This window comes from Penicillium psychrofluorescens, assembly GCF_964197705.1.
Source record: "Penicillium psychrofluorescens genome assembly, chromosome: 2".
Lineage (NCBI taxonomy): Eukaryota > Fungi > Ascomycota > Eurotiomycetes > Eurotiales > Aspergillaceae > Penicillium > Penicillium psychrofluorescens.
The window spans coordinates 1-826,912 of record NC_133440.1 but is presented as its reverse complement, the minus strand read 5'-3'; the positions used below and the strand labels follow the sequence as shown (position 1 = coordinate 826,912).

At 51.9% G+C, this 826,912-nt stretch overlaps 288 protein-coding genes and 1 non-coding gene across 289 annotated transcripts; 151 read left to right on the top strand and 138 right to left on the bottom strand.

The window, feature by feature from the left end:
- Positions 1 to 1,239: 1,239 nt before the first annotated feature.
- PFLUO_LOCUS2515 (uncharacterized protein) lies at positions 1,240 to 3,183 on the top strand (the record flags this gene model as incomplete). The annotated part of the gene is made up of 1 exon (XM_073779663.1): positions 1,240 to 3,183. The coding sequence occupies one exon, from the start codon at positions 1,240 to 1,242 to the stop codon at positions 3,181 to 3,183; it is 1,944 nt and encodes a 647-aa protein (XP_073636596.1).
- Positions 3,184 to 4,401: 1,218 nt separating this feature from the next.
- On the top strand, positions 4,402 to 4,907 carry PFLUO_LOCUS2514 (uncharacterized protein; the record flags this gene model as incomplete). The annotated part of the gene is made up of 2 exons (XM_073779662.1): positions 4,402 to 4,576; positions 4,648 to 4,907. The coding sequence occupies 2 exons, from the start codon at positions 4,402 to 4,404 to the stop codon at positions 4,905 to 4,907; spliced, it is 435 nt and encodes a 144-aa protein (XP_073636595.1).
- A 1,067-nt stretch (positions 4,908 to 5,974) lies between these two features.
- Positions 5,975 to 10,711, bottom strand: PFLUO_LOCUS2513 (Tuberous sclerosis 2-like protein; the record flags this gene model as incomplete). Its single annotated transcript, XM_073779661.1, has 1 exon — positions 5,975 to 10,711. The coding sequence occupies one exon, from the start codon at positions 10,709 to 10,711 to the stop codon at positions 5,975 to 5,977; it is 4,737 nt and encodes a 1,578-aa protein (XP_073636594.1).
- Positions 10,712 to 11,456: 745 nt separating this feature from the next.
- PFLUO_LOCUS2512 (uncharacterized protein) lies at positions 11,457 to 13,736 on the bottom strand (the record flags this gene model as incomplete). The annotated part of the gene is made up of 2 exons (XM_073779660.1): positions 11,457 to 12,571; positions 12,623 to 13,736. 2 exons carry the CDS (start codon positions 13,734 to 13,736, stop codon positions 11,457 to 11,459), a joined length of 2,229 nt encoding a protein of 742 aa, XP_073636593.1.
- Positions 13,737 to 13,979: 243 nt separating this feature from the next.
- Positions 13,980 to 14,988, top strand: PFLUO_LOCUS2511 (uncharacterized protein; the record flags this gene model as incomplete). Its single annotated transcript, XM_073779659.1, has 2 exons — positions 13,980 to 14,112; positions 14,165 to 14,988. 2 exons carry the CDS (start codon positions 13,980 to 13,982, stop codon positions 14,986 to 14,988), a joined length of 957 nt encoding a protein of 318 aa, XP_073636592.1.
- Positions 14,989 to 15,421: 433 nt separating this feature from the next.
- Positions 15,422 to 17,822, bottom strand: PFLUO_LOCUS2510 (E3 ubiquitin-protein ligase bre1; the record flags this gene model as incomplete). The annotated part of the gene is made up of 6 exons (XM_073779658.1): positions 15,422 to 15,595; positions 15,651 to 16,721; positions 16,773 to 17,320; positions 17,375 to 17,426; positions 17,482 to 17,625; positions 17,688 to 17,822. The coding sequence occupies 6 exons, from the start codon at positions 17,820 to 17,822 to the stop codon at positions 15,422 to 15,424; spliced, it is 2,124 nt and encodes a 707-aa protein (XP_073636591.1).
- A 374-nt stretch (positions 17,823 to 18,196) lies between these two features.
- PFLUO_LOCUS2509 (uncharacterized protein) lies at positions 18,197 to 19,922 on the top strand (the record flags this gene model as incomplete). The annotated part of the gene is made up of 2 exons (XM_073779657.1): positions 18,197 to 18,224; positions 18,283 to 19,922. 2 exons carry the CDS (start codon positions 18,197 to 18,199, stop codon positions 19,920 to 19,922), a joined length of 1,668 nt encoding a protein of 555 aa, XP_073636590.1.
- Positions 19,923 to 20,159: 237 nt separating this feature from the next.
- On the bottom strand, positions 20,160 to 20,948 carry PFLUO_LOCUS2508 (uncharacterized protein; the record flags this gene model as incomplete). The annotated part of the gene is made up of 1 exon (XM_073779656.1): positions 20,160 to 20,948. One exon carries the CDS (start codon positions 20,946 to 20,948, stop codon positions 20,160 to 20,162), a length of 789 nt encoding a protein of 262 aa, XP_073636589.1.
- Positions 20,949 to 21,088: 140 nt separating this feature from the next.
- Positions 21,089 to 22,697, top strand: PFLUO_LOCUS2507 (ERMES complex subunit mmm1; the record flags this gene model as incomplete). The annotated part of the gene is made up of 3 exons (XM_073779654.1): positions 21,089 to 21,110; positions 21,164 to 21,194; positions 21,260 to 22,697. 3 exons carry the CDS (start codon positions 21,089 to 21,091, stop codon positions 22,695 to 22,697), a joined length of 1,491 nt encoding a protein of 496 aa, XP_073636588.1.
- Positions 22,698 to 22,926: 229 nt separating this feature from the next.
- On the bottom strand, positions 22,927 to 23,583 carry PFLUO_LOCUS2506 (the record flags this gene model as incomplete). Its single annotated transcript, XM_073779653.1, has 3 exons — positions 22,927 to 23,061; positions 23,130 to 23,501; positions 23,554 to 23,583. 3 exons carry the CDS (start codon positions 23,581 to 23,583, stop codon positions 22,927 to 22,929), a joined length of 537 nt encoding a protein of 178 aa, XP_073636587.1.
- A 182-nt stretch (positions 23,584 to 23,765) lies between these two features.
- On the top strand, positions 23,766 to 25,916 carry PFLUO_LOCUS2505 (Mitochondrial Translation Optimization; the record flags this gene model as incomplete). The annotated part of the gene is made up of 2 exons (XM_073779652.1): positions 23,766 to 23,875; positions 23,939 to 25,916. The coding sequence occupies 2 exons, from the start codon at positions 23,766 to 23,768 to the stop codon at positions 25,914 to 25,916; spliced, it is 2,088 nt and encodes a 695-aa protein (XP_073636586.1).
- Positions 25,917 to 35,180: 9,264 nt separating this feature from the next.
- Positions 35,181 to 36,629, top strand: PFLUO_LOCUS2504 (Global transcription regulator sge1; the record flags this gene model as incomplete). Its single annotated transcript, XM_073779651.1, has 1 exon — positions 35,181 to 36,629. One exon carries the CDS (start codon positions 35,181 to 35,183, stop codon positions 36,627 to 36,629), a length of 1,449 nt encoding a protein of 482 aa, XP_073636585.1.
- A 1,033-nt stretch (positions 36,630 to 37,662) lies between these two features.
- On the bottom strand, positions 37,663 to 37,974 carry PFLUO_LOCUS2503 (uncharacterized protein; the record flags this gene model as incomplete). The annotated part of the gene is made up of 1 exon (XM_073779650.1): positions 37,663 to 37,974. One exon carries the CDS (start codon positions 37,972 to 37,974, stop codon positions 37,663 to 37,665), a length of 312 nt encoding a protein of 103 aa, XP_073636584.1.
- A 1,108-nt stretch (positions 37,975 to 39,082) lies between these two features.
- On the bottom strand, positions 39,083 to 40,910 carry PFLUO_LOCUS2502 (uncharacterized protein; the record flags this gene model as incomplete). The annotated part of the gene is made up of 2 exons (XM_073779649.1): positions 39,083 to 39,886; positions 39,942 to 40,910. The coding sequence occupies 2 exons, from the start codon at positions 40,908 to 40,910 to the stop codon at positions 39,083 to 39,085; spliced, it is 1,773 nt and encodes a 590-aa protein (XP_073636583.1).
- An 815-nt stretch (positions 40,911 to 41,725) lies between these two features.
- Positions 41,726 to 43,124, top strand: PFLUO_LOCUS2501 (uncharacterized protein; the record flags this gene model as incomplete). Its single annotated transcript, XM_073779648.1, has 5 exons — positions 41,726 to 41,820; positions 41,880 to 42,005; positions 42,060 to 42,373; positions 42,430 to 42,694; positions 42,995 to 43,124. 5 exons carry the CDS (start codon positions 41,726 to 41,728, stop codon positions 43,122 to 43,124), a joined length of 930 nt encoding a protein of 309 aa, XP_073636582.1.
- A 1,334-nt stretch (positions 43,125 to 44,458) lies between these two features.
- On the bottom strand, positions 44,459 to 45,937 carry PFLUO_LOCUS2500 (mannosyltransferase; the record flags this gene model as incomplete). Its single annotated transcript, XM_073779647.1, has 1 exon — positions 44,459 to 45,937. The coding sequence occupies one exon, from the start codon at positions 45,935 to 45,937 to the stop codon at positions 44,459 to 44,461; it is 1,479 nt and encodes a 492-aa protein (XP_073636581.1).
- A 296-nt stretch (positions 45,938 to 46,233) lies between these two features.
- On the bottom strand, positions 46,234 to 46,712 carry PFLUO_LOCUS2499 (uncharacterized protein; the record flags this gene model as incomplete). The annotated part of the gene is made up of 2 exons (XM_073779646.1): positions 46,234 to 46,482; positions 46,539 to 46,712. 2 exons carry the CDS (start codon positions 46,710 to 46,712, stop codon positions 46,234 to 46,236), a joined length of 423 nt encoding a protein of 140 aa, XP_073636580.1.
- A 290-nt stretch (positions 46,713 to 47,002) lies between these two features.
- Positions 47,003 to 48,485, top strand: PFLUO_LOCUS2498 (galactose metabolism- protein; the record flags this gene model as incomplete). Its single annotated transcript, XM_073779645.1, has 3 exons — positions 47,003 to 47,742; positions 47,792 to 48,383; positions 48,435 to 48,485. The coding sequence occupies 3 exons, from the start codon at positions 47,003 to 47,005 to the stop codon at positions 48,483 to 48,485; spliced, it is 1,383 nt and encodes a 460-aa protein (XP_073636579.1).
- A 383-nt stretch (positions 48,486 to 48,868) lies between these two features.
- Positions 48,869 to 50,023, bottom strand: PFLUO_LOCUS2497 (putative tRNA threonylcarbamoyladenosine biosynthesis protein kae1; the record flags this gene model as incomplete). The annotated part of the gene is made up of 2 exons (XM_073779643.1): positions 48,869 to 49,593; positions 49,672 to 50,023. 2 exons carry the CDS (start codon positions 50,021 to 50,023, stop codon positions 48,869 to 48,871), a joined length of 1,077 nt encoding a protein of 358 aa, XP_073636578.1.
- A 277-nt stretch (positions 50,024 to 50,300) lies between these two features.
- On the top strand, positions 50,301 to 51,965 carry PFLUO_LOCUS2496 (Ribosomal lysine N-methyltransferase 4; the record flags this gene model as incomplete). Its single annotated transcript, XM_073779642.1, has 4 exons — positions 50,301 to 50,469; positions 50,558 to 51,156; positions 51,208 to 51,435; positions 51,495 to 51,965. The coding sequence occupies 4 exons, from the start codon at positions 50,301 to 50,303 to the stop codon at positions 51,963 to 51,965; spliced, it is 1,467 nt and encodes a 488-aa protein (XP_073636577.1).
- Positions 51,966 to 52,454: 489 nt separating this feature from the next.
- Positions 52,455 to 54,374, bottom strand: PFLUO_LOCUS2495 (Enhancer of polycomb-like protein 1; the record flags this gene model as incomplete). The annotated part of the gene is made up of 4 exons (XM_073779641.1): positions 52,455 to 53,213; positions 53,264 to 53,560; positions 53,617 to 54,099; positions 54,216 to 54,374. 4 exons carry the CDS (start codon positions 54,372 to 54,374, stop codon positions 52,455 to 52,457), a joined length of 1,698 nt encoding a protein of 565 aa, XP_073636576.1.
- A 365-nt stretch (positions 54,375 to 54,739) lies between these two features.
- PFLUO_LOCUS2494 (Calcineurin subunit B) lies at positions 54,740 to 55,526 on the top strand (the record flags this gene model as incomplete). Its single annotated transcript, XM_073779640.1, has 4 exons — positions 54,740 to 54,827; positions 54,876 to 54,928; positions 54,984 to 55,057; positions 55,124 to 55,526. The coding sequence occupies 4 exons, from the start codon at positions 54,740 to 54,742 to the stop codon at positions 55,524 to 55,526; spliced, it is 618 nt and encodes a 205-aa protein (XP_073636575.1).
- A 1,662-nt stretch (positions 55,527 to 57,188) lies between these two features.
- Positions 57,189 to 58,534, top strand: PFLUO_LOCUS2493 (uncharacterized protein; the record flags this gene model as incomplete). The annotated part of the gene is made up of 3 exons (XM_073779639.1): positions 57,189 to 58,017; positions 58,127 to 58,393; positions 58,446 to 58,534. 3 exons carry the CDS (start codon positions 57,189 to 57,191, stop codon positions 58,532 to 58,534), a joined length of 1,185 nt encoding a protein of 394 aa, XP_073636574.1.
- An 863-nt stretch (positions 58,535 to 59,397) lies between these two features.
- Positions 59,398 to 60,393, bottom strand: PFLUO_LOCUS2492 (mitochondrial; the record flags this gene model as incomplete). Its single annotated transcript, XM_073779638.1, has 2 exons — positions 59,398 to 59,489; positions 59,556 to 60,393. The coding sequence occupies 2 exons, from the start codon at positions 60,391 to 60,393 to the stop codon at positions 59,398 to 59,400; spliced, it is 930 nt and encodes a 309-aa protein (XP_073636573.1).
- A 208-nt stretch (positions 60,394 to 60,601) lies between these two features.
- PFLUO_LOCUS2491 (elongation factor EF-1 gamma subunit) lies at positions 60,602 to 62,120 on the top strand (the record flags this gene model as incomplete). The annotated part of the gene is made up of 3 exons (XM_073779637.1): positions 60,602 to 60,631; positions 60,683 to 60,884; positions 61,129 to 62,120. 3 exons carry the CDS (start codon positions 60,602 to 60,604, stop codon positions 62,118 to 62,120), a joined length of 1,224 nt encoding a protein of 407 aa, XP_073636572.1.
- A 1,839-nt stretch (positions 62,121 to 63,959) lies between these two features.
- PFLUO_LOCUS2490 (uncharacterized protein) lies at positions 63,960 to 65,739 on the bottom strand (the record flags this gene model as incomplete). Its single annotated transcript, XM_073779636.1, has 7 exons — positions 63,960 to 64,204; positions 64,267 to 64,327; positions 64,391 to 64,871; positions 64,928 to 65,215; positions 65,281 to 65,395; positions 65,454 to 65,631; positions 65,734 to 65,739. The coding sequence occupies 7 exons, from the start codon at positions 65,737 to 65,739 to the stop codon at positions 63,960 to 63,962; spliced, it is 1,374 nt and encodes a 457-aa protein (XP_073636571.1).
- Positions 65,740 to 68,247: 2,508 nt separating this feature from the next.
- Positions 68,248 to 71,208, top strand: PFLUO_LOCUS2489 (alpha; the record flags this gene model as incomplete). Its single annotated transcript, XM_073779635.1, has 1 exon — positions 68,248 to 71,208. One exon carries the CDS (start codon positions 68,248 to 68,250, stop codon positions 71,206 to 71,208), a length of 2,961 nt encoding a protein of 986 aa, XP_073636570.1.
- A 562-nt stretch (positions 71,209 to 71,770) lies between these two features.
- On the top strand, positions 71,771 to 72,553 carry PFLUO_LOCUS2488 (uncharacterized protein; the record flags this gene model as incomplete). Its single annotated transcript, XM_073779634.1, has 1 exon — positions 71,771 to 72,553. One exon carries the CDS (start codon positions 71,771 to 71,773, stop codon positions 72,551 to 72,553), a length of 783 nt encoding a protein of 260 aa, XP_073636569.1.
- A 251-nt stretch (positions 72,554 to 72,804) lies between these two features.
- Positions 72,805 to 73,375, bottom strand: PFLUO_LOCUS2487 (uncharacterized protein; the record flags this gene model as incomplete). The annotated part of the gene is made up of 2 exons (XM_073779632.1): positions 72,805 to 73,065; positions 73,124 to 73,375. 2 exons carry the CDS (start codon positions 73,373 to 73,375, stop codon positions 72,805 to 72,807), a joined length of 513 nt encoding a protein of 170 aa, XP_073636568.1.
- Positions 73,376 to 73,726: 351 nt separating this feature from the next.
- Positions 73,727 to 75,631, bottom strand: PFLUO_LOCUS2486 (uncharacterized protein; the record flags this gene model as incomplete). Its single annotated transcript, XM_073779631.1, has 1 exon — positions 73,727 to 75,631. One exon carries the CDS (start codon positions 75,629 to 75,631, stop codon positions 73,727 to 73,729), a length of 1,905 nt encoding a protein of 634 aa, XP_073636567.1.
- Positions 75,632 to 76,179: 548 nt separating this feature from the next.
- PFLUO_LOCUS2485 (rRNA bioproteinsis protein rrp36) lies at positions 76,180 to 77,323 on the top strand (the record flags this gene model as incomplete). Its single annotated transcript, XM_073779630.1, has 2 exons — positions 76,180 to 76,323; positions 76,385 to 77,323. 2 exons carry the CDS (start codon positions 76,180 to 76,182, stop codon positions 77,321 to 77,323), a joined length of 1,083 nt encoding a protein of 360 aa, XP_073636566.1.
- Positions 77,324 to 77,909: 586 nt separating this feature from the next.
- On the bottom strand, positions 77,910 to 78,932 carry PFLUO_LOCUS2484 (uncharacterized protein; the record flags this gene model as incomplete). Its single annotated transcript, XM_073779629.1, has 1 exon — positions 77,910 to 78,932. The coding sequence occupies one exon, from the start codon at positions 78,930 to 78,932 to the stop codon at positions 77,910 to 77,912; it is 1,023 nt and encodes a 340-aa protein (XP_073636565.1).
- A 4,036-nt stretch (positions 78,933 to 82,968) lies between these two features.
- Positions 82,969 to 83,618, top strand: PFLUO_LOCUS2483 (RNA polymerase subunit AC19; the record flags this gene model as incomplete). Its single annotated transcript, XM_073779628.1, has 4 exons — positions 82,969 to 83,085; positions 83,145 to 83,236; positions 83,338 to 83,414; positions 83,485 to 83,618. 4 exons carry the CDS (start codon positions 82,969 to 82,971, stop codon positions 83,616 to 83,618), a joined length of 420 nt encoding a protein of 139 aa, XP_073636564.1.
- Positions 83,619 to 84,020: 402 nt separating this feature from the next.
- Positions 84,021 to 84,763, bottom strand: PFLUO_LOCUS2482 (uncharacterized protein; the record flags this gene model as incomplete). Its single annotated transcript, XM_073779627.1, has 4 exons — positions 84,021 to 84,140; positions 84,213 to 84,359; positions 84,545 to 84,606; positions 84,721 to 84,763. 4 exons carry the CDS (start codon positions 84,761 to 84,763, stop codon positions 84,021 to 84,023), a joined length of 372 nt encoding a protein of 123 aa, XP_073636563.1.
- Positions 84,764 to 85,133: 370 nt separating this feature from the next.
- Positions 85,134 to 85,765, top strand: PFLUO_LOCUS2481 (60S ribosomal subunit assembly/export protein; the record flags this gene model as incomplete). Its single annotated transcript, XM_073779626.1, has 2 exons — positions 85,134 to 85,433; positions 85,487 to 85,765. 2 exons carry the CDS (start codon positions 85,134 to 85,136, stop codon positions 85,763 to 85,765), a joined length of 579 nt encoding a protein of 192 aa, XP_073636562.1.
- A 215-nt stretch (positions 85,766 to 85,980) lies between these two features.
- Positions 85,981 to 87,606, bottom strand: PFLUO_LOCUS2480 (uncharacterized protein; the record flags this gene model as incomplete). The annotated part of the gene is made up of 6 exons (XM_073779625.1): positions 85,981 to 86,163; positions 86,214 to 86,342; positions 86,391 to 86,514; positions 86,565 to 86,645; positions 86,701 to 86,861; positions 86,914 to 87,606. The coding sequence occupies 6 exons, from the start codon at positions 87,604 to 87,606 to the stop codon at positions 85,981 to 85,983; spliced, it is 1,371 nt and encodes a 456-aa protein (XP_073636561.1).
- A 933-nt stretch (positions 87,607 to 88,539) lies between these two features.
- PFLUO_LOCUS2479 (uncharacterized protein) lies at positions 88,540 to 89,721 on the top strand (the record flags this gene model as incomplete). The annotated part of the gene is made up of 1 exon (XM_073779624.1): positions 88,540 to 89,721. One exon carries the CDS (start codon positions 88,540 to 88,542, stop codon positions 89,719 to 89,721), a length of 1,182 nt encoding a protein of 393 aa, XP_073636560.1.
- A 6,203-nt stretch (positions 89,722 to 95,924) lies between these two features.
- PFLUO_LOCUS2478 (uncharacterized protein) lies at positions 95,925 to 98,063 on the bottom strand (the record flags this gene model as incomplete). Its single annotated transcript, XM_073779623.1, has 5 exons — positions 95,925 to 96,439; positions 96,498 to 96,612; positions 96,673 to 96,800; positions 96,868 to 97,058; positions 97,111 to 98,063. The coding sequence occupies 5 exons, from the start codon at positions 98,061 to 98,063 to the stop codon at positions 95,925 to 95,927; spliced, it is 1,902 nt and encodes a 633-aa protein (XP_073636559.1).
- Positions 98,064 to 101,949: 3,886 nt separating this feature from the next.
- PFLUO_LOCUS2477 (uncharacterized protein) lies at positions 101,950 to 103,359 on the top strand (the record flags this gene model as incomplete). Its single annotated transcript, XM_073779621.1, has 2 exons — positions 101,950 to 103,200; positions 103,264 to 103,359. 2 exons carry the CDS (start codon positions 101,950 to 101,952, stop codon positions 103,357 to 103,359), a joined length of 1,347 nt encoding a protein of 448 aa, XP_073636558.1.
- Positions 103,360 to 103,385: 26 nt separating this feature from the next.
- PFLUO_LOCUS2476 (uncharacterized protein) lies at positions 103,386 to 105,319 on the bottom strand (the record flags this gene model as incomplete). Its single annotated transcript, XM_073779620.1, has 3 exons — positions 103,386 to 104,936; positions 104,991 to 105,178; positions 105,232 to 105,319. 3 exons carry the CDS (start codon positions 105,317 to 105,319, stop codon positions 103,386 to 103,388), a joined length of 1,827 nt encoding a protein of 608 aa, XP_073636557.1.
- A 394-nt stretch (positions 105,320 to 105,713) lies between these two features.
- Positions 105,714 to 107,610, top strand: PFLUO_LOCUS2475 (uncharacterized protein; the record flags this gene model as incomplete). Its single annotated transcript, XM_073779619.1, has 3 exons — positions 105,714 to 105,846; positions 105,900 to 106,043; positions 106,103 to 107,610. The coding sequence occupies 3 exons, from the start codon at positions 105,714 to 105,716 to the stop codon at positions 107,608 to 107,610; spliced, it is 1,785 nt and encodes a 594-aa protein (XP_073636556.1).
- A 520-nt stretch (positions 107,611 to 108,130) lies between these two features.
- On the top strand, positions 108,131 to 109,861 carry PFLUO_LOCUS2474 (uncharacterized protein; the record flags this gene model as incomplete). Its single annotated transcript, XM_073779618.1, has 3 exons — positions 108,131 to 108,225; positions 108,273 to 108,576; positions 108,668 to 109,861. The coding sequence occupies 3 exons, from the start codon at positions 108,131 to 108,133 to the stop codon at positions 109,859 to 109,861; spliced, it is 1,593 nt and encodes a 530-aa protein (XP_073636555.1).
- Positions 109,862 to 110,730: 869 nt separating this feature from the next.
- On the top strand, positions 110,731 to 113,838 carry PFLUO_LOCUS2473 (uncharacterized protein; the record flags this gene model as incomplete). Its single annotated transcript, XM_073779617.1, has 5 exons — positions 110,731 to 111,885; positions 111,942 to 112,052; positions 112,111 to 112,128; positions 112,177 to 112,292; positions 112,341 to 113,838. The coding sequence occupies 5 exons, from the start codon at positions 110,731 to 110,733 to the stop codon at positions 113,836 to 113,838; spliced, it is 2,898 nt and encodes a 965-aa protein (XP_073636554.1).
- A 641-nt stretch (positions 113,839 to 114,479) lies between these two features.
- PFLUO_LOCUS2472 (centromeric DNA-binding histone H3-like protein cse4) lies at positions 114,480 to 115,072 on the bottom strand (the record flags this gene model as incomplete). Its single annotated transcript, XM_073779616.1, has 2 exons — positions 114,480 to 114,826; positions 114,916 to 115,072. 2 exons carry the CDS (start codon positions 115,070 to 115,072, stop codon positions 114,480 to 114,482), a joined length of 504 nt encoding a protein of 167 aa, XP_073636553.1.
- Positions 115,073 to 115,519: 447 nt separating this feature from the next.
- Positions 115,520 to 116,254, top strand: PFLUO_LOCUS2471 (uncharacterized protein; the record flags this gene model as incomplete). The annotated part of the gene is made up of 1 exon (XM_073779615.1): positions 115,520 to 116,254. One exon carries the CDS (start codon positions 115,520 to 115,522, stop codon positions 116,252 to 116,254), a length of 735 nt encoding a protein of 244 aa, XP_073636552.1.
- Positions 116,255 to 117,838: 1,584 nt separating this feature from the next.
- PFLUO_LOCUS2470 (CSG1/SUR1-like protein) lies at positions 117,839 to 119,034 on the top strand (the record flags this gene model as incomplete). The annotated part of the gene is made up of 3 exons (XM_073779614.1): positions 117,839 to 118,117; positions 118,175 to 118,330; positions 118,390 to 119,034. The coding sequence occupies 3 exons, from the start codon at positions 117,839 to 117,841 to the stop codon at positions 119,032 to 119,034; spliced, it is 1,080 nt and encodes a 359-aa protein (XP_073636551.1).
- A 682-nt stretch (positions 119,035 to 119,716) lies between these two features.
- Positions 119,717 to 120,424, top strand: PFLUO_LOCUS2469 (uncharacterized protein; the record flags this gene model as incomplete). The annotated part of the gene is made up of 2 exons (XM_073779613.1): positions 119,717 to 120,056; positions 120,111 to 120,424. The coding sequence occupies 2 exons, from the start codon at positions 119,717 to 119,719 to the stop codon at positions 120,422 to 120,424; spliced, it is 654 nt and encodes a 217-aa protein (XP_073636550.1).
- A 295-nt stretch (positions 120,425 to 120,719) lies between these two features.
- PFLUO_LOCUS2468 (imidazoleglycerol-phosphate dehydratase) lies at positions 120,720 to 121,574 on the bottom strand (the record flags this gene model as incomplete). The annotated part of the gene is made up of 2 exons (XM_073779612.1): positions 120,720 to 121,135; positions 121,256 to 121,574. 2 exons carry the CDS (start codon positions 121,572 to 121,574, stop codon positions 120,720 to 120,722), a joined length of 735 nt encoding a protein of 244 aa, XP_073636549.1.
- A 310-nt stretch (positions 121,575 to 121,884) lies between these two features.
- On the top strand, positions 121,885 to 122,412 carry PFLUO_LOCUS2467 (uncharacterized protein; the record flags this gene model as incomplete). The annotated part of the gene is made up of 2 exons (XM_073779610.1): positions 121,885 to 121,977; positions 122,044 to 122,412. 2 exons carry the CDS (start codon positions 121,885 to 121,887, stop codon positions 122,410 to 122,412), a joined length of 462 nt encoding a protein of 153 aa, XP_073636548.1.
- Positions 122,413 to 123,819: 1,407 nt separating this feature from the next.
- Positions 123,820 to 127,719, top strand: PFLUO_LOCUS2466 (uncharacterized protein; the record flags this gene model as incomplete). The annotated part of the gene is made up of 1 exon (XM_073779609.1): positions 123,820 to 127,719. One exon carries the CDS (start codon positions 123,820 to 123,822, stop codon positions 127,717 to 127,719), a length of 3,900 nt encoding a protein of 1,299 aa, XP_073636547.1.
- Positions 127,720 to 128,387: 668 nt separating this feature from the next.
- PFLUO_LOCUS2465 (uncharacterized protein) lies at positions 128,388 to 131,240 on the bottom strand (the record flags this gene model as incomplete). The annotated part of the gene is made up of 4 exons (XM_073779608.1): positions 128,388 to 130,038; positions 130,088 to 130,151; positions 130,211 to 130,979; positions 131,043 to 131,240. The coding sequence occupies 4 exons, from the start codon at positions 131,238 to 131,240 to the stop codon at positions 128,388 to 128,390; spliced, it is 2,682 nt and encodes an 893-aa protein (XP_073636546.1).
- A 742-nt stretch (positions 131,241 to 131,982) lies between these two features.
- PFLUO_LOCUS2464 (Bifunctional purine biosynthetic protein ADE1) lies at positions 131,983 to 134,498 on the top strand (the record flags this gene model as incomplete). Its single annotated transcript, XM_073779607.1, has 3 exons — positions 131,983 to 132,259; positions 132,313 to 132,840; positions 132,895 to 134,498. 3 exons carry the CDS (start codon positions 131,983 to 131,985, stop codon positions 134,496 to 134,498), a joined length of 2,409 nt encoding a protein of 802 aa, XP_073636545.1.
- A 1,611-nt stretch (positions 134,499 to 136,109) lies between these two features.
- On the bottom strand, positions 136,110 to 137,789 carry PFLUO_LOCUS2463 (actin; the record flags this gene model as incomplete). Its single annotated transcript, XM_073779606.1, has 6 exons — positions 136,110 to 136,340; positions 136,396 to 137,167; positions 137,230 to 137,260; positions 137,365 to 137,420; positions 137,578 to 137,608; positions 137,783 to 137,789. 6 exons carry the CDS (start codon positions 137,787 to 137,789, stop codon positions 136,110 to 136,112), a joined length of 1,128 nt encoding a protein of 375 aa, XP_073636544.1.
- A 949-nt stretch (positions 137,790 to 138,738) lies between these two features.
- On the top strand, positions 138,739 to 139,428 carry PFLUO_LOCUS2462 (hsp70 nucleotide exchange factor fes1; the record flags this gene model as incomplete). Its single annotated transcript, XM_073779605.1, has 2 exons — positions 138,739 to 139,122; positions 139,186 to 139,428. The coding sequence occupies 2 exons, from the start codon at positions 138,739 to 138,741 to the stop codon at positions 139,426 to 139,428; spliced, it is 627 nt and encodes a 208-aa protein (XP_073636543.1).
- A 1,133-nt stretch (positions 139,429 to 140,561) lies between these two features.
- Positions 140,562 to 142,001, bottom strand: PFLUO_LOCUS2461 (uncharacterized protein; the record flags this gene model as incomplete). The annotated part of the gene is made up of 1 exon (XM_073779604.1): positions 140,562 to 142,001. The coding sequence occupies one exon, from the start codon at positions 141,999 to 142,001 to the stop codon at positions 140,562 to 140,564; it is 1,440 nt and encodes a 479-aa protein (XP_073636542.1).
- Positions 142,002 to 142,636: 635 nt separating this feature from the next.
- Positions 142,637 to 143,381, top strand: PFLUO_LOCUS2460 (uncharacterized protein; the record flags this gene model as incomplete). Its single annotated transcript, XM_073779603.1, has 3 exons — positions 142,637 to 142,756; positions 142,810 to 142,943; positions 143,000 to 143,381. The coding sequence occupies 3 exons, from the start codon at positions 142,637 to 142,639 to the stop codon at positions 143,379 to 143,381; spliced, it is 636 nt and encodes a 211-aa protein (XP_073636541.1).
- A 751-nt stretch (positions 143,382 to 144,132) lies between these two features.
- PFLUO_LOCUS2459 (Vacuolar protein sorting-associated protein 68) lies at positions 144,133 to 145,427 on the top strand (the record flags this gene model as incomplete). Its single annotated transcript, XM_073779602.1, has 4 exons — positions 144,133 to 144,228; positions 144,388 to 144,648; positions 145,209 to 145,306; positions 145,364 to 145,427. The coding sequence occupies 4 exons, from the start codon at positions 144,133 to 144,135 to the stop codon at positions 145,425 to 145,427; spliced, it is 519 nt and encodes a 172-aa protein (XP_073636540.1).
- Positions 145,428 to 149,105: 3,678 nt separating this feature from the next.
- On the top strand, positions 149,106 to 150,053 carry PFLUO_LOCUS2458 (uncharacterized protein; the record flags this gene model as incomplete). The annotated part of the gene is made up of 1 exon (XM_073779601.1): positions 149,106 to 150,053. The coding sequence occupies one exon, from the start codon at positions 149,106 to 149,108 to the stop codon at positions 150,051 to 150,053; it is 948 nt and encodes a 315-aa protein (XP_073636539.1).
- A 275-nt stretch (positions 150,054 to 150,328) lies between these two features.
- On the bottom strand, positions 150,329 to 151,787 carry PFLUO_LOCUS2457 (uncharacterized protein; the record flags this gene model as incomplete). Its single annotated transcript, XM_073779599.1, has 2 exons — positions 150,329 to 151,686; positions 151,736 to 151,787. 2 exons carry the CDS (start codon positions 151,785 to 151,787, stop codon positions 150,329 to 150,331), a joined length of 1,410 nt encoding a protein of 469 aa, XP_073636538.1.
- A 445-nt stretch (positions 151,788 to 152,232) lies between these two features.
- Positions 152,233 to 152,853, bottom strand: PFLUO_LOCUS2456 (Vacuolar protein sorting-associated protein 55; the record flags this gene model as incomplete). The annotated part of the gene is made up of 3 exons (XM_073779598.1): positions 152,233 to 152,366; positions 152,536 to 152,749; positions 152,815 to 152,853. The coding sequence occupies 3 exons, from the start codon at positions 152,851 to 152,853 to the stop codon at positions 152,233 to 152,235; spliced, it is 387 nt and encodes a 128-aa protein (XP_073636537.1).
- A 348-nt stretch (positions 152,854 to 153,201) lies between these two features.
- Positions 153,202 to 154,109, top strand: PFLUO_LOCUS2455 (Proteasome subunit alpha type-6; the record flags this gene model as incomplete). The annotated part of the gene is made up of 3 exons (XM_073779597.1): positions 153,202 to 153,239; positions 153,304 to 153,415; positions 153,480 to 154,109. 3 exons carry the CDS (start codon positions 153,202 to 153,204, stop codon positions 154,107 to 154,109), a joined length of 780 nt encoding a protein of 259 aa, XP_073636536.1.
- Positions 154,110 to 154,214: 105 nt separating this feature from the next.
- Positions 154,215 to 155,022, bottom strand: PFLUO_LOCUS2454 (uncharacterized protein; the record flags this gene model as incomplete). The annotated part of the gene is made up of 2 exons (XM_073779596.1): positions 154,215 to 154,914; positions 154,976 to 155,022. 2 exons carry the CDS (start codon positions 155,020 to 155,022, stop codon positions 154,215 to 154,217), a joined length of 747 nt encoding a protein of 248 aa, XP_073636535.1.
- A 244-nt stretch (positions 155,023 to 155,266) lies between these two features.
- Positions 155,267 to 156,399, bottom strand: PFLUO_LOCUS2453 (Mediator of RNA polymerase II transcription subunit 6; the record flags this gene model as incomplete). The annotated part of the gene is made up of 3 exons (XM_073779595.1): positions 155,267 to 155,845; positions 155,894 to 156,255; positions 156,312 to 156,399. 3 exons carry the CDS (start codon positions 156,397 to 156,399, stop codon positions 155,267 to 155,269), a joined length of 1,029 nt encoding a protein of 342 aa, XP_073636534.1.
- A 568-nt stretch (positions 156,400 to 156,967) lies between these two features.
- On the bottom strand, positions 156,968 to 157,519 carry PFLUO_LOCUS2452 (uncharacterized protein; the record flags this gene model as incomplete). Its single annotated transcript, XM_073779594.1, has 1 exon — positions 156,968 to 157,519. One exon carries the CDS (start codon positions 157,517 to 157,519, stop codon positions 156,968 to 156,970), a length of 552 nt encoding a protein of 183 aa, XP_073636533.1.
- A 177-nt stretch (positions 157,520 to 157,696) lies between these two features.
- On the top strand, positions 157,697 to 158,834 carry PFLUO_LOCUS2451 (vesicular-fusion protein S17; the record flags this gene model as incomplete). Its single annotated transcript, XM_073779593.1, has 5 exons — positions 157,697 to 157,726; positions 157,785 to 157,908; positions 157,985 to 158,291; positions 158,368 to 158,542; positions 158,595 to 158,834. The coding sequence occupies 5 exons, from the start codon at positions 157,697 to 157,699 to the stop codon at positions 158,832 to 158,834; spliced, it is 876 nt and encodes a 291-aa protein (XP_073636532.1).
- Positions 158,835 to 159,192: 358 nt separating this feature from the next.
- Positions 159,193 to 161,671, bottom strand: PFLUO_LOCUS2450 (ribosome bioproteinsis protein tsr1; the record flags this gene model as incomplete). Its single annotated transcript, XM_073779592.1, has 2 exons — positions 159,193 to 161,501; positions 161,563 to 161,671. 2 exons carry the CDS (start codon positions 161,669 to 161,671, stop codon positions 159,193 to 159,195), a joined length of 2,418 nt encoding a protein of 805 aa, XP_073636531.1.
- Positions 161,672 to 161,932: 261 nt separating this feature from the next.
- Positions 161,933 to 163,586, top strand: PFLUO_LOCUS2449 (putative U3 small nucleolar RNA-associated protein 7; the record flags this gene model as incomplete). Its single annotated transcript, XM_073779591.1, has 2 exons — positions 161,933 to 162,559; positions 162,612 to 163,586. 2 exons carry the CDS (start codon positions 161,933 to 161,935, stop codon positions 163,584 to 163,586), a joined length of 1,602 nt encoding a protein of 533 aa, XP_073636530.1.
- A 174-nt stretch (positions 163,587 to 163,760) lies between these two features.
- PFLUO_LOCUS2448 (uncharacterized protein) lies at positions 163,761 to 164,618 on the bottom strand (the record flags this gene model as incomplete). The annotated part of the gene is made up of 3 exons (XM_073779590.1): positions 163,761 to 164,301; positions 164,382 to 164,480; positions 164,560 to 164,618. The coding sequence occupies 3 exons, from the start codon at positions 164,616 to 164,618 to the stop codon at positions 163,761 to 163,763; spliced, it is 699 nt and encodes a 232-aa protein (XP_073636529.1).
- A 1,012-nt stretch (positions 164,619 to 165,630) lies between these two features.
- Positions 165,631 to 167,904, bottom strand: PFLUO_LOCUS2447 (uncharacterized protein; the record flags this gene model as incomplete). Its single annotated transcript, XM_073779588.1, has 2 exons — positions 165,631 to 167,543; positions 167,676 to 167,904. The coding sequence occupies 2 exons, from the start codon at positions 167,902 to 167,904 to the stop codon at positions 165,631 to 165,633; spliced, it is 2,142 nt and encodes a 713-aa protein (XP_073636528.1).
- A 1,735-nt stretch (positions 167,905 to 169,639) lies between these two features.
- Positions 169,640 to 172,483, top strand: PFLUO_LOCUS2446 (uncharacterized protein; the record flags this gene model as incomplete). Its single annotated transcript, XM_073779587.1, has 1 exon — positions 169,640 to 172,483. The coding sequence occupies one exon, from the start codon at positions 169,640 to 169,642 to the stop codon at positions 172,481 to 172,483; it is 2,844 nt and encodes a 947-aa protein (XP_073636527.1).
- Positions 172,484 to 172,902: 419 nt separating this feature from the next.
- PFLUO_LOCUS2445 (uncharacterized protein) lies at positions 172,903 to 174,135 on the top strand (the record flags this gene model as incomplete). The annotated part of the gene is made up of 1 exon (XM_073779586.1): positions 172,903 to 174,135. The coding sequence occupies one exon, from the start codon at positions 172,903 to 172,905 to the stop codon at positions 174,133 to 174,135; it is 1,233 nt and encodes a 410-aa protein (XP_073636526.1).
- Positions 174,136 to 174,734: 599 nt separating this feature from the next.
- PFLUO_LOCUS2444 (uncharacterized protein) lies at positions 174,735 to 181,829 on the bottom strand (the record flags this gene model as incomplete). Its single annotated transcript, XM_073779585.1, has 1 exon — positions 174,735 to 181,829. The coding sequence occupies one exon, from the start codon at positions 181,827 to 181,829 to the stop codon at positions 174,735 to 174,737; it is 7,095 nt and encodes a 2,364-aa protein (XP_073636525.1).
- A 237-nt stretch (positions 181,830 to 182,066) lies between these two features.
- Positions 182,067 to 182,377, top strand: PFLUO_LOCUS2443 (uncharacterized protein; the record flags this gene model as incomplete). Its single annotated transcript, XM_073779584.1, has 2 exons — positions 182,067 to 182,121; positions 182,178 to 182,377. 2 exons carry the CDS (start codon positions 182,067 to 182,069, stop codon positions 182,375 to 182,377), a joined length of 255 nt encoding a protein of 84 aa, XP_073636524.1.
- Positions 182,378 to 182,936: 559 nt separating this feature from the next.
- On the bottom strand, positions 182,937 to 184,048 carry PFLUO_LOCUS2442 (uncharacterized protein; the record flags this gene model as incomplete). Its single annotated transcript, XM_073779583.1, has 3 exons — positions 182,937 to 183,194; positions 183,256 to 183,362; positions 183,415 to 184,048. The coding sequence occupies 3 exons, from the start codon at positions 184,046 to 184,048 to the stop codon at positions 182,937 to 182,939; spliced, it is 999 nt and encodes a 332-aa protein (XP_073636523.1).
- Positions 184,049 to 185,134: 1,086 nt separating this feature from the next.
- On the top strand, positions 185,135 to 186,406 carry PFLUO_LOCUS2441 (uncharacterized protein; the record flags this gene model as incomplete). The annotated part of the gene is made up of 1 exon (XM_073779582.1): positions 185,135 to 186,406. One exon carries the CDS (start codon positions 185,135 to 185,137, stop codon positions 186,404 to 186,406), a length of 1,272 nt encoding a protein of 423 aa, XP_073636522.1.
- A 535-nt stretch (positions 186,407 to 186,941) lies between these two features.
- On the bottom strand, positions 186,942 to 191,064 carry PFLUO_LOCUS2440 (protein transport protein S31; the record flags this gene model as incomplete). Its single annotated transcript, XM_073779581.1, has 7 exons — positions 186,942 to 186,986; positions 187,054 to 187,352; positions 187,403 to 190,189; positions 190,215 to 190,461; positions 190,522 to 190,627; positions 190,681 to 190,797; positions 190,856 to 191,064. 7 exons carry the CDS (start codon positions 191,062 to 191,064, stop codon positions 186,942 to 186,944), a joined length of 3,810 nt encoding a protein of 1,269 aa, XP_073636521.1.
- A 326-nt stretch (positions 191,065 to 191,390) lies between these two features.
- Positions 191,391 to 191,906, top strand: PFLUO_LOCUS2439 (uncharacterized protein; the record flags this gene model as incomplete). Its single annotated transcript, XM_073779580.1, has 2 exons — positions 191,391 to 191,711; positions 191,769 to 191,906. The coding sequence occupies 2 exons, from the start codon at positions 191,391 to 191,393 to the stop codon at positions 191,904 to 191,906; spliced, it is 459 nt and encodes a 152-aa protein (XP_073636520.1).
- A 358-nt stretch (positions 191,907 to 192,264) lies between these two features.
- On the bottom strand, positions 192,265 to 192,889 carry PFLUO_LOCUS2438 (uncharacterized protein; the record flags this gene model as incomplete). The annotated part of the gene is made up of 5 exons (XM_073779579.1): positions 192,265 to 192,364; positions 192,485 to 192,497; positions 192,559 to 192,621; positions 192,725 to 192,740; positions 192,830 to 192,889. The coding sequence occupies 5 exons, from the start codon at positions 192,887 to 192,889 to the stop codon at positions 192,265 to 192,267; spliced, it is 252 nt and encodes an 83-aa protein (XP_073636519.1).
- A 256-nt stretch (positions 192,890 to 193,145) lies between these two features.
- PFLUO_LOCUS2437 (Cytochrome c oxidase subunit 6B) lies at positions 193,146 to 193,809 on the top strand (the record flags this gene model as incomplete). The annotated part of the gene is made up of 4 exons (XM_073779577.1): positions 193,146 to 193,212; positions 193,423 to 193,586; positions 193,648 to 193,711; positions 193,775 to 193,809. The coding sequence occupies 4 exons, from the start codon at positions 193,146 to 193,148 to the stop codon at positions 193,807 to 193,809; spliced, it is 330 nt and encodes a 109-aa protein (XP_073636518.1).
- Positions 193,810 to 194,466: 657 nt separating this feature from the next.
- PFLUO_LOCUS2436 (Mitochondrial dicarboxylate transporter) lies at positions 194,467 to 195,293 on the bottom strand (the record flags this gene model as incomplete). Its single annotated transcript, XM_073779576.1, has 2 exons — positions 194,467 to 195,177; positions 195,234 to 195,293. 2 exons carry the CDS (start codon positions 195,291 to 195,293, stop codon positions 194,467 to 194,469), a joined length of 771 nt encoding a protein of 256 aa, XP_073636517.1.
- A 48-nt stretch (positions 195,294 to 195,341) lies between these two features.
- Positions 195,342 to 195,602, bottom strand: PFLUO_LOCUS2435 (Mitochondrial dicarboxylate transporter; the record flags this gene model as incomplete). Its single annotated transcript, XM_073779575.1, has 2 exons — positions 195,342 to 195,379; positions 195,437 to 195,602. The coding sequence occupies 2 exons, from the start codon at positions 195,600 to 195,602 to the stop codon at positions 195,342 to 195,344; spliced, it is 204 nt and encodes a 67-aa protein (XP_073636516.1).
- Positions 195,603 to 196,238: 636 nt separating this feature from the next.
- Positions 196,239 to 197,792, top strand: PFLUO_LOCUS2434 (mitochondrial; the record flags this gene model as incomplete). Its single annotated transcript, XM_073779574.1, has 1 exon — positions 196,239 to 197,792. One exon carries the CDS (start codon positions 196,239 to 196,241, stop codon positions 197,790 to 197,792), a length of 1,554 nt encoding a protein of 517 aa, XP_073636515.1.
- A 474-nt stretch (positions 197,793 to 198,266) lies between these two features.
- On the bottom strand, positions 198,267 to 199,107 carry PFLUO_LOCUS2433 (mitochondrial; the record flags this gene model as incomplete). Its single annotated transcript, XM_073779573.1, has 3 exons — positions 198,267 to 198,299; positions 198,358 to 198,786; positions 198,838 to 199,107. 3 exons carry the CDS (start codon positions 199,105 to 199,107, stop codon positions 198,267 to 198,269), a joined length of 732 nt encoding a protein of 243 aa, XP_073636514.1.
- Positions 199,108 to 200,113: 1,006 nt separating this feature from the next.
- PFLUO_LOCUS2432 (uncharacterized protein) lies at positions 200,114 to 200,809 on the top strand (the record flags this gene model as incomplete). The annotated part of the gene is made up of 1 exon (XM_073779572.1): positions 200,114 to 200,809. The coding sequence occupies one exon, from the start codon at positions 200,114 to 200,116 to the stop codon at positions 200,807 to 200,809; it is 696 nt and encodes a 231-aa protein (XP_073636513.1).
- A 469-nt stretch (positions 200,810 to 201,278) lies between these two features.
- Positions 201,279 to 202,241, top strand: PFLUO_LOCUS2431 (uncharacterized protein; the record flags this gene model as incomplete). Its single annotated transcript, XM_073779571.1, has 1 exon — positions 201,279 to 202,241. One exon carries the CDS (start codon positions 201,279 to 201,281, stop codon positions 202,239 to 202,241), a length of 963 nt encoding a protein of 320 aa, XP_073636512.1.
- Positions 202,242 to 202,824: 583 nt separating this feature from the next.
- Positions 202,825 to 203,643, top strand: PFLUO_LOCUS2430 (uncharacterized protein; the record flags this gene model as incomplete). Its single annotated transcript, XM_073779570.1, has 1 exon — positions 202,825 to 203,643. The coding sequence occupies one exon, from the start codon at positions 202,825 to 202,827 to the stop codon at positions 203,641 to 203,643; it is 819 nt and encodes a 272-aa protein (XP_073636511.1).
- A 496-nt stretch (positions 203,644 to 204,139) lies between these two features.
- On the top strand, positions 204,140 to 204,937 carry PFLUO_LOCUS2429 (uncharacterized protein; the record flags this gene model as incomplete). Its single annotated transcript, XM_073779569.1, has 1 exon — positions 204,140 to 204,937. The coding sequence occupies one exon, from the start codon at positions 204,140 to 204,142 to the stop codon at positions 204,935 to 204,937; it is 798 nt and encodes a 265-aa protein (XP_073636510.1).
- A 241-nt stretch (positions 204,938 to 205,178) lies between these two features.
- PFLUO_LOCUS2428 (RNA polymerase II subunit 3) lies at positions 205,179 to 206,321 on the bottom strand (the record flags this gene model as incomplete). The annotated part of the gene is made up of 3 exons (XM_073779568.1): positions 205,179 to 205,557; positions 205,636 to 206,204; positions 206,268 to 206,321. The coding sequence occupies 3 exons, from the start codon at positions 206,319 to 206,321 to the stop codon at positions 205,179 to 205,181; spliced, it is 1,002 nt and encodes a 333-aa protein (XP_073636509.1).
- A 676-nt stretch (positions 206,322 to 206,997) lies between these two features.
- On the bottom strand, positions 206,998 to 207,529 carry PFLUO_LOCUS2427 (uncharacterized protein; the record flags this gene model as incomplete). Its single annotated transcript, XM_073779566.1, has 2 exons — positions 206,998 to 207,422; positions 207,481 to 207,529. The coding sequence occupies 2 exons, from the start codon at positions 207,527 to 207,529 to the stop codon at positions 206,998 to 207,000; spliced, it is 474 nt and encodes a 157-aa protein (XP_073636508.1).
- A 906-nt stretch (positions 207,530 to 208,435) lies between these two features.
- Positions 208,436 to 210,332, top strand: PFLUO_LOCUS2426 (Arginyl-tRNA--protein transferase 1; the record flags this gene model as incomplete). Its single annotated transcript, XM_073779565.1, has 9 exons — positions 208,436 to 208,490; positions 208,744 to 208,819; positions 208,869 to 208,931; positions 208,978 to 209,100; positions 209,155 to 209,556; positions 209,608 to 209,705; positions 209,757 to 209,822; positions 209,884 to 210,149; positions 210,207 to 210,332. The coding sequence occupies 9 exons, from the start codon at positions 208,436 to 208,438 to the stop codon at positions 210,330 to 210,332; spliced, it is 1,275 nt and encodes a 424-aa protein (XP_073636507.1).
- A 287-nt stretch (positions 210,333 to 210,619) lies between these two features.
- PFLUO_LOCUS2425 (uncharacterized protein) lies at positions 210,620 to 212,141 on the top strand (the record flags this gene model as incomplete). Its single annotated transcript, XM_073779564.1, has 4 exons — positions 210,620 to 211,110; positions 211,170 to 211,424; positions 211,480 to 211,918; positions 211,974 to 212,141. 4 exons carry the CDS (start codon positions 210,620 to 210,622, stop codon positions 212,139 to 212,141), a joined length of 1,353 nt encoding a protein of 450 aa, XP_073636506.1.
- A 3,213-nt stretch (positions 212,142 to 215,354) lies between these two features.
- On the top strand, positions 215,355 to 217,133 carry PFLUO_LOCUS2424 (uncharacterized protein; the record flags this gene model as incomplete). The annotated part of the gene is made up of 1 exon (XM_073779563.1): positions 215,355 to 217,133. The coding sequence occupies one exon, from the start codon at positions 215,355 to 215,357 to the stop codon at positions 217,131 to 217,133; it is 1,779 nt and encodes a 592-aa protein (XP_073636505.1).
- A 277-nt stretch (positions 217,134 to 217,410) lies between these two features.
- Positions 217,411 to 218,864, bottom strand: PFLUO_LOCUS2423 (uncharacterized protein; the record flags this gene model as incomplete). The annotated part of the gene is made up of 2 exons (XM_073779562.1): positions 217,411 to 218,625; positions 218,679 to 218,864. The coding sequence occupies 2 exons, from the start codon at positions 218,862 to 218,864 to the stop codon at positions 217,411 to 217,413; spliced, it is 1,401 nt and encodes a 466-aa protein (XP_073636504.1).
- A 302-nt stretch (positions 218,865 to 219,166) lies between these two features.
- Positions 219,167 to 221,080, bottom strand: PFLUO_LOCUS2422 (uncharacterized protein; the record flags this gene model as incomplete). The annotated part of the gene is made up of 2 exons (XM_073779561.1): positions 219,167 to 220,491; positions 220,555 to 221,080. The coding sequence occupies 2 exons, from the start codon at positions 221,078 to 221,080 to the stop codon at positions 219,167 to 219,169; spliced, it is 1,851 nt and encodes a 616-aa protein (XP_073636503.1).
- An 821-nt stretch (positions 221,081 to 221,901) lies between these two features.
- PFLUO_LOCUS2421 (iso-1-cytochrome c) lies at positions 221,902 to 222,700 on the bottom strand (the record flags this gene model as incomplete). Its single annotated transcript, XM_073779560.1, has 3 exons — positions 221,902 to 222,021; positions 222,084 to 222,274; positions 222,673 to 222,700. 3 exons carry the CDS (start codon positions 222,698 to 222,700, stop codon positions 221,902 to 221,904), a joined length of 339 nt encoding a protein of 112 aa, XP_073636502.1.
- A 1,239-nt stretch (positions 222,701 to 223,939) lies between these two features.
- On the top strand, positions 223,940 to 224,797 carry PFLUO_LOCUS2420 (uncharacterized protein; the record flags this gene model as incomplete). The annotated part of the gene is made up of 2 exons (XM_073779559.1): positions 223,940 to 224,341; positions 224,408 to 224,797. 2 exons carry the CDS (start codon positions 223,940 to 223,942, stop codon positions 224,795 to 224,797), a joined length of 792 nt encoding a protein of 263 aa, XP_073636501.1.
- A 163-nt stretch (positions 224,798 to 224,960) lies between these two features.
- Positions 224,961 to 226,205, bottom strand: PFLUO_LOCUS2419 (Exosome complex component rrp42; the record flags this gene model as incomplete). The annotated part of the gene is made up of 2 exons (XM_073779558.1): positions 224,961 to 225,485; positions 225,642 to 226,205. The coding sequence occupies 2 exons, from the start codon at positions 226,203 to 226,205 to the stop codon at positions 224,961 to 224,963; spliced, it is 1,089 nt and encodes a 362-aa protein (XP_073636500.1).
- A 1,139-nt stretch (positions 226,206 to 227,344) lies between these two features.
- On the bottom strand, positions 227,345 to 229,719 carry PFLUO_LOCUS2418 (Serine/threonine protein kinase; the record flags this gene model as incomplete). The annotated part of the gene is made up of 2 exons (XM_073779557.1): positions 227,345 to 229,492; positions 229,555 to 229,719. The coding sequence occupies 2 exons, from the start codon at positions 229,717 to 229,719 to the stop codon at positions 227,345 to 227,347; spliced, it is 2,313 nt and encodes a 770-aa protein (XP_073636499.1).
- Positions 229,720 to 233,981: 4,262 nt separating this feature from the next.
- PFLUO_LOCUS2417 (uncharacterized protein) lies at positions 233,982 to 234,956 on the top strand (the record flags this gene model as incomplete). The annotated part of the gene is made up of 2 exons (XM_073779554.1): positions 233,982 to 234,636; positions 234,685 to 234,956. 2 exons carry the CDS (start codon positions 233,982 to 233,984, stop codon positions 234,954 to 234,956), a joined length of 927 nt encoding a protein of 308 aa, XP_073636498.1.
- Positions 234,957 to 236,963: 2,007 nt separating this feature from the next.
- Positions 236,964 to 238,338, top strand: PFLUO_LOCUS2416 (uncharacterized protein; the record flags this gene model as incomplete). Its single annotated transcript, XM_073779553.1, has 3 exons — positions 236,964 to 236,969; positions 237,028 to 237,051; positions 237,103 to 238,338. The coding sequence occupies 3 exons, from the start codon at positions 236,964 to 236,966 to the stop codon at positions 238,336 to 238,338; spliced, it is 1,266 nt and encodes a 421-aa protein (XP_073636497.1).
- Positions 238,339 to 239,128: 790 nt separating this feature from the next.
- Positions 239,129 to 240,096, top strand: PFLUO_LOCUS2415 (uncharacterized protein; the record flags this gene model as incomplete). The annotated part of the gene is made up of 6 exons (XM_073779552.1): positions 239,129 to 239,184; positions 239,238 to 239,264; positions 239,314 to 239,548; positions 239,597 to 239,734; positions 239,782 to 239,919; positions 239,971 to 240,096. 6 exons carry the CDS (start codon positions 239,129 to 239,131, stop codon positions 240,094 to 240,096), a joined length of 720 nt encoding a protein of 239 aa, XP_073636496.1.
- Positions 240,097 to 240,469: 373 nt separating this feature from the next.
- On the top strand, positions 240,470 to 242,401 carry PFLUO_LOCUS2414 (uncharacterized protein; the record flags this gene model as incomplete). Its single annotated transcript, XM_073779551.1, has 3 exons — positions 240,470 to 241,180; positions 241,230 to 241,332; positions 241,383 to 242,401. The coding sequence occupies 3 exons, from the start codon at positions 240,470 to 240,472 to the stop codon at positions 242,399 to 242,401; spliced, it is 1,833 nt and encodes a 610-aa protein (XP_073636495.1).
- Positions 242,402 to 242,631: 230 nt separating this feature from the next.
- PFLUO_LOCUS2413 (uncharacterized protein) lies at positions 242,632 to 243,700 on the bottom strand (the record flags this gene model as incomplete). The annotated part of the gene is made up of 2 exons (XM_073779550.1): positions 242,632 to 243,326; positions 243,502 to 243,700. 2 exons carry the CDS (start codon positions 243,698 to 243,700, stop codon positions 242,632 to 242,634), a joined length of 894 nt encoding a protein of 297 aa, XP_073636494.1.
- A 251-nt stretch (positions 243,701 to 243,951) lies between these two features.
- On the bottom strand, positions 243,952 to 244,605 carry PFLUO_LOCUS2412 (uncharacterized protein; the record flags this gene model as incomplete). Its single annotated transcript, XM_073779549.1, has 1 exon — positions 243,952 to 244,605. The coding sequence occupies one exon, from the start codon at positions 244,603 to 244,605 to the stop codon at positions 243,952 to 243,954; it is 654 nt and encodes a 217-aa protein (XP_073636493.1).
- Positions 244,606 to 244,785: 180 nt separating this feature from the next.
- PFLUO_LOCUS2411 (uncharacterized protein) lies at positions 244,786 to 245,712 on the top strand (the record flags this gene model as incomplete). Its single annotated transcript, XM_073779548.1, has 2 exons — positions 244,786 to 244,933; positions 244,982 to 245,712. 2 exons carry the CDS (start codon positions 244,786 to 244,788, stop codon positions 245,710 to 245,712), a joined length of 879 nt encoding a protein of 292 aa, XP_073636492.1.
- Positions 245,713 to 246,363: 651 nt separating this feature from the next.
- Positions 246,364 to 248,223, top strand: PFLUO_LOCUS2410 (uncharacterized protein; the record flags this gene model as incomplete). The annotated part of the gene is made up of 4 exons (XM_073779547.1): positions 246,364 to 247,093; positions 247,143 to 247,876; positions 247,928 to 247,989; positions 248,052 to 248,223. 4 exons carry the CDS (start codon positions 246,364 to 246,366, stop codon positions 248,221 to 248,223), a joined length of 1,698 nt encoding a protein of 565 aa, XP_073636491.1.
- A 546-nt stretch (positions 248,224 to 248,769) lies between these two features.
- Positions 248,770 to 250,718, top strand: PFLUO_LOCUS2409 (Vacuolar ATP synthase subunit B; the record flags this gene model as incomplete). Its single annotated transcript, XM_073779546.1, has 8 exons — positions 248,770 to 248,868; positions 248,922 to 249,006; positions 249,093 to 249,112; positions 249,186 to 249,221; positions 249,275 to 249,436; positions 249,489 to 250,080; positions 250,128 to 250,346; positions 250,402 to 250,718. The coding sequence occupies 8 exons, from the start codon at positions 248,770 to 248,772 to the stop codon at positions 250,716 to 250,718; spliced, it is 1,530 nt and encodes a 509-aa protein (XP_073636490.1).
- Positions 250,719 to 250,988: 270 nt separating this feature from the next.
- On the bottom strand, positions 250,989 to 252,320 carry PFLUO_LOCUS2408 (uncharacterized protein; the record flags this gene model as incomplete). Its single annotated transcript, XM_073779545.1, has 1 exon — positions 250,989 to 252,320. The coding sequence occupies one exon, from the start codon at positions 252,318 to 252,320 to the stop codon at positions 250,989 to 250,991; it is 1,332 nt and encodes a 443-aa protein (XP_073636489.1).
- A 396-nt stretch (positions 252,321 to 252,716) lies between these two features.
- PFLUO_LOCUS2407 (uncharacterized protein) lies at positions 252,717 to 253,763 on the bottom strand (the record flags this gene model as incomplete). The annotated part of the gene is made up of 1 exon (XM_073779543.1): positions 252,717 to 253,763. The coding sequence occupies one exon, from the start codon at positions 253,761 to 253,763 to the stop codon at positions 252,717 to 252,719; it is 1,047 nt and encodes a 348-aa protein (XP_073636488.1).
- Positions 253,764 to 255,478: 1,715 nt separating this feature from the next.
- Positions 255,479 to 256,443, top strand: PFLUO_LOCUS2406 (uncharacterized protein; the record flags this gene model as incomplete). Its single annotated transcript, XM_073779542.1, has 2 exons — positions 255,479 to 255,534; positions 255,594 to 256,443. The coding sequence occupies 2 exons, from the start codon at positions 255,479 to 255,481 to the stop codon at positions 256,441 to 256,443; spliced, it is 906 nt and encodes a 301-aa protein (XP_073636487.1).
- Positions 256,444 to 256,604: 161 nt separating this feature from the next.
- Positions 256,605 to 258,420, bottom strand: PFLUO_LOCUS2405 (uncharacterized protein; the record flags this gene model as incomplete). The annotated part of the gene is made up of 3 exons (XM_073779541.1): positions 256,605 to 257,624; positions 257,949 to 258,156; positions 258,218 to 258,420. 3 exons carry the CDS (start codon positions 258,418 to 258,420, stop codon positions 256,605 to 256,607), a joined length of 1,431 nt encoding a protein of 476 aa, XP_073636486.1.
- A 401-nt stretch (positions 258,421 to 258,821) lies between these two features.
- Positions 258,822 to 259,658, top strand: PFLUO_LOCUS2404 (uncharacterized protein; the record flags this gene model as incomplete). Its single annotated transcript, XM_073779540.1, has 1 exon — positions 258,822 to 259,658. The coding sequence occupies one exon, from the start codon at positions 258,822 to 258,824 to the stop codon at positions 259,656 to 259,658; it is 837 nt and encodes a 278-aa protein (XP_073636485.1).
- A 557-nt stretch (positions 259,659 to 260,215) lies between these two features.
- PFLUO_LOCUS2403 (uncharacterized protein) lies at positions 260,216 to 261,323 on the top strand (the record flags this gene model as incomplete). Its single annotated transcript, XM_073779539.1, has 2 exons — positions 260,216 to 260,251; positions 260,298 to 261,323. The coding sequence occupies 2 exons, from the start codon at positions 260,216 to 260,218 to the stop codon at positions 261,321 to 261,323; spliced, it is 1,062 nt and encodes a 353-aa protein (XP_073636484.1).
- A 73-nt stretch (positions 261,324 to 261,396) lies between these two features.
- On the bottom strand, positions 261,397 to 262,746 carry PFLUO_LOCUS2402 (uncharacterized protein; the record flags this gene model as incomplete). The annotated part of the gene is made up of 1 exon (XM_073779538.1): positions 261,397 to 262,746. One exon carries the CDS (start codon positions 262,744 to 262,746, stop codon positions 261,397 to 261,399), a length of 1,350 nt encoding a protein of 449 aa, XP_073636483.1.
- A 336-nt stretch (positions 262,747 to 263,082) lies between these two features.
- On the top strand, positions 263,083 to 266,442 carry PFLUO_LOCUS2401 (uncharacterized protein; the record flags this gene model as incomplete). The annotated part of the gene is made up of 3 exons (XM_073779537.1): positions 263,083 to 264,012; positions 264,062 to 264,455; positions 264,506 to 266,442. 3 exons carry the CDS (start codon positions 263,083 to 263,085, stop codon positions 266,440 to 266,442), a joined length of 3,261 nt encoding a protein of 1,086 aa, XP_073636482.1.
- Positions 266,443 to 266,887: 445 nt separating this feature from the next.
- On the bottom strand, positions 266,888 to 269,184 carry PFLUO_LOCUS2400 (anthranilate synthase / indole-3-glycerol phosphate synthase; the record flags this gene model as incomplete). Its single annotated transcript, XM_073779536.1, has 3 exons — positions 266,888 to 268,619; positions 268,675 to 268,978; positions 269,049 to 269,184. The coding sequence occupies 3 exons, from the start codon at positions 269,182 to 269,184 to the stop codon at positions 266,888 to 266,890; spliced, it is 2,172 nt and encodes a 723-aa protein (XP_073636481.1).
- Positions 269,185 to 270,485: 1,301 nt separating this feature from the next.
- On the bottom strand, positions 270,486 to 273,457 carry PFLUO_LOCUS2399 (uncharacterized protein; the record flags this gene model as incomplete). Its single annotated transcript, XM_073779535.1, has 4 exons — positions 270,486 to 270,938; positions 270,997 to 272,495; positions 272,549 to 272,714; positions 273,419 to 273,457. 4 exons carry the CDS (start codon positions 273,455 to 273,457, stop codon positions 270,486 to 270,488), a joined length of 2,157 nt encoding a protein of 718 aa, XP_073636480.1.
- Positions 273,458 to 279,760: 6,303 nt separating this feature from the next.
- On the bottom strand, positions 279,761 to 284,584 carry PFLUO_LOCUS2398 (kinesin-like protein; the record flags this gene model as incomplete). The annotated part of the gene is made up of 4 exons (XM_073779534.1): positions 279,761 to 280,083; positions 280,146 to 283,848; positions 283,922 to 284,351; positions 284,487 to 284,584. 4 exons carry the CDS (start codon positions 284,582 to 284,584, stop codon positions 279,761 to 279,763), a joined length of 4,554 nt encoding a protein of 1,517 aa, XP_073636479.1.
- A 2,207-nt stretch (positions 284,585 to 286,791) lies between these two features.
- On the top strand, positions 286,792 to 287,951 carry PFLUO_LOCUS2397 (putative secondary metabolism biosynthetic enzyme; the record flags this gene model as incomplete). The annotated part of the gene is made up of 2 exons (XM_073779532.1): positions 286,792 to 287,601; positions 287,655 to 287,951. The coding sequence occupies 2 exons, from the start codon at positions 286,792 to 286,794 to the stop codon at positions 287,949 to 287,951; spliced, it is 1,107 nt and encodes a 368-aa protein (XP_073636478.1).
- A 364-nt stretch (positions 287,952 to 288,315) lies between these two features.
- PFLUO_LOCUS2396 (uncharacterized protein) lies at positions 288,316 to 288,870 on the top strand (the record flags this gene model as incomplete). The annotated part of the gene is made up of 2 exons (XM_073779531.1): positions 288,316 to 288,663; positions 288,712 to 288,870. 2 exons carry the CDS (start codon positions 288,316 to 288,318, stop codon positions 288,868 to 288,870), a joined length of 507 nt encoding a protein of 168 aa, XP_073636477.1.
- Positions 288,871 to 289,160: 290 nt separating this feature from the next.
- On the bottom strand, positions 289,161 to 292,477 carry PFLUO_LOCUS2395 (putative NRPS-like protein biosynthetic cluster; the record flags this gene model as incomplete). The annotated part of the gene is made up of 3 exons (XM_073779530.1): positions 289,161 to 291,677; positions 291,729 to 292,133; positions 292,184 to 292,477. 3 exons carry the CDS (start codon positions 292,475 to 292,477, stop codon positions 289,161 to 289,163), a joined length of 3,216 nt encoding a protein of 1,071 aa, XP_073636476.1.
- Positions 292,478 to 293,312: 835 nt separating this feature from the next.
- PFLUO_LOCUS2394 (putative secondary metabolism biosynthetic enzyme) lies at positions 293,313 to 294,835 on the top strand (the record flags this gene model as incomplete). The annotated part of the gene is made up of 3 exons (XM_073779529.1): positions 293,313 to 293,433; positions 293,489 to 294,083; positions 294,139 to 294,835. 3 exons carry the CDS (start codon positions 293,313 to 293,315, stop codon positions 294,833 to 294,835), a joined length of 1,413 nt encoding a protein of 470 aa, XP_073636475.1.
- Positions 294,836 to 295,167: 332 nt separating this feature from the next.
- Positions 295,168 to 296,637, bottom strand: PFLUO_LOCUS2393 (uncharacterized protein; the record flags this gene model as incomplete). Its single annotated transcript, XM_073779528.1, has 4 exons — positions 295,168 to 295,399; positions 295,458 to 295,895; positions 295,945 to 296,465; positions 296,530 to 296,637. The coding sequence occupies 4 exons, from the start codon at positions 296,635 to 296,637 to the stop codon at positions 295,168 to 295,170; spliced, it is 1,299 nt and encodes a 432-aa protein (XP_073636474.1).
- Positions 296,638 to 297,253: 616 nt separating this feature from the next.
- Positions 297,254 to 297,905, bottom strand: PFLUO_LOCUS2392 (mitochondrial membrane protein; the record flags this gene model as incomplete). The annotated part of the gene is made up of 4 exons (XM_073779527.1): positions 297,254 to 297,583; positions 297,662 to 297,755; positions 297,815 to 297,833; positions 297,890 to 297,905. The coding sequence occupies 4 exons, from the start codon at positions 297,903 to 297,905 to the stop codon at positions 297,254 to 297,256; spliced, it is 459 nt and encodes a 152-aa protein (XP_073636473.1).
- Positions 297,906 to 298,099: 194 nt separating this feature from the next.
- Positions 298,100 to 298,813, top strand: PFLUO_LOCUS2391 (putative kinetochore protein spc24; the record flags this gene model as incomplete). The annotated part of the gene is made up of 3 exons (XM_073779526.1): positions 298,100 to 298,126; positions 298,177 to 298,574; positions 298,636 to 298,813. The coding sequence occupies 3 exons, from the start codon at positions 298,100 to 298,102 to the stop codon at positions 298,811 to 298,813; spliced, it is 603 nt and encodes a 200-aa protein (XP_073636472.1).
- A 101-nt stretch (positions 298,814 to 298,914) lies between these two features.
- PFLUO_LOCUS2390 (uncharacterized protein) lies at positions 298,915 to 299,874 on the bottom strand (the record flags this gene model as incomplete). Its single annotated transcript, XM_073779525.1, has 1 exon — positions 298,915 to 299,874. The coding sequence occupies one exon, from the start codon at positions 299,872 to 299,874 to the stop codon at positions 298,915 to 298,917; it is 960 nt and encodes a 319-aa protein (XP_073636471.1).
- Positions 299,875 to 300,057: 183 nt separating this feature from the next.
- PFLUO_LOCUS2389 (Mediator of RNA polymerase II transcription subunit 21) lies at positions 300,058 to 300,710 on the top strand (the record flags this gene model as incomplete). Its single annotated transcript, XM_073779524.1, has 2 exons — positions 300,058 to 300,099; positions 300,162 to 300,710. 2 exons carry the CDS (start codon positions 300,058 to 300,060, stop codon positions 300,708 to 300,710), a joined length of 591 nt encoding a protein of 196 aa, XP_073636470.1.
- Positions 300,711 to 301,197: 487 nt separating this feature from the next.
- PFLUO_LOCUS2388 (uncharacterized protein) lies at positions 301,198 to 304,778 on the bottom strand (the record flags this gene model as incomplete). Its single annotated transcript, XM_073779523.1, has 3 exons — positions 301,198 to 303,968; positions 304,020 to 304,370; positions 304,715 to 304,778. 3 exons carry the CDS (start codon positions 304,776 to 304,778, stop codon positions 301,198 to 301,200), a joined length of 3,186 nt encoding a protein of 1,061 aa, XP_073636469.1.
- Positions 304,779 to 305,469: 691 nt separating this feature from the next.
- PFLUO_LOCUS2387 (Phosphatidylinositol 4-kinase LSB6) lies at positions 305,470 to 307,838 on the bottom strand (the record flags this gene model as incomplete). Its single annotated transcript, XM_073779521.1, has 2 exons — positions 305,470 to 306,309; positions 306,363 to 307,838. The coding sequence occupies 2 exons, from the start codon at positions 307,836 to 307,838 to the stop codon at positions 305,470 to 305,472; spliced, it is 2,316 nt and encodes a 771-aa protein (XP_073636468.1).
- A 1,707-nt stretch (positions 307,839 to 309,545) lies between these two features.
- On the top strand, positions 309,546 to 310,538 carry PFLUO_LOCUS2386 (GATA zinc finger protein 3; the record flags this gene model as incomplete). The annotated part of the gene is made up of 2 exons (XM_073779520.1): positions 309,546 to 309,773; positions 309,876 to 310,538. The coding sequence occupies 2 exons, from the start codon at positions 309,546 to 309,548 to the stop codon at positions 310,536 to 310,538; spliced, it is 891 nt and encodes a 296-aa protein (XP_073636467.1).
- A 1,028-nt stretch (positions 310,539 to 311,566) lies between these two features.
- On the bottom strand, positions 311,567 to 313,446 carry PFLUO_LOCUS2385 (uncharacterized protein; the record flags this gene model as incomplete). Its single annotated transcript, XM_073779519.1, has 7 exons — positions 311,567 to 312,051; positions 312,106 to 312,239; positions 312,292 to 312,895; positions 312,953 to 313,057; positions 313,110 to 313,242; positions 313,292 to 313,363; positions 313,420 to 313,446. The coding sequence occupies 7 exons, from the start codon at positions 313,444 to 313,446 to the stop codon at positions 311,567 to 311,569; spliced, it is 1,560 nt and encodes a 519-aa protein (XP_073636466.1).
- Positions 313,447 to 314,279: 833 nt separating this feature from the next.
- Positions 314,280 to 315,884, top strand: PFLUO_LOCUS2384 (Membrane protein tms1; the record flags this gene model as incomplete). Its single annotated transcript, XM_073779518.1, has 4 exons — positions 314,280 to 314,330; positions 314,396 to 314,475; positions 314,530 to 315,118; positions 315,168 to 315,884. 4 exons carry the CDS (start codon positions 314,280 to 314,282, stop codon positions 315,882 to 315,884), a joined length of 1,437 nt encoding a protein of 478 aa, XP_073636465.1.
- Positions 315,885 to 316,159: 275 nt separating this feature from the next.
- Positions 316,160 to 319,337, top strand: PFLUO_LOCUS2383 (ATP-binding mismatch repair protein; the record flags this gene model as incomplete). Its single annotated transcript, XM_073779517.1, has 4 exons — positions 316,160 to 316,198; positions 316,249 to 316,345; positions 316,400 to 316,486; positions 316,543 to 319,337. 4 exons carry the CDS (start codon positions 316,160 to 316,162, stop codon positions 319,335 to 319,337), a joined length of 3,018 nt encoding a protein of 1,005 aa, XP_073636464.1.
- Positions 319,338 to 319,367: 30 nt separating this feature from the next.
- On the bottom strand, positions 319,368 to 319,961 carry PFLUO_LOCUS2382 (uncharacterized protein; the record flags this gene model as incomplete). The annotated part of the gene is made up of 1 exon (XM_073779516.1): positions 319,368 to 319,961. One exon carries the CDS (start codon positions 319,959 to 319,961, stop codon positions 319,368 to 319,370), a length of 594 nt encoding a protein of 197 aa, XP_073636463.1.
- Positions 319,962 to 320,347: 386 nt separating this feature from the next.
- Positions 320,348 to 325,824, bottom strand: PFLUO_LOCUS2381 (uncharacterized protein; the record flags this gene model as incomplete). Its single annotated transcript, XM_073779515.1, has 4 exons — positions 320,348 to 320,445; positions 320,499 to 321,811; positions 321,867 to 325,472; positions 325,529 to 325,824. The coding sequence occupies 4 exons, from the start codon at positions 325,822 to 325,824 to the stop codon at positions 320,348 to 320,350; spliced, it is 5,313 nt and encodes a 1,770-aa protein (XP_073636462.1).
- Positions 325,825 to 327,382: 1,558 nt separating this feature from the next.
- PFLUO_LOCUS2380 (uncharacterized protein) lies at positions 327,383 to 333,074 on the top strand (the record flags this gene model as incomplete). Its single annotated transcript, XM_073779514.1, has 3 exons — positions 327,383 to 327,495; positions 327,552 to 332,989; positions 333,043 to 333,074. 3 exons carry the CDS (start codon positions 327,383 to 327,385, stop codon positions 333,072 to 333,074), a joined length of 5,583 nt encoding a protein of 1,860 aa, XP_073636461.1.
- A 1,992-nt stretch (positions 333,075 to 335,066) lies between these two features.
- Positions 335,067 to 338,360, top strand: PFLUO_LOCUS2379 (uncharacterized protein; the record flags this gene model as incomplete). Its single annotated transcript, XM_073779513.1, has 6 exons — positions 335,067 to 335,588; positions 335,651 to 335,932; positions 335,984 to 336,445; positions 336,501 to 336,825; positions 336,876 to 337,240; positions 337,296 to 338,360. The coding sequence occupies 6 exons, from the start codon at positions 335,067 to 335,069 to the stop codon at positions 338,358 to 338,360; spliced, it is 3,021 nt and encodes a 1,006-aa protein (XP_073636460.1).
- A 969-nt stretch (positions 338,361 to 339,329) lies between these two features.
- On the bottom strand, positions 339,330 to 341,756 carry PFLUO_LOCUS2378 (uncharacterized protein; the record flags this gene model as incomplete). The annotated part of the gene is made up of 1 exon (XM_073779512.1): positions 339,330 to 341,756. The coding sequence occupies one exon, from the start codon at positions 341,754 to 341,756 to the stop codon at positions 339,330 to 339,332; it is 2,427 nt and encodes an 808-aa protein (XP_073636459.1).
- Positions 341,757 to 342,142: 386 nt separating this feature from the next.
- PFLUO_LOCUS2377 (suppressor of deletion of TFIIS) lies at positions 342,143 to 343,084 on the top strand (the record flags this gene model as incomplete). Its single annotated transcript, XM_073779510.1, has 5 exons — positions 342,143 to 342,193; positions 342,245 to 342,269; positions 342,324 to 342,359; positions 342,424 to 342,849; positions 342,909 to 343,084. 5 exons carry the CDS (start codon positions 342,143 to 342,145, stop codon positions 343,082 to 343,084), a joined length of 714 nt encoding a protein of 237 aa, XP_073636458.1.
- A 272-nt stretch (positions 343,085 to 343,356) lies between these two features.
- Positions 343,357 to 347,503, top strand: PFLUO_LOCUS2376 (uncharacterized protein; the record flags this gene model as incomplete). Its single annotated transcript, XM_073779509.1, has 2 exons — positions 343,357 to 343,767; positions 343,832 to 347,503. 2 exons carry the CDS (start codon positions 343,357 to 343,359, stop codon positions 347,501 to 347,503), a joined length of 4,083 nt encoding a protein of 1,360 aa, XP_073636457.1.
- A 736-nt stretch (positions 347,504 to 348,239) lies between these two features.
- PFLUO_LOCUS2375 (uncharacterized protein) lies at positions 348,240 to 349,526 on the bottom strand (the record flags this gene model as incomplete). Its single annotated transcript, XM_073779508.1, has 1 exon — positions 348,240 to 349,526. The coding sequence occupies one exon, from the start codon at positions 349,524 to 349,526 to the stop codon at positions 348,240 to 348,242; it is 1,287 nt and encodes a 428-aa protein (XP_073636456.1).
- A 3,425-nt stretch (positions 349,527 to 352,951) lies between these two features.
- Positions 352,952 to 362,724, top strand: PFLUO_LOCUS2374 (Macrophage colony-stimulating factor 1 receptor; the record flags this gene model as incomplete). Its single annotated transcript, XM_073779507.1, has 3 exons — positions 352,952 to 353,007; positions 353,066 to 353,101; positions 353,163 to 362,724. 3 exons carry the CDS (start codon positions 352,952 to 352,954, stop codon positions 362,722 to 362,724), a joined length of 9,654 nt encoding a protein of 3,217 aa, XP_073636455.1.
- Positions 362,725 to 363,538: 814 nt separating this feature from the next.
- Positions 363,539 to 366,342, top strand: PFLUO_LOCUS2373 (translation elongation factor 2; the record flags this gene model as incomplete). The annotated part of the gene is made up of 5 exons (XM_073779506.1): positions 363,539 to 363,546; positions 363,617 to 363,632; positions 363,721 to 363,778; positions 363,837 to 366,268; positions 366,325 to 366,342. The coding sequence occupies 5 exons, from the start codon at positions 363,539 to 363,541 to the stop codon at positions 366,340 to 366,342; spliced, it is 2,532 nt and encodes an 843-aa protein (XP_073636454.1).
- A 697-nt stretch (positions 366,343 to 367,039) lies between these two features.
- On the top strand, positions 367,040 to 369,419 carry PFLUO_LOCUS2372 (uncharacterized protein; the record flags this gene model as incomplete). The annotated part of the gene is made up of 5 exons (XM_073779505.1): positions 367,040 to 367,104; positions 367,172 to 367,290; positions 367,350 to 367,985; positions 368,041 to 369,026; positions 369,081 to 369,419. The coding sequence occupies 5 exons, from the start codon at positions 367,040 to 367,042 to the stop codon at positions 369,417 to 369,419; spliced, it is 2,145 nt and encodes a 714-aa protein (XP_073636453.1).
- Positions 369,420 to 369,554: 135 nt separating this feature from the next.
- On the bottom strand, positions 369,555 to 370,272 carry PFLUO_LOCUS2371 (uncharacterized protein; the record flags this gene model as incomplete). The annotated part of the gene is made up of 2 exons (XM_073779504.1): positions 369,555 to 369,596; positions 369,664 to 370,272. 2 exons carry the CDS (start codon positions 370,270 to 370,272, stop codon positions 369,555 to 369,557), a joined length of 651 nt encoding a protein of 216 aa, XP_073636452.1.
- A 321-nt stretch (positions 370,273 to 370,593) lies between these two features.
- Positions 370,594 to 371,318, bottom strand: PFLUO_LOCUS2370 (uncharacterized protein; the record flags this gene model as incomplete). The annotated part of the gene is made up of 2 exons (XM_073779503.1): positions 370,594 to 370,793; positions 370,847 to 371,318. 2 exons carry the CDS (start codon positions 371,316 to 371,318, stop codon positions 370,594 to 370,596), a joined length of 672 nt encoding a protein of 223 aa, XP_073636451.1.
- Positions 371,319 to 372,208: 890 nt separating this feature from the next.
- Positions 372,209 to 373,195, bottom strand: PFLUO_LOCUS2369 (uncharacterized protein; the record flags this gene model as incomplete). Its single annotated transcript, XM_073779502.1, has 1 exon — positions 372,209 to 373,195. One exon carries the CDS (start codon positions 373,193 to 373,195, stop codon positions 372,209 to 372,211), a length of 987 nt encoding a protein of 328 aa, XP_073636450.1.
- Positions 373,196 to 376,309: 3,114 nt separating this feature from the next.
- On the bottom strand, positions 376,310 to 377,653 carry PFLUO_LOCUS2368 (uncharacterized protein; the record flags this gene model as incomplete). The annotated part of the gene is made up of 1 exon (XM_073779501.1): positions 376,310 to 377,653. The coding sequence occupies one exon, from the start codon at positions 377,651 to 377,653 to the stop codon at positions 376,310 to 376,312; it is 1,344 nt and encodes a 447-aa protein (XP_073636449.1).
- Positions 377,654 to 379,195: 1,542 nt separating this feature from the next.
- On the top strand, positions 379,196 to 381,207 carry PFLUO_LOCUS2367 (uncharacterized protein; the record flags this gene model as incomplete). Its single annotated transcript, XM_073779499.1, has 8 exons — positions 379,196 to 379,673; positions 379,731 to 379,808; positions 379,864 to 380,295; positions 380,352 to 380,501; positions 380,561 to 380,869; positions 380,918 to 381,012; positions 381,064 to 381,141; positions 381,193 to 381,207. The coding sequence occupies 8 exons, from the start codon at positions 379,196 to 379,198 to the stop codon at positions 381,205 to 381,207; spliced, it is 1,635 nt and encodes a 544-aa protein (XP_073636448.1).
- Positions 381,208 to 381,529: 322 nt separating this feature from the next.
- Positions 381,530 to 383,193, bottom strand: PFLUO_LOCUS2366 (uncharacterized protein; the record flags this gene model as incomplete). Its single annotated transcript, XM_073779498.1, has 2 exons — positions 381,530 to 382,429; positions 382,483 to 383,193. The coding sequence occupies 2 exons, from the start codon at positions 383,191 to 383,193 to the stop codon at positions 381,530 to 381,532; spliced, it is 1,611 nt and encodes a 536-aa protein (XP_073636447.1).
- An 875-nt stretch (positions 383,194 to 384,068) lies between these two features.
- PFLUO_LOCUS2365 lies at positions 384,069 to 387,816 on the bottom strand (the record flags this gene model as incomplete). Its single annotated transcript, XM_073779497.1, has 4 exons — positions 384,069 to 387,386; positions 387,450 to 387,539; positions 387,603 to 387,673; positions 387,759 to 387,816. 4 exons carry the CDS (start codon positions 387,814 to 387,816, stop codon positions 384,069 to 384,071), a joined length of 3,537 nt encoding a protein of 1,178 aa, XP_073636446.1.
- An 804-nt stretch (positions 387,817 to 388,620) lies between these two features.
- Positions 388,621 to 389,613, top strand: PFLUO_LOCUS2364 (uncharacterized protein; the record flags this gene model as incomplete). The annotated part of the gene is made up of 2 exons (XM_073779496.1): positions 388,621 to 389,356; positions 389,417 to 389,613. The coding sequence occupies 2 exons, from the start codon at positions 388,621 to 388,623 to the stop codon at positions 389,611 to 389,613; spliced, it is 933 nt and encodes a 310-aa protein (XP_073636445.1).
- Positions 389,614 to 390,033: 420 nt separating this feature from the next.
- PFLUO_LOCUS2363 (uncharacterized protein) lies at positions 390,034 to 390,418 on the top strand (the record flags this gene model as incomplete). The annotated part of the gene is made up of 4 exons (XM_073779495.1): positions 390,034 to 390,048; positions 390,105 to 390,145; positions 390,198 to 390,266; positions 390,331 to 390,418. 4 exons carry the CDS (start codon positions 390,034 to 390,036, stop codon positions 390,416 to 390,418), a joined length of 213 nt encoding a protein of 70 aa, XP_073636444.1.
- Positions 390,419 to 390,702: 284 nt separating this feature from the next.
- On the top strand, positions 390,703 to 392,122 carry PFLUO_LOCUS2362 (uncharacterized protein; the record flags this gene model as incomplete). Its single annotated transcript, XM_073779494.1, has 2 exons — positions 390,703 to 390,893; positions 390,958 to 392,122. The coding sequence occupies 2 exons, from the start codon at positions 390,703 to 390,705 to the stop codon at positions 392,120 to 392,122; spliced, it is 1,356 nt and encodes a 451-aa protein (XP_073636443.1).
- A 29-nt stretch (positions 392,123 to 392,151) lies between these two features.
- PFLUO_LOCUS2361 (uncharacterized protein) lies at positions 392,152 to 393,688 on the bottom strand (the record flags this gene model as incomplete). Its single annotated transcript, XM_073779493.1, has 2 exons — positions 392,152 to 393,296; positions 393,358 to 393,688. 2 exons carry the CDS (start codon positions 393,686 to 393,688, stop codon positions 392,152 to 392,154), a joined length of 1,476 nt encoding a protein of 491 aa, XP_073636442.1.
- Positions 393,689 to 398,309: 4,621 nt separating this feature from the next.
- Positions 398,310 to 399,929, top strand: PFLUO_LOCUS2360 (uncharacterized protein; the record flags this gene model as incomplete). The annotated part of the gene is made up of 1 exon (XM_073779492.1): positions 398,310 to 399,929. One exon carries the CDS (start codon positions 398,310 to 398,312, stop codon positions 399,927 to 399,929), a length of 1,620 nt encoding a protein of 539 aa, XP_073636441.1.
- A 681-nt stretch (positions 399,930 to 400,610) lies between these two features.
- On the top strand, positions 400,611 to 402,575 carry PFLUO_LOCUS2359 (Aromatic/aminoadipate aminotransferase 1; the record flags this gene model as incomplete). The annotated part of the gene is made up of 7 exons (XM_073779491.1): positions 400,611 to 400,781; positions 400,844 to 400,880; positions 400,949 to 400,980; positions 401,045 to 401,255; positions 401,312 to 401,388; positions 401,439 to 402,263; positions 402,318 to 402,575. 7 exons carry the CDS (start codon positions 400,611 to 400,613, stop codon positions 402,573 to 402,575), a joined length of 1,611 nt encoding a protein of 536 aa, XP_073636440.1.
- A 967-nt stretch (positions 402,576 to 403,542) lies between these two features.
- PFLUO_LOCUS2358 (uncharacterized protein) lies at positions 403,543 to 406,207 on the top strand (the record flags this gene model as incomplete). The annotated part of the gene is made up of 3 exons (XM_073779490.1): positions 403,543 to 403,992; positions 404,041 to 404,325; positions 404,375 to 406,207. 3 exons carry the CDS (start codon positions 403,543 to 403,545, stop codon positions 406,205 to 406,207), a joined length of 2,568 nt encoding a protein of 855 aa, XP_073636439.1.
- A 276-nt stretch (positions 406,208 to 406,483) lies between these two features.
- On the top strand, positions 406,484 to 407,828 carry PFLUO_LOCUS2357 (uncharacterized protein; the record flags this gene model as incomplete). Its single annotated transcript, XM_073779488.1, has 2 exons — positions 406,484 to 406,666; positions 406,725 to 407,828. The coding sequence occupies 2 exons, from the start codon at positions 406,484 to 406,486 to the stop codon at positions 407,826 to 407,828; spliced, it is 1,287 nt and encodes a 428-aa protein (XP_073636438.1).
- A 225-nt stretch (positions 407,829 to 408,053) lies between these two features.
- On the bottom strand, positions 408,054 to 408,398 carry PFLUO_LOCUS2356 (uncharacterized protein; the record flags this gene model as incomplete). Its single annotated transcript, XM_073779487.1, has 2 exons — positions 408,054 to 408,193; positions 408,254 to 408,398. The coding sequence occupies 2 exons, from the start codon at positions 408,396 to 408,398 to the stop codon at positions 408,054 to 408,056; spliced, it is 285 nt and encodes a 94-aa protein (XP_073636437.1).
- Positions 408,399 to 411,526: 3,128 nt separating this feature from the next.
- On the bottom strand, positions 411,527 to 412,188 carry PFLUO_LOCUS2355 (uncharacterized protein; the record flags this gene model as incomplete). The annotated part of the gene is made up of 2 exons (XM_073779486.1): positions 411,527 to 411,642; positions 411,693 to 412,188. The coding sequence occupies 2 exons, from the start codon at positions 412,186 to 412,188 to the stop codon at positions 411,527 to 411,529; spliced, it is 612 nt and encodes a 203-aa protein (XP_073636436.1).
- Positions 412,189 to 413,722: 1,534 nt separating this feature from the next.
- Positions 413,723 to 414,754, top strand: PFLUO_LOCUS2354 (uncharacterized protein; the record flags this gene model as incomplete). Its single annotated transcript, XM_073779485.1, has 1 exon — positions 413,723 to 414,754. The coding sequence occupies one exon, from the start codon at positions 413,723 to 413,725 to the stop codon at positions 414,752 to 414,754; it is 1,032 nt and encodes a 343-aa protein (XP_073636435.1).
- Positions 414,755 to 415,533: 779 nt separating this feature from the next.
- Positions 415,534 to 417,343, top strand: PFLUO_LOCUS2353 (uncharacterized protein; the record flags this gene model as incomplete). The annotated part of the gene is made up of 3 exons (XM_073779484.1): positions 415,534 to 415,891; positions 415,945 to 416,022; positions 416,082 to 417,343. The coding sequence occupies 3 exons, from the start codon at positions 415,534 to 415,536 to the stop codon at positions 417,341 to 417,343; spliced, it is 1,698 nt and encodes a 565-aa protein (XP_073636434.1).
- Positions 417,344 to 417,682: 339 nt separating this feature from the next.
- Positions 417,683 to 419,629, bottom strand: PFLUO_LOCUS2352 (uncharacterized protein; the record flags this gene model as incomplete). The annotated part of the gene is made up of 6 exons (XM_073779483.1): positions 417,683 to 417,798; positions 417,851 to 417,941; positions 417,997 to 418,733; positions 418,787 to 418,928; positions 418,991 to 419,260; positions 419,318 to 419,629. The coding sequence occupies 6 exons, from the start codon at positions 419,627 to 419,629 to the stop codon at positions 417,683 to 417,685; spliced, it is 1,668 nt and encodes a 555-aa protein (XP_073636433.1).
- Positions 419,630 to 420,399: 770 nt separating this feature from the next.
- PFLUO_LOCUS2351 (uncharacterized protein) lies at positions 420,400 to 422,048 on the bottom strand (the record flags this gene model as incomplete). Its single annotated transcript, XM_073779482.1, has 8 exons — positions 420,400 to 420,555; positions 420,682 to 421,139; positions 421,188 to 421,228; positions 421,279 to 421,320; positions 421,481 to 421,499; positions 421,544 to 421,867; positions 421,914 to 421,987; positions 422,038 to 422,048. 8 exons carry the CDS (start codon positions 422,046 to 422,048, stop codon positions 420,400 to 420,402), a joined length of 1,125 nt encoding a protein of 374 aa, XP_073636432.1.
- A 2,490-nt stretch (positions 422,049 to 424,538) lies between these two features.
- On the bottom strand, positions 424,539 to 426,157 carry PFLUO_LOCUS2350 (uncharacterized protein; the record flags this gene model as incomplete). Its single annotated transcript, XM_073779481.1, has 7 exons — positions 424,539 to 424,566; positions 424,652 to 425,044; positions 425,094 to 425,168; positions 425,222 to 425,273; positions 425,415 to 425,575; positions 425,625 to 425,936; positions 425,994 to 426,157. 7 exons carry the CDS (start codon positions 426,155 to 426,157, stop codon positions 424,539 to 424,541), a joined length of 1,185 nt encoding a protein of 394 aa, XP_073636431.1.
- Positions 426,158 to 426,830: 673 nt separating this feature from the next.
- Positions 426,831 to 428,195, top strand: PFLUO_LOCUS2349 (uncharacterized protein; the record flags this gene model as incomplete). The annotated part of the gene is made up of 1 exon (XM_073779480.1): positions 426,831 to 428,195. One exon carries the CDS (start codon positions 426,831 to 426,833, stop codon positions 428,193 to 428,195), a length of 1,365 nt encoding a protein of 454 aa, XP_073636430.1.
- A 955-nt stretch (positions 428,196 to 429,150) lies between these two features.
- Positions 429,151 to 430,495, top strand: PFLUO_LOCUS2348 (Calmodulin-dependent protein kinase cmk2; the record flags this gene model as incomplete). Its single annotated transcript, XM_073779479.1, has 4 exons — positions 429,151 to 429,194; positions 429,258 to 429,465; positions 429,516 to 429,672; positions 429,723 to 430,495. The coding sequence occupies 4 exons, from the start codon at positions 429,151 to 429,153 to the stop codon at positions 430,493 to 430,495; spliced, it is 1,182 nt and encodes a 393-aa protein (XP_073636429.1).
- A 221-nt stretch (positions 430,496 to 430,716) lies between these two features.
- Positions 430,717 to 431,469, top strand: PFLUO_LOCUS2347 (uncharacterized protein; the record flags this gene model as incomplete). Its single annotated transcript, XM_073779477.1, has 4 exons — positions 430,717 to 430,743; positions 430,807 to 430,818; positions 430,918 to 431,068; positions 431,135 to 431,469. 4 exons carry the CDS (start codon positions 430,717 to 430,719, stop codon positions 431,467 to 431,469), a joined length of 525 nt encoding a protein of 174 aa, XP_073636428.1.
- A 621-nt stretch (positions 431,470 to 432,090) lies between these two features.
- On the bottom strand, positions 432,091 to 433,634 carry PFLUO_LOCUS2346 (NADH ubiquinone oxidoreductase 49 kd subunit; the record flags this gene model as incomplete). Its single annotated transcript, XM_073779476.1, has 3 exons — positions 432,091 to 432,128; positions 432,182 to 432,902; positions 432,969 to 433,634. The coding sequence occupies 3 exons, from the start codon at positions 433,632 to 433,634 to the stop codon at positions 432,091 to 432,093; spliced, it is 1,425 nt and encodes a 474-aa protein (XP_073636427.1).
- Positions 433,635 to 433,988: 354 nt separating this feature from the next.
- Positions 433,989 to 435,227, top strand: PFLUO_LOCUS2345 (DNA-directed RNA polymerase core subunit rpc40; the record flags this gene model as incomplete). Its single annotated transcript, XM_073779475.1, has 3 exons — positions 433,989 to 434,033; positions 434,083 to 434,187; positions 434,250 to 435,227. 3 exons carry the CDS (start codon positions 433,989 to 433,991, stop codon positions 435,225 to 435,227), a joined length of 1,128 nt encoding a protein of 375 aa, XP_073636426.1.
- A 206-nt stretch (positions 435,228 to 435,433) lies between these two features.
- PFLUO_LOCUS2344 (NEDD8 activating enzyme) lies at positions 435,434 to 436,961 on the bottom strand (the record flags this gene model as incomplete). The annotated part of the gene is made up of 6 exons (XM_073779474.1): positions 435,434 to 436,185; positions 436,239 to 436,535; positions 436,588 to 436,667; positions 436,725 to 436,730; positions 436,781 to 436,882; positions 436,933 to 436,961. 6 exons carry the CDS (start codon positions 436,959 to 436,961, stop codon positions 435,434 to 435,436), a joined length of 1,266 nt encoding a protein of 421 aa, XP_073636425.1.
- A 313-nt stretch (positions 436,962 to 437,274) lies between these two features.
- On the top strand, positions 437,275 to 440,541 carry PFLUO_LOCUS2343 (telomere binding protein; the record flags this gene model as incomplete). Its single annotated transcript, XM_073779473.1, has 6 exons — positions 437,275 to 438,124; positions 438,179 to 438,529; positions 438,578 to 438,664; positions 438,715 to 439,246; positions 439,297 to 440,016; positions 440,070 to 440,541. 6 exons carry the CDS (start codon positions 437,275 to 437,277, stop codon positions 440,539 to 440,541), a joined length of 3,012 nt encoding a protein of 1,003 aa, XP_073636424.1.
- Positions 440,542 to 440,697: 156 nt separating this feature from the next.
- On the bottom strand, positions 440,698 to 442,970 carry PFLUO_LOCUS2342 (Vacuolar protein-sorting-associated protein 33; the record flags this gene model as incomplete). The annotated part of the gene is made up of 4 exons (XM_073779472.1): positions 440,698 to 442,185; positions 442,240 to 442,451; positions 442,664 to 442,859; positions 442,911 to 442,970. The coding sequence occupies 4 exons, from the start codon at positions 442,968 to 442,970 to the stop codon at positions 440,698 to 440,700; spliced, it is 1,956 nt and encodes a 651-aa protein (XP_073636423.1).
- A 295-nt stretch (positions 442,971 to 443,265) lies between these two features.
- Positions 443,266 to 444,608, top strand: PFLUO_LOCUS2341 (Protein transport protein S9 plasma membrane t-SNARE; the record flags this gene model as incomplete). Its single annotated transcript, XM_073779471.1, has 2 exons — positions 443,266 to 444,495; positions 444,549 to 444,608. The coding sequence occupies 2 exons, from the start codon at positions 443,266 to 443,268 to the stop codon at positions 444,606 to 444,608; spliced, it is 1,290 nt and encodes a 429-aa protein (XP_073636422.1).
- A 622-nt stretch (positions 444,609 to 445,230) lies between these two features.
- PFLUO_LOCUS2340 (uncharacterized protein) lies at positions 445,231 to 446,823 on the top strand (the record flags this gene model as incomplete). The annotated part of the gene is made up of 1 exon (XM_073779470.1): positions 445,231 to 446,823. The coding sequence occupies one exon, from the start codon at positions 445,231 to 445,233 to the stop codon at positions 446,821 to 446,823; it is 1,593 nt and encodes a 530-aa protein (XP_073636421.1).
- A 978-nt stretch (positions 446,824 to 447,801) lies between these two features.
- Positions 447,802 to 448,976, bottom strand: PFLUO_LOCUS2339 (uncharacterized protein; the record flags this gene model as incomplete). Its single annotated transcript, XM_073779469.1, has 3 exons — positions 447,802 to 447,917; positions 447,972 to 448,438; positions 448,504 to 448,976. 3 exons carry the CDS (start codon positions 448,974 to 448,976, stop codon positions 447,802 to 447,804), a joined length of 1,056 nt encoding a protein of 351 aa, XP_073636420.1.
- Positions 448,977 to 455,822: 6,846 nt separating this feature from the next.
- PFLUO_LOCUS2338 (U2 snRNP component prp10) lies at positions 455,823 to 459,560 on the bottom strand (the record flags this gene model as incomplete). The annotated part of the gene is made up of 2 exons (XM_073779468.1): positions 455,823 to 459,499; positions 459,551 to 459,560. The coding sequence occupies 2 exons, from the start codon at positions 459,558 to 459,560 to the stop codon at positions 455,823 to 455,825; spliced, it is 3,687 nt and encodes a 1,228-aa protein (XP_073636419.1).
- Positions 459,561 to 461,192: 1,632 nt separating this feature from the next.
- Positions 461,193 to 462,002, top strand: PFLUO_LOCUS2337 (uncharacterized protein; the record flags this gene model as incomplete). The annotated part of the gene is made up of 2 exons (XM_073779466.1): positions 461,193 to 461,843; positions 461,895 to 462,002. 2 exons carry the CDS (start codon positions 461,193 to 461,195, stop codon positions 462,000 to 462,002), a joined length of 759 nt encoding a protein of 252 aa, XP_073636418.1.
- A 900-nt stretch (positions 462,003 to 462,902) lies between these two features.
- Positions 462,903 to 463,745, top strand: PFLUO_LOCUS2336 (uncharacterized protein; the record flags this gene model as incomplete). Its single annotated transcript, XM_073779465.1, has 1 exon — positions 462,903 to 463,745. The coding sequence occupies one exon, from the start codon at positions 462,903 to 462,905 to the stop codon at positions 463,743 to 463,745; it is 843 nt and encodes a 280-aa protein (XP_073636417.1).
- A 1,608-nt stretch (positions 463,746 to 465,353) lies between these two features.
- On the top strand, positions 465,354 to 469,940 carry PFLUO_LOCUS2335 (uncharacterized protein; the record flags this gene model as incomplete). The annotated part of the gene is made up of 1 exon (XM_073779464.1): positions 465,354 to 469,940. One exon carries the CDS (start codon positions 465,354 to 465,356, stop codon positions 469,938 to 469,940), a length of 4,587 nt encoding a protein of 1,528 aa, XP_073636416.1.
- A 596-nt stretch (positions 469,941 to 470,536) lies between these two features.
- On the top strand, positions 470,537 to 472,055 carry PFLUO_LOCUS2334 (uncharacterized protein; the record flags this gene model as incomplete). The annotated part of the gene is made up of 2 exons (XM_073779463.1): positions 470,537 to 470,558; positions 470,611 to 472,055. The coding sequence occupies 2 exons, from the start codon at positions 470,537 to 470,539 to the stop codon at positions 472,053 to 472,055; spliced, it is 1,467 nt and encodes a 488-aa protein (XP_073636415.1).
- A 1,811-nt stretch (positions 472,056 to 473,866) lies between these two features.
- On the bottom strand, positions 473,867 to 476,708 carry PFLUO_LOCUS2333 (uncharacterized protein; the record flags this gene model as incomplete). The annotated part of the gene is made up of 3 exons (XM_073779462.1): positions 473,867 to 474,583; positions 475,508 to 476,560; positions 476,652 to 476,708. 3 exons carry the CDS (start codon positions 476,706 to 476,708, stop codon positions 473,867 to 473,869), a joined length of 1,827 nt encoding a protein of 608 aa, XP_073636414.1.
- A 740-nt stretch (positions 476,709 to 477,448) lies between these two features.
- PFLUO_LOCUS2332 (uncharacterized protein) lies at positions 477,449 to 477,712 on the top strand (the record flags this gene model as incomplete). Its single annotated transcript, XM_073779461.1, has 1 exon — positions 477,449 to 477,712. The coding sequence occupies one exon, from the start codon at positions 477,449 to 477,451 to the stop codon at positions 477,710 to 477,712; it is 264 nt and encodes an 87-aa protein (XP_073636413.1).
- Positions 477,713 to 483,367: 5,655 nt separating this feature from the next.
- PFLUO_LOCUS2331 (uncharacterized protein) lies at positions 483,368 to 485,524 on the top strand (the record flags this gene model as incomplete). The annotated part of the gene is made up of 2 exons (XM_073779460.1): positions 483,368 to 485,158; positions 485,213 to 485,524. 2 exons carry the CDS (start codon positions 483,368 to 483,370, stop codon positions 485,522 to 485,524), a joined length of 2,103 nt encoding a protein of 700 aa, XP_073636412.1.
- Positions 485,525 to 486,767: 1,243 nt separating this feature from the next.
- PFLUO_LOCUS2330 (Histone H4) lies at positions 486,768 to 487,276 on the top strand (the record flags this gene model as incomplete). Its single annotated transcript, XM_073779459.1, has 2 exons — positions 486,768 to 486,777; positions 486,975 to 487,276. The coding sequence occupies 2 exons, from the start codon at positions 486,768 to 486,770 to the stop codon at positions 487,274 to 487,276; spliced, it is 312 nt and encodes a 103-aa protein (XP_073636411.1).
- A 549-nt stretch (positions 487,277 to 487,825) lies between these two features.
- On the top strand, positions 487,826 to 489,392 carry PFLUO_LOCUS2329 (uncharacterized protein; the record flags this gene model as incomplete). Its single annotated transcript, XM_073779458.1, has 2 exons — positions 487,826 to 487,861; positions 487,929 to 489,392. 2 exons carry the CDS (start codon positions 487,826 to 487,828, stop codon positions 489,390 to 489,392), a joined length of 1,500 nt encoding a protein of 499 aa, XP_073636410.1.
- A 270-nt stretch (positions 489,393 to 489,662) lies between these two features.
- On the bottom strand, positions 489,663 to 491,729 carry PFLUO_LOCUS2328 (uncharacterized protein; the record flags this gene model as incomplete). The annotated part of the gene is made up of 2 exons (XM_073779457.1): positions 489,663 to 491,222; positions 491,403 to 491,729. 2 exons carry the CDS (start codon positions 491,727 to 491,729, stop codon positions 489,663 to 489,665), a joined length of 1,887 nt encoding a protein of 628 aa, XP_073636409.1.
- A 755-nt stretch (positions 491,730 to 492,484) lies between these two features.
- Positions 492,485 to 494,174, top strand: PFLUO_LOCUS2327 (uncharacterized protein; the record flags this gene model as incomplete). The annotated part of the gene is made up of 3 exons (XM_073779455.1): positions 492,485 to 492,709; positions 492,763 to 493,152; positions 493,215 to 494,174. 3 exons carry the CDS (start codon positions 492,485 to 492,487, stop codon positions 494,172 to 494,174), a joined length of 1,575 nt encoding a protein of 524 aa, XP_073636408.1.
- Positions 494,175 to 494,400: 226 nt separating this feature from the next.
- Positions 494,401 to 496,479, bottom strand: PFLUO_LOCUS2326 (uncharacterized protein; the record flags this gene model as incomplete). Its single annotated transcript, XM_073779454.1, has 3 exons — positions 494,401 to 494,572; positions 494,626 to 495,036; positions 495,089 to 496,479. The coding sequence occupies 3 exons, from the start codon at positions 496,477 to 496,479 to the stop codon at positions 494,401 to 494,403; spliced, it is 1,974 nt and encodes a 657-aa protein (XP_073636407.1).
- A 273-nt stretch (positions 496,480 to 496,752) lies between these two features.
- PFLUO_LOCUS2325 (uncharacterized protein) lies at positions 496,753 to 500,158 on the bottom strand (the record flags this gene model as incomplete). The annotated part of the gene is made up of 6 exons (XM_073779453.1): positions 496,753 to 496,808; positions 496,872 to 498,233; positions 498,289 to 498,649; positions 498,713 to 498,910; positions 498,963 to 499,686; positions 499,734 to 500,158. The coding sequence occupies 6 exons, from the start codon at positions 500,156 to 500,158 to the stop codon at positions 496,753 to 496,755; spliced, it is 3,126 nt and encodes a 1,041-aa protein (XP_073636406.1).
- Positions 500,159 to 500,971: 813 nt separating this feature from the next.
- Positions 500,972 to 501,706, top strand: PFLUO_LOCUS2324 (uncharacterized protein; the record flags this gene model as incomplete). Its single annotated transcript, XM_073779452.1, has 1 exon — positions 500,972 to 501,706. One exon carries the CDS (start codon positions 500,972 to 500,974, stop codon positions 501,704 to 501,706), a length of 735 nt encoding a protein of 244 aa, XP_073636405.1.
- A 2,027-nt stretch (positions 501,707 to 503,733) lies between these two features.
- Positions 503,734 to 508,313, bottom strand: PFLUO_LOCUS2323 (uncharacterized protein; the record flags this gene model as incomplete). Its single annotated transcript, XM_073779451.1, has 10 exons — positions 503,734 to 504,511; positions 504,567 to 504,794; positions 504,849 to 505,339; positions 505,398 to 505,607; positions 505,660 to 505,912; positions 506,330 to 506,361; positions 506,419 to 506,872; positions 506,955 to 507,184; positions 507,284 to 507,487; positions 507,717 to 508,313. 10 exons carry the CDS (start codon positions 508,311 to 508,313, stop codon positions 503,734 to 503,736), a joined length of 3,477 nt encoding a protein of 1,158 aa, XP_073636404.1.
- Positions 508,314 to 510,495: 2,182 nt separating this feature from the next.
- Positions 510,496 to 510,744, top strand: PFLUO_LOCUS2322 (uncharacterized protein; the record flags this gene model as incomplete). The annotated part of the gene is made up of 2 exons (XM_073779450.1): positions 510,496 to 510,537; positions 510,586 to 510,744. 2 exons carry the CDS (start codon positions 510,496 to 510,498, stop codon positions 510,742 to 510,744), a joined length of 201 nt encoding a protein of 66 aa, XP_073636403.1.
- A 2,116-nt stretch (positions 510,745 to 512,860) lies between these two features.
- Positions 512,861 to 513,385, top strand: PFLUO_LOCUS2321 (uncharacterized protein; the record flags this gene model as incomplete). The annotated part of the gene is made up of 2 exons (XM_073779449.1): positions 512,861 to 512,948; positions 513,123 to 513,385. 2 exons carry the CDS (start codon positions 512,861 to 512,863, stop codon positions 513,383 to 513,385), a joined length of 351 nt encoding a protein of 116 aa, XP_073636402.1.
- Positions 513,386 to 514,541: 1,156 nt separating this feature from the next.
- Positions 514,542 to 515,719, bottom strand: PFLUO_LOCUS2320 (uncharacterized protein; the record flags this gene model as incomplete). Its single annotated transcript, XM_073779448.1, has 2 exons — positions 514,542 to 515,125; positions 515,689 to 515,719. 2 exons carry the CDS (start codon positions 515,717 to 515,719, stop codon positions 514,542 to 514,544), a joined length of 615 nt encoding a protein of 204 aa, XP_073636401.1.
- Positions 515,720 to 515,790: 71 nt separating this feature from the next.
- On the top strand, positions 515,791 to 515,962 carry PFLUO_LOCUS2319 (uncharacterized protein; the record flags this gene model as incomplete). Its single annotated transcript, XM_073779447.1, has 1 exon — positions 515,791 to 515,962. A coding segment is annotated over one exon (172 nt), but the record flags the coding sequence as incomplete, so codon positions are not given.
- Positions 515,963 to 516,712: 750 nt separating this feature from the next.
- Positions 516,713 to 516,798, bottom strand: PFLUO_LOCUS2318. The gene has a single exon. It is a non-coding gene; the product is annotated as a tRNA-Asp (tRNA).
- Positions 516,799 to 518,359: 1,561 nt separating this feature from the next.
- Positions 518,360 to 520,501, top strand: PFLUO_LOCUS2317 (uncharacterized protein; the record flags this gene model as incomplete). The annotated part of the gene is made up of 1 exon (XM_073779446.1): positions 518,360 to 520,501. One exon carries the CDS (start codon positions 518,360 to 518,362, stop codon positions 520,499 to 520,501), a length of 2,142 nt encoding a protein of 713 aa, XP_073636399.1.
- Positions 520,502 to 521,057: 556 nt separating this feature from the next.
- PFLUO_LOCUS2316 (uncharacterized protein) lies at positions 521,058 to 521,536 on the bottom strand (the record flags this gene model as incomplete). The annotated part of the gene is made up of 3 exons (XM_073779443.1): positions 521,058 to 521,110; positions 521,182 to 521,411; positions 521,496 to 521,536. 3 exons carry the CDS (start codon positions 521,534 to 521,536, stop codon positions 521,058 to 521,060), a joined length of 324 nt encoding a protein of 107 aa, XP_073636398.1.
- Positions 521,537 to 521,952: 416 nt separating this feature from the next.
- Positions 521,953 to 523,280, top strand: PFLUO_LOCUS2315 (Lyso-phosphatidylcholine acyltransferase; the record flags this gene model as incomplete). Its single annotated transcript, XM_073779442.1, has 4 exons — positions 521,953 to 522,151; positions 522,213 to 522,231; positions 522,312 to 522,404; positions 522,467 to 523,280. 4 exons carry the CDS (start codon positions 521,953 to 521,955, stop codon positions 523,278 to 523,280), a joined length of 1,125 nt encoding a protein of 374 aa, XP_073636397.1.
- Positions 523,281 to 523,421: 141 nt separating this feature from the next.
- PFLUO_LOCUS2314 (uncharacterized protein) lies at positions 523,422 to 525,146 on the top strand (the record flags this gene model as incomplete). The annotated part of the gene is made up of 1 exon (XM_073779441.1): positions 523,422 to 525,146. One exon carries the CDS (start codon positions 523,422 to 523,424, stop codon positions 525,144 to 525,146), a length of 1,725 nt encoding a protein of 574 aa, XP_073636396.1.
- Positions 525,147 to 525,227: 81 nt separating this feature from the next.
- PFLUO_LOCUS2313 (ATP-dependent DNA/RNA helicase) lies at positions 525,228 to 527,249 on the bottom strand (the record flags this gene model as incomplete). The annotated part of the gene is made up of 4 exons (XM_073779440.1): positions 525,228 to 526,335; positions 526,385 to 526,863; positions 526,926 to 527,002; positions 527,057 to 527,249. 4 exons carry the CDS (start codon positions 527,247 to 527,249, stop codon positions 525,228 to 525,230), a joined length of 1,857 nt encoding a protein of 618 aa, XP_073636395.1.
- Positions 527,250 to 540,235: 12,986 nt separating this feature from the next.
- PFLUO_LOCUS2312 (uncharacterized protein) lies at positions 540,236 to 541,171 on the top strand (the record flags this gene model as incomplete). The annotated part of the gene is made up of 1 exon (XM_073779439.1): positions 540,236 to 541,171. One exon carries the CDS (start codon positions 540,236 to 540,238, stop codon positions 541,169 to 541,171), a length of 936 nt encoding a protein of 311 aa, XP_073636394.1.
- A 6,221-nt stretch (positions 541,172 to 547,392) lies between these two features.
- PFLUO_LOCUS2311 (uncharacterized protein) lies at positions 547,393 to 548,653 on the top strand (the record flags this gene model as incomplete). The annotated part of the gene is made up of 2 exons (XM_073779438.1): positions 547,393 to 547,949; positions 548,011 to 548,653. 2 exons carry the CDS (start codon positions 547,393 to 547,395, stop codon positions 548,651 to 548,653), a joined length of 1,200 nt encoding a protein of 399 aa, XP_073636393.1.
- A 2,219-nt stretch (positions 548,654 to 550,872) lies between these two features.
- Positions 550,873 to 551,902, bottom strand: PFLUO_LOCUS2310 (putative secondary metabolism biosynthetic enzyme; the record flags this gene model as incomplete). The annotated part of the gene is made up of 3 exons (XM_073779437.1): positions 550,873 to 551,291; positions 551,354 to 551,544; positions 551,610 to 551,902. 3 exons carry the CDS (start codon positions 551,900 to 551,902, stop codon positions 550,873 to 550,875), a joined length of 903 nt encoding a protein of 300 aa, XP_073636392.1.
- A 2,580-nt stretch (positions 551,903 to 554,482) lies between these two features.
- PFLUO_LOCUS2309 (uncharacterized protein) lies at positions 554,483 to 555,792 on the bottom strand (the record flags this gene model as incomplete). Its single annotated transcript, XM_073779436.1, has 2 exons — positions 554,483 to 555,643; positions 555,706 to 555,792. 2 exons carry the CDS (start codon positions 555,790 to 555,792, stop codon positions 554,483 to 554,485), a joined length of 1,248 nt encoding a protein of 415 aa, XP_073636391.1.
- A 10,922-nt stretch (positions 555,793 to 566,714) lies between these two features.
- PFLUO_LOCUS2308 (uncharacterized protein) lies at positions 566,715 to 567,281 on the top strand (the record flags this gene model as incomplete). The annotated part of the gene is made up of 1 exon (XM_073779435.1): positions 566,715 to 567,281. One exon carries the CDS (start codon positions 566,715 to 566,717, stop codon positions 567,279 to 567,281), a length of 567 nt encoding a protein of 188 aa, XP_073636390.1.
- A 949-nt stretch (positions 567,282 to 568,230) lies between these two features.
- On the bottom strand, positions 568,231 to 570,278 carry PFLUO_LOCUS2307 (uncharacterized protein; the record flags this gene model as incomplete). The annotated part of the gene is made up of 5 exons (XM_073779434.1): positions 568,231 to 568,525; positions 568,587 to 569,894; positions 569,949 to 569,959; positions 570,014 to 570,045; positions 570,104 to 570,278. The coding sequence occupies 5 exons, from the start codon at positions 570,276 to 570,278 to the stop codon at positions 568,231 to 568,233; spliced, it is 1,821 nt and encodes a 606-aa protein (XP_073636389.1).
- Positions 570,279 to 571,320: 1,042 nt separating this feature from the next.
- PFLUO_LOCUS2306 (uncharacterized protein) lies at positions 571,321 to 572,502 on the bottom strand (the record flags this gene model as incomplete). Its single annotated transcript, XM_073779432.1, has 3 exons — positions 571,321 to 571,667; positions 571,715 to 571,773; positions 571,832 to 572,502. The coding sequence occupies 3 exons, from the start codon at positions 572,500 to 572,502 to the stop codon at positions 571,321 to 571,323; spliced, it is 1,077 nt and encodes a 358-aa protein (XP_073636388.1).
- A 986-nt stretch (positions 572,503 to 573,488) lies between these two features.
- Positions 573,489 to 574,916, top strand: PFLUO_LOCUS2305 (uncharacterized protein; the record flags this gene model as incomplete). Its single annotated transcript, XM_073779431.1, has 2 exons — positions 573,489 to 573,892; positions 573,971 to 574,916. 2 exons carry the CDS (start codon positions 573,489 to 573,491, stop codon positions 574,914 to 574,916), a joined length of 1,350 nt encoding a protein of 449 aa, XP_073636387.1.
- Positions 574,917 to 575,728: 812 nt separating this feature from the next.
- Positions 575,729 to 577,523, top strand: PFLUO_LOCUS2304 (uncharacterized protein; the record flags this gene model as incomplete). The annotated part of the gene is made up of 6 exons (XM_073779430.1): positions 575,729 to 575,924; positions 575,983 to 576,116; positions 576,185 to 576,535; positions 576,605 to 576,661; positions 576,718 to 576,893; positions 576,941 to 577,523. The coding sequence occupies 6 exons, from the start codon at positions 575,729 to 575,731 to the stop codon at positions 577,521 to 577,523; spliced, it is 1,497 nt and encodes a 498-aa protein (XP_073636386.1).
- Positions 577,524 to 579,443: 1,920 nt separating this feature from the next.
- On the top strand, positions 579,444 to 580,079 carry PFLUO_LOCUS2303 (uncharacterized protein; the record flags this gene model as incomplete). Its single annotated transcript, XM_073779429.1, has 2 exons — positions 579,444 to 579,973; positions 580,037 to 580,079. 2 exons carry the CDS (start codon positions 579,444 to 579,446, stop codon positions 580,077 to 580,079), a joined length of 573 nt encoding a protein of 190 aa, XP_073636385.1.
- Positions 580,080 to 580,381: 302 nt separating this feature from the next.
- On the top strand, positions 580,382 to 580,826 carry PFLUO_LOCUS2302 (uncharacterized protein; the record flags this gene model as incomplete). Its single annotated transcript, XM_073779428.1, has 2 exons — positions 580,382 to 580,451; positions 580,519 to 580,826. The coding sequence occupies 2 exons, from the start codon at positions 580,382 to 580,384 to the stop codon at positions 580,824 to 580,826; spliced, it is 378 nt and encodes a 125-aa protein (XP_073636384.1).
- A 1,136-nt stretch (positions 580,827 to 581,962) lies between these two features.
- PFLUO_LOCUS2301 (Type I Iterative PKS) lies at positions 581,963 to 590,404 on the top strand (the record flags this gene model as incomplete). The annotated part of the gene is made up of 10 exons (XM_073779427.1): positions 581,963 to 582,349; positions 582,424 to 582,568; positions 582,614 to 582,882; positions 582,946 to 583,309; positions 583,364 to 583,590; positions 583,647 to 584,208; positions 584,264 to 584,423; positions 584,485 to 589,102; positions 589,152 to 589,472; positions 589,541 to 590,404. 10 exons carry the CDS (start codon positions 581,963 to 581,965, stop codon positions 590,402 to 590,404), a joined length of 7,917 nt encoding a protein of 2,638 aa, XP_073636383.1.
- A 12,164-nt stretch (positions 590,405 to 602,568) lies between these two features.
- Positions 602,569 to 603,909, top strand: PFLUO_LOCUS2300 (uncharacterized protein; the record flags this gene model as incomplete). Its single annotated transcript, XM_073779426.1, has 1 exon — positions 602,569 to 603,909. The coding sequence occupies one exon, from the start codon at positions 602,569 to 602,571 to the stop codon at positions 603,907 to 603,909; it is 1,341 nt and encodes a 446-aa protein (XP_073636382.1).
- A 6,258-nt stretch (positions 603,910 to 610,167) lies between these two features.
- Positions 610,168 to 611,076, top strand: PFLUO_LOCUS2299 (uncharacterized protein; the record flags this gene model as incomplete). Its single annotated transcript, XM_073779425.1, has 3 exons — positions 610,168 to 610,524; positions 610,576 to 610,910; positions 610,959 to 611,076. The coding sequence occupies 3 exons, from the start codon at positions 610,168 to 610,170 to the stop codon at positions 611,074 to 611,076; spliced, it is 810 nt and encodes a 269-aa protein (XP_073636381.1).
- A 666-nt stretch (positions 611,077 to 611,742) lies between these two features.
- On the bottom strand, positions 611,743 to 612,787 carry PFLUO_LOCUS2298 (uncharacterized protein; the record flags this gene model as incomplete). The annotated part of the gene is made up of 2 exons (XM_073779424.1): positions 611,743 to 612,608; positions 612,661 to 612,787. 2 exons carry the CDS (start codon positions 612,785 to 612,787, stop codon positions 611,743 to 611,745), a joined length of 993 nt encoding a protein of 330 aa, XP_073636380.1.
- Positions 612,788 to 613,423: 636 nt separating this feature from the next.
- PFLUO_LOCUS2297 (uncharacterized protein) lies at positions 613,424 to 614,563 on the bottom strand (the record flags this gene model as incomplete). Its single annotated transcript, XM_073779423.1, has 1 exon — positions 613,424 to 614,563. One exon carries the CDS (start codon positions 614,561 to 614,563, stop codon positions 613,424 to 613,426), a length of 1,140 nt encoding a protein of 379 aa, XP_073636379.1.
- Positions 614,564 to 615,717: 1,154 nt separating this feature from the next.
- On the bottom strand, positions 615,718 to 617,412 carry PFLUO_LOCUS2296 (uncharacterized protein; the record flags this gene model as incomplete). Its single annotated transcript, XM_073779421.1, has 1 exon — positions 615,718 to 617,412. The coding sequence occupies one exon, from the start codon at positions 617,410 to 617,412 to the stop codon at positions 615,718 to 615,720; it is 1,695 nt and encodes a 564-aa protein (XP_073636378.1).
- A 3,649-nt stretch (positions 617,413 to 621,061) lies between these two features.
- On the top strand, positions 621,062 to 622,112 carry PFLUO_LOCUS2295 (uncharacterized protein; the record flags this gene model as incomplete). The annotated part of the gene is made up of 2 exons (XM_073779420.1): positions 621,062 to 621,750; positions 621,806 to 622,112. 2 exons carry the CDS (start codon positions 621,062 to 621,064, stop codon positions 622,110 to 622,112), a joined length of 996 nt encoding a protein of 331 aa, XP_073636377.1.
- Positions 622,113 to 622,579: 467 nt separating this feature from the next.
- PFLUO_LOCUS2294 (arginyl-tRNA synthetase) lies at positions 622,580 to 624,685 on the bottom strand (the record flags this gene model as incomplete). The annotated part of the gene is made up of 4 exons (XM_073779419.1): positions 622,580 to 622,586; positions 622,642 to 623,055; positions 623,107 to 624,404; positions 624,470 to 624,685. The coding sequence occupies 4 exons, from the start codon at positions 624,683 to 624,685 to the stop codon at positions 622,580 to 622,582; spliced, it is 1,935 nt and encodes a 644-aa protein (XP_073636376.1).
- A 400-nt stretch (positions 624,686 to 625,085) lies between these two features.
- PFLUO_LOCUS2293 (NADH-cytochrome b5 reductase) lies at positions 625,086 to 626,059 on the bottom strand (the record flags this gene model as incomplete). Its single annotated transcript, XM_073779418.1, has 3 exons — positions 625,086 to 625,861; positions 625,926 to 626,005; positions 626,055 to 626,059. The coding sequence occupies 3 exons, from the start codon at positions 626,057 to 626,059 to the stop codon at positions 625,086 to 625,088; spliced, it is 861 nt and encodes a 286-aa protein (XP_073636375.1).
- A 261-nt stretch (positions 626,060 to 626,320) lies between these two features.
- Positions 626,321 to 627,089, top strand: PFLUO_LOCUS2292 (uncharacterized protein; the record flags this gene model as incomplete). Its single annotated transcript, XM_073779417.1, has 2 exons — positions 626,321 to 626,432; positions 626,506 to 627,089. The coding sequence occupies 2 exons, from the start codon at positions 626,321 to 626,323 to the stop codon at positions 627,087 to 627,089; spliced, it is 696 nt and encodes a 231-aa protein (XP_073636374.1).
- A 224-nt stretch (positions 627,090 to 627,313) lies between these two features.
- Positions 627,314 to 631,079, bottom strand: PFLUO_LOCUS2291 (Structural maintenance of chromosomes protein 3; the record flags this gene model as incomplete). Its single annotated transcript, XM_073779416.1, has 4 exons — positions 627,314 to 627,606; positions 627,668 to 630,776; positions 630,826 to 630,985; positions 631,042 to 631,079. 4 exons carry the CDS (start codon positions 631,077 to 631,079, stop codon positions 627,314 to 627,316), a joined length of 3,600 nt encoding a protein of 1,199 aa, XP_073636373.1.
- A 303-nt stretch (positions 631,080 to 631,382) lies between these two features.
- PFLUO_LOCUS2290 (Serine/threonine-protein kinase rio1) lies at positions 631,383 to 633,089 on the top strand (the record flags this gene model as incomplete). Its single annotated transcript, XM_073779415.1, has 1 exon — positions 631,383 to 633,089. One exon carries the CDS (start codon positions 631,383 to 631,385, stop codon positions 633,087 to 633,089), a length of 1,707 nt encoding a protein of 568 aa, XP_073636372.1.
- Positions 633,090 to 633,651: 562 nt separating this feature from the next.
- On the bottom strand, positions 633,652 to 635,298 carry PFLUO_LOCUS2289 (Autophagy- protein 17; the record flags this gene model as incomplete). The annotated part of the gene is made up of 1 exon (XM_073779414.1): positions 633,652 to 635,298. One exon carries the CDS (start codon positions 635,296 to 635,298, stop codon positions 633,652 to 633,654), a length of 1,647 nt encoding a protein of 548 aa, XP_073636371.1.
- A 949-nt stretch (positions 635,299 to 636,247) lies between these two features.
- On the top strand, positions 636,248 to 638,289 carry PFLUO_LOCUS2288 (uncharacterized protein; the record flags this gene model as incomplete). The annotated part of the gene is made up of 2 exons (XM_073779413.1): positions 636,248 to 636,541; positions 636,592 to 638,289. The coding sequence occupies 2 exons, from the start codon at positions 636,248 to 636,250 to the stop codon at positions 638,287 to 638,289; spliced, it is 1,992 nt and encodes a 663-aa protein (XP_073636370.1).
- Positions 638,290 to 640,928: 2,639 nt separating this feature from the next.
- PFLUO_LOCUS2287 (uncharacterized protein) lies at positions 640,929 to 642,851 on the top strand (the record flags this gene model as incomplete). The annotated part of the gene is made up of 1 exon (XM_073779412.1): positions 640,929 to 642,851. The coding sequence occupies one exon, from the start codon at positions 640,929 to 640,931 to the stop codon at positions 642,849 to 642,851; it is 1,923 nt and encodes a 640-aa protein (XP_073636369.1).
- A 237-nt stretch (positions 642,852 to 643,088) lies between these two features.
- PFLUO_LOCUS2286 (uncharacterized protein) lies at positions 643,089 to 648,257 on the top strand (the record flags this gene model as incomplete). Its single annotated transcript, XM_073779410.1, has 4 exons — positions 643,089 to 643,191; positions 643,358 to 645,235; positions 645,308 to 647,353; positions 647,434 to 648,257. The coding sequence occupies 4 exons, from the start codon at positions 643,089 to 643,091 to the stop codon at positions 648,255 to 648,257; spliced, it is 4,851 nt and encodes a 1,616-aa protein (XP_073636368.1).
- A 546-nt stretch (positions 648,258 to 648,803) lies between these two features.
- PFLUO_LOCUS2285 (uncharacterized protein) lies at positions 648,804 to 649,739 on the top strand (the record flags this gene model as incomplete). The annotated part of the gene is made up of 1 exon (XM_073779409.1): positions 648,804 to 649,739. The coding sequence occupies one exon, from the start codon at positions 648,804 to 648,806 to the stop codon at positions 649,737 to 649,739; it is 936 nt and encodes a 311-aa protein (XP_073636367.1).
- Positions 649,740 to 650,496: 757 nt separating this feature from the next.
- On the bottom strand, positions 650,497 to 651,816 carry PFLUO_LOCUS2284 (uncharacterized protein; the record flags this gene model as incomplete). Its single annotated transcript, XM_073779408.1, has 4 exons — positions 650,497 to 650,559; positions 650,693 to 650,721; positions 650,779 to 650,957; positions 651,005 to 651,816. 4 exons carry the CDS (start codon positions 651,814 to 651,816, stop codon positions 650,497 to 650,499), a joined length of 1,083 nt encoding a protein of 360 aa, XP_073636366.1.
- Positions 651,817 to 652,504: 688 nt separating this feature from the next.
- PFLUO_LOCUS2283 (cytoplasm-to-vacuole targeting pathway/endosomal sorting) lies at positions 652,505 to 654,701 on the bottom strand (the record flags this gene model as incomplete). Its single annotated transcript, XM_073779407.1, has 6 exons — positions 652,505 to 652,600; positions 652,661 to 652,774; positions 652,830 to 653,888; positions 653,943 to 654,209; positions 654,268 to 654,545; positions 654,614 to 654,701. The coding sequence occupies 6 exons, from the start codon at positions 654,699 to 654,701 to the stop codon at positions 652,505 to 652,507; spliced, it is 1,902 nt and encodes a 633-aa protein (XP_073636365.1).
- A 202-nt stretch (positions 654,702 to 654,903) lies between these two features.
- On the bottom strand, positions 654,904 to 655,599 carry PFLUO_LOCUS2282 (uncharacterized protein; the record flags this gene model as incomplete). Its single annotated transcript, XM_073779406.1, has 1 exon — positions 654,904 to 655,599. One exon carries the CDS (start codon positions 655,597 to 655,599, stop codon positions 654,904 to 654,906), a length of 696 nt encoding a protein of 231 aa, XP_073636364.1.
- Positions 655,600 to 655,919: 320 nt separating this feature from the next.
- PFLUO_LOCUS2281 (uncharacterized protein) lies at positions 655,920 to 661,116 on the bottom strand (the record flags this gene model as incomplete). Its single annotated transcript, XM_073779405.1, has 5 exons — positions 655,920 to 656,756; positions 656,812 to 658,114; positions 658,167 to 659,916; positions 659,972 to 660,915; positions 660,965 to 661,116. The coding sequence occupies 5 exons, from the start codon at positions 661,114 to 661,116 to the stop codon at positions 655,920 to 655,922; spliced, it is 4,986 nt and encodes a 1,661-aa protein (XP_073636363.1).
- A 221-nt stretch (positions 661,117 to 661,337) lies between these two features.
- On the top strand, positions 661,338 to 662,009 carry PFLUO_LOCUS2280 (Mitochondrial import inner membrane translocase subunit tim23; the record flags this gene model as incomplete). Its single annotated transcript, XM_073779404.1, has 2 exons — positions 661,338 to 661,931; positions 661,986 to 662,009. The coding sequence occupies 2 exons, from the start codon at positions 661,338 to 661,340 to the stop codon at positions 662,007 to 662,009; spliced, it is 618 nt and encodes a 205-aa protein (XP_073636362.1).
- A 2,182-nt stretch (positions 662,010 to 664,191) lies between these two features.
- PFLUO_LOCUS2279 (uncharacterized protein) lies at positions 664,192 to 664,892 on the top strand (the record flags this gene model as incomplete). The annotated part of the gene is made up of 2 exons (XM_073779403.1): positions 664,192 to 664,196; positions 664,274 to 664,892. 2 exons carry the CDS (start codon positions 664,192 to 664,194, stop codon positions 664,890 to 664,892), a joined length of 624 nt encoding a protein of 207 aa, XP_073636361.1.
- A 29-nt stretch (positions 664,893 to 664,921) lies between these two features.
- PFLUO_LOCUS2278 (uncharacterized protein) lies at positions 664,922 to 665,966 on the bottom strand (the record flags this gene model as incomplete). Its single annotated transcript, XM_073779402.1, has 6 exons — positions 664,922 to 665,111; positions 665,162 to 665,214; positions 665,263 to 665,285; positions 665,334 to 665,446; positions 665,501 to 665,861; positions 665,918 to 665,966. 6 exons carry the CDS (start codon positions 665,964 to 665,966, stop codon positions 664,922 to 664,924), a joined length of 789 nt encoding a protein of 262 aa, XP_073636360.1.
- A 550-nt stretch (positions 665,967 to 666,516) lies between these two features.
- Positions 666,517 to 668,139, top strand: PFLUO_LOCUS2277 (uncharacterized protein; the record flags this gene model as incomplete). Its single annotated transcript, XM_073779401.1, has 1 exon — positions 666,517 to 668,139. The coding sequence occupies one exon, from the start codon at positions 666,517 to 666,519 to the stop codon at positions 668,137 to 668,139; it is 1,623 nt and encodes a 540-aa protein (XP_073636359.1).
- Positions 668,140 to 668,443: 304 nt separating this feature from the next.
- PFLUO_LOCUS2276 (uncharacterized protein) lies at positions 668,444 to 669,679 on the bottom strand (the record flags this gene model as incomplete). The annotated part of the gene is made up of 5 exons (XM_073779399.1): positions 668,444 to 669,009; positions 669,065 to 669,172; positions 669,226 to 669,268; positions 669,320 to 669,431; positions 669,492 to 669,679. The coding sequence occupies 5 exons, from the start codon at positions 669,677 to 669,679 to the stop codon at positions 668,444 to 668,446; spliced, it is 1,017 nt and encodes a 338-aa protein (XP_073636358.1).
- A 367-nt stretch (positions 669,680 to 670,046) lies between these two features.
- Positions 670,047 to 670,994, top strand: PFLUO_LOCUS2275 (uncharacterized protein; the record flags this gene model as incomplete). The annotated part of the gene is made up of 1 exon (XM_073779398.1): positions 670,047 to 670,994. One exon carries the CDS (start codon positions 670,047 to 670,049, stop codon positions 670,992 to 670,994), a length of 948 nt encoding a protein of 315 aa, XP_073636357.1.
- A 228-nt stretch (positions 670,995 to 671,222) lies between these two features.
- On the top strand, positions 671,223 to 672,110 carry PFLUO_LOCUS2274 (uncharacterized protein; the record flags this gene model as incomplete). The annotated part of the gene is made up of 1 exon (XM_073779397.1): positions 671,223 to 672,110. One exon carries the CDS (start codon positions 671,223 to 671,225, stop codon positions 672,108 to 672,110), a length of 888 nt encoding a protein of 295 aa, XP_073636356.1.
- Positions 672,111 to 672,875: 765 nt separating this feature from the next.
- Positions 672,876 to 674,935, top strand: PFLUO_LOCUS2273 (uncharacterized protein; the record flags this gene model as incomplete). The annotated part of the gene is made up of 2 exons (XM_073779396.1): positions 672,876 to 674,322; positions 674,388 to 674,935. The coding sequence occupies 2 exons, from the start codon at positions 672,876 to 672,878 to the stop codon at positions 674,933 to 674,935; spliced, it is 1,995 nt and encodes a 664-aa protein (XP_073636355.1).
- A 519-nt stretch (positions 674,936 to 675,454) lies between these two features.
- PFLUO_LOCUS2272 (uncharacterized protein) lies at positions 675,455 to 676,731 on the bottom strand (the record flags this gene model as incomplete). The annotated part of the gene is made up of 5 exons (XM_073779395.1): positions 675,455 to 675,671; positions 675,732 to 676,277; positions 676,329 to 676,434; positions 676,492 to 676,663; positions 676,714 to 676,731. The coding sequence occupies 5 exons, from the start codon at positions 676,729 to 676,731 to the stop codon at positions 675,455 to 675,457; spliced, it is 1,059 nt and encodes a 352-aa protein (XP_073636354.1).
- Positions 676,732 to 678,179: 1,448 nt separating this feature from the next.
- On the bottom strand, positions 678,180 to 679,721 carry PFLUO_LOCUS2271 (Carboxylic acid transporter; the record flags this gene model as incomplete). The annotated part of the gene is made up of 3 exons (XM_073779394.1): positions 678,180 to 678,794; positions 678,855 to 679,517; positions 679,569 to 679,721. The coding sequence occupies 3 exons, from the start codon at positions 679,719 to 679,721 to the stop codon at positions 678,180 to 678,182; spliced, it is 1,431 nt and encodes a 476-aa protein (XP_073636353.1).
- Positions 679,722 to 680,072: 351 nt separating this feature from the next.
- PFLUO_LOCUS2270 (uncharacterized protein) lies at positions 680,073 to 680,758 on the top strand (the record flags this gene model as incomplete). Its single annotated transcript, XM_073779393.1, has 2 exons — positions 680,073 to 680,447; positions 680,507 to 680,758. 2 exons carry the CDS (start codon positions 680,073 to 680,075, stop codon positions 680,756 to 680,758), a joined length of 627 nt encoding a protein of 208 aa, XP_073636352.1.
- Positions 680,759 to 681,216: 458 nt separating this feature from the next.
- PFLUO_LOCUS2269 (uncharacterized protein) lies at positions 681,217 to 682,377 on the bottom strand (the record flags this gene model as incomplete). Its single annotated transcript, XM_073779392.1, has 1 exon — positions 681,217 to 682,377. One exon carries the CDS (start codon positions 682,375 to 682,377, stop codon positions 681,217 to 681,219), a length of 1,161 nt encoding a protein of 386 aa, XP_073636351.1.
- A 219-nt stretch (positions 682,378 to 682,596) lies between these two features.
- PFLUO_LOCUS2268 (uncharacterized protein) lies at positions 682,597 to 683,174 on the top strand (the record flags this gene model as incomplete). The annotated part of the gene is made up of 3 exons (XM_073779391.1): positions 682,597 to 682,760; positions 682,821 to 683,043; positions 683,097 to 683,174. 3 exons carry the CDS (start codon positions 682,597 to 682,599, stop codon positions 683,172 to 683,174), a joined length of 465 nt encoding a protein of 154 aa, XP_073636350.1.
- A 259-nt stretch (positions 683,175 to 683,433) lies between these two features.
- On the top strand, positions 683,434 to 685,536 carry PFLUO_LOCUS2267 (uncharacterized protein; the record flags this gene model as incomplete). Its single annotated transcript, XM_073779390.1, has 2 exons — positions 683,434 to 683,542; positions 683,606 to 685,536. The coding sequence occupies 2 exons, from the start codon at positions 683,434 to 683,436 to the stop codon at positions 685,534 to 685,536; spliced, it is 2,040 nt and encodes a 679-aa protein (XP_073636349.1).
- Positions 685,537 to 685,957: 421 nt separating this feature from the next.
- On the top strand, positions 685,958 to 687,968 carry PFLUO_LOCUS2266 (dihydroxy-acid dehydratase ilv3; the record flags this gene model as incomplete). The annotated part of the gene is made up of 4 exons (XM_073779388.1): positions 685,958 to 686,028; positions 686,100 to 687,493; positions 687,543 to 687,861; positions 687,920 to 687,968. The coding sequence occupies 4 exons, from the start codon at positions 685,958 to 685,960 to the stop codon at positions 687,966 to 687,968; spliced, it is 1,833 nt and encodes a 610-aa protein (XP_073636348.1).
- Positions 687,969 to 688,658: 690 nt separating this feature from the next.
- Positions 688,659 to 688,965, top strand: PFLUO_LOCUS2265 (uncharacterized protein; the record flags this gene model as incomplete). The annotated part of the gene is made up of 1 exon (XM_073779387.1): positions 688,659 to 688,965. A coding segment is annotated over one exon (307 nt), but the record flags the coding sequence as incomplete, so codon positions are not given.
- A 2,766-nt stretch (positions 688,966 to 691,731) lies between these two features.
- On the bottom strand, positions 691,732 to 693,256 carry PFLUO_LOCUS2264 (uncharacterized protein; the record flags this gene model as incomplete). The annotated part of the gene is made up of 2 exons (XM_073779386.1): positions 691,732 to 692,894; positions 692,953 to 693,256. The coding sequence occupies 2 exons, from the start codon at positions 693,254 to 693,256 to the stop codon at positions 691,732 to 691,734; spliced, it is 1,467 nt and encodes a 488-aa protein (XP_073636346.1).
- A 1,409-nt stretch (positions 693,257 to 694,665) lies between these two features.
- Positions 694,666 to 695,634, bottom strand: PFLUO_LOCUS2263 (uncharacterized protein; the record flags this gene model as incomplete). The annotated part of the gene is made up of 1 exon (XM_073779385.1): positions 694,666 to 695,634. One exon carries the CDS (start codon positions 695,632 to 695,634, stop codon positions 694,666 to 694,668), a length of 969 nt encoding a protein of 322 aa, XP_073636345.1.
- Positions 695,635 to 696,209: 575 nt separating this feature from the next.
- Positions 696,210 to 698,175, top strand: PFLUO_LOCUS2262 (uncharacterized protein; the record flags this gene model as incomplete). Its single annotated transcript, XM_073779384.1, has 2 exons — positions 696,210 to 696,868; positions 696,981 to 698,175. 2 exons carry the CDS (start codon positions 696,210 to 696,212, stop codon positions 698,173 to 698,175), a joined length of 1,854 nt encoding a protein of 617 aa, XP_073636344.1.
- An 85-nt stretch (positions 698,176 to 698,260) lies between these two features.
- On the bottom strand, positions 698,261 to 699,394 carry PFLUO_LOCUS2261 (Lysophosphatidic acid:oleoyl-CoA acyltransferase 1; the record flags this gene model as incomplete). The annotated part of the gene is made up of 3 exons (XM_073779383.1): positions 698,261 to 699,011; positions 699,070 to 699,307; positions 699,364 to 699,394. The coding sequence occupies 3 exons, from the start codon at positions 699,392 to 699,394 to the stop codon at positions 698,261 to 698,263; spliced, it is 1,020 nt and encodes a 339-aa protein (XP_073636343.1).
- Positions 699,395 to 699,739: 345 nt separating this feature from the next.
- Positions 699,740 to 701,535, bottom strand: PFLUO_LOCUS2260 (uncharacterized protein; the record flags this gene model as incomplete). The annotated part of the gene is made up of 2 exons (XM_073779382.1): positions 699,740 to 701,052; positions 701,118 to 701,535. The coding sequence occupies 2 exons, from the start codon at positions 701,533 to 701,535 to the stop codon at positions 699,740 to 699,742; spliced, it is 1,731 nt and encodes a 576-aa protein (XP_073636342.1).
- A 317-nt stretch (positions 701,536 to 701,852) lies between these two features.
- On the bottom strand, positions 701,853 to 704,462 carry PFLUO_LOCUS2259 (uncharacterized protein; the record flags this gene model as incomplete). Its single annotated transcript, XM_073779381.1, has 4 exons — positions 701,853 to 703,494; positions 703,544 to 704,217; positions 704,278 to 704,385; positions 704,454 to 704,462. The coding sequence occupies 4 exons, from the start codon at positions 704,460 to 704,462 to the stop codon at positions 701,853 to 701,855; spliced, it is 2,433 nt and encodes an 810-aa protein (XP_073636341.1).
- A 398-nt stretch (positions 704,463 to 704,860) lies between these two features.
- Positions 704,861 to 705,646, bottom strand: PFLUO_LOCUS2258 (uncharacterized protein; the record flags this gene model as incomplete). The annotated part of the gene is made up of 2 exons (XM_073779380.1): positions 704,861 to 705,117; positions 705,175 to 705,646. 2 exons carry the CDS (start codon positions 705,644 to 705,646, stop codon positions 704,861 to 704,863), a joined length of 729 nt encoding a protein of 242 aa, XP_073636340.1.
- Positions 705,647 to 706,432: 786 nt separating this feature from the next.
- Positions 706,433 to 709,233, top strand: PFLUO_LOCUS2257 (uncharacterized protein; the record flags this gene model as incomplete). Its single annotated transcript, XM_073779379.1, has 4 exons — positions 706,433 to 706,586; positions 706,642 to 707,003; positions 707,058 to 707,340; positions 707,402 to 709,233. 4 exons carry the CDS (start codon positions 706,433 to 706,435, stop codon positions 709,231 to 709,233), a joined length of 2,631 nt encoding a protein of 876 aa, XP_073636339.1.
- A 506-nt stretch (positions 709,234 to 709,739) lies between these two features.
- PFLUO_LOCUS2256 (Coronin-like protein crn1) lies at positions 709,740 to 711,962 on the bottom strand (the record flags this gene model as incomplete). The annotated part of the gene is made up of 9 exons (XM_073779377.1): positions 709,740 to 709,916; positions 709,980 to 710,688; positions 710,736 to 711,197; positions 711,249 to 711,352; positions 711,403 to 711,451; positions 711,520 to 711,662; positions 711,723 to 711,782; positions 711,839 to 711,867; positions 711,929 to 711,962. 9 exons carry the CDS (start codon positions 711,960 to 711,962, stop codon positions 709,740 to 709,742), a joined length of 1,767 nt encoding a protein of 588 aa, XP_073636338.1.
- Positions 711,963 to 713,312: 1,350 nt separating this feature from the next.
- On the top strand, positions 713,313 to 715,433 carry PFLUO_LOCUS2255 (kinesin-like nuclear fusion protein; the record flags this gene model as incomplete). Its single annotated transcript, XM_073779376.1, has 4 exons — positions 713,313 to 713,321; positions 713,439 to 713,589; positions 713,641 to 715,205; positions 715,257 to 715,433. The coding sequence occupies 4 exons, from the start codon at positions 713,313 to 713,315 to the stop codon at positions 715,431 to 715,433; spliced, it is 1,902 nt and encodes a 633-aa protein (XP_073636337.1).
- Positions 715,434 to 715,640: 207 nt separating this feature from the next.
- Positions 715,641 to 716,573, bottom strand: PFLUO_LOCUS2254 (uncharacterized protein; the record flags this gene model as incomplete). Its single annotated transcript, XM_073779375.1, has 1 exon — positions 715,641 to 716,573. The coding sequence occupies one exon, from the start codon at positions 716,571 to 716,573 to the stop codon at positions 715,641 to 715,643; it is 933 nt and encodes a 310-aa protein (XP_073636336.1).
- Positions 716,574 to 716,663: 90 nt separating this feature from the next.
- PFLUO_LOCUS2253 (uncharacterized protein) lies at positions 716,664 to 718,112 on the bottom strand (the record flags this gene model as incomplete). Its single annotated transcript, XM_073779374.1, has 1 exon — positions 716,664 to 718,112. One exon carries the CDS (start codon positions 718,110 to 718,112, stop codon positions 716,664 to 716,666), a length of 1,449 nt encoding a protein of 482 aa, XP_073636335.1.
- Positions 718,113 to 718,860: 748 nt separating this feature from the next.
- On the bottom strand, positions 718,861 to 719,580 carry PFLUO_LOCUS2252 (uncharacterized protein; the record flags this gene model as incomplete). The annotated part of the gene is made up of 1 exon (XM_073779373.1): positions 718,861 to 719,580. The coding sequence occupies one exon, from the start codon at positions 719,578 to 719,580 to the stop codon at positions 718,861 to 718,863; it is 720 nt and encodes a 239-aa protein (XP_073636334.1).
- Positions 719,581 to 720,223: 643 nt separating this feature from the next.
- On the bottom strand, positions 720,224 to 720,686 carry PFLUO_LOCUS2251 (uncharacterized protein; the record flags this gene model as incomplete). Its single annotated transcript, XM_073779372.1, has 2 exons — positions 720,224 to 720,617; positions 720,673 to 720,686. 2 exons carry the CDS (start codon positions 720,684 to 720,686, stop codon positions 720,224 to 720,226), a joined length of 408 nt encoding a protein of 135 aa, XP_073636333.1.
- A 427-nt stretch (positions 720,687 to 721,113) lies between these two features.
- Positions 721,114 to 721,742, top strand: PFLUO_LOCUS2250 (uncharacterized protein; the record flags this gene model as incomplete). Its single annotated transcript, XM_073779371.1, has 2 exons — positions 721,114 to 721,344; positions 721,398 to 721,742. The coding sequence occupies 2 exons, from the start codon at positions 721,114 to 721,116 to the stop codon at positions 721,740 to 721,742; spliced, it is 576 nt and encodes a 191-aa protein (XP_073636332.1).
- A 60-nt stretch (positions 721,743 to 721,802) lies between these two features.
- Positions 721,803 to 722,230, bottom strand: PFLUO_LOCUS2249 (uncharacterized protein; the record flags this gene model as incomplete). Its single annotated transcript, XM_073779370.1, has 3 exons — positions 721,803 to 721,893; positions 721,950 to 722,102; positions 722,154 to 722,230. 3 exons carry the CDS (start codon positions 722,228 to 722,230, stop codon positions 721,803 to 721,805), a joined length of 321 nt encoding a protein of 106 aa, XP_073636331.1.
- A 562-nt stretch (positions 722,231 to 722,792) lies between these two features.
- PFLUO_LOCUS2248 (uncharacterized protein) lies at positions 722,793 to 723,217 on the top strand (the record flags this gene model as incomplete). Its single annotated transcript, XM_073779369.1, has 2 exons — positions 722,793 to 722,994; positions 723,045 to 723,217. 2 exons carry the CDS (start codon positions 722,793 to 722,795, stop codon positions 723,215 to 723,217), a joined length of 375 nt encoding a protein of 124 aa, XP_073636330.1.
- Positions 723,218 to 724,013: 796 nt separating this feature from the next.
- PFLUO_LOCUS2247 (uncharacterized protein) lies at positions 724,014 to 725,795 on the top strand (the record flags this gene model as incomplete). The annotated part of the gene is made up of 1 exon (XM_073779368.1): positions 724,014 to 725,795. The coding sequence occupies one exon, from the start codon at positions 724,014 to 724,016 to the stop codon at positions 725,793 to 725,795; it is 1,782 nt and encodes a 593-aa protein (XP_073636329.1).
- A 275-nt stretch (positions 725,796 to 726,070) lies between these two features.
- On the bottom strand, positions 726,071 to 729,429 carry PFLUO_LOCUS2246 (putative NRPS-like protein biosynthetic cluster; the record flags this gene model as incomplete). Its single annotated transcript, XM_073779366.1, has 4 exons — positions 726,071 to 727,237; positions 727,290 to 728,301; positions 728,356 to 729,110; positions 729,166 to 729,429. The coding sequence occupies 4 exons, from the start codon at positions 729,427 to 729,429 to the stop codon at positions 726,071 to 726,073; spliced, it is 3,198 nt and encodes a 1,065-aa protein (XP_073636328.1).
- Positions 729,430 to 731,570: 2,141 nt separating this feature from the next.
- PFLUO_LOCUS2245 (uncharacterized protein) lies at positions 731,571 to 733,733 on the bottom strand (the record flags this gene model as incomplete). Its single annotated transcript, XM_073779365.1, has 4 exons — positions 731,571 to 732,507; positions 732,560 to 732,930; positions 732,982 to 733,435; positions 733,501 to 733,733. 4 exons carry the CDS (start codon positions 733,731 to 733,733, stop codon positions 731,571 to 731,573), a joined length of 1,995 nt encoding a protein of 664 aa, XP_073636327.1.
- A 434-nt stretch (positions 733,734 to 734,167) lies between these two features.
- On the top strand, positions 734,168 to 735,700 carry PFLUO_LOCUS2244 (uncharacterized protein; the record flags this gene model as incomplete). Its single annotated transcript, XM_073779364.1, has 3 exons — positions 734,168 to 734,314; positions 734,364 to 734,571; positions 734,628 to 735,700. The coding sequence occupies 3 exons, from the start codon at positions 734,168 to 734,170 to the stop codon at positions 735,698 to 735,700; spliced, it is 1,428 nt and encodes a 475-aa protein (XP_073636326.1).
- Positions 735,701 to 735,829: 129 nt separating this feature from the next.
- On the bottom strand, positions 735,830 to 736,577 carry PFLUO_LOCUS2243 (uncharacterized protein; the record flags this gene model as incomplete). The annotated part of the gene is made up of 2 exons (XM_073779363.1): positions 735,830 to 736,227; positions 736,298 to 736,577. 2 exons carry the CDS (start codon positions 736,575 to 736,577, stop codon positions 735,830 to 735,832), a joined length of 678 nt encoding a protein of 225 aa, XP_073636325.1.
- A 1,413-nt stretch (positions 736,578 to 737,990) lies between these two features.
- On the bottom strand, positions 737,991 to 738,989 carry PFLUO_LOCUS2242 (uncharacterized protein; the record flags this gene model as incomplete). The annotated part of the gene is made up of 1 exon (XM_073779362.1): positions 737,991 to 738,989. The coding sequence occupies one exon, from the start codon at positions 738,987 to 738,989 to the stop codon at positions 737,991 to 737,993; it is 999 nt and encodes a 332-aa protein (XP_073636324.1).
- A 1,328-nt stretch (positions 738,990 to 740,317) lies between these two features.
- PFLUO_LOCUS2241 (putative secondary metabolism biosynthetic enzyme) lies at positions 740,318 to 741,119 on the bottom strand (the record flags this gene model as incomplete). Its single annotated transcript, XM_073779361.1, has 3 exons — positions 740,318 to 740,761; positions 740,811 to 741,023; positions 741,072 to 741,119. 3 exons carry the CDS (start codon positions 741,117 to 741,119, stop codon positions 740,318 to 740,320), a joined length of 705 nt encoding a protein of 234 aa, XP_073636323.1.
- Positions 741,120 to 741,418: 299 nt separating this feature from the next.
- Positions 741,419 to 742,681, bottom strand: PFLUO_LOCUS2240 (uncharacterized protein; the record flags this gene model as incomplete). The annotated part of the gene is made up of 3 exons (XM_073779360.1): positions 741,419 to 742,172; positions 742,228 to 742,449; positions 742,506 to 742,681. 3 exons carry the CDS (start codon positions 742,679 to 742,681, stop codon positions 741,419 to 741,421), a joined length of 1,152 nt encoding a protein of 383 aa, XP_073636322.1.
- A 390-nt stretch (positions 742,682 to 743,071) lies between these two features.
- PFLUO_LOCUS2239 (uncharacterized protein) lies at positions 743,072 to 744,636 on the top strand (the record flags this gene model as incomplete). Its single annotated transcript, XM_073779359.1, has 4 exons — positions 743,072 to 743,159; positions 743,208 to 743,968; positions 744,022 to 744,239; positions 744,294 to 744,636. The coding sequence occupies 4 exons, from the start codon at positions 743,072 to 743,074 to the stop codon at positions 744,634 to 744,636; spliced, it is 1,410 nt and encodes a 469-aa protein (XP_073636321.1).
- Positions 744,637 to 744,847: 211 nt separating this feature from the next.
- On the top strand, positions 744,848 to 746,024 carry PFLUO_LOCUS2238 (uncharacterized protein; the record flags this gene model as incomplete). The annotated part of the gene is made up of 5 exons (XM_073779358.1): positions 744,848 to 744,888; positions 744,939 to 745,032; positions 745,091 to 745,145; positions 745,205 to 745,404; positions 745,452 to 746,024. The coding sequence occupies 5 exons, from the start codon at positions 744,848 to 744,850 to the stop codon at positions 746,022 to 746,024; spliced, it is 963 nt and encodes a 320-aa protein (XP_073636320.1).
- A 325-nt stretch (positions 746,025 to 746,349) lies between these two features.
- Positions 746,350 to 750,184, bottom strand: PFLUO_LOCUS2237 (uncharacterized protein; the record flags this gene model as incomplete). The annotated part of the gene is made up of 3 exons (XM_073779357.1): positions 746,350 to 748,187; positions 748,250 to 750,070; positions 750,133 to 750,184. 3 exons carry the CDS (start codon positions 750,182 to 750,184, stop codon positions 746,350 to 746,352), a joined length of 3,711 nt encoding a protein of 1,236 aa, XP_073636319.1.
- Positions 750,185 to 750,705: 521 nt separating this feature from the next.
- Positions 750,706 to 752,560, bottom strand: PFLUO_LOCUS2236 (high affinity glucose transporter; the record flags this gene model as incomplete). The annotated part of the gene is made up of 4 exons (XM_073779355.1): positions 750,706 to 751,514; positions 751,564 to 751,949; positions 751,996 to 752,162; positions 752,219 to 752,560. The coding sequence occupies 4 exons, from the start codon at positions 752,558 to 752,560 to the stop codon at positions 750,706 to 750,708; spliced, it is 1,704 nt and encodes a 567-aa protein (XP_073636318.1).
- Positions 752,561 to 754,427: 1,867 nt separating this feature from the next.
- Positions 754,428 to 755,598, top strand: PFLUO_LOCUS2235 (uncharacterized protein; the record flags this gene model as incomplete). Its single annotated transcript, XM_073779354.1, has 4 exons — positions 754,428 to 754,546; positions 754,611 to 755,389; positions 755,441 to 755,492; positions 755,550 to 755,598. The coding sequence occupies 4 exons, from the start codon at positions 754,428 to 754,430 to the stop codon at positions 755,596 to 755,598; spliced, it is 999 nt and encodes a 332-aa protein (XP_073636317.1).
- A 2,840-nt stretch (positions 755,599 to 758,438) lies between these two features.
- PFLUO_LOCUS2234 (uncharacterized protein) lies at positions 758,439 to 759,080 on the bottom strand (the record flags this gene model as incomplete). Its single annotated transcript, XM_073779353.1, has 1 exon — positions 758,439 to 759,080. The coding sequence occupies one exon, from the start codon at positions 759,078 to 759,080 to the stop codon at positions 758,439 to 758,441; it is 642 nt and encodes a 213-aa protein (XP_073636316.1).
- A 5,455-nt stretch (positions 759,081 to 764,535) lies between these two features.
- Positions 764,536 to 764,739, top strand: PFLUO_LOCUS2233 (uncharacterized protein; the record flags this gene model as incomplete). Its single annotated transcript, XM_073779352.1, has 1 exon — positions 764,536 to 764,739. One exon carries the CDS (start codon positions 764,536 to 764,538, stop codon positions 764,737 to 764,739), a length of 204 nt encoding a protein of 67 aa, XP_073636315.1.
- A 21,680-nt stretch (positions 764,740 to 786,419) lies between these two features.
- On the bottom strand, positions 786,420 to 787,693 carry PFLUO_LOCUS2232 (uncharacterized protein; the record flags this gene model as incomplete). Its single annotated transcript, XM_073779351.1, has 2 exons — positions 786,420 to 786,634; positions 786,982 to 787,693. 2 exons carry the CDS (start codon positions 787,691 to 787,693, stop codon positions 786,420 to 786,422), a joined length of 927 nt encoding a protein of 308 aa, XP_073636314.1.
- Positions 787,694 to 801,020: 13,327 nt separating this feature from the next.
- PFLUO_LOCUS2231 (uncharacterized protein) lies at positions 801,021 to 801,709 on the bottom strand (the record flags this gene model as incomplete). The annotated part of the gene is made up of 3 exons (XM_073779350.1): positions 801,021 to 801,307; positions 801,364 to 801,604; positions 801,656 to 801,709. The coding sequence occupies 3 exons, from the start codon at positions 801,707 to 801,709 to the stop codon at positions 801,021 to 801,023; spliced, it is 582 nt and encodes a 193-aa protein (XP_073636313.1).
- Positions 801,710 to 802,426: 717 nt separating this feature from the next.
- On the bottom strand, positions 802,427 to 802,951 carry PFLUO_LOCUS2230 (uncharacterized protein; the record flags this gene model as incomplete). The annotated part of the gene is made up of 1 exon (XM_073779349.1): positions 802,427 to 802,951. One exon carries the CDS (start codon positions 802,949 to 802,951, stop codon positions 802,427 to 802,429), a length of 525 nt encoding a protein of 174 aa, XP_073636312.1.
- Positions 802,952 to 808,345: 5,394 nt separating this feature from the next.
- On the bottom strand, positions 808,346 to 809,266 carry PFLUO_LOCUS2229 (uncharacterized protein; the record flags this gene model as incomplete). The annotated part of the gene is made up of 1 exon (XM_073779348.1): positions 808,346 to 809,266. The coding sequence occupies one exon, from the start codon at positions 809,264 to 809,266 to the stop codon at positions 808,346 to 808,348; it is 921 nt and encodes a 306-aa protein (XP_073636311.1).
- Positions 809,267 to 812,129: 2,863 nt separating this feature from the next.
- On the top strand, positions 812,130 to 813,735 carry PFLUO_LOCUS2228 (uncharacterized protein; the record flags this gene model as incomplete). Its single annotated transcript, XM_073779347.1, has 2 exons — positions 812,130 to 812,652; positions 812,711 to 813,735. 2 exons carry the CDS (start codon positions 812,130 to 812,132, stop codon positions 813,733 to 813,735), a joined length of 1,548 nt encoding a protein of 515 aa, XP_073636310.1.
- A 2,677-nt stretch (positions 813,736 to 816,412) lies between these two features.
- On the top strand, positions 816,413 to 816,628 carry PFLUO_LOCUS2227 (uncharacterized protein; the record flags this gene model as incomplete). The annotated part of the gene is made up of 1 exon (XM_073779346.1): positions 816,413 to 816,628. A coding segment is annotated over one exon (216 nt), but the record flags the coding sequence as incomplete, so codon positions are not given.
- Between the last annotated feature and the right edge of the window lie 10,284 nt (positions 816,629 to 826,912).

Sequence of the window (826,912 nt, the reverse complement as noted above, 5' to 3'; positions counted from 1 at the left end):
GGGCCTAGTCCCTTGAAATAATATTAGTTCTCGTTTCATCACGAACCGGATCGCGCCACCGGTCCGTCTTCTCCACTACCTTACGATCCACCCTCAGCGCCCCGTGGGGGCTCGCGTGCCTCGTGCCTAGCCTGCCCCAGGTTTTCGGATCTACGGTACAGTGGCGCAGATGCCACTGAATAAAGTCAAAAGACAATTCAAGTTACCCTCAATTACATAAAAGTACATAGTTTTCAATACAAGGCAGCCCTAAAGTTCGAAACTTTACCAACTCACCGTATATTGCCTGCCCCCTAAACCGCCTACCTCCCACGTCGTATTATCACCGTTCTACAGTATCTGATCCTTTCGTTGAAGGATTCCACCTTTTTACACTAGTCTCTTTTCCCATACACCAAAGTAATCTATACGGTCAAAAACGCGCAGATCCAAGTTGATATTATACATTACATCATAATATTACACACTGATACAACGACACTAGTAACAATTAGGTTAATAAAACATAGGCCTTCAGCTAGATGATTAGGTATACAGTATTTCTAAATATAATAATGTTGCCACGAAACTATCCAGAACGCCTAAAATTGAAACTAGAATGTGGTTGGACCCCACATCTCCCCCTGATCTACATTCTGAAGTATTTCCCCTTGCAAGACAATAATATTATGTTCTCTAGATTTCTGTTTTATTCCCAATGTAGGATTATGGTGTAGGAAGCGAGGAAAAATGGTGAATTTCTCTAGTGTTTCTGTTGTAGATTGTCACGTTATGTGTGGTTAGGGCCCTACTTGGATGAACCTGGTATTAGTCCGCATCAGGTCTGCTTTGTCCCCCAAGTTATCAGATAAAACTTAATCCTTCTGATGAAGGATGGAAGCCAAGAAAGTGCTCTAGCGTCTCAGTCTTGAGTCATGCAATACTACTCTGTGGCTCTGATGCCGTGGGGTCCAGCAAGGCTATGACCAGGCCAATTGATCGAAGATCGGAGAGGCTATGCGATACAGTAGGATCAGCACTGATCATATAAAGCACCTCGACATACCCTCTTTTATCATCTTCTACTTTTGTGTTTTGAACAGCAATTATTCTACATTGGCCCACAAACACGGGGGAAAACAAAAAATGTCTCCTCCACACGTACCTGCAGTTTCTCCAACCACCTTGAGTGGTGTACACTCTACTACAACCACCTTCAGCAGTGTACATTCTCCTTCAACAACCTCACGTGCTACACCGATGTATAGCTTGGCTACCCAATTCACAGTGGGAGCTCCGCCAAGTCTCTGCTCCGCAAGCGACTACTCGTACGAAACAAAATTGGCAGTCCCTACAGGATACATCGATATCGCGGGTGGAGGTACTGGCTGGGGCCCGGAAGGTTCCATCTGGAACATCTCTACCGGCGCTGGGGCTAAGTTGACCGACATGAAAGCCGAGTGCCAGGGCAGCGCATGTACAGGCATTTCCGGTAACAAGGATAACAGTGGGAAGATGATCCGGCGACCGGATGGCAGTTGGTTTATGAACGTCACGGCCGACATGCAATCCTCACTGATGATTTCGGGCCTGCTTCTTGCTGATACAACTGGTCAATCCACTGGGGGCAACAATACGTATCCTCTAGACGTCGTGGCCGTACCGCCGTGCGGTTTGCCCGTTGCGGAAAACTGCACCAGCCGAAACTTCACTCCTGATCCTCAACAATGGGAAGCCTACCAAGTGGACTCGTTCCTCAAGTCGTACTTGTCCAAGCATGACATCAACAGCTTTGAAGCCTTAGTGAACCAGGCTCAGTCGGACTTCGAACCTAAAATGGATGCAAACGGCAAAACATGCGACATAACCAACAGCAATTTTAACTGCGAGCCTCCGTTGAATATTGAGTGCAGTAGCGACCCCACCGCTGACGAAATTCGAGGAGTGATTATGACTACGGCCATCGTCGAATTCGTCAATTTTATGAGCACGTTGTATCAGTCAGTGTCCACCGTCAGCGGCAGCATTGGCAGTGAGCTTGACGCAATCACCTCAAACTTCTGGGTTCCTGCTGCAACCGAGACCTGGACTGAGATCATGAGTGTTCTCTCCTCTGTTATCGGGCTCATGATCGCGGGTTTTGTTATCCTCGACGCAGTAACCGATGCGGCCTTCACACCTTTCCTCGTCGCGGGATCAATCGTGGCATCAAATGCGTTTGGGCTTGCCGGCAATGCAGGCAACCTGGCGAACCCTTCAGACACAGACACAGAGTTCGAACAGAACTCGAAATACGAGACCGGCGCCCAAAACATGCTTTCCCAAGTCATGAACGGCTTCGATGTTCTGATCAAAACCAACGAAACCGGCCAAACCGGCATCAGCAAAGTTATCGGCGGCGGCGCCTGGGTCGGCAGCGGAGTTAAAAGCTTTTTCAATACGGATGGCATCGGAGCGAATATCACTGGGTGGTATGAGGAACTTATGATCGCTCAGTTCATCACCAAAGCCCTTACGGACAACGACGCTTACATTTTGTTCTTACCCTATGGCGACAATGTTCCGTACAATGGTAAGGCATGGGGATTCAACCAGACGATGTGCGAAGATCACTGGACCAATGACCCCAGCTGGAACTATTACGCTGCTTGTGACATCACATTCGGGCCAAGTGGTCCTCCCGGCATGTCTGTCTTCACGCGACCCAGCAGTGAGGGTTCATCCTCGGACTCCTGGGTGAAACCACTCAGCTACAAAGGCAAAAACATCACTGGATGGGACATCATGGCGTCCTCGATCTGGGGTCAGCAGCAGCATGGGTTCAACTTCACATACCTGAGTGATAACTTCACCAGCATCGTATCCCAAGGGGGGCTTTCAGCCGTGAGCAGTATTTTCAGCAATGTGGCAATTGACCAGCCCGGTCTTTATAATGTGCCTGTCTGCCTTGTCAAGGACTTGGTTTACATGCCCGGCGTTGATCAAGTGATGAGTGATACCGATAATAACGAAGGCGTTGATGGGTACTATCATGCTGATGACCCTTGTACATGCGCAACCTATGGTTATACATCGCCGGATGGGAATACGGGCAACTTCACAGACTTTGTCTCTTCAAAGGTCCAGGACAGCATCAGCGGCGATTGCAGTGTCTCGGGGGATATGCGGTCACCCGATGATGTCTCATATGGTTATGGTTATTAGATATCATTTCTATTTCTAATCAAATTATTGCCTTGTATTTGAGATATTTGCTGCCACACTGGCTCCCACCTTCGCGTCCGTACAAACTGCTCTGGTCGACCGCGGCCATGAGTCGTGCCACTTGCTGTCCTAAACGAATCGGTGCAACATTTACTAAGTTGTTAGACAAAGGTGGGAAGTATTGGTGAAATCTTCTGATGTGGCTTTGTCGTCTGGAAAGGAGTGGACTGATTACTCTGCGAGAAATTACGAGGTGGCAAGGGTGAACAGATGGCGCTAGGTCTAATCCTCCAGGGTGGATTCCAGGAGCTGGAAGTTTTGCTGGGTATTTTGCTAGCACAAATGGCATACTATGGATAGTTCTTAGCTATGAAAAATGATCAGCTACAGATCTCAACTCGGGCCTCGGTCTGTGCAAGTCCAGCTTCATGCGCAACCGAGCTCCCCGCATAAACCAAAATACATATCCCCCATTCCTCATAACTGGAGTAATGCATTGACAACTTTTTCTGCTGAGCACAAATCCCAAGCAAGTAATTTGTCTGGTGGCCGCTATAACCGTTCGTAGGCAGGAACCAAAAGAGAACCGGACAAGGCATCTATTAAAATAGGGCACGGTCGGGAATTGGAAATTTCAGTCAGCAGAGTCTTAGCATGCGTATTTGAATGCGAGCGAAACCTTCATTCTCTTCACTGGTTAGCACTTGACCAGGGTCCCAGTTAAGGCCCCATCGATATTCTTCAGCCCCAAGCTTTTTAGCCCCGCCAAGCTTTCCAGCCCGTAGAAGGATGGGATCTGAGCTCATCAGTTGCCACTATTGAGCTGGCGCACCTTCTACGCTGCTACCCAGTTTCGTGTGTAATGCATTCCGCAGGAGAGCGAGCTAGGCATCTAAATCGATGTGACGTCGGGTCGTTTACTTCCGAAAGGGGGAAATTTGACGGCCCTTACGGAACGGAACACGAAGTCTAAACATAGCAACTATGATCATCATTTCTCCTCATCTTTAAACTGAGTGGCCAACTCCTTTAAGGATGCAGGATGGGGCGATTGGGTGGCCCTGGCGATCCCCCTGGGATTCTGTCCATAAGTTTTCATCTCATGTTGTTATAAGTGTCGCCGTATTTTCTCTCAGGAGATTCCAGAAATTCAAATCAACTTGCTCAAAGTCCAATCCCAACCAACCATCCAGACCATACAACCATCGCAGAACAACAATGCGTTTTCAAAGCCCGCTTCTTATCCTGGGCCTCTCGGTTCCCCTAGCACTCTGCCAGGGCGGCACTGTCACCATCCAGCTCCAAGGCGACCACTGTATCTTCCAAGGAGTAACACCGGACTGCGAGGGTAAAACCTGGCCATTCGCTATAGCTAACGGCAACGACTGTTCCGGTAAGCCCTGATATGTCCTACCAGGATACACCCACTGGTTAGAATGCCGGCGCTAACTGGACCTTCTTCAGATGTGAACAATAGCTCGCAGGCCCTTTGCTTCAAACCAGATGGCTCGTACGGCCAAGTGATCAACATGTACAGCAACAACTTGACGCATATCAGTTTCGCTGGCGGGTGGTGCTGGCTTCCGAGCCTGGAGGAGGGCGCTTCGTGCACTGTTCCTGCGCCGTCATCTTCCAGCATGTCAGTGCATTCCAGTACGCCAATGCATTCTAGTACGCCAGTACCTGCCAGCACGCTGGTCGCACGCCAGCAAAGGGAGGATTGAGTTCTTGAGAACAGCTTTAGATAAGAATAAGAAGCCTGCAGTGCTTTTATTCTTCTGGATGTGGACTGGTGGAGTTGTTGTTCCACACCTAATCCGTCTACTATGCATTTCATGTTTCCCTCGGAGCGGATCCTTGCTCTATGCTGTGTATATATATCTGTGTATAGTATGCCGTACGTTTGAAGACGATAGTTGCTACTTATGTGGCCAATAGTCGCTATGAAGTAAAAATTCATGTGCTCGCTACCATTTCATTTCCTTCTTCAATCCGTTGGCAGTATTTTGAGATCATCACTGGCACTAACTTTGTGCGTATCCCCCGAGGTACCAAGCGAGACATTCCACTTATTCCAGTTGGTGTGCCTGATATTATACGTCTTAAGATGGAGATGAAGATTCAGCAGTGACGTAAGGCATCTCTCATGAGGCCAACGCCCGCTCGAACAAAGCACTGACTGGAGCAGGTCGCCGATATTGAAAAATTCGCTTTCCGGGACAGAGTGGCGGGAGACATTCTCGTCGTCGAGCGGGAGAAAGCTCACTTTCTACAAGTCCCTTCATCAGGCTGACTAAAGTTGAGCAATGCGTGGCTAACATGTATGTCCATGTGGTGGGAAATTTACATTGGCCCCAGACAGTAGTCCTTCAGGCGTCCACGCATCATCCCCATGGGGCGAAAGTTCTCATTGTACAATGATTTTCATTTTTCATTAGCTGGAGCAAGATAAGATAGAAAAGTAGCACCCTGACTAGGATAGGTAGGCGGCTACCCGCTGAACATAAGAGATAAATAGAGCAAGGCAAAACGACAAACTTTTGGGGCAGAAGGGGGTATTCACAAATGCTGCCATGGCGCATCGAAATCAAAACACTTTGATATACATGAAAGTCGTCACTCGGGTAGATAGGTTGGATCGTTGAACAAGGGTTCTGTCGTTTTTGTTTAGGGGAGGGGGAGATGGGATTGGGAAATGTCGAGAATGAGAGAGAGAAAGAGGGGAGAGTGTAGGTATTGAGAAAGGAGAGAAAGAAGCAGAAAGCGGATTTCTCCGGTCAAAGGGACCGAATTAACGACTCCAGCGAGAGAAATCCAGATTCTGCAGGATATTGGTATCGGCTGCTGCATTCCAGTCCGCAGCCAGATCCGGGCGCGCGGGAGCAGTGCGAGTAGTCGGCACCTCTTCCGAGAAGATACTAGGCTTTGTATTCCGGCGCTGGCCGGGATAAGCACCCTCGGCGGCATCAGCGCCCTGCGCTTGCGTTGCCAGAGCTCGCTCGCGGACTTTCTTAATCTCCCGGAGACGAGTGCGCCAGGACGAGGTATGCTCGCCGCCCTTGATATTCCAGACGAGCGAGAAGACAGATGCGTTCAGGGCGAGGATGCGCACGAACGCGGCTAGGTTCTTGCCGGAGATGACCTTGGGCGTTGCGGCGGGTGACACACTGGGGAAGCCGGGCTTGCTCATGACTTGGACGCTGTAATAGAGCTTTTCTGGGTCGGTTTCGCCCTTTGTTCCCCCGGACTCGGTGTACGCAATGCGGCAGGCTGGGGTGATGATGATGTTGATGGAGTTGAATTCGGATGGGATCGTGTCGAAGTTGAAGGGTAGATTGGATCGGTTGAAGACGATGGTGACGTGGTTGTTTCCGATGTTTCGTTTCTTGTTGATGCAGTTCGGGTCGTGATCGATGTCCGTCGGCATCATCGTCGCGACATGGTACACAATCTCCGTCACTCGGTCTCGCCACGCGTATGTGGCTTCTCCATCGGTGTCGGCGTAAAGGCCTTGGGTATTGAACTGCGCATCTCGAAGGGAGACCTTCGCTCCCAGACCTGACAAAAAGTGTTCATAGTCTGTGCTGCCGCCGGTATTGGCTAGAATTTCCGTCTCCTTGGTCTGTCCGTTATCAACGTAGACAACTCCAATGCGGTGTCCGTCCACGATGTCGGTTCGGTCGAAGTTACCAATCGCACGTCGAGTTATGTCATCCTCAGGCACTTGGATAGGCTGCACCACTGTCGGCGTAGGGAAGGCCGTAGCGGTCAACTGAAGCAGGACGTGACTGGGAAGAATGGCCGTGCGCATGGCATCTGAGTGCAAATGTGCATCTGGGGTCGGAGGCACTTGGTGAGGCAGGACTGGTGCCGTTCGCTGCTGGTAGACGGCATACGTTGTGCCCGAGGCCTGGCGCTTGGTGATCTGGGTCAAGCCCGTCACACCAGCAGTCTCCATCGTGACGATACTCATTCCCACGACCCATGACTTTTTCGAGACGGGTCCATCTGAGGGAGATGGAGGGAAAGTCTCAAAGGGAATGGTTTCTCCCAGATCGGAGAATGCCACACGTTGCATCAGGTCGATGATCACTTGGCACTGCTCCTCGACCACCTCTTGCCCTTGGTCGTCGTGGAAAATAAGTCTGCTGGTGAGCCAGTTGACGTGCTTGGGCCGATCTTGGAGCTTCAGCGACAGGAACCAGAAGACCATGACATGGTAGGTCAGATTGTTGATGTACTTCGACATGCCATCCTGGGGAGCAGTTTCGGCCGGCTCGGCTTGCTGCGAGGCCATTTCTTTGACACCGCCACTCAATCTCGATTGAGGCGTTCGGCCAGTGGGAGAGTCGGATACTTTGTACCGGTGTTCTCGGGAGGTCTGCAAGAATCGAATGCAGATGCCAAACACGGTGCGGATTTCCTCCTCACGCAAATTGACATAAACATCGGGAAGTCGGGCGAGCAGCGCCAAGAACTCCAGGATATGCACGGCAACATTGGACATGGTAATCACCTTGGCCATCCTGTCCAAAATGCTGGTTAAAGACTTCGTAACCGAAAGAGGGATCTCGTGGCAGGAGAGCGAAAGGGCCTGGATACATCCACGAGACGTGGCACCCCATGACCCGATGATGCCCAGCATGAAGGCCCGGACGAGATCATCCTCTTCGCTCTTTGCAAAGTGCTCATGATAACTGATCAGCATGCAAAGCGAGTCGAAAATGCAGGCCGCCACGTCACTCTTCTTGATACCTGTATGCGCCGGCGGTTCGTGGAAAGTCTCGTTCTTCACCTGGTCGCACAGAATACTGCGAAGCAATTTGATCTGTGGGATGGCATTGTTGAAAAAGTCCCTGTTGCCAAGCTGGGGTCCCACATGAGTGAGAACGTAGCTGTAGACATCCCAGTCGGTCTCCCGTTGCAGCATCGAGATAATAATCTCAAGCCACATGTTGATTTTCAATACGCCCATCTGCGCGGAGACTGGCTCAGGTGGTTGCGATGCATCGTCTGCCTGGGTGTATACATACACAAAGGGACTGGGTCCTTCGGGCGGCTGTTCAGGAAGTACTTGCGGCAAGGCGTACGTCCAGACCGGAGGCGTGGGTCTTGAAGCACGACCAGAAAGGCTCCCGCTACGTCCCAGGGCAGGTTTAGACATGGCTGGAACAGGAGTTTCTCTGATGGGAAGCTTCGTGCTCGGGGTAGCTGGCACGGCATCATGCGGAAGATGTTCTTTGAGAGGGCTGTCGATGGAAGCCTGCGGATTGGTATCCATACCAATACTTCGACCCAGCGCATTGATCAGGAAGTCATTCTCCGATGTCGAGATGACAATGACCGATCCAGCCGAATCGCATCGAAGTCGAAACAGGAGCTTCAGCACCGTTAGCCGGGAATCAGCAGGGCGATCTGGCGACTGCGCAATGTGCAAAAGTGCCTCAAAAACCAGGACCGTCTTTATTGCGGAGTGGTTCAAAGCGCGTAGCATCATCTTTACCAGGCCCACGGCACACACATTGGCCAGCGTCAGTTCCAGAACACTAGCAGATGTGCGGCGTGGCGGAGATGCGTAACTGGGAGATACCACTTCGCGCGGTTCAAGTTTGCGTACATCACGCTTCATGGGCGCACTCAAAGTGGTCACAAGTGTTTTGAAAATCTCATCATCACTGGATTGAACTGCTGAGTCGGCAAGGAATGAGACCAGCGACTCCAGAAACAAGAAGTCGTCCTCGGCGGAGAAGTCTCCCAGCAAACGCTCAAAAAGCCCGTGCTCTTGAGTGAAGAGCAATTTCTCGTTGCCGGACAGGGCTTCCTTGAGCGTATCCAAAGCCAGGATACGAACATCCGAAGCCTGTTTTCGCGACGAGACGAACCGGGATATCAGGTCTTGACAGTGGCGGACCCAAGTCGAATCCTCCGATGGGTAACACAGCTTGTCCTCTCGCATGGAACTGATGATCAGTTCGGCCTGAGTCGGTTCAACATGCTGATAGGCCTTTGTGAGAAACTGCACGGCAAGTTGCTTCTGCTCTTTGCCCATCCGCTCCCACAGAAATTCGAGAACAGATGCGATCCGAATGAGGTTTGCAAGAATGCTAGACTTGGTATCATCATGAACTGAGCCTTTGTGGAACTGAGGCTGGGGTGGGCTTGCTGCGACGGGCGTTTCTTCCCTTTCATCCACCACTCTTCGAGAACAGAGAACGAGAAGGCCGATGAAAGCTGCCCAGTTCCGCTCTAGAGCAACGCGCACATAATCTCCCTCTAGGATATTCAAACACAAGTCCAGTATATCGGTATCCATGCGAGCATCATCCTTCTGGGCAACGACCTGAAGCGATTCGATCAATTGGTCAAAAGGGAGTTGGGGAATGCCATCCTGGCCATAAGCACGAATGAGGTCCGAGAAGACGTAGAGAGTGCCACGTAGGACATTCAGATTCCGAACCTGTTCGGGAGCAGATGACTCTGCCAGGAAAGTGTGGAGCATATTCACCATCTCAGCCTGTCGTCGAGACTTGGCAAGACTGCGCACCGCTCGAGACGTGGGACCAGACAGAGATTTTACTGATGCATGGATGCTGCACAGAACCTCCAGCAACGTATCGAAGCTTGCGTCGGGCACATCGGCATACATGATGACGGCATCGAATACAGCCAGCGAGTTCTTGATGTCGCTAGCGACGCTGGTTCTCTTGCAGATGGTGAACGCCTCGGTCATCAACGATTCAATCTCCTCCGGGGTCGGTGGTTTGCGTTGCAAGGTGATTAGGTCGACTGCAAACTGGAATAGATCTCCGAAAACTGCCTCATCCTGGCTCAGACCGTCTGGCTTCTTCCCTTTCTTCGCCTTGGAGCGCCCGGCCGCGATGGAGGTGTAGAGGGGGACAATCCACGATGAAATGATGTGCAGGATGGAAGAACTGGTGAAATCGAGCTTCCTCCCGTGATCTGATAGCGAGATTAAGGCCTGGACCTGGGAAGCGACGACATCGGCTTCGGAAGGACAAGCGATCGACTCGAATATCAAGCGCCGAGCCGCGGGCGACAGGTCCTGGCGAGCCGCAATGGCCTCCAGCAACCTCGCGCCACTTTTCTGGGCCTCCGGAGAGCTATCATGATGCAGGAGATATTCGGCAGCTTCCCACAGGACCACCGACTGGTCGGCCGTAAACCACTGCAAAGACCTTGACAAAAGATCCGCCTCTTCAACCGCCTGCGTCACATTCTGTTTCTGCGAGAGGTTCCTTAGCGAGGTATCGAAATCCGGGCCACCAGGAGGGTCCGAGGAACTCGACACGACGCTGCCACGATGCATTGATTCAAGCCCTAGCACAAGTCGGTTGCTGCCTCGGTGCCCATCAGTTGTGTGCGACAGGGAGTCACTGCTGCTTTCCTGGAGCGAGACGGGGGAGTGGGATTTCGGACGGACGACACCTAGCGTCTTGAAGACATCGGCGAAACTGGACGAGGAGGGTTTGTGTTGAGGTGCTGGTGGAGGAACATCGTCTGAAGACATCCGCTTGGCCGAAAGCGGTGGAAATTGTAGAGAGGGGAAGGTTGATGCCTATTGGGTGTGCTGAGAGTATTAGTCGTGGATGATAATCATCTTGCATCACTCGCTGCCAAACGACCAATGCCATCAGGGGCAATACTGTGCATACCTGTTGGAATATCACTCAAAAGAGCATTTCACCGCATGGGCAGCTCTATAGGTATAAGGTACACATTCAGAGGTGGCGAAAAGGTGGCAGGCGGGGTGTGTCAGAGGCTGCTCTAGAGATTGATATCTCAACGGGAGACAGCTGCACAACGTGGGTGGGGGGGTGAGTGGATATTTAAACAAAGAGTAAGTGAGGGTCGCGAGAGGGCCAGTCTTCCTGTGCGAGTGGCGACAAAGAGAACGCGATAAAGACTGGGGTCGTCCGGGTGGGAATCTCACGGGCGATGACAGAGGGGCTAAACGAATACTCAGAATCGCAAGTTCACCCGGAATTGAGGTTATTCCAGCCCCAGCCAGTCGGACATGATAGGCTGAGGCAGTCACCGCCTCACATATCGCCCGGCAGATTTCAATGCTTCACAGTGGGCGGTGAAATCATCGACAACACGAAAACGGAAAAAATATCCATGGAATGACAGTGATGTGTCATTGGTTTATTGCTCTATGGTTTTATACTACAATATTGTAAAGTACATGGTTGATCAGATCCAGCCCTTACCCCGTTTATACGCTGCGGTATGCATGGCAGAAAAGAATCAAATCAAGTAGCCGAGTGAGTTACCGGCAAGCCCTGCTGCTGGGCGCGGCGAATAGCCGTAGCAAAAAGCTCTTTACAGGGCACTCGACTGCCCAGACGAGCACAGAGCAAGAAGGCACCACTCAGCTTGCGGTGGAGACTGTACGTCTCCTCGGGCGGGGGCGCAAGGCGCTCACGGATCATCAGTGGGATCAGGTCACGGACGCGGTCGGTGATGGTTTGATTGCGGAAGTCGTAGAGATCCGGGGAGGATTGCATGAAGGGCTCGGCGATGGTGAGGATGGAGGAGACGTGGGCGTCGGCCATGGCGGTGGATTCTAGGCCGGTGAGGTAGCCTAATTCGACGGAGAGGTCGTGGCAGGCGGCGCGGTCGTTGTGGGCGGCTGCAACGAGGGTGCGCACGTAGGTGGTGATGAACTCGGTGGGGAACTCGCGCGAGGCCCCGAAATCGAGCAGCTCGATGCGGTTGGTGGTGGCATTGTACAAAAAGTTGGTCCAGTTGGGATCCGTCTGCATGTAGTGGAATTCGGTGATCTCGCGGAGACACAGTCGCATGAGTTGGGTGCCGATCCAGTCGCGCTGCTCCTGAGAGAAATTCTGGACCTTGGTAACAGCGACGCCCTCCAGCATCTCCATCGTCAATACATGCTTGCCCGACGCCTCTTGCATGATCTCGGGAACCACGAAGACGGGGTCATCGCGGAGGAGCTCGCGGAAACGCTGGGCGCCCTCGGCTTCGCGGACGTAGTCGCATTCCCAGGCAAGCTCGGTTCGTGCATTGGCAATCGTCTTGTCGAGATACAGGCCTCGCGGAAGAAGACGGGATGCCGTGAGAAGAATGGACAAGTTATTCAGATCGGAGTCGATCGAGTCGGCGACTCCTGGGTATTGCACCTTGACTGCCACCGGTTTGCCCGTGCTTTTGAGGACGGCAGAATGCACTTGACCAATGGAGGCAGCCGCCATAGGAACTTCGTTGAAAGTGGTATACAGGTCCCGCCAGTTAGGGCCGAGGTTGTCGGCCAGGACCTTGTCTCGCTGGGAGGCGGGCATGTAGTCAGCCCGATCTTGGACGCGCTGGAGGACCTGCGCGATAGGCTCGGGCAACATTTTGGAATCTATCACAAATCAGCAACCGCAGCTCCCGTATATAAACGGACAAAACGCACCTTGGAAGCTTAGCATCTGGCCCAGCTTCAGAGCGGCACCTCGCATCTTGGACAGTTTGCCCACCAGTCGTTCCATATTACCGGCGCTGAACATGATGGAACCACTGTCCTGACTGCCGGTAGCACGGCGAACAGTCTCACCGACAGCCCCAAATGCCATTGAGGTCGCCAGCCCGCCATATTGCCACAGCCTAGCTAGTCGCGACGAGGGTACCCGGGATTCCATCATCTGGTAGGCTACGTCCTTGTTCACATCGGCAACCACTTCCGAGGCTGGTGTGATATCCTCTGCAACGCTAGCCCCCAGCTTCTCCATTTCTTCCACCTCCGCATGCGCCTTGGCTTCCGCCTGAGCGCTGGGAGTGGTGGCGGTGGTGGTGGGATTCCCGGCTTGCCGCCAATTTTTGGTCTTCCATTCGGGAATCGGCTTCCCGGACAACTTGCTCGAGACCTTCCGGCTGTGAAACAATCCCTGCATCATCTCCTCCGGCAGCTCTGGCTGTTCATTCTGAGCAGCCTGCTTGTCGGGCCCCACCGCCGATTGAAAGACATCTGCATTGAGGCCATCTGTTCCCCCCTCCTGGGCATCGCCTGTGGCCTTCGGTACCTTGACCCGGGGAAGTGCGGAGAGGCCCGGGGTGGAATGCTGTGAAGGCTCGTAGAAGACATCCTGCTGATTGCTCACATTCAAAGCATCCGGCTTCTCATTGCCCTGATATTCTGCAGCGGAGGCCGGGACCTGGAATTCCGCCCGGCGTTGGAGGATTCGAGCTTGCTCGGAAGGAAGCGAGGTTGCAGATGACGGGGAGCTGGCGGCGTTGGGGGCTACAGGAGCAGAGTTGGGCGATGGGTTAGGCGAGGGCGAATCTGCCGGCGAAGGGGCACCGCTCGGCGGAGGTGGTGGTGGCGAGGGATCATTGACGCGACGGGCGAGGGCGGCAGCCGCCTGCGCGGTTAGGATCAGCCCCTCGGTCTGGTCCTTGATGCCCTTGGTGAGTGACGAGGTGCGCGTGTATCGGTCGAGCTGGTGCTGGCGAATAGCCAGGTGCTTGGCGGCGACATTTTTAGAGACATTGAGGAATTGAAAGGCATCGAGCAGACGCCTGCCTGACATGATGTGGAGAAGGGGGGAATTGGAGAAGTCGGGATAATTATGACCATGACCGCATGGTGGGAATAATCGGTCGAGTAATGCGAATGAGTAACAAATTGATAAGAGCCAGCCACGGCGGCCTCCGACTCTGCCGATCCCGGCCGGGCGCAATCGGGGCACACGACAACTATAGAAGATAAGAACACACGCCCGTCCTCTGCTTCTCTCCTCCTAGACACCAGGCTTTTCTCACAATACACCATAATGCTGCCCAACGAAACACCCCATGACCTGCACGTAGAGGCCGCCCAGCTCGAGGCCCGTCTCCAGGACATCCGGGCCCGTCTGGCCGCCGACTTCTACCCCGATACCAAGACTGCCTGGAGTGCGCCCCAGGGTGAGTAAAACCGAACAGCAGTTTCGGTGGAATGCAGCTAACCTCTGGCCAGACCCAGACACATATAATCATCGCAATAATAAATTCCAATCGGACTCCGTCCGCTCCTCCTCGCTCCACGCTCTCCTACTTCTCTCCGACTCCGCCCTCCCACTGGGCTCCTTCGCCTACTCCAGCGGGCTGGAGTCCTACCTAGCACACAACAAAACCCGACGCACACACACCGTTTCCTCCTTCCACCGCTTCCTCCGCCTCTCTATCGCCTCCATCTGCAGCACCTCTCTCCCCTACGTGCTGGCGGGCTACCGCCAACCCTCGAACCTTGAAACCCTCGATAACGACCTCGACGCGTCGACGCCCTGCATCGTTGCGCAGCGCGCGAGCGTCGCGCAGGGCCGTGCCTTGCTTGGTGTGTGGGAGCGTGCGTTCCGGGGAGGCTTCGCTGGTTCGGAGCAACTCCATGATAATCATAATAAGGACGCCGATGCCGGCGCCGCGGTGGCTGCTATCGACGACTTCTCGGAGGCATTGAAGTCTTCTGGATTTGACGATGAGGACGATCTCGGTCCCAAGGGGCACTTTGCGCCCCTCTGGGGGGTGGTCTGTCGGGCCGTGGGTCTGGATTTGCAGCAGGCGGCCTATGTCTTCGTGTTGAACCATGCCAAAGCCGTTCTCAGCGCGGCTGTGCGCGCCTCGGTCATGGGGCCGTATCAGGCGCAGAGTGTGCTAGCAAGCCAGAGTCTGCAGGATACCATTATGAAGCGGATTCGGCGCGAGTGGCATACGGAGGTGGAACAGGCTGGACAGGTTGTCCCCGCGCTGGATCTGTGGGTGGGACGCCACGAGTTATTGTATAGTAGAATCTTCAATTCATAAAGAAAGGCCGTTGGGGTCCATTGCATTCCATTCATCGAGTTCCGTTTCTTCTCATCAACGCGTAGTACTCCTACATGACACAAAGATCTCAAAACGCCCATATGAACGGACAAGTCCAGGGCGCCGGCCAGTGAGAAGTGCATCCATCCGCCAGCTCGACGACCAAATCCCGCCATCCATTGCTTTCGGCCAGAATGCCACTGCATGAAAAAAGAGGAAGCCTCCGAATGCAACAAAGCCAAGGCATAACCCATAAACGCCGCCTCCTGAGACATCCTGTCCGACGAAAAACCAGTCACAAAACACCGCTCCATGAGCCTTTCCGAAGGTAATCCAGAAGAGATAAAAACAAAAAAGATGCGGAGGGGAAAGCACAGAAAAAGGGTGAACAAAAAAGTCTATGGTACACGAAGCGAAGTGGTTGGTGATCGAATCAAAGGGTAACGTGCATGTAATCGTTAGCGCCGAAAGAACGGCTGCAGTTGGGACACTTGCGGGAGCGCGAGGTGAGACGCTCCTCGACGCAGTCCTTGCAGAACACATGGCCACAAGTCTTGATTGCCGTGTTCTTGAAATTCCGGCGACAGACTGTGCACAGCGCGAGTGTCTAAATGACTCGAGTTAGTATATCGAATCAAATACAATAGCAAGTCAAGACTTACCCGCAACATTTCGTATTCAGATGATGAATTGCCCAGGCTCTTAGCCTTCCAATTCTCCATGTTTTTCTTGGTGTCTGAAAGCGATTGCTTCAAACTCTCAACCTCCGTCTCCGATTGGCGCAGAGTGGAAGTAGTGCTTGACAAAGTCGCATCCTTGGAAACCGACAGGGCCTTGAGGTCCGAAATCTGAGCCTTCAAGCCGTCAATCACAATATTGCTTTCCGTCAGTCGCTGCTCTGTGGCCCGATGCTTGTCGGTAGTCGATCTCAGAGCCTCCCTGGTCTCATTGGCTTGCTTCTCCAGGTTGGAGACCAAAGAACGTGTTGCGGCTTCCGACTCTTTCAACTGCGAGACAATATCGGAAGTCCTCGAATTCTGCATCCGAAGAGTGCGAACCTCAACATCCCGGGCCTCTTTGCTCTTCATCGCCGCAAAGTACTTCTGGTCTGCTTTGGACTTCTCTGCGGTCAAGCGCGCCACCTTTTCTTCGAGAGCGCCAAAATCGGTCACTTTCTGCGACGCCAAAGTTGAGAATTTCTTGTAGGCTGTTTGCATGGACGTCAGCTCGGTGTTGAGCATGGCGTACTGCCGTTCCAAGCTGGTGTATTTGCCACGTAGCTCCTCGAGAGGCATGTCTCCCACATTGTCGGCCGGCTTGGAACCTTCCACCTGCAATCGCAGTCGTTCAACTTCCGACTCTAAAGCGGTGATCCGAGCCTCGCGAGCATCGGCCAACTCTTGTAGTTTGATACCTGTGGTCTTCTCTTGGTCCTGAGCAGCTTTTCGCATCTGTTGGTCGGCCAGCAGCTCATCGCGAGCGTTTCGTATCCGCGCCAAATCCGTTTCGGCCCGTACCAACTGCGCTTCTTTCTCGGCAATCGTGCCCTGAGCTTCTTCGTCGATCTGAATCTTGTACGCAACCCGTTCCGATCGGTACTTCTCGGCCTCCTCGCGCAGTTGTACGTTCGTCGCTTCAAGATGGTTGATTCGTTTGACTACATCGTCATGCTGTGATCTTAATTGTTTGAAGAGATCCGTGTGCGCGTAATCATCGTCCGTGAGCTTTGAATACTGCGACAACAGTTAGACGAGAACTGACAATTTGAGAATACAAGACCTTACCTTGACTTTGACTTCGGTGATCTGGCCAAGGAGACTGGCATTTTCAGTCTCCAGTTTCTGCAGCTGTTCCTTCTGCTTTTCCGATACCGCCGTGAGCCTGCTATTTGCCTCTTCTAACTCAGGGTTGCGATCCGGGACAGGGGTCCCCCCATTGACGGGGGATGATTCTTCCCGCTTCGCCTGTGCTCCCTCGGCCCCAGGTCGCTGCTGCCCACCCATAAGAAACTGTTTTTCCAACTTGGCAACTGTCAAGCTCCGCGCGCGGTCGAGTTTCTTTTCGGCGACCATATATCGCAACGAGGCAGCCTCCAGGCTCTCCTCCAGCTGTTGCTTTTCGGCCAGTGTTTTCTCCAGCTCGGATATGGTGACCTTCTCTTCCGCCAGTTTCTTGGCCAGTTGGGTTTGTACCTCTGACACTTCGGGTGGTCCACTAGCTGAGTGGGCTTGCAGTTGAGAAATAATCTCGCGGATATCTTCAGATCGGGCTTTCAAATGCTTCTCAAAGCCTTCGGTGTTCTCGAACTGTAGCGAGCTCTGAAAGGTGCGCTCTATCATACTTGTCAGGACCGAATCATGGTCTGCTTGACCAAGGCACTGCTCACCTTTACTCTTATCCTGCGCAGAGCCCAGAAGTAATTTCGTTTCATCGATCAACTTTTCATCGAGTTAGTGTGTATTGGTGGGGCAGATGCCTAGAGAACCAACTTACTTGATTGAACCACGCGTCGATCACACGGAGATGGTCATTATGATGCGCAGTATTCTTCGACATCTGATTCAACCGTGACTCCAACGTCGACTTCTCCCGCCTGTACTCGTACATCTGGCGCAATATCGCATCTTTTTGGTATCGCTGTCACAAAATGTTGGTCAGCTCCGTCGCTTCATATCGCATGCAGAGAAAGTCTCGCCTACCTCCAAATCATCTTTCCAGGGCATATCCGCATCCGGATGAGGCTTGTTGCCACCGTTGACGGTGGTCACTTGCTTTTTCAGCGGCGGAGCAGAGTCATTGTTATCTTGCGCGGCAGGCCTCTTCCGGTCTTCCATTTTGATAAGACCGGATTCTGAAGATACAACGGGCGATTCGGCGGCCGGCATCAGTGGCTAAGCTGGCATGAGAGGGGGGGAGGTGTTTGATCACCACCGGGGGTGTCGTCAGTCAGCCAGAGACAAGCACCGCGGCGGTGCCCAATTCTGTCACGGACAAAGATAGAAGGACAGAAAAACTAGATCGGGGGAGAGAAGAAAGGGGGGTTCGAAGAAGGAGGTGTGAGAGACAAAGGGGGCGTGTGGGATGGGAAATCATGAGTTGAAGCCAAGGAGGATTTTCGAGTTTAGTCACCTCTGCTGAGTAATGACTGACGACCCAATCGGGCAGTCAACTTTTTCCATTCTTATTCATCTGACAACGATGGGCAGCCATGAAGTCCTTTTCGAGTTCTGCCATCAGTGAGTGGCCTCATTCGCATATAATGCACTGTTCCTGTTCTGACCACGCGTGCTGCAGATAAATCGGGCAAGAAGTTCGCCCCCAAGGCGCCCGCCCGCCGTGCGGCGCCCGGTTCCTCGAGGAGACCCAGTGCAACCCAGCACACAGCCCAGGGTCAAGTTGCGCAAGCGGCGCAGCACGAGAACGATGTAGCGGCTACGGTCCCGCGGCCGTCCGTCGAGGCGGAGCCCGCAGCACCCGCTGTTGCTGCAGAGACGCCGTCTGTCGAGTCAACTGCCCCTCAAGCAACCGCGGTCGCCTCAACCTCTGCGACGGCCATTCCAATTCCTCGACCAAAGCGCAAAGCGTCCATTTCTAAACCAGCTCCTCCCCCAACCACTACGATCACCCCACCACCGACACAGCATGTCCCTCCCTCTCCTCCTGCGCCGACCGCCCAACCTCAATCTCAACCCGTTCCTTCAATAGAAACCGATATCAACGATGCTGACATGGACCTTGTGCGCCGTGCCGTTCAAACTTCAAACAATCTCCCTCCTGCATCCGCCGGTGAAGGCTCAGCCTCTGCTCCCACTGAAGTTCGCACAGCGAAACGGGCCAAGAGGACATCGGTGTCTCAACAAGCGGTTCCTTTGATCGAAAGCACGAGTGCGACGCCAGCTGAATCTGTACGGCCATCTACCCCAAGCATTGCAAAGGGCAAGAAACGAAAGACATCCAAAGTCGGCACTTCAGAAGCAGATGGAGATGCAGAGAAAGCCAAACGCGCTCGTCGCAAAAAGCGCGAGCCTACTCCCGAAGGCGCAGAGACGGTGGAGATCTTGCCGAATGTGATCAAGATGTCGGAGCTCTGCAAAGATCTGAAAACAGGCAAGAAGTCGAAACGGGAGACCGAATTGCGCAAGATGGACTTGACAGAGCAGGAACGGAAGAAAAGACCACAGGATGGACAGGAAAGTGCCGAGGGGACGCCGATCAAGCAGAATGGCGATGCCGATTTAGCAAACCAAGACCGCCTGCCCGACTTTAAGCCTCAGGCTGGACCCGTGATGCGCATCGTCAACGGCGAGATCGTGCTGGACACTGCGTCGCTGCAGGTGGACCGGCATGCCGATGCCGTACGGAGCGCAGGCGATTTGGAAAACGTGGAGGAAAGCTCGCTTACGCGCAAGATCAATCAGTCTTCGTACGGAAAGCGCTCCAAGACCGAGACTTGGGATGAGGAGCTGACGGACCTCTTCTACCGCGGACTGCGCATGTTTGGCACTGACTTCATGGTGATCAGCAAGCTGTTCCCCGGCCGATCTCGTCGCCAAATCAAGCTGAAGTTCAACAATGAAGAGCGCCGTGATCCGCAGCGAATCAAGGAAACGCTGCTCGGTCCTCGCGAGTCCATTGATATTGAAACCTACTCGGAAATGACGAAAACCACCTATGATGACCCCAAGGTCATCCAGCAAGAACTTGATGAAGAGAAGAGGCGCATTGAGGAGCAGCACGCCCAGGAGAAGAAGATGCAGGAGGACCTGTTCCACAACCCGGAGGGCAGCAAAGATCCGAATGTGGCATCTGGTGGCGACAAGGCCAACGGGACTGCTGTCAAGGGCAAGTCGCGCAAGAAGTCCACGATCAAGAATATTGGAGGCGGGACGGAGGAAGTGCTTGGGTCGATTGACGATATCCTTGCGCCTGCTTAGGGGAGGCCTTTTATTTGGCGATTTCAGACGGTATATGGTTTCGGGACCGGTTTATCTCATGCGGCGTTTCTTTGGCTTCTCACGGATATGGGACACATGGGGTTTACGACCAGGAGTTTGTTGGATCAGGGCGCGCGGATTGCTTTTCTCTGGTGTTTGTTAATGCCCATTGGGGACTGGTGTGTATAGATATTATTTTTTTGGTTCATTCACAAATGCACCTTGTTTTTTCCCATCTCACCGACGCCTGGTCGATCCAAAGCCTGTACTGCTTGACGTGGCCGAGAGCGGCGCTGAAGAACTGCCTTGTCCAGGATCATATCCGCCTCTGTTGCGATGCATGTTCCTGGCCAGGTTGAGATCCCCGCCGGGCTGATGTTGTTGCCCACTGCTCCCATTGGGATACGAGGAGTACGGTGGTGGTGGATCATCATCATCATCATGATCGTCTCGTCTACCACCACCTGCTCCTCCTTGTCCCCCATCTCCCCGAAGGCAAGCCATAATAAACAACCAGACAATGTAGAAAAGGGCGCCAAAGGTGAGCACAACAACAAGGAACCCCACCAGCTCACTCCAAGAAGAATCCTGACGCATGCTCTGAATCTTCTCGCGGTACCTCTCATGCCCGCTCTCTGTCAGCAGCAACCGATACTCCACGCCACAGCTGCCTTTCAGCACCCACTCATCATCCGCATCCCGGTAACCCTCACACACGACATCCGTAGCGCCTAACTTGAACTCCGGCGGCAACGCTGCGTTGCAGGCCCATTCGACATTCTCCTTGCCGTCTTCTGCGTCACTGCCCAGATTCGTGCAGTGCATCTGCTCGACGTGGTAGAGATTACATATTTTGGATGGGCCGGCGCAATGGAGCTGGGGGATTGCAGGGACGCGGCGGGAGGTGGTTTGGCGGTCACCGCGCAGGTTTATGGCGTGGACGTTGGAGAGGAGGATGGCATTTTCGCCCGGAGGTGTGGCGGAGAGGGCTAGGGGGATGAGGAGAGCAAAGAGCAGCGGGAGCATGTTGGCGGGTTTGGTGAAGAGATCGAGAGGAAAAGAGGAAAGTGTCCTATAGTCCAACTGATAAGCGATAAGCCTAAGCCCAGCCAACATCCCGAGGCCGAACCATCTTTCCTTTCCCTACTCACCTCCAATGGGGATGGATGACGATGGCTCTCCAACAACGTGAGTCGGTCCTCTTGGGTTTCTTTCTGTCCGCTGTTTAACAAATTTTCCAGATGAGCCCGCGCAGGTCCAGGCTCCGTCCTCGTACGTGCTCCCCCTCGATCCGTGTCTGTCTGTGGGACCGAATCGCTAACGAACACCCACCCCAGCCTGTCCTTCACCCAGGGATTCCTCCTCGGGCAGCTGTCAGTAGTCCTTCTGATCGGCGCGTTCATCAAGTTCTTCATCTTTGGCGAGCCACCACCACCCCCGTCGCGGGGCCTAGCCACCCGAACCACCCACCGCCGGTACAGCTCTGTCTACCAGCCGCAAGACGGAGGCGGGACAGCAGGAGGAGGCCCAAAAACACTCCGCGAAAAACCCTCCACGTCCAATGTACTGCGGCCTGTCCCTTCATCTGCGACCAACACCCGCTCCATCCTCCGCAAAACCTACTACAGCGCCATCCCCACCAACCCATCCTCCAAACATGGCCGGCATCGGATGCACCACTCGTCGCATCAGCCCGAGTCGTTGGACTGGTTTAATGTTCTCATTGCCCAGACAATAGCCCAGTACCGGCAGACCGCGTATCTGCTCAAGGACTCGCCCACGTCGTCCATCCTCAGATCCTTGACCGCGGCGATGAACGACCCGGAGAAAAAACCGTCGTTCATTGACAAGATTACCGTCACAGATATATCGCTCGGGGAGGAGTTTCCCATTTTCAGCAATTGTCGCATCATTGCAGTTGATGATCCCAATTCCGATGGTGGGAGGCTGCAGGCTCTGTTGGATGTCGATCTCAGCGATGACAATCTCTCCATTGCCGTCGAAACATCCATGGTCCTGAACTACCCCAAACCGCGAGCTGCCATCCTGCCAGTGGCGCTATCAGTCTCTGTCGTTCGCTTCTCGGGAACGCTGTGCATCTCGTTGATTCCAGCATCAACCTCCCTACCTACGGACCCGTCCATGTCCCCGGCTCCCCCGACAGACAACAACCAAAGAGGCGATGCGGCCGGCGCCAATTCACCCAATCCCTCCACCGAGACTGGGAACAACCCGCAAGATTCATCGTCCAAAACCGCCAGCCCCAAAAGCAATGTCGCCTTCTCATTCCTCCCAGATTATCGACTAGACCTGTCAGTTCGCTCGCTCATCGGATCCCGCAGCAGACTGCAGGATGTACCCAAGGTCGCCCAGCTCGTGGAAGCCCGCGTGCACGCCTGGTTCGAAGAGCGTGTCGTCGAGCCTCGCGTACAGGTCGTGGGTCTTCCAGACCTGTGGCCGCGGATGGGCCGGACAGGTGTACGGACAGGCGACGAATCTGACGCCGGCTCATCTGCACCACCACGCAGTGCTGGTTCCGCAGATCTAGGTGTGCCGCCACCGCGGTTCTCGGACGATGCGGAGCTGGAGGGACTGCGCTTCCGGGGACCGTCCGACGCGCGGTTTGGGCTAGGTGTCGGCTCGCGCACGAGCAGTTTCAATGTCGATATGGGCGGCCTGCGGAGTTCGAGCATGACCCGACAGGATAGCAGTGCTGCTCTGAGTGACGAGTTCACTATGCCTGGTGGGATGCCGTCCCCGACGCCGGCCAGTTAAAAGGGGAGTTGTGCTAAGGCCAACTCATCTCCAAGTTGGTGTCATTTCATACAGTGTATACTTAGAGTCTAGCCGGATAATGATCTCAAAAGTTCAATATGTGTACGTAGTATTAAAGAATCAAAGTGTTCGTATGCATCGTCATGACTGGAGGGGGTCATTTCGTCCGATGCCATCAATCATAACAACGAAATTATGTACGAAGCCGAAGTTCCGAACCTCCGGTCTTCTAGTTGACCGCGGTAGCCTTGCTCAGCACAGTATCCACATAAGTCTTACGGTGCACGTTCGCATCGACGTCAACGCCACGATTCAGCGGCGTCCACTTGGGCTCATCCTGGAACAGCCGCATAGCCTTGACATACTGCAAAGCCATCAGTCAATCCATTATATCCAAACTCGAAACAAAAAAAGGGAGTGGGAGTGGCATACATTCTGCTCATTAGTCGTAAACCGATGATAAATGCCCGCCGGCAAGATTATCATATCATCTTTAACCAGACAGATGCGGATCCACTCATCCGCCTGTCCACGCACATCGAAATATCCCTCCCCGTCGAGGATGTAGCGGATCTCCTCGTCCTCGTGCAGATGCTCCGCGAAGAACATCTTCACTTTGTCCTCGTACACAGCGCCCATGGTTGCGGGCGACACGCAGATCTCGTCGCGGTTCCTGTAGCCGCGCTCTTGTGCGATGACGTTTACGGCTTCGATGGTGGGACAGTGCTTGTATAGCACGCCCAGGCGGCTGAGCTCATCTTCTGTGGCGAGGCGGCCGGAGTCGTGGGGTTCACGCTGGTCCCCCTGTTTCAAGTTAGTATTCTTATAATACATGAGTGGAGGAACAGTATCGTACCGGCTCGTTGTCGTACCAGTATGCCTTCATGGTGATGGATTGATATTCAATGGATTAATGAATAGGGGAAGAAGATGTCAAGTCAAGACAAAAGCTGAACATCGGCGGGGTTGCAATTGGATGGCCTTATCGATCAGCGGTCACATGACGTTGATGATTTCTTATCGCTGCGAATGTTTCTTTCTGCTGCGACTGACGGACTTTCTTTCACCATGGCTTCCCGAGCACTGGCGGTACGGCCACTGCTGAAGCAGAGATACCCGCTGCGCTCAGTACTGACCTACGCGCACCGCGGTCTGGCCACAGTCTCCGATGGCTCACAGTATGGACTTTCCTTACACCCCCTTTGCAAGACTACTCAACTCACCATTGCATCTCCAAACAGACCATACGATGTCGTCGTAATCGGAGGCGGCCATGCTGGATCCGAAGCCTGCGCGGCGGCAGCACGCTCCGGCGCACGCACGGCCTTGATCACGCCCTCACGATCGAATATCGGCGTCTGCTCATGCAATCCCAGCTTCGGCGGAATCGGGAAAGGCACGATGCTGCGCGAGGTGGACGCCATGGATGGTGTTGCGGGCCGGATAATCGACAAGGCGGGGATAATGTTTCGGATGTTGAATCGCTCCAAGGGGCCGGCGGTTTGGGGACCACGTGCGCAGATCGATCGTGATTTGTACAAGAACTATATGCTGGAGGAATTGACGGATACTCAGGGATTGAGTATTGTGGAGGGTAAGGTTGCGGATATTGTGGTCTCGAAGGATGGAGGGGAGAATGTCCCTGGGGCGCAGGGTAAGATTGTTGGTGTGCGTTTGGAATCGGGGGAGGTGATTCCCACCGGACGCGTGGTCATTACGACAGGCACTTTTCTGGGTGGCGAGATCCATATTGGTATGGATGTCTTCCCGTCTGGACGCATGGGTGAGGCACCAACCTACGGTCTGAGCAAGTCACTCCGCGACGCTGGCTTTCAGCTAGGCCGTCTAAAGACCGGCACGCCGCCCCGGTTGGACATGAAGACGATCGATTTCTCGGGCCTGGAAGTACAAAAAGGAGATTCACCACCACAACCATTCTCATATCTCAACGACACCGTCCAAGTGGGCGACCAAGGTCAATTGACGTGCTGGATGACCCACACCAATGAAGCATCCCACGAGATCATCCGGGCCAATCTGGACAAATCAGTGCACATTCGGGAGACGGTCCGGGGTCCACGATACTGTCCATCGCTAGAATCGAAGATCATTCGGTTCAAAGACAAGACCCGGCACCAGATCTGGCTGGAACCGGAAGGATTTGCGCCCAACGAGGTGATTTACCCGAACGGCATCTCGATGACCGTCCCTGAGGACGCGCAATTCTCCATGCTGCGCACGGTGCGCGGCTTGGAGAACGTCCAGATGCTTCAGCCGGGTTACGGCGTGGAATACGACTACATCGACCCGCGGAATCTCCGGCCAACCCTTGAAACAAAATTGATCAGCGGCCTTTACCTGGCAGGCCAGATCAATGGCACAACGGGCTACGAAGAAGCGGCCGGACAGGGTATTATCGCAGGCACGAATGCCGGGCTGGCGGCGCAAAACCGGGATGCTTTGACCCTCACCCGGTCCGACGGGTTCATAGGCATCATGATCGACGACCTCATCACCAAGGGTGTCTCTGAGCCCTACCGGATGTTCACCACGCGCAGCGAATACCGCATCTCCACGCGCTCCGACAACGCAGACCTACGTCTAACCCGCATGGCCCGCGAGGCCGGCGTCGTCTCCGACAAGCGCTGGAGCCATTTTAGCGACACGGAAACTCAAATCCAAGAACTTCAATCCCTTCTCGCTGGCACAAAACTGTCGTCAGTTGCGTGGTCCCGCCGGGGCTTCAGGATCCGCGCCGACACCTCCGTCCGCTCAGCACTAGACATGCTCTGTCTCGAAGATGCACAGATCGATACGCTAATTCCTCACATCGAGTCTGGAGGACCAACAATATACACGCCCTCCTCCTTCGCACCAGAGATCCGCACGCGCGTCGCCATCGAAGGCCGCTACGCGCCGTACCTCAAGCGCCAGGAAAAGATGGCCCGTCGATTCCAGCAGGACGAGAACCTGTTTCTTCCTTCAGACCTGGATTACAGCTGCATCCCGGGAATCAGCAACGAGGAGCGCCAGGCGCTGGAGCGGGTTCGTCCCGCCAGCGTGGGCATGGCTCGTCGGATCGAGGGCATGACGCCGGCCGGGGCCCTGAGGCTTTTGATGCATGTGAGGAAGGGGAGTGGGTTTGGTGCACAGGAGTTGGATGGGCGGGACGAGGCGGATAGGGCTGCTGCCGAGGAGGTTCTTCGCTCGTCGCCTTGAATTTTGGTTTTGGGTGGACACCCTTTTTCTATTTTTGACATCGTTACTAGCGGACAACTCATGGCGCTTTGGACTGTTTGCGGCATTGCTCTGCTTCATTCTGTATACTATATAGACTCAGTGATCTTTTGTCGGTCATGTACACTTATGTATATCACTTTTTTCTTCCCTTGCATGAATATCACGGTGAAGATACATACACTCCAGTATCAGGGCGCAACCGATAATGGATGTTCGGGGCCAGTTTTGCCCAAGTCCTGATTCATCCACAAGTCATGTAATACTGTGCGTGTGCACGTATCAAGTGGGCCAAGTGGAGGCAAACTACCCATAACCAACCGGTAGCTACTGGCAGACCGAGCGTAAGAAAACAAGAAATTCGGACAGCGCTAGATGAAATCATGGCTAGAGAGAACAGAATAGATCGAACGAAAATAGTATATTCGATATTAGGTTAGGGAGACATAGATACGTAGAGTGCACGAAGAAGTAGACACCCGCAACAGCGCAGGAGCTGGGGGCGGCTAGGAGTTATATCTTACACTAAGCACGATACTAATGCAGGAACTATTATTAGGGTGGAAAAGGCACGGGCGCCAAAACAATTTGCCGAGCTGCACTAGTTGCTTAATCAACAAGACTAACGCGCATAGAAGGAATGGAAGGACGAAGCGGCAAAGCTTAGATTGCACTGAGAATAGCTTAGCGTATGGCTTTGAGTTGCTTGGTATCTGGCCGTATCTGGCCCTTCTTTTCGCTGTTCTTGTCATGAAACAAGGCTGTTCACTTTAACGCGTGATCTGCTATTTCTGCCGTTGCCCTAAATCCTTTAAGAGCCACTTGTTGTTTGGCCTCAATCCATAACTATTCCTTGGCTGTCTTGTAGTGGGGTTTTGTTCGGCCCCTAGCAGTGGATGGCTCAAATTAGCCCATTTCTGGAAAAGCTTACACAGCACGGGCTGCAAATCCATTTATGCAAACTTGATATAGCGCGCATTCCACAGTTGGTTTCGGGTCATTTTGGCCGAACATCCAGGCCGAACATCCGGGCCGAATTTCCACACACCAGGTGCTAATAATACTTCTAAGTGGGTCGGGCGTGCGAGGTTGAAATTTTTGAACTACAATCCCAGTATCGTCTACGTCTTCGGCGGCATTTTTATCCAATATCTCGACACAGACTATATTATGTTAAGAAATTTCGGTTCTTTCTGGGAGTCTTGTGCAACGAAGCAGATTATTCCTCTCAATTCACAGGTGGCTAAATGGGGCCGCCCTGTAATGTGGATAAACACACTTCTAATTGGACTTAATTGCGTGAGGTCACTCCACATATGATGGATAGGAGTATTTCAGACACATCGCTTGAAATGTAGTCATTTCTGACCACTACTGGTTAGAATCATGATACATACGTTTAGTGCTAGGACTAGATTTCTCGCTTCCGATAAATGATTATCTTTCTTTGGGTAAAGCCAGGTAAGTGCACTTGCAGAGCCTGTAAACGTATTGTCCTCAGATGTCAAGATAAAACAAACAATCCTTCTAAAAAGGAATTGGCAAAGCTTATACTATTTGCCAAGAATTGAAGTACCCGAACAAATCATTGGATCCTTATCGAGGACAATCGCGCTCAACGTTTCAGAGTTTCAGAGGCTGGGCAACCTGCCTGACTTGGATGTGTATTTCCTTCATGATAATCCTATTAATTAACGCTTTAAGCGACTAGGAAATATATCTGCTATGGTAAATTTTCTCAATAATAATCAAATTTTCGTTTGTCACCATGCTTTAATTGTTTCAAGTAGTATGATGCTTGTTTTGGGGTTGGGAATAACCATCATGGCCCCATTTTGGGAATTTCACGGCCCCTTCTTGAGGATCCTCATGGCTCCGATCCACTTGGGCCGGGCCACCTGATAAAGCCTTATAATTCTGGTGAAAGAATCCTTCAGTATACTTAAGCATTCACTATCATCTACGTATTCAACCGCACTAGGAATGGATCACCGCATTTAGGACCCGCACAGCGCAACGGAATGTATATCGTAGATAGTGTACCTACTCCGTAAAGTGGGCTTCAAATGGATAGGGGCCAGCTCGCCGTTTATTCCTAGCTCTTGCCATCTATTCTAGATTTCTCTTAAAAGATCTGATCCTCCCGTACTTGCTGTACTTTTTGATGTGTCTCTGATCTTCCGGACCTTGATTCAATATGCAGCTCGTCTGGTGGTTACTGCAGTTAACAACCATAGCCTCAGCGTTGCCTGGAAATCATCAGCCAGGCCGTGCGGTAAAGCTATCGACACCGATATCAACTCGTCTGGTGCCGTCCGCCACGAGCAGCCCATCCATACACTCCGCAGGTCTACATGGGCAAGTGTTACAAGAAGGTAGATCTCAATTGTCACACCCAGTTGAGCACGGGAGCTAATTCTGTCAAAGATAGTGCCCATATTATAAAAGGCGGACTGGCGAAAAAAAAGAAAGGCAAATCATGCCGTGCGAAACATAAACACAACGGTATGACTAGAAGGAGCTTTTCTATATGGTCGAGGCTAAATCTAGCTGTAACAGAATATTGCCGTGACTGCGCACCGGTCCCCACCCCTGTTGAAGTAGAATGCAGTGCTTCGCAAAATCCAGCAACTCGTGGGCTTTTCTGTGTTTGTACGAATGGGTTCACGACACTGTTTCGCACTTCTAAGGCATCGTGCCCAACGACAATCCCACCCCATTGGACCACGAAGTCTCCTCAGCCGGTCGCAGCACCGCAGAGTACTCAAATCCCCTTCAGTTATTATAATGTGTCAAACGGAGCGCTAGTCCATTGTGCATCGTCAGTTGTATCGGTGCTTGACGTATGGACCGCCCCGATAACTGAGACGTATTGCGCGGGCTCTACTTCAACAGACTCCAATTCGATGGGTGTCGCCTCAACTACTTCACTCTTCTCCATGAGTTTGTCGTCGGTCATCGAAGGGAACTGGGGATATTATACTATGTCCGTGTCGTCAGGATCAGGCTCTTGGAACCCTACTTCAGCCTCATATAATTTGATGGCTAAATTCTACACTGCTTTCAGTAGCGCCTGCAGCAGTTCTACTGTTTCGACCATTACGACCACTGCCACACTGTCACTTGAAACATTTTCGAATCTTCCAGGCGGTGGGAAGGGTTCGGTTACGAAATTATACGAACCAGTCACCTACTACGCCTGTGATTCAAACCCCGTGAGCGTCACGCCATGGACTGTCCAGGATAGTGATGATGCATCAGGTCTTGATCCCAGTGGAACGCTGTATGCCAGGATGGCTTATAGCCGATTTTCACCAGAGAACCTCGACGCATGGCTTTGGCTGTTAGCATTTAGATATGCGTATGCAACCGTCAACTCCCTCACCTACTCATCAATCTCCCGCGAAGAGGGCAGAGCAATGGTGTCGCTCGATTACCCCTTCTTTACGATCCCGCGACAAATTCAGCTCCAGTACAACGACGACATCAATGAAATGCTGGAACAGATGACGGTGCAAATAACATGGCAGGATGATTCTTCTAACAGTCTAATTTGCGAAATCATAGCGGATATTATGATAGCGCTGATGTCGTTCTTCCAGCCCGAGATTGACGAAGCATTGGTAGCGATGGATATTGAAATATCAGCAACAACCAGAAATATTATTCAAAGAGGGGTGAAAAGGGGCCTCAGAATGGGTTGTGCAGAAGAAGGGGAAGATTCTTATGCATGACCGATTCATTCCATTATGAAAGTGATTTCCGTTCTTGATTGATTGATTCGTTCTATTATATTCTATGTCCTCGCTGTTAGATTATTCCAAGGCGCATATTAGAGTCGTTGAGACTACTGAAGCGCGCTTCAATCGTGAAGTCAGTAAAAACATCGGTTCCCAAAGAGCACTACCAGATTACCAGATAGAGTTGTGCATGATACTACTGAATACAAAGCTGATAACGGTTTGTGCTGAGTTGAATAATCGGTGGCTATTCCAGGGATGATTAGGAATTTTCAATTATCGTTATTGTAAGACAGTACGCCATCTTGCCTGCGCCTGAACAACCCTGCCATACCATGGGGTTCTCTATTTTCCATTCATGTACGTGGCCCATCAGGTTTTTACAACCTTCACATCGTCCCGGAAGCCAGACTGGGACCGTGTATGAATAATCTTTTTCATAGACGTCTCTGAATTCCCGAGACATTATATGAGTTAATCTTCGACCATAGTATCTTTGATATCTCGCCGGTATCAAGAGTTCATATTCAGTTAAAATCTATAAGCTAGCCTTCTTACCTGTAAAGCTATTCGTGGTTACTTGGGAATAGAACCCACTATTTGTGGTTACTTGGGAATAGAACCCATTGCGTCTTTTCTCTCCCACTAAGTAGTAAATCATCCACCCATAAACACTTTACCGAGGCACTTGATACAAGTGCACCGTCGTCGGACATACGATATCTGATCTCTCACAGTCCAATTCCTTCTTCTGGTAGATCTCATACGTGATTTACTCCTCCGTACAATTGTCAGAAGTAGATTCAGAAGCCAGTACAGGCTCCAGCTCGCATTGACTCGAAGAATCGCGCTTGGACGACCTTTTGCATTCTTTTGAAGAAAGTCAGCCACTTCCTCGATGGATTCAAACAACAGAAATACAAAATACGTACGCAAATTGATCTTCAGCTTAGCGCATCATTGCCTCCCAGAAACTGCTCGCCGAGAAAACGAGGGAACTTAACGCCCAGGAATTTCAGGAAAAGGTACCGAAATAGCCCTCCTCTATAGATAACAAATCATGGTTTCGGACCTTCCTAGGCTATATCAATCATGCACATTCCTCCGAGATGCTGGCTCAGTTGACTACATCAATAGAAGATTCTGCGTCTATCTGTCGCGAGCTACTTCTTCCAAAAGTTTTCGAGCAAAATTCATTGGATTACTGAGAGCGTAAGACGCCATGCAAGACTTTGTTCGTTCATTGCTTATGCGCATGAGTCTGACAGGCCTCGGGGTGACTACCTCATCCATAACGGCCGTGAACTTGCCACGTTTATCTCAGCAGGCACTAGACTACGATCATCGAAGACTGTCAACTCGTTCCAACTGCCTAAGAGAAATTACGAAATCAGGCATCACTTTAAAACCTTTGTACAAATGATAGTACTCTTTTACTTTGCTTTGAGAACTGATCTCTCACAAGGTCAGCTTAATAGTAGCGATATATTGAGTCTGGAATGCGTCAACTGTGCAATATGGCCGAGATTCGGTGAGTCCACCAGTCTCCACTATCACCTGGTGTAATCGATTATCAGGGTCAGCCTTGGTTGGTATGCTGCCTAAATCTCGGCATGGGATATCCGTTTTGTCATAGTTAAGCTCTTAGCTTAATTCTTATACACCGTTTTCCGCTTTGAGTGTAGTCCACTCTTTGAATTTGCCATGACTCGTATGCTTGACTCGTATGCCGCCCTCTAGGTGAAACTACGGAGTATATCTTTCGCCAATGTATATCGCCCTCAAAACGTGCATCTTCTTCACGTCATCCTGACCCCACACGGTCATTTCTCCCTACCGATAGATATATGCCCCTCCCTCTCAAAGGATGCGTAGATGCATGAGCTCGAAACATTCCCAAACCCCCCTACAAATTGGCATGGTCCCGCCACGGTGGAATCATGCAAAGAGATGTGCAGGATCGTTTCAGTCTGACAGGGATTCCTGGCCCCCCTGTGACTGTGGCAATAACACTGCAGTAATCTACGACAGCCTCGTGACTCCGATCATTTACCCGTCGGCACATTTTCAAGTAGGCGTAGAGTTACATCTGGTGAAGATGCAGTGACTGGTGCTTCCAGCTGCCCGTTTCAGCTCGAGAGAATGTCGAGTCGAGTCTCACTGACTACCCCGAAGAACCGAGAACTGCCATCCCGGCCTACACTCCACGAGCTTCAGGATAAGGTATCAGCTGCCAAGCACCACCCTAGTCCAACAGCGGCCAGCCCAATCCCAACAGCCAGGCGACCGGCCCATGAAAGCGGCTAGCACGGATCGAGAGGTTCGGAATCAGACCGAGAGCCCAGCCACAGTGCAGATAAACACGCTCGTCAGCGCAACACATGGGCCTCCTCTCTGCTCGGTCGACACCGAGACCCCCGAGAGCTATGACCCGCTACGCACGAGGGCAGAGGTCAAGGCACATGGATTGTATGGCCACGACGTTCACTTCCGGGGGGCCAAGCTCCCACGCCGTCCAGGCTTGACCTTGATCTACACGAAATCCTGCGCGGGAACACGAGGCGCTGATCGCAGTTTGCGCGGTCTCACGTTTGTTCTTTTTTGCTTTTTTGGCTTTTTGCGTTTTTCATGGCCACATGGCGATGGGCCCCAAGTCATCTCTCTCTCACCCCAGCAAGCACAGGGAGCTCTTAACTCCCCGGGCCTGCAGCCACTCTATATTATTTTGATTTTCTTTTTCCGTTTTCCCTGCGATCATCCACGATCGTGCGACCTGGAGGGAATAATAATACATATTATTATTATTATTATTGATGATGCGTGGAGTCCGTCAACCGGGCTGTCCCGGAACGGAAACAATAGACGATCGCATACGATGATCGTGATCTTAGCGCTGGGTTTCTGTACCGGTGCATCGCGCAGATGCCGGCGATCAGAAAGCCGTTTGGGAGTATTCTCGATGTACCCCGAGCAATGTCCTGCACCCATGGGGATGAAAGCCATTGTATTGGACCCGGGCTAGTCCGTAGTGTGTACGTCCGGCTCCATACCGGATCTTCAGCCCATCGTCCATTCATCTTCAGGCTGGGTCGACGGACATAGGGAGAGTTTGCTAGTCAGGTGGTAAGAAGGAAAATCATAGACCATCAAACCGGAACCAACCCCAAACGGCCCCCTGAGATCGAGCCTTGTTGCGGGAATTAATGATCAGAGGAGGGGGAAACAAGATGGGCCCCCGCGCCACCGCGCACTAGTGACAGCAGACCTGACCGGGGCATGTTTAGCGTGCTTTTTTTTTTCTCTCTCTCCCTGTCGAGAACTGCAGCCGCGCGTGGATGATCCTCGACTTGATACGATGGTTAGACCTACATCATCCGTCATCATCGACCTCCCTGATCAGGACTGGGATGGCCGCTAGCGCAACCCCCTGTCTCAACCTCGCACGGATGCCTGGCCCGAGTGTCTGGTAGCTGGTGCGTGAGAGTGGGGAGCAGTGTGCCGAATAGGCATGAGGGATCGACATGGCACATTTTCCCTGTTCATGGCGCTCTGTCATCTTCCGCTGCTGATTCGCCTTCATCTCCCGAGTGTGGGGTAAAGGGGCTGGTCGAGATGGGCGCCATCCTGAGGAGCCGTGGTCAAAAATGGATTGATGATTTCAAGAGCGGTAGGTCTGTATCGCTCCGCCCCCCTTTTGCGCCCCTCCAGCTGACGTTGCCGTGTTCCGAGGCTGGGAGAGACCGCGATGCGCACTGATCAGGTCGACATCCCGAATCTCTTTTTGTTCGGTTACCAAATCCAGATGTTCGCCGTCGGGGGATCCACAAGATCCGTGCCAGTGCCCAAAAAAAAAAACAAAAAAAAAAACAGAGGGAGGTCTAAGAGGGAGGTCCTGCGAACCGACCGGACTGTTGTTCTGCTCTGACATCTGTCAGTTGGCGCCAATTGAGTTTTTGCAAGCGTGCGCCAACTAGGATCATCTCCTGTTCACCCATTCCCTTGGGACCTGCCAATCGAGACCTGAAACAACGGAGGACTGTGCTCCGGCATCTGATACGGTGCGTCCGTTTCTCCTCTATCCTGTCTCCGTACTGTAGCCACGCTGTGAGATGCCGATCCCGGAAGAGAGGAAGGGGGGGGGGAAAGGGGCCCTTCTGGGGTACTTTTCTGGTAGCGTGTCAGCGCGGAGATTGGGATGGTCTGTTTCTTCCTGCCTCTAGCAGCAAATTGGATCTGCTGAGGATCTCCCGCGAAGGTTCGTCGGCGGCATCCAATAATGGATTACCGCGCCAATCCCCGGGCTCCTCTTGCCCGCCGGTCCAACGCTCGAAAAAGAAAGACTCGCACTAGAACGCGTGGTCCCTCCGACCACGCCCGGTTCTGCACATCCGCCCGAGCTCATTGGCCCGCCTGGCCTGGGGGGGCACGACGTTCAGGCACAGCGAATCAAGCTGACGGCTTAGCCCCGGGGATCTCCCTAAGGGGGAGGTGCGTCGGGTGGTGAGGCAGACTCTGCGCTCGGTCCCCGTCTTGGCCACCCCTTTGCCTCGCAATTCCTAGCGATCATCCTGTCTGGTCTTGTCTCCTCTGTTCAGTGTTCCCGACCGGAGCGGAAAGGCGCGGCTTGTCGCTCCAAATCGCCCGGTGGATTTTGGAAGGGAGGGGGGGGGAAGGCCAGAGACCGGATCTCGATGGAGTCGTAAGATCTCCAAGGTCGGCCAATCAAGTGGATGATGGTGATGGCCAGGCTCTTCCAGTTGCCCGATAGTCTCCGCCGTACTAAGCCGTTTGGCAACAACCATGGGACGGGGCGCGATCGTAGAGCGATGGTGATGATGCTGACTTGGCCCGCGGGGGTCCACCGGGGGGGGGAAGATTGGTTCGATGGCTGGACCCTTTGCGGGTTGGCGATCATAATTGGTCGGGCTGGGCTGGTCAGTGCTGGCACGAAGGACAGAAAAAGAGTCGTGAGAATAATACCACGAAGATCAGACGGGCGTTGGCTCATGATCTCATCTCGTCTCGTATACCTCATTCCCACCTCGGCATCGACGGCGCAATGAACCTCGCTCCCGTGTGACCGTCGGTCGATCCTGCGCTTTTCTCGTGACCCCCATCCTCTGCTGCTCTGCTCTGCTTCTCTCCATCCACGATTGCTCACCCGTGGAACCACCGACGCTCTTCACGGCTCCCGCTGGATGCCTTGACCCAGGGCCCGTGCTTGGTCGATCCGGCCTCTGGAGGGGAGGCCCCCAACCCAACTCAAAAACCCGCTGGGCGACTGCTCCATCAGACCCTGGTCGATCCCTGGAGCTTATCTTCTGCCACTTCCTCCCACAACCTGACTAACTCTCTCTCCAACACTCTAAAAAAGTCTCTTCCTGCCTGTCCTCTTCCCTCTTCCCCCCGTTCTCCCTCCACTTCGCGGTTCCTGGCTTTGCCCGCAACCTTATCGAGCCAGAGAACAGCCTCCCCCCCCCCCCCCCCCCCCCCACCCTCACCCACGATGGTCAACGGTGCTGCGGCGGTGCTGGAGCCGACCTTCACCGGGTACGTGGCCACAACCCAGGATGCGTTGCTCCTCTTCGAGGCCTGCTTGACCGGGGTGCTGCAGCATGTCCCCCGTAGGCCCCACGATCGCGAGCGCAGCCAGTTGGTGCGCAGCGGTAGCGTTTTCATCTACGAAGAGAACTCCTCCGGCATCAAGCGATGGACCGACGGGGTGACCTGGAGTCCCAGTCGCATCCTGGGCAACTTCCTGGTCTACCGGGAGTTGGACAAACCATTCCCGCCCGGTGAGAAGAAGCGCGCGATGAAAAAGGCCAATCGACGCCCCACGCCCGCAACCCGGCCGGGGGAGCCGTACCCGCGACACGACAGCAACACCCCGACTTATTCACCCACATCTCCACAGGGCTCGTTCGGGGACCGGCCCCATCAGTCAGAGGTGGAGCGGGCATTGGTCGGGTCGCTGGTCGATTCGTACGGGTTCAAGGACTCGGGCTTGGTGAAGAAGACCATGAGCGTGACGGTTGCGGGGGTGACGCACCACCTGGTGTCGTACTACAGCGTGGACGATGTGATGCGCGGCGCGCTGAACCCACCCTCGATGGTGGACTCGTTGCGTTACCTTCGACCGCGCGCCGAACTCACCCAGAAACAGAGCTTCCGCGCCCCGATCGACGATCTGGAGACCGGCGCCATGGAGAACCCGCACGACCCGTCCCACGCCATCTACGGCTATCGACCACAGATGATGCCCCCGCCAGGGTACGGGATGCCCAACCCATCGGCCGACTTCTACATGCATGCCAGCCCGTACGCCGCCGCACACCCCCCACAGACAGGACCCGGCCCGATCCCAGGATACTCGATGGCGGCACCGTTATCGGGACAGCCCGCGCCAAACCCGTACCTGCCAGCCCCCGGCTCGGCGGCCATGCAGCCCAAGCCGGAAGATTACCATGCATTCCGCGCGGGGCCCTACGGCGGCAGTATGGATTCAGCGATGAGCCACGGATCGATCTCCTCAATCCCGAGCGCTCTCAACACGGCCATGCACGGGTCGCTGGCGGACCGCAACCGATCGACCTCCGACCACAGCCAATCCGCCTACCGCAACTCATCCATCTCGTCACGCAGCGCCGTCACGGATGCCACGTCCCCGATGGACCCCTCGACGCCGGCTACCTACTCGCGCAGCAGCTTCAGCCTGTCCGGCCAACTCGACTCGACCCCGAGCGCGTCCCTCGAACCGCCCCGTGGCCTCGGCCTTGACCCCAGCGTGCCGCGCCGAGAATCACACCCGGTTCAACCGGGATACTATGCTGCCGCCGACCGCCCTCAATACTACATGGGCGGCCCAGGCCCGGTCAACAACCATCCTGCGCATTACGCAGCCGCACAGCCGCTCTCGACATGGACAACGACTGCCCCCGCGCAGCCCCAAATATGATCTTTCTTCCTTGGTTTTTGCTTCATTGTGCTCTTTGATGGTGTTTGTCTGGGAATCCAGGGAGCGTCGGAGTCGGGGAACCATATGGGTGGCCTTTTTTTTTTTTTTTCCCTGACTTGCTTTTTGTCTGAAGATAGAGACACTGTTCTGTGGCTTCAATATCCCCGAGGACCAAAAATCCGCTATGTCCTCTCGCTGTGTGTACTTGTTTGTTTCTTTCTGGGTTCGTCTTTTGTTATTCTCCCTTTTAATCCGCACCCCCATATCTGTTCATATCTAGGTGGATTTGCTTTTTCATGTTGAATTGGGTGGGGAAGGAACCTGTCCGTTTCTTCAAACGTTGGCTCTCTGATTCTGATCCGATCTCGGTCTGGACGGGTGGCGTTCTGATTTTTTTGATTATTATCTGTTCTATTTCTGACGATGTGATGCTATAACAAACCACTGCTGCAACAGCCCCAAAAAACTCTGGGTTGTCTCTTTTCTTTCCTCCTTTCGATATGTGTCGGTTTATGATATGACCTTTTGCTATGTATGCACATGTACACGTTCCTACATACACAGGATAATGTTTGGCGGTGGGGGCCTTTCCCATCTGGGCTGCGGCCGATTTCGTGAGCGCGCTCTGGCTCCAGCTCACTGAGTAGATCTCCGCACAGGCTCAGGCTCAGGGATCGTGCTCATTGCAGTCTCGTGATACATGACAGATGCTCATTGATTCCCTTGGTAACACTCAAGTGTCCAATCAGAGATTGCTCATGACCTGGTCCGGTTGGTATAGTGATGGATAGTCTGTTGATATTCCAGGTCCTACCCTCATTTTTCTTGTCATCAACCTCCCTCCCCCCTCCCCCTAGTAACCCAAAAAAGGAGCCATGGCCAGGGGCGTATGAAAAGCTGGCACCGTAGTCCGTTTCAGAATGACGCGGTGAAATGTTCCTCTTCTCCAACGCGATCCATATTGTACTCATTGCTTCCATAATTGGTACCCAGAACCATGTAGTCTTTAGCTTTGTATTGTCAACATAGAATTCTACAGCTTGGACCTCGACGTCCTCAGCGTGAAGGCATCCCAATCCACCTTCCTCCCCACCTGGAACTCCTTCACGCCATGCGCACCATCAGCATCAGGATGCATCATCTCATCGAACAATCCCTGGATCCCATCTACCTGTTTTTCGTCCTCAGCATGGGCCCACCCAAGCCGAACAAGCTCCTTCGACATACGAGACGCATCGGGCGACGCAACTTTCAACTGTGACAGAAATATGTCCAGCCTCGTCTTCAGCTGCTCCGCGTCATCCGCAACATCAGAGACAAGACGACGCCCTCGAAGCTCTTCCATCGTGACCGGACGCGCCGACAACATCGCCTCCCGAGCAAACGCAACGCCCCATTCCCGAATGACATATTTCGATATCGTTGCCGGACAAAGTCCACCTCGCTCAACGTCCCGGATGCATCGCGGGAACCGAGTCTCATGCCGCAGGAAAAGGCGAGTCCGACTCCGCCACCAAAAGCAGGGCCATTCAGACAGGCGATGGTCACTTTGGGAGATTGATCAATTGCCTCGAATAAACCAGTCAAGCGCTGAGACTGAGAGTCGCTGGTTGACCCACCCTGCGCGACTGGTGTGCTCCCTTTTTTAAGGTCCATCCCCGTGCAGAAAAACTTGCCCTTCCCGGTGATGATGATGCGAGATGTCTGTGGGTCCTTGCTGGCGTCTGTTATCACAGAAGTGAGATCGGAGATCATGGAGGCTGTGAGGGCGTTGCCATTTTTGGGGTGGTTCAGAGTGATCTTCAAATCAACACCCGATCGGTGAAGTTGAAGCCCTTCTGCTTCCTCCGCGAGATCCCATTGGAGTGAAGGATCCTTCGAAGCCTTGATCTTCACGCTCGATATGACTGTGCTCTTAACTGCAAGTGCTGTCCCGGCTCGACTGCCATTCGTCTTTTGAGAGCTGCTTTGAGATCCAGACTCCCGTTTCAACCAGTTTTGATAGGTTCACGCCAGTGTGGATGATTTTATCAAGAGCCTCGCCAGAAGTAATGACTACTTTAATTTAGTGACAAAAATCCGAGAGCAGCAGGGGCCTCATCGAATTGTGTTTTTTTGGGCTGGCTGTATACGCTCCCACGTCTACACAGGCTCTTGTGTCTATCTATATAATCTCTGTCTCTACGCACGAATGACGTGCTGTTTAATCAGACAATAATCTTTTTATCGATGTTGGTATCACCCAGACATAGTCATACACTCAGCACTCACCGGAGTCCATCCAGTCCACTCCACTCCACTCAGACATATCACAGAAATAGGGTAAGGTAGATCCCCTGTAGATGTAGATGAGATGAGATGTTAGGAAGAAGATAGAAAAAGAGAAAGAAAAAAAAAAGGCCCACAACTCACAGCTTCAGCGAGGTATGTAAGGCAAGGCGAGTAGTTCTAGTCTAACGCTCCGCCAAAGCAGCAAGCATGGATGCCGTCAACGGCTGATTCGCCATGGTCATGACGCGGTGAATCCCATTTGCAGCACGGGCACGGGGTCTACCACCATGATTCTGAACGACAAGATCGCGTTCGTCCTCTTCCTCCTCGTTGTCCTCGTCATTATCATTGCCATCCTTGAGTTGGCGCAGAGAGTTATTAGCCGCATCGCGCATGCCGAAACTAGCCACCGTGCTCGTGTTCATGTCCGCACCGCTGAAGAAGCCTGCATTGAGATACTCCCGCGATCGAGCACGGCGCAGGGTCGTCTCGGGACGGCGCATGGGACCGCTGACAGGCTCTGTGGCAGTGGCAGTCGCCCTCGAAGTGGCAGGAGTTGGTCGGGAGGTCTGCGGGCTTTGAAATTGGCGCGGGCGCGGGCTTTGGACGCGCATGTTGGAGAGGTTTGAGGCTGTGGCGTGGTCGAGGAGGAGGCGGATGTTGATTGTGTTTGCTTCGGGCGCGGGTGCGGACCCGGGTTGTGTTGTAGATGTGGCAGAAGCTGCAGCATTGAAATTTGTATTCGCATTGGCATTGGTGGTCGTGTTGGAAGAGGTAGTTGAGGACATTTTGCCGAAAGGAAGAGTCTGCGCGTGCAGTCGGCGGAGCTGGGTTTCTGCGAAGCTGTTCTGCGCGGAGAGGCTGTTGTTCAGGAGCATTTGCATCGGGTTCATGCTCATTCCGTACTGGCTCTGGTAGTTCTGCGGGTAGTTCTGCTGGTTAGAGTTGTTGATGGGTGTGAGAGAGTTATCGGGAGGAATTTGGATCTATGAAACATCTTAGTTCTTTGCTTCATTCTTGTACAAACGAAAAGAAGCTCACCTGGCGACTGTACTTCCTCCCCGGCATGTCGATGTAGTCATCGAACGAGCTCTCCAGCGCCGCGAAATTGAACCGCCCCGTCTTATCCACCGGCTCGAAGCACTGCCCGGTCTCCTGCCGGAAATCCACACCGCGACGCAGCTTGGGCCGGAACGCTGGCAGGGACAGGTACCAGGCCGGGTAACTGCCAAACCAAGTCTGGATGACAGGCTCGATATCGATGGACAGCAAGACACGGCTCTCGGCAGTGGGTTTCTGGATGAGCATGACAAAAGTGAACTCGCGCGGCAGGCCGGAGCGCTGCAGATTGTTTTCCTCGAGAGACCAGACGATCTCACCGGCTTCGACGTCAAACTCCGGGCCGAGGCGGCTCTTCAGCGTGCGCGCCGAGCCCTGGATGCGCATCATCTCGTACCGTCGATACTGGCCGTTCATGCTGCCAGAGGGAATCACGCTGGCGCTGAACGGCGTCTCGGAGATGCCCAGCGATGCGGCCAGACTGAATGTCCACTCCATGGTCTCGGGGGACACGGTGCCGTAGATCAGGTGCGGTGCGTGCATCAGAAAGCGCGGGTTGCCCGGCGGGTAGCCGTGCGGATACATGGCCGACGTAGACACTTGGCGACTGCCATGGATCGAGGCGCGGATGGTGGCCGACTTGAAGCGGTGGGAGAGCGTATGCGGCGAGTGCAAGACGAAGCCAATGGCGAGAAAATCCACATGCTCTGCGTCCTTGTCGGACACGGCGGTGCTCGAGTAGAAGCCGTGCTGGAGGCGCTGGACATGCGCGGTGATGTACGCATCGCCTGGGAGTTGGCGTTCGTAGATACACGCGCGGTTGACAAGAAGGCGAGGGTTGGCCATGTTTGGGTCCTGCAATTGGGGATTGCCTGGATTTGAAGATGCAGGAAGCGAGGAGTTGGTTGGGGGAGGACCAGGTGTGGTCTCTGTGGGTAGTGTTGCAGCCATCGTGGGCAGGCACCCTCGGTGGGACAGAAAAAGCAGTCCGCTGCGAAGGACCTTATTAAACCCTCCATCTGGACCTCTATGGCTCTAGGCAGCGATTTCCTCCCATCGTCCCTAGGCTTGGGTATATATACCGGCCGGCCGTCATATTGGCCGTCAGGTGCGCTGTCATGTGCAGCATCTCGAACCTGTCAGCTGGGCATCCAGAGCGTTCACAGATGACAACACAACAGTGCTGCCAAGACACTTCCTGCCATGCACCTATCCAGCGGAGACGGCCAGTTGATCATGAAAGAGATGGAGACAAAGTGCAGTCCGTGGTGATGATCTGTTTGTCTGTCTTGTACCTCGGCTGCGGAATAACATTCCTCCGCCCTGACACCGTCCTCTGCATTTCAGCATCATCACCGACCATGTCTTGAACAACGGTCTGATCGGGTCTGGGGTTCTTGTTCTCCGCTACAAGAGCCCTGCTGCAGGATTATATTTCTGGACATTTTCTCAGTACGGGTTCCCCCCCTTACCCTCCTGCTGCCGGGTATCCCGAGAAATCTCAGCTAACGGCCAGCAGTATACCTTCTGTATTATACGTGTCTGTGTTTATGCATTCATAGCCTTTCTTTTTCTCAGGACTGTGGTTCCGGTGTTTTCTGCTCGCCTCTTGCATTACGCCAGGCCACCATCCGAAACGGGCAACTGGGCACGAGAACTTTCGTTTTTATCTCTTCTGTGTCACCATGATCTCCTCACGTGCAGGACAAGTTCTTCGGGGGGGTCCTCGATCATGGAAAAGTCCTTTCCTTGCTATTCGACCTAATATGACTCGGCATTGGAACATCCAAAGACATGGGCTCTGTTCACAGTCTTTGTCTACCTTCGGTCGACCTCCTATTTCACTTCAATCACCTTTAGGGTATGGATTCTTCTGTCCGGTCTTTGAGTGCTGAAATTGACTGACTGAATCTGTTGCAGCGAGACCAGCCGCCCGAGTTACCTCCAGGTTGTTCGGAAACCTGTGCGGATATCATTATTGACCCAGCACAAGCGGTGGACTGCATCCAAACCACCTGGGGATCAGAAAGGAAGCGCCCCCGAAACGTAGGTTTGCTTGCAATTAAACCCTGATATCAAACCCTCTAACTTTCTTCCCAGCACACCGAAGAAACTTCGCATTCTTCCCAAGCTATCTCTGCCCAAATCCCATGAAAATATCTACACCGTCCCCAACATCCTCACCTTCTCCCGACTACTGGCTGCCCCCGTAGTCGGGTATCTCCTGGTGCACAATTACCACGCAGCCGCGTTGTCGCTTTTCGCCTATGCGGGCATCACCGACCTGGTGGATGGCTACATCGCCCGGCGCTACCAGCTGCAGACGGTGGTGGGGACCATCATCGACCCCATGGCCGACAAGCTGCTGATGACGATCGGGGTGGCTTGTCTCGCGGTGAATGGGTCCCTCCCTGGTAAGTGGCTGTGTCCGTGTTCGTTTCATTCTCGTTCTGATTTGTGTTCGTTACAGTCTGGCTGGCCGTGATCATCCTGGGACGGGATGTTGGTCTCGCCCTGTCCGCCATCTATTACCGCTGGATTTCACTGCCGCCGCCTAAGACCATGGCACGATACTGGGACTTCTCGCTGCCCTCGGCGGAGGTGAAGCCGACTGAGATCTCGAAGATCAACACCGCGCTGCAGCTGGTGCTGGTGGGGAGTGCGATTGCGCTGCCCGTTGTCCCGGAGTCGATTATTCACGCCTGGCATTTGAGCGAGGCCATGACAGGATTCCAGTAAGTGTGTCCCTTTTTTTTTTCTTTTTCTTTTTTTGTTGTGGGAGAATTACCTGGTGTGGGCGGGTATGAGCAGCTTTACGGATGTTCTCAGTACATGCGACCACAGGGTGTGGAGAACAGGGCTTCCCGTCCGCTCAGCCGTACTTAAGCCACACGCCGGTCAGTTAGTAGTTGGGTGGGTGACCACCAGCGAATCCTGACTGTTGCATGTCATTTTCTTTTTGTTTTTATTTTTTATTTCTCACTTTTTGGTTTTTTGGTTCTCTTCTATTTTTCATTGTTGCTGACTATATCTAGATACCTCGTTGCAGGAACCACTCTCTGGTCCGGCCTAAGCTACGTCTTCTCCAAGGATGCCGTGAAAATCCTAACGAAGGAGGAAGTGCAGAAGCGAATCGCCCAGGCTGCGGCGAAACGGAAGTCCTGAATTGTATTAGAGTTGTTCGGATCCCTAGATCAATATCAAACCAGCATTTGTTTGCTGATTGTGGCCTGCGTTCCTTTTTTCTGTTTGCTACTTCCTAATCAGGCAATCCATTGTTTCTTCCTCAGGCCATTCATTCACTGTTCTCCAGCATAAATACTCCTTCACGCCTCTCTCTCCTTCTTTCCTTCTTCACCCCCCTTGGCTTCCTCGGCTCCCACCTCCTCCTGGTGGGAAACCACCAATACACCACCAAAACTGTTCATCATGACCAACGGTTTCAGTGGCCATCAAAGTACCAGCCACCCACATCGGCTCACAAATCATCAACATCGAACGTTGCAAGCATTCGGAGGGCTCTCGTGACAGCGCAAAATGAACACCGATGGCACAAATTTTTCGTGGTCGACATTGCTGCTAGACAGAGTATGCAATCGACCCTCAACCGGCTCGTCCCAGTCAGTGGAGCAATGAAACTATGGGATGCCGACCCGGAACCCGAGCCTGTGCCAACAGTCCTCGTTGTCACAGAGCGAAGTTCGCCTATTAAGACAGAGCAGAAGGTTGTGCTTGATTCGATAGCATAATAGTCGTTCGCCGCGACGTCGCAAAGAAGATACATCGACCTCTTACGCATTTGTTTCACACGACAGTGGTAGCATGCCCACGTCGTTCAGACGTCTACTACTCGAAGACTGAAAGCTCAAGCCCTGTTTGGTTCACTGTACGAATTTGTTTTCACTTCTCCCACGGTCGCTGATCTTCATCCAAAAGCTATCGTTAGAAATACATCATCATTCTTCCCATATCTCACACCGTCGCTCCCGTTCTCCCATCGCCTCTTTATCCAGTCGCTGCAGAGAGAGGCGGCTACAGCATACGCCTGGCAGGCAATTGCTGGATTAATGTTTTCTCTATATATCAATTGTCACATTATTCCACAGGGAAGACGATATATAGTTAATAAAAAAATCATCTAGAGGTAAGTTATATATTTATACACATTTAGACACAACTATTTTATCTCACGCTGCTTTGAGCCTAGCAGGAAGAAAAGACGAGGACTCATCTTCCAGGCTCGATGGGACTAGTAAGCAACGCCGAGACGGGGATGTTTGGCCCCGACCTGGGTGAACACTGAATGTCCCATAGGTTCTCACGGAGTGCGTTGACCTGTCCCTGGGATGGGTGTTCGTTCCAAACCATACTGTGCAGATCCTCGTGGCTTGTTCTCGCAAAACCCGAGGGACCACTTGTTCGGGTGCTTGCGCATCCCTAGAAAAGGAAACAGAGGGTGGTTTCAATGTAAAAGATTATATCCTTGGGCGAAATCGACTTCATGAGACCGGTTCGGGGTCCTCCGGCCCATAGATGACACTCCAGTAGTCCTTGACACCCGCACAAATCCCAGTCTGGCCCTGCCAGGTACGGAACTTATCCTCAAGCCGGCAAGCGGTCCAAAGAATCTCGCGCCAAAAGTTTTTCTCGACATCGTTCTCGGCGCTGAACTCCTTCACCACATTCTCCGGGATGGTCCAGGCACGGGTATACGAGCCGTCGTCGGCAATGGCCGGGTTGACGGCCTGCGACGTGAAGACAGTGGCCGGGTTGAACTTGGGGAAATTGGCGTGGATGAAGAACACGGGCGGGGCGGGCGCGGAGTCACCCTTGATGCGCCACTTGCCCTGGCGCGTGAGCGCGAAGTCGGCGACGGGGTCGAACTGCGCCATGGCGGATCCGGCGAGGCCGCCTGCTGTTGCGTGGCCGAGCGCGCAGATCGGCTCGCTGACTTGGTAGAAGGGCTCGTTCATGGCTATTGCGGCAGCCACGAAGGTTTCCTTGTCGCCTTCGCCTGCGGCGCCCTGCGAGAGGAGCGGGTAGTAGTGCGTTGGTCCCCAGTAGTTGTAATAGGTGCACAGGAGGAGGGTGCGCAGGTGCTTGGACTTGGAGATGACGACCTCGCCGGACTCGGTGGACTGGCGCAGGTCCATGGCCGGAACGGGCTGGCCGACAATCTCGTAGAAGAATGGCGAGACCGACGAGGCCCAGAAATCCGGCCAAGTGATCATGCCCTTGGAGCGGAAGGGCTCGCCCTTGAACAAGACGTCTGGCTTCTCGAGTGGGAAGGAATCTGCGTCAAGAAACAGGATATCCTCGAACGAGGAGAAGAGCATGGCAAACGGCTTGAACTGGTACTTGGAGATGGTGGCGGGTGCCGCGCTCAAGATGTGCGAGAGCACGATGCATCGCGCGTTCAGTGCCGGCAGCACCACCTCACAGATATGTTCTTCGTATTCATTCTCATCAGCCAAAAAGACTTCCATGGGCAACTTGGACCCCGTGCGACGGAGCATGCGCAACGAGATCACCAGCACGGGCAGATACGAGCCGCCGGCCGTCGAGACCAGACCCTTCGTGCCGGGCACATAGCGCAGCGGCGGCGCATCGGTCGTTATCACGTCCACGAACCCCGTATGCGACTCCTTCATGGTGACGACCGCGGCTGCCGAGAGGAACAGGTAATCCGGGCGCGGCGCAGGGTTGGTCGCTTTGAAGCCCTCCGTCGGCGCTTTTACCACCTCGATCAGCGGCTCGGCGTCGGGTCCGTACTTCTCGAGGAGTATGCTGAGTTTATACCAGAACCATCGATGGTGCTCCATCAGGTCCACAGAGACCTGCGCCGACGGGTCGGGGCCGGTGAAGATGACGCGGTAGTCGTCAGAGTCATATCGCGAATAACCCCATGACAGGAAGGATATGAGAAACAGCACGCCGAGCAGTGAACGGATCCGCAGCAGGAACCGCGGGAAGGCCATGGTGAATGTATGCGACAGGGGGGGGGGGGGTATGCGCGCGCGGGAAGAGGCGACCTATGTACGGCGGCGGAATTTGGTTGTCCCTGAGCACGAATCCAGGGATCGGGTCACGTCACCGGGGATGGAGCCGAGGATTGACAGGGGCAGGTGAGCAAGTGATGAGAAAGAGACATGATTTGGATGCCGATGAATCCGGGGGAACCAAGTGAAATGAAGGACGATGTTACAATCTAGATGCGGCTTGCCCCACTAGGCTGGTTGATGATGATGTGATGATGGACGAGTGTTCTAGGATGCTATGTACTGTCCTGGCTGGTCTCTTCCTCTTCCACGATTGCCGTCGAGAGCAATTGGCCATCACCCATGGCCTTCCACTCGGCTAGATAGTCGTACGGTGGCTTTGGGGGCTCTACATCGTCTGGCGGCGGCCTGGAATCATCCTCGGAGATGCGCAGGACGTGCGAGAGGGAGGCTCCCGTCCAATATACAAGCAAGCCAACGGTCGCCCCGGTCAGTAAGGCGCCCGTCACAAAATAAAGAAAGATCTGAAAGAGTCCCGTGAGCGGGTTGTATAAGCTATGTAGTTCTAGTGCTAGCTTACCTCAAACTTGGCCAGTATCCGCAAGGGGAGGAGAGCCAGGTGGAGGAGACCATGGCCCACGTAGAGGAACGGTAGGGCCAGGAACCGGATCAGATTCAATACATAGACGAACAATGCACTGAACACACTGAACAGAAATACCGGGCCGTATGCGAGGGCCGATAACCAGTCCATGTCTGGATGAGAGAGATGCTCTAGTCTGGGTTGAAGCCATCGTAGGGCGGGTAGGGCGTGCCCTAAATCCAGGCCCAAACCGGGGCTGCATCACGATGTCATCTCTTCAACCGCTGTTCTTTTCATCCTCCCACTTGCTTGCTTCTTGATTCATCTACTGACTCACTCGCTCACTTGGACATGGGCAGCGCATCCATGCTGCCATCTTGATCGACCCCATCCCCCATCCTCTTCCTCACCTCTCTCCCAACCACCCTCGCCTCGCCGCCTAACGTCCTCCCCCGCTCGACATGGGTAACAACCCTTCCAAAGGCCCGGCTGGCGATGCGCCGCCGGGCCATGCGCATGCCGGCTCAGCGGGGGACAGAAAGGTGGTTCGCCGACCGTCCCTCAATGCAATTCCGACATCCAAGAGTGTGGCCGCCGACCCCTCCGCGACCAGAGAGACCGTCACCGGCCACTCGGCAGCATACCAGACACCCTCGCAACACCGGCTACAGACGCGGGGTGTCCCCGATTCCCCGACCCGGCAACACGATCACCAGGAGAGACTCGACACACGGAGACCCGAGCCCTCTCAAAGCAAGAACATTGCCTCGCCCGACCCCTCCAACCCAGTCCAGGTCCCAACCTCGCGCCATAGCGCGGGCCGCGACTCCATGGCCCCCTCTGGCCCGCCCCTCAACTCTTACTATAGCGCATCGGCGCACCTGCAGCGCCCACCGCGCATGCCCCTACCCATTGGCGATGCTACCACCACTCCCGGCTCGCCGATCGTCGGCCCCGAAGACTCGCATATCCAATCGCTCCCCGCGGACCGGCTTCTGGATGAGCAGATGGATCAGGATGCTTCGACGGTCGGCAGCTCGACTTTAGATGGAGATGAGATCGCAGACGAGCTGCAGCCGTACACTGTGAGTGGGGTGGGGAAGGCCGTGCCCACGCTGATCGAATGGACGGGACCCGCGGAGAAGGTGTATGTGACGGGAACTTTTGTCAATTGGGAGAAGAAGTTTCGTCTACATAGAAGGTATGTTTTTGTCCGTTCTTTTGGTCAACCAGGCTAACCGGAGATCTAGCGAAAATGATGGATCTGTCATGTGCACCACATTGAATCTGCGGCCCGGCACGCACCATTTGAAGTTTATTGTCGATGGCGAGATGAGAGCTGCAGATAACCTTCCGACCGCTGTGGATTTCACCAACCACCTGGTCAACTACGTCGAAATCAGCGCAGGAGATGTACAGAGAGAAAACGACAAAACTCCGCAGTCCGGGGTTCCACCGGGGGTTCATCCGCCACAGGCACTGCCCGAAGACCCGAAGCAAGACCAATCCGGGGAGGCAGTGGAAGACCCGCCGAAGGATGAGGTCGAGGAAGAAGTTGAGCCCGGGGATTTCGGCAGTGACATCCCTCAGTTCCTCGCTGATCTGGACAAGGAGGAGGACAGTCCCGCCTACTTGCAGGCTGCCAATGTGATTGGAGATATGGCCACCCCGCCGAGTCTGCCGTTGTTTCTAGGAAAATCGATCTTGAACGGTACCACCCCGATGAAGGACGACAGCAGTGTTCTCAACTACCCGAACCACACGGTTCTGAACCATCTTGCCACGAGCAGCATCAAGAATGGTGTTCTCGCTACGAGTGTCACGACCAGATACAAACGAAAGGTAAGTCCGCTTTGCTGTATGCTATGAACCTACTAATAATTCTGTTCGCAGTACGTCACGACCATTTTGTACAAACCAACCGGCGACATCACGGGAGAATAAGTCACTCTGTGTGTTTGCACAGTCGACCCGCAGATTCTTGCCCCAGAGAGCCGACGGAAATATCACCGCGTTATTCAAGGCTTCCACGCTTCCCGTGTGGAGTCTACTTGTTCCGCACTAGAATGAATACAGACACCTCGTTGACACTTGTCGCACGAGGATAATTCCAATCCAATGTTTCCGGCAAGACACGATCGGGGCCCACATATAGGATGAGTTCAGAGGCGTTGGTGGAGTGTCTGGTGGGAATTGGGAAATAGCACCGAAGAACTTTGGTTTCAAATGTTCAATCATTCATGTTCCTTTCTACAAGAATTCCGAACCCTTGTTCTAGCTTCATAACACATTATTTATACTCATAGAAATTCATCCGGCATATCTATTCAATCCTGCCGCCATTTCACAAATACTTCATCCGTCCGGAACCGCTGCGTACAGGTGGATTCCTTCAATGGGGTCGTCAAGCCCTCACGAAACGCAAGCATGCCCGCCTGCGCAATCATGATCCCATTATCGATACAGAACCGCTCATCCGTCGCGAAGACACTGCCTCCGCGGTCCCGAGCCATAATCCCCATCATCTCCTGCAAGCGAACATTCGAGCCGACGCCGCCAACAATCAGGACCTGTTTCGAGCCGACGTGCGCCATGGCGCGCTCGGTGATTTCCACAAGCATGGAATAGATCGTTTCCTGGAGCGAGAAGCACAGATCGGCGCGGGTGGGCTTGTCATTTTTGGTATCTGCATCATCGTCGTCATCATTCTGCGCCTGCTCGGCTCCCGCAAGACCCAAGGTCGAGGCTAGCGCATCCACTGCAGCAAGAATCCCCGAGAACGAACAGTCCATTCCCTTCACCACATAGGGCAGGTCCACCAGCCGTTTACCCTTTTTGGCCAGTTGCTCGATGTTATACCCCGGCGCCGGGTCATTGGGGATATGAAGCGTGCGCGCAAACCGGTCCAGGCAATTTCCCACTGCGATATCGAGTGTCTCGCCGAAGATTCGGTACCGCTGCGAGCTGTACGCAATCACCTGTGTGTTGCCGCCGGAGACGTACAGGACGACAGGGTTCGTTGCGCCGGTGATAAGCCGGCCCATTTCGATGTCTACCGCTGGGTATTAGCCATCACAACTCACAAAATAAACAAGAAAGGTTAGAGAGGAGAGGAGAGAAAGAAACATACGTCCAACGCAGTGGTTCACACCAACCAATTCCTTCCCCCAAAGCAGACTGAGCATCCGCGCCGCGATGGCAATGCTCTGCAGCGGGGCGCCCATCCCCGGCCCCTTCGTGTAGCAGATGCAGTCAACCTCGTCCGCACTTATCCGAGCCTCCCTCAGTGCCTGCTTCACTAGCTTGACCACCCATGCTCGGTGGTGCCGCGCTGTGTCTTTGGGGAGGAAGCCCTCGCCTGGTGGGGAGTTGTAGGTGTGACGCACGTTGGCGAGGACTCGGGGCTCGCTGCCGTCGGTTGGATGTAGCATGATGCCTATCCCGACCTTGTTGGCGGAGCCTTCCATGCCGATGGCTATCATCTTGGATTATGTGTGTGTCGAGTCCCGGGTGGTGTAGAGTATGAGAGGAAGGAACCTTGGGAAGGGAATTGATTTTCCTTATCGCTTGCTTATCGGCCGGTTCTCCGATCAACATCTACTTTTCTTCTTTTCCTCTCTCTCTCTCTTTCTCTCTCTCTGTGTACTGTACATTTTTGACTTGGGAGTGGCTGTCCTGCTGTCTTCCATTGACACTCTCATACACATGCTTGACTTTGTTTCTGCATTTTTCTCTTCCCTATTGAGCCCTACACCCACCATGTCCTCCCATTTCCTTGATCCGGAGACGAACTCGCTCGTCGACCCCCAGACCTTCGAGCGAGAGTCACACGATTTTCTAACATGGCTCAAATCCAACCCTGGAGTCCACGTCAGCCCCAAAATCTCTCTGACAGACCTCCGATCTAGCGGTGCTGGACGAGGAGTCGGTCAGTGCGCCCAACCAACCCCCTCCCCACCCTGCACACAAAATTTCCCTTTTTGTGGATCAAACCCTAATAGATATTTCAATTGCAGTGGCTTGCACCAACATCGAAGAAGGAGAAGACCTCTTCTCCATCTCTCGCACCACAATCCTTTCCGTGCAAAACTCGGACTTGAGGACTTTGCTCGCCGCAGACCTGGACGAGCTGGACCCATGGCTCTCTTTGATGCTGGTCATGATATATGAGTACTTGCGCGGCGAATCCTCGAAGTGGGCTCCCTATTTCAAGATCCTGCCTTCTCGCTTCGATACCCTGATGTTTTGGTCTCCGGCCGAACTGCAGGAATTGCAGGCGAGTCCGGTGATCGAAAAAATTGGGAAGCAGGGTGCCGATGAGGCAATTCGAAACAAGATTCTTCCTATTGTCAAGGCGAACCCACTCCAGTTCCAGCCTCCCAATTACCTGGAGTCTTGGGAAGGCGAGGTGGCTGCGAACGCTCTGCTGGAACTTGCTCATATGATGGGATCCTTGATCATGGCTTATGCTTTTGACATTGAGAAACCTGAAGACGACGATGATCAAGAAGAGGATGGCGGTGATGATGGGTATATGACCGATGATGAGGATCAGGTGCCCAAGGGCATGGTGCCGCTGGCTGATCTCCTCAACGCGGATGCCCACCGCAACAATGTGGGTGTTCTACTATCTTTATCTCAAACCAATCACACTAATTCTAAGCAGGCTCGGCTGTTCCAAGAAGAAGGAACGCTGGTCATGAAAGCTATCAAGCCGATTAGCCAAGGCGAAGAGATCTTCAATGACTATGGAGATCTCCCGCGAGCGGAACTCCTGCGTCGCTACGGCTATGTGACCGACAACTACAAGCTTTTCGATGTAGTAGAGCTGTCTTTGAAGGAGATCTGCCAGGCAGCGGGTCTGGAAGACGCGGTCGTGGAGTCTCAACCCAAGGTACGTCTCTATCTTTATCTCCACTACCTCCCATTGGAGTATTCTGACCGCCATCCTAGCTCCAATTGCTCGAAGAATTCGACATCCTCGACGACGGCTACGTGATCTCCAGACCAGCAGCAGAAAACTCCGTCCACGACATATTCTCAGCCGAGCTCTTGGCCCTCCTCACCATTCTCACTCAGACACCATCCGAATTCAACGCGCAAAAGTCAAAGAACAGACCCCCGAAGCCAAGACTGGAGTCCGCCCAGGTCGAGATACTCCAGCGGGCTCTATGGACGAAGGCGACGTACTATCCTACGTCGATTTCTGAAGATGAACAGATATTGGCCCAGCTTCCCTACGTGGCTGAGGATGCATCCTCCCGTCGAAAACGAATGGCCGTCCAGGTTCGCCTTGGCGAAAAGGAGACCCTGTCTGCGGCTCTGTCTATGCTGGAGCACCATCTTACTCAGGTGACTGAACACCGGAAGCGGAGTGCCAGCAATGGGGGTGAGACCAGACAGGCTAAAATGCCACGGGTTTGAATACGATCAACAATTGCGGGTGATTAAATATCTTTTTGATTTTCTCTGAAGATGCTTTTCTCTTTCGCTTTTCCATCATCGCTTGATCGAATCATAACGTCGGTTATCCGTACACAAGGCCAGGCCCACCAACCACCCTTCGACCGACCACCTCGAGAAAAAAAGGAAATATGTACATCAACAAATGCAGAACATCCTGAGCCAAGCTCTAGTGTCTGCCTCAGCAAGAACGAAGAACGTGAGTGAGGTGGAGTAAGGAGGTGGGTGTGGGAAACAGGACAAACAGAGGGCGTTCAAAACAGATTCCCTTCCGCTGCCCACGCAACCAACAAAAGGAACAAAAAAAAAGCATGAGGGTACTAAACTACAAGGGGAGATTGAAGAGAAAAGAGGTTGAAAAAAAGATAAGAACAAACCCTCAAAAAACGCCCGCCAAATGCTGCCTGGGAAGAGTGAAAAAGAAAAGAAAAGTCGTTTGCGGTCAAGTCTTCAAGTCTCCGACAACGCAGCCTGCACCGAATTGACCGGGGGATTATGACCGGGCTGCTGGTCCGTCTGCAATCGTCGCTGAGACTGTGCCTGGGCGTGCGCCTGCGCATGAGCCTGGGCAGCCACAGCGGCCTGTTCGCGGGCCTTGGCCATGGTGATGGCGCGATGTTGCATGATCTGGAGGCTGTACCCGTCGGTGTCATAGACGTCTTCGTCGTCCGAGTCCTCCTGATCGTACTTGAAGCGGTCTGCTTTGAGGGGATCCAGATCGACGGCACAGCGCGCTGCCACCACGTTGCGCCGGTCCACCAGCAGCCGGCCGCCTCGTCCGATGCGGCGTCGGAAGGAGGGGAGTTTGTGCGGTTCTTCGTGCAGCTCCATTGCGCGCGAGGCGAACTTGTCTCGCGCGAAGAGGGGGCTCGTCACGTCTAGGGAGGTGTCCATCATGTTGTGATCGGATGCCTCGGAGGATGGCGGTGTCGGCAGTTGCGCAGTGAACGCAGGTCGGAAGGCGGCTGTGTCGAATGTCCGCTCGGGAGATGGAGACAGTGGTGCGCGGGTGTGATCCACATAACCCTCGTTCCACTTGATGTGCTTGCTGATGTTCTGCTTGATATCTCGAAGGATATCGTTCTCCTTCTCGGCCTGAACTTCTTCCAGCAACTGCAAGTCCTCGGCGCCGGAGAGACCGCCCTTGAGAGGCAGGCGCAGCTGTGGCGCATTGGGCCGCTGGGGCATCTCGGCCTGCTTCTTCTTCGGCTGGAAAAGGAGGTCAGCAAAAGTGATTTGAACAAAGCAGCAACACGCACCTTCTGGTTGATGAGGTCCTCATCGTCATCCTTGATGTTGAGCTTCCGCTTCATCTCCTTGACCTCGGTGCGCTGGGCGAAGACCTGACGCTCCATCGAGATCATCTCCCGCCGGCCGATTTCGCGCTGGCGCACCAGCGCAATCAGCTGCCGAGCATCTTCCAGCTCCTTGCGCAGACGCCGCAGCTTCTCCGTGCTCTGCGCATCTCTGCCACGAGTCTTGCGAATCTGCCGGACCTCGCGCCTACGGAAACAGACATATGGATCACTATCGTCCGTGTCTTGGCCGGTTTCAAACTGCGCAGAACCGAGTCAGCGCGGTCCACGATACAACAATAGCTGGGGACCCTTACCTTGAGACTTGGCTGCAGGCCATGGTTCTCCGTGGCCATCCGACGCGCCTTCCAGTGCTCATAGATATCCTTGGCGAAGCGCTTGACACAATCCTCTACCGCAGCATCCATCGCACTCTCCATGTCCGCAAAGGAGGGTACCGGGGAACCGTCGACCGCGGCAAAGGGCTGCTTGGCCTGTGCGGTCTCCTCGAAGAAGTTCATGGTGGCTTCGAAGTCATCCTCGGAACACTGGTCGGCCGCGTCGCGCTTCTGGTTGAAGATCTTGAGGAACACATCATCCTCCTCGGTCATGTTATACGGACATCCGCAACAATCCTCGACAGTGGAGGAGAAGCGGATATATGTCGCGGGCTGCGAGAAGATGGGCGGGTACAGCTCATCATAGCGCAGGTTGCTGAGGATGGTCTCGGGGGTGGGGATGTGGGCTGCGTTGACCTTGCCGCGCGCGCTGGCCTTGATGGCGACCTGCAGATGGAATTCCTAGAGACGAGGGGCCGTGTTAGTACTTGGGGTTGTTTCTCGATGAAAATTTGGTGATGATATCACGTGACCACGCAGGGTGTGCGGCTAAAATTAGAGTGGCTAGGGGGTCGTACCTCCTCCTCGGCCTTTTCGACGCCGGTTTCGATGTTCTGTAGGGAAGACTGGATCTCCTCGTCGAGGGCATCGATTTCATCCTCGCGGACGATGGGGATGGACGCCTTGGGGGTGAGTTTCTTGGGGCGCGTCCGGCCCAGGCCCCCGTAGCGTGTCATAGGGACGGGACGCGCAAGCAGGCAGCGACCATGGGCGGAGGGGGGATGAAATGGGTATCAGTAGAAAGGGGAGATCATGAGCTGTATGGTGGTGGTATTTTCGTGATGGAAAAGGATTCGTGGAGGGGGTGAAGGGCCAAACAATGATACAGGGAGAGCAGCCAGGCGTTGGGTTGACGTTGCAGTGTGACCCGGGCCTGCTCGGGGTTGGTCCAGTGCACGGCCTCAGGGGCTCGCTTGCCACTCCCGATGCGGTTAGTGCGGGGAGCCAGATATCAGATTCTCGGGTGGTTGTTATCATTCATCATCCATCATCATCATCACTTTTCCCTTTTCCATCACTTTACCCCCTACACCCCCTAGGGATGGACACCACCCACTATGGCGCCCGTGCTAGACGCGGCTCGGTCGGCACTACCCAACTGTTCGACAACATCGTGTCCGGCTCCAACTGTACGTGTCTTCCGCCTGCTTCTCCCTCCCCATGCTGACTGGAACCAGTCGACCGCGATGAGGTGGACCGACTGCGCAAACGGTTTATGAAACTGGACAAGGTGCGATGACCCCGGCATCATCCCCCCGAAATGACGCTCACGTGGTCTCTCACAGGACGCCTCCGGAGCGATCGATCGCGACGAGTTCCTCTCGCTCCCCCAAGTCTCCTCCAACCCGCTCGCCACGCGGTATGTCCCACGCGCGCTCTCTCCCCCATTTATATGTCCCGCCGTTCTGACGGCTCTCCCTCCTAGGATGATCGCGATCTTCGACGAAGACGGCGGCGGCGACGTCGATTTCCAGGAATTCGTGACCGGGTTGTCAGCGTTCAGTTCCAAGGGCAACAAGGAGGAGAAACTGCGGTTCGCGTTCAAGGTCTACGACATCGACCGGGACGGCTACATCTCCAACGGCGAGCTCTTTATCGTGCTGAAGATGATGGTCGGCAATAACCTGAAGGATGTACAGCTGCAGCAGATCGTCGACAAGACCATCATGGAGGCCGACAAGGATGCCGACGGGCGTATCAGCTTCGAGGAGTTTACGAATATGGTCGAGAATACTGACGTGAATCTGAGCATGACCCTGGGTACGGTGCCTTCCCCGTCACCTCGTTCTTTCATCACGCTGACCGTTGACCACCCAGATCAAATTTGATTTTGTCTCTGAATGACTAGTATCCTGGTGCAGGGGTGTGTGGCTGATGGCGTTTATTTGTGATTTTACTTGTGCGCAATGACATGATGACCAGCGATGATTGAACATACATAGCCAAAATGACAGGTCTGTCAGCAACCTGGAACGGACGACCTTCCATCGTTTCGTTTTCTTCTTTCTCTTCTTTCTTCCCAATGACCTCGGCAACGCACCCTCCTTTCATTTCCTGGCCGACTATCTGTCTCGTGGCCCCAGTAGTTCTTTCTCTCCTGGCTGCGGCTCCAATCGCAATCGTGTCAGGTGTCTTGGATTGCCGGGTCTGGTGAGACGCGACATCGGAATTCCGAGGCACTGGATTCGACGCAGGGGTGTCGAGATGTGGTACAGGCCGACTGGCCTTCGCCACGACCGCCTCGTGTTTTGTGCGACGAGTGATGACCGTGGTATCGGGAGAAGCGGCGGATGCTCGAATAGCCTACCGGGGGTAGTCCATGGATGTGAAGATGTTCATAGGAGCCGTCATTTATGTACGCTAATCGAGGATCTTCAGCACGATCGGGACGAACCAGAGCGAGTAACTAGACAAGCAACAAAGAACCCCAAACCTCGGCTCATCCCTCGTCCCCATCCCAACCAGTCCCCGGAACAATGCGCAGTATGACATCGTTCGCCCTTTCGTGCCCAATCCAATCCTTTCGACCGCCTGGCCGATCATCCCCGTGGAGGCGTTCGGGGCAATCGATTTTGCCATTGATCTCGGTCGGCGCAGATATCCGCCCGGGTCCGTTCGAGGTGTCGGCGGCTGTCCGGGCGATCGCTGGAATGGGCCTCCCTTCAACCCCCCTAAATCGGGGCGGGTGTTTACTGGGGGAGTATGAACGGACTAGTATTAGGTACGAATCGTACACAGGAGCTGACTCCCGGTGCCTAATCGGTGTTTCGGTGGTTCTCCTGGGTCTGGATAATGGGGGTGGTGTCCTGACACATCCCTTTATCCCTGAGCGCCGGCAAGGGGAACAGCCCTAACTCCCAACTGTCTGACTCTTCCCGTCAGCCCCAGAGTTACACATCGTCCCTCATCGCCAGCTGAGATCGGGAACCCACTCAGGAACCTCCTCCCCGGGTTCCCGAGGGTCCCAGGGCCGCCCAATGCAGTCTAGCCGCGTCGATCCCATTCCTCTAGTGCGTAGTCAATAATGAGGATAGTCCGAGGGCTCGGATTCAGCGACAGGATCAAGAATGGAACCCTCAAGCCCCCTCTAGCGTCATGGCGACTATATTATTGTTTTTTCTTTCTTTCTGCAGCTGCAGTTTCAGACAGACAACGTGCCCTGCCTGACTACTACCTGCCCTACCTAACTACGACATACTCCTACCTAACTACTCCTACCTAACCACTACATACTCCTCCCTAACTACGTACGTGCCTGCCTACCGACCTACCTGCCGACCTGCGGACCTGCCGACCATACCAACCCTACAGCCACCTCACCCAACCTGGCATCCTACGCGAGTCCGCCGCTGTCTCCCAAATCGTGGGCTGGCCTCAATCTGCGCCGGGCGTCCGCGTGGGACAGCCTGATGGATGGCGATAATCGCCGACTAAAACACCATGATCGCCTGAGAGGCCCGGGCCATTCCTCCGCGGCTCGATTCGCGGCCATGAACAACACGCGCGCAGTAGACTCGCCCGCCCTGTCGGCTGCGGAGAGGGCCCAGCAGATGCCCTACGCCGACTATGGAGGATACACAGGAACAGCCTTTCAAGCCGGTTCGTTGCACGCGAATGAGGTACCTGGCACTTACCAGCAGGAGTTTGCGCGCCATCAGCAGCAGCAACCACAGCACCACCAGAGACAACAACATGAACCACAGCGTCGAGGACAACCTCAACAACAACAACAACAACCGCAACAAGGCATACAACACCACCAGCAGCCGTCCTTCAACCCATATGAGTCGGCCATGCTATACGGCTTTCAAGGCCCATCCGCGCACAGCCAGGGCGCCTACGAGCTGGTACCACAGTACTCGACGCGGCAGTCTGCAGCGACGATGGACGCCCTGTCGAACCAGTTTGGAGTTCCACAGTACTATGCGCCGGAGGAACCATCCAGCGCCGGGGTGGTTCCTCAGTCGGTGCTTTCGCCCTATCTCAGCGCGCAACTACAACAGCAGCAGTCATATAGTACCAACCCGCAGGCTGCTTCTATCGCGCGTCCCAGTACGACAGCACAGCAGCAGCCCTTCGCTGCTACAATGGCGGATTATACTTCGATTGGCACTGCGCCGACGGCGCGAATAGATCCGCAACAGCATCATCAGCAACAGCAGCAGTTATCTGCGGACCCCAGTCTGGACGAGGCATACACGCAGTACCAGCGCGCACTCCTCCTCACCTTCCAGCACGCCCGCGCAGGACGACTAGTCGAAGCGAGCCGCTCCCTCCTCGAAATCTCCGAGTGGCTAGTGACCAACGCACGCGATCTCGGTACGAATCCCTCTCCCCAGCGGCAGGAACTATGCAACCCTAGCTGGCCCCACCGCATGGAAATGGAGAACACTTGGACCAGACTGATCGTCATGAATCTGCAATCTAGGAATCCTCCGCGACGACCACCTCCTCTACGCAGATCGGCTCCAGCTCTGGAGCGACTTCAATCTGTGCTGGCTGGCCGTGTGCCAGAAACAAAAGGATCTCACGCATGACCTAGTCGCGACGGGCCATCAGCCACCGCAGACGAGTCTGCTGCGCCGCGAGCGTCTGGAGGCCATGGGAAAGGATCTGATCCACCTGTGCGATCAGCTCGAGCAGCACGGCCTGGTCGATTATCAGGTGGGGGTGTGGGAAGAGGAGATCCTCTGCGGTATGTCATACTTTAGTTCACCATCAGAGAGACCAAGCTAAAAAAGAACTAGTGCTCGGCCAATGCCTAGATCAGATCGAGGCCAGACCCGATCTGCTCCGTCTCCAGGCCGTCCCTGAACCCGCCGCCGCGAAACCTTGACCGTGTCATGGAACGTGTCAACATCGCACCCTTTTCTCCCCTTTCTTGCAGATCCCGGCAGAGTGGTTCGCGCTCAGACGTCGATCGGGACCGTCTGTCGTGCGTCGTGCGCGGGGGATGGCCCAGTTCCCCGGGACTAGTTACCGCCACGATGGGCTATTGTTTACTAGCCTGCCATAGCTGGCTGGGGGCCACTACGACTTACTCACTCTTATTGTTGCTGTGAGGATCGCTGATGATGCGATCGCTTCGAAAAGTAACGACAATTTGTCACTCCTCTCTCCGAAGGCGACCGGCAGACCCGACCGGTCGTTGCTACGGTAGCTTTCCTCTACCCATCTCTATCTCTTTTCGTCTTTGGTTTTCTTGGCCGACGCTCTGTGTGCAGAAGAGGATCTTCCCGGGCTTGGCGACGCGGCGCTGCTCTGCTCTGCTCTGCTCTGTTGTCTGTGCTCGATTCGCGGATTATTACTCGCAGCTGGCGCGGGAGCTTGTACATAGTCTGATCTGCGGAACGAGCTTGTTCCTTTGTTGCTGTTGTTCGGGTCGGGTTCCTATTCTGGGTTAATCGCATTCGGGGGCGCGGGCGGGGGTCGAAAAGTATTTCAGCGCATTTCGGCGTGGACCGTCTCTGGGTGTTCGGAGCAATGTTCTAAGGAGAGAAGAACTCATTTTTGTTACATAGAGACCCTCGGACATCACGAATGGTAGTTCAAGGTGAATCGAATTGCCAAAATAGTAACCCCCGATATGCATTTGAGTACAGGATATAGAATCGGAGTCGCGACTCTCGATCGGCTGCGCGATGACAGGTGGAAAATAATACACATATATGGAAAAAAAAAAGAAGGAAAGGAAATAGATCACCGCTTGACCCAGGTGGGCATCTTGCGGGCCTTGACGTGACCAGGCTTCTTCCTCTCAACGCGACGGGCATCGACGGAGATCACACCAGCTAGAAACAAGCATGTCAGTATACTATTATAAACCCGCTTCAAGTTGGAAGTGGAAGTAGACGTACCCTTTCTCAAAACAGGCTTCAGAGCCGGCTCATGCACCAGCAACGCGCGCGCCGTAGCCAACGTAATAGCCTCCGCCTGACCCGTCACACCGCCGCCACGCACATTGATCCACGCATTGTACTTGTCCAGACGCTGCGTACAGCGCAGTGCCCACAGCGCACTCTCGCGGTCATGCACGCGCTTGAACACGTCGACCAGCGACCTGCCGTTCACGAGGATCTCGCCCTCGCCCTCGACGAGATGCACCACAGCCGAGGATTCCTTGCGCTTGCCTCTTCCGCGCGCACGCCCGCTCTCGTCCACCGTCGGCGGTGCCAATTGCTGCGCATACGGGTTTCCGGGCCGTAGGAAGGACTCCAACGTGGACCGCACCTCGGCGGGCACGGCGGCTGGCTGAATGCGGTTGAGCCGTTGTAGGATCTTGACTAGGCTCTTGTATTTCTTTGTGGGCACGGGCTCGCCTACAAAATCGCGGAACTGGGCGAGTTTGAACCATGCCATTCGCGGGGCTTCGCTTGCTTCCATGGTCGGGAGCCCGGAGTATTTCGTTTGCAGTTTCTCGAGCTTTAGGACGTGGTCGATGAAGCGGGGGCTGCCGGAGAAATAGGCCGGCGAGGCGGGGACAATTCGCGCGGGGGACCGGCTGCTAGACGTTGAGAAGTCGATCTCCGGTGCTGCTGGGGATACTGCCTCCTCTGATGTTGCATATGTGCGGGTTTGGGTTCGGGGGGGTCGGAGGTGTGAGGGGGCACGGGAGACAGTGACTCGGGAGGTGGATGATGGAAGCCGAAGCAATTGCATCGCCTGAGCGATACAATTGGACCTGTGTCCGGCCATGGTGGTTGTGCTTGTTGAATGGCGTATGTATGTTCGAGCGCCGGGCCAGTCAAGTGTTTTTCGTTATCACGTGGTCCCGCATTAATGGGTTTCTCCGGGTGCCGACAGAACAGCCAACGCGCACAAAATTTCGTCTCCAGCCCCTCCTCCCCTTCATCTTCTTCTTCTCTCCATCTTTTCTTTCCTCCTCCCCCCCAAATCTTTCAAGATGACCTTCGGCAAGCTTTACGGTCTTCCTGTATGTTTATTCTACTTTACCTCTCTCTTGTCTGAAACTAACTCCCTTCAGGACAACGGTCGCACCATCTCCATCCTGGTTGCTGCCAAGCACAACAACCTGGACTTGGAGCTGGTCAAGACTGAGGCTAAGGCTACTGCTGCTTTCAACTCCAGCGCTGAGTACCGCAAGATCAACCCCATTGGCAAGATCCCCGCTTTTGTCGGCGCCAATGGCTACACTCTCAACGAGGCGATTGCCATCGCCATCTACGGTATGTTTTGACGATGTTCCATTTTACGAAGCAACAACTTCACCCTTGCCCCCTCTTGCGCCCTTTGTATGATGAACAGTATCATTACTAGTTATCCCTGACTGAACTACACTGTTGATAACACCAACTCTGATAAATTGGCCTACCCCGCTTTGGAAGAAAATTTTCATCACATTGCCCCGTTGTTGCTTCTGATTGCTCGAACGACCAACTTGGATAGTCTGACTGACTTGTCCTTTTGCAGTGACCTCCCAGAACGAGAAGACCACTCTGCTCGGCAAGACCAAGCAGGACTACGCCTCCATCGTCCGCTGGCTCTCGTTCACCAACGCCGAGCTTCTGCCCAGGCTCGCTGCTTGGTACCGCCCCCTCATGGGCCTGGAGGGCTACAACAAGAAGACTGTCGATGAGGCTGCCAAGGTTGCTGTGAACACCGTCGGCGTCCTCGAGACCCACCTCACCAACAACACCTACCTCGTTGGCGAGCGCATCACCCTGGCTGATATCTTCGCTGCCTCCCTCCTCACCCGCGCCTTCGCTACTGTCCTGGACAAGAAGTTCCGCTCCGACAGCCCCGCTATCACCCGCTGGTACAACACCATCATCAACCAGGACTCTTTCAAGGCTGTCTTCCCCAACCCCGTCCTTGTCGAGCAGACCATCAAGTACACCCCTCCCAAGAAGGAGGAGAAGCCCAAGGCTGCTGCCCCCGCTGCTGAGGAGAAGCCCGCCGAGGAGAAGCCCAAGCCCAAGCACCCTCTGGAGGCTCTCGGCAAGCCCACCCTCATCTTGGACGACTGGAAGCGCCAGTACTCCAACAGCGAGACCCGCGAGGAAGCCATGCCCTGGTTCTGGAAGAACTTCAACGCCGAGGAGTACTCGCTCTGGTCGGTCAACTACAAGTACAACAACGAGCTGAAGCTCACCTTCATGGCCAACAACCTGATCGGTGGCTTCCACGCCCGTCTCGAGGGATCCCGCAAGTACCTCTTCGGAGCCCAGGGTGTCTACGGTGAGAACTACAACTGTCTCATCAAGGGTGTCTTCATGGCCCGCGGCCAGGAGAGCCTCCCCGCCTTCGACGTCGCCCCCGACTGGGAGAGCTACGACTTCGTCAAGCTCGACCCCACCAGCGAGGCTGACCGCAAACTCGTCGAGGACATGTGGGCCTGGGACGTCCCCGTCACCGTCGATGGCAAGGTGTACGAGTGGACTGACGGCCACGTCTTCAAATAGATGTGACGCACAATTCTTTCCTCCCGTCCCTTCTCCCCCAAATACCCTCACCCTTCCCCTATCCCCCCCAATAAAAAAAGAATTACGCGCCGATGTTCCTTATGTTCATGGTTATGATACGTTGAGATGTGGAATGATGATCGATCAGGAGCTAAGGTGTCTCCGTCTCAGTCGGGCTGCTTGATAGTTTAGTATGAATCGAACTAGACAACAGCATGAGATGTTCTCTCAACTTATATATGTTTTATCTCGTAGACACCGAAAGCATTGTCATTAGTGATGGGTATCCACCTTAGCCTTTTGGATATTGAAGCATTGATAGAGTTAGATAGTGTGGCTCCAGATTGTTGTCACAAAGAATCCGCCGTGCAGCCTTTGTATTCCGAATTTTCAACATAATATCTACTTATCGGGGCTGATTGAGCTTAACAAATCGCAAGGGAAGCAAAACTAATCCGAAGGCCTGCAGACTTGGGAATCTAGATTTGGGATGCATGTGGCCAACCTCGCCTTTCTATAACCTCGCCTCCAGATGCGGTTCTGAAAACTGACGTTGACGATGGCATCGGATGCAGAGATACCGGGTCCTGCGGAGTCACACTGGGCCTCCTTGTACGCTTTTTAAGCCAAGGCGAGAGATTGAATACGCCACCGCATGCGAAGATGCCCAACCAAAGTGTCAACTCACTTCCATATATAACTATGCCGAGTATGTTAATAGCCGGCCCGAATACTTATCGTATGTTAGCAACTGCTCTCTTTCCCAGACATCTCACTCTACTCACAAATAGATATGAGAGAGAACAGGTCACCAGCGGCGTCGATGCCCACAAAGAAGAAACTGATTCCTCGTACAGTTCGGTGGACATAAATGTCCCAGTAATGCCTCAGTACCCCTGCTGAGAGCAGACATGCGCTCAAAACAGCCATCAGAATGAGAGGCCATCTGATATCACGAGACCGGGCTTCTTTTAATGCAAATATCAGCCCCGCTTCAGTGCCACCAAGAACCAGGAAAAGAGGAGCAGCCGCGGCAATGCATTTCGTGACAGAGTACCTCTATTCAATAGTCAGCAAGACGTAGACAATGGCATGAGACGGTCAACACTTACCTTCCCATAGTATAGGCACTGGCACCAAGTAACAAGGCTCAGAGTTGTAAGTATTGGAGGCTGGACTCTTAGAGCCACATTGAACTCTTCTACGATATTGTATACCCCGAGAGGGACCCCCGCAGCTGCCCATAACAGCATCATTGACCCCTGCAAACCCTCAATGTCGTGTCTTCTGTAATTTATTATAATCTGGGGTAGAAGCTAGAAGAAAAATTAGCATAAGCGAGTAAGATCTCAGCTACACCCCAATGCCCTACCTGGATAGACCAGCACACCTATGAGCTTCATTAGTATAGATTGAAGAATTGAAACTGGTGAACACACCGCGCCTAGAGTTCCCAGGACATTTTCTGCTATAGGAATATCCATGCCAAGGAGGTAGGAGAATAGGAGAGGGCGTAGGAATCCAAAATATTGGAAGGGTTGGGGTAGATAAGAATGATTCATCATACCACGTGAAAACTATATATTTCCTAGAATTCTAATTGGGCTCTTTCAGGGACCCGCCCGCTTCATTGTCCATTTTTCCCCAGATGGGCATGGAGGTAGCAAGTGTATGGCAGTTTCTTCTAAATACAATTTAATCACTATTCAAGTCAAAATAACGGCGCTCATTTGAACACAGCTTCTATCGCTATGATAACCCTTGGAGGGTAAGATGACGTCCACGATAGAACGCTTTAGCCTAGGGATTGAAGCAACATCTTTCGCTTGCAATTCCAAATTAGTTTCCATAATAAGGGTTTGAAACCGAGTCCGTAGTTGACTCGGTGCAACATTGGTCGAATATCTTTGCACCAGTTGAGTCATACAAGCAGTTGTCGGCTCCGAAATAGATATCCCCATAATTCCGGGGCCAGACAGCGTCAAGTTTGCAGCCAGGAACGACATTAAAATCCGTCTTGTCATCGCCATTGAAATTTGCATAAATGGTCGCAGTACTGTTGGCTGTGTTTTGATCCGCAATATCTGTTTGGAAAGAATTTCTGTAAGATCAATCATAGAGATTTCTGAGAAATGTAATGACATACTTGTGGAGCTGGGATGGCATAAATTCCCATCATTGACGTTGATGCATCCATCGTTAACGTGCTTCATCGTCCATGTTAGCCGATAGACCCCTTGCACGAAATGCTTCTTCCTTCGAACACGTACCAAGTTGGTTCCACCAGAGTTGTATCCAGAGGGTGCATCGCAAGGCCAGTAGTCACCACCAGGAGACCCATTCTGCACATTTTGAGCTGCAGTTGCGATATCGTCACAGATAGGCAAGTTGAAGAACCCAGGAGTGAGAATTCCGTTTTGGAAGATCACGTCACCCTCCGTTCCCTGTCCATCAATTACCTTCGACAGAGCGGGCATTTTATAGCCATTTGCGTTATTGTTCAACTGATAAGCCTGGTACGAACTCTGCACAATATCCTCTAGAATGACACCGCCGTAAGCAGTACCGTCGAGGGTCGAGTGAGTGCCGCCAGGGAGACCATTGAATGGCTGCATGCCAGGAGAAGTGTTGATGTTCACGACATAGTAAGCATCATTATTGTAGCAGACATAGCCGCCCACCAGGGTACTTTCAGACATGTACTTGAGAACGTCTTGATCCACGGATGTGGAACAGCCACCTGCCTTGCGTCTGATTCAATTGGTAAGTATTTCTCTTCTCTCTATTAGTCGGGGACATATTCTTACAAAATTCGAGGATATTGTTTGGAAGGAGCCTCTGCCCAGGCTGCCGGAATCAGCTGCCCATAAAGGATCTTTTCTGCCTGATCAGTCATCCCAGTCAACTCCACCTGGCTTGAAAGCAGAAGCATGGAACCATTGGCGACCAGGTTCTGAAGAGCGGCGATGGAGGAGTCATCGCTGGCTCCACTAAAGAGGGATGTCATATAACCGCTCTCCATGCCAGTCCAGGCTGAAAAGTAAGTGCCAAGTGCATCCGAGATACCATTTTCAGTACCCAAAGCATTGCTTGCGCTGTTTCTTGGTAAGCTTCTAGGTCAAGATCAAGCTATGCCACAGGGGTAAGGAAGAATACTGACGATGAGAGCGAGTCTTTGCCCATCGCAGTGCTGAAAGAGATAAGAGCTGCGTTCGTTACGTCTTTGCCCATAGAGAAGTACTTCGAGCTGGCAAGAATCTCAACTTCCTTTAAGGCTAAAATTCCGACTTCCACTTAGTAACAATCTTCAGAAACAGCAAGAGATATCATTACCAATGTTCCAAGCAAATGAGCTCGCAATGCCAGCAACCATGGTTATGGCATCCAAGATGAACTTGATTATTGTACTGTCGTCCTGGATTTGAGGTGCGAATGTGCTGGAAAAAGTACCAATATCATTTTGCATGGAATTCAGAGCGTCGCCGAGTGCATTATAGGTTTGCTGATGAAGCTGAGTAGAAGATGTCCCAGGTTAGTCAATCAAGAATAACACGAACGATGGGCAAATCGAAATACCTGATGGATGGAGGAGAAAGAATTCATGATCAGATACCTGCATGTTCAATTGAATATTTATACTTCTTCTTTATTTCAGGTAGAAGCTAACTTACCCGGCAGGGTATTTGAGTTGGTCACAGGTGAGCACCGTGGAGCAAGGAATGTTGCCAATATCTCCGCAGTTCCAGTTATCTGGGCCAACAAAGTAATTGCTGATGAATTCGGGGAAGTTTAAGCCACTGGCAGAGCCCGAAGAAGACCAGGCAGTTAAAGCAGCCTTCAAGGCATCATCTGCATCTGCTGCATCCCAACGGGCGGTGGGGTCCAGTGTCGCGTCAGTGATTTTGGAAGAGCATTGGACATTCTTCCAAGAAACTGAGGTTCCATTAGGGCGGATAGATGAAGACGGGGCAGGCTTGGAAGGCCTAGGAGACTTTGCAGTCGTTGTGTGAGCAACGCTAGAGGGAGCAGCTTGACCCAGTACGCATAGCAAGGACAGAGACGTCCCGAGGAAGACAAAACGCATTTCGAATTGGCTCTTGGGCGATTGAATAGATAATGATAATGAGAAAACGAACCTTTGGCAAGAATAGTTCTGCCAGCTACCCTGTTGGTCTATTTATACACTCATGAACGCCTCCGTCGTCAGATATCTAGAGATTGTGAATACGAGAACTACAGACCCCAAGATCGTAATAAGCATAGTGCCAGGCTGAGGAACTACAGCGTGCTTTCAAAACCATATGACATTCGTTGGCGAAGGCAGAGATCCTCTTTCTCGCCCCCATAGATGCAAGTGTGGCGACTACTCGGGCGTTTGCCTTATTACGCAAAAGGGTAAGCGACGAGAATCAACGTCTGACAGGGAAGCTCGCTTAGAAGAAAATTCCTCAGGGCACTGACAGCGGCTGTTGAAACTTCAAGCTATCCGCGAGCTAATGTTATAGAATACGAGTGCCGCTTATTGCTCCTCCAATCGATTCGCCCACATTCCCCACGTGGAATGAGTGGACCCTGAATGCAAGATGCAACTGTAAATAGCTGTCAACCTTGAGATATGCCTTATTTCGAAGACTCTATCGCTACCTGTAGTCACTAGTTATCAGCGCGGTTTGCAAGCAGTTTGCGGTCTCATAGTGATCAACTGAGAACCAAAGACATTCGCGGTTACTAAAGAGGCGATCTCACTAGTATCAATGCTATACAAAGCAGCTAACAAATCCTAAGCCGGCGGAGAAGCTCTTTAATGTAGCCTAGTGATTCTGTGTTACGGATTTTTCCATGGCACTAACAAAAGGAACTTTGATCCTGATCGAGAGGCTTCTAAAGAAGCTTCAAATGATAACTTTCTCCGATCCGTCTTCGGTGGTGAAAGTTAACCTTCTGAAAAGATACACCATGATCATCTGGGCAGGATAACGACGCCGAGGAATTTGATGAGGCTGATGAACGAGACTCGCAATAACTTGTGTTCAAAAACAAGGATCGAATTGAAGCCTGGCTCAACAATACAATCAACTGTAATCAATCTCGGCCATGATATCTAAGAGGCGAAACTGCTGAAATTCCCAAAAATCGATAGGTTCCATAATAAAAATTAGAGGAAGGATGACGTTTACCCTAGGACCTCTTAGTCAAGGAATTGAAGCGACCCCGCGGACTTCGCGGACCTAGAGGTCTTTGTTAGAGCCACGGAGTATCTCTGACTGACTGCCCTCGTTCACGCACTTCTCAATTACCACAGTTCGAGCTTCGACCTAAGCCTTCAAGAACGCCTTACTTGAACCTATATTGAATTGAAAACCAATTAAAGATAACAATAAGAGAAAGCTAGGGCTGTATTCTCACGTAGAGGGTTCTTGGCCCCATTAATCGATAGGGTGACATCCATGTTTAGGCCTCCAGGATTATTAGTGGAACGGTAATGTGTCATTGGGGGAGTTCTCATCCAGTCACAACCTTGCGGGGAGACCTATGCGGGGAAAAGGGTCTTTCGGGTTGCCAAGTTCAGATCGCCTGGTGCTTGTGAGTAGACTGTTGAAAAGATTTTTGCCATAGATTTGGGGGTTGCTGGGGTACTTAGGAACTCCAGAGATTAAGAATGTGGCTGTATAGGTTTGGCCAGTCGATTGCAGTGCACACCCTAACTCGTTCTAACCAGAGAACGATGTTTATTCTGTATATTTCTGCCTCTTTTTTGGTCTCGGACTTTAGGGAAATAAATCAGTTGCTCTTTCCCCGCTTACCATTCTCTTCCGATTGATCGTCGTTTTCATCACCCGTGAATCGCCCGACAACTTGGCGACTCCTCATCAACAATATTTTACACTCATTTCCCCCCCGTCATTCCACCTCGTCTACCTAGAGTATGTTAACCAGGTCTTGTTAATGGGGGATTTTGTGGTTTTCCACAATCGCCTTACATATGATACTCCCATTCTAATGATTTTCATATAGTTATTTGTTCTCCTAGTTAACTTTCCAGAGCGAGAGTTGTACCAAATCCGGGCCTGTCTGAGCGGAACAAAAAATTCTTTGGTCCTTGCGATACCTTGCTGAGGCTTTGATAATGGTACATATTTCGCTATGCCTGGCGGCTGCCCTTGCTGGCAGTATTAGCCCAGCCTCCGCAAGCCAAAAACAGAAGGATTCAGTATACAACACGGGCTTTCCTGGTGTGACCTGGGATAACAATGCTTGGACCTTGACAAGCACCAATGCCAACAACACGGACTGGTATTCTCAGTCGTTCGTTTCCAACGGCTACATTGGCGCAAGCTTTGCCTCCACTGGGCCTTTCCCACACAACTACGGCTCTCTAAGTGGCCCGTATTTTAATGATCATGTCACTTTCTCCACCATTGCCGGGTTTTTTGATGAGCAACCGAATGTTACTTTTGCGGCGGAGCCTTGGCTTAGCCAATATGGATGGGAAAGCTCCATAGCCGGGATCCCTTCTTGGGGCTCCATGGTGCTTGATCTAGGAAACGGCATATACCTTGATGGCACGACTAATGAGGCCGAGTTCTCAAACGTGAGGTTGCAGCAAGATTACAAGCAAGGCACTGCCAGCTACTCCTACACTTGGTCACCGAGAAAGCTACCTAGAGCAGCATTCGACGTTTCTTATATGGTTTTGGCCGACAGACTACATCCGAATCGGGCTTATGTGAGAATGAGCATTACATCGTCAACGGCTATGTCCGCTAAGGTGGTGAACATTATTGATGGAGCTACAGCTCTGCGATCAGAATTTGTTGAAAAGGGCATGAACGGGCGGTTCATTCACACTGCCATCCGTCCAGAAGGAGTGAGCAACGTGACAGGCTGGATCTTTTCCACACTAGACAGTCCCAATGCGGACATGTCAGCTTTGCAACAGAGCACGGACGAGCCGTACATCAGTACGAGTGCCTCCACCATTGCCCAAGAAATGGAAATAAAGCTTCAGCCGCATCGACCTGTCAGTGTCGTCAAGTACGTGGGCATCGCAAGTTCCGACGCCTTTGAAGATCCCGAAGAATGGGCGCTCAAGCAAGCGAAGGCAGCGGTAGCAAGCGGCTTTGAGAAGTCCTTACAAGGACACATCCAAGAGTGGAGGGAGCTTTTCCCTACAACTGCTGTGACCAGCTTTGCGGACCCGAAATCGCATCGGCTTCCTGCGCACTTGGTGGACCGGCAGATCACGACGGTCGTTGCGGCGGCGATGCTCCTCATGACCAGCGTTACTGACAATAACCTTGCCCAGGTTAACAACGCACCCATAAACATGTATGGGTTTGGTGTATGTGGGTTGCTCTCGGATTGTTACGCTGGTCAGCGATATTGGGACCAGGATATATGGATGGGTCCTTATCTTTTCGCCACGAATCCAGTCGCTGCGAAACAGATACCACTCTCTCGAAAATATCTGTACCACCAGGCACTGGCTAATATTGGAACAGCCTACCAAGGTTCGAAGCGAAACTACACATTCTCACCCGGCGCCGCCGACTACGCCTGGTCGCAGGGGCGTGATGGTAATTGCACGGCTTTTGCCCCCTGCTGGGATTATGAGTATCACAACAACGGGGACATTTTCTTGGCCTTTGTCAACTATTGGGCAGCTTCTGGAGACGATCGGTTTTTCAAAGAGTCGCTGCTTCCCATCACGAACTCAATTGCTACTTTCTACTCCGATCTGCTGCAACTCAACGAATCGACGGGGACCTGGACCGTGACCAACATGACGGATCCGGACGAATACGCTTCTTTTGTCGATAACGGAGCGTACACAATGGCTCTGATGCAATACACACTCCTTAATGCCAATGCTTTCAATTCTTACTTTGGGCAGTCACAAAACAGCCACTGGAGTGAGCAAGCCTATGCTGTCGATATCCCAATCGATAAAAGCAAGAATCTGACTCTGGAGTATACGGGTATGCCCAGCTCGATATCCATCAAGCAAGCCGACGTTGTCCTCCTCACCTATCCATTGAACAACAACAACAATGCCACCTTCAGCAATCAGATAGAAAATCTCCAATACTACGCATCACGGCAAGCCCTGGACGGACCAGGAATGACATATGCAATCTATAGTATCGACTCCTCGGTTCTCGAACCTGAGGGATGTGCGGGGTACACATACGACCTGTACTCATGGACACCTTATGTTCATGCACCCTGGTTCACGACCTCCGAACAGATGGATGATGGTGGAGGTGCCTATCCCTTTTTCACTGGGATGGGCGGCATCCTGCAGATTGACTTGATGGGGTACCTTGGTCTGCGCTATGGTATGACGCCTGGCGAGGTGCAGGTGTATCCAGTATTGCCACCACAGATACCCTACATGCGCTTTCCGAAGTTCTATGTTTCAGGCTGGCCTGTCCATGCGGAAGCAACTCAAGAATACACGGTTCTCAGACGCTCCGGGGAGAAACCATTGGCGACAGCAAACCCGAAGTTTGGTTCGAAAAACATCACCGTTCGATTGGCTCGCGGCGTATCAGACAACATCAAAACATTTGAGCTTCCACCAGGCGGCACATTAAAGATCCCAAACATGAACTCGCAGACGAAGAAGAACGTCGTCCAGTGTCGCCCGGTTGTTCAATCAGAGCAAGCAAAGACACCTGGCCAGTTTTCCCAGGCCGCAATTGATGGCTCGAATAGCACGTCATGGTTGACGGATGCAAACAAGACCAGCAGCTTTACCGTCGATCTGAGTGGCGAGGAATTCCAGGTGGTCAACAGCCTCTTTGTTCAATGGACAACAGCACCCCCTGCTGGTTCGTTTGTCATATTTCACAACACTAGTAGCCCTAGCGGTCATGACGTGACAAAGATAAATCTGTCCTCTGGTGCTATTACTTCAAAGTACAATCGTGGCAGACTGGAAAGGAGTCTTAGTCGGCAAGCCTATCAGGGATCTGTCAACATCAGCCTGGCTGGCAAAGGGGTTTGTACCGGACGATATGCGACGCTTCTCATTGATGGAAGTACTCAGCAAGCCGGAGTGGCAGAATGGTCTGTGCTTGTGTGATATTCCATTGGAAGCAAACAAGCATCAATCATCCGGTATATCAACGGAAGTTTAGAGTTATCACAGAATGTAGCCGTATGCCTAAAAAGCATGTAATAGAGCGCGCAATCGTGCTATTAAGGATCCGTAACTCCCGATGTCAGTCCTCGGCCGAGATAAAACTCCTGCGATTTGAGCTGCATACTGCTCTATATCCTCTGCGTGTGAGCTTGCCAGAGTACCAATCGTTAGTCTATTGATGCCTGTGGAAACGAAAGCTGGCTTGAGAGTAATGCTGTACCTTTTGAAGACAATGAGAAGTATGTTTTATATTTATAGAGGAGTTGGAGAGGCAAGCCACACGGATTGAATGCAGCAAATTATGACAATTCAAGACACCTACTAACGAGTACCTGGACAAACTATATAAAGGCCGCCCCTCCCACTCCTTAATCTTCTTTCTTTTCAGCCTCGTATTTTCTTCCCCCACAGAACCTTTCTCATCTTGGGGAGAAAAAAGGCTTCCAACAAAAAAAGAATTTTTCAATTTGCCATCCATCGTTTCCCACAAGAACTTGTCAGCATGGCATCCGAAATCAGCACAAACAAAGTATACGTCGTCACCGGCGCCAACAGGGGTCTCGGCCTTGGTCTCACCAAGACCCTTCTGTCCCGCCCCAGCACTACCGTTATAGCTACAGTGCGCAACGACGAAGCAGCTGCAAGCCTGCAAGCCGATCATTTGAAAATGACAGACACCGGTCAGGGCAGTGCACTGCACATCATTCAGCTGGATTTTACAGCAGCCTTAAGCCCTGACGAAATCTTTGAAGGCTTCTCCAAGACAGTCAGCACAATTGACCACATCGATGTCCTAATCAACAATGCCGGGTTCGCCGCGCCAATGCACCCAGCAACCCAAACCCCCGCCGAGGACCTCCGTGCCAGCTTTGAGGTGAACACAATCGCGCCGCTAATGGTCTTTCAAGCCTTTTGGCCTCTGCTCCAAAAGTCTCCCTCCGGAGCACCGAAAGTCATCCTGATTTCGTCATCCGTCGGTTCTATCCGAGCTCAGGAGCCCATGACTGGGGGTGCATATGGACCTAGTAAGGCTGCTGCAAATTGGCTGGTCCGTGCTCTACACCTTCAGAACGAGGATAAAGGGCTCGTTGCAGTTGCGCTACATCCAGGTTGGGTTCAGACGAGAAATGGTCATTTCGCTGCGAAGGAGTGGAATTACCCTTCAGATCCACCGGATACAGTTGAGGATAGTGTGAAAGGTATGCTAGAGGTTATTGATGGAGCTACGAGGGAGAATATCTCGGGAGAGTTTGTTGCACAGACTGGGGAGGTTATTCCTTGGTAGCGCGACTGTAGGTTGGACACTTTCGCGGGAACCTACTACATAATTTATCTGGTTTCAGTTTGACAATTATATATCTTCAGCTAGGCATTTGTTAACTGTAATACCAGAGAACGCTTATTGAGGATGAAATTTGTATATACCTGTATCCAGCAGGTTTTCTCCGCCAGGTAGGTCTGTCTATCTTACAGGGCTGAATTGCTCATAGTAACTGCTAAATATAGATTCCCTCCAAATAAAATGGAGGAGCCATCTTAGCCGATTCGTTGCTTTCGCCTGACCCAAACCTCCTTGTCATCACCCTCAGGAGACCCATCAGTCGATGATACACGAGGCTCCCGCAGCTGGACCTCCCACACCTTCAGCTTGTAGTTGCCGCGATCTGCCTGGCCGGAGAAGATATCAAAGGACCATTCGTGCTTAGGACATGTAATCCCAGCACTGAGGGTGATGCCGAAGTCTTCAATATCAAAGACATTGCCCTGGGAAAGTGGGAATGACGAATGCGGGCATTGCTATCCAATGTTCAGCTTGATCCAAGAACCTGACCTCCAATCTCTGACTCGTACTTACATGATCAACGGCGTGAAATTGCCCTTTATAGTTAAACACTAGAACCTGTTCCTTCAGATCCCCCGGCTGGTCAATGTCCGCTTCCATCGGAGCCTCAGGCGCCTTGGCCTTTGTCGTTGGGATGCGGAAAGCTTTGCATCTTGGGGCGATCCGATAGGCGTCCTTATCCAGGTCGAGGTCTGGGAATGAGGAAGCAAGGCCAACCGGGTGCCAGGATGAATCGGCCCGGAACTGTTGTCTGAAGGGGTTCATGTCATGAGGGAGGTTTCATGTCCGGCGCAATCGGAGGTGTTCTATGGAAGTCTTTTTTGGGTCTGTCGCGGCCCCACCAATCACGGTGGGCTTAGTCTTATCCGTTTAATCCATATCAGGGCCCAGGGGCGTGCTCAATTCTACTCAGTGATCGAACAGGATTACAATGGAGAAAAATCGCTAATTGAGTATGAAGATTTTGTACATGAATAATGTCTATTTGATGCAAATGTACAAAAACAAGCAAAACGTAATCCATCTGTCGTGCAATACTCCAAACCCCTCCTGATCATCCCATGAAAATAGATAGTATGCAGCATAAATTAATCACCTAAAAGATGTCTAAACAAATCAAGCATTATCGCTTTTTGTTTTCGTGAACCCAAGCGACTCCTCCAATCGGTCGAGGAGCTCATTCTCCGATCCGGAAGAGGAGGAAACTGTCGATAGCGAACGAGTTTGTCTTCGAGATATCTTTTCTGGTAGAATCTGGCCTGCAAGTAGCGGCGATGCAGTAGGAGATTGACCCTGAGAGGTATTTGACGAGATTCCGCCTGAAAGATGCGCCGATGCAGTGGGAAACTCAGATGCAGGGGGCATTGCGGTTTTCCAATCATCATATATGTGATCGGCTTTTATTTTGCGCTCGGATTCCTTCGTGTCCATAACGGCTCGCTTGTTTTTGACTTTCTTTGCTCGCTTGGGGAGGGAAACATGCGCTGCTTTGGCGGCCGAAGACTGCGCTTCTCTGGCAGCAGCCTTTTTGAGGCGCTTCTTCTCCCTCTTCACGGCGTTTCTGTCTTGATGCTTTTGCTGAGATGCAGTAGGATCGGCCGTTTTTTCTGAGCCCGCCTCCAACGCAGTAGCCTTCCGCTCCTTCTTGCGTTCCTTAGCACGCAATTTCTGGCGGGAGCGAGCGTCTATAGAGTCAGTGGTGGGAAGTCCATAGGAATCGTTGAAGAGAGCGGCGCCGCCGTCATCATCCTCTTCGTCATCTTCCTCCAAGACTTTCTCTGTTTGCCAGAAACTTGGGTCCTCTTCCACTGCTTTCAACTCCAAGATCCCATGGCCTTCGAGGACCTGCTCGTTCCAGACTCGGAGGACTTTGCTGACATCGTCGTGGCGCGATAATGCATCCAACGCACCGAGGACCTTGGCGAACAGCCGCGATTCATCGATGTTTGGGTCATTCATGAACTCAGGGATCTCGAGGATGTTGTACGGTTCTTTGGAGGCTTTCAACTTGCTGTCGTCAATTAGGACCGTATTGCTTTGGTCCCATCTTTGGCCCACGGGTAGATGGCTGAAGAGTTTCTGCTGTTCCCCTCGTATCTTGCTTCGAGTCGAGTGATCTTTGGTAGAGGAATTTCCCGCTGAAGGCGGTTTCGTTGTCGAGTAACCGCCCATGGGCAAAGTTTCATTGTCAGGAATCTTCCTCGGGTATTGAAATTGGATCGTTGGGTCCCCCCACACTATTTCCAACTGTTTATAGACCTGAATCTTGTTGTTATATTGCGCACGGCTGAGATTGAACTTGTCTCGACCCCACTCTGCTGCAAGCGCTTTCCGCTTCTCGCCCGGGAATAATTTGTTGCAGACAGCCTGTACAGTCTGAGGTTGTGAGCTGGACCAGATCATAACCGTATGCTTCTTCAACAGCAGTTCCAGGAAGCGGTCCAGACCATCTCGCCTAGCAAAAGAGGGAGGAAACTTGCGCGCTTTCCGGTAGATGAGGGTGCCATTGAGATCCAGGATGACTAGAAGGGGACGTGGCGAGTCGCACTTTTGGGGACGCAGGGATGCCTGTGCTAGGTAACCCTGTTCTGGGGTAGGGACTTTGACAGGCGGTGGGCCCGAAGGCTCTGGGGTCGAAGCCATCGTGCTCATGGGCTGGAAAGAGCCCATTTGCTGAGAGGGTGGCATGAGGAACGGATTATTGTACATTGGGGTTCCCATCATGGAAGAAAAGAGTATGGGGTTGAAAGAGGGCATTGTCGGCATGGCATTAGAACCTGCGGGGGCAGGATTCCATATTGGGACACTGAACGCGCCGAAGGCAGTGGGAGACTGGTTCGGTGGTTGCGGAGGCAGTGAATTTCCATAGTACGCAGGCTGTGAGCCTGGATTGCCCTGACCATTCGTATAGGTACCGAAGGGGCCTGTGTTGAACTGGTTGTACTGCGGGAACGACGAAGTATTGCCTCTCGGTAACTCTCCTTCAACCTCCGCATCCCGGTTCATACTCGGGAACGACATGTTCGGATTCCAAGGCGACTGATCCGAGAATCGATCACCCGACCCATTACCAGTGAACCCTCGAGTCATGTCTCGTTCATTATCGTATGGCAATTGCGCGTTGGAAAGGGGTGCACAACCCGTTGCGATAGGTGCCGGTTTGAATGGCGTGGAGTAACTCGGGTCAGAAGGGGATATGGAATTATCAAAAACGACAGGAGACTGCGCTGAGACCTATGGAATCCAGAGAGACAGGCAATTAATTTGCGATCATCTGGGTCAATCTGGGGGATATCAATCACCAACCTTCCCAAACTTAGGCCGGACTAGGGCACGGTTTATTGTCAACGAACGATGGTAAGTAGAAGACCAGGGAGGCCGCAGCGACACGAGAAAAAGCGGGGCCATCCATCAGCGAGAAAGAGTTGAAGAGTTGAGTTTGTGGCAAGTCAGGAAAGACCCAAAATTGTGAGTCGCGGAGTTTATCGGGCTCACCGCCTTGGCCGGCAGTATTATTTTTCTTTTATCGCTTTCTTCTTCTCCCCCAGCTTCTACCGGATTCATACAACATGCCTATATCGGGCTTGCTGAATCGCCGTGTGCGCGCACGACCAGAGGAAGAAGAAGAGGTATACTCGGACGCATCAGCACCTAGCGAGGAGGGTGTGGGGAACGACGGAGAGTCCGAGGATGGCGACATGCAATCGCAAGACGTATGTGCCCTTTGTCTTGAGATTTAAGGGGAGATAATAGTTTACCTGACATTGACTTCAGTCAAATGAGTCCGGCTCTATGAAAGAGGATAGCGATGACGACGACGACGACGACGACCAATCTGATCAAGACGCAGCTGAAGAAGACAGCCCCGGCGACGACAATGATGACATTCAAACCTCGCTAAACAACATTTCCTTCGGAGCCCTCGCCAAGGCACAAGCATCTATGGGGCCTAAGAAGCGCAGGAATCAACTGAAAATCACAACCCCTACCGAGGAATCAACTTCTGCCCTCGACGACATCCGGGCCCGGATCCTCTCCGCGCGCGAACAGGAGCGCTCCAAAACCCAAGAAGACAAACCTGCCTCCACCGGAAAGAAAGAAAAGAAACGCTCCTCCAAGCACGCGCCAATGGTGCAATCTTCCAAATATGCCGTCTCCCGCAAGCGAACGGTGATCGAGCCCGCCGCCGTCGCCAAAGCGCGCGATCCCCGCTTCGACGCCGCAGTCATGGGCCACAGCGGGGCAGGGAAATACTCCGAGGCAGCAAGCAAAGCATACTCCTTCTTAGACGAGTACCGGGCCTCCGAATTGAAAGATCTCAAGGAACAGTTCGCCAAGACCAAGAATCCACAGCAGAAAGAAGCGCTCAAGAAACAGATTCGGTCTGCGTCGGATAAGATGCGTGCTATGGAGGCGCGGAAACGGGAACGGGATGTTATTGCGGACCACAAGAAGAACGAGAAGCAGCTTATTCGCGAGGGGAAGAAGAGTACCCCGTACTATTTGAAGCAGTCGGATTTGAAGAAGCAGGTTATGATGAAGAAGTATGAGGAGATGGGGTCGAGGGATCGGGCTAAGGCGCTTGAGAGGAGGAGGAAGAAGATGGCTTCAAAGGAGAGGAAGAATTTGCCTATGGAGCGGAGAGGGTTGGGTGGTGATGGTGGTGATGAGCGACCGATGGGGGATGGAGCGAAGCGCAGACGGTTGACATGATTGAAATGAACAGATAGAATACCCGGGAAATATTATTTACACTCTCGAGTCTAGAGATGATATATAAAGACCGCTCTGGATTAATCGTAGTAAACCATTTACCACATATAAAACAGTAAGCAGACAATGCCAATAATTCATGTCAAGTAAAAGTCCAAAAGGTATCCTGCGATAAATCGCCCAGAACGCCATAAAAAAACGCCTATGCAAGCGGCTCGGAAGAAAGTCAAGGCATCGATTCTGTCGGAAAGTTATCGTAGCATAGGCTGCATCAATGATAGATATAGAACGTCAGGGTCACATTATGTGGAGGGCAGATGTCTACCGAGTCAATGACTGGGCAGAACTCCGGAGATGCCCTCAATTGGGCGGAGTTCTTGCCTCGGCTGTAAACTCGAGGCTGGACAGGTATGGGTTTGTCTGAGACCAGTCACGTCCTCGAAGGGGAGTGTGCTGGGCAATTCATCGGACAGTGGTCGACGGCGAAGCTCAAATACGCGCTTTAGAGCCCTTGGCCGAGAATGTTTGTGGGTATCGCCACATAGGAGGAGGATTGTTTGGATGTCATCGGCGAAGCGATTCCAAATCACGAATGGAACAAGTCCCAGGCTCGTGCGCACAAGCCCAAAAACTCTTCTTTCTTTCTCCTCTGTGCTTCGGGAGAGTCCCGCCCTGCACCAAAAGGACCATGGAATGTCGCATTTGGGCCAGCGTTCGCCGCCGGGTTGGGTCGAGGATCGGGACCGCGACCCAGCGGCGGGCTGCCATTGTCCTGTTCGTATTCGCTTCGCGGACGACGGCGTGCGGTGCTATCAGCCGATTGCAGAAGCATGGGAGGAGCAGGGGCCGCACTGGCCATCGGATCAGGGCCCAGTGGCGCAGTTTTTGGGCCGGCGTGGGCGACTTGTGGAGACGGCGGGGTGGGTGGCTGATGTCCTCCATAGTGTACGATTCGAGGCAATAATTCTTCCCGGCCGCCAGACAGCTCTTGCACGGCCTCTTCGGCAGAATGGTACTCGCGAGGTCGGCTTGGAGTTTGGGACATGGGCAGACCCGGGGAGGGATGTGGAGCCAAATTATTAGATTGCGATGAGCCCTGATAGAAGCTGGAGCGCCCAGGCTCGCGGTCACGCGAACCCAATGCATCGGACCCAAAGACATCGGATAGCGGAGGAAGACGGTTGTTCGTTTGGTTCGCGGGCATTTGATGTATGTGGGATGCTGAGCCCAACGTTGGACTTTGGTTGACCACATGGCGTGTCAACGGCTGCGGCCGGTAACCGGTGAATGTCGCATTCAACGGGGCGGATTGGATAACGCGCTCGTTGGCAAATTGAGAAGCAGACGGGGGGACGATTGACAGACCCGGCGGGGGTCTCTTCTTGGAGCCGGTCCTCGGCATTCCGAACGATTCGGACGGCGGGATCCCGTCCGGGCCGTCATCTTTGGCTGATTTTTGGAGCCGCGATTCAATGATCGATCGCTGCTGCTCTCGCACGGACATACTCCGCTGCAACTGCTCTCTCATGACGGGATCATACGTCTGGAACCCGGGCGACAGACATGCCAAGCCAACATCTTGCATACGAACTCCGTCGCGAGCTGTCATGGGCCCGTTGGGGGGGCGAACTGTCAAGCCGCCGGCAGACGGCAGACTAGTAGAGAGGTCTAGCTTTCGAGGCCGAGGTCGGGTCTGCATCCGCGGTGACGACGGCGGTTCCTTTTTCACTGTGATTCTGGGAGGAGGATTGGCATTCCGGGATCTAAGGCCCAAAGTATCAGCACTGGGTCTTTTTCCTGGCGTAACACAACTTACGGGGAAATCGGGACCTGTTTGTCAGAAGGAGAATCTTTCCCAGCCGAGCCATCTTGAGAACTTGTCGACATTCGAGACGGAGACGAGGCAGACGGGGCGCTAGTGCCCGGCGGGGCCAAGGTCGGGCAATTCTTTGGGCTCGGGTTGCGAGTTGTATGTGGTGAGGACAACGGAGCCGCTGTCGCGGGTGCAACTGCGGTCGACATGGCTGCCGGCAGAACAATACCGGGAGGCCGCGGACGATATCGCGATGACTGAGTGATGGGGAGAAGAGGAGAGAGGATGCACCTTAAGAGGGGCCAGGCCAAACGTGGGATTGTCCAGAAGCTGGGGGGCGGTTCGGTCGGTATCGCCTGCGGAGCGCACAGGATTTGGGGGATTTGCGATGGCTAGCACACTGCCCAGCAACACCCAAAATGATCGATCACTGAGGCGCAGAGAGATGCGGGCACGGCGGGTAAGCAGCAGGCGGGCGGCAACAGATAGGGTGACGAGAAGAAGAGGTACAGATCCAGGGCGACAAGCGAGAGAAATGGACCGAGTAGTGTAGGTGTCGAGGGGTTCTGGGGGGGTAAGGGAAAGAAAGGCAAATGGGAGAGAGAGAGAGGGTCTGGACCCGGAGGAGGTGAAGCAAGAAAGGGGAGATGGTGGTAGCAATACCTGGTGAAGACAGACGGTGATGGTGGTGAACGAAGTACCGGGTACAAGCCAAGTGGAGCCCCGGCTGAGACACGAGTGAAACTGGCTAGCAGTATTGGACCCCTGGGCGACCTTCGTGGAAGGGGGAGTACCCAGCCTCTCATAGTAATTACTATGAGAGATCATGTACATCTATTTTCACCCCGATTATCTAATATTTTGCCGGCAATAAAACGTTTCGATCGTAGCTAAGGCGACTATCGCCTGCCGGAGTCCGTGTGCGAACGTGGGAATGGCCCCATGCGAACCCAGATGTGATTGAATGGCACCTGTCTCGAGTGGCGTGAGACAACACCAATAGTTCGAGTCCGTGCATTAGCCGGTCCCTAAGCGCCCACTAGCAGCGCCATATTTTGGATGATCACCGCCCGCGAACCGATCGCGATGATAACAGGGTTGGGTCGTTCCATCTTTGTAGGACTAGGTGACCCACCGGGGCGATCATGGAGATGTGTGAGACAGGTAGTGTGCTAGAATCTCGGAGTACCGTAGGATACATAAATGCATAGTTGCAGTAGTGTGCGGGAAATAACTAAAATTTAATTGTTTGTTTCAATCACCCATCACATCTGCAACCACTAGTGGAAGGATCCCCGGCCTGTGGTGGGGTTCCTTGCCTCCTTCGAACGCTGGCGGTCGCAGATGAGAAACACCAACACGACTACTCCATTTGAGGGCATGACCGTGGTGATCGCTAACAAGCGTCACCACCCAATAGCATTATCAATCAGCATGTGGAGTTGCTTACCGCGTACCTGCACCCTATGGAGACAATAGAGGAGATAGGAGAAGGAAGAAAGGTAAAGGCCCAGTTTAGCTTCATGAGGGGGGTGAGCAACAGCCGCGAATAGATTAAATCCATAATAAAGCCACCATCCGTCAATGTGAACTACAGCTATCTATAAAGGGGTGGGGGGAGGGACTTCCTTAAGATGTTGGTACTGGGGCCTAGTCGCAATGCTTGGATAGGCAAGATCAGCCTCAACTCATACCTCGTCCCTATTGATTAGGCTGATATTGCCTAATGCCCCCACAACCAGAGCATCTAAAATAGTCCACTATATCATTATAGGCTACGCACTTTCCAATGACATATGAAACGACATCTAGTAAATCAACAACTTAAGTGAGGTAGAGCGTATTAGCGTAGAGAAATTCGAATTATGCACCCAACTATGTCTTCTAAAGCCATAGTGCGGACAAGGGCCCGTGCCTCTCTTGGCATGTCTGCCGTGTCGTCGTCTCGCTTCCTTTCCAACGCAGTCAATTTGACCCGCTACCTTGGCAAGAGATGCGGCATCAGCTTCCTTCGACGGCAATCCAAGATACAAGAATAAACGTACACAGTAACGCTACACCAGGAAATTCACAGAGCTCATACTGTTCGACCACCGGTATCTATATGTGAACTTGGATGTAGAATTTGTATGTTATCACGCCGCTGTTGAGCTTCCCGTAGGCGCTACAGTTGGCTCGGTCGCCGATGTTCACGATTTAGGTACATTTAAACCACCGACAGAACGTCTCACAATCTGGGGAACCTCTACTTAATCCTAAAAGAGATTAATTCAATTTAGCTCATCCTTTGGCCCCGGGGCACTCGCCGAAGGAGCTTTATCTCAAGTGTCATGATTGGTCTGACTATCCGGGGTTACATGGCTTGGTCATCGGTATCGATAGTAGGCGAGAGGTATGTTTATGCGGGGGAATGGGGCTTAATGGACCATGTCCACGCGTCTATAAATATATCCCTCCGAGCCCACCCACTTTTACTTCTCCTTCTCTATCCTCGGTCTATCAATCTTTCAGATTACCAACCACCAAAGTCTACACCATGAAGGTTACTTTCGCCACCGTTCTTCTCTTCCTTGGCGTCGCCATGGCCACTGCGGTACCTGAAGCAGCTGCGAACGATCCTGTAAGTGCCTGCCAAAGGTTTATGCACAATTTCCTGTATTGTTGCTAACATGGCTGGAAAGCTTGAGAAGAGATGCACCAGCAGCGGTGGGTATTGTGCGGCGAATTCGGTCTGCTGCTCAAACGTGTGCATCGGTGCAAACAACAAATACGGCGGCTCCTGCGATTAGAGCACAGGCTGGCGACGCCTGCGTTAAAAGGGTCGTGAAAAGATCAGGGAATGTATATATTGAGCTATCGTGGTTTTGATGGCTTTTTTTATAACAAATCTCTACTATTGCGGATCATGATCGTTTCCGCCCAAATATGTAGCGGCTATTCCTCCTGAATCGGCCAGCATGTGGTCTGTTGAATCGTACTCTTTCTTCCTGTATTCTCTGTCCAGCTCTGAGTTATATTTTAGCCCTCCTTGGCCCCCTCATTACTAGATTTTCTACAGGATGGCCCCCAGAAATGACCCTTGCAAGACTTGTGTGTTCGAGGTGCGTACCAACATAGCAGTCAGGCTCGAAAGGATTTATTATTGGTCCAGTTTCCAGTTATAGATTTGTCCTAAGCTAGGTGGTTTCACTTAATCTATAATTAATGTGGAACTAGATACTTCATGCGTCAGTAATGCTGCCTCAGGGCCTTAACAATAAGAGGGGAACCGTCATTTTCTTTACGAATGCGTCTTGCGAAGTTGTTGCACTTGATCTGACGTGCTTCCATGATCTTGAGAAACCTGAAGACAGATGGAAGGTGGTTTACTTTGGCAAACCTTTCGAGCGGCGGGTGTCTACAGGTATCTCGTGGTGTCTTACACCCACACATTGTTTATTTGGGATTGCCATGTAGACATCCCCAGCTATTTGCTTGAGAAGAGCACAATAATAAAAAATCATAATTTATGTGATCTAATCCTCTCCTTTTGTACAGTAGTCTTAGCCATCCATCTATGATAGGAAGGCGGTGTGACGGTGTTAATCGATAACTAGCAACCCACTTTTTTTCTCGATCAGCTTCATTCATTATTCACTTCACTCAGTCTCTACGAGGGCCATTGGCTGAACTGCTCAATCCAGTAGAACTATCCGTCTCATTGACTGGGATATTTGTGTTCTCGCCCTATCCATCACTGCGAACCGAACAACCTCTCATCCCGACCTCGAATACGAGGCCCCCGGTCCCAGCGAGATTTCACTTCTCTCCACCACTCCCCCTACCTCTCAACATGCCGGGCTCTATCCACGACCAGGAACAAGAACAGGACCAGTCCATGATGGACACCGAGCAGGAATCCACCCCGCCGGGTAACCCTATCCTGTTGGAGGAGAAACATATTGTCGTGGTTCGTCTATTCTTTCTCTCGAATGATATGCAAATTAATGCTGATTGACCCTCTCCCAGCTTCCTGGCTCGACAGAGACTGCTGCATCCTTCCAGTTTGCCGGCGAGGGCCACACGATGGGTAATGCGCTGCGATTTGCCATTATGAAGAAGTGAGTGGTGGCTATACCTCTCGGATGATTCCTTTTAAGAAAGAGAAGAATCTGTTTTACTTTTCAGTATCAGTCCAACTGACTTGTCTTCTCTCTTTTAGTCCCTCCGTCGACTTCTGCGGCTATACTATCCCTCACCCCTCGGACGCGAAAATGCACCTTCGTATTCAGACCTCCGGTACGTCTGCACTCTTTCTTCCAATAATTCGATCTTATAGAGGGCACTCCTGCTAACAGCTCCTTTCCAGACTCTACTACTGCCCTTGAGGCCCTGGAGAAGGGCATGAATGACCTCATGGACCTGTGCGATGTTGTGACAGAAAAGTTCACGGACGCACGGGATCAATTCAACGCCGAGTCTGGTGATCGGATGCTGTCGTGATTTCATTGTTGTTGTTCTTTTTCTTATCGGCGTTTGTGGCTGGAGGCATAAAAAGTGTGTCTGGTCATAGGTCTTGGAGTTGTGTCCCATTGTGCATATTATCCCCCCGAATCGTCGAGAACGGGGTTCATGAATATAGACTTGATAGATGGTTGTATGATTTATGTGTCGGCCTAAATGTCAAAAGTTGCTGGGTTTAAGAAATGTCCTATGAAGTAGCAGGAAGAGAGAAGGATGATTGAGAGCCTAGTCAGACACTATATACACATCATGCCTCGGCTCCACTAATGGGCGCAGTTCCTTCAACTGCGGCACATTGTGGACCGGCATGAGGGGAAGAGGGTAGGAAAGATGTTGATGAGAGACATGACAAATGAAAAGAAAACAGACAGGACCCAGAATCTAATTGCGGCCCTCCAGGAAGCCAGAGACGAAGTTGCGGGGTAAACGCGCACCGGGGTCTTCTTCTGGCCGGAAGTACTTCATGACGTGGGAAAGCTGCTTCCAGTAGTTGAGGGTTTCCTTTGGAAGTCGATTAGTTTTCTGTCCGGGGTATACGAAACGAGCAGAAACAGCGCGAATGCCCAAACTAACCTGGAACTCGGCGTGGCTCTGGAAGAGCAGAACGTCCACCACGTTCAACTGGTTCACGTAGCGGTGCTTCTCAAACTCCTGGCGGATCTTCGTGCGGATGGCGGACACGGGCATGCCCAGCGAGTACATGGTCTGGATCTCGGGAGACTGTATCTCATCTCGAATTAGCTCGGTATTCTTCCATAACATTTCTCCCATCCCTAATCACACAGGCACTGAAACGCCCCAATTCTGCCATAACGAATCCAGAGGATCGAAGAAAGTGTGCGCGGCACAATTGGAAGGGGGAGGGAGGGTAGGTTGAAGGTTGAGAGGATGCGGGAAAAACTGACCGCACGAAGCCATTCGCGGTACGAACTGAGGACTCGGGATTTCGCGTCGACCAAGCTGCGAGCTAAATCACAGACAGAACCGTCAGTTTCATCATTTTCATCTCAGACAGCATGCCAAGGCGAACGGAACACATCGGGTGTATCTCGAGGCGGAGGGTGATGTTGGGGACACGTACAGGCGCGCGTGCGCTGTGCAAGATAGGTCGGGTTGATAGTCATGGTGAGTGAATAGGGGAAGATTTCCACTCAAGTCGGAGCTCGGTCTCTGCCGAAGGAGGGTGAGTGGAGAGGGCAATTGGCAGGTGTGATGGACCGGGACTGGTTTCGCTGAGGTTGAAGCGGCACGCCCACCACTGCCTCACCGCCTGCCCAAACCAAAAATTTCTTTTTCAGCGGCGAGACCAACCTCGATTAGTTCCTTCGTCTACGCGGAACTGCTTGTCTTGGTTTTGTTGGTTTTTAAGGAGCGTGCGATCCTGTGAGCTTTTTGCTGCTACATTGATCACCCCTGCGATTTCCTGAATTCCTCTCCTACAACGACCTCGCCCTCCAACCACTCTACCGTTTGATCTCTCGAAGAAATCCCGACATGGCGCCCATCAAAGGGTCATCCAAAGGCGCCCCTACAAAAGGCGGAGCCAAGTCATCCAAATCGTCTACACCATCGTCCGGGTCGCGGGTGAGCAAATCCACCAAGCCAAAGGGCAAACGACCGCCGCCAAAAGAAGTCAAGGCCAAAGCACGCACCGCACCGGAGAACCTGAAGAAGAAAAAGAAGAGAGTATACACAGAGGCGGAACTGGATCTGCCCAGGTTGAATGCAATCACGCCTGTCGGGGTAGTGAAGCCGAAGGGCAAGAAGAAGGGGAAGACTTTTGTAGACGACCAGGTACGAAAGCAAAGTCCCGAAAGAGACCTCGAAGTCATTAACTTTAAAAACAGGAGGGCATGATGACGATTCTCGCCATGGTCAACGCAGAGAAGGAAGGCCAGATCGAGTCGAAAATGATGAAGGCGCGCCAACTGGAAGAAATTCGCGAGGCTAAGAGAAAGGAAGCAGAGGCACGACTAGCCGAGAAGAAGAACAAGTTGGACGCTGCGAAGGATTCGATTCGCAACAAGAAAAAGCGCAAGAGTGATGGTGGAGACAACTCTACAGCAGTGGCAGGTGTTGCAGCGAAACCATCTAAAGGAAAACGGAAGAGCGTTGCATTTGCTTGAGAAAAGAGCCCGAAATTTGTTCATTGTCTATACCAAGATTTATGTACTTAGTTGAGATGGGGGGGGTTTGGCGTTCCCACCGGTTGTTTTTTTATCTCTATGTCTATTTGTATTTGATCATCTTTGTGCATGTTAAGAGTCGGTTGTATCGCAATGGTTGTAGAGGTGGATGTCATCGTAGCGTCCAAGGTAGTTGCTTCGGTTGATGTCGCCGTTTATTGCACAATCTCCAGGGCCAGCTTGCGACGAACAGGATCAAAATCGCGTTTTGTCAGGTCGAGGTCTTTCTCAGGGTCTTTATGGCTGGCAATCTTTCCAGGTAGCTTCTGGGGGTGCTCTACGATGCCGGGAGTCGCCATGTCGATTTCGTTGGCCATCTTGTTCAGGAAGTTGGTCACCTAGAAGAGAGTGTCAGCCTAGATTCTGAAATACCTGACGAAAAACATACCGGCTTGACAAACCATCTCGAGCCACCAAGCTCGAACCAGCCCAGATGGCCACCCCACGAGGTAGTCATCATAACACCGTAAGGCGTCTGGGTGATTTCTTGGAATGGAAGAGCATTGCGTGAAGCAATCTAGAATGGATCAATGCTATTTCTTTCGGACATAGATTGTCGACTTACGGGGTCATCTTCGGCCTGAATAGTCATGAATGGAATGCGGATTGCCAGCATCGAGTCGGTAGATGTAGCATCACGGTAATATGCGCCTTCGGTTGGGTAGCCCCATAATGGACATTGCAAAGCCCTGCTTGAAATTAGATATCATGAGTTAGGAGGACAGATAATCATGCGTACCGATCAAATTCATGCAGGTACTTGATATTTCTCACGGCCTCGACGTCAATCCGCGGATTTTTCGAGATTTCCTCGACGTGTCTGGCGTAATATGTCAATAGACAAGAAAATATCCACCAGGCAAAATTCCGCTTACTGTTCGATCATTTGCTTCATACTGGAGCCCATGGTCGAGCTGTATACCTCCATACCCAACCAGGTGCTCTGCAGGTTCATAGAGCTGACATCAAGGTTCCATGGGCTCGCGCAGATCACGGCAGCCTTGAGTTGACAGGCATCTCCTTCCTCGCCTAGGTACTGTATACACTGTGAGCATATATCTTCCATTGTCGCTCTCGTCAGTCCTCACATTGGTAAGGATATTAGCACCCAGAGAGAACCCGATGCCAAAGAGTGGCCTGTTGGGAAACATCTTCCGGAGCCATTTCACGGACTGTCGGACATCCCACGTAGCCCGAGCATTGTAAAGAACGCCGCTAGTGATCTTAGTCTGGGCACATCCTCTCGAATTGACCACGCATGCTTCCCAGGACTTATCCGCGACAAGCGGAGCAAGGACATGCCGCAAGTACAGTTCATGAGAGCCACCGCTCAGACCGTGAAGGACAACAAGCATGGGCTTTGTGTCGTCCGACGGCAGAGCCGCAAATTGATCTTCGGAGAAAAACGACGTTCGTTCAGGCAGGCCGGATGGCAGCGTGTATGTCCTCGCCTGGTCGGTGAGCTCTCCCTCTGGAGGCATGTCGTAGGGCTCCACGACGAAATCAATCGCATAGTGTCCCGTGTACGCTGCACTGTCGGACGGGAACACCTTGCGCTTGTAGTAAATCGGCACCGGGTCGTATTTCATCACGGTCCAAGCGGTCTGCAGGTGCCCGTTGAATAGGAACGGGTTGAGATTGCATTCCTTCGGTGTGGCACTGCGACAGACGTCCACCAGAGTGGTCTTGTCCCCAGCCTTTGATTTCAGTAGTAACTGGTTGTCCTTGGAGTGATAGAACGAGATCCGCCCGCTCGGACGAATCCAGGACAGCAGGCCCATTGTTGCTCACAAGAAGGTTGATAACAACTGTGAAAACGAGGGGATACGACCTGAGGCGAAATCAAACAAGCGTTGCTAACAGTCTATGAAAAGTTTTTCCTCTATGCTGGATAAGCCAAAACGTGGCCCGGATGAACTGCCTGAACAAGGGACGGGCCGAGGCATTTGCCCGATCGAGCGCCAATGACTAATAGGGTCATGTGACTGGGCCCGCGCTCGTGAAGAATGATCGCCTTAGTCATCCCCAGGCTGGTCATCCATGTGCCCCGGTCACTCTCTCCTGTCAGTTGACACCGTCAGGACGCAACTAACAGTCTGTTCGGCTCCCTAAAGACTCGGATTAAGAGATGTTGACGTCTGCAGCCCTGTTGTTGTTCAAAAATGGAGTGCCCACGCATTGTGCTCGATGCGGCAACCAACATACCGCATGCGGAAGTCCTGCACAGCTTCCGGCTTGGGCCATAAAATGACAAGCAGACCCCGGAGGCTCTGACAATAATGCTATTCTAAGGAACAGAGGACTGCCCTGAAGAATGTCCGGGGCTGCTGCATTGGGAACATCTGTCAAAGAACGGCATTGGCAGCCCGGATCCTCGCCCAATATGTAATACTGATAACATGCACAACACCCACGTTCGGTGACCCAGTCCCATGGACCGTTTTCGTGCACTGCTGGACTTATTCCTCGGGCTACTTGAAGGTCAACAGATCCACCTTTGGCTTTTCTTTCCTTCTGCCTCTTTGGTCACGCGGATACACCTTTTACCTTATTCTGTTACAGTATGATCTGTCCGAGCGAACTATCAAGCCCACGCCCACCACTCTGATACAAGTCTACTCATGGGATCTGATCATCAAAGAAGTTCTGTGGGTCTGTCCCGGACAGAGAGCACCGGCTCTCTCCCATTGTCCAAGTCCTTAAGAAGAGCGAACATGTCGGATCGCCTGCGCCGTGCTACAGAGAAATTCAAGATTTTGTCCAAAATGCGACCTTGGCCACCACATCGTTTGAGGAAGAGACAGCGGGAGGACGATCCCGGTCGCTGTCATCTCATGGAATTACCTACGGAGCTGCTCCTGGAAATCATATCGCATCTCACACTGTTGCCAGAAGCAGCGCTGGCCCTTACTTGCAAGCGCATGTTTGCGATATCTGGAGAGATCCTCGCCTCCAAGTCCCTCCGGTTCAGTCGCGACTTCGCGCCCTTGTTCCACCACTACCGCAACGGACACAACTACGTCACGCCAAGGTGGCAGTTCCTCACCCTGCTAGAGAACAGCCGGTGGCGTCTGTGCTCGAAGTGCCTGAAACTCCACCCTCGAGCCGCATTTTTGCCCCGAGAGTTGCGTCGCAAAGCAGACAATCGAACCTGCAATGTCGGAGAGTTGGCGGGAATTGTCGATTTGTGCCCGTGCAAGAAGTTGACATTCCGGGATAAGATGGACCTAGTGGACCATCTGCGCATGCGGCAGATCACCCTCACAGCCCTCAAATCCCAGTTCGGCAATTCAGTCACAGATCGATATTGCTGGCACTCATGCACCGAGCAGTACGGGCCAACAGAACTTAAAATTGCTCTGTTTCCCGAAATCAACGAGGAGAACCAACTGGTCGTTCGCACAGAGTATCATCTCACGACGGAACCGGGCCAGATCGGCAAGGAGGAATGCATGACACCGCGTTTCGGGTGTGCTCACCGATCTGTGGACCTGTGGCTCGCGAGCGTGTATCAAACCACCATCTGCCGGTTATACGATTCATTCTGCACCTCCTGCAGGCGCATATCTGTCTGCAGTGCTTGCAACACGACGTTAAAGTGTCCTCGCAAGCAACCGCTCAACACGGATAAGTCCGGCAAACGAGCGACCTATTCTTTCTGGACGCAGAGATCTCTTGGAAGCATTTCATCTGTTCCGGACCAGGACTGGGCTATTCAAAGAATCCATCCCGCTGAGCCGTCCATAAGTGTGGATAACTGTAATGAACTTTGCCCGTGGACTGTCCGGGAGCATCCACCGCTTGCTTTTGCGCCCAGTCTGGATCAGGAGATCATTGATCCAGCCATGAATGATCAGACTATGTCCCAGCTGTATTCGTCGATTCGCATGATATAAAGGGGTTTCGTGCTGCTTACTTGGAGTTGAATTGGAGGGAATTGGACGGAATCGGAGGTTATTTTCCCATCATGTGCATTGCATATTCGGTCATCTCGTGGGTGTATAGATACTACGTTGTACAGAGCATTGTCTTGTTGTCATTTTATAGAGTGTCATCAAATGGATTTTACAACTAGAATATAGGGACCTGTGAAAACGACGCCGAAAATGATAGCCTCTGGCGCTAGAAACGGCCTCCTTTCCACCCGTAACTTCAGACTGCGAGCCGCCGCTTGACCGCTCGCTGCTCGATACCGCCCCCTATTCTACACCTAACTAGGACTATTAGTCATCTACCTCTCGCCCTATCAACGCTCGACTTAACGATAGTTCCCTCCGTTTCTACTAGCGACCAAAACGACGCCGAAAATGGCTCCCCTCTACATCCAAACCTAGGCCTCCCTCCTTTTCGCCTAGCCTAGTCGAGCGGCTTTAAGATGCTCCGTCCGCCCTCTCTTAAGGGTCTTTTAATACCCTTCTCCTTATTCTACCTCCGCTACCTCGATCGACCTCGATATACTTAATTCCTAGATCTCTTATTATAGAATCTAAACCTTAGCCTTTGTCTCTAAATTCTCCTTATGGCGCCTATGTCCGTACCGCTAGCTTAAGTTAAGGAGTACTAGTACTAGACCGATCCTATCCTTTATAAGGAAATTCGAGCTAGACTAAAATATTTCCGTAGTCTTAGATGGCTCCCTCTAAACTTTAAGCCTAGAACGCTAATAGGAATCGCTATAGTCAAACGGTACTAGCGGAAGTAGGTTAACCCTTAATAAAATAAAAACCTTATGGCTAGCTAATACGGAAATAGATATTATATTTAATCGAACTAGGACTACGTAGACTATCTTCTACTAGAAGATTAAGCGATTTATATAAACTTTTTTGACTAGATGTTTAAGATATCATAAAAGAAAGTACTTTAATCGTATAACGAATACTAGCGCCGCCTTTATTAATACTTCGAACTATTCGCCTACTATAGTATTAATAACGATATTTATTCTGACCAGGCAAATGTGCTTGAGCTTCAAGTAATCTCACGGTCAACTGTTGCTGTTCCAACTGGAGATCCATGTCAACGGAGTTCCTCGAAAGTAGTTCCGTATCACTAACCTAGTAGTCCGCGATGTGATTCCGTAGTCCTTGATGTGTCTCAAAACAGTTAAAGCAGGTCTGACATTGTAATCGCCTTGCGCTTCGATCATTTTTGTGTGTTTTGCTCGGATCAACAGCGATGAAACGGGTGTGGTTTTGCATCTTGTCTGGTTTGTAAAGGTTCGAAAGGCTTCTACGCCTGATCGAGCGGGGTTACCCTAAACGCTGGGGCGCGGGTACTTAGGTATTTGCCTATTGCCACAAGTCGCTCCACCGATTGGGTGTCGAAGTGGAACTTATAGGGGTATAAAATCTTACCGTCGGCTGCACTACTTGGTTCAGAATCTTTAAAAATTCCTCTCTTCTCTTGCCTGGATCACCATCTGGTCGCACGGAACATCGCCCCTTTCCATACAAACATGCCCAAATGCTCCGAATGCAACGATGAGGGCATGGTTAGCACATCAATCTGCCCTAAATGCAACGGTTATGGCAGGACAAAAAGATCATTATGCCTAAGAACCGATTCGAACAATAGAATGGAGAGCTGGACGATACAAATGAACAAGTGAGGTGATTTCTTCCTATACTGAGAACGCCCCGTACTTATTGAGAGGCATGGCGATTAGGGAGAAAGAGTTGTCACCTGGCTATAGGCAGTTTTTGCAGGGATGAGTGAATAGGGTAGTGGGGTTTGAGGCGCCGGCGGCGGAGATGTTGGTGTAAGATAGTCTGACGCCTGTTATTTTCTAAACAATTGCTACGCATTAGGACACCAATACGACGATCAGATACTTCGTGGAAAGCCCAACGATGCAAGATACGTGGCTCTTAGCATTTGTTTTGGTGAAGTAGTTATGCGGCTTCCCTAAGCTGCAGCATCGTTCCCTAGCCTATTGATAGCGTCGTGAGAGAATATGCCACGTCATCCCCTCAGAAGTAGGTATTGCGGGGCTTAGGTTGCACCATGCAGAGCCAATAACATAAATGTATGCGTGATCATAAGGCCCACCGCAAGAAGGTCGGATGATGTTTACTAGAATGGGATAGAACACGAATATTTGTTCACAGCCTAAAATAAGTAAGAGCACATAATTTGGAAGATTCCATTATAGGAAATGTGCAGAAGGTGTGCAAGTAGAACGCGCACGGACGTGCTTGCACGAAGTAGTTCGCCTTTTCTACCCGTAAACAACAGCATGCTACGTTCTCTCTGACACAGAAGATACCTCTTTCGACAGTGATTCAAGTACATCGAAGAATCTGGCCGTACTTTTGTCTGAGAAACCCCTCTCTATCTACAGGCCACAGCGCATAACGCTCATTTTATCGATGCTAACAGTAGCAACGCCCTTTGTTGCACATCAGGTAATTCGTAGGCAATTTGTACTATAAATTGCGGGCCATCTTCCCGCAAATCTCTGTATTCTGACCAGTTTTTCAGTTGATAGTCGCACATTACCTCAAGTATGCCAGGGCTTCCTTTCCTGACTAATCAAATCTATCGACCCAGTCTAACTTATTCTAGACCCTCCTTGAAGATCAAAGATGTGTATTTGATTCGTCTATACCACCAAGTTTGTCAACTGCACTGCACAACCAAAGCACATCATTATAACGTACGATCCTCAGCCGCCCTGTGGCAAGTCGGACTGTGGTGGATACAAAGATAAGCATATGGGTCAATCCACCAAAAAGGGAGGAATATGCCCCAGGTGCTGAATTTCCGACGCGATGACGTAACACACACGACGTGTGAGAATGCAGCTGGCGTTTCATGGAGCTAAGGAAGATGGCGGGAAACAAATTTTGGCCACGAAGCATATTTGCAAATTTTAAAAGATAATATGTCTCGCTATTGCCAACTATTCAGCAACTGCCTTGGATGTCTGAATTAGAGATATATCAGAAACAATATCATCAGCCGATTTGTACTCCTGCTTCTAACACTTTTCCGTAATGTGTCTGCAACAATGGCTGTCAATCGGAAACACACCATTTTAGAAGCGCAACAATATTTCTTCATCATCCTCCAAGCTGTCAAGTTCTAGGAAAACCTCATGTCCGGTCATGATGAAATAGATAGTAGAACCAAGAGCAAAGAGATCAGTTTTCACATATGCATAGCCCCTATGGCAACGAGGCATGTATGACTTCGAACACTCCCGAGAGAGCCCGTCTAGTAATGTTTCCCCGTTAGCTGACTTTAGCATCCCCTAGAAGTCTATAAGTAGGAGATCAAAATCCTTGTCAAGCAGAAAATTTCGAAGGTTTATGTCATAGTGAATGACATGTTTCTTATGTATGTAACTGACTGCTTCAGCTGCTTGTTTGCACTAAAGTAATCTCTGGTCCGAAGGTATAAATGATTGTGATGTGATGTAGTCGTTCAACGAACCGTTTGAGGCACGCTGTAGAATAAGACCATGTTCCGTCTAGCCTTTTAATGCGATGATTCGGGGATGATTTCTAAGGACCTTAAGAAGTTAGGCCTCTATATGAATGCTTTCATAGTTGCTAGGGACACATGGGTATTTCATAACAGTAGAATCATCGATAACACCGATGAAGCACTCGCTACCGCGACCAATGATCTCTGAAACCCCCGGAGGGTAATATCGACGCACTTCGACAATCTCGATATGGGACGTAGCATTTAGATCGCATTCATTTATAGTCGTGCCATCCTATATCCATTAGCAACAATTTTTTACATCCTATACATTGCAAACTGACGATTTTTGAAATAGGTGGTGAACATATATCTAGCGCTTCAGTATCACTCGTTCGGCATGTCCGACCATGCAAAGCCTTGAATATCGAACCAAATACAATCTCGAAAGGATACCATATTGCTCGAAAGGAGGTTATTGTGAAAGAAAAGATTCGAAGCAATGAATTCATTGTGACAAAGCGAAAGCCGTAAGCCGTCTTCGATGGCTAGGCATCTTTTCGAAGAGATGGCCAGTCATCTAGGGGGTTAATAAAGGATTGTAGATGTGCAAACTATGCAAACTCACGGAGACATGTTAATCCAGGCGTGGGCGTTGGATCACATGATCTAAACTTTGACGGACAGGTTCACTCTATATAGACATCCAGTCAGCTCAGACTGGTCAGATCCGGAGTAGCTCAAATGGATGCCTCCTGTATTCACTAGTATTGGCCCCCGGGCGGGATCGCAATTTAGAAGTAGGAGCTATCGACAAACTGTTGAATCCTGAGGTGCGTAAACATGATTTTAGAGAGATGCTTTCGGGATATATTCGCAGCAACTACTCATTGCCCAGAGAGAGGGACCGTCACATGACAATATAAAAGATAGATTACGATCGACTACTAGGAGAGACGAGGTTGCGCGGATGCCCATCAAATGTATACTGGCAACCAATTCGGCTAGGGCGTGTGATTTAGCAGACACTAATGCGGACGTACGGCTGATAGCAGGCACGTTAGGCCCGCCACACCGAGACGATACAGCCGTTTAATCCGGATGCCCTCTGTCAAGTCGGACGTCTTGCGAGAGGAACCTTTCCCCCATTCTCACAATATGAATTGAAATTGTATAGTCAGATTGCTGAACATCGGATCGCTTTTGCAGTTTCCCATTAGTCACTAGCGGGCTATGATGCAAATCTACGAAGTTTATTCTCCATTTGCTGGGTGACCCCACGACATTGAGCGAGTTTGCATGGGCGCAGAGGTTGCTTGACCTCATTACGAGGTATCACCCACTAGAGAAGAGAACCTGGAGAGACCGATGATGACAATCGAGCGCCACTGTGCTCGAGAACAGGGATGTGGGCAGATCTGCGACACCGGGGGCTGTGCAGTGCAACCTCAGATGGGAGCCAGTCGAAGCGAGGCGTGCTTAGTGGAGTGCTGGCGATTAAGCGTCAACGTGTCTCGTCACATCGATTGACTGAGAGGGCGGATCTGAACAGAGAAAGCGAGAAGCCTGTGCAGCGATCTCTTCCGCTGTTTGCATCTACTCAGCAGCCGGACAAGTACTGCGCTTCGTAATGTGGGATCGATAATGTTCAGGGTCTGTACAAGACTTTTAGGGTCGAGAGCTCGCGGGTGCTAAACGAAAATGACGACCGAGATCGCCAGATTCGAACATGAGCCCAAGATGATCATCGACGAGGTATTTTTGCCATTGGACATGGCTACGGGGGCGCAGCACCAGCAGTCATCAGGCAATTACGCCGTGACGGAGCAGACCAAAGATAACGAGAGTGACGTAAGAAGTGGGTCACGCGGACAAGGCACCAGGATGGGCCCAGGTGAGGGTTGGGAATCGTCAGATGGAGGCCTCGAAGGAAGATCAGCCAGAAAAAAAAGACAGGCAATCCACGCATCGTGGAACGAGAAGACTGCAAATGAACCGAGTGAGGACTCGTGGAAGAATAATTGACATTATACCGCTCGTGGACAACCTCATCCAAAGGTCAACCAGTTTCCTCAAAGCACAACCGGCACAGGGAGGCGAAATAATCCCGGTCCCAAGAGATAGAGGCTGTAAGGGTTCAGCCGCAGTTTGCGACCGAAAAGAAAAAGGGGGCGGGGCAGACGGGGTATCCGGTCGAGTCCGGTTGGGTGGGTAAAATTGCAGGGGCGCAGCGACGAGTGCAAAGTAGACAGGACAGAAGGGGGATGCATGGAGAAGAGAGAGAGAGAGAGAGGAGATCGAGCAGGGGAGGTCAGGTCTTTTATGTTGGGGCGACCGAGGCAGAGATTACATGACGGCGTATTGGGGTGCTAAACCGGAAACGGCAAAACTAACCGGATGTAGTAAATCACAGGTCCCAATATTACCATATAAACAGGTTCTTCTGAAACTACAGCCTCTCGCTTCTCAATTTATCCACGGCGAGCAGATCTCCGCATTGGGGTATCTACTGAAGTATCCACTTGCATAATTAAAATTTCACCATATAAACACATCCCGGCATGTCATTTCATCACCTTCTCTGCCCCTCCTTCGCTAATACCTGCTTTCCAGGTCGTAGGCATTCATTCACCCATCATCTGGAATGCCGTCCACGGTCATTCGCGCACTAGGGGTTGTAGTAGGGATTGACGCATGTCCAGGAAGTGAGGACTGAGCCATTGGGGCCATATGCCCCCTCGAGAGCCAAGATAGCGGCCCAGGTACCCATCCCAGATGAAGCAAGACCACAACCAACGTAAATCAGGATAGGCAAGCTTATATACCAGGTCTTGGTGAATCCTCGGATCCATCTCTTAACACCACTATCGTAGCGAGTGGTCACACCAGTAGCCGGGTCGAACCCTTCGCCTGGTAACCTAGCACCATCCTGGATCTTATAAGCCAGGCACATAATTCCAGAAAAGGAATATGTGAAATTCAGACTAAACAGTCCTCCCACGAAGTTGGTGAAGGCGGTGAATTGGGGAACCGACATGGAGATCACGAAGGCGAGAATCCAGTAAAACGGGCCTAGAGCCCACCAGAGGTACTTGCCCTTTGTTGTCGTGATCGGGGGAAGATGGAGAAGTTCCTGGCCGATCTCGAGATAGACAGTCTTCATAGCAACATTGAAATATAGAACTAGAGGAATTCGTCAGCCGATAAATCATTATGTTGCGGAAATCAATCGAAAACTGACAGACGGCAAGCCAACCGGTAATCAGCGCGAGAACATTGCTCAAAATCTGGAGACTAAGTGGCTTCACAACCTGGTTTATGACAACGTAGCTGTACTGTCCGTAAAAAGCATAGGACTAAGGTGTCTTTATCAGTCTTGGTCTGTGAGCATGCGCAGAGGGCGAGGATTAACTTACGAAAGCACCGAAAAAGACATAGACGATGGTAATGAACCCTTGTGCGAGGAACACAGCCTTCCAAAAGTCCATAGGATGTCGCATCTCGGCCAAGAAGGCGACGAAAAAGAGAGCTCCGGAGTAAGCATCTGATCAGAGAAGTGAGTCACTCTTGTGTATGGCTTCCGAGGTGGCGAATATATGGGCTGAACTTACAAACCATGCTGTTGATGCCGTTGAACTTTGCGGCAAAAAGGTTCGTGTCTGTAGGCTGAAATTTGGCCGGTGGGGCATTGGTGAACGTAGTTACCGGGTACATATGCCCTGGCGTATTCCATATCTTGGGCAAAATGCCGTTTTGGACGGCAGGAGCTGGATCAGGGCCAAACTTGGCCGCGGCAACGCAACTACACACTGAAGTCAGGATACCAGTACTTGCCGTGATGGGTTCATGCTCACATTATGATGAAGGAAATAACATTGATCCACACTGCCGCGTTGCAGAACCAGCCAAGGTGCTTTAGAGATCGCATATAGCCGCTCGCCATACTGACGACGAGGGAAATGACACCGCAAACAATAAAACAGAGATTGACGCTTCCAGAGAGCTGGGAAATGATACCAGTCTGGCCAAGGAGGACGACGGCCACCATGAGAAACATCTGGAGGGCTTGAGTGACGTTGATGAAGTGACGGGTCTTGGGCCCATAGAGACGGAAGAAGGGGTCGCCAAAGCTCAATACCGGGAACCGAGACGAGTCGAGACCGATGAAGACATACCAAATCATCCATCCAGATAAGGCGGCAGCGATACCCATGAGAATAAAGATACCGGCGCCGAGCCCGAAGCCAGTGTTGGAGAAGACGTACGGCGTTTGACCCCAGCCGAGAATGTCGGTCGTGATCAAGTAGAAAATAGACCCCCAGCCAGCTGTTCGCAGGGCTCTTGCAGCCTGTCGCCACTCAGCGTCGAAGTCGTGTGTGGTGGAGGGGGCGATAGGGCTAGCGGTGCCATCGGCATTGACAACTGGCACCGTCTTCTTTTCGGACCACTGGGTAGATTCCTCGTGGCTTTGCAGCGCACGCGAGTTGTCTTCCTGGATTCTAGCGTCCTCGTAGGCATTGCTGGTAAAATAGCCCTTGATGGATCCCAGAATGCCGCCCCCTGATGTGACAGCCTTGTAGCGGCGATACTCCTCGGCTTCCATTTCACGTTCAACCTTAGCCCAGTAGGTGAATTCTTCGAAGGTCACGGTAGGATCAAGGCGCGCCTGCAAGCCCCAAAGGCGCTGGCGCACACCGGGGTGCGTGCCGGCTTGGGACATCCTGCGGACCTCCTCAGGCTCAACGCCCAGTTCGCGCATCTGCTCAGTAGGAGCTGTGATGCCCGCAGGGCCTGGAAGCATAGACATGGTGGGCAGATGAGACAGCTAATTACTCGTAAAGATGAATGGAGGCAGGAGGTGGCGGAAGTCAGGTAGTCAATATCACTTAATTATAGACAAACGGCTGAGACAGCGCAGTGACTGGAGATCATACCCCATGTGAACATCGCCGCTAGCAGTGGGAGGCGTGGAGCCAATTATATAGCTGGAGCCCCGTTAATGAAAGACAAGTACCTCGGGCGTCCTTCCAGATCTAGCGGGACGCGAATGGACCACATCCTTTCTAGAAGACGAAACATGGAGACTCCGATAGGTCAGTGCTACTGCCCATTTTATCTCACTTCTAGTACAGGTCTCCACTACGTGTATGCCTATAAACCGTGCCTAGCCGCTGAGGATAAGCACTCCGTGCAAAGTAGATGTCAAGAGTCTTCCTGGTGTGCAGTAAATTAATGGCAGGAAGATTAGTGGAACCTTATTGTATATCCAAGGACCATCGTTGACTCCCAGAATGGTCGCTAGCGATGGGTAATCTACATTGTCTTGCTTTACATGCGGGTCTTTCCCCGAGATAGTACGACGTGATCCAGCGGGTTGACCCTTTGCTCCACTTTTCGGGAGATCTGAGCACCGGTGGCTTGGGCCGCCTTGAAAGGGAGGTCAGCGCGCCAGATTGATTTCTCCCTTTTACGATTCATTCATGGTATAAATTGGGTCTACACTGTTGTTCCTGCATCGTATCGTCCTCGTCAAGTAGTTAGATACCTTCAGCTGACACGGGTTGATTCTCCATTTGGGTCTTAGGCAGCAGCGATCTTTAGTTATAAAGAGAATTCCCCAGATGCCCTCACAGTTGTCCTAGACCAGACAATGCAGGGTCCTTGACAAGCCTTTTCTGGGAACCGCAAGCGACTGAACTAATCACTTGGCGGTCGTGGCCACCCGCAGCCACACTGCTTCCGGTTGGATCCCAAGGCGGAGTCGAAAGAGTGGCTTTCCAGCTTTCAAGGAAGCTGGTATGGGTACAGTAAGATGGTCATGAGACAAGTGTGATAAAGGAAGTTTCAAAGCTCCGCCATTGGATGCGATAAAGAGCCCGGTTTTGCCGAAACGCAGTACGTGCACAGAGAGAAACCTAAAAGGTTCAGATGATCGGCGATATCCTCGAATGTGATTAGTGGTATGGTGATCGAAAATAAGCAGCAGTAGCCAAGAGTAGCCAAGTGGCGCCCAGTGGGTAGCATTTAAATGTTACAGTGAATCAGAATAGTGCTTACATGTCCCCGTTTATATAGTTAGTTAATTATTCGATTTTTCTTATGTAAAATGTACTACTAGTGATAAGCAGATACCTATTGCAATGCTGAATTTTGGTATGGCGACGGCGGTTTATAGCGGCCACCATGACAAAATTACATACCTTAAATATACTGCTTCTATCTCCGCTCTACTAGGGTGTGTATACTAATTTCTCAGCAATGGGCCTATTTGAGATTTCCCTTATACCTCTCTATTACCAAAATGCCTGCTAGTCAGTTCTCTAGCTTCGCCATGCCTAGGTCTACTATATGTGGTAGTATCGTGCACTGTCAGACAATAGTCCTAACATTTTTGAAGACGTATGATCAACACATATAATCAATTGATTAAAGTGTAGAGTCTAAAATGATATTTTTTTTCTTTCTTTCTCGAAGGCAAGTCTTCCCCCCACTATCAAGAATTGGACGTATCACGATACCCCTACATCCATATTTCCTATTTTTTACTAGACTTTACTAGGCTAGTTCGCCTCTTGAATTGTTGTATATTTATTTGTTCGTATATTATATCTCTATTTAGGTTAAATGTGCTGGCGGTTTTTGATAGATACGAATAAATTGGAGTACCACACGACGACGACATAGATTATAGACGATCCTACCTCGTAGGCGGGAGGGAGGCAAGGGAGAGGGGTTTTTTCTCTCTCACATGTACAAAGGGTGAGTGCTCCCTTCCAAACATTATGGGTAGCGCTAATAAATTGAAGGGAGTCTGTATATATTTTTTTTCTGGATATAAGAAATCAAAAATACTTTTTGCTGCCGGGCATAAATCCCACTTACGTGAATTTGTCATAGTGGCCGCTATAAACTTCCGTATATGGCCTAGGAATTCTCCCAGCCAATGTTCAAATGGTATTAAGAACGATGCAGGGAGTACCATGTTTTCCGTTACCTGAAGCGTTCCATTATCGCCGTTCTTTTATAGATACGTGTTGATGAAATTAGAAGGAATCAAGTATCGATTTGAGGCTTTCCTGTTTCACTAGTACAAAAGGTTAAAGATAGATGGGCACTTAAGTGACTAAGTCTTGTCTCAAGACAGGAGGTTTAAGTCAACATTGGCCACATCGTTTCGAGAATCCTATGTTTGCTAGCACAGGGCAAGAAGCACGAGAATCCGGGCATAGACTACTATTATTATGTTTTAATACCGGATATGCCTACTAACAGTTTCATCTCAATAGCAAACTGATCACCAGGTATTCATTCCTAGTTTGCTTAAGGTCGCCATTCTGTTTGCTCTTCAAATATATCTCTTTACTACGAAGTGGATGGCGCATTCAAGTTGGGTGTACTGCCAAAATCTCTGAAGGCCTGGAGTGGCAGAACTCGCAATTTCGCTTTAAGGTTGGGCTCTTTAGCTTACAGTTGAAGGCGAGAATCGTTACCCTATGTACACTGCGAAGTGTTTCCCAAACCTTATACATATACCCTTAAACAGACTAACGTTTTCGGTGGATCTATGTGAGGCCGTCTCTGTCTTGTCTTGTTTGGGTAATTGCCTGAGGTGTCGTAACGCCCACCGCCCTCCTCCGGATATCCTTTCGGGAGATCTTCTAGAAAATGAGACCAACGTTCTTCCGCTCGTTTCTTCTTCCAGGGATCTCACCGACACCCCTAGGCTGTCACCGCCGATTTAATCTATCGACAGTTCCTTCCCTTCTTTTCTTGTAACCAATTGTCTTTATAGCGAGACAATGGTGAAGCCATCATGTCAAATCCATCCCACGCTGCAGGTGTCCCAAAGCGCCGACAGATCAAACGCCCAAGAGCAATCTTGAATTGTGCCGGTGGGTGATTTGTGTCGAATTTCTCACCATCTCGCACGACATTGACCTCTCTTAGAATGTCGTAGATTGAAGATCAGGTGCGATCGTAAAGTACCTTGCGCTAACTGCGTCAAGCGTGGGTGCGCTCACATCTGCCCTCAACAAACGCTTGGAAGCATCAAAAGTATCCGACATCGTGTATCGCAGCTAGAATATGGGCCAAACGATGATACATCGTTTCAAGAAGCAGCATCCTCTATTTCCCCGCCGCCTCCCTCACTCACTACGAAATCTCAAACAGATGCTGTCGAGTCCGGCCTAAATTCGAGGTCGGATGCAACAGTAGAGACGGCTGGAGTTGGCACCCTAGTGGTGAATTCAGATGGAAGGTCGAAGTTTATCGGTCAATCTGCCAGTTTTCAGTGGCTTAGGGACGTGAGTCGTGTAGTAGATCCTTGACGCCTATCTTTGATCCTGATCACTCCTGACTGCCCTTGATCCCATCAGGAAACAAATGACCATCCCGAAACACGCTCTGCATCTCCGACCCGTCTGAATTCCTCGGAAGGTTTCCCCTTTCATAACCACCATCCACCTGTTGATTTTTCTACCATCTGGCCAAAGCTGCCTCCTAAAGACGAAGCTATGTATCTCGTGGGTTGCTTTAACCGCCACATTGCCTGGAATGGTTCCCCAATTCTTGAAGACGATCTTTTAGCCATTCTCCAATGGCTATATAGCCTGGACGGCATCGTTCCAGATCGACCTAGTATGGCTTGTCAGCTCCTGGCGTTGGTATACATTGTTCTTGCGCTAGGATCAATGTTGAACATGGAAGTTGCGCCCGATGATCCTACGTGCATGGACTTTTACAAATTGTCTCAGCAATGTCTGGTGTCGGGCAAGTTTCTTGTTAACAACTCGCTGACCACGGTGCAGACCTTGAGTCTGATGGCCAAATTTACCGCCTATGCCGGGATGCGAGATGTCGCTTGGCAAGTACGAGGCATGGCTACGCGTATCATGCTGGCCATGGGCCTCCATCGAGATGGTCAAAGCTGGAACTTGTCTCCAAAAGATTTGAATAACAGAAGGCGAACGTTTTGGGAAACCTACAGCACTGATGTGCTCATTTCGAGCAACTGGGACCGGCCAAGCGGATTGCACGCAGACATGTTCGACACACAACTGCCTGAAGACTATATCCATGGCTCAGGGTTTGAAAGACAACGGTGTCGCATGTCGATGCTGGCCCAAGAAGCATTACAGGAGAGTCTTAAGATCCGTTCCAACTATAAGAAACTGCGAGAAATTTGGCATAAGATGGTCGAGGTGGAATCCGAAACGCCTTTCGAATTGCGCAACCGGGCGGCCCTCAGTTTCATGGTATCCAAATATTCAACGCTGGCCGAAGTCGAAACCAACACCCCACCTTCCTCCAGGAAGTTACGTCTCGTCTTTCAATCGCACGACCTAACTGACGTAGCCTCGACTCTCATCCTGTCCATGTTTCGTCCGTACTTTGTGCAGGCGATGGAGACACCTGATCCATCCACATCCGCGTATGCCGAGGCATACCTTGCCGTGATAGAGCGGAGCCGCATGCTCATCGCCAATCTGAGATCTCTTCACTCCATCTTCCCTCTCATATCGACCCGACACTGGTTCTTTTGGAATCATGCATTCTCCGGTGCCGTTAGTATGGCGACCATCTGCATTGCCAATCCGGGCAGCCCCTTGGTCGACCAGGCCCTGAACGATCTTAATTCGACTATCTCGCTCTATACGACTATCCAGTCAACCATGCCACAAAACTGGGTCAAACGCAATCTCCAGTGGCTACTCGAGCTCAGAGCAAAGGCGCACGAAAAGATTGATGCTTTTAGAGCGGGCCAATTCACGGAGCACATCTCGCCCGCTTCCGCATCGGAGGAGACCACCGAGCATCTATTGCTGGTAGGATGGAGAAATAGATTGGTCGAGCTAGGTCACCGCGACCCTGCACCCGAAACTGATCAACCTGATGCCATCAGCGCGCTCGGTCTGGACTTTGAAACGCCTAATTCGGATATTGTGAGTCTGCATGCTTCATATTGGCACAATAATGTCAGGGACCAGGCCACTGACATATGACAGTTATCCCAATTGCTTGGTCTCACTGCTGAAGGACCACAGTTTATCACCCCATTCGACAGCACGGCCATGCTTGATTTTGGATTCAATCACCAATGAATTCATAAATTGTTCTCAATCTCTATTTAGGTAGACTTAGGTAGTCTCTGTCCCCGTCCTACGGCCATCCATGCTCGTTGATCCGCTATGGGATCGCCACCAATCATATCTGCCGGCAGTGCTCTCCTAGGCTGGGTCATATCGAGTGGAAGTCCCCAAATCGTTCCTGTCTCCTTAACGTAAACGCCAAAATCGTCCACCAACTCTTTCAGCTTGCTGGGATACTGCTCCGCCAGATTCACATTCTCTCCTGGATCCACGGACAAGTCGTGCAATTCCCACGCCCCCATGCCATGATCCTCCTCCGTCATCCAGTTTATCTTCCACTTGCCCTTTCGCATGGCGCCTCGTCCAAACATTTCCCACCCCACAGGCTCGTCACCATAAATAGGGCCCTTCGCAGTGAGGTGTGGAACCCAAGATTTGCCACGCATAGGATACACCATGTGCCCTCTGTACGGCACCTTGTGTCTTCCCGAAGACTGGTTCGGATGTTTCACGCCCGCGAGGTCGAGTAAGGTTGGCATGACGTCCATACACGTTGCAAAGGTGTTTGAAATGGTGCCAGATGCGTGTCCACTCAACTTTGGATATCGAACAATGAGCGGAACTCGAATCCCGCCTTCCGTGTTGTACGCTTTGTATAGCCTGCTTGGCGCCGTGGATGCTTGCGCCCAACGAGGACCATACCAGCAGAATGAGTTGTAGTTGCCGAGGTTCTCGCACGAGTTGTCATAGTATTTGTCGATCGTAGATAGCAGGTCTGGACCATTAGCAGCACTGCCCTCCCATGCGGCCGCTTCTGCGCCATTGTCACTCATGAACATAATGACCGTGTTGTCTAGCTCGCCAATTTGCTTGAGATACTCAACCACTTTACCTACTGCCTGGTCGATTCCGTCTACCATACCCGCAAAGATCTCCATCGCCTTGGACGACATTGTCTTCTCCTCTGCCGTCATGGCCTCCCACTCACTTGTACTTCCAACGACCGGGTGTGGGACGGCGTCTTTGGCCACCATGCCAGCCTTTTTAAGCGAGTCGAGCCTTAGAAGCCGCAGAGCATCGGGACCATCATCATACATGCCAGCATACTTGTCGCGATCGGCTTTGGGACACTGCAACGGATAATGCGGTGCTCCAAAAGGGAGGAAGGCAAAGAAAGGCTTCTCGCCCCGTTGGTCCAAGTGGCTTATGAGTGTCTCAGCGTATGTGTTGGAGCTATAAAACCCCTGGGAAGGTTCACTTTTCGTGTTAGGTGTTGGCATATACCGCACCCCATCCTCGGTATACAGCGGCGCCGAATGGCCGGGCACAAACTTGGCCGGTCGTTGGCCGCCCGGCTCCTTGTCCCAGGCTGGTTCCCAGCCGAAATGATTGGCGCACCCAGGAAGCATCGCAAAGCTCCGATCGAATCCTCGTGAGTGTGGGCCGAAGTCGTCCTTGTAGCCTAGGTGCCATTTTCCAGCCATGGCTGTGAAATACCCGGCGTCCTGGAGCAGTTCAGGAAGAGCTGCGACGTCGTGGTTCATATAGCCTTCATGTCCTGGCACGTTATAGCGCTCGGGATCCACCGTCTAGGAAGCAATTTGTGAGCAGGCAAAGAGAAAAGCAAAGGTAGATAAGCTCACGCGAAATTCAGACATGACCCCGAGACCGGCGAGGTGGCAATCCGTCCCACTCAGTAACATGGATCGGGTCGGCGAGCATACGGCAGCTGTGTGATAGTCGCTAAATCGAAGGCCTTCGCTGGCGAGCTTATCCAGAACAGGTGTCTGGATTTCCGAGCCATAGCATCCGATGTCCGAAAAGCCTAGATCTGGTGAAGTGGTCAGTTTAGTGCTGTTAGTCTTGGGGACCAATAGAACATACCATCCGCGACAATGATGAGAAAATTAGGTCGTTTGGTCATATTGTCCTGGAATTCACAAATGTTGGGATACTCGATTCCACTATTCATTTGGGTGAGATAGGACCAAGAGTGGCTGTATGGAAATATATAGACGGGGTGATTCAGGAGGGCCCTAAAACATTACTAGACGGGAACGAGATGTCAACCGACAGAAGGCCGGCCGAAAATTAGTAGCGGCGCAAGGTGCAATTTCGGATCCGGTCCAAAGGTTCCCTATGCTTCTCCGTCACGACCGGACAATCGGATCTTGTATGGGGTGAGAGGGGAGGAGGAGCAGGTTAAAGCCGAAATCGCGGACGAATGTCTCTTGGCGGATAGAGATCAGCAAAGAGGTTCATAAATATATCTCCGATTAACTAGGCAAGTTTTCACCGATTGAATCTCTTTTTTTCCTCCCTGCAATCCCGAAACTGCTTCCTCTCCTTCCCACCTATCTCCTAACATGGCCAAACGCCCGAACTTCTTACTCATAGTGGCAGACGACCTCGGGTACTCTGATGTCGGATGCTTTGGCTCAGAGATCAGAACACCTAATATCGACCGGATAGCTCGTGAGGGGATGCAGTTCACCGATTGTCAGTCCATGATATATCAATTTCTGCTGGCTCAAGCTGACCTCAGTTTCAAGTTCACGCGGCCGCTGCTTGCTCTCCAACTCGTTCCATGCTTATGTCTGGAACGGACAACCATCTCGCCGGTGTTGGGGTCATGAGTGAGCAACGCGCTAATGACTATGAGCGATGGAATAAGCGCGGGCATGAGGGCTACCTCAGTGAGTTGCTCCCAATGTTTGGTATCTCTGACACATGGCTTATATGTACTCATTTCTAGATCATGATGTCGCTGCTTTGCCCGAACTCCTCCACGACGCAGGCTACCACACGCTCATGTCCGGAAAGTGGCATCTTGGTCTCAAGCCCGAGACTGGGCCCTCTCAAAGAGGATTTGATCGTTCGTTTGCCCTGCTCCCTGGATGCACCAACCACTTCGGCTTTGAACCTCAATTCGAGAACCCAATGGATTTCTTCGTTAGGATCCCCGTACTATACGCAGAAGACGGAAAGCGCAAAGTCATCGAGCCCAACAAGGGAAATGAGTATAACACCGGCTTTTTTTCTTCAGAGTACTACACCTCCAACCTGATCAACTACTTTCAAGAACGTACTGAGGAGCAAAAGGAGCAGCCATTCTTTGCTTTTCTCCCTTTCTCTGCACCTCATTGGCCCTTGCAATGCAGTAAAGAGGATAGAGAGCGCTATCGAGGCAAGTATGACGACGGGCCCACGGCTCTAAGAGAGAAGCGAATCGCTCGGCTGAAGGAATTGGGACTGATCGGTAAAGACGTCAAGCCCCACCCAATCGTGCCTGAAGATACTGCACATGCCTATGCGGCTGAATGGGAGGATATGACAGACGAAGAAAGACAGAAATCGGCCCGGGCAATGGAATGCTTCGCGGGAATGGTAGACAACATGGATCAAAACATAGGCAAAGTCATGGACTACCTTGATTCCACCGGTGAGCTCGACAACACTATGGTCATCTTTATGTCCGACAATGGAGCCGAAGGAGCTGTCTTTGAGTCGTACCCCCTCATGGGGAAAGATTTGATCGCTGTTTTGAAAAAGTACTACGATAACCAACTTGACAACATTGGAAATCACGATTCTTTCGTGTGGTACGGTCCGAGATGGGCTCAAGCAGCGACTGCACCATCAAGGTTGTACAAGATGTACTCTACAGAAGGCGGCATTCGAGTGCCCATGGTAGTCCGATACCCCCCGTCGTGGCCCCAGAATAAGGTAGTACCCTCTTTTGCGACGGTCATGGACATTGCCCCAACACTTCTCGATATGGCGGGTGCCACCCATCCTTCAGCTAGCGGGAAGAAGGGAATGTACAAGGGCCACGAAGTTCATCCCATGCGAGGGAAATCATGGGTCCCTTTCATGACGGGCGGTGCCCAAGGAGGCGTGTCAGGCATCCACGGCGATGACGAATTTATGGGCTGGGAACTTTTTGGAAGGGCCGCCTTGCGCAAAGGTAACTGGAAAATTGTCAATATGCCCGAAGACGCCTTCGGCAAGAACAGATGGGAGCTATTTGACCTGTCTGTTGACCCGGGAGAGACCGACGATCTCGCCGAATCACATCCCGAAAAGCTTCAGGGGTTACTTAAGGCATGGGATCAATATGTCCTTGAAACAGGAACGGTGTGGGGAGAACCAGTCTCGGGTGAAATTGCATGGGGGAATCTGCCGGAGGACAGTGTCGGAGGAGATCCCATCGCTCAGACGAAGATTTGGATGACTATTGGAGATAACCAATCCCTTTCATGAAAGAAATATACTAGTGCATAAGAAACCTGGGAATATACAATTTTTCTGTTAAATAATATTGATCAAGAAAATAGTTATCATGGTATCAAAAGTAGACCGTATCAAGATTGTAGCTACCTTACACGTCGGACAATCCGACTCCAATGCCACTGATCCTGCATATCGTGGTTGGACATGGACTCCTCATGTGATAATCTCCGAACAAGCCCCCTATAAATTAGACATCGTGACTCGAATCCCATAGATCCTACTCAATACGATAATCTCCGAACAAGCCTGGTCTGTCGGCTCAAGACAAATCACTCGACCGATGTATCGGGCGAATGACACCATCGACACTAGGGATGGGTCAAGATCTTCCCCCCCATTGCCCACTCGACCGGTCCGAACTTGGCGCCTCCTTTACCCCAAAAGTCCTATTGTATTCCTCCTGATAAAATGCATATAAAGACTGATTGACGGACAAGGGTGAGCCTAACCCGCTACCTCGGAAAGTCTGAACGGACGAGACTTTTTCACCATGTTAGCATCTCACCTGTCCAATTTCAAAGCCCTCAACCTCTATCTATTGTTTTGTATCTTAGTCTACCTGCAAGGTGCACTATTATTTGGCATGTAAGTTACAGGCCCTATAGCTCCAGTGATTCCGCTGATTTCAAAAGTGATACGGGATCGTTTGGATCTCTCCAAGCACTTCCCTCGTTCTTACGTCGATTCGGTGTGCAAAATGGCGAAGGCGACTATGAGCTGCCCACGCAGCGCGCCTCGCTTATGAACTCGGTTCCATGGATTGGCAAACTAGGTGGCTGTTTCCTCATCGAGCCACTTATTGATCGCGTTGGATACCGCAACTCGATCATCGTCACCGCTGTCATCCAAATCATTTCACTGATTATTGAATTGACATCCAAGACCTGGCAACAGTTTACTATTGGACGCAACTTTGCATATCTTTCTGTCGGTTTAGTAAGACGGCCTCCCTTTCCTTCCCTGATCATCAAGGCTATTGTTCCTTTCAGATTTTACGCTTCTGCAGCGGGTGCTGATGTCCTGAAAGGTGGAAAACTTGGTGCCGGCATATTGCGCCGAGATCGCTCCTAGCGCGCTTCGTGGCTTATTAGCCGGTTCCATTACCTTCGTCGTCGCTCTGGGTAACCTCTGGGGTAGTGGCATGTCTCGCGCCTATGTCAATGAGACGTCTGACAAGGGTTGGATCATTCCATGTGGTGTGCAGCTTATCCCACCGGTCATCATTCTCTGTCTCATCGCGTTCACTCCGGAATCTCCGCGATGGCTCTTGCTCAAGGGTAAAAAGGATCTTGCCCTCGCTAACCTCCAGAAGCTCCGCAAAAGGGAGGAAGTCACCAACGGCTACGTCGCGGCCGAGATCGATGCAATCGAAGAAGCTATTGCGCTCGGCTACTCGCGAGAGACCGACAGCTGGTGGAAGATCTTTACTGACCCCAGTAATTATGGTCGCCGGGCATGGATCGTTGCGTCACTATTTATTTTCCGACAGACCAACGGCAATCAGTTTGTCAACAGCTACGGTCCAACATTCTACAAGCAGAGCGGATACGGCGACGCTTCATTTACCTACGCCACGATCGGACAGGCCATGACCATAGTCGGTTCCTTTTTTGGTATCTTGATCACCGACTACACCGGCCGCCGTCCACTGATGATCGTCGGCGGTCTCTTTTGCGGCATTCTCTTATCCATTGGCGCCGCTCTCGGCTCAGAGGCCAACCCGAATCAATCTGAAAAGCGAACGGTCATCGCCACGTTCCTCCTGCTCGGCATATTTACTAAAATCTCAGCTAGCAACAACGCATTTTTGATTGGCGCAGAGATTGGTGGCGTGAGAATGCGCAAAAAAATCATGGCATTCGGCACTGCCAATGACGTTCTTGCAGCATTTCTCGTCACTTTTGTCACACCGTACCTTCTCGCTAACCCGGGACCCAATTTGGGACCTAAGATTGGGTGGATCTTTGCTGCAGCTGCCTACTTGTCAGGGCTGTTTGGCATCTTCTTCACTCCCGAGCTCAAAGGCAGGTCGCTGGAAGAAGTTGATGAACTTTTCGAGGCCAAACTCCACGCATGGCAGTTTAAAGATTTCCAAACCAGCGGTGCTGGACATCGGTTGACCGAATTAGAGAGACATGACAGAACTGCTTTAGAAAAGCAAAAGCCGGTCATCGACCACATGGAAAAGGGTCAGGAGCAGGCGGAGACTCAGGAAGTCTAGACGCATCAAGGATGCTGGGATGGTGGACCAGACCTTTCTCAACAATGTAGTGTCATCTGTAGTTTTTAAATATTATTAAGGCCATTTTCTCTTGATTTTCATGGTGTGTTATCGTTTATTCGAGAAATGTGTACTCGAACTACATTTTTAGCTACAGCGCGCACATATAAAGCTAATGTTTTTAGAAGAGACATGGATTAAAGATTGGATAATGATCATACTATAATCCTATCGCCATTAGGAGCCGATTTTTCCGTAAGATATAGGCCTTATAAATAGTAAAAATCTCCTTGCTATAGGACTAGACTTCGTTATCTATACCTAAAGCATACTAACTTCCTCCTAGGTTACTAAACTATAGCTAGCGTAGCTCTTAGTTACTTTGAAGGCGGGAAACTAGACAAAATTGTCTAACATTGTAACGCGGCAAGTCTGCTAAATCTTGCTGGAAGAACTGCTCAGCTAGAACGGTCGCAATCCTGGTTAGGCGGGGCGATCTCCTCAAGCGGTTGAGCCATTGCCGCGCGTTTAGCCAGGTTTTCACTCCGGCAAGGACGACTGTCGATAGTATGGACTTATAGATGTGTGTAAGAGCACTGACCCTACGAACGCGCAGCTGTCTCTTTCTTGCCTCTTGTGTCATCTCTAGACGGTGTATAATGGTGGGAAGGAAGTAAGAGGCGGGAAGAAAAGAAAGCGTCGAATATATACTCTGCACTTGGTTTGTTCGATATGATCTTTGATCCTCAGGCATCAACGTAAATTCAGGCATCAATCTCATTCCGAGACCACGACGCCGCCCAGAGCTTCCAACCACTTTGCGAGCGTGTCTATTTTCTTACTCGCTCCTTTAAGGGACCATCTCTGCGATGAGCTTCCCACCACCGCACGGTCAATACCCCTATGTGCCGCCCTCCTATCCTCCTAATGGGCAGCACATCCCGCCTCAGTTGCTGTACAACAATGCCGCGCCGAATCCGCCGTCGCCGTATAACGCCGGCTATGGCAAGCCGGGGATGTATCCCCAGGCGATGATGCCGCAGTACCCTGCCTACCCCCAGCAATATAATCAGCAGCAGTTCAACCAACAACCCCAGTTACATCACCCTCCACCTCAGCACCTCCAACAAGCCCCTCCGCGGTCTCCCGCGCAGTCGTCTCCGCAGGCCCAACTCCCTCACCACCGACCATCACCACAACAGATACCACAAGCTCAACTGCCGCCGCAATCACCTAGACCTCCTCCACCGCAGTCGCCTGTACGGCACCCACCACCAGGGCCGCGCCCGCCTCCACCCCAGCAAGAAGAGTCCCAACATCAGTTCGTGAACCCGGCCCAGCTGTTCGTCCAGCCGCCTCTCCCAACTGCTCCCCGATCTCGATATTCCCAAATCTCGTTGCAATATGATGAGCAACCCATAGCCTCTGCTGCGACGGCCAGTCCCCAACCACAAACTTTTCCGACCACCTCTCTGGCTCTGTCGCAAACACCCGCGCCTCCGATTGCCCGTCCCCCTTCGGCGACCATAAAGTCAAACAATGAATTTAGTCCACAACAGGCAAGCGCAAATGCTCTTCAGCCGTCCCCCATTATTAAGGCTGAGCTGGCGCCCAAGCCTTCTCCGAAAGTGGAGTTGAAGAAAGCTCCATCCATCCCTTCACCACCACCAAAGATCGCTCCGCAGATCGTGGTACCAACCTCTTCAGAGATCCAGATGAAGGTTCACAAGCAGCAACAAAAGAAGCAGCAGCCATACCCACAGCCGCAGCCGCAGCCGCAGCCACAACCACAACCACAACCACATCAGAACCGACAACCGAGCCAACAGACAGCCGAGAAGTCAACGAAGCCTACAAAACCGCCAGTCGATTACCAGGTTCTGTTACTGTCTTTGGCCGATGAGTATTTGAATGCTGCCCACAATTCCGGAACGAAAGCGGCGCTGGCGACTCGTGAGACCGATGTTGAGGAATATTACAAGCTAGTTGCGACAGGGCTTGGCTGCTTGGAAGCGGTGCTGAAGGTACGGATGCTTTTGTTTTTCTCGGAGTCGGTTTGGGCTAACAAGTTATTTCTCAGAATTGGCGATTGCAACCTCGCAAAGAAGCTCTCGTGCGACTTCGCTATGCGCGCACTCTATTTGAAGAGACGGATAATGATATCGAGGCGGAAACAGCCTTGAGCAAAGGGGTATGTTTCGAACTGTTGTTCCTGGCCGCCGTGATCAATGCGCTAACTCGTGGAATAGATCGATCTTTGTGAACGAGTCAGTATTCTGCCAATCCTTCGTTGCCCCCGTACTGACCCTTTGTAGAATCGCATGCTGGACTTGAAGTACAGTATGCAGCACCTTCTTGCACGAATGCTTCATAAGAAGAACCCCAAGACTTCCCTGAAGGCTGTCGACGGCATGATCCAAGATGTAGAGGCGTACGTGATCTGCCCGTTCTACATGACTGCGATGCTAATGAACCACAGATATCGGCACGCTGCTTGGGAGTATGCGTTCCGTTTCCTTCGAGTAACACTTTCGCTGTCGTCTTCGGCACACCAAGACTTTGTGCAAGCACTACAGCACCTTCACAAAATCGCCGCTATGGCCAGTCGGAATGGTGATAAGGCTGTCTCAGCCATGGCCGCTGTCATTGAAGCTCTGGCGCATCTGCAGCAAGGGACGAGCTCGGACTCCATCGAGCAGGCACAGCGAGCGGTGGCAGTAGCACGGAGTCATCAACTGAACGACGAACTTCGTCACGTCCCCCAGCTGACGACCATTGTGCAGATGGTTGATATCTGCTGCAGCCTTTTGGAGTACGACGTAAACCAGTCCGCGCAAAAGTTGAAAGCCATGCAAACACTCATGGATGAGGCACTGAGCGATACCACCAACTGGCGCTCTGATGGCTCTTTCTCCATTCCGCTTAATGGCAAATCCGCTGGGCCATCGTCAATTGATACCGGAGACATTCTGCAGGTCCACAATGGGACGCTGGTCATGAGCTTCAATTGGCTTCCGCAACATGATCTTTACGCCCTTTGCTACTTCATCAGCTCGATTACCCTGAGTGCCAAAAATTCTTACGATGGTCGCAAGGCAGAGAAGTATCTCGACGAAGGGCTCCGGATGGTTCAAGGAGGGTTCAAGGTCCCACAGGAGATCTCCGAATCGATGGTTACTGCCAATCGACGTGTAGAGTGGCGGCAGGCCCTTCACTGCAATTTCCTTCTGCAGCAGGTCTTCCTGGCATGTGCTCGGACCGACTGGGACCTCGCGAGTCAAACCCTCAACAACCTCCGACAACTTGCCCAAGAGCTCGGCAGCCACCTTCCCGACAACGTCGAGTGTCTGATGGAATATGCGGCCGGCACCATCGCGCAAGCAACTGGCGACATCAAGGCCGCACTTGCAATATTCCAGTCGCCAAATTTGTCGCTATCACCTTCCTTCAGCAAGACGGCGCGCAATGATCCTCGTCGTGATGCAGGTATCCTCGCCGCGCTCAACACCGTGCTCATCATCCGAGACCCAACACATCCCTCACACTACCAGCTTCCTAACGTCCTGTCCACCCTCGAATCCTTCTGCCAAGGCAGCCCGAACAAATATATCCAAGCCGCTTATTATCTTATCTGCGCAACCGTTCACACCGACTCCACCATCCAAACCAAACAGTTCCTGCAGCACGCCCTGCAGTCTGCCACGGCTATCAGCAACAACCAAATCACCTGCATGACACTCACATACATGAGCTGGAAATACTTTCGAGGTGTGGTCGGCGAGCAAGCAGAGAAGAGCGCGCGAGCTGGTCGTGCTATGGCCAAGAGAGCCAATGACCGGCTGTGGGCCAGCGTGACGGACGAAATGCTCGCGGAGACCCTTGAACGTCAGGGTAAAGGCGAAGAAGCTCAGAGTGTTCGGGAGGAAGGCAACCGGCTGACGATGGGATTGCCGCCTGCATTGAGACGGCCAGCCTGATTGATTACTGTTCAGGCTGATTTTCATATCATATCTATCACGTTTTGCTTTTCGGGCGCATCGTTTATGATACCATGTCATGGTTATACCGAGAGGCGTTAATCCTTTTCTTATTATTGGCGCTGCACGGGGGTACAGTTTGGTGGCGCCTCGCTGGAAGATGTCTTTGATGCCGGCCTCACGGCTATTATGAGATCCATACATTGCTGGCTATAGCTTTGGGTAACTACTCATTATCATTTAGGGCATCTCTACCACTTCTACTTCCACATAGGATGCAGCTGGGTATTATCTTCTCGAGTCATCGATTGCTCTGCTTTCACCACCTATAACACGGTAACAGGCGACACCAGCCCGAATGTACAACACCCCTTGTCTCCTTGGTATAATAGTAGCCGTAGCCCGTCCTCACTCGGACCACCAACAAAAAACAATTAAACAGATCATCGCAATAACAGAGAACACCATCCGGAATACATGCCCACAAAACGCCCGAAGTGGCAGCTGGAGAGAAATCCACTCATTGCTCGCAATACTGCCCGACAATAATAGGAGCAGCCACTCAGATTATGGAAGAGAAACTCCCATCAGATAACACCACCGCACAGACAATCCAGCAGAAAGCGAAAAAAAAAACAAAATCACCCGAGACCGGCCCAAACCCCACGAATCCGCCTCGCAAGCTGAATATCCTTCTGCATAATGGTAACGCGCTTCGCATGGATGGCACACAGATTCGTGTCCTCGAACAGATGCACCATGAACGCCTCCGCCGCTTCTTGCAGCGCCTGAATCGCATGAGACTGCCACCGCAGCTGGGCGCCAACTTCGGCGGGCAGGAGATCGAGCGCGACTTCACGGACAAGCCGCGCAAAGGGCAGTTTGGCGATCAGCAGGTCGTAGGAGCGTTGGTACCGGCGGATTTCTTTGAGGGCCACGGTGCCGGGCTTATAGCGCCGGCGTCGGCCTTGGGGGGTCGGGTCGCCGGCTTTATTGTTGATGTTAGGAAATGGATTCGGTCAAGAGGGGTAAGGAAGGGTAGGAGAGAGTGTGTGTGGATGTGGGATGGGTGCATACGCTGGACATTGGAGGGCCGTTTCCCGGCTGGTCGCTTGCCTGCCTTTACGGCGGACTTGCGCGCCTTTGCGGGTGAGGTTGTTGCGGAGGAAGGGCGCGCTACTGCTCGTGGTTGGTTGCCGGAGGCGGGGACCTTGCGCGCGAGTTTGGGTGGCATTGTGGGATTGAGATGCTGCGCTGAGCAGGAGGGAAATGGAGGGGTTGTTGTTGTCGACGACGGTCAATTGGAATGACCGTAGAACGCGCGAGAGCTCTCCTCCAGTCCGGTGGGAGAGAAGCTGTCTAGGCGTGGGGGGAGTGCCTCGCAGCAGCAATAGAGAGGGGTTGTGTAAATAGTATACACTCACTTTCAGAAAGCAAAACACAAAAGGGATTGATCCTATAACGATAATTGTAGGGGCTGGGCATGAATGTAATCTTGCCGCTTTAGTCCCTCCCAGCCCCCAGCATTCATTCACGCGCCCGTGTCGTGTCGGGCACGTGACGATAAGCGCCCGATACGACTTACTTGGTCTTTCCCGGCGTATCTATCACCTCCTCGTCACTACTGCTACTGACCCAGCTAGCTATCCCGGTCAGCCACTCACCCTCTCATCAAGCAATCATGGCTGCGATCTGGGAGAACAACGGGCAAGTAGGCCAGTTCCCCCTTGAGCAATGGTTCTACGAGATGCCCCCCGTGACTCGATGGTGGACCGTCGCCACCGTCGCAACCTCCGTACTGGTGCAGTGCCACGTCGTGACTGCCTACCAGCTCTTCTACAGCTTCCGCTCCGTGTACGCCAAATCCCAGTACTGGCGACTGCTCACCACATTCCTCTATTTCGGCCCCTTAAACCTCGATCTCTTATTCCATGTCTTCTTTCTGCAGCGTTACTCGCGCCTCCTGGAGGAATCCTCCGGCCGCTCCCCCGCGCACTTCGCCTGGCTGCTCTTCTACGCCATGTCCTCACTGCTGCTGATGTCGCCGTTTCTGTCGCTGCCTTTCCTGGGCACGTCGCTCTCCTCGAGTCTGGTATATATCTGGGCGCGACGGAACCCGGAGACTCGGCTGAGCTTTTTGGGTCTGCTCGTCTTTACGGCGCCCTACCTGCCCTGGGTGCTAATGGGGTTCAGTCTCATTGTCCATGGCACCGTGCCGAAGGATGAGATCTGTGGTGTCGTCGTGGGCCATGTGTGGTACTTCTTCAACGATGTCTATCCGTCTCTGCATGGTGGACACCGGCCACTGGATCCGCCGGTGTGGTGGCGCCGTCTATTTGAGCGGGTGGATGCCGGTACGGATGCGGCGAACCTGAACCGTGAGTTTGCGGCCGCGGCTGCTCCGGAGGTGCGATGAGTGATGCCATCGAGTTGGGCGAGGCAATGGATGTTGAGATTGCATCCGGCTGCTTATACATGTTGATTCGTATAGCGTTTTCATTGACGTCTATCGACCGAAGAAAAACGAATTGGCGCGGAGTCTCAAACAGTCAAAGATGATCAGCAGAGAGGAATTGGGTCATGGTTATGCATGGATTGGTTTCTGAGCGACTTTTTTTTCTTATTTATTTCATTTTTTCATTCTTCTTTCTGCATTGAACATAGCCAAGAGAATAGATACCCTTGATCATTGTATTGAATGCCATGGCATACACAATATAGACTACCGTTTCTCCCCCTCATTGGACGATAACTAGCCCATCGCACGATCCAAGTTTAGTCGAGGCCACTCACGTCATGTCCAGCCGCTGATCATCGGACTCGCAGTTTAGTACCTACATGGTACATGCTGTCGAACAATCCCTTGCGGTTGCCTAGTTCGCCTACTGTTTCCTGTACGTCCATCCTAGGTACGGCCGAACACGCCGCCCGACGAGCCATGGGTGCGTGGAGGCGACAGGCTCGTCCAGTGGCTGTGGGGGCGATTTGGGTGGGCCACTTCGCTGTAGGCAGCAAGACCAGCCTGCCAGCAAGGCATCCCAGGCAGGCGATAGAACTGTGTACAGGCGGTCCTTTAGCCGTGGCAGCAGAACCGGGTCATCATGGTAGCGGTTGGGCGCAATAGATTAACCACCACCATCACCACCACCACCTAGCGCATCCCCCAGCTGCCCCGTGCACACTCCACAACCCCGTGGCGAGGGTACTGCCACAATGATGATGCGGTTGTGGCAGGCCATGCGATGCTGGCGCAGGGAACGTGCCCCGGCGCGAAAACGAATCCACTCTGCTCTGCTGCGCACCCCCCACATGGCTCTGGGTACCTAGGGATGTATTTCTTTCTCGATGACGACGCCTCTGATAACCATGGACCTAGTGCGTAATTCAACCGGGTCAACGGCGAAAAATGCCCCTTTCAGACCCGCCGGCCGTGGCGTGGAGCCAATGACCATCCCCGCTGAGTCAGATTAGCCACGCCCTCAGCCTCTTGTATCGCGTGACCATACACCGCGGGTCAATCGCGGGAGGGATACGGTCACTTACGGGCGTAAATTCCACTCGCCCCTGGCTCTCCAGAGTTCAACCATCGCTTCTCTTTTGGCCTTAGTTCCCTCCCCACCTCTCCCGCTCGTCGCTCCTTTTGGCCTCCAACTTGCTTTCCCTGGGGTTTTCCTTTCTCAATTGTCTTTCTCTCCTTAATCGGTTTCCCCATACGACGTCCTTCCCTCTCCTCCTGGCCATTGAATCCCAACCCTCTTCCCCTGAGTTCCAACCCCAGATTTTCCCCTGGAACGAACGTCGTTCTCTCTTCGGCACCACGACTCCTTTCTTTCTCGTCTCTTCTCCCACGTGCCCCTGAGCACACGACGAACTTCATGACCCTGGATTGGTGTTGAGAGTCCTTGCTGTTGAAACCCGTCCCTGAATTGGTCGTGCCTCGACGGAGGATTCTGGTTGACTCCCAAACTGGGGTGACCGTTCTTCTCTCGCCGCCGCCATTATGCGACGCGGACTCGTGATCTTTCTGCTGGTCAACCTGCTCATCATCGCGTTCCTGGTTCGAAGCGTCTCGACCCTGCTCTCACTGCTCCTCGAAGATGCCGCCGCCGACGCCATCCACCATGCCGAGCTGCCCTCGCCCAATTCCAGCCTGATCGAGCAACGCCCACAGATCATCCCCAAGATCATTCACCAGACCTACAAGAACGAGACTATCCCCGAGGTGTGGGTGGAAGCGCAGCGGACTTGCATTGACTTGCATCCTGATTATGAATATATTGTATGTGGTTGCCTGGAAGTGTTTTTTTCGGATCTGCAGATAACTAACAACTCCCAGCTCTGGACGAACGAGAAATCGCGTGAATTCATCGCGGCCGAGTACCCCTGGTTTCTCGAGACGTTTGACGGCTACAAGTACCCCATCCAGCGGGCTGATTCGATCCGCTACTTCGTCCTGGCGCACTATGGTGGGACATATATCGATCTGGACGATGTAGGAATCCCCTCCCCCCCTTTTTTTGGAAAATTAAGTTTCTAACATGACCGTGGCAGGGCTGTAATCGCCGGTTGGACCCTTTGCTCGCTTATCCCGCGTGGGTGCGCCGAACGGTTCCCACGGGCATCTCGAACGATGCCATGGGCTCGGTACCCCAGCACCCATTCTTCCTCCGTGTGATCGAATTGTTACAACAATATGACCGCAGCTGGCTGCTCCCATATATCACGGTCATGTATTCCACTGGTCCGCTGTTCTTGTCGGTTATCTGGAAGGAGTACATGCAGGACCGACCCAGCGAAGCCGGCCGCGTGCGCATCCTCATGCAGGACGAGTACAACCGGTTCTCCTGGAGCTTCTTCACCCACCACCGGGGCAACAGCTGGCACGGCAAGGACGCGCGCTTCATCTTCTGGATGGGCCAACACTGGATTCTCCTAACCTTCCTCGGCTTCAGCCTAGCTGGCGTGGTCGGCTTCTGCCTCTGGTGGTCGTATGGTCGGGTCATGCTCCTGGGAGCCAAGTACCGCTACCGCTACACCAAGGTGCCCTCCCTCATCAGCCCGTCCCGCCTCTCCTCCTCGCCCACGCGGCGCTCGCGCATGCTCCCCACGCTCCTCCGACGCGTCAGCTTCAAGGAAGACGAAGAGGCTCGCGGGGTCACCGAGACCTCGTACGAGCTCAGTCGCCACGATGATTGATTTGATCATTCCTGTGTATTTTGTGTGTATTGATACGGCCTTGGACACGATCTGTGCATCTCAGCATTTATATGTACACTTTTATTTACCTTCTGTTTGAGAGCGCTATGCATGGTGATTCAGTCTCGTTGGCGGGACCCTGGATTGACTGCTCACCTGGAGCCATTGGTTTTGATTTTCTGCGATTTGAGGGATCTATGCCCACGCCTGCTGTGTGGTGGTGGGATTGCTCTTGGATTGCTTGGTCCCCTCTATTTACCTACCTCTTTATGATTTGTAACCAACCTTTAGACTTACTTCTGGGATCTGAGATCAAAGAAATCTACTTGCTTGATACTACTTGCTTCATTCGCATTCTTGGCGCTGGCATTCCTTGCTGAGGTTGGGTTGAGCGGCGTTTCAGACCAACCCTCCGAAACCCTAGCTCCATTACATCGCTCAACCCTTGGTCTCACATTCTTCGTGACTGACCCTTTGTCTACCAGCCTGCTGGCCACAATGCCCAGCAATGGGCGGCTATGCAGCGGTTCCCCCGCCCACCTCTCTCAGCAATGTAGTGGGCAGCCCATATATAAAGCAACCACCCTCTTGGCTTTCTCTGAACCGCTGTCCTCATTTCTCAAGATATAATTACTGACCAATCTCCATTGCTCTCATTCGCCCTTGCTCTCCTACACGCAAGATGTGGCACCTCTACCTTACCACCCTCTTCCTCCTCAACCTGTCCCTCTTCTCCGCCACAGCCCCAGTCTCATTTACCTTTCCTCTGATCGCTCGCGACGCCGCTCTCACGCAAGCCCAGGTGGAAGCCATTGCGCCTAAATCAAACACATGCACCGATGCTCCCGCCAAGGGCGAGTGTGCGACTGCAAAGACCGCCGCCAAGTACACCTCCCAATCCTTTGACACATACAAAGTCACGTCGAAGGCAGAGCAGGCTGCTATCATCAGTCTGATGGCGTTTGAAAGTGTCGATTTCAAGTACAACAAGAACCATTTCCCAGGTGTGCCGGGTCAGGGCAGTACGTATTCCTTCTTTTCTTAAATCATTGGGTGATAATAAACGTACCATACAGCGCGCAACATGCAATCCCCGTCCTTCAACAAGAAATACGCCTCCTCCCTCCCGGATCTCAAAAGCAAGATCGCCAGAGTCGCTAGCAACCCCGCCGATCTGCTGGATCTGCTCCGCGATAACCACGGCTACGACTTCGGCTCGGGGGCGTGGTTCTTGACCACCCAGTGCTCTAAGGAGGTCCGGACTGCTTTGCAGGCTGGCGACGAGGAGGGATGGCAGCGGTATATTAGTGATTGTGTGGGTACCTCTGTGACGGATGAGAGGAAGGAGTATTGGCAGAGGGCTATCAAGGCTCTTGGGGTGAACTCGTGATTCATTCTTTTGTGTTGGGCTGGCGCATGGCAGGGTGGATCGGGTGTTGTCGAAGCAGGTTCTTCGGCGGGTGTTTTGGGGATGATTCAAGTATTCACGATTGATGCATTTATGGCAGTATTAGAGATTTGTTTAGCAATGAATTGGTATCGACATGATTATCATCCCGCACATACTGTACTTGCTATACTTCAGAACAATTGACCACAAGATCAACCAAGATACCATGTATTCTAATCCCATCTCATCACACATACACATCGCATATTTACAATTGAACTTCCTAATTTCAATTTTAAAGAACACCCTTAGTACTAACCACATCCCCGGCCCCAACCTCCCCCCCAGTCCGCCTCGCACAGGCCGTCCTCATCGCCACCGCAAGCGCCTTGAACGCGCTCTCCGCGCGATGGTGGTCATTATCGCCATACGTGCAGCCCACATGCAGGGTCACGCCCGCTGCCTGCGCGAAGCTCTGCAAGCCATGCGTGATCATCTCGGTGCTGAGGTCGCCGATCTTCTCCCGCTTGAACCCCAGGTCGATGACTGCCCATGGTCGGCTGGAGAGATCGATCACGGCCCATGAGAGGGCCTCGTCGAGGGGGGCGTCACCGCGTCCGAAGCGCGTGAGCGACTGCCGTGCACCTAGGGCTTGTGTGAATGCTGAGCCGATGGCGAGAAATGTGTCTTCTGTTGTGTGGTGGTCGTCAACTGTAGATGAGATTGTTAGTAAGTGTATGCGTAAAGTATATCCAATTGACTTCTTTCTCCTCTCACTTGCCAATTGGAAGGAGAGAGAGAGAGAGAGAGAGAGAGAGGAGCAGGACGCACTGTATAAATCTCCCTTTGCCCGCACCGCCAAACTCCACCCCGCATGCTTCGCCATCGCATGCAGCATATGATCCAGGAACCCGATCCCTGTGCTCACAGTGATCTGCTGGGTCGCCGTGAACTGCGTCGCATGCCCGGCATCCTTGGGCGGCACAATGCCATTCTTGGCGGCGGAGGCTTCTTGCGGGTCGCTTGGGGGGGAGAAGTGGGTGGAGGGCTCGTAGGGAGGTAGGACGCCGCCGTCGAGACTGAGGGAGACTTGGATTTTGGTTTCGTTTGTGTCCCGTGAGAGGGATGCTGTGCGCGCGGCGAGGGCCATGATGGGGTGTGGGTGTGCCGTGGAGAGTGAGTTGGGTATAGTTGGAGGTTGGCGGCTTTTTCTCGGATCGGAGATCGTTGAGTGGGATTATTATTGATCCGGTCCTCTCCTCCGGTCATTATTTTTGTTCTCTATCCATCTCCTACTCACTTGCACAGCTCTTGCTTCTTGTTTTTCCTTCCCGGTGCTGGCCTCACTGGAACTCAATTGAAAGCAGAGTTTTTCCTCAGCTTCTCCTCTATCCCTGTTCCAAATCTCCCGCCCAATCTTACAACAAAAACATTCAACCTTCAGTAAATAGCCATCCACCATGCCTCCCCCGCCAAGTCAAAGAGGAGACATCGAGCCGCCAGAGGAACTTACACGCGAAGCCGCCAAGGGCTTCATGACTGGCGTGTTCCGAGTATGTCCGCCAAACACAACCTTGCGCAACTGGGACTAACATCTGCTTCTTCACCGCGTGCTATAGTTCGGCTCGGTATCCATCCTCGCCCATATGATCCTGATCCTCCCTCATCCATTCACCTTCACTGCGCCTACACCACCCGCCAGTCCGGACGCGCAACCCCGACCGCGCCCCTCACCGTTCTCCCCTGCCGGCCTCCGCTCGCGATTGTTCTACCGTCCGCTCGAAGGCTTCTCCTCGTGGATCTCGCCGACGGCACGCGTCTACCGCGGCCTGACGCCTCAGTTTAAGGTCTTCCTGCAGATTGCCGCGATGACCCTGGGCGGCTGTATCTGGGCGGAGCGGAGGGTGAATGATTACATCGAACTGGTTCGCCGTATCAAGCGCGCGGAGCGGCGGCAAGCGGAACTGGAAGAGAGATCTCGTCCATGAGGAATCCTGCGGGATTTAAGCGGGGCGGAATTCCAGAGCTTCGCCAGGTGCCCTTTTTTTCCCCCAATAATTCCAGAAGCTATCTGCAACAGCTCTGCTCCAGTGGGGTTGGTGCTTGTGTGGTTATTCGGCTGCTCCATACGTACAACAAACAGACCGCAGAACCACCAAAGTTCTTCCTTCTCGTCGCCCCTTTTTCCCTTGGAGCGATCGGGCTGAAACGAGGGCCCTATCAGGATCCCGACCCCTGGCCTCCTTATCCTGGACCTCCGGCTGCAATTCCGGAGGAGCGTGGAGTTGCCCGTGCTGGTGATCTGCGTGGTGGATCGTGTTCGCTCTCACTGAGTGGTCTCCTACTCGATACTAAGCACTAATCCCACCGACACTAAGGAGACATCGTCGTGATAGTCGGCTAATCATACTATCACTGATAGCCTAGCTGATGCATGCGGTGGAGACGCCTCTTACGTGGCTTTGGCTCGAATGCGGATGCCATTCGATATGTGCGACCGCATGTCTCAGTGCCTCAACGGTCGGCAGCTATCTAGGACGATGTAAATAGAGTCAATCAAGACAAAAATGTCCGATCGCGCGGTCTAGAAGTATTGATTTCCGAAGTACATCATGTCTCAAAATACATAGAAACCAGAAGCAAATCAGGAAAAATCAATATGAAACACACGGTACAAACGGTTCGTCCGGAGTGTTGGGCGGTTAACTGCATTCGGCCATTCCTCCCTCTTCCCCTCCACCTTTTCCCTCTTCCTCCTTTTTACTCTCTCCGGCTGCTCTTTTCATTTTCCCCTGTTCTGTTTGCATCGCAGGATTTCCCCCCGTGACATCATTCCCCGCCCACGCCCACTGATCATTCGTCCATTCTGGTGCGGATCGCCCGCTCTTTGATTCCATCCTTGCCGGATTGACCTTCAAATCCCCCCCCGATTGATCACAATCCCCTTGTTCCCGCCGTTTTGGGTTGCCCTGACACGACTTCTTGCTGGCGGATGCGATTGTCTCCTTCATTTCTTCTTCCGGTCACTCGCTCGAACCTACTTCCTATTGCAATCGAACCTCTTTCCTTTCGCCACATTGTTGACAGCTGCTTGACGTGTCGGCGGTGCCCACTCGTCTGGAGGTGCTAGTAGATATATTCGCTCGAGGTCCCACTTGCCTTTCTGCCCAATTGCTTCTCATGGCGCCCTGACGGATTGCAGTATGTACAGCTTGTCGTTATCGTTGCTTGCTAGGAATGTTGCTAATACTCTCGGTTCGTCTAGTGAGATCGACGTCGAGGTCGTTGATGAGATAAGACTTTTATTCTCACCACCCTCGCGCCGCTAGCGTTTTCTTTATCTTAATTAATTCTCCCTATCGTCCACATCTATTTACACCTGCCCGACTTCCACCATGGCTGAGATGGCGGTCAAGAAGCAACGGCGGAAGAGCTTCAGCAGTGTCTTCAGTCCCTCGTCCACAACCTCGGCGCCCCCTCTCCGGCCCCGTCTCCATGATCGAACACCCTCGGACGGTGCCCTTGCGCAAAGCAAAAAACGCCGCAATTCGGGGTTCTTTGGCCGAGCCCAGAGCCCGAATAGAAGATCCACTGGCCCTAATGTCCTGCGTCGGCCTGGGACGTCACACTCGGACATCACGACCTTGGCCGCTGCATCGACGCCTGTTCTTGAGAACCCCCGACCCCGGAAGTCGCTGCAGAAGAAACGCAATTCCGTCTTTGGGTCCTTTCGGTCCTTGCACTCATTGGAAGACGATAATGACCCCCTCAGCGCGTCGGTCGGCTCGCTTGGAGACGACCAGCATGTAATTGATCCCCGAAATGGGATGTGGTCATCCGCCATTCTCCACCATGGGGAAATCCAGACTACTGGCAGCATGTGGAGAAAGAAGAGTCAGTATCTCGTTCTGACAGACACGCATATCATCCGTTTCAAGACCCAGAGCAAGGCCGCCGATACTTTCCCGTCCATTCCACCTTCCTATAACGTGCGGGCCCCGGCGAATCACCGCCAATCAATTGCCTCGATAAGCTCATTGCAGGACATGCACCCGATGGTCTCGGGCGACTCGTCTGCCGGTATTCCGCTGAATAGTATTATTGCGGTCTACATGCTGGAGGATGGACGTTTGTCCCCAACGGTGGAGGTAGCGTACCTGGATGAGCGCACTCACAAGGCTGCCTTGGTTCAGATGCAGACGCCCGACCTTCAAGAACTAAATCTTTGGATGGTGGGCATTCGTCAGGCCGCCCAGATGGCTCGTGCAAACGAACCGCTGCCGTTCAGTCGAGGCTCGGTCGAGTACGTGACTCGGATGCTGGAGCACGAGCGAGACTTCGACCCACAGGCTTTTCGTATGTTTCGTGTTATCCAAATCGCTTCGAGCAAGTCACCTACGCGATCTTCCTCTGATGATCTGGCGAAGTTGTCGCCCACCGGCTGCTACCTCGCTCTTGGGTCCCATAAAGTCCATCTTATTCCAATGCAAAAGACCGGCAGCCGATCGTCGATGGTCTCGCTCACTGACTTTGACGTGGGCGCCTCCTTTGGGTTCATGAATCTGACGGGGCTGTCGATGGAGTACGGCGATGATAGCCTGCACCTCTCGTTCCGGGTTCCATTTCAGAAAACATTCAATGTCTTCCTGGCCTCGGTTCACTCGGTAGAAGTTGCGGGCTGGATTCGACAGCACACCGAGTTCCTGCGTCCTCTATGGACCAGACAGCCATATGAGTTTGTTGTGCCGCGTGAGTTGCAAAACGACGACAACTTCCCGCCCGTAGCGCTGGATGAGGATTACGGCTGCTTCGACCGCACGCTGGTCGCCTACTCCGCCAGTTACGACATTGACACCTCCAACATTCGTTACACGATTGACTTGGAGTGTGAAGATGCTCCTTGCTTCCGATTACTCCGCTCGGCTTCCCCAAGACAGCCAAGATACAACGCGCTCGAGCTGATTGCGGTCATGCGCGCCCTCCGGTATAATGAATCTTTCCGCTCAATATCTTTTCGCGGCGTCAACCTCGATGTGCTTCAGGGCCTTCGTGATATTCACGGGGCGGATATGGATGTGCATCTTGACCGTGGAGGTTGTCTTGTTCAAATTCCAGGCCAAGGAAACCTCACCGTTCTTTCTGAAGAGATACGAGGTTTGGTCTTGAAGAGCAAATGGCTGCGTCGGCTCGATTTCTCGTATTGTCTGACGCGGACACCAACATTCGACAAGGGGATTCGTGATCCAGGCTGTGGAATCCCAGAGGCCATTTTCCCTGTTTGTCGCCGCGAACTGACTAGCGTCGATTGGGTGGCTCTGAATGGGATCAAGCTCGGCGAATCGGACCTTGACTACTTGGTGGATGCGGCATCCCAACGACGGAGTCATCTGAGAGCATTGGAGGTCGGAGATTGCGGACTGTCCGTTCATGACCTGGACATGTTGCTGTCAACCATTGTCGCACAGGAGTCTACTCTCGAGGCCATCAATATCTCCGGCGTCCAGGGACGGTTAAACCCCGATGTTCTTCAACAGTACATCGGGTACTTTGGTCAGATCCGCAAGATGAACCTGTCCCGCATCTCCCGGACGTCTGGCCCCGAGCCGCTCATCACAGCAGAGATGTTGTTCAATTGGCGACTTGAAGAATTGGCCCTCAGCCGAACGACTGTCAACCGCCAGACAGTGGATGCCATCGCCACCTACCTGGCCAGTGATCGGTCCCGAAACCTCCGCGTCCTCCGACTCGACCAGTGCGGCCTGACTGGAGAAGATGTGGCCATGTTCATGCATTCGATGGCGGCTGGTCCCGACAATCTGCGGAGCCTCCATTTGCATGTCAACGAGAACCGGCTTGACAATGGCTGTTCGTTTATTTTTGACGCAATTGCGAAAAACGAGACCCCGTCGCACCTATCTATGCGGATGATTGATTTCAAAAAGGAGGAACATTTCCGGGAACTGGTTAATGCAGTCCGGAAAAACAGCAGCCTGCGATATCTAGATATCTCTAAAGCGTCTCTTCCGTACGATGCAGGTCCAGAGACGTGCCGCGCTCTGCAGGTCATGTTTGAGGAGAACGAGACGCTAGAAGCGTTGGACATCAGCGGGGAAAATGCTCATCTGGACGTCGCCCGCTTCGGGATCGGTCTCAACCTAGCCCTGACTGGCTTGAAGAAAAATACATCTCTCAGGGTGCTTCGAATCGAGCACCAGAACCTGGGTCTCCAGGGCGCGAATACTCTGGCTTCGGTTTTGGAGTGCAATAACTCACTGCGCGAGGTGCATTGCGAGAACAACGATATTAACCTTCAGTCATTTACCGTGCTTGTTAATGGTCTGCAGTGCAACCGCACCCTGCTCAGTCTTTCATGCATGGATGGAGATCGAACCCTGTCCATCGACAAGGTGCGGCGGGAGGTCGACAATGTCCGATGGGATGCAAGCAATGTCCAAGGCTCTACGGCGAACTCGATCCGTCGCTCTCTGCATGCAGCGATGAATGTTGGCAATGCCCCCGTTGGACATCGGTTGAGCAAAAATCCACCGGTGAATGTTGCCGCCGCTCTGGAGACGTCTCCATTTGCAAACCACAACGTAGAGCTCGTCCTGCAGTCTCTGAACCGAAAATGGGACATGGAGGTCGCTCGCCTGCGCCGATATCTTCTTCGCAACCACAATATCGCACACGGAATCGAAGACGACGTCGACGATGCCTCTAGCGATGGCCGGCCCGCGACAGCCGCCAGTCTCGGCACGATGCTCGATGAACTCAAGTTCGAAGTCGCAGTATCAGCAGATGAAATCCGTGCCTCGCCACCAGAAGACTCCGCATCATCTATCCACCTTGCCGAAGAGGACCCGGGAAGCCGGCCTCTTCCTCGCGTCCCCACAGCCGAGTTCACGTCCAGCTTAATGGCGCAAAGCGAACCAGCTCCGCTCCCCCGAGCCGCTCGCGCGCCCTCAGAATTCGGTCCATCAAGCATTATCTCTTCTTCGTCCTCCTCATCCTCACGTATGGCAAGGCCCGTCCCCGCCGTGCCTTCATCCGTCCACAGATCGAATAGCGTCCGCAGTGCAAACAGCTCCAGCACCGTCTCAATCGGCAACCGCAGTGCGCGCAGTGCCTATGGCATGGCCTCGTCCACTCTACGCGGGTTTCTCAGTGGGAACGCCATGAAAGATCGTCGGAAGGCGCAGCACGACTCACGGCCGCCGACGGTGTTCGTTCAGACGGATGACAAGCCGCCTCAGCTGGACTGGGCTCCGCCGAAACTCGATTTGCAGGAGCTGTGAGTGCTGACCGATGTGCTAGCTGCGCTTACTTTTTCGTGGTTACTGCTTCCTGTCGGATTGTACATATCCGCTTTTGTACAGAACCAAGGTCCCTCCCCATCCTCCACCCCTCTTTTTCTCTTCCTCTGGGTCTTGGATTCTCCTTCCCCGCGCGCGCGCACAGCTCTGCCTTCTGGCAATGATACCCTTTTGCTGGTGTTTCTACACCATTTGAGATGCTTTGATCATCTGTCTTGTTATCTTACGCTTATAACCCGCCTCCCCATCTCTCATAGAGATGCAGTTGCCATTGTTTTTCTCTCGGCGTTTGTTTCCATGTGCATCTATGGGATTGACTGTGCTTGTCTATGGGGCGTCTGCATCTACCAGTCATGGCGTTAAAATATATCCTCGTTCTTAGTTTAATGTTATGATGCTCTTGCTTGTCCCTTATCTTCCTGACTTGGTAAAGAAATACTTGGAACACAGAACATGAGGAGAATGGATTTCTATTCACCAAAAATTGCCGTTGTTCAAATGGGTATGGTTGTATACAAGATCCCCCGGAATGTAATAACCCGACGCAGACCAAAGTAGAAACAAGTGAAGAAAAGAAAAAAACACAATAGAATAATGTACAAGATGTCCTACCACAACTCCCAAGACGATATGCTTCCGTCATCCCAAGATTAGTTTACCGGTTCATTAAACACAACCACTCCGTTCTTCTCGTCAAGCTGATTCTCCTTCTCGCGATGGCTACGACCTTTCTTAGCGACTTCGCGCAACTGCCGAATATAAGCATTGGCCGCAACGCCAATCTCGTCCTCGCCACGGTCGTCGAGAACAGCGCGGCGGCGGCGCTGGCACATTTCGTATAAGCTGCGCGCCCGATAAGGCTCCAGTTCTTTCAGCTCGTAATCGACGGTCCATTCGTCATCGGCCTTGAAGTTGGTAGGACGGTCGACTGGTTTTTTGTTCACGCTGTTTTTGACCGAGAGCACCATTCCGAGGAGCTCGGTTTCTTGCCCGCCCTTTTCTAGGTCTTCGGTGAAGGATGGGTCGGGGGGAGCGTCTGAGTCGTATATCGGGGCTGATGAGGCCTCTGAGGAGGGTGACTCGGGCGTGTTGGTATTTGAGGAGAGGATCTCAGACTCTTCTGAGGATTTAGAGGGCGATGGGTCTTCCGTCGCTGCTGCGGCGTCGAGGTCCTCGTTAATATCGTCTTTTGGTTCGGGACGGAGAAGACGCTTCTGGTACGCCTCGATTTCGGCTTGGTTCTTCGTCTGGATGGCGTCGATCTCCTCGTCTGTGACGGGCTCGGCAAAAATGTACATAAATGGAGAGGTTGCGTCTCTCGTTTCAAAATGGAAGCGCAGCGATTGCTTGGGGAACCGGGCAGTCGCCTTGTCGAGGACTGTATTCCACAGCCCCAAGCTCAGCTTGAACTCTTCATCTCCCAGCGCAGTGTCGCTCTGTCCGTGCAGGGCTTCGTCCATCTCCGAAAGACTGATATACTGGAATCCGAAGATGCGCTCGACGTTGTGGAAAGCGACAAAGATCCCGTCCATGCGGCCGACGCGCACCTGCAGAGAATACTTCAGGAACGCAGCGCGGATCATGTCGAAGTATTCCCGCTCAAAGGACTCGAAGTCGCCAAATCGACCCTTGATCTCGTATCCAAGACCGTGCTCAAAGTTCTTTGCATCCATTCGAATCGAGACAACGGCACGCGTTTTCAAATCGAACATTCCAGTACCCGGCAGGCGAGGATCATAGGCATCCAGCTGAGACCGCATGATGAAATCGCCATAGGTGGTGAAATGGTAGGACTCGGGTACGGCCTCCTCTTCTTCCGGCGTGATCTTGTTCTCGTGTGATCGGCGATACCGCTCAAAATCATCTTTCGGCAAGGTGAGGAGCTTCTCCATTGATTTTCCAAGGTTCATCAGGATGTTGGCGTTATCAAACTCCTTGTCCGCGTCGATGGCGTACACTCCATCCTGGTATCGAAGGAACATGGCCGCGGGCGAGCGGAGGAGACGTGTGAAAGAACGCAACTTCTCGGAAAAGCCTTGAGACACGCTGCTCACATTGACGGCTCGCCAGCTCGAAAGAAGGTAATGGAAATGCGAGAGAACCGAAGTCATACTCGAAGAAGACCCAACATACTTCTTCTGTTGCTTGACAGCTATGTCACGTAAAGTATCATCTTTGGACGAGGTGATGTATGCCTTCAGAGCTTCGAAATCAAACTCGGTTACAGGCATAATTGAACCCAAATACGGATCAAAGTTATAGACACGAGACCGAGGGTCACGAAGATGATAGACGCCAGGACTGTATCGTGTTAGTTTCACAAATCCTCTGGCAAAAAGAAGCAGCTTACTTGAAAAGCACCCGTTCAAGGCCAAATGACAAAGTTGGAACAGGGGCCAGGGGGATATCCAATGCTTGGGAGAAGAAGTAGAGTCAGCTGGGGTTCTAAGAATGATTCTCTAGCGGCACTCACGGGTCAATGGCTGCCGTGCGTGTAGGGAGCCTTCGTCTTGCCGGAGTATGGACTTTGACTTGGTTGCGGGATTTTCCTCTCGCTCTCGCTTCGCCTTCCGGGGGGGCAGTGGATTAGGCTGCTCGGTCACTCGGGGAGCTGCAACCTCTTCGTTCTGTCCCTTGACCTCCTGCTTGTCGGTGTCTTGCTTGTCTGCAGCGCTCTTCTTCTCCTTTTTCTTCTTCTCCTTCTTGTCTGCGGTGGCCGTCGTGTCTGTAGCGGCGGCCTTCATCTTTTCTAAACGGGCCTTCTTTTCTTCAGCGGCCTTCCCCCTCTTCTCTTTCTTCTTCTTCTTCTCCTTCTTGTCTGCAGCGGCCGTCGAATCTTCGGCGGCAGCCTTTTTCCTTGCTCCAGTGGCCTTCTTCCTCTTCTCCTTCACCTTCTTGTCTTCAGCCGCTTTCTCATTTTCGGTGAGATCTTTTCCGGCCGCCTTCTTGTCTGCCTGTGATAAGGCTAATGATGTAGCCTTCTTTTTCTGTTTGGCCTTTAGCCTCGCCTTACGTTTCGTGTTGCCCACAGGAAGAGTTTTTTTCTTTTCTTTTTTCCCTTCCCCTCCTTGCTCTCTTTCCTCTTCTTGTCTTTCTTGTTCGTCTCGCGATGGCTGTGGCTGTGGCTGGCGACTGAACTTTTCCGCCGCGCTAATGGGCTGTGCTGTCACTTGGATGGACTCTTGAGAGTCTGGATGCAGGGTTTTAGAGGTCTTCCCAGTCTGGTTTTTATCCGGAGATTCCTGCAAGAAACTCTTTTAGTACTCCTTTCCGCGGGACAAGAGAAAAGATGACAAGCTCCGTACCTGGGTCTCAGCTGCATATCCCCGGAACCGCGTTTGTGTCAGAAAGTGAGGTCGTGTCCTCTTGTTTCTGCTAATGAAAAGAGATGTGCTGTGAAAGGCGCGTAGCTTGTTGGGAGACCCAACCCGGCGGGCTAGACAGGAGAGGCAGACATGGTCGCGGAGAGGGTCTGAGACCGACCGCAGCGAGGCCCGAAACATGCGAGCCTGAAAAAGAGAAACAGAAAGATATAGAGAGCTCGCGGGCTATCAAATGGTGTTCTGGAACGTAACGAATTGAGAGCATCGATTCGAATCTCGCGCGCGTTTTTTTGTCTGCCGCGAGTCACCGCTTTAGAACTCTGGGAGCCTGAGGCACAGACATGAAGAACAATGCAGCTGGTTGTCCAAGAGGAAGAAACCAGGGGGAAATGATAGTCTAGATTTGATATTTGGATGGAAATGGCTGTTGTGCAGAAACCTGGATCCGGATTGAGCAGGTATATACATGTAGTTGGTGATGGATGGATTTTTGGGGCTAGAGAGAAAAGGACCAAACTACAGATTATTCCTCCATTGAACTGCTATGACTATTACACATTCTCCTTAGATGAATTTCTTCAGTAGTTCGATAACTAGGTATACAATCCGAGCCACTGTAAGGATCGCAGGTGGTGCCGGAGAAACACCGTCCCGGAGGAGAAAAAAAAAGTCAACGATAAGAAAATCGATGATCATCTCGTCGCTCCTCCACCATCCTCCCGCTGCAATTGCTTCTCAGTCTCCCGCGCGAGGTAAGTTTTTCTCTGCTATCTTCCAATGCCTTGATTTCCTCCTCTCTTTTCTCATTCATTGCCTTCCAATGCTTCTGTCTAATTAGAGGGGCAATCGTCCATACCCCGCGGAAGAAAGCCCACAATCGCTAACCCTCCACCCAGTAGTCCCTCGAGACGCTGCTCCCACCATGGTTCCGGAACAATTGCGCGTGCTAATCGTCGGCAATGGCGGCCGTGAGCACGCTCTGGCCTGGAAGTTGAGCCAATCGCCCCTCGTCGATGCCGTCTACGTCGCTCCCGGAAACGGCGGCACGGGCCTGGGCAACTCCAAGATCACCAACGTCAATGTTAAGGGCGATAACTACCCCGCCCTGGTGGCATTTGCACAGACGAATAAGGTGAACCTCGTGGTGCCGGGCCCCGAGGCGCCGTTGGTAGATGGCATTCAAGGCTATTTCCAGGCCGGTAAGTTCGGTCATGACCACTTCGAGTTCCTAGCTAACACCACTCCGTAATAGTCGGTATCCGATGCTTCGGTCCGTCCAAGGCTGCTGCCCGTATGGAGGGCTCGAAGACCTTCTCGAAGGACTTCATGAAGCGCCACCAGATCCCCACCGCTGAGTTTGGCAATTTCTCCGATTACGACTCTGCCTGCCGCTACCTCGACTCCGTCTCGCACAATGTGGTGATCAAGGCCGATGGTCTTGCTGGTGGCAAGGGTGTTCTCCTCCCAGCCACCAAGGAGGAGGCGCACCAGGGGCTGAAGGAGATGATGCTGGACCATCAGTTCGGCAAGGCCGGTGACGAGGTGGTCATTGAAGAGTACCTCGAGGGCGACGAACTGAGCGTGCTCACTTTCAGTGATGGCTATACCATCCGCTCGCTGCCTCCAGCGCAGGATCACAAGCGCATCTTTGACGGTGACCAAGGCCCCAACACGGGCGGTATGGGTTGCTATGCGCCTACGCGCATTGCTCCCAAGGAGGTCATGGAAGAGATTGACCGGACCATTATCCAGCCGTCCGTGGATGGAATGAGAAGAGATGGTACGTACAGCATGACTGCCATGCTAAATTGCTGCTAACCGTTCTTCTGGGTAGGCTTCCCCTTTGTCGGTATCTTGTTCACCGGCCTTATGATGACCAAGAATGGGCCCAAGGTTCTCGAGTATAACGTACGGGGCGGTGATCCCGAGACGCAGACTCTGTTGCCGCTGTTGAGCGAAGACACCGATCTGGCGCAGATCATGGTCGCGTGTACTGAGCACTGGCTCGATGGTGTCTCCGTCAAGATTGAGCCCAAGTTCTCCACCACCGTCGTCGCCGTGGCTGGCGGCTACCCTGGCTCGTATGCCAAGGGTACACCAATGACCCTTGACCCTGCACCAGCTGGTACTCTCATCTTCCACGCCGGCACGACCCTGTCCGGGTCCGAGTTGCAGACATCCGGCGGTCGTGTGATCGCCGCAACGGCGACGGCGTCAACACTCGAGGAGGCTGTGTCCAAGAGTTACGAGGGCATCGCCACAATCCACTACGACGGCATGTTCTTCCGCAAGGATATCGCGCACCGCGCGTTCCGCCAGAAGGCCCACACCGCTCTCACATACGCCGCAGCAGGTGTCTCCATCGATGCCGGCAACGAGCTGGTGAACCGCATCAAGAGCTCCGTGAAGCGCACCAAGCGGCCCGGCACCGACGCCGTCATCGGCGGGTTCGGCGGTCTCTTTTCTCTGGCCGCCGCGAACCCAACTTACCACCCGCACTCGCCGACGCTCATCGGTGCCATTGACGGCGTGGGCACCAAGCTGAAGATCGCCCACGCAGTAGGCATCCACGACACCGTTGGCGTGGACCTGGTCGCCATGAACGTCAACGACCTGGTCGTGCAGGGCGCCGAGCCGCTCTTCTTCCTGGACTGCTACTCCTGCGGCCACCTAGACGTGCCCACCGCCACAGCCTTCGTGACCGGCGTCGCCGACGGCTGCGTGCAAGCCGGCTGCGCCTTGATCGGCGGCGAGACTGCCGAGATGCCGGGCCTCTTCGTCGACGAATCCTACGACGCCGTGGGTGCCGCCGTCGGTGCCATCAACACCACTGGCGAGCACGCCCGTCGCATCCTACCGTACACGGACTCCATGCGCCCCGGCGACGTCGTCCTCGCGCTGGCTTCATCGGGCCCGCACTCAAACGGCTACTCGCTGGTCCGCAAGATCGTCGACCGCGCCGGCCTGCAATACTCCGACCCGGCACCCTTCACCATGCCCGGCCAGTCGGACCAGCTCTCTCTCGGTCGCGCCCTCCTCACCCCAACCCGCATCTACGTCAAGCCCCTCCTGCACGCGCTGGCGTCCCACCCAGCCGCCATCAAGGGCCTGGCCCATATCACCGGCGGCGGACTCACCGAGAACGTGCCCCGGATGCTCCCCGCTACACTGACCGCGCATATCGACGTCAGCGCGTGGGCCCAGCCGTCGGTGTTCGCCTGGCTCCAGAAAGCAGGCAACGTCTCCTCGGCGGAGATGGCCCGTGCCTTCAACTGCGGTGTCGGTATGATTATCGTCGTTGACCCGGCGGAGGAGGCTGCTGTGCGCACCGGCCTTGAGGCCCAGGGCGAGACGGTTTACCGGGTTGGAGAGCTGCGGGCTCGTGCTGAGGGTGAGGAAGGCTGTGTGCTTGGGGGGTTGTCTTCGTGGGGTGCTTAAAAACATGGATCTGGTTTCTAGACTCGGGTGATATTATTTTGGATCTTTGTGTTTCTTCGCTGTCTATATGAGTATGAGTGAAATGAGATATACCAACGTCTTCTTAGTTTGAGAGGACTTTTGCATCGCAACATCGTGGACCATACTAACTTAATATAACATACAATCAATATCTATTCTTGGAAGTACTGTAGGGGATCTACAGCTAGTCCATAAATTGATTAGCGTGTTTCGAGTCAGGTTTGGGTAAATAGTTCATGAGGGAATATGGGGTAAACAGATGTCGAATATCGCTGTAAAGTGAATTGATTCTTAGTTTCACTATCAACGTTTCTCTGGGCGAAACCATCAAGTAAAACCCCACCAAAATAGACCCGAAATTGAAGTGACCCAACACAACGAAAAGTTGACAACGAAAAGTTGTGTCGTCTTTAGCAACCCAATCAGCCAAGGTAGTTAAACGAATGGTGTTAAAAGTAGTGAATGCACACAGACAAGATATAAAACCGGGTTGTCCATCTTTGCCAGAGGTCACAATCCGACACTGGCTGCGGTCTGTGTCCCAACCAAGGTCTTCAAAGCCGAGTTTGGCATATTTGCTCTGGAAGCGAGGCCATAAAATCTCCGAGATGTCGGAAAGACCTGTCCAAAACTGCTCACAGAAGGAGATGGCTGACACAGGGCCAGAGTAGGGTGGCTGTAGCGCATTGTACTCGAAAAGCCCGGTCTTTACCTCGATGAGATGGTCGTCTGTCTCTGGGATGAATATTCTCTCCAAACGCTAGAAACAATGTCTAGCATCAGGAGGGCCCTCGCTCGCAAAGGCTGGTCCAAAAGACAGCTCGACAGAGAGCCAAAAAGCAAACGCCAATCTGTGAAAGTTTTATCTTTATGATTTGTCCGACTTCCAATTCCATCACCTTGTTTACGTTGATGAATCTCTCAGATATATATCTTTTTAGTTGGTTGTCTCGAAGACATCCTCAGTAAGATCATGCCTATGAAATGGATAGCTTGCAAACTGTGTGTTAAAGTCCTATCTGGATATGTATATATACTCCACGTATAACCACTCAACCCTGAAATGGACCTGATTTGACTACAAGGCACAACCACTACAGATGAAGGCCCTCACATACTGAATCCAGGCAATTTGGTCGGAGATACAATTCAAGGTAAGGCTAGAACAGAGAAAGGAACGCGACCGGACTCCATGTACATCGCACCTACACCGTTGTCGCTGTCGCCAGATTGTTCCTCCCCTTGGGACCGGCGATTGATTTTGTGAAAAACAAAAATATTTGGAAAAAAACCAAAAGGGAGCGACAAGATAAGAAAAAAGGGCGAGGGACTCGCGGACCGAAAGATCGCAGAGAGAGAAGAGAGAGAGAGAAAAACGACCGACTCTATTCCACTAAAAATCGAAATTCCATTTTCAGGCTATCCGCTTGAGAATGCGAGTCCAATCCAACAACGCTTGCAATCCACCAGTGCCTCCATCCGGCCTTTTGATACACCAGGAACATACGAGCGAAGACGAGTAGTAAAGCGCACGAGCTGGGAGTTCGTTAGTGACTACAAGGTTTGATATTCTGGCGGAGGGTGTTCACCTTAGAAGCACTTGCGGTGCACGATCGAGGGACCGCTCTCGTCGTACTCCTGCTTGGAGATCCACATCTGCTGGAAGGTCGACAGCGAGGCCAGGATGGAACCACCGATCCAGACGGAGTACTTGCGCTCCGGGGGAGCGATGATCTTGACCTTCATCGACGACGGAGCCAGCGCCGTGATCTCCTTCTGCATACGGTCGGAGATACCGGGGTACATGGTGGTACCACCAGACTAGAAAGTCATGTCAACCAAAAAATTTCCCTCAAAATGGGAGAAAGATTCTTACCATAACGATGTTGCCGTACAGATCCTTACGGACATCAACATCACACTTCATGATGGAGTTGAAGGTGGTGACGTGGATACCGCCGCTCTCCAGACCCAGGACGTTGGGCTGGAACAAAGCCTCAGGAGCACGGAAGCGCTCGTTGCCAATGGTGATGACCTGGCCGTCAGGCAGTTCGTAGGACTTCTCGAGGGCGGAGCTCTGCGAGGAGGTCTGGATCTCCTGCTCGAAGTCAAGGGCGACGTAGCAGAGCTTCTCCTTGATGTCACGAACGATTTCACGCTCAGCGGTGGTGGAGAAGCTGTAGCCGCGCTCCGCCAGGATCTTCATCAGGTAGTCCGTCAGGTCACGACCAGCCATGTCGACACGCGAGATGGCGTGCGGCAGCGAGAAACCCTCGTAGATGGGGACCACGTGGGTAACACCGTCACCAGAGTCGAGCACGATACCGGTGGTACGACCGGAGGCATACAGGGACAGCACGGCCTGGATGGAGACGTAGAAGGCGGGCGCATTGAAGGTCTCGAACACGATCTGGGTCATCTTCTCACGGTTGGACTTGGGGTTGATGGGAGCTTCGGTCAACAGGATGGGGTGCTCCTCGGGGGCGACACGGAGCTCGTTGTAGAAGGTGTGGTGCCAGATCTTCTCCATGTCATCCCAGTTGGTGACGACACCGTGCTCGATGGGGTAGCGGAGCGTAAGGATACCACGCTTCGACTGTGCCTCATCACCGACGTACGAGTCCTTCTGACCCATACCAATCATGATACTACAGCCATGTCAGCTCTTCGCCCGCTGGGCCCGAAAATGGCAGGAAGGGGAAGAATTTACCCATGGTGACGGGGGCGACCGACAATGGACGCTATTGCATGTCAGTAAATCGTGCAAGTGGGAGATGATCTCCGACGCAAGGGCTGGTGGGATGGCGGCCCTAGCAAGGAGGAGGGGGTGGGGGTTTGAACTTACGGAAGACAGCTCGTGGTGCGTCGTCACCGGCGAAACCGGCCTTGCACATACCCGAACTGGAAACAATTCATCAGTATGAGTTCCCATCTGAGGCATAACGATGGCATTGAGATGAGTCTCAAGTGCCGGGGGTAGGTGGCGGGTGAGAGGGGGGCAGCGCGACCGGGTTGGCGACGAGCCCCCTAAAGCGGCGGATTTAAATCCAGCACGTACCCATTGTCGATAACGAGAGCAGCGACTTCCTCTGTTGGAGTTGAAATGCATTAGCCAAGGGTCGCAATGTCAGGCGGCCAGAAAGACCGAGGTGGTCACAGCAGGGAGACCGGTCGGAGGAGGGGGGGGGGTGGGATGACGGTGGGAGCGAAAGTGGGAACGGGAGAGGTGGCCACAACAAACAAAGGGCGGGCAGGCAGCTTACCTTCCATGGTGAAGATTGAAGTAGAGAACTAAATGAGATGGAGAAGGAAGATGGAGGACTGGGGGAGAGAGAAATGGATGGGAAGAAGGGTAAAAGGGAGGAAGAGAGAGAGAAGAGAGAAAGGGAAGAGGGAAGAAAGTGGGGAGAGATGGCTGGTTGGGTTGGGTGTGTGCGCGAGGATTCGTTAGTACAGCCAGGCACTACTACAAGGCCCTTATTATAGTACTCCATACTCCTACTCCTCTGATGCGATCGTTTCTTCTCTCGTGCCGGCTCTACGATGGTTCAAGGCAGCATTGATCATGTTTCTTCGCAGCCTATTCTCGTCCCTCCCACCTGGGAAGCTGACGTATCCCGCTCACTGTCATCCTCCAGGCCTTCCACGTCAACCCACCCCAAGGGACCCTCTGTGAGGCTCCATCCGGGATTTTCACTAGGCCCCGACATTCACCCTAGGTATCTGACAAACTCCTCCCCCCAGGGCATTCTGCCCGCCCAAACATTGTTTTGACGCATGTGGCGCAGCATCGAGGATTGCAGCCTTAGGCAGCAAAAGCGTTCGATGAATAGAGCTGCTCCACCAGTGCTGAACGGCAGGAACGAGTGAAACTTAGCGGGGGGGTGGAATTGGGCTTCCGAACCCACCGAGACGACCAAGCTAGCCGACAATCTGCGGTCTGACAATCACTTGGTTACCGCCATTTCGGCTGATATCCAGACAGTCTAGAACTGAGGGTCGGTGAGCGCAGTCCTGCCTGAGGCATGAACTGTGGACTGAGGCAGCAAAGAACCCGCTGGGCGTCGCCCGAATCGTCCATCCATTACCTAAGACATCCCACCTCGCCGCGGAGCTGTATAAATTTATTTTATTTTTCCTTGTCGACACTTCACCCAACAACAATTCCCCTTTATTTAAAGTCGCCACGGTTTTGGTTAGGCTCTCCACACTCGACACAATGGACCCCCAAATGAACAAGCTCCTCAAATGGAGCGTGCAAAACTCCCAAAATGAAGACGGCACCACCGATGCCCCGGCCAGTGCGCGCAACCTGACCCCGGACATGATCAACGCTCTGTTCGGCGGTCCCTCCGAAGCCGATCTGATGAAGGCCGCCATGGAGGTGCTGCACTCGGACGACTCTGACCTGGAGAACAAGTTGATCGCCTTTGACAACTTCGAGCAAATGATCGAGTCCATTGACAATGCGAACAATCTGGAGCCACTGGGTCTGTGGTCCCCCTTGGCCCAACTGCTGCAGCATGAGGACGCGGATATGCGTCGTATGGCCGCCTGGTGTATCGGGACGGCGGTGCAGAATAACGAGAAGGCGCAGGATAAGGTATGTACTTCTGGTCTCCAAACCCTTTTTTGGAATGGAAGATACTGATAGATTATGTGACAGCTCGTCGTGCTGAATGTTATTCCCACGCTCGTGAACATGTCAACTACGGACCCCAACCCGGCCACGCGCAAGAAGGCTGTGTATGCGCTTTCGTCGGCAGTGCGCAATTACCAGCCTTGCATGAACGAACTGGTCAAGCATCTCCCAGAGGGCTACCCGAGTGACAAGGCAGATGCGGGTGATATGGAGGCGGTGGATGCAATCATGGACAAGCTGCGGTCTCACCCGGTCGAGTCCTCGTGAGCGGTGCCCGTGGGACACCGCACTTAGTCTCTGACGGAATACAACCCGTCATTACCATGATTCCTGATGTGCACTCCCTTTGAACGTGACCTTGGGATGATGCAAAGGGCATTGGTACTGGGAGACTGGTCCCAGCGCCCTTGGATGCCGTGGACTACGCAGACCCGTGACCAATCCAGGCACTAGGATATCTGACGGTATCATCTGATATGATGGTACTTGCCGCGCGCCACAAGAGTCCTTACCAGGTTGCCTTCTAAAGGCCATATCTATCGTGTAGCCTAAAGTCATTCTCGGAATCGGCTTGACATCTACACATAATAACTATTTCCCAGACTCACCACCAAGGCCTTAGCGTAATCTGGACCCTGACAGACGAATTGACGGCTCAGGATAACCGTCTCTCGAAGGAGAGCTCAGAAAACAATATAAAGACCGAAAGGTGCAGGCCTGTGCCACGTGATCCTTTTTGCATTATTTGCCGCTCTTCGTATCTACTCTATCTGTTTTCCTCTCTTGTACCTTTTCTCTCTCTGTAGTTTTAAGATTCTTCTTAATACCTTTTGTAATGCACCTATGACTAGCTGTTTTTCAAGCTTGTTGGCAAGTTCGAGGAGCTTTGGGGGCATCCATGGGTTTTGGTCTAGGTATAACACTGAGTGAAGTTGCCGTCCAAATTAAATGACGCAGTACTATTGAGATCTTTGGGATGGGGAAGTCAGGGAGAGAAGAAAAGGGCTACGAAGAGGGCTTGTTATCTAAAGGATATCGTGCGTGACATCTCTATTCATTTTATCTTAGCCATCGTATTATTGTTATCAAGAATACAACTCCCATATCCGTTCTTTCTAGTCGGATGCTCGTTGGTACGATCCGCATCACGTTATCGGAATTTTAACAATGGTTCGGAATTGAACACTTCCATCAGATGTAGCTTTCCCCTTTGAGTTTCCCCTCTTTCCCGTTGATCAATACTTGGGTTGGCAGGACTCCCCTGTTCCCACGCAATGTTGGCCGTATATCTACCAGATATATGCTGCTCTAGAAGAGGATATGATTAGATAAATAGAAAGAGTCAAGCTCATGAAGCAATTCCTATCCGTAAATCAGAGTCCAGTCCCAATATCGTAATACTACGGCGTCAGGACTTCCACCAGCTCTCGCACATCTGCCACTTTTTCAAGATTTTTGCAAAGCTCAATCAATCTACAGAGCTTTGTGTTGGGCAGAGGAGTTGCAGAATATGGCACACACTTCCAGAACTTTTGGACCAAATCATCCCAGCTCATGCGGTTATGGGTATGCCCTTTAACGTAAGGAGCAACCTGTCGGAAACGCTTTCCACTTTTAAGCAGAATTTCAACAGAGAACCCCTCGAAATCCGAAATCGAAGAATCATGGGTGATGACAATATTCTTCATCAGCTCGCGTTTGTCGGGTCTAAGCTTTTCCGAATCTTCAAAGTCCGAGAGGAACACAGTCCCCCTAATTGCGGCAGTCGCAATCGTATATGGAGCGCTAAATACACACTCAGGTGTGGTCTGCGGGTTCCACTTCACGGAAGATGGCTCTGTAGTCATTCTTGACCCCTCACTACCGATGCAGGTAATGCCGGCTATATCCCTATAGTCGATCGCGTGTTTGGCCATTACTTCGATAGTTCCGGCGATGAACGAATGGGTGAACTTGCAGGATGAGTAGGGTTTCATTGAAAGCCCCTCAGCGTAATACCACTTTGTTCCCAAGCCATCCGTGAGTATGCTTGGATCTACACCACTCCAATGGATATGCCGGAGAATTCCGCCAGGTTTCCCAAGGAATATGCCCTTGGGCCCAGTGACACCTCTGCGGGTCAAAACAACTGCCTTAATTGCAGTTTCACCAGCGAAACTGTGCTGTACTCGTGCCATCTGGGTTCCTTCAGCATACTTCTGGGTCTCTGACAGGCTGTGTACGGAATAGCAGATGCCAAGTGCATTCCACGTTTCCTCAGTGGTCCGTCCAAGGAGCCGAGATACGGAAGCAGCTGAGCAGAGTGATCCATAAAACTCCCCTGGGACACCATAGGCAGAGTGTGGGGAAATGTTCGCCGAGGCACTTGCTCGAATGCTGAATTCACTCCCAGTCAGATATGCCGTAAGGAACTCCCGGCCGCTGACCGGTTTATCTGCTAGCCCCAATGCTGCAAGCATCGTGGGTATGTTCCACTCTGTGACGTGCCCACCCTTCTCATGAACATCCCCCATGTCGATGCCGCGCGCCATAACACCATTGGCAAAAGCTGCTGCAGGTGCGGGTACCTTGTTCCCGTAGATGAGAATTGGGCTCTGTGGTGCGCCTCCCCACTCGGTCACCTGCTCCACAATCTGTGGACTCACTTCCCATGCAGAACCTGCGATGACCACAGCGAGAGTATCGAAGATGGCTTGCTTAGCCAATTCGACAACTTCCGGCGGAATGTCTTCGTAGGTAGTGTTGGTAATCCATTCCGCGAGTTGGCCGGCCGGATCCTCTGCAACGGGGTCACTGGGCTGTTCATTCGCAGCATATTCAGACGAATGATTAAGGACCATGGTGAAAGAGATATGCTTCAGTAGGTTGACCTAGATATCTCACATATTGGTAAATTATTCTGGTTTGGGGGAATCTCATTCTCTTTCGCCAAGCTAGGGAGAAATCCACCTATTGTCCGCATACTAATTCTGACTCAGGCCAGGGGTTAAGACAACCTACCTGTTCAAGACATAAATTTACAGACAAGACGACTGCTCTCAGTCATTGGACATTTTCGAACGGCACATGTTGCTTTTATTTACAATTCTTAGAATGATTTTCGGAATCTCGGAAATTGCAGTCCAAGATTCCTTGTTCAAAAACCGAAATAAGTATTGGTACCCTGTACATCAAAATGCGCTAATTGTGGAGACTGCCGAGAAACAACTTGCAATCGCTAGATCCTGAACTTTCCTGTATGGGTTAGCTTCAGTTGCCTAGTATTGAACGAATAGCCTTGGCGCTGATGCACCGAGGCCTGGCCATCAACTGGGCGGCGTTTGGCCTTGGCCGCGTTTTAAGATTAAAAGCTGCTTACTGCATCGTCCTGCTTCCCCCCTAAACATTCTTGTGCGCGTTTTACTATGGCAAATCTTGCTGTCCTCTTGGATTGATTTTATTGACCGTCCCACTGACTTGCCACCACAAGTCCAATATGCGTTTCCAATCCCTCGCTGTCTTGGCTGGCGCCTCTGTCGCGGTTGCTGATAGCACGGTCACCCTTTTCATTCCAGGATTCGATGTCCAGTCACTAGAGGGCAGAATATTGGGCGTGGTACGCTTAATGTCCAATTATGGCTATCAATGCGCTAACTTGTAGCATTCCAGAGCGGCACTATGACGACTTACCTTCTCAACTGTCCTAAGGGTGAGGATTCGAATTCCTGCGGTCTACCATCGAATGGCTACGCCATCACCGAGGGTGGCTCGTCTCTAGAGATGGCTTACTCCTACGGTCCCCAGTAAGAATTTCGGAGCTCTAATATTATCCATTTGGCTCTAATATACTCTATGGTAGAACCGTCTCACAACACTGCAAGCTCCAGGGCTCAACGCACGTCGATTGCGTGGCCTCCATGATTTCAGATGGCTCGACCTCGGCGCTTACTACAGGCATTGACATCAAAAGCATGCCCTACGGCGGCTTCCGGGCTATCCATATAACTGCAACTGAGACCGGGAATGCTTCTCCCTCCACCGGTGCTACTGCCTCTGCTTTGCCCGCTGCCTCGACCACTGCTTTGGCCAATCCTACTAATGTCACGGGTACTGCTTCCTCAACCAGCAGTGTTGCCGCGACCACCACTAGTCCCTCTAACGCTGCTATGCGAATGGTCACTGGGAATGTGCGTTGGATGGTTGGAGGCACCGTCGCCTTGGCGATGGCTATTATTTGGTAGATCCAACTTGTGTTTGTCTGCTTGATCCCGATCACGGGTATGTAATTTTTTTTTGTATTCATTAAGGACTTGAGACCCTAGAGGAAGCAGACCGCACTGGGGAAAGATAGTAGGAGGAGTAGCCTGAAATTAAAGCCTGGGAGACACTCATCTCTATCATAGAAGCCGAGGAGAGCTCAAAGAGCTCAAATGCCCAGCGCAGACAAGCGGTTTGGGGCGAGGAAAAGCTTTAATAATGTCTTAATATGGGGCTGCCGCCCAAAAAATAATAGTGGGCAGAGACCAAAAGCAGACCAAGGCCTACTAGACATCTCCGTCTCATATCGTGGTCTATCATAGTCTAAGGCTCGGTATGGACAATAAACATGAAATAATAATGTTATCTCCCAGAATATAGCATTAAAGTGGTCCTTCTGCAAGCCGAAAAACCGATAGATAAGTACATTAACAGAGAAGGGGTTTTTGAGATATATATCATTGTCATTTGGAGAATACAGAGAGCGGGAGGTGTTTCTATGGCTTTAGTTTCGAGACGCATTGTAATATGGAAGTAAGTTTATACTGAAAATCAAATAATTCTGGCCGTCTGTCCTTCCTTTCTGTTGATATAGATCTGGCAGTTGGCCGGCGAAACATTAGTCCGGCCTGTCGTCATATTCGTTCCCCCGTAGCTCTCCCGATCTCTCTTTGTTTCACCTCACTGCTCGTTCCCTAACCGCCTCCTCTCCATATTCTCTTGTCAACTTCCAATATGGACACCAACAACCGCCTGTTCCGTTTCTCCAAGCCTGAGTGGCTGAATAACGCTGCCGTTCGTAACGCTGGCGTGAGCGTCGCCGGCGCGCTGGTGAGTGATCCCCCACAGCAGACCAGCCCGACCGACCAGTGTGCACCGGCATGCTCTCGCACTGGTCGCACACTGGCCACCCTCCCTTTTCTCTGCTTTCATAGATGAAACAAACGTTCAGAAATTGAAATCAAGAACTAATGATGGATGATTGCATAGTTCGCCGTGGGCTTCTTCTTCATGATCGATGCTGCGTCGTTCTCGCACAGCCCTCGCAATGGCTCCGACGTGCACGTCATGTTCGTCGACTGGATCCCCTTCATCTTCTCCTCCATCGGCATGCTCGTTATCAACTCCATCGAGAAGTCCCGTCTGCAGGCCGATAGCTTCAGCTACAGCGGCAGCGGTGTTGCCTGGAAGGCCCGCTTCGTCCTGTTCCTTGGGTTTTCCATGCTGGCTGGTGGTCTTGCAGGTAGTGTGGTATGGTTCCTTTCCTTTCTGTCTTCCTTCTTGACCAACACCCTCATCAATTGCACCATATGGAGCGTGGGAGTCCCTTCCAGACTGGTCTTTCTGTCTTGCTTTCTGCCACAGTGCTTGCTTTCCTGCATTGTGTTCTGTTCTCCGCATCTTTCCCCCGAGTCCGACCTTGTCGATCGCATCGTCTGGATGCAGCCATTTGACTCTCTACTCTCAATCCTTCTTATCGCAGCTGCTTCATACATGGATGTCGTTCCTAGTGGAAGCCATACTGTCGATGTTCTTGCTTTGATCGTCGTTACCGATATAACCGTCTGGGTCTATCGGAAATACCTCCACACCGTCGGGGTTGACCACACCGTGGTGGCTGAATAGCCCCTCGAACAGACTCTCTGGTCAACGACAGGAACCGATTCCCCTTTGTCTTTTTACCCAGCGACAGTCACGACCAGATCACGCTGGATTCTTCTTTTCCCCATTCTATTTTTTTCTCGCACTATCGTCACACATCCCAGGATTGAACCTCAGGCTAACCGTTTTGTCCCTGGATTCCCTCGCAGACGGTCATGGTCCTCAAATATCTCATCAAGGATTACCCGATTCAGACGCTCTACTTCGGAATCGCCAATGTCATTGCCAATGCTTTGACCATGCTCAGGTATGTTGTCTATTCTTTGTCTTGTTCTCTGGCAAGGAGACTGATATCCTCGACTAGCACTGTTGTGCTGTGGGTATCGCAAAATATCGAAGATGACTACACTTACAACCTTGCTCTATGATATGATACGGTGGAGATCCGGTTTGTGTGTTGTGTGTACTGTATTTGCTCTTGTCCCAAAGGGGGGGGATTCCGCATCTTTTGAGCCTTTAGCAACAATTGATGTCTTTCATCTTCATCCATTCTGTTGATCGTTTCTAGACTACGGTAGGTAATATCTTGATTCAACAAGACGAATCGCCAAAACAGGGAGGGAACAATTGTCGTAACAAGTCAGAAGTTAGTAATTAATACGGGTTTAGGCCGGGGATCTCTAAGGCTGGCTCCCCTACGTCTGTTCTCATCCCTCTCCGTCACCTTTAGATTTACGAGATACCTCTCGACACCACGACCAAGAAGCCAGCTAACAGTACTGTTGCAATTTGTAGACTACCTAACGACTAATGAGCGACTAGTAACACGTTGCTTCGAACTATGTATTGAACCGAATTCCAAAATTGGTTGATGTTGAATCTCTCCAAGTTCGGCCCCATAGCTCCCCTCAAAATACCACTCCAGTCCGAGTCTCAGTACACTCGATGTTCTCATTCTAGCACGCGGCTCCACCTTGGGAGCCACCGGCGCAATCGCCAGTGCCACAGTCCTGGATCTGTGTCCAATAACCATTAATGCACTGGACCTTTTTTCACGGAAATACACGTTAGCAAAGGTGGTTCTGATATTTCAACCTGGATACGTTAACATACCACATCAGTCCGATCACAACCGCAGAAATTCCTATCTCCGTTCGAAGCTTCACAAGGGCTATTCGTACGTCTCTGGTCACTACCATAGCCGGCGCCGCAGGTGTCCAGAACGTTTCGTTCAAAGACTGCGGAAGCACTGACGGTGGCGGCAGCCATAAGAGTGCAGATGAGAGCTGTAACCTTCATGGTGAAAAGAGGTGTTGTTGTTTATTGAAACGAAGTGTTTTGATTGAAGTTGTTGATTGTTCAGGGAGGCTTGAGTTCGAAGAGTACGGATTTCTGGAGGAGATATTTTGAAGTTTTTATACTTCTTCAAAAAAAATGCCAAGCCGTCTTTCTAGTCCCATTACATAACAGTTAACCTACGGTATGAGCTATTTGATCCTTGGTTAGGCGCCCAACGCTTCATGCAAACAGCGTCCGCTAATATTATAGGTGAAGAAGTTCAACATGACTGTAAACTACTGTTCACGATGCCTGTATACTACGACGCGGGATGTCACAGGGAAGCCCAATCAGATTGGGTCTCACTTAACCCAAGGAGGGAACCATTTCGAACGCATGCAGGGCGGCCGATCCCTGCTACTGAGGCGGCTTGGCACTCATCACTCCTTTCTCAGCTAAGTGGATTACTACAGATATCCTACACCTCAGCTGGCATGGAGCGGGGCCTGCCATTGGTGGACGGCGTGTGTCGGTCTTGCAGTTACGAGCTCCTTTCGGGCAACTCATCATACGGCCAGTCGCCAAGGCTCACAGCGCGGAACCTAGCCTTGAGTCGCTCTTGGCATATCAAAGTATGCCAAACCTGACATGGATCAAGCCTCTTACTCAAACAGTGCGACGAGCGACAACCTTCGTAGTGCCTCCGCGCAGACTTGGAATTCTATGAGTATCGAGATTTCACACCCTTCGGTTCTATGACTAGAGCGAGAAAGTTATCGAGACGGCCTAGCCACGGCATTCTGTCGCTCTGAAACCCTCAAACCTATCTTCTCTCTGTAAGTGGGTCTCGGTCCGGGGGAAGGGCATGTAAGTAAGCTGAGAGATTCAGCGCGGGATGTAGATGTAGATCCTTTCGAGTGACACAACATATTAGACCAAACGACTTCGTAACAGCCTCGTATGCGGGTTGCCTGAGATGAGCTTGTTCAAGATGAGCAAATGGCCGCAAACAGGCATTGTATCTTGGAAAGTAAGGAGACATTGTGGGAAATCGCATGGCTAGCCTTTTATGCAACGTTCAACCTTAATGAGGGTGTGAGACATCATGCGCAACGAAAACGACCGAACACCCTTCCTTGGGATACTCGTCAGCTACATGTCATGAGAACTAGACGAGAAGACGAATTAGGCGACCATTCGCCACTGAGCGGAGTCAAGACATGTCAATAATGATCTTAAAGGAGATCGTACGTAACAAGACGGAATACGTTAGTTAGCAGGCCTCTTATAGTAATCGACCACAGAGAAATGGAGAATATGAAGTGATCAATCGGTAGCAAAATGGCGTTCAATAGTAGGTATTATACAGGTTAGATATGTAGTAGGTTGCAGTTAGTAGCTATGCGGGATAGTTTTTGCCACCTATCTATTCTTTCTCAAGACGATATCACGCATTTCAATCGATTGCACTAGTCTCTTTGGCAAAATAATCCCTCAAAATCTCTGCATCCACTCACAAAATACCTCATAGTATGAACCCGTTTGTAGCCCTCTCATATTATCAAAGTCCATCAAGGTAGACGGACGCCCAAAGTCATGGTTCAATATCTCCTCAACCCCCTCCCCAATACTACCCAGAGGGATACAGAAAGTCATATTATCTTGGCTGCCATTCCAGAGTCCGTAAGTGGTAGAAATAAGTCCAAATTCCTCGAGGGCTTTGATCGCATGGTCGCTAGTTCACCGGCTTTCAGCTTCGTGGATCTCAATATTTGGGGCCTATTCCTTAATAACATGACCGGCCCAGGGGCTCTCCAACATCCCGGACCGAGGTCCAATGGACCGCTGCTCAGGAGGAGTCATTCGGCAGTGCGATGATTTGAAGGTTAGTGTTGGTTGGGGTTTTTTGGAGGCCTACATTTACGTATTTTGAGATAGTATAAGGCCAGATACAACGAATGGAGAAAAATCATGAGACAAAGTGGACTTACAGGCTCCAGCGAATGGTTAAGCTGAAGAAACATATATGTCACACTTGATGACCCTGCTATTATTGCAAACATACGTGACATGTCTGCAACAACAGCCCGCCGACAAAAACCTGGGCTCAGATCTCGATACGGTGAATAAATCTGCCAATATTGACCTCGAGTAGTAAGAGAAAAAAAATTCCAATTCGGCTTTTAGATCTTAATATGGCTTCATTGTATCTTTAGTATCAAGGCGTCATGAGCCTCCCAATACATTTCTCCCGTAGGTCTTGCGAATGATTTGTGCCACCATTCACTCGACTTAGGGCTAGAAGGTGCCAAGACAATGCACCATTCAAGACGATTGGAATGGAGAGATGAGCCCCACAGAACGGCAATCTCGTCAATATGATGACAAGCGATAGAAATTATGGCAGTTATGATCTTGCTGCCTAGGTCCAATTTAATACTAGATACGTACGTCCTCTATGAACCAAAATAGAAATGAGACACAATGAAGTGTACCGCGGTTCTATTCACACGACATTCTTACCACAGTCTAGGAAGGGTATGTGGAGACCGGCCAGTTCCGCTTTCTGAACAAGACTCTTCAAGTCTGATTGAATTGAGTTTAAATGTTTCAAACCCGCTCTGAAGCGAACCTCAGATCGACATCACCGCACACCTAATCTGTCCGGTGGGACCAAGTTGCGTGGCAGTGTTACCCTCGCTTGTAGATACAATTCTCTTCAGGCAGCAAGAAATAGAATCAACATAAACCGGGATGCGATATATAATGGAGATCTTTTCTACCTTAGTGGAATCAATCAATCCCAATTCTACCATTGATCCTTCAACATGAAGCTCACCGTGGGCCGTTACCTCCTTGCCCTAACCATCGGCACCAACCAAGTTCGCGCATCTCTATCCCAATGGCTGTACACAAGCGACATCAACAAAGAAGCGCTCTCCCTCCTAGAACGTCCTGAAATCCACGGAATCCAAAATCTCTACACTTGGAAATCCCTCGAGCCCCAAGAAGGCCAATACGACTTCTCCGCCATAGCACACGACCTCAACCAGACCCGCTCCAGGGGCAAGAACCTCTGGGTCCAGATCCAGGATCGCAGCTTCAGTCTCGAGTACGATCCTGTCCCGCGCTATCTCCACAAGCCCCTTTACAACAACGGCAGTGTGCCCCAGTGCGATGGGGATGATTGCGATAGCAACTTCGTGGCCGGGGGTTGGGCGGCGGCGCAGTGGAATCCGCACGTTCGTGATAGGTTCCAGCATCTGCTGAAAGCCTTAGCGGATAGATTCGACGGACAAGTCTACGGGTTCAACCTCCCCGAGGTATCCATCGAAGTCCAGTCCAACAACACCGCCTCGGGATATACATGCCAGAGCTATTTCGAGGGAACGCTCGACAACGCGGCCTACCTAGCCAGCGTATTCAACCAGTCCTACGCAGTGCAATACGTCAATTTCTGGCCGTGCGGTTGGGCAAACGCCCGCAACTACATGTCCTCTTCGTTCCGTTTCTTTGCCGATCATGGCGTCGGCATCGGCGGGCCCGATGATATCCCCTTCAAGACGACTATGGAGAACAATGCCTACCCCTATATGTCTAAGTATAGGCATAGGGTGCCGATTAATGTTGTTGCCGTGCAGGAGCCCGACCTGGCGGCGATCAACCCAAACACGAGCAAGCCGTTTACCAAAGAGGAGTTCATGGGCTTTGCGGAGAAGGAGTTGGGATCGCAGATTTTGTTCTGGGCTCTTTCTGCGCCGTGGTTGCATCAGTAAATTGGGCAGGGTATGCGTGTTCCGATTATGTATAATTAGGTTCTTCGTTGACTTCCACCATTTGTGAGGCTCTTCGGGTGTATTATAGTATAGATTTGAAGCGTATCATCTTGCTCATAAATGTCATTGAGTGATTTACCCTCCTCGAGCTATCGCAAGCTATCCCATGACGCCGTGTTAAGAATGAAAATGCTAAACATGCTAATAAAGACCAACGCCGAGTCCCGAACTCAATGCATCGTGTCGACAGATTATCATCACAGATCATCTACCGCTTAATGCTCCTCACAGAACAATCGCAGTAACTCATCGATACAAATCATAGCCTTCTCCTTTTGCAAAATCGCTGGCGCAGACCCTGGAGCAGCAGACAGCGGTTCCTTCAAAAATTTGCGCAGTGCAAAAGCTGCCGCTTTATATGTGGCATGATACATAGCCTTGAACTCATCGTCATCTGCCGGGACAGCTGGAGCGGGAGTTTCTGCGCGTATGCCCTCGGCTGGACTGTCCAGTTCGGGATCTGTTGCGCCCAGAGCAGGTCTGATCGAGGCAGCTCGCATGGATGCACGATGGAAGCCGTAGAGTCGCATGCAAGTCAATATAGTGCGGGTGATGAGGCTCTTGTTCTCGGCGATGACAGTCTCAGGGTCCTTTGACGGTGAGCCAGGGGAGGAGAGCAAGGGCTTTTCTTCCGTAGATAACGAAGAGGATTGTAGCTGTATTTGTTGCGAGCCGCGGCGGGCATTATGTTCGAGGAAAGGATTCGGGGTTGGTGCGCGTTTCTGTGGATCCGCGTTGACTCCGGGTGTTGCTCGTGCGCCTCGAACGCTACCGGGACGATGCAGTCCCGCCCCGATAGACATGGAGCGGGATCTATGCGCGGCGATGCGGTCCAGAGGTGGCCCGTTTTCTTCTGGCTCGCGCTTTATGCGGAGGGACTGCAGGTTCTGTGATGACGAGGAAAGTGGGCGCGCGTGTGCCATCAGCTGGGAGACCCCCTCTCCGCCCTTCTGCCGTACTCGACGATGGTGTTGTGCCGCAACCTCAAATAGACTCGCGACCCGCTTGCGTTTCGGGCTGGGCGAGCTGATATCCGGCAGAAACTCCGCGCAACGGGCATCTTGATGTTGTGCCTCATCGGTACTGGGTGGTGGAGATGGGAAGGCGTGCACTTGTGTGAGAAGTAATGTAGATAGCGGAGCTGCGTAGATCCTCAACTCGTGCGGACTAATTGAAGGTGTAGGGCCGTTCACCTCGGATGGTGACGAGTGCGGTGGGGTAGGTGGACGCGCACAGGCGGATGCGCCAGACAACACGCCGTAGATCAAGAGGTCTGAAGTGACTGCGCCGGAAGATTTCTTGGTCATGGTGCCCTCGACGCTGACCAGCAGGCCGACAGGGCATTGGAGGGACCGGTGGAGGTCCAATTCGTCATCGTTCAACCAGATCGCGCTGGTCAGTTTGCTCTGGAGCCATTGTGATGATTCCGCGTTGGACGTGTGAAACTCGAGGTTGGGGCCTATTCGCGCGTGAAGTGGGATTAAGGCAGGGTTCACGAAGCTCCGAAGACTCAGTTTGGCCTCTTTGGAAATGTCGGATTGCCAGTGGGAGGTCGGGTCGACCAAGCGGATCCCTCATAATGGTCAGCGAGGAACACGGGCGAGACGCGTTGGGTGGTTTACCTTCCAGCTGGAGGTCGGGATCTAAGGCGACCGATCCGGACCAGACGTTCATTGTTGGCTAATTGCAGCATTCACATATTCAGTTGGTTGTGTCAATAATAATCCCCGGCCGCCTTCTGAGAGACGCGATGGGCGGCACGCCACGTGACGGGTTATACGCGACTACAATTATGTAGATGCATAAAACAGGCTTAGAATAAACGAAAATCGCATCCAGTGGTCCTAGATTCCCCAGTGCCACTCTATATGTCCGCCATGTTATAATACACGCAGAGAATCACAGCCAAAGTGGGCGCTGCAGCCATCGAGAAACAGGGGCCGAAGCTAAAGCCGTCCCCGACCCCTCGTACAAAAGCAGATTGAGCATCCATCACAATCAGAAAACGGGTCATAAAAAAAGAGAGGCAATATCATAGTTGTAAAAGCGTATCCCTTGCGACCAGCGGCATCGTCAAGCCCGGCGGAATTTCCCAATCCAAAGATCAAACATCCCCCGATCAGAATTCCTCCTCTTCCTGGAAAAACATCGAAAAGCTGATAATGGTGCCGTAAATCAGCAATCCTCCGAGGATCGACATAATCATGGCCGGGATTTCAATTGCGCCGCTGTGCGCCAGGACGGCGGGGAGTGCTGCCAGAGATGGTGTTAGCGAAAGACGCGAGCGGAGGGCAACAATTCAACAACGCAATGAGAGCAGGATAGTAGCCGATAGTACATCTGCCCAGGAATTTCAAAACGGGCCACGCTCGAGGACCCCGCGAGAGTGCAAAAGGGAAAAGAGAGGCAGGCAGCAACTCACCAATACCCGTCAAGACCAGGAACCCAGTCATAAACCGGCCAAAGTCCATAGCCGAGTTACTCGAGCTATCCATGAAATCATCCGGGTTTGCGCATCGTGAGCAGATCCAGTTCGGCAGGGGCGCAATCACATAGATGGCGACGACCAGCAGCGGCCAGTACTTGTGCCACAGGGCGGAGGAGAGGATGACGAGGAGAAAACCGATTGCAAGGACCTGCATGTTATCAGCATGGCGTACTCACGCAGTCATCATATGGTTGTGGCTCTGTGTGTACGTACGAACGAAAGCGCGATGATGGTCTTGAGTCCAGCCGCCATGATTGCGGAGACGCCTAGGCTGGCTGATAGTCAAGAAAAACGGAGGTGGCGTGGCGCTGAACAGGCTACACGGGATAAGGGGGAACACAGGGATTGTTATGCCCCCATTGGCAGGAATCTGGCGGGAAAGAGGGAGTGGAAAAGACAGCGACGGTTGAAGCGCAAGTGACGTTGGCTGACACCTCAACGGGAGTCACTGGGTCTTGGTGCCTGAGGCCGCCACAGCTCACTCACCGCGTCACGTTGACTGCCTGCAGCTCTCCCAGCTCATCTTCCCTTCGATCCTCTTCCCTGTCCTCCTGCTGCCCACCACTTTTCCATTGACCCCGTCTCCGCATCTCCTTCGCCATGTTCCGCAACAACTACGACAATGATGCCGTCACCTTGTAGGCCACTCCCCAATGATCATTCCCCTGCTCGGATCCATCCCAGCTGCTAATTCAGGCACAGCTCTCCACAGGGCCGGATATTCCAGGTGGAGTATGCACAGGAAGCAGTGAAGCAAGGATCCGTGGTAGTTGGCCTGGTGAATAAGACGCACTCCGTGCTGGTCGGTCTGAAGGTGGGATATCCCGGATCACTTCTTCCATCCCATCCTCGGAACGGCTGACTGACCACATCAACAGCGCAACGCAGAAGAACTCTCCTCCTACCAAAAGAAAATCATCGAGGTCGACTCGCACATGGCGGTGGCCATTGCCGGGCTCGCCTCGGACGCCCGCGTGCTCTCCAACTTCATGAAGCAGCAATCCCTCAGCTCGAAGATGACCTACGGCCGCCCGATCCCGCTGGACCGCATCGTGACCCAGATCGGCGACCGCGCGCAGACCAATACGCAGCACTACGGGAAACGGCCGTACGGCGTCGGACTACTGGTCGCCGGCGTGGACGCGGCCGGCCCGCACCTGTTCGAGTTCCAGCCCTCCGGTCTGACGCACGAGATGCAGGCGTGTGCGATTGGGGCGCGCTCGCAGATGGCTCGTACATATCTTGAGCGGAATCTGGACAAGTTTGATGGTTGTTCTCGTGATGAGCTGGTTACCCATGGCCTGCGGGCGCTCAAGGAGACCCTCTCCCAGGATAAGGAGCTCACGATGGAGAATACCTCTGTCGGGGTGGTGGGGTTGGGCACGAACGGGAAGATGGAGGCCTTCAAGCTGTACGAGGGCCAGGATGCGGTGCCGCTGCTGGAGGCACTGGAGCAGGCGGACTCGGCTGGCGCGGGCGAGGGCGAGTCGATGGAGGTTGATTCATGATTGTGTTTATTGTTGTATTGGGTTAATGATTTGCGATAGACATGAAGAAAGGTGTCTTGATTGATCTTTGATTTATGTGTAGTGTATATAAACCTATCTACGTATCTACTCCTGCCCCCAGTTCAGCTGCATCCGCCCATTGCTCACCCGATACTCCAACAGCTTCGGGCACACCTCCTCCGGAGAGCGCGCCTCAGCCAGGATCTCGCCATTGTCCGCGCTGATAAAGCCCTGCGCAACGGCATTGCGCACCCAGCCCAAGAGACCATCCCAGTACCCGTTGATGTTCAACAACACCACACCCACCCTGTGGATGCCCAGCTGGTTCCACGTCGTCATCTCCATCACCTCTTCAATAGTCCCGAATCCGCCCGCCAGCGAGACAAATCCAGACCCGGGCCCGCCCTCCAGCACCATGGTCGCCATCATGCGCTTGCGCGTGTGCATGTCCGGCACGATGGTCGTCATGCCGTACTCGGACTCTGGAATGCCGTCGTCCAGGGTGTCATCCGACACCACGCGCTCGGCAGCTTTGCCCTCGCCCTCAGCCACGGGCTGTGGCGGGGCATGAATCTCCCCGGTCCTGGCCCCGTTCTTCTTGTTGGATATCGTCACCAATGCCCGCGGGATCACGCCGTGCACAGCTTTCGGGCCCGAGAGCGAGACCAGCGACCGGGCTACCTCGCCCATCAGCCCGCTCGTGCCGCCGCCGTAGACTAGTTGCACGTTGTTCTTGTGGAACTCTTGGGCGAGTGCGCGTGCGGCCACCATATGCGCGGGATTATTGCCAGGGCTCGAGCCGCAGCTGTGGTTGTTTCGTTAGCAGGCGGGATTATGAGGATACGTGGGGTGTGGTGACCACTCACAATACGCAGACGACGGCCGGCTTGTCTTGAGAAGAGGCGGCAGGCATTTTGGTAAGAGGGTTGTTGTAGGGATATTGCAATGTAACAAGAGTGTCTTTCTCTCGGTCTATGCCAGGGAGAGAGTGAGTCTAAGGAAGAGGAAGTGGGAGAGATGAGGCTGCGATATGCGATAAGATAAGAACGCCCTGTGGTCGAGTGGCGGAAAATGACTGGATAGGGATCGAGTCGACTAGTATAGATGGACTCCACTGCTCGTAACAGGCAAAAAGAAAAAAGGGTATCGTACACGAATCATGAGTTGGCAACAGCTTTGCTCTTCTTCCTCTTCCCCTTATGCTCCGCCGAGCTCGGCGGCGTACTGCTCTTATCCGACGCTTTGCCCGGCGTTTCCACACGCACCTGCGGCGTCGACACTCGCCCCGGCGGTCCACCAGAGGGGGTACTTGTCCCCGTTGTCGTCGCACCTGTGATTTTGTTGGATGCTGATTTGGCCGGTCCCGCCGCGCGATCCGTCTCGCCGCCATTCCGCGACAGGATGAACGAGCCCGGCTCGCCCGCTAGTGGATTCTCGTCCATATATTCGTCGCCGTACCGGGTAAGCAGGTTGAATGCCTCTGCGAGACTCCGTGTGTCCTGGTAGCTGGAGCTGGAGGTTGAGACGCCCAGGCCTGCCTTGCCGGCTGGTTGTGAATCCGATGCTTCGGGTATAGGAGTGGTTTCCTTGCTTTGTTGGGAGGCTTGCTGGGCGGCAGCAGCTGTAGTATCGGTAGCACGCGTGGGTGGCATATACGTGTGTCCGTAGGAAGGGGTGAATGTCGGCAGGGTGGAGGCAGTTTTCATAAGTCGCGAGAGAGAAGTGACGGCCGAAAGCTGGGAGTGGTCAGCACACTAGTCATGACAAGAGATACGATAACTTACAATTCGATTTCCCACAACGCTGGCGACTGAGGGTGCCATGTAGATACAGTCGCCGACGACAAAGTACGTCGACAGCACGGTCACCTCGTCGTCCATCCCACTCCGCTTCCGCCGATTTTGTTTCCGAACGACCCAGACATTCGACGGCTCGTGCGCAAAGCGCGTATCGGATTGCGCGGCCGCCTGCAATGGGTCGTAGGCGACAATGAACTCCAGCCCTTGCATTGTCTTCAAGCGGTCCTCGAAGGCTTCGCGGGTCTCGACGAAGTGGCGGAAGGCGTCGTTGTAGTTGGCCTGGATGGCGAGGGAAGCATTGTTGGAGGTGGGATCGAAGAAGGGGGATTCGGCAAAGTAGAAGAGGACTGGAGGGCGATGTCAGTGCTGGGTGTCGGGTTGGATGTGTGGTTGCTATGCTCACTGTTGTTGGAGTGCAGGAAGCCGCCCATCATCTGGACATGAGGCGGCGATCGCCAGAGGATTTCCTCCATGGAGGCATCTTGAGCCATTGTCTTATTAGAGGGATTGTGGTGTAGGGAGGAAGAGGGAGAAGAGAAAGAGTTGGAGAGAGAGAGACAGGTGATGCGGAGAAAGAATCATGTTTAGCTTGTTTGCAGATCTCGCTCTGGATCCCCAACACAACATCTACATTGTCTACCTATAGACTGCCTATAACCCACGAAGAGAAATTGAGATTTAAATATTGAATGGCATCAAAAAGATGAGAAATTGATCACATTCTTTCTCGATACGGACATGGCAACCCGAGCGCCGTCCTTTCAACACGTCGAGCACAGCGAAACACGAGCTCTTTGGAGCTGGGATTCTTCAACCCGTCCTAAATTTGAACTCGAATCGACCCCTAGCCTAGAATTGCCAGGTTCGAACGCTCTTCGATGCACCGGTTGTGTCTTAGAGGCGATCTTTCTCCGAGGGGGAGCATTGGATTGTTTGAAGTCGAAGATCGCGGCATGTTTTCCCGTGAGATCCATGGCGCGGCGAACAACAAAGTAGCTGAGGCAATGTTATTGTTCCCGCAGATAGTGGAGTAAACGGCGTAGCTTGTCCAGAAAATATTCAGCTACCCGTCTCAACAACGAAATAAGGGCCCTTCGTCTTGGACGCCGAACCAAGGGCATTTCCATCCCAGGCATTGCCATCGGGTCGGTCGTTCTTTGCGATTGGCACGCGCTTCACTCGCCTCCGTCGCCCCGTCACTTGTTCCTGCGCCATGGCATCCCGGAGACGATCAAGCCCAATAGTGGTCTCCTTCACTGCCTCCGGACTTTCATCGTAGATACTGCGCAGGGGTTCCACGCCAGTCGCATCCACGCGCTGGATCTCTTTCACGAAGTGGATCTGCGACTCGAGGGTTTGTAGCATTGATCGTTCTTCTTCATCGCTGGCTGGCTGGGGAAGAGCCGATAGGCGAAGAAGATGGTGGAGTTGCTTGGGGGTTACTGAGGGCGAGGAGGCTTGTGAGGCTCTGTCAGGCAGCAGGGAGCGGACAGACCAGCTGGGCTCGGCGAGGATCGACTCAAGATTTGCATTGGATTTGGAGGAGGAGAAACGAGAGAAGGCTGTGTTGAGCCGGCAGCGTGTCAACAATCGAGAGCGAACACTGGCCATCCCGGTGGTGGTATACACAGTTGGAGGGAAGCCAACAGAGTTGAGTTCACCACTCGGGGTTGGAGAAAACGAGCGGGTGTGCGTCACCGCCCTTGGACCCGCCTTGAGCTCATATCAACTTGGCTCCTCCATCTACTATTATTGCCTCGATCACCAACTACCTCCCCTACTCTCAACATGACCGACCCCCGTGCTCTCCTGCAAAAGGTAAGTTTATACATCCAACAAAGAACAGCGATGGTGACTGACTATGACCCCCACCCAGGCCGACAAAGCGCTCTCTGGTGCCTCAGGCGGCTTTAGCCTCTTCGGCGGACGCACCGAGAAGTACGAGAATGCCGCGGACTTGTACACACAGGCAGCAAATGCCTTTCGAGTCCAGAAACTGAGTGAGACTCGACCCCTCTCCCCGGTTCCTGTCGTCCCCAAGGGAACTTATACTGACTAACTCGTGATTCCATCCAGACAAGGAAGCCGGTCTAGCCTTCGAGAAAGCCGCCTCCATCCAAGCCCAGAACCTCAACGAGCCCGACGATGCCGCGAACTCCAACCAAGAAGCCTTTAAAGTGTACCGCAAGATAGAACCCGTCGAGGCTGCGCGCGTGCTCTCTGCCGCCATCCAGCACTATGTTCTGCGGGGAAACCTGCGCCGTGCCGCGACGCAGCAGCAGCACCTGGCCGAGGTGTATGAGGTGGAACTGGGTGATAACAAGAAGGCGTTAGAGGCCTACGAACAGGCTGCGGACTGGTTTGAGAGTGATAATGCTGAGGCGTACGCATTACCCCGCCATCCCACCCCGGAGCTGATATGAGGACGGAGAGGAACTAACTCTTGTTTTATTCTGCAGACTTGCAAACAAGCACTATCTCAAGGTCGCCGATCTGGCTGCCTTGGAAGGGGACTACTACAAATCAATCAACCACTACGAGCGCGTGGGCAAGTCGTCCGTCGGGAACAATCTAATGAGGTGGTCTGTGAAGGACTATTTCCTCAAGGCTGGCATCTGCCACCTCGCCACAAAAGTACATCTATCTCTAAAATTTCCTTATCGTCACACTAACCTCCTTTCTTCAGGACTTGGTCGAGTCAGGCCGTGCCCTCGAATCGTACCGCGAGCTCGACCCGACCTTCGCCTCGACTAGGGAACACCAACTGCTCGCAGACCTGTTGGAAGCCGTTGAGAAGAACGACCAGGAGTCTTTCTCTGAAAAGCTGTACATGTTTGACCGGATGAGCACACTCGACCAGTGGAAGACGACTATGTTACTGCGGGTGAAGAGCAATATCGAGGAGGCGGAGGAGGACTTTTCGTAGATCATGGCGGTTCTAGTGCTGGGCACAGAGTGTTTAAAATGCGTCGCCCAATAGGTGTTTTCTTTTTTTACCTTGTTTGGTTTGATGATTTGTGCTAGGTACATCTGGTCTGGAAACGAGTGCAGATCATGGACCCTCTAATGCTTTATTCTGCTAGCATCCTTCTACTATACAGCTGAGTGAATCGACCGAATACGTCTAGACTGGGTTCTAGGGTCTTGAAAAAATCGTAATTCATCGTTTCTATTTATCGGATGCTTTTTTGGGGAGACATAGTTCTTTGCAGATGGTCTCTCATCGCCTCATGTAGTCAATGGTATCATTTTCATCAGTTCCTTGCCATGAACAACCCCCCCGCTTAGACAGCAACAGCATCCTCCAGCGCTTTCGCCTTGCGAGGGAAAACACGCTTGTACAAACTGATACCCACCGAGTCCTGCGGGTTGATCTTCGCATCGAAGGTGGCCTTGAAGTAACCGTGGGTACCAAGGCTCTCCTTGATAAAACCACTGCGGCCCCGGCGGGTCCACAGCTGGAGAGCCTTGAACCAGCTGACGTCCTCGGAGTTGAAGAACATGTACCGAACCGTGACGACCTTCTTGTGAATCTTGTACGGGTGGCCCGTGAGGATGGCGCGCTTCGCAACCACACGGCCGTGATCCGGTGCCACAACGGTTCCGGTACCAATCAGCTCCAGCTGGTCCAGAGACAAGATATCTTGGGGGTTGGCGTCTGCCGTGTCGAGGACCTCGGGATCTTCGGGTTTTTTGCTCTTGAAAACAAGGACGGGCACTGCGCCCCAGGTCATGGGCCCGATCCAGGTTGCGATGGCGCTGCGGCCGGGGTGCAGGAATCGGTCAAACTTATGCACATTGTTGGGTGTGTTGTCGCCGGCCGAGAAGATGGGGTTGACTACCAGTCGACGGGGGCCGACCTGCACTATCACCTCCTCCTTGGATTTGAGGGGCTGCTCGACGCTTCCGTTGAGAGTCATGTTAATGTTGACCACAGTGTGCTTGTGCTCGTGTCGGAGAAGAGAGAAGAGCGCCATCGGCTGAGGTTTGGTGCGAAGAGAGGACGGCACTGCCTTGAGATGCACATCCACGCGAATGCCCGGGTTGACACCACCGACCAGAGCTTCACGAAGAATTCTGTTCTTGGTGCCCTTGTAGTCACCGAGCTGGAGCAATCGGCGCCAGTCCTCCGGCTCAAACGGACGGTCTTCGGACAGTTCCCACGGGCTGATCTTGAGGTTTTTCAATCCCCGGAACCGAGCCAGGCGCTCCCTCGCCAACACGTTGGGGTGCAATTCAACCTCATCGGGGAATTCGAGATCCTCATTGGCCTCGTTCCGGCGACTGGCCCGATATTCCTCCAGCTGTTGGGCTTCGTCTTCAGGAGACGGGTCAAGGAACATCTCCGACTGGGGGTACTCGGACGGGCCACCCTCGGTCATGGCATCGTGGTTATCAGGGAATACACCATCCTCAGGTGCTCCGGCGGTGTCCATCACCATCTCCTCATCCTCGTCCTCCAAATCAGACCCAGAATCCGAGACATCGTCAATATACCATGCAGACTGGTACTCGGAAGTACCCTTGGGTAACCGCTTCGGTCGGGCCGGCATATGTGATTCATCGTCCGAAAAGTAGTGGTGCTCGTCGAGCAAAACACCCTTTCGTTCGGTATCAGCCATTGAGGGCATGTCGTCGTCCTCCATCTCAATTTCCTCTGGTGCAATCGTAGCCATATCGTCCTGATCCGCCGAGGGGCCATCCAGGACAGAAGTGGTCTCTTTGTTGTCGACAGTCATAGCATCTTCCCGCTTGTTCTTTGTGATTGGTAGCGGTGCGGCCGTAATAGATTCGATCTGCATATCGCCCCAGCCGGGAATATGCGCAATACGGTCTGCCTTCAGACCCTTGCCACGGACAATTCCCGTCACCACAACATCGTCCACCGTCTCCGAGTTCGTTTCTGGCCACTGGACTTGTTCGATGAACATCCAGCTACGCTCATCGCGCCAGCGGATGCCCTTCGGGGTTGCGGTGCAGAGAGAGCGAATGATATTTGAGCATTCTTGTCTCGCATCGAGTGACATGACTTTCTCGACGGACGGGAAGAAGTGGTTGACGAAGGACTTCAGAGATGACGCCACCTGCGGCCTCTTCTTTGCCGGGTTCACTTTGTCAAGGCCCTGCACCACCGTCATAACATTGGAGATGCCTTGGCTCTCAATTGACCGCAGCAGAAGTTCTCCCTCCTCCTCGACCTCAACCTCAGCCGAGAGCACCAGAACGACGAAATCAGCCATACGGCAGACATCCAAAGAGCTCAGCAAATCGTATTTGGCCGGAATATACAGCACACTCTGTCGGAAACGATCGATTCGCACACGAGTTGGTCCATCCGGTGAGACATCAGCGGAGACATCAACACTCTCGTTGATCGCGCGAATGGCGGCGACGGCATCGATATCGGCGGATAGCGGCACGATGGCGACATGGCGAGGAGCACCATTCTGACCGGTGAAAATACTGGTTGCCTGGGCCTTCTCCTGGTGCTTCACCTGCTGCTTCTGGCGGGCCTGGTTGCGGCGATCGAGCTTCGACATGAGTTGCTGGTGGGGGGTTTTGCGAGTGCCCCGCTCTGCGTATTCGACTTTGCCTGTATTGTGTTAGGAGTGAAATCGAATTTAAAAAAAGACAGTGGTTGCGGCATTTCTTACCCTTTGCCTTGTCCTTCAAAGCACTCTTGGAGGCATGCTTGGACTTGTAGGGCTTGTGGGAGGCCTTGGTGGTCGAGCGGTGGTGGTGCACCGTCTGGGTGGGCGCCATATTGGCACCGCTAGACCCCTTGAAGCGGTATGGGAGAGAGTCCAGCTTGGTACTGGTCTCTGGGAGTAACAGAAGAGAGAAAGAGTATAAAGTATTATTATTGTGGGAGTCAGCAAAAAAACAAGAAAGAAAAAAAGAAAAGGCGATTGATAAGAAAACAAAATTTCGGTGGAGGATAAGCGAGCGGTGAGCGCGAATCTTGGCACAATTTTTCTCTTTTAACTATTCCTCATCCACTCACTCTCTTCACCACTGCTCAAAATGGCCGACTCGTCCAAGGCCCTGACGACGGCTGAAGACCGCGAGGCCAAACAGAGACTATCCGAAGCGCAGAGCAAGTACGGACGAGGCAAAGGCATCCCAGCCAAGAGCGCAAAGGGAAAGAAGCTGCGCGCCAACCTCAAGGCCGTCGAATCCAAGCACAAAGACGCCGTTCTTAAAGCCAAAGATGCAGAGATCCTGCTCGAGCACGACCCCGGGTTTCTCGAGCCTGAGGGTGAGTTGGAGCGGACATACAATGTGCGGCAGGATGAGATCCGCGACAGCGTGGGATTGGAAACCGCGAAGAAAGGCTTCGAGCTGAGGCTGAACGATATGGGCCCCTACCGGATGGACTACACTCGGAACGGTCGCAACCTGCTACTCGCCGGGCGGAAGGGCCATGTTGCGACGATGGACTGGCGGGACGGCAAACTGGGCTGCGAGCTCCAACTGAACGAGACGGTGCGGGATGCACGGTGGCTGCACAATAATCAGTTCTTCGCCGTGGCCCAAAAGAAATACGTCTACATCTATGACCACAATGGAGTCGAGTTACACTGTCTCAACAAGCATGTGGAGCCGCTCTTCTTGGAATTTCTCCCATACCACTTTCTGCTTGCCAGTGCGGTAGGTTTTCCTGTTTTGGCTGTTCCGAATCGATGCTAATTATTTCTCGCAGCAAATGAGCGGCTATCTCAAATACACCGATACCTCGATCGGCCAGACCGTCGCCGAGCTGCCCACTCGGTTAGGCCGCCCGACCTCCCTCTGCCAGAACCCGTGGAATGCTATCCTGCATGTCGGACATCAAAACGGAACCGTGACACTGTGGTCACCTAATTCGCAGACTGCCCTTGTCAAGGCGCTCGTGCACCGTGGCCCCGTTCGGTCAATGGCAATCGATCGCCAGGGCCGGTATATGGTCTCGACCGGTCAGGATCAGAAGATGAGTGTCTGGGATATCCGAATGTACCGGGAGGTTCATTCGTACTCGTGCTACCAGCCCGGTGCATCCATTTCAATCAGTGACCGCGGTCTAACGGCAGTGGGCTGGGGCACGCAGGTGAGCGTGTGGCGCGGGCTTTTCGACGCGGCGCAGGCCGACCAAGGCAAAGTGCAGAGCCCATACATGGCTTGGGGTGGTGATGGCCAACGCATTGAGAACATGCGCTGGTGCCCCTTCGAGGACGTGCTGGGAGTGGGACACGACCAAGGATTCGCCAGTCTGATTGTCCCCGGCGCCGGCGAGCCCAACTTCGACTCGCTGGAAGCGAACCCATACGAGAACGTCAAGCAGCGCCAAGAGCACGAAGTGCACTCACTGCTCACGAAGCTGCAGCCGGAGATGATCTCTCTCGACCCCAGCATCATCGGTAAACTCGACACCGTCAGCGACCAGAAGCAGCGCGAGCAGCGCAACCCAGACCAGCGGCCCGAGGACCCAATCGAGAAGCTCAAGAACCGTGGCCGCGGCCGCAACAGTGCGTTGCGCAAGTATCTGCGCAAGAAGGGCCGCGGCAATGTCATCGACGAGAAGCGGGTCAAGGCCGAGACTCTGCGCAAGGAACATGCCGCGCGCTACAGGGAGAAGCAGAAGCAAGAGCGCGAGGATCTCGGTCCGGCTCTCGCCCGATTTGCCAAGAAGGGTCCCTAGTTGTCTCGCTCATGACTTGCATCTCGATATATATACTTGCATTCCTGGCGTTATTTTTTGGGTGCGTGTGAGGATTCGGAAAAGCAACCCTTTTTGTTCATCGTCTGTGTATCATGTACCACTTCTTCTTAGAACATATCCATGCAATGATAATAACCCAACTACCTATATCATCTACTCGTCCACACTTCCCGACCCCCTCACCGCGCCAGCCTTCCACCTCTTCAAACTCTCCTCATACGCACCACTGCCCTTCCAAGCACTGATGATCAAGTTAACAATATGCTCCAGGCCCTTCCCCTCCTTAACAACCGCAAAAACAGTCGGACCCCCCTCACGCATCTTACCCGCATCACGCTCCATAACCCCCAAATCAGCACCAACCGCCTGCGCAAGATCAATCTTGTTCACAACCAACAAGTCCGACCCCGTAATGCCCGGCCCGCCCTTCCGGGGCACCTTGTCGCCGCCCGCGACGTCGATGACGTAGATGATGAAATCGGCAAGCTCGCGCGAGTAGTTGGCCGCTAGGTTGTCGCCGCCGGACTCGATGAGGAGGAGGTCGGTGGAGAATTGGCGTTGGAGCGTTTGTAGCGCGAGGAGGTTGGCGCTGATGTCTTCGCGCACTGCTGCGTGCGGACACCCGCCGGTTTCGATGGCGCGAATGCGCTTGGGTGCGAGGGCTTTGTGGCGCGTGAGGAATTCGGCGTCCTCGCTGTGCCGGCGCGGTTAGTCTACAGAACAGACCATATGGGATGTGGCGGGTGTATGGAAGAGAGTATCTTTTTTTCTTACCGAGTGAAGATATCATTCGTAACAGCTGCGATGTTATACTCATCGCGCAGAGCGAGACACAGCGCGAGCATGAGTGCTGTCTTGCCCGATCCCACGGGTCTGTTGATATGCAATCAATTCATCAGTTCACTGTACTACACCCCCGCGAGCAAGAAGCAACGGAATACAGATAACGCACCCTCCAATTCCGATAGTGAAAGCCCGATCCTTCCAGTCCCGGCCCTCGATCAGAGGCATCTCGCGGTTGGCGTATGAGCCCGGCCCGTCGAGGATCTCGTGCGAGTGGCCGTGGCCGTCGAGGGGATCGTGGGTGTGGCCTAGGCCGGTGTCGTGGGAGTGGGAGTGTGCCATAGTACCTAGGTAGTTGATTAGGTATTCAGTGGTTGATATGGCGAAGGATTATCAATTATAAAGTCCACAGTTGGAGAAACAAGAGAGGCAGTGGAGCGAGGGGTTATTATTGATAATTGATAACGCTAGAATGCCGAGCGGGCGCGCTATCTTGGCCGATGGCCGACGGAGCTGGCCGAACATTTACGGGAACTACAACTACGATGGGCTTCATGGCAACAGGTATATATGGTGGATTCGTCAAAATAATGTGGAGGACAGAGAGAGATACAAACGGAGCGCAATTCATCAGGCACTCCACTGAAACCTCACAGGCACAGCACAGACGTAGCTCCAGAGGGAGAAAAAACCCCATCAAGGCAAGGAAGAAGCCCGACGCCAGACAGTTCCATCGCCAATCAACCAATACGGATATCAAGAAGTCTGACCATCAAAGAGGAGGGGGAAAAAAAACAAAAACAAAAACAAATGACAGCGCTATCACACGAACCGCGAGTGAGTCAAACCAAAAACCACCACAAAAGATCGAAGTCGTCAAATCCCGAGCAGAAACAGAACATTCAAGCATGCACCAGTGTGAGATGATGACAGATCCCGAGGCCAACCAAAATAAACGCTGAAAGGGAGATAGAGTACAACATTAGGGTCGGAGCCGATCCAGTTGATGCCGGACGCCATGAAGGAAGCAATTGAGCCCTCATATCGGCTGGCAATATAGTATCGTCGTCAAAATAAGCCGAAAATGGAAAAACAGGAGATCTTTCAATGGGCCCGTCATTGCCTCAAAAAAGGCAAAAAGGGTCGAGGGGGGATAACCTCGCCCGGATATCCAAATCGTACGCCAAACCCCTTGACACGATGAACAGAAATGACCGAGAAAAACCATGCAGCATCAACGTCACGCGACTTGTCCCTTCGGCCGCTTGGGAACTCGAGGACTAGGCTTAACCTTGCCGGAACCGGGGGCGGCAGTACCGTTGACCTCGTTCCCGCCAGCGTCCTCACCCTCCGTCTTGACGGTGCTCGCGCGGCGGCGTTTGTTGCCACCGATGTTGGGGCTGTTACCCACACCCACTGGAGAAGGTTGCATAGGCGGCTGCATCCCCGGAGGACCAGCCATGTGACTCTGAGCCGGGCTAGCATGTCCGGAACCGACCATGTGAGGGGAACCTTGGGCGCCAGGAAGACCAAGATGCGCCATAGCAGGGGACGCAAACTGCGTTGGAGTATTCATACTGGGGCCGCGCATATTAGGCCCAGGCTGCATTCCTGGGTTCATAGGACCCGGTATGAATCCGGCGTTAGGATTGTGGGTTTGGAGGGTAGTGACGAGGTTCCGGAGAGCTTCGGGCGGGGACATCTGGGGGTTCGATTGCGAGAACTGGAAGAGCATTTGCATCTGAGAAATCGTCTCGGCCACCTCCAAAAAGCCCATGACGGGAGTGGGGACGCCATTGGCAGTCACCATGGACTCCGGTAGCAATGGTGGGACTTGCTGTGCGCCCTTTTGGGCGCGCTTAGCATTCTTGGGGACTTTGGGGCTGTTTTTCAAGTCATTCTCCAACGCTTGCACCTGGCTTCGGGGGATGAATTCATTGTGGCTGGTCACAATGATATCAAGCATCTCAATCTTGTTGTTCACGTCGAAATGCGCACGCAGCGTCCCATTGGTGAAGAGCTGGCAATCATTGGCAAACCAGTAGATAAATGAGGTTCGAGGACTCTCCACTATGTGGCCGCCGTTGGGTGAATCCCGCTCACGGGCACCTTCGACCACCATCTGAATGTGACGGATCCCACTCGTAAATTGGGTCAGATAGTATCGCGCGAGGGCTGGCGTCGCAATTTCAAACTGTTTTGATCCAGCCTGCGGATTGAACACACCCTGTCGCAAGACACCACCGGGAGAATAGAATCGATCGACAAACGATTGCCAATAAATGAGATCGTGGGTTTCGCCACGACTCTGGAAGCTGCTCAAATGTTCCGCAAACATGTTGAGATATAAGATGGTTGCACCCTTCATGCTCATCCGTTGCTGCTGCTGCTGCATCATCATGGCATTGGCGTTTTGTTGTTGCTGCGCCTTCAATTGGGCCTCCTGTGCAGTCATCGCTTGCTGATTCGGCGGACCGGAGTGTTGGATTTGCTGGCCTTGAGCACCTTGCTGGGGTTGTTGCTGCCCGCCAGATTGCGGCTGTCCTGGCTGGGACGTGGGCAGCTGCTGCGACGGCGGGTTTGGAGTGGCCTGGGCGTGTTGAGGGCCTCCTGCCGACTGCGGAGGTGGTTGGCTAGACGGCGGTAGAGGAGTATGATGTGGCTGGGGAGTGCCGCTATTCGGTGGTAGGCCATGCTGTGATTGAGGGGTGCCGACCTGTCCCTCGTGCATGTTCGGGGGTTGTGCCGAGCCACGCTGCTGCGGCGTGTTCCGACCCGGCTGGTTACCCTGCTGGGCTTGTTGGGCTTGTTGGGCTTGTTGGGCTTGGTGTGCTTGGTGTGCTTGCTGCGCCTGCGCCTGCTGGATCGCAAAAAGCTGCTGTTGCTGCTGGAGGTTCTGCGGCTGGCCATGTGGCATCTGCTGCTGCATGTGCATCATATTCATGGGCCGCATTCCCGGGTTTTGCTGCATCGCAGCCATTTGAGCTGCAGTAAGCCCCTGGGTACCATTTGGTAGGCCGCCATGTCCCTGTTGCTGCTGATGCTGATGCTGTTGCTGCTGTTGCTGTTGTTGCTGCTGCTGCTGGTACATCAAACGTTGACGCATGAACTGCTGCTGTTGGTGCTGTTGTAGCAACTGCGGGTTATTTGCAACTGAAAATTGAGACGAATAGTTAGTATGCGATCGGACGAAAATACAGGGGCAGGGAGGGAAACAAGAAAGCGATGGCGGTGACAGCCGATCGCACTAGCGAGGCGAAAGGCGACCGATGGGTAAGAACTTACAGTTTTGGGGGAAGCCCTGCTGCTGGAACAAATGCGCTTGCGCGGGGTTCAGATGGGAGAGAGCGTGAGCGTTGGGTACGGGGCCGCCAGCGGTGCCGCCCGTAGGCATTCCACCCATCATGGGGCCCGCCTGGCTAACCTGAGGGCCGCCTGGGGCGGAAACACCAGGATGCATCTGTTGCACCATTCCAGGCCCGGGGTGTCCGGCGTTGGGATGTTGCGCGGCCATTGGATGACCTGGGGGCAGCCCATGCTGCGGCATGCCTTGGTGGGCGGGAAACGGTTGCGCCATCATCATTGTTGAGCGACGAAGTCACCGCCGCGGGGAGACTTCCCGGAAATCGCTTTGGCGATGGGGAGCGACGAGGCGTGGAATCTCGCGAACGCGCCCGGGGGTGGGAGGACAACCGCTTTTAGCGTCGGGGCGGAGGGCCAAGACACAGGCAGAGCGACTCAGGCCGGGAGTAGACGCGAAGGCTGAAGCATCGATTGGGTCTCAGCCTGTCCTAGTCACTCTGTCCCTCTCACCTCGATGAAGGCGAGGACTTTTCCGACTCCTGTTGGTGGTTGGGGGAAGAGTCAGTGGGGAGGAGGCTAGAGAGAGATAAGAGGGAGTTGGCTCCCGGGGGGGAAGAAGCCAGAACGGGGCGGATGTTAGGGGAAAGACGGTGGAGGGGCTGGGGAGGACTGGGGAAGACTGGATTAGATACTCACCACTCTTTGAGCGAAAACAGCGAAGCGAAAGAATCGAATGGGAATGGGAGTAGGGGACGAGAGAACGAGAGAGAGAGAGGGAGGGAGAGAGTCGCGATCGGCCTGGGAGGAAGGATGATCGTCCCGGTGGGAGCGAAAGAGTGAGACTGGGGGAGCCGACAGCCGTGGAGAGAACGACCCGAGGGAGCAGGACACCACCACACGAATATAATGGATCAGGGATAGAGGTAATCGATCTCCAGTCGAGATAAATATTCACTCACTCTCCCAGTCTGTGAGGCTTTTTCGTCCCTTTTTCGTCTGGCGATTCCAATCCATGCCGCGCTAGTCCCGATGGGATCACGTAATAGATCACGTGACGCAGAAGCAGACTTTGTCTGGTTCTTTTTGATTTTCTCGTTCGTTTTCTTTCTCTTTTCTCTCTCATCCGCTCTCCCTCGAGAGTAGTGCCATTGACTGGCTGGTCCGAGAAGGATGTGACTCGATGGTGTCATGATATCTTACGATCATGCGTGCGCCACCACTAACCCCCCAGGTCAGGCCACCCTGACAGCTCACTATCCTTCGGTAAGTTCCCATCGCTTTGTTTGTTTCGGAGTCGCTGTTCGAGGATGACAACCCTTTTTTACTTCTTTACCTTCCAAGTCGACCATGACGAGAGAATTCGGACCGACCTTCGCCGGTTGGTCTGCTACTTGCCAGTACTTGTTGTCTGAGAACTCATTTGCCAGCGCTGCATGCATTCTTGTTCTATGCCACATTCGAAGCGAACATCTGCTGATCTCGCTGTCTCTAGGTCGCCAATTCGCCGGATGGTGGTTGTGATGGGTGGGATATATCTGTAGTTGAAATAGTGTACAATTGAATTCTCGTTTGAATCTCGTATTCTTCTTCTGTTCTGCATGAAGCTGGCCAAGCTGCGTAAACCTTCTAATCCTGGACGAAGATCGCCGGAGAACGGGCCGCTGTCATGCACCTTGGTCAGAACTTCCTGGCGGCACCGACAAGGATACCCATTATGAACCTGGGAGTATGTGACTCGCAATCGGTTCAATCATAAACTCCTTGAGGGCACCAGCGAGGCGACATCTCATCTCGCCGTGAGACATATCACGTGATATATGGATTTCTCTGCAGGAGAAAAGCGGTCGATCGACCTTCAATTCCTCACTCCTGCGTCCCTCGCGGCCGATGCGTTTCATCGATCACCGCGACTTAACCCCTGATTCCAGTGGTATTGTTGACCCCGGATGTATCGGTCAATGCAACAGACCCGGCTGCTGGTGCTCGCACGCCCGTGTCGCTTCGTTGCCCGTCGCCGCTACCCGGCGCTTCTGTCCGCACCCTCGCGTCAATTCCACCGGTCTCGAATCGTCCTCTCGTCACCACCACAAGGGTCTCATGATAATGGGTCAGCAGCCCCCGAGAACCCCTCGGAGGAGGGCCCATCGCCCAATTCGGAGGGTGACATCTTGAACGATGCGCCGCTAGCGGCACCACCATCCGCTGAGCAGTCAATTAGGTTGGGATCGAGGCCATACGGGTCTGCTGTGCGCAGGGCGATGCGGAATAGGAAGCCAAGTCGCCAATATTCCCCGCCAGCCGCTACCGTCCCCAACTGGTTCCATGAGCGCAATACGGTGACATACAACACCCACAACCCTGCGGCCGCGCAATCACAACATCAGGTTGGAATAGCCAAATCGGAAGCGGGGACTGGAGATACAGCGGGAAGCCAGACCTCCGGGGGCGATCGAGGAGATCCTTCTTCAACCGATCCTCCAACACCGGACAATCGCTACGCAGTGGCTGAGAGCTCGTGGGAGGGACTTCGGGCTTCGGTCAAAGCAGGCCTGCAACTACCGCCAGCCAAATATGCCAAAGAACCATCAGCAAATCGGTCCCACCTTGTTCTTCAATACCCGGGATCAGATGGAATCTTGTTCTTGGATGCGGTGGTGAAGAGGCTCACCCACGAGCTGAGTACCGATTTGGTGACGCTCAATGCCCAGGATATTGCCCAACTCTTCAGTGAGCAAGACCTCGCAGAACTCGGCATGACGTCGCCCATTCGGTCTCTTGGATACGACGTGTACCGGCCTGCATTCGGCCCAGGTCGTCCAGAACAAGAGAGCACGGAGATAGAGGACGAGGAGGATATGAGTGAATCGTCCGGTCTTCCCCGCGACATCAGTGCAGCCATCAATACGCCCCGAATTATCACGATCGAGGGCCGGGGATCGGGCGATATTAGACTCCCGTCTCTTTTCGGTCTAAAGTCGCTCATGGCACCATCCATGAATGGCGCTTCAGACCATGAACCGGGTCAGGAAATGTCTCGCCAGACCGGCCAACGCATTGAGCATCGCTGGTCGCGACTGGTCAACGAGCTCCTGTCATCTTCGGACCGATCACAGCCTCCTTCTTCCAGCGAGCAAGAGACAGAGACCCCAGCCGGGGGCGCAACACCTCCACCGTCTCACGACCTCATTGTTCATGTACAAGATTACCGTGATATTCAGGGTACCGAGGAAGGTGCCAAGTTTATCTCACTGCTACAGAAAGCCATCCAAGATCGGAGAGAAGCGGGTTCAAAAATTCTGCTGATTGGAACTGTCTCTGAAGAACCCCAACCTTTTCTTTTTGATGATCATTCCTCAAAGCCTCTGCTCATCACTCCTGCCATGGGTGCAAAGGCTGCCGAGAAAACTTTCATGGAGGACCAGAAGAAGCGCACAAGAGACATCAACATCCGCCATCTACAGAGCATGCTACGGTTCCGTCTCAATGAACAGGATTCGCCTGTAGAAGACGATGTCTTTGGCGACCGTGTCTGGCCGCTGGATGCATCGACGATCAACGAATCTGGCCTTGAAAGCCGCTACTGGACCTACAGTCAAGTACATTGGATCGCAAATCTTGCTCTGGGCTGCGTGGAGGCCAACGAGACATTTGGCTTCCAACATATTACAAGGGGCATTGAGCTCATGACCAAAGGTGACCAAATCACGAAGGAGTGGTTACAAGAAAAGTCTCCCAAGTCGAAGGAGTCCGGAGCTGCACAAACCCGCGAGCAGTTGTTGAGCTCATTGCGCAAAACATGCAATACACACGAGAAGAAGCTGCTCAATGGCGTGGTTGATGCGAAAAGCATCCGCACTACGTTCGAGGATGTCCATGTGCCCTCGGAAACCATCGACGCCCTCAAGACGCTGACCTCTCTCTCCCTGATTCGACCGGAAGCCTTCACCTACGGCGTCCTGGCCACCGACAAAATCCCTGGTCTTCTCCTCTACGGTCCTCCCGGTACCGGTAAGACGCTTCTCGCCAAGGCTGTTGCGCGAGAAAGCGGAGCCACGGTCCTCGAGGTCAGCGGCTCTGAAGTATACGACATGTACGTTGGAGAAGGTGAGAAGAACGTCAAGGCCATCTTCACCCTCGCCAAGAAGCTGAGCCCATGCGTGGTCTTTATTGATGAGGCAGACGCCATTTTCTGCTCGCGCACCGGAGCTAGCAGTCGCACGTCCCACCGCGAGCTCATCAACCAGTTCTTGCGCGAGTGGGACGGCATGAACGACCTTTCTGCCTTTATCATGGTCGCCACCAATCGACCTTTTGATCTGGATGATGCTGTGCTCCGCCGTCTCCCGCGTCGACTCCTGGTGGACCTGCCGACGGAAGAAGACCGCCTTGCCATCCTGAAGATCCATCTAAAGGAGGAACAGATCGATCCCTCGGTGGATTTTGCTGAGCTGGCCCGCCAAACACCTCTTTATTCTGGTTCCGACCTGAAGAACCTGTCAGTGGCTGCAGCGCTGGCCTGCGTTCGGGAGGAGAACGACGCCGCAGTGCAGCACCAGGGGAATGAACCATACAGCTACCCGGAGCGGCGGACATTGACCCGGGCGCATTTTGAGAAGGGTATGGAAGAGATCAGTGCGTCTATTAGCGAAGACATGTCTTCGCTGTCGGCGATCCGCAAGTTCGACGAACAGTACGGCGACCGGAAGGGCCGGCGGCAGAAGAGCTCTGGCTGGGGATTCATGCCAGCCATTGGCGAGGAGAAGGTCGACTCGGCGCGAGTTCGCACATGAGGGATTGATGATTCTTTTGTATTTGCAAAGAGGATGTACGATTAGCGACTTAGAGTGTACCAATACTACCGCATCCGTATATAGATCGAGTCGTGGCACGTGCCCAAAGCGCTGACATCGGCATCCGCGCACCTTCCACCTCCGTCACCACCTTTCCTCCCCCTCCTCTCCCTCTCTCCCTCTCTTTTTCTTTCTAACTCTCCGCTCACCGCTCACCAGAGGAACCCGGGAATTCTGTCTCCCACCTCTCGGTGCCAGAAACCGGTAGCTGGGCCTTCGCCATTGACTGCGTTAATACGTTCGCACTGCTTGCAGCTCCATTCATCCGGCTGCTTGCTTCCCCTCACACGACCAACCCAAAAATCCCCCACCAGCAATCACAATCCGACAGCTTTCCCCGCATTCCACCTCCACCAAACATGTCGTCCAATCTACCCACCGAAACCCGCGACGGGGCCATCCGCGATGCGAAGCTCTTCGTTCGCGAGGTCGTCCGCAATGACTGGGAATTTGAGCTTTCGGCCGTTCCCGACGGCGCCCACTCCACCACCTCCCCCTCCACCACCAAACCCCTCTCCAGCGCTCTGGCCAACAACCGCGAGGCGGTTGAATGGCGCGAGAGAGAATTCGATAGCTCCGGCTCGGAGCTGGAGCCCCAATCGTCCGACCATGATCTGGACCTCGAGACGTCCAGTGCTCTGAAGGCGGCGGGGGATTTGGATATCGAGAGGCGACGGAAGCGTCGCCGACAGATGGAGGAGGAGATGGCGTGGAATGAGGGATTACGGGTATGGCTCGCTAGGCGGGATGCGTGGTCTGGGGCACGTACGAAACGGCAGATCCGCGCGCAGGAGAAGCGGAAGGTTGCTGCGGATGAGAAACAAATGGAATCAACAACGGACGAAAGTAGACGTTCCAAAGACAGTGAAGTGATTGCAACTGGGACATCTGCGCAGCCTGTCACGGACGGCGATGTTCATGAAAATGACGATAAGCCGCCCGCCGTCCAAGCTGCGAAGACAGAAGAGTCCCTTGGCTTTGCAGACCATGACCAACACCTCGAGGAACCCTCCCAGCGCCACCAAGACCAAGAAGAAGAACATTCCACCGCTCCAGACGAGGAAACCAAACGCAAGGCCTCCACCGAAACAAGCATCACCGAGCCAGACCAACACGCACCCCCCGGCACCGACGTAGCAGCCGCCGACTCCGAGGAAGACGAACTCGACGAGCCTCTGCTCCCCGTAGCACCGCCCTTCATCTCAACCTCGAACCCCATTCGCGCCGGAATCAACCCCTCCATCTACCCATCCATTTACACCAAAGTCGTGGTCCAGGGAATGACCCCCACCGTGCCCGTCAACCTCGCCGATCTCACCAACGCAATGGTGCAAGGCTGGAAGACAGACGGCCAATGGCCGCCCAAGCCGGCGGTATCGAACATCGTCCTCGCAGACGACGCGTCCGTCCCGAAGAAAGACAAGGATGCTGATCGCGCGGCCGGTGACCGTCCCGCGCGCAGGAAAGATAGCATCACTAGTGCCGTGCGCAAGGTCTTCCACATGGGCTCGCATGCCTTTCATCGTCGTGGCTCCAGTAGTCATGATGCTAATTCTGGTGGAGGCGGTGCTGCGTCGGGGAATCATGTTTAATTTGATTTATTTCCAGATAGCAGGGACGGGACTTGCGTCGTTGCTTGCATAGCCATTCGAAGCGTTGAGGATTGGGGTTTTGATTTCTCGCACATGTTTGTTTCTTGGGAGTCGGTGGGTGTTCTCTCCATTTTTCTCTCTGGGTCTTGTGCTTCGGTGTCCATTTGGCGCGGTGCTGGGATTAGGTATCTCGATACTTGGAAATTATGATTCATCCATGAGACTGCAGTTACATACTGCGGCTACATACTACGACTGCTCCTGTCTTCTCTTCATCTCTTCGTTCCCATCTTGTTCCATTTCGAGCTTCATGCTAGTGTATCGAATTCCTCATGCGTGATCTCTTCTTGCACATTTTTGAAAGGAAGGCCCTACGTTCAAGGCTACCTACCTACGGTGCTAAGGCAGAGCACCATAACCGAATGGAATGAAATGGCCTGATAATGCAATACTTGACTGAAATTCATGCTCATAGATAAGAGGATACAGTCTCACATACTCTTTCCCTCATATACATTCTTCTCAAGCACCCCAGAGACGTGACACACACATCTCCTTATGTTTATACAGGCCAAATATAGGACGTAACATAACCACCACTAATCCAGCACCTCCAACCTCTTCACCCGATCCAAGAACCCCCGCGCAGCAACATCAAACCCAAGCCTCGCCTCCTCCGCATTCTCCGCAACTGCCGCGAGTCCAGGCTCAAGCGTAACCTCTTGCTGTCTCACAGCGCCACGCCGAGTAATGTAGTACTTCCCTTGATGCCGAGACCAGCTTGCGAGGTAGGACTGGAGTTCCTTGTCAGCGAGACGAGCCGCCTCAGGAAGGATTGCGGGATGTCTTCCAGACGATGATGATGAGGTCGGGCCAGTGGATGCTGGGGGTTGAAGTGCAGCGATGTCTGCAGCAGGATTGGGACCGGGCTGGGTGGTGGGTGTTGTTGGATTTGCGCCGGTAGGGGATGCTGTCACAGTCATGGCTTGAGCAAAGTCGCGGAACCAGCGGATTTGATCGATGGCTTCGTCGATCGCGGGTCCTTCTGCTGCAACTCGCGCGGGCACGGCGTCGATGACGCGGTCCATGTAGTCCAGGACGACGAGAGACGAGGAGAACATGTCCATGTAAGACGATAGCGTGGAAAGAATGGTTGGGTCGTTAAACTTCTCAGGAGAAGTCGAGAGGGAGCGCAGAGCCCGATGCGATGCCCGAAACACGCTGGTGAAGATAGTTGCGACGGACAAGACGCAAGCAGAGTCTGCAGTATCTATATTGCACAGCAGGTCCTTGAAGAGGTGGGTGACTGTCTGTATGATAGGACGGCTGAGGAGCCAGGCCGCGCCATTGCTGAATGCCAGTTCGAGGTAGGCGGGGAACACGCACTGCAGCAGGATAGCACGCAGCGTTGGTCTTCCTGGGATGCCCGCTTCGAAAGTGTCTTTCATAGATGTATGCAGCTGTTGGACCAAGTAGCTCTGCTCGCCGTCGATGGCGGCGCGCTCGGAGATGCTCTGGATGAACATGGTCAGGGTCTTGACCTCCCGATTGGATGAAAGCTTCGTCTCGTAAGCTTTGAGTTTGGCGACGATGTACAGCGGGTCAGTGGACGGGAGAGGGAACGAGGACGGGTTCGTGAAGAATTGGTCGATGGGCTCGATGTCACAAGTGTATTGTTGCAGGAACTGGATGACGCGGTGCACGAAGTCGATGTAGGCGCCCTGGACGGGTTCTTCTGTTGCGTTGCCCAGTTCTTGATAGTTCTTCTTCATCGCTGTCATCATTTGCTGCAGAAGTTCTCGATACTCCTGCTTTGCGACGTTGATATCTCGCTGGAGCGATTCTCGACGCTCTCGCTTTGTCTCGTCCAGATCTCGACTGCCCATTGGGTTCATGTTCCGGAGTTGTTCGTTCATGACTTGGAGATGCTCGCGCATATTAGAGAGAAGGCTGGAAATAAGTGCTAGTCTTCGTTGGCCGAATTCTTCAAGCGTGATGGTATATCGATGATTCTTATGATCCTTGAAGAAAGGCAGGTTATTCAGCAGAGGATCATTGGGGCTTTCGTTCAAGAGCGCTTCCGTGAGGCGATGTTGGAACTTGAGCATGGAAGACCGCTCCACGAGGGATGACATCCACATTTCGAGGATCTGCAGTCGACAATCGAAAAGAAAGCGGGAGTCTTTCTCAATGCAGGAAGCGACAAACTGCGGCGTGAATTTTCGGGTCTGAATCGTCGATAAGAGATTGGCCCAGGAGAGGCCATCGTAACGATCCAGGTACGTCTCCCAGTGTCGAAGTCCATAGTGGACCAGAATCTGAGCGATTGATGTCCAGCAGTCGACCACGTTGACTAGGATGGCATCCTCGGGAGAGTGGTCTGCGCCAAAGCAGTTCGAAACAAGCGGTGCTACAGCTGGGAGACACACGTTTTCCACGTACTTGATAGCGTCACTCGGTGAGGTTTCTTGTCCGTATGCGGCCTCGATTGCTGTCCAATCGCCATACTCTTGGCTGTCATCTTCGGTAGAAACTGCAGCAGGTACAGACGCAGGTGGTTTGACATTGTCTTTGTCTTTGCGAATGTACGCCATGATCACCTGCAAAGCCCCCGACACAACAGCATTGACCCGCTCAGATTTGGGATCGAACAATCCAAGCAGTAACTCGAGCGGAAGCCTTGAAACAATCTGATGCGCATGATCCAGGGACGGTGCCAGTTCAACTGCGGCCTTCATCCCATTGAGTGCAGTGTTGAGCAAAGACTCGATGTGGCGCTGGTTCTGAGCAATCGTTTTCTCGATGAGTTCCTTCGAGATCTGATTATCCCCTTTGCTTTGCGACTCAATCTCCGTGCGAGCAAGAGATCGCTGCTTTAGAAGCTCTGTCATGAAATAGCCGTGCCAGTCTGCGAACGCGGCCAGGTCGGACAAGTTTTCATCTGTCGACAACTTGAATCGAACGAGTCGAGCCCATGACCGAAGGCTGATGCTGCAGGTTTCGCGATGCGAACGAGCTGGATCCACAAGGTTGCGAATTGAATCCAGACGAGGCCGACATCCTTCAGGTGCAGCCCAGTACAGAGTGGACAGGAGATCATGGTGGTTTCTCAATGCATCGAGATCCTCATGACGCAGCTCCTGTTCCTTCGGATACACGCGGCCGTGATTGGGCAACAGACGCCAGACGAACCCCAGGATTTTCTTCTTGGGAAATCTTTCAGTCAAGAAGGGCAGACCGCGTGCTATGATCTTCAGCAGGGTATGGAAGCAGGGTTCACCGGGTCGAACGTGCAAGGAAGGGTTGCCGTCAAGCTCGTCGAGGAATGAGGGTGATCCGAAGGTCTCCTCCAGCTTGAGATTATAGAGCGTCTTTCTGGCGAAGAAGTCGTATAGCGTGTCAAGGATAGGCTTGCAGTCTCGCCAACCCCAGGCGCTGAGCAGATGATAGCATCTGTGGAAGACTGTTCGGCAATATGTGTTGAATGAGAATGTATGCGTCACGGAGTTGGCATCGGCATGGTCCAGAACCGGTGACAAAAGCAGTTTGACAAGCTTCCAGTTGCTATCCGTCTCTTGAAATCTGGATCCTCGGCGCAAGATACCCAATTGATCGATCTCATTGAGCGGTAGGACCGTAAACAGGCCACGCCACCCGCTCTCTAAGTTCCCTACATCTTTTGTGCTTTGCAGGCCGCGCTTGATGCAAGCTTCGGTCTGAATGTTCTTGAGCCAACCACGGTATCTTTCTGAACTGTGCACGAGATGCTTGGTGATAACATAAGCTTCCACCAATGGGAAATCTTCACGAATGCCACATTCTCGCCGCTCGGTCTTCTTGTTCTCGTCCAAAAATCGCTGCAATTCGGACAGACTTTCTTTGTTTGATATCAAAGTACCGACATCCTTGGTCAAAGACTTGAGGAGCTCGAGTAATTCATCCGCAAGTGTGTTATCAACCAGAGAATGGGACGCAATCTGATAAACCTGGTTCGCGAAGACCAGGCTATATGACGCTATCTTCACTAGAGTATCCTTGTTACACTCCTCGCCAGCGGAGAAAGGAGCCAAAGAGTCTCTTAGTTTCGACACCAGGCCCAGTGCTCTTGTGACAAAAGCAGTCCGGTCGATAGGGTCCATGAATGTCAAATACGACGTCACATATTTGATCAAGGATCTATATATGGTGGCCGCGGAGTCCAGTGCTTGCCCGGGGGCTGCGTCGGGCGAGACGGAAGCGTTGGATTCAAGTTGAAAAATCATGGCATCGAACGCATGTCCCATATCGGAGGACACTATATCGTTCCAAGCACCCCAGCGGAAGGATTGGTCCTTGACTTGAACAGATAGATACCCAGCATCCCCATCCAGGTCTCGCTTCAGCACATCGAGAGATCGAGCAAACTCTCCACTTCCGATGAAGGTAGATTCATGAAAGAAAGTGCCAGCCTGCAAGGGCATGATTCCGAAATCCACTGAATAAGAACGTTGCCAATTGAACAGCCCACCCATGTTCTGAAACGAAGGGCGCGCATGTCCAGCTGGGGTAGCCGTTGGGGTCGAGTCATCAGCAACAATCGCCGCGGGTTCTTGGTGTTCGTAGACTCCGTCCAAATCAAGGTTAATGCGATTGGGAGTGCGCTTCTTTAATCGACGACGAACAGGTTGGAGGTGTACGGTTGACTGCCCATCTCTCCTTTCTGTCTGAGGTGCCACAGCGGATTTGGAGGTTTGGTTGGTTGCAGCGTTTGATCCATTGTCAGTGAGATATCGATCTAGAGTCAAACTAGGCCGATAGGGTTTTGACGTGGGCTGATGCCGGTAGTTTCGGTTAAGCATGGAAAGAGATTTGTGGAAATGGGCTGATGAAGGCTGGCTGCCCTGGCCTGCCGCAGGACGCGGATCGTTTCGTCTGAGTGATGTTATTGCAATATTCCTGCGAACAACCCATTGGTGGCCTCGCTTCTCTGGCTGTGTAGATCTGCTCATGGCTGCAGTCTCGGTGGATGTGGCAGCAGGCACTGGAGGGTCACAGCCAGGGTCCTGCTCTGGTACGACCCGTTCATCAGACGGCAAGGCAATGTGCGAGGGTTCTATTGTGGCATGTGGACTTCGTGTTCGAGCACTCTGAAGACGTGGCCGGGCTTGATTGATTAGAGATTGAAAGCTCTGCTGTGGCCCCCGTTTGCGCGGCTTTGCTTGCGGTGGATTGATCTTCGTTTGGCGTATCGCACCTTTTTTCCAGCGACGCAGCGATTCGTTTGCATCGGCCGTGTCCTCTCTCGAAGCCAGTTGGAAGAACTTGTGCGTGGGACTTTGCCGGCCTCCTGCTTTACGTGCACGAGCCTTTCTTGCAGCAACTCGAAGAAACTGCGGTTGTTCTTTGGGAGGTCGTTGGGCAACATCTGGAGCATCGAGGATGCCGAGCTTTGGTACCGACGCTTTGGTGGATTGCTTCGTTCTCCTTCCCCCGTAAGAGGAATCAGTTAGCCTTGTTTGCCGTTTTAGTCGAGCCCTCTTCCGCTGTCTTTCTTCCATCCCGTCATTTTCCTTGGAATTCTGCCATTTCAGGGTTCTCTGCTTCTGTCCGCGAGAGCTTGAAGACTTGCGAGGTACCGGTGCAAACATGCCATCAATTCGATTGTCCTCGGGGATATCGTCTTCCTCTTGACCAAAGGGGTCCTCGAATCCGACGAAGTTAGCCAAACTTTCGGCGACATCATCTTTCTCAGGAACATAGGGAGTGTCTTTGTTGTCATCCTCGTCACCATCAGAATCCTCGAAGTCGATAAGAGCACGATGTCGATGAGGGCTTGAGGGCCCTGATGGGTTACTCTTTCGAACAATCTTGCGTGCAACACCTTTGGCCGACTCCGTCCTTTGCAAGGCTGCATGTCGATCCCGCTGTGCCTGAGTTTGCGTCCCCTGCTGCTTTTTCTGATCCAAACGAAGCCACGAGGCAGGGAGAACACCTTTGATTCTGCGCTGATACATCCTTCTCGCATGGTCCTCCTCGTTGGGTTCTTCTTCTGTATCGGAACTCGGCTGGCTGCGCGAGGTGTCAGATTGCGCCTCTTCGTTGTCTTCAGCAATGGGAACAGGTAGTTCCACAAGGCTAGAGTCGTCTTTCTCCTCAATTCTGGATTTTGGTTCAGTGGCAACAAGAGTTGTAAATTCCGGAGGAGGTGAGGATCCTCCTATCGGCCAACGAAACCCTTCTGAGATCCTGGGAGTCCTCGTGATTGTCGATGCACTTCCTGAGCGTGGGGGGCTTAGTGGGATGTTGTATATAGAGAGACCATTGTCACCATGTAAAGACGTGTTGTGATCGATCGCCACTTGAGGCCTGGGGAAATCGTGTGGCCGTCGATGAGTATTGGAGTGTGATATCTTTCGCCGCTTCACCGCGTGTTGTCGTTGATGCTCAAGGGACTCGCGGTGTCTGCTTCCTTGTACCTCTGGATGCGGTTCCCTTCTGGGCGGAGGGAGATATTCCTCAGCAGGAGGGCTCGATGGAGGCGCATCAGGGTCGTAGGAATCCTGCGCTTGATCTTGGTCCTGGCTTTCCTGTGCGGCCTTGCGCAACTGCTGTTCGATAGCTATACGCACGGGTCGGACGCCTCTGGCTTTCATGAGCGTCTGGTATTGGGCCTGTTCTAGAAGATAGGGATGCAGCTGGATAGGATTCCGTTCTCTCAGAGATCGTCGCGCTGGTTGAGACAACTCTCGCAGGACCTCTTCTGGGATATGCAGATTGGAGATCATGTCCTCCAGGTTGTCATTTGGCAGCGGAATCGACCCAGAAGGAGCTTCCGTGTCTGCGTCAGGGGCGATTGTATCCAGTTGGGCACCGAGGGACGATGGAGGGGATGACAACGGAGAGTCGGTGGCAGAGGTGATTTGCGGTTCATCCTTGTCTTCAGCAATTTTGGGAGGACTAGGCCGTTTCGTAGCAGGTTGCGGAACCAAGGCCAGTTCATCAGGAGAGCTCGGGATGTTCCATAAGTGCTCTGCGTCCTTTGGTGGAGGGGTCTGCTGGCGTTGACTGGTCGAGGATTGTGGCAGCCGGGAAGATGAGGGCGGCTTTGGGGTTATCTGTGACTCTAGTAGGTCATCTTCTTCGTCTGATGAACTGGGGATGTCCCATATCGTGTCGCTTGGTTTGGTAGCAGACGATTTTGCCCGAGACGACTTGCGTGCTGAGGCGAGCACCACCAAGGGTTTCGCAGGCGAAGAGCTGGGAATGCTCCATACATCATCCGCTTTCTGGGTCTCTTTCGGTCTTGTCGATTTCGGGGTGGAAGACTTGGGCGTGTTCAGTGCACTGGAAGCACTGTTCCGCAGGCTTCCTCTCCCTTTACCAATTTTCAGAGGCGTATGTGTGCTCCCCCTAACAGTCCGTCTCTTCTTGCGTGCTGAGCCATTTTCCACCGCCTCCACTTCATCCACGAGATCCTGTGACGCTTCAACGGGTTTTGGGTGCGGTGTCGAACCGCTCGCGGGCTGTGTCTCGTCGCGTCGAGTCTTGGGAGTGCTCGCTGCGTGGGGTCTTGGTGACGGCACGGCAATATAGGCGAGAGTCGGGCCATCGGTGTCCTTGACGAGATTCCCTTTCTTCGAGTCCAGCGAGTCGAATTCGTCTTCCTCGTCCGAGTCCGGTACAAAGCCTCGTTCCCGCCATGAGTCCATTTGCATCCTGGCGCCGATCGCCCATGTCTAGCAAGCCATTGCCAGGGAGAATATCGCAACAGGGAGAAAATGCAAGAATCTGGACGAACAAGTTCACCGTGGTCGTGGGGTTCGTTGGGTAAAGGGAGTGAGTGTCTTTGGACGCGTCGATAAGAGACGCGACATAAAGCCGTTATCAGCACGAGATCGGCATCTTCCTCTTTCTTCTTCCTTTCCTCACTTACTCACTCACTCACTGCCACAATGAGTCGCAACTTCATCCCCGCCGTCCTCTCCATTGGAGTTGGCATCGTCTCCGGTATCTATCTCATTCTTATTCGTCACCATAACCTCCGAGCACTAAGATAGGGACAGGCTACTACATCTTCCAGCCCGCCATCCGCGAACTCGAGGCCGAAAAATTAAAAACACCCCAGGCTCCTCCTGCTCAATCTCCTCCCGGACAATCTCCTCCTGTTCAGTCCCCTCCTGTTCAGTCCCCTCCTGTTCAGTCCCCTCCTGTCCAGAATCCTCCCGTCCAGTCTTCTTCGTCTGTGTCCGACAACAAGGAATAAGAAGCTATAATGCAGAACCCGGATGACTAGTTGGAAAACTTCTCTCGAGAGGATTTATCTAAAGAGGCTGATGCGCTTCGAGGCACGACACAGATGGCATGACATGAGAGCCCAGATACCGGGTAATTATTCCACTCGCGCCGTGATCTTTGTCCTTCTGGACCCTGTGTCGTCTCTTTAGGTGCCATTGACAATGCTCCGTATACTGAAGGCACAGCGGATTAAGTGCTGGTCACACTAGCTGCCCATAAACATGGATCTTTCCTGGGGTGCGCTGCCAATGAAATTGGTGAAACGATTCGGCTTCTGGGAGAGTTACCACAGGCAGAGTGCGGTGTATACATCGTGTGCATTATATCAAAGATGTCCTCCGAGGATACCAATATTGATGAATTATATCTCGCTTCCTGTATGCATAGCATTGATCTCTTTTTTCCCCGAACTGAAAACATATCCAAACTCCTTCAACGAGTAATCAAAACAACGGTCCCTTGCCAGAAATGCCGGTATAGATACAACTTTTCCCAAATGCGCCTTGTCTTGATCCCATGATGAACCGTCACAGCTCCTGGACGAGCTTTCCGGTGGCCGCGGAGGGCGCACCAAATACCCGTCCAGCTGGCGTGTCCAGCCATTCCTCCGGCACACTGACACTGCAGCCGTTCGGGCCACTGACCCATCGCACGAACGTGGGATCGGCTTTCTCGGGTTCCTGGGCCTCCTGGTCGCCGGGCGTGACGTCGGCGCCTTCTCCGGCGGGGACTCGACCGCGGCGCTTGGGGGCTTGTTTCTTGAGCAGTCGATTGATGGTGTCCATCTGGATAAACAGCGTTAACCTAGATTGATATTTTGATAGCTGGGGATTTTTTATCACGTACCTTCTCTTCTTCGTTCCGTTTCTCGCTCAGATTCTTCCGCCGGCGAGCCATTTCGGTCCGTCGCATAGCACGCTCTTCGGCTGTGAGGTGTTTCTTGACTTGCGGTTCTGTCTGCCGGTCAGCACTGCTTCTGACCCATTCTGTGCAGGATAGCCTTACCCATGGGGAGTTGCAGAAAGTCGTCGCCCAGATTTCCTCGCTGGCGCTTTGTGGTAGGTCGGCTGCCATCAAGGAGAAGAGCATCGCTGTCCATGTCCTCGTCCACTTCATCCTCTTCGTCCAGATCCAATGCATCTCCAGTCTCGTCCGGTGCGGCACTTTCTTCATTCATGTCATCGGGTTCTCCCAGCGCATCGGACTCCTCGTTAAACGCTTCTTCCTCTTCTTCCTCCTCCTCCTCTTCCTCCTCATCCTCTTCTTCTTCCTCTTCCTCATCTTCCTCCTCCTCTAGTTCCATTTCTTTGGCTTCGACACTCTTGGTAGCTTTCCCACGAGCCGCAGCTGCTCGTGCCTGCCGCCTAATCGGTGCTTGCGGCGGGGCATCATCCATGTCAACGTCGCCGTCAGCATCGGCATCCTCATCATCTTCATCGGGTGCGTCTTCTTCATCTCCGACATCGTCTTCTTCTTGGGCATCGTCGTCTTCTTCGTCGCTCGTGTTCACCTCCACGAGCCTTTTTCTGGTGCGACTGGCGCGGGGTCCAGACAAGATGGGGTTCTCTCGAAAAACATTGACGTTACGTCTTCCGGGACGCCCACCAGTGGTGGCTTCCCGCAGTTTGCCAGCAGGCATTTTTACGGTGAGGCGGAGATATTTGTTTGGCTCTCCTGATGAATCAGATGGTGGTCGGGCGACTGTCACTGATGCAGGTGCTGCTGCTGCTGCAAAACGAGTGAGTCTCGTGGGCCTGGTGCGGGTATTAGCATCTTGTTCGAGGGACTCGTCCAGTGAACCCCGCGATCGTCGAGAGCGACGAAGTGACATGGTGGCGAGCAATTCGGTTTTGGGGGATATTGCATAGAAGGTGGGATGAGGGGATGGTGGAAAGAGTGAGGATCAGTTGGGATGGTGGATGGGGAAAGCGAGGTGGGCAGGGCAGGATGGCAGGGAATAATTAGGTTCCGCGTTTGCCAGGCAAACGGGTATGGCCCCGATCATGGTCTGAGGGCGAGGAGTTTGTGCCGTCAGAGCGCATAACAGGGGAGGTTGTGATGAGGGCATTGGCCCTGATGGGAATAGTTCCAAATGGAATGAGGCGTCTAGGGGGACAATTGCAACATCAGGAAGACACTCACCAGGGCTAATAATATATATTTTTCTTTTTTCGTCACAGGTTCCGCGATGCTGGATGGCGCTGACGCTTGATGAACGAATGAAGTGACCATCGCCATTCTGCCGGGCGGTGTGGGCGTGAAAGTATGCCTGCACTGGCTGACGGTGGTCAATGAGATAGAAGTCATAGTTAACAATGAATAGTTAGGTAAATTCTCACTAGCATGGTCAACTGGTGGTTCCTGGCTCGATTTCTATACGGCATCCCTGGTAAGTGGCTAGGAACTTCTAGGTCGAAAGCTTAGTACAGTAGCATACTAAATCCTACAGATGATCACCATGAATAAATATACAATTTATAGTGTCGCAAAATACTGGCAGTTAATCATTCATAGTGATTAACTGGGTTTAACAGCCCAGGTAGTCAATATACAGGGCGAATAATGGTACAGTATCGACACTGTGTAGTGCGGTGGCTGCTCGGCCCACTCAGCCGAGGTCGGTCCTCACATGTCCCCGTCCGGGGAAGACGACTTGCATTCTTCATCTTCACTCTCCTTCTCCCTCACGCCTCACCTGTCTTGGCCTGCTCTCCCAGCCCTCGCCATGTCAGATCCTACGTCCAAGAAGCCATCCATTCCGTCATGGCAACAACAGTCTGCCAACCCACCAGCCGACCAGCCACCCTCATCGCCGAACTCCGACGCCGCGCCGTCCGCCTCCCGGCAAGACCTGGTCGACCAAGCAGCCCGATTCCTCGAGAACGACTCGATTCGCGACGCATCCACAAACCACAAGGTGGCCTTCCTCGAATCCAAAGGATTAACTCCCGACGAGACCCAGACCCTCCTTGGCGTTTCCCGAAACGCGGAGGCGACCAGCAGCAACCCCGACGCAGCCGAGGGCAAAGCACCTCCTTCCTCTTCTCCCTCTTCTCCCTCAGAATCCCAATCAACCGAAGTGCCTCCGTCGTCCTCCACAGCGACCTCGTCACCCCCCTCCACCACCATGTCGCAACCGCGCTCAACGTCCAGCGCACCGCGAAAAGTCGTGCCGCCTATCATCACCTACCCCGAATTCCTCGTCCAGTCCTCCAAACCACCGCCGCTTGTCACAATGCGCAGCGTGCTCTACACCATCTACGGCGCCGCAGGTCTCGGCGCCACCATCTACGGCGCAAGCGAATTCCTCGTGAAACCGATGCTAGCGAGCCTGACGAGCGCGCGGCACGACCTCGCCACCACCGCCCACGAAAACCTGCAGAAACTCAACGAGAAGCTCGAGCAGAGTGTCTCGGTCATCCCAGCACAACTCACAGCTCGCAAACCCAACCCTGCGCTGGACGATGAGGAGGACGAAGTCGATCATGACGGCGAGTCGGTCACCTCCGACCCAACGGAGCTGTTCCACCGGGACGTCGCGACGCAGACGACTCTCGAAGAATCCCTGACGCCCCTCTCCTCGAGCTCATCCACGGATGAACTCACCCTGACAGGCGCAGGCATTGCGGTATCCAACCACCTCAAACGCCTCGAGTCGATCCAGTCCCAATTGCGCGAGGTAGTCGACTACGAAAAAGACTCCAGCTCTCTCGACGACTCGATGCGCTCCGGTCTCACGGATCTGCACCACTACCTCGACGGCCTGATCTACAGCGCCCCGGCTTACACGGCTGCTGGTGCATCGTACGGTGTGTATGGCGGGAACGGCTCGAGCGTGGACAACAGTGCCATGGGCGTGCGCAAGGCTGAAGATGACGCTATTGCAGCCTTCAAGGCGGATATTCGTGGTGTTAAGGGCGCGCTGCTGAGCGCGAGGAATTTCCCGGCTAGTCGAGGTGGACGGCTGGGTGGTGTGCCTGCTGCTGGTGCGAGGTGAGATGATTGTATAGTTCAAGGTGTTGTGTTGGTCTAGGTAAAGAGGTGTAACTGTATATAGCATTATTTGAATCACGTATTCTCATCTAGAACATATCGTACAAGTGGTCAATAATCTCCTCATAACTGTTTTAATATTCCGAATGTATATGCTCTGGCAGTCTAACCAACAACCCATCATCGATCAACAACTGAACCCGCCAGAAGAAAAAACCCCCAAGCCCGCTTTTCTTCCTTTTCACAGCAAAAGAAAACCAATGGAATTTTTTCTCCTTTCTCTAGCGGAAATCATTCGAGAGAACAGACAGACTACACCTCCCCGAGGTGGAAGAGAAGAGCGGCAAGAGAAAAAAGGAAATACGCAGACATTAATAAATAGAATGAACAAGAAAAAAGAAACCAGAATCAGATGTCTCCAAGCGCTGAACTATACTGGGTCAGCGCATCGCGGACTCTGTTCTCCTTCTATCCGTCCACACAGACAGCACAACCTCGCTTTCGCTCAGAGAGCACTGCTATAACTCTCACGCTCAAGATCACGGGGTAGCACGGCTCATGCTGATCAGACGCTTGACGCCGACCTATTTCATTTAAAGTCAGTATATCGGCCATAATACCAGGCGTGAAACAGAAGGGGCAAGGACGCACCATCCAGTTACCACACTCGTCTATCCGGTGGGTCATGATGTCGACGTGAATTGCCTGGGCGGTCTCGTAGTCGCGGCTTTGAAGAGCGTTAGCCAGTGTCGCCATGTCGTTAATGGTGTTGGGCTTGAGCAGATCCTCGTTGTTCAAGTGATCGAACAGGAGGTTCAAGCGGCGCTCAGCATCGTCGACCTGCTTCTTGAAGGAAGACGGGGCGCGGGCCTTGACACGTTCCATGTCTGCAGAGAGAAGCTCGTAGACAGGCATTGCGTTGGCGGGGATGTGAGACCGGTCACCGGGGGCTAAGATATATTAGTTTTCATACACAAGAATGAAATAAGCACAAACGTACGGTACTTGGGAGGCACGGCAGCTGCCTTCTGGGATTGGGACGTGCCAGGTCGAGAGCCCTGAGGTGGTGGTGGTGCTTGGCCCATAGGCGGTGCTTGACCCATAGGTGGAGGCTGCGCAGTGGTCGGCGTATTGGGAGCATACGGATTGGCGGCCGGTGGCTGGGATGCCTGCTGAGGAGCATATCCTTGCTGAGGAGCATATGGCGAGGGAGCCCCTTGAGGGGGCGGCACAGTTCCACGCATCTGCATCTGTGGGCTGGCAGCTTGGGCAGCCGGGCTCGGCGCATACCGATTAGTTGGCGGCGGCATGCTCGGCGGGGCATTATACGGGGACGGTCCTCGCGGGATTGATGCCGGAGGAGGAGCCATGTTCGAGGCTACCGGTGGCGACTGGGTAAGCGAAGCGTAAGGATTGGCCGGGGGCGGCGGGGAGAAGGAGGCCGCCGGAGGTGGTGCAGCAGTCGGGGGAGATGTCACGCGTGGCGGCGGTGCTGCACCCTTAGGCGGAGGGGGTGGCACCGAGGGTGCTCGTTGAGGACCACCTGGCGGCGCACCCATGACGCCCATGGGTGGAGGTCCTTGACCAGGAGGCGGAGACTGGTTTTGGAACGGCGAGATGATGTTCTGGGAGGGCCGTTGAGAAGCCGGGGTGCCACGACGCGAGGCAGGTTTAGCAAACCCTTCTGGCAGGTCATTCCATGCGGGGAGGCCGGTGGCCGTGGTGTAGGTCGTGACAGTGTTGCCTGGTGATTGATTGGAGGCGCGCGGAGGGGGAGGGACAGCTGAGCCCGCTGTTCTCATCCCCTGCCCTTGCTGGTAACCAGGTGGTCCGTAGCCGCCGGCGCCGCTAGGGATCGAGGCATACGGGTTGGCAGCCTGAACTGGCGCACCAGACGGAGGAGCATATGGGTTCACTGGCTGTGACGGAGCGGCCGAGGGAGATGCGTAACCATGTTGAACGGGAGCTGCGGGAGCCGCGGGAGCGAAGCTCTGCTGCGGCGGGCCGTAAGGGCTGGGCTGTCTGTGTTGTTGCGGGAGAGGCTTGAATCCCGTCTTCGCCGCTGTTCCAGCCTGTGCCTTTTGTGGAGCCTGTCGCATGGCCAGCTTGATACGGTTGCGGGCAATTTCAGCTTCAGGGTGCTTATCAGGCACAAGGTCCAGGTATCTCTGCGCGACCTGCAGGCGTCCATGGGTGGCGACAACATCGGCGTATTCGATGTACTTGTCATAGAGGTTGCTGAGACGCCAGTCCGAATCCTTGTTTCGCTCGGTGTCCTGGAATTTGGTGACCTGGCGGAAGATGGTCACCTTCTCGATCAGCGCTTGCAGAGCGCGAACGTGGATGGAGAAGGTGGAGTTATCCTTATCGGTCTCAACTCCTTTTTGCTCGCTCTCGCGCAGTTCCTCAACCCAGATAGCGACAACCTTCTCCAGCTTCGAGCCGGCCAGGAAGCAGAAAGAGGCGTCTTTACGAGCGTTCTTGTCACCGGAACTCTTGATCTGTTCGTCCAGTCGGTCACCGAGAGCATCGCAAAGATCAGGGAATTCCTTCTGGTCAGCGAAAGTGCACAGGGCAGCCATGACCTCCTTCCAGTTAGACAGCTCGGCATTGTGAACCACATCCCAGAGGTTCTTGCCCACGATAGACGCAAGGAGACGCAAATAGTTGGGGCCGCCGGTCTGCTTCGAGAAGTAGTGCTCCTGTGCCTTCTCAATGCACTTCTGACCACCGCAAATGGCGATCATGAAAGCATCCGACATACGGTCCTCTTGGAGAGCCACGTCGAGGGCTTTGTCGAATTTGCCCAGAAGCAAGGCTCGAGTGATCTGCTTCTCGGCATCGGTCTCCGAACCATTGAAGATCTGGAACGGGTTGTTGGTACGGGCACCCTTGGAAGCAGCCAGATCCGAGAGAAAGTTGTCGCTCTCGGGGTTGGGATCGAACATGGACTGCAGTCGCTTGTGCTTTTTAACAGGAGAGGCCGGCTCAGGGACACCATTCGTCTCCTCGGCTCCCTTTGTATCCAGGCCAAGTTTTGCCAGGGTGTCGGCGGCCTCGTCTGTTGAATCCTGGAAGCCCAGATACTCCACCAGGCCCTTACGAGGATTCTCAGAGAGCAAGGCCTCGATCACCTTCCAGTCAGCCTTCTCTTCTTCGCTCGAGGCGGCCGATGCTCTGGTCTCGCAGAGATTCCGAAGATCACCCTCTTTCAGGGCGTTCTCAAAGCTCTCGGTGGCATTTCCCACGCTCGAATCCACCTCGAAGGGCGTGATCCTGACCTTTGAGGCGCGCGAACCCTGATCAGCCAGCCCAACAGAAACAACCCGTCCACCAAAAGCAAAGTTGGCGCTACATGGCCGCTCCAGCCAGCGAGGAGCCTTGGGCAAAGAGAATGTGGAGACCTTGGGCTGAGTCTGTGCCTTGGCGAAGAAGTCCTCCCCATCAAGCGCCTGGTTCTGATCGGCAATAGCCTTGGCGGTATCGGTGCTGGTGTTTTGAAGGGTCTGGACCGAAATCCTGCCGTCAAAGGATGCAGTGGCAAAGAAGTTGGGGTTGTGCGGATTCCAGCGGGTCTGGAATGTCCAGTTCGTGACCACGGGGAACTCGCCATATGCCTGGCCGGTTTGCGGGTTCCAGCAGACGTTGCGGTTATCTTTGCCGGAAGAAAGGAGCAGGTCCGGGTCTTGGGCGCACCAGGAAAGCGAGAGCACACCCGATTCGTGGCCGCGAAGGATCCGTTCGGGGGCGTGGGAGTTTCGCAGATCCCAAACGCAAATCAAGGGGTCTGACTCGAGAGGTGTCGCAGTTACGAGCTTCGTGGGCTTCTCGGGATCCCCAGGCCACGGCAGACACAGCCTTCCGGCCCATATTATTCAAAGTCAAGCTCTCCTTCTTGGTCTTGACGTCCCAGACGGTCACAAACCCAGCACTGCTGCCAGTGACCAGGATATGGGCGACCTTCTTGTTCCAGTCCAAGCATTCAACGTCATCCGTGCGAGCGGCCGTATTCCCGAGCCGAGACGGGCTGTTGAGGTTGTTCAGGTCCGAAATGAACAGCTAATCAAGAGCTTCTTAGCCAACCATATAGGGGATTGTCATTGATTCTCCAAAGCATACCTCTCCTTTAGCTCCACCGGTGGCCAGTAGATTCGAATGTTTGGGGTTGAACTGAAGGGCCTTGACGCTGCCGCTGTGGTGAGAGGTCCTTGAGAGCAAAGCATCACTTGAAATCGATCAGCTACCAGACATCGTGCTACGTTCTTCAGAATAACCCACCTGGTCCCTCCAAGGAGCTTATCGGCACTCCACATATCCAACGCGCCATTCTCCAGACCACCCGCAATCACACCACGTTGGCTATCGTCGGAAGCGGTCCATGCAATGTCGTTGAAACTAGGCAGATTATCCCGTCAGCCAGATTTATCATCCAGTGTCCAAATGGCCACCCTACCCCGAATCGGTGTCGATCTTAGCTAGCGGTTGCAGCTCCTCGCTGGCGTCCTGGCGATCCAGACCCAGATCCCAGAGCTCCAGACATGTCTTATTGGAGAAATCGACATCCACGGCACCCGCCCGAGTACCCGTGGCAATCAATGGTGATGCAGCCCCGGGCGACCAGGCGAAGGTGGCCGTCCGTGGGATTTCCCTCAGGCGCACCATTGTGATTGTGATGGTAGAATAGGGATGTTTTTGAGAGCAAGAAGAGACAAAACGCGGCGAACAGAAGTCAACGAAGAAAAAAAGAGAACAAAATCCCACCCCAGTAAATAAAGAACGGGGGGGATGGAGCGATGTGCAGTGGGCAGGTTGGAAGACAACCAAGTGGCCTCCTGGACTTGGAGGGACCGGGGGAACGCGCTAAGCCCATTGGGGCACTCGCCAAAACAGTGGCCGGCACGTGATATCAATCATTCTTTGGATTCCAGCGCGGGTCCCTTTTGGTCGGCCACACGACTCCCTTGTATTACATCCCACCCCCAGACACGATGAGCGACAGCACCCGGCTCAAGAGCACGGTCTACGTTGGTGGCCTCGACCAGACCGTGACGCGACAGACCCTCGCAGAGGCTTTTGTCCCCTTCGGCGAAGTAGTCGACATCTCACTTCCCAAGCCGGATGCGCCCAATTCCACCGACCAGCACCGGGGATTCGGATATGTGGAATTTGACCTGCCGCAAGATGCCAAAGAGGCCATCGACAACATGGACGGCAGCGAGCTTTATGGGCGCACAATCAAGGTCGCGGCCGCGAAACCGCAAAAGGACTCTACCGAGGGACTGGGCAGCAAGACCGCCATCTGGGAGCAGGTATGTAGCTCTCTTCTCATGTAGGTTATGGGAGATAGGCTGACGAGTACCTCACAGGAGGGCTATCTGGCCAAACATGCGGTTGACGACGAGGATCGGCAAGCAGCCGAAGAGGCTCAAAATGCAGACAATCTTCCGCAGGACCCAATGCAGGGCTTGGAGCAGCTCGATGTGGCTGGGCCCAAACCAGAATGAACCTGCACAGCCAGAATGAATGGCATGGCCTCACAATGGCTACGAAGATCATGAACACCTACACTACACGCTCTACTACACGCTCCACAACACAGCGACAGCAATAGTAGTCGAAATGGCCGCTTTTCAACTATTCAATTACACCACACACCGCCGCGTCCGGATATGTACACACACTTGCGCTCCAATGTCGAAGCGAATCACTTTTTTTTTTTTAATCTTTGCTCTTTTTTCTGGACTTGATATCACTCTTTGCCGGCAATTTTCCAATACTCTGTCTCGAATACAAAAGCGGCAAGAAAGAAAAAAAAAACAACTTTGAATCGCATTTGGAGCTCAATGATACATGGTGGTACATTTAGTGCTCACGGCTTTCGGGGCTGTTGCGCGAGAGACGGAGGGTCTTGTCGGTCATCAGCTTGTGGCCGCTGGAGTAGATGGCAGCCACAACGGCAACGCTACACGGACATCTGTTAGTACATGACAAGAAAAAATCGGGTCGCGACAGCAGCACAGATAGATATCTGTGCATCGATCGCGGGGCCAAATGGCACAGGTGATGTTAGGTAGAAACGTACCCTAGGACAAGACCTGTATACCAGAAAATGTTAGAAATCGCAGAGAAGCAGCACGACAGGAGTAGACAACGTACCGAGAGGGATCAACTCCGGGGGAATCCTCTTCAGCGTGCGAATGCGCTGCGAGATGGTGTGGGCTGTTTTCGGGTCTGGTCAGTCCAATTGCTACCTCACAAGAGACTCAAACACCCGCAGAGAATCTTGGTGACGTAGACTCGCGGGTCGGGGAAAGCTGCGTACCGCTGTGGTTCTCCTTCTGTAGACAGGGAGTTAGCATTAGCCGAGGAGAAGCTAGGAGGGCTCGCTCAGGAGGGAAGCGAGAGAGGTAGTTCACGGGCAACATACAGGAGCGGGACGGAACATAGGCCGGGTGGCCTGCATCCGCAGAATGCGAGTGGGATACATGGTGGAGTTGAGACGGAAAGACCAAGTGTGGGATGAGAAGATGACGGAGTGGTGAAGCTCTCAAAGCGGCGAGTCGCTATTATTCGTTCGGGTGTCAGAGGGAAAGGGAAAAAGTGTTGTCCCGGGCGCAGCCGGGAGCACCACCTAACTTCAACTCGGCGTCACCTCTTCTTGACCTCGACACACTAGCTACTCCCTATTCCACTCCAACACCCACCCCTCAGCTCTTTCTTGTGTACTGGGATCTCTCGTCAACATGGGTGCTATTCCCGAAGCCGACCCCGATGAGTCCATCGAGACCAAGCCCTTCAAGTTCGTGACTGGTAAGTTCCTCCACACACCCACCCATCCCCCCTCCTCCACAAAGGGGGGTCAATGGCCCTCATTTCAAGCTTAATGACTAATTCTGAGATAGCCGGTACGTCTTCGGTCGATATGATTCCGTGGTATACGTCGGGTTGGGGGATACTCCTCCACGGGAGCACCCTGGCCGGTTTGGGGAGGTGAAATTGACAATTTCGATTCAATTGCAGGCTACGATGCTCGTTTCCCGCAGATGAACCAGTACGACCTTCTTCTCACCTGTCTCTGGCGATATCTAACCCTGATTCCCAGGACCAAGCACTGCTGGCAGAACTACGTCGACTACTACAAGTGCGTCAGCGCCAAGGGCGATGATTTCCGCCCGTGCCGTCAGGTATGAACCTTGGAACCTCCCAAACACACCAGACGGTCTTCAAACCACTAATACACACCAGTTCTACCATGCCTACCGTTCCCTCTGCCCCAAGGCCTGGACCGACCGTTGGGATGGCCAGCGCGGTATGTATCCCACAACCCGTCTTTATTTTCGAGGCCCCATACTAACCTATCGTTCCCATGCAGAGGGCGGCAACTTCCCCGCGATCCTGGACCGGTAAATGACCAGCGGCCGCTGTGGGTTGGTTATTTTCTTATATTGTGTATTGACAACTTCCAATGTACTCTAACTGGTCTGACCGTGCGCGGGTGCATTCCCTGCCTCGTGGGGCCGCGCTGTGCTTCCATAGGAGTAGGAGTGTATAGACTCGCTCAATTGCAAAGAGATTGTGTGGATTATGTGCTTTTGTAGTTTCTTTTTTTTTTTGGCTTTTCCAATATGGGTGCTAGTTAAGAATGTGTATGAAGCGCCCACTAAGGCGGACAGATGTTTCGGATTTTCCTTGCGGAAACTTGAATGTCATTCGGGGTCTATCAGGTATATCCTTTAAGTCTATATAATCCGCCCTTCCAACCCCGAGGTATATCTATCAAACCCTGCAGGGAGGGACGTGTCCAAAGTAAGCGCCCAAGGCTCAGGGTCTCTGCAAGACCAAGCCAAAACAAAACGAGAAAAATGCAAGGTATGTACCGTATGTACCAGCCAAGATAATGCTCGAGTGTGTCAAAGAGGCATCCCGTCGAAGTCGGGAAAATGTCAGATCCAAAAAAAAAAAATCAAAAAAAATCGAGTGTACCAGAGAAGGACGAAGAAGCTGGTGTTGGATGGCTGACGGGCACAGAGCCAAGACGAATATTGAAGAGAAGCGAAGAGGTGATTAGACCTCATTCGGGATACCCTTCAATCGTCGGTAGAGCTTCTTGTGCTCCTCAAGGAAAATAAAAGTGGCAATGGTATGAGGGCCCAAACGGATAAAGCTCGGCACCCAGCCACGGAAAGTCCACGCCAGACCCTCCTTGCGACAGATATCGCGCAGCAAGCCCAGCATGTTGTGGCCGCGGCTCGCAGCGGGCGAAGCGGTCATGACGCGGGTCTTGATCACGTCAACGGGGCTGCACACCGTGGTAGCCACGAACCCGGCCATCAGTGAGGCTGTGAAGTGCGTGGCGAGGTTATCAGCCATACCGGCCTTTTCCATGCAGAGTTTCTTGAAGGTGTCGTAGGAAGTGAGTTGCGATGCCGTCATGAGCACCGCGCGCGTCGAGTTGGGCCACACGCCGCGGAAGAGGGATCTGACGCCCTCTGTGCGGGTCATCTGTACCAGGCCGTGGAGGGCATGTTTGTAGTTTCGTCGTTGCGCTGGCGGGAGCGCGGCGTCATGTTGCATGCGCACGTTGAGCACGTCGGCCGGGTTGCCGGCGAAACCGCCGATGAAGCCCGAAGCGCAGGCCATGCCGAGGAGTGTGAATAGGCCCGGGGATGATGTGGACGAGTTTGGTGAGGGAGAGGCAAAATGCTGTTTGAGTTCTTCGTAGATGCCGAAGCGCGTTGTGGAATAGGTCAATTGTCGGAGGACCGCGGCCGAGAGCTACATTTTGTCGGAGTCAGTCATATTGTTTCATCCACTGCGATTGCTGAACATACTCCGCTGTATAGCCCCGTAACCCCGTTGTTTCTCACGATGTGTGCAAAAGTGCTCACCATTGTCCTCGGAGCGTCGGGTGTGCGCGTTTGTAACCGGACCTGCGATGTTTAGTAGGACTCTCCATTTCCCGAAGCAAGTGGCGTACCTTGACTGCACAGCGTCAGTGAATAGTCCTAAATGTAGAGGGAGAAACAAGACTTACCCAAGTCTAAAGGATGCGTCACGGCAGCCGCAAAACACGACGCCGAACCCCCGAACCAAAACGGGTAATGGACCTTCTTCGGTTTAGACGGCGTTGTTGTTGTCGTCGTCGCCAGCCGCGAGCGGGCCGCGGGCGACGAGCCCTCTAGCAATTTTCCGTCTGCCATGCTCAGCAGTGCTGGGAAAAGAAGGTGGCGAGGGGGAAGTTGGAGAAAAGGGCCGCCAGGTCTTTTCTTCGGTTCGGCGCTTCAAAATCAGGCTCCGAGAGCCACCGGACCCTGCGCCAATCAGCGTCTCGGTTCTGCGGAGCATTCGCATCCAGCCTGTCAGAGCATACGGATTACTTCATCTCGGGCGGAACGGGTGACCTCGGGGTTGTAATGTAGACGCCGATAGTTACGATCTGTTGTAGTTACCTGCTCGTAGTCAAGGACGCTCGTCAATGGCGCTCGAGGTGACAGGCGGTGATCTTCGGTGCAATCGCGGCGATGGGAGGAAGTAACCGAGGGAGTGTGGTTATCGATGGTGCGACAGTGTGAGAGTAGGCTATCTTCCGATTCGTGAATCCCATCTCAGATTAAATTCAACCAATTGAATCTTGCCATGACAGAGAATCATAATCTACTACGGACTCCGCTTCACGATATTCTTGAGGGTGAATTGGCACATCAGCCGTCTTCCTCGGCTACTTGTTTTACCGATCCGACTGTCACCAGTTGACCGTCTTTTGCAACACGCCCTGCTCGTGGATTTCTGCAGGGACAGCCTCGGGTGAAGTCGGCCAAGGCGAACCATCCCACTCCATGCGTCTATTAGCCACCGGCAGAGTCCTGCGTGCCAGCAGTGGCCGCTGGACCATTGCCGCGTCGTGCTTCAGAATTGCGCGCCCAACCCTACCAACAGTCCACCACCGCGAATGGAGCTCAACCACAGCGCGTCAGACAGCCGACCACCCTTCAATTGCCAATCGATCAGCCACCTCAACCCCTCCGACCTCCCAACAGCGAGCCTACTTCACAATTGAGGGCGAGTCCTACCCCGCGGACCAATGGACCAACACCCCCGACACCATTCTGTCGCATGTCGGACGACGGCTATACCTGGACGACAACCACCCGCTCGCAATCACGCGCAAGCTCATCGAAAGCCAATTCCCCAACCCCGTCTTCGGCAACTACTCCGAGAAAACCCCCGTCGTCACCACCGCACAGAACTTCGACGTCCTCGGTTTCCCGCCAGATCACCCGGGCCGCAGCCGCACCGATACATACTATGTTAATGAGAAGACGGTGCTTCGGACTCATACGAGTGCACACCAGCAGGCATACTTCCAGCAGATTAATCGCAATGAACAGACCCGCCCGGAGGAGGTCGGGTACACCGTGATCGCGGATGTCTACCGCCGAGACGCCATTGACCGCAGCCACTACCCGGTCTTCCACCAGATGGAGGGTGCGATGCTGTGGAAGCGGCCGTCCCCGGATCCGCTGGCGCACTCCAGCGCAACAGCCGCAAAGATCATGGCGGATCTGGACAAGCTCCCGCGTCACGATGTCGGGGTCGAAGACCCGAACCCGACCATCCACCCGGAGCGCAATCCGCTGCAGGCAGAGCATCACAGTGCCGAAGAAGTCGAGGCCGTAGGCGCGCACCTCAAGCGGTCCCTGGAGAACATGGTGATCCGCATCTTCACCGAGGCCAGCAAAGCCGCGGCCGCAAGCGCAGGCACCCCAACCGAGCAGGAGCCCTTGAAGGTGCGCTGGGTAGAGGCCTACTTTCCGTTCACCAGCCCATCCTGGGAGCTTGAAGTCTTCTGGCAAGGCGACTGGCTCGAGATTCTAGGCTGCGGCGTCATCAAACAAGAGCTCCTGATCAACTCCGATGTACCCAACCGCATGGGCTGGGCGTTTGGCTTGGGCATCGAACGCATCGCCATGCTCCTCTTTAATATCCCTGATATCCGTCTCTTTTGGTCGCGCGACGAGCGGTTCCTCTCCCAGTTCCGCGCCGGCCAGATCGCGCGCTTTGAGCCATTCTCAAAACATCCGGCCTGCTACAAGGACGTTGCCTTTTGGCTGCCTCCTGCTGCTGTCACGGGGGGCAAGAGTGCGGCCGGCGGTGCTGTTCCCTTTCATGAAAATGACGTGATGGAGATTGTGCGCGGCATTGGTGGCGATCTTGTCGAGGACGTGGCTCTTATCGATGAGTTTACGCATCCCAAGACGAGCCGCAAGAGCATGTGCTATCGCATCAACTACCGCAGTCTTGAGCGCACCTTGACGAACGAGGAGACCAATGGGCTGCATGATCAGGTCCGAGAGAAGCTTGTTGGGCTCCTGGGTGTGGAATTGAGGTGACGGGTTGTATTATATTGTAAATTGACATTGTATAAAAGAAATACCTTTCCACTTTGTTCTCAGTTCTAGTATGATGTCTGATTGCGCTACCGTAGCCAAGGAATCTCAAGATCAGACGGACCACTAGGGTGTATGTGTATTATACAAAATGAGGAGAGAGTTATCAGGAGACAGGGACTGATTGCGATGAAAACGTGAAGACAACCCCAACACGAATACAATCCGGACGCCTGCAGGCACATGCAACAAGATGATGGGAAGTGTATCATACAGACGGGGATAATACAGAAAGAGATATCAAGAAATCCTTTTTCCTCCCCGAGTCCAACCGCCAGCAGCATCCGAGGGTAAGATCCCTATCGTGATCGTGATGTGTGTGAGTGTGTGTTTGTGTGTGAGTGCGTATGATATATGGTACAGAGGGAAGACGGAAACCCGAAATCGAAAGAAAAGGTGTATCAAGGGGTGGGTGGTTTAGGTGTTCTTGACGACACCGACCTTGGCAGCCTATGGTGAGATATATTAGCCCGACGCTCCCCCACAACTTGGGAGAAGAGATACATACCCGAAGCACGCGACCATTCAGCGTGTACCCCTTGCTCTGGATATGCATCACATCACCATCCTCCAGATCCGCAGACTTGGCCATGAACGTCGCCTCGTGGAGATTGGGATCGAATTTCTGCGCCTTGCCATCCTCCGTCTTCTCGCCGGGGTCGAAGCGCTGCAGACCGTGCTTCGTGAGGGTGCTCATGAGGATGTTCTCGGTCATCTTGAGGCCGGCCACGAGATCCAGCAGGTCCTTGTTGGCCTCGGTCTCGGGGGCGTTGAGCTTGTCGGCGGGAACGGCGAGCAGGGCGCGGTCGAAGTTGTCGATGCTCTCCAGGAGGTCGACGGCGAAGCGCTGGATGGCGAAGTTGCGGGCGCTATCCATGTCGCGCTTCGTGCGCTCCTGGAGGTTGCGGAAGTCGGCGACAGAGCGGAGGTATTTGTCCTGGTCGCGGCGTTAGAACAACTCGATTTGTAGGGTTGGCTAGGTAATCACCTTGAGATCAACCACCTCCTTCTTCTTTTCCTCTAGCTCTTTGCGAACGGGGTCCTCCGCTTGCTCGGAGGCCTCGGCAGCTTCTGACGAAGCCTCCTTCTGTTCCGTGGAGTAGAACCGGGACATGAGCTGGGGAGCGAAGGGCCGGACCGACTGCGGCAGGCGTGGTTGCAATCGTGACGTCCGGCGAAGTGCCATCGGCGCGGCCGATGTGGAGGTCAGGACCGACCGGGCGGCCTGGGCTTGTCTGAGAAGAGTTCGTTGGAACATGGTGGGCGGGAATTGAGGTGAGGGGGAGCTTAGGGAATTTGTTGTAGCATCGGGAGTGTTCACGGGCAATTTTCATCGCGCATCACCTGACCGGCGGGAAAAACGCTGGGCCGAACTATATTGGGTACACTGCTGGTGGATGGAAAAGACCCCTGAGAGCAGAGTGTGGAAGGTTTCCGCGGATGGTTCTAGACAGTCGTAACTATTATTCAGAGGTTATGACAGTTTTCACGATCCGGTTCTCATTTGCCTCGAAGTGAAGTTGGGGGAGATTTTCAGCCCCAGACATGGCTCAAGTAAGCACACTAGGCAGACATCCTGCTTTCTTGTCCTTTCCCCACCCCGGAGAGATTCCCCATCAAGACAGACCACCACCTTCATTGGGAGCTTCAACATAATGTCTCTGGGATCACTGGCACAATGGCAATCTGCCCTGCTCAGTGTCACTGGGTTCACTCACACAGTGTCAAGTCATGAGTTGGAGATCCCGGTCAGTGTGGTCGCCACAGCACTCATAGGATTGATGGTTTACTTTCGGGTAAGTAAGATCTACCAGCTATTTTTGACGAGACTCGAACCTGATCGCCTTCTTCAGTTGGAATACACAGATGGTGGCGTGATAGCGACGCTGGCCCTTCTCGAGACCCCAACAACGGTCGATGCTTCCGAACTTGAGAAAGCTGAAAACGAGCCTGGCGATGATTTATCAAGCGATTCAGCGGCAAATCCGAAGCCCTTTCTCGGGAGACTAGTCTCTGCGATTGGGATGCACAGCCTCGTGGGCGCAGTCACTTACCTTCTCCTGGTGCTTTTTCTCTACAAGAACGGGCACTACCCGGACGGGCAGCAGCTCAAAATCCCTATATTTTCCCAGCTCCTTTTTGCAGTTAATAGGGCACTAACGCACATACCCGACCCCGATGCTATTTCGGCTCAAGTAAGTCGTGCTCGTCGACACGTACAAAGCCAAGGAAAAGGATTTGGGTCCACTTATCCAGGACTCGCTATGTTCTTGATGTATATGCTGCTTTCGAGCTTGATCAATGTCCCAGCCAAGCTCTGGTTTCACGACAAGAGAATTGAATTTCCCATCAGGCTCATCTGGGGGATCCTCTTGACGAATCTGCATACCGCCTGGGTTCACATCGTCATTTCAAAACCCAGCGCTAAATCGTTCTGGCAACGGATTCCGGGCTGGCGGGAATGGATTGAAATCCTCCCGGCTGCTTCTCTGGATATCATCCTGCCATCCATTACCTATCATTTGCTCAGGGCATCGCTGGCACGTGTCTACGTCAGCTATTTTTCCGATGCCACAGGCGATCAGGGATCTACAGCATACCTCGAGATAGTCTTCATGCTGCCACGGGCCGTGGCATACGCGACCTCCGTTATCACTCGGGCTATATACATCAGAGTTGCAGCCTCAATGCTACCCAGCGAGGACGAACCCCTTGTGCCCTTCGATCGCAGTTTCGGCGGCCAGGCCAGAACCAGCCAGACATACAGTCTCAGTATCAGGAATGCTGGGGCTGTGAAAGCGCCGAGTTGGAATCGGTATGCGAAAATCATTTGGGACACGCTTGGGCTCGAGTTTTTCTGCCTGCTTGGCTCGATCATTGTCCTCTCTGCGGAGTTGTATTCTTGGACGCCCTGTACTCTGCTAGGGCTGCTCCATTTGGCTTTCCCAGACGCTTCTTAGTCTTCATATACCTGAACCTATTACAAAAATCCGAATTTAGTAGTGACATTCGGAGATTTCCTTATTTGAAAGGACCTCCTACTCAATCTCGCCCGTCGACTACCGTAAATAGACTTGGCGCCAATTTCGCGCGAGCCTCGGTAGCCGGGGTTTTGCGTTCGTTGATCCTCGATTGCGGCTCCACAATCTCGGACTTTTGCTTGGTCTATTTGGCAACTGCTAAACGTTTTGACAAGGCGCTACCTCGCTACAGTTAGGCTTCCGCCCCATCTACAAATGGTCGCCGAGCGAGTTCTTGCGTATTTACGCCGGATCCCGATCGAAATGACTCACTTCGGCAAGCCTCATGCGGGGCTCGAGGGCGACGCCAGGAGGGCTAAATTAGGGCCCCTTCGCACGACTCGAGTCTTGTCTCCACTGCCCAAATCACCCTCCCAGCCTTACACAGTACCCTCCCTCGTAAAAGACAATGCCTGTTCAATGGACTCCCGAATTCCGCGAGGTTGCCGCGCCCATCTTCGCCGCCCGCGCGGCCAAACCCAAGCCCGATGCACCGGGTCCCCTAGATGTGCGAGCTGCGGTCACCGCCGCGTTCGAAACCTTGCTAAGCCAGCTGCCGCGAGCCACGGAGGCTGAGCACAGCGAGCACCAGGTCCCTTCCTACGACGGCGAGACCATCCCTGTGCACCGGTTCTGGAAAAAGGGGACCGAAACATCCACATCTGCTCCAGCAATCATCCACATCCACGGCGGCGGCATGATCATGGGCGGCGGAGATCAGTTCCACAATCGCTGCGCCTTGATGGTGCAGGAGACGGGGGTGCAGATCTTCACGGTCGACTACCGTCTCGCGCCGGAACATCGCTTCCCCACCCCCGTCGAAGACTGCTATGCGGCGCTGGTGTGGGTGCACCAGCAGGCAGAGCAGTTCGGCATCGACCGCCAGCGCATTGGGACGTTCGGCGAAAGCGCAGGGGCCAACCTTGCCGCGGCGATCACGCTGATGGCCCAGGACCGCAGCCTGTCACCCAGCGTGGCGAAGCAGATCCTCGTGTATCCCATGCTGGACGATACGAATACCGTTGCGCGGCCGGCGCAGGACGCCGTGGCCATCTGGACCTCGTCGACCAACGCGTTGGCCTGGTCGGCTTACTTGGGCGATCTATACGGGTCTGACGATGTCTCGCCGTACGCGGCCCCGGCACGCGTGGCCAGTGTTGCGGGTCTGCCGCCCACGTACCTGGAGGTTGGCACGGCAGATATCTTCCTGGATGAGACGTTGAAATTTGCGTCCCGGCTGGCTGCGGCAGATATCGAGGTGGAGCTCCATGTGCGTCCCGGCCTGCCGCATGGGTTCGATATCTACGCACCTTTTATTGGGGCGACGCAGCGGGCGATGGCGGATCGGGCTCGGGCCATTTCCACCATGTAATCATAATCATAATCATAGATGCTGCGCCTTGTTCCAATCATAACTGATTCATCCCCCGCATTATTGCAGTCGGAGCCAAGGCGAAGGCGGTTGTGGCGATCTTCCGGGCGCAGAGGCCACGTCCAGCTGTGGCTTGAGGCAGAGTAATCGTTAGTGTAGGCTCAGATAGAGGCACAGCTAGAGGCACCGCTAGAGGCACCGCTACCTTGCTCAAGCTCGGAGTGCCCGTGTCCGCTGTGGCGCAAGGTGTGGCGCACCTTTGTTAAGTGGATCGCCAGGGGGATCACGACCACGACGTAAGCGGAATCGGGGCAGTGCAGCATACTGCGCCTCCAATAGTTTGCTTGGTTGGGAATGTGATGGAAAGGCTCTTGAAGCCGTGTCTCTGTTTTGCCTAAAACGGACCGAAGGAGAAAATCGTGTCCAGTGGCAACTGCGTATTTATTCATCTGGCCGCCTCCGTCTCCCCTGACCTTTCCCATCTCACCTTCCTCTTCTCTTTCTCTCCACACACCACATCACATCAACCAGCAATATGGGATCTCACTCGCCTCCCACTCTACCCTCTTCTCCTTCTATCACAATGAGTCGCTTTTCGTCTCGCCCATCTCTCTCCCTAGATTTGTCCAACCTCCCGCCGCTCTCCCAGCCATCACCACCCTCCAACACCCTCCTGATCACCGAACTGAATGACCTACACCTCTTCCAACCCGCCGCCCTCGACACCATCCGCTCCCAACTCACAGCCGTGGCGCCGCTGAACTCCTTCTCCCCACTGCCCTCTCTACGCCGCATCGTCTGCTCCTTCCACTCCAACGACGACGCAGTCGCCACCCGCAAAATGCTCGAGGGAAATCGGCTATTGGACCGCGTGCGTCCGCGCATCTACTTCGGCGAGCATACACCCGTTCTGTCGGCCGAGGAGGCCCGCCGTCCCAAGCTGCTCCAGGCGCCCCAGCCCGATAAGATGTTCTTTATCTCGCCCCCGCCTAGCCCGCCGCATGGCTGGGTGATGCGCAATGAGGAGCCGCCCAACAAGGAGGTGCATGCTCATGATCTGGCCCATGCGCTGTCCATGCTCAAGACGGATCAGGCGCCGCCGGCCCCTGAGCCCATGGCGGTGGATCCCGCGACTCCGGTGTCTATCTCGTCGGACAAGCGCACGGGCAGTTGGCCGCTCGCTGGTGAGCAGCGCCGCAGCCGGAGCCGGAGCAGCACGCTCATCTATCATCCTGAAGATCACGGCGGCAGCCCCGGCTTGCCTGCCGTGATGGTCGTGGATACCACCGTGGCGGCCGATGATGACGACGAGGATGTGGACATGGATCTGAGCCCCATCGACATGTCTGTCAAGAAGATGCCGCCGAAGACTTCTCGGCCACCAGTCGAGTTGATGGAGTGAAAGGTGGTGGAATCGTGCTTGTGCATTTCTAGCGATTGTTTTGTTTTCTGCATAGATCTGACGACCAGGCGTTGAAAGGGTGGGCGCGCTGCTACACAGCATTGATTGCCCGGAATCCGGATCGGGCATACATAATCCGATCTCTGTCCTAATAATAAATATCACACTGTTCATTATGAGTCTTGGGTTCGTAGATCTCTACCAACTACAGGATGTAGCCGAGTAGTCCAGGGGTTTCTTTCCTCCTGAGACTGAGACCAGACCCCAACTGCCGGAGAAGGCCCTTTATGATCGAGACAATACCCTTGTCCAAGTCAAGACAAGACAAAGAGCTGTCTTATAATGGGACGGCACTCTCCGTCAAGGTCAAGGATGGATATTCCCCAGACCGAATATAAAAGAGTAGTGCGTTCTCAACCTCTCTCAACATGCAAGCATCCTCCAAGCAGACATACCCGCTTCTATCCCCCCATCCTCATCGACCTGCACGGACACAATGCCTCCAATCCAAGATAATCACAAATCCACCTCCAACTACAAATGCCAATCCAAACCTCACGCGCAAGCACACAGCCAAGGTAACCCTACCACCACGGCCCACCATCCCCAGGAAACTAGTCTAATCGAACGCCTGCACAGAAACATCCTCCAGACAATCGTCTACCTCGAGGACGAGTACAAGGGCAGTGTTCTCATCCCAGCACAGAATCCTGACCCAGCTCAGACGAAACGACTTTCTCTTCTCACGGTGAAGGACAGCAGCAGTGGTGCACATACGACGCATGTCCTGCTCCCGCTGAGCACGCATCCGGTGCTGGATCGGTTGTATGTGCCCAGCAGAACGGTTCTGGCTGATCGCATGTCTAGATCCAATTCACACTCCTCTGCAGGATTAGCATCCAGTTCAGGCTCCGGGTCACCATGTACTTCCTACTCATCTCTCGTAAACAACCTCCGGCCCAACAACATCGAATCCATCCCAAGAGGGAAACAAATGGTGAAATGGGTAGGAATCCCGCTTCCCACGACCATCAACAACAACTGCACAACACCAAAGGACTTCATCAGGACACTCGACCGGTCAATCGAGATGCTAGGCGCGAACTTCATCGTCGATGACCCAGAAGACGCACCGTCCCAGCAACGGGCGTTTCTCATGGAGGTCCGCGGTCTCTTCCAGGATCGGTTGGATGTGCTCGCTTCAGCGCAGAGACATGTTGATTTGTTGGATCAGCTTGTTCGGGGTAGGTTTATTGGGTTGGGAGAGGTCTTTGAGGGTGGGAAGATGGAGTAGGTGGTTCTCTTCCTCCTTTCTTTCCTTTCATGTTTGTGCTTGTGCTGAGTTGGGTTAGTTCATGAGTGTAGGTGAAGGTGCATATAGCTGGACAGGGAACTAGAGAGAGATGTTTTTTTTTTCATATGGACAAGCATTTTCTCTAACCCAGATATCGTCAGCAGTTTTATAATCATACACATAGAACGCCCGATTGCGCCCCAGAATCCAAACTCCAACCCGCATGCAGTGCCACCTCTCCTCAGAACCCATACGCGCTCTGCCCATACGGTGTAGCCCCATAGGGAGTCTGCGCACTGGCGCCCCAGGCGCTCGCTGCTCCATTCCCATACGACGTGAGATTCCCATCAATCCCCTCAGGCGGCTCGTAGTCGCCATCGCCAGCGCCCATCATGTCGGCATCCTCGGCGCCGCCGTGGCCCTCGCCTTCGCCTGAGAGGTAGGAGACGGTCGTGGCGAGCTTGCGCTGCAGCGTGACAATACCCTGCTGGATGATCATGTCTGGCTCGAGGTTGCCGATGCTCTCGACGTCCAGGTAGAAGGTGTTCGGCTCGGCGTCGTAGTCGAAGGGTTGATCTGGATTGGAGGGGGGTTCCCATGCTGCGTTGTCGGAGACGGGCCTGCAGATGAACATGTCAGAGTGAGTCATGACAAAGAGAGAGAGAGAGAGAGAGAGAGAGAGAGAGAGAGAGACATACCATTCCTTGATAGGATCCTGCTCGTACCAGTAATCCACATGGCGCAGGTTGTTGTGCGGATCATACTCGAATCCCACCGCGGCGGTGGGCGCCCACTTCGCATGTTCCTTCGCCGTGCCCTTCTTTGCGAGACACGTCAGTTTGATCTCCTGCCCGCGGCGCAACTTGCAAATCAAGGGCCCCTTCAGCTCCGCGTCCGTAATGACTGGATTGCCAATGGTCTCATTCATCCGTTCGCCGACGACAATCAGATCGCGCGCATAGACAGGCATGATGCCCGTGGAATTGCAGCGCGCGTGGAGAGAGAGCGTCACGCTGCAACGCACGCAGTGGTCCTCGCAGTCGCAGTCGCGCGTGTACTCCAGGTCCTGATCGCAGTTCCGCGAGTTGAGCGGGATCATGCCGAGACGGTGGGCAAGCATTTCGTCGGGGAGCACGGAGGTGTTGGCTTCGATTTCGACCAGGTCGAGCGCCACGGTGGGCACCTCGGCCAGGATGGTGCGGCGCAGGGAGTTGGCGAAGGCGAGGTCGACCGCGCTGAGGCGGAAGTCGACGCGGTAGGGTTCGGCCTACACTCGTCAGTCTTGTTTTTACCTTCTTTGGGAGTGTGTGGGCAGGTCCGAGTTACGCACTTCGCGGACAGTGACTTGCGGGCCCGTGGGCTCCAGATCCATCTCGTAATCCATGGTGGGTGTCTGTGGCAGCGCTGGCAGCCGCCCGGTGTGGTGGGTGGGTCGAGGTTATGTGGACATAGAGAGACAGAGGCAAGGATGGAAGAGATGGGAGTGTGGTGTGGGAAGGAAATAGTAGTGGTGACGGGAAAAGGTGAAGAAGAGTCGCGGCTTCGGAGCTCTTGGCGCTTGTCCTCATTGGGAACACCGTGACCCGGGATTGACTACTCGACACACCAGCAGAGTTACAGACCAGATGGATTATGGGAGAGTAGATGGTGTCTCAGATTCACTTCCAGATGGAAAAATTAAAGACAAGACCCTTGCGCGCCAGGGTTTACATGACTGGAAAAAGACCAACTCTCCACGGGGGAAATTTCAAAGCCTGCGACCTTCTTTTTGGATCGGGCATCAGATGTCTATCACAAAAGTGATGAAAAGCAAAAGGGAAAAGCAGAAATCGGTCACTTGCCGATGGAAGAGCCAACGGGTACGCCAGAAGCCCGTGGCCGGTATGCGAAGATGTAGTGGGAAACAAAGCCACCCTGAGAACTTTTTTTTGGGGAGATTTTCAGCAGGTCATGTCAAGTCGTAGCGATGGATGCGAATCGAAGCGATGAGTAGAAATGGTGGTGACAAGAGAAGAAAGGCGCTATGTACGAGACGACGGAGAGACAAGAAAAGCGCGGGACTAGCGCTTCAGCGAGCTGCGATTGAGAGCCTCCAGCAGCTCGGGCCGATTGGCCAGCGCGGTCGCAGCCTGCGAGTAGCCCACCCACTGCCGCTTGCGCTTGTACCGCTCAGGCCAGTCATCGCGCTCCTCGTCCACGGTGACCTCAAAGAACTGGTATGAAGCCTTGGGGGCGTGCGCAGTCAGCAGGGCCGAGGAGCGCATGTCGGGGATGACGCCCAGGTCCCGCTGCACGGTGCAGACCACACCGGCTTCCTCCCAGGCCTCGCGGCAGGCAGCTTCGGCAGCATTCTCATCGGTCTCCCAGCCTCCCTTGGGGAGCACCCATCCTCCAGGGCCGGCAGACTGGATCATCAACACCTGGGTCTGGTCGTGGGACAGTGGAACAACACCGGCCACCAGCCGCTCACCCTTGGCGCCGTAGCCTACAATGCGATGCACCAGTCAGTGATTTGGAGCACAGCGGTCGTTCAGTCGACTTACGCTGTTTGGCGCGGCCAGTGCGGGACTCCATGGAGTGAAGCTGCGCCATGGCAAGAGAAATTTCCTGTTTCGGGATTGTTTCGGTAGAAAGAAAAATATGGGGTTGAACAGAAGAGAAAGAGTGTGCGAGCGGGCAGCGAACAACCCAGGACTCCCGCGGAGCCTAGAGGGTCTCTTGGGAGAGAAGTTGGAGGTGGTCCACGGTCAACGGGCTGTTGAAGAGGGCGGTCGGGAAGAAGAAAATTTCCTCCTGGAGAAAGAGTGAGACGGCGGAGAGATTAGGTGTACCCGTTGATGCCCGCGGTGGACCGGAGATTCAAAGGGAGAAGGTTAAGAGGCATGGTCGAGGGAGTAAAGAAGCAGGAGAGGGAAGTGAAGAAAGAGTCGCGAGAGGTGTGAAGGCAGAGACGGAGTGGGAACTTGGAGGGGCCCTAGAGCGGCGTCGGCCGGGAACATTAATTAACGACGGGCGGTGTTACTAGGCAAGACCCGTAGAGCCGATGCGTTTTTCTTTCCGGGACGATCTTGCGCAACTACAAATGCATTGTTTCCATGACTCCTAGGCGCTGCCGGCTGCCTATAGTACACCTGTAGTCACTCTTCATTCACCAATTGCGAGGCGGCAGGTCCGACCTTAACTCCGAGCAGTCTATACCTCGATCAAAGGGTTCCAAAGTGTTCGATAGCATAGTAGGTAGGGTGGCAGACTAGATGACTCTGTTGAGCAATGGATCTCTAGATATCACATCTCTATACTATGGCCAGCTTTTGACATGGATGTGCTGCACGTTCATCCCGCCCCGCCGAGAGGGCAAAACCATCCCACCTCCAACCTCTTCACGAAACTAACCGTAAAAACAGCCACGCCTCACCCATCCTGCTACTCCACTTCCCTCCTCTCCCATTTTTCATCTATTCCGCTGGAACCGCCAACCGTCCCAGAGCCGATCCGCTAATGGAGCCTGTTGACGCCGAACGCGCGCGCCAGCTGTCCCTCTTCCGGCCATTGGGTATGTCCCACTCTCCTGCATAGAGCCACTGAGCTCAGCCTATGCACTCCCCGTGCAATTCCCACTGGCCCTGGTGGCTGCATTGGGGGGACAATCTGGCGGGGTTGTGGGCCAGATCACCCCTGCAGAGAAGACGTGAAGCTAACTGCATCTAGGCTATCAGCGCAATTCCTGTGGCTACTGCAAATCAGACCATGGCAGTCAGTGTGATGTATGCCTCGCGGCTCAATATGGAATGTTGACACGTGTCTAGGTGCTTCATACTACACCAGCTCGGTGACGGTACACCCGGAGCACTATGACGAGCTGGTCAATCGGGGCTGGAGACGGTATGGCCGAATAGACCGAACCTGTCATATGTACTGATAGTGGATCTAGATCGGGTACTCTCTACTACAAGCAGAATCTACAACGGTCTTGTTGCCCGCATTACACCATGAGGTATGGACGACCTTCCATTATCAGTTCATCGCTCATGATTCCCTAGGCTGGAAGCGTCTGCCTTCACGCCCCGCCGTGATCAGCGCAAGGCCATCAATCGCTGGAACAAGTTTGTTCTGGGTCCAGAGTACACGCGCAAAGCAGCCCGGCTGTGTCCCCGATCGCGCGAGTGGGTGTACCTCGTTGTCCTTGACCGTTGAAAAAAGCACTGACCGGTACATAGGGAGAAGAAGCACCGCAAATGCAACTTTGACCTTCTCCCAGCAGTCCATGAGGCAGAGTATAGCAATATCCAGCGCCCCATAGACCCGGACACCAAGCGCCCCTTGGAACCCGCGCATCGCTTCGAGGTCAACCTCGAAGGGGACTCTGCCTCCAAGGCCAAGTTCGACCTGTTTGTCAAGTACCAAACCACCATCCACCGAGAGGATGTGTCGCGCTGGAAGCAGAAAGACTTCCAGCGCTTCCTATGCTCGGGCATCAAGCGCTCCCAGCCATCTTCCGGCGCCATGTCTACTGAGAAGAGACTAGGCTCGTGGCATCAGTGCTATCGATTGGATGGGAAACTGATTGCTGTGGCAGTGCTAGATTTGGTCCCGAGCGGAGTGAGCTCGGTCTATCTCTTGTTAGTAGGTACCAAACTATCTTGTACTAGCAGCTAATTGTTTCCTCCCAGTTATGACCCTGAATATGAGCAGTGGGAGTTTGGAAAGCTGAGTGCTCTGCGGGAGATTGGCTTCGCCTTGGAGAATGATTATCTCTACTACTACATGGGTTTGTAATGGCAACGGAGTGATTGAAGCATATCTGACCGTGGGAATACAGGGTACTATATCCACTCCTGCCAGAAGATGCGCTACAAAGCTTCCTTCCGCCCTCAATACATCCTCGGTCAGTCTCCGACCACACTCTCTATAATTCGGCCGTGATCTCACACGCTCATGCTTTGCAGACCCCGAAACCAACACTTACGACCCACTGGATGGCGAACTCTCCCAGAAATTGGACAGCCGGGCTTATGTCTCCCTCTCCGGAGACCGATCCTCCATCTCCACGACAGACTCCAAATCCGAAGCGCAGCTCGATCCCGATGTCACCGAAGAGGACCTCTCTCTCTTCAGCATCCACATGCCCGGCGTGCTAACCCTGGACGAGGTCAAAGCCATAGACCTGGATCATTGGTACTTGGTGGTTCATGGATCATTCGTGCATATGAATGTACGCACCCCCTCCTCTCTCGTCGGGGTCTATATTTACTGACGACACATGGACTAGGACCTCGTCGGCTGGGAACTAATGGCCATGGACAGCCCGCAGTCCGTGAAAGGGATCGTTGCCGAGCTGGCTGCTGTTCTGGGACCGAAGCTTGTGAAGGATAGCGCCGTGGTGCTATTTGATTAGTAGGAAGATTAGAGAATTGAGTATCTTGGTAGACAGAGAATTGCATATTCGAACTTAATCGACGCAATTGAAGAACCATTAGCAATCAAGTGAGTCACTAGTTAACTGCTGTTCTGGTTTGCCGCATTAGTCAATCCGAGTGGATCTCCGTCACGCCCTACAAGCGACATCATCCACTTGGGAGTTCTTGTCTATCTCAGATCCAATTGAATATCCGCCATCAACCAACATTAATAGTATCATTGAGTGTCACCAGGGCATTCGGTGAGGGAGCAACTACATTCGCCATGACCACGCAACTCCAATCAACCTCTACAGCCATCGAGCTGCAAGATCGCCACTCGCCAGAAGAAAGACTCAACCGGCTCACAAACGATGTAGCTAACGCCACAGATGAAGACGAAGTGATGCAGGCTTCCCGACTAGCCGATTCCGAGGTCCCCGACGGCGGAAAGGGTTGGGTCGTTATCGCCGGATGCGCAATCATCACCTGGTGGTTCGTCGGCACATCGTACTGCTGGGGAGTCCTGCAGGCAGCCCTGGTCAAGGAAGGTCTCTCGACATCTTCCACACTGGCGTTTGTGGGGTCGCTGGCTCCAGCCTGTATTTCTTTCTTGGGCATCTTGAATGTCCGAGTCATCCGAAAGCTGGGAACGCGGCTCTCGGCTCTCTTGGGTGTCTTCCTGCTAGGCTTGGGGGAGACGCTTAGTGGATTTGCTATCCACAACGTTAAGGGGTTATTCGCGACTGCCGGTGTTGTAATGGGGATTGGGATTAGGTGGGTAGATGCCTGTTCAAGTCCGTATGGTGATGTGCTGACTGACTCGCACTGGACAGTCTCTGTTTTATGGTAGTCTCGGTGACGCCTGCGCAGTATTTCAGAGCGAAGCGTGGGATCGCCAATGGGATCGTTTATGCTGCTGGTGGTCTGGGTGGTGCGGTCATTAGTTTTCTGTTAAATGCACTGCTCACCAATGTCGGCACGGCCTGGACATTTAGAATCCTTGGCTTCATGACCTGGGCCACTGGGCTACCAGCGGCATACTTGGTAAAACAGCGCCTCCCCATCCCTCGCTCGGAAATTGTTGAATGGTATGCTATAACCTCCAAGAAAAGGAACCTGACCGTTTATTGACTCCTATCCCAGGCGCCTACTTCGTGATACCCGCTTCGTTCTCCTCTTCGCCGCCGGTGCAATTGCAACCTTCCCACTGCTCGTGCCTCCTTTCTTCCTACCATTGTACACCGACTCCATGGGGATGGCATCCAGCACTGGTGCCGCCGTGCTTGCGGCTTTCAATTTCTCCTCTGCGATGGGCCGACTTCTTTGTGGATTTTGCAGCGATTTCGTCGGACCTCTCAACACTCTGTTCTTCTCCATTACCTTGAGTGCTCTGAGCATGCTAGTTCTCTGGCCGGTCTCAACTTCTATTGGGCCTCTGATTGTTTTTGTCATTATCAATGGTATGGCTAATGGCGGGTTCTTCTCGACTATGCCTACTGTTGTCGGGACGGTGTTTGGTTCTGCGAGGGTGTCTGTTGCGATGGGGATGATTGTTACTGGGTGGGCAGGCGGATACCTTCTTGTAAGTTTTACACCCTTCTCCTGGCTTGATATAATGCTGACGACTTTCTACTCAGGGAGCCCCCATTGCCGGGTACATACTTGCTGCGTCCGGTGGACAGGACCGTGGTGTTAGCGCCTACCGTCCTGCTATCTTCTATGCAGGCGGCATGGCGTTGGTGGCTGCTTTGATGGCCATCTTCGTACGCCTCAAGACTGATGCTCGGCCATTTAAGAGATTGTAGATACACATCTGTCAACAATACACTGATTATTTCTCTCTCTCTCTCTCTCTCTCTCTCTCTCTCTCTCTTTTCATCGTCACCAGGCGTCATCAGGAATCTTGCAACCCCATGCCAGTTGAAAAGGCGCATGTTGATAAACCTTCTCCGAGTCAGGATTCGCTGGCCAAGGCACCTCCACCCGGAACTCCGGTATCCAGTCTATCTTCATCAATGGTTGCAAGGCAGCTTCCTCTGAGGTAAACCAGGGGAAGCGTGACTGAGGGGACCAACCAAACTTAATGCCAACAAACCGCACCAGGAGTCTGCGGAGGCCCTTCATTGCAGTGATGACATCCCACACATTGTCCGTAATTGGGCCTCCATAGCGGCCAGGGGGCTGCGATTCCAATTCCGTATTATAGAGATCCAAGTCACCGGAATGCCAGAACGTGATTCTGACGTCTAGGGAACGTATGGCATTAAACCGCTCAGGCACGAATACACGTCTGAGCTCGGAGGGTAGCTCGAAGGCTGGAAGTGCCCCGTCGTCGAGTTGAAGGGTGTTACCAGAGTATAGAATATTAATAGCCTCGGAATAGCTAGATCCTCGATTATCAGCAGCGTTTACAGGCATTGAGTATGTTCGATACGCACATCTCCCGACATGTTAAAAGCAGTTGAATTCTGTGACACTTTATCCCACGAACTTCCCCGTCTTCGGTTGGAAGCCACTTGGTGTGCAGTCTAGATGCCCCTCGCCCAATAAGAATGGTTTTACCCCCAAGGACGTAGTGATAGATTTGATCCCGAATCTCGGGGGGTAGTTTTTGCAGGAGCAAGCACTGATCCTGCCGTTTGGTTTGACGTCTCCGCCATATTTTCCAGGGACTCTCTTTCGGTAAAGGCGGGGTGAGAGCTCGTTTGCGTGGTAGGGGAGATGGCAGCTCGCGGACAAGCTCCCTTCGGAAGCCATAACCACACATTACCCTCATGAAGACGGCTAAGGGCAAGCAAGGACAAAAGGTAACGTAAAGACAGCCAGCAAGGATATTACCACAGATCTCTTTTGAACCGCTTTAGAACTTCTCCTGCGCTCGCTAATTGATGACGGAATCTTTTGGGGTCCATCCTTCTGGCCCCCCCACACGACTGCCTTACGCTGAACCCTGCCGGATATGTCATCAATTAACGATGCCTTTTATTAGAAACTGGATATCAACTGTGCCAGGTAGTAATGGGACTCTCAAACGATAGACACAATCAGCCACATTAACATATTGGAGAGCCAGTTCCTGGGGTTCCAATAATCACACTATGTACATTGTAGAAACGAATTGTTCTTTTCATGGAGGCGGGCCGCTCGTTTTCTCTGGGAGCTCATCTGGAGTCAGCAAACGAGGAATTCTAAAAATAATCTGATAGACGCTATGGGTAATTTCTATCATTTACTAGAAACTGAATCCTAGGAGAAGTACTGTTTCAACAATATCATGCCTTTGTTCGTTTTCTGCCAGACCGACAGCGTCACTTGACATAGCCTAGGTGACCCCATTGTCGCTTATTTAGCCTAGGTACTTCTTCATAATCTCAGCACCGTCCTTCACGGCAGGTTGCACATAGGCCTTGTTGTCATAGAAATCCATATGCGCAGACTGGAATAGGCTCTGTCGCATTCGAACAAATTTGCCCCACATGCGCTCAAAGATGGGTTACATAGATCAACGCAACAATTAAAGGTCACAGGCAGGTTCCTCAGGTAGTCAGGAACGACGTCGATCATTCCTAGCCATCTTGGGATCTTTTGAAAAGCAGGGAGGGGAAGATAATTTTGACAGGTACCATTGTGCAATGTCACGCCTAGAAGCGTAATTATAAACGTCTCCAGCAAAAAGGCGATTCTCTAACCCGCAAGACATTCGACATGTACTATTTTCAGGCTTACGTTTTTACGTCATGATGACACGAGTGGAATTTGTAACGCTTATATACTTCGCTACTACGGCTGTTGTGATTACCCTTGCATAAGAGAATAATCGTGTCTTCGACAGACTTAATCTTTCCAGGCGGACAAAATGACAGACACTTCGCTACACAATGAGTGAGTTAGAAGCCCCTCGCCGCAAGGCCTAATAACCGCGATGTTCCTCAATAAGTTCTACCGCTAACTAAATGTCTTCCCCAGAGGCGACGATGGTAATAGGAACAACACCAACTGCCGTAATTGCAAAGGTGAGCCTACAAGAATTAATCGGGGTCGGCAATGCTAACACTTGCTCAACAGGATGCAATAATGTACGCTTTTACACCATCGACGTCCGTTCCTGCTCACACCACCAAATCATACTTACCATAAATTTCAGTGCTCCAATTGTAACGACTGTCTCGACTGTTCATTCTGCAGCAACTGCAGAAATTGCGAAAAATGCGAGCAATGTTCCAACATGAGGAACTGTACCAATTGTCAAAATTGCTCCAACATGGTGAACTGCACGAACTGCAAGAACTGCTCCAACTTGAAGGTAGGTTCAACACATGGAACAGGCTGGGACATTCTTGACTAACCACTTTGGACGGATAGAATCGGGACGGTGCCGTTAATGAGTCTGGATAGACACAGCCAAGCTTTTCACAAGGACGTTTCTCAATCATGTGACCGCTGTATAGTTCATTATTTCTTAAATTCGTTAATTGGATCCGCAAATACACGAGTAGAGCGAGTTATCCTTCCGCAGTGCCAACTTGTTCCCGCATACCATGCTAGTTTAGCGAGACCCTATCAAATCGCGAAATGCACACTTGGTTTTTAAGACCAATATGACACGGACTTTAGGGATACTGAGAGCTCAACACCGACCAAAAGAGGGCGAGGCCCCTCAAGTACTTGACTGGGCATGAAGACCGATAGGTGGGTATTTCTCCATACAGTCAAACCGGCGTCCCCCGCGGCCTCCCCACAATATCTCCGCAATTCGGTTGCGATCACTTGGCTTCCTGCACGCGAGTCAAGAGACTGTGGGTACCAATAAGAATTTATGCCTTATTTACCCCGGATAATCCGAGGCCTGTTAGAAGTTACCCTCTATCTACCGAGGATAACCCGAGGATCTTTTACGAGGAGGTCCTCTATGTTTTCTGCTATAAAGGATGAGAGAACTTCCTCCGCCTCTTAAGACCAAGTAAATCCGCTAAACTGGAGGAGTGTCTTCTTTTCAATTTTCATCGAGATTGATCATGATGAATCCGTCCCTCAGCTTGAGCCTGTTTGTCTGGCTGCTCGCTCATGAATATGCCGCTTATGCTGCCGACGTCAGTGCAAGAATGCCGTCCTACAGCAGCTTTAGCTATACCCAGATGACCTCTGACCGGTACCCCAGCCCTCTGAAATCACATCTGTCTTTCCCAACCCCGTTCGCGCCTCCCTTTAGTAAAGTATCCACACTGCTTCCGAAGGATGTGACTTACACCACCTACTCTTTGCACCCAACGGCAACACTTAGTGCGGATGGCGAGTATGGACAGAGTGCTTATGCGGGTTTATGGAAAAACCTGTCCTACACTGACACGCCACCATTCACTACCACTGTCTCGCCAACTCCAGTGCCGACGCAGGAGCTGGTCTACCCGCCTGCCCTTCCTTTTCGGACAATTGGGGAAGATTGCCTGTCGCTACCATCTGATTTCATCTGGGGCGTCGCCGGGAGTGCCTGGCAGATTGAAGGTGGCCTGAAGCTGGAAGGACGGGGACCGAGTATCTTGGACTCGATCGGAGCCATTGGCACCCCTCCCGGTTCCAATGACTCGAATGTGGCAGACATGAACTATTTCCTTTACAAGCAAGACTTCGCCCGATTGGCCGCCATGGGCATTCCCTACTACTCCTTCTCGATCTCTTGGAGTCGTGTGGTCCCCTTTGGAGTGGCAGGCTCCCCGGTCAACATGGAGGCGCTTGACCATTATGACGATCTGATTAATACCTGCCTCGAGTACGGAATCAAGCCGATTGTCACGTTGTTCCATTTTGATATGCCCACTTCCGTCAGCGCCGATGAGCCGGACTTTGCTGTCCACTTCTTATACTACGCCAAGCAAGTGATGGCCAGATACGCCGACAGGGTACCATATTGGGTCACGGCTAATGAGCCAAACATGGGCGAGGGCTTACTCTTCAATACTTATAATGCTCTTACATGGATCTTGCAGGCCCATGTAGCGGTCTACGATTGGTATAAAAAGGAACTCGGTGGTACGGGAAAGATCACCATCAAATTTGCCAACAATCTTGCTGTCCCTCTGGACCCGACTAACCCAACCCACACGCATGCTGCATTGAGGTACCAGAATTTCCTTCTTGGCATCATGGGAAACCCCTTGTTTCTTGGCAAGCAATATCCTGAAGATGTGCTGAACACGCCCAATCTCAATCTGACAGCTCTGACGGTCGACGAGATCTCTTCGATTCATGGAAAAATCGATTTTTGGTCACTAGACCCGTATGTCTCCCAGTACGCATCTCCGACAGAGGATATGGAGGCTTGCGTTCACAACTCCTCCAATCCATTGTGGCCATCCTGCGTCCTTTTGACCAACGTGCAAGCCAACGGATGGCTGATGGGTGATGGATCTAATGCGTATCCATATATTGCACCACAGTACGTGCGACAGCAACTCGGCTACGTGTGGAACACATTCCGACCCTCTGCCATCTTGGTTTCCGAGTTTGGGTTCCCTGTCTTTGCCGAGGCCCAAAAAGCCCTCGTGGCGCAGCAGTACGATTTGGAACGAACCCTTTATTACCAGGGATTCCTTCAAGAAGTGCTTGAGGCTATCCACGAGGACGGTGTTAACGTGATCGGTGCCATCGCTTGGAGTTTCATGGACAACAATGAATTTGGCAGCTTTGACAACAAATATGGCATGCAAAGCGTCAATAGGACCAACGGTCTCCTCACAAGAACTTACAAGAGAACCATTTTTGACTTTGTGGATTTCTTTCACGACCATATGGCCCACTAAATCAACAATCAGAAATGGCATCTGTGCAAAGTTTCTTAAAGATTCTTGTCGTCCCTAGGCCATCAAAACTAGTTACTAAGGGTGTGCCACTAACTAGCTCGGGGGACGAATAAAGCGCAACTTCATTAGGGTAATAGCGAGCAAATCACAGCCAGCACTACTGTGCTCTCTTCACTGGATGGTTATATACTTCTAAGCAGGTTATTTTACCGGCCAGTCCATTCGGGAATACAGCCCTATGTTTCATGGGTACATACCCGCTCAACAGTACCCTCAACTAACGCCGCGGATTCAGCAACATATCTGGCAGACTTCCTAGCCCCCTAGCCCTCACCCAAACGTCCACAATCCTCGCCGCACCAGCATCCGCCTCCGAATCCACGACAAGATACCACTCATAGTACGCACCGGTGATGCAAGCATGATTCGGGAAGATCTTGACCGTCTGTCCGACGCGCAACGGAATCTTCTCGTCCGCGCTATGCTCCCAGGATACTATGGCATGTTCCTGGCTAATCCGATCGACGATCAACCGATCCGAGGAATTCGAGGTTGCTTCTTGTCGCCAGGACGAAAGAGCACCCCAGCCTCGATAGCTGGGACATGGTTCGCGGCCGAGAGCTAGCGTCCCTGCTGCAAGGAGAGCTTCTGGTTTGGAGCGTTCGCCATCGTTGTAGACGCTGCATACTTCTGCGAGGACGGTGTTGGCGACTTCGTGTTCGGGATTAAATGTGTGTCCTCTTGCGTTCGTGGAGAGCTGCTGCATGTCTAGCAATGGGTAGACGCCTGCGTGCAGTTCGATCTTGACGTTCGAGTCTGGGTCTGAGTCCGGATTGCGCAGCAACTCTTTCAACTTCTGGGCATCTGTGCTGAGCGGTTCGTCCGCTACCAGATTCTGCGACGAGACCACTTGCGGCGATGCGCCGACGCTAATAACTAGCTCCCTGTCTTTGTCTTTCGGGAGGAGACGCCGATTCTGCTTCAGTGCCTCGACACACCCCGTAATCTCAGAAGCCAGATGGTTCATAGCTTCGTCGGCTGTCGTCCCCGCGTAGCTGAGGCTACTGTGGGAATACAATCCCAGGAGTTTAGCATGCCCCGCCTCTTCTGCGGCGGCGAGTTTCTCGAGCAATCCGTTCTTATTCAGAGAGGCTGGCGGCAGCCCGGCACGGTGATACCCGGTATCAATCTTGAGAAACACACACGCAGGGAAGCCGGTCAGGGCAGCGAATTTTTCAAGAGCAGGCAGCTGGTCTGGATGATCGATCATCACCGTGACGCTGTTCTTGCCCAGCAGCGCTGCGACGGCGGCTAGTCTTTCCACCTGCGACGGTGGCAGCGGAATGCCGTAGAGGACATTCACTGCGCGGCCATGTTGGCCCAGCTCCACGAACAGCTGCTGGAGCGATTCGATTTCGAAGACTGTCGAGGTGATGAAGTTGGCCGGGCTGCTCTCGTCATCTCCGACTTGTAGCGCTGCAACTTGGCGGGTCTGCCGTTCATTAGTTTTAGTTTATCTTTTGATTGATGGTGTCATTCGCCTACTTTGTGTGTCTTGACGTGTGCGCGGAACCCCACGTTTAACGCCTTCATGGTGCGGAGCATTTGCTCGCAGTGGCGTTTGATGATCGCTGCATCGAGCACGGCAGATGGTTTGGGGACATCGTTGAGGTCTTTGCCGACGTAGTATTCTCTCAGGGCCTCTTCCGAGGGCAGAGCGTGTTGTGGCATTGTGATTGTTAGTTAACCTACGGGAAGTTGAAATTCAAAAGCACCGCGGAGAGAGAGGTGGGGCGGGACGGTAGAAAGAAAGCCCTAAATGTTCTTCCTGAAAAGATGATCGGATTCAAATAAATGACTAGAAATCAGATACTAAGTAGTAGAAGCCACGCCAACCAACCCAACCGAGGCATCGAGACAGTAGTTATGCGCCGTGTGTCTATCGCTTTTACTCCTGCAAGACAAACCCACGGTGTCCTCGGTGCCCTAACCCTCGAACGCCAGAAAAGAGTAAACGCCCACCAGAAACAAGCCTATACACCCTCAATAGCATCCTCCAGCCCATCCAGCCCATTCAGCATAGAGTGAGGAGGTTTCCTCCCTGCGCCATAGACCATCTCCAAGAGCTTCGCCTTCTGCTGCTCGCGCACAGAGCGCAGATAATCGTACGCACCCTCCAGTCCGCGGATCTGGCCATCTATCACTGCCTCAACGGCACCGAGGGTGCGCCCCGGCGCACTGGCACTGCTAGCAGCGTTGCTCCCATCCACGGAGCCCATGAAACTAATCGAGTCATTGCGGCGCACAAGCGGGCTAACCAGCTTTCGGCGAAGAGTCTCCAGGTTCACCTTGAGAGTCAGCAGACGACCGCGGTGGTCGACAAGAAGGTGTTTGTTCGCGACAGTGCGGCTGCGCACATTGGCGAGAAGCCGTTTGTTCTTCTCGTACTTGCGCACGGCGGCAGCGTCGGGACCGAGGACACGAGTCCAGAGGGAACTGAGCATTTCGCCCTCGGCGCGCTCTTGGGCGTCGGACTCGCGGACGACCGAGCGTTGGAGATTGAGGAATTGGCGGTCGATCGATTCAAAGAGCGCGAAAAGTGCGGTTGAGTGCGTTAATTCGCTATTGATTGATTCTTCGAGCACAGAGAGAAACTCGGTAAAGGTTCGTGTGAGAGCGGTGCGCGTGCGCTGAGCTGAGGTCGGACCGAAGATGGCCATTACGACGTGACCCAATGAGGTGGTGGTTGTCGTCGTCGTTGGCCCGTCCGAGACTTGGACGGTGTGTTCCAGGGCACCGAGCCGTGAGAGCATGTTGTGCATATTATCGAAAACAATAGTCGGCAAGGTACTAGGTGGTTGCGCCGATAGCGTCTCAAGCTCGCGCTTCGCCCAGTCCATCACGATGAGAATCGAGTCAACGTCCGAGTCCACATTTGCAAAGAACCGGGTCAACTCAAGGGAGAGCGATTTGAGCGAGTCAGACAACTCGTCTAGTTGACGCACAATGATCGGAGCACTGGTCATGTTGGTGCCGCGCACCGACTCGCTGAGATCCCAGACGGCCACGCCCGTTTCTTGGAGTGTGCCAATCTGCTGTACGCCGTTTTCGGAGTAGTAGATCAGTGGTTCGAAGGACCGTGCGAAACTCGAGAGCTTCACTAGATCCGGGATGGACTGGGGCAAGCCTGGCAGGAGAAGGGCACGCATAAATGCAACAGACACCAAGATAATCAAGACGGAAAGTGTGGTGTTTGACTTGGTGCTGGTGATGCGCTTCATCTGGGTATGCAAGTACCCAAACAGAGCAGCAAAGGGCTCACGGTGCTGAACCTCGGCGCGAACAGCGAAACGGAAATCTTTTTCATGTCAGTATATTTCGTGCGCATTCCAATCATACACGCAGACCGGGCAGGGCCTACAGTTACTCAAGTTCCCATCTCCTCCAAAGTTCGACTCATCATCCCCAGGACTGTGTTGCGGCAGTCCCGGACTCGGTGACCGACCCTTCTGCGGCGAAGCAGATCCCCTGGGAAGCGGCACATTGGCCGCGATAGTGACATCCCCATTATCAGGATCATTCGAATCTCCTTCCAACGCATCCTCATACTGTGGACTGGGCTCGCGTGACATCGACGGCGAAAGAGTCATCCCAATCGTCGGTTTGAGCTCCAGACTAGGATTGGGCTTGTGCAGGTACGGCTGATGACGATACCAGCCACTGCCTCGCACGTAGTCATGCTGCCGCAGGCCCGGAGGCGACCAGCGCTCTCCCGCAGCGGGGTCTTCGATCTCGCCCTCTTCTGAGTCTTCCGATCGGAACCCGGAGTGCTGCGATGGAAGCCCGAAGACTGGGGAGCGGTGGGGGTTGCTGTTGTTCTCGAAGTCCTCGAGCGACACATCCAGGGACGGGTGGTCGTCGAACTCTTGCTCTAGCTCATCCAGCATGGTGGACGGCGGGTTGGGAGGGTAAGCGCCAGAGAGTGAGAGAGTGCGTCAGTGATGTTTTTGCAATCTTTGGTAGGTTTGCGTTTAGATCAGGCGCCTACGCACCGAGTGGGATGCGCTGGTTGCAGCAGAGAGAGGATTGCGATAGAGGGGTCTGCGCGGTGTACAACGATCCGAACATGCGATGAATGCGATCAGAAGCGATCAGGATGAATACTGCAGTCGATGTAAACACGAGAGACTCGGTGATGGTCGCAGTCGCCAACAGAGAGCAGCGATGAGGTTTGCAGACAGCAACATCCGTTAGCGCCCAGCATGAAGAGAGAAGAGAAAAGACAAGAACCTCCCCCTCCCGCTCGATGTATCAAGTTCAGGTGGCTGGGCCAATCACTCATCTTCCTTCGTTGGGTCATGTGCAGCTGGGGACTCGACTCTGTGAATGTACTTGCGTGATAGGTACTACACAAGTATCTTTTGCCGGGGACTGGCGGGTGGTGGAACCACGGCGGTACCGCCGAGATAAGTCTCCTGTGCGTGCCTGACCGCCACAGGTTCGTGGGCCCAAACAAATCCGCCCAGTTGACTAAGTTAGAGTACCTGCACCTAGGTCAAAAAAAAAATGTATTTAATTTAAAAGAGGTGAGAACGATCAGATCTATTGCGGGTCAACCCATGGTAATCAGATAATAGTACATGCCCGTGTCCCTCTCGAAGGCCCGGGAAATCGGCCCACGGCGCCAAAACCAATTCCCAGACATCTATGAGTATCCTCGCGAGAGACCAGGAGAACAAAAAGCCGTGCGGTGGTAATAGAATCACATCTATGCAGTCGACTCCTTGAGGAAGGTGATCAGGTCGTTGCGCTCCTTGCCCTTCTTCAGACCACCGAAGGCCATCTTGGTACCGGGGATGAACTTCTTGGGGTTCTCGAGGTACTTGAACTGTAGGGGGGATGGGGTTAGCATGCATTTCTATCCAACCAACGGCTGTGCGGGAGACCTACCAGAGTGTCCTCTTCCCAGGTCACACCGGCCTGCTTGTTGGCGTCGGTGTAGGAGAAGCCCTCGGCCTGGCCGGTCTTACGGCCGAAGAGACCGTGCAGGTTGGGGCCGACCTTGTGGCCGCCGCCGCTCTCGACGGTGTGGCACTGCGCGCAGCGAGTCTGGAACAGCTTGGCGCCCTTCTTGGAGTCGCCTAGGGTGGACAGGTCAGCGATCGGGCTTGTCTTGGAGGGTGGCCTTGGCTTTGGCCTCGGCCTCGCGCACAACCTCGCGCATGTCCATGATGGCCATGACGCAGAACACGTCAAAAGGTCGTCATGGCGAGGAGCGAGCGCGAGGGCGAAGGCAAAGCGAAAGGCGCGGGAAGTGCTGGGAGCGAGTCGCAAGGCGGGTGGCAAGGAGAAGGTTGGAGAGGAGAACCAAGAGGCCAGACGACAAAGCCAAAAGGGCAACTGTCGAGCTTCATTCACTGCTGCGACCCACCCCAGCAAACAATGGCGTCGCCGCAGTGAATGAAACGGGGTCCCCCCGACCCAACTCCGGAAACTCCGAATTGCGATCGCAAGGAAAGGACAGCAGAGTGCAACTTACCAGGTGCGAATTTCTCGTCTTTGCCCATTATAGTGGTGGAAGGTGAATTTGGGGAGAGGTTTGGAAAGTTGGAGAGGTCTTGTCTAAAAAACGTGAAGGTGTTGGAAAGAAGGGAAAAAAGATTTTCGTTACTATTTTGCCCTGGCTCCCGTGACCAGCGTCGGGGCCAATCAGCTAGTATAATTTCTCAGCTCGGGAACAACCGGTTCGAAACAAATTAAACCGGCTTCTGCGACTATTGACGACTAGACAAGTTTCGAGGCCGGTGTCTAGCTTCTGACCAGGCGCTGCCACAGTCCATCTAGCCATTGAGTCCGTAGGAGTCCCTTTGCCCCCCAAAACCGGCCTTCGAGAGGACCATGACCTCATACCTGATCACACGCGCAGAGACCAGGGCTATTTGCTGGCGACTGATTCCGAAACGATGACCATGTCCAATTGAGTCTAACTAACAGCTATTGCCCTTGTCTGGTCCCAATTCATCCCTTGCAAGGTGGCCTGTTCGGTCCCCGGGGGGATTTGAAACGGGCCAGCTTTCATTTGCCCAGGCGACCCGCTTGCCCGAATATGCCCCGGCACTTTCCCGAATGTGCCCCGGCGTGTGGATCCGAGGGCGGATAAGTGGCTCCTCGAACAGATGGTCCTTCTCGGCAAAGCGAGTACTTAGCCGTGTACTGCCAACTATGCCGGGGGGGACATTAGGGTTAATGCAGTGTCGGAGCTTAAACATAGTGTGTTGTGTGTTGTGCATCATTGCGGCAAATGCGTCATGGAAAGCTATTGTAGCATGCGCGAAAATAAACCGTGTGCTCATGTGGCTGGAAGCACATGTTACTGTTTGTAGTTCAGTACAAGGAAACGGGTCAACTCCCATCAATGCTGTCCTCGGATTCTTTTTACAATTATCAGAGATTCCGTAGTTAGCTCTATAGGAGACCCTGCGATCTCGGTTGCTTCCTGGATGGGCTATGCGCACTATCAGATCGCTTTATAGCGTAAAGACAGGCGCTCTTGAAAAAAAAAATAGAACACAAAAGGGGACATAACCCAGACGGAACACGGGAGACAGACAGCATAAATAGTCAATAGGGGAATAAACAGAGACCTCGGTTTCGACAATAGCGTTGATCCGCAGCTGACTGGCCCTGTTCTCGCTGTTATCCATCTGGGGGGCGGTGAGCACTGACACCCCAGGCATCCCGGCAGAGGTTGAAAATCACCCGTTGCTACAACGCTCAACCACGAGCAATCACAGAGGCAGTCCAAGATGCCTCCGCCTCCAATCCCTCAATTCCTCCTCCCGCGAGGCCTACCATCTCCGCGTGTCCTCCGAACCCTGCAACAACGCCAGCAACATGGGATCCTCAACACATCCAGTTCGCGCGCCTTCACCTCCACTCGACACACTCTCGCCAAATCCAAGAGCCAGGAACAGGACAAGAGCCGCACCCTCGGCCAGCCCGACAAATTCCGTCCGCCATCGCACCCCCAGCGCCGCGTCGTGAACCCCTCCGCGCGCTCCAGCCAGCCCATCAACTACGGACCCCGTCTCACGGCCGAGGAACGCGAGGCCCAGAACAAAAAACAGTACCCGAACATGTTCCCGCCGGAGGGGACGCTGATGTTCAAGTTTCTGACGAGCCGGTGGATCCATATCTGGATTGCCATGGTACATTCCTCCCTCACGTACATGATCCATCATTGTCGTGATATACTGACTCTCTGGAATAAACAGGGCACCCTCACAGCCTTGGCCACTTTCACCTTCACCACCAACTTCAAAGCTAACTCACCCTTTGCGCACCTCCTCCCGTCCTGGTCCAACCTGCTGCCCCACCCGATCGATACGCTCTCGCAGGCGTTCTCGGTGTACCGCATGCATGTGCAGCATGAGTCGATGCGTGTGCGCGAGCAGCGGCATCGCCGCATTGATGATGCGGAGAAGAGACGCCAGTATCGGGTGGCGCATGGGTTGGAAGAGCCAACGGAGAAAGACCGTGAGGGTGACGCTGACGGTGCGGCGGGAGATGATCAGTCGCCTATTGCTGCAGAGAAGAGCTCGGCCGAGTATGTTGATTGGGAGGGGAACCAGAAGCCTGCTAAGAAGTGGTTGGGGATTTGGTGAGTCCCTCGGTTCTGAGAGAACTTGTGCATACATCGCCAGTCCATCTTGTTTGTATATTATATATGTTCTTAGAAGAAGCTTTTGTGTATTCCCTGAAACCCTAGACTCCGATATGTTCATAAACATTGCATTCCATGCATCCCCACAATCATACTCATACTCTTCATTCAACCTCCACACCCTCCAATCCCTCCAGAACCTCTTCACCCACGCCGCCCTTCTTAAGGACTGTCTTGACCATCTGCGCAATAACGCTGCGCTTGACACCACCTCGTCGGGGACGCCAGACGCCAGGAACCTCTTCCTCGCCGGTAGCAGGATTCAAAACGGCCACATCTTCCGTCGGCGCCGTAGCACCGAGCGCATTCACATTCTCCGAGTTCGGGACGGCAGGCTGCGTCAACCGCGAGGGCGGATCGATGGTGCGAATAGAAAGGAGTTTCAGGTTCTTGTCGCCGCCGTCACGGGCAACGGAAATAGCCAGCACGGCGTCCGCGACGGCGATCTCTTCGCGGCTGGGATCGAAGATGGTGTTCTCGCCTACGGAGATCACAAGCAGGGTAATCGGCGGGCGGACTTGAGGCACTGAGGAGCTCAATTTCACGGTGGAGTTCGTCGTCCCCCGAGGGTACAGGTGCTCTGCGACAGCCCAGTCGTCGTCGAAGAATGGGTCCTCTTCGCCTTGGGACTTGAGTTTTGGGAGTTTGGTGGAAAGAAGTGCGAGGTGAGTTGTGAGTGATAGGAGTGGGAGGGGGTATGACAATGGCTGAGAGAGAAGAAGAATCTGTATAGAGCTATCGTTAGCAAAGTTCCAGACCAGACAGACCTCGGAGGAGAGACTTACATCGATGTATAATCTCCAATGCCACCGCTTATTGATAACCAGCCTCCCTTTAAGCCCACCGGCCATCTCATCACTGGAGTCATTTCCACCGGCGACAGAACCTACGAGCGACTCGCGCATCATCTCCGACAGGAAGACCGGCAAGGCATCATCGTCCCGGAACCCGGGGATCTCAATAGACACCTGAACCCAAGACCCATGCCCCGCGACAGCCGCCGACCCAGCTCCCTCGCGGCCGTCGCGACCTTCCTGAGCCGCGAAATCTCCCTGCTGCTGTGAAAGATTGCTTGCGTCGAGTGTATCTGCCGAGAGAACCGTCTTCTCGACCTCAGCCTTGACGCCCACGACGGCCTGCGTCCCGTCCGCGAACCCGATGCGCGCACTGCCGTTTGTGCCCGGGAGGATATCTGGTTCGGCAGTCAAGGGGCGGAATTGTGTTGGGGAGCGCCCGTCTGGTCGGATTGGGTTTTGCGGGAGGGAGAGAGAGGTGTAGAGGTAGGAGAGCTCGGCGGGGGAGAGGTGCGGGGTTTGAGAGGCCGATGAGGCCTTTTGTTGTGCGGCCATGACACTGTGGAGAAATAGGGGGCAGTAGGTGGTAGGTAGCCCGTGTAGCAGCACTTCAATTGGAGCAAGGCGAAAGCAGTGCAGATGCTCCATTGGGAAATCTTGATATTCACGGGCAATTGTTGTTCCGGAGCCGAACTACGAGATAAGCGGGTTATCACATCAACCTGCTCATCGAGCAAGGCGAGGGTCATGACTTATATTAGGATGTTATAATTCAGGCTTCGATTAATTGTTACTCTATTCATGTCTCCCTACCCCTAGTTATTCCATCGTATATCCATTACTCCCAGGTCACTACGAATTTTTGCTCAAGAGCAGAGTGGAAGAGATTGGAAATAATAAATATTATGGATATCGAAGTATGTATAAGTAGGTATGGGTAGGTATGATATATATATCACTGGCCATCGTCGCGATGAAGCCAGAATCGGAGGAGAGAAAATACTATATTACAACAAAAAGTAATAGAACGGACTGAACCCAGCCAGTCCTTCTTGCGGTGTAGTGTAGGAGATAAACAAGACCAGACGAGACAATGATGATGATGATGATGCAAAGAGAGCGACAAGCAGGCCAAACGCCAGACGTAGGTGTACAACGAAGATGAGGTAAGTGAATAAGGAAAGAGGCGGATGCCTAGGCAATGTACAGGACAAAGAACGGTGGAAAGTGTATGGACAAATGAAAAACAGCTGGTGTAAATGGAAGTGGTGACAAAAAAAGGAAACGGTGGTGTATAGTGCGGCTGGCGCTGTGGTATCAAGGGTAAAGAAAGAAAAGAAAAGAAAAGAAAAAGAAATGGGTATGTGCCAAACGCAGATCACGGGTGGGAAAATGACTCCAGGTAAATCCGGGCAAAGAAAAAGTCTATAAGAGCGATGAAAAACCTTGTAGGGGTATGAAGAAGAAGTGATGGGAAAAACCGAAGAGAAACCCATGCCCCATGGATATAAGAAAACCAAAAGACCTTGGTGAGAGAGAAAAGACCGACATCCATACGCCGAAAACGCGGTTCAAGAAATCGTTTTTTGGGCAATTTCGCCGGATTGTTTTTTTATATCTCCGGTTGGAAGACCGAAGTGTGTGTGTGTGTGTGTGTGTGTGTGGCAAGGTTGATAGAGAATGGTGATTTCCGCTTAGATGAAATTGGATTCTGAAGGGAAATAGTGCGAGGTGGGAGCCTTTTTGGTCCACTCCGTCTCCTCATAGGGAGGAGTGGGCCATTGGCGGCTCGAGATCGATTCCATCTTGCTGGCGGTAGACTTGGAAGGCGTCGATATGTTGATGTCGAACGAGGACGAGCCACCCTTGGCCGTCGGCGAAGGGGTAGGGTACGGGCTTGGGAGGGCACGGTTCTTATCATACCCGTGCGCAGTGGTCGGGTCGACGGCCAGGGACTGGGTCTGTGCCAGACGTCTGGCTGCCTTGCTGGCCGAGTGCAGCACCTCGTCGAGAAGCTCATCTTCTTCTTCGGGGGTCTCGTAGCGGTGAACCGGGTGCGTCGACATCTGTAGAGCACGGCGAGTCCGGCTTGAGATCGGGCCACCAGTAGCGCTGGTGGCCTGAGGCATTGATTGGCGCTTGATGGGGTTGCCCTCCGCGGCAGAGTTCAATTGCACGGGGACATTGCCGTGCGAGGTCGAGTCCAGCGAGTATTTCACGCTCTGAAGAGCCTTGTCCAGCTCGCTGAAGTCGGATTGCTTGGCGTCACCGGAGTTGGCTCCGTCCAATGCCATGGATGAGCGGTTCGACCACGGGATGCAGCCAGCGTTGGCTTCGACGTCGTCAGGAACAGCAGTGACCTGGTTGCGACCGGATAACCGGCGCGCGCGTTTGCGCAGATGGGAGAAGAAGCTTTCCTTGGTGTTCGAGGTGTTGCCCGAGCCGATGAGCATCCTCTCGGCCTCCTGGCGGTGGATATCGGCGTAATGGTTGCCATTGGAGTTGACCGACAGTTGACGACCAATCTTTTTGCTCTTGTCGGCATCTTGTTCTGTCGATTTCGACGCTTTGGTCTGCGCCACCGTCGAGTGGGTGGCCTGCGCCGTGACGGCGTTGGACAGAGGAGACACCGGCCGAATAGAGGGCAGGATGGGCATCGGGGCACCGTTGGTCCACGTGGCCCGCTTGTTGTTTGGTGGGCGCGCTTTTGCGGGCTGCAGGTCAGGTACGGTATTGTACGACACTGCCGGCGGCCGAGAGGGACTGTCGCTCTCGATGGTCGGTGCAGGGCTATCCGAGCGATTAATCAAAGATCTCCGGAACCATGACGGCTTCGACGTGAGCGTGGGGGAATCGGCGGGGTCCCGCGCCGGGGACCTCAAGACCTTGTCAGACTGCTTCCGGCCCAGCAACCGCGACGAAGTAGACGACTTGGGGCGCAGCGGGTCGACGGCATCGGCAAAGTACTCGTGGTTCAATGCCTGGATAGACGTGGGCCGGACCTTGGGGTCCCACATGAGACACCACGTAACGAATTCGCTGAGGGCAGTCGGCCACTGCGGCGCTTGGAGCACGCTCTCCATGGGGTGAGGGGCCATCTTGGGGAACGTAAAGCCCAGCTTGTGGGCCAGGCGCGATCCCTCACGCCATTCACCGCCACCAACCTTCGCGCCGGACTTGCTATACCAGTTCCCGGGGCTGCCCATGATCTCACAGATGCGCCAGACTTGGTCCACCTCGTTGCCACCAGGGAAAAGAGGTTTGAGGGTCGCGATCTCGACCGCCATGGCACCGATGGCCCACATATCCACTGGCGCCGAGTACTCCCCCGCGCGCAGCAGAACTTCAGGCGCCCGGTACCAGCGTGTCGACACGTAGGTGGTGTAGGGCTGTCTGGAGTGAGTTTCACGAGCCAGACCAAAGTCGGCAATCTTCACAGTGTAGGTCGGAGGAGTGGAAGGAGGAGTGACCAGGTTGGAGTAGCGGCTAAACCCCGAGTCGTTCGGGGCGGAAGTGGACACGAGGATGTTTTCGGGCTTGATGTCACGGTGGAAGAAGTGGTGTGCGTGGATGTGGTCCAATCCCGACAGGATCTGGTACAGGATGCTCTTGACATGCTTGCTTTCGAAGTACTTGTGGTCGCGGGCCTTCATCAATTGGTACAGGTTGCCGTCCATGTACTCCATGCAGATGTGCAGTTTGCGGGACAGCGGGTCGAGGAAGATATCGAGGGCCGGCACCAGGTGAGCGTGCACGGGTAAGGTGCGCAAGAAGATGACTTCTCGAAGTTCGAGACATGGCGACAGCGAGTCGAATGTCTTCTTCATTGTTTTGATCGCGACCTATCGACAGCGGGTCAGTAACCACTTCGCCCCACACCCACACACCACATCGTGTCTCTTACCATCGTGCCTCTCCGCGCGACATGAGCGCCTGCAGTGCGCACACGTGCAACGGCAACGCTACCGAAACTGCCATCACCAACCTCCTTGATCACCTCGAAGCGGTCTTCGAGACTGGCCATTGAGGCCTGAGCGCCCCGGGCGGGCGACTCGTATGTGACGGTCATGGTGTGTTTTGCGGTCTGCCAGCAGATCGAGGAGTGTGTATGTGTTGTAGCAAGGGAGGGAGCGAGAGAGAGACAAGGGAGGCTGGTCTGCAGTCAGTCTATGCCCGCAGGTCCCGTGACGAGAACAGAAGTATAGGCGCTCACCCTTTTTGGGGGTTCCCAGGGGTGTATGGATTAACAATAATTGGCAGCGGTGCTCATTCTCTGGGGAGTCGGGAGTAAGGAGACTGCGCCCATTTGACGGTTAAGGAGTGACGAAGTAGTTAGGAAGGGGGAGAGGGAGGATGGGATCGAATAGGAGGGAGAAATCACAGAGGGGGGGGGGAGGAGGAAGGTCATGTATTCTATGTTCGTTGATCGAGAAGGAAGACAAAGCCCCTGACCCGCGCTGACAGCTTCGAAATCTTGTGGAGACTGGTAATTTACGCAGATCGTACCTGTCGACGGGAGAGCCCGCGCCATCCAATGGATCCCCGAGTCTGGTTGCCCCTTTGTTTGGGTCGAGTGGTGTCTGGGGCAAAAGAATCTGATTCTGGGCAGAGGTAGTTGATCGATACATTTGATTATTGATTCCGTTCTTATTGATGGGGAAGCAGCCAAATCATGCCTCAGCCGGATGTGTTGTTCGGGAGTTGGGCAGCACCGGTAACGCGAGGCACAATTAGGGCGAGCCGCGTCTTTGCTGGAACAACCAGACCGCTTGGGGTCGGTCCGTCGGATCGGGGCCAGGACCATCCCTCCATGAGTTGTGCTACACAGGCTGCACCATGGACCTATCCCAGTGCCCATCTACTAATCACCCGGTCGAAATGACAGATGCGTTCGCATCCCAAGATGTATCCGAGTGGCTGGGACTCGCATCTGATGCATGAGCCAACCTCCCGTTTTGCGAGCGATCATAAAATACCCGTAATCATCATCATAGCGATGTACGGACCTGGTAAATACCGCCGTGCAAAACGTCAGACCCGACGAACCCTGGGGCGACCGTTTGGCCCGCAAGGATCTGGTCCAGCCCAGCTAGCCTCGTGAGGCGACCGATGCTACACTCCCAGAGGTGTCCTCACGACGTAATGCCTTCGCAGCCATCAGATTCATCTACCCTCAAACCCTCGATTGATGATTTTTTTTTCGACTGCCTACCGATGCAGACCTCACAGCAACCGGGGCCCGACCGTACCGACTGAGAACCTCAGAGTGGGACGGAAAGTTACTCGGAAACGCCAGAGTCCAGCCGGACCTCTCCACCACTATTAGCTCCAACCCAGCCGGACGGGTCTCTGGGCTTCAGGAACAGCGCGAAACGGGGCGGACAGAATCATCCGAACCGCGCGTGTGTGTATCGAGCGTCACAGAATCGGGACGCGTTGAGTATTGACTCGGGATCAATACCGCTAACCGGGAAGGGACAAGCCCCATCCCGCTGGCTGGAGTCTACACTCCACTCCCTCCCAACGCAGTGGAGATCCGCCGTCCCCCGAAAGGAAGAAGAGTGGGCAACAGGGTGGACGAAAGGTCCAGGGGGCAAACCAGAGCGCTGATCGCTAAACCCACTCCCTACTGGCCACGGCACTATTAGATTAATTAATTGACCGTTGCCAGAGCCTCGGGAGGCGCCGTCGTGTTCCTTCGGCTTTCGAGAAGGGGCTTCCGCGGCCAATGCGGTCCAATCTGGGATCATTAACCTTACCCTGAGCCGTGGCCACATACAGGCTGGTCGGATCATCGGTTTCCCGTCGTGACTCTCCCGTCCGGTTTTTCTTTGTTCTCTCGCTCCACTGGGTGGTTACGGGGTGGCTCGAGGGTGGTCCGTCCCGCGACTAGTGAGGATTCCAGAGTCCATACGTACACCGTTGGGCAATTGGACTAACTCCATAACTCCATACGAACTAACCTAGCTCGTGGGCAATAGGCCCACAGCAGAAGCCGAGCACACGCCCCTTTTTAGGTAAATCCCAAAGGAGCCCAAGTGAAGGCCTCGTGCGCCTGCACCCGCCCCCTGGGAATGGTTCGGGTAGATCAGCGTAGTTTCCGGCGGACCGCACGAGGGATGAAGAAGGGTGGTCACTGCAGTAACCGTCTCCATGCTTTGGCTAATCGGGAAGGTCAGTGTCGCAGAACTTCCCCTTGGTGGCGTAGCACCGGGGCTCCATAATGTCAGGTTGCTTCGGAAATAAGACCGTCTGGCGCCATCATTTATTTGGGGGTGTGGCGGTTTGAGACAAACTCTGCAGGGAACTGCAATTTTGTCTGCTGTTACTGAGGCTTGGAAAGATTCGTCTTTGTGTTCTGTTGGACTGGCAGGAGGTATACTTTCAACAATGCTAGCCCTCCGGGAGTAGAGTACGACGCAACCCTTCCAGACGGATTCCAGCTCGTAGTCAAGGTCGCTGCCGGTGAACCGGGAATGGGTTTCCGGTAGCGAAGCCGTAAAAGTGATTTTGTTATCGAATGCAGTGTGCGACAAGAGGCAAAGGCAGCCGGAGCAGGCCCAGCGCATTGTTTGCCATTCTGGGCAATTCCAATCTGGATCGAGACGGCCCCGGTTCGCCACAAGGAGGAACGTGATGCCGCTCCATTTTTCGTGACATTCGAGGACCAGGAGTCTCTCGAGGAAGTTTTGCCGAGTTGGCTTGATGACACTTCGCAGTTGAGAGTTGGTTTGGCTGATGGGTATCAAACCCGCCGGGGTCGAGGAGTTCGTAGATGGCGCACTGAATCTCCACCGGCAGGGAAGTGAGTGACGGTTTTGCGGTTGTCATATCCAGACTTTGGATTAAAGAGCTTGCGCCGATTGAAAGGGAGCCTGGAAAATCCCAGGTGGTGTTCTAAATATGAAGTCTCTTCCAAGGTCGAAGATCGTCATCTGTGATGGTTCATGTGTTAAGCGGCTATATAACAGCCATTCCCCAAACCATTCGGCGCTAGCTCGATCTCGGACGGCCATGATGATAACCAAAAATACCTAGTATACCTCAATTCTTAAGAGAAGAATCCAAGGAAGATTTCGGTCTGATGGTCGATCCTGACGGTACAAAATAGTCCTGTATTATTCTCACAAACCTTCCCGTGGCTTTATGTACACCAGGCAAACAAGGCCTCAACTTCCAAAGTCTGTTCGTCCTTCAAGCATTCTTTGCAAAAAAGAAGGTCCGCGCAACATACCTGTAGCAGTCAGAAGCAAGGTAAAATATGAACACGGTGAGCGTATTGGCTCACCCTCGGACAGCGATATTTAATTTCAAGGCCAGAGACGTTACATTCCTCGCTCTCCCTATACCCTGCTCAACAGTGCAGTTGATATTGGCCTTCCTGAACCCCTCAGTAGCACAGGTAAATACAGCAATCTCCTTTAACACCGTGTTGAATGGCGATATCCAACCCCTCAACATTCGGCACCAGAAAGGGAAGTCTCAAATGCGATTTGCTGACGAGCCGCTTAACCACCGAATTCTCAAGCACATCACGAAAATCAGCCAGCTGCGGGACGAAACCACAGAAGTCAACTCAACAGGGTCGAGCCCGGTACTCTCAAGCCGGCATATTAATTCCAACTTGGTCGCAGTTGGAATCGAATCTCGGATATTTTGTAGACCATCTCGCGGTCCTACTTCCACGATTCGGACGGATGGAACACTCTGCAATGTCATAGCGCCAATGAAGTGACGCATACCAAATACCGAATCATGATCTGGGGTTCATGACCTGGGCAACTCTATTTGTGGGTCCCCCCGCAATTTTACAAACCCCTGGACCTCGGAATCTCTTGTCGCATTATCGTCGGTCGATATTACGGGACCCTTATCGTGATGTCTTTGGAGCTGTCGACTCCAGAAACAGAAGAAACTGATGGAGTGCAATCGGCACTACGAAAATACCAGTGTCGGATCTGTTCGCGGCGCTACAAACGGCGCGAACATCTATCCCGCCACGCTACTTCGCACACGGCAGAGCGGGCACACCGATGCAATTCTTGTAATGGGGCTTTTCAGAGAGCCGATGTTCTAAAGCGCCATGTTCGAACGTGCAATGGTGGGAACTCGAGATCAGGCGCTCGCCGACGCGCCTGCGATCGTTGTGTCCGCCTGAAGAAAGCGTGTAGCTCGCATGATCCCTGCGAATGCTGTTCAAAAAAGGGCATTCCGTGCTATTATTCTGCAGTCTCTGATAATGTCGGAAATCTGGATCAAAACCAAACAATTCATCCGACCCGACCTGTCAAAGATGGCGATCGAAAGGAAGACCCTGCTTCATCAGCTGGCATGACCTTGCCTTTTGGTATTACATCGGAAGATTTGCAGGCCTTTGCAGTAAGCTCGCTAGACGATCTATTAAATCTGGGTGATCTTGAGCAGGCTACCCCAAGCTGGCCCCAGCTTCTCGATCCGCCATTGGGGCGGGTCATTCGCGAGGATCTGTCAGTGACCAGCAGTAACCACTCACTCTATTTTCTCGGCAGAATTACAAACAACACTGGCTTGGTTTTGAGCTTTGAATGTGGAACCCAGGATCAAAGAGAACAGATTGCCTCTGCATTGGAGTTTGAAACTCTTCACTCAATGAATGCGAACATGCCAGACCAGTCGGTGCCTCCTTTATTGAACAACATAGGTGATTCCAGTACGGAAAATTGTTTTCCGATGAACTGGCTGAGTGATCCGCTGTCAATGAAGACTCACGAAATACTCTTGCTCATTCAGGAGGTTGTGACGATCAAACCTCGAAACAGTGCAGTGACGCTTGACTGGTCAGCGGCGCTGAAAAGTACATGTCTGCAATTCTTTTCACCAAGCAATCTACGCAGGTTTCTAGGGATGTACTGGGCTATCTGGCATCCGAACGTTAACTTTGTCCATCGACCCACCTTTGACCCAGTATCTGCGAAGCCTGCTCTTTTAGCCGCGATGGCTCTTATCGGTAAGCGGAACTTTTGGAAATACCCTATGTCTTGCTAAAACAATACAGGGGCATGCGTGTCGCCAGATCTGCCAGATAACGAGGATGCACGAATGTGGCTGAACTGCGTGGAAGAGATTGTGTTCATCGACGATGACTTCAACAGTGATCTTCCAAATTCTTCATCTGGCAGCTTTGCCATTCATCACCGGAAGATTCAAATTCTCCAGGCGGCATTCATCGTCTGCCTTTACCAGACCTGGGAAGGTACAGACTCTAGTAAAGGCTGCATCCGCCGTTATCGCTTCGCCACACTAGTATCTGTAGGTAAACCCCAGTAGTGAAGTTTTTCAATCATTATTCTTACACTCACAGACTGCACGAGACATTGGAATTGCGACAGCCAGGCACTTGAACTACGCCGAGCTAGCAAGGCATGAATTTGAATGGAAAGAATTCGCTGCCCGTGAGGAGCTCATTCGGTATGAATCAATCACGGCTCAGATTCCCTGGTGCTCACTATTGAAAGGGTATTTACATGGATCTTTCTTCTTGATACCGCCTTTGTCATATTCAACAATTTGCCGCCTCGTCTGGTAATCAAGGAGATGAATATGCAAATGGCATCTCCGGAGGCTTGCTTTCAAGCACCAACGGCCGATCAGTGCCATAATCAGATTCAGCTTCACCTTCCGGCTGGTAGCTGCTATTGGGATATCTCTTTTCGCGGTGCATTTGAGTCACTATCAAAGAACAGCTTATCCCCTGCCACGTGCCAAGCACTCGCCGACTTGGGGTATCTGAATCTATTTGCCTTGACATCAGGTACATCATTCCTGCTCCAAGTTCACAAGCACACGCTTACAGAAAATCTTGTCTAGCGATTCACTCTCAAATTTTTCAATATCGCAGCTCAGTGAGCACCTGGCAAAACCTGACTCCAGTCCGCAACTCATTGAGCAACTGGCGGAACGTTTGGCAACTCTTTTCTTCAACTTTATTTTTCGGTATCTCACCACACATTACGGTCGATGATCAACACCTTCGACCCGACAATATGTGGAGAAGAATCGGCTTCTCCCGATTTTGTCCTGAATATTGGCTTCTTGCCAACCTCATGGCAGAGCGCCTTGTCATACCAGGTCCCTTGCATGGCAATGATTTCGTGCCTCTTGGAGAGGGCCCACTGGATCCTATTTTGAACAAATATGATCAGACTAGTATGCGGCAGGTAAGCGAGCTTATTATGGGGCTCCAGACGTTTCAACTTTGAGACTCAAATATCAACTGCACTATTATCAAGTCAAAGTGAATATCTATGTACCCTCGAGCCATCGCTATCAAACCCTTTACATGCAGCGTACCCAATAGATCTTTCGCGAGCTCTCGCCTCAACCTAAAGCTCTGCTACGCTCTTCCCTACCATTTGTTTCCCCCGTTCGATATTTGTCTGCGACTTTTGGTACTGAACATGGTCCGGCTCGTAACATGAGCATCTCCGGCTCGCTCGAAACCGACGTGGCGACCCAAGTTTCAATCGCGCAATGCGGCTGCAATCATGCTTATCCAAGTGTATCCCGACATTGGGCACACTGGTATTCATAGTCTGCAATTATCGTCTTGCTTTCAAGTTGTTGTGCAAAATCTTGACGTTTTCTGGTCCCCCACAAGTCCGCCCCCCCACCTCCGCCCCCTCCTTCGCATCCCCCACAAGTCCGCGACTGAGCATCCGCGACTGAGCATTTTCCCCACTCAGGTCCGACATTCAAAGTAACTAGTTATGTCGTGTGCTGAAGGATCTGAAAATTAAGGCCCAAATGGCGGGGGTATGGGGCATGAGGCAAGCTAAATCCGGGATCATTACCTATAAATTGCTTGTCCCTTTTATCCAGTTCAATCAAATCACTGATTTATCTTTTGAATTACGATATTTGAGCAAGTCCAAATGCTAGCCGTAACACCTATCGTCGGGGCTGTCATAGCGGTTGTGATCCTGTCTCGTCTCTTGATGATAGGACGCCGGCCCAAGAACTACCCTCCTGGCCCACCGACTCTACCCATCCTAGGGAATATTCACCAGGTCTGTTTTCACGGTCTTTAGCACAAAGTACATTTTGTTAAAAATAAAAACACTATAGATGCCTTCGCGAGATCCACATCTTCAATTCGAAAGATGGGCTCGTGAATACGGTCCTGTCTACAGCTTGATGCTGGGTACCAAGTGCCTCATCATCCTATCGAGTGATGAGGCCGTGAAGGAATTACTAGACAAACGAAGTGGCATTTATTCGCACCGGCAAGAGATGTACATTGGTCAAACGTTGTGCAGTGGAGGTCTCAGATTTTTGATGATGGTATGTAGACACAACTCAAAAGCTTTGCACTCATAACGCAAGTGCTAATTCAATACAGGAGTACGGGCCAAAGTGGCGTGGGGTATGTATTTGAGCAGTACTTCAAGTCTTCATTCGCTAACAGGGAAATCAGTTCCGCAAAATGTGCCACGGCTTATTGAATGTGACCACCTCGAAGAAATACGTCGCCTATCAAATGCTCGAGAACAAGCAAATGCTCTACCAATTTCTCGAACAGCCAGACAACTTCCTGCAGCACATTCGCCGATACTCAAACGCACTTACAACAACGATGGTATACGGATGGCGCACATCGACTTACGAGGACCCCAAGATGATGCAGCTCTTCGAAGGCTTCTCCGAATTCGCAGTCATCAACCAGACTGGAACAGCGGCTCTCATTGACTTCTTCCCATGGCTCCGGAAGCTACCCGATTTCCTCCTCCCAGTCCAGCGAAAGGCAAAAGAGCTTCACAAGCATGAAAAAGCTCTGTATTTATCCCATTGGATTCGTGTCAAGGAAGAATCCCAACAGAATACAATCAAGCCATGCTTCTGTGCTGGAATGTACGAGGCACAAAAGGAAGATGGATTTAGTGACGATCAGGCAGCCTACATGGCAGGCACATTGCTTGAAGCCGGCTCTGACACCACATCGAGCACCTTATACGCATTCGTGCAGGCCATGGTTCTATTCCCTGAATCCCAGCGCAAAGCGCAGGATGAGATTGACAGGGTCATCGGACCCGACCGGCTGCCCGAGATGGACGACCTGCCCAATCTGCAGTACATTCGCAGCTGCATGAAAGAAACACTTCGCTGGATGCCGACCACCATTCTCGGCGCAGTGCCCCACGCTGTGACCCAAGATGATGTGTACAATGGCTACTTCATTCCAAAAGGGGCAGGGGTCGTTAACAATGTGTGGGGTATTGGAATGGATCCCAATCGGCACCCAAGTCCACGCACCTTCGACCCAGATCGGTATCGAGACGACCATCAAAGCCTTAGCGATGCAGCAGCAAACCCAGACCCGTCGAAGCGAGATACGTTTACATTCGGAGCAGGGCGCCGCATTTGCCAGGGTATTCATGTTGCCGAGCGGAGTCTGTTTCTCGGCATGTCGCGTACCCTGTGGGCTTTTAATATTGAGCCTGCTTTGGATGAGAAGGGTAGGCCTATCCTGCCTGACCCCGATCGCTTGACTCAAGGGTTTGTCTGTATGCCTGAGGAGTTCCCCGCGAGGATTACCCCGAGGTCAAAGGCACGTGCAGATATAGTGACTAGGGAGTGGCAAGAGGCTGAGAGACTACTGGATCCAGAGACGAAGCAATGGCTGGAACCACCCGTGGAGACGGTCGTGTCTTGATTTTGGGTGAACAATGAGTGTTTGATGCATGGTCTTCCTCCGGGGTTCCAGCATTGCAGTCGGTCTGGGGGGATCATCAGGCCGTTCGTGCAAATAGATGAAATAGGTCGGGTTGGTTACACAGTCGTGTTTGGCTTACATCGACTATGACCAAAGACATATACCTGATATCAAGCTGCGACTTTATGGTGTGTAGATATGTTGGCGGTATTCTCCATGGCCACGCGACAGTAATCGAGCCCTCTTAAGAGCGATCAAGTCTGCCGTAGTTCGTACTCTCAATTGCAAACCACAATTGCCTATTGACACTGAGATGTTCTATTCTATGACTGAATACTCTGATGATGAGCATGCTATGATAGCTAGTGGTGTATATTTGGCTGCCACCCAAGTGTATCGAGTGCAGGCCAAACTGGCCAGATGCGGTGCATGGATATATATCTGCTCTCTGAGACCAACTGCCAGACATGCTTTTCTATACCAACCTGCACCCAAGGCTCTTCTTTATTCAGATTGTATAGAAAATGGCCAGTGGCCCTACAGGCCGAGTCACTGCCATTGACAAGCACCTCGCAGGCAGACACCCCCGACTCGATCTTCTCTGTTGTTTGCCTCAACACAAGCACCCCATCCATATCTCTTCTCTTCTCTCTCTCTCCTTCCTCTTTGCCATGCACCCACCTCTTGTGAAGGGACCATCATCTATCCGCCCTCTTTCCTCCTCTCGACCATCAATCTCTTCTGACAGAATTATCCACCCCATCTACCCTTGGCCAACCATCGAAATAAGATGCCCCGAAAGTACACTCCGTTTTCGGGCGGTTGGAGCTCCTCGCTGCAGCGCGAGTAAGTCACTTCTTTTTCATGGACCCCAGGCATTCTGACCCCGATATCCACAGGGTGGAAGCCATCAAGCTGCCTTCCGAGTAAGTCCTCCTCCACGATCTCGATCTCCTTCACACTCACCATCACCAGGCTCATGTGCACGATTTGCAAACAGCCCTGCCCGCAGGAAACCTTTTCAAAGAATCAACTCATCGCCCTGCGCAGCGCCGTCGCGTCCAAGGGCTACGAGTTCTTGAACCAGCAGGACATCGCCAAATGTACCCCCTGCGCCAGTTCAGTGATCTGCGAGCGCAAGTGCCACTTCTGTGGTCGCTTCCAGGGCATCGACGACTTCTCCCGGAACCAGCGAACGCGTGAACACCCGGTATGTTGCTTGAAAATCATGTCTCTCAGGTTGCTAATCCTGCCTTAGATCTGCTTCCGTTGCATGAATTTTAGCCACGCCGACGAGGTTGGGACCCTCGAAGCGGCCATCGATTCCGCGCCGCCGCGAGACAGTGCCACCGACGACACACACTCCAGGACGCAGAGTCTGCTCGAGGAGAGCACTGTACGTGGGGACGTTCAGATCATCTACCCAAGCTAATCAAGCCATAGGACTATGATGACAACAAGTCCATGGCCCTGGTCCTGCAGGGCAGCAACCGCAGCGTTCAGGCCACCGAGACGGGCACTGCGTATTCGGAGCGGTCGAAGGAGAACCACACCGGCAAGCCAGGGTTTGCGCGGATCAAGGTGAGTCTCACAAATTGTGGTCCTGTGGGGGGATACTGAATTCGGTGACAGGCCTACAAACCCCCCAAGGAGGAGCGCGCACCCGTCCCCGAGCCGGAGTGGTCCCATTCCCAGGGCATGGAGCAGGACATGGATGATGCGCTGGAGACTTCGATGAAGGCGTTTGACTACCTTTGAATCTGGTTTCTCTCTTCCTTTGTCTTTCCAGCCTACTGTTGTTCCTCTGCGTTTCTCATTAGCATAATACATGCCAATTCTATTTTCGTCCGGCGGCATCAAAACAGAGGATCCATGGGTATGACATCGGTGGTGCCGTTGTCTCCACCGGAACCAGACAATATAGATTGCTGTCTCTGTCGGGAGCCACTGAGAGACTGGCCATTCCCTTTGGTCAGTGTTGATCCCAGGCCATGATGATGAATCACTGAGTGACGTCCTGGTGCAAGGTTGTTTGATCGCCCTTGACCCCACAGCCCCTCTTCTTCTTTTTCTTTTCTACTTTTCTTGCTTGGTCCAACCTCATTTCCTCCGTCTCATCGTGTTCCAAGCCATGGCATACGATGAGCCCCCTGATCCATACCAGGACCAACACTACCACCACCCACCCGCTCTCCCCTATCCCTCGCAGTATGCACCCGATCCAACCGACATGCCCCAGCGGCAGATGCCTCCGCCCGCCGCCCCGCCCGTCGGTAGCATCAATGACGCCGTCAGCTCCGCCGTTCACCAGGCCGACAACACATCCTACCTGTCCCCCGAGGTCCTGACCCAAATCACAGCGACCGTGATCCAGCAACTCAAAGCCAGCGGCCTGGAAAACCTCCAATCGTCTTCTTCTCGATCGCAGTCCCAACCGCCGCCGCCGCCGCCACAGCAGCAGCCACCACCACCAGTATGGCCGTCAGCAGAGCCGACCTCGATACGCACACGGCCAGATTCGCCTCACTCGATCGCTTCACCGTCAGTCCATCGTAGCCATGCCGACACGCAGTACAACGCCTACCCACCACCCTCGGGGTATGCGAGCGACGTTCGTCCCAGCCCTAAGGCGTCGCCCGATCCGTTAGCCGATCGACGCAACTCGCTTTCCAGCCAGAGCAGTGCGCGTAGCGCGAAGACGGACTATCGGCCGAAACCGCCCGACAGGGACGCGACTGCCATCGAGATGACTACGCTTGAGAAAATCTGGGGGAAACTGTTTGAGGATGGGAAGCCGACGAAGAGATTGGGACAGTTTTTGAGGGGCATTGCCATGCACTTGGTGAGTGGGGGTTTCCCTTCATTCAAGAATACGGCTAACTTGGGCACAGATCGAGGACTATCCACCGGGGAATACTCTTGTCATTGTCCCGGACAAGTTGCAGAAGTTCTACAGAGACACTCATGTCTCGTGGGATGCGTATCCGTGGCAGGGTAGGTCGACCAACTGTTCCATCAAGGAAAATACTAACAACGGGGTTCAGACATTTTCGATGACCGCACATCCTCCATCTCACGACTGTTTCGTGTAGTCCAGGCAGAGCACTTTTTGGTGCAGGCGCCAAACCAATTCAACGAACGACCCGATATCCCAGGCCTCACACCAAGGGGATTCGAGAAATGGATGACCCTCATGATCCAAGGTAACCCAGACCGCGAGTACGAGCGTCTGCAAAAGGCTGTGCTGAACATGCCCATCAACAACCCGGACGACAAGAAAGAACGCTTCCCCAAGGAACTCCCCCGTCAGCTCTTCCCCAGTGTGGGTGATTTGGATATTCGAGAAGAGACCGAAGAATACATCATGAAGCACTGCGGCGTCGACCTGCCTCATATCACGGAAGCAGAACGGTCTAAGGCTGCCCCAAAGTCATCCCCCACCCCCACCCCGACCCCAGCGTCTGCACCCTCCATGGAACGAATGCCATCATACGAACGAGGCCGCCCCCCGCCCTCCGCATCATCAACCTCCGCCGTCCTCGACGACGAAGACGAAACCATCTCCCCGGCCCCAATCGAACGTGAACGAAAGCCCTACAGCGTCCAGCCGGGCAGCGGAAAAGTCTACGACGAATTCCAATCCCCGCGCAACTCCACGGGCTCCTTCTCGACGACCTCTCGCCCAGACACGACGGGCCGATCCGACCGAGACCGAGACTCGCTCTACGCGCGCTCGGGCTCTGTTCATACCAAACCCCCCTCCGCACACCGGCTCTCAACACACCACGGCCGCTCCCGCAGTTCTTCTCGCAGTGTCAATCCCTCCAACGAGTATCGCCACTCAGAGGGTGACCTTCACGGCCGGGAGGGCTATGTCCCCCGCTACGGCGGCGCCTCCGCGGCGGGAGATCTCTACTCGGAATCGCCGTCGTCGACTCTCCCGTCAAACGGGCGAGATCATTTGTCTTCGCACCGTGCAAGCCGTGCCGGGGAGGAGGAGTACTACCGCGGTATGCTTGGTGGGCACGGCGGCGGGCCGGTTCATGAGAGATACTATCGTTAGCATTTTTCTTTTGGGCATTGCGAGCACTGCGTATCTGCTTGGCGTTTTGTGCTCTGTTGCATATATGATGATATCCTTCCTTTTGGCGCTTGAATTTTTTGGTCATTAAGTTATGCTTGTAATAAGCGGGCGGTTTTCTTCTTCTTTCTTTTCTTTCCATTCAGAATAAGTTGCATAGCACAAAATTTAATGCGTTCACGATATGATATGATATCAATACAACATCCAATTTAAAGGCTACCATCCCTCTGATGCCTCGTCTCCCTCATAGCCTTCCCCCCCTCCACCCTAAGCACACCGGCCTCTTGCTCCCTCCTCCTCTCCTCCTTCTCATACCGTCTCGCAATAAGCCTCTGATCCCTCTCCTCGCGCTCTTTGCGCTTCCGAGCACGCTTCTCAGCACGCCGTTTCTCCTCCCCGATCTTCATCCCATCGCGTTCCGCTTCGACGCGTAAACCTTCAATCTCGGAATCAAGCAGAACCCACGGGTTGGAAAGGACTTCAACGAGGAACCGTAGCCGCGAGTCCAGGAACTCCATCTCCGTGTTCGTGTCGTGGATTAGCTCGTACCGCTCGAGGTTGAGTTGCATCTGTGATCGGAATTGCGAGAGCGTGCCTTTTATTCGGATGCTGGTGCCGGGGACGAGGGGTGTGATGTCTAGCTCTGTGCGTTCTGTTGCGGAGATATGTGCTGTTGTTGTTACAGTGGATCGGTCTTCTACTACTGAGGAAGCTGTCTGTGCTGCCACATCGGTAGCGCCGCCCTTTTTGGGTTCTGCGTGTAGAATGGCAACGTCGATGGTGGCCCCGCTGCTGTCGTCTAGCGTCAGGATCGTGCGCCGCGTAATCTCTGTGCGCGCGACGATGAGCCCGACGAGGCTGACGAAGCGGATGGGGTGGTTATTGTAGAAGAAGATGTTTTGACCTGGGGCATTATGTTAGCTTTTCGGTTGAGCAGATGCATGTAAGGACAATGGAGGAGAATGATAGTAATGCATTCAGGCCAATGACATGAATCCAAAAAGTAAAGATATACAAAGATGCAACAGACCAAAATATGCAATCCAACTCATTCAACAATAAGGTAGGCTAGAACTCACCCTCAAACCCGCGCTGTCTCCTTAATCGATGCACGTCGACAGCTGCCATCTTCACCCAGGCGAAGTGGGTTGGCGACGCCTTGAAGCAGAATGCGGGGTAGAAGACCGGGCCCGCATTGTTGGGTGTCGCCATCGGATCATTTTCTTGCTGTTCCTCCGTGGTATCCTGTTTGGAGGTGTTGTGTTGCGACGTGGTCATGGACGAAGTGGGCTGGAAAGGAAGTAGGGACCGCGTCACGTGGGGGTCCATGTATATCAACAGGAACAGTCGATGAACAAGAAAGTGAGGACGAAATCATAGTTCCTCTATTAATTCAAGCTACCGAGTGATCATTGTAGTTATCTGGCAGTCTTGCGAAGGCTTTGGTCGGAGGCCAGCTCTCCAACTACTCGTTGCTATATCATATAGATCGTTTCACGACCGTGATAACTAATAGAATAGGCTATTTTCTAGTAAATCCTCGTCTCCCCCTCCATCATCCTCTTCTTCGGATTCCTTGGCTGTTCCTCGTTACTCCCTGTTTCCTCACTAGCAGCTGTATCCCCCAACGCAGCCCTAATCTCCTCCTCCCGATTCTCATGTCCCGCCACCGCAACCGTTAAGATCTGCTTCTCCAAACCGGAGATATGCTCCCACTCAATCCCCGCCTCGGTCAACAGTCGACACCCCTCCGACTGACCCACAAACGTGCCAGGCTCCTTAACTCCAAAAAACACCTTCTGAATTCCCGGCCGACCCGCCGCGCGGGTGTTAATAATGCGCTGCACGCACGGCGCATTCCCAGACAGCCGTTTCCCGCACGGCTCCATCGTCACGTACATCACTAGCGTCCGGCCCGGCTCGGCGGGGAGCACTGAGGCGACGTCCTCGTCGGGGACGTTGTGCGCGGATGCGTAGTTGGCGAAGCAGCATTGCTCGGCGTGCGTGTTACCGGAGAGTTCCATTGTGTAGCCCGTTGATAGGACCCGGTCGTCGGACATGGAGGGGTCGTTGTCTTTGCGGGAGAGGAGGAGGGCGCCGACGCGGAAATTCGTCGGGCGTGGAGGGGACTGTTCGGCTAGGGTGAGGCATTGCCGGATGTAGGGAACGTGGGGGGATGGCATGGTGGGATATTTTGGAGGTGTTGTTGAGAGAGAGGGAGAGAGACAGAAAAGAGAAGAGGTAGTCAGAGCTATACTGTGTCCAGGTGGGCTCGTCAATTAAGGCGGGGAGCGATGACGGAATGCGCGCCGCGTCCAAAGCGCGTCACTTGACACTGACAACTTCTGCTCTCCACCACCACAATGACCAACACCAAGCCCAAAGATGGCTCGGATGGGCAAATTCCCGAGGCGGAGGAAGACCTCTACAAGATCTTGGGCGTGGAATCCACAGCCACCCCCGAGGCCATCAAATCCGCCTACAAAAAGAACGCCCTAAAACACCATCCCGGTATGGACAAAGCACACTGTCTCCAAAAAACCAACTAACTCCTCAAAGACAAGGCCAGCGAAAACACCCGCGACGCAGCACACGCTAAATTCCAACAGATCGCGCTCGCCTACAGCGTCCTCTCCGACGAGCGCCGACGCAAAGTGTATGACCGCACCGGCAGCACAGACGAGGTCTTTGGCGAAGATGGCGACTTCGACTGGTTGGATTTCTATCGCGAGCAGCTATCGGCGATGCTGGACACGCGCGCAATCGACGATTTTCGAAAGAAATACAAGGGCTCGGACGAGGAGACGAAAGATATTTTGGCGGCCTACGACACGCACGAGGGCGATATGGACGGCGTTTATGACTCGGTCATGCTGTCGAATGTGCTTGATGACGATGCTCGCTTCCGGGCTATCATCGACCATGCCATTGCTGATGGGGAAGTGGAGGATTATCCGCGCTACTCCCAGGAAACCGAGAAGAGGAAAGAGCAGCGCGTGAAGCGCGCAAGAAAAGAGGCCAAAGAGGCAGAGAAACTGGCGAAAGAGGTTGAGGAGAATAAGAAGAAGAAGAAAGCCGCTGCGTCGAAGAAAGGTCCCGCGGCCGGGGATGATGATTTGTTAGCGATGATCACCAAGCGACAGCAGCAGCGCGGGCAGGGATTCCTGGCGCACCTGGAGGAGAAGTACGCCGCGCCCAAGAATGCAAAGAAGCGTGGACCGGCGGATGAGCCGTCTGAGGAGGCATTTGCGGCGGTGGGCGCGCGGAAGAAATCTGTCAAGAGGAAATGATGGACATCTTCCACCTCTATCCATGCTCCTTCTCTAACGATACTAAAAGCAGTCCGGCTGCTGCCTCACGTTGAAACCTCTGCGACCTGCTCTATGATTACCTTCTATCGAGTGTTTGCGACTAGGAGTTGTAGAGCTCCTCCGTAAGTAATATAGTAATAGTCTCGATACAATATTTCGGGTTGTCTCAGCGGGAGTTAACAAGGAGACGGACGCGCCTTCTTATTCTTGTTCCAATCTTGTCTACTCCGGACTTCGACTTGTACTTCGACTTGGACTGGTGTATCTACAATCCACATTCCGCGCGGTGCTTGGCACATGGTCTCCACCCAGCCGGAGCCGGCAGCCCACGCGATGTCATATCCTCCCACCCATCATCAGCCTCGCTCTTCCTCTCCCTCCTCCTCCTCTCAACCAGAGCGACCACCACCATCTTCCAATTCTTCTAGTCGCTCTCCCACGTCCAATCCACCCGCTGCGGCCCCCAACCCTCCCAGATCGGGCCTGAGTCGGGCCGTTCATAATCTGCTGGGTGCCCCGCAGCCCAGCCCAAGCTCATCTGGCAGTGGAAGCCTCTTTGCCGCCAGCCGTCTGAGTCTCCGGAACACGGTCGAACCGCTCGTCTCATCCCCTCTGCGCATCAGCTCCTCGATGGCGTCTGCTCCAAGCTCCCCAGAGCGCTCCAGGCTCCAGACCGAGGATGCGCCGCGGCGATCCTTGGATCAGCTGCCCAATGAACCCGACCGTCCTTCAACCACGGGCCGTTTGCTTCTGGACGAAAATTCAACGTCAAACACGCAACCGACACTGGATCCGCCGACTCCTAAGAAACGAAAAGACAAAGCTCACGGCCGTGGCGCCATGGCTGCTGTGATGTTCGGCTTGGAATCAAAGTTCTTACCGAAGAGCTTCACCCGTGGGCGGGATTCGAGCCGGGAGTCGTCGAGACGCGGCTCGTCGCTGGACTCCAGGTCAGACTCGTCTAATTCTCGTCCAATGTCTCCCGGTGCCCGGTTTCTCAACGTGGGCTCGTCAAAACCCAGCACAGATCGAAGCAAGCTCATGGAAGAAGCGCACAATAAGTCGGACGAGGCTTTGGCTAAACATACTAACGTGCTGCCTGACTATGTGAAACCCTCCGAGCACGAGGAGTCTGGCGAGCGCTTGGCTAAGGATGTGTTTGATCGCGAGAAAAATATGATCGAAAGCAGCGAAGAAGAGGATGAGGGAAGCTCGAGCGACGAGGAACACATCTCCGACAGTTCATCACTGCATGCAGATCAAAAGGGAGGTCCTGGCGGTCCTGACCTCAGTGCTATCACCCAGAGCGACTTTGAAACCACCAAGGACGACAAAGCGCCTACTTCCCCTCAAGAAGACCGTAGGCAAACCTTTGTGATTGAGTGACCCAGCTTACTGATTGGATTTAGCAAAATCACCCGAGAAGCCGACTGACGAGAAGAAGCCCCGGAAATCGGCGTTGAAAGCCACGGTTCATCCGCAGACCAGCTTTGATATTCAGACTCCGAATACGCAATCGGCAGTCAACACCCCTTACGGCTCAGATGATGAAGACGAGATGGTAGACATCAAGCGAGCTCAGAAGCTCGGCATTTCCATGTCCGCGATTGACAATCTCGTGCCCAACCGATCGATCCGCACGATCGTCCGTGGAGATTTTAATGGTCTGCAAGAGGAAGCCGATCATGGCCGCCTCCGCCAACGCAAGTACTTAGTCGCCACCGACCTGAGCGAGGAGTCCGTGCACGCACTGGAATGGACAATCGGGACCATTCTTCGCGACGGTGATACCATGTTTGCTCTCTACGTTTTGCATGAGGACTCCAACATGTCTTCGGGCCAAGTCGGTGAAGGTGCGAAAGCGATTCGGGACGCGACCGCTGTGGTGCGTACCCAGACGAGAGAAGCGACTCAGAACGCGGGCGCGTCCCGCACAATTCTGGGTCGTCTAGGCCCAGGATCCACTCCGAGAGGTTCAGTTGACATACGCACCTCCTCGCCCAAAGCGGAGGCAGAGCGGGTCAAGGCTGTTGAGCAAGTGTCCAACACGTGCGTGAAGCTGTTGAGGAAGACTCTCCTGCAGGTTCGCATTGCGGTGGAGGTTATCCACTGCAAGAACCCTAAGCTTTTGATTACTGAGGCCGTGAGTTTTGGATCTCGTTACTGCAGTATATAGCCCGCTAATTACGATCAGGTTGATGAACTAGAGCCCGCCCTCGTCATTGTCGGTGCTCGAGGCCAGAGTGCTTTGAAGGGGTAAGTGTGAAACCAATTGATATACCATAAAAACTCGATCGCAATCTCACATTCCACAACAGTGTCCTTCTCGGTTCGTTCTCGAACTACCTGCTCTCCAACTCTTCGGTGCCCGTCATGGTCGCACGTCGGAAGCTTAAACGACCCCATTCCAAGGGCCGGAACAAGACCAACGTGCGCCTATCCAATAACCTCACGACCCCGAAGAGTCTCATCCATGCCAAGGTGGACTGATATTTCAAGTTTCTTTGCATTTTCACGGGTCATGGGAGAAGGCTGCATCTGCCACATTTGCACAGCGGCGCGATTGGAGCATTGGTTTCTTAGTCTTGTCTTGTTTTGTCTTGAGCTTTTCTTTTTTCCGCCCTGTTCCTGTATGAATACCCTCAAGTTTGATATTTCTGTTGTTTTTGGTTTGCTTTCTCGGGTATACCCCGTCGTTTCTATCCTTTTTGTGAGCATTTTGGCTTGTCTGGCTGGTGGCGTGAAGGGGATGCATTCAATGAATTGGAATGTACTTTAATTGCTCTCTCGCTGTTAAGTACAGATTGAAAGAAATATATATTATCCCGAGAGTTCATTGCCAGGTCCTTCCAAGGTATCCCTCTGTAGCTGGAAGATGCAAACCGGAAATCTGATTAGGGATATCATAGCACGTGACCATGACCGTCCACACCGCCCACCGCTGCTCCATCCCGACGACAGCTGGTCGTCCGCCCCTCCTGTCGATAGTTTAGTTAACTACGCCTTCACTTCCTCGGGAGATCCAATTCGCCCGCCATGGCCGACTTTGTCGATCCTCGGATGACCTCCATCAAGCCTCGCATCCGCTACAACACTATCGGAGGCATCAACGGTCCGCTAGTCGTCTTGGACAATGTGAGCTGGCCCGCAACTCGGACGGAGATCACGACTTGCTTATCATCGACCAGGTCAAATTCCCTCGTTTCAACGAAATCGTCTCCCTGACTCTCCCGGACGGTACGGAGCGGTCGGGTCAGGTTCTGGAGGCTAGAGGTAGGTCTTCCCCACCCGCCGTTACGTTGCTCGGCTTCTTGCATTTGCAATACATTTTATTCTGACTTGATTTTCCTCTCAAATAGGAAACAGAGCTGTCGTGCAGGTGCGCTCCAAGACCGGCCCTTTCCCGATCCCCCTAATCGCACGAGGTGCTAACGCAGCTGTTGGTTTACTAGGTGTTCGAGGGTACTTCTGGTATTGATGTGAAGAAGGTATATTCTGAAGAACCAGCTTGGATATGAGCAGACAACTGATATTGGACCAGACCAAAGTCGAGTTTACCGGCCACAGCTTGAAGCTGGGTGTGTCCGAGGACATGCTGGGTCGAGTCTTCGACGGGTCGGGACGTGCCATCGACAAGGGCCCCAAGGTGCTGGCGGAGGACTACCTGGATATCAACGGCCAGCCCATTAACCCCTACTCTCGAGTATGCGCTCCTTCTCGTGAAACTCCGAGAAAAGCTAACCCCACTGACCTAGGTCTACCCCGAGGAAATGATTTCCACCGGTATCTCCGCCATCGACACCATGAACTCCATTGCCCGTGGACAAAAGATCCCTATTTTCTCCGCCGCCGGTCTCCCCCACAACGAAATCGCCGCTCAGATCTGTCGTCAAGCCAGTCTGGTCAATCGGCCAACCAAGGACGTGCACGACGGACACGACGATAACTTCTCGATCGTCTTCGCTGCTATGGGTGTCAACATGGAAACCAGTCGATTCTTCACGCGCGACTTTGAAGAGAACGGCAGTATGGAGCGTGTCACTCTGTTCCTCAACTTGGCCAACGACCCTACCATCGAACGTATCATTACTCCTCGTCTGGCCTTGACAACTGCCGAGTACTACGCCTACCAGCTTGAGAAACACGTTCTGGTCATCATGACGGATTTGTCTGCCTATTGTGATGCTCTGCGTGAGGTGTCCGCCGCCCGAGAAGAAGTGCCCGGTCGTCGTGGCTACCCCGGTTACATGTACACGGATTTGTCGACCATTTACGAGCGTGCAGGACGTGTCCAGGGCCGTAATGGATCGATCACTCAGATTCCTATTCTGACCATGCCTAACGATGGTGAGGTTTTCGCTCTGTTGTCAATGGCTTTTTGCTAATTATTCTAGATATCACGCATCCCATCCCTGACCTTACAGGTTATATTACCGAGGGCCAGATCTTCATTGACCGTCAGCTCTACAACAAGGGTGTTTACCCACCGATCAACGTCCTGCCGTCGCTATCACGTCTCATGAAATCTGCCATTGGCGAGGGTCGCACCCGCAAGGACCACTCCGATGTGTCCAACCAGCTGTATGCGAAGTACGCCATTGGTCGTGATGCTGGTGAGTATTCTATTGATTTTTTTTATTTCGAATGTTACTCTGACATCCCAAATAGCTGCCATGAAAGCTGTCGTCGGTGAGGAGGCCTTATCCTCCGAAGACAAGCTGTCACTCGAATTCCTCGACAAATTCGAGCGCACTTTCATCAGCCAGTCTCCCTATGAATCCCGGACCATCTACGAGTCGCTCGATATCGCCTGGAACCTGCTCCGCATTTACCCCAAGGAACTGCTCAACCGTGTCCCCAAGCGTGTGCTGGATGAGTTCTATGCTCGCTCGGCTCGGAAGCTCCCCAGCAAGGATACCCGGGATAACTCGGGTGAGCAGCAGCAGTCATCGGCGCAGCAGAACGCCAACCTCATTGATGCGTGAGTGGGGATGGAAGTTCCGGGGCTGTAGAAGACAAGACAACGCGGCGAGGAGTGGAGCGTTTGCGTGCATTTAGCGCGCTTTGTCTCTAGCTGCGTGTGATTGCATATAGTTTTTTTTTTCCTTTTCGTGTCTGCGCTATGTTTTTCCTTTGGTCAACTTCCGGTAAGCCTTATACAACCTATCAATCTTACAGAAGCTAGAGAATTGTACTGCTCTCGAGTAGATGTCTTGTTCTCGGGCAACGCTCATATCGACATTCATAAAATTGCTTTATTCCAACAGCTCAGTCTTCTGCTTCACATCGGGCATCAACTGGGACCATCGGCTCATATACACCCGACCCTCCTTCATCACCGCCAAAATATGCGTCTCCGGCTTCTCCAGAATCTTGATATCTTCCAGGGGATTCGCATTGAGCACGAGCAAATCAGCCGCAAAGCCTTCCTTGATCTGACCCAGGAATGTCTCCTGTCTCATCATCCGAGCCGGGTTGACTGTAGCACTACGCAAAACTTCCAACGGCGAGAGGACCTGAGCCCGAAGCCCGAACTCCAATGACTGTGCTTGCACCAGATGGCCCAGCAGGTCAGTCCCAAAGCACATCGTCACACCAGCATCTGCAGCCAGCCGCAGAGATTTAAGTCCCCGCTCCAGTACCTGGTCGTTCTTCTTCGCCGACTCCGGCGGCAAGAATCCATCCTCGGCATACTTGGCCATTGTCGAATACGTCACCAAGGTGGGAGTCAGATAAACGCCTTTCTCTGCCATCAGCGCCGCGGTCTCCTCGTCGATCAGGTTCCCGTGCTCGATGCCCATGACTCCATTGCGGATCGCCTGCTGGATAGATGCCGGCGTGTACGCATGGCAGGTCACGTAGGTGTTGGCATTGCGCGCGACGCTGGTGATCGCCCGGATCTCCTCGTCGGTGAACTGGACATGCTCAACCTGATCAGTCGGACTGGCAACGCCGCCACTGCCCATGATCTTGATAAAGTCCGAGCCTGTGCGTAGTGTGTCGCGCGCCCCTTGTAGACAAGCCGGCACGCCGTCGGCGATGATCCCCGACATCGCGGTTGCATGGCCGCAGCATTGCGGGACACTTGCCTGGTGGCTGCCGCGCATATCGCCATGGCCCCCCGTCTGGCTCAGATACCGGCCCGCAATGAAAAGGCGGGGTCCGTGGATCAGTCCGTCCGCGATGGATTCTTTCAGGGAGAGTGTCGCGCCGCCGCAGTCGCGGACCGTGGTGAAGCCTCGATGCAGCATGGACTCGCACACGTAGCCCTGGCGCAGCGTCGAGGTCACTGTGTCGATTTGGCGGATGTCACGCCAGTCGCTTTCGCCTGGCACGGCGGCTAGGTGGACATGGCTATCTGTTAGACCGGGACAGAGATATTTCCCTTCTAGGTCTATCACAGCCGCGTCGCTGTTGTCGGGCTCTTTGGCTTGTCCGACATATTGGATTAGACCGTCCGCAACATGTACGCAGACCCCGGAATGCACCCGTCCACTTACGGGGTCAACGAGGTTCGCATTGCAAAACACATACGGACGAGGCGGGGCGGGTTTCCATGGCTTGGTCTTGTATTTTGAAGATTCCATGGCGGAGCGCGTTTGTTGGGAAGGAGGTAGAGCGACGCGCATTTTAAATATTTCAGTGAGGAGAAAGAAACGAAGATCTATTGGTGTCGGATAAATGGATCTTTAAATAAATGATTAAGTCTAGCGTTTCCCCGCGTGGGCAGCCGTAACTACGGGCCGGTGCAGATGGCACGCATACCCGATCGGCTAGGTGCATCCACTGTCGGGAATCTGTACGGGGTATCTTATCTGGGGAAGTATAACCTATTCTTTCTAAAAATCTTACTCATGAAGACGTGCTCTTAATTCGAATGGTTACATTAGAATAATAGAAACAGAGGCGAAGGTTATCATCTTCAAGTCGTCGAGTTTTTAGGTTCTATAGAAAAACACCACAGACTTCTAGAGTTTTTTCTTCTAGAAAACTGGCATTATGACCATATTATCATAGTCAACGTTCGAAGCCACACCCTCAATCCGGTCAGTGCATGTGCCGAACACACGATCCCAAATGCGCGTCTGTTTGCCATAGTTATGGCTCTTCCTCCACCCTTTCCGATGATGAAGATCATGATCTTCAATGACCAGCTCGGCGTTGAACATCCTCATCAGCCAACTTAGTGGGTTTGGTGGCGTTGCATGTATACGGACACCACTGTGACCGGCCGCTTCTGAGAAGAGAAGGTAAAGGTTGCAGATGTGCCACTCGTAGAACCCCATCGGGAGACCCGTGAGTTTCAGAGTGAAGTACGTCATGAGAGGAATCCCTGCGATATCAAAGAACTCTTGTTCGGAGTCGGCGTAGATTGAGAGAAGCGGGTTGGGGTGCTTGGTTAGGTGGTGTGTACGATGATATTTCCAGAGGCCGTCGACGTCGTGCATGATACGATGATACCAGTAAAACCAAAAGTCGAGGACAATGCCATAGAGGCTGATTTCCACTGGAAGCCATCGCCAATTCATTGAGGCAGGTGTCAGGTTTGCGTTGTAGGTGAGATATGTAATCATGAGTGGACGGATGATACCTCCCAACATCACTGACATCAGGGCCTTGGTAACGCCCACATCAGGTACGCCATCCCGTTCATGCTGATCACCGTCAAGGAATCCATAGGTGTGGCCCATTTCGCGGAGTCCACGTAGTTCGCGAGTCATAAACACCCTGGCAGCGTAGTAATAGTAGAAGTAGGCGATGATGGGCCCGACATTGCTCCCCGTGAAATATACGTAGAGCTGATGTAGAAGAAGTGGAGTGACGCCGTGGATGATGATCCAGCGATGCATGGACAAGTCTGAGACATAGGGCACCTTGTCTGTCTTAGGGTGAACAGGGACCTCCCTGTCAAGGTCGACGTGGTAGGCGTTGACCTTGTTGAGCATTTTGTGCGATAGATTCCATTCACTCTTGTCCCACCGGCGCCAGGTGGATTTGATCGAGTCTTTCGGATTCGGATTGGTGCTCATGGTGGGCGTGGTGTTTGATCCAAACTTGCTCTGGTATTCGAGGCTGAGGGAAAGATGAGTCCACCTACTAGTTTTTATGACTATAGGTACTCGAAACACCCACTCGAGTTCTATGATATCGTTGTGGGTTTTCACAGGATTTACACGAGGAGAGACCGAGGTAACTATAGAACTACGAGAGCGGGCTTTGATTGGTCATTCGCACTGGTTTCCGTCTAAGGTATAGATCAGATGGGTAGGCTCTGCGCCGATCATTACAATTGAACTTCAAGCAGAAAAGAAATTACGAACATAAAATTGCAGCCAGTGTCCTGAAGTTGTGATTAGAGTAGACCCTGATATCGAGCCGATATTATGATTTGATTGCTACATACATATTCTAACTAATGGTTAGATCGCAGGTGGTCCTCACGATTAAATTCCAGCCGTGCCAAGTTCTCCCCGATCTTCACACACATCCAAATACATTTCCCGACGGAAACTTGATTGATAGAGATGTGTAGTTGTCACTTTACATGATGATTGAGAGAAAGTATTTAGGATCATTTCCTAGTCATGTGCTCTTTTAGTCTTGCCACCCCTAACCCTGGAAACACCCCGTAGAGACATGCCGCCAGGTGTGGCGAATTTACCGGATGTGGCTAGGCAGCTGCGATTTATGCGGCCTGGTAGCTGCGACCTATGCCGATGACGATCCCCGGTCAAAAATCGGTCCATCGGCTTGTTAAGACATCCCGATGAACCATGACGCCACTAAAGCGATCTGCGCCTGACACATGATCCTCAATTGCCTGTGCTTTGGAAACCAGTGATCCATCACATCATATCATGGAGCAAATAAAGGAGCCGTGATGATTTAGGCGCGTAGAGTCTGTGAACACGCCCTCGCGCCTGTCTTCCAGCTTCTGACCGTGTATAAGGATATGTGTGTAGCCATAAAATGATCAATTGCGTCTCTTCAACCTGAATCTTCATCGGTATATCTTTGAGACTGACACTGGTCTTGTCGACAAGAGGCACGATCTTTAATTGAACCGGGATCGGATCTGGGTCATCTAACTGGATTCACTGTAGGAGCTATGAGATGGATTTTGTAGTGAAACTCCGGCTCATCCAGTGAATTGAAACGCCTTTTCCAGCGTTATTTGAGCGATAATTCTGTAACCTCCAGTCCCGGTAGTATTCGCTGGCTCTGTATACTTTCGTTGCCCTTCAAGGGCTGTAATCCACCACATGGGATGTTATCCCACAGGATCGGAGAGTGATAGGCCAGATGATTTCATGAATTTTATGACACCCTCCAACAATAAACACATCATTTGGTCCCAGGCGAATCTATTTATCTCAATACACCCATGCCTATTCTGTGATTGATGTCGATAGCAAATAAAGATTTTCGGAACATTTCCGCGAGACAGCTCTCCGGTCTCCTTATTCAGATGGCCAAAAGATTGCTTGGACCTGGCAGTTGGCGGCGAGATTATTAGCTTCTCCAGATCTGGACTCTACCCCCACGGAATGGACTGATAGTCCGTCGGCTGATACTGGCTGAGCGGGGTGGGGAACATGTTGGAGACGCATCGGCATAACGCGAAGACGGTCGGAGCAGCCTCGATACCGCTCCAGGATATGAGAGGACATTTCCCCCAGGAGATAAGAAGTAGTTTGAGACGAGAGAACTATCACAAATCATCCACCTAGCTGTTCTCTCCAAGATGCCGAAAAGAGTTCTGATTGCGTACTGCATTGACGTCGACGCCTGCGCGAATTGGTAAGCTCGGAACAATGACCGATGTTTCTCCTTTCACACACACTGACTGCTTCATGAAGGCTTAACACAAAGACTGGTTCGCATGCGAATGCCAGTGATGTTTCGCGCGGTGTGTTCGGAGCCAACGTCGGTACCGACCGGCTGCTCAAGTTCTTCGATCAGCAAGGCATCAAAGCGACCTGGTTCATGCCCTCGCATAGCATCCTCTCCTTCCCCACACAAATGGCCAAGGTGCGCGATGCTGGACACGAGATCGGACTGCATGGATACACGCACGAGTACGTTTCGCATCTGACCGAGGCGCAGGAGCGCAAGGTTATGGCGAAGAGCATCGAAGTCTACAAGGAGTTCACCGGCAAACACCCCCGAGGCTGGGCCGCTCCTGCCTGGGAGGTCTCCCCACGCAGTATGAGCATCCTTGAGGAGTTTGGTTTGGAATACGATCACTCCATGATGCATCATGACTGCCAGCCCTACTATGTGGCCGACATGGGAGACACGGTCATTCACACGGACTACTCCAAAGATCCAGACGAGTGGATGGTGCCCATGAAGGAGCAGGTGCCGACCAAGATTGTTGAACTGCCTGCTTCGTGGTTTATCGACGATTGGCCCCCGATGCAGTTTTCCCATCGTAGCCCGAGCTCTAACGGGTTCGTCAACCCCGAGGATGTGGAAAGGCAGTGGCGAGACCAATTCAGCTTCTTCTATCGCGAATATGACACCTTCATATTCCCTATAAGTGGGCACCCGCAGGTCAGCGGTCGGTCCAATGTGCTTCTCATGCAAGAACGATTCATTGAGTGGCTCAAGACCCACGAGGGAGTCGAGTTTATGACACTGGAGCAGATTTGTGACGAGTACAAATCCGGGAAGATTGCTGGAGCGTCAGTGACTGCTGGTGTTTAGTTTCTAAATGAAATGGCGAGTCAGACAGAGGCATGATGTATTCATTCCACATAAACGGTCAATATATTTCAACTGTTGCCGTTGAACTTCCTATTAATCTGAATGCCATTTAATCCCAAAGAAAGTAAGCTCTCCTTATTCATTGCCGCAATGATCCTAAATCAGTGCGATGCAGTGGCTGAAGCAGCATATGCGTAGTACTTGGCAGCCGTCCGTCGCCTCTCCGCCTTTCCGAACCAAATGAAAGGGAAATATGTGAGCGACAACCCAAATGCCAGCATCGCAACGGTAAGGAAAGTATTTTGTATACCCTCGGCTTCTACCCAAGGAGTGATAGCGTAGGAGGCAGCAAAACCCATTGTGTCACGAATAATGGTCATGGTTATCATGCCCTCTCCGGTGAGGTCTCTGTAACTGTCGCTGATGTATGCGATAGGAGAGGCACCGCACACAACCCCGGCGATGCAGACTATACCTCCTCCAATAACTACACCAATCCAATGGATTCCATTGGCGCTGCCAACACCGTACAGAAGGTTGCCCACCGTGAGCGTCACGGTTGCCATGATATACAGAACCAGGCGCTGCTCGGGCTCGCGCACTCCTCCATTGCGTCGCGCTGCCCAGTTGTGGTACCAGTCTGCGAAGCGACCAGAATAGAGACCTCCAATAAGGCTGCCAATAAAGGGGCCAATATACATCAGCCCAACCGTGCCGCCGGTGAAGTTGTAAGGACTGCCTCCGAAGATGGTGGTCCAGGTGCCATTGAGGATGGTAAACATCATCAGGAAGAGACCGTTCTGAAAGCCACTCATGGCGATGATGGGGAACTCGTACGCCAGTTTCAGCGAACGGATCATCATAGGTAGGATGATATTCTTCTTATTGGGCACTACCGTGAAGAGTCGTCGCCGTTGCCACCAGGTCAGTTGCTCATATTTCAGCGTGGCCGGTTCGTCAGTCGATGAGGCTTCAAAATTTTTGATCACGTCGACAGTCAAGGTTGGAACTCCCGTGCTCGCATCTGGAACATTGGTTCTGGCCTCCGCGGCTCGACGCTCTGCATTTTCTCGCATCAAGGCACGGTCGTACATGGATTCGTCCAGAACAAAGAAAAGAAGGATGGCGGTTAACCCGGTAAATATCGCAGGGAAGTAGAAGCACCATTTCCAGTCCATGTTCTGTGCCACGTATGCGGAGGCAATGGGCGTTACGTATGAGCAACCTCCAAGCCAGACCATGAACCATCCAATATGGGTACCTCGTTCATGAGTGAAAACTGTGGAGTCAGCACGGCCATTCGCAACTTCATCTTTTAGCCATACATACATATATCAGTCATGGACTGTTCCACCAATGCCTCAATAGGCGCACCGAAGAATCCATACAAGAATCGATGGGCGTACCAGGTCCCAACAGTGGTAGTATAGGGAGCCCAGAGGTTCATTACCTGAGAATTGTTCGTTATCATGGTACTCTTCATCCACAGAAAATATAAGACATACCGTGCAGCCAATACAGGAGATAATGTAGACACCGCGACGGCCATACTGAAGTCCTATTGGGCACCACAGCAGAGTTCCCCAGCCAAACATGAGGAAGAGAACACCAACGGCGCTGTTCAGCGTCGCCAGCGGAATTCCCGTATTGGCAATGATATAGGGATACGTGGAATAACCTGTCGCAGAGCCTGCCCCGATAATGAAAGTGTAGCTGGTAGAGTTAGACAATATTTCCATAAAATTAGGCACTAGAAAGAGAGGAAAATACTCACAACTGCAGAGTGATGGAGTTGACCCATTTCCTTTTTCTGGACCAATTCAGCGGGTCCTGGGGGTCGTCGCTGGGTGTTGGATGCAGGACAACATCGCCATCACGTTTGACACCTTCCACGGTCTCCTGCTCATCGATCAAGTAGACAGTACCAGGCACCTCGTCTTCAATGGCAGCATCGCCTTGCTGTGGGTTTACGACCATGGTGGATTCGATCAGATTGGGACAAAGATGCGAGGTGGGTTGATTTCGGGGCCAGGTCTCCCTGGCCGACGGGGTTTATAAAAACACGGAGGGACAATCAACAAGGAGTCCATTGCCTAGGGATTGTCCTTGTCACGACCTTCTTCTGGTCAAGGCCCGACTCAAAATTAGTGGATATCGCGTTGTTCCGATATGGGCCCCACAGCAACACACCAGGCCAATCTCGACCGGCCATCTATAGTTCAGAAGCCGCATCTGTCGGATATGACCGAGATACAGCGGAATGGGCGTTGATTCCGTCGGACGGATGCCTCGAAGAGGGGGGAAGCATTGATAAACACCCGGTCGACACGCAATGACCTCCACGTTCCAATCATTTCCTCTTCCATACCTCACTCGATATGCCCAGCGAGCTGAACATTGTCGTGGCCGGTGGCGGTCTTGGAATCGGCTTCCAGACCGTGACATATCTTTTGCAGCACACAGCGGCTAAGTTAGTCGTCTTAGACGTCGATATCTCGAAATTGACTGTGCTACAACGGGAGTACCCAGATCGGCTGTGGGCCATCGCCGGCGATATCACCAAGGGAGGAGACCGGGAGAAGTTTAAAGAGCTTGCTCTCAAGAGGTTACAGACGATCACCTCGCTGGTCATCACCGCCGGTGTGATTGGCGAGATCGAGCGGATCGCAAGCTTCAGCCCTGATCGCCTCGTTAAGACCTTTAATATTAATGTGATCGGTCCTATCTTGCTGGTGAGTAGCAATACCTCGCGTCGTGTGGAATTCGCTGAGACCAAACAGTGCCAATCCCTACTGGGAGAGCTCCGGAAAACAAAGGGACGAGCTATCATTTTGTCCTCGGCTGTGGATAAGGACATCAAATACGCTGGCTGGGCCCAATACTGCGTATCCAAAGCAGCATTGACTCGAGCCATCGAGCTCCTGGCGCATGAGGAGCCCACGGTCAACGTACGGGGCGTGTATCCGGGATTGACCCGGACCGACATGCCGGCGGATATCATTGCGGGGAAATACAAGGGGACCATGTACGACTTTGAAGTCGAGAAGTTTCGCAATTGGGATGTGAAGGGAGAGATCGAGCCTCCGGAATGGTGTGCGAATGCCGTGGCACAGTTGGCGGCAGGAGTCATTGAGGGACTCCCTAGTGGAAATGTGGACTACTATTATAAACATGTTCCTCGCTGTAAGGATGATTGGCCGAAGGCCCGTTTGTGATGTTGATAGATAGTTAGGGGTCGGGAATACTGCTGTTTGAAGATTGGGGTACTCATTCCATCTACGACACTATGTACTTGATTATGATAGACTGATTTCACAGCAACAGCTACAAATATGACCACATGATTAGTGTGCAGTGAATAGTCCAAGCGAATGTTTAAAGACGGCGATCCTTTTCTTTGATGAACAGAAAACCAATTGATTAGTCTTCAAATATCTATAACTGTACGCTAGAACAATTAAATTTTATTAGAAATGCTATAATAAAGACCATCACAGGCTCGCGGCTATTACAAGAGAGTTTAGCCACTGATTTTAGACTTGAACTAATTATAAATGAATTCGGCTAATAGGATAGGAAGAACTGATTCATGTCTCCGCCTCACGTTGTCCCGCATCGCGCTATTCCGACATCCAGAAGCGGAGCAAACGCACGGTCCCGATGACCGAAGGATTATGGAGTTAAAATAATACAACTCCCGAAGTACTTCGTCCTATTATTGCCTCTCGGGATAAGAACGCTACCATCAGGTGGTTGCGCTACGGAAATTATCATGCTCGAGGTGATCTGCAAAGGCACTCCTTACGAAGTATGCTCTCCACCATCTTGTCAACAACATACAGCTGACTAGTTAGATCGGGGTGACACACGGTTCGCAGGCCAAGAAACAAGTACATGGCAGTATTGCATTCTACGACACACTCTTCCAATCCTCTGCACAGCTGCAATGGCCCGAGGTGCGCAAGAAAGCAGACCAGTTCCTCAGCCATGCGGAGACCCACTACCCGCGTTACTACGAGGAGATGAAAGGGATCGCCGACGGGGCAGAAGTTCCCTTGGTGGACATCATGGCTCTCAATGCCCGCAGCGAGATCACTTTTGGACTATTTGTGGAGACCAAGAAACAGGTCGACAGCGATGGATGTACCTCGATGGCATTGAAGCTGGCGCAGACTACCTTCATCAGCCAAAACTGGGACTGGATGCAGGAACAAAAGCCGAATTTAATTATCTGCCACGTCTCCCAGACCGGCACGGACCTGCCAGACTTCCAGATGGTCACTGAGGCTGGCATTATTGGAAAGATTGGCTTCAACAATGCCGGTGTGGGCTGCTGCTTCAACGCCATTCGCGCGAGAGGGATGGACCCGAAACGCATGCCGATTCATTTTGGGCTGCGGACTGTTCTAGAATCTCGATCTAAGGAGCAGGCCATTGCGACGCTTAGACAGCACGGAGTTGCAGGGAGTGCCCATTTGCTGATTGGGGACAAGAACGGTGCCATTGGCCTCGAGTGTTCACACGTGGGGTTCCAAGAGATCTATGCCGATGATCTGGGACGTGTATGCCATGCGAACAATTATATCGCACAACACGAAGATGTGTATGAATCTGTGTGGCTGCAAGACTCGCCGATCCGCACGGCGCGGATTCGCGAGCTGGTCAGTCCTGAAGTGATGAAGCAGCCCAGTTTCTCATCAATCCGAGAACTATATAAGGACGAAACGGGACTACCCGGTGCCATAAACCGCAAACAAGAAGGTATCAGCCGCAGTGCTACCTTATTCAATGTCGTGTTCAATTTGGGGTCCAAGGAGGGAGTTGTAACTATGGGAAGACCTACAGAGCCGGAGGAGGAGATCAAATTTGCGTTTAATTAGAATGTAATGGAAAAGGCACTGACTATCAAATACTACCAGAGTCAAAGTAGTTCTACCTCTATTTAGTCCTTATTTAAGTCGCCTTTTCCTCACCAATCTCTTCGATAATGTGGTTTGGAACCACCACGCGATCTTCCGTGAAGTACAGGGTATCTTGAATGTGGAAATATGCCAGATAGGCAAAGATCAAGATACCAGTAGCGTACAAAGCAAAAAGTGCACCCGCCTCCCTCTCGAAAGGAATGAGCGTCGAGTCTGCGCCAAAGATGATGGCTTCACCAGCAGCGAGCACAGCGCGCCAGATGCCGGAGTAGTTGGCTGCTTTTAGCGGATCATTGGACAGTGCTCCAAGCCAGTATACCACTAGATATTGCCATAGAGACGAAGCAACCCAGTTCATGATGAAGAGCACACAGATGGGCGCAAATCCATCGTCAGTCCAGTCCATCGTCACTTTGGGAGGGTTGTGACGGTCGTAGCCACGCACACGGATAATCTCCCAGATCCAAGCAGCCATTAGAGGGATACCAACGAAGGCGAGACCAGCAAACGCTCGGGACCGGCGTCGCCAGCTCTTGTGATCCAACAGTGCCTGTAACGCAAACCCACATGGGACCTGAATGACGAGCGCAACGAAGCCCAGCAGACAGCGGGTGCGAAGGTTGTTGTGAAATGCATTCGCCGAACCAGAATACACTAGGAAGGCTTCCGCTGGAAAGAAGGCTGGAAACATAAGCAACAGCTTCCAGTCTTTGATAGCATCGATGTTGGCTTTCACTGTCTCCTTGAACTTCATTGGCTCGACCTCAATCAAGGGCGAGCCGTCGTCGCGGCGCACCTTGCTTGGGGACACCAGGAGAAGGCCCAGTAGCGACATCAGCATCATCAAAACAATGAAGGTGATGTAGACCGGAGCTGGGACACCGGCGGACGAGCCTGTGTCTTTGATGTCTATCCCCAACGCAATACTGCTGCCCACAATAGAGCCAAATGCCTGTAAACTCATTGCCGTCACCACATACTTTCCTTTCTCGTTCTCTTCCGGGTAGCATAGCTGGATGTAGCCGCTCACCACGAACAGAAAGCCGGCGCCGATGCCATTGAGACAACCGGCGAAGATAGGGAACCCACGCCCGCCGACTTGGTCAAAGTACCAGAGGGAGCCGACATAGACCGCATATCCCAGGACTCCTAGACTGGTGGTAATTCCGGGGCCGAGATATTGCATGACAATCGAGGCAACGAAACTGGTCACAACCCAACATGCACACAAGCACGAATTGACGATGGAAGTGACGGCCTGCGAGTCTGGCCGACCGCCGCCGGCGCCCAGGATGTTGAGGGCGACATAGATTCCCGCCGTAAAGGCGACGCAGAGGCCCGAGATGATGTTCTGGGTGAAGGGGCTGTGGAGTCGCAGCATCTTGGCTATCTTGCGGGTGCCATGTGGGTCGAGGCATTGTGCTGCTCTTATCATGTTGCGACATGTTCGTTCGATCACCAACTGTAGGAGCAGCGGAACAGCGCGACAGGGCGGACCAAGGCGAGTACCAGACCACCGGAACCCCCACAAACGCCAATCTCCCCGGACTACGGTAAATGATAGCGGCTTCGGTTATCCAATACCGTAGAGGTCCCGACCCACTGCAGAGGAGCCAAGGATTGACACTAGGGGCAGACATGATAAGGCCCGGCAACCGACTCGTGGTAGTCCGACCCCCCATCCCTCTACCCTAACAGGGAGGGCTATGACACTACCATGCCGCCGAAAATGCATCGAGCCGCACAGGCATGCGCCCGATGCTACAAGCGCAAGAAACGCTGTGACCGGGGGGTGCCCGCTTGCTCGGGCTGCCGGAAGGCCAATGTGGAGTGCCATGGCATCTCGCGCAGCGACAATACGCAGATCCCTCGCAATGTCGCGCGCTTCCTCGAATCCGCCATTGCGGACTTGGAGCTGCAGCTCGGTAATCGAACCGCTGTAGCAGCTGTCGGAAACCAATGCGGCGACGCTATGGTTCCCAGAGGCTTCATGGCGCCTCTGCCGCCGCAGTTCTGTCCATCGATTACGCAGACGCAGGCGGTGCCGTACAAGGCCTCATTCCTGCAGCAGTCCAATTTTCCTCCTTCGGTGCGGATGCGGCCACACTCGAGCAGGAAGAGGGGCGAATTTTCCTCAGAGCCCCTTGATAGACGGAGGCTAGCTGCCTTGGCCGTGCCGGCTGCCGTCGCCCGGACACTGTTTGACGTATATATCAATCGATTGTTGCCTCAATATCCCTTGTTCCACCTTGCCGAGCTGGAAAATGTCTTTGCACGGGTCTATGTACAAGGCGAACAACAGCCATGGCTAAACGCAGAAGGCCAGCGCAACCTGTTTATCGCCAGCATGGTGCTCGCGAACAGTGGCTGCGCATACAAGTTCAACGATCTGGGGCGCAATCGCTCCTTTTATGCCTCTCTTCAATCCGATGCATTATCGATGCTAGGCTGTGTACAACACACCTCCCTCGAGAGCTTACAATGTATGCTGTTGCTAGTCCAGCACGCCCTGCTAAACCCACAATCCGGCTCGCTGTACAATCTGGCTGGAGATGCAATGAAAATTGCCATCGCTTTGGGGCTGCATCAGGAACCTGTCTGCATCGATATAAATGAGAGCGACCTACGGCGGTCCCTTTTCTGGGCGGTATGCAATTGATGCAAGGCCCCTGGAAACTAGATACTGACTACATTAGTCCTATGTCCTCGACCGTTCTATAAACATCACTGGTCATAGACCGCTAGCGTTGCGGGATGAGCATATCACCGTTCACCACCTTACTGACAAATCCCGAGTACACTTTGTGAATCACGTCCGTTATCGACAATTGCAGTCCGAGATGTACGCAGTCCAATTTCACAACAAGCCCATCCCTTCAGGTAGCTACCAGGAATGGATGGATGATATGGCGGAGCGCATCATGGCCTGGCGCTCGTCAGCGTTGAGCAGCTTCCAGGCACCACCGGAGTGGTTTGACTTTGGCACTTGGACTTGTGTCGTCCTTTTGCACCGCCCATGCATCCGCAATCCCAATCCATCCGAAGCGTCTATCAAAGAGAGTTTCGAAGCGGCGGTGCGCATATCTGATGGTAATTCATAATATCCTTTCGTTGTCGTGTGGGATTCTGATAGGTCACAGGATATTGGGAACAATCACAAAATAAGCATGTCAAATATACCTTCCATGCTGTTCATAACGCCTTCGAGTCCGGCCTGGTGCTGCTTTATGCGATAGAAGTGGCACCGGATATTTTGCGCCAGAACTACGGAGTCAAGCGTGTGCTTGACGTCGTCAATCAGATCTCGGCGCTGTTTCTGGTCATTTCCAAAATCTGGCGAGACGCCATGCTGGTCGGAGATCGGTACGACGAGCTGCAAAAGGCCGTCACGAAACGTTTCGTCCAAGGACCCGATGAGGAAGCTGCCTACGACTCTGTGCTGCTTGACTGTCTCCGTGACATGCTCTTCCGTGTCAATCGTGACGCTCGCTTCTCAACACCAGGACATCAATTTCCCGTCTCACCAAGTGACCAGGGCAGCGGCCAATGGCCGAATCTACTAGCACCGCCACTAGAAGCCCAACCAGCGTTGACGCTGGGTCCCTCGATTGATATTGACATGGAGTGGTTGGCAAGAAACACGCTTGATGAAAGCTGGGAGTTCTCTGTCTTTGAATGGCCGGGGTTTCCATCGGATGCGACAGAAACTGCCTCGACGCCCGCGGTAGCCACTCCACCAGCACTGGATCGCGCAGCAGTTGACACGGCAATCGAGCTATTGCCAGCATGCAGGCAGTGCCGGGAGCGTCGCGTGCGCTGTGATCGAGGGTTTCCCTCGTGCCACCATTGTCGCTCTTCAGAGACCGAATGCATGCACAAAGACCCTGTCTCTGGCGAAATGACGCCGCGCAAATACATTGCCGCCCTGCATCGCACTTTCGCCAGCCTCATGGATGAGTGGGAGTCCACAGAGCCTGCCAGGATAGGGCCTATCGAGTCGATCAGCCCTACCTCCTCGTCAGTTGATTACGATAAATTGCAGCTCTTCGGCCCATCCACAGCAATGGCAGAAGTAGCCGCAACGCTAACGGCGGGCGCCTATTCACAACCAGCAGCACCCTCAGATGAGTCCTCATGGTTCCTCTCATCGGGATGTAGCATGGACATACCGCCGCCTCATGTGCGCAGTGAGATCTTGCCTGAAATGAAACCGCTCAATCTCGTCTATCCAATATTCCAAGAAACAGACAAGTTTCTCTTTTCATTCAGTCAGAACCAAGACCTACCAGCCACCGCAGAGAATCTTCTCGTAATCGCTATCTGCCTCCAGCTGCGCAGCAAGACCGATCCGAGATACAAAGGCCCCGCCATGACTTATTTCAACGGCGCCCTCCACAAGCACAGCACCATAGACTTCACGACCCCGAGCACTCACCAAATCCAGGTCTTCGCTCTGGAGTGTCTCTTTATCCTACTCTGCCCCACCGCAGGCGACATCTGGCGTATGAGCGGCGCTGCCGTGCGCGCCTGCGTCGAGCTCTGCGAGGAGTACAACACAACTGACAACACCTGCTGGCTACTCCTGCGTACCGTTTTCTGCTTGGAGATCAGCATCTGCGTAGCTCTCGGCCGACCCCCACAGTCACCCTGTTTATACGAGTCGCTCAAGCTCGACGAACCACCCACCCACGCCGCCGAAGCGTTTCAGATTGCCCTGTGCAACGTTTCATGGCTGCAAGCCCTCGATCTAATTGACCTTCTCGCTGGTGTGCCGTCCCCAGTACGGCTGGAAACCCTTTTCTCAGGGCCCTACGACGACCCGATGCTGGACCAGTTCTCGCAATACCTTCATGCCCGGGCGCTGCGCTCGCCGACCTCAATGGCACAGGCGCTGTCGATGGATATGGTCCGTAATCACTTCCCGTTTTCATGGGTCGATGCGCATGAAGTCGCGGCTGCTGTGCTGCGCCCGTCTCAGCCAGCTCAGGGTGCGTGTCTTCAGGCCTTGAGGTGGATGGCGACGGATCAGGATCTGGCTTGTCAGAATCTATATGATATTCTGGCGGCCTCGGCGTGATTGATTGGATGATATAATGCATATATGGATGATGTTGATGGCCTGATGTTTACGGATTATGATGCTTTTTGGTGTAAATAATAATAATATACATTTCAGTTTCTATCTAGATGCAGTATGCAATGGACCATACACCTCAGTGGGACTCTATATTACATTCCCAGAGACAACAAGAAGGAAGGATGAAGATAGAAAACGTGTATTTTCGGTATAAACACATGCGCGCAATGGACTTTTTCTTGCTACTTTTCTCTAATCCCAGCGAGGTATGAAATTCAAAAGAAACCGAAGAGAGTAAAAACGCTGCGCGTGAAACCCCGGGAATAAAGCCAAAGACACGAAACATATATACGGCCGAGGCAATCTTGTGCTCAGCGCGCAAGGGAAGAGACGGCATAGTACTGTACTGTTCTGAACAATGCGCCAAAGGGGGTAAACAAAAGGCTTAGAATCGCAGATCCCAGCCGATCTTCGGACCCAGCCGTGGGAGCTCATCCGCAACGCTCTGGACATCCTTGTCGCCTCTCCCGCTCAGGTTCAGGACAATATTCTCGCCCTTTTTCATGGCCTTGGCCAGTTGCATGACGCCGTAGACAGCGTGCGATGACTCCAAAGCGGGGATGATGCCCTCGTGCTGGGCGAGGGCGCGGAAGCCCTCCAGAGCTTGGCTGTCGTCGGCGGTGATGAAGGTGGCGCGGCTGGCATCCTTCCAGGCACTCAGTTCAGGTCCGACACCAGGGTAGTCCAGACCAGCGGAGATAGAGTGAGTATCGGAAATCTGGCCGTGCTCGTTCTGGAGAACGTAGGTGCGCACGCCGTGCAGGACACCCTTGGAACCGCCAGACAGGGTAGCGGAGTGTCGGGCAGTGTCAATGCCGTCTCCAGCAGCCTCAACACCAATGAGTTGGACGCTGGGATCCTTGGAAAATGGATAGAACATGCCCACTGCATTGCTACCACCACCAACGCAGGCAACAACGGCATCTGGGAGCTTGCCAATCTCCTTGGCCATCTGCTCCTTCGTCTCATCACCAATCACGGATTGGAAGGTACGCACAATAGTCGGGAAGGGGTGCGGGCCAATCGCAGAGCCGATAATGTAGTGGGTGGTGTCGAGCTCAACGACCCAGGCGCGAAGGGCCTCGTTGACAGCGTCGCGCAGAGTGCAGCTGCCGGCATCAACAGCCACGACGGACGCACCGAGGAGCTTCATCCGGAAGACGTTTAGAGCCTGGCGGCGCACATCCTCGGAGCCCATGTATACCGTGCACTTCATGCCGAACTTGGCACACACAGTCGCCGTGGCGACACCGTGCTGGCCAGCGCCAGTCTCGGCGATAATCTGAGTCTTACCCAGTCGGCGGGCAACCAGGATTTGGCCCAGAGCATTGTTGATCTTGTGGCTACCAGTGTGGTTGAGGTCCTCACGCTTCAACCAAATGTTGGCGCCACCGACGTGATCCGTCAACCGTTGTGCCATGTGCAGGCTGCTGGGGCGGCCCATGTACGGATAGTAAGAGCGGAATTCCTCCCAGAACTTCGGATCATTGCACGCATCGGTGAAGCCCTGCTCCAGCTCGGCCAAGCAGTCCATCAGGGACTCGGGGACGTACTGACCACCGAATTCTCCAAATCGCGAGGGCTGAGCGGAGGGGTCCTTGGTGACGTTGAGCGCCTCAAGCTGGTCACCAAGACCCGGTCCAGCAGGTGTGTCCGCCTCTGTGATAACCTTTGTGGGCCGCGACTGGGCAGGGGCCTGCGCCTTCTCAATGGCCTCGATGATATTGATCTCATGGGTGAGCGTGCCCTGCGGATCACGCTCGAGCTTGCGGCCAGTGACGCTGGAGAGATATTCCTCAGCCTTCTGAGCAGCCTGGCCTGCCGGAGCCTGGCCAACAACGGTGATAATCTGACTGCCAATCACCACACCCTCTGCGGCATTCTGGACAGAAAGGAAGTGCTCACGGGTGCTAATGCCGAAGCCCAAGGCAGCGGGGACATTGCCTGAGTATTCATGAACACGAGCCAGCAACTCGGGCACGTTTGAGCTCAGCTTCCCAGTGGCACCAGTAACACCCATGCGCGAGACAACGTAGATGAAAGAATCGGCGATCTTGCATAGAAGCTTCATACGGGCTTCAGAGGTAGCGGGGGCAATAAGGGGAACGTAGGACAGCCTAAGATATCCAAAGGTCAGCTAGTACAATCATGGCGACCATAAGATTTCCTTACCCAGTGCTAGAGCAGAGATCACGGAACCGGACGGCTTCCTCAGGAGGCAAATCGACCATAATGAACCCATTGACACCCGCTGCCTTGCAATCTTCAAGCAGGCGTTCCTCGCCATACCGTAGAACAGGGTTATAGTAGCCCATGAGAAGAAGCGGGGTCTTCAAGCCCCGGCTTCTGGCGGTGCGCACAAGCTCCAGCACGGTTGTGACCGTCACGCCATTCTGGAGGGCCTTGGTGTTGGCTTTTTGGATGGTCGGACCGTCGGCAATCGGGTCTGTGAAGGGAATTCCAAGCTCAATGATATCTGCGACGACACATTGTTAGCGCGGTTGTCTTTGTCTTGTGTGGTCACCTCATTGAGGGCATGCACATACCAGCGCCACCATTCTCCAGACCCAATAGGATATCGACTGCCTCCTCGACGGTCGGGTACCCGGCGGTGATGTAGGCCACTAGAGCAGCACGTTTCTGCTCCTTGCACTTGGCAAAGGTCTGCTTAATTCCATCCATGGCGAGCGGGTGGGATTGGTATGAACGTGGGGCAAAAAGAATGTCGGATGAAAGAAAAAGAAAGTTTCGGTGCAATTGAGAGGGAGGGCCACGACAAAGGCACTTATAGACGGATGAGGGTATAAGGTGAGTCACAAGGACTGCGACGTGCAATTTGATGATTCCAAATGAGGCCCGGATCGGAAAGAAGACCAATTCCACGAGGAAGAAGAGGGCGGGCGTGAGTCACGCACTGGCCCTTTTCGCCTCTCTCCCCGCGGGTCACGTGCGATAAGACAGGTGGAGTTGGGAGCGCGAGTCAGGCAGATAATAGGCTAAAGTCATAGTATAGTAATCTGAAGGAATAGTAGGATTGAGTAAGGCAATGGTCAAAATAAACTTATTTGCCCAGGTAAGTTACCGGCCTCCTGGTTATTCTTCTGACGACTTTGGGGTGATGGTGACTGGGGAGTATAAGAGACAATAAAGACACTGCGAGGATGGATAAAAGACCAAAATCACTATTAATTCGAACTCAATATGTCCAGTTAAGGCCGGATAGTGAGATGGGCCAGCTGAAGTGAGCTACCTAGAAAACCACGTGGAAGGCGAAACACGGTCCATTCATCCATCCTTCCGGATTCCCAAACGCCGAAACAATGCAGTAGTCGCTTGACACGACTTGAAAAAAAGGACTCAAAAACAAAGGCAGTAGAAACTCCCAGGAAAAAAATCCAACGAGAGACGAGAAAACCGAGCAAACAGAGGCGACTCTGTTCACTGGATCGTCCCCCGATCAAGACCGCCAATTCCCTTTCCCAAAAAAAATCCCAAAATCTATCCCAATTCCCAATTCCCAATTCCGACCTGCGAATGCAAAAGGAATGACTGCAGCACCCTGCTATGCCAAGTAATCGTACATATAGCCCAGTTTTGTAACCAAAAAAAAAGGAGAGTAAGCCCATAATGCCCCGGCAAAGAATATATGCAACCCAATGTAAAAAGGAATGGAACAAGACACCGTCTAAAATGCGCAATGCACAGAGTCTTTCGTGAAAAAAATGCAAAGTGTGGGTAATGGGGCATTCAGGCATCAAAAAGCTTGTAAATGTAAAGGAGAGACGTAAAATCGTGATCGATCGAAAGCGGCGCCGTTCACGGAGAAAAGCGCCATCGCTGCTGCTGACTGGGCATGTTGTAAAGGAATGACTGGAAAGGGAATTCGTATCTTCAAAACAAACCGAACGGAGAAAAATAGCAAAAAATCCAAAGTGCAAGAAAAGTTTGTGTGCCGATCACAACTATAAACCAGGCCAACAGGTTCATGAGCCAGGTGCCGTGTCGTGGAGAGAGTACACGGAATCCAGGTAGGAGTAGCACGCGTTGTTGGTTGAAGCCGCCGTAGTAGGCACCCTGTTATCGAGACCATGCAAATCCCAAGCTGCGCGCGGCGCCGAGGCGGGCATCCCGTGGGAAGATTGCGACTGACAGATGGCCGGGTAGGAATAAGATCCAACAGAGGTGTATGCCGAGCCGGCAGCTGGGAGCACAGATCGAGACTCAGGGGCCGTTGTGAACTGGACACCGGCCTGATCCGCTTGTGGCGAATAGGCCGGAACAACCATGCTAGCGGTATAGGTCAGGCCGGAGTCCGAGACAGACTGAGGCGAGGTGGCTGTGTGAGGCTCTGTGCCTGAATCAGAACCCGTGGCGTGGCCGGTATAGTTAGTGGGCGCCGTTGGTAGAGCGCCTGCGGTGGAGGAATAGCTGGCAGACTAGAAAGACAAGTCAGTAATCGAACCTCGATCATGGTAGAAAAGGACGGGCACTTACGTATTTCCCAATGATTTTCTTCAGGGCGTGGCTGAGGATCTTCCATGGAAAGACCTTGACATCCTTCTCAATGTTGCGCGGCTTAGGAGCGGGGAAGCCCATGATGACCTTGAAGAAGTTCTCGCTGTCTGCCTTGGCCTTGGAGATGGTGAGCGGCCGGAAACCCTCCAGGTTGCGCCGAATCCGATTCTTCTCTTCCACGGTGAATCGCACGCCCACGAGAGACTCCAGTAGGTAGATGGTATCCACACTGGTGACATAGCACTCCTGCTTCTCTTCCCACAGGATGCAGCTGATGCAGATGCTGTTGGGAGCGCGGTCCTCAGGAGCCACAGGCTTGAAGTCGGCGTGAATTGTGCTTCCAATCTGGGATCGCGTGAACTGCACCAGACGACGCTGGCTGTCCAGCTCCTCCGTGGCCCAACCTTCTGCCATGGCATCCAGATCTCCGTTGAGCTTGAGGATAGCTTTGGAGGGATACATGGCATACGGGTTGAAGGGCTGGCTCTGGCTCAGGCTGTTCCCTTGCTGGAGGGTGGAGGTGCGCATCAGAGTCGGGTTGGAAGAACGAACTGGCGATGCTCCCTTGTGCTGTGCGATCCCCTGCGCCATGGCGAGGGCCTGATTCCGCACTTCATGGCTGACGGGCACGTAGGAAGGGCTCCAGGACGGAGTGAGAGGCGACGGAGCACGGATGGTGGGCTGGGGCGCGGACACAGTAGGGTATTGACCAATGCTTGTTCGAGGAGAGGAGCCAGTGTGGAAAGGCGTGACAAATGGTACCATGGCTGGGAGAGGCTGCAGGTACGGCGAGAAAGATGCAGATCGGTTCTCACGGTACGAGTAGCTGTCCTGGGATTCGATCTTGGACACGGAAGCCGTGTGTCTCTTGACATGTCTGGCAATCGGGGCAGTCTCCGACATCGAAGAGATCTTGCGTTTGCGCGAATCTCCCGAGGGTGACGGCTGGGGCACATGTTCATACGTGTAGACACCGACTTGAAGAGTGGTGACCGGGCAATCGCTCTGAGTGCTCATAGTGACTTGCAAGGGCACAGCGAAGGACGGAGAACCCGTGGACAGGAACGGCGGGGCATCCATCGAGAGAACGTACTGGAAGGCCGAACCCTGAAACCCCAGGAAGTGGGGGACGCATTCGCACTTCTTCGACCCAAAGACCAAGCACAACTCTGCATAGGCAGAGCTGTGCAGGTCATAGGGCGATTGAATCTGGACAAAAACCCGCGTGCCCTCAGAGCCGCGTTGAGGAGTATAGGAGACAATCTCAGGCAGCTGTTGAGCCCGTGCACCCATCATCGGCGACTGGGCCTCTTCGTATGAGCTGGCATACTCGTGGTTGGGCAGGTAAGGCACACAGTCAGAGATCTGACTGGCCTGGTCGGCCATGGGCGACGGGACGAGCGATGCCGTCACGTAAGGAGACTGGCCGTAGGCGGAGTAGGAGCCAGCATCATGCAAAGACCGCGCAGAGCCGTAATCTGGTCGGATGTTAGCACAGGCGTGAACATGAGAGGGAATAATGGTGGCATACCTAGTATGGTGCCGGCCGAGGGCTTCTGGAAAGCAGACATCGACAGGAAGGGCTCGGACTTGGCCCACAGGCCGTCTGAAAACGCACCAGCAAACTGTGAATCTTCAGGATCCGAGAAATCCAATGACTCGCCTAGAACGAGAGGCGTTTGAAAGTCCGGGTCGAACTGTGATGGATAGGAGGGACAAGGTCAGTCTGGGTCTTCACACACGCAGGAAGTTCGTTGGTACTGATTGAAACACAAGAGGACAGAAGGGGAAATGCGGGCATCCAGAACAGAAACAAGCACAGGGAATTGGGTGCGGGTGTGATTCTCACCAAAACGCCGTGTGTCTTCGAGTAAGCCAGCTTGAAGGTGTTGCAGCGACTGCAACAAGACTGAACACCCTGAAAAAGAAGCGAATGACTGGGAATTTATCCTCCAAACGATTGAATGTCAAAAAGACCACGCTAGAACGGGGCTCTCCGAGACAGAACGAGCGACGAAATGAAGCCGCTGTCAGGTTCACAAAAAGGTCGGCAACAAAAGGCCTCGAATCACCATTCAGCGGAGCTGAGACTAGCAAAGGCTGGCTGCAGAAGGAGACTCAGATCTCAATCGCGCTGATCAAAGGCTCATAGAAGACCGCGACGGCGGAACCTATCGCATAAGAGGGAAGCCCTAAAGCCACCACCGGCCGGCGCAGATGTTCACACGAGATTGGATGATGTCTACAAGGTTGCCCCTGAAGAATATCGGTGACAGCGAACGCGGACTGGACGGGTTTGGCTTTCTTTCTTTCCTGGTGCCGCGCGAGGTCTCGGAACGCTTTCAAGCAGATTGGGCAGGCACAGTGACGATGGCGAACTATCCAAGCAATGAGTACGAACCTTTTTTTCCGCAAGCGATAGAGGAACGGATCGATGCATAGGCTAGCAAAAGGTGTGTGGGCTCACCGAGTGAATCAAGAAGATGGAAAAAAAATCTGAGACTGAATTGTCCGTGTCTCTAGATAATATGTCGCAGCTCGGACTCTCAACTCAATGTTGACGGAATAGTCTGTTCAATACTAATGTTAACAACAAACAGTTCAATCTGGGGGTTCGACTATTGACGGGGCCCGGCACGGATCCATCGATGCTCGTCATCTCTTGGGCCCGTTGATGGTCCCGAGCAGCACGAGTTTCCGGATGCAAGGATGCACATAATGCAAGGCACGAGGGGGAGAGTGAGACCGTGGGCAAAGGGGTAGATGTCTGTCTTACTAACCTGAAGCCCGATTCTGTCTGTCCTTCTGCAAATTGACTGAGACCTTTCCACTCAGAGGGGGTTGATGCCGTGTCCTCAGCCGAGACACCACGAATGGGCTTTCGGTTGGCGATAATCGATTCAAATAGTTCAAATCAATCGTCGGTTGGCCAAACCGAGTCGGCGGGACAAACGGGCTCTACAGGCAAGCTGGATATCGCAATGCGCAAACGCAGCTTTCTCTTTTCTCTTCTCCCCCTCAAGGACAGCAATCTCCGAAGCTGCCAGGGCCTTGGGATAATTCTCCACCGGTGAAAACGAGGAGGGACCAAGGGCTCCGCAGAGGGCGCAAGGTGTGTCTCCGATCGATAATTAAATATTAAATAATCCGGATATAATGGACCGTGTGTTTCAGTGTTCCTCGCTTCTCGTGTTTCTCTTTTTTGATTTTTAAAATGGTCAAACAAACGTAGCGAACGTGATTCTCGTGGCAGCAAGTAGCGAGCGTAAGAGCGAACGTGGGTGGTATGGTGGTGAGCGAATGTGGACAATCAAGTCATAATAATGACTGGGTTTGTCAGATGGAGAGAGGAGGAAGGGGGAGGAGGGAGGAGGAGGAGAAAAAGCGGCGAGGAAGTCAAAGAGGAATGAAGTAAGGAAGAAAAGAGACCAGGGTAGAAAGTAACGAGGGCGATAATAATATATGATGCGAGGGTATTATTATTAGCATATTCCCATAAACTCCGGCCTAACTGGTTTAGGGCCACGAGCGGTGTTTTGTTACATACACTGCCAATACCTGAACTAACTGCAAATGATCGTGTGGCGGGGGATGCACAGATGATTTCTTGGGAACTGGGGACTCGGGTTAGGACGGGCACAGCCCACATCCTTCACACCGAGTGGTACGATCTCAAGTGACACACGGTCCAGGGTCCTGAACTCTCAGCCCTTCGCGGCAGACCCCGTGGTTGGCTGCTAGAGTTCCAATTATAATGCAGGGCGATCACGATGCCCGCCTTGTCCCTCGAGGCTGCTGCTGATGGGCGTCCGTCACTACATGGCCGTGGACCTCTAAACAAAGAAAAGTTGACCGGATCGATGAACCTTGGATGAAGTATCCAAAGCGGTGCATGCTCCGAGTGGGTTTACGGGGTGCCGGAGGGACCGAAATACCGTTCTCTCTGTTCTCTCATCCATCACCACCACCACGCATATCCAAGTGGAGCGAGAAAACCGATTATTTACTTGGGGACTGCTGACTTCATTGCGGGCACAGACTTTCCTCGAATAATCCATGTACGGTGAGGCCAATCATCGGCTGCGGCGCTAGTTATATTTAGTATCCAAGGTTCCAAATCGGGTCATCGCGGCGGCCAATCCTCTGCCCACTTTGCTGCTCCTTTTTTTTTCGCGCGTCCGATCGTGCACTCGGATCACACTTGCCGACCCTTGGATAGGTGTTATCGACGATACCATTGTTACCCCTTGTTAGTTAGGGTTTACATCTTCCTCTGTTCCTATTCACTGTTCATTATAGCCTACTTAGGGCTTGCCGTCATCGTGCGATCATCTGACTCGAGCTAAACTTAGCAGGGTATCATCGTGTCGGTGGTATCACTCTGCAATGTGACCCTAGCCTCCTTCTGGAAAGAAAAATAAAACACACAGACAACAACAGCAGACCGAAACCAGTGTGACTAGTATACAGTACCATTTCTGACCGCATCAGCCCTGTCGATCCACCCCGGTTTGCTGGTGATCAGGGAATTATTATTAGTTTGTAGCTATTCCCTCGAGTCTCCTCAGGTATCAGGCAAGGATCAGATGTATCCCTTCCTCACGGGGGGGAATACGATCTCCCGGAAGAGTTCCGACCGCAACGGCTGAGATGCATATCCCTTGTGCAGAGATTCCCAGCCACCACGATGTGCTGTGCGTACGGAACTCGTGCAAGGAGCCCAGCATCGCTAACCTCCGTGATTTTGCCACGTTGACGATATCCCCCGTCGTGGATAGCATGGAGTGTGGATGATTTTCCCTGAGCCACTGTTCGGCTGTCGGGTTCGAGCGACGGTGGAGCGCTGATTGATCAGCGATCGTATCTAAGCTTAGGGGTTCGTAGGCCTCAAAAAAGACGATCAAACGCTCGTTATGATTTCCCAACCACCTTTAATTAAACCCAGCAAGGAGTTTTTTGATCCTCTAGTCAATCCTCTTATTACCCCTTGAAATCAAATAAACCAAATTGTCACGGACATAGAGTTTGTCTCCTGGATTGACCCAAAAGGGTTAAGAAAAAAAAAACCCCCCCCTATCTCCGCCGTTGACAACCGGCTTCTGGGATCCACACGCGGAGCCCATCGGCCAGCGCAAAAAAATGCCCGATTCGTTTGCGAGCCATTTTGAATTCCACCAGCGTCCAGGGAAAACCCAGGTCGGGCACTGCTGTTCAGGGCTTCGGGCATCCACCCCTGTTGGAGCTGTGCTCCGCATTTCCCATTGTGCCCGGCTGGCGCCGGCTCTTCCTGCTCCACTGCATGGTTGATTGATTAATTATTGAATTTACTATTACTCTCGTTGAACTCCATTGATTAGTGTGTATATCCGCGCGACAGGAGTCACCATTGGTCATGAGAATCGGAAAGAGAGCAGGAACCTTGCTTGCATCGGGATGGAATTGAGATTGGTCCGAGATGAATGTGAACCCGCTAGAGAGAAAGAGAGAGAGCCCTTGCAGCGACAAACCACTTCCCCCGTGCTTTCAGCCCGTGCTCTCTGTGTCCTGCGAGGTGCTTTACTGCCCACATGGGCTTTTGCCGTGCGTACTAGTGGAAGTCCCCCGAGCTGTGGACCTCCCACTAACTGCAGCTGTTCATAGCTTGCAAGTGGGTTCTCCGCCACAACCTGTGGCCTGGGAAGAATGACCCCTAATTTTGCGTCCACCGGATCTCCCTAGCATACTTTTAACTAATCTCAGGAGCCACTCAGCGCTGTCAATTTTCTCGCTTGGTCAAGCCTGTGCACCGCGCCGCCGTCTTAGCTTTAACTCTATGCCCTGTACTGAACTGGCGGAACGATCGAATCATCGTATTGAACAATCCCCCCGGTATCTGCGAGCTAGTTCCATTCTTTTTAGTTGCCCTTAGCTCCTACATGCAACAAAAGGTACTGTAGCTTCCTTCCTTCCTGCTCCTTGTGGCCCCCTGCGCTTCTGCCACGCTGGGACGGAGTACCGGCTCAACTACCGGAATGATGTCGTCTTCCTCCGTAGTCTCTTCTGTAGCGCCGAGCAGGCACACCTGAGAAGTCCGCGCCCATCCATAATCGTCCACTGAACCACGCATCCTATGAAGCTTGCCGTGTCCCTGACCCGTCCACTTGGCAGGTCTCACCTGCTCGCATTGCTCTGAATCTCTATTCGCTTGGTATTTTAGTGTAGAGCGGGGGCCGGGACAAGGACCAACCAGCCTTGTCTCTGTGCTACCGTCAGCGCGATCATCACGGCGCCAGTCTCCATCACGCCGGTTCCCAGCTTCACAGCCACCCAACTTGTCTCAGTGACGATGAAGATCGCGCGGGGGGAGGTCAGGGAGATCAGACCAATCCCGTCACGGGAAGACGCATCTTAGGGCAACTCGGTCAACCTTGGAAGACACCCGATCTGCGCTGGTCTTGATGATCGCATACGCTCCTGGACGAAGCACACGGCGCATTTCAAAAGCAATCCTTGTATGTACGAAGTATACAGAGCGGTCAGTTCATTGAGGGGACTTGGGGTATCGACACGAGGATAAGGCCATTCCATCTACTGTAGTTCCTCGTGCGTGGGCGGCCCATAGTCGAGCTGAAGTGACACATGGTGCTAAAAGAACCCGTTATTCAAGCGGTTACATGCGTGACCAGTGAGCTGGGGGATTCGTACGTAGCCATTTTCCTCATTAGGACTGTAGAATTGGTGTCCTCTCAGTATCTATTTTCTCTCTGGCTCAGCTCAGGCTCAGGGGAAGTGAGACCGATCATCGGTCTTTTTGTCGCAACAGCACGGTTGCCCGCGTCGATCTGATTCTGATAGGGATTGTAGGCCGGAAGACTTGCCTCATGTGAATCTAGCGGTTTTAATTCTGGTTTTAGGGTTGCAACTATTGTTTGTTGTTGACAGAGGTGTTCGTCCACCTCGTGGCCCCCACGATATATATGCAGTACAACGACATCACAACATATACGTAACGCCGAATAGACCTTCAACACCATTGCTCCTTAACCTTACTGACTGTAGAATAATAACATCAATCCTCCTTCCCTCGCAACGATCGCCTTGATCATCCGTGCGTGAAACCATCGCTTCTATACGGCCGTTTCAGATTGATCCGTAGCGCCCGTACCGACCGTGGATTTGTTTATCTGCAACAAAGCTAAAGTCGAACTCCCGTTCTTTTGGTCCCTTCTTTTTCCTTGTTTCCGATTTACCACCGTGTCATAATAATGGGTTGGTTTTCGAGCTTTCAGATCGATAGTAGAAGGAACAAGCCACGAGGATAACCCCTGTCTGTTCCCAGTGCATGTCCTGTGTACACTTTCCTCTAATTGGACTAGGATCAGTGGGGAATCCTTCCGTCGGGCTCTCGGGGAGCCATCAGCCTCCGATTGATTCTCCATGTGGTTCCCTGAGCTTCCGTCTGCCAACTATTTCACACCGGGCGGGCTGCTGCTGTTGCTGCTGGTGGCTGTTTGGGTTGGTTTGGATGGATTTTTGGGTTGCCCCAAAAATAATAATGGAGAACAACATCATTGACTTCCGTACTTTTCGGAGCCGAGGGCCAAGCGAACAAAGCCCACTTTTCCTTCTTTTGCCTGTTATGGTTCTGCTACACTACCACGGAGGTCTGAATTAATGGATAAGGGAGCAATTGACTTTTGACTTTTTATTTTTTTGATTCCCACTCCTGCCAAGTGTATAGGCAACCACAATTTAAATAAAAAAAAGAGAGAATTAAGCGAACAACAACCGAGAACAACTAATCAAAAATACCATACGCCTAAGGCAGAACGGCCCCTCTCGGAGACCACATTCGGTAAGAGCAAGGAGAGCAGGGAATTACTTCCGTGCTTGTTGATCCTGTGCCTCGGGGGATTTTCTCTTCTCTTCTCTTGCCACGAGGTGGAGGAGACGGACACGGACGACATGGATACACACACGGAGTTGTTGTCCAAGCGAACATACCAAGAAGCGTCCCCTGCGCTTCTCACACCTCCTCGAGTGGAGAATCCACAGAGAAAAATCGGGAACGGCCGTTGTCTGGTGTACTAACTACGGAGTACTGCACGCACAGTTATCAAATGGGTGTGCTAACCGAGCGCAAGCCAGAATCATGAATCAATCAAGTCAGATCAGTCAGCTCAGCTCATTATAGGCTTCCCAGACCGATTCCTTGGTCTCATACAGGTCATCTTAGGCTCATATGCAATGCTATTCTTAGAGAGCACAAACTCTATTCTCTTCTCGACGATAAGCTGCGTGAGTGAGGTGAGCATTCACTTGGTACTGTAACATCATATTCTCACGCTGAGGCGCAGCCGCATCCACAAGCGGTGAACGGCGTAATCCTCGACCAACAAATGATTCGGGAGGAATAAAAACGGTCTAGTTGGCAGGTTGTCTGAGCACATTTTTAGAAACAAGCACACACACACACACAGTAGTCCAATAGGAATGCATTTGCAGGTCGCTAAGTAGTTGCTCAATGTGATTGTTGATGTTGTTGGTACAGACACAGACATAGACACGTACTCATACAGCGCAGGATATAGCCAAAAAAACAAAAACAAAAGAGAGATGGCCCGTATCTATCCACGCAGAATAAATGGAGATGGCAAATAGTTCCAAGGAGAACCTCCCGCCCAAAGCAAGAATGCAACGACTTTCAACCTCTCCATCCCAAAGCACTTCGTAGAATAAAATGCAATGCGCACACACCCTTCGTTTACCGCTTGCCCTTCTTCCGGGGCGCAACGACCTTGAACGCAGCGTTGTTCTCTTCCTCGCGTTGGGCAACAGCAGCAGCGGCAGCAATGCTGGCCGTGGAGCCCTTCTTAGCAACCTCGCTCCAGCCGCCGCCATTGTTCTGCTCGCCAAAGGCGCCGGGGGAGACAGGATCGACGATACCCTTGTCGGCGAGCTTGCGGCGACGGATGAATTCCTCGGCGAAGCGGCGACCGTCCAAGGTCTGGGAGTTGGCGTAGACTGAATCAGAGATGATCTCGGCCTCGGCAGGCAGGAAGAGTAGTTGTTGGACAAAGTCGTCGACTATAAAGAAGTAACGTATTAGTACTGCAAATGAATGATTTATGATCGGTTTCAAGACTCACCATTGATGTTCAGGTTCAGCCCCTTGCCCAGCGCCAGCTTTGCCCACTTGGTGAACTCCTCAACGGCCTTGCTGCTGGAGTTGGACTGCGGCACGCTGCCAACCGTCACGGTGCGGGTGCCAGGGGCAGGGCGGACCTTCGCAGCAGCAACAGCAGGTGCGAGAGGAACAGTTCCGCTGATGGAGCGCGGACCAAGCGGCGCATTGGGAGGGGCCTTGGCTTTGCCGCTTGCGCCGACAGTAGTCCAGGCTCCAGAGGAGGTCACGGCGCCGGGAGCAACAGGGGCAGCGGCCTTGCTTGCGAGGTCCGCGTACCGCTTGCCAGCGGACATGGGAGGGCTAGGAGTCGCGGTCTGGGCAGCAGCGGCCGCGGCCGCCACCAGACGCTGCTTGCGAGCCTCCTCTTCCTTCTGGATCTGCGCAAGAGTCTTCTTGGTGGCGGCGTTGGTTGCCACGGGCAGAGCTTTGCTGCTCCACACGGAACCGGCAGACGTCGGGGTTGCAGGTGATCCGGCGCTGGCCCAGTTGGCCGACGAGGGGAGACCAGGAGCAGCCTGAGCTTGGACTTGACTGAGACGCTCTTGTTCGGCGAGTAGCTGAGCACGACGCGCGGTGGCGGCAATCTCCTCGCGTTGAGCGGCATTGCGAGCCTCGGCTTCTTGGATCTCCTTCAAAGACGGACCCTTGGGCAAGTCGTGAGCCTCCTTGGCCCACGGAGCGACAGAGGTAGCCGGAGCATCAACGGGAGTCTGAGTCTGGGACCGGGAACCCGCAGCCAGAGACTCAGCCACATATTGACGGTTCCGCTGGGCGGCGGGCGCGGGCAGAGGTGACGCGGAGGGTGGTGGAGGGAACGGTTGAGGCATCGCATGGTCTTGTTTGATGATTCCCCAGACCGACTCAGAAGGCCCGAGTGCCTGCATCTGCTCTTCCTCCTCCTGCTGCTGGCGCTGAGCGGATGCAGTCTTCTGGACCTGCTGGGTGAGGGTCAGGGGGGCTGCGATACCAGCTTCAGCGAGTTGTTGAGCTGCCACTTCTGAGCCAGCGGCGGCTTCAGCTTCAAGTTGTTGTTGGGTGGCTGCCCCGGCAGGATGAGTAGGAAGACCACCGAACTCGCCTTCTTGAGCTCGGAGAGCATGGAATTGGCGAAGTCGTTCCTCGCGTGCTTGCTGATCGAACGGATCATTGGAATTCGCCTGGTCAAATTGCTCTTGCTCTTGATGCAGCTGAGCGCGGTCCTGAAGCATCGACGCGACCTGCTGGGACTGGAGGTAGTTGTCGGGCTGACGGGCAGCGAACGAAGTAGGACTGCCAAAGGCAAATGGGTCCTGGCGACCCACGTTCAAGCGATCGAGGAGGGCTGGGAGCTGATCCTGACTGCCGCCGAGCTCCGTCCCAAGCATCCCGGGGCCTACATTGGGCAATCCACCGCCCTGTCTGATTGAGCCGGCCGCATCGAAGAAGCCAGGGACTCCTTGCTGGGTTTGCTGCTGGGTTTGCTGCTGCTGTTGCAGAGGGGCCTGAATCGGAGATGGTTGGTAGCCGACTGGGGAGGTGATGCTGCCAAAGCTCGGCTGGCTGTGAAGACTGTGCGCGCTGGATTGGTGCTGAAGCTGGGGCTGCAGGGAAGGAGGAGCACCTGGGACGTGCATCTGCTTCATTATAGCTTGCTGCTGAGCGAGATGCTCCTTCTGTCGCGCCATAAGGTACTGCTCTTCCTGCTTTCGCCTCTCCAATGCATTTTGCTGCTCCGCCGTCAAGGTAGTGCCAAAGCTGGGGAAACTACCAGGGAAAGGTGGCTGAGCGTTGCCCGCCGTGCTGGCGGCAGTCCACTGGGTTCCGCCGGTGGGTTCGGGGCCATGAGGAATACCGATCTGCGGCACGAGAAACGGCTCGCGAGAGTTCCCAATGCGTCGGACCAACTGCGCAAGTGGCTCAAACTCCGGATCCTCGAGCTTCTTGATCTGCAGATCGGGGCTGAAGAAACCCGCCTTGAACCAATCGTGCATCTCAAGACCTGTCCATGGTCCCTGGATGTTTCCTTGGGGGTCACGGTAGATCCAGCGCATTCGATCGGGCATCACCATCATCCGCTGCTGAGCAGCGGACATGGTCCCACCCGGCGTCTGACTGGGCACATCGTGGGCGGCCAAGTTGGCTGGGATAGCACCAAGAGCCGAAACGGGGGTCTCTGACGCAGAGTTGGAACTAGTTTGGCTTGCCTGCTTGTCCACCTGCTGTCCGTCATCCATCTCGCCAATGTCTGGCATGCCTTGCTCGTCGTGCATGCTCGAGAACAGGGCGCCAAGCTTGCTCGATCGTCCCATACTGCCAGTCCCAGCAACGCCGGCATGTGGACTGAAGAGACCTCCTCCTCCGAGATTCGCTAAGCTGGGAGATTGCAGATCGCCCATGGCACCAAAGATCGGATCACCGAAGCCGCCCGGGAACGCGGAGCGTTCGCGAGTCGGGGTACCGACAGCACCACTGGACGGCCAACCGGAGGATGTCCCTAGAGTAGGGAGACCGCCCAGGCCACCAAGCCCCGAGAAGGCACGGTTCGCGTTGGCACTGGAGTTTTGGCTGCGGTCGACAGTGGGAAGGTCCATTCCGGATCCAACGCGTCTCATCGAACCAAACGGATTGGAGGTGTCACGGAGACCACCCAGGCCCGGGTGTTGAGATTGCTGAACGTCTGACCCGTCGGTATCCACGTCCTCCGCATTTGATCGATCGCCATGCGGGCTGTGATAGGGGTTCGTGTTGGTCGGGCTGGTGGGCTCTTGGCCTTGAGGGAGGTTGGGGGTCGGATTGCGTGAATTTTCTTGGCTTTGCATCAACTCGCGGAATCCGGGAATACTGGAGGTCATGCCAAATGCGCCAAAACCAAGATCCGCAGCCTGGGGAGGTACCTCGACATCCTGAGACCCGCCAAGGGCGGCGCTTCCACTGCGAGCCTCCTCGAATGGATTGGTGTCGCTGCGGCCGGTGCGGGTCTTGACCGCGTCCCCCCAAGGCGAATGGGAGCGACTGCCACTGTCATTCTCAGCGAGTCGTTCCAGGTTGCTCAGCGAAGGTTTGTCCTTTGCCGACCCAGCAATGTCCTCCGAGCTATCCTTGGAAAGCAAGCCCTTGAACCTGCTTTCACCGCGCAGACTGCCATATCCTGTCTTTTTCTCGGCCGGGGCCGCCTGTGCCGCGCTTGCACCACCAAGAGAGAAAGCTCCAAATGCGCCCATGGGGGAGAAGTTGGCATTCTGCGAGGCCGTTCCCCAAGGGGAACTCGGCCCGCTGGCACTTGCACCCAAGGGGTTGGTGGTACTCCGTTTCAAAGATCCATAGGGAGCATCTGGGCCGCCCTCCCGACCGGTTGAATCCTTCGCCTTGTCTGCAGTTGGCGCATCTCGAAAATCCGTCTTGCGGCGCAAGAGAGCAGGTGGCGGGGTGGAGGTACTGGCATCGTCACGGAAGAAGCGAGAAGTTGACCCGGCGGTTGGGGACATGGGATTGCCCGTGGATTCGCTCGTTTCGCGGCGTCGGGGGCCAGGGCGGCCCGTGGTCGGTGAAGCGGTATTGTAGTTATTCATGTGGCCCTGGGTATAGGAAATGGAGGATTTACGGCCTCCCGCTCCAGGAGCAGCGGGTTCCTTGGAGGCACTCGACGGTGGCGGCTTCAGCGGAGAGTTGACTGAGGCAGAGAAGAACTGTGGAGAGAAAGAAGAAAAAAAATCCGGGTTAGTATGGAAGGGGAACAAAAGACAAAAGGAAGCGACCAACCTCTTTCTCATCGTCCGTCATCTCCGTCAGCCCCAGGGGCTCGACCTGGCCCTCATGATCCCAGCAGACCTCGGGTCCAGCGGAGCTATTCTTGTGGTCGTCCCGTTTCCCCCACGCCCCGTTCGCCGCAGGTGTCACCATGTGAGGGTCCCAGTCGGCGACGAAATATTCCTCCACGTTCTTGCCCAAGGACCCGGTCTCGCGCTGCACTTTATAGAAGTCTAGAAGTTGGTCCTTGGAGTACCGAGCTTCACCGTTGCGCAGCGAGCCGGACAAGTGATTTGAGCTCATGTGGGGAGGGATGTACGTCCCGGCGGCCGTGGGAGTCGTGGCCGAGGCCGGCTGGCTGCTCTCGCGGTGGTGAGGAGGGTTCGTAGCACCGGACGGACGACGGAATGTCTGGGTGGCTCCGTTCATGCGGGCTCGGGACCTAAAAGTCATGAAAAAGCAAAATTAGAGATTCTCGTCTTTCGATAGAAAATTGCAGATGGAGACACGGCCAGATTGGTGTCGGGTGACCAGCTGACATCGAGTCATCTGCGAAGACAGGGCGAGGGTTGCATACCATTCTCCACTGGCAGAGGAGCCGTCCCCTCTCCTGCTGGCGTCCTGGGTGTTGCCAGCAGCGGCCGAAGCAAAACTCGAAGGAAGTGGCGTTGGCATTATGAGAAACAGAAGATGCTAAATGTGGATCGTTGATCCCCCACAAAAGACAATCGATTTTCTGGAACAGTACGTCGCGAGACCTTGTTGAGGAGGTTGGAGGTTGTGGGAGTCGTGTGGCTGCGAACGGAGCGTTGACACAAGACACGAAAGGGAAGAAAGAAAGGAAGAAAAGAAGATAGCGAGATTCGCTGGTGGTCAATCGATCGACGAGCTGGCGGGGAGGGAGGGAGACGAGATGGGGTGGGAAAGAGAATGCAAGAAACGCGACAGGCTATCGAGCAAGAGAAGAGACTCTAAGAGAGAGAGTCTTTCGCTTGGAGAGAGCAAAAAATGGGTTTTGGCGGAGGGCGTGGCAGTTACGGAAAATACCGTGTATTGTGGACCAGCCGTGAGCGCGCGTTGGCTGGCCAGATCGTGTATTGCGAATTACGGAGGTATCCAATACACGCACAATGTACGACGGCCGGGCCAGACAGCAAGTACCAGTGACTTTCCGGACGTGCCTACAGGGACTATCTGATCCTCGTACAAACCAAGCCACCTTGGCAGAGACAAACATCCAGCGACAATGCATGGGCGTGGTCGTAACAGGATGGACCACCACCCACGCCCTTCCCGTGATTGGCGGCGCAGGTTTGGACGTGTTTCTTTTCCCTTTGCTTCACCACCAAACACCGCAGCCCTTGCCGCACAGCCAGCACAAAGACAAAGCGTGAGACATGCCGGCCTGGGGTACCTGCAGCTTACATCCCTTTTTTTTCTGTAGTCTTCCGGTCTAGATTCGGACTGGAATCTCTTTCATGATGATGCTTCCTCTGGTCTCATGCCACTCTGATACGGACTTAGGGCTAGACCAGAATCACCATGATCGGCTCTACAAGACATCAATCGCACTTACATATATCCCCATTGTCCTCTCCCCAAAAGACTTAAGCACACCCCTCTATCTGAAACGATGAAGTACGCAACCCGCGACATCCCCTTCTCCTGGTACTGGAAAGGCAAGCCTCTCCACAAAGGCCAGCTGCACGGCGAGCGCATCCGGCCTGTCTACCTCGGCGTGCCCGATCTAGATACCTTGTCACTGGCAGGATGCTCCTCTGACTCCTCGATCGAGTCGACAACGGCGCAGGCAACTCACGGCCGGTGTGAGGGATGCAATGAACGTACCCACCATCATTGCATGCGGAGCGGTAGCGATTGCCCGACTTGCGACAAGGCCAAAAAGCGCTGCCAATGCCAGCATGTCCACCACGATCCCGAACCCGCCCAAAAGAAGGCGAAGGCGAAGGCCAAGGAGCAGTGTAGCTGTGGCCACCACCTGAAAGCTGCTCCTGCACCGGCGAAGTCAGCGACTTCCGCTGCAACACCGCGCCACCATTGTCACATGGCTCCTAAAATGCATTGTTGCGAGCATCATCATCACGGTGCCCCTTACCCGGCATCCCCAGTCCCTGCGCCACCTTGTTCGTACCATTCGACTGACGGTCAGCGACACAGAACGGCCCGATCCAGACGCTCAAGTAGGCCGCGTTCAAACCTGGAGACGGAAGCTCGATGCCCGAACTGCGTTCACACCTGCGATGGCTATTCGGATATCGCTTACTACCCCGTTGACGACGACATGATGTCTGAGATCTCGGTGGACGTGGGAGCGGGCAGCGACGGAGACATCGACGAATCGCGATGCCCCCATCACCATTACCCTTCTTGGTGGGCGTACCGGCCTACAATGGGGTATGGGAGAAGGTGACCAATGTAGATCCTCGATGAATGTTGTGCTGTTTTGCTGGTTTGTCCTGGCATCCTCTGGTTTTTGCATATAGAGAGCAGTGTTTCTTAAATAGTCTACAATTCACATTCCCATTATTCACCCGGACATCCAATAATCGTGGTCGTCGCTCCAGAGGGTCGATAATGAACTTGGTTAGTTTGGACAATTAGTAATGAAGTCATTCCCTTGCCCCGTGGGCCGAGCCGAGGTTTAAGCCTATATTATGTCGAACCTTGGAAGAGAACCACCGAAACCCCAGAAACAACTCTAGCAGTTTCAGATCTTGATATCGTCTTATCCTCAGGTCTCCAACAATTCCTCACAGTGCGCCTATGCTTCAGCATCACGACCCTGCCGATTCCATTCATTATCGATAAGCACCACCACATTCCCCGCACTGAAAGGAAAGCCGAGCACGCGCCGAACAACCATGTCCAAGGCGATCTATATCTCGCCCATTGACGGCAAGCCCGGCAAACCAGGGCAGGTCTACTACCCACTGTCACTGCGCACAGTTCCCAAGCCATCGCCGCAGGGCAAAGAGTTGCTTGTGAAGCTAACTGCCGCCTCGCTCAATCACCGAGATCTCTTCCTCCGACAGCACCTCTACCCCGGGTTGACATTCGATGTGCCACTTCTAGCCGACGGCGCGGGCGTAGTGGTTGGCGCTGGCCCCAATGTCTCGAACCCGGAGAAATGGCAGGGCAAGCGGGTGATTCTGAACCCCGGCGTGGGCTGGAAGGACTCGCCGGACGGACCTGAAGAAGCGACGGGTTACCGCATTATGGGAGGGACCAAGGTCTATGACAAGGGTACTTTGCAGGAATATATCGCCATTGAGGAAGGGGAAGTCGAAGAAGTGCCCTCGCACCTCTCCGATGCGGAAGCTGCTGCTCTGCCGCTGACGGGACTGACCGGGTGGCGGGCCCTCGTGTCGAAGGCGGGCGAGCGGAACTCGGGCAAGGGGGCTGCTGTGTTAGTGACTGGCATTGGCGGAGGCGTTGCGCTGATGGCCCTGAGGTTTGCAGCTGCTCGAGGTGCTGATGTCTTCGTGACGAGTTCGAGCGAGGAGAAGATCCAAAAGGCTGTGCAATTGGGAGCCAAGGGGGGTGTCAATTATAAAGAGGCCGGATGGGATAAGAAACTTCTGGGCATGCTGCCCTCGGGCAAGAAGAACTTCGATGCCATCATCGACGGTGCTGGTGGTGATTCCATCGAGAAGGCCGCCAGGCTGCTCAAGGTGAGTTTTGATCTGTACCGATTCGGTGGGATGGTGTTAACATCAATCCATAGGCTGGTGGTGTGATTTCTGTGTATGGCATGACGGTGTCTCCCAAGATGCCCTTCCTGATGCAGGCGGTGCTGAAGAACATCGACGTGCGAGGCTCGACCATGGGCTCTCGCAAGGAGTTCAAGGAGATGGTGGAGTTTGTCAAGACCCACAAGATCCATCCGGTAGTGTCGCGGGTATTGCAGACGGACCTGGAGGATCTGGCTGGAATCGACGGGCTGTTTGAGGATATGAAGCAGGGCAAGCAATTTGGCAAGTTGGTGGTGGAGTTTGGCAAGTCCGGGCCCAGCAAGCTTTAGATCTGGCCGTGCTTTCTTGTCGTAACCCTAGGCCTTCTTCTTCTCTTGAACAACACACGCTCTCTGTCAACACGGTTGAAATACACACTCATTGCAGAACAACTACTCTCCTTTCTTTACTTGTTCCTGTATATCCATCCGCCTCATCATCATGATCTCCCGTCCAGCTGCAGTATCTCATCCACGACTCCCTCTCACCATGTCCCGCATCCAAGGCCCAGTTCCCCTGCCAAATGATCCTTCCCAGTCTCGGGACTACGACGTAACTCTAGTAATTATACCCCCGAAGCTATACCCCCGGAGGCATAATCCACAGAACGCTCGCTAACTATAGACCCAGAGCCGCTACAGTCGTTCCCACGCCATGATGCAAACAACCCACTCCAATATCCAGCACAAGGTCGCAAAGTTGCAGGCAAACTCGCTTCGGCTGAAGCGCGAGCTCTTCCTTCTCCATCGGCACGTCAAAGCGTTTCACCACCCGCTCCTCGAGACATGGGAAGCGGACATGCTCACTCGTCTCATTGAGATGGTGTATACCCGCCAATGCCTCAGGTTGCCCGGTGGCATTTCCGTTGGCGATGTTTTGTTCACGGAACGGGATCTGCTCTCTCGGGCGTACAACATTGCGGCGAGGCGTATTCGTATTGATACTCTCTGGAGCCTTGGGCTTTCGGACAAGTACCATGAGGCTCTGAAGCGTTATGACGAGGTGAGCTTTCATTTTGTTTCGAAGTTTCCATGTCTTAATGTGTTTCAGGTGACTATCTATCGAAGCTCCAACCCATTCGAGACCGAGGCGCCGTTTGCTCGCTGGTTGGTAACCGAAAAAGAGAAACGACCCCAGGTGTACGAGTTCTGGTCGAAGCTCTTCCCCGTGTGCTGTGGCCGGACCGTGGAGGAGTGCAGTGCCCTCTAACTGGGGGTCAAGGCTGAGACGGAACTGAGCAAGGCAGCTTGCTCGTGGCATGATCATGGGAATTTTCACAACTCTTCATTACATTGACCTTTTTTCTACCGGTCAACTATGGACTTTGCTTTGCGTTCCTGACTTTCTTTCTTTCCGTTTTTGCAATGGACATCCGTACCCCGTTATATTGTTATCCAGTCGGGGAACAATAGACAATATCATCAATTCATTTCAACATACGGTACTTCAAGTCTCATATCTTAGATACACATTATTTGGCCATGTATACCAGGGACAATTCACTCAGAAGCATCCACCCACTCCCCAATCCACTTAGCAATGCACTCCTTATCAATGGCCGGCACAGCACGCAGCGCCTCACTCCTGCCCGCTGTCCGAGATGTCTCGAAGACATTAGCCAGCGAAGACTGTTCCTTACCCTGAACATCGAGCCCCTCATAAAACTCCAACAGCTTCACAGCCGGGTTCGACCGAAGCAACGTCTCCAAATCCTCGTCCTGGGCTCTTCCCTTCTCCTCCATATCCCTCCGAACACGCACAATCCATTCTCCAAGGGGAATAACCTCCAGCTCCTTGTCCCGCCCAGAAGACAGTTCCTTCTGCACCGCCGGCAGAATCGATACCCACAATTGTGGGTGCAGGTTATGAGGATGGAACACCTCGACAGAGCCAGGCGCAAAGCTTTCGCTCAGGGCCAGACCGGCGAGTACCTCCGAGAGCAGATCAACAGGCACCCAGTCAATGCGATTCATGCTGGGGCCCAACGTATCCGGTATGGCGCCGACATGCCGCGAGCTGAGCGCCAGACTGGGGAACCACTCGGCTCTGTTCCAGAGACCGGACTTTCGTGCTGCGCCTGCTATCTGGCCCACGCGTGCGAGCAATAGCGGGATGGATAGTTTGCTGGCGGCGTGTGCGAGTAGCTGCTCGGATAAGTATTTGCTCTCTGCATATCCGTTCGGAGCAGGCGTGTCCGTGACGATGCTTTCTTCTGGTATGATTCCAGACTTGGTGGGGTGGCCCATTACCGAGCTGATGGAAGACACGAAGAAGAGACGGGGAGGAGATGCGGTGCCGGCGCAGAAAGAGAGTAGATTGACGATGCCCTGGAGCTGGGGTGTGAATGACGAAAGACTCAAATTGAAGTTGACTGGCCAGGCGTTGTGGATGACTACCGTTGCGGTATCGCGGAGGGTCTGGTACGTTTCGGCTGGGAGGTCGAATTGCTCTTTGGATAGATCGCCTGTTAGGAAGGTTGTCTGGGTGAAGTCGAGGGTCGTGCCTAGATGGCAGGTCTTGTTGGACTCGAGCTGTGCAGAGCGGCTGTCCTTTCGTCGGTTAAGACAGTAGACGTGTGCGACGGATGGGTTGTTGAGGAGCGTGTCTAGGAGGTAGGTTCCCAGAACACCGGTACTGCCAGTAAGAATCACAGTGTGTTTCTCTGTGGAGCGGGCGGCAGGCGTCGGCTTGGGAATCTGGTCGATCTGGTCCTGGAAATGCTTGAGCATTTCAGATCTCTCTCGCAGTCGGCTGTCCCTTGTTTCTTGTGCTGCGACGGGTTCGTCCTCTTTGAGTTGCATGATGGCGTCTGTCAAGTCAGAGACGGATGGTTTCATATAGATCAAAGGCACCGAGATAGCAGCCATCTCGAGTCCATGCCGGAGAATCCGGACGGCAGTGATGGTCTGCAGGGAGTCCATTCCCCGGATGAAGATATTGTCATCATCCTTCAAGTCGGTCCAGCGCATCAGCGAGACAATTGTCTCAGACACAAACTGTTTGACAGCTTCGCGGTCTGCATTTCTCCCGGGACCTTGCACAGTATCGCCATTAGGCTGGACGGCCACGGTTTCAGCTTCCCGGTAGAGTGCTTCGAGCTCTTCCTCATACAAGGCCAAGCTTCCAGCCCGCTGTACCGTCCCCTTTCCAGCACGGAGGAACGGCTTATCCGGATGTGTGAAGAGCACATGCGATTTGGCGATACGCGCATGAGCAGGTGTCTCCTGGTTCGTCTTCTCAATGCTTGGCCAGATTTCTTCTAGCAGTGCAGCGCGCTCAGTCGGAGTCAGAACCTTGCCGTCCGTAGCGGCTTCGACAACCAGCGCAGCCTGGAAGCGCTGTGCCCCGGCCACCAGTGCGCCGGTCACCCGCCGGTTGCGCGCTGTGACGTTCTGTTCCATCGTGATGGGGTTTGTCTTCTCGCCATTGAGAAAGACAATGATATCATCCTTGCGCGCATGCCACCTCCACAAATGCGGTTTCTTCTCGTCTGGATGCCGCACAAATAAATCGCTGGAGTTGTATTCTTGCAGATGCTTGAAGTCATCAAGCAAAAAGGTTACCTGGTGCGGGTCATGCTTGGGGTCGCGCACCAAGACCAGCTCGTACTGTCCATCTGTGACATGCTTAAATTCCACGCCCAGCTCCGGATGGAACTCCGAATACCCCCAGTCTTCGACATCCCGGTTAGACAAAACCATTGCGAGCAGGCCCACCTCGGTGGCACCGTACTGGTTGTATACTTTGATGCGCTTCGCGACTATGTCTCCAATGGCTTGTGGAAGGTCTCCACCAGCGTAGATGATCATCTCAAGATTGTTGGCGCAGTAGTCCAGTAGGTCCGGGCTTTGACTCAGCTCGTAGATGATGGATGGGACGATATAGGCCCCGTCCGCGGGGGTCTGCTTTAGTCCTTCGACCAGGCTGGCAGCATTGGGAATGCCGACAGGTGTGAGGTGGATCATCACCGTGCCGAAGGGAATAGCGTTGAACAAGTGGCCGGCCAGACCAGCGCCCTTGATGCGAATTTAGTATTGGGTCCAACATTTGGCTGCGGGATTCCTCACATGGAAGGGAGGGAACATCATGAACAGCCGCTTTCCCTTCTGCATCAGATGCAGACACTCGTACCCCTCCGGTGGTTCCACCTTTGTCATTCTTATGGCCCTCGAGCCGGCTTCATTTGTCCAAACGATCGGTTTGGGGATCCCCGTTGACCCGGAGGTGTGAATCACAAACAATGGCTCTGCCCCTGCAGTCGCAAGGGTCTTTTCGTATGGGACATGAGGCCATGCTTTTCCCAGCAGCTCGTCCACGCTGGCCACTTCCAGCACCTGCAAATCATCCACCGCCTCCACGATGGGCGCGATGGGCGCCGGCCGCGTATTCGGCGAGATTAGAGTCTTGCAATTTAACCGTTTCAGGAGGCTCGCGTGGGCGGCAATGCTGTTCCGAGGAGAGGTGAAGAACATCTAGGGGTTTGATCAGTATGTAATATTTGTTGGGAAGTGACAACCCATACGCAATAGCCCGCCTTGAGGGCCCCAACGGCCAGGGCAGTGTACCGGAGGTCATTCGGACCCATATAGGTCAGTTTCTCGCCGGCGCCGGGACCAAGGTGCTCCAGCAGCCATCCCGCGATGCCGTTGACTGCATTTGCCAAGTCCCGACAGGTGATTTTGCGGTATCCTTCCGCGTAACTTGTCGGCGAGATGGGGTACTCGGCGTACACCTTGTCCGGGTGGAGCGCGGCATGATGGTCCACGATCGTCGGCAGCAACTCCTCGCACGGATCGAAGGTAGATGACGGTGACATCGCGTACAATATGGTACAGGATGAATTGGTCAAGGAAGCGGGCGTACGGAGTGGGCGGCCTCGGGCAATAATAAAGCCCAGTCAGACAACACGGCACCCCGCAGGCTGCTCGCCCGTGAGAAGCGGAGCCGTTCAGGCAGCGGAGCTAGCGGCCGTCTGTACATTTCTGGCGCCAATCATCGGGGGAATTGCCAGAGTGAACCTCCTGCTGGACGCTGATGGCCTCGAAAAGGCAACATTGTCTCCCGCCGATCCCCGCCATTGTCTGACCTGCCGGGTCCACCGTATCCCTGCTCGGATAGCTGCGTCTCTCTGACAGTCGACTGATCACAAATGTTCCAAGTGATCGGCGCAATAAGGGACAGAGGGGACTAGTAGTGAGTTCCATGTGTGTCCGTCTCCAGAATTCATGGTTTGGTCTCGGGCAACGGTGACCCTGTAGGTTTTTGGGCGTAATTGACCGTTTCCATCCTACGGGATCAATAGGATTTAGATCGGCCGAGCACACCTTTTCTCTCCGCGAGAACCCCACATTCCATAGCTCCGACTCTCCCGGTCGGAGTAGGCACTGTGAAGTATACATGTATGTATATTCTGCTATCCGACATGGTATCCCATGGTTATTGCTTATTCCTACAAGGATACTACACATTCACCTTCGTTCCAGGGTCGACACGATGCCAACCAGATTCGGCCAGCGGCGGGTAGGGCCGAAAGGTAGCTCTGTTCTGACTCATGCGGGGCCACCTCGAATCACTAGCCTATTAAGCACAGCTCAGCTGGCAGGTTGCCTCGTTCGACATACCTAGAACTGCTCTTCCATTGGAAAATCAAAATGGACCGCGCAATGGCCGACCTGGCCGTGAACGACTCCCCAAAAGACCAATTGACACCATTTGGCAAGCCCATGCTCAAGCATTGGCTCTTTGACCCGGCCTACAAGAACCTCAACCACGGTATGGATCACCCAGGATTATTTTATCTGCAGAGTGCTCAATTAACTCCGGCCAGGCTCCTTCGGCGCACATCCAGCAGCAGTGGGCGCCGCCCAGCGCAAATTTCTGGATATCGCCGACGCAAACCCGGACATCTACGTGCGCCAACAGCACGTCGTATACCTGGACGCGGCGCGCGAGGCGACAGCCAAAATCTTAAATGCCCCGACAGACGAGTGCGTGTTCGTCAAGAACGCCACCACGGGCGTTGCGACGGTGCTGCACAATCTCGCGTTCAAGTCCAATGAAGCCGTCGTCTACTTTGACCCCGTCTACGGGGCTGTCGAGAGGGGGATCATCTCCCTGAATGAACGGAACGGGGTCCAGGGTCGCAAAGTGGCCTTTCAGTTCCCCATTGCGGAGGACGAGCTGGTGCGCCGCTTCCACGAGGTTGTGCGCCACGCTCGTGAGGTTGAGAAGCTCACCGTCCGCGCGGCAGTCTTCGATACTGTCGTCAGTAACCCGGGCGTTCGCTTCCCCTTTGAGCGGTTCACGGCGATCTGTCGCGAAGAGGGAATCCTCAGTGTCATTGACGGAGCGCACGGCATTGGAAACATCCATCTGGATCTGAGCAAGCTGCAGCCGGACTTTTTCACCTCGAACTGCCACAAGTATGGAACCCTCCGTCAACAGCCTTCCTCCGCCGGTACTAACGGATAATGACAGATGGCTCTACACCCCCCGCAGCGCAGCAGTTCTCTACGTCCCCAAGCGCAACCAGCATTTCGTGCGGACCACCCTCCCAACCTCCTGGGGGTTCATTCCCGCGCCAACATCAGCCGCGACCAAAGGTTCAGTCCTGAAAGACCCTCAGGTGCCAACGGCGAAGACTCCCTTCGAGGAACTGTTCGAGTTCGTCGCCACCAGCGACGACTCGGCATACCTGTGCGTGCCCGCGGCGCTGAAATTCAGAGAAGAAGTCTGCGGCGGCGAAGACGCCATCATCTCGTACTGCGAGCGTCTAGCCAACGACGCTGCCGACGCTGTCTCCGCCGCGCTGGGCACGGATGTGCTCCAGGAACCGGATCTCAAGCCCGGCGAGATCAGCAACATGCGCCGGTGTACCATGACCACGGTCCGTCTGCCTCTTGCCATTGATATCCCCTCCGGCGAGGAAAAGATACAACAGCCGGAGCCGTTGGCTACGTTCTCCGCGGAGGATGCTCTCCTTGTGGAGGCGTGGATCAAGCGCACGCTCATGGATCAGTACAAAACGTTTGTTCCACCTTTTGCCCACGGCCCGTGGCTGTGGGTCCGGCTGAGCGCTCAGGTGTATCTGGAGAAGAGTGATTTCGAGTGGCTGGGTGGTGTTCTGCGGGATGTGTGTGAGCGTGCTGCGAAGGGGGAGTATCGGGGGAACTAGACAGTCAGATTTATGCTGCAAGGGCTTGATATATGAAAACACTAGACTCAATCATCTAATAAAGTAGGGATGCCCTCATGAATGGCTACAATTGATATGTTATTGTATCCCATACAATGGTCGAGTCGACACAGAAAGAGAGATGTAGATGGACAGCACAGCTCACAGAGAAAAACCCATTGCCAAAGGGGTTGGTGACTATGTAGTAGTGAGGCTGCTGGGGGTATGAATAAAGAGAAATAAGTCATGACATCTTGTATCGCTGAAACAGGATGTGTGGGAAAGACAGTACATCCTGGGTAGAAAAGTACGGAAGACCCAACTATAGTGGTTTAGCTGCTTCCACCAAATCGGCTCCAAACCCAGCCCGAGATCCCCCCGCCACCTCCACCATGGCTGTTATCACTTCGGCTGGTCCGTCGAGAGACAGGCTCCCTGGCTTCTGCAGACCTAGAAGAACGGCCACTGCGGACAGTCAAGACAGAGCTGCGCCGTCGCTGGGGGGCCACCTGTTCAGGACTATCTGGAATGACAACCGGGTTTTCGCTAGTGCCTGCGCCGGTTCTGTTCAAGATATGCGTGTTAGTTAGGAACCCTTCCCTAGATCGGCTCTCACACTCACCCTCCGGCAGAATCGATGCCCCGCCGGCAGTGCGGGCACGTATTATGTTGGCTCAGCCATGCCTCGATGCAAGGAAAATGAAACCAATGCGTGCAGGGCAACACGGTGACTTCTGTGCCGAGGTCCACCGCCTCCATGCAAATCGAGCACTCGGCTTTGCCATCCGTCCCCAGCATCTGTTGATCTATCTTCTTCTTTGGCAGATTGTGGATTGCGGTCCCTGATGCCGGTGGGGCTGCCGTACCATTGACGTTCTGGTCGACTAACTGTGAAATCACCCGGTCCAGCTCTTCCTGGGAATATACTGCGTCTCCATTGTGGTCTGCGTTGAACAATGTCGAAAGGATGGCAAGAGGGTTCGGGCCCGTCATGACGTGAGGACCCCGAATGCCACCTCTCCTTGGGGCCCCGAAGTCTGTCCGGAAAGCATCCAACAACCTGATCGAAAATTAGTTAGGCGGCTCATGTAACAAGAGAAGAAACATACTCGGCTAGATTCCCTACTGGCGGGACCATAGGCTGTGGAGCATTTGCATCACGCGGGAACAAGCCCTCTGCACCAGGCGGGGCACTTGCACGGGGAGAATGAGACTCACCCCAGCCTGGTGAGCCCATATGGGATGGATCCTCGGACAGTCCTTGATGTCCCTGGTGGTTATAGGTTTCTGCGAGACCCTGGAAGATCATATCCAAGCTCTGCACCATCATCGGAACTAGAGGATTGGGTTGCCCGCCTCCCGGGTGTGGCGAAGATCCGCCGCCAATGGTGGTGCTGCTAAAGGTGAACCGACCATCGGGTGATCGATATAAGCGACGGGAGTAGGCGGGTGATCCACCGCCGGCGAAGAAGCTGTCACCGTACTCCCCCCGTTCTTCCGGGCTCTCTGGCCGTGCCCATGGGTTATGGTCTGCTAAAGGGTCTAGTGGGTTGAAATGGTGTGGCGATGTGCGATCGATGGGTTCTAGCTCTGGCGGATCATCATGGGTTTCTTCTGGAGGTATTTCAATCTGCAGAGATCGGGAGGTGTTAGAAAAAAACAATCCACAAAGAACTAAACCAAGGGTGTCGTACGATCTCTGTGAAGTCGGATGCGCAGTGCGGGCAGGTCAGTCCGCTCTCATCTCGTAACCAGACTCCGCCACAGGCATGGCAGAACATCCGGTCACCGACCTCAGACATGGCGGGATTGAGAGAGAGTCGAGAGAGGTAGAGAGAGGTATCGGTGATGCAAACGCGGGTAGTGGAGGCGCGCGCGGCGGGGCGCGATAAGGGTTGAGATGGGAAGCCGATTAGAAGGCCGAGGTTGAAGAGAGGGCTCGCTCGAATGGCACGCGAGTCATGATCTGGACTTATCGGCGGGACGAGATGATGCCCTCCAGGGACATTATCGAAGTGAAAGAAAAACCAAGGAGAGAGAAGAGGGAGAGGATGGGTTGAAAAAGAAAAGAAGAAGAGCCGGGGAAAGAAGGAATGACGTTGATGCGTTCAGGCAAATCGGTGGATCATGAGGCAACGCCGTGGCTAATAGGAGGCAGCCCGATCACTATCAGATGCCTTCTTGTGGTTTTGGTGTTGGATGTTTTCGATCTTATAACCACAGGGGACAGGCATATACGATAGTTTGGTATTTCGTTCGTTATGTAGCAACACACACCCACAGGGGCGAAGAGCGTAGAGTAGAGTGACAGAGAAGAAAGACAAGATAGTTAAACAAACGAGATAACGCCGTCGTATGCTCCCGAGAGAATCGTAGACCCCCGAACCACATTACTATTCACAGTGTGCCTTGCATCTTCTACCGTCTTCTCGCTCCCTTGAAAACGAGACTGCCCACCACGCCAGCGGCCACAGCCAAGCCACCCACGATCGCGATGCCCATCAGGCCCTCCTTGGCCACCTTGTCATCAATCAACGATCCGAGACTCGCAGCTTGCAGGTTGGCGGGCTCATGTTCGAGCAGCAGGTCGTTGTACCGACGGGCCTCGCCGTAGTTGCCTAGCTTGAAGTTGCCCAGCGCAAGATAGTACAGACACTCGCGTCGTCGCTCGGGGGCTGCGCGGAAGATCTCGGAGAGTAGGCGGACGCCCTCTTGTTGATCGGGGCGGGTGTTGGATTTGATCAAGCCCTGTTTGTTGGGGGGAGAATGAGGTCAGCCATGGCGCATCACAAATGCCTCTCCGAGACTGAGGTGGGAGGTAGATACCCATGCGTAGTTGAACTTGGTCTGGATTCCGACATAGTCGCCCTCTTTCTCATATTGTGCCCGCAGGACTTGGAGCTCTGCTGGCTTCAATGGGCTGGAAACTGGTGGTCAGTGCTATTGCGTCAGGCTTCAGCGAATGAATATTCCACGGACCTTTCCGCATCTGCGGCGTCTGCAACTTGTTATTAGCAAATGGGATAGAACCCGGGAGCAGCAGAAGAGACGCACATGGAAGGCTGGTCATGTTGGAGGATATGACGAAGTGGTGTGAGTGTGTAGAAGGCAGAAGCAAGTATCGGGGGGAAGGGAAGAAGATCAGCCGGGCGGTGCCATCCACTAACCTATCAGTGGCTGTTGCTGCCGCAACCAAACAAACCTGAACGGAACCACTTCCCCCACTACACAACACGACTCTACACTCACCACACAACACACACCATGTTGCTCGACGAGGAGCCCGCCACGGTATGTATCCTTGTGGAAGTCAACATCTGGTAAGATCCTAACTCGGACAGCTGATCCACCACACCATCGGCAACTTCAACATCCACCCGGACCGACAAGCCGTCACGCGCATCAATGATTCCCTCGGCACGCTCCAGCAGTCGCGCGACCTACGAATCCACGACGCCGAGTCAGCCCTCCGCAAACTCTCGCGCAACCTCCACTCCCTGAATACGCAACACGAAGAAGCCGTCGCGGTCCACGATTCTGGTAAACACGCCGCCGAGATCGTCGAGCTCGACACAAAGAAGTTCCGCATCGCCAAGGCTGCCTCCGAACTTGAGATTGAAAGCGAGCGCCTTGAGAGCGAGCTGGAGATGCTGAAGGAGAGACTGGCGGATCTGGAGGCGCAGGGGTTGGAGGGCGATGAGACCACGCGCCGGGAGCGTGAGGCGGATGATGCGACCATGTGAGTAGACCGTTCTGGACTTTTTTTTTTGGAGAGTTACTGACCGGAAATTCTTTTTCAGTCTACGTCTGAAGATTTACCGCTCGCTCGGGGTCGATATCGAGCCCGACAACGCGGGCAACTTCAACCGGGCCGTCATTCGCAATAGTCGCAAGGGAGACGTGCACGTCGTTAATATCGACCCCAAGTTCTCACGATTCTTCTATGCCAACTACTTGTGGCAGACGGTACAAGGATAAAGCGGGATCGAATTGGTTACTGGGGGCGTTTGGAATGGAGGAATTATTATACCCTTTGGAGTCGTTCTTGTCAGGTTCATGAATCATACAGCTATTCTACATTATTCCCCGTGTCTCTGCCGTGCCCGTTCCTGCATCGTCTGCAAGACTTTCGTCCGATCAGATGCAGATACCTTGTCTGCTCCGGAAGGGATACTACTCTCCAGGCACAGGTTCTCAATGGCTTCCAACAACGCCGCCTTCTCCGACGGAGCCACTCCCCACGAGGCAGCCCACTGGTCCTCCACACGCTCCAGATCCTGCTCCACGCAGTCCATGTCCGGAATATCGGCCCCGTCCCAGGTCAAGGCAACCTCCGTAGACACATTCTCCGACAGATCCCCACCGCCATCCCCACCGGTATACCTCGTCTCGACCCCCAACGGCCCAAGCCCCAGCAGCTCAGCCCTCGCATTCCAAAGCGCCTGACGCATCGTCCCATCCCGCTCAACCATCATCCACAGCAACGGATACCCACTCCGCGCCATCGCATCGCGCACCCCCTTCGTAGCCTCGCGCGGACTCACCAGCATCCCCACCGTCTGCTCCGTGCGCCACCCCACCGGCGCATTGCGCAGCGCACCCTCCAGCTCCCGGACGAGGTTCGGCCCCAGTTTGGTTTTCAGGGATTTACACTGCACCACGACGCGCAGGGCAAGCTCCCGCTCTCGCTCGGGGAGGTGCCATGTCCCCATTAGGTCAATGCCTGCGTCGTCGCGCCCGCCGACGCGGTGGAGGGTGAGCGCGCATTGGCGCAGTTTGTGGAGGACGGTGTATTCGTAGTGCGTGCCAACGTAGACGGTGCTTGTTTGCGGGAGGGAGATGCGCTCAGCGTAGGAGAGGAAGCTCGGGAGGTCGTGGTGGTGCGTTGAGGGGGTTGGTGCGGTGGGGAACTTGAAGAGGCGCCGGGTCAACGGGCGCAGGTCATGACGGGTTGCGCATGTGGAGAAATGCGTTACAGGGAGTCGAAGACGTGGAGAGAGGTTCTGCGCATGGAGTAGTCGAAGGCGTAGGGGTCGCATTGAGGTGTGCAGGAGGGAAGAACGAGCCTCACCGCATTGGAGAGCTCCGTTTTCTCCGCATCGCGTTGACTGTCTTTGGTTTCTTCAATCCCACTACTGACTTGGTACTCCAACTTCCTCACCATCCTCTGTCTACCTTTCTCTCCTCCCGTCCGCGACACATAACCCCCCCAACTCGGCACCATGGCCGACATCCTCACCCAGCTCCAAACCTGCCTCGACCAAGTCCGTCTCCCTCCTCCCTTCTTTCATAGCAACCACCGCATACATACTCACCTCAAGAACAGCTCGCAACCCAATTCTACGCAACACTCGGCTACCTCACAACCTACCACGACAATGTCCCCGCCACAACACCAGCCGACATCCCGAACGCCGCACCCGCACTAGCGAAGATGCCCAAGAACACCACCTCCCCTCCAATCCCAGCCTCAGTTGCCGCCGCAACAGCGGCACAAGGACAAACATCTCCTCTCCTCGCCCAACAGCAAAACCAACAATCTGGCGCAGGAGCAGGGGCCGGAGCAGAAGAAGACCCCAACCTCCTACCAGCGCCAGACTCCCCACGTACCTTTGCCGCGCGCCAGCGCGAACTCGCCCGCGACCTGATTATCAAGGAGCAGCAGATCGAGTACCTGATCTCTGTGCTCCCCGGGATCGGGGCCTCGGAGGCGGAGCAGGAGACGAAGATCCGGGAGTTGGAGGTGGAGTTGAGGGAGGTGGAGAGGGAGCGGGTTGTGAGGGTAAGGGAGTTGAAGAGGCTGAGGGGGAGGTTGGAGGGCGTGCTTGGTGCGGTGGCGGTGGGTGTTTATGGGGAGAGGGAGTATGAGACGTAACCAGGTTATTTCGGGAATGATGGGGCTTGATTTGATATCGGGGATGGATACTTTATTTGCATCGGTCTAGGCGTTACGGAGGATATGTTTCATCAATGATACCAAGAGCTGCTAGTTATCTTTTAAAACGAAAATTCAAAACTAGACTCTGCAGCATGCAAATTGATATGATAAAACTCGATCTAGTCATGTATCCAGGCGTGTATAGCGGCTGTCCAGTTAAAAGCAAAAAAAGAAAACAGATGACAAGGAAAAAGCGCCATATGTGAAAAAACCTCCTTTTGTCCGGCCGGGTATCAAATGAAGCGTATCAAAAAACAGCAAAGGAAAGGAAACAAACCCAGACTCTGGGCATCATGATGTCTGCCACCAGAAAAAAACGAAGCGGCGGTCTGGAGGGTAGGGACGTGATGCATTGAAGCATAGGTCGATAGTGGAGAGAGGAGGCATAATGTAGAGAGAAAAGAAGATGGGAAAGGGAGGGAAGCTACTTGAACAGGCTGCGATATTCACTCATGCGCTGTTCCTGTACCTCCCGCTTATCGAGCTTGCCGCGATTCATGCTCATATCAGCCAGTTGCTGCTTCTTCTTCGCCAGCTCGAGGATCTTCTCTTCGATGCTGTCCTTCATGATGAATTGGTGTGTCCGCACGAGACGGTTCTGGCCGAGTCGGTGGACGCGGTCGACGGCCTGGGCCACTGACGCTGGGTTGTACTGTGGCTCCATGACAAACACCCGCGAGGCAGATGTGAGATTGAGGCCAACGCCCCCAGCGCCGATGGTGGCGAGGAGAATGGTGATGGAATCGTCCTTGGCGAAGGCTTCGAGGGCTTTACCGCGCGCTGCGAGGGTCATTGTTCCGTCGAGTCGGGTGAATCCCGTCAGTCCGTTGTCGCGCAGTGCAACCTCGATCAGATCCAGGTGGGAGGTCCAGGCGGAGAAGACGACGCTTTTGATGGGGGGCTCGTCTGTCAAGGCCTCGCTTTCCGCCACGATGTCCTGGAGGTGATTCACCAGCGTGGTGGTCTTGGTATGAGGGCCCTCGTACTCTCCGAAAGTCTTACCCTGCTTGCGGCTCTGCTGTTCCGTGGTGATATGATGTTCCAGGCCAGCAGGGGTGATCGTCGAGTAGGAGACAGGGATCCACCCGTCACAGACCTGGCACTTGATATCGGCGCCCGACTGTGTGTCGAAGGTCTGCTTCCAGGCCGAAAAGCAATCGGGACACAAAACGTCGAAGCAAGGCAAGAAGATCGCCATCGGAGCCTTGCGATTAACTTCTCCAGACGCGGTCAGCGGTTCCTCTAGGCGCTTGCTGCACAGAGCACACTGGTCGCCCGAAGACTCCCGCATCAGTAAGAACATGTCGTACGCTTTCTTGTCGTTGGCGGGGGCGGTGTTGTCGTTGGCACCTTCTTCCAGGTCAATCGCATCTTGCACACTCAGTCCTTTGGTCCTCTCTCGATCCTCAATGCCCAACAGTTCTTTACCGTGAGCGCTGACCTGTCGCAGGATCATCATGGCCTTCAACACATGGTGATACACTCGGCCGCCCATTTTGGTTTTGCTTTCGTTGGCAATCACGCGCATCATCACCTGGGATTCGTTGCGGAAGAACTCATGCAACTGCTGCTCCTTCTCCGTGAAAGTAAGGCTGATGATCTTGTCTTCGCGGGGAGGCAGGTCGATCTTGTCTTTGACACGGCGCAAGGTGAACGAATCCACCAGAACTCGCAAGCTGGCGAGGACGGTCGGGTCTCCAGTCTTGAAGGGGCTCAGGATGTGCTGGCTGAACCGAAACCGGTCGTCATAGGGGAACAAGCCGAGGAACTTGGTGACAGACAGCAAGTCTTCCAGGCGGTTTTGGATGGGTGTACCGGTGACCGACCATCGACGCTGGGAGCAGAGACCTAGGATTGCCTTGGTCTGCGCGGCGTTCTGCTCACGGATGATATGTGCTTCATCCAAGACAATCCGGAACATATTCATCTTGGCCAGCGGACTCACTCCGCGCTTCGATCCTCGTCCAGAGACCTCACTGAGGACAATGCTGTAAGTGGTGATGACAAGGTCGTATTTGGAAAGCTCATCCACATCGTTCGTGCGGGATGAGCCGTGGAAGACGTAGTAGGATACCGATCTCGGCTTCAGGTGTTCTTTGATCTGGGAAACCCAGTTGCTGACCGTGCTCAACGGAACGACCAAGAGCGTCGTACGGGTATTGCGAATTCCAGGGAAGCGCCGAACGAGATCACGAGACGGCATCGTACGTTCCCACTCTCGAGCCTCTGTAAAGAGGGAGGCCGTGACCAGGGAGAGAACACTGAGGGTCTTCCCCAGACCCATCATGTCAGCCAGCAATCCACCCAAAATCTGCGGCGGCTCTTCTTCCATGACAATCCCGCTGATTATTTCTCGGTAGCGTTGCTTTCCGTTGGCTTGGTACTCAACTCGCCACAGGGAATTGTTATCTTCTTCCTTGGGACCGAATTTCCGTGGCTGTTCCTTCTCCGTCATGAACCACAGGGCCTGTTTCTGATGGTGCAGCAGGGGGGTCTTGATATGAGGTGTCGGCTCCATAGTCGGGATGTCAGCACTGACAAGCTGATCGAACATCTTCATAACAGCATCGTTGACCTCTTCTGCTGTACGGACCTCGTAGTTGATCCCTGAGCCCGGGCGTCCACGCCCGGAGTTGTTGTTCAATTGAGCGGCCGCTGCCATGGCACGTCGTCTCTCAACATGAGGGTTGAAGACTGGGATTCCCTGTTCGACGGAGTTCGGTGTACCCAGCCAAACGTTATGGTGGCCCAGGAAATTGCCGACCATCTCCGCAGACTGTCGCTCGCCATAGAGATTTATTGAAGCGCGGTAGATGCCTGACGTGGGGCTCCAGATGATTTCACCGGGCACCTTCTTTCGAAAATCGAGACGCGCAGTCAACTCCAGGTTTACCTTTTCAGAATCTAGCAAAGGACACAGCGCATGCGCGGTCTTCGCATCCACCATGCCGAAGACTTTGCCATGGGGATCCGCGACGTCAATGCGAAAACCAGGCCCCGAGACCCGTCGTGTGGCCAGCTTCATGGAGGGCCAGTCGTACGAAGAGCCTATGAATGCAGTGTTTGGTGGTCTTGGTACCAGGCTTGCATTGATCATCGCATTGTCGATCTTGCCATAACAGACCCGCTGGGTGCTGAGGTTGTTCGACCCAGTGACTTCTAAGTCGTCGTCATCCGGGGCTGCTGTTGAGAGGTCTGCCAGGCTGTTAATATCTACTAACCCCTTTTCATCCTGAAATATCATACCTGCGGTCAGGTCCACCACATCAGACAGGCCGGGAGTAGGAGTGGTGCCGGGTTTGGCCTCGCCTTCTTTCATCCACTGTCCAAGACCCGAGTTACTAGAGATGGCAACAGTGTTATGAGGAGCCAACACATTCTCCGTAGAATCATCGGTCTTGATCTTCTTGATGGGCTGGTTCTTGCGGCGCTCCACATCAAACATGCCTTCAATGAGAGAACCAGGACGCGCACCATCCTCGCTGTCGCTGATATCGTGGTAACTGCGTTTTGTCTCGCTCTCATTTCCGTCATTGTTTATAGTCATGAACTGCACCTTTATATCTGAGTCGGGCTTGGTTTCTTCCATCTGCGAAGCTGTGGATGGTTTCATATCGCGCTGTGGCAAAGTCGAGGTTGAGGCCATCTTCGGCGAAGGATGCGCGTGATGGGGGTGAGAGCGTGAGAGGGGAATAGTTCCTGCTGGAACGATCGAAGACGGAGAGCTGAGTGATGACCGGTTTGAATTTTCCTGCGATGCGCCTGAGAAAGAAAGTGAGCTTGAGGATTCGACCGAGTCGATTGCATGAACTTTGGAGGGAAGAAGATGAGGGCGGGGAAGACATGCGAAGTGATGAGATGAGAAAATCAGATCGCAGAGTTTCGCAGTGTCGTTGTAGGTTGCTGGGCACCGAAGAAGAGGTAGGCGTGAGAGTACTTACCATTGGTCTGCCGCTGTTTCTTGAAGCCCTTCGGGTCCAAAAGCATCGCGGCGTGGGACGCCATGATTTCTTGAAGTTTGAGGTCGTGTCACGTAGTATTATGAGAGAGAATGATCGACGGGAGAAGATCAGGTCTGAGCGAGGGCGCCGCAGGGCGTCGAGGATCGTCTCGAAGGAGGATTCTGCGGCTCACGCGAGAGGCGGACGGCGCGAGTGACGGGCGAGGAAATGAGAGGCGCGGACCAGGCGCGAAAGTGGCTGCGCGTCTGGCGGCATTTGAAAGAAAGAGTGAAGAGTCCTCGATGGGGGGTGGTCAACTCGCCTCGAGGTGGGGGGGAGGGGAGAAGGTTGCGACGAAGAGTGAAGAGTGAAGAGCGAGAGGATCATGACCTCACTGGACCAGCGGGTGATCCCGCCGATAAGCCTTATCACCGAGTTGGGCAACTACACCTCGGGGCAATTATTACTTTTCTACCTACAAAGAGTTACACGGTAGAAGAATAGGGCAGGTATCATAGTATTAAGGAATCTCGTCATATATGCTACATGAGGCAGTCCGCTCCATCAATGCGCCGCAACCCAAGGCCGAACAAGGTCTATATACAACAGGAAGGTCCCCAATCATGATGAGCGCGTCCGACGAGGACTCGTGCAAGAAGAACAAAACAACAAAAGGAACTGCCTCAGAAAAGGGAGAAGAAAAAAACGCTGCAAGTCAGACAGACAGATTAGAGTCGATAAAGAATGCAAATAGATCAGCACCAGGTAAACACAGGGTTTTTGCTCTTGACGGCTTCCAGCCGCTCCACGATGACCTTGCGCTGGTTGCCCTCCATGCCCTCGGCGGCGGCATAGCCCAGGTCGCCTTCTAGGTCATCGCTGCCGAAGGCGTTAACCTGGGGCCCCCGGACGGAGACAGAGCCGTATCTGCGGCGTTGTTTTTGGTTGGGTCGCGGCGGCAGCGTGGCCCAGCCGTGGTCCAGAGAACGGCCGTGGGTGCCATGGAGGGTTGGGCGGTCGCCACCAAAGTCATACTCGACCGCCGTCGCAGGGCTGCCGATCGACGTCCGGTCGCGGTCGCTGATAGTATCAGAACGACCACGCGAAAGTTCAAACCGATTCGGGTTGGGAAGCTCATTCGGGGGCGACATGCCCAACAGATCACGCTCCGAGGCTGGCCGTGCAGAGATGGCCGCGCCGATGTCCATCTCCTCCTCTTCCTCCGCATTTGTGACCTGGCGCCGTTGCAATTCCGAGGGAGTAGCCTGCATCGGGATGGCGACGGGGACATCCACCAGGTCATCCCACACGCAGACTCGAGTTCGTCGAGTCAATTCAAGGGGACCATGGTCCGAATGCTTCAGCGTCTCCACCACGTTCCAGGCCTGACCCTTCATGACGGCGATCTGTCGGGCAAACATGCTCTCCTTGAAATCTTCGTCTTGAGCGAACACTTGCCGCAAAGCCATCTGTGTGCCGCTCCACCAAGCAGTCGAAGTCAGGAGTGGGAGGAAATGGTTGCGAGTCTTTTCGGAGAAAGGTTGTCCGATGAGGGAGACGGGCAGGAAAAGCCAACCGAAGGGAAAGCTGCGCCACTGTCAAATTGTCAGTATTTGAGTCTTGCACCGAGAGGGTTTGTTTAACATACAGCATCAGGGTGTTTCCATGGCCACGAGAGACTGTTATCGATGGCACCAATCTGGAGGGAAGCTTGTTGATCGCGTGAATTCAAGGGAGTTCCCTCGCGGCTCACAGCCAGCATCTCGTGTCGTTTATAAGGTTGCGCGGAGCCATTTGAATTCACAGAGACCGGCCGCGGAGGAGGCAAGAGTTCATCCTCGTCGTGTTTCGGCTGGGGTTCGTTGTTCTTGGGAGGATCCGCCACGATAGACACTTGTTCCGCGCCCATATCGATCCTAATCATCCAGTTATCCAGACCACGGTCCGTATTCCGCATGATGTAGTCCAAAATCACCAGTTTCTCCAGCTCCTCGCGGAATGACTGTTTCAAATTTTCGGTCCAGTGAAACCGTCGCTCGGCACTTTCGTCACGCGAAGATGGTGTAGGGACGTAGCCATTCTCCTCTTCATCTTCGTCGTCGGACTGCACCCCGGAAGGGCGACACGCCTCGTTCCATGGCCGCTTCTTGCGTTTCGGCGCATCCTCAGTGCGGAACCCGTGGTTGGACTGATCCGGCCAGGGGTGCTCGCGCAGGAAGATGTTGGCATCCCGGTATCCCTTGAGGAAGACCTGAAAGCTGCCTGCCTTGGGAGGCAGGGTCTTTTTGCCCTTCCAAGCTTTTCTTCGGTCCCAGAAATCATAGAAGAACGATTTCGAGGAGAGCCGGACAATATCGGTATAGGGGACGAGATTCGTGCGGAGGCGAGCATCGAGAACGTAGGCGGCAGCTTCGGACACGTAGGAAAGATTGGGGATGAGACACGCACGACCGAAGAAGCAGGGGAACAGATTCCGATGAATCCACTTGGTCCATTTGGGGTTTCGCGAGGCGTACGGCTCCTCGTCCTTGGGCTTGAACACGCCGACTACTTTGCCTTCGCTGTTCCGAGCAAAGTAGCTCCCCGAGCTGCCCTGTGAAATCATTCGTGGATGCACGTCCAGCTCAATGGCGAGGCGCACGCTCTCGATAATCTCCTCGAATTCGGCTCGAGCGCGTCGCTGCTCGCCTTCGAACTCGTCGGACTCGAGCTGCTCGGCAGTCCACGGTCTCACGCCCTCTGGTGGTTGGAATACCGAGTGGTAGATTTCCAACTTCTCTTCCTCGTATGTTTTCCCCTTGACCCGGTGGATCTTGAACTTGGAGGCGATCTCCTCGGCCCAGCGTTCTAGGCGGGCATTGATGGCTTTGATGTCGACGCCCGAATTTTGACGCCCTCGTTGCCGGTGGTATCCGCTATGTCGGCGTTGGTGTCCGGAAGGCGTGGCGAGACCGGACGCCTGCATCTGGGCTCGGGAGGAGATGGGCTCATAGCGAGGGGCGGACACGGTGGAGGCGACGGCGCCGAGGTCGTCATCGTCGGAGTCATCCTGTAGGAAGCCTCGCTGTTCTTCCTCCTGGGCTAGGCGGGCGTAGCCCGAGGTGGCCGGACGGTTTCGCGGCATAGTGACGGAGGGAAAGGAAGTCTATGGAAGGAAGGGAGGCCAAACAGCAGGTGAAATAAGAAAGAAAAATAGTGGCATCGAAAGAGAGACAAGAAGGGTCAATGATCCATTACAGGAGAGAATAGTAGGGGGTGGATGAAGAGGTGGTCTCCAAGGACGGACGGGAGAGATGTGAAGAAGAGAATAATAAATCAGTCCCATCCCGTCATTACATGGTTACCTGACACCGCTGGGCGTGTCAAGCGGAGTTTGGGTGGATGGCGGCGGTAATACGGTGACGCACCGCCACAGGGGGTTCCACCCACCCCTAATCTGTGCAGCTGGCCGGCATAAAGGGGGTGTGCCTAGTAGGGACACCGTGATGTCTTGGTATAGTTGGTCTGCTTGACTGCGCTAGTTCCTTCCTCGACAGGCTATGAATCTCACAGTCGGTACTGTCATGCCCAGAATGGCCATTGGCGACGAAGAGAAAAAAAAAAAAAGAAGGAATTGGTCATTCCTGACATGCCGTGCGCAGGCAGGGGTACGAGAGCAGAGAATGCAGAGGCCGGGAGAGTCAATTTTCACAATAATAGAGCGAGTCTGATTGATGTACGGAGTACTTTCTGTGTACTCTAATTGTCGCACGAAGGACCCAGGAGTAAAAATCTTGGTGCTAGGGCCGCAGAGCGTAGGCCGATAAGTGATAAATACGATAATAACAATCGGGATAAGATAGATTTCTCGCTCTCTCTTCTCTCTCTTTCCCTCCCTCTCGGTCTCTTTCTGCCTCCATGCTTCCATCCCCCAACACGTCTTAAACCCCAGTCATTCATTTACGGCGAACGGCAATTGCGGAAGAACCATTCGGTTCGCATCTTTCTCCTTCCTTATCTTGGCCGATTGCCCTCTCCCCCGACCCTCGACGCTATCGATCCGATTCTTTTCCATCGCCCGTCTTGAACATCCTCCCTCGACTCCCCGATCCTCTTCTTCCCTCCCCCCTCTACCGCCAATTCGGTCTCCTGTGGCCGGATTTCGAGTGATCGCCCCCTCGCGCTCCCTCCATTGTGGCTTCTCTCCTCTATCGGGCGTCGCCCATCGACTCGGCTCTCCCTGGTTCCTCGACGCCGCAGAAACACTCTCCCCGCTACCATTCCCCGCCCGATCCCTCGTCGACGACGCGTTCCAAGGCTGCGGAAGGGTCCTCCTCGTCCTACGGTACACCCCGATCGGACCTGAGCCGCATTGGAAAGCTCCACCCTTCCGGGCGCGAGCACGAGAACTACCTCTCGAGCAGTGTGAGCACCTCTCTTCCCGGATTAGCTGCTCTGGCGTCGGTCGCTTCAGCCCCCGAGTCGAACCTCCGGTATGTTGTGGGAATCCTATCGGTGCGGTCTTATCATGGCTGACCCAGGGCCATTCCATTCTCCCGCCACAGCGCATCCAGCGATGCCAGCATGGCGAACATGACGTACGCAACTTCATCCCCCGCGGCGACCACTGGTGGACCAGGCAGTCCGGTGAGTGCATCCCCTATCATAAATTCGGTGCGACGGGGATCTCGAGTAGATAAGCGCCGCTTATCTACTCGAGCGGTCTTGGCACCGCCCGATCCGTGCACCGGCCTTGGGCAGATCCTTATCGACGGGCAAATCTCTCATCTTATCATCACCCTCTTCTTCCTATCCTCGTCCCTTTCTTATCCACCCCCATCTCTCCCCAACCATGGCGACCTCGTTGGCTGATGACAAGCGTCCACAATTACAGCCCGTCTGTCAGAACTGCGGCACTTCCACCACTCCCCTGTGGCGCAGGGACGAACTCGGCTCGGTTCTCTGCAATGCCTGCGGGCTCTTTTTGAAGCTACACGGCCGCGCTCGTCCGATAAGCCTGAAAACCGATGTGATTAAAAGTCGTAACCGCGTCAAAACCGGACAGGGCCCCAAGCGCAAGGTGAGTGTCGCGATTTGAAAATTTTCTTCTCGTCTCCGGCCCCTGCCTCCCCTAGATAGACGGGAAGGCTCGTTGCTGACCCGTTATCGCGATTCATTATAGTCCACTGGCCCGATCGATGCCAACGGTCTGGCAGCCTCGAGGTCAGACGCGGGGACCCCGCCTCTGGGCTCGCATGCCTACCATCGCGCGTCGCGTAAGATGTCCCCCGGTCATTCGGATCGGTCGAACTCGCCACTGTCTCGCACGGAGACTCCTGGCTTCGCGGCCATGCACCAGCACAATTCCAATATCGCGCCCCAGCACATGTTTGACAGCGTGACCCTGGGCGACAATGCCTTGCACTCCTCCAGCAGTCTCCCTTCCCTGCAGCTGCGCCAGTCCTCCCCCGGCGCGGCGGACCGCCAACAAGAATCCCCTCAGACCTACGAAAGCCTTCTGGCGATCAACACATCCCTCAAGACCCGCGTCAGTGAACTGGAGCTCATCAACGGCCTGTTCCGCGGTCGCGTCGCGGAGCTCGAGCAGAGTGATGCCAATGCGCGCCGTTCAGAAATGATCGTCCGGGACTCCGAGGTGCGCCTGCGCCGGTCCCTGGAGGAGTCTCAGCGTCGCGAGGAAGATCTCAAACGCCGCGTCGGCGATCTCGAGCGCCAGCTGGGCACCGACGGCTCAGACGAGCCCGCCTCAAAGAGGATCCGGCTGGCGGATATGGTGGAGCAGTCGGGCGAGGAAGCATCGGGCAAGTCACCCACGAACGCATAAATGTCTTGTGGCTGCTGGCTTTCCGGCAATTGTCCAACCTCGCCTGGTCCTTTTGATACCCTTCCCACCCAACTCACTTTTGCCCTTGGTCATTGGAACCAAAAGAGAAAAAAAGACGAAGGGAAAAAAAAAGGAGATGATCTCTCCTTGGCTGGTTTTTCTTAGTAAAGTGTTTTCTTCGATGGTGCGCGCGGGATGGTCTCGTTTGTCTTCTGTTTTGATTTTGCTTTCCTCGCCCTGTGGTTGTGTACGAACTCTCTCCTGTTATGCCTTCCAAGGTTCTTTCTTCCTAATACAATATCTCTCATATTTTCTTCTTTTTCGCTTTTTCGTTCCAAGCACAACGGCGCAGGAAATGATGGCAGCTAAAACAACACCCCGGAAATGAACACAATGCCTCTAACATGTTTGTTTATGTTTTTATTTTTTCTTCGCTGGTTTCTTTTCCCTCTTCTGAGACTGCCGGTTGCCTGTCTGTCTTGGTATGATTTAAGAGAACATTCCGTTCTCGTTCTGCCTTCTTCCTCTGGTTTTTGCTTTTGGGGTTCTTTCACGGGCTATAGAGTACTCAGGCTAGTTAGTCTACGGAAATGAAAAGGCAAGGCGCGTCTTCAAGTCCAGTCAATAACCAAATCGACTCTTGCGTATGTATCATTTCGTAGCAAGGGAGTGAGCCAGTCCGATGTATATCCGGAGTCTATGAGGCGATGGGGAGGAAGGAAAGATCCCGTTATATGCAGAACTGCCTATATACAATTTGGAAATTCAGAGCCAGACATGCTCAAGAAGTGATTCAACCACGCACGAAAGCAGACGAAAGCAGGAAAAGACATGGAGTATCAAATGATCTATATCAAGAACAACGATGCGTGATGGGTTAGTGTGGCGTCGGCAACGCCCCGGGGAAGGAAATGAATATATCAAATACATCTCAACAACCGTCTACCAAATGTACACCCGGTACGAAGCAGATGAAAAATGAAAAGATGCGGCTCTCTTATCGCCATGATGTGCATCGCTGTGTCTCCTTATGCCAGTCGGTCATTGGGCTTCTGGTACGTAGCGCCATGCAGGCGCTTCTCGCGCATAATGCTCCATAGACAGACACCCATACCGCAGATGCCCGAGAGGAAAGTCATGAAGTAGGCGGTGCGGTAGCAGGCCAGACCATCGTCGCACTCGCGGTCACCATCTTCGCCGATGATGGAGTGGTGGTCGTAGATGTTGCCGTAAAGCAGGTTGAAAATATTTCCGCTGAAGACCGGGGCCAGGGTCATGACGCCCCAGTTTTGGGAGAGGCCGCTGATACCGAAGGTGGAGGCAGTCAAGGATGGGAAGACGCCGAACAAGAACCCGTAGGCTACGCCGGTGAAGGCGGAGACAATCACGAGCGTGTGCGGGTTGGAGATCGAGGCGCCGGCTAGTTGGGTGAGGGTGAAGACGCAGGAGGAGATGAATAGACACCAGAAACGGGACATGCCGAGCTTTTTGACGAGGATGTCGGAGCCGATGCCTAAGTGCAAGGATTTAGTATGATGTAACAGACACTGAAGAGACTTGAACATACCGCTGCAGAGACGTCCGAGGAAGTTTCCAAAGGACAGAATCGACACGTGCATGACCTGTCGCGCTTGAATAAACTGCGACGAGGCATTGGGGTCGAAGGCGATCCACAGGGCCTTGGCGCTGTTGCCAATGTTACTGTAAACCTCGTTAGCAGTTGCACAGGTACTAAGAATCGCCGACAACATACTTGATAGTCATCAATCCGATTCCAGACAGCAGAGCCATGGTCAGAAACAGTTGCCAGAACTCGACTTTGCGCAGCATGGCCAACCCTCGGATATCAACTTGGTGAGACTCAAGGGCCACCTCATCTAGGAAGTCGTCATCCAGGGTATCGAAAGACGGCCGCACAACATCTCCCTTGGACATGAGAGACGACGACTCGCCCATTTCCAAGTTGGCGAAGCTACGAGCCGCCGGATTGGAGACCGTTGATTGCCTCCGAGAATGACTGAATCGGTCCTGCCCACCGGCTGGGGAACCCTGAGCTTCGTCGTCGTCGACCTCCTCCGGTACAGGCTGGAGGGCACTGGTCGGTTGCAACGATCTCGACTCAGTCGGCTCGTCTCTTCCCTGAAGAGACACGTATGACTCAACGGCGAAAATTCGGATAAAGGGCGTCGACACCAAGGACAGAATCGAGGTGCCGAGGGCTAGTAAAAGGAGAAATGCTCCTGTGTCATCTTTAAAGGCAAGAGTCGACACCGTTGACCAGAAGAAAGCACTGAGACCAAACGCGGCCAAAGGGAAAGCAGTTGCCGTGCCACGGTGATCAGGAAAGTTCGATGCCGCTAAAGAATGGCTGAGTTAGAGATTCCAGTATGCACCGGACTTCGTGGCTAACATACCTGTCTTGATTGCAGCGGAGAAAGCACCACAACCACCCGTTCCTGTGAGGAAAGCGAAGAAACACAAAAAGATAACTGGCATCGACCCTTGGCCACCGTTATATGCTACTAACATCAGCGCCCGCATCCCAATTGACAGGTAGCAAAAGCAACATACCGAGGTGAATTGGGTAATATCCAATCCCAAGGCAAACGGAGCCGACTAAGATTGAGGTCCGAGGGCCGCGCGCATCCGTCAATAGGCCCATGGGCACTCCCATAGCATACATGCCCAAGTTCCCCGCCGCACCCTGCAAAAGTTGTTAGAGAATGCCTCCGTTATTCTCGATTATAACTCACGATGAGGTTGCTCTCGGTCGACGAGAGCTTCATGCGGTGTGCGAATTGAGGGGCCCATGCCGAATATGCATACTGTGTCGAGTATTGTCAGTTATCAGAGATCGGAGGCCTGGTGATATATCACGCACGTTCGTTCCGCAGGACAGGGCGATCATTGTCCCCGCAATCACGGAGACCACCCTTGCTATTCTGGTCGTAGACTCGGACATTGTGTCGCGATCGATGTTTCCCGGATTCTCGTTGAGCTGCGCTCTAATGGGGGCCAGGTGTACAGCGAGCGCGGACCGGCTAAGCGTCCTAGCGAGAGACGGGGCGGAGCAGGTCCTCGCGGGTCAATATGAAAGGATTGACCAGAAGGGGCACATCGGACCCAAGCGCTGAAAAGAAACACGAGGAGAGGGAAAAGAGAGGACAGACAAGCGACAGCGGAGAAGACACCGAGCGATCGTCGTAATCGGGCCCCCCGTTAGTTACTTCGCCTTCTGCGATCATGTGACCTCATACACTATCAGCCCAGTGCGTGGATGCCGCCGGTTGGTTCAGATCCATTTATATGCATATGCCAAAACTACTACGATAGATAGTAATGCTATGATAGTACACGGCAAGGCCAATCAACCAGGCTGGTTATGTGACCGCGCGATAAGGCAAGGCGGCACCGCACTCCGAAAAAGGCATGGATACGAGTACGATAGACTGCGAAAAGGGGATCCGACCGAAACAGAGAGAAAGAAAAGATTGAACTGCCTATATACCTAAGTAGCAAAAGAATCACTATAACGACGATTTCCTCGCCCGTTTCAACCTCAACTCGAGTCATGTGGCTAAAATAGGTGATTATGTAATCCGTCTCGTGACATGACGAAGGCAGTCATCCATTGACACTCTCCTCTTCTGTTTTCAACAACTGGATTCCATCGAGGCTCATCTTGCCCAACCACTGCTAGAATTAGCTCGGCTTTACATCGGGTTCTGCACATCCTTCATCATGGGCGCCCTCTTGTCCCTGCCGCTGCTAGCGGTGCCGAGCGTTGGCACCGTAAGTTGCGACCCCCCGCTCGGTCTATTGACCTTGTCTGGCTAACCTCGTCTCTCGGGAAATAGCTCATAACCATCGGAACGTCATGCTGTGGAGCTGCAACGTGTGGTGCTGTCTGCAGTGCCTGTGGCAAGTTTAACAACAGGTAGGTTCTCCCGGTTGCCTAGCGCGCAGACCCCGACTGACCCGGGAGAAACAGTATCGCGACGAGAATCGCCTATGCCTTCATCCTCCTGCTCAACTCCATCATATCCTGGATCATGCTCACGCCATGGGCCCTGAAAAAACTGCAACACTTGACGCTGGACTACATGGAGATCCAATGCGACGGGAAAGAATGTTACGGCTGGGTGGCGGTCCATCGCATCAATTTCGGTCTCGGTCTCTTCCACTTGATTCTCGCCCTTTTGCTGCTCGGCGTCCACACATCCAAAGATAGCCGTGCTGCCCTCCAGAATGGCTTTTGGGGACCGAAGATTATCCTGTGGATCGCATTTGTGGTGATGTCGTTCTTTATCCCCGAAGCCTTCTTCATGGTCTACGGCAGTTACATCGCCTTCTTTTGCGCCATGCTTTTCCTTCTCCTGGGTCTGATTCTCCTGGTCGACCTGGCGCATTCTTGGGCAGAGCTGTGTCTGCAGAAGATTGAGGACAGCGACTCGCGTCTGTGGCGCGGCCTGCTGATTGGTTCGACTCTGGGCATGTACCTCGCGTCGATCGTTATGACGATTCTGATGTACATCTTCTTTGCGAAAGGAGACTGCCGGATGAACCAGGCTGCTATTACGGTATGCATTTGTCTACCCTTGTTGAAAGAACCCGACTAACTTGTCCCAGATCAATCTGATCGTCTTCCTGGTCATCTCAATGATATCGGTTCAGCCTGCTGTTCAAGAATCGAATTCCCGAGCGGGCCTGGCGCAAGCGGCCATGGTTACCGCTTACTGCACCTATCTCACTATGTCTGCGGTCTCCATGGAGCCGGATGACAACTTCTGCAACCCACTGATTCGCTCCCGCGGCACGAGAACCGCTACGATTATCCTGGGCGCAATCGTGACAATGGCCACCATTGCGTACACGACCACCCGTGCCGCCACTCAGGGAATTGCATTGGGCTCCAAGGGCGGCCACGGCTACGTCGAGTTGGGCACCGAGGACAACGAGCACGGCTTGGTGACCCAGCAGCCCAATCCCCGCCGCGAGATGCGTGCTGAGGCGCTCCGCGCCGCTGTGGAGAGTGGAAGTCTGCCAGCGAGTGCCTTGGACGACAGTGACGACGAGGATGAGTACGAGAATAGCAGCAAGGACGACGAGCGCGGATCGACGCAGTACAACTACTCGCTCTTCCACATCATTTTCTTCCTCGCTACGACCTGGGTGGGCACGTTGTTGACCCAGAACCTCGACCTCGAGAGCTCGCAGAACTTTGCTCCCGTGGGCCGGACCTACTGGGCCAGCTGGGTGAAGATCATCAGTGCCTGGGTGTGCTACGCGATCTATCTCTGGACACTGGTGGCGCCGGTTCTCCTGCCGGATCGATTTGCTGTGTAGGATGGTGGCTCTTTTCAGCGTTGGAATTGGGGGTTTTTGAATTGGCGTTGAGCGATAGCACCCGAGTCATTCGTTTTTGTTATCTGGTATACCTAAGATTGTAGTGGCGATAGTATTGAAAAGCATCCATTATTGCTTGTATTTGAGTCTGGGTCGTCCATCTCTATCTATACATGAGGTAGTTAACTAGTCACTAACTCCCTGCTTAGCAAATCCCCCGCGCGTAAACTGCGACGCGCACCCAATTTCTCCCTCCCTTTGCAAGACATCATGGGATGAAAATGGCCGCGATCCAGGCCATCGAGGCCCGTTCGGTATGTCTCCCACTGCTTAATGTTGACAGATCAGCCTAACCCGCGCGTAGGTCCACCAAATCCAGTCGGGCCAGGTCATCGTCGACCTGTGCTCCGTCGCGAAAGAGCTAGTCGAGAACAGTCTCGATGCCGGCGCAACTTCCATCGGTGTGTTTATGTTCTCTGCTTCTGAAAAGTCTATCTGATTGACACGGTCTCCAGAGGTTCGATTCAAAAATAACGGGCTAGACCTGATCGAAGTGCAGGATAATGGCGGCGGGATTCCGCCAGACAGCTACGAGAGCGTCGGTGCGTCTTTCTCCCATGAGGCGCGCGTCCATATTTGCTAATCGTAAGAAATTCAGCTTTGAAACATTACACATCCAAGCTATCCTCGTTCACCGATCTCACGTCCCTCCAAACCTTCGGCTTCCGTGGCGAGGCGATCTCCTCGCTCTGCGCGCTCGCCGACTTCCACATCGTCACAGCACAAGCCGACCAAGTTCCTCGCGCGAACCGACTCGACTTTGAATCATCTGGGAAGCTCCAAAAGACCCAGATTGTGGCAGGACAGAAAGGTACCACCGCGTCGGTGGAAGGCATCTTCAAGCGGCTTCCTGTCCGTCGACGGGAACTGGAGAAGAATATCAAGCGGGAATACGGGAAGGTGTTGAATCTGCTACATGCCTACGCCTGTATCAGCGCTGGAGTGCGTTTTAGTGTGCGCAATACCGTGGGCAAGACGCGGAACGTGGTCGTCTTTACCACGAACGGCAACCCAACGACCAGGGAGAATATCGCCAATGTCTACGGCGCAAAGACCTTGTCGGCGCTTATTCCGCTTGATTTGGAGCTGGAGTTTGAGTCCACGGGAGCAACGAGACGAACTGGTAGTGATCGGGTTAACCAAATTCTCGTCCGAGGTCACATCTCACGTCCGGTCTTTGGTGAAGGACGCCAGACGCCAGACCGGCAGATGTTTTTTGTCAACTCGCGTCCTTGCGGGCTTCCTCAGATTGCCAAAGCATTTAACGAAGTGTACAAATCGTTCAATGTGTCGCAGTCGCCGTTCATCTTTGCGGATTTTCAGATGGACACGAATGCCTACGATGTGAATGTCTCGCCTGATAAACGTACTATTCTCCTTCATGAAGCGGGGGCTATGATCGAGTCGCTCAAAACGTCACTGGCACAGCTGTTTGAAGCTGCTGATCAGACTGTTCCGCAGTCACAGGTGGTTGGTTCCAAGCAAACCCCTGCTAAACAGCAAGCGCTAGCATCTCTACCTGGGTTTGTGAGTGCCCGGCAAATCACTGCGAGTGCTTCGAAAACACGCGAAAAGCCAGGCCATGACGAAGATGAAAATGGATTGATTGACAAAGAGAGCGAGTCTGGCCGGCAAGAAGCTGGAAGCGAGATCCAACGCTTCATGAGCTCGCAAGATACCAACACTAGCAAAGAGCGCGCACCACCCTCGTCGTCTCCGGCCGCGTCTATCAGACCAGTAGAACGAGCGTCCGTCACAAGGCAGCAGCGAGAGCCGGACTCTCCGCCAGCTGAGACTGAGGACGACAGTGGTTCTCAGATAGTTGACGACACTGCCGACATCTCTCAAGAAGCATCTTCCCAGCCAACGGAGGTAGTACATCGTCCAGCCCTACAGCAGGATGAAACCGACGAAACCCCCAACGCAGTCCAATCCGCTTTTGATCGGATGCGTCCTCTACGACGCCCGGCTGAAATGGCCACCATCACCATCGGGGGCACCCATACTGTGAAATCTATGATTGGGAGCGGGAACTTGCGAAAACGAACATCAGATACTGCAATTTCTACCAACACATCCGCCAACAGAGAGCCGAAGCCGCGGAAACGACGGATATTCACGCCGTCGCGGCCGAGTTCATTTGGACAGAGCATGAAAGCCTTTGCGGCCCCGGGAACACAAGGGCAGGAAGAGGAAGAGGATGATGAAGAGGATGATGATGAAGGCGAAGAATTATCCGCCGAGGAGGAGGAGCCAGGCGATATCGAAGAGAATGAAGAAGACGAGGAAATGCCGTCAGAAGATGGCGACTATGCACCCGAGGACACTCAGCATACTGACTCGCCTGATCCTGCAGAGCTCAACGATGGCGCCCTGGATCAAGAGTCGATCACAGGTGCATATGAAAATCTCGACGAAGCGACGAAAAAAGCACAGGAAGAGGCTGTAGTTCAGCGGCTGATCCATGAAGCCGAAGAAACCGCTGTGCTACCACAGGAACACAGTACCAGTCGAGCCAGCAAGATGAACAAGGGAGCTTTGCACCGTGATGCTACCGTGAATCTGGTCAGTACGATCGACGGATCCGTCTCTCGAGTACAGGATCAAATCACCAAACTGCGGACGGGTCTGCAGCGACATACCCCGGTATCCAAACCGGACGAGCCTGAAGTCTCGCGCGAGGACAAATCCGCAGAAGACCGGCTGTCGCTGACGGTGACCAAAGCCGATTTTGCGCAGATGCGGATCATCGGCCAATTCAACTTGGGATTCATCCTAGCTGTGCGTCCCGGCACTGACCACGATGAGCTCTTCATCATCGACCAACACGCCTCGGACGAGAAATTTAATTTCGAGCGCCTCCAAGCCGAAACCGTCGTGCAGAACCAACGACTCGTCCGACCGCAGCGGTTAGATTTGACAGCCGTCGAAGAAGAAATCGTGCTCGCGAACCGCGAGGCACTTGAGAAAAACGGGTTCATGGTCACCGTCGACGAGAGCGGCGACGAGCCCATCGGTCGACGATGCCAGCTCGTCTCCCTGCCGCTCAGCAAGGAAGTGGTCTTCGGGGCGCGTGATCTAGAGGAACTGATCGTTTTGCTTTCTGAATGGGCGGGTCTGTCTTCTGCTTCGACGCACTCCGTGCCCCGGCCGAGTAAAGTGCGCAAGATGTTCGCCATGCGCGCCTGTCGCTCGAGTATCATGGTTGGCAAGACCCTGACGAGTCGGCAGATGGAGCGCGTCGTGCGCAATATGGGCACGATCGATAAGCCGTGGAACTGTCCGCATGGTCGGCCGACGATGCGTCATCTGATGAGTCTAGGGCAGTGGGAGGCATGGGACGAGGGTGCGAGTAATGACTTGGATGTGTGGAAGCAGTACCTACAGACATGATAGACCCTGGACTAGACATACATATATCAATCACCACCATGCCCACCACCCTCTTTTCCGTTCATCCTTCCTCTTCTTTGGATCTTCTTCATGTGCTACCATAGTATTAATCCCATTCACCCTCCTCTCCCCATCCCCATGTCCATGCTCACTCCCCGTCTCCATCTCCATCTCCATCTCCTCGTCCTCCTCGTCCTCCTCGTCCTGCCTCCTCTCCACAACATCAACCATCTCCTCCAACACCAACAAATCCCGCTCAATAAGCTCCGCCCAATTCTGCACATCGCCAATCTCCTTCAACCCTTTGCGCGCATCCTCCGCCAGTCCCGCCCACTGCTCATTCTGCTTCGCCAGCTGCGCCGTATGCCCCGCCAGCTCGGCTTCCTGGCGCTCTAGTGCGGCGGCGTTGGATTCGATTAGCGCGGCGCGGGAGCGGAGCGGTAGTTCCAGGGTTGTGCCCACTGAGTGGAGCGTTGCGGTGAATGCGGCTAGGGCTTCTTCTTTTTGCTGGTGGTCTTGGCTGGTGCTGGAGTCGGGTTGGGGCTGCGGTTGGGAGTTTATGTCGGGGACAGTGTGCGTGTTTGCGGGGGGTGTGGAGGAGGTGGGTTGCTGGTCTGTGGACATTTTTGTTGATCCTGTAGCTTGTAGTGTGAATATGATATAGCAGAAGATAATAGGTGTTGGATGTTGATAGAAGTAAACCGAGAAGTGCCCGAGTTGATAGTTGACGATGATCTGCAACCCCACTCTGCTCCCCGGCGTGGCACGCTGTCAGTGGCTACGGAGAGATAACTAGGATCCTTGTCCCTAGGGCAGTTATAGTACTGAAAGATAGTAGTGATCATTAGATTCGCTGGATGCTGCTAGTATTTCTGTCCTCCCGAAAAACGCCAGGCATGCCGAAAATGACGGAAAGTAACACAGCGCTGTGATGAAAAATGCTTATTACAAAATTTCCCTCCGAGTCAATACAAAAAATCAAAAAAATACAGAAAAAATCAGAATTCAGATCACATATTCGCCAGTTCCTGGTCGATTTGCCGATCCAGGAACCCACGCTTGTCGCCCGTGAGCGAGGTTTGGAGTCGCTGTTCAACGAGAGACCGCACTGGAGATGAGAGGTTAGCGAATGATTCATCACACATGAGCAACAAAACTTACCCTGCTTCTTAGTCACCGTGTCCAAATCCACCTCAGCCAGACAGCTCCGGATAGCCTCTGTGATAGCCAGTTCGTCGGGTCCGCTGCTGGCACTGCGGAAATCCAACGTTGTACTAGCCGGTCGAGACGGGTACTGGCCCATCGGACTGCGAGACCGCGAATTCGAGAGCAGATTCTCCGTGCTCTGCATTAGACCGATGCTGTGTCGGCTCGAGTGGAGGTTGGGCTGGTCTTGGTAGGCGCTGAGGTTGCCGACGGACATGTGCCGCGATGGCGCTGTCGGGGGTCCGCCTCCCATTTGCGGATAGTCTGTGTACCGGGAGAAGTTCGACATGTGCGAGTTGCGGTTGCCTGGCATATTTGTGCCGCCCATGAACGGGCCGGGGGACTGCGGGGGCATGTAAGGGTTGACTTGGCGTGCCTGGCCGGGGAATCCAGTCAGGATGGTGGATGCTGGTCGGACGGACGAGTACTGCGAGTGCATGTCATCCATCTCCATGGCCGTCTCGTCGACGTACCGGCCGGTCGAGTAAACCTTCTCCTGGCTGGCGCCGAAATCGCCACGGCGGCCGGGGAGGCTGTTAGCCATGGCGTAGTCATCCCAGCGCTGGAGCGGAATGCTACGCGGGTCGAACCCTTCGTCCTCCACGGCAATGACTCGCTTGTCGCCTTTCTCGCCGATGACCACGCGGGTGTTACCCCACGTAAAGTCATCCTGGAACCAGAAGGAATAGAGCGGCAAGACGAAGCTGTAGATGGGGAATGCAATGATGTAGATGATCATCCATCCGACGTGCTGCCACTGTCGCTTGATGATGAAGATGATCGCCTGCAAGCCGTACACACCCGCCAGCATTGCAATTGAAATGATTGGGAATGGACCAGTGCCACTGGCGACACGGTAGATGAGATACCCAAGGTAGACGCAGGTGGCCGGGAGGATGATCGTTCCGAGCAAATCGACAAGCACAACGAAACGCATACTGAAACAGCAGAAACCACACAGGTCTTTGAGAGCTGCTAGTTCCACCAGGTTGTGGATGGTCGAGTTGATCCAGCGACGTCGCTGGGACAGGAGCACGCTCCATGTCTCCGGTGCCGCCGTGCTCGCGAACGCATCGGGGATGAACTTGTACCGCATCGTCGGGAAGTGCTTGGTCATGAGCGTTGTCAAGTACCGATCCTCGCCCAAAGACAGGAGATTCTTCTTGTGAAGCGTGTCGATGTCGTTGTCCGCATATTCACTGATTACTTTATCCGAGATGATCAGAGGGCGTCCCTTGTCCGCCGTCCGTAGACGGTACAGGCAGAAACTATCAACGGTTAGTATATCGAAATCAACCGGAGAAAAAAAAAGAGAAAACGTACCATCCAGGGAGACAGGTCACACTGCCAAAGAGGGACTCAAATGACTTGGCCAGGTGATGCGAGATGTAGTACTCGTAGACCTGAATCATAGTCCACCAACTCCGCTCCTCGTTCTGGAGACTGGTTTCACCGCAAATGCCAGCAATCTTCGCGTCCGCCGCACAAGCCGCAACCAACCGATTGAGAGAATCCTCCTTGACACTGGTATCTGCGTCGACCATGAAGCAGTATTCATACAACTCCGGGTCCACACCGATGACATTGTTGACCTGATGGAACATCTCCAGCTCCAGCGGTGACATGGGAGCGCGGTGGTGCACCCGGTTCAAGAAGTTCATCATAAGAATCTGCGAGTCTCGCTTGCCTCGGTTGCCAGGCTTGGACTTGCTCTGTTCGGACTCCTTGCCGACCTTGACCACCACGATATAGGGCACGACGTTACCCTCGTATTCGTAGAGACCGGAATATACTTTGCCGTAGTTGAGCTGCTCGCTCCCCTGGCCGACGGACCTGAACGGCAGCGCAGGTGGGTCCATCTTAGGGTCCACGCCTAAAATGTCCAGAACAATCTTGGGCGTAGGCCGGTCGTTTCCGCCACCAACGATCATACCGTCGCAGACCACACAGATCAGCTTCCTCTTGTTATCGTACTGCAGTGCCGTCAATGAATCCAGCCCTTTGCGTAATGCATCCTCGCCTTCCGTGTACGCTGGGACTAGACAAATCACGAATTTGTCCTGGGGCGCCGGTCGACGTTTGGATCCTAACTGCAGAGCCGCAAGGAACTTGACGAGGATCACCGCACAGATCAGGATGGTGAACGCCAGGAGAATCCAGTTGTTCACGGTACACCGAGGTGAGTCGCGGAAATCAACCTTGCCAACATAGAACACATAGTCCAAGCACTGCTGGGCATTGCGGAAAGGCGCCGTGTCTTGCCACTTATCGGTCACGTCGGTTCCCGGAAAGTTTTTGAAGAGCGTAGTGACCTCTTCCGGCAGGAATTCATACCCCTTGTAACCGGCCATCTGGTTGATCGTGTAAAAGTAGTTCGTCAAGTCGTAAACCTTCTGGTCCACGATAACCCAATACCGCTGATAATTATTGGCTTGGCTTTGAATTGTGCCCGTCGACCACACCAATTCACCTTTGTAGTAATTGGCGATCTTCGGTAGGAAGATGTCTTGGTACCAGCTGAGTTCGTGGAGTTTCGTGCCAGGATCAGGCTGCTCCACCGGTCCGGAGGAGTGTACCGCATTTGAGTACAGGACAGCGGTCGAGTCGTTGTTCCTCATCTGGATGTCCTGGCTGGTGACGAACGGGGCGCAGTATCGAACGAGCGGAGGGGGGAAATAACCGTCCAAGTTCAACCCGGCGAAGGGCTTCATGTTGCTCGCGTCAGTGTCGTAGCCGGTCTTATCACTGTGTTGCAACCGCCAGAACTTGGTGATGTCGTAGACCCGGCCATGGATGCTGACAAAAAAATCATCGTCTGTCGTATGCCAGCCGACCTGCTGGTTATTCCAGGCTTTATCTTTGTTGGGACAAAGCAGGTCACCAAATGCAATGATGTAGAAGCAGACAATCCCATTGAAAAGCAGGATCAGGAGCACCAGGACCAGTTTCTCTCGCCAGGCCATTCGAATATCCGGGCGCTTCATACGGCCAACAAACTTCAGCACGAAGGATGGGATCCAAAATGTCAGCGCCCAGACAAATCCTGCCCAAATCCGACGACCCGGAGTGATACTTTTCTTCTCGATATGTTTGGGGTCTCCGAATTCGGCATCAAGGTCACCCATGTATCGGCCGTAGTCGTCGTAGTATGCAATGTCGCCCTTCTTATCGTCTCCCTTGAGGCCCAGCCCATAGTCACCACCGCTGGCGGCATGGGTAAATGGCATGCTCGGGGCGATCGACTTGGCCCCTCCAAAAACACTCGGAGCCGCGAGGCCTGCTTGTTGCATGAGGATATCATCTCGACTTCCCATAAGGCTAGTCGCCTCGCCGAGAGGGTTGACAGCGGGGGCTATGCCCGTGTCGTACATGGTCGCACCATACACAAAGGGATTTTGGGGATTTTCGTCTGGCTTGAGATCGAGCATAGACTCGGCTTCCCACCATGCACTCTCTCTCATCCAGACCCGTTGGTGGCCAACAACAGCATCGCCGTTGCTCCAGCCCCTCTCCATGATCCAGTTCTCAACACCGTCTTGGCCTTCAGTGCAGCCTAATCGCGCGTAACGGTCGACAAACTCCTCGACGTCAAAATCGGCGGTGAAGTCGAGCTGCTTCAGGCGTCGGTTAGCCCATTCAGGGAATCGCCAATCTCGCAGCTGACGCGACACGGCGCCCGCTGACCAGGCCGAGGTAGAACCGTTCAAGTGGTCTGGAGAGTCGTCGGTTGGGTGGACTGAGAGATGGTACCACACCCGACTGCTGCCGAGCATAGTGGAAAGATCGAAGCGACCTCGTTTGCCGACAGAGATGCCCTCGCCATCCACGGGGAAGAGCACTCGTCGCAGGAAAGAGTCCCCTTCAATCTCTACCCCGACCTTCTCCAGGACCCCCTGTCGTTTATCGAGCTCGTATTCACGTTCTCGTCCAGCCGCGCCAGTATTGATGCCAAGGTCAGGCTCGACTTGTGCCACTGCACCAGTCATTTCATTGACGACAGAAGACCCTATCGGGGGAATATGAATGCCGTCCTCCTTCATCTCGGCGTTGATTCCCAGATTATCGTCAAAGACGCCTCTCATTGCAATAGCTTTGCCGAGAGCGGGCCGCGGAATATCGACCACGGCCAGACTGACAGTGTCTTCATTCGCCCACTGAGTGCCGGCGCCGCCATTGCTGGAATCATTCTCCAGCGTGTTTTGAACTTCGGCTGCGATGGCTTCGTTCGCTTGCCTGATCACCCAATCGACCAGCGCCTCGTAGATCCCAGTAATCAAGACCTCACGATCATCTGTAGAGCATTTGTGCAGCAGAATCTCCGGATCCAATCCAAGCAGCCCACCGACATCCTCACAGATCTCCTCCAGATCCTCTTCGTCCACCTGGAAGCCTGCTGCGTCACCAAGCTTGATCAGACCTGCAAGCACTGACAGTAAGCCTCGCAGGGAAGCTCCCTTGATACCAATGGTCTTCAGCGAGGCCCGAAAGTCTTCCGCAGCTGCTGCATCGTCCGCTGCTGGCAGATAGGATGGAGGCGAATACGTGCTGGATCGGTTGAGCAGGGCATAAGCCGAAAGATCCTTGAGATCCAGGAATTGACGCTCCGCGGCCGAGGAGGCGGAGGTCAGAAGATAATAAAAGACGTCAAAGGCACGATAGCCCGCCTCCTTCGGAATATCCAACAAACCCTTCCGCACGTTGATACCGGAGGTCGACAGAGCCAGAGAGAGTTCAACGACGTTTCCCTGCAGCGTCAAGGTGTAGGAGGCCGACAGGGCCGAATGCAGGGCGTAAGACGGGTTAAATGCTGTGACTGCAGACAGAAAGGGTCGCAAGGCGGCTAGAGCGGCGAATGTAACGTCCGGAGTGGGCAGTGGCAGCGCGGCGAGAAATGGTTCTAGAAGGGATGGGGTGGACTGATGTGTCGAGCTGTTGGGTGGTCAGCTACATGACCTTTAATTTTCTTTGGGGATCACGCCTCCTACCATAAAACAACACAGCCATCCTCTGCCCGTCGCCGAGCATGTTCCCAAGCTCTCACGGCCAGGTCGCGGTCCACCGTGGCTCCGCTACGGCCATCAGGGAGGTTGGTAGCCGCCGTGACCCAGGAGTTGACGGCCAGGCTGGTGCTCGCGTCAAGCTGATAAGGTTGACCCGCGGTGTAGAACGAGTGTAGAGCATTCAGCAAGGTCGTGGTCGAGACCTGCGTCGCATGCTGTGGCCGCGGTCCGGCCGATAGGCCCGTGGATTGGGTCGAGAAGACCGAGTAGCGGTTCGACATGATGAAGTATGATTCCCGCAATATCCGACGTGTGTCTTAATACCACATGGGGAACCCTGCTGCTGCGAGGGACACCACGCGCTTCCCCAGGTGGTGGTGCTGTTGCTGGTGGAGGGCGTGGGGAGAGCAGGAGGGAGTGGATTTCTGACAACCACCGCAGCTGTGAGAAATCAATCAATGAGAAGGAGAAGCGAGTGACTGAAACGAGTGTTGGAGAGAAGAGAGGGAGCGAGAGAGAGAGAAGAGAAAAGAAAGAGTGAGTCTGATCGGGGGAGCAGCAAAAGAATGGGGAGAAATTCGGTTGTTTGAAAAATACGCGGAGGCAGTACGGGCGATCAATAATGGCATGATCGACTAGTTCCTTTGCCAGACTTCACATGTTCTGGCCCGGTCAGGATTTGCAATTGCAAATACAGTCCGAGCAGTCGAATTTACGATGGTCTAGTCGATGACTGCTCACAGCCCCTTTTCTTCTCCTCTCTCTAGTCTTCTGTTTGTTGATGTTCTTCTATTCTTGAGTTTCTTTCCCTGGAGCATCTGACACCAGGATCCACCGGTTCCAGAACACCACCGAACACTGGGTATTTGCAACTAGCGGTACTGTCGGGCTAAATTTGGCCAATGTCTCACAAAAACTTCACGGCTGGTGATCAACTGCGCCACTCACAGAGCAGAGACTAGTAGTGCGACCATCTCATTTGGGTAGTTCTATTTACATGCTATGTACCTTCTAGAGGATACATTCCACGCGCTGGGACATACCACACTCAACCTTGGAACTGCCATCCCTGGTTTCAGGAACTGGATCTCGGGAAGCTAGAGAAGAGGGTGCGATCTGACCTATACACCGAATCACTTGCAAGGAGGTGCCAATATGTATTATGGATTGCCCGATCGGGGGTGACCTGTCGACCAAACCCTGAGACCCTGTCAAATACCCGCGGCCCAAGTGGGGATGTGTTCAACCTGAGACCCTGGCGTGACCAGATCCGAGGTCCTAGGACAACGTACACGATCAGTGTTCTGGTTGCTAGCGATATCGTAATCGGTGATGGCAGTCCGCTCATAGTCCGCGACTCCCCATTGCTCTCGGGACTACTCTTCCCTGCGATCGAACCGTCTCGCCATCCTCTCGGCCCCAGGGGATTTTCAAGGCCGATCCGGGTGGGCACACCCGGCCCAATCACGACGGCGATATTCTTAGATGTTTCTTGGTCGCCCGAGCTAGTATTTTGTGTTTCCCATTACGCCTCTCTTTTTTTTTCCTTACTGACCAAACCCCCGGACGGTCTTATCTCGCTTCTCCCAGTCCCTTTCTTCTTCTCCAACTTTGCATAGCTTTACACTCGTTCAAGTCTTCCCACATTCGCTTTTTCCTCTATGTGTGTGGTGTTATCGTCAACATCGAGCTAGGGGTTCATTCCACCCGCGCGGACATTCCACGTCCCCCCATCCACGTTCATTCCCGGTCAGCGGAGCGCCTGGTGTCCAAACGCCAGCTGCTGCTGCTCTGTCGATTTGGTCTTCTTTCTCCCTCGTCGTGGAGGCCCCAATCACCATGGCGGGTCACTTGAACACAGGCAGCGCTCCGGCGCATGCTCAGTCCTCACTCCCGTCGCTACCAGCACATCTACAGTCCGATACGCATCTGACGGCCCATCTGGCCAGCCGGTAAGTGAACCATGATTCCAATCCACGGTCAACCAACGCTCATCGACATGTTCCAGGTTCCATGTCGGTCTACCCACGGCTCGTCTGTCTTCCCAAGCTCTTATCAGCCTCAACACCTACACCACGGCCACGAAGGGTCCAGATGGCGGCAAGGAAGGCAGTGCCGCTGGTGAAGCCGAAGATCTCGCCCGGCGCGCCTTTACTCGCCTAGGTGCGCGTGGGGAAAACCAGGCGGTGGTGTTCCTCGGAGAAAGCGGTTCGGGCAAGACCACCGTTCGCTCGCATTTGCTATCGTCGTTCCTGTCCTTCTCCTCCACCCCACTTTCCTCCAAGCTGTCCTACGCTGCGTTTATCTTCGACACCCTGACCACCACCAAATCCGTGACTACCCCCACGGCCTCTAAGGCCGGTCTCTTCCTCGAACTTCAATATGATGGATCCTCCTCGGTCAGCCCCACGCTCATCGGCGGCAAGATCATCGACTACCGGCTGGAACGCAGCCGCATCTCCTCCGTGCCCACGGGCGAGCGCAGCTTCCATGCGCTGTATTATCTGCTTGCCGGCACCAGTGCGGCGGAGAAGACCCATCTGGGATTCGACAATTCCGTTCATATCCAGACGGGCGGTGGGAAAGGCTCCGTGAGCCACAAGCGATGGCGCTATCTGGGCCATCCAACACAGTTAAAGGTTGGAGTGAACGACACCGAAGGCTTCCAGCACTTCAAAACCGCTCTGCGGAAGCTCGAGTTTTCCCGCGGTGAGATTGCCGATATCTGTCAGGTCCTGGCCACCATTCTTCACATTGGCCAGCTCGACTTTATGACTGGCCAGTCCACCACCACCACTGCCGAAGAGAGCGGCGGCTACTCACACGAGGGCGGAGAGTTGGTGACCGTGGTGAGAAACAAGGATGTGCTGGCCATCGTGGCTGCATTCCTGGGGTTGAGCGTCGAGGCTCTCGAGATCAGCCTGGGCTACCGCACGAAGATGATCCATCGCGAGCGCGTGACGGTCATGCTGGATCCGCAAGGCGCACGACAGAACGCTGATGCTCTTGCCCGCACCATCTATTCGCTTCTGGTTACCTATGTCATTGAAACCGTGAACCAGAAAATCTGTGCGGCCGAGCACAGCGTTGCAAACACCATCTCCATTGTCGATTTCCCGGGCTTCGCTCAAGCAGCCTCAACTGGGTCCACTTTGGACCAGCTTCTCAGCAATGCTGCAACCGAGTCCCTCTACAACTACTGCCTGCGGTCGTTCTTTGACCACAAGGCCGACATTTTGGATCGTGAGGAAATCATTGTGCCTGCTACAAGCTACTTTGACAACACAGATACCGTCCGTGGCCTTCTGAAGCAGAATAACGGGTTGTTGAGCATCCTGGACGACCAAACGCGGCGCGGCAAATCGGATACCCAATTCCTAGAGAGCGTGCGCAAGCGCTTCGAGGGCAAGAACCCCGCCATCTCTGTGGGCGACTCCAACTCTGGTTCGGGTGGTGGGTACTATTCGCAGAGTAACCGGACTGCCTTTACCGTCAAGCATTTTGCTGGCGAGGTCGACTACTCTGTCCATGGTCTGACTGAGGAGAATGGCGAGGTCATCTCCGGGGATCTGATGAACCTCATGAACTCTACCCACAGTGACTTTGTGCGAGACCTTTTCGGTCAAGAGGCTCTGCAGACCGTTGCCCACCCTCGCGAGAAAACTACTATCATGCAAGCCCAAGTCAGCTCGAAGCCCATGCGGATGCCGAGCATGGCCAGACGCAAAGTTAGCCCGCAATCCCGCTTCGCCGCCTCGGACGCATCCCGTGCCGACAGTGAAGATGCAGGCGACAATGACAGCCAGGCAGCGAGCTCAAGACTTGGTATGGCAGGCCGGAAGAGTGGATCGTCCGCTGGCCCGGATCAAGGCGCCGCCGGTCAGTTCCTGTCTGGTCTCGATGTCATCAATAAATGTTTGAGCTCGGCCAATCTCAACCCGTATTTTGTGATCTGTCTCAAGCCCAACGACCGCCGCATGGCCAATCAATTCGATAGCAAATGCGTGAGGATGCAAGTTCAAACATTCGGCATTGCTGAAATCAGCCAGCGGTTGAGAAACGCTGACTTCAGCGTGTTCATCCCCTTGGAGGAGTTTTTGGGCTTGGCTGAGATCGGAAACCTTGTCGTGGGTAGTGACAAGGAAAAGGCGGAAGTCATCTTGGATGAGAAGCGATGGCCTGGTAACGAGGCTCGGGTGGGTAGCACCGGTGTCTTCCTTAGCGAACGTTGCTGGGCAGATCTCGCCAAGGTTGGGGAACGCGTGGTCCCGACCTACGGACTTCACGGGTCTGACGAAGGCGATGGTGAGCTACATGGAAACTTGGACGCAAAAGTTCGGCTCCTTCATCCTTCCGACCAGTCGCCTGGTGCCTTTATCTATGGGGATGAGTCCAAACAGGGCGGGTACTTCGGCAGCCGCGAGCTGGACGGACGCTCCGAGGCCGGCGCATCAGCTTTCAACTCTGGCGATATGTTCCACAATCGGGAGACGAGAGAGCAGATGCTGGAGAAAGGCAAAGAAAAGAGGATGGAAGAAGTGGATGATGCGCCCGTCTCGGGAAGCCGTCGTCGCTGGCTATTCCTGGTCTACATGCTCACTTTCTACATTCCGGATATCTTCATCAAGTGGTTTGGTCGCATGAAACGCAAGGATGTGCGGATTGCCTGGCGCGAGAAATTAGCAATTAACCTGATCATCTGGTTCGCCTGTGCAGTCGCCGTCTTCATGATCGTTGCCTTCCCTGGATTGATTTGCCCAACCCAACATGTCTACTCCCTAGGTGAACTCAGCAGCCACAACGGCAAAAACGGTGAAGGTTCCTACGTTGCCATTCGCGGTATCGTGTTCAATCTGGGTGATTTCATGCCCAGCCACTACCCCGATATCGTGCCGACGACGTCTCTGAAGAATTACGCTGGTACCGATGCCTCCAACCTCTTTCCCATCCAGGTCTCGGCCTTGTGTCAGGGTGTGGACGGAACTGTCGACCCAGCCGTTCCGCTGGATTACCGGGCGAACTTGAACGTCTCAAATATCAAGGAGTCCACCACGACATACGACACTAACTCCGTGTATCACGACTTCCGATCATGGACTGACCTGCCGCAGGCAGATTGGTTCTACGAGCAGATGGTCATGATGCGTGCGAATTACAAGGAAGGCTACGTCGGTTACACTCCTCAGTATATGCAGACTTTGGCGGACAAAGAAGACAAGAACATCGGGAGTATCAATGGCAAAGTTTACGATCTGACCTACTACCTCGGAGGACCCCGGGTTCCGCGCTATCCAACAGGCGTGAAAGGGCCCATGGATATCAACACCAACTACATGGCCCCGCTGCTGGTTGATCTTTTCCAACAAAAGCCCGGAACAGACCTGACGCATTATTGGGAGGATCTTCCTATGGATGAAACATTGCGTTCGCGCATGCAATTGTGTCTCGACAACTTGTTCTTCGTCGGCCATGTGGACACTCGAAATTCCGTCCAGTGTCAGTTTGCCCGGTACTTCATCCTTGCCATTTCGATCGTGCTGTGCACCATTATCTCGTTCAAGTTCTTGGCTGCTCTTCAATTTGGCAAGAAGAACCTTCCGGAAAATCTGGACAAGTTCATCATCTGCCAGGTCCCTGCCTACACCGAAGACGAAGATTCTTTGCGCCGTGCTATCGACTCCATGGCTCGCATGCGGTATGACGACAAGCGCAAACTTCTGCTCATAATCTGTGACGGTATGATCATCGGTCAAGGCAACGACCGCCCGACGCCTCGAATTGTCCTGGACATCTTGGGTGTTCCAGAATCGGTGGACCCGGAGCCCCTCAGCTTTGAGAGTTTGGGTGAGGGTATGAAGCAGCACAACATGGGTAAGATCTATTCGGGTCTGTACGAGGTTCAGGGTCACATTGTCCCGTACTTGGTTGTAGTCAAGGTTGGCAAGCCCTCGGAGGTGTCGCGCCCCGGCAACCGTGGCAAGCGTGATTCGCAGATGGTCCTCATGCGCTTCCTCAACCGTGTTCACTATAACCTTCCTATGAGTCCTATGGAACTCGAGATGCACCACCAGATCCGGAACATCATTGGAGTCAATCCCACTTTCTACGAATACATCCTCCAAGTTGATGCCGATACGTCGGTCGCTCCAGATGCAGCCACTCGATTTGTCTCCTCGTTCTTGTCCGACACCCGTCTGATTGGGGCCTGCGGAGAGACGGCCTTGTCGAACGCCAAAACATCCATCGTGACTATGATTCAGGTTTACGAATACTACATCTCACACAATCTGACCAAGGCTTTCGAGAGTCTGTTTGGATCCGTCACCTGCTTGCCTGGTTGTTTCACTATGTACCGCATCCGTTCAGCAGAGACTGGGAAGCCCCTGTTCGTCAGCCAGGAGGTGGTCGAAGCCTACTCGGAGATCCGCGTGGATACACTGCACATGAAGAATTTGCTTCACCTGGGTGAGGATCGTTATCTGACGACTCTGCTCCTTAAGCACCACCCCAAGTTCAAAACCAAGTATATCTTCCGGTCTCATGCCTGGACTGTGGCCCCCGAGAGCTTCTCTATCTTCTTGTCGCAACGTCGCCGATGGATCAACTCGACCGTGCATAACCTGATCGAGCTGATCCCACTCCAACAGCTCTGTGGCTTCTGCTGCTTCAGTATGCGGTTTATTGTCTTCGTCGATCTGCTTAGTACCATCATCCAACCCGTCACCGTTGCTTATATCGGCTACCTGATATACTGGATGGTCACGGATACATCAGTGATTCCATATACGGCGTTTGTTCTGCTCGGTGTCATCTACGGTCTGCAAGCGATCATCTTCATCGTCCGGCGCAAATGGGAAATGGTCGGCTGGATGATCGTCTACATCCTCGCCATTCCCATTTTCTCCCTTGCATTACCGCTCTATTCGTTCTGGAACATGGACGACTTCACCTGGGGCAACACGCGTATCATCACCGGAGAAAAGGGCCGCAAGGTCGTCATTTCAGACGAGGGCAAGTTCGACCCGGCCTCTATTCCCAAGAAGCGCTGGGAAGAGTACCAGATGGAGCTGTGGGATGCGCAGACCTCGCGCGACGATACCCGCTCCGAGGTGTCGGGCTACTCGTACGGCACCAAGTCGCATGCCTTCCCGCAGTCCGAATACGGCTTCCCCAGCTCGCGCCCCGCCTCGCAGCTGGACCTGCCGCTGCTGGCCTCCGGTTCGCGCATGTCGCTCGCTCCGTCTGAGATGATGAGCCGTCACATGGACATGGACATGGACATGGAAGATTACTCCAACCTCCCCGCGGACGATGCCCTGCTTGCTGAGATCCGTGAGATCCTGCGCACCGCCGACTTGATGACTGTCACCAAGAAGAGTATCAAGCAGGAGCTGGAGAGACGGTTTGGCGTTAACCTTGACGCCAGGCGGCCATACATCAATTCTGGTATGTTTTCACTTTACTACTGCAAATGGACATCTGCTAACTCCTAATAATAGCCACCGAAGCAGTCCTATCCGGCCTCCTTTGAAGAAGGCCCTTGTTTACGTCATAGTTCGAGCACTGTGTTATTACCTTTTAGTTTTTCGAGCGACATCTCTTTGTTGTTTCTAATTTGCATGAGAGCCGCTTTTTTTTTTTTTTTTTCCAGCGAGTGATGGTTTTTGGTCTTGGGGGTTTTGTTGAATATTTCCGGAGTTTTCCATCCTGTCTCATAAAAACCGTTATTCCGGCAAGCATTGTATCTCCGTCTAATGCCTACTTAGGGAGTGTGAATCTGGTGAATTGTGAATTATTTTGGGTTTAGAACGTTCAATTTGTAGTCTCTGTGCACGGCCACGGCAGCTTGGCGTAGGAGATCCGGGGGGGGGGGGGGTTAGGGCTTCCTCGGTCGAGTTACTCGGAAACCCCAAAATCTTCTTCTATGGTCCTATGGCTATTCTGTCAATTCCAGTACAATCATTGCATACTCACGTTCAACACAACTATTTGCATTATGGCGTAGTGCTAATGCCATTCCCCCGTGAGAGCATTATATATATATGGGGACCACAGATGTGCTCTCCCTCGCGACTCAGCTCAGCTCAACTTCGTTCATTGTCCGGGGCAGCCAAAACCGGGGGACCTGATTGCACCCCTGCGGGCCAGTTTCCAAGCAGCACGCCTCGCCGGTCCACCCAGTCGGAAATGATCTCGCGGCGTCCACGTCCACCGATGATTGAGCTGAAGAGCGTTTGACCCACCCGCGTCATACGGGATCATGACGTCGACCACTCGATCGCAGATCTCCGTAAACAAGAGCCTGTCCCCTCTTAGGTATTTATTTACTGTCGATTCTTGTATACATGAACGAAATAGAGAGACAGCGAGGGAGTGCATGTGTGTGTATGTGTGTGTGTGTGTGTACGGGTGTTTGTGCTCTCAATCTACCTCGGTCTAGATCCTTCGGAGGAAAAGTACCTGTGGGAAGTAGGTGATGCACACAAGAGGCCAGATCGTCGCCTAGGCCCTCCCGTAGGCACCAGCGGGATGGGCAGTGGCCCTAACAAACTCCAGCAACTAACAAGCCACGATCCACCCGCAGCATGACGGCCCATTATTTGCTGAGCCCACTAACCTCTAACTAAACTAACCCCTCAGCTCTGCCCTTCCCGGCCGCTGAGTCCCGGACCACCCGGCTGGCCCTATCGTGCCCAGCTCACCGTGGGTGGAGAGGGTGACTGTACCGGGTCGTACAGGGTTGTTCTTCCCGGGGCCTATGACAGGTGCGGGAGGTGTACCGTACGGGCGGAATGATTCGGATGGTTGGGGCTGGGCACGTGATGGGGTGGTAGTCGATCGAGTAGTATACGATTATCGAATAGGATAGGAATAGCAGGGAGGCCCGAGAGGATGGTTGTGATGATCCTCATCAATAATATACATAGTCTTCCGCTATGCATTATTCCCAGACATAGTCCTCTGTATACCTAGAAACGTCCCTTGATTCATTCTCCCTTGAAGGCTGTGCACCCAGTAATCAACGGACCCGCACAAACTGACGACACTCGACTTTCACTTCTTTCTTTCCACCAAATAATCACCCACCCCCCTTTACCTGCTCCGGTAAGGTCGGCCTGCTTTGCTTCCTTCCTCCCGATCTGCCACTCCCCATTTTGCCCCCCCCAGCTGTGCCTAGTCCGGACTCGCACTAGCTACTGTTCTTTGCTGACGCCTCTTTTGGTCTGTGTGTGTGCTCAGCCTCTGCTTCTTCTTCTTCTTCTTTTCTCTTCATTCCTTGCGATTTACGATTCCGCGTGCCCACTTCACCGATCGATCTTCGTTCCCACCATTCCGCGGCAGAAAACCGCCCTGCCCTGCCCAACCCACAGGGCCATTCCTTATCCCTGTCGAGAACGGTCTGACCACCCACTCCTCCTCCACCCACCGACCCCGACAATCATCCATCATCCATCCTCCACCATTCCTCCCTCTCTTTCCCCTCGACACGTTCTAGGGGTCAGAGTTCTCGCCGAACCTGGTCATGCACAAGATTTCCAACTTCACGGGACAGGCCCGTCATGGTTGGGAACGAATGACGCCGACCTTTGGGATGTCCCGACCTCACACCACCGACATGGCCATCCGTCGACCTCACGGTGCGCCGCCCATGACGCCCCCGTCTAGCATCGACCCTACCGTCAATCAATCCTTCAACGTGCCCTTCTCCTCTACCTTGGCCGGTCCCGATGTCGAAGATGTGATCCACGCTAGTCCCGCCGCCCTTCAGCGCTGGACCTTCCCCGAAGGCACTCCCGAGGGCACCCCGGTACACCAGCTGCCTGTGCACACCAACAACGTCGAAGGGTTGCGGAGACTATGCCGGCAAATAACGGAAAGCAACGCAGGACGGGTGGAGGCTTCCTTGACATCCTCGGAGCCCAAGGCCGTGCCCTCGATCCAGCGCCGGCCGAACGGCCTGACCACCAATGTTTGCGTCACGGGCGATGGAGAGACGGTGCGGAAGATGCGAGCAAAGATCTTGAACGAAACCCCGATCATGCTGGTACGTGGATGAATTTTTCTTCTTCTGGTACATCCCTTGCTAACACTGGGCCCTTTCATCAGCGGTGCGCGACTGTTGACGTGGATATGCATCTGATTATGGATGGATCGCCCAAAGGAGTTCGACCGAGCGTCCTCGAGCACCTGGATACCCTGGCCGCCTACACCGGAACCGATATCTTCCTGTTGACTCCCAAGCTTCACGATGCGGATAGTGCGGTGGTTTCCTCATACGGCTACGCCTCTGACAATGGACTCGAACAACGCTTCCGGCTGGCCATTTACGGAGACATGGAGAGCACGGAGCATGCCAAGACGCGGGTGCTCATTATGATCGACCAAATCGTAAGTTCCTTCGTGTGCCTTGACAGGAATACCAAACTAACCTCGGAACAGCTCAAACGTCATGTGGATGCCATGAAGCTGGAGTTGACCATGCACACCCTGGTCTGTGGCCGCACCCGTAAGAACATCAAGCTCATCGAGGCTGCTACCGGCACCGCCATCTACTTTCCCCCGCCATTCCCACGGATCTTCGGTTATACCCCTCCCGGTGCCAACCGCCGGAGCGAGGACGAGGTTTTTATCACGGGCGAGACGCCGGAGCAGATTGCTCGGGCCAAACAAAAGCTGCGGGAGTTAATCATGGGAGTCAAAATCTACGTGAAGGATGTGGTGGTCAATTCGAGCAAAATCGACAATATCTTGCTCGACCGTCTGGACAAGGTTCGCAAGGTGATGGAAATGAATGGTTCCTACGTCCTGTTTCCGCAACTCGGTAGCCAGCGCGGTCTCGTTCGCATTCAAGGCACGGAGGTCTTGCATGTCGAACGGACCGTCCGGGAGATCATGGCTCTGGTATGTTGTGTTTTGACATGTTATACGAAAGCATTGCTAATTTTTCTTCCTTTAGGCTGGTCAATTCTATAGTGCGTCGTGGTGGATCATCATGCCGGACCCAGCCCAAGGCGGTGTTCGTGCTCCGTCCACTCCCGAAGTCCGGTCCATGCTCTCGGATATCTGCACCAACTCGGAAGCGGAAGTCAGCTTCGACAATCTCACCTTCACCATAAATGGATCCGACGATGCGGTCAAGGCTGCGATGACAGTCATCAACCAAATCCCCTTTGTGACGCGGAGTCAATACCAGATGCGGGTCAAGATTGAACTGGCCAACGAGCACAAGGAGTTCGTCAGTGGCAAGAAGAACGGGAAGATTAACAAGATCATGGGTCAGAGTAAGTGACTTTTCGCGGAATATTCAAAGCGGCTGCTGATCTCTAACTAGGCAATGTCCAAATTATCTTTGACGGATTCAACGAGTACAACTTCTACATCGATGTGTGCGGAAACCAATACGATTCAACCAAGAATGGCCTAGATTTGGTGGAACAGGAAATGCCTGCGTCCATTTCCTTCCATGTACCGGACCAGTACCATAAGCGGATCATCGGTATTGGTGGGCAGCACATCCAACGCATCATGAAGAAGTACTCGGTTTTCGTCAAATTCTCCAACGCCATGGACCGCGGCGGAATGGGTAAGGAAGACGATGACATCAAGGTCGACAATGTTATCTGCCGGACACCAGCTCGCAACGCGCAGAGCCTGGACCTGGTCAAGCAGGAGATCATGGACATGGTCGAGAAAGTTGTAAGTTGCTTGTTTCACCCACTTTGGACTCTAAGAGACTCATGATGTTTCACAGGATGCCGAATACGTGTCCGAGCGCGTTGTTATCAACAGGCTGTATCACCGTGAACTGCTGGCCCGCATGACCGAGATTGACGAGCTGGAGAAGAAGTGGAACTGCAAGATCGAGTTTCCCAGTACTGAGCTTGCGAGCGATGTTGTGGCCATCTCCGGTCCCGAGTATCAAGTTCCCCAAGCCGTGGATGCTCTGCTGGGTATGGTCCCGGAGAGCCATGAGCTTCACTTCCAGAGCTCTACCGAACTTCGCGAGTACTTCAAAGCTGCCGACTTCATCGCAGACGTTCGGACCAAGCTCAAGGAGCAGTACGAGGTCGATATCACGGTGGACGTTAATACCGATCTACCTTCGACGCCCGAAGATGGATCATCCCCAGCTTCTGCCGCTCCCGAGGATCGAGTGGTGCTTGGATATACACGGAACAATGCCGGTGGCCTGAAGGATGCCATCGACTTCTTGATATCTGTGCTTGTGGCCCACGGCCTCGATGCGACAACGGTCAAGGGAGCCATCCCGCGGCCCAAGTCCGACTCGTTTGAAGAGTCGCTGCCATTCTTCGACTCAAAGCTCTTGCAGCACGCCCCGACACCCCTCGTGACGGACTCGCCGACTCGGCCTAACTTCTCCGACGACGCCAGTGAGCGGGGCTCGATCTTCGAGCGCCTCCGCAAGCCAGGCAGCATCTCATCTTTCTCCTCGTTCATCGGCCGCAAGAACCAGTCCGCCTCGCCGGGCTCGTTCTTCAAACACGCCTCCAGCAATGCCTCCAAGGCGTCCCTGGTCTCGATGGAATCGCGGGACAGCGGCTACCGCAACCCCTGGAACGATTCCGGCGTCAACCTCCCCGAGGATGACCTGCCCGTTTTGGGCAGCTCACACAGCCACAAGAGCAGCAACAGCAACGGCGGCTGGCCGGCGCGCTTCGACGGCAAATTCCCCTTCGGCACGGCCCCTGGCGACATGACCCCCAAGCATGATCTGCGGGCCTCTTTTGACAGTGGTCGTCCTAGCACTTCGAATTCTACTTCTGGATACCCGGCCCCGATTGGGCCACCGCGTTAAAACACCCCCAAAATATCCATTTGCAGCAGTATACCCTTTTGATTTGGTTTATGATTTTTTTCTTCAGTTTCCAGCGGTTGTGTGTTTCGGTTTGTTTGTTTCTTGTTTGTGTTTTTGATTGATACCACGGAACGCAAGCAATGAAAGGCGTCAAGAAAAGAAAACGAGATATCCAAGAACGCGATAGAGCGGAATTCGCTCCCGAGGAGTGGGAGTGGAGTTCGCATTTTTGTTTTATGTGTCTTTTTTTCTGTCGTTTGTGTGGTTTTTTTTATTTTGGTTTTATTTGCAGCCTCACCGTCACTCTGTGTTAGGGAAAATACCTTCTCAAGGGACGGTAGGATTGGATTGGGATGGAGCCATCTGGATTGTCCTACACATTTATGTGTGATTTGATGATGGGTCTGGCTGGGGTTTTCCTTTTCGGTGACTCTGCTTCTGGTGTTGTTGTGTTCGTTTTTTGATTCTGATCTTTGTTGTTGATTCTTTGATATCCCCAGATCAATGAGATTTCACTTGATTTTAGAGACCTATGAAGCTTCCTACCGTCTAGTTTCTCCCAAGGATGATGTGTAGAACCTTCCATCTTCAAACATTGTACAACCAGATCGGTCTGCCCCAACGACTGCCCAGCAAAGGCTCTACACGAGCTGGACACCCCCAAGCACCACAGTACATTCAGTTTACTCGCGGCTCGTTTCCCATGTCTTGACTTTAGGTCTGGTATCCCTATTCTCGTTACTTTTTGATGACCCTTGCAGGTCATATCAGCTGGACAACAGTACATAACTGACTTCTTGCCATAGTATAGTAGAAGTTAAAGACAAGATAATATTTCACGGCATAGTTATAGTTAACTAGTAATTGGGTTTACTGAAGATAGTGGGCACAGAACCCTCCGATTATGCAACTACCTAACCACAAAATGCCTAGGCTACGCTTGTATATGTGAAGAGAAAAAAAGGTTCTTCAGTAACGCTGAGAACCACGCTGAACCAGATCACTAGCGCCGTCCGATGCAATATGACGTCCATCCTCGCCTTCGTAGTATCGCCGCTCTCGAACGGGTCGCGGGGCAGGAACATACACAGGTCGGTTCCAGTACTCGCCGACTGGGGGTTCTTCTGCCCGGTACCCAACTGCCCGGCGGTCTTCCACGTATATACTCGTCTCGCGACCCTGCCCAGTCGGCCTCACACTTCCAGCTCGCTGCACAACCTCTTGTGGCTCGTCGTATCGAGTTGGTTGAGGGCGCACGCTTGTTGTGCGGATGATTCTTTCTGGGGGAGGTGGATTGTATTCTTCGTAGTACGCCGGTTGTCGCGGAGCATATTCAGCCACCTGCACGCTTCCGGGACGCGAGTAAGTCGTCTCATGTCCGTCCGGTGGTGCGGCGTAGATTCGTCTGTCGCTGGTTGTAGGACGGGCGTAGTCCGAAACGACACGCCGATAGACGGGCTGTGGCGGTGGCATTTCTTGTACGTACCGGTGCTCGCCATAGGCATCTTGCACAACAGATGGGGCGCGCATGCTGGCAGAACGGAGAGGAGCGCGATCCTCGTACACTTCGCTTCTCGATACCTGAGACATTGGACGAGGTGGCGGGGCCATGGGCTGTGTCCTCTGGGCCGGCACCATCTCGATATACTGAGTGCCATGCTCGTCGACCACGATCCGTCGCGGTGGGGGGGCCATTGTTCGTGCGGATGGGACCTCCTCGTAATATGGCTCCTGATATGTTGTTGGCGGTTCATCGACAGCAACGTAGCGGCGGCTGTAGGAAGGAGGGGCTTCCTCGTAATATCTCGGCCGGTCAACCACCGTATAGGATGCGGATCGGGCCACAGAAGGATGGACATCAATATGCTCGCGAGGATAGTCTGACTGCCTAGCGTATTGAATGTTTGCGACGCGGCGAAGATCCCCGTCGTCACGAACTGGCCGTCTGGTGCTGAGCCGAGAACTTGTCCGTGATGGCCCTGGCTCCAATGCGGGCTCGTGGTACCCTTGAGTTTCGTAAACCGGCTCGCGCCTTTCAGCCACTGGGGTGTACCGTGGCGACACACTGTCAATGTACACAGGCTGCTCTTGACGCTGTCGACCGCGAAGAACTTCGGGATCATCAGCAAATGGCGGCGGAGACACTGGCTCTTGTTTGATGTAGATTTCTGTAGGGGCTGCAACCGACGCGTGGCCAGATCCACCGTCAAGTCTTCTCCGTTTTCTAGAGATCACATTCGGGGCGGGTGCAGTAGGGCTGCCACGGGCAGAATCTGGGTCAGAATACACCTGGTCTGATCGGTATCCAGTACGCTCATCACGAAGTTGTTGGACGGCCGGGGCTTTCTTTGTGGCTAGAGGCGACACTCGCGATGGTCGCGGAGCTGCAGGGGAAGTTATATGGTTCTGAACCACTCTAATGCCATTTGCAGGGGAAGGAGGTCTGCGCATTTCCTGGCTGTAAACGGGAAATCTGCCGTCAGAGACACGTCGTCGCCCCCTGGCACCGCGTTGGTCATCTTGATAGTCCACTGGGGGCACCGTTGGCGCAGGCGGAGAATACTCGGGCTCCTCCAGAGGCTCGACCGGTTGCTGCAACCCGGCATGGCCATGTCGCGGCTGCTGCTTCTGAACATTCAGTGAACGCTGGTCAGCCACAGGGTAAGCATCATGCATTTCCTGATCAGATCCAGGTGGGTTGAGAGCTTCCAGTCGTTGCAACTCATCTGATTTGTGGCCCAGACCCCGAGCCACCGGAGATGGCCTTTGGTGGTCACCAATCTGGGGCGGAGAGTCAGGAGCTCTACTGGAATAAAACGAGTTGTCGTCGTCACCGGGGCCAGTAGCCTCCGAGGGATCACTCAGGGAGAGGGGCTTCACGAGCTCAAGTGCTCTGTTCAAGACCTCTTCGACATCAAATCCTGGGTTTGTGTCCTGCAGCAAAAGTTTTTGTTTTGTTTCTTGCTTCTTTTGCTCCACTTGGTCCCGCAGCGCTCTCTCCACCCGTTGCCGTTGTAGCTGTAACTCCGCTCTGACGAGGTCGTCTGACTTGGTCAAGAAGATAGGGTTGATCTCCGAGGCAGGTTTGGGGGCAACGCGGGGTGGGGGAGGAGTGGCGGCCGCAGGAGGTTGAGAGGCAGGGGTTTTCTTGGGAGTTGTTTTGGGCTTGGTTTTTGCTGGCTGTGTCTGGGCCACGGGAGCTGGTTGACCATTGCGAGTGGTTGATTTTCGCACAAACTGCTGGGGCACTTTGAGACGAGGATGTAGTCCCCAGAAAATGTCATCGCTGATCTTGAGAATTCTCTCATATTCCTGCACCTCGTCTGCCGTCACCGGCGCGGAGGGAGCCATCGGTCCTGCTGCAAGGTGAGTAGCTGACCCATGAGCTGCAGCCATGGCCTAAGGGAGAGGGATCTTGAATGCAGAAGCTTCAGGGACGGTGATCAATGAGGGGCTTTAGCCTCATATGTCCCGTGTCTCTTCCCGAAGCCACTGGCGCGAACAAACGAAAGAAAGAAAGGAAGGACGTTGCAAGGTGATGCGCAAGGGAAAGATTATTTGTCCGGGCGCTAGTCCGAAAGTTGACTAGTCCGCCCAGTCACGGGAAAATGCAGCTCAGCCAATGATCATCCGCGGCCCTCAGTCCCGTGGGTGGAATGCGCGATGACTCCTAACTAACTGCCGGGCCATCGGGAGTTGTGAACGAGCGATTCATGCTGTCTTCCCTCCTACGCTTCTCTCGTCCCCGTTTCGCCTCGCTCCCGCGAGCCCATTCCTTCAGTATGGCCGCCATTGACGCCCGCCCGGTGTTCTTCTTTGACATCGACAACTGTGTACGTCAACCGATTCGAGCATGATGAACTACAGCCGTCGCTAACCAACAGCTGGGCTTACAGTTGTATTCAAAATGTTGGAAACCAATCCTCAACTGCCACACGACCCAAGACTGACTCAACTCTCCAGCATGCAATGTCCACGATGAGATGCAGACACTCATCAGTCAGTCCTCCGAGCCTCGATCATGTCCGGGATGCGATGCTAACCGATCTTCTAATTTGTCTAGACAAATTCTTCGTCAAACACCTTACCCTCAACAAAGACGATGCGCATATGCTTCACCAGAAGTACTACAAGGAATATGGACTCGCCATTGAGGGCCTCGCTCGCCACCACACGATCGACCCGCTTCAGTTCAACCACGAGGTCGACGACGCCCTGCCCCTCGATGAAATCTTGAAACCGGATCCCAACCTGCACAGGCTGCTGCAGAGCCTAGACACCAGCAAAGTGAAGCCGTGGTTGCTCACGAATGCCTACATCAACCATGCGAAACGGGTGGTGAAGCTACTAGACGTCGAGGAATTCTTTGAGGGTATCACTTTCTGTGACTATGGGCAACTGCCGCTGGTCTGCAAACCGAGCCAGGATATGTATGCGAAGGCGGAGAAGGAGGCCGGTGCTCCTAGCACGGAGTCATGTTTCTTTGTTGGTATGTACTTTCATTTCCTGGACACCACAAGCCAGCAGCCGGATGCTAATGTCATACAGACGACTCTCACTTGAATTGCAAGCATGCGCAAGACCGGGGGTGGACCGTCGTCCATCTGGTTGAGCCAGGCCAACCGATTCCTCGAGTCCCGGCATCGAGATATTTGGTGTCCAGCCTCGAGGAGCTTCGGACTCACTTTCCTCATGTCTTCAAGCCGCAAGTCGAAGAGGCTTAGAGTATTGCCATGATATACCGTTGTGGTTGTTTTGTCTATAGAATTCTCGCTTTTATGCGGGCTACGAATGTACATAGATTAATGAGTCCATTATTGTTCTCTTGGGGGATATTGTAATCGTTGACTTAGGGCCAGTTTCTGCCTCAGGCTGCCAGTTGATCGGCGCGCGTCCAGTGTCCGTTCGTTCAGGGACTCCGTGTCTTCCCTTGTCCTTCAACTCTTTTCGACCAACAACGACAGTCAAAGCCCGTCGTGGCACCACATTTTCCACGATGGCCGATCGAGAGATCTCTTCCGGCTCGGTGATCAGCCTCACCGACGGACGCCAGGCCACCGTTCGCTTCCTCGGCGTCACGCACTTCGCGCCCGGAGAATGGGTTGGTGTCGAATTGAATGAAGCCACCGGCAAGAACGATGGCTCTGTGCAAGGACAACGCTACTTTGACTGTGACCCGGGCTACGGCATGTTTGTGCGTTCCTCGGCCATCACATCTGTTATTCAACAGCCCGCGCGGGAGAGTAAACAAACCGCCAAACCCGGCACCGGTCCAGCAGGACCCAGGTCCGCAGGCTTGAAGAGACAGACTGGACTTCCTGCTACGGGAATTAAGCGTCAGAGTACTGGTCTAGCTTCGACTCCCACACCCGCTCAGAGAGTTGGAGCTCCCCGTTCGTCCCTGAGAGTATGTCGTGATTCCCCCATCTCCCCGGGCAGGATTTTGAGCTAAATTTCCGTGTTTTTCATAGTCCCCGACAAAGTCCCCGACAAAGCAACTTTCAGGATCCTCCGCGCCCTCCAGTCGCTCTTCGACCAGCGCTGCCGCTCGCACCTCTACCGCGGCGCCAACCCGTCCACGACCAACCAGCGCCGTCAGGTCCTCAATGGGCCCCGCAGCATCTCAATCTACTGTCTCCAAACCAGCGCGACCTTCAGCTGTCGGGACGGCGACTCGGACGACACGGCCTGGCTCCCAAAGCACATTGGCAAGCTCTGCGGCAGCTAAGCGTACCTCACTGCGACAGACTGCAGCTGCAAAGGCGTCAGATGGCCCGGATACTGGAACAAGTGGACAGTCCGAAGATGCGACTGATGCGGAGTCACTTGACACCGAAGGGGAGGCGCCGCAAAACGAAGCCCCGGCACCAAAACCTCCTCGGCAGTCTTTGACTGCCACACGCCCGGCTGGTGCAAGAGCAGGCATGACCTCGTCAACATCACAACGCCAGCTGTCAAGTGCCAACGTTTCTCGGGAACTTGAGGAACTCCAGACGAAGCTCCGGGTCATGGAAAAGAAACGGGCGGAAGATCGAGAGAAACTCAAGACCCTCGAACGACTCCAGTCTGAGCGCGACAAGTTCGAATCCATTATTCAAAAGCTGCAGGCCAAGTATCAGCCCCAGCAGATGGAGATCACTGAGCTGCGCAAGAAACTTAAAGAATCCGAAGGCAGACTGGAGGAAGTGGAGCGCCTGCAAGCAGAACATGAATCCCTCATGGAGATGGCTTCTCTTGACCGGGAAATGGCGGAGGAGACGGCCGAGGCATTCAAACATGAGTGTGATGCCCTTCGCTCAAAGATGGAAGAGCTTCAGCTGGAGGTGGAAGTCCTTCGAGAGGAGAATGAAGAGTATGGCCAGGAGACGAGTCCGGAAGAAAAGTCCAGCCATGGATGGTTGCAGATGGAAAAGACGAACGAGCGTCTCCGCGAGGCACTTATCCGCCTGCGGGATATGAGCCAGGCACAAGACGCGGAACTCAAGGCCCAGGTCAAAGAACTGGAGGACGACTTGGAAGAATACTCCAAAGTGAAATCGGAGTACGAAGCTACGAAGGAGAAACTGTTGGTGGCGGAGACCAATGTGGACGACCTCAAGCAGCAACTGGAGACCGCCCTCGGAGCCGAAGAGATGATCGAGGAATTGGCAGACAAGAACATGGGCTACCAGGAGGAGATCAATGAACTCAAGGCTGCCATCGAAGACTTGGAATCTCTCAAAGAAATCAGTGATGAACTGGAGTACACTCACATCGAAACCGAGAAGCAGCTCCAGGAAGAGATCGACTATCGGGACGGCGTATTTAGTGAACAAACCCGAAGGATTGGACAGCAGGACGAAGTCATCGAAGACCTTGAGTACACATTGTCCCGTTTTCGGGAGCTGGTTACGAACCTGCAGAGCGATTTGGAAGATATGCGGGCTTCTCAGCAGATTTCCGAAGCAGAGGCCACCGACCTGACATCCCGTTCTCGAGCTATGATAGATTTGAACATGAAGCTGCAGGCCTCTGTCTCAAAGTCACAGACCAAGTCTATTAACATGGAGCTGAATCGCATGGAGGCAGAGGAAGCATCGCAACACCTGTCAATCCTGAAGCTGTACCTCCCCGAGTACTTTGAGGGTGAGAAGAACTCTGTCCTGGCGCTTCTCCGGTTCAAACGTGTCGGCTTCAAGTCCGGCATGATGAGCAGCACCATCCGCGAACGTGTTTCGGACCAGTCAGCAATCTCGACATACGAGGAAGTTTTTACGGCCCACGAAGTCCTGGAACATCTTCTTTGGATCTCTTCCCTATGCGACCAGTTCGTGAACCACATCACAGCTTGCTCTCCGGAGCAGTTTGGTGAAATCAAGGCTGCCTTGTTTGAAATGGAGCCAGTTGAGCGGACCCTGAATTTCTGGATAGAGAATTTGAAGAAGAATGAAGTCAACATGAAGAAGTTTGCAGTGGAGCTCCAACGGTCCATTGCTTTACTCACGCATCTGGCTGAGACACTTCTTCCCTCGAACCCGGAGATGTTCTCGGACGAGCTGTGTATGCGAGCAAATCTATCCCAGTCATATCTCGAGCACGCGGCGGGGACGATCTCGCGGCTGAAGATTCTCATTCAGTCAAAACTTGGGACTCCGGAGGAGGGCAGCGAGGAGATCTCCTTTGCTCTGAATAAGATGGATGGCTTCGCGTCTCAAGCTCGCGGATACAAAGTCGCCATGGGTAAAATCTCTCGGTCTCTTGACGAGCTTCGCTCAAGATCACTTGCGCTTTCTAAGGAGGTAGACGAGCCTTTCAAGCTGACTGAAGATGCCACTCGAGGGCTTTCGGAGTTTGCTCGACAACTCGGCGAGAATATTGTCGTCCTCACCAGCGACGAAGGTCGCACGGAGCCATTCACCTTGGAAGAAGTTTTGGAAAGCATGTCACAGGTTTCCACGTCTTCTGTTCAGCCGTCAGAGGCGTCAAGTGAAAATAACGATACGTTGTCTTTGCTCGTCAACAGATTGCGGGAAGTGGGCGGTCAGTTGGAGGAGCTGGATGCCATTTCGTCCGACCTGTCTCGAACAACTGAATTTGAGAGAGGCGCGTTCCCTTGGATTGCTCGTTCGGAAGAACTCAAATCCAACAAAACGATCTCTCCGGATGCGGATGAGGAGATTCGCCGCCTCAAGAATGAAGTCCATGAGGTTTCTACCGCGCTTGGTGTGAAAGACAACAACATCGAGGAGCAGACTATCAAGATCGAGCTCCTCGAATCCAGGATGAAAGAGGCCGGCAAGAAGGCTTCTATGGTCAAGGATCTTGAGGCAAAGGTCGAAGAGACCCGGAACGCGGGCGACGAACTCGAGAAGACCGTCGAGCGCCAGAAGAAAGAACTACAGACCGCCGAGGCCGAGCGAGACGAGTTCAAGGTCCGACTGGAGCGGATGAAGCGTGTGTCCGGAACGGCAGGTGTTACCACCACCAGCGACGGTGTTGTCATCGACAGCGAGGCCTCCTTGGCCGCCATGCAGGAGAACGAGACTCTCCGCGCCGAAGTCCAAAGCCTCCAATCGGCCGTGCGTTTCCTGCGCGAAGAGAACCGCCGCGCGAACATGCTCGACCCGTACTCCGTGCAGCGCTCCACAGAACTGCACGCCTGGCTAGACGCACCGCTCGCCCGACCAAGCCCGACTCCCGAACAAGAAAAGGCCCAGCGCACCGCCCTCGAGAGCCGCGATGTCCTAACCCACCTCCTAAAGCTGACCAAGGAGTCCCGCGTTTGCGATCTGAAATCAACTCTCCTCCCACCATCAGCCAGTGGCGATACTATCACAGGCAGTGCCCGGACTGGATGGCGTCCGTCGAAAACCCGCCTCCGCTACCAGGTTTTGCAGCAACGCGAGAACTTCGAGCACTGGGCTGAATGGCGCAACGATATCGTCGACTACGAACGCGAACAGGATCGTCTGGCGGCGGCTAAGCGGGAGCGCGCGCTGCGCCAACGCGCCCCGAAGCATGCGCACAAGGCTTCGGTTGAGTTTCCTCAGGGCCTGGGACATGGCATGATGGGTGGCGCGTGGCGCATGCTTGGGATGGGTAATGAGGGCCGCAAGCCTGCTGCGCCTGGCTCGGGCGGCGTGGAGATTGTATCTACGGATTGATTTGTAGTCCGACTTGTGTGTGAATATGCTTCAGGATGAAGATGGATCTTCTCTCTGAGCTGTACATAATCTTGGTTTTGATACCTTTTTTTCTATGTTCTATTTTTGTCTTATACCCTCTGCAATTACTACCTACCAGTGCTGTTGTTGTTGGATCTGCCGCTTTCCTGGGTTGTCCCTGTTAAATGATAGCACAATATCAAGGATCTCACATTGTCTAGAATAATATGTCTTGCTTGACGGCCGCGCCTATTTCTCTTATGCTCTTTGCCTTCTCGTAGTTACATATAATATTGTCTGAACCCTCAGTGGTAATGTCACCAGCCACTCTTGTTCCAAGTTTTCCTCCTTGCTGTGAATCTACAGAGAGGCAGGCAGTTGATGCAAAAGGCACTTTAAAGATACTCAGTCTAATATCTGGGAAGACCAGACAGTTGTGACGAGATATATATATTCCATGTTCTCATTGCTTCGGTAGATTCCGTTATAGACATGGCAGTCTCCACGACCAAACCAGAACATAATCATCAGGAGTAAGACACAGCAAAAAAGGAAGAAACCAAAAGCCAACGCGGGGTATTTTTAGCACATAAATAAGCGATCATTTGTAGATGGGCATGCCAACAACACCGAACTCAGCAAACCGAGCAAAAAAAAAACCGAAAACGCTGATATATTCCCTCCCTTGAATTACAAAACCGCGCAGGTAAAGTAAAGTAACCCTCTCTAGGCTATTCTAGAAAGCCACTCCAACAACTGGGCCAGTCCACCGCCTTGAGTCATCTGAAGACGGATACTCATATTCGGACTGAGGAGACTCCGAATGAGGATATCGCTGCTGGTGGTCCTCATAGATTGTGGGGTAGCTGTTTCGCGGCGTGCTGATTCTATGACTGAGCGAGATACCAGCTTCGATATCTTTTTCTGTGGACGGGGAGTAATCGTGCAGTGAAGGCGTGTTGGTGGTCATTGTGCTGGATATGGAAGAGTTATGGCGTGTTCGGTTCGGGCCACCCGTGGCGGCCGTGATGTTCGTTCCGACGGTGGACCCGCTCGGGGTGCGGGTTCGATCGAATATGAATCCCTTTTCGCCTGGCATGCTGGTTTGTGTATTGCCTGTGCTCAGGTCTTTATCACTGTGATGGCGAGGGGGTTGGAACCAGCCTGTCACGCCGGTGGAGAAGATGTTTTCGGGGGTTGTGTATCTGCGGTGATTCACCACATCCACCTGCTGAGTCTGCGAGCTTGACTCGAGGGTTTCTGCGTACCCTATTCCCTGGACGTCCCCGAGGTCCGATATGGGAGATGGAGATTTGGGTGATACCGGCGTCGAAGCTATTATGGCATCGTGTATTAATTGAGTAGCCGCCTCGATTTCCGCTGGTGATGGGTAATAGCCGTATGGGCTGAATGGGCTGAGCAGATCGGAATGTAGGCTCATATCGTCAGAGAGAGGCGATGGGAGATCCACCGGCGGGGGAAGAATCATGACCGGGGTGATGACCGAGAAATGCGGGATCAGCGCACTGGTGACGCGAACTGGGGCCGGTGGCTCGACCAGCTGCTCTATATGCCCGGCAGACGGTGTTGGCTTCCGCGGGATCGTCAATGCAGCAGCTGTTGATTGAGTGTGCCGCATTCGGTATTCAACAGAAGGTAACGCCGCCCGTGGGGGCGCTGCCAGCGTCTGGCGCTGGGAACGGTCTTCCAGGCTGAAGGCTTCGAACGAGGGCAGATCCGATAGTCGGTTGCCGCCATGATAGATGCTGAGCTCCAGTGGTCGAAAACGCCTGGGCACAGGCGGCACAGGTGGTACCGGCGGGGCCTGGTATCCGTCCACATAGTGGAAATCATAAGGCGCGCTGATCCTGTTCTGGGCGTTGGATTTCCTTCTGATATGCATGCTGGCTCGGGTATGTGCCCGAGACGCGAGATTCCTCCCCTCGACCATCCATGCTGATAATGAGTTCCGATTCTGGCGCACACTGGGATCCGGGAGGTCATCGTAGACCCTCAAGATCATGGGCGGGACGAGATGGGGTTGAGTGTGGCATACTTCCATCTCCCGTTTGGTGCCTGGTGGGGTTGCTTAGTCGACGCCTTAGGGCTATCTGCTGCGAAGACTGACCTCTATGACTACCCTGTCTTTGGGCATCTCCCTCCGCCGCTGGACACACCCATGACAAGCATGATCGTATCCAACCCGGGAGTATAGATCCTGCTTCCTCCAAAGCCAGCGTCATGGCGACCAGCGCATCCGACACTAATCCATCGCCTTCACGGAAGGCGGAGAAGAAAATGGGTAAGGGAAAAAGAGAGAAAACGAGGAAGAAAAGACGAGTACGAAGATTGAGGGAAAGAAAAGTAGCGTAGCATGTATGTAAGCCCCCCTCCCCACTACTGCACAGGATGGCAATCCTCCGCGACCTGTCACGATAAATCGAGCACTGGATTGGCCCGCTTGCCTTCTAGTGCGGTGAAACACAACGCTTTGGGCCACGACTAAGCCCAACGGAGCGAGTCAGCCTGGCTTCCAGGGACCCGAGACGACCGTCGATCGCCCCCATCACGCTTGCCACAGCTGGCCTTATTCGTCAGGGGCCGGGCGGGGGTCGTCACAGACATGCTTATCACGGATCTTGCGTGCTAACTATAGCGGCCTGGCTCATCCGGGAAAGGGCAATGGTGGAGAGCTCGGGCGCGTAGCAGCGTGTTGGGCTTCGGGTTGAGCGGACAAGCTTGCAAAGCTGTCGGATGTACTGCCCAAATGGTTCACCAAGCTCACCACTAACTTTCCTCGCACTGACAAAATCCAAAAATGCCCGTCGTATATGAACCATCGTAAATGATACGTTCGCTAACCTACACCCAATCCTCTCTCCCCCCCGAGAATGATGATTACTTGCCCCAAACATTGTCCTCCTCTTCCGGACCTCCGTACGCCCATTGTGGGGGTGATCGGGCTGGATCCTGCTCCTGGCCCTGACGATCATGATGGAAGCCGCCACTTCCTTCTGGGGCCGAATCCGCCGAGTTCTCTTGAGGCTCCGACCCAGTCTCTTCTTCAATTGGGTGCCCAGACGGCCTTCTGGAGAACGAACGACAAAATTAGAAACTGCTAGTTGGAAAGGATTCGCTAAAGCCAACTTACGCAAACCGTCGGGTATCTGGAGCCGCCTCGGCGGATCCAAGCTCTCTCTGGGTCTGGGCTCTATCTTCCTCCTCCGCTTCGCGGTCTTCCACCACGAGATCAACCAGCTGGTCGTGATGGGAGCCGCTGGAGCCATGTGAATTGGAGCTGGGATTGCGCTGCACCGAACGAGTGGCGTCTGGACCTTGACCGGACTGGTTGGAGCTGGACCTGTGGTCTCGGCGCGAACTGGTGTTACCCGAAGCTCGGCGTTTGCGATGCGTGCGAGCCTTTTTGACATCTCCCGATGAAGGGGAGTCCTGGTAACTCCGGTCGACAGGCAGACGCTGGTCTCTTGGCACTTCGTTGGCGGTAATCACAGGGTACTAGGCGCCGTCAGCAATCTCGACTTTCCTGTCGCACACTCCGGATCAACCTACATTCCAATCTCCGAATTCTAGTGCTCGGGCATTGGTGAACAGCCGCTCATCCTCATCGTCCATCGTAGACTCGATCTCAGTGTAAGAGCCGAAGCGTTCGTTACGGCTCCCTCGTTCGCTTCGACTGCGATTCCTGGATTCGCTACCAGCCAACAGGGGGGTACGGCTGTTCGTTTCCCCAGGTTTGTTGACTTCCCCCGGTTTGCTGACTTCGCCAGGCTTCGGGATCCAGTATTTTGCTTTGCCTCCCCGCTCATACCGCATGCCGTCCATGACTCGCTTCACGCGCGAGCCCGACTCTTCATGCGCAATGACATTATCGCCCGAGTCGAAGAGTCGGTATTCGTAGTTCTCGCCCCGAAGCGTGATCTTTGTATCTTCCACCAAGTCGAGAACTCCAAATGAATCCCGCAGTGCGTACTTCACCGGCATCCGCGCAGCGGAGATGGTGGGGTCCGCGAAGTCGTGCCATGAGAACGCATACCAGTGAGCCACGGCAAAGAAGGGCATTTCACAGCAGATGAGACAATCCTGAACCGCAGCAGCCAGGTTGTCCGGCGTGTACCCAGCAGGACTGTTGGAGAAGGCTCCCAGCCACTGCAAGATGGACAAGCCAAATCCCTGCCAGTATGAAGCGAAAATGATGAGTTTGATACAGAGAAATTTGGGAACGGGGCGGAATGGCTTCAAATCGTCGTGCAGGCACACCCAAAACATGGCCAGAGAGTACAGACTGACGGTGACACTGATGTTGTACAGAATACCGGTCCAGAGATATCCGGATGAGATGCCCAGATAGCCCTCCTGATAGGTATCTGTCGCCTTCATCACGATCGAGATCAGAGCCAGGACGGGCTTCAGCCAGGCATACTGTAGAATCCCCCGCTTCATAGCCAGGAAGGTGTGCGGGTCGGAGATGTCGATCTTGGGGAGACATTCTCCGAGCGGCCAGGCATGCGAAACGGGAGGACGGCCATGGGTCATGATGATCAAGTTTCGTTCGCCTTCGAGAAAGTTGATTAGGAGCTGAAAGAATGTGTAGATCGTGAACGCCTGCCAAGAGCCCCTGTCAGTATCGTGTTCCTCCCACGCACCACCGTCGTGTCTCCCATACCTCATAAATATCCCGGATTGGATCTAGGAATTGAGCCGCCTTGAGCGACATGATGCTCGTCCACGATGACGCCGCAAAGATGGGAACCCTAGCTGGAGAATTAGCACCATTCCCGATATTCGACCCCTGACCCTGCTCGAGCGAGCCAATACGAACATTAACAGGATGCGCACGACATATCGTTGGAGTAGAGGCTTGCGGTAGTTTTTACTAAGAATGCTGGGTTAGCTGTCGGGGAAAGAGGCCTTGTCGCGACGAAAGCTCGTACGTTTGAAACCATATGGACCTGCATAGGACGGTCACAGTCAGCTCCGGAGGGGGACACGGGATGATGGCAATAGCAGGGAAGCTCACACGAAAGACAAAATCGAGGCTACTAGAGCTGAAACACCAGAAACAATGATAATGGCTCGAGCCAGGCTGGAGCCCGTTCCACCTCCAGAGCCAGCCATGATGCGGAGAGTCAGTAGAGTGCCAGGAGCGTGGTCTCCGTGTATGTAAGACACCAGATTAATCCGCGGAGATTGGGGGCGCAATCATGGTGGTCAACGAGTCCAGCGTCGTTGTGTCGGCATGGTTTGGCGGTCGCCTGGAATGTGGAGCGTGGTCGATGATGTCTTTCCGTGGGCTCGACCCGTGACACCGCTTTCCTTGCTTCTCCAACACCACCAAAACACTCGACTGCCTACCTGGTCACCGTGAGCTCTGGCTCGTCGCTCAGTCTCGCTGACAATGCTCCCGTCGGTCCCCGGCTTCCTGGAGACATGGCCAGCACCAGCTTGACCGCGACCTACCTGACGCCGGACCCGAGCTTCAATTGGTACTGCCCGACTCCCGTCCTGGTTCGCGCGCCGCGGGCTAATACTTGCTGAAAATAGGTTCTTCCTCCTGGAACTGATTGTCTCGTGCATCCTGTAAGTGTCCCTACCAGCTGATATTCCACCCGCGCTAATAGTGATTTCTCAACCTGCCTAGTGTCTTGTTCTTCTCCCTGTATTTCAACCGCCTTTTCGCAACTCTCCTGTCTTATGCGATCCGAGCATACACCTGGCACTACTACCGCGCGTATGTCGACATCAAGGCGCTCCAGGTATCTCTCCTTGGTGGCCGAATCTTCTTCACGGGCATCCGGTACCATGGCGTCAATGAGACGATCTTTATCCATGGAGGGTTCATTACCTGGAGGTATTGGAAGCGGACGGTAGAACGAACGGACTTGTCCGGTGTCCGACGCAAGACAGACGCCGCTGAGCCATCAGAGAGCAAAAGGCCTCATGCCGCGCATGCTGAGGGCGGTGTTGACGACCAGAATGACAGCCTCGGAGAGCAAGGCGGCGTGGAGAAGACGGCTGAGCTGCCTTGTCGGATATCCATCACGATGTATGGGCTCGAATGGTTTATCTACAATCGGAAACCGGCCTATGACAGCATCCTGACGGGCTTCGGATATGTTGCGGATTTGGACGAGGATGCTGTCAGCGCAGGAGACCCAACATCTCCAGGTCCCGCTCCGAATGTGCCACACGGGCGAACAGACAGCAGTTTCAAGACAGCCTATGGGAACCGATCACGAAGCAGCGTGGATGAACGAGAAGCCGTTGCCGGCCAGGATCCTGCGGCCCGCCGCAATACGGAGCTCTCAGAATCTGTGTCGAATCTGCTTCAGCTCCTGCCGATCAAGCTGGACTGCACCAAGGGCGCTATTGTGCTTGGGAACGAAAACACCCGCTCCGTCTTGACGAACACCTTCGATAGCGCAACAGGAACCATCGATGCTTGCAACGCTGGCCCTCTCGACCTCTACCGGCAATTGTTCTCGTTCAAATTCAACCATCTAGTGGTCCAGATGCGACCAAATCCCGATTTCAAACAAAATCAGCTGGTGACCGCGAAGGCATTAAGCACGGTGCGAGAGGAAGAAGATGGAGCTACCAAGAAACGTTCCACATTTTTCAACTATCCGTTCCAAAGACGCAAGCTATGGCATAGCATCCGTGACCTTGTACCATATTTCCAAACATCTGTGGAGTCGTTTCATGCCAGCTCTCGACACGGTGACAGTATGCCAAGAAGCCAGGCGGAATTTCCTGAAGTGCGTTGGGTGGGCTTGTCTCGATATCTGGATGAAGGTGGCGAGGATGAGCATGAAAAATGGAACTCGGTTGAGTATGGCAGGTTCTCCACCATTATCGACAGTCCTAGCTTGAGCGTGACCTACTTTTGGGACATTCCTGGACGGATTTTACCCGAGCAACCGGCATCAACTCATTGTGGGTTGCCAAGAGACAACGATATCAACCGTGCCCTTCCTCCAGAATGGGGTGTTGACGTCAAGGTGGACGGTGGATCCATCAACTACGGACCTTGGGCCGACAGGGAACGGGTTGGCTTGCAAAATGTCTTCGTCCCCAATTTCTACCGCAGCGCCGAACCAGCGGAACAGTTGGCCCCCGGAGTCTTACGACAAAGCACAGTTTTCAGACTGCGAGTTGAGATCAGCGAAGAACTGACACTGCGAATTCCGACCAGAGAGCAGTCCAAGGATTGGCAATGGAAGGAGCGCGCAGATGCTATCAAAGGCATCTCAAAGGCCAAAAATCCAACCAAAAGAAGAAAACCACGCCAAAAAGAAGCCGAAAAAAGTCATATCGCCTCCGACATTCGCCCCTTTGGATGGCTTTCTCTTCGCGTGGGACCTGATTCCACCATCAATTACACCATGGACATGGTAGCGTCAAGCCTTGGGTTTCGCAATGAGCTCGCCCTTGATCTACGAGAGTCAAAACTGTCTTCCAGCGTGAACCATGGCTTGTTATGGCAGTCCCCCCGCCAATTGGTCAATTGCGATCTCTCCAACCCTCTCTGCTGGAACAGTCTCCGGACCTGGAAATTCACTGTCGACAGCCAGGAGTTGGAACTGTTTCTGTTGCGCGACCACATCTTTCTTCTAACGGATCTTGTGACTGACTGGGCATCCGGACCACCATCGGACTACTATACATTTGTGCCCTTTATCTACAATCTCGACCTCATCTTTTCCGACTTCCAGCTATTCATTAACGTGAATGATCGCAATATCATCAGCAACCCCTCCGACTTGGACGATAACCGATTTATCGTGATCAAAGGCAAACAGCTGACGTCGAGCGTGATGATCCCATTGGATAAATACAAACCGGATCAGAATACGGTGGAGTTCAAGGTCGATCTCGAGAATGGTGGCGTGGACTTCCTCACACCCTTGTGGGATACCCTGCACACGTTTCTGCCTCAAAAGTCCATGGCAACACTCGAAAATCTGTTCATCGATGGATCTTACAACTACTTCCAGTCCACATCACCAGACCTAACGGACACATTGGTGCTCAATGTTGATGGATCGTCTCCCCGGCTTTACCTGTATGGGTTCCTGATCAAGAGCTTCATGGTCGTCAAAGAGAACTACTTTGGCGATGAAATGCACTTCAGAACCCTTGAAGAGTATCAAGAGTTGGCTTACGCCGATGAGCCGCCAGAAAACCCCACAGGCATCAATCCAAACCGCAAATCGAATGATATGGACGTTTTGGTTCATGTCACAGCTCGTGACCCTTGTGCCTTGCTTCCGGAGACCCTCTACGATCATCTGAAATGTCTGAGACTACGCGCTGCTTCTCTCGAGGCAGACTTGCGATTCACGAACTATTACATGGACCTCCAACTGTCCATCAGCCCACTTAAAGTGGACTTGCAATCGACCCAACCTGAAGGCTCCACTACCATATCTGGCACCCAATTGTTCATTGACGGCATTTCAGCCTATGGACATCGCCTGTTCGGCTTACCCCCTGCGGAGCCGACCTACGTGTGCAACTGGGACTTTGACGTGGGAAGGATCATTGGTGAATGCTCTGCGGAATTCCTGGCTTGTCTGGGTGCCTCTTTGAAAAGTTTCGATTTTTCGTTTGACAACTGGGAAAATGCCTTGCCTCCACTCATCCCACTTGCTCTCTATGATGTGACTTTTCTCAGAGCCAAGATCCACTCGCTTCATATCTCTGTACTGCTTGACGAAGTTTCCATCATATTGAACGCTCGGCCTTTGAATATCAAGTTCAATGATTGGGCTAACTCCAAGTTCTCCAAACGGCTGAGCGTCTCTGCCCCGGATATCTCAATTGCGGCAGTTAACCGCCAGTCCGTGGCCCAGGCCAATAATCGATCATCCGACAGAAAAATCTCTCCTTTGGGGCTTCTTCAACTGTCAATGGCCTTCAAGATGGCTCAACGGAAGTGGGATATTGGCGAGAGCCGAAGACTGCAACAAGAGCACATTCAAGTTCATGACCAACGGACTCATAGGGCACAGTGGCTCCTTTTTGACTGGGAGGAGTTGGAACCAACTTCGCCACTTCCACAAAACGACGATATCAATCCGCCAACAATGCCTATCCCGTCAATGCCAGAACCCATCTATGGACGATTTGGTCTTCCGAACGCACCATCACACCGAGGGAATCAGCCCAACGGCAGCTCTAAGAGTTTCCTGGTGGATTCTGAGGCGTCCAGCCTCAAGAGTGTCAAGATTCAGCGGACCGACAGTGCCGACCATGCTACTCCCAAGCCGACACCAGACTCTGAACCCAGACAAAGGCCGGTGCTCCCTCACCGGGGCACCAGCCTATCTACGCTGCAGGCCTACCGGCTTCACGACAATGAATCTGGCTCTAGGGTAGGGTCGTACTCATCTGCTGCGATCAGGGATGCGAATCCTTGGATTATGCCACAATTCTCCTACTACAAACTTTCCTTGGACACATCCGAACTTCCACTGCCACATACCCCCGATGAGGATTCTCCAAGCGATAATGAGGCTGGAAACAACACAGAGTCGATGTTCTTGACTTTCGATGATGACCAGACAACGCACACCAATCTCGCACTAGAGCTTCCGCTGGGCATCAGAGGTTATTGTACACCCCGATTTCTTTTCAGCTTGGCTTCTTTGCTGGATGGACTAGAGCCGAAACACCCAGTTCAAATCATCGACTCCCTACAGAAAGAGGTGATCTCGGATATTGTTGGGTATGACAAAGCCATGAGCCACCCGAAGAAGTCGACAGCCATTGCTCTTCGTATCCCTTCCATACAACTGAGACTCGTTGACCTTTCGGAGTCCCCCAACAACAAGCGAGTCGAGTTCTCGGATGAGTATAGCATTGAAGTCCGGCGTCTTCGAGCCGAAATTCGTCGAAAAGTCGAGCGACAAAAGCATGATTTGCTTGAAGGTCTCCAACAAGGCGTCACAGTCCATGCGGAGGCTGAACACCTCTCAGTTTTGGTGGAAGGTAGTCGAGCAGATGCCTTCCAAGAGAAAGCCGTGTTTAATTGTCATTTGGGTGATATGAACTTTTGGCTGGTCGCAAACCCCAACATTCGGTCTCACCTTCACATGCGAACCTTCAATACAGTCACGTCTGCCAAGTCCGTGGAACGCCTGGCTTTTCTTGTCCGCCGAGCCACCATGATGTTTGACTCTGTCGCATCTTCCTTCCAGCACATTTCGTCTTTGAGCAAGACACGTCTGCGGTTCCTGATCTACTTTGCTACACAGTCGGCTGCTGGTATATCAGATCCAATTTTCCTGACTCGTATCTCATACGTTCTTAGAGTTGCTTCGAGTCATTTGCGACAGCATGACTCGTGGAAGATCCTCTCTCGCATCCGCAACATTTACAAGAACTTGCCGGTGCACCACAAGCGAGAGTTGGATCGAGCTTGCTCAGGTGATCATCTACCTTTGCCAGCTGATGCAAAGACGACGGTGCTATGTGGCTTCGATAAGTGGCGCGCCTGGGATCTCGCTCATGTCGAGAAGAGCTATGTCATGCGCAAAGTCTGGCCCACTCTGGAACATCTCCAGAAAGCTGAAGAGCCGTCCCTATATTTCTCATTAGCGATCAAGACCTTCCGGTTTTCCCTGGATCCTGGGCCTCGAGAGAGCGATCTTATTGTCGAAAGCTTGTCGGCCGTCACCACTTTTGACCCCAACAAAGTCACCTGGGATGCGGACAAAGAACAGCGGAGAAAGCTCATTACCGTGCAATCCTATTGTGCCTCTGCTGCTGTGCGACTGCGATGGGAAGTCTTGGATCTAGTGGAAGGTGTCACGAAGGTCATGTCAACAGTCACGCTGGAGTCTTCACCCGCCCAAAACCCCAGCCACAGTGGTGATGAAACATCACCGATTGAATTGCAGGTCGTCTCCGGCACCGATGTCGGGTCTGTTAGTCTCGACGGCATCAACATCAAGCTGGTCTTGGCGGGAAAGTCCCTTCGGGGGACTTTGGTGCGTAGATCGTTCAACGTTGAGAAGACGAAGACAGAAGAGCTTGCCTTGCTGCTAAGCGCCGGAGCATGCTCATCTGAACTCCTCAGTCAGAATCGCGTCTTGATGGTTTCAAAGATCGCTGACCCCTATACCTCCTTCTCGCTCATATCGGAAGAGGATGAGATTGAGCACAAGCGCGCCTTCCAGGCCGCTTGCTCATGCAGAATGCTTCGATACGAAATGAAGGAAGACCCTGTCAGCCTGGCACACACGGGAGACCGACTCATCGAAGATGAAATCAGATACATTCGACAGCTCGTTAAGAACGTTCATAGGCCCAAGTCGCAAGCCGATATGCCCCAGGTTCCACAAAAGCCAATCCGCAATACCTTCCATGTTGCAATGTTCTTGGACGACTATCGATTGAGCTTCACTCTTCTACCGTCCTTGACCTACGCCGTGTCTGGCGAAGTTGCCCGAATGTCAATTCTGCCCACGGAAGGGCCCAATATCGAGGTTGATTTCGACGTCAAGAAGAACTCTCACATCTTCAGGTCTGGTGACGGCGATAAATACAAGTATACCTTGTCAGTTCTAGAGATACCCCCTGTCAACGGCCGGATCCTGCCCAATTTCTCTTCTGGACACAAACAAGTCGAGGTTGAAATGTCCATCGAGCTCATTCGCCTGGAAGCAAGCGCCGTCAGGAGTCTTCTAAGCGTCCTGACCGGATCCGATGTTTCCCACATGATCTCGGATCTCAAACAGAATGTCGACGTTCTTCAAGCACATCTGGAAGATGTGTTGTCCTTGCAAAAGTCACCACCGGAGCCCCAAACATCTGCTGATGGTACTGAGATTCTTTACAATGCCCGTCTTACAATGGCTGGAATAGAGATTCACGCCACGGCACCGGGTCTGAAAGGAAGGGAATACTCGGCAGAGATGCTCTTCCGCCTTGGAATGATGCGCATGCGTCTCCAGAATGGCTTAGATCGGGGTTACTACATGGAGTTTCCCGAGTTCAACATCGACGCTTCTCAAATCAGCTTCGAGCTGCGAAAACAGGAGAAGCGAACAACACAAGCGTACGGCGGCTTCTCCGCTGATGTCAAACTGCTGGGAACATCTACCGTCCGTGAACATGGCGAGGTGATACGGTCCTATCAGTTAAGTAGCGATAATTTCAATGTCGAGCTTTTCGCCGAAACGGCTGCTCTCGTGGTGGATATTGCTATCTACACTCAAGAGCGTATCAAGACGCTTGACCTGTCTCATGAGGTTGAACGTCTCAAACGACTCCGGCACCGTGGCCATTCCGAGGCGAAAGACAAGCCAGCAATGGCACCTGAAATTCATGTCAACGATGATGACCCGGCTCCGCAGCCCTTCATCAATGCCATGTTCTCCCTCCAATTCCTCAATATCCAAGTCGCGTGGAACATGGCAACTTCATCCCTTTCACCTGACCGTCGGCCAGAAGATCTCATCTTTTCAATACAACGAGTTGAACTGTCTAATAAGAAAAAGAATTCCGCCAAACTTCGGATCGAGAACGTGCAAGTCCAAATGGTGCCATTTGGTGGGGACAGGAGGAAGCGTTCGCTCAACTCGGCCTTAATGCCTGAATTGATATTCAATGTGGCCTACTATTCCCATGGAAAGGAACTGTGGCTCGCTTTTCAGGCTGCGGGCAAAGCGTTGGACATTCGTGCGACATCTGAATTTATCATTCCGGGAAACATGATCCGAGAATCGATTGCATCTGCTATCGAGGCTCTGCGAGAAGGCAGAGTGGCCTGGGCTACAAATCCCTCTGTTGACACTAACAACGACAAAGAGCGCAATCTTTTCGGCAATATGCGTCTTCGATCCATTTTTGTTGACGTTGACTTTGCCGGTGCCACTGTCTCTCTTCAGGGCAAGCACGGAGACTACGAACAAACACTGTTGACAGCGGCTTTGAAGGGTAGCCGACTCTCCGAAGCAAGATATGGCCAATATGTCAAGGGCGACGCGGCCACCACCGCTACCCTCCGGTCTCCTGGTGTGGCGTTTAAGGTCCAATTTGAGGACAACGGGACTGATGGCCCGGCACTCAACGCGGAGTTGAAGATTGAGCCGTCCACAAATGTCTTGTACCCGACTCTTGTCCCTCTGGTCAGACAAATAACCGCCACAGTCAAGGAGGTCATGGGAGACGAACGAGAACAACCCCGGGGGTCATCCGCCACGACCATGTTACAGCCACAGAAACTGATGGAAGAAACACCTTTCAGCGCACGAGATCCGAACACAATTCTTGGTCGCTGCAGGGTGAATATGGGAGTGCTGTTCTGCAAGCAAGAGTTCAGTTTGAGCTGTCAGCCTATTGCAAGGGTGGCGGCCACGACCAAGTTCGAGAGCGTCTATGTGACCGTCAACACGGTGCAGTCCAAGGAGCAAGGACGTTTTGTCGCCCTGTCCCTGGCATTCAACGGCCTCGAAACGTCAGTGAAGCACGTGTACTCCAACGAGCCCACCGCAAGCTTTGAAGTCCAGTCCATGGTTTTGTCCCTCATGAACAGCAAGCACCTGGGCCGCACAAGCGGAATGTCTGCCATCCTGCGAGTCAGCCCGATGAAAGTTTCTCTCAATGCCAAACAGGTGCAGGATTCTCTACTGTTCCGGGAAATTTGGTTTCCATCCGATGATGAACCGAGTCCCAGCTCGCCGCCCCCACCAACGCCGTCCGAGACCCAGACTTACATTGTGCAGCGATACCAGCAGGTCGCCGCCGCGTCGGTATTTCCCTGGAATACGACCATCGCCATTGAGAAGCTGGAGATCCAGCTTGACCTGGGCTCAACATTGGGCAAGGCGCAGTTTGCCATCAACAACCTGTGGGTGTCATCCAACAAGACTTCAGACAGCGAGCAGTCCATGTGCATCAACTTTGATAAGATCAGCATCGAAAGTAAGGGCCGCATGAGTGGCAGGGTCGAGCTTCATACTCTCAAGATCCATACATCTATCGAGTGGCCAGAGGATAGTCGCGATGCCGGACATACCCCGTTGATTCAGGCCTCGATTTCATTCGATCATCTCCAAACCAAGGTGTCGTTTGACTACCAGCCTTTCCTGGTTGCTCACATCGCCATGTTCGATTTCCTGATGTACAACGTGCGAGGCGCCTCCGGCGAGCAGAACCAGCGACTCTTCAGCATCCTAGAAGGAGACGAGGTCCAGGCCTTCTGCACGTCTCTGACGGCCTCGCAGGCTCTTGCACTCTACCAAGCATGGCAGCGTTTGATCCAAGACAAACAAGCGGCGTACCGCGCGTCGCTGCGTGAAGTAGAACGATATCTTCGGCGCAAATCTTCCGCTGGCCCTGGTCCCATCGACATGTCCGTCAAGAATCTTGCTAAGAAGGACAAGGACGACGCATTCACCGCGCCTATTTCACTGCATACCGGGGTCGTTGTCAACATCCGCCATGTCAACATCGGAGCGTTCCCCAGCTCGTTCATTGACAATCAGATCTTCAAGCTGGAGGCCCATGATGCCCAGGCTCGGTTTGCCGTCTCCGTCCAATCCGGCAAGCTCCACAGTGCCCTGGGCCTGACGCTGGGTCAACTCCGCGTCGCTCTCTCCGGAATCAGCCGGCCCACCTCCGCGCAACTCGAAGACTTGTCCGTGGACGAGATCGCCCAGCGCGCCGCCGGGTCCCGGGGCGGCACGATCCTCAAGGTGCCCCGGCTGGTGGCCAGCATGGAGACGTGGCAAGTGCCCCGCACGCATGAGATCGAGTACATCTTCCGCAGCACGTTTGAGGGCAAGGTTGATGTGGGCTGGAACTACTCGCGCATCAGTTTCATCCGGGACATGTGGGAGACGCACTCGCGGGCCTTGGCCTCGCGCCTCGGCAAGCCGCTGCCTCCGTCGGCCGTGCAGATTACTGGTGGTCCCGGGAGCAGTACCGAGGGCGGCGGTGCCGGTCCCGAGCAACAGGACAAGATCACGGCGGTGGTCCATGTGCCGCAGTCCAAGTACAGCTACACGGCGCTTGAGCCGCCGGTTATTGAGACGCCACAGCTCCGAGATATGGGCGAGGCTACACCGCCGCTAGAGTGGATTGGGCTGCATCGGGACAAGCTGCCCAATGTCACGCATCAGATTCTTATTGTTCCGTTGTTGGAGATTGCGAAGGAGGTGGAGGATGCCTATGGGCGGATCCTGGGGGCGTGAAATTATTGCATGGGACGGCGTTTTTTTGGTTCTTCTTGTACATCCTGCATATCCTAGTTATCCTCACTAGCCGAAATAATTGCCTACTTCTACTTCATCTCACTCCTTCTTTCATCCCTTCGCGGCCTGAAGAACACATGCATTAGTCAGCCCATCCTAGAGGCGGTCAGCGTGCGCTGAGACGAGCCCGCTGATTGGCGGACAGCTCCAGCCCACTCTCCAGCAGCTGTGTGGACAGTGGCCGTGGACAGGCTCATCCAGCGATGGAGGATGACTCGGAGGATGGTGAATCAGAGCCCTGCGAGTGACTCGAAAGGTTGGAGTGAGTAATATCGGTCTACTCGACTGACAGAGGGAGCCGAGGGAGGGCTGAGTCGGGAGAACCACGGATGGCGGCATGTAGTGACTCCCCGAATGAAGATGACCTGCTTTGAAATCAAGACTCATAGTGAACGAGACATGGAAACGGGCACAATCGTCGACTCGAAGGGCCTAGTACCAGCCAGTGTTGCCATAGTAAACTAGTCCGGCGTACAGCCGGGAGTGAAACGCACAAAACGGAGGGGCAGAAAAGCCCCCACTTTCGCTTTTCCTTTTTTTTTCTCCCACTTTTCCTTCCCCTCCTTCCCTCCTTCTCTCCTTCCTTCTTCATCCTCTTCACTCCGTCTTCTGGAGCAGTTGCACATAGTCTCTGGATTTAGTGATCGAGTCTCTGCTCGGTCCTGATCGTCTGTGTGCTTTCTTGCTTCTACCTTTATCTCAATAACCCCCTCCCCTCGCCTCTAGGGCTTTTGCTGAGGAATCAACCGCCAACATGGTCAAGTAAGTCGGATCATCGATGAAGAAAAAAATTATCCCATGGACACCCTGGCTAACAAGAGTCTCCCTCTAGCTTCACCATCGAGGAGGTCCGTATTCTCTCCCTGTCCGCTGGCCCGAGAGAGGGCCAGCCAGGCTTTGCTTTTTTCCATCAGACACTCAACTAACCCTCACTAGATCCGTGCCCTGATGGACAAGCCGGCCAACATCCGGAACATGTCCGTCATTGCTCACGGTATGCTTCATCACCTCTGATGAATCCAGATGAGATGATACTGACCATGTTGATGTAGTCGATCACGGAAAGTCCACCCTCTCCGACTCTCTGGTCCAGCGTGCCGGTATCATTTCGGCCGCCAAGGCCGGTGAGTCTCGGTTCATGGACACCCGTCCCGATGAGCAGGACCGTTGCATTACCATCAAGTCCACCGCCATCTCCCTGTACGCCAAGTTCCCCGACCCGGAGGACCTGAAGGAGATCCCCCAGAAGGTCGACGGCCACGAGTTCCTGATCAACCTGATCGACTCGCCCGGTCACGTTGACTTCTCGTCCGAGGTCACGGCCGCTCTCCGTGTCACCGACGGTGCCCTCGTCGTCGTCGACTGCGTGTCCGGTGTCTGTGTCCAGACCGAGACCGTGCTGCGTCAGGCCCTGACCGAGCGTATCAAGCCGGTCCTGATCATCAACAAGGTCGACCGTGCTCTGCTCGAGCTGCAGGTGTCCAAGGAGGATCTGTACCAGTCTTTCTCCCGTACCATCGAGTCCGTCAATGTCATCATCGCCACCTACTTCGACAAGTCTCTCGGTGATGTCCAGGTCTACCCCGACCGCGGCACCATCGCCTTCGGTTCCGGTCTGCACGGCTGGGCGTTCACCGTCCGTCAGTTCGCTATCAAGTACGCCAAGAAGTTCGGTGTCGACCGCAAGAAGATGCTGGAGCGTCTGTGGGGTGACAACTACTTCAACCCCAAGACCAAGAAGTGGACCAAGAACGGTGAGTTCGAGGGCAAGACCCTGGAGCGTGCCTTCAACCAGTTCATCCTGGACCCCATCTTCAAGGTCTTCGCCGCTGTCAACCACAACAAGCGTGACGAGATCATGGCCCTCCTGGAGAAGCTCGAGGTCAAGCTGGCCTCCGAGGAGAAGGACCTCGAGGGCAAGCAGCTCCTCAAGGTTGTCATGCGCAAGTTCCTGCCTGCCGCCGACGCTCTGCTGGAGATGATCTGTATCCACCTGCCCTCGCCCGTCACTGCCCAGAAGTACCGTGCCGAGACTCTGTACGAGGGTCCCACCGACGACGCGGCCTGCATTGGTATCCGCGACTGTGACCCCAAGGCTCCTCTGATGCTTTACGTGTCCAAGATGGTGCCGACCTCCGATAAGGGCCGTTTCTACGCCTTCGGTCGTGTCTACGCCGGTACCGTCAAGTCCGGTCTCAAGGTCCGCATCCAGGGTCCCAACTACACCCCTGGCAAGAAGGAGGACCTGTTCATCAAGGCCATCCAGCGTACCATTCTGATGATGGGTCGCTTCATCGAGCCCATTGAGGATGTTCCCGCCGGTAACATCGTCGGTCTGGTCGGTATCGATCAGTTCCTGCTCAAGTCGGGTACCCTGACCACCGACGAGACCGCCCACAACCTCAAGGTCATGAAGTTCTCCGTCTCGCCCGTCGTGCAGCGTTCCGTGGAGGTCAAGAACGCCGCTGACCTGCCCAAGCTGGTCGAGGGTCTCAAGCGTCTGTCCAAGTCCGACCCTTGTGTCCTCACCCTCATCAACGAGTCTGGTGAGCACGTCGTTGCCGGTGCCGGTGAGCTGCACCTGGAGATCTGCCTGAAGGATCTCGAGGAGGACCACGCCGGTGTGCCCCTGCGCATCTCCGACCCCGTCGTGTCCTACCGTGAGACTGTGTCCGGCGTGTCGAGCATGACTGCCCTGTCCAAGTCGCCCAACAAGCACAACCGTCTGTACATGACTGCTCAGCCCATCGACGAGGAGGTCTCCCTCGCCATCGAGGCTGGCAAGATCAGCCCCCGTGACGACTTCAAGGCTCGTGCCCGTGTCCTGGCTGACGACTACGGTTGGGATGTCACCGATGCCCGTAAGATTTGGTGCTTCGGTCCCGACACCACCGGTGCCAACTTGCTGGTCGACCAGACCAAGGCCGTTCAGTACCTGAACGAAATCAAGGACTCCGTGGTCTCTGGTTTCCAGTGGGCCACCCGCGAGGGTCCCGTTGCTGAGGAGCCCATGCGCTCCGTCCGCTTCAACATCCTGGATGTTACCCTGCACGCCGATGCCATCCACCGTGGTGGTGGTCAGCTCATCCCCACTGCCCGTCGTGTCCTGTACGCCGCCGCCATGCTGGCTGACCCCGGTGTTCTCGAGCCCATCTTCAACGTCGAGATCCAGGTGCCCGAGCAGGCCATGGGTGGTATCTACGGTGTCCTCACCCGCCGTCGTGGTCACGTCTACTCCGAGGAGCAGCGCCCCGGTACTCCTCTGTTCAACGTCAAGGCCTACCTGCCCGTCAACGAGTCGTTCGGTTTCCCCGCCGATCTGCGCTCCGCCACCGGTGGCCAGGCCTTCCCCCAGTCCGTTTTCGACCACTGGGCCATCCTCCCCGGTGGCTCCCCTCTCGACTCGACCACCAAGCCCGGTCAGGTCGTCGCCGAGATGCGGAAGCGCAAGGGTCTCAAGGAGCAGATCCCCGGCTACGAGAACGTAAGTTTTGATCCCCCTCGTGGTTTTCACCTCCATCCCGCTAACTTTGGGTCTAGTACTACGACAAGCTGTAAAAATGCTCACGGCTGCCCGGAATCGCGCTGCTGCCAGTCATACGTGGAATCTTTTTTTATGAGATTGATGAATGCAATACAACTTTCACGTTCAACCCAAAATTCCACCTCCCTCAACAAAATGTGTCGGGCCAACCACTGCTCTTCTATTGAGATAGCAGCGGCTTCGGTAGCGGATGGCCATCCATCTGCTCCGACTCGACTCCCATGGCTTTGCACTTGGTTTTTGTCTTCATAATTTTGCTTCGTGAGGGTTTGCTTTTGTTTCTTTTCTTTTTCTTTTGTCTCTTCTGTCCTGTCTAGTTATACCAGTTTGAGCATGAAAATAAACATGGTATAGCTAGGCGATCGCGGTGTTTTCCTGTCGTAGTCGCGTGTAGATATTCAGTAGGGCAGACTGGCTGTTGAAGCGCTCCATGCAGGCTGCGTGGACCATCACGTGACCCATCGCGTGCCTCGCGTTCGCAATAGACGGATCCTGCACTTCTTGGTCTCTGTCTCTCCTCCCGTCAACCACCATGGCTGTGTGCGCCTACACCGATTAATGACTGCTTCCATCTCTTGATTAATATTTTTACCGGATTTATTTGCCCTTTGCAGCGCACCTGGCAACTTCGCTGTTGCTGTCAGCCGCAGACTTTCCTCACTTCTTTCTTTGACGGCCGAGTCACGTTGAATCCCAATCCACGCAGCCACGATGCAATTCACCGATGAACAAGCCGAGGACGTGAAGAGTTGGGTGGTGAAGAAACTGGAGGACATGTGGGTTTCCAATTATCATCTGGATGATAATTCATTCGCTGACAATATGGTCGCGCCGTCGTTGTAGCTCTGATGCGGACTCCGACGTACTTGCAGATTATGTCCTGGCGCTCGTCAGATCCGATGCGCCGGATGAGGAGATCAGAAAGGTTTCCGTCGAGAACTTGGAGGACTTCTTGCGCGAACGTTCGTTGACTGCCTGGGGTGCTTTTCTTTTTACCCAGATTGCTGATTTTTCCCCCCAGACACAACTTCTTTCGTTGATGAGCTCTTCGCCACATTCGATCCCAAAAAAGCCGCTGCGCCGCCAGCGACCCTTTCTCAGAGTCAGGCGCAGTTCCCAAGCGACCTCCCGCAATCTTTTCCCCCGTCTCAGCCACAGCACCCGATCAATGCGCCAACCGGCCCGAGGGGGTCTCCCTACGGACCAGGGGGAGGACAAGATGGGGCGAATTTTCCGAACCGGAAACGTACGTATAACGAGGGATTCCAGGCAGATCAAGAACCTCAGGAGGGCATGCTCCAGAACCGCGCTTTCAAAACCCCCCGGCGTGGTGGAGGAAGAGGTGGTGGCCGCGGAGACTGGATGGGCCGGGATAGCCGCCAGGGACAGCAGTTTGCGCAGCCACCGCCTGGCGGATTCCCTATGATGCCGCCTGGGTTCCCGCCGTTTGATCAGAACGATCCCATGGCGGCGATGATGGCTATGCAGAGTATGGGTTTCCCGCAAATGCCGGGAATGCCGCCTATGCCCGGTATGCCTGGCGCCCCGCAGCCCGGCGAGCAGGTTAATCAACCCTGCCCATTCTATGAAACCCAGGGTATCTGTTACTTGGGTGCCGCATGTCCGTATCAGCATGGAGATGCTGGAAAAGAGGAAGGTATGTGTGAAATACTCTAGGAGCCCTCCTGGCTGGCTGCTGACCAGGTCCACAGAATATGATCCAAAGAACTTAGGCCGTATGGCCGACTCCAGGGGCCCGGGACGTGGTGGCGAACGTGGACGCGGCCGTGGGCGTGGAGGGCCTAATGCGCGAGGACGAGGCGGCCGGTCTGATTTCTCGTCGGCAGGACCGAACGAGGACCGAACAATCAAAACAATTGTGGTTGAGCAGATCCCTGACGATAAGTTCTCTGAGGAGGCCGTGCGGGAGTTTTTCTCTCAATTCGGCAACATCACCGACGTCTCGTTGCAGCCTTACAAAAAGCTGGCTTTGGTCCAATATGAGACATATCCCGAGGCCAAGGCGGCTTGGTCCAGCCCTAAGGTCATTTTTGACAACCGCTTCGTTAAGGTCTACTGGCACAAGCCTGGCCGGAAGGACGAAAAGAACGGAGAAGCCCAGCCAGAAGCCCCGGCGTTCAACCAGGAAGAGTTCGAGAAGCAGCAAGAAGAAGCCCAAAGGGCACACGAGGAAAGGGCAAAGAAACGTCAGGAGACCGAAGAAGCCAAACAGGCTCTAGAGCGGCAGCGCGATGAGCTATTCAAAAAGCAACAGGAAGAAAAAGCGCGCCTGCTGGAACGACTCGGCGGAGCTGCAGAACCGAGCAATGGCACTGGTGCTGCAGAGGGTTCGCCTGTCGAAGCACCCGCAGATGAGAATGCTAGTGATCAGACCAAGCAATTGCGTGCACAGCTGGCGGCTCTCGAGGCCGAGGCAAAGAGCCTCGGATTGGATCCCTCAAACGCTGGCGCCGCTGGTGTTCGGGGTGGCTACCGCGGTAGGGGCCGCGGCCGAGGTGGATACCGTGGACGCGGCGGATATGACCCTTCGTACCGCGGAGGATATCGTGGACGCGGTGGATTTGCGCCTCGCGGCCGAGGCAGCGTACTTCGTCTGGATAACCGGCCCCGTCGGGTCTCTGTGACGGGCGTCGAGCTGAACTCGGACAAGGACGAAGCGCTGAGACAGTATCTGATTGTAAGTCGTTCTGGTCTGTGTGTCTGGAAATTACGTGCTGACTTTCCCCGTCAGGGCATCGGTGAATATGAATCCATCACGCCTAAACCGGGCCATTCCGACTCGGTGATCGTCGAGTTCAAGGAACGCTACCAGGCCGAGAAGTTCATGTTCAGTCCCTGGAATATTCCTTCGGTGGGCGAGGTCCAACTTGAATGGGTGGCTAACCCGCCTATCGCGGTTCCGACATCTACCCCGGCGGACGAGACTAAGACCGGCCCTGAACTGGCCGAGGATGATCAGGATACTGTCATGCAATCCGAGCCCGCGGTCAATGAAATGCCTGCTGGCAAAGAAGAAGTCCATGATATGGATTATGACGTTGCGGAGGAGGATAGCTGGGGGGTGGAATGATTCATGTTCTCGGAATGTCCGCTCATGTACTATTTATTGCCTATGTACAGCTGCTTCACTTCTGGGCATGAAATATGACGCACGCCAGAAGGTTTTTTTCCATGGCACCACCGTTTATCTTTGTCTTTTTCCCTCTCACTCAACGCTCTGCGGAAGCAGCTCAACCATGTATCCATCCTGGTAGTCAAGTCAGTCCTATCCTCAAACGAATGCGTAAACAAACAATCCAGACCCCCAAACTCACCGGATCAGCAATCATAGCAAACTTTTCAAAGAACCACGCATAGTTTTCATGGATCTCCCCCCTCCCAATTCCCCTGGCAGCCTCCCACTCCGACAAAGGCACCGCCTCCCTCGACGACACACCCACCTCCTTAAGAATCGGTACCCCGGCAGCCCTCAACCTCTCCACCGCAGCCTTGGTATCCGGAACCGTGAACCCCAGATGCGCAAAACCCAGGTTCGGCGGCTGATTCCCGTTTGAGACTTCTTCGCTATCGCCTTCCGTCCCATGCACATGATACAACTCAAGCAACCCCTCCGTCCGCGTCATCACAGGGATCTGACTCGTCTTCTCCGCCCAGTCTCCCAGATCCTCTGCGTCAGGTGGCGGGTGGCCCAGATAGTAGATTGTGAAGGGTCCCGCATTCATGCTGAACACGACTCGCATCCCGAGAAGGTCTACGTAGAAGTGTAGAGAGCGCGAGGGCTCCCGTACCCGGATCGCGAGGTGGTTCAGTCGGTACCCCGTTGTGCTGGATGAGACCGGTGGGTTGAAGGTTGCTGACGGGCCGCCTGGGAGGAAGGCGCCTGTTTCACCTTGTGGAAGGACTGAGAAGGAGTTGGGGGACATTTTGACGTTCAATTGAGTGGTGGGGGAGGGGTGTGTAGAGTAGATAGCGTAGAGCTGGATGTGGAAGTAATGTGGGGGGTTGATATGACGGACGGGAGGGATCCACTCGACTGTCCTTTAGTTAGTTACACTAGGCAGTCAACGAAGTAGTGGTTATGCCGAGGTCGCTTAGATTGTGGGATTCGGTGGAGAGTCCCTATATATCCAAACCCTGCTAGGTTTGCTATCTGAAGAAAACATCTGGACTTGTGAAAGTGCAGAAAGGTCAAGGGAAGTAGACTAGAGACTACCAAGTGTTTTTGAATGGCGGCAAGGGATTCTTTACTGGTAGATAACCATGTCCAGTCCACCAGTGTAGGGCAGAGTCACTCTCTTAAATCCACTGCCTTCGGCATCAACATAGTCGAACAGATCCTGGTAGCCCTGGGTAGCCTTGAGAGTATTATCCGCCACGATGACTGCCCCGCGCCGGAGAGACGGCTGTACGGCCTTGAGCGCGGGGAGCGAGAGAGGTGTCCAGACTGATAGTTGTATCAGCAATTGATTTCCTTTAATTCCATGATCAACCACTTACTGTCCAGCAACAGGAAATCCACCTCGCCGAGATCCTTCGCAAGAGTCTCGCGCAAGTCGCCAATGCGCAGGTCAATCATGTCCTCGATCTTCTTCCCGGCCTGTGCCCAGATCTCCTGGGCCCGCGCTGCCTTGGAAGGTTCCTTTTCAGTGGCAATCACCTTGGCGGGTTTACTTTCTGCGTGCGCATTCTGCGCTGCTGCGAGTGCTAGGTAGATGGTGCTCACGCCGAAGCTAGTCCCGGCCTCGACGATGGTCGTGGCCTTGATGCTGCGCAGGATATGGTAGACCAGCTCGCATTTATCCTGGTCTAGTGCGATGAACTTGTCGCGCATGATGTCGTCGAAGGCATCGCTGGTTTGCGGAGGCAGGGCGGACCATTCCACGCCAGCTTCTTGGGTGAGAGATTGGCCGTGTAGGGCTTGCAGGAAGGAGCGGAGGGGCTCGTCGGCGATCAACGCAGAGGGGGCCATTGTCTTTTTCCTTTCTGATTAGGAATGGAAGCGAATTGACTAGTTAACTATTGTTCATATTTGGTAGATGCTGTGAGTCATGGGCCTCGCGAACGACGTAAGGATCCGTGCGGTAGGCTCGCGGGAACATGAGTAGAATTCTCCGCTCCGTCAGAAAATATGCATCTAGCTATGTAAATATTCTTCCCAGGCATCTCCTGCCCTATAGAACCATATTTTCTTTTCTTGATAATCATCTCCCTAATAGCCTGAAACAAGTCACTAGATCATATGAGATTTCTTCTGAAATCACGCTATCATACTGATAATATGGTAGGGCCATTATCTATCAATTCCTATAACTTTATGGTAAGCGTGAGACGATTTTCTCACTTATTGCATGCATTGATTTTGACCATAGTAGGTGCTTTACTGTCGATTAAGGTAAGGCGCACTTATCAATTTGCGAGAAACTTGTTGAGTAGTCAGGCTGCTCAGGGCGGCGGGGCCACTAACCCTGTGCTCCGGGAGAGCTATTAAAACCTACTTCACCACAACGCTAGGTGACGGTAAATCGAACCTTCTTGTCGGGCAAAGTATTCGGCCGGTCTGGGACAGAGAATGGTTATTAGCAATCCTGAATTTCTATCTGTAATTCGAATCTTCTGAAATTTTGCAAAAGGCATTATTTGCGGTGGCCATTGTCTCAGTTACTATCTTGGCTTGTCATTGTCTGCACAAGTAGCTCTCATTTTTGCTAACCCGTTGAATTACGTTTAAGACAAACCAAACCTTTCAGACCTAGGAGCCGCAACTGTCAGCTTTAATAAGAAAGGTTTCGCAAACTACGAAGTTGGGTTGTACAAATTATTATTCTGCAAGTGGGTATATGGTCAATTCTTCATATATTATTAAGTAGTCATCTTGATCTTGTCAACCATAGCGTATAGTTCATCCAGACTTGGGCGTTCCTCAGGACTATTTCGGATACAAGCCTCCACAACGGCATCTAGAGGAGGGGGAACAGGCCATTCCACTGCGTTTGTAATCGGGACGTTTCCGTATATCATGCCCTTGATAAGATAGCCGAGGTCATAGATGTCCGACTTCTCCGTCCAGCCAGCGTCTAACACCGGCTCGCGAGAAACCTCAGGTGCCAGTCGATTTCCCCAACGACTCTCGAGATCGCAAATAAGCACGCGAGAAGTATCAGAGGAGAAGACAACATTGTCGATGCGGAGATCACGATGAACAATCCCAAGGGAATGAAGGCACTTCAGTCCGGAGATGATCTGCAGAATCCAGTCATTGTAGGCAGCGAGAGGATAGATGTACACTAAGAAGTAGCGGGGCTTGAATTTCTCGAAAACCAGCTTGTCATCGGGCGACTTTCCCAGTAATTGAATGATGTGGGATGACTTTGGCACTCCTGGGCAGGATCCACCTTGACATTTGAGCAGATTCCGAATCTCGCTCTTATATTTGCCCTCCTTGACAAAATGTTTGCTGGAATCGACTTCGACCACAGGGAGCGAGGCAAGAACTGGACCGAGTTCCTCGGAGTCGTCGTCTGGCTCTGGAAGTGGTGGCGCATTTTTGAGGGGACGTATTTGGTCACCGATGATTTCGTGGTCGCCGTCTAAGATAGGCAGGTTTCGTTGTAGGCGGAGAACATCACCAGAAAGAGTGCCCGGTATATCAGCCAGCCGGATGCACTGGCCTGACGGTTCATACCAATAAGTATAGCAGGAAACACCATCAACCACTCCCAAACTGAGGTCCATGATCTGTGGGCCAGCAGTGGGAACCAGATTAGACCGCGCTCTTTTCGCCTCGTAATCAGCTCTCAGCCGTTGAATTTCCTGAGTCAAAGGATCGTTGGGTGGTGATTGGCTCATTGTTGGTATTAGAGGGGGACTTTGAAGGTAGAAACACGAGGAAATTTTTGTTAAACAGAAAATCTTTGCAGTGATAGATACTAGGGGAATTTGAAAGGTCAGCACCCAGTGCCAGGTTTATGTACAAAGAGAAACCCTCAGGGTGGGGCATTGGGGTTGTACCTCTATAGTCTGACCAACCTGATGTACCTTTCTTTCACCGTCTCACTAATGTGGCTATACCACCCCTTGAGATCTGCTTAGTGGCCAGTCTACAGTTGCCAGCAGGGTAACTATAGTAGACTTGATTCAATCTAACTAGGCCACATGCAGTTTACCAAAAGCTTGAAGAAAACATGAGGAAATGCGCTAAGCGGTGTAAACAGACGAAGAGGTCACGTGTGAGAACGTGATGGACCTTACTAAAGCCTAGGGTTAACTAACTAGTTAGTTAGTTACGTTATTTGTCACAGATACTGCCCACGAGGGCAGGGAAGAGAATTTCACCATCGGTTTTACGTTGCGAGGGCTGACGAAGAGTTGGCCATCGATGCCCATTTCGGTAGGTGCAAGGGATAGAACGTAAAGATGAGGGGTTTGTTTAATTCAGAAGTAGATGGGAAAACGTAATCTTGGCCTGTACTCCTAGGAACTTCAATAGTAGAGCGGTTAGCATCGGACCAGAGGTACGATGAGAATTGAATGGGGTGAGCAACGGGGTGAGCTCTCAGATCACTCAGTGAGTAGCTCAGGTCCCGCTCAGAGATCACTCAGAGATAGCTCAGAGCCGATCGCTACCCGAGGCGGCAGGTTTACCGTCACCAATATTACAAAAAAATTTATTGTACGGGCCTAGCTCTAAATCCATTATAGGAGGGATATAGCTAATAGGTTCTGAAGCTATGCCTTAAATCTCCCTTATATTAGTCTAGAAAATAGTAATAAAACATAGAGAGTACGACAAGCGTCGATCATATATAGAGATGTTTATATAGATATCGCAAAAACTAGAGTATGACCTAAATAAAAGGAACACATATACCCTGTTGACTTAACCCCGTCATCAAATTAGACCCTTCTATCAGATAAAAACCTCCGTACTGACATTCTCGCCGAATAAAAGCTTCGAGCAAGGACTCGCGTATCGCCTGCTTTAAGACGCTATATTTGTTAGCAACATAGTATAACATCTTAGTATTCTTGGTCACATGCTTGTTTGTCCAAGTTCATATCCTCGTCCTTCTTCAAGTACCACCTCGATAGGTGGGTGGTCTTCGATTCGACGGCGGGATTTGCTAAAAGGGATATCAAGAGAAGACGTAGCTATGCGAGGTAAGTCAATTTGAACGGTAATTCTGGTCTTAAATTTGCTCGATCTCTAGGTAGACGAGTATTCTCACCTGACTTAGTGGAAATATTCCTTCGTGAACGTTCGTGGTACATAGACCATGACCACTGGCCCGACGCGACTAGCAAAGTAAGAAGCCCAAGTATGGCTTCTGTGGACAAAGTCATAACGGTAACAAGATAGAGAGGCTTTGTAGGCCTATGCGAGAGAAATATTTCTGTATGAGAGAGCTAGGAGTTCGAGTACTTTTTCTTTATTTTATATCTGTAGAGACACCCTCTCGCAACAGGAATTGGCCGTCGGGCTGCCAAGAAAACACCCTACACAACCTGTCACATAGGTTTTCAGTACGGTATCGGAAGAGTAGCCGCTAAAATGAACCTGGCGCCATGTTCTAGATCCACAGCCTGCGTGACCGGCTGTAGTCCAACGTCCACTAGGTCATAAAAAAAATCACCACAGCCCGTCACATAGGTTTTCAATACGGTATCGGAAGAGTAACCGCTAAAATGAACCTGGCGCCCTGTTCTAGCGTCCTATATGTCAAGAAAACGAAGCCTACGCGACCGTGGCCGGCTGTGATGTTTTCTTGGCATACCGGAGGGCAACCTCTGTAAGATACAAGCTCGCCAGGTGGCCAGGGGAGGTGAGAACTAGTAACGAGATATACGCTCGCCGAGTGGGTCCATTTCCAGGAGAGGTCTGATCTTTTTGGTTTCGATGTAATATTGACTGAAACGTACACGTATTCGCGCCGAAAACGAGCTGTTGACTTTGGATATTACTGTCCGAAGCTGAAATGTTGCCTTTAGCACTTTTTGGTCTAGCGGTATACTTTTCCTACGTTTCGCCCACATTTCGATCGACACAAGCCTTTTAGTCATCAACCACCGCCGGCGGTGGTTCTTTATAGCCTTAGAAATACTGGGCAATACTTAACCTGTCACCTTTGGAATGAATTTCTCATTTTTTAGGAAAGTTCATCTCCGAAGGATATAAATGACGTGGACGGCTGTAGTAGACCCACTCCTCTCGCCAGCCAAAGACAGACTAGGTTGGCAGACTGCCATCAATAACAAGCTGCCAGGGCGTTGAAAAAATTTGTTATGTCCTCGTGGCGCCCGTAAGACGGGATTGCGGATCTGACGATCTCGTGGACTCCGTCGTTCGTTTGACCCTTAGGATCTTTTTCGACTAGGGGTACGGGAGTTGCTAACCCTCGAGAGACGGTTCGGTCGACTTCGCCCAAACCGACGAGTCGATTGGACCCAACGGTAAATGATGTCGGCAGCCGGTATAGCAGCAGGTCATGTGTTTCCTAGGTTCAATTGTTGCTTAGCAGCTCCGAAAGGACTGCATGTTTACCGGCCTTCGTCTCCTTCAGTCTTGTTCTGAAAGGTCGAACTGAAGATTCAACACACTAGTAGAGATCGGCTGGTGCCTCGTTAAAGGTCTGTTCCATGGCAGTTTCCGAACAGTACCTAAAAGAACCGAACGCCGTTGACAGATTGAAGATACACAATACTCCCCTACATTTGAGAAGGGTTCTAGCTGGAGAAAGGATGCCTTCTCTAGCTCGCACGCTTAGGCTAATTGAACCGAAATATCGCTGATATTTTCACCAGCAAATCCAAACAATAGAGTGGATAACAGTATTAATGGCAGTATTGATGGAGGAATTATAAACAAAAGCCGATGCCTGCCATATCCCAATGCAAAGTGATGCAATCCGGCGATCCTGAGCCCTAGTGGACCAAGAATTCGGTCCAGATTCGCTAATTCTCATTTTATACATCTCGCTCTAGCAGGTCCGCATAGCTGTTTAGAGACCGCCCTATCAAATTGACCATCTCCCAGATATAGTCCGCCGTAAACAAACGCGCCCACAGACGTGTGATCGCGGCGCTGAGTCGGGTATTAGTGGCGAGCAACCACTCGCGCGAGACACCATGCTGGACCTCCATGACCATCTCCAGTACGAAATCCCGCAGCCGTATTTCTTGCTCGGTTAGAGGTGGATTCGGGCGGTCGACGGTGATGGCTTCGAGCCATTTGGCTAGCAGCACGGCACACTCCAAGGAGCACAAGGCATGTTGGTTAGACCACAACACGACTTGCGAGTGAGCGACGAAACTAAGACCTAGTTTAACAGGCGTGCTCAGCGCGTGAGCGCAGTGTAGCGCGGCCCGGGTGAGACGGTCGCCTCGCCGCACGTGCAGGTTCTCCTTCAGGCTGAATGCGATCTGGACCGGGTCCCACGTCTGCAATTGTCTGGCAGAACCACAGTCTGCGTTCAGCCGGATGTACGCGAGTCGGAGCAGAGCGGCCGATGTAAAGGAGAGCGGGCCATGCGGGCTCAGAGGGTCGATCGACGATTCCTGATTGCGCTCCCAGCATTGACACCACCGTTCCAGCGCCTGCTCAACTGCCACGATCTCCTGCGTTGACGCCGGCGGCGGCCCGAACCGGCTCCGTCGGGAGACAGGGAGTCGACCAGCCTTGGTCATCAGCCAGATATCCTGCAGGATAGCGTGGATGAGCACATAGCCGCCGAGAGAGGAGAAGCGCTCCACTTCGCTGCTGGAGGGATTGAAGAGCGCGGTCAGCGCATCCTGGAATATCGGTTCACCGGGACTCTGGCTGCGCTCTGCCTGCCATATGTCGGCTCGTGATGCTTGCCATTCTTTTTCCGTGCAGGGCAGCTCCATTGCGACCTCCTCGGTGAGGATTACAGGAGGTAGATCGAAGACGATGGTATGGATATTGAAGAAGCAGAATACGATCAGCTTGGTGCGTTTGACTCGTTCTCGCTGGATCCAGCTACTCCATGATCCATCGTGGTCCGGTAGACGGTTTAACCCGCCTTTGCGTACCAGCGTCTCCATCAGGCTGCGGATCGACAAGGCCTCAAGGTAGGGTGGGTTGTTGATGAACCATGAGGAGACAGACGTGAGGAGTAGTAGTGCTTGCACGGTCTCTAGGGTGTCGTTGTCCTCAGCCGCACTGGCGGCGGGCATCGTCCCAGATAGAAAGACCCGGCGCACATGTTCGAGAGTGACGGGTTTGGCGATTTGATAGAGATGGTGGCTGGTATCTGGTTCGCGACAATACCGTGCCCCTAGCGCTGCCATGGAGAGGAAAAGTGGCAGAGTCATGGACTCGACATCCAACGTGGGCATATGTACCACGGGGTAATGATCATGAAAACCCATGAGATACCCAGTCAGACACCGAGATAGAGCATGCCGCGAAGGCAGTGAGGGATTTGGAACCACATTCGAATAGTCAGATAGAAGACTCAAGATATTATCTCGACACCGCGCCGTGACAGGAACGAATCCCGTCGGCTGTCTCGTTTTGTAACTATTTTGATATCCCTCCGGCTGGAGGGACGGAAGCTGGGCCCCATGCCGAGGCAGAACCGAGCTCGAAGGAGTCGAGGCGGGTTCACTGACTGGCCCTCTATCTGAAGAAGCTTGGTCATAGTCTGGGATCGGCGAAAACTGAAAGGGCGGAAACAACGGGAGTGGCTGATATGCTGGAGAATAAGGATGACTGGGCAGAGGCACACTGTCCAAGAAAGAGGTAAAGTCATTTCCCTCGTATGCAGCTGCTGGGATTCCACCTAATGGATACCCGAATTCTGGGCCTGGGATGGGAGTGCTCGGTCCTGCTGCTGACGGGGTATGGCTAGCAGTTAAGGGCGTGCCGAGCATGGGTGCACGATGCACGGCCGCCGACAAATCTGCCGAGAAATGCGCATTGCTCCCCGGTATAGCTCGATGGCTTGCGTCGGCGTGATCAGTCACCACAGACGCCAACGTATCCAAGCCATCCACGGCGGGGTGAGCAGGGGATGGCGTCTGCGATGGATGACTCGGACTACCCGCCGAGTGTGCCAAGCGTTCATGGCGCACCAGGAGATCCCTGAAGAAAGCGTTAGTATGTGACGGGATACATGAGCTACAGTCACGCACTTGCGCGTAAACGCTTTGCGGCATTGAACACAGCCGTATGGCTTCTCCTTGGTGTCTAACAGTCGGTCAGCAGAAATTGATTTGGTCGGTGGGCAGAGTCTTACGCGATCGGTCGTGACGTTGGAGATGCTCCAATCGGGCGAATGCACGGGGGCATCGTTGACATTGATAGGGCTTGCTATTCAGCATGTCCATAATACACCCTCCAGTCGGATAGTGGAGATGTGCACAGTTGGGTGAAACTTCTCCAAATTGGAGATCTCGGACAGTGGAGACCATTGCTGACGTGAACGGTGTATGATTAATAACGCCGGCAAAGACCATCGGCTGTTAAATCCGCACTGCCATGCGTAGACTCAGCGCTCATGTTCGTTGATTTCGTCAAGAGGACCCAAAATAGGGCTGTATTTAATTCCGAGGAATACTTCTGGATCGACAGTACATCAGTACATACCGGCATCTTTATCCACTCGGAGAGCAGTGCGAACTCCGAGCGAAGGTACCATTTGCCTGTCTTCTTCTCCAATTTTTTTTTCTATCGGACGACGGCTCGGTCTTAGAGCCGACCCACGCCCTACGGGTTTATGCACTCGCCTACAAAAATGTCACCAGTCCCCAAAAGAGGTAGATTTGCCAAGCCCTACACCCTGCACGAGATATCAGATTCCCCGCCTGGACTAGTATAAGAACGTGTGCATGGCCATAGGCAAAGCATTCGCTCGTCTATCTCCCGGCACCGTCACAGACATGCAAAAATGCGACACCAGCCCCGACACGGTGGCCGCGCCACAGGAAATCGAGTGGCTATATCTTGAATTCGAGACACCACTGCCGACGCCATGCATTACCTTGCCGCCCCAGCCTGGTCAATCTGCCCCGCCGGAAGCGCCCAGTTTGGAGAAATATACGTCGCCGTTCCTGTGGCCGAAATGGCGCAAGTCCATGATGACTTGGATTTCGTGTGCTGTCACGGCTCTGGCGGGTTATTCGGCTGGTGAGATCAGTCCGGCGTCGGACGAGTTGACCAAGGAGTGGGGGATCAGTGCCGTCGTGTATAACCTCGGCATCACCCTCTTCTGCATCGGGTTTGCTTTGGCGCCCATGATTTTGGCGCCTTTCTCGGAGATTAATGGCCGCCGGCCGATTTTTATGGCCAGCGGGGTTCTATTCGTCGGTATGTTGGAGGTATTGGATATAATTTTGCCTCGCCTTCTGCTAATCCCCTGAATAGCATCCCTTGTCGCTTGTGGAGGAACGCATATTTTCGCTGGATTACTCGTTGCCCGCTTTTTCCAGGGCGTGGGCGCATGTATGTATTTCTTGGATTCCCAGAATATGTTAGCTTCGACACTGACATTTATCAGCTACTTTCTCTACAATGGTCGGTGGTGTGATTAGTGACATATACCACACCCAGGACCGAAACACCCCCATGGCACTGTTCGCCGGGGCTGCACTTTTCGGAACAGGTCTTGCTCCATTGTTGGCTGGAGCGATTGTCTCGCACACCAGCTGGCGCTGGGTTTATTACTCCCACGCCATCGTCTCGGCTGTTTTTGTGGTTGTCATCTTCCTGTTCTTCAAGGAGACGCGTGGTAGTGTCCTCCTCAGCCGCAAGGCAAAAGCTTTGAATGGTTATTATGAGAGCCTCGAGGCGTCGGGTCACTACGGTGTTATCATGGCAAACGGGGAACCCAACGAGGAGAAGACCAAACGCATTCGGTGGAAGGTGAAGGCTGACGAGCAGCGGGAGTCCCTGGGCAAAATGATCCAGATCTCGCTGTGGCGCCCTTTTCGTGAGTCCTTTCCACGAAAAACTTCTGGATTATTGCTTACAACCCGATTCACACAGACATGCTCGTCACCGAGCCAGTGGTCTTCTTCTTCTCCCTCTGGGTATCTTTCAGCTGGGCAGTTCTCTACCTCCAGTTCGCGTCCATTCCTCTCGTGTTCCAAACCAACCACGGTTTTGATATCGAGCAGACTGGAGCCGTGTTCACATGTATGTCAAACCCCTTCGTAGTTCCTCGAACATAAAAAGACTAATAAGGTCTTGTCCAGCAATGTGCGTCGGCGTCATCCTCATCACTCTCATCAGCATCTGGCAAGAGAAAATTGCCATGCGGTTCGGTCGCCTCTCCAAGTCCGCCGAGGGTCGCCTGTACTTCGTCTGCGTCGAATCCATCATGCTCCCCATCGGTCTATTCTGGTTTGGCTGGACTTCGTTCCCGTCTGTGCCGTGGATTGTGCCCGCTCTCGCGGTGGGCTGTGCCACGATGGGCATCTTTTCGATCTATCTGGCTACCTTCAATTACTTGGCTGATACCTATCACCGATACGCAAGTTCGGCGATTGCGGCGCAGTCTTGCTGTAAGTATTTCCTGGTTTGATTTTGAACACTCCACTAATATGGAACAGGCCGGAATCTGCTCGGTGGCATTTTCCCTCTGGTGACGAATGCCATGTTCAACAATCTTGGCTATCCCGAGGCATCCAGTCTTCTAGGCGGGATCGTAAGTTATATTTGTTTTCCGCAAAGAGTGTGTTCGCTAACCTGGAATTAGGGCTTTGTTCTGACTCTGGTCCCTTGGATACTTGTCTTCTACGGTCCCCAAATTCGGGCAAAGAGCAAGCTGGCTAGTGTAAGTACAGCCTTCGAACTTGTTGTAGCAGATATGCTAACCAAACTGCAGGAACTTGCACGTTAATAAATACCCCTCCGGCATAGATAGTATACGCAAAACTCCATCTGATAGAATATAGATTAATGAATAGAGTACCCACGTCACGCATCAATTATGCACATGATACACCTGAACCCATAAATTAAACAAGAGCCGACTCTGAATGCAGATGCAATGCATCTGGCCAAACCTGTGGTCGCGCATAGGAATGAAAGCAAAATGCGAGTGAAAAGCAAGACCTGCTGACAAGAAGGCGTCTCGCTCCGAAAACCAAATGCAAATATATCTATATAAGGCTGGTGCAAATTGCAATAGCATGGACAAGACGCTGTGCTGAGTGCTTCATCTATCTCATTCGCCCATTATGATATCCTCCAGAAGATCTGACTTGAAGATCATGGGAAGCATTTCGTCCATGATGGTATGATGCAAAGCGGCCTTCATCCTCACTATCACTCTCCATCTGATCCAAGATGCGATCGATCTCGTCTCCAGCGTGCGTTTCCAGCCCCATGGCGGTGCCTTTCGACCCTATACCATTGCGATAGTTGCTACTCTGTGAGCTTTGGTTACTACCGAGGATAGCTCCAATATTATTGCCGTACAACGACGCATTTAGGCTGTTTTGCGTTGATGCAGTCTGCAACGGTCGAGGGCTGGAGCGATAGCCTGAATTTTCGGGACTGGACATGAATAGGAGCGTTTCTATCGCGTCTTGCTCCATCGAGGTATTCTGAGATTGAGGCTGTGATCCGTAGAAGCCATTTTGAGAAGATGTAGGGCCATTAAAGTGCGCAGACGACTGGAGTGAAGGTGTCTCGGGCCCTAACACGGAGGGGGATCCAGCGGATCGCATAGATGGAGGATCCTGAACGGAATGATAGCGCCGGTGGCGGGAACGCGGGCTATGGTTGGGAGGCTTTGGGACTGCATTGGGATTCGGGCGACGCCGCCGCGAATCGCCGTTGGAAGATATGATGTCTGCAGGCGGAGCTAATCTGGGAGTCGGAAAGAGTTTGTTAGGGGGAGAGAGTGCAGACTGCGAGCGGGAATGAGTATGGTATGCATGAGGGGTATTCGAGGCCGAGGTTCGTAAGGTGAGGTCTCGTGAGTTGGATGTTGAGTTTGAGGCAGGGCCTAATAGGCCTTTCGGAATTCCCAATTGAGAATCTGCTTCGCGTAGCTGCCGCGATTTTTCCACCTTGGCAGCTGCGTATGACAGACGCGTCCGGATATGCACCGATAGCTATACCTCATGTGTTAGAAAGGCTTTCAAGAGCAAATAAGAGAAGTCGCTACCTGAGCAATCCTGCTTCCGGATGCTGGCGAGCCAGTGCTCTTTGAACGACGCCGCGTAGTCCCATTCATGCTAGAAGTCGGCGCCAGAATCTCGGACGAAATCGACTTGATGTCTCCATCCACTGTTCGTTTCTGACCTGGAGCCAACTGAATGTCGGTGACCGAGTGTGTATGTTGGTGTCGTGGCGTTAAAGAGCCATTGCCAACCCTTTCTGGGGCGAACGCGTCCGAAACTGCATATGGTCCATTTATGGCCATGTCTTCATTTACCGGCCACGCCCGGGGTGTCTCGTCGGATTCTGGTGAGTTTTCCTGTCCTTGTTTGCCGCCGAAGGTGTTCGGGCTGTCTAGATCCATAGACTGGCTTGCCTCGTTCATCGAAAAAGATGGGAGGCTGGACAAGGAGTCCGTGGCTGTGCTGGCAGACTGAAGCTCGGGGAGTGGGCCTTCGGCCGACGTGTCGCTACCGCGTTGCGAGGATTCGATATAGTCGATGTCGTTCGCGTCGCTTTCACCATGTGGCACGGTGACTGCGTTCAGGCCATCCACCCGCAGGGACAACGTTTGAGGCGATCGCATGACCTGGATTTCATCGGAGGCGGGCTTGCGCGGCGCGGCTGACGTCGCAGCGTTCACGGAGGACTCGGTAGGCGCACTGGCCTCCGGATTAGGGAACCCGCGACTCGACGGAACATCACCGGCGTGATTCATCGTCGGGGCGCGAGGATGCGTCGGGAAGGGACAGGAGAAACCAAAAAGAACGAGAAGGAGGGGATGGTCGCGCGGAGAAAAAACGTGGTCGAGCTTTCAACTACGAAGTTGCAGGGACCGAGACACGCATGACATTCGTGGATGGCGAAAGTCGTCACCGCATGGAAAAGGGCTTGTGGGGGCAGGAATCAACACGGAGGAGCCCAGGATGCGCTAAAGCCTCTTAACGCCCTCGAGGACCGCGCGGGTGTTGCAATGGCGCTTTGCGGGCGCCAGGAGCATCTGCCCGATACAGTGGCGATCGTCCAGCAACGCGCAAGGATTGCGAGCGGCAAAAACGGCCGACTAGTTCGAGTTCCAACCGCGTTCTCGGGCCTCGCGATGGGAAGTGCGCTGGGGGAAACGAAACGAGTTATTCTTGAACGTGAGTTTCAGAGAACAATTGAGGACCCAAAACCACACGTCGTCAGCATTGGGAGGGAAGCAGAACCAAGTGGAGAGGGAGGGACTCTTGGTCGCTCTGGCGCGTGCGAGACGCGGTCACGTGGACCAAAGCACGCAAGACAAGGAAGAGCGGACAGACTGTCTCTATAGGAAGGGAAGGACATTGGACGAATTAGTCTGGAGAGCCATAACAGTCGTGACTGTAGCCTTGGCCTGCGGTACCAACAGGATTGAAGTGGCGGGCGGTTCGTTCGATTTATCGGTACGCCGAGTGATTTCGGGGTCCAAGGCCACGGACAATTGCGTCCTCTCCTCCCTCTCTGTAGAGATAGTCCGTAGAGACAAGTAGATTCAATTGATCTATATATACGGTTTTGCCGACCCGAAAACGCCTGGAATATGCTTGGTATCTGAGCATGGATGGATACAAATCACTTGCGCTTCTTCCCACGGCCACCACCACCCGACTCTCCATCGGTGTTCTTCCGCTTCTTGCCCTCGCGCCGCCAGTACTCATTGCCTTCCCTCTTCTCTCGCGCGTTCTTTTTCTCCAGGCTATCCGCCACCTTGGCGCGGTACACCTGCCGCCGCTCTTCCTGCTTCGCTGCCCGCTTCGCCTGCTTGTCATTGCGAAGGGTGGTCAGTTTCTGCATCAGATCCCGGGCCTTCTTCTCCTCGCCACCGAGAACCACGGCTCGCTTTTGCATGTAGGTCTCGCCCTGGCGGGGCTTCATCTTAGTGATCTGGGATTTGAAGGGCAGATCGGCTGCCAGCTGTTTCGGTACGCGGAGAGGATTGAAATGGCGGGTGGTTCGTTCGATCTGTCGATACGCCGAGTCCTTGATCTGCGGCGTGGGGATGCCCTTTTCGCGCCGAACTTCACCCGTCAGTCGCATTCCCTGCCACCCACCGTCACCGGAGCCGCCTTCTTGGTCGAGAAGATTCGTCACGGGGTTGTAGAAGCGGTGCGGTTTGATCGGGTACCATGCGCGCAGGAAGACAATGTCACTCATCAGGATCTTATCTTCAAAAGTGGCACGGAAGTAGCCCTCGGGCTTGCTGAGGGCTCGTTTGATCTGGCCGCGAACACCGGAGACGGTTCGAATCGATGCGCCCTCAAACTTGGCAATCTCCAGAGACGAATTGAACATGTCCTTGATAAAGGCCGTGTTCTTGAAGATCTTGTAAGGAACACCAGTGAGCTTCAGCTTCTTGACAATCTCGGTGTGCTCGTCGACGCTGAGAACGACGCCCGTAGCAGCGATCCGGAAGCCCGGGTTTTGGTTTGAGAAAGATGTCACGCAGCAGAAACCGGTGTTGGGCGCCACCAACGGGCCGTAGAAAGTGGCGAAGCAGTGCATGTGCTCGGGAGTGTATTTCAACATGCGATTTCGCGTTCGACTGTCCGAGGTGCTGTACATGGGGATGGATTGGAAACGACGCCAACCCAGGGAGAAGATCAACGGATCATTGCTCTTCAAGATCTTCTTGTGCCAGCGGTGTCGCTTGATTCGAATCTGTACATAACCATAGCGGTCCTCCGTCGGTGCCAGGCCTCCGACAATGACAGGGTAGCGCGGGTTGAACTTGGAAGCGAATTCATAGGGGACATTCTCGAGGACAATGCGCGCGTACGTTCCGGCCTTGTAGCCTTCAGCTCGGGCGCGGGAAGCCGGGTCGAGCTCATCAAATTCGGCGCGGTTGATATCCAGCTGCTTCTGCATCTTGGCTTTTTGCAAATCATACCAGTCGTCCTCGCCGAACTGCTCGTCGCCGCCCTCACGAGCACCGTCCTTGGCGTTTGCAAAACCCTCGCGGTCTTCCTCTTCGAATCGCAGCCGCAGTTCTTCCTTTTTCTTCGCATTCCGTTCCCGCTCCGCTTCCAAGTCCAGAGGCTTTTCAGCAACAGCGTCTTCCTGGTTCTGGCCACCGTCCTCATCGCCGCTGTCTTCGATCCCGTTGAAGACTTCGCCGGTCTCGAGGTCTTCGAATGCTCCATCTCCCTCATCATCGTCTTCATCAAAAGCATCATCCAGATCGTCGTCGTCATCGTCATCTGACCCATCGCCAGACAGCTTGGCGGTCACGAAGCGGCGCCTTATAGACTCAATGAGATCCCGATCCTGCCACTTCTGCTCGAGTTCCTCATAGTTGTAGTCTGGGACTGCTCGGAAGTCGGCCTGGTGTTCCTTTTCGTTATTTGTCTTCTTGAAGAAGTCATCTTCCTCATCCTCGATATTCTCCTCTTCCTCGTCTTCGTCGTTGGCGCCACGCCATAGTTGCACGACTTCAACTGGGCTGATGGAATCATCGTACATCATTCGTGACAGGTCTTTGACGCGGAAAGCAGGTCGCTTTCCAAGAAGAGACTTGGCGTTGGCCAGCATGTTCTCCTTCCAACGCACGTTGCCTTCTTCATCTTCCTCGTCGTCATCCTCGTCGGCACTATCCAGATCCTGGCCGTCGACGGAAGAGATAGAGCCGAGGTCAGAGTCGCTGTCAGCGAAGGCGATGTCGCCATCCTCGGGGCGGACAGCTCCATTTTGCCGTTCCTTGAAGCTGGTCTCGAAGTCGGCCGGAGCAGAGATATCGTCCTCGTCGATCTCTTCATCGCCACTCAAGTCGCCATCCTCCTCATCCTCACCCTCTTCTTCACTTCCAAAGCCTTCGTCATCTGACACAGGTTGGACATCGCGTTCGGCATCGGCAACCCGAGCATGTCGTCTGTGTTTCCGACCAGTCTCCTCGTCTTCCGCGTGGGAGATCGTCTCGCCACCCCGGAAGAGACGCACACCCTGATCAGCGTCACCGAGCATGCGCCGCTCGCTTTGCAGACCAACCACAAGCTGCTCTCCCAGACCGCGATCCTGATCATCAGATTCTTCATCTTCGCCTCTGTCGAATGTTGAAGTCTTGATATCGATATAAACCGCGTCTTTGTCGACCAAAACGCCACCCACGTCGGACATGGGCGCGAAAAGCAGCTTTTGCTTCTCGCCCAGCTTGCGTCTTGAACCCTTACCAGACGCCTTGGCGATTTGTTGATCCATAAATGGAGTTGGGCATGGATCAGGTAAGCCCTCGATTCCAGAGACGGTCAAATCGCCCACACCGGGGACATGTACTCGAGTGCCCTGGGCTTGGAAATTGGTGCCTCGAAGATAGCCGTAGAGAGCCACAGTCCGATCACATTTGGGATTCTCTTCAATCTGGGTGGGCGGTGTGATATCCAGGAAGCGATCTGCTAGGGCGTATGGGTGCGAGTTGCGCCACACCAAAGGCCGAGGGTTCTTCATCACGGACAAGAACCGGGAGAGGTTGTGCACTTCACGATCCGGGTATCGGCCGTTGATCACACCAGAGAGATAGAACAATTTTGCACCTTGGTAAAGCTCGCTCCAGAAGCGGTGCTTGAGACGCTTCTTGGCCGTTCGCAAGGTGCTGTGACTCTTGAACAGATCGAGGTGGGTGAGGATGCCAAAGACGTTACCCGGCATACCACTTGTCGACAGGGCATTCAAAAATTCCATAGTCTCCATTTCAAAGCCATAGTTTCCATCAATCATGAGCAACACAATGTCGGCAATCTTGGAGACATCAATCATGGATGCGAGCGAGTCTGAGGGGCATTCGAGGAAGGTGAGGCGCTTCTTCTTGGATGTGACGACGGTGAGTGGACCTTGAGGTGAGCTGAGGGTTTGTTTTGTGTATCGGCGGATCAGAGATTTGACCAAAGTAGTCTTGCCAACCTGGGAGCGCGTATTGTTAGCATGGCGCACTGCACATCGTCAAGCCCGGTCGAAAGCACTCACACCCGGGGGTCCAACAACTGCAACAACTATGGGCGGTGCCTCTTCTGGCATGCGGTCCACCAGCGGGACATGTAGTCGTTTTTCCTTGACCTGTAGCAAGCATCTCTGTCAGCTGTTGATCGTCCGGCAAAAATTTCAATGCGATGTCCATACATCATGCGAGCGCGCCGCGGCCTTCTTGAGTTTATTTGGGGCCGAAAAGGCAAACGCCTTGGGATTTTGCCCTACAAGAAGAACGATGGTCAGCATAGCCCGGAGAGAAACATTTTGCGCCAGCTTGATCGCAGATAAGTTTTGCGTGGCTCATACCCTCGTATTTCTTCTTTTCCTTGGCCGGGCGGTGCGCCCGGTTTGACTGTTCCTCCATTATGAAATCGAGGAGATTCCAAACCTCCGGGATCTTCTTGCAGCGTGAAGACGAAGAGAAACAGCGAAGAGCTGCGGATCCGGTGCTGCTGCTGGAAATTATTTTGTCGGACCGGAATTACTTGGGCCCCGAGGAAAGTTTCTTTTGGCCGCTTGGTGCCTGAGGCAGACACCGGTGTTCACGAACTGTGTAGTAATTGCCAGTAGGTTTTTTCCCAGCAATTACTAGTTACTCGGGGGTTTTGATTAATTTGTACAGTAGTAGTTACTATTTTATGATTCAATTACAATAAATTGCCACCGCCCTAGACTAAGCTCGCTAAGTGAGTAAGATTTATATTCCCCTCCGCCAAAAATGTCAAAGGGAACCGCTTGCAGGCACGATACTTTGGGCTGCTAGACTCAACATGCGGAGTTACACATCGCTATACAATGCACACAAGAACTAATGGTTCACTAACTCGCCGGGCCGGTTGGTCGACGATAAGGGCTGGCCCTACTGGTACCGGGCCGATGGACCTGCCTTGGATACCAGAACCCTTCCATCTTCTCCCAGTCTCTGGCTTTTAATATTGAAGCGATGACATCCGGAACTATCTACCGAGATCGGATTTAGTAGTACTAATTCTCTACTCAGCACGGAAACTGAGGTCAGAGCAGATGTATACTTGTCTTCGTAGCCGCCGTCAATGTGGGGCATTATCGGCCAACTATGGAACCAATAATCCCGGGGGTCTCCCGGCCAGGACTCCGTTATAAATGGACCACCCTCCGCGGATTGAGACAGGAAACCCCCAGTCGCAAAATGTCCGCTCGTCGCCCTCCTCCCGCCTACACCGCACCGCCCGACTCGGGGGTGCATGCCACCTCGCCGCTGTATCGGGCCATCTCCGAGACGGCCAGCAGCCCCTCAGCGCGAGTGCCCCAGAACTCATTTACCGTTCGACCCTGCTCCGGCCAAGCGTGGGTGGTGCCCGCCGGTCACATCTGCCGCCTGACGACCCCCAAGGGACCGCAGGTCGGCGACCTGAACATCTGGAATGCAAAGAACCCGCGAGAGCGCATGTGGGCGGCGCGGACGCGACAGATCCATGCCTCCCACGTCTCGGTCGGTGATCGCCTGTGGTCCAACCTGCCATATTTACGACCTCTGGTCACGATCACAGGCGACTCCCTCGGCGGCGGACAGCTGCATGAGGTGCTCGACGCAGATGGCAAGCGGAACCCCGAGGTTGAGTTTGGGACAACGCAGTTCGGGGGCCGGGTGCATGATCTGCTCGGCACTCGGTGCGATCCTTATGTCAACTTGCTGATGGGCGGGGAGACGTTTGATTTTCATTGTCATTCGAATCTGACCCGCTCGGTGGTGCCGTATGGATTGACGGAACTGGATGTGCATGACGTGCTGAATGTGTTTCAGGTGACAGGACTGGATGAGCAGGGCAAATACTTTATGGAGACCTCTCCGGCGAAGCAGGGGGAGTACTTTGAGTTCTTCGCCGAGGTGGATGTCCTCTGCGCGCTGTCGGCCTGTCCGGGTGGTGCGTGCCCCCCTTGATGTGTTCTGAGGTATACTTCACCGCTGACTAGGATCGATGCAGGCGACCTTTCCAACTGGGGCTGGGATGACAAGGAAGGTGGCATGGGGGCAACCTGCCGTCCTCTGGGCGTGGAGGTGTATCAATTGGCGGACAACCAGGTGCTGGCCGGGTGGAAGGAGCCCTCTAGCCCCCAATACGGAGGCATGCATGGGATGAAGATGCCTTCGCGAGACGCAGATGGCTATGTGGGGTTGTAGAGAATACAGTCGGGCCTTTTGCTCGATTTGGTCAATAATACAGTTCTACTTATACTTCCCCCCGGGCCGTTGCCCGAACGTCAGGTGACCAGCATTACCTCATCGTGCTCATCGTGGAGGCGCGTCATTGCGCCTGGACCAGGCTGAAAGATTCGCTACTGGGCTGCGAAGCAAGGAGGGTGCAGACGCCACCAGTCAGACTACTGTTTGTAGCTCCGACAGGAAATGGGACAATATCGAGACCTGACACATAATCACGTAGTCTAATCATCTCGACTGTCAATGGCGTAAACAGTACGGCTTATCGGTATATAATCTCTCCCCCCCCTCTTCTGGTCTCCCTCACTTCTCAACCCACCATCTCTCGCCCACCCCATCTCACCCCATCCCAACCCATACTACACCATCACACCGGTCAAGATGCCTCTGTATAACGTGAGTCATCACCTCTCAACTTTCATATGACAGAATCGAGTTAATGTCATGTTTAGGTGACCCTGAAGAAGGACTCGCCCCCCGAGGAGCTTGAGCGGTAGGGTTTCCGGCCATCGATCGAGGTCAACCATGCTAATTCCCGTTCACAGCGCCAAGCAAGATGTTCAGAAGAAGGGAGGAGCCATCAAGCACGAATACAGTCTCATCAAGGGCTTCACGTACGCAGTCCAGGAATCGGTGCCCCGACCGGATCGCTCCCGTGCTAACCCACTCGTTGAACAGTGCCGAGTTCCCGGAGGACCACGTCGGAACCCTCGAGTCCGACGAGCACATCCATGTCGAGCAGGACGGGGAAGCCAAGACCCAGTAGTGTGTCTCGGGGACCTATGCGACCGGGTCCGGATCAGATCCTTATTATACCAGGCTGCGAGGTCTACAATGCTTAACGATGTAAATAAATCTCAATGTTCTTCCAGTCTTCCAGTCCATGTTGTAGTGACTATGTATATGCTCCCCATTCTTGTTTACCGATAAGAAAGGACCCGCGAATACCCTCCCGTACCCGAGCGCGGATCCCGTCACCGCCTCCTGCTGCGTTCCCTCTTTTCACCTTTTCTCCCTTCGCAACATCCTTCCACTTTCCATCGATCGGTCATGATGTGGAGAGGCAGAGCTCGCCTGGGCCCGGTGATCCAAGTGGTGCCTCTGCTCCGTCAATCTTCCACAGTGTCGCAGTCTGCTCGCGACTGGACCATCCGGCCCGCCAATGCTGATGTAGCCAAGGACCAGGTCGCCCAGCTGGCGGCGAGTCCTCGCCGAGCGTTGAAACTGGCAGATTTATTGAGGTGGGTTGCCAACCGTATGGAATGACCAACGAACAGGCCGTACTGACCAGTGATTCATCCCCAGACATGGCCGCCCGCCATTATCCAAGGACGCCCTGCTGGCCTCAGCCAACTTCACTCTCTCCCTTCTTCCGGCTCGACTGGCCTCCCGAATCCAGGCCCTGCGCAATCTCCCCTTTATCGTGGTGTCGAACCCCCATGTATCGAAAATCTACCATAATTACCTCCACTCCCTCTCGACCCTGCTCCCGTACCAGAAACGACAGATCAGTACCCTGGAAGAGGAGAACCAGTTTGGAGACGTCCTCGCAGATCTCGTGCAGACCCACACCAACACAATTCCGGTCCTGGCTCGCGGGTTTCTCGAGTGTCGGAAGTATATCAACCCGGGGGATGTGACGCACTTCCTGGACACGCACCTACGAGCGCGTATCGGAACGCGATTGATTGCTGAGCAACACCTGGCTCTCCATTTTGCCTCACAGCCTATCAGTGATGAGCCAACTACAGGCACGTCGGCCAAGGAATCGGTGCCATCGAATTACATTGGGGTCATCGACACCGCCCTTCAACCTGCGCGCATTATTCGCTTGTGCGAAGACTTCGTGGGAGAGATTTGCGAGCTTAAATACGGAGTCCGGCCCCGCCTGAAGATCGGCGGAGAACCAGATGCCTCCTTTGCCCATGTGCCAGTGCATGTGGAGTATATCATTACTGAGTTATTGAAAAACGCTTTTCGAGCTACTATTGAGTCTGGGAACGAGCGTGAGCCCATTGAAGTGACAATCGCTTCTGCCCCAGATGTTCCTGGCCATGCGCGCTCTGTTCAGGGAGACGCCGACGAGGGATTCCAGCTCGAGGGGCTGGCTGATGAAGCCACTACACCCGACGCAGTCCGATTCCCGAACCCAACGTCACAAAGTATCACAATTCGTATCCGCGATCGTGGTGGCGGCATCCCACCTGAGGTTCTGCCTCATATCTGGTCGTACAGTTTCACTACCTTTTCGGACATGGATTTCCAGAACTCGGCCAACGGTAACGTGGACGCGCTAAACACGATTGCTGCCAGTGGTGGCAACTTGAGCAGTATTGCCGGCTTGGGTTATGGGTTGCCGCTGAGCCGGGCATACGCCGAATACTTTGGTGGCAGCATCGACGTGCAAAGCCTTTGGGGATGGGGTACAGATGTTTATCTGACCTTGCAGGGAGTGGGAAAGATCGATTGAGCATGAACGCCTTGCCGGAACTTCAGATCTCACAGCTTTGGCTGAGGGTTCGAAGGAGCGGGTCGGACAAGCAGATCGACGAAATCCATGACCCGCATATCGTCATCTTCAGCCGCTTTTGAGATGCGCGCAACCTCCGCCTCGGAAAACACGTGCCTCATATTCTTTGCAAATTTTGCCTGAATCGCTGCCGAAGTTTTGGGATTCCGCGCATGGCCAATTGGGTATTCAATCAGAATCTCGGACAAGGAAGAGCCGTCATCGAGGTCAACGGTCACCCCCGATCCAATGCTTGTTTTGTCCAAGTCGAAATAGTCCTGAGTGAGCTTGGCGTCAGGGTGGACTTCGATTCGTGAACGCAAATATTCCAACTCCTTGCTGGGTGCCCATTGGCTGTTGTCTGCATAGTCTGCGGCCTCTGGTGCACTGCCTTTTAAGAAAGCGAGAGCGACCACGTACTGAATACAGTGGTCACGGTCTGCAGCATTTTGAAGTGGACCCGTTTTATTGATTATTAGATCGGCAGCGGCGGTGGTACGCAAGACAACCCGCTGTATGTGGTTTGTTGGGTGGGACCATCCTCTTTGCTGGAGTGCACGATGCTGAACCAATGCCGCCTCCACTGCTGCGATTCCATGCCCTTCTACCGGCATGACCTTGAACAACACATTCTGAATTGTCCATGTCTCGAAAGGTCGTGGCAGCTCAAACCCGACCTCGCCGAACGTTCGTTCCAAAAAACCCCATCGGGGTATGGCCAAGGCTCCTGGGGCACCGGGCTCCCCGGCTCGCACCAAGAGAGCCAGTTGTACCGCTCTCCTCGCTGCATCGCCCGCGGCCCACCCTTTTCGCGAAATGGTATTTGCACCAGACCGATACGCTCGAGTTGGATGGCCGTCCATCCAGACATGGGAGATGGCTGCTCTGGTTTGGTCCTCGGTCAGTCCTAGCAACCACGAGACTACCGCAGTGGCAGCTAGCTTAACGAGAACTACATGGTCAATCCCATAGACATTGAAAGCATTGCGCATCTGATAACAACCCTGGATCTCGTATGCTTTTATCAAAGCGATTAGCAGAGTTTTAATTGTCAGCGGCGGTCCGTTGTCATCATCTCTGGAAACAGATGCGCGAGACAGCCAGTCCATGGTAGCCAGGATTGCCGCAAGGTTATCTGCCATCTAGTCAGCATGAGAACTATACTAATGTACTCGCCGTTGATTCGTGGCTTATACCTGAAGGATGGCCCCATTCCGCACCCCCCAACGCATCATTGTGGTCCAAGTACCGGATCAAAACACCCAAATCAAACGCCCCCTTAACAGGATCTACCTGCAGCTCAGTGCCAGGAACCCTGAACCCATTTGGGACGACTGTGTCTGCCACGACAGGGCCGAGTAAAGCTCTGCACTCGCGACTTGTGGCTGCTGTCTCGATTGCACAGCCGATTGCGTCGAGGAGCGCGACTCGTGCACATGTCCATACCGCTTGCTCTTTGTCTGGTATTTGGTAGTGGAAGACGTAGTGTGCTACGTCGATGATGGGTTGGTCATATGCTTGAGGCATTTTGAATGTATGAAGTTGAGTAGAATATGCTTGGCCTGAAAGTGATTTCTTGCATAGTATATTTCTTGCTATTGCAACTGGTTGCTTGATATACTTTTGCAGTCCTACTGTGTGACGTCGGGCCATTCTTTTAAAATTATCCGTTGGTAACAGACTTTAATGTGATACTCGTTCTAGAAAAGGCCATGTATTCTGATCGTGGGGTGATTGTTAGAGAAACGACAGAAATTCCCCAGTCATTGCTGGACCGGATGGTTGGATTGGCTTGCCGCGGCCAAGTCGTGGGTCCAGATAAAGTGGTTCCCCGCGGGGCTCAGAGTCCGTCTACATACTTTTACGACTCTTCCAGCTCATATGCAACCAAGTGAAAGGTCATGGAAGTAGTGCGTAATGCCGGCGGCGAAGGGCGGCCATATCGCTCTCATTTACATCCAGCCTGTCTGTCGTGCAAGAAACGCAAATCACGATGCAGAATCCGAGATTCCTCGGACAAGTGCATAATGTGTCAGGTCCATGACACGGAGTGTAACTTTCCAGAAGCAGAGTCTAGGAGGAGATCGGCATTTTCTCCGCGGAAGCTATCGTCCAGAAGGAAGCAGGCGAGACTCTCGCAGAGTAGACAGTCGCTGGAGGATCGAAATACGCAGAGTACTCTTGCAACCGGTTTGGATGATCCGCGAGCACACAGAGCGTCTAATAATGATCGAACCGAACCAATCTATTCCAATGGAAATAAACAACAAGAACTCTCCAACCTGATGGGAATTGTTTCCGAGACCGGAGACGATAGCTCCCACATCGTCAGCCCGGCAATCGCAGATGACAATGACATCTTGGAAAGTTATCTGTCAACGCTTCCAGATGCACGGCGAAGATGTATTATTCAAGCGAATCCAGGCTCCAACAGACCGCTCAGACCGGTGCTATTTAATAATGTCCCCAAGCAGCCGCTCGGTGTGACAGCTAACCAATCGCTCGCGGCCATGAAATGTGAGATTATTGAGAAATATCTCGAGCCGTATGTTCAAGAAGTTGTTGATTTGTGGGTGCTTTCTTTGTCTTATTTTCCTTTATGTACTAATAATAAATGAATGGCATATGTTAGATTCTTCGAGAAAGCCAACCCTTGCTTTCCGATTTTCGATCAAGTCTCTTTCCAAACCGTCTTCTCCACACATAAAGACAGGATTTCTCCGGCTCTACTATGTAATTTGTACGCAAATGCTTTAATATATTGGGATTCTTCACCCAAATTGTCCCGTATTCGCTGTCCTGATATACGGTTTATCTGGAATCTTGCAAGCGAGGCGATTCACTCGGAATTATTCCTGTCGCCGGGAATATCATCGGTAATCAGTATTATTCTCACAGTCGGCGGGAGACCCAGTACGTCTATTTTTGGAAATGGAGGGAAAGTGGGCACTGCTGTGGCCTTGTGCAATGCCATGGGCCTGAATCGGGACCCGTCTCATTGGAATATCTCGCCGATCGAGAAGCGGTTTCGCATTCGGATTTGGTGGTTGGTTGTTATACATGATCGATGGTAGGTCCTATCGCTGGAATTCGATCTTTTGTTTTACGTTTTACTAATTCATATCTACAGGTGCAGTTTAGCATATGGAACACCGTTGCAGATTCACCGTGCGCAATATGATGTGCCCTTCCCAACAATAGACGACCTCGCCTCCTCACACGCATCTCCATCTCAGATGGCAGCCGCTTCGATCTTTGTCGCATTGACCAGTTTGACTGAAGTACTGAGCTGCTACCTGGAGCACGTGTACAGCGTATCCAAAGTCTTCACAATGGAAAAGTCGGCTGCTGAGCTGGAGCAGCACTTAAGCGAATGGGAAGTGTCACTAAGCGACGATATCCGCCGCCTCCTGTTGCGAGGAGCGCATCTCCACGCCCCAGGCGCAGCAAATTTCCGGCTGGCATATCTCTCAGTCAAGCTTCTCCTACGACGTATCCAATTAGGCCTTGACAAAAGCACCCGTCAATTTGACGAAGAGACAGTGTCCCCTTTCCATACACACGCCCAGCGCGCAGCAGAAGACATCGTGAATTTAATGCAAGAGTTGGATGAATCGCATCTAAATGGATTTTGGATCCCCGTCAATGCCTTCTCGCTCACATCCTCTACGACGTTTCTGTTACGAAGTGCTTTGCGGATGAAAACTTCGAATCATCGCAATGCGCCTCTCAGGATGGCCAAAAATATGATCGATACACTTCATAGTTACCAGCAAGACTTTTCTTGGGATCTTGCGGATCATTGTCTGGCAAATTGTGGGGATTTGCTCGAAAGAATCAATTCTGTTGAAGCTTCCGGGGGAGATGCTTGGAGTCCTGGCTTTCCTGACTTTTCGGAATACTTGGATTTGGATGCTTCGATGTTGGATGAGCATTTTCCGGGATTTCCACTTGAGATGTAGTTAACTTTCAGGTATCTCATCGGAAAATTCAGTAGAGTTGCGGCCATATCAACCGGTGCCTGAAATCTACGACGGCCATTAATATGATCTGCAGCCTGCCCGGGTGCGCGTGGCTGCAGTCGCACGATAGAATTATTAGTATGGTTGCTAGGCAAGGCATACTGGGAATTTGGTCTGAGTTGCAAACGAATTGCTGACGATGATGGCCTGCAAACACCGCAAGTGCATCTATATTCATTCATGTAGCGAGGGTATTCCAAGATCCATTACGCAGTCAACATCTCAGTTCAAGACCTGTCAACTTCACCCTGACCTTGCCAGTTGCTCTCTTCTGTCTGACCGGGTGAGCCCCAGAAGAGGCCCGACTTTTTACCCTCCGCACCCCGTCTTAGTCCATTTTCTCGAGCACGAACCCGTCGACTGTGCTCTTTGCTCCGGCGTTTCTTGGCCTTTTCCTCTGCCTTTGTGGCAGAATCTTTGCTGGTAAATAGCCCCTTCAGCCAATCCATGGCCGTTTAAATGAGGCTGCAATGGTTACAGCCCGACAAGAAGATTGGAACACAGCGAATGTTCAAGTTATTGATCCAGCAACCACCGGCTGGGCCTAAAATGGATGTCAGTATGCAGTCCTCCTCGCTTCAGGGATGGCATACTGTGCGTTTAAGCGGTGACAAGATGCGAAATCTCTCTCAGACGCGTTTGAGCAAGCATGAGTCCATGTTCACAAACGATCGAACGGTGAGTGGTATCCATCCCCTAGTAGTAATCGGCCTCACCGCTTTCGCGTTTCCATTTATAGACTGAGGACCTGTGAGTTTCCTGTCATGATTAATTTACCGTTTCCGAATTAACGCGTCAATACACCGCCACGTTTTTTCCACCATGAACTACACTAGTCAATGTGATCGAAAATCGCAAGATAGAAGAATTCTGGCATCTGAGTATAATCTAGCTATCCCTTTTATAATACAGAACGCATAGTAAGCGAAATGAGCGCACAATGTTAGGAATGTAAAAAAAGCAGTTTAGTGCTGTACAAAACTTTTACCCAATAGTCCAGAATAATCCTTGTCAAACACAACCATTCAATCAAGTGTGTTTATATCATTTGCAGGTAGCGTGCATTAGCGCGCTTTCGCAATATGAGGAAGGGCTTTCTGGGCATTTCTAATCCTGAGCTAGTAGGTTGAATGATATCACATTTATCTCACCCACTAATCTCTCTAGCGTAACCCGTCTATGGCCATATTGGCATTGATCTGCCCAGGAAGCTTTGAGAAGTTTCCAAGCGAGGGAAGCACGTCAAAGATTTGGCGCAGCAGAATAACCTCAATGAAAACCTTGTGCGCCGATCAATGTCTTATGCTGCTACCTACCATGTCTTCGTTCAGGAAAAGCCCGATTTCTTCGTTCAAACAGCTGGCTCGTGCATCTGACTAAGAACGAGGGCATGCGTTCTTGGATGATGGGGTGCGGGAGAGTTACTATACTCTTAACTCTATACTCCACTCCTCCATCCACCCTACGCAAAGATAACAGAAGAGAGTGTTCTGATGAAGAAAGACAAGATCGTTCGGTCCCAATACCTGGCAAGCTGCACAAATATTCGCGGGGGGTGGGGAACAACAATAATGATCGGCCAAGAATCCTGCAGACCGCCCACGCTATTCCGAGTCTCGGGATTGTCGCCGAGCCTAATCAGCAAATCCCCCCTCACTGTCAAGATTCCCCTCATTTTGAGCATTTATCTTCGCAGCTCACCCGAGGGCTTTGTCTTGTCACTTGTTTTATTGCTCTTCAAACTCGGCCTCTTATTATAGACTTTCGTAACAACGGATCATGTATGTGCAAAGTAATCGTGATCGCATTGCGAGTCGATAGCTCACCTGCAGCTAGGGTTTATACTGCGTCCTTTGCTTTTTTCGAAGCTCTCTGGGAGGTCAGTTCCCACAGATATACTTCGTTCATCATTGCAATGCTGACTAAATACTAGGGCGGCGTCACCCATGTCTTTGTCAATCTGGGTTCGGACCACCCCTCCATCCTGGAGGCTATGGTGAAGGGCCAGAAGGAGAGGAGAGATCGGTTCCCTACTATCATTACTTGTCCCAATGAGGTCAGCTCTCTATTTAAAAAGAATTGCTGCCTGCAGCAGAGCTAACGTGCGCTAGATGGTCGCACTGTCAATGGCCGACGGCTACGCCCGCTTGACAGGCAAGCCCCAAGCGGTGATCGTCCATGTCGATGTCGGAACGCAGGGACTGGGTGCCGCAGTTCATAATGCCTCGTGCGGTCGTGCACCCGTTCTGATCTTCGCTGGCTTGTCGCCGTATACAATCGAAGGAGAGAGCCGCGGCTCCCGCACCGAGTATATCCACTGGATCCAGGATGTGCCAGACCAGAAGCAAATCGTCTCGCAATACTGTCGGTACTCGGGGGAGATCAAGACCGGCAAGAATGTTAAGCAGATCGTCAACCGTGCATTAAAATTCGCTACTAGTGACCCTCAAGGCCCCGTATACCTTGTCGGTGCCCGAGAAGTGATGGAAGAGGACATTGAGCCCTATCAGCTGGACCAGAGTCTCTGGGGCCCCGTTGCCCCGGCTGCTCTACCCCGTGACGCAGTGAACATGATCGCATCAGAGCTCGCAGCTGCTAAGAGCCCCTTGGTTGTCGCTGGTTACAGCGGCCGGAAGGCACAGGCTGTGGTGGAGCTGGTCAACTTGGCGAATCACTTTAAAGGCATCCGAGTCCTGGACACCGGCGGAAGCGATATGTGTTTCCCTGCCAATCATCCTGCTTGGCTCGGGCTGAGATACCCGGGTCATGAGGCCATGAAGACAGCCGACGTGATTCTTGTGATCGACTGCGATGTCCCCTGGGTTCCTACCCAGTTCAAGCCTGCACCATCAGCCAAGATTATTCACATCGACGTGGATCCACTAAAGCAGCAGATCCCCGTCTTCTACATCAATGCCATGGCTACCTTCCGTGCCGACGCTACTACGGCGCTCAAACAACTCAACGAACATGTTTCGTTAGATGACTCCCTTCAGCAATTCGTCGTCTCCAAGCAAAATGTCACCATGGGCAAGCGCCGGGAGGTGGAGTATCTGCAGCGACGGAAGGCCATCTCCGCTCTCGCCGTCACGCCCGCAGGCGGCAGCAACGCGGCCCTGAACATTCACTATCTCATAGGCCAGGTCCGCAAAGACTGCCCACAAGACACAATCTGGGCCATCGAAGCCGTAACCCTGACTCATATGGTGGGCGACCAAATCGGGGCCACTCTGCCGCAATCATGGATCAACTGTGGTGGCGGTGGTCTTGGCTGGTCAGGCGGCGGAGCACTGGGCATCAAGCTTGCGACGGACGTGCAGCACGGCGGACGCAACAAGGGCAAATTCGTCTGCCAGATCGTCGGCGACGGGACCTACCTGTTCTCCGTACCGGGATCGGTGTACTGGATTTCACGTCGCTACGGGATCCCCGTGCTGACCATTGTCCTCAACAACAAGGGCTGGAATGCGCCGCGACGGAGCATGTTGCTTGTCCATCCGGAGGGCGACGGCTCCCGCGCTACAAATGAGGACCTCAATATCTCCTTCGCGCCGACGCCGGACTACCCGGGCATTGCTAAGGCAGCCGCTGGCGGCGAGATCTGGGCTGGTCGCGCTGCAACTGTGGCCGAGCTGGCGCAGAAGCTGCCTGAGGCGATTCAGAGCGTGCTGGACGGGAAGGGTGCTGTATTGGAGGCACAGATGGATGGCACGGTTGGCAAGTATGTGGAGCGTGCGAATCTATAGAACCGAGTCTTTAGTTCGGTTAGTCGATGCAAAATTGACTACTCCATTCACATTCTACACCGTACAGCTCAAGTTTGTCCTCCAAACAAGATGCATAGCAGTGTAGTTCCTAGCCCACTCCCCTGTCCCGGACTCCGTTCCGATAAAGCTGTCCGATGCCGGGGTTAGCCTTATCTAGGCGATAGGCAGGAACCAAAAAAAATATTTGTGGCCCGCCCATTCGGCATTCGGCCTACACTAGGCGATCGTAGTTGCAACCCGCCCCGCGCCTTGTCAATGACAGGGCGCACAACCAAAGCTGTGTTGCCCTCGCACAGGCATGCATTAGATAACAGAAATTGGTGAGGGGAATCAGACTCTCGTAATAAGAAGCTAAATGTAGAGCATCAAATGCGGTGAGTCACTATTATTGGCTGCCGGAAACGCCGAGGGCGGCGCGGGTATTCTAGTTGTCTTGTCCACTCCGCCTCTTGTCTCCTCGCCTCCGTCCACTCTCTTCTTCCGCAACAACCCTTTGGATCGCGAGATTGCCGCTTGAACTGCTATACTCTGCGTCGCGAACAGCTACTGGGCCTTTCTAGCAGATCAGCTCTCTACCAACTCACCTAAAACCGATCTGCCCGCACACACGACGCTGCGGAATTACACTCCGGCTTCGCACCATTCCTCGCCCCAATCACGATGAGCCCACCCGCATCACTCGAAGTCGATTTGGTAGGGGTTACGGACACCTCTGCGATTTTCGTTCCGGACCCGTTGACAGTCAATGGCGTGCCGGGGTGGCGGGAGAAGATGGCGCAGATGCCCACTGGCGTCGCGGCGGCGTGCAGCAGCGATATGTTCAAGAGCCCGGTATGACTGCATGGAATAAATGTGCCAGAGAAGAGATGCTGATAAGGATCATGTTGCGCTAGAGTTGCTATAACAAGCCCAAGGCTAAGCGATTTGACCGTATGTTGCTACTCCTAAAACCATCTATGCTTTTGCGCCGCTCCATCTAACTATATTTGTCTCCACAGATCTCCTGTCTCTCGAGGCCAAGTCGCGCCAGGTTCGCATACCGAATTATACAAAAATTGCAAAGGCATGAAAGCTGATAATTTTGCCCTTTCCAGTCGTCCACGTTGAAGGGCGCGGCCCGTTTCCTGAAGAACCCGGGCCTCATCTCCCTTGGCGGTGGTCTGCCCTCTCCCGAGTACTTCCCATTCGAACATCTCGACATCAAGGTGCCCACCCCTCCCGGTTTCTCCCCCGAGGCTACCCAGAAGACGGGTGAGGTTTTGCGGGCTGGCAAGCATGATATCCAAGAAGGAAAAAGCCTGTACGGTATGTGATATGGCAAAGTAGAAGTGAAGTGGTCACTAATTGAGTGTCGTTTGCAGACCTCGAAATTGCAATGAACTATGGCCAAGCTACGGGAGCGGCCCAATTGCTCCGATTTGTGACCGAGCACACCGAGGTGAGTTTTTCCAGACCTTTAAAATCCTTGACCGTGTCTGATCGAAACAGGTCATCCACAACCCCCCTTACTCGGACTGGCAATGCTCTCTGACTGCTGGTAGCACCTATGCATGGGATACGGCACTGCGGGTGCTATGCGAGCGAGGCGACTACATCATTATGGAGGAGTACACGTTTGCCAGCGCCGCGGAGACCGCTTTCCCCCAAGGTCTCAAAGCGCTGGGCGTGCCCATGGATGAGCAAGGCATGATTCCGGAGGCTTTGGATGACCTTCTCAGCAACTGGGATGCAAAGGCCCGCGGTGCGCGCAAGCCCTACGTGATGTACACCATTCCAACGGGCCAGAACCCTACCGGAGCGACCCAGTCCGCCGAGCGCCGTCGGGCTGTGTACAAGGTTGCGCAAAAGCACGACATCTACATCGTCGAAGACGAGCCCTACTATTTCCTGCAGATGCAGCCGTACGGTGGCGAGGGCGCTAAGCCCCTTCCCCCACCTGCCACCCACGAAGAGTTCATCAAGTCTCTGGTTCCGTCTTTCCTGAGCATGGACGTCGATGGCCGCGTGCTGCGTCTCGAGTCCTTCTCCAAGGTCGTTGCGCCTGGCACCCGTGTCGGCTGGATTGTTGCCTCGGAGGAGATGCTGGAGCGCTTCGTGCGCACCTTTGAGGTCTCTTCGCAGAACCCCAGCGGCATCTCCCAGATTGTGCTGTATAAGCTTCTGGACGAGCACTGGGGCCACTCGGGCTATTTGGACTGGCTGATCAATCTGCGCATGCAGTATACCGGCCGTCGGGACTCAATGGTTCACGCCTGTGAGAAGCACCTGCCTAGAGAGATTGCTCACTGGGTTCCTCCGGCGGCAGGCATGTTTGTAAGTCTACCAGTCCGACCGCTAATATTTGATCAATGCTAACCAATTGTACAGCACTGGATTGGGATCGACTGGCGCAAGCACCCTGGCATCGCCTCTGGCAAGACCCGTGACCAAATCGAAGAGGAAATCTTCATGTCAGCAGTCGACAAGGGCGTCCTTGTCTCACGCGGGAGCTGGTTCTTGGCCGACAAGTCGGTTGCAGAGGATAAGATGTTCTTCCGTGCTACCTTTGCTGCGGCGTCGTCTGAAAAGATCTCCGAGGCCATTAGTCGATTTGCTGAATCTCTGCGGGCGCAATTTGGTCTATAGATGGAGCCTTATTTGCTTGCTTGGATGCTATATAGACAGGCTGAAGTGTATTCAGTTGAACATGTAGAGGCTCGTTGAAAATGCAAATAGATCTGGCGAGGTCCTTTCTCGGATACTGGACAATATATTTATAATTATGCTTTTATCAATGAATACTCCATTTATTTCAGTCTTTCGGTCAAAGTCTCAGAGAATCACTTCTGACTCCTCTCTTCCAACGGCGTAGAGCTGAGCGACGCTATCCCCAAATGGGACATATCACGTGACCATTTCCCTTCGTCGCCAGACACATAATGTTATTTGGCAATCATCAACACCATCTCAGCACTTCCTGCTGTCCAGTACATCTCTCTTGAATACATTGAACTATTGATCCTCTCCCACTCGGCAGTCCTGGTTGTCCCCGCCATTGTTTTCCAACACCAGTCGCGCCACGGAGGTCCCCTTCGTCAGGGAGTCTGGACTGCGGCCTGTCGCATGACGCAGTTCGGCCGATTTCCTGTTCTAGATGCTCTATATTGGGCTGATGGCACCTGACTACCACTTCGAGTAAGTCCATTCATTCATATACTTTCCGGTTGTGGCTTTCATTCCCCTTGGGCACCGCTGAGACTGTCCGGTCCGTAAGATGTGCCACATTCTTACCTGGGTCGTGCACCTGCGCGGGATTTGATCTAATTGGCTAATGCATGTATAACAATATGACAGTCTTGGTCATTGAACATCACATTCTGCTCATCCGTCGGGTCGCCAACCGGTCTGCGACCGGAAGTCAGCTTCCCTGTCTGCTGATGACACCGCCATAGGTTAGTATGCCCGATTTCTGGTTCCGCAGTTGTCTTGTCGGTGTCATTTTCTCTAAACTCATACCCAGAATATATCATCGAGTGCGGATACCCCCACTGCTGTGTGTTGAATACACCATTTCACGCATCTTGCACCTGACATCCGGCACTTTCTAATCAAAATGGAGTTACGGGGGCCACGTTTGTTGGACCCGTCGTCCGCATCCGCGATGGCGGCGATTACGAAACACAAAGCCGAAGCCATCAAGCTAGCGCGTGAGCAAGGGCAGGCTGTTCGAGAAATGTGCCGTCGCGCCAAGACCGAAGTTCCGCCGTATGAGTTCGAGGAGCTGATCGGCAAAGGCGCCTATGGCCGTGTCTACAAAGGTCGACAAACTCCTTCGGATCAACTGGTGGCCATCAAGGTTTTGGACATCGACTCTTTGGATTACAAGTCTCTTCGTGATTTCAGAGATGAATCCATCAAGGATTTCATCCATGAGACCAAAGTCATGAAGCAAGTGAAGGACTCCGGGGCCAAGAATATTAACGAGCTCATTGAGGCTATATCTATTCACTCGCAACTGTGGCTGGTTTGCGAGTACTGCCCCGGTGGTAGTGTTCGGACTTTGGTATGGTGTCCTGCTTTCATCCCTGGGAATGAATTTTGACCCCATCAGATGCGTGCGACTAGCGACAAACTGGATGAAAGATACATTATTCCCATTGCCCGTGAACTCGCTGTCGGACTCCGCGCTATACACGACGCTGGGATCATTCATCGCGACGTCAAAGCTGCGAACATTCTAATTCACGAGGAGGGGAGATTAGAAATCTGTGACTTTGGGGTAGCAGGTATTCTCCAATCCCAACGAGACAAACGGTCCACATGGATTGGAACGCCACATTGGATGCCCCCAGAAATGTTTGCAGCACGAGGTGAGGCGCATCAGTACAGCAGTGAAGTAAGTATCTCGTTTATTTTCCGTGACAAGTTCGCGCTGACCCGTTCAGATCGATGTATGGGCATATGGATGCACACTATACGAGTTCGCCACAGGGAATCCGCCTAACTCGGGCCTACGGGAGCGCATGCAAATCGGCCGTCAATTGAATCGCAATACCCCTAAACTGGATAGCGACAGATACAGCCAGGGTCTGAAGGATCTCATTTCATTTGCACTCGAGTCAAATCCTTCCTCTCGACCCACAATGGCAGACATTCTTGCGCATCCCTATCTTGCAGATACCGATGAAGCATATCCCACATCCTCGGTCAGCGAGCTGGTCCGAAATTACTATCAATGGTCTCAAAGAGGAGGCCAGCGCATTTCCCTATTCCATCCCGGAGGTGCTGCGGCTGCAGAGCTTCCCGGTGCCGAAGAATCGGAAGATGATTGGAGCTTCAGCACCACAGATGGCTTTGAAAGACGATTCTCTGTCATTGATCTCGACCAAATTGCGGCATCCTTGGCCCAGATGGAAGAAACGATCAGCCCCACCTCACCGGCCGCTGACATTGATTTTACCGATGATGTCCCCTTATCTGATGGGGAAATGAACCCGGAAGAAAAGGCAAACTTTGACGAACGAGTGCGTCGAGGTGCCGCGGCAATGGAGGGACTTTTCAACGAAGAGTTACCGAGTTACACTTATGAAACCAAGAATGACTTTGTGCCGATCGACCCGTCTCCACCATCTACAGACCTTCCCCTTCGCACGGAAACCGATCGCTCTTCTGTCACCTCTACCTTCATCGACATCGACATTGGCTCATTTGATTCTTCACACTATGCGGCCGGTGCTGCGGCCCCGCAACCTTTCCAGCTAGCGGATGCTGATACCATTCGCGCTAACCGAACCTTTCAACGCAACTCCAATGAACCGACTTCGGAGATCGATTCTCTGCATGAGACTTTCAAACCCCAGTCAGGGCCACGGCCTCCGACGATGGATTGGAAGTTTCCAACCTTCACTCCTCCAGAAGAAGAAGAAGGAGAAGAAGAATCTTCCCAGAAGAGCAAAGAAATTTCGGTCCCAGAGCCTATCCAAGAAGAACCGGCCCTAGACCCGGCCCTGGCAGAGAAGCGTGCGACCATGGAATGGACATTCCCTGTCATGGCCGCTCCACCTGAGGAACTGGAGACAGTCATAGAGACGGATCGCCATGATACCGTCAAGGGGCCTGTTCCGAGTCTCCAGCGACAAGCCACAGATGATTCGGCGATTTCCCGTCCATCAACATCCGCCTCTAACAAGTCCACAATGTCCGACTCAGATTACGATCCGTTCCGGTTTGATCGACCAGCAACCCCGGAAGGAACAACCTCCGGTCAGCATACCCACTTTTACAATGAAGAATTCCCCGCGATGATGGAAACGATAGGGTATAACGAATTTGAAGCGTCAGGACTCCTCGATGGACCGGGACCAGATGAAGAGTCCCAGCCCCTTTGGGAAGACGACAAGGAGGTGATGACGCCCAGTTACATGCCATTGCGAACCGCTATCCCGCAGCGCGAATCCTCGACTGGGCCCTCGGCCTCGTCAACATCGGAGCCGGGATCTCCGATCTTCGAGGCCCTGCCAACTGCCCGTCGTGAGCCTGACTCGCGAGCCACCATTGTGGGATCAGATGACCTGAGCGCTATCTCATTTCCAGCCCTTGTTCCTCCCAGTGCGGAGAGCTTGATGGAGGGTGTCGACGATGGCGTGTTGACGCTGGAGCTAGATCGCTTGCTTGGCGACTTTTTGGATTCCCTATCAGCTACGGGCGAGGCGCTGTCCAAGGCAAGACTTGGATATGACGAGAACAGGACAGATGACACCTCTGAGCAGGCTCAATGAAGGTGGTGAGCTGAGGCTGTATAGTTTTAATTAAACAAGATCATGCTCTGGAGTAGGTTATCTCTCGTAACCAATTTTCGCAGAATCCCAAGTAAGGTGTGGCGTTGCTTTGCCCTACTTCCTATTTGGGCGTGGACGTGTTGTGTTCCTCCCACCTCGACTTCATGCTTTCTCCAGTCAACGGCCTCCCAAGTCGTTCTACCCTTTCTTTCCCTTTTTATTCTCCCACTCACAAGCCTCATACACTCCTTTCTTCATTCTGTCCGTATCGCCATCATGAACATGGATATCTCAAGCAACTACTCCCTTCTGTCAATTTCGTTCCCATCCACGCCGCGCCCTCACACTCTAGATGAATGGAAGGACGCACTCAACGGCATGAAGCAGCTCTACATCCAGCGCCAGTACAAGCAATGTCAGGTGCGCTCTATGGAGCTTCTTGCAGCTGCAATGGAACCTGTTCGTGCCTTCGAGTTATATACTACCCGTCACTTGCCTAATATACCTTGCTCTCCAGATGAACCCTGTCCACAAGACCTATCTCCATTTCTACACCGCACTCTCGTACGAGTTTCAGGGTCGGGCGGCCCATGTTTACTCCAGCAACAAAGTATCCCTGTTGCGCCTGTCGCTCGATCACTTCATCTCATGCAATGCCGCTTTACCAGACCTCATTCCGCTGTCGAGTCTCGAAGGGAAACCTAATATGTCTGTCTACGCTAAAGCCTCTTCTAGTGAGTATGGCCTCTTCCCATCTCCTGTCCGCAAGTCCCTCGTCAGCAGCATCACACGCATGATCGACAGTTCTCTGCTCAGTGCTGGGGAAGATCCCTTCATTTCAGACCCCGGACTCAGCCCCGAGCCTAATGCGACACTGTCTCCGTACAAGCTCCCCCAGGACACTAAGGAGAACAGAAGTGGGCGTCTCATCCCCTCGCCGCTCAGAATCAGAAAGTCCTTTGTTGACATCGCAACCTCCAGCAATGCTGCTGTGACAACCAAAGATCACTTGAGTAAGACCATCATTCGGCCAGAATGCTCGAATAGATCCCTTCCACCTCCGCTGCCACTCAGGGTTGTTCCCGCCAGTCGTCTAAATACCAATAACCAACGGCCGAATACTGCTTTTCAGCCAAAGCCTTTGTTTTCCAAACACACCAACACAAATACCGCAAAGGCACAGAAGTCTACAGACAAGCATGGCGAACCACTTTCTTTTCCTCGTGCAGCAGCCATCGCCCGCTTCAACAACAACGTCGAGTTCCTGCGGTCTCAGATTAATTCGAGTATTACTTCCCTGCAATCCCAAATCGACCACATCAGGGAGCTGCAGCAGGCCCGTCGTGCCCGAAGCATCCGACGCTGTGCATCATTCTGGACATTCAGTCCTATTAAACATGATGATGTCTCTGACCAGATGGAAGACGATGGCTGTAAAAAGATAGTGGACTGTTTTGGACAGCCTCTGCGGAAGGAAAGCAAGGAGCAGCGCATCGCCCGCCTACGGGCCGAAGGCTGGGATACGGTTGGATTGCGGTCTTATCGTAGTACTTGGAAGGGTGCCGAGTATTATCAGGAGTACTGTAATGCTGTTTTGGATGAGCTTTACCTGGATTTGTGACGACTTGAGCATATTTTGAGGTGCTGCCTGGATGATACCAAGTGACGAGATCTAATGCGATTATTGTGGATTTATGTTGGATGTCACAAAGATGGGAGGTGCAATTTGACGAAAGTGAAACCTCGTTTGATGTGTGAAGAATACAGCAGTGCCAGATGTTGACTTGAAATATCAATAGCCAGTCAATCCAAGTGCATTGTATTAATCCCTCAGACTATAGCGGAGTCACAGCGTCTTGCCCAATGTCGACCCAAGTCCCTCTGCAGCTCCTCCTTTTCCAAATGCTGCCCCAAACTGAGTCCCAAGCTGATCTTGAATCTTGCCAAGATCCTTACTCTCACACAATTGCTTGCTCGTCAAGCTTTCTGCAGAGTGATAGTCAGAGATATGTAATTACGAATGGGACAAGAGCATTGGGAACGCACTCTTCAATCCATACGACATTTTCGTCTCTCCCATATAGCCCAAAAGTATCTCCTGTAGCTGTGCCTGCAAGGGATCCAGATAGCCGCAGACCCATGCGCCGATAAGGAAGAGTTGGGAGACAACGTAAAGGAGGAAGTAGGACATTGTAAAGATTTTTCTGTAAAGATATTTCTGTGTTTGAAGCTGGGGGTTGGAAATGGTTGAAGTTCAACTATTTATTGGCATCTTTATCTCATCTACGCGCCTATGACGTCCGACATGACGATGTCTTGAGGTTCCAGCCCCGGTTGTGTGGCTTGGTCCACGAATCAAAAGACCCATCGATATTAAAACGGGGCCTGATCCCTGTTTAATCTATTTACAGCAAAATATGAAAGAACCTGACTTTAAAGCGGTTTAATGAAGGACCGAGTCTCCGTTCTCTCCCATATAGAGGCAATCTGGAAAATTGACCCTGTGTCATAGTGGGTTAATAGAAATTCAATAACTAGAGAGCGTGCAAACATACCAAAAACCACCGTTAAAGCCACAATAATCGGACGCCATCCAGTCAATCGCGGACAGGTCAGCCGCTGCATCGGTAGACGGGGTGTTGAGTTCTGGTGCGTCCAGAGGTTGTAGGAGCAAGTCGACAACCGATTGTAGAGAACGTTTGGCCTGAGCAAATAATTTGAAATTTCCGTCGTTCGGACTATGCAATATATCCATGTGCGCGATCAACACGGAGAGGCTTTCAATTGTCTGTCGCCGGTGGGAGACATCTATGTGCTTCAATCGAGACCGAGATGACGGTTGCAAAAGATAAAGGGCAAGAGCCCCCGCTGCAGGTAGAGCACACGAGGCAACCTACATGGCATTAGCAAAGTGAGACGGTGCAGACATGGCGCCGAAATTACATACTCTCCAAGCTAATGATATGAAGCCTAAACTTGGTAATTGTTCTCGGCGTACCAAGGCCTCGTTGACCCAAGAAAGGAGTTCGCTTGCAGACTGAAATAAGGCTGACTGTTCGATACCATGTCGCCAAGCTGCCCATTCGATCAAAAAGACTGATTGAAGATAAAACAGCCGAATTTGATGTAGGCACTCGGTTTCCCGACGAGATCTTGAACCGTGCCATAATTCATGCGACGATATTATGAGGAAGCGAGGAAGCTTGGCCCATGCGTCACTGATTTCGCCGCGCAATTCACTGGATCTTGTCAGTCAAAATAATTTAACCAAGAGTAGGGAACGCCGTACAATATCCGCTGTTGTACATCGGATACATTCTGGCCGAGGAGTAGCTCGAGTGTATCTTCTCGGATCATCGCAGTGGTTGTGGACCATCGCAAGACTGCGCCCATCCGAATATGGCCCTGCGTGTTCCATCCATCTTGGTCCAGCTTTCCCAGTTCTTTATTGAGATCGTCACCTGTGATGGAATACATGTTCTCATCAATGTCAAGGGGAAAGTTGATGCAACAAAATCGTTTACTCATTCGAGGCGGTCGCCCGAGAAATGTTGCTAGGCTAACGTCAATTCCGTATAAGCGAGAGATAATGCGCTTGCGCACTTCACACAGGAAGAAAGCAGCATTGTATCCCTGCTGGGCATTTTCGTGAAGTCCAGCGGCAAGCAGAGCCCCTGCTGCATCGTTCAATCGACGCCATGTCTTGAGGCCTGCAGCACAGTCAGTCCATTATGCTCTTGGTATGCAAAGGTTGTATTTGTAGCATACTTTGATCTCCATAGAAGACCGACTGAAATTGAAATGTTTGGTATAGAAAAATTATATGAACGTCGTTGAGTACATCTAAGGACTCGCAAAAGGCTGCGCATTTATTTCCGAAATGAACAAAATTCATCCGCAGCGTCTGTCGGTCTTGCTCGGTGTTGTACAGAGCGTGTGGTGCGCGTAACTCTGTAGCGGCAATTCTATATCTAGTGTCAGCCATTTTGTATCAATCTGTTAAACGGACATGCCGAGTACAGCTTTCAGTACATACCCAGCAAGCGTCAGGATTACTCCCACTGTCTCCCAGCGTAAATTAGAACCCGTATACCGACCGACAAACTCCTGCAATGTCATCGAACGGTGGATATCCACGTCTCGGCTGCTATTCTCAAACAAATGACGCGACAAAGTAAGAAGGTCCTGTTGTCGGTTTTCAGAACGCCGTAGACGTGCTATCTCTTCCGTGATTGAGTCAACAAATGGCTGGACAAGGAACGCGCCAACATGCGACTCCAGCCCATTCCCTGTCCACTCGGAGAAAATCTGCCTGAAGGTGTTGTCAATGGCGGAGTTGAGAAGTAGTTCTAACAGCTGTGCTCCCTCAATTGTTGATGTGCTGTTCATCGAGTGGTCCGCAAAAGAGGTCGGGCCTTCGCCATCCCGACAAATTGATAAGCTAGGCTCCGGCTCCCTAAACAATGTGGTTCGCTCTCGCAGATTATCCAGTACAGAATTCAGAGATGATGAGCCCTGGAACCCCGGATTGGGATATAGGCTGACTGGCAGAGCTGGTTCGACGGTTCCTACATCTAGCATCGGCGCAGGCTCGAAACCTCGCAGACGTCTGAACAGAGATTAGAAGGGATTAATCCTGTGGTTAACTACAGAGCAAACATAACTCACCGCAGATCTGATAGCCGGGATACCATAGAGGACCGACTCCGCTTGAATGCATTCTTTCTGTAAACACATTCATCGGGGATGTCTCTGCTAACGCAGCGAGAGCAAGGGTGTTGATGGTCGCAGGCCAATTTGGACAGTCGACAGGCCTCGCACGATGCAATCCTTGGTGGACGCTGTGCCCTGGCCCCGTTCGAGCGATTAGACATTGTGAATTGACGGTCTCGGAGAAAGATCCATGCTGACGGCCAAAATATTTCGGCGTGTTCAAAACGAGCGATAAGCGGGGGACTCCGCTATCTGGGGTAAACTAAACCAATTGGAGTTCCGCTACATGATAAGGGGGACAGATGAAATAATTTTGTTGGCTATTGGGTATTTGATTTAGCAGACATGGCAGAGATGTTAATTCCAGAATGCTTTTCTTTTGCTAATCTCGAGGAGTACCCAACCACCCCATTGCCTAGAACTGTACATCCCACCGGCCGAGGTAACCAATTTACTTGGATGGCTTTAATGTTGGCAAAGATCCCTCCCAAGTCGGCAGTGCTCTTCCTTCCCAATAACTCTCAATAGGCCGCGAATCAGCCTTTCTCTGTACCTGGGTTGCCACCTTCTCATTCTCGCGCCAGACTCGAAGGATATTCCTTCCCACTAACTGATGCACTTGATCATCCGTTGCACCACGCCGCATGACTGCTTCAATGAGCCTCGGATATGCGGAAACATCTTCAATCCCAGTAGCGACGCTGCCCGTTCCGTCAAAATCGCTTCCTTCGAGATGTCAATAGTGAGTTGTAACAGTGAAGAAATGTCTTACCAATTCCAACATGATCCCAACCTGCAACAGATGCTGCATGATAAATATGGTCCACCACATCTTCCACATTCGCTTTGTCTGGGTCATCCGGTCGAACGAACTTTTTTGCAAAAAAGATCATGATTAAACCACCATTCTGCTTGAGCATTCGAAGTACATCATCAGGTACATTTCGAAGACTCTTTCCAATTGAGTAGCACCCGGAGTGGGAGAAAATGGCTGGAGCTTGTGTCATGGCCAGCACATCTCGCATTGTTCGGTGGGATGTGTGAGAGAGGTCCACCATCATCCCTAGACGGTTCATCTCTTGAACGGCGGCCTTTCCAAAATCGCTCAATCCGTTGTCCTTGCCAGTCTCGGTAACCGTTGAGGCTGCTGTAGCAAAGGGGTTGTCACAGTTATGGGTGATAGTGATGTAGCGAACTCCGATATCATACAACTGCCGGATAACAGCAATTGAAGATCCCACCTGGTGCAGTCCTTCTGCACCAAGCATCGAGGGAATTTTTTTCGACTTGAAAGCTCGTCGGGCACATTCTGCTGTCTCGCAGTACCGCAGTTCGTTGTATTCGGCAATTAATCGCTTTGCCACGTCCACTTGCTCAAGCGTGTCGCGGACGCTATGCTGGAAATTGGGGATTAATTCACTTTTTCGACAGTGTCGCCTAGGAAGAGCTTACATTTGGGTCGTCAAGGTGAACGATACGTGGACACTAATCTGTCTGTTAGAGCACGTCAATGTTTAAATGTTTATAGTCGGGACTTTACCTCAACAAAGACAGACCAGAATTGACCACCTACTTTTCCTTGCTTCATCCGCTTAAGATCCGTGTGGGATGCAAGGCCTAAGGAGCCGTTAGCGTCAGCTCTCAGAATTGTTAGTTATCTCAAATGGATCAGTTCTCACCCTGGCGGAATGGAAGGTTATTTCCATAAATTTGATTGTTCAGCTGGAGCCGGACAAGAAATGGCAGGTCGTTATGTCCGTCTATGAGAGGCGTCTCTGAAAGAATCCGAGCTGCTCTGGCTTGATAGTCGAGTGGATCAAACTTTTCTCCGTATAACATATCTTTTGATTTCATTGCCAGCCATATCGTTATAGATACAGAAGCAATAGCGATAATTCTGAGAGGATTCCACGTTCTTGCTCTGTGTTGGTTGAACACCACCACCTGTCCACCATTCTTGCGAGTTGTCCTCTCCACCAATACCGAGTCTGGTGGGGGCTGTGGCTTTATTGTGCTGGTGCGATCCATTGATAGCCAGGTGAATGCTTAAGATAAGATGTTGATATAAAAAGGAAGTGAGAAGATGCCAAGAGGGTCCGAACTGCGTATGCCTTGGTACTTGAAAATATTAATTACTCCACTCGCATGGGCACGCTCTTTTGAGAATCGGTGAAATTATCGTATTTCCAGCCTAGTATTACATGCAGATATTGTTAAGCTCTAACAGAGGGCCCACTTACATAGAATATTTCAGCGATTCAACAAATACACCCACACTGATATATTCTCCTATGCTCTCCGGAGTTCAAGATCTGCTGCTCACGATAAACGATTCTGGCGCAGTCTGCCTTTGATAGAAAAAATCCGCTTGGCTAAATTTACCAAAGAAATTCGTACCCCAAGATCATAATCTGCCATATAGTGCGCTAGTTTCACTCCTCTTCGGACAGAAATCGGGGTGTTGCACTTGGCCGGAGAGACGACTCCTATCTTTCACCAATGAACAACTTCGGAAAAATTATGAGCCACTGGCCTAAGTTCAAGCATTCGGTCGCATCCACTTTCTCCACTCTCTTTTAGTTAGGAGAGCTTTGTGCCGAGCAACAGGACAAGTGGGTCTCGGAGAGAGAACGGAGAAGATGATGGCCTAGCCGGGATATTACTGCGAAGCAGGATCTCCTCATGCTGTTAGCGTCAAATCAAAGCTCTATACGAGCGCGTCAGGTGTTTTGCAATACATAAGGATCCCAGCATGGCGAGCTATTGATTGAACCAAGTTGCCTGAACAGCTTTTAAGACACCATGTTATCATTTTTGTCCACACATATTGCAATTGCACTTGCTCTGGGTGCTGCTTCTGCACTCCCCAGCCCGGCGTCGAATGTTCCCCGCTCCCGCACAGCCACCCAGGCTGCCTACATCGATGTATCTGTCGCAACATTATGGACCGATTCCAGCAAACCGCGCGCCATAGACCAGCTGGCCCTGACGAACCCGGCGCGTATCGAGCAATGGCTGAATTCCATGAATGTTTCACAGTACCTCGATCTCACCACTGACAGCCGCACCCAAACCCAGGCATTGTATGGCGCCCGAGTTGATATCCTCGACGAGAAGAATGGCTGGTACGAAATTGCTGTCCCTGGAGAGCCCACCCCAAAGAACAACCTTGGCTACCCCGGCTGGGTCCCTTCTGCTCAGGTGTCCTTCGACACCGGCTATGGTCGGCTGCAGTCGAGCAAACCATTTGCACTGATTGACAAGGTCGCGACTACTGCCATCTATCGAGATGCCCAGATGAAATCAAAGTTCATTGAAATCAGCTATGACACCAGACTGCCAGTCCTCGGCCATACCGGGGAAGCCATCCAGGTCGCAGTTCCTAGCGGTGGCTCAGCTTACTTGCCAGCACACGAGGCAACTGTCTATGACTCTGAGTCTGAAATTCCATATCCATCCAAGCTGAGTCTGGTGAATGCGGCGAAGCTGTTCGTCGGTCGACCGTATCTATGGGGCGGCGCATCAGGCTTCGCTTTTGACTGCTCTGGGTTCACCCACACCCTCTACCATGCGCATGGCATCACCATTCCCCGGGACGCCGATGCTCAGGCAGATTTTACTGGTCATGGCGTACGAGTTTCCAAGGCGCAGCTGGAAGCGGGCGACCTTATCTTCTACGCGAGCAACCAAAGCGATCCAAGTACCATCTATCATGTGGCGATGTATGTAGGCAATGGAGAGATGGCGGAGGCTTACGATGCTGGTACTCCGGTGAGGTTCACATCTGTGCGCCTCAGCGAGGACTATTGGGGCGCTGAGCGGTTTCTGAAATAAGAATGAAACCAGCGGCCGGGTTTAGAACAGCGCCGGTGATTTTCAATAGTGTGGCCCAATCAATGAATTTATTGCCTGATAATGTTGGAAAATAATTCGGTGAACACGCGACCTTTGAGACTCAAGTCTGGTACTACAGTTAAGCACCTTCTTGATTTGATCAACGTGTGCAGAGAACCTTGGGAGGATATCGCCGGAAATTGGCGAAAAGGCTTAGTCTAAATTCAAGCACTAAAAGTGCCCCGTGGTTGAAAGAAAAAGTGGCTTCGCACAGCTGGTACTACCGTACAGTAACCAATGTCGCCTCCCGCTTGGGCCTCTTTCCCCACCAGGCACCCGGTCCTGACCCCCCTGTCCTTATCACGGAGTTAACTAGCCGATGCGACAGCAACTGACCGATCATCAGGCGTTCCGCTTTTCTCAGGCGTTCCGCCCTTCTACATAGTCGGAGTTTGAGATCTGATTATTCGAATTAATGAATCTTTCGGAGAAAACGATAACAGGCAGGTACGTAACAGGCGTAGAGCTTATCGTTGCTTGTCGCTGGCCGACAAGACTCCGACCGAAGTTTGTAATATGGGCCCCGTAATTGGAAAAAAAGCATTATCCTGCACGGCCCAGTTGGGACGCTTAGCCCCGGGTTTCTCGGGCTCGGACCATTACTGGAACCGTGTTGTTCTCCGCATAAGATCCCAGCCGTCGCCTCCTTTTTCTTGAAAAAAAGGACGCTCGTGAACTTTTGCGCACAATAGTTTCGTTGCTATCGGAATCCAGAAGTCATGGACGAAAAGCTGGCCGAAAAGCCAGGGTCCTCCGACCCTCCTCGGTATAGCACTTCTGAGGTGCCGGCGAGCACGCTCATCAAACCGCAAGCCCGCATTCCATACGATTCGAATGTCACGTTCGAGGAGTACAACTACTATGCGCAGAAGACCAGAGAAGAGGAGGAGACTCTGGAGGCTCCCGTCATGGATATACGCCGGCTGCTCAGGAAGAAGCACGAGGGTGAGCAAGATGTCGTGCCCACCACCCACCTGACGGAGGAGGATTTCACCAACCCCGAGAGGAGAATTCTTATCACGGATGAAGAGTGGCTCAATGCAAGCCGTTCGGCCAGGTCCGCTGGATGGGGTGCTTGTGAGTGCAGAACAAGATGTGTGAAACTGCTTCGGATCTGACAGTAGCAACAGGCTTCTATTTGATTACAACTGACATCCTGGGACCGTATGGATCTGGTTTCGCAATGGGAACATTGGGGTGGGGACCAGGTGAGCCAAATATACTTACACCACGTCTGTATATGTCCGGTTTATTGATTAAATAATAGGCATCGCGTTCTACACGGTTTTCGGCTTGATGGTCGGTTACTCTGGGTATCTCATCTGGCGCGTCTTCTGTGGTGTCGACAGCCATCAATTCCCGGCCAAGAACTATGGCGATCTTGGTTTTAGGACGTGGGGCCGCGGTGGTCGCTACGTGACCAACGTCTTACAGGGTCTTTCATTGCTCCTGCTGGTGGGCCAGGTCACACTCCAATTTGGCCAAAACATTTCTCAGATGTCGAAGTTCAAGCTGTGCTACGCCGTCTGCCCGGCCATCTTCGCCATTGCAGGCTTCTTCATCACGCAGATCCGGACTCTTAGAGCGTATGGATGGGTCGCAAACCTTTGCGTGTGGCTCAACATCTTCGTCATTTTTATGACCATGGGTGTTCTGGCGAATTCCGAGCCGAACTACTCTGTCGCGGGGTTAGGATCATCAGGTGCATCGGTAGATCCAGCGAGTATCACGAAAGTGAACGGGACATACCCTCCCGTTATGCACTACACCAATATCCCCCCCGACGGCCTTGTTGGCTCAATCAACGGCATGCTAAACGGAGTGCTCGCATATGCGGGGGCCCAGCTGTTTGTGGAGTTCATGGCTGAGATGAAGCGCCCTCGCGACTTTATTAAAGCCATGTGGCTTGCACAGGCCTTCATCTACAGCCTTTATCTCACCTACGGTTGTGTCATCTATCATTTCCAAGGACAGTATTCCTACGCTCCGGCCTACCAAGGTATCAGTGTCTACTCATGGCAAACTGTCGGAAACATGATCACGTTGATTGCTGCTCTCATCGCCGGCGGTCTTTATGGCAACATTGGTATCAAAGTCGTCTACAACAACATCTTGCTTGATATATTGAAAGCACCACCGCTTACAACCCGGCGTGGCAAGATCATCTACGGCCTCTTGGTTCCGGTCTGGTGGATCATTGCGTTTATCATTGCCGCTGCTATTCCGGATTACTTCGGCTTTGTTAGTGTCATGTCTGCATCGCTGCTCCTGAATCTGTCCTACACGCTGCCTCCTTTGTTTGCGCTGGGCTTCGATGTCCAGAAAAACGCAGTCCAAGTGGAACAGGGCGAAGGATTTGACCCAATTACAGGGCAAGTCAACAGAAATGCAACTGGTGTCAAGAGATGGATCCGCGGCTTTTTCGCTGGCGGTCTATTTCAAGTCTCAATTAACATTTGGCACGTCATCTACTTTTTGGCTTCATTGTCTATGTGCGGACTGGGGATGTATGGGGCTGTCTCTGGTTAGTATTTCTCCTCGATCTCTTGTTCGCCATCTAATCTCCGTCTTAGGCATGATCGGGACATTCGCCGCAAATCCCCAGCTGACCTCGTTTTCCTGCCATTCGCCACTCGACCTCAGTTGATCCTAATCTGAAGAATTGGTCTCTTCCCGTTAGGTGCAATCTAGCTAGTCCCACCTACAGCTATCTTGTTATAGTATTATGGCGGAATTAGTGTCAAGTTGATTTTCAGACAATGAACAATGAATTGTGGTTCGGCTCTAAATTTCGTCAAAATAGACAGTGAACTCTAATTTTCGAAGCAAGGTGAATGAATCTCAAATAGAGCCAAAATGCCATTATGCCTAGTGTTTGAGACAGTTATCGATTGTCTTGGTCATTTCAAGACACTCTTCATCTCGCATGGTCGGAGTGAAAACCTGGATTGCACACGGCGCGCCTTGAAGGGTTTTAAAATCATCTATAGTAGTCTTGATCAGTAATATTAAAGGCAAAGCAGACGGAATCCCTACATGGTGGTGCAGCCTGGCCCGAATGAAGTTCGAAAGTAGAGTTCGCATCTGCCTCTCCTGCTTTCCCGTAAGGAATAATGCACGAGGGATACTGCAGAGCACCATGGTCAGTCTTTTGCCCCAAAGAGGGTCACCTTTCTACTCACATCAAGAAAATTCAGCAAACAGGTATATGGTGACAAGCCATACTTGTCATGAGGAACAGCCGTCCCCTGCGCGCCTGGTGCCAAACAAATGTCCAGGTTAAGTCGCAGCCACATCTTCCTCCAAACCTCTCGAAACCCTGCTCGTCGGGTGTTTAGAAGCGCTAGTTTGCCCATACGGTCCAGGCCTTCAATGTTTCCCAGGGTGCTTTTCTGGACCTGTTGCAGTGCTTCTGCCTGCTGCTTCATATACAAGATTGCAGGCGCGAAAGGCTCACCCGCCGCCGCGATCAGTTGAGCAGCGTTAGGGTCCAGGCCAAAGAGGTTCCAAGCTACCTCGTTGATCTCTTCGAAGTGACACTCAGCTGCATCCAGGGTAATTATTTCATGACCCTGCGCTTCCAAGACGCGGGCTGCTTCGCCCAACACTCGTTTGACAGGCGGATGGAGAGGATACACCAGACTCTCGGGCAAAACTCCAATTCGGAGGGTCGGTTTGGACGCAATTCGTCGCCAGGGCACATCAATAACGGTGGAGTCATATAGGGCAGGCTGTCCATCAATAACTTCTCGGCAGAAGATCTCCAGGGCATCCATATCCATGGCGAGCGGCCCAGCACAGGACAGTATAAACTTCAGGCCGCTGGTTGTGCAGATTCTCGTACCTCCGTTGGGAATCCGGCCGGTACTGGGACGGAAACCGTATGTTCCACAGCACAAAGCAGGGATTCTGATCGAGCCTAAAAGTAGGTTAGAAACTCAAGCCTGCATGGAATGTTTGGAAATATCCAACCGCCAACATCAGTTCCCACACCCAAAGGTGAGCCTCGGAGAGCCACCAAAGCACCTTCGCCACCACTGGATCCTCCTGGACCAAGCAACGTGTTCCGTGGGTTTAAAGTACGCCCGAAAACATTGTTTTCACACTCGCAGGTCTAGATACCCCGGTCATTCTAAGTAATTTAGGGTCTTTGGGAACGGTATAGGAGAAACGTACCATCATTGTCTGAGGCACGTTTGTTTTCACATAGATCACGGCTCCCAGTTTCAAGAGAAGATCAACCAAAGGTGAATTGGTCGTCGAGGTCTCATCGAGAAAAGCAACCATTCCAATGGTTGCCTGAGTGCCATTGACATGGAAAGAGTCTTTGATGCTCACCGGAAGACCATGGAGCGGTCCAACTGTCTTGCCCTGTGCCTTTTGCTCATCGAGCCATTGGGCTCTTTCTCTGGCTTGGGTGAACATCGTCTCTGTAAGGCATGACACCTAGCCATTTGTGAATTATTAAACATTGGTCGGGTACAAATGAATCTATGGCCATACCAATTGTTGCGCAATAGCAGCGCGTTTGGAAAACGCGAGTGTGACTTCCAAAGCGGACAGTGTACCTTGACTGAGTGCTGCCAGAAGTTGAGACACCGTGTAATCTTCAGTGATAGTCAACTCTTGTTCGGTCAAGATACCAGATTTGCGAATTGTCTCGTTGCCAACAAAGTCGTTTTTGTTCTCTGACAGTGGATATTGGAAGGTGGATTTCAACTCATCCGAGAGTCTCCATTCTTTCGGTATGGCTTCACAGCATGTCTCTCGTTTATTGGCTACCTTCTGGCGCCAGTCGATCTCGGCTGACCCCATATTTGGCAATGTGGCAAGATACGATGGGATTATGAATGAAGTGTACTGGGATGAGTTCTGGGGAAACACTCTCTTAAGAATAAATACATGCCTAGGCACGTCGGATGCAAAAGAACGCCATGTTTCACTTTGGCTTAGTAACCTCAAGCTTTCTTGAGTTATCTCCCAGTAGCCGACTATGCGCCGGCTCGGCATGGCCGTTCATTGGTGAGATGCCAAAGGCGCCCGAATTCGTCGCATCGACACCCCCCACAACGTGGACCTGCGCAGATTGCCATCTTAACATCTGCTCGTAGCATATTATTCAAGCTGCCTTACTCTACGTAGAAGGTCAAACTTGTATCCCGACCAAGGGTTTGAAGGTATAACTAGCCGCCTACGGTTGCGTAATCGAGATAGCGAGCGAGCGGGGTAGTTGGAGATTTACCCTGGCAGAATCGACAACTCTTGAACTGGTTATTCAACATGCAAGCTCTCCCCTTTTTGGCTCTCCTCAACTCGGCCTGTCTGAATTGCCATCCGCTTAAAATGTCGGGGTGCCACCTTTAGCGCATATAGTTCATCGAGTCTCTCAAACGAAATTCCCTAGTGCCATGACTTAGTAAAATCCGCGGAAGTAATAAAAAGGTCTTACCTTTGTTTCCGGGTATAAGAACCATCCTCCAATTGCAGCAATAATCCCCGTCCCCAAGAAGATGAATCCGACTTTGCCACCCAAGTTTCCTGCATCAGGGTTGATCTGTGGGAGTCGTTAGCAAAATATATGTAAATCAATGCCCGTCATCTCTCACCATATAGGGGATGGTAAATTGCATGATAAGCCCCCAGACCGCATTTGCAATGGTGACCAGTCCCTGGGTTGCACCACGAAGACGCATTGTGGCAATTTCCGACGCCAAAACAAATCCAGTCGCCCCAATGGATAGCTGAAAGATGATTGCCCACAAGTAAATGAAAACAACAATGCCCCAACTGGCTTTGTTTTGGTCTGGAACGCAACCCAAAATTCCTATGATCAGAAGTATGACGCACAATGCAAATTGGGGCCCGACGATTAGGGCTCGACGGCCGAGGATCTCCGTCAGAGGGAAAGCTGCCATACTGGACAGGAGCATCACAATATAAAGAACCACGGATGCATCGAAATAGTTTTTCACGTGGATCAAGTCAAGGAAATATGTTGCATAGCCGATGACAAAAGTAGCGCCAATCATCTGCTGAGCGCTAGCAGCAAAAATGGCAGTGAAGGTTCGTTTGCGATTCTTGCTTTCAAAGCACTCGACCTCTGCTGATACGTCGATTCCTAAAAATTTGTGTTTGTCTGTCGTTCCTTGAATCTCGGTGGCAATGCGGATTTCTTCTTCCATTCTTCGAATCTCAATGTCGTAAAAATCGTCATTCTTGAAGCCGTAGACTTTCTTCAACTCCTTTTTGGCTTGTGTGGTTTTTCCACATCTGACCAGCCAATACGGGGATTCGGGGAAGAAAAACCAGCCTGCAGTGAGAATGACTATCCAAAATGTTAATATAGTAATGGCATGGTTGGTTGTTCACATACGAGGGAAGATGTACATGGCCACCACCGGGAGCCACCATTGCCTGCAATGCCGAGTTAGCTACAGCACAGCGCCCATGAAAAGGTCACTTACCACTTTCCATCGATGTAGCTTCCTCCCTTTGAGATTACGACACTTTTAATGACATTAGTAACACAAGCCACGTATTTGAGGGAAAGGAAGTTCTGACATCGCAAACTGGCCAAACACAATGCTAGTATTGAAGAAACACAGGAAGAATCCTCGTAACTCTGGCCGGCATGTTTCTCCGATCCAAAGAGGAGAGATAGTAAACATTGCGCCAATAGCAATTCCTGGTTGATGTCAGAATTGAGAAACGCTTTGAAGGTTCACTCACCGTTGACCCCTCTGCCAGCGAGATGTGTTCGCCAATCTGTCGCCAACTGTTGCAAGAGAATACCCGCAACGGATATCATCATTGCCACTAGGATTCCTGGCTTGCGACCAAATTTCTCCAGTGAAGGGGCAACAATAAAGGTGGTGACGATCTCGCATGCTGGGGCAATCGAGCTCCAAGCCGAAAGGTAATGCGCCGGTATAAGATAGTCTCCTGATGGCTCAAGGATACCGAATTGCTTCTGGAATGCGGGTAGCGCGGCCAATTGGCCACCCGCGACAATGTCGAAGCCCTGCATCATAACACCACTCGACACCCAGAACGCTAGTACGGTGAGTTCATGTCCGATTTTTACGGCAGGAAGACGTACTCCAGAGAGCAAATCGCCACTGTTCGCGAAGCATTCGCCATTTCTTATCGGGGTTGATGACGGTGTAGTCAATTCTGGCAAGAAGTCAGTCACTGCAACCTGCCGGAGAACATGGTTTTCGTACTCGTCGGTCATCGTGATAGATCTTCACTAATGTAGCGTTGCATCATGTTACATCTCCGGGGGAAGCCTATGTCATTATATATGCAGCAGCCACGATGCATGCTCGATCTTCCCCGTGGGGGTAGGCGGAGTCTGGGGTTGAGAGTTTATGGGTCTCGCGGAGTGGCGAAGATGCTCCGCGATGCACGGTACATGCCGAGATCGACCTGGCGGCACTTGGCAACGGGCGGTTGTGTATAAATCGTGCATGGATCAACAATAATGTTGTTCTGAAATTCATCACAGACATGGAGTTCCATCGCGCCAGGCCATCTCTGCATTTCACTGCTGCTTGCTGGATCAACGACCCGTGTGCTCCGGGCTATGATTCGGCGACCGGCTTGTACCATGTCTTCTATCAATGTAAGCTGGATGGCGCTACGGCTAGGTTTGACTAATACCGTACAGGTAATCCGCATGATACTGAATGGGGCTCGATGTCTTGGGGTCATATGACCAGCAAAGATCTCGTTTCCTGGACGCCCGCGGCTAGGCCCGCCTTAATTCCTGACAAGCCTTATGATCGCGATGGAGTTTTTACAGGGTGTATGGTACCACCCGCAAATTCCGAGCAAGGATCTCTGAAGGTTGTCTACTCTTCAGTCCGCCGTCTGCCTTTTCACTGGAGCACACCTCCATATCCTCGCAACGCGGCTGGATTGGCAATCGCCGAATCAGCTGATGGTGGTGAGACATGGACGAAATCTTCAGAAAACCCTATCTTGCTGGGTGAGCCTCAGGAACTTGAAGTGACTGGCTTTCGTGATCCCTTTCTAGCAGAGTGGCGTGCCATGGATAATTTTCGTGAAAAAAAATCCCTGTATGGTCTTGTATCAGGTGGAATTGAAGGCTACGGACCAACAACCTTCCTATATTCTGTGCCGCAGGACAACCCTGGAGATTGGCATTATTTGTGTCCCTTGGTCAATATGCCCGCTCGATTCCAGCCCTCGCCAAAATGGTCTGGGAACTTCGGTATCAACTGGGAATGCACAAATTTCCTAACCCTCGGATCCGAAGACAATAATCGCCTGTGTCTCATTATTGGGGCTGAAGGGGATGTAGAACGTGAACACATTCAAATTTTCGAACCCAATAAACAGATTCTTCCGAGAACTGTCCGTTCTCTGCTGTGGATGTTTGGCGATTTGAATTCCGAGAACAATCTGCCTCGGGTTGACTACACTCATGGAGGTTATTTGGACTGCGGGTCATTGTATGCCGCTAATTCATTTTTTGATCCGGTGTTTAAAAGACATATCATGCACGCATGGATTCCTGAAGAGGATATTCCCGCGAGTTGCGCCAAAGAAAAGGGATGGAACGGCGCACTAGCCGTTCCGCGCGAGCTGTTTCTTCTTTCCATACCAAATGTCACTCGAGCCCTTCACAGCCCTTTGTCGGCAATCGCCTCTGTTGAAACTGTTTCACAGAGTGACAGCTCAATGACCCTTCACACTCTCGGCATCCGCCCTATTGACGAGATTTCCGAACTTCGCAAGAGCTGTGAGCATATCTATCAACAGGAAAATATCTTGCTCCCATCTCCAGCGACCGGCGCAACGAAGACACTGTGCTCAACATCGTTCCCTACCTGGGAGCTCGAAGCAGTAATTGCTATTAACCCAAATTGCTGCCAGGAACTGGGATTTCACATACGCCACAATAGCAACATGTCTATCTGCACCACCATCACATTTTCTCTGCGAGATGAGACAATCAACTTGGACAAAGAAAGATCGACGTCGGACCCAGATATCCGCAATTGTCTCGAAAAAGGTCCCTTTACGCTGTTTTACAGGAAGGATAATGTCGAGCCTGGAGAAATCTTGGAGAAATTGCGTATCCGCATCATCTCCGACGCGGATGTCTTGGAGGTCTTTGCGAATGACCGGTTTGCTTTGGCAACGACAGTTTATTCTCCGGAATATTCTAGTCCTGTTCGTATATCGGCATTTTCTAATGGGGAATGTGGCAGTGTCCTTATCGAGGAGGTGAATATTTGGGATGGCTTGTCGACTAGTCGAACATAATTATTTGATTTCATGTCAGATCTGGTGTAGATAAAGAATTTCATTAGAATAACCATCGCCATTTATCGTTACTTTTTTCATAAGCCAGCTTCTGAAAGACGCTCTTCCAGTACTCCTTGCAACATCATCAAGGATGGGCTCTTCTGCAGAATTGTTTGTTCGGCATGTCCCGATATTCGGAGACATTGATAGAGTTGAGATGAGCAAAGCCCAGTCAGACAGGGAGCATTTGCTGCAGCCATGACGGCCACCGAAGTAATGAAAATACTATATCTCAAGGTCAGTACAGAGTTATTCCTTCAGTGGCAAACAAAAAAGAGTTGAGCGTACCTAACAAATAGAGTCCACCGGTTTACTTGGCAGTCATTGAATGCTGCCACAATACTCGGTGTCAGCATCACATAAGAGTCGAAAAATCTCCGGCAATGATCTAGAAGGAGGTCCGTGATGAGCCCATCCTGCATCACCTGATAAACAGCAGGCCAATATATCGAAAGCTTGCAGCAGTAGTACTGGACTCGGAGAAAGTTGGACAAAGCACACGTTGGGATACTGAGCAGCTCCAATGGCTGGGACACATCTCCTTTCTCAAAATGGTTGATGTCAGGTAGGTAGCGGTACCATTCTTCGAGCTGGTGTTCTAGCTCCAATGCAATGCCGGGGGCATAGACGTATTTGCCCGTAGGCGTTGCCTGAACAGCTGCGTTGCATCGATGCAGCATACGCCGCATGGCAATTTCGGCTAGGAAATAGGACCGTGTATTTTCCACACTTGTGTCAATAGATAGTGCACTATCTGGGGAAGCAATCGCCGCCACTCCGGGTGATGCGTTCTCTGGCGTAAACTGCCATGTCTGCTGGCATAGTGGCAGTGGGACATGTTCATCCAAGCACCAAATGTCGCTCTTGGCTACATCCAGCTGACCAGTAATTTCACTATGTTGAATGTCAGTGGTATTTCTAGTTGCAAATTTGGGTAACTTACTTCTCGAGCAACAATACACCCCAATACGCCCGCCTAGTCAGTTCAATGGCGTTTGGATCATCACCCTCCAAACCACTTAATTTTCCATATCAGCGTTATCCGTAGATAACCGAGCAGAGGGTACTTACCTTTTGATAATATTTTGAATCTTGGACGAAGCAATCAAGCAGTAGTCATGTGCTTGACAAGGTCTCAATAAGCAACAATAATACAAACTCATCAACATCAGGCATTGGACACTGCGGACACTGCATTCGGTGATTACAATTGGCAGTGAAGCGAGAGCCGTATCAAAGTATGGAGTATCTACACCTGACTCACCTCCCCCTACTACGTAGCCAACTGCGGCCACAAGAAGGGAAAGGCAAGATTCCGAAGAAGGATGCAATGCACCGGAGAGAACCCGAAAGTATTCCTGCGAAAAGCCCGACGGGAGAACGGGATACCAGATGTGAACCTGGGCCGAAAATGCAGCCAAGGCACTGATTTCGGTAATTAGTGGGGATCACTCGATGCATGTCCTCAACTTACCTCACGGCATGTCGGTGATGAACCATGAGCATCCGCGGGCCTCCACCCGCTTGGCCTTCGAGACCGGCAGCCCGTTCCCGCCGAATTAAAGCCTGCGCGAAATCCGCATCTAGTCCGAGCACATGCATAACAGACGAATTGCCGAGCAATTTGGAAGGCAAGTCAAAGGGCGAATCAAGATGGTTCGCCAGTGCATCATACTCATTTCGCGGATCTGTGGTACGGACATCCGGGGACACGGGCTGCGCCGGAAGCATCAAGCTGATGAGTTGATCGAGCCGTTTGTTCACGGCATTCAATTCCTCTTCGACCCTACCTCACCATGTCAGTACTATCTGCGGGTGCTACGCGGACAGAACAGTTGCATACCGACTCGGGGGCTCCACTACAGGCTCCTGGTAGACACAGGCTAGGCCGCGGGTTTGACAATAGTGGCACGCTGGTCTCTGCGAGTCGCACTTGGTTCTCCGCGCGCGACATGCATCGCAGGCCAGTGTCGTGCGTTTTCGCTTAGTCTGGGGGGTTTCTTCCATCATGGGTATGGTGTAGAAGCATGGACGGAGAGACTTGGTTTAAATCGCGGAGCAGGACTTTGCCTCCGCTCTCGAATGTGGGTCCGATTCCCCGCAATTGATCCTGTCGAGATGGGAAATCGACGGTACAGACTAAGGTAGACTAAGAACGTCGCCTATGGTGCATTTTTGGTCTAGCGGATATTTTACCCCAATTCTGAGCAATATGTGGAAATGCAAAATAAGCGTATTCACTACGAAATATACCAGGTAGTCAGGTCTGACAATGAAGAAAACGATGGTGTTCAGGCTAGCTATCATGTATCTATTGGGGCAGAAAGCGGAAAAACTGCGGGGATTTTGGGAAGAACGTGGAAATTGCACTGGACGCCTAGTTTCCATGACTGCTCAGGTGATCAGGATGCGGCAGATGGTCCTAGTAAGTTACTAGTGGGAATTTTCCCCTGACACCATAGATCCAGCGGATGGCGGGTAATGCTCCGAGAGACAGACGGAAGCATCGGTTCACTCCGCTTGTCTTGATCAATGATCTCTCAATCGATCATGGCCACGTCAATAAAAAGCGGTGCAACATGAGTCTATTAAAGAGGTCTAGGAACTCTCGTCCTAGAAGCTGCTTGTCACAGCCTATCTATTTCGTTCTCTTCGCTCGAAATCCTCAATCACCTCCAAAATGCCTATCGGAAGCGATCTGCTGGCCAGCATGGCTAAGAGAAAGGTTGCCCGCAGCGCTCGCGTGGCTAGCTGGGACCAGAAGGGCCTCAACGAAGACGCCTTTGTCGTCCTGCCCGGCGAGTCCATCGTGCTCGCCGACCTGGAAGGACCCGGCGCCATCACGCACCTCTGGTTTGTCCAAACCTGCCGCAAGATGTTGGGCCCGGGCCTGATCCCCTACTCCAAGTCTGGTGTCGCGATGATGGAAATCCACAATGCGCTCGGCCTGAGCTATGAAGTCAGTGACCCGGACTACTACCGCAAGGTGCTTATCAAGATGTACTGGGATGATTCCGAGACGCCCAACGTGATCGCCCCCATCGGCGACTTCTTCTGTTTGGGTCACTCCATGGCGGCCAATTTCCAGTCTCTTCCCTTCACGGTCTCGGTCAAGCCGTCCGAGGAGAAGAAGTTCGGCGGCGCGGCTGCGTTCAACTGCTACCTCACGATGCCATTCAACAAACGCGCACGCATCGAGATCGAGAACCAAAACGACGAGGCCTATTTCCAGTATTTCTACATCGACTACGAGCTCTACCCAGAGCCTCTGTCCGCGGATACTCTGTACTTCCACGCTCACTGGCACCGCATGAACCCAACCAACGGCTGGGCGCCCTCCCGCATCCAGACCAACAGCCTCGAGACGCAAGTGCCCAACCTCGATGGAAAGGACAACTACGTCGTCTTGGAGACCGAAGGCGCCGGCCAGTTCATTGGCTGCAACCAGTCCGTCGCACACTTCCAGGGCACCTGGTGGGGCGAAGGCGACGACATGATCTTCATCGACGACGACACCTGGCCGCCTAGCATGCACGGCACCGGCGGAGAGGACTATTTCACGCAGGGATGGGGCATGCAGAAGAATGCGTACCCGTTCTGCGGTACGATCATCCACGAAGAAGACGTCCCGAACTACCAGGTCAGCTATCGCTGGCACCTTACGGATCCCGTGCGCTTCAACAAGAAGATCAAGGTCACCCTCGAGTCTGGGCATGCGAACCACCTGCGCGATGACTGGAGTACGACCGCGTACTGGTACCAAACTCTTCCCGGCCCCAAGCTCGACATTCTGCCCGTGGAGAAACGCGTTCCGCGCAAGCCTCAGTTCCCGCCGTCGGACGATGTGCCGGAGCCAGAGGTGAGCAGCATGAGCGCGGAGAAGCAGGCGATGGTTCGGCAGCGGGATGAGCGAATGGAGGCATTTCTCAAGGACCGCAACGAGTGGCTGGCGCGGAGGGCGCAGGACTCTCAGGAGCGGGCGCGCAGTAATGTCGAGATTTGCAAGGATATCCGGCGGCGCTTCCTGCAGGGGTTGGGCAAGTAGGGCAAGCCATGCAAGAGGTTGAAATATAGATCTGACGGCGAACTAAACCGCAAAATCAACCAAATCCACTACCAAGTTATGATTATTACTGTACGCCTATATTATGATGCATTTTGACTCTCAGGGCCTAGATCTAAGGCCCCCTGTCAAATGTAGAGACCGTATCGAGTATCGTGGCGGTGCACGCTAAACCCTACGGCCCCTCATCGCGTATCGGGAGGAGCTCAGCTTGAACACTGTCTTTTCCCTCCTCTTCTTCTTCTTTTTCTTCTCTTTCCTCACTCAGTCATATTCTCTGCAATTCTTAGGTCGTCGCCATTAAACACGTAAGTCATCCACTACTTTTTCCTGGATCGGCGATCGGGTCCGTCCAGACTGCAGGGTGGGGGCAGCCAAGCCGAATCCAGCTCTTGCGACCGTTGGACGAACTAACACCAACACGCTGGACAGTCCTGCTCTTGCCAACCTGCCACTTCGTCTTCCAGCTTCTCGTCGCCTTCGCCTCCCTTTCCTCCCCTGGAATCGATTGACACCGTCCACCACTGTTTATCCCTGTTCTGTTCCCCGCGATCGCACCCCTCCATTCGACCCCGCGGGCTATCGTGCGCAGCCTGATCCCTACACGATGAGTTGTGAGTCGCCCAATCTATACTGCCACACCTTGCTTGCTTGCTTTTGTGTGTGCGACACCCAGGATATGGACCGTTAGGCCACGTTTCTCGCCGAGGGACTGGACTTCGGCCTCGTCCCAACCCCAGCCGCAACGAGTAGACTCCCCAACTCGGCGTCTGTGCTCTAATGGGCAATGTGCTGGACACATATGGGCGGCGCTCCGCTGGCACTCGAGCCCGTTCCTATCGTCCGCTCACACACACGCCGCTTGCCTTTTTCCTTTTCTTGATTTTCTTTCTTTTTCTTCGCGTTCATGCTAACTCGCAACCCTCCAGTCTCGAACATGTTTAACAAACTGTCCGGGCAGCCGGAGAGCTACGAGAGGAAGTAGGTCATTCCGTTCATTCTTGAAGACCATGTTTGCTGAGACGCGACCTTGGTTGTTTATAGGTCACAGTACAAGTTTGGCCGAACACTGGGCGCGGGAACTTACGGCATTGTTCGCGAGGCCGACTCCCCCTACGGCAAGGTTGCCGTCAAGATCATCCTGAAAAAAAATGTTCGCGGGAACGAGGGCATGGTTTACGATGAGCTGGAGATGCTGCAGCAACTCAACCATCCTCACATCGTCCACTTTGTCGACTGGTTTGAATCCAAGGTGAGCTCCGCGCCCCGTGCGATCAGGCCCCCCATCTGACAACCAGCCAGGATAAATTCTACATTGTCACCGACCTGGCCGTGGGCGGCGAGCTGTTTGACCGGATTTGCGACTATGGCAAGTTCACGGAGAAAGACGCCTCGCAGACGATTCGGCAGGTGTTTGAGGCTGTCAACTATCTCCACGAGCGCAACATTGTTCACCGAGGTTGGTCCTGCTCCCGCACGCCAAAGAAGTACTGACTGACGGCGCGATAGATCTGAAACCCGAAAACCTCCTGTATCAGACGCGCTCCGCCGACTCCCAATTAGTGCTGGCAGATTTCGGTATCGCCAAGACGTTGGAGACTCCGACCGAGGTGCTCACCAGTATGGCCGGTTCATTCGGATATGCGGCGCCCGAGGTCATGCTCAAGCGGGGCCACGGCAAAGCGGTCGATATCTGGTCACTCGGTGTCATTACCTACACGCTGCTGTGCGGCTACTCCCCCTTCCGTTCCGAGAACCTGACCGACCTGATCGAAGAATGCCGGGCGGGTCGCATCATCTTCCATGAGCGGTACTGGAAGGGCGTCTCGCAGGATGCCAAGAACTTCATCATAACCCTCCTCCAGCCCAATCCGAATGATCGTCCGACCTCGGAAGAGGTCCTCAAGCACTCCTGGCTCAAGGGCGAGTCGGCCAGCGACCGCGACCTGCTGCCGGAGATCCGCGCCTACATTGCCAAGGCGCGTCTCCGCCGCGGCATCGAGATTGTCAAGCTCGCCAACCGCATTGAGGCACTCAAGATGCACGAAGACGAGGCCGACGGGGACGATATCCCCAGCCCAGCGGACATGGCTGAGTCGGCTGGTGGTGTTGAGGCCGCTCCCGCTGACTCGAATGGTGAGGGCAAGAAGAAACGTAGTCTGGGCGACGTTGCCAAGGGGGCCATCTTCCGCGAAGTGGTGCTAGCCAAGGTGCGTGAGATGAAGGATAACGAGGAACTGGAGAAGGTGGAGCGCGAGGCCCGGGAGAAGGCGTCGCATTGAACAAACAATGTCTTTCTTTTTATTTTCATCTTCTGGTCATTTGTTTCTAATGGTTTGGCTGGTTTTCGTGGATATCCATTCATACATATCATCGTTATGGTTGCGTTAGTATAGTCCATCAATCACGTGGGATCGTCATTTCTTATCTGGCCCTCCATCTTCCTTCCTCCCTTCACTACATACATGTACACTTCAGCGGGCAGTGTAAATAAACCCCCACCATGTTCGCCACGAAGCGCCTGAGCAAGGTACGTACTATTCCGGTCAAAGAGTACGCTCTCGGAACTGACAAGTCCATTGCGGAAATACAGGAGCTCCTCAAGGTACCGATCTCTCACTTCCGGTTCCACTTCCTATCCTCCGACGCCTCCTCCATCCTCCCCCCCCACAATGAATCGAATCTCACCAGCCCTTTTCTCTAGCTGAAAGAACACGTCCCACCGGGAATCTCAGTCGCCAAATCCGACAACCTCGAAGAATGGCAAATGGACATCAAAGTCCTAGACGACAACCCGCTCTACCAGAACCAGACCTATCGATTGAAATTCACCTTTGGACGTAAATATCCTATCGGTAAGCACCCACCCTCACCCTGACGGCTCTTCTTTTCCTCACACTGTGTTTGCTTTTACTGGTTAGAACCCCCCGAAGTCCAATTCATAACAGTTGCCGCCCCTTCCACCTCCACCTCGCCCTCTGAACCAAACACCGACACCGACACCGAGCGCAACAACACACCCCACTCTATTCCCATGCACCCGCACATCTACAGCAACGGAATCATCTGCCTTGACCTCCTCAGCAGCGCGGGCTGGTCGCCCGTCCAGACGGTGGAGAGTGTGTGCATGAGTATCCAGAGCATGCTCACTGCGAACACGAAGAACGAGCGCCCACCGGGGGACGCGGAGTTTGTGAATTATAATCGCCGCCGTATTCGGGACATTCCCTTTGTTTATGAGGATGATAACGTATAAGCTGGGGGCGGTGGGCTGGTGTGTCGAGGCGGAGTGGTACCTTGTTACATGCTGTGGTACGCTTCGGGCGAGGAGGTGACATTGGTCCAAGCACGCATCAACCGGACACTCTTTTTGATTATTTTCTTGCCTGCATTGGCGTTCGTGCTGGCCTATTTATGGCCGATGAGGTGGATTTGGAGCATGGTGTTGATGGCGTTGCAGCGATTTCTCCTTATGTTTATTTAACCAGCAATGCAATGATCATCATCTTATAATGCTCGTGATTTCGCAGAATATTACCATATCCTGCTCAGATCTACATCCGCGCCTACCACTACAATCTATGGTTGGAAAGACATTTCTTCGAAGATTCAGTTCACTATACACATGGTTTATGGGAAGCGGGTAGGAAAAGACAATGAGGTGACAAAGGGAAAGGGAAAAGGGAAATAATAGCACAACGCCATGGGAAGGAAACATGGAGGAATGGTCCCCAAGTATGGGTACACCTGGGTTGGTCCAAGGGATTGTTTATTGGTCACATCGAGGACGGCGCGATTGACACCGGACTCGTGGGAAGGCGAGTTGAAAGCCTTCTTTGTTTTCGTCTTGTTTTATAGTTGTGGTGCAGGACCGTGCTTACCGGTCGACTTCACCGAACACCAAATCCATAGTACCTAAGAAGATATTAGCGATGAAAGATATACGATCGTCAAAGGTCAAGATTTACCGATAATGGCGACAGCATCAGCCAGCAAGTGGCCACGAGACACCTGGTCGAAGCCACCCAAGTGGGCGAAACCGGGCGCACGGATCTTGCAGCGGTAGGGCCGCTCGCTGCCGTCGCTGACCAGGAACACTCCCATCTCACCCTTGGGCGCCTCAATGGCCGAGTATGTCTCCCCAGGCGGGACAGAGTAACCCTTGGTGAAGAGCAGGAAGTGGTGGATCAGAGCCTCCATGTTCTCCTTCATGGCAGCACGGGGCGGCGGCGAGATCTTGTAGTCCTCGACGCGGACGGGACCGGCGGGCATCTTGTTCAGGCACTGGTGAATGATGCGCAGAGACTGGCGGAACTCCTCCATACGGCACAGGTATCGGTCGTAGCAGTCGCCGTTCACACCGACGGGAACGTCAAACTCCACCTGGTCATAGGCGTCGTACGGCTGCGACTTGCGGATATCCCAGGGAACACCAGAGCCACGGAGCATGACACCGGTGAAACTCATGCTCAGGGCATCCGCAACGGGGACAACACCCACACCCTGGGTTCTCGCCTTCCAGATACGGTTATCCGTGAGTAACTCCTCGGTCTCGTCAATACGATCACCGAATTGAGTGGCCCACTGGTAGATATCATCCAAAAGACCAAGGGGCAAGTCCTGCGAGACACCGCCAGGGCGGACGTAGGCAGCGTGGAGACGGGCACCGGAGACACGCTCGTAGAATTCCTAAAAAAAAAAAGACACAAACAAATCAGCCAATTGAGTTTACCGCGGAAAGCACGATTTACTCACCATGAGCTTCTCACGCTCCTCGAAACCCCACAGGAAAGGGGTCAGAGCACCAACGTCCATAGCGTGCGAGAGGACGGACATGAGGTGGTTCAATATACGAGTCATCTCGCCGAATAGCGTGCGAATCCACTTGGCACGCTCGGGGATCTCAACATTCAGCAGCTTCTCGACAGCCAGCGAGAAACACTGCTCGTTTGTCATCATGGAGACATAGTCCAGTCGGTCGAAGTAAGGCAGGGCCTGCATGTAGGTCTTGTACTCGATCAACTTCTCCGTGCCACGGTGCAGCAAACCGACGTGGGGATCGGAGCGAACGATTTCCTCGCCATTGAGTTCGAGAATCAGACGAAGCACACCGTGAGCAGCGGGATGCTGAGGACCGAAATTGACGGTGTAGTGACGGATCTTGCGGTCCAACCCCTCGGCCTCGGACTCCAGAGGAGCAGCTTCCGGGTCGTCGGGGGCCGCCTTGTTGGCGAGGGCCGTGAAGGTCGGGTCGGTCGGAATGAGTCTGGTGGCCTGGTAGCTGGTGACCTCTGCATGTCGGCGCGGGACGGAGGTGGCTAGCGAGCGCGAACGGGGGACTGATGTGTGTAGGATGGTGGAGGGGCGGAGGCAGAGCCTTTTGGGCGCATTGCCCGCCAGGCGAGTGAAGGAAGCAGCCATTGGAGGGCGGTGGGAGAGATATGAGAGGGAGTGACGAGGGAGGAAGGGCTGATCCTCAGTCCAGGCGCATGCAATGGGTGGGGATGGGCGCGGGATTGGGGAACGAACGACAACGATGAGGACGAAAGGCATTTCGGAAAGTCACGTGGTTGGACGAGCTGTCATCAGCCGGGCTGTGGTTGGCCAGTGTAGTTGTCTATAATGCACCTATGGAGCACTGGTGAGTATGGTGATAGGGTGCATTATAGCCCTCTGTTTCTGCCTCAGGTCTCCATAAAAATTAGCTGCGCCAGAAATTGTTCTTATCGTGAACAATCTCTCGTCTTCACTTCACTTTCACCCAAGTTGCCCACCATGGCGCCTCTTGTTCCCTCTCATGAGGAGCTGCAGCGTCGCCGAGTACGTCTGGCCTTTATTTTTTCCTTTCTACAAAGCTAACCTCTCCCAGATCATCGGCATCAACGCAGAAACCGTCACCAACATCCCCTCCACAGATTTCCCAGGCCACTGGCCCGGAGAGTCGCATGGCTGGGCAACTGATCAGTTCAAAAAAGTACGTACCATACATTGACGAGTCTGCAAAATGTTCGCGTTCTAATGGCTTGCGCGTTCCAGGATTTCCAAGTCGAGTTCCACAGCAATGACCAATTCGAAGCCTCGTTCTCTCTGATCGGACTCGACGCCGCAGTCGCCAACGCATTCCGTCGTATCCTGATGGCCGAGATCCCGACTCTGGCGATTGAGTACGTCTACGTGCACAACAACACCTCCGTCATCCAGGATGAAGTGCTCGCACAGCGACTGGGTCTGGTCCCGCTCAAGGGCTCTGTCGAAGGAATTAACTGGATGCATTGGTTCCGGAAGCCGTCAGAGGACGACGAGGGCGCGGAAGCCAACACTCCCAGCGATTTTAACACCGTCGTCCTGCGCCTGGAGGTCGAGTGTACCGTCAACCCGGATGCCGCCGCGGATGAGCAGGATCCCCGCAAGAGATACAACAACGCCCATGTCTACGCAAAGGATATTGTGTTCGTCCCCGTCGGTCGCCAGGAACAGTACTTCGTCGATGAGGGTGCCATCCAGTCCACCAATCCGGACATCCTGATCGCCAAGCTGCGCCCCGGCCAGAAAATTGAGATGGAGCTGCACTGTGTCAAGGGAATTGGGGCCGACCATGCCAAGTTCTCGCCCGTTGCGACAGCTACCTACCGTCTCCTGCCGGATATCCAGATCGAGCGCCCGATCATTGGCGAAGATGCTAAGAAGTTCGCCAACTGCTTTCCCAAGGGGGTCATCGGCCTCGAGTCTGTGACGAGTGAGGAAGCCGCGCGCCGTGGAAGCGGATACGAGGGACATGCGGGCGAGCAGAAGGCCGTTGTCAAAGATCCATTCAAGGACACCGTCAGCCGCGAATGTCTGCGCCACGAGGAATTCCAGGGCAAGGTCAAGCTGGGACGGGTGCGGGATCACTTCATCTTCAACGTGGAGAGTACCGGCCAGTTTGACAGCGATGTCCTGTTCCTGGAGTCGGTGAAGGTGCTGAAGCTCAAGTGTGCCCAGTGGAAGCGAGGTCTGACCGATCTCATGGCATAGAGGGTTGCCAGTATATCATGCATTGCCTTGGCGTTGGATTGCTCTTTTAGTCTGCTTTATTTGTGATGTACACTACCATCTTACGAAAAGTTCGGTCAACCCGGGTTGGATCTTTGATATAAAGGAGACAGCCATCTTTGGATTCTAAAGAATAAACCGGCCTACAGAATCGTTCATGTCATAATCGTAGGGTTCACTCTTGAGGGCTATTTGAAGTTCAACCTGTAGCGGAAGTCAATGGTGTAGGCCGGGTCGCTGACCGCAATCTCCTGTCCATCGGCCACCAAATCACGCAGCTTGAGTTGCAGATTCGGGCGGGTCTGCTCCTCCAGCTGAGGCGGGAAGCGCTGGTACAATGTCTTCTCCTCTGTCCGCATGCTCGGTTTCTTCAGCTGTGCCTCCGCCCTCTCTCCAAGGCTCTCAATGAAGTCTCCCAGTGTCACGTTCGGGTCCACCTCCATCTTGCGAGCAAGATTGCCGCACACAGGGCAATCAGACTTCTTTTCCGCCTGGAAGGTGTAGGTGTACACCCCTTCTTCGCCAGCGTACATCATGTAGTTGTCCAAGTACGGATTGCACGAGGCTGCGATTTTGAGCACCTCCGATGTCGTGGACGCCGCAATCACGGCATTGGTCGATGCAATGGCTGGGATGATGTTCTTCACCACACCTTGCGTCATCTGGAAAGTCACTCCGTGGATATGGAATTGCTCTCCTCGTTCCAGGGCAGCATTGTACACCCATGAAATGTGTTCCAGGTCGTCGCTGTCGAAAGGTTCATCTTTCCGCTTCTCCTGCCACGCAATCTGGTAAGCCCATTCGATGCAGTGCTGCGGTTGACGCGGAATAGTGGCAATGGTACATAATGGCACCGCCGGCCGAGGGGCATGCATATCGAGTTGACACTCGATGCATGACGAGAGAGTAGGTAGAATCACACGGGATTGGCCCTTGAAGCCTGCTTGGTGATCAGCACACATGGTCTCTTTGAAGGTATCATTCAGCGCGTACCTTCGGTTCCTCCATCTACCAGTGGCTTCAGGCTCTCTGGGTTCTCCATGTCCACCATTGCGATGAGGGTGGAATTAATCCAGCGTCGAGCTTCAATGCTGTCCAGACCGCAGATGATAATCTTGAACTGCATGTAGTAATCCTCATCCTTGTCTTGGATTTTGCCGACGTAGGGAGTGATCTTGACCCCCTTCACCCGCTTCTCTACGAAAGCTGCCGCAACCTCGGCTTTAGGCTTGCCGATATCAGCCTGCCGGAAGAGAAACTGTCGATTCAAGTTTGAGATGTCGATCGTGTCTGTCGCATGCTGTTAGAATCTGGAAAGCCATGGCTTGCGGGGGAAAAGTACCCATGTCGATAACATGAATGTCCTTGAAACCTGACAGTGCGAGGTTCTTCAGAATCTCACATCCCAATCCGCCCGCTCCGCTAGAGACTTGTCAGTATTCATGTCGACGCGGGGCAACAACATTGGCGGAGACAAACATCACCCTGGAATCGAGGTCAGCACAACTCGAGAGTTTCACAAGATATCGTCTTACAGAATCTTGGAGCTCTCCAAGGTAGCGATCGTTTCAGGGCCAAACTCCCAATCCTCATCGGTGAGCGGCCCGTTCTTGCTCAGGGCCTTGTAGAGATATGTCCTGCGGGATATGAGTTCATGATTAAAGATCGTTTGCACTAAATGTCTCACCATCGCGCTTGTGGATCTATGGTGCTCATTGTGAAGAGATCAAATGTCCACTATTCGAGTCTCTCTATCTAGTCGCGTACCACGTGTCAAAGACCTTATTGTCAGAGCTGGAGTTGCTCTGGTGACACAAGAATCGAGTTCTTAAGCCACAGTCTCTGCAATGGAAAATTCAGGATCAGTCTCGACCGTAAGAAGGATGTTGATGGAGGAAGAGCTGAAGTTGCCTTGTTCAGGCGTTTAACGGGGCATGTGATCACGTGGTTCACTCTCCCCCAGACAGTCGTGCCTCGTTTCTTCCACCATATCACTCCCACTCTCGCTCTTTCCGGTATTAACGAATCAATGGATGGTCTGTTGACTGCCGTCAATACTGTTAAGAGAGACGCAGTGACGCCCTTGGTGACCTCATCAGAGTCAGCTCATCGGCAGAGGTCTGTTCACACATCAGATTTATATTCTGATCATCATGATCTATCATCAGACGAGATCATAAACTTATTGCGGTCTAACCCAGACCGCGAACAGCTTCCCGCTATTTTGGCAGCCCTTGATCCATTCAACAAATCTTCCAAAGCAAAGGATGTCGATATCAGGATCCCCAATCCGACCACAGCCCAGATCCTTCAAGTTTTAGTCAGCGCTACGATACCTGACCACTGGGGATCGTTGGATGCAAAGGAGAGAAAGAGCAAAGACAGCAAAACTCGAGCAGCATTATTGAGATGTCTCAGCAGTGTGGCCGGTCTGGGGTCCATCGTGGCCCAGGTACGGTCTCTAACGGCCGCAGCTCGCGGCTCGGTCAAAGAAGCTCAAGGCTCGGGTAGTCAACTTGTCATTCAAGATATTCTTACCGTCCTTGCTGCCTTGTTGGAGCCTGAAGACTTCTTGTCTCGTCTATATGCAGACATTTCAGTCGTCTATGATCACAAGACCCGGCAGCAAGCGGCCTGGAGAGAGCTCGCCTCACTCGTTGCTGCGGGTCGAATTCTATCCACGGCAGCGGAGGCACTCACTCTCGTGGATGATTCGAAGCCCCTATCATCAATCTCCTGGGTTGGAAATGGCTCTCAATATGGATTGTGGCTTGGCGGCAATGTCTGTCATCTGGTCTCGAAGCTGAAACCCGAGGACGAAAATGCCTGGGGCTTTGCCGCTTTTCTCCTTGGTCGGGCATTAAGTCTTGGATACACAGGTAATTCATCGCAAACAACTTCATATCTAGTTTTCAACACTAACCCTCTATCAGACCAGTTGGTTAGGAAGATCTACTCGGGACTCTTGATCGAACCTTCTATCCCAGACCACTTTGGCATGCTTCTAGACCATCTCAGGCCGTCTGAGCAGCTTGTAGTTGTTGAAGCTATTTTCCGTGATGTACAAAAGAAACATTTCTCGGAAGAATTAGCGGGTACAATCACCCAGCCATTTACTCCAGATGAGATCGTCAACGGGGTAGCAGCCTTATGTGCGATCGTCATCGGCAATCGCCCGTTTTTGAAAAGTCAAGTATTGGACTGGCTCTCGAAAAGCCAAGGTGGTTCAATACAAACACTAGGGCTGCGACGGGCTCTCTTAGCTACTCTTGCTACCCAGGAGGGTGAGTATGACCACTACAGCAGGCAATCAGATACTAATGTCAAGCAAGATGCGCTCAGGTCTCTTCTCACACGCAGTCTGGAACAATTTGGTGATAAGTTCCACATCAAACATGTCCCGATCATAACACAGAATGGTTGGTTGAAATCCGTCATTTTGTTTTGCCTGCATACTGACAAACCCCAGCAAACGCTCAATTAATCCTTTTGGCTGCGGGTCATCTTCATCGCCAAACTCCAACCCAACTGAAGGAAATAGGGCGAACAGGGATCTTCCTTAATTCAGTCTCTAATCGTCTTGCGGCATCTTCAAACAGAGCACGATTCTTAGGCATGATTGTTGGAACAGGGATGTCTAGACTCATCGAAGAACCGGGCAAGGCGATGGAGTTTGACCTGGAAGAGATGAGAGGAGAAGAGGCGCATCGGTACTTGAACCTAATCACAGTCCATGATCAGGTAGGATCATTGGAGTCCATCAAGTCAATTCGTGACCTACGTCAACTCCCGCAACCGAAAGCTACCCGTTCCAAACGTGCGCCGCAGGCAAAGGGTCGCCCACAAACAGGCAAGATCGTGGCTATCGAGGAGATTGATGACAGTGATGAGGAAACAGATGAGGACGAAGACCTAGTCCCATATGAAAAACCCGACGCCGATGCCTCTGATTCGGATGAGGATCCTACTTTGGTCCAACGAAACAAGCCTACAGCGCCAGTGTGGGTAGTTTACAACTGTTCGAAAGCTATCACTAACTTGACTTTCCTAGGTACATCCGTGATCTCATCACCTACCTCCGAGATACTGAAAATATCGAGCGCTATCACCTCGCCATCGCTACTGCACCGTCCTTGATCCGCCGCAAAACGGGGTTTGGAACCGAACTCATCGAACAGACAGAGGAGTTGGCGCTCATTCTTGTTGGTCTGCAAAACGACAGCAATGCCCCACAGTTTCACGAGTGCCGTCTTCAAAGCATGATTGCATTGATCGTGTCCCAGCCACTAAAGATGGGCCGTTGGTTCACTGCCATCTACTTCGACGGCGATCTTTCTCAGGTGCAACGGTCTGCCATCCTCACGGCCCTGGGTTTGAGTGCTCGCGAGATAGCCGGCAACGGAGATGATGATGCTCGAATGCTGGGTCTGCCAGCTAAAGGGGATACATCATTCCCATCCAAGCGTCTGGCTCCTGCCCTTGAAGCAGTCTACTCGAGCACACCCACCGAGTCCCCTATCGCAACTCTCACAAGAGAAATGTCTCGGGCTTCCCTTCAACCGCTCGCCGCCGACGCAGCAGATGCCATCACGGGACCGAATGCGCTCAAAGTGCGCACCTTCTCGTCCCGCATGGAAGTGGAGAAGAAGCGCCAGGAGCGTGATGCGCAGCGCCAGAAGTCTATTGTCAAAGACCTACACAAGGTGCTGGCTGAAGGGTTCTTCTATCCCCTCCAAGGCCGGTTCGAGGTCATGATGCTACAAATTTCCTCGTTCGTTCAAACTCTTTCTAAAATCGGAATATCAACTAACGGCCATGCCATAGATCATCCGCTTCCTCATACAACCCCTTCTTCATCCCACATCTCCTCACCCTCTTCTTGCAAACCCTATCCCTCATCCTCACAACGGCAGGCCCCCACACACCCTTCCTGGCAGGTCTAACACAGGAAACGCTCCCCTTGCTCCTCTCACTACACTCAACAAACGCATCGAGTGAACCAACCGTCACGGCGGCGTTACTCTCGCTCTTCCTAGCCGTGATAGATCTGAACGTCGCATCCGGGTCGAACGGCGAGGAACGCCTGGTCACCGAGTACGCGACGCAGGTGATTGAGTTGCGCGAATGGGCTTCTCAGGTCTTTGATCGGATGCCGCCGGCTCCGAAATCTGATGCCAAGGATGATCCGCAGGAGCAGATGCGCACCCTCGCTGCTGGGGTTATGGTCCGGACGGGGGAGGTAATGGAGCGATATCAGGGACGGTTGATGGGTGTTAACGCAGGATTCAAGTACTGAGCTTGGACTTGCTGTCTGAGATTTTATGCAAGTCAAAGAATACAGAAAATAGATTTGTTCATGGAAAATGACAGCACACACAGTGGTGTATTTCCTTGATTGATTGAGGGTATTATGTCGTGTATGGTTCCTACCAAAACCATATATCTCCTGATCTTACTCCGCTGGGGCGAAGCTGTCCTTCTCAACAGCCGCCTCCATAATCCGATCCCCACTGATAATCCCCGTCGTGCAAATGACGATCTTGCGACGCGGAGCCTCCTGCGCAGCAATAAACCGCAACGCCGCAATCTCCGTGAATGTGATGCCGCCAAGGAAGAAAACATACACGGTCTTGGTGGCATGACTGCCGCTGAGAGTTTGTCTCGCCCGGACAGCCTTGTCGTCACCTTTCTGGACAACGCTAAAGGTGGACCCACGCGCGCTCTTGACCACGTCCTCGAAACCGAGCCAGCCCGGTGAGGCCGTGCTAGCAGCATTCATCGAAGCGGCAGGTGAGCCGCCCTTGATGAGAGAGAGCATGTAAGGTTTCTGTAGCACGCATTGAACCAGGCGCACGCTGAGTGGCGCGAAACCGCTGTACACATAGGAAATATCATTGGGGTCCTTTTCGCTAACTTCCTCGATCACCAGCCGTAGATTTTTCCGCAGGTACCCGTAATTGGTCTTGGTGCCTGCGTGGGCGCCGGAGGTCGTTGGTAGGAGCATGGTTGTCGCGGAAGAGCGCGGCTGGAGGAGCTCCATCTTTTCCAGTGCCCAGAAAGTGAGGAGATGTTGATGGCCGTAAGCCTGGATGACTTGTCGTTTGAAGTTCTCCAGGTCTCGTGGACGGAGGCCGCCGGACATGCATGACTCTAGGCACAGCAGCCGGAGTACATTCTTTATAGGGACATCGCGAGCAATGAGCTCTTCGATCGTCTCATGTTGATATGTCGGGTCTGCGCCGGCAGCATCGTTCTGCTGGACTTCCAGCAGCTTGCGGAAAGTCTCTGAGCGGGTAAGCCTCATGATTTCCTCGGCGAGGTTGGTGTGGATCCTCAAGCTCTGGTGCTCCAGCTGGTATGTCGGTAATCTATTCACGAACTCGCGAAGTTCTCCAGTTGTTTTTGCCGTGTGTCGGCTCTCGTACTCGGTTTCCAAGCGGCGGGCTACCTTGTTCAAAATATCTCCCACGATGGCGAAATTTGTGTCCCGCAGTTGGCTGAATAGCTGATCGGATGCATCAAGTTGGATCTTTCTTTTCAAGCCCGGTTTAGGCGGCTGTGGTGCCTTCGACGATTCCTGGGACTGCGGGGCTTGCCCGACAATACTTGTATCCACATCGGCTTGATTGTGTTTGATGCCGACATATTCATCAATGAGTCCTTCGTAGGTGAGTTGCGTGAGAAGTGGAGTCCCGAAGTCCACATCTCGGTCAATGATAATCAGGTTTTCTGTATCCGCGCTAGGCAGAAGTCCTCTCGAAGAGGGACCTGCCAACCCGGAGCTTTCCTCTGCGTCGAGCTCTTTCCTCATCCGCAATAACATATCTGCCAGCCGGCGTGCATTGTCGCCCTTGCCCACAATCCGAGGAAAATAGCCATGTCTTTGTTGGATTTCCATCAAAGCCTTGGCGGCCAAGAAGATGCAGCCCGGGTCTTTGTGCTGTGGGGTGGTTGATGTTAACTTTTTGAAGACCACGCGTCATGGCTCACTTACCAAGTACAGGTCGCTAAAAGCATCATTCAGCTCTAGGGACAAGACGTCTTGCTCCAATGGCATAAAATAGAGTGGAAATTCGGCGACATTGACATCCCCAGTGATGCCGGCCTCCTCCATGACGGCATTGCTGACGAGCGTCCTTCTGGGCGCAAAGAAGATGGAGAACTCATGTTCCACATTGCTGCTGTTCCGCAGTCGTTTGATTTGTTCTAGGTCGAGAATGTCAGCTCATACTGATGGCACTCCATCGAGACAGCAACAGGAAAGAAAGCCAATGAAATGAGCTCGTGAAACAAAAATAGTATCACAGAGGCCGATCTAGGGAGCCTGATACATTACGTCGAGTAGATAGTCCTTCGGCATAACGTATGGTGGTCCCATGAAACAAAAATAAGCTAGGCAGCAAGGAAATCAAACATACCGGCGACGATGCCCACATGCTGCGCCTTTTCGCCACGGACCAGGAATACAACGTGGCGTTGGGACGAGTCAATGTTGGCGTTTTCCAGCAGGAACACCCGGTCCACGCCGTACTCCTGCAGCACGGAGAACTTGATGAACAGCCCTACTGGACCGGCCAGATCCTGGCTGATAACGAGGTTCTTCTTGCCTCGAACCTGTCAGGGGGAGGTTAGCCAGGATTCCACAAGAGCAGCGACAATACTCACACCTTCCAGGAGGCCCAGCAGGTCACGCCGCGCCTTGTCCCTGACGTGGTCGGCGTCCATGGCGGGAGTAGTTCAAGACGGTTGTTGCTGTTGCTGCGTCGCTCTTTCCATATCCGGGTAGCCCAGAATGACTCAGCAGGGGGCGGTGTTGTCAGTAATGTGACTGTCACGCCCGCGCCACTCCCCGCCTGTGCCCCCCGTTACCGCCGTATGGCTGTTACGCCACTAAATGCGGCCGGCGGCCTATGTAACTCTCCTGAAGATAAATCACTCGTCTTCAACTTCTTCACCCTCTACTTCAAGCCCCCCTTCCTTTCCTCCCCCTTTTTGCATTTACTATTGAACTTTCGTTACTATGGGGCTCTTCAAGAAATCACCAGATGGCGATGAGGAATCATCCCGCCGGGCCCTGTTCAGCTCCCGGTCGAAGAACAAGAGCCCAGCGCCGATTTCGAATCCGATCTCGAATCCCTATGCCCAACCCGCGCCGATGGACCCGTACACAAAAGCCAAGATCAGCGCCGGCGTGGCTCCCCCCCCTCAGCCCAGCCAGAATGCCGGCATGAGTGGTCCCCCGGGACCCCAACCAAATCCGACCGACAAGAAGTACGGCGGCTACGCTCCCAATCAGTACGGCAACCAGGGTGGATATGGAAGCAATCGGTTTGGCGATCCCAGTGCTGGCGCTGGCCCTGCTACTACTGCTGCTGCTGCACCATCTCGCTACGGTGCGGGTGGCTATGGAGGACTGGGCAGCTCCGACCCCAACGACCCCGCGGCCGCAGCCCAACGGAACGAACTTTTCGGTGGTGCTAGAGATCGGGTACAGCAGAACCCACCGGGCCCTGGCGCACCACCGCCATACACGGACGATCAGTCGAATACCTATGGAGGCGGCAGCAACGAGTACAGCATGTCGACCTTCCAGGACCGACAGCTCACCGCGGAAGAGGAGGAAGAAGCGGGTATCCAGGACACCAAGCAGGAGATCCGCTTCGTTAAGCAGGGAGACGTTGCGTCCACCCGGAACGCCCTTCGTGCTGCCCAGCAGGCTGAGGAAACCGGGCGGTCCACACTAGCCCGCCTTGGGGGCCAGAGCGAGACGATCCACGATACCGAGAAGAGCCTCGACATGGCGTCGATTGAGAGCCGGCTTGCCCAGGAGAAAGCGCGGGAGCTCAAGACTCTCAACAAGAGCATGTTCGCCGTACATGTCAACAACCCGTTCACCAGCAGCCAGCGTCGGCGAGATCGCGATGAGCGCATCCTCAACACCCACCGCGAGGAACGTGGTCTGCGTGAAGACACCCGGGCCGAGGCGTATCAGACCAACTCCCGGATGGAGCGGACATTCCGTGATATTGACAAGGAGGCAGCGAAGGTGGCGAAGGGACGCAAGGCCAATGTCACGGAGCGTGCTAAGTACCAGTTCGAGGCGGACAGCGAGGACGAGGCGATGGAGGATGAGATTGAGCAAAACTTGGATCTTCTCGGAGGAGCCGCGGGCCGGTTGAACGGGCTTGCTAAAGCGACGGGCCGCGAGCTGGACGAGCAGAACAGGCATCTGGATCGTATCATGGGCAAGGTCAGTTTTCTTTACCCCAAGTATATCTCTCATCCAACTAACGGCCATTACAGAGCGACTTCGTCGACGACCAGATTGCCATGAACCGGGCCAAGCTGGACCGCATCCATTAAGTATTTCTATCATTCAGATTGGAGCTGCAATATGCCTGGCGCTGCGCAGCTCCGTAATCTCCAACGAACAATCACCACAATCATCATAATCATCATCATAGCCACTACCAACTTGAGGCGTTTTGGGTCTTTTTATGGAGAGTGTTATCTCTTTGCTCCTGCACACATCGCCAATGGCAAAAATCATCTTTGTTTTCGAACTGCTTTAGACCAGGAATAATACCTTCTTAATCAATTTCCGTTTCCATATCCCGAGCATATCTGTCGCATAAGACTTGGCATAATCATCCCTGGTTGTAATTGAGCTAAGCTATAAGTTAACTACTGCAACTACTATTTCTCCTACGGGCCGTCTGTTCCGTCCATTCGGAGATCAACAGCCCGTGCGGGGACGCCGTGTGGAGAGCGAGCAGGCGCTGTTCCGCCAAAACCGGGTGAAGAATCGCCGGAGGTTGAGTCTCCGAGAGAGAGGGAGAGAGAGCCCTAACTAACTACATCAAAAGAATTGAACCAAAAAAAAAACCATATATCAGCTCACGACAGCCACACTCAATTAAATACTTCTACGCATCATCTCACCATTTATTCTGTTCTCTTCTCGCATCTCAAGCAATCACGTATAATGTCCCCCCCGCCACCAAGCACCTGCGACATCCTCGTCGTAGGCGGTGGCAACGCAGGCTTCTGCGCCGCGCTCGCCGCCGCTGAAGGCTCACCGCGTTCTCGCGTCGTCATCGTCGACAAATGCCCGTCCTCATGGGTGGGAGGGAACAGCTACTTCACAGCGGGCGCCTTCCGCACCGCGCACGCGGGCCTACACGACCTCCTCCCGCTGGTGAACAATACCACCCCCGAGCAGGCCGCGCGCATCGATATCCCCGTCTACTCAGAAGCGGACTTCATGCACGACATGCAGCGCGTGACGGGCGGGCGCACTGAGCCCCCGCTGGCAAAGGCGCTTGTCGGCGAGAGTCGCGCCGCCGTCGGCTGGCTAGCTAAGAACGGCGTGCGCTTCCAGCTCTCCTTCAATCGCCAGGCGTACGAGGTCAACGGCCGCATCAAGTTCTGGGGCGGCATGGCGCTCAAGACGCAGGATGGCGGAAAGGGTTTAATCGAGGATCATATGCGTGCGGCGGCGCGCGCCGGCATCCAGGTCGTCTTTGATACTGCCGCGACGAAGCTGGTGACTTGTCCCGAGAGCGGTGCTGTGCTCGGCGTGGAGGTTGTGACCGGTGGCACCACGCAAAAGCATCAGAGGATGACGATCCGCGCCCGCGCCGTCGTCCTCGCCGCGGGCGGCTTCGAGGCCAATGCCCAGCAGCGCGCACAGTACCTCGGTCCCGGTTGGGACGCCGCCCGCGTGCGCGGAACCCCCTATAACACGGGCGACGTGCTGGCCCTGGCTCAGCGCGACGCCGCAGCCAAGACGATTGGCAACTGGTCCGGGTGCCACTGCACGGCGTGGGATGCCGATGCGCCGGCGCATGCGGGCGACCGCGAGGTGTCGAACGAGTTCACCAAGTCCGGATATCCGCTGGGGATCATGGTGAACCGCGACGGGGCGCGGTTCGCAGACGAAGGCTTCGATATGCGCAACTACACCTACGCGATGATCGGGCGGCGCATCCTCCAGCAGCCGGGCCAGGTTGCCTTCCAGGTGTGGGATTCACGGACGATCTCGTGGTTGCGCGAGGAGGAGTATCGGCCCGAGGTCACGAAGCATATCACCGGGAATACCATCGAGGAGCTGGCGGATCGCTGTGCGGAGGCGGGCTTGCAGGATCGCCAGCGGTTTGTGCAGACGGTCAAGGAGTTTAACGCCGCCGTGCCCTCGGACGCGGAGGCAACGCGCCGCTGGGATCCGGCCGTCAAGGACGGTCTGGCCACCAAGGGCCTCGTTGTGCCCAAGTCCAACTGGGCTCTGCGAGTGGATAAGCCTCCTTTCCTGGCGGTGCGTGTCACGGCCGGTATCACGTTTACCTTTGGTGGCCTCGCTGTGAACCCGGAGAACTCTGCCGTTCTCTCCAACGTCACTGGCGCCGAGATCCCCGGGCTGTATGCTGTTGGCGAGATGGTCGGCGGCATCTTCCATGACAACTACCCCGGCGGAAGTGGATTGACATCTGGAGCTGTGTTCGGGCGCCGGGCTGGCAAGGCTGCGGCACAGGTTGCGAGCCAAAGGGGGACGGGGACTACTGCCTCTGCCCGACTGTGATAGTGACATAGTGGCATAAGTCCAATGTAGCGTAGAAATGGAGGTAATCTGAAGACTACAACTACAAGGACACGGGAGCAAGATGAATTAGACAATATCGTTACTAGTAGCGACTGTACTACTGTACCAAATCCTTTTGCAGTACAGGACAATCTGCCAGGCCAGACATGAACAATAGACCCGCCGTCACCGAAAACCTATACCACGGGTATCATCGCAAGACCATAACATAAATCGCAATTTCGTGCCATCCGTTCTTGCACTCCTCGAGAAACGCAGCAGACCCGGTGGAAAGACAGGCCAGAATAACAAAAAAAAAAGTGGAAAAAAAAGTTGGTCACAAAGAATTCCAATGAAAAGATTCCGAGGCAAGACGGGGAATCGTATGACCTAGGCAAATATCCAAGGTCGAAAGAATATCAAGGTATGAAAAAGAGTCGCAAACAAAGACGAAAAGAGAAAAGCTGTCCCAGAGAAGAAAAAGAACACATCAAATCACAAGCCCATTGGTATCGAAAAGGAAGCAAAAAGAACATAAGGGTGACTCCCAGGTCTAACGAAAGGAAAGGAAGAAGAAAAAAAAAAAAATCAACCAGAACGCAAAGCCGGTGCCTCTATGGTCATAACGTTGAGAATAGGAAAAGCGTCATCAAGAAAAAAGGCTCTCTCTTCCTTGTCACCCTTCATACCGTCTCGTAGAGCGTATAGAGGGGGGGGGGTGCAAGGAAATGTGTGAAGATGCTCCCGAGACAGGAATTGTTGAAGATCGTGGGATCCGAGTTATTGTTATACAAGGAGTCGCAAGGACCCAGCTCCCAGGGCTGATGCCAACACAGTTGGCCGATCAGTCGATGGGGAGGAAGCTCCATATCAGATAGGATGTCAGGCGCGGGAATTTTGAGACGTAGGGCGGAGGAAGAGAGAGCGCTCGAGATAAAATCGAGCAGAAATTAGTCGTCAATGGTGAAAAAGAAAAAATTACTCGTCGTCGTCGCCGGAGGCGTCTTTCTCGCCCTTGTGCACCTTCTTGTGCCGGCGCAAGTTCGAGACAACGGAGAAGTGTCGCCCACAGCCTGGAACGTCGCACGCAAATGCTGGAATAAAGTTAGTACCGGTGGAGTTTTTCTGTGCGACGCGAGTCAACTTACGCTTCTCGCCCGTATGGCTGTACATGTGCGTCTGCAACGAAGACGGGCGCGTGAACCGCTTGTCGCAAACCTTGCACTTGTGCTTCTTCTGCGTGTTGGAGGGCATCTTGGAGCTGAACTGGCTCATCATCGACTGCGGGCCTGGGGGCGCGCTGCCGGCCAGGAGACTGGTGGGCCGCGGCAGTGTCCGCGACTCGTACGACTCCGAAGTAGTCGAGCTGTAGTCGGTCACGGAGGAGTCGACGGAGCCCACCGAGGCGCTGTAGTAGGGGTAGTTGCCGCCGGACGAGATGGACGAGGCAGACGAATGGGTCGAGGGGAATCCGTACGAGTCGGCTGAGCCGCGCCCGCCACGGGGGCCGTAGATGTTGCGCGGCGTCAGGTCCTGGCTGAGAGCCACCATACCACGGCTGGCGTCGAGGGCATCACCAAAGGTGGGACCTGTCGGAGGCTGTCCGCGGGCATCACTGTCAATTCTGGTCAGCGTTCTGCAAAGACAACGATAGTGTTGAGGAGGTTGGGGCGCCCTTACGAATGCGAAATGCGACGAGCGTCCTGAGGCTGCGACGGGTGCACTGGGGCGTAGCTGACGGGCGCATAACTCGGGGGTGCAAAGCTGCTCAAGGGCGGCGGCGCAGTAGTGTAGGTTGGACCCTGCTCGAAAGTGGTTCGCGGCACCTCGTGTTGCATGCCCATCACCTCGGGGCCCGGCCCATAATTGGCAGGCGGGTAGTTGCTCCCAGGCACCATGGACGGCGCGGACACGGGGATGCTGGGGTAGGGCATCGACATGCCGGCGGAGCGGCTCACTTCATCCTGCTTGACGGCGTTGAGGGGGATGTTATTGCTGTTGCCCATCGAGGTCGCGTAGACTGGGGGGGTCGAGTGCGACGAGGTGTGCGCGGCGGTCCAAGGATCGGTGAACTGCGGAGGAGTGTGGTGGTAGACATTCTCGAAGCTCATGCCGCCATATTGGCGGTTCTGGTTTTCCATGACCATCGTCATTGAGGGTGGCAGGGGGAGCGAGTCGAGTCGCGTCGGGCACGAAAGGAATCGCGAAAGTCGAGGAAGGGGAGAGGGTGGTTGTTGATTGATGATTGTCTGTGGTGGGGAGATCGACTGGGTTGATCGGAGAGTTCCAAGTTGCAAAGGGAGAGCAGCGGTGATGAGCGGAAGATCCCTTCACCAGAGAAAGAAGAAACAACAATCAGTCTGGGGAAAGGAAAGGGGATCGGCGAAGCTTATGAAGGGAGAACAATGAGCGAGTGCCACTGACGCCAGTTGGGGTTGCAGATCAACACGATACGGTATTATTGATTACGGGCAGTTCCCAGGGAATTGTATTTGGCAATGCTTAGCGTGCTGGGTGGATCGAGTGGTCTGTCTGTTGTGATGGTGTCCCGTACCCGTGCATAGTTGATCTATGAAAAGAGCAACGACCGACACCGAGGAATGTTCTGTTCTTCCTCTTCGACCGTCCTCGTCGTCTTCGTCGGCGCATCGGAACCCATCTTCTTCATCGTCATCTACGACCCCTACGGCCACCCTCCTCGCCGGGGTGGCGGCCGATGAGTGGCCCAGCTGAGCCGTGTCTGGATGCCACTAGACCGGTTTGGGGCAAAAATCCAAAAAAGAAAAAAGAAAAAAGGGACGCCAAGAATAAACTCACGATACTGCGACCAAGGTTCGCTGTGCGCGGTTTCAAGGTAGCGGGGAACAGGCTGATCCACGACGTCAACTCAGGGCGTGGGGGCAGAGAGTTAGTCACTGTATGTAACTATAGGTAGGGACAACATTCCTGGTCCGAGGGGGAAGGATGAGAACCCCTTCTCGAGTCACGCTGGCAGTCCCCTCTGGAGGCAAACCAAAAAAAAAAAAATATTAAAAAAAATATTAAAATTAAATTCGAGCGGAATGGGCTGAGAGAAGGGGTTTGACACGGCACAGAGATGGTTTAGCGTGAGCGTAGCCCGACCTTACTTCCCCGCTAGGAAAGCAATATTATTGAATTCGGGATTGGGAATTACTCCATTCGCGCTGCCCCAATGGAATTATTGAATAGTGGTGATTAGGGAGTCCTCTGCGGTGCGATGACGCCGGGGACTCTTCAACCCCCATGATTGCCGGTCAGGGGTCCGACTACTAGCCTGACCTCATCGCGACCCACGCGCGAAACTAATTGAAACGTCGGATCTGCTCCGGACCATTTCGTATTGGGGTCACTGATCTGGATAACCAAACGATCCGGGACGGGATAAGACGGGCGATTGACCGCGAGCCAGTCGTTCATGCCTCTCGTATCATTTCGGAGGTTCCTCGAGGATCATACGCTCATGACGCGATAACGAGCTGGGGCTGCAACCACGCCGAATCCTTTGGCGGGCAAAGGCCTGGACACACCGACGTCAGCGCGGAACAACGCATCCCGCCATGGGGCATTAGCGGCGCGGCTGCTGCAAATAGCGCGGCAGTGCTTTGTAGACTACTGTACTGCTATGTCGACACATCACACACACCCTCTCAAGAACGGAGAGGTGATGGTGGTGGGGACGAAAAACCCATGGTTAACTGGACTCGGGGAGAACATGGGCATTCCGAAAGGGTATATCCCGCAGCACGAGGTATGAGGATGTAATAGTTCGTCGTGTACGGGGGTATCGGAAATCACCCTTGGCCCCGAGAACCATGGGCTGGCAGATCATCTGCCTGTTCCTTTTGGCCTCACAGCGGGAGTTCTCCGCATTTCTCTGGACCCAGGGCTCTGCCCGAGGGCGCACCATGGTTAGTGCGGGTTTCCAGAAAACCCAAGTGGTGTGCAGAGCCACTCAGGGAATTAGGGAAACGTGCGAACCAGAATAATGCGCAATTTGCCATTCCGGATGCAGGAGATGAGGAGGGCTCAACCATGGGTCCCGCCTCGAAGGGCAACCGTGGGTCTGGGAGAGGATTGGTTGGAAGTATGTAATAGTGCTGTGGTAGTTCTGAATCCTTCCTCTCCCCTTTTACAGTGTTGTGTTGGCACAACTCGAACTGGCTCTCCGACTCGGGGTTAGGGTCTTGTCATGGCCAGCTGCTCGACTGGAGATGATCTAGACGGCCGGGGAGGGGGGCATCACATCACGCTTGGGCCGTTAGCTAGCTGCCGAGTTGTGATGAGGTCTCCATCTCACGGGAGCCGCGCGAAGAGGATCAGAGCGCATAGATGCATCAGAAACAAGCACGCTCGGGCTCCCGTGGTGGGAGTGCCAAGGCCATGGCTTCTCACCACCCGGCTTGTGAAAAGGATACGGAGCGTGCCGGATGGGCAGGGTGCAAAGCGTATCTTCCAGCCACCAGCCCCACCGCTTGCGCCCGGTCTGTCCAGCCAGTCAACGTGCCGGTCAACAGCATGTTGAGGTTGGCGAGGGAAAAGATCTCAACGAAGATGCCAACCGGAAAAGGTTGCGCGAGTCGTTTTCTGGTGCAAACCGTGCTTCCTAGCATGACGAGCCCGCAGATCCGTAGGGGAGCATACTAAGCGTACAGCCCTGCACATCTCGAAGGGAATGCGCCTCCAAAGCTTACTGACCGCTGGCCCCTCCCACTCCCCCCGTCAGACCGCTTTTCTCTCCTCCTTCGCGCTTGCCTCGGTCAGGGACAATCACCCGGCTCGAAATCATGACGCGTCCCGAAAAAGTAATAGTCAAGTCAACCCCTCAAATGTAATCCCAGCCAAAACAAGTTTCCGGGAAAGACAAGACCTCTCCGGGCATGCGCAGAAACGTCGGCGAATCTCTTTTCTGCTGCCTCCACACACCAATCATCCCGGCGTGGATCAGCCAGTCAGAGCACTCACGGGAGTGCGACGGGGGTTGCATTGATCTCCTTTCTGTCTCTCCGCAGGAAATGTGCCCGACTTGACTATAGCATACTAAAGTTTATTGACTCCTATCGTTGTCGTAGGTGAATCTAGAATGGATCCGATCATCCATCTTGAGCACGTTGGATCCCCGACGATCCGGATGTCAATCATCCAGGCACCTACTGTAGCCGACACCAGCGCCAGCCCGTCTGTCATCTGCACGGGGCTCCGATCTTGGCGGTGCCCACACGGCAGATCGTCATTGTCCTAAATCAAGGTTTGTCTGCAGCACATCATTTACAGTATACACCACATCTGGCAACTCCTTGGGTAATTATTACTCCCTGAGGGGATCTGATTCCATGGTTGGCAAAATCGTCGTTCTTGTGTTCCTGTTCTATAGATAGAAATCGGCAATTTCACGTAACCGTGGGTTTACCCAGGACCAATCGTTCAGTAAGAGGAAGGTCCAAAGATCGGACCCATCCACAGGTAGACTGGGTAAATGAGCTTGTCTCCTCCCCGTCCACACCGCTCTCCACTTCCTACATATCGTGCGAGAAATACCTCGACATTGGTACCGTCCTAAATGGTAGTCCGTCCCTGGAATGCCAGCGATACCGGGATCCCCACTTTATTCACCTTTGGCTCAGCCCGCATTCGGAATAGTGGTTCCACTACACACGGCAGATGGTCGATAGCCGACCTTGGCAGTGCCGGATCGACCAGTCAGGAATCAAGTCCCACCAGGAGCTGACGCGTAGTGGTTTCCCGTTTGGGAGGACCGAGGATTGTTGACTTGGGCTATACACTATGATTAGAAGACTGGTTTTAGAAAGGAAAGTGGATTAGGGCTCAGAGAGAGCACTCCTCCCCCCCCCTTTTTTTTTTGGCTCCATCTTCCGGTCTCTTCCCGTATTCACTTCTGAGTATACAATGACGTGATTCCCAGATCCCCGCAAAGCCCGTTGGTCCCCTAGGATCCCTGCGTGCGATCCTGGAAAGGTCCACTATTGCCGCTAGTTGAAGCACTGCCACCCTCAGGGCGGCGCTAGTGGTGACCTGAAACGCCCGGGTTGTGGGACACCTTGAACTGCTTGGCGGGAACACCGCGGTCTGTTCCTCCACTGTTCCTGTCTGGCCACCCCATCACCAGAAACAGCTTTACTGCTTTGGGAAGGCAGTTACTTACTTCCTGTACATTCCTCAGCCTTCCCATAATTACGTATCACCACAGGGCGGACACCTCGAGACGAACGGACTTGCTCGGGAGGGACCACACTGCAGTGAGGGCTTCGAAGTCTCCCCCCGTAGCGCCACCACATCAGAAGGTTTGACACCATCTGAGAGGAAGACATCCTACTGGACTGTTGTCCATCTCCGCCATGTGAAGTTACGGTGAACAACGCTGGCCACTCCGGCCACTTTCCGCTCTTCTAGTGAGACCTGAAAGTCTTCCCTACTGGACTCGACTCGAGCATGCCGTCACTCTCCTTTCCCGTCAAAGCTTCCCCTAGCCAAGCCCGCACTTGCATGAGGAAAAAAAAAAACTAAAAAGCAAGTGAAGAATGCGCCTTGGCCTATGTCACCAGGTCTACCCTTGGGGGCTGTAACAGTACTGCATACACAGTAAAGGCAAGGCGTCCAGTCCAATATCTGGTCCTCCTTTCAGTCATTCTGCCCCTCGCTGGCCCCGATGATGGTTGGAAAAAAATAATGGGGTCTCCTGCAGGGTCGGCAATCCCTTGCAACCAAAGAAGCACCGCCAACGCCCAATTAGTGACTTATGGCAAAGCCAAGCTCCACGCCTGATTGCCCGGGTCCGTTATCCTGCCAGCCCCGATCCCTGCGCTGGCCTTTTTTTTTTCAATGGTGGGATCGTGGCGTGCCTGATTGGGGGAGAGAGCTTCTCTTTCGGGAGGTGTGGGCAAGCCACGCCCCTCCCCTTCCGGCCAGTGGTGTGTTCGCGAAATCCTCCCGGCGCCATTTTGGTTTTTTTGGTAGTTTTTCCGATATGAACCAGCCTTGTCCTCACTCTCACATGAACCCGAGGAATCTCGGCAACTCGCATGCTTTGACAGGAACTTACGCCTCCCGCCGCCTCCACAGAGTGATCTCCCACCCCCTCCCCCCACCGGGCGTCTGGGTCTGGCGCGTGCCACAATTACACTATGGACAGAGACTATACAACACTATGGACGCCGTACTTTAAAATTTGATATAGTATCTCTCATAATCTCGGGTGGGGTTACTCTCCTGAGCCATGCCCTAAATGTGCATCTCCACGATCAAGAGAGCAGTGCTTGGATCCATGGTCCTTGCAGGGAGCGGGTTACGCTGGCCAACGGAGGGTGGATTGCGATGTGAAGGAGGGGGCGTGAGCCGTGTCCGCCACCGAGCCAGCCCTGCCCATAGAGAAAATAATTTTAAAAAAAAAAGCAATAATAGCAATAATGTAATTCAAAAAAACAAATAGGAAGAACGCCAGGAAACTCTAAACCCTGATCCTCAGGGTCCCCCAATATGGACAGGTCCCTGAATGCGCTTGCACAGACCCTGGATCGGATCCTGTACTATAGCAAGAAAACCAGAGTCCATTGATCTGGTACCGACCGATCCTTCTCCAATCCATTCTCCCGGACGATTGGGGTCTCTGGGAGCAACCAATTCAGGGGGAGGCTGTGTTGCGACTGGACCTCATATTCGAGTCAGGAATCTGCACGGACGCAGGCCGTCCCGGAGTACTACATACGACGTATTTCATTGCTTTGAATTATTTGGCTATTATTCCTCTATTGAAATTTAGAAGAACAAACTCAAATAATCATACACTCCAAAAACCACCGCTTTTATCATCAAATCATACCGCCGCGATTATCATCCGAGTATAGTTCGCTCTTGCTCATGGTGTAGTTATACTTGGAGTAGCCAAGCCCAGCTGACGCGGCATTTGCAGTGCCAAGTCTACCCACCACAAGCTTAGGCATTTGACGAATGGCGGATTGCGGACTTGGCTTTTCCCCTCGTGGAGCCCGGGTATGTGGTTGTTCTTGTGCGGGTCTCCTAAGATTAGGAACAGACAACCACTGAATACGAGTCGGTGCGAGAAAAAATAAAATTAGCTTTTTTACTGGCATTTGGGGGATTTTGTTTTGCCTCCGTTTTTCACTGTTCGTATGTACTGGTAAAACATGAACCCAATCTTTCTCGGATTCTTCTCCTCTGTCCATTGCCGACGCTGCTGGGTCAGGAAATTGCCCCCCGATGGAGGGTGGCGAGGAAGAAGAGGGGGCGAGGAATAGGAATAGGGGGTTGGTTGCGGTCACCACATAGGAGAGAGATTGATTGTACAGAGCGAAGGCCACCCAGAATATCCAAAATGTCTTCTACTCATTGTAAAAGTTTGACCAAAACTAAGTGTAGTGATTGACATGATTGTCTTCAGCCTGGAGCGATCACTTCCCTATTTCCCCCTGTCATCCCAGGCTTGGCCGTCGATTACTCCCGGGTCTGCTGCGATCGGCTCTAGATTGGTCCCGCCAGGGACCAAGTCACTGGAATATGAATTATATATGTCGGCCTGGAACGAAAGGATATCTATTATATATATATATGAGCGTGCCAATAAACTACATATGTTCTATCTAGTCGCTTTTTTTTTTTTAATTTATTTTGCTTTGCGTGGCTGCTGAGGGCGATATATATAGATCGATGCCAAGCCATGCGATCGTGTTCGATGAACTCGTAGATTATTGCCAACGTCCCAAGATGTTTAATTGTAAATCACTGAAAACGGTCTTGCTACAACATAATAGCGACCAACGCAGGAACTTCAACGACTACGAGTGAAGAAGATATTTGGAACCTATGGCATTCAAATTGATATACAGTCAACACGCCATCCGTCCCCGTCTGTAGAAAGTAACTCATTCATAAGAACACCGGCTTGGAACGAAGATAGTTATGCAAGGCAAGAAAGAAAAAGAGACATTCAAATACAGCATCGTCGCTCAGACGATGATCATCAACTCCGGCCGGTCCATGCCGTCGTCCTCCAAGCTGGGATAGTAAGGGACCATGGCATCAGCGCCTTGGACGTAGGCGTCATTGTACAACCGCCAGTAGGGAATGCGCACTTTCCGCGCGGGATGGAACAGTCCTGCCCAGACATAGTTCATGACCACGCCGGTGCCGACAGCCATGCGAATCGCGTCAATAGCCTCGATGATCCGGTCGATGACATGGGGGCTGGTCTCGAAGATGTTGGGGAACACCAGGTTGAGCAGATGAAGCATGGCATCCTCGCAGCCAAGCCCGACGACGCCGAGCGCGATGTGCTTGACGACGCTAGCGGCCGTCTGTCGGTGCACCTGGTCGCGGTCAATGAGAGCGTCTTCGAGCAGAGGCGTGACCGCGTAGACGTAGTCCTTGGCCATCTCGCCAATGTACTCAAACAAGAACGACATGGCCTTCAGGACACCGTTCTGCACGTTGAGCTCAGGAACGCGATACTCGTTCATCAGAGCCGGGAGCACCGTGAACGGCGCACAGGTTTCGGCCACAATGCCGATGGCGACAGCCGTGCAGACACGAGATTGACGCTCTTGCACGCGGAGGTTGTTGAGCAGCGTCGCCAGCACATCCTGAGGACCGATGGCCTTGGCGATGAAACCAAAAGTGTTGTTGGCCGCACGACGAATACCCTTCTTGTGGGCCTTCAGCATGTCGAGCAGCTCGAAGCAGATTCGCATCCATTCGCGAGCATTGACAGACTCCGGACCGCGATCAGCAATACGACCGACCAGATCGATCGTGTTTTCCTGTACCTTTTCGTGACGGTTGCGCAGAATGGGCGTCAGGCGAGGCAGAAGGTCGCGAATGGGCGGCTGCATCTGATTGATACCGACCACGGTGACAATGGACCGGAGAGCACCCAGAATCGAACCCAGCACTTCAGGGTATTCCTCACCCAGGTACTCGTAGAGCACAACACCAAGCTTCCCCATCAGAGCATCCTCGCCGCACTGCTTCATGACCATCGCAACCCGCGAAATCAGGTCGGCTGCCTGCTGTCGGACCGTCGCTGATTTGTTGTTCAACCGCCAGAGAATGGTACTGACAATTTGTGGGAGATATGGCTTGCATCGCGTACCAAGAGCGTTCACCACAGTACCGAATCCGTTCAGGATGACAATGTCCTCAATACTTTGTTCTTGGAATGCGTAGAGCACACCGTCGATGAGCCGCTCCTCCAGTCTTTCGGAAATGTCGGCAGCTCCAAGCGACGCGATGAGCTTCTCCACGGTTTCCACAGTCATCTTGCGGTACGGTTCGCTTTCGTCCTTCAGATTGTTGACGACACGCTCGAGAATCTCCCCAACCCCGACTTTCTGGCCCAAATCGACGGTCGTATCCACCACCTGTCGGTAGTTCCTTCGGTCGAGGGCCATCCGCCTCACCCAGAAGCTCTTGAAGAAATCGGTCAACACATGCTCCTTCAGGTAGCCGGAAGTGACGCCCTCGGTGCTGGCACACTGCGACACCACCTTCAAAACCACCTTCTTCATCTCTTCATCTGGAGACGAAAACTCTCGAAGAAGAATCTCCATAATTTGGCTGGTGTAGTAGTTGGCGTATTCTTCGTCCATGAGAGGAATTATGTAACCGACGGCCTTGAGGAAAGCGGCCAGACCCTTGCCACGCTGCTTGCGTGCGCCGGTCCAGAGAGGGTTCAAGATCTCATCGAAGCTTTCAATACCGTAGGGATTGGCCGCTTCGGCCAGAGCAGCCACAGCCAAGGCAGTAACCGTCCGGACCTTGGCCTGTTCATCACTGAGATTATCTGAAATGCAATCAACCAGACCCTTCAGGTGAGGCAAAATCGCGCAGCCCATCAGGATCGGAACCTGTTGGACGATCTTGACACCGGTGTGTCTGGCCTGCCAGGACTTCTTGCTGCGGCAGACGGCGCGGAGGAAAGGAAGAAGGGCGGGAATACCGAGCGCAGAAGCTACAACGGCAAAGGCACGCGCCGTGGTGTTTCGCACATACTCATCGACGTGATCGATATCCGGCCGCATGACACTGATCATCGTGGCAAGACCAGCGGCCTTGGCAAGGTTGGAGATAATCTCGCGACCCTCAACGCGAGCATAGTAGTCTTGGTCAATAAGCAATGGCTCAATGACAACCAAGATCTTGTGAACGTAGGGGCGAACCAAATCATCGAGCTTGTAGAGAACGCGATCAATGACCTTGACGAGCAAGTGGCGCTCCTGGTCCTCCAATGACTTCTCCATGAGCAAAGGCAGGATCTGGTTAAACAGGGGACCAGCGCCAAAATTTCGTGCATTGTCCGTGAGTTGTCGTAGAGCGGTCTTCCGCATCGGTGGCGTGCCATTCTTGACCTTGAGAAGCAACCGCATGATCTTCCGTTCTTTCATCTCCTCGACAGTCATGGAGTTCTCATCTCCACCTTCCATCAATTTACCGAAGTAGGCCATGTCCTCCGGCTTGAAGAACTGCAAGTCTCCAACACCAGGAATATCGGTGGGCAGTTCCTTGCCTAGCGAGCGAGCACTTTCTGGCTCCTGCATCATGAATCCTCCAACACCGGCAGCGCCAGCCACGGGTGCTGGTGTCGCCATCATTTTTCTGGCGGCCGTTCGAACGGGCTCATACCCTGGCGGAGGGTCGAGAATCTTGTACCCCTCAGAGGGCAACATCATGTCTAGCTCCTCATCGGACCATACGGCATTGCGACCGGACACATCAGTTCCAAACCCGGGTCCAGCACCGGCCGCGCCTCCTTGAGACGGGTGCATGGGAGTGGCGAGACCTTGGTTGCCCACAGGAGTCGCGGATGTGAGAGATGGCGCTTGATCCCATCGCGAGCGACGTTTGGCACCTTCGTCGGGAGCCCCAGGGACGGGCGTTTGATCCCAGCGCGACCTCTTGGCCTTTGCCTCCGCTGCCGGCTCGGCTTCAGCCGCAGCTGCGTCCTCCGAAGCCATGTCCCATCTCTGCTTGCGCTTTCTTCCGATTGAAACCTCAACGGTCGAGCCAGCCTCGGCGTTTTCCTTGTCGGTTTCTGCTGCCCTCAACGTTGCTTGGTGTTCCACCACATCATCTTCACCGCGCTCCCGCCTCTCAGCAATAAGCTTTTGAACGCGCTCCTCTTCCTTCTCAATTTCGCGAAGAGCCATGACTTCCCGGTAGGTCTGGCCATCTCCCTCCACATTTGCATGGGCGTTGGCAGCGAAAGGGTCGGCACGCGTCGGCGTCAGAGGCCCGCGATCGAAACGGCGCTTTTGGTAGTCGGTCTCACGATCCGCAATCCGCCCCGCCTTCTCACGACCAAGAAGAATGTCCTCCTCCTCAACACCGTTGCCTTGGGCCATCTCGTCGATCTGGCCTCTGGTTGCGGTGTACTGGCCGACCAGACGATGTCCTGCATCCGCATCTTCCATGTCCTCATCATCTCCATTCACAGCGATGGATGTATCGTAGCCCGAGAACCTGTCTGCCCCGGTCCGCTCGTACAGGGTTGTATCGAAGGTGTCCGTGAGGGAGGCCTTGGTCGAGCTGTCAGTGCGCTGAGCAGACGGATCAAATGTCTTTGAACCTTTTTTGACAGCAGCAGCAGCATTACGCTCAGCTTGAAGCCGCCGAACGGTCTCGATGTCGGCTGCGACAGATGTCAGTGATGGGTCAAGGGGAGGAGCCGGGCAAACCGTACCGTCAGACATGGTGGTCAGCGTCGGGAGTCACAGGGATAACGGCAAGCCTATGATACTGCAGCAAGAAGGATAGCAGCTGCTACATCCGGATCGGGCACCGCTGAAACGGCTGCGGGGATGATGGTTGAGGATGCAGTTGATGCCGATGTCTTCGGGAGTCCGCGCAAAATGCAGACCTTGAAGTCGCGCTAGAGCCATGACTAATGGACTCACGTGACCGACCTGAAACGGAAAGGTGGCACGCAGAGCAAATAGAGGTAGTGACCTCTATTCTAAGATTTTTATTACGATGCATATGTTGATTACTCACTTGATCGCCTTGTGCTCAACCATACTTCTGGTTGAAATCAATTTGATTGCATTGGATTTTTCAGGTAGACGAACCGTATTACTTGTTAGATGAAAAGTATGGAAGCACTAGACCGTGTTGTAAATACCATGCTCGCTTTGATTTGTCAGTTGGAATCTACAAAAGGGCAAGGTTGTGGAAGCACAGCTCTGTAAAGCTCCACGGCCAATTTCTGTGAAATCTACAGGATATGGTCTCGAGGTTTTGTTTGAGAGATATTAGGGAGGGATCCGAGAAACATCCATGTGCTGTAGATGCGGCCACCATGCAACCTGGAGGGATCCAAGATGATTGATTCGTTTAATTGGGGAGCTACTCCCAAGATCTCCATTCTTCAGTTTTCCTAATTTATTGAACGACCAATGGGAGATTTGTCTGCCCAATGGCCAGTCGATCCGCTAAGCGCCGGCCCCGATTGAGGGTTGCAGGCGCTTCGCCAAGAATAAAAATAAATCCAATAAAAATAAATCTCACATGATGAGACAGATCAAAATAAAGAGCAAATCATTAATTTGCACAGCATCTAAAAACAGATTCCAGGATGTTCCGGACCAATTTTAGGTGCGTGACATTATCGACTCTGTTGGGTAGTTGCCGCGGAACTATCATCTTTGCGGAGCTCGAAACCTTGGGAAATAACTACACAGCCAGTACAGCTCATCTCTGGTTAATGCAACTGTAAGATATAGATGGCATCTAGCAAAACAAAACCCGCATGACCAGCTACCTGGCGGTTAGAAGGAAGCTATCACACCACCTTTCTATGGGGAATGACCGGAACTAGATCTTACAGAGCAACCCCACGTCTGCCACTTATGGGTAGGGCGTTTTGCTTAAATTGAATCTTGCTTAAGTCTGAGAGGTCATTGGACATTGAAAACAAAGGCGCCATTTTTAGCACTCGCCCGTCCGTTTCAGGAAAGGCTTCCCAAGCCGAGAGATACAGGGATGCGTCCACAATGCGCCTAAAAAAGAAGCCTGTCATCCACTAACTCTCAATAGGGCATAGACAACTCCCTTTAATCTAAACCCCTAGCGATCTGATTTGTTGGTATTCTAGTACGCCGAACAACCTATTTTTACGACAAACTCACTCCAATGGTCGGCGGTTCCTTTGTTGGATATATATCAACAAAGCCTGAATGACTACATCTGGGACGAGATCATAATTGCTTTCCCTGCCAGGCATTTCCCATCATTTGATACATGTGTCTTTTCCGAGCACAGGTCTGAACAGTTATTCCTCCAATCTATGTTTTCCTCCTAAACATCTGGCACCATCCGGTCTCATCATGCAGCTATTGGCGCTCCTGTTTCTCTCCCTGGCGGCCACAGCGTGTTCGTCAGGGACTGCAACAAGTCTCCCAACGGCGCTCAACTTGGCCAACACATTTTCCCAGCTCACCAGCGAACTCGATCAAATCAGTTTCGGAAGCTGCTCGGTCGCAAACGCCATTCTTCCGGTGAATAATACCAGCGTCCAGCTCCCTGTACCTGCTGCCGGTCTAGGTATCAAGTACATTGCCATCGGCCGCGGAACGCAGAACTACACATGCTCCTCTTCAAACAGTTCTATTATTCCAGTAGCCACTGGCGCTGCTGCAACCCTGTTCGATGCATCCTGCTTTGCATCGCAGTCCATGACTCTACTGCACGAGCTGCCTGCAATGATCGAGCAAGTTCCTCTGGGGTCTCTTGCGTTCATGGCAATGATCCTAGGCCAGGTCACGAATACTACCAATCTTATCATCGGCGAGCATTACTTCAACGCTGCAGGAGACCCGTTCTTTGATCTCAAGTTGACGGGCACTGATACCTGGATGAACGGTGCTAAGAATGCATCCGCCACGGCACCCATCCGAGTGGCCACCCCCGCTGATGCTAACGGGAAGAATGATGTTGCGTGGCTGAGACTGGTCTCTACCGCCGGCAACGCTATCAAGGTATGATGTCCATTTGGTGTCCACGCACTTCCGTCACTAACTTGTCTGTAGGAGGTGTATCGGGTCAAGACCTTTAACGGGAACCCACCAGCGACCTGTGCCGGACAGCAAGGGACTGTATTGGTTGACTATGCTGCGGAGTACTGGTTTTATGGGTGAAAGACACAGTGGCTCCTAATTGTTTACTTTTCTATCTTGGAATGCCTGCAAGGACCAGAATGAGCAGAGGGAAGGCCTAATTCTTATTTCATACAACCAATTTCTATTTTCCACCAGAAGGATGAAGCCCGCCACACAGCTTTACCAGAGCAGCCATAGATCCTCGCGTAACAACCTTGATGTGCTACGTTTCCTTATCAGCCTCTTGGACCCAATCATTCGAAGAAACTCCTTTGGTGCTTTTCTACAATTTCCAGATGGTACCTTGGTGCCTCAGGTATACACATGTGGCGGTAAGCTATGGCGGATGCCGCATGCACTGCGCCACAGCAGACCCAATCTTCCCTGCAAATTCCGACAATCACAGTAGCTAATGAGTCAAAGCTCCAGCTGGTTGGTACTCTGACGTGGCATGGTTGACTGCATGCCCGGATCCAAGCGACTTCCGCGCGTAGCAAGGCAGAAAGAATCGTTGATCGTCGAGTCAGCTCGGAGTCGCCGAGTATACGAGTCTACCTGCTGTGATCGACAACTGGTGAAAATCTTGGTCGCCTGAATATGATTCAATTACCCAGATTAGACGATAACGAATACTACTAGTGACTTCATCCCTGCCGGGCCAGTCAATAATACTTACCTCTTGTTAGTTATAGAGATGGACGAATATAGTGCACCACGTGATCCATCCCGATCGGGCAAGCGCGATTGACTCCCGGTCGCGTTCCTCCCTGTTCTGCTTTCTGTTGTCATCGACTATCCACTCCCTCTCTACGCCCCTCGTCCATCGAGCGCATTATGTGCGTTTGTTACATCTGAATCTTGACCGCCATAATTTCTGTCATCTTCCGCCATTCGTGCCTCAACCACCTCCCGAGCCCATTGCGTGTCGCATCCTCCAATATGGCCACCGACTACGCCAAGAAGACCAACGCCGAGCTGATTGAGATCCTCAAGTCGCGCTCCCTCACCCACACGGGCAAGAAGGCCGATCTCGTGTCTCGCCTCCAGCAGGACGACGAAAGCAAACCCGCCGGGAAGCCCGATGCCGCCGACGATGTCATCGACTGGGACGACGAGGTTCCCGCCGAGATTGCCGCGAAGCCGTCGACCGAGGCCGGCGCGGCGGCCATTGCTGCGGGCGGCAAGGGCCCCGTCGCCAACCCGGTCGCCGTGCCGAACCAGAAGCTGGACACCGACCCGGCCGCGACCGATGACCTGAAGGTGGAAGCGACCGGCGCTGTCGCCGCCACCGATGCCGCGCCTGCTCAGGAGGCTGAAGCGAAGCCCGCCGTGGATTTCACCAGGGGCCTGCCCTCGTCCGAGCTGGATGAGGAGCTGCGGAAGCGCAAGGCGCGCGCCGAGAAGTTCGGCATCGTCGAGGACTCGGAGACTGCATTGAAGGAGGCACAGAAGCAGCTGGAGCGGTCCAAGCGGTTCAGCACTGGTGCGGAAGCCCCTACTGAAAGCAGCGCCAGCGTTGGCGTCAAGGGCCTGGACGAGGCCCTTCCCGACGAGCGCTCTCGCAAGCGGTCGCGCAATGACCAGGGCGGGCGCGGAGGCAAGCGACGAGATATGGGCGGCCGGCAACCACGCAATCGCCCACGCGGAGGAGATGGTAACCGGAACCGCGAGGGTGGTGTGCAGAAGCCGCAGCCGTCGCAGCCGTCGCAAAAGAAGAGCTGGAGCGAGCAGGATGTTCAGGCGATGGAGGCGCGGAAGAAGCGGTTCACGCAGGCGGCCTGAATGTTTCGAAAACCAACGCCAGAATCTCTTCCATAATTGTCATGATATTCAGTGGTTATTGTCGGTGGTTTTACAGGGCGTTTGTACTATGTATGGAGTTCGAGAAATGGAATCAATCATCATCGTCCGCTGAAAAGTGCATTAGTCGCGGTTCCTGCAGTTCTCGATCGACACTTGTAAATCATGCGGGCGGCAGCCTTGGATCACCACGGTAGCGCTGGGCAGCCCGCCGTCCTTTTCTATCTCCCCCGGCCCATCCTCGAATGCGGTCCTCCAGTGAGTCGGTGGAGCATCACAGCTCGGCCAGATCCACCATCCGAGCCAGACGGACGACCCCCATCCCGTGCGGGCGAGGATCCGACGACGCTAAGTGATTTAGTCAAGCTGGCCAGACCGCGCTTTGGGAACGTCACTGGCTGGCCATTGTTACAAGCCCGACTGTATTACTTCGCGGGGCCAGCGCCACGAAAGGCTCGGGTCGGGCCTCCGCTGAACCATGGATGACGGGGTGAGGATACCATCCCTTCTTGTTTAATTCTCCGACCTCGTTCGGCGTCTCCGGGGATGATAAGGATGCGTTGGCAGGCGAAGCATCTTGCTTGCGGCTCTCGACGACGATCCGTGCAGCTCTCAGCTCGCCTGTCCGCCAACATGATGCAAACAAGGCCGGTCCATGCATTAGCGACAGACCCTTCGACGCCACCGGGGAATCATAGCCTGTCAGCTTGTCGCGCACGACGATTCGACAGCCCAGTGGGGATCCAACAGTGCACGTTCGTCCCTTCATCATCCATTCTGATGGTGGTATTGTGTATTCGGTCTGCCGGCGGGGCCGTGGGAGTTAATCCAGTTCACTTATTCGGCCCCGATACACGGTCTGGTTCTTTTCACAGGCCCGGGCGGCGGTTTCGCGCCCGCGACTCATCACAGCCGGAGTCACCATCTGCGCCAATGAGATCCCGTGCGCAGCATCAGACTCGGAGCCGCCGTCAATCGCACAAACCTCTGTGCGTTCCAGCATCTGCAAGGCTTTTTTGCCCCCCTCCCCCCACATCGACGACTTGGTACAAAAAGTCCCACGCCTGGACAGGGGGGGTGTTGAGCATTAATTTTTCCCTTTTACTTCTGGACTCTCTTATTCTCCGAATCTTGCATTTTCCTGCAGCTCCATCGGAGCGCTGACGTGGCGGGTCCAAAACTGGGCACGAAGCCACACGGCGACTCCAGACTGTGGCGAAGCAGCTCCGATTTAGACCGCTGATCGGCACAGAAACCGTGACTTATCTGTGGACGTTATTGATAGATTTGGGCGGCCTCGTGGCGGATGGATCGTCGATCTTTTAATATCCAGTGTTCTAAAGGCCATCTTCCCCCGTCGACTCCGGAGTTTGGACTTGCGTGCTGGATACCTCGTCTCTCCCATTTTGCTTGCAATGACCTGATGACCGGAAATGCCGTACGTTCGCTGTTTCTGTTCTTACTGCGAAACTGATCAGGCGCTGACAGAAACCCTGTTGCAGGCTTGATGACCCCCACTTTCTATCTGATGTCCCTGTTGCTTAATTTCTTATCTGGATTGAATCCGGAGACTTCGCTCAAGGTCGCACCATGTCGTGGAACACGTCTGGCGGCCGACGCTTGCCGCAACCAAGGGACTTTCGATCCCAACAGCCGGATGTCTCGTCTCCGGCGCCTTCTGGGATCCCCCATCCCGGCATTACTTATGCTGGCCGGGGCCCTCGATCTCAGATTGCACGCCCAGTGAACTATACATCTCGAACACCCAGCAAGGGATCCTCTATATCAGACACCGAGGATGGTGGCCAAATTACTGCACTCCCGCCGACGTCAAAGCAGATCCCAAACCGTCCAAATCGCCAGTCGTTGCTGCCGCGCCCCAACACTGGCCGCTCGTTATCTTCAACCTCACCGGTGTCTTCGATCGGCTCCTCAAATCACAATGAGCGCATTCCGATCTCGCTATCGACCCCGGAGGTCAACAACCCATTCGCATCTGTGATTCGTCCTCAGCCTTCTGCCCCCAAACGGCCTCGCAACGTTCTTCGCAGGAAGGCTGCGACCATAGGCAAGAATACGGAACCGAGCCAGTCTCAAAAGTTGAGCTTGGTGATCCCACAAGATACCCGTCCCGAGGAAACCGCCCAGTCCAACTATACCCCCTTCTCAGAGTCTCAAACGCCAACGCCGTATAGACCTGCCTATGTCCCAAACCAGAAGAATGAGACCAGGATGGAGGAACAAGGGCCGGCCGAGCTTGCTAGCCTTAGAACCACAGTTGATACGCAGGATCTACCTCCTGCTCTTACTCCTTTCTTTCCCTCTGCCAGCACTCCCTCGACAAGATACTCCGAGTCTCCGGGCATGTGGAGCCGAACGTCGACTCCGACTACCATGTCATCGTACTCCCCAGGAATCGTGCAGTCGGCTAAGGCTGGGCGGCTCAGACAACCAAGCCCATCTCAAACGAGAATGCCATTCTTATCGCCATCAACTTCTTATGCCAGCCCGCAAAGCGATCGAGCAAGCCCTGTCATACAAAAGCCAACAACTCCCGCGAACTCTTCCGGACCAAGCCTCAAGTCTGTATCCACCAAGATCCGAGGCCCGGCATGCAGCCCTCCGCCTAGGAAATCTTCTGTGAACTTCAGCCCCCCGCAGAAATCGGATCTCAATGTCGAGAAGGCTCGCAAGGAAGTGCAGGAAGCAGAGAAGCCCCTGTATCAGCCTCGAACTGCCACTCCTGCTGCACCACCCTCCGCACCAGAGACACCGTTGACCCCTCCAAGGCCGAGCAGAGATGGCACCGATCGGTTGACCGTGCACAGATCACCTGTGATCCAAAGCAATCTGCCGTATGTCAGGTCGACGGGTCATACCAGGCGTCAGTCGGCTGAGAAGATCATGACTGCCGAGCAGCTCAAATCTCACCCAGCTCCGAACCGCTCGGCCGCTGCATCGACCGACTCCGTTCAATCAAAGAGTCTATCTCGCATCCCGACTTCGGAGACGGCGCCCCCAGTCCTCTCTCGGAAATCACCTCGAACATTGACCAAGGAGCCACCGAAGGAGAAGGCTCCACCCAAGAGGACTGAAACTCCTAAGCGGTTTGGTCTTTTCTCGAAGAAGTCCAAGGCCGAGCTGGACGACAATGCATCCGAGCAATCGAGGCCAGCCCGAAAGGGCCCTGCAGCCGGAACGGGCCACGAAGGATACGGTAAATATTCACAGCGTGGCAGGAAGTCGAGTGTCAGCAGCAGCGGAACAAGAGCTAGGTCGACAAGTACGACGGCTCGATCAGTGGCCAGTAGCAAGGGCAGCGCGTCCAGTCGCCCGGAGCTGGAAATTGATGACTTTCTGATGGCCCGCCTGGAGCCTGTTGTCATCAGTGGTGGAGGTATGGACGGAGCAGCACTCTCGCGAACGCAGAGTGAACAGAGCATGAGCAGTGTTAGCGTTTCTTCCACTGCAAACATGCCTCGTCACACCCCGGTCACGTCTTCTGCTCAGTCCACTGATTCGTTGGCAACATCGATTGGGACTTCTGAAACGGGTACGCCCAGTGAATCGGGCTTGGGTCTCATCTACTCGCACACGAAGAGTTTGGAACGACGTCCAAGTATTAACGATGCTCAAAAGCCCGCCAAGTCTCGAATGCCTGTTCCACAAGGGAAGGGAAACAGTATCTTTGCGAATACCGAGGCCACCACAACTCGAGCGTCTCTATCCAGTCACGGTTCAAGCTCTGTGCCCCCGAAAAGCACAGCCCATCTCCCCGAGCAACCCACGGACTCTGATCGACAAGAAGGCAAACAAGGAAAGAAGTCCAAGACTTCGAGGTGGAATCTGTTCCAGAGAAACCGTGGCAGTGAGCAGAAGAGCTCACCGTCGACTGTGCCCGATTCCCATACCGCCCAGCTGCACGCTTCAATTTCACCGGTGGCGAACACTCGGCCTGTTGCACACTACGCAATGGTTGATACGGATTCGGACGAGCTGGAAGACATCATTAAGAAAATTGAAGATTCCCCGCCAACCGAAGAAGAGTATCTCCAGCATGTGGCGGTTCCTGCAGGCCTGAACATACGGAAGAAGCCATCCATTCTTCTCCGGTCTCCACCCAAGTTGCACGGCGAATTTCAGAGTGATTACCACCCATCTCCAAAGACGGCGATGTTCAATCGCAACCTCATGGCACCAAACCATGATGAAAGCACCGAAGAAAACCGTCCCAGTCGACTGGCGTCTGTGGGCCGTATTCCGCAGGTGGTTTCTCGACGTGACAGGTCGCACCGGCCTGCTGTGGACTCTTTCTCGAGGCCTTTCAGTGTTGTTGACCTGCCGAGTCTCATGGCGCCGGTGACGGAGGAATTGCATAATTCGATGCCAGCCAACAGCTCGCCTTCGAGCGCATACTCAGACATCCGGTCCAGTCAGCCTTTGGACCGGGGCTACGGATACACTCAGGCGTTCAGCGCACCCGAACAAGCTAGCGCTCTAGACTTCCTGGCTGGACCCTATTCGAACAATGAGTTTATTCATTTCTCTCCGAACAGGAGCTCGCCGTCTTCCAGCAGCTCTGGAGCATTGGCGGCAGTGACAGCAGTGGCTCCGACGCCTGGATCGGCACCGACTGAAGATGAGGTTTGGAACGAGTACGATGACCTGATTGACTACACCCTGTCTCCCGAAGAACCGAAACCAGACCCACCGGCTGAAGAGGAGAACAAGTTCGATTTGGCCACTAAGGCGAGCAAGACGCTTCAAGATGAGTTGAACAATACCGATCAACCTCAATCTTACCTGCCAGCCGAATCTACTCGATCGAGCACCAGTTCTGTCCGGCTCCGGCGGTCTCAGATTATGTCGGCGTTGCGTGCGTCAACCATCGCTGCGTCAACAATCGCTCCGTCATCTCAGCCGTCTTACAGTGACCTCATCGCTGGATACGCCGAACACAGCGACGAGCACTTGAATATTCCTGGGGTCCCTAGCCATATTGAGCGTAGCCCATCATCGGAACATTTGCACGAGCAGCAGTCAACTTTTCTTCATTCCCTCGCCGCACCTCCTCCGCCCGCGCCAACCCCATCTGAAGAAGGACGAAATACCGTGCTTGGATCTTCAGAGCGTGATTGGGATGCCGCGACACGTACCAACATGCGGTCTGCCTCGTTGATGACGAGTCGCTGGTTGTCGTTTGGCCGGGTCCTCTTCAGCCCGGCACACAACCACGTCAAAACTGGTACTCATGGGCGAATCCTTGTGATTGACGGTCTGGGCAATGACGACTGGTCTTTCTACTGCTCTTTGACATACCCCGATGCAGAAGTCTATAGTCTGAGCGGTAGGCCGGTCTCCGCCGCAACGCCTCATCCCGCGGCGTGGCAGCCACCGACCAACCACCACACCGTTTATCACATGGGATTGGGGAACCCGCTGCCCTTTCCCAAGGACTACTTCACTGTCGCCGTGTTGCGATTCCCCGCCGCCTGCTCCGAGACGATCCAGAGCAACATGGTCCAAGAATGTAAACGTGTGCTCCGTTCCGGTGGCTACCTCGAGATGAGCCTGCTGGATAGGGATATGGTGAATATGGGAGTGCGTTCCCGCCGAGCCGTTCGTCGACTGAAGGAGAAGACCTGTCTCGCAAACCCATCTGTCAGCCTCAAGCCGGCCAGCGACAACGTCCAGCGTCTCATCGGCTGCCAGGGCTTCGACAACCTGCAGCGCTGCATGGTCCGGATCCCCGTCGCAGGGATGGTCGTTCGGTCATCCGACTCGACCACATCGTCGTCCAACAGATCCATCTCCGCGACTGCCACCACCCCATCCACCGCGTTCTCGCTGCCCACCATTTCCGTGACCACCACTTCGGGCAGCCAGAGCAAATCCCCATCCGAAGACGCCAACATCTCCCTCGGGGATCTGCTATCCGATCCATCTCCCTCACCTGCAAATGATGAGTCCATCGCCAAGATCGTGGCACGCGTTGGCCGTTGGTGGTACACAAAATGCTACGAGGAACCCGTCCTCCCAGACACAGGTGATGGCAGTCCCAGCATGTGGAATGACCGCAAGGTCTTGCGCGAGTGCCAGAAGCGCGGTACGGGATTCCGCATGCTGATTGCCTATGCGCAGAAACCGAGTGAAAAGCGGCGCACAGCGAGCGTCTAGCTTTCCTTCACGATACTTACGAATGATTTTTTCGTTCTTTCTTTCTTTTGATCGATTTTTTGATGATACCTATCCCTGGACTTTGACTTTATGATTTCCTTCTTTTCAGCAAGCCATGCATGATCTGACTACGAATACCCTTGCATTTGACTTTCGTTTGTTTTTCTTCGATTCTTGTTTCGACTGTCTTTCAGCGAGAAGCGGCTTTTACGATTACCAAGACTTGCATGATTGAATTGACCTTGAGGTCTACTTGCCTCCTAGTGTACATGCTATAGAGAGGAAACGGTGGTTAATTTGCCCATCTGTCGAGCGGGACTTGAATGATGATGATAATAATTATCTGGCGCCAAGAGAATAAATAATTTGCTGTATCAGCCACAACCCGGGGATATTATGAAGTCAGGATCTTCGCGTAAACAGGGCAGTGGGCTTGGCAGTCTTCTAGAAACAGTAGAACCATCACTAAGGCCTCCACTAAGGCTGGGAGGCTGTACACAGTCTCCACTGCGCCACATTATTACCCCTCGTATACTTAAAGGGCCCTACTGCCAACTGCCTGGCGAGAGCGGTCATCCATCTCCTTCATCAAGATCATGTCGTACTATCCTCCTCATCGTGAGTAAATACGCATATTTCCCGCGATATAGTTGACTAACACAGCATCTAGAGTCTCAATATCCGCCCCACGGCCAGCCTCCGGGTCCTCCGCCGCCGCAGGGCTACCAGCAACAGCCTGCTTACGGGCAGCAGCCGCCCTACGGACAACCTCCGTATGGACAGCAGCCTCCTTATGGACAACAGCCCCATTCTTATGGACAACAGCCCCCCCACGGACAGCAGCCGCCGTACGGCGCACCTCCACCTGCTCAAGGCCATTATCCTCCTCAGCCTGGCTACCCACCACAGCAGGGCTACCCGCAACAGCCGTACGGCCAGCAGCCCTACCCCGGTGCGCCGTCGCCTCAGCCGCCAGCGGGATACCACCAACCGCCCTCGCAGCAGCCTCCCTACGGCCAACCACCCCACGGCCAACCATCTCACGGCCAACCACCTCAAGGCTATGCCCCTCCGCCCGCTGGTGCTCCGGGCTACCCACCCCCAGGCCCATATGGCGCCCCGCCGCCTGGAGGCGCATATCCGCCGCAGCCCCAGGTGCCGTCTCCCGGCTATGACTCGCATGTCAAGGCGCAAGGCGATTTCCGGCGCGAAGCAGACGAGCTGCGCAAGGCAATGAAGGGCTTCGGAACGGACGAAAAGGCTCTGATCTCCGTGCTTTCGCGACTGGACCCCCTCCAGATGGCTGCCGTGCGCTCTACCTACACCCAGACCCACCGTCGCGACCTGTACAAGGATATCAAATCTGAGACGAGCGGGTACTTCGAACAAGGGTTACTGGCTATTGTCGATGGACCGCTTGAGCATGATGTCGAGTGCGCGCGCGAGTCGGTCAAGGGCATGGGCACGAAGGAGTGGCTTATGAACGACGTGCTCCTCGGCCGGAGCAATGCAGACCTCAACGCTATCAAGGCGGCCTATGAGCGCAAGTACCACCGTTCGCTGGCGCGGGATATCGAGGACGACCTCTCCTTCAAGACGGCCGAGCTCTTCGCCGCTGTTCTACACGCTACCCGCCACGACGAGTTCGCCCCGATTAACCCGCAAAGTATCGAATCCGAGGCCCGCGCCCTCCACGACGCTACCTCGGGTCGCGCGGTCAACAACGTCTCCGAGTTTTGCGCCGTCTTCGCTAGTGTCTCGGACGCGGAGATCCGCGCCATCGACCAGGCATTCCAGGCTCGCTATCATACCTCGCTGGAGAGACATATTGAGAAGTCCTTCTCGGGCCACATGCAAGATGCTCTTCTATACATGCTCCGCACGGCTACAGATCCGGCTATGCGCGATGCGGTCCTGATTGATGAATGTGTTCGCGGCGCAGGAACGAAGGATGAGCGTCTGGTTACTCGTCTTGTGCGTGTCCATTGGAACCGCGCGCATCTGGACCAGGTGAAGCGCGCTTATAAGCATAAGTACAAGACGGATCTTGTTGCTCGAGTGCGGGGGGAGGTCTCCGGGGACTACGAGCATTTGATGGTTGCTCTGCTTCAGTAAGTTGCTTGAAGAAGGTCATTTGTGTATAGTCTGTAATGTCTTTTATGTGTTTATTTTGGGTGGTATGTACTTTGTTCTTTCTATGCATGTTTCTTCTGCCATGTGTTCTATAGCTGTTGATCCCTCTTGCCCTGCTGGGGTCAGATATGAATTCAAGGATGAATGACCGAGTTTACGTCCCTGAGCAAGTATTAAGCATCTTCATAATATGTAATCATCAGAATCGTCATTCGAGTCCCAGTACCAGAACTTGCCGCAAAGAAGCGACACCAAAGTCGATTTCATTTCGCCGGTTGTCCTCGCGCTAAGAACACGTATGGAGGCTGGGCCAAAAATAGAGCCGTCCTCTTCCGCACTATCCCGCCACATCATTGTTTGCGCAGCCGCCACCCCACCCCCAAGCAACAATTGCGAGATAACCTAGCGCTTACAACTTGACGCCAATTGATGCTCTTCTTGAAATATAAATTTTATTCTGTGTAGGATTAAGAACTCAATACTAAGCTTTACTTTCTTTAGGATTCAGGCACGATGGGGCATTCTCAGGGGATACAGTCTTGACAACATTTGCCCACTCTTCACAAAAATCTGCCATCTGAATATCTTTCTGGGAGAGGCCGGGCGGCGAATGCGTCTTCCAACAAAAAGTAATAGAACTGTATGTCTTGATCGCTTATAAGTAATTTCTGCAACAATGCGAGCGCAGAGAAAACCTACTGTCTTGATCTCCGCGTGGTGATTCACTTGCTTGCATTTTGTTCCCACGCCGCCGAAGAAATCCTAAAAGAATCAGCGAATGCGGCTGCCCTCGATCATCCGATTTTCACAACGAACCATTATTTTCGTCCAATTTCGACAATGAAATGTCTTCCGGATCTCGTCGCCGTTCAATAGTTCCCAGCCCGAAGTGTCGACTAGTCTGCGAATCCCGTCCTTCACAGAATCATAGTCTTCTCCGTCTGATACTTTGATATTGGCTAAGGAATCCATTATGAGTTCTCTTTTAGGGACAAAGAATTCGGACTCAGAATAGGAGGGATTGTCAATCAGAAGTGGGGTATGAGCCCATTCAAGAAATAAACAGCCATGCACGTGATGCAAGGAGGTAATATAGCGGCGTCGAAGTCAGAACACAAGCATAGAATGTCTGCCGATTCCTTTCTTCCTATTTTAGCGCCAATCTATATATAATCACGTTCTGCGTTTTATAGATGGTTTCTGAAAAAACGAGCATTTTTGCCATTTGAAGATATGCATAAGACTAAATAGTTGATAGAAGTGGTGGGTCGAGATATTCAGTAGACAGAATGGATTGCCAAAATCCAACAAATAGAATTCAACAGCCCATCAACAGGCCCAATTTCATATCCGAGACATCAAGTACAAGTGCCTCCTTCTAAAATCTGAAGGAAGGATATACGAGAGGGACAATATCCCGGACATCATAGGCGTAGTTGCCTCACACTAGTGCATGAATTGTTACAGCGTCTTTCAGACTAGACCAACCGCTTTCTAGAATAACAATTTATCCCAAAGATGCCCATCTATAATAGAACACAACCGGCTCACCTACTTGATGCAGCCTCACTGGGAGCTATAGCGAACAAACAGAAGGAAGCTAATTATAAAATGTTCATCTCAAGCTGTTATCTGCTGTTATCGAGCAAGAAATACATGCATTCTTCGCATGAAGGTAGTCATCACGGACATAAAGCTAAGGTCACTTGAACGAAACCAATTAAGGTCTTGAAATGATTTATCCACCAGCTAGACGTTCTTAGTAGGAAGAACATAGCCTGTTTGTCCGGTTCTTACACCACCTCGCTGACAACAGTAACATGAGCCCCTGGAAACAGGCCCGTACGGCCGGCATAGCAGCCCCAGAACCAATCGTCGTTGATATTCTCTGCTTCAGTAATCTCTGCACCACGGGGGAAAATCAGTTCATCCTCAACCTCGTCCTCCGGATACCATGACCAGAGGGCGTGAACGATGAGACCGACGCCACCGTCAGGAGGAAAACGGCGGAAAGAGGGGGCTTGTTGATTGACAGGGCTGCCAGTGCTTGGAGAATCTGAGTTGGTAATGTTGTTGTTTGGGGCCATAGCGCCGCGGAGGCGCGACGCTTTCTTCCGTCGATCGGGGCCGTCTTTCCAACTCCAGTCACCCTTGCCAAGCTCGGGCGATGTTGGGGCGGGTGACGAGGGTGTGGGTGCGACGTGCTCATCTTTGAGGGCACGGCCACCCACCAAGTCGCGCACAATCACGCGCCGCTGACCGGACTGGTGGTCCTCGAATCCCACAATGATCATTCGGTGGCCTGCTAGGCAGCGGCGCCAACCATTGTGGCCATTCTCTTTGCTGATTTTGGAAGTGGCCACGAGCTTGAGGTAACAGTTCGTGCACACGTCGTAGTCTCCGCCATTGCACTCCAGGCAGTGGAACCGAGTCACCGAAGCGGGGATTGGATAAGTGCAGATGTCGCAGTTGGTAGAAAATGAAAGGATCTTGTAGCTCTCGGGTTCGGCCTGGGAGGGTGGACCGACTATTATTGTATCGGCCGGCGATGAAGGGGCTGACGACGGCGTGGTGGCTGTGATGCGCCGGATCGGCAGCAAAGCATGAGTACAGCATCGTCCTTGGTTGACACATCTGTTGCAGAACCCCCAGTCTCCTTGGTTGCACTGACTGCACTTCCAGAAACAGTCGTTGGCTACTGACTGGCAGATGTCGCAGAAGAGACCGATTGCTCGGCGATTAGCTGGGTTGTCAGTTGTAATCTGCCTATTGTCGATGATTGTCCGATATGCAGATTCCGCGGGTCGAGCATATCTCACCGAGACAAGAATATGACCTGACTCCTTCGTCTGTACTGGTTGCCGACTTGACGATGCAAGGATTCGATCGAACGACTCCTGTGCAGATGCACCAAAGCCATTCCAGCGAAGGCATCCTCGTCCTGATCGATAGCAGCGGAGACAGATGTGATAGTTACCGTCTTTGCATTGAAGGCACCTTTTGTGCAGATTGTATTGGATATTTTGCTTTCCACAGCGCTCACAGGAGATGGATGGCTCGATGAATTGAGCACTCGGAGATGGAGGGGCGTTGGATCGTGATGAAGATGGTCGGGATCTACCAGATCGGAGAGCAAGATCACCCCTGGTTGGAACAAGTGGCGAGGACAGAGAGTGGGTGGTTTGATCTGTCGGAGTGGAGCTGTGAGATGCCTCCAGTCGGGGCGAGGAGACTGCGGAAGGAGAGTTGGTCATTGTGTGGCCGGTGATCTGTCTCGAAGAGCTCCGCTCTCGTCTGCCTTCCATCCAAATATCGGAGATGTTCTGGTCAGACTCAGTTGCTCGTCGTGACCTTGTAAATGATGCGTCTGCTCTTGGTCGTCCTGCTTGGGAGGTTCGAGAACGCTCTGAAGTCATGTCACTAGAAGATCTTACTGCAGGGCGCAACGTGTCATCCGATGCCGAAGCCTGATTCAATGTAAGCGGCGACGTGTGCTGACGTTCACTAGTCTGGTCGGAGTTGCGCCGTTGATGTGTGTTGCTTGGGCGAGACTGGTCCAAAAGATGGGGTCTGGAAACGGGCGGCCGCCTGTCACCTTGTTCCCGAGAGGTCGAGGTCGGAGCTGGCTCTGAAGGCCTTTGAGCGGACTGGGATCTGGTCTGGGTTTGTGAAGTGACATCGTGCGCTTGTCTTCGTGGATCGCTTTGTCGAGAGTTAGATCGCTGCATGTGTCTCCGGCGATAGGCATCTGCAATGCGTTCGCTGAGTTCTTCCTCCTGCGTGGATCCCAGGTTATCCAGATCGATGTCATCGAGCAATCCTTCTTCTATAATTTGCCGAAGAATTTCTTCCTCCATCGTCTCTGCTTCGGAAGACAAGCTCAACAACGACCGCAAGCTCGACTGGTGTTCGATACGCCGAGCGCGATCTCCATCACGACCCGAACGTCCCCCGGGTCGTTGTGTTCGCTGTTCCGTAGAAGTCTCATCTTGTCGGCGTCGAGTGCGACTCTCATCTGCAGGTCGCCCTGAATCGTTTCTTCGCTCTCGGGTCCGTGAGGGGTGTGCCCGGCGGTTTTCGCGTCTCGCCTGCGCTCTACTCTCTCGCATACTTAGTTGCCGAACTTCCTCCAGCAGCCTGTCATCGTCGTAGTTGTCCTCTTCAGCGCTTTCGTCATGCGGGGCATCCAGTGGGAACACCGAGTCGCTCGGTTTGTATCGCTCCGCAATCTCATCCTTCTCGGCTGCAGATTTGACGCGATCTGGATGAGCTGCCAAGACCATGTCCACCAGAGTGGTTACGGTAGCATTTGGTCGGGTGCCGCGCACATCGGCCCGACAGGAGGGGCAGGTGAACCGGGCAGACGAAGACGTAGAGGACCGGCGACGCGACCCCTGGGCTGTGAACCATTCTTTCACACAGGAGCCGCAGAATGTGTGCAGGCAGTCGAGGAGAGTTTGCGGCTGGTAGAGGAGCTCGGTACAGATCTGACAAAGGCGCAGACGTCAGTCATGGCGGGGGGACGCAAGGAGGGAAAATGGAAGGATTCGAGAAGAGCTGGAAAGGAATGACACATACCGAGCATACCAGCTCCTTCTCCAGGTCGGCCAAACCTGGACTGGCCAGTTGCGCCATGAGCAGGAATAATGTGGACAGCGATGGACCGAGAGTAAACAGAGGAACCAAGGAACGCCCGATTGTGGAAAGAGGGAAAGCGGCTGACTGTCGAGTGGAGCCCGATCTTATCTTCGTCACACACTCCATCAACTACTGACTACATGTACTAGTAGTAACTACACACTTTGAACATTGTAAGTATTCCGCTTATACTCGGGTGCGACTCAACTGAGCTGCATGAAGATGATAATACATATTCATACGACTTGCCAGAGACTGATGGGGTACCAAGTCAGAGCATTGGATGTGCTGATCCAAATATATATTGCTCACGTACGATGGAATCACCTGCCTCTCACTAAGATAGACGGTCTTTCTCTACTTTCAGATGATTGAAAGGTCGGATACGACTTGATACTGAGTTCTCTGACCGCGATGTGAGACTAACTGGTTTCTGGACCAACTTCCAGGTACCTTATTTGCATCAACACTTCTGGATGGAACGAGACCAAGGGGTACAGAACTAGTGCTGCCGGCCTTCACAAATCACGGATGGGAGAAACAGGGCCGGAAGTTCTTCTGGATAAGATTTATATCTAGATACCATGTCGACACTGCCACAAGTGCATCCGCGCGGCCGCGGAGATACCGAATGCAGCGATTAAGGAGACTGCTGAGATTACAGAAAAGGGGTGAACAGCCCGCTATTCATCGTGCCAGCACTTAGAATATACATAGATACCGTCCGTTAGCTGCCAATGGTATCTACCAAAGCAGACAACCGCCGAAAGGCGCGAATGGCCAAAATCCGAACGGCCGCGAACCAGCTCGCCAACGCGGCGACCGAGCTTGCTGAGCGTATCATTGGAGCGATCGATTACAAGGACGCTGAGCATAGCAATAGCTCAACAGAGAAGAGCAGCCGCTCAGAAGAACACACCGTGACTCCATCCGAAGCTCGGATCGATGGGCTACTCGAATTCATTGTCAGTGCGACCCATGCATGGAAAGAACCTATTTGATGTTGCATCATTAGCTGAGAAACTTCCTCAAATAAACTCATAAACCGGCCGGAGTGATGGGAAAAGGTGATAAACCTCTCCCGACTGTGGCTGCTTCCGTTGTGAAGTGAACAGAATGTAGCGAAAGTAAGAAACATGCAACTCGTGATAAGCCAGAAGTACTCATAGAGATATACAGATGCGTAGTAAAGGGTACATTGTATCCTACAACACAGAGAAACAGGCGCAAATACCACTTCTTGCCAGTCTTTGGGACTGGGAGATAATTGATGACCAGATCAAGAAGTTGGATAAGAGCTCCGAATTTGCAGAAAATGGAAAGAATCCAAGGCCGAGAACGGGCCTACCAATGTTCTAGCCTCCAAAAACCAGAAGAGAAAGCGTAGGACAGACTCATATGGCGAGTAAAGACCGAAGTCTCTAGAGATGAAGCAGGAATACTAGGATAAGAAACGCAGACGTACAATTCCTCTTGGATGCACAAATGCTCTTGGAGACAGTCAATAATCTCTACAGTACATCTCCACCTGTACAAACCCCCAATATTCTTCACGCTTAAAGTAAAAATTCCGAATTAGGACGCTCTTAATCCAAGATCAGCGGTGGTGGCAATGCAGGCAGGACACACAGTTCAACGGTCTGATCGTCGTGCGCCCCATGCAACATTTTACATGGAGATATGCGAGCATATACCGCAGTCTGTTCTTTGGAATTTCGACCCGAAGAAGACTCGGCATGATTGCCCAAACACACGAAGCAGAACAGAGTTTCGCCTCTGCTTTTCGCATTCGTAATCATCCCTTCGTTTGTGGTGGCGGCGTGGCGGTTTTGCGTAGCACGCCAGCGCCCTGAGCTTAGCGGTGAGCATTGGGTGGATGGTCTCATCTTGCACGGTTCTGGTTCTATCATTAGTTGAAACCACGGCCCCCCTTTCCCATATGCATTTCTCCTCGGAGGCTCGGATGCATGTATGGAACAAGGCAGAGGTAGTAGTGCAGATTGGCGCTTATGGACAGATCATGTGCACACATCATGGCTGGTGCTGATTGATGCTGATGGCCCCATTGTCCTAGTACTTTTCCTGTGGCCATTCCTCACGGAACTCCCGGCGTGCGGGATGCAGCTGGACCTGAAATTTCTCCGGAACGACCAGGAGTATAATAGCCTGCCGCTGCGAGTGCGCAAATTCTACTTGCTGTCTTGCCCATCGCGGATGTGGCTGATGCTGTGCATAGAGGAGAGGGCGGGGAAGTTTAACGAGAAGCAAGATAATTGCCGAGCAGACAGAGGCAAGGGGGTGAGTGAGGAGTGAAAGTGAGGGCATTGGCGAGATAGAGCAGAGTTTCGCTCGGACGTTGCCGTTGAGCTGGCAAGATCCGGCCAGCCCCCCTGCGATGCACCCCGCAAATATTCTTCTTTCATAAGCGAGGATACTACATGCGAGGATAGAGCGCAAATGAGGGGACTGAGATCGACGTGTAGGTAGTGATCACCATGGCTGAATTTCCAGGAATCCTCGAGGCTCATGCTCCATGTGCCCTGATCCACACGACAGAACAGAACCTCTAGTTATTTGCGGGTAGGAGATCCCGAGATGAAGCTTAGGGTTTGGGATACAGTTTCCATGCCATTGACATTGGCCAAGATGACATTATGCCCCGGACCAGTATGGCCTAGGGCTCGATGGAGCCAAATTTCCACAACCACCGCCATTGTCCCAGTCACGGCGTCATCACAACGCCGTTGGCATGAGAAACCAGGGGGCCTGATTTGTCCTGCTCGTGTTATCGGAGGGGGGGCCGGGAGGGAAGACCAAGAGGAGGACAGACGGTCAGCCTAGGTGGGGAACGCCTTACCCGTTTGTGCTGGTCTAGAGGCTTGGGGCCGTGAGAATGACGGGCCAGTAGGAAGAGTCAGCCAAATAATTCGGACGCCCCCAGTCCTGGGGTGCAGCCAGTACAGTTGAGTTGACACTAGTAGCGTCGAGTTCCTGCCTTGAATGTCTTTTACTAACGACACGGCCCCTTCCCAGCTCGATCCGTGGTTGGTGGATGCGAGCGCCTCAACCTTGACCGACGGGGATATTTTCTCCATGGCGGGGAGGTATGCTCCATGGCGGGGTTGAGTTTGCGATTAGACAATTATCACGAAGCCCCCTGAAACAACAACAGCATCCCCATCCCGAGATACATTTATGCCATGCACTGACCTCCAGCTGCACTGTTCACAGCCATGGCCCCACCAAGCCACCGGGCGCCAACAACAAGGAGCCAGTGAGGGCTTCGGGATCGAGCGCACTGACTACCGTGAGCAAGTCTAGGCTGTCGTCGATTTATTCTGGTGGGGCGACCGGGTGCATGTCTCCTCTGTCTGTGCTATAGTTAGTTGAGGTGGGCGTTAAACTAACTCCTTACAATTCTGCATAGTGCCAGATGACCCGAAGTATGCGTTTCATGTTGCCATTGCTGCATCCTCAACCAGAATCCACCCTGTCGTAGTTACCTGCTCACCTCAAGGCAGCTGCACGTTGGTCATGCGGATGACAGGGATTATTCGGACTAGGGTCAGGACAAGATCGGTAGTCTGTTCCTATCTTGGACCAAGAGAACCCAACAGATATTGTTCCGCAAGCCCTGACTATAGTGAAAACACGATTAAGCTTCATGGGCTACACCGACATTCTCTCGTGGTATTGGAAAGCTTGCGACATTGTTATCTCAATTGCCAAACAGCTGTCGACTCCGCGGGGATAAAGCCCGAGCTTATAGACCGGGAGCCGCACGCAGTCAGCCCACCGAGTATCAATGGGGTCGGTGGGGATGAGATGAACGTGCACCCTTAGATGGCGTGCATCCCAACGAGGATCCACGCGGGGCAAAATTGTTTGGAGCACGCCATCACTCAGGGAGGGTGGAAAATAGAGACACGCAATGCAGTACGTACAATTGTTGATGCAAAGGGAGCTTGAAAGGTGAGCTCTTGTCTTCCAAGGTTCGGCCGCAGTAACGCCGTCGAACGGGCGCGACTGGTCTATTATTCGTCCGGAGATCTGAGCAAGGGCCCCAGGCTGAACCTTGACATCCAACCCATGGCCTGACCACTCAGGTGTCAGAACCCCTAGGCCCTCAATACTCTAGACGGGTTTTTATTTTGAAAATACGTTTAACTCACACACCCCTTTGCTGGTGGTGCGATCTCGAACAAGATCATCGGCGGTACCAAGCGACTAGCCACCTGGCGTTATCGCCTCCTGCAGAAGCTGCAGATGGCGACAAACCTTCTGCTCACCGGAAGATCCAGATTGGCAGGTTGGATACGGTCTTATCGTTCATGTACCGAGTACATCTGGGGTTGGATCGCCCTTCGCACGTGTGCAAATGGGGTGGGGGGTTTTGCTTGTCAGCCAAAGCAAAAAAAAAAAATCTGTTTAACGGGAGGGATCAACATCCCATGGATCCTCCAGCCTTGTTCTGCGGAGAGAGAGGCCGATCAGGGCGGACGGGCCAAGTCCGTCTTGATTCGGCGGCGGTCTAGCCGAGTGAAGGGGGCTCGGCTTTGCTCAGATGGGCGTCCCGCCAGTAACCCACGGCAGATTCCTATCTGTGCCCAAAAATGTTGTTACATAAAGTAAATCAATTTTAAACGACCAACTCACAGCCACAAGATAGCCGCCGCCGCCGTTGGGACTGTTGGGTGGCAAGAAATGAAGAAAACTCTGCCATTCAACGCATGGTCCGGGCGTCAGGGCAAAGGAATCGACCCAAATTTAATTTTTTTTTCCTTTATGCATTCACAGTGAGACACAGCGCCTCCGGAGGTTGGATGGACCGGGATGGGGGCCGCGAAGAAATTCGTAAAACAAGAATACGACCATCAAGAGGTTCACAGCGAGTCCGACCGATGTAACAGCCGGGTTCCACCGATTCGAACTGTCAGTCAGTCCACCAAGTGCTCCTTCAGTCCTCGTAGGGGCACATGTACTCCATGACCCTACCATTTAGATCGACAACTGAATGTCAAAGAGCAGTGTCGCTGCCACTGTCGACATCGATAAAGATGGGCTAGGCCAGCGCCAAGCGGCGAAAAACCAAGGAAGTGGGCTCTGCGCGGTCTGTCAATGCGTCTTGACGTCAGTCATTGCGCGTGGCAGTAGACGAGATATCACCACGTCCGCGATAGAGATAAATAGAGAGATGCTCGAGGCGAGAATGGAATTGAACATGTCTCCTCCCTGATCGTTCTTGGCTTTGGATTATTGCTGAAGATCTTTATCATTGAAGATTCTTTTCGTTTACTGCAAGATTATTCCTTTTCTGTCCATCCGGCCCACACCGGTGGAGCGATACTATGGAGACTGGAGTGTAGGTAGAGCGCCACCCCCTACTCCGGAGTACAGACGCCCTACGACAGTAGTTTTGCAATTTGATCCTAGGCGCAGTATGCACGTCACAGAGCAATGCCACCGGGGCAAGGGTCAGACAGAATAATTTCCCGGCAACCTGTTAGGCATTTGGATGTAGACGTAGCGGAGATACTAGGAATGTTTCACCGCACGTTGTGGCCTGACGTGGGTATTATTTCCACAGGTGTCGAAGCATGATCGAAGGTTTCATTATTATTATTATTTTCCCGGCGGGTTGCACGGCAACTAAAGAATCAAGGAAAGGCAAAAAAAAAAGGAAAAAAGAGGGGAGCATAGCATCCAGTGTGTCCAGTGCGTGGCCGATCCAATTGATTATCTTGGTTCCAGACAAATCGGGGCCACGGGCCTCGCCGCTAAGAATTGGTTGGGGCTTTGATAAGAACCACGAGAATTGAACCAAACTGTGAAAAAAAAAGAGAGAGCAATGGGGAGTGTAGCACAATTAAATAATAATATTTTTTTCCAACCCAGGAAAGTGGTGGCTTTCGCAGGAATCATCACCACCACGAAGGGGTGACCAACGGAAAAGTCGGACGTTGTCAATACAGTTGACCCACTGCTGATGATATACGAGCGGAGTCGCTAGGATGCTAGTCTAGATGCAGGCTTTTCACGGTACGTACCAAGTACTTACATATCATCATCCCATCCCGTCGCCCTCTTGCTTGCTTGCTCTTCCACTCGTGCCTCCCCAGGCAGCTTATCAACGTCCATCAAGCACGACATGTTCTTTTAGTCTTTTTCGTCCTCTGCCCCGCCACCCTTCGATCTGCCGTTCTCTCTTTCATCTCTCTATCCTTTCTTCGCTTCGTGCTTGTCTTCTTTCTGCCTTGTCTTACTCTTCACTCACCCCCATGTTCCTCCAGATTTCTCCAGGTAGGCGATAGCTCCCTCTCTCCCATTGCCCTCTCCTGCCCTCTCGCACCGCAGGCCATCCGTCCATTGCCTTCCAGTGTCACTGTTTTGTGAGACCTCTCGTTATCGTCCCTGCCACTGGCCCGCACTTGCCATCGCCGTGCCACCATCTGCTGCACCCATCCTGCGCTCCTAGTCGATTTTTCCCCCAGCCAGGATTGGGATGCTTTGCCTCTGCTCCGATCGTCGCCACCCCCACCATTTGCTCTTTTACTGACGGTCACTCCTTCCCTTTTCCTAGGAACATCTCTGTGATCAAAAGTTCCAGAGAAAAAAAAAACACTTCCTTCTTGTGTTGAAACACACAAGTCGGCCGGATGCCATACACTGCGCCGTTGAAGCCGTTGCTCTCCGCGCAGCACATTGAATTCAGTGATCCCATCCCCGAGGCCCGTCCCGAACGACCTCGTCTCAACTGCCGCTCTTATTCCTCCACCTCCTACGTCCGCCGACACCGCAGGAGTCCCTCGATCTGCAAGCCCACCGTGCAGTCTTCTTCGGAGCCCGTTTCGCGCTCGTCGCCCTCCATTGACCCCCATGCCAGTCTGAGACAGTCCCCGCCGCCGTTGAACAATGCCGTCATTCCACCCGGGGCGGTGATCTCCCCACCAGAATCTGCTCTGAATTCGAGTGACGACGAGTCACCATATCAGGGTGGGCAGGGGATCAGGCTGGAGGATTTGGAGGCGGCGGTCCGATCCATCGAGCAGAGGAGAGAATCGTCCCCAGAAAGAAGCATGGGGCCAACGCAGCCGACCGCCAACGAGGCTCGTTCCTCGTCGAGTCTGCCCTTATCCAGAGAGGCCCGCAAGATCGCTCACTCGCGGTCATCGACCGAAGACTCGATTATCTTGAAACGGGAGGAGGCCCTGACAAGCTCCCCCGAGGACAGTGATGTGGAATTTGATTCCAAGCCGCCAATGGTCCGCAAGAAGTCTGGTGAACTGGTTCGTCCGGCACTGCGGCCTGCGTCGGCTCGCCGGCGCCCCTCCAGCATGCCGGGGACCCCGGTCTATTCGAAAGCGGTCCACTTTGACGCTCAGCTGGAACACATCCGCCACTTCCTGCAGCTAGACAAGCCCTTGGCTGTCAGTGCGGAGACCTCACCGGTAGAGAGCCATGATACTGAGGGCGAGTTCCCTTTCGGTCGCCAGGCGGAGCCTCGGACGACGTCCTGGGAATGGGATATTCGACTCTCCAACTTCCCCACGGATGTGTCTTTGAGTCAGACTCGGCCCGTTCGTCTCGAGCGGCTGTTCTTGTCGTCCGATAAGAATGTCCTGATCGGTACGGTTGCCGTGTCCAACCTCGCCTTCCACAAGCAGGTCGCCGCCCGCTTCACCTTTGATCACTGGAGGACGGTGTCGGAAATGAGTGCGTCGTTTTGCCACGATGTTCGTCGCAAGCATACCCAAGACGGGTACGACCGCTTCACCTTCGACATCAAGCTCAACGACCAGACCAATCTGGAGTGCAAGACCATGTCTGTGTGCGTTCGGTACAGTGTGAATGGTCAAGAGTTCTGGGACAACAACAACGCCATGAACTACCAGGTCGACTTCATCAAGACACCCAAGACGACCCCGTCCAAGCCGCCCAGCGGACCTCGTCCATCTCTGCCCCGCAGTCGCAGTTTCACCGGCTCACATAGTTCTCGCCCACGTTCTATGCCCCCATCATTCGACGATTTCCCCGAGATCGCCAACAAGGTGGCATTTTCCGATCCCTTCCCGGGTGCCAACGGCGCGCCGTTGACTCGGAAGGCTTCTGACGACCTCGACACCGTTGCTCCCCCGAAACCTCGTGAAAAGCATCACCGCCAGGCGTTTGGTACGCGGTATGATTTTGGGGCCTCATTGTCTGCTGCCATGCGGACCAAAACCCCTTTAGATCGGACCACTTTGGCGGCGCGCGCGAGATCTGGACAGACGGCCGAGGAGAACCCGGCTAGGAAGAGCCCAGACATTGCCCTGGGCATGGCTTCTCCAGTGAGCGATGATATCTGCGATGGAGCTCGTGTGGGTGATGCGAAACCGTCCTCATTGGTATCTAGCAAGCCGCGTCTCGAGTCCTCCGTGTATAGAGAGCTGGTCGATCGGTACTGCTTCGTGAGTATTCTGTCTCTTTTCATCCTGGTCGTGCTTAAACTAACCCTCTAGCAGTATGGTTCTTCGCAAGGCGTGAACCAGACGCCGCCGGCTCCAGTCTCGACCGCGAGGGCGAATGATACAGAGCATGCGAAGCTTTCTCCTCCATCCGCGGGGTCTGCTCCCTCGCCGCCTCTGTCTCCTCGCTCTCTGCCAGCGGAGCCGTCCCCTGCCGAGAAACCTCGTGAAGCACGTCCGGCATCCACTTCGCTGAGCCCGCGCAACTCCCCGCGCACCTCACCGTCTCCCAAGTCATTCCGCTACCCCTACCATCATCAGAACAGCTTCATGAATGAGCCTCCGTCGTCACCGGTTATTAGAGGGTGAGTAACATAGATTGTGCTATGGCCACCACCTCCGGAGTCCGGCAATCGTCCTGTTCTTCCATTTCCTCTTTGGCCATGTGTCGTTGACTTTGCGTTGAAGGGGATCGGGCCTTCCTGTTTGTCTGGAGATGAATCATCGCTCGCACGATTTGTTTTCCGTCGCCCCTATTCCAAGTGCTGCCAACCCACCATGTGTTGGGGTTTGGTGAAAGATCTCTGTCAGTAGGGTCTTGCTGGTCAGTCACGGCAGATGTTGAGCACGATCATCCCTTTTGCGATGCACAATAAACCGCGAGGGCATCTGTTCATGCTGCGTGGCTGGCCGTGTGAGGGGGTCCCTATTAGCGATGTCGAGAGAGATGATCGATGTGACGAGTTCATTTCTTTGGTCACGGTTACGTTTTTCCTATTTGTTTTTGCTCACTACGCATGATGACGCTACGAGGGTTTGTTTTACCGCTTGCTCTCACTCTCCCACGAACCCACACCACTCCCGAGGCATTTTCGATTCTGCATCTGTCCGACCCGGCCAGAATATTAATTTTTTTTACCACGAAAAGTTGTTGTAGTCTGCCCGCTGCCTCTTTGTTTCTGTTTTTTTTCTTTCCTTTTTTCCGATGCATCATCTGCTTTGGACGTTTTCCTGTTGATTGCATGGCGTTCTGGGGGTTTGACTTTTTTTTTCCTTTTTTTCCTTTTCGGTTCACTAGTGTGAAGACAGGGATAAGGATGATACATGATCTGCTAGCTGATTGACATGAGAGAAATGAATGCGCACGAGATGTTGCCAAGCCTCCCCAGTATGTCAGATCCTCGATTCCTATTGGTGGGTCTCGGGGCTATCTTATCATCACCTGACCGCCCTACCCGCTCCATTGTTTCCTGCGCCGCACTATTCCCGGCCCTGCCTACGCACACTTTCAAGCTGCTGCTTCCCACTCCTTTTTTCTGCCTGCCCGCCTGCCCAATCACCGCCGCATTGCAGAATGGCCATTCCCTTCCCTTCCCCCCCCCCCAATTACATAATCCTGGCCCAAATCACTTGCTGACTTGTTATTTAATCGCCCGCCCTCGCCCTTGACTAATTCCCTCTTTCCCTTTTTTTCTTTTCCTCTTCTTCTCTTCCCCATCCCGACACGCTCAACCTCATCAACCCGACGCGTCGCTTTCCATCAACCACCCCCGCCACCCACCTTTTTCCATCTTAATTCTTTAAATTTTCGTCACTTTCACCACCTGCCAACATGTCTGGACGTAAGTAATTATTGATCTTTCCCTTGATTCCTCGTCGCGCGTGTTGTTGTCCATAACCATGATGCCCCTGGAGGGCACGTGGTTTCGGCCTGAGGCCCCCATCTCCGGCACTTATCTACCAAGGGCCTGGCAGCATCTCTTCTCCGCTCCCTGTCTTTATCTCTCCTCTCACCTCTTACTAACATCGTCGTCTCTAGGTGGTAAGGGCGGCAAGGGTCTCGGCAAGGGCGGCGCCAAGCGCCACCGCAAGATTTTGCGCGACAACATCCAGGGTATCACCAAGCCCGCCATCCGCCGTCTGGCTCGCCGTGGCGGTGTCAAGCGTATCTCCGCCATGATCTACGAGGAGACCCGCGGTGTGCTCAAGACCTTCCTTGAGTCCGTCATCCGTGATGCCGTCACCTACACCGAGCACGCTAAGCGCAAGACCGTCACCTCGCTGGATGTCGTCTACGCGCTCAAGCGCCAGGGCCGTACCCTCTACGGTTTCGGCGGTTAATTGCCTCCCTTCCTTTTCTGGGGGGCTGGAGCATTTCCTATCCACCATCCATGTCTTCGTCTCTGAATGTTGACATCTTTGGTTGGATGGATGCACCCTTAACGCGCGATGCTCTTATGCTTCTTTATTCCTTTTGAATATGGGTTTTCTTTCGCTCGGATTACATGGGCTACGGGGTTTTGTTTTAGGAGGAATAATCCCGCCGAGGATCTGGTGCTTTCTTGTTTTTTTTTCGGATGGGATATGCAATGGGATTGTCTTTCGTGGTAGCTAGTCGCTGGGTAGCTTAGGCGGTTCCTGTAACCAAATCTAGCGATTGCCATCAGTGCGTGGATTGCGACCGTAGACTCGATGTAGATGTGGATATGGATGTGGATGTAGATGTGCAAGTGCTTCGGAGTAAGGTTGCGCACGGGCCCCGCATGATGTAATGCCTCGGTCCTCTCACCACCATTTGATCTCATTCCTGCTTCTCTTACTCCCTCATGTCTCCTTCCCTTCTGTCATCCCGTCTATCTCAGTTGAGCACAGGAGAGGAACCCCATAGCCATGTCTGAATACAAACTCTCCTACGAGTCCCAGCTGGTTTGTCCCCCGTCTCCCCTTCTTCAACGCGCCTATCTAATCTGACCTCTGATCTGCTGCCATCCAGGACGCCTTCCACCCTTCCTATCGCTACGACCAGCGCCATCCCAGCGAGGACTGGAAAGCAGCTGCTCTGCGCGGTCCTGCGCTACCTGTGCTCGGAAATGCAGTAGCCGGGGCCGTGGGTGCAGCTGTATCCAATGTTATCATCTACCCCCTCAGCGTTGTCGTTGCTCGTCTTCAGACACAGAAGAGGAAAGCTGGAAAGGATTCGGAAGATGGCGAGGAGGAAGAGTGCGCCACTCTCTTGGAAGCCCTCCGTAAGATCTACGACGAGCAAGGTATCGCAGGGCTGTACCCTGGTTTGGCGCAGGATACATGCAAGACGATCGCGGACTCGTTTCTCTTTTTCCTGGCATACACCACTATCCGTCAGAGGAGGATAGTGGCCCGCGTGGGTCCCGCCCGGGCGGCGAAGAGCAAGAATATCATGCTTCCGGTGCTGGACGAGCTCGTCATCGGGGTTCTAGCTGGGTCGTTCTCGAAATTGTTTACTACACCGCTATCGAACATCGTCACTCGCAAACAGACTTCGGCGGCCCGCAAGGAGGCGAAGAGCGGCAAAGACCTGTCCACTGGCGACATTGCTGCTCAGATTCGGAAGGAAAAGGGCCTGCAGGGTTTCTGGTCGGGTTACTCGGCGGCGCTAATTTTGACGCTCAACCCATCTCTCACGTTCTTCCTGAACGAAGCCCTAAAATACACACTGCTCCCACAATCGAAACGCAATCATCCTCCTGCTTCAGTGACTTTTCTTCTGGCCGCTATGAGCAAAGTCGCCGCCTCATCTATCACCTATCCCTTCTCTCTCGCAAAAACTAGGGCCCAAACAATGGGTGCCAGCTCCGAAACTCAGGAATCATCGTCTCACAAGCAGCTCCACGAGCGCCTTCGCGCAACTCTCACCCCGCAGATTCTGTCAAATGTAGTTACAATCGCCCGCACGGAAGGTCTACCAGCCCTCTACGCAGGCCTTCAAGGCGAAGCCCTGAAAGGCTTTTTCTCGCATGGTTTTACCATGCTGGCCAAGGATGCAGTGTATGCCTCTATCGTCAAGACCTACTACATTCTCCTTATCGTGCTGCGCCGATACCCCTCTCCCGAAGAACTACTGGATCGCGCTCGGGAGCAGGCAGAGGAATACACCGAGATCATGCGCGAGGAGGCAAAGGATTTGGCAGAGAGGGCAAAGGACGGCGCTGAGGATGCGTTGAGTATGCATTCGGGGGCGGTCACTGTTGATATGACTTCGGATGCAAATGCTGCTGCTGCCGCCGCTGAGGCTGCCAGTCGTCAAGGTGCGAGTGGGGGTGTCGACGCCTCGTCCGGCTTGAAGGTGCCATCTATGCCTGATGGCGCGGCGAATGCCACTGCTGAACTGGTTGGGGACTATGTTGAAGATGAGGCGACGGAGTGGAAGACTTTTTACAATTGGTTCTGGGGTAAGGATCGGAAGCTGGTTAAGCCGTGATGTGTGTCAATATTTTGATATATGCTGCACGACTCTTGACGTCCTTTGTAGTACTTTATCAGCCTGTAGAGTACCTAACAGGTGCTTTTTTTGGCCATTATATAGTTATGACAATACCTGTTCCATCCACAGCGACACATTTCTCGAGGCCTAGCCGTGCTTCAGCTTAGGGATGATGCCACCGCTTGTCTGGTGGTTGGCGATAAGGCGTCAAGGAACGGCCTCAGATGGAGCAATCATGCAGCCTTCGTAGTGTCGGAAGGGATCAATTCATAAGCTCAAGAAATCGTCCCAAAACTCCCAATCTAATATGTTATTGTCCATCAACCTCAGACCATCAAGATTGTACGGTTCCGGGATGGTCGACATCTGAATACGTTGGTCATTTCCGCTCTCTCTTTTATCCCAAAGCAACCGGATGAATTGTGGCGTGATGTCGGATTCCCGACTACCCTGGCCACGAAGAAGCTCTTTTCTGCGCGTCTCCCAAGCTTCCACAGTCAAGTCGCCGAGGGCGGAATAGAAGGCGTTTTCGGTATCGTCAATCAACTCGGGATGGTCATTGTAAAGAACCCCAACCAGCTTCCAAGCCAAGGCCACGCGGTCTCCGGAGCACCGGCGCCGCAGCTCGCCCAGGACGTAGATGTACGCATCTATCTGGAATCCAAAAGTCATGTGGGTGAAAATGTGTGAGGAGAACTTAGTGCGTGCTCCCACATGCACCAACTCCAGCACAGTCAGGGCCGAGTCGAAGAGCACATCGCTTTCCTCGCGCGTCATATAAACCCCGGTGCCGCTGAGGTCGGCTTGCCTACGGGGGTGGTGAACCTTGAATCGCATGCGAGCTATGGTAAGATTCGCAATGGTGCGTGTCAGGGCGTGGAGAGGTATGCTCTTGTCTAACTTGCGAAAGAATTTCTCCTCGTACCTGGCCTCGAGCTCGTTGACGGCTTCGTTTTCCAGCTCTGTCGACATCTTATCTCTAATAGAGGCCCGAATTATGCTATCATAGACTTTGGCGGCCGTCGGTGATGATCGAAGATTATTGAAGACTTCAAGCTTCATCAAGACGCACAGCATCTCAGTCGGACCGTTGTGTTCCATAAGGGGGTCGGTCATGTCCGGATGTAAATCTGCGTCATTTACATTTAGCGGGAGGCGGACATTGCTGAACTCTGATAGTAGCGGCGGCTTTGTCCCTAGCGTGCCGGCAGCGCGGCTTCGGTAGTCGAGACCTTGCAGTTGCCACCAGAGACGGATGCGCATTTCCTTCTCGAAAAACGACATCTTGGAGTCGGTATTTTCTCGGTCCATACCCATCTTCTGGCACAGCCTTATGGCAGCTCCGGCCAGAGTAGAAGTTAAATCAGACCCCGAGTCTGCGAGGAGGCACAGGACAAATGCTTGTATAACCTCGAGATCCCTTGTCGTGAGGAAGTCAGCGGCGATGAGAGCCCGAGCGGCAGCCGTTCGATAACGTGCCAATAGCGTGTTCTTGCTCTCGCCGAAGAAGGCTTGACACTCGTCAGAGGGCATTGGCCCCAGCGCTGTAGTGTATATCGCAAACAAGAGGGCTGTCAGAGATTTCGATGCTTTGGAGGGATCCCAACTGGCATCCAAGATGCGCTGCTGCAGAGTTGGCACGTGGATGATCTTTGTGAACGGATTGACATTCTCGACGAAACTCTGCCAGAGTCGTAAGATGCTTCTGGGTTCTGGGTGCAATTCATGAATTTTAATCTGTTTGCTGTGGGACAAGGATTGCAGTGGTGCAGGATGCGAAAGAGAATCGTCTTTGCGGGCCAGGTTTTGGATGGATGGGTACTTGAGCTGGCCGTGACGGGAAGGTCAGTCATTATCGAATAGTGAGAGACATGGGAAAACAGACCTCTGGGCTCAGATCTGACCACAAACACCTGGAAAAAAGAATCAGCTTATCGACAGGTCAAGACGGCCGTTCCGATTGGTCTAGATGTCTCACCGTTCTACATCTGCGGTGATGTCCCTTACGTGATAATTATTCGAGTTGGGATAATTGACCGCAGGCATTACGGAGACTGGACTCTGGGAGTCGCTCTGACTCAGTTGGAACTTCACGTCAGGAGGAACCCAGACATTTGCGTATTGGCTGAAGTCGACATTGTGTTTTCGCATCAAGTCTTCATACTGAGCCAGTCGAGCGAGTAGATCATCGTCGGCCGCTCTCTTACGAGGTCGATGTGGCGCAGGGGCCTCGTATAGGCACTGAGATTGTGCTTTGAGACAGTTAGAGCACGGGTCGCCTTTGTCACATTTGACTTTGCGGCGAGCACAGAGAGAGCAGGCATGTTTGTACATCTGCCTGGTTGGAGTTGGTGGCAGGGCCGTCATGGCAGTTTCCAGTCAGGCTGGGCAGGTGAAACTTCAAGAACAAGCTATCCTGAAAGACAGGTAGCGGTTCCCTCGTAGTTATTCGGCAGATGACTGCAGTGTAGGCAGTTGATTGACGTCTGTAGGATGCCGAAAGACGACCTCGGGGCACTCGGGTCCAGAAATGGCCTAGTGCGAGCCGTCTCGGAACCCGACCCGGCCGAAGCTTCACCAGCTCCGGCGCAAGCTCCATGATCTGCTATGGGGACACGCCGCCAATAAGCCCCTGGCTTGCTCGAGCTGTCCTCTACTGCTCTAAATTTAAGAGGCAAATTCTATTCGGAGATCTCGGATGCCGCTGTCACCGAGGGGCCTGGGCCTAATTCCCTAACTCCGGAGAAGCTGGAGTGTTATGTACGAGAGCTATGCGATCTGATGCTGCCCGAATGAAGGAGCTCGGGCGTTTTCCATGCTGTCCGATGATTGATAGTGTCGGCCGAAGGCCAAGACTCTTGACTCTTTTCAAGATACTGAACTCTTATTTAAGACTTTCTTTCGTCACTCTACTTCGTTCGTCTCTTCACTGATCCCTCGACTGAGAAATTCTGGCTCTTGGACCATTTCTTCACGGAAACACGCCCCTGACGCCATTTTTTTTTTTTAAATCTCAGCGCTTGTTCTTTTCCTGTCCAAACCCGTACTCTACATTTGGAATCGCGTGATATCTGCATCAGACACTGGTCATGACTGAAGAAAATCAATCTACACCTCACAGCGGTGATTCTCACGACGGTAATAAAGCAGACTCAGCTTTCAACAACAAAGATATGAAACAAGACGGGCCTATACCTGAAGTAAGAAGGGGTACCGCAAACGAACGAGACATTGGCTTGGAGGAGACAGGTCTACCACCACTGGAAAAGCCAGAAACGGCTAGCTCTGACACTTCCCAGCAAGACCCCAAATTTGTACATCTATGTTGCCTTCCTTTGCTTGCTGAAGAAACTAACCAAGCGCACAGGTAACGTGGGATGGCCCTGATGACCCGGAAAACCCCAAGAATTGGCCCAACAAGAAGAAGTGGGCCACCATGTCAATCGTCTCGCTGTTCACCCTGATCTCTCCCGTGTCTTCGACAATGGTGGCTCCCGCCCTGAAATACATCGCAGCGGACTTCCACATTGAGGAAGAATTTCTCTCTCAGCTCACCTTGTCCATCTTCATCCTCGCCTATGCCGTCGGTCCGCTTTTCCTCGGGCCGCTTTCCGAAACACACGGCAGAGCCATTGTCTTGCAGCTCGCGAATTTGTTCTATCTGGCCTTCAATATTGCCTGTGGTGTCTCGCAGTCTAAAGGGCAACTGATCGCTTTCCGATTCCTGTCCGGACTGGGTGGTAGTGTTCCGCTGGTTGTAAGTTTGGGCAGACATCTACAGGTGTATTTATCGGACTGACTGACACTCTGCATGCGAAGGTTGGTGGAGGAGTCATCGGAGATTCCTTTCGCGATGAAGAGCGCGGAACAGCTATGGCTGTCTACACCTTGGCCCCGCTTCTCGGTCCAGCTATTAGCCCGATTGCTAGTGGCTTCATCTCTGAGAATACCACTTGGCGATGGATCTTCTATGCCACCTCGATCGCAACTAGGATCATCCAAGTTGCAGGAATACTCTTTCTCCGTGAAACATACGGCCCCCGGATCCTCAAGGCACGGGCGAAGAAGACTCGCGGAGTGACCGGCGATCCCTCGTACCAGACCGAAGAGGAACGACAGAACAAGACCCTGTCCCAGGCTCTGCAAACATCGCTCGCGCGGCCTTTCCGCCTTCTTACCACGCAACCTATTGTTCAAGTCCTTACCCTGTACATGGCCTATATTTATGGACTCATGTACCTCATGCTGTCCACTTTCCCTATCTTGTTCACCGACCCTCAGTATTACGACGAGTCCACGGGCATTGGGGGGTTAAATTATATCTCTCTTGGCTTAGGATCCTTTCTAGGCGCCTACATCTGCGCTTTCTTGAACGACCGCACCTATCGTCGTCTCAAGGCCCGTAATAACGAAATAGGCAAACCTGAGTTCCGACTACCCTTGCTCGCCGTCACCACCATCTGCGTTCCAGCTAGTCTCTTCATTTACAGCTGGACAGCCCAGACCCATCAACACTGGATAGGACCCAACATCGGCGCTTGTCTATTTAGTGTGGGGAATATGATGACCACCCAGTGCATGCAGACCTACATCGTGGACGCGTATACGCGATATGCAGCCAGCGCGCTGGCCGCGGTATCAGTTTTACGATGTCTCGCTGCGTTCGGATTCCCTCTGTTTGCTCCGTACATGTACAATGCCCTCCACTACGGGTGGGGTAATAGTCTACTGGCATTTATCTCGATAGGGATAGGGGTCCCAGCACCAATCTTCCTCTAGAAGTTTGGTGAGAGATTGCGAAAAGCCAGTCCATATGCCGCTGGTTAGGTGAAAGGATGTTGGGATGCCAGCAAGGTATGGATAGAAGTTTGTACAGCACTAAACTGCTTTTGATTTTTGACATTTTGTTATCGTGCGCTTATCTTGCCCATTATGGATTTTGTACTATAAGAGAGATAGCCAGATTATCCTCATAATGTCAGACATCTTCTATCTCATGAAGTTTTTAGCCTCGCTTAAAATGCCGCAGTAACTTCAGCCCCTTTGAATGCTTCGAAGCGACATTGGTGTGGTAGTAGCTTTGAGCCGCATCCATAATGGCCTTCACCTTGGCTGCAGGGACTTTCTCTTTCCGATCGATCGAGTATAAGCCGTTGACCTCTTGTTCGATATCAGCCCTATGAATATGTGTTAGTTATGCAAAGGACAGAGGGACAAAAAAATGGCTTACAGCTGAGTGTAAACCAAGCCGCAGGTGTGGCCTCCTTTGACCACGGCCATGACCAACTTTTCAAAGCGGACGAGGAAGTCATCCGGATCACTGGCGGTCGTATATCCCCAGTCCCTCTCACCAGCTTCGCCGCCCTTGGTGGGGGCAATATTCACACCACCAAATTCGGAGCAGATCACTGGAGCACCCGGTCTGTGTTGTGCGCCGGGGTCCAAGATACTGGAGTCTGGGCTTGAGATTGGCTTGCTGAACATGTCGCGGTTGGATTTCGGGCCTAGTATTCCACCTTCCATCTTGGCGCATGTCACGGCAAGCTCTGCCGAGTCACTGTAGTCATGATAGGTGGTCAGATCGGTCAAGACATGCTCCCAACCGCAGTTGTCATTAATTGGTCGGCTAGGGTCCAGTGTCCTGTTCACTGTCGTTAGCGTATACCAACGAAAATGCTGTCCCCGATACATACTTTGTCAGATAGTACAGCTGTCGAATGTGGTTTCGTTGTTCAATGTTGTCCTTGAGCGATGTATAGGCCCAGCTCTCGTTGACAGGAGTCCAAGTGACGATAGACGGATGGTTGATATCCCTTTTCACTATCTCCGTCCATTCGTTGTTGAATCTCTCAACATACTCATGATTGAACTCGTAGGCATTGGCAATTTCGCCCCAGACCAAAAAGCCCAGGCGATCTGCCCAGTAGTAAAACCTAGGGTCTTCGATCTTCTGGTGTTTGCGGCATCCATTGAAACCCATTTTCTGAGACATCACAATGTCGTCTTTCAATGCCTCTCCGGAGGGAGGTGTCATGCCAGTATGATCCCAATAGCCTTGATCCAGGAAAAGCATTTGGAAAATAGGCTTGCCATTGAGTCGGAATGTTCCATCACCGTTCTGCCATGAGATGTTCCGCATGCCTGTCGTGGTGTGCACTTCATCCACCAGCTTTCCCGAAGCATCGTACAGGCGCAGAATCAGGTCGTATAAAATAGGGTGCTCTGGTGCCCATAGAGCCACACCATCGTGCCAAGCTCCTTCAGCGTTGAAGAGCGCGTGAGACTGCAATTCTTTCTGGGTTGGCACTTTCATGTCAACTTCAATATTTGCGAACCCTTTATCTTTCGGAAGGTCGTTCGTAGCCTTGCTAACGGAATGGCCAGCAAGTCTAGATTCAATTTCGACGCGACATTTCGCACCAACAAGGCGTCCCGCCACCGCAACGCGAGCATGCAGCTTTCCATGCTCGATATCATCCGAGCGAAGAACAGTGCCACCACTACCGCAAGAGAGTCGCATGGCAGGCACACTCTCCAGCCAGACAGACAACCAGATTCCGCTAGACGGAGTATAGAAAATACTCTCGGGAACAGGTTTCCAATACTGCTTTCCACGGGGCTGACCCAAGTCCCACGGCGAATCCCGAATACGCAGAGTCAGACGGGCCGTCTTGGTATTCGATCCAAAAGCATCTGAGACGTCCACATCGAAGGGGACGTGGCCTCCTTGGTGAGTGCCGACCAAGCGGCCATCCACCCAAATTGTGCAGTCGTAGTCCACTGCGCCGAACCGCACCAGTAGGCGATTGCCTTTGGCGATTTCCTCTGCGGTGCGGATGTCATCGATAGTGCGCTCATACCACAGCACCTCGTGGGCTTCGTGGACACCAATGCCGGACGCGGGATACTGAAACGCATACGGGACTTGGATACTCCGTTTGGTGTCTGGGATCCCCTTCTGTTCCCATGACTGCGATAGTCCCGCGTCGGAGTCGTCGAATATAAAACCCCATGTCCCGTCCAGAGAAGTCCAATTAAGAGAAGGACGGGCGAAGTCAGGGCGAGGATAAGCTGATGTGGCCATACTTTGAAGGTGAAAAATCCAATTGAAGAATACAGGGTGTCAAAAAAAGAAGAGGGAATTGTTTCGACTTCCGCTCACTGCAACGTCATGCCCCGCCTCCGACGTGGGGCTCGCATGAGATGATCGCCAGTCGTCCGCAATGATTGGTATTTTAGCTTAAGACAACGAATTATATTGGCAAATATCTTTCAAATTCATATCAAATCACTGGGTATTTCTAAGGAAATGAACTGATGCAGATCAAGGCGCTGCAAGTCAATCTACATGGGCGAACTATACAAATGAAGCGAAGTGGTTCCCCTTCAAGGCATCGAGGAACTCGTGGCGATCTGTGATTAATTGTCAACAGCTAATCGAACGTCGAATGTATCCGTGATAGAAGCACAACTCACCTCTAGCGTTCTGAAACAAAATAGATATAGGGCCCTCCCGTTGACCATCAGTTGTTGACTTAGGGCCGCGAGCCATAATGTTTGTCATGTCAAGTGAAGGTCCACGGAAGAATGGCGAGCGCGGGAAATTGACCCGCGTGCTCTCTTTGGAGGAATCAGAGCCGGTAGACGAGATAGAAGCAGTGAGCCAGCTGTCCTGGACACTGCCATCCCAACGCGCAGCGAGTTGGGTCGAATTTCCCCGACGCCAAACCTGAACTTCAGCACCACCTTTGCTAGACTTTTTCGACCCAAAAAGGGATTTGCCCTTAGTAGAAATTGATAGCGCATGACGAGAGAAGAGCAGATCATAAAATGGAGAAAGGGCACTAAGGAAAGAACGCGATACGGGCTGGTTATCGAACTCGATGACAACTTTGCCGGCCTTTCTTTCACAATGAGAGAAGCCCGCCGGACTTTCGGCACGGTAGAGCCGGTCAACATGTGTAGAGATATAATCCGTGTAGGAGATGCGTGAGAACAGCACAGTGAGAGAGGCATGTTCGTATGCGTAGTCTGTGTCACGATAGATAAAGTAGAGTTCCGAGTATCGCCACGAGAACTTGGTTTGAAACAATGCCACAGCTTTGTATTGGGTGTGCTCTTTTCCAGCGTCCACAATATCGTAGACACAGCCGGAGCTGCTGGGCTGAGACCAAGCAAAGTCTGTTGGGAAGTTCATATATAGTATAGCCTTTTCAAAGTTTTCCGCAGTTTGCTGGGTGCGGAAACGCAGACCGACTCCAATGTTCGGCGTATCGGCATCGTACACGTACGAATGCAAGGTGTTATAACTCCCATCGGTTTTGTCTAATCGTTCCTGACAGGTATCTGACCATCTCAATAGGACTTGCCGTGATACATCCTCGCGGCAAACCTGGACACGGCTCAGGGGCATGAAGAATTCCATACATCCAGGATTTTTCTCTCCAGCCGAGGAGCTGATAACCAATCTCCGAGTAGATCGCCAGGCGTCGCCATAGGACCGTTCCACAATGCGAATCTCGCATGATTTCCATATAATAGACGGATTCATAGACTTCATATGTGGCGTCTTCAGCTGCTCGAAGGTCTCCACCGAGGTTTTGAAGACAATACTCTCGTTAAATTCATTAGAATCAATTGGTTCTCTCTGGCGCACTGCTTCGAAGTAGGATTTGGGAATTTTGATAAAATGCCTAAGTTCAGTTTCGAATTGGAAGGAAATGGAGACACTCGTGTTGTCGAACTTGAAGGGCAAGGGTTGTGAAACCCGCACTCCCGGAAGCCCAGTCATGGCTTGGTTAGAGAGTGCAATAAGTGGCGGTAAGTCATTCGGCACGACTGAGAGTCAAATTAGACCCATTGTGAAATACGAATAGGGAACCCTGCAACTTACAATCTCGCTGAAGACACAAATTGCCGCTCTGGTTGCACAAAATGATCTTCGGCTCACTTTCGCCATCTTTGGTTACCAAAAGGAGCATGTATGGGGCGCCCTTAGTTCGCATGCGAAATTTCTTGCTGCCAATTCCGGCGTTAACAAAGGTGCGGAAGAGGACTCTTTCGTCTTCCTCGCCAGCATCATCCTGATCAACAGTTATCCAGCGGGAATTCTCTCGCCTGAAGGAGAAGCCATTCTCATTCTCTGCAGCTTCTTCCGGTTGCAATGGCTCCCAAATACCCAGGCTCTGTGAGCAAAGGTCGGATGTTTCTGGGATATCGATTGATGTATATTGAGATAGCTCTTCGTTGATGCCCTGTCACAGTATTAATATAGTCGCACAAGAAAGACTTGGGTTACATGCCTCGGAAAGGTCTACGATTGATTTCCGGTTCTCGTCGGTCAGAAGAGTTGACGAATCCTCATCCTTTAACACAACATCGTACAAAATATAGGATGCCTTCAGAAGGTCCACATACGCCTGTTGGCTGGTGGTCTTGGAATCGGTGGATGGGCTTGTACTCCCTCGAGCACTAACAAAGACGTGCCTGTTGCAGTTGATTAGAGTCGCACGCGCCTGATACGACTGATTAGTTTTATAGAACACGCATCAGCAAGATTTCATTTACCTTTAATAACCACCATGTTGCAATGCGGAGCCAATCTTGAGTGTCGAGGCTCCTGATGTGAAGCTCAGCATTGGCCGAACTTTCGAATTTCTCAAGAACCTCGCGATCGGGGTTATGAAGTTTGTCCGGCGCCTCAAACCGGATGGGGCGTGTTAGCTGCTCCGACAATCGAACGTGACGCAGCTCCTGCATTGCATTGGTGACTGCATCCATGACATTGCGTTGAATTTCAGTATTTGAGGACTGACTGGGCCGGCCCATGCTCTGTTTTTCAAAGTTATTTCCCCAATTCTCAACGTCCACAGTTCGACCATCGTTTGGGCCATCTGGTACGTCGCAGCGTATCCCGGGATGGACGCTGAATGCATTCATCATGCTGCTGGTCACGGAGCGTGTGGTGTTCAAAGACCGTGGCGATGTAGGAGCAGTCCCACTATAAAGCGATGCATCAGAACCGGAAGTGACAGAACCTGAAGATGTTGAAATGTCCCTCGGACCACTGGCAGAGAACCTGTGAGCGTGTGGACCAGATACGCTGGTAGGGATTTGGCGACTTTCGGCCCTGCCCCCTTTCTCATAGTTTCCTGAGAATACACTGCGGGGGCTCAAGGGGGATGGTTTGAGTTCCACATCTGGACTCGCTGGGAGCTCAGCAGGTAACATCGCCAGCTCATCTTCGTCCATTGTCTGAAGCGTTGACCGTTCCGAAGAAGCCAAGGAATCACTGAGATGGTCAGCATGTGCATTCTCATACCAGGGCAACATACTTACTCTTCGACGTCACTCATGCAGAGTGTCAAGTTATAAGTTTGCAGCATAATCGTGGACCTAATCTCTTCGATTTGGGAGCACTGAGTCACCCACGGGACTCTCTGCCAAAACTGTACTCCATCGTCAATTCCCCACGAGCGGTATTGGCCTAGAATTGCCCTCAGCTGCTGCAGAGTTGTGGAGCACACCTCCAAGCACTGCTCCAGGGTACGCTTTCGGTCGTCGTTTATTTTTACGAAGAAGAATCTGTTGGAGTGGACATCGTCGCCGAGCGCGCGCAGCGTGCCCTGCAGAGACCCCAGCCCGGTCACTAGGTTTTGGAACTCATAGGGGGCATCTTGGGAGACGAGGCGACACTGGCTGTATAGCTCCCACGTTAGCTTTGTGAGGCCGGTGATTTCCACAATCCCAAATCCGGAGGCCATGCTTTGTGTCTGCCGATCTTCACAGGAATAGCGAACAAGAATCTCCTGAGATTGATCAGGTGTTGCGCAACGCCAGACTGATCGCAACAGTCTCGAGACAGATCGATGCCTGTATACCCCAGAGCGACACTCTGGCCGTAACCAGCACGAGCGACCACAGAATCCAGGAGCAAGCAAGTCGATGCTGATATTTGGCGTCTCACACACCAGTACTTTGAGGTCTGGGGCAAGAACACATCCTCCAAACCGGCAGGCAGGATGATCAAGAGGAAAAATGCGGAGACTATCGTGAATCCCCGAAGACAAAGCGAGGCCCGGCCGGGGGGTTGCAACCGTACGATTGCCACCAAAGCATGCATGAGAGCGGGGCACTGTTGTACCTATTATTCGCGATAGTGGTAGACATTAGCCAGTCATCGTGGTGGATCATTGAGCCGCTAAGGGGCCACGGCTGAGATCCTGGTCGGCGGACAACTCGGCCAGTGATTATCTTGGACTATGTGCGCCACCAACTGCAACTGGTGCAGCGCGAAACAAAGAGGGTCGGAAGGACAGCAGAAGGAATAATCTGTGGAGCCTAGAAGCGCGTGATGGTTCCAGAAGGATTCTTTGTTGTTGGTTTGCCCAAACGTGCCTCCCTGATTGTCCGGGGATGCCTAAGGCAGCCCCTGGATCGATCCCCTGATCCGTCAGGAGCACGATCCTTTCCTCCTCCACATTTTGCCTCGGGAGCTTGGATCTTACTGCTTTTCCTGAATCGCATCGACTCCACATTCTCTCCCGGAGTGACGACTTCACCCCCCCCAACCCACAATGTCCGCAACAGACTCTTTCACGCTCGACACCTCCACGGTGCTCTGCATCGCGTTTGCGCTCTCGTTTATGCCCATTGCATACCTTCTGAGCAAGACCTTTATCCCAGCGCATCGCACGCGCGACCGCATTCTGTTCTTCTGGCACGCCTACGACGCGCTCACTCACTTATTCATCGAAGGGAGCTTCCTCTACGAGTGTTTCTTCAGCTACGCGACCATCGCGGGGATCCACAACACGGAGCCCTTCTTCCTCAACCGCCCAGACCGCATTTACGGTCCCGCGTATGGCTCCGGACCCAGCGCGCGTATCTGGCAAGAATATGCCAAAGCTGACCGCCGCTGGGCCGGCGCTGACCTCACCGTCGTCTCCTTGGAACTGCTGACCGTCTTCTTGGGCGGCCCGGCCGCATTGTACACCTGCTATCTGCTGTACCGTTCGTCCAACCCCAACATCAGCGCGCCGACCCGCGGTGCCGCCAAGGGTTCTCTGTGGCTGATCGCGTCCGCCCTCGCGACCGCGGAACTCTACGGTGGCTTCATGACTTTTGCGCCCGAGTGGCTGACTGGCAGCTCACAGCTTGCCACGGAGGATCCGGTCTATCTTTGGCTCTATCTGGTCTTCTTCAACACCCTCTGGGTGTTTATCCCTATTTGGGTTCTATGGGAGGCAGCTAAGGAGCTTCGCGGCGCATTTGTTGCGGCCGAGGCAGGTTCTAGCCGCAAGAAACAGTAATGTACAGCGGGCGAAGATATGATCCACGGTTCATGTGAGGTGGATATCCAGCTGCGACTGGAATTTATTTGGATAATGGACATAATACCTAATGCATGCACCTATATCAGAACAGGCCTTTTTTATCTCTCTTCTTGTACAGCAGGAACCATAGCCCCATTAATTGAAACGCCCCGGATAACATCGCAATCCCACTGAAGAGTTGGATATTCATGAAGTTCAAATCAGCGTTGCCTCGTGATCCAATGGAAGCCAATGCGCCCGCGACGGGTGCGCCAATGAGAGTCGCAAAGCCGCTGATACCTTGCGCCATACCCAGCCATGTTCCAAGGGCTGATGGGTCGGGACATACATGGGGGAAAACGCTGGGTGGAAGAGGGATAAGAGCACCGGATACACCTCCTGGAGTACAGTTAGCCACACGAATCAGAAGAATTAGGTTGACCTACCGTAAAATGCCGAATAAAGGATAAAACGAAGCACACTGTGCGCACTGATCCAAGACAAACACAGAATCCCCGAGAGCAAGCCGCAGAAGATCCATGGGATCATAGATCCATAGTGATGCGCAACGGTGGTTGTAACCACTCGGCCAATGACCGAAGAAGCCTGCGAAATAATAAGAATATAGAGCCCCAGTGACCGTGTGGTACCGAGCTTAGTCTCCGCATAAGTCGGGATATAGTAGAACGGGGTCATGTAACCCAGAAAAAGGCAGAAATTTGCAATGGTATAGCTCCAAAAAGGCCCATCTCCAAAAGCACGTAGATCATACAATCTTCGAGTTCGGCCCGGAGTGGCTGCAGGTCTTTTTGTGTTGGGACTCTTCCAGAGAAGAAGGAATGCAGCAGTCACAAACAGGGCGAGCATAACAAAGCCAATAATCCGCACCGTCCACGCAAAATGTAGCCGTGGCAGAAGCTGCTCGAACAGGATGGTATAGATAATGCCTCCGGTCGGAGCACCGCTTGTCGCGACGCCGAGGGCAACAGCGCGTTTGCGCACAAAAGCCTGACTAACCAGTGCAAGGCTTGGGATATACAATAGCCCGAACCCCAGACCCATACAGAGGCCCTGACTCAAAAAGATCTGGTAGTATTCATCCGCGAGACTGAGCATCATAACCCCCACAATAGACAGGCTCGTGCCGACGAAGATCATGACACGGTAGTAGCCCAGGTCGAAGAGGGGGCCGGATACAATCCCACCAACGATGAGTAGGAAGGACTGGACGGTGCCTATCCATGAAATGGCTGAGGAGCCAGAGGACACGAGGTAGGTCAGCGCGTAGAAAGTTTGGAAGGACCCGAAAGCAAAAGCCAGGCCCCTGTGCATGGAATAGTCAGTTTCAAGCCTTTGCTAGACATTATTCTTTTCGTACCAAATATTGAAAAAGATGAAAAATGCACCGATCACTTGGAGCCAGCCTCGAATGCCACCTTCTTTGACCGGCACAGCAGCAGGCGGAGAATTCTTCTCATTGGCCGAGACATCATTCTTTGCTGCCGTCGCAGCAGCATCGTCTGCTTTATTATCTGTGGAGGTTGACATCTCTTCACGCCTCGTGAAGGAAAAGTATCCGGACGAGAGAAAGTGTTGAAACGGCGAGGGGTTCAGGATCAATCGCGCAATTAGTCCATATTATCAAATCTAGATGCAGTCGGGCTAGAAGCTACAGCGACTCTTCAAGACCTGAATCATTCATTCAAAGTAGAGCGGGGTTCAGGGCGTTGTAAAGGGAGATTATTAATGAGCGAAAGATCTTGTGTCGGGACTTATTCCGTAGTTCGTTCCATGCTTCTTTAGGCTAAGTTGAATCGTCCCCGAGCCGAGGTTACGCTAGGGTCTAGCCGAACGTACATCGAATCTATCAAGGGTCTTGGATATTTCTCTCGAGTCTTTGAAATATGTGTACATCAACTATCTAATAATGAGTAGATTAAGGCTCGGTACCTCGTTGTATGTGGTCTATCATAGCTTCAAGGTTCGGTATGGACAATAAATTGTGCAAACCACAGGTTTGCGAATCAATGGCTTTCCCAGAACTGTGCATCAATAGCGACCAGTCGGTTGAAAAGTTGATTTCGTGCTCGCATGCCCGTGAGGTGAAAGGAGTCGCCTTCTTTCCCACCTATAATCAAGCCATCGGCTGCCTCTTTGCTTCCTGCAGTCAGCTCCACAATAAGCTTGCCCTTCCATCCCAGTCCCTCGGTCTTCCTCAATTCCATAATATCCGGCACTGGAATCTGAAACAACACTGATCCCTTCTTCCGACTTTCCAGTCGCAGATCATCCAATCCTGCAGTTTGATATGTCGTGAAGTACAGAATTGGTGGCTCCTTCGATGAATCAATGACCACCGCACCTCGCTTGCGCTGATATTTCGCATCGAATTTTAAAGGGCCAAAGGGAGCGGAAAGCCAGCCTTTCTTTTGCAACATGCCAATCAAGTTCTTGGTGTGCGTCGATCCTGCAATGGCTATCGCTCGGTCGAATGCAATATGGCCCTTGATCGCTGTTGCTATCGTCTGGCGCACGAACCTTAGAAGTTTGAAGACCCATCTTTTCTTAGGCTTTGGTTTTGGCAAGTCTTCGGTAGATCCTTGTTTTTGGAGATAATCGGTACTGTTTTGATTACTTTCCCGATCAGTGAGCTTCGCCTGGGACTTTTTGCGACGTAGTGGCCAGGAGCGCTCATTGTCCCGAGAGCCTGGTGGTGGTGGCAACGGCGCCGAGTTTAGTTCGCCGATTCGCAGCATGGTCAAGGTGAGCTGAGCGTTGGTGGGAACATCTTTCAATAGTGTCCTAAGCTGCCATTAGTGGATTACAGACGGCAGGTTCAACGGTTATTAGGCCTTACTTTTGAATGTCCATGCCATTTTTCCAGTCCGGAAATTTGGAATTCAAGATATCCAAGGCCCGTTTGAAAAGCGGATCGCCGAAGAAGCCAAGTCCAACGGTAAAGGCACCGGATTTGATAACCCAGTAGCTTGACGTAAAGGGAATGATTACGCATACTCCAGTCAATATACCTGCCAGTTGTAGGCGAACCGCCGTGGTAAGAAATGGTGGAGTCGGAGACAGGAGACTGTGGCAGCATTATTGATAACCTGGCCCAAGGATTGATTGGAAGAGTACTTACTTGGCGAACTTTTCGAAAATGTCGGTTATATCACTAATGATGCGCATCGTCTTATCAGTGGCATTAGCCACCTTTTTCTTTATTGGCTTTTTTGTCTTGTCTTCGGGGGCAGCGTCAAGCTCCGTTTCTGCTGGGAGAGTCACTACCTCCGCCTCATCAGGCATGGGTGATTCCTCGGAGGTATCTTGTGGTTCACCCTGGCCATACTTTGCAGCCGCGCTTTTTATGGCTACAGTAGCAACGCTATTGACCAGATTGGTAGCTTCTTGCTCGGCGGCCTCGCCTTTATGTGACTCTGGTGCGCCGGTGATGCTGTCATGCGATTCGGGCTCTTCAGCCATATGCTTCCTGGGGGTTTCACTGGAATCATCCGTCGAAGCAACCACAGGAGGAAAGAGGAGAGGCCGCATTGGTGGATATATGATCAAACAGACGAAGAGGCTAATGATAGCGGGAATAAGAAGGTCTCTCAGCCACGCACTAAAATAAATCTGCAGGCAATCAGTATCTCACTCAGTCCAGAAGCAAATTGCAACACATAAGACATACCGCACAGAATACAGATGTTCGGACTGGTTCTTTCCACGATCGCAGTCGGCCGATATGTTTGAAGAGATTGGCAACTCCTACAACCACAGAAGTGTAGAATCGTTCCAAGGTCAACCGCAGCTTTTCTGGAGGAAATTGTTCATCCTCGGCCCTATTGAGATCGATATTTTGTGGTGGAGTCCCAGGAACAGCCTTCAGGTAATATATTTGCTGCCAGACGATCGTCAGAATATTTTGCTTTGGTGCCATTGACCAGACACACCTTGTCGAAGCGTCGGATGAGCATCCAGAGGTCTTCATTAGAAAGCCCCGCAGCAAGATTCTCCTCAACCGTCCTGGATGATAGCTTCCATTGTGTAGCTGGTGTTCTCTTTGTCAAACTCCCACCAGTCTCACTCTCCGGCTCGTCCTGGGTAAGATCATAGCTGTCTGAGTCTTCCAGCTCCCCGGGCATCGACTGTCCTTCGCTCATCTTGGCTACTTCTCGATAGAAGTAGTTGGTACTTTTCAATGGGCTGGACTGGTCGCAGCTAAGATAATCCTAGGCATCTGCAGACTCCAAGGGTGAAACGCGTGATGTGGAGAAAGCTGCTTGACGTCATGGAAACCCCCACAGATTTGTTTGTCATCAAGGGACCAGCATTCTTTGGAGTGACGACCTTGAACCTACCAGTCTTTTTGAGCTACGGAATAATCATTGTATGACTGCAGATGTTTCATAGCCACATCTCACAATCTAACAAACATATCGCATATCTGTCTTGGCTAGCGTTATTCTAAAGCAAAGAAGCAGAGATCCCCTCTATAACATAATGCCTAGGAAAGCCTAATTGGGAATTGAGGCCGGTCGGAGTCCCTCCTCTGTGGCCTTGATCTGCAAGGCTACGTGCCTGGAGTAGATGCGGCATATTGCGAGGTTGCCGCCCATGTACCAGAAATTGGGATGGCCACTTTGTCGCCACATCTATTACACACGAATGAGCACTGGTCGTCCTTCAGAATCAGTATGTATATTACTTACCGCATTCAACTCTCCTTCTTGGTCCAAATCCCACACATCGTGACATCGATCGGCCACTTTATCGCCCATAATTTTCCGCAACGAGGTCCTCATGTTATCGTAGCCAGTTGCCAGCACCACGATGTCTGCATTCAGAGGGGTCCCATCTTTCAACACCAAGGAATCAGGTGTGAAGCCTGAAATACCATCGGGGCTTTGATGGACTTTGATTTTGCCGTCAATGATGAGCTGGCTGCACCCGACGTCAATGTAGTAGCCACCTCCGCGGGTGTAGTAGAGGCGAGCAATTCCAGCTCCATCAATACCCCATTCGATCTGAAAACCAGCTCGCTGAAGCCCTTCAATTGTTGCTTTCTCCTCTTCGGCAATACGCTTCGTCATGTCGATGCACAAAGCGAACTGTATGGGGTAGGGTAAGCTCTCTGCGACAATGTCGCTTTGCTCGGTTGGGGGTCTATATCGGGTGTGTAAGTATGAAGACCTCTGGCCCAAGTGAAGAAAAGGAAAGCCCGAAATTCACACATCGTGTAACTTACCCGTTTTCACAGTGCATGCCCTCATGGAGAATAAAAACTCCTTTATCAAGAGTGAGGACATATGTCGGCCTCCGTTGCAGCATAATCACTTCGGCACCATTGCGATGGAAATCCTCTGCAATATCGTGGCCGCTATTACCTGTACCGACTACAATGGCCTTCTTTCCCTTCACGTCATATTCAGACGCATCTCGATGCTGGCTTGCATGGTAGATCTCCCCCTTAAACTCCTGTTGACCAGGGAAAGAAGGAATCAAAGGTTCTCCTGCATGTCCCGTGCAGAAGACGACATGATGCGGACGAATTGTTCGAGGCTTTCCATCACGTACGAGATCCACGGTCCACTCAGACTTTGGGTCATCGTAGCTCGCGCTAGCGATGGTTGTTTTTGTCCACACATTGAGTTCCATCAATGATGCATAGGCCTCAAACCAATCGCCCAGCTTGTCTTTAGGTGTGAACTGGGGCCAGCTTTTGGGAAAAGGAAGGTATGCCATATGGGTAAACTCGGCTGGATCGTGCGTCACAAGAGTCTGTCTGCGTGTTAGAAAATGTAGCTAACGCGCCAAGTTAAAACCAACACTGTACCGATTTCTCCAATTATCACCGACTCTGTCGTTCTTGTCGACGATCAAGCAGGACAACCCAAGTGACTGTAATCTAGCGCCAACATTCAGTCCAGACTGACCTTTTCAAGATATTAGCATGCAAATAATATTGAATGTTTGATCGTTTCGACACACCAGCGCCAATGACAAGTACCTGGGGCTCCTCGTCAACAAAGTTCAGCTTTCGTTGCCGTCGCTGGGACCATGTTCCTTGAGAGAAGCCACCGGGCATTGAATCAATGGTCCCGTACGGCCGTCTTTCGCCAAGAGGCTCCTCCGATCCTTTGAGCTCTTGGAGAGTGACATAAACCGCATATGCTTTCCAGACACCGGGTTTATCTTGGATCAGTCTCAGGACACCGGATCCCTTTCCAATGCGCGTCTCGAAATGGAAAAGCGAAGAAATCCAGGTAAGACTCGAATCCTTTTTGACAACTTCCAGTTTCGGTTGGAAGTCACCTGTTTCCTGGAGGCGAAACGACGACAGAGGGCCTAACTGCTGGTTTTGGTGGAGGAATACTCCAATTGGCTCCCGACCTCGAATGGTGCGAAAATCCCACTGCAGAGTAATGATGTCGCGCCACCATGAGTCTTCGTGGAGAATTTCCCCCACCCGGGAGAAGTTTCCAGTAGCGAAGATGCCTTCAAGTTTGCTTAGCCATTCTTGTGCCACCTTTCGAGCGTCCACCGCGGAATCGACCTGAGCGGTCTGTGGAAGTTGGATAACATGATCGTACTTTCTCGAAGTCATTTTCACAGAAGGGGCCTTTGGTCTTGGAAGGCAAAGCAGTTACAAAAATGTGTGTCTTGTCGTGGACAGCTTCAGATTACACAGGAGTAAAAGGGATATCCAGCAGAAAACCAATCGTCGGAAACTTCAAGTCTCTCCATATATATAGGTACAGAAGCTTGTGGAGAATTTATCTCTGCCCCTCCCCTCCTTCGTTCATGTGCTTGCATCACAGGGCAAGACGAAGGAAGGAGAACTTCCATTGTGCAATGTAGCCAGACCAGCCCGAGGAAGACAAGTCCGAGCTGTTGTGGGTCTGGACGAGGAGACATTCCCCCACAGACCAATCAATGGGCACTTCACGGGCCGTCTAGATACCGCCCAACTAGAGCGAAGCGAACACAGCCTGGGCCGCAAAGGGCGTTGAGTGGGGGCGACGCGGAGAAGATGGGCCCGACAGCTCATCTTTGTGTTTTCCAACCGTGTCCATTGACAAATACAGAATCCTTGGCTTGCTAACGTCGCTTGTTTATGACAGGAATGCATACAAAGGATCAATGAAAGCTGGAAAGTGAGAGAAGACCGTCCTGACTAGCTGTTCCGCATTGTAGAAAAGCCGAGATGGACACAACCCCTCGTCCGGCCAGAGGCCAAAATGCCGCGTAGGCTTCTCACATTTCGCATAATTTTCATTTATACTAATTGTTATAAAGCTGTACCACATGCCGAAGTCGGAAAATCGCTTGCGATCGTCGCCGCCCCAGTTGCGGCTTTTGTCTGAACAACCAATTCGAGTGCGAGTACGCGGCCACTCGACGGCCCGGCGTCCGAGCGGGCTATATCACCAAACTAGAACGTCGGCTAGTTGAGCTGGAGGAACGGGTGCAGATGCTAGAGAACAGCCCTAAAGGTTTGTAAAATTTTCTTGTACGACCAGGTATTGGGATATGGCCAAAGGCTCACACTAGGTTCTAGATACTCGTGTTTCTAACAGGGGCGTCTCAAACCCAGCAGTGGGTGAGTCAGGAATGGACTTCACACAGACTATCTATTCTCAAGGAAATGATTCAGGCCTCAGAAGCGGACCTATTTTTGCTTCTTCTAACAGAGCCAGCCCTGTCGACAACAACACACAAAGTGCGAGTACTGCTCAATTTGATCCTCTGTCATATCCGGTACTCTCTGAACTCTGCTCAATCTGGTTCAAGAAATACCATCCCTGGTTTCCGATCCTCCACCAGCCTTCTTTGACTGCAAGTTTACAAAACCTGGAAGGATCCGAAACATTGAGCCACTATCTCGTCATCAAGGCAATATGTGCCGTGACCCTCGTCCATTACGAATCGCATTTGGTGGGACCTCATGAGCGGCAACACTGGTCTGATACTTTACGAGACAATGTCTGCTCACAAGCTTTCAAGTCCGGCTCTCTGCAATCCGTCCAGGCTTTGTTGATTCTCTCCAACCTCGAATATGGAGAAGGTCGATTCGAGCAGTTTTGGAATTTAATTGCCTTATGCAAGCGGTATGTATATCCGGATCGTGTGGTTGTTAGGATATAGTTAACATCTTTCAGTATGGCTTCTCAGCTGGGTTATGGAAAGTTAGTAAAAAAGCAGGCGGACCACATCAACTCGTCTACATCGGTTCCTCCACGTCTACATCCTTTGTCCACGACGATTATCGACCGGGAAGAATGCATTCGAGCACATTGGATGTCTGAGATGCTGGACAGCATGTCAACGGTAGGTGTGGATTGGGATACTTGTGCTTCGCCTCCTATGTCAAATGGGATATTGCCCTGCAGCGACTCTCTTTGGGCATTTCCTGAGCACATCATTAACATTTGGTCTTTCGGCCAATTTCGTTATTCCTCGGCATTTTCACTCTGCATAATCCTCGCAACCAACGAACTATGGTTTGTCCATGGCTTTTTGCAAAAGCCGTGGGACTTGAGTGTACCGCACGACCGCAGCCTTTGGCAGACTGAAGCTCAAAAAATTGATGAAAGTCTGACAGCGTGGCGCGAAGAATTTGTTGCGGCAGTTTACCGGCTGATCAATGCAGAGTTTGCCGAGGAGGAACGCGCAGAGATGGATCCTAATATTGTCTTGACTAATTGTGTGCTAGACGAGTAAGTTACCTTCGGTTTCGCCAGATCTATCTAATGAAGGACAGGGCCGTCATTCTGCTGTTTCAACGAATGTCGACAATTCCGCGCGAGATCGACCCATCTGCAGAGCCGGTATGCATAACCGTTCCTCCTTAACTGCTTCGTAACTAAGCATAACAGTGGCAATATGCAACAAATCGATGCATATATGCCTGCGACAACATGGTCTTCAAAGTACGGCAAATGACAGATGAAGAGCTCAGCGTCAGCAACCCGCATTTGGTGCTTTGCTTTTTCACTGTCGCACGCTTTTATATTGGTGCGGATAATAATGTGTAAATTGTATGCGCTGACTGACAAGATCCAGTTTATGCAAAGACGGTCAATGCCGACGTCCCTAGCGGTGTTCGCTCAATGGCCTATGCACTGCTCTGCTCCGGAAAACGATGGCCTTTAGCTCTCCGCTACGAGAGCATTATACGCACCGCGATCTCCGAACATAGATCGCTGATTTCGGGGTCATCTCTTCCCTCTCGCTTCTATGACCTTCGTTACTCTACGCTAAACATTAAGGATGATCTGCGGGCCTGGTACGAAGATGGGCTTCACATGACCCCTCATATAACTGTATGAGGCAAAAAAGAGTGAATTGCCCTGTTAGAATTTTGTGCCACTCAATGCTGGCCGCAACATTCTCCGTTTTGGCCTTTCAGATAAATGCGGGGATCAAGCCGGGCCCCTCGGAGATTCTCCGGGCATAGTCGAAGAGATCGGGCCATGTCAATAAGACGCGGGAACTTTCCGAGTCGCTGTCGGGGCTACACGGCCCGCCCAGGCCAGGTCCGGGGATGCGCTAACTATATGTGGCTAAACATTATTTTGCGGGGAACCAATGGCGGGATCTGGGGATCTATAGAAAATCTGGGGTTGCGGAGTAAATTGGGTCAGCCTTGTCAGGAGCAGTGTCGGCCGGAAGCTTTAAATGGGTTCATGCCCTGTTATCCATCTCACAAATTCTCAGTTCATCTTACCAAGACCAGACATGTTAGACGGACGCAGTCTTGAAATTGTGCTTACGGCGGCAAATTCCGCCGCTCAAGCCTGGTATGGATATGATCAGGTTTGCGACCCACTTCCAGTGTCGAAAATGTCTGGGAAGGCTGATTAGAAATAGGGCGTTGTGAGCGGCATCCTCATCAGCCCGGATTTTATCAACGTCTTTCCTCAGACAAAGGTGTCGTCAATCCAAGGCATTACAGCCAGCTGCTTCTCCGTGCGTATATTCAGGAATTATGAATTTCTTGTAAACTCACCATTTTCTAGCTGGGAAATCTAGTAGGATGTTTATTGGCAGCCTGCTACGGAAATCGACTGGGTCGGAAGAACACATTGCGGACAGGATCGATCATCAGTGCTATTGGTGCTGTGCTTCAATTCTCGTCATACTCATTTGCGCAGCTAATTGCTGGGCGTGTGATCAATGGAGTCGGAAACGGTACGTTCAAAGATTCTTAATCATCCTCTTTCGTTCATACGCTTGTACTGATCTGTCTGGCGGGAAAAGGAATAACCAGTTCAACTTGTGGTGTTTATCAAGCCGAGTCCTGTCGAAGCGACCGCCGAGGCAAGCTATCCGTGGTTGTAGTTTGTCACAATGTAGTGTTTTATTGTGCAGCAACATGGTTAACCCTGGGATGTTCGTTTCTTCCTGGTGGTTACCAATGGCGGCTCCCCCTGGCTCTACAAGTACGACCCTCCTTGATGATTCTGAAAATGGCAACTAATAGTTTTAGCTCATTCCGTGCATGTGTCTCCTTTCACTCCTTCCCCTCATACCCGACAGTCCGCGTTGGCTGTTGATGTCTGGCAGAACCGAGCAGGGACTAGAGGCAATTCGACGGTATTCAGGAGAGGGGCTTGCAGTCGAAGACCGCATTGTTCAGAGTGAATACCACTCCATTGTGGGCGCTCTTTACATTGAGCGAGAATCCCAAATCTCTTTTACGCAGGTTCTTGCCCGCCGTGATAGGTCTGGGCACTTGAGACGAATGCTTCTTGGATGCGGTGGGCAATTCATGCAGGTACTAAATACACCACTATATTCCGTAAATGGGTATTTCCACTAACACTTGACTAGCAATTCAGCGGAATAAATGCTCTCAATTACTACTTTACGATTATTTTGATCAAAAATTTGGGACAAACTGAACTTCTGGCAAGAATCCTTACTGGATGCAATGCCACCTCATACATGGTTTCGTCTGCAATGGCCTTCTGGTTAATTGAAAGGTCTGGACGACGAATGCTGATGCTTAGTGGCCTCTCGCTGCAATGCCTGGCCTATGTGATGGTAGCCATCTCTATCGCCTTACTTAAGCAGGCCCCATTTCAGTGGGGTGTGGTGGCGGTTTCGTTTCTGTTCTTCTTTTACGCAGCATTTGGCTTTTCCTGGGGAATGGCTCCATGGGTATACCAAGCCGAGATTAATTCGCTTGCTATGAGAACCCAAGGAGCTGCGGCAGCGACAGCGACAAACTGGGTTCGTTGGATACAATGTTCACTTCCTGACTTGCTGAGCTAACGCTTTCTAATAGCTTTGTGGGTTTATTTGCACACAATTTACACCGACAGGAATCCGGAATATTGGGTATCGTTTCTACATTAGTATGACGCACAAATAACGAAAAGCAAATAAAGCCACTGACTTGTTCATTCAGTATTTGCGGTATTCAACATTACGTTCATACCAGTTGTCTACTTCCTATACCCCGAAACGGCCTGCCGCACTCTTGAGGACCTGGATGTCTACTTCGACCGCGACTCTCTCCACCCTACCATCATCCCGATCAATGATAAAATTGCCAAGCAATGCAAACGACCCTTGGAAGCTATTGAGGCAGAAGGTAGCCGTGTTGCTGCCACAAAAGCTATTGATTTCAAGGCCAGTACATCAGAGCACGTGGAGAATGTGGATGTGTAATTGATATTTGATACTTATGAAGCTTGGTCGAGTACGTGGAATTGACTTTCTCACGGAATATCAATAAGTCTGTCTATTCTTTGAAGTTATTTTGATGCACACGCCATAGATAGACGATAAATTCATGATATTTTGATTAAAAATAGAATTATCTTTCTCAGGCTATTTTAACATACGCAAATCCGTTCGATTTTGCCAATGATTACTGGGATATTCTTCAACAAATCCAATCAAAGAAAAGATAGTGAGAGAATTTTTCTACAAGCTAACGTCAGTTGTCTGATCACGTAGGCGTCTGTTTTTAGGTGATAGAGGCATAATAACATGCCGAATACTCAATGTATCAAGAGTAGTTAAGCCAATAGCCTAGATAGAGCTTGAACGGTCAACCTTCTTTTTGAAAATGGGGCTTACTACTCCATAGAGGAGTTTTTAATCCTTCAATATTAGCATATTAGTCAACGCAATGAATATTAAATAGGACACGTATCTCAGGCGCCCATAAAAGTATATTCAGGCGCTGCTGATGAATTATAGCCTGAATTAGATGTTGTGCCGTTTTATTAGGTCCAAGGAGAGAATCTTTTAGATGATTACATGTAACCCTATTCTTATTCTCCTGCCATCCACTTGCTGAACCATCCTCATTTTTCCAAAACACATTAACCCAGAAGCCCGGAGTGTATCTCCGGAATATATAATTTGAAATATTATCCGACCTTATCATATCCCGCTGGGGGGATGGTGGGTGGTGGGCGAGAATAATTCAATGGCAGGTGCTCATGGGAAGATGCAGCAGTATCCACTACACATATCATCTTCATAACCGCAACCCTCGATCTATCGGGTGCAGTAAGTCTGCTTGCTACCTCTGTGATATGGTACCAAATCCTTTATGCAGATCGGCGGCTTTGTGAAATAGACTTTGCCAGATGCGGCTTGTTCGATTTCCGAAAAAGCACAACAGTTTCCTAGTCGAGAATAGTCGAAGCGCAAAATTCAACTAACATTCTATCTAACGGCATATCTTTAGAGTGTTCGTTCTCAACAAGCAGACACAAAGCCGGACAGAAAAGCTCATCCATCGCATGACTAGACCAACATTGAAAAAAAAGAACCATCTAGTGGAGGGTAACAGCAACGATAATCTGTCCATCTAAGTCACATTCAATTCCTTCAGAAGGGCAGTCTTCCACTCCCCCAAGAACTGAGACACGAAACTATCTTCGTAGAACGCGTTATCAAGCGGCACTGAAGCTACCTCGTCCAATGCTGGGGTTAGGCGCGCCGCTTCTGAACCATCTAGCTGCACGTCTGCGGGTGGGCCATCTGCGATGATACGCAAGAACGCAGTCTGGAGGTCCATCAATCCGATACCGTCAATGCGCCAGTGCGGCATGCGAAAGAGCAACTCGCGCGTCTCTTTCAGGTAGTAGATTTTGAAAAGTGGTGATGGCTCCAAAGTTGTGTAAAGGTTGTCCGCAGAGCTCTTTGTAGACTCGACAATGAATGTCTCCTGTGCCCATGTCTCAAGTTCTGCAGGCGACGGAACAGTGTATACAAAGCGTGTACCGCTGTCGTCTGCCACAGCGGCGATCTGCGGATACTGCTTTCTCAGAGCTTTCCAAGCCTGCTGCACGTCTGCTGCAGAAGGGAGGCTTTCGAGCTTGATAGCAGACGAGATCAAATAATGCTCCTTATTCAGCGGCTTCCCGGCGTCCGCAATGGCGCGGAGAATTGCTCCAAGGAATCAAATTCTCGCTCATAGCGCTTGCGGGAGACTTGTCGCCACGGCATTGTGAGTGGAAGATCGAATGGCGCAATTGGAAACAGACTTGGCGCGCAAATTGAAGGAACACGGGGATGGCCTTATAGCTCTTACCAGTAGCATAGATAGCGCTTTTAGTATTGGCGTGGTGGCGGTTGTACTTGAGCCCGCTGGCCAAATTCCTAGGGCCCAAAATTGTGGCAGTAACATACTCGGTTGAGTTCTACCACGATGTGGTGAAAGGGGCCATATATATATATGGAAGGTCTAGAAGATGCATGAAGAATATGGTACGAAGTTTGTCAAATTTCACAACTCTCCTGCTCTGTCTCAGTTTCTCCCTATATTGAATCTTCCTACTCATAATCTCCTAGGACCAATTGTCCGCGTTAGCCCACATGAGCTACAATGCAATGATCCCGACTTCTATAGCACTATATACGCTCCTCTGCCAAACAAGCGCGATAAGTATGAGAAGTTCACTAAGTCCCCTGACTGCAACAATGCAACTGGGTTTACCGTAGAGCATACGCACCATCGGCTACGCCGAGATGCACTAGCTCCATTCTTTAGCAAACGCAATACTGTGGCCCTTGAGAGCAACATCAAGGACTATATAGATAGGCTTTGCGCAAAAATGGCCGAGCATCATGCCTTAAAGCAGCCTTTTAATCTTACTGTCGGTTCCCTAGCCAACGAGGCCAATTTTCCGGAGCCGCACTCCTTCGTCCCGGAGCGATGGCTAGTCAAGAACGAGAACGGAGAGGAGATAGTGCGTAGTGACCTAAAGAAGTATCTCGTGTCATTTGGTGGAGGCATACCTTACTATCTCGGGTCTAATATAGCGAACGCTGAGTTATATCTGTTGGCGGCTGCGCTGGCGATGCGAGTAGACCTCGAACTCTACGAGACTACTGTTGACGATGTCAAAATTCACCGGGACTGGACGATCCCTCAACCGAAGCCAAATACTAAGGGGGTGCGGGTGATGGTCCGGGATGTACATATGTGAGGAAATATAGCGACAAGTGAAGTATTGCTAGGTTCAAGTTCTCTCCATGTGTGGTGGACATGTTGCTTAAAATAGTTTACCCGTGCATTGTATAGTATCATAGAAGATTTCCGGAAAGAAAGTTCCATATTCATTCCGAGCAAGTGTTTCCGGGGTAGAATTAACTAGACTCTCGCCTGTTTGAGTAATGCTTTTGTTGCATTCCTCCATAGGAAGGGTAACTCAATATCAGCTACCCTTTTTTCTGCACCAATAGAGCGAGCAGAAATTGAGCACATTTTGAGTTTAAAATTGTCTGAATTGTCTGAAACGTTTGAAGAGACCCACAAAAGCGGGATCAATAGTTTTTGTGGGCTATATAGTACGGCAACAAGATGTTCCTGGCTGCTTTGATTCTTGCGTAGGCTAGTTACAGAAGTCCAAAAAAAGAACGGCGTAGCAAATGCTCCGCTAAGGATTGATCGTTACACATCTAACTAAACCCACTCATAAACATTAAAAAGAACAACTGAAGTTATGATAAAGAATAGCAAAGGCCTCAAAAAAACTCTCCCTCGGGGAATCGAACCCCGGTCTCCCGCGCTTCTCACTGTTAATGACAAGCGGAAATCATGACCACTAGACCAAGGAAGATAACCTGGCCGAGTTACTGCTCGGCCACTTGGTGCTGGACAAGGACTGCAGACGTTTTTATTATTATAAGCTAAATTGGCTCGGTGGATGGCGACGATAACCACTACAGGTTTCCGCGGAAACCTCGCCCAAGTCCAATCCTACAAGGCTAGAAATAGCCAGGAATCACTCCCCAAGTCATCTACTAATTTACTGTTTCTCATCTGGCTGATAAATGATCGGTCATGGGGTATTGGTGGTGCTGGTCATTTGACCAGATCCTGTCTCCGCCTCGGGCATACTGACCAGAAACTTGCGTAGCAATGACTGTGTTGTATCGAAGTTTACAATCCATGATTTGCCCGAATATGAGCGAATCCTCATAATTATAGGCACTGGAGCCTGTTATTGACGTTTTCTCCGGCTCCTGTCCCACGACGCCAAAGACACAAACATCTCATGTTTAGAATAGTCTCTGAATGGCCTCGACGCTGAATTTGAGTCACCCGGGTCCCTGCTAGTGTACCCTCTCCCCCTGCATGAGCGTCATCTACGGCGTTTGCCACCCAGAGGCCACTGCTTTATCATGCGGATACCCGCCAGGATGATCTAGGGAGAAGGATAAAGGCTCAACTATGTATCGGCCTTCTAATTGCCTGTTATCCATGATTATTACCATGCCCCGCCTCCGCCATCACAGACGACACCACTCCTGGCCTCACTGCGGTTCAGAAATATGCATGCGCGAGTCTCGTAGCGTCGAGATGCGCGTTTCGCAGCCAGGAACCGGAACTGGTCCTGCCAGCCATACCTCCTGGGCCTTTCAAGCCGCACCAACTTTTCCGCTGTTTGCCGAAGACGAGCTAGGCAATGATGCGGGCATCATCCGCTGACGACCGTCACGAATCCATCGTCTCTGGGCACGGCCGCCATTTTCAGACAGACATGGAATTGCGCGCCTACCTGCCTTTGCAGGTGAAGCACGGAAGCAAGTTCAAAGGAGCGCTCTGCGACGGCTAATTCGTCGGCCGCCTTTGGATAAGACCGAGTCACTTTTCATCACGCCCACGACTATGACTGCTGCGGATAAAGTATTGATACCTGGCTGGATGCCAACAAGGATGTCGGCACGACCATTTGCTGTTGGAGAAAAACAGCGCATTGTATTGTCGGCGGACGCAACTCGCATGGTGCATGAGAAGCGAGTTAGACGGTGCCAATCTGAGCAACCGCGTTCATGGAGAGAGCCTAGTGCTAGTTTGTGGACATTAAGAGGAGTAATTTATGGAATTAATTGGACCTGCTGTGCGGAGCTTGCTAGATACAGCTACTTTTTTCGCGCAGTAGATAGCGCAATCATGGCATCGAGGGCCCCAGTAACTTCCTTAATATCTTCGAACAAGGGCCCGCTTGATGCTCTCCATGTACTCGTCCGCCTACCGAATATGCCGTCTCAGTTCAGAGACAGCGGGCCAAAGAAGTTTGATAGAAAGTAAGCTAAAGATCGCACTTGCCTTCTAGCCCTAACATTTCCCCCCTTTTGTCCATATCCTTAGTCCTCCATCAGAGAAGGTCCGGTCTCATGGCGCCTTTGTATCTTCGACAGATCATTCACTCACTGACTCCAAATCCTCCCCATCTCCCCGAAGACACGCCCACCTCGTCGGCCCCGATACCCAAGCGCCCCAGCCCCGTGGTGTTTGTTGAGCTTTTCGCAATCACCTTTGCCATCTTCGTGCTAGCGGTACTGTTGTGGAAGATTGGCCGGTTCATCCGTTCCTTCAATAAGCACAAGGTGCTGCGCGAAGGGAAGCCTCCGACGGCTCGATATGCGCGAACATGGTACGGCTGGGTGCCTCTGAACACCCACAAACGGAACAAGAGAGTTTTCTACCGATGCTTTGCCCGGCTCCGAGAGTGGACAGCGTGGAAATCGACCAGGGCAGACTATCGCTGGGTGTGGTGGGATCCCGATCAGAAGGAAATGCAACGTCGTCGGCACGAACGGCGGTTTCTCAGATGGCTGCCCGAGTGGGTTCAGAGCTATGATTATAGCCCGGCTGATGGCTTCTGCCCTTCACAACTTTTGCCCACATGCCACGGTGCAAGAAGGGATCACAATGCAACATCGGGTTCTTCCATCGTCGCCAGATCCTTGAGAGGACCACACCTTGCCGACGCGATTCGAGATCTGCGATCTAGCGGTACTGAACGGCAAGGCGAAAGGCAAACTCCATTCTATCCGGATGTCTTCAGCGCGCCTGCAGTAATTGTTGATTGCGCCTATGATGAGGACACGCAATGCCAATCGTTGTGTACGAGAGCGGTGGCCGCTAAAGCTCGGCCATGCACGGACAATATCACTCTCTTTCAGTGTCCTCACCCTTCTTCTCGCAAGATGGCTCCGTGTGCAATCACTCACGAATACCGGTCTAGCGGACAGCCGAGGCTGTTGCTTGCACAGAACAATACCCAGCAACCGAGTGTGCCAGATGACTATCGACAAACATGGAGAAAGTCTCAACAGGATAGACAAACACCACAGCTGCCATCCCCGTCCCGTCACCGACGTTTACGCAGATACCGGGTGTGGTCAGCGAGGATGCAGATGCAAACAGAAAGGCCTCAGCGGAACTGGGCTGCACCTTCAGGCCCTCCCGGTAGCCCGATTACCGAGTTGCTGCCCAGCTGTACGTCGGATCGAGCTGTCGCCTCTTGCGCCTCAGACTCAATTCAAAGAAAAGAGTGCAGTGGGAATCAGTGGGAGTCGTGTGATAAAGTATACCGAGCGATTGAGGGCATGCTCATGCGACGACATACGCGGTTGCTGGCTTTAGACCAAGTGGGCTTTGAGACCACGAAATGGAATTCAGCACCCGCACGCGTTCACTTGTCGAAAGGGCCATTATCCCGAACCGCGGTGCCGTTAGAACATCCGGAATGGCAGCCAATGCCACAAACAAGAAGGGACGCGGATATCCTCGTTCCTAGCGAGGTGATGCACCTCGACAACTCAGCCTACAACTCCAAAACCTCCAAACGGCCACAAGCCTTACCGATCCCGGAGGGACCAAAATGCAAGGAGGACCTATGTGACTGGGAAGTCCGAATGATGCACAAGTTGGATCGAAAATTGGTATGGCTTTTCAATGAATTCACCCCCGGCCAAAAACCCTATCACTTTGCGATTCTCGCCAACCACTGGCTAAACAGGGAAACATGGCTGGTGATCGACCCGGTCTCGAGAGTTCCGATAGATGCACGCCGAGAATGGGGGGACCCTCGTTTCAACGTCCCATATCCCCCGCCAACTTTCAGCTCCAAACCGAAGTACCCCGTTGTCCCGAGGAAACAAACTCGCATTCCTCGCATCGAGTCATGGCGTGTGGCGGTCAATCAGCAAAGAAAGACGTCGGGCATTCGCGAGGCGCTTCGGACGGTGGAGCTATATGAAGAGTCGGCGGATGAGCCGCCAGACGGGCATATCGATCCGGCCTGTTGGATTTTGCGCAAACCTCCCCAGGGGTTTGAGATGTCGACGCGACAGAAAACTGCCTGGTATGAGGGGGGTGCCGGGTGGCAAGAGAAGCTCGACGACTGGCAGCATGTCCGGCATGGATATCTTATGCACAAGTTGATATATGGAGGCCGAGTTAACCGAACATGGTTTAAAGAGGCCGTGGCGCAAATCAACAAACCGCTCCGCTCACTCAGCCCTACGTGAAGGGGATTGTCTTTTCTGCTTTTCCTGTCTTGTGTCTGCATGGGGCGTCTGTCTCTCGCCAGCCCCAATACCTTTTTTTTGTGTCACTTCGTCATTCCTGTTGCGCATGAAAGCTGTGCACAAGGTTGACCAGGAGATCTGACAAAACATTGTTTTCCTGTTCGAACACCGGCGTCTCGTGCCGTTGATGGTGTTTGGTCGGAGGAACAATCCAACTTCTCGATCATTTCTTGTGCCATATCATTACCAAACGCAGCACTGTCAACCCACTACCTTATGCTTTCAAGACGGTGACCAGGCACAACCTTCCTGTGGACCTATTTTTAAAGGGTTGTTCGCAAGCAAAATGCAATTGTGAGCATGATCTAGATGCTGGGTAATGATGATACATGCTAAACCACCACCCGTATCGTAGTCGCGCTGCAAATCCACAAAGAAAAAAAAAAAGAAACTCCAGACAGACGCCCCCAAGCTAGTCCGAGACGGTCAAGATTGGGATGTATAATACAGATATCGAGGACAGAAGGATGGAGTCGACGCAACCAAGTTCTGCTGTTTAGAAACCAGGAGGATTCACCCGCTGGCTGACACGAGTCCACTTCGGCAGCTCTGGATAACTCAATTGTCAGTCATGCCTTGCCGCAAAAAAGAACCCAAGGAGGGGGAGTGTAAAAACGCACTGTGAATACTCTTCCGGTACTTCTTCTCCTTCTTATCGAAGATCGTGTACTTGTCCTTGGGCAACATCTCCTCCTCGCGCGGCATCTCGGCATACCACCGCTCAACAGCCTTGGAGGTCTGTCCGGTGCGCTGGAGGGCGGCGCTGATGGTGTCGACGACGCGGTCCACGTTGCGCAGGCGCTTGCGTTGGCGGGCTTTTTGGGGCGAGGAGAGGCGCCATGGGGTCTTCCTGTTGGAGAAGAAGTCGGTCCGTTAGTTCCGAGCGTTGGGTGGAAGGGGATCATGTGGCAGGGATTGAGGTCCGTAGACATACCAGAGAAGACCCCCGAGAAGGGATGAAGTGGGCTTGAACATGGCTGGCGGAGGATGTTGAGTATGTCGTGACGGAGATGGAGAATCGGAAGAAAATGCTGGCGGTGAGGTGGTCCGTGCGAGACAGTATAAACATCGATGGGCGGAAACGATGTCGAAGGACCGGGTCTTGACAGGTTACGGTTATGTTCGACGGTACTCCTGCAATGTCGTTCTTATTGGTGTTGCCATTACTATCAATTGCCATGATTCCTTTCTGAATTTCACGTCGCCCAATGCAAAGACCAGCGGCAGTCATGTGATTCCACCCGTATTCCGACCCTCACCACGTTCCTGTTCCTGCGTCTCTCGGGTATACGCAGACCTCCTAGAGGGAATCCGGGTCGAGGCCATCGATTCTCCGCTCACTCCCTCCCAGTCTATGGATGAGTGATCGCACTGCTCGTCCGCGCTGCACCATGGATTCCCATGGCACAGCCGACTCCCCCTCTCTCGCCTGGCGCGCAGCCACCTCCACGACCATGTGGGGAGTGGGCGGCCTGTGTCGCGCATTTCTTTCGTGCCTCACGCATGCCGAGGTCCATGGCGGAGAAGATTTCACCGCGCTCCTCGACTCACGGCATCAGCGGTCAGGTCGGTCAAAGGGGTTGATCACAGGTACGTTCAGAGAATGCGCCCAATGCAAATGGACGTGCTAATGGAGATCGCATGGTTACAGTATCGAATCATACCAGTGTGTACGTACGACCCGGTGGAACGGAAAATGACGATGCTTGGGGCTGAATGATGGCTGACATTGGGTGCGAAATTTGTGCAGCATGGACGATCCGCTGGTCTGGGGGCTGCTACCTTTTCGATTCTGGAATCGGCGGTGGTCATTCGGTAGCCATGATATCTGTTACCAGAATCGGTATTGTCCCTCCTCCCCTCTTGCTCCTCTCTGACGGCCGCTAATGAGAGGTGCCTTTACAGGCCACTTGCCTTTTTCTTCACCATGGGACAGGTCTTGCCTACGCACCGTCTCGTGCATTCGCAGTTCGGCGGTCTGGCACAGCCTGCCGTCACACAAGCGATCAGGTTATTGTCCAAGGGCCCCTTCCCCGTCGATCACCACCGCGCGACCCCAGACCGCCAGCATTGGAGTCTCCGAAACGTCTGCGTCGACCCTTTCTCCGACCTCCCGGTAGCCTACACAACCAACGGCGAGGACGCGCACCAAGCACCCTCGGCCTTCGCGTGCAATACCTACTCGTGGGTGCACATCTTCCCCGAAGGCAAGATCCACCAGGCCCCGCGGAAAACAATGCGTTACTTCAAGTGGGGAATCGCGCGGCTCATTCTCGAAGCCACCGAGTGTCCGGACGTGGTGCCTATGTGGATCGAGGGGTTCGACGAGATCATGCATGAAAGTCGCGAGTTCCCACGGTTCCTGCCACGACCTGGGAAACATGTCAGCGTGACGTTCGGCTCCAAGGTCGACTCGGACGCGGTCTTTGGGGATATGAGGTCGCGATGGCAGAAGCTCAAGGCCAAGGCTGAGGCGGCCGATCCCCAATCGCGAAATCTTCCGCTTGGTGTCTTGAGCGAGGAGCTGCTGAACAACCAAGAGGCCGTGGAGCTCCGCAAAGAAGTCACGATGAAAGTGCGAAACCTCGTGCTGGAGGTCCGACGATCGCGCGGCCTGCCAGACGAGGATCCTAAGGAAGGACTAGTCGAGACCTGGCTTGAGGAGGGACCCAAGCGTGAGGGCCACATGAAGGATGATTCCTGGGTTCGAGATATCTGAGGAACGAACCCTGTTGTATAGCACCACCATTGTACATAACCAAGTCAGTGTAGATAGAGAATAGAAAGACGTGGGGGCGATAAGCAACCCTCCCGCACTGCTTCCTTCTTTCCTCCTCGTACATCTCCCTCCGAACTCTTCATGCCCAAGAAACACAACCGGCCTCTGTTCTCTAAGCCTGTCACTCCTGCTCATCATACCCTCTCATCCTCGGGACGTCATCATGGGCAGTCTCGAGTTTCCGCCTCGACCGAGTCGAGCTCTGTCAACGACCTGATCAGCCATCTTCGCCGCACACAAGTCGGATCTCCCTCCGATGACGGCCCCTCACATTCCCCAAGAGCATATGTGTCTCCCCGATCAGTTCATCCTTCGCTGCGCAACCTCCTCGAGCTGCCAGAGACTCCGCCACCTCGCCCGCGCCCCTATCTTCGCCGCGTCGGCGTGGCGGGGCATCGACTACGCCGGACTGCAGGGCCTCCGCCACCTGCGAGCTGGCTTGCTGACAGCGCCAGTGGAGGAACGTCCGTAACAGATGGGCAGCTAGAAACTACAGCCGAAAGACGGATATACCGCTTGGAAAGACTGCCCGGCGCTGCCTTTCCTGGAAAACGGAGTCTGGCGCACGCGGTGCTCAAATCTATGGCGTTGAACTGGGCCTGGCATTTGGATTATGATGGCCCATTTCTGACACAGGTTCCCATCCACCTTAAGGTGCTCTTGCTTAGCTATATGGCAGTCTATGCGAGAGGTCAAGCTCTAAAGGGCCGTATGAGACTGAAGTCGCTTTGTTTGACCGAATCGGATCTTAGCAAGGAGATGGCTGTGGATGATGACGAGGTTGTTAACACGGACTCGAGGATAAATCGTCTCGATATGGGCAATGCTCTCGGCTACTGGATATCATTCAAACAGCTCACGAACGAGCTTCTGGTCTCCCAACCAGCTGCTGTCGGGATTCGGCATGGATCAGAAGATGCCGTTCTAGCTTCGTGGGATGAAGAAGCAGATTCGGACGATGCCATGATAGGTCCTGACAATCCAGATTTATCCATGTCCAGGACTGTTACCCACAGCCTGCGCTTCGATAACCTCCGCTTCCTCTCCCTCGCACATCCACATCCCAGCGCCGCAAGCTGGAATTCTCTCTTACGGCTCCTATCACGCCTTTCGACAATTACCCACCTGTCTCTTGCTCACTGGCCTGCTCCAACTCGCACCCCCAATGCCGTCCACGCGCGCATTCGTCACCCAAACCACCACTCCCTCACGTTCGCCTATAGCGGAACTGATACCTACACCGCACTGGATAATAACTGGGCGGAAGCAGCCGGTCTCCTCCGCCAGCTCTCCCGCTCGACTTATTGTCTGAAGTGGCTCGACCTCGAAGGCTGCAGCGACTGGCTTCCGGCGTTGACCTGGACCGGTACGGACCCCGACGGCCAGACTTATCGCCCTGGAACTTCTGGTCCAGAATGGAATGCTTCATGGAGAGACATTGAGTGGATTGGTCTGGGGCCAGGCTGGACTCCAGGTCTCAGTGACGATGAGTTTCTGGCAAGCTCTGACACACCGTCTCGCCCTTCGCGCTCAATAGCCTCGTCGGTGCATTCTCCACTGCGAGATGCCGATTCGGATGGCCTTCCTTGGGATGTAGAGGAAGAACGGGTTCGTTATCGTCGTGCTAAGGAGCTCGAGGCTTATCGCTTCTCTATTCGCACTGCTTTGGATGGTCACCGGCAGATTCTCCAGATCAGGCGCGAGAGTCGTGGCAAATGGGTACATACCTCGCTGGGGATTGAGGACTTGGATGAGACTCTCGTGAAAAGGCTATTAGGGCCGGAGTACTCGCGTGTGTTTCCATAGATATACCAACTCCCTAAACATAGTCTGCACATATAACTCTTGATTATTTTCTCACTGTACAATAAATGAATGGTATCGTCCCTATTTCTTGCTCTGCCCCCGATTGAACGTCTTGAGCGGATCAGACCTCCCACCAACCGTCTTCTTCCCCTTACCCCTTCCGCGATTGCGATCTCTAGCATTGCGAATGCGATTCTCCTTCGTCTTCGAAAACCCAACATAGCCAACGTCCTCCTTGGAGATGCCCTTGCGCCCTTTGCTCGGCATCAGATAGTCCGGCACATGCTTGAGATGCGGCTGCACCCGCGCCGCGCGCAGCTCGCCATCATGCCGCAGCTGGCGCAGCTCATCGGGATTCTCCTCGAAATGCCGCTTGAGCTTCTCGCTCTTGACGAGTTCCTGGCGGATCTCCCGCGCGCGGGCTTCCTGCACGGCGAGACGGGTCACCGCGCGCAGGGCGTCGGTCATGCGGTACCGGAATGCGTCGACTTGCTGCATCTCGAAGTGGTAGGGTTTCACCTCGTGACCGAGTTTGGTTTGCCGCTTCACGATCTTGGAGAGCACTTTCTCGTCATTCTTTGTCGAGGGCACTGATGTCGGCCTATGCTTGCCGTATTGGTCCGCGGGAATCACGAACGATAGCGCCATGCCGGCTTTGCCGGCACGTCCTGTGCGCCCGATGCGGTGTGTGTAGGATTTCGAGGTGGTGGGGAGGTCAAAGTTGAGCACACATGCGACGTTTTGGAAATCGATGCCGCGCGAGATGCCGTAGTCCTTTTTTTTGCCAGTCATTTTACGCCGCTTCTCTGGCCGAGATGCCTTTTTCTTCCCGCCTTCGTCCTCGACGTCGTCTTCGTCCTCACTGGATCCGATCTCTTCCTTTTCTCCGGCTTCCTCCTCGTCGACTTCTTGGGACTTCTTTGAGGACTTAGGAGCGCCTAGAACTTCCTGGTCATCGGCGGCAATGATGACATCGTAGACGCCCTTGTTGAATTCTTGGACCACATGCAGTCGTGAATTGATGGGCAGCTCGGAGTTGAGCACACAGCTCTTCAGACCGAACTGTTCCAGGAATAGTTTGACACGGTAGCACCGATCCACGTCGCCGACAAAGATAATAACTTTTCCTTTGATCAGTTGGAGTTTGAAGATGACATAAGTCAAAAGAAACTTTTCGTCTTCGGCACACCTGACAAAGGGCATTAGTACGGCCGGTTGTTGTTGACGGATAAACTTACTTGACGACAAACTGGCTGACTCCACCGCCTTTCTCTTCCTTGTCCTCCAATTTGAGAATCACTGGGTTCCGGCAGAATAGACTTTTTAGAGTGTCGACCTCCGAGGTGAGGGTGGCGCTCATGAGAAAAGTCTGCACTCCGCGCGGGATGGCCTTGGAAAGGGTATTGATATCGTCATCGTAGCCGTACGACAAAACCAAATCCGCCTCGTCGATCACCAGATGCGAGAGTTTGTCGAGCGACAGGGCCGAGTTGTTGACGTTGGACAGAACCCGGCTGGGTGTCGACACAACCACATCCGGGAAATCAGCGAGGATCGACCGCTGTACAGCGTCGGAAACCTTTTGGGTCAGGTTGACTGATCGGACATCTTTCCCGCAAAAACTGGTGTACGAGGCGACCACTTTCTGGACTTGTTCCGCAAGTTCGCGGGTCGGTACGAGAATCAGACCAGTGGTTGCTTTCACAGATGGGTCCGCCTGATTGCATATACCAGTCAGTTCATCATTCGATTGGATTGCTGGTGATAGAGAGCACATACCGATTTCTTCTGGAGAATGGATTGCAGGATCGGGAGGACATAGGCGGCCGTTTTGCCAGAGCCTGTCTTTGCACGGGCTGTTTCGGTCAGGATGAAGCCTTTTTGAAAGTATGATTTGGGTAAGTACTTACCCAGAATATCTTTCCCTTCTAGGGCCAGTGGGATCGCCTTGGCCTGCACGAGAGTCGGCTTGGTGAACTTTTCTTTGATCAGGGCTTGGCAGAGTCGGGGATCGAGGTTCAGAGCTTCGAAGTCTGGTTCGTTGTCGTCCCCAGCATTAGGCTCCGGGGACGGTACGTCGTTGGCATCCAATTTGCGCTTCATGGTTGGCAGTGAGTGTTGTTCAATCAAGTCGGTCAGAGATGATGGGGGGAAATTTTTTGAGAAAATGGAGGGCGGTGAGCATTCTGCCGCGATCTTTCCTCTTGCCTGATTAGGGTTAGCTTGGACAGTGTGTAGTACCCGGTAGAGTACACCCCCACGCGACTGGACGGGATATTAGGCACCGAAAAAAGGTGTCAAATGTATCGATCTTCGGTGCCCATTTTACCACCTCTTTTGCTGTATGCTCACCAAGTGCTTAGGATTGCTTAGGGATCAGCCCGCTCCTAGCCTAGAGTGGAAATAAGAGCTATTCATACTCGCTTTATGTTCTTTACACTTTTCAGTATTCATGAGATGATCACTAAATGCAGTAAGTCCGACCGAACCTTTCCCCTACCATTTCGTCTCAAATCTGTACCTTACCCTGGGTCCACCAATCTATAGCGACGTCATCGGTACACCACAAGAGTCAGGCAAGGACCCAGGAAATGTAAACTTCAAGGGCTAAATAAAAGTCAAGTTAGCAAATCCTTTCAGAAAAAGAACATATATATAGGACGAAAACCACTGCGTGCACATAATTCCTGTAAGGGTAGTTGTCCCGAATTTTGTGAGGGTACTGACAGTTCTGGCTTCATCTGACTCTGCATAGCTGAGTTGATATCCTGGAAGGAGCGGATAGTAGTCGCGCCCCATGGGTGGTACAAGATGTCCTGCACTTACCTGGGGAAAGCTAAAGATGTTTGATACCCTAGCTTGGGCAAAGCGTCGGTGGGCAAGGGAACAAGCATCATCTCCATCGGTGAAAATCTGGTGTTGGGTGTTGGATTATTTCCAGAGGTATAAATCTGGTCATCGATCCACTCGACAATTGCAGTGGCTGGTGCACCTGTTTCATTGCTCCTGCTGGAGGTAATATCGTGGTGCATGGTAGAGGGTGGAGACGCTGATTCAGAACGTGCTTCAGAAGTAGGCTCACTTGTTTTTACGCAGGGAGACCCTTCTTTAGACTGGCTGTTCATAGAGTTATGCTGACTGCAATAATTGTGAGCTAGGTAAGATAAGGAATGGAAGGTCGACGTGGCTACTCACTTTTCTTCTATATGACGCATTAGGTTCTCATGATGTTCCGAAACCGTATCCATCATGGGTGCAGTGGTAAAGTCTTTTAGCCTTATGACGTATTTCGTGACGCTTTTTGTGCTCAGCTCTAGTAAAGACCTATAAGATGGATCAGATGGCTGATCAAATACGCGAGTGTTAAGAACTCACCTTATCGCATTCAAGATATTTGCATGGATGAACTCGTTTCCCCTTCCTTGCTTTGCTGACACGTCGAGTTCTAGGCGTATAAGTGACAGGGAGAGGACTTGCACTTGAATCTGCCCAATCCGCGTCCTTCTTATAGATACCGCTGGCCATGGCAGTGTACATGACAATAGAAGATTAATAATCACTAAGCCAAAGGGACAAGTAGGACGGACAAAACTGATTCGTGATAAAAGATAGCAGGATGATCAGGCACTTGAGTGAGCCGAGGTATGGTAGAGTAGACAAAAGAGTGCCTTGTCAAGACCTGGATCTGTTCGAATTGAAAAAGCCCAAAGAGTGCGCTCCAGCCACTCTTATAGCAGCCTCTGAAACCCCTACTCACTATTTGGTGACGAATTTTGATTAGCCTATTCAATTTGGTGCGTCTCGAGATCAAGCACCCTATTGACCCCTTATGATTACATTCATGCCAGGATATTTCCCCTGCTCTGCGCGGTAACTTGACTTGTCTGTCTAGCCAATGCGCGATCGGATCGGGTTTACAGAGGAGATTGAAGCCGTTTCACTTCCGTAAAATACCCATTGGATAACGCCACTTGTATTCAATTGTAGAATCGCATCCCTGCGGGTCCGCGCCAAGGTTTGTCGAACAATTAAATAGAGGTGGTGAACAGATCAACACTCGTTCGCTGCAAGTCCTGGGCACATAGCTTGCAGGGACCGTGAAACACCCTAACAAATATCGATCCTAGTTTTCCAGCCCCCATCCTGACCAGCAGTGTTTGAAACAGAACGAAATAGCAGTAGTATCGGGAAATGATACAAGAAAGGGCTTTCAGACGGTCTAAAGATAGCAGAAACAGCACAATCAACTTAGCCCACGTAGTGTTGGCTTTCATAAACATGACATAGTTCCTGGTACCTACTCCGGCACCAAAGAAGCAAAATTCTCCCTAGAGCAAAAATAGCAAAAAAAAACAAAAACCTAATCTTCGCAGGAAGGCTCTAATATTTCTCCAAAGTGACAAGTGAAGAGTGACTGTGCCGCATTTTATTTCTGACCAATGAGATTCCCACGAACGGCGAGGGAATCGACTATCTAAAAGTCATATCTTCACACAGACTTTACCTCCCAAGTGTGTGCGAGGGAGAGTCATCAGTGGAATGTACAACAGAGGCAGTAGTTGATGTAGTATCGTCAGTTCAAGGTGCAACAGGAGAATTTGAGCAGTAGATGAAAAGGGGATTCGAAATGTGGCAAGAAAAACATGGGTTGGGTGATGTTTCGCATCTGTAGGCTTTCTAGTTAAATTGGGCGCGTACATAAAGGGTAAGCTGAGGAAAGAAAGGGGTCGAAGAGTCCGAGGTGTCCTTTATCTACATGAATATGATCTACCATCTTTCACTGGAGCTCACATCCCCTTCTGTGGAATTTAATCTGGCATAGTCAAACAACCCGGAGGGAATTTATAAATGAGATTCCAAAACAACCCATAAAAGTCAGACTTCAGAGACTGCAAATCAGTTTAACTAATGGAACTGGAATTAAGGTTCGATTTTACTGAACTGTGTAGAGCACTGGCCTTAAGGAGCTCCAAGACCTCTGTCTAGGTCCGATACGTATGTTAGTGTGGAAATGCAAAATAAGCGTAATTACTAGTAATTCTACCAAGCTGTCTGATTCAGACAATGATGAAAACGATGATATTCAGTCTATCTATTATCCTGGATTTTATAGGGGCAGAAAGCGGAAAAAACTGCCAGAATGTGGAAATTGCGATGGACGCCTGGATTCCCTGGAAGATCAGGTGATCAGGATGCGGAAGATGGATCCATTAGTAAATTACTATGTAGTGGGAATTCCACTCCGACAGTTAGTTTCAATTTTCCACAAACCGTATTTTTAGCGGTCTAAGATTAAGCGAACACCTATGTACTGTATGCACTCTGATGATCGCAATGATTAGTCCTCACGTTACCACTAAACGAAGGACATCTTAGCGTGAGGGGAAGCAGCTACTATTCCGCATCGGGCCTTAGAGGACTCGTTGCATCCGGCCCCTAACCTGGCATCGAAAATCGCTCAGATAATCTTCTGACTTGCGTTAACTAATCCTTGCCATCAATTTGTTCGCGACACGTGGTCTAGCCCTTCTTCGACGTAGACCTTGTTTCATACCGGACTGTGCCCGCCGGTCTAGGAGCATTAACGCCACCTGTAGCTCTTTCTTAGGTCTGCCCTTGATACCCTACAATCTCTGTGCGTCTGTATTTAGATCATTTATTCGTCTTCATCTCCTGATAGGGTGTAAGGACAATGTATAGCTGCCCATATCGCATGCTCTGACAAGAATTTCAAGATCCAAAGGTGAAAAGAGGATCTCCCTCGGTTACGGCACAGCGCATGGCTCGCATGGAGGACTAGCAGGGCTAGTGCTGTAGCTGTGTTCATGTGACGATCTCATACTAGATACGGCTAGATCTGAGGAATTGTTGATATTTATCAGCAGATCTCGTTGAGCAGGGCCATCTAGCGCCCTTGACTGATTCGGGGTGATCTGCTTGCCACTAGCCGCTGTGAAGTCACCATGCATTTTCGTCATTCTTGCTATTATTGTTATTATTATTATTATAATTTTGCTGCAAACTATTGTAATTACTAGGTGTTTGTGCTTGTACATGTATTGTCTACTAGCGGCACCGTGTATGTAACCTGTCACAGATGCAGCAGCTGAGATGGCTATGGAAAACAACAGAAAGGGATTTGCATTTATACCCGGGCAATTTTGAGGCTGATATGGCTGTTTGCTGGCCTGCATGGGTTTTGATTGCTGAATGAGGCTCTTGGAGTTCGAGAGGAAACTTGAAGCTTACGTCAAAACAGAATCAACGTGACAGGAAAGGTGTACTGACCTTTTGATCATGGGTCTTTCTGCTTTCTTGTAGAGTTGTTAATCTGACTGGAAGGGAGAAGCTGAACTGATATTATCTATAGGACTGTTGGATTCTGATTCTAACATTAGAATGTACGTAAATGGACATCTGAATATCTATACACTTCTCGACTCTCGTTCAGACTGCATATTCCCAACAATTCCATTGCCGTTAAAGGTGCTTAGGACTAATTGCGGGATTATCTTGGACCATCCAAGGTTCTTGCGGGACAGAATATGTAAATGGAGAATTAGGAAACATAAACGGCAAGGTCTAGAATAGCCATATTAGCATTGTTCAGTTGAAAGATATTCTACCTGTGCACATACTTCCCAGAGCGGGGTTTGCTGCGAATATTGTAAAGGGCCTGTCGGTTGCGACTTCATTTGATACTCGAAAGCTGTGTCGATACCCTGAAACGAGGACACTGTTGTCAAGCCTCCTGGACCGTAGCAGATGTCCTGTATCTGTCCAGCAAAAGTAACAGGCATCTGATCTACAAGCGTGGGCAAAGCTTCTGTGGAGATGGAAGCAGACATCTCAGTCAGTGCAAAACTGTCCTCGTGTATAGGACTGTTTTCAGGGCGATAAGTCTGATAATTAATCCACTCGGCAGTTGCAATGGTCGGTGTATTCGACTTCTTGCCCCCTTTAGTAGTACTATTAGGGTGACTAGTAGGAGGCAAAGACGTCGATTCAGACCGTGTGTTGGAGGTGGTCTCGCTAACGATTGGGCAAAGGGATCCTTCCGTAGACTGGCTATCCACGGAATCATGCTCACTATAGGAATTGTGAGCTTGAGAAGATGGAGATAGATGGTTGATGGCATTACTCACCTCTTCTCCATGTGACTTATCAAGTTCTCAGGATTCTCGAAAGCAACCATGCATCCATAATGAGTACAGTGATAGAGTTTTTTGAGGTTATGGCGCATCTCGTGTCGTCTCTTGTGTTCAGCTCGGGTGAAGATCTACAGGACGGTTAGTTTGATAGTCAATAATGTGAGCGTTGAAGTCTTACCTTGTCGCACTCAGAAAATTTACACGGGTGAACTCGCTTCCCCTTCTTTGCTTTGCTCACACGCTGCGTTCTAGACGTGTAACTAATAGCAAGGGAGCTTTTACTTGAGTATTTCCCATCCAACTCTGACTTGCTAGTTCCTTTTGGCATGGTAGCGGGTTGGAGGATCCGAGAATAAAGTGTGGAAGGACCAAGTATAGAAGGGTTCTCTTGTGTGGTAGACAGGAATGCTTGTCATAGAGTGAAAGGAGAGAGATACTTGTAGAGAAAAACAAGCGCAAGTGGTACATACTTCTTATAGAAGGACCTGAAACCTTCGTATTCGCGAAATCAGGGGTCTAGGTTTCATCGCCTTTGATCGCCTGTTGGTAAGATTGGGCGTTGTAAGATCGTTGGCGCATTTGACACCCAATGGTTCTTTTTCCACAGGGATATTTGCCCTATGCCACGCCTTAATTTTCAGCTTGTTGACGCAATATGCAGATCACAAGACAGGTTTGTGGGCTAGGGTGGTGCATATCACAGTGGAGACTACCACGTGGCGCTACGCCCCGTGCAGGGAAGGCTAGACTGACGGCCAACAAGGTTTATCAGCTAATCATATGGAGCAGATAGAGATGGGCAGTTCGGATACCGAGCAACTTTCAGAGAGCACTAACCTCATGGCTTACAGGGAAGTGAAACACGCTGAAATATTTTACTCAGTGCGTTAGCTACACATGATGATCAGCCATAATTGATGAGGATCGAAAGAGTAGTTCTCCCCCCGGCTGAAGGCATTACGGCAAGTAATCTACAGACATCAGATGTAGTGCAAATTTGGCCTTAGGAATGATTTGTGAGGGATGACTCTGATGAGAAGCTCCCAGAGAGTCATACAACGCTCCAGCAAGCGCAATCGAGCCTAGTTCCGAGCAATGGTGCCTTTGCCACATGGAAATTCTGTAACACACTAAGTACAGGGACGGAAGCGAGGGTGGGTAACAACTGACTGCGCCGTATCACTCCCTTCATTACAGTGGCACCGCAAAATTCTGTGACCTCCCAAAGTACCTTTCTTTACCGCCTCCTAATAAGGGACATACCGCCCATTAATAGTAGGTTTTGAGTGGTGCGGGCGCTAATTGCCGGTAGAATATTAGCGCGGTACTTTGGGGGGTCACAGACTTTTGCTGTGCCGCTGTATACATTGTCCTCGGGGTAATTGGTGGTATCTGCGGGATGTAGTATCCTCTGGGTGAAGTAATACATCTTAAAACTGTAAATCATCGTTCCCCAAGCCGTCAAGTGAGGGGTGACTGTGCCGTATTTTATGCATGGCCAATGAGGTACAGCTCGCCTTTACTAAGTAGGTTGAGGCTTGCAGACTCAGCCCCACTGCCCCACACTCTTGTACTTGGAGGATTTAATACCTTGCCTACATTGACCGTTAGGGCATCCTTCTCCTCTTGAACACCTAGAACTCGATCCCTAAGCGCCATGCGTGTGGCCCCCAACTCTCTTGCGACTCAATCGTTCCGATCATACGTCGCAACAGTCTGAGACATTAGACTTCAAACTAGCCGATGAAGCTCTTTCTCCAACTATTAGGCCCTAATCTCAGTACCCAGATGTTTCAAAGACTTAGACAGTGAAATGTACCGAAAGTGCGAAGTTCAGGGTAAACGTAGTGATTATATTTAATACAAGACTAATCGCTGACCTCCAGAAGTCATGCTAGGGGGCATTGCTTATACTCCCTTTGCCCACAGACCCCCATAGACCCCTGTAGGGATTGCATCATGATAGGCAGTCGATTATGGCAACGAGCGGCGGTAGGAAAGCAAATTAAATGGGGGCATCATACAAAGTCCAAATACATGTAATAACGGGGCAATTGTAATGTAGTCTTAAAATAGAGGGAGAACTTCTTAGTAGACGCTCTCCTAGTTCACTCCGTTTCGTCACCGGCCGGCACGAAAGAAGCCCATTCGGCCGTGACTATCTCCTAGGACACGACAACGCTAATTCAAAGCAATCCTAAGAGGCAGAGCCGTGTGTTGTTGTCGCAGTTCATTTCTGACAACATTACTTCCTATCTCAATAAAGATCATTTAAAGAGCTCAGGCTGGGATTTTAAGCTAGGACAATGTTCATAGAACCGTCAAATTGACTAGTGGAACTAGGCCAATGAAGATAATTAATTGATGGATACTCACAAGCCTTCACACCTCGGTCCCAATTACTCAATTGCTCATATTAAACCATTCGAATAATTGGATCACTCCACTTATGCGTCTTCTAGACCGGACTATTACGGGCTCAATATGGAAACCGAGACGGAAACCAGAGCACCAAGTGTAAAGAAAAGACTAGACGTGATTTACTTTTATCATCTCGTCTCGAGAATATGATAATTTTAGTACGCCGGATATCACACTTCCGTGGTTCGCTTTGACGATCGGTCTATACCGCGATGGTATCTAGACGGTATTCTTTGGGGTATGGATACGTTGCTGTAGGTCCGAGCCGCCAGGCATAAAAAGAAGTGGGTCGAACGTGGATTCCCCCGTTGCATCTGGGGCCGTAAAGCATGTCCGTCATTTAAGTGGGTCGGCCAATTACACCCGCCTATCGGCTAGGAATCGTTGGATTACGTGCATTTCTACCTCTAGTAAACACGTCCACCACCAAGCCCTCATCAGGCCTTTATGGAGCATAGAAATTAGTGCAAGCATTTTGCCTAGTTTTGGCGACCTATGGCCAAAGGTAATCTCTTTGACTTGGCTCGATATAGAGTTCCGGCTTACGAGAGACAAATTCGAATGTTTATTGGCTCAGTGTGCGATTTGTCTCCTCTTAGCTTTTCACATATTGGGTGGTCACTAGTCGTCTGTCCTAACCGGTCTAAGTTACGTTGAGCGAGGATGGAGTGGCTGGGGAGGATATTTAGGAAAGATCCACCAACAGCTAAAGCGAAAGAGCGCCAGAGTAAAGAACACAGCCGAAGAGTTCGCAGGCAGGAACGAGAATTGTTTTATACAACCGATGGTAGTCAGAAGCCGCGCTTCTTCTAGGGCTCACTAGACGTGACTTACGAGTCGAATGGGCGTAGACCTAGTTGGGCTTAGAAAGGTTAATAGAATTTGATTGACTGATTGATGTGCACTAGTGGCGGCGTTTCTAGCCCTCTCGTGATGGATTTCTTGGCGGGTGATGGGTCATCCCAAGATTTGGGGGCTTCTTAGGGTAAGGTTCAACGCCCGATTTAAACCGCATACCGGGACAAAGTGATGTATGTAGACTATTGTTACCGAAAGAAGTCACACCTTCTGCTTCGGCCCCCTAAGAAAGAGGGCAGATTAGGACAAAGCTTAAAAGGCAGACTGTTTCCGTCCTTGTTGGGCTAACGGTTCTTACAGATATGGCCCATATTTTCACGGGGCTAGTGGCCAGGATAAAAAACGATTGAACCCGTGGACCCACCCAATTTGATCCACAGGGGCAAGTCCGCCATAGTTAACCTAAGTCATTCTGTGGCCCTGGGGCCACAGAACTCAGGATCTTTAGCCCGCGGTAATAATATGATTTCATGATCCTTGAATGAGCTAAATATGCGATGTAAAAGCTGAAAACCCCTCAGTCTGGCCCCTCCAAAAAAAGGGTCACCTGCCTTTTTAAACAAGACATGCACCAGAGGCGGCTTATTACCATCTAATAAGCGAGGTTTAAGGGGAAAGATTTCTTCGGGGCTTTCTGTCATACCATGGCCCATATAAATCAGGGATTAAGTGACCTCGTTGAAAATATTGCGCAAACACTTCAACGCAATGCGAGTTTCCAATACGTGAACCGGCTTGTGGTTGACGGAGAATTGGTCTCGGCAGAATCACCCGAGTTCGATTCAAGAGAGAAAGGCACCAAACGTATCAAGATCTTTGCGGATGACCTACATGGATCCCTAGATCACTACGAGAGGATCCCTCCAGTCATGGGATTAGATCATTCGCATGAAAAAGCTTTCCCACCAAATGATACCTGGCAGCCCTTGGCGGATTTAGTCTAACGGCTGCCCTCTCTATTCGATTTGGTTTTTCTATGCCCCAATAAATTTCCCCAATGTCTATTGGAGACAATTCACCGCCACCATCCAGAATGCCGGCTTCATATCTGCAAGTTCTTTCAGGCTGGGATTGTAAGCTAGGACAATGTTCATAGAACCGTCAAATTGACGCTATTGCTAACGCTGGATTAGAGGCGTGTAATGGTGCGATTCGAACACGTCTGGTTAACTATGCGCTCGATCCAGACTAGGGCGAGCCATCTTTCGTGCGGTCTCCGCGGGCAAGCCTAAAGGCTATGTTCCATTGGAGAAATTGAGTATACGTACGACCAATGTAGAGGAGTTTAGGGAGGTTGGGTTTCTAGTACCATTGAGGCTAGTGCTTAGGCACCTAAGCAGACCCTTGTAGGTTACGTATGCTATCCGCGACGACTATAGTGATAGGTTGCTAGTAGAGTAGAAAGAACCTAGTGACAAGTTACTATCTGAGATCCCTAAATGGCTTCAAGTTATCTAGCGTCACATTTGGTCTAAGAAACTAGTAGATGAATAGTGGAATGACTAGCATAGCTTGCCTCTTGCTTTAGTAGAAGCTTAATGTACGATTCGAGATCGGACAAGGACTATGGCCTATGCCTCGATAGAACCTTGAATGGCGAATGATATTGTCTATCTTGAGCAACTGCTGCCATCCGACTAGGCCAAAATGGATGGTCCTTCAGGAGGGAGTGACAAATGATCCAATGTTTCATAACCCGTGTCCGGAGACGTACACAGGTCGGTTCGATGCCAGCTTCCGCTTCAGCAATAGTGAGGGCCGTAGTACGAAACGCCCCGACAATCGCCTATATTGCTATTCGCTGGATCGCTCTAAAGGATCGTTCAATGCCCGCAGGGCCAATGGCATCCTTCTGGATAGAGCACTAGACTGACGCTGTATAGTCGATCTTAGACGCGACTATGGATACGAACAGCTGTCGTGATACCGATGGTAGCAATCCCCGAAGCTGTTTCAAAGCAAAGACGGCTTTCATTCCTATGTCCGCAGCTCGTCCGATGTGTGACCTGAATCGTAATTCTTGATCGAGGATAACACCAAGAATCTTAGCTTCTAGTGCTGGCGTGATTGCTGTCCCCTATACCTTAGTTGTAAATCCACCCTGCTGCTGCTGCAGTCTGAAACCGGCCGCGCCCGGGGGAGGGGGGCCGCCTTTGGTTGGCTGCGCGCCGCCCGGCCGCCGTGCCCCGACCCCGGATGGGCCGTCCGCCGAACAGAAATAAATCAACTATCGAGGGGATGACTTACGCGAATTGGGAGGGGGGGGGGGGGGGGTTGGCTCGCGAGAGGTATCACTCGCTTTGTGATCGATCATGTTATCTACGAGATGACGCGATGCAACACGTTAGATCGAAGGAAGAGACTATATATCCGTAAGTAGTCGTCTCGTCGTGAGAGATGTCTAAATTGATTAAATACATCGATCGCGAAATCGATCCCTTCTTCCCCTTCGTAAGGTGTAGATCTAATTGAGGAGAGAAGATGATAGATCGCGCTTACGTCCTCTTTCTGGGAGAGAAGAAGAAATAGACCTCCTTACCCTCTACGTGTGAAGACCTATAGATCCAGTCAGCACGACCTATTTTCCAGACCTTAAAAAAAGCGAGCCAAACCATGACACAACCTCGAGCCAAAGGAAATGTCCGATTTACCGGCAGGGCTCATGTACAGGTATGGATCTATGCCGCACTATATCTAGAGTCAGTACGATCTACCTTTTCAGACCCTGAGATAAGCGGGCGGAAACCCTGATATTGGCGATCGGACACCGCATACGTGATTTCTTTCGTGAATTATCCAGGCTTGCCGCTTCATGTGAGGACAAGCACTCCTTACTCATCCATAGCATCTAGTTAAATCTCTCTGTCAGTCAACCGAAATGATTTACTAAATTGGTTTGGTCGTTCTCTACTACGTGTCGAGTCCGTCCTGTCGGAAGCCGAATTTCCCCATTCTCCGGACATTCTGCCTTTCCAACCGCCCTTTTCGGGGGCCAAGCAGGCTGTCTTGACGGGATATAGTCAGGATCAATTAAGAGTTAGCTCAGAGAGGGGCCGATGAAACATCTGATGAGGCGTGTGCCTGAGGTGTCAGCGCCCACCGCCGCAGATAGATAGACAGGCTTTCCTTTCGGGAGGTCACTCAGTCAATACAACTCAAAGCTCTCATTTGCTCTCCTTCGTGATTTCGTTTCTTCTCAGGTTTCTGCTGTGGCGATCCGACTTCCACTGAGTCTCAACGCCATCAACATCTCATAAGAGCGCCAACGAGAATGTATCCCTCAGGCTCGGGCTAGGGTTAGTAGGATCGATTCCTTGCAACATGGACCCTAAAACAAGCGGACAGAAAAATCTATGCTTCGGCCCTTAGAATAAGCGGGCGGAAAGCTCGAAAATAGGCGATCGGGCAACAATTGGTGGGGCTGATGGACGGAGATGATCATCATCCCATGCACAAACTGCGGCATCTCCCCATCATACGAAAGATGATGAGCCAGCGAAGAGGGCCAAAACTCTAGTTAATACAATGTGTTTAATCATCAGGCACGGCGCGGTTAATAGAAAGGGACAGCTTGCTGCTTTCACCGTGGCCATAACCGCATGTTGAATGTCCAATTTTGTTTCGGTCCTAACTTTATCTTGTCGACCATCTTCTTTTATTGTTTATTTTCTTGAGGATCTTATTCCAAAATGTGACTCATATGGTTGCTGCTACAGCTTGCGGTCATCGCCTTGGCCTTGCCTGGAAGGGAGCATCAGGGGGCAAATTTGGCTCATCCCCGGCTGTCTTTCCATGCCTATTCCACAGCAGTCCTAGGGCAAGAGGACTTACCCGAGGATATCCTTAATTCAAGGTTAATGTCAAGTACGCTATAGCCGCCTTCTTGGCGTTGACTCACACCCGCTGATTTCCGTCAGGTAAAATAAAGGCCTGCAAATCCAAGCCTCACGCTTCATCTAAGGGTACTATCACCTAAATTCACACTTACTGTTTATCTATGCTAAACCCAGAATAACTCCAGAGCCGCGGTTAACATCCTCAGCGGCATCGTCAACAGCTTTGAGGTCAAGTATGCTATAGCCACCTACTCGGCGTTGATAAGTACTCACTGATTTCCTCCAGGTAAATACAAAGCATGCAATTCCAAACCTTGTGCAACATTCAAAGGTACGATCACTCGTTATATGCCTGCTTATTTGTTCTTGCACTAACCAGTTCAGCCCCGGAGCCACGGCTATCACCAGTGGCGGTGCCATCATCGGTATTGCGCACAAGTTTACCGATTTCACGTATGTTGCAATCATGCTCATTGCCTGATCTTGATTGACAAACACTAAATGCCCCCAGATAAACCCAAGGCTTGCAAGTCAAAGTCCCGCACGATATGTATGGAAACAAGTCCCTCGTTTTTTACCTGGTGTACACTAAAACTGTTCGTTTCAACAAGCCTCAAGTAGCGCAAGTCTTTCGGTCTCAACAGCAACCTCCACGCGTCCGAACCCACAATGTTCGTTGTCTCAAAATCCGCATGCGTATTCTGAGGCCAATGCACTGTTCTGTGCCTGCAACAATGGAGTTGTAAGGCAGATATCGAAGGACTATGAATGTCCTTACACTTTGCCACCAACTTGGACTCCTACAACTACACCGGCTCTCTCCATGACTACGCCAAACATTCCTTACAGTTATTACGGCAATAATGGCGCGCTGCTCCACTGTGCGTCGGCCGTGTACACTGACTATGGCTGGGGTCCCTACAGAGAATGTGTGGGTTCTACCTGGACAGACTCTAACTCAAAGGGCGTCTTCCACAGTGTGTCTGTGGATACCCTTACTGAGTCCCCAGTCACAGCTGGAAACTGGGCAGAAGCATCTACAACAGCGGGCGACTTCAACCCCACCGCGGCTGCCCAAGACCTAGTGACTAGGTTCTACACAGCTTTCTCCAATCTCTGCACGAGCACTGGCCCCCCAGTTACTAAAACGATAAATGCAACAACATGGTATGAGAATTCTGTACTTCCAGGGGGTGCCGTAGGCTCGTTCACAACGGGTACCTCTGTGGCCACCTATTATACCTGCGACAACGGACCACAAGTGAGCGCCATGCCGTGGTGGTTTCCTTCTACGGAAGGTCCTGATGCTAGCTCTGATGGATTTAATCATGAAGGAGAGATAGTGGTCTCCCTGGGACAGTCACAGTACACCCCTGAGAATCTTCAGCAGTGGCTTTGGGGACTAGCCGCTACATTTGCACATGTGGCCATCAGGAATGCCGTTAATTCCACTATTGACCGTGAAGAGGGACGAGAGATTATTTCTATGCCTGTCAACTTGCTTATGGTCCCAGCTCAAGTCGACCTCAACTATTACAACTCCCTGAACATGGGGCCGTTAGAGCAGATGACTGGTCTAGCGAGTTTTCACTTGAAGGACTCAGCTGTTATTGCGTGTGAGGTTGCAGAAGCTCTGAATGAGGCTATCGGTGCTCTTTTCGGCTATGCCGAACAGTGGGCTCAACTCCCCAACGATCTCAAATGGATTGGGGAAGAAGCAGGCGTCGAGTTTCAGGTCAACGCTGGAGAGGAGTGTTAGAAGACAGATAACAAAAAATTTGAATGATACCTAGGATCCGGTTATTCATCAAGTTGGTAACAAGTACATACCTGCAGATAGACACTTTCCATTGTACGTTATCAGCTCATTGAACAGCCAGGGCAGTTAAAATTGAACTGTTCGCAGCGATCTGGCGGAAATTTTTAATCAGCTGGCGATTGTGAAAATATAGAGAATATGGCCAAATTGGCGGGGCCTACTACTACAGACAGCTATAGAATCGGCCCGACTCTTCTTTTACAGCAGTGATATCTCAATCCCTGTACGCCAGAGCAAGGTGCTCAGCCCGTGCCCTCTTAATTATCATCATACCATTGTTTACTATCCACTTATATTTTAACCAAGGCAGACTCGCTTTAGTAGAGCTGTGAAGCTCCAAATAAAGTTGTGACGGAAATATAGTGTGCCGAAATAAATTTCGGAACCGTCCACCTCCACCTTTTTCTGTAGTTCAAGCTCTTGTCGATCTGTTTTACTTACTGCCCCTTCCAAATTTGAACCATAGAATGTCTAATGTTTTGGGGTGGACGGATCGCTTGGGTGAGCGAGTCGCTTGGGAATTACGTTATACATCCGGGACACAACTCTACTTCATCAGGGCAAAGAAAGACACCAACAATCAAAGTTCGAACTATTCATTCAAGGAGAGACCAGTGGTCATTTCTCTGTATGGACTATCTGCAGCTCTTCAAATGTAAGAGAGCAATTCGACGCATCGGGGGCAGATCGACGCGCAATAAGAAAGGCATCAACAAGGGTCAAGGACTCATTTATATGTCGAAATCACGAATCACGAGCAATTCCGTCACGCCAGTTAGTTTTGTCCAAGTATATGCCTGGTAGAGGTTAGTAATCAGCCATTTGCCGTTGACACATCGAAGCGTAGGAGTTCCCCTACCTAGGGAAAAATATTCATATGTATCTGCGTTCTTCTTAGATTTCATTGGATTTCGAGATAAAAGAAGGCACTTGATGAGCCCGTACGCGTAATCTTGAGCTACAGAATTGATTAGCATCAGCTTTCAGGGAGGAAGGCAAGAAAACAAACTCGACAACTTCGGAAGGCAAGAAAACAAACTCGACAACTTCGCATGCGTGATCTCGTGTAGCAGAATTGAACCAGTGGACTCCATGTCGGTGAGACTTGTACCAGCAGGTTGTTTCACACCTTTAACATGGTCTAGACTCGCTCTTTTCTGGAATGCCTCGGGGCATAGGATTATATGGGAACCCCCGGGGATAGACGCGCCACCCACGCCGCTAGGGCAATAGTGTTCCCGCTTAGCACCCGGAATATAAAGAACCGGTGCGTTTTCAGGGCTTCGTGTTGCATACCACATACCTAAGGGTATTCACAATTTTTCAGTGGCTATTGCGAGCAAAATGTTCCGAGTAAGAACGTGTTTATACTATATGAGGACAACAAAGAGAGAGGGGGGAAGAGAAGACAAGTGATCACATGATTGTGTCACCGCAAACCTTCTCCTAGACCATGATAGTAGTGATTATGATTTTCAACTTGTCATCTTACCTCCACCTGGAATTTCTTCTCCCTCACGCTCACATTCCACATATGTTGTGGTCCATTTAAAGGCAGATCCATCGCAGTAAAGCGAATATGAGATTTTGCTTCCATCTGCACCAAGACCTTTCAGATCCTTTGTATCTGTCTGTTTCTTTATTAGCATGTGCATTCCGATTGTAAGCACATTCAACAACGTACTCTTGATAACAAGGCCATATGGATCCGTTGTCCCAAACAAGCTTCCGAGCAGTCGTGATGTGCGCTCAGTGATCCCTTCCCCTAGGGCATTGTATGATGCCTCCGTCAATTTTAGGTAGTTCTCACCGGCTAAATTCAAACTAGGAATTTTGTCATGGCAACTTTCATCGATCCAAGCCCACTGAGATTGAGCGTCAAAGGCTAATGAAAAGGTGAAAAGGAATGGCAGAACACTGAGCGGCCGCATGGTTGCGATTATTGCCGTATTAGTATGAAACATAACAGTGAAGGGCCAAGGGGAAAAGAAGTTTCTTTGGATTCTAGGAGACAACCAGAGCTCTGGCAAGCTTGCGCATATACCTAAGTAATCTATTAGGAAGTAGTCTAAAGGGGGACCATGGGATAAAAGGGAGCCATACTCCGGGCCATGGGATAAACATGGGGCCATGGGATAAGAATGGGGCCATAGGATAAAAAGGGGCCATATGGATAGAAAGGGGCCATATGGATAGAAAACACTCTCTACATCCATCCTGACCAACTTTTTAGCCTTGTCCGTACATCGCTGAGTACCTAACTCCTTCATCCAACAATATAAGTAGTTGCCAATATTTGTGCACCCCCAACGGGTCATTAGTCTTTTGTTGTATAGCAGTGCTGCCTAGAAAACAATGACTTCTTCTACCTCCATGGTCATTCTGCAAGCGCCGTCAACATACACGCCTGCGGCTTCTTGGGATGAATATTTGCAGTTTTTATGCATACAGCCGGGGTGCATAAGAGCCTGGCATGGTCAGTGTGTGGAAAACCCAGAGGAGGTGCACATTTTCGTTGGTAAAATTTCCCCAAGCCGGCATATCAAAGCTGCGATCTTCTCTGTTAACTAGGGCCACAGAATGGGAACAAGGTCAAAACGCGGAACATTTCATCTCGTCTATCTACCCTCAATGGATCGGGGACCTTGAAAGCCGGATAGGGGCGCGACCAAAATCTGCACCCTTTACGATGGAGCTTCTCCCCTCAATGATTGGAGCTTGCGAGCCTGCCCCAGATGGTATATGCTCGGTATATTTGGTCTCTTTTGATGCTTCTCTGACTCCTGCACAAGAGAGGATCCTTGTCTCAGATTTGGATATTTTGAGACAACTCTTGCACAAGTCCGAGAACTACATCGGCATGTCGAAGGGATGGATCATTCCTCCGCTCCAACAGTTTCGCGATCGGGGTGCTTCGAAAACCTTGGTACTTATCATGGGCTGGAGTGATATCGAAAGCGAAGAGTGGTATGAGAAAAATGCAACAATTTCTGCGGGTGCAGAGAGCAATAAGATGCTATCTCTCCATGACCGTCTATTTCAACCGCTTCTTGAGGCTGCAAAGCCTGGTTGATCTAGATTTCATCTTCTTTTGCACTTGTATATCCCAAGCTGAATACAGTTATATCAACCAAGTCCACAAAGTCAGTGGTAGTAGTAGTCTCCCTCAGGCTATTCACGACCTTAGGGCATATCTTGACTAACGCCTCATGCTCATTTCGTGCCGCTAACGATAGTAGTGGCTCATCGGATTGAGATAGAGATTGGATATGAGCTCCTGAATCTAGCGATTTCCGGGCTATCGCTTCTTGCCCATGTTTTGCAGCCCATAATAATGTGTCGGAGTGGAATTCCCACTAGTAATTTACTAGGATCCATCTTCCGCATCCTGATCACCTGATCTTCCAGGGAATCCAGGCGTCCAGGGCAATTTCCACCTTCCGGCAGTTTGTTCGGCTTTCTGCCCCCCTATAAAATCCAGGATAATAGATAGACTGAATACCATCGTTTTCATCATTGTCTGAATCAGACTACCTGGTAGAATTTTTAGTGATTACGCTTATTTTGCATTCCCACATAAAATAACCCAGGAAGGAGCCCCGCTAAAATGGGGCCGAATCTACCGTGGGAGGCGCAATGAGTATCGTGCATGTATTTGCGCGGCGTACCACTTGAATGAAGCAACATAATTGGCGATTACGATACTACTAATTAATGCGGTCCTTTATTCCACTTTGAGGGCGCATTGAAGTCTAGATCATAGAGATCTACAACAATGGACACATCCGTGTATAATACCGCCCTATCCTATGCTGGAAAAGAAAACTGAGATTAAAATTGACACCGTGTGTAAAAACTGATTTCATTATACTCATTAATGCATTGCCTGGGTAACTACAGCGCCCCATGGACCCTCTCTGACCTGATTCAATGATAGACGAGCTCTGAGACTTTATTCAACCGATACCACGTATGCTTTCGAAATATGAATGGAATGGGGAGAGGTCAATGAGTGTCCACCGCTATGCACTAAAGAAGGCTCACTACCAAGTTGGTTTCTATACACTGGGAGCACATGTGCACTCGGAACATAATCCTGGCAAGAAAATGCTCTTTTCACACCGCCCAATTTCGTCCAAACCGATGAGACAAGTGGACCAAGAGTAGGGACACAGGCGGCAACAATACCCATGCACATCTCGAGATTCGTACAGTAGAGGGATCCAGCTAAGGTCCATGATGAATCGGCGGATGTGAGGGCAGAAGCCTTGATGGTCCGCGCAACGGACACGATGCATGTACTTGATCTGAGTCAGTATAACAAGCAAAACTTCATATGGAAATAGAGAATTTACGCTATGCCAAAAGAGAAAACTATCTGTAGTCTCCGCTTTTTGCTCTTAGAAGTTTGGAGAAACCAAATGAGAGGGGCGGGCATTGCCAGAATAGTGACATCGGTGAGCACGTTCAACGTACCACTGAAGATTACCACGGCATAGATATCAATGCAGGTTGCCGGAACCGAGGGATCCCATTGATGCTCTATCGGTAAACACTGCATAATAGTCGGTAGGAATGCAGCCATATTATAAGCGATGACTATCATGACCATCACCCATATGAAATTATGAAACCATCTCTGTGGAAAGATGCGACGATAAAACATCAAAATGGAAAGTTTGATGGTCATGAGAGTGAAGAGAAACAGCGATTCAGCAATAATGATAGACTAGAGTGATAGGTTAGCTGAGATTAAAGGAGTAAAGGAGTCAATAATTATCTCACAAGGGTCAGCCATTTTGCGCTACTAATATAGATAATATGCTTGCCCATGCCAAAACGGACAGCCAAAAAGAACCAAGTCGAATATGCGATGAATAAGGCCTAGCCACAGAATCAGTATCCATTTACTGTTATGATAAAGAGATAAATGTTAATACCAGTGCAATTAAAATCAGAAAATCGTCGAATCCCAGAGATGCTCCGATCATGCGACGTGATATAAATCGCATAGTAACCACCAACACAGCGGCAGCAAGACAAACCACACCACAGGCAATGATCTCTGGACCACGATCATCGTTGCGATGCGCTTCCATGTATTTTAGCTCCGCAGGGGATATCGATGACATGATAGTGAGCACTTCCTGGCCGACGTGATAGAGAAAGAGTATGAAAAGCCCACTTGTTGTTCTCCAGACGACCTTGCGCTGCGGAATGAAATCAACTCCTGAGGCAATGTGGGAAAGAATAATTCTCAAATGATTCTGAGGCGCCAGGCTGCATGAAACTTATATGCCACTGCAACCCATTATTCAATGCTAAATACTAGTGGTATTTTGAAGTGATGAACCTGCATGAAGTTAATCGGCTAAAAGTCGCCCACAGTAGTGCTGGATGGGGCCCAGTTCTTAGCAGGCACCGTGCGCTCATCATGTATTGTCCGACCACGACCACCTGGAGAGATTACTGCAATACAGGCTGTATTAAAACCTAAGGCAATGGGGCCAGATTGCGTCCTAGTGATTTTTTACAGAAATATCCACTTACTGATATGACTATGTAAAATTCGGGCTGCAGATCATTTATGGCCCCTGTAAATTGCGGGCTGCAAATCATTCATGGCCCCTGTAAATTTAGGGCTGCAGATCATTCATGGCCCCTGTAAATCGCGGGCTGCTGTATGTTGATTAGTAGTACAGTGGCGCCGCAAAAGTCTGAGACCACTCAAGGTACCGCGCTAATATTCTGCCGGCAAGTAGCGTGCACACCACTCAAAAACTACTATTAATGGGCGGTATGTCCCTTATAAGGAGGCGGTAAATAAAGGTACTTTTGGTAGCCACAGACTTTTGCGGCGCCACTGTAATACAGGAGGTAAACCTCAACCTTATACAATACTAATACAGGAAAAATACAAAGTTATTAATATATAGGTATATATAACATCTTATAAGTGCGAAACACGCTCTCTGGAAACATTAATCATCCCCAACCACCACCAGGTTTATCTTCTAGCCATCAGTCAAGCAGGGTGATGATCACAACGCAAAATCCAAACAAGTACATTCTTCCCAGTTCTTTAGGAGTGCCTGAGATTTATTCAGCGTAACCGCTTTTTCACATATTCTCATCGGCCTTTCCTTCAAATCTACGCCAAAATGATCCTGAATATTCCAGAGGAGTACCGTGACAAGCTGGAAGTTATTGAGCCAACGGATTGCCGGACAGATGAACAAATTTTTGCAAGCCTCTCAGAATACAAGCCAATCACATCGGAGAAGAATGTTTGGGCTTATTGGCATTCCGGATTGAGCAACATGCCCAAGTGGAACCAGAGGAATGTCATCGACTGGGTTCGCATCCTTGGTCCAGAATGGACCGTCCGTGTTTTGGACAGTGTAGCTGGATCAGTTAATCATGTCCTTCAATTCGCCCCAGAGAGTCTCATGCCCTCGGCTTTTGTTGATCGGACCATGGATGGACCGTTTGTGGGCCAGCATGGAGCTGATTTGACGCGCACAGCTTGTCTGTATGAGCACGGTGGAGTATGGATGGATGTTGGAAGTATTCTCGTTCGACACCTTGATCGTGTTTGTTGGAATGAGCTAGAAGATGCAAACTCGCCATATAAGGTAGCCATGTTTATGCTCTGGGGACTTGCACCTGGCAACTTCTTTGTGGCAGCTCGAAAGAACGACCCTTTGATCTACCAATGGTAGGCTCAGGATAGTTGATGTTTACTCTCGTAAACAAGAAGAAGCTAACAATGATGATAGGCATTTCCTCTTTTCACACCTTTGGGGCGACCAGAAAAATATCCAAGGGAGTTTGTCTCACCCTCTCATCGCGCCAATCGTACCCCAAACATTCGAGAATATGACCGAAAAATTCGATTATGACTGGATCGATTTTGACGTTGCCCTGAGTTATGCTGCACAGATCATATGTCTTACTCGGCTTTTCTGTCTGGAAGAGAACGGAGAAGGATTCTCTGGAGTTGACTATTGGCGAAACAATGTTTTAGCTTTAGACGCAGGGGAGGAGACTGCGCGTGCAGAGTGGCAAAGGAGCTTCGTGGGATTTGGTCAGCGTGCTCTCGACATACTTACGCTGCCATGCTCGGGACTAGACGAGGATCCGACATCAGAAAAGTACAAGGATGCTGAGAGAATGGTTTGGGATCTTCTTGCCAATTCAACTATATGGAAAGTTACGCATGCACAGGGTTTGACACATTCCCCCCAACTGGGAGTTCTACTGGACATGCCCGAGAACGAAGGCAAAGATGCGGCACCAAACACATTTGGTGAGCTATTCCGATATGGCACAAGGCATCTCCGCCAGAAAAGAGAACATGTGGCAAGGATGCCTAAGCGAGAGCCAACTGTGACGTGGAAGAAGGGTGTTTTAGAGCCATAGAATGGAGGAGTCAGAAGCCCGCGGGTTCGAACTGAGGGCGGATAAAAGCCAAAAGACTTCAACAGAAGACACAGCGTCACCGCCATTTCACTAATAAATTTTACTACGTTGATCGATGATTAGATAGGGTTCTGTCGCCCCGATCATCGACAGTGTAGTCTTTCCTTTCTTTGAGTGGTCTACCCGACGGCCCGCGCGCCAGCCGACGTCGTGCCGCCTCGGCGGCTTGCGTGAGAAGGAAAGGGCCCAGCACCCCTCTAAGCCTTGTTTGAGGACTGTAGTGTCCCATCTGCGAAGTCCATAGAAAGGTCTGTTAGCTGCCTGTCACATCTTTGCGCCCCCAGAACCGGGTAAATACCATTGTGGCGGTCTACTCGGTTTATGGAACGCTCGCTCGCTCGCTCTCTTCCTACAAGTGGGATCTACGATGAAGTGCAGTAATGATTCACGTGGATTGCGTTAGCCCGAAACCCTTGGAACGCTTGGAACATCAAGTTAGGATTTGTCATTTCTGTTGCCATATTGAACAGACTCAGCATGAAGTTGGGTTGGTGTGGGCGAAACGTATAGTAGTTATTGAACATAGTATTTAGAAGGATATTAGGGATTATATATACGAACATCCTATCTATTAACTAAACTCAGTTCTATACTATAAACTAAATAATCGTCCCCTAAAGTCGGACCCCCAACGCTGCGCGGTTGTGGGTCCTCCCTAGTCTAATGAATTCCTAGTCTAATGAATATTTTCTTCCACCTACCAACTTCTTCCTATTATTGTCTACCACCATAATGCCTGAAAAATCCGACGAAGGCGAGGATCGCCTCTAGGAGGCTTTACAAACCTACTATGATCGTGGGAATCCTAGCATCGTAGCGATCGCGTAGGAATTCCGCATTGACTACTAGCGACTTCTATAACGCATTTATAGTTTTATATCTCATTTAGCGCGCTAGGGCCCCAAAAAATGCCTTAATAAATCTTAAGAGTAGGCATTAATATACTAGATAGATCTAGTTTATTATGTAAATCTTTAACCTACCCTAGTAGAGGTTGAGGGTATAGCAAATCAGTGTTATGGGACCTTCGTACGAAGTCCTATTATAGTTATACTTAGCTAAAGCTTCGTGAAGCCTTATACGTTAACCGCCTTTCCGTTCTACTATATTTTCCCCTTATTATGTTTTCCCCCTTATTTATTCCTTTTCTCTTTAACGAATCCTTCTTATGCATAGGACACTCCATTAATTAATACAATTTGGCTTGTTCCCTAATAGCTAATGATTTTTAATTTTTAATATAGGTATATACCTACTAATAGCTTTAATATTTTAACGAGTTCACTAAACTACGCCTTCTACATTATATGGATTATAGGCTTCTAATTTTTAATAGCTATATATCTTATAAGTCATATGATTTCATTAGTTTTTGTAAGTAGAATAGGATTATTCTACTCTAATTCTTATTAAAGCTTCTATACTGACTTTAACTACTCAATTTGTACCTATTCCTTATATATAAGTACTACTATTATAAGCATAATAATCAGGCAAAAAAAATAGGGTACTTTAGTTATAGAGAAAGTAGATTTTCTACGCTCTATCTACAAAATCTAGGTATAGACCTTTACAATATCAGCTATACGATATGTATTCAAAGATTATATGATTTAGCTATTTGATCTAGAGGTCATTTATAAAGAGCTTCGTAGGGACGATAGACGACTAGATCTAGTAGTCTATGATAGAGGGAAAGAGTACGAGCTTAGAGACTACGATAGAGAGGATAATAATAAGGGGGAAGATGAAAATGCTTTAGATGCATCCTAACTATAGACTCTACTACTACTAGCGTTAAGTTCTACTATTAATTCTCTACTAACAATAGTCACAAAACTACAAAAAGTTATTTCTAAAGTTAGGAAGAGCTTCCTAGCTAATCCTACTCGTAATTTAGCAAAGATCTAGCGCCGTTCAGAGGCAATTTATAAAGGGAGTATTACCTAGGCGGAATTCATATGGAGGGGGAATTGCTATGGTAGATATAATTATCGTTTCTAATTCATACGAATGTAACCTGTTGCCGCGGTTATACTACGTTTATTTCCTGTGCTATATACGTACTGCTCCATTTAACTCGTCCCTACCTGTGCGAAATGTATTGGTAGAGCTTGAGAACGCCATGGGCCTCGGCGAGTATAAAATCCGACCGTAATTTATTTATCCGGCAGGTCCGGCATTGGGCCCTTCTGGTCGGGAAAGTCCGTGCTACGGGCCACCTCATCCCAATCATCGACAATCTTCATGAAGCCCTGGAGTTTCTCGCGGAAGGCCTTCACGCAGTCGCTCCCGAAAGGGATGCGCAATGGCAGTTCTTTTCCTTCGGCAACACCTGTGCCCTTGGCAATCTGGATGACCTTAGAAACTAGGTCAACGGCATTACCGGGCTCTTTGCCATAGTTCCCCGCACCACGAACACGGCAAGCTTCGTTAAGCGGTTTCCAGAACTCAACGCGGTTCGGAATGTGGTTGATGTTTTTCATGACTTCGGTGCTGAAGATGCCTGGTTCCAGTAGAAGCAGTTTGATTCCCGGTGCCAGCCACCCTAGCTCCTTTGCCAGGCTCTCTACCGCACCTACATGAAAGCGCATATGTATCAGGATCTCATCACGGTCTCTGAAAACGTCCTGGACGTACCTTCGAGCGCAAATTTGCTCGCACAGTAGCCCGCTCCAGCTGGTTCGCCGATGAATCCGGACTGTGAGCTCATGTAGATAATGAGACCTCCACCGGTTTCTCCCTTGCTCCGAAAGTGCGATAATGCAGACCGGGTTAGGTTAATAGGCCCATGGAAGTTGGTGTTGAGGGATCGCTGCATATCATCCTGCCTGGGAAGGATTAACATTGGTATGTATTGTAGTCAATTCGTGGTTGAACAGTCTCTATCACTTACGTGAGTTCCTCAATAGCCCCGCACTGGATATATCCCGCATTATTGACAAGCACATCGACGCCGCCATAGATATCAATTGCCTGCTGAAATGTGGCATCCAGCTCAGCCTGGGGTGCCGTGACATCGAGGTTGAGGATTGTAGCCCCCGTGTCTTTGAGGTGGGCTAGCTTGCTGTCGGCGTTACGCCCAGTCGCGACGACGTTGTCGCCCAGGGCGCGCAGCTGTCGGACAAGCTGCTCTCCGAAGCCACTTGAGCAGCCAGTAATAAACCAAGTTCTCTTCTCTGTGGCCATGATAATTGTTGATCAGAAATGCGGTGGATGATGAGAGATGCTGAATGAGGATATATTGCTAGGAGATGAAATGCATCACAGAGGTCTCAGAATTGTGGAGCAAGCATTGCCGCACCCTAGTCAGTTAGTGACATGGTCAACTGTAATTATTAATGATTTCTAGATAAAATCGTTCATGAAGATAATACATTGCGATTCCTGGGGGGCAAAAGGGGCCAAATTTCGAGTGTGGTAGGATCCAGGCTGCATGTAGTAAACACGATTGTACATCCGTACGTATAAAACTTGTTCCAAGTTCCTGGCGACCCCACACCCGACAAAGGTGATCAGGTCCGTCAGTGAAAAAACGGGGCTATACAACGGAATTACCAAAACCGAAAGACAGATAGCATGTACGGACGTAAAAACACCACCCACAGCTCAGAACGAATTTTTGAAAACGCGTCGTATTTTGCAATCCTTATAGTGGACTTGTGACCTAATAGGCGTTTATGTGGCAAGGGAGGGTACACCGCCTAGATCTGACATTATCTTCTAAGCGAGTATGGGAATTGATAGGGACAGCACAGCTTTTGTTAGGGACAGCACATATTATGTAATTGAATTGATTATCTAAGTAGAATTGTTTGCGAGAGAGCAGTATATCAACCAGACCGAAAGCGAATTTTGGAACTGGCTCATGTTTATCCAAAGCGTTATTCAATTCCTGAGGCCACCTTAAATTATTCAATTGGGTCTTTCCTCTTGGTACCCATCAAGTTGGAATTATGACCGACCGGGATTTATTCGAAACCTAGGGCTATGTGACACCTGGAACGGTATACTTGTGGATGCCTAAGATTTTCCAATGTCTAACAACTAGGTCCCTTTGGAGATAGTGGATGACGACGTGGTAAGTTGTTTTATACATATGGCTAATGCGAAGGAAATTGAGGAGCGATGGGAAAGCTATAGGGACTCTCAGTGGCCAACAAAGATAAGGGGCAAACTCTTTTTTCGAAGTACTGCCGAGTGGGAAGTCATATCTAAAATCACTGAGACTAGAGAATAGGGAAAGTATCCTGCCTATTGATCTCTCTCTCTCTCTCTCTCTCTCTCTCTCTCTTGATGAGCCGAAAAAGTACATATTGGTGGTCGATCGACGGAGTGATCTATTTTGCAGTTTAATGGTACCTATGGACGGGCGAGGGATTTTACTTAGCTTGCTTACTATTGACTTTGCCGTGCGTATTTAGACTAGTCTATGGCAAGCCATACCAATTCCTTGAATTAAATACCGAAGCGGCAGAACGTTTCTATCTCCACCATCTAAGAATGCGCGCTCGTAGTTGTATCCATTCTTCTAGCTATAGTACTATATACGGTACTATAGGCGGTATGCTACTACTAGTCTTAGAAGAGCTTAGTTCAAATTTATGTGTTTCTTGCTTATCTTACATATTCAGAGAATCAATCGGTTTCGGATATCTCTATCACGTATACTAGAAGCAAAGCTTTGTATGGACTATGAGGCTTCCTTCGCCAAAGTGACATGTTTCCTTTGTCCATCTCTAGTAGAGATCTAATCGAAGAGAGCGGCACAATGCTAATAGAGCATCATGGAACATTTAAGTATTCCTGCATTCGGCTAGAAGCAAACATGAGTACTAGTAAATAAATTAGGAGCGATGTCCCTGGTTTTAAGAAATCACGTACCGCCAATATCTATCCTTCTTTGAAAACCTCTATTGTGGCAATATGCCCCATCACATTTCCCTTTCAAAGATGGACCGGCTAGAGTCCGTATCGCCAAATGAGGATTCTGAGGTGGGCTCTCCTAAAGTAGATTTAAGTGATCCTCTTACTAGCTCCTTTCTTGAGAACGAAGAGCTGATGATCTGGGAAATGAAATGTAGAATGCAGTGAGTTGTCTAGAAGAGGAATTTATGAAGTTATCTGAACTATCTACACGGCTCTTGGCGAGGGAGTTTCGTCATGATTTGGTCATGCGATCTCAACATCCTTGAAGCACCTTTCCCTAGAGAGCCCTAAATAGACAAGGGGCATCAGCCCCGAGCCTATCAGATTAAATCCATTCGAGGTGTACTTCAAAGGAGATTCTGGCAAACAGCAATAAGCCTATTACGTCGAACATCCGGTCCCGGATTTGATCTAACCCCAACTGGAAGGGCTTCGACAATGTCGCCGGTTCGAGCTTAATGATTCACTTACTCCCTTTGATAGGGCGCGACAATTTGCCTGAAACGAGCTTTTTGAATTCCTCCTAGCAACTATCGGGGTGCTTAGATTTCCCGTCCATTTTGTTGCTGAACCTGAAACCCAGCCCTATACCTTAGTAGCGAAGAAATCGTGGCACCGTAGAATTTCCCTACGTGCTGATTAGCCCTCCGCCCTACCGACTAGGTTGCCATCGGCCCGTCACTTGTCGGCGTCCCTGTTCCTACTAGGGGTCCGATGGAATTGCTACTAAGGTAGGAGGCCGTGTGGTTGTCGAGATATGTCAAGAATACGTTTTCACCAAGAAAGAGTTGTTTAGCACCAAGACATAAAATAACGCGATAGAAATTAGAGAATACCCAATTAAGTACAATACACCTGTCCATATGCACCATTCCACACACTCTTTGGACCACCACCAAAACGCGGATAAGCCAACTGTTTGAGTTTAGCTAATACCTTTGGAGCTGCCGAGCCAGGAGTGCGAAGCCCAGGATAAAGAGAATACAAGTAGGCCACAAGGCCAGAGACTTGCGGGGCCGCATACGACGTGCCTTTCTTGAGAACTGTCCCCTCACCCGTAGCTCCCGCGCATTCAAGGCCATTTGTTGAGTCCCTAGTGCCTGGAGCCCATATTTCGACCAGTGGGCCACCTTGTGAGAATATTGCTTGATGACCCAACATATCCACAGCGCCAGTAATGATCATGTTCTCTTTAAAGGCGTATTCTTCGACAAACTTGGCTGGATATTGCTCCACGCCTTCGACCCCTTGTAGTCTGCGATTGCCTGCAGCTCCCACAATAACAGCATCAAAAGCAACCATCACTTTCAGAAACTTCCTATACTTCTCAATATCTCTGTCGCTGAGTTCGTTAAGTCGATAGCTCAAGTTCACCACAGGAAAATAACCTTTTTCTCTGTCTGTCTTCCTTTGACGTTTCATATCATCAACGATAGCTTGCAACCCGGCCAACAAGTACGAGAAATTAATCACTTCCTCAATGAAGGGAACAACCTTCAAACTGGCGCCTTTGGCAACACCAAAATGTGTGCCCACCACTTTGTCAGCAACACAGGTGCCATGTCCGCTAGGTTCGTCCTCCGTTGGGTGTGGGATCACTTTGCCAAAAAGTCCAGTAATTTCGCTTCCCTTTGGATAAAGCCATTCATGTGTACCCCTGGTAACCCATGGGACCGGTGTCGTAAATTCGGGGTGCTGCAAGTTGATACCAGTGTCGTGTACATAGACAGTGATACCCGATCCAGCATAATCCTTAAACTCAAAGGTGGCTAGATCTTCGATTTGCGTTGTCTGGGGCTGTGAGATAAATTTCATCTCTAGAACAGCGTCATCGTCTTTAATGACCTTTCCATTGGCAGGTTCGTATTCAGAGGGGTTGCGTTTATAGAGATCAGATTCGTAATGAAACTCGGGTATGTCCTCTCTCAAGAAGTCATAGTCATCAAAGTCATCAAAGTGGACGACTTTCTTGCTTCGTTCGTCCGGATCAATTTCCTCGACCTATAAGAATATAGCAAGTGAGAAAACAATAGAAGAGCATGAGAAGTTCGGGGCTGACTAACAATGTCCGTTTTCCACGATTTGACTTGGTCTGGGGTCAACCGAGCAACAACGCAGACGATCTCATCTCCGGCCCTCAATATATCCATGTTGTTTATAGATATGTCCTCTTTTAAGCTATTGGCGTAGCTTTCCTTGGCTGCTTCAGATACATCATGATAGAAATCAATGATATATAGTGCGGCTGATCCATTATTAGCAGGCATGCCAGCAATCAACTGCAAAGTCATGAAAAGAAAAGGAAATGGTAGGAAGATTTTGGAATACATATCGATTTGGGAAGAATTAAATTAGATACATCCCTTTTATTATCATAGAGGTGGAAGGGGAGATTAATTCCGCTAGGGTGAGAGTTTGTAGTCGTAAACATGGCCCCAGATACTGGCGGGCTGTTAGGTAAACATGGCGCCAGAAATTGATTCTTAAAGGCTTGAGATTAGTTTAGAATTGCTACTCTATTTAGCCCTTGCTCACCCTTGGATGCGGGCGAATGCATGCCTCGTAGTAAAAAGCCCCTGATTCTGAATTCGTGGGGTCATCGCTTTTTGGCTCTAAAAAAGCGATAGACCTAACTTACATCAGTGGATCGTGGAGATCACCCTAAGGGAGAGATGTAACATCCAAATAGGGGGCAACGCATGGAAGTCCGGGGGAGTCTTCACAATCATTGGGTTAGCTCCATAGGCGCCCTCTCTTTTTGCGGGCCGAAAGTCACGGCTAAGCCTTCAGCTTTGCCAGCCTTGCTAGAGTGGGTCTTCTAGATCCTGGAGGCCCAAGAACCCTTCCTTGCTGCGTTGGTGCCAGTCACCGACTATTATTGGATATTTCCCCTGATCGTCCTAGCGTTTGATGGCTCAGCACAAGACACTGTGCCCCCAACTATGTATAGAGCGATAGAGGGCAACGTGAATAAAAGACTGCCTGCTCACAGGGACACACGATTTTTTCTTCTGTTCTCCCTCATTACCTCCCTTTTGACGCCTTGAGTTGACATCTTGCGATACAATGTTATTCTTTGGAGCCAAGGTCTTAACCTTGGGCTCGTCCATTCTCAGCTGCATTGCGGCTAGTCCAATCTACCCCCGACTCCCTCTAGGCCAGCTCATCGGATACCACACTACGCGCCCAGTATGTTGCACGTAAGGTGCCATTCGACGCCTTAGTGTTATCCTAACTGTTTAAAGGCCCAAGCTGCTAAATAGATCAAAGCTGGAACTATCACACCCTATGAGAACAAGAACGGTATCTAGATTGGCGAGGGTGCCTACCCGTCTCCCGTGATTAGTGATTGGATTGGAGCGCCCGACTACAAGTTCGACCCCCGTGGCATGTCTTTTACTCTTGAGCATTCTGACTTCAAATAGGTACTATGCTATCTCGGCTGATCCTAATTCTTGGAACGCGATCGCTAAGGCCTAGATCCTTCACATTGGTCCTGATGGAAACAAACTCTAGGGAGATGAAACGCAGCTCTTCGCTCAAGAGAGGTATCTTAAAAGCCTCGGTCTTGATCCGGCTAAGACCATCCGCATGTCTTTAATCGATACTCGGCGCGATAAATTCGAACCACTCGATAAACTCCAGATGGTTATTCCAAATCAGTTGACGAATGCTAAGGGAGGTGGTTTGAAAATAAAGGTTGAGTGTCATCAAACCATCGAGGAATTTGACGAAAATACTCCTGAGATCGATTACTACTCTTGGACAAACGTCCATGGTAAACCGCAGTACCCAGCCTGCCCCTAAGTAGCAAATTTGAGAGGAAATTGTCCTATATCTAGACTTGAGCGCGAAATCTCACATGCGTATTGCCTTAAATTAATTGATTGATCTAGGAATAATCACTTTATGGACGATCATTGCCGCACCTCTGCTTTCGTAGCCACTTCCGTCAGTATAAATGATCAGGGACCGCTCTGATGTGACTTTGAGCATACTGTCGTTGTGCCGCTGGTCTGCAGTTTCCTTGTCGTCGACAGATACCTCCGGTGGTGCTCGCCAGGGTTCTCGGACGAATGGCACGCGGGTCTCCAATCTTCCTGTCACGGAATCTGGAGGAGCAACAAGGAATCGGTCTTTCTTAGGCTTGCGCTTCCATCGGTATCCATCGCTCCACTCCCGTTCTTCCGCTGAACGACGTCGAAGCATTGTCATAGGGACTGCAAATCCAGGACCGGCTCGTAGTCATAGTGCTATGAATAAAATCATCAAAATAGCCAGTCGAATATGAATAATGAGTTGAGGAAAAAAGACGAATAAGAATAAGCAAAATCCTTATTCGTGTGCACCCCAACCTGGCCTAGAGCCCATGAGTGGGTTTGCCGGGGTCTAGGACTACCTATCGAAAAATATGCAAAGCCCCCCAGTACAGGCGGGGAGTGATCTTCTCCGCTGATCCGTGGATGGGACGAAGGGTCAAGCTTCCCAATCGAGATGTTCCCGTTGGAAATGTGAGGCATTATTTGACCCTGGCATAGTAGTTTAACTGGAGAATCGGGAAAGGGAGAGGGGGGGGGGGGTTTAGGGGATTCAGAAATTAGAAGGGAAGTTAGTAGGCTGGTTTATCAACTAACGTAATTCCCGGGCGAGTGGGCCACCCAAGCGAGTGGGCCAGGGAACGCGAATCGCGCCCTAACGCGTCAACTTCTTCATTTCAACCATCCACCATGCCCCCTATTCGCAACCAAAATTCCCTAAATTCTGTCAATCAAGAGGGGAGAATCCAGCTTGCCATCAAAGCCTTCTAGAAACGCGAAATTTTCAACTATTCGCGAAGCTACGCGCCTATTTGAAATCCCGCGCTCTACCCTCTAACGTCGGATCGATGGCCAACAATTTCGCAAAGATACGCGCGCAAATAGTCATAAATTAACTCCTAAAGAAGAGCAATCGCTCCTACAATGGATTCTATCTATGGATTCGCGCGGATCTGCCCCTAGACCATTAATAGTAGGGGAAATGGCTAATATTCTATTACGGGAGCGCTATAATCAGACTATTAGTAAGAATTGGGCTACTAACTATGTAAAGCGCCATCTAGAGCTAAAATCGCGCTTTTCTCGTCGATACGATTACAAAAGGGCTTTATACGAAGATCCGCGCACTATTATGCCTTAGTTTGAGCGCGTACGACGCATAATTAACGAAAACGGTATTCAACCTAAGGATATCTACAATTTCGACGAAATAGGCTTCGCTATAGGCCTAATTGCAACTACTAAGGTCATTATAAGAGCCAAATACTACGGTCGGAGATTAGTAAAAAAACCAGGGAATCGCGAATAGGTCATATCGATTGAATGTGTGAATTCAATAGGATTTATGCTCCCCCTAACTATCATCTTTAAAGGGAAAACCTACTACTACTAAGCTTAGTATAAGGACCTACCTAACGATTAGAGAATCGAAATCAGCGATAATGGTTGGACTATAAACCAAATTAGGCTTCGATAGATAGAAAAGCAATTTATCCCTATGACTACTAGTCGAACTAGGGGTAAATTTCGACTACTCATTATAGATGGCCATAGTAGTCATTTAGCGCCTGATTTTAATCGATTATACGCTTAAAACGATATTATTACAATTTGCATGCCTCTACATTCGTCGCATCTATTATAGCCCTTAGATGTAGGCTGTTTTGCCCCCCTAAAGCGCGCATACGGGGGGCTGATTAAGGCTAAAGCGCGATATAATATCAACTATATCAATAAGCTTAATTTCCTTAAAGCTTTCCTATTAGGGAACAAGCCAAATTGTATCAATTGATGGAGTGTCCTATACACAAGAAGGATTCGTTAAAGAAGAAAGGAAGAAACAAAGGGGAAAACATAATAAGGGGAAAAACATAGTAGAAAGGAAAGGCGGTCAACGCATAAAGCTTTACGAAGCTTTAGCTAAGTATAACCATAATAGGACTTCGTACGAAGGTCCTATAATATTAGCCCCCTCTAAAGGTGAGTATGAGTAGTAATAACATCGTTAACGACATAAGCCGACGACATAAGTAGAGGGTATAAAAGGCCTAAGCCTCTAATTCTTAACTCTCCTTCTTTAACTACCTAACTTCTTAAGTAGTCCCCTTCCTTATTAGAAGGCCTTTTTTTTTTTTTTTTTTATTAAATCAACAATTAATTCTATTTTCTATAATAGATCTTATCCCCTATCGCACATACGACCCGTCTATAGTAGCCCCTAGTTCGAATCGCTTTTTATTAATAATCAGCTATTACTAGGACTAAGGAAACGATTACTACTATATACGAATCACTACGTTCGGTAATAAGGCTCTTTAGGAGCTCTACTATACTTAAGTATAGAGGGAGGTATAGTCGTGGCCTATGTATAAATTCCTTATACGTATTATTCGTTATAAGCCTATAGTTAAGGTATCATAGGTATATTTATTAGTAGTTATAATAAACCATACTTATTTTATAATAGGTAAAGACTAGCCGCCTATTATATATAAATATAATCCTAATTACGTCGTATAGAATCGCTAATAGTAGGTCATATACGAATAGTACGACTAGTCACCCCTTTAGGGGTCACGTACGATTACTAGGGACTTTTAGTAGCTACTATATAAACTATAAATAGTATAATTATACTTCACGCTATTTAATAGGTAATAAGGATAAACTACGCTTTATTCCTACCTATATAGGGCCTATACTAGAGCCATCCTATATAGAGGAGCTTATAGATTAAGTTATAGAAGGGGGGTTTTAGGTAGCGTTTACTAGTAGAATAGATTATAGAAGGTGGTTTTTAGTAGTATTTATTAATAATTAATAGGAATAATAAATAATAAATGAAATCTCTTCTCTCTTTTGCTTTTATATCTTCCCTTATAGAATACTAAAGGTTTATACGATAGGCTGATTTATTAAGTAACCTATTAGGTCATTAGTAGAGTTACGTATAATGAAGCTAATCGTCTAGGGCCGTAGTATTCTTAAGGGCTATAGTAGGTTCTATTATTAGTTATATATACCTGACCTACTTTACCTTATACTTTGTATAAGGGTCGCCTTATCGTTTTAAACGTTATTCGTTAATAATCTTCTTAATCTCCTATTCTTCCTATCTATCGACTAGGATTACTAGGGGTTAGGGTTCGTATATTCTCTAAGAAGGGAGAGGGTCTCTTATAGTAGATTGTATAAGGCTAATATAGAACGTTAGGTAGATTCTAGGAGGAGTATTTAGGTATATAGTATACAACCTAATTACCTTTTAGACTATATACTTCGTATTCTTCTAGTTAAGCTTTTAGTAAGGTCTATCTATTTAGATATTCTTTAGACTTAACTAGACTTAGTCTCTAGGGCGATAGTCTAGCGTAGGGTCTTAATATTAGTTCGTATCTAACTTAGTCGTTTAGTTCGTATATATAATCGATATATAAGCCTAGTCCCTAGCTTTAGTAAGCTTTTATATAATTACTTCTACTTTCTATATTAGACTCTATAGTGACTCTAATAAGTTTTCTAAGCTCTCCTCTAGTTAGAATAGGGATAGATTATACCTATAGGAGAGAAAGAAGGGACTTAGCCTAGTAGCTATAGAGATATAACTATTTAGTACTAACTTAGCTATTAGTAAGAGTTATAACTAGTCATCCTATTTATATTAGACGAAGAGGCGTAGGTATATCTCTATTATACTATTATACTATTCTATCTACCTATTAGTTTTAGGGTAGTAAGCTATTAAGAGTTATTATATAATCTTATATAATTAGTAGATTTATAACTAGAGGGTACTTATAAATTAAGTTCTATAGTCTAAGATAATTAAAGACGGAAATCTATACTATTATATAAGGGTATAGATGATTATCTAAGCGGTAGCTTCTACTATAATATCTTCTATTCCTTCTAGTATTACCCCTTTCGTTAGGCGATTAATAATTACTAGGATATTTATAGAACTATTACTAGGGGGGAGGTTAGTTATAAAGTTAAGGGTAACATCCTACTAAGGGCGATCTAGAACTAGTAGGGGTTTTAAGAGTCCTTTCTTAAGTTCTCTCTATGCTTTTCCTCCTCTATATAAGTCATAATTTTGTATAAACTAGTAGATATTATAAGATATCTTTAGCTAGAAGTAGTTATAACTAAGTACTATATAGGTTTCCTCTCTCCCTAGGTAGCTAGTAATTATTAAGTTATATACTATTTAAATTAGTATTATATAGAGGGGTTTAGATTATAGTACCTATTATCGTCTACGAAATCGTAGGAAGTTATTAGTATTAATTAAATACTTAGAAATAGAGACCTTTAGGAGTAGCTTTATTAGGAACTTCTATACGCCTCCCTTAATAGCTTAAATAGCGTCTTAATAGGCTATATCCTAATTATATACCTACTTCTATTAGTTATCTATAATTTATTAGATCTAGGTTATATCTATAGTATGAATATTTACTACTACTCCTCCTTCTATAGTACGAAGGAGACGTATTATACGATCCTAGATTCTAAGGTCTTCCTCTATTAGGTTATCCTATTCTTAATAGGATAATATATCTACCCTCTTATTCTCTTCCCCTATATAGTATTTAAACTTAAAACTAAACTAGCTAAGGAAGAGGTACTATCGTATATACTATTCTATTAGCTTCTATAGGCGGAAGAAGTACTTAAGGTTCTTATAGTCTATAATAATAGTAAATTTAGTTTCTATAGACTATAGTTCTACGTCCTATACTTCTAGATATTATATGACTATAAGTAGTTCCTTATCGTAGATCTTATAGTTATATTCTACTAGTACGTTATTTTTAGAGAAGTAGGTATAGGGTTAAAGTTATCCTTAATCGTTATATTAAGAGAGTACTCCGCTAATAGTATAGCTAGAAGAGTCTATTTCGATAATTATTATATGAGCTAGATCGAAGGTTATAAGTATTAGGCCTATAGTAAAGAGTCTTTTTAGCTCTTAGAAGCTTCCTTTATAGTCTCTAGTCTAATTAAAAGGGGTATCCTTATATATAAGGCTAGTAAGGGGCCGTATAATCTCTAAATAAGCCTTAATAAACCGCTAGTAGAAGTTTATAAACCTTAGAAAGCCTTATACGCCTTTAACCGTTATTAGGCTTACCTATTACTAGATCGCTTTAACCTTCTTAGGGTCTATCTATACTCCCTTACCTACTTATATAATAAACCTAAGGTATTTTGTCTCTATATACTTAAATTTGTACTTCTTAATATCTAATTATAACCCTACTTCCTATAGCTTACTTAAGACCTTCTTAACATATTCTTAATATTCTCTATAGGATCCCCCTAAGAAGATAAGTATATCGTTAAGGTATATAGAGTAGAAGTCATTAAGGTATTCGCGTAGCGTCTAGTTAATATATTTCTAGAAGGAGCTAAGAGCGTTTATAAGGCTAAATAGTATTATAAGCTATTTATAGAGTCTATACCTTATACGAAAGGCTATCTTCTATTCCTCTCCTTTTATAATCTAGATTTTATAGAATACTATAGAGACGTTAAGCTTAGTAAACTACTTAGCCTTTCTAATTTAGTTTAAGGTTTTATAAATTAGGGGGAGAGGGTATCGATCTTTCTTTATAATTATATTAAGGGCTTAATAGTCTATATAGAACTAGAGCCCCCCTCCTAGCTTTTATACAAATAGGATAAGAGTAGTAGCTAGCGAATAGCTAACTTAGATAAAGTTCTTATTAAGTAGCTCTATAAGTATCTTCTATAGTACTAGTAGTTCCTCTATTAATATATTATAGAGAGGCCCCTAGGGCACCTAAGGTTCTTCTCTATTCTATTATATAAGTTCGATCTTATAGTTAATTCCGTTTCTATAGTAGGAGGGTAATTTTACTACTTCCTTAGAATTAAATAGGTATAAGAACTTAGTATACTAGGGTAGTAGCTTTATATAGTAGTTAGTAGGTTTCTTTAGAGTAAGTACCTTCTTAATATCTACTATTATAATAGCGAAGATTTCTATTTAGTATAGGGCCCTCTTCGTATAATAGATATTAGCTTATATTATAACTATAGAGATCTTAGTAATATCTATTTAAGGCTATAGTTTTGCGTTTTTACTCTATATATGTATTCCTAAGGATCTTAGGAATAGGTAGCCTCTAGCTAGTTCTAGGCGAGTATTATAATATTTTAACTATAGTAGGCTAAGGATTAGGTTATAACTAAGATTGTCTAGGATTATATAGAAGTAGTTAACTTAGTTAAAGTAACTTCTAACTAAAAGGCTTAATCATACGACCTATTAGATTATCTCCCCTCCTATTACTCCTTTTATAGGCCTTAGTATAATATCGAATATAGGTAAGCCTTATTTCCTTATAAACTTCTCTAAAATAGTACTATTCGTTAAGCATCTATTATCGATTAGGGTTTAAGCTACTATATATCGCTTAAGGATAGTTATAATAACGAAAGGGGGGGAATATATACGTAATACTTTAAAAGTTTTCTAATCTTATAGTATTTCTAAAGTATCTAAGCTCCCTTATATATACTTTTATATAAGGGTTATTCTTTTCCTAAACTCTTATTATTAATCTCTTATTAGTACTAATCTATAGTCTCTATAGTAGCGACTTATATTAGACGAATAGTAGGCTTCTAGGTATATACTATAATATAGTATCCTTTCCTTCTATATTAGATATACGCTCTACTAGCTTTATATTACTAAATTTCTACTTTAGGGACCTATTTAGCCCTCTAAGAGGGTAGGTAAGAGCTTATATAAAGTATAGTAATTTACGCTTTAAGGGTAGCAATTTTAGTAGCGTAGGTTAGCTACTAATCTATTCGTTTAGAATTAGCCTTAGGCGCTAGAGGTTATAATATAGGACCTATAGTAGTAAAGTAGGGATTTCTTTTACTAAGTCTCTCTACTCGCTATAGGTTATATTTAATCTAAAGTAGGTCGTTCTAGTATCCTTTATATAAGTCTAAGAAAACTCTAACTATACCTTAGAGTAAGTCGACATTAATTATAGTTTTAAGAAGGGCCTTTTTTTAGTTATCTAACTAGTTAAGTCCTCCTACTATGATTAGGGTCTATTCGAAATCTATAAGGAATTCGTAGAGACTCTTCTTTCCCTATTATATAGTATTAACTTATATAAGTACTCGTTATACGCAATTAGGATTAGAGAAGTAGAGGTCTATAACCTTATAGAAATCATTTAATATATAGGGTTCGCCTAATTCCTCCTTTGCGATAATCTATAGGTATATATATTGACTAGCTACCCCTTTAAGTCGTCTAAATACGTAGTAGACTCTCGCTTCGTTAGTTTAGAAGTAATATTAGTCTATTACGAACTTAACCCTTAGGTTCGTACGGAATACTATATAGCCGTTTAAGTCGCTTCTATTATACTAGTCTATATTAGGGTATATAGGTTGTAGGGGTAGGACGTTCGACATTATGGTTAGGGGGTCGCCTTACTAACGCGTTGTATAGTCGATGTTGTAATCGATATATATATAGCTAGTAGGGCGCCTAACTAGCTTGTGAGTTATTAAGGAACAAATCCTAATATTAGGGAATAAGCTAAATTATATTAATTAATAGAGTATCCTATACATAAGAAGGATTCGTTAAAGAAGAAAGGAAGAAACAAAGGGGAAAACATAATAAGGGGAAAAACATAGTAGAAAGGAAAGGCAGTTAACGCATAAAGCTTCATGAAGCTTTAGCTGAGTATAACCATAATAGGACTTTGTACGAAGGTCCCATAACATTTCCTATAGGCTCGCGTAGAAGCATTCAAACCATTAATAATTCAAAGCGCTTTTGAAGTAGCTAGTTTAGTACCATATAATCCAGATAGGGTCATTTCAAAGCTTGATATCCAACTTCGGACGCCTACCCCCTAAGGTAGTCGACTAGGTAGTCAATTAAGCGCATAGAGCCCTAAAACGCCAGCGAATCCTAAGCAATTAGATCGCTAAGCTTCATCAATTAAAAGCCTAATTAGTCGTTAATTACAAAGCGGATTAAGTCCTATAGAGAGGCAAATCGACTAGGTTATCAAAGCGACGCAATTTTCGATGCAAAATACAGCAATTCTTCGTAAGTAATTATAGGGATATCGTACTACGAATGAGACACAAAAGAAGTAGCGCCAGAAATCTACAAAGCGCATCGCTCAATCTAGCGGATTTAGAAGTCATGAGGGTAGGGGGGCATTTAATAGTCTAAACTAGGCTAATAAATCCCAAAATGGACCCCCTACGGAAGTAGATGCATTAGCTTCCTGGCTAATCATGCGCGCCCCCCCTACGATGTAGTGACTATAATCAAGTTAGGCATAAAAGAACGCATTGCCCTAATAGGTCTGATAGGTAGAAATTTGAAATTAATGGCGTTGGTAGTCTAATAAATCGATTTGAAATGTCTGTAGTTGGTTTAGTGCGGCGCTCGCTTGGGATTTACGTTAGCAACACGTTCGCGCTACCTGAAATCGTCTACGGCGTATCGCTTGTCTTCAGCCCGCATGTCCTACTCTTCATTATATTATTTTACGTTCACGCCTTTGAAGCGCCTTACTTAACATCGATGGAAGACCTTCGGAGATTGCTTGTTGAGGGTGGCCGACATGAAATGCCGCTTCCCTTGAAGAAGGAGATGGATAATTACTGTGTCTTTCCGAAGGTTGAGGTGATCTATGGCCAGCCCCGCATTTTGTGGGAGACGCCCATAAGTAGTAGCACACTCGACGCACAGCTCAGGACATCCGGTGAGATACACGGCTTCCTTAATCATTTTTTCTCTTACCAATTTCGATACGGAGGAGGTGATTTACTTAACAAGAGTAGTAAGTGGACTTTAGATTCGCAAAGTTCTGATTTTCTCTAGATGAGCGGACTAACTCTTCTACCTAGGTTTTGTTAGTGAAGCACAGCGTAATGTGATCATGGCCTACGCCACTAGCAGAACGTTTATCAGACATTATCGTCCCTGTCGGCATACTGGCTTATAGGAGATGATGTGCGGCCTCAATCCAGACGAAGAGTTCTCAAAGGCTGTGACCCGGATGAGCCGTTGGATTGATCAGCGGCGGCCACGATACCTGAGCGACGCTGACCGGGAATCAGTGGAGAAATACCCAGAACTGCAATCAGCCATACGCTGGCAAGTCGATTTAGAGACCCAGTGCGCTGATCGCTCTCATAACCCAGCATTGCGGGCGATGCTGGAGGACCAGAAGCGTCAAGTCCACAATCTGCGCCGGCGTCTGCAAGACAAACGCCGGAAAGAAACACGCCGTGATTTCAGTCGGAAACAGGCGGTGATTGACATTGAAAGACAGCTGACTGGTGAGGCTGTCAGTGATGAGCCTGCGCGCGAGGTATTACGGAAGGAGTTTGAAATGCCATCGGAGCAGATTCTTCTGGAGGAGACATTCTTTACTTGGTCCACTACCGATTCATTAGAAGACGAGTGGACGCGGCGCAAAAAAGCTGTTGCTGCTGGAATACAATATTGCGGCTTTCAGAGGGGGTGGACCCCTTCGGGGACGACGGAAGCGCTCTGCGCCGTCCGACAGTGAGGACGTTGTTCCCTCTCCGCCAGCTCGAAAGATCAGGACTGCTACGCCGCCGAATACGTCATCAGAGAACGGACATACCTCTGACGGGAAGCAAATCCCAAATTCAGAGCAAACATTCGCATGCTTCCAATGTCCTAAGGCATATGCGGACTACAATGGAGTGAGGAGGCATTTTAGGGACTCACACTTGATAGACCGAAGATGTAATTTTTACGATCTATCCGTCCTGCACGAGATGCGCTTGCTAAGGCATGCTGGGGAAGTCCATGGCCTTCGAACATGAGCGTCGGATTCTTCTTTTCCGATCTTAGAGGCCCTTCCGCCAAACTTCTTTTTTTTTTTTTTTTGTTTCTCTGTTTAGACACATTTGGCGGGGCCATGGTTGTTAGTGACTATTTTATTAAAGCATACCAGAATTCCATCGTAGTTGTTTCGACCTTTTGATTGATGGGTCATAATAAAATCGGCTGTATTTCTCTTTAACTCATCTCAATATACCTATTTCACGCGAGCAAACGACATTCATGAAATTGTATAGCTAGATTTGTTAGGGAACAAGCCAAATTGTATCAATTAATAGAGTGTCCTATGTACAAGAAGGATTCGTTAAAGAAGAAAGAAAGAAACAAGGGGAAAACATGATAAGGGGGAAATATAGTAGAATAGAAAGGCCGTTAGTACATAAAGCTTTAGCTGAGTATAACTATATTAGGACATTATACAAAGGTCCCATAACAAGTCGGTAGATAGACCACCTGGTAAATTACCCAATGGGGATTTTACCCTAACACCAACTACACCATCTGGCCGTTGTTGAAGAAGAATTGTGTTAGGGAAAAAAAGGCAAGCTTTGCCATGTCAAGTAAAAAATGCAACAAAGTAGATGGAACGTAATCTTGCAGCCGGAGATCCAATCCCCAACAGATAGTTACATGTTATTGGATACTCCCTATCGGATTTTGGGAGTGTGTTGAAGAACCCAGTCGCGGCTCTCCTGCGCTATTTGGGCGATGAAACCAAGCACGCGCATTGCAGTCTTGGCCATTTCATCCACAATCCCACTGTCAACGGCATGCTTCTGCACTTGCCGGTAGAAGACCAAGGCACAAGTCAGCGTCCCCATTACCAACGCCGCCTTTACCCGACGCAAAAGCCGTTTTTGGCGGCCCCGAGGGGCTAAGACCCGGTCCCAGTCAGACAGCCGGGGGTACTGACATCGCAGATAGAAATCCAGCTGGGAGCGACTACATAGCGTTAGAATCGCCTCACTCTAGTCAGTGTTTGAGGAAAATGAGGGTCACATACGGATACATCACCGAGTTGTACCCACCTCTACCGTTGTACCAACTCTGACACCCAGCAAATACCGTAGTGGCCATATCGCGCCGGATACCTGCCAGCCAGGTCTGGACAGCAACAGTCTTGGGCTCAACAGTCTCAACTTCGCAGTTCAAAACGGGGGTGATCAGTCGCAGTGCATGATCCACGCTGTTTTCAATTGCCATCATGACTGACGTGTGTCCCGCAAACGTGTTCGGCCCTAAAATTAGGAAGAAATTGGGAAATCCGTCCACTGCTGTTCCGAGATAAGCATGCGGGCCGCCCCGAGTCGCCCACAGCCCGTGCAGAGAAAGCCCACGTCTTCCCACGACAGAGACCGAGTGCAGAAACTGGGTGGCCTCAAACCCTGTCGCGAGGATAAGCGCGTCAGCATGGTAGGTCTTGATCTTGTTCTTGTCGCCCACGGTGATGGAGGTATCGGCTGCGCTGCGCCAGGGTCGTGATTCGAGCAAAAAGCGCGGGTCATGCATCCCCCGCAGCCAGTCATTGTCATATATCCGGCGCTTGCACCCCATGTGGTATTTAGGCGTCAGTTGGTCGTGGTATGCGGTGGGAGCTAATGCCCGCATGTGGGCAAGGGACGATGCCTCCTCATGTTGCCTCAAGGATCCGTTCGGTTGCTGAAACACTGTGTACCATAGTAGCTCGGATACACCACAGAGCAGCATTCGAACCGTATAGCCCAGGCCTGGTATAACGCTATATATGCGTGGTGCCCACCTGGCATAAGCCTCTCGTCCACCGGGCTCCTCCACACGCGGCACAAGCCATGGCGGTTCCCGCATGATCTGAGTCAATGATTTGACGTTGGTTTGGAGTAGGGCCGGTGCAATCTGAGCCGCACTGCAACCAGACCCAACGAGCACGACATCTTTACCATCCAAATTCGTCTTCTCGGGCCAGCGGGCTGAGTGTATCACCTCTCCGTGATAGTCATCGCGACCAGCAACGTCGGAAGGCCATTCAGCTGGATCGGCCAGAACCCCCACAGCACTGATCACCACCTTGGCCCGGACAGTCTCGACGGGCCGTGCAACTTCAGGATCTCCGTTCCCCGACTCTTGGCCATGGATCTGGTAGACCTGTAGCTCCCATTCAGCATCCTCCTCAATCCACTCCACAGACGTGACTTCCGTGCCGAGCTGTATTTTATCTGCGATTCCAGCTCGCTCTACCACGTTGTACAGATAGTCGACGTAGTCACGACCGGAGGGAAAGATAGTCCTAGACCGATAGTTTGGTGCAAAGGAAAAAGAGTAAAAGAATGCCGGTCTAGCTAACATTAGCTTTCAGTTTCATCTTCGGGGATAGTCATCGACTACTTACACATCGCATGCCTAGGGGAGATATCAATATACAACATATCCAATGCAGCACGGGGAACGACTTACCACGCCGGGATACCGGTTGCTCCACCATGTGCCTGTTTCCTCGCGAATGAGTCAAGCTCCTTCACAAAGTCATGTACCGTGAGCACCTACCTCCAATGCCCGATTGACGGTCGAAGATTCGGAATTGATCGCAACCGCATTTCTGCTTCAGTCGACAGCCCGCTGCGATGCCCGATGCCCCCGCTCCAATAACGACCACAGGGTAAAACGTGCGTGGCGCGTCATCATACGCGTTCTGAACTCGAATGTTTAGCGAGCCAGCCATCGCAATTGAAGCACAGCGGTACCAGAGATGATAGAATAGAGGGATGCAAGCGCTCTGGCATAGGGAACAAAACTGAACATAAATTGGAACTCGAATTCTGTGCGGGGAGAGCCCTCGCAATGACAGACCGGCATTCAGCTAGAAACCACACTTTACGATATACAATACATCCATCCCTGCTGATTGCCTAGGCTGTTACTGCCAAGGCTGAGGCCAATGCACATCTAGACAGCCCCCAGCTGAAAGGCAAACAGGACCATCGTCATGCCACACGCCTGCACCCTGTGGATCCCGAGGCACTACACTCGAGCAATCACCCCGCTCTTCATCATCGGTTACGGTAAACGGCAGGAACAATTTGCTGGTGAAGGGTAAAAACACATGCTTGGTTGGGGGAAGACGCGTCACTGGGACATGTTACATTGGGGGCCAATAGCGTTATGCCAATGATTGACTCGCGTTGTGCCCCCCGCGATGAGTTGATAAACAGCCGACCAAGATTCATTGGCCTCGCTTCTGTTGGTGACGAGGCCCGGCAAAACTAACGTGGTTTTCAAAGTAGGTAAATCGGGGAGGGGTGGGGCCGTGGGGGCCCAAAAGATCTTAAAGTTGATCCTGCAGGCGCGAAAGAGGAAAATGGAGAATTAACTTCTCAGTACTGTACATTACGCAAATGGTATGGCGGTATTTGCATACAGGGTATATCAGACTTTGCAGTACCACTGTACCGTCCGAGCGATTGTTTTGGTGTGGAAGTTCTAGGAGAAATCCATGACCAGGATGGACGTGGAAGTGCTAAGCAGTTATTCTAGTCTTATCTCTACATGTACACCTCTTTTCATGTCTCAAAAGTCGCCCGAGATTTTATGAACCCAACGGCATCTATAAACTTCTACGTTTTATCGGATCATAATGATCATAATCACTCTGCCATTAAAACACTCTAAACGCCATGGACAAGAAATACAAACGTCAACAAGACAAGGCCATTGGTGAGGTCTCACTATTTACAGCCCATTACAGTAGATACCATCCATAATGCTTACACCACTTGCACCTCTTGCTGGACTCGAATCCCTTGGCTCGAATTCTGGAGACCCCGTGGATCGTCCGCCGCAATGTGGGTTAGGGGCAGTACGTCATTGTGACTATCATTCATCTGGTAGTAGTGCGCGGGTCGCGACCCGTAGCTCTTCATGTTCGAGTTACCCGGGTTGATGGCCTCGAGGTGGCTGGTGTCACCGTGCGAGGACTTGCCGTAGCGACTGCGCAAAATGCTTGGGAGGTTGCCGACCTTGGGGAGCCAGGGACGGTAGATGGGCAGACAGGCGCACAGGATGGCGACTCCGAGATTGATGACGGACCAGAGGGAGGCCTGAGAGAGTGAGACTGGAACAGGTTAGCAATTGGCCGCCAGATTGTACGCCGAGACTCACGAAGTTGGTTGCCGGGTCGGTAGACGTAGGCGATGCGGATGGCACCAGTTACAATGACACTGTGCATGTTAGTACCGGATTTGTTGGACCACCATGTTAGTCGGGGAGATGGCTTACAAGACACTCAGCAAGAAAATCCCTAGCAAGGCCAGCTTCTTCCGCAAAGAGAGATGCAGGCTGGCGATGGTCTTGAGAGGAAGTGCAATAATAACCACGTCCAGGAGCAGGTCGATAAGCTCCATTGCTAGGAAGTAGTCGGCGAAGTTGAAGCAGGAGCCACCTGCAGTGGGATCCCAGAACTGGCGGATGGGGATACAGTACAGCATGTCTCCAATGAAGGCGGCCGTGAACCAGACGAGACAGAAGATCCCCGCGCCGTAGTTGATGCGACGGAAGGAGGCGACGGAGAAGATGCGATGATAGAAACATAGGATCGACATCTTGACCAGCGTCACGTTGATGGCATAAAGCGGCGGAATGGCATACTCCGATTTCATGTACTGGATCAGGTTCTCTTCGGCCTCTAGCTTGTTGGTATAGACCTGCCCGCCCCCGTAGGTGTAGACTCCTACCAGGACATCGCCGCAAAAGCCCATGAAGACGACGACACTGATTATGGCCAGCCAGTCGTCCAGTCCCAGGTGGTTGCCCAACATTCGCCGAGTGCCGATGCGTAGACCGACCGCCACAATGGACAGGACAATGAAGAATATGCTAGACACCAGGGTCGCATAACCGGCCTGGTTAAGCCCAAGCTTGTAGGGGTGTGATGTTGCTATATCGGCCATTGTGATAATCCTGCTTTCTGTTCAAGCTCGTCTTTGTTTCTGTTTTGTCTCCGTGGGGTTTATCGTTCCCCTCTGCGTTAGGATTTCTTCCACAAAGATATCTTCAGGACAGCACCGCATAAGAAGCAGGGGGCAAATGATATATTAATGTCCGAGGACACCTGCAGGTGCCGGATTCTGGGCCCCCAACCTGGCCCCGGTCGTTTGACTAGGGAGGAGGACCAAGAGTACATATCAGGTTTCGTAATAATACAATAATGAAAAAACCATATACGACAAGATTTGATTTACATGTAACATACGATGGTCTACTTGTAGACGTGGATCGGGCGTTGAAATGTAATCGCCTTGATCATTGATTGCTGAAGTGGTGAAATGGCAGATTCGCTTAAAAGGTGAAGGAATTAATCACCGAGAGCAATCATAGAGGTGTTGGAATGGGCTAATGTGGCTTGTTGCAATGTATTTAGTGGGTGGCCAATATCATCACCCCGGTCATTTCTTCTGTGTCATGGGTGGTCAAGTTCACTCAGGCCGATCATTCCTATAAGTGATGAAATTTTAATCATCCTGTAGTATCTCGTGCTTCGATGTGACTACCGTACAGGACGATCAAAGTGCACGTACATCCGACATGACTATGCAGAACAGAGGGGCAGAGCGACTGTATTTTTGGGGAACGGATGAACAGGGATTCCATACTCGTGGCGTTACTACCCTGCTCTCTGAATCCTCCCCTCGAGTAGGTTTACTGCCGCACTACACTAGGAAATGATCTACTACTACTACTACCACCACTACTAATAATGATGATTGGGTTTCATAATGGCAATGGACGTCACCATCTCTGCAGCTCAGTTCCGAGGGATCGATGGGAACAAAGAATGGGGCTTCTATTTTAATCCTTCTCCGCACTCCCCCCCATCTCATCCTTTTTTCCTTAAACCGATAGTCCCCCATCATAGATTGTATTTGCCCAACCCATCATGGATTTCCAGAACTCCAAGCACCTGGTGGCCGCAGCCCAGAAGGTGCGTGCCGAGTACCTCAAGGGCGCCCACAACACCGCCATCTCCATCCAGCAAAAAGCCACCTGCCGCAACGATCCCGTCAAGGGCCCTTTGTGGGTTAGCAAGTTTTCTCTCCCTAGCCCGACTGACGATACCTCCCGCGACCTTCTCCTGCAGCTGGTCGACGAGGCCAACGAGCACCGGGTACGCTACGACCGCCCGGCCTCGGCACCACTCGACTGTGAATGGGTGGGCTACCGCAGCAATGTCCAGAAAGACACGCCGGAGCCAGCCATTGGGGAGAAGGAAAAGTTCGACAAGTTGACGGCGGAGACCACGAGCCCGCTGACCATCCTCTACCTCTACGGGGGCTCTTTTGTGTCGGTCCCTTCCCTGCTCTCTGTTGTCCCCTCCCCGATATCTATCCCGAGTTCTGACGATGATCGATGATCGATCAGGTTGAATACCCCCTCTGGCTATCGCAAGACGGCCGCCGCTCTATCCCAGTCCACGGGCGCTAAGATCCTGCTCGTGCGACAGCGACTGGCCCCGCAGAATCCCTTCCCCGCGGCCCTGCTAGACGCCTTCCAGGCCTACATCACCCTGCTGAAACCCCCGCCAGGCAGCCCCCACGCGCCTGTGCCCGCCTCCTCGATCGTCGTGGCCGGCGATAGTTCGGGGGCCTGTCTGGCCTTGGGTCTTCTCCAGGTCTTGCTCCGGCTGCAGCGTCGAGGAGCCACCATCACCTTCCATGGTGCCACACAGCCGCCAGTCGTGCCGGCAGGTCTGGCCCTGCTCAGCCCCGTGGCAGACCTCACCAACGGCTTCCCGTCGTTCGAGCGCAACGCCCACTGCGACATCTTCCCCATCCCCATCGAGAAGCTTCCGTACCTGGAGAAAAGCTTTCCCACCTGTCCTGCCTGGCCGACGCGACCACCCCGCGCCAACCTCTACTGCGAGGCGGGCATGCTGGCCCATCCGCTAGCAAGTCCCGCCGCCGCGGACAACTGGACGGGCGCGTGTCCGATCTGGATGGGCTCCGGACAGGAGCAGATTGTGGATGCTTCTCGACTCGTGGCGCGGGAGATTCATCGTGCAGGCGGGTCGGTCACCCTGTGCGAATATGAGAGTATGCCCCACACCTTCTTCTGGGTGTTCCGGGCGGCCCCGCAGACGAAGCAGATCCTCGGGGAGTGGGCCCAGGCGATCGTCCGGTTTGCGGGGGGCGAGCGACCGCCGTCGAGTGCGCTGTTCATCCGGGCGCGGGGACTGAGGGCGGAATCGCTGGAGGTCGAGAATCTGGTGCCGTTCACAGTGCAACAGGCGCAGGAGTGGATGTGGAAGAAGACCCACGGCTACACAGTACCGGCCTTTCATCGGGAGGGGAATCGATCCAGTCTGTAGTGGGAGATACCAACATACCATTCGTACTTTCTCGCTAATCTATGAGCTCATATGGTGGGATCCTCCACCACACGACAGGGGAACCGATGGCCATTGGTGGAAGTCCGCAAGCCACACGGCCCCCAAAAAGTTGAATGCAAGGTTCTTCAGGGATCTGAGTGACAGGGGACGTGCGCTAGATAGGGTGTCGGTACATTAACTTATGTCGGAGTGGAATTCCCACTAGTCATTTACTGGGATCCATCTTCCGCATCCTGATCACCTGATCTGATCCATCAGATCTAGGCGTCCAGCGCAATTTCCACCTTCTGGCAGTTTTTCCGCTCTCTGCCCCTATAAAATCCAGGATAATAGATAGACTGAATATCATCGTTTTCATCATTGTCTGAATCAGACAGCTTGGTAGAATTACTAGTGATTACGCTTATTTCCCATTTCCACAACCTAGCTTAACTTTAGTGCGGCTGGGCCGTGGGTGGTGGATGAGCGACTCCGTAAGGGGACTGGATTTCGCCATTCGGCCCCCAACCGACCTGGGCGGCTGACCACGGATCGAGCCAACTACGAATTCATAATTCTGAACTTTATTCACAAGTTAATACAAAGAAATGGAGGGGCCTATCAACGGCCCCCAACATCCAACGCGTTTCAGTCGGCCCCGCGTTGCATCACCACCTCCTCAGAGGAGGTCGGTTAACTTGGCCATGACATGAAGGCCAAAAGCGAATAAGGGATCACATGACAAATCAGTCAAGAGGATGGACGCATCCTCATACCTCACTGTAAAACCATCCCGACTCCACTGCACCAGAATGGATGTCCTGCTGCTGCTGTCGCTGGCCCTCGTGGCCCTGATCTCTCTCCTCGCCTACCGAGTCTACTTCCATCCTCTCGCTCATATCCCCGGTCCTCCATTGGCCAAGATCACCTATCTGTATGAATGGTACTACGACCTGTATCGAAGTGGCCAGTTCACCTTCCAGCTTCGGGCCCAACATCGCAAATATGGTACCAACCCCACCCACCGTCTTCCTAGAGCCGACCTGATGTACTGCTTCCCTACCAGGCCCAGTCATTCGCATCAACCCCGATGAAGTGCACATCGATGACCCTGATTTCTTCGATCAGGTCTTCAACCAGACCAATGGCCGCGCAGAGAAACCCCTGCGCGTCGCGGAGGCCTTTGGACCCTATCCGGCGGTATATCTCCCCCTCTCCATCGGTTCATCTAGCATCTACGAGAAAGGGAATATCATTGACAGAGCTAGACTATTGGTACTCAATCGCATGACCTACACCGTGTGCGCCGTAATGCCCTAAACCCCTTCTTTTCCAAGAAATCCGTCACCGACCTAGTCCCAGTCATGTGGCGTCCAATTGAGATTCTGCGAGAGCGTCTGCACCACGTGGCTCAGACGGGTGGCATGCTGAATATGAAGTACATATACGCCGCGGTGACTCTGGATATCATCAACGCCTACTGCTTTGCCCGTGAGCCCGTTAACGTGCGCCAGCCCGATTTCGGTCGTAAGGGATTCGATGATGTGGATAGCTTCCTGGAGGTCAGCTTGCTGAATATCCATATTCCATGGTTGATGCGCCTCACATATTCACTGCCGGTAAGGCTGTTCTGCTCTCCAAACCAGGGAGACACATACCTAGGTACTCATCCGGAGTGGAATATTTAGGACCGCGTCAACAAGATCCTGGCCCCGGCCATGGCGGACATTTTGGATTTTCGTCGGGTAAGGTCGTCGCATGTGAGATAGAAGGAGAGAGGGGCTGACCGGCATCCCCATAGGATTTGTCTCGGCAGGTAGAGGCTATTCGGCATGGTGAGGATACAGCGTACGAGAAAGCCGGCCATCGGACAGTCTTCCACGAGCTACTAGCCAGTAAGCTCCCCGCGGTCGAGCTACAGAGGGACAGGTTGCGCGATGAAGCCTTCAGCTTGGTGACCGCGGGTTCCGGGACAACGTAAATCTTTCTACAGTGACTCTTGTTGAGAAACTAACCGGTCCCAGAGCATATGTACTACGTGGGACAGCCTATCACATTGCTGCCAACCCAGCGGTGCGGCAACGGCTGCATGACGAGCTCGTGGCCGCCATCCCGGACCTTCAGCAATTTCCCTCCTTGACCAAGCTCGAACAACTCCCCTACCTGACAGCCGTGATCCAGGAGGGTCTGCGGCTATGTGACCCCGTCACCCATCGCATTGGCCGCCAATTTCCCGACCAGCCGCTCCAATGCCGCGGGATCTTCATTCCCGCAAACACTACCGTTGGCATGACGGCAATGCTCACCCATCTCAACGACACCATCTTCCCGCAGCCTCGCGTCTTCCGCCCCGAGCGCTGGCTGGGACCCGACGGCAAGCGACTGGAACGATACCTAGTGCCGTTCAACCGAGGCACGCGCTCTTGTCTAGGTATGAATCTGGCGCGTGCCGAGCTGGTTCTGATCCTAGCGGCGGTCTTCCGGCAGTTCGACTTCGATGTGTCCGCTGTCCAACGCAGTCGCGACATCGACGTGAGCCGGGACTACATTTTGGGGGCGCAGGCACGCGATACGCCAGGCATTCTTGTGACGGTGAAGGCGTGTTAGTACAAGGCTGTGTTAGCTAGTTGGTTAAATGTTGATCTTAGTTGATGTTAGCTGTACAGGGTAGAATTCATGACCCATTTAGGAAATACTTCCGGAAGAACCCATAGACCCATAAATGGTGTGAAGAAACCTAGTTGCGGCGAAAATCGCAACTGCATGACCATGTTTCACGAATACGAGGAAGTATCCTAAAGTAACTCGTGCAGCCGGGCAAATGCCCTCTGCTGTTAGATGACCTAGTGCGTGTATACAAGGCTAGTAGTAGCGCAGATCAGACCATTCTTCCTTCGTCAACTTCCCTAGAGATCTGCCTGCGAACACCACTGTACTACCGCCAGTGCGCCGTTCCAGGTACCGCCCTACTATACTAGATACGGGTAAAGGGGAAATATGAAAATTACTCGGGGTCAATTCTTTGGTAATGCACTAATCCCAAGCCTGCTTAGGGCCGTTGGTGGCGGCGGGAAAGAAGTATTACGTATATTAGTGCATCAACTCAAGCCCCATCCACAATAGTTTCTGTATGCAACCCTCCCAATGACGCACAGATGGGCGGCCTTGCACGAGGCTATGGTCCAGGGGTGAGTAGGCCACCCAAGCGAGTGGGCCAGCCGAAAACACCATAGTAAATGGGATATTTTACAACTCAATATCTCTACAACCATAGCTTGATATGAAGTTTTATTATATAATAGTACTTTTTGGATCATACGTAGCCTATTTATGAGATTTAAAAGGTTTATCATGTTTTGTAGTTTAGATATATATATTTGTTGTCTTCGGAGTTGTATTTTTTGGTAATGCAAGAAAATATTTTTTAAATTTTGACACTCGCCCAGGAATTACGTTACCAAGCTGTCTGATTCAGACAATGATGAAAACGATGATATTCAGTCTATCTATTATCCTGGATTTTATGGGCAGAAAGCGGAAAAAACTGCCGGAATGTGGAAATTGCGCTGGACGCCTGGGAGATCAGGTGATCAGGATGCAGAAGATGGATCCCAGTAAATGACTAGTGGGAATTCCACTCCGACACAAAGCAACCAGGCAGGATTCCCATCCCTGGCGGGCGGCTGCAGGGATCGGCCATCACTTCCACAGAGAACGTAACGATTACCGGGTATTTTCAAACTTGATAGTCTGCCGAGACCTGCAGAGCTCTATACGTACAAGATACCCCGCAGCCGATCACTCTGGGATGCAAACAAATGAGGGATTCAAGAATGTGTTTTTTCCTAATCATCAACCGTCACTATGGCTGAGGATCAAAAGAGCCATCCAGATACTCGTAAAGACACTTTCCCCTCCGGCTCAAGTCCCTCGGACATGGAAAAGCTGTCGGAAGAAAAGAATGTGAGCAGTGGTGGGGACGGTGAAAACAAAGAGGCTTTCCATTCCCCAGCACTGGAAGGATGGAGGCTCAGACTACTCACAATCGGGTGTGCATCGACGTCGGACTCCCAAAGGCACGACAATGGCTAATCTATCGTGCTAGACTTTGTCTTTGCGTCTTTCTCTCTTCCCTCGACATCACCATTGTCAGCACCTCGCTGACAGCCATTTCCGATGACCTACACGCGTTCGAACAAACCAGCTGGGTGATAGCCAGCTATTTGACCTCCTATTTCAGTATGCACCCTTCAGACCGTCCATCTTGGCCTTCCGGTTTCTTACTGACTTCTGTGCGGGTTTTCTCATTATCTGGGCCAAGCTGAGTGACTTCTTTGGTCGCAAAATGATGCTCGTCGCTGCGGTGGTGATCTTTCTTGCCTTCTCGGGAGGATGTGGAGGAGCCCAAACCCCAATCCAACTGTAGGTGATCTATTGCTTCCATCCCGGATGAGGACAACCATTTGACTGTCTCTCAGTATCCTCTGCCGTGCCTTCCAAGGTGTTGGTGGTGCGGGCATTTTCAGCATGGTACCAATTATCGTGGCCGAGATGGTGGAGCCCGCCAAATACGGCGCCTACAACGGAATCGTCTCCCTTGCCATTGCGTTCAGCTTTTTGCTGGGACCGCTGTTCGGCGGAGCCATCTCGGACGGCACCACCTGGCGCTGGATCTTTTACATCAACCTACCCGTGGGGGTCGTGGGACTGGTTCTCGTCCTTGTGGCCATGCCGGCTGGCTTTCCTGACCCTTCTGCAATCGCAAACCCAAAATCCTTCAGTCTCATTAAGCGAAACGTCACTCTTCGTGATCGCATCGACTATCCGGGCTTTTTCATGCTCCTGGCCGCTTCTGTCTTGTTGATTGTGGCCATTGAGGAGGCTGGTATCTCCTTCGCCTGGAGCTCCGCTCTGGTCATTGCCTTTTTGGTGGTCGCGGGATTGCTCTTGATTCTCTTCTTCGCCTGGCAATGGTATTTAGATCACACCAAGTCCGCACGGGAGCCGGTTTTCCCCTGGCCGTTCGTTAAGAAGCGGGTGTTGATGGGAATGTACCTGTAAGTGTGTTCTCTTCTCCATCATTCCGGCCCCAAGATTTGAACTTGGATGCACGTTTACAGGAAGTATTCTGCCCAAGATCTGATGCTAATGTTGCCCGTGTAAAAAGAAACGCACTACTATCCGGTGTCCCTTTTGTGACCCTGGTGCTTGAATTGCCCCTTCGATTTATGAGTATCAACAGCCGTTCTGGCCTCAATTCGGGCGTTTGCATCTTACCCTTCACGCTGACCATTGCTTTCGGATCCGGCTTAACGGGCGGTCTTACAACGCGAGGTCGCGTTCCACCCATCGTGGTACTACTCGTCGCCACTATCCTCCAGATCCTGGGAATGGGTCTTCTTTACTCAGTTCCCGTTAACACAAGTCTTCCAGCCCGCATTTACGGATATCAAATACTAGTTGGAATGGGCACGGGCCTCAGTTTGACTACCCTGTTGAACATTGTCCCATTTGTAGTCGAGCGACGTGTTCTAGGTAAGTTCTTTCCTCCCTCGCCTGGCCATGCTCGATCCATTTCTCTGACAGACCGTTATCATAACAGCCGTTGCTCTGGGTGGAGTCACTCAACTGCGTATCCTAGGCGGTGCGGTGGGGGTCTCGATTGCGACGAACTTATTGAACAATACGACCAAGAACCAACTGGCAAAGCAATTGTCTGCCGACGTGCTTGCCCGTATTCTCAGAGACGTATCTTCAGTACGGACCCTGTCGTCGGCTGATCAGTCAATTGTGCATGCTGCTTTTGCGGAGGGATTTCACAAACAGCTAGCTATGATGCTGGGATTCTGTGCAGCTGAGGTAATTGCCTTGGCTCTGATGTGGGAGTGGCCGATGCGACGCTTGGCATAGATTTATTGTCTATAATTATGCGTGTTGTCTGAGAGGAATTGTCAAAATGAGTCGGTGTAAAGATTCTAGGTCTAAAATGAATTGTTACGATTTGTCGCTTACGTTACGCTATAACCTTCTATACAGTTACTTCAACAGCAAACTAAACCAGTTCCAGTATCAACACCTTTTTGTTCCATCTATAATGAAATATATAATAGCCGAAATAGAGGCCCAAGATATATATGACTTATCCCTCCACCAATGTGAAGTGGAATAGTGCGCACGCAGTGGCAATATGTTTTGGAACCGATAGCCAACGCCACGCATGCCCTAGTCCAACTTGAAAAACTGGTACGGGCCGTCTGCAAATTACAAACATCGTATTTTTAAAACAAGTCGTACTTCACACTTCGATCAGGCGCCACTAAACTTTCTCGACTGGTCTGCCTTGGGGCCGCTTAAATCTGACTGCAGGTACGTTTGCACAGGTAGTTATCCTAAAGAAGGCAAGATGCCAAACGCAATATGACGGTGCAGCAGCATCATAGTGTATTCTTTTGGCCCCCGCGAGGAGAAGTCTTCACACCGTCCCGGGGGGGTGCATGGGGGCCAAAATACAGCCGCTGTGGATGCTACGCAGTGAAGAATGGACCATTGATGAGCCGTGTTGGTTTGAATGGACCGGTTTGTCGGGTGTGACCACATGCATCTTGTGTCCGGCCTGCTTCTAGGCCGGTGGTTGACAGACCTATCATGCAATCGAATCGGACTCCCCGTGGCTAGCATAGCGTGTTATCTAGCAGGAGATCAGCGGCAGGGCAGAGACCAAAGTCGATGTCACAGGCACGCCTTGCATAAGGTCGTCGTCATATCCTTGTTGGGCTTCTTAGCTTAGTGCATTCAGGCAGTCTGCGCAGCACCAACGGCGCCAATTCAATTCATATCTTTCGCCATCACAATCTGTCTTTATCAGGCAGTTAACCAGGCGAACTAGCTATTACTGCGTTTATTTCCTCTTAGCGAGAACTGGATGTCAGAAGAGATAGCTCTGTCGCTTTTTAAGCTGTCAACAGCTACATTCCACGTTCATCCTTCTGTAACATTTCCACTAAGACAGTTGAGCCGCCCCAACCCCGTCTCCAGTTTGAACCATCATGTTATCTGAGAGCATTCAACGCTGGCTAGCGATCGACTGGTCTGCTAGTGAGCTAGTCTCTGCAAATGAGAAACCTCCGCGAGTGCAACCCAAGAAGCTCGCCAATGGTTCAATTCCGAACGGAGTCGCATCGGACTCTAATGGGCACGTTGCCCATGCTCATTCCAACAGCTCGCTCGTAAAACCAGTGAGACACCTAAATGAGGAAGTTGATACAGTGCCAATTGCGGTAGTTGGGATGTCATTTCGCTTCCCACAGGGATTGGAATCAGCCGAGTCCTTCTGGGAGGCATTGGCAGAGGGCCGTTCGGCATGGTCGACGTTTCCCAAGAGTCGCATCCATTTTGACGGCGTTTATGATCCGGATCAAGAGCGTTTGAACGGGGTAAGCCGTCTCAATTGACTTCGAACTCGCTATGGTAACAGTACAATCCCTAAGTAACTTCTTTCAATGTCTAGTTCCCACTGAAAGGAGCCCATTTCGTGGACGGCGACATGGCCGCTTTCGATGCGCCCTTCTTCACCATCGGGCCCAGCGAGGCCGCCGAGATCGATCCGCAATCCCGGATTCTCCTTGAGACTACATACCGCGCATTGGAAAACGGTACGTTAACGCATATACGTCAAGGCCAAGCTGATGGGTGAACAGCGGGAATTCCAATGGAGCAGGTGGTCAATTCCAAAACCTCCGTCCACACAGGCAGCTTCGGTGACGATTACAAGGCCTTCTCTACTCGTGATCCTCAATTTGGCGGCCAGTATTCAGCCAGCTCTGTTTCTCCAAACATGCTCGCGAATCGTATCAGCTGGTTTTTCAACCTGCGCGGTGAGTCGATCAACATGGACACTGCCTGCTCCAGCACGTTAGTTGCCTTCCACACAGCGTGTCAAGGATTACGAAATGGGGACGCAGACATAGTAAGTTTCATGTAGAAACAATGGAGCAGTTTTGTGTGTTATATTTGCTGAGACACGGAGCAGGCAATTGTAGCCGGTGCAAACCTCTTCCTGAGTCCAGACATGGCCATGTCCTTGAACAATCAGAATTTCCTATCACCGGATGGTCGATGCTGGAGTTTTAATGAGAAGGCAAACGGATACGGACGTGGTGAGGGCTTCGGAGCTCTGATCTTGAAGCGCGTTGGTGATGCCGTTGTCGACAACGACGTTATTCGCGCTGTTGTTCGCGCCACGCGGACGAACCAGGACGGGCGTACGCCGGGAATCGTGCAGCCCAGTCGACAGGCACAGGCGGAGCTCATTCGGGAAACATACCAAAAGGCGGGTTTGGACATGAGTTTGACGAGATATGTAGAGGCGCATGGAACCGGGACGCAGGTTGGCGGTCAGTACTTCATCGCATTTGGTAGACTAGACCCTTCAAGCTGACGTATATCAGATCCTATTGAGGCGGGAGCAATTGCGGATGCCTTCCAAAGCTGCATTTCTCCATCTCGCCCGCTTTATGTGGGTTCCGTTAAATCTAACATCGGTCATTTGGAGGGAACCAGCGGTATTGCCGGTCTCATCAAGAGCGTGCTCATGCTCGAGCAGGGCATGATTCCGGCAATTGCAGGCCTAGAGGATGTCAATAGTACCATTACAGAGAGACATCCCGACCTGAAGGTATGTTGTTCCACACAGAGGTTGATATCGTCCGTGACAATCTAACACCGAGTCAGTTTCCACAAAATCTTTGTCAGTGGCCTTCGGACGGTCTACGCCGATTGTCTATCAACTCTTTTGGATTCGGAGGAACCAACGCGCATGTCATTATGGAAGACGCGCGGAATCACTTGAACCTGGCCGGACTAGCTGGACACCAAGCGAAGGATCATTTTACATTGGAGCATCTAGATCCCCAGATTCTCGTCTTCTCCGCGAAAGATGAAAAAGGCATCGGCCGTCTGACAGCCACCTACAACCAACATTTTGACTCTACACGCCACCTCATCAATGAGACATATCTTTCGCGTCTAGCATACACGCTAAGTGAGCGTCGCAGTGCGCTACTCTGGCGGTCGTTCGCCATTTATGATTCTCCGGAGCAGCTGGCAAAGGGAATCAAGCCATCTCGACCAGTTCGGGCTCTCATGGCTCCGCGTCTGGCACTCTGCTTTACCGGTCAAGGAGCGCAGTGGGCTGCCATGGGTCGTGAGTTGCGGCAATTCAGGGTCTACGCGCAAAGTATTGCCGACTCGTCTGCTGTTTTGAAGGCCCTGGGATGCTCTTGGAACCTGCAAGGTGAGCAAGCATATTGGTCTCCTATTTTTCTTGTACTTGCTGATGCCTTGAGCAGAGGAGTTGTCGCAAGACGAAAAGCAAACCAGAGTCAATGAACCAGAATTCAGCCAGACACTGTGCACTGTTGTCCAGATTGCTCTGCTGGACCTGATAGAAAGTATAGATGTCCATCCGACGGTAGTGGTGGGCCATTCGTCAGGCGAGATTGCTGCGGCGTGAGTTTCTTTCTCCTCTACTGCTTTGGAAATCGAGATTTTAATCTAAACACCTACACAGATATTGCATCGGGGCTCTAGATCGACGGTCCGCAATCAGCGTCGCATACTATCGGGGACTCCTATCCTCCCAACTTGCTACTAGCAACACCAAGTTCGGTGCAATGCTGTCAGTCAATTTGTCCGAAGCCGACGTCGCACCTTACTTTGAAGCCATCGCAGCCCAACATGGACACTTGGGTATCTCCATTGGATGTATCAACAGTCCAGGGAACGTTACCATCACAGGCGACGCTGATCAGATCAACACTCTCAAGGAGACTCTCGATCAGGCGGGTATATTTGCGCGTAAGCTTGCGGTCCGTGTGGCCTATCATTCCTCCCATATGCAGACCATCGCTCGGGATTACCTCAAAGCCATGGGCAGATTATCTTCCCGCCTTGGAACCCCATCAGTTGTTATGATCTCCTCGGTGACGGGTGAGGTTGTAACATCCAGGCAGGTGGGGCGCAAAGAATATTGGGTGCAGAATATGGTCTCACCAGTACGATTTGTCGCTGCCTTGACAAGTGCTGCCTCATTGAGGGTTCAAGAGAACGGAGAGATCAATTATGAGACGAGTCGATTGCAGGTTGAGGACATCATGGAAATGGGCCCTCACTCCGTCTTGCAACGGCCTATCAAGGATACCTTGAAAGCGGCCAGTCGGAATGCAGCTGTTGGGTACATATCTGCTCTTGTTCGGAATTTCAATGCAATTCAGAGCCTATTTGATGCCCTTGGTTACCTCTACTGCCGGGGACACCATGTCAACATCCAGACACTCAACCGGCTGAACATGCTGACATCCCCGTTGCCTGTCCCGTTGACCAATCTGCCGGAGTATCCCTTCGATCACAGTCTCTCCTACTGGCGAGAGTCACGGGTGAGCAAGGGTCATCGGCTGCGGGAGGCACCACGCAATGACTTCCTGGGGATGCGAGTGCCAGACTGGAATTCACAGGAGGCCAAGTGGAGGAAGCGGATCAAGCTCTCCGAGGAACCGTGGATCGGGGACCACAGCATTGCGTGGGTGAACATCCTTCCCGGCGCAGCCATGCTGGTCATGGCAGTGGAAGCTGCGAAGAGCGTTTCTCGATCACGATCCGATCGAGCGATTGCGGGATATACTTTGAGAGATGTGTCCTTCTCTCGGGCGCTGGCTATCTCGCAAGACCCCGATGGGACCGAGGTGGAATTCTACCTCCAGTCTAGCGGACAGTCGGCCGATCGTGAGAACTCATGGTCCGAGTTTCGTCTTTACTGCATCGAGAACGATAGCTGGGTAGAGGCATGTCAGGGCCGTATCCAAATTTCCTACGTCGACGAGGGCGGCCTAGTCGATCAAGGGCGACAAGCTCAGCGCGAGTGGAAACGACATGCCGCTGAGCTATCCCGTATTCGCAGATCCTGTCCACGGATAGTCGACATGGAGCGGATGTACAAGTTACTGGCGGAGAAGGGCATCGATTTTGGCCCGGCCCATCAAGTCATCAAGACATGCGCTTACAACGACGAGATGGAATCCTTTGGGAAGATCGATCCGCATCAATGGCGCGTAAAGGCCCGGAAGTTCAGTCAGACTGACTTTACCGTCCATCCAACCTTCTTGGACGGATTATTCCAGATGGGCCTGGCCGCCATGACGCAGGGTGGCACTAACATCTCGCCCAGTGTCGTTGCCGGTATTCGGTACATCTGGATTGCGGAGCACGCGATTCCACCCTTCCAGAGTGAACGCGATGCCGTGCGCATGGCGGTATGGAACCAGTCTGCCTTCCGGGGCCTTGGGGACACGACTTCCCACACCGTCGCCTTAGATCCATCAGGTCAGCAATCAGTGGTGGTGATTGATGGTCTCGAGGGCAAGTTTCTGACGGAGACAAAGGAGGGTGAGAAAGCCCGCCGTCTTTGTTGGAATTTTGACTCTCGTCCCGACATTGAAATGCTGAGCACGAAGGATCTGCTGATCCAAGTCACGACGGACTTCCCCTTGCACCCGTCGCCTCTGGAATTGGATCATGACGTGAAGCTGCTGTTGTACCTGTGTATTCTGCGCACGTTGCGCAAGCTCACGCCCGAGGATCGGGACAAGCTCGCTCCCCACCACCAGAAATATCTTGCGTGGATGGAGCGTGAGAAGCAGAAGTTATCCGTAGATGCCCCTACCACCAAGGGGATTGATTTCAGAGAGGTTTTGGACTACGAGCCGTTTTACACACAACTGCTGGATCATTTGGAAGGCCTGAATTGCCGCGGCAGATTCTATGCAGTGTTGGCCCGGAACCTCTACGAGATCCTGACGGGAGAGCAGGATGCGCTGCAAATCATGTTCCAGACCCCCCTCGTCAAGGACTATTACCGTGAGCTGTACAGGGCTACCAATGGGCTGTCCAAAACCCTGGCATTTATCGATCTTTACGCCCACAAGCACCCGGATATGAGGATCCTGGAGATTGGAGCAGGCACCGGGGGCATGACGCGATACATCCTGGACACATTGACCCAGAACGGATCCCGTGAAGCCGGCGCCGGCACTCCACGCTTTTCTCACTACACATACACTGACATCTCAGCCGGCTTCTTCTCCGGCGCGGCGACCATGTTTGAGAGTTTCCCAGACAAGGTCACCTTTTCAGTCCTGGACGTTGAGAAAGATCCAGTGCAACAGGGCTTTGAGGAGGCGGCCTATGACCTGATCGTCGCCGATAATGTCTTCCATGCCACCCAGAGCTTGGATATCACTCTACAGCATGCTAGAAAGCTACTCAAGCCGGGTGGTAAGCTGGCACTCTTTGAACTCACCGATCCTGAAGTTGTTCGTACCAACTTTGCCTTTGGATTACTTCCAGGCTGGTGGCGGTATCAAGACGCATACCGGACATTCAGCGCCGGTGTCTCTGACACTGTCTGGGATGAACTTCTCAAGCGGACTGGGTTCTCGGGTATCGACCTCAACCTTCAAGATTACGACGATTCCGTCTGTCATGAGCATAGTGCCTTGATTACGACCGCAGCGGCTGGAGTGAAGGACCATCCCCACCCTCCTCCACGGACCTTGATAGTCTTGGACTCTGCATCTGCAACACAGCAGGCAGTCGCGAAGGAACTGGCAGCAAAACTACAGCATGTTGGAGTTTCTGAAATCATCAGTCGTTCCCTTGAGGAGGCTGCGCAGGTGCCGAATTTGAGCGAGTGGTCCTGCATCATGATTCTCGACCTGGAAGAATCATCCATTCTGGCCAACATGAATGCAATCGAGTACGAACACGTCAAGACCCTATTGCAGGTGGGTGGAGGCATATTATGGGTCACCCGCGGAGGTGGTGTCAGACCTGAACGACCGGAGCATGCTCTGATCCAAGGTGCATTCCGGGGACTGCGCATGGAAGAGCGGCATTCAAAGTTCATATCCCTCTCACTGGAGGTTACTCCAGTCGACGCGCTCCACGCAGCCAATCGCATTAGCCAGGTCTTCGAGGCTACTGCTACCCGACCGGTCAACGACTGCGAGCAGGAGTATGTGGAACGGGAGGGCCACCTGTGCGTGGATCGATTTATCGAGGCCGACTATCTGAACAAGAACCTTGGCGATTTAATGGCAGACACACAGTCGGGCGAGTCTAGATTTGGCGAACATCCCGCACTGTCACTCAGTATCGCATCTCCGGGTCTATTAGACAGTTTGGAGTTCGTCGAGGATGACGCCGCCAAGCTGGAACTCGCTCCGGATGAAATCGAAATCGAGGTCGAGGCTAGCGGCGTCAATTTCCGAGACTGTCTTATCGCACTGGGCCGACTTTCAGGAACCAGCTTTGGTTTCGAATGCGCTGGTACCGTGAGTCGCAAGGGACGGGATGTGCAGAATGTGGCGATTGGAGATCGAGTCGGTGCCAGCGCCTTGGGAACCTATCAGACGTATACGAGGTGTCAAGCTAGCGATGCCATTCTCATTCCTGACTCCATGCCCTTCGTCGCGGGCGCCACCCTCCCCGTAGTGTTCACCACCGCCTTCTATGCGTTGGTCCACGTCGCGAACATCCAACGAGGAGAGACAATTCTCATCCACTCCGCGGCCGGAGGTACAGGTCAAGCAGCTATCCAAGTGGCCCAGATGAGGGATGCTGAGATCTTCGTCACCGTGGGGTCACAAGAGAAGAAGACGCTGTTGATGGAGATTTATCACATCGCAGAGGATCACATATTCGATAGCCGCAACACCTCCTTCGTCAAGGGCATCCGTGGACTCACTGGTGATAAAGGCGGCGTGGATGTCATCCTTAATTCGTTGAGTGGCGATTTTCTCGTCGAGAGTTGGCAGTGCATTGCACCTTTCGGGCGCTTCCTGGAGCTAGGGAAGAAAGATATCCTCTCCAACAGCAGATTGCCGATGCTGCCCTTCTCGAAGAATGCATCTTTCCATGCCATCGATCTCAATGAGGCACGGAAGTATCAGCCCAATCTGTTGCAACGGTTGCGGGAAGACATCAACGTCCTGCTATCAGAGGGCCGGATTTCTCCTCCGCAGCCAATTCACGTATATGGAGTTGGTGAGGTTGAGAAAGCGTTCCGGTATCTTCAGAGTGGGAAGAACACGGGGAAGACCGTAGTAGAACTGAGACGTGACGACCTGATCAGGGTAGGGATCCAACCTGTGAGGAATGCGAGACCAAGTCTAACTTTTACAGACGAACGTGAAAATCAAGCGGACCTGGAATTTCGACGCCAATGCCACCTATGTGATTGCTGGAGGACTGGGCGGCATTGGTCGTAGCACAGCCAGCTGGATGGCTCAACGAGGAGCGAAGAACTTGATTCTGCTCTCCCGATCGGGTGTGTCGAACGACGAAGCACGGGAGCTCGTGGATAATTTGCACAAGCAGGGAGTGAGGGTGGAAGCTCCCTGTTGCGATATTGCAGATTTTAACTCCTTGAAATATGCGTTGGATAGCCTTCAGGGCCAGATACCCCCTATTAAGGGGTGTATTCAGTCCGCAATGGTTCTCCGAGTGAGTTTCCCTCCTGTCCGGTCTTTCTGTTCCGTTATATATATACTAATCAACCTCCCCTCGAACAGAGTAAGGTGTTTGGAAATATGACCTATCAAGATTGGACAGACACTTTCGCCTGCAAAGTCCCGGGAACATGGAACCTGCACCAGTTGCTTCCAAGCGGTATGGATTTCTTCATTACATATTCATCCATCTCTGGGGGAGTTGGAGGGACGGCGTCGGTCAACTACTCGGCCGTTTGCGCCTATCAAGATGCTCTGGCGCATTACCGTAATGCCCACGGCGAAAAGGCGACCACGTTGAATCTTGGCGTCATGGTGGATGATGGAGTATTACGGGACAACGATGCAGTGCGAACCGCATTGATCGGGACAGGATATTTGATGGGCATCACCCAGAGAGAGATGTTTGCTCTGCTAGAATATCACTGTGATCCATCTCTCCCAATCCCCAACACTCCACTGAGGTCTCAGGTGCTTGTCGGGATCAACGTCCCCTCACGGATCGAGGCTCACGGGGCAGAGGTCCCCATTTTCATGACCCGGCCACTCTTCCGAGGAACGTGGAATATCACGGACGCAGATGTGTCTGTGCAGGAGGATGCCGTGGCGGATGTGGCGAGAGATCTAGTCGGGGTGCGATCGACTAACGAGGCGGCGGATATTATCGCACAATCGCTAATGCAGAGACTCAGCAAGTCGTTGGGGGTGCCTCTAGAGAATCTGGACCAGTCGAAGGCGATGCACGCGTACGGAGTGGATTCGTTGGTGGCGGTGGAGTTGCGGAATTGGTTCAAGTGGAAGCTGGAGGCGGAGGTCACCGTTTTTGAGATCCTGGGAAATGCGACCTTTGAGGATATTGGGACGCTGGTGGCTGGTAAGAGTCAGTTGGTGGCGGCGACGGTGGGTGATACGGCACCCAAGACATGAGAATGTGATCTTGTACAGAACTCCTAGTTGCTGTCGAAGTCGTAAATATAGAGATAGCTACTGGTATCTTGAGTTTACTAGTTCTGGCAAGATTGTTGACATTTGCAGCAAATCCCATACAGTAACGTGATACATAGAGTGGCGCTTGTTCACAATAAATATTTGAGGCTATCGAGCATTGATGATTGGATGTGAGAAATAATGTAGCAAGTTGCAAGCAAGTCTTGCAGGACAGTTGCGCAAAGAAAGCCATAAAAGGAAAATATTCCAATTTTATAAACCCATTCATTCGGTGGTGGAAGTGAGATGGAAGTGAGATCATCGAAATCAATCCTACAGCAATGAGTTAGACAAGACTTGGCCAACGAAATCGGTAGATAATCTTGGAGAAACGAAATGTGCGACAAAGACAACTTGACATGTAGACAGTCTGAACCTCACGGAGCGAGCTTATACTCTTTAGACGCGGTCGAAATTCCTTAACGTGAGGTCTAAGTTGGTCTCTGATTGCTAGCGCCTAGTGTCTGCTACCGGTTTAGAATATGTTAGTAGTAGATTTAGGGCAGACGGCATTAGATGTAAAGCAAAAACGTTCAGATCCATTCAAGTCGGCGGCAGTTTTTGCGCCTGCTAGTAAACTTAGTCTATGGTGTTGCAAAATATTACTAAAAGGAACTCACTCACTATTCCTATTCATAAGGACATCGTAGCATTTATGACCGTTGCTAGCAGGCTGTCACTAATGCCGTGTAAAGTAGTAAGGCCTCGAGAAACCAATCGAGCGTAATATAGAAACTAGGTGATAAGGCCTTTGCACTAACCTATTCTTCCCTAATGAGGGAGAGAGTAGCATAGGGCTTTACTAAAAACGGCAAATACCTGGCAAGCCATAGGAGACTACAACTCTAGTCCCGTTGTTGGCAAACTGCCAAAATTCACTGTATTTCACTAGGCGCGATAAATACGACGACATGCGCTGTGGTTCGAAGCGGCGGGGCTTAAAAATAGTGCCCAGCTCGCAGCTTTTGGCTAGGAGAATTGATAATAGGCTTCGATACGTAGGGTTTCACTATGAAGAGTATTCGATAGTTCTACCGACGAGGCATTTCATGAGTCACGAGTTCGGGGGGCCGAGAATTGGTCTCGGCCAAGCAGTGGATGTTGACCCAATAGACGGATGAATTTCAAATCTTATTGTGCTCGATGTAGCGATCCACGTGCATGGATCTGGTTGATTTGCATCATCTTCAATGTCAATACAGTATCAGACATGGTCAAGCTGAGGTTCACATACCTTTCTTATGAATGGCTACACTTTTGCATTTCGGGGACAAATCTAGAGGCTGGATAGACAATAGATCAGTTAAGTCGGCCAGCGATAGTAGAGAGTTCATGTTTATGACATATTAGAATTCTATGAGGGCATTCAGAACTGATATCACGTAGGGTCACAAATTGCTTATATGTATTTACCCTACCTCTACTTTATAAGCGTACTTTAACTATAGTTCGAATCTAATTCTATTAAGAATTAGTATGTCTATAGTCTATACTAAATCGTACCCATTTCTATACCCTTTTGTCTCTATATCGCTTCAACGTTTAGGAACCTCATTCCTCACCTAACTAATAGGTATCTATCCTAAAAACTAGTCCTTTTTACTTAGAAGACTCGCAAAAATTCAAGAAATTGCTTTAAATATTAATTAAGCAATAAGAGTAATAGCTTATCTTTACCATCTTTAGCATAGACTCCATAGAGCACCTTTTTGTGCTGGTGTATAGATAGTATCGTATATGACTATTTAGATGGTCGTAAAAGTATATTTTGAGTATAGAGCAAAGCAAGTACATCTATAGTTATAATACCCTTTAACCTCTATTTAAAGGCGCCTAGCCTTTTATAAAGACTTATTAGTATTAGTAGAATCCTTATTAATATATTTATTTAAGATCTATAACTAAAGCACCCTATTTTTTTGCCTGATTATTATGCTTACGATAGTAGTGCTTATATGTGAGGAATAGGTGCGAATTAAGTGGTTAAAGTCGATGTATGAGCTTTAATAGGAAGTAGAGAGTAGAATAATCCTATTCTACTTATAAAAATTAATAAAATCACACGACTTATAAGATATATGGCTATTAAAAATTAGAAGCCTACAATCCATATAACGTGGAAGGTATGGTTTAGTGAGTTTGTCAAAATATTAAAGCCATTAGTAGGCGTGAACCTATATTAAAAATTGAAAATCATTAGCTCCCTCCCCCCTAAATAATTAATAGAGCACTTACTTCATTATTCCACCCTATCTCTAATATACTCAATCAATCAATCAATAGTTCATTTGCCCGATGTAGCTTGCTTTAGATACAGCCGCTATGCGGGAGTGCTGTCAGGCCTGCCTGACAGCCGAGGGAATGACTCCCAGAGCCCAAAGTAGTAATCCTGTAGTGCTCGGTTTGAACCAAAGCACGTGACCACAGTAGAATAAATAATGATGACCAAGGAAAAACAAAAGGAGAGAGGTGACCGTCTTCCCCCGATCCCCACGATCCAACTGCCCACGGTATTTCAACTGCCCACAAGTCCTCACTGCACCAGCGGTCTCTCCTCCTATCCGTTGGGGGTCCGACTTTAGGGGGCGATTATTTCAAGAAACCCTTTTTGCCAAGAAAGAGTTGTCCGAACTAGTTATAAATGTCGAGTGTTTCGCCATCCCTGTTTTGCGCGCTGACCCTTGCAAATCACTGCCATATGTATTTGAGAGACTCATCCCGCCCCAGAAATAATGGGGCGAGCTCCGTTCTTTCTACAACGCCGTGCGGCGTACATAGGATCTTCGTTTTTCTCCCTTTCCTTCCCTCTTCACTCTCACCTTCACGCACACATATCCGATATGAAACCGGTTCTCTCTCTGATGTTCTTTAGTATTGCCGCTGTAGGTGCCACCACCCACTTCCCTAAGTCCTATAGCGAATACGTGCAAAGCTGTCCCTCGTGTCTCCGGCCATGTCTTATTGCAGTCTACGAAAAATACTTGGCGAATGAGTGTGGCCAAGATGCTTTTGCAAGCACTAGCATCTCCGATACACATTGTTTGTGTACGTTTTCGAGCTATAGGAATTATTCATTGGCTGTCGGATCGTCCAATACCTCATGTGTTAATGATGAAAGTTGCCTGAAGATGAGGAAAGATGGTCTGAATAATGGTTCGTGGGCTGGAATATGGAAGCTTTACGACGCCGTGGACGTATGGGGCCAAGTGTGCCTGGGTAGTGAGTCGTCCTTTGTGTGTGAGACTTGGAAATTATATCGCTGACAGAAATACCTAGATTCTGCCTCTACCCCGTCACCTTACTTGCCCATGTTAATAGGAGTGGCGAGTCTGCTGGGGCTGCTTTTGATTTAGGTGGACAGGAAAGGGAGAACAAGCAGCAATAACCCCAGACGTGGACACAACAGGACAGACGGCACGTGATAGAACGTTACCAAGTGCCGGTATAAACTGCGAGGGACAGATACCATAAGATGATATTCGACATGGTAAACTGCAGAGGGATATATAAGGACACTCGTTTACCAACATGGATTTAGTTCTTCGCTATCAATCTGCAGCGCAGCAAGAACCTAATTATTGAGAGAGGGGCATCTTTGATAGCAGAGGAAGGTGGAGTTAGACAATTTCACATTGCTGATACGGATCTTCGCCACAATCTAGTAGCCAGATCGTCATATATTCAGGTAAATAGGCATATCTACATGAGATAAGGTTGTTAGATTTTCGTCCGAAGACTTCTGAATCAACACCACATGGAAGACGCCGTGGATGGGCGTGGAGAGCTCAGAGAGAAGTGATTATGGACTAGGAGCCGATAAAGATCGGAATCTCCTTGAGGAACGGCAACTCAGAATAGACCGGGACAGCGTGCAACGCCCTCCATGCCAGGCATCTCGGTATTCTGTGCATCATGGAGCGGCTTAGCTTCCAGAACGTTCGGACTGTGACCGGGCAACCAGATCAGAAGAGAAAACGATGAAGGTATTCAATTTGAGTACTATGGACGACGGGACTTCCAGGTTGGAGAAGGGAAAGAAGAAGAAGCAAAGAGAGTCCCTACTATCTGTGAGATCGAGAATCTCCTTACAAAGCTCTTACGGGATCACGTGTGATCACCTGATCGCCCTGATGTATTTAATTCGATCGCTCCACTACATTTACAATACAACACTCGCTTCGTCTTATATATCTACTGAACCCATATCACGTGCCAGGCACAGTCGCCTCAGGCACTGCTCATCAGGCTGGTCACAGTAGTAAATAACTCATCAAATTTATCGAAATTTAGGTTGAATCAGGCTGGAGCAGGTCCTGCCATGGCCTAGCTAGGCGTGCCTCTATTAGATGCCAGATGTCGATGTAAATAGTTCCGACATTAAGATCCCCCATTCGGATTCTAGCTTATTCATCGACGTTGGTGAGGGCGGTGATTCTGTTCCTGGAGACTGGGTAGTTGACAACGATATTGAGATCGGACCCTCGTCCACGCAGGAACAGTAGGCGAGCCCGCTGCGTGGTTCGATACAATAAGGGATCTCCGTATCCTTGCCGCAGATTATAAACGCGCAATCCTTCTGCGACTTGCAACTGTGTCGGGACGAGCTGGTTGTTCGGCTAGCAGATGGCGATGTTATCGCACTAGAGAAGCCGGGTGAAGGAGTCGCAATTGAGAACGAGGTGCCGTCAGATACACTCGAGCCCTTTGTTGACACATCTCGCTGAGAAGACGCCTTGGTCTTGAAGGTAGACCCGGATGGCGTAGACTGAAAGAGCACGGTAAATGTATAAGGCTTAGGTGTAGAAAGCGTAGATGCAACTTGCGAAGACTCTGAATTGGGAGCTGATTTTCCCAAGGTCAAAGCTGGAGGTGTACTATGCACTGGTCCGATAGTCGACGTGGAAGATCCATTGACTATGAGGGTAACAGTTGCGGTAATCTCAGTGATTGTGGTACACGAGATCAAAGACGAGTGAGAGTCAGATTCAGCGCTGACGCGAGCGATGAAACCTGTAACAGAGAGGCCCAGAGCCAGCAGGCCCTTCAAGCTCGAGAACAAGTACATCGATAGTTAATATCGAAGATTTGAATAAAACCCGAGAAACTCTTTCACGACCCAGGGTACACCTAGCTGCCTTGATATATGGCAACACAGGAGGACATCTTTTCTCAGATCGCACAGCATTGGCTCATTCAGGGATAGTAATCCTCGCGGTTCATTGTAGACAATTCGCGTTTGCCACTTCGCAGATATGGATACCTCGGAACCTTGTGATGACGATGTGACATGATCCTTTCGCCCTCTAAAAATGAGGGCTTTCGTTTTAACTAGCTTTTTATTTCGAGTCTGCGGGCATGGCCATGGGTAGGGGTCATAAACACCTTCTCGGAGCCTTGTGATGACGATGCGACATGATCCTTTCGCCCTCTAAAAATGAGGGCTTTCATTTTATCTAGTTCTTTAGTCCGAGCCTATTGGGGCCATGGGTAACGTTCAGGCCCTAAGCGATCAGGGGTTCTAGAATCAGCGTGTAGAGATTCTAGTGCGCGAGACTTACCTTTTGACGGCCAAATCATACCTCGCATCTTGCCCATGTCTCTCTCATGATTAGGAGGAACATGCACCACGTGTTATAACTAGTGCAAATGCCTTATTCGTAGAAGGACCTGCGAAGCGGTCAGTAAATGATCTGACATAGGTGATAGCCACAATGTCTTCGCCTACACGGTAGAGCTCAGGTACCTAGCGCGGACTAGCCAGGGGCTGGCCCCACTCAACACGAATAGACGCGCCTATAAGCTCAAGGTTTCGCCTGTAATGTTACGAATATTCTTGGCTACGTAGGCTATGTTACTTCACGCCCTCTCTTTTACCGGGCGAGGCGGGGTTGACTTCGCGAAAATCTGTAACTTAATCTGCTGAAAAAAATAGGGGTATACCGCCCTCACAAAAGTCTAGTATTTCGTAGTGCAAGGGCCGACGAGACTGAGTACTAACAATATAAATAGCTATTGGGAACTCCATAGACAAACAAATTTTGAAACCAAGGCCCATTGACCTGTCTATCCAAAAGTTTACTTTCAGGCATTTCTACGTTACCCACTATGCACCTCGTCTGGTCACTTGTGTTGCTCGGGCTATACGCTTCAGCAATACCCCATGACGTGAATACTGGAGCGGAAATAGACATACTCCCAAAATCAGCAGAAGTTTCTGAAACTCCTCCCCCAAAGGATGTGCTCAACTTCAAAGACCATTTTGAGGCATGTGAGGCTTCCATAAACTGTGAGGTAGTGAGGGATAGCCAGAAGGGCAAGCGTAAAGCTCAGTTCATCAAAGGCATGGAGCCTGGTACCGAGATTTTTGACTATATCTCCCTTCTTGCGGGACAGCCTGAGTACACCTCGCATTTATCGAAGCGGGTAGCGCCAAAAAAGACCTACGAGGAACTCCAAGAGGCCCTTGAAATCCTGGGGAAAGAAGTCCCAGAAAACCGCTATGTTCAAAACTTCACCAAACTTTTCGGGAACATCACTGGATACATCGATAATCATTACCCTCGCGCTCAGACCCATCTCGCGTTCTCGGATAGCAAGACCGAGTTCGGCTGTGGTCCGAATATAAATATCACCGAGATGATGGGTCATATGAATGACCTCTGCCGAGAAGGCAGTTGCATAGAAGTGGATTCCTACAAAACGACTATTAATTGGACCACACCAGACGAAAACGGCATAGCTGATCCACCCAAAACTGAAGAATGGGTCCTTAAGGCTAATGGAAACTTTCCACCTTGTAAGGCTCCATCAATATAACGAAATCTTATCATTTAGACTTACCATATGTCTCTAGCTCTTCAAAATGATCTGGTCCTAGCTATTCAGGCGGCAGCTCTGAAGGCTCAGAGAAATTGGACCCAGAATACGTACCAAGCACCGTATGATACTCCGTCTCCCCGCCTAAAGAGAGAATTTTGCTTCTAATTAATCAAAGTGGTTACGGAGAAAGTTCGTCGACGAATTCTCCCTCAGGATCTTGCCACATGGTTATCGGTAGCCATGAATACAATGTGCTGCGCACAGCACTTCTAGCAGACGGTAAGACCGTGGCTACGCAGGCCATTATGGTAGCCATGCCACATGTCAATGTTCCAGCCTCTGTTGGCTTCTGCCATGATATCTTTTGGAGTATTGGAGCACAGACAATTATCGGAAGCATTAGTGACATGGACCCACTTATTCCAGCCGTGTTTGGAGTGATCACTACTATATGGTAAGTTCTATCTCACCACGGCAGAAGAGGTGTTAAAGACTGATGCGTTTGGACAGCTTGGCAATAACAGAAACGACAGGCTCGTAAGATAGTTGCGTATTACGTGTATAAAATGAAGGTTAATCATATCATGTGACATGTGATATAGGACGGAGGGACTATGGGATTAATGAGGTCAATCAATCAATCAATCAATCAAAGTTCTATTAACCTGATGGAGCCTAACTAGTTGCGTTAAGGCTATGTAGGCGCTTCTTCGAACCTGAAGCAGAACTTGGTTTCCCAACTCCAGATTCGCCATCGCAATAAATAGTCATACAAAGGAAAATCTGGCCTCCGTAGGAGGCTAGTATAGAAAAGAATATATACAATCCCATACAAAATCTAAATCCTAAAAGTATCAAAAGTATATAGCACTCCTACTACTTCCCCTCGCCCCTATATCATGCCCTAGCCCTCTCTCATTAGTCTATCCGTATATGCTTTAGGTTCTTAATTAATCATAGTAGGGTATAGTGTATTAGTGATTAGTAGGTATCCTCACCTTTCTTAGTGGTCTAGTCCTAATGTCTAGTATTAAATGCATAGCGTCTTCACAATCTACTCTATGGCCGTAAGGCTGATTTGTTCATCGTCGTCGTCGTCATCGTCTAGCTCTAGCTTAACGTATCAGAACTATCTAAGGAGACTAGTTTAGTATATCATCGTAGTAGCGTAGCGGGCTACGCGCGGGTGAGATACGATGGCTTCGTACTTAGTTATGTGACTAAGATCAGTACAAGCAATCTTATTGAGCATGATTCGCCGTAGATCGCTATATAGCGGGTACTAGAGTAGAATATGCCTTAGCGTTTGAGACCCATCATAGCTACAACGATCTAACTCCCTCTCCTTGATCTTGCATAGGAAGTGGCCTAGACTAATCCGTATCGACCTCACCTAGATAAGTATCGACGTATATGGTTTAGATAGGCCCTCGTACAACCTCAAAGCCTTCTGATTCGGTGCCTTAATTAAGCGTTTAGTCGGCCTAGCTATCTTCTCCCTCTCCCACTATTTCGCCTACCGTTCGCGGATACGCTTACGCACGCATCGTTTCGCCGCGGATGTGAGACAGATCAACTGTTTCTCTGTACCCGCACCCGTTAGGTCCCCCGCTCCCCACTATGCAGCGGATTTCGTAGCCTTATCTGCGCGTTCATTGCCAGAAACACCTACGTGGGCTAGGATCCACCGGAGGGTGATCGATGAGGGTATTTGCCGCGACCGGATGGCGCCTACGTGGTCATAAATCTGATGAAGCACGTACTGGCCGGATGGTCGTTTTTGGTGATGATGATGATATTCTATTAACCTGATGCTACCCAGCTATCGTCGCAATGGTAATGCAGGCGCTTCGTCCGACCGAAGCGAGAATATCTCCAGACGCCAGTAAATCCCGCTTAGAAAGAATGACTCGTACAAAGGAAATAGAGCAGTTGCTCAAATAGGAAAAATTGAAGCCATTCCCAACGCCCCCGTCCCACAAAATAAAGTAAATGAGTGGATGCAGACCCCATCCCTCGATCCAGGTCTTTTTACCTCTGCCTCGCTTTCTCTGTCAGCCCGTCTGGCTGTAGTGTCACATCCTCACTCCGTCTCAATTGATCATGTTGTGGCCAGCGGGCCTCGTCTTCCTACTATCATCGTCCGTAGCTTCTCAGTAGCTCTGGTCTTGGTGTTGGATACGCAACGTCTTTACCGCCCTGTCTATGCCAGTCAGTTCTGGTCAGTGTGAGGGTCCAGTTCAACGAAGAAGAAGAAGTGACATTCTCCAAGAATCTTCAAACTAGAGAGAAGAAGAAGAAGAAGAAAGAAGAAGGGAAAACAGACAGTCTAAATATAGGGAAGAGGCAAATAGTGCAAATGGGATCATGTGATCCTAGTCTATGCCTTTAGGTCTTCATATTACCCTCCCCTTCCACAAGACGGCTATCCTGAGCCGTCGATCAGTCTATCGTCATCTAGATGATCTAGATCAATTTCGTTAGTAGTCGCCGCCGTAAGCTAAGCTTGTAAACGCATAGGCGGGCTAGGTTGGTCTAGGTATCTATTATGAAAGTCCTTAATAGCGTATGCCGTATTCTTGAAATTTCGGGTAGGGTACTATTAAGTGTCTTCGTCATAGCTAATCCATTTCGCATAGTATTAAAGCTTTCTATAGTAAGTCCTAATGGCTATAATCTTCTCTAGTTCCTATTTAGCTTCTCTATCGACCTTAATATAAAGGACTAGTTTTTAGGATAGATACCTATTAGTTAGGTAAGGAATAAGGTTCCTAAACGTTAGAGCGATATAGGGGCGAAAAGGTATAAAAATAGGTATAATTTAGTATAGACTTATAGATATACTAACTCTTAATAGAATTGGGTTTAAACTATAGTTCGTATACGCTTATAAAATAAAAGTAGGGTAAATATATATAAGTAATATATGACCTTATATGATATTAGTTCTAAATGCCCTTATAGAATTCTAATATGTTATAGTAACGCTATATACCTATTAGAACTAGGAAAACAAGCGTATACAAAATAATTTTGTTTACCTAGTATTGGAGCTAGCGCGGCATGCGGCGTATAGCGTAGTAGGAAGAGTCGTAGGCACTACAGCGGGTGCGGCTACGATGGTAGCGGGGGTAGTAGCCACGGCATCAGGCCACGGAGCAACGGCACTAGAACGGGTGGTCACTATGATGGCGACGTCGTTGTTATTATTGTTATTAGTGTTATTATTGTTATAGTAGTAGATTCTATACATCGAGTTAGCGCATTAATCTAAGGTTTGAGGACGACGCTCATATAAAAGGGGATAGGCATCGCATTAAGGTTATTTTTAGCATAATAAAGAAAATGTCAAGAATTGGAGATATCACAATACCCCTTATTATTTCCTATATTGTGCTAGTGCTTACTAGTTATTGCGCCCATTAAATTGTAGGGCATTCCCAGATTTATCCTAATCAGAGATTTGATTCATTCGTGTATTGCACTTCCATTTAGGGTAATCGGGCTGTCGGTTTTTGACAGAAAACAATAGAAATAAAGCCGTATTAATACATAAAACACGCCTCGTAGTTACGAACAAAGCGTACGCTAAAAACGAAACACGCCTCTTAGCTAAAACAAAGGGCACCTAGAAATCAAAACAAAGACGTAGGATCGAAGAACATCACAATAAAGAACTTCAAAACAAAGAACAACAGACGTAAGATCACAACAAAGGATTAAGATAAAGCACTAGGAGACGCATACAAATGATCGATATATCATATTGATGCTAAGCGTGCTAAGCATCATAGGTGATCGCTAACTATAGATGCGACTTACTAGAATATAGAAGCAGAGGTGAGGAGGAAGGAGAGAAGAAGAAGTATAGCGGCCCCGTAGACAAGATTTATGCTACGCTCCGTCCCTCGTAGTGAATCGTTCCGTCCTACGTAGGCAAACGCCGCAAACCGTTCCTCCGTCCCTTCTGACTAGACGACTCGTATAACTCGCACCTTTCTTCTAGGTAACTAAGACCGCTATATCTTCCTATACCTAGTTCGAACTACTACGACGCTCCCCCCGCGTAGTTAATTATTTCTGCTCCTTACATTTCTACTCCGTATGCTCTATATGGCGCACCTAACAGGATCATAAGGGTATGTGATGGCAGCGAGATTCAGGGGAAATCGGAGAGCTCCATAGCAAGAACCTGAGCGAGAGATCACTAGACGGGAATAGAGGACGAAGTGGAGATGATGATGATGTTCCTTAGTGATCTCCCAGAAGGGAAGGTCTATCTACAGGTAGCGGTGGGCGCTGACACCTCAGGCACCCACCTCATCAGTATGATCCCTTGAGAGAGATGATAATTGTGAGGACAACTGTACTACGATGTTACACTACGCTTGTATGCCTGATCTTTAAGATATATACTGCCTCACTGCTACGCACTGATCGCATGTATGAACGCATAGACGAGCGGGGTAAATGGTCTGTACATAAATACCTCGCTGGCACCTGGGTTCTAGGGGCCAGCGATCAGTCTTGGAATATACTGAGTCGCACCCGAAGACTTCCTGCGAGCCTCTATTGCCCGAATCCGTAAAACAACCAACCCAGGGGTATTAAGAACTACTTCTGACACCTATGAAGGTAAATGTCAAGAATTGGACGCATCACATTACCCCTCATGATTTCCCCTTTCGTACTAGTCTTTATTAGCTATGTCGCCCCCTTACCGCTCTCGCTGGTGAGGGCCCGACTAATTAGGGGGCGGGTACAAAAATAAATCAATCTCTGCATCAAAAGTGGTTTTAGTGGACCAGGACGCCTCAGCCAAACAGGGAGGGTTCACGGCACACCCTCTCGCTGGTGAGGGCCCGACTAATTAGGGGGCGGGTACACGAATAAATCAATCTCTGCATCAAAAGTGGTTTTAGTGGACCAGGACGCCTCAGCCAAACAGGGAGGGTTCACGGCACACGAGCGGATCGTGTGCGTGTAAGCCATCACTCGACTCTCAGTGGAGGGCCAGGGCTATCAAATACCGTCTATCTACGTATATATATAGGTATCTCGCAGGCCGAAGGACGGTTAGATCATTTGCCCTCTCTCAAGCCCAAAGTCATCTTACTCCGTCAATCCTATCGGTAGCACCAACAACCCAACGGGAAGAGAGTATTTCAATCGACGGCTGGTCTCTCACGACGGCCATTCTCTTTTCTCCGTTAGCAATGCGCCTGTTCCAAGTGTTGACCGCTTTATGCCTGGCCTTGTTTCCCCTCTACGCTATCTCCAACGCCATGCCATCTACTAGCAAATCTGCTGAGTCCACAGCACTCAGCATTCGACCTCCAGGTAATCTGGATCTATATTACCATGAGTCAGGAAGTGCACTAGCCGAAAGAGCGTTACCAACTATTGGTCTATTGGCGTTGATTCCCTCTACCTTGGCAATAGCCTCCGTGGCAGTGTATCGGGATAATGCGGCCTCCCTCACTTTCGGTTTTAGCACATCCCTCCTGGCTATCGCAGTGAACGTCTGGTGGTTTTGGTGGATGCAGGGTTACAAGGAGTTAATACATGGACTGAAAGAAGCAGAAAACAGCTGGAAACTGTCGGAGAAGAACCTGGAAGACAAAGTATTACAGATGGATAGGGATAATGATCTTCACCATCTGAAAGTCGAGAGAGAGACGTATGAAACCGAATCGGCGAAGTTGAATTTGTTGGTGAAGCAGTGGGAGTATGACTGGGTGGCCAAAGTGAAGAAAACCGAGAAGTGGGCAAACAAAGCACCTGACCTCAAAAAGCTCTGGGACCAGGCCAAGGAAGATGCAGATGCCGCCGTGCAAACCCACCTCACGCATGGAGAAAGAGAAAGCAAACAGAAAAAGGCAGAAGAGTCCATAACGACGTTCGAAGACGCGCTTGATGATTGGGTGGACAAGGCACAGCAAATCCACGACAGTCAGACGCTCACGCCTGTGGATTACCACGCGGACTTTTGGGATATGATATCTGGGGAAAGTGGCACCTCATCGAGAAAAGTCCGACGATCTCGAATCCCGCACGACCGCTTGCCTAATCTTGTCCGTGAATACTGCTTTGGCGGGGTATGCAACCGGATGTGGTATTCCAACTCCCAGCAGGGAAGCGGACGGAGAACTATGGCGGCATCGGAGATCACCCACAAGGTCTATCTGACGCCCATCGACTACGATATCCGCACACCTGTCCATCAGAAGCGCGAGGTTCCTCCCTATCAATTTCCGATGGAGGATGTGGAATGTGACGAGGAAGAAGACTATGAGGTGGATGGGAAGCCGCTTCACGCTTCTCTCGAGTTAAAAGGTGGCAATATCGCCGACCTGGAGCAGATCACCAACTATGTTACGTCAGACCAAGCTGATGCTGTGCATGTAATCGGAGAACTGATCGAGAAGGGCCCTAAAGTCAGAGACGAAGACGGCAACGGGGTCACCATAATAGCTCGCAAAGGCTGGATGTGCATCAGTCTAGACACCCCGGATGGTGGCCAGCCTGCGATCTGGGGACTATACGGGCTTTTCGAGGACCCCACCCAACTGCATGCCGATCGTGACAAAGAGTGGGATGAGTGCAAGAATAAACTGCATGCTTAGAATAGAATACCTCTTAACTAAAAGGTCCGGAGGAAAGTGGTTAATGGGACAGATATCATCTATTGTCAACCGTGCAATACACCGAGGATTTCCAGATTTCGGCTATTATCTACCTACAGCCCCCGGTCAATGTGATAGACTGCCGAGAATCCTCACATAGATAGGGGTAATTTAGATAGCTTAGAATTCAGAAATTTCGTGACCTCCGATTCGAAATCATTTGGTGCATTCGGTACTAATGTTTACCAGAAGTCTCGCTTCCGACAGCTTCTTTTATCCGAGGCTTCTAGTTACCTCTCTTCCCTAATTGTCTTGTTTTCCTCGTTAAGGGGAGAGCGTCTTGCTGAACTTTGTGGCATTGGATGCCAAAAGTTTTGATAATTTTGAAGTTACTATGTTGGTTAGCGAAAATTTGGACGGCGTAGACAGTAAGAAAGATAAAAGGTAAGTCTGAATGAGATTCCTGTGAACCGTCCTAGGGAGCGAACATTGCGACTATTTATACTGTTGCGATCTAACTTTTTCTATCCTCGGTCAAGGTCGAAGAGCGAAATGTCGGTAGAAGATCAGCATCCCAGTCTAACAAAACAGACCTAGCGAAGACCCTATATCGACTAGCGACATATTCCCGCCATTGATTGCTATAGCAGTGGACACCCTCTCCTTCTTACATCTAACGGTCTATTTGACCTCAATGGGCGCGAAACGCCAAATTTTATCCCTGAAGCGAACTCTACCCGACTAGTATTTTCTTCTCTGATCCCTACAATACTCGAACGCGTTAGCCCTTTGAATAAGAAGCTCTATATCCTCTGGACGGAAATGGTGAATGAGGATTTCGTCGCATGGTGGTTAAAGACAGAGTATGGAAGTAAGACAAAACGGAATATATTCGAGGGTAAACGCAATATAGAATGCTAGGACTATTTCTACTAAGTCACTACTATCAAGGATGGATCTGCTAAGGTGATATGTAAGAATTGCGATCATATCCTTACCCATCTAGCCGATCGCCATCGAGGAACGTCTACTATGAATCGCCATCACTCGCAAATAGTGACCTATCGGAAAGGAACGAATCACTCGTAAGATATCAGAAAAATCATTAAAAATAGGGTATAGGTACTCCATCTTTTATCGTTATCCTTACTAATATTATAAATCTCCTCCCTAGGCATATCTAGCTTCTTAGAAAACCTCGTTTACGTAGCTATCCTATTTAAAGCACCTATTGCAACTTTATTAGCGAACTAGTCAACCTACGGTTAGTTAGCTTATACTAATCATTTTTATAGTTATAACCGCTAAAAGTAGCTATTAACCTAGGAGTATAAAGAAGAGCGTATATGACGGTCCTATCTGTGTGATTACCCAAAAATTGCGGGCTGTTAGTTTGGCCCCTAAGTATAGAGGGCGGACAAGCGCACAAGGTTCAGGTTGGCTAATCCTTTGGCATTTGTGCCACTCCATTTGGCCTCTACAGTAGATTTCCCAACTATAAATAGCTGGTTGTGGGGTTGTAGTAGTAACATTGCCCCAGATATTAGCGGGCGGCAACCTAATGTTGCTATGCCGCACTAATCCTTGTTCTAGGGCCATACTGTGATTGGGTACATTTTCAGTGATAAACACCAAAATATCACTGAATAATCATTATTTAGAGGGCAGGCCGCTTACTTCCCATGATGAAGAGTACGGCCTATGAAAGGAAGCCTGAGTACGGCAGGCTACCAGCACCTGAAACAGAATGAAGCAGCAGTAGTCTCAGCAAAAGATACAAGCAAATAATTTTAGGTGGTCTAAAGATAGCAGATACAGTACAAGCAACTTAGCCCAAGTAGTGTTGGCTTTCATGATCATGAAGCCAGCTCCTCCTACCTACTCTCAGAGTAACAAAATTTCCCGGCAGAGACATTTGAAGCTAACCCCAGGAAGACAGGGAAGTCAATTCCCGCGTGATAAGGTCGCACGGTGCTCCTACGATTGGGCCCCGTGAAGTGGAGATCCATGTGGAACGTGCGGTGCCTAAACGTATGTTGGTAGATTTCGATGCGAGGCTCCAGAGGAAACTTGGTGAAGCATTTACTCTGAGATGTGGCAGATTCTGCCGCTGACGCTCGCGGTGGAAGCGTAAGAGTTCGGGTGTCTGGGAGATAGACACTTGGTGGTGGCGATGAAGGTCGTTTGACCTATCGTCATTCCTACTCAACTCTTTTTTCCACAAAATGGAGCACAATCGCCAGTACTCGCCGGGCTCTCAGTCGTTGACCTCTGGCGAACACAGCCACGCTATTACATGATGACCTGTCCGCAGGACTCTAGACAACGAGTTGGCAGTTGGCAGAACATGCCCCTTCTTATGCGAGACTGGCATCGCGAAGATAGGCTAGAAATGATTCTACATGAAAGAAATACAAAATCGTTTCACAATCTTTCTCATCCCAATTGACCTTGTGACTCTGATGTCGACTATGATTGACATCGCTTTTCTCCATAAACCACAAAAAAAGTCCGAGTTAGCGATTAAACTCTGTTCGCGCATATGCGAGAAACTTCGATAGAGAGCTCTCAGAAATCTTTCCAACCGGTAGCACTTTGACATTATGCTCGACTGTATACACTTTACCGAAATTGAGCCGCGACATAGGGTCCAGTTTCTGATCCGGACTCGAGGGTTGGACTTCTAGTGGTTCTTTGACCATCTTTGGTTCATTCGGGCTTGTAATGGGTCTGTTTGAGTGCCCGTGCATATATATAACGGCATGCTTACTCCGGTCTACCCCTGCTTTGGCAACTCCCTGTCCACTATATGTAGTGATGGGTCTATATAGAACGAAGTTGGTAAACTTAACTGATTTGAGCTTTAGTTCAGGGGTTACTTACACACACCAACAGCAACCCTTCTGTTCTTTGACCACGACCATGCGTCGGATGCTACTGTATATCGGTTCTTGGTACTTGCCCAGTGTGAACGGATCGGTACCTAAGGGTGGACCACGATGGCTAAGGATGGCTCCGTTGTGGCCAGCATTCTCATGCCAGAGCATTGCGAAGACCTACCACTGGTCAGGATTTTTCAATGATATTAGGGAATGGTCTGAACATACCCTGCCCACTTTGAAAAATCTCCGAGCGTCGGCTTGTCTCTTGTATCCTGTGTATGTTGTGAGCACTCCATATTTTACTCAAATCTCAAGACCAAACACCTACGAGGATCCAAAGCTTCATGTTCACCATTACTTCCGGGGATCACGTAAGGATGTTCAAGTACCATGCGCTGTATGGATCAGCCAATAGTTGATGCGAATGAATGATGATAGAATGGACGACTTACTACTAGAGTGTCATGGTGTCGTTGGACGTTCCCCAGGACTGGGTCGTTGCGATGGCTTCGGCAACTGGCCCCGTGAAGAGGGACCAACTTGGAGGAAATGTGATCCCCAAGACTCAATCCTTGTAGATCGTCTGCGATGGACCTTGGACTGGATGTGTTATCGCTTCTCTCAGATCCAGTGGCATCACTTCGGTTGGAGATACTAGAACGCCCAGTCTCAGTAGGCCGAGGCTCCAAAGAGTCGTACCCGTATCTTCTAGAGGAAACCCATTCAAAGTGGCCGCCACTAGAACCGGAGTTCGCTGTATTAGTCGTGCTCAAACGAGGGCCAGTATCCTCAAGGTATCGGTGATTCGTGTCTGAAGATTTATGACGAGACTCCGGTTTCCAAAGCAGATTGTGATCGTACCTTCCGTACTGGCCGAAGTTGGATGGTATCGGGTGCTGGAGCTGCCCACCGGACTCGTACTCTGGTGAGTGAGAGAGTGGAATCTGATATCCGTACGGATCTGTATTTGGCTTCTGGAACAGTGACTCGCTTTGCTGACACGGGGTGATACTGAACAGGGTCACCTACTGGCCTATAAAACATGGAAGAGGTACTTACATCAATGACTGATCTGGCGGTCCTTGCGAGGCGAGGGTCAAGGGGCCACCAGGTCTGTCCCACTCGCAGCACATTTCCCCTATAGGTACTCGGATAAGTGACAGTCGATTTGCGTATGTAGATTTTAATGGATCTCTCACCATGCAGGCCAAATATATAATGAAAAACACGCCCAGTTTCTGAATGAAATACCCAATCTGAAGCCATTTCTCTTTCATCTCTGGAAGTGAAAAAGCTCAAGGCGGGTTGGACAGAGTCCTACGAGGTCTTTTGATCCTAAGGAGGGTTCGCAGCTGATCATATCAACCCTCCTCTAGAGACCCTTGCGGCTCGGACCGTAAGCTTTCCCACAGATATGAGGCAGATAGTATGCACGGCGCGTATTTCGTACATGTCCTGTCACATAATGACTCGCGGTGAAATATCCGCATGACCTATGGCGATTGGTGATCAAAAGGCTTATAGGTGGCTGAGTAGGTATATGGGTGCGGCCGGGAAGAAAACAACCATTGAGGGACGGAAACAACGGAAACGCTGGCGCCGAGACGCGGTCAGAGGACGGGATCGGAAGGGTTGTAATTGGATGTGCAAAATGAGGCGCTCGATTATTTGGTGCTGACTAGGATGTCTCCAAGGCGTGATTTGGTCGTGGAACGCCACAGAAAGCGAACAGACCGAACCCCTGAAACTTGGCTGCGTTTTGACTTTGCTTCACAACTATAATAGGAGGCTCTATTGCAGCGGCTATGGGTTTATCATCACTTTCTTCCTATTCTCGAGCCTCCCTTTTAACGCGTAAGCCCTAAATAACCCTTGTCTCTTCCAACACCAGGCATGGTTGGTGTATTTGGTCCCCCCCTCCGCGCTCAGAGATCATGATGACCTTATTCAATCCCGTCTAGAAGTAATCATTCGTTCGGAGAAGCTTGTAGGATTTTGCATTATGGCCTCATTTTGTAGTGTCATGCAGGCCCGCTTCGCAGAGGTGAGCTACATTGCTAGGATGCACACAGTTTGTGATACCCATCATTCCAATATCATTTTTTATAAACCTCCCTTCGATAAACCCTGGGCAGATGATGGTATAGAGAACCTTGCTCCTGTTGGTACGCTGCAGCGTGATGAGCGACCGAGCTCCATGACCTCGGAACACCGCGTCCTCACTCGCCGCGCCTCACCAAGGCCACAACTGTGATAGCGGGGTGACTGTGCCAACTTGTTGGTTTAATGGCACTACTGGCCTTGGAAAGTGCTACTCTGAAAACGACCGGGGCAGGAAGAAGGGAGCCTTCAGTTGCTCTGGCGACATCATGCCCTATCATCGCCAAAATCCTGATCATGTGGCCAACACAAGGCAGGATGAAAACGAAAATGGCGCAAGGCTCATAGATGAGGTTCTCGGTTTACACGAAGATGCCTCAACCAAGCGTTTCGCGCCCGAGAGCTGCGGCAGGCGCTCAGACATAAACGAGACAAGGAGATACGACTCGCTTTGCGAAACAGGCTTAACTTGATCACCCCTGAGAATTTGCTCGAAGAACTTCTGGGAAGTCGTAGCATAGTCGACTAACTGCAGACCGTTACCGAATCATAACTAGTGCTCGAGAGCGAGCATCACAAGATAGAGGATGAGTTGGCGTAGCAAAAGTAAAGCAACACTTTTTGATCACGGCCTTCTTCATAGATTGCGCCAGTCGCGAGGCTCTGCATTTCAAGTCGCTCCAGGTCCGCTTGAGTTGGTTGCTCGAGGTTCTGATGGGTACAGTATCAGTCAGATGGCGCGGCGCTGAAGTTTTGGTTTCAGGATGGACCGGCGAGGATAAAGCCATTGCTGAACTATTCTGCAGATAGAAGCAGCCTAGAAATTTATAAGTTGATATCCACAATAACCAAGGAAGTCAATTTAGAAGATGTCGGAATGTAATCATGGTGGAACCAGGACTAGACTGCATTCGATTTAGACATTTTTGGTATTGTGCGCTCATTTCGCGTATGATGGATTTTGTATTATAAAAGAGAAGCCAGGTTATATTCAGGATATCAGACATCTTCTATCTGATGATTTAGAGCACATTTCTCTATTACCAGTTGGGGAATGAGTGGTTAGATGATCGCTCCGCCTGAATTCGTCCAGTTAGTCGGTGAAGTCGGGCCGATCGGTCTTTTCGGATCCGTCCTCGCCGGATTGAGTCACCACCAAATATCCGGCGCCTCTCGATCACAGAGTGGTAAGTAGATCTTAAAACGGAGTGACTTTGCGCTGTTGGAAAAATATTTGATCAACGCTTCCTCTTTACTTTTCATCGCCGCTTTCACAATGCCTTCTTCCACCTCAAAACTTCAAGTGACCCTCTTCCGCGGCTTTCCCGGCACGGGTAACTACACCTGGTCTCCCTTTGCAACCAAACTCGAGGCGCGCATGCGTTTCGCAGGCATCTCCTATCGCACCGACTGTGGATCGCCGAGAACTGCGCCGCGAGGCAAGATCCCATACCTGACTATCGAGTCGGATGACAATCAACCACCCCAGACGATCTCCGACTCCACATTGATCATCAAAGATTTCGTGGAAAATGGCACGGCGGCAGACCTCAACGCGCAACTTAGTCCGGCAGAAAAGGCACAAGACCTCGCCGTGCGCGCTCTTCTGGAAGACCGGCTCTATTTTCTCCAGGTGAGTGAATCATCGATTGGATTGGCCGCATAGTACTCACCCCTTGGGCAGGGCTATGAAAAATGGGTCCAGAACTTCTATAAGCAGCGGGATCATCTCTTCTCCGCGATGCCGTACCCGATGCGAGTCATGGTTGGGTATCTAGCCTACCGGAAGACGACACAGACGCTTTACGGCCAAGGGACTATGCGGTTTTCGGCCGAAGAGATCAGCTCATTCCGAGATGAGATCTGGGCTAACCTCAATGGACTTCTCACTACCATGAAGCTCCAAAGATCAGGCAAGGATGACAACGAGGAGCCATTTTGGGTCTTAGGGAGAGAAAGCCCAACGGAAGCTGACGCTGTGCTCTTTGGCTTCATTGTCGGAACGTTGATCTGTTACTCGTAAGTGCCTCTCATGTTTGTCAATGGCCTCGACTAACTCGCTACTAGTTGTCCTGAATCTCAGAAGACAGTCAAATCGTTCCCTGTTCTAGTGGAGTACGCAACCCGTATCCATGATCGCTTCTTTCCCGACTATACCTTCTCAGACGGAACTGAGTCTCATTGACGTCATGATTGTTCTTAAACCACATATATACAGTTAATGATTATGATTTTGGCTGTCATACTAGCGAGGCCACGCTTGCAGAGGATGACAGTAGCCGTCAACTTTTGATTGGGTGCTACTTTGTGCAGCGGCGTCTCCTGAAAACAAGTACCCTAGACTTCAATAGAGGCTTCATACTGGACGAGTTCTTCCATGCCATCGGCTCTGTTCTTAAACAATATATGCACAAAGTTCTGTCCTCAGCCTTTCAGTGCATAATATAGCGGGCCATGTCCGTCCAGAGGGTTCCTCCGTCCATGCTGGCTTTGTGGCTGATCAGAAATCGCAACATCTCTTCATGGCCAGCGAGATTCTCCCAAGTTTTGCGCTAGTTGCCAGCAATTTTATATTCCTTCCTGATCGCCGACTTGTGCTCAGTCGCATTTAATTGCAGGCCCCGGAGACTTCTGCAAGGTCGCTCTCAGAAATATTCATCTTAGCTGTGGTCTAATGGACTACTGATAGCATAAAGAGCCTAGTTCGAGAAGTCCAAGTATTGCATGCAGGAGCTCGGAGTAAACCTCATCGTGATTAGCGCAGACAAACAACGTGATTCAGGTCAGATCTAAAAAAAAAAACATCTCACTTTATTAGTGATCTAACCCGATGGAAATCATTTGTTCCTCATCATAATTTCCCCGTCACACCAGCCTGGATCATTTCCAACTTGGCCATCAATTCATTCCACAGGCGCTTTTGCACGACTGCACCTTCGGGGCCATGCACCAGCGACGCAGTCGGGCACACCTGGCAATTACTGAGGTAGTGGCTATGCGTATCGGCCCCAGCACTGGCTCCGTGCACCAGGGTACGCGAGCCCTCTTCTGTCGTTCGTGCCAGAGCCTTCTTCAGCATCTTCATTTGTAGGTTCCCTCCCTCGCGCACTAGGTCGCTCTCACAGAGACCCGGGTTGAGCATGTTGATGGTAACTGGGTACTCCTCGCGCGGGCGGAGCTCGGTCATCTCCCGAACGGCAAATATCTCTATCATCTTGCTGAGCGCGTACCGGTCGTTCATCTTGGCTTTGCTTTTATCCTTCAAATGATTGAAGATCCCTTCCGGCGCATCCTTCTCTGGAAAATCGATGAACATGTGCGCGTCGCTCACGACGAAGGTCAGGTTGGGTCGCGTGCTGTGTTTATTTGCTGTTTCGCGCAGTTTCGGTAGGAGCAGGAAGGCTAGCAGGATTGTTGACACCACGTTAACTGTGATCATCTGTTCGTTGTCCTCCGCTATGCTCCAGTCGTGGGAGGACACGCTGGCATTCTGTAGCAGGACGTCGATTCGGTCTAACTCGGTTGTTGCGCGCGCGCTGAATGCCTTCACACTGTCGTAGCTAGATAGATCCAGCGGCCAGACCTCAATGACAGATGGTTTGCATCTCGTGGTTTTTATCAGGAGGGATTTGGCTTTCTGGCCTTTTCTAGTGGACGGGACTGCCATGATAAGTTTGGCCGCGCGAAGTTTTAGGATATGGCGCGCTGCCTCGAAGCCTGCAGAACCGTTAGTGTAGCCTTGTTAAATCTAGAGCTTGAATGTACGTACCAAGACCGCTGTCCGACCCAGTGATGATAACCGTCCTCCCGGCAAATGAGCGAGTAGGCTTAGGCAGGCGAGTGAACAGTTGCCCATAGATGAACTTGGGTAGATATCCTGGTGTGTCCCCGTGCATAGTGGCGAGTGGAGTATACAATTTGGTAGAAATGAAATAGCATCCGTGAAAATTCGAGGTTGTCTCGGTGGAAAAAGCGACCACCTACGCGTTGTCAACTTTGCATAACTACCCCAAAATCTAAGCGCACCGCGGCACAAGGCTCGCTCACTATGTACAGGTATGTATCTTCATTCTACCTGACGTGGGGAATGAAAACAAGCCGTCTCCACAGTGAGGCCAAGCATTCCACCAGGGCCCAATGAGCGATCCCAGGAGAAGAACCTCGCCAGCGAGCCAAACTAAAGAAACAAATCAATACTGCAAACTACTTTGCGGTTCCGAAGATAAAGAGAAGTTGTCGAGGTGAAATTTACATTAACGACACTCTCGGGCAATTCCGCCCAGCCTCAATAAATTGCCTGCCAGTTTGATTATTGTAGTCCTACAGAAAGAATTCAAAGGCGAGAAAATAAGCTTGTTTTGTCCATCATGAGATTGATCATTATTTACGGGCCCATCCATCCATAAACCACTGGCACAGTGCAGGAGACGCCCAAAGAAAACGAATACATATCACACATACAATCTTGTGCATTGAAAACAAACCAAACGCGCTTCATGGTCTCCATATCAACAAATAAAAGGACGCACTCTTCATGAGTACCGAGTTTCATCGCCATCGCTGTCACTCAAACTGTCGCGACGGCGACTCCGTCCGTCACGACGGTATCCCTTCGTCAATCCTGGAATCGGGTGGTGGTAGCTCTTGGTACCCGAGTCCTCGGTGTCGACGTTCGAATACTGGTATTCCGAGCGGGTGCCTGCGGAAGAAAGGTCGAGGGGCTCGGTGAACTTGCCAGGCATGGAGCGGCGGTCACGCTTGCGCGGGCTGCTAGTGCGCGACGAGGGGGCGGAGGGTGGATCGGCTTGGCTGCGGCGATCACGACGGCGGTTCTGGCGGCGTGCAGACGGGTCCCGGAGCGGCTGCTCCTCTGTCGTCTGGCTGAGAACCTCTTCGTTACCGGCTGTAAAGGAGAATCCAGATGCGTTGCGGTTGCGTTGTCCTCGTCGAGGCTCATAGCGAGCTTCACTCATCTCACTATGGGTCGGCACCGCTGAGCTGTCGTAGTCACTGCCGTGATAGGTACCATCTGCTTGGCGGTTCATGCCACCGATCCGAGCGGGCTTTTCTTCTCGGTACGCGCGCACATCGTGGTCGCCTTCGCCTTCCCAGCGCTCATCTTTGCGTCGTCGCATCAGTTTGTCTTTGGCCGTTTGTCTGAACTTGTTCTTCCGCTTGGGCTTCTCCTCGGTGACGGTCGTCGCCGTTTCCGTGTACCCGTTATATGTGTATCCGTCGTCGCTGTAGCCTTTCCCCACAATGCTGCCACCGCCGAGCTTGGTGCTCTTGGTCGCATTACTGAGCGTTCGCCCATCTGGGCCTTTGCGTCGAAGAACGGTGGACTTGTATTCATCCCAGTCGCCTTTACGCCAGACAAAGCTACCGTTCTTTGCCCAGAAAAAGAACCAGATAGAGCCCAGAACAAAGAGAGCCCCGATGATGGCAAAAAGTGCGAAGATGCCTTTCATGTTGATGCTATTAGGGTTGATGATCCCCGCCCCAGAGGGGTGTTTGGTGGAGGCCGATGTGGACTCCGCGTCTGATCGGGAGAAGAATGTGTTAAGATCGAAGGCGGGTGAAGCAGCCACGGGGTTGACATTGTCCACAGCACGAGTATCAAACTCCACCGCTGGAATGCCGGGGACGTCCCCGGATGGTGGAACGGGAGCCATGGCGGATAGTGAGTGTAGTCAAGAGCACACGGCTCGAGACTGGAACAAAAGTCAGGAATGCCACATTCTTGCCATCGAGCCCGTCATCGAACTTACCTTGGCGTTGAATAATCAACGTTAGATCCAAATGAGGTTGGTAGTGGTCGTGGAATGTGGGAGCGGATATTGGGGGAGCGAAGACCACACCTGGCGGATTGTCAGTAGAGTCTGAAGAGAGAAATGAGGGAGAATACAGAGCCGGCAATATGAATGACGCTCAGATCTGCCTGAAATGGAGGAGGTTGGAAGTGAGAGGCTGGGGTTGTTTACCTGCCTGGTTGTCCCGGGTAACGGCTTAGGTCAGCTTCCCCGGGGCCCGGGCCATCGCGGATCCACAGTGGATTGATCAGCACTATAGAAAACAACAATGGTGATAATGATGATGATGATAATATTAATGGAGAATTACAGCCTGGGATGAGTACCTAAGCTATAGACCACTCTCCTATCGGCATAAAAAAAGGCCACAGAGGAAATTCCCCAAAATGGATATATGGCCAGCAGAAAGATGGAAACACGCTTGACCACTGGACGGGACATAAGAAGTCAATGGGTATATATCTCTCCCGGTCGGGATCGCAAATTTGGACAAATAGAGAACCAGGAGATAGACACAGGCCCACTGGGGTGGCTAAAAACAAACACAAAGAACTATACACGCACGCTGGCAAAGACAGGGAAAAAAAACAAAATTGGCCAAGCACATCGAACTTGTCATCACAGGTCATCAGAATCGTACAATCATATCACCGTAACAGGGCCACAATTCGTCTGAATGAAGACGTGCCAGATACCGGTGCCCAGACGCAAGAGATAGCAATTGCAAACAAAACCAGACAGAGAGTTCTCCCAGTCCGATAGAAACAAAAAAAAAAAAAAAAAAAAAACCAGGCGATCTGTCGCCAAGGCCCAGCAATTAGGGCCGGCTCATCGCGCTTCCAAGGCTTTGCTCAAATGTCAACATTTTAATTCCAACCACAGAGCCTGCCCCGAGATCAAATGGAAACCAAACTTTTGGCCAACGAACCCGCCAAACCGCGACAAGAAAGAATTTTGTTAAACAGACGAAACATTCAAGACAAAGGAGAGGTGAGGGAACCAGAAAGAGACAGTAGTCACCCCTGGTAGTGGCTCCTACTGTAGGTAGACCGGCTGGATCGGCGACTGGCCTTGTCTGAGTGCCGGTCATCTCGGGAGTGCCGCCCGTCCTCTAGTTCCCGGCGGCCGCTGCCGCCCGTATACTCGGAGTATGGAGGGCCGGGGAGGTAGCCTTTGGGCTGACGATTGCCTTCGATGTTGACTCGGAAGCTACTATCTCCCCGGCGAATTTTGATTGATTTGCCATCGACCGACTCTCGCGTGAAGCTCATTTTCACTCCATCCATTACGAGATTGATGTCGTCGTCCCCTTTGGAGCCTCCGCTGCCACGACTGCTGTTCGAGCGGCTCTTCTGGCTGCCGCTTTCGCTGCCAACGCGGTTGGATGCCTTGGGGGGCAGCATCGTTTCGGCCGACAGAGGCATCGCAGCAGCGCCAGCAGGTCGGCCAGACCGAGCAGCCTGGTATTCTTCGATCTCCCGCTGTTTTTCCTCAAGGCTGCTGGTGCGGCCATCGTGGTTGTAGTACTGCGACAGTCGAGGGCGCCGAGAGCTTTCGACGGCTACCCGAGCTGCCCGCGAAGGATCATTATAAGAAGTCGATCTCCGATTCTCGCGCTGACTTTGACTGCGCTCCAGAAACGCGCCCTCTCGCGACAGGCGACGGTGTGCAAGGTCCGGCAGTTCGCCCCGCAAATCAGACATGTCAAACGCATTGGACTGACGGTGCTGCAAGGGCACAGCCCCAGCGGTTTGGGACTTCCGCGGGGGATCTGGGCGTTTAGCCTGGATAATCTGTGGCGCCGAACGGTTGTTCGAGGCGGGAGGTGGTGGGGGTGGGGGTGGCATGAGATAGTAATCTTCGTCGCGTCCGTAGGTTGACTTGGATGAACGACGTCCACGAATCTCACGAGATGACCGCCGGTTCACTGGGTCAGCCTCCTCATAATAGGGCGAGAACACTTCAGATTCGATGACAGGAGGGCCGTAAAGAGACGACGACCGGCGCGCCCGTGACGTTTCCCGAGTGCTGGAAGACGAGCGATCTCGCCGAGGGATCGGGCCAGCAGTCGCATATTCCGGGCCAGGGTAGTGAAAGCCCGACGATCCGAATGGTGAATCGGGATAGACTGGCGAGTTGGCGTAGGCAGAGTTTGCTGGCGGGGGGCCATGCTGGTCGTAGAAATTCATTGGTTGCTGGTGGTACATGCTCATGCCTGGTACCGCTCCATGGAAACTGACGGGTCGTTGGTTCAAATGGTAGCCGGACTGGTAAGAGTTGGAGCGGCAGGCCCGACCTTGGGGACGGCTTGTTTGAGTGACGTTGATGTCCTGGATGACGGGTCCTGCATACCGCGAGGTGTGCGGTGAGGGTGGCATGTAGTCGGGTACTGGGGGCCGTTGTGGTATATAAAAAGGATACTCCATCGCTGGCGGTTCCACGGGAGTGGATGAATGGTACAAGCCGTTTGCACACTCGTAGCAGGCGTCGTGGTAATGCTGAACCTTGATCGAATCGCGCCGGCGAGTCTTGGATGATGACCGTGGCGCGGGAGCAGGGGCATGGGTGGAGAGCGGATAAGCCCCAGCGTACATCTTCTCGTCACGCGATGACCGTGAGGGTCGGTCCTTGTCCTTGAGACGATCTTTGCGGGTAGAGGTTTTCCTTCCCAGCTCGACCCGCTTGGCGGTGGTGTCTACCTTAAGAGGCATTGGTGGAGCCTTTTCGCCCAATGGGCCCGATTGGGTACTGTTGACTGTGGCAGCGGTGCGACTAGAATAGCCTGAGTCACTGCCACCGTCGACCAACAGTTCAGCGGGGGTTCTCGGTTCCAACCTGGATATTTTGGCAGCGGTATTGGCCACCTGACGAGTATCGGGTAGCGGGACATGATTCTCTTCGTCGAAGTCTTCGACACAGGCCGCCTGAGCCCTCCTCGCCATGACGGCTGCGCCGGCGGATCACCTATTCACCTCCCCTTCCTTGGACTTCCCCTGGCCACGCCCAACGCAGGCAGATGGGCTGACACGGATACGCGGATCAGCCGATCGCTCCAGCGACGGCAGATGATCACGGGTTGTCGCGATGTCTGTCAGCGAGTGGAGAGTGCGCAGTGGTGATGATGGTGCTCTCCAGGTCGCAGTATCTCCATCGAAATTATTGGTGAACGGGGGCGGTGATTCGGGCCAGGTCGAGCGGCAGCGCAGACGGCTAGAGTGGGGGCCCGCAAGGAGGACGGACTCGCTCTAGACGGCGAATAGCGGCAAGCAGCTGCAGGCTCCTGCCAGAGTGTCTGAAGTGGTTGGGTTGAGATTTCTTGTGTGAGGCTCGTCTGCCCTACCGAGAGGGACTAACCAGGTGGGGGAGTGGAGATCGCGGGACGGAGAGATCGAGAGAGAGAGGGAGAGAGGGAGGGGGGGTGAGTATATCTGGTGTTGGTGAAAGGGAAGGAGGGTGCGAAAGAACAGAGAAGAGAGTGTGATGGAGTTGGGTGGTGTGAGTCAAGGAGAGGATCGAGTGAAAAAGAAGATGATGAGCGAGGAAGGGAAAAGAAAGGAAAAAAGACGACGAGCGAGAGGAAAAAAAAGGGCCTGGGTACCCAACGGGTGGGGGGCAGCGCGTCATATTATTATTTATGTACTGTATACATCCATCCTCCATAGTCCCGTGCGACTGAACAATATTCCACATCCTGGTTGGACACGCCTGGGATCCATGGAACCGCTGTTTTGATTTTGCTCTTTTCTGCTAGCCCGTGGCGGCTTCTTGTCGGCCGGGGGTCTTTTTTCTTCTGTCGCTCCTCTGCTTCATCCCAACCCGACAGTCAGCCCAATCCTGCACTTGCGGCCCAATGATTCTAACGACTTGTCTGGTTCCCATCTCCTCCCCATAGAGACATCCCGAAGACACTAGAAGAGAAAAGCACTGAAGACTAGAATCGTCAGCCTCTTGTTTCATCCCCCCCGGTCCCCAAGAAGCGGACAGCGCCATTGTACATTTCACCCGGGAAAAGTCGGTGGGGACGGACCAAAATGCAGGCTGCACGTCCCCCAGGGCATGTGGCAGGCTATCTTTGGACCTGGTCTTTTCTCCGTGACTCACCCTTACCTCCAAACTTGTAGGGTCCCCCCCGGTCGCCTAGTCCAGAGGCATCAGGGAAAACCGCAGAGCAGGAGAAGAGAAGACTGAAAAGACCAGACCCGGCTAGATCGGTATGACATGCAGCACAGACGCTCGATCCGTCTATCATTACCCGGAAGGGCGGAGCCATCACCTCCTTGCGTCCACCAGAGCTCGACGGTACCACTCGTCGTGTTGGCTCACATTTGGCTGTCAGCGCCCCGCACGTGTGGGTGCTGTCTTGACGGCGAACAAGGATGGTCAAGGATCGGGATTAGGGTTGAGTGCCCTCCCCCGGTACCGCCTGGGATGGTGAAGATGGACGCGGCTGAAAACACAACCCAGCCGGGCCAACGGGCCCATTTCCAACACGATCTGGGGGATCGCAGGTACCAGATGTACGGACAGGACGGATTTCAATGCTGATAATCCGCATGGCAACACCCAGACACACCCGGGGCACGTTCTATGAAACTTGATCATCTCTCACGGTTCTTGTCTGTCATTTGCTCGAATCCTCAACTCAATTCCGAACAGGGAGACAGTGCGCTATCCCTTGCTTTATCTTGCGGGGGTACCATCAGCTTCCCGACTTAATACCCTCACCGCTCCTTTTTTTTTTTTTTTTTTTTTTTCTTGATATTGCGACAGACCTTCGCGGACAGACCAAGAGGAGAACGAGGACGCGAATTCCATCCCGGATTGGGTCTTCAACCCCGTCGTCAAGGTTCTTCATCTGCCAAATCCCTGGCGTGGTCCCGTTCATGACTCGCATCAAGTAGGGCAATTGATCACGGCCTGCTATCGGCTCGCTGTCATCCACTCATCGAGTCGAGGACAAGCACAAGTATCCTCATTCCCAGACCCGGCACTCGGGGCTCCTCGGTACACAAGATTGTCGAGATCGTCGAATGTTGCACAGGGGATGGACCTGCTGATCGCAATACACCCTGTGGCGTGCGCTGAGCCACAACAATATCTTTCTCGCTGGCCACGAGAGGGCCTGTTGCTGCCAATCTATTGACCTTGTTTCATGCACCATAAAGGTTAATAGGCTGATCTACTTTTAGTGCAAGTGACTGTAACATGGAAAAAACTCGGGCTGGCCATGATATACTGAATGTGAACCCCATCACCTCGTGATGACATCAAATTGTCTTGTTTCGTTGAGATCCTGCGGTGTGTTTTGAACAGCGTGAACGACAGCAGGGGACCCAGGGTCAACCTTCCAGAGACTGCATGAAAGTTCTTGACATGTTTCCACGTCCCGTCTTCCCGGGCTCATTGCATGAACTTACTGCGAACGAGATCCTTTTTTCAAACCTCCTTACTTTCTCGCACGCCATCGAGGGTCGCTAATCCGGTTTTCCTTCTTGGTGGCTTTTGCCACCTCTAGCACAGCTACCGGGAATTACTTTCAAACCAACAAAGCAGTATTATGTCACAAAAACTGTTGGTTGCGGCTTGACTTCGGGCCCTGACGTACGCAGTATCTGTTTTTTCCGTCTTCTTACGCTGTGGCATGGATATTCTTCTCTAGAGAGTCCTCCTCATGCGCTTCCTATGCTCTTAGGGTTAAATGCCAGTTCGAGACAGTCCTTCATCGCCCTGCAGCTAGCGTTTTCTGCCCTTGTAAATAAAAAAAAACCAGAGCATAATCACGATCCATTCGATTGCTCTGCCCTTGAGCCTCATAGTCGCGCCGACCTCGAAATCATGAAGCGAGCAATCACATCCCCGCTTCTGGGAAGCCGAACGATCATTGTGAAAATGGCGTTTATTTGAGAGATGAAATACGCTTCTTCCCACACACACACGAAGGCATCAATGTCGCCAAGTCGTGTGGCCGCACAGTGGCTGGTATTTGCTCGCTAGCTTCCACTTCCAGATTGGCACGATTGTGAAGCTCAAGATGCACTATCTCGAATGGATGTCTAGTTTTGCGAGAGTATGAGGGGTTTCAAGACTCTTTAGACAGCGTTTGGCAATTGTGAAAAGCTCTTCGCCTGTCTTTCGATATATGGAATATAATTTGGCCACCCCGCTAGAGGAGGCAACATTCACCAAACTACCTTGATTCTCAGAAGTATTTTCTTCCTTGAATAAGTTGATTGTCACCATATCGTGAATCTTGGAAGAACTCGGTCTTGATAACGGCGGGTCTCGGTGTTCCTCCGAGACGGCGTTGGCCCTACCCTTTGATTCCCCTCATCCCCTCCGACCGCGATCAACTAAAACACAATGGCGCAGACGGAGAACAACGCCTTCCAGGTCCATGATGAGCGTTTCCGCGCGATTTTGGGATCAGCTCCAACCCTCCAGTTACTCGCAGAAAACAAAGACTACCCTTTCGCCCATGAAGCCGGGATCTACGTTCCCACGACCAAACATCTGTTCATCACCAGTAACCGATGCACTGATGCGCAGAACCAGCCGAAGATCCAAATCACTCGCGTCAATCTAAATGACGACCCGGTTACCTGCGAGGAGATCCAGTCTTCAATCCTCATGGGCAATGGCGGTGTCAATTACGGCGAAGACAAAGTCCTCATTTGCGGCCAGGGCTCGATGACACAGCCTAGTGGGTTGTATGCCATGTCCACGACTGCCCCGTATGATGCGACACTTCTTGTATCTGAGTTCTATGGCCGGCCATTTAATTCGGTAAATGATGTCGTGGTTCATTCCGACGGGTCCATCTGGTTCACCGACCCTATCTACGGCTTTATGCAGGGATACCGACCCGAGCCATGTCTACCAAGCCAGGCGTACCGGTGGAATCCTGTGGATGGGAGCATCCGGGCCATGGCGGATGGCTTTGGACGACCGAACGGAATCTGCTTCTCTCCGGATGAAAAGACGGTCTATATCACCGATACTGACCGGGTGCGGGGCGACGGGACGACAGACGATTACCGTGCTGCAACAATGTATGTCCTCAGACATTTCCTTTGAAATAGAACCCGACTAATGTACTATACCCAGCTACGCCTTCGACCTCTCGACTCATCATGGCGAGCCATTCCTCACGAATCGCCGGCTCTTCGCCATGACAGACGCAGGTATCCCAGATGGCATCAAGTGCGATCTTGATGGAAACGTGTACAGTGGCTGTGGAGATGGTATCCATGCTTGGTCGCCCGGAGGTGTCCTGCTGGGGCGCATCCGAATTGACGGTGGCGCTGCGAACTTCTGCTTTGGAAGAGAGGGGGAAATATTTGCGCTGAATGAGCACAGGCTGTGGCGGATTCAACTGGCAACTACTACCAAGGGTGCTTTGCTTGGAATATAGTCAAATGGAGACGACAGGGAATGTATAGGTATCGACACAGAATCGATCCGCCAGATCAGAGAGATCAGAATGAAGAAACGTGGTCGGCCAAAATCAAAAAGAGTTGAACTATAGAACAGCAATATTTGGACTCAATTCAATGAAACACCTTAATTAAAGAAACATGAGTACTGGCCTTGTCCAAGGGGGTCTCGTTGGCCATGGTTGGTGTGACTGCTGGGGTCTACGTAAGGGTCTAGGGAATGCATGCAAGACAGATATATATACATTTCGATCCGACTGAAAAGAAACGAGATTGGCTTTTTGTGATTAATGAATGCAATTTTATCTGTTGCGAGAATTACAGCATAATCATCAAGTTTCATTCATCCCTCACGGGTTCTGGATGTATAGCAAAAGAAATAAGAGATATTGTATCGTGGAAAGCGAACCACCCGGAAATGCAACACCGAATCACAATCCTCGATTTACATCCTAAAGAGAAGACTGTCAGTATAAATGTCCTGGAGTTGAGGAAAAGGAGACATACCGCTCTACGGGGCTGAGACCAAGCACCCGCATGCCATTGTGCAGGACCTGGCGAGCCGAAGCGTACAGGGCCATGCGGGCCTTCTTCAGCTCGGGCTCGCTGCCAATCACCTTGAGCACATCGTAACTCGAGCTCAGCATGCGCGTCATGCGGAACAGGTAGCTGAGAACCGTGATGGGCTCGAGAGTCTTAGCAGTCTGCAAGAGCACGTCTGGCCATTGAGCAAGCAGGCGGGTTAGATCGACAGCGTGTTTCTCGGACAGAAGATCGAAGTTGGCCGTGTGGAGCTCGTCCATGTTCAGCTCCGCCTTCCGGGCCATCGAGCACAGACGGGCGTGGGCGTACTGCAGGTAAGGGCCCGTGTCGCCCTCGAATGAGGTCATGGCCTCCAGGTTAAACTCGTAGCCGTTAATACTAAAATCCAATTAGCATCAGATAAGTAAGCAAAAAATCCAAAGTTCCTACCGCTTGCCAGTCATGTCCTGCACCATGACGGCCGTGATCCCCAGAGTATCGGCAGTCTTCACCGGGTCCGCAACCTGTTCGTACTTGACAGTATTCTTCTTCATGACTTCGTGCATCTTGTCACCGACATCCTGCAAGATATCATCCAGGAACTTGACGGTACCCTTGCGGGTGCTCATCCCACGGACCATACCGAAGTTGATATGCTGGCAGCGGCTGGCCAGATCCTTGTGACCCATCAATTCGGTAATCTTGAAGAGCTGCGCCAAGTGGAGATCCTGTTGCATCGCAACGCAATAGATCATCTTGTCGAAGTGATATGCCTCGTCACGCTCCGTGATCGCACCGATGTCACGAGTTAAGTAGAGCGGGGTGCCGTCCTTGCGAACAATGATGGCCTTCTCCAGCTTCTTGGCTCCGTGTTTGGTGAAATCGACAATGACGGCACCTTCGGATTCTTCGGACACACCGGCCTCCTTCATCTGCTCGTAGGCTTTTGCCATGCTTTCGGCTTTGATCTGCGATTCGCCGGAATAGACGTCGAAGTCAATGTTGAGGCGGGCATAAGTCTGCTTGTATTTTTCGATACTCAGGTCACGGAATCGGCGCCAGAGACCAAGCGCATCCGGTTCTCCGTCCTCCATGCTCTTGAAGTAGCGACGGGCCTTCTCGTCCTCGCTGGCATCCACTAAGGGAGCCAGCTCAGCCTCCAGCGCGGCGACATCCTCGCCCTTGTCTTTCTTGGCCTTGATCTGGTCTTTCAAGTCTTTGATCGGTTTGGACTGCTCAGTAACGATGGCGTTTACCTTGACGTAAACCTCGAACAGGTGGTTGATCGGGTCCTTGGCCAGAGCCTCCTCGCTGCCGAAGTACTTGTAGCCGTTGGCCAGCAGGCCGTACTGTTTGCCCCAGTCACCCAGATAGTTCATCTTGATAACGTCCCACCCCATGACCGTATAAAGGTTGGAGAGGAAACCACCAATGATAGTGCTACGCAAATGACCGGCATGGAAAGGCTTGGCGATATTGGGCGACGAGAACTCGACAATGATCTTTTTCCTGCCCTTGGAGGGGTCTGAGGGGTCCTTCAGACCCTGGTTGCCGTTGGTTCCATACGCCGCTCTCTCCGTCAAAATCCGGGGGAGGACGGTGTGGGCCAGAGGCTGAGGCTTGAAGAAGAATTGCAAGTGGGTGCCAGTTGCTGTCGGAGGGTGGACGAGATCAGACTCGGGGAACTTGGCGGCAAATTCCGTGCACAGTTCCTTGGGGTTCTTCCCCTTGAGTTGCAGAGAAGGGATCTAAAAACACGTCGTGTCAGTCTTGCACTCTGCGCAGGCACACATTTGTGCTTGTTGTTACGTACCGCCAGCGACAGATCACCCTTCTCCAGAGTGGCCGTCCACGCGATGCGAGGGAAGATTTTGTCAGCGTCGACACCGGAGACCTTGGCCAATTCCTCAGAAAGATGCTCGCGGTAGATATCGATCGGGTTCAACGACGGGAAGCAGTCCTTAAATTTGGAGTTCTTGTCTGTGGACTGGAGCGAGAGGCCCTCAATGGAGGCGGACAGGTTCGCCATGGTTGCGGAAGAGGTACGGATACGCGCCGAAGGGGTGAAGCCAAAGGCGGCAGCAGTGCGAGGCAAGGTGACGGTGGAAGGAGAACAAGAAGACAGTCGCACAGAGTCAAATACTCGCCGGGCTCCGCTTCGCAGACTCATAAAGTAGGGAAGCAGCGACTGGGTCACTTTTTTTCCCGGCGACGAGTCATTATTGGCTGACTCACCTGGGGCGTCACGTGGTCTCCACCGTGGGAGTATACGATGGGAAATGATTTCTAAACCATGTCTTTTCCAGTTGGTTTCCTAGTTTATAGACAGTATCGAACCACACTCGGACACCCCAATATACACCCGATCTACCCCCGCACAGGACCGGTAGATTATGCTTGATCATCCTCCCCTCCCGACACAGAATCCCTTAGAAGCAGAACACCTGGTCCTCCAGCTTGCTGACCGGGCGAGCCTTGGTGTAACCCAGGGACTCGGTAGCCTTCTTCATGGCGCTAACCATGGGCGGAGGTCCGCAAAGAAGGACCTTGACATCGGGCGCCGGGGCGGGGAGACGCTCCTTGATCATATCCGGAGTGACGAAGCCCACGCCGCTGGTCCAGCCCTCGGGCGGGTTGTTGAGCACGTAGTAAACGCGGAATCCTTCGTCCTCCTGGACCAGCTTCTCCAGCTCCTCCTGGAGCAGGATATCATCCGGGTTGACGTTGGCGAAGATCAGGTCGACCTTGGTGGTGTCGTTGCCGCCGTTGCGGGGACGGTTGCGGATGATGGCCTTGATGATCTGGAGCATCGGCGTGATACCAGTGCCACCGGCGATCATGCCGATGTGGCGGCACATGTTCGGGGTGTAGACCATGGCACCCTTGGGACCGCGCACCTTCATGGTCTGGCCCACCTTGAGTCCGGTCAGGTACTTGGAGATGTTGCCCTGGTCGTACGCCTTGACGAGCAGGTCAAAGTAGCCGGCCTCATTGTCGGAGGAAATCGGGGTGTAGGAGCGGACGACCTCCTTGGGCTGGCCGGCGATGGTGGCGGCCAGGGAGATGTGCTGGCCGATCGGCAGGCCCAGAATGTCGGTGGGACGCGGGAGCGCAAAGCGGTAGATGGCGACATTGTGGGAGACCTCGATCTTCTCCTTGAGCACGAAGTCCTGGAACTCGGTGGGGATTAGGACCTTCCGGGGCTCTGTAAGGATGGGCGGGTGTGATTAGTTTCTTCGCCATCCTAAGAATGGATCGAGTCAACATACTGCTGCCGCCGAAGATCAGATAGCCACAGAGAACGGCAACGACTGCCACGGCGTAAGGAAGATATTGGAGGGCGCTAGCACTGGAGTGGTGAGCCATTGTCGAGAATCTGCAGCCCGTGAGATACTTACCTCATGGTGGGCAGAGTTCTAGAGTCGGATCAAACAAGACAGAAGGGAAACAGCGGGAGGAGTGAGAGCGGGTGTGGGGGAAGAGAGAAGAAAAAGAAGAGGCCGAGGGCGGGATCGGGGGATTATCTTGGCGTCGTAGGGGAATTCTGTTCCCGTTCCAGTTCCGCGTTCCTGAACACAAACACCGTGCACTCAACCACACACCCAGTCCGTCACTACTATAGTTACTACTGTGTTCCATTTGTTGATTTGCTCGACTCGCCATCATGGCCCAGCCACCGCCGGCCTTCAACCTCACCGAGCTCGATCATCAGCTGCTGGCCATGACCGACGCGGAATTCGTACCTCACGACTGGGAAGACCTAAAGGACATCATCGGTAGGTGAATCAATCATAGTCATCCTCCAAGTCCCCAGCAAGTCCCGGACTCATCCGTGCCCACCTGCCTCAGCACGGGACGACCTCGGCGCACTGAAGCGGCGGCCCTCCGATCTGCGCCGATACCTGGCCTGGTCGCAGGACATCAAAACGCGCTATGGTACCGTGATGAACTACATCTGCCAGCGCCGGCTATACTGGCAGTCCACGCCGGTCTCCCCCGCGGAATCAGAGTCGGATGGATCTAGCAGTACCGCCTCGCCCGCAGCAGTCTTTGCCTTCAAGAACCCGGTCCCTTTTGCCGATCCTGAGGATTACAGGATCCTTCGCAACGACTGGCCCTACGGTCTCGATCCGGGCATTTCGCACTTGGTCGTCTGGCTGCGCACGCCAATTGCGGTCAAGTCGGACGAGGGCCACTTGACGGATGAGTCGCGGGCCTTGATCGTGGCCTTTGTACACAAGAAATTCGTGGCCCGCCTGGCGCAGGACCCTGAACGGTTCCCAGATCCGCAGTCCCATGTGATGTGGTTCAAGAATTGGGTTGGCCTCCAGAGTGTCAGGGCGTTGGAACATATCCATATCCTCGTGCGCGATGTGCCAGAGGAGATCCTCGTGGAATGGTCCGGAGAGTCCGGCCCCGAAGCCATAAAATAGAAGTGCATGCCCCCAGAGGAGCTGATGTGATAACGACAGCGTTGCATTTCCACAGTATCAACTAGAAAACTAGACCATGAAGGTGGTCTCCAGAATTTATTCAATCGGCTGGGAAGAAAGAGCAATGGATATTGCATTAAACGTAAAATAAGAATGCGCCGGCCAGCCAGTCCGTCAGGAGCAAAATGTCAAATGTACACGCATACAGATCATAACAGCCGCCATTACGTCTTCTGTTCCTCCACGAACTTCAGCGCCTCCTCCCGCGAGACTACATCGATCGTACTGGCCTTCTGCCGGAAGCTGACGCCGTAACACTTCTCAGCCACATGTAGCATCTCCGGCCGGAAAGTGGTGCAGATAAACTGCCCGTTAGTCGAGTCCGAGATGGACTTGAGCATCTGCGCCACTGCTGTCCGGTATTGGGCATCCAGATTGGCGTCGATTTCATCAAACAGATAGAAGGGAGCAGGGTCACACGCTTGAATGGCAAAGACAAGTGCCAGGGCGCAGAGACCTGGAAAAGGAAAAGTTAGAGATCATACAGGGTTAAAAAAAAAAGAATAGACGAGACATACTCTTCTGCCCACCGCTAAGCTGTTGAATACGCTGTTGGTCATCGTGCTTGCTATTGAAGCTCACACTAATACCGACACCAACGTAGTTCTCGACACTCTGTGAAGCCTCCTCGTCCTCCGAGTCCACTTCATCCTCCGGCCGCAGAGTACGGTCCGTCTTCCGCTGAATGATCAGGCGGCCACGCCCAGCAGGGACTAGTTTTTCGAAGACGTTGGCAAATTCCCGGGAGACCTGCTTGAAGGTCCGTTCGATTGCTTCATCCTTGCGCTGATCTAGCACGGAGATGAGATCATCAATCGATTTTTGCGATGCGTCCAGCTCTTCACGACGGGAAGTCAGGGTCTCGCGCTGCTTGGTAAAACTGTTGTACTGCTCAAAAGCCTTCTTGTTAACATGCGAGTACTTCTTCAACGCTTCGTTGGTCTTGTGGAGTTTCTTCACGACAGCGTTCGAGTCGGTGTTCTTATATTTCGTAAACGCCTCGTCTGGAAGAACACCAAGATCACGAATGTTGGCAGCACATTCGGCGCCCTGCTTGGCGAGCGCGGCCTTCTTCTGCATGCTCTTCTCCATGCGGCGTTGATGTTTCTCAATAGACCGCGCCAAGTCCTCCATCTCTCGTCGAGTCTCGGAGTTGCGCTGCTGAAGCTCGGCGACGCGAGAGTTCCCTTCCTCGATCGACGTGTCCACTTGCTTCAACCGGCTGTTGAGTTTCTCTAGAGCTTTGCTAAGGCGCTTCTGCTCGCGCTGGGTTTCCTTGAGGTTGCCCTGGACTTGCTCTTCAGCCTCATCAATATCCCGGTTAAGAAGCTGATCGAGGCGCGGGTTGAGGTTCTCCCGCAACTCGACTTCTAGCACCGACTTGCGGCCTTCGAGCTCGCTCCGCTTGCCCGACAGCTCCTGGTATTGTCGACGGAGATCTTGAAGAGTGACACTCAATGACTCCAGCCGAGCCTCCTCCTCGCCAGTAAGAGCTTTCTGGAAAGGCGAAGACAGTTCGGCCTCGAACGCGCTGATTTGGTCGTTCAAGGCTGCTAGGTTGGCCTCGACATTTCGGAGGGCGCGGCGTTTGGCATCGAGCGTATCGTTCTTGTTTTGGAGCAGGTCACGCTTGCTCCGCAACTCCTGTCGCAGCGGCCCACTGCTATTCTGCACCTGGTGTTTCTGTTGCTCCAGCTTCTGCAGTTCACCAACCGCCTTGGTGATAACTTGGTCCAACTTCTCCAGCTCCTTGCGAATCTCGGTTCCACGATTCCGCTTAGTTTCATACTCGTCCCTCCACTTGCCCAGGTTTTTGACTGCGTCCAGACGCGACTGGCGAGAATCGTGGAAGCCTCCAGTCAGAGCACCGCGCTTGTCAGAGCGGTCTCCTTCCGGGGTAATGGCATTGACGCCATGGCTACGAGCATACTGCGATGCAACCTGCAGGTTGGGACAGATGATGGTCTTTCCGAACACATGCTGGAAAGCTCGCTCGTACGCAGGGTCAAACTGCATCTTGTCAATCATGGGGATTGTGTCGCTGGCTCGCGGCATGTTGAGAGGCTTGGAGTGAAGACGGTTCAAGGGCATGAATGTCACACGGCCAGCCTTTTCTTTTTGGAGGACTTCCAGAACTTTTGTCGCAGTCTCGTCGGTGTCAACGACGTAGTGGAACAAACTCTGACCCGCGGTGACCTCGACGGCGGTCCGATACCGCTCGTTCACATCGAATAGCTCGGCCAAAGTGCCATAGACACCTTCCAGGTTATGTTGGCGAGTGATTCTTCGGACTGCTGCAAGTCCGCGGCTAGTGTTGTGGTCCATCATCTGGGACAAGTTGCGCTCTGCACGGTCCACCTCTTGGGATGCGTTAGAAAGAACAGAGTCAAGCTTGGCCTCTTCTCTCCAGAGCTCCTTTCTCTGATCCATGAGCCGGTCTCGCTCGTCTTTGGCGCTCTGAACCTGCTGGTCTACCGAGTGCATGGTGTCGCCACGGCCATCAATTTGCTTTCGCAGACGCTCGGTTTCTGGTTCCAAAGAGGAAATCTCGCTCTCCAGCTCTTTAATGTCTTCCTGAGTCTGGGTAACGACTCCTTGGACGGAGTTCATGGACGTGTGGCTCTCACGGACCTCCATCTGCAACCACTTATCGCGCTCGGACTTGTTCTTGAAGCGCGAGTTCCGGCCTTGCTTCGCATACAAGCGCTGTCGTGATGTCTCCGCTTCAGTGAGCTGCCCCTTGATGGCGTCTTCCTGGTCCTTTGAGGCATTGAAACGAGGGACAAGTTCCTGAAGTTCGCCTTCACGTTCCCGGATGGCGGATTGCACTGATTTCAGATCGGCATCATGGCGAGATTTCAATGCCTGAGTAGCGGACTGGTTGTCGACGAGCGACTTGGCCTGGAGTTCGACTTGGGCCAAGGCCTTGGAGGCCTCGCGGCGCTCATCCTCCAGTTGAGACTTGTCCACCTTAAGAAACTCGATTTGCTGTCGGCATTCTGCGATCTCAGCATCGATCTGGGCCATTGCCTTCTCGCCCTCAACGAATTGATCACGATTATTGTCTGCATCCTCGACGCCATTTTGTCGCTGTTCCTCGAGATTATCAAGTACGCCCGCAATCTCCTGCTGCTCGCGCGAATAGATGGTATATTCCAAGCACCGACGCTCCTTGTCCTTCTCTTGGTAGTTTCGAAGTTCATCCTTTTCCTCCTCGAGTTCGGCAAGACGCTCGTTGATGTAATCCAGAAGTTCGTCAATCTTGGCACGCTTGCTGTTGGTCTCATTCATGATCTTCAGAGATTCCGCACGGCGAGCCTCGTAGACCTGTGTACCGGCGACCTCTTTGAGCAAAACCAGGCGTTCAGAATCCTTCATGTTGGTCAAGGCAGTGACTCGGCCCTGAGGCACGATGTAATAAGGGTTCGATCGCGAGAAACCAGCGGACTCGAGGAGATTCATAACGTCGTTCTTGGTGGCGTTCTTGCGATCCAGTGTATATTCGTCCTTCTTGATACCGATAGTCCGACGGAGCACAAGCTCAGGCTTGCCAGTCGGGAACCGATCGTCTGAGTTGTCGAAGATGATCTCGACATAGGCCGACATCACCGCGGAACCAGATCCTTCCTGCACGGGGTCAGTAACTGCATCCGCGATCGTTCCGAGTGACACGTACGTGTAGAAGAGCCTGGCGCTCCTCTCTTCCGAGATGGGTGTAGGCATCGCTGAGAACAAAGCGAATGGCGGCAAAGAAGTTGCTTTTACCAGAACCATTGCGACCCACGATGACATTGTGTTTGGGGGAGAAGGGCTCAATGACCGTTTGGTCCTTGTAGCTGCAATCCGAGGGTGAGTGACACAGCCGCGGGAAGAAGTTGGGACAGTGACATACCTCTTGAAGCCTTGGATGATAATCTGCTTGACATACATCTTGATGAGACGCGCGACGCGAAGACCCCCTAGAACAACTGCGGCATCACGCGACCGCGTGAAGTAGAGAAAGATATATGCGCCCTGGCTGGTCGAGAATAAATCGCCTTCGGAGGACACGAAAAGACAGAGAGAAGGTGACAGTCGGGCTCGGTGCTCTCGGGATGGCGCGACAGAAAGAACGCGAAGAAGCGAATCCGCGTGTTGATGGGCGCGGGGTTCTGCCGGGCGGTGAGAGACTCATTTTGATCCACAGAAAAAAAAAGTCGGCGATTCGATTCTCTCTTCCGCGACACTTCAAACATGGCGCCTGCTGAGAGTCCTGTTCAAACTGCTGGCCTCGCTGATGGCCTTCATCCAAGCCATACTTACGTTCCCAATGAAGGCTACGTGAATCCAGACAGCAACGAGTCTGACTTGGCGGGGCAAAATCTCACCAGCCAACAAGAAGAAGAGGAGGACGATGAAGAGTACTATGATGATATCTTCGAGGAGGAAATGGATCAGGGCGATTTCCTATCTCAAAATTCGGCCGATCTGACCAAAGCCTACAACCGCCAACGGAAATTGAACGACCTAGCCGCCGACTCCAATGTGCCGAAATGGACATATCCCAAGACCAATACGCAGAAACCGATGGTGAACACCTACGCCTCTGTGGACGACCAGGCCAAGTCGTTGACCCGGCATGCCGCCAAAATCAAACTCGATGATCAGCAGGCCGGGTTGTCAACTCGAGGCGAGCGCGGAGGAGACAAGTCGGATCGAGCGACGTCGGAGCAAGTGCTGGACCCGCGTACTCGGATGATCTTGTTGCAGATGATCAACCGAGGCCTTGTTTCTGAGATTCACGGGTGCCTCTCGACCGGAAAAGAGGCCAATGTGTACCACGCCATCTCCTTCCCGGACGAGAACGAGGACGCAGCTCCGCAGCACCGAGCGATCAAGGTCTATAAGACAAGCATCCTGGTATTCAAAGACCGCGACAAGTATGTGACGGGAGAGTACCGGTTCCGCCAGGGATACAACAAGAGCAACAACCGAGCGATGGTGAAAGTGTGGGCAGAGAAGGAGATGCGCAATCTGCGACGGATCCACGCCGCCGGCATTCCTTGTCCCGAACCGATCTTCCTTCGATTACACGTTTTGGTCATGGGCTTTCTTGGTAGCTCCAAGGGACTAGGCGCGCCCCGTTTGAAGGACGTGGAGTTCAATATAGCCGATCCCGAAACCCGCTGGCATAGCCTGTACGTGGAATTACTGGGACTTATGCGCGTGATGTACCAGACTTGCCGGCTGGTGCATGCTGATCTGAGCGAGTATAATATCCTCTATCACAAGGAGCGCCTCTACATCATCGATGTTAGTCAAAGCGTCGAGCACGATCACCCCCGCAGCCTGGAGTTCCTGCGCATGGATATCAAGAACGTGAGCGATTTTTTCCGCCGCAAGGGCGTGCACACACTGTCTGAACGGACGGTGTTCCAGTTCATCATCGCCGCTGAAGGCCCCGTGGATATCACGTCTTCGAACCAACAGATGGTCGATGCCATTGAGAAGCTCTTTGCGGCCCGCACAGATGCCGACGGGGAAGAGGAGTCTGAGGAAGTTGACACCGCCGTCTTCCGGCAGCAATACATTCCCCAGACTTTGGAGCAGGTCTACGATGTTGAGCGCGACGCAGAGAAGATTCGTGATGGCAGCGGCGCGGACCTGGTTTATGGTGATCTCCTAGCCCGCGGCAAGAAGGAAGAAGATGCCGAGTCTGATGCTAGCGGCGGTGTCTCTGTATCGGGCTCGGAGTCCGACGACAGCCGAGACGAAGACGACGGACAGCCTCGTGACCCGTTCGACAAGAAACAGCCACGTGGGAAGCGTTTCGAGGACAAAGATGTCAAACGCGAACACAAACAAAAGGTCAAGGAGGAAAAGCGTGAGCAACGGTCGAAGAAGATGCCCAAGCATATGAAGAAGCGTCTCGTTTCGTCATCTACGAAAAAGAAGAAATAGATCCGCATGGTTTTTTGTTCATGGACACGGGTGTTATGAATTGATGAAAATGCATATATGGATGGAGCATTTGGATATAACTATAGCAAGATACCTGCGTCACATTAGACAGGAATTGACTACAATTGATGAACAGTATCATGTTATTGGCATCTAATCAATCACTTGCAAGGAAAGATCCAACCGGCCTATCAGCGCTCTCTTTGAACGTCATGTTCCTTTGCTGCTATCGCCATCGATCGATGACAAGCAAACGGCCTGCAGTGGTTACATCTCCAAAAGCAGAGTATCCATCTGGCGGGCCATAGTCTGACTGTGTCTGAGGATGATCGTGAGCAAAGTATCAGACCAATTGAGCTTTCATCATTTGTGGCGCGGTTGAAACCCAGAAAGGGAGTAATGGGGGAATAGTGGCGACACATGAGATATCACAAACCACTGTAAAATGACAGCAAATAGTTCGATTCAAAATGCTAGATGACTCGGGAAAACGCCGCGCTAGATGAAGAAGAAGCCAAGGAGCTGTGAAGAGAAATCATAAAGAGTTGAATGAGAGCGTGATTTACGCAACGCCTCTAGTTCGTGCCTTGAGTCGCGCATAGGCCTGTTCGACGACTTGTTTTGGCAGATCAGGGATCAATTCGCCTTCCGCCCCCTGGGCAACCTTTTTAAGATCAGGTTCGTAGTGGCCTGTATCCGGCTGTTCCGGTTCGTGCCCCTCTGCCAGAGTACTTTCGAGGTGGCCGCCTGCAAGGCGCAGAAATTGAACCTGCATGGGTGCCCGGCCAACTCCGGGCCAGATGTCAGAGGGAAGAAAATCACCTTGGTCTACGCGAAATGCCTCGCGGGCGGTAACATCCTCTTCGTACAGCTGGTCAAGCTTGTGGCTGGTTTCGCGAAGGACCTTCTCTACCCGATGGCGGATATGTTTTCGACGCGCCACTTCGAGAATGAGGCTGTCGTATGCATTCAGAAAACCACTGTACAGAGCATGCAGGTCGGAGAGCTCGGCAAGACCGTTGTTTATTCGGTCATACTCTTCGTGCCAGACACGGGTGAAGTTGTGTGCTTGAGAAATATAGCGCGGGAGGCGAGTAGACGCAAGCGTAGACAGGTGGCGATACACCTCGGCAGTGGCCCTAGAGACCGACTGAAGCGCATCTCGCTGGGAGAGTATTTGCTCAAAGGTGGATTCCATCTCGCTAATCCGATCCTGGATCTCCACGACCACATCTTCCGCCTCAACTGCATCCTTCATCAAGACGCTGACCATCTCCTGATATTCCGAGCCTGTCAACGGATCAAGAGGAGCATTCAAATTGGCATGGATCTCCTCTTCGATGTTGGGCATGGCACCCGCGCCGGCAGGGATGTCACCGGTAATGGACTGGGCAGCAGCACCGCCGCCGTCGGTGTGTTTCACGGCCGTGACACAAAGATCGAAATGCCGAACGAGTGACTCAAGGAGACTGGCCATTTCCTGCGCGTGCGTCTCCAGGGCTTGGAGCATTCCGGGCATGGACGACAGAGTTAGGAGACCAGAGTCGGAAGCAGACGACGATGCAGATGTGGATGACGACGCCGAGGCCCGAGAGGAAGCCAGTTTGGTGGCTGTCCGGTAGTGTTGGAGCGCTTTCTTAATCGAGTCCAGCTCATCATCAAATTCGCGGTTGGAAGTATCCAGCTCCGTTCGTGCAGTGTTTGTACGGTCAATCGACTCCTTCATTGCTGTATGGAGCTCCTCCACACCCCTCTCGTCCACGAAGTCGTGCAGACTCTTAGGGTCTTCGTCTTGCGGTCGGAAAGAAGAATCGACCATGGTCTCACGGAGGAGATCTAACGTCTTTTTTAGTCGAGTGTCGGCCGTATCCAGACTTTTGAGCGAGGCCGAGAAGTCCTCGCGTCCACGATACGAGATCTCTTCCACTTCGGACCGGACGCTGTAGAGCAGTCGTAGCTGGTGGTTTAGACCCCGACGCAGAAAGCCTGTGCGCGCAGACAGGACAACACTTTCCTCGAGCGTCGAACGAGATGACGTGACGATTTCGTTGGCACGCCAGACATGGTTTATGGAGGAGAGAGAACGCTTTGCGGCAAGCAGGTGCGAAATGAGGGTGTCCAACTGAGGCCTCGATTGGGGGTCGCGATGGCCATCATGGCCGAGTGCTGCATGGGCACTGGAGGCCGACGAGGACTGTGAAGACGCCATTTTCGGGAATGAGTAGGCGAACGGCTCCAGAACGGGGAGGCCGAAGACGATAGGACCGTAATGCTGCAAGTAGCCGATAACAAGAGCTCTAGGAGCAAAGCCTTAGCATCATCCAGGTTATTGATAAGGAAATATCCACCGATAACGAGCTTCCGCATGGCATACAGCTTGTGCAACCTCCCGCAAGGGCAGAAAAAAAGAGCTAGCACTCAAGCAAACGATCTTACCTTGCTTTGCGGGAGTCGGAGCTCCCCACAAGGATGACGTCCAACCGGACAGAGCACGACTTCAATAATAATCAACCGGACACCGATGCGTCACATCACGGCCGATCAGATAACGAACTCCAAGGTCCTCAGGTGGCGGTCTGGGGCTGGCATCGAGCAATCACATCGGCAGCACACTGATGAGGTGATTTGGTGCGTAGGCGGTGGAGATGGCGCCATCGGAGATCACGTGATGGGACCTGGTCAGGTGCTGCCGCGTGTTTCTATTCTTGCGTGATCGAGGATGATAATTCTTCTGATGGGCTCATCGCATTCGGGACTGACTCAAGCGGATTGTGCAATCGAGGAGCGGTCTGACCAGCTCCGACATATTTATTCGAACTCGCCTCCTCCTCTTTCCTCCATTTCTCACTACCTCTTGCCACACCGCTCGTTATCTCCTCTCGACCGCGCAGGGTACTCACCACGCCCCGTCATATATTTTCCTTGCACCCTGTCCTGTCCCTCGAGCACTCCTTGTGGGTTCGCCATTGACTGGGAGAGTGTGTGAACTATTCAATATTCCCGACTGCCTTGTTGGCAAGTTCTTCATCGGAATTGGCATGCAGATGCTGAGCGTCTGAGCCTTATCGCCCAACCCCAGAGACCGCCTCTCGCCCCGCGGTAGCGACTGTGTCTTTCCGTCTCATCGAGTACGACGTGGATTGTCGCCATCCTCGAGGATGTCGTACAACCCGAAGAATCTCGCTGCGCCGGCCAGAGCGGGGAGCGCTGAACAAGTCGAGTCCAACCGCTCTCCGCGCCCCGCGTCCAACGAAGATCTGGCAGAACTCGCGAAGCAGAATGTCACACCTTTCCTGGAGAAGTACAACCCTAGACAATTTACGCCGTTGCATTCGGCGGCAGGGACGCCTTCCGGGTCCCGACCGAGAAATGCCAGCTTCTGCTATCGCCACCAACCCGACTCGGCGTGCAGGCGTCAAGCCGATGAGGTTTCAATGGGCCAGTTACAAAAGGTATTTCTACTTGATAGAATCTGCATTGTGGGCTTGCTAACATGCCACAGGAACTCGAAACACTCCCCCAAAGTGATCAACAAGGCATCGCGCATGTGTGGTCACTGTTCTCCGCCGCGCCCGCGAAACAACGGACTCTGATGCTGCAGGGAATTCTTGCACAGTGCTGCTTCCCGCAACTGTCGTTTATTTCGGCGAGTGTTCGCGAGCTCATTCGAATCGACTTCCTCACGGCCCTTCCCCCTGAGCTCTCCTTCAAAATCCTACAATACCTCGACACAGCCTCTCTTTGCCGAGCCGCACAAGTTTCACACCGCTGGAGGGCTCTCGCCGACGATGATGTTGTCTGGCACCGGATGTGCGAGCAACACATTCGCCGCAAGTGCAACAAGTGTGGATGGGGCTTGCCTTTGCTCGATCGGAAGCGTCTTCGGGAGTCGAAGCGCGAAATCGAGTTACGGGCTACGACATGGGGTAACAACCAGCCCTCCACACGGCCCGGCGAGGCTGTCACGAGCGAGAGCTGCTCCGTTGTCGAGCCCCCAGCTTCCGGAAAGCGCAAAATTAGTGCGGACGAACCTAGCAGTTCTCTGTCAAAGCGCCATTGTCTCACGGCTGCTCATCGCTCTGAGGAGGATGATGAGTATTTCAAGACTCGGTATCGGCCGTGGAAGGACGTTTACCGCGACCGATTCGTCGTTGGGATGAAGTGGAAGCACCGGCGCTGCGCCGTCAAGGTGTTCCGCGGACACACCGATAGCGTTATGTGCCTGCAGTTCGAGGACAACGTTTTGATGACGGGTTCTTACGACTCCACTGTCAAAATCTGGGACCTGGATACGGGAGAAGAGTTGCGCACGCTGCGTGGCCACAGGGCCGGCGTGCGCTGTCTTCAGTTCGATGATACCAAATTGATTACCGGCAGCCTGGACCACAGCATCCGGGTGTGGAATTGGCGCACAGGTGAATGCATTTCCAGGTATAACGGGCACACCGAGGCAGTCATCGCCCTTCACTTCGATGCGACCCTGCTTGCCTCTGCGTCGGTGGATACGACTGTGAAGATTTGGAACTTCAAGGACAAATCCACATTTATTCTGCCCCACCCGTCGTGTGTCAATGCTGTTAAGATCGATACGCAATCTCGCACAGTCCTGACGGCTTGTGATGATGGTGCGGCCCGTCTGTGGGACCTCGACACTAAGACCTGTATCCGCGTCTTCCCCAACCACATTGGGGCGGTGCAGCAGGTGATTGCTCTGCCGCGAGAAATCGAACTCGAAAACCATCTAGCAGAGTGTGAGAACGACCACATCAGCACTTCATCCAGGGACGGCGATGCTGTCGTGAACACACTTTCCCCTCTACTTGAATCGAAATCCCTGTCTGTGCAACCTTCTCCATTCGGGTCCTCCTTCGACCAGGACCCTGACCGCCAGGACCCTCCGAGGTACATCATCACTAGCAGCATCGATGCTACCATCCGCTTGTGGGAGACGAACACCGGCCGATGCCTTCGCACCTTCTTTGGCCACCTTGAAGGAATCTGGGCGCTTTCTGCCGACACTCTTCGCATTGCTTCTGGCGGATCCGATCGCATGGTCAAGATCTGGGATCCTCGCATCCCTACTTGCCAAGATACTTACGAAGGCCACACGGCTGCCGTCAACTGTATCGGCCTGAGTGACAGCCGCTTCATTACTGGCGGGGACGATTACCAGGTTCGCATGTACGATTTCCGAGCCTGATTGGGCTCTTTGACTCTTTGCATTTGATGCTTTCTTGTTTGAAAAATCTGGTGTGCTGGTCTTCTCGCACCTTATTAGTATGCTTCTTGTCTCATATGGCATGTCTGGACGATGGATGTTTTGGTTATACCCAGGCGCTCTTTGGAATGGTTTTTTTTTTTGTGCACAAAAGATGGATGATCATGATCTGGCGCCACACTTTGATTTGAGAGGTTCTTTCTGTTGCTCATGACTGCATCCCCTGTGCCCGATTCATTTGTTGTGTTATCTCACGAGGTTTTTTTGGTTGTTTATAGCTAGCTTTTCGCAAACTTCGCGTTAAGTCCGGGTCCATCAATTAATGGAATTGTATCTTTCACCAGCTAAGTGTACTCCCATCGTCTGCAGTAGTTTTTCTATTACACCTAGAGCCAACCCGGAAATGTGGACATCCCGGCCCGTTCAAGCGTGATAGCAAGTTGGCCCAATATATTTCCAAATCCACGGAGCTGACAGGGCCGTGAACCCCAACTAAACCTTTTTCACCCTCGGAGATCAGAATATTCCCATGTACTACGATCCGCAGCCAAACCTGTGTCGGCCATGACGAACTCTCCGAGGTCAAATTAAGCATCGGCGGCGCTGGAGAACTAAACCTAAACGGGCCATTCATAGATGAAATCATCCATCAGAAGTCGATGATGATCTAACTCGACTGTGGTAGAATCAATTATGGTAGCTGTCTCACAGTATTCTTCTCTTCTGCACCTATCGGTCTGTTTCTCAATATCTCTCGTTCGTTGACTTTGGTATCAGAATCAAGTACCAATATAAGGGAGCCGTTAACTGTGATATTTCAAGATGGCTGATGATATTCCTCCAGACTCGCAGAGTCCGTTTTCAAAGCCTCCGTCATCGCAGACTCCATCATCCGAGCTTCTGTCCTCGAAATCTTCATCTTGGAAGCCTCCATCCTCAGAATTTTCATCTTCGAAGTCTTCATCTCCGAAGGCTCCGTCCCCAGAGCCTGCGTTTTTTCAGTTTCCATCGCAAGCTTCTTCCGCCATCGATCCCCCAATCGCCCCTATCCTTGCCGAGATTGCAAGGGATCATCCGGACCAGCTCTGGGAAGCAGCAGTGGCATATCACTGCTGCCCCAGGACCGAGAAGCCCGAGGAAAAACCCCCCAGATGGACTTGCTGGGGTCTCAGGCAGATTGTATCCGGATGGATGGGGATGTTTAGTATCATCGTGGCGGGTCTCATAGTCGTCGCCGTCCTCGGTATGATCTTCATTTACGTTCCGGTCACCGAGGCTTCTCGCAGGCACGATGCCAAAACCGCTGTATCTTCGTCCAGTGTTCCATTTGGCACGAAGTCCAAATTCAACACCTCAGCCTCGACCTCCACGCTTGTCAAGCATGAACGCCGCTCTCCTTCGACTTTGGCCGAGTTGACCTTGTCTGCAACACCTAATCCAGTCGCGAGCATTATTCCTGTCTTGCTGCCGGCTTCACGCTCTTCGCTATTCGACATTGGAGCGACATCCACTCCAGCCAGAAATATATTCCACAGCTCGCAACAACTCTCAAGCTCTTCGGTCCCCAGAACTCATGTACCCCTGTGGTCTGAACCGACCTTTCACATCTTGCCAATTTCAACAGGTCATACACCCAGAACAACTTTTGCTACTCGTCCTCTGCGGACAACCCAGCCTGCGATACCAAGGCCGGGCACTACGGCACTGAAAACACCAATGACCATTAACACTACATCTACACAGATATTATTTTGAAGGGAGATACATTCGGTCGTCGATGGCTATGATATAATGTTACATGTTGACAACCCTTGTCCTGAGCAAATGGAATTGTCTTTGCTGATATTGGAGGGGAATTTTGGGTCCTAGATGCACAGACTGGGAACGAATGTATCGATCCTGCTATCTGTCAAAAGCTTAATATCGGGAAGCTCGTACATCTTATATTGTCTGTGCCGTTCTGCTGAACGTTGGCTACTTGATTGCTTTACAAATATTATACACTTGTATGATGATTCCTGGTAAGAAGAACCCCAGACCGCTTTATTTCATGAATCTTTATCGATCACCAAGGCAGCCACAAAGGATCGTTAAGCGCGTACTGGTCCTTTCAGAGCTATTATCTTTTAAAAAGGGTGCAATAGGGCAAGATGAGCTTAATGATTGCTGCACTATATGAAACACATGACGAGCATAAACACATTTTCACTCTGGCCCTTGTAGTATGCGCTGATATAGATTGATGAGACCAGAGATGAGTTAAGATTATACATCTAGTTGTTCAGCCGATGTCAGCCCTAAAGACCATTGCTATCCGCACCCAGTTGGCATCCCCAGGTGAGCTCTAGAAGCCCAGCATCTCGAAGTTAATTTGACGCCGGTCATCCAAAACCCGGGATAGATAAGTATCCAAAAAGATTTTGGCATTTGTACAGGCTCTGTACACCAGGCTCCTCCGACATGTGCCGACAGCCTGAGGCCGGCGAGCCCACGCCGAGACTTCTATCATCGCAAAAACCCTTCACGATCTCTCTTCAAATCCTCACCCTCCTTCTTCATTCGTCTCTCCCCAATACCGAGAAAGTCAAGCAAATGTAAGATTATACCACTTCATCTGTTCAATGCACTTGAAGACACTGACACAGAACCAGTTCGATATGGCGTACACTCAGGAGAGATTGGCGAAGGCCTGCGAGCTTTTCCCACGAACCGCGAGCAGACTCGTCTTCGAGGATGTACCCCGTCCTGCCTATAATCTGAGAAAGCGAGCCAAGCATGTTCTCTCTTCGTGGATCGATGATGACGACAAGGACGAGGATTATACCCCTCGGGGTCGCATGATTCTTCCAAAGCGCAAGCCAGTGACTGGCCCTGACCAGGGCGAGAGAAGCCGCGACCGACCTGTCAAACGAGCGAGAAGTCTGCCACCTACTTCAATGGTCACACTTCGCTTGGGCTCTGACTCTGGCAAGGCGCTACTGTCATCGATCGTGAGCTCTCAGCACGACGTGCAGCGTAGCACATGGGAAGAGTACCAGGCCGCCAATGGTCTTGACGACACCAACCTTGCTCTCTCGCGCTACGCTCTCAGGGTTCGCAAGGGAACCACTACAAGCGCGGGCGATGAGTCCGATGACGATCATGATGTGACGGCGGATTACCTCGTGCCAGCTATACACGGCTTGGGAAACTTTGCGGCTCATGCCCCTGTTGGAAAGCCTTGTGTTTCATGCGAAGATCTGGAAATGGACTGCTCTCTGGCCAAGAGGCCGCTCTCATACCCTTGCAAGAGCTGCAAGGTCGACGGCTTGGAGTGCGAACTGACAACAACGCCTCGCTGGAAGCGAGATTGCGAAAAGTGCAGGAGTCGTCATGGTGGTCCTAAGTGCTCGTACATCTTTGCCGACTATGATCACACTATGCCGTGCACTTATTGTGGTGAGCGAGGATTCAAGTGCATTGCGGGACCGGCTGTCAAGCCTCCTGTCCGTCTCATGACCGACTTTGACAACGACCACGGCAACCATGCCCAGCTTGCACAGTATGATCCCAGTTCCCCTGTTGACGAAGGAGCCAAGAGCAGTGTTTCATCTGAAACCCATAGCACCGAGAATACTGAAGATGATCCTACCACCACATTGGCGGTTGGCACGATCCCGAGGAACAACGTCCCCAGTCCCTCTGGGCCGGGGCCCATCGAATACGATCAGGAGGTCTTGCATCCTGGAACCACGGTGGATGTTGGCGAGACCTCGAACGATCCCGGTTTTCTCTCTGCTGAGCCAACTGAATATGATTTGGACCTTCTCAATCCTCCGCCAACCGTGGAAAGGGACGAGGGCAACAACATTTCTTTCTCTACTGAGCATCTCTCGGACACCTTCGCCGACATGGAAGTTACGCGCCAGTATCGGGTCACAACGTACTTTGCCCACCCCATGGAATTCTTGTACGAGGCTCCCGATGATGGGACTCGTCCTTGCCACTGGTGCAACAACTATGCGTACGGGCTCAAGGGACTTGGCAAGCGATACGTTGAGATTGCGGACTTTGGCGACGGCCAGTGGATTGAACTGGAAAATGGCCACCAGCTGGATGGAAAAGAGCCCAGTCGCATGTGTGTTGAGTGCGTCTTTGCCCGAGTCCGGATCCTTCAGTGCCCTAAGCACAAGGGCAGAAAACTCCCTCTGGAGATTGTCAACGGCTCGGTCGACAAGCATGTTGCACTTGATACCCTCCTCGGGGCAGAGAGGTGCCTCTTCACCGGGCCCTCGATCCCCCCGCCCAAGCAGCCATGGTGTTCGCTGTGCCTTGAGCCGGCCACCCACTGCTGCGGCGCTCACCAGGACGACCCCTCGATCGGACTCGGATGTGGATTGATGCTCTGCCAAAAGTGCCTCGATCGGTACATGTACCATGGCACCATTGAAGCCGTCGTGGAGCAGAATCGCATCAACCCCTCCGCCAACACCGAGACTCGTGCCGACGTGGAATTCATTCTGAAGGGGCCACGCAATCTCATTTGGGTCAAGTATCTTGACTGACTGAGGGAGAGAGAAACGGTAGGAAGACTGTGGGACAAGACAGAAGGAGCTAGATAGTTGATACGCTGGCTGATCAGAGCATGTACTCTGAATCTGTCTTTGATCTCGCCTGCGGTGGAATAGCCACACGCGTGGATGTAATTGTTTCTTTGCTTTCTTGCTTGCAGTATTGAATTGCCAAATCTGAAAATGCAGCAGCATGAGCAAACTCCGACAGTGAATGAAAATTCCCTCCCAATGGCGATGAATGGTATTTGGCTGTGGTTCCTGCACAATAGACGTCATTTAGGGCTTCTGCTCAATCGCGCGCCGAGCTTCAATAGCTTCACATTCACTGCTGGTGAATGCCCCTGGACATATATACCTCGTAGTCTTTTGGTCTCTTATATTTCCTCTCCTTGCTCACCTGTCTTTTTCTCCTGCTTCCCATATCCTCCCACCTGCAAGTCGCTCCTCTCTCTCTCTGTGCAAGCTGGAGGCGGAGACTGACTAACATTTTCTGCCAGTCGAATTTGCTCTCGCTTTCTCCCTCGCACGCCTTTCGCTTTCTTCTTCCGCCCCGAAGATCGCAAATCCGACAAAATCAAAGAAGGCGAAGAGGGTGGCTTGCTCAGTCCCTATCCTCCTTCCTTTTCCTCTCCGGTTGCCGCGAGCTGCCACGAAACGTGCGCAGCTCACCGTCACGACGTCTTCCACAAAGCGCCGAAAAGTTTCCCCAGAGCCTCGCAGCAGCCTAGGAGAGGCCCGACGTCACGACCACTCTGAACCTCCCTCCGCCTTGCCACCGGACCGTCGCTCGTCGTCTGCTTCCAACCCCCGAAGCAAGAGCTCGTCGCTCTCGCCTCCCCGTTACGTGCCGGCTCATCTCCAGTTCCCCGTCCCTGGAACTCGCCCCCAGTCTGGTGGCCGCTCGCCGACCCCCGCGACCGCATACGCTGGCCTCTCCCTATCGAGTGACTACTCCGTGATGCCTTCCGACCACCGTGACGGCACTCCTCCGACGAATGGCAGCGGTCGGTCGCCCTCTCCGGGTGTCAAACGACCTGCCTCCGAGATTGCGGATTCCGACCCCGAGGGCGGCGTCAGCACATCTATCGGAGGTGGTAACGCGCACGATTCCGGCAACATGACCGCGCCGGAAGACGACAGTATCTATCCCACTCCGTCCAGCAGCGCGCCCAACTCCAGCCAAGACCTCTCCAACCCCGCCACCCAATCGCACGATGTTCCTTCGATCGACGACCAGCTGGCCCAAGTGACTGCGCTGGTGTTGCAGCCTCTGGAAGATGGGCAGAAGGGCTACGTGATCTCCATGACGTGGATGAAGAAGGTGTTCGCCCGGAGCTCGACACAAGCCGACAGAGCGGACAAGGAATCTCTCGAAAGCGAGCTGGGACCGGTGGACAACTCGGACATCGTTCTGGATACTGATCCGGAGACCAGTGACTTCAAAGACGAGGCGAATGAGCGTTATGTACCGATCCGGCCTGGTCTCCAGATGAGTGAGGACTTTGAGCTTGTGCCGCAGGCGGGTTGGGATTTGATCATGAAGTGGTATGGGCTCGCGGACCAGTCGCCCGTCATTGTTCGCTACGCACACAACACCAACCCAGCTGGCGACATGGAGAATGTCATTTATGAACTGCACCCGCCTATTTTCACCTTTTTCAAACTGTCGAATCCGTCCGCCGGCATGTCACCCCAGATTTTGAAGGAGAAGAACACGCCTGCCCCCCGGACTTTAGCCAGCCGCCAGATGTCCTTTCAGAAGTGGTTAACGGTGGCGAAGCAGCTGGCTGGAATTGACTTGAACACCAAGGTCCGTGTGTGGAAGATTCTTGGCGGCCTGCAAAGCACCAACCCGTCCGCATCAGCCACCCCGGCAGTTTCCCGGGCTGCGTCGCCGGCACCGGCCGCAGGCCTCATTCCTGGCCACAAGACTCTCGTTGTCGATCTGAACACTTTTCTGGCTTTGTCTGAAGGCAGTCAGCGGGTACTACTCGAGGGTATCAAGGACCAGACTGCCAATGTCAACTACAACGGTCGAATGAGCTTGGACGTGGCTGGTCTTGCGGGAACCGACACTGTTGTCCTCGAAGAACAGGTTGGCGGACCGAAAGGCGGAGAGTGGGTGTCTGAGGCCTCAGCGCAGACGCTCAAGCGCTTGGGCATTCCCGCGGTCCACTCTAAGAAGGAGCTTTCCACCCAGTTTGCCAACAAAAGCCCGACTCCTAGCGGCAGATCCACCCCGGCTCTCGAGAACAGAGGTCGACGTGGTCGAGATATGGGCTTGACCGGCTTCGAGAATCTAGGCAACACATGCTATCAAAATGCGGCGACCCAATGTGTCCGAGCCGTTGAGGAATTGACCTACTATTTTCTCAGTACGTATCCTCCATTGCTGATGTGCAGGTGGCAGCATGGCTGAGTTTGACCATACTAACGTCAACTTGCAGGCGAATCTCACAAAAAAGACCTTAACCCGGACAACCCGCTCGCCTACAACGGTGCAATTGCTAAATCGTATGCTGGTCTGCTGCGTGATGTCTACCGTGAACCCGTGCCATCTAATGTCAGCCCCGGGTATTTTCGACGCACGATCGGAAAATACAACCCGGCGATGTCTGGCTTTGAGCAGCACGATAGTCAGGAGTTTCTGATGTTCCTTCTGGACGGTCTTTCTGAGGACTTGAACCGAATCAAAAAGAAGCCGTACATTGAAAAGCCTGATTCGACCGACGAGATGGTTCACGACCGTGAAGCACTGGAGAAGTTCGCAGCCAAGTCCTGGGATATCTACAAGGCCCGCAATGACTCTGTCATCACTGATCTTTTTGCTGGCATGTACAAATCGACTCTTGTTTGCCCGGAGTGCGACAAGGTCAGCATCATCTTTGATCCCTTCAGTAGCCTTACCTTGCCGATCCCGATGGACGAGCCTTTCGCGCGAGAGATCATCTACGTTGGTTTGGGTCGCAAGCCGTTGAGAATTACCGCGGAGGTTGATCGAACGGCTAGCTTGAGAATTTGGAAAGAGGCGGTTGCCAAGAAGATGGACGTGGATGCCGATCGAATTATTGTGTCCGAGGTCTACCAGGGCACGTTCTTCAAACATTTTGACAGCGAAAACCAACCCATTCAGGAGATGCGCCTCTCGGCTCATGATGACATTGTCTTTTACGAAGTTGAGGCAACTCCCACCTCGGCAGCGAAAGGGGGGATCTTGCGAGGACCTCCGAAGTTCAACTCGCCCGAAGCTGATTGTACTCTCGTCCCCATCTTCAACCGACGAAGGGTCGGAAACAAAGGCCAGGCCGACTACGACGTCTTTGGAAACCCGTCTTTTATAGTTGTCACTCGTGAGGAAGCCCAGGATTTCGGTGCCATCTTCCACAAGCTTCTGAACATCGCTGCAAGCATGACGACCCGCGATATTCTCGGCGAGAGCCAGAATGGGGTCGTGCAGTCGGCTCAAAGCTCTGAGGACTCGGATACTGTTCTGATGAATGAGGACGATGTGGAGTCCGCCGACTCCACAATCAAAACCTCTTCTGTCGAAGATGAGGACAGCATTGTTGACGTTTCGATGCATGATGCTTCACAGTCCTCGCCCACACCCACTCAGGACAGAGAGATAGACGAGCAATCTCCAGTTCACCCGTTAGCTGGTACAATCGCCCCAGCGCTGCTCAGCCTCTTCGACGCCAAGGTCATGAAGACCAAGGAAAGTATTCCCAAGGGCCGGTCGATTGATCAGTCCAAGGACTACCCCCTGCTTTCCAGTCTGATCAAGCCTGTGTCCGCCCCGAAGGAAGATTCGGATGGGATGTCCGAGAGCACGGAAGAAGACAAGAGCGATGCAAACAGCGAGACCGATGTCTCTGATGTTGAACCCAGCACCAAAGGCGCCAGTGGTGACTCGAAGCCTCGTGAATGGCCCCTCATCCGCCCCGGGGATGCCATCGTGCTTGACTGGAATGACGACGCCTATGATGCGCTGTTTTGTGGCAATCAACGGGATGATAACGAGCTCCGGGGGGAAGGTACATGGCAGAATATTGAAGTCTTCTATGACCGCGAGCTTATCCGCCGTCGTGCGCAGCGAGAAGATCGCAAAGCTCGGGGCATCACTCTTGACGAGTGCTTGGATGAATTCAGCAAGGAAGAGATTCTGTCCCAAAGCGACGCTTGGCATTGCCCCCGTTGCAAGGAGCATCGCCAAGCTCGTAAGAAGTTCGAGTTGTGGAAGGCCCCCGATATCATGGTGATTCATCTCAAGCGCTTCGGCGCCCCGGTCCGTGGCATGCGAATGAAGCTCGACACCCTTGTTAAATTCCCCCTGGAAAACCTGGATATGACCGGCCGCGTGCAAGGCCCTGATGATGGCAATGGCTTAGTCTATGACTTGATCGGCGTGGACAACCATTCTGGTACCATGGCCGGAGGGCACTACACTGCGTATGCAAAGAACTTTGTCGAGGACAAATGGTGCAGTTTCAATGGTAGGCACATGCGTACTCTTTTTTTTTTTTTTTTTTTTTTTTTTTTTTTTTTTTTTTGCCATCTACTGACTTTCCATTAGACTCCAACGCCACTGTTATGACAAACCCACAGCAAGCTGTCGGTTCTCGGGCGTATCTGCTATTCTACCGGCGTCGGTCCAATCGTCCCCTTGGTGGCCCTAGCCTCCAAAAGATCGTCGATGACTATAAGCGTGGTTCCGAGGAAGGTGAGCAGTCCGCTGAGTCGCGTGGCCAGTCACCTTCGGGGGAAGGCCAGTGCCTCGGCGGCTCCTCCCGCAATGGGTCGTCGAGCGCCTTGATCGGAGCCGGAGCAGCTCACCAAGCGGGAGATGGTGGGTTGCAAACCGGTCCTCTGGCGACGAAGGAGGGTGAAGATGATTCGCCTCCCCAGTACGGGGCACACGACGATGACGACCTCGCGGGCAGCGAGTCTGGTAGCGGACAAACCGGCCGACTGGAAGGTATGCAATTCACTGGCAATGATTTCGAGCTCGACGACGATAGATCCGACCCGCTCAGCATCAACAAGGACCCCTCCTGGTCCTTCAAGCGAGTTCCCGAAGCTCACGACCTCGAACAGATGACAGCCCATCCTCCGGGATCTTTCTCTAACGGCATTGCCGATGATGACGACCTCTTTGACGACAATGATAGCACTGTGGCCGTGGGTGATGGCGATCTGGATGATCTTGATGCCCGTCTGCTCGATCTGAAAGACTCTCCTCCTCCGGCTGGGCGCCCTCAGGGTTTCAAGTCCGGTCCGGGTTCCGAGGCCGACGCCTCTTTCGAAGATATCCCGCCCCTGATTGAGGACAACTCTGATGACGACCTGCCCGTTGTCGAGCTGCGTGTGGGTGATGATGACAAGATGGTCTCCGACTAATGGTGGAGGAAACAAAAGTGCGGTTGGCGCATTCGGCGTTCGGGTACATACGAAAAAAGACATGAGGGGTTGAGCTTCTCTATGGGTCCTCTCACACTTCCGACAATCATCTCTGGTGGTGCTGCACGGTGGCAATCTGCTACACTCGGAAGCCTGCTCGCCAGTCTTCTTTCCTTCTGCGTTCATGTGTATGTTACGATAACTACCTAGATGGTCCCGGCGGTATGGCCGGTCATTTGTGTTCTTTACATCTTCGAGCTGATGCGGTTGCGTCACATATGGGAGGAATACATCTTGATTTGATGGCTTCTAAATTACTGTCACTATTCCAGCTAATTTCTAGATGCCTAGTGTGAAAAGCATGCATGCAGCTTTCATCTGTTCATCCTCGAACGAATGTCTTTTTCCTCTTTTGAGCATGTAGGCTCTTTCCTCTCATCTATTTCCTTCCTCTTTTTCCTTTCTACCTTTCCTTCCTCCTCTTCCTCTCTCTTGTCATCGCTACTCTTTGTTCTCTTTCTCACCAGCTTCTTCCCCGTTTGCTCAATGGTTATGGTCTTGAGCTACATCATCCGCCCAACCTCCCCCATCCTTTACGGCGAAGACTCTTTCCTCTCGAGCAACCGAACCTCCACACCAAAGATGCCTCAAATCCAGGTCATTGTCCCTTCGATTCCTGGACCTTATGACGGAAACAACCGTCCAATCCTGCCCTCGGTGGAACGGTCCCCCATCCAGCGACCCATCGACGCAGCCTCTACGATGTCAGGCCTCTGCACCTCCACGCGCAACCGCGCCTGCGTCCTCAGCGAGAGTGAGATCAGTGTTCTTGATCTGGGCCCTGGGCTTGCCTCTGGCCATATGAGGAACTCGGAGTATGCGAGACTCTTTGCGGATACGACAGAGGAAGGACCGGAGATGTCTTTCACGTCTGCTCCATCGCCCGTGACGAAGGTACCTGTGCCTGATGCCCTGCGTGATTCTCTTCAGCGACGCCGGGCCAAAGCTATGCCTGCTGTTCGGCCTCCTGTTCCCCGGTCTGAAGACTCTGACTCGGTCGCTGTCACCTCTGACAGCATGTCCTTCAGCAACGAACACCCGCTTCGTCTTCGGAACCGTCGACACAACGACATTCGTATAGGTGCGCACGGAAAGAAATCCCCTGCCACTCCGCACACCGGAGTCATGGGGTATGGATATGGCTATGGAGGGTATGGGCAGGAGCAATTCTTCATTTTGGCCGACGAGGAGCTAAGCTGCGAGGCCCCGGCCCTCTCCGTCCCGCAGTCTCCCAGGTCGTCGCCTGCATCATGGCCGGCTGTTCCTCGCTCCAAGGGCTCGTTTGGTGGTATGTACCCCGAGATCCTGGCTTTGCGTTACGGACTCCCTGCCCCTGTAAGCCGGCAAGAGGAGGAGGAGGAATTGTTTTCTGGAGTGGTTCTGGACGACGAGCTCATTGATGATTCGGATGACTGGTTTTAATCATGGTCCTTCTTTTATCGACTGTTGAAGGATGCGGCAAGACGAATCATCGAAAAACGAAGGGCGTATACGATTTTACAAAGACGGGCTTGCATGGGTAGCGCGGTTATCATGACATTCATTTTCGGAGTTGGCAGGGCGAGAGAGCTCAGTTGCATTATGATATCCAGGGACGAGGGCGGAGTCGTTGCGGAGGACCTACACCCAGGACTGCATCCGCATATCATGATAAAGTTATGACTCCAGCATGCATGCAATAAGTTTATATCAAATGAGATACAGAGCATAACGCAGCGTTTATCCGGCATGAAATGATAGTGTTGTGTAGCACAAGCGGATGTCTATTTGTCTATACTTGTCGGACCGCGGTATGTACACCCATGAAGCACACAATGTCAAGATATACCGCCACGCAAAACAGGAGATTAAAGACAACGAATCTATACCCAAGTGGCCCGGACGCCGGTAATGCAGATCAAAAAAAAACCCCCCCCCCAAAAGATCGAAGAACTAGAAGCTCTGCCGAGTGAAAACCTATAAAGGCTTGAATATGACGACAAGGAAAAAGGTCTATCGGTGCAAACTGATAACAATCGCTGATGACTTTTAGAACGAGCTCGCGTAAGAAGGTGTATCGGCGCGGCAGGGATAGGGTGGATTAGGTCGAGATTAGCTGTTGCTTTTCGCATGAATTTGGTTGTCTCGAAGGGAATTAAGCATCGAGTTAAATCCGAAGTAATGGACGCATGTGCAGTGATCAAGGCATGGCGACAGGCCACCCATTGACGTAGTTGAGAGGATTAAATCCTAGCATAGCATCCTGTGAAACAAGGTGTGTCAGATGTGAAGGCCTTATAAGGTGTCTTGCCCAAAAAGGGGGGCATTGAAGGAGGATCGGCAGGAACAAGCATAATTTGTATCTGTCCACCAACCAACTAGAGAAATGTACTTACCGAGAATGCGATGCCAACGGTAGTATTCACTACAGAAAATATTAGCATATGTCATTGAAGAGGGTTCAAATCACGAGTGCACACACAATAGTGGTAATATAAGACGTCAGTGTCGCCATCACGGAGCACGCCTTGGCCACCGGGGGCATAAACATCTCCATTGGAGCCGTAGACGATGGTTCCTCCGCCGTCAAGGAGATCCGTGCCCGTTTTGTCGGTAAAGGGACCGCGCAGGCTGGTGGATCGGCCCACACGGATGCTGTATCTGGAGTAGATGTTAGTATCTGGGTTGTGAGAGGGTGTTGTACATACTCCTGCCCTGCGGGTGGGAGCTTATCCGCTCGTAAATCGCAGCATCGGCCATGGCTGAACCATAGATAGTAATAACCTCTGTTATACGATATAAAAGCGCCTTCGATAGCATGCGGGCCTGTCGGGTCGCCGCATACCATATTGGCGTTCGCATTCGGCTTGCTGAGCGCAATGGGGTCATAGGCCAGATGGCGCACGTCTGACTCGGCTGTGCTGGCAGGTCGCAACAAATCCGGTGTCAAAGGAACCTGGTAGATGCCCATCCAATAGCTCCCGAAAGTAAGATATCCCTGCCCATCCGCGGTGACCATGACACTGGGATCGATCGTATTCGACTGGTTGTACGGATAGAGGTCGGAGTCTTCCCCCGTACCGGATTGCACGACAACCCCATGATCTTGCCAATCTCCAGGGCCTGGTGAGGCGGATGTTGCTACCCCGATCGCACTGTCCCGGCAGCCAGCCCTGCTGACACTGTAGAAGCAGTAGTACGTCTCGCCGACGGCGATGACGGACGGAGCCCACGGCACGGCACGGTCGCCTTTATTGATCATACTGTTGGCATCCATAACACTGCCGATCTTCTGCCAGGGACCGGCCATGCTAGGCGCGGTGTGGATGAAGATATGCTGGCCGACATTGTAAAGATAATACACATCACCGACCCGGATGATGGTGGGATCATGTGTATGTTGCTGGGTTTGACGAGTCGGAGGAAACACCGGTGTGTTCGGCTGCTCATTCGGAATCTGCCTGATACTCAGACCAAACACAACCGAGAAGAAACAAACGAAGGCCAATAGCGGAAGCATCTTGACCCAACGTCGAGGAAGTCCGTGAAGCCAAAGAGAGCGCAAAGACCACCCCTGGCTCTGAAAATTGTCAACCCGTCCCACAGGCGGCATCACCGGCCGTGATAAGGGCGCAATCCTGGCAATCATGGCGGGCCAGGTCACTCATCGTTTGCAGTCGGGGGACGCACGGCGTGACCCGTCTAGGGCCGGTGGGTGCGCGGTGCGGGACTAGAGGACGCCGTGAGGGATGCAACGGGGTCCACTCGGCCTGTCACTGGGGAGCATGCCTGTAAGGTGTTTGGAATGCGTCGAAGATCGATCGATGCTTCGATGGGCCGCTGCTGGATGTGGCCGAATGCGGAAATACCGCGAAGGCCCCGCCAGAGTCAGTATTAAGAAGTGCAGATAGCCAATGCAGATATTCAGTCTGGCTTGACGCCTCACAAGTGTCGCAGCGATCACTTTGCTCGTCCTCGAGTCGACATGCAAGGGCGCACAGGAGGGAAGTGAACAGCGGATGTGGTAGGATGCGGCTTCCTGTCGATCCTGCGGGTTCCACCGACTGGAATGCGGTGACAGGCAAGACAGCGTCGCAGTCCGGCTAAGACAAGGCCATTATGGATGTCTGTACGGAGTATGAATTATTATGGAAATGCATTCAGCTACAGCTAGCTAGCGGGCTATACGGAAGAAATACACAGAAAATCTATCGTGCCACAATCTTGTCTACCTCGTCGCTGGCCTCGGTCCACGTCTCTAGATTCTTCCGCGCCCAGTCCAAGTGGCACCGCGCATATGCGACCTATACCATCAATCTGGTTAGCCTCGATCGGGACCGGCGGGAAGTGGGTGCCTTGCATACCATGTATCGCCGCAGATCGGCTTCTTTGTCCTTCTGGAAGCGTTTGAGATCCTGGAGCACCCCGGCGCTCGCGTCTTTGACGTCTTTCTCGGACACCTCGAGTGCTTGTTCCAACTAGAAGGGTCAGCGTCATGAAACCATCTGAAACTCATTTGGAAGGTCCACATACCTGGATGAGACTCTCCTTGGTCTTCCCAATCTGGTCCCGACGGGTTCGTTCGGGGTCCACATCCGCGAACCCATGGATCGCGTGACTGATACGCCCAAAGATCTTGTTCGCGACGAACGTCCCGCTGGATGATTTGCGATGCGCCGGCGAGGCGGATGGTGACGAGTCGGACCGCCCGTGCCCGGCTCCTGGCGACATGGGTGGAGAGCTGATCGACTCGCCATGGGTGGGCGGAAATTCAGATTCGCCCGATGCTTCAGTTGCGCTTCCCGCTTCGCTGCTTACGGTGGACGAAGTGGACAGCGAGCGCTGAGGCTTAGGACCCCCCGCGGGAGCGCTGCGGTTCAGATATTGCTCGATGCGTTTGGCTTCTAGCTCACTTCGCTCGAGAGAGTCAAGAAGGGTTTTCTTCTTCTCCAACTCGTCACGAGTCATCTCTTGTTGGACTCGCTTAAGCACCCGGTATCGCAGAACTCCGCGCACCACGCTGGCAAACTGCGCACTCTCGCGCATGGGCTCGGAGAAGCTCGCGCTCAGAGCCGATGATAGTTCTTCGGTTTCAATGTAGGAAGTGTCCGCAGCCTGACCGATGCGCTCCACGGCCGCGGCCACTGTCGGCGATTGCTCGGACAAGGAGAATCCATTGTAGCGAGCGCCAAGTTCCATGAGATCAGCAGACAGCGAGGATAGGTGCGATAATGTTCGACGGCTGACTTTCTCAATGTTGCCTTGCAATAGCAGCTCCAGCTCCCGGGTGGAGGCCTCGAAGTTGATAAAGTATGGATCCAGCTCCAGTTCGCTGAGCTTCCGTGACTCGGGCGGGAAGCGGCCTAGAATTTCGGGGCCGGGTGTGGCCGGTGGAGGTCCCTCGCTCGATTCAGAAGGGGAGGTAGGAGATGCAGGAGTCGTGCTGACTCCACCCGTTGCCTTTAGCTTTGCAGAGGTAGATGGTATTGGCAGCCAGCCGTGGGCCGCCGTCGGATGAGCGGGATCAAGGGGTGGCGCCTTGAGATTGTTCTTAGGGACCGAGGACGCGGGATGAGCAAGTAGCACCTCACCCTGATGATACACAGATTAGTGGATTATACGCAATCTTGCCGCGGCAACACGTACCCAGCTCACGTTCGGGTCGAGGAACCGCCACCACACTCCGTCTTCGCGGATCTCTTTCATACGACGACACCGGTTCAAGAACACGGCCAGCATGCGTTTCCGGAGCTCGATGATTGCGGTATCTTCCTTGGCCTTGGTGGGTTTGGCGGCGTAGTCGGCCATACTATGCTTTTCCGGGATTGGCGGAACAATTAGAGTGGGATGGAGATTGACGAGGGTTTGCCGTAGCGATGCGAATTCAGAGTAACGGCGACGAACTTCGAGATCCTATTGTCACGAGTTTCAGCTCAGCTCCGTTCCCTCCCAACTGGACCGCCATGCATACCGCCGTCCGGATTGTGTAAACGATATAGCCCCCGCCCCCTTCATGATTTTTGCCTGCATCTGTAATGAGAATGGGTGCCTCGGGGTTCTCGTAGAGGATCTGCTCGACGCGACTATCGTAGACGCTCTTCCGGGGGTATTGTTGGCTGGCGGCGGCATAATCGGCCGCGTCCTCCTCGGCTTCCGGGTCGCTGAGATCTTCTGCACGAGAGAGGTAGTCGGGTGGGTCGAGATCGGAGTCTCGGCTGGAGGGAGGGGTGGGATCATGAGCATCGAGAGCTGGGCAGGTCAGCTTGATTGCATTCCAGGCAGGCAGGCAGGCAGGGCGGCTGCTCCAGCTAGCTTACGGGGAGAGAGGGCGGCCGAATGAAGCGAGTCCGACAGATGGGACTGGTCAAAAGCCCCGTAGGGGTTGTTGTCCTCGTCGTTCCACATCTTACTGGCAGAAGAGAAAGAAGGCAACACAACAATAAGAACAGGAAAGAAGGCACCAGCTCCGATGCCTGGGGGATCTGCGGGGCGCCCAACGTCACTGACTCCGGGAACGCAGAATGACCATGTGCGCAGGTATTAGCTAAGCCGAAGTATACCCGAACTCACTGCTGCTGTTGTTCTTCTTCGTCTTCTAAGTAACCAGCTACCACTTGTTGAAGATCTGCTCCGTCTGCTCCCCCTTAGCCCCCTGATCCCATTCAGTATTTGTATTCCCACCTGCTTCCTGCGCCCACACGTCGGCCCCATTGTTGTCAGTATTCTTGTCGTTGACATTGTCCCACCCATGGTCCGATGCACCCTTCGTAGGAGTCCTGGATCCAGACTGCCATTTGACAGGCGACTGTGCCCGGGAGTGCTGCTGTTGTTGAACGTGGTCTTTTTTCTGCTGATTCTGCTTGCCCTTTTGCTGCTGCGGCTGCTGGTTCTGCTGCTTGTTTTGGTTCTTTTGCTTCCCCTGCTGTTGATTCTGTTTCTTCGTCCCTTGCTGCTGATTGCACTGCTTGCTCTGCTGCTTCGGGCGCGTGTCCCATTCCGGTACCCGATCTCCAGGCGATCGAAACTGTCGTAGAATCACATATTCAGGCTCGCGCAGTCTGGGCTGGGGCTCGACTCGGACGGTGCGCACCCAGCCGCGTCGATCGTACCGAGGCAGATAGGACCCATAGTCTCCCCGTTCCACATCATGATCACGACGGTCTAGAGCCAGTCGGTCATGCACTTGGCTGATAAAGACCCCAGTGCTCACACGGTGTCGGTACCAACAGTAAATGGCCCAGCCGATGCCGACCACGCCCAGCCCGACTCCAATGATGGTTGCGATGATCTCGTTTCCTTGCATGTGGGGGATCGGTCTGCCTTCTATCAGATGAAACAAAATGTCAGCTGGGTGAGGAAAGAGCATAACGAGCGTTTTTCTACCTGCGATATCAAAGGCGCTGGCAGCTCAGATGCCAGATAGACTCAAATGTCGTCGAAGAAGACTAGTGCGATAGAAAGAACCTTCAGCCTGCACTCAGCAGATATCGTAGTGAGATGGTGCACAGGAGATGGGTGGTGGTTGAAGCAGGGAACAGCAAAAGGGCAGGGAGATTCACAACAGCGCGACTCAGTCCAACCCACTCTGTCTATTTGCATTTGCCTCTATTTTACTTTTAGGTTCTATACATTTTGAACGCCAGTTCCCAGTCCCTGCTGAATCCTTGACAGCCACTCGTTGTGAAACGAGGCCTTTTCTCCTAGTACCCAGAGAGACTGCATCTGTCTGCGCAGCTGATCCTGCCCAACACTCATATAGTTTGGCAAAGGGAAGTTCTCTGCCACCAGGATAGAAGCAACTCCAATCAGCCGCACTCCCAAGGTAAAGGTCTCGGGCTTCGAGATCCATCCCAAAAAGCCATCTTGCCCTGCACTTTCGCCGGCGAGCTCGGTGAGAAACGCTAATCCCTGGGAAGCCCAGCACGAGAGATCACGCACGACGCTCTCTTTGTACGCGGATTCCTTGAGGCGCAGAAGTGTTGGGGCCCACACATCCACTTCTCGAACTCCATCAATGAATAAGTTCTGCTTTTCCTCTATGAACAAGACGGTGCTCTCTTTCCGGTGTTCCGCCACTGTATCTGACACGGAGAGCAGGCACGATGGGCTGTCAGAGCCACTGATGCGGGGCTGCTGCCCAGTAATGTATCGCACCACACTCTCAGTGAGATTGAGAGATTCAGCAAAGTTATCAGCGATGAACTCGGCTAAAAGTGCACTGGCATTCAACGGCCCGAGAGCAACAGCCGCATCTGGTGATACAGAGGAATAGGAGAGAACCCAGGACGCGGTAGTTGCGGCCAAGTCGCGAAGCTCCTCATCATCGTCATTGAGCATGTCATATAGAGCAAGGTATATGTCCAACAAGACGGGGTCAACTCTCGGCGGGTAATTTGGGATTCGGAGGATCCTGGAAAAGCTGCCGAGAGATGCCACTGCAGCATATCGCGACGTAAATTCCTAGAAAAGATCTCCGTTAGCGCTGAAGTATGCAACACACCATGGGTTTACTCACGGTTTCTTCACTCAGGGCAGATCGCAACTTGCCTGCCCAGCAGCGAAGCTCTCCATCGAGCGATGATGGAGGCTGCCACTCTCCAGAAGCGATACTGATCGTCAGAAGGCAACCACGGAGACGAAGTTCTGCATCCGTTGCGTCTCGGTTCCATAACTGGATGTTGGACTCGGGCCGAAAGCTTTCTCCAATCTTCCCCCATGGCAAACACATGCCTTTGACAGTATCAAACTCAAACAATAGCAACTTCTCAAGAATAGAGGCCAGATTCGATGCAGCCGCTGTCTTGATATTCGCAGGGGCGTCTGCTAGAATAGCAGAGGCGTAAAGATCAGCCAGCGGCTTTCTGTATCTTTTCTTCTCGCCAAAACGCTCGTCAAGCTCCTCCAAAATGCACCTAGCAGCGTCGGCGTCGAATATTGTTACCCCAAGATAAAATTGAGTAAGTTCTCCCCATTTTCCTGAAAGAAGCATCCGCAGTGTCATGCACCAAGCAAGCGCTCTCCGAAGCAAAGATGATGCACGGGTCAAGCTAGAAATGTTCCAGCCAGCATGGGAGGCATCGAAGACGTGAGTTAGGGCGCCCTGGAGATCAAATTCCTGGAAAACCTCATCAAGGAAAGTCGCAGTTCTAGCCTCACTCTCTGCTTTGATTGCCCGTTCCACTGCATCACTCAGAATCTCAACCAAAACAGTGGCAACAGCTGGGGACCTGGCCAGCGGAAGGATGGATGCAAACACCCGACGTATTGTTTCCAGAAAATCTTGAATATGTGTCGTCCAGTACAGATCAGTGGCAGACGAGAAACGGCGCAGAGCATATCGGACACAAAGGGTTATTCCATGAAGATAATTCTCCGTGGCGGCTGATGGAGAAATTCCTGCGAGGCTGGACACATCCTGTAAGATGTTGTTACGAGTGAGAAGAGAGGCATATACGCGAGCCGCATGTTCTCTAATTCCCCAAACGGGGCTCTTCATATGCTCGAGGACCAGTGCACGCAACATTGTGTCATGGTTGTCAGAGAACGTCGGGATTTTCTCACCAACCAACTCTAGGGCTGGGAAGACACGCTCAGTTACAATATCTGTACTGCCTCCCACAGCTGACGCATTGTCTTCAGCACGGGTAAGAAGACGGGACAAAAGCTCGAGCAGACCCGGGTACTTGGGAAAGGAAACTCTGGCGCCAGGCTCCGAGCCAGAGCTACCACCGAAGCCTAATCCGGCCCCGGAAACCAAACGGCACATCTTGCTCAACAAGGCACGGAAGAGCATCAGGCCTGAGTTTCGAAGTGCCCAACTGTGTGGTGTTGTTAGATATAAAATGTGTTCTAATGTCAAGTCTCACTTACATTGGTGATCCCAGCCGCTCCGCAGACAGAGTAAGAGCCGACATGATGAACGGTTCAGAATATTGGCCAAGCTTGGTGCTCGTGAAGATATCTTTCAGGCAGTTCATTGCGTGAACCTGAGGCAATTCCAAATACTGCTGATCTTTGTCGTACTCCACCGGAAGACGGGAGATCTCGTGGAGCTCCTCTATGGCTTCCTTGAAGAATGTTGTTGCTGGGTCGGAACACAGAATACCGGTAACCAGTGCTGGTATACCAGCAGAGCGGCGTGTGAGCTTCGAGGCCGATTCAAATATGGTTGCTTTGGCTTCCTGGTACCACTGCCGAGGAAGTTCCCGAATTGAAGGATCGTCAGATTTACTGCATCTTTCACAGCAGGTGGCGAACGTCTGTGATACCGTCGAGAAGGCACCGCGATGCCGGAGTTCAGCGAGTTGTGTAAAGCTTGCTCGGCCCACTTTCTCGAAATCGGCTCGCTGTAGTCCATCGTCCCCTGATGGACCGTATGTCTGATTGACCATCGTAGCATGCAGCAACATACTAGACTCGCGGAGTGCTCTCCACGAATATGATAGAATATCCTTGGGTCCCACTGAAAGATCTTCGATGGGCTCATCGGTGTGGCCTTCAGGTGAGTCAATGCACAGCACCGGCTTGACTTCCAGCCATATCTTATCGCATATAGCAACAATTCGATCGTGAAGAGATCTCCAAACAAGGCAGCCATTTCCAGCCGATACCAAGGCCTGGAAGTTGGGCATTAGAACGATATATCTCAGTCCAGACATGTAGCCATGAAGTGGCGCCTCTCGCATGGAGGACGTGAACATCCCCTTGGGAGACGATAGTCGATCTTCCAGTCTTTGCAGAATAGTGTCAACGACTGAGACTTTAGTTACCCACCACCTCGAATCAGCAGGGCTACTGCTTGAAGCGGCGCAGAAGATAACATGATATAGACGAGCCACCGTGTCAGCATTGTCAGCCCGGCTTGTGTTACTTGCAATACTCTCGGCACGAGAAATAGCATCCGTCAGTTTCACAGTTGCACCAGGTTGATCGTTGGCCGTGTTAAGAAGACCACTCATCAAGATATGCTGAGGGCACTGGTTCACTATCGACAACGACGTTGCTCGCACCTCATCGAAGGGATCAAGGATCAGGTCCAGTAGAAGACGGAGTAAACCAGGATGGAAAATTTCCATGTGCAATTTCCAGCGGTTTTCAAGTTCTGATTTCACCGGTTTGATGTCAGTCCGAGAGTCAAGGCCAGACTCGATCAACAACCTCAGTGCTTTCAATGCTGTTATATGACGTGCGTACGACGCCGTGACACAAAGTTCTCCCTCCAGGAAGTGAATATATGACTTGAGGAAAAACCTTGTCTCTTCATCAGTTTTGGCCAGGTCGGAAACTTTGTTCCCAGGAACTGGATTTGGGCCCTTTACAGAATCACGCTTCAGGAAGATTCCACCTTTAAGACGGACAATAAGCTTTCGCGTTAAGCTCACCACCTCGCCTCTTGTGTAGGAATCTGAGTCGGCGTGCATGGATGGCAGCCCTCGTAGCATGGCTTCAAAAGCCGCCGGCGTGAGCGGCTTCGTCGTTGAAACAGCTGTGATGAGCAGTGATAAGGCAGCAAGTCGAATACCAGGCTCCCGGTGGAGCAAGAACCTGCCAATGACCTCGCTTCTCAGCACGAGTGTCGATCTCGCACTATCTGCGAACCCACTAGGGTCGGAGAGTCCGTCTGTCGATGGTTAGTCTAGATCATCCAAGAATGACAAGAAGCATTCAGTCCTTACGGTCATCGTGGACAAGATTGATTTTCTTGCCAACTCGAAGAGTAGCAAATAACAACACGTATTCGTCGAGTGGAGCTTCTGACATATCACCCTGCAGCAGGCTTTGCAAAGGGAGCGTCTCAATAAAGGTCCGAAATCCGCTAGGATCAACGGCAAATAAAGGCTCCAAAAGCTGGTTGCACTGTGTTTCGAGAGTATTCATATTCTGAAGTACCAAGTGCCTGGCAGGGATGACCCAAATATTCGACAACTGTTGCTGTGATAATTCAGGGACAGCTTCGGTCTCAGTCTTCATCCTCTGTAGGAAAGCTTTCAACAGCCCACCTGATGAGGACGCCAATTCCTTGTTGTTGGTTTGAGTGAGGAGCCCAAAGACGAAGATTTTTGCCGCCGTTTCGTCGGACAATTCGTCCGGCGTGATACTGCTGGTGGGTTGAGTGCCGAGAAATAGGGCAAAAGAGTCCTTTCCAAAAGCAGAGACGCATCTTTCCATGTTTGGTGCGAGCCACTGGCGGGCCAACTGGAGGAGCTCGGAAGGGAGAATAGCACCCTTGCGAACGAAGAGCTCCAAACACACCAGACAGCCTTTCAATCGCGATCTCGGTTCACCAAGCACAATAATAGGAATGATGGCCTCCACGATCTTGGCCTGGATTAATGTGCGGTTGGGTCCATGATAATGCTTAGCCACAATGGAGGTTAGTGAAGCCAGCAACTGCCTCAAAGGCTTCGGCTTGGCATCTTCGTATCGATTCAAGAAAACACCAAACAGGGCTAGCCAATTGTCGGGTATCAGCATCAGGCGCTTGGTCTCCTCATTCTGAGAGTTGATCGAGGAATCAATAAACGCAATGACCGCAGTGCAAGCAGCCGAGGTATGCTGATGTGAGAGGGAAGGAGTCGACAGTGTTTGGAGCAGAGACTGCCACACTCGGCTCACTTTCCTGTCGCCAGAGTTAGGTTCTGATCCGCATGTTTTTGACGGAACCTTACTGGTTATCTTCGCACGTCGAGGCGTACTGAACGAGCGGGCCTCGGGCGATGTCCTGAAGTTTCTTTTGGGGCACAAATTGCACCATTTGTGCGATCTCGTCCATTTCGACAGATACGGCGCATGGTGCACCGTTGGAAGAATCCTCGTCCATCAAGACGAAGTACATACATCAATGTCGTCGATGAATGATTTTGGATGTGGGATGCCCCATCGGGCCTAGTGTCGGCCGTACATTCTTCCGGGTTCAAGTCACGGGACCCGATTTTTTTCGCTGGCGATCGCGAAAAGGCGGAAAGCAAAGCTGGTGATCCTCTGTCTATCCTTCGTACCTTTCTCGAACTCCCCCTTCCTTCGTCTCCCTTCATCATCACAATGCCCATCTGGGACTCACTCGGCGGTCGCAAACAAACCCAGGGCTCCGAGTCCTACGACCCTTCCACCCACCAGGATGCCACCTCCTTCTTCTCCGAGGTCGCCATTCCCGACCCGACGAAACTGCATCCACTGGCTGGCTTGAACCAAGACACGCTCGATTACCTCACCCTCGAAGACTCTGCCCTCGATGAACTCCCCGGTTCTCGATCACTTCTGCCATCCCGGGGCTGGTCCGACGACCTTTGTTATGGTGCGGGCACGACCTATCTCACAGCACTCACCCTCGGGGGTGCATGGGGACTCGCGGAGGGACTAAACAAGACACCTGCGTCTGCACCGCCGAAGATCCGTTTAAACGGCGTGCTCAACTCGATTACCCGCCGCGGGCCGTTCCTGGGCAACTCAGCTGGTGTAGTGGCTATGGTGTACAATGGTTTTAACTCAGCCATCGGATACGCGAGGGGCAAACATGATGCTGCTAACAGCATTACGGCGGGTGCTCTGAGCGGAATGCTCTTCAAGAGTACGCGTGGTGTGAAGCCTATGATGATCTCGGGTGGAATCGTGGCCACCATTGCCGGTGCTTGGACCGTACGTTTTCTCTTTCTCTCTGGCTAAATTCTCTTCTTTAACATCATTCTCCAGGTCACGAGAAAGGCATTCTTCTAAACTTTTGGCATTTGTCAGTTCTGATCTATCAAACTCTCCGGTCGTCCGAACTTCCGTATCCTCATCGCCCTCCTTCCACGACCTCTATCAGCGGCGAACCACACCCACCTCCTTTTCTCTTTCGCCCAGCGATGTATAACTAACAATGACTTTTGATTATCCCCAACCAATCTCTTCACTCCGGCGCTCAAAGCGCTCAAAGCATCCATGTTTCGCATTTTTGTGTGGGTTGGTAACGGGGTGTGTTACTGGATTTGTACTTTTTTATTATTTCCTCTGTTTGTGTACATAGAAAAGTCTCATGCATATCTGGGGTTGATTCGCTGCGACGCTCGACCCGGCGTCTCTCCAGTCACGTCTCCTTAATTTGCCAGAGACTTGAATAGAGAAATGTTCTTGCATCTGATCAAGATCTCCTATGGATCTCGACCACCCAGTGCCGATCTACCAAGGAGAGTTGAAAAACCGAAATCCTATGGCGAATTTTGGATTAGTAAAAATTCTCAAATGAAGTGCTGTTGCTGGGCAGATTGGTAGTTAGCGATACAAGGATCACCAGGGGTGGATACCTGGAATAATATATTTCAAGGACGACTGCAAGCGCTAACATGAGATAATAGTGAGAGGCTTGAGCGAAATATGCTAGAGTGCATTCACTGGCAGCTCTGATTTGAAGTATGAATGTCTTTGCCGTCTATAATACCATGAATGTACATTTTGCCACCGAACTCGGCGAAAATTTCCAGCACTCTAAACGGAAACTGTGAGTCCGCCCCAACACCGTTAAAGATTAGTTATTAGACCGGATTTTCATGATCCCCGATCTGCCCGACGCGATCTAAACGCTATTTACTCCTCGCCAATGGCCATCGTTGTGAGCAACAATTGGCTTCGAGCCCTAATGTAGATCTCGCGAGCAACACCGGCGAACGCCGACAAGCGGGGACTCTAGAACAATTTTATCGCGTACCCCAGAAACTTCATCCTCTTCCGGTTCTCCACCCCAGCCTTGTGATGAACGATATTCCTACAGCGAAGAATGTAAAGACCCGCAAAGCGCGCAGCAAGACCTTTACAGGCTGCTGGACCTGTCGCGCTCGCCGGGTCAAGTGCGACGATGTGCATCCTCATTGTCTGCGGTGTCTACGCAGTGGATGGCAATGCCAAGGCTATGGACTGCGATTGGGATGGTCCCCAGCCCCGGGCAGCCGATCCCATCGCCGTCAGCTGTCGCCGGATCCACCACCGGCGCATAGCATGTCTGCGGCAGCTGTTACGGCGCTGTTGGCTGAGCTAGACGGCTGCTCTGCGGATGGCGGTGCCCAGCAGCGAGGGCCTTTCTCGGTATTCTCCGCATCAAGCGCCGGCTTAAAAGATACAGAACACATCAGGTATTTGAACTCAACGCTTGTTCTCCCCGGCTCGCATGATCAGAGAGAAGGAAAGGTCCAGAGAATCTCAAGGCCCGGCGCAGGTCATTCAACAACAGGTGCAGGAGAAAGTGACCAATCTTCTTTACTTGCATTTACATCGGAGGAGTCCTACACCACAGCGTCGTCATCAATTGCTGAAGACGACAGACGGATACCGCCAGATCCACCCGAATCTGTCACAACGGCAGACGAGGATTCTCGAGTCGCCACTCTCTCGTTTACAGCCAACCAAAAAAGTCCCTACAAAAACTTTAACGCTGATCTCGACAAACAACTTGCACTGATGAGAGGGAGTTCATTAAATCTGTTGCCTTCGACTGCCTTGAATCCATCTCCGCTACCGCAAGCCGAGACTGAACTGGTCCACCACTGGGTTGTCTTTCTCAGCGGAAACATGCTTCTGATCGACACCCCTGATAACCCCTGCCGGACGGTGTTTATGCCAATGGCTCTAAAAGGACTTGATGCTCCTACGACAGAATCAAATATACACCTGTCCATATTTCACGCCATCTGCGCATCGTCTGCCTTTAGTCTCTTTCATATTCGCAAAGACACTCGATATCAGTCCCTCGCAGTGAATCATGACCAGCAGGCCCTGCGTCATCTGCGCTGCAACTTGCAACGAGCACGCCGAATGAATGAGCCCACATTGGCAGCAATCCTTTCCTGCATCACAGCTGAAGCTATGTCTGGTCGCCGAAGTCGATGGCGGGCCCATGTGGCCGGTGGACTAGGCTTGCTAGAAAATGAGGTTCATGATGAATGGTTGCGCAGTCCAACCGCTTCTCGTTTACTCCAAAGCTACCTATCTCTATCATCACTTTGCAGCTTACCCATGTCATCGCAGCTCGCCTCGCTTCTCAATGGCCCTTCCGAATTACTGCACTACTTGGAACGATCCCATGGGGTAACAACAAAATTAGTCCAGTTCCTCGCCCATGTTAATGCACTTATCGACTCGCACACCGCAATAAATGCCGATATGTTGGATCGTCTCGAGCTGGAACTCTATCTCGATTTTCCGTGCTTGTCCACCCCGGCTACAAAAGACTCCATCATCATCCAGCATGCTTTGAATGCGTTCTACTATGCAACAATAGTATACTTTCGCCGAACGTTACGCCGTGTGCCACTGTACGATGTCCAAGAATTGGTCGAAAAGGCTGTTCAAGAATTGGAAGCCGCCGATGCCTTGACAAACGACAGAGGCGGCTGCGCTTACAATTGGGCATGTTTCGTTGCTGCAGCCGAATGTGAACGGCGGGATCTACAGACTCGCATGCTGGCTTATTTCGATCGAAAGAGTCGTCACGGTATTCAGAATATCAGTGTTCTCTGTGAGATAGTGCTGGCACTATGGCATCGACGAGCGAAAGCGCCACCAGAGACAGATATTCAGTGGCAGGAGATTGCGAAGGAGGCAGACTTCGATATCATGCTCGTATAGATACAATACCCATAATAGATGCTAACGATCTACACTGTGTATCCTCCATCTACCACCAGTGCTGCCCCACACATGTAGCTGCTCATGGGGGACGCGAGGAACAAGATTGCATCCGAGATTTCCTCAACCTGGGCCGGACGCCCGATGGGCGTCATCTCGAACTGGGAATCCATCGAGCCGGACTGAATCTGCGTGCTGATAATGGGAGTGTCTACAAATCTAAGAAATGGTCAGTAATTTATAGTCTTATTGTTCATGGGCATGAATACCCTGGGCAGATAGCATTGATTCGGATACCCTGTCGGGAATACGCTTTCGCGTCCTAATACGTGTTAGTGATGAGCCCATTGCCTGTACTGATGAAACGTACCATCTTCGTGAGGCCGACCACCGCTAAAATGTATTAGATTCTGGTCAAACAAGAAGCGGTATGCTACATACCATGTTTTGCCGCAGTGTAGTGAGGAATACTGAAAGGGCCCGGAGGACCCCCAACGCCGAACATGGACGAGACATTGACGATCACACCACGACCATGACGCAAACCGCGAGATCTGGAACCTTTTAGTGAATTTTTTGTTTTGGATAGACGATTGATTTCCTCTCACTTCTGACCGAGCATTTGTCGAATTAGAGCGCGTTCACAGAGCCACACGCCTGTCTGGTTGACATTTATGACCTTCTGCCACTCTTCCAGGGACATGTCATGAGTTGGGGTCGGTGTGCCACTGATACCTGCACAGTTGATCCCAATGTCAATGCATCCGAATTTTTCCACTGTCTTGCGCAGCGCTTTGTCGACTGACAGTTCGTCTGCGACGTTTACCTCCATGATTTCGATCTGAACATTAGGGTATTGTTTCTGTATCTCATCACGAGTGCTTTCCAACAGTGGTAGATTGAGATCCAGAAGAGCAAGCCCGTTGATACTTTTCTTTGCAAAAGCAAGTGCTGTATTCTTGCCAATTCCTTTCAAAATTCGTTTAGCGGTGCCTAATATACATTCATACAGGGTAGACGACTACCTGATCCGCCACCGGTGATGAAAGCAATGCCTTCAACTTGACACGACATGTTGATTGAATTTGATTTGGCGAAGGGAGCTGTCAACAAAAGTAAATTTGGAGAGATACGGCCTTTTTTGTGCCGGTGTTCGGAAGAGCAAACGTAGGGTTTCCACGAAGTCTGATTTCGGCTGTTCTTACTTTTGACAAGGCCTCGGATGCGGAGATGGCATGTTCCGAAGGACAAGTCCCGCAAAGCCCTTCTAAATCTAAATAGTAGTTAAATAATGTGTCAACCTGGAAGATTCCCAGTCCGGTCGAGTGGGGCCAGAGTGGGCTCGATACTGAACCTATCTCGCCGTCGGCTTCCTGATTCGGCCGAGGGAACTACAACGCCGACATCTACCATCAAGGGTCGGTTTCAACTACTGCTTCGGATGCTGTGCATCCGTCTGGTAGAAGCTGGCTTAATGACAGCCGCAAATGTCTGCTCAGTACCCGCAGTGGAAATGAGCCGAATAGGTGAAAAAGAAGCTTTTTTCTTCGTTCAGTTGTCCGCTAAATAACCCCAAAATCATTTTTTATTTCTTTGCTGTTGGATACCCTGTTCAGCAAACAAGATGACCCGTTCTACTCCCCAGATTGATATGGACGCCATCGTCGTCGGCGGTGGTTTCGGCGGCTGCAATTCTCTCTACAAGCTTCGCAAGATGGGCTTGTCCGTGAAGCTTATCGAGGCGGGCAGTGCCTTTGGGGGCGTATGGCATTGGAACAGATATCCTGGTGCTCGTGTCGATTCCGAGATGCCCTCGTATCAGTTCAATATCCCTTCCGTATGGAAAGATTGGAGCTGGTCGGAGAGGTTCCCCGGAGACGATGAACTGCGCCGATATTTCCAGCACGTTGACTCTGTTCTCGGCCTCAGCAAGGATACCTTCTTCAACACCATTGTGACAGGTGTGGAATACGATAATACCGCCCGCCGGTGGATTGTTCGCACCAACACTGAGCTGCAGGCTACTTGCAAATACCTGATCACCGCTACCGGGTCCTCCTACAAGAAGCATTACCCGCAATTTGCCGGCCTGGAGACTTATGCGGGCCAGCTTATTCATTCCACCGACTATCCTGACACCTTGGATGTGAAGGGCAAGAGAGTCGGCGTCGTCGGAAATGGCGCTTCGGGACTCCAAATCGTGCAGGAACTGGGTAAACAAGACTGCCAGCTGACGGTTTTCATTCGCACACCCTGCTTTGCCATTCCAATGAGACAGCGCAAATTTTCTCCTGAAGAAGCCGACATGCTCAAAGGCTACTACGACGGTCTTTTCGAACGATCCTACAAGTCTGAGGCGGGATTTCCGCACAACACCCGGTTCCAGTCCGCGCATCAAGCCACTCCCGAGGAACGAAATGCGCTTTTTGATGAACTGTGGGGCCGAGGCGGGTACAGCTTTTTGGTGTCCAACTACTACGACTTCTTGCTTGACGAAGGGGCCAACGCCATCTTCTACGACTACTGGGTCCGGCAGGTGCACGCCCGTATGACCGACCGAGAGAAGATGGACATCGTAGCGCCCCTCAAGCAGGAGTATCTTGTCGGGACGAAGCGGCCTAGCTTGGAGCAAGACTACTACGAGATGATCGATCGTCCTAATGTCGCTCTGCACGACGTTAAGAGGTCCCCCATTGTCGAATTCAATGCCAGTGGAGCCGTGACTCGCGACGGAGACGCGACACAGCAGCATGATTTGGATATCGTAATCTTTGCAACTGGCTATGACGCCGTCACGGGTAGTCTGCTGGACATGTCAATAACTGATAAGAAGGGTATTCCCCTGGCAAAGAAGTGGGAGAAGGGGGTTCTCACTCATCTGGGAATCATGCTTCCTGGGTGTCCGAATCTGTTCATTGTCTACGGGCCGCAAGCGCCAACATCCTTGGCCAATGGCCCACCTTTTATTGAGATGGAAGTTGACTGGATCTGCAAGGCAATTGGAAAGATGCAGAATGAAGGCCTGAACTCGATTGAGCCCACCCTCTCCGCGGCAGAGGCGTGGCGCGACCAGGTAGTTGCTGTGAGTCAACATACACTGTATCCGAAAACTGACTCATGGTACATGGGTACAAACATTCCTGGTAAACGACGAGAGCCCCTGATTTACCTAGGTGGTATGCAGAGCTGGTGGAAGAGCTGTAACGTGGCCTTGGATCAGTGGGGCGGGTTTCACACAGAACGTTGAGAAACAAATGACAATGTTTCCTTCTTGCCTAAATGTGATTGACGTTCTCTAGAATATACATACACACAAAGATATACTCAAGGAAACTCCTTAGAATTTGATTATAAAAGTGTGTTTAGATGTCAATCAAGTAGATTTTACGTTGCCTACCCCATTGGTACCGTACGGATATACTTGATCCAGATTGACTTGTCCTGATTTGTACTCGAACGGTCTACGCAGAGTATCTCTACCGATCTGTAAGCCTTCAACTTCAGCTCTATTTTCGAGGAACTCAGATAATGTATAGTATACCTTCTGGAGCTCACAAAATCGCCAGCGCATTCGGCGGACTTGCTACACTTCCAGGCACATTCAATGGGCACGAGGTCAAAAAGAAGCTGTAGCGGTCAGCTTCTTTACATTTTTCAGCCAGCCCCTTGAGATACCACAGTTCACCCAGCGGAAGGCCAAACAAGCTGAGACACCACTGGTGAAGAACAAGGTGCGTTGGCGGCTTCTCTTCCCCGTCCACGATGGGTGGCATGGCTTCGACTGCAACATTGTCGCTAGCAACTGCTGCAAAATGTTGGTTCCAAATCCACTTTGCCATGTCTATACTTCCTTCAATGCCACAGTAGCAGGCACCAGACAAAGCTGTGGCCTGTTCTTCACCTGTCATATTAGCGAGTGCCTCGGTAAGACCGAATCGGATGATCAGAATGTCCCCTGGGCGAAATTCTACTCCCTGGAAGGCAGCTACGGCCTCGATATCGGCAACACCAATTCGAAACCCGGAGAATGGCGAGTATGAGATACCTTTCGCTTCCGCGTAGGCCTTGAAATCGTTCAGTACACCTCGGCCCGCGATACAGCCCCGGTCGTGCCAGTCTGGGATAAGGGTTAGAGACTTAAACCTGTCATGGATGTTTACATCAGGTCTTACGGTTTATTGTTGGAAGTTTCTGTAAAGTTTCTGTCGAATTTTCCAGTCCTTCCACCGTCGGTGTGGCTCCATTATACGCCTTCCCGGTAGGAATGTGAAGGAAATGACCTGAGATATGTTAATTTTTGGGTTAAAGTAGTAATGCGGGCGATGGCACGTACATAAACTATCCCACTGGCTACTGGCTTGTGTATTGAACTCGACCTAGAGTGAAAATCAGCCTTTGTTTTGAGCAACGAGAATTGCCAGACCTACCTCGTCGTCGAATCCAAGATGACAGCCGGCCTCCTGGTCGTCCAATTTCATAACTCGATGCGAGAGGCTTTTGCGCCAGAAGTTGGGTATTTTGATGCTCCCGATTGGCCAACTACATAGCTAAGGTTAATAATGCTCAATACCGTGGTGTCTGTATCTGACAGTAACCCACTTCAGCGAAATCGAGACACCTTGATAGACTTCTGTGGTAGCTGCCTGGACGACTTCTGGGGTGAGTAGATTGAGTGTCCCATATACGTCCTTTTTGCCATCCACATCGAAGACACCCCAAGCACAGCCCTGGGGCATGCTTTCGACGGGCGGCAGATCGTCAAAACTCGGGATGTGTGCGGGCAGCATGGCGTGTGTACCGGGTGAAATGTAGCGGCTGTCTTTATTATTGACTGGCTGAAATGAGAAATTCCAAGTGGTACAACATTGAGTTAGGGCTTATCGATCACGCGGAGCCCCTCGGTGTGGCCTGCCAAAAAGAGCTGCCCCACAATCTGCTTCAACGACAACAACGGACACAGTTGGCCATGCGCTCCGAAATGGGTGGAAAATCTAACACTGGTTCCGGAACGGTAATATTGGAGACAATGCGAACGCACAGGGACCGGAAGTTCCACTGCCGAGGGGCTTTGGGCACGGAAGGACCTAGAGAAGACAGCCCACATCCTGTCCATCAACTCTCCATTCCACTGCCTGCTACTGCTGCACATCTAAAATGACTCTGCAATATGATTCTGAATTTGCAAGCTTAGCAGGCCCTGTGCTGCAGCAACTGGCCCAAACACCGAGGCCAGCCGCTCACGATATTGCAACCAGGAGGGCCATGATGGAAGCCATGACAAATGAGAATTTCGAGTTACCAGACAATGTCGAGAAACTTACTCATCACGTCCCTGCACCAGACGGTCACCAGGTGACGATTTACCACTTTCGACTCAGGGGCGCGACTCGAGAAGCTGGAGAGCCGGCAATCGTTCACATCCACGGCGGCGGGTTTATCGCTCTGAGCGCAGCACAAACTTCGGAGCCTTTAGCCATCGCAACGGCACGGACTGGTGTGCAGATTCTCACTGTGGACTATCGTCTGGCACCGGAGCACCCGTATCCTGCTCCACTCGATGATTGCTGGGCGGCGCTGCAATGGGTTTACGAGCATACAGGGCAGCTTTCGATTGACCTTTCTCGCATTGCGGTTATGGGGGAAAGCGCTGGAGGAGGGCTGGCCGTAGCCCTAGCCCTCAAGGCGCGGGATTATACTCTTGCGCCGCCGCTGGCAAAGCAAATACTGATGTATCCTATGCTGGATGATCGCACGGCAACCAACCACGCCGGTGATCTGGCTTTTTGGACGTTAGACGATAATATCACTGGATGGACCGCCTACCTAGGATCGGACGTTGGCACAGATAAAGTGGTGCCCTATGCCGCGCCTGCCCGGGTTCAGAGTGTGGAAGGACTGCCTCCGCTGTACCTGGATTGTCCGCAGTTGGATATTTTTGTCCATGAGGGAATTGAGTATGTGCATCGATTTGTGGCCGCCAACATTCCAACGGAGTGCCATATCTATCCGGGATTGCCTCATGGGTTTGAGGCACTGGCTCCCTCGGCTAGCATCACAAGTCACGTAGTAGCCAACCGTCATAAAGCAATGTCGAGTTTCTAGGAGTATGTCCATAGGTAAAAAGAATGAACAAAATGAAACCCGATTATTATATGCAACTAGAGGATTGGCAAGCCAGGCCGACAGGGCTTTAATTACCCGTGAATTCGGCTGTAACGGAACGTGAAGATGCCGGGCCCGAGAGGAGAATTTGTTGGTAACTAATATATAAAGCTAGTGTTGCAAGCCCCGTTGCTAGCGAAAAATATCACCATCAAACTATTTCCGAAAATGTCTACCATTCCAAGACCTAGCCAAGATACTTTGCGCAAGGCCATAAATAACCAAGTTGCTATAATTACAGGTGCTGCCAGAGGAATTGGCTTTGCGACAGCCTCTCTCCTTGCACAGAATGGAGCCCGGGTTGTCCTAGTGGATCTGTGGGAAGACGATCTGAAGAGTGCTTGCGCTACCATTGGCCCTCCGTCAACATATCAGGTGTGCGATGTCAGTGACTGGCACCAGCAGGTAGCCTTGTTCGACCGGGTTTCCAGTACAATTGGTCCCATCGACCTGCTGGTTTGCAATGCGGCCGTCAACCCTGAGATCGCCCTGCTGCAAACATCCAACGCAGCAACCTACGACCAAATGAACTCGCAAGTTCTACATAATTATTTGGCAGACGAGCGAACCTTACACGGCCTCCAACGGCCTTCGACAAAATTATTTGACATCAACGTGGACTCGGTTGTGTTTGGACTCAAGCTAGGAATCCATAGCATGAAGAGCCACGGCGGAGGCCGGATCGTGGTCGTTGGATCTGCCGCCTCCTACGTCCCTGTGTCCTCGCAACCGCTCTACACGGCGACCAAGCATGCGGTGCTGGGGCTGGTTCGTAGCACTGCTCAGATTCGTGAGGTCGCACAGTCGGGGGTTTCCATCTCATGGGTGGCCCCATGGTTGACCTTGACATCGATGGTCCAGGGTCTGGAGGCGGCCTCTCACCCAGACACACTGAAAAGTTCCCCAGAAGATGTTGCGTGGGCCATTGCCTCTGCAGCCGTGGCCGAGTCGGGCAATGGCAAGGGCTACTGGGTGCAGGGAAGGACAGTCAGCGAAGTCGAGGAAGCCTATGGCCGACTGGCTGGAGAGCTCATACTCCCGGAGAATCGGTTTTAGATTGGACGTTGTTTTTCAGTTTCGTGTAGTGAATCCGTTGTGACACTTGATCTTGCGTAAGCTCCCATGAATTGCGATTGCCTCTTGCATGGCAGCGGTGATCCTGGTCCTCGACTGTTCCCAGCTAAATTTAGCCTCGTATAGCCGAGACAAGGGTGGGACTGCAGAAGATGGGCCCTTTGCTTTCCCCATGGGGAAGAGCATCCCCGGCAGGTGGTAGATGGGAGTAGGAGCGTGACTGCATACAACCCTCCCTCCGATGAAGTTGTACTCCGTCCTGTACTTCATACTTCCTCACGCCTTCCTCTGTTGGGGGGTTTCCGCCTTCTCGGCTTACCCAATCGGGTGACCCAGTCGGTCACCTGACCTGCCCCAATCTGGGGCAATCGCGAACCGGTTCTTACTCTTCTTTTTCTTCTTGCGCATCTCCAGCATATTTCTGTGTCTTCCCACCCTGCGGACGCTCTTGTCTGCTGTTGTTACCCGGGCATGAATTAACGCCCACCTTACATGCTGCTCTGACCACGCGTCCGCTATTTATAGACCCGTTGGCCCTCAACGGGTCTGCGCGCTAACGGCAAAAACAAGCGGGCCTGGAGGAGGCTGAACGAGCGGACCCTGAACTCTCCGCTCGTTTTCTCATCCCTCCGTTATCTATCGAAGCTCATCGAGTGACCGTAGGGCCGCTGTCATCTCGCGGGGTCGCGGTCTCCCCGGTTGCGGTCGAGCGCATTCCAAGCGACCAAGACTCCCTCGCTTTGTTCGATGGTCGCTGCCGACTCCGGTACGCCGACCGATAGGTCTGGTTTGACCTGTTCGCCCCGCGACTCCCTCAATGCCGCTCCCAGCAGTCATGGCGATCGTATCAAGCGCCCGGAGACGTTCTTGCTCCATTCGGCCCTTTCAGTAGACGAACTCGCGCCCTCCGTACTGCAACCTGAGAACCTGTTCACGTCGCCGCTGCCTGAGCTTCAAGTCCGTACCGATTTGCCCAGCGCCCGTCCGACCAGCGCAGGCAAAGAATCCGACCCCCTCGCCTCACACGGCTTGTCGTCGGGGAGCTTCCTGCATCGTACCCCGAGCCTGCGCGCCCTCGCCGCTCCCATTTCCAGTGCCGGATCGTTGTCGCCCGCGTCATTCATGTCATCCCCTCAACTCAATGCCATGGGTGACATCACCCCGCTGCCGTCACCCATCGGCGGTTCGGCCCCATGGCGGAGGGGCGACTTACCATCCCTCTCACGCACGTCGTCCTTAGCGTCACGGAGCGGGTCCAGCTTGCGACTCAGTGATTCCTCCCAAATGCTAAGCCCGTCGACTCGGTCTCGCAACAAATCATACACCGGGTTAGAGCAATCGGGGCGAGAGTCGCCGGTTCCAACCCGTGCTTGGAGGGAATCGACCTCGGCGCATACTCGCAATCGCAGTTTGAGCGACTATGCGCCTCCCGATCGTCCGTCTGTTTCTCCGCGACCTATTGCTGTCTCCGGAGCAGGTGTTCCAGGCATCACATCGTCTTCGAGTACCGATTCTAAGTCCAATGCCTTGCACCGCGAACAATATTTGGCCGTTCATCGGGGAATCGCCTTACCCACCATACGCCCGCCGAGCCCTCCTCGCAGCAGTGGGAGTGGATATGGAGACAGCGACATGGAACCAGTCATCCGTCACCCGACATCGCTCAGTACCCCTGAAGAGGTTTATTCGGTGCGCTCCATTCGTACGGATCAAGCCCGAGTTTATCGAAAATTGCGGGTTTTAGGCCAAGGCACATTCAGCCAAGTTAGTCTGGCAGCTAGAGTGGAGCAGAGCCTTGGTATGCGGTTTCCGCCTTTGACTGATGGACCGATTGATAGGCCCAGCGACATTGAGCCCTCTGTGTCACAGAAGCTGGTCGCGATCAAGATCATTGAGCATGGCCCAGCTGGTGGGGCGGACGAGGAACGGCTGGAGGTGTCCCTCAAGCGTGAAGTGGACATTTTGAAATCAGTCAACCACCCGTCCTTGGTTCAGTTGAAGGCGTATGGAAGCGATGAGAAGCGTGCTCTACTAGTCCTCGACTATTGCCCCGGTGGAGATCTATTCGAGTACGCAACCTCTGGGCCTCGGCACATGTCGCCTGGCCTTATTCGTCGTATTTTCACGGAGCTGGTAGATGCAGTGCGATACTTACATTCCCACTACATTGTCCACCGGGATATTAAGCTCGAAAGTGAGTCTTTTCCGAGTGTCTTTTCCGAGTGTCTTTTCTCGAGACGTGTCTGACAGTACCTCTAGACGTTTTGCTCACCATGCCGGAACATGCCATGGAGGCTATGGACGACTGGAGCCATTACGACCGTGCCGTTGTCACTCTCAGCGATCTCGGTCTTTCACGGCGCATTCCCGAACCCCCGGAGAGCCCGCTTTTACACACACGATGTGGTAGCGAGGACTACGCCGCCCCGGAAATCTTAATGGGCCAGGCCTATGATGGTCGTGCAACGGACGCATGGGCGCTCGGCGTGCTGCTCTATGCTATCATGGAAAATCGTCTGCCGTTTGATGTTCTCCCTGGCACTCGCGGTGATCCTGCCAAACTCCGCGCTCGGACGCCGCACCGTATCGCTCGCTGTGAATGGGGCTGGTACCGGTATGCCGACGACGAAGAGGAGTGGGATCCTGAGAAAGGCCGTGAATTGGAAGGTGCCCGTGGGTGTGTCGAGGGTCTATTGAAACGCAACACTCGGCGTAAATCACTCGATGAAATTGCAGCCATGGAGTGGGTACGCGATGCAATAGACGTCCCTGATGGACTGAAAAGAGGTGACAGGGAAGTGCCATAGAGCAGGTCTCCTGATTGTCGGCAGCGTCTTGCGTTTCTTTTGTGTCTTTCTCTTCTCTTCTTATACATATCTCTTTTTTTCGTCAGGACTGTTAATTTTTGAAGGGAATGTCGGCATTCGGATTTTCTTTTTTTTTTTGTTGGCTAGATTTGCTTTCTCTGTTGTTCTGTTGTTATACCCTACTCACATACCACCTATGCTAGACACTATGAACCCTAATTGATATCCCATTCAGTTCAGAGAGTAGTCACAAACCCACAATATGGTCACCGATTGAGTCAAGGTTGAACATGAACCCTTATTCCTCTCCTTCCACCAGGCGTTGGGTTCCTATTGCTCCTCAGTGATCAACATATTCTGCGCTGTCTCGGAAAGATTTATAGAATCAACAAGCTGTGAGTATCGGTTCTTTAGTTTTTTATTTTCTTTTAATTCATTTGACAGTTTATTCAACAAATAAAACTGATTTCGTTTCAGTACCTGGAACAAGTGCTTGGTTTAAAGCACCTAATTCTCAGCCTAGTTGCATGGGTAGTGCGCAGATTTGACATCAGAGTTCGTAACGGTATGCTCATCCCAGTTGTCCCAAGCCTCGCTTGCACCGCAGATATAGAAGTTGAAGACACCGGGCGTGGAGGGACCATTATCCCACATATCCCAGATAAACGTAGACGATGAAGGGTCCGGAGTAGACCACCCGTTCTGATTGTCGTTGTTGACATATGACTGGACAGAGCTATAACGCAATCAATGTCAGACCACTTCGTAACAAGACGGCTAATCAATCATTACTCACCTGTTGACCATGTCCTGCCAAGTCAGGGAACCCCAGCTTGTGCCGTCGAGTTCTGTTGCCCCATATGGAGTGACAAATGCGTTGAAACTACAGGAATCACCGTATAAATTTGCGTCGTCACAGGTTTCAGCGGGAATGCCAGCAGTTGCAACGAGATAGTATGCATGATTGAAGATGCAAATGCCCAGTGGGATGCTGTCGGAGTCAATATACTTATCAAGCTCGGGCACTGTGCTCGGCAGGACATTGTCGACGCAGTCCACTTCCCCGTCCATGATGAAGACCACCTCGTCAGATATTGACCAAGCATCCGGAATCAGAAATTGATAGAGAGAAGTTTTCATAAAGTCCTCATTCTGCGAAGCGGAAGGAAACGTTCCTTCTTGAAGGAAGGCCCCACCTTGAATGGTATTGGCAAGTCTTCCAATCGACGTGTCAGACCCATTGAACAGACTGGACACTGTACCATCAACTGCACTCTGCCAGGCTTCTGTCAATTCGTAGATTTGCCCAGTGACGTTGTTCTCTTTCCCAAGCACTTGGTCCCTGTGGTATCGTTAGCTGAGAACCCTCTTTGTGAGGATGCCATTGACATACGCGAGTGAGGATTCGTCCTTCAACAAAGTGACTGTCTGACCGACAATTCCATTGAAGGTATCCTTTAATGTACTTATAATATCGCTCGATACCACGCTTTTGAGAACTGTAAAAAGGTCAGTTAATTCAAACTTGGCTCGAGAGGCAGTATGCATTGACCTACATATATTCCACCAGGGTGCGAGGAATGCAAGCAATGTCATCATCGCAATATCCATTGTGAATTTGAAAGTAGAATCAGTCGTGGAAGGAGAAAATGTGGACGTAATGTCCGGGACTTGATCAGTAACCGCTGAACGAGCATCAGAGATAGCATCGTATTGATTTTGGAAGTGCTATACGATCTTTCAGTTTCTGGGTGATTGTCTGGCAGGGTAAAACTTACATCCTCAAGGAGCATCATTGAGGAAAGAATGAAGTATCCCGCTGGATGACTCCATTGATCGCACGAAATGGACCCAGTCCCATCACATCCATTTTTATCAGCCAATATACCACAGTTTATGTTGCTGGGTCCTTTGAAAAAGTAAGATAACTCTTCGGAGTATGAATTGTCATTGCTTGCGTTGTTATGCCAGTAGCCGTTGGCAGCACCCCACGCGCCAGTGGTGTCCATCGCGGTCCACCGTTTGTAACCAGGCATGTTAATATCCGTAGCAGCCGGTGCTTTGCAGTCAAGTTTGTACCATGAAACAATCGGTGGCGCAATGGTAGCTGATGCCATGGCCGCAGACACCTCTAGATTGGCCTAATCAGACGTTTTCTCAAGTACCAAGAAGCTGGTCCTACCTTCTGGGGTCAAAGTAGCGGGAGTTGTTGGTGTGCCATGGTATGATATCGCTAATGTTCCGTCGCCAGATGAACCACCAGTTGCGCGTGCTTTGTTTACATGCGGAGGACGGGCCAGTACAGGAACTTGGCAGCATGCGAGCAGCAGGAGTAGAACCGGTTCGGCGTACATTTATGGCTAGAGAAACAAAGGTCTTGTATGATATTTGGAGTGAATTATTTTACAGAGATGAAAGTGGCTTCTTATATCTTCCCAAGCTGTCTGGATACAGCTTTTGCCGCTGACACTATTTTGGTTGAACTAGTAATGTCCCAGAAAGGAAACTTAATAGCCCTATTATCATAATCACTTTTCATCCATTAAGGCCATCCACGTGTAGTTCAAAAACAATTTTAGCGAATCATCATGGTCCAGAAAGGGGCAAAAATGAGGGACCCCAAATCCTTCCGCCCGCGTTATACGTAAGTCTCGATCTATAAACGCCACCATCATGTTAAACTCTCTGGGCCAAACACAAGCCAAGCGAAAGGCACATGCCATGCTTAATTGATCGTTCAAGTGGAGCTATAACTTAAGTGCATCACCATCGTTTCCATAATAATCCTTCTCATAGACTTGTCAGCACACAGTAGAGCTTTGCTTCCAGCTCCACGCCGTAAATAGCCCCAACGCAAGATTCTTCGTCTGCCTCTGAACTGCACAGAATAATCGCACGGGTGCTTAATGTTTTTCATGCTGCCCCCAAAACGTTGATCCACACCCGCCATAATTGCCCCTGATTGACAAGACGCTAGCTATGTACAAAGAAATATTTTTTACGGAGTATTACAGGCCTGTGTTGGTTGAACATGAGTAATAGGTTAAGGTGATAGTTAACTAAGTAACTAAATAAGTAACCTTTGTAACGTAATCGGTAGGCGAGCTGCGTAGTTATAACGTTGGCGTGTCAGCGGAGACAATTTTATTAAGACCACATCAGATGATATAATGAGAAATAGACTGAACAGAACAGACTACTCTGAGAGAGGAACTGTATGTACACGTAAGCAAGGCATCTGCTTTTATTCCAAGTGTTCGGCTATCGCCTTTTCGTCCATTTGGTACTTCGCCTCTATCTCCACCTCTGTCAGGCCAAACTGACGGCCCTTTTTCTCGGGACCCAAGAAGGTCACGATGACCACGAAGGCCGCACAAGCACCGAGGAACACACAGATGACAAGAGCATAATTATATCGTTTCACGCCGGCCGCTGTGGACACTAGTGGAAAATATCTCTCTCCCACGGACGACTGAATGGTTGCCGCGGGGCTGGACGCGAGATTTCCAAGCTGATATGTCGCCCCCACGACCAGTGTGCGGATGCCTGGCGGCGACAACTCCATTAGATGCGTGGGAATGACGCCGAATGCGCCCTGGATGAAGAATTGGACAAAAAAGGCCACTGCCGCGACTTGTAGCCCGGTAACGAACGTGTAGGGATACAGCAAGGCTCCCGCGCAGACGCACGACACTATTATGGAGAGCCGGCGGCCGAACAGCTCGGACAGGTAGCCGATGCAAATGCCGCCGGATGCCGCACCGAGATTTGCAACCACTTCAGTGATGGTCATGGCATTGTCGCTAAAGCCGAACTGGTCGATGAGCATCGTCGGGTAGAAGTCTTGAGATCCATGGGCCTGAAAGAGTTATGACCTGTCAGAGTAGTGACTTTCTTGATCCGATACAGAGATACCTACCATGTAATTAAATCCGGCCATGAGCAGGACCATGTAAACGAGCACTAGCCAGTGATCCTTGACGGCCAAGATAAAGTCCCTCGTGAAGCCACCACCCCGCGGGCTCACCATTTCTCGTTCACGAAAGGTTTGAGTCTCTGGTAGCCACAACCGCCAGATGATCAGCAGCACAGGGGGGCCAGCACTGAACCAGAATAAGGATCGCCAGCCCGACATAGTGGTGTTGACCAGGGCACGCGCAAAGGCCGTTGAAAGCAAATACCCCAAGGGGTATCCTGCCTGGAAGATGCCGGACATGATTCCACGGGCCTCATCCGGCACGTCCTCGAGAGCCGATGCCACGGTGTTCCCGTATAGGCCACCCATGGCGACGCCAAACATTGCGCGACAGGCAAGGAACTCGGCGTATGTGTTGCAGAAGCCCGTACCCAGCTCAAGCACAATAAACAACCCGCAATTGGCCACAAACGGCCATTTGCGCCCGAACCGGTCCGACCAGACACCAAAGATGAACGCGCCCACGGAGCGGAACATGAGTACCAGCGTGATGCCCCAGGTGATGTTAGAGCTGCTCTCGTTGAACTGCTCTGCCAGGTCGGTCACGGTCAGACTCACGATGAAGAAGTCAAATGAATCGAGGAGGACCCAGCCGCAGAACGCGCACTACCTAATTAGCAAGAGATGAAAGACACTCAACTTGGAATTAAGACTAACCATGAAGCTCGCCCACTGCGAGGCTGTCAGCATGCGCAGGGCAGTGGCGGGGTTGATGACCTTGTCCATCGGGGGTTTCAAGGTGGTGAAGCGAGTGACCATATAGCGACCGATGGTCATCGTCGCATCTATCTGAACTGATATCTCATCCATTGTGCACGTGGAAATAACAGTGCGATTCTGAATTTGTAAGACTATATGAGACGAGTAGTAACTGACATTATTGCGGGGAATTCTGGGGTAAAGCCCCCTTATCCAAAAGTCTAGAAGTATAGAATCTAACCACATTTGCACCAACCTTGGTTTCGGACTATCTCTCCTGGACGACTAATGCCGAGTGACTGGCCCCCACTACCGACTCCCGGAACCCAAATACCCCGGAGGTGGTCCAATAGGAGCGCGAGGTAGATTCTCGGACTATCCGGTGTGAAAAAGATGAACTGTCGTGAAAGCATAAGCCGGTTTGCTAATGATTCATTCTTGATTCTACACAAATCTAACAGCATGGACACTCTAGCAGCCGCCGAGACCCCCCTGGTCTCCGCCATGAACCTCTTCAGCCTTCAAGGCAAGCATGCCCTTGTCACAGGCGGCTCGCGAGGCATTGGGGCCGCCATGGCGCACGCCTTGGCCGACGCAGGCTGCTCGGTCTGTATCGCCCAGCACGATGTCACCAATACGACCGTCGCGGACGCCATCCGCGCCAAAGGAGTGCGAGCCGAGCTCCTCCAGTGCAATCTCAGCAACATGGATGAGGCGCGCGGGTTATTCCCCAAAGCGCTGGAGGTGATGGGCGGGCAGATCGATATTTTAATCAACTGCGCAGGCACGTTGCACCGGAAGCCGTCAGTAGACGTGACCGAGCAAGAGTGGGATAGTGTAATTCGATACCTGACTCGATCTGAACACACAAATAAACGATACTGACCGACCAACAGGTAGTTGATGTCAACCTCAAGGCGCTATTTCTCGTCTGTCAAGGCGCCGGGCGACATATGATCCCTCGACGGTCCGGCAAAATTGTCAACGTGTCGTCTTTGAATAGTTTCATCGGCGGTGAGATTGTTGCCTCGTATGCTGCATCCAAGGGGGCTGTGTCGCAGTTGACCAAGTCTTTGAGCAATGAGTGGGCCCGGTATAATATCCAGGTGAACGCAATCGCCCCTGGCTCCATCGCCACGGACATGTGAGTGCACCTCTCAATAGTCAGACGGCCATTTGAATAATACACCATGGGTCTAACGGTGTGATTGAATAGAAACACGGATCTCCGCTCCGATCCAGAGCAATACGCAGCTCGCGTCGCCCGCTGTCCGGCCGGTCGATGGGGCCACCCAGCTGATTTTGCGGGGGTGACACTGTTCCTATCCAGTGCGGCGAGCCAATTTGTGACGGGGTCAGTGCTTGTCGTGGATGGAGGGTTCCTAGGGCGATGACCGAGTATCTTCAAGCGATGCATTTCTATCTTTCTTACTAGGTCTCGTCATCTTCTACTTCGATAAAAAGTCATCTGAATAGATGAGCGCACTGTGCGATATGTATAAATCATCATATCATGAATGCATAACCAGTGAAGTAACAACAGGGAAGTATTTCTAGTGGCTCAATATATGATAATCTAATTCGTCTCATTCCATCTGTAACAAAACTACCGATCCAACTCTGGCACGTCGACCCACGCCCGCTTCTCCCAGCTTTGAATGCCCAGCTCCGTCAACTGTACGCCCTTGACCCCCTCGAACAGGCCGTTGGCCCACGGCTCATCCCTGACGACATGCCGCAGGAATAGCTCCCACTGCACCTTAAAAGCATTGTCACACACCTGGTAGTCTGGCACGCGCGTCCAGCCATCGCTATACTGGACGCCCGAGGCCACATCCGGGTTCCACGTTGGCCGCGGCGTCGCACTCTCATGTTGCGCCACGCAGTCGCGCAGACCCGCCACGGCGCTGCCCTTGGTGCCGTCCACCTGCAGCGTCAGTAGGTCATCCCGCCGTACGCGCACCGCCCACGATGAGTTGAAGTGCGCCATAATTCCACCGGCAAGCTCAAAGGTTGCGTATGCCGAGTCGTCGGCCGTGCAGGTATACGGCTTGCCCTCCTCGTCGACGCGTTCCTTGACATGCGTGGCCCCCGTGCAGGTCAAGGCGCGGATGGGCCCGAACAGGTTCGTCAACACGTACTGCCAGTGGCAGAGCATGTCGGTAATAATGCCCCCGCCGTCCTCCTTGCGGTAGTTCCAGCTGGGCCGTTGGGGCGTGACGGGCCCTTTCCCATCAAAGACCCAGTAGCCAAATTCGCCACGGACGGAAAGGATCTCGCCAAAGAACCCGGTATCAATTAACGTGCGCAGCTTCACCAGCCCGGGCAGCCAGAGCTTGTCCTGCACAACGCCGTGCTTGACGCCAGCAGCCTCGGCGGCGCAGTAAAGTGTGTACGCCTCGGCCGAGGAGACGGCGGTGGGTTTCTCGCAGTAAATGTGTTTGCCAGCGGCGATGGCCTTGAGGACGGACTCGGCGCGGCGATCGGTCGTCTGCGCGTCAAAGTAAATGGTGTTGTAGTCGTCAGCGAGGCAGGCGTCTAGGTCGGTCGACCAACGGGATACGCCGTGTGCTTCGCCTAGATTGCGCAGTTTGACGACGCTGCGGCCCACGAGAATTGGATCCGGTAAGATGATCTCACCGTCAGCCAGCTGGATGCCGCCCTGGTTGCGGATCGCGCAGATAGAACGGATCAGGTGTTGGTTGGTGCCCATCCGGCCGGTCACGCCGTTCATGATGATGCCCACATTGTGAACTTTAACAGTCATGGTGGGAGTATTATTTCACGGACCAACGAGTGGTAGATTTATCTTTCGATTCGTGGTGATATATAGCAGGCTCGCCTGATGATGGAGTGTTGTTAGGCCGACCCCAGCATTCACCGGAGCCGCGGACTATCTGCCGGACACGGACACACCGAGCTCGGTAGCTAAATGATTGATTCAAGACGCGTGAGTTATAGTAGTTGATTCGCTTCACATATCAGGATGCGTGACGGCAAGAAATCCGTGCTGGTCATCAATGGCCCCAATCTCAACTTGTTGGGCACACGCGAGCCCCAATTGTACGGCTACGAGACCCTAATGGACGTCGAGGCTGCGGGCAAGCAGCAGGCCGAGCAGCTGGGGGCTCACGTCGATTTTTATCAGAGGTACGTCTGAGAATTTACCTACGGTATGACTCGAGGAGGTGTTAATGGCTGCTGTCCTAGCAACTGGGAAGGCGCCCTCGTCGACAAGATCCAAACTGCGAGAACAGACGGGACCGATGGGATCGTAATCAACCCTGGTGGTTTTACGCACACGTCGGTGGCCATCCGGGATGCACTACTCGCCGTCTCGATCCCGTTTATTGAGCTACATGTCGCCAACATCCATGCGCGGGAGGAGTGGCGGCATCACTCGTACTTTTCCGACAAGGCCAAGGCCATTATTGTAAGTTCTTCAAGAAGAAATGTCGAATTGTTCTCACATCATCCTACTGCTAGGTCGGTTGTGGTGCCGCCGGGTACCAATACGCCATTGAACATGTGGTCAAGAAGTTTCCGGAGAGAAAGCGAGAATAATGTTTTTATCTATTACTATCCAACCAGTACAATGTATGGCGGGGATCCCTCCGATGCGGGGAAATCAGATAGCGTACTTATTGCCGGGTCTTTTGCCCCGAGACTTACCCCGAGTAACGAACACAATAACCATAATGGATGCACCAGTGGAGTCGGTGCTTGCCTGCAACTGCTGTAGGAGACGCAAACTGCGGTGTTCCCGCGAGCTGCCCGCCTGCAGCCAATGTAGGAGAACCGGTAGGACTGACCATGAGAAGTAATGGTCTTCAATGTTGACGGACTGACAGGGACCGAGTGCGAGTACAAGGGGGAGAAATGCAAGCCGGGCATGCGACCGGGGGTCATTGAGACCATTCATCGGCGGTTGGGTATCTTCATTATCACCCCTCGATAATCATCTAGTCCTTCTATTACTCACTTGTAATCTATAGACGGTCTGGAGAAATCCATCGAAGAACTGAAGTCATCCGAACCCAGCAATGCTCTCAAGCCTCAAGAACCACACGATATTGTCCGTCTGGCCAGAGAGCTGCACCGGCTCAATGAATCCGCCCATTTTGTCACCGGCTCGCCTCACAAACGCCGTCGGATTGACGATGATGCTTCTACACTGGTCCCCCAATACCCGGGTAAACCCTCCCTGCCGCCGGAACCGATCCTACAGGCCATCATCGAAGCGTACTTCTCACATCTGCACCCGTGGATCCCCATGCTGCAGCAGGCCCGCTTCGACCGGCGTCTGGCCGACCCGGCCACGCGTCCGAAGCTCCTAGTCATCCTCCACGCGATGGTCGTGGCCGCCACACGATATGTCGACCCGACGTGCATCCCCGGGCCGCTCCCCACGCCGGCCGAGCGGGAACAGACGCGCAGCTGGGTCATGTCGACGGCCATGAGCGCGCTGGTCATTGAGAGCCTGCAAGCCCTGACTATCATAGCGTTCAACGATATCGGAAATGGGGAGGCGATGCGTGCGTGGGCCATCATCGGCTCCTTGACGCGCACCGCCGAGTATCTTCAACTGACCGTCGAGCAGGACGGGCAGGACGAGCAGGGTACCCCAGACCGAGCGTCTCTCTCTCGGCCGTTTGTCTCGCTGCCGCCCTTGCCGGGGGAGGCTTGGATCGAGCGCGAGGAGCAGCGACGGGTGTTTTGGAACATCTTCAGTTTGGACCGCTTCTGCTCCATCACCACGGGCTGGAACACGAGCTTAACCTCAGACGACGTGTGTCGCCGTCTGCCTTGTGATATCGGCCTGTGGTGGCAGGACGAGCCAGTGGTGACTCCATATTTCAACATTTGGGATAAGTCGGCCGGGCGAATCGGGAATCCCATCGCCTTTCTCCCGTCTCAGTATACCAGCAACGACAACAACCATCATATCAACAAAGGCACCAGTCCGGCAGAATCCAGCCACTCGCCGAACCAGCCCTCGCCCACGATCAACATGACGACGGTGGGCGCTTTTGCGTACTGTATGGAAGCGACGGAGTCGCTCAGCCAAGTTACGACCTACTTTTTGCAGCAACGGGTCGACATGCGCGACCAGCATGAGTTGGGCAGCTGGCTCACCCGCTTCAAGGAGCTGGACCTGCGCCTAATCCACTGGAAGATGCTGCTTCCGCAGAAATGGAAGGCGGATATGGCTCGCCAGGACAGCCGTATGGATCCTAATCTGACCCTCGCTCACGTCTCGCACAATACCTCCATCATCCTGTTGCACCAGCCCATCGCATTTCCCGCTCCGAGCTGGGCCTTTGCGGCCCGTTTGCCCAGCACCTGTAGTGCGCATACCTGTTCGGCCGCGGCGGTCGAGGTTGCAGCGATCGCCCGAAACTACCTCAAGACGCTGCCTGCGAGTCTCCCCGTGGCGAACCTGTTGGCATTTTGCTTGTTTATTGCTGCCCGGGCTCTTCTGATCCATTGGCAATATTATCCACCGGCAGCCCTGGCGCCTGAGTTCCCATCTCTCGTGGAAAGCTTAGACAAGATGTCGAGGCTGTGGAGAGGGTATGACGAGGGCCACCTCCCTTCGGACCTGGCAGGACGGTATGCGCAGAAGCTGCGAGATCTACAGTCCCGCTGCGTCAAGGAGGAGCTTTACTGTATAGATCCATCTGGATATACCGCTGAAGTATCGGACTTGGAACAGCCACCGGTGCAGAATGCGGTGCCAGATATCTTGCAGAGCATGCACAGTGTGCCGAATGGTCCGATTCTGGGCCATGATTCAACGTACGAGGCTGGCACTGGTGATCTGAATATGATATCGCAGATGATTCTCGATCCCAAGTTTATGGACATGGATCGTATCATCAGCTTCCATGATGGCATGTTCAACGCGGATGATTATGCAGTATAGAACAATCTATACATGTCCCATCCGTAGAAACAATTCAAGGAGCAGTACAGCCCTGCACAAAACAAGTTAGGGCAAGCGCACCAGCGCCCCCTTGACTATGCCTGAGGCATCACCAACAATCTCTTAGGTACTCGTCCTGTAGACACTGGCAAAATAATATTTATCAGAATCTCCAGACATCTCACTGTGCACAAGAATAACTAATCATGCGTAATTTGTGCTGACAACCGCCCGCCTGGGATTGGGGCGGCAGCCGGTGGGCCCGGGGACAAGCATACCAACTCCGGCCGCCGCTTTTTCTGTGGACCCCGGCTTTTCCTCCCCTCAGCATTATTATTCCCGGCAACCATCCGGCATTGTCATCTCGTGCTGCTCCCTCTGGTCTTTGGCGTGAATCACCTCCGACCTCGACATCTTCACAATGCTATTGCCCCAGACTCGGGCACGGATGCCCGCGGCTTTCCGGAGCCTGTCCCGACCAAACGCGACAGTGTGAGTCGCCGGTAGAGCTTGAGCTTTGACAACAGGACCACTGACTTTTTCTTCTCCCTCTCTTTCTCTAGTCGGACTCTCTCGACGACCCTCTCTCGCTATCAGAATGACGACAAGGCTCTCAACAAGGTCTCGCGACATATCACCCAGCCCAAGTCCCAGGGTGCCTCCCAGGCCATGCTGTACGCGGTCGGTCTCACGGAAGAGGATATGAACAAGGCACAGGTGGGAATCTCATCGGTGTGGTTCAATGGAAATCCGTGCAACATGCACTTACTCGAACTGAACCACCGGGTGCGCGAGGGTGTGCAAAATTCCGGTATGGTCGGCTTCCAGTTCAACACCGTGGGTGTCAGTGACGCGATCAGTATGGGCACCAAGGGCATGCGCTTCTCGCTTCAGAGCCGAGACCTGATCGCCGACTCCGTTGAGACGGTTATGGGCGGCCAGTGGTACGACGCCAACATCAGCATCCCTGGCTGCGACAAGAACATGCCCGGTGTGCTGATGGCTATGGGCCGTGTCAATCGCCCGAGTCTGATGGTCTACGGTGGCACTATCAAGCCCGGCTGTGCTGCTAGCCAGGACAATGCCGATATTGATATCATCTCGGCCTTCCAAGCATACGGCCAATTCATCACTGGCGAGATCTCCGAGCCACAACGTTTTGACGTCATCCGTCATGCCTGTCCGGGCGAGGGTGCCTGTGGTGGTATGTACACGGCCAACACCATGGCGTCAGCTATCGAGACTATGGGTATGACTTTGCCTGGATCGTCTTCCAACCCGGCCGATTCCCAGGCCAAGTACCTGGAATGTCTGGCGGCTGGTGGAGCGATCAAGAAGCTGCTGGCCGAGGACATCCGCCCGCGCGATATCCTGACGCGTCAAGCTTTCGAGAACGCGATGGTCGTTGTCAATATCACCGGTGGCTCTACCAACGCTGTGCTGCATTTGATTGCCATTGCCGACTCTGTGGGCATCAAACTTACCATCGATGACTTCCAGGCCGTCTCGGACCGCATCCCCTTCCTTGCCGACCTGAAGCCCTCTGGTAAGTATGTCATGGCCGACCTGTTCCACATTGGTGGCACACCGGCGCTGCTCAAGTTTTTAATCAAGGAGGGCCTGATTGACGGCTCTGGTATGACCGTCACCGGTGAGACGATGGCAAAGAACCTGGAGAAGTATCCCGATTTCCCCGAGGACCAGAAGATCATCCGCCCGTTGTCCAACCCGATCAAGAAGACTGGTCACATCCAGATTCTGCGTGGCTCGCTGGCCCCGGGTGGCAGTGTTGGCAAGATTACTGGTAAGGAGGGCATGGCGTTCACGGGCAAAGCCCGCGTCTTCGAGGATGAGGATGACTTCATCGCTGCGCTGGAACGAAACGAGATCAAGAAGGAGGAGAAGACGGTGGTGGTCATTCGCTACACTGGTCCCAAGGGTGCTCCCGGCATGCCTGGTATGTGCTATCCTGCCATCACCTGAACTGTCACTAACAGAGTCCGCAGAGATGTTGAAGCCCTCCTCCGCCCTGATGGGCGCTGGTCTGGGGAACTCATGTGCCTTGATCACTGATGGCCGCTTCTCCGGCGGTTCTCACGGTTTCCTGATCGGTCACATTGTTCCTGAGGCTGCGGTAGGTGGCCCTATCGGTCTGGTCCACGATGGCGATGTCATTACCATCGACGCCGAGAAGCGCGTTCTCGACCTTGAAGTTTCTGAGACAGAGATTGCTGAGCGACGGAAGGACTGGGAGGCGCGTAAGGCGGCCGGAAAGCTGCCTGAGACCGGTCTTACTATGAGAGGTACCCTCGGCAAATACGCCAGGTCAGTTTCCCCTGTCCCTTTTTTCAATTAGGAGACTAAGTGCTGATATGTGTCACAGAAATGTCAAGGATGCCAGCCAAGGCTGTATCACCGACGCTGTAGAGTAAATGGAACCGTAGGGTTGAAAGGTCTTCCCGGGCGTTGACTAGGGCAAAAAGCGATGTATCTATTCGGGCCTGTGCTGTATGATATCAAAACTTTCCAACAGGCTATAGGAAAGGATTTATTCTGTTCAGCCCATACTTTTGCTATCCCTTAAAGAGGAATCCCACCTGAAGAGCGTATTTTGAATCCGTTCATTGTCCATTCCCACCTTAAGCATTCCAAAATCGAGCATCAGATTGTCGATCACCGCCATGGGACCTCCGATTTGCTCACTGCTGAGGCGGTGCTGCGCTTTGACCTGTCGCCATCCAGCGTTGTGGCGGTGGTCTCGCGGCCCAGAATCTACAAATCAGCGACAGCTCCAGGGTCTCGTATCTGGCTGATACAACCGAGCTGAGCGCAGTGGCGCTGAGATGGACCAACATCACAGAGGTTAACTCTGCTCACATCAGAATCATCTCCTGTCTTCGCCCAGTCGCTCTATAATGGTCTTCGGGCTGTCAAAACGCTCGAGGCGGACGTACAGCTCAGAGCAGTCTGCGCTAGACCTAGGCAAAAAGTACGATGATTTGCAAAGAAGACGAATCCACGCGGCTCCGACTGGTCCTCACTCTGTCGATGTCCTTCCATGGGCCTCACACATAGTGCCATCTCATCCATACCGAGACCGTGGTCAGATAATAGCAGCTTCTATGGCTCAACTACCTCCACAAGTATCGGCACCTCTAGTTCTACCCACTGCTAGCATTCAACCGGCTATCCTGCCAACGTCGCTATCTGGTCTGACCAAATGGACTAACTCTACCTTCAATCATCCGATATCTGGTATTCTAGGCCACGCCATTGAAAAAGCCAATGCCACAATATTGGACCTCGACCATTTGATTCATCGAAGCATCGGGGATGGCGTGAATGTGCGGGATACCCCATCTCGGGTGTTGGACGAGGTCATCACATCGATCGATATGGGCTCCTTCAGTGGTAGGGAAAGGGATCTCCGTAAGTCAAGTATACCCAACGAGGTCAACCAGCTATTGATTCAAAAGTCCAGTTGCCGGATGCTCGCTTCCATTTCGTACAGATTTAAGAAATTTCCACAAGTCATGCAAAAAGCCGAACAGATCTGGATCAGTGGATTCATTCTCCAAAGTATATCTATACGAAAACTCGCGGATGCCACCCAATCTTCCGCGGCTGAAGCTGTACGTCTGTTCAAATAAACACGAGCGACCAAGCTAATATCTGATTGAGATCTATACCAACCTACCCTCTACTCCGCCTCGCTGCCCAGTACTCGCGTCGCGTATACGACAGGCCTATGGGCGGAGAGCGACATGCCTATGTTGATGCCGACTGGCGCCAGGGTACCAAAGCCATGGTCATCAAGTCTCTGCCAGTTGACGATCTGAACACGATCGTCTTCGCCATTCGTGGCACACAGAGCTTCCTTGACTGGGCTGTCAACTTCCACACGGCGCCAACCTCCCCTGCTGGGTTTCTCGATGATGTCTCCAACTATTGTCATGCTGGATTCTTATCTGTGGCGCGCAAAATGGCTGGTCCCATCGCGGCACGCCTGCGTGCTCTTCTAGCTGAAGACCCTTCTCGCATGTCCTACTCGCTTCTTATCACTGGTCACTCCGCTGGCGGAGCCGTGGCCAGCCTGTTATATCTGCATCTTTTATCTGAATCTCCGATGGTGCAATCTGACCTCACTTATCTCCGAGGTTGCTTCAGATCTGTTCATTGTGTCACCTTCGGAGCACCACCTATATCTATTCGCCCGCTACAACAACGAAACTCGCCAGATTTCCCCAAATCGAGATCTTTGTTCCTCTCCGTTATTAATGAGGGGGACCCTGTGACTCGTGCTGATAAGGCGTACATTGTCTCCTTGCTGGATTTGTACGTTACGCCTGCTCCAAGGCTAACAATCTATCGACCCAGTGATAACAAGACTGTCCCGGCATCAAATCACTGGCGCGTTCCTCTCGCCATTTTATCCAATGCAGGCCAACTCGTCCTACTTCGTGACCGAGGACCGTTGAATAGCCCTTCTGTAATTGCACCAGCTCGAAAATCAGGCGGCCCACCTCCTCTGCCGCGTCGCGAGCTTTTTGAAGCGTGTGTGATCAATGACGCTCAGCTGCGAGGAGTGGTCTTTGGAGACCCCGTAATGCATATGATGGATCTCTATGCTCGCAGGATTGAGATACTCGCTGGAGGTGTCTGGAGAGAAAGATGATCTGGATTTGTGGATCATATTTTGGGATACATAGTTCTTGACCTAAAACAAGTGGCATGGCAGGCCGCCATTGTGGGTTACTGAAAAGAATTGATCTTGGGACTTTCAAGACCAAATACTCTTAAACTTGACTTTAATAGCTTTGAAAAATTTTCATTCAAAATTCAGATAGCAATCTGGAAAACGTCGTTCTAAGAAGATCTACTTTCCATGTGACGGTTGTTGTCTCACACGAAACCAAGCATCCTTTTCAACATTCAAAGCCAGAGAACATTCATGACACATTCCAGGCCTCTCATCGCTCCACTCATTCTGTGCACTTTTTCGCGGTAGGAATCCCTTCATAAATCCAGAACATTTTTGACGTAGGTGCAGAGGCAGGCCTGCTTCACTACACAGTTCTCGATGTCCGCGGTAGCTATGATCACAGAGGGCATAGGTGTAGAAATGTTGATTGCACATATGTGGTTTGGGAACCGGCGGACCTCAGAATAATAACTTTGTCGAATTTGTTTTAGATATACCTCCCTGGAATTGTGGAAAAACTTCCCGAGATTTATATAGTGCTAGAATTTGGTGTATTGTATAATAGACAAAAAACGCATGCAAAAATTCAATACTATGTCCAATGTTTCTTGCTGAACCCCTTTCGTTCTTTGAAACATGTGAGACACGTTTATTCTATAGTCTCACACAGAATCAGTTTACAAACATCATAAACAGTGATTGATTAACGCAGGCAACTGTGAACATCGCCTTATTTGGGCTAGTTTGGCGCATCATCAGAGAGCATAAAAATGAGATCCAGGGTCATGAACATAATATGTTTGAGTTGGAGTCCGATATATCTCAAGCATCCTGGAAAACCCTCGACTTTATTCAACTGTCACCCCTTTTTGCGATTGCAGAGAAGGCAATACACATTATTAACATGTTTGAGATTTTAGTATTTGATAATGCGTGGATGGCTTATTATAGATGCATATGGCTCTCCATTTAATGTGTTCGACAAATGTATGATTTAGCCGGACATCTCCAAATCTCGCCGTGGGTCTCAGATACTACTTTGGTTGTCGGGGTGTAAGTTCCTGTTATCGGATAAAGACACAATTACATACTCCATCAATACGACCACGGCGAGATGTAGGCCAATTGCTCCCTCGATAGCAGTCCACGTTACCTGGTGGGTGAAAAACCGATGGAAACATGTAGGGAATCCGGACGGCCACAAAAGGGTTGGCCCCTGCCATAGGTCTCTTTACCGAATTGATATTAGTGTATCTCTCGCGATATAACGTGAAGACGGAGGCAACCGACCAAGTCCTATTAAATCTACTCATATATTAGACGAGATCTGGGCGACAGTTGATTGTGACGCACTACGTAGAGCCTTGTCCTCGGCAGTTCCATTGTTCAGACCGTAAGATTTAATATATACCTAGAATATATATACTAGCCGTCTTATAAGGACGTACTATTTACATAATTATTCAGAAGGAGGCAACCATTCATACCCACATCTATTGAGAGGCCGGAGCAGGGCTCTGCGGGTTGCGGAACACATTGTTTGGATCGATCTCAGCCTTGATCTGGCGCAGTCGCTCCAAGTTGGTGCCCCAGTACGCCTCAGGTCCGTTGGGCATGAGAGGATCAACGTAGCCTGGATAGGCGGCATAGGGAGCGCCGTCGGTGCTGACAAGCGTATTGACATTTTCAAGGAAGTCGATTTGAGTCTGCGTGACGGATCCCAGCAGGTTGATGCTATACGACTGCAGCCAGAAGAGGACATCGCGATGTGCGTACGAAGTCGCATGGGTGGGAATGGTATTGGTGAAACCACCTTGGAAATCAAACAGCAGGAACCAAACAAGGGTGCCTTTGTCTGCACTCTCAATGTAATCGAAGAGCTTATCGATCGTCTCGTCCGACATCAAGGTTTCTTTCGTCCACGAGTTCGACTTGGCGTAGAAGTTCGATGGGATACCGCCGCCTAGCTCCAGAGCTGCGTCTTCGCCCCAGGAGGCGACCAGACCCAGCCAGTTCTCAATGACGACGGCACTGCCATTGGCACCAGGGAACTGGTCGTCAATACCCAGCTTGTCAAATTCCTCCATAGTCCCAAAGAAAGTACCCGTAATGATCAGGGTTTCCTCAAGCAAAGTGAGCGTAGACGCCAACTTCCAGGTCAGATCTGGATTGGACATGTAGGCTTGCCACTGCTTGAATAGGGTGGCGCGCATCTCTGCGGTGCCAATGTCCAAGGAATAGGTGTATTCCACGGCAGTGCCGGGCTGGGGCTCAGTCCGGACCTTGAATGCTGTGACAATTCCAAACCCAGACGCAGCACCTTTAATGGCCCAGAAAACATCTTCGTGTTCGGTTTCGGAGGCCCACACAACGCTCGAGTTGGCCAGTACCACCTCAACCCCGATAATGTGGTCCAGAGCCGCGCCAAACTGTCGCGAGGTAGGCCCCAACCCGCCGATTGTAAAGTGTCCGCCCGAACCAACTTGTGGACAAGTTCCATGCGACATAGCGCGTCTTCCAGCAGCAGAAAGACGCTGCGTCACATCCCCCAGCAGAGTACCGGCTCCAATGATCGCATGCCATGTAGTATTATCCATGGAAAACTGTTGAATGTTTTTGAGGTCGACAACAATCGCTCCGTCCGTTCCACCGAGGCCTATTGCAAGATTTTGTCAGTTTATCGTCAAACTAATCATGCACACTCTCCAGCATACCATAGTTTCCATAGCTATGACCACCGCTCTTGGCCTGAACATGGTATCCACGGTCTGCGGCACACTTCACAATGGCAGCAACCTGCGCTGATGAAGTAGGGAAGGCCACAGCAGCTGGGGTCACCGCAATATTCAGGTTGTAGGGGCTCACATCCGATATCTGGTACAACGGGTCGCTGGGGAAAGCGACACTGCCGCTTCCAGTCACTGCGGAGTTCAGACACGACTGTAAGCCATCACCACCAGCTGCCCGGGCTGCTGGCGCCGCCCCCAGCGCGAGAAGAATAGTGCGAATGAAATTCATGCTTGTTGGTTAGGCAAGGTGCAGATGCGACTTGCCGGCAGGGGCTACTGGTAATGGATCGTAGCCCTTTGATCAGACGAAGGGTGAGGGGGCCGAGGGGTTGCGAAGAGCCGATCCGACTGTCAAAAGGAGAACACGAGGCACGACCGGGAGAGCTACATATAAGGCCTTTCTGACTCGAGGATCCCTTTTGAAACGCGCCAATAGGGGATGCGACACGGGTTCGAGCGGTCGCACCGGTAAACAAGCCCATCGGAGAAATCAACCCGACCAAAAAAAATGTGCGGGATTCTCAGGAATCAAGTGCCAGGTCGAGAATGATATCCATTTGCACGTGGACTGTCACTTCTGTTTCCCACGAGAGTAGATGCAATCAAGTGCGCGGCGCGACGGCACAAGCTTGCCAGACACGCAGAAGCGAAGCATTGGTTACCTTGCCCCAAAATCGGGCTCGAGAGTGACATAGGCTGGCTGGATCTTTCGGGCAATTGATGAACATGGCATATGCGCCACTATGTATTATCGCAGCCAGGCGGGATGCACATCGCACAGTAGACGGGTGATGGATGCGGCCAGCCGGCTCGCAATCTCGCCTAGCGGCGTCGATCTATACCGGGGGGTTTCATATCCAGGGGTAGATCAACAGGGCCCCCCAACGCTCGGCCCTGATGAACACCGCCAAGGTCCTGGGAAGGCCAATCAATGCGTCCCGCAAGAATAGTGTCACATTTTTGTTCCAGCCGAAGCTAGAACCGAGGGAATTTAGGATCTTGGAGCATGCGGAATACAAAATACTACTACTACCCCACGACCAATGCATGTTCTGAACTCGACTCTTCGATGTGCAGTCTAATTTATGAAACTTCTGTTTTAAATAACTGGTTCGGGACCGTTCCATCAGCAGTGTTTCAAATTGGGTCACTCCATCGCTGTCTGTCGGTTGAATTTCTCACAGGAATTGTGTACCAGGGTTGGATTCGTCGTTCGAGTTGCTGTTGCCGTCACCCACAACCCCGGAGCATATGCCTTATTCGCATTGACATTAAAGACTATATCACCTTGCCCTCGCCTTTTAGGCGAGCAGACTACTCGAGATTCCGTGTCTAGATTTGTGCAGAAGCGAATCGTGAATTCCAGCTCTCACAGAGCGGGACTCACGCTCTTGATAAAGTTGGTAACTTCGATCAGCATGCAGGTTGTGTTGGACCATGGCTGTTACACTGCAGAACCCTGCAAGGCTGTCCAGCGAAGACCTGACGACACTATATCTCAAACAGTTAAGCAGAGTGTGGCAGCTAAACATAGGTGGTATTATACATTCTATACACCATGCCACGCCGACTCTAAAAAAAAAAGCGTGGGGGGTTGGCTTGATTATATACAAATACAAAGCAATAGGCCGCATCTGCTTAGACCCGTGGAAAATAGTTGGCTTCTTTGGCAATACCAGGACCAAAGTGCGCTGGTTCCATCTCTGATCCGAACGGAATCTGTTCTCGCAGTCTCGTATAATCGCCTGGCTGATTGGATCCATTGGGAATCCAGAACCGCTTGTCGAACCGGGTGAGGGTCAAGAGGAAGAGAATGATAATTTCGAGCGTGAAGTTGAAGACGAAGAAGCAAGCCTTGGAGTCGTACCAGGCTGGGTAGGTTATAGGGCGCTGAGGGCTCCACATCGCACCGGCTTTGAAGCCCGCGATGAGCATACACAGACCTGAAGACAGGGTTATGATGATCACTTGGCCTCTTGCACTGCCCTCACCGAACGTCTCCTCATCCTTGGAGCGAGGTGGTAACAGCGCTATGGCGATTTGGACGACCGGTAAGCAGGTGAAGGTAAGCAGGTAGGTAAGCGCAGCGAGCTCGGCGTCCAGACACTGGGTCCGGGTGTGAGGACTGAGGGTGTACAGCGAGAGGACCACCGCGGTAATCACCATGATTAGCGCACCTCCGATCGAACCATATAAGATCTTACTGCCAGTTCGCAGAACAGGATTCCACCCGATGGTTGGCTGCCTGGCTCGCAGAATGCGTTGAGCGCAGATGAAGTTGATAATGTAGATGATCAATACGCCCGCATTGACGAAGATCTGCGCCGCGATGGCAATTTTAACGTCGGTTGGGCGAGTCGCCCAAGCGATGCGCAGTACCAGCGTCGTTGTCCGGGCCATGCAGAAACCGAACAGCACCCCCGACAGGACGAACTTCTTTCCTCGCCTACGGTTCCGCTGAAAGATGGTCATGTTCGTGGCGGCGAAGCAGAGATAGAGGCATATGAACACACCACAGACTGGGATGTCGGGAACTGTCGTCGGCTCGCCGCCCAGCCCAGCGGCCTTGGAGGGATACGGCCCCCCTGATCGTATTTGAAGGGACATTGCGGGGTCTCGCCGTCGGAATGCTGCACAGAGGCTGACAGAATGCGGAGGATGGAATGTGCATCCTGACAGACCTGGACTCGGCTGGACCCTTTTTATACGCCGTTCGTTCGGCCTTTGGTGAGCGCGAGGCCGACATTATGTGTCCCGCCGCACTGAAAATTATTTTGACCGCGCTTGAGCAACAATCTTCCCTTGGTCGGTATATCGGCCTGGCGATCACCGACCACTCAGCAAATCAGAGAAGCGAAGGACGCTCGGCCTCGGACCCAGTTTTCGTCCGCGGAAGCCGCTCGTCCGCTGGCCGAAACAACATCGCCATCTACTTGATCGCATCTCTGCTCGCAGCTATATTATTGTCTGCCATTTTCTAGTGATGCCATCAGATCGGAATTCTCGATGTCGGAAAGGGACCAAAAGCTGCACGGAATGTAAGAGGTACCCACCGCATCACCGTGGCCAGCAGCTAATTACCCGTACCAGGCCGACGACGGAAAGTCCGCTGCATTCGCGTCTCGGAAGACGCACCAAAGTGCCGAAGATGTGAAGAACGAGGCTCCGAATGTGTGGAGCAAATGTATATCGCCCGGCCAGCGGAGTCACATCGGTCTTCACGGTCCCGGATTTCTCAACTAGAATCACAGGTTGACAGCTTGACCAAAGCCGTGTGTGGCATCGAATCAAGACTTGGGTATCAGATCACTCGGCCACCAGAGCTTGTATCCCCACCGAGCCCTGGAGCCGAAAGTTCCAACGATTATTCCAGCGTTTCAGACATCCTCGAGGCAGACCGCCCGTTGCATCTCCGGTCACTCTTTCAAAACGACTGGCTCAGCGTAGAGTCGCGACAGCAGGATAAACAGGCAGCGGAACGCAGGACGAAAGCATCCGCACACTTACTCGAAACTGCCAAACGGGCGCTGCGGGTGCTAATTCCGCCTCGAGAAGAAGTATCAGATATCTCCAAAATGGGGCCTGGGTGGCTTACCATACAGAGTATCGTAGTGCCTCAGCCATTTACTCCCAAATCCGAACCAGAGATTCTTGAAAGCTACGAGGAGATGCGTGATCCCGACGTGGACCCCATCCGCCTTGCCTCGTGGCTACTTACTCTTGCGCTCACGGCTCAGCAAGCGCCTGCAGGCAAAGACAGGTCAGGCTCGCAACATGAGCTCTGGCAGCGACGATTAGCCCTCTCCAGGGTCATTTCCGAGACGGTGGATAGTACAATCCTGTGCCATGATAAATTAATTGGTACAACGCGAGGGCTTGTTGTATTCACGCATTTCATACGACTGTTAGTACATCTGGCTATTTTTCTTTGCTCCAAACTAACAAATTGACAGTCTAATCGGCCAGGGCAGTTTCCAGAAAGCATGGATTCGACTCCGCCATGTCATTGCAATTGCAGAATTAATGGGTCTTCCCAAAACCTTCCACACCACACAACACAAGACCACCGGGATTGATGATGACCAGACACAACTCTGTCGGGCCCAACAGTGGGAGTTCATCTGCTCTGCAGACCGACTGTTAAGCATGGTTATGAATATGTCTCCGGACACCAGCCGATATAAACAGACCACCGAGCCCGCCTTGATCGTTGACGGCGTTGTCCAGCCGGGGGTGTATCTTCGAAGATTGACCGGGATTGCCGGCAAAATCCAGCAGCTAGACGACCTGAATCCAGCAACTGGGTCTAGCGCCGAACTGAACACATCGGCTCTGGAGTTGATTCGAGAGCTTAGAGTGCTGGCCTCGCAAACCCCAGAGTCCTGGTGGGCGCCGGGCACCGAGCGCGTCGAAGCGGATCACATAGTGCAGGCGATACACTTTTACGTCTTGATGAGAGTGCATCTACCCTTCGCTATGCGCCCAGATGCCGGCGAGGAGTACTTCTACCACCGGCTATCCTGCATGGACGCCTGCGAGTCTATCGCGCACCGATATCTCTTCCTCCGTCGCACGCTGCCGGCTGGTTTATTTCTATCGGGCATATTCGATTTCCAGGTGTTCAGTGCCACGGTCGTCCTTCTCCTCACTAGTCACAGTTCGCCCTCGAGCAATCGCTTCAACCTGCGCATTGATAAGGCTCGGATCGACAAAGTCGTCGGCCAGGTCATCAAACTCATGCGCGAACAATCAGACGGTGCGCCCAACTCAGACTCTGCCCAGAACGCAGCCTCAACCCTGTACGCACTGAACCATCTGCTCTGCGAAGACGACAGTGAGAACCAGGTGCATCAATTAACCGTCAAGGTTCCCCTTTTGGGCAAGGTCCATGTTCGACGCAATCCCCGGACTTGGCAGGCGCCCAAGGCCGATAAGCTCTGGTTCCAACACCAGCCAGATCCCGGAGCGTGGAAGCCGAACGAGCAGTTCTTTCCTGCGTCTTTCCAGGGAAATCCGGCGTTTGGAACTACGTGGGGTGCGCAGGAGGACTGGAAGCTCGACGAACTGTCCTGGTCAATTGAGAATAGCCACGAAAGTTTCTTCCAAGATTCTCTCATGATGGACACATTCGACCAGTTCGCCATGTAGCAGCACATTTTACGTGCGACGGAAATTGGGAAACGTGTACATTAGACTATCAAAAGGAAAAAAAAGATGTACCACCAAGCATCAATCACCAGGTGCTGCGCGTCTTGGTCCACTTTCGCACGAAATCCTGCTTATCTTTCACCCCGAGACCAACACGCTTGACCCGACCCAACCGGGCAAGAGAATCACCCACATGATCGAGCAGGGCCTTTTCAGCCGCGGTGATACCGTCGTCCCCATTCATGGCGGAGTCATGGTCCATGGTGTCCAGGTAATTGGTGTTATAGTTTGATTTGCGCGTAGATCGGGCCGGTGGCAAGTCGATAGCAGCCGTGTCGCGGCCACTCACAATTGCGCCAGCGATGCGCACGCGGATGCAATGCGTTGGTTTGCTGAGTAGAGTCCAAAGGAAGCTTATATAGCTACCCGGCAGCGGGGTCACCACATCCACGGGGGTATATCGAAGGCTGACGGGGAAGATCTTGGTCCGGGCCGGCACTCCCAGTAGCGCATGGCTCAAGGGCAAGATGCCTCGACTGTTGGTGGTCGTGCATTCGGGAAACATGACGATGGGGCGATTGGGGTATTTCTCCACCAGTTCGGCCATATCCACCATCCGGGTGCCGGGTGCGGGACGAGTGGATGGAGAAGCAAAGGCACGGAAGATGGCCTGGAGGAGGGAAATGCGCTCCACCTGGCGGCAATCGGGGTATGACGCGGTGAAGACCGGGTCGAAAATGGCGGCGAGGTACACGGTGTCAATGGGGGAGGTGAAAGAGGAGGCGATGACCGAGCCGGGTTGGGGCAAGCGGGCCTGCTGCTGCTTGGAAAGCGATCTAGGAAGTGATTGTCAACAACTCTTGCACTTGCGAGGGTGATGGAGAGAGAACGAACCCTTTCCTCACGCCGTCAATCTGCAGATCAATCCACCAGATACTCGGCACGCCCAGGATACACCAGAGGGCCGCCTTCTTGCCCAGCGAACCAATCGGAAGCCATTGGAGAACGAGGAAGTAGCTGACGGTGACGAAGATGAAGAGCGGAAGGCGGAAGCAGAAGAGGGAGAATCGCAAGGGCGCTTGCAGGCCGATGGGCTCGGATGGGATGGGCAGAAAGGGCGCAATGCCCGAACCTGGCCAAGTCAATTTTTGGATATTGGAAGGATTAGGTAGATCAACAAACACATACCGCGATCCCGGAATTGGGAGAACTTTTCCATTTGGTATTTTCCTCCCTTTTTGGACCCCGAAGCACAATGAGGAGTTGAGACGACAGCTGGGAAGCGCAGCGCGCCAGGGACTTGTGAAGGAAGTCGAGCAACAGCAGCAGAAGAACGTGGAGCGACGAAGACATGTGAAGGTCGGTCACATGATGGCATGCTGCCTGAGGCTGCAATTATATCGATCCCGCAGTAGTCAAGTCATCATCATTCATGATGATTGTCACGATTGTTGGGATTGTTGACGTATACCTAGTCCTGGTGAATCGCCGTCTAAAATACATGGTCTAAAGATAATTGCCGGAATGCAGACATGCTATATACAATAATATACACCCAAAAAATTCACTCGACGTGTTCCTCCTCGTCAAGCCCCCCCACCACGAACTCCGGCGCTGCGGGCGACGAGGTCGGCAGTCGGAAAGAGTAGATGGCTAGACCGACCATGCAAAACAGGCAACTCGTCATCATCCACGCCAGACCGATCCAGAACCCGCCGAGTTGCAGGCCCAGCTGGAAGACCGACGTGATGGTTAGACTGGCGACGACGTTGCCGAGCGACTGCAGGATCTCGATCGCCGTATACAGACGCGCGGTCTGATCTCTTTCGACCAGTGTGGTGATCAGCGAGCGCGTCAGAAACATGAATCCTGACCCGGAGGTCTGGATGATCAGGCTAGGGATCAGAGCCGCCACCGACGGGGAGAGACCGATCCCAAGAGTCCCCACCGTGAGGCAGCAGAGACTCGCACGAGCCAGCCAGAGATCCTTCTCGGCGACCGAGCGTCGCGGGTTCAGCATCCGGTTCTTGATATACGGGATTCCCCAGAGGAAAAGCGGCACAGACACGAGAGGCTTGAATGATACCAACAGATTGGACTGCGCGAGAGTCCATTTATACCGCGTGGAGATATACTGGGTCAGAAACCAGGACGAGCCCCGACTCAGGCGGTACACTAAAAAGGCACTCAGCAGAAGCAAAACCGGCTTTCGGTTCAGGATGAATGTATACGGCGCCACATAAAATCGGTAGTTGGTGCGGCACCTGGCCAGCAGGGACTGATGCGGATACGCGCTAGGAGGGACTGCAGACAAGGGGTCTTCACCGTCGAGGTCCAGGTCATTGTCGTCGTGGTATAGGTCCGGTCCTTCGGGCTTGTGATAGTGATGTTTAGGTTCGCTGGCCTCGGACAGCTCCGAGAGCTCGACATGAGAGGGCTCGGGTTTGCCATCTGGCAAGGCATGCTTGGTCTCGGGCAGGATCAGTGTGAGCGACATGCCAGCGAATACAATCCCCCAGCCGATGAGCATAGGCACCCATGGATTCATAGTCATCAGCCATGAGCTGACCGCGCTGGACACGAAATCCGCGCCCATGGAGACAATGCCAAACTGGAAGAAGAGTGCGGATCGCTCCGATTCGGTGGTCACGTCGGCCATCATGGTCCAGATAATGGCAAACGCCACAACCGGACCACCCCCGACCAGCCAGGCCAAGCACGACAGCCAGACCGCGCGTAGGGGGAAAATGTCTGAGAACCAGGTCACAGTCAGGATGATGATGGTGTGAATGGCAAAGCCGGGGATGGCCAGGCAGAGCGTGGGTTTGCGGCCGCGCCGGTCTGCCAGCAGACCGTAGGGGATGGCAAGGAGAGCAGCTGGCAGGAAATGGTCAGTCAATTGATATTGCATGAGGGAAGAAGGCGGGTAATGAACAACATACTCATTAATCCATCGAAGAACACATGATACCCCTTGACCGCCGCCAATTCGGATTGGATGTCCGGTAGCTTGCACAGCTCCTCGGGTACTTGGCCATTCGCTCCAATCTTGGACGGATCCACCTCACCATAGTACTGGCGACAGGCAATCGCCTCGAAGATACGGACCATCGGTCCTTCCAGGAAGGCGAACCCGACTTCGACCATAAGGATCATGGCGAACAGGGTCACCTTGAGGCGGAAACCAATGGCTTTGGCGGAGGCATTGGTGGGTTTGGGCCTCAGGTCTGATGAGATCCTCGGCTTGGAGTCACTGTGAGAATGGCGTGCGCGCACGGGGGACCCGGGGGCTGAAGGGGCAAGAAACGGCGCATCCTCGCGGTCGTCGAGGTCGAGAGGCTCATGGTGTTCCGGGGCCATGACGGACGGTCATTCCGCGAGATCGGGAGAGGAAAAGGAGGGAGAAGAGAGAGAAAGAGAGAGAGGAAGAGGAAGAGAGAGCGTGTTCCGTCTGACTGACAGCATGGCCAAATGTTACGTGAGCCCTGGGGCGCGTGGGAATTCCACGGATGACGGGAAGACCCACTGGATTCAGGGGGCCAATTCTATAGATAGTAAGATAGTAAGGTTGGCTAGGGCTCGGCATTAACTTCATAGTTGCCGAAGCTGAAGCTGAATCACTATTAAGTTCTATCGTATTCACAGAAGCTCTTCTACTTAACTACAGGGACATTCAATTAATATCCCGCCTCTTCAAATAAACTCGCCCGCACTTGCACCACCGCCGACAGCTCCAGCACGAATTCGTACAGGATCACCACGTTCGTCAGCACATGTCCCAGCGTAGCCGCAGATGCACGTTCCCCACCGACCGTAGGTTCTTCGGGCGTGATAGAATCAGTGTCTTCCGCCGTGAGTGCAGCAGCGGCAGCAGCAGCGGTAGGAGGGAACGGTGTGGCCAGTCGCTGACGCAATGCCTCCGCGGCGGCCGTGCGAGAGACGGAGGTGCCCCGGGAGTCCGTCAGCGGCGCCGTCGATTCCTCGCGGCGCGCAGGACTCGGTGCGACGGCGGGTGAGCTCGAGGGGAGAGGGGAACGGCCCCGGGAGGCTGCAGGATCTGGTGATCCGGGGAAAGATGGGTGCGTTCGGTCTGCTGGTGTGGGAGCCCGCGGCTCAGAGGGCTCGCGCGATCGGTCTTGGGTGAGAGCACGGCCATCCTGCTGCAGGAGCTTGCGTCGGGCGGCAATCAGGACATCGAAGTCGGGCAGATCCCGCTGCCATTGACGGACCTGGTCAACCAAACGTTGAACGGCACAGGTCAACGTAGGATCGGCACTCGGCGGCCACGTAGGCGCCTGGTAGGCCTGTCGGATGCGGTCCAGCGCATCGTCCGTCCCATCCGGCACGGAAGCATCGTACTGGGCCGGGTCGACCAGCACCCAGCCATCCAGTGAGAAGAGATGTGACGAGGCCAGACTGATAAAGACGCCCGTCAGCGCCAGATTGACGATTACGCTGTTGGTAAAAAATGTGCCCAGGCATTCGAAAAGCGATTTCACGAGGGGATCGTCCTGTTGGAGCTGCATGGGTAGCGGGATTGCCTCAGCGCCGTCCCCGGTAGTGACAGGCAGACACAAACGGGATTCAAGAACCCAGGTCGCATCGGCAATGTAGTTTTCGTACGATTCGTTGAGCTTCGGATCATCGATAAGCGCTGTAGCCTGGCCCACCAGTTGTTCGAGCTCGGCGTTGAATGCCCCAATAGACCGCTGCTGCGCTGGTTGGTTAGGGATGGTATGGACCAAGCTCCGCGCAAATGGGTGATGCCGCTGTAAGACAACAGTCAAAAGCCGTAGCGTAGCCAGCACGGTCTGTCGGTTAGACGACTGGAGTCCGAGGAGAGCCAGATCGCGTAGATTGAAGAGCGACGGAGGCGGCTGGGCCGCTTCGGATGACAGCGCAGCCAGCACCGTCAGCGATTTCCGCCGGCTAGCGGACATGTCCATCTGCTCCTTCGGAGGAGCAGAAGCCAGCAGAAAATGTAAGATACGGTGCACCAGCTCGCCCTGGTAAACCGAGTTGAGAATCCGACACAGGTAGGTCAGCACCGCTGCTGTAGAGCCGCCCGCCACGTCCGATGATTCCAGCAGAGAAGGATAGAGAAGCTGCTCGAGAAAGAGCACTTGGAAGTGATCCAGCAAGGTGTCGTTTACCTCCGCGGACTTACAATGGTCGATCGTGTCTTGCCAGAACAACAGGTATGATATGAACGAATCCATCGGTTGGCCTAGATGTGGCTGCAGGGCCGTCTCCTGCTTTGCGTGGTCTGATAGGGCAACGATATGGGGCACGTTATCACCGGTAGGGTTAAAAGACAGACTGCAGTATCATCAGCAGGGTCGCACTGGTTGTTGGAATCAAAACTCACCTGCCGAGCTGGCTGTAGAGCGCACCCAGCCCAGTGGCCATCAGCGTAGCCAAGTCACTCTCAATCAACCATTTCTCCAAGTTCTTCGATCTAGACGCCGTCTCGATCAAGTACAGCAGCCCCGTGCGCGCAAAGTCACCGGCACGGCCTTCGCTATGAACATAATCCACCAGCAAGTAAAACAATGGGAAGTCATCCTTGCGCATGGTTCCTGCAAATTCCGTCCCGCTTGGAGCGGGTGACTCTCCGTCCTGGACTGCCCGGGGTCCAAACCACGCGGGCAGGATGGCAGGCTGCAGACGGATATTGTTGGCGATGCCGAAGAGCAGTTCCACGAGTCTCCCTTCAATTTCATCGGTTGGCTTTTCGGACCGGCGCACGAGGTCCACTAACGCGCGAGCAAAAAGTCGGTTGTCCACCACGCCGTCCACCTCGGCGTCGATCAGGGTGTTGAAGAAGAGGGTGGCCGATCGGAGGACCCCTTCGTCGTAGTAGGACAAGGCGAGCTTGGTGACGGTGACGAAGACCTGGGACGAGGCCGCATAGGCCACACATGGATGTGGTGCCGGTCCACGCGATTCTTCGCTGAGAATGGAGTTCAGTCGTTCAATGTAAGCGCGAGCGTGGGCCGCTGAATGCTCGCCCGATGGGGCATTGGAGGAGCGCCATATTTGCTAAACCAGAATCCAGTGAGCGAGTATGTCCTCAAAGCCAGGAGAGGGTCTATCCCGTACCTGGAGAGCGTTGCAGGCGCGCTTGAATACCGTCAGGCGCTCGGTGGGTAAGGTGGCCTTGGGGGTCTTCTTAGACAGTGAGCGCGAGCCGCCGATGAGACGAGACCACTATAGAGAGAGAGAGAGAGAGGAAGTTAATCAGTGCCATCCATAACAGAGCAAGAGACCACACATACAAAGTCCATGATGCTGCGCGAACAGCATGATCTCCGTTCGCAAGTTGTTCGGGTCAAGTCGTGGGGGGCGGAAGAGAAGGAGCGGGTGGAGCCCGCGGCGGACCGGGGAACGTGTTGTTGATTTCCAGAAAGTACAACCGGTAATTACATCCAAATCGATCATCATACTGCCAATCACCATAGATCCGATGGACTGTATCAAAATCCAGGGCCAATACGAAGCTATTCACAAGAAACATGCCCTCGAAACATCACAAATCCCAGCCGGCCCAACGCCAGATCATAAGAGCAAAAAAGAAAGAAGGGAAAATAAGAGAGACACAAGAAAATCCCGTGGAAAATTGTGCCCAGTGCGCCTGCTCTCCAAATCCATCTAGCACAGTCATCAGTCGTTGCATGGGACGCCGCTAATCACTCTCCTCCTTGGGGCGACGCCCGCCACGCTTCCGCCGGCCTTCGTTCTGGTCGCTGCCATCGTCCTCGTGTTTCCGCCCGGCAGGTTGATCGGGCACCTTGGCAATGATGTCTGCGAGGAAATCTAACACTTCGTCCTTGGCCACCGCGTGCTTCAGGTGCCAGGCCGTGACGCGTTTCGAGTTACGCTCCCTGGCTTCATGGGCGGCTTTGGTGACCAGGGAGATCATGAAGAGCTCCAGCGCCTTGGCTGTCACGGGTTGTCAGTTCGGGGCAAAGCATGGGACCAAAAGGGAGGATCACGTACACACTGCGATTGGCGTCACCTGGGCGACTTTGCCGACATCCTCATCGGCCTGCATGATGCGCTTGATGCGCGCGACGGGGAACTTGGTCTTGACCTCAATCCCTGCGCCTGGTTGTGGTTGTGCCTCTTCTGGCATGATGGGCGCCGCGACGGGCTCGACTGCGTATGGGGTGTGAAAGGCATCGGGGACGGCGGCGATGGGCGCGCCGTCCGTGGTTGCGAGTCGCGACGAGCGCCGGGCCATGTCGGGATCAAAGCCGGCCGGGGGAGCCGGTGGCACGTACTGCTGGGGAGTCCGGCTGGCCGAGCTGGGGCGCTGGTAGTTGGAGGAGAAGAAAGGCGAGGCGTCGTAGGAGGCGCGGTGAGCCAGCGGACTGGTCAGCGGCGCGTACTGGTCGGGCGGAGCGGTGGAGGGAGGGAATTGAAGCGAGGAGAGGTCTGGGGAGCGAGGGCGATAGTTGTCCTCTGTCATGCTGGGGTGGTGGAGAGTGTGAGCATCCGTAGGACAAGAAGAGTGTGCCTGTGTTGCAGCAGTGTCAGTGTGAGGAAGAGAGAGAAAGAAAAGAAGAAGGTGGCCCGAGCTCTCGAGGGGAACCACGGCCCTTTTTATCGTTTGGATCCACCATTCTTTCTTTCCTTCTTTCCCTCCGGGGCATTCTTGATGATGAGGATGAGGATGATTGACTACCTCCAGTGCACAGACTAACGGGCCGGCCTCGCATGGTCATGTAGATTCATTGCTCGCCTTCACTACTATCTATCGGGGAGCCACGACACCCCGGCCAGACCTCGCTGCTCCAACCCACCCACCCACCGATGATGATTCCCAGGAGTCCGGAGACATCACCAGCGGGATGATGCCACTCTCGATGGTATCGCCCGTCGGCGTCGCTGAAGGACCAAAATAACTTGATCTAATCTGAGGACGGGGGGTGTTGGTGCTTGGATACCGGATCCGGGGGTGCTCCATCTGCCTAGACATGTACAGTACCCCGGTACCTCTACCTATCGATCTCCGTAGACCTGATCGCTGCCTCTCTCCATAGATAGACCGAGGTCCATACATAGTCCAGAAGGAGAGAAGAGGGTCCTCGATCGGTCTCTCTACCTTCCGGACCAAGGTTGTTCCGCCTCCCGAAGGGCAGTCGCGTGTCTAAATCTTCCCTTCGTCGTCGCGCTTTCTCTCCTGCTCAGCCATGTCTGTGTCTACTCTTGCTCACCGGTGAATCGCACTTTCCTTCTCAACCCCTGAGCCGCCATGGCTGCGGCGGATGCGCCGGCTGGCCTGATGGACATTGCCTCCACCCTGACCCCGGCCGAGATTCCCTTCAAGCTACGATGCGCCATCTGCAGTAAACTCGCCCTGAACGCCTTCCGTCTGCCGTGCTGTGACCAGTCCATCTGCGAAAGCTGTAAGTGATCATTCTATCGCAAGACCCCGAAGCCGTCATCGCTGACAGGTCCCAGGCCAAGCATCCCTCCACGATACCTGTCCCGTCTGCGCACACACACCAGTCTCGGCGGACCTCTGCAAGCCCAACAAAGCTCTGCGGACCACGCTCAAGGCCTTCTTGCGCACTGAGGAGAAGAAGAGGGAAAGGGATCGGCAGGCCACGGTCCCGCCGACGCCCGACACACCGGCAGACAGCGTCGCAGCTCCGCAAGAGACGCCCACGGAGACGAAAGGGACGGAGCCAGCCCCGGTCTCTCCGTCTCCGGGCGCGACTCAGTTCGGAGAGCCAGGATCGGACGAGACGCCGGCCGATGCGCCGCTGGCTGGCACGACAGCCGAGATCAAAGCAAAGACCGAGCCCGAGCCCGCGGACCAGGTAGGATTCTTGCATATGAGTGCCTTGCGATCATCCAGCTAACAACTCTCACAGCCCGAACTAGCAGCTGACCAGCCGACTACGGCTGTCCAAAATGCTGATGCGGCCAATACCGCTCAATCGAACAGTGTTCCTGCCGAGGCAGAGGCGCCAATTCCCCGCGATGAATCCGCCGTGGCTGGTGCGCAGGGCTTCCCACAGCAACAAAATCTCCAGTTTATGTCCCAGAACATGGGCTCCGGAGGCTTCCCCGGCATGGGCTGGCACGGGAGCGCCAATTTCGGTGCAATGAACCCATACATGGCCAATGGCATGTTCAACTTCCCCAACGCGATGGGTACGTTCGCCCTAGACATCCCTGTCCACCGCTAATCCACTGACTCCCTCTCTCGCTTCAGGAATGCCGATGGCGATGGACCCGATGGCCGCAAATCAGGGGATGTTCGGTGACTACGAAATGAACATGACGGGCATGATGAACATGGGGGTGAACTACAACGGGCAGGGCATGTATGGATCCTTAGGATGGGATGGCTCCCAGCAAAACAACATGTGGCACGGAGGCCAAGATAAATTCAATCCAAATGCTTTCGCAAATGGCACGGGCTCTCCCTACGGAGCAGCATTTGGCGGATCTAATACGTCTCCTTACCCTTCTAACCCGAATTTCCAGGCGGGCTATCATGGGCATGGTCGGGGTGGGTTTCGAGGCCGGGGCCGAGGCCACTTCGCTAGTGCCGGACGAGGTGGTTTCGGGGGATCGGGCCCTTATATGCAAAGTGCCCACTCACCAGCGTTTCCCCATCAGTTTTCCCCCAACGGTACCGCTCCAGGCGGGGACGATGGGCCCCATGCTGGCCCTGTATCTGGTGAAAATGCTGCCGCCGAGGGCGCCGAGGATGGCCAGGAAGGAGCTGCCGCAACAGAGGGTCCGCAGGGCGATCAGACTGACCAACAGCTCCGGGGGATTCCCACTATTGACAGCTTCGATCAGCCAGCTCCAATGAACCCCGGTGCGTATGCCAACCCTATGGGATCTGGATACGGACGAGGTGGATACATGCGCGGACCTGGCCGCGGGGGGTTTAATGGCGGTCCGATGCCTGGACCCTATCAGCCCACTAATGCGCCCATGGAGCCTCGTGGTGTCGGTGTGGAAGGTGCCCCGGCTGCACCGCGAGCAATGCGACAAGGTCTCCCTAATACCAGCGTATTCCGACAGCGCGGCTTCCAAGTACAAGGCCTGGCCGGTAGTCACTCGCGCGGACAGTCACAGGCAAACTCGGAGGCTCCTCGCGACGTCGTCCAGTCGCAATCCCCCGTCAACGCCCCATCCAAACCCGCAGGATCCCGGTCTCAATCACCATCGCAGAGCCAGGCCCCTCGCTCTGATCCTCCCACTGCTCACGACCGAGACGATGGTCGAGATAGCGAACGTGAAAGAAACCCGGAGCATAGCGGCCGGACTGATCAAGATCAGCCCTCCCGATCCAGGTCCCCTAAACCTTCCCGCCGGTCCTCCCGGCGACGACACCACGAAAGTGATGGAGACGGAAAAAGCAGTCGTCGCCACCACTCTCGTCGTCATCGCAGCCGCACCGGCAGTCGCAGCCGCAGTCCGAGCCGCAATGGAGACAGTCGCCCTGCAGACCGTCTAGCCCAAATCGCAGAGGAGTCAAAAACCAATGGACGCAGCAAACCATCTTCCGAAAAGGGCGGACGTGATCTCGCCAGTCGGATCAGCACTGGTATGCGATCCCGTCACCGTGAGGAGGAGCGCGAGAGTGGCCGGGATCGAGAACGTCGGCGTCGGGACCGTAAACGCGATCGGGATCGTGATACCGAAGGCGAGCGTCGTCGAGACCCTGACCGTGAAAAAGACCGCGCGCGGGAGTCCGATCGAGAACGCCCTCGCGAGCGGGACCGCAAGAGATCCCGTCGTGATCGATCTGAGTCGGCCAACGCAAATGCCCAGCCCTCTCGAGAACATGCCCGCCGCACCAAGCGCAACCGCGCCGATGACGGCCAAGCTCAAGACCGTCTGAACGGTCCAGCCGAACCAGAAAAAGACCCGCACACACTGGAGCGGGAGGCACGCAATCGCGAGCGTCTTCTGCGTGAACAGCAACGGCGTGAATCGGCCAAATCGGGGCGTCGAGACAGCCGGCCGGACCGCGTGGTGGCCGGCCGTCGCATCAACTACAAATATGAAGATGAGCTTGATCACTAGATGGTGCATTACTGGGAGTGATTTTTATGGGCATAAACTGGAGTGGCTTCTTTTCGCTTTTTACATGTCGTTATTTCCCTAGTGGGAATGGGACCGAAATTCCAGTATATATGCTCTTTCCGGGCATCAGTCACACAGCCCGAGTAGATAGAACATGAAATGCTTGTCCGGCAAGAATTGACTTCAGGGTTGCCCCGATTAATGTGTAATTTCTAGTACTGATGGAGTTGGTAGTATCAGTGAAGCGCAGAGATATATATATTAGGGGCAGCAATCCCCTGATAAGGTATACTTGCCGCGAAACCAGAAAAAAACTACAATCCTATAAAGACACCAGGTTGATCCGCATGTATTGACAATTCCGCTAAGAACAATTCATGTTTATCCACATTGCGCCGGACCAGACATCGCAGATACGCAACACACGAGAGACGTGAATCCACTCCAGCACCTCCAACCCATCGACACATAACAGCAACATAATCAAGAAGACATGCATATACTAACTAGTTCAGCTTGCTCTTGAGCGACTCGATTTCCCCCGTTAGGATCTGCATCTGCTGGGCCTGCGCGGCAATCGTCTTGGTCTGCTCAGCAATCAGGTTCTTGATCTCTTCAATTTCCCGGTGCACGGTAGCGGCGGGTAAGCTCGATTCGCTAGCCGGGGATGAGACGGTTTTGGTCTGTGGGATAATCAATTAGCACACTATCACTTGAACAGCCTGATAAGAAAATCATCCACATACAGCGACGCTTGGTTGCGGCATGGGCTCCTCTTTCGGTCGCAGAGGGCTGCTGACACGGGGAGAGGACGACTCGGCCACAACCGGTCGAGCGGCGCGCTCAACCGGCTTGGAAACCTCCTCAAAACTGGAGGCGTCGTCATCTTCTTCAACGGATTCGGCATCCTCCTCGTCGTCGGCAAACTTGTTCACCATGGCCGCCATTGACGCCCCTTGCTCCTTCATCGACGGAGCTGGCTTCACCACGGGGCTTGGTTCCGGCTCCGGCTCCGGCTCCGGCTTTTTGGCCACCGGCTCAGGTTTCTTCTCGACGGGCGTGGGCTCAACAGGCTCCATAGAGCCCGTCGGCTTGTCCTGACTTCCAGACACCTCCTGGATACCCTCGCCATCGTACAGGCTGGCCATGGAGATCTTGGGAGGAATCGCCTCTTTGCCAGCCAGCCAGTCGGACGAGCCCATGGCCGGGGTCACGCCAATCGTGGCCGGGTAGATGTCATCCTGGAAGTTCTCGGATCGACGGGGAACGATGAACGAAACGGGCTCGATGTATGTGTCGTTGACCGTCTTGTAGGCCCGGGCCACCTCGTGCTCGTGCATGTTCACACCGCGCTTAGGCATGAACGCGATACCACGCTGCGGGTCGGCAGACTTGTGCTCGGAGAGGAATTCGAATTTGTCATTCTCCAGCTCAAAGTATCGGATGTTACCATCACTGCGCGAATTAGTACTTGGCAGCAGAAATTGATATGAAGCACGTACCCTCGTCCGGCTAGATACAAGCAGCTGGTACCATCGTCCCAGAAGGGCATGCACACCCCGGAGATCGAGTCCAACGTCTTGAAACCATTGATGGGTTCGCGCACCGCACGGATATCCCACAAGGCCAGCTGGCGGTCACTCATCTTGGAGAAGCCGGTAGTCGCGATCCGGTCGCGCTCGCCCAGCCACACCGAACGACTGTTCTTGGCCCCCGAGTGTCCATTCGTCTCGTGAGCCGGCCGCTCCTGACGCACATCCCATATCCGCAGCTTCTTGTCCCGCGAGGTGGTGACCAGAAGCGAGCCGTTGGCACTCCACGACTGGGACTGCACAATGTCGCCGACGTTCAGGGTCAACTTCGGAGCCCCCGCCTCGATATCCCAGACCTTCACGGTATAGTCGCCCGAGGCCGTTGCCAGCACGTTCTCCGCCGCGGGGTTGAAAAGCACGTGGCCGATCTTTCTGTAGGGCCGTTAGCACAGCTGAGCGTTGCGCATTGATGGCTGTTCTCACTTGGGGTGGCCAGTCAGTTTCCCGACAGGCGCAATGTCCTTGATATCATCCGGGTCGGCATCGGAGCGGACGGTGAAGTTCTCCGGGACCCGCCAGAGCAAAACCTGGAGCTGGTCAGCTGCAGAAAGGAGGCAGCTTAGTTGCACGACTCTACCTTTCCGTCATCCGAGCTCGAGGCAATCAGATCATCATTGAAAGGGTTCCTGCAAGGATGGTGTAAATTGCAATTTCCACGATACCCTCCCGCAGCTTGCGCGCACTGTTTCCTTACCAGTCGGTATCTAAAACGACCGCGGTGTGACCACGGAACAGAGGGAATTTGTCCGGCAATTTGCCACGCTCCTCCAGAGGAAGTACGGCAAAAGCGCCTCCACCGCCAGCTTCCCAATTGACTGCCAAATACTTCGGGTTGACCTAGATGTGGCGGGTGAGACGAGTCACTGGAGCGGTGGATGGGTGGGTGGCCACACGCACCTTGACCAAATTGGTATCCCAGGCGTTTCTCGAGACGCGGAGATTATCGTAGCATTGTTCCTGGAGTCGGAGTCAAACGGATGCGTTCGGCGCATAAGGATTCGGCAAGGGTGTACCTTTCGTGTCGGCCGCCCGAAAACGTGGCCTAAGACGAGCCGATTAGCCTTTTGCCGTGCGGTCTACAGTGGACTGAGGGGGAGCCATACGGTACTTGGAAGAACGCACAAACCGCCCGGACATGATGGGCGACCAGGGAATTGGAGAAGTAAAGACAAATTGGGGGGGAGGGGTGAGGGGAGCAGAAGTTGGAGGAGAGAAAAGAGTCGAGTCGTGGAGACGGTGAAACGGGGGGTGCCGCTGGTGTCGGGAATGCGGTGGAGTCGAGGGCGATCCCGACGTCAGGAAGCCAGACAGTGGGTAATGGGTCAGAATAGCAATACTAATGGAGACGATATGGAGTAGTAGATATTGGATGCCCCAATCGAAGAGGATTTCAAGGCCTATACCGATTTCACCAACAGAACGAACAAGATGTGAAACCAAGAACATGGGAACCCAGGCAAGGTCACGTGCGCACATGAGTCAGCTGTTTGTTTACTCGGTCTCTCCAGAAACGGAGCGCCGATCAACAACAGTCAGTGCTTCAACCAACTGACGAACCACCTCACTTCCCTCTACCGCCATTATCGTTTCCACCGAGGACCGTGGCTGGCCGTGAATTCCTCCTCCTTGTCCGCATCCTATACTCGCCTGTGATCTGGCGGACAACGAGCCTCACCATGGAGGATGAGAACGTGGTACATGAACACATCAATCGAGCATGTATTGACAGGGACTGACAGGCCGGCAGACACACGCAAGGGCATCTGCCCGGACGCGCATCCCCCAGGTTGGTCTCCGCGAGATGACTTCGGCCACAACCAATTCCCGCTCGGGCATTCTTCCTCCTGGCTCCATTGCCAGCAAGGCGAACGTCTCACGTATGCAACACTCTCACTTATCCTACAACCCGACTTGCTCACCACGACAGCAGCAACCCGTCCCAAAACAGCCAATCCGACCGAAACGAAACGATCTGGCTCCGTCACTCGCCCGACCAACGGCCCGACCAAGACGCATAATAGAGGCAACTCCTTTGCTTCGTCAACCATGCCACGACCAGGTTCAACCACCACCCGATCGACCAACGGATCATTTTCCGCCACCGTCGGTTATGGCGCGCGACCCCCCTCCGCGATATCTCGACCACACTCGTCCCTAGGTTCGACTCGCAAACACACAGGTACAGCAGTCTCGCGCCCAGCAACCTCGTTGGCCACCCATGGCGAAGAGACAGGCAGTGTTCTCGGAAAGCGAAAGGGTATGCAACCTTTTTCTTTGTTTCCTACCCGCAACCCCTATTACCCATCTGGAACCCAAGAGGCACGGAGTCGCCGGGATTATGACGGGCACTCGGTCACATCCTCTGTTGATGAGGAAGGGACCTTGTGCTCTGACTTCTTCCGATTGACAACGTGTGGAGCTGTCGTCGATTCGGCGCGGAGCCCACCTCCCCGTCGTCCCAAGGATTGCCACAAACTCCCTTTGCCTATGTCCAAAGTTCCTGTGCTGGAAACCCTTGTCAGACCAAAATACAAAACCCCATCACCTTCCCCTAAGCGTTCTAGTAGAGCACCGCAGCCACACTTGTTTCTTCGCAAGGATTCAGCAGTTCAGAATTTTGACCATGCCACAGGTGTCGAATGGGACCAAGAATCTCGGGAGAACAACATGGAGGGTCTTTTCCTAAAGATGATATCGCAATTGAACAAAACCGGACAGGAGAGCTTTGGTCTCAAAGAAACGGTGGATCTATACAAGACCCGAAGTAAGCCAGGCCAAGACTTGAGAGTAAATCCGTTCTAATTTCTTGATGCAGTCAGCGAACTGGAAAGTTCTCGCGACGGGCTGACCGAAACCAATCTGACTTTGCGGGTGGAATTGGAATCACTGAAGACCCAGCTCAGCACCGCCGAGAACGCATTGAAAGATGCACGACGAGAGCATGAAATCGCCGTTGATGATCTCGACCGTCGTCATCGCATTGAAATGGAGTCGATCAGGCAGGATGGCAAGAAGGACTCGGAGATACTGGAAGCCCGACACCAGGACGAGATGTGGGAGCTGAAAAGGCAGTTTGAACGGGACATCGAGGATGAGAAAGCTGCCCGCGTTCGGGAACTGGGCCAGCTCACATCACAATCTGCGATGGATACCCAAAAGACACAGATTGAATTGGAGAAGAAGGATCGTGAACTCACCTCTTTGGAGAAAGACCTGCATGCGATGAAATCTGAGCTCGAACGAGAGCGGAAGAGCACCCAAGATCTCCGCCACAACTTGGATACAGCAAGCAACAACAGCGTCACATTGGAATCTTCACTGCGGGCCCTCAAGGCACGTATTGAATTCCTAGAGGGTGGCCGAGAGGAACAATCCGAGGCCTTTGAGCGATGCAACCAGCAGATGATGGACGCGTTGGCGGAAACTGACGCCATCAAGGAAAAGCTACGCAAAGAGGAGACCATGCGACGCAAACTTCACAACCAGGTGCAGGAGCTGAAAGGCAACATCCGCGTGTTCTGCCGCGTTCGTCCATCGTTGAATGGAGAGCCCGAGTCCGCTGCTACTCCGATGCAGTTCCCCGACCAGTCGGACGACGCCAAAGAGATCAATGTCCTGAGCCCCGAAGAAAAGAGCAGCCTCGGTACGATTTCGCGCAAAAACAACACTTTCTCCTTTGATCGCGTGTTCGGCCCTTCAACCGGGAATGGCGAAGTCTTCGATGAGATCAGCCAGCTGGTCCAGAGCGCGCTGGATGGCTACAATGTTTGCATTTTCTGTTATGGGCAGACTGGCAGTGGCAAGACATATACCATGTCCTCGCTAGACGGTATGATTCCCCGTGCTGTTCATCAAATCTACGACACCGCGCAGAGCTTGGAGGAAAAAGGCTGGCGGTACACGATGGCTGGCAACTTTGTCGAAGTCTACAACGAGAACCTCAACGACCTTCTGGGTAACCCGGAGGAGTTGGACAAGAAGAAGCACGAAATCCGACATGACATGCAGCGGGGCAAGACTACCATCACCGACATCAACACCGTGCACCTCGACTCCCCCGAGATGGTCGAGTCCATCCTCAAAAGGGCAGCGGCCAATCGGTCGGTAGCGGCAACCAAGGCCAACGAGCGCTCATCGCGATCCCACTCCGTCTTCATTCTCAAGCTCATCGGCGAGAATCACATCACCGGTGAACGCAGTGAGGGGACCCTCAACTTGGTCGATCTGGCCGGTAGCGAGCGCCTGAGCCACAGCGGTGCTACCGGTGATCGTCTCAAGGAGACGCAGAACATTAACCGCAGCCTCAGCTCCCTTGGCGATGTGATCGCCGCCCTGGGCCAGGGCAAGGATGGTGGGCACATCCCCTACCGGAACAGCAAGGTATGCTTCCTGCGCTTGTCTTTTTCGAATCTCATATTAATGACAATCCAGCTCACCTACCTACTCCAATTTTCGCTGGGTGGGAACTCCAAGACGCTCATGTTCGTTATGGTTAGCCCACTCCAGGACCACTTATCGGAGACGTTGACCAGCTTGAAATTCGCGACGAAGGTGCACAATACCCACATCGGCACGGCCAAGCGTCAGGCCCGTGTCCGAGACATTTGAATTATGATGATACCTCTTTCTTCTCTTCTGCATATACTGCTCTTTTTTCCCTTACGGGTAGAGGTCTTTTTTGACGAGCCTGTCTTCTACCCTCGGAGTTTTGGGTTACTTGTTTGGTTTCGTGAGCCCTGCTATGGAAGATACTCCGACTCCGCCGGCCCTGTTGATTGTGTGATTTACTGTACGAACCAGATGAACCTGGTGGAATCAATGCACGGTAGCCGGCTCCTGACTTTTCATTTTTCCTTGGATAAATCCCCGAATATCAGCCAGGGTGCGCTCCTTCTGCTCAATCCAGGGGAAATGCCCACACGCATCGTAGAGAATGGCCTGCGAGTCTGGAATGCCCTCCTTCGTCCGCTCTGCAATCTTCATCCCACAGATCAGGTCGTCACGGCCAAAGATCATCAGTGTCTTTGCCCGGACATTACGTAGCCGGTCCATCATTTGCATTGGGTTCTCCAAGCTCTCATCGCACCGTCCTTGATTCTGATAACACCACACGGACATGGGCTGGTCCCCAATATCCCGTATAAGCCCCTGTACATACTGTTGCGGATCAAAAAAGTACAGCGGCCACAACCCATTCACCGACGCAGTGAATTCCTCATCCGTTTCGATCCGACGATGCAGTCGGTTCTTCCAGGCCCCCTGATACCGCGGGTCGTGCCGGATAGACTCGCGCTGCAACTGGCTCCGGTCCCGAAAGCCCACCACTTGGTGGTTCAGCAGGATCAGTCGCTGGACGCGGTCTGGATACATCTCCGCGTAGCTCAACGCGATGGCACCGCCGTTGGAATGGCCGAGCAGGACGGGATACTGGTCAAGACCCAGGTGAGAGCGCAGGTCGTCGAGGTCCGAGGCCATGTCTGGCATTGTGCGCATCTCGGTTTCATCTCGCGGTCGCGATGACCCTGCTGTGCCGCGCGGGTGAAAGAACACCACGGTGAAGCTGGGCGAGGCCTCCCAGAGATCGGAGAGACCCCGTTGGAGGTACAGTGATCCGAGACCCCAGCCGGGGCATTGGACCACGACCAGACAATTGGGTAATGTAGATGGCTGACGGACGACATATTCCAAAGTCAAGTTCTTGGCTGGGACAGTGAAAAAGTGGGTGCCGGAATGAAAGGGAGACGACATGGATGGATGTAAGAGGGAAGTGGGAGTTGTCAGGGCTTGCGTCACACTTGGTTAGTGCTGATCTATATCCTCGAACCATCAATTGATCTATCAACTCATCCGCCCAAAATACCGGTCGGCCTTTTGCTTCACCTGCTGCGCCTGTCTTTGGATGGCTGCTACGTCTAGGGTGCCTTCTTCGCTGATGTAGCCATCGACCAGAGGTGCGGGCACCCACTCGAACGAGGTGTTTTGCACACACTCCTTGGCATCTCCTTCGAATGTCTTCGCGCCCTCGGTACTCCCGGTGATCCAAGAACGAATTACCTCATGGGGGTCGCTCTCCTCCGAACGATGCTCGTCCACTGCGCCGGGCTCAGCCACCTTCTCCAATTCACTGAAAACAAGCACTTTGGCGTTGGGGGAGACGTGCTTCGCGCTGAGCACCGCGGGCAAGGATCCGGTCTTGTTGCTGATCCATCCAGAGTCCGAAATTCGGTCTGCGCCTAGCAGCACAAAGTCGATATTTTGGGACGCGAGGGCGGCAGATGCGTCAGTGTAAACCGTCAAATTAAGGTCTCGGTCCCCCGGCGACGGAAACTTGGACTTAAATTTGGCAGCAATGGCTGCGGCCATGCTGACGCCTTCGTAAAGCGGTCGTGATTCCAGGATTCGTAGATCTAGGGTAGCAATGGGAAACGAGGAATAGGCGTCCACAATACTATCTCGAATGGTCGAACTTGCAGAGAGAGTGAGAATGGACAGTACCTGCTGGGGTTCGGACATGAAGTGGCCGCGAAGATAGTCCGCAAAGGACTGCTGGATGCGTGTGGGCATCGTCTTGCGCTGCTCGAGGTGGTGGTCGATTGCAGCAAACAGTCGATCTCGCCGAAATTCGGGATGGAGATCCTGATCCAGGACATGCTCCATATCGGCCAAAACCCCCAACAATGCATTCATGGTGGCTGCACCCATGCTCTCCCGGCCGTTCTTCCACAGATGCCACGCCACCATGCGCGCAGTTTCCCACCACTGGGCTTCGCCCTCACCGTGCAACTGCACTAGTACCTCCCGGAAGATCCGAAGTGCACTGGAGGTCAACTCGTGGGATCCGCTTTGGCGGTCTGTTCTCAATTGGTGCAGGCCGGCGTTGAGTGCTTTGCTGGCGCTTTCAGGCACATCGCCCTCGAACCACACGCGTCGCAGGCTCTCACGCAACCGCGGCACCCCGCCAAATTGGTCGTCATCCGCCATCGTGGCAGGATCTTGCCACTCCCACCCTTCATGCTCCCAGTCAATGCGGATGGCGTCTTCTCCTCGGCCCCCTTCAGAGATGCCTTTGAGACGGAATGAAAACGGGTGGATCGTCCATTGCCGCCCCACGGATGGGTCACTGAAAGAAAATGGATTTCCTTGCCGCCACAATTCCACGTCGCGTGTGGTCAAGGAGGTCTCTTCTAAGAGTTCGCGCCATGCGGCGGCCAGCGGTGTCTCACCAGCTTCGATGCTGCCTGAGATGGCGGCGAGATGATGGCTACCAATAGACCCGCGCGTTAGCATGCGCGACAGTGCGTTGACGATCAAGCACCATGTACCAAGATGCTCACCGATACGTTCTCACTTTGTCACTGCGCCGGAACAGAGCGACCAGTGGCTTTGAATCCGCGGGAAAGGAGAAGATGAAGGAGGAGACGACAGATTGCTGTTGGAGCCCGGGCTGATGCTGCTGGGTCGCCATGAGGTCGGATGATGTTTGGCAGAAGGACACGTCCGATGTTCATATTCTTCATTCCATCGGGGTCGTCGCATCATCCCGCAACAGCCAGTCGTGTCGCTGATCAGAATCATCTAGGATAATGGAGTTACGTCAGACGCGTTCTGTCCAACGGTCTGTGCGTTAATATGAATCATAATCCAGACAATTGAATAATTGATGTGGCGAAATGCCTCCCAGCTGAAATCTATATATCTCAAACCTCGTCGATCGATGTATCCGTTACACACACCACTGCACTGATCTAATCCACAACTGCATAATGCCGATAATGGCCCTAGAGTCGTGATTCATCGAGAATTCTGCGACAACTGTGGTAGCTTCATCCTGGAATACAGGGTTTGTTGCCGATACTTCATTGACGCGAGCTGGATGCCGGCAGTCCCAAGTGAGTGCTACTATGTTGGGATGTTAAACAAAGGTAACCCCCGGTAGATATTTCGCATACAGGCGATCATGGAGTAACGTGGGATGCACGGGCACGATTTTCCCAAGAGAAAGAGATTACACGCCGCATTGAGGGCAATACACTTCCTATATCGAATCCGCTCCCGTCATGCTCTTCACTATCATATCCGGAGCCAGCAGCTTGTCACGGATGGCAAGGCTATTCAAATAATCATTGCTATCCACTCGACGAAACCCATCTTCCAGCGTCTTCTCAATACCGGCATGGACATGACGCTTGGCCGTCCGCTCTCGCGCTTCCCGTAGATCCGTCTCCACGAAGACGCGGTAGTCAACCAGAGCAGCCAGCTCTCTCCACCCGGGCTCGTTGAGAAGCAGGTAATTGCCTTCGATGATGACGACGGACGTGTCGGGTGTGATGGCAATCCCGTCTTCAACGGGGTCTTTGGCCTGATGGTCAAATGTCGGGGCTCGAATCTCGTCCGCTGCCGACCAGGTCTCGGAATATGGGACCGCCAAGGGCATATGGTCTGCCCATTCGCGGAGTCGATGCATAAAACACACGAAACGGACGACGTCGAATGTCCATGGTGCGCCACGGCGGATATGCGCCTCCTCGGGGTTAGGCAGTTGGTCGAGAGCTGCTCGGGCTAGGTGAAAGCCGTCCATGGAGAGCAGGGCTGCCCGTGTGTTGGGAGAATCATTGAGCTGGTGTACCGCTGCTTCTGCGGTGGTGGTTTTGCCTGATCCGGGGACTCCAGCAATGGCTACCAGGAAGCGCTGCTTGGAGTGGGCATTGGCCTGGCGTCGGATTGCGTCCACTAGACGGCGGTACTCAGACTGCATCTGTAGATGATAGTTAGGATCGCGATGGACATTTGGGTGAGGCAAGACAGACCTCTGTATCAACTGAACATCAATGGAGATGTTGTGTGGATATAGATGTCAATCGGAGTCGATGTCTCAACCACAGCACATTCCACTACATGTATTCTGCCGGACCTAAAATAGGTATTCCCCAGGCAATGCAATGCAAAGCCCGTCCCATAGAAGCTCTCTATCTATCAGGAAAGGGGTGGAGCAGGTGCCGGCTCACAGTGCTCCGACCGGAGCACAATGTCCGCAACGCATTTTTCGTGGACATTCGAAGATTTTAGTACTGAGAGATAATCTGAGGGATATCACCATGCTATTGATCTTGCAACAGAGGCTGAGACATGAGGGTTGAGGCTGATGTTGTTGTTGGTCCCCGACGCCAAATCGCGCAGATGCGCCGGATCTCCAGTACTAAGTGAGTGATGAATGAGCATAGAAGATTTAGATCAACCAAGCTCACATGGATCGGATCTCTCGATTAATCTTCACATTGACCTCTGTTTGCCTATACTTCTGCGCTCAAATGAACATGGACAACATGGGCATTATTGCGGGGAAAGATGCACATAAGGAGATTCGTTGCATCGTCAAGATTCACTCATAGATCGGACATTCACCCGGTCGCATTGGCAATCTGGCGGTCTGGTGTATCGAGCGATGGCTCTAGCCCTGTCGCCTGACCGCGTTTGGGCTTGACCTTGGGTGTCACATAGAAACAGAGGATCTGCTGCTGCCAGCAGTGCGAACACTGGGGGTGTGCCTGGTCGCAGGGAACCTGCCATTCACGGCAGGCTTTGCAGTCCGCGGGGCTGTTTGCGCGGTTCGGAGCGCGTCGAGGAGGATCATGATTGACTGGTGGGTCCTCAAACGCGGTGCCACGCCATCCAGACCATAACCATTGACAAATGTGTCCACAAATCCCCTGGGCCACGGGTGCTGGGACAGATGTGTAGGTATTGTTGGTTAGGTTAATTAGGTGGTGATTGACCGGGTAGACCCGTTGCGATCTATGGATAGTGGATCAGTAGTGGAGGAGGTGTTAATAGAGTGAAGACACCATACCCAGAGCCATTCATCCTAAGAGATGGAACAAGAGATGGTGAGAAATGGTAAATAGAGACAGGGTTGGTAGAATAACAGGCAAGGGACAGACTGGGACGAAACAAACAAACCAAAAAAAAAAGCAACAACGCAGAAACCAGGACGGACAGCAAAGCAAGCAAACCGGTCCAGTAGGTGGACTGCCCGCCCGCGAATCAACAGCCACCACACACATCCATATATTATGACTGGACTCCCTCTCCGGGAGACGTCAGATGGCCCGATATCCAGGTTGCACAGATCGGAATGTGCTTCCATCAGCTGCGATACAGTGGATGTGACTAAAGCAGGACAGGTGGAACGTCATGATGGCTTCAAGCTCCATATACCGTGAAATGGCTAATTAACTACATGTGATTAGGCTTGAACAGCGGAGTAACCACCTACACTCTACCCATCAAGATGGTTCGAATCACCGATGCCATTGCCAAAGACCACCGACTACTCGAGTCCTACTACGAGACGATCGTCAGCACCGAGGATGCCGATGAGCGGACACGCTTCCAAAACCAATTTACCTGGGAGCTAGCTCGACACTCGGTGGCCGAGGAGCTGGTGGTTTATCCAGCGATGGCGAAATACCTGCGCAATGGCGATCAGCCAGTCGACCAGGACCGGCAGGAACATCAGACAGTCAGAGAGTGTGATCAGGTTGAAGGTCAAATACTACGCTAATTCGGTTGTAGCTCAAAGAACGCCTCAAAGTCTTCCAGGATTTGAAATGCTCTGATCCTCGCTTCATTCCCACGATCACCATGCTGATGAATGACCTCTCCAAGCACATCCACGACGAAGAGACCATGGATCTGGTCAAGCTAGAGGGGGCCATCACCGCAGAAGAAAGCAGTCGGCTGGCCAAGTCACTCAAACGCACCAAGATCTTTGCACCATCCCGAGCACACCCCGAAGCGCCGGACAGGCCGCCGTTCGAGACGGCGGTGGGATTGCTGGTGGCCCCATTCGATCACCTACAAGATATCTTGCGTAAGTGGCCGGATAATGTGTTCTATCTAGATCCGTCCCTGGATTAGGTACAAAAATTAGAATCAAATCATATTCTACCACTTAATATACAACGGTCTATTCTGATTCTACTCCTCGGGGGCCTGCTGGCTCAGCTTGTCAAGCTTCTCCGCGGAGGCTTGCTTGCCTCGCTCAGTATTGCGAGCGTTGCTCTGAGCACTGCATTTCTGTCGTCAACACCGATAATCGGAACAGATGCTCGAGGAAGAACTTACCCTTTCAAACCACCAGCCACACGGTTAGGGTCTTTGTTGCGAGCCCGGACATCGTATAGCTCCTGCCGCGGGTTATCCCAGCCGAGCTCATTGTTCAGCACCTCGGAGGCATGCTGCTTGGCCTCGTTGGACACCCTGGGATTTTTTAAAGCTCTAGAGAGTAGCTTAGTTCGATGATCAAGGATGATACAACTCAGTACTCACGCCTTATAGCCACGCATGGCATTCACTCGGTCCTCGGTGGAGGCATCGACATTGGTATTTTCCCGCGAGTTAGACATGATGGCAGTGATGGGGGATAACAACCAAATCAAGAGCTGAAATCGGTTGTTTATTTTCTTGCAGAATCACAAAGGACCGTAGTTGCAAAAATCCCGTTAGGTCTTGACGGATGATCAAGTTAGGGTACACCTCATAAAACAAAAAGTACGGGATTTTAGCCCCATCGACCCAATTTATGCATCATGACAGCGTCAAAAGAGGCAAATGAAATCGCCGTCAATGACATATCGTATGGCGAATCCTCAGCCCAGAAAGTCGAGAACTGTATCGAATTATCTCTGATTGTTGCATCTACCGTATAGCCCCGGCGTGTGAAATCAGAGATTCGCCCTGCGGAACTACCAGCCGGTTGATGTCAAGCTTGCGTCAGGCGGTACCAACGACGATTCGAAGCATGGCAGCCGTAAATAAATATCGGTCTGGCATCCCGGATGATCAGCTTTGTTGGGTCATCGTCGCATCACGGCTGTGAATCTGGCACCTTGCTACCCGCTTTAATCCTGAGTCTCATTTCTACCAAAACACTCCCCCAGGTCAAAGTTTTCTATCTTGACCGCAAAAATGTCGAACCGCGCTGAAAGAGAGGCCGAGGATAACTATGAGGCCGAGAACGACGCTGCTCCCGTTCCGGACGAGATTGTGGACAATACGTACCTAGGCGAGACAAACCCGAATCTGAGGGATCAGGTCCCTGTTCAGGCCGACGAGGATGATTATGAGGATCCCATGCAGCCGCCTTATGCTAACACCGATGAGCAGCTCGGTAAGTGGGTGTAACCTAATAAAAAGCAACAAATATTAACTTCAGGTTAGCGGACGACGGCAACGAGGCGATTGACCAGTCCAATGTCCTAAAGGGAGATCGGCTGCGCCACGCAAAGCCCCAATCCGCAAATAGGTACAGTGAGGGTCCAAACGAGGACGATGTGCCGTCAGACATCCGTGATGGTCTCTCTGGTGTCTCGGGCGTGAAGCGCCTGTCATAGACTCAAACACCATAATTGCGACCCTGACTTTTGATTCAGGATTGTGGTGAAGTATTTAGAGTACAGTGTATGTCTGGACCTTTTTGGTCTATAAAATTTTTGTATTTTGATTTGAGTCCAAAATTGTAAGAGCTTGATCAACTGTATTAGTCGTTGGGTATGTAGAATTGCTTCGGTACGCGGCGGTCGGTGTCTCGGTCCGCAATGGAGACGGATGGGATGGTGTAGAGGCACAGTAGGATAAAGGATAGGGAGCAACCCCAAACTCAAACGCGAATTGTACTGTTGTCAATCATTACTTCGTCCGTTCCGTGCACTCGTCGGCGGTCGCTCTCTTCAGACATGAGTGGCGGGTACCTGGTAAGAATGTAGGCTGGACGGGAAAGCCGACCAAGATGACGGAAGAATAGATACGCAATTTCGTCCTCACTTTCCACTGACTCGTAGCCCCAAGTCGTCTACTAGGACCGCCTAGGCGCCGGGTATGCTTTGCAGTGAAGAATGGACAGCCGAGTCGTGTCGTGGATTCCTGCGACAAGAATGCTGGCCAGCCCGAGCAATGGGGAGTTGTCAATGGTCAATGGACAACAACAGCATTCACCGGATGGACCTGACATGACTATCGCACTTTCCTCTGCTATGGACACCACATTCCTTTCCTCTCTTTTGTTCCTCCTTTCGTCCCTCCCGACTTGTCTTTTGTTCATCTTTTCGATTGACTGCTCTCTGTGAACTACAGATTGCGTATAGTCGCCTTGCGGACCAAGTCCCTGTGCCTTCCTTCGTCTAGGACAAGATGCTTTCTCCCTTACACTCTCTCGGCGCTGGCTCGCTGATCCTGTCTCTGTTGGCGTCTCCCGTTAAGGCCAACCAGTCGAGCGCTGCCTATCAGCTGGTGGAGCGCTGGCAGGCCGAGAACTTCCTGGAATACTTCAACTTCCACGTTGGACAAGACCCAACCAATGGCTATGTCAACTATATGGACCAAGACAGCGCACAGAAGGCCGGTCTGGTCAAAGTCACCGACAGCGGCTCCCTGTACCTAGGTGTCGACCACACCACCAAACTTAGCCCGGATGGGAAAGGCCGCGACTCCGTGCGCATCGGAACCAAGAAGTATTATGACCAAAGTCTGGTCATTGCCGACATTGCGCACATGCCAGGAAGTATCTGCGGCAGCTGGCCTGCGTTCTGGTCCGTGGGCATGGAGTGGCCGCAAGATGGCGAAATCGATATCATTGAGGGTGTGAACCTGCGGGAACACAATGAGATTGTCATGCACACAAGCGGTACCTGCAGCCTGACAGACCAAGGCATGACCGGTGTGGTAAATGCCACGGGCTGTGGAGAGGAGCTGGGCCCCGTAGGCTGCGTCGTTGAAGGCGGCAAGGGCAGCTATGGCACCTCGTTCAATCGACAGGGCGGCGGTGTGTACGCCATGGAGTGGACCGCTGAGTTTCTGAAGATTTGGTTTTTCCCTCGACGCTCCATCCCGTCATCCATCTCCAGCGGACAACCAGATGTCACCGAGTTTGGCACTCCGATGGCGCTGGTGCAAGAGGGGTGCGACGTGGCTAACAGCTTCAAGTCTCAGTCGTTTGTGTTTGATATCACCTTCTGTGGTGACTGGGCTGGCGGCGTGTTTGGAGAGTCGGGCTGCCCCATGTCCAGTTCGGATCCCGTGCAGAGCTGCGTCAACTATGTTGCTCAAAACCCATCCGCCTTTCAGCAGTCGTACTGGGAGATCAATTCTGTCAAGATCTATCAGACCGGCGTCAATGGCCCGGCTTTGAACTCCACGACAACCCTTGCCCCAGCCACGACTCGCACGACTGCCGAAACTTCTGTTGTAGAAACCCATTCTACTCCTTCTGCCCATGAGAGTGCCACGGCTGTGCACTCGGCAATTACTACTTCTTCAACTGTGTCCGCACCGATATCGGCAACATCTACGCACCACGAGACCATTCAGAAGGCTCCGGCTACTACCGATGTCAAAAAAGCACCTGCTACCTTGTATGTGACGAACTTTGTAACTTCGACCAAGACTGTTTGTAGCGACGCTCGCACCGCGAAGACACTCCCTTTCGTCACCGCGACTGGGGCTGAGGTTGCCAACGGTCCGACTAATGATCAGAACTTGAAGCCAGCGGGCTCTGAGACCACGGCCACTCGTGTCGAGGTCGTCGTTGAGCCACAAAACACCGCCAGCTACGGTACCCAAAGCATTCCTGCACCTGTTGCTACTCAAGCCCACGGCGTTGGTGGAGGGAGAGCGACCTCGAACGCTGCACCCAACGATCATTCTGCGCCTGCAAAAGACTCAGTCGATTCTGTTACTACACGCAAGCCGACAGAGATTGAGAATTTACCTCCCGCAAATCGTGCCCCCGGGCTCCTACCATCTTCAATGCCTTCGCGCACTTCGGTGCCTCTGATCCCTCACCCTCACGCTTCCACACATGGTCCCAGTTCTTCTCCCACTGGCGTCAGCGCTATGTTTACCGGTGCTGCTCACAAGACGGCTAGCAATGTCCTTGGAGCTGTCATTGCTTTTGTTCTCGTCCTTTTGGTCTGATGTCTCTTTTTTCTCCATGTAAGCCTTGGTCTTTGGGCCCAGTTATGGAATTCTGTTGTATAATAGGCCTTTCCTTGACTGTTGTTCATAGACGTGTGTGTATTTCGGCTGATTGTATTCTGTGTCGGCGAGAAAACCCTGTACTCCAGGCTGGTTGTGTTTCAAATTGTTAACATTAGGTAGTTGATGAATAAAGAAAGCCTTCAATCCACCATGGAGGGGAGCGACGTCTATTGATCTATTCACAGAAATGCCACACCTTGCCAGCTTTAAGGCTATGCTCGTTGTCCTCGAACAACCCATCGCGCCAGCCAATATCGGGCGTAACAATTCAAAATACCGTCCTCAATAATTCGTAATGGAGCATTTCGTAAAGTAAAACTGTCCCGCTCGGCTTTATCAGTGACAAATCTCTTAGGACACAGCCGTTGTGATCCATTCTCCCCATGCATGGCCTCATAGTGACTGATCAACTTGACAGCAGGGTTGATGCTCTCCTCTCCTCTTGCCTCGCTCTCGCGAAGCATCTTTAGCCATTGCTCAAAGGACACCGTATCGAACTGGAATCCGGCGCGCTTAAGCGATGAGAGCAATGACGCCCAGGAAAATTCGCGCGGGTTGGACACGTTATAGATCGAATCATCAACGTACGCAACGACGGTTGTCGAGTTCGACGCCATATTTGTCCCATAATTGCGATTCGGAGCAGCGCAAGCATTAGCTAGCTCAACAATAGTCGAGGCCAGCATATCCACTGGGAGCCATGAGCAGGTCTGCCCTAAGGCTGGGAGAGCCTGGACCGTCAATGCTGACCGAATCATGAGTGGGAGTGCTTCGTTGTCGTTCCATAGGCCTTTTTTCGAATGACCGGATACTTGGCCAATTCGGAGGGAAAAAGCCCTCGCTCCGGATTGCCGTGCAATGCTGGTGATCTGCTCTCCTACGAGCTTGGACCGTCCATAGCCCATATCGAGGGCACTTCCAAGATCTTCCATTGGTGCCTCTTGGATCTCAGCAGAGGAGGACCCAAGAGCTGCGGAGATTGACGAGCAGAAAATCAGAACGGCGGGCTCGGGTCGCCGAACAGACAGAGAAAATTGGATCAGGTTGTAGATCCCGCGGATATGTGGCTCGAACTGAGTAAGTGGAAGATTGAAGTTTACCGGCCAAGCTGTGTGGATAATCTGGGACACAGAATCTTGCATGCGGCTCATTATGTGCTCATCAAGCCCAAGATTTGGCTGGTCAAGGGAGCAAGTCAAAGCCGTAATTTTCTGTTTCTGTCCAGGCAACGCCTCCAGATCCTTCTCCGCTAAAGCCTGCAAGACAGCTTCTTGTGGCAGTGAACGCCGAGTGAGACAGAAGATTTTCAAAACAGAGTCGTCATTAAGAAGTTCGAACAGCGTGTGTGCACCAATAGAGCCAGTGGCTCCCGTCAAAACCTGGGAGATGTTAGTGTAGATCATCAGAAGCATCTAGCTCATAGAATCCTACCACGGTCTTTCCGCTTGAAGAGATCGCTCGACGTGGCAAATGCTTTCGAAAGGCAGAGTATTTGCTGATCAGTCCAGCCATCATCGTTGTGGTTTTCTCGGAAGTGACGCGCCCCCCATTCTGCAGAGTGCAGATATATGTTGCCAACCCTGACACGCTTCCAGCCTCGAAAACCACATTCTGTCCCAGGCTTTTAGCCGACGCAATATTGAAATGGCGAAGAATCAAGCGTCGAAGGTGGATAGCCTTCAAACTGTCCACTCCCTCCAAGAAGAAATTGGAATCTACGCCCGCAAGGTGAATTCCAAGGTCCTTGCAGCAGAGTTCCATCAGGAAGGACTGTGTTCCAGTAAGGTCGAGTGTCAGGCCCCCATCTGCTGCTTGTTCGATTTTCATGTACATGTCGTTGATGAGATCATTGTATTGAAAGTATACCTGGGCACGGATCATAGATCCCTTGTCCGTTCGAGGAAACTCGGATGTGGAGGGCAGAGTGACAATCATATCACGAGAGATCTGTGAGAATTTCTCTGACCGGGCGTTGGCTTCTTCGACGACAGACCAGATTGCGTCAAGATATTCGCTTTCCGATAGGTGTGTAGATTGATCAGCTCGCAGGATCAAGAGCCCTGGGGTTGCCTTCCCGACTCCAACAACAACTGCGTCACAGACTAGAGAGTGCTGTTTTATGTGGCCTTCTATCGGAAGTGGCAGGACCTTCTCGCCATTGACGAGGGTGATGCGATCATCCAACCTCGACATATACTTCCATCGGTGTGGAATTGTTGGGTGTGGGGTGAAAATATCCCTTGAATGAAAAGAACCCGGGGGCTCGTTGGAGTTGGAAGTAGTCAACGCTGGATGGCCGGCCAGGTAAACACACTCGTAGAGTGAAACACCGAGGGGCTTCATCCAGATGTACGGTCTGATGTTGTCAAAAAATCTCAAGTAGTTCCAGGCGATATCACTCTTGGGGCGTGATATTGATTCGGCAACTAGCCCGGCCTCTGTCCTAGAGGACTTGTCAGCTGCTGCCAGTGTACAAGTCAGAGTATGAGTTACCCACAGTCCGAAGGAACCGCCAAACTGTACACCCTGGCCCACTAGGCAGTCTCCCAGCTCGTCTGGACATGGCGCCCCCCCATAAGTAACCAGATGGCATTCACGCAAGGCAGAAATTCCGCGAGGGCTGTCGACCAGCAACTGAAGCATGTACGGAACAGCAGCCACAGACTCGGGTCGTGCGGCCTCCAGAGCAGCAACCACCGATTCAGCGGTCAAAGGTAGTGCGGCATTCCACATGTAAGCCGTTTTCCTCATCCACATTGCTTGCAATGCGGTAGACAGGCCATGGAGGTGGTACCAGGGTAGTGAGTTGAAGGATGTCAGGCCGGGACCTCGTAGAGGGTGTGTCATCAAAGCTCGATGACTGAGAAAGACAGGTTGGGGGTTTCCTGTTGATCCCGATGAATGTAGAATAATGGCGGTCCTGTTGAACTGGGCTTCGGAGTTGCGACTTTGGTGCAGAATGAGAACTGAAGTTTCCTCGGTGTTGTCGAGATTGCTTTTGGAAAGCATCGGACGACAACTGACGAGCTTTTTCCGAAGAATATCACCCATTGTGGCACGGATGCCGGTGGTATTCCCATATATAACTGTCTCACAGCCGACATTATCAAGGAGAGCCACACAAGCCTCAGCACATAGCCTCGGTGAGAGCATCATGACGGTGTAGCCCAATCGGCTGAGGGCAAAAAATGTGATCACCATGCTGATGTCGGAGAGGGCGAGAACCGCGACAATTGAGCCATTTCCCTTAGGCTATTAAAGTTAACCCGTATCACCCGAGTTAAACAATTTAAATGCTGACACTTACAGGCTGGAAGCCATCGTTCATCAAGCAGGTGACCGCCTGGTCTATCATGTTGTCCATATCTCGTCCAGTATAGTATTCGTATGTCGCGGTCGCGGCGTCTGTACTTGAACAGGGATACGCGAGGATGGGATACTGAACCATGTCTGCCGCCCGCAGTCGAATCAAATCATCAAGCACATGGAGCTGCCCAAATTGTCGGATCAAATCATCTGTGGCACTTGATGAGGTTGCCTGTGCGATATGGCTACCGCGTTGATTACCCATGATGAATTAGATGACCGAAATATGAAGAAGGGACGAGAGTATGTGGCCTCTAGTTGTGGAATAGAGTGCCCTCAAGATATTTAAACCCTTTTGTGGGCGTCGGCCAACCCAGAAAACGAGCCGCCATCGGTGTTGTGCATCTATACACTAATGCGCTCGGGATAATCGGGAGCGTACCGGTCTTCCACCCGGGACTATTCACTTCAGATCGCGACAAACTATGTTTGTGTTCAATCAAGATGGCGTTTTACCACACCTGTGGGTGCTGCCAATTCACACCGCTAATATTGGTTGTAGATTGCAAACGTTCGACCGCAGGCAAGCGCAACGGAGGGGTGGGTGGCCTGCTCGGAAATAGCCTCATGCAAACAGACCAATGTGGTATGGACAGGAAATTCCCCGACGATTAAGGGTCGTCGAGAAAATTTCCCCGACGCAGGGGCAAACAACTTCGCAAACCGCATTGCTTCCCCAGACATGGGGGCTTGCGGCTCGGTTGCCAGGACAAAGACTTTGGAGCTATATTCGTCAAGCATTTGACACAAACACCGGGTCTTCGAACTATCCCAAGGTTTGCTAGTGCTGTTTTTATTGCTGCACATCTTCAATAGCGATCCCATCTAGCGCCAATGGCGACACGGCAGAGGTCCCCGAGACGGGTCCGCTGGAATCGAAACCCCGTTGGGATAGTCTGGGCCAAAATTAAATATACCCGTACCAGTCCGGGTGGATGAAACAGGTCTCGATCGTTCGAATTCGGATACAGAATTACCGACATCTTCTACCTTTGTCTAGTCCGACGGCAATAACTCTTCGGCTTTGTACACAATGCGGTCACAGAGTAGCAAAGGACCGAAAAAAGAGATCGTTAGCCAGCGAGACTGACCATCCCACCGAATGGCTGCCTAAAATTTGTTATAGTGATTTTCGCGCAAAGTGATCGTCGCGAATGTACCGAGAGCAATCGAACAATCATCCTACTGCGAAATTTGATATGCTTTTCTGCTTGTCCTTGACTGGAAATGCAAATGGTATGAAGATCCCTTTTAGATTGAAAATCGATTTACACGGAATTCAATTGCAAGGTCTCTAGAAGAACGTGAAGGAAAATCACCAGCAGAGAGATATGCAGGAAGCCACTTCTGGAATTGGGGTCGATCTGCTATGACCCGCCTCTCGGGAGCTTGTTTTCTGGGACTGGGGCGGTCCATGGGTGGATCGGAATGCTTGTACATGTTGATTATTCACATCCACTTTATAGAAGTTAGTTCTGCGGGAAACCTGGGTAAATAGAACCTGTTTGCCGAAGAAGAATGTAACCAGTCCGATCGGCTCCTGACATGCGAATTATTCCAAATTTGTGTCCGAAGAACTTCATACTTTCGACATTCCAACCCGGGGAACAGCACAGTTCGTCCCGGTGCGCCTCAGAACAAAGTAGCTCCCGCTGGACATAAGTATCATCTCTACTTCCAAAATGTCCAATCTAATAAGCCACGGTCTGAGGTTTATCGATGGGCCCTCGAACGTAAGTCCATTCGAACGGCTTGCCAGCAACAAGAAGCAACAGATACTCTCCAACACCTACATGGCCAGTCGCCGACATGGAAAACTGATGTGGTTCGATGTGTACCCAGTCGAAAAAGTTGTAAGGTTATGCCGTGCCATGCGAGAATATGGTGTTCCTTGTAGACATTGGAGGAGGCAACCCAGGCCAAGACCTGATTCGGTTCTGACAAAGCTACAGCCATATTCCTGGAAAGCTCGTGCTGCAGAATTTGCCCCAATGTGGTTGAGGGCATGTGTGATAATCAATCTGGAATTGGGGTGACGGGCTACAGCTCTTTGAGCCGCAACTGATTCCAGGTGCTCGATTATACTACTTCCGAGCTACTCTCCACGATTAGCCCGGTCCTATCTGCTGGCAAATTCTGTGCAACACTGTGACTGCCATGGTACCCGATTAGTCGCGAATCCTTTGCCAGAACCCAGAGCCCTGGAATAGAATCCGTAATTGAGGCTGTTCCGGTAACTTGACATGAAGGTCTTGGGGGGTTGAGTGTGTTTCCGTTCAGGGTTGGAAGACATTCGGAATGTTATAGCCCGCATTTTTCAGGGAGACCCTATGATATACAAAGATGTTATTTCTTCCCAATGAGATGCTTAGCTCCTGCAGATGCCGCGTTGTCAACTATTTCCATCGACCGGAAGCGCAGACCTCGGTCGGCAAGATGGCGCTGCACTGCTTTCTGGTATTCCACATTTCTCATCAATCCTCCTGCGAGTACCAGTTCACACTCGTCTGGAGCAGTATACTCCCTACATCTGGGGTCGAACAGCCGAACGAACGTGTTATTGACCAGAAATGCGACTTGGTTTTCGACAATAGCTGTAGCAGTCTCGTTGCGCCGGGCCAGATTCAGCACGATCTGTGCGATAGTGGAGATGCGGGCCTTGACACTCTTGTCACTGCGTTGACATAGCACAGCGTTCAAAAGGTCGATGTTACTGTCCTCCACCATCCGGCATCCGAGCTGTTGTACCACTTCCTGTTCCAATTCGCCAAGGTCTTGTGTTCGTAGGCCTAGGGCTATCTCTTCTAGAACAACCAAAGTGTGTTTGGTCGCTTCTAACCCAATGGCATAACCCCCACCTTCATCTCCCAGGAGATGGCCCCAGCCGCCTGATCGAGCCACCCGGACAAATCCCTGTTCGGCAGTCCAGGTGTATCGCATGGCCACACTCCCAGTTCCTGCAATCAAGACGACAGCCGCGAGTGCATGATGGCTGGTTGCAACTGATGCAGTTAGGAGATCCACGTCATTCGTCAAACGGATCTGACCGGCGCTGTAATCCAGGCCAAACAGTTCTTCTAGTTTAGGTGCCAATTTGACAGAGAATCCAGCCCGATCCAAGCCAGCAAGGCCGATCCAGACGGAATGGAAGCATACCCGAATATACTCCTTCCACATGGGCTCTGTGAACTCCGCACCTGTCGGCAGCTGTTCCCTCAACGCGCTTTTTATGGCGTCAAGCAAAGTGGTCACAGCTTCGTCCATGCTCCCAGTATGATCGGTTCTATACACGAAAGTTAGCTCGGGAGAGACACGTAGCTAAGTAAATGCCATACAGATTGCACGGCCCAGCGGACCCACGGCCAATAATGCCAGTATCATCTGCCACCACAGCTGCGCATTTCGTCCCCCCACCATCGACGCACAGGACGAATTCCCGACCAGGCATCACGGGCCAATGTGGCACTTCGGATTGGATGAGAGCTTCTGACAGCACTCCTCCCACACACTCGAGCTGTCGAGCACAATCATTGGCCGACTGACCCGTTTCAGCAGCTAGAACAGCGAGTTTCACACTGTGGTTGCACTTGACAAGAAGGGCATCTAATTCGGAATCTGACCAGCCACCACACTTTGGGCTCAGCTTGCGCAACATGTTGCGAGACCGTTGCTCCAGTTTCAGGTTTGACGCCACCAGGTCGACCATCTGGAATACTGCGATTAGCCCAGAGCTGGGAGGGTGGGAAATAGAATATACCATATTGCCGTAGGTCTTGCCGGTTCTTATCATCGTGCCAGTACTAAGCATATTCAGAACCAGCTTTGTCGCAGTGCCCGCCTTAAGTCGAGTACTACCAGTGACCACTTCCGGCCCTGGAAGGGGCACAATGAGGTAATCCACGTGTCCCGATGAAGCCATGGCCGAGGGAGTGGCACACGCGACCCCAATCGTGAGGCATCCCAGCCGCTTGGCAAATGCGAGGCACCCGAGGACATAGGGAGTGCGCCCCGACGATGCAATGCCGATGATACTGTCTCGCGCAGGGTCAAGATTGAGGCTTACCAGGTCCGCTTCGCCAGCTTGCTCGTTGTCCTCTGCCCCCTCCTGCGCCTCCCGAATCGCTGCATCGCCGCCAGCAATCAGGCCGACGAACTGGGATCGAGGCGCGGCAAAAGTGGGCGGAATTTCCGACGCATCCAGGATGCCGAGCCTAACCTCTTTCCATCACCCGTCACCACTGCTTATGCATGCATTCTGATCGGGGTGATGACTGACCTCCCGCTCGTCCCGGCGCCGACATACACCACTCTGCCACCATCTCGTACCCGTGGAGTCAGTGCATCAATGGCATCGGCAATCACGGGTAGACAAGGAGCAATGCTTTCCGCTACCAGGTGGTCGTCGGCATTAATGACAGTGCACATCTGTATGGTCGACAAGCGGTCAATGTGCGAAGTCCGGGGATTGACCCTTTCGGTCTGCAGCTGCGACAGATTGCTGAGATCCATGATGTGCCAATCGGATGGCCGTTGTAGACACCGCGGAACCCTCGTGGATGCACGTCTCTTTTCAATAACCGAGCGAACGGGCCCATCCAACGCGAAATACGTCCAGCCAAAGTGCAATAAACCCGCTCAGTACGCGAAGCGAAAAAAATTAGCCGCGTGGGGTTACCAGCCAGGGTCGTACCGCGTGTTATCTCCCCAGAAACGAGCTGCCCGATATGGGAGTCTGCACAGCGGCCGTCGCCGCCGTGCACGGAGCTAATCAGCGCAAGCATTCAGCCGACGGGCGACGGGGGCTCCACTCGAGATGCCACGGCGCCGGTGGTTGGAATCCAGGGCACTAGCGTAGAGGCCAAACAAAGCTCGTATTCGCGGGGTCTTCATAAGATGGCACTGTCTCGCTCTCCGCCATCGATCGGTGAGAGACTCTGGACAAGATGTCGCAGCCCACGAGCCCCGAGGAGTCCATGTCCAACACGGTGACCAGCACTGGCCAAGGCCGTCGCTCGGTTCTGTACCAACTCTATACCCACTGCTGGTCTCAGATCCTCTTGATCAGCTTCATCTGTTTCTGCTGCCCCGGAGTGAGTGTCGTGTGCGTCGTCCCCCGGGAACCGGAGCTAACGGTGCCAGATGTACAATGCCCTCTCCGGCCTGGGAGGATCCGGCCAGGTCAATGAGACCGTCGCTGCTAACGCGACAGTTGCGCTGCTCGCTGCCACCGCTGGGACGGCGCTCTTCGTGGTCGGGCCCATCTTCGACCGCGTCGGTCCGCGAGTGTGTCTGCTGCTGGGCGGGTGGACGTATCCCCTGTATTCGGGCAGTCTGCTCTGTTTCAACTGTATGCCGCCGACCGAATCTCTGACTCGGAACGAGCTGACATTCTTCTTACGGCAGCCACGAACAATGGAGCGTTTGTCATTGCCGCCGGCGCCATTCTCGGCGTGGGGGCATCCTTCCTGTGGGTTGCGCAAGGGGCCATCATGACAACCTACGTGCCCGAGTCGCAAAAAGGACGCGCAATTGCGGTCTTCTGGGTCATCTTCAACCTCGGCGGCGGCGTGGGCTCCCTCGCCAGCTTTGGCCTCAATTTCCACTCGACGAGCGGGACCGTATCGGACGGGACATATATTGCCTTGCTGATCATTATGGCCATCGGATGGCTCCTGGGTGTGCTCATTTGCCCTCCCACGGCCGTGCGACTTGAACAGTTGGAGGCAACGCCTGAGAACGAGAAAAACTGGCGGCGCGTCGCGAAGCTCTCGGTCCAGACGCTGGGCGATTGGCGAGTGCTGTGCATGCTGCCACTCTTCTTCTCGGCCAATGTGTTCTACTCGTACCAGCAGAACGTGGTCAATGGCTTGACCTTCAATATCCGCACGCGCTCGCTCAACGGTGCCCTATACTGGTTGGCGCAGATGCTCGGTGGACTGATCATCGGCCTCATGCTGGACATGCCGTGGCTCTCGCGGCCCATGCGAGCTCGGGTTGGCTGGGCGTTTCTCTTCATCACGGGCATGGCCATCTGGGGCGGCGGATATGCCTTCCAGAAGTGGTTCGACCACCGCACGGCGCTGGGACTTCAGCAGGATATCGACTACACGGACAGCTACCAGTCCGTCGGTCCGATCTTCCTCTACATCTTCTACGGCGCCTACGATGCATTCTGGCAGTCCTTTTGCTACTGGCTTATGGGCACCCGATCTAACTCCCCCGCTGTGGCAGCCATTCTGGTCGGTGCATATAAGACCTTTCAAGCTACCGGGGGCGCGATGGCATGGCGCATCAACGCGCTGCAGAAGCCCGCTATGGCGCAATTTGCCATGGACTGGGGCCTGTGCATGGGATCGTTGGTCATTGCGATCCCGACGGTCTGGACCGTCACACTAACTAGCGACGCCGCTTCCACGGAGGGCCAGGATGTGCTGGATACGACGGACAAGCCTCAGTTCGAGGAGGCAAAGGCATGACATGTCGTTCAGATCGGAGAATTGCAATGAGAGAGAGAAATTCATCGGGCCTGCTTTGTACCAATCCATGCAGGAGACGACTCGTCGTAGTTTATGATTTCGGGACGTATTTTACAAACAATAATGACTTCATCGCATGCACGTCTTCAGCACCGCCGCCTCCAGCAGCAGCTTGGTGTACTGACGATGCAGCCATGCCACATACGGGCCCATGGGCGCCGCTTCCGCTTTTCCTAGGCCCTGGTAGAAGCAGCTCTTCAGACTGAACTCGGCGACGCTCTCGTCCTGCTTGATGACGGCGCCAATCTCGAAGAGCCCGTCGGAGTCGCGGACCTCTCGGATGCGCGGGGAATCGCCACAGCGGACGGTGATGTGGTCCTCGGTCTTCTCGACTACTTCGAAATGATCGGTGATGATCGTGCCTAGCTCGTAGGTACTCGAGAGGAGGTCCTTGCGCTCCCAGAGGTGGTTGGCAGTTTCGGGGTTCTGATACTTTCGGGCCATATAAGCGCGCTGGGGAATGTATCCTATACGTCGAACTGCAGTTAGCTTATGCCAAAGTGTGCCACACCCCAATGTGGGATGAGACCAACTTACCCATGCCACCCCAGACGCCGGCGCAGAACGCCTCGACCAGCTTGCCCTTCTTCTCCAGCAGGGCCGGGTCAATCTTGTCCAACGGCACGCGGCGCACGCAGACATCGTGCAGAGTGGGGTTCTTGTTAGGGTTGTACTTGTGGAAGAAGGAGGAGTGGAAAATGTGGTCAGAGGTGTCGATGGGCTCGAAGATGTCGTTACGGGTGGCGCCAAAGAAGACGCCAATGGAGGCCAGGCCACCAGCAGCGGTGACCTTCACGGCGCGACTGAAGAGCCCCATTGATCGTGTATAAATGGGGGCGAGAGTGAGAGCGGAAGGAGGTATGGATGAGGTAGATAGGAAAAAACGGAAGGTAGGAACGAAGTGAAGTTCCACAGGGGAGTGGCTCGTCACGAGACTTCGGGCCTGTCGCCGGTCGCTCTTTCCTGAGCTGGCGAGAGACACTAACTTAATTAACGTTAGTTAACTAATCTAGTTAAGTTGTAGATTCAATATTTTAAAATGTTGTAATGACTAACTAGATGGTTCTTGACAGGTGACTAGTACCCCTAGACCCCCTTGTTGATTCCTTCTTCAGGTGGCCGGCGAGACATTTGTGATCATCTTTGTGTTCCCAAAATACGATTGGCATGCTTTTGTCCCTTTATGCGCCGGGCTGGATCGAGCGCCACGGCCCGCCACGCGTTTTCGGCGAAATGACGGCCATCCAGGTTGTCAGTATTCTATGCGCCATCCCGCTGTTCTTGTGGGGACGACCGTTAGGAGTCTTCATGTCTGTTACGGATCAATGAAGCGTTTTCAGGAAGCGCGACGTGGGTTTGTATATAAAGCGATTGATCCAATAGAGAGGGGACATAATCAACCGTGTGTAGGCATCTTCCCAGCTTCCCTCATGATTTGCCACCGCCCCACACAGGCGGGGGGGATTCACAAACCAGATGACTTCGAACGAGCGTGGGGTTCGTATCCTCCTTTCTCTCTACCGATCATCTTCACTCAGTCCGGCGGTTCTTGTGCTATTGCCCACAGCTCCAGCTAAGATCATGACGAGTGCCTATGTCAGTCTCGGTTAACCCAGATGCGGGAAACATATCCTCTCCCGGACTCTACTGACCTGGATTAGCATTTCAACATCTGTTTTGAAAGCGTTGAGGCATGGCAAGCATTTGAACCCTTTGATGATAAGTAGGCGATCCTACCCGTCGTGAGGGTTTCTGACTACTTCAAACAGGTACAAGAAGAAGCTCACGCTAATTGGGGCCCACGTCGGTTTGGCTATCACAACACGGTCATTACCGCCTATGTACAACTTTAGGCACGCCCCCCCCCCCCCCCCCCCCCCCCTTTTTCTTTTGTTGGTGGTATACCAACCGATGAGACTGACAGGATCTCTGTGTACAGGGTTGAGGTTCCACTGACGGTATCGATGAAGCAACTAATGGATATCGAACCTGGAGATGGGGTCAAAGTGCGGATCGAGCAGGGGCAGTAACAAGGCTGATTCGGAAAACATCAATTCAATTTCATGTTCTAATTGTACAGTCTCCCGAATATTTCTCACAAACAAAGATAGATCACAAAACGAGCGGAACGGGTTTGACCATCGTCATGAAAACCCAGGCTATGCCATAGCTGTCATTTTCCTCTGAGATCGGGAAAAAGCCTATGGCGTCAAGAGACAGTCATCGACATTCAACGAGCTCCGAAACCGAACAGCGGAAGACCAGAGGCTGAGCTTGAAGAAGACGAAGAGGCCCCGGACGGCAGGGAAACAGATCCGAAGGGAGTCGAGGAAGAAGAAGGGGAAGAAGAAGTGGGGGCAGGGGAGAGAGTAGAAAGAGGAGTACGAGTTGGAGTAGCAGGAGGCAAAGGAAAGACGTTCCGCTTCTGGGCACTGGCCGAGGCAAGAGCAGCAGCCACAGATTCGGCATCAGAGATCAGAGACGGAAGGTCCGTGGGAATGGACAGAGACTCGCCACGTTTCTGAGCACCTCCGGAGGCTAGAGCGGCGGCCACAGATTCGGCATCCGAGATCAGAGACGGAAGATCCGTGGGAACGGACAGAGACTCGCCACGTTTCTGAGCACCCCCGGAGGCTAGAGCGGCGGCCACAGATTCGGCGTCCGAGATTAGAGACGGAAGATCCGTGGGAACGGACAGAGACTCGCCACGTTTCTGAGCACCCCCGGAGGCTAGAGCGGCGGCCACAGATTCGGCGTCCGAGATTAGAGACGGAAGATCCGTGGGAACGGACAGAGACTCGCCACGTTTCTGAGCACCCCCGGAGGCTAGAGCAGCGGCCACAGATTCGGCATCCGAGATCAGAGACGGAAGATCCGTGGGAATGGACAGAGACTCGCTCCGCTTCTTCTGAGCGCCAGCGGACTCGAGGGCCGCCGCCACAGACTTCGCATCCGACAAACGAGATGCCAGATCCGCGGGAATAGCCGAAGAGTCGCCGCGCTTGAACTCCGCAGGCTCCGAGTCAATCACCGGCGAGGGCAGGAGAGTGCTGTTGGAGGGAGCCAAAAGGTTGGAGAGCGGACTGCTGGTGGGCACCGGAGAGGGAGTCACGATTCCCGAGGAGGTTGGGAAGACATAGGTACCATTGGGGTTCTTGCGGCCAACGAAGGGAGCAGCAATGGCAGTGCCTGCAAGAGTAATGGAAAGGATAGAAACTGAGGCCCTCATTATGGATAATCGAAGGATATAAACAAATATGAGGTATGACTTTCGATGAACGGTGATGGGTCTCAAAGAATAAAGGATTGCAATCCAGAAGCAATGTTGAGTCTGCTTGAAGAATAGAGAATTTCGAGATGGAATCTGAAGGGGATTTTATATCTTTCAGAGAGGGCGCTCTGACCGGCAAATCCATCGTGTATGGGATCTTGAAGAAGCCTCCACTATCCTGCACGACAATCCGGCCTGTTGCGAGCTCCACATGCGTGCTTATCTCTACTTAGAGTGGACCGAGGATCTCCCACTATGAGAGGCTGAGAACAGACGAGACCACCTCTATCGTCATTTTGGACCTGCTGTTTCGTAATGGCTAGCATGGAAGCGAGAAGCAACTGACTACGAGATGTCCGTCTGATGTCTGGTTCGGAAGAGGTGCCCTAGCTCTAACCAAGGCACAATGGGAGAAGATCGACGGATTTGGCAGTCCGCCCTGCGCGAATTGTTGGAGAAATGGGCCATGGGGGTTTTTCCTGGTATTGAGCCGCACGTTCAGGGACGGCCGATTGACGATCGTTTGCTGATCCCCGTTTTCCCGCCGTTTTTGGCGATTCGACCGAGTGCCCGATGCTGGTCCGCCCAATGAGCAGCGTTCTCGAGGGCATTTCCCGCACCGATAACCATGGATCAGCTCGGCTCTTGGGTGATCGGATCAACAGATACCGATCGAGTCGGCCAGAAGGAATCGGCATCTAGACATGATGTGCGATGCCGTACGATCTGCACGTTCTTCTGGGGATGTCCCGGATCACGTATCTGGAGATCGATCCGGTAGGGCACCTTGCAGACATCAGTGTCTATGACGCATAGTAACCGGCCTGAGTGCCTCGGTTACTGGTGTCGGGACCTTGCTGGCCAGTGATTGCAAAGGGAACCTCGGCGATGGATCGTTCGGTCAAGGTCCGTCGACTGGTCCAGATGAGCAGAAAAAACGCGCCTCATCATACCAGCTTTCCATTCTCCATGGATCCTGAATTCGCACCATCGCAAATCGGCCAGCCTTGAGGGGGCTAGCCGATGCCTTGTTTTATCTTGCAAAAGAACCGAGGTTACCTACGATGCATTGCATGATGGCTGAAGGAGGTGAGGGTCCCGATTTTCCCAAAGCAACAAACGACAGCTTATTACACTGCTTTACGCGGTGTAGAGATATATCAGGCCAGTGAGTCTTCTTCATTCCGTTATATTGTAAAGGATGATAGGTCACATTGCTGTGCGATGCCTCATTCATACTTTATATTAAGTAGCAATGGCAGGTCTTCCTTACTTCTGACGAAGTACTACCGCCCCATCCAGCCTCCGTCAACAGTATGAATCTCGCCACTCACGTAAGCGCTGGCTCGGCTAGCCAGGTAGACTACCGGACCTTTGAAATCGTCCGGATTGCCCCATCGTGCCGCGGGGATGCGAGCCAGGATGCTGGCTGCACGTTCCTTGTCCTGTATCAGGGCTGTATTCATATCGGTTGCGACGTAGCCTGGGGCAATGGCGTTGACGTTAATGCCCTTGGATGCCCACTCGTTCGAAAGTGCTTTGCTGAGCTGTGCAACACCACCCTTGGCCGCTGCATAGGCGGGCACCGTCAGCCCACCTTGGAATGAGACAAGCGAGGCTACATTGATGATGCTCCCGCGTTGTCCAAAGCTGTCGGGTGTGCGGGTGAGCATGTAGGCACCGACATCGCGGCACAGCGTGAAGACAGTGGTCAAGTTCACTTGGAGGACCTATAAAACGGTCAGGAGAGGGTGGCATAGCGTGGGGTCTGAAACAAACCTCGTCCCAATCTTCTTGCGGGAACACATGGCTTGGATGTCTTCGCTGAATTCCGGCACAATTAAGAAGAATGTTGATGTCGTGGCCATCCTTGACGACCGTTGACACTAGTGCCGAGACGGATTCTTGCGATGCTAGGTCGGCTGTATAGATGGTGGCCTTTTGTCCCAGATTTTTTATTTGCTCTTTGGTGTCCTGGTTGCTGGTATCTCTCTGGGCCAAGTCAGCTGTGTTTCACCAGGGCCAGAGAGACAAACACACCTGTACCAGCACCACATCGGCGCCGGCTTCAGCTAGTGCTAAGGCCATCGCCTGGCCAATGCCACGCGTTCCCCCTGTCACCAAGGCAGTTTTACCCGTTAGTGAGAAGAAATCCATGTTATTTGTTCTCGGCGGACCTTACGGGGGAAATCTGACTGCATAAATACGACATACACGGCCCTGTTGACCCCCATGCGGGGGATGGCGTGGGGGCGGGGCGAAGACTGAAAACAATTCACGAAGGGAACTACTACAACTGAACCAGTATTATTTTGCTACAGGCGAAGTTAACCTGAGTGTAGCGTACTATATGTGTAGTTTTGAATTACTATGCGTAGAAAGATCTACTACCATTCACGAATCGACCCGTCGGGCCCGTGAAACTCCTTGGGCTGCCAGGGCTCTGTCTCCTGGCTGATGCGCCGCACCAGCTCTTCGTCAATCTCTATTCCTAGACCGGGCTTGGTAGGAGCGACCACGAAGCCTTCTTGAATCTCGAACACAGACTTGTCCACAAGATAGCTGTTCAGGTCAATGTCGCCTGCCTCGACATTGTAGTGCATGCCTAGGGACATCTCCTGGATGACAAAGTTGGGAGTCGACACGGCCACCTGGAGCGAGGCCGCCAGGGCAATGGGGCCCAGCGGGCAGTGAGGGGCGATGGCCACATCGTACGTCTCAGCCATGGTCGCCATCCGCTTTGTCTCCGAGATACCGCCGGCGTGGGCAATGTCCGGCTGCAGAACGTCCACCGAGGCGTCTTCCAAGAAACGCTTTACGTCCCATCGGGTGTACAGTCGCTCCCCAAAGGCGATGGGGATGCTCGTCTGGCTCGAAAGCTGTTTAATGGCCTCGGGGTGCTCACATAGCAGCGGCTCCTCGATAAACAAGGGCTGATAGGGCTCCAGGGCCTTGACCAGCTGTTTGGCCATGGGCCGATGTAGTCGGCCGTGGAAATCCAAGCCGGCATCCAAGCCGAGCGCCTTGACCTGCTTCAAACGCTCCACACACGACTGGAGCACGGCGGGCGAGTCCAGCCAGTTGACGTCCTCCGTCGCGTTCATTTTGACGCACTTGAGGCCTTGAGCAATGCGAGCCTTACTGTTCGTCACGGATGTCAGCTGGGAGGGTATCCCCACAGGACAGAGACACTCACGCTGCGGCCTCAACATCGCTCGGGCGGTCCCCTCCAATCCAGGCATACACCTGCACCTTGTGACGTACCTTGCCACCCAGCAGCTGGTATACCGGTACGCCTAGCCGCCGACCCTTCAGATCCCACAGCGCAATGTCGATTCCCGACAGAGCCGACATGAAGACGGGCCCGCCCCGGTAGAATCCGAGTCGCCAGATCGTCTGCCAAATGTGTTCGATATCGCTGCAGCCAATCAGGATCAGCATCACGGAAAGAGAAGGCCACCATGGCTTGCGTACTCTGCTTCATAGCCCACAATCCTCGCGATGATCTCGTCCAGTGCGCCCTCGACGGCCAGCGAGTGGCCCTCGAGTGTGCCCTCCCCCCAGCCGATCTGGCCCTCATCGTCGGTGACCTTGACGAACAACCAGCGGGGCTTGACGCGAAAGTACTCGATTGCCTTGATTTTCGCCATAGTGGAATACTGTGCGCGGCTGGAGAGCGTATCCGGCTTGCGCGATGCGATCGCATTAGTTATACCCGGCGGGCGGCGGTCTTCCCCACACGAGCATCCCACGCGGGGGTTGCACGGAGAACGTCCGACACGAGCTGAGATGAAACCCCAAGTGCGGCTGATTGGTGGAAGAATCTCCTAATGCGCCTTTCCCCCCCCCATATTAGTTAGCTACGGTGAATTCTTATCGTATTCGTGGGGGTTTCTGTCAGCTTATCCTTCCCGCCTCGATTGAGTTGCGACCGTCGACGGGGGGAACCCCCACGCCCCAGTGGGGAAGGGGCTCAGCCGAGCGGATTTATCTTGAGCGCGAAGAGTTCTCGTATCGCAATCGGTGGATGAACAAGCACAATGAAGGTCTCGCGCAAGGAGATCGAGCAACACAACAGCCGCCGCTCATGCTGGGTGGCCATCCATGGCGCTGTCTACGATGTGACGGGTACGTTGCGCTTGCTGGATGGACGGACAACACTGACCGACCGACCAGATTTTCTGGACTCTCACCCCGGCGGTGCCCAGGTCATCCTGCGTTGCGCGGGAAGGGATGCTACCGGCGATTTTGACTCGGTTCATTCTCCCGAGTTGCTGGCGGAAGCTTTACCAGAGACCGCCTGGCGTGGTCAGATCGACCCGGCGGAATTGGCCGCACCCAACGCTCACCCTGCTGTCGCTAGTGGGCAGCAAAAGAGTGCAGGTGATGTCCCACCACCGCTGAGAAGTCTTCTGAACCTCCACGATTTTGAGGAGGTCGCGCAGCGCCATCTCCCCGCCAATGCCTGGGCCTACTACTCGTCGGGCGCTGACGACGAGATCAGCAAGCGACAGAGTGCCCGGGCCTACCAGAAACTCTCGTTGCGGCCCCGAATTCTTCGCAATATCTCGACAGTTGATACTACAGCGTCCATCCTGGGCTATACTTCGTCTCTTCCTGTATACATGTCGCCGGTCGGCATTGCGAAGCTGGCTCATCCGGACGGTGAGTGTGCACTGGCCGCAGCAGCCGGGAAAGAAGGGTTGGTCCAGGTGCTAGCCAACAGCTCGAGCATGCCCATTGAGCGGGTTGTGCAGAGTTGTATTTCTCCAGATCAGTCCATCTTCCAACAGTTATATGTCAACCGGGATATCAGCAAGTCTGTGGATCTCGTGCGGCGTGCCGAGGCGGCTGGGGCACGAGCCATTTGGATCACGGTTGATTCACCGGTTGTGGGCAAGCGCGAAATGGATGAACGATTGAATTTGGCTGTGACGGTATGGACCTGTTTCAAAGTCCGCAAGGAATAAGAACGCTTACCAGACCGCAGGCTAGCGACAGTGACGCGCAGGGAGTCGGGGTGGCGAAGACCACGGCTAACTCCATCTCGCCATTTATCGACTGGAGCATTCTCTCATGGATTCGGCAGCTCACCAGCCTGCCTGTTGTAATCAAAGGGATCCAAAGCGTCGAGGATGCTGTGCTCGCGTACCAGCACGGCGTGCAGGGCATCGTGCTCTCCAACCACGGCGGCCGATCGCAAGATACGTACGTTGAGCCTCGGGGATGGTGATCTCAATCAATGCATACTAATATGTGTAGTGCCCAATCGCCACTCCTGACGTTACTGGAGATTCGCAAATTTGCGCCATTCCTGATCAACTGCAACATGCAGATCTTCGTCGACGGCGGTATTCGCCGCGGTACCGACGTGCTCAAAGCCATTGCGCTGGGTGCTACGGCCGTCGGGCTGGGACGGCCATTCCTGTTTAGTTTGTCTGCCGGTTACGGTGAGGATGGGGTGCGGCACATGCTAGCGGTGTTGCGGCAAGAGATCGAGTCCAACATGGTGTTTCTAGGAGTGACAACGCTGGGCGAGCTGCGGCCGGAGATGGTCAACGCCAGTCGCCTGGAACGGGACTTGATCGGCAGTGTGAAGTTGTAAGGTGTAAATATCACTAGTAATAATGAATGGGTCTTCTACCACCACGTTCCGTGGCGGTCAGTCTGGTCAACTCCGGCGCCTCCACCCCCACGCTCCCACACTTCGGAAGATGGCCGGTGCCAGGTAACTAGAGGTGGGGTTGAGGTGAGTCTTAAACAATTCGACCACCACGTACTGTTCTGCATCACCCGGCTTCGTCCATGCGATAATCATGTCCGACCAGATCGATGTGCTGCTCTACGGCCTAGGGGCGTAGGTGTTCCTCTCTGCTTTGCAAGAGTATTTGTGTCTGATCATTGCAGGATTGGCTCCTTTTACGCCTTCATCCTCAGCCGTTCTGACCATGTGCGGTTGACGGTAGTAGCACGGTCGAACTATGATGCCGTGTCCGCCAATGTAAGCCATTCTCTCCCAGCTGGCAGGAGAGACAAAACGGGTTGACTTGTCGGGTCAGGGCATTACCATCGATAGCGAGAACCACGGCCAGCACACATTTCACCCACACCGAGGTTGGTAGATTGCCGCCTTGCTCCGTCCAACCATCGTACTGACCGAACTTGGCTCACAGTGGTCAAATCACCCGCTGAAGCACCGAAGATGGACTACATTGTATGCGCCCACAAGGCCATTGATCAGGACGGCGTGGCGGCACAGTTACAACCGGTGGTCGATGATACCAGGTCTGCAATTGTCATTATCCAAAACGGCGTCGGCAATGAGGAGCCATTTCGAAAGAGGTTCCCTCAGTGCTCTATCCTGACCTGCGTGGTATGCTCGCCATTCATTCTATTGAGCGCTCCGGCTGATTTTCGCAGACATGGGTAGGAGCCACGCAGACGCGTCCCGGAATTGTCAAACATACCAAATCCGAGGACATGCAGATCGGTCTCTTCCCAAATTCACAGGTCGATGAGAAAGTGGAGCGTCAGCGGCTGGAGAGATTTGCTGGCCTCCTTCAGCACGGCCAGACGCGGTTCCAGGTCTTGGAGGATATGCAGCGGCAGCGGTGGGAAAAGGTAGTGTGGAACGCTGCATGGAACTCGCTCACCACCTTGACCATGGTGGACACACAAACCTGGCTGCACTCCTCTGAGGATGCCACGCCCTTCACCCGGCAGGTGATGCGCGAAGTTATCAACATTGGTCGCGGCTGTGGGGTGCCACTGACCGAGGACCTCATAGACCAGCTAATGGGGAAGATCAACGCCATGCCGGGTATTGGTAGCAGCATGCAAACGGATTGCAAAAACGGGCGACCGATGGAGATTGATGTGATCTTGGGCTTTCCGGTGCGAAAATCGCGAGAATTAGGGATCTCGGCACCGTTTCTAGAGGCCCTCTATGTCATCTTGCGAGCAATCGACGGCCGATTGAAAGCCGCATTGTAAATGGTCATAGTTGATTGGTCGGCCAACGAGGCGTGGCTGTCAGAATGAATATATATATATTTGTTTTATAAACAGGTGCAATGCTACTGTAGAAAACCACAAGGACTGGGGACCATCCGAGTCCGTCCACCAGAAATATATGCACAACAGAAACGCCTTAATCCAAGATCCAAATGGAACGAACCAGACCAGGACCGGCTCGTCTGTCCGTCATCTATATACTCCAAATTCACTGATAATTACCCCGTAATGGCGGCACCCAATATAAACATACCGCATCAGGAGCGACATAAAATCATAGCGCATGAATGTGAAAAGGTCCGTGCTAGATCGGATTCTGGGGTTGAGGAAGTTCTTGTAGCTGGACGGATGTGGTTTTAGCGCTATCTGGTACCTGGTCACCGGGAGGGTCACCAGGCGACTCGGGACTTGGTGGTTCTTCGTCCACGGCGAAACGCCACCGGGAATCTGCACCCATAAACATACGAAACCCATATCGCTTATTAAGGGTGGAGAGGTGAGCGCGCCGTTGACTGTTGCTCCACGTCTGTGTCTTCTGGAAATCATTGAGCATCCGACTGTGGGCGACCCAGGGTATCACAGCCCCGATAGAACGCGGCAACCGAGGTCCACGGAACCGCCCGCGACGAGTCCCAAAGACGATTAGCACCACCAAAGTGTCGAGTGCGATGATGAGGAGAGCGATGGCGAGAGACGGAACCGAGGGTACCATACACCAGGTGCTGTGAGTCACCGTCGCATTGGCGACTGGTAGTGGTTCGGGGAGGAACTCAAGGTAAATATCACGCCAAATCGAGAAGTAGGTACTGTACACCCACTGGTACACCGTCTGAGTTAGATCCATCAGACGCTCCGTGTGCAAGTACCCTAAGCCCGGATCGTCCCGCTCGTAGAGACGCGCAACCAAGAAACCCGCCCAGTCATAGGAAGAGATATTGTAAGTTCCATGTTGCGAAGTGGTGTTGCCCACGAAACTCTGGGGGATAGCGGCGAAAACTTTGTTGAACTGACCCAAACTCACGGTAGCATTGTCAAACATGGTACCCGATGTGATGGAAGAGTTTGCGACGGGTCTATTGCTTTCAATCTGGCCCCGCTGGTCGAAACCGATGGTGAAGTTTTGCAACTGGATTTGAGGTTCACAGTGCAGCGCGATGGTGTTCTGGTCAGTAATTGGAGTATCGGCCCGGTAGTCCCAACGACCGACCACGAGCACAGTGGAGGTCTGGCACCGATCCGAATCATTCATATCGCTCGGAGACAAGAAATGAATAGACAGTGCAATTCCTTCGTCTTTGCTCCGTAGGGTGGGCATACTTGCATTGCATTGCACAGAAGGATCCTCAAACAGTGCGTACTGCCAATATTGATGCTCATCAGCTTTGTTGCGGACAAGAGCTTCAGCCGGGGAGAGAGGTTGACACCGCAGTGCTGTCCCAATGCCAAGGGTCGACGCCCCGTAGATGATATCGGGGTTAGGTTTGTGCACGGTGACAGGAACAAAAGACTGGTTAGGGCTCGTCCAAGGCAGCATAGGGACGCCGCTCGTGATGCTAGTCTGAATGAGGTCGTATTCGGTGAACTCGGCGGCAAAATCTGTCTGCCAAAAGATGGACTGGCTGTAGTTCAAGGACAATTCCCCAGTGGGAAGAGTGGAAGCCGTAAGCTGCTGTGTGAACAGCCCACCGGCGACGACTGTCAAGATCATGTTGACGACACATAAAAGGGAGACCAGCCCAAGCAACACGTGCCGGTGGCGCACAGCCTTGAAAAAGACCGCAAAAGGGCTTTGAGAGGAATAATTAAGTGACAATGACGCCCGTGCCGAGGCCATGCCTCGTTGAAGGTGAACCCATGGTTCGAGGACACTCAGGTTGCGGTAGATGGACGTGCATAGAGAACTCACAGAGGAAGCTACTACCGAAGGGAGAAAGGAAAGGATGACTTGGAAGGTGCTTGAATCGGACTGCGTTAGATGACGGAATCGGCCATCCCGAAGGAGAGAAGATATGACTAGTCCCATGAGAATGATGACGGCCGCCAGGGCCAGACATTCGACAATAAAGAAAGGGATAACAAGGAAGTGCGGCATGGGGTCGACGCGTGTTTGTAGATCCTCGCCATTGGGCTGAACAGGGGAGCCTACTCGGCCGGGTCAGTTGATGTATTGGGGGAACCCGTGGGACAGTGGGGTGGCTACATACCATCCTCTGCGAGTATCTCCATACGGTTTCCAGATGGCCCAGGTCGCCAATAGCAGCGAGCGTTCCGGAAGATGTGCCGTAGTTGTCTCGTGGAGAATTGATGGAACTCTGACTGCGGTTCTGCCAGAATGCTGCTCGGGTGGAAGATATCGGCCGCAATACTACACATGGCACCAATAGACCCCGGATCACTTTGAAGAAAGGTTTCCCGCGACCGGTACAGAAGGAGCAGATATAGCGCGGTGAGGGTTGCGAGCCCCAGAATGAGCTCAGAGCCCAACGCTGCAAAACGCACGACAGCGATGGCGACTTGATCCGAAATGTGACGTGCAGGCACGATCGTAGGGGTGCGGTCCGGATCAAAAAGTCGGCCGAGGGTGAGAACAAATGTTTGTTTCACATCACGCTTAATCCTAGCCTTAAATTGGGCTTGGGTCATGACAGTTGAGGTGTCCAGCACCAACAGCGGCTGTAGGTCTCCCAATTCCTCGCTGATGACGGGGAGTTCTGTGACGGTGCGTATTCCCGTCGTCGTATTGTCACTGATGAAGAGCATGTCGCTGGTATACGGCGAGCGTTGGGATAAGAGAGCCTGGAAATGCTCGATGTTGAACTGGGAGGCCGTTAGGGTCCGAGCGGTAGCCTGATCAACCTGTATTTCTGAGATGGAACTATTGGAATGCATGGAAATCTGAGCCTCCGCTTCATGATAGGTGATATCACAGGCAAAGGCAACACCCGTCGCACCATATTGGGCAGCAGCGGAATCCGGGTGCGAGGCATTGATGGCAATGATCATGCCATAAAGATCGTACGGATCACATCCGGATGATGAGAAAGCGTGTCTCTGGTTTGGATATTCGGCCCGTGTGACATTGGTAACGACAGGCTCCCAGTAGCGCACCTGCAGATAGTCGGTCTCGGGGAAGAACACAGTATCATAGTGGAAGTCCAGTTTGCACCGGGTAGAATCCCCATTCTGGTCTTGCAGAGCGATGCCAGTGGCGTTCCACGAAACGCTAGGGTATTCATCTTGGGGATTGTGGATCGTCACCGAGAGTTTATCATCTACCTTGACGTCCCGGCATTTGAGCTGGGCCCAGTACAGGGTCTGATCGAGACACCACAGGGTGGTCTCCGACTCTGCGGTAGCGGGGATTTCCACGGGTGCAATCGCATAATTGGCGGAGCGAGATCGACGTAGATTCTCATTCGAAGACAGCACCGAGTCGACTGTGTTGTTGGCTTGAGTGGACATCCAGGTCGCCTGAGTGGCCAGGTCAACCAGATGAGGCCAGCTGCGCATCGTCTCCCGCTGGACGACTGTCACTTCCCGGAGTTCGAAGACCGTACTTTGCAAGGCGGGAAGAATCATGCGAATCAAGACTGTCATCAAGGAGACCCAGAGCACAACCCAATGATGGCGCCGCGCCGCATTGATCGGTGTGAGGATGGTCTGGCCGAAGTTGTAGTTAATGAATAGCACACTGGCTGGCGCTCCATCCGGCTGTGACAACTGAAAATAGGGTTCGAGTCGGAGCACGTCGAAGTCGGTGACGGTCCAGATCATGAACAGCACGAGAGCGACAATGATCGGGACGTAGTTGTAGCCGAACGACTGCAAGGCGGAGACTTCATCGGTATCCAGAAAGAATGCCAACCCCCCCTCCCGATCGCTGTACTGGCGAAGGCCTTCCAGGGTCAACAGCATGGTGAGCGTGAGGCAGGCTAGTGCGGCGAGGTACGGCGGCCGCAATGCCACCGGGCGCCAGCCCTGGCGGTCGCGGCGGGCAGGAGATGCGACGAGGGACCAGGTGAGACCTGACGAGGGGATGGAGGGAGAAGGTCAGCCGAGCCTAGGGCAGAGAGGAAACGTGACTTACGGATCCATTGCGCCCAGGACCTGCGCGGTAACTTGTCGCCCTCGACGGACATACTGGGTGAACGGGCCCCGACGGCGCACACGGGGGGACAGAGAAAAGCGGATCGCAGGGCATTGCCGATTCAACCATCGAAAAGGGCTCCGAGTGGGAGGGTCATGCTTCTGTTTATTTCAGAGGCGGGGAGGTGAGGCGAACGAATGGGAAGATGGAAGGGAAGAAAAGGAAGACCGGGAGAAGCACGAAAAACAGCGACAACGAAGGAACGAGATCGACGCCAAGAAGCGGGCATTTGGCAGCATGACGCAGCAGGGAAAAGCAAGAAAGAGATGGACGGGAAGAAGGAACGAAGAGGCTGATTCGTAGGGAGTCACCTGATTCGTGGGCACGGGTGGGCATCCACAGTTCGGCCCAGGAACAGTTCCATTGCCATCCATGAAAGACATGGACATTTACTAAGTACATCCATCTATCCATCCATCAAGGTTATCATCCCCCATGTGTCCCTGTCGATCCTCCCCCTCGCATCATGCACCCGCTGGCCACGCGGATCCAACAGACGCACTACATAGTCACTTAGACACCAGCCGCAAGCCCCTCCTCCGTCGTCTTCTCCGTGGCCGGCTGCTCGGCGGCCGGCTCGCTGGTCGAGGTTCGCGCCGCCGTCATTTCCTCGACGACCACCGGGTTGTGCACCTTGGCCGCCTCCAGGTCGCCGTGCTCCATGGCGATCGTCTCCCGGGTCTTGACGTGGGTCTTCCAAGCGGGCGTGCCCAGGTACTGGATCCCGTTCGGGTCCTCGAACATCAACTCCGTCTCCTCCAGGGTCTTGCCCGCCGTTTCGGGGAAGAGGAAGTACACGTGAATGGACATGGCCGCGTTGAAGCAGCCGAAAATCAGATAGGTCTTCCACATGATGTTCGTGAACGCCGGCGGAGTGAAGAGACCCAGCGCCATGTTGAACGCCCAGTTGCCCGAGGTCGACAGCGCCACACCCTGACTACGCAGCCGTAGCGGATACAGCTCGGGCGGGTAAGTCCACGACACCGGCCCCCAGGTCGGGGCGTACGACGCCACAAAAAGATAAGTGCAGGCGATCAGACCCGAGGCCGCCGAGCCCGTGAGCCGCATCGACTCTTCTGGGGTATTATCAATCCCGCCGGGGACGTTAGCCCCATTGGAGCCCATGATGCCGGCGTTGGCGAACATGAAGACGCACATGAAGAACGCGCCGATCAGCATCGTGGGACGGCGACCCCAACGGTCCTGCCAGATCAGGGCCGGGAGGGTCATCACAACGTTGATAACATACTGGATCGACGACGACAGGATGCCCGAGTTACCCGAATAGCCCGCCATGCCGAACACGTATCCGATGTAGTACACTAGAGCAGTCAGCGAGGATCCGGACGAGGTGCTAGGGGCAACACGGACTCATGACGTTCATGCCGGTCAGCTGGGACCAGATCTGCGTGAATAGACCGATGAGCGTGCGGTTCAGCATCTGCGGCTTGAAGAGATCGAGATAGGTGACGTGCTTGAACTGCCGCTCCATTTCGCACATGTCCCGGATATCTTGCAACTCGATGGCGACAAAGGGATGGTTGGGCTCACCCCGGGCATGCACCATCGTCAAAACCTGCTGGCACTCCTCCCACCGATCCTTGCGCGCCAGCCAACGGGGGGACTCGGGGAGTAGGAACATGGCAAAGAAGAGCAGGATGGCCGGGATCATCTGCAGCGCCCAAGGAACCCGCCAGGCGGCCGGCTTATAGTCATACGAGTTCTGGCCGCCAATGTACGCGCAGCCATACGAGATGCTCCAAGGGCGTCAGCGGGATCGGAGAAAGGGGGAACCGGACTTACTAGTACATGATAAGAATGCCCCAGGTGATGGCCCATTGTTGTAGGCCGACAAAACGACCACGCTTCGATGGTGGAGACAATTCACTGATATACACGGGCACCTGGGCGGATTCGATACCCACACTCAGCCCGTTGATGATACGGCCCACAATGAGCATGGCGATGTTCTGCGAGGCGCATATCAAAGTTGTACCGACGACCCTGTAAGAAAAGGTCAGCTAACGGAGCTGGCGCCGCCATCGCGCACCAGAATGCTATACCAGATCAGACACCCGATCATGATCGAAGTCTTCCGGCCCAAATGATCAGACAGCGGGCCTGAGATCAGGGCTCCGAGCCAGGAGCCGGCCGCCATGGCGGCGGTGATCCCACCCTGCACCGTGGATGTCGGGCCCGTGCAGTTCGGGTTGTCGTTGAACGGAGGGCCGTCGGGGCCTTGGTTGAAGTAGCACTTGTACGAGTTTTCCGTCAGCTGCGCTGACATGGATGCGATGTCGAAGCCGAACAGGCCGCCGCCGACGACGGCGACGGCCGCAATTACGTAAATGTTGCCGACTTGCTTCATGATCAGTCGGACTCGAGAGCAAGAATGGCGCGGTGCTTCACCAAAGGTGGATGGCCGTTCCGGGCTATAAGTACTCGCGCACGCATCCCCGGTGCTAAACCCATCGCGGGCATCGCCATGATTCAAGCCCCGGCGCACGCACCAGAGGCAGGCGGGTTAGTTTGCTCCGATGTACCATCGGCGTTCATAATTATTGATCATTATTTTTCGATGATACATTACGATACTAGCGGGGCCTGGCAAGGATTTCTCATGGACGTGTGAATCATGGGCCCTCCGATGGTGGCCAATGAAGACCGAATGATGGGACCCAGTGTTATGTCGTTGTCGAGAGGACGCGCGCGCACCACTTAGCCCCCATGGGGATCAGGGTGCGCTGGTCCACACCTCCTTTCGAGACCCCGCACAATGCCAGTTGAGAGAGATTCTATTGTTGCTGTGATGTTTTTGGTGCTTTGCCAATTTGAACTTTGCTCCGAGTTTGCCGGCTCGGCCATGACGTCCCGTCCGCCATGGCAAAGCTTGGTATGCTGGCGGCGTCGCCTAGCGCTTCCAACCGAGCCCTAACTCCAAAGGAGATGGCATACAGATGCTCGAGCTCCCGTTCCACCAATGAACGCCTTGCCGACTAGCCGAGTCTGAGGAGCGGGCGCACGACGGCTGGTTGCGAAGGACGCTACCCCAGTTTAGTGCCCCCAGCCCTTCCAATTCCCAGCGTTGCGGAGAACCATGGTGTGACCAGGGAGATGGAGATCGACGTGATCCGTCGCCCGGCGTGCGTGGCATCGTTCGAATCGGTTGTTATGGCGAAAAGTCAGCCAAGAAGGAACCACGCCGCTTAAGCTCTGCATGTGCCTGGTTGCTGCTCTGCGGCCATCGTAATATTCCAGAAACAATAGGGCTTAGAAATCTTTGGCGGTGATGTCGCGAAGGGGGCCGACAAAGGACGCAAGTGCAACTGCACTCAAAACCCCCGGACCTACGTAGCCATGGCGTTGTTCACCCTTGCTGACCTCACGTGGAAGTAATTCGACCGCATTGGGCTGACCGGCGAATCGGCCCTGCCATGATGCTGTGATGTAGTCAAGTCCGGGGAACGCGATGTGGGGGAGCTCTGACCTGTCTGGTCACTTCGTGAGGGTCCGCGCTGCGAACCATCAGTTGCCGCTGTCGAGACTGTGGCACTGGCATGCCCTCGGAGCTGATTACCCAAAGACGGCCAAAGTTAACGCCGACATCGGGACTATCACAAGAATAATGTTCGGCCTTCTCCACCATAATCATGCTTAGCGTGGATTCGCTGCGGAGATAATTAAATATGGAAGAATAATGAATGCTGATCCAAGCAAAGCCATGACTCTTTGGCCGCAAGGTCTAGGGTCCAGAATACACCGGCGCCGTTCTGCCCCTGGTTACCTAAATGAGGCTTTGGGTCCTGCTGAACCATCGACATTTGCCGTGTCGAAGCCAACGGTAGCTGTGGTCCTCCTGTCGATCTAATTTCTCCGATGCCTGTGAATTGCACCTTCGCATTCGATTGTGTATCGGATCTTCATCAACTAGTCACTTGGGCTTATATGTAATTGGTAAGACGTAGGTCCGGATGCCAACGCCTGAAAAATTCACGGCAAGAACTGCTTTTGTCACGCTGCGCGTCCTGCAAACAGACCTGACCTCCGGCGCAAATATGTACATCCGAACACAACCGAGGTCCAGCGGGGGTGGCCATCGCAGGTCAACCTAAACCCCTCAACGGGTTTCACGGTAACCAGAATACTACTTGCACCTTCTTGTTCCATAATCTGTCGGTCGTTATCATTCAAGGGTTGGCATTTAATTCATTTTCAATACAGGAGATTCACTCGTCATGCAATCTGTGGTGTTCAAGGGCACCCTGCAGGTCGCGCTGGAGGAACGGCCCCGACCCCAGATCCAAGATCCCACCGACGCCATTCTCAAAGTGCGATACACGGCTCTGTGTGGTAGGTGAGTAGTATGCCTTGGGTAGTTACCTCTGGGGTTCACCCACTGACACTCGGGGGCGTTTCAGTGAGCTGCATGTCTTCCGTGGTCATCAACCGTCCGGAACGGGCTTCATCATGGGCCATGAGTTCACTGGAGAGGTAGTAGAAACTGGGTCAGAGGTGCAGTTATTCCAGAAGGGCAATCGAGTCGTGTCACCATTCACCGTCAGCTGTGGGAAATGCTTCTATTGCGCGAGCGGGGCTTCCTCCCGGTGTACCCGAAGTCAGCTGTACGGTTCAGCCGTGCTGGACGGAGGTCAAGCCGAGTATGTGCGAGTTCCTCTCGCAGACTCGACCCTATTTCACGCGCCAGCAGCCATCGATGAGAAGAAACTGGTGTTGATGGCCGACATCTTTCCCACTGGCTACTTTGCGGCGAAGAATGCCTTTCGCACCCTGGATGCCGCTGCCATCCAAAACAGCACGGTGTTACTCTTTGGGTGTGGCCCCGTAGGGATTTGCGCCTTGGTCAGCGCCCTCGAGTATCAGCCGAAACACTTGATTGCCATCGATAGTGTACGGTCGCGTCTCGAGCTCGCGCGCAGCCTCGGGGCGGAACCGTGGAATTTCCAAGAAAATGAATCCGCCCTGCGAGAACGAGTTAAGGCCCTCACCGACGGGCGAGGCGCCGATGTAGTGATCGAGGTCGTCGGCCACAGCAGTGCATTGCGGATGGGATTCGAGATGCTTCGGCCGTGGGGTCTCATCTCGAGTGTCGGAGTACACAATGGCGAGATTCCCTGGACCGGAAATGAGGCCTACGGGAAGAACCTGCGTCTTCAGATGGGCCGGTGTCCCGTTCGGAGTAGGCGTACTTGACTCGATCATTCTTACGTGGCTAATGTTGCGGACACAGGTATCTTCGGCGAAGCAATGGATTTATTGGCGAAGAAACAAGATCAATTGGAGTAAGATGGTTGCACTCCTGAATACGTTATCGGGAATGCTGACCTAAACATACATAGCTTCATGTCTCACGACATCCGTCCCCTCTCCCAAGCCGTCCAAGCGTGAGCGTTCCGTCCCGCGAAGCCGGTCCAGACTGACTGAATGCAGATACGATGACTTCAACCACATGAGGTGCCAAAAGGTTATTTTCGAGGTGGAAAATACAAGGTAATCAAGTACTGGCGAACGCCGATTTTAGCGGCCAGAAGACTACTTGATACGGTGAATATCTGAAAGGCACCCATATTTTCTGAGGGCAATGCAGTTTTTAGTGGCTTCCACCAGATCACAAATTCTATATCGCACTTGTTACATCCAAGTTGTGCTTCCGGCCTAGCTCCCTCTAAATTCATTTCTTCCGGCGACAGATTGCACATGCGATGACACTGAGCCTGTTGCTGGAACCATTTCAAACGCTCGACTCTGAGGCGTCATTTAGTAGTATCCTCGTCCCAACCTGAAAGTAAGCGGTGGCATACCTCTTTTGAACTCACGTCACTGGCGTCCTGTCGGTTGATTTTATCCACTGGTTTGCTGAGCACCTGGTCTGCTTTGGTAGCCCACTGCAATTGGTCTTGGTTGAGTGCGCTCTCCCCTGCGGCGGTCAGGCTGAACAACCTCCGAATCCCCTCTAGGTCCAGACAACTTACTTGGTCGCACCCCGGCCAATTCTGTGCTTTTGTTCGTGATGAACCCAATTTCCTCATCAGTTAGACGCTCGCCCCGGTGTTCCCGTTCGAACATGCGGCGTCTGAACCGTAACGAGTCCATGTCGGAATGCGGAAGCAACCAATACGTAAACCCCCGTGTATTTTTATTGTCCTTTTTGTTTGAAATGCTGGCGAGGATTGCGACCATTATATACCAGCTGCTGGTCCGATATGATGCTGGCGGTGGTAACGAGTGGCTGCACCGGATGACATGCCGGCTACATAATTGCTACCAGTCAATAACACATGTCGTACTGTGGCCAACTCGACTGCCGTCACAAAAAGCTCCTAGGCTGAAACACCAATGTTAAACTGTTAAAATATATATATTCAAATCTCTTGTCAATCCGCTCACGTTCTGACAACCTAACGATGAGCATCTCGGGACATATATTTTTGGTCCATCAATACTATTATCTAACAATGTAGGGGGCAATTGATGCCACGATCAAGTACAAATTGGGCCCACTGGAGGTATTTTTATTGGGGAAACTTGTCAAGTTATGTTAGAGATCTAGCATTTAGATTTGAGTCATGATTATAAGGAGATTAGGCTGTATCTGGTACTACGATAGATTTAATATACATCAAATACATAAAAGAGACCCCGTACAATCATCTGGCGCTGTTCCATACCAAAAAGAAAAAAGAAAAAACGTCATGCGGATATCATGTTTGGAATATTGAATACAGCTGGGTTAAATATGTCCTATGTGAGTGCTTTAGTAAAAAGTTTGCAGAAATTAAGAATTGTAGTCAGAGCTTACGGCCCAGTGGTTTTGCGCGTTTGGAAATCGACTTGGCCTGGTCTTGTTTAATTTTCGCCAGCCGAGCTCTGCAGACAGAAGAGTTAGATCACAAGTCACGATAGGGAACCATGTTGAATTTGTTAAAATCCTCGATAAATTGACTCACTCTTCAGCTGCCTCTTTCTCTAGATGCTTAACATGATCTCTGGCCTGCTTGACAGCACGCCGAGATTCCGTAAGAGCCTTATCTGCCTCGCGCTCGGCAGCTTCCGCTCTGGAGACTTGTTCACGAGCTGCTTGGATGGATGGGTCCTCGGGATGGCGACGGATAATACTATGCCGGTGTGTGTTGCCCGTAGAAGAGCGAGACCCTGATGACACAGATGACTGGGTGGAGCGATGCCCAAAGAGCCTCCCAGCGCTGTTACGAGATTGATTTGGATCATCGATACTTTGAGTAGCGGACGACGAACTGGGAGTTGAGTCGCGATGAAAGATAGCCATTCTTAAGAGTGAAGGCCTTGGTGGGAAGAAAATTTGGGGTTAAAGTGCAGGCCCAAGTAAGGCGTTGCTGTTATTTTGTCAAAAGGTCACTAACAATCAAGATCTTCCCCGCGAAAGGTGCAAGTAGAAGTTTATATAGAGAATCCTTTTCGAATCCTCAGGACCGACGTGACGTCAAAGCGACGATCGCAGTCCTATAATAGTGACAGCCAGTATACCCGCCAGAGGGTGTCGATCTGTGATGTCAACCAATCTATTTTTTCAGCCACAAGATTGAAATAGGACACTGAAGCTGGCACGCTGTTAGGTTGGTCTCATTCTATAGGTTGTCTATACACCAATTTATCCTATAATTACGTGGCCAGTAGAAATGAGTCCAACTGATAGAGGACTTTTTTGAGTATAGGACAACGTCTTCGCTATGATTGCGTCATTGTTCTCTGTCGGTCGCATAGTCAAAATAGATTAAGCGGCCACTAGCGAAGGACGGTCTAGCAAATCCAAGCACATGCCAGTAGGATTACTGCTCTTTCGAGTATTTGGTCTAACCTTCAATAGTACATATACTGTCGATCTTTACTAGACCATAATACCGGTGGCGTTCTGATGTCAAAGCGAGGTCGCACCACGCGTCATTGTCCACCATTTCTTAATTTTGATTTTGTTATAGCACATTATTGCTACGTATCATGTGAACAACGCCCTCTCCGTAATGGTATACTTCAAGTAAGGCATTGTCTACGTAGGGGAGAAATATGGAGAAAGTTGGGGGAGGAAATGAAGGGGGAATGGGCAGAAAAGCAGGAAGGCCATCCTGAGGAAACGGCACTCTAGCCATGTCCCATGATCTACGCTATGTTCTAAAACCAGCATACTCTACTAAGCTCTCCACTTAATAATTCTTTGTAGGTATCATCAGTTCAATTGATGCCGAGGGGCAAAATTAATCGCTGCATGAATTCGAACTCCGGAGGTCGACGAATATTTTGGTAACGTTGACATTCGCCGGTCGGAACGGATATGAAACTTCCCCCGTCACGTTTGTCTCTTCGAACGTCGTCGTGTGAAACTGCCCGATGATCGTCGCCTTGAAGGGTGCTGGCGGGTTCGACCACACCTTTTCAACAGCACCAGAAATGGTCTCGATTTGGATACCGCGGAACCCTTCTGCTGCCGAACGTCTCATCATCTCTTCAGCCAACATCCTCATAAGTCCACGGCCTGAATGAGATTTGACGGTATTGGTAGCGTTGCGCATCAGTACCTGTCCGTGGCCAGTGGGCTTCCAGGATGCAGGATCGCGCTGGTCTCTCTCTGCGAGGGCCTTGTATACTGTTTCAAACAATGGCAGTGATGCCATGAGAGGCTTTATCTGTGCCATGTCTAGCTCGTCAAAGCCATCGTAGGCCATGGCAATTGAGACTAGTGGGAAGTCCATCTGCTCTGCCAGCTCGCTTTCGGTAGCACTCTCATCATCTAGATTCCAGTACAACTTGCCCCCGGTGGCTGCAGACTCGGGTCGTTTGTACTGGTATTCTTTGTCAAAGATACCAAGGGACCTTCCCGAGTCGATCTGGTGCTTCATTAAGTAGTGCCCAGCCTGAAAAGTTTGGTAGACCCGCTGGGTTTTATTCTCTGGATAAATGACTGGCCAAAGTGGAGAGTGGAATATATTTGTGTGAATGCCAATTGCCCGAGCCCATTCCTCGTGTTGTGGTTCAAGAACGCGGATTTCGTACTGCGGTGGGAGAGATAATGCCATTTTAGTAAAATTTCAAAGTGAGATGACAATGCAGTAGATAAGTGGAACTGAAAATGCGAAAGAGATACAAGAAGACTGTTTATACCCGTATCTTCAGCTGGGGCTATCTAGTGCTAGGCGCCCCGTCTATTAGTGCTTACTTACAGTGGCACCGCAAAAATCTGTGGCCCGACAAGTACCTTTATTTACCGCCTCTTTAGAAGGGACATACCGCCCGTTAATGGTAGCTTTCGAGTGGTGCGGACGCTAATTGCCGGCAGACTATTAGCGCGATACTTTGGGTCACAGACTTTTGCAGTGCCACTGGTAGTTATCACTCAGCAATGTAACAGTTCCTGCGCACCGATCGGGTTCGGGCAGCGGGTTTCCAGCTGAGCGTGGTTTGAGAATTTTCTTAGTCATACGCGCAGATCTCAAGCCACGTTTAGGAGTAGGAGTTCACGTTAGGGGAACCAAGTTATCGTATATCATAGCTGTGTGATCGATCCACATCCTATGATGCCAACTCGAACAACTTTCGGGTGGTAATTCGCCATAACGGATCTTTGGAAAGATGCTACCAGGGAATGTTATGGATTGAATCAATCAACAAAGTTGGCCCTAAGAAACTGGACACACTGATATATTCGCCTCAGTTCGGACGATCCATTGTCTGAAGGAGCACAGAACCTCCAACAAATATCCCGCACCGCTCTGAGGTGAGAATGACTTGATAAAGTCTCCCCGTCCTTCAAGTTGAGGCATGCAAGGTGGCCCCGCAATTTTTCCCAGATTGACCCCGATGCCTTCTGCTCCGCTATCCCTGTCGATATTTAGGGCTAGTTGATCCCGATATACGCGGTGACTCTGGAAAGAAAAGCCTAAGGCAAAACCCTAACTATGATTCCGTGACACGAATAAGTTGAATAGTGGGCAACATTGGTGGACAACCAGGGTCTCTGGGAGTTGTGGCATTCTTTTCCACTCGGCTTGAATGAAGACCAATTTTCGGGTTAAGGTAAATTTACATGTCCTGTAAAAAAACCTCATGTATCTTTGAAATTAACCTCAAAGCCTTTTCCACACTAGGGGAAACCGGGCCCCCATGAATGTGCATCCAACGGCCCAACATCCGTTCCAAGTGAGGGCCCAAGTCAGTTATTGGTAGATGAGAACAATGCTTCAATTGGGGATGGCGATGAGCTGCCAAGAGAGTAAGCATTCCGGTTGCTTTTCTGTTATTCATTAGTTCCGAAGATCATTAGTATAGTTTGGTTGATTATGACTTACGATAGTGCACAAGGCCAAGTATCGACCATGACAGTATGGGGAAATTCTCGTAGATGCGCAATGTGGAGAAGACAGGCCTCCAGGCCCCTTTGACAACACTCGATAACTGTTGAATCATTTAAGGAATTAAATGGAGGAACTGCTAGAACCAAAACAAGGTATGGGCGGTAGATCACGCTGCGGCAGCTGAGAAATCTTTGCCGTAGGTAGTACTGGTACTGGTCCTCTACCGGATCAGCATCCTCGGGGAACCAAAGTGTCTCGGGTAGTGCGTTGCGCCAGTTTTGGAGCTGGTGTTCTAATTCCGAGCTCACGGAGGGAAAGCGAGAGATGTCATCGTGAACCCCAGTGTCACTATCATACAGCATCCCATGGACTCGGTTCAAAAGTCGCCGCATGGTGATACAGGCAAGAAAGTAGAATGCCGATTTCTCTTGAACGGCAATTGTTTCCTGTGTGTGAAGTGAACCTGGGAGAGATATGGTTGATTCAATATCGACAATGCAATTTTGAGGAAGCTCAGAAAGCTCAGAAACATAGTCACTATGATTTGTCAGTATGCACTATAAACCCACTCGGGGAAAAATAGTCACCTTTCAATGATAAAACAAGCCCAGAATATGCGTCTGGCACGCTCTCGTTCCTCCGGGTCTATACCTAGGAAAGCAGATGATAGCAGAAATCGACATCGTGTGACAGCAGCATTGACATGCGACCATGTCTGGAGGGGTCTATGCAGAAATGCAAAATACAAGCTGGCAATTGCAACGTCAAGTCTAGTACTCACAAGCACATCGAGTGGTTCTTACCTTGTAAGAAAGAGACACTGGGAAGCCTCTATATTCATCTCTGAGTGTGCCATATAGAGCATTTTCATAGCTCCATCAAAACAAGCTTCAGCCATGTTTTTTCTCTCCTGATTCTTGTCACAAGTAGAGCTAATTTCGACTGAATCTGCATGATCATTGACGAAAAGAGAACCAACACAGCCTAGAGCCATTACCAAAAGCGCCAAACAAGACTGACAGCTTGGCTCAAGACATCCACTAGAGATTTTCAGCTGAACCTTTTCCAAATCACTGCAACGCATTGTAGGGTACCAGAAATTATACGTGCATTGGAAAAAGCCGACGAGTCTCTTGACCTCTTCCATACCAACGTATGGGAACATCGTGATATTCTTGCCATGGAACGGTGAGCGATTGTTCTCCATTGTAACAAATTGAGTCTCTTTCTCTGCTAGAATGAAAGGATAATCCGAAAACGAGGGCCATGTGAGGAGAGATTCTGTAGAGGACTGATGCAAGGAAGAGAGGATGGCACTCTGCGTAGGATCTCTACAGGCACATCTGGCATGATGTCGACTTCCTTGTGGTGAGGATTCAGATATGGCTAGACTCGAGCCATCCACGTCCGTCTCATTTAGCCTGGTTTTAAGCAACTAGGGCATTATCAAAGCTTGTCACAGACGCATGCTGAGACAGATTTCTTACCACCATAGACTTCACCTCCTCAATTGAAGCCTCCATGCGAAGGACAGTATCCAAGATCATGTCGCTCTTCCCCTTCCTGTATGTGGTGAGTCAAAGGATCAATAACCCTAATATGTAGGGAAGCTTACGGAATGGCTTCCGCCCCGTATATGCATTGTTGATCCATGTCTGAGCATGTACCGCAGGGATCTCGTCCATCACACCTATGCCGTTAGTGTGCGCCTAATTAAAAAAGCCTTGAGTAAATACCGGGTCTTTCGGAGTCTGCAAAAGTCGCACTTTTTTCATTAGAGGATTCTCAAGTCAACAACAAAACTCATACACCTACAGCACGAGCAGCTCTTATTCTCTTCATGATTTGTTACAAGAATCATATGCAGGGCAGTTCAGGGCAGTTTAGGGCGCGTATGATCGTTTCAGTAGCAAGAAAAAGACGAAAGAGATGACAGTCGGCACATAATCCAGATGGAAAAGCGAAGCGAACGTCTAGCGGCGGGATGGGCACTGGTGGAATCAGGGCGGTAACGTAATCCACAAGCGAGCGCGCCATCCAAGCGAGCGCGCCACTAAATTGCGGTCGCGCCCCAACGCGTCAACTTCATCATTTCAACTACCCACCATGCCCCCTATTCGCAATCAAAATCGCCAAAATTCTGTCAATCAGGAGGGTAGGATCCAGCTTGCAATCAAAGCCCTAGAGAATGACGAAATCTCCTCTATTCGCGAAGCTACACGCGTATTTGACTTGCCTCGTCGAACTCTACAACGTCGGATTGATGGCGTACCATTTCGACAAGATACGCGCGCAAATAGTCATAAATTGACTCCTAAAGAAGAGCAAACGCTCCTACAATGGATTCTATTTATGGATATGCGCGGATCTGCCCCTAGAGCACCAATGGTTAGGGAAATGGCAAATATTCTATTGCGGGAGCGCGATGGTCAGCCCATTGGGATCAATTGGGTCTACAACTATACCAAGCGCCATCCAGAGCTTAAATCGCGGTTTTCTCGTCGATATGATTACAAAAGGGCTTTATGCGAAGATCCCCGCATTATTATGCCCTGGTTTGACCTTGTACGACGCACAATTAGCGAAAACGGTATCCAACCTGAGGATATCTATAATTTCGACGAAACAGGCTTCGCAATGGGCCTAATTGCGACTGCTAAGGTTATTACAAGAGCCGGATACTACGGTCGGAGGTCGGTAAAACAGCTAGGGAATCGCGAATGGGTCACATCGATTGAATGTGTGAATACGACGGGATTTGCACTCCCCGCAACTATCATCTTCAAAGCTAAAACCTACCACTATGAGGCTTGGTATGATGACCTACCTAGCAATTGGAGAATCGAAATTAGCGACAATGGTTGGACTACAGACCAAATTGGGCTTCGATGGCTACAAAAACAATTTATCCCTATGACTACTAGTCGTACAAAGGGTAAATATCGACTACTTATTATGGATGGCCACGGTAGTCATTTAGCAGCTGATTTTGATAAATCATGCGCTGAAAACAACATTATTGCAATTTGTATGCCTCCGCATTCGTCGCATCTATTACAGCCCTTAGATGTAGGCTGTTTTGCCCCCCTAAAGCGCGCATATGGGGGGCTAATTGAGGCTAAAGCGCGATGCAATATCAACCATATCAACAAGCTTGACTTCCTTAAAGCATTCCCACAGGCTCGCGCAGAAGCATTTAAACCATCAACAATTCAAAGCGCTTTCGAAGCAGCTGGTTTAGTGCCATATGATCCAGATAGGGTCATTTCAAAGCTTAATGTTCAACTTCGGACACCTACCCCCCTAGGTAGTCGACCAGGCAGTCGATCAAGCGTATAGAGCCCAAAAACGCCAGCAAATTCTAAACAATTAGATCGACAAGCTTCATCAATCAAAGCCCTGATTACCCGCCAAATTCAAAGTGATCTAAGCCCTATACAGAGGCAAATCGATCAGATCATCAAAGCGACCCAATTTTCGATGCATAGTGCAGCAATTCTTCGCAAGCAAGTCCATGATTTAAGCGCTGCAAATGAGACAAAAATCAAAAAACGCATTGCCCAATCAGAGGGATTCTTAGATAGTGAGGGCAGGGAGGCATTTAATAGTCTAAACCAGGCTAATGAATGCCAAAATGCCCCCCCCCCCCCGCGGAAGCAGATACATCAGCTTCCCGGCCAATCAGGCGCGCCCCCCCCGCGATGCAGCGACTGTAATCAAGTTGGGCATAAAAGAACGCATTGCCCTAATAGGTCTGATAGGTAGAAATTTGAAATTAATGGCGTTGGTGGTCTAATAAATCGATTTAAAATAGTTGTAATTGGTTAGGTGGCGCGCTCGCTTGTGGATTACGTTATAAAAGAGATAGCTCGATTATACTCAGAATGCCAGACATCTTCCGACAACGGTGACACCAGTAGCAGGAAGCGAGCAAAGAGTGGCCTCGCTATCACACTTTACATTGCAGACGCTGGAGGGCCATGATCTGCGGGTCACCTCAGTAATGTTCTCCTACGACAGCCGCCGCGTAGCGTCCGGGTCGTGGGACAAGACGATCAAGATCTGGGATGCGCAGACCGGCGCCTACATGCAGATGCTGGAGGTCCATGATGACCGGGTCACCTTAGTGGTGTTCTCCCCGGATAGCCGCCGCGTTGGGCTTTGGGGCACTAGACAGCCCTCCCCACATGATTTGCAGATCCACTAGTTATAGGATTCTATGGAATTCCACTGACGTTTTACACGCATGGTGTAATTTTCCGTCAGAGTACGTACAGTACACAGCGCATTTTTATTCCGCCCTCAATTTAACACGGCCGGCTCAATAAATGATCCGCGCTAACGTCTTGGCAGTGGGGCCAGGAAAGAGTCTCTCAGTATATATTGGTCAAGGCGATTTCGAGAACGACTGTAACAGTAACAGCCGGCAAACTTTCTCTTGTCGAGAGCTGATTGTGAAGACCTGAAGGCACAAACGGGATCACATGACTCTGTTTGCACTGTTTGCTTCTTCCCTATATTTAGACTGTCTGTTTTCCCTTCTTCTTTCTTCTTCTTCTTCTCTCCAGTTTGAAGATTCTTGTAGAATGTCACTTCTTCTTCTTCGTTGAACTAGACCCTCACATTATCTTCAAACTCTTCTTTTCTTCTATCATTACTATACGACTATACGGGCGTATCTTCATTAAGATCACCGCCCTAGTCTAGTCTTAGCAACCCTACAATAGAACCCACGAATCAGAACCGAACAGAACCATGGCATAGTCGACTACTAGACTGCCCGAACCCTCTAGCCCCGATGTCTAGCATAGACGGGCCGACGAACTAGCGGATGAGCCGTTAGAGAGACGCGATTCCCTAAAGATCCCTCATTACAACGATGGCGAGGAAGACGAAGAATTTGACAATGCTAAAGGATTCCTAGCATAGTGCCGGGCTGATCCCGCTACTACTTTTTAAGTAGTATACAACATTGTACGAGAGGCCGATCGCTAGGCTAGCGTAGCCAAGGGATTGAACTAGAAGCTTGCTGTAGAAATCTACGAACTACATAAGACCCTAGCTACCCTATAGGACGATGATGAACACTACTAGCGTACCTAGATCGACGATCTTAACCAATAACTAAAGAGTATTAAGAGCATCCGAAACGACCTCGCGTATTAGCTCTATTAAGCATAGTCGGGATAGAACAACGATATGGCTTAGGCACCTCGCGCCTAGAAGTCTTCGAAACTTCCTAATGCCCTAATGTTTGACGGAAAGGAACCTACCTTCGAAAACTAGGCCGTCGCTCTAAAAAATAAGCTTAAGGCAAATTCTAACTATTATCTAACCTCCTTAAGCCGCATTGCGTATGTTTCTTCATAATGCACTAGAGGAGCCCTTAAAACGATTAGGCCCCAATTGCGTGCCGAACCTAGCTCTAGACTTCGGTATTCTAACGCTACTAACTTAATCTTATACCAAGAGAGCGCGTACGTAGACAAGAATCGATAGGTTACCGTACGACGCCGATACTACGCACTCTTGATAAAACCTAAATCTGATTTTAACGCTTTCCTAACTAAATATATCTAACTCGTAGAAGAAGGCTATATCCCTATAGAGGTCCGTAAGTTAGACCTCTTTAACAAACTTTCGCTCCGGCTTTAAGACCTAGTCATGCGAGAGGCTCATAGCCCTAATGTAACCTTTAATAAGTTTACTAAATTCTATTAGTACTACGCTAGTTAGTTAAGTGCCTGTCTGACTATAACTACTAATCTAAGACGACGCGGCTTTAGGAGTAGTACTACTACGATATCCTTTTCGAACTCTACCAGACCTACTACCTTATAGACGGTTACGACTACTAATCTAAGGGTTAAGCGTAAGAGCTTAACGGCCAACGACTAATAGAACCTCCTCTAATAGGGCTGATACTTCATCTATAAGAACTAAGGCTACATCGCTCACGACTATCCTAACCGACTTAGCAAGGCGGCTAAGATAAAGGCTTTAGAGGAGAATTAGAATAAGAAGCTAGGGGACTAGTTAGGAAATGCGGAAGCCTAGGGGAAGTCTCTATCCTAGGCTAGGAGGTGTCTCTTTATATACTAAATTTGTCGAAACTATTAGGGAATCTAGAAAATAGCCTTACCTTTCCTACCTAGATTAGTTTTAATAGATATTTAGTTTTAATTCGTATACTTAGAGATACTAGAGCAAATGGCTTTATTTTCATAAATACTAACCTTACTATCCTTCTCGCTAAGTTCCTAGGGCTATACATAGTTCCCCTTCCGAAAGCATGCCCCGTCTAAGGGTATAATAGCGAACTAGGGAGCCTAATCACCTATGCGATCCTAATAAACCTAACTACTAGTAGAAGATAGTAGTAGGCCATCCCGATGCTAATCGCTAATCTTAGACGCTATAATATGATTCTAGGACGGATGTAGTTCGAACGGCATAGTGTACTTCTTAACTATAAGAATCGACGATTGCTCTAGCTAGACGAGCCGCCCCCTTTCTAGGTAGTAGTGTTAAAGATGGCCATCCTAATTCCTTAATAGATTCTATAGCGGCCTAAGCCAAATCTAGATTATTAAGCGGACGTAGATCGTTATAACTAGTTAATCGACTAGTGAGCTAGTTAAGGACTTCACCCCTAACTACTTTAGACCTAGTACTTCCGGACCTAAAGGCGGGATCATTAGACCGCTATAAAGAAGATATAGCGTGCCCTTAAAGCCCTAGACAACGAGGCTCCTCCGTACCCTCCCCTTCTATAGACGAAGATAGAGGGACCTACTCTATTAGAACCTACTACTATCGATATCGCTCTTATCGGCGTAGCTAGCTTCTATCGTTATATAAAGGACTAAAGCGCTAAAGTCTTCTTTACATCTATATATGAGCTTGACCAGATCATAGATGACTAATATAACCTAGCGCTTATGATTGATCTAGAGGATAAGGAACGAGCTCTTTAGCAGATAGTACCTAAGGAATACTATAGATTTCTTAATGTCTTCTCTAAGGGCGAGTTAGATACCCTACTACCATCTTAAGGGGAAAGAGACCACAAAATTAAGCTTAATAGAGACCTTTAGCCTAGATATTGCCCCCTCTATAAGCTTACTACTTAGGAACTCGAGGCCGCTCAGACATATATCTAGGAGAACCTTTACAAAGGATTCATCGTCCCTAGTTTAGCTCCCTTTGCTTCTCCGATCCTAATAGCGATAAAGCCTAGTAGAGGTCTTCGATTTTGTATAGACTTCCGACGGCTAAATGCGATCACGAAGAAGGATCGTTACCCGTTACCCCTAATTAGGGAGATCCTTAACCGAATTGGCAAGGCTAAAGTATTTATAAAGCTTAACATCTATTAAGGATTCTATCGGATACGTATGCATCTAGATTCCGAAGATCTCACGATATTCCGATCTAGGTACGGGACGTACAAATATAAGGTTATGCCTTTTAGTATTACAAATAGGCCTATAGCGTTCTAGCGATATATCAACGAAGCCTTATTAGACGTCCTAGATTAGTTCGTGATAGTCTATGTTAATGACCTCCTAATCTATAGCGAGGACAAAAAGGAGCACGTAGAGCACGTTCGATAAGTGCTTAAGCGCCTCCGCGATGCTAGATTGCAAGTTGCCGTTTATAAATACGAATTTAGTATTACAAAGACCCAATTCCTCGGCTTTATCATCTTAACTAATAGTATTGAAGTCGACCCTAAAAAGATCGCTATCATCCTAAATTAGGGACGGCCAGACATAGTTAGAGGAGTCAAATCATTCCTTAGATTCTATAATTTCTACCACCGATTCATTAAGAATTATAGACGCGTCGCGAAACCCTTATATCAACTCATAAGGAAGGAAGTTCCTTTTGTCTAGGATGATGAGTATAAGGTAGCCTTTAAAGCGCTAAAGCAAGCTCTTACGATAGCCCCTATCTTTAGTTATTACGATCCTAACTTAGAAACCTAGATCGAAACTAACGCTATAGACGGAGTTATTAGCGCGGTACTCTTATAGAAGATTAGTAGGTTCTAGCATCTAGTCGCCTTCCTCTTAAAGACTATGAATCCCGCGGAACGAAACTACGACATCTATAATAAGGAAATGCTTGCGATCGTCCGTGCCTTATAGGAATGGAGAGCGGAATTATAGGGCCTCTAGCGGCTAACTCCCTTTTATATCCTAACGGATCATCGTAGGCTTAAATACTTCATAATAGTAAAGAAGCTAAACGCCCGCTAGGCCCGATGGCAAGAACTACTTATAGGGTACAATTACCTAATCAAGTATCGACCTAGAAAGAAGAACCTACTAGTAGACGCCTTAACTCGGAAAGACTAACAACTAGATACGTCGAAGGATCAAACCTAGATCATGATACCCCCTAAACGTCTTAAGTAGCCTACTAAGATAGCCCCCCTCGACTAGACTCTTACGATCATCGACCGAGTCCTATAAGCCAACCGGGCCGATCCTAGTCTTCAAGAGGAGCGGGAGAAAGCTTAGGAAGGGTATAAACGATAGACCCTCTAAGACGGACTTCTCTTCTTCGATCAACGACTTATAGTTCTAGATTAGATAGACCTCTAAGCCCGACTTCTTAACGAGATCTACCGCTAACCATTAACCATACATCTAGGAAAAAACAAGTTAGAAAAGCTAGTCTAGGCCCGATACTAGTGGCCTAAGTAGAAGGTTAATATCGTACGATACCTTAATAATTATCTCGTCTACAAGAGGACTTATATATGGCGTAATCTACCTCCTAGACTTCTATATCTACTCCCTATCCCTTCTCGACCATAGTAGTATATCTTAATGGACTTCCGCTCATTCCTAAAGGACCGTTATGGCTTTGATAAAGCACTTATAATCGTAGATCGACTTATGAAGCGCCCTATTTTAATTCCCTACTATAAGACGATCGACGCTAAGGTAGACCTAGGCAAAACCCAACCCAGAACACCCCCCTTAAGCCTAAAACCTAGCCCAGATATGGACCTAGAACACCCCCACTAAGCCTAAGCCTAGCCTAGAACCTAGTTGGGTTACCTAGCTAGGTTACCCATGTTGTTTCATTTTAGCATAATTTTCCTAATTAGGCTATGCTAAGAGGCATAATTCTACTGAATAACCCAAATAAAATACTGTTTTTTACATCCGTTCTAGTAATCTCTATAGCTCCTACTAATATATACCTCTATGCTTTATGAAATTTAAAGAAACTCAGCTATCTTTGAATACACTAGTACTAGTCATTGTCTCTGATACTAGCTAAAGAACGATACGATTATGTTGTTAGGGTTATCAATTGATATAGGTGAAATGGCCTACGAGATTGTGGAAATATATATAAATTATAGGGCAAAGTAGGTACGTCTTTATAAGCTCTATATCATATCGATTTATTTATTAAAGTATAATTAGGGCGAGATTTCTTTATACTAATTAAATTCTATTATCTTCTTGTCTTACATTTTAAGCTTATTTAGGCCCCTAAACCCTCTATTTTACTACAAAACTCAGTTAGAATCTAAGAAATCGGCTAAACAACATTATTTCTAAAGAAACTACTAAAGGGAGCTAGGTTTTTTAGGTTTCAAAATCTATTCTAGAACATGTTCTAGGTAACCTACTAGATAACCTATAAAACCCAGATTGGCTTAGCTAATCATTAAAAGTAATACGTTCAAAGTAGGTCAGAATATGATAGATCAAGTTCTTAAATTCAGCTCCTAACTTTTCTACGGCCCCTATCTCTAATGATTATTTATTTCCTTAAGTCTTAAGATTCTTATAAGTTCTTTATTCTTTTTTCCCTTTAGCCTTTAGGTATACTCTATTATGTCTTAGCTCTCTAACAATTTTATCCTATCATTATGCGACTTAGAGAGTATAGCCGCTTTTACAAACCTCCTACCCGACGAAATCACCCTAGATCTTTCTTATAGCTAGTAGAGCTTTACTTTAGACCTAGAATTGCCTTAGTTTAGACCTCCTATGCCGCCGCCTCCTCCCTATCTTCTGCGTGTTAGGCCTAATCGCAAGAAAATTTACGTCCTCTATACCGATATATCAAAGAAAGAGTTTGTAGAATAGTGGCTTAAGACTAAATACGGATTAAAGAAACGGATACGCTAGGATAGCGTAAGGCGCTCTTTAAGTATATGGGATAGCTTTGATTAAGTCGCGTAGATTAGCGATGGCAAGGCAAAGCTTATATATAAGAAATGTTATAGTATTCTTGACTATCCATATAATAATAAGCATGGAATATCGAGTATAGTAAGACATCTTAAGGGATCGCAATGCCATAATATCTCTACTAGTCGTACGAAGTAGAAAGGCATTATATCACTTATAGAAGATGTAGTAAGCAATCTACCTAGACCTTGAGGGCTATTATATCCCTACTAACTTTAGTAGCCCCTATAGACCGCTACTACCCTAGTCTTCTCTTAGTAAGCGTAGAAGGAGAAGCTACTTACCTTTATTATAAGATTAAAGCTCCTATTCTAAATCATTAAGCACCCTAAGTTTTAAGAAGTAGTTAACTTCGCCTAACTTACTCCCTCGTGGCCTAATATTCCCTCCTCTCGAACTATTCGACGGCGGCTATAGGATACAACTAAATTGCGACAAAAGAAAATACTAGAGAAACTTCTATCTAGTACAAAGATATTAATTACGCTTGATTGTTAGACGTCTCTATTTCGATAGGCTTTTATAGCAATTATAGGGTATTTTATTAACGATGAATAGAATTATTAGGAAATCCTACTTAGTTTTGAACTACTTTATAGATCTCATTCTAGAGCCAACTTAAGTACTATTGTCCTTGATCTACTTTAGTAGTACGACATTATAGACTAAGTGCTTTCAATTATAATAGACAATACATTAAATAATATTATATTAATAGAAAGTATCTATGATTCCATCTAGTTAAGTCAAATCAGTACAACTACTATAATAATTCATATTCTATACATCGCCTATATTATCTAGCTTAGCCTATAGATACTTCTAGGTCAAATAAAGGCGAATCTAAAGAATAAGATAATAGAGATTAATTAGTTAGAGGCCTAATTACTTTCGCTTCGCGTGAGATAGCAAAAGAGAGAGATCGCTAATACGCTTAACAAAGTAAGTTAAACATATCATATTTAAATGACTAAACCATTATTTACTCTACTCCTAGGTAAGATCACTTATAATCTTTATTAATGTAAGCCCTTAACGTCGTAAAGCGTTCTATGACCTTTAGAGTGAAGTGCTAAGGCTTATACCAATCTAAGATGTTAAGACTCGCTAGAATTCGACCTTCTTAATACTCCGAAGGGCAAAGAGACTATAGTCAACTTTTGACTAATTCTATTCCTAAAATAGGCATAATCACTTAATGCTTAATTAAGAGGAATAGCGCTAAATTGAGTATCTTCTTTAGATTACTTAACCCTTCTTTAAATATACTACTACTCTCTCTTAAACAAAAGACGTGATAATCTATGTCGTCTTTAGCATCTATAATAAGCTCTTTGACCATCTCGAAGCATCAATTCGATAGCTTTAGCGGAAGAAAGTGACCTAGAAGAAGCTTATACTAAGCGCTCTATATATAGCGAAGGAGAAGTTGTCTACGTACTATAGAGAAACTAATAAGGTTTATAACGATATATTTGCTATTAGGACAATCCTTATACTACAAAACAAGCTTTAGTTCTTTAATACTAAAGATTAGGGTCCTAATTATATAGTGTAATATCGCTAAAGCTTTGAAACCTATGCTAAGCGATATAAGGAACGCTTATCAACTATATAGGGCTTACTAAAGGCATTTTTATTAGATATATAGAGATCTAGGATTGATATACTCTTCGCCCCTAATTTTAATTAATTAGGAAATGGCGATAAGCTTACGTAATACCTTAAGAGTAGTAAGTGATTTAGACTATGTATACGAATAGTTTGCCCTTTACTAATTACCTTAATAGAAACGGCTCTAATTGCTCTATAGACGTTCTAGAAAGAGAATGCATATAAGTTTCTAGCCCTTGCAAGAATAGCACGCGATATGCTCTTGATACCCGCAACTAGTACTAGAGTTAAGCGGCTATTTAATTCTACTTGAGACGTCTACTATTATCGTCGAGGCTCGCTAAACTCTACTACTATCTAAGATCTTATATTATATATGTGTACGTCTAGGTTCAAGGTAGAAGAGGAGGATTTTGCCCTTATGAAGCAATATCTTTCAAACGAGGAACGGTAGGCACTTAACGAAGAGAAGGACGTATAGCTTCTTTAGGATGACCTTAAGCTAATTAGTGATGATAAGGAAGATGATCTTAAGGTTATTTAAGTCTAACTAGCTACATATCAGCCATTAGAGCGTGCTTAAGGTAAGAGACGAAAGAGCGTAGTATCCGTTAGGGATCTAGAGGGCTAGGAACATATTCTATCTAATAGTAAGGGGGATCTTCCCTTACCTAATACGCAACTACGTGTTTCTAGTAGGAATCGGAAGCGTATAAGACGCGAAGATTCTCAATTTATTCATTATTAGCTATTAAAGCTATAGATTAGTTTAAATCAAGAAAGCTTCATCAAATCTTCACTCGCTAGCCCTAATAATAAGAATATAAGGCCTATACGCCTTAAATACCCAAAAATATAGATCGAAACTACATAATTAATGCAAATCATGGGATATACTTCGTTTGTCTTGTTTGCCTACCTAGCTAGGTTACCCAAAACCTAGTTAGGTACTAGATCAGAGCCCAGAACCCAACCCAGAACACCCTCCCTAAGCCCAAAACCCAGCCCAAGTTGGGTTTTAGGCATGTTTCAGTTGGGTTACCTAGAACACCTGCCGAGGTCTACGCTAAGGAAACTATAAGGTTATTTATGAATCATGTCTACCGATGGGTTAGATTGCCTGACTCTATTGTTTTAGACCGTGGTCCCTAATTTATTTCCGCATTTTAGGAAGAATTCTATAACGTTCTTAGCATCTAACGAACTTTATCTATAGCATACTATGCATAGGCTAATGGCTAGATAGAAATTGTGAACTAGTATATTGCCTAGAGACTTCGCCCGTTTATTAACCACTACTAAGACAACTAGTCAGATCTCCTATCCGTTGTCGATTTCGTAGCGGTAACGCTGCCCTATATATCAATTAGTATGTCTCTATTTATGGTTAAGCGAGGCTATGAGCCGAGGACGTTATTTAATTAGAACCTACCGTCCTCGCCGCGCGACGAATTACCTTAGGGCTTAGAAGCCTAGTAGTAGGTTTCTATACTATATGATGCCTAGGAGATAGCGCGTACGAATATACGACACGCATAGGAACTCTAGAAAACCTAGGCGGACAAGTATCGAAGAGACGAAACATTTAAGGTAAATGATTAGGTGATAGTCACAACGAAGAACTAGGATCTTAGACAACTAAATACGAAACTCTCTAATTAAGCTATAGGACCTTTCTAGATCATCAAAAAGGTTAGATAGGTATATAAGCTACGATTGCCGCCTTAGATTAAGGTCTACCTAGTCTTTGCCCTAGAAAAGCTACGGCGAGCTAGCCGAGCTATACTATTGACTAGTCAACATTTGGACCCCCCTCGGCTAATTAAGGTCGATGGAGAAGCCGAATAGGAACTAGAGAAGATCGTGGCCGTTAGGACTTACTATAGAAAGCTTCAATACCGCGCGAAATGGATCGGCTATAACTAAGATACTTAATAGTACCCTACCTGAAATTTCAAGAATGCGGCACACGCTATTAAGGACTTTCATGATAGATACCTAGACCAACCCGGCCCGCCTATGCGTTTAGAAGCCTAGCTTACGGCGGCGACTACTAACGAATTTGATCCGGATCATTCAGACGACGATAGACCAATCGACGGCTCGGGACAGCCGTCTCGTAGAAGGGGAGGGTAATGTGAAGACCTAAAGGCACAAACGGGATCACATGACTCTGTTTGCACTGTTTGCTTCTTCCCTATATTTAGACTATCTGTTTTCCCTTCTTCTTTCTTCTTCTTCTTCTCTCTAGTTTGAAGATTCTTGTAGAATGTCACTTCTTCTTCTTCTTCGTTGAACCGGACCCTCACACTAATCTGGTCCCATGGGCGGGACGTGGGTAGGGAGTTAGTCCATGGGAGTCCTATGTCAATGTCTAATCACAGCCGGCTGTATTGCGACGCTACGCCCCCTCGTCCAATTGCTCCGCGATGGATCCCCGACGAGCCGCAGCCAAATTCACAGATGTGTGCCCTTGTCTAACATCGTGGTGCAGAGATCCCGCCGATAATCGTGGTCGAAACACGAGTGCGACGACGTGCATCGCCTATGGACCGGCAGCGAAGTTGACGGTTATCACGGGGTCACTACAGTTATAATGGGCAGTTCCCGCCCCCCAAAAGTGACTAGCAGTAGCGAGGATCTAAGCCCATTCAGCGCCGGGTAGGAGGTCGGGCAGTTTGTTTATACGTTCATGCGAGATCATTGATCCGAGATATTATCGAAATATAATATTCGTGTTCAAAAGTTTACGACCCAAAAATTGGACTATATCCATTATTCCCTAACTTCTAAATCATAAAAATAACCGAAACTGTAATATTCTTTGGTCGACAGATTTTCGGCTTGTTTGAGAGGGATCTGGAGGCATGTTGGTCGATAGAAAATAGAAGAGGCGCGCCCGGACGCGAAAAAGTAAAATGGGTAGGTGCGCCGCTCGCTTGGGATTTACGTTAATCATACCTAGCTTTTCGGGTGTCAGTTTTCTTAACTGAGGGTCCTACACTATAAGAAGAGCATTGATAGCTAGCGAGTATTCTAGAGCTCACACCGCCTGCAGCCGCATCACTGTACAGCGTACATTATTGGTCCATTCTCTTGGCGTAAGATTGGCTCGCTAAGCTTCCTTGGGCCATGTGACTATTACATTTTGTCAGCGCCTAGGGAAGTTACGGCTTTGCGGGACCAAGCAAAGGAGCGACACAAGCCATCTTGTAACGTTCGATGGTATCTAAGATCAACAATAGCGATGAATGAGGGACACAATGATTGCCACAAAGCTCATCTTGTGTGTTTGCCATGCAAGACAGGCAAAAGGCAATGTGACAAGCTACTTCCCTCCTGTTCTAGGTGCAAAAGGTTTGTTACCTTGCATACTTGAATAGGGCGTTTGCGCATTGACAACTACTAATCACTTTGTCCATCATTCAGGATAAATCGAGTGTGCGAGTATCCGTCAATTCCTTCTCCAACAGCCACGCAGGGGGCGTATGAGGATGCGATAGCGCCGGTAGACTCCGGGATACTGGCGATTAGAGTCTCAACTCAATCCTGTATAAGATGCAAATTGCACAAACGCAAATGCGATCGACTAGCCCCGAGTTGCTCTCGCTGTGTCAGGTATAGTGGCCCCTCGTTTTATTGTGCCAGCTGCTCATACGCGGACTTTCTCGAACCGTTTTATTCTATATTGTTATTTTCGGCTGAAAAAGGGCTGACCTAAGTCATGTTCAGACTGCACTCGATGTGTGGATATGGGACTTCCAATACCGAGATATTGTCTACGCTGCCAAGTACTCAGGGCACAGACCCTCGCATAGAGCCTTTGGACATGGGTGCGGCCTTGGGGTCCTTTTCAAGGCCCGGGGCTGTATTCGACCCCCCAATAAAATATCGCTCCTACATGCCTATTTTGCTTGATTTTTGTAAGTCATCTGTTCCGATATCAGCAGACAGCAAACCACTCCCTCACTTCGGTTGCAAACAAAGCTCAAGCTAGACTACCTTAACTTACACTTAGATAACTAATCCTGTCTATCGAGATTAGTCCTGACTTCCGTTGCTTTGCCCTCCAACATTTCAGTCAGAAATAGCTTGGCCTCACACCTACGCTCGAAGTGGGTTAAAGTTGCTATGTTGGACCCTTGTTTATTTCACGCCACGATGTTCAGCGCATCAGCAGCTATTGATCATCTAAATAATAACGAACATAATATGGTTGCGCTATATCACCAAACATGGACCATTCGACTGCTCAACGAACGCCTTAATAGGGAAACGCCGGTATTAAACTATGGTACCTTGGGATCTGTAATACCCTTGATATTTCACAATGTAAGGGATTTTCCTCTCCCTTTCTAACTCACAACTCAACCGGAATTTCTATCCACAAAACAGTTAATGATGAAAATATAGACAGTTGTGCTAGACAGAGCTTCTGCGATAGCTCATCAAAAGGGCCTGATAAAGATGCTGCTTTCAACATCAAAGACATCGAGGGATGAATTGGGACCGCTACTTGGCATTATAAAAGTGTATGGGAAAGCGGTTGATATAAAGTTCCCTTTCTCTGACTCTAATATAAGGCGATGCTCTCTATCTCCTGCGTGTTTGACACTCCCCCTGTCTGGCAGTGCTTGCTCTCAGATTCAGTTCGTCCTAACGAAATCCTCCGCAATCTCATTGCAAGCGCCTCTTTTAACAGGAATGGATCTATATTTGAAAGTGCAACGATGGACTCGATTTTAGATATGTATGAGGCTGTCTCTCAATTGGATCACCTCACTCACGCCGATGCTGCCTCCATCGACGGGGATGTTAAGCGGGCCTTATCATTGACCCAACAAAAAGATTCCGTGGATCCAATCACAACTCATCAAAGGCATTTGAATACTGCTGGTAGAATTAATGCCTGCTGTCGGCTCTGTTCAATGATTTTCTGGAAGTTATTAGAATGTCGAACACAGCTTGAAGCTGGACGCCCCGCCATTGCTATGGAAGAGGCAATTTTACTCATGGAAGCGTTGACGAAAGTCGAGCCTTCGTATTGGGCGCGAAATGCTCCAGAGGTCTTGACATGGATCGTGTTCACAGGAGCCGCTGTATCTATAGACGGGAAAGAGCGAGGGGCGTTTCTTCTTTTCGGTGGAACAGTTCTGATGGCCATTGATTCTGAAAGCCTGACATTGATTAGACAAGGCTGGAGGTATTTCTGTCTATTGAGGAGGTTGGGTGGGCTTTCATTGCATAGTGATGCCAAATAGAATGAGATGAGATTCCGAGATTAGGTTATTTTTTAGATACATCCTTGCGTTCCCGAGACAGGGAACCGAGGATGACATACTTCAATACCCTAGGTCGCTCAGCTTCTTTTCGGTCCAATCCCAGAGATTCTGTGCCATCTTTGGATCTCTTGCATCTTTACTAGCCACCGAAATCTTACCAATCGGCAGAAGATATGCTCCGTTATCACGGCTGAGCTTGAGAGATAAAGACACAGCACCATAAATGATACTCTTTGCTCCTTCACGCGGGCCCGGAGCGCCCCATTCCACAAGAGGTTTGATGAAGCGATACACTGGTGTCGATGACAGTGGGCCTTTCGACAAGCTCCTGCAGAAAATCAGCGTTCCAGAAGATTGGGTCTTTTATTTTGGAAGACAGTACTTACGTCTTAACAGTTCCCGGGTGTAGAGAAATGGACATGATCTTGGCATACCTCTTCGCCAACTCCTTTGAATGCAACACATTTGCAAGTTTTGAGTGACCATATCGAGCCCAGACCGAGTAATCATTTTTCATGTTCATGTCAGAGAAGACAATACCCTGCTTTGGTGCGAGCTTTGCGTGTCCATCGCTCGATACGTTCACGATTCGAACCGAGCCTTCAGGTACGGACTCAGACGTTTTCAGAAGAACCGGCAGTAGCAGCTTTGTGAGTAAAAAATGTCCGATATAATTCACCTAAATGGAATAGTTATCTATTAGCTTTTTTACCTTCGGGTAGGGATAATGATTCTTACCGCAATTTGCATCTCAAGTCCATCTTTTGTTTCTTCGTAGGGTATGCACATTACCTTAAGTTAGGTCAGCACTCCTATGGACCAAAATTGAGATCTAATGAAATAGAAAATTCCGCGCACCCCAGCATTGTTCACCAGTATGTGAAGAGCCGACTCATGTCTGCAAGTCACAGTCAGTTACCCACGTTATGTATCCGGTGCCTTGCATGTACGACATACTGTAAGAACTTTTCAGCTGCTTGGCGGACGCTATCTAGGTCGGCGAGGTCAAGTGAAAGAAAATGGACATCTGCAGGGGAAAATTCCTGCAGAATGGCATCTTTAGCTTCATCAGCCTTTGAAGCCAATCGACTGGCAATGTATACACGGGCACCGTGTTTAGCCAGCTCAATACTGGTACCGAATCCCCTATCTAGAGTTAACCAATTGTTTTTCACTTTTTTTCATAGAGAATGATCCAAAGATAATCAGTGTCAGAGGTATGCACATACAGGCCCGTGTGTCCGCCAGTCACTATGGCGACTTTCCCTGACAGGTCGGGGAACAATGACTCCAAATTGCCTGACATGGCTAAGTTTTCCAATAATTAAAGAGTTGGACTTCTAGTGTCAATTTATGGTATTGATGTGGCACCATGGAGGGCTTTAAATGCTGGTTCCGTATGCCGGGTGTTGCTATGTCCGTTTCTTATCTCCATCAACTTGCATGCTTACCTATTTTTCATTTCTTTGCCATATGTGCGTAATATCGGCACCGCGTAACCTAACATTAAAGCTTATATGTGCCCAAGAATGGAGTAGTGGTATTCTGATGGCGGATGCGGCCGCAGGTGCGGAGTGGGGCGGCCATGCCACCACCTATGGGACCTGAATCTAACATTTGCTCTTAATCGGCTGACACACCGAAGGTCATTCTTAGTCAGTCTCGATTTACGATAACTTTACTGTGGTCTGTTCCATTGATTTTGTTAGCGTGGTACTTCCATCCCTACTTGATGACTAAAATACTGCCAATTTTTTAATACAGCTAATTGTAATTAAACGATTATAAAACATGATGGTTATTTTGTAGGGTGTATGCCCTCCCTGCGCGTCAATAACAGCCTGACAGCGCGCCTGCATTAGATCAATCTGTTGATCTAAAAATTCTGTAGGTATCGCATCCTAAGCAGCTCGAACAGCTTCGCGTAGTTAGTCATAGGATAGCTTGCGATCATAGGACTTCAAATATCGCTTACCTATCTAATCTTTCATCTAATTCCAAAGCTGCTCAATTAGATTTAGATCAGGCGAATAGGGAGGCTAATCGATAGGGAATATACCACGCTCATATAGTTCACTAATTGTTAGGAGATTTCGATGCGACGGAGCGCCATCTTACATCATAATAAGATATGTATGACTATTGCGAGCCATATTAATCATCCTATCGATCAGAGGCACTATCCTATTAGTATAGGAAGCACTAGTAATAGTACCCTATTCCTTCTCCTAAAGTAGACAAGGGCCCTTCTTATTACCTTAGAATGACCCCTAAAACATCTAACTAGGTGCACGAGAGACACGATCGCGTAGACAAGTCTCCTTAAATTCTTCGCCCGCCCTACGGGTAACCCAAATCCGACGATGATAGACCGATGTTACCTAAGTTTCATCGGTCTAGAGTACCCTCTTCCATTGATCGCGTGTCTAATTAACGTGCTCTAATGCCTAACTTAAGCGGAGTATCCGTGTACGTTTAGAAAGGGGAGGCTTGCGAAGGGCCTTATATCGATGATATCCACGCCTAGCAAGAGCTCTTCGTAAGGTATTCGTAGAGACTAGAAGCTCTAAGCGCTAAATAACCTCTTTAAAATTCATACGTTGCGTTTCTTTTGATTGTGTAATAAACTCACTGACTTCATCGACCGTGTCTTCAGAGAGCTTACGCCGTTGACCTCGCGCCTTACGAGGGGTAGGCCGCTCATCCGTATAAGCCTTTTGAACCTAACGCTATGTAATGCCTAATTGTGATGCAATTTGGGCATAGGTATAATGCTCCTCCCGTAGTACGCGCTGCAATGCGCGTATCGCGAGACGCCCTATTAGAATGCGGCTAAGGGGTCTATAGCGTCTGTTGGGGAGTCTGTGGCGTCTGCTAGGAGGCCATTTTGTATAGGTAGGTAGGTTGATAGGTAGGTTGATAGGTAGGTAGGTAGGTAGGTAGGTAGGTAGGTAGGTAAGAAAATAAAGACTAAAAGAGAGAGAAAGCGAAATAGTAGAGTATTAGATTAGTCATAATTAGGAAGGCGGTTTAAATGATTATTTAGTCATCAGGTAGGGATGGAAGTACCACGCTAACAAAATCAATGGAACAGACCACAGTAAAATACCTTGCCCCCACCGCACCTGCACCCGCACCTGCACCCGCACCCGCACCATCATTTTGCCTCAATGACGCCCATTGGTACAATTTCAGGGGTTAACATATTAGTTTCGCCACCTGTAACCTTTTCCGAGCCCAGAACTGAACTTCCTGTCCCACCTTCAATCCCTCGTGAAATTCCACTTCCGAAGACCGTGGCTCGAGATTCCAGAACAAGAGAGAAATACTACTTGCCACCCCGGTCTGGTACCTATGAAACTTTATAAATATAAGTATATATATAAACAGCCTCCAGGGGTGGTGGAAATGAGAAATGAGAAGAGTGTATTCAGGGCTATGGGGAAGAGAAGACCAGAATACAAGAAATATGCTCCTGGAAAAGCGAGCCAATGCGAAAAAAGAAACCATTACATGCATGCATGAGGATGGAACAAAAAGAAATATTTAGTATACACGGTTATAATATCCAGGAGCCAGCAAGTGGGCCTTGACAACAGCTTGCGCGCAGGAGGCTATCGACCTCAAGATAGTAAATAGATGCACCGACACCGGGGTGGTAGAAAGGCAAGCAAAAGCAGATGACCTGAAACCGGGAGAAAACAATAAACTCCCCCCAGACATCAACAACGAGTGCTCTTCTGCAAAAGAAAGTACTAAATTTGACAATAGCGGCGCATCTTATCGAAGTCAAATTGATGAAAACTTTTATAAAATGGGCTGTTGAAGATGCAGACTGTCAACTTGACTGCGATTTCTTCGCTGATTGGTTCACTCAGGAGGCCATCGAAAACGCACCTAAAACACCAGGAAGTAATCAGGCGACCTGTGGACCGTATCATGGAGCAATTTGGAAGCAATTCCAACAAAGAAATGTTCTGACTGCTTCGGCAAAGTATCAATGCGATCAAAGGTGATGTAAGACTTTTGTTTTCCTGTTTAATCTACTTTGGTCGGATGGGACTATCTCAGTCGTAAGTTCGCCACTTCACTGGCGTCTTGGCGAGCGAGTCACGAGCGACACTTGCCAAGCCTGGCACACACAGAGACCTTGGGTGCTGAACTGAAATGGCCAAATATAAGTTTGAATATTTTGTTGATGTATTCCTGGTAGATCATCAAAACTACCAGAATTACAGGCTCCGGCATTGGACAGACCATACTGGCCGAAATGCCCCGTGGCCATACAGTATGTATGTATGTATGACTTCATTTGCCCTGAAACGAAGGACGGAGTGGAATGCCCTGAACGAAGGAACGGAGTGGAAGGGGTTACCAACCCCACGGCTGCCCAACGCCGACGATGACGCTGCCTAAAACACAGCGAGAAACACACACCCTACTCGCCCGCCAAGCCTCTATCTCATTGGTGCTGGTTAGGATCCTAAGTCATGTTTTCTCGTGTTCGTTTGTCTCTTTTTTGTCTCTTTGCTTCCTAATCATCCTGCTTTGCATGTTTGGCAAGGGTCATCCTTGTATGTTGTGATGTGTACTCTTTCCGTCCTGTATCGCAATAATCTGCCCGTGTTAGCGCTACTCCTCGTTATTCTGTCTGTCTGCTGCTCTCTTCTTGCTATTCGCCTGTCATTTCTCCTCGCCTGCGTATCTGTACTCTGCACCAATACTTTCGCGTGCCGCAAGCACTTTATTATATTTTTATGTAACGTACATGATAAGCGAGTGAAACAGATAAGCGAGTGAAACACTAAATCGCAACGACATAACCATTTACATTTGATCGCCATTTTGTCCACCAACAACAATGAAATCGACTAGCAAAGAAAGTCAATTACTTCTAGCTGTCAAAGCTATTCAAAGAGACCCAAATATTAGCGCTCGAGCTGCAGCAAAAATCTACTTAGTTAGTCACGTTACTTTGACTCGCCGACTCAAAGGAACAATGTCCCGACGCGATTGTACACCTAATTCGCAGAAATTGACTATACTAGAAGAGTCAACAATTGTTCAGCATATCCTTGACCTTGATGCACGAGCATTTCCTCCCCGACTTTGCGATATAGAAGATATAGCCGATCGACTGCTTGTAGCACGCGACGCGCGACGCGTCGGAAAGCGCTAGGTTTCGAACTTTGTTAAGCGACAACCACAACTCAAGACGCGCTTTTTTCGAAGATATGACTATAAAAGAGCTTAATGCGAAGATCCAGAGCTAACTCGTGGCTGGTTTACCCTTGTATAGAATAAAATTGCGAAGTATGGCGTGATAGAGTCAGATATCTACAAGTTCGACGAGACCGGGTTTATGTGTTACGCGTTGCTAACCGGTAACTGTGAGCGGGTCTTATATCAGGTATACTTACCACGGTCGTGCCTTCAAGCAATACTCGCAACGGTACCGTCTCCTAGTCCGCTAGGCTTTACACGGGCTAAGTCTGTAAATTAGTCTTGCAAGGTGTTCTAGGTAGAGCGCTAATAAGGTCAGTACCGAAGTAGCTCCCCTTATTGTAGGATGGTTGTCAACGAAGTCAAACTATGAATACTAGCAAAGGTGGTTCTAAGTAACAATGTAGGATTAATCGCGAAGAACTAAACTAAGTATAGGAATGAGTGTCCTTATATATCTAGTCCTCCTCTTGTGGTAGATAAGTAGATGGTAGAACGGTAGAAAGCGCCACGTCCTTTCTACTGATCGACCATCGATCGTTCTACCCGTACTGTCATATGAGTCTTTCCCGTCACTTAGCGTTGTGGCGTAGTACCGATTAGACAAAACAGCGATACAATTAGACCTATTTCACTTTACTGAACAATAGACCAGTGCTATCACGCACAAATTAGGATCAAAAATTCACGTTATAACATTAAATTTTGAAGTTACCGATTTTTAAGCATTGGCTATGAAAGTAGAACAATAGAGATAAGTTGACTGAAGCTTGTAGCAATATATACTGTCACCTAGGCTAGGCCACTATTTACACGTTTATATAGGGTTCACCGCTCTTGGTTAAACGAAAGTTCGAGAGTTCATTGTGCTCCTCCCCTCAAGAAAGTCATTCTATCATATATTTTTCTCGATATTCAACAGCGTTTTAAACTACACTTTCCTATACAATAAAAAGATTCGATGTAGAATCGCTTAGGTTACATAATAATATCGGGCACTATCTTTTCTTCAAAGCATGAAAGTACTCCCCGGTTCGTCTATTTTCCCTTTCGTGAAAGGTTTCTCTGATCTACTAAGAATCAAAGAGTTCGATGATTTTTCACAAGATGTTAGATTTGCTACCTATTGAGTTATTGATTATAATTGTAGAAAAAGTAAGAAACGCTCCGCTACTTACCAAAAAGCGTCACTAATATCATTAGCTTTTTAACAAGAGCCTGCGATTATTCAGCCAAACCTGCTAAAGTGCGCACTATATTAGCACTATTAGTCTATCGTCGCATTACCTTTAGCATCGCTAATAAAAGGGCTCTAAATATACTCGATATTGTCACATACTTTTAGCACTATCGGGTCGCACGACTAGATTGTTATCTTGAGCATACTAAAGAGCTGTCTTTCTCTGCCCCGATCAGTATCGCTCGTTCTAATTGATATACTTGCTATAATATCTTTCGTATAGTTCAGCCGCTAAGAACATCTCCCTCTTGGCACCTTAAATAATACGATAGCGTATCTTTAGTTTCTAAGTGATATCTTAGAATAAGTGAATAAATCCTTGCAATAGTTAAAACCACACGCCTTACGCTCCTTTTAGTAAGTCTTTTTGGCTCGATGATATATTCACTAATATGAAGCTTACGTCTTCAAGTTGGTATCTTGGCTACTACCTGCCCGCGGGTATTTTAGATAAGAATGGCCTTTTGACTTTGTAGCAAAAAAGCCTATAGAGTATCTACCTCATTATTAACGCAAGCTGCCCTCACGGAGGATAGAACGTCGAGGGTTTATCAAGTTTTCATTTCTTACAAAGACTAGATTAGGAAGGCATCCAGCATCCTATAGAGGTTGACTTCTTTAAAAAAATATATATGCTAAAACCGTAAACGCTTGACTTATTTATCGGTCAAATTCACCGCCTCCGCGAATGTACAGGAGCTTCGGTGGGAGAGGCTTCAGTCTACGACAGAGGGTACTCTAGGGAAGGGTTCGCTACTAGATATACACCTACTATCAATCTTTAGTATATCGCTTTCGAGGGTCACATTTTCGCCGATCGTGTATTCTAATATATTACCCGGTCATTTATTACTGCGAGAGTTGACCCTACGTCACTGTCTAAACTAGCTTGGATTTTTGTTTTCTCTCTCAAGATCGAAAGAAGCTCCTTGGCTTAAACGATTTGAGATATATTATGATATGCTAATATATGGTTCGCAAGGTACGGATGAGGAATCCTAGCTTTAGGGTTTTCTAGTTTCTTTTAAAGGGTTACAAAGTCTTCGCTTGAGACTCTCGAATTTTAAATCGGCACTAGCGTAAATCGTGGAGGTTATTCGACGCTATAGGGGAACACTAACGGACTTCTTATACCACGAGACCTATCTTATATCAATCGATTAGTATAGTCTATACGAAGAAAATCGAGATATAACACTATCTTGGTTACTAAACTTTTGCGACATTTTTAGCTCTTCTCAGTTGAAAAAGCTAGCTCTTTACACGAGCCTTAGAACTTTGGTGTGTAACACTCTTATTTTGAGAAATAACTACTGAGTAAATAGCGGGGTTACCTAGAGCTAGTTGCCACACGTTCTTCTTTACGAGTCTTACACGTTAGACTAAGCGGTTCTCAATATTAATATCGTAACTTACGTCGTGAGTTCAATACACAACTTCAAGATATACGAAACCAAAGTAGCCCGGATTTCTATGGTATAAACTAGGTGGATCTAAAGTGCCTTTAGGATAGAATAAAGCATCCTAATTTGGCGACGATAGACTAGATTGGCAACGAATTTCCACTAATTCTAACAACGAAGGTCTGCTAGGTGGAGCCTTCTGGTTATTTGTTTAAAGTTGATGACCTTTTGAATTTCGTAAATTAGGCTTTTAGTCCCACTAGTCTTCAAGAATTAAAACTTTTTGCCATCGGAGACTTCTCTCACCAAGATCAATATCTGCAGCAGCGATTCATACTAGAACGCGATGGGTCAAAAGTGTCAACGGATATCTACCATCTTCTCTCTGAGGATGAACTGCCAGGTTGCGTTCTTGATTCTCTCTCTTCGTGCCCGAAAGATCAAACAATGGAGTCTCTGTATACTTGGTAGATTGATTGACTTGATGATTTATTGTTTTTGCCATTCCTACTGCGACTCAATTCTTGAATATGTCATGTCTAAAACCAAAGAACTATTTAAATATATCAAATTGAATCTGATGTCAATATCTCCCGTGGGATTCCATTTCCGTACGTTAACTACTGTAGATCTATGACTAATAATTTTGAAAGTCAAACAAAATGTATTTCTTCAAGGTCAAGAAAAACTATTAACTACAAAATATTCATTGCCGGCAATCTTCTTACCCCTTTGAGCTGATGCGCTCAATTATCAAACTCATATCAATGCCCATGTAACACGAGAAATTATCCTAGTCCACCCGAGTCTCTATCTAGCTTATTCTACCTCCTCTGCACCTTCCATCTTCATATTGAGCTTGTATACATTGTACTCAGTCACAATTTTTGAGTTGGTGGCTATTCTTTCTTGAAGCTTAAGATCTTTGAAGCCGAGCTATCACGCATTTGGTCCAGGTATTCCTCCTTGCTGAAAGTTTTCTTGTCAGGATTCCTCTGGCCCTGACTCTGGCCATAGTCCCGGCCCTGGTTCTGGCCTTGGTTCTGGCCCTGGCCTTCTCGGTCATTCTGCGTGTCTTGGTCCAAATCAGAAGAGTTTTCTGGCTCGGGCGTTACTTCCCATGGAGTTGGGCTTTTATCTCTCTCCAGCTTCTCATTTGCTATTATCTCTTTGTATCTTCTGACTTGCTCACAAGCATATTTAAAGAACTTCCGGTCTGTTTCGTTTTCTTCTGATTGTTGCCCCTACCGGTCAGTTTCCTGTACTGGGTCCGATTCAATAGGGTGTCCTCCAATTTCTCATCATTCCATCTCACTGCCACAGTGCAGAATGGATATCTATATCTAGAGTTCTTTTTTATGCTGGCTGGATCTGGCTCTTGAACGGATTCAAGCAAGTCATTCATGCACTCGATAGGTCTGCGTGGCTTCCACGCAATTCCAGTAATATACTTTATCTTACCAAAATGGATAGGTTTGTCCTCCTTCGTTGTTTGTAAAGCTAGTTGCAAAGCACTATGCCCCTCATGGAGGAACGGTACTTCCTCGGCTTTTCTCGAGCCGCCAGTCGGTCTCCAAGTAAGGATGGGACCGCTTCTGGGCCCATAAGAGTTCAAAAATAGTCTGCCGCGAAATCCATTTGTCTCCCAAAGAGGTTCTCCGTCTCCGAGAAGGTCACTCGTGCCATATGTATCATTATCATTGTCCAGGCTCGTAAGATCTTTCAAATTCTCCGGCTCATCCTCATCAAAGAGTGAGTCCGGTTCAAATGGTTTCGCCCAGTCGAAACCACCACCTTCAATACTTGGCTGCGCATTGTCCGGATCAATACGATTTGAATTTATATCCTGTGTTTTGTCTCTGTCCGTTTCCTTGTCAATATCCATGAGCTCTTGATCAAGTTGCGCTATCTCGTCTTTCATGACTCTCTCGGAAGCTTCTATCTTGTCTAGCTCCGCCATAATTTGCGATTTAGAGTCATTTGAAGTATCCATAGAATCGACGTGCTGTTGGACTTCCACTGATTTTGCTTGGTGACGCTCAAGATCGTTCTTGCGGTTTCTTCTGAAGTGTTCTTTCTGCAATTTGGGTTGAGTCCCGGGTTTGCTCTTTGTCACCCCTGACGCGGCAGGCTTGAGTGGTTTGGCCGCTCCAGCATCCTTCAAGGGAGCCATTCTGATTCTTCGATGTGAGTCAAGGCAATTTGTTGCTTCGCAGTACTAGAAAACCCTTCGCACACACATTCATATATGTATGCATTTAATCCTATGCAACTCAATGGTTCTAGGTACAGTCAAAAAAAAGAATAGTACGTTCATAATCGATATTAAACAAACTGGAAATACAAGGCATCCCGCTAGATAATCATTCTCCTCATGCCGCTGTCCTTGCTTTGGTGATAACCAACGGTGCCCTTTCGACCACTAGAATCGCGTTTGACTGGAAAACGAAAGTTATATTTGAACAGTCATTTTATTTGTATCCATTGAACAGTCACTCATATAGCAGCTCTGGAGCTCTGGCGGTGACGTTCATGGTGTTGAATACTGTAGGAGGCTGGCTAATCAAGTAAGAAGTATCTATATCACGGAAGTCTATCGCGGCCATTACCGATGGAAAGATTTACACAGATACTGACTGCGTGGAAGAGTTCAAACCATTCTTGACCTTCCCTGTAGTAAACCTCATTCTCCAAGCAAGAGCATTAGCGCTTATGTTACCTTCATGGCCGTGGGAATCTAAAGTGATAATGGTCATTTACTGGAGTCCGTATCTTCATCGCTCATGCATTGGAAAAACAGTCTCAGCTAAATGACCAATGAAGGGCCCTGACTGGCGACCAAGTTGTTGATGCGCTTTGATGCCAACTCGAGTTGATTGATCAGTCGCGGATACTAATTGTGGCATATAAGGAAATATTTAAATTCTTTCTGGTCGAATAGAAATTTCTCCGATAGCTTCCGAAGATCTGAGTTCGAACACAGCCGCAGACTTTACGCTACAACCCTGCTTGAGCGAATATGCATTTAGTCAATCAATTCAGCGCTAGCCGTCTTTTAAAGGACGCGTTATCAATTTTTAGGATTTCAAATTCTCAATAATTGGCTCAACCGACTTTATCCTCTGCAAACCTGTCCGTGTTTCATTTCGCTCTAGGCGAGACTGTCGCTTTTTGATTGCCTCGCCTGGGAATATTCCCGTCCCTAGTGGTCGGTATCGCTGTTGATATAAGACCGTAAAGCACTAATTGATGCACAGAAAAGTGCGTCAAGCCATTCACAGCGTAATTTTCCATTATTCCAGCAGAGCAGAAAGCTGACGGGTACAAAAAAGCAGCAACTGAAGGTCAACGTGCATGCTGACATCCACATCTCGGAAGCTATTGGATACAAATGCAAATCGAGTCTGCCTTGTAACTGCCTAAAATTGACCGATTTTCAGCTTAGGTGCCATCTAGAACATCGTTGCTGCCCTCAGTGTTCGCTATTAACATACAACTATATTGATGAGTAGTTCGAGCGACTGAAGGAGACTAAAGCGAGCAAAATGAACGATCAAACTATGGATTACAGTATCTTAATGAAACATACAATACGGTCCAATTCAGGTCTAACCAGTTGAATCGACAGACTGAACACGAAGACGATAAGCTGCCATGCTCTGTGAACTATTCTTGACGGCTCATGCTGTTTGGAAGAACGTAAGCGCATACCGATAATCCTCTGCACATGCCCAAAAAGGTTCGAAGCGATCCTACATTCTAGGCTGTTGATAGCGCTGGCGTGAAGCCCATCTTTGTAGACTTCAAGGTCTTTCTCCACGACAATAGCTTTCCTTCAGGTTCCGCCAGTCCTCATCTTCTGAATCCCTGCAAATAGTCTCCTTGGCTGATTATTGGTGGGTCCTGCAGAAGCTGTTCGGCCTCCATAGTTTGGAACAACTTTCTGTAATTTTCTGAGCTTTGGTGCTCCAGGACAGCGTTTGGCGATGCGTATCTAGACGGAGTATTAGAAGTCGCATTGAGCTAGCAAATCAGGATCTATCCAACAAACCTTTCAAAAATGGATAAGACGGTGCCGTCTTCACTTTGACTTTCATACATTAGAAAGTCCAAAGTGCCAGGCTCATTCGTTTGAATCCACTCCACTGCGCACCCAAGGAGATCTTTTAACTGCCGAAAATTTGAGTTGAATGTCTTAGAGTATCCGGGAAATCGAAGACTTACCCTTTTTGACTTTCCATAGGCAGGCCTCACTGTGACTAAAATGGCGACTTCAGACTCCATTATGTGAATAGTAATAGCAGTGCGAAGCAGCTTCAATTAACCTAGTCCTGGTGAAAAGAGACTCCTGTTTTTATTTATCCTTTTGTGCGATCCAGCTGAATCTGGCTACTTTTCCAGGCCGATTACAATACACCTACGTCATTCTGACGTAAACGAGCTCAGCTTTGTAACTAGTTATGGTAACTACGTGACGTAAAAGCCGCGAAAGGTGGTCTCAGTTCAAGTACGTCACCAGCCTAGAACTAGTTAACTAATAAATTTGCCTTGCAGAAAATATTGTTTGGGCCCATTGCATTGCACAACATCCTATTGTTACCAGAGCAACAAACTTTCAAACAATCAAAATGAGGGCCCGAATTGATTGTTATGTGGACATTGGTAATATTGTTTGATTGAAATCTTTTCGATGGTCCTGTCACTGACCTGTACCCTTAGTATCATTCTACAGCTTTGTTGCCTTCGCAGATATTCTGCAAAATTTGCAAAAACTCCACGATCGAGAAGTCAAAGTCGAGTCAGTTGCTAAAACGTGTTTTGAATATGATAATGAGCCAACTCGGTTTTCAGATTTTATTAAGTCCTCGTGCACGAGCTGCATCGATTATCTGGTATTCTCCACCCAAATACACATGCTCATGTCTCCTTTCTGACGTTTCCCACAAGATAATCCACCGCCCGGATCCGTGAATCGAAAATCCATTTATCTCGCCCGTGACTCGATACGAGCAGCACGGCGTGTGGGCATTTCCGACGTCTCTTTTCCCCATCATTATTCACTCATAGGCTTCACTGATTTGCATCAATGCACACTTCAATATATAAAGTCAAACTATCCCGAATCTGTTTATCTGTCGGCAATGCAGTCTCTCTTTGATGGATTCTGGACTCCACCCCATATGGATATGAACAAGGTTGATGATATAACACAGAACCTGAGCAAAGCCGTTTGTTTAAACGATGGAAAGACACTTTTTAACGGCCATGATTTGATGCTTATTGCAAATGGACTATCAAGTGCACGAGCTAAAGTAAAAGAAGAAACGAATCGCGCTTTTTCTTTAGGGGCTTTTGGTACACCTTGGTTTTGGGTTACAAACAACGAAGGGCAGAGTGATGTATTCTTCGGCAGCGACCGGTAAGTCTTCCCATTTTGCCTACGGCTGAAATAAGTTTCCGTGGATACATTCACTGAGGCCAGGAAAGTTTCAATCATATATATGAGTTTCTGGGATTACGCTACTGTGATATATGCCTCAAGTAAAGATGAAGAGATGGGCGAATGGTTTGTTGCACTCAGGGCGATGACGCAACTTACTATCTGCGAAACGTTTCTTTGTGGACCAGTCAGTTAGAGGGCGATGTATCAATTTATATCGGAAGCTGAATTACTTTGTTCTACATGTAAATTCAAGCAGGACAAATCGGGCACATGTGATGATGCTACAAAGGCTCGGAGCCGCATCGCTCCAAACCAACAGCATATCTTGAAAGTCTCTGTTTCGTTGGTATTCATTTAAAGGTCTCCGAATTGGCGTGATAGCTGCCCTGTTCTCTGCTTGGCTAGCTAAGCTTCGCACACCGCTTGTTCTCGTGCCGTGATTGGTTGGTTATTGGGCGTGCCAAGCCAGATCGTCAGATCTCCTCTCCCCCGCCTCCTTTCTAGCTTCTGCCGATAAGTGTCTACAGGGTGATACGTTGACTTACAGCCATCCATCATTGCGCATCGAACCCATATGAACCACAATGCGTGGCGTATACCAATCGCCGGTGGAACGACGAGGTGCGCATTCGAAGACAGTCCACATCTTCGCATCGGCAAGTGCCATGCATATCAACCCGGTCTGACGGCGGCCAAGATCTGGTTCGCAGATACCCAGGCCTTGATTTTCTCCCCCTATATCCCACCGGTATCGATGCACACGCCTAACGAGCCATTGGCGACAACCATACTGGCGGCCATCCAAGAAACCACATAAGATACACTCCGAGACTGCTCCAAAGCCACAGGTCTCATAATGTTCGGGGACTTCAACCGCCACCATCCGGCACGAGGAGGAAACCGTTTTCAATTATTAAAGACTGCCAGCAAATTGATCGACTTTTTGGTCGCTGAGCCACCCGGGGCAAAACTCCACCATCCACCAGACCGTGACGAATAGACCCGATCTGCTCATCAAATTCCATCTCTACCATGACAACTATGGCTCGGATCACCGAACAACATACTCGGAATGAAGCCTCCGAACATGGCGTAACTCTGCCGCCAAGACACGCAAAGCGTACGGCTGAGCAGATTGGTAAACAGTAGCTATCATTTGTTCGTATTTTCATGAGTTAAATGCTCGGCTTTAAAAGATTAGCGTGACAAGATAAGCTCATCATGGTTGCTCTACACTTAATCTTCACTACAATTGAGAGAGGAATTTAGGTCTCAGAAAACCATTCCGGAGAATTTGTTCGTTCATGTATCAGATTCATCTCTAAGGGTCAGTCTTGCCCGTATGGGTATCGTGATCGCAAGTGGCCGAATAAACTTACTTTTGCAGGGATCTCGGCACGACAAGGTAATGGAAGATGCTTGCATACAATTAACTCCGTGAAGACGTTGGAAGAAGTAAACTTTAGTAAGCCATTGACGGGATTAATTGGAGGAAATCTTCGGAAATAACGTAAAGTAGTCGTTGGAAGTGATCGTTAAGAGAACCAATTCTAAATAATCAGAAGATTGATTCTCGGGAGCCGTTGAGGGACATAAGTTATCGTAGGTCGTTGAAAGGCTTAGTTGAAGGGAGCCATTCACGAATTAATATAAGGATTGAGAGCATCATTGAAAAGTTTTATGTCAGTGAGTGGTTGAAGCGAGTCACGAAAGTCGTTGAGGAATTGTTTAAGGTAATTGTTGAAGGACGTAATTTTTAGCGTTGATTAGTGAATTTTGGGATACAGAATATTGATATTCCAGTATCTATTTCAATACAGTGACTTACGCTAATTATAATACGCCACTGTGTCTTGTAACTGAATTAGCGATCCAAGGCAACTAGAATTTTCCATAGTGCTGTTGTAATTTATTGGCCAACCCATTTCGACATATTGAAATATCAGATTTTGTGCTCATATCAATCTCATTTCAAGAAAATTGGAGGTCGATGTCATTATAGTGTGAATTTGTGAGACACTAAATGTAGATCATATCCGTTTTGGTATTACCCCCCGTCGCAAGATCTTAATGCTCTGATTCTCATCTTTGAGTGCGATCCGAGCTGCAGAGACTATATTTCCGTAATCTAGGATCTAAAGGATGGAAACGAAGCCTACGCTGAGGAAATGAAGAGACTCCGACGGCGTCTGGGAATTTCGAAGTCCCGCTTACGTTGATCAAAACCGGAATATGGTATTCACAGCTACTTCGTAGACACCTCTGAACTGCTAGATTCCGAGTGATGATCACCGGAAAAAAGAATTTCCGGCCATTTGTTCGGCTTTTTGGTAAAGGGAAGCCTAGCACGAGCCCTATTCGGTGGTTGAGGTGAGAAGACGGACAGAGATCATTATAAGTGTCGGAGAGACTCTGGGACTAACTTAGATGAGATCTATTCTAGTGTCAATCTATTACTAACTCAACATTATAGTTATCTGTCCAGGTTCTTCTGGTCCTCCCGATGTACTGAGTGCCACGAACATCCCCCTCGTCGGTCTTATCAACGTCAAATTCCGGAGCAATACTGAGAATCTCCATGCATCCAGCCTGCTCCGCAGCAGACATCACTAAATTTTTGTAGAGTTTTCCATACTCTTCATTCATATCATGTCGGCCTATATCATACGGATGCCAGGAAGCCCAAACCTCCTCTAACGTAGTGGGCCCACATCGCAATCCTAGTAAACCGAGGACAATTGCGAGATCTTGCAGATGCAAATGCTCCAGATATACAATAATCTTCATATGTGTGCCGTTCCTAGGCGCCTGCATGAGAAGATCAACAAGAGCTTGAAGATCAGTGTGCCGTTTTCCTTGAAAATACACAGTCTCGGAAATTCGTATAGCGAGTCGAACAATACCGGCAACTGGGATAACGATGCATATCACCAGAAGTACAATGCATAGCATTAACAAGTAGAACCAGAAAGTTCTGCTGTCCCGAAATATTGCGTACAAGGCAGGGACCAGGTCGAGTCCGACTTCGGGTATCTGGCTAGGCTGTGGATCAACGATTATGGTGATATCGCGTGCCAGTTCTAGTAGCATCGAATACTCGCGAAGAATGCGATAGACTTTAGATATGCCTTTCGGGATTTTGGTAAATGGTCCGTATCTGGGTATATGGACATGAATGCAAACAGTCGCATTCCGAAAGATGATGCTGAATGCCTCATGCCGAAGTTGCTTATTCACAAGAGCAAGATTGAACGACGTCATGGAATGGCATTTGAGACCAGTCGAACTGATAGTGAAGTCCTCCGGCTTTATCTCCCATCCTGTACGATATCCAGTGCGTTGAAGCTTTTGCCATGCCTCGAGCTCGTGTGTGGAGTATGTAGAGCTGATGGTGTATTTGATTATCTTGTTTCGAAGCTCAAATGGTAAGGCGAGGAAACGAGAATGGGTGTCTCTCGGCTTTGAATATTCTACAAGCTTGTCAGCTGTTGTCTCTAGCACGAATCTGCAAACGACCGACCTAAAAGAGAGGCCATAGAACTGTGCCTCGAGGCCGCGAGATATTCTAAGTCATAATCTGTATCAGGCATATTAATCCAGTAATTTGGCCGCCTGGCTACCGAGGTCATGTAGCTTTGTATTTTTGTTGAGAAGGCCACCTGGCGGTCATAAGTGAGTTGTAGGCAATAATAAAAAAACCTGGACCCGAAGTGGCGCAGCTGGGTCGTTGGAAAACCCTCGCTTACATCGCTTAAATAGTCCCCTTTTTTTACCCGCCACTATTTATACATTTGATCCCCTACGACTAAAAAACTCTAGTAGTTAGTATGTTGCCTAACATGGCTAGAATTGCAGTAATGTAAGTCAGTATTTGCAATGTCTAGTACGAAGTAACTCCCTAGACTGTCACCTGGACCTGGGAAGTGGCAGAGAGAAAGTGACCTCAGATTCTCAAGGCCCTTACAGGCTTGGGGGTTTGACTTGTTTGCATTACTCGAGAATTGAAGAATTCTAGTTGTTCTGGATCGCTAATTCAGTTACAAGACACAGTGACGTATTATAATTAGCGCAAGTCACTGTATTGAAATAGATACTAGAATATCAATATTCCGGGTCTTATCTTAATAAAGAAAAGTGTGTCTTGGCAGTGGGGCTGGAGAATCAATCGAAGAGAGTAGGTGGTGGCACCAGTTTCGAGACGCACTGTAGACCAAGGATATATTAGTGTGTTTCACATTGGGATCCATGAAAGATTCGAAGAACATGCGGTGGTGAAACTGATTTCGATCCATCCTATACGATTACTTTTATCTACATCGTATGGATTTTATGACGCTTACTCCACCATTTTGGGGCGAAAAAACGCTCGGCACTAAGGCGTAGTCGCCTTTCGCGATCAGTCAGATGCCATGATTACAAGAGCATTAGCTCCGTTAGCGTACCTGGGCCCGCGCGAAATGACCTGGAATTTCTTCATGATCCTGGGACGCTGCTGATAACCGTCTCCTGAATAGTACGCATAGGAAAGAGAGGCGGTAAACAATCGAATCATTCACGGAGAGTTTTGACAGAATTGGGTATCAATACCGCTGACATATCGAATTAGGCTCGGCATTATCCAGTTTATCCTAATCTAGAGCCTAGTGATTGTCTTCTGCCGCTAGCATTCCGAGATACCATAATCCTAGTAACACCGAGAGGCGTCTAGCACCTCCACTGGCCTATAGGACAGGTGTAGCGACGGCTAAGCGGCCATCTCTATCCAGCCGTTTGATTGCGACAAGCTCAAGGTTTGAGAGGATAAACCTATGCCGGGCGTTGTGCTGGTCCATATAGAAGTTCACTTGCGCCAAAACCTGCTTGTACTCTCGTTAGTCTGCTAGGTTCTGCGAAAACTACATTGATGATCTCTACTTCTATGACACCTTCAAATCCCTAGGGGCTCGATTGACACCCGTGGAGAGACTAGCGCCAACTACGATAAACGCAGCATCGGGTCTGAACTAGTCAACTATCCTCGCGGAACCCCCTCCATCTATTGTAGTTTCAGAGAGCCGTTGTATTCCAAGCTGCGGAGAGAGCTGTTCGAACCTAGCTCGAAGGGCGCGTCGAACACGATTCATAACTAGATCAGAGAAACGAAGATGGAAGGTCGCTTCATCTTTAAGTAGAGCAGGTGGAGATGTAAAAGGGTCAGGCCTGATCCGCTTTGTATTTAATAATTCTGCGTATCGTTGAATGATAGTATAATAATTGAATTCTGACCACGGGACAATGTAAGTAATGTCGTCCGTATCGTACTAGGGATTTGTAGTGTTTGGGCTAGGTGTAGTCCCTTGAGTTGGTATCGTTGGGAGGGCGATAGAGAGGTAGTTCAGAAGCGTTTGCATTTGGGTTTCCATCCGTTCCCGCGTAAATACATGAGTTGTATAAGATCGAAAGGATGACCATGTGGACCATGGTTCAAGAATGAGGGGCGATTAGATTCACATCGTCATATGACAATTGTTCTTACGTAATTGGAGGAGGGAGGCGCGTCGTTCGGCCAAGCCTTCCGGTTTCCTCACTAACACCTCCTTCGGTCCGCTTTGGCTCGATGTAGCTCACTCAACAACCATGCATTCGCAGAGTTCTTGCTCTTTGAAGCTAGGTCCCTCCGATATTGACATCAGAAGGGAGGTTAGTCGCTCAAAGACTTCCACGATATATGAAATATAGCTGGTTGGGAAGCAATATGCTATGAAGCTTGTAAGTACGATGTTGCCTTCTAAGGGCGACGCTGATATACTAGTTCCATAACAATGGTGATCTAGGGTACACAAAGAAAGGTCGAGATTTAAACCGCTTTCGCTGCGAATTAAACGCCTATCACAATCTTCATAAATTCGGCGTTTGTGATAGTGGCTTTGTTCTGGCTTTTCACGGCTACATCGATCGAATTGATCCGTCCGCTTTCTACCTACCGCTTAAACATTTCGTCGGCGATAAATTCTAACTAAGGGCGATCCTTCTTAAGTACTTGCCAGGTGCGGAAAGACTAAATTACGAGAATTATTCGGAAGATCTCTTTCGCGATGCGGTTAATGGCATAAAAGAGATTTATGGTACCTTTGTCCATCACCATGATATTTACCCGAAGAACATGCTTGTAGTGTCTGGTGACCGTATTGTATGGATTGACTTTGATGTTGCGATAACTTTCAGCAACATAGGTCCTCGTGAGAGAGCATATTGCGAATATGAAACCGAACTTGTTAAGAGTTTTAGAAAACTTTTGGTTTGTTTTGCTTCCTTGCCATAAACATTATTTTCTAATAGATATAACCTCTAGAGTAAGGACAAGACATAGGGTCTTCCTCCTAACACAAAGTATTATTGATCGAGGACTAGAAGAATAAACCAAGCCAGCACGATGGTGGATTATGAGGGTTTATTGCATACGCAACCCGGCTCGTGTTCCTTACTACACATACTTTTCAGTACGCCAGCCACTCATGCCTTTTCTATCATTATACCTACATATCGAAAATGGCCTTCGGCGCTCTCTTGTTTTGCACTAACATGATGCACGCACCGTCGAAGGAAGGCATCAAACCCTTGATCTAGATTCTCTTCATACGCTAACTAAGCTTTCTTGATGTAAGCCTTAAGTTCCGCAAAGAACTCCTCAATAGGGTTAAAATCTAGGGAGTAAGGCGGCAGATATAGTAATTTGACTCCTACGTCAAAACATAACTGCTTGACTCTATCCGAATGATGGAAAGATGCGTTATCTATAACAAGCACGGATTTTGGCTCCGGCCACCTCCCGCAATGCTAGAGAAGCTGCTTAATAAACGATTCGAAGAACGCAGCATCCGTTGAACCTTTAAAAACACGAGACAAAATAATACCGTCTTGAGCATAGGCTAGAAGTATTTGGTAGCGTTGGCCCCAATGGAATTTAGACACTTAGACTAGTGTCACGCCGAGTAGTGACCAACCGGTCCGCCTATATCCCACCCGTTTATCACATCTAGACTCATCAACAAAAACTAGATGATATGAACGAAACTCGGACCGTTTATACTAGTAAAAATCTCGTAGTTGAGGGTTCTATTCTTTAGCTTTCTGCTAGGCTTTCTTTTTTGTCTAGCCAGCCCGGGCAAGAGCACGCTTAATGCTAGATGATGACGGTAATATATTAAACTCGTCCTATAGAAAGATAGCCATCTCTTCGACATATAGACCAGGCTTTTCGGCAAGGCGGTCACAAAGAGCGTCTAGCATCACAGGAGTAACACCTGTTGGGCGACCGGGGGGAAAGGAGGAGACCTAGGACTGCCGAACAACCGCATATTCTTGCGTATGTTAGTGATAGAACGCTCGCTACACTTCGCAACCTTAGTCATTTGTGATGTGGTGAGTCTGTTCCTACTGCGTATCATATGGACTATGATATTACGCTGCTAGGAATCGAGGTTTCGTGCCATTTTGCAATGGGTTCAGAGGTTTGTCGGTGCCTAAATTCGGACGCCGTTGTTGAGAAGACCCTAGGGGTGTGGTTATTTTTGGGTCTATAATAATACACTACAATACAGGTCACATAAACCTTTTATAAGTATAGCATTGTACTACTCATCCCCAGACCATTTTTTTAAATACGGTAACTAACATATCCGGTTTAGCGTATCATGTGATTAGGGTTTGAAAAAGCATCGCTCTGTCTCCGATATGGAAGGCAATAACGGTCGCGACTGTATAATAAATAACGATGATAATTTCCTCGTCGGACCATCTTGTGAATAGCATAGTGGTACAGGCAATAATAGTTTTGGGAACCTAGTACAGTACATTTAGGTCTATATTCAACCAAATATAATTGACACATAGCTCGCGAGGGTAGGGGAAAAACAGTGTCGTAGAAACGAAAGGTGAAAACAAGATTATTGGTCCGCTATCGCCATAGCTCCTGGTTGCATAATTTGTAGTAATACAACTATCATTAGTTGGTTTTGGTTATATATATGCTGTTCAACAGGTAAACAATGTTCCTAGATTCTAGCATAAGCAGATTGCCACCAGAATAAAGGAGGTCCAGCCGAATTGGCCCTAACGGTGTGCTTTATTCAGCCAAGCTATTCAACATTGAGTAAGCTTCAACTGATAAACATAGAGTACACGTAATCCCGGCCTACCGTAGGCCAATCAAATGCCCTTCGCTTTAGTAGATCTTTCACATTAGGCAACTCAAATACGCGAAGGAATTGACATAACTGCAGCATGTTAAACACAAATTTCATAAATACTAGTTTAACTACTACCTAAAAATGGTAGGAGTTATTTCTAGTCTCCCACTATGTAGCAAAATTACAATGACTTCCACTATCGGTATCCTGGTTAACGTAATCAGTAGTGTGTAAAAGTAAACTTCCCTTTTCAACTTTTTGAGATTCACGTGGTATCAACTGCTACTAGATTATAGTAGATGTGGTAAGTAGGTAATAGGAGAAGCTTTTCTATTTGTCGTGCTCAAAGTTTTGTAATATCAATTACCGCGTTGCAGTGCACATTAGACGGTGAACAAAGGCATGCATCTTACAAGGGTCATGCTCAGACGAAATTGGCTAATTCTATGGGATGCAAACTGCTATAGCACTAGTATGAATGCAGTAAATGTGAAAGTAAAAAAAAAAAAAAAAAAAAAAATAGTCAAAAAATGCACTCTCCAATAGGCATTTCTATACGAATAAGATAAGATAAAATTTACATATGGGGTCTCGGTCTTACGAAAGAGTAGTCAACGCAGCCTCTAGTAAACAGAACTTGTTCCATCCAAAACGGCTCACCGAAAACGAGATTGGATAACCCGGTATAAATTTCATCTAGGCAGCAGGGAGTAAATATTTATAGCAAGAGCAATAAGTGGAGTGTCTGGTGAACAGCCTAGTTGAACACGGGTCTACCTTACGTGAGCTTGCCCACACCTCTCTAGTCAACCGCGCCCCGCGAGAAGCCCTGCTTGTGTTAAACAAATGATGATCAACGTGAACATCAATTCTATAACCCATTAAGCAATGTTCAGGTACAATTAGCTAAATCTTTTGATACAAACCACGGTTGAACTCCGGGATGCAGCGAAAATTGAATAGAAATTACATTTCCGACTAGACTATTCAACTTTCAGAATCTAGATACGTGCTCTATACCAACTATTGTAGTACACAGCAGATGTAGTATTAACAACGGCTATTTTACATCCTTTCGTTCTCATAGTCATTATACTTGCTGCTTCTTCAACGCAGTGTGCTTCCGGCAAATATCATCATAGAAGATTTGTTTCAGCGTATCCACTACGTCGCGATCTGATGGCAGTGCGGCGTGGATGACGCCGACTACGTACAGATCGTTTTTGCGTTCAATGAACCAAGTGAATCCGCCTCCCCATGTTAGAGTACAGTACGCATAACGTACCAGCCATGAACGTCTCGCAATGTCAACAAGCCGCCTTGCCAGTGTCCCACCTTCGTCCCTGAATTGACGTCCATGCTGAAGAGGACGCCAGCTTCGAATTGGGTAGCCGAAGCTGGTAGTCGAATAACAACTCCACTGGTTGGCGCCCGTCTTCTCGCGAAGGAGTAAAGTTTTCCCACATTTAATAACCAACAGGTAGATGTAAGAGAGTCTCGTACATGATATGCTCCGTATTAGATAACTTCATGTTTCATGCATTCTCGAAATCGCCTTAACGGAAAAAATACTCATACACTCCGTCTGGCCCCATCGCCAAGCCCTTAGCGCAGATCAATCATTTCAGATGCCCTCATTAAACTGAGGAATGCCGTAATATGCAATGCACCGTGTACGGTACATCGGGCTCACTTCTAAGAGTGGCTAGTCACCGTTTCTAGATCCGTGGTTTAGTCACCATTATCTGTCCGTAGGGCGTCCTGCCACACTAGGCACCATCGAATAGAGGGGTACTACAATATTGAGATAGAGTTCGTCATCAAACACATCCACATAGAACTGCTCATTTGATCTAGCCTGCTTTCGATGCCTACCACCTCCATTGAAATCACAGCATTTCCAGAGAAGCAATGTCTGCAATGCATTTTTTGTTCTTATTTTTCTTTTTGCTCGCCTTTTTCGAAGACTTAACGCCTGGTTTGACTTCCTCCTCTGAATGAAGGGGTACGGTCTCGTCAAGAGCTCCATCCAGAGCCCTAGGAGGGTCCTCTATTTCATTCGACGAATCGGAAAAATTTGATTCTTCCGTATCCAATCTTACTTCCTCATATATAAATCCATGACTACTCTCCGTCGTCAGGTAGTTGTCCGCTAAAAGAGGATCGAGGCTACCTTCTGCAGTGAAGTTAGTTTCTTATAATCACTTAGAATTGGTGCGAGAGCTAACATACCGTCACTCTTTGTTCCGACAAACCGTTTGCAGGTCTCCGAGCCTTTAGTCAAGATCAGGAGTTCCTTGTTGAGCTGCTCACGAGTTTTTTGACTTTCCTTCGACTCACCAGCAATTCTCATGATAAGATTTGCTGGCATATCGAACACTGTCACCGGCGACAAGATGCGGGGCAGCGAGGACATGAGTTTACTTTCCACGACTTCATTTGCAATGTCATCAACGAACCGCTTTAGTGCAACCTGCCTTCCATTAGATGACCAAAGCACCAAAGAACTCGAGTTATGACTCACCTTGTAATAAGCCAGCATACAGTCCAACGCTTCAATCGATGCAAACCGCACCATATCTGGCTCTGAGTGTTGCATAAGTGATTTGAGAAGCTGGTCAAGATTGATTGAATGATCTATGCGGTAGGGATCCTTCAAACTATCAACCCCAAAGAACCGCTGTAAGGTCTTGGCGAGCTCATGTTCTTAGCGCTCGGTCCGGATCTTCTGCAGAGTTTCCGTGAAGTAGTGATTGTAAGTAATCGGATGTCCTGTCTAGTGTGGCATGAGTAGCTCCCTATTCTTCGTGTCGATTTCTTGTTTGATGGAGCTGCAAGCTAGGGCTATGATCTCTTCAATCACTACAGCTGACGTGGCTTCATCCGTGACATATTTGACCACAAGGGCGAGAAATTCTCTGGTAGCAGCCCATATACCGTCCGTGTGGCTGCGGGTCAGCTATTCCCATAGGGAGCACTATTCCAGAAACAGATCACGGACAATCATTGGATTAAACGTCCTAGGAAGCTCACGACCTCTGGTTCTCCTAAGGAGATGGCTGATGTGCTTTATATACTCTTCACGGGTAACACGTACCTGGTGCTTAGCCGGTTTCTGTCCATCACTAGGCTCACAGATACGTCGATAATGACCGCGTCGGCTGATACGCTAGGCGAATTCTTCATTAGAATTCTGCACCATGGCTCGTATTCTTTTATGATATCCATTGTTCGAGTGGGCATCACCAAAAAAAAGATCATTGTATGTGCCATCAATAGCCGTTTTGACAAGCTCCTAGAAGGACTGGCTTATATTCAAAAGATACGACTTCTGCTCGTCGATGGTAATTCGAGGCTCACCTAGTCTTCGCAGGCGAGTTCTGTAGTGGTCGGTTTTATCTTCGATCTCTCTGATCAAGCTTGGTAGCTCGGTAGCGATCTGCGAAAGCAGCACCTTACTCAGCCGCGTCCGCAAGCTACCGATGCCAACTAGTAAGCTTGGCAAATCTTTCCATATACCCTGCGAGAAAAACTCCTGTTCCTCGGCATCACGTTGTTTTAGGGTCCATTGGCCTTTTTCCATGTCCATGTTCTTGAGGATGTGCCATCCAAGCCGGAACTCCACATTCTGATTCTTTGCCAACGATACAAACATCGTTTCACTCTCTGACCCGGCAGCCAGGGTATCAGGCTTTGTTATGATGCCTAGTGTCCGTTTCCCAGACGGGTCAGCATCTCGAGCCAGCTTGAGGACGATTTGATTGGCAAAGTCATTCTTGGCAGACACAACGGCCAAGATGATGCTGCGCGGCTCTTTCATATAGGACTGGACGACGTCCTAGACAAGCTGAACATCCATGGCCGACTATTGTTTTGTTTCCGAATGGATAACCCTAGGGAGGTCAACAATGGTCAAATGGGGCCGGTCGGGACCCGACACCTCGACCCGCAGGAGGTCATTTGAGAAGTCTTTTCCGTGGGTCGTTATTCCCATGGCCACTTTAGCTTTTTCAATCAGGACGGGTAGACCTTCGAAGCTATCTAACTCTTCGCAGAAATCACCAAGTGATCGTCGCTCAACATCACTGCGTGTATGATGAGGCACGATAGATACACGAACGCCAGCATCAGAATGCTTTCGGAGGACAAGCTCGGTAGGAAATCGGGTACATAGGTTGCTTTTGATAGGAAACCCAACACCAGATATCGCCTCAAGGACGGAGCTCTTGCCAGAGGACTGGTCGCCACATACTATGATCTGAGGCAGAGAGATATAGTGACTAATACCCTAAGAGCGGAGGGTATCGATCGAATTGAGAAGATCCGGCTGCTCCTTAGTAAATAGATGCTGTAGGGCATCGGTGTGGAAGTTTCTTAGCACCATTTCGAGGAGTATAGTGTCATAAAAGAAGCAGGTCCTATGGATGAAGATTGAGTTGAGCACAAGATAAGCTAGAAGGACCCCTTATGTATTACTCACAGTGACCTATCCAGCTCTTTGGAGACCAGGAATACCGTGAAGTCAGGGGCTTAGGTATGTGCCAGTACTATGATCTTCTTATTCTCTATAGGGCAGTTTAGTGATCAAAGGTGAAGAATAATTTGTGGGTGTCTATCCCAACACATACCATTCTTTCCGGGATCGTCAGTCTTCAGTCTCTACGGAAGTGGCATATTGTATCCAGTAGAACATATTGTATCCAGTAGAATGGCTATCATGGCCGCATCTCTATTACGAACATTAGACTTCCTCTCTAGTTCACACCAATATCAAAGAGTTTATAAAAACAAATGGATGACATTGATCTTTCAGGGTGCAGAACATAATAGCCTCATAGAATTGGTAGAATAATATGCAAACAAAGGCATCCTCGCGATACGTAAGGAGCACAGGTATGCTTTGTTAACGCCACTGGCATTCTCTAATCAATGTATTCTCCCCATTCATCATGGGTGACGCAACTTTGAGGGCATTTTCAGGTATTCTTCCACCCTAATTTCCGCATACGGGATAATTCATGAGCAATTTCCAAGAAAGGGTCGCGTGTGATGTAGAAAAAATGATTTACCCAAGTAATCGGCCCAACTATCGCTCTCACCAAGTCGAAAATCAAGAGGGATACCCGCGCCATTCCCTCCCTCCCCCTCCTCTTCCTTCCGAGGACCCAATGAAAAGGAGCGAGAGCCATATGTTTATAGCACTCAGAATGCCGTCTTGTCTTCGACATTCCATTAAATGCCGCAGCAATATTAAGTTTCCGCGTTATTCAATCTAGACGGGCCCAAAAGGGCGCCATGTATGGCAGTGATGGTTAGGAATGGGCCCGATTTTATCGTTACCCCATTAGCCGATTGGTGTGAGAACTTTGCTTAGGCATGATAATTAATCGGGGTAGGTGTTTGTCTTATTAAGCGGGCGAATTTGGGGTTTGAACCTTTCTAGGCTCTCTATATATCGCAGGCCATGCAGTCTGATAAGCTTACTAACCCCATTGGACCCCTATAAAATTGTTAGTACCCTACACCTCTTACCAAGGGCAGAAAAGAATTGTAGTAAGTATCGCAAGACGGTCTCGAACTATTCGTGTTATGAAGGGATAAACGAATTTATCGCGCCATGGATGCGGAGTGCTGTGTTTTCTTCCCGCAGCTTCATCCGATCCTTTCTCAGGCAAGGGATATGGATGAGCGACAATACGGGCGAAGCATTTCACGCACTACGCTGACCATCACTCCTAATAAGCCTTGCGTTCCAAGATAAGATTGCAAAAGGTCATTTCCACTTAGGTCGAAGATTTTTGAGTACGGTAGTATGCCTCATAGCTGATCGACAACGTAGGATGCCGAACCATGAATTACAAGAGTACGTACATATTTGAAAACCCTTTCTGGAAATTTGGTGCACTAGTACCGTATTCATGTAACCCAACACTCGGACAGATATTATTCATAGTCTACAAGTTAAATTGTTTCAGTCTAGGAAACAAGCGAGTGAATTCGGTAGAAAAAACAAACTATACTTACCACGGTACAGTGCCGTGAATTGAGTACAAGATAGACTTTCATGCAGCTGAAATTATATATGAAGCAGGCAATAGGAGATAGGCAACTCTGCATCGCCACACGTAAATATTTCCTCTGAGAAATCGATCAAGAAAGTTATCAACGTCTTATACCTCAAATTCTTGGCCATGAACATTTGTAGATGCGACAGGAACTGTATTCTGTGCAGCAAACCCCCAATTGGCCACACCTGCTGGGTTGACGGAATCTGAGAAGGGTGTATGGACAGACCATTGGTACAGTAGAATTCGAAAACAGTTTACCCCTTGGGACACACTGGCTTTCTTTCCCAGCGCCTCACTTAGAGTGCGCTAAACCGAACTAGGACAGGAAAAGTCTCCACTATTTTTTCTTGATGTATTGCTAGTAGATCACCAAAATTACCGTAATTATAGGTTCCTGCATTAGAGATAGACCGTTTGCTGAAACGTCGAATTCGAAATTATAGTTCACCAGATACATGACTGGTTACTCGATCCTATACTAGAGGGTACTATGAGCCCCAACCCACTCATGAATGTCCATCATCTAAACATAGGCTTTTCCGTTCAGTACTAGAAGTCCTCCTTACGTGAAATGTTGCATTTGGCGATGGTGGCATTTGCTTGAGACGAGGGTTCTGTGATCCAATAAAGTGTCCGTAATAAAAGTCGAGGTGCCTCCATTAGTTCCCCTTTTCACACGAACGCTATCCACGGATAGACTCTTACAGTGGCGACCGTTATTGCCTTCCATATCGGAAACACACAGACTGTCTTTGAAACCCTAGTCACATGACATGCTCAACTTCATATGAGTCGTGTAAATTACATATTTTGTACCGACCAAGCAATAATACCAAGCCCTTCATGATTTATGAAAGATACGAGAGCCTAGATCTAGAAGCCTGGAGGACCGAAGTGCGTTTAATGTAACTCCTCAACGAGTCATCGTACAGTATATTACAGCACTGGCTTCACAGAACATTCTTGCCTAGTACATATCTCCTGTTGAGAAAAGGAGGTATTTGATGCGAAGGGAATTCGCCTACTAGAGCGTCTGATCAAAGGAGCAAACTGCACATGGAAGTGCAGCCCTCGTCGCGTGGCTGTGTTTGTGGCTATGACAGTGCTTGGCAGGTGATATGGCGGTGGCTTAGGAGGAGCAAGCTACGCTTGAAAGACTAGCCTGCTTACGTGGCTTTGTTTGTACCTGTAACCTAAACTCTACAATCCGCCTAGAATTTTTCCTGTCAAGGACCTGCTACTCACCTCTTCATCAAGCCCTAGCGACTTTTCTTTCACTTGACTTCACTATAGAGCGATAAGACTCGATAATAGATCCTCGCTCTACTAGTCAAGACATTGTTTGTGCCCGTTACTTCTCACTTGCCCCCTTACTTGCCCCCACCTACAGCCTCAGCTGCTATCCCCACCTATTCTCTCCTATCATCAACATTCAACCTTATCTAGCACAACAATTCATTTCGCTCAGACTATTTTTCAAGGTATCGTGGGCATATCGAAATGTTTCACGATACATCACTTCTCGAGACCGAAATTCTTTTAGCTCAAGCCGTTTCAGAATTTGAAGCCGACCTTTCGAAGGATCAGAAAGCAGATTTCAGCACCGAGCGTTCTCGTCTAATCAAGGAACCTCCCACGCTCAGAGATGTGATTAATTTCACCGAGAAGATTGACCAAAAATTGTCCACAAAGATGACCTAGGGGCGTTGCTTAGGAACCCGGACGACAAAATTCCTTTAATGCGTTCAGCAGTTTGCAGCACTCGGAGATATCATAATCGGTGGCTCACAACACATTATCGCATGTGGAGTTTGGACGCTAGTGCGGATGTCGTTGTAGGTTGGCAATTTACCTTTTCTCTACTCTATCTCTACCTTCGCTAACACGTACTCACAGTTGGCCCTAAATTTACACGCGGTAGCTTACTTTGAGAAGCTATCTTATCTTTTTATGACTATCGGTTGCTCAACGCCACGTTTTGAGAAATTCGCACAACTTTACCCCCGCTCATCGCATTTAAAAATATCCTTATTCGAGTACTTTGTTGTTGTTGTCCATCTTTGTCACCAGATATTACTATTCACAAAGAATTCTACGCTTAAGAGACTCGTGGTGAGTCTTTGTACTTCAGACTTGGCCGAGTACCAATCCAAACTGGAGTTCTACGCAATCTCAATCAGAGACGAGGTTGCGTATCTCATCGCACAAAGAATTGAGGGGCAAGCCGAGTCTGAATCTCAATCTAAGGAATCTAGGGAATCCAGCTCTTTGCTCCTATCAGTCGAGGATCCAGCCGACCATAATGGAGCGCAACAGGCAATGGAAACTGTGAGAGACTATTTTTCAAAACATCCGGATGGTCTTGCAGCACAAGAGTACTTTATCATGGGTAAACTAATGGAGCGTATTAGGTTAGCCAAATCAAGCAAAGTAGGGGCCAGGGGACCGTGGGGGACCGTATAGAGTTAATTAAGGAGGTTGGTTGATCTAGGAGTGGAAGCGAGGATTTAACGCACAAACAACCGCATATTCTTGCGTATACTAGTGATAGAACGTTCACTACACTTCGCCACCTTTGCCATTTAAGTTATAGTGAGTCTGTTCCTATTGCTATACAGTATACAATGGTTTTTCCTTATCATAGATCGTGGTTTAGTGTCATTTTGCGGCGAGTTGGGATATTTTTAGCGCTCGAGTTCGAACGTCTGAGTTAGGTTGGTCTATTTTTGGAGCTGTAAACAATCCATGGAAATTCAGCTCATTCATATTCTTTTTTACGCGTTAAGCATTATACCATTACACATCGAAACCCATCTTTTAAAAACAAGACTAACCATATCAGGATTAGAATTTCACGTGATCAGGGTTTGAAACATAGTTTCAATGTTTCCGACGTGGAAGGCAATAACGGTCGCTACTGTACTTCAATACCCCGTCATGCCAAAGAAATCATCTCTTAGTACTATTTCTGAGAAGACTACACTCTTTGTGCAGCGACTACCACTTGAAACTAAACTTCACGAGTATTATCAAGCGAGGAGGCACTTGATCTCTTCTGAATGATCAAGACAGTAGAAGAATGCGACCAGAAGACCAGAAAACCATAGGGTTTCTATATGATACTTGAATTATGACATCATTGGTATCTACACCAGCTGGCTGTCTCGCAAGAATTCCTCTAAAGAAGTTGTCAGAACGCCAATGGTATCGTTTTGTAGGTTCTTCAAAGTCCACGTCCCATCAACTGTATAAAGCTGATAGAACCAACCGATATAATCCCAATATTTCTTCGGACACCCTTGCTCTCTCGCTTCCAAGGCCTTTCTTCGAAGATCTGAAACTGTGCCCTTGTACTGAATATCAACCTTGGTGCCCTTCACGCGCTCATAGGCCCTTGCAATTTCAGGCAGGGTATTGACTCCGGAGCAGAGAGTCCAAAATCCGCCCTGAGGAGCATCTTCTCGCTGTATTATCTCGGCTGCAAACTCAGCCGCATCTTCCTCTGTGGTCCAATGCCATTGTTCCTGCCCAGTTCCAAATATTTCCATTGTTTTTGACGCTGGATCCCAAACGCCATGGTTTTTGGGTGAAAAGTCACCATGACCAGAGACAGAGAATAAAACTTCAGCCAAGACTCCAGAGAGAATATAAATCGGTCGAATGTTGGAACTTATGTCGGCGTGGCGACGGAAGGATATGTAAGGATCATAGCTTTCTTGCATCCCAAGAGGCATATCTCTCCAGTCGTAGTTCCAGCTAGCAGAGATGAATCGTGTCACATGAGCGCGTTCTGCAGCCCGCAGAAGGAGCAACTGAGCTTCGAGTTGCAATTCAGGAATACCGGCGTAGGCAGAGATGACGGCGTCGACGCTAGTACAAGCATGATCAAGAGCGTTGATATCGTAGTAGCTTTTGCTGGAAATAAAAGCCTCTAATTTCTCGAGTCTTTTGGCTGGTAGCTTCGAGGAATTCCTCGCAAGTGCTCGTACTTGGTGTCCTCGCTTAGTAAGACTATCGATAAGATGTTGGCCGATGTTGCCAGTTGCGCCCGCGACGAGTACTAGCATGATTGAATATTTATAATAGTGCAACTCTGAATTGCCCTATGCCAAACTTGCACTGTTTATATACCAACTTGTCTGGCTCAATGACGTACTTACATTAGGTCTACTTCGGGCCTCGGGTGCCGAGAATCCGAAGACCGAAAAATGCCCATTACTAATTGCTCGCACAAAATTTCCGGAATTGGAAATTGCCAAGCAGAAAGACAGTTCTAGGTGCAAGTGGTCCCCTACATGTTAGAGAGCTGTGCCTGTTCAGACAAGTCTTCGAACTGAGGCCGACCCTGTTGATGACGCCATATAACAGTGGCACAAGCTCGAATTCTACTCTAGGTCATACTAAAGTGCACATTCTTTGTACGATAGATTACTTCTTAATTTTATTGTTGTGTCGACGAAGAAAAGATTCGTGTATCTGGTGAACTATAATTTCGAATTCGACGTTTCAGCAAACGGTCTATCTAATGCAGGAACCTATCCCATGGGGGGGGTGGGCATTACCCGCCCCCTAATTAGTCGGGCCCTCACCGCTCTCCGTTGGTGAGGGCCCTCCCTAGCGAAATGCAAACCCAGCGAAATGCAAAAATTTCCCTACCTACCAACTTTTGAAGCTATTTACAAATACCCCCCACGTCTATCGATCGTATAAAGTGGCTGGCCGTCGTCTCCATTGACCCATTCAAGCTCTGCCTCTCTTCTCTGATTTTCCTGCTCCCTAATTCGGTCTTGGCGAGCCCATTCATCCCGCATCTGTTTAGCTTCACGTTCATACTTCCGCCTTTGTTTCTCGGCCTCCACGATATCCCTATTTCGGATGAGGGTATTCGAGTCCCTGACTCGTAGAGCACCCACTTTGGATGACTGGCGCTTAGACTTTTTGGCATTGGCCTACTCCTGGTTCTCTTAGAGGCGAATGAGGTCCCCCGATACCTAGGCCGCTAATTGGGCCTATAGAAGACTTCCCTCCCAAATTAGCTCAACCCGACGCTTCAACTTATTTATTTCTAGGCTATTGTCGTCTAGGAAGCTCTCTCTTGCCTTCCTAATATTTTTTTGTAATTTTGCGACTGTCGTTGGTAGTGAATTGATAGTAGAACTTGAAGCGGGGGGTGGAGTTTTTGGATCCCCTTCAATACTCCCCTCTTCAATTGGGCGGCTTTGATTGAAATCCCACTCTAGAAGCTCGTACTCCTTGCCTCCATCATAGACGACTAGATCAAGCCCCTCTTCTGGTCGAAGTTCTTTGCAAATAACCTTAGGATCGAAGGGCCAAAGCCCATAGTGCTTGAATGAATGCCGGACGGTTGACGGTGTGAAAGTCTACATTCGAATCTTGTGGATTTGACGAAGAAAATCCCTCTTCTCTGTGACTGACCCACCCCATCTTTTAGTCCTATTATTCTCCCTCCGATAATAGTGCTTATACGCCTAGAAAGGCTTAGAATCAAGAGGTTGAAGACGGTGGGTGAGTTTGGATGGGAAACATTATAGAAGTATCCGATTCTGTTGGCAAAAATTGATGAAATCGTACTTCTTATAAGACTCATGGCCATCAACAAATAATAATCGATAGTCTATACGATGTAGAAGTCGTGGTTTTGTATGCTCATCAAAATGTTGCAACCATTGATATGCGCGCACCTATAGTAGTAATTAACTAATTAATCTATTAATTAAATCAGTAAGCACTTACCTCATTATTCCAGCCCGTTAGCGATGTCGCAATAACATAATCATTAGGCAAATCTGGCTGATCTCGATACCAATTCTCAAGGTGAACTATGCTAGCAAATAATATCATTAGAGGCATAATCCAGCCATCTGCTACAATGCATTCGATTCCTATCACTAACTCCCCTATACCACTAGTTAGGATATGCTTTGTCCTATCTAGAAACTTAGTCACAACTTTCTGGGATTTTCCTTGGCCGAGTTGGAAGCCAGTTTCGTCGACATTGTAGATATTGCGTGGACCGACTTTGATAGCTTCAATCTCACCCTCCAATTTGTGAAACCACTCAATTATTATTGGTAATCTCTCTGCGTCTAGCCTCTTTGCTTCCATAGTTTTTTGGGTTTGAAATTTGAAGGTTTTAGGGAGGCGTTCCATAAAGCGATAGACCTAATTTTTGCCAACGCGTCGGTCAGAACCACTTCGCAACAAAATGTCATTTGCAGCACTTTCAATCTCATAGGGAAGAGGTGAGAGATTAGCACGATCAAGGACACGCATATAGGCAATTAATGCATCCTCTTAGGCCTTATTAAGTGCTTTATTTGATGGAGTTTTCGCAGAATGAGATTGGCGACCCTAAACGCGCCCCCGCAACAGGTGGTAGGGAATGTCAAATTCCTAGGCCAATTCTGCGACTTTTGGCTTGCCACGATCATGGTACGCGCCTAAAGCATTAGCAATTCTTTTCTCGATTTCAGGACTAGTTTTAGTCATCGTGTGGGTTGGTAATAAAAGTTCAAAGTTGGTGGGTAGGGAAATTTTTGTATTTCGCTGGGTTTGCATTTCGCTGGGGAGGGCCCTCACCAGCGAGAGCGGTGAGGGCCCGACTACTAGGGGGCGGGTATTGCGAGTTCGAGGCTTAATCATACACTACACCTCTTTTGGTGCATTTCGCGAGGAGAGGTCTTGGGCGTCTGACCAATTGGATGGCGAAGCCATGTGGATTATGTCATAGAGTGGGGGCCGCAATTCCACTACCCAAATTAGGCAAATGACTGATGCAGAGTACCATGGACATGAAAAGATATTTAATCGCTTTCACCCCTAATAACGAGAGTTTTAATAAATGAGACGCTTTCCAAAACCTTTTACAAGTACTGTGAAGTCTCTATGTCACTTATAGTTACCACAGAAATGGGTGTTGATTCTAAAAGCTCGAAACCCTACACAGACCAGGTTGAGGCCGGACCCGCCCCACCTCCAGCTTACACTCCATGGGCGACGGAGTCAGTCCACCAGCCTGCCCAACAAGAATCAGCACGATCGATACCCCAGCAGGTAGAGCACATGCAGCAGAATTGCGCTCAGCCTATGCAATACCAGGATCAGCCACCATATCCACCACAACAATGGTATGGATCTGCGCCATATACCTCACCCAACACCTACCAAGACCGATACCAGAATAGGTACCAGGATCAGTACCAGAACGGACATTACCAGAAGTACCAGGATCGATATGAGAATGGGCAGTACCAGCAGTATCAGGACCGATATGAAAATGGGCAGTACCAGCAGTACCAGCAAAAGTACCAGAATTTGCCATACCAACAATACATCCCGCCAGCCCGCCCCCAGCATAGCCAGTATTATCCTCAACCACAGTCACTACCGCAACAACCACCCACACAGGGACTGAAACCATGCGTCATTCCTCGTAAGAGTACACCCATCCGACCTCAAAACCAATTCCCAGTACTAATCCACGAGAACAGAGATCACAAAAGTATTTGGTGGATCCTACATGAGTCCCTTCGTCCGCGTTCGCATCCCGGAGCTTGAGCAACAAACACCCCTATCCCCTTCCGAGCTCATAGCCTTTATCGACGGCCTCAACGAGGCATTTCTCGGGAACCCAGCCCTCCAAGCCACCAATGCTGTTGGCAGTATCATTGGCCTCGTCCCCTTGGGAACAGCCCAAATGATCGGCGCCGGACTCAACGTTGGTGCCGGCGTCGCAACAGCTGGTGTGTCCATCACGCGCACAAAAAGCTACATGAAAATAGCCAACGAGAGGATATTCAAACCCAAAGGTCTTCATGTGCAGATTAGTAAGACCGATAAAATGCTCTCACAGATCGGCATGCCGAATGACGGCGCGGTTTTTGCGCGTCATCCATCTCGTGGCATTATGAACGCACAGACACCAGATGATAATCCTATCGCACAGCGCATGACTGTGCTTGGGGATCGGGTCATGCGGCTTTCATTCGAGAATGTGGATGCACCCGTGTCACCGGATAACTGGATGAAGAAGGTGGGGTCGTTTACAGCACAAAGGGCGGAACAGAGGCAGTTGCGGAAGCTGGGGAAGAAGCAGGCTAAATTGGATAGGAAGAGCTCCAAGTCTGATCGGAGGAACGGTAAAATCGAGAGGAAGCAAGAGGAGATCGAGGACGAGATTGATGATTTGAAGGGCGAGATTGAAGATCTTATGGTTCAGAGACAGAGCTTGGGGCCTGAGCAGCGGGGGAATGAGAAGATGCGCAGGGAGCTGAAGAAGGACTTGAGGGATTTGAATAAGGATTTGCGGGATGCGGAAGAGAAGTTGGAGGATCTGATGGAGAAGGCAGATAAGAGGGATCGCAGGGGTGAAAAGCATGGCAGAGGACAACTGAAAGAGGCGAAGAAGGTGAACAAGATGTTGTGGATTGTTATTTTGCCCGATGTGGGGAGTTATGCTGGTGATGATGATTGGGATTCCGATTTCGATGAATCCCGAGACATGAAGAAAGAGTGATTGACCAGGAAGAGCTTGGGATTGCGATTATTGTTTTTTGAGTCCATCTTGTAGCATTTATGTTGAGCATACCCTGAATGAAATCACTGTTTCCGCCTCATCATTATTGGTCTAAAGTCCCGTCGTCCGACTTCAAATCCATGCACGTCGGCAATTATCGCTAAGCATTTCTGAAGCCAACTCTTCACTCCATCTTTGTCCCCGTCTAAATGCCAAAGGGCCACTTTTAGTGGAAAAAGAAGTAGTCTAGTTGGGAAAATCAACTTGAAAAGCGATATGCAGGCTACAACTACTTTTTAAATACATGCTGATTGATCCCTGGGGTGAACTTTGAGCCTCACTGTGAGGACAACTGTACTGCGACGTTATACTGCGCTTGCGTGCCTGATGTTTAAGGTATCTACTGCGCTTGCATGCCGGATTGTTAAGGCATATACTGCCACACCGCTGCACACTGATCATATGCATGAACGCATAGATGGGCGGGGTAAATGGCCTGTAAATAAATACCTCGCTGGCACCTGGGTTCCAGGGGCCAGCGATCAGTCTTGGAAATATACAGGGTCGCGCCCAAAGACTTCCTGCGAGTTTCTATTGCCCGAATCCGTAAAACAACCAACCCAGGGGTATTGAGAACTACTTCTGACAGGATCGTTAAATAGACTCTAGCCAATGAGATCCATGTACTCCTCTACTTGCCATTTCTAACGAGTACTCTAATGACGTATTATCTGAGCAACTTTAGGTCCTCCGCTTCTAATATGTCTTTCCTATTACAAGTTCTGCTCTCCTAGAAGAGCGCCTATTGATTAATTAGTATATGAATAGTCACATAGAAACGAATAAAGCCTTACCGTGTAGATACCCCTTTTACTCACAATAGTTACCATTAGGAAAAATTCGACTTCGACTAACAACTATATCAACATTTTTGAACCAAATAAATTACTACAATATAGCGGAATGATCAGCTGATTCTAAATCTTCAAACAGATTTTCTTTAACTTGTATCGCTATTGAGTGATCACCTGTTGAAGTTGGCTGATTTTTGGTGCTATAAAGGTAATAAAGGAAACTAAACCCTTTGGATTTTCGCAGTCAAAACTAAACCCTTTTTAGAGATAGCGTCTAGCCCCTGAATTACCACCCCATAGAGGTGATTCTACATAGCTAACTAGAATCACCACTATTCTATTCAATTTTTAAATCGACCCAATCTTTCTACCTACTAGACCTCTCCTTATTATACGGAGTTAATCTGGCTACCTATTTAGGCGATACTTCTATGCCTCTACCATCAAGCCTTAGAACGAAACGGGGCCGACCGCGGAAACACATCTCCATAGAAGAAAAGCAGATCCACGATACAGAACAACGGCGTATAAAGCGACAAGCTACCCAGAGTGCGAAGCGTTCTGAACAATTTAATCAGTACTACTCGACTACGGAGCCCGCGTCTACCGCTGTCGACCCATCTCTACCTACCTATTTTCCTCCAGGGGAACTAACTATCCCCGCGGAGCTTGAGCAATTACTTCCTCCTCCTAGCCCTCAAGAAGAGCCATACGACCTAGCCGCTAATGAAATCCCGCCCTTAACTGATGACCTTCTACCGCTTAGCGATAACCTTCCTCCGCTTAGCGATGACATTCCTCCGCTCGACGATAATTCTCCTCCTCTGATATCTCCTGAAGTCGTGCGTATCGAGACCAACCAACCTGGCCGCCTATCTACATCTGAAGACCGGGTACAGGCGGCTGATCCTCTACTACCTCCCACGATCGAGCAACCGCCGGAATGTCCTACGACGGACAGGGCTAGTCTCACTAGTGACTTAGCCCAGGCTCTGACTGATCAGCTCTACGAACATCATGGCTGCTGCCGACAGTGCCACGAACAGCAATAGAGCGAGCATCATGCGCAGCATGCGATGCACACTAGCCTCGGAGAGTATATGAACGGGGTTCAGATTGATGGGGGCTATCCTGATGTTCTTAGCGCCCCAGCGATCGCTAAGCGTGAGGATAAGCTCGCTAGGCAGATTAGTACAGAGCGAAAGCGCGAGATCTACACCGGCGTTAGCTCTACGACTCTAGATGCGAGTCCTATTCACCTCTGTCTAGCTTCTGATCATCAGACGGGACGCCCAACCATAGCGACTTTCGATATTGATAGCGTCGTAGGGTTTGCGCGTAGTCTTGCCGTGGCAAAAAGCGGTATACGATGGAATCCAACGCAAATGGCGGTTACCGATCTCCAGTCTAGCCTCCACCTTGACCCTATCCCAGTGTCCTACGATGGGGCTGATGGTCGCACGCATCACGTCCGGCGGCCAGTACATCAGATCCCACACTACACATTTGGGCGCTTAATCGGGTTTGAAGATATCTCGCTCTACTTGCTCTTCCCTCGGTTATACCGGGAGGAACAGCAATGTAGCCGTCTACGGGATGACGACTTTCGAATCTGGATGGATCAAGTGCTCCTACCTACAATCTATCAGCACTACGACAATTCTCTCGTTCAGCATTATCCCTCTAGCTTTAATCATAGTCAGCTTAATGCGACTGCTAGGGGGTTAGAGACGCGCTCACAGCGCGTCGATCCCATCGCCCGCGAGCAACGTCTATTTTATTTCCTCCCACCGGATGCACTACCACTAGTTTAGGCGAGTATCATGCAGTCTATCGAACGTGAGGGCCTCCACCAATTCCAAGACGTCACAATCCTAGTACAAGGCAAAAATCTGAAGACGTTGACAAAGGGGAAGACCTGGGAGATGATGGTCCAGCAATTCGAGCGGCATTGGGGCAACGTGATCGACGAGTCCTTTCTTTCTGACCAGTTCTACTTCGATATTGGCAAAGAGACCTATCCCACTAGTCCCTCACAGGTAGGCAATGCCGGGTTCTCTACTGCATTTCAGGCCAATACAGCGGGCGAGCTATCGCTCGTAGAGTCCATAGGGGCCCACACAGTCCTCTAGCGGCGATGCTGCCTCGATTCATACGCTGAATGGATCACACAGCAGCAGCCGACTAGGTCCTCACGCCCACGCCAGCAGTTCTATCCGGCGAGTCTCCTTTCTGATACTAGAAGCCTCACGCTAGAAACATGCCGTTCATCACCGCAGCGGCAGGCGGGGCTCCTTTATACCCAGTTCTATTCAAGTGTCAAGGAGGTATTTGCGGCTGGTAATGTCTACCCATTTTCAAACCCGGCGCTTGAGACTTTAGCTCTTGACCCCCAACTCCGGAAGACTTGGCAGCTAGTGGGGGGTGGTCTTAGCCATGATCCAATCGCGCTCATGCGGGCCTATCTTAATATGAAGCAGCGATGTCACGCTGCGTTACAGGGGTCCTACCTGAAGGTCTTTGGTCTCCGTGAAGAGCATCGGGTCTCGCGGAGCCTATTCTGGGTGATCGACACCAAGCTACGAGAGTGGGATCTTCATAGGATTCGCCTCCCTGGCTATCGACCAGAGATAGAGCCGTTCTACTCTTTGCCAACCTCTATACTACTCTTCTGGTTCTACTGGAACATCAACAAGTTTTGTGTAGGGTTTGAAATGGTGTATAGTCTGAACGACCGCCACTTCGTGACCTAGGAGCATACTCGAATGATGCTAATGTTTCTACGTTGTGCGCAGTTTTTCTATGCGGGTGGCCTTCCGCAGCGGGTGTCTGGCTGCTGGCGTGATGTGTGGTTCCGGTCTGATGCCCGGAGGGCTAATGGTCTTCGCCGATGTGAAGGGCTAGGGTTCTAGAGCAATATGTAGGAGTATGGATACGCCTGGTTCCTAGACAAGATCAACTGGGAGACCCTGACTTTCCGCTAGCCGTCTGCACAATATATGCAGTTTAATAATCCTTCGATGCAGGCGGCCTACCACGCGCGTTACTCTCAGATCCGGGACGTTCGACTAGACTTCCTTCGGGTGAACCAGGCCCACCAGTGGATGGAGGAATTCAGCTCAGTTCCTCCTTGTCTAGATCTTCTAGAAGACTTCCTCCGACAATTGTCTCTCTATGTGTTTCGGAAAGACGTGTTTCTACAGGTCAAGCGACTATTACATCCAGACCATGCTTCCCGTGCTCTAGCCGGAGAGGTCCCCCTCTGCTACAATAGCATTAGTCACGTATTCCTTGAGGGCGCCCAACCACTACAGCTTCTGGATCAGAATCGGATCGCAGTCAAGAGTGTAGACACTATCTTCTCTTGGCTATGGGAGTGGAAAGATGGCCGTTATGACCGAAAGGGGTGGAAGGACAAGCCATATCGTATGGTGTATCAACGAAGCTTTGAAGCTATTAACCAAATCCTAGGCAAGGATAGAGCACGTGAGTGGAAGAAAGAGTTAAAGACCTCATTTCTTCAAAGCCACTGGCTACTACCATACCCCCATAACAATGGGTTTATGCGCAAGTCTAAGGATACGGGCCAGGAGGTCTGGTGGTCTTGCTCTAATGCTGGATTGTACCAGCACTATAGGCAATGGTATGGTGTAGCACGGATAGGTGATATGTTCCCTGCTACGTACATCAAACACCATCCGACGTCTGGCTGGGACCGCTCATATGGCGAACCGCAGTATATGGAGAATGCCATAGAACCAGAGATGGACCTAGTCCGGCTTCCTAAGGGGGACTTTTATGAGAAGCTATTGCGGATAGCCGATCGCTTTTCCCAGAATCCTGATGCCCCAAGGTGGAAGATAAAAGCTCTACCGACTGTCTTTCATTTTGGAGTCTCGATTGGAGATGAGTCGTTATTGAAGGCCCAAACTAAGGTTAAGGGTACTATGGCGCAAGACTTATGCATGCAGATCATCCAAGCTCTAGATGAGTATGAGGTCTTAGGGCATTCTGGACGGGCTCTCCGGCCTCGCAAGCGGCTCCGGCGACAAGGTCAATGGACAGCTGATAACGTTGAAGATGACGTGACATCTGATGAAGAATCTATTAGCAATCGACGAAATTGTCTAGTAGAGCACATCCTTGAGCTTGAACCGAAAATGCGAGAGGCAGTGACCGCTGAACGAGAAAAGCACCAGTGGCCCCTTCTCCATAGTCTTCATCTGAAACACCTTGAGCCACGACTTCGGCGATTGAAGACTACTAAAAGCCAAGTTGGTGACTCACCTTGAGTCATCTATATGACTATTTAAGCTGATTTAGGGGGCTAAGTTAATAATAGCAAGCATGTCTCATACCTAATCCAAGAGAGAGATAGACACCCCTAGGTGCCAGCGAGGTATTTATGTATAGGCCCTTTACCCCGCTCATCTATGCGTTCATGCATACGATCAGTGCGCAGTGGTGAGGCAGCATATAAGCCTTAATGATTAGGCATATAATCGTAGTATAGCGTTACTATATAGCTGCCCTCACATAGCACTCGTTCCGCAGCATGTAGACCACTTAAGGTCTAGCGAACTACCCGTCATCGTATAGGGCTAGCCAGGGTGGACATTGTAGATAGGTAGTTAGAGGGAGAGGAGACAAAGACGTAGAGCTAAGACTAAGAGAAAAAGGAGGAGTAAATAGGAGGTAGCAGTGAATGGGAGAGTGAATGGGAGAGTAAATAGGAGAGTGAATGGGAGAGTGAATGGGAGAGTGAATAGGAGAGTAAATAGGAGAGTGAATGGGAGAGTGAATAGGAGAGTGAATGGGAGAGTGAATGGGAAAGTGAATGGGAAAGTGAATGGGAGGCCATAGTCGAATCTAGTAGGCAAATGCTATCTATTCACTACATACAATCAAACCTAGTAGGCATCAATCATCCATTCACCAATTTCATTCACTCAATTCTATGGAAGCCCTCCCCTCTTACTATTTAAGACCCTTCTCCCCCTCTTCCTTCTTCCTTCATCCCTCTCTTCCTTCATCTCTCTCTTCCTTCTCTCTCTCTACCTCCCTCTCTGTCTTTTACCTCTACCTCTATCTCTCTCTCTATCTGCCTCTGACTAGTTTGCTTGTACTCTTTAGAGTAGTATGGTATTCCTACTTCTTTGTGATGATCTTTGCTAACTTTAGTTTAGTGGCTGATCATAATACGACTAAGCCCGCCCCTGCTCCTCCCCTGTCTGATGAAGACCTAGCTACACAATACTAGCCATGGTATGGACATAGTGACCTATTGCCCTGCATCCGCTGCCTAGAGGTTGCAATACAAGCCTCCGTTATGTGGGAGCATAGAATTGGCCGCCATGTATAGCATGATGGCGAAGAAAGGACTCGGTATACGCGATGCCTCCCTGCCCCTAAGCCTAACCGTGGATTGGTTTGCCTCCCTTGCCGTATCGAGGGGAAAGCCTGCCTCCAAATCCATCCAGCGGTCGCAAAGGATCTTAAGGAGGCTCTCTGGCAGTATTTTGTGGTGGATTTACCAGAGGTTTTGCAACGAGACCATCGGGTGATAGGCGACTTGGGTATGCTAGTAGGGGATCTAAAGGAGAAGATTTACGAGTTGGTTTGCCGGCATAGATGGTTCTGGCCATCCTAATGAGCATTAGCGCGTGTCCCTATACTTAGTCTACATCTCATTAGCACTATGGCGTCAATTCAATCATACTAAGTTTTGGTAGTAGTTCCTAATTCTATCTATCTTACGGCAATAATATCTATTTGGAGGACATAGCCGAGCCGTCCTCGATTCCTAATTATATAGGAAAGTAGTGGTTGTTGGGATCTAAAGTTAGCTAGTTTTTTTGATGGGGTGGTATTCCGCCTATGCACCGACCACATATACTAGCCCGATCAGGCGTAGTTCCCGCACTCCCGTAAATAAGGGTATTTTAGCGCTATATCAAACCGACTTCAATATATTCTACGTCATTTACGTTTTTCTTTATAACTCGACAAGCAGAGTAGCTACGGAGCCCGTATTTGGACATAGAGCACATATAGAGCACCCTAGCCAATGGGGGGGATTAATACGTGCCAGCGCCGCATCAGGGCTTCAGTCTTCATTATACGAGCAAAAGTGGGGCTAAACCCACGCCCGCATCACGCTTCTTCCCATAGTCGTATTAGCATTACTAGGTAGATTAACCTGAAATTTTACTATCTTATAGAGCAATGATTAATTCATATACAGCCCGAATTTCAGACTTCGATTCGGATTCGAAGGGGTGGTTACAGGGATAGAAAGTGATCAAATTATTCTGTTGGGGTACACTTCAGGCAGCGCCTGACCAGCATCACCATATAGTAGCGTTAATTTATCATCTTTGGAATTAGTCAGAAGAGTTCAATTTTCAGGGGGAAATTTAGGGGCTCATATTTGTTTACTGATTCAATTTCATTATGATCGCAGCAGTTAACTTTGTTAACTACTAGTAGTAGCATACATTGCACAACTGATATATATCCCACCTCCACAATGACGACCATTTCCACCGCCGACCAGCTTTTTATCCGTCCGACGCAGTTCCCCATCATTATATGCTAGCAGTGCGAATATGCCGTCCGTCCTAAGCAAGTGATTACACATTTGACTACATAGCATCGAATTCCAATCCCAAGAGCTACCTAGGTTGCGCAGACAGTCAACAATTGGGACAATATTGAAGAGAATCCTGACCAGCTTGCGTATCCAACATGGATTAATCAGCCCATCAATGGCTTACAGATTTATTCTGATGGGATTTTATGCAAGCGGGGCGCATGCGGCTATGTATGTCGCAGTATTCAAAGCTTAAAGAAGCACTGGCGCAGTAAACATCGTTAGTCTGCATATAGCCATGTTGGGCAACCAACGCCGTCAGAACTTGAAGTAGGGGAGGCAACGATCGCCATAGCAAGCGAGCGCGTTGTATGCCAGCGACTATTTGCCCGCGGGTTTGGCTCGCATTACATCCACGTCCGCGACCCCGGCCCAGATCATGAACCAGCACTACCGCCGCCCCGCCCCGATTTAGTCGAAGAGCTTATGTAGCAGCTCGAACAGACATACGCGGATTCGCAGGCAAGCGATGACCAGACGATCCAGCCCGGCCCACTTAATGAGGCGAACCCGTGGCTGCGACGGACACAGTGGGCGACGTATTTACAAGGTACGCAGCGCACCCGTTTTAGAACCAGGGTTGTAGTAGGCGACTTAGAACCCTAGTTCTAAACTAGGGTATTCAGCGCATACGTGGTCGATTGATAGCTGGATCCATTGCTAGATGGATCAACGATTTGACTAACGAACATTTGTAGGCATTCCACCCCGCGACTTACTGAAATCCATTGAATCCCCCAAGGAAGACGCCCAGGGCCAAGAAGGAGCCATCCGCGCCATCTGGGATGCTATGGATGGCGTGGCGCGGATCAGCCAGCGGATTACTAAGCAGTCTGGCCATCTCATCCGGATCGAGGCAGCGCGGAAAGAGAAAGACCAGAGCCCATACGAGCCATTATAGGCGTATATGGACGGGGAGCAGATCCAGCGCCATATCGAGCCATAGCAGCAGATACTCGTGTTTTTCGCTCGCACGCAGGTCGAGCACGACTGGCAGAGCCCCCCGTATCGATTCACCACGCGCCAACGACGGGCATGGCAAGCTTTATGGCGGCAGGCGCAGGATACGCGTGGGAACCCCGACCCGTTAGACAACCAGAGCCAGGGCTAGGGCCAGCGTTAGGAAGATGGTAGCGACGATGCATACCAGATGACTGCGATCTAGGCCGCATGCATGGATTTTTGCATTGAGCTATTGAACTAGCGGATCAGCGCGGAAGAGTACGAATGTGCATTGGTATACGCATTAGCCATGCTTGGCCACGGCCGGGATCGATGGCGGGACGCGGAGAGCTATCCGCCCATTTTGTCCAAGATGATCAAGATTAGTCGCTTTATGATACTACACAAAGCGTTGCGGTTGGACCCTAATGCCGAACAGATTTTGGAATACATGCGTGACCGTCATAAAGTGGGTACGTGGTCGATTGAAAGCCCCATAGACGATCCCGACTATATGTATTCCGGCCAGCACGACGAGGGGTACGAGAGCGATCGCAGCACGCGAGAACCATCCAGCAGCCCAGCGTTTGAACCTATGCATCATCAGCCTGAGCTCATGCAATTCAGTCAGCAGCAGCGACGGAAGCCCAGGCCGTTCCGCGAGTAGTTGCGATTGTTAGTCGATACGTTCATGGTTCGCAGGACGCATAGTCCCATTCAGTGGATGCTCGATCTACGCACATACGGCTTGCGCATCCATTACAGTAGCACCGCCACCGGCTATGTGAGCTGGCTCGGCTAGGACGAATTGCTATACAAGGATATCCGCTTCACGATGGGCGATTTCCGCGGCTTTACCCATGGGTTGGTCGGCTCCATACGGAAGCTTATGCACTAAGAGCTATTGATATGCGACGCAGCGAGCGCACCTACCATCCCGTAGGCGCAGCTTATGGACGACCCGACGCAGCCCAAGCCCGGCTGGTGCTTTTTGGACGATAGTCGGACCCTATGGCCCGTCTAGGGGGCGCAGTGGCTGATGGGTCGGATCTAGCGCGAGCCAGCATTACAGCAGCGATTCGTCGACGGCCCAGAGCGACGATTTCGTATGAATGCCATTAACTAGTATATGCACAGCGTGGTCCAGTTTTGGGAGTAGCTTAGTATTGCCGTCCATGTGACGGTAGGCCAGCCCGGCCGCGCACCCGAGCTATTAAGTATCCGCCATCGCAACACCAAAGGGGGCCATCGCAATGTATTCATCGACGACGGGCTGGTGGTATTCGCGACGAAGTACCACAAGGGGTTTTATGCGAGCAACGACGCCAAGATCATCCATCGGTATTTACCGCGCGCGGTTAGGGAGCTTGTGGTGTGGTATTTATGGTTGGTTTTACCACTAGTCGAACGATTACAGGCGTACCAGTAGCAGGTCCGGGGGATCGATCCGCCAACGATCGAGGCCATATAGTCCCACGTAGCATACATATGGGCGCTAGATCCCGCGAGTGGCCGCGAGTGGACGTCCGAGCGATTACGAGAGGTTTTGAAGCGTGAGACGAAGATTGGGTTGAACGGGTCCGTGATCGTTCGCTCGATTGCTTCGTGAATGGTTCATCATGACTAACCGTCCTATAGGCGTATATTGAATCTGCCCGCGTACCGGAATATCGCGATTAGGATCAGCCGGCGGTTTTTACGGGTGTCCAGCGTGTTCCCCTAGAATGTCTAGGATGATGGCAGTGCGAAGGCGCCCGCAGACGGCGACGACCATAAGCCGGAAGACGATATCGCCGATTTACAAGCGGCGTATTCATCCTATGTCGCCGGCATGATTTATGGGCGCGAGATCACTAAGTAGGCTGGTACTACCGCGCACCGACGGGAGATGTTCCGACTATCGAGCACGGATTGGCATCGGTTTTTAGGGTTTGAGAGCGCGGAGGATGGCTTAGCTCACGTACTCGGCAAGCGCAAGCAGGGCCCATAGGAGACCGAGGCGGACGAGCGGCGGACCTAGCGGCGGTATCAGCTCCATTAGGCGAACATGACCACGGCATTGCAGCGGTTGACCAACGACGACCAGTCCCAGTTCCGCGGGGTGCAAGCCTAGGCCATCTAGGCGATCCAGCATGGGATCAGCCCCGTGGTTGCTATTATACCCACTAGCGGGGGAAAGAGCATGTTATTCATATTACCCGCGTACATCGGTGGCGGGCTAACGGTGGTCGTGGTGCCGCTCATCGCATTACGTAGCGATTTACAACGACGGTGCGTCTAGGCTAGTGTTTCATGCGTCGAATAGGAGAGCCGGCGGCCACCCGACGAAGCGGCCATCGTGCTCGTGACGCCCGAGTCCGCCGTGAGTGAGGATTTCATCACATTTTTGAATCGACAGCAGGTACGTCCGATCACCGCTCCGCAGCGATTCGCCCGCCGCGCGCCCCATATTATAACCCGGGTTTTAGGAGGTCAGCTTAAAACCCGGCTAACACTTGGGGGTCATTGTAATCAAATTCATTACAACTAACTAACACTTGGGGGTTATTGTAATCAAATTCATTACAACTGACTAAGCACCCGTTTGTATGGGCTAACACTTGGGGGTCATTGTAATCAAATTCATTATAACTGACTAAGCACCCGTTTATATGGGCTTAGGGTTTCCCAAGTGATTTGATTATAATCATATTCTCATTTGATTATAATAAGGTTCCCATTGGTTTCCGTCGCTGAAAATTGAACTAGTTTTAATTAAATGGTCCATCATTAATTTCCCCTAGTTTCAAGTACATCCAACGATATTTAGAGGTGGTCGCAGGGGTTCGAAGTTAGAGAATTATTTTCATAGGGTACCGTTAGCTGCACTATTACTAACATTAAGCAACCCTAGCACTAACCAGCACGCAATCGATCCTATACGCAGGCGGGGTTTTTTCCGTTTCAAAATTCAGCCGTAGATTTTAGGGGTTCTGATCAGTTCCTAATTTCAGTTTCATTAACATCTAAGCCGTTTCTAGCGATAGGGTTTCCCCTGCGTCCGTTCAGTATATATTCCGCAATATAAGATATATATCCACGTTTAGCATAAGCGAACCTACGGAACCTACTATTGCCGACTAGTATTTCATTTGCAACAAGAAGTAGGGAGTTGCCATTTGTCGCCAGTATGAACATAGTGTGAAGCCTAAGGACATAGTCCGTCATTTGACCAACCCTAAGGGCATCTATCGGATCAATAACGGTGTTATATAGCGAGTACTCGATATCGTTGAGAATACAGATGAATAGGACGATATGTCCAACGACGACGGGGTTTTACCCATAAGCGTAGAACATCCTATTCTAGGGTTAGCCATTTATAAAGACGGGTTATTATATATGATATCTAGGTACTAGTAGATTTACTATAGTCCCGATAGTTTACGAGTGCATTAGTCGAAGGAACACCGGTTTTCGGTATACGGCCATACGGGCGGAGTAAGACCATCCGAGTCCACCGTAGGGAAGAGGAAACGCGCACAATTCATAAAGCAAGTAGTTTGCTAGCGGGTTTTCTATAGTAAATCCGGGTCGTATTACTTCGAAGTTCGCTAGCCTAGTCCTAAGTATACGCCCTAAGGACCACCCCCTACGGCCACCTAAATCGCTAAAGCCATCGAGGAGTTATAAGCGATTTGGGCCGAGCAATAGCAATAGGAGGCGGAGATTTAGCCTAGCGACATTAACGAGGCCAATCTATGGTTAGATCGAACGGGATAGGCGGTTTATTTGCGCTAGTAGACGGCTAAGCAATTACGGATTTGTATTCAAAGCCTAAAGGAAGATATAGAGGGTCCTAAGGGCACTACACGAGTGATTTGGGACGCCGTAATAGGCGTTGCTAGCAAAAGCTAGAGCATCACTAAACAGACTAGACATTTATTACGGATTGAAGCCGCGCGGACCGACATAGACACCATCCTAACGAAGCCGTTATAGGCGTACATAAAGGCGGACGCCGAGTTAGAGCGACATGTCGACCTATGGTGGCGCATTTAATGTTTTTCGCCCACACCCAAGTAGACCACGCATAGGATAGTCCCATATATATGTTCACTAAGCGTTAGGGGTTGGCATAGGACAAATTGTAGCGTTACGCCGAGGGTTATTAGGACCAGCCCGAACCGATCCCTACCAATAGTACCGACGACCACCTAAACACATTATAGCCTATAGAAGGGTTATACATGGATTTTATGATTGAATTATTAAACCAAGATATTTAATCTAGCGAGTACAAGTATACATTAGTATATACATTAGCCGTATTTAGAGTTAGTGACCACGATAGCGGTCGACCATAGAAGGATCCCCACAGTTACCCCCCTATTTTGTCTAGCGTAATCAAAGTAGCCTAGTTTATTATCGTATACAAGGCGTTTTTAATAGATCCGGATGCCCTAGCGTTATTGCATATTAGAGAGCAAAAGATACATAGGCGGTAGAAACGGCGTAGCCCAGTCTAGGATCCTAAATATAGATTTTACGACGAGGGGTACGGTAGTAGTCCACCCTAGATACTAACACCTACCACCTACGAGTATCCATCTAGTTCGCCTACGTTCCAAGATTGGCCTAGTAGTCCCCTATTGCCCGTAACGAATAGTCGACCCGTTAGATTTACACAGCAGGCATAGGAAGGCACAAAGACATAGCGCGAATAGGTTCGCATTATGAACCATAGATT